The 1,153,433-nt window shown below is 41.6% G+C and overlaps 6 protein-coding genes and 3 pseudogenes across 12 annotated transcripts; 4 read left to right on the plus strand and 5 right to left on the minus strand.

The window, feature by feature from the left end:
* Window positions 1–33,231: 33,231 nt before the first annotated feature.
* On the minus strand, window positions 33,232–741,569 carry SMYD3 (SET and MYND domain containing 3). Of its 2 annotated transcripts, none has more exons than XM_028111942.2 (12): window positions 741,343–741,569; window positions 565,359–565,422; window positions 545,734–545,841; window positions 544,115–544,172; window positions 541,958–542,094; window positions 185,146–185,213; window positions 183,419–183,521; window positions 175,033–175,143; window positions 136,595–136,682; window positions 131,577–131,751; window positions 49,329–49,437; window positions 33,232–33,719 (listed from the first exon to the last, which is right to left on the minus strand). In XM_028111942.2, the coding sequence occupies exons 1-12, from the start codon at window positions 741,504–741,506 to the stop codon at window positions 33,618–33,620; spliced, it is 1,287 nt and encodes a 428-aa protein (XP_027967743.1). In that variant the 5' UTR covers window positions 741,507–741,569; the 3' UTR covers window positions 33,232–33,617. The 2 variants fall into 2 exon arrangements, with proteins under 2 accessions (XP_027967743.1, XP_087873308.1); XM_088017182.1 differs by lacking the exon at window positions 741,343–741,569 and adding an exon at window positions 661,660–661,709.
* LOC114215743 (programmed cell death protein 5 pseudogene) lies at window positions 724,605–725,012 on the plus strand (annotated as a pseudogene).
* Window positions 741,570–758,844: 17,275 nt separating the features above from the next.
* TFB2M (transcription factor B2, mitochondrial) lies at window positions 758,845–775,375 on the minus strand. 2 transcript variants are annotated; one of them, XM_028111556.2, is made up of 8 exons: window positions 774,922–775,375; window positions 774,001–774,089; window positions 769,330–769,483; window positions 768,872–769,020; window positions 765,932–766,021; window positions 763,662–763,724; window positions 760,487–760,659; window positions 758,845–759,659 (listed from the first exon to the last, which is right to left on the minus strand). In XM_028111556.2, exons 1-8 carry the CDS (start codon window positions 775,229–775,231, stop codon window positions 759,485–759,487), a joined length of 1,203 nt encoding a protein of 400 aa, XP_027967357.1. In that variant the 5' UTR covers window positions 775,232–775,375; the 3' UTR covers window positions 758,845–759,484. The 2 variants fall into 2 exon arrangements, with proteins under 2 accessions (XP_027967357.1, XP_027967358.1); XM_028111557.2 differs by lacking the exon at window positions 765,932–766,021.
* Window positions 775,376–775,423: 48 nt separating this feature from the next.
* Window positions 775,424–889,431, plus strand: CNST (consortin, connexin sorting protein). Of its 3 annotated transcripts, none has more exons than XM_028111552.2 (11): window positions 775,424–775,754; window positions 819,090–819,518; window positions 845,659–845,864; window positions 853,388–853,418; window positions 855,744–855,830; window positions 856,287–856,401; window positions 858,713–858,734; window positions 858,903–858,999; window positions 868,082–868,980; window positions 881,516–881,651; window positions 886,808–889,431. In XM_028111552.2, exons 2-11 carry the CDS (start codon window positions 819,140–819,142, stop codon window positions 887,011–887,013), a joined length of 2,178 nt encoding a protein of 725 aa, XP_027967353.1. In that variant the 5' UTR covers window positions 775,424–775,754; window positions 819,090–819,139; the 3' UTR covers window positions 887,014–889,431. The 3 variants fall into 3 exon arrangements, with proteins under 3 accessions (XP_027967353.1, XP_027967354.1, XP_027967355.1); XM_028111553.2 differs by lacking the exon at window positions 775,424–775,754 and adding an exon at window positions 775,959–776,063; XM_028111554.2 differs by lacking the exon at window positions 775,424–775,754 and adding an exon at window positions 812,733–812,867.
* Window positions 889,432–925,701: 36,270 nt separating this feature from the next.
* On the plus strand, window positions 925,702–926,299 carry LOC114215635 (serine/arginine-rich splicing factor 3 pseudogene; annotated as a pseudogene).
* A 13,197-nt stretch (window positions 926,300–939,496) lies between these two features.
* Window positions 939,497–978,033, plus strand: SCCPDH (saccharopine dehydrogenase (putative)). Its single transcript, XM_028111859.2, has 12 exons — window positions 939,497–939,787; window positions 941,232–941,344; window positions 947,351–947,431; window positions 949,540–949,669; window positions 952,596–952,645; window positions 966,570–966,700; window positions 967,773–967,890; window positions 969,586–969,705; window positions 969,798–969,854; window positions 974,749–974,860; window positions 976,070–976,151; window positions 977,409–978,033. Exons 1-12 carry the CDS (start codon window positions 939,598–939,600, stop codon window positions 977,512–977,514), a joined length of 1,290 nt encoding a protein of 429 aa, XP_027967660.1. The 5' UTR covers window positions 939,497–939,597; the 3' UTR covers window positions 977,515–978,033.
* Window positions 978,034–979,860: 1,827 nt separating this feature from the next.
* On the minus strand, window positions 979,861–1,037,009 carry LOC114215636 (kinesin-like protein KIF28P). Its single transcript, XM_088017185.1, has 23 exons — window positions 1,036,057–1,037,009; window positions 1,029,959–1,030,153; window positions 1,025,382–1,025,585; window positions 1,023,401–1,023,436; window positions 1,017,683–1,017,907; window positions 1,008,418–1,008,572; window positions 1,004,806–1,004,917; window positions 1,003,492–1,003,559; window positions 1,001,619–1,001,728; window positions 1,000,938–1,001,059; window positions 999,699–999,789; window positions 998,672–998,726; window positions 997,111–997,234; window positions 995,888–996,032; window positions 992,379–992,497; window positions 991,754–991,861; window positions 987,638–987,912; window positions 986,265–986,399; window positions 985,386–985,552; window positions 985,043–985,149; window positions 984,647–984,794; window positions 984,174–984,364; window positions 979,861–980,607 (listed from the first exon to the last, which is right to left on the minus strand). Exons 1-23 carry the CDS (start codon window positions 1,036,123–1,036,125, stop codon window positions 980,455–980,457), a joined length of 3,114 nt encoding a protein of 1,037 aa, XP_087873311.1. The 5' UTR covers window positions 1,036,126–1,037,009; the 3' UTR covers window positions 979,861–980,454.
* Window positions 1,037,010–1,037,105: 96 nt separating this feature from the next.
* On the minus strand, window positions 1,037,106–1,114,808 carry AHCTF1 (AT-hook containing transcription factor 1). 3 transcript variants are annotated; one of them, XM_028111856.2, is made up of 37 exons: window positions 1,114,497–1,114,808; window positions 1,111,629–1,111,740; window positions 1,101,665–1,101,789; window positions 1,099,247–1,099,500; window positions 1,095,488–1,095,668; window positions 1,091,084–1,091,291; window positions 1,089,961–1,090,077; window positions 1,085,733–1,085,817; window positions 1,083,773–1,083,923; window positions 1,082,323–1,082,455; window positions 1,082,058–1,082,239; window positions 1,081,578–1,081,639; window positions 1,080,543–1,080,671; window positions 1,075,250–1,075,340; window positions 1,074,121–1,074,210; window positions 1,071,924–1,072,064; window positions 1,071,176–1,071,280; window positions 1,070,184–1,070,277; window positions 1,068,461–1,068,584; window positions 1,068,237–1,068,293; window positions 1,066,890–1,067,036; window positions 1,066,142–1,066,329; window positions 1,061,159–1,061,303; window positions 1,060,950–1,061,081; window positions 1,060,111–1,060,261; window positions 1,059,501–1,059,651; window positions 1,059,064–1,059,156; window positions 1,056,200–1,056,377; window positions 1,054,055–1,054,258; window positions 1,052,767–1,053,181; window positions 1,051,091–1,051,214; window positions 1,049,007–1,049,089; window positions 1,047,174–1,047,382; window positions 1,043,668–1,045,633; window positions 1,039,522–1,039,655; window positions 1,038,387–1,038,469; window positions 1,037,106–1,037,567 (listed from the first exon to the last, which is right to left on the minus strand). In XM_028111856.2, exons 3-37 carry the CDS (start codon window positions 1,101,780–1,101,782, stop codon window positions 1,037,378–1,037,380), a joined length of 6,915 nt encoding a protein of 2,304 aa, XP_027967657.1. In that variant the 5' UTR covers window positions 1,101,783–1,101,789; window positions 1,111,629–1,111,740; window positions 1,114,497–1,114,808; the 3' UTR covers window positions 1,037,106–1,037,377. The 3 variants fall into 3 exon arrangements, with proteins under 3 accessions (XP_027967657.1, XP_027967659.1, XP_027967656.1); XM_028111858.2 differs by lacking the exon at window positions 1,111,629–1,111,740 and having other exon boundaries at window positions 1,083,785–1,083,923; XM_028111855.2 differs by lacking the exon at window positions 1,111,629–1,111,740.
* Window positions 1,039,852–1,040,025, minus strand: LOC148162819 (U2 spliceosomal RNA; annotated as a pseudogene).
* Window positions 1,114,809–1,153,433: the final 38,625 nt, after the last annotated feature.

Here is a 1,153,433-nt window from a genome sequence, read left to right on the forward strand (position 1 = left end):
CTGGTCTCTGTTGAAAACATGTTCACTTGATGAGTAACCCCACGTACTTAGCTTTTCCCTGGCACATCTCCCCTGGCCCCAAGGTCACCACACAGTGCTGCCTGCCTTAAACAGACCAGCCATGGGGTCCCGTGCCTTTCCTGGAGCGACACCAAATTGAGACATCTACAGAAATTTAAAATCTCAATCCAGGGAATCTTTCCTACTCCCTAAGCCTGCTTTTCTCCACTTGTTGCAACTTTGTGAGCAGCAAAAGGGTTGAATGAAACCGAGAGCCTTCTTACCGAGTCAGACTGGCTTCTCCAAGATGCTGTGCCGTGGAACATCTCTCGGAAAGTTGTTGGCCAACTGTGTGTGGAGGTTCTCCATTCTGGCTTTTTCTTTTCTTTTTCTTTCTTTCCTTTAACACTCAGTGAGCTGCAAACATCTTCATGTACCAAGTACTGCTTAACCACGTGAAGATGTCATGAATTTTGAGCTGTGATGGTTCCTGGTTCTTCCCAGAAGTTGACTAAACCAACGATGCTCTTCAGGCACAAAGGGAAGCAGGTGTGGCCAACTCTTTCAAGGCAGTCCCAATAACTGAGGAACGCCTCATCCAGTGACCAGATGTGACGGAGCTCCACAGTTTGGTGAGAACCCAAGAAGCAAAGAGGAATGTCAAAGAACCCACTTCCATGTCCTTATCCGCAACCAGAAGGACCAGAAACTTTCTATGTTAAATTAACATCTAGATCCATCAGCCTTTATTCCTGGTCTGAAATCTGCCCAAATAGTTTAGTGTGAGGTGAAGCATTGGCCGCACAACAAAACTCAGACCCACAAAAGGGAAATGGCGATACTGCTTCCGGGGAGTAAATCCAGATTACTTTCCATGAGGTTGGTTCGTGCTGTGACCGAGTGACATTGGGCTTATCCTGGGCTTGCAGTCCCCACCTGAGAGCTGCAACCTTGGATCTTCTGGTCCTTGAATTCCCCCGTGCATCACGGGGAAGCCGTCGCTGACGTTCATCTCTTCCAGATTTGAAATCAGAACACCCCGTGTGTGGTTTGATCTCCAGTCGCTATTCCAAACACAGGGAGCTCATGACAGATGCAGAGGGCAGTCTCTGCGGACGCCAGTGGGGGTCCTCCAAGGGACCCTGAGCTGGGGCGGGGGTGGAAGCCAGGACAAGAAGCCAGGCAGCTCAGCCTGAGGAACTCGGCAGGCAAGAATCTGGCCAGTTGTCATAAATTAGCCTTATGCTTCAAGTCTCTGTCCCTGGAAGGTGGCAGTGATCTCACTGTGGCCACAAAAGCCATCTGGGCAGATGGTTCGAAAAGTCTGACACACACACAACTTATGTTCGTTCTTGGACTTCTGTGTATGCTGAGCAAGAAGCCCTTCTCTGGGCTCCAGATTCTAAAGTTATGGCGAATCTGGGTTGATCCATAACCCTTTCCATAGGTGTTCCTGTGGGAAAGCAGCTGATGGACCTGGTCTTCATGGGAGAGAGGGCCAGGCTTACGAGAGCGTGTAGACACCGTGGCCAGCATCCTTGGCCACAGCCGATGTGTAGTTGAGGCTTCCAAAAATTCCAAAGAGGATTTCAGGCTGTGAAAGAAAGAACTAAAGATATCTATTTCACAATTGAAACCAGAAGAAATCATGAGTTGACTCATTGTTCCTTCCTTCCGGAATATCAGCCCACTCTGAGCATATACTGAAAGAGTCCCTTGCTTTTAAAGGCTATTTCTTTTAAACCCTGAAACCATGTCAGTAAGAAACAGGTAGAAAGTCTTGTCACAACTAGTTGATGCTGAAAACACCCGGTCCCACTGTCCCCGGGGCCTCGGGCAGTGCAGCCAGGCCTTCTGTGACAGAGGGACACAGCTCATCACTGCCCCACAGGAGACCCGGCCGCACAGAGAAAAGCCAGTGCAGCCCACTCCGCTCTGTGCCCCATGAAGCCAGGCCACATGCCCAGCTCCCCTGACACTGCCGATAAGTGGCCTAAAGTGGTCGGGGAGGAGGGTAGTCAGGGCACGGGCCCTACAAATATCACGTTCCTTTGGACTGGAATCTCTTTCTCCTCCTCCAGCAAATATCTGTCAACATTTGTGGGTAAGAACGCATAAAAATATCCCTTAGCAATTTCCCTAAAACACACACACATATTTTATAATTACAGACTGTTCATTTCCAGATAAAAACCTAATTCCAATCCAGGAGAGGCTCTTGTAACTCAAGCCCAGCTTCTCATAGAAGTTCTCTGTCCATTCTTAAAAGCTGGTTTACCCATCCCTAAACAAATACACTCTGCTTCTGGGTGGCCCTCCGCAGAACCGGACACTGATGTCCTAACAACAGGCACGAAGCAGGTGCTCAAGGTGGCAGGCAGTCTTCAGCGCGCCCAGTGAACACACTCTGAAAGCCCCATGTCCCTGCACATCAGGGTGGGCGCCGAGCTCGGGGCATGCGCACACCGGCTCCATTCCCCACCCCGCTAACCAACAGCCCACAGTCCTGTTCCATTGTAGGAAGAAGTATAATTGATTTGTAAGCTCAGGATATTGTCGTGTAGCCTCGCCTGTGTTTTGTGATTCATTTCTACATCACAGTTGGAAGTGCGGTCCAAGGGCAATGCACTGAAGTGTACGGGGGGTGCATCTGCAGCTGTTCTTGCCCCTCCCTCTCGTGAGCTCCGTTAATGGAGGCAGGGTCCCGGGGGCAGAAAGATAAATCAATCAGGAGACCAGGGATGAGGATCCAGTCCTCAAAGTGTCAAGCTACATTCAACATCTAAGCCGTTTCCATAGTGAGTAGCTGAGAGAGAAAGCTCCCTTCATTTTGAATCTGATGATCATGGGCTTGGAAACCAGCCCTCACAGGCCCGGATGGGATTTCTGAGAAATTTCTGCAAAAAGTACAGACCATATTAGGTCCTCACAGTCCCCTGAGGCCCACGCACCCCTCAGGTGCTACTGAAGGGGGTTTGGAGAAGCAACTAGAGGTCCTGACCTTGGGTATGTGTCGTACCTGTTTGTTCTGGAGAAACCAAAGCACTTTAGTGAGGTTTACAACCTGTAATATTTATGGCATCTTGTCCCCTCCCTGGATGCCTGAGGGGCGGGGAGGGGCTGGGGTCAGTAGTCTCATTTGAGAGGCACCTCTACCTAGGAGAAAAAGCCTGGAGCCAGGAGTCAGGAAGCCAGCGCCCATCCTAGTTCCCTCCCTCGCTATGCAACCCTGGGCTCCCCAGTGGGAGATCGGGGCTCAGAAAAGCTGTCCTTCTGGGATGGTGTAGAGAGAAAATGGTATCCGTGATGGGAAGTGCTTTGAAGAAATTACAGCTCTGTGTAGGAGCTGGGGATCATCATTTCTCGATGAGGAAGCTCAAGTCAATAGTCAGTGACTGAGGCCCAAGTCCACAGAGTCGCTTTAGGGCAGACCGTGACCCGAGTCCAGAATCTTGGGCTCTTCCCATGAGCTGCTGCTTGCACCGGGCGCAGGAACACGTGGCCACACGTCACACCTATGTACTGGCATGTGTGTGTGTGTGCACGGGGCACAGACGGATGCGTGTGTACAGAAGGTGTGTAGCACGGAAAGAGCACAGGACAGAAAGCCGGAGTGTCAGAGGTCCTATGGCCTTGGGTACATTACCGAACTTCTCCAGAACTCCCATGTTCTAATCTGTAAAATGATGACGTTGTGCTAAATGAGCGTCGTGGTTCCTGCGGCTCTAGAAATGTATGTATGTATATATAAATATGCTTATCTGTAGAAATGGGCCAACTTAGAAACTGGAGACAAGGCCTGCCGAGTCATTCATTTGTGTCACAAACAGCCAATTTCACAAACCAGTTCACAGAATCACGTTTTAAGATTCAATGGTAGTAGTTAAGGTCATGGTTTTAAATTCACTGTTTAACTGGATAAAAGATCGGTGCCATTTTAAAAATTAAGCTCTTAGCTTACAAGTGTTGGCTGTTAACCACTTTTTAATAAAGTTCGTGTGTTTAAGGCTGAAATCCCAACCATTCTGTACTTGGGCAGGTCCCAACAGCCTCTTGGCCAACAGGCTGGGTTTTGTGTCTGGGCCCTCACATTGCTATATACACGCTAGCTGTTGGCTTGGTCATGATAACTATGAGCAGGCTACCTGGAGAACAGTCTGGAAGAGAAAGTTCTAGTTCTCAAAAACTGATGACATGAATCCATTAAGCTGTGTGCCATTTCCAGTGAGAAGACATTGTTTGCTGGCTAAGATCTCGGACTTTTTGTGGCATATGAGGTGTAAAATGTTGTCAAAAAAGAATCTGGTGTTTAAAAAGAATCAAACTATGGTGGCATTAAATGTTCACTTCTATTCTACTCCGAGTCCTGGGTGCCTATCTAATGTATCCTTCTGTTCAGAGGGGGACACAATTCAGGGCCAGGATGGCGGGTTCTTCTCCCTAGAGCAACCGCCTGGCTGGGGGCTTCCTCCCAGGCCCCTAGGGACCTCCCAGGCCGAGTCCTGTCTCCAACAAGTTCGGACACTTGGCCAGGGCTAGGTGGCTATGGGGGCTGAGTCCCAGAGACCCAACATCGCGTGGCATCCCTGAGAGTCAGCCACTAGGCTCTTAGAGTACCCCTCCCCACTAAGGACAATCTCTTCCCATCCCGACCATGCAGATGCTCTCCCCTGAGCAGCCATCCAGCACTTTCTGAGATGTCAGTACCACATCCATGCAAACATCTGAGCACCCCTCTGCACTCCCGAGAGAGTGCACACTCTCCATTCCTGGCAAGGCCCTGCTCTGACTCCGTGTCTCCTATGCCGCAGAATTGGCCTGGACACCCACACCTCCCGGGCTCCCCACTCTTCTTCTCCCCAAATAGCACATCAGAACTTCCTGGGCTCCCTTTGGGCCCCTCAAAGCAGAAGCTATACATTCTTAAGAAGCCATAGGCCATAAGGATTTTCTAGAAATGATGCCTTCAATATTAGAGTAAGTGGAGGCGCTGCCTGACTCTGCACACCCCTCTAAGAGAGGCCAGAAAGGCAGCTTCTAGAATGGATTCTCACCCCCTCACGCTTAACCTTGGGGAAAAACCGTCTCTCAAACCATTAAATTCTCAGAACTGTTATTAGTGTTACTTTTATTCTTTTTCCCTTTCAATCCTGTGTTTTCATCTCGGAGCACATTAACACCCTGTCCACCATGGCACCCTCCCCCAGATGGATATAAAAACAAAGCAAGGTGACACCATTTACTAGCAAAGCACATTGGGCTGTCCTGGCACCTGCATGTAGAAAATGTCTCCACATCTGATGCTTTCACTTGCTCTTCCAGGTGAAGGCTTAGTTTCCAGAAAACTCCTATAAACATACAGAGCACTTGGAGTATAAACACTTTGGCCTGTCAGTGGCTGGTGTGCTCCCAGCCCCTTGGTGGGGGGGCTCTTGTTCTATATCTTCAGCCTCTAGAACAGAGTCTGGGATATAGTGGCTACTCATAAACTGGATGGATGGATGGATGGATGGATGGACGGACGGACGGATGACCTTTGGGAGAAGAGGAGGGACCAGAAAACACTTGGGAAAAAGTCTGCTGAAATTTCAAACACCCTTAACAAAGGACCCGAGGTCTGCATTTGCAAATGCTCAGTTGGGATTAAGCCCCGATTCCCAGTGGAGAAGGAGCACCAGGGAAGGAGCACTAGGTCCATACCAGGTCAAACCCATGCCCTGGCTTCAATATATGCATAACCTTGACCTCCCAACTACTGGCCAGCCCTGGCTTCCAGCCTCCTGAAGCCTTTCTCTCCAAGAGATGAAAAAGAGTAGTGCTCAAACACTTGGATCCCTACTGATCATTGATAAAGCAATCGCCAGACAGACCTTTCCCAAGCATTTGCTTTGCCGACACTGCTGGCTGCTGAAAAAATAAAACAGACTCAGGCTTCAAGAACTCACTTACGTTGGCAAGACTGGCTGGCAAACCGAAACCTATTACAAACAGGCAAACATACTCCCCCTCAATAAAGGATGAAGGCTCCTCCCACCAGCCCCCAACACATGCCCTCTTTCCTCGATTTGGGCCCTTAGACAGGCCTCACTTCCAGAAGAGTCGTCTTCAGCCCCAGGGTTGGGAGGGCAAGGAGAGGGGAGAGAAGGAGGGGGACATACACAGGTCACCCTGCAGGTCACTTCATTTCTGCTTTAGAAATTCACTCCCTGTGAAGCCCCCAAGCAGGCCCAGGCCTAGGGCCCCTCTGCTGGGGAAGAGGAGAGGCCCCAGCCTGGACCGTCCCCAGGGCCTCCCCCAGAGCTCCTCAGCCAAGGCCTTCCAGCCCTTGCTTGGGAAGCCTCCTCCCTGCACTTGCCAAGAGTTCAAGGAGCCTAGAGGCCAAGGGACTTAGAGGGTGAGGCATGAGCTGTCCCTCAGGGCCACCTGGCCTGTCCAGCAGGGGAGGTGACCTGGAGGCCACCGGAAGAAACCACTTAGGGTCTCAGCAGCCCTGCATGCTGGGTAAACAGCGTGCCATTTGTTTTTCATGTCAGAATCATTAAATTGCCCTCCATCAGCCCATCCTCTGTGCCCCTTCCTTCCCTGGAGGTGTTGGGTCAGGACGTGTACACACACCTTATGCGTGCTCTGAAGAAAAACTCAGAATAAAGGCCTTCCACCAGGCGCCAGAGATCCACCAACCACCAAGGTCCCTGAGGGGAAGGCCTTCTGTTCTTTACCTGGACTTCTGAAAAGCTGGAAATGGAAAATAAAAATGGCCTTCAATCTTACTCCAGAGAGAACCACTGCCATTATTTGATAAACACACAGTGGCATACAGTTTTACAAATTCTCGGTCATCGGGCCTTAACCCTTTTGGAATCTTTCTTTCCCGGAATAATCCTAGCCTGCCCATTTACTCCCCATCAGCTCATGTGCTCCTACAGCTGACTCTTAACAGCTGCAGAATATTCCATCAGATGGACCATCATGGAGGTACAATTCCCTGCTGCTAGACCTTACCATTGTTCCAAGTTTTTGCCCTAATAAATGATACTACAGTAAACATGTTGAACAGAAATCTCTTCCACTCTCTGACACGTGCTTCAGGATAACCTCCAGAAGGGACACAGCTGTACCAAGAAGACAAAAACAGAGTAAGGCGTTTTATACCCTGAGCACGGCCATGTTTTGATTCGTCTACCCTGAGCAAAGCACGGCAGCCTTCCCTGGTGGTCCCACGACCATCATCTCGTCCTCCCCGGACATGCATTTCACGGATCCAGTTCATTCCACAAGTATAAACTGAGGTTCCAAAGGGGGACGGGGCCCCTGCTGTCGGACACCCCAAGTTCTCAGTCTACACCCCTTTGGCCCTACAGGAGGGAGGACATGCATACCGGTCCCCAGACAACAGGCTTGCGGAGGGTTAGGGTGAGGCCCCTCCTCGGGTCTCTGCTGGGCCTGAGAACCTAACTGACATAACACAGGTGAGCAGGACAAGACCATACACACTTCGGTTAAATTTTATGACACACAGGAGATTTCCTGAGGGAAGACCCAAAGAAGGGGCAAAACTGAAATGCTTTCATACTGGGTTGAACAGAGAGAGGCACTTTGGAGACCTAACTCAAGTACACCGGAGGCGGGAGGAAGACGAGTTATTTTGACGAGGTTTGGCGATTCCTCTCAGCCTCTACCCCCCAGCCCCCATAATGAGAATACTTCTTTTCTCCTGGTTCTGGAAGGGCATCTTTCACGCGGGGGTTCTACCTCCTGTTTTCAGGAAGAAAGGGGGAGATCAGAATGCCTTCCCGATACATTACAAATGCGCTGGTTTGCGGAAGCTTCCCCGAGGATTGTGGCATGCGTCTCGCCTCTTGGCCGAGGAGTCACGAAGCCTGGCTGCAGAGAGAAGCGCGGGGCACGCTTGCCTGTGAGGGAGCTGCCAAGCGCCCCTGGGCCCCGATTCCTCGTCTGCGCGCGGCCGGAGAACCGCATCCGTCTGCCCAGGGCCCCGCGCTTGTTCCGAGGGCGGGCAGACGCTGCGTGCGGGAGGACGTCAGATCTGCGAAGTGCTCCCCGCACACCAGGTAGTGGAGGGACAGCCGCTCATCACGCACGGCCCACGTCCGCCTTGGGCGGCTTTCCTCAGTCAGCACTTGTCCCTTCGGTGGCCAATGTCCGTGGCAGTAGACAGGCCGTGTGTCCCCCTCTCCCGAAGCCTCGCTCCCGGCGGGATGATTAACGGCAGGACATCCCAGGAGGGACTCTGCCCCACGTAGATGGCTGTGAGTCAAGGAGCCGCAGCGGTCCTGCAACCCTGTCCTCAGGCACTCTGGGGCCAGCCCAGCAGGAAAGGCTCACCCAGGTCAGCCCTGGTGGCAGGAGTGGCCAGTCCTCCGCTATGTGGAGGGGACACTAACCGAATGCAGTGCTAGACCCAGAGCCTCGCTCCAGCAAGGATGGGGGAGCTGACACGTCTCGGGGCAATCACGTCTTCACGTCCTCTTATTTTATGAAGAAACAGAATGTCTGAATGTCCTAGATGTCAATTCACGAGCATCCTGGTTAGACTGAGGTCACGAGCTTTAAAGTGCTTATTGAAGGGACTTCCGGAGGGTGATTCCGGGTCAGAGGCCTTCCGGCGCTTCAGACGTCACGCAGAAGCTGCCGCCGCTGTCCTGAGCTGAACGCCAGTGCCCGCACCCACACGCACACGCACACGCACACGCACACACGCAAGACGTGAGGGGAAGAGCCACTGGATACGATAACAGGCCTCGTTCTAGTCAGCACACATCCTGTGTCACCCCCTGTCCTTGGTGGCAGGCGGAAAGGCTTGTGGAGGCCTCCGCTCCCTCCCATCCCACCGCCACCATTTTGCACCTGCAAAGGAGCTGATAATAGTCCTTGCCTGATGCTGTTCCTTTGAGCAACAAGTCCCGGGAATCGAGACCACAGCGGCTGCGCCCACAGGCCGGGCAGGAAAGGCTGCTGCCCCCCGCCCCCGGCGAGCACAGGGTCTGCGGGGACAGGGCACAGGCTCGCATACCTAGCTATGCCCCTAAGCTGCATCCCCATCCTGCCCAGCCCTGAGCTTGTGGGGGTGATGCACAGGCCTGCCCTCCTCTGGTTGCTGAGGCCTGGGGACAGAAGGGTGTGACACTTGGCTCTGGGCGGTCATCATGTCCACACCAGGCACGGGGCAGTGCAGAGCTGGGCTAATGGGCCAGGGACACACCCAGCAAGGTGTTGGTCAAGTACCCCGGGGACCACGCCAACACCTGCACCGGCCCGCCTCACTGGGGTCACCCTCATCCAGGGGCAGCGCACCCTCAGAAAGGGCAGACCTGGGAGCAGTGGGTCCGCCCGGGCACGAGTGACCTGCGTGGCCGCTGCTCAGAAGGCACAGCTCTGGGCTGTGGATTTTCTGGGAATGGGAGTGCGGACCCCGGGGGCAGAGGGCATGTTAGTCCTGCCTTGTGGGGGTGCAGAGGGTGGAGTGAGAAGCGCCCCGAGCCCCAGAGAAGCGGATGCGCCCTCTCACACGTCTGCGCCCAGACTCCCACCCCCACCGTTTGCCCTCTGGGCACCTGAGAACCTGAAGTGACTTTCCCAACACCTGGTCCGCACTGGCACCCTTCCTCATGCACACGTGTCTGGGGAGCCGGGGATGGAGGATTTCTCCCTAACCCCCTTCTCCCACCTCACCAGCACCACGTGACTTTCAGTGGGAAGGCAAAGGGGTGTGTGGACCGCCTGAACAGGCAGTGTAGACGGTGGGTGCTGCTCTGGCTCTGGGAAGGGAGCCAGCAAAACCCTCAGGGCTCTCAAAGGCCCGCGAGGTCGCCTGGCCTTTCCCTGTCTCCCGGGCGGCTGTGCTTCTCCACCCTGACAAATGATGGAGAACCTTACAGCTCCGGGAAGGAAGCTCCTCCCCCCAAGGCATGTCTTCAGTCACTCAGGCACAGACAAGACAAGGGACTTGCTCCAGGTGGCACTCTCTGCAGCCTCCTGAGCCATCTCAGGCTGCAGGGCCCTGACGCCCCCTTAACACCGCCCCCCAACACTCCTGCCAACACACACACAGCTCATTATTTACGCCTGGGCAGCGCCCTCCATGCTCCCGCGCGACCCGGTTGGCGTGCAGGGAGTCGGCATCCCCTTTCCATATGTGCGCACATCCTACTCGGTCTGTTTCTCTGGAGAACCCGGACTAACACAGGCTACCTCCCACTGCGACTATGGGTCTCCTCTTCCGCTAATAAGAGCTCCCTTGAGGAGAACTCAATAAGAAAAAAAGAAAAACCCTCATTAGGACCATCCCCAAGAGCAGTGACTGCATGAACCCTAATTACTGCACGTGAATTATTCTTGCCTGGTTGCAAAGGAAGGAATCTCTAAGGTCCTTATTAAAACCTACGGAACATGTAAAGAATGGTAAATTGAGAATTCCTGGGTCTGTTTTGCATTGACAGGAGCATAAATAGGTCCTGAGGGCATCTGAACCCCAACCAGGTCAGCCCAGCACGACTTCATCCAATGTATCCCTCGGAAGGGAAGAGGCAGTGAGTACTACCTCATGTTTATAGAGCACTTTATACTATGCTAAGTGCTCTCACATTTATTATTGCCTTTGATCTTCAGCACCACCCCCACTGAGGTAAGGATTAGCTCACACCTTTGGGCGAGGACGAGTCAGAATGTGAGAGGGAAGGTGGGAAAGGCATTTGAAAAAAACAGGAAGGTCTTGGCTGTCGGTTTGCTCATGCATTCACTGCACAAATATTTACTGCTTACCACAATGTGTTAGATATGCTGGGAGTTGGGGAAACAGCCGTGAACGAGGCAGACGTGGTCCAAACCCTTACAGAGCTTATAGTCTAGCAAATGTTTCTTCAATACTTGCCCTGGCAAAGCCATTGGCAACGTCCAGGGGCATGTCAAGCCCAGTGTAATGGAAGTCTCTCCAGTTTTGAAAGGCTCCCTCCTGTGAGCTCGGGTGCCACCTCAAGCTACCCCTCCCATTGTAGTGCTCACTGCCCTGTGGGCCTGAGAACTCCCCCAGGGAGGAACATTCTCCACCCAGCCAACAGAGCGCCTGGTCCTCTCAGGACATATTTGTTCAGCCGTGACCTACCATGATCCAAACACGATTTTAGAAGCTGAGACTACAAAGAGAAAGAAACCCAGGTCCCATCCTCCAGGGATATAGAGTCTAGCGGGGAGAAAGAGAAATAAGGAGCAGTTATGTTGATGCGATACGTTTTCAGAGAAGGAAACGCTAGGGAAAGTCAGGAAGGATGAGCAGAAAGAAGCATGTCGACGACTTACTGTCAAAGGGTTCAGGAAAAAAAAAGTTTCTGTGGCCTGTACTTGCAACTTTTCTGGGATTTTTTTTAGTTGTTTTTTCTTTGTTGTTGTTGTTGGTTTTTTTAATATCCCAATAGAAATAATGCTTAGTGTGTTGGTTTGCTTGGGCTGCATTAACAAAATAACCAGAGACCGCGTGGCTGAGGTAACAGAAATGTATTTTCTCTCAGTTCTGGAAGTCCTGAAAGTCTAATCAGGACCCTGCAGGGCTGGTTTCCTTGGAGGCTTCTCTCCTTGGCTTGCAGACAGCCAATTTGTGTGTACAAATTTCCTCTTCTTCTAAGGACACCGGTCAGATTAGATTGGAGCCTGCCCTAATAAGCTCATTGAGCTGAGTCACCTCCAGAAAAGCCCTGTGTCCAAATACAGTTACATCCTAAGGTACTAGGGTTTAGGACTTCAACACATTAATTTGCAGGGAGACCAAATTCAGTCCATAATAGTTAATTTCTTCACTTTCCCCTTTACTTTCTTTTTCGAGTTAAATATGCTTTATCTGCTGGGAATTGCCACTGAAAAGTCTCTAGAAGGCCCATCTTGTCTTCAGCACCCAGAGGATGGGTACTTGGTGATGGAAAAGGTCCCATTTATCACATATTACTGTTCTGCATGCCTAATGTGTCTTTGCTGCTAGACCGTATGTCCTGATAGGACAAAACAGTGTCTGGTTCCCTAGGACCTAGCACCACACCTCGCGTAGGATAGATATTCAATCTATTTCCAGTGGGTGAGTGTGTTCGTTAGTCACATAACAAGGACTCTTAAGTCTTTAAAGAAAACCAGAATAGCAAAGAACTGGATAATACTTAATCTTTTATATTGGTTAGAAATGCATCCTCTACACATAGGACATACAAAGCCCATAGAGCAAAGTCCCAGAGCACAGTTTCACATGGACTTGAGATGTGTTGAGTCAGAGTTCCCTGAAACCTCATAAGAATCCAGGAAGAGTCCAATATTTAATGTATGGAAAAGCAACCTAAATCCCAAGGTGATGTTGCTTAATATGGCACAATTTTCTTATCTTAGTCTTATTTTTGCTTCACATTCATGATTGTAAATGCATGTGCAGCTGCACGAACATCAACATCAAAATCTGGTTCCTATAGTAGATTCCCATTTTTTTGAGAGAGAGAAAGAGAGCAGGCAGGTGGGGAGGGACAGGAGAGAGAAAGAATCTTGAGCAGGCTCTGCACTCAGCACAGAGCCCAATGCAGGGCTTGATCTCACGACCCTGACATCATGACCTGAGCCGAAATCAAGAGTTGGACACTTAACCGACTGAGCCACCTGGGCGCCCAAGAGAGGAAACCTTTCTGCTTTGCTAGCATCTCACAAACTTAGCGCATTGCTATGAACAGGTGCATTCAAATCCTGAAATCACTCAGAAATTATCCTATTCTAATAAAATATCCTTATTATTTGTATAGGTTTTGCTTAATGATTACCCAGTCAGACTTCCTCACACTCTGTTATGCTAGAGGCACTAGTTTCTCACTTCTAAGAAGTAAAATGCCCACAGGAGAAATAAAACAATCAGTGTTTGATCCTTGTATTAAAAAAAGAAAGAAAGAAACAGTAATTCCAATTCACTCATAGTGGGTCATGAGTGAGCTTAGCTACAGGGAAGTCCCAGTTCATGCAAAAATAATGCTGTCTTCATTATTCCACAATCCAGGGATGTCTACAGTAATTTTGCCACTCCTTTGCTGAAAGGAGATCAGCATATGTGTCTTAATAATGCATTTTTCTTGGTCTTACTGCAATGTGACTTTAGTAACTGCATTTGATTTCGACATAACCTGGCCTAGGCCCCCTGCTGTGCTTTTACAGACCATTATTAATGCGGACCCCTTCAGGGGCTGTAATTTGGGATTCAATCTGCCATAAAATTATCCTAAGTGTCACCTTAGTAATCGGAGATCATGTGACCCATGAAACACATTGAACTGTAAGATGGCACCTCTTAGAAATTAATGTCACATTGTCCCCAGCAGTAAAAAGGCACTAGCCATTACATCTGAAGTAAAATTTCGCTGTGCTTCAGAGATAGGGGTTAAGAGGAGGGTGTCCCACCCACACTCCTGGAGCTGGGCCTACAGGGCCGGGGTGAACAGCCTTCCTCAGTAAAGAGCCCAAGGCTCAGCCTGGTCCACCCAGGACCCCCTCTGGTTGATTTAGATGGTACTTTTCTTTTTTTTTTTCTTTTAAAATTTATTTATTTATTTGAGAGAGAGCACACACAAGCAGGGGAAGGGGCAGAGGGAGAGGGAGAATCAGACTCCCAACTGAGCATGGAACCTGATGCAGGGCTCAATCCCACAACTCTGAGATCATGACCTGAGCCGAAATCAAGAGTCAGATGCTCAACTGACTGAGCCACCTGGACACCCTGGTACTTATCTTCTTTTTAACCAAAAAACCAAAATATTGCATATATCACGAGTATATGCAGTATTATATAGCAAAGGATTTTTATCTGATTCCAGATATAAAAGGCAGTTTAGATGTTAAGTCTGACCACACAAAAGGTAGTTTGGCTAATCACTAGGGAAATGCAGATCAAAACCACAATGAGATACAACTTCCCACCCATTAGGAGGGGTCTCACTAAAAAACAAACAACACAAAGCAAGAAATAGCAAGTATTGGCAAAGATGGGGCAGCTGCTGTGGAAAACAGCATGGGAATTCCTCAAAAAATGAAACATATGATTAGCACATGATCCAGCAATTCCACGTCTGGGTATGTGCACAAAAGAATCGAAAGCAGGAATTTGACCAGATATTTGAACACCAATGTTCACAGCAACATTATTCATAATAGCCAAAAGATGGAAACAACCCAAATCTCCATCCACAGACAAACGGATACACAAAATATACCACACGTGGTGTACATACATGCTGGAATATTATTCAGCCTTCGAAAGGAATGAAATTCTGACACCTGCTCCAACATGGTGGAAACTCGAGGATACATTATATTGAGTGAAATAAGCCACACACAAAAGGACAAATATTGTATGATTCCACTTATATGAGGTACATAGGGTAATCAAATTTATAGAGATAAAGTAGAATGGTGGTTTCTGGGTGCCAAGGGGAGACAGGAATGGAGGGTTGTTGATTAATGGGTATGGGTTTCAGTTTCATAAATAAGATGGAGAGAGTTCTGGAGATTGGTTGCCCAACAACGGTGAATATACTCAATGCCATGGAAGTGTACGTTTAAAATTGTTAAAATGGTAAATTGTATGTTAGGTATGTTTTATCACAATTTCTTTTTTGGACACAACCCAGAATATGTGAAATCTGGGAATGTGCTGGAACAATCGCATCCAGGTGGTTACCTTGTAACTGCTACAGGTAAGACAGGGCGCCCTGGGGAGATGCAGGCAGAGGCAGAGAAGAGGGGGGTGTCTGCCTCTGCCCCTGGCAGGGCAGATGGTGGCAACTTGCTCACCTTCAGCCTGATGCCTCTGCCTACGGGGGAGGCCAGCACTAGCACCTTCGTCTAGCCATTGGCTCTTTTGGAAATTTCAGCCAAATCCACTATGTTGTAGCCTTATTTTACAGCATGTGTTTTTGTTGTTTCTTCTTTTCCTGGTGACTCTCTTGATGCTGAATTTAGGCAGGCAGAGTGAGATGGCCTGAACAGGGGCCCCTCTATCCATGGCCTTCACTCTCACATGTATCCTCCCTCCTCTCTCCCCCCAGTTACAAAGCACAGGTAGCAACATTCCTTAATGCGTTCAATAGCAGAGATCAGAGCCAATATTACCGACGGTAATGGAACTTATGGGCCACTGCACACAAGGCGCTCTTCAATGATCCTACTATGAAAAAAAAAGATTCCTATGATTTATCTGGTTACCTGGAAAGGCCAGACACAGTCTCATCATGATGTTCTTAATAAATGCAAGAGTACTTTTAATGAAGCAAGATCTTCTGGACAGGAGATTAAGTCAATATTCTTCATCACATTGTTGAAGCCATGTTATACTTCGGCACTGACTCACTCCACTATGCCAATTTCAAAAAAGGCTGTGAAAAATCAAAAAGCTGAGTAGAACTTTTGACCGCTTCAGGGACTATGGGGTAAAAACTGTAGTCTAGGCCTAAACAAGGGCCTGATATTCCCTCATTTTTAGACCACAAAGGATTATACTCTAAGAGAGAGGATGAACTGGGATAGACTGAAACTCAACTGCAAATCATCTCAATTCTTGAAATTCAATTAAGGTGATGCAAAATTGCTAGTTTTGCCTAGTCAAGGTAACATTTTCCTGTATATTATTTCTATAACTTTTTATATATCACAAGTATATGCAATATTATATTAAGTTTTTTAAAAATTGGGCATACAAAGATAAAAACAGCATGAAGGAAAACCAAAAGAAACAACACATACTTCAGCTACAGCAGCCCAGATAATGGCATGATCAGATACAGACTTTCAAATAGATATGCTTAATATATTCAGTAAGAAGAAAGACAAAATTGAGAGTTTTTTGTAGAAACTGGGCTATTAAAAAAAGAAGTCTCTATACATAAAAAATAAAGTAGCTGAAATTAAGAACTAAGTGAAATTAAGAACTAACAGCAAATTAGACTCAGCTGAAAAAGAATCAATAAACCAGAAGGAAATTCAGGAGAAAATATCCCATATGAAGTGAAGGAGTCAAAAAATGGAAAATAGAAGAGAGGGAGCAGACAAGGGGGTACAGAAAGAAGGTCTAACACACATGGAATTGGAGTCTCTGAAGAAGCAAAAGAATGGGTCAGGAGCAGTATTCAAATAGATATTTGCTAAGAATCTTCCATGACATTGAAAAACATCAAACCACCACTCGTTCAAGGAGACCTACAAACCCCAATTAGGATAAATGAAAGGAAATCCCAAGTCAGGCACATCATAGTAAACCTGCTGAAAGGGGAAAGAAAAAGAGCTACATGGGGAAATAAAACTGATGTCGTCGAAGGAGCAACAATAGGATAATATATGACTTCTCTACAGAAACTATGGTACTTGAAGGCAATAGAATGAAATCCTCAAAGTGCTGAACGATAGCATTTGCCAATCTAGAATTCCAATAAAAATATACTTCAGCGGTGAAGGGGAAATGAAGCCATTTTCAGACAAATAACAACTGAGGGAATTCATTATTAACAGATCTCTCATTAAGAAAAGACTAAATGGCATTCTTGAGGCAGAAGGAAAGTAACACTAGATGGAAGTTCAGAAATGCAGGGAGAAACAAGCAGCAAAAAGGTAAACATGTGGGCAAATCTAAATGAATGTTGATTCTATAAAACAACAATCTCATAGGATTTAAACTATATATAAGACAAAGACGCAGCAAAGATAGCATGCAAATCAGGAGAGATGGAATGAAGTTAAGAAATGCTAACATTTTTGCGTTGTTGGGGAGGAGCATGAAATACTGAGAAACGTTAGACTTTCATAAGTCAAAGATGAAGGCTGTAATTTTTGCCTCCATTAAAAAACAGTATAAGGGTGTCACCTCCAGTTAATGGAGAGAATAAAAAATGTAAAAATTCTAAGAGAATAGGGGCACCTGGGTGACACAGTCAGTTAAGCAACCGACTCTTGGTTTAGGCTCAGGTCATGATCTCAGGGTCATGAGATCAAGCCCCGTGTCAGGCTCCACACTCAGCGTGGAGTCTGCTTGGGATTCTTTCTCTCCCTCTGCCCCACCCCCTTGAGTGCTCTATTTCCCTCTCTCCAAAAAAAAAAGTCTAAAAGGAGGCAAGAAAGGAACATAGATCAATTGGTATAAATAGAAAGCAATAACAAAAAAGGTAAATTTAAACCCCAATAAATCAGTAATTATATTATAATTAATAGTTATTAATTACAATAATTAAAATTAATAATTATAAATTATTAAATTACTTTTATAAATTATGTTATTTTAAATTAATTATTATAATTAATATAATTTAGATTTCCTCTTTTGCCTGTTTAGATTTTCTACCATTTGAGTTACTTGCCTTTCATCATTAATATGTATAAATTAGTTCATTAAACATTCTGGATACTAGTCTTTAGTAACTTTGTGGCTTCCATTTACATGTTTGAAGTATGCCTTCTCATCAGTTCTTTTTTTTTAAGATTTTATTTATTTATTTGCCAAAAATGAAGAGAGAGGGAGCACAAGCAGTAGGGCAGTGGCCGGCAGAGGGAGAAGCAGACTCCCCAGTGAGCAGGGAGCCCATTGTGGGACTCAATTCCAGGACCCTGGGATCATGAGCCAAAGGCAGATGCTTAGCCAACAGAACCACCCAGACATCCCTCTCATCAATTCTTCTATAAAGAATCATATACTGGTCACTGATTCAAAGCACAAAAACAGCCATAGGGACAGGACCCAACCTCCAGCACTTGTTTCTAAGCTGGTGTTTTAACTGAAGGTGTATTGGACCATAGCACTAGTCTGTTAGCTCAGTTAATTCTAAATGGGGGGTACCTAAGACTGTTGCATTCCATGCACTTGAGCACACTCACATATTTCTTTTGCTGCAAATTGCATTCTTTAGTTAGTCCCTTAGTTGTAGGGGTACTAGGAAAGTAAATAAGGCATTCTGCAAATACATGGACAGTGGTTCTGACAGAGATATCATAGAGAAGGAAAACTGATCATACAAATACACGCACATGTATTTTACACATATACATGTAAATATATATTTACATAAATGTAAGTTATAGAATATATGTGTACACATACTATATATATATATGTTTAGAATATATAGAATATATATGTATATGTGTACACATACAATAGAATATATATATATATATGTTTCCAGTAAGAACAAATCATTTTCCCTTCCATGATGAAATGTGTCCAATATAATCAACCTCAATCTGTCTCCAGATGACAGCTGGTCTAAGAAAGTGTGGACTTTTGGGTTCTCTGAGTATCCTGCAGTAGTAGCAGCTTAGATCACCTTTAATGAGGGGCATTCTAGCTTTTTTTTTTTTAAGAGAGAGAGAGCATGAGCGGGGAGGTGTAGAGGGAGAAGGAGAGAGAATATTAAGGCTCCATGCTCAGTGTGAACCCCGATGTGGGGCTTGATCTCATGACCCTGAGATCATGACCTGAGCCAAAATCAGGAGTCGGATGCTTAACTGACTGAGCCACCCAGGCGCCCCAAAGAGGAATTCTATCTTATTCAGTTCATAAATAGTCTCTGTTCCTGTCTACATGGAAGCATAAATTTATTGATCACATGCCAGGGTGGCTGGGAAGAGATACTGAGCTTCCAAATAGATCAATTTACTGAGAACTACCTTTGCTATACGTGTCTTTTAAAGAGCTATTAAGTGGAACAGAGATATCTTCATATTCTGCCCATTTCAAGAGGTATATCCACATATCTCTTCCCTATAAAACTCTTTGTTTACCGACCTTCTTATTTAATATTTCTTATCAAGCACCCGATCACATGGTCTAACCAGTAGCCACATCCAGGTATTAATATAGCTCTGTACCCCAAGTTATTTTTTCATCCAGATAAGGTGGAAAACTGCATGTTGTTCTTGAAGTTCTGCCCATTGGGAGGATTTACTTTCATTGTCTTTCAGGAACACTCTTTTTTCTTTTTTTAAAGTAGGCTTCACACTCAGTGTGGAGCCCAATGCAGGGCTTGAACTCACCCTGAGATCAAGACCTGAGTGAGATCAAGAGTCAGATGCTTAACCGACTGAGCCACCCAGGTGCCCATCGGAACACACTTGATGCCATAATAGTGCATTAGTCCACTTCTGGTTAAGGCAAGCATATCAAAGAACAATCTATAAACCAGGCCCATTTTTTTCTTCCTCGGCCAACTGATCATAAAGAATCTCTGAGGCCAAAGGTGTGAACTAATGAAGGCAGTAGTGTAACAAGAATCAGTGTCATGAAAAGCAGAGCCACCTGCTTATGCAGCTTACTTATACCTTCATGACATTCTTGAACCTGATCCCTGTATATACCATTCCTGCTTGGTGATGGATTGAATTTTCATGCCACAAACTTGAAGTCTTGATGAATCAGGTAACACCCAGTTCATGTTGGGCAAGCCAGGTGCTAATTAGCCCAAGAAAAATTATCTGAAGAGGAAGTGGCTTTGCTCTTAAACTCTAGGGATCTTCACTGAGATTTTCCTATTGGTGAATGGCAGATGTTCTAGGCAGTATCTCTATTTTTTATAGAGAGTTCCAATACCCAAGTGCAGAGCAGCTTGAACTGCAGCCTGGCCTGCTCCAGAGCCTTCCCTGCCCAAACTAAAACATACAGCCTTACAGGTTACTTGGTAAATGGATCCAAGTGGTACAGTCAAATACAGCATCTACTACATCAAAATCCAAAGACGTTTCCCAAGTCCTACACCATTCTCTTCATGGTAGGGTCCATAATGTTCAACAACTCATCTTTCACTTTGAAGAGAATAACAAAATTATCTACACTAGTATGTTAGAAACTTGACTTTTGTGCCGAGGTCCTCAATTTCAAGGAGGGCTTATCTCCCACTCTCTGGCAGGTATGGACTTAATAAATCAGTGAAGGTACTTTTTCCATTTACTGTTCACTAAGTTAACTTAGCATGATGTCATCAATGTAGTGGACCAATGGGATGCTCCAAGGGATGCCAGAATAATCAAGATCAGCAAAGGCTAGATTTTGACACAGCCCAGAAGCCAAATGGCAAAGGGGTCTGGCTGGTTCTACCAAATGAAAGCCAACTGCTCTGGTGGTCCATGTGAATTGATATTAAAAACAAGGGTCAGAAGTCAAAATATTCTGATCACCACATTGTCCATGCTGTGCACTCTACGTGTTGTTCCCATCTTGTCTCTGGAGGGTAACCTCTGTTATCTTGTCATTCCCAGTCAAACTGGAGAACCAGTTTCAATACTAGCACCTCTCCCCATTATCGCTGGGTCTGAAGAGTCCAGTCACCACAGTTGTTTCAAGGATGTTGACGCTTCTAACACGACAGCATTTTTCAATGCATTAGTAAAGGGGGTGTTCTCTGAGAGATTGTGGGGTCGTGGGAATGTGGCAGCAGGTGATAAGGCATGCATTCCAACATTTTGATCTCTTTAACTCTTTGGATTCTTTCCTCTTCATCATATCTGGGAAGATCTGACATCCCAACCTCACTGAGTGAGCCAACTGAATCTAGTTTTCGGTCAACCAAGTAAGCAAATGGTTAGAGCATCTCTCAGGTTGAAACATTAAATCCACAATCTCTTACTTATCTCTGTGCACCCATATTAATAACTGCAGCCTTATCCAGAATTCTATTTTGTTCTATTCTAGTCCTTGCTCTAATATCTTTAGACTCATTTCCTACACGCATTCCTCAGGATATATAAGCAACCTCTTCCCGAGGTCGTCCCCATATGGTGTTTGAGATCTGATTCTAGTTAAGGATCTGGAGGTAATGAAGGGTGGTAGGGGTTTCTCATTTGAAAGAAATCATTGTTTTGTTTCTTCCCTTTTGATTCTTAAATCTTTAATGTCTTTTCCTTGCCTTATTACATGGACTAGGACCTACCATAGAATGCTGAGAAAAGTCTTGATATCAAAGGCAAACCTTCTTTAAAATATATTTGACATATAACATTGTGTAAGTTTAAGCTATACAACAGGTGGATTTGATAATTTATAATTGCCATTGTAGCATTTAGCACTCTTATCACATCACGTAATTATCACTTACTTATTTTTTGTGGTAGGAATAACTAAGATCTAGTTTCTTCACAAGTTTGATGATGAAAACATTGTTTTCTATGTTCATTATGCTGTGCCTTATATATTCAGAACTTATTTTCTACCAGGAAAGGCAAACTTTAAGCATCCCCTATTAAGTATGATGCTTGTTATACATAGGTTTTTGTAGGTATACTTCACCTTTTAGAAAGTTTCCTTATTCTCAGGTTGCTGGGCTTTCTTTTTAATCATGAAAAGATGCTGAACTTTATCAAGTGCTTTTTCTACACATACTAAGGTGTTCACATGCAATATCTCTCTAATGTGTGAATTACTGGATGTTTTATATGTTGCTAACATTGGCTTAGCAACATACTATGCATTCCTAACTCCTGTTTGCAATTATTCTTTAGGAATCTTACACCGAAATTGGTTTGCACTTTTCCATTCTGTACTGTCAGATTTTGGTTATTATGGTAAAATGAATAAATTAGTTGGGAAGAATTCCTTATTATTCTGTTCCCTGGGGAAAAAATTGTAAAGAATTGAATTTTTCCTTCCTTAACTGTTTTGATAGACTGTACTAGTGAAACTAAACCAGCTTGTCATTTTCTTTGTGGAAGAGTATTAAATAGTATAAATTCTACATTGTTTTCCATGAATGGTTTTATGATTCTTCAGATTTGTAAAAAATTTTCTTGAGTCAATTTTGGTGATAAATTATATATTTTTAAAGGAATTTTCTCTGGCATGAAGTTGTTAATATTCTCTTACATTTCTTTAATGCTAAGGCATCTGGAGTGATGTTCCCCTTCATTCCTGACACTAGATGTATGTATCTTCTTTTTTTCCCATTAATTTTGCCAGAGGTCTGTCAGTTTTATTGGTCTTCAGAAAACCCACTTTGGTTTTGTGGTTATTGCTGTTGATCCACTCCATTTTGAGCTTGCTTTGTATTTCCCCAAGTTCTGCTCTGATGTTTATCATTTCCCTTCTCGTAGGGCATATTTGCTGAGCTTTTTCCAACCTCTTGAGATAGGTTCTAATTTGAGATAGCTAATTCTGTATTTATACAAGGACCTCAGGACATTTCTAGCCTCTATATTTATGACTATATCTGATTAAGTATTACTGATCCTACAATTTTTATCATTCAGTTAGAATATGTTCATATTTCCATTGTAATTTCTTTTCTGACTCATGAGTTGATATCTCATGATTGTTGATATTTCTATTTGTCTTAATAATTCTGTTCATTTTGGTTTTAGATATGCTAATGTAATATTATTACAAGCCTACAAATTTTAGAATTGTATCTTCCTGGTAGATTGAACTATTTACCATGATTAATATCTCTATTTCTAATTATATCATTTGTCTTAAAGTATATATATATTATATATTACATATATATATTTTTTAAAGATTTTATTTATTCATTTGACAGAGAGAGAGAGGGCACAAGCAGGCAGAGCAGCAGGCAGAGGGAGAGGGAGAAGCAGGTTCCCAGCTGAGCAGGGAGCCTGAAGTGGTGCTCGATCCCAGGACCCTGGGATCATGATCTTAACCAACTGAGCCACCCAGGGGCCCCACATATTATATTATTATTAGTAGCCACACCATTTTTCTTTGGTCAGTATTTGCATATTATGCTTTTCTTTTACTTTAAACATTCTGTATCCTTATGTTTTAGATGTATCTTATTAACAGTGTATAGTTGGGTTTTTTAAATCCAGTCTGATATTATTTTACTGGAGGTATCTTCTCTGTTTATACTTACTTTTCTTTTCTTTTTTAAGATTTACTTACTTATTTGAGAGGGAGAGGGCATGAATGAGTGGAGAGGCAGAGAGAGAGAGAAAATCAGCAGACACCCCTCTGAGCACAGAGCCAGACATGGGGCTCAATCTCATGACCCTGAGATCATGGTGTGAGCTGAAATCAAGAGTCAGATACTTAACCAACTGAGCCACCCAGGCACCCCTATATTTACTTTTCTTAATAAAATGAATTTAGTGTAATTACTGACATATTTTTATTTAAATCTAATACTTTGTGCTTAAAAATTCCCTCTCTTATTTTTTAAGTTTTGCTCTCTCCTCCTCCCTTTCCTCCCTTGCTCTACTTTTTTGATGAGGAGATGTCTGAGTACTTTTAAAATCACTCCCCTTTTCTCTTCTAAGAGTTTGTAAGTTATACACTCTCTTTTAGTGGTTATCCCAGAAATAAAACATTCATAATTAAATTATCAAAGTCTAAAGTTAATCAAAATCTTTACCCTCAATTTGGACAATGCAAGGACCTTAGAACATCTCAACTTTATTTACTCCTTCCTTATTTACGTACTGTTCTCATAATCTAGTTTATGTCTTATTTTTAACCTTAGCAGATGTATTATTACTGTTTTATAAAGATAAACTTTATGTATACTTGTCCAAATATTCACCATTTTCTTTCTTTTCCATTTCTTCTTGCAACTCCAACCTTCTAATTATGATTACTTTCCTTCTGTATGATGAATCTCTGTTAGCATTTTTTTCAGTCAGGTCTCAATAATAAGCCCTCTTGGTTTTTGTTTTTAAATGTCTTCATTCCACCTTCATTATTGAAACATCCCTTTGTAGATATAACAGTTTAGGGTAACAGTTACCTTCTTTCACCAACTGAAAACACGATTCCATTGTGTCTGATTTCTAGTGTGCTGATGAGAAGTCACCTGTTTTTCTACTCACATTCTTTTGGAGGTAATTTGTCCTTTTACTCCGGTTGCTTTTAAGATTTTCTCTTTTTCTGTAGTTTTATTTAAATTCACAATGTTCTATTTGTTGTTAATTTCTTTTTACTTATCATGCTTGGGATTCACTGGACCTTTAAATCTGTGAATTAGTGCTTTTCTTGGTTTTGGAAAATTTTCAACCCTTGTCTGCTCAAATCTCTACAAATTCTCTTCTATCCAATGGGTCTTAGATGAAATGGACAGTAGACTTTCCTACTGTTTCTTCCTCATTGCTTATTTACTAGATTTTCTATATTTTTCTCTCTCTGTGCTGCATTATGGGTAATTTCTTCTGACTGATCTGCCAGTCCACTAACTTTGTCTTCTTGATGAAAAGGCTGCTGTGAAAGGTCTCCACTGTAGCTTTCATTTCAATTCCTGTACTTTTCATCTCTAGCATCTTGTCAAATACGTCACTTTTTATAATTCCTTATTCTTTGTAGTTTAAAAAGTCTGTCATTCATTTATTAAAGTAGTGAACTTAATTGTTTTAAAATATGGATATGGTATTTCCAGTATTTAGAACATAGGTTTGTTGCTGTTGCTTGTTGTTTATCTGGAACTCATGTTGTTTTTGTTCTTGAGTTACTGATTACCATTGGCTGGTCATTCACTGACCTTCAAAAATGATTTGTAGGCTTTCCTAGAGACCTAGGATGAATATCTCCTTCTCTAGTGAGGTTTCTTCATTTGTTTCTGCCATAGATTTGAAGGAATTACCAGCTGAGAACCACCTCAAGTCAGTTCACAACTAGATGCTCCTTAGTCAGCCCAGGCTTTAACTACTTGGATTGCAAATTCATATAAATGCTGGTGTTATACAAATGGCCAACAGACACATGAAAATATGCTCCAAATCACTTGGCATCAGGGAAATACAATTCAAAACCACAATGTGATACCACCTCACACCAGTCAGAATGGCTAAAATTAACAACTCAGGAAACAACAGATGTTGGTGAGGATTCAGAGAAAGGGGAACTCTCTTACACTGTTGGGAATGCAAGCTGGTGCAGCTACTCTGGAAAACAGTATGGGGGTTCCTCAAAAAGTTAAAAATGGAACTACCCTACGACCCAGCAATTGCACTACTAGACATTTATCCAAAGGATACAAACATAGTGATTCAAAGGGGCACATGCACCCCAATGTTTATAGCAGCAATGTCCACACTAGCCAAACTATGGAAAGAGCCCAGGTGTCCATCGACAGATGAATGGATAAGAAGATGTGATATATATATGCAATGGAATATTACTCAGCCATCAAAAAGAATTGAAATAGTGCCATTTGCAATGATGTGGGTGGAACTAACGTGTATTATGCTAAATGAAATAAGTCAGTCAGAGAAAGACAAAAGCCATACGATTTCACTCATATGTGAAATTTAAGAAACAAAACATGAACATAGGGAAAGGGAAGGAAAAATAAAATAAGATAAAAACAGAAGGGGAGGCAAACCATAAAATCATAAAAGACTCTTACATATAGGGAACAAACTGAGGGTTGCTGGAGGGGAGGTACAGGGAGGGTGTATTTGGGTGATGGGCATTAAGGAGGGCACTTGATGTAATGAGCACTGGGTGTTATATGCAACTGACAAATCACTGAACTCTACCTCTGAAACTAAAATACACTATATGTTAACTAAATTGAATTTAAAGAAAAAATTTTTAAAAACTCCATGGGGAAAAAATAATGTAATAACATCATATACTGACAGATGGTGACTACACTTACTGTGGTGAGCACAGTGTAATGTATAGAATTGTTGAATCAGTATGTTGTACACCTGAAAGTAATATAATATTGTGTGTCATCTACACTTCAACTAAAAAAGAAAAAAAAAAAAAAGACTTGAGGGAAACATGCCAGACTGCATATAGGATAGATCTCTGCACATTTGAGGGAAATGTAATTTTTACTTTCTGCTTTGTGATAGTATTTTTCCAGTTTTCTCCAAGGAGAATGTTTTTGTTTTCAGGAAGAAAAGTATTTTAGTTAGTTTATCTAATTTAGTGGTGAGGAACACTTTTAAGTTTTGTTGTTTGGAAACTCTTTCTCTCTCTTTAACTCTGAACAATAAACTTAACAGGCATTCTTGGTTGTAGGTTTTTTCCTTTGAGTACTTTGAATATATCATGCCACTCTCTCCTGGCCTGCCAAATTTCTGCTGAAAAATCAGTGGATAGCCTTATGGGGTGTCCCATGTTTGTAACTAGTTGCTTCTCTCTTGCTGCTCTTAAAATTCTCTTTTTATCTTTCATCTTTGACATTTTAATTATTATATATCTTGATGAGGACTTCCTTGGGTTCATCTTGCTCAGAACTCTGTTTCCTGAACCCGGATGTCTGCTTCCTTCCCAAAGTTCAGGAGGTTTTCAGGTATTATTTCTTCAGTTGTGTTTTCTGCCCCTTTCTTTCTCTCTTCTCCTTCTGGAGCCTTTATAATGTGAATGTTGGTATATTTGATGTTGATCATCTCAATAGACGCAGAAAAAGCATTTAACAAAATTTAACATCCATTTACGATAAAAACTCTCAACAAAGTGGATTTAGAGGGAATAACCTCAACATAAAAAGACCATATATGATAAACATGCAGCTAACATTATATTCAATGGTGAAAAACTGAGAGCTTTTCCTCTAAGATTAGGAACAAGACAAGGATATCCATTCTTACCACTTTTATTCAACATAGTACTGGAAGTCACAGCCACAGCAATCAGACAAGAAAAAGAAATAAAAGTGTCCAAAATGGTAAGAAAGAAGTAAAACTGTCACTGTTTACAAATGACATACTATACATAGAAAACCTTAAAGACTCCACCAAGAAATTATTAGAATAAATGAATTCAATAAAGTTGTGGGTTACAAAATTAATATACAGAAATTTGTTGTTTCTATATACTAACAAAAAAGTAGCAGAGACAATAAGAAAAAAATCCATTTATAATTGCACCCCATAGACTATTTAGTAATAAACTTAACCAAGGAAGTGAAAGGCCTGTACTCTGAAAACTAAAAACACGGATGAAAGCAGTTGAAGACAACACAAATGGAGAGATAACACCATGCTCATGGATTGGAATTAATATTGTTAAAATGTTCCATACTACCCAATCTTCACATTCAATGAAATCCCTATCAAAACACCAATAGTGTTTTTCACAGAACTAGAACAAATAATTCTAAAATGTGTATATGAAACCACAGAAGACCCCAAATAGCCAAAGCAATCTTGAGAAAGAACAACAAACCTGGAGGTCTCATAATCCCAGATTTCAAGATATACTACAAATCTATAGTAATCAAAACAGTATGGTGCTGGCACAAACACAGACACATAGATTAATGGAACAGAATAGAGAGCCCAGAAATGATGCTTGTATGGTCAATTAATATGCCACAAAGGAAGCAAAAATATTCAATGGGGAAAAGACAGTCTCTTCAACAAATGGTTCTGGGAAAACTGGACAGTACATGTAAAGAATGAAACTGGACCACCTTTTCACACCACACACAAAAAAAGCTCAAAATGGATTGAAGACCTAAATGTGAGACTTGAAACCATAAAACTCCTAGAAGAAAACATGGGCATTAATCTCTTTGACATCAACCTTGGCAATATTTTTTTATAGGTCTCCTCAGACAAAGGAAACAAAAGCAAAAATAAACTATTGGGACTATAGCAAACTAAAAAGCTTTTGCACAATAAAGGAAACCATTAGCAAGACAAAAAAAAAAGGACCTAATGAATAGGAGATGTTTGCAAATGATATATCTGGTAAGGAGTTAACATCCAAACCTTATAAAGAACTTATGCAACTCAACACCTAACAAATAAATAATCGATTCAAAAATAGGTAGAGGACTTGAAACAACATTTTCTCCCAAGAAGACATCCAGATAGCCAATAGACATATGAAAAGACACTCAATATCACTCATCATCGGGGAAATGCAAATCAAAGCCACAATGAGATGTTACCTCAAACCTGTCAGAATGGCTATTATCAAAAAGGGAAGAAATAACAAGATAACAATCCAAGGATGTGGGTAAGAGGGAACCCTTGTGCACTCCTGATGGGATAGTAAATTGGTACAACCACTGCGGAAAACAGTATAGAATTTCCTCAAAAAATTAAAAATAGAAATATCATATGATCAGCACTTTTACTACTGGGTAATTACCCAAAGAAAATGAACACAATAATTTGAAAAGATATAGGCATCCCTATGTTTATTGCAGCATTGTTTACAATAGCTAAGATATGGAAGCAATCTAGGTATTCAATGATAGATGAATGGATAAAGATGTGATATATATAATAAAATAGTACTCAGCCATGAAAAAGAATGAGATCTTGCTCTTTGCAAAAACATGGATGGACCTAGAGGTTTTTATCGTAAGTGAAATAATTCAAACAAAAAACCCCAAATAACCATATGATTTCACTTATATATGGAATCTAAAACACAAATGAACAAAAAGCAGAAATGCTCATAACTACAGAAAATAAATGGGTAGCTGTCAGAGGAGGCGGATGGGGGGACGGGTAAAACGGTGAAGGGGGGTAGGAGGTGCAGGCTTCCGGTTATGGAATGAATAAGTCACAGGGATGAGAGGTAATATAGTCAATGGTATTGTTATAGCGTGTGGTGACAGATGGTGGCTACACCTGTGGTGAGCATAGCATGTGTACAGAGTTGTTCAGGTTGTACACCTGAAACTAATGTAACACTGTGTGTCAACTACACTTCAATAAAAAATATAATAAATATATTTTTAAAAAGGTTAGATAATTAAATTCATCCAGTAGGTCCTAAGAAAGTACTTGTGGGAAGCACAATTGAGACGCTTACAGTCTTTATTCTACAGTTACTTTAATATGCTAGGTTGGCATTTATTTTTAAATGGGCTATAAATAATTTTCTCTCACAATTACAGTTAATAATGCATTTGTGGAATTTTTGCTTCCTATCCCTGTGACCTTGAGATCTACTAGTTTATATGTCTTGGTTTCTAAGGGAGACAGGATTCCTCCAGAGAATACAATGGCTCCATCATTGTGGAAACTGACATGGCCTTATGGCCATTTGGGGCTCATCATGCCGCTGAACCAATAGGCAAAGGTTGGATGGACTGAATCCCAGTATCAAATCACTGTCATACAGCGGGGTGAAGGAGGACCACATCTGAACCAGGGGCAGCTTTAACATGAAAATTAGTTTGATGGAACATTGAGACAACCCCAAAAAGGCAAGACCACCAACTATCCAGACAGCTCAGGAATGGTAAACTGAATCGTTCGACCAGGTAAAGAACCTCGAGTAGGCAGGTGCTGGCTGAAGACAGGAAGATCATAGAATGGGCAATAGAAAAATGGTTTTTTAAAAATATCCGCTTGGGGTACCTGGGTGGCTCAATCATTAAGCGTCTGTCTTTGGCTCAGGTCATGATCCCAGGGTCCTGGGATCAAGCCCCGCATCGGGCTCCCTGCTCCGCGGGAAGCCTGCTTCTCCCTCTCCCTCTCCCCCTGCTTGTGTTCCCTCTCTCACTGTCTCTCTCTCTGTCAAATAAATAAATAAAATCTTTAAAATCAATCAATCAATCAATCAAAATATCCACTCAACTCAGGAACAGCTAAGAATCAAGGACCATCCAGTGCTCATCACATCACGTGATGTTATACACAACTAAGGAATCATCGAACACTACCTCAGAAACTAATGATGTACTATATGTTGGCTAACTGAATTTAAATAAATAATAATAAAAAAAGAATCAAGGACCATCTGGGAAGGTTGGTGGTACTATTGTAACTTTACAATAGAACCCTGCTTTATCCTGGAGTAGATTTCTTATGGAGTATTTTTGGAAAATGCTATTCAAAGGAACTCAGGGCAAAATATTAAAGCAAAGTCAAAAAACGAGTGACAAACTAAGAGATTAAATGTTACAAATAAGAAGCGTCACTCTAGTAGCAATAAACAAACATAGTGCAGGGATTAGGGTTCCTGAATACCATTCCTTACTAAAAAGACCAGGGTTCCTTAAAGAATAGCTAGTTCCAAGTCTAGAGTGAGAAAGTATAAAGTGAGCCTGAAACACCTCGCTGTACCTCGGAGTAAAAAAGTGTTTCCAAAATGATAGGAACACACAAGACATTTAACCTGAAGAAAATCCCAATAGCCAAAGCTGATAGGACTTGAGCATCACATAGAAGAATTATGGTTACAGACTAGACCGTATTTCAATTAAAAAGAAGGAAAGAAACAGGAGGATGGAGGCTCAGGCTAGGTCTTTGAGACCTGGTAAGAGACAGATGGAGAAGAAAGAGGATTAGGTCAGTATGAACAAACAAGGACCCGTCCAAGAAGAGGACAGATTCAGGAGACTGAAGCGGGGTGGGGGGTCAGGGGCAGGTACGGATCCATCTAGAGTGGCAGGTGCGTGGGGGGACCAGGAAGTTTAACACTCAGGGGTTTGGGCCATGTGTCAGTGGTCTGGGACCATGAATGCCAGTCTGAAGACTTGACTGAGTCTAGTGGCAATGGGGAGCCACTGCAAGCTTTTGAGCAGAGGGGGTTATAAGAGATGAAGAAACGGGTATTTCTGGAAGGTGCCTCTGGCAGCTCTGATGGAGGACAGAGAAAGGAGGGGTGAGATGGAGGAGGTCTTTGCAGGGGGCTGAGGAACGACGAGTCGTGGCCTGATAGAGCCTGGGAATAGGTAAGAATAAAAATGGCTGAAATGAAAGAAAGCACTTCGGAGGATGGATAGACAGAACTTATTCCTTTGTCAGAGGAGAGAGTCGGTGAGTGAGTTTCTGTGCTGAAGAGCCGGGAGGATGATGGTAGCGTGGAGCTGAATATGCTGGGCAGAGAACTGGTCTCCCCTGTTCTGAATTGGCTTTGACTAGGTTGATTGTGAGACCTTAGCACTTTGGCGCATCCAAACCTTGAAAGGTTAAGGGAACGTCCCACGCTGGGGGTGGTGGTGTTGCTGGCCCTTCTCCACCAGTCCGATCTCTTACAGACCTCAGGTAAAAGGAGGGCTCCAGTGTGTTCCTGAAGCCCCTGACGATGATTGCTTGTCAGAGGATTTTATGATGCTCCAAAGATAATGCCCAGAATCTTCTCCCTGGGGCGTCCCCGTGGGCTCCTCTGACTGAGCGTGACATCAACTCCTGACTGGGCCAGAAGAGAATTCTCAAGACCTGACTCCGGGGCGGGCTCCCACGGATGCCTTTCTCTGTCACCCTGCAGCGAAGCTGGACAGGGGCGCTCTCTGGTCTGTGGCCAAGCGGCCTCGTGGGGCGCCAGCCACCCTCTCTGCCCAGCATTCTGGCCTGGCTGGACGGCGCCGGCCCTGAGCCCCCATAGCGGGCTGGCTTCCCAGGCAGCCTTCCTCCCTGCACGCTTGGCCTTCATGTGGCCTGGCTATAAATTATGCCCAGTGTGTTCATTTTCAGCTTAAATGTGTTCTCATCCCAGAGGAGCAACTAATGGCGTCAAGTTACTGATGTGCAAAAAGCCTGCCGCTACGATGACTGGATTAATGAAATCACAGTCATGGTGGCTGGGGCGGCTGTAAGTCGCCAGCCACGGATGACACGGATTTAACACCACGCTCCCCGTCCCCTCCCCCCTTGCCCCAAATTATTTTGTGGTAAAGATGCTGGGTCAATGTTTACCATTGCTTGAACGTTTACTTTCTATTAGAAGCCCGTGCAAGCTGAGCCCCTCGCTCCTAAGGGAACCTTCTCCCACACAACGGGAAGGGAGCGGGGAGGATTTAAAAGCCTGTCACGCCTTCTCTAGCAGGCAGAAGGGCAAATCGCTTTATCCAGGATCATCATTGCCTGATAAATCTCACTCTGAAAATTGGCCAACACAGGGTTCTAGCAGTGAGCCCTGCTCATTTGGCCTGTGAGGGACTACCCCTGCCTCCTGATACGGTTTTTCTCTTTCCCTAATGAATTTAAAATGTGTAATTCCCGTAAGTGATTCTGAAAGGTAGCAAGTCTATTTCTCATTAGACGAAGGGGAGTCCACTGACAGACAACGGGCAGTTCAAGGGTCCCTGATCCTAAGAGCAAATTGTTGGGGTGGATATGGTTTTCTAGAAAGAAGGTCTATGAATTTCATCCAATTCACTGAATGTTCTGGAACACCAACACGGGACTATGTGGATCGCCTTGATGGTCACATTATCTTCCTCTCCACAACCCCATGTTGTGCAATAGGATGACTGTGAGGAGGCTCTACCCACCCTCCATTCCGGGCTGGCCTTGTGCCTGGCTTGGTCCCGTGGGATATGGGCAAATGCAATGCCAGCCGACACAGGAAGCGCTTGCGTACAGAGGCCTGCCTACTTCCTCTTCCTGGAACCCTGCTGCCACATGAACGAGACTGGGCCAACCCAGTGAGCTGCGTGACCCTGTCACCCTCCTTTCCCCAGCTGACCCACCGGCAACTGCAGGCAATGAGCATACCCAGCCACAGTCAGCCATGCCTGGGCCAGCAGAAGCCGACAGAAAGCCTGCAGAACGCACCCGCGTGCTGGACACTGTGCACATTTCCACGATCAAAATGATCGCCAGGCGTTTGGCACATCGACTCCAGCTTCCGGCGGTCAGCCTTCTCTGCCGCCAAGCGAGGCTGGTTCCTTCTGGCTTGAGCAGATGCCCCTGTGTCATTCTGACAGTGGCCTGCGCCCCACGTGGCCACGGGGCTCCTTCTGTGAGGGCAGGGCAGATCCTGGGGCCTGGGGAACAGGACACCACCCCCAGTAAGTACCTCCTTTCCTTGCTTGTAAAATAAGGTGGGGGTGACTGGAGCCTCCCTCATTACCGTAATTACTGCCTGAGCCCATCTAAGCAGGAGGGACGAAACTGCTCACAGGGTCACGGAGCCATAGAAGAAATCACCTCCTTTTTCTTCCCCCAGAGGAAAAATTTCTCTGAATTTGAATAACACAGAAAGGTGGAAAAGTGGGTAGAGAGAGAGGAAGAAGAAACAAAAATATCCGTTTTGAGCTGGGATGCAGGATAATGGAGCTTCGGGGTACGCATGTCACCTGGTCAAACCACAGATATAGGGAATTACGGAAAAAAACTCCAAGGAAAGAAAAAGCATGACATGTACAAAATGGTACAAAATGCACAGAAGAGTCACAAGACGTTTGAAAAAACATTTTTTCTTTTCCATTAAGACTTCCTATGCTTTTCTAGTAACACCTAAAATGACTTCTTTCTAGGATTCAGGAGATGTATTTGGGAGTAAATAAGGGATGTACATGTCACCACAACTAGTAAAGAAAACATCTGAAACTCCGCTTTCTTGACAAAATAGACAATAAGTTTTTGCTTGTGAAAACACTGATTTTTAATCCAATTATCCCCACAGATAGCCAAAGAGAAAGTTACAACTTATTCTACCATGCTTTTAATAGAACTTTCCATCCTTCATGTTGAGAATGTTGAGATCTTAAACACTGAAGTCAACCAATGAGGAAGCAAACGATTACCAGATGGTATTTTCAACCAAATTTTGTATATTTCTTATAATTGTGCTTCTCTACAACGAGTGATTCTTGTGGTTGGCACACTGTATGTCTGCCTTTGTTTACCTACATGAACAGAGAATCACATTCCCAGTAGGGAGGCTCGCACAACAGTGTAGAGTGTGTGACCTCTATATGACATTCAATAAGGGTAGAAGCTGTCCTTCCCTCTGACTGCACCCCTTAGGATGCTCTTATGTTGGCGTCACATTCTTCTAAAAGTAGGATCAAATCTTCAATCAGGCTGTGTTCTCTGCCGTGGGTCACTCTCATAATATCAAAAGCCTAAAGGAAAAAGAAAGAAGATGGATTATGTTAGAGTAGGCAGTTAGTTAGGTTTTAACAGGATGCCTGGAGGCCCATAAAGGGGGAGTCATGGGCAGCTATGGGGGAGGGGGGTGGTTAGAGACCTATCCTGGCAACAGTCCAAAACAGAGCCACAAGAAGCTGGATCAAAGCAGACAGGCCCAAGACAAAGAAGGCTGGAAACCCTGACCTAGTAATGGAGAAAAGTCAAGAAACACTGCTCCCAAGAAAGCCACTCCCCGAGTTAACAACTGTCAATAAGATAGAGACCCAAACCCCAAGGCAAGCAGCTCTCCCTTGAGCTGGCCAGAGCTCACATCTCGCGAGTGTATGCTCACTTTAATAAACTTACCTACTTGCACCACTCAACCATTGTCTGGTCTGTCCTTGAATTCTTTCTTGCAGTGAGACCAAGAGCCTTTGGCAACACCCTGGGGATGGGCTGGGTGGAGGTCTCAGGGTCTGGGGGCGGTGCTCCCCAGTCTCCCTGGCAACATCTTGATCCCAAAGTAGGTGGGCCCCTGCCCACTCATCTTTGTCCTGTGATCCTAGTGCAGTGAACTCCACAGTCCCTAGTGAGAGCAGCACTGTGGTTCCCCAAGCCACACAGTAAGGAACAAGGTGAATGTTACGTTTTTTTTTAATGTGATGTTTGGAGAGTGTGCTCATGACTTGAATCCCGCTGGTATGTGGTTTCCAACAATGATCTTCAGGGGTTGTCAGTGAAGAGGTTCAGTGGGTACTCAGGATTAAGAAGAGCTACTAAGAATGATTAAGTAATATTAAAGATGAAATATCATGCTGCCACCAGACTTAAAATAATATTTCATTTTTGCATGATGCATTTACTTCTCATCTTTTTGCACCGTGATTTTGATGTGTATATTTTTGTGTATTCTTTTCATGTCCTAGGACATTAAGCATCAGCATTTTGACAATCGCTTCCTTCACTCTACATGTTTAGTAGTCCATCACTAAGTCTTATCAGTTCTGCCTCCATAATATTCTTGAAATCTGGGTGGGCCTGTGACCACTTCAATAATAAGAGAACAATATAAGGAATGCTATTGACTTCCAACGCTATTTTAAAAAGGCCTTGTTCACGAGCATGTTTGCTCCTGGAGCCGTGAGTCTCCGTGCTGTGAGAACCCCAAGCCCAGAGAGAGGCCATGTGTGGGCCTCTGGTGGACAGTCCTCACTGAGTCCATCTTCCAAGTCATCCTGGCCTACACACCAGAGATGTGTGTAAAGAAGCACCCGGGGGCCTCTGGCCAGCCGGCTCAGTCAGAAGAGCATGTGACTGTTGGTCTCAGGCTCGTGAGTTTGAGCCCCATGTTGGGTGTAGAGATAACTTAAAAATAAAATCTTAAAAAAACAAAACAAAACAAAACAGGGCATCTAGATGACTCCAGCCACTAGCCAGAAGGGAGCCAGATTCCAGTCTTCCCAGCTGAAACTCCCGACACTGTGACAAAGAGGCAAGCCATTCCTATCGTGATCTGTTTGAATTCCTGACCCAAAGGATCTGTGGGCATAATAAAGTGGCGGTTGTTTTACTCTGCTAAGTTTTGGGAAGGCTTGTTACAGAGCAATGATATTTTTGCAGTCAATAAATCAGAAACAAACAGTATCATCCTGTACCGCCCACTAGGGGGCTAGCGGGAAGGGAGGACAGAGCCACGGCACTGAATGTGCAGGTGCCTTCAGGAGATAAGGGAAGACATCACTTGGTGGTCATTAAGCACCCACCCAGATAAGTTCCTGGCATGCAGGCTCTCGGCCTTGGCTGCACAGTATTATCAACCAGGGAGCCTCAAAAGAGACACCAACACCCAGACCCCACACGTGTGATTCATGAAACGTGCCCTTGGGGCTGAGAATGACTGATACAGTAGCTCTCGACAAACAAGAGCAGCTATTTATTATTCAATGTTAATTTATAGCCAGCATAACTACCACTTTAATGGTTGTGTACAAGTAATTCCATCATGTTTACAGACCCTCATTCATTCACTAAGCTGCTCTCGGAAATGTAGATCACTTCTGATTTTTAACAAAAAATGACATGATGTAGCTCTTCCAACTTATGACATTTTTTGCCTTTGTGGAATATTTGCTTAAACTAAATTCCTAGGGACTCCTGGGTAGGAAGAGCTTTGCAGCCAGAGACTATGGAGCTGGGGAGCAATATGGTCACATCCTCAGAGCTCTTCATTCTGTGGGGAGGAAACCCAGGGCAGCTCAGTGGTCAGACCCAGGACTGTTTTCCTTGCCTGTGTTCCTGGCCTCTTCCCTGCCTCTTTAAAAAGTCCTCTGTAGTCTGGAAGGAGGGCAAATAGGCAGGCAGAGGGGTCTGGATGTAGGGAAGGGAAAGGAAGAGGAAGACCTGCCTGCTCAGGCTCTGGTCTCCAGCCTGAAAGAGAGCAGCATGCACGGAGTCCAGCTGTGACCTGCAGACAGGTAGGCCCGTCCCCTGGTGACATGCCAGCTGGCAAACTCTGAAGGTTCTCATGAACTTGAGTGGGGTGGCCCCCTGGGTGTACGGTGTCCACAAGCACATGGCGGGGGTGGGGGGGGGGCGCTGTCCACCACCTTGCCGGCGGCAGCCAGCCTCCATGAGATCCCTCCCGACAGAAGATCAAAAACAAATCTGGGAACAAATGTGTCCTGTTTCATCCCCCCCGCCACCCCCCGGGGCACAACTCTGGGTCGTCAGTCGGTCCGGACACATGAAGGTCTGAGGCGGAGAGCTGCTCGAAAGCAGGACGGTCGTGAGAGTAGACAGCTGCTTCAAGTCCGTCACAGGAAATCCTCCTACTTGAAAGCTCTCTTGGATGTTCTCTTCCCTTCTACTCAGCAGCAGATGTCAGATGTCTCTGGGATCCGGCAGAGGAAGATGAATGGGCCAGAAGCACCGCCTAAAAACATCTTTGCATAAAGGGAAATAACCCTCCATGGGACCCCACTAACAGGGAGTCCAGAAAAAGGTCAGGCCTGACCTGGGAGAGCTCACCTCCATCCCTGTCCTTCATGGAAACCCTCTGCTGGATTGGGGCCTGGCCTTGTTGCTCAGGAGGATGCCCCGACTAGCTTTTTGTGCCCTCCTGGCCATATTTCTCCAGTTTCCTCACCTCAAGGATATTCTGGACATTTGACTCAGAGGCTAAATGACAAAGGTCATCTTCCTAGCACTCCAACAAGGTAAGGTGGATTTGCATGTGTTTAAACCTTCCTTTCTGCCTTTCTTCCAGTTGTAAGTTTCACTTTCTTCCAGCTTTAGAAATCAGGTCTGCTCAAGAGCTGAAGTTAATTGTGGCTGATCTATAATCTTAGTACTTGTCCTACAGCAGGATAAGAGCCTGAGCCTCTGTAGGAGGCTTCTGGAATTACAGAACCTTCTGGAATTACAGAGTCACAGGCAGAAAGGGGAAGCTGTGTGGCTGTCCCCAGGCCTCACTCCCACACTTCCATGCCCGCTTCCTTATGGAGGGGCCACGAGGACCACAGGGTCCAGAGTCCTCACGGTACGGCCTGAGAGGTGGGGAGAGGGTGAGCGCTGACTCTTCAGGACTCAACCCGGGGCTCCCTCCATGACAGCACTGTGCAGCCTCCTATAGGGGAGGGACCCGAGTCTCCCCTATACCTAGACGTGGCTTCTGAGACACCCAGAGGGATCGCAGGATCTTCCCAGTCAAGATGCTCTTGATGGTGCTCTGTGTTCTCTTATTTGGTGGTGAACACAGCCTTGGAAGCAAAGGCGAGGGCAGGGGGCGACCCCTGAGCATTATGTATAAGATTTGAGACACTAAGATTAGAAGATTTTATCCATGGGGGTGGCTAGAAGCAGAGAGGACCCAGAGGGTAGAGCTAGGGCAGAGGATCAATTTGAAGAAACTGAAAAAACATCAACATCATTCATCTAGAAGGTGAAACTAAATATAGATACACTTAAGCAGACATGATCATTTTATGAGTGATGGGGGAGCAGAAGAGAACAGGAGAGAAAGGAAAGAAAGAAATAGAATTCAGTAATGTGCAAAGCCTGGCAGTGACCATCTTCCATATGTGTGCAAAGGATGTCTCTCCCCGGGGGGACAGGAGGTGAGTGGAAACGCAGACCTGCTTATGCAGGATATCTGGCCCTTGTCTTGGGCGTCAACCGGCGGACAGGTGAGCTGGGGCAACAGTTCTCAGTGATGTAGGGCGAGAGCACCCCGTGGCTGTAGGCACAGCTCTCCATGGAGGCTGCAACCCTTCAGTCCAGTGGGAAGAAGAGGGCTTTTTCCTCCAAATAGACCGTAAATCCCTGACAAACCAGAGCGATTGTTTCCTATAGCTCTGTGTCTCCCTTCGCTCAGCCCCTCCCACCCGCCACACGCACATGTCAGAAAGGACAATTTTGGTTTAATTTCCTGCAGGAGCATATAAAACAGATTAAGGAAATATAAATTTGGAGCCGGCTTGCACTGGGAAAAGCTTATCTCTTCCCATTACATTTGATTTTTTTAATAGCAGCATTTAAAAAGAGCCTCCACATAATCTTCGGTAGAGGACTCATTTGAAGCCTCCAAAGGGGCTGCTACATCGGGTATGGACTCTAAATGTGACACGAGAGATGGTGGCACTGTCTGCCACGTGACAGGCGTGGTTCATTCCGGAATAAAGACAGGGTCCCAGAACTGACTGCAGTCTTATCACATCTTTTTAAGTAATTTTAAAATTGTGGTCTTATATTAAATATGTGAAATCAAATCATGATTTAACATTGCAAACAATAGCCCACTTATTAATTTTTAATACAAATATATTAAGCTTATCAGGGATCTCATATACTCTCTACCATGAGCCCGAGGGGATCCAATAAATGACTTCCCCAAGCATGATTTAAATATGGATATACAATCAGAGGGAAAAGAAATGTATGCCTGATAAGCGCAAGAGGGAAAAATCCAAGTTTTCTTACTCTGCATGTCTCAGGTTGAAAGCTGAGCGGAGGAGGGGGAGGTGGACATGGTCTGAGGCATGTGAAGCAGGAAATGTAAGAAGCCAGACCTACAACACATCCCGCAGTTCCAGAGCAAGAGCTCTTTCCAATGGGCAGCAGAAAATTCCACAGCCTTTGATGACACACCGGAGCTCAGCAGCGCCCCTGCTGGCTTTGCTCTGCTCTACCTCTTGAATAACAGCGTAGGATCCACAGGAAGGACGTGTGTTCCCTGCCTCCCTTCCGTGGGAGGCAAAACTTCCTTAGTGAAAACGTGGATCCATTCATTCACTAAATATTGTCTAAGCAGCTCTAACAAGTAAGACTTGGCCTTACCCAGAGAACAGCTCTGGGTAGAAGAAGGAGACAGAATTAGAGCAGAGGAGTCTGTGATCAAGGGAACTGGGAGGTATTGGGTGTCCAGGGGAGGGAAGAACCAACACAGCCCAAGGGGACCGCCAAGGGGTTACAGAGGTGGTGAGCTCGGGGCTGTGCCTTCCACTGGTAGTAAAAGGGCTGCTTCATATTGTTATATTTAACTAATCAATCAACCCATTGAGTAGGTATTGAGCACCTGAGAGACCCTGAAGAAGTCATATCGCCTCCCTGTGCCTCAGTTTCCTCAATTAAATAATGAAGAGACTGAACTGGATTAGTTCTAGGGGTAAAGCAAGTCTCAGAGAGAAATTGGTAGTGTGGATTTGGCTTTGTTCCAAATATCGTGTTACCGATTTCTAATTTAATTCTAGTGGTCAGAGAATTTACTCTGGGCGACTGGAATCCTTTTATCCTCACTGAGATTTGTTTATGGCCCAGCATGTGGTCTGGTATATGATCTGTAGGCACTGAAAAGAGTATGTATTCTGCTATTATTGGGTGGAGTGTTCTATAGTTTTTTTTTTGAGACCACCATACTATTTTCCATAGCAGTTGCACAATTTTGCATTCCTACTGGTAATGTACAAGGGTTCCAATTTCTCTACATCCACATGAACACTTGTTTTCTGTTTTGTTTTGATAATAGTCATCTTAAAGGGTGAGAAGTGTGGTTTTTGATTTGCATTTCCCTAATGAATAGTGAGGTTAAATATCCTTTCATGTTATTTGGCCATTTGTCTATCTTCTCTGAAGAAATGTCTCATCAAATCCTTGCCCACTTTTTAAAGATTTTACATATGTATGTATGTATGTATGTATGTATGTTTGTATGTATGTATTGTGAGCAGGGGGAGGGGCAGGAGGAGAGGGAGAGAGAGAATCCCAAGCAGACCCTGCACTGAGCATGGAGCCTGATGCAGGGGCTCAATCCCATGACCCTGAGATCACAACCTGCGCCAAAATCAAGAGTCGGATGCTCAACTGACTGAGCCACCTAGGCACCCCTTTGCTTACTTTTTAATTGGGCTGTTTTCTTGTTGTTGAGTTTTAGGAATTCTCTATATATGCTGGATATTAATCTCTTATTGGATATGTGATTTGCAAAAATGTCTTATTCTGTGGGTAGCCTTTTTACTGTTGATTGTGCCCCTAGATATACAAAAGTTTTAAATTCTGAAGCAGTCCAACTTATTTTTTTGTTGTTGCCTGTGCCTTTGGTGTCATATATAAGAAATTGCTAAATCTAATGTCATGAAATTTTTCCTCTGTTTTCTAAGAGTTTTATAGTTTCAGCTCTTATATTTACATATTTGCTCCATCTTGAGTTACTTTTTTAAAAACAGTGTTAGTAAGGGTCCATCTTCATTCTTTTGCATGTGGATATCCAGTTTTCCCAACATCATTTGTTGGAGAGACTGTCCTTTCCCCATTAAGTGGTCTTGGTACCCTGGTCAAAAATCACTTGAACATATATGTGACAGTTGATTTTTGGGCTCTCTGTTCTATCCCATTGGTCTATATGGCCATCTTTTTGCTGGTACCACATTCTTCTGATTAATGTAAGCTTTGTAGTAAATTTTGAAATCAGGAAGTGGGTAAAGCCTTACAATTTTTTTCTTCTTTTTTAAGATTGTTTTGTCTATTGGGGTCCCTTGAGGTTTCACATGAATTTTAGGATAGACTTTTCTATTTCTTGAAAAAATCATTGGGATTTTGATAGAGGTTGCACTCATTCTATGGATGGCTTTGCATAGTACTGACATCTAACAATATTCAGTCTTCCAATCAAAAACATGAAAAGTTATTCTATTTACTTATGTCTTCTTTAATTTTTTTCAGCAATGTTTTATCGTTTTCAGTGTATAACTCTTTCACTTCCATGGTTAATTCCCAAGTATTTTATTCTGTAGATACTATTGTAAATGGAAATGTTTCCTTAATTTCCTTTTTGGATTGTTCACTGTTGTTGTATAAGAACACAACTGACTTTTGTATGTTGATTTTATATCCTGATACTTTGTTGAATTCGTTAGTTTTAACAGTTTTTTTTTTGTGGAATATTTAAGGTTTCTATATATATGATGTTATCGATAAACAGAGATAATTTTATTTCTTTCTTTCCAATTTGAATGCTTCTACCATTATTTCTTCAAGTACTCTTTCCACCCTGACTTCTTTCTTTCCTCCTTCTGGGATGCCAATGTTGCATCTTTGTTACTGGTCCCATGGGTCCCTGAAATTCTGTTCAATTATACCTTTTATTCAGTCGATTCCTCCGTTTTTCAAGGCTGGGGAGCTTCTATTGTTCTATCTTCAAGTTCACTAATTCATTCCTCTGACCTCTTCATTCTGTTGTAAAGCGCTAGTCTGTTTATTTTGGTAATTGTATTTATCAGTTCTTAAATTTCCATTTGCATCTGCTTTATATTTTCTTTTTTAAGATTTTTTTATTTATTTGAGAGAGAGAGAGAGTGAGAGGATCACAGAGAGGAAGAGGGAGAAGCTAACTCACCGCTGAGCAGAGAGCCCGATGCAGGGCTCGATCCCTCATGACCTGAGCTGAAGGCAGACGCTCAACCGACTAAGCCACCCAGGCGCCCTGTTAACTTCTTTATATTTTCTATCTTGTTGCTGAGACTTTCTATTTTTTCATTTGTTTTGAGGGTGTTCATAACTGCTCATTACATTTTTATAATGGCTGCTTTAAAACCTCTGTCAGCATCTATGGATTGTCTCCCCCCCCCCCATTAAGATTGAGATCTTCCTGGTTCTTGGTATGACAAGTGATCTTCAATTGAATTCTGGAAATTCTGGATATTCGTTGAGATTCTGAATTTTATTCAAACCTTCTGTTTCAGCTGGTTTTCTCTGACATTGCTCCAGTAGGAGAATGAAGAGGTAATAATGGGGTATTTTTACCCCATTTATTGCTGTGTTTTACCCCACATATTTTACCCCATAACAAGGTGTTATGTTGTTACTGCCAAGTGGAGATAAAAGTCCAGAATCCTCACTTGGCTTCTTATTTGTACTGGGCTTACACTTTCCTGTAGGTAAATTTCTGCTTGTTTCCTTTAATAGGACTTAATCACTATGCTTTCATTTTATTGACCATTCTGTTACTTAACTTCTCCTTTTTTGGTTCAGAAACATACACTTGAAACTACTATTCTCTATCTGGAGGTCCGTAGGAGGCATTCATATGTATCAGAGCCAGGGACATCCAAATAACTCTTTGAAGGCATCATGGATGATTATCGCACAATGTGTCTGTCTGTATTCTGTCCCCGCTCTCTCCATCCCATCTGCCCACATGCTAAGGGGTGATGTTACACACTTAGAAGACAGCTTTTTAGCGCAGAGGCTATGGGCACTTACAGAGTCCAAGGAAGGGTTTCAGGCAGTCCCTGAAGTCCCCGCCCCCACCCAGTGTACAAGGTGTTGTGTGTATGTACATTTTTCTCTAGCGAGTCAGTGGTTCTTATCAGATTTCTAAATAAGAACATGATCAAAGTGGTTAAGAATCACTGTAGCAGATTAAAGAATGGGAACCAAAGAACTGCATGCTCTAAATCAGCCATTTTGGGGGCCTTAAATTTAGGGTATAGGCTGGGGTAGACAGAGACCTGTGTGGTTATGCTGTGAGCTTTCCCTGGATGAGCTAATAGCTCTATGAGAATGAGAGGAACGTCTAGGAGCTCCCTGCTCAGGCCCAGCAAAAGCTAGAAAGATCCTCAAAATGAAAAATGCTTCAACAAAACGAAAGGAACGTTACAGTGTAATGTAAACAATTTACATCTAAATAAAAAATGATTACCGAAGGGGAAGAAGTCTGGTGTTCTCCAACCTGCCTTCAGCTAACAAGGCACTAACGAAGCAGCTAGTCTAGCCCAGGGTGAGGGACTCAGTGGCGTGCAGAGCTCCCAGGAAAGAAACAGGTTCACTGACAAGCCAGCCCCGACCAACACGGCTCCCCATGAGCTCCAAGAAGTCAAATTAGCGGCTAACAAAATTCCTTCAAGAAATAAATGGAAAGGATTGAAAACAGATTAGAGACAGGAGAAAGAAGGAGAGAAACACAGCAAAGGGACCCCAGGACTGGCCTGTGGCAGCAGTCAGAAGCATTTCAGCTGAGCCCCGTGGAAATGAAAGCCCAAACCAAATCAGGGTTGGGCTAAGTGGATCCCTTTCCTGGAGGAGGCTGGCTTAATGGAATCTGTAACCAATTTCTGTTTCTGAAGCTTTTCTCATTTCTGCTCCAAAATCAGCCTTTGAAACCCTTTTCAAGTTCTTTCATCCTATTATTTCCAGAGTTCCTAAGAAAGAATATCTAAGAAAACGTCAGTTTCAAAGGCAAAGACCAGATCTTCCTTTTCCCCTCTCCGGGTTACCTGAGCCCTAAGAAAACTGAGGAAGACAGGCTTTCTGCAGAATGAACTGGACTGCTCCTAGGCTCCCAGGTCCTATGAGCTTGCAAAGCAATGGACATGTCCTGCCTGTCCCTCTGTGTGACATCATAATTTGTAACAAGACAGATATATCTTTGGTCTTCATCCTGGTTTCTGACACGGAGCTTCTAAAACCCTTGGAAGTTCCCTAGTGCAGCAAGCAATAAAAATGTCTCTTGTTATGTTAATAAGGTGACTTTCTCAGAAAGCACTTAAGGCTGGGGGCTGGTTGCCAGGAAAACCAACCACATGACTGCCCTCTGCGGAGCAAAGAGGAGTTAGAGGCCAACAATCCTACCTATGTAATGAAGCCTCTATAAAAACCTTAAAGGATGGGGTTTAAAGAGCTTCCGGGTTGGTGAAGACATGGAGATTTGGGTAGAGTGGTGAGCTCTGAGAGAGGATGGAAGGTTTGTGCCCCATGCCTCTCTTCTCTCTGGCTGTTCCTGATTGATAGCTTTTATAATAATAAATAATAATAATAATGATAAGCCCCTCACCTGTGGCATCTGATGCTATCTCTGGGCAGACAGTGTCAGAACCGAACTGAATTATAGGACACCTAGCTGGTGTCCCAGAATTGCTTGTTGGCGTGGGAAAACCCTCACCAAACACTGCAATTGGTGTGATCAGAGCCTCACTCTGCTAGTAAATGGTCAGCAAAGGTCTAGACAGGATCTGGTCCACTAGCCAGAGACATATTACATATACGTATTAGCTAAAAGGACAGGACCAGGGTGGGGCTTTTAAAGACCTCAATTCATTAAAAATTCTATTCATTCAAGTATGTATTTAGTAGAACTTGCTATGTTTGGGGCATGTGTCTCTGTTAGGTGGTGCCAGGAGATACAAAAGGTACATAAGTTCAGGGCCCCTTGTGGAATTCCCATTCAACTCGGGGAAACAGAACATGCCCGTGTGAAATGTTGGGGAACCGTTACAGAACAGAACTGTTCAAAGCGGAAATGCCATATCATCCCAAACTACAGACCCAAGTGTTGAAGGGACCGGACAGCGGGAGAATGATCAGAATGACGATTCATGTAACAAGAAAATCCTTTATAGTCTCAGAATACTTGGGCCTTGGCAAAACCCTCTCACATGCTACCTCATTTACTTCTCCAAACCACTCTATGGAGTAGAGATTATCTTCATTTTAAAAACAAGAAAATTCTATTCAGAGGGATTCAGAGTCTTGCTTCAAGTCCTGAGACTCTCATGTGAACGTCCTCACTCTAAACCTGAGGGCTCTCCCCACCAGGCAACACAGCCGGGCACACAGCTGCATTTCGGTTGATAATCAAAACCTGGCAAGAGACTCAGCGACTTGCAGAGCCAAACAGGAAGCGTGGGGTCAGGCCATGCTTTAACCCCAGGCCTGGGGGCAGCCTTGCTGATGCTGCTCCGAGAATCTTCCTTTTGCAGCTATCAGGGTCCTTGCTGGGCCTTCCCTTCGGTACCAGGAGGAGAAGATGCTAAAACAGTTAACAAAGGAAGCTTCTGGAGGTGAGGTAACATCACAAGAAGAACGTGAGGAAGGCAGTATGGAACTGGGCCTGAGGGATGCAAAAGGGCAGAGGGCTGTGAGGCAGGCTGGTGATGGCCTCGGCGTCCACCCAGCCCACACGATCCCATAAATCCACCTCTAGATGTCTGTCTGCGTTCCTGCTTTTGCAGCTGATGTTTCCTCCAAGAGTTCTGTGCACAGAGGTGATAATAAAGCCTTACACGAGGAATGAAGCGACCCAAATCTCCCCTGAGTTGGCATCAGGGGCTCAGCAGATCTAAAGGGATTTCTGCGACTGAGTCTTACTAGCGAGTCTCACTGGGCCAGTTCAGAGAAGCACAGAGCCTGGGATTCCAGCCTGGATTTAATGACTTGTTCACATGTCTGCCTCCCCCACTGAATTGGAAGGACAACACTGGGCCTAATTCAGATTAATAGAAGAATTTAATCAACACATTAAATTGAACAAACTAGACCTGGCTCTACCTCCGTATGACTTCAGACAGACTCTTGAATGTCTCCATGCCTTAGCTCCTTCAGTTTTCAAACGGGAACGAAACTATCTGCCCCACTGACCTCATCTGTCATGGGAACCAGGTAAGTAATGAGCAGTAATTTTTAAAAAGATTGATTTATTTATTTTAGAGAGGGAGGAGAGAAGGGCAGTGGGAGAGGGAGAGAGAATCTTAAGCTGACTCCACCCTGAGCCTGATGCAGGTCTCGATCTCATGACCCTGAGATCACTACCTGAGCCGAAACCAAGAGTTGGTACACTTAACGGACTGAGCCACCCAGGCGCCCCTACATATGAGCAGTATTAATGCTTTCTAGTCCCACAGAAATATAAAGGATTAATTTGAGCACTTATAAAACAACTTGCAGGTGACCCTGGGTTGGATACATCATATACTTGGGAAATTTCCCCCACGTTATTTTTCTGTCAAAACTTTCACAGTAGACCCTCTTAGGAAGTATTTTTCTGCCTCACTGATTCAACCCCTGATGGATATTAGCAGGCCAGTAAAGGGAAGTTTTCTCTGGGACTGCGAGAGATTGCTAGGTGTTCCTCCATCAGTCTGGGTGGAGCCATCAGACAAGGTAAAAAGAAAGTAAGAGCCGTGTGCCTTCAGGAATCTCAGTGTTCTTCCTGTTGACCATGGGCTTAATTCAACCAAAGACTGGGAAAGGGAACATAGCTATCATTAAAAAAAAAAAAAAAAAAGGCAAAAAACCAGCACTAGGAAATTTCATTTTTAAGGAACTTACAGGTATTTGCGATTTTTCTCTTCTACATGTGGGTAGCTGCCCCTGTCATGGGACCAGCCAGTCCCTGGGCCTTCCCGGAGCAACCCGAGGGAGGGCTGGGGTCTCTCAGCTGTAGCTCTTCTGCACACAAGGGCCCTGTGGCCCAGAGGGTCCTGTTCAAGTACCAGGTGCTCTGCGGGAAACCACATACAACAGGTCTCCCCGAGACCTGCCAACACCTGGACCAGGTGAGCACATCGGCTCTCCATCTGGAAGCCATGGTTTGGGTGAGAGGGAGCTCTGCTGGGGTGGAAAGTCTGGGGCAGCAGAGAGCCCGGGGCATGGAGGCTCACTGAGAGGGTGAAAACAAACATCACTCTTTCTTATATCCCAACACGGGCCCAGTTTTCCCATTTAGTGTCTTGTCACTTACTGTTACCATCGTGTGGCTCTCTCTCCCTCCCCTCCTCCTTCCTCCAACAAGGAACACCTCCTCCGTTCCAGGTCCTTGTACAGCACTGAACCGGTTACCAAGATAACTGCAAAGACCTCAGTCTCCTGGGTGACAGGTAATCCTACTATGGGATACCTTGTCTTATTGCTTTATTGTGCTTCCCAGACACCATGCTTTTTTTTTTTTAATTGAAGGCTTGTGGCAAGCCTGTGTCAAGCAAGTCTACAGGCACCATTTTTCCAACAGCATTTGCGCAGTGTCTCTCTTGGTGTCACATTTTGGTGATTCTCACGAATAGTTCAACTTTTTCATCATTATTATATTTGTTATGGTGATCTGTGATCTTTGATGTTACCATAGCAATTGTTTTGGGGCACCATGAACCATGCCCATATAAGACACATATAATAAATATATTATTATATATATAATAAATAAACATTGTGTGTGTTCTGACTGCTCCACCAACTGACCATTCACCACCACCCCCTCCTTGGGCCTCCCTGTTCCCTGAGACATGATATTGAAATTAGGCCAATTAATACCCCTCCAATAGCCTCTGCGTGTTCAGGTGAAAGGAAGAGTCGCCTGTCTCTCACTTTAAATCAAAAGCTATAAATGATTAAGCTGAGTGAGGAAGGCATGTTGAAGCTGAGAGGCTGAAAAAGCTAGGCCTCTTGAACCAAACAGTGAGCCAAAGCTCTTGAAGGAGGTTACAAGTGTTATTCTAGTGAACATGCAATGATAAGAAAGTGAAACAGCCTTACTGCTCATATGGAGAACGTTTCGGTGGTCTGGATAGAAGATCAAACAGCCATGACTCCCTTAAGCCAAAGCCTAACCTAACTTATGGAGTTATCCATAAGATCCAGCCAAGATAATTAATGAAGATGGCTACATTGAACATCAGGTTTTCAATACAGACAAAATAGCCTTATAGTGGAAGAAGATGCCATCTAGAACTTTCATAGCTAGAGAACAGAAGTCAATGCCTGGCTTGAAACATTTAAAGGACAGGCTGACTCTCAGGCACTAATGCAGCTGGTGACTTTAAGTTCTGACCTACTACTTAGAAAAAAAAAGATTCCTTTCAAAACATTACTGCCCAATGATAATGGACCTGGGCACCCAAGAACTCTGATGGAGATGGACAACGAGATTAATCTTGTTTTCATGACCGCTAACACAACGTCTAAGCCCATGGATCACGAAGTAATTTCCACTTTCAAGTCTTATTATTGAAGAAATACATTTCATTGGTCTATAGCTGCCATAGAGCATGATTCCTCTGAGGATCTGGGTAAACTAAACCAAAAATCTTCTGGAAAGGATTCACCTTTCTATTTCGTCTACTCTAGATGCCATTAGGAACATTTGTGATTCATAGGAATAGGTCAAAATATCAACTTTCACAGGGGTTTGGAAGAAGTTGGGTGACTTTGAGGGGTTCAAGACTTCAGGGGAGCAAGTCACTGCAGATGGGTAGGAAAGAGCAAGAGAACTAGAATCAGGAGTGGAGCCTGAAGATGGGACTGACGGGCTGCAATCCGATGATGAAACCTGAATGGATGCGCAAAGAAAAGTGGTTTCCTGAGATGGAATGTACTCCTGGTGAAGATGCCGTGAAGATGGTTGAAATGACAATGAAGGATTTAGAATATTCCAGAAACTGAGTTGATAAATCTGTAGCAGGGTTTGAGAGGACTGACTCTAATTCTAGAAGTTCTCCCATGGCTCCAATGCTATCAAACAGCATTGCATGCTACAGAGAAATCCTCCATGAAAGGAAGAGTCCATTGATGAGGCAAACTCATTGTTGTCTTATTTAAGAAACTGCCACAGCCACCCCAACCTTCAGCGCCCACCACCCTGATGTCAGCAGCCACCACCATGGAGGGAAGACCCTCCAGCAGCAAAAAGATTACAACTCACTGAAAGCTCAGATGACGGTTAGCATTTTTTAGCGATAAAGTATTTTTAAATTAAGAAAAGTATATATTATTCTTTCGACATAATGCTGTATACACTTCATAGACGACAGTATCACGTAAACATAACTTCTATATACACCGGGAAGCCAAAACATTCACTGGACTCTCTTGATTGCGATACTGGCTTTACGGCAGTGGTTTGGAACCAAGCCCGCAGCACCTCTGAGCTGGGCCTGTACTATGTGATGAACGCTCTGCTGGCAGTGTCGGCACACTGGGAGGAGGCGACCTGCTCACTGGAGTAGGGCACAGGTGTAATGGTGTCCTGAAGTCCAGTTTGCACCCGTTGGCAAGAGCTGACTATTCTAGTGTCATGAATTTTAGGAGCTGGTTGACTTTATCTGGGTAGTTTGAGATCGGCCATGGTGCACACATTTAGATCACAGAAATCGGCAAACGTCAGAAATCAGGTTTTCTTAGAGCTGGTCGTTAAACATTTATGGGTATGCGTGTGCGTGCCAACGTGTGTGCATGCAGACAAGTGCGCATGTGCAGAGTTGCTAAAAATCACAAGGAAGCGGCCTAGCAACAGGCAGACCTGGTACTCCCTGCAGAAGGACACACGGTCTCGGCACACTCACCAGTCTGAGGTTCTTCATCGCCTGGGGGAACATGCCTTGGTGCAACTGTAGTTTGCCCACTTTCATTACCTGCACCCCTCTGACAGGATGGCTTCCGGGGAAAAAAATCCTGGAAGAAACCAAAGCACAAACAGGGTCAGCAGCTCTCACCTTTGCAGTTGGCGTTCCACCAGGAGACCATGAAGGGGGGGGAGGGGCAGACCCCATTGACCCCTATCAAGAGGAAGCTAGCTGGGTGGTCAGGACGGGGTGGCATCCTGTGTTAGGAAAGAAATGACAGGACTGGAAAGTCTCTCTAATCAACACGAGAGAAAGGAGACAAGGTCTGCGCTTCTCTCTGGGGGTGGGTCGGAGAGACCAGTTGATGAGCTTATACTCCAGCCTCTCCTGTGAGGCTCCAGCACCTAGAACGGCCTTTGAACAGAAGATGGCAGCTCAGTACATATTGAGTCGATGAATGAAGTGTTCACGACTCCCCACAGAGATACTACCATGCCCTCCTTTTAACTGCCAAGCCCTTGGAGTTCATCATGGCCCATCTTTCGTACAGGACCTGTGTATTTACTTATCATCTCACTGGATTACAGAGCTTTTATTCTGGCCCCCCCATCTGTGTTCGCTATGATGTCCTGCATGCAGGAGGAGCTCAATACAAGCTTGACCTCTTTCCCATGTAACAGAATAGAAGAGGGTGTTGTAAGGAGAGCAAAGAATGAAAACGAAGGGCTATGCTCCAAACCTGATATAACTTCCATGTGATTCAACAAGAATTTATTATATCAGAGTCAATAAAATGTGTACAGTTTGGCCGCTTCTATCTCCCACAACATCTATCCTTAGAGTCTACCAAACTCCTCCTATATGTACAGGATTGTTTCTGGGGCTGGAGGCTGTCTAGCTATAAGCTTTCCCCTCAAGGCCCAATAATCCCACCAGACACAAGACAAACATCCATACCACAGTTACAAAATATGACAGGAGAGGAAATGATTTTGTGCCCAAATGAGGCCTACCTTAGTACATGGTAATGCTCAGTTCAAGGGGATTGAATTACATTGAGAGAATAATGTAAGAGTTATGAAGAGAGAGAGGTCCTGGTGGTTGGTTGGACCGAAGGTTTCCTGGAGGAAGGAAACAAGATATAAACTGGCTCTCAAGGGTCTGGGCAAGCCTGGCTGGATGGGGAAAAGGGAAGCGCATTTACACTGCTAGCATGAGCAAGGGCACACTCCAAATGCTGCTTGTCCAAAGGCCACAGGTTCTGCCCTAAGAGTCATGACTCACACAGGGCTTGCCATGTGCCAAGCTCTGCTCTGACCATTTCTCACTTGTGAACTCATGGAACCACATTTAAGCTCTACTGTGTAAAAGAGAAGAGGCAGATCTACCAAGAGACACATATATTCTCTGGTAAGTGGACACACGTCTCCTTCTCATTCCTTCTCCCTGAACCTCAACTCTTCCCCACACGAAATGTGATATAGAAACTCCTTTCATTCGTGCTCTTCAAAAAGTGGAAAGCAGTCCTTGAGAGGGAGGTATTTCAATCAATAGAAGGTCGGCCATGCTTCTTTGAAAGAACTGCAAAGGGAGAGGGAGGGGAGAAACAAAAGCAACACCTGGGTCTTGGATTTTTCTTCATCTCTTGAGTAGACCAGGAGATCAATCACTTCACCCCTCACCCCACAAAATGAACATCATTATCTACTTGTGTGGAAGAGATTTTAAGATTTGCAGACAAAAGGCTTAAGTACAGGACACCATTATCAGGAGGTAACTGCCCCGGACACTTTCCCTGAAAAGCACACCTGAATTTGGGATTTGATTTTATTGCTATGAATGTGGAATAATTAAATTTAAAGGCAAAAAGGAATTTTTTACTAAAAATCATATCACAAAATGGATGTCTGTCATGTCAGTTAGCAGAAGGAAAGAAAAATCCTTGGTTCCATGCTGGGAGAGAAAGTAGCACATAATTATGCCTTGACAGGTACCTGCTCTTGTTGCTTAAAGATATTAAAAAAAACAAAGTGAAGTTCAGTCAGGAGAGGATGAGGGGAATGTGTCTGCGAGGGGGACTTGCACATAAATATTTATGGAGCAGTGTCGTGGCTCTGGCGAGCACTGACCACGTGCCTGGATTGTTTCTGGAAACCTCCCAGTTGCCATCTGGAATAACAATCACGACTACTTGCTGGAGTCGCACCCACAGCAACACTGGTGAAGCTCACTCCTGCTGGGAGAAGGTCCCCAGCAAGGGCACGTGGGTGACCGTGATGAGGAGAGAGGAGGGCCTGCCGGCTGTCTTCAATCATGGCACTGCCAAAAATGAAGGCCAGCGAAGAGTCTGACCCAGGAACGGCCTCAGGGGGGCCTAGGAGTGTGGGGACCAAGGCAGGAGTCTGAGTGGGAAGGGGAAAGGGCAGGGGAGCCTATGAGATGCTGTGTTCTGTGCCCAGGGTGGTAGGGAATGAGAAGTCCCAGGAGAGTCCCTGCTCTGGCTGGGACACAGTCTAGTTGCAGAAGTGAGGCAGATAAAATCATGACACGGAGAGCAGTGTGAGGGCTGCCATGGCACAGACGTGGGGCTCCAGAAGCAGTAGAGCCCTTGGTGACCAGGGGAGGGTTCCTGGAGCCACATAACTTGAACTGGTCCAGACCGGAAGGGGCCATGGGCTCCTGGGACAGTTGTTGGGGCATTATAAATTCCTTTTCTGTAGGTACAATGCTAGCAATCATTCGCTCCCGAATGCTGGGCCTAGGAGGGAAAAACTGCCCTTGGTGTTTCTGTGGTGAGTAAGTGCCTAGGAAGGAATGTGTTTAAACAAGCAGAGCAAAGCAGCAGCACCCGTACTAGCTTTAACTCAGGCCCATAAGCACCAAGATTGTGCTGCCCTACTTTGCGAGGAGGCTGCAAATCCAGAAAGTGGAATGCCTCAAGCTCAAAGGCTATTGAAGTCCTGGTGGCAGGACCCGCACTGCTGGTCCTGCTGAGGTTTCCCCACATGATGTAATTACCAATTACACAGCTTCACTACAGGTAGCAGTCTGGCACTGAAAGCAGGAAAAAAACGATTGTTCGGGATGATTTTTTTTAGAACTGATGTAAAAGACGTGACTGAATTTAAAAGAAGAGCTTAACTTGCCTCTATAAACCGTATTTCATAGTAACCAAAGAGATCAAAGAATGATGGAGAATTTTATGATAGATGGATTACGTTGTTACCAACAGAACCCACTGATCAATGTTAGCATCCTTACAGTGTAAAAATCAGACATCGTGTGCTCTCTGATGTCATACAACAGGAATTATTCTGCACTACCTATAAAGCATCCTTGCCAAAAACAAAACTGAATTTAATCAAGTCCATGCAGTTAAATTCCATTTCATAGGAAAAACAAGTGATAGAGGATCAAATAAAAGCAACCAGCTAAACCGAGATATGGGAAATTCTACAGGACTTTGATGCAGAATTTCAACAGGTCAATGGCATGAAAAGAAAAAGATGGCAGGGGAGGAGAGCACTCTAGATTAAAAGAGACTCAAAAGATACAACAACCAAATGTCACATATAGACCTGTGTATTTGACCTCAAACAAAACAATCATTAAAAGACATTTCTGGGAATTCTAGGAAATCTGAACATGAAACAGCATTGTTGGCATATAACGAAATGTCCACATTTTTCCAAGATGCAAGCTAATGAATGGATAAAATGATGTAATGTCTGAGATTTGATTTAAATTTCCTCAGCAGAATTTCTCTTCCAGCAATGGTGGATTAGTTCGTTCCAGACCGAACTCCTTGTTAAAAACAAGAAAAGTTAGACAAAATTTACAAAATAATTGTTTGAAGGTACCACAGACCCACTGAGGCCGAGGGATCTGGAAGAGTCAAAACCGCGGAAAGAACAGAAGCTCAAGAAGGTGATCCTTACATTTGTTGCCACTTTTCCCTTTGCTGACTTGAACGCAGAGGCAGACAGGCTCAAGAGCTGAGCAGAGGTTTTGGCAGTCTCACAGAAACGGACACAGAAACGAGCTCAGGGTGCAACAAGGATGGAAAGGAGCCCTGGTAAACATCCTTGACTTTCATTTGTGACCTCCAAAGGGTAAGGTAAGAGTAGTAGTAACCCAGAAAGAGACCAGCCCTCACAAAGACTCGATCTGTTCAAACCCTGAATGGATTAAGGTGATCTGTTCCTACAAACTCCCAGAAGCAAAAGTAAATTCTCTTTGAAGTAAAATGTCATCCTGAACCTATAATTATTCCTGTTCAATGTCCAATTGCAAGACATTCAGTAAAATTATAACCAGGCATACAAAAAACAAAGGACTGTCTGAAAACCAAGAGAAAAAAAACACAGACAATGAAACAGACCTATAGGTACTCAACAAGTCAGGTCTTTAAACCAACAGGTCTTTAAATGTAAAAAGTATGTTTGACAACTTAAATAATAGAAAAGAACTTTAGCAAAAAATTAGAAAAAAAAATAACCAATGAAATTTCTGGAACTGAAAAATAGAAAACTGGAGTCAAGAACTCAATAGCTTAACATCAGATGCATCACAGCCAAAGAAAGAATTAGTAAACTGGAAGGCAGGTCAAAACATGGAGAGGCAATGAAATGGCAAATAAAGGACCCTGGTCTCATACATGTTAACTAGAATTTCAAATTAGGTTAGAAAGGGAATGGGGCTGAAGCAATATATGAAGCCATAATGGCTGAGAATTTCCAAAAGTAATAAAAGACAGCAAATAAGATTCAGAAATGCTAAGAACTGCGAAATAGAATAAAACAATTCAACAAAAAGGGGGGAGGGATAAAATAAGTGTTGCAAAATTTTGATAATTATTGAATATGGATGAGGAATGTAAGAAAGTTCATCATATTACTCTATTTTTGTGTATGTTTGAAATTTTTCATAATAAAAAACAAGACACTGGGTTTTACTTTTTCACTTTTGGGAATTATGGCCTCTGGCAGATAACTGCCTCAAGTTTAAAAAATTCTGGATTTTTAATGAATTGTAAGCCTTATATAGAAATGACATGGAAACTCACAGGGGACTGGGCCAAGGAAGCGTGAAAAGGCAGATGAAGTCATGTGATGTTCCTCAGGCTTGGCTTAAGTTAAACCAGCTGCTGTATGAAAGTTATTTATGCCTTTGTGATAGGGTAGCTTCATTTGTAATATGTAACACTTTTGTTGCTGTTAGTTTAAAAAAGATAAAAAAGAAAAAAGATCCTAACATCGGGAAATGAAATCAAAGAAAGAAAAGATCATACCATCCTAGAAATTGCCTTAGAATAAGAACCATCTCTTACCATGAGCTTAATTAATTACACAGTCCAGAGAAGTGCTCTTCCCCGATGGGGGCAATGAATCCTTACTTCTCCATCACTCCTACTGCCTGCCTCGCTGGTGACAGGAAGATCAGAGCTATGAATTCTCACTTGTTTCCAAAAAAGGATGATCCTGGGTTCTGGCCTCAATTGAACCCTCACCTCCTGTTTTATCTGTGATATGTGTTGCTGGCCCCACATCACTGACAGGTGCATCTGCCACATCCCACCACCACCTACCCCTTGAGTATGAGAAAATAAAATTCATGTGCCTCTTATAATTCTATCATATATTACAACAGCATTTTAGAACATTACAGTGAGATTTTTGTCTCACTGCAATTAGATTTTTCTTGGGTTTATTTTATCCCACAAAATGAGTAAGCAGAATCATCTCCTTACACAAAGATTACATTTTTTTTTTTTTTAAAAGATTATTTATTTATTTATTTGACAGAGAGACAGCGAAAGAGGGAACACAAGCAGGGGGAGAGGGAGAAGCAACTCCGTGGGAAGCCTGCTCCTGAGCAGGGAGCCCGATGCGGGGCTCGATCCCAGGACCCTGGCATCATGACCTGAGCTGAAGGCAGACACTTAATGACTGAGCCACCCAGGCGCCCCCACAAAGATTATATTTCTAACGCCTCTTAATTTCCACTAAATAGAGGTCCTCCACCCAAAAGGCAGGACTTTCTTACTCTAAGAAGTTTAACAATTTATGGTTGTTGGTACATTATCTATTGTTATAAAGAAACTCTAAATCAGAGAAGAACAAAAGAGTTTTTTGTTTATTTTAAATGTTTATGTAATTCGGGTTCAGAAGCAGAGGTTTTACAGTAGATAAATTCAAATGAAAGAGTTAGGACATTCAGGCTCAAGACCTGCTTCTTCCAAGTAATTTGTTGATGGACCACTTCACATCACAATTAACCTGATGCTAAGACAAGGAGTGGGAGAACATTTAGAAATATTCGCAACTACATATAAACACAAGCTAGTATCATTAAGTGTCCAGGGCTAGTGAACGTATGGTAATCAAATGTAACACACTGTTATATCCACACTGAAATAAACAATGGGGAAAAATTGCCTGATTTTATTGCAAAGTTAAAAAAAAAAAAGTGGCCCAATAGCATAAAAATGGTTATTTCCAACAGCCAAAGGGCCCACTTGGATCACCTGTATGTTTCCCTGTTTTTTGTTTTTTTTTTTTTTAAATGCAAGCTGAATGGGTAGGAATGCAGAGAGAAGCCTGGTAGGATGGTGGTAGTTGAGATGATACTGGATGAGGGGCACAGAGCTGCCTTGTTAAAGAAATGCTTCTGTTGCAGATGGGGTTGAATTTTGAAACTGAAAGTTTGTGTTTTCATCTTCTTTTTGAAAAGTGAACCTCAGGGGTGCCTGGGTGGCTCAGTCGTTAAGCGTCTGCCTTTGGCTCAGGTCATGATCCCAGGGTCCTGGGATCGAGCCCCACATCGGGCTCCCTGCTCAGTGGGGAGTCTGCTTCTCCCTCTCCCACTCCCCCTGCTTGTGTTCCCTCTCTCACTGTGTCTCTGTCAAATAAATAAAATCTTAAAAAAAAAAAGTGAACCATGAACACATTGCCTGTATCATATTTGTAACTTGCAAATTACGTTTGACTATTTTCATGTCATGCTGGATTCATGCACAATTTTCTCACCCACTTGCCAGACCTGCTCATGAGCAGCCTGGGCCCCCGGCAGTTTGGCTACCAGCAGGGAGGCCACGTGGTGCTGCTCACAGAGCTGGTACTCCCTGTAGCGCAGTGGTAAGGACTGGTCAGAATCCTCCAGGCAGACAGGGTGGTACTCCACTGTATGCAAATAGTTTCCTTTAATGCTCATAATGGGGACAGTGCTTTCCTGTGTCTGGCTTTTGCCCATTTCGTGTCTTGCAGTCCTCTTTTTTAGGGTGTAAAATACTTAACAATATTTAGAAGTATTTCAAAAAGGCTGGCCAGCATGACTGAAATATAAAAAGAAATGTAATAAAATGCTGGCAAGATAGTAAAGAAGGGCGCCTGGGTGGCTCAGTTGGTTAAGCGACTGCCTTCAGCTCGGGTCATGATCCTGGAGTCCCGGGATCGAGTCCCACATCGGGCTCCCTGCTCGGCAGGGAGCCTGCTTCTCCCTCTGACCTTTCTCTCTCTCTCATTCTCTCTCTCAAATAAATAAATAAAATCTTTTAAAAAAAGATAGTAAAGAAATGTCAGGCCAAAATCTAAGTGAAGAGGGACCCCTGAGAAGTAAGTAGAATGGTGCAACTATGGTATGCTCATATGCTGGAGCCTCTGGCTTCCTCTGCTTTTGTTTGTTTTTTTGTTTTAAGCTTGGGGGGCATAAGAGCAAGTCCAGTGTCTACCTAACATCACAGGGTCTAACAGAGAATCCTCCCTTCTTGTCAATTGCAGGAGACAGACTACACTGAAAAGAGTCAAGGTAAGGCCAACAGAAAGCCAGAAGCCAGTAGAATAATATCCTCAATGTGCCCGGCACAAAGAATTCCTGTATCCTCAAAAATATCTTTCACGAATCTGAGTGTACAGGTAAAGGGTTCAGGGTTGCTTTTTGAGGTGAAGAAAATGTTCTAAAATTGAATGTGGCGATGGCTGCACATGTCTTTGAATATAATGAATTGCATGCTTTTGATGGGTAAATTGTATGGTTCTATGAATTATATTTCTTTTTTAAAAGATTTTATTTACGTATTTGACAGAGAGAGAGCGTAAGCAGGGGGAGGGGCAGAGGGAGAGGAAGAAGCAGACCTCCCGCTGAGTGGAAAGCCTGATATGGGGCTCCACCTCAGGACCCTGAGATCATGACCTGAGCAAAAGGCAGACGCTTAACTGACTGAGCCACCCAGGTGCCCTCTATGAATTATATTTCAATAAACTATTAAAAAAAGAATGAGACATTAGTACACCCACCCAAAATAAAATAGAGATATAAATCTAAAGAAATATGTACAAGCTCTATATAAGGAAAACTAAAAATTTCTGATGAATGAAATCAAAGAACTAAATAAATGGGAAAGTATTCCATGTGTATTGATAAGAAGACTCAATACTGTCAAGATGTCAGTTTTTCCCAACTTGGTTTATTGATTCGATGCAATCCCAATCAAAGTCCCAGGAAGTTATTTTGTGGATGTCAGTAAACTGATTCTAAGTTTACATGGAGGCAAAAAGAGCCAGAATACCCAACATAACACTGGAGAAGAACAAAGTTGGAGGAATCAATATAACCAACTTCAAGACTGATTCTAAAGCTATAGTAATCAAGATGGCGCGGTACTGATGAAAGAACAAGCAGATCAAGGGAACAGAGCAGGGAGCTCTGAAAGACCCACATATGTACAGTTGACTGACCTTTGACGAAGAAGCAAAGGTAACACAATGGAGCAAAGACAGGTGTTTTCAACAAATGGTGCTGAAGCAACCGAACATCCACATTGCAAAAAACAAACAAACAAACAAACAAATGCAGACCCAGGTCTTATGCCCTTCACAAAAGTGAACTCAAAATGGATCATAAATCTAAATGTAAAATGCAAGCCATGAAACTGCTAGCAGACAACCCAGGGGAAAGCCTAGATAATTTTGGGTATGGTGATACCCTTTTTTAAAATTTTTTAAGATTTTTCATTTATTTATTTGACAGAGAGAGCACACGCGCACAAGCAGGGGGAGCGGCAGGCAGAGGGAGAGGGAGAAGCAGGCTCCCTGCTGAGCAAGGGGCTCGATCCCAGGACCCCAGGATCATGACCTGAGCCGAAGGCAGACGCTTAACCAACTGAGCCACCCAGGCATCCCCAATGATGCCTTTTTAGATACAACACCGAAGACATGATCGAGGAAAGAAATAACTGATAAGCTGGAAAACTGAAAGCTTCTGCTCTGCAAAAGACACTGTCAAGAGAATGAGAAGGTAAGCCACAGACTGAGAGAAAATATTTACAAGACACATCTGATAAAGGATTGTTACCCTAAATATACAAAGAACTCTTAAAACTCAACATAAAGAAAAACTGAAAAAAATGAAAAAAAAGAGAACAGACATCTCACCAAAGAAGAGATACAGATGGCAAATTAGCCTATGAAAAGATGCTTCCGTTAGATGTCATTGGGGAAATGCAAATTAAAACAATGAGATACCACTTCGCATCTAGTAGAATGAGCAAAATCCAGAACACTGACACTACCAGAAACTGGTGAGGATGCGAAACAACAGGAACTCTCCTTCATTGCTGGTGGGGATGCAAAATGGTGCAGCCACTTTGGAAGACAGTTTGGTGGTTTCTTATAAAACTAAACATACTAAATAAACTAAACCATAGGATCTAGGAATCATGCTCCTTGGTATTTACCCAAAGGGGTTGAGAACTTATGTCCATACAAACACACATATTAACTTACAGCAGCTTTATTCATAACTGCCAAAACTTGGAAGTAACCAAGATGCCTTTCGGTACATGAATGAATAAATAAACTGTGGTCCATCCAGACAATGGAATATTATCTAGTACTGAAAACAAATGACCTATTAAACCATGAAAAGACATGAACAACTTTATATGCATATTACTAACGGAAAGAAGCCAGTCTACATTGGCTACATTTCGAAGGTGTGACATTCTGGAAAATGCAAAACTATGGAGAAAAAAAAATCAGTGACTTCTGGGGGGTGCAAGGGAGGGATGAACAGGTGAAGCTCAGAGGATTTTTAGGGTAGTGAAAACATATGATACCATAATGATGTACACATCATTATACACTTGTCCAAATTCATAAAATGTACAACACTGACAGTGACCCCTAATGTAAACTATGGACTCTGGTGATAATGATGTGTCAGTGTTGTAACAAATGTTCCACCCTGGTGGGGAATGTGGGTAATACAGGAAGCTGTGCGTGTGTGGGGGTAGGGAACATATGGGAAATCTCTGTACCTTCAATTCTGCTGTGCACTTAAAACTGCTGTAAAAAAAATAAGAGTCTTAAAAAAAAAAGGGAGAAGACGAAATAGAGACATTTTTGAAAAAACAAAAACTGAGAATTTGTCATCAGCAGATCTTAACAAAAGAAATTTCTAAAGGATGTACTTCTGGAAGAAGGAAAGTGAGCCAAGATGGAAGGTCTAAGGTACAAGTAGGAATGAAGAACAAAGAGAATGCCGAATATGGGCAAACCTACAAACAGACAAAACAGTTTTGTGGGAGTTAAAAATATGGTAAAAATAAAAATATACAATAATCATAGTATACATGTCAATAGTAAAGAAAACAGGATTCAAGTACCCTAAAGTCCCTCTCTATCCAGGAAGAACATAGGGCAGTTATATGCACACTTTATAACTCTTTAAACAGCTCATGTGTGATTTATATACCCTTTGGAATGTATGATATATTTAACAATAAAAAGTCTTAAAACCTGATTTAATGCTCTGTTTTAATTTCAAGGTACAAAGCCAGTGTGTAAAGAACAATTAGGTTAATAGATAATCTAGGGATTTAATGATCTCCAAAGATTGAATGTTGAATCAAGAAGGGAACGCTGTGGTTTAAAAAAATGTACATATCTTACCCTTGTTTGGAGGGAAAAATGATACTCATAAAAAATTAAAAATTCATAAAAAGCTGCATAATCTAGTTGTAAATAGATGAAACACAGTTTGCCATCAATAATCTTACCAAGCTGTATGTCTGTATCTAACACTACAAGTGTTGTTGACATGTATTCCAGAAATACGACTGGTCCTTTTATTGAAATCAGCTGATACAGATGCCAAGTACTTGAGAGCCCAGAGGCCTTGAAGAAGCGTAAACTCCCAGAGCACAGGTGTTGGGAGGTTCTGGAATGTGGTGCTGGGAAGTAGAAATGTTCTCTCTTCTTTGGTGATTTAAAAAAAAAAAAAAGTCTGTTGGGGCATAAAAGTTGGCAGTGCTAAGATGCAGCCTCATGAGAAAGTGAGTCTACAGCAGAGTTGGCAAAGTATGGTGCCAAGGCCAGATCCCCCCTGTGGCATGTTTTCACAAATAGTTTGGTGCACAGCCACACCCACTCCTTTGTAGACGGCCGGTGGCTCCCTTCCTGACACATCAGCAAGACTTAGGAGTTGTCCGTATGGCTTGCAAAGCCTAACACACTTACCACCTAGCTCTGTACAGAAAAAGCTGGCAGACACCTGGTCTGTAGTAAAGGACTTTCTAGAAGAAAGAGGCTGGAGAGAGGATTGCATACAAAAGAAAAAAAAAACTCTATAATGGGTAACTATGAATATGTGCTGGAAATGTGACTGTCTAGTTGTTTTTGTCACTAGTAACAATAATGATGATTAGAATAGATACAGTTAGAGCCCTTGCTACATATCAGGTCCTGATCTAAGGACTCTACCCGCTTTAGATCAGTTTCTTTTTTTTTTTTTTAACATTTTATTTATTCACTTGTCAGAGAGAGAGGGAGAGTGTGCACACAAGCAGGGGGAGAGGCAAGCAGAGGGAGAAGCAGGCTCCCCGCTAAGCAGGGAGTCTGAAGTGGGACCTGATCCCAGGACTCTGGGATCATGACCTGAGCAGAAGGCAGACGCTTAACTGACTGTAGCTCAATTTATTTCCAAACAACCCTATGCATATAAACTTTGGTAAAGATGGTATGAAGTGATCAGAGTCTTCTCTGCAAAAATGAGTATAAAACTGGACAGAATTGCCAAAAGCAACCACCTCAGGGCATTAGAAATTGACCAAAGGTAGACCTGTTCATTCTTAAAAAACAAACAAAAAACCAGCTAGAGCTTGATAAGCAAAGCAAGAGTCTCTGGTCTGCTTGCCTGGAGCTATTCCTATCCACCACCCTCCCCACAGTCCTAGAAGAACTGAGACAAGCTCTCCATACATAGCATCTGGGTAACTAGGAAATTGCACATCCATAAGGGGGCGCAAGAAAGCCTGACAAAAAGTAGAAGCCAAGGGAGAGGACTACAACTTTGACCTGCACACACCTTGCCACACACGGCAGAGGGAGGGAAGCCTTTTAGGTTAAACATGTTTGAGCAACACCCCTGTCCATGTCACTGGCTGCCCACTACGCAATCACAGGGGAGACCTCTAGGGAGCTAGGGCTAAAACAAAAAACTGAGCAAAGACATCATTAATAAGTTATACCCTACACTCCACAGTTTACATCCAAAAAAGTTACAAAACCACCACAACAATCTTCAGAACAATAAAACAGAATGCAGAGTTAATGTTATTTTACAAGTTCGGTTTTCAATTAAAAAAATTATTAGGCTGCAGTGGGGAGTGAAATGGCCCCCAAATAAAGCTACAATCTAATCTGCACAGCCTGTGAATGTCACCTCACACAGCAAAGCAAACTCTGCAGGTGTGATTAAGGTCAAAACATTTGAGAGGGGGAGAGTAGCCTAGGTCACCCAGGTGGGTCCCATCTAATTTCACGAATCTGGAAAAGCAGAAACCCATCCCCAGCTGGGTCAGAGAAAGAGCTGTGATGGTGAAAGCAGGGTCAGAGGATCGTTATGTTGTTAGCTTTGAAATTCAGAAAGGGAACCAAGAACCAAGGAATATGAGCAGCCTCCAAAAGCTGGACAACTTAAGGGAAGAGGTTTTTCTATAAAACCCTTAGGAAGGATCACAGCCCCACTGACACCTTGATTTTAGCCCAGGGAGACCTGTGTCAGGCTTCTGACCTACAGAACTACAAGATAATACATTTGTGTCATTTGAAGCCACTGAGTTTGTGATCATTTATTACAGCAACAAAAGAAAACTTGTAATACATACTGTAAAAGACAGGGAATCGTACTTAAGAACACAGCTGTCAAAAGAAATGGACTCCGGGTGGACTCAGATATTAGATTTAGAAAGAAAAACCATTAAAGCAACTATGATAACTATTTCCAACTAATTAAATTATATTCAAAGAATTAAAGGAAAACAGTTTTCAAAAAAAGGTGGTGGGAGGAAGTTCTGATAGAGAAGTAAAACCTGTAAAAAAGAACTGAATATAAATTCTAGAGTTGAAATGAAAAGTTCATCAGAGGGACTCAGAGTTGACATGGCAGGTGAAATCATCAGAAAAAATCAGAAGCCAGATCAATGAAATATCGAATCAGCAGAGCAGAGAGAAAAATAATTGAAGAAAAATAGAACACTCAGATACCTCTGAGAAGTCAGGTATATCCCGAAACACGAGAAGAAAGGGAAGGGGGCAGGAAAAATAGAAACAATTATGTCCAAAACCTTCCCAAATTTAATGAACACAAAATTTAATTAATATAAATTTAAAATTTAACTAATACAAAATATTAGCCCATAGATCCCAAGAAGCTCAACTATCTCCAAGTAAAATAAATGCAAGGAGAATCTATCTAGACACATCATAGTTAAACTGTTCAAAATTAAAGAGAAAATACTGAAAGGAGCAAAAAAAAAAAACCAAAAACAAAACAAAAACAAAAACACCTCACCAACCAGAAGGGAAACAGCAGACTTCTCACCAGAAACCATGGAGACAAAATACAAAAGAATAACAATGCTGAAAGAAATAAGCTGTCAACTAAGAAATCTGTACTTAAACTATCCTTCAAAAGCAAAGGTGAATACAGTCAAGATGTTGATTCTCCTCAAACTGATCTATAGTGCAATAAAAATTAGTGTAATAAAAAAAATCTATAGTTGTAATAAAAATACCAACATGAAATCCGTAGATATAGACAGGCTGGTTCTAGAATGTATATGGAAATTTAAAGACACCAGAAGAGTCAAAACAATTTTAAAAAAAGAATAAAAGAGGATTCACATAAGACAATTTTAAGATTTACTATAAAGCTATAGTAATTAAAACAGTATGGTATTGGCAAAGAGACAGATAAATGAAACAATAGATATTTCAAAAATAGAATTACACAAATATGGCCAATGTATTTTGGACAAAGACACAAAAACAATGTAGTAAGACAGTTATTTCAACCATCCGTAGGAAAAAAAATGAACTTTGACCTGAACTTTATACCTTATACCAAGATCCATTATGAGCCCATTAACTCAAAATGGATTATCAATCTAAATGTATAATGTATGATTATACAACTTAAAAAAAAAGATATAGGAGAAAATCTTCATGGTCTTGTGTTAGGCAAAGATTTCTTACATATAACACAAACAATTTTTTTGTCAAAAAATTGACATTGGAATTTGTAAAAATTAAATGTCCCCTATAAAAGATAGAAAGAATAAAAACAAGCTAAAGACTGGGTGAAATTATCTTCAAAATATACATCTAAGACTTCTAACCAACATATACAAAGAACTCTTACAACTCAGTAATAATAAGGCATAAACAAAAAAAATGAAAAATGGGCAAAATATTTGACAGGTATTTCAGAAAAAAAATACGAATGGCAAGTCAGTACCTGAAGAGATGCTCAAAATAATTAGTCATCAGAGTAATGTTTTACAGTACCACTGTATACCCACTGGAAGGGCTAGAATCAAAAGAAACTAACAATATTATTTTGTATGTGTTGGCAAGGATATAGAGGAACTGGAACTCCCATACACTGTGAGGGGAAGAAGAATGGTACAAGTGCTTTGGAAAACATTTTGGTGACTTCTTAAAAAGTTACACAGAAGACAAATAACGCAACTGAAATGAACAAAGGATGTGAACAGATATTTCTCTTCGAAGAAGAATAGAAGAATTCCATTTCCAAGAAGATACACAAATGGCTAATAAACACATGAAAAGATGTTTAACATCACTAGTCATTAGGTAAATGCAAATCAAAACTATAGCGAGTTGCCCCTCACACCTACTATGGCTGTAAGAGCCAGTGCTGGTGAGGATGTGGAGAGACTGGAACTTTCATACACTGTTGGTGAAAATGCAAAATGGTGCAGCCACTTTGGAAAATGGTCTGGCAGATACTATTCTGTTGTATATTGTCTCATCCCATTTACTGAAATGTCCAAAATAGGCACATCCATAGAGACATACAGTAGATTAGTGGTTTTCAGGGAATGAGGAGAGGGAGAGGAGAAGGCCGGGGCTACCAGGTCTATGATATTTTGGTACAGCCACCTGAAAGGACCAAGGCAGCCCCCAAATTCCATTACTAGGATATCCATTCAGGAGGAATGAAAACATGCCCACATAAGGACTTATATGCCAGTGTTCATTTCAGTATTATTCAAAATAGCCAAAAAAAAAAAGTGGAAATAGCCCAAATAACTGGTGAATGGGTAAAAAAGATGCGCTTGAGCCATACAATGCAATACTGTTCTGCCACAAAAGGAACAAAGTACTGATACACACTGCATCACAGATGAACCTCAAAAACAGCCTAAGCAAAAGAAACTAGATAAGACTACATATTATAGGATTCCATGTATGTGAAATTTCTAGAAAGTCTAGAGTTGTGGTGGCCTGCGGCTGGGCATGGAGGTAGGAACCAACACAAACAGGTGCAAAGGTGCAAGGGAACCTTTGGGGGTGACAGAAATATTTAAAAAATGGATGGATGGTGGTGCTCATTTGCACAACTGCAAAAATGTCTACAATTTATAGAGCTGTACACTTAAAACGGCTGAATTTTATGGTATGTAAATCACGCTTCAAACAAGCTGTTAAAAAGAAACATCAAACCACCTTCTGAACCTGGAACTATCACCATTTTACCACTGGGGAAACTGAAGCCCAGAGAGATTAGGGAACTAGCTAGAAAATGGCAGAACTAGGAGTTGATCACAGGCAAAATGGCTGCGTCCTTAGCCACAAATCAGACCTGTGTAATCTGCTAAGTATAAAAGTGCAGTCCTCGGAACATGGCGAAAAGTCCTGCCCCCTTCCCACAGGCAGTCATTTTCCATAAATACAAAGAGAACTATCACACGTGGAGTGTTATCCTATAAGCCTGACTCTGAGCAAGGACCATTCCTCCCCTCCATTCCCTGTGATTAGCACAACAATCTGCCAGGTAGTTACGATCATCCTCTACTGTACAAATTAGGAAACCGGGCACAAAGAAATCAAACAATTTGTTTAAGATCGCACAGCTAGTAGTTAGTTTGGGTGGAATTTAAATCAGGGTCTGACTCCAAAATCTCTATAATGCTTCAATTTCTCACAAAAATGGATTCCTCTTTTAAACATGTTATTTCCTCTCATTACTATCTGGCCTTTTTACACTAAAATACGTAATTTTGCAAAAAGTAATGTGCTTTTTAATGGATTCCCTGAATGTCACAAACCATGTCTATAAGAGAAAATACATTTTTCGCTACCTGTGTATGTAAAGCTTTCTTTGCTAATGGATGGATCCTCCTTTCACATTATTGAAAGCTAGACAGGCACAGAAAACTAGTTCTCTACCCCTCCCTCTGAAACCCAAATATATATATCACTCCCTCTAAATTATAGAAATACGCATTCATTTTATATACTTAATTATATTATCAAATCCCTCAAGAGGTCAAAATTACTCGTTCCTTCAATCTTGTTTCTAGAAGAGCCACTGCAGCCATGACTAATCTTTTTTCATGCTTATCAACTTGTAAGTTTTTGACATTTTTCAGTAATGCAGACATTATACACAAATATACATAGCGCACACATGGTATTTTTTCAAAAGGAGGAAGAAGGGAGAGGAGATCAAGGAAGAGTAAATGTTCACAAAAAGAAGGGTAGTGTGTTCCTCCTCTTTGGGGACTTGTTTATTCTGCCACTGTCAAAGGGGAAGTGAATCAAGAATTCAGACACACTATAGAAGTAGCAAAACCATTTGGATTTAACTTGGCTTCAAGAAACCTCTAGCAATAACTTTTCTTCTGAGGGGATAATTAATGACATGCTTGCTCTTTTCCCCATTTAATGTGGGGAGCATGACTGCCTGTGACAAAATCAGTGATCAGTCAGGGTACTCACAGTCAAAAAGGCAACTAAAAAGTTACCTCTGATAGAACACTTCCAATTTACTATCAAAATGCCTATCAAGACACAAATATAGATTTTAAAAAATCACAATATAACTTAAAACTAGTACTAATAGCCAACCTAATGCCAGAGTCTAGGATGTGTTCTTAGCCACAACTTTGCTCAGAACAATGCATAGTAAAACATCACCTGGATAAGCATGTTTGCTTGAAAGTGTTGGGAAGGTTCCCTTCCTACTAGCTGAATCATGGACCAGAAATGCAAGTTTGGACCAAGCAGGAATCTGTGCAGCTGTCCGTGCATTATGGGGAGGCTGGCTTTTGTAGTAGCCAAGGTCAGTCATCTGGGACCCCTTTCTCCTTTAGCCAATTCAGACCTTTGTTCCAAAAATAGGGTAGGAGTAGAGTTAAGGGGCAAGAGTGGAGGAGTAGGTGTGTCACATCAAATACTGACAAGAGCAGGTGCCCTAAATAACAGTTGGTAAGTGGAGACTAAGATATGAGGAGCCTTGACAAAAGTGCATTGTGAGGTGTGTAGTTTACAGTATATCTTATCTGTCTCATGTCCCAGAAAGCCAGGATGAGAACAGATGCCATTTAAGTCCACCAGTTCCCAAATGAGGAAAATCCACTAGATTATGAGAACTGGCTGTACATTGAGCCCATCTATCTGCTGTCCAGTTAGAGATCTGATGAGGAGATCCAGAGAAGACTGGGCCAAGGGCAATTTATATACCATGTCTACTGGCAAACACTAATACTGAATGCTTTCTCACTAAAATTGGGGAAAAGGCAAGGAAGTCCACTGCGATTATTCTTATTCAACATAGAAGTGCTAGCCAGTGCAATAACAAAAGAAAGGGGATTAAAAAGGAAGAACTAACTGTCCCTATTTGCAGAGACATAATTACCTATGTAGAAAATCCTAAGGAATTTACAAAAGCATTCCCAGAACTAATACATAAAATCAGTAAAGTCACAGGATACAAACTCAACACACAAAAATTAATTGCATGTCTGTATACTCACAAAGAACACATGAAAGCCAAAATTAAAGATACAATACCACTTACAAGCACGATAAAAAATGAAATACTTAGGTATAAATCTATAAATATCATGTACAGCATCTATGGATTGAAAATTATAAAATGCTGGTGAAAAAAATCAAAGATCTAAATAAATACATATACAGTGTCTATGGATTAGATGACTCAGTACAGTAAAGCTGTCAATTCTCCTCAAATTGATCTACAGGTTAAATACAATTCCTATAAAAATCTCAGTAAGAGGGCGCCCGGGTGGCTCAGTCAGTTAAACATCTGCCTTCAGCTCATGATCCCAGGGTTCAAGCCCTGCATTGGGCTCCTTGCTCAGCGGGGAGTCTGCTTCTCCCTCTCCCTCTGCCCCTTGTCCCCACTCATGTTCTCTCTTGCTCTGCTAATAAAAAATAAATATCTTTAAAAAAATCCCAGTAAGAGTTTTTGTAGATATAGACAAGCTTATTATCAAACTTGTATGGAAAGGCAAAGGAACTGGAATAGCTAACAACACAATTTTGAAAAAGAAGAAGAAAACTGAAGGATTCACACTATCTGATTTCAAGCATGTCTATGGAAGTACAGTAATCAAGACTAGGTAGCAAACCCTAGTTCTCTTCCTAGCTTTTGGCATGATCACTTCCCACATTTCCTCCTTGCTCCCAGGTTTCCAGTGTACCCTGGCAAAGCTAGTATGGAAATAATTTAGGAGGATCTATGGATGACAAATATTTGTTCAACATTTGAGTTATCTACTGCTATGTAATAAGCCATTCCAAAATATAATGGTATAAAAATAACAACCATTGTCTTAGGCTCACATGTTTAGTGAGCAACCCTGCTCTCCAGTATGTGGGGTTGGGATGACTTGAATGGCTAGGGGTGTCTCAAAATAACTGGAGGCTGGAACAACTGGCATATTTCAGAACAACTGGCATAAATCAGAGGATTTACCTGATGACACCAAGATACTAAGTTGGTTTCCTCATTCTCATTCTGGCACCTGAGCTGGAATGGCTGAAGAATAAGCTTAAGCGGGGACTGGTAACCAGAGTACTTATGTGGCCTCTCCACGTAGCTTCTCAAAGCATGGCAGCTGGGTGTTGAGAGGGAATGTCCCAAGAGTGAGCATCTAGACAGCAAGTGTTCCAAGGGACCAAGGCAGAGGCTGCAAAGATTGGTCTTATTCGTAGAGAACAAAGCTCTGTAAGAACAAGCACTGAATTGAGATCAGTATTGGTGATGGGGCCAATAGTGGCAACAGAGTATTAAGATGTAAAGAAGGCTACAGAAGGCTGGCAGGACACCAATGCAACAAAGAATATACTAACAACTCCCCGGGCACAACAATGCGATTTCACATCTACTATTTCATTGATGTAATTACAACTGTGTACTTTATTACCTTGGTTATACAGATGTGTGGATCTGGACCCCAAGGTTCTGAGAGGCTGTGGAATTTTCTCAAAGTGGTACAGCCAGTAAATGGAGGAGCTGAGATCACAACCCAGCAAGCTTCCCGAATCTAGTCTCTTTCCCGTCGACCTCACTAAGCCTCACCAACCTAATAGTTTTGCTGTAGATTAGCTCTGTGCACTTTGTTAACTTCTTAGGGTGTGGCTAAAACATTTCCAATCACTTCTCAATAGCCCCTGATACACAACTCTGATCCCACTGGGTACAAACATGCCTGTGGGCTGGCATTACTTCTCACCACCAGAAGCCTACAGGTGAAACCAGATTCATCACACAACTGAAAAGAACAGTGTTGGAAAAACGTGAAGCCAATGAATCATCCAGCAAGTTTGTCTTACACAGAAAACCTGAAATCCTGCATCCAAATAAATGGCAGAATACTGTTGCTACCAGCTGGGTTTCCATTTAAGACTCCACTTGTGGAAAATATTTATCACAGTCTTCCATTTGCTTGGTGCAAAATCAAAGAAAATTGAGAAATGCCAAATTACATTGTCTTAAAAAATCCTGTCATTGAGTAACCCAGCTCCCACAAGCTATTTTCTGAAGACATTACTGATGTCCTACCAAGTTGATGGAGTAATGTAATTTGCTAGCTGGAAAAAAGGCTGGCAAAAAGAACTGTGTTCATTAGAGCAATATCTTTACAATGCCTTATTCCATTTTCATTACTTTTCACGATCACACATCATATCACAGGGCAGAATGGTCGCCTTGCTATGCCCTAGATATTATAGTCCTTTTATAGTTGGAAGTAGATTTTTAGCACTTGTGCAAATTATAGCTGTTCTTCCTAGAAAGGGCTCTTTTATGCTGGGGAAAACAAGTTGACTCTCTCTGAAGGTCTATGGGGTCTTTGTTTACGTGAAGCGACCATTCCTTCAGACTCCTGAGTTCCTGTGGGGGTAATCTCTTCCACAATCCATTCATCAAGCCCAGTCCTAGTGCTGGACCAGTGCACATCAAAGTTCTGAAAGAAGCACCATTTGTCTGCTCTCTCTCTTCATCTCTCCTATTTCCTAGAAACTCTTCTCTCTCTTCCAGCTGGAGGACTTCCCAGTGGTGCCTCACCCATGTAGCCTTCCCCAGAGCAGTTCCCCACCAAAGATCCCTCTTCAACCAATCAAAACCCCCAAGCTTCCTTTAGAAAAGTCTGATTTCATCAAGGTGTGAACAGAAAGCAATCTTATTGGATTAAATTACAGCTGTGCATGATTGATAATTTCACAGAGGCATTTGCATTTTGAAGGAGAAATTCTTATTAACTCAAAATAATTTCTAATGGGTAAAAACTAAAAGAATGTAACTAAGGGATGAATTTCCATCAGTGGGAAGGAAAAATATTTTCAGGCACAGGTACCTCCCAGGAATTTAGAAAACCACGGTAAGCTGAGGTTCACATGCGTGGTACTCGACAACCAAGCATGGTAGAGTCCCCTGAGCAATGAGCTGGTCACACCCTCAGACTTGCTACTGAAATGTCCATTATGTGCTTGTTAGTGTAAAGGGGTGGGAGGTGCTTTGCTTACAATGGTTAAAATGAATAACAGACTGTGTAGAGGTAGAAAAAATCAGGGATCACCTACTTCAACCCCATCAATTTAAAGATGATGTAAGAGCCTAGAAAAGTTGTTCTAGGTCCACTGACTTCCTGTATGTCATGTAACAGGGTAATATGCCATCTTTTGGGGACTGAATGCCTAATTGGGCTATAGTTTCTTCTAGAGATATCTTCATAGGCAATGAAGCAAACGTCCCCATCATTAAGAGAACCTATAGACAGAAAGCTGCTGCACAGAGGGGATGAGGGTCTTTCCAACCGAAGCAGAGCAGGACTGGCACTAGAACTCAGTGCAATTTATTTTTTGTTGTTGTTGTTTTAAAGATTTTATTTATTTGACAGAGACACAGCGAGAGAGGGAACACAAGCAGGGGGAGTGGGAGAGGGAGAAGCAGGCCTCCTGCGGAGCAGGGAGCCCAATGTGAGGCTCGATCCCAGGAACCTGGGATCATGACCTGAGCCGAAGGCAGACGCTTAACGACTGAGCCACCCAGGCGCCCCAGAACTCAGTGCAATTTAGCACAAACCTGGAATAATCAGTAGTCTGCAACATTGCAAGCTCTGAGCAAACAAGGATTCCAATTACAAAAAGTTTCAAAACAATAAAAGAGCTGTAGTCGATAGCTGATTATTAAAGTCAGGGGAGAGAGAACATGTGACTGGGTAATAGAAAGAGGAAATGACCCTAAATCCTTTCTACTGGCTCTAGGATATTATTTTTATTTACTTTTGAGTAGAACTGTCTGGTCTCTGTTCTGGAAATTTCCTTCAAACTAAATACTGGTGCAGGACAAGTGAGGTCCAAAGTAGAGAGAATTTCATAAGCTCTCCCTTTTACCTATTTCCACCATATTCTCTACTAGACATGGAGAGCTGACTTCTCCCAGCTGCTCTCAAAACGTTGTGGCACAAGGAGCATCAATGGGTAAGTAGGTTTCCCTACTCAGGGGACTGAACTTCCTACCTGGAAAGCAAAGCTCCTTATAGATTCTTTTTTAAAAAATATTTCATTTATTTTGAGAGAGAGAGAGAGAGACAATGCAAATGGGAGTGGGGGAATGGGCACAGAGAGGGGGAGAGAGGGAATCTTAAGCAGACTCCACACTGAGTGTGGAGCTCAATGTGGGGCTTGATCTCATGGCCCTGAGATCATGACCTGAGCTGAAATCAAGAGTCAGATGCTTACCAACGGAGCCACCCAGGCTCACCTATATTCTTAATCAGAGAAAAATCCTATCTTTGATATGGCATACACCTTGAGGGAGACACACCAGGAAAATCCATTTACCTGTTATTTCCTTCATTTGTTCGTTCATTCACTCATTCACTCATTCATTCGTTCACTCACTCACTCTGAGCACCCGTTATGTGACAGGCACCATGAAGTGGAAATAAGGCAGGCAGTGATTCCTGTCCTGGTACAGCTTACATCTCTGTGGGCACAGAGAAGACATCGAGAAGCATTAACAAGTCTGGTGAGTACTGGCTAGGTCTCTGCAGGAGTCTATAGCGGGGGGACCTACTCTACACTGGAGGGTCAGGAAAAACTTCCCAGAAGGGGAGACGTTTTAGTTGGGGGCTGACAGACGAGTCAAATTTGACTGATGAAGAACATTCTGGGCACAAGGAACAGTAGGTGCAAAGGTCCTTGGGCACAGAGCAACACTAAGTATTCAAGGAACTGATAAAATGTCCAGAGTGTCCGGAAGACACAATGAGGGTTATACAGATAATACTGATTTGCAGTGAGGAAGGAAGGGTGTGCTACCTACCTGCTGGGTCAGCTGACTGAACCCGCCCTCATCCACCCTCTCAACTGTCAGGTCCCCGCAAGGGAGAGTCGCCTGAGTTAGGGTCAGCAAGCTCTTCCAGGGCAGGGCCTGGAACTTGAGGATGCTCGTACCTTTTGCTCCTCATGCCGCACAAGGCCAGCACCCATTACAGGTGAATGCTTTCCAAGAAGGGAGAGCTACAAGGATGCAATGAAAGAGCGGCAGCTAAGTTTCTGAAGCAGGAACTGCTACCGACAAGCCCCAACGGGAGACGAGCGTACTCTAGGATTTTCTGGCACTGTCTGAATGTCTGCACCTAAACAGGTAAACATCTTTCTGCATCCACCAGACTCTGAAACTTCAGTGGGAGGGCTGCATTTGAATCTGAGACTCTGGATGGTTCTCTTCTCCATCCAACCAGACCTGTTAGTTTCCACTGTGAAATAATGCATTTTTTGCTTAATGCACTAATCCTGAGCAAACTGTATTTTTCAGTTGAAAAAGCATTCTATCTACCTCAAAACCCCATGGAAAATGAAGATGGGTGCTATAGGTGGGCCCTTTCTGAGAAGTGATCATGGATGGTGGGCTTGGTCTCTGTCAGAAGAAATGGAGCAAGCAGCCGTGGGGCTGATCAGCCAGGCCTCGTGCCTTCAGTAAGCTGTGCCCTTAAAATTTGATGTTGCTCCCAGACAGCCAATTCCTCAATTCCTCCCCTGCATCAAAGGGCTCAGTCGCAGCCTCCAACTGGTCGCTTTCTTCCTCATACACAGGGATGTCTTTAGGAAACTGCTTTGGGCATTGTGCGGAGAATGAAATCAGCTGGGAAAAAGAGAGCCTGCTATGCCACCAAGGAAGAGAGGTCTGCCAAGCGCAGCAAGAGCCTTTCCAAATCCGTCTTGGGCACCGAAGTACTACTTGCAACACTTTGTAATGCAATCGATCCATTTATCCTGCTCACTCTGTGATGCTGCGAGGTGGCATATGGAAGCAGCAGGAGTCCCCAGCGCGGGCCATCATGACACTGCATCTCTGTGGGTCACCAGGGCTTATGTACTCACTGTGGCTTTTCTCGAGTAGGGCTGTGGAGCAGGGCTCTGCCAGACGGATGAGCATTTTCTCTAGTTAATGAATTTATCTGTCTCTTAGGAAAGAAATGGAGAGAGAGGGACGGAGGGAGGAAGGGTGGGAGGGAGGAACAGAGAGAATGTGCGCACGCTCGTGTGAGCATCAGTGGACATTTGTTCTGCAGAAACTCAATTTATTAAACAGAAATTCCGGCCCTTTTTGGCCTCCTGCCAGCTTGCTTCTGATACCCAGAGGTCGCATGTGTTTGGGAGCCAGTGAGGAAGCAACAATGAGGGGCTTCTGCAGGACAGCCAGCCTCCTCCCCTCCTCTGTATTTCTCTCCGGAGAACTGGTGTCTGCCCCTCTCTCCCTGAGCGTCCCGCCCCCATTGCCTGCTCTCCTCTGGTTCTTTCTGATCAGGCCCAGTGCACAGAACCACCTGCTCGATGCTTTTTAAACATGCTAATCTTAACACGTACATGTGTATGTGTTAGCAGCACATGTAGATTTCTTCCTCAAAGGCTGCTCTATGGAATTCTGTTTCTGTCATGGTTCTTGGCTCCCTCCCTCCCTTCCATATTTCTTGAGCACTGGCCATCAGCTGAGTGCTGTCCTAGGCGCTGAGTACATGCTCTAGGGAAGTGTTACCCCCATGAATCCTCAAAGCAATGAGGCAAACATCACTATTCTCAATTTCCATGAGAAGGCCCAGTTTGACTGGCCTGTCTCTAACTCGTAATGTTTTTGTGCTGTTAGAAGCTGCCAGCAGGCAGGGGCTTTCTTTGTAATCAGATTTGGTTAATTAACACGCCTAATTCTCCATGCCACAGTAGATTCCAAAAAATGATTTGTTAATGATGACAACCAATGGGCAGGATACTGATCCCTTTGAGAACAAGTTGAGAGAACAAATTTCTATTCCTCTTCATGTCTCAGTAAGCAAGGAATTTTGATGTTCTAATTTTTTTCCTTTTTGGGGGTACAGGGCTAATGGGGAGCACAGTGAATCTATCGAAACTGTCTGCTGGCCAACACTTCAGTACTGTCTGGAAATTGTCTAGAGTGAACACAGCTTCTTTACAAATGGGGGCCTAATACACAGCTGAAAGTGCAGGAGCGATCTGCAAGGTCAGGGCTAGAGTGGAAGTGGGGAGGTCACAGGGTGGGGTGGGGAGGGAGGAGTCAAAGCTCAAAGACAATGGAATGCTCTCAGGATTCCAGCAGACTCTGCTCATTCATCTCGGGGACTGCGGCCATCTGTATTGTAATGATGACAAAATATGCTCCCTGAAGTTATAAAATACTGCGTCAAAAATGATAGCCTCTGATAAAGACGTGGGATTCAGTCTCAAGTAGCCTCATGCCCTTGGCTGCCTTTCTAGTCCGAAACTGTCTTCCATCAAAAGCCTCACTGCCCGTCTCTTGGGGGTGGCAGACACCCTGCAGATTAGCGTTTTCCAGACCAGATGCAGCTGGGCGTGAAAAGGGTTGGGGTAACTGGCTCCCTACTGGCAGGGCTTGGGCGCACCTTCTGGACCTCTCCCACCCCCACACTGCCGCGTTGCAGTGGACGCCACCCAGAGGTCCCCCCAACGTCACCCCTCAGCACCCACTGGTTCACCACCCCCCTTTCGTCCCAACGGGCCCGCTTAGCATCGCTGAGACATGCCTCTCCATCCCCCTGCCCTGCGCTGGCCTGAACCCTGCTCTGCCCTCCATACCTGTTTTCTGAAGTGACTGCCCACATAACCCCTCCCCAAGCCCCAGATGACCTGCTTCTGCCTACCTCTCTCTTTTGTAATTACACAGAATTTTATCCTTACTAATCCTTTTGTTTTGCCCTAACGCCTACACTGTCTGATGATGATAATGATATCCAGCGTTCCTCTGGGTAATGTTGTCTTGGTCTATCTGTCTCCATCTTACTATTTTTAATCATTTGGTGTCCTTTTCTCCCTAGGCAGCATGCAGTTTGGCTTTTTTTTTTTTTTTTTTTTTTTTTAAGATTTGAGAGAGCGAGAGAATGCATGAGCAGGGCGAGGGGGAGAGGGAGAGAAGCAGACGTCTCCCTGAGCCTGATGTGGGGCTCAATCTCAGGACCCTGAGATCATGATCTGAGCTGAAGTCAAGAGTTTAACGCTTAACCGACCGAGCCACCAAGGTGCCCCATTAAAATATCTTCCTTTCATTCTTACTCTTGAAAAACAGTTAAGCTACGAGCAGAATTCTTTTGTGACAAGTACCACATCTGTACCACATCGAGGACAGTATTGCCCATGTTCAGGCATCAGCGCCTGTGGTGAGAGATGCTCTGTCAGTCTAACTGACATCAGGCTTTAAGATCCTTTCTCCTTCATGTTTTGAAGTTTCCCTATAATGTGTCCAGATTTGGATTTCTTTTATTGATCCTACTCAGTACTTGGGAGTATGCTTTGTATTTGAGGACTCCTACCTTTTTAAGATTCTGGCAAATGAAAAATTTGCTGGCCATTGGTTCTATTCTTTTGTTTAGAACCTCTCATTAGAAGTTTACTGGAGAGGCTCAAAATATCCTTCATGTCTATCAGCTGCTTTTTCATATACAATTTTTTTTTTCTTTCTGAGCTGCATTCTGAGCAAATTCCTAAGTCCTATTTTTAAATGCTATATAGCTATATATTTTTTTAATTTCTGTAACTAGTTTTCATTTCTAAGATTTCTAATTGGTTCTGTTCCTCTTCTCCAATCCTATTTCATTTCTGTCTGTTCCCCATTCTAGTAGATATTATTTTTCTCTTTAAGGATTAAAAATATATTTAAAACTTTTATTTTGTAATGTTATTTCCATATGGAATCTATCTTCTGACTGTAGATTTCACTGGCTCTCTTCCTTGATATTGTATTTTCTGTGTTTTGGAATTCCGGTGTACAAGTTCATTTCCTATGGGACATTCTCTCTCATCTGTCTGTCTCTGCACACTGTCCCCACAAGCACCTGGGCCCCCTTTTTTGAACAGAATCTTAAGTGATAGCCTAGGGCTCCCACCCTCAGTGACAGGGATATTGCAAGTCCAGTCACTGAGGCAGCAGGTGGTTTGGCTCAGGTTCTGGTCGGAGTCCTGCATCTGGGATATACAGATATGCAGACTTCATATCAGCCACCATTTTAGGCAGTGTTTTTATCGTTCTCCTGATAGAAGTGAGGGTGCCCTCCTTCAATTAAAAACAACCCTGGTCTTACACAGTGAGCCTGATTCCATTTCCTGAATAACAGAATACGTATCTAGTCCCCAGTACATCGCAGGCACCAAAGGACCAGCCACTCTGCCTGCTTCACCCCAGAGCTGGGCAGCCTGTGGCTTCAGCCTGGTTCCTGCTTCCCATTTCACTTCTGTGTCTGATCCACACAGATGTTTACCTTGCTTGGAACCTTGCTTGGAATCTTTTGGTTTCCTTTTGTTACGTTTTATCTCTTGTGACTTAAAGGATGATCTACCAATGCCATGTCACCAAGATGTCCCCTGACGACCTTTATAACCTCATCTCCGGCCATTGGGCCACGTCACCTACTGTGGCATCTCCTCAGTCATCCGGTCAACCAAGACTTCTCGCATACCTAGACAACAGCCAAGCACTGAAAACTTTGTGCTCCTCTTCTGTTCAAATGCCAACCTCCGCCTTCCCATTTCAGCTCCAGTACATCTCCTCAGAGACTCCTCTCCTGCCCACCCTGTCTCAGCGGTGCACTGTCCCCTCCATTTATTATGGCGTCCAGTTAGTTTTCTTCAGAGCAAAGTCGCAAACAGCCACAGGCCATGTTTCTGTCTTTCCGGCAAAACCTCCCCGTACAGCTCACCAATGAGAGCGCTCTCTACACGTGCAAAGGTCAAGAGTAATGGTGGCAATGCCCTGACACGAAAGGTAGCTTACCTCCTGGGTGAGGAAATGTGATTTTGTTTTTAGGACTGAGACAATGGGATTATTTGATATTATGTCTAATAAACAACAGTTCTGGTATCTCAGTGTTATAGCGAAAAGAAAATATACTAACACCTGGTTGGTTAGGATTAACTGGGATGGTAAAACATCTTATTTGATGGAAATTTGAAATTCTGCATCTTTCAGTAGAGTTTGATTTTTTTGTTTGTTTGTTTTTTGAGCCTGTACAATAACACCAGAGTATTGGCTTACGGAACACTGCCAAACAGAGACTCTGCGGGGACCTACTTTAATGAACAGTAAGGGACTATCTGGATTAATAATGTTTATTTGGGATTGCATGCTGTAAAGGCAGCACAAACGAGTTAGTATTTCCCTATAATTTCCTAGGTATTCGCCATTTGCTTAGGAAACATGTTTTTTCCTTCCACAGACACTGGAAATGTGAAGATTACCAAAGCCCTTTCTAAATTACCATAAATTCAAAACCAGTGAGGCCAGATCAATGGGATTTGAGATGCACACAACTCCTGCATAGTTGTATCTGAATTTGAAAGGGGGCACAGTGTGTCACACTCCACCTCCCAGTCAGTCTCGGGGAATGTGCAGGGGGCTCTTGGGCTACATCAGATCACGGTGCCATTCTATCTGTTTCAAACATGCGGCAGATATCTGGGGAAGTGCGGAGTCTCGGGGTTTCTTTCTCACTCTCTCTACAGAAGGCATCACAATTCTGATCAGTCTCTCAAATAGGAGAGGTGCAAAGTCCTGGAGAAAGAATAAGCAAGCTGGATGGACAGGAGGAGACATATCTGCACCAGTCAGTGTGCTAAGGAACAGAGGAAGTCGCTTCCCTGGTAGAAGGGGGTGAGAGGTTTTCAAAACGGTCACTACAGGAACTTTCTATCAAGAACCAAATTGCAGGACACAGAAAAAGAGAAGATTTGCCGCCTCTTTCTTTGGAATGGAGCTTTACTTCAAAGAGCTCTAGTGTCAGTGTAGGAAATGGCCAACTCTAAAGAGATTATAGGGCTGCAGCAAAGACACTTTACCAGGTAGGTCTTCAAGACTGTGCCAAGATGGGCCCCTTGACGGCTTCTGGGTTCCCAAAGAGAGATGGACCAAGAGATTGTCAAGGCTCATTACCAGTGGTCTGTTTCCTGTGCGTTCTAGGGAATTCCATTTTCAAAGGCTGTAAGGCTTTTCATGATATGGGTTCAAGGATGCTCAGGATCTGAGATTAACAGCTTGGGGCACAGAAACCAAACAAAGATTAGGCATAAATGTCCAATATCTCCTGATGTGATTGCATTGCAGTCTAGAAAGTAGAAACATTCCTACTTTAAAAAAATATATACTACTCTTGGCTGTTACTGGCTATTTCAAATTCTAGGAAACCATGGAGGATTCTCACATCCAGCTGTGGTCCTTGGGTCCCCCATCCCTGCCCCACCACCCAGCCTGGCCTGTTACCTCACTGGGTGGAGCCCATGCTGTGCTTGGAGGCAGGTCCCGTGTCAGCCAGGGGGGTCCCCACCAGCAGGAACTGTAGTCCCAGGAGGCTTCAGAGTGACACGCGCACACACACAAATACACTCCACGCTCACATTCCTGGGCCTTCAGGTGTTGTCACCCAGCTGCTCAGTCTGCCCATGGCAACACAAGGACAAGAGGGAAGTCTCCAGGGTCTTGGGCTAAGTTCTCTCTGACGCCTGGCAGTGTCCTCTCTGGGCTGGGCCTGTCCTGAGCCCGTCCTGAGTGAGGTGGAGGGAGCACAGAGGCCATCTTTGCTTGGCCATCACTACGTTTCCCATGTGCCCTGTTTTCCCTCACTCACGCTGTCTGGACCTCTTCAGGTTGCACTCCCCTGCCTTTATTCCCCATTTCCTCCCTGCTCTGAGGACGTGTCTCTTTCGTCCCCCAGGAACAGGCAGCCGTCTGTCCAGCGCCACTCACTCCCTCAGTCTGCTTCCGTGAAGCATCTGCAGACAGCACCTTCATCAGAATCACCGGTGAGTGTTATTACAGGAGGGAAGCCCTGCCTTCCTTTCTAGAAGTCCCTCTCCTCTTCTTTCTAATTAAATGAAAACTTTATGGGTTTGAATGCATGGAGTCTGGGATATTTATGACAAGAAGTAGATTCAGCTGCCCCGAGGCAGACTAGATGATGAGTGGGTTTATGCAAATGAGCGTTTTGATGCTTTGTGGTAAAGCGTAAATAACGTTAATCACGGGAGTTAACGGCACACCACATTGTTCTCTGGGCACTGGTACAGCCCTGGCAGAGGCGGCATCCGTCCTGCCCTAGACCAGCTTCTCAGTGATGTCTGCTAATGCACTGGTGAGCCAGAGAGCATTCCTGCGGCATCTACAGCCCCGGGCTGCACCTGCCCACCTGCCCACCTCGGGCTGCAGGGCAGGAACTCATGCCAACCGCAAGAGCAGATGGCATCCCCTCCCAGACACCCCATGGTGGCATCTGCACTTAATAACAGAAACCTGGGGAAAGCTGCCATGCAGCAGCTGACCTGAGCACATGGCCACCTGCCCAGCCTCATCCGGGGCCACTGCTCCTGCCCCTCTCCCCTCACCCCCCGATCACACTGCCTGCGTGCAGCTTCTTGAGTGTGCCGTACCCCTCCTGCCTCAGGGCCTGTGGACGAGCTTTCCTCTGAGGCTGGCCTGGCCCCTCGGTTAATCCCTATCACTCTCCCAGAACAGTGGTCCCTCACAAATACATCCCTCACCAACCCAGACCACGGCAAGTCCCTCCATCTCAAGCTCTTGCACAGCTTTCCTTCAAGCTCTTAACACAGTTCATCACTATATGCAATATTGTCATCGTTACATTGTTAAGGTATGCCTCTCATGCGAGGGTGTAAGCTACCTGGTGGCAGGGTTCATATATGCTTTTTCTAAAAAACAACGCTAGATCTAGTGCTTGGCACATGGCAGATACTCAGTAAATATTTAAATATTTGAGAAGTTAATACGTGAGTGGTAGTAAAAATGTGGTCAGAGAGACTCAGGGAGACAGCACAGCCCCATCATGCAACTGTGCCTATGGAAACATGCAGTGAACTTTTATTGAGCATCCTGGCTGAGAAAAATGAGATCTACGGAAAACAACTAATGATGAAAACTTCGTTCTTAAAGACTACACAGTTGGTCCTTGAATGACACGGGATAAGGGACACCGAACCCATCCACACAGTTGAAAATCCATGTATAACTTTTGACTCCCCAAAATCTTAACTCCTACTAGCACATCATTGACCAGAAGCCCTCCTGATAACATCAACAGTCGACTCACCTGTACACTTTCTTTGTTATGTGTATTATACACTGTATTCTTACAATAAAGTAAGCTAGAGACAAGAAAATGTTACTAAGAAAATCACAAGAGAAAATACATTTATAGTACCATACTGTACTTATCAAAAAAAAGTCCACATATAAGTGGACCTGCGCAATTCACACCCATAGTGTTCAAGGGTCAACTATTTTTTTGTACAAAAGCATAAGACTGACTTTTTTGTAATTAGTAATAAGGACCCTAAAACAAGTAGCGGACAAGCCACCTGTAGGAGAAGCAAAGCCACCCAGAGGCAGGTCCCCATGCCACAGGAGAAGGATGCAGGCTAGCCAATGGTAGAGACTCTTTTCTTGGACACTGTGGCTCAAGATCAGCATAACCTTCTCAATGCGGAAGAAACAGAAACTAGTACAACAAGGGCATATTTGTGGTTGGTCATACACACCTGTGTTAGAATGAGTTTTATGCAGTTCTCATCGCAGAGCATAAGGCATAGTGATTCTCACCAAATTCTTTGTTCATCACATAAAATCCTGAGCTGATGAAGGCCTCTAGATATTCTTATGCAGGAGAGCCAGAACTCATGGAGTCCGAGCTGGCTTTTAAAATCAAGTTTCTGATGGACGAACCAAATAAAAGGCCCCACTTAAAGAATTTGATCTTAAAGAAGTTTATTTTTGTCTGGGTGTGCTACACATTATACCAGAACCAATTACAAATGTTTAAAATAGCTAAACTTTAAAAAATGTCTGTGATGCTTTTATATGTAAAACTGTTTTCAAAAACAATAATAATGTCAATAAACAGAGTATCAGATTTGACAAGGTGGATTACAAAGTGGTTGAAAACTGTTTCCAAAGGATGTTGATTACCGTTTCCCTCCAGCCTGGAGGGCACTGGAAGCAGGCCATCCTTGGGCTGGATTTATTCAACATAATTTTTAGCTACGATCTGGATGAAGATTTCTGAGACATGTTTATCAAGCCTGCAGCTGCTACAAAGCTCAGAGGAAGGAATAATTGCTCTATAATCTTGGCCCTGTTACCCAATCCCCCAGACTTACTATTTCCTCATCTACAAAATGGGGATAGCAACTCCTACCTCACAGGTTACTGTGAAGAATTCATGAGCTACAAACATGTAAAGTGAACCAGTAAGTTGGTTTTCCTCCTTCACACACAGTGATGGAATCAGGATTTTTTAAAAAGCCTCAAGTTGGGAAAATGGGTTGAAACTAACCATCATTCTACCAGAATAAAGGGGAATCCTGCATTTAATTAAAGAAAAAAAAAAGACTCTAGAAAAGGACCACACAGAATCCATGACTCATGAAGACAATGAATGAGTGACAAAAACCAAAAAAAAAACATCAAAAACACAAACTTGGAATAATGTCACCAAACCTGTTCTTCCCAAATACAGCAATGCCATTTGCAGAATCTTGATTAAGGCTCTGCTGCACCAGGCAAGTGATCCTATTGGTTAAAGGAATGGGACGCATTCAACAAATTCAGTGATTCCCAGAGAACCAACTTCAGGAACACATCAACATCGCAGCAAATGTATCCTGCGGTGTTACATCTCATAATCATTTGACTTATTGAAAGTAATCGGAGTTATCTTCACAGTAAACCTGCATATAAGCAAAGGTTACTGAAAACTCAGAATGGGAGAAATCCGACTCGGCAGTGCTCCTGAGATGGGGTTCTGAAAGTCGACATGGGCCACTGCTGCCCGCGGATGGCTCAAGTCCCGGAGTCAGGCCAAGTACTAACCTCCCTTTCCCTCCAAATCACGAGGAGAGTCTTCTTTTACTGTAAATTATGAAAATAGCTACTTGGTATTAAGTTCAAAAGTAATTTTATTTTGGGGCGCCCAGGTAGCTCAGTCGGTTAGGCATCTGACTCTTGATTTGGGCTCAGCTCACGATCTCGGGATCCTGGGCTCAAGCCCTACATTGGGCCCCCTACTCAGCAGGGGAGTCTGCTTTTCCCTCTTCCTCTGCCCCTCCCCCCTCCCCATTCGCGTGCTCTCTCTCTCCCTAATAAAATCTTTAAAAAATGATTTACTTGATCTCTTACAAAATGATCAGCTGTTTTCAAGGTTGTTTTGTTTTTTTACTTCTTCTGCCTCCCCAAAGCAGAAGGTTTGAGACAATTCAGGCCTGCTTCAGCCACCCCAGCGCAGTGGCTGCAGGATGTAGTCCAGAGCCTGGCTCTGGGCCCTGGAGGTCTCTGACTTCTGAAATGGCTCCAGTTTCCAACATTCCCTCACGGGCCTGTCTGTGACCTCAAGTTCTGTAGTTTCTGTAAAGCCACAAAAGCCAAGCTATGAAGAGGGTGGGGCAAGAGCCTCACTCCCCACTCCACAAGGCCAGCTTGGCTCTCTGAAATGATGAACTAGGAGGGGGAGGACAGGACCGGGAAACAGGGCCTTGAGCCCTATCCTCCTTCTGACTCTGAACATTTTTCTTAACCCACTGAGACTTGCCAGTCGTCTATAAAGTGAGGGGCTGCAGCTAGCTCATCTGCATGGTTCTCTCTAGTTCTGAAATTCTATCACCTGTTCACTGCCTTGGCACACAGGTAGACTGGCCTTCTGGAGATTTATGGACACCCCCCAACCCTGCCAACAGTGGCAGAAATGAGTTAAAAAGCATGAATGTTCAAGACTCAGAGGACTGGCAGAGAAGAACTTTATAGGTTCTAAAAATGTCTTCTATCTTTCTTCATTATCTGATTCACAGAAACTAATTTAATGGTGGAATTCCGGAAAGGCACGCCAGAACCAGACTGGGACATGAAAGATGGTCATCTTGGGCATGGGGCTCAAAATGAATGACTCGCCATATGTTCAAGCACTCTGTCATTTGCCTCCAGCTGTTTATACATCACACCAGGCACAGGGGAGGCACCAGTAATGAACCATCAACAACAAAACAATACCAATTTATGCAAGGCTTTCAAGACACGTTCCCCACTCCAAATCTGATAGCCTAGGTTGAACCATATGGACTTGCCAATCCTGTAGATCAAGAACGGTTGCCTATGATTAGTTTCATGAAGTTATATCCTCCCAAAGATCCCTGATGGCTCCGGTCTTCCTTTGAGTGTGGTGACAACAACCCCCACACAAAGTGTGGACATGTGGAGGCCAGATGCTTCTTATAGAACAAAGGGACAGTTATGGATGTACCTTCTGGGAGTATTAGAATTAGGTGAGAATTCCTAAGGAAAAAACCAAATTCCTGATTTCTAGAGTTAACAGAGATGAATAGAAAAATGACACAGTCACACAAACCCATCAGCTAAAAAAGTTTTTAAAAATTTGATGTACCTGATTATGAAGCCCAAAAGAGAGGTAAACAGAGAGATGGAGAGAGAGAACGTCTTACCGTATCCTTTGAGCCCTGGATTCAGCTATGCCTGAAGCCCGACACCCTGGACTTTCTCGTTACACGAACCAGTATATTTCTTCCTACTGAAACACACATTCCCATACATACATACATACAATAGCAATTATGATACATATATATGATGCTAGATCAAACTGTCTTAAAATGTTGAGCTGAATCACAAGAGGTAGGACCCACTTCCCATCAAAAATTCAAAAAAGCTTAGGCTTCTCGTCTGATTCACAAATCCACGAGGTCCAAGGCCCAGGCAGCTGCAGAGATGAACTGTTTATCTAAGATTCTGGGTGAAAGAAAAAAAAAATCTGTTTCCTGTCAAAACAGGAGAAATGAAAGAGAAGCTTCCGCATCCATAGATGCGGCCAGCATGGCTGTGTCAGACACAGAGCTGAGAAGGGAAGAATCGGACTATTTCATAACCAAGTCTCCACAATATAAGATAGAAGCCAGCTTGTTATGCCCTCATCCCAGATGTGAAGCTGGAGGTCCGGTGAACTGTGTAAATTTGTACAAGCCAAGAACTAAGATTAGTTATCCAGTTGCCATTAAAGTTATTAGAATATTCCCATGTTATTTTAATGATAAAGATTAAAGGGGCACCTGGGTGGCTCACTTCGTTAAGCGGCTGCCTTCAGCTCAGGTCATGATCTCAGGGTCCTGGGATCAAGCCCTGCGTTGGGCTCCCTGTTCAGCCGGGAGCCTGCTTCTCGCTCTGCCCATCTCCCCCTCTTGTGCTCACCCTCTCTTCTTTCAAATAAAAAAATCTTAAAAAAAATATATATTAGAATAGTACTCCACATCCCAAATCAGTTTTGTCTCTTCTGAGCTGGCCGAACACTTGCTGATGTAGGTCTTCCTGCGTACGTTCTGCTCTTACAATTTACCTATTTTGGCAAATAAAGATTGATTTCCATTTACAGCCAAAGTTTGTGGCATGGGCAAAGGATAAGGGGGCACTGAAAAATATTTTGCTTTTTACTATTAGTCACCATCTGAAAACCAATATTCAGTGCTCACCTCACCCGTGGCTCCAGACAACCAAAAGAAAATTGTGTACTGCTCCCAATTCAGATGGATGATGCATGGTGCCATTATCCTGTGAGTTAATATGAGATTCAGTAGCTGCTGTCTTACCTGACAAATATGCCTTCAGAATCCAGGCGTGGGCACATTACTTGTAGAATCTGTGGTTAGGACTTTAACATAATTTATACTCCCAAGTCCCTCACTACCGCTTTTTTTTTTTTTTAAAGATTTTATTTATTTATTTTAGAGACAGAGAGCAGGAGAGAGAGCCAGGGGAGGGGCAGAAGGAGAGGGATAGAGAGAATCTCAAGCAGACTCCGTAACAAGTACGGAGCCCAACATGGGGCTTGATCCCAGGATCCCAAGATGGTGACCTGAGCCGAAATCAAGATTTGGACGCTCAACTGACTGAGCCACCCAGGTGCACCCCCCCTCACTACTGCTTCTGCCTGTATAGCATGTGACTTAGGATAAAGAAACCAGAGTGGTTCTCTTATTTCCCATCCCATCACTGAACTGGTTTTGCACCTTCCTTCCATCCCCGTCGCCATCTCTTACATACCAAGTGCCTCCTCTAGGCCCTGTGACAAGTTAGCAGCTGGGAAGATGGTGATGAATCAGACAGAGTCTTTTAAGTTGTTCAACTTCTTTGTTATTCACAGGAAAGATCAGGAAGAGAAAGAGAAGAGAAAGCACTCTAGCCTGGAGAGGGGTTAGGAAGTATTCTAAAATGACTCAAAGTGGGGATGCAGAATTAAAATCTACCAAGCACAGAATGCTGATGTTCTAGCCCCTGGGTTAATCATGAAATCAGCAGCCACTAATATTTGCTGAGTGCTTACTTGGTACCGTGCATTTGGCTAAGATTTATCCCAGTTAATCCTTATTACAACCCTACGAAGCAGAGTGTAATAAACCCACTTCAGAGATGGGAAAACGGATGCTCAGGGAAGTTAAAAATCCCGTGTCCCAAACAAGAGACCTCAAAGCAATGGAGTTCCAGCAAAAGCCTATTTGGCTCCAGCACCTGCACACTTACCCGCCGCCGCGCTCTAGTGCACTCACCGTACTCCTAATCTGAACACCCGGCCAATCTGAGACATGCAGTAGTTCTCAAGATGAATTCTTAAGCATGGGAAATGCATAAAGAGAAATGAATCTGACTGAGGCCCGGGTATGCAGGTGGGCCTCTGCTACCGATCCGGGCCCGTGACACTGCTGCCGCCCATATCAGGTCCGGCCCGCTGGGCACAGAGCACCTCCTGGCACAGGTGGACAGGTTGCTGGGGTGCGGGGGTGCAGGGTGTCCTGCTCAGGGGCACTGCAGTGGGCAGCCCTCACCCCCACCTCTGACCAAACTGACCGGGGCTTTCCCCCCTCAGCACAGAGACCTAACAGCTGACCGGGTCTCCGAGGGGCCGCTGACCTCAGGTCAAAAGTCAAGAAATCACTTCCTCGCACAGCTCCGCAACGCAAAGATGTTCTCACCAGCCCGGAGACAAGCAGGTAGGAGAGCCGTGGAGAGAGTGAGAGGAGAAAGCACCTGGCCAAGGGCAGAAAGGGTCAGTCAGGGTAGCCCCACTTCCAGCCAAATGTGGATACCCTTCCCGGTGACACCTCGGGAGCGGACCCTAACTTGCACAAAAGCTACCTGAGGAAAGCGAGGCTGGCCGCACAGTCGCAACGACAGCAAGAGCTGACTCAAAAATGGCCTTCTGTTCACGACTGGTAGTGATTTTCGGGTCTCCAAGAAACCAAATAAAATTAAAATGCACCACTAATAACAAAACAACACTTGACAATCCCCCTTTCCCTTCCAGAGACCCATCAGTGACTGCATCTGATCAAAGCTGAATTATTAAATGTCTATACATTAATCCCATAACTCTCAAGGGCCTGGAGTTTGTAATTTCCCTGAAAAAAACAGACACAATCTACACTGTGAAAAATTTAATTGCACTTTAATTACCAGTTAAGCTGAATAGCAGGAGATATGGGTGCCTTCAATTTTTAATAGTCATTATGATTCCAAGAGAATTTTGAAGGGAAATAATTCAATCTCTTGGGAGGATTCTCTTTTTCTGTCACTGCCAAAATCAAAATGAGAACGGGCAAAAAGAAAAAAAATAATGTAAAGGGTGATGCAAATTCTTCCAGATCGTAACCCAGGCCGGCCCCCGGCCGCTCCCAGCCAGCTGCATGGCACATTCTTGTGATATGCTAACACAGAAACGAGTTTCCTGCAGCTGAGTTCTGCTACCTTAAACAGATAAAGGCTCTTGGCTGGGGTGTTTCTTTTCTTTTTACAAATCAGATCCAAAGATGCCATGCTTGCTTGTTTCTCAGAGCTAGGCACGAGCATGGGCATGCATTCCCCCCCAACACACACACACACACACACACACACACACACACACACACACACACACACACACACACACCCCACATGCATCCACGCTCACACACACACCTCTCCCACCTGTTTCCACGATGTTTGGAAACCATCAGTTCTAAAGGGAAATGGGAAGAAAGTGACACCACCATGCAGGTCTCTAGCAAAATGGAACTCAGAAGGTCTTGGTGAGAACTCAAAAGGAGAACACTTTCAAAGAGCGGGCCTTCTGGAAGCTGGTGCAGGGGCAGGTGGGGAGAGAGCTGAAGGTGACGACTTCTCCGCTTCCTCAAGCGTATGTTGACCTTCTAAGCTTCCTGAGGTTCTTGAGGTGTTGAGGCAGGGTGTGTATCTCTAGACTGCAGGATGCCTCAGTCTCTTTCAGGGGATGCTGTCCCACCCTAGTACAGAACCTTCCACATGGAGAGAAATTGGGCTGTGCTTATATCAACTCAGGCTGAGGTCAAATAGGACTTTTCATGGGGTCTCCAATCAACCAAGAGCTCCTACTGCCACTGTGGTGGTTCACTACTAGCAGATTAGTCACAAGTGTGTACCTTGGTTTAGTGACCATCTAATAGTGGGATTGCACATCCATCTGTCAGACAAATAAGAGAAAACAAAGATGGTGCAGAACCACCTGTCACTTCTCTCTTCTCCAGCTTTGCACCCATTTCCCCCTTCGGACCACCTCCAGCCTTCCATCAAACTCACAACAATACCCAGTGCTGTACGGATTGGGCTTCAGGGTGATTTGCCCACATTACTCTCAGGGACCCAACACCTGGGTCGAGCTGCAACCATCCCAGCTGTGGGGGTCACAGTCGACAGGGAGCGGCACAGGCCCCTTCTTTTTGAGCCCAGTGGGTTTGGAAGGAGAAAAGAGTAGCGTTCTTCTGTGTGTACCAGTACGTAGAGGTACACCTTCTTGGGGTGCCCACTGCTGACTTGCTCAGGATGACAGCTAGTCCCACAGACACAGAATTCTTGGGTTAGGGAGACAGAGGGAGGCGACATCAGGATGCCCCTCTTCTGATTACCAAGACTGCTAGTTTGCAGTGGTTAGGAAATGAGACATGGCACACGTACCAGCTCAGGCAAACCTGGCTGACAGGACAGGGGACCCTGAAACGAGGGTCCAGGCCAGACCAGCACAGAGGCTGGTCCTAGAGCCACACGGCTCAGGGTTGATTCCTTAGTGACAAGGGACTGGAGCCTGGAAGTTCCTCTGTATCCTCACAATATACCAAGGGTGAGTTCTCTCCCCTCCTTGCCTTCACAAAGCCTGAAGATAAAGACATGCCCTAGATAGCTGACAAGGGGGTGCCCAACTCACTGCTAAAGCCAGGATTTGGGTCTCAGATGGGGCAAACCTAGGTCATCAACCCTTTTTGGACGCTATACATTTCACCACCAGAAGCCCATTTCATGAAGGCTAACAGTTCTCCCAGCTGCCTGGGCAGAAGGGGGCCTTGCTCTGCAGGTTTAGGCCAGGCTAGCATAGCTTCTGAGTGAGAGCAGCTCCTCTGAGCCAACACCACCTCCCCTGCTGAGTACCAAGCAGAGGGCTCTCACCCAACAGGCTAGGAGAGGCTGCTGTGGTCTTGCATTCACAGAACTGAGAATCTAGAACTTCTGGAGCTCCTCAAGTGTGAGACGTACTCTCCCCTGGGGAATGACTGCACACAACCATGGTGCTGTCAGCTGGGGCTTCCACTCAGAGTTTCCCCAAATCCTCCTCACTCCATTTCCAGAAACATAACATCCTTGTCCACACAGGATCAGAACTGCCAAGACCATGATCTTCCGGTGCTCAAGAAGTCCATCTATGGCCCCATCTTCCTGTGATGCGCCCAAAGCTCCGTCCAGGCTGGGCGGGCTGATGCAAAGACTATCAGCCCCCACCCCCGAGCTGGGCTATGAATGCCCTGTGTTTTGGGGAGCACTGAGGTGCTGCTGGTTGATGGGGTTTACCCCTGCAGCCTCGCCACTTCCCTGGTGGGATGCAAATAAACACTACTGCGGGTAAACAAGCACAACTCTTACTTATAGACCAAACACCTGCCATCAATTTAAACAGTAGTTACCTAACTTGAAAGTTGAGCAAGAGACTGAATGCCCCCTTGAAGCAAGTAATTTCGAAGCAGCGGTTCGTGTATACAGATGTGTTTAAAGCCTACTTTAGAATGCTGTAATTATCATCAAAAAGACAGGTTCCATTAAATATTGGTTATGCTTCGAGTATCTGTACTCCCAGACAGATCTGAGATGTTGAAAGTCTTGGGTTTCTTAACACTATACTTTTAACATTATTTCTTTAAAAGGACGGCGGCTTCCGATCTTCGGAATTTGGAAAACCACCCGATCTGAGGTTTCTGGAACAGTTAATGATACAATTTGCTTGTTCCTGTCATTTTGCCTTTTCAACCACAGTTCTGTTTCTAGCCTCTACCAGACGCACAACAAACTCGGTATCTGGAGACAGTGACCTTCCCAAACACAAATAGTGAGGAGTGAGCAAATCTCTGACCACAAGCGACTTATAACCATCACTTCCCAAATGTTAAAAATTAGGCGGCATGCGGTGCAGGTGCTCTATAAGCGTTATTCCATTCCTACTTTTTTTTAAGATTTTATTTATTTGACAGAGAGGCAGTGAGAGAGGGAACACAAGCAGGGGGAGAAGCAGAGCAAGAGAGAGAAGCAGGCTTCCTGCCAAGCAGGAGCCCAATGCGGGGCCTTAATCCTAGGACCTGGGGATCATGACCTGAGCCGAAGGCAGACGCTTAAAGACTGAGCCACCCAGGCGCCCCTTCATTACTACTTTTGATGAACTCCGGAGGGCTGGGGTTGTTCGCTTCACTTGCCATGTGATGGAAACCAGGGTACTGAGGGGTTAAGTCCACTGCCTGAGATCACTCAGCTAGTAAGTTTAAGAATCTGGATTTGCAAAAAGTGCTGGCCAAGCTCTGAAGCCCCCGTTCTTTCCACTACATCATACTAGCTTATAAAATGCCCTTTCTTCTTTGCATAGGTTGTTTCAAAATTGGTTTTTTAAAAAGATTGATTTATTTAGGGGGAAGGACAGAGGGAGAGAATCTCAAGCCAACTCCCCGCTGAGCACAGAGCCCGACTTGGGGCTACATCACAACCCTGAGATCGTGACCTGAGCTGGAAAACAAGAGTTGGACACTTAACTGACTGTACCACCCAGGCGCCCCTCAAAATTGATTTTCTATTCACAGGGATAGAGAATGTCATTCTGGAAGTAGATGACTATTTTCAGAGGCTTAAGATTGGCCTGACCTTAGGGGCATGACTCCACCCATGGACAGGATTCAGCGGCAAGCCACATAAGCTAGTCACGTGTGTGGGCAAGTCATTCACCTTTGTGAACTCTAAGAACATCATAAGAACGTGCCAGAGGACTTTACAGTCCCTTTTAAGTCTAAAGTTTCATTTATCTCTGAGTCAATGATTGCTTTACCCTCTGGGGCAACGAAGACAGGCTTGTGCTCAAGAGGGCTTGGGACGAGTTCAGTTCCCTGAATGTGTCAGCCGTCCTCCCGCAGGATGTGTTCTGGGATGTGTAATAGCTTCCCCCCTCCACCAGGTACCAAGACTGCTGTTTGATGAGTGGACGGGCAGTAAATGAACACAGTCACGCACAGTCCCATGCTCTGTGGGAGGGTGTGCTGAGCCATCACTGTCCTCCCCACCTTCCATTATGACCAACATGACACCTGCAGCCGGATTCAACCCTGAGGGAGGAAGGGGCGTTTTTCTGGGAGAACATGCTTGGGGTCAGTCTAGAGAACCATCACCTCATCAGGGTAACTGGACAGAGAACATTTCTAGTCATTCGGCGTGAATGAGAAACACCTAGTAGCAGGAACAAAGAAGAAAGAGGTGCTCACCCAAAGATTGGTGTGAGAAACCAGTGCTTTGTCATTCGTCAGGATATGATCATTAGCACCTCTTCTCTGTTTTGGTAAAAACTGCTGTGGGTGAGTGGATCTCTCCCAAAGGGCACGCGGAGTTTGATTTGAGCAAGGATTAGAGACAGAGCTGGGGGATGGGGGGAGGGTGAGGAAAGTGAGGAGGAGGACTGGTAACCAGACTGCTCTGTTCACTTGACAAGGTTCCCTTGGGTGAGAATTAGAGGGTCCACACACAAGCTGAGAGGCAAACCTCCCTCCCCAGGGCGCAAGCTCAGCAGGGTCCTCGAGGTAAGAGTTAAACGAATCCAGCCTGTGAGGGAGGGAGGCTGCCAGGCAGAAGAATCACCCCTTATCAATGGCAGGAAAGGAAGCTATTCGCTAGCCTACGGGGATTTGGGAGAAGTTCATGAACAGGAATTACCTGAAAAGAGATAACCAACAAAGATTTAGGAGGGCAAGCCCCATTCTAATTCCTCTACTCACCTTTATGGCAAGACTAGAGACTAGGTGGGTAATGGCCCAGCAAGTCAGAGTTTATTGGGATTTCTAAAAGCCCCACAGAAGCCCTCCCAGTAAGACCAGGAAGCTGGGGGAAGACTCTGGAATCCACAAAGAACGGGGACCAGTGGAGGAGCGGTCCGCACCAGAAAGGCACAACTAGGTGTTCACACTGCTCTTTGTGGACAGTGATGGGTGCACTGGTATGAAACGAGCTGAAACATTAATTGTAGTTGCTTTTAGGGGATGGGATTGTGGGTCTCCTCCCTGCTTTACCTGGTACACTTTAAGAAATTGTACAAATTGGACAGCATGACGTTTATGATCAGGAAGAAAGAGAGAAAATAAACAAGGCCAACCGCTGTCCTTACGTACTGTGGGAGCTACAGAAATGGACAGAAGTCACTGTCGGTGCAAATCCCTGTCTTGCCAGGACATGCAACATGGCTGTTTAGTGAACCCTTAACACCGGTTTGACCCGCAGTTCTGAGCGCCCGCTCGCGTTGCTGGGGCCCTCCTGCCTTGAGTGGAAACAATTTAATAATGTCATTTATAGCTTTGTCCAATTATCCAAGCCGTGGTCTTCCCAGAAATATTAGGAAGTTGTGGTGGAAAAACGTGTGGGGCAGCAGCAAGTGTAAGCACAGATACAGCTCCTCCTTTCTTGATCTTCTCCATTAATTGGGGGCAAAAAGAGAACTCTTTCGTTAGAGCGCATGCTCATTTTAAAGCTTCATCCTTCTGGTAGTGCAGGCGCGCAGCCCCAGGGGCCGGCGAGTGGATGCTGCTGCAGGATTTCATCTAAATGACACGTTTGATCTGTGCTGTGACAGGCATGGGGGCGAGCTGCTCTTTCTAAGGACCTGAGGTCGCTTCACCGCGGCAGGCTCTGCAAGGGGCATCAGTGAGGAAGACTCTGGAACCTTCCACCTGACAGAATTTTCACATTCCCAGCGAATTTCACAGCTCCCAGATCTTCAGCAGTGAGCTCACATCGTGGGTTTGATCGCACACACACCCTCCTCACTGCTCCCCAGGCATTGTTGTCACAAAAGGGCCTTGGGGTAGCGCTGAGATGGAGGAAGGGCAAACCAAGCCCACAGGAGTCATCAGGGAGATGGAGACCGGAGCGGGACAGTGGTCTGGATTCCTTCTCTACATCTCAAGGTACAATCTCCAAGGAAGAGGATTTTCGGCAAGCCAGGTAGCTAGTGTAGGGGACACTCCCATCCGGGACCCCCACCACTGAATTCCCATGGACTTTGCCTTTGCCATGTGTTGGAGGTGGAGTTTGGGATGCGCCCCAGCCTTGCCTCCAAAGTTATAAATGGATTCAAAACTTGGCAACAGAAATCTGGAGGCCCAGTGTTGCTTCTTACCCACAACTACGAGAAGCCAAACATCCTACCCAGAAAAAAAAAAAAAAAAACAGGAAGCTCTTGTTAACAAATGGGGATGCCATGGTGGCAGAGCCGGAATTGTTGCTGGCCAACTAAGCGTTCTGTGCCTATGGCCCAAGGGTGCCTGTGAACACTGCAAGGCTGTGCTCTTGGCACAATCTCCGTGGCCACTGAGTCTCCATGGTACACTGTACTCTTTCCCGACGTATAACTTAAGGATACCCTACATCAGAACAGCTGGGGCGTCGGGGTGCTTGGGTGGCACAGTCAGTTAAGCATCCAACTCTTGGTTTCTGCTCCAGTCATGATGTCAGGGTTGTGCTCAGTGCGGCGTCTGCTCAGGATTCTTTCCCTCTTCTTCACCCTCTGCCTCTGCCCCTCCCCCACTCATGCATCACACACTCTCTCAAATAAATAAATAAAATCTTAAAAAAAAAAAAGCCTAGTTGGGGCGCTAGTTACACATGCATCCCAGACCAACTGAGATTTTCAAGAGGTACCTAGAGAATCTGTACGTTTAATCCCCAAGTGATCCTGATGCATATTAAAATGTGAGCATCCCACCCAAGGAAGAACTCAGATCCTGTTGCCAATGGCAACCAGACAAGTGGGGGCAGAAGCGTCTCTGTCCCTGCAGTCCCTCCTCTGTGACACGGTTCTCCTGCTTGGCAGCAGGAGAACACCCTTCAGAGATGAGGATGGTAACAAAAGGTAATTTCTTTAGCACTTTACAGTCTACAGAGCATTTCCACAGCCGCTGGCTCATGACATCAACCCCTCTGAGGGAGGAATCAGAATCTCCCTTTTCACACACTCGGAAATGACAGGCCTCCAAAACGCTACCCAGACTGCTAGTAAATAGCAGAGCTGAAGCCTTGGACCTCGGTTTGTGATTCCATATCTGATGCATCTGCCATTCACCTGAGCTGCCTCCCGGTGTCTAGGGTGCTGGCCCATGGTGTCTGCCTTCTCTGGATGAGTGGGTAAGTTGCAGCCCGAGATTCTTTTAAAAGAACAGTGCAACCTCCGTGGAAGAAGGTGGGCCAGAGCACCTCAAAGATACTGTGGTCAAAGCCTTGGCATGTGGGGGAGGAGTCCATGCATCCACTGAAGCTCGGAGAACAGATCGAGTGCTCCTTCCTATAGTCAGCCTCTGCTAAATATCTCTCCCAAGAAACCCAGAATTTTCTCCCAATGGATTATAATTGAGCATCCATGCAGAAGAGGAAATGGAGGCTGTTTCAGTGCAGAAAGCAGTGGTAAACTCCCCTGCTCCAGGGAGCTCTCCTGGGAGGCACAGCACCATCAGCTGAGCAAGAGAGCGGGGAGTGGGGCTCGCGCTCTTGTTGGCAGTAGCCAAGCTCAGCCCCATGGGACGCTCGGACACCTTACAGAATGGGAAGCTGGAAGCAACACACTATTCAGCTGAGCCACTGCAAGGCCAGAGAGAACCCCATCCAAGGGGACCTCTACTATGAGAGGTCTTCTTCAGCTATGTAGAAAGAGCCAGAGCCAGATGCCGCAGCTGCTGCCTGGGTCCCAGAGGCTCAGGTGTCTCACTGCTGATGCTGGACTGTTGGGGCATCCTCTGCATGGTGCTTGCTTCCCCAGCTGAGGAAGAGGACTCCCCAGGAGTCACTGTCTAGGACCCACTGCCCCTCCAGGGTGGCTCCTCTCCCTGGCCCCCTTTGCCCTGGGCCCTTTATGCATCCTCCAACTCTTCCATCAGAAGACACTTTCACCCATGTGGCATAAAGCCCATTTTTATAAAACCTCCAACAGAAAGCTTTCTTCAAATCTCTACTGGAACAGGGCTGAGTCAAAGCGAAGGCTTAATGAACAGAACTGGTCCCCTGCTGTGGTTCCTGCCTGTCCAGGGTGCTCAGATACCGTGAGAGCAGAGGGATCTCCGGGCCCTGCCTCCCTCATCACGACATTCTCTGTCTGCCGCCCCACAGGCAAAAGGGCCCTGATGAGGGAGAGCGCAGTTCTGTGCTGCGAAGTACGGAGTGACTGAGGAAGGGGTCTGGGTAAGTAAACACAAAAGGGAACACAGCTAGTTGTAGAAACGGCATTTGGAGGGCCTGATTCATATCATCTTTCTTGCCCCATCTTAGGATAATTTTATTTTTTAAATTTTTAATTGAAGTACAGTTGACATACAATATTAAATGTCAGAGTGATTTGCCAATTATATACGTTACAAAATGTTCACCACAAAAGTATATTACAGGGGCGCCTGGGTGGCTCAGTCGTTGAGCGTCTGCCTTCGGCTCAGGTCATAATCCCAGAGTCCTGGGATCAAGCCCCACGTCGGGCTCCCTGCTCCACGGGAGGCCTGCTTCTCCCTCTCCCACTCCCCCTGCTTGTGTTCCCTCTCTCGCTGTGTCTCTCTGTCAAATAAATAAAATCTGGGGAAAAAAAAGTACTAAAAAACAACTGTATTACAAAAAAAAGTGTATTACAATATTATCGACTATATTCCCAATGCTGTATATTGTATTCCCAAGACTTCCTTACTTTATAACTGGAAGTTTGTTCCTCTTAATCCCCTTCATCCAGTTCAACTGTCCCCCCACCTCTTCTCCTTCAGCAACCACCAGTTTGTTCTCTATATTTATGAGTCTATTTCTCTTTTTCGTTGTTGTTTGTTCATTTGTTTTGTGTTTTAGATTACACATATGAGTGAAGTCACATGGTATCTGTCCTTCTCTGTCTGGCTTATTTCACTTAGCTTAATACCCTCTAGGTCCATCCATGTTGTCCCAAATGGCAAGATTTCATTCTTTTTTATAGCTAAGTAATATTCCATTGCGCATGTATACCACATCTTCATCATAGCCATAACAATGGGAGAGGAAAAAGAAACAAAAGACAGCCAAACTCGTAAGGAAAAAGTAAATCTGTCTTCACTATAGAGAAATCTGTTGCATTTCTATATACTATTAATGAAATAGCAGAAAGGGAAATAAAATAATCCCATCAAAGCAAATACAGTAACTAGAAATAAACTTAATTAAAGACCTGTAATCTGAAAACTGTAAGACACTGATGGAAGAGATCAAAGGTGATACAGATAAATGCAAAGATATACCATGCTCTTGGACTAGAATATTTTTGAAGTGTCCATACTGCCCAAAACGACCTACAGAGTCAGTGCAATTCCTATCAAAACACCAATCGTGTTTTTCACAGAATTAGAACAAAAAAATCCTAAAATTTGTATGGAACCACCAAAGACCCTGAATAGCCAAAGGACAATTTGAAAATCCATTTTTTTTTCCTCTAGCCCTTCATCTCTGCCTCTTCCCTAAGCTTTTATGTGCTCAAGCTCTCCCTCACTTACTGGCATGGGCTTGCACTCTGTCTGTCTGTCTCTCTCTCTCTCTCTCTCTCACACACACACACACACACACACACACGCAGGAGCACACACAGTCCTTTTTCTGAGGCTGTAGGCATCAGTGCATGGAGAAGCATACCTTAGAAAGACAATGAAGGAAGGGGAAATAAGAGCATGTATCCTTTAATACAAACATCTAAGTTTGGTGCTGCACATTATTGCAATTTCTTGAGCCAACTGTTTCGTCCAGGCAAAGCTCCCACTCATGTCAACAGTCTCAGTAGGATTTATCAAATTCGGCCATATGGACAGTTTTCATAGATGCTCATTCAAAAAGCTCTCACTATTCGTACTTCCACTCTGTTGACTTCCTCTCCTCTGTTTTTTCCCCCAAGTCATTCACTTCAGTTGTTGGGTGACCTTTCAGAGAAGCCTAGAAGACAGGGAATTCAGCCCTCTTATTCTGCTGACATGGGGACAGGCAAAATAACAAGAATGCCAGCCGAGGAGAGAAAATTGGAAGAACTTCCCTGATTCTGTGGCAGACGCGCTCCAGGATAAGGCTGCACCGTACCAAGAACTCTGGCAGGGCCCCGGGTACCGAGGGGCGGGCGAGCTTCCCGGATTCAGCGTATCACAGCTGACTACACCAGGGAGAGCAGCGTGCTGCCAGAAAAGAACAGCGTGCAGAGGATGCCATGGCCAAAAGGACAGCCAGGCGTCGGCTCCTCACACGTAGGGACCCAAAGGGCTGGGATCACATGCTCTATGGCATGCCAGCTTCCTCTCCCACTCAGGACTAATGGGAGCTGTGGGTTCTGGCCCCGGTCATCAGGGCGGACTCGTGAGTTTTGTCTGAAGCAAGAGGGGCCCAGGCCACATAGCAGAGCTGTCTGTGGTGTCTTCACGTGGCAGAGAGAGTGAGCGAGCAAGCTGGCTCTCTGGTCTCTCTTTAAAATCTCATCTTGAGTGCCTGACACTTGTGACTCACCTAAACCCAATCACCTACAAAGGCCCCACCTCTGAAAACCATCACACTGGGGGTTAGGATTCAGCAGATGAAATCTGGGGGCCGGGACGGACGGACAGACAGACAGACAGACACACACACACACACACACACACACACACACACACAGCCCATAACAATGGCCCCTTCATCTGGCCTGCTTCCCTACATCCAGGCTAGAAGGGGCTCATAAAGCGGAATGGAGCCCTACTTGGCCCTCCCTGAATGCCCCCTTTCATAATGCCTTTGTGGTTTTTGCAGCAGACGTGCCTTTCTCGCGCCTGGCCCGTGAGACTGCAAGCCTTACAGAGAGAGGCATCAGTATTAAGAGCAAGAAGGGGATGATGATGGGTGTACTCATGGGGCGTGTGGAACACATGCCCATTCCAAACACATTCTCATTTAGTTCCTCGGACAGTCTGTGAGCTAGATATGAACTATTCATGCTTATATTTACAAAAATCTAAAGTTTAGAAAAATCAAGTAACTTGCCCAAAGTCACAATCCGCCATAGTGTATTTGGGATTTGAACTGAGGGATCTACGATGTTTTTCATGATTTTCTTCCCTGAAGGCAGGGACTATTCGTGCTTTAGTGTCTTGGTATCTCTGCTCCTGCTTCTAGCACCTAGCACAGAGCCTCACATATTGTATCACATATATATTAAATAAAACCTAAAGAATATGCATCCCTCCACCAGATTTTGTTCTCCATCACAGTTCAGGAATGTTGGGTATATTTGCAATATTGTGCAAGGAATATCCAGAACTTTTTCATCCTGCAAAATCAAAACTCTATCCCCATCAAACCGCTCCCCATTTGCCCCTACCACCAGCCCCTGGCAACACCATCCTACTTTCTGTTTCCAGGAGTCTGACTGCTTCATATACCTCACCTAAGTGGAATCATACAGTACTTTTTTTTCATGACTGTCTTATTTCACTTAGTTAGCATCATGTCCTCCAGATTCATCCACACATTTCCTTCTTTTTCAAGGCTGAATAACATTCCATTGTATGTTCCCACAGATGTTTTAATGCCTTGTTTCATCAAACTGTTCCCTTAGAATCCTTTTTTTTAAATATACTAGAGATTTTTTAAGATTTTATTTATGTATTTGACAGAGAGATAGTGAGAGAGGGAACACAAGCAAGGGGAGTGGGAGAGGGAGAAGCAGACTCCCCACGGAGCAGGGAGCCCGATGTGGGGCTCGATCCCAGGACCCTGAGATCATGACCTGAGCCGAAGGCAGACGCTTAATGACTGAGCCACCCAGGCGCCCCCTTAGAATCCTCTTTTAATTCAGATTCACTAATATGACAATCCCACTGCCATCTGCTGAGCATTCATATTGTGCTAGTCGGTTCTTCTCACACTGTCCTTGGAGCAAGCCTCGAAGGGCATTATTGTGCTCTGCCCAAGGACACTCAATGACATTGAAGGTCACAGCTTCAAAATGCAGCCATCTAGAGGATGCTCTCCCAGTCCCCTCTGAGTCTACAGCCTGCTGTCCATCAGTAGCTTTCCTTCCTTCCAGTGAGTGATGTCATGGAGAGGGACGCTGAGGACCAGACACAGGAGGTGACACTGGAGGACATAGCGCCCACAAGCTGCAGGCGTGGGTTAGAGCCCTGAACTCTCCATTCCTGCCCAGGGCTATCTGCCCTGCTCACTCGCCTCCTGCCTCCCCAGCCATTCCCCATCTGGGGGACCTATGCACGTGACTTCTCACCCAGTTTCAATCCCCTGGTTTCCTCAAGGCCCAGGCCATGACTCACTTTCTCCCGATCATCCACTGCTCCCACTGACACTCCCTGTACTTTGCTCCTCCTTTGCTTCGCACAGCTGAACGCAGCTAATGTGCACTCTTACAGGTAGCATTCCACACTGCTGTATGACCCTCCAAGAAGGGATGTGGGCTCCCCTAACCCGGACTGTATTGCGGGGATGTGGCCCAGATAAGTGCTTCTTGACCGGAAACACCACAGAGCTAGGCAGTGTAAGTGCTGGTCGGGCCCTTAGAGGTAGCAGCCGGCTTACCAGTCTCATTTTCCAGATGAGAAACTGGAACCCAGAGATGGAAACTGACTTGTATGGCTATAGAGCTAATTAATGATGACTCGGGTCCAGAACCCAGCCTTCTGCCTCCTGGTTGGTCCTCTCCCACTGCTCCTGGTGCTGGGCCCCATTTCATCAGGATTCTTTAGAATTTCTCTGCATTAGAATTTTGCCTTAAGGCCCTAAGTGGGCAGACACAAAGAGAAAGGTTAAATCCTACATTCAGTCATTTTAAGGGTATATGAAAGTACCACTTTTTTATTTCTACAGGGAAAAAGAGATAAAAAGAAATATTGAACAGAAAGAAATGAATAAAGAGTAATGCAAATTCTCACTCCTTATCCAGATATTAAATGGCTGGAAGACAAGACAGTGTCTGCCTGTTCTCCCCCCGCTACCCCTTCCCACTTCAATATTGCTTGCTCTTAAGGAAGGCCAGATAAAATGCAATTCTCTCCAGGATGAAGTGTGAAAATCCAGAGAAGGGCGTTAACGTTTGATGACCTCAAAATTCTTTAGTAAATTAACTTTATTAAAGGATCGCTGGGTCTTTAGTACCTTGAAAATGAAATTACACCTTCTGGAAAATATATATTCACCTCATTTGCAGGTCTGCTGTATTGTTATTGCTACCCACATCTCTCTTCCCACTACAAAGAAAGGAAATCATACGTTTCGGCAGCATTTTACAGCCTACAAAATACCTGAACACATTATTTCAAAAATTTCTTTTCCTTATAATAATCCTGGGGGATTACATAATTGAGGTAGTATTTATTTCCTTAATCAACAAATGTTTATTGGGAGCCTACAGTGTGTTGGGCATGATTCTAGGTCCTAGAGATACAAGATTAGAACAAAGCAGAAGTTCCTGCTCTCTTGGGGTTTATATTCCAAGGAGCTCCCCTTTCATCGGGGAGACAACTGAGCCTTACTTAGATAGGGAGTCAGTGATTTGCCCACATGGCTCAGTGTGTGAGCAGGAGGGCTATGGCTCTGGCCAGGGGTTAAGATGCCAGTTCTAGCTCTTTCAGCCCCAGTGTAGTCCTGCTTTGTGTAAGCAGCAGTTTGTTTTCGCAGAATCAAGAGTCTCTATGTTCTCCTGACACCTGCTTCTCAACTATGGGATGCAGCTGTGCAGACTAGGTGGTCCCTCATACAACCCAGAGTGACTGTCCAGGAAAGGCTTCGGTCTTTCTCTTTTAAAAGAATATAACAGCTGGATATGTGCGTGATGTAGGTAGGGTGGGATCCCTACCTCATTCCATATACAAAAATTAACTCAAAATAGGTCAAAGACCTAAGTGTAAAAACTCAAACCATAGAACTCTTAGAGGAAAACACAGGCATAAATCTTCACAGCCTTCCGTTAGGCAGCGCTGTCTTAGATATGGCACCAAGAACACAAGCAACAGAAGAAAACATAAATAAATTGGACACCATGAAAATTAAACACTTTTGTGCTTCAAAAAAAAAAAAGGCAAAAAGATAACCCACAGAAAGGGAGAAAATATTTGCAAATCACAGATATGGTAAAGGATTTGTCTCTAGAATTTATGAAGAACTACAGCAACTCAATAATGTAAAGACAAATAACCCAATTAAAATATGGGCGGAGATCTAAAGAGACATTCCTCAAAAGAAGAAATACAAATGGCCAACAAAGCAAACCAAAACCACAGTGAGATGTCACTGCACACCCACTAGGACGACTGGAGAAATGAGCAGACAGATAATAACAGGCAATGGCAAGGAGATGGAGGAACTGGAAAGCTTATGTATTCCCGGCGGGAATGTAAAATTATGCACCTACTCTGGAAAACAGTTTTGCGGTTCCTTAAAATATTAAATACAGGGGCACCTGGGTGGCTCAGTCACTGGGCGTCTGCCTTCGGCTCGGGTCGTGATCCCAGGGTCCTGGGATCGGGCCCCGCATCAGGCTCCCTGCTCGGCGGGAAGCCTGCTTCTCCCTCTCCCACTCCCCCTGCTTGTGTTTCCTCTCTTACTGTCTGTCAAATAAATAAATAAAATCTAAAAAAAAAATATTAAATACAGTGTGACCATGTGATCTAGCAATTCCACTCCTAGGTATATCCTTGACAGAAATGAAAACTTATGCCCGTAACACATGAAAAGATGCTCAACATCACTGATCACTGGGGAAATGAAAATCAGAGCCACAGTGAGACATCACCTCACACCTGTCCGAATGGCTAGGACCAAACAGGCACAATAAGCGTTGGCAAGGATGTGGAGAAAAAGGAACCCTCATGCACACTTCGTGGGAATGTAAGTTGGTGTAGTCACTGTGGAAACAGTATGGAGGTTCCTCAAAAAATTAAAAGTAGAAATACCATGCAATCCAGTAATTCCACTGAGCATTTACCCAAAGAAGACAAAAATACTGATTTGAAAAGATCTGCACTCCTATGTTTACTGCAGCACTATTTACATTAGCCAAGATATGGAAGCAATCTAAGTGTTCGTGTCACACACACACACACACATACACACACACTGAAATATTACTGTCATAAAAAAGAATGAAATCTTGCCACTCCACAACGTGGATGGATCTGGAGGGTATTATGGTAAGTGAAATAAGTCACAGAAAGACAAATACCATATTTCACTTATATGTAGAATCTATAAAACAAAACAAAAAACAAAAGCAGGAACAGAACCATAAATACAGAGAACTGGTGCTTGCCAGAGCAGAGGGGGTAGGGGAAGGGGCAAAATGGGGGAAGGTAAGTGGGAGGTGCAGGCTTCCAGGTACAGAATGAATAAGTCACAGGGATGAAGGGACCAGCACAGGGAATATAGTTAATGGTATAATAGGCTGTACAGGGATGGATGGTAGCTACACCTGTGGTGAGCCCAGCATCCCTCAGAGCTGTTGAATCACTAGGTTGTACACCTGAAACTAATGTAACAGTGTCAACTATACTTTAATAAGTAAATAAAATCATATACATTTGCATTCTAAAAAAAACCCCAAAAAACAAACTTCTGTCCACAAAAAAATGTGTACACAAATGTTCATAACAGCATTATTTTTTAAAAAGATTTTATTTATTTGAGAGAGAGAGAAGCAGATGCCCCCCACTGAGCAAGGAGCCTGATGTGGAACTCGAACCCAGGACCCCAGGATCATGACCTGAGCCAAAAGCAGACGCTTAACCAACTGAGCCACCCAAGCGCCCCGTAACAGCATTATTCTTAATAGCCCAAAGCTGGAAAGAGCCCAAATGCCTACCAACTAATGAATGGATAAATAAAATGTGGTATATTCATAAAATGGCATATTATTTCCCAATAAAAAAATATATGAAGTACTATATATGCTACAAAATGGGTGAACCTTGAAAATAGGTAAAGTGAAAGAAGCCAGTCACAAAGGCCACATGCTGTATTATTCCATTTACATAAAATGTCCAGGATAGACGAATCTAGAGACGGAATGCAGATTGCTAGCTGCCTAGAGATCAGAGGGCCAGGGAGCTTGGAGAGTGAATGCTAATGGGTACAGGGTTTCTTCTGAGGAATGGAAGTGTTCTAAAATTGACTGCATAAAAAAGATGCTTATGTGATTCTATAAACATACAAAAAGCCATTGGGTTATACATTTTAAATGAGTGAATTGAATGCTATGTGAATTATGTCTCAGTAAAATGATTTTGAAAAAGCAAAACTGATGCATAATCTAGTATGAGCCCTAATGAAAGGCCACCCTGGTAGCTATGTGTGTCAGTCAGCAGGTAACTGGCCTGGGCACCACCTTGTCCTTCATTTTCTGAAGCCTACAGGAAATGCTCCTCCAGGGAACTTTCTAGACCAAAAAAATCTGACAGGGAGTAATCAAGAAATATTGCCCAGGCTACCACAGAAAGTAGAAAGCCTAGTGAGGACTGCTTTTCTGGGAAACACCCAGCCACTGGTAGGATTTATAATTCACCCGAGCAACACAAACTATTGGTAGGTTCGCTCACCTCTCAAGATAGGCAACACCTATCTTCAAACTGGAAGCGATGGATTTGCATCTTCTTCCTCTCCAAATGTCCCCGACCCCATGCCCACTATGCTCCAGTGAGTAGTGAGCTCCAGAATCGTCATCTGGAGTAAGACTTAGATTCTTGGTGGGTGGCCTCTCAGCACACCCCCCTTCCCTCCGGACCTCACAAGCCTTGGCCTGGTTTCTCTCACCACAAACAGCAACCTCATCCAAATTCTGCACGCCTCTTAACCAAACTTGAGCTAATCCCAAGTAAACAGTACTTGAACTTCAAAAGTCTGGGTCCATACATTTGTGTGAATGCTATGCTTCTCGATACTTTAGCCAGGGCCCACCCTCAGTAACTGCCTTTCTATAGTGATAGCTCCCCGCCTCATGGAGACCAGCACATGACTGTCCACAAGAGAGCTCCATGTAGGGGCTCAAATGACATGTTGGCTAAAATCTAGCTGCTCTATATACACTCTATATACACTGATGGAACCCCCCTTGACGGATGCAGAGCAGGAAACTACCTTGCTGGTCTTCGCTGGTGGGAAGGACTAGCATTTGGCTAAGACACCTACCTGAGAAGTGCTTCTAGGTCCTCTCAGACCCACGACCCATGGCTGCTCTGGGGAAAGCGTGCGCCTAACATTCCCTCTCATGTGCTGTTCTGCCACTGGCGGGGACTGACTCGACCCCTAGAGCCTTCTCTCAGAAGAGCCATTAATAACTGGAAATTTCCATCAGCTACAAACATACATGTCACGAAGCCCACTTGACTGCACTGCTCACACAAAGGTTGCCAATATTTGGACCAAGTCTGATGGTATTTTTCATTTGAAGTGGTTTTCAATGTTTTCTTGTTTTCCAGTGACTGAAAGTCAAGTCTGCAGCAGGGCATTGGATTAATAAAGCCCTTGTGAAGGTGACTGCTGAAATGACATTTTAACCCCTCACTGACCGGAGAACAGAAAACACTGCCAAGCAAGGTTCTGTGGGCAAACAACCCTCAAATTGGCTTTTAATAAAAAGATGCCGATTCTGGAGAAGGTTAGGGATTATAAAAGTGCACGTGTGAGAGTGTGAGTGTGTGTGTGTGTGTGTGTGTGTGTGTGTGTGTGTGTGTGTGTGAAGGAGGAGAATCTTGGCTCATAATTAGGGAGTTTTGAATTGGAAACTTTGCCAAATATCACCCAAGCCAATATTAAAGAAATAGTTTGTTTCTTCTCTCAGGGAGAGATGTGAGTTTCCTTTCCTTTTATTTTTTAAGATTTTATTTATTTGACAGAGAGAGACACAGAATGGGAACACAAGCAGGGGGAGTGGGAGAGGGAGAAGCAGGCTTCCTGTGGAGCAGGGAGCCCAATGCCAGGCTTGATCCCATCATGACCTGAGTCGAAGGCAGACGCTTAATGACTGAGCCACCCAGGTGCCCCTCCTTTCCTTTTTAAAGAATATTTATTTATTAGAGAGAGAGAGCGAGCGAGCGCGCGGTGGGGGGGGGGGGGGGAGACAGAGAGAATCTTAAATAGACTCCACGCTGAGCGTGGAGCCTGAGGAAGGGCCCGATCTCACAACCCTGAGATCACGACCTGAGCGGAAAACAAGAGTCAGATGCTCAACTGACTGCATCAACCAGGCGCCCCAGATGTGTTTCCTAAAGCTCACTGTCTTTCTTGCAGGAGGGAGGGAAGGCTTTTGCAAACTATGCAGACTGCCATGATTTTCAGGCATATTTTCTAATGAATGGACAGGTTTGGGGCATCCTTACCATATTCAAAGACTCTGAAAAGGATCCGTAGGTCTCATCCAACCTAATGCCTGGCTCAATGATCAGTCAGGAGGTTGGGTCTCTCTCTCCAGGGCTCATTTTATATGGAGAGACCCTCTGGATTCAGACACTCTCAGTAAATAACTGTGTTGCACACTCATCCCCCCATTTAAAAGCTACAATCTTGGCAGCCTTCAGGCTGAGAATTCATCCCATAACAAACAGGCAGTAAATAGGGTAGAACACTTTAATCCACGTGTGCTCCAAGGAACCCCAGGGTTTTTGGGGTTTGGAAAAGCATATTCTACTCCTGCCTTATTCTGGGAATCTAAGACATCATCAGTTTTAAGCTCCTCATTGATTTAATGGCGGTTTTATTTTTTTAAGGGGGGATAAGAGAAACACCTGACTCAAGTATACAATTTTGTTTTTAACAGGCACTTAAGACCGTCTTGTTCAGTGACTCAACTAGTTTCTATCTAGTCATTCTTTGCCCTCAGGGTCTAAAGGTTTTGAGTCACTTTGACCTTCAGAAGTTACGCTAAATATCATAATGATAAGTTGCCCCCTATAAACTCTGCATGCTTTTGATCGCTGTTTCACCTTTAAGATAGACAACGTAAGTTTGAATCCTATAAAGGAATACTCGTTGAACGTGTCTATTCTTTTTGTTAAGTTTATAGTTTCACCTTCTCCTTAATTGAATAACATGTTGCTGGAAGGTATGGACTTTAACTGAGAGTCAGCTGGAAGCTTCTGACAGACACTTGGAGACACAGGGAAGGTTCTTCATAACAAGGAGATCATCATTCCAGAACATTTGGTCACTCCATCTTCTCACTTTGAAGTTTCTGTGATCCATTCCTATTTATCTGGCAATTTCTGTCACCTTCAACTACACGGGCCAGGCTGTGACAAAATTTGCCTTGACAAAGCTACTGCATCGCAGTCTTTCCTTTTTAAATACACAGTTTGGGGACAGTTTTTGATTTACAGAAGAGTTGCAAAGATCATACAGAGTTCCCATAAACCTTTCTCCAATCTCCCCCACTGCCAAGATCTTCTATTACCAGGAAACGTTTGTGAAATCTAAGAGACCAGCATTGGCGTATGGCTATTAAACAGCCTGCAGACTATGGATTTTACCAGCATCTCTGCCAATGTCCTCACTCTGTCAGGGCATCCAATTCAGGGACAACACTGCATTCAGTCGTTAATCTCCAGGTCTCCTCTGGTTGGTGGCAGCTTCTTGACCTTTCCTGGACATTGACAGTCTTGAAGAGCACTGGCCAAGTATTCTGTACGACATGCCTCAGTTTGGGTTCTTCTCATGACTAAGTGGGAGTTACAGGTTTTTGTCAAGAATCTCAGGGGCAGTGTTTGAGTGCTTGGCTGCCCACCAGATAGATGGTTTTTACTCCCCGACCTGGTGACAGGAGCGAGCCATCCCCAGAGGGCTGTCAGCACATCCATCCATAGCACGTCCGTCCACAGCTCATAAACGTGCAAGTGCAGCCTTCCCCGGGTGTGTGAGAGGTCAGAGAAATCTACTTAATTGCATCACAAAACATGGCTGAGGATGTCAGAGACTCTGAGAAGCATTCTTTTATGAGGAAATGTGGCCATATCAGGCAGCTGGGATGAGAGGCAGATGCAGGTTCACAGCCCAAGTGGCTGGCCCCCGGCTCCTCCCACCCCCCCCGCTTGTGTCCTTGGAGCATAGTATCAGTTCAGGGGAAGAAAAGGCTCGTAAGTGAAAGACGGGGCTCTGTGATCCAGCTAATTTGAGAAACAGTGGGTTAAATAAGGCAGAGCAGGATGTCCCAGAGCCTTGACAGTAAACTTCATTCTAAAATGAAGAGCAGGGTAACTGGGTGATGGGTATTAAGGAGGGCATGTGTTGTAATGAGTACTGGGTGTTATATGCAACTAATGAATCATTGAACACTACTAACTGAACATAATAAAAAAATAAAAATAAAAATAAAAATGAAGAGCAGGGTACCTGGGTGGCTGTTGGTTAAGCATCTGCCTTTGGCTCAGGTCATGATCCTGGGGTCCTGGGACTGAGTCCCATGTTGGGCTCCCTGCTCAGCGGGGAGTCGGCTTCTTCCTCTCCCTCTCTGCCCTTCCTCCCTGCTCATGCTCTCTCTCAAATAAATAAAATCTTTAAAAATAAATAAATAAAATGAAGAGCACATCCTTTTAAAATTCCACTGTTTCCAAACTTGGAGTCTTAGTTCCCATGTCAGCAGCGGGCCTGGGACTGGGGTGAGGCAGGTGAAGTGTATGGGGACTGGGGTTTAAGGAGGCGCTCACTCTCGGAGTCATGTAGGAAGTATGCCCCAACACCAGCCACATACACGGCTTTCGTGCAGTGGACGTCTGTCTCTGATACGGGGCTTTAACGGCCCCTGAAGAACCCTGGACAGGCAGGCTGGCAAGATGCAAATTTAGGAAGCAGATCACAACAGACGTCCTAGGAGCCCAACCATTTCAGGGTGGAGTGGCCCCACTGGAGTAATCTTCCAGTTAGGAAGATGGCCGACATGCTACGTAATCACTGCCTGTACATAAGAGACCAAGGCGGGAGAGCCTGATGGCACTGAGACCCAGGCCCTACCTTGGCTACTGACAGGGTCTTTCAGGACATGGGGCTGTCGTGCCCTATGCTAAATGACAGTAGCATAGCAAGCACACAGGTGTGGCAGGCCATCCATCAAATGAACAACCCATGAGGGGAGTTTCTGGGGGAAAATTCCCACATTACAGGAAAAGGGCCCTGTCAATTAATTACATGACAGGGGGATGTTAGAGATCAACGAGGGAAGCTATTCACTTTATTTTAAAATCTATCATCTTTTCTCAAAAGAAGTATGGCAGAAAATTTATGAGACTCAGAGTTAGACGCACCAGTGTGCCCAACCTGGCTCCCGGGACATGTTTCTTAATTTCTCTGAGCTTCTGTTTTCCCATCACTAAGATACGGATAATAATATCTGTTGACAAGGATATTGTAAAGTATCAAATGAGATAATCTATCTAAAGCTTTTTGGCCACTGCCTGGCACAGAGATGATGGCTAATAAACATGAACCCCTTTTCCCTGTAGGCTTCCTTCTGTTTCATGGTTGGTACCATATGGCATGACCTTAATTCTGCATAAGCTTTGTATTCTAGTACCCCAGCCTTGGGAAGGCCTCAAGAATAATCTAGAAAGGCAGGAGACCTTTCAAAGCAGTCTCTGGATTGTATGGCATCACCAGGTAAAACACTGACATCAATGCCCTGTCCTGAATCCATCTGAGCAATTCAAATGCCATCCAGGAAGCTAAGGCGTCTTATTCCATCTTAATGTGGCTAGAATAGTCTTTCTCCCTCCCTCTCCTGATCTTTCTGCTCTCATGGCTTGTCAGCATTTACACTGTTCATGGGCAAGAATCAAGAGGGCAGCCAACACTTGCTTTGCCACTGTAATCATGTTCAGTCTGCTCTGAGCGAGAGTTGGAGAGGCAAGAAAAGTCAACATCCAGGTGGGTTTCAAGCACAAGAGATTTACATGCATAGGTTTCAAGGCTCAAGATGGCCCACAGACCATTGTTCTCATCGGTGCCTGGTGATAAGACTGTGTTAGCTTATGGCTTTGTTTCCTAATAAAATACAGGTGTCCTTGGGAAAGCCAGTCAAGACCCCAGTGGGACGGAAGGATCTAAGAGTGGGTCTAGAAAGGGCTCTAGGGAGACTAGAGCAAGGCCTTGAGCCCCATGGGGTTGGAGGAATGTCACCGAGTAAAATGGCGGATGCCACAGACAAAGCTCGCGCCACAGACTCACCGAGTACAGAACTAGTTGCGACATTAACCTTCAGGGGAGGTAACAGACCTCAGGTTTTTTTTTTGTTTTTTGTTTTTTTTTAAGATTTTATCTATCTATTTGAGAGAGAGAGAGAGAGTGAGAGAGAGAGAGAGGGACCCCGGGATCATGACCTGAGCCGAAGGCAGACGCTTAACCAACTGAGCCACCCAGACGTCCCCAGACCTCAGTTCTTCATCCTGTTCCATTCTTCCCTCTCCCTGAAAATAGCTGTAGGTGGATCCCAATTTGGCATAGACAGTTCCCTAATCCCAGTGGTTTGTATCCTCCATGTGTCATGTGGGAGGTGCCTGGGGAGCATAGCACCCGAACCCCTGGGACCAGGCTCCTTCCAGCCAAAACCTGGGGCCCCTGCACTGCAGGGTGGGACCCTCACAGCAATCTCTCAAGCTAGTGGGAGAATACCGTTAGGAAAAAAAAATTCTGGCCACTTTGGGTAGTTTTAAATACTTCTGTGGCCAGAAAACAAGAATGACCCCATCTGGGTTAGATATAAACACAAGCAGGAGATTTAAGAGGATGATGGGTGGACGCCAGAGTCAGGAATCAGTCCAGGACGAGGACAGTCTGGCTTACGCTGAGCTGAGGAGGAAGGGAGGCTGGCTTCCTGGGATGCTGGGTCTGTAACCGGGCTGCTCCCTCCCCTCAGCCCCTGGGCTTCCCTGCCCCCCGCCTGGCCCTACACTGGCACACACACACTGCAGCTTTGGGGACCGGCTGCGGGGAACGTTCTGGGCGCAAGACCTCTTCTTGAGAGAGGAGTCTGTGTTTATGAAGGTTACCTCTGGGCTCAACCACGGGCCACCTAAGAGGTACAAATGCTCTGAGTCGGTCAAATTTTACACGTCCCATCTGTTGCTGAGCACCTCGCCATGGTGCATGTTTCCAGTCAGTGGACCGTCCTAAACATCTCAAGCTGCTGACAGATGGAAGCTGGCCTTGCTCGTGGCAGACATTCTTCAGTTCGTACACATGCTCTTATAAGGAAGTGGGGGGCCCCACGCAGCCCCTTACAGCCGACCGGGTGGCTCTGCTCATGACAATGTCCTGACTTGGATGCAGGGAGCGCTCCAGGGGTGCCCTTTGTGTCTTCATGGTGATCGGTGTCAATGACACCTTAACCAAGCCAAGCCGAAGGCCAAGTGTGCCCCGAGAGGAGCCTCAAAATTGACATTTAAATGGACAACTTTGCTTCTGATCAGCCAAGGAGCTGGGGCATCAAACAAGAGCTTGTTATTCATTTCAACACTCCCAAATTGTCAAATTTTGTCAAGGTTATTTTAATCACCTGCAGTATGGTACAGTCACTGACCAATCAGAAAAGAGGCCAGCCAGAGCAATGGAGCAGGGCGCTAGAGGTCTCCAGTAGCATCCCGTTTTCAGTTCCCGGATTGTGGGGAAGTCATGGGAAAGGAGCCCAAGTTGCTGGCAGAGGGCCTGGGGCAAGGATTCTAATGCTACAACGAGCAGTGGTCAGCATGGAGTATAGGTGATTTTCAGTCCTCCTGGGGGCCGGGGTGAGGGCCTGGGCATGGAGGGGTAAGGAAGGAAGGAAGGAAGTCTCTGAAACCTTTGCTTTTTTGATCATACCATGTTAATACCCAAGAGAGTTGGTCCCCTCATATTGCTACTGGATCGAAAGCTTCAGAATAAAGGAGTCTAGTAAGAATGAAATTCCTCCCAGAGCCAAGTTTCCATGCTCGCCTGGGTGCCGGCAGGCCTTCAGAGCCTCAAACCTGAGGCCTGGGGAGATGTCTGGCCCATCTCCAGGGAATTCAGTTCCGTCCTCCAACAGACTGAGAGCATCTCCTCCAGGCACCAGCAGCTCAGATTTCTACTCAGAACACATACGCTTGTGTCTGGGGAAAGGCAAGCATGAAATATACTTCATTGCAAAGTTGAGAAGCATGGAGGGTAAGCTAATTTTCAAAGAAGAAAGTCAGTGGCACTGCACAATGGGATGCATGATTCACCTCTGCAGAGCAGACACTGATTTTCCCACCTGGGAGAATCAGCGAATTAGCTGGCAGTTGAAAATATGATCTGACTTTTTTTTTTTTCATTCCCTTTAGATCTTACATTTTATTTTAAGACCATGAAACAGGAGATTAAAAGTCTCATTCAGAAACAGAAGTGGAAAGGAGGATTCAGTATTCCTTTTTGTTTGGAGAAAATACTTTCAAAGATATTTTGCAGCTAAAAGTGAAATGTGTCAGTGGGGGAGGGGGGCTGCTGGCCTTTCTCGCTTGCTTGGTGTGAGAGAGGCAGCCTGGGAGCTTAAGGGGGAACACGAACCCCCCAGGTCCTGTGCTGCTCCCCGAAGCTGGTGTCCTGGGCATCACTCAGAAGCCACATTATCTTCCTAAGGGGGTGGGGAGGGCAAGCCGGAGCAGAAACCATCAGGAACGAAATGTCTGCCACATATTAGATGTGTGACCTTGGATGAGGCACCCAATACTACGATCCTATGGCTTTTATAGTTCTCAACAGAGACTAGTATCTTCTGCTGTGATCCAGAAAGATCCAAGTTCAGGTTTTCTGATGCCTGACATGACACAATTTGTTTTGGGGGTTTCTAAGAAAAAGGATTCAAAGTTGACACATACAGAATAGAGAAGAGGGTCCTGGAAGGGACTCACGTACGTGAGGGGTCCTCCAATTGAAGCCTCATTAGCTCCATAGTGTATCCACTTGAGCGCCCATCCCTACTTGGATGAGATAAAAGTATACAAAAGTGCTTTGCAAACTGTAAGCCATTACATAAACACATGACATTGAATTACTCTACAAAATACATACCACCTACTGTGTGCGAGGCACAGCTGTGGACAAGATGGCAGTGCCCCCCCTTTATGAGACCTAAAGCCCAGTGGGGCTGCGTCATCACCTGTGGTGGAATGTCCTCCTCTGAGTCCTGAATACAGAAGTGAAGTTCACCAATATGGAGTGGTCTGACCACTCACCTGCAACACCAGCCCCTCTCAGGGCTCTCTGAGATCCTGATTCCCATACTTGGCTTTCTGGGACTTGGGTCCTTCTCAGTCTCAACCTCTGCCTTTTCCTCCCTCCCAGCCATTGTCTTCTTACTGATTTCCTTTTTTTTTTTTTTTTTTTTAAGATTTACTTATGTATTAGAGAGGGAGAGACCGTGCGCGAGCAGGGAGCAGAGAGAGAGAGAGGGACAAGCAGACTCACGCTGAGCATGGAGCCCAATGCAGGGCTTGATCCCAGGACCCCGAGATCATGACCTGAGCAGAAATCAAGAGTCAGACGCTTAACCAGCAGAGCCACCCAGGCGCCCTGGACTTCCATTTTGAAACCCCCAGACCAATAAGCCAGCCCTTCTAACCCCTATTTTCAAATATGAATGGACAGTGGTTGCCTAGGGCAGAGGGGTTGGGGAGAGAGTTGGGGGCTAACAGGTAAGGAGCATGGGGTTTTCTTAGGAGGAGATACTAAAATGTTCTAAAGTTGATTGTGGTGATCGATGCACAACTCTGTGAATATATTAAAAGCCCTGAATTGTGAACCTTAAACAGGTAAATTATATTGTATATGAATTATATCTCAATAAAGATGTTAAAAAATATGAATGGACAACCAAGAAGCAACTAAAATTCAAGAAAAGTATGCAGTAAGAAAAAGACCAGAATAAATGTGTGTGTGTGGGGGGGAAGAACTCAAAAGAAACCAAGATCATTCAGAAAATGGAAGAGAATTTTTAAAGGTGAATTACCCTTAGAGAGAGTCAAGAAGATGTTGTGTCCATTAAGTAGGGAGCTATGAACAAGAAACCATTCAAGAACAAGAAAGAGTCCTTGTAAATTTAAAAAACAAAAATTTGCTGAGATAGAAAAATTTTATTAAAGGTCTGGAAGATAAAGTCGAGGACAACTCGCAGAATATAAAGCAAAAGGCCCAAGACATTGGATAAATAGAAGTTTAACATCTGACTACCAGGATTTTCAGAATAAAAGGAGAGAAAATAGTGGGAATGAAATTAAAAAGGAAAAAAAAAAAAGAAAAATTTCCCCAGAGATAAAGGAAACAAGAGTCCTTAAAACATAAAGGTCTAGCATCAATGAGAAAATACCTCTGCCTAGACACATCAGTGTGAACTTTCAGAACATCAAAGAGCAGAGCCTAAAAACTTACAGAAATATAAAATGGGTGATTGACAAAGGAACCCCAATCCAACTAATACTAGAAATAACAGATCTTAGAAGTCAGGGAAACAGGATTTTAAAATTGTCATTGAACATGATTTTGAAGTGAGAATTTTATATTCTCATTCTCCATCAAGGAGAGTAACTAAATGTCTAATATAGTATGAGATCAAGGGACACTGCCTAATGTCAATGAAACAAGAAATAGAAATTCCAGGATATCGTTTGACGTTTCATGGGTAGTCATTAAGAGAACTAAATAAACAACATTTTTAATGGAACAGGAGATGAGGGTAATAGTATCAAAAGAGAAGAAAAAAAAGAATAGCCTAAGCTAGATATTTATCTTCTTAGAGCTAGTAGATGATTTCTGTAGTTGATACAGAAGACACATAAATCAAAAGATATTTAGAGGTATAAAAATAACTATCAGGGGGCGCCTGGGTGGCTCAGTTCGTTAAGCAACTGCCTTCGGCTCAGGTCATGATCCCAGGGTCCTGGGATCGAGTCTCTCATCGGGCTCCCTGCTCGGTGGGGAGTCTTGCTTCTCCCTCTGACCCTCCCCGACCTCTCATTTTCTCTCTCTCTCATGCTCTCAAATAAATAAATACAATCTTAAAAAAAAATTAAAAAAAAAAACTATCAGAAGGGCTGAAAACAAAGGTTTTTAGAAGTTGCTGCTTAGAAGCAGGCCAGGCCAGAAAGTTGGGAGGAGTGAAGCAGGAGTCTGTTGCTTTAGATTTTAAAAATGAGATACAAGGTGAAAAAAAAGTTTAAAACTCTAATTAATGGGACTTTTAAACACAGAGCCCAGAGGCACTGAGCTGCTATCAAAGTAACAACTTCTTGGCTGGCTCATGGCTTTTACGGGTTTCCCAAACTGGGAAACGCCATCTGCCTCTTCTGGAGACTGGAAATGTAGGTTAGTTTACTAAAAGCTCTGAGAAGTTCTGCAGCAAAGAAACCAGTCTCACTTCATTTGAAAGAAAGCAGGTCAATTCACTGAAAGATCAAGTTCACTAATTTTTTGCTGATTTTCATAAATTTACCAACTCTCACTTTTTTCCTATCCAGATTTCTGACTTGTAAGAGGAATGTTTTCAAAGCTTTGACAGGAACGCACAAGTGGCGAAAGAATACACAACAGGGAAGAAGTTAGTAAAACAAATTAATATAAATGGATAATTTTCTAGGAATGAGATTGTTTAGGCTGACTCTGGTTTCTATTGGATGTTTCTGAACATCATTTTTAACTTTGTTTAAAATGTCAAGCATTTTTTCTTTTCCACAATTCTTCTGGTGGCCTGTCAGCCTGAATTTAGTATCTCTAGCAACTAACATTTAAATTAAACAAATTCAAAAGCATCCCTCAAATATCAAATTAATTAATCTAAATCTAATTTGAATTCTAAATTGATTGAAATGCAAAATTAAAGCTAATAAGTTATTTAGGAATCAGTGAAAGAACATTACAAACGCTTAAATTAAAAACCAAAAGAAAATTACGTTTGAAAAGCATGGAAAAGAAACCAAATACAGCTGAAACAATCCTAACGTATGAAGTGCCAAACCCTGAGACAGAAAAATTGCCTTTCAAATAGGAATTTTTCAAATAGTACCAAATCCTGTTTTGCCAACCGTCCAGAATTTTTTTTTACTGATGTCTCAGGAAGCATCTCAAGGTTAGTTAATACTCAGAAAAGCATCTTTCAATATCAGTGATCCAGACTGAACATTTTGGAAAAAGCTGCTAAATCACAACTCGTAAATTTGGCATATCTGGCAAATGGGTCTTTTGTGGAATTGGAATTTGGTGAACTGACTTTTAATGAATTGGCAATCAGTAGTTGATTTTCTGCAAACTGACCTGAGGCTATTTTATTTAACCTAGCTTTGCCTGGATTCATTTGATGAGGATCCTTTTTTCTTTTTTCTTTATTAAAGATTTATTTATTTGAGAGAGTGAGAATATGAGAGAGAGAGAGAGTACATGAGAGGGAGGAGGGTTAGGGGGAGAAGCAGGCTCCCCGGGGAGCCTGATGCGGGACTCGATCCCGGGACTCCAGGATCATGACCTGAGCCGAAGGCAGTCGCTTAACCAACTGAGCCACCCAGGCGCCCCAAGGATCCTTTTTTCATACCATATCATTGGGACAATTATCTCCAGGGAACGTACTTTGGAAAGCACTATTCAGCAGAAAGGGAGTCAGATGCTTGCCCTGGAGATGCCGAAGAATATCCAACTTTGAGCATATTAATGAGAAACTGATTAACAGGGAAACTAATGAGAAAAGGAACTTAGGTTTTACCCAGATGTTATATTCCTGTAAATCTGCAGACTATTCCATTCATCCTTCTCTAAGAGTGAATAATCCACATTTTGTATGAATTTAAAACACTGAAACGTTATACTTTTGTAGCAAACTCATGAGCAAGAATGAAGTGTTTGCTTTTTCTCCCTCTACATTCTTTGCATCTGAGAAGCAGAATGTCTTCATGTTTTAAAAACTCTCCTACTCACAAAGGCCAACGTGGTATCTGTCAGCAGAGTGCCCAGTAGGGTGGAAAGCAGTATTTAGGGCGGGAGCACGGACTTACAAGTCCACTGGGATGGAGAGGAGGGGCCGGGTTGAAAAAGGTCACTGCCACCCAGCCCTGCTATTCTTGCTTTGGGGACATGGGTCCCCTGTCACGAGGGCTTCCAATTTCCCAAGCAAAGCGAGAAACCTAGGCTTTTTTCAAGTGTAAAAACCTCCTACTATTTAGAGATTTACAACTAACTACCGCAATTAAAAAAATATCACGCAACTGATTAGAAATACGTACTTTCAAATACATAGGAAAGCATCCACGTGTATAGATGGGCACCTATATCCCTGTTTATGTGATACCACTTTGTGAGGTACCTGCACCTCACTTAGCTTATTCCACCACCTCCTAAGCCACAGAAAAAAAAAGACGAGCTATGGAAGCTGTAATTGTCCCTCAGGATGTTCTGTTAGAGCCAGGCAGAAGATGAAAAGGGCACACGTTGTCCAGAATATAATCACAATCGAAGCCACAGACAAGTAGAGTTGAACTGGTTTGTTTCTGTAGTTTGTGATTGAAACTGCAGAGGTTTGGGAGGGTTCTAGAACTCAGAATCTCAGCCAGAAGGGGCAGTGAAGCTCATCTGGACCACCCTCCCACCTGATACAGAATTCTTTCTAAAAAATCCAGCAGATGGCCACCTACTATGTGAAAACTTCCAAAGACGGGGAACTTACAACTCTTCCAAACTGAATGGTCCATTTATGGGCACCTGAATTCTAAACTGTTCACCCTAATATCCCGGCTGAAATGCGTCTCCCTATAATCCCAGGTCCCACGGCCTGACCCCTCCTCCTCTTGTCATGAGGGGTCTACTCCCTTCCTGCACAAGTCCTTCAAATATCTGAAAACTGATCATGCGTCTGCTTGTCCTTCACAAAGTCTTCACCCTGTGATGAAACATCTCCATTTCTATCAACTACTTCTCATATAATGTGGTTACAAAATTCTTCTCATCCTGGTCACTCTCAGCGAGAAACTCTAGACACACTGCAATGGATGCACGCCTTCAATCCCTGGATGTTGATCCTATCCTTGCAATGATGCAGCCTGAAATTATATTAGTTTTTTTGGCCACTGCATGGCACTAGCCCTGCTCAGCCCCCCAGATAAAGCAGTTAGGATTTTTTATGTTGTATGAACCAAGAAATCCAATTCAGACTGGCTGACAAAAAGAAGAAAGAAGGAAAGAAAGGAAAGAAAGAAAGAAAGAGAGAGAGAAAAAGGAAGAAAGAAAGAAAGAAAGAAAGAAAGAAAGAAAGAGAGAAAAAGAAAGAAAGAGAAAGAAAGAGAAAGAAAGAAAGAAAGAGAAAGAAAGAAAGAAAGAAAAAATCATCAGCCGAAGCATTCATGCAACTGCACAGTACAGAGGCAAATTCAGTTTGGGGCACACTTGAATGAAGTGACTGAGATCTCTCCATTCCTCACCTCTGCTTCCTGGATTGGACCTCCTTCCCTCTCTCTGAGGTCCAGAGACCTATGGCCGCATGCTTCCTCAGTTATGAGCAATAGGAAAGGGGAAAGGGGCAGTCTGCTTTCTCAGTACCTCAAATAAAAGTCCGAGAATGGACCATCATTGGCTCCAACTGGTCTGACTTTGGTCAGGTGACCAAGGAAATGTGATTCTCCAGCTTAAGCTAATCATGGACTGCCCCAGTGACCCATCACACACAAACTACACAGCAAGGACATCTGAGGTTTGATGAAGAAAAAGAACGGAGGAATCAATACTAGTGGGGCGACCAGAAACAATCTATTACAAAATACTAGGAAAATTCTCCAGCCTGTTATTGAACTTTTTGAAGTTCATCTTTTTGGTAGTCACCAAATGTTTCTAATTAAGGAGATACGTTTTGAAGTCTGGCTTCATTCCCCAAAGCTTTAGTTGTCACGCTCAGGTTTGCAATCCTTACAAATTTGATGCCTACAACTTCTATCCATTCATCCCATGAAGTCTTCGACAAAAATGTTGACTTAAGACCCCCCCCAAAAATGGAGCTTGCAAGCATATCATTATATATTTCCCCAAAGGGGTCTATCATTTTATTAATGACTCCTTTTGAAAAATAGCTGTTTGAGGGGCACCTGCGTGGCTCAGTCAGTTGAGCGTCTGCCTTCAGCTCAGGTCATGATCCCAGGGTCCTGGGATTGAGCCCCTCATTGGGCTCCTTGCTCAGTGGGGAGTCTGCTTCTCCCTCTGCCTGCTGCTCCCCCTGCTTGTGCTGTGACAAATATAAAAACTTAAAAAAAAATAGCTGTTTGAAAGGTATAAATCAACCTCACTAGCCAACAGATTTCCATCCACAGACTTCTTCCCAAGCTGCTAGTTTGTGTCCTCCTGCTCTCTCGGGGATTCGAGAAGCCCACTCTTGCAGAGCTTCATTCCTAACATAGAGCTTTGACAGTGCAGGGTTTGCTCGGTTTTTTGGGGGGGGGATTCCCTTTACCACCTTTGAATCTTCTGACATTTTTATTTGACTCTAAGTGAAATAGTACAGTGGACACCTGTTCTTCTGGTTTGTCCATCATCCGTGCACCTGCCAAGCTTTTGAACAACTTCCGTCCCATACAAAACCCGCATTACTGGTGGGGCTACCAGTGGAATGAGACCAGGAGTTGACATGAGACCCAAAGATGCCATAAAAGTCCACCCCAAATACATACTTTCAAATTGAGAGCTAGTGGGAACAGGCCTTTTCTTTTGTCACAGAGCCAGAAGAATCAGGCTGGGCCTGTCATGCTCTGCGGAAGGACAGAAGGACTGAGAGAGACACAAAGACCAATCTGATGACCCAGACTATACCCCTGAATTCTGTCACACCATATCTGCCCTGGTGAGGCACCCATGGGGACAGCGAACTCCCTTCTTGGGTCAGGCAGTCCAAGGTGGATTTCTGTCACTTGTAAAAAAACTATCTTGACTGATGCAGGGAGTAGGAAGGCAGGTGGTGTGGTTGGAAAGACCACCCAGCCCTCTAGCATAATAATGGTCTGGACCCTCGTAACCAAGGAAATCTGGGTTAAAGCTGACTCCAACATCCTTTTTGTAAGTACGACAAAAATAAAATAAATGAACGTGAGGCGTGAGTTCGAAGCCCAGCTCTGCTGTGGGGCAGGCATGTCACATTTGCCTCATCCTCCACCTCCTCGGGTAGCACCTCCGCATCATGGCTGTGAAGATCAGAACAAGCAAACTGCCTGGTCTACCTAGGCTCTGAATAAATAATAGCAATTCCTTTTCAGCTGAAGGGAGTTGAAAGGTAGAGGAGAGTTCTTAAAGTCCTTTCACCTATTCCTCTCAAAAGATGCTGCTACCGAATGGCTGGCAGATGCTTTTACGATTGTTGGACCCAATTTATCTTACTTTGGGAGGATATTACGGTGATATTTCCCATTATAAGTGAAAGCAGATTTGCTCCTCTTTAACTCTGAAGGGCAGTGGGATAGTATGATTGGTGTCCTTTGTGCAGTAGGAGAGATTTCCATCATCCATTGCATCTTGGCAGAGTGGGTGCTGTCTGCACCCCCTCCCCCCACCGTCCCCAGGCCCCCTGCCTGTTCAGGGACCACAGCCCACTGTCCACCACACTCCAGTGTCCTAGAACCTGGTGGGGGCCACCTCCCTTGAACATACACAGCCATAAGAATACTAGACATTTTTTCCAGCCAGTCTGTGGTCACGGGCTCAAGAGCTCTGTGTGCTATCTAGCCCAAAGGATATTTGTCATGCGGCGAATGACCTGGCTATCTCAAACACTAGGGACTATCATTTGAGGGGCACTTACTCCCATCTTTCATTTCCTTCAAGGACCTCACCTCTTACTGTTCCTTACAAATGCCATCACCATTCTCTATCGGTGATCGGATTTATGAGGGTTGACTGAACAGTTTTACCTACAGTTTGGGGTTCATTCATCTGTCCCTGGAGAATTTCTGAAAACTCAGTATGGGATTCCCCCTAAAACACACAGATAAATAGCATGTGTGTGTGATCAATTCATTTTTTAAACACAAAACTTGTTCTTTACATGAAATTCAAACTGATTTTAGTCAATTCTCTTTCAGCCTTTCAAAGTCCTATCCACCATTTCCCATTTCTCGGGCCCACCTGATCTTTTGCTGGCTCCCTACAGGGGAAAATTGGATTCTTTCTTTTTCTACTTTCCTTCCAAGAGCTGAGAAAAAGGAAAAGAGCAGCTATGTAGCTGCAGGGGCAGCCAAGCAAGAGATTGATTCAACAGGAGAAATTCAATGCATCCCAAAAGATTCCCTACGATTGGATATCCTGCCGCTTAGGGTACAATTTGTTGTCATAAGAAACTGAAGATTTTCTGTCAGGAGAGTCAAAGAGCTCAGTGATGGCTTGTGAAAGTTAAAAAAAAAAGTGAACCCCACAGGAAATGCTTTTATTTTGGAAATGCTTTCCTAAGTAGGAAGACTACAGGCCATTTCTCAGAGCCCATGCTGTTCATATACACTGGTGACCACAGAAGACCAAATGTTTTCCTGTGCAGGTAACCTAGCCCCAGGGGTGGACTATAGCTTTCATCTGGCCCCACAAGGAGGCTCTTTACTGGGAATCAGGCAAACGCAATAGAGGAAAATTATTATATAATTATATATTTATTATATATAATAAAATTATTTCCTGTGTCCTGTCCTAGCCAAGAATCAAGGTGGGCATCAGCGTGGGAATGGATGGGGTTGGTCTGTGGCTGTGGGATTTTTGAGCAAAGAGGAATTGGTATTCTTGTCCCCGATGGGATGGTAGGTGAGGGAAGGTCAGCAATGGGTAAGTGAGCCAGAATGAGGATGCCCTCAGAGGACAGGCCCAAAGGGGCTTGAACACAGACCCTGGAATCAGTACCTAAAGCATCAGAGTTGAGGAAAAGGGAGACTTTCATGGAGCATGAGCATCTGTGGACTGGATGAAAGCTACAGGTGGGAACTTTTGTTTTCCTGGGACATGGTCACCAAGGGGGGGGTGGGCAGAGGGCTTGGGGCCCTTCAGTTTTGCTTGGAGAAAAGCTTTAAGTGGGGAGTTATCCGAAGGTGGGTGGCAGGTGCTGGTGGCTCTTCTCCTGGTTTGCACCTTTCCCAGGAGGCTAAGGACTAGATTGAGTCATGCTGTCCTGAAGAGTCTGGCACCTTCACAGGTCAGGGTCCTGGACTGGGACCTTGAGTGATAGAGGAGAGGCTTGGAGCGTGAGAAGGAGATGGAAAAAAGTGGTATCAGATGGATATTTTACATGTTGCTTTCAAATAAAGGTCTGAGGACTACCAGTTACTTTAAAGAGTAAAGAGGGGGTCTATCCTTCAACTTCTAGCAGAGGTCTGTAATATATACAGACTACAAGTTGAGTCTGATCACATGGCCACTTGGGTGATTCCTCTAGAACCTGGGGCTGATCAGGAAACTACTTACCAGACTTTGGACCTCTGTCTGCCTAGATACTTCCTAGCAGTAAGTGAATATGAATCTGGAAGGGCCTTTAACAATGCAATTCAAAACCAAAAATCCAAGTAGGTAGCCAAAGCTGGCAAGCTGGGTGGCTGGGTAGCCCACGGAGACAGAACATATTTTTTTGGTCAGATGAATTGGACAGAAGTGGTGTCCACAGGGAATTTTCTGTTCAGAGACAGTACCACTACAGGATATGTACATTTATGTACAAGGATAACTACAACCCACAACTGTGCCATGGGCAGAAGGGGATGCCTCTAAGGCATGGGACCCTGCTCTAGTTGTTGGCCTGGGTTCAAGGTCAATGGAAGGTGGAAGTAATGCAGGATTATTGATTTGAAATGAGAAGTTCTGATATTCACTCTCTGATGATGACAGAGGAAAGTTATATGCTTCTTGGGTCTTGGCCTACCCCAGGGGCCCAAAAAGGCAGGGAAGATTGTAGCAATGGATAGGGCTGACTCATGGCTGTTGGGTTTTGGAGCAAAGAAGAACTGATATCCTTGATCCAAGTAAGGATGGGAAGTAAGGGAAGATCTAAAATGTAAAATGCAAGTAGTGTCATGTTACAGATCACCCAAAGCCGGAATGTATCCAGCCACCTGACCTGTACTACGGGCTTCTTACCACCACCCACATGGTCCCAGGGTGCCCAGAAATGCCACTGCCTATCTGTGTACAAGTTTTGTTAATATCTAACCTACTTAGTCAGTTTTGCATGGGGCCAAAGAACCTGAAAGCGTCCTAGGCAGATTATCTCCCAGGAAAGAACCTTTATTTTACACATTAAAATAAAGGTAGCTGAAAGCTTAAGCATTCGATTTTAAGGCTGTGTCAAAAGAGTGCCTGAAAATAAGCCATGTCAAATTATTACATTCCCCCTTCAGTGTTCCCTGGAATGCTGGCTTCTGGGAGAAGGCATCCTCTGGTGACCAACTGGTACCCACCGCTCATACTAGCCCTGGGCTGGTCATGAGCTGAGTCTGGAGGTTTACCCTAGTTTACTCTAGTTTACTCCTAGAGACCCAAGCATACTGGCACTGGCTGCTGGGTACCCTTAGAGTTCCTATAGGCTCTGGAAGCAAGAAATGCCTTTTCTAAGCCAAACAGTGACTTCCAGTAGGTCCAGGAGTGTAGGGGGAGTGACCCTTGGAACTCGTATTCTCCAGGGATGGAGAATCAGGAGACCGTGGCCGAGCTGCATTTAGCCAGTGTTATGAGCTGAACTGTGTCACTCCAAAATTCCTACGTGAAAGCCCAAACCCCAGTACCTCAGATTCCATATTTGGAGGTAAGACCTTTCAAGAGGTGATTAAGTTAAATAAGGCCCTTGAGGTGGGCCCTAATCCAACATGATTGCTGTCCTAAAGAAGAGGAAATTTGGATACACAGGGAACCCAGGGCTGCATGTGGGCAGAGGTGGGACCATGTGAGGACAGGGAAAAGATGGCCGTCTTCAAGCCAACGGGAGAGTCCTCCCAAGAAACCACACCTGCTGGCTCCCTGAACATGGACTTCCAACCTCTAGAACGGACAGAAAAAAATTTCTGTTGTTAAGCCACCCAGGCTGTGGTATTTTGTTATGGAAGTCCAGGCAAACCAACACAGCCAGGTGTGGCTGGAGTACAATATGGCGGTACTAACTGGAGATGATAGCATGGAGAACATGGTAGAGAAAGATTCACGAAACCAGAGATAGTGACTCTTCTATGTGAGAATTTGACACAGAAGAATGGTCAATGAAATCTTGAAATCAATCCGTAAATCCCAAGAGACACAAGTACTTGATCCACAGAAGAGACTCTTACTCCAGCCCTATTAAAACCTCATTCAGGGGCACCTGGGTGGCTCAGATGGTTAAGCGTCTGCCTTCGGCTCAAGTCATGATCCCAGAGTCCTGGGATCGAGTCCCGCATTGGGCTCCTAGCTCAGCGGGGAGCCTGCTTCTCCCTCTCCCTCTTCCCCTGCTCATGCTCTCTCGCTCTCTGTATCTCTGTGTCTCAAATGAATAAATAAAATAAATAAAATCTTAAAAAAAAATAAAACCTCATTCAAGGTTGTCTCATCAAGCCAGCCTTGATTTGGCTCAAGAATTTCTCCTTAGCTTCTCCTTGCCTAGATACTTCCTAGCAGATAAGTGAATATGAATCTGGAAGGGCCTTTAACAATGCAATTCAAAACCTAGATACTTCATATTCACTTATCTGCTAGGAAGTATCTAGGCTTCTCAAAATGCCTGGCTTTCTGGAAAGACCCAAGTGTGACACACAGCTGGCTACTGAGGACTGCCTATAAGCTCCACCAGAGTTAGGACTCTGCTTTGTTTGGTCTGTTTCGTTCACCAATAGTTACCACAGTGCATGTAGTGGGTCTCAATAAGTACTTTTGTTGAAAAAATGAGCATGTGCCTGAACTAGCAGCTTGAGATGTCCCCATTCAAATGATCCTGTGCCTCCAGAAGGCCATGCAGTGAGCTCTTCATCAGGTATGGAAGATGGGTAAGCATTTGTAGTCCAAATGATATCCCACTCTGTCTCCTACCACCAGGCATGACTAAAAGACCATCTTCCACTTCTTGGAAACAAGCAAGGTGGAGGTTCCTGCAGATGTCTGATTTCCTCCAGGCTGCCCTCCCTGGTGTCAATGGGGAAGCATGCCCACAGACAGGCGGGAGGACAAGAGCACAAGGGCACAGCCTACTCACGTGGGGGAGGAGGAGGAGCCAATAGCATCTTCATTTTCTCATCTGAGAAGAAAGTGGTCTTGGACAATATAGTGATCTAATAATATTCATGACATAGGAGGAGTTGGTGGAAACAAGTTCAGTAGCGAATTTCTAAACTATGATCCAAAATAAAGCAAGGGTAGGTAGGGTAGGTAGGGCCTCAGAAAGATGGTCAGGTAGTGGGCATCCAATAGCCAGGGGAGACAGTGTGGAATTCTGTGGCCGGAAACTGACAGAAAGCACAGGTTGGATATGTGTTCTGCTATGTGTGGCACACTGGAGGCGATGCGTGGGTCCCCTCTTCCCTACCTCCTCCCCAGTCAGGGCTGTTTGTGCATCAGCAGCACCCCATCACTGTGTGTCAGCCTTAAGTCAGGTGGGAAACAGCCAAGTTGGATTAGGGCTTGGTCTGTGAAGCCACCAGATGTCCCAAGCCTGTCTGCCATTCCCCAGAGCTCTGTCAGAATCCAGAACGCCTGTTCAGGTGCTGGAGGCCCGGGATGCCAACCATGAGCCGGAGAGCTGCCACACTCAGGAGAGTGGGCGGGGCCGAGGCCCCCTGCCTCCTCTCTGTCAGTGGGGCTGGAGGGTCAGAGCTCTACACCAGTGCACAGGCTCTTGGACTCCTTTTCCAGAACTAAGACCATGAAGCTGGGGCACTCCCACACAGCTCGTGGGTTCAGGGCTTACCTACGTCTTGAACCAAACCTACAAGTGGCATGTTGAGCAAGATGGCTAGGCCTGCAGGGCGATGGGGCACATTTCAGAGGAGCAGATCACTGCAGGAGAGAGAGGTTCATTTCTCAGCCTCCCCTAGAGAAGTCCAGTCCAAAAAACTGCCCATAATGCTCTCCTTTACCCCCCAGCAACAGCGTCCTGTTAGCTGCAGGTCAACCACCCCTGAGGAACACAGGAAATTAGGTGTGTGTGCAAGTCAGTGGTTCAACGAACACGTATGCAACTGCGTGTGGAGACTGTCGCTGTCGCTATCGCTGGCTCCTGTTCTTCTCCACCTTCCTCTTCCCCCTCCTCCTCCACTCCTCCACCTTCCTCTTCCCCCTCCTCCTCCACTCCTCCACCTTGCTCCTCCTCCCCCACTCCTCCTCCCCCACTCCTCCTCCTTCCTCCTCCTTCCTCCTCCCCCTTCTTCCTCCCCCTCCCCCCTCTTCCTCCCCCTCCCCCACTCCTTCCTCCTCCTCCCCCTCTTCCTCCCCACTCCTCCTCCTCCCTCCTCCTCCCCCCTTCCTCCTCCTCCCCCTTCCTCCCCCAACTCCTCCTCCTCCCTCCTCCTCCCCCTTCCTCCAACTCCTTCCTCCTCCTCCCCCTCTTCCTCCCCCCACTCCTCCTCCTTCCTCCTCCTCCCCCTCTTCCTCCCCCCACTCCTTCACCTTCCTCCTCCTCCTCCCTCCTCCCCACTCCTCTACCTTCCTCCTCCTCCTCCCTCCTCCTCCTCCCCACTCCTCCACCTTCCTCCTCCTCCCCCTCTTCCTCCCCCTCCTCCTCCTCCTCCCCCTCCCCACTCCACCTTTCTCCTCCTCCTCCCCCCACTCCTCCACCTTCCTCCTCCTCCTCCCCACTCCTCTCCCCTCCTCCTCCCCTTCCCTCCTCTCCCCTCCCCTCCTCCCCTCCTCCACCCCCTCCTCTCCTCCACCCCCCCACCCCCTCCTCCCCCCCTACTCTTCCCCCCTTTCCTCCCTCCTCCTCTTCCTCCTGTTTCCTTTGTTGGATTTCTAGACTCTGAAGTAAAAGAGCCTTTGGGAACTGAATTAAAAGGCCTGATATTAAAAAGTTTAAATGAAAGCTGCTTGGGCCTTGATGGACTAGTTTGCCTGCTGTGGGGCAGGCGGTCACTCCCCAGTGTCCAGACAGGGGCTGTGGCTAAGAAACCAGTCTTCAAAAATTGGTAGCAAAGGAAAAGAGGCTCTGGCCAGGTCCATCAGGTAACTCAGTATTTTACACAAACACACAGCTCAAAATCTTGGACAAGGGTTTGGCCAAAGAGACTTGAATGGGAAATTACAATGTGGAAAACAATGATTAAGTGGCCAAACGATTACTGTCCACATCCACGGGCAGAGAATAAAACATTTGTTCACTCACTGGGGGAGACAGTTCTGCAAATCTCACCACAGAAAACAGGTGGCCAGCAAGGGAAATGACCAGAACATTGCACGGAGTGTGGGCACTCAAGTCCCCTCCTGGGTAGAGACCTGGCTCTGGTGTGTCCTCTGAGTCCCACACTGTGAGTGCGGCAGAGGAAGTTTCCACCCTAGACACCCCAGCCAAGGACCCTGCCATCTAGGCATGAGCTTCAGTGACGGGTACACGGACATAAGCATCAACACAGGGCAACCTGACCACATCTGTGGGGAGCAGAGATGCAGGTTGGGCACAGGCAGGCCCAGGTAAGTGCCCGGTGAGTGATAGTGACCAGTGCTCTGCCGGGTCCGCACGGCACCTGCACACCCCGCTGGGCCCTGGATCACCACATCATATTGATCAATGACAAAAACACACAAAAGAGCAACTGCAGGTCTTCAGAAGAGAAGCCGGCTTGAAAACAGCAGTGGCGGGTACTGCTGTGATGGAACCTTGCATTTTATCAACCTATCTGCGAAAGCTTCGGGCAGGGTCGGGGGGCGTTCAAGAATGGCTGGCAAAATGAAAATGGCAGGGCTGTTGTGTGACCCCTGGCAATCTCGGAGTCCCAAACACCTGGCTGGGAAACAGGTCATACACACAGACTCCCAGAGCCTTCCACTCCCGCTCCACCACCACAGCTGCCAGCAAGGCACCGGACTCCATGTGAGCGGAGAGCATGCTTTTCAATCCACAAGGGGGAGTCACACTGCTCCCCAGTCTCTGATCCCACACACACTTGTTCGAGCCCCTTCGCGGTTCATGTTCTGCTCTTCCCAGGACACTCACAAAAATATCCTTCCCGCCACCACAAAATACTATGTTGTTGGTCAATACCACCAAATCTCATCCTGTAAGAGCAGGCTTTGGTCAAGGAAAAGGGGAAGACCCCTATATATTTTGAAATGAATTCAGAGCAGATTTAATCAACATCATGTCACCCGTTCTCAGTGCTTCTGAGGAAAGTGACAGCTTGGTGGATGGCGGATACAATTTGGGGGTTGCTATCTCCAGTTAAAATGAATGTACATTTTGATGCAGTGAGTTAGCATTTAGGAATTTATCACATGGATTTGCCCTATGGAGTGGGTCCCATCAGTACACAAAGATTCAACTATGTGGATGTTAATGGCAGTATTTCTTGATAGAGTAAATGGAAATGGAAATAGGGGCTAGTCTACAAATTATGGTACATTCCTAAGATGAAATTCTATAGACCTGTTAAAAAGAAAGGTGGATATTCAGGAGCTGATCTGGACTGATGTCCATGCTTTGTAGTAAAATGAAAACAGCCAGTTCCAGAACAGGGGATTTTCTTCTCTCTGCCCACTCAGTAGACTTCTTGGCTTCTCCTTCCCTTCTCCCTTCCTCACCCACCACCTCACCAGACACATCTAGCAAATGCAGACTGGAACTGAGTCTCTCCACAAGAAAGATGAGACGAGGGGAGACAGACAGGAGAGGGAGAAAAAGGGAAGAGCCCAAGTGAGCAGTTTTGAGGGGAGAAGTGAGACAGAGGGAAAACAAGAGTCTCTGAGCACATGAGAACCACTGGGGAAAAGAGAGGAGAAGAACTGGGGCTTGAAAAAATTAGGCAAGTGTGTTACAAACGGAAGTTTATGTACACACACTGAAAACTTCAGGAAAGAAACTTAACCATGGTTATCTTTAGGGAGTGGAACAGGAGTTTGAAAGATGAGGGTAATTTTTATTTGTGTTCTTTAGGAAAGTCCTTTCCCAGAAGTCTATGCTATTCTTAAACCAAAAGTTAAGTTACCAGAACACATGTGGATACACCAAAAGTCCTCCTCAAGGACTTAACAAGCCTCTGTATCTCTAGATCTTTCTTTGGGTCCTAAAGAAATTCAACTTTGATTTTATATTCAACATAATTTAAATTCTAAGTTCAAAACTATATTCATTTTGTTTTTATATTTCTTTCTTTCTATTTTTACACAAATGTGTAGCAGACACTAGTGATATTAGGGTCCAGAGTTTCAAGGGCTGTTCTGCTGATACTGCCATAATCCTTCATCCCTTCTTCAACAGGAAAATGCTTCCCAAGCTCTAAATTACCACTGGCAAACGAACTTTTGCAACTCAATTCATCTTGTGGTTAAGATTATTTAATTACATTTTTTAATGAAAATTTATGAAATACCTTTAAACTGTTTTCTTTCTGTTTAATGTTCAAAGTGCTACAGGACAGATGACCGTGCATATATAATCACAGATGCTCTCAGAAGAAACAGTATGAGCTAAATTTTGTTGTGTGTGAATTAATGCCAACCTACTTTATGAAACAAAGATCTTTTTTTTGAAGATTTAATTTATTTATTTGAGAGAGAGAAAGAGAGAGAGAGAGAGAGAAAGCACGAGCAGGGGGAGAACAGCAGGCAGAGGGAGCAGACTCCCCGTTGAGCAGGGAGCCTGACGCAGGGCTCGATCCCAGGACCCCGGGATCATGACCTGAGCTGAAGGCAGACGCTTAACTGACTGAGCCACCCAGGCGCCCCATGAAACAAAGATCTTAATACTGTTTTGCGTCATAAAAGGAACTTACTTCTATCAAGTCAAAATAAATGATGGCAGCAAGAAGGGAGCCGAGAGCAATGCGGTGATTTGGATAAAACCAGAATGTGGACACCTTCTCCTTTAAAGTCAGTAGTTAAGATTTAGCCCAGGTCAGGAGGGAGAACATCATCCCCAGAGTCTTGACCTCAATCTAGCTGTTGCAAACAGTGTATTAACATTGTAAAACTGTTAGAGCAGGTGGCAGTCCTGTCACCTCTCAGTAACTCAGCCAAGCTAACTGCCCACATTCTTGGCTAAAGGGGACCCGAGGGCCCACCTTGCGCATCTGCAGGGAGACCGAGTCAGTGGCTGGCGGCCCACAGGCTCACACACATGTGGGGGGGCGGAAACCGCCATCAACTCTTGGATTCCTGCCTCCAGATTGTTAAAGGGCTTGCAGAGCACCTGACCCATTTGTTCCTTGTTTTCACTTTTGCTGAGCTAACGGGAAGAAAGGCCAAATACGTCAGCATCCCCCTCAGTGCTCCGTCGGCGCTGGGTTACTTCCCCTACAATAAATACTGCTGCAAGCAAACCGGTCAGAACCCACTGGTTTGAAGTGGATCGATCAATGAAGACGGGATTTCTGGAAACATAGACCACTGCACAGCTACTTCTTAACAAGCTCTGGGGAAGAGAAACTGAGGGAGGCTAGGAAATCTGTCACCTGGCGTAAGCACAGAGTGTGATCTGCCAAACACCAGGAAAATATAACCAGATGTATTCCAAACAACATTCCGTCCATTCTGGTGGACGTGGCCTCACAAGAAAGGCCTCCCTGTTTGACTCAAGTCAGTTAATTAAGGGGTAAATTAGTCCTTCAGAGAAGCAATGGTAGGTGTGGGGAGAGGATTCAAAATTGTGTGCAGAAGCAGCACCATCGAGGTGGGGGACCAGTGTCGAGTGTCTGTGCTCAGAGCAGCCCGGAGGGCAGCCTGGGGGTGGGGGATGGGGGCTGGGACAGCCGCCCGGAGCAGGTGCAGGTCCAGCACTAGCCAGAGTGTGGGGCAAGGGGCTTCGGGGGCACCTGCAGAAAGGAAGGTCTGCCCAGCCTGCGTCTCCCGGCCTCAGTCCATCCGCTCAGCCCGTGGTTTGGCTTCCCGAGACCCAGCCCTGGGGTTCAGAGAGGCGACACCAACGGTCCCAACCCGCCTCTCATTGCAACACCTAGGCTCAGAGAACGAAGCCTTATCTCTTTGTGCTCGGTTCATATTTTCTGAAAACCCACAAGATTCATCATCCCAAGCAGACATTTGACGCTCATGGGAAAGTCTACAGTCTCAGCCCTGAAGGCAATCGCCTGCAAGTTTGATGCGAGCTGACTCACAGTCTGGATTCCAGAGTTGTTCGACCGCAAGCAGGGGAAGGAGCCACCTTCAGAAGCTCTGAAAACACCCTCGGGTCACCCTGGGGCCGGGGGCTGTGGCTGGTCTGTGCACCCTTGCTGCCCACCCTCCTTCGCTTAGAGCCCCTCCCCTGCCTGTTGCCCCCCATGGGGGAGGCTGGGAGCTGGACTGTCCCTCTGTTTGGCCCCTCAGGGCGGACATTGTGTTTGCCTGGCCTTCAGTGCCACCCAGAATGGCACCCCCACTCTCAGGGACCTCCCCCGCCCCCTGCCCCTCAGGCTTCAGGGCGCCTTCCCAACGGTGAGGGACCTTGTCCTGTGCTCGAGATGGTTGCTCCCACCTCAGCTGACGGTATGAATGACGCCACACCCTTCCCCCCCCGGACTGATCTGCCTCTACTTCCAAACTCACGTTCTCGGCCTTCCACAAACGGGGTCCCGCACCCACCAGCACCAGACTTCAGCGCTGCCAAAGCTCCTGTGAGTTACAAAGGCATCAGGGGACACCACACCCCTGGTCTGAAAGAGCTGCGGACAGTCAAGAAACAACTAAGTAGCAACTGCTCCTTCACCTGACTCCCTGACACTTCTGAGCACCGAGGTCTCCCTGCTCTCCTGCGTGGGTCAGAAGGCGGTTATGGGGTCACTTGATTCCAGTGAAGCACCCCGGGAACCATAAAGCCCTGACAAACGTTAGAGACCACCATCAGTCAGCCAGACCGAGGGCCCCAGACAGAGTGGTGCCCCAGAGGCAAATGACACAGCCCCCACCCGGGCCGAGCCCTGGGCCCCCACGGCTGCCCCCCCGCCCCCACACTCTGCCTCTGCCCCATTGCCGCAAGCAGCATACAACACTGGAATCCCCGACTCCACAGAGACAGCATTTCATCCGTCTCCGCATCCCCACAGGGCCTGACACGCGTGACAGGAGCCTCAGGAACAACAAACAAAATGGGGACACGCAATAAAGTGGCCATCGGAGTGACTTCAGGATGTCAGTCTTCCAGCCCAGAGAAGACACTGCAGCCTTGACTCTGGCCCTCTCCCGGGGACTCACCTGTACGGCTCCATGGTCCGGATCCCGTAGAACAAGGCCTCCTCCAGCAGACCGAGGTTGATGCACGCATCCATAGCACAGTCGAGCACCTTCAGCTGGTAGATGTTGATATCGGGAAGGCGTTCAGCGTTGCTGCTGATGATTGTCTGGCACATGGCCAGCACCTGTTCCCACTCTGTTATTAACCTTAGTTAAGGATTTATTGTCTTCACCAAGAAAACAAGTAAAATGAGATTCTCTACAAAGCTGAAGAGCTCCCAGGCACAGGAGGGAAGGAAGAGCCCATTATTTTACACAGATGAGCTGCCTGAAAACATACTTGAGAAACAAAAACGGTTAAGTGGCATCTCAGAGAAGCAAATTCTGTTTACATCAACAAACCATCTTCCAACCAAGCCTGTACTTTGGGGGATCGGGATTTCCAAAGAACTCTTCTTTCTTCATACTCCTATATGGATTCTTTTTAAAGCCAGCCATGAAATAATGCAGCTGTGTATTAAGCTGAACTACCGATTCGGTCAGTTCAGTTTAAATTACGTACTGTGTTAGCTTCTGTTACAAAACGGATCTAAAATGGAAGAAACTTCAGACGGATTACATTTTAAAAAAGGAGGAGCTCATTTTTTTGCCTCTATGACATCTGAACCTCGGGCACACAGGAAGCCAAGTACACGACCCACAGGCACAAACGAAGGAAGCAACTTGAAGAAATACATCTCCACTGGGTCTCATATTGAAGTTTTTTTTAATTATAAAACAAAAGGGATCCAAGCCTGTACTTAACAACAACAAAAAAGATATTCTGATTTTGAACCTCCAAAGTAAAAGATAATATTAAGAACAGGGCTCATGCACATAAACTGCAGGTTTAAAAAGGGCAGAGAGGGGCGCCTGGGTGGCAGGGCTGGTTAAGTGTCTGAGTCTGGACTTGGGCTCAGGTCATGACCTCAGGGTCATGAGATGGAGCCCCTTGACAGGCTCTGGGCTCTGCGTCCAGCATGGAGTCTGCTGGAGATTCTCTTTCTCCCTCTGCCCCATCCCCCTGCTCTGTCTCTGTCAAATAAATCTCTAAAAAAAAAAAAAAAGACAGAAGACTCAATGCCCACTTATGAGCAACTCTGATTCACTATGAGTCCATAACTTCCTCTCGAGCAGCCTTGGTGTGATCGCCCTTTTTTATTTTATTTTATTTTTTGAAGATTTCATTTATTTACTTGAGAGAGAGAGAGCACATGCGGGGGGGGAGGGGCAGAGGGGGAGGGAGAAGCAGGCTCCCTGCTGAGCAGGGAGTCCAAAATGGGACTCAATCCCAGAACCCTGAGATCATGACCTGAGCTGAAGGCAGATGCTTCACCGACTGAGCCACGCAGGCGCCCCGTGATCACCCTTTTTTAAAACTGCTAGTTTTAAAACTGCCCTCTTTGGGAGGGCAGCCAGAGGCCTGAGGACGTGCCGTAGGGAGCGTGGAGTGTGCCCTGAATGCCCACGCACCCCCCCCGCCCCCCCGCCACTAAACACCATGGAAGCACAGCTGCAGGCCAGAGTGCGGGCACCTGGGACGCACACACTTCTCTTCCTGCGCTGCTGCTGGGGTTTTAGGTGTGGGGAGGTGCAGGCCCCCCCACCCCCCCTTCAACCCGCACAGCTCCACATCCTCCTGCTTTCAGGAGCCGTACTCCACTCGAGCGAAAGGGGTTGCAGATTTCAGATGCAGCAGAAATGGCAGAGCCTTTGGCTGGAGCTAAAGCTGGATTTCAATCTGAGCTACTTCTGTCATTGGTCAAATCTGAGGCTCTGAGAATGTCGCCGGAGCGCTTAAAGCCACGTGACCTCTCACGGCGACTAGGCATAAGGAAAATGGTCCAGTGGACTGAACCCCCATCTCGCCTCCACCCCTCGCCACCACCACACAGCCCAGTCTCTTCTGCCCCACCGTGAATTGAGGGCAGGCTCCAGCGCCCCTTTATCCCGCCTCCCCACCCCCAACATCCACCCCTCCTAACCTCCCTGCAACCCGGCGGTGCTGCCTTCCAGAACGTTAGCAAACACTTGTAATAATCCAGTCAAGCCACCTGTAGGAGTGGGGACTAACGTCCTTATGAACCCTCATGGGAAATGCGTGTTTCTTTTCAGTGGGGGCCCCCTGGAAGCATAGCACCTTACCCCCAAGGCACGACTTCCTTGGTGAGATTTGCAAGCACCACAATGCACAGCCGAAGGCCTTTATTTCACATTTCTTGTATACTATCCTGTAATTTTAGGATGAGTTCTGTCTCTGAGGAGTTGACTCTGGTCTCAGGCGAGGTGCATTTACTGAAGAAAAGTGAGTCGGTGACTTCTTTTGTATTCATCTGACATGTATGGATAAAGTGTGCCGAATGGATCCCCAGAGGTTGGGGGGAGCAGTATCTCAGGCAACACACTGATTTTGTAACAGATTGCCGGTCTAACCTCTGTGGTTTTTCATTCCAGGATTAGATATTTGACGAACTGTCAGGAGGAATGACTGTCTCTTACACAACGCTAGACATTTCTGTGGAAAGACTTTGTGCCTTATTTCAACGTTGTGTTGTTTGACCTCCATGACTATTCGCCCACTCATTTAATATATGCTCCAACTCATTTGAAAGAGGTTTTAGGTGACAAGCCTTAGAAATAAAAACCAGATGTGATATTCTGCAGCCACTGATAGGAATACATCTACTTTATCCCCTGCAAGCTGGAAGGGACTGCATGCCAATTTTCCTTCACAACCCTGGCAACTGTCTGCTGGCAAACAAGGCAACCCTCTCCTATGAAACACACCAGTGAGCAAAAAAAATTGAATAATTTTAACTAAGAGGCTATTCCCCCAAGCGGATGCTGACACTGTATTTGCTCAAAAATGTAGTCCCTGGTATTTGTTTGGTGTTGCATACAAGTCATTCTGTTCCAGGGAGGAGCTGAGCGCTAGCTGGAAGCGGGATGGAGAACCTCCCCGAAGCACACAGAATGATAACCTCCTCTGTGGAAACTTCTTTCACCTCCCAGAGTTGACCACTGTGCCTCTGATGCCCCTCAAGTATGTATGTACCAAAGCAGGTGTGAGAGTTGTGAGGGCAGGGTTGTGTGCACCAGAAGGTGGGCTGCAACCAGCAGATCACTTGGCACAGAGTCCTTTTTCCGTGAAGCCTTGTCCCGCTGAGACCCGACTGTGGCTGGGTCATCCAGGACCCCAATTCCATGGGAGGGGAGCAGAGAGAACGATCCTACTTCTCTGCAGTAAGAACAGTTTTTTTGAGCCCAAGAAGGGCCCCTTCTTCCTCCCAGATCTGACTGTTTTCCCAGTATCTCCCATCCTGCCTACAGACAGGGTTGCAAACTCCATTTGGATCCTGGCTCCATTCCTCACAACTTATTTCAATTTTTCTAGATCCTTCTTAATATGCCCTACTCCCAACTGGACCCAAAACTCTGGATATGATCAGACTCACGGATCACCTTTCTCATTTCCTAGTGGCCGTTAATGCAGCCCGAGATCACAGTAGCTTTTTGAGGGGTTATATCATCCTCTTAAACTTGATTAAATTTTGCTGTGTACTGAAACCCTAAAATTGTTCCACATGTTCTGCTGGTAAGCTTGATGTCTACACACTTAAACTCTTTGACCCAAATAGAAGATTTTATATATATTCTTGTTGAATTTCACCTTTTCAGATTCAGGCATCATTCAAGCCTTCGGGGATCTTGAGCTCTGGATTCTGTCATCCCAACCTCTGCCATTCCCCTGACCTATAACCATTGGGAATCTGAGGACCCTGTGCTCTGTATCTCCATTCAAGGCACAGAGTCAAAGGCAGTCAAAGTCAAGGTGGGAACAGAGCACTCCAGAGTCACAGTGACCCCAGGGGCATCATTTTCTCAGGAGAGCCATTTAAGCATTTAGAAAGCTGTCTGACCATCTAGCATCAATTTCTTGACTGGTTTTAATTGACCCTCTTCCCGAAATCCACATACAAACTTTACCAAAGAAATCCATGTCTCTGCAGACTCACTTGCTCTTGGTGAACTCATGCAGCCTCGGGCTGATCACAGCTCCCTTTTCCATTCCTTTAGTAATCAGTTACAGATTCTTTACCAAACTTCAACAAGCAAAAAACCCACCCCGTTCAGATTTCAGAAGATACTTCTTTCACCTTTAAAAACAAGAGGAATTTGTCCATTCTACCTCTCCTATTCTGTACCATTCTTTAAAAAACATTGTAGATAGAAACTTCATTTGTAGATGTTCTTATTGTCGGGGATCTAATTTCCCCAAGGCATCCGAAGGACCTTGCACTATCTTTTTCATCTACCTTGGTCTATTTCTTTTGGCCTTGGGGTTTCCCTTTGTCACGTTTTTTGCTCAAGTGAACTCCCCTACTGGAAGCAACCTCCCTCTCAGCCTCTGTCCATTCAAATCCTGTCCTTGATTTGGACTACCACTTACCCAGTACAACATCAGTGTGGCCTCCCCAGATGACCTCCAGCATAAGCTCTCTCTCCTTACCCTGAACTTTGACCCACTCATGGTCCTTAACTATTTATGCCCAGAAAATTTACTGTGCAGCAACTCCCTCTGTCATGGTAGTCATGGTTGATTTAATATGAACTTCTAGATCTGAGAGTCAATGATACTAACTTTTTAGGATTCTAAGTTATTCCTTCCTAGAGATGTAGTTTGTGGGAGGAAAGGAATACAGAAATCTGTTACCTAGTATATAGAGAGACTACTACTTACTGTCCTATTACTGGCCATGAGTTTTGGTTACTATCTAATGGTGGTGAGGTATTCATGCTGATCCTGCCATACTCTGCCCTAGCCATAACCCAAACTGTTGGCTGGGATTTGGGATGCAGCCTATGACCATGAAACAGAATGAAACTCACTGGCTCAGACAGAGGTCAAACCATGGACTTGACTTCATTAACGCCAAACTCCAACCAATAAAGAAACAACAGTCCCAATGGTATGGCTCAATCCACAGGTAAAAGGATACTCCAATGTGCCTTCAGTTCTTCAATTTTTTTCAAGGATTCTTGAACTTCCTTCCATACTTGCTCATCGCCAGTGAGCATATCAGCATCCTGTTCAGGCCAAACAAAGACAACAGAAAGGAAGACAAATCATTCAATTAAAAAAAATGGGCAAAGGCTCTGAACAGACATTTCTTCAGAGAAGATATTCAAGTGGCTAATAAGCACATGGAAAGATGCTCAACATCATTGGCCATCAGGGAAATGCAAATCAAAACCACAGTGAGGTATCACTTCACACCCCCCAGCTTGGGTATAAGGATGTCAAAAAGACAAGAATAACAAGTGTTGGCAAGGATGTGGAGAAACTGAAACTCTCATGTATTACTGGTAGCAAGGTGAAATGTTGCAGGCACTTTGGAAAACTGTCTGGCAGTGTCTTAAAAAGTTAAACATAGAGTTACCATATCGCTAAACAATTCCACTCCTTAGATACATACCCAAGAAAAAGGAAAACACATGTTCACCCAAAAACTTGTGCATCATGGTCACAGCAGCATAATTCTAGCAACTAAGGTGGAAACAACCCAAATGTCCATCAACTGATGAATGGATAAATGAAATGTGACATAGCCATACAATGGAATATTACTGGCAGTGAAGAGCAATGAATTACTACAACACGGATGACCCCTAAAAACACCATGCTAAGTGCAAGAAGCCAGTCACAAAGGACCACATACTGTACGATTCCACTGATACGAAATGTTCAGAATAGGCAAATCCATACAGACAGGAAGTCAATCACTAATTGGCGAGGGAGGGGAAGAAGGTGCGGGAGAAGTGGATAGGACTGCTAATGAGGATGCCGTTTCTTCTCCAGGTGATGAAAGTGCTGTAAAACCCACTGTGCTCACGTTTCCACAACTCTGTGAATATACTTATATACTTTGACTGCTTTGTATCAGATGTGGATTATATCTCAATATAGCTGATATATATCAGGAAGGGGAAGAGAGGCAAGAGAAAGAATCATTTGTTTGGAGATCTACAGGTACTTGAATCAAAAATGTAGTTATCACTCAAAATGAGTCTAGGAAAGAGTAAAAGGAGTACAATTACACCCAGGTGAACTTATTTTGACTTTTTTTCAAAAGATTTGATTTATTTATTTGAGTGAGAGAGATCACAAGTGGGGGGGGAAGGGTAGAGGGAGAAGCAGACTCCCTGCTGAGCAAGGAGCCTGATGTGGGACTTGATCCTAGGACCTTGGGATCATGACCTGAGCCGAAGGCAGACGCCCAAAAGACTGAGCCACCCAGGTGCCCCTTAGTTTGATAAGAAGAAAGAAGAAAGAAGAAGAAGAAAAGAGGATACCTAACAACTGAAAAAGAAATTCAAAACAAAATTGTGAGTTATCATTTATTAAATGTCCTCTAGTTTAGGAAGCAGGTCCTCTATTTTTCCTGTGTGTCCATTTCAAGAGCTCCATAGCCACGTGTGGCTGGAACCACCATGTTGGGTAGCACAGATATAGAACAATTCTATCATCACAGAAAGTTCTATTGGACTGCTTTCAAGAGGCTAATCAAAGCGTAAGAAATTGTCATCAGACACCATTCAAAACCAGGTGTTTAATACTTATTAAATTCTCAGTGGGTTTTAGGGAGAAGAACCAACCGCAGAAGTTGTATTAAATCATGGCAGAATCATGGTAAAGGTGAGGGAGGGCAGACTTTTTCAAACTATAGAGATCTCCCTAGAGATTTTTACATGCCTCCTAGGGGATGTTTATACAATGACTCTTGTGAGAACCACTGCCAGAGTAGGCCTGATAGGAAGATACAGATCACTCAGGTGTGGCAAAGCAGAGAAAAAAAGAGGGCCACGGAGAGCCAGAGAAAAGAGATCCCAAGAACAGGGAGAGGCAGTGGGTGCGCATACGAGGAAACGCGTATGCTTGTGTGAGTATGCCTGTGTGTAGCAGGGTTTTATGGGTCTCTAAGTATACAAGTTGTGCATATAATATCACAGGGTGGTTTTTAAAAGGACAGCATAAGTGCACCCTACTTTTTTGGGGGAAATTCTAAATAAGAACCTAGCTTTCTATACATAGGAGAGGGAAATGGAAGTAAATTGCTTTTCAAAAGGTAGAGATGAATGTCCTAAATACCTGCCCTAAGTCCATATTCATCTCCTAAAGCCTCCGTTCCACCACCTCACTCCAAAGCAACTCCCTAGCACCTTCCAGATAAAGCTCACATGTTGAATCTTTTTTTTTTTTAGAGAGATTTTATCTATTTATTTATTTGACAGAGAGAGAAAGAGAGAAAATACAAGCAGGTGGAGCAGCAGGTGGAGGGAGAGGGAGAAGCAGACTCCCCGCTAAGCAGGGAGTTCAATCCCAGGACCTGAGATCATGACCTGAGCCAAAGGCAGACGCTCAAGTGACTGAGCCACCCAGGAGCTCCCCCACATATTAAATTTTGGCAATCATGGCTGCTTAGGATGAAATCTTCCTGTTTTATATTTTACTCCTGGCAGCTCAAGCCTTAGGTTCTAGGCAAAATGTCTCACTTGTTAGACTCTACAGGAGTCAGAATAATAGATCCCCAAAGATGTCCATGTCCCAGTTCCCAGAACCTATATGTATGTTTGGGTACATAGCAAAGGGGAATTAAGTTGCCGGTGGGATTAAGGCTAGCTGACCTGGGAATAAGCAGCGTGTCCTGAACTCCCCAGGTGGGCCCAGTGGAATCACAAGGGTCTTTCAGGGTGGAAGAGGGAGGCAGAAGAAGAGGTCAGTGATGTGACGTGAAGACCCAACCTCACTGTCAGCTTAGAAGGTGGAGGAAGGGACCCATAGACCAGGGGGTACAGGCAGCCTCCAGAAGCCAGCAAAGTCAAGGAAACAAATCCCCCCCGGAGACTCTACAGAGGAAGGTAGCCCTGCCAAGGACCTTCATTTTTGCCCAGTGAGACCTATCTCAGGCTTCTGACCTACAGAACTGTTAAAGGATAATAAATTTGTGTTGTTTTAAGCCACTGAGTTTGTGATCATCTGTTACAGCAGCCATAGGAAACTACTACAGTCCCTACCACACCTGCTGTTCTTCTGGCCACTGGACCTTGGCATGTGACCCTCCCTGTAGCTAAAATTAAGTCATCTGATCATTCATCTATTCCAAAAGCACTTATCGAGTACCTAGGTCATGCAATGTTCTAGGCACTGAGAATAGAGCAGTAAAGAAATCAGAGTGTTTACACTGAAGAGGTAGGAGGAGCTTGGTATGACAGAAAACACACACACATAAACTACATATTTATCAGAGGGAAAAACAAGTGAACAGGCAAGTGGGATGGGGAGTACTGGCCCCAGGGAGTTCCATCTTAGGCAGGATGATCAGGGAAAGCCTCGCTGAGAAGATAATATAGAAGATCGGAGAGAGGTCAAGGGTAGGAGATAAGAATTCCAGGAAGAGGGGACAGTGAGTGTCCCAGTGCCGAGCCAGGAGCTTGCCCGATGTTCCAGAAATAGCAAGGAGACTGGTGTGGATAGAGTTCTTCTGTTGTTGTTTGTGTACATGTTAGAGCTAAATATAGGTCCTCTTCTTTGATCCTGCCTCTCCCATATACCTAGCACAGAGAACCGTATGGAGCAAATGCCCAGTTAAACATCTGTAGGATGGATCTGGAAGATGGAAACTGACATTTCTTTGGTCATGATCTGTATGTCCCTTGTACATATTTCAATTACTCCTCACAACATCCTTGTAGGGCATCCATACCTCTAATCTACAAATGAGGCACCAGATAGCTGCCCTAATACTTAAGTAACTCTTACAAACGTCCTTCTGTCCGTAACTGCCAGAGGTAAGATTCAAATCCAAGTCCGTCTGGCTTCATGGCTCAAGCTCTTTGCACTAGCTTTATGTTTCATTTCCATTTGTTTCTCTCCTAGGCTTGCTCAAAAGGTGAGACAGGTCTGGGAAGTAGTAACTTCAAAATATCTTCAACTCACGGTTCCTATGATCTTCCTAATCCCAGCATTTGGAAAAGGGCAGTGGATCCTCCAACACGAGGGGCGCCTGGGTGGCTCAGTCGGTTAAGAGTCTGCCTTTGGCTCAGGTCATGATCCCAGGGTCCTGGGATTAAGTCCCGCATTGGGCTCCCTGCTCAGTGGAGAGCCTGCTTCTCCCCCTCCCTCTGCCTGCCGCTCCCCCTGCTTGTTCTCTCTCTCTCTCTCTGACAAATACATAAAATCTTTAAAAAAAAAAAAGATCCTCCAACATGGAACCCATCAGGGATCTGGTCCTGTTCCACCAGGCATGGTGAGACCAGGGCCCAAGACAGAACAATTTCATAGGGGAATTACACTCACAACTAAACCCCCACAAGAATCTGACTGGCTGTTCTTTGGGTTGGGCCTAAGAAGTCACTACTTAACAGAGGAGCAGGCAAGCTTTGAAACTGCCTCCAAACTTCAAAAATAATAGCTCCTGAGAGCACTCTACATTGGAGCAAGACAAAATACATTCACTAACAGTTAACCATCAACTCCCTGGGGCACCTAGGTGGCTCAGTTGGTTAGGCATCTGCTTTTGGCTCAGGTCATGATCCCAGGGTCTTGGGATCGAGCCCCACACTGGGCTCCCTGCTCAGCCAGGAGCCTGCTTCTCTCTCTGCCCCTCCCCACTGCTTGTGCTCACGCTCTCTCTCTCTGTCTGAAATAAATAAGTAAAATCTTTAAAAAAAAAAAAAAAACACACACAACAAACCATCAACTCCCTGGAGTGTCTCACTATGATGAGAGGTAGTATTCACTACACCCTTAGGTTCCCGACTCACCTTGCTCCCATCGACTATCTTGTTCCATTCTGCGACTTCTCCTGAGACTGTCTCCACATTAGGGTCTGTCTCCCCTCTCCCCACACTAGGAAGGGGCACATCCAATTGTGTGTGTATGTATTTATATATGTATGTATTCCTATATATATATAGGACACATGTACATAAACAGAGAAATGACGTAGGGAAGCATAATTTAAATCTTCTACTTTTTTCAATTTGTAAATGTAAAAGTTTATTGGTGTTTCTTTTCTACAGCCCTTGAGATATAAAAGTAGTAAATTTATATCCTTATTTCATTATTTCTTATCCAAACATATCAAAGAGACTTGCTATCATTCAGGACAAAGTGATTTAGGGGAAAAAATTCCTTTTTGAATTTCAGCTTTACTGTGAGAAGGGGGTTTGAGTGGGTAAGCCCTGAAATTTGTTTCCAACAGGTGGAAATATTCATTTTACGCACATCTATATTTTTTCTTTTTTTAAATCAGATGCGCTATTGTTGAGTTTTCTACAAATGAAGAAAATGGTTCTGACCGCAGGCAGAGGGATTCCTGAGGAAGTTCACTCTGCTGGGAAATGATGGCAGATAAGTAAGGACACGTCGGTTCCAGCACCAGTAGCACCTCTGCCCTGCCCAGCTGAATGTCCCGGGCAAGCCCTCCTCTTCCTGGCCCTCAGCTCCCTCACCCGTACAGGAAGTTGGTCTGGACGCCCAGCACCATTCCTCCCACTTGACTGCTCCAGGGGCAGAAGAAATGGAGAGCCACATGAGCTCTACCTCTGGTGAGCGCTCTCTTGCACAGCTCCAGAAAAGTCTGTCAAGAGCTTGGCTTCATTTTAGGCAGTAAAACCACGGCCACAGTTCATCTGAGGCTGACCTATACCCACTGCTCTCAGGATTTGGTAAGAATGGGTCTCCTGAGTCTCTCCCTTCTCTGGCTTCTCAAGCTCCTCCCCTCACCGCCTCCCCTGCCCCAGGGGCCGGGTGCAAACTGCTCCCCAAGAGTCAGTTCTCTCGATACTTGCTTCCTTCTTCTTCACCCCCATTCTGTCCTCTCAGAGCCCACCCCAAGTCTGGCACACCCCAGGCTCTATCTTACTCCCCCTACACCTACTCTTCCAACTGGTATTCTTCCCCTTGGATTCTGGGAGGACCCGGACTGCAGGTTCTGCTCTTCCCTTGGGTCACCGCTTCTATTCACTTCTTTGGTCTTCTTCCCATTTGTCCCTTTAGGACTGGCCTCAAAAGTCCTCCCTCAGGAAATCATGTCTAATTCTGCCCTCTGAGTTAACCCAGCCATCCTGAGCCACCACGGCTACTCTGCATACCTCTCTTAGCACCAAGCTGCCCTTAATGGTCAGCTTTCCTGTGTCCCCAGCAGCCTCAGAATTTCTGGAGGGACCGTGACCCGACTGTATCTGTCTTCCCCATGCCAGCATGATCAGTTATCCGGTATGAGTCTGATAACCAGCGAAAGATGAGAGAGGAGTGATCTATGATCTACAGGTAACAGTATTACAAGAATAAAACACCTTGACTCCACCATAACAGGAAAGAGAATCTCAACCAAGGAAACAGAAGGTTGTGTGTTTCACACCATGCTTGTATCTCAACTTGTTTCTAATATTTCTACATCATGATTATGTGGGAAAGGGCAATGTTTCCACTGTAGCTGCCTGAATTGGCCGAATGCCCAGGTATGGGTCTAGAAAATGAATGTGAACTCTCCCCAGCACAAGAAATCCCACACTAGCTCAGGACCCCCGCTCCCCGACAACAGCATCACAGCAATTTGGGGGTGCCCTGTGTTGACTCTCCTGGCTTCCGCCTCTAACATCATCCTGAGCCTCCTGTTGCTCCCTTGGCCCAGAGGTCCCTGTCCCCATCTGACCCCAAGTGGACCAGTGAGGCCATTTAAGTTCCCTCAGACACAGCTGCTACATCAATACCCTAGCGCCATTCTCTTAGCAGTAAAAAAAAAAAAAAAAAAAAGAGGTGCCAGATGATAGGAGATAATCTCACCATGACATCAAAGGGTGCCACTCAACACAATTCCATTGAACCGGCCAAGCGCTTCCTCTGGGTTTCAGAGTAAGAAGCATACCTGACAGGTGCCAGTGGTGGATGAGAAATTTGAGTTTCTTAACAGGATACGGTTGGGATCCAGCAAGGTTGTCTCCCCTTGGGAAAGACCACAGGGCTCTATAAGGCTCCAACATCAGATGCAGCCATCCAGATCTACTTTGTCTCCAAGACACAAACAGATGTGTTCACTCGGCTCACAAGCGCTGGATGCTGAAACTCTCACACTGAGCTAATTTCAGATGGTTCGCATTAAAAGGAAAAGGAGAAAGGCAATCTGCTTTCCAGGACTTCCTGTTATCCAATCCTCCTGCAAGGTCTAATTAGATTGGATGGGAGGGAGAGGAGAATAGGATGGGAAATAAAATTACTGGACACTTACAAACTTTTCCAGTAATTCAATAACTCTAGAGTCTCAAAAGAAGGAGAGGTTTTTCTGTGTTTTGTTTTTAAGGCAGAATGAGGTTCAAATACAGTGTCTGCACTTAGGAGAGAGATTTAAACTCATGCAGGGAACAAATATTTGCAGGGCCCTGACTGAGATATTCTGGTTCGTGGAGAATGTACTGGGACTAACAGATTAATATACAACATCATTCAAAACCTTTATGATTCACAGGAAACATCTCTCTGGAACCAATTTCCACCTCCTTTGGCAAAAACAACTGAAAGCAATTCAGATTTAACTTGAAGGGAAAAGTGGCTCTTTCATAAAGTGGAAAAACAGCAGTTAAAAATAGAGCGTTCTCTATTTTTTCTCTAAAAGAGCGTCCACTCTTCTCTCAAGCACAAACCAGTCCATGGGCATTACGGATTGGGGAAGAAGGTAAAGGAAGGAATGTTCACCACTTGAAGCACGCTCAACTTGCTGAATGTTCTAGTTAGCAATTAACAAGCAACTGTACACAATAATTAGAACTCAGTGAGAGGAACATTGGCTTTAGAGTCATAAAATGTAGATCTGAGTCCCTGCTCCAGAGCTATGTGACCTTGGCAAGACAGTTATCCTTCCTGAAGCTAAGCTTCTTCAGTGGTAGTAATTCTTTGAGTAGATGCTTCTTCTAACCCTTCCTTTTGCACCCTCTAGAAGCACCAGTATAATGAATGGCGCGGTACGTAGTCTGAGCTTTCAATTCCCACCCTAGTGGGCAGGAGTCCCTGGGGGTCTGACCGGAGTTTGCTTTGCTTGGTGGGAGGGAGAAGAACAGTCTTATTCTTTGTTTGTTTGTTTGTTTGTTTGTTTAAGAGAGAGAGAAAGAGCGTATGAGCAGGGGGAGGGGCAGAGGGAGAGGGAGAGAGAGAAGCAACCTCCCCGCTGAGTGCAGAGCTGGACACGGGGCTCGATCCCAAGACCCCGAGATCAAGACCTGAACCGAAATCAAGAGTTGGATGCTCAAATGACTGAGCCACCCAGGCACCTCAAGAACAGTCTTATTCTAACAGAGGATACGTAATCAAGAACCAACTCCACCATGCCCCCACAGCTCTGCATATCCTGTTCCCTCTCCCTGGAAGCTTCTTGCTCAACTGAGTCATCCACACAAGCACCCCCCCACCCCATCTACCAAGAAACGGACCGAATCGCCTCTGACTTCAACAGGCTCAATCCTCTGTGCACTTTCCACTGAGTTCCATGATGATTACGGCAATGGGAATAAGCTGATGCAGGTGCCAAGAAGGCCATCCAGGTACTGTTAGCAGTCCCCAGATGAAATAAAATCATCTTATGAAGGTTATTTTCTTCATCAACTTCATAAAATGGCAAGATCTCAGGGCCTACAAGCAGGATGCAGCAGGGTTCTAAACCCTATGTTCTCACTAGCGCCTGGAACTCCAGCCTCCTGCCCCTCACACCCTTCCCCTGCGCTGAGCCCAAGGCAAATGTCCTCTCATCAGGGTGGCCAGCCTTCTCCAACTAGCTGCTCCCACCACTGTCTTGGATCCAGCCAAGAAGCATTTGGGCAATGCGGGGCACTAACCCAGCCCAAATAAATGCCCATGTCAAGGGGGACTCACGGAGCACCCTGAGCCTCTTGCAGCAGTGTTCCACTGAACCCCCATTTCGCTTTCTGTTCCCAGGTAGCAGTTAGCATTGCCCAGGGCCCATTTAACATGGTTTCCCGGATAGAAACAGGACTCAATTGCAACTACAGATTTCCACAAGACCACATATTGAACCAACCTCAGGTTCAAGGTTAAATCTCCAGGTATACAGAATTGCCAGAAGGGGAATGTCGCCTTCGGCGCTTCTAGGAAAGTGACAACAGCCTTGTGAGTGTGAGGTTAGAACATCTAGAACCACTAACGGCCTTTTCTAGCTATCACGTCAACAACTCTCCCTCTGTTCTCAGAGAAATCAGCTCCTTTGCTTATAAAATCAGGTCAATTTAGGGGAAATAAAAACCAGTCAGCATTTGCACACTTGGGGCAATGTGAGAGCCTACCCGGGTCAGGGGTGCTTGCTGAAAATCTGCCTTTAGTGCAACCCTTTGTGGAAAACTAGCATGACGGGCTGAATACAAACGCAGCTAAACATGACACAAAGACACTCAGGAAGGAGACACTTTCTTGTACCCTCCTCATACCCGGAAAGATGTGTTCCTGAGAGTACAGAATGGGGGCTTATGTGAAGCAGGAGGCTCCTGGCTCAGCTTGCAAAAGCACATTCAAGCAAATTCTTTTCCCGTTTGTACAGAGATGATCAAATGGACGGCTGTGTGGCTGTAAACCCGCAAACTCCTAGCAGGGGCCCGCAAGCCTCGTGTAAACACCACACAAGGTGGGAGGTTTGAGGCTGGGGGTTAAAAAGGCCAAGATTTCACAGGAAAAATTACTCTAATAGCAACAGTCATTAAAATAAAATATACCCCAAATTTCAGGGCAGGTTTTTTCTTTTTAAGATTTTATTTAAAATTCTCTCAAATGAATAAATTTGAGAGAGAGAGAGAATGAGCACAAGCGGGGTGGGGGGAAGGCAGTAGGAGAGAGAATCTCAAGCAGACCCTGTAGCCAAGTGCTAGAGCCCAACATGGGGCTCGATCCCAGGACCTCGAGATCATGACTGGAGCTGAAACCAAGAGTCAGATGCTCAACTGACTCTGCCCCCAGGCGCCCCTGGACAGGTTGTTTTTTTTTTTTTTAAGATTTTATTTATTTATTTGACAGAGAGAGAGACAGCGAGAGAGGGAACACAAGTAGGGGGAGAGTCAGAGGGAGAAGCAGGCTTCCCGCTGAGCAGGGAGACCGATGCGGGGCTCAATCCCAAGACCCTGGGACCATGACCTGAGCCGAAGGCAGACGTTTAACACCTGAGCCACCCACACTCTGGGCAAGTTTTGTTTTAATGGAGACACAAGTCATGGCTCTCATGGCCTCCAATCTGCCACACCTCCATCTCTTGTATCTCCTCATTCGGGGACAGCTGCAAACAGGAAAATGCTTCCCGCTGCGGGAGAACAGTAGGTGTAAGGGGCAATGTTCTGATAGTGAAGGTTAGCATAACCTAGACATGGTTTCTCCAGAGACATTTAAAAGTAGGATAAACAACAGCATGATCTGGGCTCAGTGCTCCTGGCATATGCGAGCGTGTGACCGTCAGCACTGGGAAAATGGAAATTAGGAGGCTGGAGCCCCCCAATCCTGGCTCTGCCACCGGCTGCTGGGAGACCCGAGACTAACAACGCCTCCCGGCTCAGCCTCCCCAGGTGAGCACCTGATGAAGGTTACCATGGAGATGGAAACTAATCATTCCACTCCATTAGTCACCTACGTATACAGGGTCTGTTGTGTGTGAGGAGAGACCTGAAATTCAGAAGCAGAGAGACTCTGGAATTTGTGTTTGTGCAACAAATGGCAAATACCTTCATTCCATATCTTTCTTCCTTCCATTTTAAGCCGAGTTTTCTCAGGGGGGAAGGGCACCGGTCAGAGCCCTGAGAGTACGCAGAGGACCGAACAAAGACGGCACCTCGCCCCGGAGTGCTCTCTGCCAAGCCGAGACTCTGACCATGATTACTGAATTCACACATTCCCTCCACCATTTGTATGTATAATGATTATAGTGGGCAACATTCCAGACTCACACGAGAACATGGTATTTGCTTATCTGCTAAAGCGAGCATATCAGATTATTTAATCTGTGGTCCAAAACCCAAGGAAAAGTTTAGTTGGGGTCCACACAAACCATTTTAGATAACAAGTCCTGAACAGAGGTCTAGACATGCTTTTTTTGGAGGTAGTACTAAGGGTAACCAAAGGAAAGTGTTTAATGTGACATCAGAATCTGTCCCTTCACATCAGTTAATGTGATTTCCAGTTGCCCCCTCCCCACCTTCCTCAGAGCTGGCTTGCACAAACTCGTCAGTTCATACTATTGCCTTGTAAAGAAACTGAAATCCTCAGACCATGCACCAAACAAAAAGTTCAAAAAGGAATCTGTTTTCTCAGTCATATTCATTAGTGTCTCCGTGGAGAAAAGCCAGTGCACTTCCAATTATTCAAAATAATTCTGCAGTCCGTGATTTAGTCTTTGCAGAGTTCTGCTCCTGGAAGCTCGGGGGTGGAGCATTGGGGAGGGCAATCATTCAGGGGCTGAGGGCCTAGCAGGGGAAGCTCTCCTTCTAAGGTCTGGGGGTGGGGGGAGGAGAAAGGAGATGACCAGATTCCATGGTTCAGCTCTTTTTTGCCCCACTTTATACCCATCAGAGACCCCCGCACAAAATTACCAGGACTCAAATGCTCTTTCCTGGCAACTCTGCCTCCTATGGAAATGCAGGGCTGGCTGAGTGCACGGCGAGCTTTCACCCTGGCGCCTCCCCAACAGAAAGCACATGTTTGCGTTTTATATTCCAGGAAACTCCAATCTGGCCCCTCGCCAGGGGACCTCTTTATAATGTCAAAGATAAAAGCACTGGCCATGTTTGGCACCCTGCCCTCACTTCCATTCTCTCGTAACCATCTCTTAAACCAAGCATGCATTACTGTTCACAGAGCCTTCCAGACAAAGGTCTGGTGGAGCTTCATAAACATTACCAGATGACGATCCAAGGTGTCCCCACTGCCCAGGAAGAGAAAGAGGTGCGGGTGGGGGGGTGATTTCGCAGAGGTCATGCTGGAAATCACAGGGAGACTGGGAAATAGATGCTCGAGTATACACCCCAAAGACCCCTGCTCCTGAGGAGCTGCTCACTGAGCCGCCCGACTCACGGGCATCGTTCGTGAGGTCCTGGCAGGCCAACAGCCGCAATCTCAGATCTGCCCCAAATAGTATAGGTAGAGATATAATCTGGGCATTGATGTCTGACAAGGTCCTTATCCAGTTTCAATGTCCAAACTGGCATTTTGGTATACGAGGTGGCATAATTCTCTCTTCTTACACACCTTGCCCCAGGGAATGCCATGATGCTAGCCACGGAGGGTTTATGAAATCATTGGCTCTTAATTAGGTTTTATTTTCGAGTCATACTTTATAGGCCAATTTCCTGTAACATTTCTTTTTCTTTTTAAGATTTTATTTATTTGAGAGAGAGAAGAGAGCGAGACACAGCACATGAGTGGGGTGGGGGAGCAGTGGAGGGAGGGGGAGAGGCAGACTCCCCACTCCCCGACATGGGGCTGGATCCCAGGACCCCGGGATCATGAGCTCAGCTGAAGGCAGATGCTTAGCCTACTGAGCCACCCAGGTGCCCCTTCCTTTAACATTTCTGCTTTACAATCTGTTTAACTTTCTAGATTCTGTGAGAGTAGGATTCTAATATTAATAAATGCTTATCATCAATCAGAATAGGCAAGGATTTCTTTTCTGGAAGTAAACAAATATGAAAATCTCTCCTGCTCCATGCAAGAGTAGACAGAACTTCATCCAGAGAGTTTAACATAGGGGAAAATCTGTTTTTTGTCACCAATGGGCACTGAACTATTTGGGATATGCCCCTTTTATATATAGCTCAGAGGCTTTAATTCGCTCTAGGGGGCGAGAGCGAGCTGACTTGCTGCCCACACTGCCCAGAACACACCCAGCTGTCCCCCCATCCACATGGGGAATGTGCTCTACAGGATCCCAGGGGCTCTGACTTCCCTTCAAATTCAGACTTATTAGCTCCTGTAGCTTTGGTTCTCTTCCCTGCTGTCAGGGTGTGATGCGGTGGGTGTATTTCACACCTGGAGAGCGTTCAAGAACACAGGGGCCCAGATCCCACCCAGACAAATGACAGCAGCAGCTCTGGGGGGCGGGCAGGTATCTGGGTCTTTCGCAAACTCACCGGGTCATGCTGACGCACAGTCAGGAACAAGGACCAGCGGCCTGCCTCCCCCACCACTTCTACTGTCAGTGATCACACTGTCACTTTTTGTGTCAACACCCTGAAGATTTGTCACAAGCCCTTAACGGTTTAGGCTTTTTCCCCGTCTCCTCAATCTACAGTTGCATCTCCCATGCTCTCCATGTTTGTGCAAATTAGTTTATTCATATAAGACACAAGAAGTGATCAAGTTCAAGGCACTATGAGTAATACCGGGCCCTTGAGACTGTCTTCAGGCCAGTACGCGCCAATGATTCCCACCCAAGCACTGGGCTAGGCATCGGAACTGCAAAGACGTAGGGGAGATCAGCCTGGCCTTGAGGGGTTGACAGTCTAGCCACCTACACATATCACTTCTGGATGTCGCACATGACGAGAGATGAGCCCTGGCTCTGCAGGGGGCACAGAGGGCAGCATCCTTTCCTAGCCAGGTAGGGCACAGCAAAGTGTCCAGGGAGGATGATGCCTGGGTTCCACCATGAAGGCTCTGGAAGTCTTAGCCAAGAGTCGAAGTGGGGGGAGGGGGGAACAGAAGACGGCAGGGGGAGGAGACATGCGGAGCAGGGGTGGTGACGCAGAGGGTGGGTGGCACACCTCGGTCCTGTATGGCCCTAGCCGAGCATTCGACTCCATGCCTGAGGGCACGACCAGGGCTGCAGGTGGGCCCCAGGGTGGGGAAAGAAGGTGTTTAGGACAATTTCAGCCCCTGACTGTGAAGGGCCTCCATCCCTGGGAGCCCCCCCTCCCCCCCACACCAAGCGGGAAATGAGAAACCAGAGCCAGCAGTCAAGCCAAGGTGAGAAGCACAGACTCGAAGTCAGGGTCGTGAGGCGGAATCTGGTTGTACTGGACACCACCCAGTCCAAGAGGGCGAGCCCCGCACTTGAGGAGCTAAGCAGGAGAAGGAGAGGAGGGTGCAGAAGCTAGGATGGGGGCATCCCGAGAGGGAGGCAGGAGGGAACCACGCATGGACCGAATGGAGGGGCCAACAGGGGAGAGGCTTGCAGGGAGGCCACCGGACTCGGCATTGGGCTCACTGGCATCAGAAGGGGACGGTCTCAGAGGTGATGACAGGAAGGCCATCAGCAGTGAAGAGAAGAGAAAACAAGGAGACATTAAGTGCACAGATGACTCTTTCGAGGAAGAAAAGGAAACAGCGGGTAGAGGCGGAAGCAACTGTTTCTGAATCCCGGGAGCGAGTGCAGTCACACCGCAGGGAAGGAGGCCAAGCCGAGGGAGAGGCCGAGCGCTGGCTGGAGGGGCCAGGCCACCGAGGAGTGGGCTGGGGTCAAGGGCATGGGTGGCAGTGACAGGCAGGCGGGCACGGAGGGACAGAAGTCAAGGGACAACGTGTCTGATGGGTTTACTATTTCTGTGTCTCCCAAAATCAGGAGGATGGAGCAGTAGTGAAGGCTGGAAATGCTGGAGGAGATGAGGAAGGAGCCACCTGAGGATATGCAGGAAAGCTTGGCAAGGTGGCAGTCCAGCCGAGGGGCAGGCTCGGGGCAGCCCCAGCGTCTGCCTGCAGGACCCGTGACGCTCACTGGCGCAGCCCCATGTCAGGTGCTGCAACAGCAGCAGGAACTGCCAGGAAGCCCGCTCGCAGGTCTCGGCCTCACGATGCCCATGACAGATTTTAGAACGGGCTGCCCATCTCTCTGCCCCCGCTTCCAAAGCAGTTTTAGTTTTGGTTTTGTAAGAAAGCAGCTGCAGTTTTGATAATGAGGGCACAGTCATCATGAATCCATATTGAGCCTCTGCAAGGGCACCAATCCACCTTCTAGAATAAGACCTGAGAACAGGGATGGTAAAGGACTGTTAAGCCTTCCCAGCAGGAAGCAAGACCAGAGGACGGAATGAGAGAGTGTATATACAGCTCTGAGAGAGCAGGCAGCTCACTGCCAGACACAGAAGCTGTGTCGTCACAGAAGGCGAGACCCAGAGCAGACAACACAAGGACGTTCACAAAGGAGAAGCAGTAATCTTTCAGGATAGTGTGAGAAGGCTTAGGAAAAAAATATTCTAGTGCATTCTAGTGCTCCTTGAGCAAGGAAGAAAGCATGGAAGGATGTATTTACGGCTTAGAGGAAGTGGCTAAAGATCTGCAGATAACAGAAAGAACAGAGATACTTGGTTCCTAGGGTTTTTTTCCCCCCTTTCCTTTCTCCCAAAATTATTCAAAAATAGTACAGAATAGAACACGGCATCTTAGAAAAGGTCCCATGTTGAATTCCAGATGAATTATATCCCAGGATTGTCAAAAAAACTCTGCAAGGCGGCCATGAAACCACTACTATTCCTCTCTGCAGAACTGGGAGAAAGGGAGTGACAGCAGAAGCCCAAAGTGGTAGCAGACAAGAGTCCCAAGAAAACAGCAAAAACAGAAGTCTGCACAATGGCAGCCTTTAGTTAGATAACCAAATGCTCATCTCTGGCTAAAGCTTGCTGTGGCTTAAAAAGATAAAGTGTATCCACTAGAGATAGCATGGCAGCATGGAGAACAAATCTTGGCAATATGTACTCATTTTTTCATAAAGACTACAGTTAACAACGGTGTACTGTATACTTAAATGTTTGCTAAGGGGCGCCTAGGTGGCTCAGTTGGTTAAGTGTCTGCTTTCGGCTCAGGTCATGATCTTGGGGTTCCTGGGATCGAGCCCCACATCGGGCTCCCTGCTCAGCGTGGAGCCTGCTTCTCCCTCTGCCCACCCCCCCCAGCTTGTGCTCTCTCTCTCAAATATATAAATAAAATCTTTTTAAAAAATTCGCTAAGAAGCCATCAAAAGGAATGAGATCTTGCCATTTGCAATGACGTGGATGGAACTGGAGGGTGTTATGCTGAGCGAAATAAGTCAATCAGAGAAAGACATGTATCATATGACCTCACTGATGTGAGGAATTCTTAATCTCAGGAAACAAACTGAGGGTTGCTGGAGTGGTGGGAGGTGGGAGGGATGGGGTGGCTGGGTGATAGACATTGGGGAGCATATGTGCTATGGTGAGCACTGTGAATTGTGCAAGACTGTTGAATCACAGATCTGTACCTCTGAAGCAAATAATGCAATATATGTTAAGAAAAAAAAAAAGAAGATAGCAGAAGCAGAAGAATGAAGGGGGGGAAAGTGGAGGGGGAGACGAACCATGAGAGACAATGGACTCTGAGAAACAAACTGAGGGTTCTAGAGGGGAGGGGCGTGGGGGGATGGGTTAGCCTGGTGATGGGTATTAAAGAGGGCACGTTCTGCATGGAGCCCTGGGTGTTATAAGCAAATAATGAATCATGGAACCTTACAGCAAAAACTAATGATGTAATGTATGGTGATTAACATAACAAAAAATATTAAAAAAAAAATTCGCTAAGAGGGTAGATCTTACCAGATATTTTTGTGACAAGATCTTAAGTGTTCTCGTCACAAAAAAATGAATAAAGAGAGTAGAAGAAAACTTCTGGAAGTAATGGATAGATTTATAGCATAGCTTGTGTTGATGGCTGCCAGGGTGTGTACTTACCTCCAAACTCATCACATTATATACATTAAATATGTACAGCTCTTTGTATGTCCATCACATTGCAATAAAGTGGTTTAAAAGAATGCAGTCCAGTTAGGGTAGGAATGAGATTCAGGGCTGATGGAACACCCAAGCGTACCTTAGGACTGACTGATGTCAAGCCTGGACCACTGCTCGGTAGGAATCCGTTTCCTTGTTTTACAGGTGGGGCTGAGTTTCAGAGGGCTGGCCAGCTGCAGCATGAACAACCACACTGCTTATTAAAGGTTCGTTGTACTAATTATTTTCACTGCTTTACCTCATTGCTGAGATTCAATGAAACTGAGTCATTTCAACAAGGTAGAAAATAAAACCCGTTTCAGTCCCTCCCCTATAGATGACCAGACCACAGCTGAGAAAGATGACGGAAGACCTTCTAGTTCACGTGGCTGGAAAGTGGAGGCGATGGATTTGAGCCCCTGGTTGTGTAATCTGAAAGCCACTGTGAATGCTCAGGTGCTAGAAGACTGGAATAAGGAACCGATTTACTTTTTGCTGCTCCACGGGGCAGAATGAGAACTCTCATGTAAGTTAAAAGAGGCAGTTTTTAGCTCATGAGACAATTAACTTTGCAATCACAGCTGCCTGAGAGCGGAATGGTCTACTCAAGGCAAATGTACTGAGATCTCCACCAAAATGTTTGCATGGAGCAGGGACACCCACCTGGCAAGGACCAGAGAGGAGGGTCCTGCCCCGGCTGGTGCGGCCTCTATGACCCCCTATGAGATACACAGATATCCAACCAGAGAATGGCAGTAATATTTACACTCTTGACAAGATCAGGAAACTCATCAATCTAGGTACATCACCAAGCCCGTGTTACTGAAGTCTGGATTCACAAACACTGGAAATGTGTGCCTTCTTGGAAGAGAAAGAAATGCTAGGAGCACGAATCTTCCAAGATGATAATTGGGACTAGACATCCTATCTTTGCATGGGGTGGTTTACATGTGGGTCTGCAAGTCTTGGTGTGGGGAGCTGGGGTAGGTCATGTTTGGAGGAGAAGACAAGAATATTCCTTCCTGATGACCCACTGTTTGAACTATTACAAAATTGCTTATGGGCAAAAGTCATCTTCAAGTTTCAAGTAATATAGTTACTTGGCAGATCCTATAGGGCTTAACTCGATGCTAGGCAAACACCAGTGTTTCTTGATTTATGCATTCATGCAACACAAATTTACCAAGCACCGTAATCACTACAGAAGCACTATGTGGCCACTGAAGACACGATAGAAAACAAGAGTGGTAAGGTCATCCCTACTTTCTTAACAAGTAAGCCAACAGGCAATGATAAGTAATAGCACGTAATAATTGTTGGTGCTGCAGTGGAGAGAAAGAACAGAAAACAGTGAGACAGACACCTGCTTTCCACACGGTGGTCAAGGATGGCTCTCTAAGTAGGCGATAAAGAGCCGGGCAAACACAAAGCTACAGGAAGACTGTTCCAGGCAGAGGGAAGCCAAGTGCAAGGACCCCAGGACAGGAAAGAGCTCAGCCTGTCCCAGCCATGAGACTAAGCTGAGGCTGGAAAGGTGAGCGGGAGCCAGGCCACGCAGGGCCCGTCGGCCAGGTCCGTGAAGCTGGATCTCCTCTCGCAAATGAGCGGGGTGCTGCAGAAGAGGGTCCCTCCTGAAAACATCCTTCTGGCTTCTCTGCAAAAAGGAAGTTCCAGAGTATCAGGGTAGAAAGAGACCACTTAGGACACACTTGCAGCAGCCCAGACAAGAGAGAATGGAGCTAAAGACAGACTGGTAGAATTATAGCTGTTGCTGGAAGGAGAGAAAGAGAGACAGTGGTCTGGTGTCCATCGTGAGGTCTTGACGTAAGTTCAGTCGGGCCGGCATGCTGGTTGGTGAACACTGGTTTGGTCTACTAACCCAGCCCCTGCTGCTCCAAGCACCCGCCCCAGGTTGTCAACAATTAAACTCCCCGGATAACTTCTGTATTCTTAACTCTAAGTTATCAAACCTTTCTCTCATCTTAAAAGGAGCCTGTTCAGAGCTTGAAGTTACCACGATAAGGCAAAAATGAGTTTATAATTGTGGGTGATGGTTCTAAACCTATTTTCAAACACAGGTTGGGGAGGGGGGATGGGGCAATGAAAAACCAAGAGAACCAAGTTTGGAAAACTTGCAATGAGGTGTCTGAGGCAACAATTTAATGACTTAAAGTAAATAAATAAGCATACTAGGGTACCCTTGGGTCCCGGTTCTTATTCAGTTACACATCTGTTCAGCAATGGAATGAGGAAGTTAATTACTTTTCTATGACATGTATGTATTTTGTGAGACACCACATTGCACCAGTTAATAATGATCTACCTTCTGTTGACACAAAATGTTTAAATTAATAAAAATCTAAATGATATATCTCATAGCAAAACATACTTAATTGAAAGGCTGGATGGCAGGAGTAGTAATTTTCCTGGGTAAAAATTATTGAGATGTGCTTATGGTAGCATGAAAAGCTCCATCAATACAGGGACTTATGTAGGCAAACTGTTCCCAGGAAGATGTACTTTATAGAAAGGGTAGGCTTCTCCAATTGCTAATACAGCAGCACGGTGATTGTCAGAGAAAGAAACTGAGTGGATATCCAGTAATTGCCCATAATTGACAATATTAGTGATTTTACATTTCCAACTTGTCTGTTCAATCTTTAGGTCTGAAATGACAAATGCAGAAAGGTTATAAACAATCCCTTGAAGCTCTGCTATTAATATTAAAAATCTGCTCTCCACCAACTGTACACTTGTAACTAGATACTAAACCAACAGCATTATGGAAACAGTTTATTTTTCCCGAACAATATAGTGGTATTAAATTACCTCAGAAAAATCCAGATAACATCTAATGTAGGCTCCTAGCACCAAGATTGAGGGGCACACTCTAAATAAACTTGACAGGAGTGTCTTGTGTAAGTCTTGAAACCACCAAAAGGAAAGTTTGAAACCCAAAACACCCTGTCACAATTTTGCTCCTTTCCACTGATTTTTAGGCAAAGAACAAACGAGCCCACCACCTTTCTTTCATTTTTAAATTCCCCCCTCACTACTCTTTGCCACTCTTTCTTGTTTAAAAAACAGAACAGAACTGGGGCACCTGGGTGGCTCAGTCCATTGAGCATCCAACTCCTGATTTCAGCTCAGGTCATGATCTCAGGGTTGTGAGATGAGCCCCGCAACCTGATCAGCGCTCAGCAGGGAGTCTGCTTGAGATTCTCTCCCTCTCCCTTTGCCCCTCCCCTCACCAATCGCTCCTATGAGCTCTTTCTCAAAAAATAAAAAGATTTAAAAAAACCACAACAAAACAGAATACAAAATGAAACAAAACAAAATATTGGGACTGAAGTCAAGAAATCCACTTGATTTCCTGCATAACCCCTTGTTTCTTTTTGGGGTACTAACGCTAAAGGACCTGGGGAGGAGGATCGCTTCTTTGTGACTATTCCACACCCTGCACTTCACTGTCCTTCTCCGGCAAAGCAGCCCTTATCCACGGAGACCAAGAAAAGATGGTGACATGCATACAGGCCTGATAAAGGAAGAATCTAGGCACAAACCTAATAGCTGTAATCCCTTCCTCATTATTGCCTTTTTTTGGCTTGCTTTTCGGGTAGCTTCAGTTAACAGCTTTTTTCTTTTCTTTTAAAGATTTTATTTATTTATTTGAGTGAGAGCGAGAGGGAGAGGGAGAGAGAGTGAGAGAGAGGGGGGAAAGGGGCAGAGGGAGAAGGAAACTCCCCACTGAGCAGGGAGCCTGGTGCGGGGGGCAGCTCCATCCCAGGACCCCAAAGGCAGACACTTAACTGACTGGGCCACCCAGGCACCCCAACAGGGTCTTCTTTTAGGTCTGTGAATAACAGCAGGTACTCAGCAAATGCCTGATGGTAGTCTGTCATGGGAGTCAGCAGATAAAGGTGAAAATGGCCCAAACCCAGAGTGGGCGATTCTTTTTTTAAAATCTAATTTTTTAGCTAAAATTCTTTTTTTGGTGGCAAAATATGTGATTTTTATTTTTATGTATTTATTTTTTTAAGATTTATTTATTTGAGAGAGAGAATGAGAGAGAGAGAGAGAGAGAGCATGAGAGGGGGAGGGTCAGAGGGAAAAGCAGACTCCCCGCTGAGCAGGGAGCCGGACGCGGGACTCCATCCTGGGACTCCAGCATCATGACCTGAGCTGAAGGCAGTTAACCAACTGAGCCACCCAGGCGCCCATTATGTATTTATTTTTAAAGATTTTTATTTTTAAGTAATCTCTACACCCAACATGGGGCTCGAACTTACAACTCCAAGATCAAGAGTCTCAAGATCTGAGCCAGCCAGGTGACCCAAAATGCATGATGTAAAAAAAAAAAACAAAAACAAAAAACCCAAATATCTAACTTATCCAGGGACTTATCCAAGTCAAAGGATTCCCGAACTTGATGACTGGGAAGCTTCTAGGAACTGGAGAGATCAGACAAGTGGGAAAGACTGTTCTTAGAAGACCCCCATGGAGAAAATGCCACTATGTCTTTAAAAAAAAAAAAAAAAGTTCAGAAGGTCAGTACATCTGATCCAAAAACCTGAAGTTTAAAGTGCATTTCCCCAAGCTTAGCATAGACCAAGCATTGTAGGTCACCCTGCCTGGGTCCTTCTCCTGCAGGCTAAAGGGTTTCTGTGCCCTTTGTCTTTCCTTAGGACTCTTAGGGTGCTTTCTCTGCACACACTAGACCTTCTCTTCATCCCTTTTTAAGTTATGGGGCTGCTGGACAGAGTGAACTGTAGCTTCAGAAAAAAGCTCATGAGGGATACTGCTTGGGGTCTTTGGCTGAGCTAAAAGGCAATGATATGAAATTAAGAGGTGAGCATTCACAATTTTTGCCATGATTTTAATGGACCTTATTCATAACAGGAAGCAGTTGTAAAAAGTAGATATTCATTGACAGGATGTCAAAGGTGGGCAATTTTCCTCACCTTCTGAGGCTCTGTTCATTCATCCTACTGAGGAATTACCCCATGCTGCATGTGGGCTAATAGTTTAGAAATAATTAACGTGTTTTTATTTCAGTTGTAGAAAACATAATTTATTAATTGGCTGCTACTGTATGTGTTCTGTTTTAAGAGGCACAATAAATAAATTAGCATAAAAAGGTACTGAAAAAATGCCAAGATTGACTAAATTCTGAAAAAGAGCAAGATGATTCTAAATTAAGGATAAGTAAATTTATTGCATGGTGGGGTTTAATGACAAATGGGAAGAAGCTGTTTTTATGAGCATTTAGCTTCAGCCTTCAAATTTTAATTTTATAGACAGAAAAAGCATTATCAATGCTTTAATAATTCCAGGATCCCAATTTACATAACAAAACAAGAGACGGAGGAGACCCACATCTCTCTTCACTTCTTAGAGTTCTCAGGGTCTGAAAACAACTGGTGGTCAAGGCTGCAAGGAAAGCAAGCAGAAGATATGCTGAGGTCTGCAAATGAAGCAGGACCATATCCTCATTACCGAGAAGCATAGTCAGTTCGGAGAGCCGGCACACCCTCTCCTCAGCAATTAATACTCAGCACAATTGGTAAACATCCTAATCTTTAACTGACGCTCCCCGAAACAGCCTGTAAGCAGATGAGTATGTGAAACAAGCCATTTGCCATATCCCCGGGTATTCATTGGACCCAATAACATCTCATTCGTTGTGGGGAAGGGAGGAAGGCTGCCATCACAGATAGGCAGAAGCAACTCTCAGAAAGCCCTTCTTGGGCGTGTAATGGTGGGGGGACCACGCTGGTTTCCTGGCCTGTTTTCAGAATAATTGATTCTCGTGCCTCGTGCAATAGTTTCTGACTACTATACTTTGCTGGCTGTTACTGGCCAAAAGGCCACCCTCACTGTCCTTCACTGGCTTCCCATCCCTCCTCCATGATGTTAATGCACATGCTGCCTGGCCTACCACACCCCTGGCCCCGGATCACTAGCCTCGCCAGCCCATATCCTGAGGAATACTGAACCACAGGCCGTTCTCTGATTCGCTGTACTCTCCAGGCCTCTGGGACATTTCACGGGGTGTGTCCCCCATCTGAACCTAATGCACTGAAAAGTCCTGCATAGCCAATACATCACAGGTCCACGCCTCCTGCTCTGTGAAGTCTTCCCGGACGGACCAGGGAGATGTTTTTCCTCCTCTGCTCCCACTGCACCTGGAACCGGCTCACATTAAGACAGCTGCCACACCGCCCTGAGCCATGCGTCTGCAGTCTGTCTCCATGCTAGAACGTAAGCCACTTGCAGGAAGCACCGATTCCCATAGCTGGGATACTGTAAGCCACTCACTAAATACTTGAGGAAGGAGGAAAGAAGGGAAAAGAAGAGAAGAAAACACTCAAGAGGGCTTGCTAAAAGACTGGAGACAAATGGTAACTGCAGATGAGTAAGAAGCCCAAAAAAGGAGACTTGAGTCTACTCAAGTTCTAGGCCACAGCCAAAAGCCTGATTTCCGGAAGGTTTATGCTCAGCCTAGGAACAGAACAGACTTGCTCCAAATCCCAGCCCTTGTGGTGCAGTGTGAGTCCTGGCCCATTGGACACCCCACAGTAGCTGCTGGGCTGGTCTCCCCTCTTACAAGACCAACCTACCCACCCCGCCCCCCAGGTGGGTACTGAAGCATTAGCAAATGTTCGTCCAGGGTCTTGACAGATATTGTAAGTAAAATGTGCTGTTATCCAGTGGCAAAACCAATCTTAAAAAAATACTTTTTCTGGTTTATTTCTATAGTTCAATTATCCAAAGGGCTTGAGACACTGGATAAAGATAATATTTCAAGAACTGTAAAATGAGAAATAAGTAAATATAAGTGCTCTTTCCAGAAAAATCATCAAAGGGGGAACTTCTAGATCAATTTATTCTTTTACCTTTATCTCTTTCCTTTGCTTCCATGCCCGGGACCAGTACCCACACTGCCTCATCAAAAGGGCACTGCTCAAGATGTAGGAGACCTGCATCACCTGTCCGGACTCCCCACAGTCACTCCTCCTCTCCGTGAAATGAAGGTATCGACGAACCCAAGGCCTAATGCTTCTTCCAGCTATTCGAATTTAATTGATGCCTTCTGATCCACCTCTTGGCCTCTGTCATATTTGTTTACGGGTGTAAGTAAAAAGTATGCACTCTCGTTTCCACCTTTTAGGCTCTGAAGGTAGGAAGAGCCCACTCAGACCATCATTTCTGCAGGATTTGGGGATAAAGTGCAGAGAAATGCACGTGTTCAACCTGCCACATTTACCTGGAGCCCAATGGCTACTTTTCAGAGTGGGAGGAATAGGTCAGTGGAACCACACTCAGTGGGGCACCATCCCCAATCCATGGAGCTGCACTCTCTATTCTCACCAATGACACCAAGTCCCCAGTTTCAAGCCTTCAGGGAGGCAGGGTCACCGTAGGTGGCTGACTCTGCCTAGGAAATTGTGACCCCAAATAGTTATCATGAGAGTCACTGATTAATTTGCTTCCTCCCATATTTCAGCAGTGAGGTGTTCGTGGAAGGGTGTGCGGCAGAGCTGCAGGATTCCAAAGTTTTATGAAGTTAAGCACGTCATATCTTAGGGGCTTTGGGCAGGCACTGGAGACCAAAAGCGTTAGCCTTCAAGGTCACTGTTGAGCCCACCAAACAGATGAGGGGGAAAATGTGTTTTGCAAGGAAAATAAATAAAAGTTATTTTTGGATGGCAGCATATGCCCTCAATTTCTACACAGAGTAAGATAATGAAAGGGATTAGAATACTCCATGTCCCTGCTCCTGACTTCTGGGCCATCCGTCCTGTGGTCGCTGCAGGGCCAACTACGGTTTTAGGCAGAGCCCTCTGTCGCCACTCCCCCCACAGAGTGAGCAGGTGTCCACCCACCTTGGGGCCCTGCTGCTGTTGTGATCATGAGGAGGCCTGTTCTCAGGCTCAAGGTCCAGGAAGTATGGGTGACATTCTGCTGCACTGCAACAAGTAGGGAATGAAGGGCAAGGGAAGCCTTGTCCAGGCTCTGTCCCTGAGTGTTGCATTATTTCTGTTTCATTGTGAGCAGAGATCCCAAGTGTGGTCTCACTCAGAAAGGGACAAGACTTCCTCTGTGGCAAATCCTAAAAGAGGCATCATCTCCGTTTGGGAGAGAACAGGAGGGGAATGAGAGTCCAAGATGACCTCGACTTTGTCCAGGGATGGGGGAAGGAGGAAGGGTCTGGCCCGTGAGTCTACATGGTGCCACTCACACGGGCTCTGCTGCCTTCTTACTCAGCCTGAGAGCCGCCTTGGTGTACCTCCCCCACACATACGCCTCCCCCCATGGCTCTACCTGCAGCCCTCGCACACCCTCAGTGTGAGCAATGTCACCAACTGCAGGTGGGAGGGAGCAGCACCACGTGAGTGGAGGTGAAGGGCAGTGATTTACCCCAAAGTCTGGACAAAGGTCAGCTCACCTCTCACGAAGGAGAGCCCAGGCTAGGGAGAGGGGCTATGCCAAGGACAACACAACACCCAACACAGTGACCACAGAAACCACACAGAAAGCACTAGAAACAAAAATGGGGGAGGAAGCAGAGAGTGTGAAAAGTTAGAGCAGGAAGACTTAAAAAGCTACCAAGAAGATTATATGAGAAGTTCAGGGACCCTGACCAGCAAATGATGGGAACTAAGGAGGCTATAATTCCTGGAGCTCCACATATAGACTATGTCCTCAGAACGTTGGTAACAATGATGGCAACCACTGAGCATCCACCATCTCCCAACTGATGCTTACACCATCTAACTGAACACCATCAAAGCAGCTTTGCCAGATAGATCACTCTCATTTTACAAGAGTAAACAGAGATGAAGACAGGGAAATTTACCAATGTCAAATGGTGAGGAAACAACAAAACCCAGGATGATCAGACTTTAGAGCATGTGCTCTCTCCACTGTATGAGCTGCTGTGTTACCCACCACCCAGATTTGATCTCTTTGACTAGTGTCACCAATGTGACAAGTACAGGCTGGAGGACTAGAACCCAACTCCTCCTCTAACTCTGCACTCTCTATAATATCCTACAAATGGTACTGGGAAAATGGGACATCCATATGCAAAAAATGAACCCTGTATGAAAATTACCTCAAAATGGATCAAAGACCTAATGCAAAAACCAAAACTATAAAATGTCTAATAGAAAAATATAGAAGAAAAATCTTTATTCTCTTAGATTAGTCAAAGACTTCTTAGATATGGCATCGAAAGACTGATCCATAAAAAAAAATACTAAAAAGTGGACTATGTCAAAATTTAAAACTTCTGCTCTTCAAAAGACTCTGTTAAGAGAATGAAAAGATAAGCCACAGACAGAAAAAATGATTTATGAAGCACACATCTGATTAAAAAAACAAAACTTGTGTAAAGAATATGGAACTCTGAGGCACCTGGGTGACTCAGTGGGTTAAGCGTCTGACTCCTGATTTTGGCTCAGGTCATGATCTCAGGGTCGTGAGATCAAGCTCCATGTCGGCTCCACACTCAGCAGGGAATCTGCTTGAGATTCTCTCTCTGTCCCTCCCACTGCTCACTCATGTTCTCTCTCCAAAATAAATAAATCTTAGGGGTGCCTGGGTGGCTCAGCCATTAAGCATCTGCATTTGGCTCACATCATGATCCCAGGGTCCTGGAATCGAGTCCCGCATCAGGCTCCCTGCTAAGTGGGAAGTCTGCTTATCCCTCTCCCACTCCCCCTGCTTGTGTTCCTTCTCTCGCTGTGTCTCTCTCTGTCAAATAAATAAATAAAATCTTTAAAATAAATAAATCTTAAAAAAAAAAAGAAGAAAGAACTCTAGACTTTAGAAAGATGGCACAGTAGGAGGATCCTAAACTCACCTGTCCACAGATACAACTAGATACACCCACATCGGTGTAAATAACAGAAAATGACCCAAAGACTGGCAGGACAGACTCTTCACCATTAAATGTAGAGAGGAGGCCAGGAGAAGAGTAAGAAGGGCAGAGACATGGTTGGGAGCAAAACAGACCCAGGAAACTTCACAAGAGGGAGGGATCTGTGGTCACAGGGAGGGAAGAGGTGCAGACCCCCACACAAGCCACCCCAGGCATAGGGGACCCGCATGGGGAAGATGAATCCCAATAACATCTGGCTTTGAAACCTAGAGGGGCCTAACATCCAGAGTTCTCACAATGAGTGGGGCTTAACACCTGGAATTTAAAAATCAGTGGGCGTGACTCTGGGAGAGCTGCAAGGGCAACAGAAAACAGAGAGAACAAACAGCCCAGCTGAGATACAGCCCAGAAACAGCAGTTTGGAAAATGCCTGGGGAATACAGAAAGGAGACTGGAGATTTATTTACTCATCTCAGAGCTTGTGCTGCAGTGGGTAGGGATCTTTGGGAGACTTCTCCAAGAACAAAAGAGCTGGTGCCATTTCCCTCCCCTGCCCCCCAGCTTAGATACATGGACACCTGCAGGAACCAGTGCTGCATCAACACTCTCCCCCTAGCTTGCCAACAGCACAGCCTGCCCCTGCGTTCTTCTGCAGATACACCACCCCCCACCCCAGGAGGGCTCAACAGGAGTGGTCCCAGGCTGCTGGAGGTCCCCTCAACAGCACATGCAACACACAGGAGACACCCTGGAAATGCCAGGTTCTGCAGAGAAAAGCTACAAAACAACCATAAAACAAGTAATGAAATGACAATAAGTGCTTACCTATCAATAATTACTGTGGATGTAAATGGACTCAATGCTCCAATCAAAAGACATGGGGTGACAGAATGGATAAAAAGGACCCATCTATATGCTGCCTACAAGAGACTTATTTCAGACCTCAAGCCACATGCAGATTCAAAGTGAAGTAACATTTAGCACGTAATTGGAAGTGAAAAGAAAGCCAAGATAGCAATACTTCTATCAGACAAAACAGACTTTGAAGCAAAGACTGTAACAAGAGACAAAGAAGGGACACTATATAAACATAAAGGAAATAACCCAAGAAGAAGATATAACAATTGTTAATATTTATGCACCCAACATGGGAGCTCCCCAATACATAAAGCAGTTAATAACAAACAAGAAGGAAATAACAGATAGTAATACAATAGTGGGGGGGGTGCTGTAACACCCTATTTACATCAACAGATAAATCATCCAAACAAAATCATCACAGTGGCTTTGAATGACATATCAGACCACATGGATTTAAAACATATATTCAGAACATTCTATCCTAAAACAGCAGAATACACATTCTTTTCAAGTGCACATGGAACATTCTCCAGAACAGATCACATGTTAGGCCACAAAACAAGTCTCAACAAATTCAAAAAGGCTGAAGTCATTCCATGTACCTTCCCCAACCACAACACTATGAAGTTAGAAATCAACCACAAGGAAAAATCTGCAAAGAGAACAAATACATGGAGGTTAATAACATGCTACTAAACAATGAATGGGTCAACCAAGAAATCAAAGAGAGAATAAAAAAATACATGGAGACAAATGAAAATGAAACCCAATGGTCCAAACTCTGGGATGCAGCAAAAGCTGTTTTGTTATGGGAGGGAAGTTTATAGCAATACAGGCCTACCTCAAGAAGCAAGAAAAAGCTCAAAGAGACAACCTAACCTTATATCTAAAGAAGCCAACAAAAGAACAAACCAAACCAAACCAGTATAAGTTAGGAACTCATAAAGATTAGAGCAGAAATTAATGAAATAGAAACTAAAAAAGGAATAAAAGAGATCAATGAAATCAGGAGCTGGTTTTTTGAAAAGATAAACAAAATTGATAAACCTCTAGCCAGACTCATCAAAGAGAGAGAGGACTCAAATAAACAAAATCAGAAATGAGAGAAAAGAAATAAAAATGACTACACAGAAATACAAAGCACTATAAGAGAATATTATGAAAAATTATATGCCAACAAATTGGACGACCTAGAAGAAGTGGATAAATTCCTAGAAACATATAACCTGTGAGAACTGAATGAGGAAAAATAGAAAATTTGAACAGACCAATTATCAACAATGAAATTGAATCAGTAATTAAAACACTCCCAACAAATAAAGGTCCAGGACCACAGCCTCACATGTGAATTCTACCAAATATTTAAAGATGAATTAATACCTATTCTTCTCAAACTATTCCAAAAATTATAAGACAAAGAAAAGCTTCCGAATTCATTCTATGAGGCTAGCATTACCTGATACCAAAACCAGATAAAAGACATGACAAAAAAAAAAAAAAAAAGAACTACCAGCCAGTATCTCTCACGAACATAGACGCAAAAATCCTCAATAGTATACTAACAAATTGAATCTAACAAAACATTAAAAAATCATTCACCACGATCAAATGGGATTCAATTCCTGGGATAAAAGTGCGTCTCACTATTCACAAATCAATCAGTGTGATACATCACATCCACAAGAAAAAGGATAAGAACCATATGATCATCTCAGTAGATGCCACAAAAGCATGTGACAAAGCACAACATCCATTCATGATCAAAACCCTCAACTAAGTAGGTTTAGAGGGAACACACCTCACCATAATAAAAACCATATATGAAAAATGCACAGCTGACATCATACTCAAGGGTGAAAAACTGAGGAACAAGACAAGGATGTCTAATTTGCCACTTTTATGCAACATAACACTGGAAATCCTAGCCACAGCAATCAGATAAGAAAAAGAAATAAAAGGCATCAAAATTGATGAAGAGGTAAAACTTTCACTATTTGCAAATGACATGATACTACACACAGAACACCCTAAAGACTGCACCAAAAACTACTAGAACTGATAAAAGAATCCAGTAAGGTTGGAGAATACAAAATCAATATACAGAAATCTGTGGCATTTCTATACACTAATAAAGGAAGAGAAATAAGAAAAGAATCCCATTTACAACTGCACCAAAAAGAATAAAATGCTTAGGAATAAACTTAGCCAGAGAGATAAAACACCTCCACTCTGAAACTACAGAATACTGATGAAACAAATTGAAGATGACACACACAAATGAAAAAGCTACTCCATGCTCATGGGTCGGAAGAACAAGAATATTGTTAAAATGTCTCCACTAACCCAAAGCAATCTACAGATTCAACGCAATCCCTATCAAAATACCAACCGCATTTTTTTTTTTTTTTTTTTACATCACTACACATCTACTGGAATGATTACAAACAAAAGAAAAACTGAGAAAATCAAGTGCTGGCAAGCATGTGGAGTAACTGAAAGTCTCCCTCAATCCCCGTGGGGATTCAAAGTGGCACAGCTACACTGGAGGACAGCTGGGCAGTCCTTATGAAGTCAAACACACGCCAGCCGTGCAGCCCAGCCATCCGAATCCCAGGGATCACGCGGAGGGAACAAGAACTTACATTCCCCCAACAGCCTGCACGTGAATGTTTACAGTGGCTGTATTATGATCAACAAGCACTGAAAAGAACCGAGCGTCCTTCAACTGATGCACGGGTAAACTGTGGAACAGCCACATAATAGAACACGATTTGGCAATAAAAAGGAACCCGATACTGAGATTAGAGAGTTACATGTCAAGTAACACGGCTGAATATCGGATGCATAATGTTAAGTGAAGGAACCCAGAATGGAACGACTGGATTGGTTCATGCGACATGCTGAGAAAGGTAAAGCTACAGGGGCGGAAAGCAGATCAGAGGTCAGCAGAGGCAGAGTGGGGGAGGGCAGACTAGAAAGTGGCACGAGGGGATCTGGGGCAGGAAGGTAGACTGTTCTTTGAGTAGTGGTGGTGGTTGCAGACTATATACATTTGTCAAAACTCACAGCACTGCATACTAAAAACAGTGAATTTTACTGAATGAAAATGATACTTGAATTTTATTTTATTTCTTTAAAGATTTATTTATTTGAGAGAGATATCAAGAGAGAATGTGAGCAGGGAGAGGGGCAGAGGGAGAAGCAGGCTCCCCACTGAGCAAGGAGCCTGATGCAGGGCTCAATCCCAGGACCCTGATATCATGACCTGAGCCAAAGGCAGACGCCCAACTGACTGAGCCACCCAGGTGCCCAGATACTTGAATTTTTAAAAGATAGCAAGAGTATATTTGCTATTCATAAACTTATAGAGACAGCATAGTGGAGAGGTTAGGGTTATAGCCTCTGCAGCTAAAAGCCCCAGTTACTTCATCCGCACAATAGGAATAAGGGCAACCACCACCCTCCTCAAGTCATGGCAACTGAATGAGATGAGGTGTATAAATCACTCAGCAAAGTACCAAGCATGTGGGAAGTGCCCCAAAGTTTTAGCAGGCATCATAATATGGAACATTCCCTGAGAAAGGTCACTCCTTCTCCAGCACTTCTTGAACACTGTGTGCCCTGTGTTGGGCTAGGTACGGTGACCGGGACACAGGAACACAGACTCCTGTGTCCCAGTAGCTGTCACTACCCTCCCCCAATCTTCCCTGAGCCGGAGCTTCTTGCAGACCACAGCTAGAAGAAAAGCGTTTTTGTGCAAGAATTGGAATGGTTGTGAGACAGAATTCCTGTCACCACAAACTGTGGAGCCACCCTCTTCTTGCCCTGGGGTGGACTTCTGAATGCACCAGAGCACCCTGCAGCAGCCTGGGAGCCCAGCTGTCTACTCTCTGGGGAGAAGGCAGGGCTGTGATGTGGCCAGCAGCATGTTCCAAGGAGACACAATAGCTACATTGTTTATTTCCCGGGCCAACTTTATAGACAGTTTTACCAAGCCCAGGAGCCTCTCCCATTTCATGGTAACATTGCAGATGGGATTGTGTGGTCATGAAGTCAATAAACTCCCTTCCTCCCTTGAACATTCGGGACAAGCCAGCACTGCGCTCACTCCAGGGAAACCCTTTCTTCTGTTGTTGGGAGAAGCAAGGCAGAGATAACACACACTCATACTGGGCTTAGACCCCTTAAAATCTGTCTTGTTTTGTCTCTCTCTCACACACACATACACACAGACGCACACCATTCTTCAATCCCCTGCCAACTCCTCCTGAAGATAATGTAATGCCATTATGATGAAAACATTAGACACAGGGCACACACTCCACTGAGGCTGTTAAAACCTGTAATATGAAACAACTCAGAGCTGGTTGAGCTCATCGGTCCGCCACAAGGCATTTCTGCTTACAATTAATTTAGCAAAATGGAAGAAGGGAGCAGAAAAAAAATCTTGGTTTACCTAATGACCTTTAAGTAATTGCTCGTATTTTAAATAGACTCAAGTTACCATCAACTTCCTCTTGGGCAGAGAACTCAGGTCCTTTGACTACAGCTTTAATTCTAGCACTGCCTTGGTTACTTCTTCAGCGAAACACCATTTCTTCCTTGGCTCACTCGGCCTCTGCTGCCTGCTTACCAGAGTTTAGCGGAATAGCCCCGTTGAGGTACAGTATATGCAGGAACCAAGCACAGCACCCCTGGAAGGCGCTCCCCATGTAGGATGCTGGGCCACTTCCGGGCTCCATAATGCACACGTGTCAGGGAGGGCCTCAGAAGGGACCAAAGAGAGGAAATTCCATGGTACACAAGAGGATCTTCAAACACGGGCTGAAATAATTACCAAGGACGATAACTAACAGCACTTCATTTCTATGAAGAGATCAAGAGGAAGCGGACCTAGCATTGTAGCATCAGGAATGAGAAGCGTATTAGGGCTTCCCCCCTGCTTCCCCCTGCCCACAGAGCCATTTATTCAACGTTTTCAGAATGACTCTGCTCAAGTCTCTCTCCACAGAAGGCCCTGTGATAAAGGATCTAGACCCCTTCTCTGGGATCTCAGACAGGCTGGTATGGGGTAAAAGGTGCACACATGCTTGGAAGCCCTCAGGAGAATTCAATCGTTTATCCTCACGTCTTCCTTTGCCTCCAAAGCCTTGAATTCACACCTACATGCTTGAAAAGCAAATCGCAGATGTCCGATCAAGATGCTGTAAGGTCAGACTTTAAAGTGCTCCCCTTTACCCCAAACCCCACAGCAATAGTGAGTAAAAGAGAAAAAGCGAAACCAAAAATAGCTTTATTAATTCAAAAACAAGAAAAGACGTCTCCCTGGACCAAAAATAGAACAGAAATGCAAAGCAAAACGCCAAGCTGAAGCTAGGGCCTCGGGTCTGGAAGCAGGCGGTAGCAGGCACACGTTCCATTCCTGCGGTTAGGAGGGATAGAAATGTTTCACGTAAGAAAGGTGAGTCAAGCCCAGGTAAGGCTCCTTTGTTTATAAAAAGAGGCTGAAGACACAGGGCTGATGACCTGTTCCCTTAGGCTGAGGATATATAGGAAGCTCTGGGCCTGGAAAGGTCAGAAGACACACTTCTAGGTATAGAGCGCCAAGATGCCCATCACCTAAGTAACCGGGTCTGCAGAGCCTCAACATCACTGTGGCACATCGGTTCCAAATGCCATGACATCTGAGGGGTCTGGGAGAGGCAAGTGCAAGGCCAGAAGACAGAGGGGATGAGCACAGAAGGAGAGAAAGGAGGAAAACCCAAAATACTTCCTACTCCAAACGAGCTTGCATTATAAAATTCTAAACCACTTAGTGAAATGCAATGCTAAGGAAGATAACCAACAAAAATCAAAGATCAGAACATGAGTTCACTCTAGTGGATAAGCTATGGCTCTGACTGACCAAGACTCTCAGGGTATAATGCAGATGCTCAAAAAGGTAAGTAACAGAGGAGGACTCAGGAGGAGAGAATATGAAGGTATGAAGCAGAGATAGGGAGAAATAAAACATAAACCGGGAGATATGGAAAAAAACCCAAACTTGAAATCCTAAGAATAAACAATAGTCCTTAAACCAACCCAGTAGCAAACAACATCCCTAGGATGTGATTTAAGGGAGCTTTAGCTTTAGAAACAGAGAATAAATGCCAAAGCCGAAAGGAAGCAGGAGAGGGAAAGTGTACTAGTGTTTTGAACTGGCTTCTAGCACTTGGATTTTTCAGACTGTATGCATGTATCACTTTAATAAAAATTAAAATAAAGAATTGAAAAGACTGCAAGAAATACCATTAATGAAGGATCATCTGAAGTGTATGCAGTCCTTGCTTCCCTTGGTACAGTGTAAATTTTATTCTTAGAAGGGAGCAAACCATCAGAGAGATAGGAAACAAGACTATATAAATTTTAACCCTTCGTGTTACTTCTTCTATTAAGTTACAATTTGAAATTATGTCTATCACCCACATTGAAAAATATTATAAAAAATCAGCTATTTAAATAATTATGGAGTCTGCTGAGGACGTTGCCCACTGCATCTTTGGGACCCTTTGGAGTGGCTCTGGCCTCAGTACCAGGAAAAACTGGGCTTTGGCCGAGGAACAGGTATGTATCCAACCTCACAGCTACTGTAAATTCTGACTCAGTCCTTCAGCTTTGGCTGTTGGGAGATTTAGAGTAATTTGTGATTGGTTTCTGGTCACTTTATAGGATCACACGGAATGCCTTTGGGGCACTGACTTGCTTTTGTCTTATTTCCTGTCACTCTTATTTCACAAATCAACCTAAGATTTACAGCCATTATAGCACACATGCACATCTGCCTACATTTACATACTTACAGTGATATGTAGAGAGATGTGTATGGATGTGTGCCTGGAAGCCCTTTGGAGGCTTCTGAGTGGTGGGAGGTATAATGAGACAGAACGCACTGGGGAAGGAAGGGAAAGGAAGGGAAAAAGGGTAGCTTGGACTTTGGGGTCATGGCCTCCAATGCCGAGCTAAGAGTCTGAGGTTTATCCTGAAGATTAAAGCCAATGGCAAATGTTTTCCAAAATTCTGAGCAAAGCAATGACATGGAAACCGTGGTGGTTCAGAAAACTTACTGTAGGACAGTGTGCAGGATGGATGATCAAGGGGACATGGAGGGCCAGGGGACCAATTAGGGGCTATTTCAATAATCCAGGAGTGAGGTGAGGCAATGGTGTTATTAGTAAACTGACAGACACCGTGTTTTAGAAGGATCAAACGTAAGAGGCTTTAGGAAAGAAAAAGTGACATGGCCAAGAAACACAGCTTTTTCTTGCCACAAAGCAGGCGACATCCAAGGAAGCATGCTGCCTACTGCCCACAAACTTAAGGGAAAAATCAATTCCCACTGGTCTATTATTCTGCTTCTATGGCCTCGGATTCTGACCTGGGCAAACCACAGGAGATGCCAAATTGTTCCAAAGCCTCCCTTAGAAGGTAAGGTCTATTCCTTCCAGAAATTAAGCTGCTGATGACTAGAAATGACACCTAGCCCCACACATGCAAATCACAGCTGCTCTGTTAGGCCTCCTGCCTTCCTGAGACAGGCCAGCGCGTGAGTCCAGCACCATGCAGATTCAAGCACTGTAATAAATACTGCCTCACACGGAAACCTGGTGAGATGAATTTCTTAGGGTCCAAGAAAAGCAGAAAAATAATCTTGAAAACTTTAAGCCTAGGAACTGAAGTAAATTTAATTCTGACTGAAGTAGTTTTGAATTCATAATCTTTGTGGAATGCATTAAGCTGGATTCACCTGTGTCTTATTTTTTCAAAGCAAATCAGCAATACAGAGATTTCAGGAGGGATGTTTACGTCACAAAACAAAACAAAATTCTCAGGTAAAGAGAAACTTGAAAATATAACTGATGAGCTAACTGAAATCACGTTTCTATTCTCATCTCAATACACACCCCACTCACTTCTCCTAGGAAACATTTCAGAGAAACATGGGATAATAGAGCTGGAAGGGGCTTTAAGAGCATCCAATTTAATTCCGTTGTGTTATATACCGTGTTTGTCTTTCTCTGTCTGACTTATTTCAATTAGCATAATGCCCCCAAGGTCCATCCATATTCTTGCAAATGGCCAGAATCCCTTGTTTTCAACGGCTGAATAATCTCCCAGTGTATATATACCACATTTTCTTGAACCATTCATCTATGGATGGACAGTTAAAGTTGTTTCCATGTCTTGGTTATTGCAAATAATGTTGCAGTGAACATGAGGATGCAGAGATCTTTTCAAGTTAGTGTTTTCATTTCCTTTAGATAAATACCCAGAAGCAAAATTACTGGATCATATGGTTGTTCTATTTTTAAATTTTTGAGGAACCTCCAAACTGTTTTCCATAGTGGCCACCCGGGTTTGCATTCCCACCAATAACGTAACACACAAGCATTCCCTTTTCTCCACAACCTCACCAACGCTTGTTATTTCTTGTCTTTTTGATTCTAGCCATTCTGACAGGTGTGAAGAGATACAGATGGCCAACAGGTACATGCAAAGATGTTCAACATAGTGACCACGGAGGAAATGCAGATCAAAACCACAATGAGATATGGGTCCCTTGTATGACAGATGATGAAATAAATCTGAGAGGTTGAATGATTTGCCCAAGGCCACTCAGTCTGTCAGGCACAGAATGGATTAGAATCTAGCAGAATTATTAAGTACCTTTTCATGTTACCATTTGGCCCATCTCTAACACAACATTTATGATGGTTAATGTTATGTATCAATTTGACTGGGTCACAGGGTGTCCGGGTATTTGGTTAAACATTATTCTGGGTATGTGTGTGAGGCTGCTTTTGGATGAGATTCACATTTGAATCAGTAGACTGCCCTCCCCAATGTGGGTGGGTCTCACCCAATCACTTGAAGGCCTGAGGAGAACAAAGACTAACCCTACACAAGGAAGAGGGAACTCCTCCTGCCCAACTGCCTTCGAGCTGTTTTTTTCCCTCCTGCCTTTGGACTCAAATGAAAGGCTGGCTCTTCCTGGGTCAGACTAGAATTTCACCAGGGGTCTCCCATTTACCAACTGCAGGTCTTGGAACTTCTCAGTCTCCACAATCACATGAGCCAACTCCTTATAATAAATATCCCCCCACTACTCCTTTAAACACACATACACACACACACACACACACACACACGCATGCACACACACACACACACCCCTGTTGTGCTCTTTTTCTGGAGAACCCTAATGCGATATTAAACATTTAGCTCAAAAGAGGAAAGAAAATGGTCTCAATGAACACGGTGGACACTGTAGATCAGCTATGCAAAAGCCACTCACAACCTTCCTCTCCCTTGTCTTCCTCCAGTTTAAAGGCTGAAAACCTAAAAATGTAGTTTCCTCACCTCTTTTACAGCTAACAGGCGTCATACAATACAGTTCTGAACAATCAAGTGTAGGTGGAAATCCCTAGGAGCTTTGCCCTTTGTTCTTTGCTTTTTATTACCCCTTCTTCTTCATGTCTAGAGCTTGGACACGCTGGCTGAGGGTTGAGGGCATCAGTCATCCTGGGACCATTTTAGTTGCGTTATCTGTTATTTTAGGCTAAGCCTTTTCCTAATAGACAATTTCTAACCCTATTTCAACTACACCAAAAAAACCCAAAAGTGAACATGACCCCAATTTTAATAAAATACAAGCACCTACCCAAGAAAGTTTTTGTGGGTCTACAATACAGATGGAGTGTAAGAGGCACTAAATCTAAGACCTCCCCTTCAAGGAGGCTGGTGGGAAGATAGCTTGCTTCTTGCCATTGCAGATTACGGTCTGGGTTGAAATCCCAGGGGATCCCCTATAATTCTAGCATGTGTGGCTGTCGCAAAAGGCTAAAGCTAAAGTGGACTGAATCTTGGGCAGGTATTAGCAGTGGATCCAACTTTTCCCATTTAGCACATTTATTTCTTTTTCATTAAAAACTAATCGTGTTCACTGATTCCTGCCTCATTAGAATGAGTGCATGGTCCCTTCTCCTTCAGGCAAACAGAAACCTTTCTCCATCGATCCTGGCACCAGAGACCACAGGTGGCTCTATGGTAGAGAGGAAGGAGCACTAGATTCAGTCAAAAGATCTAAGTTTGAGACTTGGTTCTGCCCCGTTTTCTTCACCCAGAGTCTCCCACAGGCACACCTCCAAACCTTTCTGAGTTGCATTTCCTAATTCACAATTATTGAGTTAAATGACATAGTAATTACAAAAGAATTCCCACAAATGCAAAACACTCTGCAAAAGTAAGAATTATTAATCAGATAACTCAATTGTCTGCAAACCAAAAGTCAATAGGTTCAATGTGAGGAAAGCACATGAATAATAGGAGAAAAGTTCATTCATTATCTTTTTTTTTAAACCTAAGTTCATCCATTGTCTTTGTGGCATTTATTTTGGCTTTTCTTCCTTTCTCAGAGAGTAAAAGTTGCTAGAGATAAGTGAGCTCTCTCTGCCATAAGCGTTATAGCAAAAAGCCTTACAGAACAAATTTTAAGGAAATAAAAAACTAGGAATGACTCAGTACATTCACTAATTGAGCGGTAGCTTACCAGCCATAATGTACCCTAACCCCCCTGTTGTATGATCTAACAGCGCTCCGGCCTTCAATGTCCTTTTCATTATATGTTTAACGTCTATATTCCTCTAGAATCTAAGCTCCATGGATCTCTACCTGAGATTAAACCTCTCACTGCTTCGTGGGTGATAAAAATTCAAGGAGATAAAACATGTGCCCCACAATGCATTCTTTTTATCCACCTTAGTTTCCCACTCTGCACTGAGAGTCATTTCTTTGTGGATTAATGAAAGAAAAGTGGGGTTCTCTGAGAGGTCACTGGGATCGTGCCTGGGAGATGCTCCAAGCTGGTCTCGCCCCCCCCCCCCACCCACCACATACCTTGTCTTGGGTTTGGCATCGCAAACAGTCACATTCAAAACAGTACTGGTCCCTCAGCTGCTCTCGGCGCTCCTCACTGGTCATCAGCATGTCCAGGTAGCAGATGGTGAGCTGGGGGGGCCACAGAGGAGAGGGTCACGTGGCTGTGGTGCTCATCATCTTTACCACATGCTTACTATCATTGCTGATTATTTAAGCAAAACACATTTTCATTACACACCAAAAAGCGCAAAAAGGAAAGATACTACTTACAGTCTCTCTATGCAAATAATCACTTGTAAAATTTTAATGCATTACCTCCAGTCTTTGTTGTGTGGTGAGCACCTGTATATTATATACTTACTTTAAAGATCTGGACTCCTGGCCTCTATACACTTTTACACCTCGCCTTTTATCCACCAAATAAGAGAATATCAAGAGCTGGTGTGTGTTGGGTAATACTAAGCCTGGGTAGTAAAAGCTGTAACCGCTTGCAAATAGAGAAGCCAGATCAATTCTAGCCCCCAAAGGGGCAGCAGATGACACACCCAGATGCTCTTAAATCCTAATTAGTCCTGCAGCCTCATGGAATCTGAAGTCAACCAAATTTGGTGGCTTTGAAGTTAGGAAACTGTTTTACTTGTGACTACAGAAAAAGGGGGCGCCTGGGTAGCTCAGTCGGTTAAGCGACTGCCTTCAGCTCAGGTCATGATCCTGGAATCGCGGAATCGAGTCCCATATCGGGCTCCCTGCTCAGTGGGGAGTCTGCTTCTCCCTCTGACCCTCCCTCCTCTCATGCTCTCTCTCATTCTCTCTCTCTCTCAAATAAATAAAATCTTAAAAAAAAAAAAAAGGAATAATTTCCAAGTAGGGAGAACTTGGAATGTGATGTCAGAATGTGATCCTAGATGGAAGCTCTTAAGCTGACTTCCTTGGGCCCTTTCAGTGATTATGTTGTCTTGGATGGTGAAAGGTCAGGTTTCTCTGTTGCTGTCAAGTTCCACTTGGAGACACAGGTCTTTGGGTAATATTGCGATGTTCACACATCCCACACTCGACCAGATCTATATACGCTGAAAGGCTAATTCAATATACACAAAATGGCACTACTGATCTCCCCAGGCCTGTTCCATCTCTGCTGGAGCCGTCCCAAACTCAGCTGAGAGCAATGCATCTTTCGTGTCCTTCAAGAAGAAACCTCAAAGTCATCTTTGATTTCTCTCTCCCTTTCACATTCTTTTTTTTCTTTAAATTTTTATTGTTATGTTAATCACCATACATTACATCATTAGTTTTTGATGTAGTGTTCCATGATTCATTGTTTGTGCATAACACCCAGTGCTCCACGCAGAACGTGCCCTCTTTAATACCCATCAGCAGGCTAACCCGTCCCCCGACCCCCTCCCCTCTAGAACTCTCAGTTTGTTTTTCAAAGTCCATCGTCTCTCATGGTTCGTCTCCGCCTCCGATTTACCCCCCTTCATTCTTCCCCTCCTGCTATCTTTTTTTTTTCTTAACATATATTGCATTATTTGTTTCAGAGGTACAGATCTGTGATTCAACAGTCTTGCACAATTCACAGTGCTCACCATAGCACATACCCTCCGCAATGTCTATCACCCAGCCACCCCATCCCTCCCACCCCACCCCCACTCCAGCAACCCTCAGTTTGTTTCCTGAGATTAAGAATTCTTCATATCAGTGAAGTCATATGATATGTGTCTTTCTCTGACTGACTTATTTCACTCAGCATAACACCCTCCAGTTCCATCCACGTCATTGCAAATGGCAAGATCTCATTCCTTTTGATGGCTGCATATTCCATTGTATATATATACCACATCTTCTTTATCCATTCATCTGTCAATGGACGTCTTGGCTCTTTCCACAGTTTGGCTATTGTGGACATTGCTGCTATAAACATCGGGGTGCACGTACCCCTTCAGATCCCTACATTTGTATCTTTGTCTCCCTTTCACATTCTTGCCCAATCCACCAGGAAATTCTGTGCGTCCAACCTTAAAAATATATCCAGAATCAACCACTTTCTACCTCTCCCAATGTGACCGTCCTGGTCTGAGTCGCCTTCCAGTATCATATGACCTCACTGGAAGAAAGGCCTGGTCAGCCGACCAGAGCTGGCCCAGCCCCCATGGCCACCCCCCAGGGTGACAGAAGCCACGGCCCAGTCTGGCTAGCTGGCTCTCTCTGGACCCTTCCCATGTTAGGCAACTATATCACACTGCTCCGAAACACAGAAATAAGAGTATCTGGCCTTAAGACGTGTAGGCTACGGTTTTACTGAACGTCTACTCCGTGCTAGGCACGGAGTGAGGCAGTGTGAGGCAGTGAAAATCAGCAGAGGTCTGGGATCCTTCGGGATTTGCACCCACATCCCTTGATTCAAGCCAGATACTCTTTCTATAATATGGCTGCTTCTCATCCTTCTGGGGGCTGAATGGAGACTCACTTCTTGAGGGGCTGCACCGGCATCAACCCTAAAATGCGTAAGCCTGCATTCCGTAGTGTTCTGTGACAACTGGGCTCCTTCAGATTTAAGTCCCTAAATCCCTTTTTTGCTTGTGATCTGAACCTGGGGCTGCCTGGGAGATGCAAAGGACCATCATACCAGGCTTTGTTTTAGGATGACTCTATGTCCCAAATTCCAAATAACCAATTTCAAAGCACACTTTTGAAACCGCCTGCTAGTAAGTCTGGGGAAGGGTATGCATTCATCTTGTCTCAACAGGCTCTGAGAGCCCCGGTTTCCTTAAATGAGGTGATGGTAAAATGAACCGAACTTCATGCTCCCTCTTGGGTTGGCTCTGGGACTCTCCTTCTTAATCCAGCCCAATGGCTCTTAGTCATCAGCCCCTGCCATCAGATTAGATCACTGGGTGAGTACCATGTGCCCAGTGTGAAACCAACAAACCCAGGGCTAGAGAAAGAAATTTGGTTAACCTAAGACTTAATTACAAGGGCCAAAACTCATGAGTGATCACGCCAGGCAGTGAATGGGCAACAGGAGACTAGTTATTTCATTTAACCCCACTAACTAGACTCTAAGAGCCTCTGTCACTACCCTGTAATTGCCTGTGATCACTACCTGGACTGGGCTATGGCTTTCTAACAGGCCCTGGGTTTGTTGGCTGCAGGTAAGGCACACAAAGGCTTCCCCACTGATCTTCTGTCTGCCTTTCTAGCCTGGACACTTTCCAGTCTTCACGATTATATACACTGCGACTCCTCAGAAAGGGTGTGCTCGGTGAGAGCCGGTACTGAGCATCCCTGCCCCAGCTAGCTCGTGCCTGCCCTGCACCATCAGCTTCTTCAGAGCACTCTCAGCCGGCAAGCTTGGCTCAAACATGCCGCTTCCCATGAACACTGCCCCATTTGTCCCTTTTTGCCTCTTCCACATTCATCCAAGTTCACAAAATACTCTGTGTCAAAACTGAAGATCTCAATGGCAAAACATTTTTATGCATATTTGGGGGGGGGAAGCACCATAGGTTACTAATGGGCAATGACAGTGAAATCATTTTATCAGCCAAAGATAAAAAGCCTTTCTTGAAGACTCACTGGTTCACCACTTTTAATGAAGAATCTGCTCACTACATGTAGGGCTCATTTAGCAGGAACGTATATATGAAACTTGGCCATTGATCAGTGGATGCTTTAATGGCATAGAACAAAATCGCATTAAAATATTAATGCCACTGACCATTGCTTTGCCATTTTAGAGCAGCTTTTATAGGAAATGCAGTAAATCACTTCCAACATTAGAGTAATATCATGAAAGATATTTGCTGAATATTGGATATATTGCTTACTTGAATATTTCAAGGCAAAGGAACCCCTTTTCCATGAAGCCCATCTTTTCATTATGTACAACAGAATGGATAAGAAGACCAAATTAAAATTAGACTTCATTTTCATTTCTGGAATCACACAGTCACAATTACAAATTTTTCTGTGGTTACTGGCTCTGAACTGAAAACAAGACTGCAAATCTCACTTCTTTTTAAAATCACACCTGAGTGTTAGTGTTTCTCTTCTTGTTGTCACACCCTTGTATTCGGTCATTAGCAAATCCTGCTACTTTTAGCTTCTAAATATCATATTCTTCAGATCCCCCATCATGAGCCGCCACCTGAATTTGTCCTGACTTTGGGGCACCATTGTCACCTCTTGCTTGGATTACTGCATCAACATGACCCTCACTGGCCCAACCTTGCTTACACATGGCAAATCTGATCACAGTGCCTCTGCTTCAGTGTGGCCCCACTGCCTGTCCCCAACCCCTTCATGAATATCTACTGAGTGCCTCCCATAGATCAGACATTGTTAGGAGGTCCTTAATAAGGCCCCCGTGGGGTCCTATAATCACGTCTGGTCCCTGAATATTCCCTCATTGGCTGGTCACATTCAAAGTTTTCAGTCAATTGATAAGAATGCTTCCTACTCCTTGAACTCACCATTCTGTCCCTTGTCTCTGTGTCTTTGTCTAGAACGCCTTCACCTGTGTCAGGCAACTTGAACTCTATGGATCCTTCAAGAGTCTAGGAGTCCCTTCTCTGGAAGTCTTTCTTAGCCGCTCGCCCACCCCTGCCCCCTACCACCACTTGGATGCCCCTAATCTGAACGTCTATAAAGCCCTAAGTACTTTATACTATTGTACATTTCATATTCTCTTACTATTTTCTGTTCTATGTCAGTTTCCTCGTTTATACCTTGAGCTCTGGAAGGCAAGGCTAGGTCTTACTCATCTTTGTATTCCCAATGCCCACCCCAGGACATGACACCCAATAAGTAGGCAGTGAATCTGTCAAATGACTTAGCACATAAGTAAAGAGGACTGAGAGAGAAGCCACACTGAAGCAGAGGCACTGTGATCAGATTTGCCATGTTTCTTCTCTCTCAGTCCTCTTTACTTATGTGCTAAGTCATTTGACAAATTTAATTTAAATTAAAACCAATATGAGGGATACTGACATGCTCAGTTTATGCAAATCATATTTTTCACAGTTGATACGGCTCCAGAGGATGCTGGTAGCCAGGGGCGTTATCTGTAACAGCTACAACCTCTTTTTACCAGGAATTTCCACAAGCGTGGCCTAGACTGTCCAGCTTTCTTCCCTGATCCATGTTTTAGAACACCATTAGCGGATAATACACATTTCATGGCTTACCAAAACCCTGAAGAGGCAGCTGTCAGCAATCCAGCATGAGGGCCATGCCTCAAACCTTACTATAAACCTCTCTGTAGGAGGTACTAGATGAGGAGACAAAAACCCCAAAGCAAAACCAAACCAAACAAACTAAACCAAACCAAACTAACAGACCCAACAACTCAGCATTACAGTGGAAATCCTGAAGTAGCAAAGTGTTATAGATAGTGCTGGTTTGAAGGGAAGGGTCTGAAAGTGGTCCAAGGGATGGGCTTCATGTGCAGAGAAACAAAGGGGTAGGAAATTTCCATGGTGACTTCTACTGTGGAACCTATGCAAATTCCCAGTCTCCTGGGCTAAGGTCTGAAATGGTCTCATCTCAAACTGGTAATGGCTGGCTTTCATGTTACTTTCTTTCTGGGGCCCGTGGGACACACCTGAAGATTAGTGGTAGTTTTAAAAATGGCTCTAACATTCTATTCCACCTCTGGTTTTGTCTGCAGCAAGCCTCATTCACTCACTCAACAGATACAGAGTAAGGATCTTCTCTCTAAGAAGCACTATGCAGTCGTCCCTCATGGAGCCTGTATCCTGGGACTCACATCCCAGGGAGCATGTGCTAGAACCAGGGGCTCCCTGATGAGCATCAGAGCCAAGATGCAAAGTTGATCCTCTGAAACTGCCAAAAGCTTCTAAATTTACTTCCTTGCTCAGTTGAACTAAAGCAAATATTTGCACAATAAAAAGGAACTACCCCTCTTAACCTCAAAATGTCTTTTCTCCTGGTTCTCCCTCTGCCCCAAGGGGCAGTTTGAAATGTGTGGGAGGAATGTCAGGTGTTGGGGGTGGGCAGCTATAGGCATCAACTGACCTGGGACTCAGGACAGCAGCCTTCACCGACACAGTGAACCGCTGACCATCCAGAATGCCAACAGTTCCCTCAGGAACAAGCAATCCTAGGCTCCATGGAAGCTCACTTTAATGGAAGTCAAGTCAACAACGAGCCACAAATGCCTCCTCGGGGCAAGGCCAAGTACTGGGTACTAAGGGAGATACGGAAGTAAGACACAAGGGCCTGTCCTCATGACGCTTATGGCCAAACAGAGAAGTCACCAGAAGAGCCAGAATAATCTCAAAGAAAATAAAGGAGATCTCAAAACAAAAGACATTTCCTGTAATCTGGGAAATCAGGAAGAGGTTTATAGAAGGGATGATGTTTGAAAGAACCTGGAAGGGTGTGTGACATTAACACAGGAAAATGGGGGTGGGGGGAAACCGTGCAGACAAAATGTCACCCACCAAGACACACAATGGGGTGGGGAAAATTTTATTTTCTGGAGAAAAAAAAAATCAAGCTCATAGCCACAGAGAACAGATCAGTCGTTGCCAGAGGTGGGAGGGGGGTGCAAAATAGGTGAAGCAGGTCAAAAGGTACAAAGTTCCGATGATAAAGTAAGCCAGTCCTAGGTATATAAGGTATAGCATGGCAAGTATAGTTAACAATACTGCAAAGCATACTTGAAAGTCACTAAGAGCATAAATCTTAAAAGTTCTCATCACAAGAGAAAAAATATCTGTAACCATGTTTGGTGATGGATGTTAACTAGACGGACTGTGGTGATCATTTCACAATATACACAAATATCGAATCATTGTGTGATACACTGGAAACTTACAGAATGTCATATGTCGATTACACCTCAATTAAAATTATCTTCCAAATAGACGGTATGAAAGGACTTAGAGGGAGAATGCTCCGTTTGTTGGGAAGTTGCTTTGATAATATCATGCGGGAACATATCTGAGTCTGCAGGGCCTGATCCTGAGCACAATTATTTTGTGTCAAGCGAGAGGAAGGATTTGCTTGTTGCTCCAGAGATGGAAGGAAAAGGACATGAAAAAAGTGAAGTCAGCACCAAGAAACAAGACTTTTTTTCAACTAAATGAAAACCAACCAAGGAAAATAATGGGCAACCAAGCCTAGAAAACAAGGCATAGGAAAATCTCTTTGTTGATCCTGAAAATGCCGACTGTTTGTATTAGTTTTTCTGTTTGCCTCTCCAGTTATTGATTTTTTTAATTTAGTAAATCATCCTCCTATCAGCAGCAGCGACATCGTCTTCGGGGATAGTCGGCCCTCAGCTCCCACACTAATGCTGCTGCAAATGGACAGCGCCCCCCTTTCTTACCTGCCTTGCAATCACATGTGGCCCAAGAATAAAAAACAACGTAATTCTCCATCTCGTTGACAGATACCCCAGTGTACTGAGCACAGGGGTCCTAAAAATGGGAAACCCAGTAAGTGGCTGTATAGGAGACAGCTTATTCAGTTGAAAATCAGATTGGAGGGAAGTCTTGTTGAAGCCCAATCCCTGTCTACATAAAATATGGTGCCCTTGAGTTTAGGTTTTATTGGTTGAGTGCTGCATAAATGCAATAAAAGCTTATGATACTCTGCTTTCCTTGCAATAAATATCCACTTTAGCAAATTGGAAGGTGGAAGGAAACTAGGTTCTAAAGAGTGTAAAATACCTATAAGCCCACGTTCGGTGTGGTTATGTGTGCAAACCCTGTGTGGGCTCCGCTTTGGGAGCCCAGGGGCAGCTCATCCCCAGCTGCCTTGTAAGACCTGGCGCTTTGGAGAAGGACCTGTGGCAGGTTACAACTCCGGAGGGTCAAGGCTAAGTCACTACAGGAGGTTGTACTCCCTGGCCTCTCTGCCCTTCGCATCTTTGCTGAACAATTGCACAGAAACATTGAGAGCTCTGTAAAGGCCCCATGACCACATGAACGAGTAAATCTTGTTTGCTTTCTTGCCACAAAGATACATGAGTCACCTGCAAAATGGAACAAGTAGCCCTGGGGGTAAGTAAGCCCTTGGGGTCCCATTCACAAGCCGGGCTGCATGCCTGCCCACGAAGGATGAGCACTGGCCAGGATGCGAAAGGCTGGCAAACCGTCACATGCACTGAACATGGACACTCCGTCACACGCTCACACCCCTCTCTTGCACACACACAAGAGGACCTGCTGAGATCCAAAGAAATGGTGGCTTACAAAGGCAATCCATCTATAATCCTGGACAAGGACTGAGGGGAAAATCGGTCACTGGGTGGACGCATTATGGCTCTTCTCCCTGGTGGAACGATCGGGACAAGCTGTCCCTCAGGCACAGCTGGTTTCAGGGAAGGGTCTCTGATGAAAAGGAGGCCAGGAGGTGGGAAAAGCAGGTGGCTTACCTCCTCTCCTGCCTCGATGTCCCGGACTGCTCGCAGTAAGAGGTGGGGCCCGTTGAACACAATGGAACAATTGGGGTCACAGCTATGATTTAGCAAAGACATACTGGAGGAAAGAGAAAAAGAGGGTAGCGTCACTCAGCAGACAGTCAAGCATCTAAAGTTAATGAATATAATCAGCAAAAGATACTTCAGCATGGGGGGGGTGGGGGTAGAGGGGACAGGTAAAGTTGACAGGGCACCAGGGACTGAGGGCTCTAGGAGAAGTCCCAGAAATGTCACTAGCCCACATCGCATAACGCGAAATGCTCCCCAAGATGGAGGCTACTTAGGGAAGTGTGTTAACAAAAACCTTTTCTGAGTGCTTTCTGGGGGTGAGTGTGGGGGACAGCTGTCTCCTTAGATGGCAACCAGGACCCCACCAGCCTTTCTCACACAGCTCTGGTCTGTGCGGCCCCTTTGCAGGACCTGCCTGCCTCCTGAAGAATAACGAGAGTCCTCCCTCTTACACAGAAAGCCGAGGGCATCTTGCTGACGAGATCCTGGAGCGCCTGGAGCCCCGGCCCAGTCGCTTTAATATCACGAAGGTGGCTTTTTACCATCTGGGAAAGGGAATGAATTTAAGCTGCACCATACTGGATAATACTGAGAAGAACTGTAAGTGAGCGCTCACTGTGTAGAAAACACTTTCTTAGCCCTTACACAAGTTTTCCAAATTCAAACATCATTCAAATCTCATGAGGGCCATTGAGAGATGAAGGAACGACCACGGGGAAGTCAACGGCTTGCCCCAGGACACACAACCAGCAAGTGGGACCGAATCGGAACGAGGCGGCGTGAACTCCCACCCTGTGCTCTGACCCATCTTTCTCGGGACCCAGACCAACAGACCCATGATTTACAACACTTGTGAGAAGTGAGAAAAGCAGGTGAATTCTCAGGTTCACAACTAATGATAAGAAGGACTATATTTGTATTTGCACCTTCCCAGCATGAAAACAAAATGGACTGAGGAGTGACTGCAGTGTTTGTGGAGGGACAGCCTGGCAGCTCAGGGGAAGAGGGTCCACCTCAGAAGCAGCGGCAGAGAGCACTTCAGAAGGCCAAACCCTGAAAGTCTGAGGCAATGGAGCTTGGAGTATGCTGAGCCAAAAGACCAAATGACCCCAGTGGGTGCAACACCATGAGTCTGGTGAGACACTCCTGTGCTTCTGCCCAGGAGGCTGGGGAACAAGATCAGGGCAGGTGGGAGAATAACCATTTTTTTGGGATTTATTTATTTACTTGAGAGAAAGAGCATGAGGAGGGGGAGGGGCAGAGGGAGAGGGAGTAGCAGACTCCTCTCGGACCAGGGACTCGATCCCAGGACCCTGAGATCATGACCTGAGCCAAAGGCAGACGCTTAACCGACTGAGCCAACCAGATGCCCCAACGTAATAACCAAGTTTTGTTAGCACCCACGATCCCCAAATTCTTACCCCAAGGCCCCCGAGATCAAGAATTTAGGTCTGAGGTGGGCTTCTTTGCTCATACCACAGCATATACTACAGGGTTATAAAATTCTTTTCTTTAAACTTAACATTTTCCATTTTCTTATAATTTATCATTAGGTTTTGAGCATTGCTCTTGAACCAGCTGCGGCAATCGCCTTTCTGACACCTTCCACAAGGTCAGGGAGCTGGGTGAATTACAGTTGTTTCTTCTAGTAAATGAAATACCATTTGCCGTACCTCGGATATAGGCCAACACCAACTTCCTGCATCTCTGCATTACAGATGGTGAAAGCATTGCAGATCACCTGTAAAAACAAGGGGAAGACAATCAGGATTACCAGAGTCACCTAAGAAACTGCAGGCAAGAGAACAGAAATGTTCAAAATCAAATGTAGGAGTTTTAATACTTTAATAGTTGTTTTGGAAAGATCCAACCCAAACAGGGATGCTCTTTCATTTGCAAAAGAAGGTATGTGGGACACACTTTCCTTAAGAAAGTCAGGTTAAGTGTACAACATCCTGTACAAAACCTCAGGCTTAAACCAGCACAGGGCCTGTTAATTTCACTCTAATCCTCTCCTCCAAAGTTACACAGTTCCATTACAGGTTTAAGTTTCAGAATACAAATAATCTATTTATTGAGCACTAGACTCCTACCACCTTGGATTTTCTTTTCGCCTCAAACTGCCTGCAATTTCCAAATGCCACTGTGTATCGTGAGGAACAGCAGCCTGTCTTTTATTCCTACAAAGAGGGAAGGACACCCTGAGAGAGTCTGCAATCCAAGCTGACGGATCACAAGGAGCACAGAAAGTCATTCATTCCAGCCATGGCATTTACTAGGGACATGCAAGGGCCTCATCGACTAGATAGCACAGTCCTATACCCTATGGGGAATGGGTCAAAAGGAATAGAAGATGTGATCACTGTGTTCAAGGGACCTCAAAACCTATGGAAGGCCACCCAGAATCACAAAAAGAGCAGGACTTGGAATCAGACTTAGAATCAGAAACCCTAGGTCCTGGCCACACATTGCTGCCTCAGGCAGGTGCTGGGATGAGCAGTGAAGGAATAAAGCAAAGTTCCTGCCTTCATGAAACTTAAATTCTAGTGGGGGGTGGGGGTGCACGTTTGTGTCAGAAGAAAGAGCAAGTGCAAAGGTCCTGGGGTGCAAATATTCTTAGGTACAGAGTAACAGCAAGAAAGCTGGTATGGGCAAAGCAGGGCAAGGGAGAAGAAGAAAGGTGAAATATGAGATCAGAGTGGTAGTTAGATCGTTAGGTGCTTAGAGCTATGTCTAAATTGTTTTCTAAATGAGACAGAAAGCCACTGGGTTGCTTCTGAGCCAAGGCATGAATGGATCGGATTTCTGTTTGGAAGGATCACTCTGACGCGTAGAGAATGGGCTATAGAAAGGCAAGGGTGGAAGGAGAGGGAATGAGAAGCTCAGGTGAGGTTGGAGGCCTGGATGTCGGTGGCAAAAGTGGGGAGAAGTGAGTGGTGCTGCCAACAGGATTTATGACAGACTGTCCAGGGGAATGGAGAGAGTCAAGGATCAGGTTTGAGCATGGACCCAAACAGGCTCCATAATGTTGCCATTCATTAACAGGAGAAGACTGGGAAAGGAGCAGGTTTGGTTGCAGGGAGCTGGGAGCAAGGCCAGGGGCTCTGTTTCAGCCATGTTAAATTTGAAACGGCCTACTAGACATCCCAGCCAAGGCCAAGTATGAGCGGAGCGCCTGGAGTGCAGGGCAGCAGACGGGCTGGAGACGGACACATAGGACAAGAAAGAACAAAGCCCATCAAGAAGAAAGCAGAAGAGGACACTGCAGACTTGAGATGAACCAGGGACCACAAATGGATGCTGACTTACTGTTATAGTCTCTGTAAAGGAAAAAAAGAAAAAGAAAACAAGCGACAACGAATGTCTTTAAATCAGGTTTATATGAAAGAACGTAAAGTATGAAAAAGCGCTCAGTCCTTTGAGACTCCTCCACTGCTCTAAAGAGCTCTTCTATGAAATCTAGTGCAACCTATCATGATTTAGCATTTCCTCTAAAAGTCTGATAAAACTGCAGTTTCAAATCAGGAAATAAGTTGGTGTATTTTAAACACACTAGTTAAATTGCTCTAAGGGCATGTGTTTCATATTAAGTCGCAAGAGTGTACTGCCTACACATATTTATGTATAAAATGGATGGTGGAAATGCAGGACAAAAGATCCTGCGTTTTCTTTTAGAAACTTTACACATTTTTAAATGGGTATGAATTTGGGGAAAGGGAATAGAAACTTTAACATGATTTTTAAAGTGTATTCAGGACTTTACCAACATTAAGCCACCAATGAAACACCAGATCTAACCCATTTAATCAGTTAACTTTTTTTTAAGATTTTATTTATTTATTTGAGAGAGAGAGAACAGAGAGAGAGGGAACACAAGCAGGGGGATTGGGAGAGGGAGAAGCAGGCTCCCTGTGGAGCAGGGAGCCGGACAGAGGGCTCGATCCCAGAACCTTGGGACCATGACCTCAGCCGAAGGCAAACACCCAAAGACTGAGCCACCCAGGCACCCCTCTGTTAACTTTTGAATTAAACCAAAATGTAAACATTTTGTTTCTCCACTGTGAAGCAAATTAAAGGCTTTTCCAGAATAGGTTTATTCTGACAGAATTTTTTAAAAGAAAGAAAAAAGAGCTAACAAGGGGAAATGTCAACTTCCTCCAGAAAACTTTCCCAGATCCCTTGGACCTAGCTGATTTACTCATCTCGTTAGCAGCATTTATCATCCTGGTTCATTATTTACCCATTTACTTGACACCAAACACAACTCCTGTGTAAAATACTCAGAGGGCAGTGATGGTGGTTCCTTGCGTGAAAGACACTAATACAGGTTTTTCTGGGAGATGGATGGTTGTGTGGGTGTGGTCCTCAGTGTCCTCAGGAGGGTACTCCCTAGGACAGGGTCAGAGAAGACATCAGAAGTAAGTCACAGGTATCCTGTAGGTGTGGAAGAGCAGATACGAGATGTGGTTCCATACTCTGCCAAGGAGTAAGGAGAAGTTCATCTTCCATCTCTCTTGTCCTTTGGCATACAATCTGTTGATATCCCTGCTCGGATCTCTTTGTCCATTCTTGCTCTCCACTCTGGCTCATCTTTTGTTTCAAGCTCTTTTCCATTAGTCCAATGGATGGGACGACAGGCCTTTAGGCCTCAGAAGAGAGCAAAGGCTTGTTTGATCCTCTGCTTAAAATGCCAGGGGCCTGGGGCACCTGGGTGGCTCAGTCAGTTAAGTGACCTACTCTTGATTTCAGCTCAGGTTGTGATCTCAGGGTCATGAGATCAAGCCCTGCGATAGGCTCCATGCTGGGTGGGGAGTCTGCTTGGGATTCCTTCTTTCCTTCTCCCTCTGCCCCTTCCCCACATTCCCCACCCCAAAAAAATGCCAGGGTCCTGATACATGAGGCACAAAATAAATGAAGGAATGAATGAATGGGCAATAGTCCCCACATCCCTCGCCTTCCCTCCTACTTCTCTGGCATCTTTTCCTTTGTTAACTTTCCTCCCTTCTTTTCCTTTTCCTATTTTCACTGGTACCTCTCTGCTATTCTCATTCTGCCCTACTCCACAATATAGGTACAATGTTTTAAAGTCCTACTGAGCCAACCAGACAAGTTCCTCTTTCATATTATTCTGAGAGGCGTTGTGTGCCAGGTTTCTAGAGCTAAAACAGTTTAACTTTTGCCTACTCCCACTTTTATTAAAAATACTGGTTTCACTCACTAGTATATCCATATGTGCTCAAGTGAAAATCTGAAAGGAATTTCTCTTTATACCAAGAAATAAAAGAACGGAAATAAAGCCCAGAAATAAAAGTTTAGACACTTTTCAAAGTATTTCTTTGTATAAACAGTTTTCTTAGAAAAGTGCACAGTTTAAACAATTAATGAATGAAAATGCCTTTAGAAAAGCATATTAATGGGATTATTTCAATTAAAAAAACAAATTAAAAAATTCTAAAAATTAAAATGGAGTATTATGGAGTATTACTTTAAAATATTTCCCATAACAAAATTGAAACATACATTTAAATTATTTTATAATTATCAAATATGGTTATATGTATTCTTACAATATTTCTTTTGAGGTAATCAAAAGCCTTTATAACACTGTAGCTTTTCTAGATAGTAAAACTCCACTGAGTTGTTACAAGTGATTGCTGAACCTCTGTATTTTGTAAAAAGCAAATAAGTAAAATTTTAAATATTCTATGAAACATGATAAAAATCCTTAACAAAGTAGGTTTAGAAGGAAAATACCTCAACATAATAAAAGCCACGTATGAAAAGCACACAGCTAACATCATACTCAATGGTGAAAACTGAGAGCTTTTCCTGTAAGATCAGGAACAAGACAAGGATATCTACTCTCACCCCTTTTATTTGACATAATACTGGAGGTCCTAGACACAGCAGTCAGACAAGAAAAAGAAACAAAAGGCATCAAATTGGTAAAGAAGAAATAGAACTTTCACTATTTACAGATGATGTAATACTATTTATAGAAAACCCTAAAGATTTCACCAAAAAACTACCAGAACTGATAAATGAATTCAGAAAGGTTGCAAGATACAAAATCAATATAGAGAAATCCATTACATTTCTATACACTAATAAGGAAGAAGGAGAAAGGGAAATTTGGAAAACAATCACGTTTACAATTGTACCAAAAAGAATAAAATGCCTAGAAATAAACTTAACCAAAAAGGTGAAAGACCTGTACTCTGAAAACTATATAACACTGATGAAAGAAATTGAAGACAACACAAACAGAAAGCTATTTCATGCTCATTGACTGGAAGAACAAATATTGTTAAAATGTCCATACTACCCAAAGCAATCTACAGATTTAATGCAATCCTCACCAAACTACCAACAGCATTTTTCAGAGAACTAGAACAAATAATCCTAAAATTTATACAGAACCACAAAAAACCCAAATAACCAAAGCAATCATGAAAAAGAAGAATAAAACTGGGGGCATCACAATCCACAATCCCAGATTTCAAGTTATTCTACAAAGCTGTAGTATTCAAAACAGTACAGCACAGGTGCACAAACAGACACACAGACCAATAGAACAGAATAGAGAGCCCAGAAATAAACCCACAATTATATGGTCAATTAATATTTATCAAAGGAGGAAAGAATATACACTGGGGAAAAGACAGTCTCTTCAACAAATGGTGCTGGGAAAACTGAACAGCTACACGCAAAAGAATGAAACTGGATCACTTTCTTATACCATACAAAAATATAAATTCAAAATGGATTACAGGGCGTCTGGGTGGCTCAGTCGTTAAGTGTCTGCCTTCTGCTCAGGTCATGATCCCAGGGTCCTGGGATCAAGTCCCACATCAGGCTCCTTGCTCCGCAGGAAGTCTGCTTCTCCCTCTCCCACTCCCCCTGCTTGTGTTCCCTCTCTCACTGTGTCTCTCTCTGTCAAAAAATAAATAAAATCTTAAAAAAAAAAAAAATGGATTACAGATCTAACGTGAGACCTGAAACCACAAAAATCCTAGAAGAGTGCACAGGCAGTAATTTCTGACATTGGCTATAGCAACATTTTTCTAGATAGGTCTCCTCAGGCATGAGAAATAAAAGCAAAAATAAACTATAGGGACTACACAAAAATAAAAAAAGCTTCTGCACAGCAAAGGAAACAAATAGCAAAACTAAAAGGGAGCTACAGAATGGGAGAAGATATTTGCAAATGACATATCTGATAAAGAATGAGTGTCCAAAATATACAAAGAACTGATACAACTCAATACCCCAAAACCAAATAATCCAATTAAAAAATGAGCAGAAAACACGAATAGACATTTCTCCAAAGAAAACATGCAGATGGCCAAGAGACACATGAAAAGATGTTCAACATTAGCTCAACATCAAGGAGATGCAAATGAGATATCACCTCACACCAGTCAGAATGGCTAAAATCAGAAACACAAGAAATAACAGGTGTTGGGGAGGATGTGGAGAAAAAGGAACCCTCGGACACTGTGTGAATGCAAACTGGTGCAGCCACTGTGGAAAAGTTTGCTCAAAAAAATACGGAGTTTCCTCAAAAAAATTAAAACTACAATTACCACATGATCCAGTAATTCCTCTGCTAAGAATTTACCCATAAAATATGAAAACACCAATTCAAAAACATACATGCAACCATACGTTTATTGCAGCATTATTTACAATAACCTAAAATTATGGAAACAACCCAAGTATTCATCGACTGATGAATGGATAAAGTAGCTTTGGTATGTATCTATGGTGGAATATTACTCAGTAATTAAAAAGAATGAAATCTTGACATTTGCAACAACATGGATGGATCTAGAGAAATAATGGTAGGTGAAATAAGTCAGTCAGAGAAAGACAGATATCATGTGTTTTCACTCATATGTAGAATTTAAGAAACAAAACAAAGGAACAAAGAAAAAAGAGACAAACCAAACAAGAAACTCTTAACTATAGAGAACACACTGATGGTCACCAGAGGGGAGGTGGGTGGGGGGATGGGTGAAATAAGTGATGGGGATTAAGGAGTGCACTTGTCATGATGAGTAACGCATACAATTGTTGAATCACTATATTGCACACCTATAACTAATTTAACACTGTATACTAACTATACTGGAATACACAGATATATAAAATATAGATATCATATATAAATATTCTAGGAACCAAATTTTTACATCATTTGGTTCAGGTTCTAGGTCCAGAACCTGACATTTATGTTCTGCAATTAAAAGATCCCCTGTAGCAATCACACTGAAGAACAAATATTATTTCAGAGAGTTATTTTATACACATGTTCAAATTTCACATTTTCCCTCAAATTTTCTGAACTGGAAGCTTTTTATTGTAGCAGCAGATAAATTAAGGCATATGAGACACGAGGAAAATCACCTTTTAATGTCAAAGCTGAACTGCTGTAAGAAAACGTATAACCCATTCTATGCCGTAGAGTCCTCCTGTGCCCATAACAGAAGAAGCCATCCACTCCCCAGCACCCCCTAGCCCTCATTACTCACTTCTACAAAGAACTCAGTCTGTGTGTGAGTAGCCATAGCTGGCTTCTGGCCTACCTTGAAGAATGTTTTCAATTTCAAAAGATATAAACTTTAAAACATTTAAACAAAAGGGAACTCAGTTTCTAAACACAAACATCAGGCAGTTTCCTCAAAGACCATCTGCATCTCCTTTATAATTTCTCTAGTTAAGGCATAAATAGAATGTTTAGGACACAAAAATGTGACACACAGCATTTATTCATTAGAGAGGCTAAAGGTAAATTTTCAACAGAGAACTTACTGCAATTCATTTTATCAAGGTCTGTGCACAGAAGGAAAGGAAGTAGGGAGAGCTGGCAGATATGAAAACCTAAAGCAAAGGTTTTTGTACAAAATAATTGCCCCCCTCCACCACTACCCCAGCACTATTAATTTTCTAACTTTAGAAGCATGGTAAGGATTTCAGTCAGGGTATATTATTATTATCCACGCCATATGACATTTTATTAAAGACAACTATTTTTTTTTCAGAATCTTCTCATACACCTCAAGAGATTTATTTATTTTTTAAAGATTTATTTATTTGAGAGAGACGGGAGGAAAGAGAGAGCATGCAGAGGGAGGGGCAGGAGGAGGGAGAGAGAGAATCTCAAGCAGACTCCCCGCTGAGCACAGAACCCAATGCAGGGCTTGAAGTCACATCCCTGAGATCATGACCTGAGCAGAAACCAAGAGTCACTGGCTTAACTGACAGAACCACCCAGGAGCCCCTAAACCTCAAGAGATTTAAAATTTCACGCCTGATCCTTTCTATCAGCATGTCAAATATTGAACCATCTCTCATGATTCAACAGGCCTTTCCTGATATCCTACTGCCTCCTTTGGTCACTCCTTTACAACCTTTCCCTAGCCATGAAAATGAAAGGTATACAATCCACCAACCAGAAAAAGAACAGGGGGGAGCCAGATTTGGTAAGGAGGTGAGCTCGGTCGTGAAGAGGCAGCAATAATGACAAAAAACACAAATCCCAGAATTCCAGAAGGCTTACAACAATAAGGATGGTTACACATCTTTTCCATTTCAGTCTTTTTTTTTTTTTAAAGATTTTTTTTTTTTAATTTATTTATTCATGAGAGACAGAGAGAGAGAGAGGCAGAGGGAGAAGCAGGCTTCCTGCTGAGCAGGGAGCCCGATGCGGGACTCGATCCCAGGACCCTGGGATCATGACCTGAGCCGAAGGCAGACGCTTAACCATCTGAGCCACCCAGGCGCCCTCCATTTCAGTCTTTAAAAATCGATCAATAAAACAATTAGTGCAACATAGTCTCCCTTTGCTGGGAAATAGTGGGAGAGCCTCCACGTTTCATTTGTGAGCTGGCTGTGAGCTGGAGTGCCCGGCCCCATCACTGCACTGCTCCACAGCCAGCCTTGTGGAGTCTGATCTTTGGAAATTTTCTAATGTTTCTGTCATAGGCTCCTCTGTTTGCAAACCTAAGGGACCACTGGTTAAAGACAGCAAGCGAGGATGTTGGAAAACAAGGTAAGGAGGAACATAAAAATGGTAAGTGTATATGACTCAGGATGCTCCATTATAATGCCTTTTATCAGGAAGAAATTCTTCCATACCACCTCAAGATGTCTCTAGTATTTAGAAAATGCTAGAAGGAGAACATATAATGAGTATGTAATCTTACTGTTAGCAGATGGCATGAAAACTATTAAAGTCTCCAGTGTGTTATTTGAAATGCACTTGCACCTAGCCCCCTAAAACTTTCTCTTACCTCATCACTTAGAAACAACATGAAAATTATAAAATTTAATCTAGCTGGTTTCCAAAGAGTAGATTATAAGAATGGTAAGCATCAGGTTTTAAAAGCATGATGCTAAAGCCCAAACCAAAAACATTCATTTAAATGTATGTTGATAGATTTAAAAAAAATGTTGATTAATGTTGATAAAAAATATTCATTTAAATATTGACAAATAATCTAACTTAAAGCAACTTAAACCATGGGTACCACTTGTTAAATGGGAAAGTTAAAAATATGTCTTTATATTATATGAATATTATTAAAGATTTTGCAAATGCACTTTATAATACAAACCAAGTAAAAAATAAAATAATCTAACTTAAGAACCGCATCTTTACCACATCCCATATCATAACACACTTGGACATGTGTTCCAGACCCCGTACGTTTGAAAACCATCTGTTTCCACAATGGCAATGGTGTCAGTCACATTTCCAGCTATGGTCACAAAGAGTGCACACTAGACACACCAAATATTCAACAATGACTTGCAAAGGCTAAAATCAATATCAAGGCCAGTATAGTAAGAGAAGGGATAGCAATCCTAAAATCGTGCTTCCTGTTCTAGAGCGTTCCCAAGGCAGAACCACAAAATGTTATCAAATGAGGATTCACAAAATGAAGGCCTTTTGGATAACAGGTCTGTCTTCAGAAACCCACCCATATTTTCATTTTTCTAAGGGCTCTCCTCATGACACAGCCCATTATGTCTTCAACAACTGTCCTTGATAAGAGAAAGCAAAACGGGAATGATAGTCACAAAGTTGTCCATTGTTCTTTGTTCTTCCCTTCAGGATATTCCCTGGCATTCCACCTCCTTATATCACTCAGTTGATGAGAAAAGCATTTGCAACAGATGTCTGTCAAGTATGTATAAAAGTATAAAAGCTCTTAACAGGGTTTCTATTGTGTCATTTTGCTCCCATATCCCGAGGCTCAGAAATACGATGATATTCTTAAATAATTTATTACTGGATATTGTTATAGTTTCCATAGCTCTGCCATAAGCGTGCTTTCTGGGAAACATTTCATGTAGTCCTGCTCCTGTCCAGAAAGTGTATTATCACGACCAGCTCAACTTTCCCCCACAGATAACACTTAAGGATTCTTCTGCTCAGCTTGAGTCTCTACAAATGTTCTCTTACATGATAATCTAGTTTCATGATTCTCTTTCCAGGTAACTGGAGCAAAAATCTACCCCAAGGCAGTGTGGTCTTCTGTTCTGTAATGTCTCTTGGTTTGAGCTAAAATCCAAAATGCGGTACACTGGGTGCTGGGCATCCCCTGAGGGAGGCTGAACTGGACACGGCACAGTTTGGCCCAGATCCACCATGTTTTTTCATCACATTAATGGAGAAAAGCAAACTACAGAAAAAATGTTCCATGTGGAAGATAAAACCGAACCAACTGCTTCATGCAATCCTCAGTGAAAGAAAGATTCCAGTGCAAGCTGAGGTTACTCTCTGTAGAAATTGAGGTGACTGTTCTTTCCAGGAGAAATTGTGTCAGGCAAGGGTTTGTCATGCTGATCCTACTTGACATTGACACCTCAGGGAGTGACTATCGCACACGATAGCATGAGGAGTGCACACGGTGCATCTACAAGCTGCATGGGCTTGGGGGCCGGAGGGGGTGTTCTAGGGACTAGTAGCTGGGGTGGTTTCTGGAAGGCAGTTGTAGGAGACAAGGGGGCACCTCAATGGGTCAATCCTTCCGGGGTTGCCCATGCACACCCAGTCCCTGATGACTAAGAAGGAAAAGAGAAGACAAATCATGGCCTCATTCCCTACCACCCCCTGTTTCTCCAGAGGTAGCTCCTAAGTGCCCCTTCCCTGCTTCCTTCCAGCCACTCATGCGGATAGCCAAGGACACAAAACACACTGGTGGGATTTCTACTTGATCATTTGTCCCTCCTGGCACCACGATGAATACATACATGGTACTCTTCCCAGCCTGTTTCCTGACCAGATTCCTGCACTGGCACCTAGATGAAACACCAGTGTACCGCTCTTGCACCCCTTTAGTGGTGACCTCCAGAGAGTTCCAAGGGAGGTCCCCTCCCTGGGTCAGCATTCATCAGAATACGAAGAGAGGAGGGAATTTGGAAAAGTGGATTAAATATATCTTTTTTTAAAGATTTATTTATTTGAGAGAGAGAGAGAGCACAAGCAAAAGACAGCACAAGCAGCGGGAGAAGGAGAAGCAGGCTCCCCGCCGAGCAGGGAGCCTGATGATGTGGGGACTTGATCCCAGGACCCGAGATCATGACCTGAGCTGAAGGCAGATGCTTGCTTAACTGACTGAGCCACCCAGGCGCCCCTGTATCTTTTCTTTTTTAATGTTCCACTACTGAAAGTTAAGTTTAACAAACTCTTTTTAGGGGCGCTCCTGTGAGAGCCTCCCGACTGCCTCGCTGGGGGAGGGAGGCTCTCTGGCTCGTGCTCCCAAATTTGCCCACGAAGCTACTCCCACATCCTGCACTGTAGGAAACAGCCATTTCTTGATACTTGAGTTCCAAGAGGGTAGAAATTCTATTTCCTGGCTTTCCCCCACTGGCTCAGACTGGTCTGACACACTGAGCATGCTCAAAAAATGTTTGCTGAGTGAATGTCAGTAGACAGAGTGAGTACATTCGGTACCACTGACTTTGTTATGTTAGCCTTTGTGACTTCCATATAGCATTGCTAATAAGCCAAGGCAATTGTCATTATGCAAAAACAACAGAAGTCTCTTCTCATCCTTCTCTCTTTCCCTCCTTCCTCTGTCTCCCTGTCTGCATTCCTTCCTACAAGCACTCACTCAGTGACCTACACGGACCAGGTTCTGGACCTGCAGGGAGATGTCAGCATGGATCCCGCCCTCCGTGATGCTGAGACCAGCCAGGGACACGGCAGCACTAGGCAATGAATCACACACACGCCACCAGTGCCTGGCAGAGGGGTCATGAGCTCAGCGGTAACAGGTCAGGGAAAGGAGGTACCTCAGCCTGGACTCACAAGGATCACCCGCACTTCTTATTCCTTCTGTGACATGATGGGAAAGTATTAATTATAAATTCTGGAAAATGTTTTCCTGAGATTGAAGAACGTTGGTATAAGTTTCATACTCACACAGACTACTTTCACTTCTAAAAGTGGAAGGTGGTGACATCTGGTAACAGCAGATGTTACAAAAGTCAACACTGGGAAGTAAAAAGAAGCAAGACACGGGGTTTTGCCACAGCATGTGGAACAAAATACATACCCACAGCATTCCCTGGTTTAAAATAAAAAACCTTACAAACCTCTAAAATGTGTCATGTTCCTAGTCTACCTCACTGCAGGTGGAGGAAGGAAAAAGCAGAGCGATATTTTTATTTTATTTATTTATTTATTTATTTGACAGAGGGAGAGAGCACAAGCAGAGGGAGAGGAAGAAGCAGACTCCCCGCTGAGCAGGGATCCTGACGCGGGGCTCGATCCCAGGACTCTGGGATCATGACCTGAGCCAAAGGCAGCTACTTACCCGACTGAGCCATCCAGGCGCCCCAAAGCAGAGCGATATTAAAGACAGTCGTGCCTGAAATGCCCTGATGTAATTCTTTCTCTGAAGAGCCAGAAAGGAGACACAGGGAGGGCTGAATGCAGGGGCAGGGGCACCTGACGAGGGGCGCTGTCAGGAGTGGGGGTGGCAGGGGTGCTGGGACCCAGCGGCCCTCAGACCTTTCCTCCACCACCTGCTGAGGCCACCTGAACGTCACACCACTGAACCCACTGTTTCCAACCAGGCAAAGCCTCACTGAGGCGCACCCGTCCTGCCTGAGGGGGGAGCATGGGCGCCCCGACGGTGCCCCATCTCAAAGCACTTCTGGTTCAAAGTCTCCCGGGAGGTCCAGCCCCGGGAGCTCTTAGAACAGTGTCTTCATTTTAAGGATGAGGAAAGGAAGGCTAAGGGAAATCAGTACACCATTCTGAGGCTAGATACTCACCTGCTCTCACGCATCTGCAAGATTTAGTTTGTCAGAGTAACCTTCCCAGCAGAAAACTCAGCCCTGAAGGAATTATACACAAGACAGGCTGGGGGGAAGGGGCTAAGTGCCAAGAAAGATCTGGAACGGTGCTGTCCCGTACCCCTGCCCTCAGAAACAGAGGTGTATTCACTCATTCATAAGGGCCTGTCTTCTACAGCAGGCGTGGTGTAGGCTCAAGGAAGGGGGTAGGGGGGAGGAAGATGCAGCCCTCTCACCCAGTTTGCCTAGTGAGGTCAGTAAAAACCCGTCCCGTTCTTCTCTAATTCTGACAAATTGTAGGCTTTCTCAGCCACGATAATTTTCCTGACTATTGGCCATGTTTCTTTGTAAGTCACTCTGTCAAGAACCGGGTTGCAATAACGCAGGACAGTACTCGAATCTGTCAGATCAGTTCAGAAGCACAAGAGTCTGCTGCCTGTCCACAGCCCTGGGGAGCACGCAGCACCCCCCCCCCACTCTGACCATAAGCAGTAAAGATTGCTGGGGATTACCGAAGACCAGCTGGGAGATGTAAAGGAAAATGGATGGCCTGTGAATTTTCCACTCTCCCACTATCTGACTGCAGCCAGCCACCATTACCAAATTAGTGCCACAAAGAAAGGGAGATTCTCCCCCTGCGGCAGGCCGGAAAGATAAATCAGCTACAAAAGAGCAAATGGCTACAGAATGAAAGAGCAAATGGAACCCTGACACTCTGTTGTGCGAATGTCACAGTATTTGCAGGTGGTCACACACGGAGCTAACAGAGACAGAATTGCAGAGAACCTTCCCCTCCTACTCTGGCCCTCTTCCCATCTCCCCTCAAAGTAAATGTGATGGTTTTCTCTTTCAGGAGCGCCTTTCGCCTTCCCACCTGATCAGACTTTTTTTTTTTTTTTTAAAGATTTTACTTAATTATTTGACAGAGAGAGAGAGAGAGAGAAGGAGCACGAGCAAGGGGAGGGGCAGGCAGAGGGAGAAGCAGGCTCCCTGCTGTGTAGGGAGCCCGCCGTGGGACTCGATCCCAGAATCTTGGGATTATGACCTGAGCTGAAGGCAGACACTGAACCAAATGAGCCACCCAAGTACCCCCACCTGATCAAATTTAAAAACATCAGGGAATTAGTATTTTTATGTGGGGTGCAATATGCTAAATTATGTGTCTGCATTTCCGTATTATTGGCCAATTAATTTTGATTAGGAAGAACCCAGAAATAAAGAACCAGAATTTACCAGAAAGCTGTAAAGCAGAAAAACTGTGAGAATTAAATGAGATAATAATGCATGTGGGCCTGGGAAGGGCTCCTGGCACATAGAGAGCTTTGTAAGTAGTAATGAGATCCTTATTATTACCAAAATTCATCAACTGTAAGACACACTCGATGAAGAGTCAGATGCACCATTTTTTGGGGTTCTACTAAGAAAAAGCATAAGCAAACTACGTCAAGTTAGCTGTTGTGAAATGGATTCCAGTTCCAGGAATATAAAATTGTGAAAAAATATACGGTTTGGAATTAATGAAATACTGCATCACTGCGTATACCTCCAGGTTTTGGCAGAATGGAAGTCATGCTCTGCATAACTGATGTGTGAGAACAGGACGTTTGCGTCACCTCAGCCACATCAGGCCCTGAGGTTCCGGCCACCCCTCCATCTCTCGGGGCTTCTCCACTGAACAGACTGGGTTGCTCTCCTCCACTCTTAGCATCACCCAAACTCATTCACCACCACTTCCGGTTCTTTGTTTGCAGCATCCTCTGAGTCAGTTCTCATAAAACAGACTATCATAAGTCACTCAAAACCCCAAACACAACCTTGATCTAAAGTTACATTGCTTGTGCCAAGTTAACGGTCTGGCCAAATTTGGCCATACTCTGGAGGTGACTCAATGCACACGTGTTCCCAGCATCTTCTTTCAATACTGAGCTAAGCAGGGCAATTTCCCTTGGAACGGAGTTTAAATCAGTTGTTCACATTTCTTTTCCCGCCTACCACACAGCTCTCTCTAAATTACCAAGGGAAAGCACTTAGGAGGACAATTTGGGTAGAGAAGCAGCAGATGGATTTCAAAGCCATTCCGACAGACCATACAGACAGGTCCTGAATGTTCTGGAATCTGAGCTGGCTATTTTTCACTGACAGCACTGACCTTCAAGACCAATAACATGTACAGGAACTGAAGAAAGATACATAAAGACATATATAGAAACCATATAGGAACTAAACCAAAATGGGGCACAGGGTTTCTGCATCCCACTTATTACCTGCAATGCCAAGGAGTGGGTGGGTGCTTCACCTAAAACACCAGCCAGGGTCCTTGGTGGCCAAGAACCCGCTGCATTCCTTGACTATACAAAGATCTGACAGTGAACTGTCCACTCAGTGGTCATTTTCCCATGATGCAAAAAACATTCTTCAGATGTTTTTTAAAAATATTTTTTCATGATGATAGATAAATCATAACTTTTAAAAGTCAGAAGGGGGCACCTGGGTGGCTCAGTTGGTTAAGTGTCCAACTCTTGGTTTCAGCTCAGGTCATGATCCCAGGGTCGTGAGATCAAGCTCCACATCAGGCTCTCATACTCGGCAGGGAGTCTGCTTCTCTCCCTCTCCCTCTGCCCCTCCCTCTGCTAGTGCTCTCTCTCTCTCTAAAATGGATAAATAAATCTTTAACTAAATAAATAAAAGTCAGATTACGCTGCTTGTGGTCTGGCCATTAAAACCCCCCACTTCTTTACACTGTTCTTTATAACGATCACTCTCAGAATTGCCCCTTGAAGAAGACACTCAAACTTCTTAATTTGTGAGATTCAACAGTTCTCCTACCGCTCACTATCACAAATAAAAGAATCGGGTTTTCCTTTTCCTGGGTTATACACAGATTTAATTAGTTACTTTAAATAAAAAAAAATAAAATTCCAAATGATTCTTTCTTTCCCTCCAGCCTTATTTTGCACATGCTCCTCATTTTCCCCCAACATCTAAATGCAAAACAGAACATATTTGCTGAAGGAATCAGGGTTTGATAATTACAGCAAGCATAACTGAATTTGCATATGTGAGGTTTCCAACTTTGAATTCAGAGACTACGAATGGCCTAGCAGCCCAAACAAGAATTAATCTGCTGTTTCTGAAAAATATTTAGTAAATTATCAATGGTGGTTAAAGAAATGCTGGTTTTAAAAAAAAATAACAGAAATACTCCTAAGTGAAGATGCTTATGGTAAAGCTTATTTGGAGGAGAAAAAATATAAACCAAAGTATTATCTGTAAAAGGTAAGCCCAAAGAGCTGAAATGCAAGAATCGCTTTGGGAAATAGGGAAAAATGAAACTGAAGGAAACAAGGCATGAAAAGAAGGGAGGATTAAGAGAACAATGAATGAGTCGACAACAAAAAAGTTACAAAGACTCCCAGGAAAGAGAATTACTGATGGTCAGTATCTATTTGGATTGTCATGATGAAAAAGAGAAGATCAACAAGAATTGAAAAAAAAAAAAAAAAAGGTAAACTCATGATTTTATATGGCTGTCTCCTGATCTAATTCAGCCCGTGAATCAGAAAGCTGATTTTCCGAAGCAAATGAAAGCAGCAGTAGCTAATTGGTAAACGGGGAGAATACTGGGTGATGGGCATCGTTGTTAACCAGTGCTCTAATCAAATTAATTTGAGAAGACTGTGATACTCGCCTCTCAGAGTCTCCTGTGAAAGACTAAGGAAAGGTAACCCCCTTACTCCCAGCATGGCTGGCATTCTATGCAAAAGAAACACTGAAAGTCAACGTATGCCAACAATATGTTTTGTAGGCTAGTGTAGACGCTCCAGATTCTTGCTAAGCTAAAGCGGATATTGCCTTGGGTACACACTGCAGCAGAGAGTCGTAAAAACACTTCCTAAAACGAGGAGCCTCAACTCCCCAATGTCCTCAAGGGCATATACAGTGTCCTGTCCCAAGAGAAGTTGGCCACCCTTCCTTATTCAGGGGTTAGTGCAAACCTACTCGAGGTGAAGTCTAAGTATCTTTAGTTTTAGGAAGGCACTAGATTCCAAACAGAAAGGTGGTCATTAGCTAGAGTAGGTAGCAATTAGAGGCTGAACAGGACGCTCTAAGAATCTAAAACAAAGGAACTTGATAGGCATGTAATCATGAAATGCCCAAAATATCCCAGAAAGTGATAAAAATAAATACCTTTGGGTAAAGTGTTGATATGTCCCCAAAGAGGAATTCAAGATAGCTAGACCTCTTTGGTCATAATATCAACTATTATCCGTGTATTCAGGAGAAAGAAATAAGGCAAGATGATACTCTCTTTTTGTTTTTCTTCTATATTTAAATTTATTTATTACATTGGGAAACATGTCTGCATGTTGATCTACTGGACTCCAGCTATACGAAATCTTTAAATTAACTAAAAATATTTTTCAGGCTGTTACTCTGAAGAGAGGAGGTAGGGAAAGCACATCTCAAGGTAACTAGCTTACATGTAGGGTTCAAATTAACAAACAGCAACAATAAGAAAAATTGGTTATACTTTCCAAAGCACATCCTGTGATTAGTCTGCTGCCTGTTCTTCAACCACAGTATTATATATCACAAATGAAACCCAGAAGTTTAACACCAAGTGAGATTAAAATGTGTTTAGGGGGCACCTGGGTGGCTCAGTCCGATTCTTGATTTTAGCTCAGGTCATGATCTCAGGGTTATGGGATCAAGCCCTGTGTCCTCAGGCTCTGCGCTCAGGGCTCTAATCAAATTCTGATTAGTCTGGTTCTCCCTCTCCCTCTGCTCCTGCCCCTGCTCTCTCTCTCAAATAAATAAATATCTTTTTAAAAATGTGTTCAGTAAATTATACCTACTAAAGCACAACAGAACTTTAGAAAGATTTTCAATAATGATTTTTGTTCAAATAAAAAAGCATTTTCTGTTTAACTTTTTTGAGCACAATAATCTTTTTTATCTTAAATAATTAGAAACAAAATGGCTAATGGATATAATACTTTAAAGTGAAAAGAAACTAAAGTTAAAGTATAACAGGCACCTTTACATGTTAACTCACAGATGTGATTAAATTAATGTCCTGAGGGATGGAGGGTATAATTAGGGAAAACATATTTCTCCTTAATTTTTACATCATTTGCCCTGTATAAATATTGGTAGTGGTCACATAGTGCTAATATTTCCCAGACAAGTGTTTTCAAGATGGTGGCTACAATGCAGTTGGTAACTCCGTTCCCAAGTTGTGGGCTATAGGGCAATGATATAAATTAAGGCTGTAGATGAACAGGAGACAGACAGGGGAGTCAGTGCAGAACAAGGCCACAAGGCAAGATAAAGAAAGTGTCAGGGGCACCTGGGTGGCTTAGTTGGTTAAGCATCCGCCTCTTGATTTCAGTTCAGGTCATGATCTCAGGGTCCTGGGATGGAGCCCTGTGTTGGGGTCTGCACTCATTGGGAAGTCTGCTTGAGATTCTCTCCCTCTCCTTTTACCCTTACCTCCTACCCCCCAATACATAAATAATTTTTTTTTTAAAAAGTGGTAGATCATTCCATATTCAATTGCCCATGAGGTCATACCTCTGTGTCACTTGTACATATTCACCCCTTTCTATTCATTCCCATCGCTGCCACCTGTCTTGGACCTTCAAGATCTCTTGCTTTCAACTTTCCAAGGTAGGCTCTCTGACTGCCCACCCCCCCGTCTTTTGTCAATCCACCCTTCAAACTGCCACCAGAAAAGAGAAATATGAGATCTACCCCGTGGCTGCAGCAAAAAGACAAAATTCTTCAACATGACATCGAAGGCCCTCCACAATCTGCCCTCCCCCTACCTTCTTGCTGCACCACACGCTCGGCTGTGTGTTTTTGTTACGCTGGTTTTTTTGCCATTCCTAGTCATGCCCTGTCCTCGCTCAGTTCTCTATCTCTGTCCATATGCTTCCTATTTAAAAAATAATTTGGTCACTGTCTTTGTTGCTCATAATTTTATTCATCCTTCAAGATACAACTTAAATGACACCTCCTTCAGGAAGGTTTCCTACAGCCTACTAATTTTTTTACTTCACTATACTCTCATAGCACTTTATTCACATATAAACTACAGCATTTACCATATTCTACTCTGAATTGAAGCTAATTATGTAAAAGTCAATCTCTACCGCTGGACTATAAGCAACTGAACACCGCAAGTCACGGCTCTTAAGCACTTTATGGCATTTATTTGCTCATACGTCTTTTCTTTTTCAATAAACTGTAAGTCCCCTGAGGTCACGATCCACATCTCCCTTTAAAAAATATTTTAAATGAGGGCGCCTGGGTGGCTCAGTTGGTTGGGCAACTGCCTTCGGCTCGGGTCGTGATCCTGGAGTCCCGGGATCGAGCCCCGCATCGGGCTCCCTGCTCGGCGGGGAGTCTGCTTCTCCCTCTGACCCTCTTCCCTCTCGTGCTCTCTGTCTCTCATTCTCTCTCTCTCAAATAAATAAATAAAATCTTTAAAAAAAAATATTTTAAATGAAAAATTAAATACATATTTCCAATATAAATATAATACTTAATGTACATTATACGTAAGTGTATAAATACAGGTATCCTCTGCTTTTCAAAATTTCATGTTATGCCACTTTGCTTTTACAAAAGACCTATATTAAAATTAGTACCTGTCTTCACTAACCAGAGGAACCCTGAAGGGGATTTCTACTTTTACCGGAAAAGGCAAAAAGCAAAAATAGCGTTCAGCATTTATTTTGCAGAGAGTTGTTTTAAGACCCCCCTGCACCCTCCACCCTGAGCAGCGAGAGTACCCCGCCCAGCTCCTTCCCCAAGAACTACACTCAGCATCTCAGCATCCAGCTGCCAGGCCTGTGACCTGGCTCTGCGAGCATCTCTCTCTGCGTGCCTTTTTTTAAAGATGTATTTTGTGCATCCATTAGTAAAATGTGTTTTAAGGTATCAGAAAAGCCCGAGAGGTTATTTTTTGACTCTGAGAATGCTCAAATTTTTTTCCATATAATGGTAATTGCGTCTTTGCTTTCCACCATTTCAGATTAGTAAAGATTTCACAAAGAACGCTCTACTTTCAGATACTGGGGAAAAGCTACATATCATGCATGGTAGTACTTATGATGCACATCAAGGTTCCATTTACCTACTACCCACTGAATAAACAGAAATCACCCACATCTTCCAGTACTGGTAGAATAGGACAATACCCTTTGTGCTCCCACCCATCTCATTCCTCCTCCATCTTCCAGAGGTAATCACTATCTTAATTTTGGTTTCTTATTCCCTTGTTTTTATAATAGTCTTATCCCATATGCATGTATCCCTAAACAACATATTGTTTAGTTTTACATGCTTTTGGTTGCTTATAAACGGAATCATACTGCATTTATTATTTTGCAAATTTTTGTGTTTGTTTTTGGTTTTTGGCTCAACATTATGTTCGTAAGATTCACATATGTTGAAGCATGTAGCTAAACTTCATTCATTTTCACTACCTAAAAGAACCTCTTGCAAATGAGCTCCGGGAGGCACATCTGAGAAGAATGTCCATAGTAACACTGTTTGTTAATGCAAAATACTGCAAATGACCCAAATGTTCATTATCAGGAGGCTACATAAATAAATCATGGTATTTTCTACACTTGCACCTCCTAATGTGTCTGGCATGTAGTAGGCCCTCTATAAATATTTACTGAATAGATAAATAGACTTGAGAAAAATATATAACTGATTCATGATGGCCTCCTCCCCCAAGCCCAGGACATACTCAGATGCTCAGTAAACATCTCAGACATTCATCCGCAAAATCATGTGAGCCCCTAAGGCTAGCAGTGGGCAGATGGTCAGATAAACCGACAACTCGTATCATCTGAGTTGAGACAAGTCAGGCGACAAAACGGCAACTATGATATGTCTGCCCAAAACAAGCTAGGTGGACAGGTGTAATTTCTGATGGTGGTAATTCCACCTGCTTTCTTCTGAGTCCTTACACACCACCGTGGTTCACAGGCATCCCTCTCTCTCCCACAACCCTGCCCTCGCCCTGCCCCCCTCTATCTTCTTTGCTACTCCCCTCTTCAGATAAGCGTGCTCTGGTACACCTGGGAAGGATTTAGGGATGGGGGCAAGAGTTGACTTTTTGATTTCCCTTCTCTGCCTAGCTATCTCGAGCTCTGACTTAGCCCCTCGACAATAACATTTTGTTGGACAATGATTTATCTCTCACAGTGTCACCATCTGAACATTACATACCCATTTTAAGGCAGTCAAACTACCCTGCTTGTTGCCTTTTTAACATATTTGACGTCAGCTCTTCAGCAGAAGCAAACCCCTAGAAAAATGATCACCATGCCAGCATGCTATTAGTCTATTTCCCATTTTACTGAAATGGAAACTAATTCTCAGGATAACGCTGTCGGTGAAGATGCAGGGGGAAGACAAATTACACCAAACCAAATGAATATGTGTTTATCTGCAGCGTTAGTCAATTACTTTCAAAAGAACTGGTATAGAAAATAATGAAAAGGAATTAAATCCAAAGGTAAAGAAAAGACTGCCAACTACAGACAAGTTTTTCCATGAAATTGAAGATTATTCACACAAGTTCATCTCACTTTGACTTGACTTCATCATTTTACCATGGTCATAATTTAAACCTGAATATTTAGTCCCCCAAAAAGAAAGAAGGAAGGAAGGAAGGAAAAGAGAGAAAAGCCATATTCTGACACAGTAGGCATAACAGAAATACAAACAAAGCCGACACATCATTCTTTCCTTTGTTTCTGTTTCCATAACTAAATCTTCCTCTCTCCCCTGTCCGGTCACTCCCTGCAACGCCCCCCTCCCATCCTTCTCTTCTGCATTTCTCTTGCTTCTCTTGGCAAAGACCCCGGGAAGGGATTCAAGAGTGGCCAGTCCTCCCTCCTTAGCTCCAATTTGTCCGTGGGCATGCCTTTTCCTCTCAAATTTGAACTACCATTTCACTGCAAATAATTAAACACTTTTTTTTACATTCTGGATCCTTCCCTGGGTTGCTACATTTCTTGTATGTGCTTTGGCTCATGCACACCCGTGCTCCGGAAATATTGCTACTAGATTTGAGTAGGCTCCAAATCCTTCTTCGAGCAAAATAGATCTGTCGTATCAATACGGTGTCTTCCACATACTTCAATCAAATCCAGTAGCTTCCCTGACCTTTTGTTTATATCTTCCAAGGATCTCCATGATCTAACTCTGTTAGTTAGCCCTGCCTAAAAGCAGGAGATCTAGAAAAGCCATAACATACCTTACTGATTAATTTCTCTCAAGCCTTAGGAAGTCATGAAGGAAAGCTTTACTTCAGACTTAATTTCACTCCAAAATCTAGACTGGTGTGCTTGGCTATAAAGGACAGGATCCTTGGCAGGAACGTGCCAGTCCGATGCTGGGGTCCATACCAGCCAAGGCAGGGACTCCGTGTGCAGCTACTGCAGACACATTAGGAAAAGAAGGGAGACCAACATGTTTTAATCGCTACCGTGAGCCCGGTACTATATGAGGTACCTTCACACATTCCTTTCTCTCTACTGAATGTGGATGGAGTTCCTATCACCTTCGTTTTATAGACGAGGAGACTAAGGCTCAGAGGGGCCTAACGGTGGTGTCAGAGTTTAAATCCGGGTTTTTCTGGTCCTCATGCTCCAAAGCAGGAAAAGTGAAACCTGAAGGCATCTTAAGAGGGCCGAAGGCCACAAAATACACTTCTGCCAATACAACCACACATGACGCAGACTGCTTGTCAAGTAAAGCCCTTGACGCTCTGGCCCCTGCTTCTTTCCTCACCTTCTCTCCATCCTTTGCCATAAATCTCCCTTCCTCCGGCCACACAGAACACCGTGTTGCTCCCTAAAGTGCTGATGAATGGTCCTGTGCCCTTCCCTAGGCCCTTCCCTTCGTCTGAGATGCCCTTCCCCCTTGCTTCATTGCTCTATCTCCCACTCCAAAGTTCAGCTCAAGGGTCACCTCCTTCAAGACACCTTCCACACCTTCCAGTCTGATTTAGATGCTCCTCCTCCACAGCAAGTCCGTCCCCATCCATAGTACTCATTCTACTTGACCATAACTGCTCATGTATTTGTCCATTTCTCCTATAAGCTACAAAGTTACCCTAGAGAGGAGAACCCACATTCCACATTTTATTTCCCTTTGTATCTCTAGCACACAGTACAGGGACTGGTCCATCAAGAAAGACAACGGGGACAAATGGCCAGAAACCACAGGATACTGGGATCCCCATACTTTAAAAACCGGAGGGGTCGAACTCATGCTAGTGACTAAGTAAAAGCGAGACAGTAACCCGTCAGGACTGCTAACCATCTGCTGACAGTAAGTGAAGCGTGGGGCTGGATGAGCCCAAACATCCATTCCAGCTCCAACAACCTGGGGCTGCAGATGCTCCTGATCAGGGTTTTCTGATCAGGACAAGCCACCATCTCAGAAGCAAGCGTGGCCCAACAGTGAGAGCCCAGGGACAGGAGTCAGAAGACTGGGATCCAGGCCTGACCCTACTGGCTGTGACTTTAAGGGAGGTGAGCTTCCCCAGTTACAAAATGAAAGGAGCAGAGAGAGGTGGGTAGAGATGGCCAACAAGATGGCCTCTTCTACATCTGACAACAGTTCCATTTTCCCACCATTTACTGTGTTCTTACACAAGACACCGATGCCTAAAGTTCTCTGCCCATCCGGCACCAATGCTCTCTTTGGTCTCATGGTTCCTCTTCTAAACAATAAAGATATAATATGCACAGAGAAAATGAGTAAAATCTACATATTTTGAGTACACTGGATAGGATATTTTGGGGAAAAAAATTAATAGGACAAACAAATGCAGACAAAATTGGAGTCCGAAGGGAAATCAGTATTGACAGAAAATTTCATCAGCTGCAAGTATGACAGACAATGTTCATGGATTTAACACTTGCATATGTGACCAAGCTTGATGCTGAAGGTCCAAACTACGTAATCATTTGTAATTTTATTGAGAAAGGTATTTGGATCCTCCTCGTTGTAACGTTGATGTTCACAGAAAAAGGCCCATTAAGGGTGCCTGGGTGGCTCAGTTGGTTGAGCAACTGCCTTCGGCTCAGGTCATGATCCTGGAGTCCTGGGATCGAGTCCCGCACCGGACTCCCTGCTCAGCGGGGAGTCTGCTTCTCCCTCTGACCCTCCCCCATCTCATGTTCTCTCTATTTCATTCTCTCTCTCAAATAAACAAATAAAATCGTAAAAAAAAAAGGCCCATTAACTAATGATGATGATGCATAGGTTTTGTTATTCTCGGCTGTTTGTAATAAAAGCAAAAATGGGTAAAGTGGCAAGAATCTTTTCTCTGCCTGAAAATGATGCTGACATGAAAACTAGCTGATGTTGGTGACAGAAGTGAAAGAAGTGAATAGAAAGACCAGCCAGAAATTAGCTATAGAAATTGCCTTAATACTGAATTTTCAGAATCATTACGTATCTAGATTACTTAACTTTTTCAATTATATTTTACATCTTTCAAGGAGAGAGAAAGCAAGAATTACGTTATATGGCATTGTTACATTTGGAAATTCGTAAATGTCTTGGGACAGATTCCACACCAATACCTAAGGTCTCCTGTGCGGTATGTAGCCCCTTAAAATGGCAACATTAAAAAAAAAAAAACTACCCCCTTATCTCCAAAAACCAACTTAGTTTGTTAAAATTCTCCTAGATGTTCTTGAGGATTCCCTAGGGAAGATGGAGTTAGATAAGGTTCAAATGTTCGCAGGCCACTGAAACGAACTGAAGATAATCACAAGATAGTGTTTGTTACCTCCTCTTAATGCTCTCTCAGGCACTCTGAAAAAAGCCTCTCCTGTACCCTTCTTAGCAGAGCTACACACACCCATTCTTCTGATATAAACTGAGTCAACCCTGATTTCCAGAAACATCATTTTCAAGCAAATGATTTTCTTAAGTTTTCCACTTTCCCCACATCAGCTGGCTGAGAGAAGATGTCTGGGTTATAACTTCATTTTTAAGTGGAATGAGTCTTTAGAGAATACATTTTATCTTGTCAGCATTTTGGATCCAAATTTCCTTCCCATCCTTTCCCCCCTAAAGTATCGGTTTGCATAAGATGCAAAGTGAGACGCACAGCTGCAAGCTTTCAAGATGGCTAAGGAAGGAAAACCGGATGAGTCACTAATTAGCTCTCCAAACTGGACCCTCAAAACACATGAACCATCCTTCTCTCCTACCTGGTGTTTCTGGAAGAGTTTATGTCAGTAATAGAAAATTTAAATACTCTCGTAGAATTCCAATTTTTTTTTCCACTCCAGCTCTGAACAAAGTCCTGAATATTAAGACACATGGCCTAGTGCAGTGGTTTTCACACGGTACCCTCAGGATCCCTCAGAAGTCCTGGGGGGGGGCCAAGAGCGGGGGGGGGGCATCTTTAGGAGAGGCCCCAGGTCTCGTAAACCCATTTTACTATGATTCATATTTATGGGAATGTAAGCTCCATGAAAGCAAGGATTTCTATCTGTTTTGTTCACAGACACACTCCCATGCTTAAAATAGGGGCTGGGATCTGGTACGGGGCTTGGCAAAAACTTCCCAAATGAACCGGGGAAAGAAGGGAGAGGGGTCGATGTTCGCAGCAGCGCTCTGAGGAAGGGGCGAGGATTATGCTCACCTTACAGAGTCTCACTCCTAATACGACATCATCCGCAGAACCTCCCACATGGGCCAGTAGCTTTTTTTCATCTGCTTCACATAGGAAATTTCCCAGCACTTGACACGAGAAAGGGTCGGTGGTAGAGAAAAACTGTTTCAAAACCACTGACTTCATGGTGAGATCCAAAGGCAGCAGGTAACAAATCTCACTCCTTGCTCTGTTTCTAGCACTACCCTTGGGGCCTTAAGCAAGGGGTTTAATTTCTTTCATTTCACTTTATCATTTATCTTGCAGGGTGACTATACTTGGAATGATTGGAGAATTGGACGTTGTCAGAGACACAATCTTGCTAATGTTGCTTCCAGAACTGTGAAACAAGGGGAAGGCCTAGGTGACCCCCACCCTCCTTCTCAAGTTCAATGCCTCTGCGATTGAAGATCTTGGGCAGGGCTGTCCACATGGTTCTGTTATTCCTGAACATCCTTTCTGACTGAACAAGCCATATGGCTTTTGGTTCAGTTGCCAGGCAGCCCGGCCAAGCTCCCATCAACATGTCAACCAGATAAGGTGGAGGGGAAGGAGAGCAGATCCCCAAATGCTGGTTGTGCTGAACAGTAAAAAGAAAACAGGGACACAGAGTCGTGGGCCGGGGATCAAACTCGACAGCTGCAAAACCAATCATCTCTGAGTTTCACCATGTTTCAAGGAACATCCAGAGAGGAAAAATCACAGTAGCCCTTAATACATGATAATGTCTCTCATGGGCTTACTTCTGGGATGACATTTTAAATACATGACAAAACCCAAAAAGCTACAGTTTCAGATCTTCCCAGCAACTGGGATTTTAGTTGAACTATAAAAGAGTCAAGGGAAGCTTACAGGGTAAGACACAAGGTCCTTCCTGATACGCTCTTATAAAACTAGAAGCCACTGGATCACCAGGCAGTTTGTGCTGCTGGCATCACGTGTGAGAAAATAAAACTGTGCAAAGCTCCGTTTTCAAAACAGGATGAGACTGGGTTCTCCACTCTAGCATGGAAGGAGCACAGAAGTCCACACTCCATCCTAACGAGAAAAAATGGAACAAACTGAAAAATCAACCATTCTTCTTAGAACTGTCAGACAAGTGAGATCACAGGGCAGACTGCTGCCCCCAAACTGGGGAGACAGATACAGAGAATCACAGCTTATAGAAGCAAAAACCTCGGCAGGACCCAGTGCTGAGTCAGAAAACCTAAACTGTAACAGATGAATTGCTGGAGACTCAGAGTGCACAAGTCTGAGAGTCAAAACATCTGGGGGGGACCCAGTCTGAGGGACCCCCACACTTTTGTGAGTTTTACCTCCAAGAGCTCTAGCAGGCCCTCACAGTTAATACCATAGGAAAACCATCTCATGCTCCCAGCAGAGGGAGGGAAAAGCAACCACTTCAAAAAATGTCACCGAATTCTGTTCTTCTTTACCAGGGCTGGCCTCAGGAGAAACGATTTTACCATAGCCTACCCTGCTGGGGTTTCGCCAGAGCCTAACTGACCTGGGGAAAGGGAAATACCCGGCTCCAGCTCACTTTAGACACCTTGTCCCACCCAAGACGGGGAGAAAACTGAGAAGGACTGGTCAAGTTCATGGGACCTAATCACAGGACTACAGACGCTTCCCGGTCCCTCAGACCTCGCCACTATGTTATTAAAGGTCTTTCACAATTACAAGGCATACTAAAAGGCAAAAACACAGTTTGAACAGACTGAACAAGCATCAGAACCAGAGCCAGATACAGCAGCAATGCTGGGATTATCAGACCAGGAATTTAAAAATACTGATTAATATGCTAAGGGCTTTCATGGGGGGTAAAAAAAAGTAGACAACATGCAAGAACACGTAGATAATGGAAGCAGAGAGATGAAAAATTCTAAGAAAGATTCAAAAGAAATGCTGGGGAGGAAAGACAACATTAACAGAAGTGAAGAATGCTTTAATGGTTTCCTTGTTAGACTGGACATGGGGAAGGGAAAAAAATGGCTAGACTTGAGGTTATAACTAGACTTGAGGTTATAACTTGAGGTTTCCATCTCCAAAATGGAAAACAAGGAGAAAAAAGGTAGGAAAAAAAAAACCCAGAACAGAATATCCAAGAACTGTGGAACAACTATAAAATGTGTAACATATGTGTTAGAAGACTATCAGAGGGAGAAGAAAGAGAAAGGAATAGAAGTGATATTTGAAGCAACAATGGCTGGGATTTTCCCCCAAATAAATGTCAGACACCAAACCACAGATCCAGAAAGATCAGAGACCACCAAGCATGATACATGACAAAAAACTACACCCAGATATACCATATTTACACTTTAGGCAATAAAAGATAAAGAAAAATCTTGAAAGAAGCCACAGGGAAAACCCTCCCTATAGAGCAGCAAGGATAAAAATGACATCTAAGGGTGCCTGGGTGGCTCAGTTGGTTAAGCATCTGCCTTCGGCTCAGGTCATGATTCCAGGGTCCTGGGATTGAGTACCGCATCAGACTCCCTGCTCAGTGGGGAGCCTGCTTCTCCCTCTCTCTCTACCCCTCCTCCCACTCGTGCTCGCTCTCTCTCTCAAATAAACAAATAAATAAATAAATAAATAAATAAATAAATAAATAAAATCTTTAATAAAAACATGAAAAAAATGGCATCTGACTTCTCAGAAACATGAGAGCAGGAGTAGAGCAAAAATATTTAAAATGTTAAGAGGGGAAAAAAAAATCACCAACCTTGAATTCTGTACCTGTGAAATTATCCTTCAAAAGTGAAATAGAGTTTCTCAGACAAACAAAATTGAGGGGATTTGTTGCCAGTAGAGCTGTAAGAAATGTTAAAAGAAGTTTTTCAGAGAAAAGGAAAATGATGCAGGTCAGAAACTCAGATTTTCATAAAGAAAGGAAGAGCATCGAGGAAGAAACAATGGAAGGTAAAACAAAACTTTTATTTTTCTTATTTTTAATTGATCTAATAAACAAAAGTTTGCTCAAAATAATAGCAACAATATATTGAATTATGTGTGTTCACATATAAGTGAGATGAATGACAGCAATTAGGGAACGGGAGGAAGAAATTAGAATTATTTTGTTATTATAAGATACATTACACATGAAGTGGTATAGAGTTATTTGAAAGTAGACTTGGATTAGTTGTAAATGTATATTTATATTGCAAACTCTAGGGCAACCACTTAAAAAAAGTTCTAAAAGAAGTATACTTGAAGGGGCGGAGCAAGATGGCGGAGGAGTAGGAGACCTAGATTTCGTCTGGTCTCAGGAATTCAGCTGAATAGGGATCAAACCATTCTGAACACCTACGAACTCAACAGGAGATCGAACAGGAGAGTAGCAACAACTCTCTGAACAGAGAAGCGACCACTTACTGGAAGGTAGGGCGTGCAGAGAAGTGAATCCGAGGCGATATTCGGGAGGATAGACGGCGGGGGAGGGGCCTCCGCCAGCCGCTTCTGGCAAGTGATAGAGCCGCGGAGCACAAAATCGGACCTTTTAGAAGTTGGCTCGGCGGAGGGACGTCGCTGCAGTGGCTAAGCGGGGGGTGGAATCCTCCCGGGACAGTGTGGTCTCAGGACCCTTGGGGTCACAGAGAGACCGGGGGTGCCTGAGTGCGCCAGACCTCCCAGGTATCAGAGCGGGGAAGCCGGCTGCAGAGACGGAGCCAAGGCGCGGGCTTTCAGCTCGGGGTTGCCATAAACTGTGATCTGCGGCCCAGTCGGGGCATGGCTCCCCCAGCAGGGACCCAACAAGCAGCAGATCCGGGGAGACTCCCCTTCCTTCCCGGGGAGGAGCGGTGCGGGAACGCACTGCAGGGATCTGCTGGGTTTGGAGACTCCACACGGGGTCAGGTGCCAGAGATAGCAACGCTCGATCACAGGCCGGGTGAGCACAGAGTGCGGCCGGAGACCGGGGACACGGAAGTGACTGCTTTTCTCTGGGGGCACACTGAGGAGCGGGGCCCCGAGTTCTCAGCTCCTCCGGGTGTAGATTGGGAGGCAACCATTTCTGCCCTGGTCCTCCAAAGCTGTACCGAGAGCTTGCAGGGAACAAAAGCTCCTGAGAGCAAACCGGAGCAGCTTGCTTAGCCCGGACCGACAAGGGCGGGGCAATTCCGCCTCCGGCAAAGACATTTGGAAACCACAGCAACAGGCCCCTCCCCCAGAAGATCAGCACAAACAGCCAGCAAGCCAAGACCAAGTTGATCGATCAAAGAGAATGGGAGAACTCCAGCGCTAGGGGAACACTGCACATAGATTCATGGCTTTTTTTTTTTTTTTAACCATGATTCATTATTTCATCAAAGTTAATTTTTGTTGACTGTTTTTTTATTTTTCTTTTTCCCTTTTTCAACCATCTTATCAATCCCTTTTTAAAAAAAAAATTTTTTTATTTTTCATTTTTAGAGTCATATTTTATCCCTTCATAGTAGTTACTCTTATTTTTGGCATATATATGTAAGGTGTTCTCTCTTTAAAATTTTGAGGTACAGTTTCTTCTAACAGATCAAAATATACCCTAAATCACTAGTGTATGGCTTTGTTCTAGTCTCCTGCCTGATCACATTCTCTCCCTTTTTTTTTTTCTTAAATCTTTTCTTTTTTCAAACAACTTATCTTACCAAGTCCTTGTATAAAATCTTTTATAATTTTCATCTTTACAGTCATCTTCCATCCCTTCATTGTATCAACCCTTATTTTGTACATATATGTCTTTCTTCCTTTAAAATTTTAGGAGGCACTTTTTTCTAACAGACCAAAATACGCCCAAAATCTAGTGTGTGGCACTGATCTATGCACTAGCCTGATCATATTTGATCATATTCTGCTTTTTTTGTATTGTTTTGTTTTTGTTTTTATCTTTTTTTTTTTTTTTTCTTGTTCTCTTTCTTTTCTCTTTCTTTCCCTTTCTTTTCCCCTGGTTTCAGGTCTTTTCTGATTTGTATACAGTATATTTGCTGGGGACGTTGTAAACCTGTTAGCATTTTGTTCTCTCATTCATCTATTCTCCTCTGGACAAAATGACAAGACGAAAGAAATCGCCTCAGCAAAAAGAACAAGAGGTAGTACCGTCAGTCAGGGACCTACTCAATACAGACATTAGTACGATGTCGGACCTAGAGTTCAGAATCATGACTTTAAAGATACTAGCTGGGCTTGAAAAAAGCGTGGAAGTTATTAGAGAAACCCTTTCTGGAGAAATAAAAGAACTAAAATCTAATCAAATCAAAATCAAAAAGGCTATTGATGAGGTGCAATCAAAAATGGGGGCACTAAATGCTAGGATAAATGAGGCAGAAGAGAGAATCAGCGATATAGAAGACCAAATGATGGAAAATAAAGAGGCTGAGAAAAAGAGAGAGAAACAACTACAGGATCACGAGGGCAGAATTCGAGAGATAAGTGATACGATAAGACGAAACAACATTAGAATAATTGGGATCCCAGAAGAAGAAGAGAGAGAGAGAGGGGCAGAAGGTATATTGGAGCAAATAATAGCAGAGAACTTCCCTAATGTGAGGAAGGAAACAGGCATTAAAATCCAGGAGGCACAGAGAACCCCTCTCAAAATCAATAATAATAGGTCAACACCCCGACATCTAATAGTAAAACTTACGAGTCTCAGAGACAAGGAGAAAATCCTGAAAGCAGCTCGGGAGAAGAGATATGTAACCTACAATGGTAGAAACATTAGATTGGCAACAGACCTATCCACAGAGATCTGGCAGGCCAGAAAGGACTGGCAAGATATCTTCAGAGCACTAAACGAGAAAAATATGCAGCCAAGAATACTATATCCAGCTAGGCTGTCATTGAAAATAGAAGGAGAGATAAAAAGCTTCCAGAACAAACAAAAATTAAAGGAATTTGCAAACACGAAACCAGCCCTCCAAGAAATATTGAGAGGGGTCCTCTAAGCAAAGAGAGAACCTAAAAGCAGCAAAGAGCAGAAACGAACACAGACAACAGACAGTTAACAGTCACCTTACAGGTAATACAATGGCACTAAATTCATACCTTTCAATAGTTACCCTGAATGTAAATGGGCTAAATGCCCCAATCAAAAGACACAGGCTATCAGATTGGATTAAAAAACAAGACCCATCAATATGCTGTCTGCAAGAGACTCATTTTAGACCCAAAGACACCCCCACATTGAAAGTGAGGGGGTGGAAAACCATTTACCATGCTAATGGACACCAAAAGAAAGCTGGGGTGGCAATCCTTATATCAGACAAACTAGATTTTAAAACAAAGACTGTAATAAGAGATGAGGAAGGACACTATATCCTACTTAAAGGGTCTATCCAACAAGAAGATCTAACAATTGTAAATATCTATGCCCCAAACATGGGAGCAGCCAATTATATAAGGCAATTAATAACAAAAGCAAAGAAACACATTGACAACAATACAATAATAGTGGGGGACTTTAACACCCCCCTGACTGAAATGGACAGATCATCTAAGCAAAAGATCAACAAGGAAATAAAGACTTTAAATGACACACTGGACCAAATGGACTTCACAGACATATTCAGAACATTCCATCCCAAAGCAACAGAATACACATTCTTTTCTAGTGCCCATGGAACATTCTCCAGAATTGATCACATCCTAGGTCACAAATCAGGTCTCAATCGGTACCAAAAGATTGGGATCATTCCCTGCATATTTTCAGACCACAATGCTTTGAAACTAGAACTCAACCACAAGAGGAAAGTCGGAAAGAACTCAAATACATGGAGGCTAAAGAGCATCCTACTAAAGAATGAATGGGTCAACCAAGAAATTAAAGAAGAATTAAAAAAATTCATGGAAACCAATGAAAATGAAAACACAACTGTTCAAAATCTTTGGGATACAGCAAAGGCAGTCCTGAGAGGAAAGTATATAGCAATACAAGCCTTTCTCAAGAAACAAGAAAGGTCTCAAATACACAACCTAACCCTACACCTAAAGGAGCTGGAGAAAGAACAGCAAATAAAGCCTAAACCCAGCAGGAGAAGAGAAATCATAAAGATCAGAGCAGAAATCAATGAACTAGAAACCAAAAGAACAGTAGAACAGATCAACGAAACTAGGAGATGGTTCTTTGAAAGAATTAACAAGATTGATAAACCCCTGGCCAGACTGATCAAAAAGAAAAGAGAAATGACCCAAATCAACAAAATCATGAATGATAGAGGAGAGATCACAACCAACACCAAAGAAATACAAACAATTATAAGAACATATTATGAGCAACTCTATGCCAGCAAATTAGATAACCTGGAAGAAATGGGTGCATTCCTAGAGATGTATCAACTACCAAAATTGAACCAGGAAGAAATAGAAAACCTGAACAGACCTATAACCACTAAGGAAATTGAAACAGTCATCAAAAATCTCCCAAGAAACAAAAGCCCAGGGCCAGATGGCTTCCCAGGGGAATTCTATCAGACATTTCAAGAAGAATTAATACCTATTCTCCTGAAACTGTTCCAAAAAATAGAAATGGAAGGGAAACTTCCAAACTCATTTTATGAGGCCAGCATTACCTTGATCCCAAAACCAGACAAAGACCCCATCAAAAAAGAGAATTACAGACCAATATCCTTGATGAACATGAATGCAAAAATTCTCACCACAATACTAGCCAATAGGATCCAACAGTACATTAAAAGGATTATTCACCATGACCAAGTGGAATTTATTCCTGGGCTGCAAGGCTGGTTCAACATCCGCAAATCAATCAACGTGATACAATACATTAACAAAAGAAAGAGCAAGAATCATATGATCCTCTCAATAGATGCAGAAAAAGCATTTGACAAAGTACAACATCCTTTCTTGATCAAAACTCTTCAGAGTATAGGGATAGAGGGTACATACCTCAATATCATAAAAGCCATCTATGAAAAACCTACAGCGAATATCATTCTCAATGGGGAAAGGCTGAGAGCTTTTCCCCTAAGGTCAGGAACGCGGCAGGGATGTCCACTCTCACCACTGCTATTCAACATAGTATTAGAAGTCCTAGCCACAGCAATCAGACAACAAAAAGAAATCAAAGGCATCCACATCGGCAAAGAGGAAGTCAAACTCTCACTCTTTGCAGATGATATGATACTGTATGTGGAAAACCCAAAAGACTCCACCCCAAAACTGCTAGAACTCATACAGGAATTCAGTAAAGTAGCAGGATATAAAATCAATGCACAGAAATCAGTGGCATTCCTATACACCAACAACAAGACAGAAGAGAGACAAATCAAGGAGTCGATCCCATTTACAATTGCACCCAAAACCATTAGATACCTAGGAATAAATCTAACCAAAGAGGCAAAGGATCTGTACTCAGAAAACTATAAAATACTCATGAAAGAAATTGAAGAAGACACAAAGAAATGGAAAAACGTTCCATGCTCATGGATTGGGAGAATCAACATTGTGAAGATGTCAATGCTACCTAGAGCAATCTACACATTCAATGCAATCCCCATCAAAATACCATCCACTTTTTTCAAAGAAATGGAACAAATAATCCTAAAATTTGTATGGAACCAGAAGAGACCCAGAATAGCCAGAGGAATACTGAAAAAGAAAAGCAAAGCTGGCGGCATCACAATTCCGGACTTCCAGCTCTATTACAAAGCTGTCATCATCAAGACAGTATGGTACTGGCACAAAAACAGACACATCGATCAATGGAACAGAATCGAGAGCCCAGAAATGGACCCTCAACTCTATGGTCAACTTATTTTCGACAAAGCAGGAAAGAATGTCCAATGGCAAAAAGACAGTCTCTTCAACAAATGGTGTTGGGAAAATTGGACAGCCACATGCAGAAGAATGAAACTGGACCATTTCCTTACACCACACACAAAAATAGACTCCAAATGGTTGAAAGACCTAAACGTGAGACAGGAGTCCATCCAAATCCTAAAGGAGAACACAGGTAGCAACCTTTTCAACCTTAGCCGCAGCAACTTCTTCCTAGAAACATCGCCAAAGGCACAGGAAGCCAGGGCAAAAATGAACTATTGGGATTTCATCAAGATAAAAAGCTTTTGCACAGCAAAAGAAACAGTCCACAAAACCAAAAGACAACCGACAGAATGGGAGAAAATATTTGCAAATGACATATCAGATAAAGGGCTAGTATCCAAAATCTATAAAGAACTTATCAAACTCAACACCCAAAGAACAAAGAATCCAATCAAGAAATGGGCAGAAGACATGAACAGACATTTCTCCAAAGAAGACATCCAAATGGCCAACAGGCACATGAAAAAGTGCTCAACATCGCTCGGCATCAGGGAAATCCAAATCAAAACCTCAATGAGATACCACCTCACACCCGTCAGAATGGCTAAAATGAACAAGTCAGGGAACGACAGATGTTGGCAGGGATGTGGAGAAAGGGGAACTCTCCTACACTGTTGGTGGGAATGCAAGCTTGTGCAACCACTTTGGAAAACAGTATGGAGGTTCCTCAAACAGTTGAAATTAGAGCTACCGTTCGATCCAGCAATTGCACTACTGGGTATTTACCACAAAGATACAAATGTAGGGACCCGAAGGGGTACGTGTACCCCAATGTTTATAGCAGCAATGTCCACAATAGCCAAACTGTGGAAAGAGCCAAGATGCCCATCGACAGATGAATGGATAAAGAAGATGTGGTATATATACACAATGGAATATTATGCAGCCATCAAAGGAATGAGATCTTGCCATTTGCAACGACGTGGATGGAACTGGAGGGTGTTATGCTGAGTGAAATAAGTCAATCAGAGAGAGACATGTATCACATGACCTCACTGATATGAGGAATTCTTAATCTCAGGAAACAAACTGAGTGTTATTGGAGTGGTTGGGGGTGGGAGGGATGGGGTGGCTGGGTGATAGACATTGGGGAGGGTATGTGCTACGGTGAGCGCTGTGAATTGTGCAAGACTGTTGAATCACAGATCTGTACTTCTGAAATAAATAATGCAACATATTTTAAGAAAAAAGAAAAAGAAGAAGATAACAGGAGAGGAAGAAAAGGGGAGTATGTCAGAGGGGGAGACGAACCATGAGAGATGATGGACTCTGAAAAACAAACTGAGGGTTCTAGAGGGGAGGGGGGTAGGGGGATGGGTTAGCCTGGTGATGGGTATTGAGGAGGGCACGTTCTGCATGAAGCACTGGGTGTTATGAACAAACAATGAATCATGGAACACTGCACCAAAAACTAATGATGTAATATATGGTGATTAACATAACAATAAAAAATTAAAAAAAAAAAGGAAGTATACTTGAGGGACACCTGGGGGGCTTAGTCAGTTGGGTGCCTGACCCTTGATTTCAACTGAGGTTGTGATCTCAGGTCCTGGGATTGAGCCCCACATTTTGGCTCTCTACTCAGTGGGGAGTCTGCTTCTCCCTCTGTCCCTCCTTCTGCTCATGCATGCTGTCTCTCTCTCTCAAATAAATAAAATCTTTATATATAAAAAAAGAGATTTTTTTTATATATAAAAGAGATGATTTTCAGGAGCATACAAACTAATAGTATGATAAACAGTTTTTTCCTCCTTTTCTTTATCATGATGACTATTTCTCTGAATTATTTTGCTATTTTTAGCATGCAAGTAATACATACACCTGACATAAAATGTGCAAAACGAGGAAAAAAAGAAAAACAAATCACCAAGAGTTCTCTAACCAGGACTAAAATTATGGAATATTTCCTTCCAAACTATTTTCTAGCCATAGATTTTTTTTAAAAAATTCCGTTTTAACCAACAGAAAGTATAAACCTGGCTGCTACAGGTCTGGCCCTTGGGGAAACAGAATTTCAGATAATCTATGGCCCTTTTTTCCTCCTTATCCACAATTTCTGCTCTCTCTGAGGCCTGGGACCCTGCCCCAGAGGCCTTAACTGTGGAGAGTGAGAGAGCCCCAACCTTAGTTGGCGGGAGGGGAGCACCTTCTGCATCTCTCAAATGCTCCTTCTCTTGCAAGCTCCCCATGTCAACTCATCCTCTTCAGTACCCGGCATCTTTAATTTCTGAGCCTTTCCAGAATTCAGCAGTAAATCTGCTTGCTTCTCCCTGGGAGCCACTGTTGTAGGCCCTCAGACCTCACCTGTCTACCCTGCTAATGCAGCCATCAGAACTCTAATGTTTCTAGCTTCCATTTGGTAGACCAACATTGGAGCCAACTCCTGATCTTATCAGAAGTAGAATCTGTGTTTCTATTCCTCATTCTCCTGGTCTTGCACGGTGATCAATGAGTTTTGAGAGAAGAAAGAGGCTGAAAGATTTTTATCCCACCATAATTCCTGTTCTTATATGATATTCTAGCATTGTATTATCTTTATTATTATAGTTTTTCATATATTTCACTGTCTAATAGAAATATACCTATTTCAAATATGATTGAATGTTTCTGCAAATCTTTCCCTGTTGGTTTGCTTTTAAGAGTATAAACAAGTTAAAGAAGTTTAATATTCCAAACTTCAAAGATAATGCCAGGCACATAGCTGGTGATCAGTCAATACCTACTGAGTGATTATGAACAATCAGTCTGAGAAAAGTCAATAGCATGGGGGCACACCTGGAAATGTGGGGTTGTTCCTGAAAATCTGTTGTACTGTGGATCTGTTTCAGTCTGAGAAGCAAGAAAGGCTGACCTGTGACCACATCTGGTAGCTATACCTAGCGCGATGTGTGCTGGGCCAACCAAAACGAAGCATCTGTAAGCCAGACTTTGTTCATCTGGGATGCTCACAATGGGGCCGCCAACCATGTGACACAGACTTCCTGGGGCCCTCAGAGCAGGGGCAGGCATAACTAAAAAAAAAAAAGTCTTCTTAATTAAAGCAACAGAGATCAAAGCCCTAAACAGAGGGGTAATGGCAGAGCATTAAATGCAGAGTAAATACATCATTCTTTGAATAATTCCATTTGTGACTAATTTACCCAAACAGCTATAGGAGAAATCAAGTTTCATCGGAATGGCTGGTGGGAGGCAACAGACAGGAGAGTGGTAGAAATTCATGTTTTCATATTTCCAACTGCTTACTCACCACTGCTAAGGAATATTTAATTCTTGAGCATGTACCTTGTGGCTTATGGGTGTTCCTTAACTTCCCCAAACTTTGCATCCTTGACCAGTATGATACAGTGTTTGTTCATAGCTCTGGGAAATTTCTGTGACAAAGTTAATGGCTCCTGAACCAAAGAAATGGAAATCCGGATTTCGTTAGCTCTCTAATAGCTTATATGGATAATGTGAGTTCTTCCTCAGTTTATCTCAACCCACTTCAATCTGCACTGCTGTTGGAACAATCTTAGGACACAGCCCTCAGCACTTTGATCCCCCTTCAAAATGGCATCCCTCTGCTCACTAACTGCTGGCAAGGTTTTCAGTCTTGTCATGATGAGACCCTCCCCCACAATACATGCAGTTGAACTACTCTTCATTCCCTGACTAACCCCACAACTTTCTCCCTTCCACCCCTTTGCCCATGCTGGGTCCTCTGCCTGAAATGTCCTTCATCAGACAACAGAAATGGCATCATCCTTCAAGACCAAAACTCCTTTGGGGCGCCTGGGTGGCTCAATCGGTTAAGCATCTGCCTTCGGCTCAGGTCATGATCCCAGGGTCCTGGGACCGAGCCCCGCATCAGGCTCCCTGCTCAGTGGGGAGTCTGCTTCTCCCTCTCCCTCTGCTCCTCCTCCTGCTCATGCGCTCACACCCTCTCTTTCTCTCTCAAATAAATAAATAAAATATTTTTTAAAAAAGACCCAAACTCCTTTTTTAAGAAGGAATGGTTAGAACTTCTCATTTCAACAAAATGATTTAGAATTTGTGTTACAATGAAAAAGGACACGCTCCAAAGCAAAGGGTGAAAGAAGGTCAAGGCCAAATAAATTTTGTTATATGTGTTTTTGAAACCACTGTGAGGCAAAGCAGAGGGTACGGACTCTGAAGTCACATTTGTGGGTTTACATCCTGGCTCTGGCATATTTTAATCTCATGACCTTGTTCAAGTTATTCAACCTTTCAAAAATTGAGTTTTCCACATATTAAGACGACTATAACAATGCCTACATCACAAGTGTAGATGGTAGACACAAAACACACATTTCCCAAATTCCAATTAATAACTCTGCTGCCCACATCCTTCCTGTGTTGTCAAATACGATCCTCAGGTCTGTGTCTTTCCAAGTGCTGGAAGATGTCTGCACAGACGGCTGGGGAAATGTTCCCTCTTCCCATCCCTGATCACGAGAGAAGCTGAAAACACTCTGCATCATAAAACTGGGACACTTCAAGGATTGCTTCTGTGCTCTGAGAAACAACCTCTGAAGTGTGTAATGCTCATGGTTTTCTCAGTTAATACCGTGTTACCTTGGTAATACTCTTTAAACTGATCTTTCTCCTCAAAAAAAAAAAAAAAAGTACTGTGAATTCTCTTTGTTAAGTCAGAACAGGAGGCAAAATATAATAAAAATAAGTCTGCTAGATTTTTTTCTCTTTAAATTAGCAAACTGAGAGCCTTGGATGAATTGAAATTAGCATTGGGTCACTGCGTGAATTAGTCACAATAATTACTTAATGACTGTCCAGGGGATGGCACGTAACAACAGATAACCAGGAGTAACAGGACCATCGCTAACAATGTAACAACTGCAACTACTTCTTCCCCCAGTAACAGCGAGGATAATGTTCTGCCAGAGCTTACAGTACACATGGGGTCCAGGCCTCAGCCCCCACCTTCCTCTGCTGCAGGGGAAGGACACACTGAGCAAAAAGCTCTCTGTTGCAATCAGCTGAGTCCCTGAGCCATGGTATTTGCCTGACCCTGTTTTCTGTGCTGGATTTGCCATCCTGTTATAAATCAGTCAGTGCAAACCCCGAAGTATATACTCTGTTCATTTACTTAAGAGCAAGCCAACCCTGCAAAGGGCAAGGGGTTTTGAGGAAATCCCAACTAACTGATGGGGGGAAAAGGCCAAGAGTATGGATTCCTCTGTGAGAGATAAATGGTATCTATCAACTGCATGCACAGATCCCTGAATAAATACCAAGAGCATTCCTTTGTGTTGTTTTAAAATTCAGATTACATTAGGAAAAGAGCAAGGTAACTTACTTTTTGTCACACCGCTAAGTCTTTACTCCGTTCAAATGCTATTAGCATCAATGGGAGATTTTATTACCTCTCAAAGTGTGTGTAAAAACCAAGTGTCTCTAAAAAGTATACTTTGTTGACATTTATCATAAGGACTATTAAAACAAAACGTCAATGTTTCATTTGAATACCTAGTTGCGCCCAAACTAGCTATTGCACAATTTTAGTTTACACAGGCTTTTAACAGAACACACACTCTGGTCTGATTAAACCGCATTATTCTTACTGAGAGAAAATCCGATGCTGCTTCGTGGTAGGCCCTTCTCTTAGTAGATCACTAATACTTAAAGCAATGCTTTATGAACCCTACTTCACAGATGAGAGATCTCAGGCTTGGGAAGATTGAGAAACTTGTCCAAAGTTACATGGCTGGCAAGTGACCAAAAGGGATGCAGGCCCCAAAGCCCAGCTGAGGGCAAGTCTGCCATGAATGCTCTGATGTCCTTCCAGGCGCAGCTGCGCTATCATCGACCCACCTCCTCTGAGATGACCGCCAGGCTTGCAGTGCCTCTGACCCACCCCTCGCTGTAACTGTCCCAAGTGAGCAGCAGGCACTGATCTGAATGTTCTCTGACCCCAGGCCATCCCTAGAATGTTTTCATAAGACTCCCATAACCAGATTGTCTTCTTGTCCTCACCTCTATCTCCTGAAAGCTGAGGTCAAGGAGATCAGATTCTGATTCATTAGGATTACACTACATTTTGACTCTGCTGCTCAGTCATGAAACACGCCAGCTGGCTGGGTAAGTCCAGCGGCTGCAGATGTGCTTCTGAAGCCACAAGCGAGTTAATATGCACTCAGTTCCTCTGTAAGCTCGCTGTTCTACAACAATGACAAAGCGTTCCCTAGCGATGTGGTGAAGAGAGCACAAGTTTTCGGAATCAGACACAGCAGAGTTAGACTCTGTGCCTTCCCCCCTAAAATCTGGTGATCTTGGGCAAATCAAGTTAACGAACCTTTCCAAGTTCAATGTCCTCATCTGCAAAACGTACAGAATAATGCCCGCACCATGGGATGTGCTGTAAAGTGCTAGTTGTTCACCGATGCTTGGTCTTCCCTGCTCCCGGGGCTCAGGAAGGAACTACTTTTCCAGGTACCCCGACCCCAGCCCCAGGATCAGGCTTGGCCACATGACCAAGTTCTCTCCAGCGGAACGTGAGTGGGTTCGCCCCTCCTGGGTTTTCTTTGCTCCTTCTCGTTGGAGAGAGCCTATGATGACAAGCCCCTCAGGGATGGTAGAGAAACACCATCCCAGGAACCCGGGCACTGAGGAACAGCATGGAGCAGAGCCACTCATGAACTTGGACCACTCACAACGTCCTACCGGTGAGGAAGAAATAAACATCGGTCTCTTTCCAGCTGTTGCCTTATTGCCGAGTCTCTTTGTTAGAGGAGCCCAAGCTTACCTTAACCAGCACAGTGTATTTATTAGCACCTAGCCCACTGCCCCGCACAGAGCAGGCGTTCTACACACAAATGAGGACCCCACCTGCCATCATAACTGTCCCCACCCTGCTGCCCACACGGGCCGAGGGGCCCCACGGCCACACACCCTACTGCTGCCCTCGGCTACAGAAGGGCAGAGTCGTGAAGTGAGGGTGCCTACAGGGGAGGACGAAGCCCAAACTTGCAACGGTACAGAAAACACCTTCAAACGGTCTTTGATACAACTGCCATCCTCTGCTGCTTCTGCTGGGATTCTAATCCTGCTTCTGAGGTTATAGCATGGAAGTTTGCAGACACAGCCCTGGAAGGGATTTCAAGAGGCCACGGAACCCGGGGCATCTGTGTTGTGCACAGGGTATTCAGCCAACCTACAAATATTTATTAAACACCAGCTAGGTCCCTCCCACGTGTCTGCTAAATGATGGAGGTGCAGACATTAGCTTCTCCCTTCCACTTCCATGAGACTTTTATCCAAATAAACTCAGGTGAAAATAAGTAACTTATTGTGGACCTCTGGAAGGGGAAAAGGGAGAGGGCCAACAGCCACCCTGTCAGGGCTGGCTTCCACTAAGGGGGCCACTTGGCCAGGCAAGCGCCCCCAGTCCTCCCCATCTCTGCCCACATCTCTCAGAGCCGTGTCTCCTGCGGCAAGTGCACCAGACATGACACTCATTTTCTCTAAAACTGCGTTTCAGTGAGCAGAAGTTTCTGTCCGTGACATTCTTCAATTTAACGTGATTCCGTGCTGCCCCCAAACCTATCCTTCCCTCCCTCCTTCCCATCTTATCAACCCAAAGGCTCAGGTCAGAAGCCTGAAAGAGGACAAAAACCTTCCTCTCTCTGTTTCTCACCCATCGGACCCAGTTCATGAGTCCAGACGATTCTGCCTCCAGACCGTGTCCTGAATCTGCTCACTTCTTTTCATCTCCCATGCCAACCTCCTAGTGAAAGCGAATTCATCTCCTGTGCTACTTTAACCACCTCGTACTCAGCCTACACTCCTAACCCTTCAGATCTATTCTCCACATAGTATCAAAATCATGTTTTTAAAACATGAATTAGATGTTCACGGTCATGCTCGTGTTTCAAACCTTTCAATGGCCTTCCACTGCTTTGGAATAAAATGCAAACTTCTCCAAATGGCCTCCGAGGCTCTGCTTGATCCAGCCCTGCCTGCTACCCAATGCTCAATTTCTGCTCTCCCTCCTCTTCTCCACGCTTGCTCCCTCAGGCAGCTTAAACACACCACCTTTGTAGGGAGTCCATCCCTGGTCACAAATCCAAAGTAGTTCCTTCTTGAATACTCCTCCATTGCATGATAATACTGTCTTTTGTTTGCTCTCCACCTACCCCAAATTGTACTACTTCTTTATTTCTTTTTGACTTGTCATTAATATCTCTGAAAGGTAAGCTCCAGGAAAGCGGGGGTTATACTACTTTTATTTATTTATTTATTTATTTATTTATTTATTTATTTAAGAGAGAGAGAGCACATGTGTGCATGAGCAGGGGTGGAGAGGGGCAGAGGGAGAGGGAGAGGGAGAGGGAGCATCTTAAGCAGGCTCCATGCCCAGTGTGGAGCCCAGACGTGGGGCTCAATCTCACAACCTTGAGATCATGACCTGAGCCAAAATCAAGAGTCAGATGCTTAACCGACTCAGCCAACCAGCGCCCCAGAAGTCATACTGCCTTTACATGTGTGCTCGCTCTCACCCTCAGCCTGTCCATATATGCTCTTTTCATCCTCGCCCAAACCCCAGGTGGTAGGGACTAATACCTTCATTTTACAGATGAAGAAATCCAAGAGAAAGAGAAGTTAAACACATGCTTTGGGTCATGCAGCCAGTGAGAAGCAGAGCCAAGTCCAAGCCAGGAAGTCATGCCCAGAGTCCACGTCCCTCATTATGCTACCATTTATGCCTATTATACGGCAGTGGGCCTGGCTCACTGGAGGAGCCAATCAACACTGGCTCCATGAATGATCAAGTAAACTCTTCTAAGTCTGAACATCTGAGAAATGTGGCATCTTTATGTGTTCCTCTGCCCATCCCCTGTTCTATCATTTATATTCGTATGTATACTTTCACCCCTAATGTATAAGCCCCTCTAGGGCAAGAATCACTTTTCATCCATCTTCACGTCTTTCATGGTATCCAACATAATGGTGGATGCTCGAAAAGTTTGCCAAGCATTTAAAGATTAGTAGAAATTAACCAGAATGGCAATAAACTAAAAGTCAACTAAGTGTTCCTGTAAAAAAATAAGTATAACAGTTGCCCTTTGTCATTTTCGTCCCCTACAAAGTTAATTTGGTCCTATACGTATTCTGGGTTTCCAAAATTAAAGAGCCCTTTTACAGAGTGGGCCTTCTACCCCGTGAGTGAGTAGAAATCATCTTTATTGGGAGAAATTAAGTGGGAGAGCAGGAGAAGGAGAACTATTCCCGGAGCTTTCTTAGAGTCTGTCCTAAATGCAGTAGCGCAGGCAGCAAGCATGCTGGTCAGCATGAGTTGCTCCCTGCCCTGCCTCTGCCAGGTTCCCAGTATCCACTCCCTCCCAGCGTTTCTCCCAACTCCTGCTAATCCACACGGTGCCCAGGGCTGAAGAGTCTTTTCCCTGGAAACATGTGGGACAGGGACTAAAAATACAGGGCATTATAGCCTACCCTCAAATATCCACCTTTCCCAGCGGGATGTGCCTTCTAAGTATGTGGCAGAGACACTTTAGTGAAGAGAATAAACTCAGCTTCGTAGTGAAGCAAATCAGATGACTGGAAATCTGTCGTTCAAACCTTCTCTCTAACCACCACCACCACGCTATCAAACTGAAACATCTGGAAGGCAGGGCAGTCAACTCAAACACCCAAGGAGGCCAGCAGCCACAGAGACTTGTGACTCTCTTCCAGGGTAAAGTAATGGGAGGGGTGGGGGTGAACAGGGAACTCTACCCTATCTAAAGGTGTCTGTCTGGGGTACCTGGGTGGCTCAGTCGTTAAGCGTCTGCCTTCTGCTCAGGTCATGATTCCAGGGTCCTGGGATCAAGCCCCACATCGGGCTCCTTGCTCCACGGGAAGCCTGCTTCTCCCTCTCCCACTCCCCCTGCTTGTGTTCCCTCTCTTGCTGTGTCTGTCTCTGTCAAATAAATAAATAAATAAAATCTTTTAAAAAATAAAAATAAAGGTGTCTGTTGAAAAAAGATATGTTGAAGCCCCAACCCCGAGTATCTCAGTATATGACTGGGTAACAGGGTCACTGTAGACAGGATCAGTTAAATGAGGTCCTGCTGGAGCCAGCACCCGTACTCCAGTGTGACCGGTGATCCTTGGTGATGCTCGTAAGAAGGACGCAGGAGGAGAGACGCAGGACTCCGCAGGAAGGTGCAGGCAGAGATCGGAATGACGCATCTAAGAGCCAAGAGACAGCGAGGAGAGCCAGCTGTCGCCAGTCCCGAGAGACAGCAATGGAGCAGACGTTCTCCAAACCCTGACAGGGGCCAACTCTGCAGACACCCCATTTGTGGTACTTCATTCTGGCAGCCCGTGGAAAGGAATACAGTGTCCAAATTTGGATTTCTAAAAAAAAAAAACCTGTGTTGGCCAAACACATCTGTGGGCTGGATCCAGCTTCGAATATCCCAGGCATAGTGAGCACTTTTGTCGAAAAACAAAAATGCTGTAAACAAAACGTTTTTGGTTTTTTTGTAAAAAAAAAAAAAAGCAATCTCCCGGAGCTTACACCTTCGCATACATACTTATAAAGAGCAGAATTATCTTCTAGAGCCTGGTGGGTAGAAGCACAGTTCTAGAGTCAGACTGCCTGGGCTCATATGCTAGCCCTGCTCCCTGTTAGCTGTGGGGGTTGGATTCCTGCGTCTTCTCCTCACCTGTAAGCAGGAATGATACGGTAACCTGCCTCGCAGATGGGTGCGTGGCACACTGGGAAACCATGTGGATTACACAGAGGAAGGGGGCCCACGATCCAGGCGGTACGGTCTCTGTTACAGGTGGTATCACTTGACTGCATTTCACTGTGCGTTATTATCGACTTGCTTTATTGTGAACTCATCTAGCATGGGGGTGGGGTCTTAGTCACTCTCATCTTCCTTGCATCAGTGCAACAGGGAGTCAGACACAACCGGGGAAGGAAGGCAGAACTTTCTTCATCTATTTGACTCCTGTGCCTGTTAACTTCCCAAGGGTCAGACCCAAATCCTGAATCATCCATAGGACCCAGCTGAAAGGTTATGCACAGCTGGAGAGAGATCTGCGGCACCACTGTTCCACCGAGCTGGAATGGGAGCAGGAATGCTCCATTCCAAGGTCAGGATTTGGACCTGGGTTTGTCTGTTTCCTTTCTGCTTCTCCTACACACATGACAGGTAGAGCAAATCAGGGTGATACACCCTCACTGAGGAGTCTGAGAAAACCTATTAAACCCAAAGCAGAGAAAATAATACCAAGCACATGACAAATGCAGCCGTCAGTAATTTTGCAATAACCAGCAAATGCTGAGAAATGCACTTTGTCTCTACGGCTGCCTGATGCTGCCTGGTGAGATGCCTTAGAGCATGAGAAACAAAATCCCAGTCCAGATGCGGGATTCGGAAGCTGTCCACTGGATTGCCGGCATTATCTGGACAAAGCCGTGATACATCGGCCACCTGTTTTGTAAATAAAGTTTTATTGCTACTCAGCCCTGCCCATTCACTAAAGTACCGTCTGTGGCTGCTTTTGTACTCAAGCACAGAGTAGAATAGTTATAACAAAAACTCAGAAAGCCCCAAAAGCCTAAAATATTTACTATCTTGTCTTTTACAAAAAAGTCTCCCAAGCCGTCATCTGAATCATCCCACTGTGATTCTGCTGAACATCAAGCTCTCAGGGAACAGAGATCTTGTCTGTCTAGCTCAGATCTCTATCTCTGATGCCTCAAATACCTGCTTTTAGGTATGAAGATGGAGCCGAATAAATGTTGAGATTCTACGACGGGTAATGCGAGAGGATGCCCACTGGGCCGGGCCAGTGTCCAGAGCTCTGTCCCCGCTGAGAGGCCCAACCATAAGGATCTGGGAGCTGCCACTGGATGCCCCTCAGTTAACTAACTACCTAGGAGCCCTCCATGAGCACCAACTTAGACAAACAAGCGGGGCATGATCACTACAAGAATTCAATAATGCTGAGTTGTCAGAACAGATTAAACCTAACTAAGAAGCACCTTTCAAAATCCCTTTTCTATATATATATATATATATATATATATATATATGTGCATTTACATTAGGAATTTTGAAGGGAATAAACACTTGCAAAGCAGTTCAAATATAAGGATTCCCTCACACAGAGGAACCCAAAGCAGCTGTGAGAAGCCAAACAGTTATAAACACAAATGTTCAAGGTACTGAGGGAAAAAAAAGATTTTCAGATTGGAAAGAAAAAGCCCCATCTATCTTGCCATAACAAAAGCAAAGAAAGAAACGGAAAAGCCAGACATTTCCTGAGAAAGATCCTTTAGTGTTAATATTAAAAGCATGTGCAAGTTCTGGCTCCAATAAAATTGTTTATGGTTAGGTTTAAAGTAAGAAAGGGTCCTTTAACTTGGAAAATGATCACATAGAACGTGTTGCATAAAGAAAGAATTCGCTATTATTTTTCTCTATTTTTTCCGCTCACTCTAAAGAACTATTGCTTCCATCCACATGTCTTCAAGGCACGCTCGGACAGGAGCCTCTCCTGGTCTTCTCTCTGGGCTGACTGTGGTTACATCCAGGGTCCCCGGGAACCTGAGCATTGGGGCACCTTCTTTTCAGGAGGTTTGTGGAGCTGTGACTCTCCTACATAACCCAGGCATATTCTCCCATAAAGTTTTTTTGGGTAATACTGAATTCCCATCTTTAAAGGCAGTGGAGGTTTTAATTACAGTGATGATAAGATCACATTTAGATTTAAATAAAGGTGGCATTTATTGCCTCAGTTTCTGATGAAATATGAAAAAAATCAAAATGTCAGTCTGAAGGCTGACCTGATATAACAGTAAAAGGATTATTTGTAAGTTAAATACTCTATCAAAGAAATCCTGATATAACAAGTTTTCTTTAATTAATTCCCTCTTAAACCCACTTAATTCATATTTAATTCATATCCCCTGCAATAAAAAATCTGGGTACTACATAAAAATGTCATGGCATGGTCCATATAAACTGTTCCTACAACATTCAGAGAGTCTATTTATTTCATAGGATGAGCAAAAAATATCACACAAGGATTGATTCATTAGACCTGCTTTGAAGAGTGTTATATTCCAGTTAGAAGAGGATTTCCCTATTTCATTCATTCATTTATTTACTTATTTGACAGAGAAAGAGAGAGAGCAAGCATGAGCAGCGGGGAGGGACAAAGGGAGAGGGAGAAGCAGACTCTCTGTGGAGCAGGGAGCCTGATGCGGGACTCAATCCCAGGACCCTGAGATCATGACCTGAGCCAAAGGCAGATGCTGAACCGACTGAGCCACCCAGGCACCCTCCCTATTTCTCTTGCAGTCACACCGTAAGAGATATGGTCCAGCATTTCCTAAAAGACTCTTGAAGGCCCTGGGGCTCTGCATGGCGGTAGCTGATGTCTCACCTTGACCTTGCTCCCCTGCTACCTGCTGAAAACACGTGATACTGAAGGTCTAACAGACACCGACTGTCCCCTCTTCCTCACCTGACTTTATTTTGCCACAACCTTCAGGATATTATTTCCAGTTCTAACAGCTGCCCTTGGGGGATGGTGTGCCTCTATTAGAATTAATACAAATGCACTTTCATCAAAAGGAAACAAAATAGGGAAAGAAAGTTAATGGTTAATTACAGAGACTTGTTGCTTTTCTAGGAGAACCACACAGGCCAAAATGCTGCTTCTCTGTCAAAGTCCTTCACAAGACTGAAATCCTACAGTGAAATGACAACCACTTTTCATGACCAGCTAAGAAACCCATCTGAGGAGATCAAAAGTCCAGCCTCTATGGGCCCTTGGGAGCCCTGACCAGATGCCCACAGCAGATTTTGACTTTTCTTCTTAAATGAGCTGTGCTGATCTTCCCTTGTTTGTTTCAAACCTTCTGTGTGGGAGTGTTAATAAAATCGAACATCTGTAAGTCTCTCCAATTGGTATGATGGATCCCTGCTTCAATTCTCTTCTTTGTTCTGCTTCTCGATGATGTGATTTCAGCCATCTCTCCAAAGTTTCCAATGATTTAAGGAACTGATATAAAAGCACCATTGAAACCACAAACAAACACAAAGCCCCAAACATCTAAAGACTGAGTCTCCAAATACATAGTATGATGGGATAGTTTTGGTTTGAAGGGATCAGGAACCAGTAAGTAAGATATTTTGCTGCTGGTGAGAAGGGCCAGAAGAAATAAGGAACAGGATGAGAGAAAGAATAAGGTGTATATCAGCTTAAAACTACTCATATTCTAGTACAACCAGGAGGCACTATTTCCAAAACCTAAATGTGTATGCATTTAAATGGACTTAATCAACCCTACTCTTACCCCAGGATCTTTCAGTAGACAAAGCTGCTTCCTGTTTCTACAAGAAAAATTATTCAATCAGAAGCAAATTCCCCCAGCTTCACAAAAACACACCATGAGTCTATTTGCACCTGTGCCCTTACAGAAGCACCCTCCCTTCCTGGGCAAGGTGTGTGCACCACCTGGTCTCTGGATCCCACCCCCCCTCTCCCTCGAGGACAGGACTTCTCAAACTGGGAGTGTGCATCAGAATGACCTGGAGGGCTTCTTAAACCCACCCTGGCCCAAACCCAGAGTTTCTGATTCAGGAGATCTGACGTGGGTATTGATAATTTACTTTTCTAACAAATTTCCAGGTGATGTTGATACTGTTGGTTCTAGACCAAGCACTGAGAAACACGATCCTAAGAACTGCTACACTGATTTTGCCCTTTCATCCCAGATTCCTGAGCCTCTCCCTCCAGGCTGCTTCTTACCCTAAGCATATAGACATGTTCAAATTTCTCTCATCTTAAAACACAAGCAAAAATCTCCTTTGACCTCATCAGGAATGGGCACAGTACATATCTCTCTCTTCTTTGTGTATTCAAATGCTTAAAAGAATATTCTCCATACACTACCTTCTTCCTTCCGACTTACTCCTTCCTGCTCTGCAACCTGACATCTGCTCTCTCAAGCCCACCAAACACACACTGCCAGGTCCTGCATCAACTGGAGTTTGCAAGTCAATGGGTACTCAAGTATCTACCTTACACAGTCTTTCTGCTCTATCAGGCATTGCTCACCTGCCCAAGTGGCACTCCCTCCTCCTCTGGGTCTTGTAACATCTCTCCATCCTGGGTCTCCTATCACCTCACCGCCCCCCCACCCCCGCCCCTTTTTGGTCTCCTTTTTAGAAGTGTCCACTTTCACCATCCCCTTAAGGTTGATAGTCCTTCAGGCCCTACCCTTGGCCCTCTTCTTTTCACTGTATACTTTTTTTTTTAAAGATTTATTTATTTATTTTAGGAAGAGATGCTGCATGCGCATGCAAGCAGGGGAAGAAGCAGAGGGAGAGGGACAAGCAGACTCTCTGCTGAGAGTGGAGCCCAATGCAGGGCTTGATTCCAGGAACCCGAGACCATGATCTGATCCAAAATCCAGTCGGACGCTTAACCCACTGTGCCACCCAGGTGCCCCCACTGTACATATTTTGCTTGAGAATGCTCGTCTATACCTGTATCTCTAACTCACATCGACATCCTGATGACTCTCAAGTCTAGACCTCTCTCTTAAACTTTAAATTCATATAACGGTCATCAGTTACACAATTCCTTCTATTTGTCCAACAGGCACCTCAAAGACATCAATGCCTAAAAGTGAACCCATTACCTTCTACCAAATTCCTGTTCTCCCTCCTTTAACTTAATGCCCCCCAATTACTCAGTCATGCAAAGCAGTCCTTAAGGACAAGCATGTCTTCATGTCTCATGCTCAATCATATCCCAAGTCTGTCCAATCTACCTGCTAAGTATATCTCAAATCTGTCCCTTTGTTCCCATCTCTGTGACCTCTGCCCCAATTTTGGTCAACATCATCTCATCTGGATAGGTGAGATGGCCACCATTCAGACGTCCTGACTTCTAGCTCCCTCTACCTAATCTCCACATTGCACAGACTGGGATCTTTCAATCACACCTGCTAATCCTCTATGCGAGAAATTGCTCAGTGGCTCCCATTACCACTGAAATAGTTTCTACATCTTCTGCGAGGCACTCAAAGCTTTCAATGTTTGCATCCTTCCTATCTCTCTGACCTCATTTCTAGTCACCCCCTTCTCATATTTTAAGCTCTAGCAGCACCGTGTGACATGTCACGTTCTCTCACATCTAAAAACTTCTGTATATCCTATTCCCTCTGCCTGGAAAACTGTTTCTCTGTAAAACCTCTGTGCCAATATGCTCTTCTTTACAAAACCTTCCCCAGTCCTCTTGGATTTAGGTCCCTCTCCTGCTCCCACTCTACTGAGAACTTGCCCTCATGAAAGAAATCATCTGTTCACAAGCCTATTGCTACACTAGACTGGAAGGTTCTCAGAAGTAAGTCTTTGAATCTCTCATGCTGACAATACCTGGCTCAAAATATAAGCCCTACTAAAAATAATTTTTATTTTTTTATTTTTATTTTTTTAAAGATTTTATTTATTTATTCATGAGAGACAGAGGGAGAGAGAGAGAGAAGCAGAGGGAGAAGCAGGCTGCCAAGGAGCAGGGAGCCCGATGCGGGACTTGATCCCAGGACCCTGGGATCATGACCTGAGCCGAAGGCAGATGCCTAACCATCTGAGCCACCCAGGTGCCCCTAAAAATAATTTTTAAATAACATTATCGGTGACTCTGAACAAGGGAACACACACATTTCAAGGTCACCTGAAATACTAAATTTTAGACAGTAAACGTCATAGATTTATTTCACTTCAATTAGAACATGTTAAATCTCTTGTTCACGTCACCTCTTCCAGGAATGGGAGGAGACACAGACATTAGATTTGGGGATGCGTAGGAGTCTGCTAGAATTTTTTTTGAAGAGGAGTGCCTGGGTGGCTCAGTCAGGATGCTTAACCGACTGGGCCACCCAGGTGCCCCAACCTTACAAATATTTTAAAGAAAACTAGTTCCGATGGGCACAGCAAAAAACATGTATTTGGGGCTCAAGAAACAAATATGACTAGAACTAAATGAACATACTTGCATTTTCTGTAAATGTCACTGCATGTGTGCAGCAAGCTGGAAGGTCCACCTATCCCATTTCAAATTAGTCATCGCTTGTAGCTGGATAGGAAAATGCTGACAGATCTGTACTAGATAAAACAGATCACAGCAGTCTTGGAAACAACCCACTTTTATGATGAAACCAACTCTTACACCCATCCATGCCTCCAAACACAGCTTAGGCCTGAGACCAAGTTGAAGAATGTCCAAAAAAATCTTGAAGAATCCAGATGTTCCTGTAATCATCACTGATAAATTTCCCAAGAGAAAAGAACTTAAACAAAGACGGGAAATTCCAAGATTCAATACCAGAGAATATTTGCATGCAGAGAATCCTTGCTCTCAGGCCTCAGGAAACCATGGTCCTACTGTTCACTGACGCAGATGTCTAGAGTTTTGTGCTGAGGTACACCCTCCCAGACACCACCCTTCTAGAAAGTGGAGGGGAATCACACAGGGGCAAAAGACACAGACATAGAAAACACACTCTTAAAAAGAACCAAAGGAAGCAGAGAAGTTTAACGATTATTAGTAACAAGGGATACCCTCTGAATCCCTTCTGTGTGCCCGCATGGTGCTGAGAGCACCACATGCGTGGTCTTTACCTATTCCTCACAATACCTCATTGTCTAGAGGTTGCATTATTATTCCCAGGTTACAAAGGAGAAAACAAAGGAGTTATTAAGAAACTTGCCCAAGGTACAGGACTTAGAAACATGGAAAGTGGAGTTGAACTCTTCTGATTCCAAAGCCCCAGCTCTTGAGAGAGAAGAGATTGGCTATATTCTAGAGTAGGGGTTACCAAAGCCATTTGTGCTAGAGAATCAACTCTGGAGCTTTTTGAAAAACAATACAATTTCTGGGGTGCCTGGATGGCTCAGTCACTTAAGCGACCAACTCTTGATCTCAGCTCAGGTCTTGATCTCAGGATCGTGAGTTCAAGCCCCATACTGAACACCAGGTGAGGAGCCTACCTAAAAACAAACAAACAAAAACCCAAACAAAACAAACAACAATTTCCAAGGTCCCACAACCAGATTCTGATTCAATTGAACTGGCATGGAGACCAGGAAACTATATTTTTATAATGGTCTCCCTCAGGACTCCAATGCTCTCCTGGGTCTGAGAACCACGGCTCCACACACACACACACACACACACACACACACACACAGCCCCCAGCCCTAACAATCAGAAGTTCCCAAATATGGTCACAGCTGTACTGGAACAGAGTTCAATCCCTGGAAATAGAGGTTGTTGGTTCCAATCCTCGTTTGGCCATTTCCTAGGCAGGCAGCCTTGGTCAAGTCATTTTCTCTCTGGTCTCAGTTTTCTCCACTGGAAATGATAGATTACTTCCCTCAAAACACTTTCTTACACCATACACAAAAATAAATTCAAAATGGATGAAAGACCTAAATGTGAGACAGGAATCCATCAAGATTCTAGAGGAGAACACAGGCAGAAACCTCCGACCTCGGCCACAGCAACTTCTTGTTAGACATGTCTCCAGAGGCAAGGGAAACAAAAGCAAAAATGAACTATTGGGACCTCATCAGAATAAAAAGCTTCTGCACAGCAAAGGAAATGGTCAATGAAACTAAAAGGTAACCTATGGAATGGGAGAAGATATTTGCAAATGACGTATCGGATAAAGGGCTAGTATCCAAGATCTTCTAAAGAACTTATTGAACTCAACACCCCAAAACCAAAATATCCAGTCAAGAGATGGGCAAAAAACATGAACAGACACTTCTCCAAAGAAGACATACAAATGGCTTATGAACAGACTTATGAAAAAATGCTCAACATCACTTGGCATCAGGGAAATACAACTCAAAACCACAATGAGATACCACCTCACACCAGTCAGAATGGCTAAAATTAACAAGACAGGGAACAACAGATGTTGGTGAGGATGTGGAGAAAGAAGAACCCTCTTACACTGTTGGTGGGAATGCAAGCTGGTGCGGCCACTCTGGAAAACTGTATGGAAGCTCCTCAAAAAGTTAAAAACAGAACTACTCTATGACCCAGCAATTGCACTACTCAGTATTTATCAAAAGGGTACAAAAACAGTGATTCGAAGGAGCATCTGCACCCCAATTTTACAGCAGCAATGTCCACAATAGCCAAACTATGGAAAAAGCCCAGCTGTCCATTGACAGATAAATGGATAAAGAAAATGTGGTGTGTATATATATACAATGGAATATCACTCAACCATCAAAAACAATGAACTCTTGCCACTTGCGATGATGTGGATGGAACTAGAGGGTATTATGCTAAGCAAAATAAGTGAGTCAAAGAAAGACAAATACCCTATGATTTCACTCATATGTGGAATTTAAGAAACAAAACAGATGAACATGGGGGAAGGGAAGGAAAAATAAAATAAGATAAAAAGAGAGGGAGACAAACTATAAGAGACTCTTGACTCTAGGAAACAGAGGGTTGCTGGAGGGAAGGGGGATAGGGGGTTGGGGTTACTGGGTGATGGACATTATGGAAGGCACTTGATGTAATGAGCACTGGGCGTTATATGCAACTGATGAATCACTCAATTCTACCCCTGAAACTGATAATACACTGTATGCTAACTAAATTAATTTAAATAAAAAATTTAAAAAATTTTTAAATTAAGGACCAGATGCAATTAGGTAAAACTCCGAACACTGTGGTTGGTATGAGGTAGGTGCTCAGCAGCCACACCCCCAGCACTCTTCTGAGCAAGTGATCCCTGCCCACCTGAAATCAACCACACAGCCAGGCTTCTGCAGCGGGCCTCAGTGAGTGTACAGTGTGGGCTGCCACTGGCAGCACTCATTCCCCCACTCCCACTCCCACCCCCACCACTCCCGAAAGTGGCTTGTGATACGAGGGAACCCACCTCAAGCCCCAATTTAGCGATGGACCCTGACTGGCCTGATCTCATCAGCCTCCACCTGGCTCCCTTGCCCCAGGACTGGCAGTAACCAGAACCTAAACCGACCAGGGCCTCAACCACCAGCAACGGGTGCTCCTCTGGCCACAGAGACTGGTTTGGAAGAACAGCTGGGTATGTGCCCTAAATTCGGTCAAACAGAATGAACCCTGAGACTTGTGTTTGAGAGTTGGAGGGAGAGGGGAGTAGCTCCTCTTCCAGATGGTGGGCTATGTCAACATGACACCTGACACTCGGCAATCATTTTGCTACCAAACACCTTTATCAAACTGTATCTGAAGCTTGACCCAACTCTATGTTTTTGAGATCTGTGCACCAATAAATTCCCTTTATTTTCTAACTTAAACTGGTTTGAGGTGGTTTTTCTATTACATAGACTGAAAACATTCTCACGTATACAGAATTGCCTAGATGGCAGAAGTGATACATGACCACTTAGACCATGTCCAAGTCAGATTCCGTGACATCTTTTTTTTTTTTAAAGATTTATTTATTTGAGAGAGAGAGAGCATGAGTGAGAGGAGGGGCAGAGGAAGAGAGAAAAAGAATCCTCAAGCAAACTCCAACTGAGCGCAGAGCCCAGACTCGGGGCTTGATCTCACAACCCTGAGATCATGATCTGAGCCGAAACCAAGAGTCAGACGCCCAACCGACTGAGCCACCCAGGCACCCCCGGATTCGGTGACTTAGACTATTTCAGTCAGTGCCTGTGGTAAGATTCACAACACTTACAGTGACGGGGTTCTTCAGACTGGAATGCCCCGCCCTCCTTCTCCTCCTAAAAATCCTCCTCATGTTTCAGGGCCCGACTTAAGTGCCACCATTGCTGCAAGGTCTTTTCAGAGGAAGCAGTTAATCAGTCTTCCCACAAACACTTACTGTCCTTCTTTTCTCCATTTCACTGTGAATTTTTCTCATGCTTACCTCCCTTTCCATGTAGGCTGTGACACCCTGTGTAGCCAATAGCACAAATATCCCTGATTGTCCATATCCAATGCCTAATGTGGGGCTGGACATGCAGTAGACATGTAGTAAACTTCCCCCAACTCATTAAATGCCAGACGACTGGTCAGCAGGATACACGGGATGACCATAACACTGCCATACATTCCTGGAGTCTTGCCTTCTGCCTTGAAAGAATCAAGGAGAAACCCATTCTCTATCTTGCATGGTTGATCTCCAATTACAAGTGGTTTTTTTCTTTCTCTCCAAGTTCAATTCAGGTGTGATAGGGTTTGTGATGATGTAGGTGGTTTATAGTCTTTTCCAACTGTATTAAACTACTCAGACTTTAACTTGTGCAATCGAGGTAGAAAACTCAGGTCCTCTTGATACCCTAACATAAGGTATCTTCAGTGATCTCTGAAAAGATGTAAGGACACCTTCTCCTCTTCTGTCATACATCACAACGCTAAATTCTAACATCATCCTATATTACCTATGTTGGGAGGTTTTTCTCCTATATTTGTTGTATTTCCCTTTTTTTTTTCCTCAAGTGAGGAAAGTGGTTAAGACAGAGGAACTCTGCCCTAGTGCTGATTCCCTGGTCCTAAATCTGGACCTCGCATGGAATGTCTGGATCTGCCATGGTTTCATATGAAACCTTCCTCCAAGGGAAGGAAATACGTACCATAAACTGGAGTCGATGTGCTCACATTTCAACACTCAATCACATTCTCAGGAACTAAGAGATATCCCACAATTCAAAGTCCTCCCTAATAAGGATCACCTTGGTCTGGAGGAATGGGGCCATAAACCAAGGAGGGAGAGTGGCCTTTAGAAGCTGGAAGCAGATTCTCACCCTAGAGTTTCCAGAAAGAAATGCAGCCATGTCAATACCTTGCTTGTTATAACCCAGTGGGACTTGTGTTGAACTTCAGACCTACAGAACCATAAGATAATCAATGTGTGGTTCTTAGAGCCACTGAGTTTGTGACATTTTGTTATGACAGTAATAGAACACTAATACACTGATTTTCCCATACAGGTGACTGCTAACTCTTTGGGATCCAGAGCAGCCCCTTTCCAAATTGAGTGGGGCTGTTTCAAAGAAACCCTTAAGTTTATCAAATGTGAAGCATGATAATAAAGCATGGTCATAAGTTGAGGTCAAGTTAGGAAAAAGAAAACACTATTTGAATTTATCAAGGATCCAAAGAAGAAAATTCAGGTAACTACTCCAATATGAATCTCAAACATCCCTTTCATATTCACAAAACAGCCCTGAATAGGTAGATGCCTCCCTTTAACTAAAATACCTTCTCTTCTTTTCTTTAAATAAAATGCATTTATTCATTAACTCAACACATAATTACAGAGCCCCTTCCATGGGCCTGGCACTGTGGCGAGTCCTGAGAAAGGGCTACCTTCAAGATGCTTACAATCTATGTGAGCTAGGGCAAGCACAGAAATATATTCTCCACATCTTAGTTCATCAATGCTAAAATAGAAACTAGGAGTACAATCACAGCTTAAAAATTGTATCATTATAGACAGATGCATAGATTAAGAGCTAAGCCATGTGTATTTATCATCTATTGCTAATAACACACTTGTTGCTTAAAGCAACAAACATTATTTCACCCAGTTTTGGGGCTCAGGAGTCTAGAAGTGGCTTAGCCACTGGCTCAGAGTATTTCACAAGGTTGCAGTGAAGCTGTCAGCAGGGACCACATCCAAACAAAGGCTGGAGGAGGCATTCCCAAGCTCACTCGTGGGGTTTGTGGCACACCTCAGGTTCTCACTGGCTGTCTGCCAGAGGCTCAGTGAGCCCCACCATATGGGCTTCTCCATAGGGCCGCTACGAGAAGGCAGGCAGCTTCCCTCCAAGTAAGTGACCCAAGAAAGAGAATGACCGACAACAGAAGCCAATGCCCCATTATAATCTAATCTCAGAAATGGCATGCCATCATTTCTGCCATATTCTATTGGTCACACAGACCAACTCTGGCCCAAGGTGGGAGAGGATATCCCCAGATGTGAGTATCTGGAGGCGGGAAACGCTGGTGGCCATGTTGGAGGCTGGCCATAATACCATGTTCTTCCAAAACATCTCAACAAGGAGAGCCAAGCAGAATGAAAAGCCCCATACATCTAATCACTGTAGCTGCTTAAAAAATAGTTTAATTCTATTTTTATTTATTTATTTGTGCCCCAACATGGGGCTTGAACTCACAACCCTGAGATCAAGAGTAGCACGCTCTACCAATTGAGCCAGCTAGGTGCCCTGAAAAGAGTTTTAAATTCTAAAGTGCAGAAAGGAATCCAAAGGGATTTGCCCATTCTGTTTGGTCCCTTGTTGTTCTCTCAGCTTCTCCTGGCCACCCCTTCCCCTCAAAAACATAAAATGTTAGAATAGCTTCCTTTACACTTATATTTCCAAGTCACATAAGTAGCAATTTTAAGTGGAAATTGCAGTCCGATCCTAAATCTGCCCACGCCATTAAATGCTTCCTAGCCTATACTTTAGGGACTACTCTGTGATTATCATTATTTACACCCTTCCCCAGATGTCTCCTGCGTGTTTCAAGAGTCGGAGTTTGGTCCAACAAATTGAAGGCAGCAGGGTCAGCGGACAGGGGCTGGGACTCTGGGGACTCAATGACGGATGGGCACCCGGCACTTGGGGTTTCTTATGAAACTACGGTTTTGGACGTGCTGGCCAATGAGATGGGGGATGGGAAGGTTACTCTCGCTCAGGATCAGCCATTTGGAGGAACGTTCTTTCCCCTGTCCTGGTCCTCTGGTGGGCACACTCTCCAGAGACATCTTGGCACAAGGAGCCCGCAAGCCAGGCCCCCCCTCACCACCACAGTCATCTCTCCTCCTGTTTGAGGCCGGAGTTATACTTCCGGAGGCATTTCTGGCCTCGTTTCAGAAACAGGAAAGGCCCTAGTCATGAAGTGGGGTATTGTGCCCTTTGTCAGGAACACGTGTTGTTTTCTTTCACCCATCACTGCCCCTGATTCACAGGCCCAACCACAAAACCAGGCGGTGTGCAGTGACAGAAAGTAAAAGACAGAAATTAAAAAAAAAAAAAAAAAGATACTGTCAAAGGGACACAGGTAAAAAGCTAATCTTCAAAAAAAAATTATTTAAAACTACAAAATAAATAGAGTAAAACACACGATTCGCCTGGATGTTCCTAATGCCCACTTTCTAAATACACTGCCGTACTTGTTAATACTGCCTGTTGGAGGGGGCTTCTTAAGCCTCAGGAGCAGCCAAGGGGCACACGGCGGCAGAGAGACCACCACAAGCAGATAAAGACAAGGTGCAGCCCCGAATCTATCACAGGTTCATGTACCATCCGTATGACTGCCACTCAGATGGCAAGGATTTCACCTGAGCTGGTTTGTGCACCTAACAAAGGAGGGAGCAGTAACACACTCGTGGGATCCGACCATGCTTGATGAGTCTTTCCAGATTACACAAATAAGGGCTGTGGGTCTGGGTGGTATTTTGAGACATTCTTTTGTATTCTTCTCTTAGCATTGCCTCTTTCTTTTGTTCCCACGGGGCATACTTGCCCAGCGCCTCTGGGGAGGCAGTGGGGGGCTCAGGGAGGCATGAAGGTCTAGGTGAGCAGGGGCCTGGCAGCCCAGCTTCCCCCGGAGGAAGGGATGGTAAGCAGAGCCCCGCACACCTTCATGGACTCCCAAGTCCTGCGTGTGGCAGGGAAGCGTCTGCAAGCCACTGGGCCTACAGGTAGGGCGGGCTGAGAGACCTGAGCCCCTAACAGCTTGGTTTGGGGGAGGATCCCAGACACTTGAGAGGGAGGGGGAGTTTTCCACCACTCTAGTGCAAAGAGGCATCTGCCGCAATGGGACAGCTTGACAGAAAAGATTTTGAATGTGATTTCTTGCACACCACAGTTTTTGGTCTAAGATTTATACTCATTACCACTTTTAATCTTCCAATACCTAACAGCTTTCCAGCAGTTAACAATGTCCAATGTAATGAATGTTTAATAACTTTTCTTGTTTTACTCTACAAATATACATAGATATATATAAAAGCCATCTCCTCTGACACACATTGTGGTGCTCTAATGAAAAGAGAATTGGCAGGGGCGCCTGGGAGGCTCAGTTGGTTAAGCATCTGCCTTTGGCTCAGGTCACGATCCCAGGGTCCTGGGATCGAGTCTCACATCCGGCTCTGCTCAGCGGGGAGCCTGCTTCTCCCTCTGCCTCTGCGGCTCCCCCTGCTTGTGCACTCTCTCTTTCTCTCAAATAAATAAGTAAAAACTTAAAAAAAAGAAGAAAAAAAGCATCGGCAGGCATGTTCTGAAATGATTTTCTCTCCACTGCTGGGCACATAGAGGACGCTCAATGAAAACCTGTTGGCTGATGGTGACAGTGTCCAGAGCAGCTCCCAACTCCCCCCAACCCCTGCAATCAACAGCACACACCTGCCAGCTCGTTGGCCAGGATCAGGGGTGTAGTATGTTGGAATGAATGAACCTTTTCTCTATGCAAAATTAACGTGTTTGCACAGAATACAATTCATGCTATGGGTGTGACTTTAAACACTATGAGCTAACCACTTGAGGATGAAACAGATAAACCCATGAGGGCTGGGTCTGTGTCTCTCTGGTTACCTAATGCAGAGTTCCAGAGTCTAGAAGAGTTCCAGACACTGTAGGAATTCAGTAGGTATCTGACAAACGTGGACAGTCACAAGACACAAGACCTCTACCTCCAAGTAGGAAATATAAAGTAGAGGTGGCTTCCACAGGATTCAAGAGCCCAACCAAATCAAGGGCCGGCTGGCTTTCCAGGGTCCCCATCCAAACTGGAGACACTTCTACAGACACCAAAAGCTCAAAGCCTGCAGGAGGGAGGCCGCATGGAGAGGAAAGAGCAATTTATCAGTCCTGGGCTTAAACTTCCTCCAGCTCCTTCTTATTGTTTAGCAAGATATCTCTGTGCTTTGGATGAAGGATACTGCCCCACGTACTGAAGTACTAACATGACCTACATTCAGAAAAGTTCTGATTTATGAACTAGTACTGAGCCTGCATCAGCTGGTGCAGAATGCCACAGCGTCTGTTCTGGGGGATGTGCAGAGGGAGTGATTTTCCTCAGGTGCATCATGATCAACTCTGGCTCTCCTAGAGTCTCTGAACTCACTTCAGGTAATGGCCTTTAATCAAAGAAATGACATTCTGGCCCTGCACCATGAGATACTTAATGAAGTTATTTAGGGATGCCAAATAGGGGGAAGTCCCCTTTTAAAAGGCGAAGCAAAAGGAAAAGAGAAAGAAAGACTGATTTGTTAAAAGACCTCTCAGAGCAACTGAGTCACCCGAATGTTAATCAAAGGTGACTGGGAATGTCACCGGGGGATGGGTCCCTGGAGAACTGAGCTCCCTGTGAAAACCACAGTGTGAACCTCTTTCTTTCAGCTGGATGTTACCGAGCTTCTAGTCTGAGCATGCGTTGCACTTTGAGCCACAGAAGGCTCCCTCTCTCCTCAAGAAGCTTCTGATAGATGTTACCAGCTAACATTTTGATTAGCAATGCACTTTCATCTCATGTAATCTCATTTAATCTGAGCTGTGAATCAGCGGCAGGGATTATTTTCCCTGAGAAAAACTGAGACGTGGGCTGTGCAATGAGGGCCTCGTTCCAGGTCACTCAGCTCTGCAAACGGCACGGCATGAGAAGGACGGCAGCCCACATTCCTGGTTCCCAGCCCTTCCCCAGGGCCGCAGAGCACCACAGCGCCCAGGAACCAGAAGCCAAGTCAAGGCAGCGGGAGTACATGAGGACAGAGGAGGAAGGACAAAGGTGAGGGGTCAGGACGGGGGCCATGCACGTCAGGGAGTGAGCAGAACCACCTGGAGCGGGACCAGCCACTATCTGGTGCATCTTCAAGCCCCAACTGCCATGAAGAGATAACAGCTTTCTTTGGCAGGCGCTCAGACAGGAGGTTATGCGTAGGCACTTTTCTGGCAATGTCCAGACAAACCAACCTCTCTCCGATCCAAGCTGAAAGGTCTGACAATAACAGAGTTGGTAGACAAGGAAATCCTAAGGGTGGCATTCCTCCAGGGAAAACGTTATGCTGAACCGGGGCCAGGGCGGCAGACACCTGTGAGCGAGTGAATTCCAGAATGTGCAGTCATGGGCTGCACATGGGTGGCTGGGTGGCTGGCCTCTCCTCGGGAGAGAAAAGAAGACCAGGAGGTGTCTTCCCGCCAGCATCCCCGAGCAGGTGACACCCTGCTCCCACCACCACCACACACACACACACCTCTCAACTGCCTTTTGGGAGGGCATGGAGATCATTAACCCTGGATAAAAAGTATCAGGAAACTTCATTTTCTGAACTCCCAGAGTTTTGAAACCTGATGCATTTATCAAGACCCCCTTCTTGGGATGCCCGGGTGGCTCAGTCGGTTAAGTGTCTGCCTTCAGCTTAGGTCACGATCCCATTGTCCTGGGATCGAGTCCCATGTCGGGCTCCTTGCTCAGCGGGGAGCCTTCTTCTCCCTCTCCCTCTGCCTGTTGCTCCCCCTGCTTGTGATCTCTCTCTCTGACAAATAAAATCTTAAAAAAAAAAAAAAGACCCCCTTCTTGATGAATAAATAATTCTAAGTCAGTGACCTACCTAAGGACTCATGTCTGATATACAGTTTGCGGTCTTCAGTTTTGATTATAAATTGTTGTATTTAATAGCTCTAATTCTAGCAAGAGACTATGTGACGACCACAGTGAGCTACCACCTTTTACCCATTAGGAAGGCTATTAACACAAAAATAAATACCAAATGTTCGTGAAGGTGTGAGCAACCGGAACCCTTCCGCATGGCTGAGGGGAATGGAAAATAGCACAGCTGCTATGGAAAACCGTTGGGTGGGGCCCCAGAGAACTAAGCATAGAATCACCATGTGACCCAGCAATCCCACTTCTAGGTATATACCTGAAGGGATTAAAGGCAGAAACTCAAAGAGATATATGTACGCCAATATTCATGGCAGCACTCTTCACAAGGGCCAAAATGTGGAAACAACCCAAGTGTCTGTGGACAGATGAATGGATAAACCAAATGTGGTGCGTCCATACAATGGACTCATATTCAGCCAGAAGAAGAACTGCAGTTCTGACACCTGCTACACCACAGAGGAACCTTGAAGACAGTATGCTAAGTGACAGAAGCCAGACACAGAAGGATAAAGAGAATACTCCAATTATAGACACAGAAAGTAGATGAGAGATTACCAGGGACTGGGGGAGTCGGATTGGGGGTTATTGCTTAATGGGGTACAGTTTCTGTTTGGGGTGATAAGAAGGTTTTGGAAATAGTGGCGATGGTTGTGCAACATGGTGAATGTGATTAAGGCCAGTGAACTGTACGTTCAAAAATGGCTGAAATGGTAAATTTTGTGTTATGTATATTCTACCACAATAAAGACAAATAACCAACCAAACATGAAACTAAAACGTAAGAGAGAAATCAACATAGAAATTAAAAAAAAAACAATATATAAAGAGCTTACTCAAGAAATATTTTTAAAAAGTTAAAACTAGAACTACCCTATGGCCCAGCAATTCCACTACTAGGTATTTACCCAAAGGGTACAAAACTACAGATTCGAAGGGGCACATGCACCCTGATGTTTATAGCAGCATTATCAATAATAGCCGAACTATGGAGAGAGCCCAAACGTCCATCGAGTGATGAATGGATAAAAAAGTTGTGGTACATATACACAATGGAATATTACTCATCCATCAAAAAGAATGAAATCTTGCCATTTGAAATAACATGGATGGAGCTAGAGGGTATTACGCTAAGCAAAACAAGTCAGTCAAAGACAAATACCCTATGATTTCACTCATATCTGGAATTTAAGAAACAAAAACAGATGAACATGGGGAAGGGGAAAAAAAAGAGAGGGAAGCAAACCATAAGAGACTCTTAACGATAGAGAACAAACTGAGGAGTGATGGAGGGAGGTGTGCGGGGGAACAGGCTAGATGGGGGATGGGGATTAAGGATGGCACCTGTTGTGACGAGCACTGGGTGCTGTACGGAAGTGATGAATCACTGAATTCTGCTCCTGAAACCAATATTACACTATATGTTAACTTACTAGAATTTTAAACAAAAACTTGGGGGAAAAAAGAAACTTTTTTTTTTTTTAAAGGGACTTTGTTAATGGCACACTCTGTTGCCATAAAGTTAATTTCCAACGCTGGAAGAAACACAGGAAAGTGGGAATATTCGCAACAGTGCTAAATTAACTATATTGACATAGTACCTATTCTAAACCAGGAATTCTCTTAAGGGCTATCCACATATTAACTCTTATAATCCTCACAATAACCCCTTGATATAGAGTCTATTGTTAGCCCATTTCAAAGTTAATGATTCTGAGACACCTAAAAGTTAAATAACTTCCCCAAGGTCATATAACCCGTAAGTGACAGAGCCTGGATTTAAACCTAAAAAGTCTGGACCTAGAGTCTTCATTTTAACAACTAAGCCTCTTCTTGTCAGTATAAAAGACATAAAGGTGACTCCAAAAACAAAAAAAGGAGAGGGATGTACAAATAATTGTTGGCTAACTCAAGTTAAAGAGACAGATAAGGGCTAATGAGACAGGGCATATTCCTCTTCTTTCAAAATCAAACATTAACTGTTGAGTAAATAAGCACAGGATACCACTGCTGTTTTGGGCTCCCCAAGTCCCTCGGGAAGATGAAGAATAAAGCAGAAAGAGCGCCAGACTTGAGGTTATAAAATCTGGTTTAAATTCCTGGCTCTGTCACTTATTTTATCTGCTTATTCATTTGGCAAGCATGTCTCGGCTGTCTGTCTGCTGGGCACGGGCAACAGGCTGGCTAGTTCACTTAGAGTTTCAAATCCTAGTCAAATGAGAGAAGCTAGGAGTGTTCTTGACTCCCATTTCCGTGTGATAATAGTTGACTGAAGACATTTTCTCTTGCTTAATTCCTCAGAATAGATTCTCGATAATGATCAGATATATAAATCTCGGTGCTTGTTTTTCCAATGAAGGCACTGTGCCTGCCAGACTGTGGACAAATAGGCACAAACAGCTACCTTGTTGCTTCTGCCCCTCCCTGTTTCCTACCCTAGGGCCAGCCAGATGATGACACACGGCAGGCCCTAAGTGTCAGATCTTTGCTCTTCTTCCCAGAAGAGGTGGGGAGAGGAGAGGAGAGAAAGGAGAAAGGGAAAAAACAACCTGGAAGAAGAAAAGGAAACAGGATATGAAGCCAGAGACAGGGCTGTGGTCTGCAGGGGGCGCCCACCTTCCATTTCTCTCTAGAACATCTGACAGCATCAATCATGGCCCCACACTGAAAAGAACAGGACACTTCTCTAGATCCCCAAAACCTGCTTTGGACCCAGGCATGAGTCCAAAGGACTCATCCCTGTTTCTCACTCCCTCCCCACCCGTCCCCCACCACTACCAGACACACATTTCAATTATGACTTTGCAGCATGGCCAAAACAGTCATCAAGGAGTGTTCACTAATTAAGATAAAAGAGAGCTCAAATACTAGGCCTACAGGCCTTATGCTGATCATTGGTTCTTCACTGAATGCATCTTGTCTAGTAAATTGTAGGATTCGGGAAGGCAGAGAACATGCTTCAATATAACATGATATCAGTGAGTATGTGTTAAATTCATTCTCGGCTGATGTAGTGCTGGAAAACAAAAAGATCACATTTCTTTGAAAATGTATTCTACACAGACTGAATGTCTAGGTCACGTAGAGACTGATTCGTTTCATCTAAGTAAGATTTGACTTAATTTTTCAAGTGCTGTGGTGGCAAGGGAAAGCCCACCCACAAACAACATGTTTACATTATTCACCCAGGTCTTATGTTATGCAATGGGGCCTTCACCTCTGAAGCAGGTGAGGGTCAAGGTTAATATAAACGATCCTCCTACAGCCACCAGACATAACCACATTCAGGGTCATTTTAGGTCAGTTCCAAACCCCGCCTTCCAACTCTTCACCTGAACTTCACTGTAATTTGTCAATGTGAATGACATCTTGGAAAGTGTGGCTTCTGACGAGTGAGGAAGTCTTATTTCAATAGAAGATGAACTGCACCGAAGAGAAAATATGCCAGGCAAGTCCAAACATGCTTGACCACCTACAAGTCTGATTCCCATGAGCACCGCCTCCTCTTGCCAATCTATCTCCAACCTTAGAGAGTGCAGATGTTTTCAAAGTTTCTCCTTGCTCCAGGTACTATAAAGAGACTGTGTCCAGCCTCCTTCTAGAAACCAAAGGACATGGGGAATTCACCATGTTTGAAAGATGGGGAGTTTTGCCTTTAGACACCCTTGCCAAAATCTAAGCACCATGCCTGTTTCCCATCACATGATCCCTGCTTTTGCAAAGCTGTGGTTTGAAGACGGGAATGATAATAACCCCACACCACAGTGACAAACACTTTATGGCGAAGACTGAAATAGTTGAAATGATTTTCACGATCCTCTTTTGAACTACAAACGACAGACACAGGTCACACCTCTGAGTATTCAGAATTGCAGGCCATCAAATAACATTGGCTGATGGTTCCTCTCTTTGTCTGTCAAGACTCTTCCTCTTTAGAGCTTGCAGCTACTCAGAATAGAGCACCAAACTGACCAGGAGGAGACACTGGGGTCCTCTGGATCTTTCTTTGCCCACTTCAAAATAAGGGATTTAGACAGGGGCTCTGGCAGCTCCCTTTCAACTCTGCTCTGGATGATGCCCAAGGAGATCAAGATGTTTGGCACACCCCTCACATTCTATATCCATGCCAGAGTCCCTATCCTTCCTCTGACTGTATTTGCTAGAACCAGACCCATCCCTCTTGAGAAAGTACTAACTGCGTGATAGGGAAAAGCAGCAAGACAAGCCCACAAAGAGGCCATGCCAGGACTGAGGAAAGATTCCACTGTGAAGGGCAAGATGATCATCTCCCTGCAAAGTAGCCCCCATAGTTGGTCCCATGTCTGGCTCACAGAGACAGTCTCAGGCTGTCACTGCACCCTGTAAGTGAGCTGTGCACCCACCCATCAAAGAGAAAACATGTGCGAAGAGTAAGGGAGAGGAGTGAAAGTAATAGGTAAAGAGGACTGGTGGGTAGGTATTAGGAAGAGAGGGAAAGGCGGTAAAGGGGCAAGGAAACAGCAAGTGAAAATGTGCAGGCACATTAAAAAAAAAATGGAACAGAACCAGAAGTGTGAAAAAACGATGTTATACTATGGGCTCTAATTCACACTTCCTTAGGCTCTGGGGGGATCCCAACAGAACACAAAGTTCTCACCTGCTTCTCAAAACCATGGCGGGGGCGGGGGCGGGGGCGGGCATCAAGCAGATCCATGCTACCACAGCGCCATCTAGTGGCGTGGTGGGACTTGCAATGACCTAACAAGAATTCTCTAGGAATAAGAAGTCCATATTGAAGATGGCCCAGGCAGTAAATACAGGTGACAAAATCTATTACTAAGGACTATGTACAACGTAAGTCCAAAATTTTTATGTCCTATGGGTTGCCTCCTGTCAGAACAAGTGGAGCATAATTCTACATTCCACATTCTGAGAGAACCACCCCCCACTTTATTCTATTTTTTAAAAAGATTTATTTATTTGAGAGAGACAGAGAGAGAACGCATGTGCACAAGTGGGGGGGAGGGAAAGAGAATCTCAAGCAGACTTCGCACTGAGCATGGAGCCCAACACCAGGCCCAATCTCACAACCCTGAGATCATAACCCAAGCAGAAACCAAGAGTCGGACGCTTAACCAACTGAGCCATGCAGGTGCTCCCCCCCAACCACTTTTTAAATCAACTCAGCCATCAATGAAATTTTTAATGAAAAAACCACTGCCTTTTAGGAGATGTACTTTTTCTAGCAATACAAAACTACTACTTTCCCGATTTTTCTAATGATACCAATTTTAAGCATCTCTTAAAATTAGATAGCAAAAGACACGTGTTTATGATATATGATAGAAATACTTCACAGAAAGAGTCATTAAATACCTAATATATGGTTTTGTTGCTTTTCTTTCTCCACAGTTTTTCCATGAAATTCAGGAAAGAACAGTTATTTACTGTAGCTGATCATGCTCGGGACATCAGGACCCAGGTCATAGGGCTCTTGATTTTTCTGTGGCCTCAGGTCTGAGTTCCAAGAGGCACCGTTGGCTGGGTGCAAAGCACATGCTCTGGCTCACATCTCAGCTGGAATTTAGCCACTACCCCCTACCGAGTGCCCTTGGAGGGACTTAATTTACTGAGCCTGTCTCATTACCATCTGCACAATGGGAATGCTACCAGTGACTTCGCAGGATCGACTGTGAGGATTCAGCGAACATGGGGATGCAAAATGGCTGGCACTGTGCTGACAGGTAAGAAGTGCCAGGGACATATATATTCCTTCTTTTTCTGCCGCCCCTTCCTGAAGAGATCCAACCGAGAAAGAACAATTCTCATGTTTAGTCGGGTTGCCATAAGGAGACCCCTCATCTCTGGTCTATTTTTGCAAAACTGCAAAGATGAGAGAGAAGAAAGAGCCTTCCAAGATTCTGATAGCTTCCACCCCGTTTTCAGTTGAAAGTCAACCAATTAATGAGCGTGAGGGAGAAGATGGAATCCTGCCAGCCTGGTACCTGGGAGAGTTCAAAACACACTTGACTTTAATTCATGTGTACTATAATCCTGTGGGTTAAAGGGCCATAAAAGTTGTTCTGGTTTTTCTTATACTTCAAAGGAAGCAATTTAATGGCCATGAATTACAGTCTCCCGATTACACTGTAACTATGAAACACAACTGTTCTGGTATGATTTCCAGCCTGGCTCCTTTGCCAAAGGAACTTCAAGGAAAGAATTTCAACAAAATAACCTTTCCAGGCTTTCATCCAGCTTCCTCATGCAGGAGACTCTATCCTTGGGAGCCTGAGATTATATGTGCACACAAAGGGCAATGTGGGGTTTGGGATAAGACAGGATAGACCACAGTGTTGAGCTGGGGTGGGGCCAACCCATAAAATGGGAAGTAAACACTGTTCTCTAGAAAGACCCGTGGGATGACAGATGTTACAAGAAAAAAAAAAGGGATAACAATTAAAACATATAAAGGGAGGAGGGTCACATCAAGAATGTGGCAGGCCTAAGATATTCCCATCGTCCTGAGACTCAGGAGAAGTATAAATTTTAGTGCAGACAGCAGCAAAGCAAATGCTTGTAGCCGGGGATTAATCACATATGATGGAGAGAAGACTACCCTTGGAACTGGATTTAAATCCTGGTTTCTCACCTAACTAGCTTTCCGACCTTGGACCACTTCTCTGGACATTGCTTTGCTCATCCAAGACGGAGGCAGTCACCTGTCACCATGAGGGGCTGTCATGAAGCTAAAGCTGGAAGGCATGAGAACAAGGACTAGCCAATCTGCCAGGGTGGGCACCAGTCCTCATCTCCAAGGCCTGGACACCAGGTCCAGTTTTCTGCAACTGGCCCACACAGCCATGGCTTAAGGATGTCAAGAGGCACCTTTAAAATGATATTATACAAGTAAAACATAAGCATCTGCTTGTCACAGAAGCCTCTCGAAAACCAAATCCTATGAAAACTGCCAACGGGTAAGAAAAGGGAGGTGGGGAGCCAAGTTCTTTGAAGCTCTAGTTGATTGTGGTTCACCATCGCTCGCTACCGGATGTCTTCCTTGACATCAGAGTCTGTCAGAACCATGATAAGGAGGGAGCCCTGGTTAGAGGTCAGGGCTCACACGTCTTGATACTAGAAGTTCATCTTCAGTCTGTCTCCACACACAGCTGGCCTCCATGGCAGATGTGGTGACTGGGAACCCAGCTATTCCCAAGTCATGAGTAGGGCTTATGCACTTGAAAGACAACTAGATGTCTGGAATGTGAGGAAAAAGGACTGCACATTTGGGAATCATTTCTACAATAATGTTTTAAGATTGGTTTAACAAATAAAGATTGTGCTTTTGATGTCTGCATTAAAAGCACAAACAGGCCCTGCTTGCTGAAAGAAATCTAACTATATGCAATGGTCCCTCGAGGTAAATTTAAAGTTGCTAGGGTAAAAACAGACTTTGTAGGAAAAGCAAGCCTTGCCATTCTACCTTATAACTGACCAGAAAGGGTGGGGAAGGGGAAAGGGGCGGGATAATGGGGTGGGGGGAGAGGAAGAGGGAGGGAGAGAGAGGGATTGTGAGTGTGTGAGTGTGTGTATGTGTGTGTGGGGGGAGCAGTGTGTGTTGGGGAAGCTGGTAGGAAAGGGGAGATACCACGTGTGAAGAGGGATAGCTCAGGAATGCTCAGGTTGCCCCATCCTACCAAAGGGCAGCTAAAGCCTGCTACCCCCCAGATGTAAACCCTAGGTGATAATGTGAAAAGTCCTTCTGGCACATCTGCCTTTCTGCACATTTTTAGAAAATGTGTGAGAAAACTGGGAAGTGATAAGCAACCCATGCATAATTCTGACTTAGTCTGAGAGGATTTCCTGTGAGTAAAAGAGATGGACAGCCAGGGAAAATGAGCTCGTTTCTGCTGCTGGGGTGGGGGGGTTGTTAATAAAGTTGGGTCATTGCCAAAGGACAGTAGGTGAAGTCAATGAGGTCTGTTGAAATCCCAAAAGTATGTAGCCTAAGTTTAGCCACAGCCTTTCTGGGATGTGAATGAAGGAACACTTAAATCAGCAGGTACCAAACACTGGCCTGTCTCACGTAACAGAACAGCCGTCTTTCCCGCTCACGGAGGACCAGGTGGAGCACAAAGAGCACAGAAGGGAGGTGTCTGTGAAGGAGCCCCCCACCCCACGCAGACCCCCTACCCCATTAACTGTACTTAACATCACAGCAGGGCTACTAACGACCTGAGCACCAACAAAATAAAGGAGTATGCAAACTCTAGAACCTCAAAGCAATGAACAACACGAAATTCAAGAACAGAAAAAGCCAGCACTAAGAAAACAAGCGGTGGGGTGTGTGGTGGGGAGAAGAGATGGATGACTCTCTCCTGTTCCAGAACAAAAGAACACAAGGTCTGTCCCCTTCCCCTTCCTTCCTGGGACCCAGGGGCTCTCCCTCCAGGTCCAGAGCTGAGGCTAAGGCCCCACGCTGAGGACAGAGTGCTGAACTGCCCACAGTCTACACAGCCTGCTAAAGAAGCTGCCAGACATCCTCTCCCCCGAGGTTCCGGAGCAGAACTCTGCCATCATCTCTCCTGGCCACACTGTCCTTCCAGGTCTGTGGAAAGCACGATTGGAAGGGTGTGTTTATCTTTGGTCTTGTGGCAGGGTTGTGTTCAAGATGAAAAGTGACTCCATGGGGGATGGGATGGGGGGGCTTTTCCTTTCTAGAAGGCAATGATGTGGGGGGCCTCCAAGAAGGGAGTCTGAGGCCGGTACTCCGGTTAGATCTATTTGAGCAGTGAATTCTCTGATCTCACCTCTGCCTATCTGAGCAGGCACTAAGGGAATGGGAGAGTTGCTAAGGAGGTAGAGGCAGAGCCCATATGCCACCAACTGTCACGAATACCCGGGCATCCCATGGGATACATGGACCCCACAGAAGTAGCCATCTTGCTATTACTACCTAACCCCAGAAGTGGCCAGTGGAACTAAGGCCAGGCCTTCCACACCCAGCACCTTCACAATGGTTGGGGGGAAGAGAGAGAGAGGGCCCACCAAATTACCCACATACGCATGTGGCCAGTGTCAGCATTTAGACACCTGCCACAGACAGCATGTCAGAGAAGCTGGGACAACCAGCACCTTCCTCATGAAGGAAAACGTCATTTGTCCTGAACCATCCCTCCTCCTGGCCCACCACAGCACAGACACCAGAGCCTATAATGACAGGGAACACGAAGTGTGGAAAAGACTCCTTGTCTTCTCTACTCTACACTCCTGGACTTTTAAGTCCAGTCTGTGATGGGGATATAGAGGTTTGAATCAGAGATAAAACTGGAGGTTTATACTGGACTGGACTAATTTTAATAACCAAACTATGATGGGAAAACCAAGATAAATGCCCAAAGTCTCATTAAAGTTCAAAAAAGGGGGATTAAACACAGAACAACTGGTAGGAACAAATACCAAAGTAAATAAGTAAATACCCTAGGGAATCTGACCCTTCTTAGTAAACCAAATTCATGAATCCAGCACTTTGGGTTGGCAGCCTCCTTAGCAGTCTCTGTAGACTGTGAGGAGTTTAGCACTCTCTCCTGGAAAAGGATGGAAAAGTCAGAGAAGGAAAGGGAGATAAAGAAAGAATGGAACATTCTACCGGTGGGTATTTTTCTACAACAACTGAAATCAGGATCTTGAAGAGATACTAGCACTCCCATGTTCACTGTGGCATTACTCACAGGAGCCACAATGTGGAAACAATTTAAATTTCCACAGAAGGATTAATGAATTAAAAGAATGTGGTACGTATGTACAATGGAATATTCTTCAGTCTTTAAAAAGAAGGAAATCTGCAATGTCAACAGCATGGATGAACCCCGAGGGCATTATGCCAAGTAAAATAAGATGGTCCCAGAAGGACAAACACAGCACAATTCTGCTTACACAATATATCTAGAATAGTCAAACTCACAAAAGCACAGAATGGAATGGTGGGTGTCAGGGGCTAGGAGGACTTGCTAATCAATGGATATAAAAATCTCAGTCAGATAATACTGCATCGTACGACTTAATCTGCTAAGAGAGCTCATGTTAAGTGTTTTTACCATAATAAAAATATTTTTAAAGACTTTATTTATGAGAGAGAAAGAGTGCGCACACAAGTTGGGGGAGGAGCAAAGGTTGAGGGAGGAGCAGGCTTCCCGCTAAGCGGGGAGCCCGACCTTGGACTCGATCCCAGGACCCTGGATCATGACCTGAGCTGAAGGCAGACACTCAACTGACTGAGCCACTCAGACTCCCCTACCACAATAAAATTTTTAAACAGAAAAGAACAGAAGGAAAGGCAGAGGGTAAGACAAGAAATATGCTCTGGGGCAATTTGTACTCAGAAGTGAGAAACAGGATCAAATTGGGTATAAGAAAGAACCAAATTGAAATTTTGAAAAATAACAGTTATCAATTAACAAGCTATTCCCCATGCACAAGGGGTCTATTTCACACAAAGGAAAAAAAAGGAAAGGGAAAAAAAAAAACATATATAAGTCACGGTCCCTGCCTGCAGGAGCTTACAAATCACTGAGTGGTCGTGTGCTATGCTGCGGGGTGTCTGGAAGGGGTATTAATGATGTCACAGCTGTGTGACAATGATCAAGTCCCTTCACTTCTCTCAGCCTTTCTCATCTGGAAACAGGGCAAGAGAGCAAGGCCGAAATACTCGGGGCTTCTAAACCTTGATGGCAATGAAGAACCACAGGCTATGCTTTAGTAGCTTGTCCAAATGACCTCAGAGAAGTGGTGGGAAATCGGACCCTTACCCACAGACACTCGGAGCCTAGCTTGGGAAAACATCCATTACCACCAGGCTCTCTGATGTCCAGGAGCTCCTTCTACATTCTAGAACTCCACATAAATAAGAAACAGAGGTGGCCTCCGGGAAAGCCACATCCTCTGAGCTGAGGACGGGCTTAGCCTGAGTCTCTGGGAGGCAAGTGGCCCACAAACCTCTCTGTGCTCGGAAGCCTCGTGGGGTCTTGGAGGGCCTGAGGGCTGGAGGAAGGCCAGCACTGTTTTTCACATTTTGAAAAGTAAAGACTAGAAGCTCTGGCAACAACAGGGCTTTGTGGGGAGCCACATGTGTGAAGTGTCCCCGTCTTCCTCCAGCAGCCCCGGGAATGTGTAACGAGAAGCAGCAACACAGGGGAACAAAGCAGTAGTGTCTGCTCACAAAGTGGGGTGCTGGCAATTTCTTACGTTCCGTTTTCTTATGAATGCCAAAGTTACTTGTTTTGAAAATAAGAGCCTCTCCTTTGCCCTCAGCATCCCTGTTAAGAAATTCAACCACAGGAGTGATTCTGTTTAGGCTTGCAGAGTGTGGGCAAATCCTCTGAGACACCACAGTGGTGTTTCCAGGAGAAACAGTGAAGGACAGGGATGAAGATGTTAGACTCACAGAGACCCAAGTTCAAGTCCCAGCCAAGCCGCATGCTGGCAGTGCGACCTCGGGCAAGTCATTTACCCTCAGTTCCCTCTCCTTAACCAAAAACTGAGGAAAACAGGAATGCTGTGAAATGACTGACCCCTACATAGTCAACATTCGGTAAATGTTCACTACAGAAAACAGTGGCAGAACCACCAGCAGACCTCCAGGAGCACGTAACTGTGGGCTGCGATGGAATATTACATGCACAGCGTTGAGCGCAGCATCTGTCGTGATGCTCACAACACTCCAGACTGCAGGAGCCCAGTTATAATAACACCCCCTGGGTCCCTGTAATGCGGGAAATACCAACACACAGAAAGTGTGTGTGATCTGTCTACACTGCTTCTGGTCCAGAACAGCCAGAAAGCTGGAGGACTTGATTAATCTATTCTTAAATATCCTTTCCATTCCTGGGAAGAGTCTATGGTGGTGACTTTCATGTATTCTTATTGAAACTAGGAATTTTCACACTATTTGAAGTCATGGAAATATTTATGAACACGTTTCACTGGAATTTGGTTACTCGATAACATATATATATGCACACACACACACACACACACACACATATGAAAGGATACAAAGCAGAAAATAATACTGGTATGAACATGTAATATACTGGGAAAAATAGCAGATTCCAATTTCAACCACCTGCTTCTGATACTGAAGATGCGAGAGTCTTCTGGCAAGTTTCGACCTCTCTGATCAGGTCTTTCTTCTCATTATTTAAAAAAAGGAAAGAAACATTGAAAAATACCTTCAAAATGCCATTGTGACTCCTAGAAGAATACCCAGAACAAAGGGGAAGCAGCTATCGAGAGGTGATGCTGTCTCATATAAACCCGTGTATATCATAAAGTTTGCTGTGAAACTCTCTTAGCATTACCTCACTAAGAATAAGAGCTTGAAATAATAACAAAAATTTTTAAAAGATAGATTCATTCATTCATTTATGATTGAGAGAGAGAGCGTGCATGTACATGTGGGGTGAGGAGCAGAGGGAGAGAATCTTCAAGCAGACTCACCACTGAGCATGGAGCCCTTTGCGGGGCTCAATCTCACAATCCATGGAATCATGACCTGAGCCAAAACCAAGGGTCAGACACTTAACCGACTGAGCCATTCAGGCACCCCAATAATAATTTTAAATATAACATTAGAAATAGATGCTTCTCTCCTTTTTCTGGATCTCTGATGCAAAACAGAACGCAGAATCATATTTTCTATTCAGACCAACAATTTGGTTGTAGTAAAAATGCATAAAATGGATAAAAATGAACTTTTTAAAAATGGACCTCTGCCTTTCTTCCTCCTCCCCTTCACAAGTTTGCTACCAGACTTCACAGCAGGGAGGAAGCTTCCCCACCAAGAGAAATAAGGACCTAAAGTCCCAGCATGAGGTACTCACCCGTAAGAGTTGTGCCTAGATTTTAACCTGGATACAAATGTCCACTAATTAAGCAGCCAGATCAACATGGATCCAGAGCCCAGCGATGTCAGAAGGAGAGCCTAAACACAATTTAATAATCCCTTTATCTGTTTTCTTCATTTCCTGCCATTTTGGTTTGCTTAAAAATTAGTACCTGCGGAGAAATGAGTGCATTTTTGGCAAGGAGTTAACTGCATTATCGTTGTTGATTCATGGAATCAATAGTTATGATGGAGAAAATCCAAATAGGAAAGAGGAGATGGGGAAAGTTAATTTCTCCATCTTTAAATGTCTAACATAAAATATTTCTTAGATTAAAAAAAATCTTATCCATGCTTAAGGTTTGGAGGTCTAAAGTAATTGTTCCCAAACACAGCTGGTTACAAGGCCTCAGGTATGGGGAGTCTGGGTGGCTCAGTCAGTTAGGCAGCTGACTCTTGATTTCAGCTCAGGTCATGATCTGAGTCTGGTGGGGAGTCTGCTTGAGGATTCTCTCCCTCTCCCTCTTTCCGTCCCCCTGCTCCCTCTCTTACATACATACATACATACATAAATCTATCTTTTAAAAAGAAGGCATCAGGTATTAAGTATGATACATTCTTTATGAATATAAAATTTCTGTCATCTCTAGATATTATGTGCTGAAGATCAAAAATGTTAGGCTAAGGAGAGTGAAGGGAAAATTGTGTTTCCCCAAAGCAAGCTGTGTTTATTGTAGTTTATCTGTGAGTCTCCTTGGAAAACACTGCAGAACGTTTATCATGGAAAGAATATGTAAACTTTCTCCCAGAATCATGAGGCTGGAGGAGGACTGGAGAGGTCATCTTGTCAACACACGTGATCCTGGCAAAGGACAGGATTGCACTCACATTGGAAACCCACATTTTAAATAGGACTTTACATTTAGATATCTAATGGCACAGTAGCAAGATAAACTCCAAATACTACACAGACAGGCATACCTTGTTCTGTTGTTCACTTTATTGCACTTGGAAGATATGCATTTTTTGGTTTTGGGTTGTTTTTTATTTTTTTTACAAATGGAAGGTTTGTGGCCACCCTGCATCAGGCAAGTCTATTGGCACCAATTTTCCAACAGCATCTGCTCACTTCGTGTCTCTGTGCACATTTTGGTAATTCTCACACTATTTCAAACATTTTCATCATTATTATATTTGTCATAGTGATCTGTGATCAGTAAGCTGTGATATAATTATTATAACTTTTAGGGTACACAAACCACACCCAGAGAAGACAGGCAAACTCAATCGATAAACGTGTGTGTTCCGACTGCTCCACCGCATGGCCATTCCCCAGTCTCTCTCCCTCTCCTCAGCCTCCCTGTTCCCTGAGATGTAGCAATACCGAAATTGAGCCAATTAATAACCCTATGATAGCCTCTAAGGGTTCAGGTGAAAGGAAGAGCCATATGTCTCTCACTTTAAATCAAAAGCTAGATGTGATTCAGCTGAGTGGGGAAGGCGTGTCCAAGCTGAGATAGGGTGGAAGCTAGGCCTCTTGAGCCAAGCAAGAGCCAAGCTGTGAAAGCAAAGGGAAAGTTCCTGAAGGAAATGACAAATGCTACTCCAGTGAAAACATGGATGATAAGGAAGTGAAAGAAGAAGAAAGCCTTACTGTTCATACGGAGAAGGTTTCGGTGGTCTGGATAGAAGACCAAACAGCCACGACATTCCCTTAAGCCAAAGCCTAACGCAGAGCAAGGCCCTGACTGTCCTCAACTCTGGGAAGGCTCAGAGAGGTGAGGGAGCTGCAGAAGAAAAGTCTGAAGCTGGCAGAGGTTGGTTCACGAGGTTTCAGGAAAGAAGTCGTCTCTATAGAAGTGCAAGGTGAAGCAGCAAGTGCTGATGGAGAAACTGCAGCAAGTTCTCCGGAAGATCCAGCTATGAGAATTCATGAAGGAGGCCACACTCAACATCAGATTTCAATGTAGACGAGACAGCCTTATTCTGGAAGAAGATGCCATCTAGAACTTTCATAGCCAGAGAGCCAGAGAAGAGAAGTCAATGCCTGGCTTCAAAGCTTCAAAGGACAGGCTGACTCTCTTGTTAGGGGCTCGTGCAACTTGTGACTTTAAGGTGAAACCAGCACTCTGTTGCCATTCCAGAAATCCTAGGACCCTTAAGAATGATGCTAAATCTACTCTGCCTGTGCTCTGTGACCAGAACAACAAAGCCTGGATGACAGCACATCTATTTACAACATGGTTTATTAAAGATTTCAAGCCCACTGTTGGGACCTACTGCTCAGAAAAAAGATTCCTTTCAAAACATTACTGCTCACTGACAATGCCCCTGGGCACCCAAGAGCTCTGGTGGAGATGGACAATGAGATTAGTGTTGTTTTCATGACTGCTAACACAACATCCATTCTAAACCCATGGATCAAGTTTTCAAGTCTTATTATTGAAAAAAATACATTTTGTAAGACTACAGCTGCCATAGATAGTGATTCTTCTGATGGATCACGGCAAAGTAAATTGAAAGCCTTCCGGAAAGGATTCACCATCCTAGATACCATTAAGAATATTTGTGATTCGCGGGAAGAAATCAAAATATCAACACTAACAGGAGTTTGGAAGAAGTTGGGTGACTTTGAGGAGCTCAAGACTTCAGGGGAGGAAGTCACTGCGGATGAGGAGGAAAGAGCTGGAGAACTAGAATCGGGGTGGAGCCTGAAGACGGGACTGATGGGCTGCAATCTCATGATGAAACCTGAATGGATGCACAAAGAAAGTGGTTTCCTGAGATAGAATGTACTCCTGGTGAAGATGCCGTGAAGATGGATGAAATGACAATGAAGGATTTAGAATATTCCAGAAACTGAGTTGATAAATCTGCAGCAGGATTTGAGACGACTGACTCTAATTCTGGAAGGAGATCTCCAATTGGGTCCAATGCTATCAAATAGCATCACATGCTACAGAGAAATCCCCCATGAAAGGAAGCGGCAATCGATGAGGCAAACTTCATTGTTGTCTTATTTTAAGAAATTGCCACGGCCACCCCAAACTTCAGGGCCCACCACCCTGACCAGTCAACAGCCACCACCATGGAAACAGACCCTCCAGCAGCAAAAAGATTACGACTTGCTGAAAACTCAGATGGTTAGCATTTTTTTTAGCAATAAAGTGTTTTTAATTAAAATATATATGTTGTTTTCTAGACATAATGCTATTGAGAACTTAATAGACCAAAGTATAGTGTAAACATAACTTTTATATGTACTGGGAAACCCAGTATTTCATTTGACCAATCTAACTGAAATAATCACTTTACTGAGGTGGTCTGACACCAACTCTGCAATACCTCTGAGGTGTGCCTATAATTATAGGTGCAAGAAACCTCAAAATCTTCTGATCTGATCTCAATTTCCCATTTTATAGATGGGGAAATCAAGGCCTCAAGAGCTTAAGAATGTGCCCGAAGTTGAGAACCAGCCCTCAAATGTCTTCTGCCTCCCATGCATTACTTCCTACTGTTGCTGCATTTTCTTTTATTACTCTGCCTGAGCTTTGACTTTCTTGAATTTAAAGGCCAACATGAACACCCCTGGTTGGTGTCAATCCTCAATAAGACAACGTGAAGTGTACTGTTGGTGGTGTAGCAGAGTCATGAAGTCAGCACTCCAGGTCTGCCCCATGTGTATGAGAAATTGTGGAAGGGGATGTAAAGAAAGGGGAGAATTGAGAAAGTCAATAGGCCACTGTCACTGCTATGGGTGGGAGGCCCTACTCACCAAGGCCCCCAGCGCAAGCTCCCTAAAATTCAGAATGTTGAGAAATGGTCTAAAACACAGCAATGACTTCAGAGACTAGAATCCAATAAGGCTTGCATTCACTTGACCTTGTGTTGCCTTCTGGTCTGTTTCTAAACACAGAGCTCTTTCACTCTGAGACGGCTACTGAATTATACCACAGTAATTGGCACACAAGGCATTGGTCTCTGGCAGTTAGAGTTTGGTAATTCACAAGATGTACTGAAATGTACATGATCATACACCACCTGTCTGAAACTCCTCCTCACCAGGGGACCTGGCTGGTTCAGTCTAGAGCATCTGACTCTTCATCTCAGGGCTGTGAGTTCCAGCCCAAAGCTGGATACAGAGATTACTTTAGAAAAATAAAGCTTTAGGGGTTCTGGGTGGCTCAGTAGGTTAAGTGTCTGACTCTTGATTTCGGCTCAGGTCATGATCTCAGGGTTGTGAGATCGAGCCCCGAGATTCTCTCTCTCCTCTCTCTGCTCCTCCCCCCTGCTTGTGTTTGCTCTCTCTCTAAAATAAATGAATAAAATCTTAAAAAAAAAAAAGAACTTCTCCTCCTATAAAGGTCACATTTGCTCCACTACATAAACTTAACACCAGCTCTTAAAGCCCTCAAGAGCTACCCTTTCCTCCCTGCAGAAGGACTGAACACCCAGGAACAAAGCAAGTCATCCGATACCCAAATGAATCCATGCATAGACAGTGACAAAAGCCACTAGTATTGGCTATCACGAACTGGGGATGAATGGCTTGCTGGAAGAGAGAACGTGACGGTAGTTCCAAGCACTTTCCTATGTTTTCATCCATCATTAGCATCTCTAAGGAAGAAAAATTCCTCTTTTGCTTCTGTTTTGTTTTCTTGAAGGAAAAAGCACCCAACATCAGGAGCCCCAAGCTGCACTGTAAGAAAGTATTGAAAATCACACACAGTGTAAACAAGGACCCAGTGAATGTTTTTGACTTAAATATCTTCTTCTACACTGTGAAAACGCACATTTGAGAGCTCACTTTATAACAAATGTGTGAGATTATAAATAAGGTGTTGGAGCTTCCCTGTGAGGGGAAAAGAGGTAAGCTCACAGGATGTTTATGCCTCGTGTCTGCCCTTAGATTCCTGCAACAGAACTTGGAGCTATCCTCTGGTTTAAAGAACAGGTGGCACCTGCCATTTCTACATTCTCCCTGGCAAGAAATCATGGCAGTTTGTGATTTCACCTTCCAGGAGGCATTAACAGTTTCCGTAATCACCTCCACTGATAGCATGTTCACACACTCCTCTGTGGCAAACAGAAACCTGAGTGGAAAAACGGAATTTGTGTGAACACGGTTTTACCAACTGCCACCCTCCCCGTAGCCACGCCCCTCCCCACAAGGAAACACCACAGCAGGGAAAAAAACAGAAGAGAAATAGATTCTGTCACATTTGTCCCCATCTTCTGTTGATATATGTGTATCCCCCACACGCGCCCCCGACACATGCAAGAGAAGGGCGATCACACAAGGTCCTGGGGCATATTTCCGGCAAATCTGGGACCTGAGGAGTATCCTGTGATTTTAATCCACATGGAGGAAAAACACTCCTTGTTTCTCATAAGCACCGTTTCACTCTTCTGCACCAAGAGAGCATGCTTAGTATTTCGAAAGAACAGATAGGTACATGAATTACATTTCCACAAAGAGAATGCCGAATTCAGGACTGTTTTCAAATGTGCCAAGAAGACAGATTACATTCCATAGGCTTTTTGTGTGTGCTCTAAATACGAGAAAATTGCCATGTCAAGAATCTCTCATTCGACACCTACTGTTCATTTTTTTATTCACATGCATAACTTTATTATGTAGCAACCGTTCTTATGTGATTTCTAGACTGTAATGTAAGTTATGGGTTTGATATATTAAATTTATCTAATTTTGAATTTGTGGGTTGTCTTTTTATTAGGACAATTTAACAATGGAAGTCTTGCCAATGCAGCAAAGCAGAGATAAAAGTGACTGTGGGGTGAAACACAAGCCTAAAAGGATGTGCGAGGTAGGAGACAGGTTGGCATGTTTCACTGCAGAACTCAAAAATATATTTGTGTGAAGGTGGATGAATGGATCAGAGGAAAATTATGCTGAAAATCATACTGTAATACAAAGAGACAATGTGTTTTTCCTGTACTTTCTCTCATAAACAGCATCAAATGTCCATACTCTTGCTTTCTGAGAAGAGAGCTGAAAAATTCTAGCCTGGTGTACAGTTTATGTGCTGCCTTATTAGTATTATCTTGTAAATAGAAAAAAAAAGAGAGAAGAATGCAGAAAAAATACATCACCTAGAACTCAAAGGCACTGGAGAAATTCAGCTTTCATTAGGGATTTGGTTGTTAAGAAAAAGCATGTGTCCTAAGCAACAAATTGCATAGCCCACATGATTTCCTGGTGATCAGATAACATTGCATTCATGCTTTCTGGATGAACAGGGGTTTCACATAACAGCATTCATGAATTTTGAACCAAGGGATGTGGACTTAATCCTGATTCTACTACTTATGAGCTGGTTAACCAGCCATATTACTAACATTTCCCAACCCTACTTTCCTTGTGTGTTAAATGATAACATAACAAATCCTTTGTGAGGCTACCGTGAATATTTTATTTTATTTTGTTTTGTTTTTACTATGAATATTTTAAAGGATTACTTATTTATAGCAGATACTTTTTTTTTAATACCTAGTTTCAGGCTTTGTGGACTTGAGTAGAAATCTTCCTTTAATTCCCCACTGAAATACCCAGAGATCCACAGAAGCTAGGCACAGTACCATGAACTAAAAAGAAGATCCCATACTCAACCATCAGAAGAGAGTTTCCTTGCAGGGCAGACCGACAAATGAGTGTTCTAGTTTCTGACAACTGGCCAGTAGTTTGACATCAAAGGTCCAGAAACCCAAGCAATCATCCCTGCTAACATCAGAGGGGGCATCCCGAATTGCTCACGGCCAAGCTGATGCTGTCTGTTGGCAGATACAGAAACAGTAGAGGGGGAAAGGGAATGTAACACGAAAGCACAGGTTTGAAAATGTTTCAGCACAGGAAACAGAGCAAATCCTGTCCTCAGGGACATGCAAGAAGGCAGATGCTCTGTGGAGGAGGGACGGGCAGAGAGGAAGGCAGAGTGAGGGAGCTCAGAAGCAAGTTAAGATAAAAGAAACAGAGAACAAGGAAACTGGAATTACCCTAATGGAAATAAAATTTATACTGAAAACTGATAAGGGGAAAATAGTTTAGCCAATCTGAGACAAGTCAGAGCCATCCTGCCTTGAAGGGCCAGTATTGAGAATGGCGAGGGAAGGGAACCTCCAGTCTTTTCATGAGAGATTTATCAATAGTTAAGAACCCACTAGATGTACAGTCTATTAATATGACTTCTCCACTTGATGCTATAATAAAAGGATCTGTCCAACATATTTTTTTCTTCGTTTAGTTACAACATAATACCAGATGTCAGTCAGGATATGATGATTTTTAAGGCTTTCAATACATACTGTTTGCTATTCAGGGGGTATATCAGCAAGGTATAAGACCACTGGCCCAGCCAGTATTAATTTGCTATTTAATTTTTTATTTTGAAAAAATCTCAAACTTAAAGAAAAGCTGCAAAAACAGTAAGACTTATTTTTTCTGAACCATATAAGAGTTAGTTGCCCCATCACCTCCAAATTGTGTATTTCCTAAACACAACGACACCATCCTGGCCACAACCATGAAAAGGAGGTAACACAGTAACACGGGCACATCGCTGCCATGTAATCCGTAGACTCAATTTCAAGTTCACCAATCATTTCATAATGACTTCCTCAGTGAATGGATCCAGCTCAAAGCTTACGGTTTCCTTCATTTTCATGACTTTGACACTTATGAAGATTAGGGGACAGTTATTTTGCATAATGTCCCTCAATTTGGGTTTATTTGATGTTTCTTCATGATTAGACTGAGCTCATGCATCTCTGGCATGAATATCAGAGTAGAGACGATGTGTTCTCATATTCTATCAGGTGGTACATAATTTCAATCAGTCTTAGTGCTGGTGCTATCAACTTTGATCACACAGTAAAGGTGGTGTCTGCCAGGCCTTTCCCCTGTGAAGTTTCTCATTTTCTCTTTGAAATTAGTAAGTATTTGGGGATGTGGAGAGTTACTCTGAGATTATGCAAATATCCCATTCCTCATCAAACTTAGACTTTAAGCACTGTGTCCAGATCAGTATGGACTCATGAGTTTCTATTTTATTTAATGGGTTATAACCTATCACTATCATTTTGATGCTCACACTGTCCCAGATTTGGTTAGTGGGAGCATCTTCAAGTTGGCCCCTAGGTCCTTTTGACGTATCCCCATTTTTCACTGAGTACTTCCTGAAGTTACAGAGCAAGATACTCCAGGCTCATCTACTTTCTCTATCCTGGCCCTAGAATCAGCCATTTCTCTAAGGAGCACTTTATGTAGAGAAGAGTATTCAGAAACCAATGCATTAAATAGCTGGGTACCAGCTGTTACTGCCTCCAGAGTCTCTTGGTAGATGGAGCTGGGTTATGGGTATGCATAACACACACCTACATTTACGTCTATGGTTAACCTGCACTCCTTGGCTTTCTCTACTGAATATGAGCTCACGCCAGTATTTCCAATGAACAGAGTCATTTAATTCTCAGTTCCTGCCTTTCCACAAAAAGCCATGTCTCTGCAGTTCCCCTGTTCATCTCCAACATGAACTTGGGAATGTCCTCCTCTCTTCCCCCTGACTTCTGACACTTTCCTCTGGGCCTTTGTGGCGCTTTCCTCTCCCGTAGCCCTTCCCAACAAAGGCACCTCATTTGCTCTGCCTCATCTAATGACTTTTTAGACTGAACTGTAGAGAAACAGTACGAATAAGAGAAATGATCAATGTTATAGATGAGTTTGAACATTTCACATTTGCCGTTACATTTCTATGTGATAACAGTGTTTTATATGCGTCGCCTATTTATACATATGGATCTTTGCCAATTTCTTCTTGATTAGTTTATGATCTCAGTGTGATCAAGGTATTAATACTTTGGCTTAAGTGTGGCAAGTAATTTCCCAATGTCTTCTTTGAGTCTTAATTTCTTTCTTTTTTTTTTTTAATAGAAACTTCTGCTGAGTGAGAAAATCCAAACCCCTTGGTGCTTTTCTACTACCTCTTAGCCCTACTTTTTTCTGAGGTTGTTTGTATTTCTCCATTATTCTCTATGCCAGTGGTTCTCAACTGGGGCAATTTTGACCCATGGTGGACATATGGCAACATCTGGAGACATTTTTGATTGTTGTGACTGGCATCCAGTCAGTAGAAGCCAAGGATGGTGCTAAGCATCCTACCATACCCGGGACAGGCCCCCACAACACAGAATTAAATGTCATTACAGGCTTGAAAAGCTCTACTCTGTACTCTGTCCACTGCTTTATGGGCAGTCTTGATTTCTTCCAAAACAAGATACTGGGAAAGAAAGGCTAAGAAAGGAAGTATCGTTAGTAGAGACAATGGCTTTCTCCAAATGCTAAGTTTGATTAACAAGTATTGGTTATAGCACCTTCTATAATCCAAAGTCATTGTCAAAAAAGAAAAAGAAAAGAGAAGAGAAGAGAAGAGAAGAGAAGAGAAGAAAAGAAAAGAAAAGAAAGGAAAGGAAAGAAAAAAGAAAACCTTTATTTCCACAAAGGATTCTCTTAGCTGAGGTCTTGACATAAAGACACTTATCTGCTCCACAAAATCTGAAATCTGTGTTTTTATGATGTCAATAAATCATATCTTTTTTTCAAGAAATCTATCTTCTTTTAAAAGATTTTATTTATTTATTTGACACAGAGAGAGAGAGAAATGCTCACAAGCAGGAGTGGCAGACAGAGGCAGAGGGAAACACAGACCCGCCCCCTGACGAGCAGGGAGCCTGATGCGAGGCTCGATCCCAGGACCCCGGGACCACGACCTGAGCGGAAGGCAGACACCCAACCAACTGAGCCACCCAGGTGCCCAGATTTGCTCTATCTTAAATGCCAACAAAAAGGGCAGGCAATAAATAATTTAATTTTTTACACATTCTATAATGCCAGTACCAACCAAAATACTAATAAATAGTTATTTTTTTAAAAAATGAAGGACAGTATTAAAAATAAAATCCTTGCTTTCTTGGAATTCAGGGCCTTTAAAGAAATCATTTACGTACCAGAATAATGTGAAGAAATATAATCAGAGTCAATTATACCTCAACAAAAGCTGAGGGGGAAAAATTTAACAAACTATATAAGATATATTAGAAAGAAAGGAAATTTTAAAATATTTTTCACTTTACACAGTGTGTATCTTCTGCTTATAGAATTGTTGCTGGCCTGCAGGAACAGTTTACTATCATTTTCCCAAGTATTCAATTCTTAGAACCAAGGGATTTCACAAGCTCCTCTACCCAATCAGAGCAATCCTTTGTCCTGGATCCCTCTGAGCATAATCCTATCCTACTGACAGATTCGACATCTACTTTCCACCACCCACGCACAGGAATAGAGCAGAGTGCCAAATCCAATAAGACTTATCTAGAGGCCAACAGCCACAAAAATCGATGCTGGCAACCTTTTCTTCAACGCAATCCCTGAAAAAGGACCATAAATAAAATAATATTCGTGGCAACTGTGATTTTCAGTGAGAAACTGCTAAACTCAGAGAGGCTTCTCGTGGTCTTGGTTCCCTAATGAACTATGAGGACTTGAATATTGAGGAGCCTTCCTTTTGACTTACTTATTTCCAAAAGCCTGCAAACTCTATAAATCATTTCCTTCCCTGCAAGCACTAGACCGATCTTTGGATTCAAATTTTTTATTTTTTTTAAAGATTTTATTTATTCATTTGAGAGACAGTGTATGTGCAAGTGGGGGTAAGGGCACAGGGAGACGGAGAATCTTAAGCAGACTCCCAACAGAGCGCAGAGCCTGACGCAGGGCTCTATCCTAGGACCCAGAGACCATGACCGCAGCAGAAACTGAGAGTCGGATGCTCAACCAACTGAGCCCCCAGGAGCCCCGTGTTCAAATTTTTGACGGGTTTACTTTAAATGTTTTTGTGTCCTTCCTGATTTGTTATAAGAAAGCAGCCTGTTAGAATGACAAAATAATCATTATTAAATTATAACATTAATAAAACAACAATTGTAATAGTAGCTGACATGTATTAAATTGAGGGCTTATTAGGGGTTAGATTCTATTCTAAATGCTTTACAGGTATTAACTCACATAATCCTATGCCAATTAACAAAGTAAGCACTATTATTATAATTATTAGTCCCATTTTATAGAGCAGGAAACTAAAGCCGGGATTTAAATAACTTTTTCTAGGTCAGAACCATGATTGAAATCAAAAGCTCTGATGATAAAATCCATGGTCTTAACCACTATTATCCGTCTCTGATTTCCACTCTCCTCAAAGCATTATAGTTTCTCTTTCAGGTTCTTTTAAGTTAAATGCTGAAAGAAATGTTACTTTTTAATGGGAGAAAAGAAAACTTTCTTTGACTTTTCTATTGGGTTGAATCTGAAGCTTCAACATCATAGCATAAAACCCACAGCCTTTTTTTTTTTTCCTGTAGCCTAACTACCCGAGCATGGACCCAACTCCGGTTCCTACAGTTAGCTGTCTGCACAAATCTTTATAGGTTTGTCTAGGAGGATGGACAATTTTATTGCAAAAGTAAAAACTAAAAAGGACCTCATTTGCTTCGTTAAGATCATGGGCAACTATCAACTGATGAATTGTTGAACACTACATCTGAAACTAATGATGTGTTGGCCAATTGAATTTAAGTTAAAAAAAAAAGATCATGGGCAATTACTCTCAATGCCAATGGCAAAAACGTGTGACTGTCCCAGGACTGTCATCAAATGATCTGAGAAAAGGAGACATCAGAGGGCATCTGCCCAACTTCAGATGTAAGGTCCTCCCTTCACCTTGGGTGAAGGTCAGGAGGACCATCTGCAGCCCTCACTACAGCCAGCAGAGTTCAGGGAAGACAGAGAAGATTCCAAGTCTCATGACACAGGTGCAGAATTCCATTATGACTTTCTATTTCAGTGCAAACCAGAACTCTGCCATGAGGAGAAATGCTCAGAGGTCACCTCCTGTGGTGGGGATGGTACCCTCTGCTTCCCCTCCCACCCACACCGCCCCACAGCACCCAGGTCACAGGGCAGGTGTGGTCAGACAATATGAGAGTTTGAACTAGCCAGACACTCAGAGGGACTGAAGCCCATGGACTTGAATCCGACAGCCACAAAGACTTCTGGCTGGCCAACCAGCCACCCAATCATGTCTAAGGACCGGTTGTGTAGCTGTGGGGAAAGAAAGAGGGAAGGAGATGTTTCTTGGGGGACAGGAAATCCACTTATCTATCATTATATTACTGATCAGCCTCCATACTCTCCGAGGTAGTAATTAATCACTCTATGGATGAAAGGCCATCTCAGCTTTACAAGTGTATTGCTTTTTCAGCAAGACAGGCAAAAATTTCACAGACAGAATTTCTTGCTTATATATTTTTATTCCTTTTTCAGTAAACTGAAACCCATTCAAATGGAAAATAGAAAAATAAACCTGCACGTTTCAGTGTGATCCTGAGCATAAGGTATCAGCACTTCACTTTGTAAACACTGTCTGACTTCGATATTCTGTTTGTGATCTCTTCAAAAGTTTGACTCCCAGGGAGTACCCCAAATTGCTACATAATCAGGGCTGCCTCTCCTAGGCCCTGAAAACACTAAGAGTTGAAAACCTGGGACTCCAGCTGCAACTGAGAGCTGGTACTGCTGAATACAGCCAAAGACTGGTAGTTCTTGTGTTAAATAAATAAAAACCTCATCAAATGATAAAAGAATTGAAATTCATTGTCATTATCAAGATGACATATCACTATGCTCATGGCATCACCTTCTCTGTAGATAAGTTGTGACCTCTTTGCACAAGTCAATAGAAGCTAAAATCACTTGTTAAAAATACCGCGGCTCCCAAGATGAAGAGGTACACATCAGAAAAAGTTTCACAAGCATCTGTATACAAAGATGTTTGGCTCAGTCAGTTGACTGTCCAACTCTTGGTTTCTGCTCAGGTCATGATCTCAGGGTCCTGAGATCAAGCCCTGCGTTGGGCTTCTTGCTCAGGACAGAGTCTGCTTGAGGATTCTCTACCTCTGCCCCAGCCCCTACTCACAGGTCGCTCTCTGTCTCTAACTAACTAAATTAGTAATAAATAATGGGAATATTTGCTATGGTGAAAATTAAGATGCCCGTGTCAATTAGCAGAGGGTCGGTGACATGAATTACAATGCACATGTGGGTTCTGGTGCCACATGGCCTCAGTTTGAATCCTGCTTCTGCCACATGTTGACCATGCGACCTTGGGCAAGTTACTCAACCTCTCCGAATGTTGGTTTCCTCATTTGTATATAAAGGGTTTAAACAACACCTGACCCAGAAGAAGAGCTCAAAAAATGGTACAGGTGTTACTACACTACATTACTATTAGGCTATGTATGTGACCATTAAAAAGAGATGAAATAGATCTGTACCCTTAAGATAAAGAAAAATATAGAAAGATATAGATCCAGAAAGACGATATTGGGTCATTGTTGAGCAAAAAAATATAAGCTGCATTATATATGCAGATAATGATGTAGATGCGGATAACGATAACCCTCATCATTACAGATAAGGATAAGTAACATAACCGCGTGTGTGCACAGGCCCGCATGGACCTGTGCATGTGGGAAGTCTGCAGGGACATGTCATATTGTTACAGCGGATTCCCTTCTGGCGGGCAGAAGGCTTTCACTTTCATACTATCCAGGGTGTCATAGTAACCCCACACCACCTCAGTACACAGCAATAGTAACAACCATAACTCTAAATTTTCTCAGCAAAATTTGGATTTTGTGAACAATTTTCTTTTTCATACCAGGATGTAAGATGCAATGTAGGAAGAGTACCTGTTGGCCTGTGAATATTTTTTAAAGATTTTATTTATTTATTTATTTGAGAAAGAGAGAGAGCATGGGGGGGCGGGGTACAGAGGGAGAGGGAGAAGCAGACTCTCCACTGAGCAGGGAACCCAATGTGGGACTCGATCCCAGAACCCAAGATCATTACCTGAGCCGAAGGCAGATGCTTAACCAAATGAGCTACCCAGGCACCCTTGCATCTTTTTTTTTTTCCCTAAAGATTTTATTTATTTATTTGAGAGAGATAGGGAGCATCAGTGGGAGAAGGGGAAGAGGGAAAGGGAGAATCCCAAGCAGACTCTGCTGACCCTGAAGCCTGACTTGGGTCTCCATCGAAGGACCCTGAGATCATGACCCGAGCTAAAGGCAGATGTTTAGCCGACAGAGCCACCCAGGCATCACAGTCTGTGAATTTTTAAAGCAGCAGTAAAGTGTACCTTGCTACATCTCTACCAACCCATTGTCTACACTTCCCAACCAGACGTGTTTCTCCACTTAGGACACAGGCACGGTTTTGCTCCTCTCAAACTCACTGGGTAATTGTCCCAGGCTGAATATCCACAGCGGATGAAAACAGCTAAGAGGTCCAAGTGCTGAGAATTAAAGACACATAAGCAAACGCTAATCAGTAAGAAGAGTCAAGAAATGATATGTAGACGACACTGATGGAAAGCTTTGTTGGAATATGTGTCTGTGCATATCTAACATTAGCAATTAGAGCACACAGGATTAGGTAGTCCAGTGGGCTCTGGCTGATGAATCCATGTGTCTCAGCTGCTAGATTATGGAATTCAAAGATAGGACAGAGAAAACCGAATGTCTGAAAATAACCAAGGGAAGCTGCCAGAATCATTTTCTCCACACCCCCCCCCACAGTTTTCACTAGAAAAGGGTCATTCTTTGTCATTTTCCAAAGTCAATATTATTTTAAGATTGTCATGAAAAAATGACACGTTTCGTTCTTCTCGGTATAGAGGATGATGCTGAGAATGAACTGCTTAACTTTGGGAACTAGCCTTGTTTGGAAGATGGTGCTATGGCTTTCACCTCTGTGACAGAGCAGGAGATAACAAGGAACCAAAGAGAGCTTGGGTGGAGACTCAAATCTCGACTCTCCACTCTATAGCTATTTATGTTAGGCAAATTACTTCACTTCTCTGGAGCTAAACTGCTTATCAGTTAAATGAGGACACTGCTAAAACCCCCTTCATAAGGTTGTTGTAGGAATCACACGAAATAATATATATAAAGTGCTTAAAAACAGTGTCTGGTACACCTTTGGCACCTGTCAACTATTGTTTCCAGGAGACCTGTGTGGATGGTAAAGATGAGAAGAGAGAGAGAATAATATCATGATATGACTTCTGCTATTCGAGATGTTAGAGAGAAGGGGTAAAATAAGGGATTACGGAGATCATCAAATTTACAGTCAAATGTCTTGGCCAGGTCGTCTAGGAGTGAAGGGAGGAGTATGAGGTCTCATACCACAGTCCAGTAGTTTTCAACCACACAGCAGATTCCGCTTTCTGCAATATGATATGGAGAGACAAGAAGAATTCTAGGATACAAAGATACACAAGGTAGCTTGCACTTCATCTTTTTCTGGAAAAAGAAGAAACTCAGTATAATCTCTAAAAAGTCTGTATTGGTGGACAGCATCTAGAAAGGAAGTTTATGACAGATCAGATCCAGGAGGAAAAAAGTAAAATAAAATAAAATAGATCACCTGAACTTAAGAGCACCCATTAAAAAAAAAAAAAATCTAGCCCCTCCATCCAAATATGTCCCAAAACAGAGACACTGAACGTCTCTCTACAAACAAAAAAGAGGCATCAGTGACTGGGAAGGTCAGGTCTCAGGAAGTAACTGACTGAATCATGAAGAGAATAATGTTAGATCAAAGCTCGTCATCCAAGTTGGCCAAGCATCCTACATACTCCACTGGCCTAAACCACACGAAGACTCAGACTTTCTAACCCTCAGTGCATTCAGAGAGGGGGAGCTTGGGACTTAAGCTCAGCAACACACCATCTTGATAAAGACAGTATCATTTCTCCCCTTTGTTATCTGAGTAGATCTATGCTTAAATTAGGGGAAGGTCAGTGTGGGCAGGGAGGGAGGGACAGACAGATGTGTGACAGTTATGGTGACATCACTGAGAGGGAACACTAGCATTTTCAGTGACCTAAGGATAAAAGCGCTCTGAAAGGAGCCCTATCCCAGCAAGGTTGCCTTTTCTTCAAAACAATAAACAAAACAACACCAAAACCATGTAGTCCTTCTAACCTTCCCTAAGTCCTGCAGAAGAGATCATAAAGAAACTGTGGACCAAGTGCTCTCCTTTAAATCAGTGCCTTATTTATCTGTTTTTTATTGCCTGTTTATCTCCAGGATATACAGTTTGATTGCAGAACCCCGAAACACATACTCACCTAACAAACAGAGTTTTTCAGTTTGTCTTTGGGAGAAGACAGGTTGGGTGGTTTTTTTTCCTCCAGTACGTCTATATTACTCATATAGATACAAATCAGAATTCCATGAGACACGTACAATCAAGCAGATACTTAGAGCATTCTTTTTTTTTCAAAGGTTTTACTTATTTATTATTTGAGAGAGAGAGAGCACAAGCAGGAGGGAGGAGGAGAGGGAGAGGGACAAGCAGACTCCCCGCTGAGCAGAGAGCCCGATGCAGGGCTCAATCCCAGGGCCCTGAGATCATGACCTGAGCCAAAGGCAGACGCTTAACGAATGAGCCACCCAGGTGCCCCGATACTTAGAGCATTCTATGTCATATTCTAGGTAGCCAATCCACTTCAGTAGCCTTAAAAGAATCATAAAATAAGCTTCTTCAAAATTCTGTTGTTGCCAAACTCATCACACAGAAAAGCTTAAATACACCCAACACACAAATTATGTGTCAATTACTATGTATCACTGATTACAGAGCCCTCAGAATCCTTTTACACATCTTGACTAGAGTTTTCAAATTTCTTTTGCAGTGGAAACTTTATATCAAATAATAGGGTACGTAAACCATAAAATACAGAATCCCAAAATAAGAGTGATCTAATGTGACACAAGCAAGACATGTGCATGGTGTGTGGGGGGGGGGCGCATGCATATGGGGGCTGCATGAGCCCGCACATGTTTGTGGGAGAGGTGGGGCTGCCTCCCCAAAACATTCCTGAAAATCACTGATGCAATGTAAGCTTCTCGTTCCCAGACAAAACTAAATAAGGATTACCCGCCCGGTAAGGAACTTCCTTATACATAAAATGAGGAATTTGGACCAGCTTTTTTTCCCTAGATGCTTCTAACGATAACATGTTTTGACCTTTTTATTTAAGGTCCTCCTAGGAAATCACATAAACAAAGAAAGGATCACTGGTGTGATTATCATTACAATAGATCATACTAAACAATCCTGGTAGCAAATTATCTATCTGCCAAGAAAAGAGGGAGTGAGAGCTTAATCAGACCCACTTCTGGAATCTATTTATGTATTTATTATACATTGAATATTGAGTTCCGAAACTGAGTGAAGTATTTACTGGGAAAATCCATTATGATAACAGAAATAATATTAACCTCTGGAAATAAACATTATTTCAGGTTAAAAAGATGTTAAGCTATGGAAGAAGCTGATTTCAAAAGGCTTTGCTGCTGTCAACATCAAATTAGGTCGTTTCCATTCTGGCTTCACCGCTGTCTACAGGGACTACCCTGAAATCAGCCATTTTAATTCAGGAACGATGTTTAGTCTGCAGAAAGCAACGATAACCTGCCTTTGTTTAAAATGTCTGAAACAAAGGGGATATTTCCTGGAACGGCTTGAATTACACAGGTTCCAAAGTTATATGGAAAAGACTCTCGCACTCTTGCCGCAACGTGTAATTTTGTGGTTGCAATTTCCCCAAACTGCTTAATAAAACCTTCTCCTTTTTATTGGATAAAAAATTAGCAAAAACCAATCCCTGCATGATAAATGCCCAGGTAACATCATTCAACTCCTCAGGGCGAGAAGTATTACTAACTACCTGCTGGTCAGACACGCGGAGTGAGCCCTCTTCTCCCAAAGGGCAGCCTCCTGTCAAGATGTCACCCAGAAACAGCCTTCAGAAACAGGCCCTTCAGGAAGGGGCGATAACTCCCCACAGCACATCTGATAACCATACACGCTGTCAGTTTCAGTACCTGCCACCGTCAGATCATCCCACACCTGGGGTCGTTTCAGTCGCCTGCTTCCCCCACCACCACCCATATCTTTCCCACAAACACAGCAGTAATGGATGGTATCCGCCTTCCTGAGGATACGGGTCACCAGATGCCTGCCCCAGCCCTGAAGGCAGTCCAAGCTGGAGGGTACAGGCAACTGGACGGGAGGGTCCCGGACAGAATATATCCATCCAAGTCCTGGCTCTGCCCTTGATTCGCTGGGCAGGCACTTCTACCCCTTTGACCTCTGAGCAAAGGGGGGGGTCATAAAACCCACTGCTTTTGTACTGAAATGCCAGGAGTCCCAATGTGATTGTGTCTGTCATGGACCCTGGTGTCTCTGTTACTGATACCTGCTTCCGCTCTTCGAGATAAAAACATGTGTAGTAGTATGGCCATGAAATCACCGCCCCATTTTTAGTGTCCCAAGGTCAGGTGCAAACAGGGTCCTCAGTCTCTCATTCCAAACACTGTTACATGTAAAGGCTACATACGCTGTTAGAGTCCCTGACTGGGAAAGGTATGGATTTGGAAAATCAGACAGACCCAAATTCAAGTCATAGCTCTACTGCTTACTAGATATGTAATCTGAGGCAAGTCAACTAACTACTCTGACCTTCAGTTTCCTCATCTGTAAATACTAATAATAGTAATTAATACTCAAGAGGATCCCTGCAAGTTACATGCTAAATGTGCAACTAGCACAGAGCCCAGCAACTATTTCCCTGAGAGTTTATTCCAGAGAAATGAAAAATGAAATTACATTCCCACAAAAACCTGGACACAAATGTTTATAGTACCTTTATCTGTAATAGTGAAAAAGTAGAAGCAACCGAGATGTCCTTCAATAGGTAAAAGGCTAAACTGTGGTCTATCTGATATACTACAGAATACTCAGTAATAGAAAAACAATATTAATACATGTGACAACATGGATGAATATCCAGAGAATTACAGTGAGTTGGGGGGAAAAAAAAGGCAATCCAAAAGGTTACATACAGTGTATTTCCATTCCTACAACATTCTCGAAGTAAGATTACAGAATAGAGTAGATTAGTGGTTGTATGGATTAGCAGGGGGTAGTGGAAGGAAGGAAGGAAGGAAGGAAGGAAGGAAGGAAGGAAGGAAGGAAGGAAGGAAGGAAGGAAGGGGCAGGTGTAGCTCTAACAGGCCAACCTAAGGGATGCTTGCAGGGAGAGAAATGCTCTAGTTTTTGACTGTATCAATGTCAGTGTTCTGGCTGAGATACTGCACCATAGCTCTGCAAGATGGTACCAAGGCAAATGGGTAGAGGGCATGGAGATTTGTTTTCTGTATTATAAGTGCATCTGAATCTATAATCATCTCAAAATGAAAGGTTTAATTAAAAGACATAAAAAATAACAATGCAGCGATGCATATTTCAGGAGATCACCATAAGGATTACACAGCATATGGAATTGAGCAATAATTAAATAATTATTAAATATCCTATGAAAAATCACCTAGCACAGTCATCTCTTAGCAATAACGGAAGCTCAATAAATGTTCATTCCTGTCCTCTAGTAAGTTGTACATTAGAATGCACTCCGGTGGATTTCTATTTGTGGATCAAATGAAAATGTAACTCCATGAAAAGGGTATGAACATAATACAAACATATTTTGGCCCATTTAGCTTTTCTTCCTGTCAATCTGGCCTTTTGGGAAAATTTGTATTATTTCATACTAAACTGCATCAGCCTAATTCCCAGAGCAAAACTGCAATCCAGCCACCACCAAATTTCTTCATTGCAAATGTGAATAGTGGGGCAGGCTGCAGTGGATTGTAATTCAGTTGGCTGAAAGCCACAGTCAAAAGAGAAAAATCATGGCCAAAAATTAATGAGTATCTTTTGTTACAGACACCGAAGAAAGAAAACAGAAAGGATAAAACCTGGTTTTATGTGCTCAGGAGTTCCTACCTAGTTAAAAGAGGAAAAGTCTCATATAGGATGAGTCAGAGCTAAGTAAGCAGAGAACAGACCCATCAGTGCGACAAGCCTGGAGCAAAGGGAGAGGTGAGCATGGGCTAGGAATCTGGGCACGTGGCTGGGGGCGGAGGGCATGTCTAAGCAGGATGCTGACTCCACACGTCGTACCCCTCTCGTCCCACGGTACTGTTGACTGGTACATGGCCTTGGCCTTCTGAAGGACTGCAGCAATCCTTAGTACTCTGCTGGTGCTGCAAAGTCATCCCTCCTCTCCCAGAGATCTCAATCCGCCACGTGATCCTTGGTGCATAAATTAGCTTGTATGAAGCTCCTGGTTACAACATGAGCAAGGTAAGGGAAAACACACACCCGTACAGAGGATAACGCATCATAATGTTCTGGCCTCAAAAATAAAATGAGGAGCAGGGCTCCTGGGTGGCTCAGTCGGTTGAGCAGCTGGCTCTTGATTTCGGCTCAGGTCATGATCTTGGGGTTGTGGCATCGAGCCCCACATCAGGCTCCACACTCAGCGGGGAATCTGCTTGAGATTCTCTCTCTCCCTCTGCCCTTCTCTGTGCCTCTCTCTCCCTCTCTCATTCTCTCAAATAAATAAATCCTTTAAAAAATAAACTAAAAAATAAAAATAAAATTAGGAGCAAAGTCTTTGGCAGTGCAAACACTACCATCTCTTCTCTTCCAGGTCAGGATAGACCTGTTTGAACTCTTCAGTTCTCAATTAGAGCTTCAAATGGTCCACACACTGTCCAAATATTTTTTAGCCAAAATTAAGATGGTAAGTGTATCCTCATTTCAGTGATCAGAACCTAGCAATTTGCTACGTGAAGCCCCTTACTCCAATGTCAAGTATTTGAGGAACTTAGACTTGCAGAATGACATTTATTGTATAAATTGCCATCGCGTTACAAGCCTTCCAGCTCGGAGAGTTCCCTCTGTAAGCTGCTATTCCTGAGTTGATGTAAATGGAGAAGAATGAGGGCCAGAGCCCCTCAGTCAAGTTTTTGGGATAACTCCTGCGCCGCTCACTCACTGACCCTTTTGACTGCCTCCACCATCAAGACAGTATTGTGACTTCATGAAGTGAGCTATTGGCAGACAGATGCATCTGGATCACATTAATTGGAACTTCTTGTCACAAGATAGCAGCATTTCAATTTCTCTGTGAATGCTTGTGTGCTACACGTGGTATCTGGCAGGTGTAAGAATCTCATCTCTGATTGCCTATATTCCTAATCTACTTTCTTTGCCTGTTTCGTCATGCAAAGCAATTACAGTTGAAAATCAGTTCACGACATGCGCTCATCCATATTCAGTTCTTTCCACTTCAGGCAAATATTGCCCAGTAAAAAAATAAAAATAAAAAGAGACATATATTTTGATCCCGATTGTCCAAATGTTGACTTGTTGATAATCCACAATTTGCTCCGTACCAAAATAAATATTCAAAAGACACAGCTCCAAATAGCTAACACGTATATCTACCTTAAATGAAAAGGAGAGATTACACGTGCACAGAAAAGTTTCAAAAAATCAGACCAATAGATGGAGGCAGAATGATTTTGGTAAAAAGTGACATTTCAGTGTAGTTTTCATGAGGTTGAGGATCTTTTCATCCATGTCCCCTGATCCCTGAGCACAGCTTCATCTGGGTTCCCTCGCCTAGTAGTGTGTGGTTAGGTCAGAACATGGGATGCACCAGCAGGAGCCTGGAAGGTGGCAGCAGAGAGATGTTCCTGTTTCTATCTCTTTCCAATGCCCTGTTTCTCATCGGGGTCACCTCCCTCCCCGAGTAGCTCCCTTGGGGCAATCCAGCCTGCGCTGCCCCAGCTTTCACTGAGGTCCAGTAAAACTGTTTGCTCTCTGGCTTTCAATCCAGGGATAGTTGTGGCTTCCCACTCTGAGTGTCTCCCCATGCCTTGCTCATCCCCTAATCCTACCCTTGGCATTTCTGTCTTTCACTTGAACCATTTGGGAGAAATCTGTTTGCTGTTGATTTGTTTTGCTGAGACACTATCACCCATGCGTCTTACTGATATTTCTATTGGGTTGTTGGGTCTTTTTATATTGATTAGTAGTTGGAGGAGCTCATTATTCATGAGAGCAGGGTTGCCAAACATCTTCTATAAAGGGCCTAGAGTAAATAGTCTCAGCCCTGTGAGCCATATGGTCTGGATGTCAATGCCTCGACTCTGCCACCAGAAGGTAGAGCAGCCACAGATGATGTGCAAATGAGTGAGTGTGGCTGTGTTCTAATAAAACCTGCTTTACAAAAAAAACAAACAAACAAACAAAAAAAACCAGAAGCAGGCCACAGTTGGTCCTGGGGCTACAGTGGCCAACCCCAGAATTAAGAAAGTCATCTCTTCTCTGTCCTATGAGCTGCAAATATTTTTCTCCCAATTTGGGTTCTTACTTTTCCTATCAGAGTTCTGCCATGCAGAATTTTTTAAATTTTATGTTAAAAAGTAGAAATTTATCTGCTATGTATGGCTTCGGATTTTTTGCATTACACTTAAAAAAGGAACAGAGTTGTAAAACCACAAGAAACTCAAGGCAGAAAGATTATATGTTAAGCTGGATCAGGCGGCCGAGGCTACCATCCAGAGTCTTATTAATGCGGCCACCACTCAGCGTGCTAAGACTAGGCTGTTTCCAATATGTTCTAATTAGTGGAACCCATTTCTCATGTAAAATCTTCCATGGAAGGCTGAGATATAAAATACCATGAGCACCCTGGCTGAGGCAAAACTACCTACCCCCAAGGGCGTGAGGTACCTCCTGGGCCACTGGATTCTAGACCTTAAATACCACTTCTCTACATGAACACAAAGGACTCTAGAAATCAGAAAAGAGTTTTCCACATCATAGCCAAGTAACACTTCCAAGAATTTTCCATTCCATCAGGTACAGAGCCAGACCGGCCTGCCCACCCCAGTATCTTTCTGTCAGTGGTGACGAGGTGACATCCACTGTCGGGCTCATCATTAAGGGGTCTCTCGGTGCTTCCATGTCAGACCTACACCTGTGTTCCTATAAGATTTTGCTCCAGGGTATGAAGGCTCTTGGCCTCCACCTGTAGGGAATTTATTTTCTGCCTTCTACAAATGAAAAAACAAATAACTTTAAGCAAATTTTATAAGTAGAAACAGAGGGGAAGTAAAACACAGCCAATTTAAATACTTATTTTGGATAAACTAGGCTAGGCTTTTCTCTTAGGGAAAAATATTGGACATTCAAATCTCTACTGGGGTTTAATATTTTAAAGCCACAATTAGCTTTGCTTACTTTTTCCTACCTCAAAGAAGCAAACACAGGTATAGGTGAAGGAGAACAAAACACACACCATGGCCATTTGGGGGTTTCAGCAAAGATTTGCAGCTCTTTTTTTTAAGATTTTATTTATTTATTTGAGAGGGAGGGAGAGGGAGAGAGAGAGAGACTGTATGCACACAAGTGCAAGAGCAGGGGGAGGGGCAGAGGGAGAGGGAGAAGCAGACTCCCTGCTGAGCAGGGAGCCCAACTAGGGCTTGATCCCAGGACCCTGAGATTATGATCTGAGCCGAAGGCAGACACTTAACTGACTGAGCCACCCAGGCACCCCTGCATCTTTTCTTTTTCTAAAGATTTTATTTATTTATTTGAGAGAGATAGAGAGTGCCACTGGGAGAAGGGGCAGAAGGAGAGAGAGAATCCCAAGCAGACTCTGTGCTGAGCTCAGAGCCCAACACAGGGCTCGATCAGAGGACCCTGAGAGATCATGACCTGAGCTGAAATCAACAGTCGGATGCTCAACTGACTAAGCCACCCAGGCACCCCAGTTTTGCATCTTAAATAATACTAGCAATGGGTAATAACAATTTGAAGTTTCTCAGCTAAGTTATAAAAATAATCCTTGAAATTGTAATTTGTTGCTCTGTCCATGAACAAATTGATTCAAACTGAGATGTCCCTTCATACACATGTGGGCATACGCACAAGTATATTTTATGTATATGTTCATTCAGATGAAAAGTAGATATATGCAAATATATACCCACCTCATCTCATTATATTGCCTAAAAAATACATAAAAGGTTAACATATAAAATCAGTGTGGCCAAGGAAATATAGCCTTTGGGGACCAGGAAAGACAAAGCTCAATAACAAGTACACTATGTAGGATGATCTGAGATAGCCCTTGAAATGTGACTGTAACATTGCTATATCCCTCAAAGGAATAACTGATACTTACAAACTGGTTAGAGACCTCACATCTCCATTTACTAAATGACTCACTAAGTTTTACTAAGCTCCTAATATCTAAGAATACCATGAGAGGTTAAGAGGTGGGAGTAACTGGTGACAGTTTAGTTGAGTTACAAGACGACAAACATCAGTTATATGGCAATAAAGAGAGGAGAACCCTTGAAAGAAAAGGTATGGACAGGAGTTTTCTCCAATGATTAGGTCATGTTGTAATGGAGGCAAGGCCACAGGTTCAAGCCCCTCTTTACCAATTAGCTTTATTGTATTTTGAAGACACAGACCAGGCCTGAGAGTTCTCAACATCTTACCACAAGATGAAAAGAGATTTGGGAAGAAAAGAGAGTGGCTGAGCCCAAATTCACTTCAAGTGCTAGAAGACTAACTTACATTAACTCAGAGTGGATCAGCACCATGGTCTTAGTATAAATTATAGTTAATGTCCAACATAATCTGTAGCTAAGTAAAATTAAGTAAGACATTCCTCTTGGATAGTATTAAACTAGAATTTATTCAGTCAACCTTGTAAGATCCTATAACAAAAAAGTACTCACCTTTCAAATGGATATAGTCTAATGTTTTGGTTTGCAATTAATTTGGGGCTATTTTGGGTATTTCCTGCATCATAGACACAATCTAAATATTATTAACTTGCAAATATTAAAATGTGGCTCCTACTGAGAGGTTAAAGAAACAGTAACCACTGGGATTAAAGCGTCTTGGCATGACACCCCCTAATTACAAGTGGTCACTTATGGACATATAAAATATGCTGTCACTTATCTTTTCTCTTACACAATATGAACTTGGGCTTCTAGTGACTCTGACACATGTTTTGCTCCTCTCCAATTAAACATCCCAATACAGCTGACACTGCCCTCTGAATGTTCCTTTCTGATGGGAATTTGACAAATTAATTCAAAATGCAGAGAGAAACCAACTGACTAAATCCAAATTTAATCCAAATATTAAAACTAAATCCCTCTGGGGGTCAAGGTTCTCAACTAGGCGTTGTATTAAACCAGTAGTCACAAACTCTGCTTCCCAGAACCTCCCAAAAGGGAAGGGTCCAACAGGCTGAGTGGGGGGCAATCAAGGAAGAGGCACCAGGCTTTCCCATATTCCTCTCAGCAAGCATCGATGGACCCTTACCAAAATGGCTCCCAGAATCTCTTCATTTGGAAAAAAATGGCGTCATGCTAAAATATTTTCACAACTCCTCTACTAGCTCACTCCTAAATTCTGATAGAGCATTAACATTTTGTGGTCTATACTTGACTGATTCTACTGCATCTTAATATTACTGCTTAGAATTTTGTTTGAAAATTGTTAAATATTGCACAAATGGCAAATAACTGGAAGAGAGATGGTTGTGCTTTCTCCATTTCCGACATGTAAATGTTGAAGAACTTCATGCCAGGAACTACCTCCTAATTAGGATATACCTATCCTGAGGGTGGTAATAAAATCTTTATAGTCCTCACGAAGGGAAAAGACTTGGTGCTCCTCACCCTCTCGCCTGCAATATGGATCTCAAAGTAAAAACAATACTAAACATGAAAAGATAAAATGTTGCAGATGCCGAAATTAACGTCTTTCTACAGTTTCTAATAATAAATTTCTGGTTTCACTTGTTCAAAGACTAATATTTTGTGAAAGGAAGTGTATAGGTGTCTGTGCCTGTGCATGGATCCCAGAGTTGCTGGGGGTCTAAGCAGCAACATAATAAGCCCCAAATCTACCTTGTGCGTAATTCTGCAATGATTATACGATTATACTCTATGAGAAAGTAATCTTAAAGGCTGAGAGACCAAATATTCGTAGTGATTAAATACAAGAAAAACCTTAATTTCTGATTCTGAAGGACAATTAGAAGGGTCATAATCTCTTTTTCAACGTCAGATGGAGTTATGCTAGCTCAATTTAGATGGCAGGAAATCTCTATTAGAAAAATAAATGTGTGTAGATCAATGGAACAGAATAGAGAGCCCAGAAATGGACCCTCAACTTTATGGTCAACTAATCTTCGACAAAGCAGGAAAGAATGTCCAATGGAAAAAAAGACAGTCTCTTCAACAAATGGTGTTGGGAAAATTGGACAGCCACATGCAGGAGAATGAAACTGGACCATTTCCTTACACCACACACAAAAATAGACTCAAAATGGTTGGAAGACCTAAATGTGAGACAGGAGTCCAACAAAAACCTTGAAGAGAACACAGGCAGCAACCTCTTCGACCTCAGCCACAGCAACTTCTTCCTAGAAACATCGCCAAAGGCAAGGGAAGCAAGGGCAAAAAATGGAACTATTGGGACTTCATCAAGATAAAAAGCTTTTGCACAGCAAAGGAAACAATCAACAAAACCAAAAGACAACCGACAGAATGGGAGAAGATATTTGCAAATGACATATCAGATAAAAGGCTAGTATCCAAAATCTATAAAGAACTTCTTAAACTCAACACCCAAAGAACAAATGATCTAATCAAGAAATGGGCAGAAGACATGAACAGATATTTTTCCAAAGAAGACATCCAAATGACCAAGAGACACATGAAAAGTGCTCCACATCGCTCGGCATCAGGGAAATCCAAGTCAAAACCTCAATGAGATACCACCTCACACCAGTCAGAATGGCTAAAGTTAAGTCAGGAAATGACAGATGTTGGCGGGGATGCAGAGAAAGGGGAACCCTCCTACACTGTTGGTGGGAATGCAAGCTGGCGCAGCCACTCTGGAAAACAGTATGGAGGTTCCTCAAAAAGTTGAAAATAGAGCTACCATATGACCCAGCAATTGCACTACTGGGTATTTACCCCAAAGATACAAATGTAGGGATCTGAAGGGGTACGTGCACCCCAATGTTTATAGCAGCAATGTCCACAATAGCTAAACTACGGAAAGAGCCAAGATGTCCATCGACGGATGAATGGATACACACACACACACACACACACACACACACACACACACACATACACACACAATGGAATATTATGCAGCCATTAAAAGGAATGAAATCTTGCCATTTGCAATGACATGGATCGAACTAGAGGGTACTATGCTGAGCGAAATAAGTCAATCAGAGAAAGACATGTATCATATGACCTCACTGATGGGAGGAATTCTTAATCTCAGGAAACAAACTAAGGGTTGCTGGAGTGGTGGGGGGTGGGAGGGATGGGGTGGCTGGGTGATAGGCATTGGGGAGGGTATGTGCTATGGTGAGCACTGTGAATTGTGTAAGACTGTTGAATCTCAGACCTATATCTCTGAAACAAATAATACATCATATGTTAAATTAAAAAAAAAAAGAAGATAGCAGGAAGAGAAAAATGAAGGGGGGGAAATTGGAGGGGGAGACGAACCATGAGAGACTATGGACTCTGAGAAACAGACTGAGGGTTCTAAAGGAGAGGGGGTTGGGGGGATGGGTTAGCCTGATGATGGGTATTAAAGAGGGCACGTACTGAATGGAGTACTGGGTGTTATATGCAAACAATGAATCATGGAACACTACATCAAAAACTAATGATATAATGTATGATGATTAACATAACATAATAAAGAGAAAGAAAAATAAATGTGTGACCAACTACATATGCTTTAATCATAATTCATATTCTTAGATGAAACTACCAGTAGGATAGCTACTATTTCTTGAGCCCTTATGATGTCTTTGGTAACACTTTCTCTAACACCTTCCCCCCCAAAGTTGGTTTTAGTGTGTGTTTACTTCACAGTTGAGGAAATTAAGGGTCAACAAGATTAAGTAATGTGTTGTAGGCCAGATGACTGGTAAGTGACATTTTGAGACTGTGACCGCAGGTCCATCTGATTCCAATGCCATCTCCTTCCCATTACAATAGGCTGCTGGGACAGGTTATCTGTGTGTTTTAGAATGTACAGCTAAAAACAAAAACAAAAACAAAAAAAAACAATGGACAGTTAACTATTTCCTTCCAAATTCTATCCTTACACAGATCATTCTTTGACTATCTGATATTCTTCAATGCTAATTAATACTTATAAAAGGTTCCTCTGGATCCACAGATACTTATTACATATTGTAAGAATGAAGAAAAACTAAGGTTAGAAACAAATTCAGGGGCTCCTGGGTGGCTAAGTCATTGAGCATCTGGCTTCGGCTCACGTCAGGATCGAGCCCCGAATCAGGCTCCCTGCTCAGCAGGAAGCCTGCTTCTCCCTCTCTCACTCCCCCTGCTTGTGTTCCCTCTCTCGCTATATCTCTCTCTGTCAAATAAATAAATAAAATCTTAAAAAAAAAAAAAAAAGAAACAAATTCATATGACAAGAAAAGAATGGAGGGAAAAATCTGTAGGGAATTTCCAGGAAAGTAATCATTATTCAAGAACCATATCCTTGGACTGTCTACATATTCGTAATTGCAAATTAAGCAATGAGGAGGATGGTAGCTTCACATGATACACACTCCAAACCATACAACATTCAGTGGCCACAGTTTGCCCTTTGGGGCACTGTTCGACTGCGGACTCGTGAAAGGATTTAACATGATTAACAAACCAATTCTAAAATTGGGACCTGGTGTGACATCTGAGGTTCAAAAGGTTTCTCCCCACCCCCCAAGAAGAAACTAAACCTGTATTCTTCAGGGACTGATTTCTGCTGCTCCCTTTACCCCTTCTCCCTTTCCAGCAAGTTACCCCCTCCTTAATCTTCAAGACTAAACCCAAGACTCACTTCTTGAAAGCCTTCTCCAATTCCATTCTCATATGGATGCTCCATGTTACACCCCACCCCAGGCCTCTACAATTACCTTAATCAGTTCCCTGCTACTCCTTCTCTGAACTAAGTTCTTTCAGGATATCTCCAGGCTTCTGTGCAGTGCCTGCTCTAAGTGGATGCTTAATAAATGTATCCTGAGGGACAAATGAAAAGTCAAATGTTCCGAATGGCCTAAAACAATTTCCAGAACATAGTGAGAAATTTTTCTCTTTTTTCAGCCATTCCCATCACTTCTTTATCCTCACTCTTGCTTACATACAAATAAATACATGCCAACATATGCACATAAGTACACATACACACAGACACACACACTCATCATCATCGTCATCCATTCTAACTTCCACGTGGACTTACACTGCCTCATCCACTACTGTTAATATTAGAAATAGTCAAAGAAGAATTAAGAAATCTAAGACTTCCTGATAATTGACACAAAACTATATAATCTACCAAAGTCTTACCATGCATTCCTGCCATTCAACTGAACAAATATTCATGGAGCACATACTAGTATGTAAAACACTAAGAGCAAATCAATTAAGACACTCATATATCCAAAATGAAAAATGTCTGAACATCATGGAAATTCAGAAAGGTCCAGAAAAGCAAAATTAATTACTTCAACATATTAAAACATATCCTGAAAAAGCATCAACATCACCAAAATAAGTTGGCTACTTGAATATAGGGGATGGGCAGAAACACAAGGAATGACTCAAAGGGACATGGGTGAAGCTCACAGCTTTTGGACAGATGAGACAAAAAATAAACACACATGTTCTCCAAAAGGGCATAGGCTTGTGGTGAAGCATCAGTGTTCACTTGGGGTGGGATACTGAATGATCATTTGATAAACAGTTTGCCTTTAAAATGTGATCAAACAGCATTTACAATGAACATCCTTAGAGAATGATGAATAATGTATCATCTATGCAGTAAAGGATAATAAAATAATTGTCTGAGCGGATAGTTTTTCCCTGGCAGCTTCCCAAAGCCTTTATGGTGTGTTTTTTCTCTTTTTTCAGAAATACTAGAGTTAGAGCCCCGCCGCCAGAGCCAACAATCCTGAACACAGACAGTGGACTCAATAATGATTCTTACCAACAATTTCTGGGATCTGCAGGTAACGGAAAACCTGTTAGAACACTCAACTTGGGAGTATCCACAGTCAACTATAGCTGCGACAATGTCCTCACAAGTTTCCTGGCCAGAAAGGGCAGACTTGTCAATGAGGCCCTCTTGCAGCCTCTTTCATCCAAGACTTATATTTTAAAAATGGAAATAAATCATTCCACAGAATAATAGGTATCCCAATTTTCTTCCAATTCAGGAGTTTTGTAAATAATTAAACACAGATCTAACTCGAACAGATTCACAGTATATTTTTCTAAACTAGGGGGAGTTCATTGCAATTAAAATTCATTACTTATGGGCCCAGTTCTTCATGCAAATTGTAACGATTCATGGTTCAGTATATAGGAAATGGCTTACACCAGTCCATGTCCATACACACCAAAATAACACGTTCTGATGAATACATAACTATTCATTAAAAATTAGAACTCTAGGTAAAAAGGAGATATTACATGAATTCCATTTTACCTTGAGTGAAACGTGCATAAACCTGTTAATGATTTTGCCAGGATAAAGAATCTCATATAAATGGATGGTTTGGGGTAGAAATTACATAGGTACATAAAGATAGAACTAATTTAGAGTTGACGCAGGCTCTGTCTCATGTTTCACAGAGAGGCTAGGCTAGGGGCCATGGGTCACTGAGAAAAAATATATCTAGGAAACTGATTTCCAGCACTCTTCACTAGGCATATAATTTTTTGATAAAGAACTCTCAACCTTGATTAGTAAGGCCCCTTATGGAGACCACTATGTATACAACAAATCAGGCCAATAAATAAGTGTGTTAAAAATACTTACCACACTTAATACTTAAATAGGTGGGCACTTGGGTGGCTCAGTCAGTTAAGCCTCTGCCTTCAGCTCAGGTCATGATCCTGAGGTCCTGGGATCAAGCCCTGCATCCAGCTCTCAGCAGGGGACCTGCTTCTCCCTCCCCCCCTGCCCTTCACCTTGCCCCGCTCCAGTCGTGCTCCTTCTCTCTTGCATGCACTCTCTCTCAAATAAATAAATAACATCTTTTTTAAAAAAATACTTAAACAGGAAAGATGAGAACTACTTAAACATCTTAAAGACAATTCAGCAAAATTCAACAGCAAACAATGCTAAATGCTGACACTTTAAAGCCATGTTTATGAAAATGAGAAACCCAATAAGGATGACTACCATTAACTCTTAAAATATTGCTTTGGGGGCACCTAGGTGGCTCAGTTGGTTAAGCATCAGACTCTTAGTTTCAGCTCAGGTCATGATAGGTCAGGTTCTGAGTTCATCAGGGAGTCTGCTTGCCCCACAGCCCCTCTCCCCACTGTGCTCCCTAGTGTACTCTCTCTATCCTAAATAAATAAAATCTTTCAAAAAATAAATAGATAAAATATTGCTTTGATGTAAGAAGAATTATATATATATACACAAATTGTCTTTACTTGCAGATGGTAAGATTATATACTTTGAAAATCCAACTCTAATTAAATGTTTAAACAAATAATTTATTAAGATGCACAGATGCAAGATAAATATACCCAAAAAATTCATTAACTTTTTGCTCCATTATATATTTAATAAAAATATTATACAAAAAGTAGCAACATATATCATATGATATACAGGACAAGTTTAACAAAAATAAAATAAAAGATCTATATGAAAAAATATCAACAGGGAATACAACTCAGAAAACAGGTAGTAAAGGTATTAATACAAGCAATGAGCAGCCTTTTACAAAATGCATTGGAGATTAAGAGCCATAAACTGTAAATGTTCTTTTCACTTCACAAAGCAAGATTAGAGGTTTCCTGTAGGCCACTAGACCCATATTAAGTCTAGAATTTAAATCTCTTCCTCCGATTAAGAGGAACATCAAAAAGCCTGAGCCCCATGATGGTTTCCAGTCAGGTAGGCCTGGACCAAAACAAAAGAATTTCACAGATAGAATCTTAGCAAACTATGAAGTCCAAGAGCCTCAATGTACAGTGTATCTGTTGAGTGACAGCTTCCAGACAAATTAAGAGGACAGCAATACACATAGGCAGCAAAACAGGAGAGTCTGAAGACCAGGCCAGACTGGGCATGCAATTCACCCAAAATACGTGAAGGTAATCTCTACCTGGAGGGACAATCTTAGTTACTGCTGAGGAAGGGAGCAAGGGCACATTAATGAAGAAGCGGTTCTCAGTGTCAGGTCCAACGTACATGACGAAGTCATAAAAAGCAAAAAGAATTGCTAGGCCAGACACCAGGAAAATCAGGAGTTGAAGGGTATGGAGAAAAGAAATCAGGTGTCCGTAAGCAGTTCAGAACTAGAATAGGGAACACGGAGAGGTCGCTGGAGGATTTCTGCTATCGTGCACCAGTTGCATGACACGTATGATTATGCAGGCCACATGTGTAGACAACCAAACTGGGAGACAGGAAGAAAAACGCAACTGCCATGCCTTAAAGGTGTTGGGCAAGACCAACATTCCAATTAAATATTAACCATCAAATCATATTTTCATATTGTCCCTTACTGAATGACAATTCTGAATTGCTTGGGAACAGCCACAGTTAAACTGATAGAATAAATTATCCAAGTGCAGGAAAAGCTATGAATGTCATTAGGATACCATGATCAGAGCTGAAAGGATGGGCAAATTCAAGGCCACAGATGCACTTTGATTGAAAAATATAAAATTATGAAGAGGAAGATATCCCATGCACAATTCCTTGGAAAGGTAAAAATTTTTGTTAAGCGTAGCTTAATATTAATCTATTTTTAATATGACAGACCAGGGGAGTCACATGGAACTTGGTTATTGTATCTAAAACAAAATGAGGGTAAAAATACGCTCAAATCATTATATACAAATTATGTAACTAAGGCTAACATGAGTCACATTCCCTCTTCAAATCAATTTCTAGCTTAGATACTTCTCCCTGACACTGGAAAAATTTAGCAATAAACTGAAGACCACAAAACTAATTTTTCCTCCAGTACAAAACACAGCAAGCAAGATGTAATTTCATCTCTCTTTAACCTAGATTATGCGAATTACTTTAGATGTTTTATTTCCCATATGTGCCAGGATGTTCAAATGATATATAGGCTTCTAAAAAGACTAGACATCATTCCCAAATGGTACTCTCTCTGAAACAACAAACTTCACGTATTAATCATTCTGAAAATGGTATGCTCACAAAAAAGTGAACAAAATGGGAAGAACTTTCCAAAAATGAATGACCAACTGACTCAGATAGGCAGATGTGATTTTTTCATCAGGCACTGCTGGCACGATCGAAGAATTTAAAAGACCCAGATGATTCCGTATAAATCTAACTCATCATCCCCCTTATAAAAAATCCAGCTCTAATGAAGTCCATAATGATCTGGGTAAAATACATTTAATTAGATTATAAACTGCAACATGAAACAGCTGCACCATGCCTTTCAACATTTCCCTCTCTGAAGATCAGAAGATTGAAAAGGGGTTATAAAACAGCTCTTTATTTTTGTCTTTTAAAAGGTGGAAGAAAGAACCATTAGGCACAACTAAAGTTCCAGGCAACTTTTAACAAGGGAAATCCAAGTGTGCCACATTCTGAGACCTCACACGCAGGATATGATAACGGTGTCAGGTGACTGACACATGAATGGGATTGTATGCAATTAGACAACATTGGGGAATTCTAACGATTTCCTATGTGATACTGATAGTCCAAGACTTATTTTCTGCTTGATGGTGTCTAGATGAGATAAACAAGACCAAAAAAAAAAAAAAAATCCAGGCCAATTACAATGCATTTCAGAGATCATCTTGACATGACTTTCCAAGGATAAGCAAGACCACCATGAGCCTGAGATGGTTGACTACAGACCTGCCTATCTATCCTTCCACGGGTGTATCTATCTACTCAGATATTTATGTATTTATTTTAGGTTGAGGGAGACAGGAGGTGGGAACAGCCATGCAGCAATTGCTAAGACTTATTTTAAATAAATATCTGCAGTTCCTAAACATATTACCTTGACTACTGGTGACAAGGAGCATGGCCTACCAGAGTCAGTAGATCTCTTAAATCCCAGTACCAGCATTTATTAGCTCTGTGACTCTGGATAAGTAACTTAACCTCTCACAGTTACAGCTGTCCCACTAATCATAGTAACAACAACACATACTTCATAGGGTAATTGTGGGGGATTAAGTATAAAGCACTTTGCCTGGGCTAGATTACACATTCAATAAATTAAGTCACAACCAAAAGAGAAAAGCCCATTTGAGAGATATTAAAAACGACTAAATAAATAAATATTCATATGTGAATATGCCATATTCACAGACTGGAAAATTCAATATTAAGATGTCAAATCTTCCCCCAAGTATTCTACACTCAATAACATTTCAATTAAAGTATCAGCAGGCTTTAAAAAAAAGAAAAAACCTAACAAACTGATTCTTAAATTTATATGAAACAGTAAACAATTTATAACAGCCAAACTGATTTTTATTATTTTAAAATGATTTGTTGCTTTTTTTTTAAGATTTTATTTATTTATTTGACAGAGAGAGACACAGCGAGAGAGGGAACACAAGTAGGGGGAGTGGGAGAGGGAGAAGCAGGCTTCCCGCGGAGCAGGGGCCCGATGCGGGGCTTGATCCCAGGACCCTGGGACCACGACCCAAGCCGAAGGCAGACGCTTAATGGCTGAGCCACCCAGGCGCCCCGCCAAACTGATTTTTAAAAAAGAAAGAAAAACTTCGAGGGCATACACTACCTGATTTCAAAAGATTTACTACAGAGTTACACTAATCAAGATGGTGTGTTACTGAAGAAAGGATATACACAGTAGAGAATCTAGAAAGAGAGCCAAACTTACGTGATCAATTGATTTCCAACAAAGATGACAAGGTAACACAATGGGGAAGGGAAAGTCTCTTCAACAAATGATGTTAGAACAACTGCATGTCAGTATGAAAAATGAACATTAATCTATATCTCACACCATATGCAAAACCTCACTAAAAAGGATTATAAATTTAAATGTAAAAGCTAAACTATAAAACTTCTAGGAGAAAATCTTTGTGACTTTCCAAAGGCAAACACTTCATAAAAAAAAAACATAAACCATAACAAATTGATAAGCTAGACTGTATCAAAATTAAAAAACTTTTGCTCCTCAAAGATACCATTAAGAAAACAAAGAGACAAGGGCACCTGGGTGGCTCAGTTGGTTAAGTGACTGCCTTCGGCTCAGGTCATGATCCTGGAGTCCCGGATCGAGTCCCACATCGGGCTCCCTGCTCAGCAGGGAGTCTGCTTCTCCCTCTGACCCTCTTCCCTCTCGTGCTCTCTATCTCTCATTCTCTCTCTCTCAAATAAATAAATAAAATCTTAAAAAAAAAAGAAAACAAAGAAACAAATCACAGATAGGGAGACAATGTTTGCAATGCATGTCTGACAAAGTACTTATATCCATACTATGTAAGGGATGCTTACAACTCAATAATATGAAGAGAAAGGACGCAATATAGAATAGGCAAAAGAATACTGTTCAAAAGAAAATATACAAATGGCAAAAAAAAACCATGATAAGATGATCAACATCATTATCTATGCAAAGAAATATAAATTAAAGCCATGATGAGTTATCACTGCATAGCAATTACAATGTTTAAAATTAAGAAGATTAGTGATACCAAGTGTTGACAAGGACACAGAAGCAACTAAAAATCTCATATATATACTGCTAGCAAGAACATAAAATGGTACAATTGTTTTGGTAAGTGGTTTGGCAGTTTTTCATAAAGTTAAACATAAACATCTACCATAAAATGGAGCCACTATGCCCCTCAGTATTTACCTAAGAAAAATGAACACGTATGTCCATACAGAGATTTGTACATGAACGTTCATAGCAGCTTTATTCAAACTAAATGCCCATCAACTGGTGAATAGATAAATAAAATGTGATATGTCTACCCAATGAAATAGTACTTGGCAATAAAAAGGGCAACAATGGTTATATCTCAATGGGTATATCTCAAGACCACTATGCTAAGTGAAAGAAGTCAGATATAAGGGTGCAGAGTGAATAATTTCATTTATATAAAATGCAATCTAATTTGCGGTGACAAGAAGGAGATCAGTGGTTGCCTGGAGTAAGAGAGGGAGGGGGTGAGGGCTGGACTGAAAAAGGGTCTAGGTGCAAAGAAGATATACACCGACAGCCATTATGTACATGAAAAGATGTTCAACTTCACCAATCATCAGGGAAATGCAAGTCAAAACCACAGTCAGATACCACCTCACACCCGTTAGGATACCTATCCAAAAAAACACAAAAACAAAACCCAAAGACAGGAAACAGTGTTAGTAGATGTGGAGAAACTGGAATGCTTGTGCATCATCAGTAAGAATGTCAAATGCTACAGCTGCTGCGGAGAACAGGTAGGATGTTCCTCAAAACGTGAAACATAGAACTACTTTATGGTCTAGCCATTTTACTTCTGGGTATATTGGCAAAAAAACTGAAAGCAGAGACTCAAACAGATCTTTGGGTTTTTTGATCATTTTTAAAGATTGATTGACTGATTTAGAAAGACAGCATGTGTACAAAGGGAGACAGGAGAAGGGGCAAAGGGAAAGAGAATCCCAAGCAGACTCTGCACTGAGCATGGAGCCTGATGCAGGGCTTGATCTCACAACCTGGAGATCATGACCTGAGCAGAAACCAAGAGGTGGGTGCTTAACAAACTGTACCACCCAGGCACCCCTCAAACAGGTCTTTGTATACCAATGTTCACAGGAGCATTATTCATAATAGATGAAAAGTGTTAATAGCCCAAATGTCCATCAACAGATGAACGAATAAACAAACTGTGTGCAGTGGAATATTATTCAGCCATAAAAAGGAATGAAGCTCTGACAGATTAGCTACAGCACGGGAAAACCCTGAAAACATCAGCCTAAGCAAAATAAGTCAAACACAAAAAGGCAAATATTGTATGATTCCACTTATATGAAATATCTAAAATGGGCAAATTAATAAGAAAGAAAGTAGGTTTGAGGTTACCAGAGAGACTGAGAACTTATTGCTTCATGGGCACAGAGTTTCTGCTTGGAGCGATGAAAACTGCTGGGGAGATGGTGGTGGGTGCACAAGACTAGGAATGTAACTAATGACACCAAATGACACACTTTAAAATAGCTCACATGGCAAATTCCTCGTTAGGTAGATTTTATTGCAATAAGAAAAGAGTATAAAGGAAAAAGTGGCAGAGGGACTCTTGAGAGTAATGGGATTGTTCTGTATCTTCAGTGTGACTGTGGTTTTGCCAGGATATAAAACTGTCAAAACTCATCCAATAGATTCATTTAACTGTATAAAGTTATTGCTCAATAAAGCTGATAAGGGAGGAAAAAAAAGACACCAACAAATTAGAATGAATCTAATTTATGCCTCTCCTCCCTGCCTTCATCCATTTCATCCCACAGTACCTACTGGGTTTTGTTTCTTTCCCATGGGAAGCAGGAGGAAAAGGGAGTAAAGAGGAAAAATGACTCATTTATTCACATATTATTTGGGGAGCATCTCATTCATCTACTACTCCAGTGACACTGAGCATTGCAGGTTTAGGGATGAGGACACCAAAGATTTGCCACGGTAAAGTAACTTATTAAGGTCACACAGAGTAAACAGTAGAGCTCAATTTGCAACCACTGCCTATGGTCTGAGGTCTTCACAGACGTGCACTGCAAAAATTTTCTCCTGGTCTGTGATCACACAAGGCCTACATACAAGAGGGGAAACAATGCATGAGCAGGATCTTACGTACAGGAGGGAAGAGATAAGATGCAAAGCCATGACAATTGTGCATTATCGGTCAAAATAAAATGTGTGCAAAACATGTATTTCTATTCACATTTCTTAAAAGATTTACTTATTTGAGAGAAAGTGAGTGAGGGAGTGAGTGAGTGAGTGAGTGAGAGGCAGAGAGAGAGAAAACAGAGGGAGTAGAAAAGGGAGAAGAACAAGAAGATTCCACACTGAGCGCAGAGCCTAACACAGGGCTCAATCCCACAACCCTGAGATCATGACCTGAGCCGAAATCGAGAGTCAGATGCTTAACTGATTGAGCCACCTAGGTGCCCCTATTCACATTTTTTTTTTAAGATTTATTTATTTATTTGAGAGAGAGGGAGATAGAGCAGCAGGGAGGAGCAGAGGGCGAGAGAGACTTAAGCAGACTCCCCACTGAGCACAGAGCCCTCTGTGGGGCTTGATCTCACTACCCTGAGATCACGACCTGAGCCAAAACCAAGAGTCCAGTGCTTAACCAACTGCGCCATCCAGGGGCCCCACTTGTGTTCACATTTAAGGACCTCTTGTAAAGAGTTCACAACTTATCTTTGGCGGTCTCTCCATACTTAACAGTTGAGTACAGAGGTTAAAAGCATAAGCTCCAGAGTCACACCTCACAGGTCCCAATCCTGGTTCTGTGACCTGATGTGATCTACCACAAAGGGCTTGCGTGATGATTAAATAAAATAATGAAGTAATGCATGTGATACACTTAATATAATGTGGGGGGCATAATAAGTTCTCAATAAATATTAGCCTTCTTCTTCTTCTTCCATAAACTCCACCTGTAATACCTAGGTATAGAAAGTACAGAGTCACATGCAACAGTGAAGAAGAAAAGGTGGCTTTTTGGGGAGTGGACTGGATTCACTAGTACCTTCCTTCCTTCCTTCTATCCCTCCTTCCCTCACCTTCTTCTAATGCACTACTGTTCATCAAATGGAGTTTGTGCATTAAAAATGTATGACGGAAACCAGAAGTGATGGAAGCAAACCTCAGTCTGTAACCTAAAGTAGCACATTATCTTATGAAAGAATAAATGATTCATTTCTCTCTGGCAGAATTGGGTCTTTTCCCTGCATTTCTCTTTCTGGGGAAATAAAAATTTTATTCTTTCTCAAAAACTTGGAAGATCACTTTTGAAAAGCCAGTATTCGGAGGCTTGAGGAAGTCTTTTTATGGCCAAGTATTACACCTAGCAGTCTGAAAGGCCACATAAAAACATCTCTCAGTTCTAGATACAGCAGCTCACAACAGCAACACCACTTTTACTGTGGAAACAAAACACTGTTGGACATGTTCAAAATTCTACAGTATAGAAAACGACTTTTAGTATAATAAAAATAATGTAAAGCGAATGTTTCTTATAGTTAACAAAGGTACCCATTTGCCTACTCAAATTCACATCTCTGAGGATCTCCAAGTTCACTAGTGGTAAAAGTAAAGGAGAAAGGGAGCAGGTCCTTTGGTTCTGACATTATACTCAAGTTAGGTAGCATACTGTGGCCAGGCCTTCCAAACCAGCAGAATCAGAGATAATAAAAGAAGGAAAAAAGAGAACTATTCAAATTAAAATGATTGTAAATATTCTATAACAATAGAAGACCTTTTAAATTAAAAGGAAATTCAAACTCATTGTTTGGAAAACTAACTAGTATCCCCTACACCACTAGCTTCAGGACGCTTCGTTCATACTTTATTAGCAGGTATGTTGAGCTGACCTGTGTCATATCAGAATGTTGCATAGTCCTTTTTTTTTAGATTTTATTTATTTATTTGAGAGAGAGAGAGCATGAGCATGAATGGGGGAGGAGGGGAAGAAGGAGAAAGTAGACTCCCTGCTGAGGGTGGAGCCCGACCTGGGGCTCCATCCCAGGACCCTAGGATCATGACCAGAGGGGAAGGCAGACGCTTAATCATCTGAGCCACCCAGGTGTCCCGGAATGTTGCATAGTCTTGAGAACCAAAACTAAAAGCAGTATCTTTCAGAAGTTATAAAAAAGTAATTTTAGACTTGAGGCTGAGGGATAAATGGGTTGAGAAAAAAAAAAAATCCTCTGCTTTTTAAAGGTCTTGAAGTTTTATAAGAAGCTTCAAGAAAAAAAGCAAATAAGACAATTATTCTGTGGCATAGTAATATTTCATTTTCTGGAACTCAATTAGGAGAACTAATGAAGAAGAAATGTGTCCCTTGCTTGCAAAAGCCAGCTTAAGCTGGTAAGAACCTGATTACTACCAATATTTGTGAAGCAAAATCCATTTATGTTGGAACAAAAAACATTTAAGCATTAAATATGAAAGTTAAAATAGAAAAAACAGTACAGAATACTTAAGTTAGAATTTCAAATGCAGCAGTTAACAAATTGAGCGACTCCAGAGATCACTAAATATCTTGCTTTTTAAACACCATATATCTGACACAATGTGCCAAATATAAATATTTCATTTGAACAGATGGTTTAAGCGTTCTTTACATTTACACAAGGAACATATCATAAAGTAATACCCTCTCATCATCATATCTTAACTCCGAACATTTGTATTTAACAACAAAAATGACATGACATTCCCTAAGCAGCAGAGTAGCTTTCTTGATCTCTGGAGATAACAAAGTAAGAAATAGAAAAAGAGAAGAAACTGACTGACTCTTGTTTCATTTTTAGTAAATTTTTATGGTGCCTCACTCATTCCTGGATTGGAGGACATAATACTTTCTCTTTCGGACATCATGTATATTTGTGAATTTTTAGTTGTTAAGCTTGTTTCCATCTGCAGAAGGAGTCCTAGATCTGAGCTCTGACATGATCAGTCAGTTCCCACCAAGAAAGACATCCGGGACCCACCTCATCTACTGGTTACTTTGCTAAGCCAGACAATCAGAAGCCTGGGGAAGTGGTCCCTCCCACACACTGCCACCAGGAATACTGATGGGCTTTGCTGACATTACTGGTCACAGCCTCCATTCCTTTTTTTCATTCTTAACATAAACTTGATTTTATTCAGGTACCCCTCATTAGAAATAGATGTTTTAGGGATGCCTGGGTGGCTCAGTCAGTTAAGCATCTGCCTTAGGCTCAGGTAGTGATCCCCAGGTCCTGGGATGGAGCCCCGTGTCATGAGGCTCCCTACTCAGTGGGGAGTCTGCTTCTCTCTCTCCCTCTGCTCCCCCCCCACTAGGACTTGCTCTCTCTCTCTCTCAAATAAATAAATAAAATCTTAAAAAAAAAAATCCAAGTTCAGTAAGGAACAGCTCATTAGGACTGAGAACCAGGAAAGATTCCTAGTTCATCTGCATGATTTCCACACCAGTAACAGTGGTAACAGGAAGACTGGTGCCATTCATTGTTCTTAGGTGAAAGAAACCATCTGAAGACTATTTCTCCAAGTCAAGAAAGTAGCTGGTCACATAGGGGCGCCTGGGTGGCTCAGTCGTTGAGCATCTGCCTTCGGCTCAGGTCATGATCTCAGGGGTCCTGGGATCGAGCCTCGCATCGGGCTCCCTGCCCTGCGGGAAGCCTGCTTCTCCCCTCTCCCTCTGCCCCTGCTGGTGTTCCCTTTCTCGCTGTGTTTCTCTCTCTGTCAAATAAATAAATAAAATCTTAAAAAAAAAAAGTGGTTGGTCACTGATTTAGGGGTCTTCTTAGTCCACCACTTAAGGGCGACTTGACCTCTCTTCAAAAGAAATAGGAGTAGCCTGAAAACACTATGCTGAATTTGGGGCAGGTCTCTAAAGGGATAACCACTACAACTCCTAAAACAGTAAAGACTGAGTCTTACTTTTAAATACATTGTGACATCAGAAGAGGAGAAAAATGGCCCAAGTAATAATGAACCTGATAAGTGGGACATCCATTCTAAATTAAGTATAATTTTCACAATTTCATATACCAGTCCTCTTGCCCATGAACTAACACAGGAACACTTAGGGTATTGTTCTTCTCAATAACCAAATTATTTACATATTGAAATATTTCAACACTTTATCTCTGAAATGAATGCTATGCTATTTTTCAAAGGCAAATGTCTGATCTTCCCAGTGGACAACCTCTTTGAACACATGACTCCCTATTCCTAAGCACCATTATGGCCTGTAAGATGTCTAACCAGTTCCAAACATTCGATATGGTTTTCAACAAATACTTGCTGAGTAAATTAATGAATGAAGGTATATTAAGAAAAATTAGATTTTCCTGGTAAATTAATTTTGCAGGCAACAAGAGTCAATAACGACACACCAGCTCAAAATAACTCTAATCAAGTCCTACAGGAACTAAACTGGAAAACTTATAGAGTGGCTCATGACGGCTCTCACCCGCAAAGGTGCCACTCCATCAGGAGACAGCTGTTGTCAGGGAGAAGCCAAGCACACTCTCAGTTTTGATGGTTCCCAGGAAGGACTCGCAGGACTCAGCCTACAGCTGTACTCACGGCTGTCCGTGATTTATCACAGGGAAAGGCTACCGGAATCAGCAAAGGAAGAGGCACATGGGTGGAGTTGGGGGGAAAGCACACATGGTCAAGGGTCCTCTCCCCATGGAGTCAGGCAGCAGGTACTCTATTCCTCCAGAGGGGAGTTAGGATAACACGCGTGGGAAGCTGTCAACCTGGGAAATGTGCAGAGATCCAGGGCCCAGGGATTTCCGTGGGGGCTGGGGATGGACACAGGCAGCCTCTGACTAATATCAGCACCCAGAAGGACAGCAAATGTTCAGCAAGAACCACAGTGTCTGTATAGTCTGGGCACCGTGAACCACTCTTACTAGATATGTGGAAAACCCTCCCCAAGTCTCAGTTCCCAGACGTCAGCCAAGGAACAACCTCACGAACAAGCAGGGCTTTTCAAGGACAGCAGTTCGGCCTGCGATGTTACTCTCCTCTGTGCGCTGACCACACCAAAAACCAAAGAGTGGTCTTGGCTCCTACTTCCTCGGTGTCCCTCTTCTATTCAGGGCCAAACCCATCGGACTGGCTCCTGACTACTTCTTGCACCTGTCCCCTCCACTCCCGTGGTCACCGTTTCTGGCATGGCCTCCACATCTCTTCCCAGAGGCACTACAGTGACTCCTCTCCAGCCTCCCTGCCTCTACTCCACTCTGTCCTCACAGGTTCCTCTCTTCCTTACTGCTGTAAGGTCTTCATCCTGTCACCCTCCATCTGGACCACAACATAATGGAGCCTTTCTCATGTCCCTAGTTACTGGTTCCATTTCTCAACACAGTCTCCCCTTTGCACTCTCTAGTCAGCCACACTGAACGACACACAAGTCCCCAAAGGCACCATACTTTCTTGCCTCTGTCACTCTGTACAGGCTGCTTGCCCTTTCCAGCTGGAACATACTTTAGCCAGGATTAAGAAGTCCATACACTTTAGAATTTAGCCAAGGTTTCAACTCCTCCAGAAACCCTACCAATCTGGATTAAGTCGCACTACGTTGAGTTTGCTCCCCTCCGTGGAATGTGTTACACTACAAGGCATCTCCCCATGCATCTGAGTGCTGGAGAGTATGGTCCCTGCATCCCCGGGGTCCAGCATGGTAACTGACAAACTGTGTGAGTTGAATAAGCACTTGTTGACTGACCAACTGGGTATTCCTGAGGTCAGCTTCATCCCCACCTTCGGGAGAGGTCTAAGCTTAGCTCTGCCACACACACTGGTAGTGTTGCATTATGCACGGTACCCTGTCTGCATCCGCTTTGTTCAAAAGCTAACAGCCAAAAGAGGTGATCCATCTCTTGGGACTAGAGATCCTCATGGCATGCAATTTGTATACTTCTGATTTCAATTTATTTTCCTTAACTTCTTATCCCCATTACTTTATTTACATTTTTTCTAAATCTTGTTTTTAACTTAAATTCTTTCTGGAACAAGGCAGAATAAGTAAATATGTATACAGTCCCAGAGTTATGAAAACACTATCCCATTTTTCTCTAGAGAAGGTGAATCCTCAGTGATTCTTAGTCACCCATCCCTGGCTGAATCCAAAGTACCAGAAAGCTGGGATGCCTGGGTGGTTAAGCGTCTGACTTCGGCTGGGGTCATGCTCTCGGGGGTCCTGGGATTGAGCCCGGAGTCCAGCTCTGCACTCAGCGGGGTCTGCTTCTCCCTCTCTCTCTGCCCCTCCCCCCACTCATGCTCTGTCTCTGTCTCTCTCAAACAAATAAATAAAATCTTAAAAAAAAAAAAAAGTACCAGAATGCAGAGCTTACAAAAAGAAATATTTTCTTTCTGGTTCTTCAGCTCCACTTCACCCAGTTCAGTCAGTCGAATAAAAAGCTTGCACAGGTGTGCCCATATTTTCCTCACAGGATTTAGGAACAAGACCCAAAGAAGTGAGTCCAGATGTGTGCCTTGCTTTATTCAGTCAATGTGCTATTGAAAAGCTATGTGTAAAACGAATTGTGTAAACAGAATAAAAATTTAAATTTACTTGAGATGTTTGCTATTCAAAGGAATATGGCAAATCAATGAAGTAATTTGGGGGGTGAAGGAAGCAACCGTTCCAAAATTTATCTCCTTTGTGATCCCAGATTTATAAGCTGAGGGTATTTAAAGGTGTGCTATTAGAAAAGTCTTCTCCGATTCTCTTGCATAGAAATACATCATCTCCTTAATTTGTTTCCTCACCTCTAAACGTAACTCAAGTTCAAAACCAGCCAGAGGAATCAAATTAAGTTTAAATACTGAAACACTGTTATCACCAAATTCACACCAGAAATTATTAGCACCTCGGATGTGAGAATGTTCTCAAAGCCTTGTTAATTCCCAGCCGGCCCTTCCCCTTGACAAACACTCGCTGACGGCTCAGTAACACACTTCCCAGGGTATCAAAGAGGATTCAATGCCATTAAGGTACAGGCTTGCCCTCAAAGACTTACTGCCTATTTATTGAGCAACCTCGTTCTGGTCTTTTTCCCGTTTTTTCATTATTACAAGAATATCTAACTATTATTGACACGAGACATGTTTTTCTTCTTCGATCTAGGTTTTTATTTCATTTTTTTCCCCTTTATATTTGCTTTTGCTTTATAAATTCTCAGCCAGGAGATGATTTTCGCTGATGTGCTTTATGAGATTCCTAACAAATAACTACAAAGAAAAGGGAACGTAGAAGAAACACATGCAGAGATGGAAAAAACCCTGAAGAAGATTTATTTATTTATTTAAGTACTCTCTACACCCAACGTGTAGCTCAAACTCACGACCCCAAGATCAAGAGTTTCACGCCCTTCAGACTGAGCCAGCCTGGTGCCCCGTGCAGAAGATTTAAGGCTCATTACCATAGAAATAGCTAAACTTAATATTAAATATTACTAATTAGAATTATTAGATGAAAACTCTTTCTGAATTAATTACAGATCTGAATTTTTAAAGCAATTCAGTTTAATTTACCTCAGGTAAAAAGATAGTAAGTCAAACTGGGCTCATCAAAGGTGGCTCAGTGGACATCCTAGGAGATTTAATTTTAATGAATTAATAGACTTGTGATTCACTTCTCAACAATTCGAATATAAACAAGGTATTTCAGAAAGTTGTTCTTTCACGGAGGTTAAGGATCGGTCTTCCAGTATTTCTTACATTACTGTTCTTTTCTTAGAATCATTTCTTACAAACACTGAAAATGTAACTTTAGCCAATTTATGTCCAAAATTATGGTAACTTGTAAATATGTACGCTCAGACTGAATGAAACTACCTTAGAAATGAATTAGCAATGAACCCTGACTTAGAGCAGCAAAAAGAAGACAGTGCCGTTTAAACTGTTCAGTAAAACTTGAGCTGAGTTCTACATTTATAGGCAAATATTTTCTGGAACCTCTGATAGATCAATGTTTTAAAGTCCTTGTCCATTGTATACTTTTCCTTATTTATTACCTGTCACACTGTGTGTACTTAACCTGCTCACAGGTATTTATGCTAATTCATTAGCTCCCAAGGGGTGGGCAGGGCAGATTTTCCCATCTTAAGGCACTGAGGCTTAGCTAGCTGAGTTAGAGACAAATCAATCTGTTAGGATAATTGCATGCTGCTTTATGTGCCGCTGTCCTTGTGCTGGGAAAATGTTAAAATATTTAAGGTTTATTTTCTGGTGTGATAGTGGTTTTATCATCAAAGCCTGGGGTGGAAGGAGAGAATGGCAGAATTGAGTACTTTATTTCAGTAGGAATAATCCTTCTTTGAATTGGTAAATTTTGAGAGAGAGAGAGTCGATAAAGGTAAGTTATGGTGGATCAGAGCAGCTAGAGTCCTTTTGAGATCATTACAGTGGCCCTTTTAAGACAGCATGGTTCAATTAAGACAGAGCTAGAACAATAAGGGAGATTGTACACGTCACAAAGATCATGATTATCATCAGTAAAAAAATAAACCAAACTATATCATCAAGGCTAAAATATGCTACGCTCCAATATAATGACTGTTTACCTATCTCCATATTTGTCTATGGACCAGACAGCCAGGGGGGAGTAAAGTTTTGTTCTTAATTAGCACCCTATTTTGAGCTGGAACTATCTGACTGGCAAGTAAGTCAAGCATTCCTTCACCCTATTCCTCTACCACACAGACTCCTCTACCATTCTTCTCCTCCCTTATCTCCTGGACTAAGTAAGAAAAATCTAGTGTGGGGAGCTGGGGAGGGAAAGGTGTGGGTTGGGGAGAACATCTGGGTTTTATCACCTGGTGTGTGTCAGGATTTGCAAAGTTTCTTCAAATTCTAAATCTTAACGTTGCTCTGCAGACTTGTGCTTCCTGGTACAAATAACAGGTACTCCTCCACTCACTAATGCTCTCCATGGCTCATAGCCTCGGCGCTCTCCAAGGAAAGGGGAGCTCAATACTACCACTAAGAACAAATTGCTCCTGAATCTAGCAAGCGACATTATTTTTATTAGATACATACTTTTATAACTACCTTGATCTTCAACCTACTCTATTAACTTGTTTGAATGCAAAGCATATGCATAACAGCAGCCTGGAAGACAAACGGAAGATTTAGATGCATTTTGCTGGATGTGCTCTTGCCCAGGAGAGGTCTGGCTCAGTCAGCATCATGTGGCAGGAAATCCACAAATAGTCATAGAGGCCACATGCTCAGGGGGCCCCAACTGAGAAAAGGAGCAAATGGTCCTCAGCAGGATCCTTTGGGGGGGGGATGAATAACTGTGCAGAGGGTCTATGAGAATGAATCTGTAGTTTGCAACCAGCTGGTCAAGTCTTAACAGTGAATCCAACGCAGGTGACTGTTTAGAAAACCAACTAAGGACAGTTACATCTCTCTTGGTTACTTAAGTGATTCTCATCTGGAGGTGTGGTTCGCAGAAGGAGCCTCCTGGAAACAAGGATCAGAAAGAAGTGTTTAGTGTGAAAAAATCAGTTCCAGATGATTCTGTTTATATGTTTTGTGTTTAAATCCAGACGATTAAGTCTAGACACTGGAAATTAAACTACAGGTCAGCAAAAAAAGAACACCCAAGCAGTAAAAAGCTGTTGCATCACTTTGCCTTTATTAAAGGGGTACGATCTGCTTCCTTCAAATCTATGTTTTAGAATTCTTTCCTTCATAACAAAACCTCTTCTGCTGATACAAGCAACTGAAAAAGAAAAATCAAAAGTAATAATAAAACAAACTGAAATGTGTAAGCTTACTATGTCTGGGCTGATAAATTCAAGACTCAGGAGGAGGATATGACTGGGAAGGTCTCTGAAAGGCTATGGAAGAACAGGAGCAGAAGAGACAGAACCCGGGGTGTCAGCAACGTGCCACCCGAGGACCCTTTGGCCAGCTGAATCCCAAGTCACCACTTCCTCATCTCAGCCAACAGCGTAGTAACGTACGTAAGCATACTGTCAATAGTAGTGAACCACGGGCGCATTTGTTACTGTTCGGCTGATAAAACCCACCGTAATTACCACTCTTAACCAGCACCCAATCAGAGAGTCTCCTTCATACTGAAGCAGTGTAAAGGACTCTGGAAGGGAGCCAGTTCTACAGGCATAACAGCTATCATTCATAGTCATCCATCAGAATGACCACACGTATCTCCGGCAGGGAAGCAGCCAGTGTCTTATGTGAAGGTAGCTCCCACTGCCCGTGCCTAAAAAGCGAATGAAAAGGTGATCTCCTACCAAAAATGAAACCACCAAAACCAACATGGGAAGAGGAGTCAGTGACTAGGCTATGTTTGAACAGGAAACGAGGTAGCTCCCATTGGAAAATAAAACAATAGCAGTCAGCTTCATAGGGCACCGTTTGGATTGTTATCTCTGTTTCTTAGAGACTGCAACTCAGGGAAAGTGACAATTTACAGGTAAACCTTGAACAACATGGGTTTGAACTGTGCATGTCCACTTAATGCAGATTTCTTCCCCATACAGTATCAGTACCATAAAGGTGTTTTCCTGATGACTGTCTTAATAACATGTTCTTTCTTCTAGCTTACTCTATTGTAAGAATGCAGTATAAAATACACATAACATACAAAATATGTATTAATCGACTATTTATGTTCCGTAGTAATTGTTTACATTATGTTAAACAGTAAGGATTCCAATCATGGTAATTATGCTTCTAAATTGATAAAAACTTTTAAGAGTAGGTCTATCTATGTTAATCTGCTAACCTACAATGATGCCCTGTATTTGTTTTTGCAAATAAACCACACAAAGCATTTAGGGACAAAAATGTTGCCAGAAATGAAACATAAGACCAGTTCATAAATGCATATATTATGTTTCATAATTATCTTAATGTTAGTTAGCCAAACAAATAAATACAATCTCAACTCAAGAAACAAAACCAAGAGAAAAGAGAAAGATGACATTTTTAAACCCAAAAGATAGGACCTCAAGCTTTTTATCATGAGGCTTTCAAACTCAACTCTATCCAACCCCAAAAGTATGCAGGAACTGCTTTGTTGCTTCTTCTGAACAAGGATCCAACACTCCCCGCAGGCTCATTCCTGAATCAGAGGAAGCAATATTCTCTCCCTGCTCCAGACACCTACAAGGGCTGAGTTCCACTTGGAGTTAACATCGGGCAGGAACTGGTCTAATTCTCCCCCCAGATGCTTAAGTAGGCATTGGCTTATGGCAGTGCCTCAGAGAGCATCATCCCCACACATCTTCACTAGGAGTAGCCTCGGTTCTGAAGAGAAGTGAATCACAACAATCCCCTCTTCCCTCTCCTTCAATGAAGTTGAAGGAGACCCATGCATGTGGTGGCCCCTTGTTTGGCCTGAATATTTGCTCAGAGGAAGGACTCATGCTTTTAGGGAAGTTCACCCTTCCCTTCCGAATCCATTTTTAAGGCTGAGAGGCAGTGGGGACGCAGAGAGTCACAAAGATAAACGATGAGGCACAGAAAACCAGCAAGGTGGGACCTAGCAAGTCCTAAATCTATGGCAACATCATCACCCTCTCAGGCCCTCTTCCTTCCTTTCCCTTCCATCCTGAAGGCTGGACTGATAACATCTACCTGACCTCTTAGGACAAGAGGAGAAAAGATGTCACAAGAGAGTTCAACTCTCAAAGGAGGAGAAAGAGAAAGCAGCATTTAATATTGATCAGGTCCAATTATATTTTCTTGGTGTTTAGCTGAAAATACATGTGGGCATTTCTGGAGCAATCTGTAAGAGACTTTATAAATGTATCTATTTCAAAATAATGAGCTTTAAGTTACTAGTTCTCTGACATATCCTTTATTCATTCCCATTTTATCTTTCGAAAATGATATCCAAAATGACAAAAACCTTCAGCCTATTAGAACATCGAGAGACAAAGTCCCCATACTGCTTTCTCTACTACCCAGGAATCAGCTCCAGGGGGAGACCTCCTCACCAAGAGGTAAACTCCTTACCCAGAGATCTGTCAGAACACTAGTCAGAAAGTAACAGAACCAAGTAAAGTGGTGTGATAAAATGGTAAGGCACTGACCATGTTTAAATTTACAAAGATGGGGTACTAATTAGTGACAAATCTGATTGTCGAATTATTTTCATGGCATGTACCTTTTATTACTTTCAAATGCATAGAGTAAGCTGAACCAGCTACGACTTTGTTAGATAATGAAGCATAGTGAAAAATTTATGTGTAATTGGCACATTTTAAACTAGTATTTAAAAGCTATTTGTATCTCAGTTAGAAAAAATTTTAAGTCATTAAGTGGCAACCATCAATTTTAATTCTGTTCTTGGTCTAATTATCACAAATTTCAAGTAAGTAGGCTCCAAACAATGAAGCTTCATTGGTTCAATTAAAAATACTAGTTGAAGGGTTTCCTAAGAGGATTACCATAGGATAAATTAACTCTACCTACAGAAACACTGCAGTATAGAATATCAAATGTAGTATATCTGTACACAGAAACATGGAAAGATATCTAAGGCATAGTGGTAAGTAAAAATACAGATGTTACAGATTTATACACAACACGATGCTACTTATCAAAACAGCACAAAACAATTCTCAATTTTTCTCATGGAGTCTATGTGTGCATAATCTTATTTGTTTATTTATTCTTTTTTAAGTTGGGCTCTACACCCAATGTGGGGCTTGAACTCACAACCCTGAGATCAAGAGTCGCATGCTATACTGACTGAGACAGCCAGGCACCTCTATGTGTAATCTTTAAGGTCGGTCATATGCCAGAGTGTTATCAATGGTTACTTCTAGGAAGGCAGGAGGAGAGGAAATAGGGATTGGGAACAATGATCAAGTGGGATTTTAGCTTTGTATGGATTTTTTTTTAAATAAAGTGATTGTGTTTATATATGATTCTTGCAATTAAAAATTACTGTAAAATTTCAGGTTATGGATTGTCCTCATAATGAATCACAAATAGTAATTGCTGAGTATTAAAGAAGTATTAAAGAAGCCTACTATCTACAGGTGCTAGGAAAACACTATGGGAGAGGCTATAAAAGCTCCTAAGCATTTGATTCCAATTGTGTTCCATCTTATGAGATCCATGTCTCAGGCACAATTTCTCAAGAAGAAATCAAATGTCATGATTGGCAAATTTACCATGGCCTAGGTCATTAGTACCAAAGGGATATCTAGAAAGAATCACACCAAATTAAGAAACAGTCTGCAGCTCCAAAGAACTTAACTTTGATACTTCTGACAGTCAAGCGAATTCTGAGTAAAATACTTTTTGCAAATAAAAACAGGAGAAAATCTTGCCTTTCTTTTTTACTGTCTTGCTTAAAATGCTATAAACATATACTAGAAGCAATAGTTATTGAAAGGTACAATAAGGCAGGTTAAGCATCCTACTCTTGATTTTGGCTCAGGTCATGATCTCAGGGTCATGGGATAGAGCCCTGCATTGGGCTCTGCACTCAGCCAGAGTCTGTTTCTCTCCTTCTCCCCCTCTCTCTGCCCCTCGCCGCTGTTCACGCTCACAGTCTCTCAAAAATCAATCTTTTTTTTTTAAGTTAAAATAAGGCTTCTGGCAATGGTGAAGCAGCTCTTATCCTATATGATCACATATAACAACTATAAATTCTACATAAAATATAGAAATCAACTACCTGAAGGCACTGGAGAGTAATGAAAAGTGGAGAGAAGCTGGAAGGGAATCAACACTTGAAATAAATGAAAACCACTAGGTGAATTTCTTGTTTCTAAGGCTTTTTGGCTGAACAAAGGTCTGTTGCCACCTGGGACAACTAAAACTCAAAGAAACAGAAGAAAGTGAGAAGAACTATCCCAGTGAGAACCACAGAAGGGAAACCCTAAATTTACTGCATAAACAGTACCTGGATCTCTGGCTGATGCCGGAAATCCACAAGCATCAAGCAGATGCCCAGCAGTCAAGCCAAGGCTCAAGGAACTGAACGACTGCCCTTCACATTGGTAACAAAGTTTGGAGCAAGAGATTAGCCAAGATAATAGCTTCCTAAAACAAACAAACCAAATTCAGTAGTCTTCAGAGGAATATAACAGGATCTAGAACCCTATAACATCTTGTAGGGTCTTGTTATAACCCTATAACATCTTAAAAAGGTTCAGGATAAAATCCAAAATTACTAGACAATGAAAAAGTGACCTATTCTCAAGGGGAAAAAAATACAGTAAATGGAGACCAATCCAAGGTGATCCAGATGTAATAACTAAATAAGAATGTTTTTAATCAGGCGTGGAGCACTGGGTGTTATGCACAAACAATGAATCATGGAACACTACATCAAAAACGAATGATGTAATGTATGGTGATTAACATAACAAAAAATTATTAAGAAAAAAGAATGTTTTTAATCAGGTTTCATAACTATACATAGGAAAAAAAGGATGATATGCTCGTAATAAATAAACAAATAAGAAATATCACCAGAGAATTGTTTAAAAAAAAAAAAGGCAAAAAGAATTAACTGGAAATTCTAAAACTAAAAACTACAATATCTGTAATAAAAAATTCACTGGATGGCTTAACAGCAGATTAAAAATATTAAGAAAAATCCATCTAAAAAACCATCTAATCTAAAGAACAGAGAGAAAAAGACTGAATAAACCTTTAAAAAGCCTGAGACTCGTGAGAAAATATCAAAATGTCAAACATATTTGTAACTGGAGTCCCAAAGAAAGAACAGAAAGAGAGTTAGGAAATAGGGCAGAAAAATTACTTGAAAATACAATTACCAAAACTTTCCTGAATTTGGCAAAAGATATAAAAATATATTCAAGATGTTCAGCAAACTTAAGCAGTATAAATACAAAAAGAAACAACATTTACGTATCATACTCAATCTGGTGGAAAACAAAGATGAGAAAATCTTGAAAGCAGCCAGGGGACAATCTCATATTGTACATATACATGGCAACAGTGAGAAAAGTTATTCTGAATTCTCCTCAGACACTATGGAGGCTAGAAGACAGTGGAACCAAATCTTTAAAGTGCTATGCTAGGCAGAATAAAGAACCTCCCCCCAAAGATGTCCAAGTCCTAATTCCCGGATGCAGTGACTATGTTAAATGAAGTGGCAAAAGGCAATTACGATTTCAGATATTAGTGAGGGTACTAATCAGCTGACCCTGAGATGAGAGACTGCCCTGGATTATCCAGCAGGACCCCATATTATCACAAGGGTACTCATAGGTAACCAGGAAGGCAGAAAACAGAGAGCAAGAGAAATGGCAGTGACAAAGACCCAGATTCATGCTGCTAGCTTTGGCAACTGGGCCATGAGTCAGGAAAAGCAGACAGCCTCTAGAAGCTGGAGAAGCAAGGAAGCAGATTTTCTTCTAGTGCCTCTGGAAGGAACATAACCCTGCCAGCACCCTGATTTTAGCCTACTGACATCAATTTTAGACTTCCGACATCCAGAATTTTAAGATAAAAAATGTGTACTGCTTTATGTCACTAAGTTTATGGCAATTTGGTACAGCAACAACAGATAACGAAAACATATTCTGAGAGGGAAAAAAAAACAAAAACCTGTCAGCCTCTAATTCAATATCTAGGAAAAATATTCTTCAACGATGAAGGCAAAATACATTTTCATATAAAAGAAAAGAGAATTCACTGCCAGCAGACCTGCACATTATGAGCTAAAGGATGTTCTTCAGGCTGAGGAAAAAAAATGATACCAGATGGAAACTTGGAACTTCATGAAAGAAAAGCTACTACTTGGAAATAGGAACCATGTAGGTAAACATCAAAGACATTTTTCCCCTCTGCATTTCTTCAAAATACATATGACTATTTAAACCAAACAGTAAAACACTGTATTTTAAGTTTCTAAACTATGCAAATGTAGTACATACAATGTTATACAGATGGAAGAAGCATTCTACATTTTATGTGAAATGGTAAAATTTTATTCTAAGTAAACTGTGAAAATTTAGCTATGTATACTATAATCCCTAAAGAAACAACTAAAAAAAATTACAAGGAGGTACAGCCTGAAAATCAAAAGTTAAGATCTTTAAAAAAAAAAAGCACATGGGGTGCCCAGGTGGCTCAGTCGTTAAGCATCTGCCTTTGGCTCGGGTCATGATCCCAGGGTCCTGGGAGCGAGCCCCACATCGGGCTCCCTGCTCCGCGGGAAGCCTGCTTCTCCCTCTCCCACTCCCCCTGCTTGTGCTCCCTCTCTCGCTGTGCCTCTCTCTCTCTCTCTGTCAAAAAAATAAATAAATAATCTTTAAAAAAATAATTTAAAACATTTAAAAAAAAAGGCACAACAAAACAAAACAAAAAAACCCCTTTCGACTGACCCAAGGAAGGCAAGAAAGGAGGAACAGCGAACAAAAACCAGACAGAATAAACAAATAGTAAAATGGCAGCCCTAAAAGTTACACTAGCCACAGTAAAATAAAGCAGCATTTCTCAACATAAGTTACGGAAATGTTTGTCTCCATAAAATTCATTCATTGAAGCTCTAATTCCTAATGTGACGGTGTTTGGAAGCAGAGGCTGGGTGCGGGGGGGTGGGGGGGGCAGTGATTAGGTTGTAAGGGTGGAACCATGGTGCATAGGATTAGTGCTTTTCCAAGAAGAAACACGAGAGAGATGGTCTCTTTCTCTACCACATGAGGACATTGCAAGAAGGCCGCCATCTGCAATGCAGACAGAGGGCTCTCACCAGACGCCGACCCTACTAGCACTTAGGTCTTGGATTTCCCAGGCTCCAGAACTGTGAAATGATTATCTATCTGTTGTTTAAGCGCCGCCCCCCACCTAGTCTAGTATAATTGCTACAGTAGCCCAAAGTGACTAAGACAGAAGTGTTATTTGAAAAAAGTGCTGGGCCATCTCAGAAATTTAAGAAACACTGGGATAAACAAAGTTAAATAAGTTATTTTATTTTATTATTATTAATTTTTTTAAATAAGATTTTTATAGCAGAACTTTTCCTCCTTTACTACACAAATGTACCCTGGGATTCTCTGGGGCTTAGCATACAGCATTTCCCAACCTTTATCTTGATACCATCGCCCAGGTTTTCCACAGAAAATACTTTCAGAAATGCTGCTGGGAAGTCTCAGCAATCATGTCATCTGTTCCTTGCCAATATGTTCATTTGCACAAGAAGCGGATTTCAACATGTCCAAAAACACCTAAGTCCATTAAAATGTTTTAGTTCTTTTTTATTCAATTAAATAAGAATGAAACCATAAAGAGAAGACTCCAAAAGGCAAAGTAACAAATCCATCTCTTGTTCTGCTGTCTGCTCCATTCACAGTTCTCACTGAGGAGAAAAAGAAAAAAACACCAGAGCTGGGACTTCATTTCCTACGTATTCAGGTAAGCAATGATTCTTCACTGTCACCTACCCACTGACCCACACTGAAACACGTTGCCAACAGAAACACCCAAGGCAGAGAAATGTTAAGTTAGCTTTCACTGTATATCCCATTTTGTTCAGGGCAATCAAATTTGATTCAATGTAACTCCTCTGGGCTCTAAAAAAAAAAGTTCAAAATCTCAGACTTTACTATATGGTTGATTAACCAACATACAAACTAGTCATTTAAGAACATTAATGGTATTGGCTGAAATATTAAAAAAAAAAAAAGTCAAAGGTATGTCAGACACTTGCCCTTTCTGGCTCACTTATTTCAACTGTTTATGCTAGCTTCCTATAATTTTTGCAATGGTCAAGCTAGGTAAATTATTCAGTTGTCTTCCCTTCAGTTAAGGTAAAAAAACAGAAAAAAATGCTTTGTTTTATAAGTCTGCATTTATTGAATATATTCTAACACAGTATTTATTGAGAGGCCATTATTTGGTAGATACAGATGGATATAAAGATGAATAAGACAGCTCGTATCCTCTCCAACTGAAGTACAACACGTATGCTATAAACAAAAGTAGATCTAAAACAAAGCTGTCCTATGGAAGCAGGAAGGCAGAAACATTTTTTTTCAGCTGAAGGATCAGGAAGAGCTGGTCCTGCAAGGATATATCCAAGATGAGAGGTGGTGGAGAATCAGAAGTAGAAACCAGAGACCAGGGAAGTAGTGGGCACTGGAGAGAAAGGTGGGAACCCGGTGCAACTACAGCACGCAGGAGCCACGGATGCAAGCACGAGACAAGGCTGAGCGGTTGGGGGTCTGATGCCAAGCTAGAGAGCTCAGACCCTGTCTGACAGGCAGCAGGATTCACTGGAGATTTTTTTCAAACTGTGGATTAACATGCTTCATCATTTACCAACAATATTCTTTTTTTTTTTTAAGCTTTCATTTGTTTGAGAGAGAGAGGGCAGCAGCAGGGGGAGGAGGGCAGAGGAGGAGAGAGAAGCAGGCCCCCCGCCGAGCAGGGAGCCCCACGTGGGGCTCGATCCCAGGACCCTGACATCATGACCTGAGCCGAAGGCAGATGCTTCCCTGACAATATGCTTTGAGTGTTTGTTATGCGCCAGCAACTATGCTCGCAAGTAGGAGTACAAAGTTGAATTCCACCATGTCCCCCCTCAAGAAGACCACAGTTGAGCAAGGCAGCTAAATGGACACAGAAATAACTTCCAAAACAGCAGCACGGAGAACAGACCACACTGAGGTTCTGTTGGGCAAATCTGCTAGCCTGTGCCTGCCTTACCAAATTCCAGCCCTCCCGTCTACATGTGATAATGTTCACAGAAGAATAAATAATTTAAAATCATAAGAAGAGACAAAGAAGAGATCGGAGGAACCCATTTTTACTATAATCAGAATATCCATAATCTAATGAAAGGTCACAAAATCGTGCAAAATGACACCACTAGCCTGAGGAAGAAAGATTTATTTCTTCTGGTAGAAAAATGAATGCAGAACCTCTTTCACAAATGCTCTAGTGGTCCTTTCCTGTCTGGTGATATCATTTTAAAAAAGAAAATAATGGTTTGCCAAATGAAAACAAAAACTATTATCTTCCCTTCTTTAAAGTTTTAAGGGATGCCTGGGTGGCTCAGTTGGTTAGGTGTCTGACTCTTGGTTTTGGCTCAGGTCGTGATCTCAGGTTTCTGAGATGGAGCCCCATGTGGGGCTCTGAGCTGGGCATGGAGTGTGCTTTGAATCTTCCCTCTCCCTCTGCCCCTACCCCCCAGAAATAAAAAAAAAATAAAATAAAGTTTCAAAACCAGTTCAAATAAAAATCTATTATTGCCACAGTTCAATAAAAGTACATCTTGGCAGCTTTTTTAAAAAGTGTCTTTCATAAAACAAGCAGGAGATTCACAGACACGCTTTAAAAAAAAAAAACCAACTCTGAGATAAAGTAAGCTTTCTCACTATAAAACATCTGGACAAATTTTATCTGAGCCATTCAAACTTTTCTGTCCCCAAAACACTCCTTATTGGACTATTATCATCTCAATGTCACTCTCAGACTAAAGAAAAAAGGGAATGAAGTGAGTTAATGATTCAAATGTCACACACAATCCAGGTGCTCTCCATCCCCAGGGTCCCTAAGATGGTCAGAGCTCATTTACAACAACATCAGCAACCAAGCAAACTCCATCTTAGCTAGCTCTGCTCTGTGACTCTCCCGTGAATAATACTCACTTAACACTTCAGTCTTTGGAGTACGTGAAGTCCATCCATTTTTCAAAGTCACATTCAAGTCCCACTGAATTAGTCTTTCATTCGCGATTTACTTCACGTATATACTCTACGTCTGGCCTAGGTTAGCTTCTAGAGTTACGAAAAACTCCTAAGACACAAAGAAATAGGAAAATACCAGAGGAGGCAGAGAAGTACAAGGTGATTTCGATACTATGGGATAAGGACCCTAATTACAGGAGAGAGAATCGGGACACTATGGGAGCATAAAGGTGTGGCATCTTTCCCAGGGAAAGCTTCACGGAAAAGGTCCAGCTCTGAAGGGGGGGTAGTCAGGCTTGCAGCACAAGTTACAGGAATGACCTGGAGGACAGAAATCATCAAGGGGTTGGAGAACTTCAGTGAGGCAGGAGCATGGAACATAAAGTGAAGACACTTAGTCAAAAAGAATGGAGTGGTAAGAAGGGACAGATTATGAAGGGTTTTATATTTATGCCAACTTAAGGAGTTTTGGGCTTTTATTAGAAGCCAATGGGGAGTCATCAAAGGGTCTAAAAAAGGGTAGTTTTTCAATCCATTTGCTGTAGAAGAATCCTTGGATCAAAGAAGGCAGACGAGACTAGAAGCACAGAAACCAGTCAGGAGGCTGATTCAGTGACCAGCATGATGGCGGCCTGAACTCAGGTGTTCACAGCGGGGCGGAGAGAAGTGTGAGACTCAAAGAGAGTGAGTGGGTAGAACGGACACACGTATTGACTGACCGGAAGTGGAGATAAGGCAAAAAGAACCAAGGATGACTCTCAGGTGTCCTTCTATAATTTATGTACTAAGCACCTCGTGTGTTCTACGAGTCTTTACAGAGACTCATCAGGGAAAAAAAGAATGCCTTGTGCTCACAAAGGTTCTATTCTAGCAAAAGACAGACTGGAAACGAAGCCTCCCCACCCCCGAAACCATCCTGATCATTCTGGCCAATAATGGTTTCTATCTTCTCAGGGGTGTGAGAATACACCCTACACTGTGAACCTGGGAAAAACCGAGGAGGGTCACATCATATATACAGCAACAGATCAATGTGCTCAGCTGGTAATTCTACAGCATTTACACTAAAGAGATGATGGGCTGATCAGGTCTGAAAAGGGCCATCTGTGTGGAAAGAATGTCCCAATGATTTTATTTTTTTTTAAAGATTTTATTTATTTATTTGAGAGAGAGAGAATGAGAGATAGAGAGCACGAGAAGGAAGAGGGTCAGAGGGAGAAGCAGACTCCCTGCTGAGCAGGGAGCCCGATGTGGGACTCGATCCCGGGACTCCAGGATCATGACCTGAGCTGAAGGCAGTTGCTTAACCAACTGAGCCACCCAGGCGCCCTGTCCCAATGATTTTAAAGATTTTTCTGGCTTCTGGCAAAGAAGTAATATTGCTTATATTTTTTGGACAGTTTAAAGAATTTTCAAGAGAACTTTGACCCCCCCCTTTTTTTACATTATGCAGTAAATTTAAAACCTAATTTACTGCCCATCCCCACTTCCCAAGTAGATGCCTGTATATTCTTTGTTATTTTTCTCTAACTGTGTCATATGGGTAAGTAAGCAAAAACCACTTCTGTAAGTTTCTAAGTAGTTCAGACGCATGGAAGACAGAGCTGTACCTTGCCTGTGTTCATGGTGACCGCGGTCTCTAGCGCATAGGAAATGCTCAGTAAACATGAGACGAGTGGAAACTGATGAGGCTCAGTGTATCACTTTATTGCAAATTCTGGTCTCCAGGGCAAAAAGAAAAAAGAAAAGAAAGAAAACACACAACAGAAAAAACCCTAGATACTAGCAATAGAGCAAGCAAATGAAATCTCTCATAAGAGAGCACACATTTCACACAAAATCGTAAGTGCTGATTTTAATTTTAAATGACCTTTGTCAGTCATGGAATGTGGTCTCTAATGATTCCCTTTAGAGCAGTTAAACAGCAGAATGATTACAAAAGAATGAGAGAGGTAGAGGAGCGGAGGGAAGAGCAAGTAAGGAAATGAACAATTTGTAGGGGGCAAAAGGCCTTAATTTCAGACCCTTTCGGGTGATTTGGAACATTGGTGCAGCACATGCCAGCTCAACTTGACCCTTAAATGGATCTGTTACTTTAACAACTCAACTGAGCCTTACGTTGAAGGAAAAGTCCTTACAGAAAGCTGGGGATCCCAGAGGGGAAAAGCACTATTCCTAACATAAGAGAAAGATTATTGAGGCGCCTGGGTGGCTCAGTTGGTTAAGCGACTGCCTTTGGCTCAGGTCATGATCCTGGAGTCCCGGGATCCAGTCCCACATCGGGCTCCCTGCTCAGCGGGGAGTCTACTTCTCCCTCTGACCCTCCCCGCTCTCAAGCTCTCTCTATCTCATTCTCTCTCTCAAATAAATAAATAAAATCTTTAAAAAAAAAGAGAGAGAAAGATTATCAAGGAGACTTTTCTTCTCACACACAAAAGGGGGAAAGCCTCAAGGAACCTTGAACTTTATTCCATGTCCAAGTTCAGTGTACTGTTTTGTTACCTAACACACATTTTATTTACCTTGTCTGTTGTCTATCTCCCCAACCAGAATGTGGACTCTATAAGGGTAGGTTTTTCGCTGTGTTTTCACTGCTATTTTCCCAATATCTAGAATAATGCCAGGCGAACAACAGGTGGTCAGTAGCAGCTGCTGAAGGTACGAAAGATCACCACGAGGAGGCTGAAGCAGCCAATTTGTGAACTGCGTGTATATTTTCAAAGGGATCATTAGTGTGTGTCACTCAGAAACAAAACCACTCTGAGAGAAGTCCATCCCCAATGCAAATAAGTTACCAATTTGTTTGATTGCTACAAACTATAAAACAATGGGATCCACTAGGAAAAAAAAATGAGGCATTTAACTCCTACGAGTTAGCTTTGAAGAAGGAGAAACACCATCTAAGTAGAGTCAGTTAGTTTCCACTAGAGAAGACTAGGTTACTCTTAAAAGCGGAGGTCAAAATCTAAACCCTAAGATCTTAAGGACATCTCTGCATTGAAGCAGGTATTTTCCCCCACTCAGTGGGTATCTGCATATAAGCTACCAAAGATTGTATCTCTTATAAGCTGTAAGTACAGTTAAATATAGGACTGTTTCCTTCTTTTCCTAGCTTCTATCTTTTAATTACTAGTGTGCCAGCTCAGAATTGGATACATCTTTCCACTGTTAGAGAACATTTACAATAGACATACTTCTCTAAGGCTGGCCTAAGGGCCAAACTGAGCTCCTGGATTTTAAAGAGCTCCCTTCACGCAGAATGAAAGCACCAAACCAATACACAGCTGGTCTCGCTTACATGTCAGGAAAGTCACAACTATCAATCCCTTCCTTTACTGGGTCCTGACTCTGACTCCTTGATTCTAACAAATAAACAAGACACAAAACACAGACAAACGTCACAAGTTGGTATCTGCTTAAGAACCACATAAATCAGAATAAACCAGAGCCAAACAAAACAATAACCTTTCTTAGGAAAAATTATGAAAAAAATTGGAAATAAGTTAAAAGGATAACTTCATGTCTTTTCAATGTCAGGCTAGATCACTAATAGGCCCACTCACGGATTATTTAATAGTTTAGGATAATGTGGCTTTGTCTGGCCTACTGTTTATTATCTATCAGGACGTAATCTGTTAAGTTATTGCTAATTTATAGATTTTCATCCTTAGAGATGCAAATGATTTTTCTGTGGGAGAAAGATAATCTCAAAGATTACAGTTATACTGTCTGGAAAATAATAATTAATTTTCTAATCTCACCTTATTCCACATTCTACAAGTGGCCATGTGTATGCATGTGCGTGTGAGTGTGCGTGTGTGTGTGTGTGTGTGTGTGTAATCTCTGGAATTCTGGGGAACAAGGCTTACTTCTGTTGATTTTCTCACACATTAGTCAAATGAATTTATGATGGGCTCAAATTTGTATCTGTAAGAGAATCATATTTCTCTAATTTTTTGAAAAACATAGTTTGATACCTAAAGTTTTGATATATCTTCTTCCTAGACTCTTACAGAATGAGGAAAGGTAAATTGTTCTTGCTCTATCAGCAGCAACAAAAGAATGTAAATCGACTGCATTATTTATTCTTCAGCAGGCTGATTATTGATCTTATAGTGCGGTTGAATTATTTACTTAAAAAATCTAGTAAAAAAATTACAAGTTATCAGTGATTATCTGTATTCTTTAGAGCATACTGTTTTATCCCTAAAGATGTACATTAATATTTTGTGATTAGAATACCCAGAAGAATACATAAGCAAGAGTAAAATTGTTGCTAAATGCTGCAAATACCTGTTTTTTCTCTTAGTGCACGTTTAAACCTGGACATACTAAAGAATACTGCACTTCCTCTTTATTTTTATTTTTTTAATGTTTGTGTGTGTGTATTAAGATTTTACTTATTAATTTGAGAAAGAGAGGGAGAGAGAACGAGTCAGGGGCAGAGGCAGAGGGATAGGGAAAAGCAGACTTCTTGCTGAGCAGGGAGCCTGATGCCGGGCGGATCCCAGGACCCCCGAGGTCATGACCTGAGCCCAAGGCAGATGCTTAACTGACTGAGCCAGCCAGGAGCCCCTGCTTTTTCTCTCTCTCTTTTTTTTAAGATTTTATTTATTTATTTGACAGAGAGAGACACAGCGAGAGAGGGAACACAAGCAGGGGGAGTGGGAGAGGGAGAAGCAGGCTTCCCGCGGAGCAGGGAGCCCTATGTGGGGCTCGATCCCAGAACCCTGGGATCATGACCTGAGCCGAAGGCAGACGCTTAATGACTGAGCCACGGAGGCGCCGGCATTTTTTTCTTTAAAAACCACTGGATTTCATCCTCCAGCAAAGGCACTGTTCTACCATTTGTAGTAACTTTTAAGCACTTCAATACAAAAGTATTCCAGTGTGATTTACGCATTTTAGTGAGTTTCCATTCACATCCTACTGGCATTAGTTAGCATCTCAAGTAACCCAATGAGGAATTATTCCAGGAGTGGTTAGTGATTATCTGGCACGCTCTAATCATGCCACATAGCCAGAAGTAGCTACAAAAAGGTTTAAAATATCTTTGTCTCTGCCCAACCTTAAAAGATTTGTTAATTTGCATTACAGAAGATAGAAATGATTTTTTTCTTAGCGAAACAATGGGTGTTTAAGATTTGTGTATGGAAAAAATACTATATAGGTATCTTTGCTTTGCATGAACAGAGTACGAGAATCTAGCACGCCCACTGCTAGGAAAATCAAAGGCTCCAATTTGTCTGCGAGAATCCTAGTTGACATAATTATCCCAGCATAATTATTAATAGCTCCCTCTTTTATTCTCCAAAGTATTCTGATGTGGGTAATAACTTATATGGACACCCTCCCACAGCATACCCTACTGAAAGGCCCCCTATATTTAATAGTATGATGGAAACCGTATGACCGGACAGCAACCAGCCTAGAGCTCAATCCTGAAGGTGAAATACAAGTACATATACTTCAAGTGAATGATTCCTTGTTAGGTACTTGTTGGAATACCTAAAAGGACAAAGAATAGGTTGTGACAGTTTTTGTGTCTGCTTGATAATAAATGTTTGTATTTGTGTTTGATGCAGTCAGAGCCTTGCTTTCATTATAATGCGCTGCCCAGATCGTGGCTTGTAGGTGACAAGAACCTCAGTTTTCATCTTCCTCAAACAATGGGAGGTTACAGACATATTTCCAAACAATCAGTAACAAATACATTGGCTCAGGTCAGTTTGTAGAAGTCCACCTCAAGGACATCGTGAAGTTTGTCACCATGTACAAACCTCTGAAAGCCATGGAAACAAAGCTGAGCGACAAAAACAGGACATGAGAGGACTGTACGTCTACAAAACAGTGCAGTGAGGAGGGCAGGAGACAACAACATGACAAGGACAAACAAAATGAATGAAATACAGTTGACCCTTGAGCAGGGGTTGAGGCGCTGGCCACCACGCAGTTGAAAATCCACATGTAACTTTTGATCCCCCAAAAACCTAACTACAAACTGACTATTCCTGACTGGAAATCTCACCAATAACATAAAAAAATCAATGAACACACATCGTGTATGTTCTACGTATTCTATACCGTGTTCTTACACTAAAGTAAGCTACAGAAATGAAAATGTTATAAAGAAAATATCAGGAAGAGAAAATACATTCACAGTACTGTAATGTATTTATTGAATAAAATCTGCATGTAAGTGGACCCAGGCAGCTCACTCCCATGTTGTTCAAGGGTCAACTGTACCTCACCAACCTCAATTCTTGGAATGAAATCAACCTCTGAGTTGAAAATGGTGTGATCATCTGGATAATGGCAGACTTAATACAGCATTACTGATATACAGCGGAAATACCAAGAATGTTCATCAAAACTCTTCAAAGGAAATGTGGTTTTTATTCCACCATGTCCCGAGCATGTCTCTCTCCTTCCCGCATCTGGCTGGAGAACATGACCACAGCAGAGCCAGTGGCTCACTTCTCTTTATCTCCTTCCTCACTGTTGCTATCTACAAAAATGAGGCCGATTGTATGGATGTGCTTTAAAGGCAAAGGTAATTAAGTCCTTTTATGTCTATTCTGGCCTCCTCATTCTTTCATGATTATGTCAGGTCTTCTTGACTGGCCTCAAATCCAAATTCCCCATTTACCCTCCAGTCCCCAGCAGATGAATGCTCTTCCCAGATCTCAGAAGAAATACAACTTTTGGCCGGAAGTGACGTCAAATTCTTGCCACCAAATCTACAAATCTGTGTGCCTGTTTCCTGATCCACCATATCACTCTCGTTATAAGAGAATAAACACCTCTTGCTACTTTTTATTACTTGTTCAGTATCTTTCTTCCAACACGAGGTTATAGGCTCTAATCTCAGAGATATTGCGGGTCCGATTCCAGACCATCTCAATAAAGCACATATTGCAACAAAGCGAGTCAAATGAGTTTCTGGGCATCCCATTTGCATATACAAGTTATGTTTACACTATACTGTGGTCTCGTAAATGTGCAACAGCATTATATCTAAACAACCACGTGCATACCTTAATTAAAAAAAACTCTATTGTTAAAAAACACTAACCATCATCTGAGCTTTCAAGGAATCATAATCATTGATCACAGATCACCATCACAAAAGGAATAATGAAAAAGTTTGAAATATTGAATTACCAAATTGTGATACAGAGACATAAAGTGAGCAGATGCTGTTAGAAAAATGGCATCAGTGGACTTGGTCAATGCAGGGTTGCCACAAACCTTCAATCTGTAAAAAACAGTGTCTGTGAAGCACAATAAAAGGAGGTAAGCCTGTATAAGCTCCATGAAGTCTGGAACACTGTCTTGATTAGTCATCACCGTATCCCTGGGTTCTAGCACATTTGGCATGTACTAGTCAGCCAGTAAATACTTGTTAAATGAGTAAATAAAAGAAAGATTTCCTGGTTTCTCCTCTGGACTTCAATAGCTGCTTTTCTCCTTTTGAAAGCTGTGACAAGAAAAAAATCTCACAATCCAAGTCTCTTCTAAAAGCTGCAGGAGGAAAAAGTTTGGGCAATTGTTTTCCTTGGCACCCACGGTACTTTGCTCAAAATAAGCAACGTGTTCTACACTTTTACCTACTGACACATCAAGTCTACCTGCAAATCAGAAATGAGTGCACCTGCTTGTGCATCTTGAGTTTAATTTTTATTATAAAAAACTCTCAATCTGGCAAAGTAGGGTTTCAACACTGCCATGATTAAAAGGTTAAATAAATAGCAATGATAAGGTCCATTCCGGATCCAACATGAAGATTTAAACTGAAGCCCATCCCTCAGCACCCACCCCCTGTTAATCAAAACAGTCTCCAATTCTAACTGCCTGGACTTACAGCAAATGTTTAAATTTAAATTTATTTTTTTAAGATTTTATTTATTTTTATTTGAGAGAGAGAGAAAGAGTGAGCGCACACAAGCAAGGGGAAGAGCAGTGGGAGAGGGAGAGGCAGAATCCCAAGCAGACTCCACGCTGAGCACAGAGCCCAACGCGGAGCTTGATCCCACAACCTAGAGATCAGGACCGGAGTCCAGCGCTCAACCAACTGAGACAACCAGGCGCCCCTAAATTTAAATTTAAATAAAGTATCATTTCTTATCTGTTTTATACACTGACTTTCTAACTAAGCTCTCATCAGAAAAGAGAAGTTACAACAACCACTGGCTTAGAAGAATAAACACCACGCTTTTGCTCTTTATGGATTCCTCTGATCCATGAGTTGATTTAATTTCTGCCACATCCAGTGCAGACTCTCTCCATCTAAAGGAGAAGCCATGCCCATTTTCAGCAGGAAACACACATCTGACAAAGCCCAAAACTGCCACAGAAATGCAACCCATGTAACAAACACAAAGACACACATGTACATATGTTCCTATGGAGTTCTCAATTTCTTGTTCCTTTTGGCTTAAAAATTGAGAGGAATGAGAAAAGTTCCACAGAGTAGTTCATTTAAAATTTTATTTTACTCAAGATGTAAGTCAGAGGACATTGATAACTGCCCACTTTTGTTTTCAATATGACAATCCCAAAATGTTTTCAAAACTTACCTTTCTATTGACCATAACATGCTTCTACTACATTGCATACCATTTTAATAATTTCAGAAAAGCTTACAATTTCTTTAGGAGGAGGTCACATACATATCTACTTTATGAATATACATATGCATGTGCATACATACTTCTGTACACATATGCTATATCCAGAAGGGTTTTAACCACATTGTTAGTTTCAGAGGCTTTGGACCCTTTGACTATTCTATGGGTAATTACTAACCTTATCTGAAATTTCAATGCATACAGATTACATTTCCCTAGTACATTCTTTCTTCTGTAACTAAAACATTAGACATCAGGAGTCAGTTAAATTTTCCACGTCCATAAATAATACCTTATGATACTGTATTTCCTAATATCTATTTTAATTATAAACTTAGATCCAGAGAATTATTATTCTACAAAGGATACATAACCAACTCATCCATATTTCTAGCCAGAAGTTCTTAAACTGCCCCCGATCACTTAAACTGTTCCTTTAATACCTCCAGAAAGGACCACTTTCAGTCTTCATACAACCTTCACCAAAGCTCACTGAAGTTAATCAGCTGCCAAAAATATTTGTTTCCCCTGGTCATGGTTTATATCATAGATATCTTTTGGACACCCATGAAAACAGGTTTCTGACGATTTAACCAAGTTCTCTTGCAGAAAATTGCCCCTTCATTTTATTTTACTTTTTAAGTTTCATTTATTTATTTGAGAAAGAGAGAGAGTGAGCAAGGAGGGAGAGGGGCAGAGGGAGAGAGACAAGCAGACTCCCCACTGAGCACGGAGCCCGACACAGGGCTCATGACCTGAGCTGAAACCAAGAGTTGGACGCTAAACCCCTGAGCCACCCAAGTGCCCCTGCGCCTTCAGTTTACAGTGGGATGCATAACAAAGGAGATGCCTAGACACACTGATAGCCGTGTTCCCACTCCCAATGCCAGCCACACATACATACAATATTGCCTCATCCTCCAAATGGCGCAGAGTTTCCAGGATACTATTATTTAAGACTCACCTCTGGAATTAGTGCTTTCATGTGGGGGAAGGGGTGTTTGTGCAGGGGAGACTGGGGGAGATGTGAGTAGGGGGAAAATTTCTTTCCAATTCCCAGTGGCCCAGACTCAAAAAATTTAGCCAGTTTTCTTTTTTTTTCCTGCTCTTTTCCCCCTTGGTCCTGTAAGAAGTTGCCCTCAGAGTCCATCTTTCAGTCTACTATTGTCAGATAAGGAATTATTGCGGTGCCTAGGTGGCTCCGTCAGTTAAGTGTCCAACTCTTGTTTTAGGCTCAGGTTGTGATCTCAGAGTTGTGAGATCGAGCCCTGAGGCAGGCTCCGTGCCCAGCACAGCGTCTGCTTCTCCCTCTCCCTCTGCTTTTCACTGCCCCCCCAACTCACACATACTATCTTTCTCAATAAGTAAATAAAATTTTTTTTAAAAAGATAAGGAATTATTTTTCCATCAAAGAAAAGATGAAACTATTTCAAATCCAGGCTTAAAATGCAGATTGATAAAATATGTAAATATTACAGTGAAAAAAAAAAGGTAGGAAAATTCTACAGATATATACCAATGGTTAAACTAACCAACACAGAAGTTTTCTCATGAGCCCTGAACGGGAGAGAGACCTAACGTCCTAAACGGGAGAGAGACCACTTCTAGGGGGACAGTGAATGTAATCACACACCCGGTCTACTCTCTTCTGCCCAGGCCCTCGGTGTCAGGGCAGTTGGGCATTATGGCACTGGGGAAACAGTATGGCATGCTCTTTCAGAACAAAACCCCAATGTCAGCCAAGAACTGAAATCAGTTCTGGGCTCACACTGCGAAAATGTGCTTTAAATTTGCCTGTGGTTGTTTTCTCCATTGGTCAAGAAGAATATGCTACTGATTTGTGCTTTGGCATTTCCATGAGGCATTGACAGGCAGCTTTTTTTAAACACATACTTGAGTGATTTCGACAAAGCTCTGTGTGTGACTACAGCTTCACTAGAAATCCTAACAGTTCTTGGAAAAGTATGTATTCACTAAGTTAAATATAGTGCCAACAGGCATGAGTAATTAGCTTGGTGCTAACTCTATGTCAGGAATATTAATTATGTGCTTCAAATGCTACTTTTATCTTCAATCCCAAAGGCTATTTATATAAGCATCGATCTTCGTAACACCTGTAACCTTTCTATTGAGCAGGGAGAACAGAACAGAGAAGAAAATACGTTTCTTAACCAAATCATCACTGTTCCACACCAGCAAAACTGGTAGTAATCACAGCAGAAGAAAAATCTGGATACCTCCCCTAATCATTTAAATAAAATTTTTTCTTTAAAAGCACATGTAGCTTTTACTCAACTATATTATACATAGTATGTCCTGATTACACATGTTATCCATTCAAATGTTACTTCAAGCATAAAAAGCCAATTTAGATTAAAGGCCATGTGTGGGGCGCCTGGGTGGCTCAGTTGGTTAAGCGACTGCCTTCAGCTCAGGTCATGATCCTGGAGTCCCAGGATCGAGTCCTGCATTGGGCTCCCTGCTCAGCAGGGAGTCTGCTTCTCCCTCTGCCCCTCCCCCCTCTCATGTGCGCTCTCTCTCTCTCTCATTCTCTCTCTCAAATAAATAAATAAAATCTTAAAAAAAAAATAAAAGGCCATGTGAGGTATTATACCCATGATAAAGTGGGACTAATTAAAATGCATAACGGTGGGGTTAATCTTACTTTTTTGGGGTTGGGATCATTGTAAATGTTGGTTTCTTCCAGAAAAAATGCTGAAATGGTTTCAAAATTTTTATATGGCACAGTGCAAACTTAAACTGCTGTTTAGAATTACCCAAGACCTATCACATAAGAGTAAACCACTGGACAACCAGGAATAAACACATTTCTACTTCTTGTAAAACAACCCTTTACATTAAAAATTTGAAGTTTCTATGCTAGAAAACAGTATCTTTGAGCAATAATTTTCTAGTTTACTTTTTTAATTCCAACAGAGGATAAAATTCTAAAATAGTATCACAGGACCCTATGCTTATTTGGATAAATTTAAATCTCATTTATTGGCATGCCCCTCCTTTTTGCTCCCCACCCATTTTTTTTTTTTTTTAAGGAGAAAGACATAATCTATATAAATAACCAGTTTACTTAAAGTTTCTGGGGTGTGTGCTCTACCATCCCACATACCTTCCCCATCCACGGATAGGGGGCAGGCCTGTGACAAATACTAAAAAACCCACTTGACCATTGGGAAGGGAGGTTCCCACATGTCAGGAAAGAACATACTGGGGAGAGAGCGGTGTTCTCACTACAGAGACTTCTCCACCCCCTCTCACAGGAGGAACTGCGGGAAAGACCCCTAGGATTATGCCGTGGTTTTAATATTCACATTGTTTCTGACCCCAGGAAAACTTGACCATAAAGCTGGTGATAATCTCATACTGCAACTGACAAAGAGAAAGAGACCTCATGGACCACGCTTTGAGCTAGGGGCTTTCCATGCCCCACAACTTTTAATCCCCACACCAACTCTGTGGAGTCCCAGCCATCTGTCCTAGGCAGCCTTCAATAGGTTACGTAACTTCCCTGAGCTTGCGTGGTAAGAAATGACACAGTGAGGACTGCAAGACAGGCCCGTAATTATGACTTAGAGTGGATGTCTGGATACTTTGTGCTTCCCCAGATTGATCCTCTAGAGTGTTTTCACTCCCACTGTCTGTAACTTTCCACACTTTCAGAGACCTTTGGGTTGTAGGAGTTCAAAGACTCATCCTTCAAGGCCTAGGCAGGTACACAAAGGTCCAGAGTGATCGTTTTTTCTATTCCATTTTTTAAGTAGGCTCCACGCCCAGGGCGGAGCCCAACGTGGGACTTGAACTCACGACCCTGAGATCAAGACCTGAGTTGAGGATAAGTCAGATGCTTAACTGACTGAGCCACCCAGGCACGCCTTGCTTTTGCTTTTCTTTCTTTCTTTCTTTTTTTAAGGATTTTGTTTATTTGAGGCAGAGAGAGTGTGAGAGAGAGAGAGCACGAGCGGGGCGTAGAGGGAGAGGGAGAGGGAGAAGCAGACTTCCTGATGAGCAGGGAACCCGAAAAGGGGGTCGATCCCAGGACCTCGGGATCATGACCTGAGGTGAAGGCAGACACTTCACTGACTGAGCCACCCAGGGGCCCCTGTTCTTTGTCTTCTAAAACAAAACTTACTGAGGTAATTCTAGCTGTCTCTTGGGGCTTTAAAGTCATATGCCACAGGAGCCACACTTCATTTCTCCAGAAACAGCAGAAATTAATGTCATAACAAACCTAACACTTATGATAGTTCCCATTTTTCATATCTAATCAGCACCAAAATCTGTTGACTCTCTCTCACATTGTCTGATCTGGCCCCTCCTTGCCTCATTCAGCTCCCTGCCTTGCTTAGACTCTCTTCTTCCTTGGCCTTGGGCATATGCAGGAAGTGCCGGACTGGTGTGTCTCCTCCTCTTCCCACCAATGGCCTCTCCACACCATAGCAAATAATCCTCCCCTTGGGCACCATCCGCTCCAAAGAGTCTTCTCTGGACCCCCAGGCTGGACCGGGTGGCTCCTACTCTGGCCTCCCCAGACCCCTCGCACACATCACCACATCACTGATGCATGACACCATCGTTCATTTCCTTGTCTGTCTCTTTCTCGAATGGGCTTCCTGGTGGCTAGCACAAATACAGCTTTATGTGTCTTTCCTTAACAGGAAAGAAAAATAAAAATAAAAGCCTAAGTGTGAGAACGTCAGAGGAGAAGGAGGAAAGACTCTATACTCATTTCGTATCTCTTAGACTTTCGTGGGCTCTAGATATTTAATAGTTCGTTTAACAAATAATTTTTGAACTTATACCCTGCTAAGCATTAAAAGTACAGAAATGATTATGACACAGCGTGGCTCAGCTGGTTAAGCATCCGACTCTTGGTTTTGGTTCAGGTAAAGATCTCAGGATCCTGAGATTAAGCCCCATGTCAGGCTCCACGCTCAGTCCGGAGTCTGCTTGTCCCTCTTCCTGTCTTCCCACCACTTGTGCTCGCTCTCTCTCTCAAATAAATAAAACCTTTAAAAAAAAGAAAAAACTGCAGGAGACAATATAATAAGACGGCCTGACAAGCAAACACAAGGTAAGCACAGGTTCTGTGAGAACACAGATTGAGAAGACAAATCATGCCTAAAGATTTGAGGAGACCGCCCAGATGCCTGAGCTGAAGACTGTCTCCTGGGTAGGAGTTCAGCAGCAGGAGACACAAAGGAAAGGCAGCCCAGGCACCAGTCACCAGTTAAATCAAGTAAAGCAATTCCGGAGCCCTGATGACCGCACTCTGCTCGAGAAATGACCTGAAACATCAACTTCACTCCCATCACTGCATTACTTCCACACACCAGAACCATCAACACTCCTTTAAAATAATCTATTCACACAAAGATACCTTCTATCAGACCATGGTTGAGGTAGTTATCTCTCCCATACTTAGTGGAAATCATGTAAGATATTTTTCCATACGAATAGTGGAAAGGCAATTCCATGAGGACAGTCAGTAAAAGTGGTGGGTATCAAATCCTACTTTCCCTATAACTGAGATGTAAGCAGAAGCATCTTTTGTTTAACAAACATACAAAATGTTAGAGAAAGAATGTGGAATAGCTTGCTGCTGAGCATATGCATGCATCCATGCTTATCCCTATTAGCACAAGTGACTAGACCTTGCTTTGTGTCTAGAGCTTGCTTTCTTCAATCAGCAAACTCTGAGCAAGCAGAAGGGACAACCTGAAACGCTATATCCCTAACTGCCCTTGTCAGGGGGCAGCTGAGGCCTTAGCAGCAGCTCTCTGGAGACAGTCTCTTATTACCCTCCTGTCCAGGCCTCTCTGCTGGCAAAGAGCACGATTGAATAAACACAGACAAGATCTGCAATGCATCAGCACTAAGTCAATTATGACAGTGGGAAGAATGGCGATCTGAGGTCTAAATCTTTTCAACAGCAATCATCTTTGCTCCACATAAGAAATCTGGCAACCTCAGTCCACCGTATTTATGGGAGTGCTTTTTACATTCTCTGAATAATACAAGCACACTGGAACATGACCACAAAGACCCAACCAGAATACACTGTAATCCTGAGCTCAGTCCCCAAATGGGTTAATGAGAAACTACCAGCCTAGGAAAATCATGTATATGAAAAAGATACCAGGACCAGCTTGCATTGAACAAAAGGATTCAGGGCTCCTGCGAGTGTTTATCATCTTCATCCTACTTCCAGTTACATGACAACAAGTACAGTTTATGAGAAGAGACACTTATAATAACTGCCAAATGATCTGCGCATCTTATCAAAGGCCAGGAAATGATGGGATCTCTGCGAGTGCATGAACAATTTCTTATCCAAGTCTTTGATTTCACATGTTCAATTCACTTTCTCATACTGAATCCAGGAATCTAAAGAGTTTCGTAAGTACTAAGCATAGATAAACAATCTGAAGTAGCCCCTGTGAACCTGTTAAATGTTCTTCCATTACCAAGTAGTCATTTCTTGAGTTCTTAAATATTTAGAAAATGTGTAAGATATATGAAAAAGACAATTTTTTGAACAAAGACCCACCACTCTGATGTCCTTATATTTTTCCCCCAGAAACAGAATACACTTCAACCCATTCCCTTTAAATGCATTATTTTCCTAATTTGTGGAAAGCCCTGAACGGAAGTTGGGAGGAGGTTATAAACCATGCTGACTCCCTGTGGTATGCCTCGCTCTGAGGGAACGCAGATCCCTGAAGAGGTAGCAAAGGCAGCAAGTGCATGGCACACAGCAGGCTGCCTACAAGATTCCAAGTCAGCTCACACAGGCTCCCGGGGAGCCTCGCCACTGTTGCCAGGCCATGGTTCTCTCCGTGTAATAAAGACCCCTCATGCTTCCCAGCATGAATCTGCAAACTATACTGGCCTGACCCGAATTAGCTGGAAAAGCAGAGGCTTTTGGTTACTCCAGTGTTGACAAGCAGACACATCTAAAAACCCCTTGTCCCTCTGTTCCAACATTTAATTCTAACTCCCTACCTCTGCTCCCATTTCACCCCAGTTCCCAACCAGTACTTCCCACTGGGAGGGCTGTACAAACTTGGGCAGTCACACATCCCTTCCACTTTCTGCTCAAATCAGATCTGACCATCCACCTCCTGACCTAACACACCAATAGGATGTGGAGAAATATTTGGGATCCAAGACCTACGTCACCACATTAGGCACCTGCACTGCCTTTCTTAGTGACAAGCCTGATTTGAGCTGGTTTTCTTCAAGAATTTTATGCCTTTTTCCAGTATGCTTCTGTGATTGAAATTCTGTGGAGTGAGAAGCTTAGTTTCTACTACTTTTACACACAGCAGCTGGCTCCAAGTTTTCCCTACTTGCTTTCCCATCATCCTTACACTTTTCTTGTAGCATTTGCTTCTTCTTTATTCTTTCTGTGTCTACTTATTTCTTATAAAAACGATTAGACTTGTTTTTATATTTTATTTCCAGCAAAACTAAAAGTAAGATACAAATACATGCCCTCAAAAACAAATAAGCAATTGGGGGGAAACTGTAACTACACATGTACCCAAACAGACACTGTAATTCAGTGCAAGGATGTAATGGAGAACATGAAAGATGACGGGATTTGTTCTCCAACTACTGACCTTCACATTCATCTACCTCTTGCATGCCAACAAGCAGATTTCAAATATTGGATCAATGTCAACCTAAGAAAGCCCTAAGTTAAAAGCTCTCTGCAAATTATTTGAGTTTTCCAGGTATCCTGCACACTCAAGAACCTACTACGTTAAGAGAGTTCATGAAAATCAAGCACCAACCATAGACTCGAGGAGAAAATATTTTAGATCTTGTGTATGTAAGAAGAGCCCACTATCTGAACATTGAGATGTTTAAAGCCAATAAATAAGGAGCTATTGTTTTCTTTAAAAATACATCTTTTCGGGACACCTGGGTGGTTCAGTCGGTTAAGCATCTGCCTTCAGCTCAGGTCAAGATCTCCGGGTCCTGGAATCGAGTCCCACATCAGGCTCCCTGCTCAGCGGGAAGTCTGCTTCTCCCTCTGCCTGCCCCTCCCCCCTGCTTGCGCACTCTCTCTCTCTGACAAATAAATAAAGTCTTTAAAAAATACATCTTTTCAAAATTGTCCTGTCATGTTTTATTTCATTTGCAAAATAAATAAATGATAACAAAATATTAGAAAAGTTTTCATGTTGGGAGACTTATTTTGCCTTTACTGCTGAATTTTACATTAAAAAACAAAATTATGCTCATCACTTAGAATAAGGCATTGTAATTTTTGAGACAGTAAGGTTCCCTTGTCCTATTAAAATTTTTTTTTTAAGATTTTATTTATTTATTTGACAGTGAGAGAGGGAACACAAGCAGGGGGAGTGGGAGAGGGAGAAGCAGGCTTTCTGCTGAGCAAGGAGCCTGATGCGGCGCTTGATCCCAGGATCCTGGGATCATGACCTGAGCTGAAGGCAGACGCTTAATGACTAAGCCACCCAGGTGCCCCTAAAATGGTTTTTAAATTGTAAAATTTTTATACTCGAATTTTCAGAAACATTATTATATAAAGACAGGTATGTCTATCTGTACATGTGTGTACACACACACACACACTTTATTCCTTTGATTAAAACATAAACTTTATACATAAATACATGTTAAAACATTGAAAAGAAGTTCCAAAAATAACTAAAATGCCATTTTGGCCAACAATTTTCAGGCTGTCTCTAAGCAGAGAAGAGTGGAATCTGAGTCAACCCTCCCAACCAGACTCAACCTTTAAATAATAGTGGAGACCTACAACAGTTTTCAACTAACAGATCTGATCTGCTTGGTTTTGTGGGACTGGTGAGCTGAGAACAAAAGGCCGCAGCCAGACAGCCTCTGCACTGTGACATTTCTGGAAACTGCTGTCCAACCCTCATCTGGCCAACAATCTTGAATTAAAAAGTGGCACCAAGAGGCGCCTGGGTGGCTCAGTCGGTTAAGCATCTGGCTTTGGCTCAGGTCACGATCTCAGGGTCCTGGAGTCAAGCCCTGTGTCATGTTTTGTGCTCAGCAGGGAGTCTGCTTGTCTCTCTCCCTCTGCCCCTCCCCCTACTCGTGCTCCATTTCTCTCTCAAATAAATAAATAAAATCTTAAAAAGAAAAAAAAATGCGGCACCTAGTCTATGCTTACGGAAATGTCTGATCAGTTGTGTTTCAAGATCTTTATTGATCTGAAAGAGAATCCATGTTCATCATTCACTGCTTGATAAAGCGCCTTAAAAAGGATTGATGCAGCCTTTGAATCTAGGTCCAAAACAAGTATTTAAGACTTCAACAAAAAGTAGTTCTTATAATATCCTTGGGCCTACCAGGCAAGTTATTTCTTCAAAATAATATTCAATTTGATCATTTATTTTGACACAATTAGTCTGTCCCATGATTGGCTGTGCAATAAACAGCTTTCTCTAAGTTGGTAGCAAAGGGATAGAAAAATTCAAGCACATCATCTACCCATCTGGTCCTCGTGGCAACAAGCTGATTTAGGAGCAACACATGACTACAGCAAAGCTCTCTGTTCAAAAGAAATGAACCTGTGCCTTCAAGACACAATGGACCAATTACTAAAAACTGAGCACTCAAAACAGTCACCAATATGCAGAATAATAGTTTGAAACTCAAAAAGATGTTAAGAAAATCTAAAACCGATTCCAGTTTAGTCCCAGTAGGACGAGAAAAGCTATTGTCTTCTATCAAACACTGATTCACTGACAATTGGAGGGGAAAAATATAAATTCCAATGATTATGAAGTTAATAATAATTTCATCGGTAGCAATATTCAGGAAGTTGATTAGATGATCGTAATGGGTGATTTAAAGCGAAAGGAAAAACACCCTTAGCATAATTTAATAAGAGCTTCAGACTGAAGCATATTCAAAGATTTCATGAAAGACCTTCTCACGGCCTTTTAATAGCTATTTCCAATTCCAATTAACTTGTTAAATGCCAATTCTCACTACCTCATCAGAAATCTAAAGCCAGCCCTCTCTGATTAAATGATGAAATTATCGTTAACAGCACAATGCCTAGTAAGTATTTATGGACGGGCCAGCGCAGATAAGCAGCTCACAATTCTCTATGCCAAGAGAAAAGAAAAACTGGAGTGCGTAATTAAAAATAATACATTTTACTCATCTTTGGGATGCTTGGGGTGACGTTTACCTAACACATCACCCTTCCTAATTGTTTCACTGGGGTTAATATTTAGATTAGTATAAGCTTTGTGCAGACCCTCCATAGACAATGCAGAAATGTTGATTGAGAGAGAGAGTTCATTTACATGAAAAAGCCAGGTTGGTACCCCAGGAATCAGAAGGCACCTGTCAACTGGGAGCTGTGCTCCTGCCAGTGTGAGCAATTCAATCACCCCCCTCCCGAGTCATTCAAATGTCCGCAGAGTCTCCTGGGCACGCACCACACCCACAGGTGTTCCTATTCAGTCCCTCGCATCAGCCTGCAGGTTTTGTCCCCCCTAGCCCCCACTGCGTGCTGCCAGAGGAGTGGAAAAGCCTGACTTAAGAGACCAGTAAGCACATCCAGGGGTCTGGTTCAAAGTTCAAGGTTGCCCCACCCTCCCAAGTCAAGGGACAGCTGAGCTATGGTCAGCTCTGCCACACCTTCCTTAGACTTGAATTTCTTTTATTCCTGGTATATTTGGACAGCAGCCCTCTGAGAAGGTGAGTCTGAATCCTCAAAGGAAGGCTCCCAACACCACCTCTGCTTACAACATTATACAAAGGCTTCTGTGCATACTATAGTCTCTTTTTTTCCATTCAGTCTTGAAATATTATCATGGGAGAAAAGACGCTTTGAGGGTAGAAAACAAAGTAAAATAAAACAAGATCAGTAAAAATGACCATTTAATTTACATTCTAGGCTGTATTAAGTTCAGTTTCTTCCGGAAACCAGATAAACGGCTAAAATTTACTTTGATGAATATGTTACTAGTAACATTTTGGTTTTTTTATGGATTAAGGAGCTTGAAATATGTGAAGTTCCATCAACTATTTCTTGAGATGCAGGGGTTGGCTCTGCTTAGAATTATACTTCTAATTGGAGGTGGCCAAATACAATATTTGTGAACAAAAATAATTGTAATGCATATGCTCTCTCTCTGAAAAATAAATAAATCTTTTTAAAAATATGGCTTACATAAACTTCATAAAAATTATTTAATCATATGCATAAATGGCATTTTTGTGCAGAGATTATGTTGATATGGTGTTCCTGTTCTCAAATTATTTCATGTTCACATTTTTAAAAATTTCTTCAACTAAACAGTTCAAGGAAAGGAGAGGTTCCCCCCCATCTTCTCCTTTAGCACTTTTGTACTCTTCTAGTAGATAAGCCAAAGATGAACACCAGCCAGTTACACTCAAATTGGCTTCTTTTTGCCTTTTTGAGGTCAATTCCCTGAAATCAGTCCTCCTTCCTATCTTTAATGGTTGTTAGGAAACTTTAACCACAGAAGGAGACCAGATGATGTTGTCTGAAACTGTCTCAGCTCGGTGGGTGGCAACTCCTGTCAGTTTCAACGATCCACTCCTACCTGCTGATGACACCGAACAGTCCTCTCTGGCCTCAACTTCCCTGTAGTACTTGGCACACGAATATTTGCCCGCCTGCTAGACATCTCCAAGGGCCTGGTTCCGTGTCTACGGCTGAAGTCCTCATCTTTCTGCTCAGTGTCGTGGCCCCATCATTCAAGTAGCTCAAGCCTGACCCTGGGTCATCTCACATGTCCCCCTTTCTCCCCTTCAGACATGAATCATTCTCAATGTCCTGTCAATTTTCCATGTTTCTACTACTAACTTCCTGGTCTATGCCCAATATTGCTTACCTGGTTCAGATTCCAATTGTTTCTCACTTGAATTTTCAGCATATCTCCCAGCTGGGCTCCCTGATTCTTCACTTTCAGGGCAGAATTTACGGCCCACTCTCCGCAAGGTGGCCAGCGCAAGCTACCTAAACCTAAAGTTGTTCCCTTCTTACCACCTCCACCGAAATCCTTCTCGGGTTCTTCCTCACCAAACCATAAATTCTCACATGCAACACTGGGCCGTCGAGAATCTGGCCCCAGCCTACCTCTCCTTCTACATTTCCCACTTCTTGGAAGGTCCCTCTTACTTCTTTTCACTTAACATGTACTCATCTCCTAAGACTAGGAAAACTCACCTCCTCCAGTGTCTTTCATGGCCCCACAGTTGTGTCAGCAAGATTTAGCCATTGCCCCTTGAGCGAACCTACCCAGACCATACACTCTGTTGATGTGTCTTTCCTCCATATTTAGCCTGTGAGCTCCTTGCCCATAATCCAATGCTTCTCACATGGCAACCCTTCAATAAACACTGAAGAATGAATGAATACGTGGAGTTCAAAAGTGAGAGCCAAAGATCTATACCAGAAAACGCTAAGTCAAAGATCTGAGGTGCTAAAAATAAAGAAAACCCTGTTACCTTCCCCAAGGCAAATTTATATTTTTTCCATTGTCATCAGTTTCCTAAAATAACTTCAATTACTTTGAGGATATCAAAGCTATTGAAAGCAATACTTCTTATTCTCTCTCCTCTTTGTGGAAAAATTATTTATATCTTCATCCACAGGAAAACATGTCCCTCTAAGATTCAGTTTATCTATGTTAACGAGCTCCTTACCTCCCCCAGCCCTTCTCTTCCCACATCTACTCCTTCGCTTTCAGAAATGGCCCTTAAGATGGATTACCGCCTCTAAATTTGCAGAGCCAGGTCTTTATCATCTCTTAGGTTATTTTAACAGCCTCCTAACTAGTTTACCCTCCTCTAGGCTCTCCCCTTAATAATCCAGTCTTCATACTATCTGAGCGCTAACCACAACTCTGATCATGCTTTGAAATCTCCTGAGGTGAACAAGACAATGTTCAAACATCTTCAAGGCCCCATAACACCTTGCCCCCTCCTGTCTTTTTTCAAACCTCACCTCCCTTTGTGCATTCTAGAATCACACCCATCTGCTGATTACTGATCACTTCTTATCAGGCCAAGTCTACCACATCTCTCCAATCTTGCTCACAATGGTCCTTTGACTTTACTCCTTTGCCAATTTGAAAAACCCCTACTCATCCTTCAAGAAGACCCAGTTCAAAGAAGCTTCTCCTCTTTCAAAACTTTCAAACTGCCCAACTACAAAGCATGGCAACTTTTAGGGTTTCCAAGCATTTAGTGTGTACCCCTGGTATGGCAAACAAGATACTGGCTATACTCCTTTATAAAATGGAAACTCCTTGAAAGAAAAGTCTGTGAATTACACATATTTGAATATTCACTGCTTAAGATAAAGTCTAAGGCAAATAAAGTGCTCAAAAAACATGTTTATTGAATTGTGTTGCCTTCATTACATAACAAACTCTCAGAGGCAGGAACAATACTTCATTTGTCTCTGCATTTTTAGGAGCACCTACCACAGCCTCAAGACCAAGACATATTTGTGGAATAAAAGATTGACCTACTTTGGGGACAAATACACAGAACAAATAAATGAGCTAGTGCGAAATATTTTTAAAATATAAATATTTCCAAAATTATTTAAACACTTTTATTATTAATTACTTCTGGCAAAGACTAGAGCATGGTACTCAGAGTATCCCATTGGCCTGGAATTCTTATATGGGTCCACTGTGAGATAAGAACTAAAATAAAGAATAAGCATTTAGGAACTTTTATGACAACTTGACAAGGCTGAGACATCCAAACATACCATCATGGGCTTGTCTCACCAAAGAAAGCACTGGCTGATGTGGGTCTTGGTGAATTTATGTGCTAAATGGCATGTAGGGCCAGAACTGCAGGCCACTCATGGCTCAGTGATGGCATACTGGTCTGTTTATAGATTGGAAATGATTAAGAAAAACAAAAGGCATTTCACCAGAGACAGTCTGGAAAACACCAGCACAGGAGAATAATATAACAAACTCCCACGTACCACAGCCCATTTCTCTATATTTACCTTCCCTATTTGCTTGAGACCTTTTTCCCCATGACATAAAACTTTCCACATAGACTTGAAGCCACCTTCATGTCCCCCCCTTAGTCCTTGTGTCCTCCTTCCCTCTCAAGAGATAGCCTCCAGCCTGGCTTTTTAAATAAGCTACGAAATCCTGTTCAACAGTATGAAATTTTCCTGCTGGGGTTTTAGAGAAATTAGAATTCCTTTCACCCAAAAATTAAAATTTAACAAGGATAAGTGTTATTTTGAAAGCCCCTGTCTGTTAAGATTATGTGAAAACCTGTGTTGTGGCCTCTATCCATGACCTTTCAGCAATGACTGACAGACCTGAACTCCAAGTACAGGGACATCTGCTACCTCGACCTTCAGAGGGAGAAAGACCTTCAAAAGCCCACAACTTGAAGAGAAAGATGAAAGTGCAGTTGCCAGGGTGTAGAAAGAAAAAGATTCCCACTCAACAGGCTTTCCAAGAATGCTGGGCTGATGAGACTTAACTCTAAGAGATGCTTATTCATGTCAGAGGTCAGCATGGAGAAGACACAAGAGAGAAGTAATGCCGGAAGTGACCGGTGGAAACCATGGGCTTTTCCACAGTTAATCAAATGGGCACAGCAATACCAACACGCCTCCTGAAATCCAAACCTTCTATTACTGCATTACTGCCAACTCATTTCCAAAACCTCCACTGCTAATCAAACTTGTTTGGTGGCCTCCTTATCGAAACTTTATAAAACTTTAATTTCAGCCTCATGAGCCCTGCAGCTGTAAATTAACTGAATAAAATTTACAAACATTACGCAGTGAGATAAAGCACTTTCAAAGTCTTTTCCCTATTCAGTGGACTTAGCTGCCTTGCACGCCAGTTTTGCTTGACATGAGTTCAGAGGCCCTGGAAACCATCCTAATCCTACCTGCTAGGCCCTGTGCCTATTCATGGAACCATGTTAACCCATATCCGGAAAATTAATAAACCTCAGATGGGTGTAAGCAGTAAGAAATACTCCTGATACTTCTTGCCATTTATTATACCAAGGCATTGTCTGCAATGGGAGAATCCTTCTCAAAAGACCACAAGGGCAGCAGAAAAAATCCCTGAGGTTATTAGCATGCAGCAAAATATCTCACTGAAGAATGCTGAGGTCTAAAGCCAAAGCCAGGAATTAAATTTACTGAAGGTGAAATCGCCTAGGCTTTGGTGTAATACAAATATTCCCAAAGTGTTTTACTGAACTCCTCCATTTCACATTTCTCGAAATTTTTAACCAGCAACAGTGTCTGCCGACTATACCATGCAAGTCAGCTCATCAGGGGTTTCGTGTCCCTACATCACACGGACAGAGAGAAGACAAGACTATTAATTTCTCAAAATGAGAAGGCTGTAATTCATTTATGATTTCCATGGCTACCAAGGAAGACTTGAGATGCCCCCATCTGAATGGTTTTCACAGCACAGGAGCACTCCTTCCAACTGGGGTCAAGTCTATCAGCTTCCGGTTTCACCAACTATCAGCAGGTGCAAGCCCTCTAGCCTGTGAGGAGCTGCGGGGGGCAGGGGCCTCTCTCCTACACACCTGCAAGCCTCCACCTTCTCCCAAAGACCTGGATTTGCAACAACTGGGGGCTAAAGGAGTTCTGGTAGATTTCTTAAACTCTCAGAAACATTGTTCTCAACTATAAAGATAGGGCTCAAGGAGGGGCTGGGTGAATGGGAATTCTCTAATCCCAAGAGCAGGGCACATAATAACCTCCTATCAAGGGAAAAAAAATTGAAATGTAAATTTGTCTATCTTTCCCTTCTTTAGAAAACAAACTAAAATAACAGCCAACATATCCCACTGACAATTGTTCTTTAGATATATGGTCTCGTGCCAGAACCAAACAAGATCATGAAGAGATTTTTTCTTTAAAACTTAATCACAGAAAAGATGGGAAAGATCAGTGCTTGATGGCTACGAAAGTGATCTATCTCCCTATCTCTGGCCCCACCAAGCAAGATAGGGATACAGCCCCTGAAATAAATGCTCATGTTTTCCCTTGGTAATTTTGGACAGTGGGAAAATAAGCTGATTCAAACAAAGTCCATTAAATAAATAAAATCCCAACACTTGTCTCTTTAGACAAAACGCAGATGGTAACAATACAAAAGATTGCTGATGCCTTGGCAAACTAATCATTCTTCCAAAAGCCATTTAGAAAAGCCCACCAGACCTCCAGCTGTGATGATGCCATGGGAAAATCCTGTGGCAATTATAAGTGTATTTAACTCAAGACCAGAACCAGAGTATCATGAATGAATGAATGAATGAAACTCCCAAATAAATAAATCTAGAATTTGAGCCAGAGGTTCAAAGAGCCAAAGTTAAAGAAAAAAATATATATCTATCTCCGCTTTATCACGTGACCTCAAAACAATAAGAACTTTAGCGAGTTATCGCCAAGGAAACAGTCAAATCGAAGCCTGGGTTGTTTCTGGAAAACGGAAATCCAGCGAAACTTGCTCATACAGTGAGAATGACAACTGACTTTGAGAGCTGGCTAGTCTTTTTTCTGACAAGAAACAAACACCTAGTTGGACCCAGGAAAAATTCTAAAGAGTAAATTCTTGTGTAAATGGCTGGTGCATTCATCTGCTCCCCCCTCCCAAGTTCTTACCAAGCACCTACTACATACCACGCATTGGGCCAGGTGCTGGAATAATGACAATGATAACAAAGTAGAACGAGTTCCTGACCACAAGCAGTTTATAATCCAGGGAAGTCATGGACAACTACAAAAGCACAAGAGTTTCGTTAGAGAAAGCCACAGGTTAGCCATGAACACCGGCGTCCCAGAAAATACCCCCAGTTATAATTTCAACAATCAGAGATGATGTCTTCCCATATGTAATGCTAGCAACATTCTCCCAGTCCCCAAAGTTCACCCTCTAAATTCCTTGCTTTACTGAGTTGTAGATGTACCTCTAAAATATCATCCAAATAGATTCTGACCTCAGTCACCGCCCTCTGCTTACCACCTACCCGACACCTTCTAAGCAGTGTCCTCATTCCCAGTGTCCACACCTTCACTATTTACCACTCAGCTACTAAAACATTTCCCACCAACAAGAATCTGATTTCACTCCCTTTCTTAAAAACCTCCAATAGTTCTGTTGGTAGAAGAGGAAGTTCAGACTACTTAGCACAGCTCAGCCCAAGCAGCAAAGCAAATACTAGCATTCCGTCCCACGCCCCTCAAGCAAGCTAAGACAGACGATCAGACTGGACTTGGTACTAGGAGGGCGGCCACACTGTGATCTCTCAGGCCCCCACTGCTTTATACATGATGTCCCTCTTCGAGAAGGTCCTTTCCCCTCGGCCTTGCATGGACAGTTCTTTCTCTTCTGATGCACCGACTTCCATGTAACCTTCTTTGGCTGCAGGCACATCTGCATCTGGGCCCTGACCAGCTATAACACTGCCTATACCATAAAACTGTATTCAGTTAAAACTGAATACAGTGTACTGGTGTAATTGTGTCTTTTCTCTTCCTAGACAAGGACCATTTTTTTAATCGTCTCCCAGAACCTAGCACAATGCATGACACAAAGAATATACTTGATAAAAATTTGATACACTAGGAAAATGACTCATTTACCCTTAAATACAAGTCTAATAAAGGAAATTACTACCTATTAGGCTGGTACTATACCATCTTACAAAGATAAAATTATTCTGGGCCTGATTAAAAGAAAATACTGTTAATAGTCCTAGAAACAGCCTGAATAGAAGTTTTTTTATACATGGATTCCTTACCATTCTGCTGTACCAGCCTACTCACGGGTGGTCCTTTTGCAACTTGCAATGCATTTAAGGTTCCAAGTTAGCTCAAGGGAAAACAATATTGGTATCTAACACACTTATTTTTAAGTTTGAGGTCAGATTTTATTAGGGAAAAAAATGAACACTATGTGTTCTAAGAATAAGAATTTATTTTTTTTAAAGATTTTATTTATTTATTTGAGTGAGCAAGAAGAGAGAGAGCATGAGCAGGGGGAAGAGCGGAGGGAGAGGGAGAAACAGACTCTCTGCTGAGCAGGGAGCCCGGTGCAGGGCTTGATCCTGGGACTTGGGGATCATGACTGGAGCCGAAGGCAAATGCTTAACTGACTGAGCCACCCAGGCACCCCAAGAAGAATTTATTTTTTTTAATTTCTCTCTGCAGCTGAAATCTCTGTACGGTCAATAAAACCTTAATTTCTTGCTTGCTTCCAGCAAACTCATTAACCTACATTTAAAAATTCAGGTTTCATCAACAGCTTCACACATCCAGCTCTCACCGGAAAATGAACAGAAGCCTCTGACCAAGTTGTAAGTTACTACCAAACCCCTGATTATAGGCCTCCTGCTCTCCAACTTGGTTTGTTTCACTAAAATAAATTCTGTCCAGGGCGACAGGAGCACATGAGGGGGCCTGCTCAGTGGAAAGCAGAGGGGCCCAGACTTACTGTGAGGATATCAATTTGCCATTTTGGAGCAAGAAGGAAGAAGCAAGGACTCAGGAGTGAGGACCTTCCTTGCAGGCTCCCAGGGGCCCCCATCGTAAGTTACAGGAATTCTAAATCCTTGGGCTGAGAGTAGGAGTGGAGACAAGCAATGGTGGTGTTGGCTAATACATCCAGAGCTCCTACTGTAGAGACCGTGGCCCACACATCCAAGCTTTTTCTCAGTCAGCAACATATACTTACTTCCTCCAGGGCAGACAAAGTCTTTGGAGCAGGAAGTGAGTGGAAACTGCAAATTACATGCCCATGAGTAAGGGTCATACGTCTAGAAATCACAAGTCAGGTTCCCTATTGGCTTACTCTCCAGCTAAATGTGAGGCCTTGGACAAGTCAGTTAACCACTGGGAGACTCAGTCTGGTAAAGTAAGAATCCAATCAGATCACCTCTTAAGTCCCTTTTAATTCTAAACTTCTATAATTCCATGTTCTGAATCATGAAATTAAGACATTAAGATGTTAGGTATTTTTCAAATACAAATTTCAGAGAGAAGGCTTCATGAGGATGTTTCCTCTTTCATTGTCCATGAGCTAAATCACCAAATCCTCTCCAAAGATAAACAAATATAAAATTCAACAGAAATGACAATTAAGCTTTACCAAAGACCCTGACACAGGCACAGTGAGCATAGTGTGATATTCAAACGTGGCCTTCACATGATAGAACATGCCTGGGGCTCTCATACACTCCCTTAATAATCCTTGGGGTATGTGGGTGGCCCAGTCGGGTAAGTATCTGACTCTTGGTTTCAGCTTAGGTTATGATCTTGGGATTGTAAGATGGAGCCCACATCAGGCTCCACGCTCAGCATGGAGTCTGCTTAAGATTCTTTGCTTCTCTCTCTGCTCCTCCCCCTGCTCGTGTTCTCGTTCTCTCTCAAAAATAAATAAGTAAATAAATAAAATCTAAAAAATTAAATAAAAAGAATTTCATCCTCAGAAGGCAGCTCACACACTTACATTTCTCTTGGTTAAAAGAATTTAGGTGTTTTTTACCCCTGACACATTCCAAGGGATCCCACAGTAACCAGTTCTACCATTGTTAACACTTATCTTAAAGTCTACTAAGTTTCATGTCTTCCTGTTTTGACTCAGATTCAAATGATCTTGAAGGCAACCCATCTGGACCAGTGAGGCTGAAAAAAACCCTACTGGGCAGGCAGTGGTCCTCTCAATGCTATACCACCAAGAAATTCCTATGGTGACAGAATTCAGGGCAGCCTGAAGAATATTTTGCTTTGTCTTAATACTCCTCTGGATATCTCTGCTCAAAAAGAAGTTTACTCAAGGTACATGTCTATCATTCCTCTATATAAGCTCCTCTACATCAGGATGAATGGTTTTACTCATGTGTTAATGTCTCCACACATGACTAAATCGTATGTGCCTTCCCTCTGGGATCCTCTTGACGAGGAGGAATGCCCAGTATTCACCCAAACAGTAAACATCCACTTTGCATCCCATGAAATTCTGCTAATTTATACACTATCACAATCATAGGCACCTATCTGGAGTGGGCCCGTGACAGCACTTTTTCCCATGTTACTTTACCATGTGGGATAAACAGTCCAATTAGCAACAGGTCTGCTCAGCTTCTGGCTAGTACAAGACCCAGCTTATGACAGATCTTCAGGAACTGCTCAGTAACCAGCTCTTATTGGCCAATTAATTTACACAAACCATACAGAAATTAGTTTTGGAGGAACACTGCTTATAACCCAGTATGCTTACCTGCACAAAAAAATTCTGTTGTTTTAATGAAGGTTTTTTTACCCTGAACAGTGTGGGCCGCATAGGCCCTACAACCTTAAAACTGCTCATTGCTAAGTCATTCTGGGATTTAAGGCTGGATTGCATGTCATAAGTAACCTCAAATTTATACTTATGAGTTAATTCTTCAAAAGATAAATTATCAAGCAGAAAGAAAAGCCAACCCCCATTTTTGTGTTGTTGCCAAAATTGGAGCTGTTTCTCTAGAATTTCCATTGACTGTTCTGAAAAAAATTCAATCTTTGTCAGTTTGGGAAGAAATTTAAAAGTGGCCAAATATTCTAATAAATCCTAGGTTAAATTTTTGGTTCTATAATGATTGTATTACTTTGATTTCCCCCAAAGCAATTCTTTACTAGAGACTCCTTAATCAGTTTAATAATGAGGTTGTTTTTTTTAAAAGATTTATTTGTTTTAGAAAGAGGGGAGGAGCAGAGAGAGAATCTTCAAGCAGACTCCCTGCTGAGATCAGAGCCTAAGGCCTATGAGATCAAGACCTGAAGTTAAACCAAGAGTCAGAAACCAAGAGTCGGAAACTTAACCAACTGAGCCACCCAGGTGCCCCAGTGAGGTTTCTTTAAGAGAAGTCAGTGACAATACACATAGATTTCTACCAAAAAGAGAATAATAACTACCAAACATTTAAAAAGAGTTAATATTTATTCTCCCCAAACTATTCCAGAAAAAAGAAGAGGAAGGAAAGCTTCCAAATTCATTCTATAAGGCCAGCATTACCACGATACGAAAACCAAATAAAGACACCACAAAAAAAAAAAAAAAGAGCGAGAACTATAAGCCAATATCTCTGATGAACACAGATGTGATACTCCTCAACAAAATATTCCCCAAATGACTCCAACAATACATTTAAAAAAATCATTCACCACAATCACGTGGGATTTATTCCTGGGAGGCAAGGGTGGTTCAATATTCGCAAATCAATCAATGTGATACACAACATTAATAAGAGAAAGGATAAAAACCATATGATCATTTTAAAAGATGCAGCAAAAGCATTTCACAAAGTACAACATTCACTTATGATAAAGACCCTCAACATAATAAAGACCATATGTGAAAAATGCACAGCTAACAACATCCTCAGTGGTGAAAAACTGAGAGCTTTTCCCCTAAGGTCAGGAACAAGACAAGGATGTCTACTCTCACCCTCTTATTCAACACAGTACTGGAACTCCCAGCCACAGCAACCAGACAAGACAAAGAAATGAAAGGCATCCAAATCGGTAAGGAAGAAGCAAAACCTTCACTATCTGCAGATGACATGATACCATATATAGAAAAGCAAAAGACTCCAACAATTAAAAACTACTAGCACTGATAAATGAATTCAGTAAAGTCACAGGATAAAAAATATACAGAAATCTGTCATATTTCTATACACTAATAATGAAGTAGCAGAAAGAGAAATTAAGAAAACAACCCCACTTACAATTGCACTAAAAACAATAAAATACCTAGGAATAAACTTAACCAAGGAGGTGAAAGAACTATACTCTGAAAACTATAAAAGATTGATGAAGGAAATTTAGATGACACAAATGAAAGGACAGTCCATGCTCGTGGATTGGAAGAATCACTATTGTCAAAATGTCCATACTACCTAAAGCGACCTACAGATTCGAAGCAATCCCTACCAAAACACCAGCAGCATTTTTCACAGAAAAAGATGAAATAATCCTAATATTTGTATGGAACCAGGAAGACCCCAAATAATGAAAGCAATCTTGAGAAAGAACAAAGCTGAAGGGATCAGCATCCCAGATTTCAAGATATACTACAAAGCTGTAGTAACAGTATCAAAACAGTAATCAAAACATCAAGTTACTCAAAATGAAGGTGCCAGGAAAACTGGACAGCTACATGCAAAAAAATGAAACTGGACCACCTTCTTATACCATGCACAAAAACTTAAATGGATTAAAGACCTAAATGTAAGACCTGAAACCATAAAACTCCTAGTAAAAGCATAAGAGTAATTTCTTTGACATCAGCCATAGAAACATATATGTAGATATATCTCTTCAGGCAAGGGGAACAAAGCAAAAATAAACAATCAGGACTAGATCAAAATAAAAAGCTTTTGCACAGCAAAGGAAACCACCAAAAAAATGAAAAGGCTACCTACTGAATGGGAGAAGATATTTGCAAATGACATATCTGATAAGGGGTTAATATCCAAAATGTATAAAGAACATATACACGGGGCGCCTGGGTGGCTCAGTCAGTTAAGTGTCTGCCGGCGGCTCAGGTCATGATCCCCGGGTCCTGGGATCGAGCCCCACGTCAGGCTCCCTGCTCAACATGGAGTCTGCTTCTCTCTCCCTCTGCCCCGCCTCCCTGCTTGTGCTCTCCCTCTCTCTCTCTCTCAAATAAATTAAAAAAAAAAAAAATTTTTTTTTAAATAAAAAAATAAAAAAAAGAACATATACAACTCAATAGATAGCCAAACACAAAGAATCCACATAAAAAATGGGCAGAGGACTTGAATAGACATCTTTCCAAGAAGCTATACAGATGGCCAACAGACACATGAAAAGATGCTCAACATCACTAATCATCAGGAAAATGCAAATCAAAACCGTAATTAAATGTTACCTTACACCTGTCAAATGGCTTGAATCAAAATGACAAGAGGGGTCCCTGGGTGGCTCAGTCGTTAAGTGTCTGCCTTCGGCTCAGGTCATGATCCCAGCGTCCTGGGATCGAGCCCCACATTAGGCTCCCTGCTCGGCGGGGAGCCTGCTTCTCCCTCTTCCACTCCCCCTGCTTGTGTTCCCTCTCTCGCTGTCAAATAAATAAATAAAGTCTTTAAAAAAAAATTAAAAAGATAAGAAGAAAATGTTGGCAAGAATGTGGAGAAAAAGGAACACTTGTGCACTCTTGGTGGGAATGCAAACTGGTGCAGCCACTTGGGAAACAGTATGGAGGTTCTTCAAACAATTAAAAATAGAATTACCACAGGATCCAATAATTCCACTATTAGGTATTTGCTGAAAGAAAACAAAACCACTAAAAAAAAAACAAAAACACTAATTCGAAAAGATATATGCACCCCAGTGTTTACTACAGCATTATTTACAATAACCAACATATGGAAGCAACCTAAATGTCCATCCATAGATGAATGGATAAAGAACATGTGATATGTGTACACAAACACACACACACACACACACACACACACACACACACAGGAATATTACTTGGTCATTAAAAGGATGAGATCTTGCATTTGCAACAACATGGATGGACCTGGAGGGTATAATACTCAGTGAAATAATTCAGACAGACAAAGACTAATGTTATATGATTTCATTCATATGTGGAATTTAAGAAACAAAACAAATGAACAAACAAAAAAGAAAGAAGAGACAAACAAAAACAGACTCTTAAATACAGAGAAGAAACAGCTGGTGGTTGCCAGAGGGAAAGGGGGGGATGAGTGAAATAGATCATGGGGATGAAGAGTACGCTTATCATGATGAGCACTGTGTAATGAATACAGAATTGTTGAATCACTATGTTGTACACCTGAAACTAATCTAACATTGTATGTTAACCAGACTTCAATTGAAAAAAGGATCAAAGCTAAATGAGTCCAGTTTTTCTTCCCAATGCTACTTAAGAGAAGGCTACTGAAAGATTTGTATTGTGAATTATGTGTGTTTTGCAAACTCAAATCGCGAGCAGTGATATTTTGTTTGTTTTGGTATTAAAATACAAAACAAAGATGAGGGGAGGGGGGTGGGGGGATGGGTTAGCCTGGTGATGGGTATTAAGGAGGGTACGTTCTGCATGGAGCACTGGGTGTTATGCACAAACAATGAATCATGGAACACTACATCAAAAACTAATGATGTAATATATGGTGATTAACAGAACATAATAAAATTTAAAAAAAAAACAAAACAAAGAAGTTAAAAGCCAGGTATAATAATGTTCTTTTTCAAATGTACTTAGAAATTATTTCATTTCATGCTAACTTGGAGAATAGTGAAGCTTCAGTAATATACTTTTACAGAAATAATTCTGCTTCTGAAAGCATAGGTAAAAATAGTGATGAAGACCAAACTTTTTCAGTTGTTTTTTTACAAAACAGAACAAATTTAATAAAAGCAGACAATCCTATTTTTCCACTAAAAGAGCTTCCAAGGGAAATACGTATCTTAAAAATCAGGGCTTAGAATTGCTTTCCACCTGTTAAACAGAATAAAACCCATCACCAGTCTGAAAAATTATATAAACAAACAGCAAATTCTATTTAAGCGGCTACAAATGAGATAAACTAATAAAAAGTGTCACTTGGAGATAAAGTCAGTCTCAGTAAGAAGAAACATTTAAAATACCGTTTTGTTCTTTAATGGTTTGTTGAGAGATGATACAGTAAGAGAACTTTCTGTTCACCAAGAAATCCAAAGCACAAAAAAACACCAGGATGGTATTGTTCTGCTTTTGCTTAAAATAGTACAAAGAGTGACAGAAGAATGTCTCTGGCTCCTAGAAGTTTTTAAATTGGAAAGCCATAGCCTATCAGGTTATATTATAGTTTCCTATTTACATATTTGTTCCTCCCTAAGACCATGAGCTTCCTGTGAGCTGGAGTATCACCTTGTTCATCCTGCGTCTTCACCTGTAAGGCCGTGATGCCAACACATCATCTCATCCGTGTACCTTTTCAGAAGAAGGTATGGGGAACAATAAACATGTCTGCTTAGAAAAGGCCATGTTATTCTGCTCTTCTTTGGACTGCCCACTCAAGAGGCCCAGATCCAGTCATCCTCTTAACACTCCCTGGAAACCTGTTTAGAAATCCACAGAAGCACAAGAAGCCATGTGACAGCATGGTGATGGTATTTCTTGGGGATGCTATGCAGTTTTTCCTGGCAGGACCTACAACTTGAACTTATACCACTGCTAACTGAACTCCAATGTCAAGAGGAAGGAAAGGCACCAAGTTCAGATGGGCTCTGAGAGAGGACAGCTTCAAGAATTTAGACAGAGACACTTGAGCTACCAGCCAAGATGGGAGTAACAGGAACTGAATTTACCCTTCCATACAAAATAACCAAAAACCTGCTAAAATAGGCAAAAAAACCCCAGCTTTTTGATACTTAACATCAGGAAACAAAAACCAATGATCACTGAGAGACGTGAACGAAAAGACTCCCCCAGCTTACTGACCTAAGAGAGTTTCCAGACCGAGGCACAGGAAGGAAGAAGCCAGGAGAAACCTCATGGATTTGCCAAGTTAAGGAGATGCTGCTGAGAGTACAGGGAGACCAAGAAGGTCAGAGTTCACAGATCAGAACAACAGGGAGGAAAGAACTGCTCTGAGACAAAACTTCAAAAACCTGCCAATGGTCCTAAGTACTTAACAGAGTGGTGATCGGAACACACACAGGAGGACAGTAATCTAGCCTGAGGATAGAACCAACTGAAATGATCACAGATAACAGTACCAGGTACCCAGACAAGACTAAAAGTATGGCCTGTTCCCATCAGCAAGAGTAGAAAAACTTCAGATTCACAGGGCACTGAATAGAAGACTCAGGAGTGCGGAGGTGGCACAGTCGGTTAAGCAACCAACTCTTGGTTTCAGTTCAGGTCATGATCTCAGGTTCCTGAGATCGAGCCCCACGTCAGGCTTTGAGCTCAGCATGGAGTCTGCTTAAGACTCTCTCTCCCTCTCCCTCTGCCCCCTCCCCACTGCGCTTACATACACACTCTCTCTCCATCCCTTTCTCTAAAATAAATAAATAAATCTTGGGGGGAAAAAAAAGAATACTCAGTCTTGCCTCAGTAGCTTACCCTAGACTAAACTTGTTTAAAAGCAAGACTCCCCTCAAATCACACTGCTCCCAAGTAAATTAAGTACGTTCCAGAAAAAAAGCTCACTCACAATTTTAGAGAATACAAAAATATCCAGCATCCATGAAGGTAAAATAATAATGTCTAGCATTCCATCAAACATTATTAGGCAGAAATAGAGCAGGAAAATATTCTATATTATAAACAGACCCAGAACCGACAGAGATATTAGAATGAAAAGACAAGACACAGAGAGTTATTATAATTGCATTCTATATGTCCCCCAAATTAAGTAGATACATGTAAGGTACAAAAAAGACCCAAACTTCTAAAGATGAAAACCACAATATCTAAGAAGAAAAAGGTACTGCATGGTATTCAAGGGAGGTAGGATGATACAGAATGAAAGAGAACTGGAAGACATAGCATGGAAAATATCCAAAATAAAACACACACAAAAACAATGCTTTAAAAAGGGAATGAGAGAAACTTGGGTGGTGTAGTCGGTTAAGCACCAGATTTCTGGTTTCAGCCTCAGACTCCTGGTTTCATTGTGGTTCATGATCCTAGGTCATGAGATTGAGCCCCATGTCAGGTTCTAAGCTGGATATGGAGTCTACTTAAGATTCTCTCTTGCTCTCGCTCTGCCCCTCCTGCTTGTTCTCTCTCTCAAATAAATAAATAAATCTTTTAAAAAATAATAAAAAAATTTAAAAGGGAAAGAGTGGGGCACCTGGGTGGCTCAGTCAGTTGAGCAGTTTACTCTTGATTTCGGTTCACGTCGTGATCTCAGGGTCCTGGGATAGAGTCCCATGTCGGGCTGTGCATTCAGCAGGGAGTCTGCCAGAGGATTCTCTCCCTATCCCTCTGCCCTTCCCCCTCCTCTCTCTCTTTCTCCCTCTCTGTGTCTCTCTCAAGTAAATGAATCTTTAAAAAGGGAAAGAGCATCAGTGAGTTGTGGCCCCACTTCAAAGGGTGAATACACCTGAGGGGAAGGAGCACTACGTTTAAGCACACTTTCGCTGGACAGTTGGTCCCCCAGCGTGGACAGATACATGCTCTGGAGTCATACATGACAGCAGAGGTAACTTTCCTGATGAGATCGAACCTCTTATTTCTGTACAATTAGCGGGCATCAACTAACACCTCCCACACAGGAGAGAATGGAAGGACCAGGTCAAGAGGGCATGGACGAGATGAGCCACTAAGTGCCCTGAGAAAGAATGAACCACAGTCCTGTGTGTAGAGCACCTTGAAATGGGCACACACGCACACATGTGCACGCACAAACTCTCTGCTAAGCACTAGGCCATGCCACCCACCCCCACCATTAGAGTACAACTAACACTTCTCAATTTGTAAATCACACGGAGGCCATTTATTTCCCAGCTTATCTTGTAAAAGAGGGCTATAACAGAGAAATCAGTAGGTTAAATTTACCACAATGTAAAACAACACACACGATGGATTTAGAACAGAACTGCAGCTTTATCCTCATTGGTTCCTTGGCAGAGAAAGACACATTATGACTTTAATATTCCTCTTTTCACTTGTAAGGCGGAGAAAAGAAGCATTAGTCGCCTGTTAAGCACTGAACATTGATCTTTATCCTAAACACAGAATATATCGAAATACCAGATTGGCTTTCAGAGAAGCCCTTAATTATGCTAATCTACTGTCCTGAATCATAAAGAAACACTGAATATTAATCAGAAACAGAATAGCTTTCATACATAGTAAATAAAATTAGTTAGCCAAGCCAATCAACATGATTTAAGTTATCCTTTACAGAAAAACAGTATTGCTTCAGTTAATTAGGTAACACATTTTCAAAGGTCAGGAGCATGAAACCAATTGGCTTGCTTAAATTACATCCCTTTCGAAAAATGGGAAAAAAAAATGTACAAAGGCAATATTGTAAAAATAAAACAACAAATAAGTTACACCGTTAACTCCAAAACTAAAATTTAGTCAAAAGGCATTAAGTTCCCTTTGTTTTAACAAGAAATGAAATGTTTTTCCTTAGAAACTCTAACTCCGATGGATAAACATATTACAAGAAACCACAAAAACCCACTGCCACATCTGCTTTTCTATAAACACACAGGATATCTTCTGGAGAACAAGCCACATAGAAAGCTGAACTCCATTAAATAATCCACTCTACATTTGCTTGTCAGATCTCAGAAGAACAACAAAACCCACAAAATATTATATCTATTTTGCAACATCTTGTATAACTAAGCCAAAACTGACAAGTAGAAATCCAAATCATGTAATTTTAATTTTTTTCTAATAATTTTTAGGTTTAAATAAATAAAAAATGCTAATTTCAGTTTTCATTTCCTTTTAGTATATTTATATTATTCAATCACTTCCGTTAGGACTAAGCAACCCGCACATTGACTTTTTTCAAATGGTTTCTCTGCTGCCCCCTTCTGCCTAAACAAAACACAGGAAGCGGGTTCCCCAGATGTCAAAAAATATCTCAAAGCCAGGCTAACAGGATGCAAAATCCAGACTGGCATGGAGACTTGATTATCTCGTTTTTTTTTTAAAAGAAGTTTTTCATTTTGCAACAGAAATCATTTCGTGTGCATCCTGAAATCTAATCCCTATGTCAGGTTTTGCAAACCCAGTGATGACAAGGGAAGGCTCCCCCTTGCTCATGCTTACTCTGCTAAGTATGAAGCAACTTAGGAATCCATTTTGTCATGCATGCAGCCAGTAAATCTCACGTTTATGGTAAAAAAAAAAATTACTACTTTAAAAATTGGGTCCCTTTATTCCCCAAAACACAATGGAATAATATTATTTCTCATCAATGGTCAAATGCACATGTTTTTGCCATGATGGGATTTCTCTCTGTTGGAATACATAAAGAGTTACAATGTCATGATGACTGATTACCGATCCACCTCAGTATCATTGCAACGTAGCACATAGGACATACATTCCTATGAGGCAAATAACAATAGCTACACAATGGTGATAATGAACTGTTAAAGCAAAGGGACGACAAGAAAAGCAGTGGTTCTAAAAATGCCCGTATGTTATCAGTAACCAAGAATATAAACCCAAAACACCATAAAATTTTTACAAATAATTATTTTCTTTAGTAAAAGGCAAAAGATTCATGCAATCTGAAGGGAACCAGAGTATACAAATAATCATTTTCAAAATACAATAGAGAATCTATTTAAGGAACAAAAAGTAGCTGAACACAACTCTGCCTTCTAGTTTATTGTCCCAAAATTCAAAAGTTAGAGAAAATTTTCAAAATAAAAGAAGCAGAAGACATCTTAAATGCTACCCCAAAGGCCACTGAAAGGGCAAAAATTGTTTTAAAAGCAGCCTAAGAGGGGCGCCTGTCTGGCTCAGTCAGAGGAACATGCGACTCTTGATCTCAGGATCATGAGTTCGAGCCCCATGTTGGGTGTAGAGAATACTTAAAAGAAACAAACTTAAAAAAAATTTTTTTTAAAGCAGCCTATGAGATTTTCCCAAGTTTAGAGTGTCCAACAAAACAAATAATTTCAGAAGATATAACTCAATTCCACCCTTCATCTCAAATCCCCCGAAGATACGCAGAGGTACATTAGACACCTGCATTAAGCCCACGGGGGAGTGATCCATGCTGGTCCATGTAGAATATGGCCCACCTCCACCCAATGATCAAATGACCCAGGCTAGAACTATCATTTATGCCTACTCAGGAATGTCAGTGATGGGAAACATTAAAAAAACAAACAAACTGAGGAGTACCTATTTCTGTTCATTTCATGCCGGCTTTATTACTGCCCTAACAAATCCTCTACTCTCAAATACCTATCCTCTCTTCTTCGTTATGAAGAGATCTTTGCCTTTTAAAAAAATATATGTGTTAAGTATCAGCATCGTGTGAAACTGAAAAGGAGCTTTATTTAAAGGTATAAGGCACGGCCCCTGTTTGGCTTTTCTACCTTCTTCCTTCTTCCTCAGTGGAGGTATGAGAGCTGATGCTCTGTAGCCGCTTTCAACCACGGGGGACCTTAAAGGTGAAAGCCAGGTGCAGCACAGCCAAAAGATTTTATTTATTTATTTTAGGGAGAAAGAGAGAGGGTGGAGGGGGGCATAGGCAGAGGGCGAGGGAGAGAGAGAATCTTAAGAAGGCTCCACACTGAGCGCAGAGCCCGACACAGGGCTCGATCTCACGGCCCTGGTATCATGACATCACTAAGCCAAAGTCAAGAGTAGGACTCTCAATTGACTGAGCCACCCAGGCACCCCTAACATCTGAGGACTTTTTAAAGCTGCTATTCTAGGAGGCGCCAAGGTAGCTCAGTTGGTTAAATGTCCAACTCAGCCTGGGCCTTAATCTCAGGGTCATGAGTTCAGGCCCCCACATTGGGCTCTATGAGTGTGGAGCCTACTTAAAAAAAAATTAAATAAATAAAAAAAATAAAGCTGCTATTCTAGCCTCAGAATCGTCATCTCCAGACTTCTTCACATGAGCCTATAAAAGTCCTGGATGTACACCACTGTAGTTGGGTCTCTCTTCCTTGCAACCAAATATTAGTTCTAACTAGTGCATTAGTCTTGAACGACTCTCCATCAGCCATCAGATGTCCTAAACCCTGCTGCCTTTCCAGCTTCACTTCCTGTCACACTACACCACCTGTCCTAAGAACGCTCTTCCCTATCCTGCCCTAAATGTTCACAGATCAGGTTCCTCTGCCTGAAACCAGACCTCAACCCACCCACCACTAGCTTACGAAATTCCCAGCCTCCTGTCCTAAACTCAACAGTCATTCCTGTGTGGTCTTTGCTGGCCTTCCCTCTCCTAGCCCAAGGGAGGGTCCCCTGTGTTGCCTCTCATCTCTCCCTCCACCAACATCCCATTCTACTTGTTGGATTTTAATCATCTGTGTGTGTGTTTGACTCCCACGGTCCCTGTGCTTGAGAGCAGGAAGTATGCCATGTTCGTCTCTGCTTCCTTAGTATTTGGTATAGAGCCTGACTCATGGCCTTGACAAGATGGCCAATATTTTGGTTTTTGTAAATAAATGATGGGTCACAGGCCAGCCAAGCTTGAATGTGATTTGTTCTGTGAAATCATCATGCTTAACCCAACCTCTCCCTCCTGTGTGCCTCCAGAACACTCTGTACATACCACTGAATAATGTACTGGGGCTAGCTATTTACACACTTGCGTCTTCTGCTTGACAGTGAGATCCAGACGGACAGGGACCACGTATTATAAAAGCTGGTATCCCAACCCCGAGCGCTGAGCCTGACTCACAACACCTGCTCAATAAATATTGACTCGGTGTTGACAAAAAAATGACTAAATGAAGAAGGGTTTTTTTTGATCTCACGTTCATTGCACATTGCTATAGTAGGGATACAAAATGAGTAAGATATAGTCCTTGCTTTGAGAAGGCTAGGCGTAATAATAACCAGAAAGTATGATTACACCTTTTAAGACAGAGCATCATGTTGTATCTGCGATTTTTAGCCTGTTTTATGTACTAGTCTTTAAACATTTTGTAATACTGAAGGCAAAACAAAAGTAACCTTTACTACGGTGTAATCCTAATACATATTTCTTGTTCTGTAAGTATTTAAAAAACCCACCTAGTAAATGTGTAGCAACAAAGAACCACTTGGGAACTATTCTTTAGGTTGCAAATTGAGTCAGAAAATGGCTAACTGCCTTTCTTCCCTCAAGTTTGTTTCACTTGACTTTCCAGCATTCGGGTGACTTTTGAAACTCCACCAAGGACATCGCTTTTTCAAATTATTCTTCATTTTAATTATAATCTTTTAAATATGAAAGAGCACAAAATTCCTCAAAATATGCCTGTTAAAATAAACAGAGGTCAATTTGAGATACTTTTCATCTAGATATATTTTTTGGCCTAAATATTTAATTTTCAGTTTATTCCCAGGCAAGTAACAAAGTTGATTATTTTTCTTTCCTGTCCTAAAATTAATAGCAGCTAATGCCAGACTCTTTTAATGAAGAATAAAGACTTGCCCTGCAGGGCAGTAACTACAAAAAGTAGGAAGAATGTACTATTCTGGAACCTAGCCCTAAAATGAGTAATCCGTGATCTCATTCTGGGATAAAAAACATAAAGTTAATGACAGCATCTGGGGACACCACCAATGACAGTATCACAACACAACAAGAGTTTTACTAAAGGATATCTAATCAAACAAAATATCATGAGCTAATTAAAATATCCCATGCTTGGAGCGCCTGGGTGGCTCGGTCAGTTGAGCTGAAGACACTTGATTTTGGCTCAGGTCAGGATCTCGGGGTCGTGGGATTGAGCCCCGTGTCTGTCTCCCAGTGCAGCACAGAGTCAACTTGTCTCTTTCCCTCTGCCCCTCCCACAACACAGTAGGGTGCACGACTCTCTCTCAAATCTTAAAAAAAAAAAATTTCCATGCTTAGAGTAAAACTCTAGCTCACACATACCTGTATCCTCTTTTGTAGTAACTTACACTGCCTACACTGTAGATATTTTAATATCTACAGTGATATTCAAAAATATTTACATTTTCAAGGGAAAAATCCCTTTTCATTTTTTCAAATTTGAAAAATAAACATACTTTATAGAATGTCTGAAAAGGAAAGACTGATCCTCTAGGAAGAAAGAATAAAAAAAGGGAATTCCCAATGTTTTCCTGAGTCAAGTAGACACAGTATCAAGAATATATACCAGTCGTAACCACACACATTTACATATTCTTACAAAAGTGTATTCATACATGATGGTATTAAGAATTTTGAAAACAATTCCTTGCTGCTAAATGACAAATGTTAAGCTGCAAACATCTGTCATGTATTTCAAAAATAATACCCTAAATATTAATCCTATTACATGTTAATGAAATACCCCCAGTTGCCAAGTAATTTTCAAGAATGTACCAAACTCATTAAAGAAAACAATCACATACTTGACTAAGGGACACATATCATTTAACTCATAGCTGAATCTTTTCATTGAACTCTAGGTGGTCATCGTGACAAGCCCAAGTTTATGACATAGCTGGAGCTCAGTACCCAAATGCAAGATGGCAGCATGTGTAGTGACAGGGACAAACCCAGCTGATGCCCTAAACAAGGAAACCAAGCAAATGTGCCCCTGCTATCCAGGGCTCTTTTCAGACCTGTACTAAAACACACAATGCAAAGTACAGCAGTTATTAACTTCAGGCAAATCCTGTGGTTCCCAGAGGAGGTATAATTTAAATCTACAGATCATGGAATTAATTCACAAGAAGTTTCTGTCATGAGAAAACACACTCTGAGTTTTTTGGCTTTCGTTCTGATTTTCAGGTAACAGCATGAGATCTAGAATATTCAGTGAAGGGCAGTTAAAGAGAAAGATTAAAGGGGAAATCAGAGACTGTTCTTTATAGTGAATTCTCTTCCTTTCCTACCCTGTTCTCTCACCAAATACTGAATAGTTAGTCAACTATGGAGCTCAAAACCACAAAAATCCAGAATTTTGAGGAGCCAGAACAACTGTCAGATGATAAGGGGAGCTGAGCATGTTCAGAGCCATCCAGGATTAAAGAAAACTTTATGGTACAAGCACTGGAGGGCCAAAGAGAAGAAGAGCCCCTCGTGCAACAGCCTAAGTCATCCTGTGTTGTAAACAATGCATGTCCTAACGGTGGCAGTCCTTGGTTTGCATCTTTAGATTTTTGTCCCTAATAAAAATGAAGCTACTGACATTGTATTGTATACTTTTATTGGTTTACAAAGGTAGTATATTAAGTCCAAAAGACCTCATAAAACCATCACACAAAAATGCATGCTGTCTTGGGGCACCTGGCTAGCTCAGTGGCATTTGACTCTTGATCTTGGGGTCATGACTTCAAGTCCCATGTTGGGTATAGAGATTACTTGGGAAAAAAGCTGTTTTTTAGAAGATTTTATTTATTTATTTTAGAGAGAGAAAGAGAGAGAGCACAAGCAGGGGGGAGAGGGGGCAGGGAGTAGAGAGAGGGACAAACAGCACGGAGGCCTAGGTGGTACTCAATCCAAGGACCTTGAAATCATGACCTGAGCTGAAACCAAGAGTCAGAGGCTTAACCGACTGAGCCACCCAGGCATCCCCACCTCGAAAAAAACCCTTTAAAAATCCATTCTGTTGGGGCGCCTGGGTGGCTCAGTCATTAAGCATCTGCCTTTGGCTCAGGTCATGATCCCAGGGTCCTGGGATCGAGCCCCACATACGGCTCCCTGCTCCATGGGAAGCCTGCTTCTCCCTCTCCCACTCCCCCTGCTTGTGTTCCCTCTCTCTCTGTCAAATAAAAAAAACATCCATTCTGTCAAATCTTCCCTGGTTTTTGTTCTTCTAAGAAATGTATGGTTTTCTATAGGAATTATCAAAGTCATATACCCCCAGCACCAAAGGTTGGGATTATTTCTCTATCTGGTGGTGCCAACAGCTTTCCTTCTTGTCAGTGCCCCACACCGATCAGGTCATCATCGCATTCCTGTCACTATCCTCTATCACTGTGTTCATCTATAAATACATTACCTTTTCTTTATTTTTCAATCTCTCCCTTTAAGATCCTTCTCAGAATAAAATTTTTGTCTTTGTCTATACCTCTCTGCTAAGGCTTAATACCACACCTTCTGCATAACAGATGTCAATAAATGTTTGTTGAATTAGTGATAAATTCCTCTGCTACTATCATTGGGAAAGCAGCACTCAGTTTTGGTAAGTGAAAAATAATCTCTTTCTAAGGTACTTTAACCTATATATTGGCCTTAGTTCTATTACAAACTGGCTCCTGACGTGGGACAAGTCATTAACCTCCCCAGGTTTCAGTTTTCTCATCTGTTCAACATGAAATTGGCCAAGGTGATGTTTTAAAAAAATTTTTCTTTCTTTATTTGAGAGAGAGTGTGCATGCACAAGCACATGTCAGAGGAGGGGAGGTGGGGCAGAGGGAGAGAATCTCAAGCAGACTCTGCACTGAGCTCATAGTCCAACTCAGGCTCAATCTCTCGACCCTGAGATCACGACCTGAGCCAAACCAAGAGTCGGACTCAACCAACTGAGCCACCCAGGTGCCCCATGGCCAAAGTAACTTTCAAAAAAATTCTTTCTGCGATAAAAGACTATAATTCTATGGATTTTTTTTAAGGCTGTATCAACTGAATTGGTGTCTAAAATTATCTGAAGGTAATTAAAGAAATTGCATAATACTGAAAAATTGCACAAGTAAGAAGATGAAGTTTGAGAAGAGCCAATTTCCTAACATGTACTGACCATCTATTAAGTGTAACACACTGTGCTAGGCAATGTAAGTACACAAAAATGCACAAGACCATCCACAGGGCTTTCAATCTAATGTAGGAGATGGATAAGTAAAAGACAAACTATAATGTAAGGGAGATAACATAAGTGCTGGAAAGTGACACAAATAACATAATTTTATAAAGACAACAGGATGTGATGTCTCCAGCTAGACAGTGTCTTATGGTCCCAGACAAAGACATGGAGAGCCTCGCCCCAAGCCACCCATGACACTGCAATGGAGTGTGATCTTCCTCTTAAAACACAATCTGATCATATTTCCCTAAATGATTTTCTGATAGGTCAACAATTATGGGACTTTACTCTAGCTGGCAAGTGTGTTGATACCAGCAATTAGAACCGTGAATAATCTTCCTTCGTGCTCCACATACTGAGGTAGAATCCACAGCTGATCCCTCTCCGACAAAACAAAATCCTATGAAATGAATACAAATTAAGTCATTAGAATACAACTTTTACTCTTAAGACTATGTACTGACCCTTCATATCAAATTAAAGACAAGGTCCCGCGTGCCACTGTGGGAAAGGTGCTGACCACACTGCATACAATGGGTCTGTATGACTAAGAAACCAGCGTTTTCTAAAAGCAAGTCTTCAGATATCTCCTGCTTCTGGTATAGACAGTCCAAAAAAAAGAGTAAACAAAAACCAAAATAAACTTTTTAAAAAACCAGCATTAAGGAGACAATCAGTGAGTGTACAACAATGCCGAAAATACAGCTGGGAAGCGTGACTGAGCAGTTAGAAGGAAATAAATATTCTGAGGGAGTGCTGACATATCATAAAAGATACCTTGGCATAACTAAGGAATAGAAGAAAGAGAGCAAAAGTGACGCTGATCTTGATCAGAAGTGGTGAAGGGGACTCCGAAAAATAGACAAATATCAGTATGTGGCCTGAAAGTCGATAACCAGAGAAAAAGAAAACACCAAGAAATAGTTCTGTAATCAGAAAGGGGATGGGGGGCGCCTGGCCAGCTCAGTCGGGGGAACGTGCAACTCTTGATATTGGGCTCATGAGTTCAAGTCCCAAGGTGGGTGTAGAGAATACTTAAATAAATAAAGCTTAAAAAAGAAAAAAAGAACAAAGAAAGAAAGAAAAGAAAGGTGGAGAACAGGAGTGTCATCTACCTACCCATTCTATCCCCTTTATACATAAGAACCTTTGGGGAATCTGTTAGCTGTATCTGAAGAGGGGGCTGGGGAGTTAGGAGAATTAGAAGCCACTTGAACAGACTTCGGGATTCCCAGAAACTAGCAGCCAGAGGTCTGGAAAGTGCTACAAGCAGAACAGTTCTAGAACACCGAGGGGCACTTGTAAGTGATGCAGCATGCCACACAGCGCTGCAGCCTGGGGAGGGCACAAGTCCTACAGGCCAGCAGGGAGAGAAGGGAGAGAACCCCGAGTGGGCGATGTGGGGTGTGTTTCATTACCACATGGCATTTGTGAGGCTGGAGCCAGTCATGCTGGAGAGAATTATTCTGCATCCTGCAAGTCTTTCAAATGTCCCACCAAGTTTTCTTGTAGATGAGAAATTCTTGTTATAATGACCTAAACATAGAGCCCAAATCCCCTTTCCTTATAGACACAAAGTATTTCTTGTACATCTTCAGATATATTGAGTTTTCAAAGATTGCAACTTCCTTGAATGTAAATTGAGGAAGGATTATACTTTGTTTTGTTTGGAACAATACCAAGACTTGTTCACCATTTTGGAAAAACATGTCACCAACTCATGGTGTTTTAGTTACTAATACAACACACCTGCATCAATCTACAGATGTTATGTTTATATAATATAGATGGAGAGGACATAACAGATGTAGATGTTACATTTACGGTGATTCTGTGTGTTTGTGTATGCTTATTCAGACCTTATTTCAAAGTTTCAAATATAACGAACTTCGGCCAATACTCAGTTGAAAGTTCTACTTTTCTTTAATCCAAACTTCCTCATTACAAGTAGGTTCAAACATCTGATTACTTCACTGCGTTTCCTAGAACAGTCCTGAGCAAGTATTTCCAGTCAAACACATTCAAAATTATCTTTCTTTATTTATATTACAATTAGAGCATGATTTTAATTTTAAAATTATGTGTATACATGTTTATGTAATCTATAAATTTCATTTCAGAAATAAGGGGGGAGGATGTTCCAAAATGTATAAAAAAGGGAAACTGTATCTCCTAGGGTTGGTAACTACTCTGTTAGCTGCATTAGAGAGAAGCTAGAGTGGATTCTGGTATCCTCATAGAGAAAGGCAAAGGGCAAAAGTATCAAAAGTTGATGCAAGCACTGAAAAAGAAAACACTGCCTGGTCACGAATAGCAGAGGGAGATGCTCACAGATGAGTGGAAAAGCAGGATCAGAATCAATTAGGTGCAGCACGGAGCCGGTCCCTATCAGTAGCTGACCATCTCTCATTACAGCAAAGGCATGAGCTTTCCTGTCAACACCTGCAGCTTAGACGAGCTGGAATATGTCCAGAAACACTGGTGCTGCAGGACGATGATTCTCTATTGGAAAGCATTCGACAAAAGACAGGAACTCCTCCTGCTGTTGAAGAATGCTCTCTTTTCTGCTTTATTCTATTTTTAAAGAACTAATTTCTAAACTGGTCCAATACATACACTCACTGCAGAGGTGCAGAGACACAGGGGAGACATAAGTGGAGAGAAGAGGTAGCTAACCTGTGTGTACAGGTAGTGTATTGTCATTTCTATTATCAGAGTTACATCTTATTAGTATTAGTATTAAGTAATGACCTGTTATTATTACCAAGTTGTACTCCACATGGCAAGGGCAGAGATGTAGACACAAAGCAAAACTCTTATTTGGTAGAATTACTAATTTTACTAATCATATGTCTTCAACTCTCTGTTCAAATATCATCTCAGTGAGACCTGAAGACTCCTTATTTAGAACCGCAGTCTATTCCAGAATCCTACACTCCTAAGCCCTATGATGATGCTGAATTTTGTCCCACAGCTCTGATGAATTTCTATCGTTTTACATCACTTACTCATTTATTATGGTTATCGCTGCTTCCTGGTACTAAAATATAAGCTCCATGGGGGGAGGAGCCTTCGCCTATTTTGTTCGCCTTATATCCCAGTATCTAGAAGAGTGCCTAGAATATAGTAGGAGTCCAATACATGTTTATATATGAAAAATAACACCTACCATTTACTGAATGCTTTCTATGAGTCACAAACATTAAGTGCTCTACATAGAGGAATCTTATTGAATCCTTACTTAAAAAGCCTGGGAGGTAAATATTATGAATTGCCATATTAAAGATGAGCAAACTGGAATTTAGAGAAATAAAGGAAGTTGTTCAATGTGGTATGGCCAATGAGCAGAGGAGCTGGTACTCAAGTCAAGCCCAGGTAGTCTGACTTGAAAGCCTATCCTCCAGTCAACGCCATGGACCTTAGTAGAGCTCAGATGCTGTCCTTCTCCCTTCAGGAGATGAAAGAGGACTTGGGATTAGTGAGCCCCAATGTTTATCCCATGTTTCTCATTGAGGGCCCCAGCAAAATAAGCAAGATGAAAAATACTATATACTATTTACTTATTTGACAGAGAAAGAGAGGGAGAGCACGCAGGTTTGTGAGCAGGGGAGGGGCACTGGGAGAGGGAGAGACTCTTCAAGCAGACTTCCCACTGAGCATGGAGCCCAACTCGAGGCTCGATCTCATGACCTGAGATCACAACTTAAGCCAAAATCAAGAGTTAGAACCCCAACCGACTGAGTCACCCACATGTCCTGAAAAACAGTACCTTAATATATCTGTATTTCTAAATACCTCAATGTTGGGGTCGTGAAAGGTTTAACAGGTAATTGTTGACTTAACACCTTAAAAACAAAGAAAGACCTGCACCTGAAACAAAAGGAAATTTATTTATCAAATGCAGTAAAAATGGAAATGAAGAACACAGCAGAGCATGGTTGATCGCAGCTTCCCAAACTGACATTTTATATTTTCTCATTTGGTCCAACTGTCTTTGAGGGACTAACCTTTTGACATTCGGTGCTTTTTCCTTTCAACCCGCAGCATCTTCTGCTGCATGTTCACTATTTAAAGTAGACCAAAGGGAACAATGACAGTCTGCAGCTATTATTCTGCCATTTAATCAAACCTGAATAAAGCACTTGTGCACAGAAGGGAAGAGAAATGTGTCAAGGGACTCACTAGAGGTTACGTGAAGAGGCTGCCAGGATGGGACTCATCAGTTCGCATAAGATGAGTAATTTCTCCATCAGGATTGAGGAGGTTCTGAACACATTTCTTTCTCTCTTTTTTTAGGACTGAAAATGGAGGGAACAATTTCTCAGCACCTGTTAGCTGGTAAGGAGAACGCTGTAAATTCCTGACATATAAATAATCATGAACCCACAGCAGAAAATACTTCTCTAGGCTGCCCTTCACTAAGCTGGTGTGTGTATATTCAAAGTTAAAGTTCTGGTAAGTCAAATATAACACTGTACCTACAACTACTCCAGTTTAAAGGCAGAGAAACTTGCGGGGCACCTGGGTGGCTCAGTGGGTTAAACATCCAACTCCTGATTTTTGGCTCAGGTCCTGATCTCAGGGTCCTAGGATCGAGCCTCGTCTCAGGCTCCCAGCTCAGCATGGAGTCTGCTTGAGGATTCTCTCTCCCTCTCCTTCTGCCCCTCCCCACTCTCCAAAATAAATAAATAAATCTTTTAAATGTGTATGTGTGTGTGGGTGTACACATACATACACACAAAAGGTAGCCCCAAATCCCTAGACTTCTCTGCCCTTCCATATACCATTCTCAGACCTGCATATCTTCAGTGGAAGAACAGAGAAATTTCTCAAACTAAGATCCAATGCACAAGTACTACACCAATTTTATACCCCTGAAAACCTGAAAATTTTAAATTAAAAAAACAGATAATTCAGAAAGACTGCATCCCATAGGAAGATCAATTGATGCTAAAATGTACTGATTTGTATAGAGTGACTACCCTTTGAAAATTCAAAAACACATCACTCAAAAAAAATTTACAACCTATATTATTTGAAAAGAAGCTACAAATCTTAAAACAGTGCATTTCTGTTTTCAAAATCCAATTTTTACTCTCCTTGTATAACAGAGAATTTTAATCTCTTCCTAATCACAAGAAGAAAAGGCTATTTGGATTAAAAGCACTAGTTATGTGTCATTCGCTGCACTTTAGATGGCTCTGACCTTTTTGAAAGCGATCAGTTTTGCATTTCCATTTCTCCTACCTTAACTATTCCAATGGCTTAAGAGCTGGTATCTGTCTCTCTGGTGCCCTGACTTTCTAATCTGTCACTGACACTATTACCAGAATTATCTTATTAAATCATCAGAATCATGCTATTCTCCTGCTTAGAAACTTTAAATAACTCCCTATTTCCTACAGAATAAAGTCCAAATTTCATACCAGAACATTCCAGAAACCCCACGATCAAAGCCTGCCTCACCTTTCCAGTCTCCTATATCACAACAAAGTTCAACACACCCTGGCTTCAAAGACCAGGAACGCACCAAGTCCTGTCTGTGGGTCTAGGACTTTCTCACATGGCTTCTTCAGTCCCTCCATTTATCTGCCACTGATATGTAAAAATCAACTTTACTCCACACATATCCTACTTTCTTCATGAAGATATTTTCAATACTCATATTCATAACTGTTCGTTTCTTTGCATTCCCACGACACACAGATTTTATTTTAGAATGATGCTTATTTTATCATGATTAGTATTATAGGTGGTTCTCTGCATTGCCCTCTTTCCCACTACTGTTTAAGATCAAAGATCCAATCTGTTGACCTTCAGATAACCAGAAGTTCCTAAAAAAGAACTATGTACATGATGATTTTACAGTGAATGTTTGCTGAATCAAAAATAAATGAATAATACAATCAACCAATCGATCCATAACAAGGGGAAAAGGCAAAGCTTTGAGTCAAATCACAGGGCTTTGAGTACGTGCACTTATACACGTCATCACCATGGGTTTTTCAGGATATAAAATAAACACACCAAACGTGTGTGTGTGTGTGTGTGTGTGTGTGTGTGAGTGTAAGCATGTGCACACATGCAACGTATCTACAACAAACACATGGATACTGAAAATCAAAAATTCAATACCATTTATAATTGTCCAAAAAAATGAAATGTCATTATAAATCCAATAAAACATATATGGAACTCATATGATGAAAACAACACAATGTTGATGAAAGAAAATATAGACGGTCTAAATAAATAGGTCAACATGTCATATTCATGGATTGGAAGACTACACACAGTAAAAATGTAAATTCTCCCCAAATTAATATACAGGCTAAATGTAATTACTATCAAAATTCCAGCAACAATTTTTGTAGATATACACAAGATTATTCTAAAATTTATTTAAAAATACAAAGGAACCATAATAGGTAAAACAATTGTGAAAAAGAGTAAAGGGAGTGATATCAGTCTACCCGATTTCAAGACATTACATAGGAATAGTGATCAAGACTGTATGGTATTGATAAAGGGATAGATACAGAGTCCAGAAATAATGATAAAATCCTAAGCTATAGGACTAGGCAAAGAGCTCTTAGACTCAACACCAAAAGCACTATCCAGAAAATGAACGTATTGATAAACCAAACTTCATCAAAATTTAAAGTTTTTGATCTGCATAAGACCAGCTAAGAAGATGAAAAGATAAATTACGGACTAGAACACACCATTTGTAAACCATATATCTGATAAAGGACTAGTATCCGGTATATATAAAGAACTCTCAAAACTCAACAGTTTGTAATTTGAACATTGGATTTAACGCAAAAAAGGTAACTTTCCCAAAGTATGTCATATAAATCAACTCATATGGCATGATTGAGGAAAAAGCAGAATATCATGAGCATTCTACTCCCGGACTCTTGGAGTTCTTGAAAAGGACAGTTGTTCAGGGGCGCCTGGGTGGCTCAGTCGTTAAGCATCTGCCTTCGGCTCAGGTCATGATCCCAGGGTCCTGGGATCGGGCCCCGCATCAGGCTCCCTGCTCCGCGGGAAGCCTGCTTCTCCCTCTCCCACTCCCCCTGCTTGTGTTTCCTCTCTCGCTGTGTCTCTCTCTGTCAAATAAATAAATAAATAAATCTTTAAAAAAAAAAAAAAAAAGGGATAGTTGTTCCAATTCTCACCAAGTCAGAAAAGAATGAGAATGTTTTCCATAGCAAATATCTACTTACTAAATGGAGAAGCCAGAAAGAAGGTTTTTGGTTTTGTTTTGTTTTTTATAAATAAATAAATAAAATAAACTTTTTAAAAGGCCTGAATATTATTAAACTTGCTATCTAATGATAATCTCACTGTCCCTTCAGTAGTTTTAAATTTTGTTTTCTGTAGTTGCAAATTTGTATGAAAAGAAGCCTAAGCCTGAGGCTCATCTGATAAAACAGCTTACCTCACCTAAATCCATGATTCTTGATTCACATCATCACTCTTGGCAACTATTAATGGAGGGAGGGCTGTGGCTTTATCAGGAGCAGCAAGAAAACCTCTGAAAACAATTAAAACATTCTCTTTCATGAACACATTTAAGAAAAAACAGCAAAGCGGATGCCTGGGTGGCTCAGTGAGTTGAGCGGCTGCCTTCAGCTTAGGTCATGATCCCAGGGTCCTGGGATAGAGCCCCACATCAGGGTCCTTGCTCAGCGGGGAGCCTGCATCTCCCCTGCCTGCCATTCCCCCTGCTTGTGCTCGCTCTCTGTCTCTGTCTCTCTCCCTCTCTCTTGTTCTCTCTGTGTCAAATAAATAAATAAATAAATTTTTAAAAATTTAAAATTAAAATAAAAAAACAGCAAAGAGAAAGAGAGCAATAAACTCAACTGCTGTCAAAATAATTCTTGAAAATGTTTGACTATCCTAATTACAGCCACAATGAAGTTAGCAAATGACACTGCTACAGCTATTATTATTATAATTAAAATTGTGCCCTAAGTTTTCATTTTAAACTCTATAATTAAACCATTGCCATCTACAGGCTAAAGGTACTTCAAAAAAACATATTATTTTTCTAATCAGCTTTTTTAAAATGCATGATATTTAGACCAAAAGAACCCATTTCCATATACAGACAAAGATGGCCCTGGGGAAATGACTAGTGAACCTTCAGGTAAAATGACATTTTAATCTTCCTTTACAAACCACATCTCCTACCTGGCTTCATAAGCACATCAGCTCACTTTGTCACTTGCTGTATTACATTAAGAAAAATGTTTTTATTTTCTCACCTTTCCTTCTAGAAGTGGCATATGACTGACAGTTCAAGAGGAATAGCCTTTACTTGAAAATACTTTCTTTTATAAATACTCCAAAGGTATATTCCAACCTAAACTCCTTTAAGACATACTCTAAATTGGGGATTTTCATATAAAATATATGTATTCACCTCAGCTAGATGATGTATACAATTGATAGATAATCTAGATAATTTATAAATTTTGTAGGTGAAATTTAAATTATACATCAATAATATAATTTTCATAAGATAAGTTAACACACTCTTTATATGCCCCTAGCAGGTCCACTAATATGCTTCAGGATCCATGAACCTTTGAAATTAAATGCAAATTCTGTATGTGTGTGCACATGTGCTTAGCTTTTAACAGTTTCTCAAAAGAATCCATTAATCAAAAAAGTTAAGAACCACTGGGCTTTTCCCAAATGGCCATTATATTATTTACCTAAAAGTAGTACGAGGAAAAGGGGACATAGCGCCCTCTAACTTTTAGAGGGCTTAAGTAACTATGGAGTTTTCTATTTACTTCCACACCTCTATGTAATTGAAATGGGTTTACCAAATACTCCTTTTTCCCCCACTCCTTTTGAATGACTCATTTTTCATTTCCACTTAAGCATGAAATAACAGCCACTTTTAAAGGATGCATATTTTCACATCAAGCCAATCTAAAAATTATGTTCCCTAGAAAATGTTCAGTCAAACCACAAAAAACATTGGGCACATATGCCAGAGGGGCTCTGTTTGGTCTCCTGGTTAGTGCTGAGGTAGGCAACAGGAGCTAGAGATGTAAAAGAGCTTCTCAGACTTCAAACTATAGCAGTATTTTTAGTGCATGAAAATTACTATTATTTAAAATGCTGGGGCCCCTGGGTGGCTCAGCTGGTTGGGCGTCTGCCTTTGGCTCAGGTCATGACCTCAGGCTCCCGGGATTGAGCCCCGCATTGGGCTCCTGCTCCTCCCTCTCCCTCTGTGCCCTCTCTCCCTCTCTCTTTTAAATAAATAAAATCTTTAAAAAAATGACAATAAAAAAATAAAACAAAATGCTAATACACTCATACAAATTGAAAAGGTAAATCTTCGGCCTTGATACGTTGATGAGCTACAATGGTTTGGTCATCTACCTGAAGGCTTTTCAGTCCAAACATGTTTAACTAATTCTGTCTGTTCTGCTCCTCTGTAGGCTGCTGAGAGTAGGGGCCTTTGTCTCATCCATTCTTCCATATCTAGTGTCAAACATATTAATTCTAATATTTTTTGATTAATGAATATTGTATGACCTGATTAAATCCTATAATTTGGACTGTCAAAAGCGATCCCAATCTGGACAGCTTTAGCATGCTCTAGAAATGATGGAGAGAACTATCATTTCCAGTCACATTCCTTGAGTATTTCATGACAAATCAATGCTAATAAACATAGGAGTAATTGGGCAAAGAACATAATAAACTTGCTTAAAAAACAGACAAAAAGTGATTCCAAAATCAATCTTCCTAAAGCTTCTTAATTAAAACGAATGTGGCAACTGTCACCAAATATATCTAGAGATACAGATACATAGATATAGACATGGAATAAGAATACAGAGTTGAAATTCTTTACATGTTCAAGCCAAAATGAAATTTTAAATAAAAGAGAAGCATATAAGATAATACAAACAGAAGGAATTTCTAGGGGTCACCTAGTTCAAACTCCAAGTGGGCTATATTTCATTGAAAGTAAGTTTCTTAAAGGCCTCTAGGATTATAAAATGCATTATTAGGTGTTCAGCTTTCCAAAACCATCCTCTGTTCACTTACGGAAACAGGAACAATAACTAAAAGAAGAGGGTTCTCAAGTCTGGAAGTGCCCACTGAGAACAGCACTTGGGAGCATTAGATCAGAGTCTAAGGTCCTGGTTTCTTGATCATTCATATCCTGAAATCCTCCCAAATATGTCAGGAGTTGCACATGTACCCAAACTATCACCCCAGCACAGTTCCAACAAAATGGATGGAGTTAACATCCATAAACAGAAGCTTAAAGCTCAGAGCTCAGGCCAACTCTGATAAATAAGTAGATCTTCTCGATTTGTGGTTACCATCCTGCAAGAGCATAAAAACTACCCATCCAGGCGAGCAGTAGATCCTCAGATTTCAGTTTGATATCCATCATCAATTCCAAAAGCATACTTGCCTCATGCTCAGATCTGAAAGTTGAAAGAAAGGCATATACTGTAGACACCTTCTGGAGGAGCCCAGAGACAGTCCAGAAGAATGAATCTCCTGTGGCCTCCATTCCTGCTTTGAGATGGAATCTTCTTGTGTTATTTTTGGAAACAGTGGCTTTGCAATGGGGGGAAAAAGGTGGCACAGAAAAAGAGGGATGTAAGCAGGGCTTTCAGACTTTCTGCGGGGTGAAGCGAAAAGATGGGAAGAAGGCTGGGATGAAGAATACGAGCTCTGCAGATCAGGCAGAATGAACATAACAACCAGCGGGCAATTTAAAATAAGGAATATAGTTTACTGAATGAATGAGTGAATTAATGAAAGAATGAACAAACAAAGGAACCAGTGAACAAACAAAATGAGTAAGTAAGTGAAGAGTGAGCCTATAAAGAATGAGGTAGATGAAGGGAAGGTTGGAACTAAGATGCAAATAATGAGTCTGAATCCATCCCAAAGAACAGGATGAGAAAGGCACACCTAAGATTGTGCAGTACACAGTCTGCCCAACTGTACACACAGACTTGCCTAAAAGCAATGAGCATTTACTGGAAGTTTTTTATAATGAGGAAGTAAGCGCTTGAGGGAGATTAATCAAGAAGCAGTAGGTGAAATGTAAGACAGAGAAGCCTTACATCACATACAAGAACTATAAGCTAAGCCACTGTTTTGACTGTAAAAGACCAATGTAAGATATGCACATAACAACTACAATTTTGGAATTAATGATCTTTTTAAAAATTGAGATACAATTCACACACCAAAATATCTATGCTTTTAGGATATATAATTCAGGGTTTTGTAGTATTCACAAAGTGATAAAACCATCACCACTATCTCATTTCAGAACATTTCATCACCCTGCCAAAAAAAATCCCTGTACCTATCAGCAGTCACTCACCAATTATGAATGGTGCTCACCTTGGACAACTGTTCTGTGAGGCTATTTCCCTGTCAACTAAAGCTTATGCTTTTAAGCATCAATTTCTTTCTTTTTTTTTAATTCCAACCACTTGGAGAAAATGCTTTTTAAATGCACATCATGGTGCCGGACTCAAGAATGTTCATTCTTTCATACTCCCTCCGTCCCAGCCCCCATGAAATTAACAGACTTTAATCTTAATACGATTTCTCTTTTTTATATATATCCCCAAAGTGCATATATGGAGATTTCCACATAGCAGTCTCAGTAGAAGATAAATGATTCTTTACAAAAAACAAACAAAAAACCCCCACAAAACCTTCCAAATCCAGGAAGTATCAAAGAAGGTGATTTTCTTTTCTACCCAACTGATGCGGCATTGTTACTCTCATGTGGTAAGTGGCAATTTTCAAGCTTCACAAGTTTAGTTGATTTTTATTCCTGTTTTAAATTCAACTAAAAATGTACTGGCATTCAAATTTGTCTATAATTCTACTATTGTGTTTTGGGATTGTTCTTTGGTATTTGGCAGTGCATTTTAAAAAGTAAGCAAATCTCCAATTTCTCTCAGATATTATTATTGCCCTGAATTTTAGAAGAAATCTATTTGGATTTATATGCCTCTCTGCCCCTACACATATACACATTCTATCTCTCTCTGTATTCTTCTAACAATGCAAAATACCTTTGTTAAAAAAGAAGCTATTCCTCAAGTTAATGAAATCAGACTGAAGAAAAGTAATTGTGACTCTTATTTTCCCAATTCTCTTAATATGGCCCAAGAGACTAAATTTACAAACAGGACAGATGTTGTAGACATTCTCATCTTTCCCAGCCGCTCACCCCCAAGTGCTGCATCCTGAGGGCCAAAACATATTTGCACTCTACCTAGAGAAGACAGTGGTATGAACACAGCTGTTTTATTTTTTTTTTAAGATTTTATGTATTTATTTATTTGAGAGAGAGAGAGCAAAAGCAGGGGGAGCTGCAGAGGGAGAAGGAGAAGCAGGCTCCCTGCTAAGCAGGGAACCCAACGTGGGGCTCGATCCTAGGACTCTGGGATCATGACCTGAGCTGAAGAGAGATGCTTAACCAACTGAGCCACCCAGGTGCCCCAACACAGTTATCTTAATGACATTCAGCTTCTGAGATTTTAAAAAAACAAGCCCAAACTAAAAAATATAAAGAATGTGTTTGGGCCAGTTCACCTTTTCCTGTCGACTATTTTTTTAAATCTATTTTCTTTTTTCACAGTTTAAATGCTTCCTACAGTACCTAAATTTCTTTGAACTGCTCTCCATAGAAGTACAGGTGGAAAATCTTTTCTCAAGTGTTCAGGTCCTTTAAGTTTGCTGGGCACAATCTAACCCCTTTTCTCTCTCCCCCTCAGCAACCTACGACTTCATAGGGCTGCAGGGTGGTTGAGGGCCCCAGGGAGGCGGACTTCAGTAGCACAGAGGTCACCAAGCCCCAGCCAGAGCCATTCACGGATGAGGATCCATCTTCCCCCTTCACAATGCCTGTATACCCTGAGGGGGTCTGCCATCAATAATTCAAAAGCAGCAAAAAGAGCATGCTCTAATCAATACGGAGTAATGGCAAAACTCACAGCAGGTTCCAGGGGACTGATTGGGTGTTATATTAATAACTGACTTAACTACCTCAGAAAATTTAATTTTTCATAGACCAAAGATGTAAAATTGACCTTTTAACCTTATCTTTATATAGGATCTTTCCCAAAGAAGTGAAAAATATTTAGGAAGCATTTTTAATAAAAGCAGCGGGTTAAAATGAGTATTTCAATACCTAGGAGATTTGCTAAGATCACACAGAAAAACAAAATTAGAACTAAAATTCTTAATTATTTTTCACACCTTTCATGATTATTTTCAAAGGTTCATTATAGGGGCTTTAAAACACACTTTGGTTTTTTCACCATCAATTGCCTATATTCAAGAAAAGGAATTTTGAGTATTCTGCACCTATTTCTCCTTTTCTAGTACTTCCCCTTGTCGAATTAAGAACAAACCAATCAAACTGCATCAGAGTGGCTGATTATGAAACATAGTGATATACAAAAATGATAAACTCTGATTTTATGATTACCCATCTATGCCTTTAAATTCAAAATTCTTGTTATGTGTCACTGTTGCATAGAAAATCTGAAATGTTAACAATGGTGGATTACTGAAGACCTTCCTGATAGGTTATTTCCCCAATCTTGTTTTATTCAAGCCGATGTTCAACAGAATTTGAGTTTTTCAGCATACCCTGAAGGGAAAAGAATCTTCCTAGAAAGTAAGGAGTGGCTGATCTGAACATGCCATGGACAATCCTCCTAAAGATATACGAGAGTTAGGTTTGATTCATTTTTCAGTGAAGGAACTCTCCCCTTCATGAAGCCCTGAGAGCCCTTCCATTACTTATTGATCAGAAGACCAAAAAAAACTAAGAATGGAGAAATCCCTCTTTAATTACCTAAGAATACTATCTAAAGCCAAGATCGCCTCCAAAGTGGATGAATGAAGAACGCACATACATATGAAATAGGAAGATATGACAAGAATGGCCAATGAGGTGGAAGTATCAGATTCTTCCTGAAACGTGTGGTAAGAGATTCTTACCTCTTCCTAGGTAAGAGGCTGGGCTGCTCTGGAGACCAGGAGCAGCGGCTTCAAGTACAGTTCCGCTGCTCTGATACGTGTCATCCTGGGAAAGAAATTCTTCTCTAAGCCTCAGTTTCCCTATCTGGAAAATTATGAATGGTGCTCACCTTGGACAACTGTTCTGTGAGGCTATTTCCCTGTCAACTAAAGCTTATGCTTTTAAGCATCAATTTCTTTTTTTTTTTTTAATTCCAACCACTTGGAGAAAATGCTTTTGAAATGCACATCATGGTGCCGGACTCAAGGGAGTGGAGAGTCCTGTCCTTAGTAATTCAGCACCGCGTTTAAGAGCCATAGTTACTGTCTTGTGTAACTTATGACAGTAAAGAGGAATTGCCAGGGGCCACCCGCATGGGCAGGCTTCAGGTGGCCGAACCATTCAACTGCCAGGCTTTTCTTGAAGATGGTGGTGACTTTTGTTGGAAAACGAAATCTCACGAAAGTTCGCGAGAAACTAAATCTCCCAGGGCCACATGGAGCTAATACATGAGGGACTAGTCACTTGAACCCCAAGTGTCTGGCCCGGTAATCATGGCTCCCCCTGTACTCCACCGGGGCTTCCAGATTTGGGCTACAGCACTGGAAACTCTGCAAAGAGCTATAGGGATTTGAATTGCATTTGACTAAATGTTGGCCAAGGTCACAGGCCACAGCTACAAAAAAAGCTGATATTCAAACAAAGACAAATAATTATTTTTCTGATTTTGTCTTGTTTGTGCTGATATTCAGAGGAATCTGAATTTCTTAAGCATACCCTGACCTTGACAGAGGTGAGGCGTGCGCATCCTGAAAGTTGGCTGTCTACTAGACAGAAGCTGAGCAGGCGGGACACCCCTGTAATCTGTAACCGCTTGCTGTTGTTTTTCTGTCTTCACTGTTGTGGTGGCTAACACAGCAACAATGGCTCATGTTTATTAAACATGTACAAGCAGGCCAGGAACTGTGATGAATCCTTTATGCAATCACAGCCCCCCTGAATGTTCTCAGAATTTACAGAGTGAATGATTAACGTGCCACTATAAATACGTTTCCAAAAATCTTCATGTAAATTTATTAAACGATCCAGAATTTCTGAACCAATGTAAAAACATTCCAAATTTACACTGACGTTTAGTAATTTTATCTCCTGGATTCGAAGGCAAAGAATATAGTACTAGTTCTTGTTTAAATCCTGGTTATTGAGTTTTACATTCCGTGGAAGCACAGTTCAGATAGAAGCAACAGAGGACTTATTTTTTTATATATATTTTATTTATTTATTTGAGAGAGAGAAAGAGCACAAGCATGGGGAGCAGCAGACAGGAGAAGCAAACTCCCCGCTGAGCAGGGAGCCCCACCCAGGGCTCGATCCCAGGACACCGAGGTCATGGGTCATGACCTGAGCGAAGGCAGACACTTAACTGACTGAGCCACCCAGGCACCCCAACAGGGTACCTATTTTGGAACAAAGTTAAGTTTCTTTTAAGGAAAAAAAATTATACTTATGTCTATTTTTCCTCCTTTTTCAAAGTTTCTTTTTTCTTACTCTCTCGTTAAGAATTTACCTTGAAGCAAGAAAGAAATGCTTGGAAGACAGTAGTTGCCTATGACCAGTCATTGCCACCCTCAAACCTAAGTGCAACCATATTCTTTTTCCTTCTTGCTTTTCATACCAGAAGGATAGCAGTTGCTCTCTCAATAGTAAAACCGATTCTCAACCCTCTGTCACTGCTGGTAGGCCTGGGTTTCAGTGGGCAAGTAGGGCAAGCCTATTCTCAGAAGTGAGTCCTTGTAAGCATATTGTGCTTTTCTGAACATCGACAAAAGCAAACTGGCCAGGACATAATGAAGAACAATGAAAGCAAAGACCAAGTGAGGGGGCCCAGAGATCTTGGTTCTAACCTTTGGTAGGTTCTTCATGGAGATAAACACAAGCACAGGAGGCTCTGTGGAAGTCACGCTGGCTAAACAACCAGCCTCTCGTAAGTAAGACCCACATGGAATCCACGATGAGAAACAACTGCTGCCAGGAAGTACAACAAAATCTTGCTAACATGTGGTAATAGGCAAAAAAGTAAGTCTGGATGATAGTGTGCTTTTTAAAGGAAATACAGTTGTAGTACATTTAATATACATGCACACATACATCCTTAAATCAGACTAATAGTGTAGAGGGACTTGGGCCCTACTTAAAAGATAGGGACTATTTGTAAGCCACAAATTATTGCATGAAATACATCCTCCTGAAAGGCTTAGAAATAGGAGGCTTTCTTAGTGTGTTTAAACAGTCTACTTGAAGTCTAGGTTATATAATGGCATTCCAAGTAAGATTCCATTATACTATATTTTGAAAGAGGGGCGCCTGGGTGGCATAGTTGGTTAAGAGTCTGACTCCTGGTTTGGGCTCAGGTCGTGATCTCGGGGTTGTGGGACTGAGCCCCACATCAGGCTCTATGCTCGAGGCACAGTCTCCTTGAGATTCTCTCTCTCAAATAAATAATCTTTAATATAGATATACATATAAAAAGAAAAAAGTCAAAGCAGTCCTATGTGAATCATCATAAATGTCCAATCAGTGAAGTCTAAATTCTCAACATTTTGCTTACTTATGATTGGGACTCTCAAATTTGCCCTGGATCCCTCCAGCTGGTAAGTCAGTCAACATCATCTAGCTACATGTCTGGAAGAATGCTCAACGATATAACCCCACGGAAGGCCACTGAATCCAGATACTGAAAATGTGATTTAATGCAGAAAAGATCACCTTCCCAAAGCTTTTACACTTTCCAGTCAGGCATTTTCTTCCTCACAGAGCAGCCGCACGGTTAACTGTTTCTAGAAGCTCCTGTAAAGATGTATAACTTTAGCTGGGGAAAAGCTGGAGATTTTCTTTTCCACTCCCTGACTGTACTTCTAGGCTAGGTACTGAAGCCCAGCAAGGTTCTCCTGGCCTGATCGACAGCCTCATTGTAGAGCTGACAGGTGGCGATGGATACACCCTCCCAGGGTATTACTGAGGATATGAGAGGCTGCGCCACCACGTCCTTGGTGCTCTCGAGTGCAATCCTGTGGACTCCAGTGTTTCCCCTCAGATGCAGCAACATTGTGAGAGGGACTCAGCTTTGAAATTCTAACCTAGCACCTCTTAGTTCAGTTTCTTCTCTGGGCAGCACTGAAGAAGAAATGGATTTTTGGTATTTGAAGCTCATTTTTATGTTTGCATTAGTATCAGTTTGATTGACCCATGATTATTAAATCACAGTTTCTGATGAAACTCCACTTCACCATAACATGTACAATACTGCAGCTGAAGGTGATTAATTAGAGACTAGAATAAAATAATAACAGACTTCTCTATTCCGAATACACAATGGGAAGCTGCTGTTTAATTTTACTTATGTAAGAATGGACAGAGTAATATACCTTCCCTAGCAGCAGATTTCAAGAAGCTGCGTTTATCTTTTTCTTTTCTCCAGTCAGTTGCTATAAATGACAGGAGCACATCAGAATGTGATTCACTGACACTGACTGGCAACCTCTCCTCTTGTTTTTAATTGGAAGCATGTCAGAGAACCACCCATAAAGGCAGACTTTGCATAACTAATAGCCTTCATAAATAAGACCTTTGGAAATCACAGCAAGATAGAAAACATTTGGCTATAGTCACTGTGTTCCCACTTCACTGAAGACTGGGGACACGGAATTTAAGGTATACACACATAGCTAATTCAGAAAGCATGAAACAGGTGCCCTGGGGAGCACAAAATTGCGAGAAAGACAACTGGGCCTCCGCTTCCCAGCATCACTTTCTGATGTAGAGTGATTAAAAAGCGATGCAGGAGATGGAGTCTTTCACTAACCTGTCAAGCCTAATTAAAGGGGAAAGAATTGCTTCTTAAAAGCATGATGGAAAATGTAGTTATGGCCAAAATCATTCTCATAGCCTTAAGATAAAATATATACTTAATCTTCCTGAAAACAGTTTAGAGTCAGAACACAGTTATTATTCTGGTAACTGAAATTAGGAAAGCATGGGTGTGTGGTGTTGTGTGTGGCTGTAGGACTCCTGAAAACTGTGCAAATACTCTCTACTAAGAAAAAAAACCCAGGGGTGCCTGGGTGGCTCAGTCGGTTAAGCGGTCAACTCTTGATCTCAGCTCAGGTCATGCTCTCTGGGTCAGGAGACTGAGCCCCACGTCAGGCTCCACGCTCAGCACAGAGTCTGCCTGAGATTCCCTCCCTCTCTCTCCATCCCTCTCCCTGCTTGTATGCTCTCTCTCTCTAAACTAAATAAATCTTTAAAACAAACAAACAACAACAACAAAAAAAAGCCCTCGAAACTGAAAATGATAAAAAAATTTTTAGGTAGGCTCACTCCTTTTATATAATGTCAAACTCCTTGGAATTATATTTTTTAAAAAGAAATATCAATAAAATAATTATTTAAACTATGACTCCATTCTCAATTCACAACTCTGTTTTCATCCATGCACAACTCTGTAGGAACTGGATGAGTTAAACTGGAGCTTCCCTAGGCAGCAGGTTCTTCTTGCTTTATAAGACACCAATATTATGGTGATTTCATTGAGAAAGTGCAAACAGCCAGAACTCTCCACTCACAGTGCAAAATTATTAATGTGTGCACTGGAATGAATAGGGGCTTGAGAATCAGACCATAGCCTCTATCTGAGCTCTGCCATGTAGCTACAATGTGACCTCCACCAAGTTCATTCAACTTCTGAGCTTCAGGTTCTTGTTTGTAAAATGAAAGCACAATTATGAACACCTAACTGGCAAGGTGGTATTGGAAACTAGTTACAAAGTATGTAAAGTGCTTAGCTTTTATTCTCATAATGATCATACATTAATTTTGGCTAATAATACTGAGTTGTCAGGATCAAATTAAATAATTTCGTGCACGTGCTTGGACAATTAAAGGCATGGTAAGCCTCTCAGCCTCACTGGATCAAAGACAACTTTTAAAGTGCAGTTTCAGGGGCATCTGGGTGGCTCAGTTGTTAAGTATCTGCCTTCGGCTCAGGTTATGGTCCCAGGGTCCTGGGATCAAGCCCCACATCGGGCTCCCTGCTCTTTGAGAAGCCTGCTTCTCCCTCCCTGCCCCCCCCCCCGGCCACTTGTGTTCCCTCTCTTGCTATCTCTCTCTCTCTCTCTGTCAAATAAATAAAATCTTTAAAAAAATGAAGTGCGGTTTCAGCCCTTCATTTGTTCTGACATCAAAGTGTGGTTCTCATATAAGTACTATGTTCTTACCCAATGTTCCCACCTTCAAGGAACCTGCAAACTAACAGGCACAGGTTCTGGAGTGAGACAGTCGGCTGAGTGCTCCCTTGGAGCCCAACCACTTCCCAGCTGGGTAACCTTGAGTAAGCTTAACCTCCTGGGAGCCTTGACTGTCTCATCCCAAAAAAGCAGGTCATAATAACAGTACTCACCTCACTGACACAGTGAGGGTTAAAGAAAACAGGCTGTGTATATTTCTTAGCACAATGGCTGGCAGGTAGTAAGCACCAAGTGTGTGAGCTGTCCTCATCTAATTAGTGACAATACGAGATCCTATCTGCAGCCAATGAGCAAGCCATGTGGTACTCAGGTGACCGAAGCTTGCTGCTGTGAGCAGTAGAGGTGGGAACCTTTTTCCAGGGCTGTCTGACTTCAAAGCTCATGCTCAACTCTCAGGATAGTAAAGCACTCTTCAACAGGCTCAGTCTTCTGGTTTTTCTTTTCTTTGGTAACTTTTGTGTACTATTTTCCAAAACACACAAATAGGAGAGACAAACATCCTTTATAAATGGTAGAATGAACCAAACAAAATCCCTACCCCACATGCAGAGCATCCCCTGGGATCGGGATCCCCCACCAGAACAGCACAGGGATACAAGTGACAAACCTACACTGCTCATCATCACCCAGTGTCCACAGCTTACGGGCTACTCTTGATGTGCAATGTTCTAGGAGTTTGGACAAGTGTAGGATTATACATATCCATCGTCATGGCATCACACAGAGTACTTCCACTGCCCTAAAAATCTTCTATGCTATGCCTTCTCATCCTTCCCCAGTGCCCTCCAGCCTATGGCAACATGGATATTTTTCCTGTGTTCACAGTTTTCCCTCTTCCAGACTAGAATACAGTTGGAATCATGCAGTACTCCACCTTTTCACATTGGCTCCTTATTATTGTGTTTTTTTTAAGATTTCATTTATTTATTTGACAGCAAGAGAGACATCAAGAGAGGGAATACAAGCAGGGGGAGTGGGAGAGGGAGAAGCAGGCCTCCCACTGGGCAGGGAGCCTGATGCAGGCCTCGAATCCAGGACCCCGGGATCATGACCTGAGCCGAAGTCAAATGCTTAACGACTGAGCCACCCAGGTGCACCCACTGGCTCCTTATTATTAAGTGAACTTCATTTTACGCATCTAAGGCTCTTCCGTGTCTTTTCTTGGCTTGATAGCTCATTTCTTTTTCACGCTGAATAATATTTCATTATAGTATGTAGCCCAGTTTCTTATCTATTCAATTAGAGAAAGCCATCTTGCTTCCTTCAAGATTTGGCAATTATGAATTAAGCCGCTTATAAATATCCATGTGTAGGTTTTTAAAAGCATAAGTTTTCACCTCCTTTGGATAAATACCAAGAAGTGTGCTAATCATTATTTATTAATAAATACTTGAGTAGATGCAATGTCCTGATCAAAGTGCTAGTCGCTGAGGATATGATCACGAACAAGTTAGAGGGTATCCCTGGCCTCAGGGAGCTTACATATCTGGGAGAAACGGACAAGAGAAAGGACATTACGAGATGGTGTGGCACGTGATCTGACTGGAAAAATACTGAGGGCTAAGGGGGCACCATGTGGGGGGAACAGGGAAGTAAACAGATAGAACTCTTTATTTTTTTTTTTTTACGATTTTTTCCATTTATTTGACAGAGAACGCACAAACAGGGGGAGAGGGAGAAGCAGGCTCCCCGCTGAGCAGGGAGCCCAATGCAGGACTCGATCCTAGGACCCTGGGATCATGACCCAAGCAGAAGGCAGACACTCAGCCGACTGAGCCACCCAGGCGCCCCTAGACAGAACTCTTTATAAGAACATAGGTAATAAAACTGCTACCATTACCTCATACTTGACCTTTTCTTAAAATCAAAATTTCCAGAGACATCCAGCTGCTGAGGACATTTGAGCACCAAACAGAAGGAAAATGTTCCCTGACTGAACTCACCAGAGCACTACATGAAGGGTAACGTCATGGTTCAAGAAAGAGCCCCTTATCCAAACAAACCTTTGTCTTCCACCAAGCGCCAACAACCTTTTTAAACATGGGGCAAGGGCGCCTGAGTGGCTCAGTTGGTTAAGCGACTGCCTTCAGCTCAGGTCATGATCCTGGAGTCCCGGGATCGAGTCCTGCATCGGGCTCCCTGCTCAGCAGGGAGTCTGCTTCCCCCTCTGACCCTCCCCCCTCTCATGTTCTCTCTATCTCATTCTCTCTCTCAAATAAATAAATAAATAAATCTTAAAAAAAAAAAAACTATAAACATGGGGCAAAACTGCTTCTCTGAAAATTAAGGGCAAGACTTTTTTTTTAAGATTTTATTTATTTGAGAGAAAGAGAGAGGGCATGAGCAGGGGGAAGGGGCAGAAGGAGAAGCAGACTCCCCGCTAAGTGGGGAGCCTGAGGACCCTAGGATCATGACCTGAGCCAAAGGCAGACGCCCAACCAACTGAGCCCCCCAGGGACCCAAGGAAGAGAATTTAAAAGCAAATGACTTTCTTAGGACAGACAGCACAGGGCCTCAGTGACTGAAAGCAGACCTTTCCGGAAGGTGGGTTTTGAGGAGACAGAATAAGAGGGACTGGAAGGGAAACAGGGAGAACAGAAAGGAGGTAAACTGGCTGCGGAATCTAAATAATGGCGCCTAGGGCCGCATACTGTCCAGAGCCAGATACATATAATGATCACGACCAGAAATAATGCATTCTGAGAGGAGGGCAGAGATGGACTGAAGATGGCAGACAAAAGGGAAAGAAGCTGCTTGACATTTCAAGCATTATCCAAACTGCTCCTAATCCAGTGGAGGCTAATGGCATGGTCCATCTAGCCACAGAAGTAAACAAAGAGCCCACGGATGGCCCTGTGTGGTTTTTGGAGTTAGACTCAGGCTGTTGCTCGTTAATCTGCACACGGGGATGACAGTGCTTGACAAAGGACAATCTGTTCAAGAATAATTAGATTCCCCTCACTTCTTGCCATGGTGGCAGAAGCACCCAACGTATTCACACTACCTCATTTTGCTTCCATCTGAATCCATATGTTCGTCGATCAGGTTAAAGCTGGAGCTACACGGCACGTTCTTCACCATAAACAAACTGCCTCAGCAAACCCTAAGGGAAAGGGCGGGATGCTGCTCTCTTAATTTCCCAAGCCTGGGCAAGGCTCGCCTTCAGGACCAGCAGCAGCTCGGATGATTTATTGCTGGAGGAAGGCCATAGCTCAGAGGATTCATGGCAGGAGCTGCAGGTACAGACTGGGGAGCAGCCCTCATTTACTGGGAGACAGGAGAGCAAGCCGGGAAAGAGCCCCGTGAAGAATATGCCTTTATTACATGTTGAAAGCAAAGTGAATGAGGACGTGCTCGGTGCTTGTAATTCCACAGGACGATTTAGAGGCCAAGACAGATGGGTGGAGGAAAGATGGAAGGGGGAAGAAGAGAAGAAAAATCTTACAGGTAGAGAGCACCTGCCATTCAACAAGCACAGTGCTGGGCACGTGGTAGAAACTCTCTCAAAGGAAAGGATACTTGGTGGCATCTGCAATTAAAGCACAATCCCCATTCCTAGCCACCCTCCCCACCCCGCCAACAACCTGCTGGGATCAGCCCTTTACTTGTGTAACCAGTAAGGTGACAATGCATCTATCACAACCCTGCCACCCCAAAGACACCAAGGCAGAGTTCCTGCACCACCTAACCAGCAGGGGGCATGTGGAGGACAGGTCCAGTGCTCTCAGGTGGGGAGCAAGGGGACCCTGCATCCACTGGCATGCCCCAGGATAAGCACGCCAGGTTAGCAATGCAGTAATCTTGACAGGGAGTCTGAGTAGAGTGGTGGGGACGAAGGGGCAATGAAGAGTGTTTAACAAAAAAATGGGAGGAACCAAGAACTAGAACCAAGGAGAGAGACACCTGCTTTGAGAAGTCCTTCTGTGAAGGAAACTAGAACATGGGGGCACTAACCCGTTCGAAGAGGAATAGAAAATCGGCAAGGCCTGATTTTAAAAAATACCTCCTGCTGCATTTTGATCAAATGATAAAAACACTTGGCGTATCCTGGAGACCTGAATTGAAGCCCTTATGTTCTGCATTAAGAAACTGAGAGTCTGGGGGGCGCCTCGGTGGCTCAGGTGGTTAAGCATCTTCCTTCAGCTCAGGTCATGATCCTGGGGTCCAGGAATGGAGGCCCGCATGTGGCTTCCTGCTCAGCAGGGAGTCTGCTTCTCCTTCTCTCTGTCCCTCCCCCCTGTTGTGCTCTCTCTCTCTCAAATAAATAAATAAAATCTTTAAAAAGGAAAGGAAAGGAAAGGAAAGGAAAGGAAAGGAAAGGAAAGGAAAGGAAAGGAAAGCAAAGCAAAGCAAAGCAAAGCAAAGCAAAGGAAAGGAAAGCAAAGGAAAGGAAAGCAAAGGAAAGGAAAGAAGGAGGGAGGGAGGGAGGGAGGGAGGGAAGGAAGGAAGGAAGGAAGGAAGGAAGGAAGGAAGGAAGGAAGGAAGGAAGGAAGGGGGAAAGAAACCAGAGATGGTTAAGTGACTTCTTGCCCAAAACACAGCACTACTGAAGACCGAATTCTGCATTCAGGATCCCTCAACATCACTGAGCCTCTACTCTGTCCACCACCATCCCGTGCCACATCTCTCTCTTCACTGCAACTGGTACCCAATTCTAGTTGTGGTTCTGTTTTCATGAAGATCGTTCAAAAGACCTTAAAGATAAAGGTATCAGATTAACTAGAAGTAATTTTTTTTTCCTTTCAGAAGAGAAATTTTAACTATCTTCACCAACAAAGGGATTAAGTCTGCTCTGTGACAGAGCTGTATTAAAAATAATGAGGCAGATAAAGAAAAGCTTTTTTTAATTTTAATGAATTCAAAAGCTGGAAGCATTATTGAGATGAACAATGTGTTCATTGCCCTAATCCAATATAATCATGTTTAAAAAATTATTCTGTTTAGGAACTTTCTGCTATAGCAGACAAAATCCAAAATGTGCCAAGTAGAATATTAAAATTAACCTCAGATCCTGAGTGCCATCCAAATAAAGACCAATATCCTAAGGACCGTCTTTGAAAATACCACATATAAGATGTGAAGTTTTGTGAAATACAAAGATGTCCTTCTGTCTACAATTTAACCCAAAGATTTCTCTATCATTTAATCCACATCTTAAAAAATTCATGATTCTACACCTTTTTTTAAAGTACACACTATGCCCAATGTGAGGCTCAAACTCACGACCCCTGAGATCGAAGAGTTGAATATTCTATGGACCGAGCCAGCCAGGTGCCCCTAACACATTTTTTTTTCATCTAAATCAACCATTCACTTCTGTGTATAAGGAAGCCCATTCAACCTCTCTGTTCTTTTTCATCTGCAGCTATAGAAAAAGAAATTTACTTTCTGACTCATCTCACTGGGGTTGATTCTAAAGAAAAAAATACCATAGCAACTTTTAACATGAACACAAATTTGCTACACGAATGTTTTAATCTTTTAAGTCTCAGAAGAAAACATCAGAATCTGTTCTTTCCCAAACAATTTGAATACAAAGAAATAAATATTAGCCAAAGAAAGCACAACATATAGGATACCTATAATAATACTCCTTTCTTTCTCAAAATATATCACATTTCTTAGCTATTAGGTTCTCACTCTTCTGACACATCAAGCTTAGATATTAGTATTCAGGTAACTGTAGCAGCAAAAATGACTTTGGTGAAGTGAAGTTAATTGCATTTCACTCATTCTGAGGTTTTGTGTTTTTTACTATTGCTCACTCACGCTGAACACATTATTTAACAACAACAAAAATAAGCCACCAATGTCAGGTTCAGCTTTAATTTCAACAAGAGCACAGCAATAGTTATAATTAAACTTGGAGGAAGAGCTCTATTCATCTTTCTACAGGTTTGTGATTAAAACCACTTACTCCAAATTACTCCAAAATCTGGATCCAGCTATCATAAAATGATGATGCCATGTTCAACAATCCACAAAATTCCAATTAAAATCCAGTCCAGAATATGGAACATCAATTGTGTAAAACTCTGTATACCCCAAATTTATAATGGAATATAGCATAAATTTCAAAATTAATACAAATATTAAATGAATGAGTGAACTGATAATTAAGTCTTTTATAATCAGGGGTCAACTACCTGGTTCGTCATTTTCTAAATTCTTCCATTATCTTCTTACTGTCTATAGTCTGTTAATGCTGTTGTTCTGAGTGTTCACGGGAATAAGGGAAACAGACTGTCCCCATCTTCTAAGGAGGCCTACTAAGGTCTGGTGAAGCACGTTTTACATCTACTGGTTAACATGATTTATCACTACATTGCTATTTCTAGATATACTAATGTTTCTGTCTGCATTAAGCATAAGAATAACCCATGTGGACAAACTAAGACCCCAACCAAGGATTTCTCCTCTGCAGCCATGGAAGGAACAAACTGAGAATGCTTGTCCAAGAAAAAAAAAAGGCCTGACCCAACCAACAAAGATAGCAGAGGTGGGGACATAGGGAAGAGACCACAGGAGGACAGAACCAAAAAAATTCCTGTCCCTGTTATTGTGATTATGCCTCAAGGGCAATTTCCCCAACTAGAGGCCTGTCCCAAAATGAAGATTTTGCGAAAATAATGCCTCCAGTTTACCATCCTGAAAGATACCAAAGGAATAAGGCTTGTTTAGAAGCTTGGCTCCAGGTTGAAATGATATTCTACAGAAGTTATTACTCCTAAAATATTATTTGAGGGGAACTGTTAGTCCCATAACCCCCCATTTTTTATGTCATCATGGTCTTCTATATGCAGGAGGGAGTTTCTATTAGGTAGTGAGTCTTTATAACACAGCAGAAAAAGCACAGGGTTTGAGGCCAAGCAGTTTAAAATCCTGGCTCTGTTTCTTCTTAAATATAGTGCAGTGAATAAGTTACTTTATACTGACCTTCAGTTTTCCCATTTGTGAAATGCAGACAATAAACCTGCCTCGAAAGATTATTGCAAGAAAGAAAAATATAACTTGAAGAGCACCCAGCCTAGGGCCTAGCAATGAGTAGACACTAAATAATTATTTGTTCGTCTTTTCCCCATAATCCCCATTCCACCAGCAGATGGGGGCAAACATCACTTAATTAGATAAATAAACGCTTGATTATTTAAGAAAAATTATCTTTAAGGTCCATTTCAAGACTAAAAGCATATTCAACACTATATGGAGGTATTTTAAGAGTGTATGTTGCCTATACCCAAAGACACATTTAGGCATGTTTGACCTTCTAGTCGACTACACTCCAAAGATCTTTATGTGGGAGGAACAAAGAATCTTCTGGAGAAAATAGTTACCCCAAGGGAAGAAGTAGATGCTTGCATATTTGGTCAAGGGACACCAGAAGAGTAAAAACAAGAGGTAAACTAGACCACCCTGACCCCGAGGTCTGAGGTCGACATCCTTGGGTGGGCTGGGCGTTGGAGGAACAACAATAAATAAAGATTTGCTTTACTAAAATCATTGTTTCTGGGAGCCCGAGGCAGCATTACATCCTCTGGAGCCTAGGAAGCAAATCCTACTCACCTAAGGTGAAGGATGAGCCCAGTGGATGCTGGAGCAGGAACCAAACAGAGCTTGGGCAATGGGGAAGAGAAGCTCCCAGGAGGCAGGCCACGGCTTGAAAAGAGAAAAGGCAGCTGAGGATGGAGAATAGGGGTGAGGATGCTGAAGAAGTGGGAAGAAGAGCGTGTCTATGGACATACTGGAGGAAGCAGTGTACTCAGCTGGGGTCACAAGGACTTTCAGAACCAACTGGAAGAACTTATAATTGGATGTGTAGAGACAGGGCATGGGAAGAACCATTTTGGGACGACTGTCATCCTAAACTAGAATAAACCGGTAAAGCAAGAGTTATGTGTCTTTAGACTAATGGCACCTCAGACTAGATGCTTGTAAGAGAGAAGCAGAAAGAAAAGGAAGGGAACCAAGTTTCTGTGCACTTACTACATTTTAGGCAATGTTCTCATTTAGGTCTGCGTCATTTCATTCTAAAGAACAGATTAACAATTTTCTTTGATTAAATATACTTCCTCAATAAAGGCTTTTGAAAGAAAGCAGATTTAATTTTGATGATCAGGCTTTGAGGGTATCATCAAAGAGATAAATTATGCTGGAACTCACAGCAAATATTTTTATTGATTTATTTGGAGAACATTACTGTGTATGCCAACAGGTCTCAAAGCAGCCCTCAAAGACCCTTTCAGAGGACATGAGAAGTAGAAATTATTTTCATAATAGTATAAAAATAGTATTTGCCCTTTTCACTCTCATCATGAGTGGGCAGAGGAGTTTTCCCAAGGCCGCGTGTTACATGATATCACAAAAGACTGAGCAAACAAGCAGATATAAGAAATAATTTGTCATCTACGAAGCCATACAATAAAGAGATTTGCAAAACTGTAATACAATGCCAGTTTTTCTCCGCAATTTGTGATTGTTTTGAAAAGTTATTATTCACCAAAATATTTATATTAAAATTTAATGGATTTCTTATTTTAAATGAATTAAATATTTTAAACTTCTCAGTTTTAATTTCTAACATAGCAAAGATCGGTAGATACCCATTTAAAAATGTATCTTTTGGGTTCTCAGTAATTTTGAAGAGTATAAAGGGATCCTGAGACCAAAAAGTTGCAGATTCAGTGTTATACCACAGGCCATCTTTCTCCTCCCAAGAATAACCACGGGATATCAAGAAATGACTCAATCCCAAGTCACACTGACCTTGCCTTGGGGTGATGTGAAATCCAATTTTGTACACAAATCAAGGAACACATGCCCCTTCTTTTGCTCCTCCCAAATGAGTTGTATTTTCTCTATATTATGTAGAAAGCATTTTTTTTTTCATTAATAGCTTGTTAAATGTGTGTGTGTGTGTGTGTGTGTGTGCATTTTTGCTATTAGTTTCTGGATTTTGTGCTGTTGTGCATTCATAGGCTATACATGCCATGTTTTCTTGAATCACACTGAGAATACTGATGAAACCAGTTTGGAAGTTTTCTCCTGTTTCCTCAATTATTTGCAGTGAGTCTCGATTCCGGCAGCAGCCAAGTCTCTTCATATGTAAAGTGACGGTCTTTATGTTTTAATTTGGCCTGTATCATTCAGGTTGATTTCCCCTCACAACACATATAACTCACTGTTCTGCGCCTCCAGCAAGGCTTCAGATACATAACTGATGAATGAAGTGTGGCTCAGGAGTTTCACCCTGGGGTTGGGGTGGGCTCTACAGGCCCAAAAGTTTTAATAACTTTACAGACCACAGGAGGCAGTGTTACTGCTTACGGTCTCTACCCCCCAGTAGAATGTAATTAATGCGGGTACAGCTCGTCCCTACTGACACTTGTGCTCTGACCCTGCTCTTCTGATGGAGTGGATCCTGAAATCAGGTATGCAGTGCTTCTTCTACAGGTAACAACATGTGTCTGGATTGAGCGGTCAAAAACAGCTCCCAACAGAACACCTAATATGGCCAACACCTTTTAAGGAAAATAGGACACCTCAGGAAAGTAAACTTCCAAACATGTATTTTGATGAAAAACCTTCCTCCTCCCCCCCACCCCACACACTGTGAGCTTCCTCCTATTACATAAGCATCCCCTTGCAGTCCGTCCAGTCCTAGGATGCTCCATTCTCCAAGGACACCGGACCCCTAAGCCCTGCCCCGCCCCAGCTTCACACCCATTCCTACCCACCCAGACCCAAGGGGCATCCTGACCACCCTTCTAGGATCAGCATCAACGAAACCCTTGCTCCTTGTCTTTGTGCCTCCGCTGCTGGGCAGACCTCAACACAGAGTGCTCCTGTGTACTCCCCTCCTGCTCTACACCAGCAAAGCTCCAGAGAGTGCAGACTCTGGAGCTGCCCTGCGGCTTAACCATAGACACCACTGACCAGCACATCTAGCCCTTCAGCCTCCTCTGCAAAATGGAGATGGAAATAACAGGAGCTTACTTCATAGCGTTGTTGTGCAGATACTGCACGTGACTGGTGCCTGGCACAAAGTAAGCACAGGAGAAATGTTTGCTATTTTTATTTGTGAGAACACCTGACCTCTAAGCTCTAATGGAGAAAGTCATGGAACTCTGTGCCTGTGCAGCTAACACACGTATGATGTGCAGTTTATCCTTGTAACTGCTCGGGACCATGGAACCTGGGATCCCATGGTCCAGATCTGTCCCCCACCCCTGGTTCTCTCACCCTCTACCTCTGCTCAAGCCCCAACCTTCTGTATGTGCTCTGCTCCCTCAGCAGAGGGTCTTGCTTCTGATTTCATGGAGAAAACAGAACCATCCATCAACTTTCTACCCAAACCCACGAACAGCAGGTGCACCTGTCTCCTACCTTCTCCCCCTTCTGAGAGGAACAGCACTCCCCCAACTCAGATCAACTGTGCATCCAGTGTCCTCCATTTTCCCTCCCGGCCTCTACTCCCCATGGTTCTCCCGCAACCATCACTTCTACTTCATCTTCAGTCCCTTTCTCTCCCACTGATGACTCCCCCTCAGCCTAAAATCCTGCTCTGAATTTTCCATCCTAAAACAAAGTAAAAGAAAACTTACCTCTAATCCCATTCACCTCCAGCTACACTGTCTTTCACCCTTCGCAGTCAAGTTGACAGAAAAGTTCTATGTACTTGTGCCTCCATTGCCCAAACACCCAATATTACATGATAGATACTGGGACCGCAACAAGCACGAAATCTATGCTTTGGTTTCCAATGACTCGTACACACAAAGTCCATAAGACTTGAGGTTGTACTTTGTGCTAGTCTCCCAAATTGGATCATTCTCTCGCCTTCCTTCTGTGGCTTCATTACACGGCAAGTTCACTAACAGCCAAATACCGACCTCGTTTGGTCTCTGTATCCAAACATATAATAGGGTACCGAGCCCGAGCTCGCTGAAAGGCTCCATGAAAATCATCTGAGTCTTGGTGGTTCCAGATCCTTCCCTGTGCTATCCACTCTGGATTTGTCCCCACTGACAACGTAAAAGTGACTCAGTCAACAACTTCTTTGGCAAAGTAAGATATCAAGGAGTCAAGGTTCCCCATTTGGAGCCATGCTTTGCTCCAGTGGGAAATCTGTTTATACAGGCAGAGTGATTTGGGCTTTAGCCCTCAAAGCCTCACCCCTGAGCAGGAAGCGGCCCAGTACGGACTCTAAGGCTACAGGGCTTCACAAGTGGTGTTAAAGTGATCTTAACAGCAGAAGCCAGTCACCCTCCTGATTCATCTTTCTTTCTTTTCTTTCTTTCTTTCTCTTTCTTTCTTTCTTTTTCTTTCAAGATTTTATTTATTTATTTGAGAGAGAGAGCGTGCACACGCACAAGCGGGGGCAGGGGTAAAGGGAGAAGGTGAAGCAGACTCCCCGGTGAGCAGGGAGCCCACACTGGGCTCTACAAAGGGCTCGATCCCAGGACCCTGGGATCATGACCTGAGCTGAAGGCAGACACTTCACCAACTGAGCCATCCATGCTCCCCAGGACAGAATTTTTTAAATTAATGTTAACGTCTGGGAGTTTTGCCTTGGCTCTTAATTTCAAATACCTAATTTGATTTTTATATGTTTACTACATGCAGAAAGACTTTTCTGGGCCTTCTCATCATTTCAAGTCAATTTAGCTAATAACACCCTTTCATCAGACAGCCCTATTAGTCCCAGAAATTTGAGAAATGGGTAACAAAAAAGTGAAAGGACACAGAACAACAACATGAAAAGAATTTTATAAATCCCGCCACTGGGGTGAGGGCAGAGGACAAGCAATTCACCAGTATATAAAATTAAATTGTTTAAAGATTTTAGAATCTAAACTTAACAAAGGAACCTGTAAAACACTATCTTCAAAGACTCTAAAGCTTATAATGGTAAGTTATTTGGAAGATGAAAACATGTTTCCCCATGAAAAAAATTCTACATCATGGTTATGATGCAAAGTTAACTCACAAAGACCCATTTCTCTGACTCCTTCAATAAACATTAAAATCTTGTGAGGCACCATGCCAAGAATTAGGGATAGAAAGTCAAATAAGACCCAACTTATGCCCAAAGGAGCTTTGGATCTAGTAGAGGAACTAAATTAACATTTACAGAGGGTGCTCTAAGTGTGTTCTAGAATATTCACAAGGTGCTTTGGAGAGCAAAGAAAAGGGGCACCTGAATCAGACTGAAGGGGAGGAGTCACAGAACATGCCCCTGTAAGAGGTCTTGTTTGAGCTGAATTTGAAGGTCATGTGGGAATTCGCTACACTAAAAAGGAAGACAGGAGGTCAAAAGGTACTTGATGGCTGATCAGATGATGGAGGTGGGTGGCACAAAGGGGGCTCAAATGACTCGGGTGTCTGGTCTGGGCAAATGACTGAACATGAGCGCCATGCATGGAGAAAGGACTCACGGGAGATATGAGAGCACAGTCGAAGAGTTCACACGAAGACCAGGCAAAGTTGGAGCCTCTGCCTTACATCTGTTGGGAAGAGCGGGGGATTTCTATTAGGGCTTCTGTCAGCAAACCTGAGAAGTCAGGTGGTGTGAGACAGAGGACAAGGGCAGCCCCAGGCGCCGCCACTGCCTGAACAGTGCACAGGTGTTCCTGGCCCCTCCTCCCACCTCCGCATGGACTCACAAACTACACGTTTTTGCCTGTTTGCAGCTTGTGCTTTGGCCCTGTCAGCAAAATGTTCCTCAGGAAGCTCTGGCTACAGAGCCACCACAGTGTCCAGGTGAGAAAACTGAGGTGCAGAGACAGCAGCTGCCCAAGAGCAGAAAACAGGCAGGCAGCCCTCATCCACGGCCCGCGCACCTCGCCATGATATGCTGCCTGGTTTTGGCAGAAGCAGCAATCCCTTTTCTTAGAAGCCCAAGCTTTCCAAAGACAGGCTCTCAATCACTGAGACATCATCTCTCCTGATAGATCATCAAGGAGACAGATGCTGAGAGGCATTCCCTCTTTAGCTGCTCCTCTTACTCACCTTCTTTGTTACAAGCAAAAGGCCTACTTTAATGCTAGGACTTCCCTGGTTCACCTGGCTAGCCCGTCCTAAGGGACTAGAGTCTCCTCTTGCCACAAGCTATCTTCTTTTCCAGGGCTGGCTTCCTCTTACTGTCCTTGGCTGCAATCTGGTGTTGCGGTTAGTTACACAAGAGACAAGCGAAACTCCATCAATTCCTAGGCAAACTGCTTTGAGAATCTGCAAACCAAGCCATCTATTACAGGGCTTCTAAAATCTGGTGTCACAGAACCACATGCTTCTAACCACCACATGAAGGATCTGCACCTACAGTTCAGATGGCAGATGAGCTTTATAAAGAAATATATGGCCAGTGCGCTCCCAGCAGGCGGAAGGCTGCAAAAAACCAAAATGCCTCAATTATTCTAGGAAACGGGCCTATTCTCCCCTGGTTATGCAGGGCAGATTGAATGGACAGTTGTAGGTACAAACCGAGAGATAAATCGACCTCTAAATAAGTAAAGAGCCAGGGGAAATGCAGGTTGCAGAATGAATTATTAAAATCCACACTGGTCTACAGTCACGGGTATGACTGATTTCTGAGTGAAGACATCCTCTCCTGAATGCTGTTACTTTCAGGTAAAAATAGACTCATTATTCCCCCAAGTCTCTTTCTCCATCATTGATGAAAAATGACACAGATCCATTGGTTTCTAAATGATGTGTCTGACACTAAAATTTCATCCCGTGCACTGCCATCCTTTGAAACACAGAGTAAGAAAAGAAGATCGTCTTGACATGCAAAATAGCACGTTTTGACACGAAACCACCGAGATATATGTGAAAGGGCGTTTTTTTCTACTGGGACAGAAATATAGTTCTGTTTGAAAGTTTACCACACCCTTCAAAGTTCACTTTGAGCAAACACTTTAGGATAAACAAACAAATATACAGTGGCTAAAAGAGAAAACTGGCTTTATTTTTGTTTTTTTTAAGAAATACCTAGTAAAGGCAGAGTAAGTTGTACATTTTTTGTTTCCTTTTTCTTAAACTTTTTTTAAGACTTCTTTATTTATTTAGAGAGAGAGCATGAGCAAGAGGGGCAGAGGGAGAGAGAGAGAGAGAGAAAGAATCTCAAGCGACCACATGTCTGGCGTGGACTCTGACACGGGGCTCGATCCTAGGACCCCGAGATCATGACCTGACCCGAAAACCAAAAGTCGGAGGCGTAACTGACTGTACCACCCACACGCCCCTATATTTCTTTATTCTATACAAACCACCGAAAAATACGAAAAGCTAGTAGGTGCTTAGAATTCTTAGCACATAGTACTAAGTGTTCAATGTACTGATCTGAATTATGTAAATATACAAAAAAGCACAGAATATGTAACTACAAATATATTAATCAGTCCAACACCATGAATTCTCCTTCAATTTTCTTCTTTAACCAATAAACTAGTAGTGACTAAATCGAAAATGTTGCTCTTTAATCTAGATAATACATTTTATGTGTATCTAAGAAATACTTACTAAGCATCTACTTTGCATCAGACACTGCAGACACAGCACTGAGCAGTGTGTGAGATGTACAGAGCCAGAAGTGAAGAGACAAGATAATTATTTCAGGTCATGTGAACAATGGGGTGACAATCAAACAGTGCTGTCACTGGCATGTGAAAGGAGCTACTTTTAGATGGGATGACCCCAGAAGGCCTCTTTGGGGAGACCATGTTCCTTTTTTTTTTTTTTTTCCTAATATTTATTTATTTATGTGCTTGAACTCACAACCCTGAGATCAAGACCTGAGCTAAGGTCAAGAGTCTGGACACTCCACAGACTGAGCCACCCAGGCATCCCCTCGTGAAGACCGTTTTCAACTGAATTCTGAGAATGAGAAGCAGCCTGTCATAAAAATTTGATTTAATTTAAAAAAGGACAGGGGAAGAACACGTGTAACAGTCAGACTTAAATCAGCCGCTTACATCAGAATATACACCAAATAAAATGGTTTAATCATGAAGTGGTTCTTTTTCTCACAGGGGCTCCACACAGCCATGGGCAGACCCAATCTTTCCTTTGCCACCCAGGTATCCTGCTTTCCCCCTTCTGCTCACCCAGAGGGCTGTTCTATGCCACATTCTCATGAACAAGAATGGAGAAATGGGAAGGACACAAACCCCAGCCAGCCTTGTCAGTCCGTCCAGATCAGAAAAGAGTAGCTTTTCCAGAAGCCCGGTCCATAAAGCCCCAATTATGTCTGCTCTAACACTGCCCCACAGCTACCATAAAGCAGCTTGGAAGGCTGCATGCTTTGAGCTGGCCTTTTGCAGCCCCCCCACCAAACCCTAGAATTCTGTTAGTAGGAAGAAAGCTTGAATGGGTGTTGGCCTGACGAGTGGTGTCTGCTAAAGCATTCCAGGCAGGGCAAGGGCAAGTGCAAAGTCCCTGGCATGACAACAGGTTTGGCTTATAAAACAGAAGACCAGCCTGTTCCAAGTGTCAGGACACAGAGAACAAACACAGCCCCGGAATTCAGTTAGTGAGACAAGAGCCACTCAAAACAAGGACTCCCTAGGTCCTAGATATGGTGAACTGGACAAGCACTTTTCATACCTCACTGAAATCTCCCCCACAAGCTCCCGGAGCAGGGACTACCTTTATTTTACAAATAAGGAAGCAAGCGCTTGGGTTAAGTGACTTGCCCAGATTCACAAAGTTAGGAGGGAGAGGAGTCACAGTTATAACCCACGTTGATGTGACTCTTAAATTCATGCTCCCAACCCCGCTGCCTTCATTTCTCCACTTCAACAATATGCCGCTGAATAACGAACTGACAGAATTCATTCTTCCAGATCCGTTCTTGTCATTACCTGCTCTCCTATTCACTAACACTTCAGAGAAGTGCTTCTTTATTTTTTTAATATTTTCATTTATTTGGAATTCCAGATAGAGGGCTTTCCATGTGATTCTTTACCTATCTAATATGCATGAGAAGGGAAAAAAATTCTGAAAATTGAAACTGACTATCTCTTTCTGATATTGAGGTGTGGAGGTGTGAAACTCATATTAGCAGGAAAATAAATCTCTACACCGCTGCTTTTCACTCTGAGATACCTGGGGAAGAAGAAAAGAAGGCAGAAATTTCAAAGCCCCTGCCAGTTCTCCGATGCTGGGAAACATTAATGAGCTTCTGGATTTGCAAAGGTGGGCCCAGAGCCTAAGGATGTTTGAGAGTTAAATTGCTCTGCATAATGAAGTAAAGGTAAATGAGTTTCCCGAAGAATCAGAGAATAAAGAGGCCAAAGCAAATGTAGAAGGCAGTGAGCTACAGAGGGTGGCTGTGGCCTAACCGCCCCTGGTATCTCGGATGATTCCAGCATGTCCCAGTTCCCATCTGAGGGCAGAGACAGCAGCGGGTGAGCACCCCCCAGCTGACTCCAGTGGGCAGGCAATGGGACAGGCTCAGAGGTCATGCCCAGGAGCACGCCATTATTTTAAAATCTGGGCAAATTAAAAGGGGATGATGAGTCTAAAAGAATCCTGGGAGGGCCAACAGAGCTCCTCTGGTGTTCTGGAGGGTAGAGGCAGACTGAAGGCGGGGCTGTTTGCCGACTCTATCACCCTCATCGGTATGGCCCTGCATGCCAAGACAAAGAAAATACCTGACCAGTCCAACGCTGCAGCAATTGTTTTAGGGGACCTCTTCCCTCCCTTCATTCCTCAGCACCCCCACACCCAGCCCCTCCAAGCAGAGTCGCTTGCAAAGGCAAATGCAGCTGCCAGGGGACCCCCAAGATGCCTCTTCTCTGGGGCCCAGTGGCTTTCCCTGTGAACTTCAAATTCCCCTGTGTTGATAAAATGTTTGTGACTGGCCCCTGCCTCCAGCCCAGTCTTGCCTTGCAGCCCTGAGCCCTAGTAAGAGAGCCGGTTTTAGGAGCCGCTGTGTGCCACGCTGTTAAGACTCTCCCCGCCTTCACACAGCTGTGCTCTCTTCCACGCCACATCTGCTCTCACAAAACTATCTGCTAGGAGGACTTCAAAGAGTCATTCAGGCATCATGGCTTCCAGAAGCCTCCCTCACCTCCACATGCGATTCAGCTGGCCTCCTTTCTGCTCCCTGCCAAGCCAAGAATCCTCTATCCCAGCACAACGGGCTCCAGTCACTGACTGATAACTGTCTCCCCAACACACGTCCACAGAGCCCAGCACTGTGCCTACAATGTAGCAATTATTCCATAAATTCTTGACAATAAATCTATAACCTCAAAGCTTTGAATCCAAAGCCTAAAAAGATAATCAAACACAGATCTGCCCAAGAAGAGATATTTCAAATGACTATCAGGCCAGAATATGTCTTCCCACATCTTGATCTTTCCTTCAACACATAGCTATAACTCTTCTGGACTCTACCCAGACCCTCATGTTACTCTCACCCAGTTAAGCCAACAGCAGCCTTCAAACAAAGAATATGAACGCTGATTGTGAAAAGCTAATATTCTTTCATTCAACAAATATACATTATGTGCTTCATCCATGAAGCACGGTGCTAAACTCTGGAGATTCACTAATGGACAAAAATGACATTACTCTTATCCTAGTGGAATTCCACCAATGAATAAACACCTAAAATATAACAGTTGTGATAAGTGCTTTGTGATGGAAAATGACAGGGTATTACAGAGAGGGTAACAGTTTCATAGGGGGACCTAATCTAGTCTGGGTGAGGGACTCAGGGACTGGAGGAAGGTTTGTCAGCATGAATGTATACGGGTTAGGGTAGGCTCCCTTTGGAAGTAGGAGTTTGCCAGAAACTCCTAGTGTGCGTGTGTGTATGTGTGTGTGTGTGTTGGTTAGGGAAGTGTGAGAAGATGAGTATTACAAAGAGAGATAGAAGCCTGTGGGCAGCCTGAAGGAGCCTGGAGAGTTTCAGGAACAGAGCAGAGGACGGTGTGGAGGACCTGGAAGCTCCCAGTGCGAGTGAGGGAAGTAGAACCAAGCTGCAATGTGTCAGGCTGGCGGAGCTAAGTTAGTTTTTCCTCGGTGACTCTGTCAGAGGACAGGCTACATCCGTGAAAGCAATGTTTCTGAAGTGAGGAGGCAGCATGAGAGTGAAGCAATGCTACACAGAAACAATCACCAGCTGAGGAAGAAGCCTCTCCACAAAAATGGCCGCCAACTGAGGTGGAAGCATCTCCACAGAAATGACCGCCAACTGAGGAGGAGGCATCTCCACAGAAATGACCGCCAACTGAGGAGGAGGCATCTCCACAGAAATGACCACCGAGGAGGAGGCATCTCCACAGAAATGACTGCCAACTGAGGAATAAGTATGTCCAAGGGTTGGCTAAATGAAGGACAAGTCTTACCTCCACTACTCCAAGAGAACACTCCGGACTAAGGTGAAGCTGATGGAATAAGCATCAAGAGGGCAAGGGGGACTCTGGGGAATAAGTCTGTCAGAGCCTGGCACAGTGACACTTGGAACTGACTCAGGGACAGCCCGGGCTGAAGCCACACAGACAAGTTATTTCTGAAGATTGTAGCCAACCTATCTGAACACAACTGCCACCTGAGGAACATTAATTCTTTTTAAACTAATGGAATGGCTGAGCATGACGTTGAGTCACTTTAAGTTCTCATCTCCTGTTTATGAAGATCTGGAATTTTTGTTTGCGTTACCTCTGAATCCACATTTACAAGAGTAGTCCTTTGTTTTCAGTCATTGCGACAAAATAACTAGCACTTCCCAATAGCTGGTGGCAGCAAAAATCTGAATCTTGGGATCAGATTTCTCACTTAGGATGCCTAGCTAAGAATCACCTCAAACTCTCAAACACAATAAAGTATAAGGGTTATTCCAGCTGTAGAGAGATTCCTGGCATATCAGGATTCCCATAAAAAGACATGAACTACACCATATACCTATGTTGTGAACAGCTTAGCCTTACCACATGAGTGTTACAATTACAACTTTTATTGAAGACATTATGTTACCAGGTATCAACTTCACGCAAGGAAAAGTTATTTTCTGTGGAAATGTTAGGGTGCAAGGAGCTTACTTAATATATATCTTACATGGCTTAGGGGCTAAGTACGTAATCCCTTCAGCTGTATGCCTCAATTACATTTATTTTATTGTAGATACCTATTGCACAATCACCTTCATCCGTATTGTTAACCTGATCCTTTAAATATTCATACTCCCAGAACACATCGATTACTTTTTGCCATTCTTTCATTTGAAAAGATCTTTGGAACATGCATGGTTAGAGAAATAATGGGTGCCATGTTCCTAATATTATAAATTATTGTGACTTCTATACTCAATGACTAGTCATAACTTGGAAACTCAAAACCACAACATAAGTGACTATAAAATGACAATGAAAACAGAGTTCACTCTATAGTTGTGGGCTGCTTGACATTTTCCAGCTCGCCCTAATTTTATAAAAAGAAACGACCTTGAAAATAATTATGCATATCAAGTGGTAAGGCTGAGCTCACTGGAATATGACAATACGCTCATGTCTTTATAATGCTGCTAAGCATTCATGAACTAGAAAGAAGTTTTATTGCTCTTTAACCAATTTATATCTGTATTTTATAGGCTTATACATATTCCCTACAATGCCATTCCAATCTTTGTTTACCTGTATCCCTCTGAAATAAAGGCAATCAGGTCTTGGGCCACTAGACTGGGAAAAAGATTAGATACTACAAGAGGCAAAGAGTCTGGCTGATCTGTTTTTAGCCTGTGTTTAATTAGAGTGCTCTTCGTAAAAACACAAATTCAGATTAGCTTTCTCTGCTCAATGTTTATTAATTCCGATGCTCTTTAAAAGGGAACATGTAAGCATCTTGATAAATAAATTTAGCTGCTGTCACTTTATAATAAAGGAACAAGTGCAACTAAAATAAAACAAGAACAAAAACAAAAAACCAACAATCACAAATGATGGTGAGATGGACAGAAAATACTTTCAAGACCTGAATGCTGGGGGTCCCAGGGTACACAACTGCGTGAGCTCCTGCAGTATGGGGCGGGGCTGAAGGAAATCCTGTTCAGCCACACCTTGGGACCTCAGGGCACAGGATAGCTGACAGGTCCAAGGAAAATCAGAACCTCCAAGGCAGAAACCAAACCAGCAGAAGTCCAAAGAAGCGGATCCCCCTAACAAAAGTAATGCTCAGGAGAGAAGGCGCTGTAGGGAGTTATAGTCTAAGTTCTGCACTGGGTCTCCCCCCTCCTCCCACCCTGGCACAGTCAGCTCATACCAGGGTAAAATGTGCACAAAGTGTTGAGCTGCTTTCTCCCAACAGGTCCCTTTGAAAAGGGCTTGAAGGAGGAGGGTATAAAAATAAGGCAGCTCTCATGAGTGAGGGATTGCCTTGGAGAGCTGACATTTTCAAGTGCTACCAGGGCTGGCCCCAGGGAGCCAAGACTGTTATGCATAATCCTTTCCTCTTTCTGGAGCAAAACCAAGGCGGGAGCTGGGGGGAGAAGATTTCTTAGAAAAGATTTTTTTTTTTTTAAAGATTTTATTTATTTATTTGAGAACGAGGGAATGAGAGACAGAGCACGAGAGGGAAGAGGGTCAGAGGGAGAAGCAGACTCCCCGCTGAGCAGGGAGTCCGATGTGGGACTGGATCCCGGGACTCCGGGATCATGACCTGAGCCCAAGGCAGTCGCTTAACCAACTGAGCCACCCAGGCGCCCCTCTTAGAAAAGATTCTAACTTGCTACTTAGCATATGCAGGAGAAGCACTGGTGGGACTGGGGGGAAATGAGTTCCATATCCCTAATTCCCAGGGATGTCCTGGGGGAGAGCACATGGATGGGGAAAAAGTTAGTAACAAAGGAAGCCAGGCCCACAGAAGAGCTGTTCCTGGCATCAGAATGTTCCTGGGGGACCTGCTCATTCACCTGCTCATCTTAAGTAAGGACCTGCCATGAACAGATGCACTGTCCTTGCAGGGGACAATGTCTCTACTCATGTGAAGTTTATATTCTTGTAAACAAGTGATGAATGATAGTAACAAGAGCATCTTCTGGAGAGTGATCAGTGCTTTCAGAAAAATGTCTATCCATCAGTCCATTCATTTACTCACAACAGACCAGATGCGTGATGCACACCAGGTTCTGGACTAGTTGCTGGGAGTGTACTATGGTAATTAAAACATAAGCCAAATGTGGGAATCAGTCACATACAGATGGTAAATGAATCCGTGGGAATTAGTGAGGTCGTCCTGAGAGGGTGTAGGGAATGAAGGAAGAGGGAAAAGGAGCTCACAAATATGGCAGGTGGTGGTATAGGAAGACCCGGGGGAGAGTATGGTGTCGCTGAGGCCAGGGCTCAGCACCCAAGCAAAGTGTTCAGAAAAGGCAGTCGCCACAGTCCGGGCACAGCCACAGAGTAAAGTTCGACGAGGAGCCAGTATCTCAGGATTTGGCCACATGAAGACCAGAGCAGTTCTGATGGAATTATGGACCTGAAGAGCAGACCACGTGAGCAGACGCACCAACGAGAAGGAAGTGCAGACTTCAAGAGTGGACACTTCCACAGTATTGACTGAGAGAAAAGAGAAGATGCAAAGATAAATAAATAAAAATCTTTAAAAAAAAAAAGAAAAGGGATTATAAAAAAAAAAGAAGATGCAAAGATAAACAGAGAAAGAGGTCTGGCAGAGGAATTCTTATTTTTTTCCTTCCCTTCCCCCAATAAAACAGACTTAACCACATTTAAAAGCTGAAAAGAGACACTAAGGGTGGAGTGAGTCCCCTAACAAAAGAGAATGGGATCTAGAAAGCAGGAGGAGACACTCTTTCCACTGAGTATTAAGAGACAAAAAGAAGAAAGATGTTGCTGAGGGCAGAGTGGGGTGGGGAAGAGGGCGAGATGGGGAAGCACAGCTGGGGTGGGGAACAGGAGTGGGATGGGGAGCAGAGCTGGGAGGGAGCAGGGCTAGGATGGGGTGTAAGGCTGGGGTGGGAACGGGAATGGGGTGGAGGCAAAGCTGGGGTGGGGACAGTGGAAAATTAAAAGTTCGAAGAATCTCCTACCTAATGGCCACAGGCCAGGAACATTCTCAGGCAAGTTTCAGTGCAAATGGAAGAGGCCCCCAGAGCCTGTTAACAGGTATTTTGGGTTAGGTTAGCTGATAGCTGCTAAAAGTAAGTGGGTGGATTGGGGCGGGAAGGTAGGTATGTCTGATCACTGAATGTACTTCACCCAGGAATATATAAAATTGTGCAACTAGACAGTGAAGAAATACCCGGGTAGCACAGCGATTCACACATTTTTAAGTAAACATTTCCGTGTATCACTTCAAGCCTGGGGGAAACCCTGCAAATGCAGACATTGTCAAATCACCCAGTTCAGTAACCTCAGAGGACTGTAGAAAAGCAAAGGCATCTGTGCACATCCATCTGAATCGAGAGTTGAGGAATCCCAGGCAACAAGGTTCAGCCTCCATGACCCACACCCCAGTCACCCGACTTAAGGGAAACTGCTCCACCTCACTGTGTCCCAAGCTTTCCTTTTATTTTGTTAAAAGAAAGTACTATCTATTTTTTTTTTCAGCTCCTCTGAGAGACTAGAAATGAATCCAGTGTCCATTTAAAGCTTCTGGCCACCTTAGAAAAGAACCTGAGATCATCAAAGGCCTGTGCAGAACTGGAAGAATTTTCTGGGTGCAGGTGCCACAGGGCCACACACTGGTATGTCCCCTTTGTAGGCACAAAGAGAAAAGGTACAGATGTGTAAAGGGCTCTTTCCCTCACCTGAATCAGCAGTTCCAGGATACGTGACGGAACCAACCCTAACCAGAAGACAGAGAACACAACACTGCCCGAACATGTGGGCAAGCCTGGCAACTCCCTGCTCAGGACTCTCCGTGTGAAAAGACACGTTATCCCTCTGCTTACCCAAAACGTAAGCCCTTTATTTACTGAGTATCTGCTCAATCAACACAGAGCCTTTATATTTTGTCTGTCCCTCTGTTCTGCTGATTCTTGGAGCTGGCAGGTTCCTAGTCCAGGAACCATGTCTACTTGTTAAATACCCAACATGATGTCTGCTGATGCTGGTGTTCGCCGAATTGCTCTCTGCCACATGGGATGTGAGTGTGGGCTCCCTAAAAGCCACTAGGAAGCCAGTAACTGTAGGTGAGGGGATGGGGGATATCTTAGCCATTTTATCTATTTTTTTAAATTTTGTATTGAGGTGAAATCCACATTAAAATGAACCTTAAAATGAACAATTCAGAGGCGCCTGGATGGCTCAGTTGGTTAAGTGTCCAACCCTTGATTTCACCTCAGGTCATGATCTCAGCGTCGTGAGTTCCAGCCCTGAATCGAGCTCCTGGTTGAATGTGGAGCCTGTTTAAGATTCTCCCTTTCCCTCTGACCCTTCAACCCCCGTTCGTGAGCATTCTCTCTCTTTTGCTAACAAAATAAGTAAATAAATACAATAAATAAAATAAACAATTCCGTACCATTTAGTGCATTCACAGTGTTGTACAACCACCACCTCTACCTAGTCCAAAACATTTTCATAGCCTCAGAAGGAAACCCTATAGCCATCAACAAGTTGCTCCCCATTTCCCCTTCCCTCAACCACTAATTTGAATTCTGACTCTATAAATTGGTCTATTTTCAATATTTTGTATAAATGGAACATAAAATGTGGTCTTTTGTATTTATCTTCTTACATTTAGCATGTATTCAAAATTCTTGCATGTTGTGGCTTGTATCACTACTCATTCCTTTTTATGGCTGAATAATATTCCATTGCAGGGCTATGGCACAGTTGGCTTATCTACTCAACCATTAATGAACTCTGGGGCTGTTTCTACCTTTTGACTATTGTGAACAGTACTGCTGTGAACACATGTGCCCATGTATTCATTAAGTATTGGTTTTCAATTCTTTGGGTATATAGTTGATCCTTGAATAACACAGGTGGTAGGAGAGCCAACATCCCCCGCCACGGGGCACAATCGAAAATCCATGTATGACTTTTGACTCCCCAAAAACTTAACTATGATTGGCCGACTACTAACCAGAAGCCTTACTGATAACATAAACAGTCAATTAACACATTTTGTATGTTACATGTACTATATATACCACATTCTTACAAAAGAGTAAGCTAAAGAAAAGATCATGAGAGAAAATATTATCTACAGTACCGTACTTAAAAAAAAATCCACATGTAAGTAGACTCAGGCAGTTCAAACCCTTGTTGTTCAACGGTCAACTGTACATCTAACAATAGAATGACTTAGTCATATGGTAATTCTATGTTTAATTTTTTGATGAACTGTTTTCGACATCCCCACCAGCAATGTTCAAGGGGTCTAATTTCTCACATCCTTGTCAACACGTTTTTTCTTCTTCTTTTTTTATTATAGTCATCCTAGTGAATGTTAAGTAGTACCTCACTATGGTTGTGATTTGCATTTCCCTGATGACTAATGATGTCAAGCACCTTTTTGTGTATTCCTTGGCCAACTGTATACTTCTCCAGAGAAATGTCTACTTATACCCTTTGCCCATTTTTTAAATTGGGTTGTTTGTCTTTCAGACCTTTTTAAGCAAGGCATTCTGAGACTCCTCTCTGAACACCATCCTTCAAGGAGACAACACCAAAGCAAGATGTTAACAGAGTGGTGGTTGAGGGGTTACACTCTGAAGCCAGACTGAGTGGTTTCAGTCTGCAACTTAGTTGCTTGACAAACTTACCTCCCTGAGCCACAAGCTCTTCATCTGTAAAATGGGAGGTATTAATAGTAAACTTCATAGATGTGTGGTGCAGTAAATAATTTAATCAATATAATATGCTTACAGCAGTGTCTGACAAAAAAGTAAGAGCTATAAAATGTTTCTAAAATCAAAAAGTTTGTAGAGAAAGCACCTCCATAAAATTATGTATGTATTCCCATAGAGACAGGAGACATGGATGAATCTCTCTGCCAGATCCAGCAAAAGGAAAAGGAACTTCAAGGAACAATTCACAGTATTTTGCCTCCATGTTAAGTCTGATCTCAAAATAATAAAAAGCAGTACTTAACACATTGTTCTTGATATCTTTTTAACAACATAGGTAAAACATTCTTACACTGTGGCTACAAGGCAGAACTCACATCTGTGAAGGAAGTTTGGTGATACAAATACTAAACCAGGGACCAAATCTTCTGCCCCATCAGACATTCCTTAGAATGAAAAAAGATGAAGAAAGTTTGCAGGCTGCTATATTTTATAATTGTGATTTCTTTGAAATGCCTATCTATCACTGTGACTGAGGATAGTAAATCATTGTATGTGGTTGAGAAGTATCGAGACGCTCTCCTTTCTGTATACAGAAAAAATCCAATTGCATCCAGAGGAATCATGTCAAGCAGGTGAACCACTTGGCCCAAAAATCATAGATATGGTTCTACCAAGTCTACCTTGCTGCCATCACGCTTCGCACAGCATTAAAAAAGCAGCGTTCAGACTAACATATGATATCAATCCAGTGTCAATGTACAAAGGCTTCTGTGCTCCAATTCTATCCTATTCTTGAAAGATAAAGGCTCTTCCAAAGTAGAGGTTGAATATCAACTACTACACACTCAGGCCCAATTAAATTTCCAATTTATAATATACTCAGGTTTCCTGTCATTTTGCATTGATTTAAAAAGGAATGAAATCCTCTCTTCTCTTGAATTCGTTAGGGAGCTTGGGTTTCCTAAAAGCTTAGGTGTCCTTCCTCAAACCCAGCAAAATTAAACCTTGACATACGAATTAAATGGGATTAGTAATCCATGAGCTCTACAAAGAACTGATGCCAAGGAACTGGAGTCATGGGCAAGTTCATGTTTATTCTCAATAGTGGACTGAATGGACAGAATGGATGGAAGAAGTGGTCAGAAATTAGTAAATCAAAAGGAAAAACACCAAAGTTAATTTATCACGTAGAGACATGTAAAGTCTGTTATAGAGCAAACAAACAAACAACAGAACTTACTTTCTTTGGAAGACATAAAATAATATGATATATGAAATGGGCAAGCTTAAGTGAACTTAGTCTTAAAAAAAAAATCATGTTCCTGGAAAAGGAAATAAACGGAAATAAGTCCTGGATTAGTCATCGAAATGTTCTTTCTTGTTCCAGATCACAGTTAAAGAAGGAGTTTAAGAGGCAGAGTAATATAATGCACAGCACTATGAGTCCCAGATTTGAGTTCCAGGTCTAAAGACACAGCAAGGGTGCCTGGGTGGCTCAGTCATTAAGCGTCTGCCTTCGGCTCAGGTCATGATCCCGGGGTCCTGGGATCAAGCTCCGCGTCGGGCTCCCTGCTCAGCAGGAAGCCTGCTTCTCCCTCTCCCTCTGCTTGTGTTCCCTCTCTCGCTGTGTCTCTCTCTAATAAATAAAATCTTAAAAAAAAAAAAAAGACAGCAAGAAATTTCAGGTCTAAAATGTACCTGTAAGGGGAGCCTGGGTGGCTCAGTCGTTAAGCATCTGCCTTCGGCTCAGGTCATGATCCCAGGGTCCTGGGATCCAGCTCCGCATCGGGATCCTTGCTCAGCGGGAAGCCTGCTTCTCCCTCTCCCACTCTCCCTACTTGTGTTCCCTCTCTCCCTGTCTCTCTCTCTGTCAAATAAATAAAATCTTTAAAAAAAAGTTTAATTAAAAAATAAAATAATAAAATGTACCTATAAGCTCATTTTCACAGGTTACAGAAGTAATTTTGATTTCCAACTTTAATGACAACTAAAATTTGCTGTAGCTTGATTTTGAGAATTATAATGCTTTTTTTTGCTTTCTGGCCAATACAGAAAACATAGAAATCATAGAACACTACAGGGGAGAAAAACAGGGAATCTGATATACTATGACTTGAGAAAAGGAATGTTTTTTTTTTTTTTTGTATTTCCTATCAAAGGCAAGACCTAAATAATATATTTTGCATTATCTTTTTTTTAAGATTTTATTTATTTGCCAGAGAGAGAGCGAGAGAGCGAGAGCACAAGCAGGGAGAGCGGCAGGCAGAGAGAAGCAGGCTCCCCACTAAGCAAGGAGCCCGATGCGGGACTGGATCCCAGGACCCTGCAATCATGACCTGAGCCGAGGACAGATGCTTAACCAACTGAGCCAGCCAGGCGTCCCTATTTTGCATTATCTTAAAACTAGGAATTTAACATACTGTGACTTCTTCACCTACCGAAAATATCAGAATGATGTTATACACATATCATTGAACGTATAACACACAATGATTATTTTCCCATATTATTAAAAGTGCTTAATGGCTGCACGTAACTTCTCTGTACTTTTACTTATAACTTATTTAACCACTTCCACATTGCTGAACTTTTCTTTCTTTGCTACTTAAAAAAAAAAAGTACAATTACAAATTTCACCAGACAAGAAACATTATGAGTAATTTTAGACTCTTAATAAATACTTCTAAATTTGTTTTGTCCAAGGGCACCCGGGTGGCTCAGCTGGTGAAGAGTCCACCTTCAGCTGAGGTCATGATCCCATCAAGGTCCTGGGATGGTCCTGCATTGGGCTCCCTGCTCAGCAGGGGACCTGTTTCTCCCTCTCCCTCTGCCTCTCCCTCCCACTCATGTTCTTGCTCACTCTGTTCTCTCTTTCTCAAATTAATAAATAAAAAATCTTAAAATTTTGCTTTGTCCCAAAATATGAATCAATCTACACAACAGTAGTAATATGAGAGTGCCTGCCTTACTAAATTCTTACTAACATTTGAACATTAACAATTCTTATTAATTTCTGCCAAATGGCATCTGACTCTTTGCCTTTCTTTGACTCTGATTAGTAAGGTTAATTTTTTCCCTATATTTTATAGACTAACTGTACTTTTTTGTGGATTCTCTGTGTATTGTATGGTACACTCTGTTGTCTATTCATTCTTCCAAATGATCACTAAATATCTGGGACAATGCCTCAAAAACCATTTAGTTTGGAAAGGCCATCATGTTTACGATGCTTAGGTTTTATCATCTGTGAACACAGTATGCCTTTGCAATTAATCTCCTATATTGTTTAATGTTTGTAAATCTCTTTGTATTTTCTTTGTTGTATTTGAAGTCTCTACATTCCTGCAAGACCTCTCAGCGCTTCTGTATGCAAAATATATGCTATTTTCCAAATCACTCTCTTATATTTTCTTTTTATAAACAGGAAATTTTCTTTTTTTTATTTTTTTAAGATTATTTATTTGAGAGAGAGAGAGAGCACGAGTAGGAGGGGTAGAGGAAGAAGGAGAGAGAATCTCAAGCTAAGCAGGGAACCTGATGTGGGGCTGGATCCACAACCCTGAGATCATGACCTGAGCCAAAACCAAGAGGCGGACACTTAACTGACTGTTCCACCCAGGTGCCCCAGGAAATCTTCTATTACGACATAGGAATCACTATTTTAAAGTTATGAGTTCCTGAGTACAATTTTTTGCTTTCTATTAGTTTTATCAGATTCTGTATTTTTATTTTCTAAAAAGTTTCTATTTCCACTTTGGTCCAAGAGTTAAAGTTTTTTAGTTCCCAAGCAACGGGTGGAGTTGAAACCCTTGATGCCTATCTCCACCCAAGAATCAATTTGGTAAATGTTTCAAGGATAACTTAAGAAAAAAAAAAGTTGTACATCTTTTATGAAAGATATAAAGTTGATTTCATTTAATGCTTTTTACCTGAAAATTTTACCTATTTACATGACACTGATATTGATATCCCTTTCTTTTAGTTTTTTTTTTTTATTTTTATTTGTTTATTTGAGAGAGAGAGAGCAAGAGGGGTGGGGGGAGAGAGCAAGAGCAGGGGAATGGGCAGAGAGACAAGCTGACTCCCTGTTGAGCACAGAGCCTGACACAGGGCTCTACGCCAGGACCCCGAGATCATGACCTGAGCTGAAGTCAGATGCTTAACCTACTGAGCCACCCAGGCGTTCCTCTTTTAGTTTTAATTTGCCTGATTTGCCTTTGCCTAAGATTTTACTTTAATTATACTTTTGTTTTTGGGTGGAATAAGTGTTGTCACTTGTGAACACCTTATACTTGAGAGAGATCTATTCTAGGAGCTAAAGGAGCACCTTGCACAGAACAGAGTCTCAGCAATTATTAAATTGTTCGTTATAAAACATCTGTCTTTCTCCATTATACTTGCACCTGGTAAGTGCCTAATAAAGTGAAGAGAGGTTTTCTCTGATAACTAAGCCAAGCTTCTCTGCTACTCTTAAAATTAGGAATACTATAATATTATAAATTAAAATATTATAATTCTTTCTAAGTTCATGGAAATATTTACAGACTGATGGGAGTGTGTGTTACATGAACATCTATCAATATTCACATGTCATCAAAAGTCTACCTAAATGTATACATTTTATAAATTATAATTCAATTTAAAAATGGGCTTAGAGGGATGCCTGGGTGGCTCAGTTAAGCGTCTGCCTTAGGCTCAGGTCATGATCCCACGGTCCTGGGATCAAGTTCCACATCTGGCTCCCTGCTCAGCAGGGAGCCTGCTTCTCCCTCTGCCTGCAGCTCCCCCTGTTTGTGCTCTCTCTCTCTCTTTCTCTGACAAAAAAATAAATAAAATCTTAAAAAAAAAGAATTTTAAAAAAATGGGCTTAGAGGAACAAAACAAAAGTATAGCTCATGGAGTAGCTTGCCTCCATGAAATAGAGATTATTGGTGATACAGACATAAACATTATATTCATAAAATTATATTTGTGTACAAAATACTATCTCACGGTATTTTGTGACAGGGGAACTATCCCTTTGTTGTATCAAAAATTAAAGTTAGGTTTCAAGATGATTTCTACATAAATTATGAAAATAAATTTTGGATTTTCCTAATGATATAGCAAATAAAACAAAACCAAACAAAAAGTATCCCTGAGAGTCTACCAGTCAAGTAGAATAATTGCTTTGGTCTTTGAGATTTGCCTTAACAATTACCCAAACAAACAAACAAAGGTTACTTTTCGTCTACAAGTAATCTTTACACTGTAGAGGTAACCTAACCTTTAAAACTCCCTCACCACCCAAGATTAAAACACTTTAAATATTCCTTACTACTCAAGTTGAACCATACTTTCCATCACCAATCTGGAATTCATTTATGAAGGAAGACAGGGCATTCCAACATGAGCATTCACTCAATTTGTGGAAATAAAGTATCCTTCAGTCCCTTACAATTTTGCTCAATAACATTTGCGAGGGAAAGTTTCAAAAATTTATTGGCAATACTCCTGGAAAACAGAGGGCAATTTACTGGCATGTGCAATTGTCAAGTGGGAGAATATGTCAATCACCCAATTACCAACCACTCATTGAGGAGGGTTTTTAAATACATTGTAAATGAAACAAGTAAAATTAACCATGATTCCAAATGTACTATACCATATAAAACACAAAATAGAAGCCTTTTTCAAAATATGTGATTTATTCCAAAGAGTTTCCTACCTTAAAGGAGTTCTCTGTGAAAAGCTATTTGTATTGATCCAAGTTCCTACACCTTCCAAGGTCCTCTTCAGAGTGGATACTTATTCAAAAGCAACTAGAAAAAGGGAAACAAGTCTTCCAATCTGAGCTAAAGTTCCACAAAAGCACTAAGGAGATCATTTTTTATTCCATTCCAGTACCCTCCTTTTCATTTCAAGGCCTCCTCCAGGCCCCAACATGAGCCTCCTTACCAGGAACCCCAAGACAATTCTGACTTTGTATAGGACAATTTGGAGGTGCAAAACTGAAGATCAGTAAACAGAATCCGTCTCAGTCAACCACGATGCTGAGGACCAGTGTATGAAGACAATTCCTACTTCCTGACATTGCCCCAGATCCAAAAAGGGCACCACACTTCAGGGCCATATTTGCCTCTCCAGAGCCCTTGGCAGAGAGAGAAAACATCAAAATAACAGCAATAACAACAGCACACCATTTAAAATTGAACTGATACTGTAAGGAGAAAGCAGTATTTTGTTCCTTAAAGCAAAAATGACATAGACAATCTAACTATCAGCAGCAGGAAAACATTTTCAAAGCAATGAGAATAATTGCCTTTTGTCTGTGATACCCGTAAATGGTGGCTCTTCCCTTGAGGTGTTGACATTAGTCACTCTTCTTTCTTTTTTTTTTTTTTTTTTTAAGATTTTATTTATTCATTTGACAGAGAGACAGCAGGAGAGAAAGCACAAGCTGGGGGAGCGGCAGGCAGAGGGAGAAGGAGAAGCAGACTCCCCGCTGAGCAGGGAGCCCAATGCGGGACTCAATCCCAGGACCCCGGGATCGTGACCTGAGCCGAAGGCAGACGCTTAACCGACTGAACCACTCTTGAGCTAAAAGAACCTGGGCACCCCGACATTAGCCACTCTTGAGCTAAAAGAACACATGCATAAGAGACACACATAATGCACGAATTCCCAAACTACACACTGTAACCAAATTGGTAGAAATAAATTTCTATTTTAATATAAAGTAAAAGGAAGAAAAGTCTTAAAATTTTTTAGGCTTGTGATTTGAATGTTATAGGAACCACTGTGATTCACTGACCCCATGGTACAAAGATCTATGCTTATATCCATGACTTGGTCAAATATTATCATACCAGCAGAGGCACCTATTAATGATGTTAAGAAGAAAGTGATTTAAACTTTCATACACTCTGTTAATGTGCTGTTCTCTTCAAATGAAAAGTGCAGGGGAATATTAAGGGCCACCTCTGGGTTATGAGCAGAATTTATAACTTCACTGCTTTCTTAAATTAGATCCCATTGCTCACAATCCTCACCTCATTTAAGACTTTGTAAATTTAAAATAACAAGAACAAAAATGATAACAAACAATTCATCATTACAAAGGGCACAGTTGACCCAGAGTTGCCATGTCAACTGTCTAAATAAATTCTAGACTTACTACTGAAGAAATAAAAAAAATTCATAACCCCAACCACCAATGGCACTCTCAAATGATCTTCCCAAACCTTGCTGAATTTTAACTGCCCACACACTACTCACCAAATGAAGGTAAAAGTAGCTAAATACCATTTATTACTAGTTGTGGGTGCCATTACTCTATAATTTGAAAGGCATTCTTCCTTTTGAGTTTACCATCTTGAGTTTATCACTTCAGCACTGCCATTAAAAATTACTAAATACTGGGGCACCTGGGTGGCTCAGTGGTTGAGCGTCTGCCTTCGACTCAGGTCATGATCCCAGAGTCCTGGGATCGAGCCCCGCATCGGGCTCCCTGCTCCGCGGGAAGCCTGCTTCTCCCTCTCCCACCCCCCCTGCTTATGTTCCCTCTCTCGCTGTGTCACTCTCTGTCAAATAAATAAATAAAATCTTTAAAAAAAATTACTAAATACTATACATGAAAATGCCAGGCTGAATGTTATACTGTGCAAGAAAAGTCTGTTCACTCTACAGAAGAGCTCAAAAAGACAACATAAAATCAAGAGACCACACAGAAGAAGAATAAACATCTTCATGGCAGTAGAGCAACTGAATGGGCAAAGAATGAGCATAAAATTGTTGCAAAGTAGAATCTGAAGAGGCTGTGAGCCTCTTTCCAAGAAAAGCCTAGTCCACAAAATGTCTCAAACTGGTGTCCAGTCCTCCTTGAAAATATGGAGAAAAAGAGACAGGAAAAACGTGGGGCCAGGAGGGGAGAGTAGATGATGATAAATGCACAGGAAGCTTGCTATTTCTAAGGATTTAGATAAAAATGGCGCAATTCAAAAATTGATCTCTCCAATGACATTAATCTCCTGCAGGCAAATTTTCAAAACACTCAACCCAGCAACTCTCCCAGACCAACCTTATGCCAGACTTCAGGCAGAGAGCACCCTCTTGCTTTCTGCTTTCAAAAGGGGTGCTGCCTCCACTTAGTGATGTTTATAAAAATGGCAGCAGTTTCCCATTTGAATGTTAATTACTGTTGTGACACACAAGATAATTTAACTTGCTTCAGTAATTTATTCTTCCTTGTAATTAGATGTAGTAATTGGAAAATCTTCCAGAATGTAACAACACTTCCAAAGGTGAAATGGCAGGGAAAGGGAGCTTTCCCAGAGCATCTCCACTATAAATCTAGGGCTGGCTATTCAACTGGCCATCACTTAGATGAACCGAGCCAGGGATCAGAGATGCTCCTTCTGGAATCAAGTAGGGGACACCCATACCCTTTAAGAGTCAAATGAGTCAAGAGGAAGGCAAAGCCCCAGCAGACAATTTACTCTAAGAGTATGGATGACAAAACTTGAAGGAATCCAGGAATGATACTACACAGTGCCATTTTAAACCCTCTACCCTGGGAGCTATTCACACACAGATCAAAGAGTCTGTAGAAAGAGTACAGGCCAGGGGCGCCTGGGTGGCTCAGTTGGTTAAGCGACTGCCTTCGGCTCAGGTCATGATCCCAGGGTCCTGGGATCGAGCCCCGCATCGGGCTCCCTGCTCGGCGGGAAGCCTGCTTCTCTCTCTCCCACTCCCCCCGGTTGTGTTCCCTCTCTCTCTGTCTCTCTCTCTCTGTGTCAATTAAAAATAAATAAAATCTTTAAAAAAAAAAAAAAAGAAAGAAAGAGTACAGGCCAAAAATACCACTGGGATGTGATGGGTTCTTCTCATATTACTTGATTTATGGAAGTGGTTCGGTGCTTGTCACATCATACGTACACATAAATATTTACTGAAACAAGCAAATGAGGGACTGGATAGATAAATGAATTGGTGCATGCAAGTCTTGGAAATAACTATAGCCAGCAAGTATTCAATACATAGAACATATCAGGTACCATGCTAAGCATTTTATATCTCTTTTCCTCCTCTTCCAATTTCCTTTCCATTGTACCCAAAGCACTACCCTCATCTTTACCTAAAATCCTTTTTAAAAAACATTCTATGATGACTATTTCAATCACATACATCAATCTAGAGAACATCCCCATGCACCCATCTTCCAGATTCAATAATGATGGCCAATCTTTCTTCATTTATACCCTGTATTAGTAGCCTTCCTATATTTTTTTAAGCAAATCCCAAACATAACATTTTATCTGACAATATTTAAAGGGCTCACATTTTTTTATAAGGCTCATTTTTGTAAATGTCAATGTAATAATTCCTTAAATACATTAACAAGAATCCTTCAATATAACCAAATATTCAGGTACTGTCCCTTTCCCCCAACTGCATGATAATTTTTTAGTTTGTATAAATTGGTATCCCAAAAAGGTGCAAACATTAGGATTAGTTGATATGTATCTTAATCCTTTCAATTTATAGATTTCATCTTCCATCGTTTTTACTTCAGTTTCTTTTTTTTTTTGGTTACTGTTAATAAAAAAAAAAAAAAAAGTCATTTGACCTGTAGAGTTGCCTAGTCTAGATTTTTTAAAAAATTGTATCTATATGATTAATTTACTCTGTTTCTCTGTCTTCCATACTTCCTGATCATCAGCAGTCAGAGAAAGAGGCCAGACCAGGTGACACGTTGAAATTTCAGCAGGAGTATTTCACAGGCTCTACACTTCACCAGGAGACATAGAGTCTCAGCTGTCCTTCTATGATGGTGTTGGCAGCCAGCGATGCTCACTGCTTAGACCCAATGACTCACTGAGGTTGCAAAATAATGAAACCTAAGCCTTCTGAATCCTTTCTCATCTATTCACTGGGCTACTTCTCCAAAAAGAGACTCTCTCTTCAATTACTTGGTTAATGTGAGGTACAAATTTGTAAGGGAAAGCAAGTTAAACACTTGATTCATTCCTTTTTGTCCACAGTTTTCCCCAAAATAATTAGCAGATTCCCTAATATCATTTAAAAAAGAAAGGGACTAAAGAGAATTTTATTTTTAACTAAAATTTCCTTAAGGGGACCATTCTGTGTCAGAAATACAAAACTGTCCAGTATCATAATATGCTTGGAGGTTGGGGTAAATAAAGACATCATGTACTTTAGAACTATCTGACTCATTAGGGCCTCTTCAGCAAGCAGACTTTTTCTTAATTTGAACATTCCCAAGTATGGAAGTTCTAATAAAAAATCCTGTGTATTTATTTAAGAATCTTAAATATCTAACACCTTCCTCTCAAAGTCATGATGCAGATGCTTGCCTCCTGATTCTTGAACCCAGAAGGGCAGAAGAGTATGGGCAGCAATCATTAGAGTAGTTTCCAGCAAGAGATGCCTCTCTTTGCAAACACTCTGCAGAACTCACATAGGCACAGCATGTGATATAAGGAGCCATGAAGAGATGTGATAAAAGTAACCAAATGCCATGTAGGAACATATTCTACTGTAGTATGAACATCACACGGGTTCTATCCCCCCCCACCAAAAGATAAACTGATCACTTAAGCTACATAAATAAAAACAGAGACCCTGGTCTCTACTTTGCAGAGCTCAGAGACACGTGTCCTTGAAATTACATGTGGCTGTGATGTAAGAAATCTGTTTACAAAATTAATGAACAACTCACACCCTCTCCAGCCCCCAAGGCTGACACTGCTCAGTAGGAGCAGAACAGCTGGCATCCTATTTGCTGCATAAAGGACTTGGGAAATTCAAAGATAATAGGACTTTTGTCATCTCATGAATGGCACTCTGGGTATCCAAAGATCCCCTCTACATACCAACACAGGAAATTGCAGAATCTCTGCTCCCCATGGGTATGGATGTTTTCTTAATTTGCATCATTTTATTTAGAAGAGACAGAATTCAAGTTACTGAATTATGAAACACGTGCACAGACCGGGATGGTCTGGTTTGGAATCCATTCCCCAATAAGAGTACGAGAGGATGAAGGACACCTATCAGATACAGTATTACTTCTGCAACCCTGTGCCAGGCACCCACAGGCTACATGATAATGTATCCTCCAGATACTCACACACAGCCAAAGGCAGTAAAGTCAAACAGAGAGAGCTGAAAAACAGGATTCCAATACTAGCACATGGGTTTCCTGAATAAATAGCTTCACCGCCCTGCACCTTCATTTCCACGTTTTATAGAGCAGAGACAATTATCTTTGCTTATTCTCCAGGGGTATTTTGAATAACAAAAATAATCCTTTGAAATCTTCATAGAAAGCACAATTTTAACCTACTAACAAAGGAAACAGAAAGAGAAACCTGAACAAACTGTCTCAAAGCCTGCCCAATTAGTCCAACAGAAAAGAGAGATCCACTTCCAAGACCAGGAAATATCCACGATTGGCGGCCACTAACACTGTCCTTCTTGTCAACTCCTCCCTCCCACTCCTTTGCACCCCCTTCATTCTCCTTTCTCAGGCCACCATGGCCTTCCCCCATTCCTCCTCCTGTCTCTTGCTACTCTAGCCCTTCTCCCTCCCCTATGTCAGCCTCTCTCCTCTGCACAATTAAAGCTCCTTCCCACTGTCACCCACAGGACTGAGCTGCAGGGGACCTTAGAACTCTTCTGATCAAGATCCTGCATCGTAAACGGAAAGGTGAGGCCTGAAGAGACAGAAGCCACAGGCTCAGGGACAGGTAGCCCATTATTTGCACATGGTCTTCATCAACATGTGACTCCAAGTAGAATGTTGTTGGGTGCTATACCACGCTGTGTCCTACCTGGGACTGTGCACCACTCTTACTCAAGAAATGGATTTGAAGAACCACTAGATGCCTTTCATTGTTCTCCCACCAATATGAAGGGCTTCGAGTTATAATCAGAAAAAGAAGATAAAACGGACCACATGAACCAGATTCAAATCCCACATCTGGAACCTTGAAAGTTCCCAGGGAGGAGGAGGCAAGAGGCTGATTCCACAGGGACACTCTGCCAGTTACTCCACCCCACACCCCTCACCCCAGTGTTCAGCATCCCAAAGGAGTATCTTCCATGGGTCAAATCCAAATCCTTCGTAAAGTAAGAAAGAGCTCTGGATTTTCAATGCAATACTAAAGCACAATTGACAACACGAGGTAGGAAAGGCTCTCCAGGGAAGCACCTAAGAGCTGGTAGGTATACTTAGCACAGAGAATACAAGGAACTTCTGTGAAGGGCCCAGTACTCAATTTCTCCTGTCTTACTCTTCAGCAGGTCAAGTAATCTTAGCCCCTTTAACTGTATCAATCTTTTCATGATACTTTTGGCTCTTGTTTAAGACCCCTTCAAATTGTCCACATTTGCTTTTGAAAGATAGAGTCTAGAACCAAGGACAGATAGATGAAGTCCTTAATACAAGAGAAAAGCCATCAACCAAAGTATTAGAAACTCTGATACAAAGTCCAGGGCAATGAAGGAAACCTCCATACAAAAGAGGCAGTATTCACAATAATAGTACTTTTTAGGTAGACTAACCTGTAAACTTACAGAATATCAGAAACTAAGGAGGAAACATCAAATACAGTCTTATTGAACATCACCTAACTTGGACACTCACCATGTAGCTAAACAGGAGAAGGCCCAAGAGATAAAAGCCAGAAATGTCCAAGCTAAATCCTTTAAATATTAATCAAGTCAGGAAAAAGCAAGGGGAGGGAATTAGGGTAAAGGGAAATTCCTTTTCCTACACAGTAAAGAAAAGAAAATTAAATGAAAATCCTGACTGAGCTCGTCAAATCTGTTCAGAAAAAAACAGTAGTTGGGTGTGTGCTCTTGGTATAGGGTCTTGAAAATAGTAAGGCGGCTGAATTGCGAGCACCAGAGACGTGAAGTACTAGCTCAAAAGATTATGAAAATTGAGCTTTCCAAACTGAATTTGAAAAGGAGAAAGGTAAAAACAGGTCAGCTCGTCATGGGCAAGGAGGAACTTTCTATTATTTGGCCGGCTGTTTTAAATTAATATCCTGGAACATTAGCAGGTTAAAGAGCCCTATGAAAATGACAGAGAGAGAGAAGCAAATGGAGTAGAAAGAACAGTGTTTACGTCTTACTAACACAAAGGTATTACTAGAAGGATTTACAAGGTGCTAACATGACATATATCAAAGTCAAAAGGCTAGCTTTAATAAATGATGAGAAAACGCAGGTGGCACAGAAGTAAAGCCATAGGACTTGAAATAATTCCATCTATGCAGTTTTAAACCAAGTAAACTACCCCAGGATCCATGAAAGATCATGTTTTGTGATTCCCTAAGAGGCAATATTCCCACTGCATCAAACCAGTGAAGGCAGGTGGAAAAACTAAGAGTGAGAAGAATATAAAACACCTGTCATTTCTGAGATACTATTAGGCATGCTCAAAAAATCTTGAGACACACCTTGACCCAGAGAGGTCCCAGCCTTTAAATTCAAAGTGAAAGAAAAGCAAGTGCCCTTTTTTCTCCTCTTGGGAGATACATGAAGAAATCAGATCAGATGAGTAACAGTGGGTCAGTATCACTGACATTATCTAGGTCATCAGGTCATCACATGCTTTGGCAGCATCGACTTCAGCAAGACATGGCTGATGTCCTCAACACTCACCTGGCATCCTCTGGGGACAGCATTTCCTATCATCCCCCAACCTGGACCTTAGATGTGTGATTTCTGCTTTTAACATCGCATACCTTGTCAGAGACTAAAAGTTTCTGCCTCTACACAGTTCATACGTTGAAGCCCTAAATCCCAGTGTAGCTATATTTAGAGAAGGTGCCCCTAAGGAAATAATTAAGGTTAAATGAGGTCATAGTGGTGGGGCCCTGATCCAATAGGAATTAGTGTCCTTTTAAGAAGAGACACCAGACGCTCTCTCTCTCCATGAGTACACACGAAGGAAAGGCCATGTGAGGACGTATCAAGAAGGCAGCTGTCTGTAAGCCAGAAAGAGAGTTCTCACCAGAAATCAAATCAGCCAAAATCTTGGCCTTGGACTTCTAAGCCACAGAATTGTGAAAAAATAAATTTCTGTTGTTTAAGCCACCCCATCTGTGGTATTTTGTCATAGTGGCCTGAGCTTAGACACAGATATTCCAACAGTGTTTAATAATGACTTCTCAAACAGCAGGAATAATGCTGTGTGAAGTGGGGGGCTTCAGAAATGGCTTTGACTGGGGCATCTGGGTGGCTCATTCTGTTGGGAGTCCAACTCTTGATTTTGGCTCAGGTCGTGATCTCATGGTCCTGAAATCAGGCCCTGCATTGGGCTCCGCACTCAGTGCGGAGTCTGCTAAAGGTCCTCTCTCTCCCTCTGCCCTTTCCCCCCCACCCTCCACCCCTGCTCTAAATAAATAAATGAAAAAATAAATGGCTTTGACTATAATAATGGTTAAAAACTACACTGACCACAGTAACACCCCTAATTGTCTATCAGTACCGATAGTGTTATCAGCTGAATTATTTTTACAGGTAAACACATGTTTCTTCTTATTAAACAGCAGATTATAGAATGCTAACCTTTTCTTCATTACAAAAAACTGTCAATAGCAATTCAAGTACTACAACTCCATTTTGAGAAATATGAATGCCAAAACAAATTATCTTCTGTAATGCTAACTTATGTTCACATAAATGCATGCTAAAAATACTATAAAAAATTTCTGTTGCAATTATTTTATGTAAGTAAGATAATTAACTGATTTTATGTCAATTCACCTTGGTAATAATAAACTTAGTCACTATACTGTACATGAAACTAATATAACACTGTATGTTAACTAACTGGAATTAAGAAGTTTTTTAAAGGTTTAAAAAAAATCAATAAGCTTAGGACAGTGCACTTTGGGCTTATAGAATACCAAATCATAGACCATGGTATCACTAATTCAGAGAATGACAGACTACAGACTAGAGATAATTTAGGTCAATTAGTTTTTCTTTAAATGAGGAAACCAGAGCTCAGTGATATGAGCAATACAGAGATCCCTTAATTACCAGAATTGTGTTTTTCTATTGGTTTGCTAAAGAATAATTTTAGAAAAGTTAAAGTTAAAATCATAAATCTCAAAAATAAGAAGGTATAAAAGTTTTTGTTAAGCTCATTAATTAGGGAACCAGTGAGATGTTATAACCTATTCAAAGGAGAACACAAAGGGCAAACAAATATACAAGCATCAGGAATGCTAGAAAGAGGTGAAACTGACAAAGCTGGTCAGTATACATAAGGTAATCATCACTTGCATTCTCCCATCATAATTAGCTTTCCATGGACAAGATCATTTGCTTTACTACCTGATTTCTACAATAGAAAGAGTTATAAAACTGCTCAAAGATGATGAAAGGCAGAGAGAACCTGGTTGGCTGAACTAGACAGAACACCCACTGATTTTTTTTCACAATTTCCCCTCCCAGTCTCTCACCATATATAAATACTATAAAACTACAAACAGCATGATCAATATTCCAAGAGAAACTAATCCTTGTTTAGTTGCTTAGTCAGGAAGAGGTCCAAGTTCACTTCACATCAACAGAGAAACTTAGAGACAATGAAATCTCTACCATGTTGGGAGAGCACAGTCAATGCTGTAACTCTTTCCCCCCAGATGACTCCTCATCATACAAAAATGCCATGAGGGTGATTGATTCGCAACCAATTCCTTAACCCAGGTGGGTGCAAAGCCTGTGTTTAAACTTGGGTCTTCTGACTCCACATCCCATACCCTTTCCACAACATCACTGGTCTAATTAGCCCATGAGAGAATGTCTCTAACAACCCTTAAAGTCTATGAGGAAAAAAGGTCTACAAGAATAATTTTTCATTGTTCTTCAGATAAAATGTAAAATGAGAAAAGACAAGAGAAAAAATAATCTGCTGCATAAACATGCAAAGAATGTATAATATGGTAACTAGCTGATATATTGATCAAATGAGCCCAGTTGCACAGCTCTGATCAGAGAATCTACCCTTAAGAGAGGAGTAAACAGGGTGAAGAGCAGAAAAGGTGTAAGGTGAGGGCTCAAAAGCACAATGAGGAACAAGAAGGTCTTGTTCTCATGTATTCTATGTAGGCAAGGAATCACAGCATGAACACACAAGAGAATGGGAATCAAGGACTAAATTAGATATTTTGTCCAATTTTTTTTCTCAAAACGCTTAAGAAGATCATTGTAGACAACATTCAGAAAACCAACAATAACATAAGTAGCTGAAGTGATTTTTCAATAGCTCAACTGTGAAAAAAACAAAGATCTCAAAATCATAAGCTTTGAAACTTTTATTTTTTTTAAAGACTTTATTTATTTATTTCTGGGGTGCCCGGGTGGCTCAGGCTTTGGGCGTCTGCTTTCAGCTCAGGTCATGATCCCAGTGTCCTGGATGGAGCCCCACATCAGGCTCCCTACTCCACAGGAAGCCTGCTTCTCCCTCTCCCACTCCCCCTGCTTGTGTTCCCTCTCTCGCTGTGTCTCTCTCTGTCAAATAAATAAATAAAATCTTTGAAAAAAGAAAAAAAGATTTTATTTATTTATTTCAGAGACAGAGAGAGAAAGAGAGACAGAGCACACAAGCAGTGGGGATGAGCAGAGGGAGAGAGAGAAGCAGGCTCCCTGCTGATCAGGGAGCCCTATGTGGGGCTCGATCTCAGGACCCCAGGATCATGACCTGAACCAAAGGCAGACACTTAACTGACAGAGCCACCTAGGCTCCCTAGCTTTGAAACTTTTAAATATTTTAATTAAAAGGTTTCTGAATTCAGTTCATTCTTAAATAAGATTGAAGCTCTAAAGGGACTACCAAATTTCCATCTTTCTTAAGAAATAAACATGCTTTTACTGTTTAAATAGAAAATTATGAGTTAAATCAAGCAAGCAAACAAACAAAACACAGTAATGGAACACATTCCTTTGGGATAACAACACAAAGAGGAAGGGGAGAAAATTAAAGAATATTCAACTAAATATTAATTTAATTGAGTACCTACTGATGGAAATATTGCTGCTAAGTTTCCTTAAAAATAGCTCTTTTCATTGTAGGACTAAGAAGGAAAATATAGCATGGTCTTTGGTATACATTTTTCACACACACTAAGGAAGATCCTGGAAAAAGTATTTAGCAAACCTCTTGGAGTTCAGTTGTAAACCTTTATTCGTTTACAATGAAAAGATAAAGAGTGAAAGATCAGGTGGGCATCTTCTGACCAGACTGTCCTCACTGTGCATAGGAAGCCAAATTACAATCAGAATATTGTTTCATCTGGCACCGCTGCAGGAGCATGAAGCTGCATACATAAACTGTCCAATGATACCGGAACATCCATTCATGCAGCAGGGGCCGGCCCAGCCATGAATGGAGAAGACAAGGTCCTGGCCTTGGGCAGCTCCGTCTCTGGCGTGCACCGCACAAAGGGGCCTATTTGCCCCCAGCTCTGTGCAGTGGTCCCAGCTCTGCTTTCCTAAGCCTAGATAATGCCCAGGGGAGTGCTATGAATATGCATCTCACTGTCTCTGATTTTATTTTTTTTTCCATTTTTTCATAACAAAATCTGCCATTTTAGTCATTTTCAAGTTCACACTTCGGTAGCACTAATTAAATTCACAATTTGTATAACCATCACCACTATTTCCAAGACTTCTTCATCACCCCAAACAGAAACTCTGTAATCAGTTTGCTTTTTAATAAACTATATTAAGATAGGTTTTCGCCCCCAGCAAGACAAAAAGTAACTTGCCTCATTTCACATCCCTCCTAGCCTGCTCACCACAATGGTGCTACCAGCATCCACATTAGAATCGTCTGGGGTTGGAATTTCAGATTGTTATTCTTTTTCACCACACACTCCAATTCTTTAGACTTTGGTAGTTTTACAGGGACTTTTGTTCTCCAATGTCACCTGCAACCCCAGTCTTCCTCTCTCTTTTATTTCCTTTTGTATATACTAGAATACAGCCTCAAGTAATTCTTTGAAATGTGGTCTGCAGGTAGGAAAATTTCTAAGCATGTCCAAAAATATCCTTAGCTTTCACGCATGAGTGCAACTTTGGGAAGACAATTCTAAGTTTAAAATACTCTTATCTCACAATTTGGAAGACCTTATTTCATTGTTCACTGTACCCCAATATTGCTTAATTAAAACCTAATGATAATCTAATTAGCAAAAATAATTCCTTTTCAAAAGGAGCCCAGGTTACTAATATTTGTGGTTCACATATCCCTTTTAAACATATCTCTCTTATCAGTCAGATTACAGGTCTGCCCGTAATTTGTTCCTTTAGCCTCTATGTTACTTTAGCTCTTGTGTTTTGATTTTGTAACTGTTTTCCAGAAGGCGCATCTGTTAACTGAGAAGAGAGGCACCTCACTGCCATGCAGACACTGCACAGAGGTGCATTCTCGTATGGTGTACTCTATCTTACCCAAGACTTTCAAATATCTAGAAAGACAGTATCATCACCTTTTTATAGATGAGAAAGCTGAGGCTCAAATGAATGAATGATGGACTCTGAGAAACAAACTGAGGGTTCTAGAGGGGAGGGGGTGGGGGGATGGGTTAGCCTGGTGATGGCTATTAAAGAGGGCACGTATTGAATGGAGCACTGGGTGTTATGCACAAACAATGAATCATGGAACACTACATCAAAAACTAATGATGTAATGTATGGTGATTAACATAACATAATAAAATTTAAAAAATATATTAAAAAAAATTTTAATGAGTGGAACGTCATTATCAAACAAGCAGACAAAAAAGCTACACCTGAAATAGAGTTCCATTTTAGTTAGATTTCCTTGAAGTCTGACGGCAGTACTGGAGTGCTAGCCCACAGAATGCAGTGTGGCACTGGGCCTCGGTGAGTCAGTGAGTTTTCATCACTTTTCTTCTAAATTTTACCTTTTATGGTTTAGACATTCTCTGTTCTAACAAAGAATACCTCTCATTAAGTTATTACTCTGTAGGTCCCTAGAATACATGATCACATAGCCCACTGTGAAAACTCTGATGAGGCTGAATTTTGGAAACAAAGGATTCAGAGCTGTTGTCAAGGTCAGCTGTTGCACTGGTTGGCTGTCTGAGAGGATGGGCCACTTTCTACCTTGAAAGAATGAAGAAGGTTTTCCTAGAGTATTATATTACCATTCAGAGGACAACACTACCTTAAAGGGTAGCAAAAATAAATTGTATTGTCACTTCTGTATTTTAAAAATGCTTCCCTTTTAGAAATACCACAAATGCTTTAAAAGTCATTTATTTCATAGCATTTATAAGCCAGAAGTTCTCAGATCTTCGGCAGTTCTTCAGACCTGGATAGAGGTGCTGTTTATCCAGAATGCAGCTGACAGGATCTCCTGGTTGTTCGGGTTATTCTGCTATCAATGCATGTGCAGCACTACTATTCTTTCTTTTTTTAAGATTTATTTATTTGAGAGAGAGCGATTGTGAGCGGGGGGCAGGGGGGCGCGCCCCGCGGAGGGGCAGAGGGAAAGAGAGAAACCCAAGCAGACTCTGTGCTGAGCTCAGAGCCCAACATGAGGCTCGATCCCATGACCACGAGATCATGACCTGAGCCACAATCAAGAGTCTGAACTGACTGAACCACCCAGGTGCCTTGCAGAACTATTAAATATTCTGAAAATCACTCCTGGGTACAGATCCTGAAATTTGTCTTTTTTTCTTCCATTGTGTAACTGAGATAGTAAATGTCCAGCTTCCAAGTGCTAAATTTAATTGCTGATCTGTTTGCATTTTTAGCTCTAATCCAAATTAAATAAATGGAAAATCCACCATGAAAGAAAAACAAATGGCATTCTTCACAGTCACTAACTAGGGTATCGCTGCCTGGCAAACAATTACTAAAAATTGTTTTGAAAATTTATACAGGTAAATTTATAGAGACAATTATAGAATTCTATGACAAATTCTTACAAAGTATGTGTTCTTTTTAAATTTTATTGTGCACTTTTTTTTTTTTTTTAAGTAAAAGTAAGGTAGACTCCCACATGCAGTGCCTCAGTGGATGTGTCTGGAGTCTTAGAAGCTTGACTCCCCTACATTCTCCCAAAAATGGACCCTGAGAGCTTGTCTGGAGGTCCTGGCAGGGGAGCGCAGCTACTCACATACCCGTGAGGTAGTATGGTCCTCCTCTATCAGGGCAGGTCATCCTCTTTGACACACAGCTTTGGGAGGGACGCACACGGAGCTGTGAGGGAGGCAGGGGACACCCACTAAGGGAGCCAGACCACCAGAAGCAACCCTGGTGACCAATGGGATGACAGAAGTCACAGCCAGATCACCCTCACATCCTACTGATGGCAGTTCTTGATTATAACAACAGAACAGTTTTTATCCAGGGAATAGCAAATTAAAAAGTATTTGTTTAACTTCACCAACATTTAACATTTAAAAGACAAAGTTCTGCTGAGTACAGAAACTCAAGCAGCTTTTTTTTAAAAAGATTATTTGTTTGAGAGAGAGTGAGCGAGAGAGGGAACACAAGTGGGGGAGGGACAGAGGGCAAAACAGGCTTCCCGCGGAGCAGGGAGCCCAATGCGGGACTCGATCCCAGGACCCTGGGACCATGACCTGAGCTGAAGGCAGACACTTAACCAGTTGAGACACCCAAGTGCCCTGAAACTCAAGCAGCTTTAAAAACTGGAGTTGAAACTTTTACGTAAGTTCTATTAACAAAGACACCCTAGCAGCAACAAGCACAACTAGCATCCAGTTCCGGGTTTCCAATACCATTCTCTAATAAAAGAAACCAGGCTTCTTGCAGAAATGGCTGATTCTAGGACTAGAGCAGGAAATACAAAGGACAAGCCTGGAGCATTTTGTAGATCCAGAAAGGCAGGACGTGCTAAAAACAGACAGACAAACTGCACAAAGATGGGGATGTGTCAAAGGTACACAGGATCCAAGTGAAAGAGCTCCCAACAGCCAAAGCTGGAATAGGCTGAGCAGCAACATAAGTAAAGCGGTACTGGATTATAACCCAAAATGTAAAGTAAATATCCATGAGTCCATACTGATACAATTAAACTAAATAAAGGAGAAGAGGAAAATTGCAAATAATTTATGTAAATACTCCTCCTTCAAGAATGGGGACCATAGGGGCACCTGGGTGGCTCAGTCATTAAGTGTCTGCCTTCAGCTCAGGTCATGATCCCGGGGCCCTGGGATTGAGCCCCATATGGGGCTCTCTGCTCAGCAGGGAAGCTGCTTCTCCCTCTCCCTCCACCTGCCACTCCACCTGCTTGTGCTCCCTCTTTCCCTCAAATAAATAAATAAAATCCTCAAAAAAAATTTGTTTGTTTGACCTTATAATTGTGGTAAAACCTGTAGACTGATCAAACTGCCTCTATCCATTTTTACTATTATGTGCTTGCCCTGTACACAGTATAAAGCTAACATGGGCCCAAGCCTTCAGTTACATTCGGCACAATCTTCACTTTCCCACAAGAGAGAATAAGACAAATAAGTCCCAATCAGGCATGACTTTCTTATCACATGGAAGCCACGAGTAGTAATGACCCAGCCAATGTGTTGCACTGAATAACAGTGGGAATAAGCCTTTGGCAACCTGGTCTCCACTCACAGGCAGGCAGGCTCACCTTCCCAAGAACAGATGTAACCAGCAATGTGATCAAGACCTCTGAGCAAAGTGCAGAACTGGTTTTAAGAGCTGTCAGTAGGAGTGCCTGGGTGGCTCAGTCATTAAGCATCTGCCTTTGGCTCAGGTCATGATTCCAGTGTCCTGGGATCGAGTCCTGCATCAGGCTTCCTGCTCAGTGGGGAGTCTGCTTCTCCCTCTCCCACTCCCCCTGCTTGTGGTCCCTCTCTCTCTCTCTGTCAAATAAATAAATAAAATCTTTAAAAAAAAAAACAGAGCTATCAGTAATTTCACATGATGTGAACACCACCTGTTTATTTCTATTATTCAGATGAGGCCACTGAAATCCTAGTCTTTCTACAAGCAAAGCTTATTATAAGAAAAAGGAGTAAAATGGATGTGTGAAAATATCAGAATAACTTTCAATAAAAAATGGCCAGCGTGGGGTGCCTGGGTGGTCAGTAGGTTGGGCATCTGCCTCTTGGCTCAGGTTGTGATTCTGGGCTCCCTGCTCAGTGGGGAGTCTGCTTCTCCTTCTCCCTCTGCCCTGCTTGCGCTCTCTTTCTTTCACTCATTCACTCTCTCTCAAATAAATAAAATCTTTTTAAAAATGGCCAGGGCTTATAGTATTATTTGTTAAAAAAAAAAAAAAGAAATTGCACATTATAAGATTTACAACTTTCCTACCAATGAATGCTTCACAGATGAATATTCATGCAGCAATTGCAGTGGCTTTAGCAACTAAGACAGTCATTAAAAGGCTTGTCATCTTGGTCCAACAATGCCCCTGGCACCTCTAAATTATTAGATTTTAGTCTACAGCTTTGAATGCTGCAATAGCAACATAAAACAGAGAAATAAATGACCAGCATGAATAATCAAAGGTCACAATTTTCAGCAAAAGCTCGAAATTTTCTAGTTTCACTTACTTGATGATATAAAACTATATTAAGAAACTGTCTTGACAAGACTGAATAAATAAAAAGATGAAATTAAGTGAAACAAATGAAAAGCCTAAGAGTCACAGGGCTTCTTTTAAAGAGTATAATTAACTAACAGGCATTAGAGGGCTTTTTTTAAACTTAAAACTTCTTAATTAACCGTTTTCAGAGTTAGATGAACTGTCACTAGGCTTGTACCACATTTAATTTGGGACTGGGCCCCAGGCTGCATTCCCCAAGAGCAGTGGTGCTGGGAGTGAATCCCACCCTAAAGCCAGGGAACAGGGCTCTGAGAGCGCCACCCCAAGGGAGCAGGAGAGCCCAGCTCTCTCTGCTCAAAAAGCACCCCAGCACTGAGCACTGGGTGTGTGAATAGGAAGATAATCAGTAAACAGACGAATATACCTGCGTGTGAAATTATTACCACTCGTGTGCTAGTCGGGAGCTTTGGGTGTAAGCAACACTAACAACTGTGCTACTGTAAGCTTAAAAAAAAGACAAAGTATTGACTCTAAGGGACCAGAGCAGGTGCAGGGCTCTACTGGATAGTACCGGGTAGTTCTTCCCTTCAGGACACTATCGTACACATTTGCACCATGTCACACAGCTCAGGGATTCAAGAGAGCACATCTGACCGGCTGGCTTGGGTTGCATGTTCACCAGGGGATCTCATCACCGACAACTACTACACCACGCTTCGATCCAGTGATGGAGAAGGAGGCATGCGAAGCAAACATGGGGTGATCGTCCTACAAGGGAGAGGTGCGGATGCCAGGTAGGCATGAGCTCACAGACGCCCTGATGAAGGAGCAGTGGATCGGAATAACAAACCAATCTCCAGGCACGTTCCTTTTCATCTATCTGTTCCAAATATCCAGTTTTGGAAGGTGGACATCAGAGCCCCATTTGAATAGAGTTGGAACTAAAGTTCATGGAATTTCAGTTACTTAGCTAAAAGTCATGTGGAATCAAACCTAGGCCTTACATTCTCTTCTGCCTCTCCACAGACATGGAAGTTTCTTATCTAAGTGTCAAGATGTGAAACATTAAATCCATGTACAGTCTCAGAAATGCAAACCTGGTAACCAACAGTGAAGATAAGGACTTCTTGCCCTCATATTATCCAGGTTTTTTCACATAATATATACAGAATCCTCTTCCTTCCATGAAAATGTTATTCCCTTATATATAAACCTGCAGTTTCCATGGCTAATGATAATATATAGATAACAAGGTAACAAATACAATCCTTAGGAACAGGTTAATTAATCTGCTCACCTCTCTACCAGCTCAGAATGCCCCCTTACTAGTTCTATCAGGACATATATATGGTACTGGGAACAAGGGATCCCAGGTCAGAATATAGACACATTAGGCAAAAAATAATCCCTAATGGCAAATCGTCCACCCTACTAACAAGGGGCCAGAAGCAGGAGCATGTTTTAAACCAGTGCAAGCCCAGCATTTTTCCACTATGCAGAAAATGTGGGTTCATCTCTAGATCAGTTGAAGCACACACATGAATTTCACTTTATTATCTGGGTCACTGTATCTGTAACCTAAGCAGATGGTAGGTGTGTTTTATGTGAAATATTTAATTAGGCCATCAGGAATGTTGTTGTACCAGCTGTTATGGCCTGCTGACCTTGGTAAAGGAGGAGATATCAGCAAAATGAGGATGACCATGTTCAGACAAGTCCAAGAAATGGAGCCTGGTGATGAAAATAAAAGCTACTCCAACTTTCCACAACGAAGGCAATAAATGTTTGCCCAAACACAGCTATCTGGCTCACATCACTCACCATCAGGCCCTCTGGGTTTATTAAGGACTATTTTTTTTTAAGATTTTATTTATTTATTTCTCAGAGGCAGAGAGCGAGAGAGAGAGAGAGAGAGAGAGAGAGAGAGAACACGCACATGAGACAGCACGAGCGGGGGGTGGAGGGAGTGGCAGGAGAGGGAGAAGCAGACTCCCCGCTGAGCAGGGAGCCCGATGTGGGGCTCGATCCCAGGACCCTGGGACCATGACCTGAGCCAAAGGCAGACGCTTAACCAACTGAGCCACCCACGCATCCCTATTAAGAACTATTTTTAAATGATTTACACTGATACATACAAAGGAAAAACTCTGGAATTATGTACCTCATAATAATAGGGGCCGCTCTCATGCTCAAGCTCTTTCTCTCTCAAATAAATAAATAAAATCTAAAAAAAAAAAATGGTTCTTATTTCTAGGTAATGAACTTATGGGTGAGTCTCATTTTCTTTTTCTATGTACTTTTATGGTTTCAAGTATTTACTTTAAAAAACCAACGACTTCTACCCATTTAATGTCTTTTCATATAGTACCTGAGTTCCTGAAACACTGCCTTAAGAATCCATTTTTAGTTATTAAAAAAAAATCCTCTATCCTTTCTCATTTACATTTAAGCAATTTTTCATTTTTCATAGCCAACCTCCCCAACTGGCCTACAAAGCCCTCCAGTATCTTAGTGCTGGATTCTTCTTCCAGGTCACGTCAGGGGATCCTATTACAGCAAACCCCAGGCTGGACCTCCGACCCACCCACAGGAGTTCTACTGGAACCAAGTGAATGCCTCACCTTTCCTCAGAGGCTCTTGCACTGTTCCTCTGACCCCTCACATCTCTTCAACCAAACCATGGAGATGTGAAGCATTAATCCACAGTCTCAGAAATGCCAGTCTTCCTTGAAAACAAGAGTTCTTAATAATAAGGACTATCTACCATCATCTAACAAAATGGGAGTCAAAATCCTCTTCCATTCAATAGAGAGAGAATATAAATATATTAAATTACTTACATAGAAACGAAAAGTTTCTGTGGCTAAGGACACAATATGGTGACAAATCAGATCCAATCTCTTCTCAAAGTTTTCACAAAGAAAAGAAAGGCTAGAAACAAATAACACCCGCAATTTCCTGCCCTTTTCCAGAGTGAATCCCCTGCGGCTATCCCACCCACCCTCCCCCCCACCCCACCCCACCCCCCGGCCGCCACTGATAATTCAGTTACAGTAATTCAATAAACTTTCATTGAACTTTGGGCCAGATGTCCACAAGATGGAGTTGCCCGCCCTCACAGAGCCAATGGTCACTGCTACTTCTGCTACCCTGTCCTCATCCTGACCAGGGCTCCCCTGAAGGAATCAGCTTGTGCTGCCGTAATAAAGAACCACAGACTGCTTCTGGCTTACACGACAGAAACGTCTTTTTTCTCTGATCTGGGGACTGGAAGACTGAGACCATGGTGTGGGCAGGTTTGGTGTATCCTGAGGCCTCTCTGCTTGGCTTGTGGACAGCTGTCTTGTCACTGTCCTCACATGGTCCTCCGTGTGTGTGTGTGTGTGTGTGTGTGTGTGTGTGTGTGTGTGTGTGTGTGTGTGTGTGTGTGTGTGTGTGTGTGTGTGTGTGTGTGTGCGCGCGCGCGCACAATGTCTGTCTTTCATAAGGACACCAGTCAAAGCGGATTAGTGTTCCACCCTAAAGGCCTCCTTTTAACTCAAACACTTCTTTACAGACCTTATATCCAAACAGATTCACATTCTGAGGTAAATGGGGATTGAGATTTCAATATATGAATTTTGGAAGAACACAGTGTACCCATGCCACCCCCTCTCCTTGGGTCCAGTCTCTCACTTGGTCCTGGCTACTTGCCCTCAGTAAATAACAGTCTCAAATCCTTTTCATATTTTAAAACACTAGCAAGCTTCCCTAGCCCTTATCTGCCCCAGGTTCCATCTGGCTGCTTTCCTTAATGGTGGCAAGATGTGAAAATAGCCTGAACTAGGAGTCTCCAACTCAAATTTGAAGGGCAGACCATCAGTGGGCCAGATGGAGGACCAGAGGGACCAATCCCATCTGAAGGTAGAAAGGCAGAAGCCATAGGCCACTGCCAGCTAATTGTACTTAAGTGTGAAAACAGGAAAGAGGACTTCAACCACCTCCATTTTTTACCTCAACCTTTCTTCTTTTTTTAAAGATTTTATTTATTTATTTGAGACAGAGAGAATGAGAGAGAGCACATGAGAAGGGGGAGGGTCAGAGGGAGAAGCAGACTCCCTGCTGAGCAGGGAGCCCGATGCAGGACTCGATCCAGGGACTCCAAGATCATGACCTGAGCCGAAGGCAGTTGCTTAACCAACTGAGCCACCCAGGCGCCCCTACCTCAACCTTTCTAAAGGATTCAGTTCTTCCCAGTTTATCTCTGAACTCAGGGAAAAGACCCTACAAGCAAAGCATTCCCTGAAGGGAACTGAGAGTATCCCCTTAAGCATCCCCTGCCCACAAACAGCATACTCAGTGGATCTGCCTATAGCTCGCTGCAGTCGGCCTGTCCTGAGTGGTGATCACTCTGCTCTTCCTGAATACACTTATAGTTTATGACAATTTGGAGCCTGCCTCAGTTTACCTCTTTAATTAGGTAGACATACCTAACATCCTATATTCACTTTAATTTCAAAAGGGAAATCAAGGCTCCCATTATTAGAATTACCATTTCAGCCAAGGTTCTCACAACACACTTGGAAAATTGCCCTCATTTATCCCTGGTGTGGCATTCATAGTAAGGATCAGATTTTCTCCTGAAATTTTACGTGAAATATTTTTTTTTTAATAGAAAGAGAAAGAGATCATGCACCTGGGGGGGCAGGGGCAAGCAGACTCCAGGCTGAGCACAGAGCCAACATGGGGCTCAATCTGAGGACTCTGAGACCATGACCTGACCTGAGACCAAGAGCCAGACCCTTAACCAACTGAGCCACCAGGCAGCCCATGAAATAATATTCTTCAACTGTTCTTAGGATAATTTCAACTACATGTGAAAAGAATAGAAAAAAAACAGAACACTCTAAAAATACATCTTATAAAAAACTAGAAACAATTTAAACCCGAAATGAATAAAAAGAAAAAAAATTAAACACACACCTAATTTTATTTACCCCTTTATTTTTATATTCAGCCATCCTGGAAATCTGAATTATGTGTCCTCAAATGTTTAGATACTCTCAAAGAAATCAGAAAACTACTGGTGACTCAAACTACTATTAAAACAACTATTATATAGCCCAAATGATACACAACTATATGTCAAAAGAGGGAAGAAAATTCTACACTGAAGTCAACATTCCTCCATAAACAAACATGAAATTTTCTTTAAGAAGAGGAGTTCTGAAATATCTATTGGGAAAAAACCCACATGAATTCGGTGGGTAAATGAACTAGCTGAATAAATTAAACAGGTATTTGGGTGTGCTGAATATCCCAATCAAGAAATAAATTGAGTTGGCATCATTCGGAAAATTCTAGTGGTTCAAAAAGCCACACAAAACCACAGAGAAAAACACTGCACGGAATTTGTATGCTTGAAAAAAAGGTTGCAAGTATTATTCTTCTCTTGTGACAAATGCAAAACAAGCAAAATCAATAACCAATTTTATTCTAGATTTTTATCCACCATAGTTCATAAGGGCAATTTGGAATACTCCCTGAAGAGAACCCCTGACTCAGCATCTTCCCAGACAAGTAAATCTGTCATTCTAACCAATACATAACTCATCATATAGGGCAAAGAGAACACTTTATATCTAATACTTTAATAAAATTCAGGAAAGGTTGGGAACACCTTAAAACCTTGGGTATTTTAGAACAAATATATCACATTTAAATATAATTTTAGAAACTGTATCATTTCAGCTGATTTAAGAATGATAAAAAGCCAGATTTATGGTAATTGAATCCATATTAATTTTTCAATTAACTTTTCAGAAATAATTATTTGTCACAAGTGCTATCAGACTCAGAAGCTTCCTAAAAAACCAAACTGAGTTTCCCAAACATTTCATTAGTGGGCATTGGCTAGGAATTCCATCCTATGCCACAGCACACAGGCAGGTATTAAGACTTCAAATTACCTAAAATGAACATAATGACAGGTCACTTCTATACAGATAACAGATACTGAATATAAAAATTACATTTGAATTGTTTGTTTTACCCCAGCTATTTGAATAAATGTTTTATGTGAAACATCACAAAATCTATATCCTGGGTATAAGTCATTCATACAATTACTTCTCTCTTTTAAATTAAAGCTTTTCTATGCACCTGTGTGGCTCAGTTGTTAAGCGTCTGCCTTCAGCTCAGGTCATGATCCCAGAGTCCTGGGATCAAGTCCTGCATCAGGCTCCTTGCTCAGCAGGGAGCCTGTTTCTCCTTCTATACCCCCCAAGTCGTTCACTCTCTCTCTTTTTCTCTCTATTGTGTGTGCGTGCGTGCATGCAAAAATAAATAAATAAATAAATCTTTTTAAAAAATTACAGATTTTCCTCAACTTATGACGTGGTTATACCTGAATAAACCCATCATAAGTTGAACTTTTTATAAAACAAAATGCATTCAGTACACCTAACCTACCACACAGCGTGTATTATTCTAGCCTACTGTTAATATGTTCAGACCACTTAAGTTGGCCTACAGGTGGGCAAAATCAAATAACACACAGAGCCTATTTTATAAGAATACTGTAATGAAAGCAAAAACAATGCTTCTATGGGGACAGAATGTTTGTAAGTATGTAGGTTGTTGAACATCATGATCGCATGGCTGACAGGAGCTGTGGATTGCAGCCTCTGCCCAACATGGCAAGAGAGTATCATGCTGCCTAGCGCTAGCCTGGGAAAAGATCTAAATTCAAAATTCCAAGTATGGCTTCTAATGACTGTGTATCACTTTCGCAGCATTGTAAGGTCAAAAAATCATAAGCCAACCCATTGTAAGTCTAGGACATCTGTATTCTTCACCATCATCAGATTCTATTATCTGTATGTTTCTCTTCCTTATTTTCTTTCACTTTTTCCTATATATCCTTGGCCCATGTTATTATGTGAACCTGGTTTTGTAAACCTCAAAATCTCCCAGAGCTCCAAGATGGAACACCTAAGTATGTGTCCTCTTGTTTCCATCTAAAATTTACAGTAAGGAGTGGAAAAGGACAAGGAATTGGGAGCTACTAAATAAAGCTGATTGGAAACAAACCATATCATATGAATGTGACCCAGGGAAAGGGCCATTTATGGTAACATTTATCAAGGACATTTATATGAAGAGCAGAAGCTGAAAGAGCATCCAAAGAATAGCTGAAGTACATAAAAAATTTAAAAAGACAAGAAAGAAGGAGCACCAGGGTGGCTCAGTCAGATAAGCGTCCGACTACTGGTTTCAGCTCGGGTCATGATCTCAGCATCCAGAGATCAAGCCCCACATCAGTCTCTGTGCTCAGAGTGGAGTCGGCTTGGAATTCGCTCTCTCTCTCCTCATCTGCCCCTCCCCCCACTCACAACCCCCCCAAAAAATAAATAAAATCTTTTAAAAAAAAGAAAAGATGCTCTAAAGTTTAGAAATTTATCATTATAAGACACGAAACATGTTTTTCATCTCTAAGTGGAAGGGAGACAAATAAATCACAGGTACCTGGTGAAAACTGGGTTTGCTTAAGAAAAGGTCTGAGATTTGCCTTTTTTGGTTGACGTGTTAACTGTACCTACTATTCAATCTCAAGTTGTCACAGGAACCCTATCAATAAGACTGAGACAAGCACCAGAGACCACGGAGCCGGAATCAGTGCACTGTGGGGGTTACTGCTTTGCATTAACTAGTCTAGTTAAATAAGATGTGTGGACTACCTCTGGGGATACAAGAGCAGATCTGCATTCTCAAAATTTTAAAAAATGAAGAGTGACAGGAAAGAATCAGCCTCATTTTGTCAAAGTCACACTGGGAGAAAGGGCTGGGAAAATGAGTGGAATGTGAGGTGAGACCACAAACACTCTTTTGGCTTAAAATACAGGAAGGAAGGTCTAACTGGTCAGGGGAAGAAAAAGGAGCCCCATATCTGCCTGTTTAAATTTTGAGCAACTGCTTACATCTGGGAAGATGACTATACAGGAGAAAGCAAAGGACGAGCCTATGAAAACTACGAGCTTCAGGACAAGGGGCACATTCCTCTGCAGGCACTCAGGACGTCATCTGTTAAGGACTTAGTACTGTCATTACCTGTCAAGAAGACTTACACTTTGTATTCTCAGTGAGATATAAAAAACATGGATCCGAAAAGAACAAAAGCCAGGGATGAATATGATCTGCAAAGTCAACAGGTTGAGTTGTAAAGGAAAATGGCTATGATTTTACAACAATAAATGGAAGTTTTTTTAAAATTCACATAAGCAATAAAAGCAAAAAGGACAATACAGAAAATCATTCCTGAACAGTAGATAAAAAATCAGAGAAATTCTCCAAGTCATTAGAACCAAGGTCAGCAAACTACAGCCTGAAAGTCAAAGCTGGCCCACCATCTGTTTGTTTAATATCCTGTGATATTAAATGGTTTTTACAGATGAACACTTACAATCAATCAATGATAAGGAACTTTGAACCCCAATTAAACAAAAACTTCTCTCTCCCCCAAAGAATTATATTCTGCTCATAAGATCAATATTACCAAAAAAAAAAGCCCAAACAAAATTCTACTCAATTATTATTATATTTTGAATTTCATCAATAAAAAATTTATAGAAATTTGTCTTCCCATGTTATATAAATGGCTACATAATATCCTCAATTTTGCCTCATGGTTCACAAGGCATAAAATATTAATTATCTGGCTCTTTACAAAAAAAGCTTTTGACCTCTGCTTTAGAAGAAAGAGACAGAGAGATCTACAGGCTAGAAAAAAGAAAATGGCTATGGGTTCAGGGAGAAGAAATCCAACCAATGAATAATGGGTGTTTCAAAGAAGAACCAACACAAATGGGAGTGATAACCAGAGATATACTTCAAATAACTTTTTCTGATCTAAAGAATTAGCTAAATCTGATATCAAAGGGGATTTCAGAACATTCGGCATAGGTAATTCAAAGTGACTCACACTTGGACAACCCTTAGTAAAATTTTTGAATTTTAAGGTTAAAGAAAAAAATTCTGATGACATACAGACAGGTTGGGGCAATGATGGCAGGACAGGTTGCCCAGGAAGAAACAAAAACCAGACTGGCCCTGGACTTTCCCTCCACAACAGTAAAACAATGGCATGGCAGAGACACTTTGACTTTTCTCTTGAAGAAAAAAAAAACTGTGACTCAGGAATTTCATATTTGCATACACTGATGTTTTATGTCTAAAAGTCTTGAAGACACTCTTTCAGATGTGCAGAAAGGTTCAGAAAACTGACCATCTACCCAAACTTTCTTAATAGGTGTCCGTGTGTATTTTTTTTTTCTAGGCAACAGAGGTGAGTCACTAGGAGTGTAAGATTGCAGAGCACGGACTCTGGATAGAGACCGGAACTGATTCAGAGTCCTGGCTTGAGAAGATTAATAAGCACAGACAAAATTATTTCAGCTCTCAGTGCCCCCATTCCTTCATCTGTACAGGGGGCTTGTTAATGGGATGTAGCTCAGAACGACATGGAGAAGACTGAGGTGAGTTAGCTCACCTAAAGGGCTGAGCACAGTGCCAATGGTGGCACTTTTAAATACTTAATAAATGTTGGATATTGCAAAGATTATCCTGCACACTACCAGATGAAAAGAAACTGAGAACCAGAAAAATGGAGAATATGAAGTATTAAAGCACTGATGCTCAGAAACCACAGTTCAGGGGTGCCTGGGTGGCTCAGTCGGTTAAGCATCTGCCTTCGGCTCAGGTCATGATCTCAAGGTCCTGGGATTGAGCCCCGTGTTGGGTTCCTGGCTCAGCAGGAAGTCTGCTTCTCCCTCTGCCTCTGGCTCTGCCCCTGCTCCTGTGCTCTCTCTCTATTTCTCACTCTCTCAAATAAATAAAATCCTAAAAAAAAAAAAGATAGTTAAATAGTCAAGTCGAGATGACTGTAAACGTGAAAAAGGCAAAGAACAACTTGTGAAGAAGAAAATAAAACAAAAAATTAAAATTCACTAATGATACAGTTCTAGAAGACTACATTTTAGAAACTGGGGGCTTTAGAGTCAAAATATATTGTTTTTTCAATATATATGGAAAAATAAATTTAGTTTGTAGATTCTGTAATTAGGTTTCACTTCCAATCAGAGGAAAGCACAAAAGCAAACAAAACCAAGTTCATGTTAGAAAACAGCAAGGAAGCATGAATGTAGAAAATGGGAATCACCTATATGTTGTGAAAATAAAAGTAAATTATGTAAGCTCTATTTAACCAGGACAAAGAACTTAAAATAGTCAAGAAGCAAAATGAACAGAAAGGTTAAAAATTAGAGAGCAGGCAAAGAAATGTAAAACATAATCAGAACAAAAACAGAGTTAACAAATTAAAATTAGGTAACATAAAATCTGAGCAAAACCAAGACCTTAGTGCAATTTATATTGCTACCAATCCTATAATGAAACAACTGGGAGCCTTTCATTCTTCAGTAATATAACCTCAAAATATGAAAATCAAAGCCATTAGAAATGAGTAAGAGTGAAAACAAATTGCAGCACAAGACTGGGAGACACAGCATTCAATCCACAATTACAGTTGTGGAAGATTTCACCTGCACGGTTGGATTATTAAGCACACCCACTCTGGATCCACCAAACAATATCCAACTTGTGAAAAAATGTCCACGACAGAGTGTAAACAACTGATCATCTCCGAAACAAAATGACATAAATACATGGCCTATATTCCAAAAACTAGAAAGTACTAAACATAAATACAAAATTCCATCTATCTAAAACTCAAAAACCATATCTATAACAACATATTTCTTAGAAAATAACAAAAAAGAACTCATAGTATAGGTTGCAGGCAACACTGCTTATAATTCAATTCATGCCCTTAAAGGCTTTCATTATAAAGTTGGGGTTTTTTTTGTTTTGTTTTGTTTTTTAAGGAAAGGCAAATATATTAAACATTCAAGTTAGTAAGGGCAGGGGCCTTAAGGAAATCATGAGTTAGGAAACAAGAGAATGCACATCGAAAGAGCCTGGGTGGCTCAGTCGGGAGACAATCCAGCTCTTGGATTCGGCTCAGGTCATGATCTCAGAGTCATGGGATGGAGCCCTGCGTCTGAACGCACATTCAGCAGGGAGTCGTCTTGGGATTAAGATTCTCTCACTCCCTCTCCCTATGCCCATCCCTGCCTGTTCTCTTTTCTCTCTCTCTCCTTTCTCTCTCTCAAATAAATAAATGAATAAATCTTTTTTAAAAAAGAAAGTACATTAAATAATGGAACAGGAAGCTAAGAACCCTCTTTACTACAGTGGTAAATACATTAGCGACAAATCTAGACAGGCTTAACAACAGAGAACTATATTAATTTTCGCTGATTTTTTCCAGTAATATTTCTTTTACTATTAAAAGCCACATTCATAAATATCATAATGAAATGTGATAATGTCTTTAATGATAAATGAAAATGTGGCAATATAAAATTATATACGTGAAGTAATAGCAACTGTGTGATAACAAAAAGAAAAAATACATAAACAGAAAAACTGCAATTATATCTACAGGTAAAAACATGAATAACATTTTTAAAAACATTTCTATATTTTCCCTATTTTGTAAAATGGGTATTCATTACCATTATAATCAAGGAGAAAATCGCAATATTTTTAAGCCAATTGAGTGCCACCCTCACCATTTTTTTAATTGAAATATAAATGATATATAACATTATACTGGTTTCCAGTGTACAACATAACAATTTGATACTGGTATACATTGCAAAATGATCACCAGAGTTAAGTCCAGTTAAACATCCATTACTACACAAAGTTACAAAATATTTTTTCTTCTAATGAAGACTTTTAAGATCTACTCTCTTAGCAACTTTCAAATATGCAGTACAATATTATTACCTATAGTAACTAATTGGACATTAAAGCTTCAGGACTTAGTTATTTTATGCCTGGAAGTTTATACCTTTGGCCTCCTTTGGCCTCCCTTCGCCCATTTCAACCATCCTCCAGCCCCCATCCCTGGTAACCCCTGGTAACCACCAATCTATTCCCTGTATCTTTGCAGCTCTCACCATTCCCGTTACCGCTATTCAAGTTCACATTTCTGTTTTAGGTACTATTAATTCTTCTTGTACATTTAGAAAAATTTGAGGCATTTTTAAAACTACACACTGTAGGGGCACCTGGGTGACTCAGTTAGTTAAGCGTCTGCCTTCGGCTCAGGTCATGATCCCAGGGTCCTGGGATCCCATCCTGCATATGGCTCGTTGCTCAGCAGGGAACTTGCTTCTCCCTCTGCCTGCCACGTCCCCCTGCTCATGTTCTCTCCCTCTGTCTCTCTCTCTCTCTGACAAATAAATAAATAAAATATTTAAAAAAAAGAAAGCATGTAATTTTCAAGTCTTTTGAGATGAGTGATCAGTAACTGTCCTGTGCCCATTTAAGTCAGTGCTGCATATCAAACCACTGTCTCCCTTCAGAGGCCCAGTTAAATCTGCACATTCCTCAGTGACACTGGCTCTCACGAAGAGCCACACAGGCAGGACTTCCCAGGTGACTTTGCAACACAGCTTGTTGAGTTATTTTTCCATCAAGATGCCAAATGTAAAAATAAGCCCAGCTATTTGGGAGCTGTCATGTTTTATTAGAAAAATTATTATTTCCCTATAAATCTGTGATTTCTGAAGTCTTAAGAGGCTTGAAACATTCTTAAATGTAATATTGCCTATATCTTGGTGCAATGGCTTTTCATCTAGATGAATATCTCTCTATATAAAGTATGAAGGAAAGTCAATTTGGTATACAAAAATTCAAGTGATGAGGAACTCTTTAGACGCAACTATTCTGTAGAGTAAGATTATGCATTTTCGTTTTGGGTCTATATAAAAAAAAATTCTAGAATGATAGTTATCTTTGCGGCATATGCTAACTGAAAGCACAGTTATCTCTCTGCATGCACTTTTTGTTTCTGCAACAGAGCGGCTGTGAGAACCATCACAACGGCAGCAAATTAAACAAGGGAAGGAGGAGAGGCCCGGGCATCGTGAACAAGGCCAGGACTATCCTACTGACATCATGTGGTGAAGTGCATTTTACCATGAGCTGATGTCACCACAAAATATACATAGATACTATTAAGCTGAAATGAATCTAAACGTGTGGATGTTTCCTTTCTCATTAACTCTGCATTGGTAATAGAGTTAAATATTCTAAACAGTTAATTTCAAAGGGATTATGACTCTTCTCCAATACTCAAAGTCAGTAATAACTCTTCAAATATTCATTGCTTGTCATATTCTAAATACTGAATTCCTGGATGCAAATACACAGGTCCTATTAGCACTAATGGAAGTTATGTATTTGCACCAAGGAAAGAACATACATCTAGGAACCTGTTCTCTGTTGCTTCTAGGCAATCATGGTGCATTTTCTCTTGTGGACAAAATAAAAATGCATTGCTAGTTATGTGGAACCACCCAGGTGTTACAGGCACTTCTATAACATACAAGAATGCATTAGTCATAACCAACTAAAGTCGTTTCGGGCTCATCATCATTCAAGCTGAATTAATAATATTAAACAGCATGTGGGATGAGGGAAAACACAGCGCAGAGCAACATTAAAATCCCTTTCCACCCAAGCATAATTCATTTTGATCTTTACTACTTGATTCAGCTAAAGGTCAAACCATATATGATGGTTTAGATCCAGAAAATATATTATTTTGCTGTGCAGTATGGTCTAAAATGAGGGCAACTAATTTAAAAATGGAAGCAATTTGGGAAATAAAAATGAAATGAAAAATGTCTCCATTATGAAGCATATAAATTAAGTTATAGTATTGATTACTGCCAACTTTTAAAATCTCCCCACTCATACTGGTAATGCCTTTAGTGTGACTTAATTTTCTTCCTGTTGTGTTGATACCTTCAATGAACAAGCACTCTGCCGAGGGACCAAAACCAGGGTCAGAAATGTTAGTGATGATAAATGACAGACCTTAACAACTTTTGAACAGTTTAAATGTACAAGTCATCTATGAGTCATTTAGCTTGATAGATGAATGGTTAACAAGCTACAAAAACTAATAAGAACCACGTGTTAGTCCATACTGCTACATGGCATGAGGCCAAGATCTCAAACATGGTGTAATAAAGAACAAAACTGGGCACTGGAGCATATATAACTGGAGGAAGAAAAAATGAATCATCTTCTTAAAAGACCATATGAAAAATAATTACTCATTAATTTACACAAATAATGTATAAGCACAAAAGCCAGATTCATGACCAGATTCACGACCAACAGGCCACTGAAATGTTACCAGGTTTGGGATAGAAAAAATTAGATGACCAGTAGATTCAGGTGTTCACTTGTTCATCTGTGGGTTTTTGTTTATTTTGTCTTGTTTTTGCTTTCAATGAAAGGTAATGTGAAAATTTTAGTCTTTATTGCAGGCTGTTTGGATTGGGGCTTGTATACTTTATGTGTGTACTCCCATTTTTTGCTTTTGAGTGAGTCACAAACAGCGATGGTAGGCTGCCTTCCAACATCCTCCTGGGGGACATCCACAGAGCCGGTTCTAGAAGGACCCCAAATTAGTCTAACCCTGCAGAATCAAAAGCACTTCTAACATGGAGAGACTTAAGAATCAAGCTAAAAGGGGCACCTGGGTGGCTGAGTCGGTTAAGTGTCTGACTCTTGGTTTAGACTCAGGTCATGATCTCAGGATCCTGAGATGGAGCCCAGAGCCTGGCTCTGAGCTCAGTGGGGAGTCTGCTTCTCTTCCTCCCCTTCTGCCCCTCCCCCAGCTCGTGCTCTCTCTTTCTCTCTCTATAAAATAAATAAATTCTTAAAAGAAAAAAGAATCAAGCTAAAAGAGGCACAGATTGAAGAAATTATAGTTTCCCCATTATTGAATTAAAACTCACAAGTGACATCTTGCCTGGTAACAGTGAAGAAATCTTCATCCACTTGAGTATTTCTCAAGAGGGGTCCTCCTACCACCAGTATATCACAATCACCCAGGCAGCTTGTTGAAAATACGTATTCCTACATTACCTTCCAGGTCTTAAGTAGTAAGACCACCAGGAGTGGGACTGGGAAAGTCTTTCAACAAGCTGCCCAGGAGATTCTCACGTGCCCTAAAGCTGGACAGCGATGGTCCTCAGAGGAGGGCCCAAAATGTGACCCCACATTTGCACCTGCTGCTGCTAGCGCCCCTCTCATTTCCTACATCACACCGACCGTGCGCATGTCAGCAATACAAGAGATACCAGACTCTTAGGAGCAGCATGAATGAATGGATAAATGCATGTATGGATAAGTTCATAGTATTTCTGAAATAAAACAGGAATTCCAATTCCATTAGAGTTGGTGCTACAAATCCATTCATAGCTCTCTAAAAATCCCCACAGTGCTCCAAATTTTTCAGTCTATATATCTGACACTCTGGTCTGAGCTTCTCAAATATTGATCACAGTAAACTGAAAAAAGAGGAAACGCAAGGCTGTGACTCTGTTTTCTCAGAAACGTCACAATGCTCTACTGCATTCTACCCTGCATAGCAGGCTGGCAGACACCACCACTGTCCCACGCACATCTGCTGGGAAAGTCGTTGCTTAGCAACAGCAATCAATGCTGTATATCCTCTGCCCCATTTTCCTAAAGATTGAGACATTGCTCCAAGGTATTATTTTCAAATACCTTCTGTTTCACTGACCAAACATGTTTGTTAATATTTCTATTATGCCAAAAAAAAAAAAAAAAGATCAGGAACCAAATCAGCATGAGACCTCAAGAGAAGAGAAGGAGAGGTCAGTATAACACAGGATGCTTTGGGATTTGTTTGATAAAGAAAAATTATTTTGACAGCTCATTGACTTTATTTACTATACCCTTTCATTCTGCCATTTTAGAATTGATTTCTGCTAGCTCATGGGAGATGAAAGCCATTAGCATGAATTATCATTCTAAATGCAGATCCACAAGGTACTGCCATAAAACACAAAAAGCAAAGGATTTTCAGAATCTGGTTTAATACACATCTCACATCTCTGTTAAAACTTGTGTCTTGGTTACATTCTTTTTTTTTTTTTAAGATTTTTTATTTATTATTTGACACAGAGAGAGAGACAGTGAGAGAGAGAGAGACAGTGAGAGAGAGAGAGCACAAGCGCGGGGAGCGGCAGGCAGAGGGAGAGGGAGAAGCAGGCTCCCCACAGAGCAAGGAGCCCGACATGGGGCTCAATCCCAGGACCCTGGGATCATGACCCGAGCCCAAGACAGACGCTTAACCAACTGAGCCACCCAGGCGCCCCATGTCTTGGTTACACTCTTACAACACTAGCAACATTTTCTAACATCCTTCCACTGATAGTAGAAATCTTTCAGATGGGCAATGCTTATAATCTAAATTACTTGCTGCTTCTGATACAATTTACAAGCTAAATTCCATACACACAATACTAACACTGACTTTGGAGGAGAAGGTAAGAATTTTTATTTCAAACACACCAATATGTCCTACCAATGAATGGATTCTTCATACAAAAACAAGAACTTTATGTGATGCTTTCCAATAAAAAGAGTTGATATTTGTTTAAGGTATATATACAGATGTGTTAGTCAGTGGTGGAACCCATTTAGGTGGGTATTATGTGATAATTATTTTCCACATTACTGAGCACCTATTATGTACAAATCTCTATAGGCAGCATAAAGATGAGTAAAATGTGATCCCTGTACAAATCATGCTAGAAACAGTCACATCAATAGTAATACAGAAGACTATGGACATTACCTCAGATATTTGTTTAGTCACAACAAATGTCCCAGTTAATATGGGTTATAACTGCAACACAGACTAGATGAATAAAACAGTCCAAAGCCTTTATTTTTTATGGTAACATTCAGTGTTGGTAAGGATGTAGTGAGATAGAAATACCACCACGAACTATAAAAGACATCAGGTCAGTAAAGTAAACCAAACCTTCTGAAAAATATTTGCCATAATGTAATAAAACTATTTAAAATATGCATATGTTGAATTTTGAAATTCTAATTAAATATCTAATAAACTATGTTAAGAAAATAATCAAAGATGCCAACAAAAGAGATTTATTTCAGATATATTTAAAACAGTAAATACTTATATACCCAAATAGTAGAATGATTAAGCAAATAATGATACAGCCATATGATGAATATTATTAAAATATTTTTCAAGAGTATTTTATAAGAGCTAGGGAGTATAATACTAGCAAAACAAGTCGGTCAGAGAAAGACAAATATGTGATTTCACTCGTATGTGGAATTTAAGAAGCAAAACAAACGAGCAAAAGAAAAAAGAGAGAGAGAAAGAGTGGGGGGAGGGGCAAAGGGAGAGGTAGAGAGAGAGAATCTCAAGCAGACTCCATGTTGAGCGGGAAGCCAGATGCGTGGCTCAATCCCACGACACATGAGATCATGACCGAGCAGAAACCAAGAGTCAGACACTCAACTGACTGAGCCAAACAAACTCCCCCAAGAAACAGACTCTTAATGATAGAGAACAAACAGGTGGTTACCAGAGGGGAGGTGGATGGGGGATGGGTGAAACAGGTGAAAGATTAAGAATACACTTATGATGAGCACTGAGCAATGTACAGAAGTGTTAAATCACTACCCTGTATACCTGAAACTAATATAACACTGTATGTTAACTATACTGGAATTAAAATTAAAAACTTAGTTTCTTAATACATACATCAGAATCTTACTTGAACTTCTATTTACAGATTTTTAATTTTCATCTGAGAACTTCAGCCCTTGGGGTCCCTGGTGGCACAGTCCTTTAAGCATTGGACTCATGATTTCAGCTCAGGTCATGATCTCACGGTCCTAGGACTGAGCCCAGCATCCAGCTCCATGCTCAGCGGGTATCTACTTGAGATTCTCTCTTCCTCTCCCTCTCCCACTGCCCCTCTGCCCTGCTCACACTCTCTCTCTTTCTTTCTCTCTCTCAAATAAATATGTAAATCTAAAAAAAGAACTTCAGCCCTGGTCTCCTAAGCACTGACAACTTGAGTGATAAAGTATTTACGTTTCACAAGTATTTTTGGGTCAACAATTTGCATTTCCATAAATATGTGATAAATTAGGAAAATATTTTCACAGAGGGCAGTTACAATAAAAGTGTATAAGATAGCCTGAAGAAAATTATCTTTTTTTAAAAGATTCATTTAGTTACTTGAGCGAAAGAGAGAGTGTGAGTGGGGGGCGGAGCAGAGGAAGATGGAGAGAATCTCCAGCATGACAAGGGGGCTGGATCCCATAACCCATGAGTTCACGACCTGAGCCAAAACCAAGACTCAGAGCCTTCACTGACAGAGCCACCCAGGTGCCCCATAAAGAAAATTATCTTTTATTTAACAATTCAACAAATATGCACCAAGCACAGGGCATAAAAATAGATAGGATACTCTTGGGATACTGGGGAGACACTTCAGTGCCTTGCTTTCCTATGATGACCTTCCAGAAGACACAGGGCCCCCAGGCACAGCATTTCTCTTGTATCAGAATATATCACCTGAACACAAAAGAAGTTTCTAGTACAGTCTGAGGCGGGTGATTATGGTATCTACAACTGCTAACTGCCTCCCACCCCTGTCCCAATCATCAGTGAGACTAAAGGGTCGGGGATGCAGAGAAATAAATAAAATTAAGAGAAGCCTGTCAACAGAAATTGGTATTTCTGTAAATCTTCCTATAAACTTCATATTTTATATATATATATATATATATATATATATACATATAAATACACACACACACACACACACACACAATATATTCTTTTTCTCAGTGACTGTGGGTGCTGCCAAAGCACATTTCTCAGCCTAAGAACTGTGGGGCAGACTTTTCCATCTTTACATGTTAAGACCTCCAATATCAAAGAAGGAAACTGGAGTTTTAAATCATGAAGTAACTTAACTGGGGTCACCCAGCTAATTGGCAAGAAGACAAAACTCAAGTCGAGGTCAGTTACCTCTTTAAGTCAGTGCTCCTTCCCTTACAGCACATGTGACATCTGGGTAAATGGATAGGAGAGAGGTATCCATTTCCAAGGAGCAACATGGCCAAGAAAGGGAAGCAGAAATGAACAAGATGTCCTAAGGTCCCACACTGCCCGCTAGAACAGGGGCCATGGAACATGCTGCTTTCTGCCACACCCACCCCATCCACTGTGTTTCCATGCAAGGACAGTGGCCCTGTTCCAGGTTAAGATTAGTCATACCCTGATGCTCCCCCTCCTGGCTCCACCCCCCCTTCCACCTTGATGATCTCCCCATGACCCCTGGGACCACTGAAATATTGGTAGTGACCATGGGCTTGAGTAAACCCCAGTTTTAAATTGGCCAGTGAATTAAAAAAAAAAAAAAATTCCTCCTGTCCAGCTCCTCTCCCTTCAAGAAGTGCCTTTCAGTGACACCCTGGGTTTCCTAGCTTATAGTCTCTTCTGAACTCTGCTCTCAAGAGCGCTGCTGGCTCCCATCAACTGCCCTATTTGCTGATTCTCTTGTAACAACAAAACTTTGCCCCTTCAATACCAGGAGGCAAAAGATACAGTCAACTGGTCATGGTTTAACCTTCTATGTACTGAAGTAAACACATACTCTCCTTCCCCCCACCCTCCATAATCAACCAGACTTTCTTTTATTCCAAAGAAGAGATGGTTGTCCTAAATGGAACCCGATCTTCACAATGCCAAGTTGTAAATAATGACACTGAAAAAGTGAAGGGAGGAGTCTTCAACTCCAGTCAGAGATTAGATTTCACATCCAAGGTCACTAATCAGCAGGGAGGTGATTTTTTTTTTTTTCTTAAAGATTTCTTTGGTAAAAGCATGCAAGATGATGGGCATCTAGGGGGCACAGTCACAGTTACACAGCTAACGCTTGGTTACAGCACAGGTCGTGGTCTCAGGGTCCTGGGATCGAGCCCTGCATAGGGCTCCCAGCTCAGCAGGGAGTCTGCTTGAGATTCTGTCTCCATCTGCCCCTCCCCCCTCAAAATAAATAAACCTAAAAAAAAAAAAAAAAAAGCCTTTCCAAAGACAGCCACCAGGATATTTAGGTATAAAAATCACAAATAAAACCTTCTGATTACTGAGGAATGATAGTTATAAAACACACAAAGAGGGATGGAGAAAAGTAACTACACCTAAACTACCTGAACCCACAAACATACATGCCCATGTTTATGTTAATGGTATTATAAAACCATATATATGTGTCACTGTATACACACACACACTCTATTATCAAAGTCATTTTCTACCATGTAGTAAGTTAAAATTCATGGATATACGTTATTTTCTTTCTTTCTTTCTGTTTTCTTTCTTGCTTTTACGTTTCTACCTCTCTAAAGAATGCTTCTGCTGAGCTTTCTATTTTTTATTCATTCAGATTAAAATGCAATGATTCACCAGTTATTACCACAATAGCCATAGACATGTTGAAGAGAAGCTCATGATTATAATCTGCCCAATTACTGACGGCTAGATAGATGCCGAAACACAGTGTTTTGAAAGGCAGCTTCATTTCGGATGGAGATCAGGACAGCAATAAAACAGTGTCACAGTCTCTTCACTAAATACATCTTTGTTTGCATGGTCTATGTATATTGTCATGGGGCAGGTGCAGGAAAATATAAAATATAAATATTTAAAATCCTACTGAGCTGCTGCGAAGTCAATGACAAAGAAAAATACAAACGTGAGGGCTTCATGTGTATAGCTAAATACATAAATAACTATAAAATCACACAAAAAAGCAGCACATCCATATTTCTTACTTGGTGCTTATCATAATTCAACAGCAATATATTTTTATTAATCTTTTTTTAAAGACTTTTTATTTATTTGAGAGAGAGAGAATGAGAGAGAGCACGAGAGGGAAGAGGGTCAGAGGGAGAAGCAGACTCCCCGCTGAGGAGGGAGCTCGATGCGGGACTCAATCCCAGGACTCCAGGATCATGACCTGAGCCGAAGGCAGTCGCTTAACCAACTGAGCCACCCAGGCATCCCTATATTTTTATTAATCTTGAGCCATTTGAAAAATATGTCAAGCAACACTAACTTCATCAAGTCTTAAGCCCCAAATAAAGTTACCAGTAATGGGCAACATCATTAGATTTGCTTTGTATTTAAGGAGAAATCATTATCCAGCTGTCTTCACCCCACAGAGCAACTTGAATCACCCTTAGTCTTCATGCAGCCAGGCTGACCAGCAGCTGTACACAACAGGGGTCAGCAGAATTCAGCTGCTCCAAGAAAAGTCAAAAGACAAACTGGTTTTGTTCTGTAAAGCCAAATACCTTTTTTTGTAAAAGGCTACCCAGAGGTGGAATCCTGGTTGACGTCAGTCCACTTACCTGACAAAACTTAAAATTATAACTACTTGGATGAAAGTCAATGAGCTAACCAGCTTTCTATCTTCCACTTGGAGGTACAACTCTTTGAAAAGGACAGAAAAATAGGGGCACCTGGATGGCTCAGTCGGTTAAGCGTCTGACTCTTGGTTTCAGATCGGTCATTAGCTCAGGGACATAGGATCGAGCTCCGTGTTAGGCTCCCCAGTCATCGTGGAATCTACGGGAGATTCTCTCTCTTCCTCTCCCTCTGCCCCTTCCCCCATTCATGTTCTCTCTTTCTCTCTCTCAAATAAATAAAATCTTTAAAAAAAATAAATAAAATAAAAAGGACATAAAAATAGTTTTCCAACTAAATTATAGTCCTTCGAATGCATACTCAAATACTTAGCAACTCACAGGGAAAGTGAAAAGAAAGCAAAAAGATGGAGTAACTCTGGCTACTAGAAAAAACAAAGAGGAGACTTCAGAAAGGTCAAACAATAAAGCATACTTCCATATCTGAGAGTATGTATACCGAACCAAATAACCCAAAGAGCCCTGCTGAAAAATACATTTTGAAATGTATCACTACATTATTTGTACTCTTATTTTGGAGTAAAAACATAAAAGACATTTAAGGACAATTGGGGAATTAAATACAGATTAGGTATTAGATAAATATCAGAGAACTGGTATTCACCTTCTAAGGTGTGAAAAGACAGTGATTCTAAAGCAGAATGTCGTTATTTTTAGAAGATGCACAGCAAAACATCCAGGGTCAAGCTTCATGATACCTGCAACTGACTTCTAAATGGTTCAACACACACACACACACACACACACACACAGAGCAAATATGCATATATGACAAAATATTAACAATTAACGACTCTAGGTGATATCCTTCCTATCTTATCCTTTTATCTCTTCTTCATGATTGAAAGTTTTTATAATAAAAGATGAAGAAAAATTAAAGCATATATGAAACTCCATTAAAAAACAGAAAATTGAAAAATAAAATAAAATTCATAATTGTGATCCTAATACAGAAAAGTTACATTAAAACAAAAGTGGCAAACCTGAGAGGTTAAGTAACCTCTCCAGGTAGCTTTCTCCTTGGAGATGTCTGGCTAAGCCAGGGACCCTGAACTTCCCCCTGACAGATGCCTGGGCCACACCCAGAGTGGGAATGGAAAACCACACTCCGGAACAGACCTGGGCTCCAGAGCATGACACCCTTAGAACGAATTACAATAAACTCATTCCATGCGAGGGGCAGCAGGGAAATTGCCCATCTAGACCTGAGCAATGGATACACTGGGATACATTTTTTCCAGAGAACTTATAACCATAATTTGACAACTGGCCAAGCTTGCAGCCTAAATTAACATCTTTCCGGTCCAAGAAGCCTCAAGCACAGAGATTAACCTTCAACAGAACTATGGCTGTTAAAGCCCTAGTTAGCCACTAGAACAAGAGCAAATTCACTCTGGATGAGCACACCTTTAATACAGACTTCCAAGAATTTCAAAAGAGCTTGAGCTTATGGTTTAAACACACACACATAAAATAAGAAAACAAAGACTAATGAGAAAGGCTCAATTAAAAATATATCTGAATTAAACTCACAAAGATCTCATGATTTGGACTGTCAGAATTTAAAGTAAGTGTTTAATATGTTTAAAGAACTAAGAAATTGAAAACATGAGAAAGGATAAAAAATGCTGTCATGTCTAAGCCAAAAAACTTCTAGAACTAAAAAATACAATTATAATTAAAATGCTAATTTAAAAGTTGGCAACAATCTTAAATCCTACAGTGTCAAATGTTGGCGAAGATTTGAAATAACGTGAACTCTGATACACAGACGGTTCAGTGTAAATCTCTACAGTCCCTTGGGAAAACGATTTGATGTTATCCTGTGAAGCTGAGATAAGCATACTCATGGCCCAACAATTCCATCACAAATTTTATATCCTACAAAAACTCCAGTACACATTCAAAAGGAGATAAGTTCATGAATGTTATGGCACTGGAGTGTGTAATAGTTAAAAGGAAAGCAAACAAATAAACTATGATGTATCCACACAGTAGAAAACTATACAGCAATGAAGCTGAATGAGATATATAGCTATATTCATCGTGGGTAAATTTCAAATTACTGAACCAAAAAAGGAAGTAGAAAAAGAATAAGTATAACCTGACATCCTTTAAAGGATGTTAAAAACATATAAAGCTAAACCAAATAGTGATTGTAATACACATGTGAAAAACCATAAAGAAAAGCCAATGAATGATAATACATGATTCAAGATGGTGGTTACGTCATGACAGAGAGAGATGTGATAAACGAGGAGCACATGCAACTTCACAGGTACTGGTAACATTCTATTTGTTAGGCTGGTTGACTGCTTTACAAGTTTTTGTTTACTGTTATTTGTGCTTTTAAACATTTTTTCTATATATTCAATGGTAAAAATTACTTAATGAAACAAAAAAGGAATAGAATACATGGATTTCCTAACCAAAATCATAAAATTATACCTTATAGCAAAAAACATGCCTTTAAAAAAAGGAAACTAGTTAACATTCAGGACAATCACAGCAAAATATCCATGTGCATCAATGTGTAGGATACTGTGTTAAGTAGAAGACCAATTTTCTCAAGGAGACATCCATTCTATGTGAATGCCTGGGAGTCAAGCCTATCTGCAATACAAGCTGGCTTATGCTAAATAATCAGTGATTTTTCTTCTCCCATTATTTCCGTTCATTCAATTCCAACTCTAATGATATCTCATAAGTACAATTTTTGGCATCTGTTACATTCTTCTAAACCCAGCCTTAACTTTATATGATGAAAATTTTAAATTTTCCCAGAATGATACTACCTCTTTCCACATAAATTGACTGGGCTATGACTTATATTCTGTGTTGTTCTGTGTTGTTCATCATAATTCATGCCAGAGCTAAATCTGCTATTTTGACAGTGTTTTGGCTAGAAGCTGAACAGATGGATATTTTTCTCTGGTATGAATATTTGCCAACAATTGGAAGGGTGTAAAACTTATTCTCAAGGAAATCCAAACATAACCACGAGGAGCTAACAAATAATTAAAATATCCACTGTTGCAGATACAAGTTTCCACAGAAACACAATGTGTATTCAGATATTTTGATATAAAATGAAAGTAAATTAAAAGAATACTTTGGTAATGTTGTTAAGTTAATGCTACTAATAATCATACTAGAACTTGGAATTTATATAGGTATTGTGTTCATACTTACCTGGTTCTTATGGTTCTATGAAATAAATATTGAGGTATTATTACCCTGACTTTATATAGACAAGGAATAAAGCATGGGGAGGAGGACATGTTATCCCAGAAAAGGACCGATCTCAGAAATCAGACCTGGGGTCTGAACTTGTCTGTGCCTCATTAGCTGTGTAACTCTGAGCAAGCAACTTAATTTCCCAGAGCTTCCATCCCCTCATCTGTAAACAGGCAGAGTAACTCTTAGAACACAAGGCTCCTGTGAGAATTACATGAGATTTATAAAAGTTCCTAACAAGAGCACCTGCCATAGAGTAGGTTCTTAAAAAATATCTCCTTCCTTAAATAATACTTCAGTAATGAAGTCCCAGTTGACAAGAAAAATTCAAAATTTTCATCTTTACTCCCTTCCAAAGGAGTCAGTGGTGACTGAGATTTAGGGCAAGAGAAAAGTATATACCTAAAATATCAATATAAACTGGGGGTTGTAAGGAGCTCTAACCACTGGACAGTCACACTCCAGTGGCTTCTCACAAACATCGTGAAGGAATGGACAGAGTCTAACAAGCCGGTCACTAAGTAATTTAGAAGAGATTGAACTGCCCTATCAGTAACACTCATGACTCATGTGATATTAAACCACATAAACTGTAATGTTGTTATCTGACATTGAATACACGCATTCCTTTTCTACACAGTTAAACGGTAACTCCAAATGTCACATACAAACAGCCCTCGACATTCATTCACAGATTACCTGTTTCTCTTATCGATGACTTATAATTTATAGACTCCTCCCTGGCGCTTCAAGCAGACACCCTTCAACCCAAATTCTGTGGCTCATGGTGGGGGAGGGCAGCTGCAGTCTCACCAGGAAAGGTGACTATAGGCAGGGATGAGGGCAGAGCTGAGCACAGGGAAGCCAAGGGGCTGCAGATGCATATCCACCCACAACAGTCTCATCAGAGAAAAGAGACTGAAGTGTCACAAAAGAGTGGAAGTACTGACATTCTCAGATCCTTCCAACCTTCATGATTTTAGTTTCTTGCCCCTGTATTTCCTGCTTGTGAGTGACACACAGTACTTCAGAGTATTTATTTGCTCGTTCCAACATTTTGAAGAAATACTGAAAAACGGAGTCAGTCACAAGAGAAGAGGTCCAGTACCCCCTTGCTTCTCTTATGAGCGAACACAGTGATGTAGTGATTGAAGACACGCACAGACCTGACCTGACCTTGATGTCACCTTGGCAGGTCTGCCCCTTCTCAGTTCCCCATCTCCAACATACAGCATGTACTTCATCTTGCCTGACAAGCACAGTGGATTGGGACTGTGCATTTTGAATGGTCCTTTAGGATATGAAAAACTTCAGTAATTATTCAGTAAATGTGCTAGAATGGCTAAAATCTATAATTTCATTAGGTTGCCTTAATCACATCATAACATGCAGTTTGACTTATTTCCAAAACCAGTTTTCATTATAATCTGAAAAGAACTGAAAAATTCTTTTAGTTATAAAGACCTCTCTTTCACTTGTAAGAAGACTTTAATCCGTTTCTCGGAGAGCATAATTCAAGCATCATTCATTTAGCTCAAGGGTTAGGTGTTCTTTGCACACTGCTAATATAATGAATAAGACTGGCTAGGACTCTATCCTCATGTAGCAGAAAAGCAATAAACAAATGAACAACCACATTTTAGACAGTGCTAATGCTCAGAGAACGTAATATAGATTTAATGGGGGAGCCCCTCTAGATTCAGTGGTCAAGAGAGGTCTTTCTGAGGGGATGACATGTATACTGAGACTTGTACACCTAAGACCATTCCAATCAGAGGAACTAACAATTGTATGGACTGTGTGTCGAAAACAGCCCTGGTATATTAGAGAGACAGAAAGATGTCTAGTGTGCAGTAATTTGGTAGAGGTAAGCTGGGAATAGATATGTTAGTACCAAAATAACATTAGAAATTCAAACTGAATTCTTTTTTAAGTTTTTTTAAAATTATTTATTTAAGTAATTTCAATACCCAATATGGGGCTTGAACTCAGGACCCCAAGATCAAGAGTCACAAGTTTTTTTGACCAAGCCAATAAGGTGCCCCAAGAAATACTCATTGTATTCGCATTGCGTGATGATAGTCAATGAAAGGTTTGGGGAGAACTGGGAAGTAAGGCCTAATTTACATTTTAAAAGATCACTCTGGGAGCCCCTGGGTGGCTCCTTCAGTTAAGCATCTGCCTTCAGCTCAGTTCATGATACCAGGATACTGGAATAGAGCCCCAAGTCCAGCTCCCTGCTCAGTGGGGAGTCTGCTTCTCCCTCTAACAATCCCTCTGCTCATGCTCTCTCTCTCTCTCTGCCTGAAATAAATAAATAAAATCTTAAAAAAATAAAAAAGATCACTCTGGTTGCTAGGTGGAAAGATTATAGAGGAACAGGAAAGGAAGAAGGAAGACCAGCGAGGAGACTACCATAATTGTTCAGACAAGATATGATGTTACTTTGGACTACAGTGATGGCAAAAAAAAAACAAAAAAACAAAAACGGGGGGGAGAGAAACAAATTATTGATATATTTGGAGGAACTACTAACAGGAATTAATGAAGGATTAGATTGGGAGTGGGGGTGGTGGTGACAGAAAGAATTAATCAAAAGTGATGAGGGGCAAACGGTGGCTCAGTTGGTTAAGTGGCTGATCAGGTCATGATCTCAGGGTCCTGAAATCGAGTCTCCAATCAGGCTCCACACTCAGCAGGGAGTCTGCATGAGGATTCTCTCTCTTCCTCTCCCTCTGCCCCTCCCTTCCCCCCACCATGTTCTCCCTCCATCTCCTTCTCTCTCTCTCAAATAAATAAATCTTTAAAAAGAAATCCTATATTCAATTCAAATAAACTATTTCACGGGAAATATTAACCAAGTCCAATTTCCCATATATCCCATGGCAAAATGGTAGACCCAGGGAGAACTGAGGTAATATTTTCATTGGAGCATATCACAATACATGATTAGATGTACTTTTCCCTTTTTCTACTATTGGTGGACAAAGTTTCTATTTTAGGAAATGCTGATTACATATTCTACCCTTCTCCATTTCCTCTCCAGCTCATGTACTTAAGAGTCTTCCAAAGGACTAAATAACACAATTTGGTGGTGGTAGAAACTCCATCCTAAGATGCCAGGCTGGAGAACTGGGTCCCTTTGCACGTTACTAACAGTTTGAACTTGAGAAGATAACCTCTCCAGCCCCTTTACTTTTACACATGAGATAAAAATAATACGAGTTTACACATAATCATTCACAGGATTTTCTAAGGTCCCACCTGCCTCTAAAAAATCTATGATAAATATATTTACAAACTAGATTTGGCATCACATATTATTATTTATGCTTACATGATATTTTTCCTTATTTCAAAGTTTACTTCAGTAGACCCTAAAACAGGGCAATTCAATTGGCTTCCATGTTTAATTACCATGAAATAGTTTATCTTGGAGGACTCCTGGGTTAGTATTTTTTAAGGGAAGGCAACGTTGATAGAATACTGGACTGTGTGGTACTTCTTCTACACTAATCTCCAATGTTTTGAGGCATATGAAAATCAAGTATGACAATAAAAAGAATTAAATAGAATCCAAGTAGGGAAGGAAGAAGTAAACTTTCACTATTTGCAGATGATGTGATACTATATATAGAAAACCCTAAAGACTCCCCAAAAATTATTAGAACTGATAAATGAATTTGGTAAAGTTGCAGGATACAAAATCAGTGTACAGAAATCTGTTGCATTTCTATACACTAATAATGAAGCAGCAGAAAGAAAAAGTAAGAAAACAATCCCATTTACAATTGCACTAAAAATAATAAAATAGCTAGGAATAAACCTAACCAAAGAGGTGAAAGACCTGTAGTCTAAAAACCAAAAAACACTGATTAAAGAAATTGAAGATGACACAAAGAAATGGAAAGAAATTCCATGCTCATGGACTGGATGAATTGTTAAAATGTCTGTATTACCCAAAGCAACCTATATGTTTAACCCAATCTGTACCAAAGAACCAACAGCATTCTTTACAGAACTAGAAAAAACAATCCTGTGATTTGGAACAAGTGACACTGAATAGACAAAACAAACCTGAAAAAGAAAAACAAAAAGAGGCATCACAATTCCAGACTCCAAAATATATTACAAAGCTGCAGTAATCAAAACAGGATGGTACTGGCACAAAAACAGACACAGAGATCAATAGAACAGAATACAGAGTTCAGAAATACACCCACACTTAGAAGCTTAACTCAAGGGCGCCTGGGTGGCTCAGTTGGTTAAGCGACTGCCTTCGGCTCAGGTCATGATCCTGGAGTCCCAGGATCGAGTCCCACATCGGGCTCTCTGCTCAGCGGGGAGTCTGCTTCTCCCTCTGACCTTCTTCCCTCTCATGCTCTCTCTCTACCATTCTCTCTCTCTCTCAATAAATAAATAAAAATCTTTAAAAAAAAAAAAAAAAGAAGCTTAACTCAAGGCTTAATTTCCTCCCAGTCTTCGACAAAGGAGGAAAGAATATCCAATAGAAAAAAGACAGTCTTTTCAACAATGGTGTTGGGGAACCTGCACAGATACATGCAAAAGAATGGAACTGGACCACTTTCCTACACCATACACAAAATAAACTAAATATGGAGTAAAGACGTAAATGTAAAAGCTAAAACCATAAAAATCCTAGAAGAGAACACATGCAGTAATGTCTCTAACATCGGCCATAGCAACATTTTCCAGTAATGTCTCCTGAAGAAAGAGAAATAAAAGCAAAAATAAACTGCTGGGACTATATCAAAACTAAAAGCTTCTGCACAGCTAAGGAAACAGTCAACAAAACCAAAAGGTGACCTACAGAAAGGGAGAAGATATTTGCAAATGACAGATCCAATAAAGGGTTAGTGTCCAAAACATATAAAGAACTGTACAACTCGGGCGCCTGGGTGGCTCAGTTGGTTAAGCAACTGCCTTCGGCTCAGGTCATGATCCCGGAGTCCTGGGATCGAGTCCCACATCGGGCTCCCTGCTCAGCAGGGAGTCTGCTTCTCCCTCTGACCCTCCCCCCTCTCACGCTCTCTCTCTCATTCTCTCTCTCAAATAAACAAACAAACAAACAAATAAATAAATAAATAAATAAATAAAATCTTTTAAAAAAAAAAGAACTGTACAACTCAACACCCCAAAAAAATAAATAATCCAACTAAAAATGGGAAGAAGACATGAACAGACATTTCTCCAAAGATATCCAGATGGCCAATAGACACAAAAAGAAGCTCAACATCACTCATCATCAGGGAAATGCAAGTCAAAACTGTAATGAGATATTACCTCACACCTGTCAGAATGGCTAAAATCAACAACACAAGAAACAACAGGTATTGGCGAGGATGTGGAGAAAAATGAACATTTGTGCACTGTTGGTGGGAATGTAAACTGGTATAGCCACTGTGGAAAACAATATGGAGTTTCCTCAAAAAGTTAAAACAGAACTGCCCTACGATCCAATAATCACACTATTGGGTATTTGCTAAAAAAAATAAACAAATACTAATTCAAAGGGACACACGAACCTCTATGTTTATTGCAACATTATTTGCAATAGCAAAACTATGGAAGTGTCCATTGATAGATGAATGGATAAAGATGTGAGTTTTATATATGAGTATTATGCAGCCATAAAAAAGAATCAAATCTTGCCATTTGCAACAAAATGGATAGAGGTAGAGTATAATGCTAAATGAAATAAGCCAGTCAGAGAAAAACAAATACCCAAATACCATATGATTTCACTCATAAGTACATTTTAAGAAACGAAACAAAGGAAAATAAGAGACAAATCAAGAAACAGACTCTCACCTATAGAAAACACTGCTAGTTACCAGAGGGGAGGTTGGTGGGGGGATGGGGGAAATAGGTGATGCAGATTAAGGAGTGCACCTGTCATGATGAACACTGGGTGATGTGTGGAAGGGCTGAATCACTGTATTGTACACCTGAAACTAATATAACTTTGTATGTAAACTATACCAGGATTTACATTTAAAAATTAATTTAAAAAAATCAAGGGGCACCTGGGTGGCTCAGCTGGCTAAGCATCTGCCTTTGGCTCAGGTCAGGATCCCGGGGTCCTAGGATGGAGGCCCGGTATCAGGCTCCCTGCTCAGCAGGGAGTCTGCCTCTCCCTCTCCCCCTCACCCCCGCCATGCTTGCGCACGCATGCGCGCTCTCTCTCTCTCTCAATAAAATCTTTTAAAAAATAAAAAAATAATTTAAAAAATCAAGTATCTGATTCTGATAACCACACATCCTCTTGTGCACGTCTAGTACTCACTGGTGATACCTGACTGTCTTCTGTATCTCAAGGCCTGCCTGCAGTTCCAGCTGAATGGCAGCATAAAATCCCAAGTAGCCATAAATCTTAATATCTAGATCACATTTTTTATATTACCTGAAGGGCAATTTAGGTTCCAGTGGTTAAAGAGTTCAAAGACCTCTATTCTACTGACTTACCTTTATGTATGAGCTTCATAGAGAGAGAAAAACAAGATGTGTGTTTTCTAGCAACAGTTATCTGATTTCATGAAAATAATTAAAAGTATCATCTGGACTCAACGTTTCTTCTAAAAGAAGTAAGGCCTCTTTTAATTTTTTTTTGATACGTTTTAGTTTTTAGAAATTCCCATTATCCCAGGAAATATCCATTAAAAAATGAATGAATTAATGAAGTGGGATTTTGGAGTCACAAAATTTTTTCAATAAATTTAGAAACTACATTAACATCCTTTAGACTAAGAATCTTATAGCAATTTAGTGGCCTGAAATAATCTCACAAATAAAGCTCCAATATTCTTTTTACATTCATTCATGATAACTATTACCCTAAATCTTCAATTAATGGTTCATTAATTTAAAACTTAAATTCATTTCAGGAAAAAATGATGTCAGAACATCTCCTAATGTATTATCTCGCTTATATACAAAAACTCTACACCATTATTCTCCTGAGAAACTCTACATTTTGTTTTTGTTCTTCATCTTATCCCTGCTAAAATTCTTTGAAATCAATCTGTCTTACTAATTAAAAATAAAAAGGTTTAGTGTCAATTTAAATGAAATAATTAGCAATAACCTGTTTATAATGAGTTTAGTGTTAATAATAGGTGTTACATTGTTTCAGTCTGCCTGCCAGAGAACAGAGTAACACCAATAATTTGCTGAATCCTAAGAAAATTTTTTAAAATTTAACTCTTATTATAGAATAAAATATTATAACTGCCCCTTATCCATCTCATAGAGATGTTGTAAAGTTAAATGACACACTGTTCAAGTATTATGAGCTTTTCAGAAAATGACATGATTAGAACTATTTTAATATCTATGAACACCTACAACAAACTTATATGGATCTTCAGTCCTAAAAATCTGGGCCTTACGTTTTCCAGATGAACCCCCAAAATGAGGCATTGTCCAGAAACATAAAAAATTTCGATATCATGGTATTTAAACACTAATTTGAGGAATGCTTTAGGATTTTTTAATTTGATAATTCACTAAGACTTTGAGAGCCACTGCTTTTCCTATATTATCTTGTCCAGATATCGCTGCTTAAGATTTTTCCAGTTGTTCCCTATGATCATATGATTAATTCATTGATTTTCACACTGCTATGATCTGTGGATTAGTAGTATCAATCTTTTTTTTTTTTAACAAGTAGGGAAACCAAGGTTAAAAGAGAAAAACTGGATTTCTCTCTATAATCCATACCCACCCCCAGAAAGATGTCGCTTGCATGGGCACATTCAATCCAAAAAACCAACACAGGTTTTTTTTAAAGTTTCTTAAAGAAATCTCAACTTAAGAAAAAATGAGAGGAAACAGGGAACCAGGAGTCAGGCTGGTATATGAAACACATGCAAGGCAGGTCACCAGTTTGGAGAGATCTGGTAATAGGTCCAAATACCACAGAGAAGTTTAAAGTAAAGCTGGAGACAGGTTCAGTGTTTATAAGTCTCAGGTTACCATTATGTCCTCAGGCAAAGTTAGCTGCAAAATATACTGTCATTACTATACTGTTTGGCTTATTTTTATAATTAAGCAATACTATCATGATCCTTGTGTCTCTCCTGATTAAGAAATTCTTCCATACCAGCACTACTATATAACTTTCTACAATGATAGAGATGTTCCATATCTGCACCATTAAATATGGTCCAAATGTGGCTAGTGACAACCGTATTTGACAGTGAAGTTCTTTTTTTTTTTAAGATTTATTTATTTATGTATGAGAGAGCAAGAGAGAGAATGAACACAAGCAGGGAGGAGGGACAGAGGGAGAGGGAGAAGCAGACTCCCCGCTGAGCAGGGAGCCAGACGCAGGGCTCAATCCCAGGACCCCAGGATTATGACCTGAGCCAAAGGCAGACACTTAACCGACTGAGCCACCCAGGTGCCCTGAGAGTGAAGTTCTAATGTGTATGTGTGTGTATAAATTTCTCTCTTATGGTGGTACCTTTCTCAGTTACTCAGCTTCATAATTCAGAGAGAAACATTTTTCAGTTGCGGCATATTTTCATCTAAATACTTTAGTTAAGTTTCTAATTAATGCATTTTATTCCAAAGAATTTTTCAAATTATAGACTCCATTATTCTCAGTGAGAATACTGGGCTGTTGACAAGCATATCTGATACACTCAGATTCTGGTCTTCACTCATCCCTGAAAGCCATCTTTCTACCTCAAACTATGAATCATTTTTACCTCCTTCTCACTCCAGCTGACATTCCACTTTCAAAGAGGTATGTTTTCTCTCCTGTTTCCTGCTTTTTTGATACAGCTTGTGGACACGTGGAGAGTATAATAAAGATGCTGTCCAGAAAGCGGCTTCTGTAGTCCGTGGGCAGATGACATCAGCATCAGCAATACATGTATTTAATAAAGTAATAAACAGATATTCCTATTACAGGGAACACCATATACAAAACGCAGCTGTAATTTTTTTATAGATTTTTTTAAAGATTTTTATTTATTTATTTGACAGAGAGAGAGAGACAGTGAGAGAGGGAACACAAGCAGGGGGAGTGGGAGAGGGAGAAGCAGGCTTCCTGCCGAGCAGGGAGCCCGATGCAGGGCTCGATCCCAAGACCCTGGGACCATGACCTGAGCCGAAGGCAGACGCTTAACGACTGAGCCACCCAGGCGCCCCTGCAGCTGTAATATTTCTAAAGACTCAAACAAGCACTGACATAATAATTCCAAACTCCACATTAATAACTGGCTTTTTGTAGATAACAAAATGCATGCATACCCACACTCACGTTTATATACACAAAAAAGAAAGCACTGCTTTAAATTGCAAGGGAAAATATCAAAATGCGATCATAACACGTTTCATACTAACCTAGAGATAATATCCCTTACATTTCAAAACGGCCTTAGTCATCTGGGGCGCTTGTTGTTCATCAGATATGGCACATGACAGACAAAGGCATGGCATGAATGACAATTACTATTTTGGGTACAAATCGGTACAGATCACACACAGGATCTAATACCAGTCAACTTCCCACAGCAAATCAATTTTTCAAAATGAAGGGTCCACTCAGTGTTGTGTTAAGGATGGGAAATCAAATAAAAGCAGACAGAGTGACATTAAAATCCTTTTGCCCTAGTTTAGTTTTTAGTGGGGAGCCATGAGCAGGTTTTATGAAATTTCACCTAATTCTGCTACGGCAACAGTTGTATTAAATGCGAGCATACTATACGAAAAATACAGTATTTGCTCTCACACTCTAGCGCTTTGGTCGTCTCATAGTTTGACTTAAAAGCCAGTTTTTCATTCCAAGGAGAATATGTACGTTGAGATTTAGAAATGATTAGGACATTTACATTTATAATAAAACCAATGCAGGCCTCTTCCTCCAGAATGTCTTTTGTGACATGATGCTTAGCCAGTGGTTAGGGGGTTAATGAACAAAATGGATCACTGGACTGAAAATAAAATCACTATTAAAAAAAAACGCAACACCAGGAGAATTAGGCACTACATAATACTGTAACCACTGAGAATTCTCAACAGTCAAATAAAGCCTTGTAGTGCCAGCATTTTCATTAGTTCTCCAGTAGCGCGGATGCAGTGTGAATTACAACGAGGGCTGAGAATGCCAAGTCGGCTACCTTAAAAGAACACACACTATACAGAGGAAGCACTCTTTCAAGTCACACTGGGATGCTTACTGGCCTCGCAGACCACTCTGTGCTTTAAATTTTAGTACCTTAAAATATCTCACGGAACAGAATATTGCATTTAACCTCCAAGACAATAAATGCTAAATCGCTGATTTAGAGAACTATGCTTCGTTGTACATGTTAACGTAAAAATATGGAATTCTACAAATCAGTTAAAACTTGGTCACAAAACCTTTGTAACAACACAATTTGGACTTTGAATTATGTTTACATTGTGTGTCTATTTAAGCAGATGCAAAGTAAAGAAAGAGAAGCGAAAACCCATACGAAGGAAGGAAATCAGGATATTAGCTGTGGTGGACATACAGAGATGCAAGAGTACTTCAAAGTGAAACATGACATTAAATCTGATTTTGTGGGCACCTGGGTGGCTCAGTCGGTTAAGCATCTGCCTTTGGTTCAGGTCATGATCCCCGGGTGCTGGGGTCGAGGCCTGCATTGGGCTCCTTGCTCAGTGGCGAGTCTTCCTCTCCCTGTGTGATCTCTCTGCTCTCTCTCAAATAAATAATATCTTAAAAAAATAATCCTTATAAGTCTGATTTTGCAACAGAGGTTTATATTTTTCTTTGCATTAGGCTCCTACTCTCCCAGTTCTCAAAATAGTTCTTGTGAACTACCAACTCCGGGGAAAAGAAAAACAAAACTCCTACATCTCATTAACAGATCTGCTCTTAAGTGCAAGGCTGGGGTAGAAAGTGTACACCCACAGAAAACAAGACCTAACACTGTTTTATCTCGTGTAACTGGAAATATCATAGCCCCACCACTAGTCTCTGTTCTCATCATCCTATGTGTAATCCCTTCCAGTTCACTGAAAGTGAAGAATTGTTCTCAATTTCTGCGGAATAGGAATAACACTTTGTCCTCCGGCCAGATAATGATGCCCTTCCTTTATATGTTACTGAAGTGTTATTCACAGAGGAAGATGCAGAATTATAAAATACAATCCCTGCTCTCAAGTTATTTATCATCTGGTTAGGGATATATAACCATACATAACTGTATAGGTTAATTAAATGCAGCTGTGGTCCTCAGCTGGGCAACAGTAAGTCTCTGGGGGAAATATATATTCACAGACAGCCCACTCCACTCATCAGGCTCAAGGCAGAGTCTCTCTCCGAGGTTCCAAATTCCTGACACTGTCCTAGAACCTCTGCGTGAATTTCTCCTCTGGAGCAAATGCCTAACCTCTCAACAGAGAATGCTGAGAAAAGACTGCTTGGTCATTACAGGGGGTGCACAAATCCAACCCCTCTCTAGATGCGCTTCCCAGCCCAGGAGCCCTGAGGCACCAGCTCAGCTCCCATTTTTTCCCGAAGGTGCTTTTATGCACACTTCTCACCCACTGAGTACTTGGAAGTGTGGCCTGTGCAAGTGAGGAACTGAATTTGGTATTTAATTTAGTGAACTTAAACAGCCACAGTGGCTAGTGGCCACAATATTAGAAGCAAGACATAAAGGATTTTCATCACAGAAAGTTCTACTGGATAACCCTGCTCTATAAGCTAAACTAGAGGTGTATAATACTTGGGTATATACATTCCTGAAATATCTCATGGTCTGTAAAATCTTACACTATGAGGGATTATAAGGCAGAACACTCAAAAACTGTAAAATATTGTAACCAGAGCCCTAAAGAAATCCTAATTTTAAAAAAAATCCTAGAACCATTTAAAAAAGACATTTTAAATTCTTAATAAAGAAATAAAACAGTAAATACATAACCAAACTTTTAAAGTAAAGGGGAAGGTAGCTTGAAAGAAGGCTGTAAGAAAGGTGTCCATGTTATAGAAATGCAGAAAGACTACATGGAACTGTAGCCAAATCAAACGGAGAAGAGCAGGTGAAGGGGCCCGAGGTTCCCGACTGAGTCGTGTTTGTAGGTTACTACTGATGGTTACTGTGCTTTGAGATCAGTTGCTACGCTTGGTGACAAGAACGATTAACATGCCAAGAAAAATCACCTGTAAACCAGAGAGACGGGTACATTCTGTATCATTCCCCTATGCATGAATTAATTCTGTGATAGAAACATGAATAGTGATAGGAAAGGCTGCATTGGTCACCCGGGTTCTTTTGGGTGCCCTTAAACTACCTAGATGACTCTGGCCACAGCTCCACCCCCATCCTGGTCTGTCAGAAACTATGCCCCATTGTTCAAGGCTTTTCTCAATTGCACCCTCCTTTACTGAGGCTTTCTTGATCATCCCAACCTCCCATCAAAATGTCAGGAATATACATTTTTTCCCGAAGATACTTTTATGCACACTCTACATAAACTTTAATACAGATACCAGTCACTATCCTTGTTGTAGGTATGATGATTACTAGGGATGGCTTCAGAGAGCTGGTAGAAATGAGGAGAGGAGGCTACTTTCCCAGAACCAGGCAACACTACTACTAAGAGGATTATAGTTCCAATTCTGCTACTTGCTTCCGGGCTGATCTTGGACACATCATTCCCTTCCTGGGGCTTCAAACAATCTCATTTTTCAAAATATCTTTACTGAGTGTTATAGCTGCAAAAGTGATAGAAAGCCCCTGTAAACCTTTATATATGTACAAAAGTGGAAAAGAAGTGAGAGTAGCTATGTAGCCTTCTAGATTTTTTCTCACGTGAATTTTTATAAACATAAATGAGTTTTAACTTAAATTACATCATGTCATCCATTTCATACTGCAAGTTAGTTTATTTTATCCACTTAAAATCTTGATTTCAGTACATATATAAAATCTCTACCATTCATTTAATATGGTGCATTACAAGGAAGAACTATAATTGAACAATCCCTATTGATGAAAGTGTCCTTTAAATATTTTAAGCTAGGAAAGTAATACGAAACTAGGAAAGTAATATATGCATATTGGGGTTTTTTTTTAAGTATAAAATGAAAATTTTCCTTTCTCCAAAACCACTCACTCTGGGGGAAAAAAAAAAAACCTTCTAAAATGTAAATTTTTCTGTTCTTCTTATGGTTACTATTATACTTTTAAAGAAAAGAGAGAGGCAAACCAAGAAACAGATTCTGAATTCTAGAGAACACACTGCTGGTCCCCAGAGAGGAGGTGTGTGTGGCGGGGGGGGGGGGGGGGGGGGGGTTGGGGGAAACAGGTGATGGGCATTAAGGAATGCACTTGTCATGATGAACACCAGGTGATGTATGTAAGTGTGTAATCACTATATTGTACATCTGAAATACAACCCTATATGTTCACTAACTGGAATTAAAATAATAAAATACAATATTTAAGCAACAACAAAATTTTTTAATTTTTTTAAAAAATAAAAGATAATACGGTCATCCTGTATTTTTGGATTTTTGTTATAGTATTATTTTAAATTGTCAGGGTTTATTTATAAACCATTAAACTCTTGGGGCACCTGGGTGGCTCAGTCAGTTAAATATCCAACTCTTGATTTCAGCTCAGGTCATGATCTCAGGGCTGACAGATGGAACCCTGGGTCCCACTCTGTGCAGGGCATGGAGCCTGTGCCCCTCCTGCCTGCTCCTCTGTACTCTCTCAAAAAAAATTTTTTTTTTTAAGTTAAGCTCTTTTCTGTAAATAGAACTCAATCCTCTGTACTTTCTCAGTAGTTGATTTTAGGAGACCAAAAACCAATAGATAGCACTTACAAGATTAAAATTACATAAATATTATTAACCATGAACCCAAGTATTGTGGATAAACCCACAGGGGAAGAAATGCAACCCTATGCCACTGAGTCTCTCCTGTTTAAAGGAAAATGTCCCAAGAATCAGGGTCGCATGAATTCCATTTTTTGTTGTTGTTCCTTTGCTTCACTTCACCTATAGATTCTTTTTTTTTTTTTAAGATTTTATTTAGGGGCACCTGGCTGGCTCAGTCAGTTAAGCATCTGCCTTCAGCTCAGGTCATGATCCCAGGGTCCTAGGATAGAGCCTGCTTCTCCCTCTCTTCCCTGTTTGTTCAATCTCTGTTGCTATCTCTGTGTCTCTCTCTCAAATAAATAAACAAAATCTTTAAAAAAAAAAGCAAACAAAAAATATTTATTTATTTATTTGAGAGAGAGCAAGCAAGAGAGCAGGGGGTGGGGCAGAGGGAGAAAGACAAGCAGACTCCCCACCGAACAGGGAGCTAGATGTGGGGCTCAACCCAGGACCCCGAGATCATGCCCTGAGCCGAAGGCAAATGCTTCATTGACTGAGCCCCCCAGACCCCCCCTAAATACATCTCCTTCTTACATCTAAAGTGATATGCTTTCTTGGATTCCTTTATCATGTCGTTGAAGTAACTCCACAGATGTATTTCTTCATATAGAAGTTTGGATAATACATAGCTTATATACCTGCATATCTGAATATACACATGTTTTAAAGATTTTATTTGAATTTGTTTGAGGGTGGGAAGGAGCAGAGGGAGGGGGACAAGCAGACACACTGCTGAGCACAGAGCCTGATGCAGGACTCGATCTCAGGACCCTGAGATCATGACCTGAATGGAAACCAAGAGTCGAATGCTTAACGGACTGAGCCACCCAGGCACCCCTTGAATATATTTTTATTGTTACCTTCTCTTTTTTTTAAGATTTTATTTATTCATTTGAGAGAGAGACAGAGACAGAGAGCACAAGCAAGGGGAGGGGCAGAGGGAGAAGCGGGCTCCCTGCTTAGGGAGCCTGACCCCAGGACCCTGGGATCATGACCTGAGCCAAAGGCAAATGCTTAACCATCTGGGTCACCCAGGTACCCCCTTTATTGTTACCTTCTTAACTAATAAATAGCTTGGCTACATAGAATTTTGGCTCAAATTATTATTTTCCCTGAGAACTCTGCAAGTATCACTTTGTTATCTTCTAGAATCCAACGAGGCTTATGGGAAATGTGATTTTTAGTCTAGTTCTTGTACTTTTCTTAACTGATATTTTTTTTTCTCTGTAGAAGTATGTAGGTATACATACTTTTTACTCCATGAAGCTCTCAGGGTAGTAATAACTGAGTATTAGATTTTTTCATCTGACTTATGGTGAATCCTTTCAATCTGAAGACTGGGGTGCTTTTTCAGCTCTGTGAAGAATCCTTCAATGATATGTCATTGATTATCTCCTCCCCTCTGTTTTGACTATTATCTGCTTCTGGAAATCCTAATAGAGGGGTGTTGATCTTCCGAGATGTTAACCTCTACATCTTTTAGTCTGTTTATTCCTCCCTATCCTGGGAGATTTCCTGATCTGTCCTTTCAAAATCAGTCTTTGGCTCTATTTATTCTAGTAGTTGTCCATACATTGCCTTTATTTTTGAGATCCTATTGCACTTCCTGAGAAAATGTTTAACTATTTGAACATTGCTTTGGTTCCCACTCTGAAAGGTTGGTATAGGAAGAATTCTTGTTCATGGACAAAGAACACAGCACACTGAATTAAGCCAGAAAGAAACACTTTAGAGGGCTTTAAAAAAAATTCCCCTCTTATTTGGAGGTAGATGATTTTTTTAACTATAAAAGTCAACCAGTCTCCCAATCAAATGTGAAATATAACCTAAAATGTAACTTCTTATCAATAAAAACTTCATACTCAGTGCATGCATACTTTTGGACAGTCAAATTTAAAACGTGTGTCCAGGCAACCACGATTCAACTGACCACGTGAGAGATACTGCTTATTCCTGTAGTTTAGGAGAAGGATAGTCTGAGGAAGAAAACGACACACACACACGCACGTGCACACGTACAAAGTAATTTAGAGTCCTTGCCCAATTACTTTCCATGTAAAAAAATGTATTAATCATCTCTTACTAGGAAACACTATCAGAAAACACTTTCCTCTTTCTTTTTATTGGACTCTAAAATACACTATACAAGCGGTTAGCTACAGCTCATGAATCAGCCACTCATCATTCACCTCCAACACCTGAAAGAGTCCAAAGACACTTGCATGCAAATTTGTTTCACTTTTCACTTTCTTAAATGACCCCATTTTAAAATGCATCTCAGGATTCTCTTATCTACATATTAGAATTTCTCATTCTGGAGTGCAGACTCACTTCATTAGAGAAAATGAAGCTTTCACTGCTGAATGTGAAAACAGTCTTGATTTTCTGGATTATTTTCTCCCATTCACTCCGGATAATGCCACCCTAAAAACAGAACTCATGCAAAAGAGCAAACTGAAAGCATCATCGGTGTACACCATAATCATTTATTTATATATTTTTAAATGCCTTGCTTTTAATGGAAAAATAGCTTTGGAGCCCTCCATGATCTGTACCACAGCTAACTCAATTTGACAGTGGAAGATGCTACGCTGGTCTATAACGGCAGAGAAAAAACATAGGCTCTAAGAGCAGAACTTCTGCATAGAAAATCAAAATTCCTTTTTCTTCATATTTTTTAGTACTATAAAAAAGGACAGGAAGCACTACTAATACTAGATTTTTTCAGTGCTTTCTGTTGCCCACTATAAACATTTAAATACGCTTTCATTTACGGCTTAGCTACAAGTTTTCTGTACAGAAAAAAAGTATTTCAGTTCTAATACGAATTGGGTTTATGTGGAGTCCATCTAAACATTATTCATGAAATATTCTGAACTCATACAAAAATGTATCTCAATGATCTGCAAAATGCTGAGGTTTCCTGTTTCCATAATTCTGCTATCAGACCAGGCAATGCATTCATCTCTGGGTGGAAGTCTGCCTTTCAGGCATCATTAATGTTTTAGATTTTCATAAATTCTACTATGACCAAGCAGACCAAAAACCTGGACTCTGTAAAGTTCCTGAAGGAATTAAACAACTACGAAATTTTATTTTTCCTTTTATAGTTTCATTTCCAAACAAAACTTTCAAATGAGAATAAAAATTCGGGTACCACCTGGGTGGCTCAGTTGGTTAAGTGTCTACCTTCGGCTCAGGTCATGATCCCAGAGTCCTGGGATTGAGCCCCATATTGAGCTCTTTGCTCATCGGGGAGCCTGCTTCTCCCTCTGCCTGCCCTCATCAAATAATGGAGACCTTTAGCTAAGAAATTAAAACTTTAGATTTAAAGTAGAGAATGTTTGAAAAATGTTGTGATTTTGAGTAAGTCTTTTTCTTTTCTAAAAATTTTATTTTTAAGTAATCCCTACACCCACCACAGGGCTGGAACTCACAACCCCAAGATCAAGAGTTCCCATGCTCCACAGACTGAGCCAGCCAGGCGCCCCATGATTTCTGAGTAAGTCTTATGACATTTCCTCATCCCTGTTGGCTAAATTAACATTAATTGATTAACATTCTTTCTATACCAACAAACGGGGGGCCTTATTCTTCAAGATCACAAAGGTAATCATTCATGCTCATACTTTGCTTATGAATACTCCAAACTGTATGAAAAGTAACAGCTACATTTTCTTCAACTGTCTACATGTAAGTTTAGTAGGAATGCAACCATGGAAGAAGCTATTTTACTAACTGAGCCATGTTTTCCTCCCCAGGAAATTCATTTGATTTTGGCAATAGTGATAATGAAATTATCTTCTAACTTCTTCATTTCTTTGTTTTTCATTTTGTTATTTAATCATATTTGTACTCCAGTTTGTTCCCAAAAGTGTTTCAGAAAGCCTGCACCAAAATCACAAAAGATGCATTAAAACTATCCAGGGGGAGCCTGGAGTCAGTTGAGTGGCCAGCTCTTGATTTCGGCTCAGGTCATGAGCTCAGGGTCCTGGGATCCAGCTCCCAGGTGGGCTCTGCACTCAGTGGGGACTCTGTTCAAGGATTCTCTCTTCCTCTCCCTCTGTCCCTATCCTCTCTCTCTTTCTATCAAATAAATAAATCTTTCTAAAAATGTTTAAAAAAATAAATAATAATAAAAATATCCAGGATAAGGAAAATATAATTTAACTAGGAAACTAAGACCAAAAGGGTTCCCAAACTCAAAGACAGGATCTTAAGTTCAGCAAATCTTTTCGTCTTTTCATGAACTGGGATGTTGGCTGTTACCAGACAATGTTTTCACTTCTTTTCTAGCTGCTAGGAAAGTCAGGGCTCAAGCTTACATTAAATTGTTATGGCTTTCTCTTTAGTCAAAAGAAATTTGTATATAATTTTTCTCTTCCCTTCCCCTTTACTACCTGGCTTCTGTCTTAGTCCTTGTGGCATGACCCCGGATCTTATTGTACCTGCAGTTTTACTGTAAGTTAGAAATGAGGAATCTAAATGGAGCACTCCCATTTCCCAGGGTCACACCACAGCTGTGAGGCGCCACACATCTGACACAGCAGGATGGTAGGAGACACTCAGTATCCAGCAGAGGGTACTGACACAGGTGAGGTGCTAGGTAGGCCCAGGTGCCTTTACCCCTAACCACATGTCAGCGCCCCTCCTCTATCTCACTTTTCCTGAAATAAGTAATGCAGAGTCCCCAAACTGGCATTACTCTTGCATTTTTACCAATATCACAATCTTAAAGTTATCTGAGTGTTTTGTTTTTCCTTTAAGATTTCTATTTACTTATTTGAGAGAAAGAGAGACAGACAGAGCACAGCCCTGGTGACCGATGCCTAACCCAAACTGTACCAGATTCCCATTTGGGGTAAAAAGGTCTGAAACAGAGACAGAGACAGGAAATTGGTGGAGTCACAACTATGGAAGCAATTTGAAGAATGAACAGGTCCACAAGTTCTGGCTTGGCTACCAAGGACTTCCTGATATGAATAAAATATTCCAGAGCCCAGCTAACTAATGCCCCTTTTACTTAAGCTAGCCAGAGCTGGTTTCTAGTACTTTCAACACAAAGTCTCTTAATAAGAGAAGAGAGAAGTCAAGTGGCAGGAATATCTTGAGGCCTTGAATGTGGGATCACGGTGAGTCATTCCAGTCCAAAGGGCAGAAGTTAGCTGTGGTTTTATGAGTTTAATGCAACAGAGGCTTTCCCTTTCGCTAAGCCTAGGGGATGTATCTTGACCACAGAGAAATATACTTTGTATTTCTTTTTTACCAAACTTCAAGTGTGTCAGACTGGAGCAGGGCAACTCTGGGATGACTCCAGTCACAGCCCACTCACTGTAAGAGATGTTCAAACTTCCCTTCACCTCTCCTTTTCCCTTCTTTGGTTGAAATACCCTCTACGTTTTTGTAAGATGTCTCATTTAAATGAAGACTGGTGCCTCCTCCTATATTACAATCACTTTCTTAATTTATTTTATAAGTCAAGGATTTTTGTCAATGAGAATTTTCTCTAGCCAGATATATGTATGTAAACTTACATACACCAAAGTCCTATCCGTTGAATTCATTACTGGGACCATGCTGCTAAAAAAATAAATAAGTGAAATAAATAATGGCCATCTCTCTCACCAATTACATTTGCTTCTCACAAGATCTATAATTTGTAACAAAGGTTTACTCCAGGGAACTCGGTGGCCATGGAGCCCGGATGACCTGGGTCACATGAGAAGCAACCACTGAAATGGCATGGAAAAAAAAAAAAAAAAGAGCAATTCAAGAGATAATAAAGCCTGAGAGATTACCAAAAAATGAAATTAGAGAGTGGGAGGTGACAGCCAGGTTCCCTGCTTCACTTACCAATTTAGTATCCAAATGAGAAAAAATGAAAGGTAGAGTTTCATCCATCCATCCACAGGATAACTGGGTGATAAGCTTTTGGCAAATGTAAGGGACCAGACTGAATGAAGAACAATCTTCTTTATTATGCAGGTAACAAATGGCTAAATAATTAGAGAATGAGAGGGTTTCTCTTAATAACCTAAGGGATTTGGGTTCTTCACCTTAAGATCATGTCACCACTTGTGCCCAGTTTGAATTACAAACCAGTATAGCATCCTCATTCAAGGTGGAACATTAATATTGATGAGATATTCTGACCCAAGAGAGAAATAGGGTATGAAATCAAAGGAATTTATTTCCCAATTGCTTAAACACACACACAACAGAGACAACAAATCAGGGCGAGGTGCTCATTTGAGACAGAGTTTGGGTGGGGACTAAAGTGGGTAAATAGGTACTTTTATTTCCTTCTGATAAAATTACTTTCCTGGGGGCGCCTGGGTGGCTCAGTCATTAAGCTTCTGCCTTTGGCTCAGGTCACGGTCCCAGGGTCCTGGGATCAAGTCCCGCATCGGGCTCCCTGATCAGCGGGAAGCCTGCTTCTCCCTCTCCCACTCCCTCTGCTTGTGTTCCCTCTCTCACTGTGTCTCTCTCTGTCAAATAAATAAATAAAATCTTTATTAAAAAAAATTACTTTCCTGAAATTGGCACCCAGGGTGGTACCAGGCTCAGAATGATTGAAATACTTCCTATGTTTTTGTAAGATTTCTGTTAACACCACTCAATATGAACCACTCAGTAGGAACACGGCAGGAAGCTGGCGGCCACAAGCAAAGGGGAAAAGGCCAAGACCAAGACTCCCATTAGCTAGGAGCAGTGAGACTCCTTGGGCGAAACTCACAGATGGAGTGAAAAGAAGCTGATTCCCTGAGAACCATGGTACTTGGCTCAAAAATGTACATTTTCAGCTCACAAACCCCAGCCTATAGAATAATCCTCTTTACAACCCCCCCCCCGCCGAGAGAGAGAGAGAGAGAGAGAAAACACCAAAAAACTTAACATCATAAAGATACTCAAATATAATATGTAATATACAACTAAAGGAAAATGGAAAATTTTAACTACACTCTATAGAATTTCTTGCTCAATGGTATTCCTTATATTGAATAAAGCTTATTAATATAAACTGTAGCCATGGAAATCCATTTATTATATTGAACTAGTCATTGCTCTAGTTATTTAAATCAGATTCTACCTGGAGTGTAAGTACATTTTTCTACCGGACCATCCAATTGAGTCTATCTGAGCGGCTGGGGTTCCTGTCATGGTAGAAAGGGCACTAATCCCAAGTATTAAGTTTTCCAAAGTATAGTCATTATCCTAAGTGGAGAAGTTCAATCGACACTTCGCATTATTTCAGAACAAGTATAACTTACAAAGAGAGAATTGCTCATATTGCTATATATGCATTTGTTATGATCAAAGAAATTTTGAAGCTCCCTATCTACAAATGAATTATATCAAATGCAAAAAGAATATCACTTCAAGGCACTTCATAATGTGCAATAGTACTTCTATGATTTTATCCAATCTCTACAACAGCCATATGAAGTTGCTATTTTTAGCATCCTCATTTTACAGATGTGGAAACTGAGGCACAGGGAGATGCCCAAAGGACACCATGTTCTGCCAAGTTCAAACACAATTTGCCAGATTCCAACACTGACACTGTCAAATATGATTACAATACCTCAAACAGGGGTGAAGACATCTCAATTCCAATTCTTCAATTAAAACATTTTTTTTTAAAGATTCATTTATTATTTAAGAGAGAGAGTACAAGCGGGAGGGGCAGAGGAAGAGAGAATCCCAAGCAGGCTCTGTGCTGAGCGTGGAGCCCAATGCAGGACTCAGTCTCACGACCCTGAGATCATGACTTGAGCTGAAACCTAGAGTCATTTGCTCAAACGACTGTGCCACCACCCAGGCGCCCCGACAATTAGAACATTTTTAAGAAGAAAAGAACATTTGGCATATTTCGTGGTTATAGATGTTAAAATACCCAACTACTGAATGGATTAACAAACCAAATGCTATTTGGTGAATAACTTCCTGCTGAGGCCCAAAGGTTCCAGAGTTATAACTCACTTGGATCTGATCTGAATTCAGGCTGTTATGCCGCTGGGCCACTTGTGCTGGGTGACTCTGCACTGAGCCCCAGAGGAACCGCACTGAAAAATTAGCTGATCAGTGTAACAAATTGCCAGACGCTGGGCTGAAGTCTGCATGTGGTTCAGTGGGAAATAAAACCCAGGTAGTACCAGAATCTGGATAATTACTGTCTGGACTGGGTAACTATTATGGGTAAGTGCTACCTCAGAACTATACTATGTCTTCACAAGCGACGGGAACATACCCTTTCCTGCTTTTACTGCCTCTCATCACCCAAATCCCTCCCACCGGGAAGATTCATTCTTTGATAAAAGGTTTGGGACTCAATTGAAATAGTTCATGGGGAGCGAGGCTATGTCCTTTGAGACTAGATTTTGAAGTATAAGATTAGGACATTGAGCCACTGATGAGGTGTTTGTGGGTAAACTGTTTCACGTAACTGAAAAACCACCGCAAGAAAGTGAGGCTGGGGCCAAGAAGACAAGAACTGATGACTTACGAGTTTTTCCCAACTGTTCCTGAGCACATCAACAAATCATGCTCTCTCACCAATGTAACAGACAAAGGAAAAGTCTGGTCACAAAGCAGATGCTGGGCTCTGACACTCTGATTTTTGGATGATGAAAAGATTTCAGAAAACTTAAAAATCTTCTTGTCTCATCTAAAACTTGCCCTTCTTTCCAACTCAAACCTTCTCTGAACACAGACATAATATATTAAGGTAAGTAATTCTGGCCCAATCAGCGTACATAAATGAATTTATCTAAGTCTGGAAACTCAGCTTCATTTCAGCTCTAAGTGCATGCTTCCCCAGCTTCACAAAGATTGGCTACCCTGCATGGTTCCCCTGATAAAGCTTAGCCGGACTCATTTTTTCCAACAGCAATTACAGATCAGCATTTAAATACTTATTTTCCAAAATCAAAGCTGTTCCAGTGGTGCCCAATGCTCATGTTCTCCACCTTCCATGATCACCATGCCGCTGGGCTCTGAAACCCTGCAGAGCCATCTCTACCACTCCAAGAATGAGGAAACCACCCACCTGATTCATGGTATTGTCCTGAGGATCAACTGAGACTATGAACCAGATGTGAAAATTGTGAAGGAGAATAAAAACATAGGATGATACTGGTGTTACTGTTACTCAGTATTCCACACAAAATGTGGAACAGACATGAAATTAACACAAAATTTATTTCCATGTTTGAATTCATGGAAAAGTACCCAGCATGGACTTTACATAGTCACTTAAATTTTGTTTTTAATTTCCTCAATGCACTGGAAAAAATATTTCAGAAAAAAATAGGTCTTATAAAATCTTGATGTCAAGGCATGTTTGGGAATCATCATGCAGCATGATAAACAGTTTTACCTAAAGCAATATCAAAAATACACCTGCTCTTTCCCCTTAAAAAAAGATGTGTGTGTGTGTGTACTTATTTCCAAAACTAGCTTTTCTTATCAGTTAATAAGATAGGATCGCATTAAGTCTACTGCCCTTACTTTTCATTACAATATCTGCTTTGGCAACTGTTTCTTAGATATGATATTCTATGAACTCTCAAGTTATTTCCCCTTCAGATAAGGGATCTTGTTCTTTTTATATTAAACTTTGTCTCTTTTCTGCTGAGAGCAGGTCCCCCAGGTATTCATGTCTGCTCCATGTTAGCTCGATTTCAAACTGAGTCACCTTTGGCACGATGCATTCTGGAATCTGTTAATAATTTTAAGCACTTACAGGATAAATTCAAAGTGTATTCCTTTCCCTCCTCTTCTTTTTCTTCTTTCTCCCATCAACTCTGCTTTCCTCTATTTTGATACATACCTGCAAAACTGTCTCAAAAATCTTAAGAAATCTAAAATGGAAAACCGGACTTCTCTATATTTGTATGTTCCTCCTTACAGATCCCCCAGTCTAATAATACTCTCTTCTCTACAACTTCGGTGGCCCTATCTAATCTACCCTCACTCTGAGTCTACCACCACTCCTCTGAAATCTCATTTTCATAGTCCAGCACTCATATCTTCAACTGTTTCTTGACAAATTTGGCTGTCACAATATATCTACTTAAAAGCAACTAAGCTCAGAACACTATTTTTAGTGACTGCAAAACTACAGAACACAAAGCAGGTAATTTTTCACAGAAGCTAGGTATAAAGATATAAAGACAGATAATGTCCACACTTCATAAGAGAATATTTCAAAAAATAAAGCTTCACCAGACCAAACAAGTTTACAGAAAACCAGTAAGACATCATTACATTAAATAGTACCTACAATATTCCAAAAGCTGCACAGTGATAACATCAGAAATAGTCAATCTCTTAATCTCGGGAAACAAACTGAGGGTTGCTGGAGCGGAGGGGGGTGGGAGGGATGGGGTGACTGGGTGATGGACACTGGGGTGGGCATGTGCTATGGTGAGCGCTGTGAATTGTGTAAGACTGATGAATCACAGACCTGTACCCCTGAAACAAAGATACATTATACGTTAATAATAAAAAAAATAAAATAAAGAAATAGTCAATCAGCTTATAACACTGCCAAAATGGTAGCAAACTCATGTGTTTCTTGAGTTGGAAATTAAATTACAACTGAAGTTCCTTTCCATAAAGCTGTTTTCATGCACTTAGAATTCTACCAAACAAAACAAGAAAAAATAAAATTGATAGACACTTTTAAAGATGATTATAACACTTTGGACTGTAAATACTACTCCCCTAAATCAAACTTTTAAAAGGCAGCCACCTGACACCAAAAGCAATGGCAGCAAAAGCAAAAATAAACAAGTGGGACTACACCAAACCACACTTCTGCACACAAAAAGGAAGCCATCAATAAAATGAAAAGGCAACCTACTGAATGGGAGAAAATATCTACAAATCATATAATTGATAGGCAGTTAATATCCGAAATATATAAAGAACACACATAACTCAACAGTGTGCATGCATGCATGTGCGCACGTGCACACACACACACACACACACACACACACACACACAGAGCAAAGACCCGAACAGACATTTTCCAAAGAAGACACACAGATGGTCAACAGATACATGAAAAGGTGCTCAACATCACTAATCGTTAGGAAAATGCAAATCAAAACCACAATAAGCTATCACCTCACACCTGTGAGTGTAGCTAACAGAATGGGTATTATCAAAAAGACAAAAATAATAAATGTTGGTGAGGATATGGAGAAAAGGAAACTCTTGTGCACTGTTGGTGGGAATGTAAATTGGTCTGGCACTATGGAAAACAATAGGAAGATTCCTCAAAAATTAAAAAGAAAACTACTATAGGATCCAGCAATTCCACTTCTGAGTATTTATTTGAAGAAAACAAAACACTAACTGGAAAAGATATCTGCACCTGCAAGTTCACTGCAGCATTATTTACAGTAGCCATGATATGGAAACAACATAAATGTCCATCAATGGATGACTGGATAAAGAAAATCTGATACACACACACACACACAACCACACACACACAACACACACACACACTGAGGAATATTATTCAGCCATAAAACCAACAATCTTTCCACTTGCAACAAGCTGGATGGTCCTTGAGGGTATTATGCTAAGTGAAATAAGTCAGACAGAGAAAGACAAATACTGTATGATCTCACTTTTTTGTGAAATCCAAAAAAAAACAAAAACCCAAGCTCAGAGATACAAAGAACAGATTGGTAGTTGCCAAAGGCAGAATTTGGTGGGGGATGGGGGCAGGCGTGAAATGGGTGACACGGGTCAAAAGATACAAACTTCCAGTACTAAAATAAGTAAGTCCTGGTGATATAATTAATGTATGACATATAATGTACAGCATAAGAGATTATAGTTAACAACAGTGTATTGCATGCATATTTGAAAATTGCTAAGGAACGGATCTTAAAAGTTCTCATCACAGGAAAAAAAATTTGTGACTATATATGGTGCCAGATGTTAATGAACTTACATTGTGGTGATCATTTCACAATACAATAGATTATAGTTAACAACAGTGTATTGCATGCATATTTGAAATTGCTAAAGAACGGATCTTAAAAGTTCTCATCACAGGAAAAAAAATTTGTGACTATATATGGTGCCAGATGTTAATGAACTTACATTGTGGTGATCATTTCACAATACATTCAAATATCGAATCTTATGTTGTACACCTAAAACTATATAATGTTATGTATCATTTATACCTTAATTAAAAAGCAGCCCAGTTTCAGTGGATAGTTAATAGCTTTACAAGACCAATAACCTAGGATGAAAGCCTAAAAGCCAACTACCATAAGCTCTTCTAGAAATTAAATACACCCTATGCATAGATTTATAAGTTTGTTTCAGATGTGATTTCTATTTTTTAAATTTTTTTAAAGATTTTATTTATTTACTTGAGAGAGAGAGACATAAATAGTGACAGAGAGCATGAGTAGGAAAAAGAGGGAGAAGCAGACTCCTTGCTGAGCAGGGAGCCCAACGTGGGGCTTGACCCCAGGACCCTGGGATCATGATCTGAGCCTAAGGCAGACGCTAACCAACTGAGCCACCCAGGTGCCCCTAAGGTGTGATTTCTTTAAAGAAAAAAATTCAATTGGTAGAACCAAAACAGATATGAGTGGGGAGTAGTCTATTTGAGTTGGACGTAAGGATTGTGTTGGCTGAACTTGGATTTTGGGGGTGGGGTGCGGGGGCTTCACAAGGGAACAATTTTTTCTGATTATGAAAAGCAACTAAACTGATTTCAAATGGTAGTATCTTCCCTGAGATATTTTATAGGTAAGTTGTAGATATAAAACACCTTTAACAAAATGTTATCATTTTGTGACTGCAGCTCATCTCAAGTGCAACAACCTCTGGCTGGCATCCCTAAGCAGGTCCCTCAAACGGTGTGCTATTTCAGTTGACTCTCAATGGCTCATCCTTCTGTTCCCAATTCTCTACCCTACTGAAGGACTGATAAACATATCATATATATTAATATCAAAAGATATCACTTGGGGCGAGTGGCGTAGTCGGGTAAGAGTCTGCCTTCAGCTCAGGTCATGATCTTGGTGTCCTGGGATCAAGCCCCACATCAGGCTCCCCGCTCAGTGGGGAGTCTGCTTCTCCCTCTGTCCTCTGCCCCACTCTGCTCATACGTGCTCACTCTCTCTCACTCTCAAATAAATAAAATCTTAAAAAAAGAAGATAATGCTTATGTAGTATCTGCGAAGTACCAGGCACAACTCCAGGTATACAGTAACAGGCAGGAACTATTGCTATACCCATTTTTTCAGATAAAAAACCGAAGGACAGAGAGATGTGCAACTTGCCAAGGTCACACAGTGGTATGAACAAATCATATATCTAACTATACTGACCCTAAAATATAATGAAATAGATTTATTCTGTTAAAGATTTCTGTTCACTTCTGCTCCAAGTAGCACATTCTATTCATTTTAGAGTCATTCCCTTTCCTTAAAGCAGCTTTCTTTTCAGATCCATTTATAGCAAGATTTTACTTCAAATATTAAACTCATCACTGCGTACAAAGCACCTGGTTTTCATGAGGCCTGCCTTGGTTACTGTATGGAATGCAGCATATATGAGGTGGAGGCATCTTTTATAAAGGAAACAAGGACAAATTTCCCAAAAGTTACTGAAATTGTGGATTTCAGTTACAGATTGTGTCTGAAATAGGCATAGTCATACATGACTTATATATCATTTAAGTATACACTAGCAGAACAAAGCCTATTAATCTATAGTAAATAAACATACACAGTTCTATTACAATACATAGAAGTCATCAAGCAGACAATACTTTTTTCATTAAACCCTGAATCATTGTGACCTGCCAACAGCATGAAATAAATTAATGTTTAATACCATGTGATGGTAATTAAATTAATATTTAATTTATTAAATTAATATTTAATTTATTAAATTATTAAATTTATTATTAAATAATATTTAATAATTTATAAATAAATTAAATTAATACTTAATACCATGTGATGGCAATACTAACCCAAATGTATGTTTTAAATTTTATGTTATTTGACATTTCAATTTTAACTGAAAAGTACTGCTAAAGGGTTGAAAATATGTGCCTGACAGTAGCAGTTTAAATTTAATAAGTATCTCTGGCTTTTTAATGTCACCACATAGTCATACCATTTTACCCTTTAATGATGATTTGATTCCAATTTCAGAAAATGGGGGAGGAGGGGAATTAAAGATAGGATCATCTTCAAAGACATTCAAAAAATATTCAGGAAGGTCATCAATATGACCTATGGGATTTAAACAATTATATATAAAATGATTGGCTGAGAGATCAAAATTTTTGAATGATAAACTCTGAAAATAGACAAGGCACAAAATACATTATTAGGATATGGATTGACCTTAATAAGTAAAAAGACAGCTTTACATCTAATACAATTCACACTAGCAATTTTTCACAAAAACAGCGATAGGGACCAAAACAAATCAGTTCACTGTTTGCTGGAAGGAAAACAGATCATTTTCTCTTCCTGTTGGAGAGAGAGAAAAAAAACGGTCTTTAAAATGAGTGGCATCTGTAGGGAGAGACTCAAAACAGGAGCCTACGTCAAATGTACATCATATCCCTTTGCTATCTCACTCAGATTCGTGTCTGTCAATTTTCAATTAGGAGAGAAAAAATGCAATAAATCCGTTTATAGGAACCACATTGTTTGCAGAAGTGGGTGAAAAATTAGCTGTTGAAATTTCAATACCTATCCATCTCCTGTATTCACAGTTTTATCCCAAATTGAATTCTGCTGCATCTGCTCATTCCCACGTTCTCGAGCTACTACAGAGGGCATCTGAATGTAAAACGACTTGATGGGATTAAGCAATAGTGTATGAACTCACAGAACAAAAGAAGAATGAGATAGGAGTGCAGAAGCTGGGGAGTGTCTGGGTGTGTTTGTACATGTGTGTTTTCTTCTTTTAAGAGTCCAAAAACCCTTTGGATTATCACTGAAGCCCAGACAGACTTTGAAAGGAAATACGGGGACATAACAAGTGAAGTCCAACCCCACAGCACAGAGAATCACCAATCCTAAACCTTAACACTCCTTGAGAATAGGGATACTGTGTTACTTAGTTTACACTATGTGACTAACAATGATTAACTATCTAATATGAGCCAGACACAGTCCGGGGTATATTCCCATATTTTAACTCATTTAATCTTGACAACATCCCTCTGATGTGGATTTTATTACCCTTTGTTTCAGATGAAAAAACAAACTTGGAGACAACCAATTTGCCCGGTTTAAATAGACCACAATTGCAACCATTAACCCCATAATAGAAAATAATAATTTCCTATTATTAGGAAATAATAAGTATTTCCTAAGGTTTTTGGTTTTTTTTTTTTAAGGATTTTATTTATTTATTTGAGAGAGAGCAGGGTGAGGCGCAGAGGGAGAAGCAGACTCCCCCATGAGCAGGGAGCCAGATACGGGACTCGATCCCAGGACCCTGGGATCATGACCTGAGCCAAAGGCAGATGCTTAACAGACTGAGCCACCAAGGCAGCCTTCTAAGTGTTTTCTGTAAGCTCCAGGTCCTGTGCTCAGCAAAGTGTCCACTCTGCATGTCTATTTCTCTTTACTGCACACATAGCCAGTCCCTCACTCCAACACACTGCCAAGTCCATAGGAGGTTCTCAGTGAAGGGTCACTGAACTGTTTGCTTAATTATTTGTCCCCACAAAACATTTAAATAGATATTTGGCCCCCATATTATATTATCTTGAAACATCTTACGATTCAGTACTAAGATATATTTTTTAAATTATTTTTAAAAAGGTAACTTATTTCACTGATTATAGGCATCCAGGAAGCCCACATCAGGTGGCAAATACCTACACTTCAAAGTAATACAATCACAGAGAGGAAGGTTGTGAAGAATGGTATGTGCATCATGCATATTTCACTCAACTAGTATGTAAATAAACCACCACACAGAATCTAATTATTTCAAGAGTATATGACTGGAATACCCATTCAACTACAAATATCACACAGGTATGGTCTTCTAATGATTTTTCACAGACTCAGGGCATAATGCATAGTGTATGCCAAAAATGCAACATAAAGAACCTATGTAATATAAAGATTAATGCACAGAGGGGCACCTGGGTGGCTCAGTAGGTTGGGCATCCCACTCTCGATTTTAGCTCAGGTCATGATCTCAGGGTCCTGGATTGAGCCCAGCCTCAGGCTCCCTGCTCAGGCTCCCTCCTCCTTCCTCTGCCCTTCCCCATGCATGCTCTCCCTCTCCCACCCACCCTCCCTCCCTCTATCTCTCTCTCTAATAAAATGTTAAAAAAAAGATTAATGCATGGATTACTTTGTGGTCAGACACATAGGAGTTTGGATGCCACATCTGTCATTTCTAAGCCGCCTCATCTTGGGGAAGTTACTTCACTTCTCCAAGCTCCACTTCCTATATTGTAAAATGCATTTGTAACTACAATCACTTCTAGTGCACATGTCAGAGATTATTGCGAGGAGGAAATGACATGAGGTATATAAAATATTTAGCACATGCCCAGGTCACCACTAGGGCTCATTAAACGTCAGCGTTGTGTTGGAGGAGGAAGTAGGGAAGCTGGGAAATAAATTTTCTGGTAGGCATGGAGTACAGCAGGTGAGACAATGGTCACCTTCTCTCTATTCACTAACCTTTAAAGCTTCTATGCAGCAAAATGCCTGCCCCTGAATCAGTAGATCTCCATAATGTGCAATACCAGAAAAATCACCTTATTTATCTTAACATTATCCTTAACACTCACACACAAACACACACACACACACACACACACACTTTTTCTACTACCATTCAAGCTAACTGCTGATGATATAATAGTAAAAATGGGAAAATTACTAAGTTCCTTCTACACAATTCTATACTCCTTCAACGAATTAAGGCTTTTCCTTCTAAAAAGAAAACACCAATTTCTTCCAAAGGCATGAGCAAACCCAAAATGTAGTGATAAATCTAAACATTTTTAAAAAATGCTTTAGAACAAGTCAAAATACAGACTCTCAACTCTAGAGAACAAACTGATGGTCACCAGAGAGGAAGGCGTTGGGGGATGGGCGAAATAGGTGATGGGGATTAAGGAGTGCACCTGTCCTGGATGAGCACCCGGATGCTGCATAAAGTGTGGAACCACTAGATTGTACACCTGAAACTAATATAACACTGTATGTTAACTATACTGGAATTAAAATTTCTTTTAAAACTTATATGTAGAAACATTAGAGAAAAAAATAAAAATATAAAAAAGTCTCAGGAAAAGAAATTACATTAACCATTTATTCTTATCTTAAATGAAAAATACATAAGACTTTAACTGACTAACATAATTATACTCCTTCTCACAAGGTGGTACATAACTAATCTTTTATCTCCAAATTACTTTAAGCCAAGCTAAATACTTACCTGTAAGATGCCTATATAACCAATGGATCTAAACTTTTAATTTCTGAGTCTTAGCCAAAAAACCATTATTACCCCAATAGAACAGAAATAAATGTTTTGTTTGTTTTTTAACTTTATAACCTACATATAGATAAGAGGGAACTTAGGATTAAAATATGGGCTTCAAGGGAAGACAAATCGATGGAAACTTTTCCTTCAAAAGATTTTATTTATTTATTTGAGAGAGAGAACACACGAGAGAGCATGAGTGGATGGAAGGGCAGAGGCAGAGAAAGAATCATAAGCAGATTTGCTTATGATTGCACTGACCGTGGCGCCCTACCTGGGGCTTGATCTCATGACCCTGAGATCATGACCTGAACTGAAATCAAGAGTCCAACCGCTAACCGACGGAGACACCCAGGCACTCTGAAACTTTTCCTTTTAGAAATGAAGTCTATTTTACCCAAACCAATAGCTCTTATTTGATTCTATCCCTTGAATAGTCATCCCCTTTTTTAATAGTATGTCAATTGTTCTCAATATAATAATTCAATACACCCAGGGCCCATTTTCAGTATCCTTCTGAGCAAGCTATAGTAGACAGGAACAAAGCACAAGCTACCTATTTAAAACTTTGGCAGACCTAGCACAAATGCTAGATCTGGACAGCCCAGAACAGTTAGCTAGTAGTCGGACAAGTGGGCATCCAGCTCAATATGCCATTGTAAAGACTAGCAAAATGGACACATGAGCTGTGGCAGGCACTGGGAGGGCAGGAGGGCAAGGAGACCCATCCGCAGGATAATCCTTGAACACTGGCAACTGCTCTAAGGTCGTCCAAAAGAAGATCAAGCAGTTAAAAAAGAAATTGAACACCCCCTCCAACCTCTCTTTCACGCTGCCGGACGAGAGGCACAGCTCCCACCAGGTTATTCTCCTGTACAGAAGGTCGCTCCTTCACCTGTGGCTCCCGGATTTTCCAACCTTGCTTCAGGAAGAAACCCCCACGGTTCTGCTGAGGTGCTGAAGTGATGATAATGAGAGAGAGGGAACAGGTGGGAATCCAGTGTCGCTATCAACCAAAGCAACTCCATTTCTATCTTTCTTATACACTGGGGTTTGGGTGAAACACCAAGAGAAGAAAACTGCTGGTAAATAAGAACTGAAAATGGCTGTCCTGACACAACGGGCTCTATCTTCTCCAGCTGCTCAAGGGGACGTTGTAACCAGATGCTACAGTACCTTTCAAAACATACACGGGCCACTCCCATCAATACAGCTGGGTTCTGCAAGTTCCTTTTGCATCATCATTGGAACCATTAAACCCTGCCTAAGAAATGTCGCTTCGCTTGCCTTCATGCACTTTGTTCAATTCAATATATTCTACACAATTTCTGTGGACAAAATGCTTTGTGAAATTAGAGGTGTTCCTACCTTTGAGTAGCTTTCAGCTTAGTGCATAAGCAAACAGACAAAGCAATGCCCACAATATAAATCAGAATAAAATCAACATTAAAGAGAATGCCAAACACCCAAAACTTCAGGAGGAAAACAGGGGAAAAGCAATTTTTTCCAGTGGAATCAGAAAAGGCAAGGATGTTGGAGCTGGATCTTGATGAATGTGCGTGGAGAATATAGTGAAAAGTACAGTCCTTATGGCATAAATATACAAAAGTAAAAACATGCCAGAGTCCCTGGCACACTCTGGAGATGGACGAGCAGGTATGTAGCTGGAGTAAATGGAGCACTGTAATACACTATTCTGGAAGAAAACCCTGAGCCCACGTCGTTGAAGATTTAGAATGCTTCGATAAAGGTAACCCCTAATTTGACAGAGCACATTACAGTTTATAAAATGGTAATTTAAAATATAAAGATATAATAATTATAAAACAATTTTTAAATAATGTCCATCAATCATCACAACAATCCTATCAAGTTAGTAAGTTAGTTATTCAGGGCAGGAGAAGAAGGAGAGGAACAGAATTCTCAAGCAGACTCCACGTACCAGAGTGGAGACTGATGTGGGGCTCGATTCCATGACCCTGAGATCATGACCTGAGCTGAAATCAAGAGTCGGACGCTTAACCGACCGAGCCACCCAGGTGCCCCACGACCTTACCAAGTTAAGCAGGGCAAAGATTATCAAGCTTATTTGATAGATGAAGAAAATGAGGTAAGCGAAAACATTAATATGTATTAAACACCCACTATGTACTCAGGCCTTTGCAAGGTGACTAGCAAATATTATGACCTTTGAGATGAAGAATGAGCATCACCCCAACCTTACAATTAGGAAAACAAGCTCAGAGAGGTTGAGAAGTGTGTCCAGAGACATGTGATCAGTAGTGGCAGATTCAGGACTAGACCCAGATTACACTTCCAAATCATGCCCTGCCCTGACAAAACAGTGTCCTTTGTATTGTGGAGGCAAAAGGAGGGGGGCAATTTTTAGAGCCTTTGAGAGCACTTACAAGATCTGAACTGTTTTTAAAAGGGACTCTTAGCAGATTACCAAAGTAATCCAGATGAGACGCCTGCACTGGAAATAAAGCAGATTGTTAGGATGATGCAGCAGATGAATGTGAGCGTGAGCCACAGACTAGAAATAACCCCACAAGGCTGGACCCCAGGCAGAAATGCAAATTATATCCAACTCCCATGACTCCGTCATAAGACCTTATCATGACCCTCTTCTGGACTCTCACTATCCTTCTCGTGACTACCACACTGTGAAGCATTTACCAGATTTCATCAAACCTAAAATGCCACTGATGGTAAGACACACCCTTATTTATGTACTATGAAGAAAAAACAATGTTAACCTATAACATGCCATTGACTTTATCTTATTTATTTATTTATTACATGCTGGTGACTTTAAAACACATACTGACTTCAGGGGCATCTGGGTGGCTCAGTCATTAAGTGTCTGCCTTTGGCTCAGGTCATGATCCCAGGGTCCTGGGATCGAGCCCCGCATCAGGCTCCCTGCTCAGCGGGAGGCCTGCTTCTCCCTCTCCCTGTCCCTCTGCCTGTGTTCCCTCTCTCACTGTGTCTCTCTCTGTCAAATAAATAAAATCTTTAAAAAAAAACAAACATACTAACTTCAGACATTAAAAAAATGTGAAAAAGAAATCTGTAATTGGAATTGATGAAATATGGTAACATTTCTGTATTTTTTTCAATACGATTTTCTTCTCACCCTCAACAAGATACTAAGACCTGGTCTTTCAAGGAACAACTGTTTAATGCCATGGCCTCCAATATAATTCATCATTCCAAGGATGCATGCACTGTCTTCCCCGAGTAAGCACTTGCAGTGTGGACCCAATCCTTCTCTGTCCCAAACTTAAAGGAATTCTTAAATTCCTGACATCTAACATCTAGCTGGCTACTCGACTACATTACCTGCTAGTGACTGTTGTAAACAAGAAAGTGAAATAAGCATTTACCAAGAAAGATGATGGTGGGGGTACTGCTAGCAGTGACAACAAATGTTATTTACCACATATTTACTATGTTCTACACGCTTTACATGGAGGTTGACACTTCATTCTCATGATTCTACAATGCATATGTTACCAGCAGTCTTATGACTACATGAACAAAATCAGCTTCCAACCGATAATTTGGAAGAAATGAAAACCTAGAGGAGAGTGAGTTTTATTATTTTATTACTTTTTTAAAGATTTATTTATTTTAGAGAAAGAGAGACAGAGAGAGAGCAGGGGGAAGGCCTAAGGAAGAGAGAGAGAATCTCAACCAGACTCCCCACTGAGCATGGAGCCCTACATGGGGCTCCAACTCATGACCCTGAGGTCACCACCTGAGCCGAAATCAAGAGTTGGACGCTTAATTGATTGAGTCACCCAAGAGCCCTTGAGAGTGAGTTTTAAAATCAAAGATCCCTAGGAGGAGAAATATGCCTAAGAAATAATCCCGCTAACGTTTGTTTTTCCGTGATTTTGTGAAACATTAATTCAACCCCTGTTAACTGCTCTTGGACAGTTCTTTACTGACAATGGATAAAACTGAGGCACCTGGTCAGCAATATATTTATTTTTAATTTTTTAGAATAAATTTTTGTGTCATGAATATGAGCCAGCAAGAAGAAACGAAGCCATGGAGAACCTGCAGTCCTTATTCCTAAAAAACACATCTTAAAATGAGTGGCTCAGTTGGTTAAGCGTCAGGTTTCGACTCAGGTCATGATCACAGGGTCATGAGATTGAGCCCCACATTGGGCTCCACACTCAGCAGGGACTCTGCTTGAGATTCTCTTTACCTCTTCTTCTGCCCCTCCCCCTCATGCTCTCTCTCAAATAAATAAATAAATCTTAAAAAAAAAACACATCTTTCAGGGATGATAGGTCTTGGGATATTTGCATGTCAGCAAGCGTTAATATAAACATGAAACAACAATGAAAAGCCAGCAAATCAGCAGGGGGAATAAACATGTCAGAAACATGGTGGCCTTCAGTGGCCATCACCTATCTTCACAAATGAGCTATCGTCCAGCTTAAATAAGCCTCCTCCCATGGGACAACTCAGTGAACCAAGGGTCAACAGAAAATACTCCCACAGTGCTTGCCTTTTTAAGTAGGATTATTTGGAAGTACCTGAAAATTACTCCCATTTGGGAGAAATACTCCCAAAGGTATTGGGTTTGAGAATCTTCTGTCCTGGATTAGCCAGTCTCACAAATGTTAACATTCAGTGTCCACATATTTGCTATTTATAAAAAAAGCACATGCAACTGACTACCTCCTTAGGATTTTGAGCTTGTTCCTCAAGACACCACAAACTTTTTCAAGTCCTTCTGTGCACTGAAAATCTCATTTCCGCAGAGGATCATATGAGCCCCCTTTAACAACTGTTCCATTTCAGTCCATTTATAACAGGCATCCGATCAACTTTCTGCTCACCATATATCAAAGCTTATGATCCCTAAAAAAACTCAGTTTTTTTTTTTTAAAGGTCAGGGCGAGACCTCTACCAGGGATGCCAGGCCTTTCCCTTCCCACCCATGTTCTCTTTTCTGTCAGGCAACTTTACGTTCATCCTGCAAGGACCAGTGCAAATGTCATTTCCAAACCATCCTAACAGAATTAACAGTTCCTGCCTCTGCATCCCCAAACTATCTTGCTCACACTACTATTGGAAAACTAATTTGTTATAGTAAACTGTTTGTATGCCACATAATGAAGTCTCTGAAGACAGAAAACATCACTTATTCATCGGTATATGTCCAAAAAGGACCTGACACAGGGTAGTTATTCCATAAATTTTTGTTAAATAATTTTTTAATAACATGACTCAAAATCTTTACTAACAATTTTATTTCATGTAAGGAAAATATAATATTAGTCTCTGAAATAGTAATGAGAAAAATAAAATATCCTTTAAAGTGAAAACTCAAACTGGAGTAAAATCCCAACTAAACAATATAAATTGCAGAAAATAATATTTTCCTTTTCTCACTCATTTTCTATGGTTTCTTAATTCTCTTCTATTAAACGACTCTTGGGGGAATTTTATTTATGAATAGTAATATCCAATTTTATGAATCTGACGTATGTCTTGCCCCAAAGTAACCGAAATAGGTATTTAGTGCTAAATAATACAAAACTCATTGTGCAACTTTTTATCAGACTATGTGCCTGTCTTTTGAAGACAGAACAGAACTATATTAAAATAAATTTGCATAGCCTAAATACAAACCAGGCTAGAGATTACTGAGTATATGCTTGGCCAAAGGGAGGAGATGGACCACGATTATAAATATACCTAGATAATTTACAAAGCTAATAATCATGAATTATGAACTGAAGCTGATGAACTGAAATTTTATCAGTTGATAAAACAGCTGTAAATCTGTTTTCTCTGCAAAGAGAAAAAATGTTTTATGTTATTTGATTATTTCCAGTCCATGGGCAAATCCCAAAAGCATCACATGAATAACGCTTTGGGCAAACATTTTCAAATTTTCATTGAGCATACCCCTGTACTTCTCAAATGCCAGCAAACTGTTCCTGATGGACAGGAGCAGAGAGCTCTTATCAAAGAACTCACTGTTTACATGAGAAAGCCTCCTTTTCTCTGTCTGTGGAAATCTCCCTCACTGTTTAAGAAAGAGCTCCATGGGCACCTGGGTGGCGCAGAGGGTTAGCATCTGACTCTTGTTTCTGCTCAGGTCTTGGTCTTGGAGTCCTGAGATCCAGCCCAGTGTTGAGCCCCGCACTCAGCACACAGTCTGCTTAGGACTGTCTCTTGCTCTCCCTCTGCCCCCACCCCCTGCTCTCTCTCTCTCTAAAATGAATAAGTAAATCTTTAAAAAAAAAAAAAATCACAAGCTTTTAAGCCATCCCTAATTCTCCTCACTATCCAACCAGAAATTACGTCCATATATCCTCAGACCACTTTTTTTCTCTCTTTCTTACAACCTTTGAGATATTCTTCTGGGAATGTAACCCCAAGGCAGGGACTGCATGTTACGTAGCTGAGCACAGAGTTGCAGGTTCAATAATACTTGCTGAATTGAAAGTAAGCTTTCAGTCAAGTTCAATTCTGGCTCCTCAGTTAAACAAACTATATCCCCAGACCAAGCCCCAAGGTCCCTCCTCTTTGTTCTGTCTGCCCCTAAAGAAGTAAGGTCCTTTCTGTCCTCCTCTGTGAACAAGAGAGAGAATAAGCCTCATATATTCACCATTCCCACGTATGAGGTTATATAACATGACACACATTCAGATTTCTCTCCAGATACCTTTGAGTTGCTGAAGCTTCTCCCTCTCTATCATTTCTCATGTATTTTATCAAAGAATCAATTATCAATTGAGAATCATATCACTGTTAATAAAATGGTCCAAATTCTAATTAATACCACCATTAATGTAATTAACTTGGTTAATCTGAAGTAGCTGAAGAACAAAAATTTACAAATTCTCTTTACTAAATTAGAATCAATACAAAACAACTATGTTGTCAGCACTGAATTAATAAAATCTTCCCTTCGCCCATGCTGCTGCATCCCAATAATCCCACTGCATCCCACTGTGTACCAATCTAAAGCACACCCCGGAGGCCCAGGGTTAAGTCCTAGCTCTTTCCAGAAGCCTTCCAGTTCCCTCTCTTTGCTCTGTGACTGATTTCACCCTTTCCAGATCTTCCACTCTATTTAGTAGGTATACTTAATAATGAGACAATAGCCCATATTAACAACTCAATAAATATTAAATTAAATGACTTCTATGTTATCACTATAAGACTTGAATCATCTTAACATTGTGATGTTAATATCATATTCTTATTTTCTAGATCGAGACACTGAGGCTCAGAAGTTAAGTAATTGGTAGCAAGTGATGGAGGCAGAATTGGAATCCAGGTCTGTCTCCTTTATAAATTCATATTCTTTCTCCCATAGCACAGTATGACTCTTGAATTTATTCTGTCAAGTGTTATTCTTGAATGACTCTTAACAGTGTTGGCTTACCATTTCTAGTTGATTACTTGTAAAATTTAATTCTGACCTGAGCAGAGAGCAGGAAGGCAAGACTGAGACTATAGTTACCGGTTCTCTGAATGGCCAGAGGTGTTTTTATGTTGTGCCCCCATGGGACCTGGTGGACTACCAGACTGCCTGTATCTGTAGGCATTTAAGGGTTTATAGGCTAGTCAACAAATCTGGGTAGATTTGGACTGGATGGAAGGGCTCTCAGCTTGAACTGGTGAAAATTGGGAGTTCAAGAATTTTTTAAAAGTCAACATATTGCTTCCAATTACATACAGTAATTTAGCTATATTTTATTTTACTTTTTAAAGTAACTCTATTTTATTTTGAGTATAGCTGATACACAGTGTCACATTAGTTTCAGGTGTATAACATAGTGATTCCGCAACTCTACAAATTATGCTATGTTTGCCACAAGTGTAGCTACCACCTGTCCCGATACGTCACTCTTACAATATCACTGACTGTATTCCTGTGCTATCCCTTTTATTCCCATGATTTATTCATTCCATAATGGGAAGGCTGTAATTCCTCTTCCCTTCATCCATTTTGCCCAACCCCCCAAGCCCCTCCCCTCTGGCAACCATCAGTTTATTTACTATATTTATAGATCTGACTCTGCTTTTTGTTTGATTATTCATTTGGGTTTGTTTTTTTTTTTTTTTTGCTTGCTACATTTTAATGTATGTAGAGTCTGTAGTGATGGCCCCTTTTTCTTTTTTTTTTAATTTTATTATGTTATGTTAATCACCATACAGTACATCATTAGTTTTTGATGTAGTGTTCCATGATTCATTGTTTGTGCATAACACCCAGTGCTCCATGCAGAACATGCCCTCTTTAATACCCATCACCAGGCTAACCCATCCCCCTACCCCCTCCCCTCTAGAACCCTCAGTTTGTTTCTCAGAGTCCATCGTCTCTCATGGTTCGTCTCCCCCTCCGACTTCCCCAGTTGTTTTTAAGATTCCACTTATGAGTGAAATCATATAGTATTAGTCTTTTTTAGTCTGACTTACTACACTTATCATAATACACTCTGGGTCCATCCATGTTGTCTCATTATAGCACAATCTCATCCTTTTTTATGTGTAAGTAATATTCCAATGCATTTGTGTGTGTGTGTGTGTGTGTGTGTGTGTGTGTGTGTGTGTGTACACACACACCATATCTTCCTTATCCAATTGTCTGTTGATGGACACTTAAACTGCTTCCATATCTTGGCTATTGTACATAATGCTACAATAAAGACAAAGTTAAGTATATGTTTTCAAATTAGTGTTTTTGTTTTCTTTGGGCAAATATCCAATAGATGAATTACTGGATCATATGGTAGTTCTATTTTTAATCTTTTGAGGAACCTCCATACTGTTGTCCACAGTGGCTGTGCCAACTTACATCCTCACCAATAGTGTACAAGAGTTCCTTTAAGTCCACATTCTTGCCAACCATTGTTATTTCTCATCTTTTTGATTTTAGCTGTTCTAACAGGTGTCAGGTGGCATCTCACAGTGGTTTTGATTTGCATTTCCCTGATGATGAATGATATCGAGCATCTTTTCATGTGTCTGTTGGCCATCTGTATGTCTGCTTTGGGAAAATGTCTATTCATGTCTTCTGCCCATTTCTCATTCAGATTGTTTTTGGTGCGGAGTTATAAAGTTCTTTATATATTTTGGATATTAACTCTTTATTGGATATGGCATTTGCAAGTATCTTCTCCCATTCAACAGGTTCTAGTTTTGTTTTGTTGATGGTTTCCTTTTCTGTGAAATAGCTTTTATTTGCACACAACATGATACTACACATAGAAAATCCTAAATATGCCACCAAAAAACTACTAGATGTAATAAATGGATTCAGTAAAGTTGCAGGATACAAAATTATTACACAGAAATTGGTAGTATTCTTATGCGCTGATAATAAAGTAGCAAAAAAAGAAATTAAGAAAACAATACCATTTACAATTGTACCAAAAAGAATAAAATACCTAGAAATAAACTTAACCAAAGAGATAAAAGATCCATACTCCAAAAACTACAAAACACTGATGAAAGAAACTGAAGAGGACACAAACAAATGGAAATATATATTCCATGCTCATGGACTGAGAGAATTAATACTGTGAAAATGTCCACATTACCCAAAGCAATTTACACACTCAATGCAATCCCTATCAAAATCCCAACAGCATTTTTCACAAAACTAGGACAAATGATACTAAAATGTGTATGGAACCACAAAATACCCTGAACACCAAAGCAATCTTGAGAAAGAAGAACAAAGCTGGAGGCATCACAATTCCAGATTTCAAAGACATACTACAAAGCTGCAGTAATCAAAACAGTATGGTACTGGCACAAAAAACAGATCAATGGAACAGAATAGAGAGCCCAGAAATAAACCCACAATTATATGGTCAATTAATCTATGACAAAGGAGGTAAGAATGCACAATGGGAATAGACAGTCTTTTTAATAAACGGTGCTCTGAACCGCACAGCTACATGTAAAAGAATGAATTTGGACAGCTTTCTCATGCCATACACGAAAATAAACTCAGAATGGATTAGAGACCTAAACGTGAGACCAAAAGCCATAAAAATCCTAGAGGAGAGCACAGGAAGTAATTTCTCTGACATCAGCCACCGCAACATTTTTCTAGATATGTCTCCTAAGGCAAGGGAAACAAAAGCAAAAATAAACTACTAGGCCTAATTTAGCTATTTTAAAGTAAAGATAAACAGACATATTTGGAGAATGGGGCCCTCAGCATCCAGTAACACTGGCATGAAGCAAGAGCCCCAGGATAAAACACTGGGTTGAATGTCAATGTGCTCACATCAGTGTTTTATTTTATTTATTTAATTTTTTACTACTATGTTCTTTCCAGAAAAACCAGGCATTATAAGAAGCCCAGATGTGAAACAAAGAATAACAAAACCAAAGGAAGAATATATCAAAGGTAAAATTTAGATAATATGGAAGTAAATTAACTATCAGAATCGCCAAAACTGTAAGATACAATAAATATGTATTGTTTAAGCCAGTAAGTTAAGTGGCCATTTGTCAAAATAGAAAGTTAATACAGACAAAGGAGATACTTCAATGGTTAAAGAGAAAAAACGCACCCAACAAAGCAGGCTTTGTCATCACAAACTGCTGGGCAGAGCTGCCTGTCTGTTGCCCAGACATATAACCACCACCTCTTAGGTGAACAAGTAATGCTGCCCCGTGTCCTTCCTGACACCACAGTAGTCCAGCATCTCTGAGCCCTGAAATGCTAATACACAGATCTCAGACCTCACAATCATCCCCAAGAGCACAGGATTTACCTACTCTCCTTGCAACCCAGTGCCCTATTCCCTTCTGAAGAGACACACACACTCTTGGCTCTAACATCCCCAGTAGACATGGCTCACAACAATCCCAAAGGGCCACTAAAGCCCAGATGGGAACCTGCTGTGACCAGTCCTTATGTGCATGGAGTTCCCTTTTACAACTAAAGAAGTGTGCTGTAAGATAAAAACAGGTTCTCAACTTCTGCAATACATTTAGCATGAAACTCAAATATGCAGAATAGTGAAGAGGCAAGTATACAGTATGGAGGGAAAAAGATAGCGTGGTATCAGGGAAAAAGAAGAATGTAGGAAGTCGTAAGTGCTTTGCTATCCACAGCCCTGCCCCTGATGCATCACACAGCCTGTCATCAAATCAGGGACTTAGGACCCTGAAAGTGTCTTCCAGGTCAAAGAGCCCATCATTCTCCAGTCTCAACATAGTTCAATAGTTAAAGTAAGTTATAAGAAGCCACAATCGGGGGGCGGAGCTAAACTAGGGCATCAAGAAAACAACTATTCCATCTGCTAAGAGTACTTATTCTCAGTCACTAAGATTAGCCTGCAGGACTCTGAGTTCTAACACACACTGTGTTCTTAGCATTTGGGAGCCTAGTTTTATAAATGTCAACTCCATATATCTAGGTTGCACAGTAAAGTCCATTCGAGTCCTCTAAGATAACCTGCAGCTATTCTACACATATCCCTTTGTTATTTTACTTGAAGTTTAGTGCCCAGAAGTAATCATTCCATGTCCTATTTCTTATTATAAATGTAACTCTGTGAAATATTGACATTTTATATGCAAGCTATGACTAGTGCTAGTTTATCTATATAGCTAGCCAGCAAAAAAAAGTGGGGGGGGGCAATTTAAAGTACTATGCTATAAAAACCTTACCAAGTAACTAAGATCAAAGAAGTGCACAACATATTTGCAGGCATCTTCTAGTGAACATCAATACAAAACAGCAAGGAAATATGAGTTTGGCTGAAAGTCCTAATGCTGCCATATCAGAGAAGAGACAGCTAAAATCACCTACTGTTCAGAATTTATCTTCTGTCACTAATAGTCTATCATCCAACAAAAATGGTGAAAAACTTTTACCTAAATTTTTGGCAATTCTTTGCTATAGCTTGAAATAAAAAAGGTATTTGGACTATATGTTTCAGTTTCTATTTTCATTCCACTTTTCAGAGAAGGAACACAGCCTGTGCTTGCAATTTAAGCTGGTATTAAACTGACCCCTGCTGGCCTCCTTCATCTTCTGTTTCTGCATTTATCAGATAGTACAGCACCTAATCGCATTCCGTAGCTGAACCTGCATTTGATCAATCCATCATATCAAAAACATGACCTAGGAAAAAGACGGTCAGTCCCACCATTGCAAGTGGAAGGATGCCTCCCTTCCCCAGAGCTTTGGTTATTATATTTGCAAAGAAGACCTAGCAATTAAAATCATACTAGTATTCCACAGAAGTGTTTCTTTTTTATTCTACAAATGAATTCAATCAACACACATTTACAGGTTTTTTTGTTTGTTTTGAGAGAGAGAGCGGTCCACAAGAGCTGGGGGGATGCGGGATGGTGCAGACGGAGAGGGAGAGAGAGAGAATCCCAAGCAGGCTCCACACCCAGCACAGAGCCCTACTCGGGGCTCAATCCCATTACCCTGAGATCAACACCCAAGCCAAAATCAAGAATTGGATGCTAACCGACTGAGCCACCCAGGCATCCCCAATTACAGGTTTTGGGAAAGACCACAGAGAAGCAGATACTTAGAATTAAATCACCTGCCTTCCAAGAATTCACAGGCATCTACTAATCTTTGAAAAGATACATTTCAGAATTCAATTCTAGCTCATGAACTGGGTACCAGAAATGTATGTAGCCTGCTTCCTTCATACATACTTCTGGGCGTCTGGGTGGCTCAGTTGTTTCAGCATCTGCCTTCAGCTCAGGTCATGATCCCAGGGTTCTGGGATCAAGCCCTGCATCTGGCTCCCTGCTGAGCAGGGAGTCTGCTTCTCCCTCTACTCTTCCCCACTGCTTGTGCGCGCTCTCTCTCTCCCTCTCCCTCTCTCAAATAAATAAATAAAATCTTTAAAAAGAAAGAAAGGAAAGCTACCATAAATGTGGTGGCATATCCTGCCTCCTGGGCCTCAGTTCACTTGAGATTCTTTACTAAACCAGCAGAGAAATTTGATCTCTTTCATTTTTATATATCCACTGTACTTCATGAATAATAACAGCTGCCCTTTATTGATGACCTATTATATATCAGGGACTATGGCTTGGTGCTTTCCAGACACTACTGTATTTACCTCACTTAATAACTCCATGAGTTAGGTATTTTTATGCTTACTTCATGGATGAGGAAAGCTCCATTCTAATATCGATCATAACACACTACAATGCTTTTCTTTTCCTTTTTTTTAAAGATTTTATTTAGACCCTATAGCTCAGGGGTTAGAGCACTGGTCTTGTAAAGATTTTATTTATTTATTCGACAGAGAGAGAGAAAGACAAGTGTGGGAAACAGCAGAGGGAGAGGGAGAGGCAGGCTCTGCGCCAAGCAAGGAGCCCAATGCGGGACTCAATCCCAGGACCCTGAGATCATGACCTGAGCCGAAGGCAGATGCTTAACCGACTGAGCCACCCAGGCGCCCCTACAATGTTTTTCTTTTAAACAGATGTTTCTCCTCTATAAGAGAGTGAGCATTTTAAGAACAGGGGATTATATCGCTGTCATCTTTGTGTCCCCAGAACCTAGCACATCCCCAACACCTGGCACACAATGGGTACTCAAAATTTGTCCGCAAATATATGAATGGCTATATTGCTGCAGGAATGTGCCTTCTAGCTGCATTCTATGTGCATGACTTGTATGTGCTTAAAGCCTTGAGAAAGTAGTGGAGGGAAAAAAAAAGAGGAAGAAGTTTTGATTCCTGAACACAGACATCCATACTTAACTATGGCAAGAAAAGAAGCCCCCAGACATGAATAAACAGAATGCTATGGAAATAGAGCTTAACACTAGTCAGTTAAAAAGCAAATAGGAAAGGACTCCTACATCAGAGGATGATGACACAGACAGGTGCTGGACTTTCCTGGAACCTATAACCAATTAAGAGAGATGAAGAAAAGAAGAAAATCATGAAAATACAGTGTAGAAATTTTTTTTAATTTAATATTTTATATATTTATTTGAGAGACAGTGAGTGAGACTGTGAGCAGGGGGAGAGAATCCTAAGCAGACCCCGCACTGAGCACAGAGCTGGACGGGGGCCTCGATCTCACGACCCTGAGATCATGACCAAGAGTCGGACACTTAACCGCCTGAGCCACCCAGGTGCCCCCCAAATTTTTTATGTCCCCCAAAAGCTAATGCATTTTTCTCTTCCTCATTTCCCCTTATTTTTCAACATCTCTTTTCTTGCACTCCAGACAGGTGAAGATAAATGAGGTACAGTAGTTAAACTTCTTTGTTTGGTTACAAATGATCTTTTGTATCAACATTATTGTAATGTGAGCATTTTTAATATTGCTTCTAGCAGATGAGACTTCTGCTTCAACAGATGTTATGGGGGAAAATGGTAAAAATGTATTCATGACTAAAATAACTAAACAGTATACAAACACTGCCTAGAAAATACTGTAAATGAATCTGGTTTGTTGGGGTTCTTAAATAAGGTAAAACTGAAGACGCAACCTCTCTCCCCAGACAAGAATGAATAACCCCAGAGTCCCAGGACTGTCAATACTTTCTACGTCCTCCTACCTGACAGCAAACCACGACTCCAGTCCATTCCTTAGAAGAGACTGGAGTTTAACCTCCTTTTCCTGGATCTTCCCTGACACAGCAGAGCATGAGTCAGGGGAAATCGGATTCTTCTGCTCAACAACAGTCGCCCTAAAAATCTCAAATTTATTAAGGAAACATGCAGGCCCCGTAGAAATTTAAAAAATGGTCAAGTTTCTGGGCTCTGGGTTCAGATTGCAGTAGTAATGTCGGCCAAGGTACCTACCTTTCTAAATCAAATATAATAAGACTGCCTGGATTGTCAAACCAAGTTATTACAAGCAAAGGGCTTAGCATACTACCTGGAACATCAGTGTTAAATAAATGTGAACCCCATAGAACTTCCCTCCTAAAGTCTTGGCCTCAACTCTCAAACTGAACAAAAAGATAGGCCCTCAGAATCCTTACTCTGGCCGGACCTAACTTTCAATGTGCTCAATGAGTCCATCATACCTTCTTTCCTTCCTGTTCCTTTCCTGCCGATAATCAGCACCATAGGAAAGCTTCCTCTGTTCACATGTAAATGACGCTCCCATTCATATATGCTTGTGTCTTTGTATATGTCTTACTTTGGTAACTAGAGATCTCAAATTAGCCAGTGTGAACCAAATTTCAAACATTCTGGTGCACTGGTCCCTTAACGACGCTTGCTTCTGTGGACCAGAAAAAATCTCATTGCCATACCTGTAACGTCAAAAGCACAAGATTGTGCATAGAACTATGAGCCCTCACAGAAATCTACCAGGATCCCTGCTTGCTGCATCTTTAGAATTTATAACTCCCACTCTTCACACTACCCAACCATAAACAAAGACCACAGCACATTCCAGATTTCAGACCCCATGACAACGGTGACCTACACACAACCTTCAGAGAGGCCATTCATAACAATCCTGCTTCCAATAATTGATTAAAATGTAAAAAAAAGGAGGTGTTTACATCCGATGCGATGTTTACATCCGATGACGTTTTTAAATTTTACACATCAATATTTAAGTAAAACACCAAACCAACCGGCATGAAAATTAAACATTATAAATAGCTCTGGGGAAAAAAAAAAAGACTACAAATATTTCATCGACGTGAAATCTTGCTGCAGAGGTGCATCACATGTCACCTACAGCCTGAACCACTTCCTCGGAGCCAATGTGAAGCGTGCTGGAGAGTAGGCTACTAACATGTACGAGGCTGTCAGCTGCGGTATATCAGCGCTCCTTGGCTGTTCAATTAGGATGTCCCAACAGGCAAGTGCTGCAGTCCTTCTGCATCCAGCCTCTGCTGTCGGTCACAAAGGCAGAACAAAGAAAGCGGCAGGCTCAGAGTTCAGCACTGCAGCACTTACACACTTACCTTCCCGGATCACCTGGTCTCCAAGGTGAATGCCCCCCCTACCCTGAAACGTGAGCACAGTTTCTATCCTCCTAGGTTTCGGAATCTAAAGCAAAGCCTCCACCCCACGAAAAGCTTCATGAAGGTTATTAATAAAATCTTGCCTTCTAGCACTTGCCAGCACTTGTAACGCGACAATGACAAACCCCCTCTCCCATCAGTGCCTCTAACCAGCAAATACTCTCCACAGGCTTAGGAAGTGGAAATTGATGTGAAATTTGCTATATAAATCATTCTCCCAAGTTTTCACTCAATGCAAACTTCTCAGGATGACACAAGACTGAGAGAAGGTCAGTACTCACTTTCTGAGAAAATTAGTGCTGGTTTTCTACAAATTCCCTGAATGCCTGAAAAAAATTCTTTATTTTAGAAATGTGTATGTAGTAATTAATAGTTTACCAATACAGCTTTGAATAAAAGACACTATTTTTGTTCATCTTTGTATATTCAGCACCTAACGCGGTGCCTGGCACCCACCAGAAACAAAGTATTTGTTAACTAACGAGTAAATTTGTTGCCTCTCAAATGTTTGATAATCAGACTTTTTGAATTCCAAATTCAAAAGGAAAAATTTTCTCCCATTGGCTTTCATTACAAAATTGGAGTGGTCTATCTTTGGAAAGTATGTGACCCCAAGACATAAGATAATAAAATCCACATTTTAAAAAGCAACATTTTAGAACTTCATGAATATTAACTGGCTAGAAAATATTAATAAAGACAATCTCCCCAAAAGTCTGATATTTAAAGTCTAAAACTGTTCTGAACTTAAGATACATTTTCTCATCTAACTGGTATTTTGAATAATGATTAGGTCAGATGAGTTAACAATTTCATTTTACAGTTTCATTACAAGTTTAAAAACTTCTGCAGTAGAAGCCCATGACTCTAATCACTATTTAATAGTTTATATTTTCTAAAAATACATTTGACATTCTATCTCTTAGTCAAGATACCAGAATAACTGACCTCCATAGCTAAACCTGGCCAGAGTGAAACAGATTGGCTCAAAATCCAGTTGCATCATTTCCTAAGTGACCTTGGGCAAGTTATACTAGACCTTTCTGCCTTAGTTATCACACCTCTAAGATGGAGACACTAAGTTATGGGAATATTATTCTTGAAATATATTAATTGCTCTGCTTTTTTGTGTTTCTTTATACTGAACCCTGCCTCTGTTTTGCCAAAGACATCCATTTGCCTAAGGGATGCTTAAGCTTGTTGAAACAGAACTACAAAAAGAAAGGCTCGATACTAAGTTTTGACACCTGGAAATCACTGTTTTAAGTCAACAGCAAGACCACATTCTTTTTTTTTTTTTTAAGATTTATTTATTTATTTATTTGACAGAGACAGTGAGAGCAGAACACAAGCAGGGGGAGTGGGAGAGGGAGAAGCAGGCTCCCCACTGAGCAGGGAGCCCAATGTGGGACTCGATCCCAGGACCCTGGGATCATGGCCTGAGCCGAAGGCAGACGCTCAACGACTGAGCCACCCAGGCGCCCGCAAGACCACATTCTTAAAAGCCAAGTCTTATCAGGATAAAATGTGTTTTCTAAATCCCTTAAATATCAGTTTTAACAATTAGGATTTAGGGAGGCACAAGAACCTCAGCGCTGGTGGTGACCTGCTTCCCTGAGCCTACCTGAACATTAGAATCACCTGGGAAGCTTTTGGACCATTCTACTGCCTGGCCCCACCCCAGACATTTTGATTGGTCTGGGATGAAGACCTAGGGCATTGGGCATTTTTTTTCAAAGCACCACTGGGTGATTTTAATGTAGCCCAGATTTAGAATCACAGCTCTAAGAGAAGCTTCCCATGGTTCAAAACCACCAACACAGAACAGGAAGCAACACCCAGCAGTGGCCTCCCAGACCCCGAGAGCCATGTACATACAGGGTGCTGGGGATGTGGAGCTTCTCTGTACCCCAGTGGGTCATGTGGACCCATGGCCAGGATGGCTGGAAGTTAGAAAAACGAGGACAGGGTGGAGTGATCACAAGAAGAGAGGCAAGGCCAGTTCAGAGACCAGATTAGTCAAACCACCCGGGGCAGAAACGAGTAAGGACCAGAGGATGGACCTAGTCCCCCTGTATGAGAGCAAATGCAGGAGAAAATGAAAAAGATTGAGCATTTACCTGAAAGACGCTGAGTTACACAAGAGAAACGGTTCAAGCTAGAAGGAACAGAGGCATCATGAGTTGGCAAGTTGGTCGGAGTCCTGCCTGTTCCTCCCCGTCCCCTCTCCCCACTGAGGTGGAGGCTTTGGAGGAAAAGGAACTCAGTTATAGATTATAAAGAAGCCACTGTTACAAAGAACAAACTGACAGTTGCCAGAGTGGAGGGGGCTCAGGGGATGGACAGAGTGGGTAAAGGGGATTGGGGGGAGGAGGGTGCAGGCCTCCAGTTACGGAATGCGTAAGTCACAGGGTTAGAAGGCACAGCACGGGAAAGGGAGTCAATGTATTACAACAGCATTGTATGGTGATGGATGGCAGCTACACTCGTGGGCAGAGCGTAATATATACAGTTGTTGAATCACTATGTTGTACACCTGTAACTACTATAACACCATGTGTCAACTATACTTCAATTTAAAGAAGCCACTGTTATCAAAACTATCCAAACCATGAAATAAGAGACGTGCCCTTTCAGTGTGGTACCAGGTACCATACTATAGGCTTGCCCAAGGTTTCATTCTCTAGAGCAATGCCCCTGGTTTGATTTCGTTTATTTACTATCCCATTAGAGTGCAGACACATGGAACCACAGGTGAACTTGTAGGTTTCTGGCCCACAGAAAGGAGAGCCCTACAAGTTGTGGTTTTACTGCCTGTGGAACATTATACCAGCTTTGTCTCCCCAACCTACTGATCTTAGTTCAACATTTTTTTGATGCCAGAACATTCTGGAACCATTTTTTTGATGCCAGAACATTCTTGGAACCATCATTAATCCTCACCAGCTACACCTTGTTAATAAGTTAATAAATCACTGACACATTACAGTCTGTATGAGAGTCAGGTTTTAACATTTTGAAAATTATACTTTAATAGTATATTTTCTCTGCAAATTGAGTAGTGTATGTAATTCCATCACCCACTGACAATGATCACAAACGGATATTTTACAAGATAATTCAAGTAACGTGCTTAGCACAATGCATAGTACATAGTAAATGCTCAGTAAACATGTCATTATTCATAGTTGCTAAAGGAAAAGGGGTATTTTACCTGACTCCTGGCAGTAGCCATGAACTCACCAACAGGGTGGTGGTAGCAACCCAGATAAGTAATTACACATGAAAGGATCCTTCAGTAGGAGACACACACAAGTATTATGAATACTGGGAGCCACTCTGCTCAAAACAATTCCCAAATGATCAATGAAGATGGTGAGAATCACTTGTGTATTTTTTTAAAGATTTAATTTACTTGAGAGAGAGGTAGAGAGACAGCGAGCATGAGGAGGGGGAAAGGCAAAGGGAGAGGGAGAAGCAAGCTGTTAGCTGAGTAGGGAGCCCGACGAGGGGCTCGATCCCAGGACCCTGGGTTCATGACCTGAAAGCCAAAGGCAGACACTTAACTGAGCCACCCAGGCGCCCTGAGAATCACTTGTATATTTATCACAATCTGTTGTGCGGACCTATTGGGAGAAAACAACCCTAACTTAGCAAGATTAAGTATAAGGCTCTGAAAGAAGCCATCTTCTTGGTGACTGAGTGTGTTCCTCCATACTTTAAGGGATGTTGGTATGATATTCAAAACATAGGTGACTGATTCTGGCTATAGGAGAAAAAGCAATACAGTAAAGTTAACAATATTACCATGTGAACAGGGAGGAAACTAGTCAAGGGTAGGAACAAAAGCCATCAAGAAGGAGAATATGTGATTAATTTCTGAAATTATCAACTCCATGGGTATGATTCCTCTCCAGGAAGTTTCTTTCCTCATGAAGTACACCTGTAAAAACAGTAACTTGTCCAAACTTAAAACTGGGCTTAGAAGAAACTTCAAGGCTTGGCTTTGACTTTAATTTAGACAGTGAGAGTCTCAGACACATCAACACACTGCTAAGGCCATCCCCACCTGGTGATCTTTCTTCCCACTGCTTTTCTCTCAAGTGTCTGGAGGTTTGTTCTTCTGATAACAATACGCAATACTATGATCCGCAAAACAGAAGTACAAGCACACACACCTGACAAAACGAGGAGAAAAAAGTTAGATTCTTCTTCTTCTCACTCTCTTGTCGCTTGCACAGATAGAGAAGAAAAATCTAGCTTTATTCCGAAGAAAACACTCATAATTACACACGCGGTCATCATCATTTCCTGCACTGACTCCTGGTTTCATCTCAACTATTCTACCACCTGCTACTACAAAGCAGTTAAAAGTAAAGTAATAATTTATACACAAATTTCTGAGGTTATATACTTCTTTGAAACCAAGCAATGTTACACACTACAAAATAAAGACTATTTATTATCTTGTGATGGTTAAACAGGCTTTTAATTCAAGAAAACAGAAAATGCATAGTTTAATAAAATGATCTCAACAAAAAGAAAGATTCGAGAATATTGGCATTTCTATATCCTGCAGAATACTGATGACTATATGGTCAGGATGAGCATCGGTTACAAATTATGTGTACAGCTTGCTAACAAATTAGGGAAATGTTCCCCTTTGGTTTCTTTCCTGACTACTTGTAAAATAATATTCACACACAAATTTGCAATTCAAATTCGATGTCTTAGGAGTATATTTTGCAGATCATGGTCTGAGAAGGGGGAGAATGAGCTAATAGTTGCATAGAAAGTATAATTTGCTGCTGGCTCTCAGCCAGAAACACTAGACCAAATGTTTAGAGACCATGAGGCATCTAAGCAAGCCCAGTGCATCTGGACTTCTCAATACTAGTCGTTGCTGATTATATGTGGACCTCCAAGTAAAGGGCCACATAAATTTGAAATTCATGCATTTAAAACTGTACTTATTTTATTCACAGGGGACAGAAAGGGAAGCAATCTGAAGGCCCTTTGAAAACATGAGCAACAATGCTGACAAGAAGTCCCAGTGATTTAAGCAACACTAATAACCATATGGCTGGACCCATGTTCGGCTGTAATTTACATATTAAGTATAAGCTTTTATTTTTATACTTGAGAAAACATGCCAAATATTCAGTATTTATTATCATAGTTAACTTGCAGAATGAGAAAACTAATTACAATAGGAAGAAGGAAATATTGGTCTTGGGAAAAAATGACTTTGATTTCCATACAGGTAGGTGGTAAAGGAGTCATTACCACCTCCCCAAACCAATCCAACACGTCTGTAACTTAAACTTACTATAACTGTCACATATTAAAGCAGATACAATCACTACATGGGCAAATAGCCTGCCCATAAAAATCTGCTCCAACATACTACGTCATTCCAACATAGCACAATACAATTTTTGTAGGTATGCACTGCAATAAACCATGTGACACAATAAAAGGCCTGGCACGTTCCAAGTTTTCTCAAAGTACTATGAGCAGTACGGTCAACCCAGGACTTGAGAGCATGCAGGGGTCAACAGGCCAAGCTGAAATAAAAGTCTATGCGACGGAAAGTAACAGAAAGTAAATTGCTGAGCAAATGGCACAGGGAGATTAGGCAGGGAGTACCTGCCTGTTTAAAAAAGCATAAGGGGCACCTGGGTGGCACGGTCAGTTGAGAGTCCAACTCTTGCTTTCGGTTCAGGTTGTGATCTCAGAGTTGTAAGATCAAGCCCTGCATCGGGCTCCACACTCAGCACAGAGTCTGCTTGTGATTCTCTCTACCTCTGCCCCTCCTGCTCATGCTCTCTCTCAAATAAATAAATAAATCTTTTAAAGAAATTAGTAAAAAAGGCAATAGCTAACCATTTTCAAGAAAATCATTTTAGCTGACCATTAAGTGTGAAGACTGATAACTAAAGCATGAGCTGAGAAAACCCGCACACAGCATCAAGAAGGACCACAAAGAACAACAATCACAAGCTCCCACACTCTCTGAGTCAATACCTGTCGCTCTCACTGCCAGGACACCTGTGCTGCAGGAGCACCGCAGACACACCAGACCACACAGGACATCATTCCACACGTGGTGGGAATCACGAGGCCCATCCGCAGGTCCTCATCAAGAAGGGATTGTGTGAAGTATATCAAATCGCCCCATGAAGAAAAGTACGGGTCCACAACCTAGCGGACAGTTTTGTCCACGAGGGCCCAGCACTGGGGCCACTTCTGAGTGAGGTGGTGAAGTGCAGTTTGTATGACAAATGGTTCACTTCTTCTGCCTCATCTCTATCTCCCTACGGACTCACCCTAGAGCATCTGGAGCTCCTAGAAGGCGATGCTTTAATGTAAGTATGGTCAGTATGCTTCTTATTAAACTGCTATTTCTTTGAAACTGTTATCAGAAGGTGAGTTAAAAACTTAGGCGACGGTGACCTCAAGGTAGTATTATGCACACACTGGCATATGCATGCGTGCTTCTGCACTGAGGCCCTTCTACTGGTGAGGCTGCTGCAAGAAACTTCGCAGTTGGCACAAGAGTCTCAGAGGGAAACTGTCCACCCCAGGACCCAAGGACTCAAGGTTAATTCCTTTGCTCTCACCTTCTCAGAAATCTCACTCCCAGACTTGTCTTTAAATTTGCATCATTATTGGTTCCCTAGCTTGTATCTCTTTACAACAACCAACCAACCACCTACACTCCCCTTCTAACTGCCATCCTATTGTTTTCCTATTCACAGCCAAATTTCTTTAATAGATCCAGCACTCAGGGGCACCTAGGCGGCCCAGTTGGTTAAGCCTCCGACTCCTGGGCCTTCAGCTCAGGTCAAGATCTCTGGGTCCTGGGATCAATCCCCACAGCAGGCTCCATGCTCAGTGGGGAGTCTGCTTGTCTCCCTCTCTCTGCCCTTCCCCTTGTTCGTGCTTACTCTCTCTCCCTTTCTCAAATTAAATAAATAAATCTTTAAAAAAAATGAAAAGATCCAGCACTCATCACTCTGTCTAAGGTGCTCTAGCAAAGCTCACGATAGAATGCTTTATTATTGAAATCAATTAACACTTCAGTCCTCATCTTAATTGACCTCTCTGCAGTAGGAAAACTGCTGACTTCCTTCTTGAAATGTTTTCTCTCCTCGCTCTCCAGGAGCTCCTCCAACTTCTCTCCCTCTCAATCACCTTTGCTGGCTCCTCTTTTCTCAGCCGGCCTGTAACTAGCCCTGTTCCACAGGGTTCCCCCCCACACCCCCTCAGGCTTCATTTCCACCCCCTCCCTGTATTACTCCCATTTCCACAGCACCAGCTGTCAGCTATACAGTTCTGAATTTTCAAGTCTCAATTTCCTCCCCAAATCTCTCTGGAGACTCAGTTCCATAGAACCAGCTCCCTTCTGATGACATCACCTGGGTGCCCCAAAAGCATCTCATATTCGACATGTTCAAAACAGAACACATGGTCTACACAGGCCCTCCCTTCCATCTCCCCATTCCCCTGCCGTCAGGTCCTCTTGCTGGATCTGTTGTCTTTCTGAAAGACACAACCACACACTGCCTGGGTTTGCCAGGTTAGGGACGTGGGCATTCTCTTTACCTCCTTTCCTCCTGCCGCCTACACAGGCAGTCTCCAAGCACTAGCACACCTCCTGCCACAACCCAGGGCCACACGGGGTGGGCCTGGATTTGCTTCCCAGGGCCACACAGGGTGGACCTGGATTTTGCTTTCCTCCAACCATCCTCCAACCCTCCTTTAGAAAGAGGTTTCTAAAATGCACAACGAATTCCCCAAATCCCACGTCTCTTGTCAAATTAAAAATCTGTAAATGGCTCTCCTTCAAGAAAAGGTCCAGCTCCCTGGCTCCTGCCTGTCATCTGCCTCTTTTCTAAACAATTTCCTGCCTCCTGGCTCTGCTCAAGCCATAGTGAATCGCACAGCAGTTTCTAAAAAGCAAAATCTTTTCTGTGTGCTGGCAAATGCTGCCTCCTCTGCTTGAGAGCCGTTCTCCCAACTCTGTCTAGCTGCAAAGACTTTGAGACATGGCTAAGATGCTTTGTCCTACCCATCACTTTCCTGGACACCCACAGGCTGGGTGTGATGCTCTAAGGGCAGAGTCCCCTATTACAGTACCCCTAACAGTACTGTGACTGTCCTGTTTGAGGAAATGAACCAAAACTCAATAATCTTTATACAAAGACTGTAACCAAATTTAAGTGACTAGCCTAACGAGCACTCAATAACTTGCATTCAAAGACTAGAAGAGGAACAGATAATCAGTTGCCTTGAAGTCTGCATCTGGTATAATGCCTGTGGGCACCTAAGGTACAAAGGTGTCGATATCAAACTATGTATTTAGATCTTCAGAATAATAGGTTTCTTGCTGTTTTTTAATCACCAGTAAAGGGTCAAAAAGTGGAATAGTCTCCAGGCCTTAATAACAAGGTTATTTGATGATGTAGTAAATGTTTAATAAAACATATATACTTGAACACGTTCAGGCACCTTCCAAAGAGCTTGACTACACAGTCAACCAGGCCATGAGCTGCAGAGACAGTATTACTCATCTCTGCCTGCTTATGTCCCTGGCCCACAGCACCCGCTCATAAGCTCTGATGAAAGCCTGATGGATGAGTGACTATAAAGAAAATTACAGAAACACTACAAGCTACCATGATGCAGAATTAGTAATGTCTACTTTCTCGCCTATTCTAGATCCAGCTGATCTACAAATGGCCAGTCTTACCAAGGGCAAACTAGCACTTCCTGGAAATATTCACCTCAGTATTCATTTATTCAACACATATCCAGTGCCCTGTGTGCCAGCTGACACGGCAGGCACAAGAATTAGTGAGAAAGCACTGGAATAGAGACAGACCCCTCTGCTGCTAAGACCACTGAGATATTGAATTAGTTGTGGGATCTGGGCAAACCAAGCAGGCTCTCTGCTTACAAACACCGTCACAAAGAAACTGGGAATAATAGATCTATTTCACAGGGCTATTGTGGGGGTTAAATGAGGTAATCCATAAACCCATATGGAGCACAGATATTAGTTATTCTTTACCCACCATGAACAAAGAGCAGTAATAAATAGTTTATGTATTACTTTATTAAAACAAGCTCATGACACAAATAAGACAGAAATTAATACCCCCACTCACAATTTTTAGAAACAGTCCCAGGGAACCTAAGCTATTTTCCCAAGACCACTCATGCAGTTAGTAGGTGGCCAAGTTCTTTGGTGTCAGATACAAAAACTCGATTCTCTTCACTCAGTGGCTCTTGAATATCTCCCCTGTAAAAGATCCCACACCAAAGAGAAGGAGTGGAATTGAGAAAGCATCGGTCTTCCTAACATAGGAGCTGAGAAATTCTGAGCAAAGTGCCTAAATTAACTGTTTTCTTACTAAAGAACAGTACTTTTCTTCCTGGACACAGGGTAATGCCAACCAGAAGAGGCAGCATAAAGTTTTCAGTAAGGGAAAGGTCCCCAAAGTCATAAGTTCTTCTTTAACAAGAAAATTCTAATATTAAAAACTGTCCAGTTGCCATGGTAACAATCTATTTGCAATCTTGATGCTGGTGGAATTCCGTTATATTTCTCTCAAGGAAAAGTAAACTAGACATGACCAAGGAATTTAATAAAAGTATCTGCTGGACCAAAAGCCAAGATATGACCGTTTTTAAGCAATATGACAGGATTAAAATATACAGCAGGAGACCCTCAGGTTACAATATCAGTTCCATCAATAAAATTAAAAGATTTTGACCTTGACACCAATACAAGGTATAGCCATATGATCTGGAAAACTCAATTCTCTGAGCAAGAAAAATAAATCGTTAAGCAACCAAGATGACAGCCACAGAACAAGAAAGTCAGAATTCATCAACAAGAGAACAAAATCAATTCTCAAAGGAAGTATAAAGACTAAATTTCTAGTGAAAGCTCAAAGGTTTCATTTTACTGTTTTGTTTGGTGTGTATGTGTGCATGTATGTGTGAGGAGCTGGATTTTGAACTCTATGCCTCCTTCTACTTTTCTCTAGAAAATGACAGAGGACATATTCAAAACAAACTGATTCTAAATAAAGGAAGAAAGTTATTGTTATTAAGCAGAACATTCTGAAGTCTGAACACGCAGGCTCCTGGTACAGACAAGGACAATTTCTATGAGATCAGCACAGCCTCAGTCATGACTACAAAATCACACAGATTTTCCCTTCTGGTAAGCTTTTCCAGTCATTGTTTCTACAACTATCCAAGAAATGGTAACATTATCCCCCCAAATCATTCCTTTCCTATTTGTAATGATTTTACAGAACAGCATATACATGCTCAATGTCCTCAAAAACAATCAGAACAAAAACTGCATTCCCTTTACTTCAACAATAAATTGGCTTTGTAAGAAAATACCAACATTCGTTTTTTTTTTATTTTTTTTTTTTTATTTATTTTTGACAGAGAAAGAGAGCACAAGCAGGGGGAGCAGCAGGCAGAGGGAGAGGGAGAAGCAGACTCCCTGCTGAGCAGAGAGCCCGATGTGGAGCTCGATCCCAGGACCCTGGGATCATGACCTGGGCCGAAGGCAGACACTTAACAACTCACCACCCAGGTGCCCCGAAAATATCAACATTCGTAACAGAAATTTTTTTCTTCACTGGCCAGATCTTAACATATACAGTAAGTGTGGATATATACATATAAATAACTTTATTTTAATAATGTATATTTATATTATATATAATCCTATATTTCTGTCACATGCTACAATATATTTTACAAATGAATACTTATATATAAAAATAAAATAAATTTACATAGTTTATTTTCTGAAATACAGTCTGAAAACTGTGTTATCAAATTTCCCATATAACAAGTCACGTTTTCCTTCTACTGTCAATATAAAATTATAGAACCGTTGTTCCCCAAGCCCCCTAAAAAGGATTAACTGAAGATATATATTTGTTTTCTTTGGGTATGGGTTTGGGGTTTTGTTTTTTTTAAGTAGGCTCCACGCCCAGCATGGAGCTCAATGTGGGGCTTGAACTCACGACCCTGAGATCAAGACCTGAGCTGTGATCAGCAGTTGGACGCCTAACCGACTGAGCCACCCAGGCGCCCCAAGAAAAACACTTTTTTAATTACAGTTAAGATTATGGCACACTTCATAAAATCAAATATTTTAAATTTTATTAAATTCAGGCAAAATATTAACAACTTAAATAACAACATCTATAGCTAGCATAGGCAACATGCTTTTGCCTATTTTTCTCAAAGATCATGCAGATGTTGGAAATGTTAAGATCAAAAGTCTCTATGTTGAGGAACTCAGGTGGAGAATAACAACATCAAAGGGTAAAGGAAACAAGTGAGTGAGTATAGACTTGAGGGGAAGTGGAGTTGATCATCCGGGATGTAAGCAGACTGGATAGTGAGATGGGGATGTGTGGCAAGCATGTGGAAACATAAGTTTGGAACTCAAGATGGGGTCCTGAAACAAAGATTCACTCATTGGTGAAAAATCGACAAGGGAATCTACAAAAGAGGATGATACCCCTTAGGAAAACAAGGTGTAGAGAAACAAGGCTAATCCTTGGGGGAGAGCGATTTTTACAGGTCAGTAGGGTCTGAACAAACAGGACTCGGAAGTCTGGGGAGAAGAGTTTCAGGAAAGGAACACCAACAGTGCATGCCTCAGAGAGCTCCAGCAGAACACAGAACAGACAAGAATACCGGAACCCACATTTAGGATGTAACCACTTACATCAGAACACAAGGCTGAATGAGCAAGAAAGTTCATCAGACATCGTGATCCTAAGCTCTTAACACCAAAATCAGGAATCCTCAAAAAATAAAGGTGATTCTGGATTACACAGAAACACTCCTGGTGAGAAAGAAACAGCAGCAGCATTTATTTTTAAAGCTAAGACCTTGGGGCACCTGGGTGGCTCAGTCGTTAAGCATCTGCCTTTGGCTCAGGTCATGATCCCAGGGTGTCCTGGGATCGAGCCCCACACATCGGGCTCTCTGCTCAGCAGGAAGCCTGCTTCTCCCTCTCCCACTCCCCCTGCTTGTGTTCCCTCTCTTGCTGTCTCTATCATAAATAAATAAAATCTTAAAAAAATAAATAAATTTTAAAAAATAAAAAATTAAATAAAATAAAGCCAAGACCTTGAAATTAGTGACTTATATAATGGGAAGCAGCCACCCATCCTTTTTTTTTTTCCTAGCGGCATAAATAAATTTCTTGGCACAAATAAGAATAGTTTCTCATGCATCAAGTGTAAAAAGTTCATTTATGCTTTCTCTGATGTGTAAATGCCATAGATCCATTGCATTGATCAGAGGATGCTATGAATCTGTCTGGAATCAGTAATGCTGTTTAATTAAATTAAAAGATTTTTCCTCCCAAGACTTCCATTTCAGTCCTAAATACGTGTTCTATGTGTTCTAGCCATTCATCCTTGTCTCATAGGACAATGCTCTCCATATTTTAGAGCTAGACAGCTTTACTGTTCGCTTCTTGTTAACAGGACATCTTGGATTTAATTGCCAATATTATTTATGAATTACAATTGCAGGAGTGTTTTTCAGTATGATGAATATTCCATCATCTTTAATTTTTAAGAGATGTTTAATATGAAGAGGGATGGGACAATATACTTGTTCTTTTCCTCTCTTGCTACACCCTCTTCTGGAAACACAACAAACAGCATAGGCTTTTTCCTTTGTTTAAACCTGCAGGTTCAGAGACAGTTTTATCAACAGCCAAACAAAAATAGGAAGGAACTTCTAGGAAAAGATGTACTCATAAAAGGCAAGAAAGCACTTACTGAGATAAAAAATAATAATTAGCAGCTACTACAGCAAGCGGGTAATAAAATATAACTGCATAATAATATGAAGCACTACAAAGATAGTAAATTGAAAAAAATCCAAATATTCAATATTAATCTTCTTCTATAACAAAAAGTATACAAACTCAACTAATGCCTAATGGACTGCTTTAAATTTAAAATATGCGAATATAAAAAAGAAAACTGTGAACAGTATAAGCGGTTCTCTTGTGTCTGCAATACAATTTCAGATATCCTACAGGAGCCGCCACATTTGGTTCTGAGTATTCCTTCATAAAAAATTGGAGACAAGTTTTAAGTTTTGCTCTAAAAGTAAAAGATATATCTCCATCAGATTAAAACCTTCTAGATCTTATGACTTTAAAAATAAGGCTCTCATTATGTAGCAATGACTAGAACATCAAAACTACACAAGAGTCCCTGTGTACTATACTCCATCATATAAAGAAAGAAGAAACATCTCTATTTTGAAAAGCCAGAGAAAATGTCTAGGTGTGCTGAGAATTGTCATGGCCTCAAAAATTTCACAGCGACAAAGAGTCAAAGTCTCAAGGTTTTACCATGCAAATTCACAACTTAAAAGCCATTAGAATTTTATAACTAAAAAAATTAAAATTACAAATTGATATTACTTGTAGCACGTACAAGATTGGCAAGGATTAAAAAGAATAACATCTCATGCTAGCAAGGTTGTAAATAAACGGTGCATTTATACAGTATTGGTAGAATGTAAAATAATAAATTTATATTGTGGCACAATTTGGCAACAAATATAAAAATGAAAAATCTGCCACAGCAATATCATTTCTATTAATTTATTTCATACAAACAACCACTTAATTATGTAAATACATATGTATAGTGATGTTCTTTGCAATGAAAACAAAAAAATGGAAATAATCCAATAGGGTACTGGTTAATTAAATTTTAATGTTCCTACGATGGAATAGTACACAACCCTGAAATAAAATCGTATGTGGTGTGTCTACAGGAGCATATATATTCAGTATAGATACAGATGTAGACCTAACTATTAACAGGGCTGCTTTCTAAGAAGCTGGGTTTCTGGGGCACCTGAATTTCTGATCTATATTTTTATTTATTATTTTAATTTTTTTATAATGCACATAAAATTCTTAAAACACCTGAATAAATGTTTAAAATAAGTGATGAAATGTATTAGCACAGTTGAAAAACACATATATGCATATGTTATAGACAGTGGTTTCTCTTTGTGTCAAAGGATTAAAGATACCTAGAGATATGAAAGGTAATGTGTTAGCTATCTATAGTCTCTCAATACAGAGGAGATAAAAAATACACAAAACTGCCTTTTTGAGAATATAAATGAAGACATTAGTCCAGCAAATGTTTGATATATTACCAGAATTAAGATGCTATCAACTTGGAGGATGGGTATAAGGTATGAATTTGGGATTTTTATTTTTTTTTCTTGAGAGAGAGTGTGTGTACATGCACGGGGAGGGGCAGAGGGGGAGCATCTTAAACTGACTCCCCACTGAGCATGGACCCCGACGCAGGGCTCAAACTCACCACCCTGAGATCATGACCTGAGACAAAATCAAGAGTTGGGTGCTTATCTGACTGAGCCACCCAGGTGCCCTGACAAGCTATATGACCCTGGGGAGGTTCCTTCACCTTTCCAAGCTTCTTTATATCCTGCAATACAAGGTAAGAACAGTACTTACCCCACGAATTGTTGTGAAGATTTAAAAGATAATATACACAAGGCACAGTACCTGGCATATGGCCTTACTCAATGTTGGCTCTGATCCTTCTCAGTGCACACCAAGTTTGTTTTTTTCATTAGCAATTATAAAGACTTCAGGAAATCCAAGCCTGAGTTTTATTGCAAACAAATAGAAACAAGGGATATTAACTTCAGATTGGATAACAGAAAACACCCTGCCTGTCAGTGGAGTTCACTCTCCTCCTATAATAATGCTAGCCATTATAAAAACAGTTTTAGCTTTCCAGATACAAGTCCTCTCTGATAATCGATACCAACCCTGATTTTGTGACAAGTATTAAAATAATATCAGCTACAAAATGTACCCATAGAAAACTGAATGAAGACCAAAACTCAAATCTGCCTATAAATGTAAATGAGCACTTGAGGGAAAATCAAGACAAAATCTTAAGAACAAAAAGAGTATACAGAGACAGTGGGGGGAAAAAAAAACTGTTTCCCATGATCAAAGCACATACATTTCCACCATTCAACAGATTACAGTCAACAAGCATGTATTAAGCAATCTTTGCCCTCAAGAATACCCAATTCTACTACAGGAGCCAAAATAAACCAACAAGTTAACTGTGACACAGAATTACCAAACTCCATGGGAGCCTGACAAAGGGACAGCATACTTCCTGCTGGGTGAGGAACAATCCAGCTGGAGCGAGAGGGCTTTTCAGGTGTGAGTATAAACAAGAAAGTCAGAAACTGAGATTCATTCGTCCAGCAAGTGTGAAGTAATGAAACTATGTTTTAATAAGCTGCATGCACAAATTTTATACTATCAAGAGCCTATTTTGTGGAAAATATTATATTATGTGCTATAAGAAACACAATATTTCTGACACCTTCTAAGCTTTACAATCCTGTTGGGGAGCATTTTGAACATACTGTATCGTGTATTCCCAAAGGCAACTGATGTGCCTTTCCTATCTTTGTATTTCCATCCCCTTGCACCATGCCTGCAATGTCACTGGCACTAAATAAATGTCTGGCAAACAAGGGAATCAATAAAGGACTACAATAGAAAGCAGAATATTATATGTGCCACTGATAATCATAATTAGAAAAGATTATCAGAGGGACAGAGCACCCACAATAGGGTAAATAAGGAAGATGAAAGGTGCGTGTTGTTTCTGTCACCTGGCTCTCATTCCCATATTCCTCTGGATATCATCTTTTCCCCATTATCTGTCTTCCTGCTCCCTGGAGCTAACTCCAGGGGTGGGCATGTGATCCAGGCTGAGCAAACTGAAATACTCCATCCCACTGGTTATAGCAATTGGTTAAAAATATGCATACCTGACCCAAGCCATGCTTATTAATACAATCACAGCTAATCTTTGGAATCTTGCTTAAGCAACCAAAAAGACAAGTCATTTTTCACGCTGGATTTGGAGCCAAGGGGATGAAAACAGAGTTTCTGACCACCACACATGGGAGAGCCTGTCTGAGAATGGAAGCAACTACTGGAAAGAGAGCCTAGCAATGGAGGGAGACTAATCCTAATGACATCATTGGAGCTCCTGGATTTAGCACTGCTAAAAGGAGGCATTTTTCAGTTCGTAGCCAACAAAACTCTTTCTTGCTTCATTCAATATATTAGACTGGATTTTCTGTCATGTGAGACTGTAAGAGTTTTTACTTAAAGATGGAATTAGAACCCATGGATGAAGAAAGTGGCAGCTTTTCAATAGGGAGGAGATCCCAGGTGGACAGGACTATATAAGCAGTAAGATAAAGAAACAGAAGACCACTTCAGTTATAATGACTTTTTAAAAATTCTATAGCCCAAGGGGCGCCTGGGTGGCTCAGTCATTAAGCATCTGCCTTCGCTCAGGTCATGATCCCAGAGTCCTGGGATCGAGCCCCGCATTGGGCACCCCGCTCTGCGGGAAGTCTGCTTCTCCCTTTCCCACTCCCCCTGCTTATGTTCCCTCTCTCGCTGTGTCTCTCCCTGTCAAATAAATAAATAAAATCTTAAAAAAAAAATCTATAGCTCAAGTTTAAGGTTAGATAAAGTCTGAGAGAATGGGTTGGGGTTAGCTGAGTGAAGTAGGTATAACAAATGGGACTTCTCACATCTCACTAAAAGGAGTGGCTGTTACTCAGCCCAAGCAAACTGTTGCCATTTGGGAACTGACCCAGTCCAGCCACATCTCCCAGTTTTTCAGCAAAAATTTCAATCCAGACTTTAAAGGTGTTGGCAAGAATATGAAAAAACGAATTGAGAGTGATATATGGTCTAAATACACAAGTCTACAGACAGGATCCAGCAGTTGGGTTCCTGACTTAGGAGTCTATTCCAAAGGCCAAGAAATTAAATTCAAATCCATATAAGAGGATTTGACCCATGTAAAGGTTTTCTAAAGAACACAAGTATATGTATATCCTAAGGAAAGCTCCTATAACAAAAGAATGGAAGAGAGAATTACAGATACACAGAAGGAATGACAGACTGAAAGTCTATGACACTGAGCTCCTAGCACAGAAATAGCTGTTGAGTAGACAAAAATAACGAAAGAATCTATGCTCTCAAGGCAGGTGCCCCAAGGTGCTATCCAGGCTCACGTACTTTCCACCTCTGTAAAATACCACTAATAACAGTGTCTACTTTGTAGCATTCTGAAGAATAAATGAGTCAATGCTTATTATGACTGGCAGAATTCTAAGAAAGCTCCTGCCCCCTGGTGTACTCACTTCCATATAATAAATGGGTGCTGTCTTAAGTTCCTAAGTCTGTAGCAACTTGTTATCCAACAATGGAAAATGAATACACTTATAAAGCACTTAGAACATAGCCTGACACAAAGTCCTCAATGAATATTAGCTACTGTTATTATAGGAGTCCATTAAACTGTACCTTCTTCTGATGTATTTAAAATAAGATTCTGATTACAAAAATTTGCCCATATCATATCTGCTGGCACAGAAGATGAACACAGGTATATCAGATGCATCCTGGGATGGTTAATTTTATCAGTCAACATGACTGGGCTAAGGGATGCCCAGTTGGCTGGTAGAATATTTCTGGGTGTGTCTGTGAAGGTATCTCCAGAAGAGATGGGCATTTCTGTCAGTAGACCAAATAAAGAAGATTTCCTTTACTAATCATCCAGGCCACTGAGGGCTCGAATAGAACAAAAAAGCAGAAGAAGGGTGAAATTGCTCTCTTTGCTTGAGCTGAGATAGCTACCTTTCCTTGCCCTCAAGACAACTGTTCTCAGACCTCCAGACTCAGACTAGGACTTGCATTGTTAAGTCTCCCATCTTCATGCCTTTGGGCTTGGACTTATACCACCAGGTACCCTGTTCCTAATGCCTTCAAACTCAGCCTGAATTACACCACTGGCTTTCCAGGTTACCGGCTTGCAGATGGCAGATTGTGGGAATTCTAAGCCTCCATAATTGCATGTGGCAATTCTTTTTTTTTTTAAGATTTTTTTTTTTTAATTCATTTGACAGAGAGAGAGAGCACAAGCAGGGAGAACAGCAGGCAGGGGCAGAGGGAGAAGCAGGCTCCCCATTGAGCAGAAAGCCCAACTTGGGGCTCAATCCCAGGACCCCAAGATCATGACCTGAGCCAGACGCTTAACCAACTGACCACCCAACCGCCCCATAAAGTTATTTTTTAAAGCATATTGGATCAACAATTACTTAGCACAGAACAAAGCATAATAATTTTACTGGTAAATGAAATCCCAAATCACATACATAGTATTAAATAATGATACAATATTTTATATGATACTAGTAAGAAAACAAGCCATAATTTAAAATATATTTGAATGAATTCCTACAGAGCTCATATACAAGAGAAATACTATAGTAAAAAAAATCTGTCTGTAGAAAGTAGGCAGTAAAACACAATAAATTTGAAAAATTTTTATGGAGGTATCCATAGTGTATGCAGAAATATATTTCACTTAAAAAAAAAAACCTAGTTCAAAGCATACAGAAAAGTAATGAATCTGAAACAATTCCACCATCATGTACAAACAGTCCATGAAAGCACATATTTCTCTGAATATGAGAAAATGACCAGCAAGAGAAAAGGACCGAAAATATAAAAACAGACTTTACTGAATATGTAAGTGGGGAAAAAACAGTGAGAAAAAAGCTTCATAAAGATTTTTTATCTTCATCCTCAACATCACAGCTCAAAGCCTGAAAGCCCACCCATGAAACTGGAATCGGAATATTCTCTTCACTCCCAGCATTTACTATGACAGTCACAGTCATCACTACCTTGAAAATACCACTTTACAGCATGATCGCTAGAGAAATCTCTGACGTTAAGCCTGAACTTAATCTTGTCAATATCTCTGCTGCTCATGAGCCATAAGCTTCAAACTAATAAATTTATATCTGAAGTAATAGAGAAATAGCCCTGTGATCAATCTCTGTGGGTTGAGGCTTGTTTGTTTAAAAACTACCAATGAGATAGGAGACTTTCATCTTCATTGAAAATCACTCTATTCTGGAACTCCACCGCTTGAAGCAGCCCTGCAGCCCACCCCAGAGCCCCCGTGAGACTTCTGCTCAGTCTTGAATCCCTAAAACAGGCACAGAAGATGGAGATACATGTTGGCACAATTATTTGGAGTAAGGAACGTGTGATTTTATAGAAATGTATCTACTGCCTACAATCACTTCACTCCTGAGGTTGTTTCCAGCTTCTATGAGAAGATGTTCTAAATCTCTCAAAATAATTGCAGAGTCCAAAGGAGTTCAGAGGCTCATGTTTTTGAGGGGCACGGACTTCATTCAGTGAAACACTGATTGAAGATTTTGTTTCACATTTAAATCTAAAAATCTCACGAGAAGATACAAAATTGACTGAAGAAAAATGTTAAAGTCAAACAATTTAATAGAATTCTAGAAAACCTGATTTCAGCACATGCCTCCACGTAAGAGCTTCTTTGTTATCTTCAATATAACACAAATTGTCCTTTTAACATAAAATATTACGGGTCATGGTAATTTCATGGCTTTATTACGTTAGAAAAAAATTTTAATGGTCAAGTCAGATTGCTTCCATTTTATAATATGCAGATAAGGGCAACTTCCTCATGAAGATGTTATGGAATGAATATTAAAGAGGGATGGATGATAAAGAAAATAAAACCATTTGAAAAAGATAATTTGAAATTAACAGCTAAGTTTCCAGTCATATTTAGAAAGAAAATTCCCAATGAAGTTTGACTTTTTATTAATTACCACAGAATTTTAAATTAGAAAATCAAATATAAAAGAACCCAAAGCCCCTTCTGTAAAAAGTACACAAAGTTAGCTTGTCCTCTCATTTTTCTATTACCGTGTCTTAATAAATGAGTATGATATTTAACTGCCCAATCTCCTCTTGAATATGCTCCTGGTACTCAGCAGCAGCAATCAAACCAAATTACTCCAGTCGTCGTTCCCTTCAAGCTGTGAAGAATGAGGCTTGACAGATGAGTGGGGCACCACCAGCAGTGATTCGGGAAACCCTCTCTGTGGCATCTGCTTTCATCACCGATCAAAACAGAAGGCTGATACACGTTTTGAGTTAAAAACATTCCACAGAATGTATCTGCCCAGCTTTTACTTTGGCTATGCCATTATATTCTTCAAAATATTTTTTTTAAATACTTAAACTAAAACAGATACATTACATTGTTTTAATGTTCATGAATTAAATGATATTCTCTGGATCCAATGTGAACATTTCTGGCTATTCAAAACAGCACAATTTGGTTTCCATCATCTACCTCATCTCCAGGTGAAAATTTTCACAGCATGATGGAGCCACTAACAGGTGTGGCTTTTCTGTGGATAATAACTTTATTTAGTGCCTTAGTACAATACTTAAGAGATCACACAAAATACAGAAAAACAAACCTATGCTTCCGATTTGCCACAGTATAAGAAATCCCCAAATTAAATTTGTGCCCCACTCTTCTGGTTAATATTGTAAAAGTATGCTTTACAAAAGATTAAATGAGGCAAACGATTTTGATTAAGATAAGACCATTTTGACTTCCTCCCCATCCCAGATACTTTCGTTACAAAACACAACACAGTTGTCAAGCTTGCAAAATTCTAAATCACCATGACTCTATAGCTCCTCATGAAATACTTCCAAATGTCCTGCTGATTTTCAGGCCAATGACCTAACATACCAATTCAGACAGAAGTAATTTCCAGTTCAAATATGGGATGGGGGAGGCTATCCTAAGAATAAAAAAGAATAGCTCAGCTTTTCATTAGAAGCAATATATTCTGAGAAACAACTTACAATTTTGGTAAAAATACCAAAAGCCTAATCACTGAACTTCTACTCTCAAGTAAAAAACAATGAAAGTCTTCAGGCTTTTGATCCACATGAAATATAAAAATAGCACCAGTGAATTTCTAACTGCTAAATTCAATGCTGAATTTATTCCCTCCTTAACATCTCTTAACTTTCACATGTTGACCATCTCCTTTTTGAAATTCTCTTTTTTCATGGATGCCAAAAAGCCTGAGACCACCAGGGCCCCTGAGACACCTAAAGCTATTCTTTCTCTTCATGTCTTTTTAAATGATATTTCTCCATTTATTTTGCAAAACAGAAAACAAAAAGCAAAAAAAAAATTAACAAAAGCCTTTAGCCAAATTTCCCACTTGAAAACGCTGCTATCCTGAGTGAGGTGATTCCATCAGGATCAGGAAGAACAGGTGGCAGGGGGAGGGTTCACATAGAGAAGGGAATAAGTTTCAAGAAAAATCTTCAATCAACTGCTCCTAACTAAAAACACTCACATTCATTAAGCATAAAATAGCAGTAAAACTCTTGCATTGTTTCCTCCTTTGGCATCCAGAGTTAGAACAGTCTCATTTCTAGGCCTGGGGTCCCCAACGGCCTCCCTAAATTCTAGGAAGTCAGCACTGATTCTTCCACGAACACTACCTTGCATTAAAGGCCCAAATCAAATGATCTCTGCACACAAACCTCCATCTCAAGACTGTCACCCGTTACCACAGTCTGCTGTAGGATATTCTGAGAATCCACAATGTACTGAGCTTGGTGTAAAGGGGGAGAAAAAGAGAAGGATGACATAGTCCTGCTTTCAAAAACCTTTCAATATAATTATATTTATTTACATATGATTCTTTTATGTCTCCCACCAGATGGGACAGAAACTAAGTTTTACCTGTCCTTTTCCCAAATAGTACTGTGGATAGAGTTAATATAAATTTGTTGAGCTGAAATTGATTCTTTCTGACCTAAAATATCCATTTGTTATACCCACTTCACTCAGCTAACCCCAACCCATTCTCTCAGACTTCATCTAAACTTAAACTTGAGCTATAGATTTTTTTTTAAAGATTTTATTTATTTATTCGACAGGGAGAGACACAGCGAGAAAGGGAACACAAGCAGGGGGAGTGGGAGAGGGATAAGCAGGCTTCCCGCAGAGCTGGGAGCCCGATGCGGGGCTCCCTCAGGCCCTCCCCCTGCATTCTCCCTCTCTCAAATAAGTAAATAAAATCTTAAAAAAAAAAAAAGAAACATCTTATCACACTATGACATGAATGGAAAATATATGCAGATAAAAACATAAGAACAGACGCTTGGATTGTTATATTCCTCCAGGCAAATGCCAGTACAGTGAACTGGCCAGTTTATCACGAAAGGAAAACAGAAAAGCTCCAAAGCGTCAAATACACCGGAATTGAACCAAATGGTAGCCTGGAGAAAAATGGGAGTAAGGGTGCCTACTACCCTTATTCCTTCCACTTAGCAGGTAGAGGGTTTCAGGTTGCTACTCTATTTCTCATGCTCCGTGTGCACTATGTTCAATCCAAGCCTGAAGTTATTGGGCTTTGAAATCCCACTCAGAAAAGAGCAAGCTGGACTATGGAGTAGGTATTTCACATAGAAATACTCCCAGGGACCCTAATCAGGTTTTAGAAAAGAGAAAGCCACTTGCTGACTAGCTTCACGGCCAAAAGGCTTGAAGAGCCAATTCCATAGCACTCTTCCTATGAATTAAAATTTAGCAAGGCAGAGCCTACCTCATTCTAGAAATGTAAGTGCAAACAAGCCCCATGAATTTGTTGTCTATCAAAGAAACAATTGGTCCCTGCAGAAAAAAAAAAAATAAGCAGATTTAACTAATCGTAAATGTACTCTGCTTTAGGGAAATCTAGACATGACATGCAGAAATCCAGGTTTTTAAAACAGAACAATGAGCTTACCAAAATAAACCTTCCTTCACAAAAGAATCATAATAGAATTCTGATAATCTCCAATTTTCCTACTTCACACAAGTTGATATCTTATTTAAAGAAATTAAATTTGCAAGCAAGATTTTCAGAAAAAAACACACTGTACAATATACCATTTAATCTTTTGTTTATCATTTGGCTATAAGGATAATTACAATTTGTCACTTGGCAGCTTTTTCAGATCTGCTTTTTCAAAAACTTCTTTGATTCTCCAAAGAGGACCAGAATGACAGGAGACAAAACTACCTAAAAAGACAGAATGTCATGAAGAGACTGGGAGGAAAGACTTCCAAAACGTCTGGATGTGAAATGCTGCCATTCATCCTTGGCAGCCGATTGGTTCTGAGGGGCTGAATGGAGCCTTTGGCTCTTCCCTTCTATGATAAGCTGGCCAACTCACCAGCACCTGGCTGGAGGGATTAAATTACACACAAGTGCCTGCTCTGATTTTTTTTATCCACTTATATTTTATGCTTTTACCTTCCCATAATATGCCATAAGGGCACATGACATATCTCAGGGAGTTGAGAAAGGCCTCTCAGAAAAGGGGGAATATGAAGTGAATCTTGAAGAATTAAAAAAAAAAAAAAATAGTGCCAGGAAAAATGGGGAAGAAACTATACATGCAGAGGTCAAAATTAGGGATCTTGACTGTTGGGGAAATGACAAATGGCAAGCCTTCAGAGTACCCTGAATCCACCTCAACTAATGCTGATGAGTACTCAGAAACACATGGATGATCACACTCACAGAGACACTACATTATTCCGTAACTGAAAACACGAAGGTGTTTGCAAAAGGACTTTTCAGTGCCAAAATCAGGGGCACCTGGGTGGCTCAGTTGGTTAAGAAGCTGCTTTTGGCTCAGGTCATAATCTCAGGGTCCTGGGTCTAGACCCACTTTGGCTCCCTGCTTGGTGGGGAGTCTGCTTCTCCCTCTTCCTCTGCACTCCCCCCCCACCTTGTGCATCCATACATGTGCTCACTCTCTCAAGTAAATAAATAAAATCTAAAAAAAAAAACAAAAAAAACAAAACCATCCAAGTCTAAACATTCCTTGCCATGTGGAAAATACCCTGCTACTCCAATTATGTAAAAGGTAATTCTCTTTAACTATATAGAATAACAACCTTGCTTCCATAAAAGGCAAAGGATTTGGCAAACTTCTCTTGGTTGACTCTGAAGAGGTAAGAAGTGACAAAGATCATCCAAATCTCACAAGACAGAGGAAATATTTTCAGCTCAAAAAAGTTATCTTTATAGCAATCATCATTGCTCTAAAGAAAAGCTAGAAGCCTGACTGCCAACCATTAGCAACACACATGGATATCTTCCAGGAATGGATTTCCAAAATCTGATCATATCCGTGTAATTATCTAATATCAAATCCAGCAGTGTTGACAAAGGAGAAGCCCACTCAGCTACTGCTGATGATCATTACTCAAAGCTAAAGCTCCTTTATCAAATCAGAATGACTTACAAGTAGGAGCTCACTACCTCAGGAGCCAAAGGAACACAATGATCTCCACCCCGTTGATTACACATGTACATATGTGCACACACACACACACACACACACACACACACACACCAGCCATAACTGGGCCTTGCTGACTTGCCACTGCCTCTGATGGCCTCTCCTCCAGTATTCTCACACACGTGGACAGCTTTACACATTAATTAAAAAATACCCTAGCCTGTCAAAAATAATTCCCTATCCAGAGAATGTACTTGTCCTGCCTACCTTTATTTATTACCGTCACAGCAACATGCTACCACTAAGATTTGGCAGTTTGAAGAAACACTGACAATGCAACAATATAAAGGAGTAAAAGGTACATTGAGAGAATCTATGCAATTTCCTGGTCACTCGGCAAGGTGCTAGGAAAATGGTTACTCGTCTCGAGTTACAGGTAGCCAGCTCTGGAAAACTAGTATGGAATGAGGATTGCAGAGTCCTCAAATGCCATACTTTAAAAGCTTGATTTTATATAATAGGCAGTAAGGACTCAACAAACATTTTTAAGCAGAGGATTCAAACGATCAGATCTGCTTTCAAAAAAAAAATATATATATATATCAGGATATAAAAGAAGTGACAAATATCATCCAAATCTCACAATATAAAGGAAATATTTTCAGCTCAAAAAGTTATCTTTATAGCAATCATCATTGATGACTGAGAGAGTAAGAGGCAAAGAGATTAGTTAGAGCCACTTAGGCAAGATAGAAAGGGACTGAAGTGGGTCAGTGGTAAAAAATATATATATAAAAAGAAAGAACACAAAAGCAGCAGGGCATCTGGAAGGAAAGAAAGAGGGAAGAACCAGAGGGGCCCCCCCCTGAGGTTTCAGGCATGGATGACTTAGGAGACTACCATGCCAAGAAAAAAGACAGAAAAAGTGTTGCAGCATGTCTTATTGAGGACAAGACAGAGTTTAAGTTCATGATAAATCTGAAGTTAAAACAGATCATACAAGGGAATATTTTTATTAACAAGTAGAAAATATAAGATTGGACAACAGAGGAAATAGCAACGCTGAAATTGATGCTTGGGGTATTTTCAGGACACAGGCAGCCAAGTCCAGCAGGGGCAGTGGAATACGGACATTCAATGAGTAAAAAGAGAATAAGCAAATAATAAGTTTTTAAACAAAATGGTAAGAAATGTAGGAGAATCAGAGGGAGGTCATGCCAGAGGCCAATTAAAAGATTTCCAAATGTGGGGTGCCTGGGTGGCTCAGTTGGTTAAGTGGCTGCCTTTGGCTCAGGTCATGATCCCAGGGTTCTGGGATCGAGCCCTGCCATCGGGATCCCTGGTCGGCGGAGAGCCTGCTTCTCTCTCTCCCTCTGTCTGCCGCTCTGCCTACTTGTACTCTCTATCTCTTTTAAATAAATAAATAATCTTTAAAAAAAAAAAAGATTTCCAAATGTTAGACAGTATCACACCTTAAGATCTGCACATTCCAGGTTTTAGTTGATACTGTTCTTAGAATCTTGAAGGAAAACAAGAAAACCCAAAGTCGCCTACTATTACAAAAGACTTCTGAGGCACCAAAATAACATTCCTTACCAACTTCTGCTCTAAACCTGAAGGTTATGAAGCATGAATAGGCCCCCAGGACATCAACCAGTAAATGGCATGGACTCCTCAGATGATGACTTGGTTCTGCCATTTCAACAAAATGCTGCCAGCCGTAGAGGGAAAGAGGGTAAGAAAGTGCTGTGAGGGTATTTTTCATCCTGGTCCTAACTCAGCTGACCCTAATTAAACAGCTCTGCATAAAGAGTACCTTGATAAAATTTTCCTACAAACATCAAAACTAAAAACAAATTATTATTTTCTTTAAAGATTTATTGGTTTTTAGAGGGAGGAAGAGAGCACAAGCGAGAGGGGTAGATGGAAAGGAGAGTCTCAAGCAGACTCCATGCTGAGCACGGAGCCTGAGGTGGTCTCAAGCTCACAACCCTTAGATCATGACCTCAGCCGAAATCAAGAGTGGGACGTTTAACTGACTGTGCCACCCAGGTGCCCCAAAACCAGATTATTAATTAAAACTTGAAATAGGGCCCACAAATGCCAAGCCTGGTCAAATGCAGTTCCAAATGCTTTTCTTTTACTCAACAAGTTATTTGTCCAAAAGTGATATTTCTGAATTACCTGCCTATCCCATTAATATGAGGTATAAATTTTAAGGTCACATAAATCCTCCTCAGAGAAAAAGAAGTGCCCAAGAAGGTCGAAGAGGATTTTCTTCTATATTGCACATATATTCTACTATATTATAAAATATTCTAATCTGTAAATGCAAATATTTATAGAATCATTAAAAAAAGCCACCTCTAATAATGGCTTGAAAACGAGACAGATCCAGGCTAAAGGCTCTTGAATAATTAATGTTTTAATATTCAGTACTTCAAGGTTATGGAACCAGATTTCACAAAGTAGCTTAACTCCATGCAAATTCCATTCCAATCACCTTTACTCTCACCTAGAGTTGTGGCAGCTTCAGCTCAAAAACATTTGATATAAAAAACCCACCCTCCTCCTACACACCCTACTGGCACTTATTTGGATTTAAATATATGAGGGAGAGAGGTGTGTAAGACGGGATGTACCACCTGTATGAAAATAGCAGAAATCCTAATTAAATAACTCAGAGCTTTGCCTATAGCACTACGTTAGTATTAGTGATAGAAATCTTATCAATATTCTCATTTCACTCACCATGGATTTCACTCCTAAGGCATATCATAGTTCATGATTAGAGCTCTAACACAGAACTAACATAACCCAGAAAGCAGTACGGTGGAATAAGGGGAAAATCTGAAATTAAGAGAGCCAGGTTAAAGCTCTGGCGTTTTTTGTTTTTAAAACAGTGTGACCTTAAGCATTCCTCATCTGCAAAAGGAATAAAAACAATAATGACTCAGAGGGCTGTCTGTAAGAGCTATATGTGATTATAGTTGTTAAGCCACATTGTAGAGTTAAAAAAATAAATTAAATAAAATAAAATGAAATGAAATGAAATCAGGGTAGCAGAGCACCAGGCACCTCATAATAGATCCTTCAATTGTCTCTTGATCTACCGATATAAGACAAAGACCAGGATCTAATATTCATTGGCTTCTTGGTTGAGTATGGGACAGAAAATGAAGAACAAATCCACATACTGTCAAGTATATGATACAGCAGTTCTGTTTATAACTGAGTTACTGAAGAAGGGTACCTAGCTGGTATGGAGAGCCATAATCACTTAAACATAGACTCCCTGAGACTGAAACTCATCATTATACAGACAATCGAATCTATTCCAGTTTCAAACGCTGACACAAGTAATCCTACAGTATAACTTATTCATACTTTTCTGGCCTTATACAGATAACCTTCAATATGAGGAATGGAGGGTGAAATGGGGAAAACTGGTAGATATTGATCAAAGGGTACATACTTCCAGCTATAAGATGAATAAGTAATGGGAATCTATTGGACAGCATGGTGTTTATAGCCAATAACACTATATTATATATTTGAAAATTGAGTTATGTGTTTTCAACATAAAAAAACAAATGATAATTATGTGATATAATGAAGGTGTTAGCTAATCTGAAATCATTTTGCAATATATGTGTAGAAAATCAACACTCTGTACACCTTACATGTACATAAGGCTATATGTAAATTACATACCAATAAAGCTGAAAATATATATGTATATAAGGAAGAGATATTGCTGAAAAGTTGTTTGTACTGTTAAATTGTTGTATCACATTTTTACTTCAACTTAGAAGCTAGTTCTTGAGCACTGGGGCATCAACTAACAGAAAGAACATTTAATTGAGCTCAAAGGACCTACATTTTGGAGCTCAAAGAACCTAAATTTTAGCATTCTTCCATCACCAGGTGACTACCTGACCTTCTCTGAGCCACAACTGATGTATTGTGGCAAGAGGAGCAGAGAGGCCCTGGACCTGGATACTTCCTGTGACCTTGTCAATCCTAAAATTGTCAGCTTCTGTGCTAAAGGAAGGTACTGGGTACATGATTCTGTTCTCACTAAATATAGGCAATGAAGACATATAACCAATAAAAATAAAGAATATTCACAGTTGCCAAGTGGTTGGCAGAGCAAATGCCAGTGACCACTGATTTTACAACAGGAACAGATTAATCCTAGTCAGGTGGATTTTGTCAAAGATTTGCACTGAAACTTTGGGAAAAAGAAGGACCTGGATATAAAGGATAGGGGAAGATATACTACCCTCCTTCCATGATTACCACGAATACCACAAACTCAAAGAGCACCAGCCCGGGCGCCTGGGTGGCTCAGTTGGTTAAGCGACTGCCTTCGGCTCAGGTCATGATCCTGGAGTCCCACGATCGAGTCCCACATCGGGATCTCTGCTCAGCGGGGAGTCTGCTTCTCCCTCTGACCCTCTTCCCTCTCATGCTCTCTCTCTCTCATTCGCTCTCTCTCAAATAAATAAAATCTTTATAAGAAAGAAAAAAGAAAAAGCAAAGAGCACCAGCCTTACCTTATACTCATGGAGATAATTCATCCTGACATGAGATGCTGATTCTGAATGAAACCCTTCCAAGGACAGGTAGCTCCAAGCTGTGTCAAGGCAGCCTGATACGTGGTAGGACCACGCGAATATTAAAGCTCTTCCAGATACTGAGTCATAATCAACTTGCCTAATAGGACAAGACTTTCCTTCCTTCCCTCATTATTTCATAAATGAACACTTATCTGAATATGTCTCTTTAAACATCTAACACTAGGTAATGAAAATAAAAATTTTAATGAAAATTGACCCTTGACAGAGACTAGTGAGGTTTTGTTCTCTCTTGATAAGGACATATTTGTTAATCTGGCTTTGAGAAGCCATCCCCAAATTCTCTTATATTTGTAATATACTGAGTCACCTTATTGTCCATATCAAATAGCAATGTCTAATTTCTGCCATTAAAATTTCACCCTGTTTCTGCTGGTTATAAAATGTAACAGAACAGTTTATCACAATTTTGATTATTATTCAAAGCATACCCCTAAAACATATTTGTTTTTTTTCTCCCACAAGAGGTCCTTCTCATTCCTAATAGAAATAGTCAAACCACAATATGTAAGGTCTGAGCACGATATCCATAATTTTAAAAAGGATATAAAGAATCAAACAAAAACTTTCTGAACTTGAGTTACATGGTCAAAATTATTTCTACCAGGGGCGCCTGGGTGGCTTAGATGGTTAAGCGTCTGCCTTCGGCTCAGGTCATGATCCCAGGGTCCTGGGATCGAGTCCCGCATCGGGCTCCCTGCTCCTTGGGAGCCTGCTTCTCCCTCTGCTTCTCCCTCTCTCTCTCTCTCTCTCCTCCTCTGTCTCTCATGAATAAATAAATAAAATCTTTGAAGAAAAAAAAATTATTTCTACCAGAAAATTGTATCTTTACATTTCATTTCAAAGCAAAATAACAAAATATAACACCTGCAGTTAAAAAACAAAAAACTAAGAATGAAAGTGTAAGTACTTAAGACATTAATAAAGTACATGCTTTTTTCTATTTAACCATTTTATTTATTCCTAAACTTTAGTGCAATAGTACATCTATCCCACCGTACTACTGAACTGAACCATTTTTAACTTACTAAGTTAAATCTCCTTGGAATAAAAAATAATTCAAAAATCAACTCCTGTACACATACTACGCTATGAACATGATTGGCAATTGTAAACACTGTAGAGCTAACGGCTTGTTAGAAGGTAACAAATAAAATATTTTCTATCCTTTTTCTTTTTAAAGACTTATTTATTTGAGAGAAAGAGAGAGACAGCACAAGCAGGAGGGGCAGAGGGAAAGGGAGAGAGAATCTCAAGCAGACTCCACACCCAGCACAGAGCTTGATGCAGGACTCGATCCTATGACCCTGAGATCATGACCCAAACCGAAACCAAGAGTCAGTCACTAAACCAACTGCAGCACCCAGGTGTCCCTATCTTTTGTTTTTTAATTCTCAGAGAATTTTCTGGTAGCATATATTCTGCTTCCTTCTGAGTGCAAAAATTTTTCTGGCTTACAAAGAATAATTCAAGAGATGGCAAACAATGGTCCATGGCCCAAGTCTGGCCTTCCACCTGTTTCTGAACAGCCCGCAAGCTTAGAGTGTTTACCTACATTTTTAAATGTTTGTGGTGGGAGGAATAAAAAGAATATTGGGGGACAAGTGAAAAGTATATGAAAATCAACGTTCAGTGTCCATAAACAAAGTTTTATTAGAATGCGGCCCCCCTGTTCATTTACATGTGTCCCAGGGAGGCTTTCTGGTGCCAACAGTGGAGTTAAGAAGTTGTACTCTCAGCAGACACTACAAATTGCCAAGATACAGTAAAAATTCACTTTTGCCTATTGGCCTACAAAGCCATACTGACCATCCGGGCTTTTACAGAAAAGGTATGCTGAACTCTGTAATAATTAACATGATGATTCATCATTTCCTAAAGAACTGAAGATAATGGCAGCCTCTCTGATCCTGACCTATCAACGAACTTACTGAACTTCTTGGATTTTACCACGTTAAAGTCTTATATGCTTGTAGTAATGTATTATTTTTCAGATGTATTTAACGAAATACACTCCATAAAACAAAAAACTGGAGAGTTTTCATGCAGTCCTTCATTCAGTCATCAATTAAATACCTACTGCATACCATGAAGATGGCTAGGGATTCAAAATGAAATGTAATTCCTGGCTCTAAAAAAGTCACATTCGGGGAGCACCTGGGTGGCTCAGTCAGTTAAGTGTCGGCCTTTGGCTCAGGTCATGATCCCAGGGTCCTGGGATCAAGCCCCATGTTGGGCTCCCCACTCGGTGGGGAGCCTGCTTCTCCTTCTCCCTCTGCTCCTTCTCCTCCCCCTGCTCGTGCTCTCTCTCTCTCTCTCAATCTCTGTCAAATAAATAAATAAATAAATTTTTTATAAAGATTTTTATTTATTTATTCATGAGAGAGAGAGAGACAGAGAGAGAGAGAGAGAGGCAGAGGGAGAAGCAGGCTCCCAAGGAGCAGGGAGCCCAATGCGGGACTCGATCCTGGAACTCTGGGATCATGACCTGAGCCGAAGGCAGACGCTTAACCATCTGAGCCACCCAGGCGCCCCTAAATAAATAAAAATTTTAAGAAAATTTTAAAAAATTAAAAATAAACTAAAAAATCACACTCGGGTAGGCAGACTCAGCACTCCAGTTCTTGCCACTGAAGGAAAGGCCAAAGCAAGGAAAGCAACATCTGCCATTTCACCATGACATACTGTCATTTAAAAAATATCACCTCTATCTGAATTAATGGCAGGTTGTATACTTAAACAGAGAAGGCAACAAGGCTTGGCAAACACGTTTATCCATCAATAGTTTTAATTATAGCATTAGCCTTCCATAAGCAATTAACCTTGACCAACAGAGATATGAATAAAAATGCTGATTAAGAATTTACTAATTATCCTTCCCAACTTCAGAAGTTAGCTAGCATCTGGTCTTTATAATAAATATACACCAACTCATCATAGGTTATTTACACTTAAATGAAGATTAACTGAATGGCTAAAAATGAAGAACATGAAACACACATTAAAAACACAAGACTTGCTTTGTTTTGAAAGCCCAAGTGTCCTACAAATGTCACTTTACTTGGAAGAATGTTTTTGAGAATAATGGTCTCTTGAATCTACGCAGAGATTCAATTTATTGTAATAAAGAGAAAACCATATAAATCATAAGTGCGTTAGCATTTCATAATGTGAATGCCAGGATCTGCATGCAGTTAAGCATCTTGGCTGTTTGCCTGTTCTCCTTAAAACCAGAGGAGAGGTAACATCCTGACAAGCAAGTCTTCTAGCAGCTGTGCTGAGCAGACACGAGGTAAGTCTCACATAGCAGCTACCTCCAAACCACCAGATACAAGCACCCCAGTGATCAGAGGTTAGCAATCCTGGTGTGTCTGCTCGCTTTGAGTAGTAAATATTTAATGGCATATTTTTCCTTAATGGAACCCAGGCACATCTGATCAGTCTCTGGGATCATTTAGTAATGCAGTCAAAGTTATCATACTGACATTTCACATCAACTTTGTAATTAGATAATTCATCACTTTATTAATTCAAAAGATTGCTTTCTTTACTTTATAGCAGGCTACAGTGGGGAAACCCAACTGAGCTGATCAACAAAAAGGCTCTAAAACTTGGTCCTACATGAACTTGAAACCCTCGAGTGGCAAACATACACACTCTTGACCTTTCAAACCAACAGAAGTAATATTCTGCCCACAAATTAGCCTACCAGCAACACTGAAGTCATAAAGGCACCACTACATCTAGAATAAGAGGGCTAACAAAATTTTAAATTAAAAACTGAATATATCAAGAACAAGTTTCTTCCTACTTTCTACTGAGACACGATGTTCTTCAGTGAATAAAAAGGACCAAAAAATGATTATTTAGTAATTTTTCCTTCTTGCTGATTTTATACACTTTACTAAAATTATGAGGTTATGGCAGAATATCACATAGATTTGTAACACTCTCAGCACACAGCAGCCAAATATAAGTATGCAGACTCAGATATAATAATATCATTAGTATTTTCTTGTGTCTTATTTCTAACATATTTTAATCAAAAGTATTCAATTACTATTTCTTTTCCTATTATGAATTAACAAGATTCTTGTGTGAACACATTTTCCACTGCTTCTCCAATAAAAAGAACTCTCTCCCAGTAAAAAGCAATTTGATCAGGATAGAAATGAATGGAAATTTTAAGTACCACAGTACAAAAAAACCCTTCTCATTTTCAAGTCTGTACAAGCACAGTGTATACTGCAAAACCAGCTGCAACTAATAACATTAAAATTTAGAGTTTAGAAAGGCAGGCTCTGGAGGTCACATATGTGCCCTAAAGAATAAAAATAACATGCTACCAGAATTATTTTGTTTGAAAGGAAAAGGAAAAGTCCACATCTTCTCTAACAGATGTGGACTTTCTAATCAATAAATTCTGTGGCAGTTGTACAATATTACAGAGTTAAAAAGTACTTTCCAGACTGCTCTGGAAAAACAGTGACACGTTTTGTGGTCAGGAAGGCAACTTCAATTATTGTTGCTTCCAATTTAATGTCTGCTTTTGAAACATTTTATGCAACTAGTTCATTTTCTATTTTATTGCACTGATCTTATCACATCTCTAATCGGTTTACCAAATGCATTTTTAGAAAAGGAAGCTTTAAGTCTAGAAAAAATAATTAAGTATATGTTTCTCAAACTCCGCATAATAATCTCTAAAAAATCTATTCTTTGCATAGGAAATAAACTCAAACCCAGGTCTACCGACATTAAGTTTAGGCATTAATAACCATTACGAATAACATTCAATATACATTTCGAGGGACGGAATACAGAAATACTACACATTCCATGCCATTTCAGTGAATTATAACATGATAATTAATGAATCTTCTAAATTCATTTCATCCTTCAAAAATGCATACGTGAGAAATATTTCATTCATCATGGGAAGCTTACCTCTGTATGTCCTTTGTAACATCTTAAGGAACTACTTTGTTGTTAATGAATTCAGGAAACAGTAAAAGATTTCCATCCACAAGAGCTGTAGGTAATTCTCAGCATTTCAAGAGACACGAGCACTAGGCACAACTGTGAGCCCCCCTCTGAGACCAGTTTACACTGAGTCACAGACTGGCTCCTGACACAGAGACATAAAACACTGAAACTTTAGACCCAAACAAAAATTAAGCTGGGAGGTGGGGCCAGCAGTAGTTGAAATTAGTAATATTTGTTACAGTAAGTACTTCTGACGTAATCCTCACTTTCTTCCCTGAAGTAGATACAATGATGATGATGATTCCCATTAACAGATGAGGAAATCCAGACCAAGCGAATTTCATTTTCTAGTCTCAGAAAACAACTTAACCATCACACTATTCAGCATGCCATTTAAATTTGCCTTTCTCAGAGTGCATGGGTGGCTCAGTCTGTCAAGGGTCTGCCTTGGGCTCAGGTCATGATCTCGAAGTCCCGGGATTGAGCCCTGCATCGGGCTCCCTGCTCAGTGGGGAACCTGCTTCTCCCCCTCTGTGTGTGTGTGCACACGCGCTCTCTCTCTCTCTCAGCTAAATACTCTTAAAAAATAAAAAAGAATAAATTTGTCCTTCTTTGTTATTCTCTTGCCCTTTAAAGTTTATATTTATTAAGAGTAGTATGAACATTTTTCTATGTTTGTGGCAAATATTTAGAACTCAATGAGTAGACTGAACCATGATAGCTGTCACACTAAGATAAATCCATTTTGAAACCTAACCCAAAATCTCGTTTGAAGATAGAAGAGAAAGAAAAAAAGTGTGGGGTGGGAAGGAGAAGGGGCTTGTAGAAATGAAGAGGCGAATCTTCTATAAACAATCTGACAGAGCCAGCAGAGGTGAATCTGGCCTCCATCTCTCATAAACATAGAAATAATCGCATGTCTCCTTGCTTCTCACTAACAAGTATCTCCAATGCGCCCCACACCTTGGCCACCGCCATTACTGTGAGCAGCACCCACGGCTTTCCTCACACTTAGAGCTTCATTTCCACCCAGCCACGCCCTCCAACCACCCTGTCTCCACCAGGTAACACACAATCTAAGCTTAAACCCAGCAAACTGCTTTGAAAATAAAGCTCCAGCAAATCACTGCAGCCTCTCCATCCATCCATTACACCATCACTCTGCAGCCCCTTCTAAAGAGATGCTATAGGTTCTATTACCCTCACGAATTTTCTATTACCACCTAATGCAAGCAAACATTTTAAGCATCAAGCTTTTATTCAAACTTTTATTGTAGGCACTAAATATAATGGAAACATGTATTCCACAGTAATAACTACCTTTTCGGATCCCAGAAGAGGTCAGTATGTTCTCAGCTCGGCAGGGCAGAGGAGTCAGCACCCCTCACTCCCACCAGCATTTGCAGACCATTTGTCTGTGACTGTTTCCCTATACCAAACTCTCTTCTGAAATTCATGCCATTAATTTTACTTTCCAGGTGAAGTCTTCCTGGATACCCTCCCCTAGAAAAATTTCACTTTGTATGTCTCACGCTATTTATTTATTTATTTATTTATTTATTTATTTATTTGGAGAGAGAGAGAGAGAGAAAGAAGGTGGGGAGGGGAACAGGGAGAGAGAGAATCTTAAGCAGGCTCCATGCCAAAAGTGGAGCCCAAAGTGGGGCTTGATCTCACAACCCTGAGATCATAACCTGAGATGAAATTAGGATGCGGACACATAACTGACTGAGCTACCCTGGCTTCCCTCATGCTATTTAATTTTTTTACAGTTAGGCAAAAAATTCACAAGTGGAAAGGATATATTTATAAAGCAAACCCCTACAGTCTAAACCCCAATTGGCCATTTCTATTCACGGGCCTGTTTGTTTATGTGGGAGTGGGGCAGGGACATCCACTATCACCACTGCTATTCAACATAGTACTAGAAGTCCTCCCTCAGCAATCAGACAACAAAAAGAAATAAAAGGCATCCGAATAGGCAAAGAAGTGGTGAAACACTCACTATTTGCAGATAATATGATTCTTTATGTGCAAAACCCCAAAGACTCCACCCCAAAACTGCTAGAACTCATACAGGAATTCAGTAAAGTGGCAGGATATAAAAACAATGCACAGAAATCAGTTGCATTTCTATACACCAACAACAAGACAGAAGAAAGAGAAATTAAGGAGTCGATCCCGTTTACAATTGCACCCAAAACCAAACCATAAGATACCTAGGAATAAATCTAACCAAAGAGGCAACGGATCTGTACTCAGAAAACTATAGAATACTCATGAAAGAAATTCAGGAAGACACAAAGAAATGGAAAAACGTTCCATGCTCATGGGTTGGAAGAAAAAATATTGTGAAGATGTCAATGCTACCTAAAGCAATCTATACATTTAATGCAATCCCTATCAAAATACCATCCACTTTTTTTCAAAGAAATGGAACAAATAATCGTTAAAATTTGTATGAAACCAGAAAAGACCCCGAATAGCCAGAGGAATGTTGAAAAAGAAAAGCAAAGCTGCTGGCATCACAATTCTGGACTTGAAGCCCTATTACAAAGCTGTCATCATCAAGACAGTATGGTACTGGCACAAAAACAGACACGTAGATCAATGGAACAGAACAGAAAGCCCAGAAATGGACCCTCAACTCTATGGTCAACTAATCTTTGACAAAGTAGGAAAGAATGTCCAGTGGAAAAAAGACAGTCTCTTCAACAAATGGTATTGGGAAAATTGGACAGTCACATGCAGAAGAATGAAACTGGACCATTTCCTTACACCACACACAACAATAGACTCAAAATGCATGAAAGACCTAAATGTGAGACAGGAATCCATCAAAATCCTTGAGGAGAACAGAGGCAGCAACCTCTTCGACCTCAGCCGCAGCAACTTCTTCCTAGACACATCACCAAAGGCGAGGGAAGCAAGGGCAAAAAGGAACTACTGGGACTTCATCAAGATAAAAAACTTTTGCACAGCAAAGGAAACAGTCAACAAAACCAAAAGACGACCAACAGAATGGGAGAAGGTATTTGCAAATGACATATCAGATAAAGGGCTAGTATCCAAAATCTATAAAGAACTTATCAAACTCAACACCCGAAGAACAAATAATCCAATCAAGAAATGGGCAGAAGACAAGAACAGACATTTCTGCAAAGAAGACATCCAAATGGCCAAAGACACATGAAAAAGTGTTCAATGTCACTCAGCATCAGGGAAATCCAAATCAAAACCTCAATGAGATAACACCTCACACCACTCAGAATGGCTAAAATTAACACGTCAGGAAACGAGAGATGTTGGCGAGGATGCAGAGAAAGCAGAATCCTCCTACACTGTTGATGGGAATGCAAGCTGGTGCAACCACTCTGGAAAACAGTATGGAGGTTCCTCAAAAAGTGGAAAATGGAGCTACCCCACAACCCAGCAATTGCCCTACTGGGTATTTATCCCAAAGATATAAATGTAATGATCCGAAGGGGCATGTGCACCCCAGTGTTTATAGCAGCAATGTCCTCAGTAGCCAAAGTATGGAAAGAGCCTAGATGTCCATCAACAGATGAATGGATAAAAAAGTGGTGTATATATATATATATATATATACAATGAAATATTATGCAGCCATTGAAAAAATGAAATGTTGCCATGTGCAACGACGTGGATGGAACTGGAGGGTATTACGCTAAGCAAAATAAGTCAATCAGAGAAAGACAAGTATCATATGATCTCACTTGATATGAGGACTTCTTAATCTCAGGAAACAAACTGAGGGTTGCTGGAGTGGTGGGGGGTGGGAGGGATGGGGTGGCTGGGTGATAGACACTGGGGAGGGTATGTGCTACAGTGAGCGCTGTGAATTGTGTAAGACTGTTGAACCACAGACCTATACCTCTGAAACAAATAATACATTATATGTTAAAAAAAAAAAAAGAAGATAGTAGGAAGGGAAAAATGAAGGGGGGGAAATCGGAGGGAGAGACAAAGCATAAGAGACTATGGGTTCTGGGAAACAAACTGAGGGTTTTAGAGGGGAGGGGGGTGGGGTGGATGGATTAGCCTGGTGATGGGCATTAAGGAGGGCACATACTGAATGGAGCACTGAGTGTTATACGCAAACAATGAATCATGGAACACTACATCAAGAACTAATGATGTAATGAATGGTGACTAACATAACATAATAAAATAAAATTTAAAAAAAATCACATACACAAAAAAAGATGTGGTTTGTATCTACAATGGAATATTACTCAGCTATAAAAAAGAATGAAATCTTGCCATTTGCAATGACATGGATGGAGCTAGAGTATAATGTTAAGTGAAATACGTCAGAGAAAGACAAATACCATATGATTTCATTCATATGTGGAGTTTAAGAAACAAAACAAACGAGCAAAGGGAAAAGAAAGGAAGAGAGAGAGAGAGAAATCAAGAAACAGACTCTCAGCTATAGAGAACACACAGATAGTTCGGGGCAGTGGGGGGGGATAGGTGAAACAGGTAATGGGGATTAAGGAGTGCACCTGTCATAATATTCACCAGATGATGTACAGAAGTGTTGAATCACTATATTGTACAACTAAAACTAATACCACACTGTATGTTAACTTAAAAAAAAAAAAGAAGAAGAAAAAGAAAAAAGACAAAAAGCCTAGCAAGAATGAATCATGCGCTCAGGTTTAAGAACCTTCTCATCCTCCACTGAGCCCTTTCGATTCCAGGCAAGTGCAAGTTTAACAAATATAACACATCCCCAAGTAAGACTTTTGGCTTGCTAGGGTTTTTGCCTTGGTAGATGATTTTCTGATTTATAATTAGCCACATGTTTCTACAACCTGAATCAAGAATGCTTTGCACATGGTAGGCCTGCAAAAAAAATTAAAAAGGTCTGCTTAATTTAATAAGTGAATTCACCAACTTCTCAGGTGGCCAAGAGGCTTCATTATAAAAGACTAATTGTAAGGAATGTTTGGAAATCTGAATTTTAAATAAGGAGCATTTGTCTGAAATCTAAATATTAAAAATATCAGAAGTAAAACAAGTTTGAAAATTATTGAAACCAGCTGACAGAGACATGAGGATTCATTGTACTAATTTCTCAACTTTCATGAATGTTTGGAAAAGTCCATAATCAAAAAGTCAAAAAAATTAGGATATAAACAAATATAGAAAAGGTCTCAGAATTCCTTCTGCCTTAAGTGACCATGAGATGAGCTAAGATATAAGCTTAGCAGGTCTAAAACCTGCAGAGAACCAGAATGAATATAAATGAAGGGGACCAAAAGCAAAACATAAAACAGGATTTTCTTTATTGGGACCAGGCAAAGCCAGCCTTCGTCTAAGGATAAACTGGAAAGTTAGTGCATGAGGTTGAGAAAGGCAGGGCAGCCTGGAACTATGCCTGACAGTGTGTATATATGTGGGCTGTGGGCAGTACATACTGTGGGGTCCATTCCTCTCTGGCTAATTCTATGCCACTGAGACAGGGAGAGAGGCATAGGAATAAAATCCTCTGCCCAAGGTTCTCCAACCACTGCCAATGCATTTGTCATGACCTGCACCATCACCTTGCAATGTTAGCAGCTCATCCCTGAAGTATGCATGACACCAGTTAGCTTAATATTAGACTATTCTATTTTTTTAAGATTTTATTTATTTACTTGACAGAAAAAGACACAGAGAGAAAGAGAGGCAGAGGGAGAGGGAGAAGCAGACGCCCTGCTAAGCAGGGAGCCCAACTCAGGGCTCGATCCTGGGACCCCAGGATCATGAACTGAGCCGAAGGCAGACACTTAACCGAAGGCCAACACTTAACCGATGGAGCCACCCAGGCGCCCCTAGACTATTCTATTTAAAAAAAAAAAAAAAGATGACAAAGAAGAAGAAGGTGGGGAGAAAAAGAGGAGGAGGAGGAAAGTGATCTCTTTTAAGGATATATGTATAAGCAGAAAACTAACAACAATTTATAAAATCTTAATAAAACTTTTACAAGGAAGTATAGGAGCCATAGGTTAATGTTGCTTTAACCTACATTATAAGGAAAAAATCACAGCTCTGAGTCCACTTCCCCCCCAAAATCTCAGAGATGTCTGTCTTCTACTTTTGTGGCAATAGCAAATACGACTATGTGGGGAGAAGGGAGAACATATTACTAAAACTTTGTCTACGTATTCATAATGACTGAACTTTTCCCTACACAGCATAGAAAGAATTTCACTGTGAGATATATGAAATTAAAATTTAAAAAAAATAAGAGAAATAAGAGAGTAATTCACATGTTACATTGAGCAATAGAAAGCATTTTTAAATATTTCCCATAAATACTAGTAGCACCAGTAATTACCACTTGAACAATTTCTAAAACAGACATAACTGTCACAAAAAGCCACAGACTTAACACTAGGAATGAAGGTACAGTCAACACAAGGCATATTTTTATCTTTCAGGAGGTATTACTCTGTAGAGCATCTAACATCAAAAGCACCTGTGTGTATTGTACAAACGATACTCCTAAAGGCTATGATTTTCAGAAGGATGTGAAATAAACACATGAGACACTTCTCATATGTATTATAAGTAAAGACTGTATTTTGAAATCAGTTTTAAACTGTAGACAAACCAGAATGTAATGCTAAGGTGATATTACCAGAAAATCATAAAAACATACTCTGAAGTATAAAAATACATTTGAGAAAAACAAGAATAGCAATCACACAAATCACTTTAGAATTCTTAGAAAATGGGTAGATTACAAAACACACTTTAAAAATATTCATGGGATAAATATGTTAGGAGATGTGCACTTATGAATTGTAACATCAGTGGCAAAATCACCATCAAATGTAAAATTTTACTTGTTATTAAAATATGGTCAATATTTAAGCAAACCAAAATATGCAATATGGAAAAGCAAGGACAGCAAACACAGAGCAGTAGTGGGGATATTATCTGTTCCTTTTTCCTTATCACACGGCAGATAGCAAGGATCAGCCAGTTTATGCTTTCTCCCTGGGCCCAAACAAACCATCAGAATCGTTTCCAAACAGAGCATGTCAGGTAGGGACTACCAAGAAACCACACACAAAAATATGAAATTAAACCTATTTTCTATACCTAGCACAGGATTTTAGTGACCTGAAACATTTAAACAGATTTTTAGACAACTATTTTTAAATCAGAAATGGTTATATTTTCATATTATTTAAATTCACATAATCAAGAAATGGATTCCAATATATTTTTCACTTCAAAGACCAAAATCCATCACTGAAACAACAACACAAACTTGAATGCAATGATAACCTTAAAAATCCATTAGTAAGAAACAAGGGAATAGGCTGTTTTCTCTGGAGAAAAGCAAGCATACTCCTGAGAGTATGAGAGAGCACTTTGCATGCTGACAATGAACATACGCAGGCCAGGAATAAGAGTACTGATAAAACATAAAAAGTAATAATACCCTTTTCAATATAAGCAATACATTCTCTCATTCTCTACTCAATAAGGTAGGGGAGTGATTTAAGGCATGAAAGCTCCTAAATTTTCATGGATCAACAACAAAATAAGAAGTAAAGAGTTGATTTACGGCATTAACAAAGATATCAAATAACACTTACTTTTGCGAAAGCTTCAAAAATGTCAAAGGAAGGTGGCAGCTGAGAAGCATCCTGGATTTCTTCTCTCATGAAATGTTGAAATGTCATTACCAGCTGCCTGAGGCCCTCTTTCTTATCTTCAGTGATTTTGTTAATATCTTTTTTAAAGAGAGAATAAATAGCACAATCACACAGTGAATTTTTAATGGACAATTTTCAGGTGTTCAATGCTAGCTGTTAAACCAGATTTATCCTCTCTAGATTTCATTCTGACAGAGAGCAAATACGTTCCTTTTTATTTTTTCGCAGCTACATATTACAATATATATATATTACCAATTAAATTGCACCAAACTTCATCTACAATATAAGATCAAATACCTATCAAAACAAAATAAATAACATGTACAGATGAAAAACACTACAACCCAAATCAGGAAAGATGTGTGTTACAGGTCCCCCACATCACCCTGGACATCACAAGTGCGTCAAGTCAAGTGAATTTAAGCAGATCTTCCCATGAAACAATTTTCAACCAGGTCATGACCAACTGATAAACAGTATATCTCAAAGGAAAAAACAAAACCAAAAACAAAAGGATAACCAAAAGTAAAAAGTTCAGTGAGAGTCCAACTGGTGAAATGTGTCACATAAAAAGTCCACTGAGAAGAAAACAGGGAGCAACCCAAGAAATCTCGACTTCAAATTATTTCCACACTGAATAAACAAGATGCGGTGCTGCTAAACCCAAACAGAAGGAGAAGGTTCCAGAGCATAGCTGTCAAAAAATCACTCCATTGAAAACTCAATTTAATTTTTAGCACAAAAAGGTGTTAAGGCTAAGAGTGTACAATTCATAATGTTGTAGAACACTTCACTTAAGACAGCATGGATGAGGGCGCCTGGGTGCCTCAGTCATTAAGTGTCTGCCTTCAGCTCAGGTCATGATCCCAGGGTCCTGGGATCGAGCCCCGCATCGGGCTCCCTCCTCCATGGGAAGCCTGCTTCTCCCTCTCCCACTCCCCCTGCTTGTATTCCCTCTCTTCCTCTCTCTCTCGCTGTCAAGTAAATAAATAAGATCTTTAAAAAAAAAAAAAAGACGGCATGGATGACACCACTATTGAGTAGGGCTACTGTTACTCACAGCAAGAGACATTAATTACTTAGCAGTAATATAACACGAAAAATTATTAATTAGTTCTCTATTAAAACTGAAAAGATATATCAAGTTGAACTACAGCATAATTCTGGGGCTCATGTCAGCTCCACATATTCTTTTTAAATTACTTGTTCAACAGAGAATAATTAACCCGATGATTTCTTAAATAATAATTTATTATCATTGGCACTTAGGATCCCATAACCATAAATCTGTACTAGATCATTTTCGTATTTGTCTCCACCCAGAAATATTAAACTGTGTAGCAAAATTTACTCTATGAGCTCTGGCTACTTTGGGGTTGAAGTCATAGACAACTTCACTAAAGGGGATCTGTCCCAGTATGAAAGGAACAAAAACCCTACACTGAACACTCAGACTGGAGGGCCTGTCAGTATTCCTAAATATCCTGGCCACTACCATGGAGTGGAAAAGAAGAACAATGCTCAATGCTGTCAGACAGCCCAAATCAGCTATACCATCTACTTTACTTCTAATCTAAAGGACCATGGAGTACCTGGGTGGCTCAGTGTCTGCCTTCAGCTCAGGTCATGATCCCAGGATCCTGGGATCAAGCCCTGTGTCAGGCTCCCTGCTCAGTGAGAAGCCTGCTTCTCCCTCTTCCACTCCCCCTGCTTGTGTTCCCTCTCTCGCTGTGTCTCTCTCTGTCATATAAATAAATAAAATCTTTAAAAAAATTAAAATAAATAAATAAAAATAAATAAAGGACCAGTGACCCCAAATGTTCCCTAGAACCCCCTTGTTCACATCATTGTTCCCTGGCATCAAAAAGAAACAAAGATCAGGTTCTAGTACTTTACAAACTCCTAAAAGGCCAAGACTACCCTTGGAACAAATTAAATAAGCTAATGTGTCAAGCATATATAAAAACATGAAAAGGTTTGTGAGATTTGCCTCACAAAATAAGGAGACAGAAAAACAATGTTAAAAAGAAAGCAATGCATGAGGTCAGCAAATAAATGACAGGATTTTTTTGGTGCTGATAGACAATCACTTACTTGACTCCAGATCATAAAATGAGTAAAGTTTCTCCGATTCAGACGGTGTTTCTTCCATCTATGAGGCAAAGGGGGAAAACACCAAAAACAACTTCAAGTGCTCCAATATATCAATGAATAAATTTGAATCTCTTTAGATATTGAAATGAAACTCTATTTAAAGAGACAATGTTAATATTCCTCCTCTTCATCACTTTCTAAGAGTTGAATTATTCAATCAGTAACAATTTTAAAATCTAAGTTATGACTTACCCCCTCAATTTCATTTCCAATTGGAAAATTCTTTTATAAGAAGTTCTCATACTTTTATTTCTTTTCCCCAGCTCTACCCACAGACTTGTATTACTGTAAGCATTTTACTCCTATCATTATAGAAAAGCAGAGATGGATGGATAAAAATAAGAGTTTATTACAAACTGCAACCTTCACCAAATTACCTTAAGTCAAAAGTCATCAATGTCCTTATCTAAAACATAAAAGAATCATAGATTCCCTGGGTTGCTGTGGGGATGAAATGAGGTCTATCCTGTAAAGCAATTAGCACGGGGCCTAGAAATCCTAAGTGCTCAATAGACCGTATCTATTATTATTATTATTATCAGTGCTTTCTATTAGATTCTAATCCAGTAGGTCCTGGTTCTCTATCATTCTGATATTAATAAAGTAAAAAAAAGTTCAGCCTCAAATATAATGATCATACTTTTAATATCTAGCAACTAAAGAAATACATAACAAAGTTGATCTGAATTTATTAATGCTTTGAAATAAATTTGTATTTTTTAGTTCAACACAATATATATATTTGCAAATTAGTACCTAAATATATGATAGGGGTTATATACTCAGTCCAAAGACAATGCCCATTTGGTATTCTACATCCAGATTTTTTAGAAGTGAGATATAATTGATATATAACACTGTGTTAGTTTTAGGTGTAAAAACATAATTTTACATGATTAAAACTCTCTATAAAATTTTATAGCCTTCCCCTACCCCAAAAAATTCAATAAACAACAGGACAGAAGAGAGCTGGAACCTGAAATAATTTGAGAAAGAGACATTCACATGAAAGCTTTTGGCAAAAGGGAGTCTGGAGGGTATCGCCAGAGGTTTATTCCACAGAACCCAGTGGTGGTTTAGGCAGAGTAGGGGAAAAGACTGAAGAAGCAATTTCAGTGAAACCTGTCTATAAAAAAAAAAAAAAAAAAAAGCACTCTTCCATGTAAGAGTAATTATCATCATGTGATTAATAGGAAAATGACAAGTTTTTGTCTTAAGATACTCCCTGATATAATCTACCTTCTACCTTCACATGGGTTTAAAGTTGGCCTTAAATAATAATATGGGGAACCTGGGTGGCTCAGTCAGTTAAGCATCCTACTCTAGCCTTCCACTCAGGTGGTGATCTCAGGGTCATGAGATCGAGTCCTGCCTCGGGCTCTGCACTTAGCAGGGAGTCTGCTTGAGATTCTCTCTCCCTCTGACCCTCCCCCCACTCACATCCTTTCTGTCTCTAAATAAATAAATAAAATCTTTAAAAAAATATATGAATAATACATACAACTTCAAGTGCTTTGGTTAATTAAAATCCAAGCTTATTCCATGAGTTTTATACTCACAAGTTTGAAAACAACTCTGCCAAGCAGTCGAACAGAATCCGGGGGATACCTGGGTTTGCAACTTTTAAGGCATTTGCATTCCCGCTTGTGGTCTGGCCAAGCTTTTTTCTGTTAAGACAAGAGTGGGGAGGGCATATGTTGTAACTTTCATTTACACTGGTTTTGAACGTGGAGAGTCATCAACATTAATTTGATGTTAACAGCCTAAATATAACTGCAAAATAGAAAACGAAAGCAAAGGGCGCCTGGGTGGCTCAGCCGTTAAGCATCTGCCTTCGGCCCAGGTCATGATCCCAGGATCCTGGGATCGAGCCCGCACCGAGCTCCCCACTCCACGGGAAGCCTGCTTCTCCCTCTCCCACTCCCCCTGCTTCTGTTCCCTCTCTCACTGTGTCTCTCTCTGTCAAATAAATAAATAAAATCTTAAAAAAAAAAAAAGAAAAGAAAACGAAAGCAATATTCTAATACTATTAATGATGCAGAACCTAGTCTTTCCCAAGAATGTAATTACCAGGCATGGACATCAACACTTCTCCTCCACCTCTGCCCTTCAAACTACCCCATGGTTATTACCTGGCTGGTGGAGTCCAAGGAAGAATCATTATGACTTACTTAATAATTTATAAGATAGTCTTTTATCTTTTAGCTGATTAAATAGGATTCAGTAAGAGGCAGTAATTTTGAATACAAAAAGAAAATATCACACCAAATTAGAAAATAAACACATGGTTCAAGAAAATCAAAACAGGGGCGCCTGGGTGGCTCAGTTGGTTAGGCGATTGCCTTTGGCTCAGGTCATGATCCCAAAGTTCCAGGATCGAGTCCCGCATCGGGCTCCCTGCTCAGTGGGGAGTCTGCTTCTCCCTCTGACCCTCCCCCCTCTCATGTGCTTTCTATCTCTCATTCTCTCTCTCTCAAATAAATAAATAAAATCTTAAAAAAAAAGAAAAGAAAATCAAAACAGGGCAGATAGCCTTCTGAATTTCTGTGCTGCTTTAGAGAGTATAGAAGTATCAGGGACTAATATAACAATAAATATGAAACCTTTTGTTTTTGAAGACCACACAGCAAGGGGTTATTAACTAAAATGACCAAATGTCATTTGCCCAGGACTGCTGTGGTTTATTTATGTTGTCCCGGCCTAATCATTAATAGTACCCCTTTTCATTCTGAAAAGTGTGCTGTGGATGATAAATTATATGGTCACTTAACCCACAATCCTACCTATGTGCTGGTGTGGCTGAAAAGACCAACGAGCCAGTCACCAATCCTGCATTGCTGAGAAGAGCAGACAGTAGGCAGGAGGACACTGTCTCCCTGAATCTTGGGAGTCAGAAATGTCATGGCTCCTTCACAGGGAATGACCTCTATAGAGAAATACAATGCAGAGTATCTAAGATTTAACCCTGGTTGAGTGGGAGAAGGCTCGACTAAATGTCTGACACGTTCTATTCCAACTGAAAGCTGGAAGTTCCATCACCGAAATGCCTGACACTCACACACATTCTTGCTTCAGAAACTGTAAATATGCCTCCCAACTTCTGGCCCTATAAAATCCCTCCAGGAGGAACTCTCTCTTTTCCACCTATAGCACAAACACGAAGTGCAACCAGAAATTCAAATCTGGGGACACCTGGGTGGCTCAGTCGGTTAAGTGTGTGACCTTGGCTGGGGTCGTGATCTCAGGGTCCTGGGATGGAGTGCCACATCTGGCTCCAAGCTCAGAGGGGAGTCAGCTTATCTCTCTGCCCTCCCCCCACTCATGCGCTTGTGTGCGCTCTCTCTCAAATAAATAAAATTTTTAAAAAGTCAAAAGTGCTGCAGCTACTTTGAAACTGTGAGTTTCAAGCCAGCATTTTGCTCAGAAAGACTGCCAGTGTTGAGTTCCTGGGTGAAGATGTGGCTTATCTGCTATTTCCTACGAACCCAAATCTTGAAGGCAAGGTTTGCAAGGGGTACAACACTTCTTTCCTCAACTGAACCCATGACTGCCTCACTTCATTTCTTCTTATCCACTACAGTAATGCTTTTAATGTGATGTTTGTAATCTTTTTGCTTTTTTAGTATTTATACTTCACTCACTTCTAAACAAGACTGAGTTGCTTCAAAATGAAGATGTATGGGCGCCTGGGTGGCTCAGTTGGTTAGGCAACTGCCTTCGGCTCAGGTCATGATCCTGGAGTCCCAGGATCGAGTCCCACATCGGGCTCCCTGCTCAGCAGGGAGTCTGCTTCTCCCTCTGACCCTCTTCCCTCTCGTGCTATCTCTCACTCTCTCTCTCTCAAATAAATAAATAAAATCTTTAAAAAAAAAAAAGTAGAAATGGAAAAATGTTGAAGTTACAAAAAAAAATAGTCCTCTAGCATTTACTTAGCATTCTGCAGTATGTCAGACACACCACTAAGCAAATAAAAAAGGATATTTCATTTGATTTTTCACAATAATACAAATGGTAGATATTATCCTTATATTAAAGATGACTAAAGTAAAGCTGGGCGGGATCTCACCACCAAGCTACATAAACACAAAAGAGGAGAGTAAAAATTCTTAGTATTCTACTCATGAGAGCTCAATAATCACCATACATTTATTCGACTTGCCTTTTGGCAATGCAAAAAATAAAGCATAATGGCTTATATAATTCTCATCTGACAGAAAAGAAAAACACAGCTTCACCAAGTATTAAATCACAAGAGGAGTTTATTCTAAGAATGCCAATCAACATACCGGACAATTATAATGGCCATCATATAGCTACTTCCAATGTCAGTACTCACTAAACGGCATAATATTAAACTGTAAGTCTGTGAAAGAAAATGTTTCTATTGTTTAGGGGGCTAGTCTTAGACCAGCAATTAGCAATTTATCAACATGGGTAAGATCCCTTAAAAAAATACCTTCCATTGGCAATTAAGTTTGAAAACCGCTGCATAATACACACCCTGCTTAGAGAATGGAAGTAATTTAGTTTGCTAAAAAGCTCTGCATGAAAGAAACTTGTATAACTTAGTTAACACAGAGTTTCCTGTGATTGTTACTGCCATCCTTTGGGAAATTAGGTTGGTATATATGGACTCAGATATAGCTATTTACTTTCTTTCCTTCATCTGATCTTTCAGTGAGAGTGGGTTTAACAGACAAATTCATGATCATTCACACTGATAGAAAACGAGAGTGCTAATATTTTTTATTTCTGACTGGTGAACCACAACTTTGGTGGAAGAGTTTTCATTTAGTATTAATAGTTGAGAATGCTGATAGATGCCCTCACTGGACTGGCTATGTAGGCAGGAATGAACCACAAGTACAAATGGGTCTCTGAGAAAGCCCTCTGGCCCTGTTCAAAGCCTGAGCAAGTGTCCAGGTACCAAAGGATGGCACCTAGCAAAAGAAGGTGAGGCCATTTGGACCAAAAAAAATCTTAAAAGAAGATTTTATTCAACACTTGTAAGTACAAGTGATCATCTACAACTCCTTTGTTATGTTCTGAGCATCTCAGTCTCCTGCTAGCTTACCACAGTGAAGTAACTACAAAATGTACCCCTAGGTAACAAACCTGTTGATCTGTTAGATAACATTATTTAGAATTAAACATCCAAATTTTGGAGAATTCCTGTCAAAACAACTTTAGGTCTTTAGCATAATTAATATTACACTACTATTTCTCAGAAATTAAACTTATTAGAAATTAGACAGTATGTTTCTTAAAGCTATTCCTAAATCACTGCATGAAAACACCAGAGAACATACTTATCTTCCCATTTGCTTCAGGAAAAAGATACTCATTCTTTTCATCTAAAAACCAAATTAGATGGGCACCTGGGTGGCTCAGTTGGTTAAGCGACTGCCTTCGGCTCAGGTCATGATCCCGGAGACCTGGGATTGAGTCCCACATCAGGCTCCCGGCTCAGCGGGGAGCCTGCTTCTCCCTCTGACCTTCTCCCCTCTCATACTGTTTCTCTCTTTCTCTCTCTCAAATAAATAAATAAAATCTTTACAAAATAAAAAAATAAAAATAAAAATAAACACCAAATTAGATCTATATAAATATAGAAAGTAATCATACCACTTAAAACTGGTCTATAGCATAGTGCCAACATAGAGCCTACTTCATATTTCACCATGATATTAAAAACCATGTTTTTAAAACAATAATTATTAGGATTTACTGCTCAGCATCACCATCGCATCTTACCATACGGCTCCCTAACAGAAGCTTACCACAGAAAAGGCTTACAAAGCAATCTCTTAAGTAACCACATGTGACACTGAAGCAAAACCTCACAATCTCACAAGAGCATTAGGCATTATCTAAACTGTACAAACTTTAACCTTGGTCTAGACATCAACAGCACATAACATATCTGCCAGTTTTACAAAGACAACCTCCCTGATTTATTTTTTCCTATTTTCTTCCCTCACTGCAATGTGGGATATAATTAAGATTTTTTTCACAATATTGGCTCTAATGTTTTCTGTTCTGAAAGTTGAACATTATCAGTGATGTACAATAAGCACAAATTAGCATGAAAGACAAATGACATTAAAATATTGCATTAAGACACAAAGACAATGGGAAAAAATAGTTTTGGATGGGAAAAGGAAATGAAGACATCTACAGTGATTCCACATGTCAGTACATACAGGACTCAGAAACCACTCTGGAAATCTCTACATTTTCATGTTCTATAGTACTTATAGTGACTCAGAATAAAAACTAATTAAGTAAACCAGCAGTTCCCAATGGGGGTAACCCTAATCTTGAAGGTTGTTTGGAAAATATATGGGAGCATCCTTATTTGTTAGGATGCCTGGGGAGAGACATGGGCACTGAGTGGCCAGGAACCAGAAATGCTGGACATCCCATGTGGGATATTCCGTACAATGAAGAATCAATTCTTCCAGGCGCCAAGGTGGCTTAGTCAGTTAAGTGTCCAACTCTTGATTTCAGCTCAGGTCATGATCTCAGGGTCGTGGGATCAAGCCCAACATCAGGGTCCACACTCAGTGGCGAATCTGCTTAAGGACTCTCTCTCCCCACTCCCACTGCCCCTCCCACGGCTTGCATGCTCTCTCTTTCTAAAAACTGATAAATAAATCTTAAAAAAAAAGAATCAATCATTCCAAATCTAAGACGACTTTTAAATATCCAATCAAACATTCTGTAGAGGGAACAAACTTGTTTCCAATTATCCGAGCCTGGAACTAAGCCTCCTTTCACATATAAAAACAAAGAGCTTGTTTTTACACAGCCTTGATAGCACTGAATTTTCTAGGTAATTCAAGGGAAGACTGCATTTTAAGAAGTTTAGCTAAATTTATTTAAAATTTTATAAAAGCATATGACTGAAGGCAACATCACCTATGGTATTTGAGGTACCAATAACGTATTTTCTGATCCTGGATTTTGTACTTCCCTTTCCAAATTGACTTTGTATAAATGCAAATATCTGACTTCTTAATTATGTCTTCAGGTCTACTCATGCCTGAGCATCTATATACTACAATATGTGTTATTTTCGTTGTGTTGAGCACTGGGTGTTATTTTTAAGGGATGAATCACTAAATTCTACTGCTGAAACCAATATTATACTATATGTTAACTAACTTGAATTTAAATAAAAATTTGAAAAAATAAAATACATAAAAAATAATAAAATACAAAATAAAATAAAATACATATCCTCAAGATTAGGGTTACCCTCATTGGGAGCTACTGGTTTACTTAATTAGTTTTTGTTCTGAGTCACTGTAGGTACTATAGAACATGGAAATGTAGAGATTTCCAGAGTGGTTTCCGAGTCCTGTATGTACTGACATGTGGAATCAATGTAGATGTCTTCATTTCCTTTTTCCATCCAAAATTCTTTTTCCCATTGTCTTTGTGTCTTAATGCAATATTTTAATTTCATTTGTCTTTCATGTTAATTTGTGCTTACTGTACATAAATATAAAACATTATTTTATTATAAGTTATTTTCATTTTTTTCCTCCTTTACATTCAAGTTATGGTATTATATTGATATTGAATTTTAAAAATACATAACTAGTTAGACTGTACTAACTATGGAATTTCACTTCAATATAGTAGAGAGGACAAAAATATAATTATTATAAAAAGGGAGAGGGGCACCTGGGTGGCTCAGTCAGTTGAGCATCTGACTCTTGATTCCCGCTCAGGTCATGATCTCAGGGATCGAGCCCAGCACTGGACTCTGCGCTCAGCACAGTCTGCTTGAGATATTATCTCCCTCTCTCCCTCTCCCACTGCCCCTCCCCCTGCTCACAAGCTCTTTCTATCTCTCTCCAAAATAAATAAAAACTTAAAAAAAATAGATAGCAGGGCTCCTGGGTGGCTCACTCAGTGAAGCGTCTGCCTTTGGCTCAGGTCATGATCCCAGGGTCCTGGGATCGAACCCCACAATAGGATCTCTCCTCAGCAAGAAACCTGCTTCTCCCGCTCCCTCTGCCTGCTTCTGAGCATGCTTGATCTCTCTCACTCTCTCTGTCAAATAAATAAACCTTAAAAAAAAAAAAAGATAGAGTTAGGTCTGGGAGAGCTGAAAACTGCAGATCTAGAACAATGCTACATAAACATACACAGCACACACACACATAAAAATATATATTTAAATTCACAGCCTGGGACGACTGAAGAGATTCTGACAGTAGTGATGAGATAGGATCAGGTGTCCAAAGTCTTTTTAATCATCACAAAAGGATTCCACATGTAGCTAAGGTTGAAAAACCACTGATCTAGACTAAATTAAAAAGGACGCCATTGTACATATTAAATAGAAGAACCAAAAAAAATACTATCCTATACTTACTAAACTATTAGTAGAACTGTAAAGTTCTCAAATCTTTTTTTTTCTTTTTAGAGAAAGAGAGGGAGAGAGAGCGAGAGCTCATCTGCAAGCGGGGGTAGGGGCGAGAGCGAGCGAGAGAGAGAATACCAAGTAGGCTGCAGCCCATTGTGGAGCCTAACGCGGGGCTCAGTCTCATGACCCTGAGACCATGACCTGAGCCAAAATCAAGAGTCAGACGCTTAACTAACTGAGCCACCCTGGCACCCCTCTAATCCTTCTGATGGGTGTTTGGTAATGAACATCAGAAGTCTTAATGTGAATATTGTTGGCATATAAATAATATTTATAATGCACTTAATCCTCACAAATGTAATTGATGTACAGAAAAAATGTAAGAATGCTCTTCATACATTTGTATACAAAACTGAACAATTGGTAATAATTTTTTCAGTTTTTCCTAAAAGAAAAAGCTATTTTTGCCTTTCTCCTTATGCTTTCCCAACACTGTTTGAATTTTCTGCAAATATCAGATTATTATATTTACAAATAATAGCAAATATAATTATCTTAGGTCTAGCAACTGTGATTTAGGGAAAAGCACTTTTACATGAAAGAGAAAGCAAAACGACTGTTCAATAAACACTTAAATATTTTGGAAAATCTGCTTATAACTCAAAGAATGGTTTAAATGTATTAATTTTTTAAATGTTAAAAAATGCTTCAGTGAAATCTTCCGTAATGCAAAGACTTAGTAAACTTTTATCAGGTTAGTTTTGTTCATGTCTCGTTTTTAAAAGTAAGTGTGTACTAGGGGAGCACCTGGGTGGCTTACTCGGTTAAGTGTCAGACTCTTGATTTCAGCTCAGGTCATGATAGGATCCTGGCATTGAGCCCCGTGAAGGGCTCCGCACTCAGAATGGAGTTGGCTTAAGACTCTCTCTCTCTCTCTCCCTCTCCTTCTGACCCTCCTCCCACTTGTGCATGCTCTCTCTCTAAATTAATAAATTAAAAAATCTTTTAAAAAAATAAATAAGTGTATTACCAATTAGGTACATCTTGCATGTACAGGTGTTTGATAGGTATCTGATGATTTCTTCCTAAACCAGTACCATTTATAGAAGATCTAACTTACTATATATTTATCATTATTTAAAATTAAGGCCACCCAAAAAGAAGAAAAGCCAGTAAACTCTCTAACAATACTTTCTTTGGCCAGTCAGACATGATCCTTATGACTAAAGAAGAGAATTTACAGATGAGATCTTACCGCAGAGAAAGAAAATCAATTTACTTCTTCTTTCTTACACAAAATGACCTTAGCACTACTATGACATTTCCCACTCCTCCTTGGAAACAAAGTCACTAGAGCTCAAGAACCCATATAAATACTGTCAAAGATTGGATTTGGGTTGGAGTAAAGACTCGTTTTAGGGGCGCCTAGGTGGCTCAGTCATTAAGCGTCTGCCTTCAGCTCAGGTCATGATCCCAGGGTCCTGGGATGGAACTCCACATCAAGCTCCCCGCTCTGCGGAAAACCTGCTTCTCCCTCTCCCACTCCCCCTGCTTGTGTTCCCTCTCTCACTGTGTCTGTCAAATAAATAAATAAAATCTTTAAAAAAAATTTAAAAAGACTCATTTTAGAGCAGCTTATTATTATGTGGGATGGAGTTTGACAACATGTATTGAGCCTGGTTTGGGTAAAACACATGTAATTCATGACCTGGGCTCAGCAGATATTTATTCTGTAAGAAGGCTAGATTCAATGTTCTTGAAGGCAGCCTCCCAATTATAAAATCCATGACTCTGTAATATCCACAGGAACAGATATCTGAATTATGTCAAAATAGGTCCGAATCTTGCCCACATTAGACTTACACAGCTGAAAATTTGGAACAGTATTTTTTTCAAATTTTGGATCATTAAGGATGAAGAAATTGGCTTAAAATATGCAAACAGAAAATAAGTTCTTTTAAGTCATTTATTCAACAATTTTATCACTAATACCACTAACTGAACATCTTCTGTGTGAAAGACTGTTATGATCTTTTTACCACCTAGTCATGATCAATTCCACTCACAAACAATATTGACAGAGATTTACTATGAGCATAACTGGGATAGTTGAGTTGCCATGAAACTTGCAGGAAAGAAAAGAGAGAGACCCAACAGCTATCCAGTCCCTCATAAACCATTTTATAGCAAATAAACAGTATCTCCCTCTTCATGCTTCAAATGCAGTCCAGTATTGAACTGCAGGTTGGCAGATACACAAAGGTCTAAAAAGTTGGAAACTGGAAAAAGAAAAGTGGAAAGCTAAGCCAGGTGTCTCAGCTGACTGACAGATATTGATTAAAATCTTGCATAAAATCTCCTCAGAGCACATGAGAGACCTAGTGATAGACTTTAGACTTATCACTTTCAAAGCTTACTGAATGCTGCATCAAGTGTAGAACAAGAGTGCCTTCCCACTAGCCTTAATCAAATTAGACAGATAGAACCAAATACAAAGACAGAGTGAGGCAGGAGAATTGTCATAGGGCATCAAATTGACATAAGAAACAAGAAAAAAGTATTACTTCTTCAGAAAATGGAAATTACAGTCTCCTGGTTAACTGAGGAATCATATAATAAATAATAATATTAGTACCCCAAAGTGATTCAGTGATCATCTAGTGTACGATTCAGGTCAAATCCATTCTGCCACCTGCTTTCATAAAGTTTTATTAAAACATAGCCACCCTTACAATTTACACTCCCGCCTATCACACAAGAGTTGAGTAGTTGTGACAAATCTATAGCCCACAATGCCTACAATATTTATTATCTGAACCACTACAAAAACATTTGCCAATCTCTGATCTAGTGAGAGATCATATGAAGATGGAATGACCTAATTGATATATTTTAGCTAGAAAGGCAAAATAACTCATTTACCTCTACAGACTTCCAATCTTCTTTGAAAGAAACCTCCATGCTGGATTAATCAGAATGTCAGCACCAAGTTCTAGTGGAACACGGTGATGGAGCACACGTATTTTAGCCCTCGTACAAGTAATTATCAAGTTTTTAACTCCCAAAGTATATTAGAATGGCCGTCAATGAATGAGGAGTTCAACATCATGTCTAGAAAGTGGGGGTGAGACAGGCTACACAAACAGGGGAGTGGAGTCCACATCAAATGGCAGTTACCCTCAAAGTCTTTTCTGAGAGGGGAGCCAACCTACCAAGCAGAAATCCAACAGGAATCTAGCATCACAGAGTTTATGTCGGGCACTGAAGGGGATTGAAAAGTAGCATTAAAAAGAGAGACTTAACCAAAAGTCTGCATGCCAAACAGTCTGAAAACACCTCTTTGCTACTGGAATGATTCTGAGTAAGCAAAGGAGTGTCAAAATGGAGAATCCAGATAAATTTGAGGAATTTGAGAAACAAGACAGAGGATCATAGGGGAAGGGAGGGAAAAATGAAATAAGATGAAACCAGACAGGAAGACAAACCATAAGAGACTCTTAATCTCAGGAAACAAACTGAGGTTGCTGGAGTGGAGGGGGGGTGGGAGGGATGGGGTGGCTGGGTGATGGACACTGGGGAGGGCATGTGCTATGGCGAACGCTGTGAACTGTGTAAGACTGATGAATCACAGACCTGTACCCCTGAAACAAATAATACATTATGTTAATAAAAAATTAATTAATTAATTTAAAAAAGAGAGAGCAGGCACGAGGTGGAGAGGGGTGTGGGGAAGGGGCAGAGGGAGAGAGAGAATCTTAAGCAGGCTCCATGCCCAACACAGAACCAGACACAGGGCTCCATCTCACAACCCTGAGATCATGACCTGAGCCGAAATCAAGAATCAGATGCTTAACTGACTGAGCCACCCAGGCACCCCTAGACAGGACCTATCTTTGTGTTCCAGAACAGAATGTAAATATTAATCTTGATAATACAAAAGTGAAGGTACACTGGCAAGTTATGGGAAATAGGGTGATAAGAGCGGATCAGTGGGAACACTATGTTCACCTTTAAAAGGAGGGAATCGAGAGACACTGTCTATAAAGTAGATCCACCTTATCCAAGAGGGACAGTTCTAAGACTCCAGTGGATGCCTGAAACTGCGCATAGTACCAAACCCTATACATACTACTTTTTTCCTACACATACACACCTAGGAGATGTGACTAACAAGTAGTATATACAGCATGAATATGCTGGACAAAGAGATGATTCAGGTCCCACATGGGAGGAATGGGACAGTGTGGGACAGCGCAAGATTTCACCACGCTTCTCACAACAGCATGCAATTTAAAACTTACAAACTGTTTATCTCTGGAATTTTCTATCTAATATTTTTGAGATGCAGCTGACTTCAAGTAACTGGAAATGCAGAAAGGGAAATGGTGGCTAAGGGAAGATGACTATGCTTGATAAAACACAGATGGAGGTTTGCCCATATTGTTTAAAGTTAAAAACTCAAGAAGGGGAAATTGATCCTAACAGATGTATAACAGTTATCCCCAAACTAACAGGGCCAAAGCAGATTTTTCCCATCTGAGATCTTATATAGTCTTCCCCACATCATAAATGCAATCATCATCTTCCCAAATGCTCAAGCCAAAAACAAGTCTTTCTTGATTCTTCTCCCTCCCCACCCTATATTCATTCTTTTTATTTTTTTTCACGCAGTGCCCGCCCCTCTTCTGAGCTCCACACAAGCATATCAGTTGCCTATTCAACATCTCCACAGGTATATTCAATAGGCACAAACTTAAAACTTGGGTATTAAAATTGCCCTCCCAGAACCTCCTCTTCCCTTAGATTTCTGTAAGTCACTAAATGGCACCACCATTCACCCAAAGCTGCTCAGGTCAGAAAGCTGGAAGTCACCTCTGACTGTTCTTTTTGTCTTACGTCTTACATCTAACCTATTGGCAAACGTTGAGCTACACCTTCAAAATAGGTCTCAGATCCAATCACTTCTGAACGCCTCACTGCTGCTACTCTAATCCAAGCCATCCAAGCTCTTGACTAGATCAGTGCTTAGCACACAATGAACTCTCGAACCAATGAATGAATGAATGCATCCAGGAGCATATTCAGGCAATGCTTCCTTCAAATCTGCCTTATCCTCTTTGATGCCACTACTGTAATCCTAGCCACCATCATATGATGACCAGATTACTATCATAAGCTCCTGACTGGCTCTTCACCCCCTACCTTTACTCCTCTGTAAGCTATCCCCACAGTCAGAAGGATTCCTTTAAAAACTCAATCACACATTAATAATGACCCTCCTTCCCCCCTTAGGACCCTATAGTAGCAGCCCATCACACACAGATGTATATTTTTATGTATATTTTTAGCCATAGCCTATAAGGGCCTTATCATAACCCAGCCCCTCCCATCTCTCCAATCTTATCTCCTACAACATCTGCTGCTGCCCCTGGTCCACCATCTGGCCTTCTTGTCCTTCTTGAACATACCATATTCATTCTTCCTTTTCCATTTGATGTGCATCCAGCCTGAAACTCTCTTCTCCCAATCTTGGCATGTCTTTTTTTTTTTTTTAAAGATTTTATTTATTTATTTGAGAGAGAATGAGATAGAGAGAGAGCATGAGAGCAGGGAGGATCAGAGGGAGAAGCAGACTCCCTGTTGAGCAGGAAGCCTGCTGCAGGACTCGATCCCGGGACTCCAAGATCATGACCTGAGCCGAAGGCAGTTGCTTAACCAACTGAGCCACCCAGGCGCCCCTTGGCATGTCTTGATTACTTCTTTCAGGTGTCCACTTAAATGCCACTTCTGACTGGTCTTAGATTGACAGACAGATTAACAGATGATAAGACAAGTAGATAGGTAGGTAGGTAGGTAGGTGTGTAGATAGGTAGGTAGGTGGATGGAGACAGATCTCTTTACAAAAAGTATAGATTATATCTATATATTTCCCCAATGTCTGTACATTTGATATATAGGAATAGGTATACAGTGTGTGTACACAGGTATGCATACATGTATATACGTATACACAAACACACAAAACAACCTCCCAATCTCTGTGCTTTTATACCCTTTATTTTAGGCACAAAGATAATATTGTATACCACTTTATTAATTTATTACCTGCCATACTGAGAAAATATAAGTTCCATTGGGCAAAGGCTTTCTTTCTGTGTCTTGTTCAATAATATTGCGCCAGAGCCTAGGAAAGTCCTAGTGTTGACCCTATTTGCTAAGTAAATCAGTGGATGGATGGATCCATAATCAGGTCCTTCCTATCCTCACTCACCAGCCTCACCTCCAACTCCTATTCTTTCCTGTACTTATTTTTTTAAGACTTAATTTTTTTAGCAGAGTTTTAAATTCACAGCAAAATTGAGAGGATGGTACAGAGGATGCCCATATAACTCCCTAACCACTCCACATGCACAGCCACCTGTATCATCAACATCCCCACCAGATGGGACATTTATTACAAGGAATGAACCTACAGTGAAATATCATTATCACCCAAAGTCCATGGGGAACACTGCTGCTGTCCATTCTATGGGTCTGGACACATGTACAATAACAAATATCCACCATTATCCAACTCCACTTTATTCCTCTAACATGACAAGTTTGTTCCTGCTTCAGTTCCTTCACATCTGCTGTTCTTTCTATGTAAAACATTTGTTCCAGAGCTTTCCATGGCTGGCTACTTTTGGCAATTAGGTCCCAGGTCAAATGTCACCTCTGCAGGAAGTCCTTCTGTAATAACCTTTTCAAAGGTGAGCTCCTGCTCATCCAAAGAACATTCACTCATATAATTGTGGGTATTTGTCCCTATCTGTCTTTCCTGCATCTATAACATAAGCTTTAGGAAAGCCAGGATCTTCTTCACTTGCTCACTACTAACTACCCACCACCGCAACCCCCAGAATAACTTAGAACAGGGACTAGCTAGTAGCTACTCAAAAAATATCTATTGGATAAACTCTGGAGATAACTATATAGAAAGAGGGAGAAAAAGGAGATGCTGACATAGGTGAGCTAAATCCCCTTACCTACCAGCGCAGGAAGTCAACGTATAATGCCTACACAGGTGGCTCAGAAAATACTTCCCCACATAGATTCTAAAAAGAACCAAACTCAGATACAAAGAACAGAAAGGCAGTTGCCACAGGCAGGGAATATGGTGTCAGGGAAATGAGTGCAGTGATCAGAAGGTACAAACTTCAGGTTATAAATTTAAAAAGTCTTGGAAATGTAATACACAAGACGGTGACTATTATAATGGGTGTGTGCACATGTGTGTGTGTGTGTGTGTGTGTACACACACACGTATTTTTTAAGTAGGCTCCATGCCCAGCATGGAGCCCAATGCAGGGCTTAAACTCACAACCCTGAGATCAGCACCTGAGCTAAAATGAAGGGTCCGATGCATAACCGACTGAGCCACCCAGGCGCCCCAATACTGTATTGTGTATTTAAAAATTTCTAAGATGGTAGATCTTAAAAGTTCTTATCACAAGAAAGAAGATTATAATTATCTGTGGTGATGGATGTTAACTAAACTGATCGTGATGATCATTTCACAATATATACATATATCACATCATTATGTTACACACCTAAAACTAACACAGTGTTGTAGGACAATTATATTTCAACTAAAAAAAATAAAAAGAAAGATTACTACGGACAGATTTACAGATAACGTAATGTTTCAAAAACTAATTCCAACCAACGAGTATCACTGATGAATGTATTATTCATTCATTCACCTAACCAATCATGTTACATCTTCGTCAGGGAACAATAATGTACCCCCTGAATGAGCCTGGCTATCTAACTGCAGAAACAGCCAATTAAACCAGTAATTAAGATAATTTGTGTGGAAAAGGATGGACACAAACTAGTCTCAGGAGTTTAAGAAAGGAGGGAGTGACATTTAATCTGGGTTATAGAGGATAAGTAGAAGGAGTTCAGTAGGTAGGGGGTCAGGTCTGGGTCCAAGCCCAAGGAGTCACATAGTCAAAGGCTCAGAAGTAAAAGCATAGCAAAATCCACAAGCTTGAATTTCATCCTGAGGAACAGGGCCAGGGCTTTCCGCTGACGAGTGACAGCCATGATCACACTCTAGAATGAAACGATTGCTCTGGCTCCCATGTAGGAAGGAGGAAAGGAGCGGGCAGGAGGCACAGACTGCAGTCAGCATAGCAGAGAGGTCAGAGGCACACGCACACAAGAGCTGGTGGAGAAACTAGAGAAGCAAACCAATTTAGATCTTAAGTAGTAAAATCAGCGGGACATGTTGATTAACTGGGCGTGGGGCCAAGAAAGGACATCAACTGAAGATGATTCCAGCCTGGCAACTCAGACTGCTGGGTGGTTGGTGGATTATTCACCGTGGCTGAAAATCGAAAACAAAAGCAGGTTTGGGCAAAGATCATGCACTGAGGACCTGCTATATGGCACTTGAGATATGGGTGCACCACCAAAGTAGAGGTACCCCGTAAGGTATGGGTGTGGTCCTTGGGAGAAAGGAGAAGGCTGGAGATGGACTCTCAAGAATGATTAACGTACAGATGCCAACTGAAGTCATGGGAGCAGATGGGAGCATTCAGCCGGTGGATGCAAAGTGAGCAAAGACAAGCTTAGGGCCCCAGATGTTGGTAGAAGTCAAAAACTTAAATATGATCAAATAATTTCAACCTTTACACGGTATTCTCTTTTTATTTACAATTAGATATGAAGCCAACTTCTCTACAGAACACTCAGTTAATGTCCTATCAGTCTGAAGCTGGCACAGAACTATTTATGAAACAAACAAAGGGCTTGGTTTTCTCCATTATTACCATTATTGAGTGTTATATTCTAGACCCCAACTTATTAAATCGCACTGTTAGTGCTGACTAATATGAGATTCATCACAAATAAATCAGATCATTCTATAACTAAACATAAAATGTAAAGCGACAAATAAGACTCACATTTTTATTTTTGTTTTTCAAAGATTTTATTTATTTATTTGACAGAGAGAGACAGCCAGAGAGAGGGAACACAAGCAGGCTTCCCTCTGAGCAGAGAGCCCAATGCAGGGCTCGATCCCAGGACCCTGAAATCACGACCTGAGCTGAAGGCAGACGCTTAACAACTGAGCCACCCAGGCACCCAGGACTCACATTTTTAAAGAGGTCTATAATTATTAAATAAAACAGGCCCTCTCCCTGCTAATACTTTTTAAAAGTATATAAATTGTAATTTGGTACAGTATGCAGCTGCTTATTTTGCTCAGCAATTAATTCAATCAGAAATGTAGATATTATGAAATCAAGTTAAATCCAGAAGAAGTAAAATAATAATTGGTGAATTTGCTTGAAATTGGTTTACTTGTTAGCAACATTGCAAATTTTGAGCGTGTTTTTTTTAAGATTTTATTTCTTTCAGAGAGAGAGGGTGTGCACACACGCAAGCATGAGCGAGGAGGAGGGGCAGAGGGAGAAGGAGGCTCCCTGCTGAGCAGGGAGCCCGATGTGGGACTCAATCCCAGGACCCTGCGATCATGACCTTAGCCAAAGGCAAACACTCAACTGACTGAGCCACCCAGGTGCCCCTGAGCATGCATTTTTAAAAGAAAACTTAACCCACTCCTCCTCTTTCATTTCAAAATCACCTATGATGCTGTGGTTATATAGAAACCAGACTGGTTCCCATATATAAGCCCTCTATCGCATTATATGACACATCATAATAAGGTATCCACAGAGGAATTACAAAGCCACTGATGACAAAACACTCTCCAGTATAAGAAACAATAGTGAACATAGCAGTCAATATATACATATATGTGAACACTAGGTATGAAGTGTAGATGAACAGTTTTGTGTGTATCCTCCAGTCACAAAACAAACACATAGACATTACCTCCGGAAAACAGAAGTAGGAATGGGGAAGGAAGCTGGAGGAAACATTCACTCTTCTTCCTTTACTTTTCTGTTTAAAAATGAAATGTGAAAACCAATTAACACTGAAACCACCCTTATGGGCGTGAGGGATATTACACCTCATAATACCTCAATAGCCTCCCTCACATGACTCGTTGATGCCATGGCCCCACACATCAAATGCTAAGCTAATGAACCAAAGTTATGTCCCTCCGGGGCAAATATATTATAGATTTTATGCTACAAATTCACATCCTCTATATCAATTTCCATTCTGAGGGTGTTTGCCTCCTGTTCATTACTGTTCATAGTTCAGTTTGTCAGTTTAATTTTGTGGTGCTTTGTAGGAATCCACAATAATTACAATGTTTAATTATGTACCTGAAGGGTGAGCTAAACAGGGCAGTTTAAATGCATGTGTTCTGGCCAATCTTTGACTCCCATCCCACCTCTACACACACCCCATCCCCCTCACACATACAAGCATATGCACTAGTTGGCTTATATATGGTATCTTCCAACTTACTAGCTATTGTCCCATTACTTTGTACAGTATATCTGACGATGACATTATTATTGATGCTACAGTAAGCAGTTAATATATGTGGTCAGAGTACATGCACGACAATGAATCAAAATGACACACCCACCACCAAACTCCCTCAACACATTCTAATCAGATCATGTTTTTTCTTCCTTGAGTGTACTACAAAAGGAGGAAGTAGCATTGGAGAAAAAACATAAAAACTGGAGAAAATAAAGTAAATGTTTAGGTCATTGAAACTGGAAAGAAAATTCATCCAGAAGATATATGTAATTTGTCAGTTCTATATATAGTCTTCTTAATTTGAAGTTCCTTGAAACGAATCTCAGTTTCACATGAATAAGATAGATAACATCACCATAAAATAGTCTATCTAGAATTTATCTTGTAGAAAAAAGGATGGCTTTGTTTTCATAATTTGCTTTTTCTTATTATTATTACTAATGATCTTATATAAATCTTGTATCGTTCTGTTACAGAATTTTTGCTTTACAAAATGAGGCAAAAATAATCCAATTATTTCTCACATTCCCTATTTTTATTAGGAAAGTGTTACTTCAAACCTTCTATTTTAGTATTTTTTGTTTTGTGTTCCTTGGGGATTGGGTTGCACCCTTATTAAAAACAAAACAAAAGCCAGGAAAAAATGTGAATACCACAGGAAACAGAAAGCTACACCTAATCAGAATGTTAGAACAAAAATAAAATTTGGGCTTAGAAGAGAAATTAGAACTCTGGATCCAAATTCCGCACCTATTAGGTATAGGATGTTTGGCAGGTTACTTAAGATTCTGTAGCTCAGCCCCCTGACTGGCAAAACAAGCACAATGGTAGTAATCTCCCAAGATTCATATAGGAGTAAACAGAATAAAACAGTACCTGGCACACAGGAGAGATCTTGTAAATCTTAGTTCTTATTAGTAGTACAGATTAGGAAGCTGAGGCCCAGAGAGTTACCATGCTTTCTTCGGAACAATTTAACGAGCTAATGGCACAACGGTCATTAGAACTTGGGTCGTCTGATTAATTTGTATGCTTGTTTGCTTAGGTTTCTTCTCTGTTAAGATCACTCTATTTACAGTCTGGAGAAATTACTTTCAGAGGAGAAAGTGAGAGAGCGAAACTCCCTCAGATAAGCATGGCCTAGATGCCAAAAAAGGAAAAGAAGAACACTAGGTGTCCACGTGTGTGTGTGCGTGTGCGCACGCACGCATACACACACACACACACACACACACACACACACACACACACACACACACACACACACACACCAAAATAAGAAACAAAATGATGGGTGGAAGGTTGAGAGCAAGTGACACAGACACAAAACCTCCAATTATTTTATTATGATGCAATTCATTACAGCATAATTAATTTCTTATAAAATGATTAATCATAAGGTTAGAAGAAAAGGTTATGTTGGAATGTTAATTATACACCCTTTAAAGAATTTCAAAGACATTAACAATGGTACTCTCACAGACTCTCTGTCAGTTGTCCTAAATTAAACTCTTGGAACGCAATTTGGCACTATCTTTAAAAATTCAAAATCATGTATCCTTTTACTCATCGATACAGCTGGGAAGAATTTACCCTACAACTAATTTGTGAAGTGTGCAGAAATGTGTACAAAAAAATACTTGGTCCATAACTGGCAATACCAAATATTGAAAAAAAAGTTAAGCATTCATTAAAGAAGAAGTAACAACTGTGGTGCATTCATGTAATGGAAACAGTGGGATGAGACCAAAGGGTCCTCTGGACAGGTTATAAAATGAAAAGGAGAATTTAGGTATATAAAATTAACCCATTTCTGTTTTTCTAATAAAGAGAATAAATATTCGAATGTGTTAGGAGTAGAAAATGTTGCAAAGACATAAGAAACCAGGTATCTCTGGACAATGGGACTGAGGTCAGGAGGACAAGAAGATAGGAGTGAACAATTTTTTTCATGATATATGGATATTACATATTTAGTTTATATATATAGATATCATATAAATGATATTTTACCATACACATTAATTTTTAAATTAAAGGAAAATAAGTTAAAATAAATCAAAGATTATAAAAAAAAAAACCAATAGGCCAATGGGCATAATGGAGCACAAATTCAGAGCAGAGAACTTGAAGGGTTCACTTACATAGAGCTGAACATTCTTTTTATTTATTCATTTATTTCAGAGAGAGAAAGAGAGAATGAGAGAGAGCATGTGGAGGGAGGGCAGAGAGAGAAGGACAAGCCGACTCCACGCTGAGCTGGGAGCTCAACAAAGAGCTCGATCTCAAGACCCTGAGCTGAGCCAATTGAGCCACCCAGGCGCCCCTGTAGCTGAATATTCTTACCTGACACTTAGCACTACAGTATTTTGCAACTCGGCATTGAGAACACCGCATCAGCTTTTCCTTCCTGTTTAAAAAAAAAAATTCACATTAGGAAATGAGTGAGAACCATATGTTTGAAGAAAGAAACATAAATCAACATACTGATGCCAATATGTTCTGCTCACCCCAATGTCTGCTCCTGTAAGAATTAGATTTTCACATTGATGAACATCTTCTTTCATGTGAGACATGGGCATAACAGCTAATGGTCCCTTTTTTTAATTGTGGTGAAATATATATAACATAATATTTACCACTTTAAACATTTTTAAGTATATACTTCAGTGTGTTAAAAAGTCAAGACCCAAAATAGAGTCACTTTTCCTAAGCCCCATATCATGTTTGAGACTTAACTACAGTTTTGGCTCTCCCAAAAATGAAATCTTAAACCAGTCAATCAGGGTTACTAGTTAGGTAATCTGCTTGGTTGACCCCCGCTCTCCCCTAAGGAAAGTAACCCACTTTTTCACCTAGTATCATTTTCTTGTTGCTGTTCTCTCTCTGCCTAGAGAAGTCTTTCATTTTGTACAGCATCTCAGGGCTACTTTCTATCTCCTACATTGGATGCTGCCCAAATCATGAACCACTGAATAAAGCCAATAAGATCTTTAAACTTTACTCAGTTGAATTTTGTTTTTTAGCAAATGGCATTAAGTCCATTCACTTTGTTCTGCACATTATGACCACTAATGTTCATTCTAATAAAAAAATAAATTAAAATCAGAGATTCCCATTGAGAGCAAAAATTTTACTCCATAGAGGTTTTAACTCTCCATACGAAATACAGAATCCAGTCCCATCAACTAGTTGAAGTATTCTATACTCCTCAGATATAAAAATTGTATAAGTCTTAACTCATCATATAGTTTAATTATGAATATACTCCTTCTGGAAAATGATTTTAAAATTCCATTAAATCCAGTTATGACTTTAGATATGCTGAATTGAGATGCTCTAAAGTTACATCCCCCTGAATCACCTGTGTAACAAAAAAGCAAAAATGAAAAAGTTGAATTATAAAATAAAAAGAATAAATGCAACGATAAAATTAATAGTGACAAACAAAAGGCAGGAAGGACTGTGGATAAATAGAGGGTACCCAAGAGCATTAAAAGTCAAACTCTAATATTACTATTAGTAACAAAACAAGAACAAATCCTTCTAAGCACTTTGAATGCACCAGGTACTCTTCATAGATTTTTACATGTATGACTTACACTTACTTTCAAACAGTCCTGTAAGGAAGCATTCTTATTATGACAACTTTACAGATACTTTAATTCATTTTCAAGAGATAAAAAGTAAAGAGCAGTGCAAACACCATAAAGGACAGGTGGCAGGGATACTGAAAGGGTAAGCAAGAATCCTAAAGAGAATAGGAACCTAAACATACCAGGTACTTCACTTCTGGGACAGCGAGGGTCAGACATGAACATAAAACACAGGGAGAGGTTAAAATCTATTTAGATTTTGGGAGCCAAAATGCCTCCCTTCACCAAGTATAGAATTGTAGCTGCCACATACCAACACCCCAAGCAACAATGCAAACCAAGTAATCCGGCCTTCAAGTTCTTGGCTTTGACCATCAACCATATTACCGCTCTTGGATAAAACTGGATACAAACAAAATCCACCACGGGATGCCTAGGCAGCGAAGTTGATTAAACGAACGACTCTTGGCTTTGGCTCAGGTTGTGATCTCAGGGTCGTGAGATCAAGTGCCTGGTCGGACTCCGCACTCAGCACAGAGTCTACTTGAGATTCTCTCTCCATCTGCCCCTCCCACTCATGCTCTCTCTCTCTCTCTCCAAAATAAATAAACCATTTAAAAAAGAAATCCACCCATAGGCTATTTATGAGACACACTTCAAACAAAAGGACATACAAAAGAGGATGAAAACGATATGCCAGGCAAATTTAACCTAAGAAAAAGCCTGTGTAACTACATCAATTTCAGGGGGGGGAAAAGGACTTTACAGTTAAAAATCTTGTTAGAGATGAATAAAGTCAATACTCAATGATAAGAGACTCTGATTCCCAGGTGTAGAAAGCTAGTGACAAATATATCCAGTCTCAAAATATAAGAACAAGTAACAGATCTGAGGGAAAAATGACCAACAAAGTAAGTTAATACATGTTAAGGCCCTTAAAATAGTGCCTGGAATATAGTAAGTACCATGTAAGTATTAGTTATACCTATAGAAAGATATAAAGTCTTTTTCAGGAATTCACAGACCAAGCAGATAAATAAGGAGCTGAATAACTTACTTGATCTCACTCAATACACAGACCCTTACACCTGTTACATGAAGTATATTCAAAAAGTCCATTTAAGCACCCACTGATCATTTACAAAACATGCCCAGAAAGTAGACCACAGAGCAAATTTCAAAAATCCCAAAGAATCAATACCATGTAGATCATTTTCTCCAACCAAAAAGGAATTAAATTAGAAATCAGTAACAAAAAGAAACCCAGGGAAATATATACATGAGCATGCTTTTACGGAATTCAAGGATCAAAGAAGGATCATAAAATTAGAAAAGATATATATATTTGTTATTAAGTAGGCTCCACACACATTGTGGGGAACAAACTCACAGCCCTGAGATCAAGAGTCACACGCTCTACTAACTGAGCCAGACAGGTGTCCTGAAAATACGAGATTAAATAACAAAAAAATATAAAAACTTGTGAGATAAAGCAAACATCATACTTACAGGAACATTTATAACTTCAAATGTTTACATTCAAAAGAAAAACTGAGGGGCACCTGAGTGGCTCAGTCAGTTAAGCATCCAACTCCTGATTTCGACTCAAGATATGATCTCAGGGTTGTGGGATCAGGCTCTGCATGGGGCTCTGCACTCAGTGAGAAGTCTGCTTGGGATTCTCTCTCTCCCTCTGCCCCTCCTTGCACCCCTCTCTCTCTCAAATAAATAAGTAAATCTTAAAAAAAAAAGAAAAACTGAAAATCAAGGAGATAAATATGCAAATCACGAATTTAAATGTAAAAATAGCAGAAAATGAAGGAAAGCAGAAAGTTACACGACAAATCCACAAAACGAAATAGAACACAATGACATAATAGAGAAGACAGATAACATCAACAAATGTCTTGCAAGATTACACAGGAGGAAGTTTACAAATATATAACAAAATGGAATGGAACTCAAGATTCAGTAGACTGAAAAACAAACAGGAGAGAATTCTGACAGAATTTACCAATCTCCTTAACTCTCCCCATAAAAAAAATGACAGTGCAAGTAAGACAGCAAACCTGAGTATCACTCCCCACCCTGGGAAACATCCCAACAAACCCAAAACATGAACGAGGAGAGGAAACCACTACCAGCTCTGAGACTTAAATCAATATATTTGTGGGAGAAAAACAAAGAAGGCAGCTGGGCTCCCAATAAGCCTGAAAACAAAAGAAGCCCCAAACTGCCAAAAGATACCCAGTGTGTCCAGGCACCCTGAGAACAGGTAGCCAAAAGCGGGAGAGAATGCTTTATGCAGGAACAGTCCTGAGGATGAGTCACTGGGGTCCCCTGAATGCTGCCTTCCTCAGACCTGGCTCCTCAGATTTTCCCTCATTTCCCTCTTTCTGGTATAAGTTATTCAGAGGCAACTTCTGTTCCTTGCAAATTAAAAGCCCCAGCTGTATGAAGTGTTTCTTCTCGATTTTAAAAATTAATGAGCAGAATCAAGATACATCAGAAGGTCAGTGATGAGCAGGCTAGCAAGTCAAACTGTGTCCTCTCCCTCCCACAGCTACCAACCCAGAGCTTTGATGAATTTTAACACAGAATGTTGGCAAAGTAAATACCAAAATTGGTCTAAGTGCCTAAATAATTTAATCGTTTTGATGTGTGAAGGAAACTCCTTAATATGAGTTATTTAAATGTTCAGAGTTATTTTTACATATCAAATAACTAAACAAATTTAAGTTCTCAAGTTTCAAAAAAAGGTCAACTGAATCCAAGAGAAAAGTTGTGTGTGTTTGATCAGAAAACCACTGAGCCTTGGTAGAGTTACGGCTTCTCTCTCAGGGGGAAGATTCAGAGCAATAGCATCTTGTGAAGCGAATTCCAGCACTGCAAAGGGGAATGAATTAAATGAGTTTCCTTCCAATACTAAAATGATTCGGTTCTGCTTCTGTTGTACAGCCAACAAATATAAACTAGATTTGAAGATGACAAAAGTTGTGCATGTTCTAAGGCAAATTACAGTAGTCTCTGAGGCACAGAGAAGTAATGAATACAGAATTTTCGCAGATTGCAGAAACTTCCTGCTTGCAAAATGATTAGCTCGAAGTCCAAATGGACTTTCTGAACGAAAAGCAATCTGCCCCTCCCCACCACTCATATGCTCTCTCTCTCTCAAATAAATGAATAAAATCTTTAAAAAAAAAACAAGGGTAAAGGAATCTAAGTAAATAGGTTAGCAATGTATCAGTAAGAGGAAATGATTAATTTTTTTACCTCTTTTGCCCTCTCCACTTAAGAGATAAATAGTATTCTAGCCCCAAATAGAAGATATTAAAATTATTTTACACCAAAATCAGTGTTATCTTTAACTCTACCCACTAAGATAGCAAAAAGGAATCCCCTATCACTTATTCATGCAAACTGTGATATGCTGTACAACAGTGTCAAATCACAGAAAATTCTTAGGTTGCTCAGTGCCCCAGATAACAGTGTGGTTCATAGAGCAAAACAAGTCCTCTCTTCCAAGTAAAGTCTGGGACATAATGAGTTTCTCCAACAGCATAGGCAACAGAAATGTGGAAAGGAAATGAAATCAGAGCGAAATTACTTGTTCTTCCAGTGTACAAATTAAGAAGTTATATATGAATACAGGAGAAACCACTCTAAAAAAATCAAAGAAGAAATGATTAATTGGCTCCTTCAAATCACAATAATGGGGGTAATATTTAAGGAAATGTCTCTCTGTCCTTGGTTATCAGCAGGGGAAAGTATCCCAGGGTTTAAAATTCTGCCCTAAATTAATATGGGCAGGTGCCAGGCAGAGGAAAAGAAGTTTCCTGGAAAAAATATAGAAAACAAACAAATTCTAGGGGCGCCTGGGTGGCTTATATGGTTAAGCGTCTGCCTTCGGCTCAGGTCATGATCCCAGAGTCCTGGGATCAAGCCCCGCATCAGGTTCCCTGCTCGGTGGGGAACCCTGCTTCTCCCTCTCCCACTCCCCCGCTTGTGTTCCCTCTCTTGCTGTGTCTCTCTCTGTCAAATAAATAAAATCTTTAAAAAAAAAAAAAAGAAAGAAAACAAATTCTAGTGATTCAAATTCCCGCCAGCGCAGGCACCTGCAGAATCCATTTTAAACTTTGTGTAGAGAAAACAATGTATCTACAACACATTCATATATAGCATGCTTAGTACACAGGCAATATGTCTTGATCCCCTAGAAGTCTCCCAGCGTGCCTTGCAGGAGAATCTCACTGTCGACACTCACTGTTGGCCAGTCTGGTCCAGGCAAAGGCTCAGGAACCATAAGGAAGCTTGGCAACCCTCCTGCCCCCCAAAGCAACTCATCTGGACGAAGCACAGCCCTGTACAATCAGAAGCAAACCAGAGCACACTGTGTGTCTTTGCAGCTTCTTCTTCTGAGCTGAAGATCTGTGCCCAGAAATCTTTTGCACACCTCTGTGCTTTTTCAAGGACCAAAATTTAGTTTATGGCTTATCACTGTGACCTCTGAGAAGAAATCTTAGCTAAGAAAGAAAACAGAGCTCATTAATTAGAGTCTGCATCACTTACACTTGCTAAAGAAAGAGTGTTGACCATGGGATGTCTGATGTAGTACCCCCTGCCTTAATACAAGGCTTAAGGAAGATTCTCTGAGAACAATCCCTATGAAAATATTCCTTCAAACAATTAAGACATAAAAGGCTCTGTGGAGTATGAGGAATATGAACTGTCTTATGAATAAAGAGCTCCAATTTTTTAAAAGGCAAAAACCAAATAAGTGAAGTCTAAATATAATTTTTAAAACAAAGAGAGCAAAGAAATATTTCTTTAAAAAATTTTTATGTTTGTAAACAACATTGAAATCTCAGAATCCTGACTCATTAAAAATGTTAATGTCAGGTACCTGAGTTCTTGGCTGTTTCCCCATGGAAATTTCTGAAGCAAATGAAATTCTCCACTATGAAAAAGAGATTATCCTAATAAAGTCATGCAATTCTATCCAAGGGTCGTACAATTACTTTTCCTCTGACCAAATAAAATACACTGCAAAAGCTAAACATACAGAGCTCCCTTTGGCATAAATATTCATAATAATACAAAAAAGAAATCTTCCATTTTTGTTTCCAGATGGTAATTATGTTGGTATGGGCCCAAAGGCTTCTTTTTAAATTAAAGAGTTTCACATCCACCATCCAGCTAACTATCAAATAGTTTTTTTTTTTTTTAAGATTTTATTTATTTATTTAAAAGAGCAAGAGTGAGTGAGAGAGCACAAGCTGGTGGAGAGGGAGAGGGAGAGGGAGAAGGAGACTCCCCACTGACCAGGGAGCCGACACTGGCTCCACACTGGGCTTGATCCCGACCCCAGGATCATGACCTGAGGCGAAGGCAAACGCTTAACTGACTGAGCCACCCAGGCGCCCCTCAAATAGTTCTTAATACAAAATAGCAGATGTGGTCAAAATAACACAGACATAATATAGGAAGGCAGAATTGGTTTGGATTCATTTTTCTACATCCCCTATCACTTTCAGATTTCTAACATTCAGAGAACAAAACAAGAAAACGTAATGGTTAATATTTCAGGAAAAGAAATGAATCTATGATCCACAGTCACCATAACTTCCTGGGCAAAACACAAGCAATTTAAACCCACATTAGTGCTTAGAGAAAAAGCATGGCAAAGCATCTGAGCCAAATGAGTCGAGGGAGGCAGACCATCTGACTTGGGTATTTCTCTTTCCACTGTTCTCTGGCTCCTAAATTAAAGCTATTGTACTTGGGGAGACAGTGCTACCTGATGAACATAAACTTCAACTGTTAATTCAGCAAGTGTTCAGTAACTGGCCACCATGTAGACAGTACCCTGCAAGGTCCTGTGTTGATAAATGCAGAGAGGGCATGACAGTCACGGCTCCTAGGAGCTCACGATAAACAAGAACAGAACAACACACACCACTTGCAGAACAAGCCACAATACAAAACCGAGTTCTGAGAAGCAGCACAGACTATAGGACCTGAGTTGATAGGACCTGAGTTGAGATGAAGGAAAAGTCATGTTCTGATAAAAAGTGACTAAGAGAAGATGGTAGGGCTGTTGTTAAGGAAAAGGGAAGTCCCCATTAACTAAAAGGGAAAATGTTAGAGCAGTCTAGAGTTCAAAATCGGCACTACAAGTGCTATGATCTGAATGTGCCCCCACCAACATTCAGGAGTAGAAATCTTAATCCTTAAACGTGACAGGCACTTAGCTTATTAGGAATTAGTGTTCTTTTTTTTTTAATTTTTCTTTCTTTTAGGATTTTATTTATTTATTTGAAAGAGAGAGAAGGAGCAGGGAGGAGGAACAGAGGGAGACAGAGAAGCAGACTCACCATCGAGCAGGGAGCCCAAAGCAGGACTCGATCCCAGGACCCTGAGATCATGACCTGAGCCGAAGGCAGATGCTTAACCAACCGAGCCACCCAGGTGCCCTGGAATTAGTGTTCTTAAAAAGCACTTCTTTTTACGCAAGAGCCCCCTCACCCCTTCTGCCAGGTGAGGACACAGAGGGAAGGCGCCCACTATGAAGCAGCAAGAAAGCCTTCACCAGAATTGGACCATGTGGCACCTTGAGCTTGGCCCTCCCAGCTTCCAGAACTGTGAGAAATAAACTTCTGGTGCTTAAAAGCTACCCCATCTGACCTTTTGTTACAGTAGCCCCAAGTGACTAAGACACCAAACCCACTAACTACTGGCAGCATAACCTTGCCACTTCCCTTGGCCTCAATTTCCTCTCTGTAACATGGGAGCGACACATCGCCGGTAAAGGTGTTGGCTGGACCACATGAGATCATCGGTCCAAAGTCCCTGCTCACGCTGCACCAAGCACACCATCCAGCACAGAATTAAAACTGAGGTGCTGAGAGTAATATTTTCAGAGCGCTTCAGATAATTCTGTCTATTTCTATGCCCTTCCTGAAAAGAGTTTCTTATATACCTCTCCCATGACTGTTAAGAAAGCAAAACCCACAGGCGGGACAAATCTGGTCCTCTCCACGCACGCTCACAGTCACTATACTAGTACCACTTTGTACTCAGCTCTGAGTCCCAGTTTCAACCCTCCCCATAAGTGTTTCACGGCTCAATCTCCATTCACTGAAGTTTCTAGTACCATTATTTTTAATTTGGATCAGAATGATTAACTTGAGTGGTCTGATTCAAAAAGCTAACGACATTTAGGAAAGTTCTTTTGTGGAAATGACAATCACAGAGGATTGTTACAACTTCACTAAAATTAAAAGTCAATCACAACTCCTGACATTGTTTTCTTGACTCAAGGTAACGTCTACCACAAGTTAAAGAGAAAACATCTTTACAAGAGCACAGACTTAAACTTTCTTCATTATATGTTTCTCTACAAAATTTAGCATAATGTGCTCAGGCCCCTCTTCATGTTTAAAACTGGTGACTTACAGCTGTTTTTTAGGCAAAGCATACGAGTAAACTGAAGAAATTTGTGACCAAAATGCAATGCTGAAGAGGGATCTGTTCTAACGATGACATCTGTGTTCCTAAATAGGAAACCTCTTAAGCTCAGTCTAGTAATACGACTCTGGTAAGTCTAAAAGATGTATTCAATTTCCACAAGTCTTCCAGAAATCCAAAACAAGAAAAAATGTGAGAAATAAGAAAAAAATCTGATTTCACCCAAAGAGTGAAATCAGAAATCCTTTAAACATATAAGCATTGCTAGTATAAATATCACCCAGCATATATAAAAAAAATCAAAATACCATGGGAGTAGAATTTCAAAGATGTATAAGGATATTTAATCAACATTTTCAACAATATTCTATGACCTAAGTGTTCAAACTGGCAAAAGATGGTCACCTTGATTTCAGTTCCAGGAAATAGTTTGTCACAAAGGAGGAATTTTCTGTATCTTCCTCTAATTAAAAAATGAAACTTAGGAGCACTTGGGGGACTCAGTCGGTTAAGCATCTGCCTTTGGCTCAGGTTATGATCTCGGGGTCCTGGGATCGAGTCCCGCTTCGGGCTCCCTGCTCAGTGGTGAGTATGCTTCTCCCTCTCCCTCTGTGATCTCTCTCGCTTTCACTCTCTCTCAAATAAATAAATATCTATAAATAAATAAATAAATAAGTAAATAAGTAAATAAATAAATAAATAAAAGTATCGCAAGGGTCTCTTGCCCCCCCTCGTGCTCTCTCTCTCAAATAAACAAAATAAAAATGAAACTTAACAACACCATGAATCTATTTTAGCTTTAACAGCAAGAAAACCAAAAGCCAAATTCACTATCTAATTATACTAATCTCTTCATTTCAGAGGCCTGGAAGCATCCTCTTCTGCCGTCTTTAAAAATTTGCCCTTCTATTTTATAATTAAGTATATTACTTTAACTTTTAATTACAAATTTCCTCAAGTAGTCTTGGAAATAAGCATAATGAAATCTCAAGTAACTCATTCTCTCTTTTGGAGAACAAAATGAAACTTTAAGTTTATAAAGAAAGTGGACAGGGAGCCTGGGTGGCTTAGTTGGCTGAGCATCCTTGATTTGGGCTCAGATTGTGATCTCAGGGTCTGGAGATTCAACCCCAGATGGGCTCCTCATTCAGCGGGGAGTCTGCTTAAGGATTCTTCCCCACTCCCTCTACCCACCCCCAGTGGCGTGCTTGCACACACTCTCTCTCTCAAATAAATAAATAAATCTAAAAAAAAAGAAAGAAAGGAAGTGGACTATGCTGCCCTAGTCCCCAAGTAAAAATAAACCTTAAGAGTCCTTACGACACACAGAATTAAATGTTACACCTACTAATGCATTGTAATTAACAATAAGTTCATAAAGACTTCTACAGAATAATCATTAGCCGGCAACCATGCAATGAGTTAATGGGTCAGTGAGGGGGGTTTTCAAAACTCTGTGGTCCTCCTCAAGGGAGCAGGTGGTATGGTCAATACTGGGCTCTCCCGTGGCCCCAACTATCAACCTCACAGATTCCATTTATCAAATGAGGACATTGCTTTTCTCCAAACACTTAGGTGAGATTTTTGGAATAGAAATTTTGCTTTAAAGTAGGCATAGAGGGGCGCCTGGGTGGCTCAGTCGGTTAAGCAGCTGCCTTCGGCTCAGGTCATGATCCCGGGGTCCTGGGATCGAGCCCCGCATCGGGCTCCCTGCTCAACCAGGAGCCTGCTTCTCCCTCTCCCTCTACCTGCTGCTCCCCCTGCTTGTGCTCTCTCTCTCACTATCTCTCTCTGTCAAATAAATAATAAAATCTATAAAAAAAAATTAAAGTAGGTATAGAAAGGTAAGATAAATACCAGAATTTGGAACAATGGGAAGGCCTACATTGAAAAAATAGGAGAAACTATGACAATGTACCAAAATGGAAGTTAGAAATGTACAAGAAGGAAATTTCATTTACCCTAAAATTTGGACTTAGGCTCAGTACACTCCCAGGTATGGAATAGCAAAGGTAAACTGTGCAGAAAAAATTCTAAAAGGAAAGCACTTTAATCCTGGATACTTCATTTATTATTCTGCAACTACAGGTAATAAATATACTTCTTTGTCCCTAAAGTTATTCTAATATAAAACAATAGTCATGATGATAATAATAGTAAAAGCTCCCTAGAGGGGAGCCTGGGTGGTTCAGTGGGTTAGGCATTCAACTCTTGATTTTGGCTCAGGTCATGATCTCAGGGTCATGGCTCAGGCACTCCATGCTCAGCAGTGGAGTCTGCTTGGGATTCTCTCTCTCTCTTTCCCTCTGCCCCTCCCCCTAATCTCTCTCGCTCACTCTCAAATAAATAATCTTAAAAAAATAAAGCCAAAAGATCTATAATAATATGAACTAATAATAAAGACTGTACTTAATTTTATTAGATATTTGTAAACAGAAATATACAACATTCTCAAAAAAATCGTATTATTTTACACGTGCAGTAAGGGATATTTGACAAATATTACTATCTGATCCCTATATAATTATGTATGAATGTGTGTATGTATATAATAAAGATGTATCACAATGTATTTTAAAATTCCATATTGATAGAATTAACATCATATCCACCCTGATGAACATCTGGGTTGATTCCAATGTTTTAGTATTATAAACAATGCTATAATGAATACTTGCATTATGTAATGATTTTCAAAACCATTTGATTTCATTTGGGATTTAAAAAGACTAAAAGGACTATAAAGAAGTTTTATTTATGTGGGTTATATCTATAAATATTTGTATAGCTATAAGTATTTACCATAATAGAGAGTAAAACTAATAAATTTTAAAATATTTATTAATGCATTTAATAATCCCATTATATGTTGACATAAATAATGTATTTCTATTAAAAAAGATTTTCTGAAACAAAAATTAGTGAGGAGAGCGGTACTATTTTGCATTTTTTAAAATCTCTTTATTACCTGGCTTAACAGAAGGCAGCTGGATTCTCACTTCTGTTTCTATTGAATAATCACATGTCATATTACTTCTAGAAAATTCCACTGTATACACTAGTGATGGAATGAGACTTAAAAAGGCAAATAATGACAATATTATTATAAAAATAGCTTTCATCTTCTAGATCCCTTGAAAGGACCTTGGGGAGCCCACTCTGTCTTCCACGGCTTTAGAGTACATTTTCCTAGAAGAGGAATGGTTCAGGTTGTGCAAATACACATCCTGAAGGTTTTGCATTTTAACAAATGCATCTCCAAAGTGGTTGCAGGAATTTTACACTCCCACAGCAATTTAAGAGATCCCTTTAATCTATGTTTCGTAAACCCTTCAAATTGTCATTTTACATTCTGCCCGTCTGAATGATATGGAATGTTATCCACTGTGGGTTTTTTTTTTTTTAAATAAAGATTTACTGATTTATTTGAAAGAGAGAGAGAAAGAGGGAGAGTCAGAGGGAGAAAGAGAGAAGCAGACCCCATGCTGAGCACAGAGCCAGACCTGAGGCTAGATCTCACCATTCTGAGATGACGAATTAAGCTGAAACCAGGAGTCATCAGAGGCTTAACCCACTGTGCCACCCAGCTGCCCCTATATCACTGGGTTTTTATTGGGCATTCTCCTGATAAGTGGTCAGATTTTGAGCAGCCTATTCAAGTTCATTCACCATTCAAGGTTTCTCTTCTGTGAATTACCTGTTCATATTATTTACCCATTTTCTACTAGGTTGTCTTTTTAAGAGATTAAACTCAATTTATTTTTTAATAAATTATTGAGTTTAATCTCTTGTCAGATGCATGTTTTGTAAACCAATTTCTCACAGACCGTGTCTGTATTAATTTCTCAACTAGGCATTATAAGAGAATATAATACAGTAAACCCTATGGCCTGGAACTGAATTCTAGTTTATCACCTAGTAGCTATGCAATACTGAGCAATTTAATCTCTCTAAACCACTAAATGCAAGTGAGAATATTAATAGTACCAACATTACTTGGCTGTAATGCGAATTAAGTAAAACATGTAGAACTCTTAGCATTGCGTTTGGTTCATAAAAAGTGCTAATTAAATATTAGTCTTCTTATATCAGATTATTATTATTCCTTTAAGAGATGTTTTTAATAGTAAACTCTCAGGGCACCTGGGTGGCTCAGTTGTTAAGTGTCTGTCTTTGGCTCAGGTCATGATCCCAGCGTCCTGGGATCGAGCCCCACGTCAGGCTCCCAGCTCCGTGGGAAGCCTGCTTCTCCCTCTCCCACTCCTCCTGCTTATGTTCCTGCTCTCGCTATCTCTCTCTATCAAATAAATAAATAAAATCATTAAAAAAAATAGTAAACTTTCAAAAGACGTTCTTAGACATCATTTGAAATACTTCGGTGTTGAGTAGAAATGTTTTTAAAAGTTTAACTATTCTAGAAATTCAGAATTTTATAAACTTTTTTTTTCCCAGTTGTTTTCAAGTTCTTCATATAGCTAACTCTAAATTGTTGGATCAAAGTACAGTAACAGTACAAGTCATTTACTGAAATATTAATGTAAATAATTAAATGGTAATTACCTCTTAGCTTAGAAGCAACCAAACACGAATACAATTTAACAATGAAACTAGCGTTTTGGGAAAGAAAAAAAAAACTAGTTTTTTGGGGAAAATTGTTGGTCAACATAAGTTTTAAATGTTCTAGAAAGTTAACACCTGCACCCAAATACTAAAAAACTTCTATACATTTTTCTCTTATCTCAAAAGAAACAAAGAATCAGATAAAATAAGGCTGAATTGAATGCTTTTATTTTTCTACACAGATCACAGGAAAGGCTGAGGAAACCATAATGCATCAAGTTTGCCCTCCCCTCATTAGGCTAGTAGCAGAAAGTATTCAGCACAGGAGAGAAAAGATAATTAACTCTTTGCTAAGGTAAACTAAGCCATTTTACTAAAAAGTAATTGCCTTGTTTATAGCTTATTTACAATAATCTTTAGAAAACAAATTTTTAACTGATCAACCTTGACTAAACTAAAAGAATGCCAATGGCAATAAATTACAACATCTATTTCCCCCCCAGAAAAAAATGAGAAAGAAAATAATTTTTGAAATGTCATTACTCAAATGGTTTTAAAAATTTATGTGATATTTTAAATGGTAAATTTTAATTATCTTTTTTCTAAAACAAGATCTTTTGGATGCCACATCCTTCTTGTTGTTGCTGTTATTTCACTGCACCATAAAATCACCAAAGACTTTTTATACCATGGGGCGCCTGGGTGGCTCAGTTGGTTAAGCAACTGCCTTCAGCTCAGGTCATGATCCTGGAGTCCCAGGATCAAGTCCCACATCAGGCTCCCTGCTCAGCAGGGAGTCTGCTTCTCCCTCTGACCCTCCCCCCTCTCATGTGCTCTCTTTCTCTCTCATTCTCTCTCAAATAAATAAATAAAATCTTTAAAAAAAAAGACTTTTTATACTATGGACTGTGATAGTTCTGGAAAAATACGAAACAAAAGACATAGTTCTTGCCTTCAAGGAAAGTTGGTGCTACAACAGAAGCAGACTAGCAGGAACAGCAATAATGCTTACCAAGCATCTATTATGTGGTGTCAGCTACTGTGCTAGAAACCTGTAAGACAATAGTAGATGAAGAGTCACAGAAGTAATAGTTATCGGTCATCACAGGTCCTAGGGTATGGACGTAAGAAGAGGCAGCTAAATTGTGGTAAAGACAATCAGAAGTGGGGATGAAGAGGCCAGGTGTTGGATGGATGTTCACCTCACCAAGAATGACAGCAGGAATAATGATAAAGAAAGAAAAAGTGAGCCTGAATGTAAAGAAATCACTGCAAGGTAAGGTAAGGGGGAGATATGATGGCAAATGCTTCAAAGGAGCTGGCAGTTTTGAGAGAGAAGAAAAATTATCTCAAAGCAGCAAAGGGAGCACTCTGTTTCTCTAGACCCTGAAATACTTTTAGGGTAGGAAAAAGCAGCCACTACTTGGGAGGACAGGAAGCACTGTCCTCAGAAGGCAGTCAGGTTTCAGTTAGAGCAAGGAGAAGGAAAGGGGCACCTGAGTGGCTCACAGTTAAGCGTCTGCCTCTGGGTCAGGTCACGGTCTCAGGGTCCTGGGATCGAGCCCCAAATGGGGCTCCCTGCTCAGCAGGGATTCTGCTTCTCCCTCTCCCTTTGGACTTCCCCCCACTTTCTCTCTCTCTCTAATAAATAAATAAAACTTAAAAAGAAAAAAAAGGAGAAGGGAACACTCAGAGACATTCAGGATATGGAGGTTTGAAGATGAAAGAACGTTCCAGGTGATACAGAAGGTGGGGGACAGTGTTAAGAAACGGTGAAGAATCAAGCTAGATTAGGGTAAACACAGAGCCAGATGGAGCTAAGGCTGGTACTGATGGATAACTTTACATGTTACAATTTCAGAGGCCAAGCACATTCCACCAAATGCTGCCCCTAAAATGGTAAATTTTGCATCCCTAATGCAAAATGACAAAAGTTATAGTCAAAATATGTAACAAAATTCCAGGAAATTTCAAGAGCAAAAACAGCACTACCATAAGCCAGGTAATAAAAAGTGATCAGTGAAACTGGAAATACAGAATGAATTAGCTGAGTAATTAATAAAAATTAAATTAAGTAATTTTCCTGGGTTACACCCTAGGCACTGATCTCTTCAAAGTCCATAGTCTACAGTCTTAAGAAGTGTGCCAAAGGCCCAGTTATGAGCTTCTTCTGAGAGCCAAGCAAGGGGTGGCAAAGCCTAAATCAAGGCAGGGAAAGTCAAAATACAGGTGGGATAATGGTTACAAAAATAATCAAGAGCCATTTTTGAAAACAACCTGGCAGTTCCTCAAAAGGTTAAATATAGAATTACCCTGGGGCGCCCGGGTGGCTCAGATGGTTAAGCGTCTGCCTTCGGCTCAGGTCATGATCCCAGGATCCTGGGATCGAGTCCCGCATCGGGCTCCCTGCTAGGTGGGGAGCCTGCTTCTCCCTCTGCCTCTGCCTCTCTCTCTCTCTCTCTCTGACTCTCATGAATAAATAAAACATTAAAAAAAAAAAACATTTAAAAAAAAAAAAAAAAAAAAGAATTACCCTGTTACTCAGCAATTCTGGTCCTAGGTATATACCTAAGAGAAAAGAAAATATATGTCCACACAAAAATGTGTGCATGAATGTTCATACCAAAGAAGTGAAAAGACTCCAATGTCTACGAACTGATAAATGGGTAAATAAAATGTAGCATATGCATGCACTGGACTATTATTCAGCCATAAAAAATGAAGTAATGATACATGCTACAACATGGATGAACCTTGAAAATGTTATGCTAAATTAAAGAAGCTGGTCGCAAAAGAAACCACATATTCTATAACTCCACTGATATGAAATATCTGGAACAGACATATCCACAGAGAAAGAAAGTAGACTAGTTGCCTAGAGCTGAGGTGGTAACGAGGTTAACTCGGGTAAATGAGAAGTGCCTCTAATGGGTTCAGAATTTTTGACATGGTGATGAAAATGTACAAGAATCAATTGTGGTAGTTGTTTCACAATTCAGTGAATATAGTAAAAACCACTGAACTGTTTACTTTAAACAGATAAACTGTATGGCATGTGATTTATATCTCAATAAAGCTGCTGCCCCCCAAAAAAGACAACCAAGAGATGGCTATATCCCTCTGGTTAGTTCAGTTCTATTCTAAGGTCTGAGCAGAACAAAGAATGTTGGGCAAAGAAAACTCTACTTCTAAGGTGAATACAGCCCTTTGTTTCCATTACAAAGAGAGAGCAGTGGGACTTCCACACAATGGCTAGATCCCGCACGGACATATTCCAATCTCTGATGCCTCAGGGCTCACAGTCTGTTCTAAAGCCTGTACCACCCTTCACACTTCACATTTCTCTTACCTTCTCTCTACACGGCTACTAGGGAACTGAGCAGACTTTATCTGACATAAACAAGAATACTCACAAAATAGACCCTAGTTTAGGGAGTCCCAGGAAAGGCTCTCTATTAAAATAAAAGGTTTAAATGCAATCTGAATCAATAGATTTCTTTATTTCTTTAAGGATGAAAGCCGTGGAAGAGGCAGTGAACACAGGATATGCTTATATACAAACGAAGATATATTAAATAATTCATTGAAATTACAACGTAACAGAGACAAATGAGAAAATTAACCAAGGATAGAAATGAAGAGATTAAAGACACTGCCGGTGACAACACGTGGAGAAAAGAGCCAAAGTGTGTCAATGCTTTTGTGCAGAGTACCATACACAAATTGCAATCAAGTTAAATAGAAGACTCCAAGATTTTCTCATACCATGAAGGAAAACCAGTGAACTCAGACTGCCTGACACATGCACTAAAGGCAAAGCGGACTTCCTGAAAAGCAGAATGCATGCAGCCATGAGTGTCTCCCACAGTGCCCTGCACATCTTACACAGTGAACAAACGTGTGTGAAATGAATAAAGGCATTTACATATAAAAAGTACTTTCACCTAGACCTCCAAAACCAGTAATGCTTGAGACCTGTAAAAGAAAATCACAGCAAGTTTTTCCAAAATGGTTCTCTCCTAAATGTCAAGAGGCAACTGTTAGAATGGTCTAAGGATGGCTCTTTGTGCTTCTTACACCTTGTATCTCACAGATACGGGTAAAATAGTCTCTATCTTCATTCAGATAACTATCCCAACAAAAACACTACAGTTTTCAAAATTTTATGTTAGAAATCCTTGGTTTAGGGGCGCCTGGGTGGCTCAGTTGGTTAGGCGACTGCCTTCGGCTCGGGTCATGATCCTGGAGTCCCGGGATCGAGTCCCACATCGGGCTCCCTGCTCAGCAGGGAGTCTGCTTCTCCCTCTGGCCCTCTTCCCTCTCGTGCTATCTCTCATTCTCTCTCTCTCAAATAAATAAATAAAATCTTAAAAAAAAAAAAAGAAATCCTTGGTTTAAGGGCAAACTCAAAATTCTAACCTGGTAATCACACATACTACTTATAGATTGAGTGTGCTAGGAAAAAAAAAGTGTACAACACCATGTTTTTCCCATCTGCTTATATATACAGTTTGAAATTTTATAAAAGTTCATAAGTGAAAATATGTGCACACACATAATAAATGATCTTTTTTGAAAAAACATTATTTATTTATATGAGAGAGAGAGAAAGAGAGAGAGCACAAGGGGTAGGGGCAGAGGGAGAGAGATAGTCTTAAGCATACTCCATACTCAGCGAGCAGACTGACACAGGGCTCAATCTCACAACCCTGAGATCACAACCTGAGCCGAAATCAAGGGTCAGATGCTTAACCTACTGTGCCACCCAAGCGCACCATAAAATAATCATCCTTTTTTAAATAGCTAACACCCAGAAACATTAGCTACCAAAAATGAAAACTAGAGAGTAATTGTCATTTTAAGAAAAAAAAGGAATTCCTCATATTCACTTTTCCAAAAAATTTACTAAAGTATCTTTTTAAGTGGAACTGTTTCTGTTACACTTAACATTATTAGATTGATATAAATTTTATTTCCACTTGTCATGCCAAGACTACATCGCCAAGCTAAAATAAAAATCTGCCTCTACATATACATAAATACAAATAAAGTTCCTAGCATTCTTAGATCATCGATTAGCTAAATAAGCAACTCAGACAATGGGTCCAACCTCTCCCCAGGTGAGGTGTTTCTCCCCTCTCCCCCTTCCCAGGACGCTTGGGAAGTGCAGAGGGAAGGCAGAAAAGATACCAAAGGAATCAGGACATGGCCTCTGTCTTCACAGCACGATCTACCACTAAGGAGGGGATCTGAATGAGATAGGAGACCCTGGCAGTCACTGCAAGGAGACCTCCTGAGCATATCCTCCTCACAAGATAACAGAAGACAACAACTACTGATACCAGCAGCCTAGCTTCATCTGGGAGGTCCACAACACATCAGACCACTGAATTCAGAATCTGCATCTCAGTAAGATCTCCAGGTGATTCGTATTTCATTAAAGGTAGAAAAGTACTGGTCTAACCTACAAAAAATAGCCATACCTTAAAACTGAATTATAGGCAATTATTCTGGATATGAAGCCTCTTTGGTTTAAAAATGTATTATCCCTGAAACAGTAGGCAGCAAAATCTAACAAATCACAGGAAATAAAAGCTGTCAGGATGCTGCTTTTTAGAGGACGGTCAAAATATCAAGATGAGTGACCCCTGATTGGTAAAATTTAGGACAAAATACACACACACACACACACACACACACACACACACACACACACGCATATAGTACTGTGTTACAACAAACTCAAAGAAAAGTGTAGAACTGTAATCAACCTAATTAATTTAAAACTTGGTAGCTGTCATTTTATGTAAATTGGTTGAAAAAATAATGATAAAGGAAAGTCTAATTTATTTCACCAACATGAAGCTCCAAGTTCAAAATGTCTAAGGTTTTAATTAAGCATGCAATATCAGAAAACAACGACAATGATACTGTAACCCCAGAATAGAAGGCATTAAAAATGCCCAGAAGAGAGAAGTATAAAGATCCTATCGGGTATATGAGAAAGATTCATGATGAGGGGAAAGGTAAGCAAGAATAAAAGCAAAAGTGAATTATAAAGTTATGAATGCGGCACACTTGTGCTCCCAAGACTGGAGAGAGCAAGCAAAACAATTACCATTTCCTTAATAACTTACTACTCCGAAAAACGTTAAAGTGATTTTTAAGGTCACGTCTTCCCCTCAATGGAGCAATTCTGAAATGAAAGTGACAAGTAAAAATAGAAAAGGCTTTTAAAATACATTTTACAATGATTTTTCCAAAGTACATCAGTCTTGCCAAAGACGAAGCTGCCATGAGGTCTGACATCCCGAAATATTTAAACTTAAAGGATAAAAATTAAAGAAAGACATGATGGAGTCCTCCACTCACTGGATGACTGACTATTTCACTGAGTTACATTTAGTGGCATACTCATGCTCTTTACCTCATCCCCATCCCTGTCTTTATTCCATCAGCATCTATTACAAGACAAAGCATAAAACATGTACTCAGTATTTAGTAAACGGATGAATGATTCACACAGCTTGGTCTAATGATTGTATTTATAAGAGAGACCATATAGCATTACACACACACACACACACAAATTACTAACCCACAGCCAACCCTTATCACTGAGTACCTTACAAACATGTAAGTCATGGGAGAAATGATTGTAAGAAGAAGTAACAAACCTTGAGGCATAATATTGTCATCTTCATATATAAGCAGCACCATCAAAATGCATTTTGTCTCCTCAAAAGACAAATCATTCAAGTGGAAGGGCACGTGAAAGATCATGGTCCAGTTCGATCCAAGAAGGACCACTGGACATAAACACCAGCTGCTGGTCCACACCCATCATGGGTAAGCCTCTCATTCCCCTCATCTTTCCTCCTGCATCTCTCCTCACTTACTCCCGCTTGCTTTATCTACCAGAACCTACAGAAAAAACTCCTATCACCAAAACCCTGCTCATCCTCTTAGCCACAGTAAATACCAACATCTTTGTTTCTACTACCCTGTCATGCACATTACAAGCACGTTAGCTTTTATTCTACTCTTGATATCTACAATATACAAAGAGGAATGTGAAGATGTGGAACAAAATCTATGGTTATGGAGAAGATGAAGACATTAAACAAAATCAAGTCATCTGGAACAATGGATGTGATTAGTGTCTGAAAGGAAACACTTGGGGGTACCAGCAGCTGTTTCATAGGAGACCTGATAAAGAGGGTGAAGTCAGAAAGAAAGACTGAGGATGGAAAATGGGCTTGCTTTCACTATATATGCATCTCACATAAAATATTTTCATAGAGGGGCACCTGGGTGGCTAAGTCGGTTAACGGGCTGCCTATGGCTCAGGTCATGATCCTGGGCCCAATGTCAGGTTTCCCAGGAAGTCTGCTATCCCTCTGCCCCTCCTCCTGCTCATGTGCATGTGCTCTCTCTCTCTCTCAAATAAATAAAATCTTTTTTATAAATAAGTAAATAAATAAAATATTTTCATCTAGATAAACTGGAAGATAACATATATCTATTTTGAAGCAATATTATAATATGGAAATATTCAGGAAAAATATCCAAAGGGGAAATTACCTTTCAGATATTTTTTTCCTCCCAGGCTGCATGTATTGTATTGATTCTTATATTATTTTCTATAACTGTTTTGAGAGCAGCTTTAGGTTCACAGCAAAATTGAGAGGAAGACAAAGAGACTGCCTATATATCCCTACCATCCCATATTCAGTGCCTTCCCCATTATCAACATGCCTCCCCACAGTGATCTATCAGCCACAAGTCATGAACCTACATTACTACATCATAATCCTCCAAAGTCCACAGTTTACATTAGAGTTCACTCTTGGTGCTGTACATACTATGGGTCTGAACAAATGTATAATAATATGTATCCATCATTATAGTATCATGCAGAGTATTTTCACAGCCCTAGAAATCCTCTGCTCTGCCCATTCATCCCTCCGCACAACCCAGCCCCCGGTGTCCACTACTCTTTTACTCTGTCACCAAGTTGAGTCTCTTCCAGAATGTGATATAGTTAGAATCATACTACAAAGCCTTTTAGGTTGTCCTCTCTCACTTAGTGATATGCATGTAAGGTACCCCACGACTTTTCATTGCTTGATAGCTCATTTCTTTTCAGCGCTGAATAATATTCCACTGTCTATAGGTACCAGAATTGATTTCTCCGTTCACCTACTGAAGAAAACCTTGGTTTCTTCTTCTTCTTTTTTAAGATTTATTTTATTTTAGAGAGACAGAAAGAGAGAGAGCACATGAACAAGAGAGGCAGAGGGAGAGAGAATCTCTGGAAGACTCTAAGATCAGGACCTCAGCTGAAACCAAGAGTCAGACGTTTAACCAACTGCACCACCCAGGTGGCCCATGGACATCTTGGTTTCTTCTAAGTTTTGGCAATTATGAAAAAGGCTGCTATAAACATCCATAGCAGGTTTTTCCATGAACATAAGTTTCTAACTCCTTTGAGTAAATATGAAGAAGAATGATTACTGGATAATACTGTAAAATTATGATTAGTTTTTTAAGAAACTGCCAATCTGTCTTCCAAACTGGCTGTTCCGTTTTGCATTCCCACAAGCAATGAATGAGAGTTTATGTTAACTCCACATCCTACCAGAATTTGGTGCTGTCAATGTTCTGAATCCTGGACATTCTATTGCATCGTAGTGTATCTCATTGTTATTTTAATCTGCATATGATGGTGGAGTATCTTATCACATGCTTATTTCACATCTGAATTATCTTCTTTGGTGAGATGTCTGTTACCTATTTTTTAATTGGGTTATTTTCTTACTGTTAAATTTTAAAGAGCTCTTTGAATACTATGGGTAACAATCCCTTATTATATGTATATTTTGCAAATATTTTCTCCCAATCGGTGGTTTGTCTTCTCATTCTCTTAACATTGTTTTGGGCAAAACAGATTTTTCAAATTTTAATAAGGTTCAACTTATCAAGTATTTGTTTCATGAACTGTGCCACTGGTGTCATAGGTCTATTCCAGAGCTATCTTCTAGGAATCCTAAAGTCTTGTGTTTTACACTTACAACTATTGTGCATTTTCAGTTAATTATTGTAGAAGGTATAAGGACTATTTCTAGAACATTCCTTTTGCTCTGGAAATCCAGCTGTTGCAGCATCACTTGTTGAGAAGACTATCTATGCTCCACTGTATTGCCTTTGTTCCTTTGTAAAAGAGCAGTTGACTATATACATGCAAATCTATTTCACAGCTCCACACGCTGTTCAATGATCCATTCATCTTTTATTTTGCCAATAATACATTGACTTAATTGCTATAGCTTTATATTAAGTCTTTAAGTTGGGTGATGTCAGTCCTCCAACTTTATAATTCCCTAATAAGGCATCCTGTGTCTTTTATTTCTCTAAACTTTAGAATCAGTTTATTGATATCCACAAAATAATTGACTGGGGTTTTGACTGCTATTGCACTGAATTTATAGATGAACCTGGGAATAACTGACATCAACCAGGGAAGAACCAACATCTACACAGTACTGACTTTTCTTATCCTTAGAACATGGACTATCTTTCCACTTTTTATTCTTTTTTCATTTCACTCAACAAAGTTTTGTAGTTTTCTTCATATACATATACATATATTGTTAGATTTCTACCTAACAATTTTTTGGGAGGGTGCTAATATAAATGGTATTGGGCTTTTAATTTCAAATTCCACTTCCTGGGGGCCTGGGTGGCTCAGTTGAGTGGCTGACTCTTGATCTCAGCTCAGGTCTTGATCTCAGGGTCTTGAGTTCATGCCCCACACTGGGCTCCACGCTGGGCATGAAGACAACTTAAAAAAACAGAAACAATCCAAAAAAACACACACGAATTCCACCTAATAGTTGCTGGTATGTAGAAAAGCAATTGACTGGGGCACCTGGGTGGCTCAGTTGGTTAAGCGTTTGCCTTCGGCTCAGGTCATGATCCTAGGGTCCTAGGATCGAGCCCCTCATTGGGCTCCCTGCTCTGCCAGAAGCCTGCTTCTCCCTCTACCACTCCCCCTGCTTGTGTTCCCTCTCTCACTGTGTCTCTCTCTGTCAAATAAATAAATAAAATCTTAAAAAAAAAAAGAAAGAAAAGCAATTGACTTTTGTCTATCAACTTTGTATCCGGCAACCTTGCTATAGTTGCCTATTAGTTCGAAAAGGTTTTGGTCAATTCTTTCAGATTTCTTACATAGCCGATCATGTCACCTGTGAACAAAGAACTTTATTTCTCCCTTCTAAATGTGCATCCTTTTTATTTTCTTATCTTGTCTTATTTCATTAGCTAGGCATTCCCAGAACAATGTTGAAAAGGAGCAAGAAGAGGGTGACATCCTTGATTTGTCCTGCACTTACTGCAAAAACTCCAGTTATTCACAACTCAGTATGGAGTATGTTAGCTATAATTTTTTTTAGATATACTTTTTCTAGCTGAGGAAACTCCTAGTTTACTGATGCTTTTATCACGAATGAGTGTTAGACATTGTCAAATAAGTTTTCTGCATTTGATATGATAGTGCAGATGTAATTTTCCTTTTTTTAGCCCACTAATTGATTTTTTTAAAGATTTTATTTATGTAAAGAAAGAGAAAGAGCAAGAGCAGGGGGAGGGGCCAAGAGAAAGGGCGAGAGAGAATCTCAGGTCAACTTCATGCTTAGCACGGAGTCCCCCACCCAAGCCTGGGTCATGACCTCAGCCAAAATCAAAAGACAGATGCTTAACCGACTGAACACCCAGGTGACCCTAACTGATTTTTGAACGTTGAACCAACATTGCTTACCTGAGACATATCTCACTTCACTACGCTGTATAATTCTTTCTATACATTTATGGATTTGGTTTCTCAATATTTTCTTGAAAATTTTTACATCTATAATTCATGACAGACACTGGTCCATAATTTTCTTCTCTATAATGTCTTTGACTGATTTTAGTTATCAGAGTAATGCTGACCTAATGGAATGAGTTAAGAAGTATTACCTCTGAATCCATAGTCTCTCATGGCTTGTCCCCCCTGATTTCCCCTAACATAACATAACAAAAAATAAATACAAATAAACAGATAGATAAAAACAAAAAAGTGGGGGCGCCTGGGTGGCTCAGTTGGTTGGGCGACTGCCTTCGGCTCGGGTCATGATCCTGGAGTCCCAGGATCGAGTCCCGCATCGGGCTCCCTGCTCGGCGGGGAGCCTGCTTCTCCCTCTGACCCTCTCCCCTCTCATGTACTCTCTCTCTCATTCTCGCTCTCTCATTCTCGCTCTCTCAAATAAATAAATCTTTAAAAAAAAAAACAAAAAAAAACAAAAAAGTGGCTTTCTCAATGTAAAAAAATATTAATTCTGTATATTCTCATTTATTACATTAATACCTTGTTTGTAATATTATATCCAATATGTTTTCCTCTAAAATGTAGCTAGATGACAAAACTAAAAAAAAAAAAAAGTATTACCTCTGCTCCTATCCTATTACAGGTTGTAAAAAAAAAAAAAAAAAAAGGTTTACTTTCTTCCTTAAATGCACAATAGAATTTACCAGAAAAACAATCTGGGCCTGGTTGTTTCTGTTTTGGACAATATTAATTACTGACTTAATTTCTTTAATAGATACAAGACTATTCGTGTATACTTCTTCCTCTGTGTTTTGGCAGCTTCTGTCTTTCAAGAAATTGGCCCATTTCATCTAGGTTATAAAATCAATGGGCATAGAGTTCTTCATAATATTCCTTTATTATCCTTTTAATGTTCATGGGACCCATAGTAATGTCCTCTTTTTCATTTCTGTTATTAGTAATTTGTGTCTTTGCTCATTTTTTTCTGAGTTAGCCTGGTTAGGCTTATGGATTTTATTAACTTTTTCTTCTGGTTTCAATGATTTTCTCTATTAATTTCTTGTTTTGAATTTCACTGGTTTCTTCTATAATCCTTACTGCTTTTCCTCTGCTTACCCTGCAATTAATTTGCTCTTCTTTTTCCAAAATAGAAACTTCTATAATTGATTTTATATCTTTTTTTTAATATATGTATCCCTGTAGTAGGTGCTTTTGCTGTATCCCCAAAATTTTGATAACTTGTTTTCCTTTTAATTCAAAATATTTTTAATGTCTTGGAGGTTTATTCTTTGATTTACGTGTTATTTAGAAATGTGTTGTTTAATCCCCACATATTTTAAGATTTTCCAATAATTTTCCCTGATTTCAAGTTTAATTCCAAACTGTTCTGAGAATACTGTAGAATTATTATTTTTAAATTTCTTCAGGTGGGGGGCACCTGAGTGGCTCATTCGGTTAAGCATCTACCTTCAGCTCAAGTCATGATCTCAGGGTCCAGGGATCAAGCCCCATGTCGGGCTCCCTACTCAGTGGGGAGTCTGCTTCTCTCTCTCCCTCTGCCCTCCCACACCGCTCCTGCACACTTGCTCTCGCTCAATAAAATCTTTTTAAAAATAAATTTCTTCAAGTGTGTTTTATTTCCTAATATGTGATCTCTTTTGGTAAATATGCAAGTGAGCTTGAGAAGAATACCCATTTTTGCACTTGTTGGATGAAGTAGCCTATAAATGTCAATTACATTCATTTGATTGATGGTGTTAAGTTCCATTATATCCTGATTTTCTTTCGGTTGGATCTGCACATTTCTGATAGAGGAGTGCTGAAGTATCCAACGATGAAAAAGGATCCATCTATTTCTCCTTACAGTAGAATGAGTTTCTACATGACATAGATGGATGCTCTGTTGTTTGGCAAACACAAGTTAAGAACTGTTATTGTTTTGTTTTGTTTTGAGAGAAAATGTGCACGTGTGTAAGGCAGGGAGGGAGAGGGGGACAGGGAGAGGGAGAGAGAGAATCATAAACAGGTTCCACACCCAGCATAGAGCCCCACAATGGGCTCAATCTCATGAGCCTGAGATCATGACCTGAGCCAAAATCAAACAGTAAATCAACTGAGCCACCCAGGGGGGCCCCAGAACTGTTCATTCTTCTTGGAGAACTAATCATTCTATACTTGAATAAAACTCTTCTTTATCTCTACTAACATTCCTTCTTTTAACGTGTACACTGTCTGGTGATGCCTGGGTGGCTCAGTTGGTTAAACATCTGCCTTCAGTTCAGGTCATGATCCCAGGGTTCTGGGATCCAGTGCTGCATCTGGCTCCCTGCTCAGCAGGGAGCCTGCTTCTCCCTCTCCCTCTGCCACTGCCCCCTGCTTATGCTCCCTCCTATCTCTCCCTCTGTCAAATAAATAAATAAAATTTTTAAAAATAAATAAAGTCTATTCTGTCTAAAATTAATACAACTACTCCTCTTTTCTTATTTAGTATCAGTGTGGTATATTTTACTCCATCCATTTACTTATTTTAATTTAATGTAACTTGGGGCGCCTGGGTGGCTCAGTCGTTAAGCGTCTGCCTTCGGCTCAGGTCATGATCCCAGGGTCCTGGAATCGAGCCCCGCATCAGGCTCCCTGCTCAACGGGAGGCCTGCTTCTCCCTCTCCTACTCTCCCTGCTTGTGTTCCTGCTCTCGCTGTCTCTGTCAAATAAATAAAATCTTTTTAAAAAAAATTTAATGTAACTTAATTTACTTTTTTTCTAAAGATTTTATTTATTTGACAGAGACACAGTGAGAGAGGGAACAGAAACAGGGGGGAGTGGGAGAGGGAGAAGCAGGCTTCCCGCCAAGCAGGGAGCCCAATGTGGGACTTCATCCCAGGACCCTGGGACCATGACTTCAGCCAAAGGCAGTTGCTTAACGACCGAGCCACCTAGGTGCCCTAATTTAATTAAAGTTCAGTATACTTAACATACAATGTTATATTAGTTTCAGTTATACAAATGTGACTCAACAATTCTATACATTACTTGGTGCTCATCACAATTTAAGTATACTCTTAATCCCCCCCTTCATCTATTTCACCCATTTCTCCACCCATTTCCCCTCTAGTAACCAGCAGTTTGTTCTCTATATTTAACAGTATACTTTTTAGGGATGCCTGGGTGGCTCAGTTGGTTAAGCATCTGACTCTTGAGCGCCTGGGTGGCTCAGTTGGTTAAGCGACTGCCTTCGGCTCAGGTCATGATCCTGGAGTCCCGGGATCGAGTCCCGCATCAGGCTCCCCGCTCAGCGGGGAGTCTGCTTCTCCCTCCAACCCTCCCCCCTCTCATGTGTGCTCTATCTCTCATTCTCGCTCTCTCAAATAAATAAATAAAAATCTTTAATAAAAAAAAAAAAGCATCCGACTCTTGATTTCAGATCAGGTCGTGATCTCAGCATCCTGGGATGGAGTTGCACATCGGGCTTCATCCTCAGTAGGGAGTCTGTTTTTCCCTCTGCCCCTCACCCTGCTCATGTGTCCTCTCTCTCTCTCTCTCTCACATATAAATGTTTTTTTAAAGTCTATTTTTGGTTTGTCTGGTTTTTGTTTTGTTTCTTAAATTACACATACGAGTGAAATCATATGGTATTTGTGTTCCTCTTACTGACTTATTTCACTAGATTCATCCATGTTGTTACAAATGGCAAGATTTCATTCCTTTTTATGGCTAAGTAATACTCCATTACTTCTTTATCCATTCATCTATCAATGGACACTTGGACTGCTTCCATAATTTGGCTATTGTAAATAATGCTCTAATAAACATAAGGGTACATACACCTTTTTGAATTAGTGTTTTCACATTCTTTGAGTAAATATTCAGGAGGAGAATTACTGAATCATGATAATTCTATTTTTAATTTTTTGAGGCACCTCCATACTGTTATTAACTGTGAATGCACCAGTCTGCATTCCCACCAATGTTGCATGAGGGTTCCTTTTTCTCCACAACCTCACAAACACTTGTGTCTTGTTATTTAGATTTTAGCCAATCTGACAGCTGTGAGATGATATCTCATTGTGGTTTTGATTTGCATTTCCCTGAAAATTAGTGATGCTGAGCATCTCTTCATTTGTCTGTTGGTCATCTATATGTCTTTTTAGAGAAATGTCTGTTATGTATTCTGCCCATTTTTAACTGGATTATTTTTATTAGTTTTCTGGTTGTTGAGTTGTAGGAGTTCTTTATATATTTTGAATACTAACCCGTTATCAGATATGTCATTTTCAAATATCTTCTCCCATTCAGTAGGCTGTCTTTTAGTTTTGTTGATTGCTTCCTTTGCTGTGCAGAAGTTTGTTCATAGTAGTTTCATAATCCTTTGTATTTCTGTGGTGTTGCTTGTTAATTCTCTTTCATTTTTCATTTATTTATTTGAGTCCTCTCTCCTTTTTCATGATGAGTCTTGCTAAAGTTTTATCAATATTGCTTAATATTGTTTATCTTTTCATTAATCTTTTCTATTATTTATTTTTTAGTTTCCATTTCATTTCTTTCCACTCTGATCTTTATTATTTCCTTCCTTCTATGAAATTTGGCCATTCTTTGTTCTTCTTTTTTTGGTTCCTTTAGGTGTAAGGTTAGACTCTTTGAGATTTTTCTTATTTCTTGCATCACTGCATCACTATATAATTACCTCTTTGAATGGTTATTGCTGTGTCTCAAAGATCTGGATCTGTTGTGTGTCCATTTTCATTTTATTTTCTCTTTGATTTTCTCATTTATTCATTGGAAGCATGTTGTTGAGCCACGATGTTTGTGTTTTTTCCAGTTTTTTAAAAATTGATTTCTAGTTTCATGCTGTTGTGGTTGCAAAAAATGTTTGATATGATTTCAATCTTCTTGAATTTACTTAGACTTGTTTTATAGCCTAACATGTCACCAATCTTGGCAAATGTTCCATGCACACTGCTGGTTTGGGATGAAATGTTTTGTATATTTTGTTGAGTCAATCTGGTCTTTTGTCTTTCAAAGCCACTGTTTCTTTATTGATTTTCTGTCTGGATGATGTATCCATTGACGTAAGTGGCATATTAAAGTCTTCTACTATTACTGTATTACTGTCAGTCTTTCCCTTTATATCTGGGGTTAATACTTACTTTATATATTTAGGTACTCCTGTGTTGGGTATATAGATATTTATAATTGTTATATCTTCTTCTTGTGTGGCTTCCTTTATCATTATATAATGCCTTTCTTTGTCTCGTTACAATTTTTGTTTTTAAGTCTATTTTGTCTGGGCACCTGGGTGGCACAGTCAATTAAGCATCTGACTCTTGGTTTCTCCTCAGGTCATGCTCTCAGGGTTGTGAGATCAAGCCCTGCATCAGGATACACAATGAGCATGGAGTCTGCTTGGGTTTCTCTCTCCCTCTGTCCCTCCCCGTCATTCATGCTCACTCTCTTTCTAAAATAAATAAATAAAATGTTCAAAAAAAATAATTATTGATAGGTATATGTTTATTTCCATTTTGTTACTTGTTTTGTTGTTGTTTTTGTAGTTCTTCTCAATTCCATTCTTCTTACTCTCTTCCCTTGTAATTTGACGACATTCTTTAGTGCTTTGCTTCAACTCCTTTGTATCTATTACAGGTTTTTGATTTGTGCTTACAAGAAGATTCATATATAGCATCCTAAATACACAGCATCTACATTAAGCTGATGGTCAGTTAAGTTCAAACATATTCTAAAGACACGAGTTCTACTTCCCTCTCCATTTACATCCTTTTATTTTGTTTATTCCTTAAGTAATTTATTAGATATAATTGATTTTTACTATTTTTGTCTCTTAGCTGTGTACTGGCTTTATGATTAATCTACTATCTTTACTAATTGTTTGCTTTTATCCATGAAATTTTTTCCTTTCATGATTTTCTTGATTCTAATTATGGCCTTTTCCACTTAATGAAGCCCCTTCAACATTACTTATTTAGTGGTGAGGAACTCCTCTAATTTTTGTCTAGGAAACTCTTTTTAACACCTCATCTCTGAGTGATAAGCTTGCCAAGTAGACAATTCTTGGTTGTAGCTTTTATCCATTCAGAACTTTGAATATATCATGCCACTCCCTTCTGTCCTACAGATTTCTGATGAAAAATAAGCTGATAGCATTATGAGGTTTCCCTTGTATGTAACTAGTTGATTTTCTCTTGCTACTTTTAAATTCTCTCCTTGGCTTTAATTTTAGACATTTTAATTATTATATGTCTAATTATATGTCTTGGTATAGACCCTCTTGGGCTTACCTTGTTTGGGTCTCTCTGTGCTTCCTGTACCTGCATATCTGTTTCCTTCCCCCAGATTAGGGAAATTTTCAGCTATTATTTCTTCAAGTAAGTTTTCCACCTGTTTCTCTATCTCTTCTGCTTCTGGGACTCCTATAATGCAAATGTTAGTACACTTAATGTTGTCCCAGAGGTCCCATATCCTATCATCTTTTTTTTTTTAATTCCTTTTAATTTTTGTTTTTCAACTTAGGTGCTTTCCATTACCCTTCTTCTAGATCACTTATTGATCCTTGTGCATCCTCTAATCTGTTGTTGACGCCCTCTAGTGTATTTTTCATTTCAGTTATTGTGTTCTTCAAGTCTTTTTTTTAGAAGATTTTATTTATTTGACAGAGAGAGACAGGCGAGAGAGGGTACACAAGCAGGCGGAGTGAGAGAGGGAGAAGCAGGCTTCCCACAGAGCAGGGAGCCCAGTGCAAGGCTCAATACCAGGACCCTGGGATCATGACCTGAGCTGAAGGCAGATGCTTAATAACTGAGCCACCCAGGTGCCCCAAGTCTTCTTTTTTATATTTTCTAACTTTTCATTGAAATTCTGAGTTCATCCACTCTTCTCTCAACTCCGGTGAATATCTTTATGGCCATTACTTTGAACTCTTTATCAGTTAGATTTTTTATCTCCTCGTTGTTTCTTTTCTTTTTTCTCCCGAAGTTTTATCTTGTGCTTCCCTTTGGGGCATATTCCTTGTTTCCTCTTTTTTTTTTTTTAATTTCTATGTTTCTTTCTATGAATTAAGTTAAACAGTTACTTCTCCCAATCTTGAAGGAGTGGCCTTGCTAAGAACATCTTCTGTGTAGACTGTGTGTGCCTGGCAGCTTTGTATAGCTGAACTGAAGCTGTAGGAAGTACAGTCTGGGGGGTCTCAGGACAATCCACTCATGGGCCACCCTAGTGGGAAACCTGAAGTTGTATTGAGGACAGGCCAGAAGGTGTCCCTGTGTGCACAAAGCTGGGGCCACCTTGGTGGGACACTGAAGCTCATATGGGTGCAGGTGGGGGCTACTCCTTGGGGAAAAAGCTGGAGTTGGTGTGGGCTAGGATCCTGGTAATTGCTGGGGTGGCAGGCCAGCTAGAATGCCCAGACCCTTCTCCTGTCTGCACTATCAAAGTGGAGGGAAATGTAAACAATGGCATTCAGCCAGCACCTCTATTCCCAGAAAGAGTTCCATCAGGTCCCTCACCATTTCACAGATGCTCTAGGGTCAGTGAGTGGGTTTCCTTAACTTCTAGTCTATTTGCTCTATAAGCTACAGCTTTATTTCTGTGTCCCAAGGTAGGGAAATCTGCACATCGGTTCCTCAGTATACTACCCCTTCCACTGAAGTTCACAGCATTGGGGGTGGGGTTCCCATAATTACCACATATCCATCTCTCCTGCCATTCTTTATGTTGTCCCTATATTCTTTGTTGTGCAGAAGCTGTTCAATCAGCCAGCAATTCTTCAGAACGAACTGGCTCTACATGCAGGTGCAGCTTCAGTGTGTCCACGTGAGAACATGAGTTCAGTGTGTTCCTATGCCACCATCTTAGACGCTGGCCCAATATGCTATTATATGAATGGTCTGCTCATCCAATTCTCTTCAGGATGATTTTGACAGCTGGTTAGGCAACTCTGAAAACTGGAGAGCAGGCCTTCAGGAAGAATAGGCTGGAAACTCTCAGGCACAAGCCCTCTGTCTTCTAATTGATTCATATTAGACCCCTGACAATCCTCATGATTACTGATACAGTTGGATTAATATCTATCATATTTGATACTTATTTCTATTTCGTACTGTTGTTCTTTTTTCCTACTTTTGTCTTCCACTTTTTCTGCCTTTTGTGGTCTCAACTGAGCATTTTATATGGTTCGACTGTCTCCTCTTTCTTAGCATACAAGTTATACTTCTGGTTTTTACTTTTCAAATAACACTATACCATTTTGTGGGTAGCGTGCGTAGTATACCATTTTGTGGGTGATGTTAGTCCCCTTTAACAACAAAATAATCCTAATTCTTCCTTCCACTTCCTTTTATTTCTGTCACTTACTTCATGTATATATAAGTGTGTGTATATATACATACATATATAAGCATATATAATTAAGTACATTGTTGATATTATCATCTTGAGTGATCTGTTATCTGTTAGATCAATTAAGAAGAAGAAATAAAACTTTTTATTTTACCTTCATTTATTCTTTCTTCAATATTCTTCCTTTCCTTATGTAGATACAAGTGACTGACCTATATTATTTTTCTACTCTCAAAATAACTTCTGGGACGCCTGGGTGTCACAGTCACTAAGTGTAGGACTCTTGGATTCTGCTCAGATTGTGATCTCGGGGTCATGGGATTGGACCATACATAAGGCTCCACGCTCCACAAGGAGTCTGCTTGGGATTCTCTCGCCCTCTCCCTTCACCCCACATGCTCGTGCTCTCTCGCACTCTCTCTCTCAAATAAATCTTTTTTTAAAAAAGAACTTCTTTTAATGATTCCTGCAAGGCGGGTCTACTGGTAACAAATTCTTGCAGTTGTTGTTTGTTTGAGAAAGTCTTCATTTCTCCTTCATTTTTGAAGGATAATTTCCCAGGGTACAGAATTCAAAATTGGTGCGGATTTTTTCTCTCAATACTTCAAATATTTCACTTCACTCATGTCTTGATTGCATGATCTATAAGAAGTCAGATGTAAATTCTTATCTTGGTTCCTTGATAGGTGATGTGTTTGATCCTTGTTTCTTTCAAGATTTTTTCTTTCTCTTTGGTTCTCTGTAGTTTGAAAATAATATGCATAAGCATAGTTTTTGACATTTATCCTGCTTAATATTCTCTGAGCTTCCTGATCTATGATTTGGTGTCTGATATTATTTTAGGGAAATTCTCAGTCCTTACTGTTTCAAGTATTTTGTCTGTTCCTTTTTCTCTTTCTTCTCTGGTATTCCCAATACATGTATATTACACCTTCTGTAGTTGTCCCACAATATTTGGACATTATGGTTTGGTTTTTCTTCTCTCTCTCTCTTTTTTTTTTTCCCCACAGTATTTCTTCTCTTTCCTTTTCAGTACTGGAGATTTCTGATGAGATATCCTCCAGCTTGGGAGATTCCTTCCTCAGCTATGTTCAGTCTACTAATACTGCCATTAAAGACACTCTGCATTTCTGTTAGTGTTTTTGATCTCTAACATTTCTTTTTGGTTCATTCTTGTGATTTCCAGCCTTCTACTTACATTGTACATCAATTCTTACACGCTATCTACTTTAGCATTTTAATCATATAATGCTATTAATCATAAAATTCCCAGTGTGATTTTTCCAACATCCATGCTGTCTGGTTCTGATGATTTCTCTTTCTCTTCACATTGTTTTGTTTTTCCTTTTGGGATGTCTGGTGATTCTTTTCTTGACGGCTGGACATGATGCACTGGCTAAATTAACAGCTGTAAATTGGTCTTTAGTAATGTGGCTAAAGTGCACAGGACTGTGCACTTCACAAGTTGTTTCTCAGTGTTTTTTCTGCCCCCTTAGGCACAAGAAGAAAGCAAGAGTTGCCTGGAGTTGGGTGTTTCACTTCTCCCAGGGCAGTGAGTCTCCAATAATACCTCAGTCAGATAGGATACAGTTAATTAGATTCTCCTCAGGGCAGACCTTGTCAAAAAGTATAGTGTGCTCTGAGGGACGTCTGGGTAGCACAGTCCATTGAGCATCTGACTCTTGGTTTGAGGTCAAGTCATGATATCAGGGTTGTGGGACCAGTCCTGCTTCGGGCTCAGAGCTCAGCTGGTGGTCTGCTTGGTGTTCTATCTCCCTCTTCCTGCCCCTCCCACTTGTGCTCTCTCTCTCTCTCTAAAATAAATAAATACATCTTAAAAAAAAAAAAGAGGAGGAGGAGGAGGTGGAGGTAGGGGGGAGGAGAGAGTGCTCTGGCATATTTCAAAATGGTTCCTTTTTCCTTCCCCCTGCCAAAAGCACAAGAGAATTTTTCTCTAATATTTACTATGAGGATCTGGTCAAGCTACTGGAGGTAAAATTCACAAAAGTGGGGGGGTCCCTCTGTGACAAGGGTCTGCCTGGAGTTTTTAACTCACCTTTGTCCACACTGAGCCTTCGTTAATTACAGTTCAGGTTTTCCCACTACAGTACTGCTTTCCACTCATGAGTCTGTTGTGCTGAGCCATGACTCCATTTATTCACTTGTCTGTCTTCATCTGAGGGATAGTAGTCTGCCCTGTGTCCTCCCCTTCCTTACAGATCTAAAAGGAGCTAATGGTTTTACAGTCTTTTAAGCTTTTTGTTAGAATATAGCGACAACTTCCAAGCTTCTCACATGCAAAACCAGAAAGTGGAAGTATAATGTGTTTGTTCATCTTTCTATAAGGTCAGATCTCATAAACTTTCCTGGTTCCCATTCCATTTACAGTGAGACTAAACTTAGAAAAATTAATTCCCACAATGTTCTAAACAGAGATGAATGTAAAAGGAAGAAAATGTAATTGAAGAACAAGATAAAACTGTACTTAAGGACAGAAATTTTATATATAACATGGGTCTGCATGTGTATCAAAAGAAGTACCACCAGTCACTGTCCTTAAAAAGCCTTGGTTTGGAGAAAAAATTATAATGAAAGACATACTTCAACAGCTCAGTAACAAAAGACAAAGGTCGTTAATTGGCCCTTCTATTTATTAGCTGTCTAAAGACATTATTTGTAGTAGCTGAATATCAGGGCAGATTGTCTTCCCACGTAGGCTTAGAAATATTTCACCATTGGGACATTAAATAATACTGCCTAGGACTTACAGAATGACAAAAACCTGACCAAATTTCTAATAAAGAAATCTTTCATTCACACATTAAAAAAAAGAAAAAGAAAAGAAATTGGTTAAGGTTGTAAAGGGCAAAGTTTAGACATTGTTTGTAAGGGTATTTTATTGAATAAAATCTTACAAGACCAGGTTTTCCTTATGTGCTGAAATACTGAAAATCAATCTTTTGTCTCCAAAACATATTGCAAACTGAACTTAATAGCTAAATTATTTAAAAAGTCTATGTGTATAACACAATACCTGAGATTTGCAAATTGATCTGAGTAAATAATAAGCATAAAACATTTGAGACAGATAAACAAAATATACTTATTTCCTAAATATTTCAATTTATCCATAGTACTAAAAACTTACTTGGCTCTATAAGCTCTATAGTAGCTTACAAATATTAAGAGTGAATGCCTTATTGTATTTCTACTTCCTCATCAAATCCTGATATACTGAATTAAGTCACAATCCTTCAAAAGAAAAGCAGCAAGCCTTTGTAACTTAAAATAAAAAGCAGAACTGCTTCCCTTAAAAGAAACAAGAAAAAAATAAATAACCTGAATGAAAGGATTCAATGATACACCCTGTACAAATAGCAGCCCCCCTCCAAACTGTGTATACTCTCATCCACACAAAAGAAATGAAAGAGACATGGAGCAGTAGAAACGGGAATCCAGTAGACAACTGCTTTTCAAACAAATCACCTGGGAGTCTTCTTTTAAAAGAAGACTCTAATGCCACAGGTCTAGAATGGGGCTTTTATGCATTCCTAACAAAGTTCCAGGTTATACTGACGCTCTTTACCATGGACCATACTTCAGATAGTAAGGAAATAGGATATCCACATCTTATTTGGGGGTGCTAAAGTCATGCCCAAAGACCACAAGTTAGATTTACTGGCACAATGCAATAAGGAAGAGTGCACACCATGGGAAACTGAGCATCACTGTAAGTGACAGAATGAACTCACTATGGGGTTTGGGCTTCTACTGGGTAATGTGGCAGAAGGTTAAGGAAATGAAAGTCTGTTCTGGATTTGTCAAGAACCAAAGATTTTTTTTTTTTTTAATTTCTTTGAGAAAGAGGAAGAAACAGCGGGGGAGGGGCAGAGGAAAGGAGAGAGAAAAATCCAAGCAGACAACAAACTGAGTGCAAAGCCCAACACGGTGCTCAGTCTCATGACCTTGAGATCGTGACCTGAGCGGAAACCAAGAATCAGATGCTCGGCCAACTGAGCCACCCAGGTGCCCCAAGAATCAAAGATAATTTGGTACAGCCACTATGGAAACCAGTATGGTGGGGCACCTGGGTGGCTCAATAGGTTAAGCATCCCACTCTTGATTTCAGCTCTGGTCCTGATCTCAGGGTTGTGAGATCAAGCCCTGCATCAGATTGCCCACTCAGCAGGAAGTCTGCTTGAGATTCTCTCCCTCTCCCTCTCCCTCTGCCCCTCCCCTGCTTGCTCTCTCTCAAATAAATAAATCTTAAAAAAAAGAAAAAAAGAAAATATTATGGAGATTCCTTTAAAAATTAAAAATATAAATACTATACAATCCAGTAATTTCACTTCTGGATACTTACCCATAGAAAATTAAAACACAAATTTAGAAAGATATATGCACACCTATGTTCACTGCAGCATTACTTACAATAACCAAGATATGGAAGCATCCTAAGTATCCACCAATAGATTATTGAAGAAGATGTGAGATACACACACACACACACACACACACACACAGGAATATTACTTAGCCGTAAAAAACAATGAAGTCTTGCTATTTGTGACAACATGAATGGACCTAGAAGGTATTATGATAAGAGAAATAAGTCAAAGACAACTATCTTTTAACTTTTATGTGAAATAAAACAAAACAGAACAAAACAGAAACAGACTCATAGATACAGAGAACAATCTGGTGGTAGCCAGAAGGAAAAGAGGTGTTGGGGAATAGACAAAATAGGTGAGAAGAATTAAAAGGGACAAATGTCCAGGTATAAAATAAATAAGACATGGGAATGCAATGTACAGCATAGGGAACACAGGGAATATAAGGAATAAAATTAATAATATATAACAACTTTGTATTGTGACAGATGGTGGCTAGATTTATCATGGTTTATCATTTGTAATATACACAAAATATATATAAAATATATATTGAATCATTATGTTGTATACCTGAAACTAATATAATACTATAATTTGTATGTCAGCACACATCAATTAAAAAAATGATCTCAAAGTTTCCAAATCTTCTGAAAAATATTAATCTACACATCAGAGAAAATTAATGAATCCCTAATAAGATAAAAACAAAGAACCACCAAAAAAAAAAAAAAAAAAAGAACCACACCAAGGCATATGATAGTCAAACTGCTGAAATTCAAAGACAAAAAGAAAATCTCAAGCGTTACAAGAGAAAAACAGCTTCATGTGCAGAGGAACAGCAATACAATTAATGGCTGACTTCTCATCAGAAATAATAAAGGCCAGGGTGCCTGAGTGGCTCAGTCATTAAGCGTCTGCCTTCGGCTCGGGTCAAGATCTCAGGGTCCTTGGGATCGAGTCCCGCGTCGGGCTCCTTGCTCGGCGGGAGACCTGCTTCTCCCTCTCCCACTCCCCCCTGCTTGTGTTTCCTCTCTCACTGTGTCTCTGTCAAATAAATAAAACCTTAAAAAAAAAAAAAGAAATAATAAAGGCCAGTCACAAATAAAAGGACATAGTCAAAGTAATGAAAAAAAAAAACTTGCAACCTATAATTCTGTATTCAGAGAAACTATCCTTCAAAAATAAAGAAGAAATAAAGACATTCCCAGATAAGCCAAAAAGTGGGAGAATTCATTGCAAGCAGACCTGAACTACATGAAATACTAGAAGAAATCAAACAGTATAGTTCAGATGGTAACCCAACTCCATAAAAAGGAATAAAAAGCATTAGAAATTGTTAATATGGAGGTAAATGTAAGCCTGTATACAAAATTCGCACACATCATTTTATTCTCTTAATTTCTTTAAAAAAAACTGAGATTGCTTAAAGTAAAAACTATGTATTGTTTGGTTTTTATAACAAATAGATGCTCTATATATGACAGAAATAGCATAAAGAAAGGATGAGAAAATAGAGCTATATTGGAGCAAAGGTGCTGTATTTTGCTGGAACTACATAACCATTAAACTGAAATAGATCATGGTACATTAAAGATGCAAGTTTTACCCTTAAAGTAGTGCTGTCCAACAGAAATATGAAAGCTACAAATGTTAAGTCACATAGGTAATTTAAAATTTTCTACTCATATTTTTTAAAAATTTCAAAGACAAAATTTCTACAGTTTAATTTAAACCAAATGTCTAAAATATTACTATTACTATATAATCAATATATAAATCATTAATGAAATATTTTAAATTCTGCATTTCATACTAAGTCATTGAAATCTGGTTTGTATTTTACATAATCATATACCAATTCAGACTAGCCACATTTCAAGTGCATAAAAGCCACATGTGGCTAGTAGCTATTGCATTGGGCAGCACAGCCCTAGAACAATCACTAGAAGAAACAATTCAAGAAAGATGCCTTAAAAAATAAACAAAACTCAAGGAACTCCTGGGTGGCTCAGTTGGTTAACTGTCTGCCTTCGGTACAAGTCGTGGTGTCAGGGTCCTGGGATCAAGCCCTGCGTGGGGCTCTCTGATCAGCAGGGAGTCTGCTTCTCCTTCTTCCTCTGCCCCCCCCAACACCTCCTTGTGGTCTCTCTCTCAAATAAATAAATAAGATCGTGAAACAAAAAATAAACAAATTAGGGGTCCCTGGGTGGCTCAGTCAATTGAACAGTTGACTCTTGATTTCCATTCAGATTGTGATCTCAGGGTCCTGAGAATGAAGCCCCCATGGGGCTCCCTGCTCAGCAGTGAGTCTGCTTCTCCCTCCCTTCCCCCCACTCATCCACATGCACTGTCTCTCTAAATTAGTAAATAAATATATTAAAGCTTAAAAAGAATGAACAAATTACAATAGTACACTCAAAAAGCATGTATTTAACACAATAGAAGGCAGTAAACTAAGGAAGAGGAATAAAAGACACAAGACCTATAGAAAACAAATAGCAAAATAAATCCAAAGATAAATCCATCTACATCAAAAATTAATGTGAATGGACTAAACATTCAAATCAAAGGGGAGATGTCAGACTGCATTTCTCAAAAGCACGATCCAACTATGTGCTATGTACAGGACATATATTCTAGATTCAAAGATAATATAGGTTGAAAACAAAACAAAACAGTAACCAAAGGGGAGCTGCAGTGACTATATTAGTATCAGATGAAACAGGCTTTAAGACAGGAGTATTACTAGAGACAAAGAAGGGCATTTGATAATGAAAAGACATTTCATGATGAACAACTGCATATGTTAAGAAGAGAAAGAATGTTTTTGTTTTTGTTTTTATATTTTATTTATTTATTCGACAGAGACAGAGAGAGACAGTGAGAGAAGGAACACAAGCAGGGGGAGTGGGAGAGGGAGAAGCAGGCTTCCTGCCAAGCAGGGAGCCTGATGCGGGGCTCAATCTCAGGACCCTGGGATCATGACCTGAGCCAAAGGCAGATGCTTAACAACTGAGCCAGCCAGGCGCCCCGAGAAAGAATGTTCTGAGCAGGAAAGGTTCAGAAGTAGGAGAGGGGTTTCCCTATTGATGATGCCCTCTCTCTAGCTGATGGTAGGACCCCTCCAATCCCTCTCAGACCTCAGAGGCCAGTAGTCTGTCGCTCTCACCCCACTGAATATTCAGCCCTTTCACATTCCTATGCCTTTTTTTAAGACTGTTTATTTATTTATTTGAGAGAGAGAGAGAGAGAGAGAGAGAGAGCAGGAGTGGGAGCACAGAGGGAGAGGCAGAAGCAGACTCCCCACTGGGCAGGGAGCCAGGGACGGAGGCCACATTGACTGAGCCACCAGGCGCCCTCACTTCCTGAAAAACATAACCATCATTGGTTTTGGTTTGCATCTTTAGGCTCTTAGGTGATGTAGGTGTTCAATAAATGCTTGCTGAATAAAGGAACAAATGAACAAAAAGACAGATGTAGTAAAGACCAGGGGTGCTAAAAAGAACTGGGGGCTAAAAAGTTTATTTTTGGGGTGCATAGGTGGCTCAGTCGGATAAGTGACCAGCTCTTGATCTCAGCTCAGGTCTTGATCTCAGGGTCGTGAGTTCAAGCCTCGTGTTGGGCTTCAGGCGGGGTGTGGAGCTACATTAAAACACACACACACACACACACACGTTTATTTTTCACAGTTCCCATCAGCGAGTATACGATAGGGTCACCAGGAAGCATTAACTAAGCACATGAGGAAATTATTATAAGTGATAAAAACAATAATAATAACCAACATTAAAGGAGCATTTACTATGTGTCCAGCACTGCTCTAAGCATTTTGCATAAATTAATTCTTTTAATCCTCATAATAACTCCATTAGAAAGGTACTAGTTATTGCTACTCAGATATGGGTCAACAGCAACAAAAAGTCAATTAAAATAAATGACATTTCTCCAAAGAAGATACACAAACAGCCATAAGCATATGAAAAGATGCTCAACATCATTAATCATTAGGGAGGGAAAGAGAACACAAATCACAAAGATGCACCACTTCAAACACAGTAGGAGGGTCATAATACAGTAACAAGGGTTAACAAGGATGAAGAGAAATTGGAACCCTAACACATTACTGGTGGAAATGTAAAATGGTCTATCACTTTGGAAACAATTCCTGGCGATTCCTCAAAACATTAAACATAGTTACCATATGATCCGACAGACTGTGGGATGACAGTTAATGGTTACAGGTTTTCTTTTAGGGGGGAGAAAAATGTTCTAAAATTGGTGATGGCTGGACAACCCTGTGAATATACTGAAAACACTGCACTGCACAATTCATTTTTTTTGAAGATTTTATTTATTTTATTTATTTGAGAGAGAGAAAGTGAACAAGCATGGGTAGGGGGAGGGGTAGAAGGACAGACTCCACACTGAGCTTGGAGCCTAACTCGGGGCTCCATCTCACCACCCTGAAATCATGACCTGAGCCAAAATCAAGAGTGGGATGCTTAACCAACTGAGCCACCCAGGAGCCCCTGCACTGCTCAATTTAAATGGCTGAATTGTATAGGGTGTGAATTGTATAGCAATAAAATGCTTCACAAGTTAACAAGAGCAGCGTTGTAATTAGCTCATCTTCACTGAGAACTTCATCTACATATCTAAACCAAAGCAATATATTTTTCTATGACCATTTTTCTATTGATGTAACTTTTTAAAAAAGCTAAGTAGCATGAGAACAAAATTTATGACAGTAAAGAAATTTCTGAAGGAAAATAGTTACTTTATTTCTGAACTAACCTCTGTACTTTGGTGACATCCTATAGTAAAAAACTGAAAATTATCATTAGCTGTGAAAGCAGATGATTTTGCCATATGGCTTCAGTTTTTCTTACTTTTTTTTTTAAGATTTTATTTATCTTTTTGACAGTGAGAGACACAGCAAGAGAGGGAACACAAGCAGGCAGTGGGAGAGGGAGAAGCAGGCCCCCTGCCGAGCAGGGAGCCCGATGTGCGGCCCACCGAAGGCAGACGCTTACCGACTGGGCCACCCAGGTGCCCCAGTTTTTCTTACTTTTATTTTTATTTATTTCATAGAAACAGAAAGCAAGGAAAATTGAATGACTTATATATACTACTCCTCTCCAGTGTCATAGCCTAATAAATACCTGTTATCCTATTGTCCTTCAGGAAGGGGGGTTATACTAGTAGGCAAATGATACATGTTTTTTTCAATGCTCTTACCAGCCCTTACCTAAATTTTAGACAAACTAACTCATATAACACAGGTGTGAAAGTGATAAAACCAACAATCTCTAACACATCCGAAACTGAGTTAGGTACTAATTTCCTGGAGGAATGAAATCCAAACAGCTATTTCTGACCAAAACATACCTCCCATGTACCTACTCCCCATCAAGAAAGGAAGCCCACTGTTCACGAACCTACAACACAGACAACACCCTGATAACAGCATACCAAAACAGAGGACCTTACAATATAAACATGCAGCAAGACCAGACATCACCTGAATAACTACTATTTGACAGGCAGACCCTACATCTTTCCACCAACCTTTGGAATACTGCTTTGAACTTTGCTGGATCACAGGCTTTTGATACAGAGGTCAGATATATCAAAACAAGAAAACACCAATGTCAGAAACTCTGGCCTAACAGAAAACTATAAAATGTTACTGAGAGAAACCAAAGATCTAAGTGAATGGACAATAAAGCATGTTCATAAATTGAAAGACCCAATAAAAAAAAAATTACAACCATATTCCAGTTCATTAGCTGAGACGGGAACTCACACGTTTTAGCCTCCAATCTTATCCACAGATGCCTAAGTGTCTAATATTTCACACCTTTGTAATGGCTCTTGTAAAAAGAAAAAAAAAAGAAAAACAAACAAACAAAAAAACCTCTGGCCTAAATCCTATTGCTGTAAAGAGATTGAAAAATAAACAGCAGCAATCAAATCACGATGAATTTAGCTACGCTTTATTATGTAAGAGTGAGAATTCGGTCGCTTATTGGGTAGCACCACTGGGACAAGCAGTTTTAACATGAAGAAAGGGGTTCAAATCCCTTCCGTTTTATTTTTCTACAATAGTATTAACTATATTACTCATGCTGTGCTTTTCATCCCCGTGATTTATTTATTTTGTAACTGGAAGTCTGTATCCCTTAAGCCCCTTCCCCGGTTTTGCCCATCCCCCACCCAGTTTTAGAATGGTTTTAGATTTATAGAACAGTTCAAAGACAGTGCAGGAGTTGTGATGTACTCCAGCCCCGGTTTCCCTGAGTGCTAACATTTTACATTTGTGTGGTGCTATGGCACACCACTCATGAACCAGCAATGATGCATTATTATTAACTAAAATTAATACTTTATTCTGATTTCCTTCATTTTTACCCAATTCTCTTCTTCTGTTCCAGGATTCCACCCAGACAGAATAACATATTCCATTTATTTGTCATATCAGCCCAGGCTACTCTTGGCTGTCACTGTTTCTCAGACTTTCTTTTTGATTACTTTCAGTTTTGGGGAGTTCTGATAAAGTATTTTACAGAATGTCCTTCAATGTGGGTTTGTCTTCATTTTTTTAAATGGTTACATGAGAGTTACATATTTAGGGGATGAAGATCATAGGTGCATAGGGCAATTCTCACATTGTATCAGGGGTGCACAGTGAACCTGACTTAGCACTGTTGATGTTGACCTGCATAAGCTGATGTTATTTTTTAATGCTTAATTGAAATATAATTCAAAGTGTTATATTAGTTTCAGGTGTATAGTATAAGGATACAACAATTCTATACATTGCTCAGTGCTCGTCAAGATAAGTGTATTCGTAATCCCCTGTATCTGTTTCACCCATCTCGCCCCCCACCTCCCCTCTGGGAACCACCACTGTGTTCTCTATATTTAAGAGTTTATCTCTTTTTCATTTGTTTCTTAAATTCTATGTGTGAGTGAAATCATCTGGTATTTATCCTTCTCTGACTGACTTATTTCACTTAACATTATACCCTCTCATGTTGTTACAAATGGCAAGATCTCATTCTTTTTTTAGGGCTGAGTATAGACCACTTCTTTATCCATCCATCTATCAAAGGACACTTGGGCTCCTTCTGTATCTTGGCTACTGAAAATAATAATGCAATAAACATAGGGGTGGATGTATCTTTTCGAATTAGTGTTTTCATTTTCTTTGGGTAAATATCCAGTAGTGGAATTACTACATAATATAAAATATTTTTCTAGGTATGTCCCCTCACGCAAGGGAAACAAGAGCAAAAATAAACTATTGGGACTACATCAAAATAAAAAGCTGCTGCACAGCAAAAAGAAACCATCAATAAAACAAAGGGCAACCTACTGAATGGGAGAAAATATTTACAAATAATATATCTGATAAGGAGTTAATATCCAAAATATATAAAGAACTTATATAATTCAACAGCAAAAAAAAAAAAAAACCAATAATCCAATTGCAAAATGGTCAGAGGATCTGAATATACATTTTTCCTAAGATATACAGATGGCCAACAGACACATGAAAAGATGCCCAACATCACTGATCATCAGGGAAATGAAAATCACAACCAGAATGAGATATCACCTTACATCTGTCAGAATGGCTAAAATCAAAACAACAAGAAATAACAAGTGTTGGTGAGGATATGGATAAAAAGGAACCCTCCTGCACTGCTGATAAGAATGCAAATCAGTGCAGCCACTATGAAAAAGAGCTCATCAAAAAATTAAAACTAGAAATTCCCTGTTTTTTTTAATTTTCTAAATTTTTTTTTAAAGTAGGCTCCACGACCCTGAAATCAAGACCTGAGCTGAGATTAATAGTTGGATGTTCAACCGACTCAGCTACCCAGGCACCCCAAAATTCCCTCTATTATAAAACAAAACAGAAGACTGCATTTCTGCCACTAACCCGAAGTAAAAAATCTATAACTAAACAGCATGGACCTTAAAACATAAATGTTTGGAATTAGGCAGTTTAAATATATTAACACACAAACCCATACACACAGGCAAAGTACAGGCACAGAAATAAGTCATTTTGTTCCATTCCTGAAATGTTCAATATCAGCCAAATGGTAACCTCAATACCAACACCACTCATGCAGTCCTTTCTGGAAATATCTTCTCTATATCCCTTCAGCCTGAGACAAACTGACTCTTTTCAGAGTCATCTGAATTGCCCTAAGGGATTCTCGAAAAGCAGAGCCAAATCACTATGGGTCAGTGTGGCTTTGAAAAGTTCTCCCATTTTCTCAAATGAGCTATGTGCATCACTACATTGTGGGGACCATCACTGCAAGAAGGGACAGGGGGTACCAATCGCTGGCTCTATACTCTGCCACTACCTAAAGATTATGAGCTAGGACATCACACATCGAGAGCCTGCAGATGTCAAGACACATATGTCAGGTACATGAGAGGGTAGAATCGGGCTCCTTGCTCCGCAGGAAGTCTGTTTCTCCCTCTCCCACTCCCCCTCCTGTGCTCCTGCTCTCACTATCTCTCTGTTAAATAAATAAATAAACTCTTTAAAAAAAAAAAAAAACCTGATTTAAAAAATAAAATGTAAGGGGTGCCTGGGTAGCTCTGTAGGTTTAGTGTCTGCCTTCAGCTCAGGTCATGATCCCAGGGTCCTGGGATTGAGCCCCACATTGGGCTCCCTGCTCAACCCACCCAGGTGCCCCAGGAAACTGTTCAATTTCTTATCTGCCTGTTGGACTATGAATTTTTAGGACACAGTCCACAGCAGATACTATCCCCTGGTCTTCTTAACCACTTGAGATGATCCTTTTTGTGGTCTGAGTTGGAAAACTGTCTCCAAACATAGAACCTATTCTAGACAAGCCATGAATCCTTCACTCATTCATTATAAAAAATAATAAATGCTTATTATGACCAGGTTGCTAAGAAGTTCGTGGTCTAGTAGGGGAAAATATACCTATATATATACAACTATAATGGAGGGTGGTAAAAGCTGTAACAGAGATGTGTACAAGATGCAGGGGTGATGAACTCTACTTAAGGAAAGCTTCACGAATCAAATACTTGAGTGATTCTTCAAGGGTAAATAAGTATTCTCCACCAGGCTGATAGGTTAAGGCCATTCCAGGCAGAAGGAAAAGCATGTGCAAAGGTACAGAGGTTTGTAAGAGCACAGTCCATTCAGGACACTGAGTCATTCAAAATGACTGGAACAAAGAACATGAATAGGAAAATACTAGGGGCTGAGGTTAAGTAGATAGGCAGAAGCCATAAGGGAGGAGGAGACCAGACAAGAAAAACTGAGGAGATATGCACAAAAGAGGAAGAAAAACAGGGAGATTTCTCATGGAAGCCAAGGAAATAGAGCATTCAGCCTGGACACAGCTGTATAAAATAGATGGAATCACACTTGAGCTAAAACAGAGCCTTCTCTCTACTAGTAGTGAATAAATTGAATCACATGACCAAATGCCTAGCAAAACCAGCCATACCATAAAGGAGTAGTCTTGAGATAGTTGTAGATTTTCTCATGAGATTTTAATGATACACATATTTTTAATAATTTTTTTAAATAACTACTATTGAAAATGGTACTAAAGAGAAACAAAGACGAGAAAGACACATGCCTATGCTTAAGGATCTTATATCTTATGGCAATAAAGTCATTTATGGATTTATAGTACTATGTCATCCTGTAAACTTTATTACAAAGACTACATAGGAGACATTCAATGTCCATAAATAGGACACATTAACATCAACTTTAAAATTACTTGTGTGAACAAACATAAAATTGAAACATGGAAATTAATAATGCTGATCTAAAAATCAGTACAGATCAATACAAATTTGTGTAGTGTTCTCATGGCATCCAAGTATTCAAAATACTTACATTAATAAGCCATTCAACAAGACCACTAAGATTACAGCCATATTTTTATGCTATTTTATTTTCACCTTCAATTGCTAGGGGCTAATTTTAAGATGTGCTGTTATCAGTTTAAGAAGTCACTCATTCATTTATTCAACTAACAATTATATAGTAAGCCAGATACCATGATAGGCAGTGAGGAATAAGCACAGAACAAGAAGAAACAGTACCTGCCTTCCAGAGCTTAGTCTAGCAGGAAAATAATTTAACAAGAAACTAAAACACAGTATAGTAAGTGCTTTCTACAAATAATCTTTGTAGCTACAAATAATCACAGACACCACTGTATTACACAACACAACCAATGTCTTGTTTCAACATCTCATTTCAAATCCATTTTTAAAAGTACTTGAGGTATTCAGACAACTTTAAGAAACAATAACCTGACTGGCATCAGTCATAATTGTGCTATTTTATGACTTAACACTTTGACACACTATACTCTTGCCACCAGCCATTTCCAAAAGATTAATTCTTGCCCCTTTCAGGCTACTGCAGCTGAGACAGAAAACTGAAGCTTTTAAAATAAAAACAAAACAGCCATAGGAAACAATATTAGCCATGTGATAAAAGACCCAACATACTTAACTTTATTTAATTATTCTAGTCACAAAAACAACTATGAATTACATGGTATCTAGGCATGTATTCTTAACACTGAAAAATAAAAACATTCACATGGAAAGAAATTACTTTACCTCTGCCACTGTCTTTTTTTCAGAAACACATGAAATTCATAAACATCACAAAATGTGAAGTTTACAAATCAAAAGAAACTGGTCACATTCAATGACTACATTAACTTTTTTAAAAAGTGCTTGTGGCAGGTGAGCATCATCATGACCTGAGCCAAAGCAGATGCTTAACTGACTCAGGACCCAGGTGCCCCTAATGACCATTTTCAAAGCAAAGCTTTCTTTGAAAGCTAAAAGAATATTTTGAAGTAACAAAGGAGAATTGTTAAAATGGAAAACACTGATAATATTAAACTCTAGAAATAAGGTATGTTGTAATTATGTACAGTTCTAAAACATCCCAGTAACTGTGTTTTTAAAGCCAGTAATTCAAATGGTGTACTAAGATTAATGTCATAATGCATTCTAGCCCAGGATAAGAATACCCTCTCTAAAACAGCGCATGCCACCTTCATCATTTCTTTTTCCAATATAATGGCAAAAAAAACAGAATTGCAGTATTTTTTTATTATAGTCATAAGGAACATTAATTTGATATATATGGCACTAAAATATCAAAATACAAAAAATACAGTAAATAGTAAAACACAGGTGTTTATTCATCCTAACGAGTAAATTCAAGATTAGATATGCCGATTACCTAATTTTTAAATTTATGAAATACCATAAAATATGAAGCAAAATTGTTTAAAACCAGTTAACCTGAGTCTTGATCTGCTAAAATGATTAACAACACCATCCTACAGATGATCCCACATCTGAGCACATTGGTTTCCTCTGTGATTTCAGGGCACAAATCCTTCTATCCATCAAACTAAATGGAAGGGTTAGAGAGGTTAATAGAGACAGAGTATCTGTAATAGACTTCTGCATTTCATTCTCTACTCAATATACTCCAATGATCATTGAGCTATTTGTAATGTTCCTATGAATCAATGGTCCCTTCACAGTCAAGATAGAGGCTAGAAGCCACTGTGAAGCAATAAAGCTTACCTTTGCAAATCCTCATCAAGCTGATCTTATGATTAAATCTAGAAGCTTCATAAACAATTGAAGTGCAGGCACAACGTTAATTAGAAACTCAAATGGCACTGCTGAACACCTAAATAAAACATGAGAAGTACAACAGCCCCCTGCAAAGAGCAGTGCCGATTTCCAGCCTCTATTTACCAAAGGAGATTTTTCTCTATTCAGCTCCACAATCACTCAGGCTGTATGAGCCCTGGGCTAGCGGTAGCAGTCAATAATTTAAAATCATGGAAATAAAGTTTGAATCTGCATTTATGTTCCATTATGGATTGCACTCACAGCAGTCAAATATGTTATAGACTGAAAACAGCAAAGTTTTCTCCTATGCTAGGCTGGCACCCGTTCTATCCTAATTCTCGATAAAGATTCACCATCAAAGAAACATACAAACAAACAAAACCCTCAGATGGTGGACTGCTGATAAATCAGGGTCAACTTATTCTATTTGTAGCTGATTAATGGTGAGCCTGGACTGCATGGCTTCTTGGATGCTCCCTGACAGAAGGAAAATTACTAGAAGAGTAAAGACTACAGAGCTAGCTGGGCAGGTCACAGCCACGTCAGGATGATTTGTGCTGGAGAGCAATATGCAGGGGCTCCAATCATGAAGTTCCTTTTGTTTGTTTTCCTTCACTTGTCCACCTTGAATTCAAATTTCTCTGGGGGTTATGTTTATTTTGCTGTTTTAAGTGACAAAGCCAGAGGTACCTTGTCTCCCCTCGTGGCCACACAGCCCTGACTGTGCCCATCTAACACGGGTCAAAAACTTCAGGTTGAACATTGAGCTCTAACTCTCTCTTCCTAGCTGCATGGTCACGGAAAAGTTACTTTCCTTCTATGTGCATTTCTTCACCTGTTAAATGGAAAGAGTAAAAGCTCGCAGAAATGTGATGAGAATTACATGAGAGATCAGGCATATGTGACGCTCCAGATACCCAGAAAATACTACATCAGGTCCCTTCTCTTCCCCCGATTTTAAATATATCCTATATTCCTGATCACCCCCTGGTCCCTTCTTCTGAGATATGAATGATCTATGCCCTCACTTTGCTACCTTCAAATAATAATGTAACAGAAAATATCATCAAATGACCGAACATTTTACTAGGAAACAACCCAGAAGTCCACTTCCAGGAGAATGGATAAAGTGTAGCATATTCCACAGTGGAATACCACACAGCAGAGACAAGGAATGAACTGCAGCTCCGTGCAATAACACAGACACATCTTGAAAATGTTGAGTAAAAAAATATATATATAGGGCGCCTGGGTGGCTCAGATGGTTAAGTGTCTGCCTTCAGCTCAGGTCGTGATCCCAGGGTCCTGGGATCGAGCCCCACATCAGGTTCCCTGCTCAGCGGGAAGCCTGCTTCTCCCTCTCCCACTCCCCCTGCTTGTGTTCCCTCTCTTGCTGTGTCTCTCTCTGTGAAATAAATAATATCTTTAAAAAATATATATATATATATCCCGTAAGACCGCATTCAGCCATGATACCATTTTACGAAGCTCAAAAAGTAAGAAGAAATAAATATGTATGTTTAAGCAAACACACGCCTGTGATAAAACTCATCACAACAACATCTCAGATACCCTGACTCGAAGCTGACATTTTCACAGAAACATATTCATGTTTGGACATAGGTCTGAATTGGAATGTACCCTGCAATATAGATGGACACACAGAACACAAACGACCTACTTCTGCTCTAATGCTGTTGCTTAGTTAAAAATAAATAAACAGGGGCACCTGGGTGGCTCAGTCAGTTAAGTGTCTGCCGTTGGCTCAGGTCATGATCCCAGAGTCCTGGGATTGAGCCCCGCATAGGGCGCCCTATTCAGTGGGGAGCCATTTCTCCCTCTCCCTCTGCCTGCCGCTCCCCCTGCTCATGTACATTCTCTATCAAATAAATAAATAAAATCTTTAATAAGTAACTAAAGCCAGCAACATATGCCACCCTTCGTTTACCTACCTCGAATTCAAATCACAATAATGGCTATAAATGGAAATTTCTTGCTTTTTATTATGAAAGTTCCCCACATACCATGGCAACCCCAGCTGTTGAGGTCAGCAGCATCCCTGCAGCACCGAAGGGTTAGCAATTTAGTTCTTTCGGTTGAGGCCTTGGCTCAAGATTCCATCTGTGCTGACTTCAGGCTGAAGGGTATAAATTTCCTCCAGCGTGAACGCTGAAACATATGTCGCAATAACTAAATACTTCTTAAAGCCAGTTCAGCAGGACCAGGAATGCTGACACTGTGAGCACCCCCAGAGGACTTCATGCAGGGCATCCACCTGCCAGACTGAAGATGCTTCTGGAGACTCGAACAAGGCCACTGATCCAAAAAGAAGTCCCACCACCTATATGTATTATTTCCATACCTTAGAGCAGACATGGACTCCCATTCAAATGCAGAGTGGCAGTTTTGCAGGTCCAAGAGACAAAAAAAAGGCAACAAAAGGACAGCATTTAGAATGCTCCTGCTAGCATTTTCTGTGTCCCCTTTACTTATCCAGACCTGTGCTGCCCATTACCAGCCACATGGGCCATTTATATTTAAATTAATTTAAAAATTCCATACAATTTCAAAATTACCTTCCTCCAATTCACTAGCCACACTTGAAGTGCTCAACAGCAACATATGGCTGTGGCTAATGACCACTGGACAGAGCAAATATAGAATGTTGTCATCTTTACAGAAGTACTTTTGTACAGTCCTGATCTAGACACTAATCCACTTTTAAAACAAAACCAAAACCTCTACCGGTTTGCTGAACGTAAGGATCCTAGGGTCAACCAGAAAATGTCAAAACTTAGTCACCCAACACAACTAATCCGAGACAGGATGCGGGAGGCCTTTCTTGAATGGTATCTTCATTTGCCCACTTCACTGTTTAGTATTGTTGCCTAGGGATGAAAAGAATGGGCTCTGGAGTCAGAGGACTCCGGTCTACCTCTAAACCAAAAATTCACCAAATTCACTCGGAATGAATTTCTCAGTCTGTCTCATTTTCTGTACGTAAGCATGGGGATTATAATAGTAGCAACTTCACAGGATTGTGTAAAGATTAAATAATACCGTCCCTGCAAACCTATTAGTGCCCTGCTTGGCACATGGTAAGAGCTCCATAACTGTTAGCTATTAACCACCAATATCCTTGCCAAAAGAGAGGAAAAGGGAAAAATGATGATGAATTTTGCTCATTGAAATCTACATAGAGCTCCCATAAAAATTCATTATCTGAGAAAATCAAAACACATGACCTTTTTCATATTTTGCAGTGTATGTTTATAATTTTATAATGTCCTTTCTCACTTTTAAAAAACCCTGTCCTTCCTAGGGCACCCGGCTGGCTCAGTCAGTGGAAAATGCCACTCTTGATCTCAGGGTCGTGAGTTCGAGCCCCATGTTGGGTGTTGAGATTTTTATAAAAACATAAAAAATAAAATAAAATAAAAAGTCTTAAAACCCCTGCCCTTTGCAGGGTGCCTGGCTGGCTCAGTTAGTAGAGCATGTGACTCGGTCTTGGGGTCTAGAATTCGTGCTCCACATTGGGCACGGAGCCTACTAAAAATAAAACAGATAAATAAATTTAAAAAAAAATTAAAACCCTCTCCTGGCCTTTTCACTATACAAGTCTCTCTTCTACACACTATATGCACAGTGCTGTGTCAAGAACTATTCAAAGCACATGACACAGAGCAGCTTATTAAATCCTCACAAGGATCCCACAAGGTAGGTAACAACGTACCTACCCATTTTCAGATGAGAAAAACTGACACATGGAGAGGTTAAGTAACTCGTGGGAGATCCTACAGCTAGTAAGGGTCAGTGGGCTGGAATGCAGGCAGTCTGGGTCCAGCGTGCCTGCTCAGGAACATGATGCACTATTGTGTCTATATGCTGACTCTCCTTCCAAAGCAAACAAAACGATTGCAAGCTGTTTGTTATGGAATTGTATTAGAAACAGTTTATTTAATGGGGTCGGCCACGACAGGGAAGGGGGAAGTCTCTGGATTTGGATGTGAGCACAGCAGAATCACTGTCCTGTTTTCTAAATCCCTCACAACTGTGGATGGAATCTAGCTCTGCTTCTCAGCAGGGCTGGCACTGACCCCTGGGAGCCAGGTAGAAAGTTGGGAGGGGGGTCTGTTTTCTCCCAACAACGGGGTGGCACCATAGGCTCTCACTCTGAAACAGACAAGGGCACTTATATCCTACGATATATGGCACAATCCCACACAGCTTTCAAATATCCAACTAGGACATTTAAGTCTAAACCAAATCCCTTTTTACATATAAGCAGAAGTAATCCTTGTATTGGTTTAGTATATTTAATATATGCTAAATTTTCCACTATTGCAACGACTTAGGTAAATCGAAGAACACTGGTCCCTTTTTTTGGTCCAAAACTCTACCAGGAGATGTTCATCATTTCAGATGATAACGTCATGCTATCTGAATGAATCACCAACACAACACACTTCCATCAGTCCCCGTAAGAGCAGCACGTTACACCATTTCTTCACCATGAATTCTAGTGGTGCCTAATAAATATGCTACGTGGTATTTTATGATAACTGTCCATTTATTTCTTCTTTATATTATCATTAGGGCATTATATTGATATTTTGAAATTGTGTGCATAAGTAGTTCTATTAGCAAACATTTTTTCTTCAGGATAGTGCCTGAGTGTGTGTGTGTGTGTGTGTGTGTGTCTGTTTCAAACACATAAGAACAGGATAGAGGGATGGTTCAAGAGGCGGTGACACTATGAACCTCGTGGTTCTCACCCTGTGTGCAGGGCTGACACCAGCCCCAGTATGAACAGATCTGCTGGCATACAAAATGTTGCTTGGGTGGTTCCTCAGGCACTCTGCCAGCCTGAAGACAGCTTCCTAATATTGCTCACATTTCCATCAGCAAATCCAAGACACAACACAGGATTCCAACCTCATTTCCCTGAATTAGGTGTCTTACCTTCCATTTCCTACCCTCAGCTTCTGGCGAAAACAAAACTGCAATGCCTATTATTTGCTAATTCTTCTTTAGCTATAAACCTTCAAGTTCTTGATTACTTGATCTCTTTTCAATGCCTTCTATTTGCTGCCTGTTAATTCAGCCAAAAAATAGAGCAGGCATTAAAAAAAAAAACAGATTCCAATAAAATTAAACAACAGATTAAATGACAACTACTTAACATGTGTTATGAAAGAACATTAGCTAATTTTTTTTCCCAGGGAACTGAAAGGTTCTCTGATTTTGCAGCATTCCGAAACTGAAATAAGAACTGGAAAGGAACAAGAGAATAATAAAATAATGGCAATTTTTAAATTTTGCTTTATACCACAACTTCTTCCCAATTACGTGATAAGAAAGGTTACCAACAATTTACAGACTGAAGAAATCAATAAAGAGAGGCTGGACAGTTTGCTCAAGGTCATGAATAAAGGCACCGCTACCCCACACACCCCACGCTAAAATTATAAACCATGTTTGTCCATCATGCCATGCTGCCTCTCAACAATAACTATTATAACTAGTGCTAGCAATATGCAACAAACTGTGCTATAAGTAGCTCATTGAATCTTCATAATAACGCTGTGGTACGAACCAAATTCAGCCCCATTTTATGAACGAGAAAACTAAGGTTAGAGAAAATAAGTTCAACTGCACCAAGTCACACAGTAAATAGTGCAGCTTATATTCAAACCCAGGCACTCAGACTCCAGAACCCATATGCCTCATCATTAGGCTATACTCTGCCATGACTAAAATTCACCAGGCAAAATCTAGTGAACAGCTAATTTTCATCAGTAAATATTGCTGATAAAACCACAACAGTTCTATTCCCAGCAGGATGGTTTATTTATTTAACAGTAGCTGTCTTCATAAGGATGCATTAGCAAATCAAAGTGGGATGTTTCTTTTTAGTCCACAAATGATTAAAACTCACACAGCCATTAACCTTAAGAATTAAATATCATCTTTTGATGTGCTAATGTAAATACTGAGCATGAAGTGATTAAAGAATAATTCCCTATAATTGCTATTTTGGGGTAGAAGGGAAGGGGATGATAGTTAATGTTGCAACACAGAAATGTCTTCCTGTATGTGCCCAGTTGGAAATCCACTTTTCTCCAGAGGACTCCTCTCCCTAGGGTAGTCAGATAGAAGCTGTTACCAAATGCAAAACAGAGCAGGCAGTCTTTTGAGAGAGAACACCAGGGCTGAGGTATGATAGTTATTTACAAGTAAAGCCAGCAGTGAGAAATGTGAAGGATATATTAATATATTAGAGAAATCCAAAAGATTCTAAATAAATCAATTTTTAAATGGCATTTAAAATATTATCTGATAAGTTGACAAAACCCTGAAGCAACAATCAGATATCCCAACACAGAACAATCCAGATACAAAAAAACTATTCTCTTCGGGCACCTGGAAGGCTCAGTCGTTAAGCATCTGCCTTCGGCTCAGGTCATGATCCCGGGGACCTGGGATGGAGCCCCACATCAGGCTCCCTGCTCCGCGGGAAGACTGCTTCTCCCTCTCCCACTCCTTCTGCTTGTGTTCCCTCTCTCACTGTTTCTCTGTCAAATAAATAAATAAAATTTAAAAAAAAGAAAAGAAAACTATTCTCTTCTCCACACAGGTTAAAGTTTTGCACAATGTTGCTAGCACAACAGAGAGATTTACAATGTGTGGTATCATGTAAATAGTTCTTGCTGCCATCAATCTGACAGTACTTATGGACATATTTTCTCTCCATAATATATATGTAGACAGAATATGTACATATCTAGTCCCAAATATATCTAGATAGATAGATAGATATTCACAGATATATACACGTGTGTATATAAAAAATACTGAACACTGGAGTCAGGCTTCTGACATCTACCCCTCCTCTTCTAACATAACAACAATATAAACAGGTATAATGTACTTAGCACTTAGAATGTTCGAGACGGTTTTAAATGCTTTCCGCACTCCATTATTTTCAGTCCTCACCACGATCCCATTATCAGTGCCATTTGCTAATAAAGAAATTAAACTAGAATTCAGCTAAAAAGTCCCAAGTCATTAGTTAGTTTGAACTGGTCTGGAACCCTGCCTTCCAACAGTAAGTCTTTGCTAAAATTTTTTTAAAGATTTTATTTATTTATTTATTTGACAGAGAGAGAGAGAGAGAGAGAGAGGAAGCACAAGCAGGGGAAGCAGGAAAGGAAGAAGCAGGCTCCCGGCTGAGCAGGAAGCCCAATGCGGGACTCGATCCCAGGACCCCAGGATCATGACCTGAGCCCAAGGCAGATGCTTAACCAGCTGAGCCCCCCAGGCACTCCTCATTTAGTTAATATTACTTATCCTTTGCTATCACTTTTATTGTGATCTGGATGAACTGTTTAATTCTGCGTTGTGCTTTAACTCTGTACATGTTTGTGGTAACTATATTGATGTCTTGAGCCTCATCCATTCAGGTCTTAACCCCCCTAGAGTGAAAGTTCCTGGAAACTTGTATCTCTTTGTATCTCCTCTGTGGCACCCAGCACAGTGCCTTCACTATAAATTTTTCAACAAGTAAACTTGGTTTGACTGGCTGAATAAATCCCAATTTTTGTTCCTAGAAAAAACAATTTTAATTTGGTATAAAATATGTTACTGATAATAATGAACACTTTGAGAACTTCATTTGAGCACAGCAGTTGTACCCCACCCCATCCCCAATTTCTTACCAAACAGTGACACCGATCAGTTTATAGGTTAAAACAAGAGAAAAGTTTTCAGCCACAAAACCAGTAGAACATACTTTCCCTATAGAGGGATGGCTAATGTGACTTGTGTATTCTAATTAAGTATTTTTTTGAAGCTTAGTGTTCAAATCTGTATTCTTACTTAATATTCATCACCACTATTTTTATGCAGATCACATGAAAAATGAATCCTACATGCCAGGATAACTTGCAAGAAATTACTATTCATCAGCATGAATCAATAAGCCCACAATTATAATAGTATCCATTGGGAAAAGTAAAAAAAAAAAAAAAAGCTGTTATTAAGGTCATCTAATATGAAAGAAAAAAGGAGAAAAATTTAAAAATTCATTTTTGCATTGAAAACCACACAAATGTTTCAAAAGAAAATTGGTATGGCCAGCCAAGATCAAACAACAAAGTTCTGATATATTATCACAACATGGATGAACCTTGAAAATATTAGATTAAGTGAAATGAGCCAGACACAAAAGGACAAATATGGTCTGATTCCACTTCTACGAAATCTAGAGCAGGCAAATTCGGAAATACGGAAAGTAGATTAGAGGTTACCAGGGGCTGGGTGGGAGAAGAACATGGGGACTCACTGCTTAATGCTTAAACAATTTTTGTTTGGGAGATGAAAAACTTTCAGAAAAAGATAGTGGTGATTGCACAACATCCTGAACGTAAATAAGGCCACTGAAATGGACTTTAAAATGGTTGAAATGGCAAAGTTTATGTCATATATGTATTTCACCTCAATTAAAAAAACATAAGTTATTGGGATCAAAATGTAAACTTTTTCTTCAATGCCTGAGTTAAGACAGTAACTAATTTCACAGATGGTGAACCAGGTCACATGCTGGCCCACAGTATACTCTGCCTACGAGTGAACCTTGCATGGCATGCCTCAGGGTCTTATATAACATAACATATACAATATTATATATTATAAATATATACAAAGATATATTTATATATATTTTAGGGTACATTCACTTGGAAAATATTTATTCACTGTACATTCCATGGCACGATACCATGCCTCTAAAACTTAAACTATGCCTTTCTCCCAAGAATCCATCATACTACCAGCTAGTTACATTTTAACAACACAGTAATAATAATAGTAGTCAATGAAGATTTAAATAGAAATCACTTATGAAAGAAAAAATATTGCTATTAGTCATTAATAGTGTTCTTCTTCTCATAAGCAATTTGAAATATTACAAACCAAATCCATACACAAATTAAAACTAAAGAGTATTTTTTTATCATTTCAAAACAAAGTTCAAAGTTGAGGCTATTCTGTAGTTGTACAGATATTCTATACAAAAATTCAGATTATGGGTTAAATTCACTAAATTATAATATATTCAGTTGTGTTTTAGAAGATTCAAAAAAGGATCATGCCCAAAAATCCAAAGTATTTCGTTTTCTGGAAGCTGTGTCTGTATACTACGGCTCTCTAACAGGCAGCAAAAAATCACTGTATTTTTAGCACTTAGTAAGAAAAAAATGTAAAACATCTCAGTAATTTTTATGCTGATCATAAGTTGGAAATAATATTTTTGACATGAGGTCAAATATTTTATTAAAATTAATTTAAATAATTTATTTCAAATGTTGCTACCAGAAAACTTAAAATGATGTATTCCTATTGGACAAAGCTGCTCTAGAGTAAAGTCTTCCACTCAACAGTCTTTGTTGCAAGAGAAAGAAAACTGAAAACAAAACCACAGAAACTACCCTGTTATCAAGGAAAAGCTACTGCAATCCTGTCTTTAAAAAACTGAAAAACAATAATATTCTTGGAAATTTATTCTTGGAAATTAAAGGCCAAGAGCAGAAATGAACAGCCTCCCAAAGATGCCCTCCTCGTCCTAATCCTGGAACCTATGAATATGCTCCAAGGCAAAAGGCAATGAGACATGAAGATGGAATTAAGGCTGCTAATCATCTGAACTTAAAATAAGAAGATTAGGGGCGTCTGGGTGGTGCAGTTGGTTAAGCATCCACTCTTGGTTTTGGCTCAAGCCACGATCTCAGGGCCCTGATCTCAGGGTTGTGAGACTGAGTCCCTCTTCACACTCCTTGCTCAGGGCGGAGCAGGCTTGGACTCTCTCACCCACTCCCTCTGCTCCTCCCCACTGCATGCACGCTCTCTCTCTCAAATAAATAAATCTTTAAAAAAAAAATAAAATTATTCCTGGACAAGCCCAGTGAGCCCAGTGTAATCACAAATGTTCTTTAATGACTGAAGGAGGAAAACGGTCTGAGTCAGAGATTTGAAGATGCTGCACTATTAGCTTTGAAGATGGCAGAAGGCACTACAAGCCAAGAAAAGCAAGCTGCCTCTAAAAGCTAAAAAGGGCAAGGCAGCAGGTTCTCCCCCAGAACCTCCAGAATGAATGCAGTCTACTGACAACTGATATTAGCTCAGTGAGAGGCAGTTCTTTTTTTTTTTTAAAGATTTTATTTATTTATTTATTTATTTGAGAAAGAGAGAGAGAGCACATGAGAGGGGGGAGGGTCAGAGGGAGAAGCAGACTCCCTGCTGAGCAGGGAGCCGAAGCAGGACTCAATCATGGGACTCCAGGATCATGACCTGAGCCGAAGGCAGTCGCTTAACCGACTGAGCCACCCAGGCGCCCAGTGAGAGCCACTTCTGACCCCCAAAACTGTAAATTAATAAATGTATAGTGCTTTAAGCTCACAAATTTGTGGAAATATTTGTTATAACAGCAATAAGAAACTACCATATGAACAACTCAATAAAAAGGTTAGAAGATGAAGCTGAAGAAGTTTCTTAGAAAGTACAACAAAGAGAAACTCTGTCTCCGGAATGCAAGAGACTGCTCTAAAAGCTTGGGACCAGAAGCGAACAAAGCCATTACAGGCACAGTGAACGTGCAATCAACATGTACTAACTAAGCTCCTACTTCCTACAGTGCACTGTGGTTAGTGATCATTCAGGCTACAGTAATTTGAAATTACCATCACCTGAGGTTCATTTATAAATAATTGAAAAGGTTGAAAAGGATATGTGAAAAACTATAGTTTTATTTCCAAGAATCCATGACCCTATCCAGAGCTGGTCTTATGAATGGGCAGAGGGAGAAACTCACATACTTGGCATGATTTCCCAGGGAGTTAAAAGATTCAGTTGCTCAAAAATATCTAATCCAGGGGCGCCTGAGTGGCTCAGCCAGTTAAGCATCTGCCTTCAGCTCAGGTCATGATCCCAGGGTCCTGGGATCGAGCCCTTCATCGGGCTCCCTGCTCGGCGGAGAGCCTGCTTCTCCCTCTCCCGTTTCCCCTGCGTGTGTGTGTTCCCTCTCTCGCTGCCTCTCTCTCTGTCAAATAAATAAATAAAATCTTAAAAAAAAAACTAATCCATCAGTTTGCTCTAACATATCAAATTCCCACTAACAGAAAGCTTTCCACATAATAAATCTTCAGAGACAGAGTATCAAATGGAAATATTAATAGGAAGGGTAGTGCCCACTAAAATTTTAGCATATATTAGGTAAGAGAAGCTGCCATGGAGAACAAGAAAAATGATTAACTGGAAAGACAATCAGCCATATTTGGTAGGAATGCAGAAATTGATAAACTTTGCCATTTTCTTTGTCTAGGTTTTGGAGTAGGCCTATTTTTACATGACAGATCTTTTTTTTTTTTTAAACAGTCCAGTTACTACTTATTAAGACACAGTTTTGCAAAAGTATGATATCCTGTATCTAAATAACCTTTAAACTCAAAAATCCATTCTTCTCCAATGTTTACATTGTTATATCTGATAGACAAGGGTCAACTCTGCATCATTAACTGACAAGGAGTAATCTAAATTATTAATTATAGGAAGAAGCTTCTTAAATTTATATCAAGATCATATTTGATATTTTACTTTATTAAACAAACAAAACTTATTTAATAAAGCTAAAATAGAGGTACTTTTTGATTTACCTTACAATAAATAGTAAATAGCTTGATGAATTTCTTTCCTTATGAAAGATTCCTTTACTGATATCTGAAAACAAGTAAAAGTTATCAAAAGAACTTGAACAAAAGGATATCAAGAGAGGCCCTCTGTATAAAAACATTAAAGGCAATAAAATGTAACAAAGTGATAAAATCGAAAAGGCAACCTTCAAATCCATGAGAGAAATGGGGGAAAAAATAAGATGACCTTAAAACTGAAGTTCTAACGTGATTTTATTTCATTTAAAGTCATAGAGCTCCAGGGTCTATATTAAAGGAAATCTTATAGGACTTATAATACTAAATAAAAAATAGTAAAAAGAATCATAAAAAACATAGAGGTATCTGAAAATAACAGAAAAGAGATTTTTTTTTAAGCCTAGAAAAGAGCTCGGAAAGGCCTACAGCCAGGGCTCCAACTCAGGGAAAGGAAAGCGCCAGTACAAAGCCTCAGGGATCAGGTGCAAAGCAAGAAACAGAACACAACACTGGGGGATAGGTCAATACTCCAAAGGATAAAGGGGGAGATTAAAAAACAGCCTCATTTATTTATTTATTTAAGATTTTATTTATTTGAGAGAGAGCACACACACAGGGGTGAAGGGACAGAGGGAGAGGGAGAAACAGACTCCCCATTGAGCAGGGAGCCCAATGAGGGGCTGGATCCCAGGACCCCGGGATCATGACTTGAGTTGAAGGCAGAGGTTTAACTGACTGAGCCACCCAGGCGCCCCAAGAAACAGCCTCATTTAATTCTGAGCACTAGGGGGCGCCTGGGTGGCTCAGTCATAAGCATCTGCCTTCGGCTCAGGTCATGATCCCAGGGTCCTGGGATTGAGCCCCGCATCGGGGTCCCTGCTCGGCGGGAAGCCTGCTTCTCCCTCTGCCACTCCCTCTGCTTGTGTTCCCTCTCTCGCTGTGTCTCTCTCTGTCAAATAAATAACATCTTTAAAAAAAATAAAAAATAAAAAAATTCTGAGCATTGAGAACAATGTCACAAAGAAGATAGCATTTAATATTAGACATAGAAGGTAAGATTTTGATAAACAGGAAAGGGAGGCAGGAATTCCTAATGGAAGGAACTAAAAAAAAAATGTAGAATATATGGGATATACAGTAGGAAACACAGTAAAGGATGGCGATAAAAAATACTAGAGACTGGGGCAGCTGGATAGCTCAATCTGTTAAGTGTCCAACTCTAGATCTCAGCTCAGATCTTGACTCAGGGTTGTGAGTTCAAGCCCTGCACTGGGCTCCAAGCTGGGCATTGAGTCTGATTAAAAAAAAAAAAAAAAAAATACTGGAGACAAGATGGAATGACCCTGTGAAGGCCCTCTGATGACAGACCAAAGAATTCTAGAGCAACCGAAAACCAACAAAGGTTATCTGCACAGGAAAATGCCAGAATTAATCGTTCTACTGGATATTTAACCTGATTACAATGGACTTTTGCAAAGAAAACTAAAGAAAACCTCATTAAAAACTTGTTTAGAATGGGGGGATGTGGGTGGCGCAGTCGGTTGAGGGTCCAATTCTTGATTTCAGTTCAGCTCATGATCCTGAGATCAAGCCCCGTGATGGGCTCCACACTCACCGGGGAGTCTGCTGGGGATTCTCTCTCTCCCTCTCCCTCTGCCCCTCCCCACTGCATCCGTGCTGTCTCCCTCTCTCTTAAAAAAAAAAAAAAAAAAAACCTGTTTAGAAAAAGTAAGTATACTTACACACATATTTTTTATATATATCTATCTATCTATATATATATATATATATATAAATAAAATAGTTGGAAGGGACTCCACTAACCCCATTTCTTTATCAGGCTTAGAATATAATCTGCTCATGGTCAGCTGGAGAATTAGTAACAAAGGCTACAAGTTTTCCATATAATGAACTCATAAGCACTTTATATATAATATAATTTTAAGAATAAAGATAGTTTTGGGCACCTGGGTGGCTCAGTCGTTAAGTGTCTGCCTTCGGCTCAGGTCATGATCCCAGGATCCTGGGATCAAGCCCTGCATTGGGCTCCCTGATCAGCAGGAAGCCTGCTTCTCCCTCTCCCATTCCCCCTGCTTGTGTTCCTCCTCTCACTGTATCTCTCTCTGTGAAATATATAAAATCTTTAAAAAACAAAAGGGGGGGGTGCCTGGGTGGCTCAGTCGTTAAGCGTCTGCCTTCGGCTCAGATCATGGTCCCAGGGTCCTGGGATCGAGCCCCACATCAGGATCCCTGCTCAGAGGGAAGCCTGCTTCTCCCTCTCCCACTCCCCCTGCTTGCGTTCCCTCTCTTGCTGTGTCTATCTCTGTCAAATAAATAAAATCTTTAAAAAATAAAAAAATAAAAAAAGAATAAAGATAGCTTTTTTTAATCCCCAAAATTTATACCATCACTTTCTTAATGAACTGAAGTCTTTCATTCATTCATCCATTCACTCCACAAATATTTGTTGAATCCATATTATGTGACCAGTACTGTTCTAGAAGATAAAGACAAAATTAATTCCTTCCCTTGTTATATCTAAAATCCAAAAGAAGAAACAAGACAATAAATAAATCAACACACAGTATATCACACAGTGGTAAGCATTATGGGGAAAAAGAAGTAGGATCACAGGGAAAAATGAGCGCAGCGTGGAAGGTATTATATACAGAGTAGCCACAGAATGCCTTTTTCATACGATGACCTGCATGAGGTGAGAACCTGAGTCATAACACTATCTGAGAGCAGAGTGGTCCCTACTGAGGAACATCATCAAAAAGATGTGACCACAGAACACCTGGGTGGCTCAGTGGATTGAGCATCCGACTCATCTGACTTTCGGCTCAGGTCATAATCTCAGGGTCATGAGATCAAGCCCCGAGTCAGACTCCCCACTGGGCATGAGCCTGTTTAAGATTCTCTCTCTCCCTCTGCCCCTACCCCCTAACCCCGTGCTGGATCTCTCTCTTTCTCTCTCTCTAAACAACAACAAAAAAAAGTGGCGACTGCCAATTGACTGGTGAACTACACTCAGGCCCTAGGAGGCTCCTCACTCCCTCCCCTGTCGTTGGAATGCGGGTTCTGCTCTCAGAGGATGTTCCAAGGACATGGCCTTGAGATGGTGATATGGTGTTGAGAACACCTACAGGATATATGTGACTGAACCCAGTTAAGGCCTCCTTTTAAACTTTTAAGATTTGATGGAAAGTTGGGGAGATCCATTCGTCTTGCTGCCACCCAAGGCAAGACTTTTGTATATTACCTTTACTTATTAAGATGGCCACCTACAAACCTGAAGTGGCTAGACTTTTTCCTCAGTCTCTCCCTGCCCTTAGCATTCAGGGACTAATTTCAGATTACACTTGGGATGTTCCCAAGAGGGTTGTGAACCAACGTCCCCAAAGATGGACAATAAATGCAAAACCTTGGGGCACCTGGGTGGCTCAGTTGGTTAAGCATCTGCCTTCGGCTCAGGTCATGATCCCAGGGTCCTGGGATCAAGCCCCACATCGGGCTCCCTCCTCAGCAGGAAGCCTGCTTCTCCCTCTCCCTCTGCACCTCACCCCCTCCCGCTTGTGCTCTTTCTCTCTCACTCTCTCTCAAATAAATAAGATCTTTTAAAAATACAATTTAAAAAAAAGAAAAGAAATGCAAAAACCTGGAGCGGGTACATACTTAGGCTATTTAAATGTGGAAGGAAGGAAGGAGAAAGAAATGAGGTCAAAGAATCAGAAAGTTTCAGGGGCACCTGGGTGGTTCAGTCGGTTAAGAGTCTGACTTTGGCTCAGGTCATGATCTCGTGGACCTGGGATTGAGGCCCACATCGGGCTCCAAGCTCAGTGGAGAGTCTGTTACCTACCTCTGCCCCTCTCCGCACTCATGCTCTCTCTCTCTCAAATAAATAAAATCTTTTTAAAAAAATCTTTGTTGGGGTGCCTGGGTGGCTCATTCATTAAGCATCTGCCTTCAGCTCAGGTCATGATCCCAGGGTCCTGGGATCGAGCCCCGCATCAAGCTCCCTGCTCGGCGGGAAGCCTGCTTCTCCCTCTCCCACTCCCCGTGCTGTGTTCCCTCTCTCGCTTGTGTCTCTCTCTGTCAAAAAAAATAAATAAAATCTTTAAAAAGAATAAAAATTAAAATAAAATTTAAAAATTTAAAAAATCTTTGTTTCTACTGTAAAATTTTACTTGAAAGATAATTTTAAAATTTTAAACTGCTTAAAGCAAAAATAATGACAATATACTGTGGTGTTTCTAAATGTACAAGTAAAATGTATGATAAAATAGCACAAAAAATGGGAGAGGGAAAGCGAAAATATACTATAAGGTCCTTACATTATGTTATTTGTATAATATTATTTAACAGATTATAAACATTTTAAATCCTACAGCAACAAGAAACAATAAAGTATAGCTAAGTAAGCCAAAAGAAGACATAAAATAGATTAAAAAATACTCAACTCAAGGGAAGGTAGAAAAAGAGAGGAGAACAACAAACTTGGCAAGAAAAATGTCTACCAAGCAGCAGATATTTAATCTGTGTAAGTTTATCAGGAATACAGCTGAAAACTTCTATCTTTACTTATGGATATGAATGTCTGCCTCTAGGTTTCACAGATAATTTATTGTAATATTGTTACTTTGCATTGCTTCTTTTTCAATCTATCTCAAAATACTTGTGCATGGTTTTCAAAATCAAGATACATTTTTTCTTTTTTTTTTTGAAGATTTTATTTATTTGACAGAGAGAGACACAGTGAGAGAGGGAACACAAGCAGGGGGAGTGGGAGAGGGAGAAGCAGGCCTCCCACGGAGCAGGGAGCCCATTGCGGGGCTCCATCCCAGGACCCTGAGATCATGACCTGAGCTGAAAGCAGACGCTTAACGACTGAGCCACCCAGGCGCCCCAAGAGATATTTTTAATTAGCCAACTGGTTTACTGATATCGTCTCAAATAAGCTTTTGAAATACTAGGCATCATCAAATAAAAATAGCAGTTGGGATCTGTAAGAAGAAAACCAAGTAAAATACTGAATTAAAACAGTTATTTGCCAAATCCTGAATCTTTGGTTCCCAGAACCATTATGTATCTTACATACCATATGGTTCCTTGATCAACATTCAGAAAGTTGTCACATCAGTACATTTATCATGATGAGCACAGAACAAAGTACAGAAGTGTTGAGTTACTATACTACATATCTGAAACTAATATAACACTATATGTTAACTACACTGGAATTAAAATTTAAAAACTAAATTAAAAAAAGTTGTCACATCAACATTGTTTGCAAAAATCCTACTATGCTTTCCTTATTTTATACAGTATTAACAGTGATCGAGTACAAATATATTAGAATTCATGTTGGCAGAAGCTAAACGAACAAAAACATCTTCTTGCTTTTTTAAAATCAGTAATTGGCTTGTCGATGTTACAAAGTATCCTATTTGACTAACTTTAATCAGCAAGAACACCAGACTCAATGGGAAACCGGTCACAGCAAGAACAGCCCAGCTCCTTTTCCAAGAGCTGGTCCAGACTTCTGAGCAGGCCCGGACAGAGTCCATGTGCAGAGTTCCTGCTGTGGGGGAGCCCACCACCTCTCTTCAGCACAAAAAATGCAAAACTGCTCCCTCTTTTATGGTCCCATTCAGAGAAGACTATAGCTCTACAGGTACTAGAGATATGACACCAAAGAGACAACAAAGACCACAGAGTACATCCATCTCCTCAGTTTTGTTTGAAACTGGGATATCTTCTGCATCTCAATGACACAGATCTAGAATGCCACAGTGGCATAAGCTGCTGATCCCTTACATGCTTGTGGCTTTCTACTATAGGCCACACCATCAGGGAGAAACCAGCCACCAAAGCTGGATGGGAATTGGTGAATAAATACCCCAGCTTTCTTTGTCCTCAGGTACAACAACTCTGAGGTGGGTTCTATGCAACTTTACAAAAGTCCCCAGTAGCACTGAGCTCCAGCGGCCAAGAGCTGGTAGCCCTGCTCATTAACACACCTTGCACTGGCTTAATTCCATCCCATCTCTCTCCCACCTCGCCCAACACTCCCCCCTCCACCACCCCACTCTCTCACAGGTGCTTCTGGCTTCCTGGGATTGCCTCCCAAATAAACTGCTTGCACCCAAATCCTTGATTACAACTTTAGAGTGTTGTCATCTTATTCTAGAACAAGGCATGGCTTTAGTTTTGCACATTCTACCTTTAAGCCTTTCACGAGCGTTTTAAAGTTTTCTTCATACAAGTTTTGCGTATTTCTGAAGTTTAATTCTTGGGTATTTAATCATTTTTGTTGCTTAATTGTCAAAGGGGTTCTCTCTTTCATTAAATGTTCTAACTGGTTATTATGTGTATGAAGGTTTGTAATTTTTATATGTTAATTTTATATCCTACTACCCTATTGAATTATTTCACTGTTTGAATTAATTTTTTTTTTAAAACCACTATATCAAGAAATCATTTACAGGGGTACCTAGGTGGTTCAGTAGGTTAAGCGTCTGCCTTCAGCTCGGGTCATGATCCCGGGGTCCTGGGATCAAGCCCCGCAATGGGCACCCTGCTCAGCTGGGAGTCTGCTTCTCCCTTTGCACCCCCCCCCAACTTGTGCTCGGTCTCTCTCTTTCTCAAATAAATAAATAAAATCTTCTAAAAAAACTGTTTAAAAAGAAATCATTTACATACCATAAAATTCACTCCTTTAAGTATACAGTTCAATAGGTGTTAGTATATTTAGAGCTGTATAACCAACACCACAATCTAATTTTTTTATTTTAATTCCAGTATAATTAACAGTGTTGTATTAGTTTCAGGTGTATACTACAGCAATTCAACAATTCACCACCATTCAACAATTCTAATTTTAGAACAGTTCCCTAGCCTGAAAAAGAAACCTTGTGCCCATTTAAAGTCACTCCCACCCCCGCTCCCAGCCCCAGGCAACCACTAATCTACCTTCTGTCTCTATGAATTTGCCTGTTGTGAATATTTCATATAAATGGGATCATACAATGTGTGGCCTTTTCTGTCTGGCTGACTTCACTCGGCATAATGCACGTGAGGTTCATTGTTTTGAGTCAGTCTTCCCACTGACTCACTAGAGTTTTCCAAGTGAAATGCCACATCAACCGCAAACAGAAAGTGTTCCAAAAATGATGCCTCCACCGTCTCCTTTGGCAACTGCATTTGTTAATACCTCCAGTACCATGGCTCTGACCTTTGTGGGACCACCTCTGGTGGTTTCCTCTTAAAGTAAGATGCTGATTATTTGATAGATTAACTCTGAGAGGACAATCCTATTTCCATATATGACACCGTCCATACTTTTTCACAGGCCAGGAAACTGCAAGAAGTTGGTATTACTTGCGCAGAGAGCCACAGTGAGGAAGCGGCAGAGCAGGCACGCCAGCCAGGGGCCTCTAGTCCAGAGCCACACTCTGAATGCTCACGCTTTACTGCCTCTTCTCGGTTTCTCAGACGCAACTCAGCCCTCAGCAATCCTGCTGGCTCGGCCCTCTTCCACCACTAGCTGAAAGCTCAAGCTAGCTCCCCACTGAATTATGGCTGCCAGGAGCTCCAGGGGCTACACAGACTACCTTGTTCTTATGGAAAAGGAGAGAGACCAAGTATCTCTTCCCACCCAACAAAAGCCCTCAGTCTCACGTTAACTGGATGCATCTAGACATTGTTCCCACTGTAGGTAAGGAATGAGTTTGCCCTGAGTTATCTCCACCAGTGGGAACCCACCACAGACAGGGGGGTGAGGGGAATCCATTCTACGCCCCCTGCACAACTACTGTGTTATATGGCAGGGTTGGAAAGAATGTTGAGTAGAAACCACAATGTGCACTACAACCAATAACACCCTTGAGTGATACAATTCCATGAATGGAAATCATCATGTAACCTCATGCACTTAGTTACTAAAATTCATCAAATCTAAAATGCTATGGATTATATAACATGTTGTTACTAAAAATACTACTAAAAACAGTATACACAGGGGCGCCTGGATGGCTCAGTCGTTAAGCGTCTGCCTTCGGCTCGGGTCATGCACGGTCCGAGGGTCCTAGGATTGAGCCCCTAATCGGGCTCCCTGCTCGGCGGCGGGAGGCCTGCTTCTCCCTCTCCCACACTCCCCCTGCTTGTGTTCCCTCTCTCACTGTGTGTCTCTCTCTGTCAAATAAATAAATAAAATCTTTAAAAAAAAAACAGTATACACAACATTATCAGTTATCATTGTTGAAATGTGGAAGAAAATGCTCATCTTCGAGTCAAACAATATGATAAACGCCATTAGCCAGGGCTCCAAAACTCCACAACCACGTCCCCACAGACTTCCAGCCTGAGTCTAGTCTGACTCCACATGCAGGGACTAATCCTGCTGTGTGCCCAGAATTTAATGTGAATGATAACTAAAAGTGTTGTCAGAAGTCTCACTTCTCAACCCCTCAATCAAATACAACATTAGGTCAGGCAATGCCTACCATAAGCCAGGCCCAGTGTATGGGTCCTAGAAGGGAAAATGTCCTAACTCCAGCCTCAAGGATATGACAGACTAGTGGGAGAGATAAGGCAAGTACTAAATAATTATACAATTAGCAGAATGAGGTAATGTCATTAAACGGGTTTCAATAAAATACAGGAGGGCGCCTGGGTGGCTCAGTTGGTTAAGCCACTGCCTTTGGCTCAGGTCATGATCCTGGAGTCCCAGGATCAAGTCCCGCATCGGGAATCCCTGCTCAGCGGGGAGTCTGCTTCTCCCTCTGACCCTCCCACCCCCTCCTGCTCTCTCTCTCTCTCTCAAATAAATAAATAAAATCTTTAAAAAAAATAAAAGAAAAGAAAATACAGGAGTTTACAAAACAGAAAGAGCAATATAGCATAAGAAGAACATAGCTTCTCTGGATCAGGGGAAGTTCTGGCATCAAGCTGGCAAGTAGCTGTTCGAGCAAGCGTAAGAGATGAGGATCTGTTTCAGAGAGGGAGGCATGAAGCAAGCAAAAATAACAGGGATATAGGCAGGTTCAGAACATATTGGTAGAAAGCCAAGTATTTTAGCTCCACTAAAGCAAACGTTAAATATGCACCAATGCGGGGTGCCTGGGTGTCCAACTCTCGATTTTCAAATCAGGTCATGATCTCAGGGTCCTGGGATGGAGCCACACAGTGGGCTGTGCACTCAGCAGGGAGTATGCTTCTCTCCCTCTCCCTCTGCCACTCACCCCACGCTCTCTCTCTCAAATAAATAAATCTTTAAAAAACATATATGGCACAATGGAAAATGAAGCTGGAAATATAGTTTAGGGCCAGAGCATTTGGTAGGCAAGAAGAGGCACTGAACATTTTCAAGCTTAAAAATGACAGAACCAGAAGAGGGGGGTAATGGGGTATGGGAATCCCTAAAGAGTTATTTGGAGACACTGGGTTTAAAGAGCTTATGGGGCATCCTGGTGATTTTTCTCACTTATTGGAACTACCCAGAAGCCAGCTAGATAGGAGTCAGGAATCCCGAAGAAAGATCTGGGCTGGGAATTTTTATTTGGGAATCATCCAGGCCAGATGAGAGCTGAAGCTCTGATATAAAAGACATTTTCTGAGAAGATCTGACACATAAGGAAAGAAAGGAACCCAGAGAAATGACCTGAAGAACTTCACCATTAGTGGACTGAACAAAAGAGGAGCTCACAAAGAGTAAGAAGCAACAACCATATTAGTAGAAAGAAAATCAGGAGAGTAGAAAAACAGTGTTTAGAAAAGAGATAAGCCAAGGGGCACCTGGGTGGCTCATTCAGTTAAACGTCAGACTGTTGATTTTAACTCAGGTCATGATCTCAAGGTCATGAGATCCAGCCCCACCTTAGACTCCCTGCTTAGCAGGGAGTCTGCTTGAGATTCTCTCTCCCTCTGTCCCTCCCACCCACCCCGAGCACTCATGTGCATGCTTTCTTTTGATCTTTCTCGCTCTCAAACAAATAAATAAAATAAATCTTTAAAAAAAGAGAGAGAGAGTAGCCAATACCAACAAATTTCACAGCAGGACGAAATAAGATAAGGAGCAAAACTTATCCCATGGGATTTGAGTTATTGATGATGTGGCTGAAAGCAGTTTAAGTAGCATAGCAGAAATAGGGGTGGAGTACCACACACAGGGAGGTCAGAAGAAACCAGATTTGAGCTGAGCCTAAGTTACCCAGACAGACAGGAAAAGTCATCAGATGGAAAGAAAGGAAAATGGTATCTGCAAAGGATGGGCTGGATCCAATTTCAAGATGTTTATCCTAAGAAGGAAAAAAGTGTAAAGTACACATAAAACGACCTTCAAATTTAACAAGCATAACTAACTTCTTATTTTGAGCAAACTGATCTTTTATTTTAATTACAATGCTAACTTTTGGAGAGAAAGAAACCAGTCAAAACTCTGGAAAATAGATTGCTCAGCAAAATTTGATGAAAAGGTATGTAAAAAGGGCCACGCCTTTTATACGAATGCAAAAGAGGCAAATTTCTGTGTATCAGCTATATAAATTACTCTCCAAGTCGGCCACAATCTGTTCAAGCTGACTCTAAGCAACCAAACTTCAATCTTAATCTTTATTTTTACTCAATTCCTCTTCTCTTAAGAAGAACTTAATTTTTTTTTTAAGTAGGCTTAGGCTCCACACCCAGCATGGAACCCAACACCAGGCTTGAACTAACAACTCGGAGATCAAGACCTGAGCTGAGATGAAGAGTCAGACGCTTAACCAAATGAGCCACCCAGGTGCCCCAAGAACTTAATTTTTATAATAGAAGAATCAAAAATTGCCTGTGGGTGCCTGGGAGGCTCAGTCAGTTGGGCATCCAACTCTTGGTTTAGGCTCAGGTTGTCATCTCAGGGTCATGAGATCAAGCCCCAAGTCAGGCTCCATGCTCAGTGTGGAGTAGGATTGTCTCTCTCCCTCTCCCTCTGCCCCTCCCCCCCGCTCAAGGACTCTATATCTCTAAAATAAATAAATAAATAAATTTTAAAAAATTAAAGACTCTAAAATTGCCTTTACGCATGAAATTAAGAAAATCAGTCAGTTCCTAAAAACTCAATTTTCTGGCTATAGTGTGGGAGAAAAGACAGTACAATATACACATGTTTTTTACCTCACTGCATAACTGCAGATGCCACACAAGAGCAATGTAAAAGTTAGGTTAAACTCAGACTGGACTACAAGTATTACAGTAACACTTCCTCTAGCAGTTTCTCCAAGGAAACGATCAGAACCATTTATTACCAACTGGGTGTTCATAGCAGAACTATCAGTTACACGATGCCCTATAAAAAGACAGACACAATTTCTAATTATACCCATTCTTTCGTTTTAATTACTGAGGAGAGTGACTACATATTTAACTTGGCTATCTTTAAAATATTAAGTTGCTTTAATGAAAGTATTTTAGATAGCTATGCCACCATACATCAATTAGAAAGTTAATCATTCTCCTTGTTCTCACAAAAAGATTTTAAAGTGGTGGGGAGGTGGCACTGTTTGGTGCTTTTTAAAAAGTTAATTAGAGTGCACTCAGTAAGAGAGATCATCCAGGAAATAAAGTTTATCAAAAACTCAAAATATGTAATCTGCACAGAGTCAAAAAAAAAAAAAAAGTAAGAGATTCTCTATAAGGAGTCTATTCATGTTCACTTGAGAAGAAAAACCACTTCTGTGTCAGCTTTCGTTTTCAATATGCTGTTAGACTTCACTACATAATAAAAGGACCACTCTAGAATTTTCCTTAGAACATTTCTAAGAGACTAAAGGCAAACAAAATTATAATTTATGACTAACAAAGCTCCAAATTAGCTCAAATTACAAATTAAACTATAAATGAGAAAAGTTTTGTAGAATAGAACCTAAGATATTACCCATCGGTAAGTAAATCATGAATGTGCTACAATTGTAGCATACATTTCCCTCATCCTAGATTCACTACTAACAAAGCAATTTATTTCTATAGGTGAGAACTCCATCTTCAATGTAAATCATTATGGTTTTATGTAAGCAAAGGTGTCATCACTAGCATTCGGTGTTAGAGGTAACTTTCAAAACACACACACAACCTTATCTTGCAGTCTTACTGGCCTTTCCGTAGCTTACTTTATACAAATTGCACACCATTCTTCCACTACCTTCCATAATCCCATTAGTAACTCTTAAAATACCAATTCAGGTCTCCCACACACTTCTCTCAAGACAGTAAAATGTCAGTGTGCCCCGTGATATTTCAAAACCTCATTTAATTAAATAAGATCAAGTGAACTAAGACAAATGAAAATGGATTTTGCAGTCTGTCACCGGGCAGACAGTCCACCAATCTGAATCCAGCACGACCACTCTGACACTGAAACATTAAGACTAAAAGGTTCACCTTTAAACATCAAATTAGACCAATGTCATAGCAATAGCACTAGGGCAAATGGAACCATCGGGAATGGAGTGACAAGAAGTGAAGGAATTTGACCTCACTGCTTAACCTTGCTGAGACACAAGAGTAATGTAAGATTCCCAAGACCATCATCCTTCAGTTATATTCCTTGTTCATTCCACTAGGGGAAAAGGGGACGGCCATCACTCGCTTGGTCTTGGCTACTGAACTGATGGCAGACTCTTTTCTAAATCATATTCCTACTCCGAAGGCAGCGTGCTATGGCACAACGATCCTGCTGCATGTCTTCACAACCATCATTACAAAACATGCTCTTTTTTTATATAACTTTTCACCGTTTGAGTTATCATAATCATCACCCTACCAAAATTATTTATTGATGTGATAAGAACCAAACCAAATGTCAAGATAAACTGATGTTTCCTTTTTGCCCCAAAACATGGTTCTTTACCTAGGGTCAACTGACAAGCTTCACTGAGGTCTAATGATCTGAAATTATTGCAAAAGTGTATATATACTTTTTCCTACAAGGAGAGTCCACAGATTTCCTAAGTTACTTTATTATTCCACGAATAGACCATGGGATAAACAAAACTGAGAAGCAGAATTGTAAGTAAAGGCATTTTATGTATACTCCAAAGTTTCTCTGGCAAAAGCAGTGTGTTAAGCAAGGAGTAACTGGAATACCAGATAATGTACAGCCAGGGCAACAACTACAGTCCTCTCTTAGTTAAATTCCTTCAGGAACTACTGAGAATTCCAAAGTGGCTATCGTGGCCTGTGTGTTGGGGGGTGGGAGGGGGAGTAACAGGATTGAGATTCTAAATGATAGAAGAATGTCAAGCAGAAAGTACAAGGAAACTGGAGAAAACATGCTCAGTAAAAATACATTGATTAGGATGTCCCACATGACAGTTAACTTTCCTCTACTATTGCTCGCTACAACCTCCAAGTAACTACAAGTTTGTCAAGTGAAGAGACCTACCTTAATAATCTTTGTAGCATAGGTCCCAGCTCAGCACCTGCCACCAGCTGTTACCCAACGTTTCATGAATCAATAATGCAATTAAGAGTTAGAAGTAGGTGCCAAATGAATTATTCCACTAACCTTCTTCTGGCCAGAATTCTACAATGCATTTAGATGTGCATTAGTCTCTCTAATCTGTGACAATCCCTAAAGCTATCCTTGTCTTTGACACTTGATACTTTTGAAGAGTAATAATCAAATATTTTGGGTCGATCTAATGTTTTCTCACAATTATGTTGAGCTTATGCATTTTGGCAAGAATACCATAAAGGTGATGTTCTCTCCTCTTGGTTTAAGATGTATCTACCAGATTTATCCACTGTAAAGTTACTCTCTTTCCCTTGTAATTAAGATCTTGGGGGGAAAAAAAAGATCTTGGAAGAGATACTCTGAGATTCTGCAAACATCCTGTTTCTCTTCAAACTTTCATCCACTAATTTTAGTGTCCATCACTTGATCTTGTCTGTAACAGTTATTACTGTGGTGTACTAATGGTGATTTTCTATTTCCCTCATTCCTTCTACATTTTAATTCAAATTTTTCTGTATGCCACCTCCCTATTTATTCATTTAACTATTTATATCAGTATGGGCTCATAAACCTTTATTTATTCTGTGACTTATAAACTAAAACTGCTGTGACATTTTGTTGCTCAAACTGTTCCTGGTTTGGTCATTGAGAGCTTTCTGTTTGGCTCCTGTGATCAATATGTCCCATTCTTTTTTTAAGAACTTCCTTAGGGGGGCGCCTGAGTGGCTCAGTTGGATTCAGTGTCTGACTTCATCACAGGTCATGATCTCAGGGTCCTGGGATCAAGCTGTGTCAGGCTCCCTGCTACGCAGAAAGTCTGCTTCTCCCTCTCCCTCTCCCCCTGCTCATGTGCTAGCTCTCTCTGTCTCTCAAATAAATAAAATCTTAAAGAAAGAAAAAATTTCCTTAGTTGTAGCAAAATAAGATGCTCCAGGCTCATCTTGTAGCATCTCTAACCCAGTCCTAGAATCAACGAGTTCTTCAAGGAGCCTTGCTTATTTTCATTGGTGAATGGTATTTAGAAAACAAGATAATAGGAACGAGGTGTGCTCATTGCCACCAGGCAGATTATCTCTGCTTCTACAGCCTCTCAGCAGAGATGGGGATATGTATGTAATACAAACCCATGCATACACTACACTTTTTAATTTATTTATATAGAAGTAATTTATTTCTGTATCTATTTACATGTATAACTAAAATGTTCAGAATGAATTCATACTGATATCTCTGATTGCAATCTAACACCACGGGTTCACTCTAACCTGTTACCTTTCCTTATTTGTCACGTTATCTACTCTACCAATTTTCTCAACCCTAGTAAACATATAGTTTCGGAATTGCTAATCCATACTTCTGTGAGGAACAAATTTACTAAATAGAGTACAGTACTTGTGTGCAGCTCCTTTTTGTCTTTAGCCTAACAATATCCAGTCAAAATACTATTTTCCAACATTAATTAAGCTAGTCCTTTTCTTCCCTACTTCTTCCAGTGAAGTTATGTTCCTCATTTGTAATAAATTAGGGTCATTGGTAGTAGTCTGTGTTCTATTTTGGTTTCCCCTCACATCCTAGGGTATTCTTTTTTTTAATTTACACAGAGTAAAATTTACTCTTTCAGATATGCAGTTCTATGGGTTTTGACAAAGAGTCATGTTTAGACATGTAAGAAGGTGGAGGAGGGAAAGTAAAGTACCCCCCAAACTGAGAAGGCACTCTGAGACCAGAAAATGAAGGAGGCCACCCCATACAGTTTACAGAGTTTATTCAGGTTAACTTATTGCCAGGGGGATCAGCAGAAGGATGATCCACAGCAGCTGCACAATTATTCTCTGCAAAATCCAGACCTCAGTTCCCAGATTTTATAGAGCAAAGGGACACGCAGAAGGTCACTGTCATGAGATCAAAGGGTTCGCTCACACCTCAAAGGGTTTGCATGCACCTAACTGACAGCTAACCTTTAATGAGATCTTGTGGCACCAGCTGTGCATCAGGAAGGGGAAAGACTATGTTATCTCTGATCCTTGGGAGGCAAAAAATAAGCCTCCACAGCCTTGGCGGGCATTTCTACCGTATGTATACTAGTCTCCAATGAGCCTGGGACACGCAGCCCCAAGAGAAGTCACTGAGCGAAAGAGAACAAAGACAGAGGGCCAGAGATGGAGTCAATACTGTCAGTACTCCTACACACCTCATGTTACAGAACAGCTTCATTACCTGGGAATCAACCCCTTCCCTATGTCCAACCCTGGCAACCCCTGATCTGTTTTGCCTTTTCCAGTTTAATTTTTTTAGTGGTTTACAGTATTCCAATTGTGCTTATGTTAGACATGCCAATGTTGTTCCATAGCTCTTAGACATTCTGTTCTTTGTGTTTTTCCCTACTTTTTTTTGTCTTTTGTGATTTTTTTTTTCTTTTTAAAAGAGGGAGAACACGCAAGCAGGAGAGAGGCAGAGGGAGAAGGAGAGAGAGAATCCCAAGCAGGCTCCACACATAGCCTGTAGCTCAACACAGGGCTCGATCCCACCACCTCAAAACCAGGACCTGAGCTGAAGCCAAGAGTCAGACGCCCAACTGACTGCACCACCCAGGCGCCCCATCAGTTATTTCTATTCACCTATTCTCAAGTTCACTGATTCTTTTCTTGGTGGTGTCAGAACTACTCATAAGCACACCAAAGATATTCTTCATTTCTGCTTTTTCTCACTCGTAGTATTTTTACTTATTCTTTCTCAAAGTTTCTATCTCTCTGCTAAAACTACTCCATCTAATCTATCATGCTGCTAACCTTTTTTCATCAGCGCTTTCAATATAGTAATTATAGTTATTTTAAATTCTCTATCAAATAGTTCCAGTATTTGTTTCATAACTGAATCTGATTCTGTTGATTGCTTTGTTTCTTGGCAGTGTTATGGATATTACTGCTACCTTTTTGTAAAGCCTCCTGATTTTTGTTCAAAGTTGAGTATCTTCTGAAGAGGAGGGACTGAGAATAATTTTTATGCCTAGAAATGGACAAATCTTTTCTTTTGCTATGCCCTGAGGGTGGGGGTTTAAGTTAGTCTGGTCAGAAGTCAGGCTGGGTTTGAGGCTTTTTAGGGATACAGTTACCCTCAGCGTACCAGTCTTCAACTTCATCTACTGGTAACTTGTGTTTAGAGTAAGGACTGGTTTGCCAAGGTTTCTTCTGTCTGCTATACTCTCAGCTCTAGGTCCTCCCTTTGTGCTGTGCCTCAAAGACAGTCCGTCCACATGGTCTCACCACTCTCCCAGCAGTATTCCACTGTTACTCGCCACTTGATGCTTATCACTGTGGTAAGAGAAAATACGAAGAGGGATTTTCTAGTGTTCTGATTAAGCATCAATCTTAGACAGTCACTGAATCCTTGGGTCTCAGGGATATGGCCTTCTCCATGTACGGGGTAGCCCTTACTTAGCTGTGGTTCTGGAACCAACATGCCATCCACGGGTAGGTCTGGTTCTATTCCCAAACCCCAGATGAAATGGGATTTTACTAGTGCCCTAAAGGCAACAGTGATATTTATTTAGTTAGTTAGTTAGTTATGCTTTCCCCCATAATTTCATTCAGTAGAGGAGAAAGGGAAGATAGAGGAGGGTCCTGGCAGAAGTTATTGCTCCATCTGTAGCAGCTGCTGTTCTCCCCAAGCTCTGCACTCCCACGGGACACTTTCTTAGCAATCTCACCTCTTTTTTGAGAATACCTGGTAGAGTTCATAGAGAAAAAGCCTGCAGGTGGATATAAACTCTCCCTATATGTTCAGCCTCCAGAACTTCACATTTTCTTGGCAGCCCTCATTCCACATCCATTATTTCTTCAACTGCTCTAGCTAAATTCCTACCAGTGCCCAGCAGTATCTGCCCAGGTAAGCAAGTACTCCTGCCTCACCCTGCACGCATCTGTTTCTCCTTAAACTTCAAGCTAGTTGGCTGCCTATAACTTAAAGTCTCTGATGGATTCCAAAAAAATAATAAACTTACAGTTGTCCAGCCTTTTTTGTTTTGTCATATTTTAAGGGTAAAAGCCATGCTTTTTCTGCACCACAATTTTGTTTTTATTAATGTCTGAACTTCTTTGCTAAAGTGTAACACTATGAAACCAAATTTAAAGTATATTGAAAGTCAACATAAAAGCAACATTTCAAATTCCAAATTAAAATACTCTAATATAGTTTTTAGTCTTAAAACCCAATTAAAGAGTTTTGGCTGTTCATTGATGTGATTTTTTTTCCAACTGTTGATATATCAAGAAAAGTCTCATTATTTCCCTAATAATAAATTCAAAATTTAAATTGCAATAATGTAGCTAGATATAAACTACACTAAGAACTCAGCCTAATAAAAAACACAGAACAGCTGATAATGATTTCTTAAAAGCATTTACCTTCCATTTGACAGAATGCTTTGAGAACAACAATTATGTATTCATAGTCCCCATAATTTTGTTTTACAAAATATTTCCTCAAATCTCTCAGGTGATTACTATAGGGTTAAAAGTTGTCTTAAGATCAAAGATCAAATGGAGAAAAAAAACCCTGTAATTCTCTGTAGCAGCTCATTGATCTTTCCCATCTGCTATGCAAAAAGGAAGTATATGTTAAGTTTGAAAAAAGAAAACCTTTTTAACTAGAAATGACAGTAAACTGATTCTGGCAAATGTTCAGAGGGAATTTTTCTATATGAGATCCGACTCCTTTTTGCCAAAATACAAACTATGTCAACAATGGGAAAATAAAATCAAGTCCATAAATTACTCTTTATTTATAACTTTCTTCCTGCAAATACATGATCAGATTTCTATTATAAAACCACACATAGTAAATGAATTTTCAACCATGGAGAGGACTTCATAAGCACAAGCTCATGGGTGAATGATGAGAGACAGCTGGAGCAAGACGTGAAAAACGCAGCTCACTCAGGCCCAAAGAAATTACTTTCCCGATACCAGCACAATTCACAAGTTTCCCTGGACTTCACATAAAAACCTAGAAGCCCTGTCCTATATCTTCACCTTGGAAACAAGAAATTCCAAGAAGATAAATTATGTGGCACATTTCTTTTAGGAGAGAAGAAGCACTTTTTGTATACTGAGTCAAATGCTATGGGCATACCTACAATTATGGCCTTTGATAGCCATCAGAGCATTCTAGAATGGGGTCTGGTTCTTTTCTCAGTGTACTTTTACCTTCTGTCTCCTCTCACAATAGTTGAACTGTACACTTAAAATGGGTGAATTTCATGGTATTTATATGACACTGGAATAAAGTTGTGAAAGAAATATTAATGGATCCAATGTTACTGAATCAATGAGTGAATCTACAAATTACCATTCTCCTTCCTAAGCAGAGAGGTGTAGATAGATCTCAAAAAAGATGCGGTGGGAGGGGAGAAAAGTCTTTTCAATAAATGGTACTGGGACAACTGGATATCCACAACCAAAAGAAGAAAGATGAACCCCTACTTCACCCTATATATGAAAATTAACTCGAAATGATTCAAAGAATTAAATGGAAGCGCTATGACTCTTGGAAAGAAATGTAGGTATGAATCTTAGTGACCTTGCATTAGATAACAGTTTCCTAAATACGACACCAAATGCACAAATAACAAAAGAAAAAACAGATAAGCTGGACTCCATCCCAGTTAAGAACTTCTGTGCATCAAAGGACACTATCAAGAAAGTGAAAAGACAACCCACAAAATGAGAGAATATATTTGAAAAATCACATATCTGATAAAGAACTAATATCCAGATTATATAAAGAACTCTTTCAAGTCAACATTAAAGAGTCAAATAACTCAATTAAAAAAATGGGCAAAAGGGTGCCTGGGTGGCTCAGTTGGTTAAGCGACTGCCTTCGGCTCAGGTCATGATCCTGGAGTCCCGGGATCGAGTCCCACATCAGGCTCCCTGCTCAGCAGGGAGTCTGTTTCTACCTCTGACACTCTTCCCTCTCGTGCTCTCTCTCATTCCCTCTCTCAAATAAATAAATAAAATCTTTAAAAAAAAAATGGGCAAAGGATTTGAACATTTCTTCAAAGAAGATATAAAATGGCCAATAAGCACATGAGAAGATGCTTAATATAATTCATCGTTGGAGAAAGGCAAATCAAACCACAATGAAATGCCACTCCACACCCACGAGAATGGCCATAATCACTTTAAAACAAATGGAAATAAGCGTTGTTGAGGATGTAGACAAACAAAAACTCTTGTACACTGTTGTGTAAAATAGTGCTGCCTTTGTGGAAAACAAGTTTGGCAGGTCCTCAAAATAAACATAGTTACTATATGACCCAGCAATTCCACTCCCAAATACACACACACACACACACACACACACACACACACACACACACCTTAAGAGAAATAAAAACATATATCCACATAAAAACTTGTTCACAAATTACTTGGCCATAAAAAGGAATGAATTCACAATATACACAAAATATCAAATCATGTTATATGCCTGAAACTAATATAATGTCATATGTCAATTATAGCACAGAATTAAGTACTAACAAATACTATAACATGGATGAACCTTGAAAAAACATGCTAAGTGAAAGAAGTCAATCACAGAAGACCACATATTGTATGATTTCAGTGATAGGAATTGTCCAAAAGAGGCAAATCCACAGAAAAAGAAAATAGATTAGTAGTTGCCAGGGGGTAGGAGAGAAGAAAATTGGGAGGTACAGCATTTCTTTTTGGAGTGATATAAATGTTCTAGAATTACACAGTGGTAATACTTGCAGAACACTGAATATGCTAAAAATCCAAACATACACTTTAAAATGGTTAACGTGGTGAATTTTATGTTATGTGAATTTTATCTCAATTTTTTAAAAATGGGTAAAAAAAAACTGGATAAAGAAGAGATGGTGCAGATTGCAGACCCACCCTGAGAAGAACTGTGGCCCTTCCCTTGGGTCCCAATAAACACCCAGTCACAGGAGAGTGGGTTCACCTTAACCACGGTCAAAGCTTCAAGTGGACACAAGTCAAGCAGGATTAGAAGACAGTGGCCACAAGATGCAAAAGGCAGTAGGAGCTCATGTGTTTACTAAGAGGGGCAGACATGAATTTGATGGCCGATAGTGGCTGTGAGGAGGAACACCCATACCATCAGCCCCACATGTAGACGGAGGAAGGCAGGGTTTCTCAATTAGCACCTGCCATACTTGGGCTTCTATACAGGATGAAAATAGGATTTTCACATTGCCAGATGCAACCCATTAGTGAGTTGTAAAATCAATTTAGTAGGGCATTTTTTAAGTGAACTAAACAAGAGATTAAAGATGAATGGGATAAAATATATACCACATCACAGCTACTAAGGTGTTATTTACCGATTTCAGTTGTAAACATATATGAGTTTGTGCTAACTCAAGATGTAAAATACATTTTTGTGATTTCTGGTCCAAAACAAAAAAATCTGAAAAAAACAATTCTACAGACAGTAAAAATCTCTGCTGCGGACCATTAACATTAAATAGGATGAAAAGTATAGCAAAGGAAATATAGTCAGTAATATTATAACACACCACGGTAAGCATTTCATAATGTGTATGATTGTTGAATCACTATGTTGTACACTTGAAACCAATTTAATTATGTCAACTACACTTCAAATAATTAGAAAAGACAAAAAAATCCATAGGTATAAAACTATTAACTTCTTCAGTAAGTAGGATTAAAAAATTATGTATTTATTAGCCCACAAGAAGTGCATCTAAAGATTTATTACATGAAATATCTATGTTACTAAAATTAAAAATATTCATGTGACTATTATTTTCCTATTAACTTTCTTATTTTTGGAGTTTAATATGTAAGTACAAAACAAAGAGTCTAGAAACCAACCAGTTTCTATGCTTTGGTTTTTATCATCATCGAATCCCCAAATTTTGCTTTACAACTGGAAAAAATACTCATATTTTCATTGTCCCTTTTTGGGACAGTTTAGTATATGCGTTGCCAAAGTAAGCACTCTTTTTGGGAGAGTCTAATCACTCCAACTTACTACATTCATTTGTTAAACATTTATTGTAATCCTACATCTGAAGGTGAGACTGTGGGTTTTTCTTCCTCGGTGTACATGAAATGGAATTTTGGCAATTCACAGAAGAACTGATGATCCCCATGTTTCCCAAACACAAGTGTTCTGCCTAGGAATAGTAGGGATTAAATATCAAGAAAACCTCTCTCAAAAGTTCACAAATAGTGTTTTTATAGCTTCTTACATTCACGTCTTATATTAACGCCTAATGTTGCTTCACACATTGGAGATAGTATTTATACGATAGAGGTTTGGAAACCAACCTCAATTCAATTTTATTTCAAATTTTAATTTTTATTTCATAAATAAAAAAGAGGCATTTTATGACATGGTATCTCAAATCATTTAATTTTTTAAAAGTAAAAATACATTCCTTAATAAATAAGCGAGCTCTGTAACACTTTCAACCCAAAAGGCGGCATGTGGAGTGCCAGTGACATTGTGGTGTTTGGTTGTAAAAATGCATCAACCTGTAATATAATGCTTTCACAGACAGTGGATATGTACTAAACTATATATATACACAATGGTTCAATAAAAAGTTTTTAAAGAATTGATATGTTTATAAACAAATCCCTTGTATGGGTGTTTTGAGTTTGTATATTGTTGCTGTTATTTTGTTTTAAGAATTTATTTTTAAGGAATCTGTACACCCAAAGTGGGTCTTGAACTTAGGACCCCAAGATCAAGAGGTGCGTGCTCCTCCAACCAAACCAGCTAGGTGCCCCTTGTTTTGTTTTTTAGATGTGTTTATTTTCTAACTCTAAATTTTTATCTTCAGATATAAAGAAAACTTCTCGGGATCTATGGTTTTACTCAGCAAATCACCTCCACAAATGACACATAGCAGTTCTGACACATTTCTTGTAGGTTACACAATAGATGGGCACTGATAAAACTTTCTGCAATGGTGGAAACATTCCAAATCCTCACTATCCACACAAAAGCCACTAGCCATAGGTGGCTACTGAACACTTAACATGTAGATATGTAATTAAAATACTCAATTTTTAAGTTTAAATTAATTTAAATAACCACAAGTGTCTACTGGCTATTCTACTAGACAGTGCAGTTCTAAATAACACCTGGCATTTTCTGCTCTGCAGACATCAAGCTATGCTTCATTTTTGCTAGTTATAGAATATTCTGAAGAAACTGACTCACAGTGACGACTGTAGTCACAAGAAGCAAGGATCTCTGGATATTTCTCCCCCATGTTTGAAAACCATCCTTCTGTTTCAGTAGTTATCAGAAGACTGCAATGAATAAGTCTATAAATTTAAGACTAAAGTAATTAAAACAATCAAGAGAAAACACCAAAAAAAGAACAGCTCCCACTAATTATAGGCAAACAGGCTGGGGTATGTACCCAGAAAACAGGAGACCTCTTTCACTTTCACAGGGGGAATTAACTGATACTTAAGCCTGATAAATATGTTAAATAAGGTTGTAAATTACTAGGTCTAATAAGACTTTTCAGTAGTAAAATTTTCAGAACGGTAAAATTTTTCTGAGGGAGTTAAACATTTGTCTAAATCAGTATTTACCAAACTATGGTTTCAGGAATAATTGGATAGCATAAAAAGTTAAGTATGCTACCAAAGGAGTGTTCATGGTTAAACTGGGAAATGCTGGGTTGAACAGAGACAAAATAGCTTTTCTTAGGAAAATTTCTATATAACCTTTACTGAGCTAATGTTCATTCTGAATCTCCAAGAGGAAGATTACAGAAGATTTATGAAATCTATTGGACAAATCATCATGAAAAATAAAGCTCTAATCAGTATTTCTCAATTTTGCCTAAGCAGAAAATGCCAGGTGTTATTTAGAACAAAGAATTACCTGGGGTGCTGGGGCACCTGGGTGACTCAGTCATTAAGCATCTGCCTTCAGCTCAGGTCATGATCCCAGGGTTCTGGGATAGAGCCCCGCATCGGGCTCCCTGCTCAGCAGGAAGCCTGCTTCTCCCTCTCCCATTCCCCTTGCTTGTGTTCCTGCTCTCGCTCTCTCTCTCTCTCTCTCTCTGTGTCAAATAAATAAATAAAATCTTAAAAAAAAAAAAGAGTTACCTGGAGTGCTTGGCAAACACATTAATATCCAGGCCTGGAGATTCTGATTAAAAGGTCTGGCACAAGGAATCTTACTCCAGTTGAATTGTATGGTCCAGCAAGTTTAGGAAATACTGGTCTAGTTCATTCAGTGTATCCAAGGATAATGTGAAACAATATACACACATAAAAACTTACACTATCACACATAAAAGAAAGAAAACAGCTGTCTGCAAAAATGTAGAAAAACTGTAACACAGACTACTGATGGGAATGTAAAATGATATGCCACTTTGGAAAACAGTAGGGCAGTTCCTCAAAAACTTAAAAATAGAACTACCATATGATCCAACAATTACTATCTAGATATATTTACAGAAGAATTTAAAGCAAGGTCTTGAACAGATACTTGTATACCTATGTTCTTGACTGCATTATCCACAAGAGCCAAAAGGTAGAAGCAATCTAAGTGTCTATCTACAGATAAATGGAAAACAAAATGTTGTATATATACCATAGAATATTACTCAGTCTTAATAAGGAAGGAAACTGTAACACCTGCTACAACAGGGATGAACCCTGAAGACATGATGTGAAGTGAAATGAGCCAGGCACATAGGAACAAATTCTATATAATTCCATCTATATGAAGTATCTTCAGTATTCAAATTCATAGAGACAGAAAGGGGAGTGAAAGTTATCGTTAATGAGTACAAAGTTTCAGATCTGCAAGATGAAAAGAACTGTAGAAATGGATGGTGGTGATGGGCGCACAACAATGCAACTGTAGTTAATGTCACTAAATTACAGGCTTCAAAATGGTTAAGAAGATAAATTTGATTTTATGTATTTGACCACAATTTAAAAAGGAAAAACAAAAGGTATTATCAGAATTGTCTGATTACCGAGGTTAGTTCTAGAGGCAGCCTAGAGCCTTTTGATGGCCAAGACACTGTCCTTGCCACCACATCCTATCGTAAATATGGATAACCAGGTAAGGGTTCAAATATAAAGTCATAGGTCCAGCATATCCTGGGTCTAAACAAACTGCATTTTCTCCAGTTCTGCTTATTTGGAAGTGATAATAACCCAAGGAAAAACTTCAGATCACCCAAATTAGCTAACTATAAAGAAAGTGTTTACTAATACACAGAGAATACACATAACCTACTTGAGAAATCAACTTCTCCTGAAGTACTTCCACGACATTCATTACACTTCTAGTCTCAAAATCTACAACTACCATTTTTAAATTATATCATGAAAATAAAAGGGTTGGCTTTTATCTTAAATTTAATTTCTCCACACATTTATTTTAAAGAATTTATCTATTTATTTGAGAGAGAGCACAAGCGGGGTGGGGGGGGTGCACAGAGGGAGAGGGAGAGGGAGAAGCAGACTCCCCCCAAAGCTGAGAGCCCGACAACTCAAAGCTCCATCCCAGGACCCCAGAATCATGACCCGGGCCAAAGGCAGTCACTAAACCAACTGAGCCACCCAGGCACCCCTCTCCACACATTTTTTAATTTATTCAAGCAACAATACATAATTTCCCACTCTTATTATTAAGGCTAATTTATATTTTCTTAAAGCTACACTAACAAACCTGAAAATGAAGTGACTATGTTATGTATTCTAAAACTTTTAATATCTGATCATGAAGACAATAATTACCACTTTGTACTTTGTATTTTAAATTCTGATAGAAGGGACGCCTGGGTGGCTCAGTCGCTTAAGCGGCTGCCTTCAGCTCAGGTCATGACCCCAGTGCCCTCGGATCGAGTCCACATTGGGCTCCTTGCTCAGCAGGGAGCCTGCTTCTCCCTCTGCCTGCAGCTCCCCCTGCTTGTACTCTCACTCACTCTCTCTCGCTCACGCTCTCTCTCTCTCTAACAAATAAATAAATAAAATCTTTTAAATAAATAAATAAATAAATAAATAAATTCTGATAGAAATCTTATCACTGTAGGATTAAGTCAGGATTTTATTTTCTTTTAACCCAAATGTAATTCATGAGAAATAAAAATGTGATTGACAGATCATCTAGTATTACCTCAGACAGCTAAAAACCTAATTTAGAAATTTTTCAAAAAGTCAAAATAGATTTTGAGGGAGATTTATGATGATCAGCCATCCTATAATTCTGCATTTTTTCCATCAATAACATACTGTCCCAAACACCAAATGTCATCCATATATGTTGCAATACTATTTTAAAGTGGGGGGAGAAGTAATCCTTACTACCTTCTGGCTGAAAAAAGTTAAACATTCTTTTTTTTTTTTAATTTTAATTCCGGTATAGTTAACATACAAGCTAAACATTTCTGCAGTAAGTTATGAGAGTTTTCAACAGCATTCTTTTTTTAATTTTTTTAAAGATTTTATTTATTTGAGAGAGAGAGAGCATGAGAAGGGGGACAAAGGGGGCATGTTACATTATAAACTAATAAGAAAAAAGAAGAAAATAATGCCATCACCCAGAAAAACAACCACCATTAATACACACAAAAAGTATATACATAACTTTATGTTTCAAGATCTGGGATACATTTTGTAATTTACTTTTATCAATTGGATTATTTGCCCATGTCACTAAATATCATTAAAAATGAAAATAACATAATAAAATAATTTTTTAAATGAGCAATAATAAAAGATATCTGCCTCATACTGACTACTTACCATGGTCAAGCACTAGACTTAGCACTTGCCATGAGCTCTTTCATCCTCACAAAAAAACCTGTGAGAAAAGTAAAGTCATGCTCATTATACTGATGAACAAACTGAGTACTAATATTTAATGATGTTTAGGGTCACAGGGCAAATAATCAGAATAGTATCTCTTTTTTTAAGATTTATTTATTTATTTTAGAGAGCACAATTGGGAGGAGGGGACAGAGGGAGAGGGGAAAAAAAGACTCCCCATGGAGCAGGGAGCCCGATGCAAGACTTGATCCCAGCAAGGACCCTGAGATCATGACCTGAGCTGTAGAAGGCAGATGCTTAACCGACTGAGCCACCCAGGTGCCCCAGTAATTTTTTTTTAAATTACAAAGTCAAATTTACAGAAATCTCTTCAGGCAGAACCTACAGATGTAGGAACCCTCTCCTCAAATCAACAAGTACATATCAACCAAAAAAAAAAAAAAAAATGACTTTGGAGGTGCAAGAACTAAATTAAAATAAGTGTGCAAACATATTTAAGGTGAAGCTAAGAATCCTGACTTTCATGCAACTAAAATGGAAAGTCTCATGTGTGACTGCTTTAACGGAGTACAAAAGGGAATTCAAACAACCAACAGCCGAATCAAGAGCTTTTAGAGAAAAAGTTCACAAAATCCCTTTCATAATTACAGGGTTGGGGCCTTCTCGTCTGTGACCACCTTTCTGAATGTCCTGGTGTACTTTCCTAAGAGAGGCAGAAATCCCTTCGTGAATGGAACTATGCCCTCGCTGCCATGTGTTGTAAGGGTATCTCTGCCTATTACTTGGTTTAAGGCCATGGGTAATGATGCACACCTGTGAATCGGGTGAACCTCGGTCCTCCGATCTGGTCTTATTATACAGAAGCAAAGTAACACTTAATCTCTGTTTTGTGCCTCTCCCCTTGGCCTTTCACAAGGATGTTCGTATTACAGACACATGAGGAGGAACTTTTCCCCCAAGACTTTGGAAGAGCTCACGAGGAGCCCACAGGAAGATCTAAGGAGCAATTATTGTAAGTAAAATTCATTCTACAGTGGTCCTTTCTTAGATCTCATTCATGGACACTAACTTATTCATAAGTACAAAAATACCTTTGTTTCAAGGTCACTTCACCTAAACGGCCAAGACATGAGTTGTGAAATACTGCAGAATTTGTGATTACAAGGACTCCAAATAATCCCATTTCACCCTCACCAGAATCCTATGAGAAAAGTACCTCCAGTCCACTACAATGATGAGCAAATGGAGGCCCATTTAAAAACAATAAACTGATATTACTCACTACTAATGATCTTTATTTAAGAAATGGCCAAGTCACTCCTTTTCTGATACCATTGGAACTTGAAATCTGCAAGAAATTGGAAGGCATTCTGGAGGGTCCACAGAAAGTGCTGATGCAAGGACAAGGAATGGCTTCTCTTTTTCCCTAAATTAACAACACTGACATTTTACAGTCTGATTCATATAAAAATGCACTCCCCTAAAGCCGCCTTTTTTTTTTTTTAGATTTTATTCATTTGAGAGAGAGAGAGCACAAGCAGGGGGAGGGGCAGAAGGAGAGGGAGAAGTGGGCTTCCCGATGAGAGTGGGGAGCCCGACTCGTGACTTGATCCCAGGACCCGGGGATCATGACCTGTGCCGAAGGCGGACGCTTAATCAACTCAGGCACCAAGGTGCCCCTGCTAAAGCCTTCTTGTCTGAAAAAGTAAAGGAGCTAACCAGCAGTCTGACATTCAAAACAATTCATTGTGTGAGGTAAAAATGATAATACAGTCATTTATGAAACAATACCTAACACTTAGTGGCATTTTACTTTTGCTAGGTACTGCCTCAGCATGTTGCACACGTGAACTCCTTTAGTGTCCCCAACAATCACATGTTACATTTTATTGTCACCCCCGTTTTGCAGATGAGCAAATTAAGACATATTTGGCCAATAACTTGCACAACTGCTTAAAATCAGGACCAGGATTTGAACAAAGCCTGAAGAGGGCCTGCAGTTCAGTGCCTACGCTATCATGTCAAATAGACTCTAAAGGCTTCCTTTGTATTTTTCACTTCACAGCGAGTTAAAGTTGAGTGTCCAGCCACTCTCACTCATCTTCAATCCGTGGAATAAGATGTGAGAGTCCCTCGGGGTTGCCTGGGCGGCTCAGTCGGTTAAGCGTCCAACTCTTGATTTGGGCTCAGGTCATGATCTCAGGGTTTTGAGATCGAGCCCCGCGTTGTGCTCCAAGCTCAGTGTAGTCGGCTTGAGATCCTCTCTCCTCTCCCTCTGCTCCTCCCGCTCACACACACTCTCTCCCTCTCTCAAAATAAATAAATAAAATCTTTAAAAAAAAAGATGCTAGAGTCGCTGGAGCAGCTGTGAGGCCTCCATGAGTTTGTGCACACATTAATGTACATAAAGCACTCATTATAGCGCAAAATAAACACACTGAAAATGTTGCCTGATACTATTATTAGTCTTTTTTTCTCACTACTTTCTCTTTAATGACTTGATGTTCGTATAACCATTCATTCAGTCAACAAGCAGAAAACACCTACAATGGGACAGCCTCTCTAGAAAGCACTGAGGATCACAGGTTATACGTACTCTCATGGCTCTCCCAAGTGAGTGGAGGAATCCCATCTACACCACGTACTGTATCAACGGGTCAGTTCTATAGTATATAAGTGCTCTGGGGCACAGTGGGGTGTAGAATCATACCGAGAGGTACCTTTTCATCAAGCAAGGAAGGGGTGACCTAACAATCCATTAGAGCTAGAGCAAAGGGGACGAAACTAATGGACCTTTAAGGAAAATTTTTCATTAAAAGACTATTGACAAGATTTAGTGAGAAGAGGTAAACAGAGTAAAAGTAGTCACATAAAAAATGAGAAAAGGAAAGACAATGTTATGATAAAGAAATGTACTGATGTGGAACTGGAAACCAGTTGGAGGCTAAGTTAAAAACATTTTTTTCTTTGAACTGGGTATTCAAGGAGGCCAGGCGTCTACAGCTTCCAAATGAATTCATGCGCTGGCACACTGGCAAAGCACAACCATCAAGGCAAACACCAGTTCTACTCCCTCAAACCTTCTGTGAGATGAGCAGGGCAAGAAAGGAATGGATAGCTGATCACTGGAGATAAACTGAGGTAGGAATCAAATGGCTTGGGAAGGAAAGTTAGCCTTCCCATCTCTGCACCTGGCGACTGTCCCCCTAACTTCAAGCTACCCCTCGCATCTTCTAGGATTCTTGCCCACCGACTTCCCATCCAAGGTGCTCCACATACCCAGCGTCAGACTTGAAGCTCTATTGTGTTTAAAATATTCTTATTTAAATGAAAACCTTGCAGGTTTTGTGTATTCCTTGTAGTTGTTTTGCTTTTCACTCTCTTACTTCTTGCATTAACATTTTAGTTCACCTACACATGTTTTGGCATAAGTAGTTTGTTGAACTTCTTCTTATTAGTTCTCCTTTTATCAAGGAATGAGATTATAATAAATGCTGAGCTCTTTTTAATACTTCTGCGTTTGATCCTCAAATTCAACATGCTCCATCTGCTAGTGAGGGGGTACGTGAGGGAGCACAGTGATCTAACACTGTGGTTCACGTCCTCTGCTTTTGCACCTCCTAAAAGAATCTTGTACTCTTCTGACATTTTTAGGTTGACATCTTAAATTTTTATCAGAAATTTAATGGAAGGAGAGGATATCATTTCTAGCACAGTATTTATTTATTTCATTTTATTTTTCCAGCTTTAGTGAAGTATCACTGACAAATAAAAATTATCTATTCAGGGTAACAACATGATGATCTAATACACATACACGCCTTAAGCAGGCTAATGGACACTCCATCACCTCACATAGTTTCTTGCGGTGTGTGTGTGTGTGTGTGTGTGTGTGTGTGTGTGTGTTGAGAACATTTAACATCCACAACCTTAGCAAATTTCAAGTATACAATTCACTACTATAAAGTTACAATGTTGTGCATGAGAACCCTAGAGCCTAGTCATCTTATAAGTTTGTACCCTCTGACCAACATCTCCCTGTTTCCTCCCTTACCCCCTGGAGACCACCATTCTACTCCCTGGTTCAACTTTTTAGATTTCACATATTAATGATATCATACAGTACTTTTCTCTGTCTGGCTTATTTCACTTCACATGACATCCTCCAGATTGATCCATGTTATCTCAAAAGGCAGGATTTCCTTCTTTTTTATGGCTGAATAATATTTCACTACATACATATATGTACATACACATGGGTATACATATACACAGTATATATGTATCTTAAATATATTACTGTTGCAACTTGGGAGCTATAGATTTCACTCATTTACTTAATGAAATGTCCACCAAACAATCTAATTGCTAAGCCTGTCCTCATTGTCAAATCAATAAACAATATCAAACTTCTCTTCAGAAAAAGCCTGACCACATTTTTCAATTCAAATAAATGTGCTAATCTTCTCTGTAAACTTCCCCACCCCTTACACACACACACACACACACACACACACACACACACACACACATGCCAGTCAAGTCCAATTCTAAAAGAAATAAATAAGGCATGGAATCCTGCCATGTATTTGTCAAAAGATAAAATAAGACTCTGCCCTATCTATGATTCTGACCAAAACTCTCTTCACTTTACCATTTATGACTTCTCATTCAGGAGCTAAGAATTCTTAAATGATCCCTTTACTGGAAGAATCAGAAGATTTTGCTCCCTGGGGCAACTATTGAAAGATTCATGCTAGGTGAGAAGCATGACTTTGTCACCTGGGAGAAAAGCAATTTGTGAATGGGAAGTTAAGAAAGGAGAATCAGCCATCTACAAGAGCTCTCAGGAAACCAGTTCTAGGAAAGTGAATATGTACACTGAGCATCTAAATACCATTAAAACCATTTTTGCATGTAAAATCCCTGGAAAGTTCTATGAAACCCCAGGTACACATATATTTCAGTTTAAAGACTAATCTAAGAAACGGCTCCAGAGCTGAACTCATACTGGAAAGCCAAGGAACATAAACTGTGAAAACTGTCCATCATAACATCTAAGCACAGAAGCAGAATTAAGATACAGGACGTGGTGAAAGCCATAAATATGTAAGTTCAACATAAGGGAGCAGAATGTAGACTCTGTAAGCATAAAACACAGGGTTTGGATCCAGCTCTACCACTTATGAGCTATGGGACATTGAATAAATTCCTTTATCCCCCTTTGTTTTTGAGCCTTATTGAGATATAATGGATAAATAATACTGTATAAGTTTAAAGTATACAACATAATTACTTAATATATGTATATATTGTGAAATGATTACCACAACAAGGTTGGTCAACACATCCATCACTTCACAGAGCTACAGTATTTTCAGGGGTGAGAACCTTTAAGATCTATTCTCTTAGCAACTTTCAAATACACAATACAGTGCTGTTGACTACAGTCACCATGATGTACATGACATTAGATTTTGTATCCTGTAACTCTACTGAATTCACTTATTTTAACAGTTATTTAGTAGAGTCTTTCAGATTTTATATATAGAAATCATGTCATCTACAAATTTATTTCTTCCTTTCTGATTCAGATGCGTTTTGTTTCTTTCCTTGCCTAATTGCTCTGGCTGGGACTTGCAGTACCATGTTGAATAGGAATTGTGAGAATGATCACCCTTGTCTTGTTCCTCGTTTTACAGAAAAAGCTTTTCAACACTTCACCATTTCACCATTGAGTATGATGATCGACATACACATATCAATAAATGTGATATATCGCATTAACAGAATGAAAGATAAAAACCATACAATCATCTCAGCAAATGCAGAAATAGCATTTGACAAAATTCAACACTCATGATAAAAACTCTCAACACATTAGGTCAAGAAGGAACACACCTCAGAGGCGCCTGGGTGGCTCAGTTTTTAAGCGTCTGCCTTCAGCTCAGGTCATGATCTCAGGGTCCTGGGATTGAGCCCACACATCGGGCTCCCAGCTCAGCAGGGAGCCTGCTTCTCCCTCTCCCTCTCCCCCTGCTTGTGTTCCCTCTCTCGCTGTCTCTTTCTCTGTCAAATAAATAAATAAAATCTTTAAAAAAAAAAAAAAAGAACAAACACACCTCAACATAATAAAGGTCACATATGTCCTTTACTGAAGGCTCAGCTTCCTCATCTATAAAACATGAGTGTGGGGCACCTGGGTGGCTCAGTCGGTTGAGCGTCCAACTCTTGGTTTCAGCTCAGGTCATGATCTCAGAGTTGTGAGATGGAGCTCCGAGTCGGGCTTCATGCTCAGCACAGAATCCACTGGAAATTCTCTCTCTCCCTCTCCCTCTGGCCCTCCCCCCACTCACTTGCACTCTCTCTCTCTCTAAATAAAATCTAAAAAAAAAAAAAAAAATACAAGTGATGGTAAAAATTTCATGATGATGATGATGGTGTGACATAACAATTTTATTTTACTATTTCACTGAAATGTTGTAAGGACTGGATGATATAACATGAAGCACTTAACACCAAACCTAGCATATCACTCAGTAAATACTAACAGCCAGCAGTTCAGGCTATGAGTAAGAAAAAACTTGTTAACAGTCAACTCCGACAAAACGGAAACAAATTATTTTCAATTACAAGTCTGTCCTATGTCTCTTAAAATTGCCTTTCATGAATCTAACCCCAATCAGAACACAGTTTAGGAAGAGCATAAAAATTTTCCCTTCTTACTAGTAAGTCACCTAAGGGATAAATAGCAATAAGAAGATTCTGCTATTTTGAAGCCACTCACAAATCTTTATCTGAATTTCAAATGGTTTAAGGTGCCCAGAGTCTAATAGCATATGACACAGTTAACAACAAAGAAAATGAATCAAGAGAGCTGAGTTAGAAAACCCCTACAGGTGTTAAGACATAGTCTTTTGCAAACCAAGAGATTAGGAATTTAATTTGTGCAAGTACGGAGAGGACTTCTAGTCATTTGTCTGGGAGAGCTTAGTACAGATAAGAACTTAATTTGCCTGAATGACCTAGACTTAATTTCACAAACATTCTCACTTCTGAAAGGTGCCTGGAGCTTTGCCTTTGAGTGGACGTCCAAAAAAAAAAAAAGAAAATATTTCTAGAAATGAAGGAATTACCTTAATAACTCATAAAAAGTAAGGCATTGCTAGACATCTGTTAAGAATGAATAACATGAGGGCACCTGGGTGGCTCAGTTGGTTAAGCGACTGCCTTCGGCTCAGGTCATGATCCTGGAGTCCCAGGATCGAGTCCCGCATCGGGCTCCCTGCTTGGTGGGGAGTCTGCTTCTCCCTCTGACCCTCTTCCCTCTTGTGCTCTCTATCTCTCATTCTCTCTCTCTCAAATAAATAATTAAAATCTTAAAAAAAAAGAATGAATAACATGAATATATAATCAACGAATTGCCCCACAGATCAAGTTTATTCAAGATCTCAAGCAGTTAATTCCATTCCATTTCAAACTTTGCTACAACTAGTTTCGTTCTTAATTTTTACCTCCCCATTTACTAAGGTAAATCAAAAGACTCGATTATATCAGTTGCCTCTAAAAACAAAGAACATAATGAAAAAAAGGCGAAGAAGATATGGCATAGTTTCCCAATGCTATTGTGGAAGTACTGCCCAAAATCACTGCTTATTTTACTACTGAACAAACTATGAAACAGTATATCACTACACGGAGCAAACAGCAGGTAAGCAAAGAATCAAGACATCTCAATGCTACAACCATAGGATAATGTGTTACCACATTTGTCCCAAAGGCAACTCTGGAACGAATTCTATTTATCTAATAAGGTGGGACAATTTACTATATAAACGAACAAAATCCTCCAAAGAATATCAAAAATAAAAAAAGACATATTGTCCAATATATTGTGATCTGGGAAAGAAAACGTACTAATCTTAGTAAATGGAACTTTCACATCAGAGATATTATCTAACAGGTGCTGTTTTTCTAAACCCATTCAAGCTGGCTCCCTGAGTTTGCAACAGGATCTCTGCCTATTTCTAAATTTGATGGAAACTTATGTATGATTTACACTGGTACCATATGGGGACAGATTCTATGAACCTTTATAAGTTGAGGTATCTAATGACACTGCATTATTAAAAGGGATTTCCTATAACAGTGATTTAGCAATGGCATCCTAGCTAATCTTATCACACCATTATTAGAGCAAGTTCTCTATTTTAAGCTATATAGTTTTCAAGAAGCAATACCAAATCCTATAAATAATTGTATTTAAGTGTTAAATGTACCATTTCATTTGGAAACTAGATTTATTTTAAGGTAATCTGTGATGTTTTGCCTTTCTCTGAGAAATTGGGTGGGTGACTGAATAAGTGAATTACAGCATGCATGCAACTTTTTTGGTCCCCTTAATTTCCTTAAAGTTGAGTAACAAAATGCAGTATGAAGAAAGAATACTTGTAAAATCAATACCATAACTGATTGCTTCAAAACAGAAAAACTGACTACTGGCTATAAAAGCCAGAGGAAAATGCCAGGCTTATAACAAGGTAAAAATACTAAAAATATTTGATATTTGCAAACAAACTTAACCCCTGTAGTTCCTCTCACAAATATCCGAGAGACAGACAGAAACATAGACAGACAGAGACAGAAAGAGATGGACTCACAGGCCACATACGTGAAGTGGTCTCACCTGTCTTTTAAGATTGATTCTCCCAAAACAAGGATGATTGTCTTTCCAGTATTTCTTTTTCAACCTTTATAGTCCAGAAATACCCACATACAGAGAACTAGAAGGACACTCATCACACATCATAAATCACAGTGGACAGGTCAACTTCATGCTTAGTCAATTCCTCATTCAACACTCTTTCCCAGTTAAAGGCAGCCTCACCTCCTCTGGGTAATTAACTGCCATGTAATCATCACTTGTTTTTGTTTTGTTTTGTTTTGTTTAAGATTTTATTTATTTATTTGACAGAGAGAGACACAGTGAGAGAGGGAACACAAGCAGGGGGAGTGGGAGAGGGAGAAGCAGGTCCCCCGCCGAGCAGGGAGCCCAATGTGGGGCCCAATCCCAGGACCGTGGGATTATGACCTGGGCCGAAGGCAGATGCTTAACGACTGAGTCACCCAGGCACCCATCACTTGGATTGTTGAGCACTATTCTTTCACATGAAACTTTTTAAGAGAACTGTTTTCCAGGGCGCCTGGGTGGCTCATTGGTTAAGCAACTGCTGCCTTCGGCTCAGGTCATGATCCTGGAGTCCCGGGATCGAGTCCCACATCGGGCTCCCTGCTCAGCAGAGAGTCTGCTTCTCCCTCTGACCTTCCCCCCTCTCATGCTCTCTCTCTCATTCTCTCTCTCAAATAAATAAATAAAATCTTTAAAAAAATGCTGAAATCCACAAAACTACTAAATTCTTTAACTTCCAAAGGAAGGAATATGAAACGAAAGGGTGTACATCATCCACGGTGAAACCTGACAAGGGAATGTGGCACTATCAAAAAAAAAAAAAAGAGAGAGAACTGTTTTCCTTATTTTCCTCCCACTTTTTCCAGACAGAAAAGTTGAGGGGGAAAAAATACAACGGTCACTACTATACCCTTTACCCAGATTCAACGTGTGTTAGCGATTTGCCACGTCAGCTCCATCTCCCCAACACACACACACACACACACACACACACACACACACCCTACCTCTTTATGTTCTTTTGCTCATCCATCTGAAAACGGCAGCGGTCACAACCATCCCAAGAGCCTCCAGCATGTGATTCCTAGGAATAATGTCTCTGATATAATCACATACTATTATCCCACCCAAGAACATAAACAATGATCACATAATATTATCTACTATACAATCTGTGTTCAAATGTCTCCAATTGTTGAAAGAATGTTTGTTACAACTTCCCCCTTCAACCTGGATCCAGTCTAAGTTCATACTTCACAAGTGTTAATTATGCTTCAATTTCCTTTAGTCTAGAAAATTCTTTCACACAGTCTCTTTTTTGCGATGACTTTTTGAAACGTTCCAAAAAACTGTTGTCTTATTAAGTGTCATGCATTTTGAACTTATGTGACTTTTTTCCTCTTGAGGCCATTTACCTTGTTTCTCTATCCCCTGTGTTTCCTAAAACCTTGAAGTTCAGTATAGGTTTGATTAGATTCAGGTGAAACTTTTTTAAGATTTTTATTTATTTGTCAGAGAGAGAAAGCACAAGCAGGGGGAGTGGCCGGCAGAGGGAGAAGCAGGCTCCCTGCTGAGCAAGGAGACCAATGCGGGACTCGATCCCAGAACCCTGGGATCATGACCCGAGCCGAAGGCAGACGCCTAATGGACTGAGCCGCCCAGGTGTCCCTCAGGTGAAATATTTTTGCAAGAGTATCTCAAAGTGTTGATTTTCTATCATTCATCTATACTTATGCGAAGGCATTCTTCTGTAAGGTAGAGCTTTCCTTTTTGTTTTTCTCCCCCTACCAACTACCCTTTTTGTACCACTACAGACCAAGACATTTTTACTTATTCAAAATATTACAATCAATTAGAATTATTATTCTTTCTTGATATTTAAATTATCCCAAACTTAAAAAAATAAATACATAAAAAATTAAAATAAAAAATAAATTGTCCCAAACTTGACAGTTAAGAGCTTTTAACTGTAAGCTGCTGTTTTTTAAAACCTGGGTTCTAATACAATGTGACTTAAAAAGTCATCTCCTTTGGGGCGCCTGGGTGGCTCAGTCAGTTGGTCATCCACCTCTTGATTTCAGCTCAGGTCATGATCTCAGGGTAGTGAGATTGACCCATCAGGCTCTGTGCTCAGTGGGGAATCTGCTTGGGATTCTCTCTCCCTCTCCTCTGTGTCTCCCCTCCACACGGGTGTGTGTGCACGTGCTCTCAAATACATAAACAAATCTTAAAAAAAAAAAGTCATCTACTTGTTTAAAGGTTATTTCCCAACTAAAGAATATCACCCTTTCATTCAAATTTATTTAAATTTAATTAACATATATTGTATTATTAGTTTCAGTGGTAGAGGTCAGTGATTCATCAGTTGTATATAACACCCAGGGCTCATTATATCAAGTGCCCTCCTTAATGCCCATCACCCAGTTACCCATCCCCCCACCCCTCCCCTCCAGCAACTCTCAGTTTATTTCCTTTGATTAAGAATCTCTTATGGTTTGTCTCCCTCTGATTTCGTCTTCTTATATTTTACCCTCCCACATTCATTTAAATTAATTCAAAATCATTTGCTAAATATTTGCCATGTGCCAGATACTTTTTAGGTGTTAGGGATATATTAATAAACGTTTAACAGAGACCCTATGATTATGGGGCTGACATTATAGTTTATGAAGACAAACAACAGCCAGAGAAATAACTGTGTAATATATCAGATGGTGTTAAATGCTTAGAAAAAAATAAAGCAGCATGGTGATGAAGAATGATAGAGTACAGATACTTTAGAGAGAGCCCCTCTGATAAGATGACATTGGGCAGAGACCCAAATAAATTTGAGGGAGTAGCCTGTAGCATCTGGAGGATGAGAAACCCAGGCAACGGGAACAGGAAAAAACCCTGCTTGGAGTGTTTCACAAACAGCAAAAAGATAGTGTGGCTGGGGTCCAGTGTGCTGGGGCTAGTTGTAGGAAATAAGATCAGTCAAGAATGGACCCTAATGTTTTCCTGTACTCGGCATGCACACAAGATTTGTTTTGCATTTTTATCATAAAGTAATTAATTTTCAAGCAGGTGACTGAGCATGGTCCTCATAGTGGGTCAAAGAGTGGCCCTCAAAAAGATACAAACACATCCTAAGCCCAGGAACTTGTGAATGTGACCTTATTTGGAAAACGGATATTTGCAGATATAATTAAATTAAAGATCTCGAGAAGAGATGATCTGAGATTCCCTGGCTGGGCCCTAAATCTAGTGATGACTATCCCAATAAGAGGCAGAAGATGAGAAGATGCAGAGAGTAGGCCACACGAAGACAGATACAGAGACTGGACTTGCAACCACAAGCCAAGGAACACCTCAAGCCACCATTAAACACTTGTGAAAGGCAGACCTAAATACATTTATAGAAAACCCAATAAATAAGAAATCAAATTGATCAACAGATTCAAAGCAATCCCAATCCAAATCCCAGTAGGCATTTTTATAGAAATAGACAAACTGATTCTATAATTTATATGGAAAAGCAAAGACCTAAAATAGCTAGAACAAATTTCACAAAGAACAAAGGTGGACAACTCATAGTACCTGATGTCAAGACTTACTATAAAGCTACAGTAATCAAGACAGCATAGTATTGACATAAAGATAAATATATACATCAATAAAACAGAACAGAGTATCCAGAAAGAGACTCTCGTATCTTGTCAATGGGTTTTCCACAAAGGTGCTATGCATTGAATACAATGCCCCCGAAATTCATGTCTACCCGGAATGTGACCTTATTTGCAAACAGGGTTTTTGCAAATGTCATTGGTTAAGATGAGGTCATACTACATTGGGTGGATCCTAAATTCAGTGAATGGTGTCTTATAAGAAAATAACACATGGAGAGGACACGCAGGAAGAAAGCATGTGACAGTAGAGGCAGAGCTTGGAGTCATATGACTACAAACCAAGAAACGCAAGGAGCAGGGGGACCACCAGAAGCTCCGAAGACTCGACGAATGATTCTCCACTACAGCCTTTTTTTTTTTTTTTTTTTTTTTGACAGAGAGAGGGAAAGAAAGTACAAGCAGGGGGAGTGGCAGAGGGAGAGGGAGAAGCAGTTTCCCTGCTGAGCAGGGAGCCCAATGGGGGGCTTGATCCCAGGACCCTGGGATCATGACCTGAGCCGAAGGCAGACACTTAACCAACTGAGCCACCCAGGCGCCCCACTACAGCCTTTAGAGAAAGCCCTGCCAACACCCTGATTTCAAACTCCTGATCTCCAGAACTCTGAGAGAATGAATTTCTCTTTTAAGCCACCAAATCTGTACTAATTTATTATGGCAGCTCTAGGAAACTCATAGTTTTTTGTTGCTTTGGTTGGCTGGTTTTAATGGAGGTAAAATTCACGTAATGAGAAGCTCACCTGAGCATGGGTCTTTACGGTCCCACTGGCCTGGATTCCACTCCTGCATCTATCGCTTCCCATACTTACCACAGCAAGCTGCCAATCGTCACCTCATTTTCTTAACTATGAAATGGCGCTGTAGTCTGACCTGCCTTGTAGTTATTAGGATTCCTGGGTAGAAAGCAGTGGTTCCCCACTTTACCATGCATCAGAGCCACCTGTAGGGCTTGTGAAAAAATAAACTGCTGGCTCCCACTCACAGTTCCTGATTCGGTGGGTCTGGGGTGAGGGCTGACTACCTGCATTGCTAACAAGTTCCACAGGAGGCTGAGGCTGCTGCTCCTAAGGACACACTAAGAACCAATGCACAGAGTTTGGGATAAAACAGATGTTCAAGAAATGATCCTCTCTTCTTCCTCTACTCTTCCCTGTCCAGAAGTCAAACTGTCATTAACCTATGAAAATAAAATATATTTGAATATATATTACATAATCAATCCTTTAGCAAGAACTACCGGTCCCCAACACATCTACTCAATATACAAATGGAAAATGGCCAGACCATATATAAAAGTAGAATTCTGGGGCGCCTGGGTGGCTCAGTCATTAAGCGTCTGCCTTCAGCTCAGGCCACGTGGGATCGAGCCCCATGTCAGGCTCCGTGCTCGGCGGGAAGCCTGCTTCTCCCTCTCTCACTCCCCCTGCTTATGTTCCTGCTCTCGCTATCTCTTTCTCTGTCAAATAAATAAATAAATAAAATCTTAAAAAAAAAAAAAAAGAATTCTGACCCACAACTTGCGGCATCCAGCCCAGGAAACCATAATAGGTTGGTTACAACAGTAACCAGTACAGGAAGTCAAGCAATAACTTCTGTAATGATCAGCCCCAAATGACCATGACTTGATTACAGACAGCTTCCCTCATTTTTGCCCCTACTTCAACTTAGGACCAACAGAGAAAATTAAAAATGCACCAAACCAATCACATAGAATATCCTTCTAATTAGCCTGCCTCCAGCTTCCCCATACGAATAGCTCCGATCAGAGCACACCTGAACTTCCCTTTTTTCCACCAAAAAGCATTCCCACTCCACTGCCTGCCTTTGAATCTCTGCCGAATGAAAGTGATGTGGTCTGACTCCTTTACTACATCAAGCTCTGAATAAATAGCCATTGGTTGTTCTCATTTGGATGGTCTTCATTTGCTTCCACAACTAGGAAAATAACTTATAATTCTCATTTTATTTTTGTGTTTTTCACTTTGTAACTTAAATATTCCTTCCAAGACAGCATGATAGTTGGGGGTGGGGAGGTCCTACTTTAGAACCAGAGAAAACTGGCTTGCAAAATCTTACTCCTTTAGGGGCGCCTGGGTGGCTCAGTCATTAAGCGTCTGCCTTCGGCTCAGGTCATGATCCCAGAGTCCTGGGATCAAGCCCCGCATCAGGCTCCCTGCTCCGTGGGAAGCCTGCTTCTCCCTCTACCAGTCCCTCTGCTTGTGTTCCCTCTCTCGCTATGTCTCTCTGTCAAATAAATAAAAATCTTAAAAAAAAAATCTTATTCCTTTAGCTATGATGTTATGTAAATTCTATAATCTCTTTGAACATAAGTTACCCCATGCATGTCCCCAACCCAAGGAATGATAAGCACCAGCTGTTTAGGACTGTCCTAAAAAGAGACTGTGACCACAAAGAAGAACAGAACAAAGTGCTTAATGAAGTTACCTGCTTTGCGTAGGTTATGATTCTCACCATTGAAATATTTAATCCTGTGATTCAATAACCTTTTGCTATTAAGTCTGAGAGTTGTTTTTTAAGTTATGTTATTAGGAGTACAGGACCAACTCCCTCATCTCAGAAAGTAAAGGATGGGCATTCTAGCATGGATATACTGTTTTGACTACAAGGGAAAGAAAACCACCAAAACCAGTTCATGTAAAATATCGGGGACAGAACCAAAGTACATCCAGGACTCACAAGGGCTGGATTTGAACTGATACTTGACCAGATGACCTTCTTGGTAAATGCTGGGTTTGATCACTGCCATTTATCTCTCTACTAGCTTCCTCTGCTTACTCAGCCTGCACAGGACCCTTAAAAACAGCCACCCCAAAATGGTAATGATCTATAACTCCAGAAGAATCTGGGTTATACACGGGTGTATGTATCTGTCAGAGTTCACCTAATGGTACACTTAATACGTACACATTTCACTGCAAGTTTTGGATCTCTTTTCGTGTCTGTCTCCCTCATTAAACTGTAATATATCAAAGACAAAAAGGGAATCATATTCAACTCCGAATCCCCAATATTAGCACAAAACCTGCCATGTTGCCAAATCTCAATACATTTTCATTATAAAACAAAGAAAAACGTAAAAACCTGAGAAATTTTACCTATTGGGATTCATTCTGCAAGATGTGTTAGAAATTCTCATTTTAATTTAGTGATTACATTCTAGTGAATTAATATAAACAGATTTAAACTGTACTTACTATAAAGAAAACTGTATTTACAAGCAAACAATTAGTGACTTAATTATGGTACAAAATAATCCAGGTATATGACTCTACCACCACCTACTGGAAATAAATGTGTATTACCACAGTTGAAAACAAGACAACCTCCAATGAATTGATGGGCCATGAGCAAAAACACACTTCAGGGCACCTGTTAGGTTCTAGAAATTATCCCTGGTTCCATGAGGACAGGCATAGCTCATGTCTGTTTTGATCACTGTTGTATCCCCGCAGCCTTGGAGAGTGACAAAGTACTCTGCTGGCTTCCAACAAATATTTGTTGGCTGACTAGATTCTGGGATTAAAAAGGGACTGAGATAAAATCTTTAAGACATTCAGGCACCCAAAACCATTAGAATTTTATCCAGACAATGGAATATAATTCAGCAATTAAAAAAAAAAAAAGAGCTATCCACCCATGAAAAGACATAGGGGAACTTAAATCATATTGCTAAGTAGAAGAAGCCAATCTGAAAAGGCTAGGAATATAGGATTCCAACTGTACAACATTCTGGAAAAGGCAAAATTATGGAGACAGTAAAAATATCAGTGGTTTGCCAAAGATTAAGGAGAAGGGAGGGATGACCAGGCAGAGCAAAGGATTTTTAGAGCAGTGAAACTATTCTGTGTGATACTCTACTGGTAAATACAAGTCGTCATACATTTGTTCAGACCCACAGAATGTACAACCAACACCAAGAGTGAACCTTAATGTAAACTACAGACTTTGGGTGATAATGATGTGTCAATGTAGGTTCATCGGTTGTAACAAATGTATTACTCTGGTGGGAGATGTTGAAGGTGGGTGAGGCTGTACAAGTGCGCAGGCATGTATTTGGGAACTCTCTGTACTTTCCACTCAATGTAGCTATGAATCTACAACTGTTCACTGAAAAAAAAGTCTATTTTTTTAAATCAACAGGATTTTATATTCTGACTTTAGATTTCAAATAGGCAAACCTACATCTAATGCATACATCCAAAGTATGATATTGTTTTTAAACACCTAAGTATATGTTCTATGTCCAATAAATGTTACTTTTCTCACAGCACAACCTCAAACCCTAACCCTCAAGGAGCTACCATTAAGTAGCTATATACAATCCACTGTTTCTTCAACTATAAAATTAAGACAGCTAGGGGCACCTGGGTGGCTCAGTCAGCTAAATGTCTGCCTTGCGCTCAGGTCATGATCTCAGGGTCCTGGGATTGAGCCCCACATCAGGCTCTCTGCTCAGCGCCAAGTCTGCTTCTCCCTCTGCCTCTGTGATCCCTCTCCCTCTGTGATTGCTTTTGCTCTCAAATAAATAAAATCTTAAAAAAAAAAAAAACTAAATCATTCAGCTTCCTTCCTAATTTAACACTCTTTTAATTTTAAAAAAAAAAAAAGAGGGGCTGCCTGGGTGGCTCAGTCAGTTGGGCGTCTGACTCTTGGTTTAGGATCAGGCCATGATCTCAGGGTTGTGGGATCAAGCCCCACCTGGGGCTCCATGCTCAGCGTGGCATCTGCTTGTCCCCCTCTCTCCCCCCTGCCCCTCCCCATGTTCTCTCTCTCTCTCTAAAATAAATAAAATCGTTTAAAAAAGGGGGGGGCTCAAAGGGCTCCTCAAGCAGCTAAGTTGCAAGAGTAGGAAGCAAACCAGCCCTAAAAAGCAATGATAAGCAGGTGAGCTTTGTCGAGTCATCTGTTGATACCCAAATTAGGTCAACCCTCAACAAATGTAATGTTTATTCTCCTGCTTCATTAAAGCAGAGTCACTAATTACATTAACCACTGCTATACACAAGCCACTGTTGCAAATCTCCTTTGAAGGAGTCAAAATGAAACAGATAAAAATACACAAAGAATTCTTACATAAAGCAACAGGACCTGGGGCAAGTTCTGAGGGCAGCCCTTTAACAATGAAAGAAATGGGACTGAAATTCTTTTTTTTTTTTAAAGATTTCATTTATTTCTTTGACAGAGAGAGACACAGTGAGAGAGGGAAAACAAGCAGGGGGAGTGGGAGAGGGAGAAGCAGGCTTCCCACAGAGCAGGGAGCCCGATGCGGGGCTCGATCCCAGGACCCTGAGATCATGACCCGAGTGGAGCCGCTTAACAACTGAGCCACCCAGGTGCCCCAGGACTGAAATTCTTAAGCTTGTAACTGAAAAGAAACAGTTAACTACGTCATCCTGTCTATTTATACTTCGAGGATAAAAGCCACATATGGGGTTAAATCAATGTCCTCCCATCCCTTAGTAGGGGACACTTTACAATACCACAAACTTATAACTTAGGAAGTAAGGTGATAGTTCACATTAATTCAATTCCAGAAATATATACTGAACTAAACTACCCTCAGGGCCTGAAATGTGAAGTTGAATAAGACATGGACCCCATTTGTTGTTGCCGTTTTTAATAATACAGCCAAGTCCAAGTACTTGACCTGAAAGAGCTCATGTTACAGAGTTCTTCTCTTTTTTGGGAAAAAGAAAAAGGAATATCTTTAAAAAGTAAGGTTCCTTGAAACAGTTCTGGTTTTCTAATCATTAACTACGTAATCAAGAAGCTAGAGAGCTGGAAAACCATGATACTTTACTTGTTAGAATAGAACAGAATAATGAATTGGATATAAAAATTAAATATCTCTCAAACTAAAATGCTATATTGGTTCAGTGTAAAACTATGGCATCCTACAACAAGAAATTTTATTTACACAAATCTATCATACAGAGCAAGATATAACCAGCTAATATTTCACTGCACTATTACAAAGTGTAAAGAGGTTTCCAAGTAAGAAATGTGCTCCATTAAAAGCTTTAGGGAGACTAAGCCTCCAAATCCTGTAGAAAAGGCAGATATAGCCTTGAGGCAAAAATGCTAGGAAGTGATAGAATGCCTTCTTTACAATTTGCAGCTAGGTTATTACCCATGATAAATTGATAACCATTCATTAACTTTGAGAGCAATAGACAACTGGCAGGCTATTTCATGCTTCAAAGAATTTATGGCAAAAATGACAGGTGACTTTGAATTCAGAAAATAAAATGGATTCTTGGAAATTGTTACTTTCATGCATTCTTCTTCTAAATAAACTTGGAGGCAGATATAGGTATTTGCTTCTGATAAGAATTAAAGGTCATGATTTTCCACATCAGTGATAAAAAGATTAATGTTTATCAGTTGCATCAGTCCGTCAATCAACAAAATATATGTGAATTGGGCATTAAGGTATCCTGATGCACAATCCACTCTGGATCATAAGAAATAAGTTAAGCAAAATATACATAAACAACCTAAATTTTAAAAGAATGCAAATTAAGATTTAGGGATTGTGCTCACAGGTTCTCCTTGGCCAGCACATCCTTGCCGGCAACCATAATGTTGGCATTCCCTAATTAGGGTTTTTGTCTGGTTCTTTTTTCTTCTACTTCTCCCTCCTTCCCAAACTGATCCATATCTAAGGCTTCAGCTATCACTACACTCCACCATCTCCAAGAAGACCTTCGCCCTGAATTAAAATGACTGTCAATTCTGGCTGCACATTAGCATCACCTCAGTCGTTTAGAACATAACCAAGCTGAGTCCCTATCCCAGATTAATTAAATCAGAATCTCGATGCATAGCCCCGGGGCATGGTTTTGTTGTTGCTTAGGTTCCCTGATGCCTGGTCAAGGTCTAGGCCTACTGCTCCTCTAGACCCATTGCTCCATCCCTCTCCTGATCATTTCCATCCCAATATCCCACAGGCACCTCAAATTCTCTCCTATCGGACTGACTCGTACACCAGCACTAAGCTAGAGCTTTTCCTCCTCCTCTTCCTTAACTGACTCCAGGAGCACCACGTAGTCCTTCCTCTTAGCTTTCACAGTATTCTGTCCATGCCTCCATTAAAGCATTTATCATGATTTATAGGAACTGTATATATGCTAATCTCCTCCATAAGACTGAGCACTTGTCTTTTGTTTGTTTCATTTTAGCATCCAAAGCATCCACATCTGAGTGGTACAAGGGTGAGTGATAACCAAAAGCCAAAGAGACCAACCAAATTTCTACAATTAGGTTTAAGAAGTAACTACAAGACTGGAAAACTGGAGACAAGGCTAAAGAATGATTAACCACGTAGACACAGGATCAGTCATGAAGGACACAGAAGAAGGGGATGGTGTACCTAAGGCTCAGCTTTATTAGCCTCCACTCCGTACACTGAATGGACAAGACTTATTAAATCTGACCCTGCATTGAAGCCAAACAGTCCTGAAAAGTCTATCTCCCCCCAACTTAAGCTCTTTTCACCCTCACTGCTACAGCCTTTAGGTAAAGCCTCCATCATCTTTGCCTAGACTTTTAAAAGAGCATCTTAATTCATGTCCACATGGCCCATTTCTTGCCACTCCAGGCTGAGACGGACCACAAAGTTACCTGTAAAAAGAACAAATCTCCGGGGCACCTGGGTGGCTCAGTTGTTAAGCGTCTGCCTTTGGCTCAGGTCATGATCCCAGGGTCCTGGGATCGAGCCCCACATCGGGCTCCCTGCTCGGTGGGAGGCCTGCTTCTCCCTCTCCCACTCCCCCTGCTTGTGTTCCCTCTCTTGCTGTGTCTGTCAAACAAATAAATAAAATCTTTAAAAAAAAAAAAAAAAAAAGAACAAATCTCCTCCTATTACTCCTGACTGGGAAATTCTTATGTAGCTCTCAGGAAATGAAGTCTAAATTCTCCACCATGGCCTTTGAGGCCTTTCTCCATCTGCTCTAACTAGCCCCCTTCAGCTATCCTCCCAACGTAATAACACCACATTCACACTCAACTGCTCTCCATCAGTCCACAACTTGGTTCCTGTATACTAGCTGTTCCTACAGGAAAAATACCCAACCCATTACCCACACACATCTAAATTGTACAGAGGCTACTCAAATGTTACCTCTTCAATGAGGCTATAGCAGAGGAATACCCTCACGCATTTACTAATTCTTTCCCAAAGTTTTTCTAGAGGCCCTACTATGTGACAGGCATTGACATAAATAATCCTATAGTACCCGGTTAAAACTTGAGTTATGATGGTTACGTTGCATTAAAAACATTCATGATTTGGGGCGTCTGGGTAGCTCCATCAGCTAAGCATCCAAATCTTGATTTTGGCTCAGGTCATGACCTCAGGGTCATGAAATCAAGCCCCATGCAAGGCTTACAAACAGCACAAAGTCTGCTTGTCTCTCTCGACTCCTGTCCCACCCACCCCCTCTCTCTAAAATAAATAAATAAAATCTTTTTTAAAAAATTTGTGATTTTCTCTTCTCCATCAGTCTGTGTTTCCTGCAGAGAAGAACCGTATTTTCTGGTACAGCTCTCTTATTTTTCTGACTTGGGTCCAAGAGGGGCCCAGGATACCAGAAGACGCCCATAAGGGCAGTTCACAGCCATGGGTGCGGGCCCCTGGATCAGGCTACACGGATGGATACTAAAATAAAGGCTGGAGCCCACAGGTAGAATATAAATAGTGAACTAAAAAGTGAAGAAGGGTCAAAGCAGGTCTCTATCCCAGACAAGAAGGACACAGGTAAATGTGACAAACAAGGCATGGAAACTGGGTATGGAAAAACTAAAGACTAATTTTGAATGAACATCATGAATACAGCTCATCCGTGCATGACTTGATACACTTTGCTGGAACAAGGCCATAACCTTCAAAGGGCAAAACTATTCTAAATACACTGTATTCATCTTTGAAACCATCCTACCCACCTCACCTAGTACTAGGAATGGATGCAAAATGTGCTGAATTCACACTTTTGCAAGCAATGATCATACACGTATGCATGCACACAATGTATTCATATGACCCAGAAGGTGAAACAAGGCCATTAGAAACCCTAAACCTTAGAGCAGGATGACAGAAGAGATCTCATCTAAAACTAGTGACCTGGGATTATTAACACCTAGCATGCACTACTTATCAAAAGACTAATAATTTACTAATTCTACCATATACAAGTCACATGCAGTACTGAAGCCTGCACAAAAATATAAAATCAGGAGCTTTGGACATAAACTGTCATGTGAACTGAGCATCAGAGGAAACCATTCTGCAGGGGAGCGGGGGGGCGGCGGAGGAGGGGGGGACAGCCAAACAGAGAGAAGCAGGGATGAAAAGATGCAGGATAACACGCCTAGGTTCTTGAAGGCTCTCCAGTCCCTAGTTTCCCTTCCCAATTCACAAGATGCACCCCTGCTCTCCGGTTCTGTCAGACACCCAAATCCTTTTGATAGGTTCTTCTTTGCATAAGCTAGCTCCAAGCTGGTTTCTGTTACTGGAAAACAAGGACTCTTAAACCAAACAGTAATTCGAAAAAGCGCTTTGCCCCTGCTGCCTTGATTACATCTAAGAACCTCACTGCCAAAAACATCTACTCCTTTTATAGCTCCGATTTCATTTCTTACTCCTCTTTCCAACTAATTCTTTCAATTAATATCTCCTGAGCACCTGCTTCACACCAGGCACTGCTAGCACCTGGCAACAGAAAGTTCCTGCACTCGAGTTCATAAACCCACACAGGACCTCTTTCAAAACGCACACAGGTCCTCATCAGTTTGTAAAATCAATTTAGTCAGTCCCAAGAAGCACTTTTTTAAAATTTGAAATATAAGAGAATAAAAACAGAGATAAAAGGTAAGGTTATATACCACTTTCTACCACTTTTGTTCAACTTATGTATATGTACACTGGATACCAACGTAATATGTATTTCTTACTGTGAATCATGAACAAAGAACTTTAAAAATACCAGTGGGTCCCTATTTCCTAACAACCTCAACAAATGCTAAGGAAGAGGGCAGAAAAAAGTTGTGCCTTAGAGAATCCATTAATGCTTTAATTAATAAAAAATAATTTTAATTGGTATATCCCTAGTTTGTGTTGATTTTTACATGCTTGAAAACAGTTATCGGTTTGCCTCAAGTACATTAAACATTCCTTCTTGTTTAGTTTTAATTAGCTAAGCAAATCTTTTTCTCTTTGCCTTAAACAGTACAGAGAAAGTTCAAGTCAGCATGACAGAATTATTATAAACTCTTAATTAGCCAAGTATAAATTCAGTAAATTTCTGCCATGCTTACAATGAATGCTGACCAAGCAAAATCCAATCATCATCAAGGTAACTATCCAGCTACAAGAAATGACAAGTTAGCCTGGAAAAAAAAGACGAGGCAGAAGATAGCTATGTTCAAATATTATTAAAGGCACACAATGACTCTAAAGTGTTTAAAGTAATTTCTGAAAAACATTAAATGAAGAGAATGTAAGAATAGGACATCAGGAGCACCTGGGTGGCTCAGCTGGTTGGCGTCTGCCTTCGGCTTGGGTCATGATTTCAGGTCCCAGGATCGAGCCCCACGTCAGGCTCCCTGCTCGGCAGGGAACCTGCTTCTCCCTCTCCCGCTGACCCCCACTCATGCTTGCTCTCTCTCTAGTGCTCACTCTCTCTCTCTCTCTCTCAAATAAATAAGTAAAATCTTTTAAAAAAATAAGTTATTAAAAAAAAAAATAGTACATCAAATAAGCCTTGGGCATACTGTCGTATTTCTTGTATTTTCGAAGTGTCTTGAGGCTAAGAACCTGAGTTCATTTCAAGGAAAAGGAATTCAAACATGTTTATTCTCTAATTTAAAGACTGCCCAACTTTACCAGACAGCAGAAGTTATGCTACACTCCTGATTCATCAGCAAGAATATATACTGGGTGTTCAGTAGGAAATGCTCTAGGAATCATATAGAACACCACAAATGATGCAGGATGTCATGAAACACTGATATGTGAAAATCCATCATAAAAACGTAGGACAATTTTAGTGGCAGAAAATAATCATGGCACAAGAACGTTCCCACAGAGAAACAAAAACCTGTCAGAAAGCATGGCGGTCTATGTTCATGGTTTTTCAAAAACATACATAGACGTGCTACCTATTCATCCATTTTGTCAGGGAGAAGTATGTAACTGAAAGTGAAGAAAATGATGTGTAAAAAATTGAAATTGAGAAAATGCACTCACAAACATTTTTCCTGCCACAAGGAAAATGCTGCCATTTTCACAGTGGCACTTGCTTCTAGGTCACAGAACAGCCATGTTCATGCATTCATTCTCATTTAATCTAAGTTAATTGTATGTGTGCCTAATTCTAGGTACATAAAGATGAAGGCATTCACAGTTCAGAACACAAGCAAACACGTAAACCTAACTGCAATTTAATTTGGAAAGTGCAACGGAGAAGAATACCTAATGTGTTGTGGTGTGGTGGGGTGGGGAGAGCAAGGAAAGCTTCCATGAAAGAAGTGAATGTAAAACAAAGGGGAGGAGGCATCCGGTAAGGCATGTGTGAAGATGTGGGAAGCCTGCACTCCAAGCCCCGCCAAGGGGAGAAGAATCGGCCTGCGGACTGTGCAGGAAGGCAGGCGAACCACCTCCAGAGAACCTGGAGGAGTGGAAATAAGTTCAGGGCAGAGACCAGACAAACAGAGAGTTAAAGAAAGGGTCAGACTTTATGTTGTAAGAAATCAGAATCCAGAGAAATTTCAGACAGCTCATTCTGGTGGCTGACAGAGGATGGACTGGTGCGTAAGAAGTCAGGAGGGAGCAAAACCACTGTAAGAAGCTGCTGCATGGGTGGCCCGCAGGCGAGACAATGAAGGCCTGAAGTGACTGTCGTAGGAGGCATGGAAGCAGATGAGCTTGAGACAAACTTCGAAATACAGAAAGTAAAGTGAGCTGGACTTGCTGACTGACTGGAAGGAGAGGAGAGGAAAGGAAAAGGTCAAGAGGTGGTTGAGGATGAGGCAGGGAGGGATCCATAGACACAGTAAGGATTTTAAGTCCTAAACTAAGAACAATAGCTACGAGGGAAATAAGAACAGGTACCAGGTGATGAGTTAGGAAACTACTATAGAAATTTAGACACGAAGCTATGGGATGATGGGACAATGGTTTTGACTAGGGTGATGATGGTGGAGATATTGAAATAAACATACTTGAGAAATATTTCATCGCTAAATTCAATAGGATTCACTGATCACCAGGTTGATGGCGCAGAGAGAGGGAGAGAAGACATCAAGAATGCCCCCCAGATTTCTCATAAGGGCAAAACAGTGGTACCAATCACCGAAAGAAAGTGGGAGAAGCAGATTTAAGAAGAAAGTTTGAGGGGTGCCTGGGTGGCTCAGTCAGTTAAGTGTCAGACTCTTGATTTCAGCTCGGATCTTCATCTCAAGGTCGTGGATTCAGGACCTGCGTTGGGCTCCACTTAAAAAAAAAAAGAACAGGGACACCTGGGTGACTCGGTCAGTTAAGTGTCTGCCTTCGGCTTGGGTTGTGATCCCAGGGTCCTGGGATCGAGCCCCGCATCGGGCCCCCTGCTCACTGGGGAGTGTGCTTCTCCCTCTGCCTGCCGCTCCCAGATTGTGCTCTCTCGCTCACTCTCTCTCCCTCACACAAATAAATAAATAAATTTATTTTAAAATATAAATAAAATAAAAAGAAGAAGGAGAAAAAGGAAGTTTGAGAATATACAGTGTTTTAACATGCTGAATTTCAAGCACCTCCAAGATATCCAAGTAGAAATATTAAGTAGAGAGCTGAATATAAAGGGCTGGAATTCAAAAGAGTGGCCTCACTCTATACTAGTAGTTCAGGGAATTACTAGTATATAATCAATTGTAACCACGTCTGAGATCCAGAGGAAGAGGAAGAATATGGACTGAAAAGATGACCTCAGAACATGCACTGAAAACAGGTCTAAAATTCTAACCTTTGAATATAAGGGGAGGATAAGTCTACCAAGGCTCAGGTCATGATCTCAGGGTTGTGAGATCAAGCCCCGCATTGGGCTCCAAGCTGGGCATAGAGCCTGCTTGAGATTCTCTCTCTGCCTCTCCATCTGGCTCTCCCCCCAACTATAAATAAATAAATAGATAGATAGATAGATAAATAGATAAGTAAAATCTTATCACTAAAACAATGGGAAGCTGGTATCATTCCAGTTTTTTAGGACAAGACAGACACACAACATTGGACAAAATTGAGTTTTAATATACTATTAGGATGGCTCCTCTTTACTTTGTCAAAAACTACCCAATATGCCTTTTTTAAATTTACATACTATTAAGTTCACTTTTTTAAAAAAGATTTTATTTATTTATTTGCCAGAGAGAGAGAGAGAGAGAGCACAAGCAGAGGGAGAAGGAGGGAGCCCAATGCAGGGACTCGATCCCAGGACCCTGGGATCATGACCTGAGCCGAAGGCAGACACAACCAACTGAGCCACCAAGGCACCCCTAAATTCACTTTTTTGATATACGGTTTTATAATTTTCCACAAATGCCCAGATACAGAACAGTTCCATCATCCCCCAAATTCCCTTGTTATACTTCTTTGTAGTCAACCCCTTTCTCTAACCCTTACCCCTGCCAAATGACCTTTTGAGCCACTGTGCACATATTACTGGAGTCCACAACCATATTAATTTCAGTACCTCCATAGTCTATTACCAGAGCAAAAGGCAACTTCGGAAAGTGTATGCCAAAAAGAACAAGGAGTGTTGGCATATTTAGTCAATTTCCTTGCCCACCCAGAGGAGTGGTCTCTGCTGCTGGCCATCTGCTTTCCACCATCACCACAAACACCTATCTACCATTTCCCAAAGAGGTAAAGCCTCATCAACTACTTCTTTAATTTGGATCTTTTTATTTTTATCCACAATTTATCTTGGTTGGGAAAAGACCAAGATATTATAAATTTCACCACCTCCTAGTCCAGGCTTGGGTGTTAGTATATTAAAAGAAGCTAAAGGAATTTACAAAGATGGCTAATTCCAGATTAGGGAGGCAAGATACAAGATAAACATGGAACCAGATAGTAAAAAGATGTTCCAAAAAAGTATGGAGGAAGATCAAAAAAATACAGGAGCCAACTTGAAGGAGCTTCTGTGAGTCAAATCTGCGACAATTTCAGCATCAGAACAAACAGAACAAGAATGGATTGTAACCCACTGAATAAAACAGGTTTTTTATTGTGTCTAACCTATCAGTTTAACCCATCAGTAGGAGTCCATACTGATAAAAATTAGGTAAATAAATAAGAAGGGAGGACTCTTCCTTTGAAAGAAATAAACAGTAATAAATGTGGAGGGAGTGAAGGAGTTAGAAAACCATTATTTTACAACCATCATGGTAGATATTGGTTCAGGCAAAAACCAATCATAAACAGATGCTAAATATATGAGGAAGAAAATGATGAGGACTAGATGTTTTCATGGTCTCAAAGTGTCTCCCCACAGGGGCTCCTGGGCAGGCTCAGTCGGTTAAGCGTCTCCCTTCTGCTCTGGTCATGATCTCAAGGTCATGGGATGGAGCCCCAAGTTGGGCTCTGCGCTTAGCTCAGAGTCTGATTGTCTCTCTCCCTCTACCCCTCCCCCTGTTCTCTCTCTCTCTCTCTCTCTAATAAATCAAAATTTAAAAAAAAAAAAAATTTGGAACCAGTGGCAAAATTGGAAATACGTAACAGATACAAGTATTGTGTGAATGTTAAATTCCTTGGCTTTGATTAAGCATACAGTGTTACAGAAGAGAATAGCCTTGTTCTCAGAACACTAAAGTATTAAGTAAAGGGACATATGAATGTCAATGGTTTAGAAAGAATCGTGTGTGTATGTGTTTGTAGATAAAGAAAAATACATATAAAGCTAATATGGCAAAATTAAAATTTACTGAATTTGGGTAAAGGACATATCAGAGTTCTCTGTACTATTCCTTTAATTTCTCTATAATTTTGAAATTATTCCAGATAAATCTTTTTTAAGTGGTTTGCCCAACTTTAAAATATATTTAGATTAAGAATGCATTCACGCTTCATCTCTAATTTTAACCATAATTAGCAAGCTGACAAAAGATATTTTCCAATGGAAGAGATCTAAAAATTAATGTGATATAAAGCACAGATAAATATTTTATGAGAGGATTAAAGCTTCAGCGAGCACAGCAATTATGCACTGGTGTTCAGCTTATTGTTTCAGTTGGATTTCATTTTGGGCTCATTGGGGATCCCCCGAAGAAGATTAAAACACTTTATCTCTTATCTGTAAATAGATCATTATATGTGAATACAAAACTTTTATATAAAAATGTAGGAAGACACTTCCAAAGTCAACCAGGTACAGAACTGCCCAGCCACCAAGTCTATCTCCTGATCTCATGAGCCTCTAAGAGCTAAGTAGCAGGATGCGCAATTCAGATACAGAAAGTGGAGGACATTTAGACCAATCTTGGGAAACAAAAACCTCAAGAAGGTATTATTTAGGATGTCTCAGCTATGAATAATTCTATTTTGAAAACTGTAAGCATTCATCCAAAATACTTGATTTTAGTTTTCTAATGATCCCTGATGCTGTTTAAAGAACTAAAAATATGGGAAGAATACACACTAAAGGTTATTTACCAAGCACAGGCCACAAAGAGCCTCAAAAAAAACCCACACAACACATTTCTACAAACCCACTCACCTAGCTCCCATACAGAAACGGCCATAGGTAATTACAATCAGATGCTTTCAAACTTGTGAAAAAGGACCCAGAAAAGTGACAAGCAGCCCTTTCTGCAATTTAATGAGTGGATATTCCTCTAATAGACTGAAGCACATTTTGTTTGTAAATTTTTTTAATCGGGACGCCTGGGTGGCTCAGTCGTTAAGCGTCTGCCTTCGGCTGAGGTCATGATCCCAGAGTCCTGGGATCGAGCTCCGCATCAGGCTCCCTGCTCTGCGGGGAGCCTGCTTCTCCCTCTCCCACTCCCCCTGCTTGTGTTCCCTCTCTCGCTGTGTCTCTCTCTGTCAAAAAAATAAATTAAAAATCCTTAATAAAAGTTTTTAATCAATTTTAATCAAATATATAGCATATGGTTAAAAAGTCAGAGTACAAAAAGATTCCCTTGCCTTGCCCCCCCAAAGGCAATCATATTTTAACCATCTCATTTTCAGAGTCTCTGGCAGTTCCCCTTAATGTTCTAAATAATACACTTTTACATCTATTTCTTCATTTATCACCTTTAGATATTATGAGACATTAACCTGTTAAGACATGACGCTGGAGCCAGCTTCTACTTCACATGAACACATTTCTCCCCTCCTCTCAATGTCTATCTCTGATTTTATGTTCTTAGGCTGGTTATTTATAAGATATGCTTCCAATTTTTGTTCTATCAACTATAAAAGATCTTAACTCCTCCTTCACAGAATAAAGCTATCAGAACCTATACCTATTCTTAACGTCCTCCCAAGTTCTGTCAGCTGTGCTTTTTTTTTACATTGTCAAGATTTAAAATTCACCCTCTATTATATAGTTATAATTAAGTTTTCCACGCACTGCCTGTAGCAGTAGTTCTTAGAGTGCAGTGTGCCTCAGAATCACCTGGAAATCTGTTAAAATTCAGGTGTGAAAGGCCTCACCCAGTGAGTTTTTGATTCCTTATGATGTGGCCTGAGACTGAATTTCTAACAAGTTCCCAGGTGATGCTGATATTACTGGTCTGGGAATCTAACTCTGAGAATACTGTTCACCTAGGACCAAATAGTATGGTAGTTAAGATGCATTTCATTCTCTATGGTGGTAATGTCAAGATCCTTTTGCCACTCAAAAAAGAATGTTCTGGGGCTCGTGGGTGGCAGCTCATTCTGTTAAGCGTCCAACTCTTGATTTCAGCTCAGGTCTTGATTTCAGGGACGTTGAGTTCAGGCCCTGCGTTGGGCTCCCCACACCCAGCATGGAGCCCACTTTAAAAAAAAAAAAAAAAAAGAATGTTCCTACTGCCATAATTAAATGCAATCTTTCTGCCTACTGCCAATTGCTCCAAAGCATACCACACGTATTAATTTCCTTCTTACTTAGATCACAACTTATTGCACTATTTCCCCCTTTGGAATTTGTTTTCCTTTACGTTTTGTGTGTGTGTGTGTGTGTGTGTGTGTGTGTGTGTGTGTGTGTGTGTGTGTGTGTTGTGTATGTGTGCGCATGCTTTTTACTCCTTCTATAGCTTAGACTAGGAAACTAATGGCCTTCTCTTCTATTGGAACTAATGCATGTTGCAAGCAGTCATTCTGGGACTTCACCACACCACAAGGAGTTTTATTGTTTCCTGGAGCTCGGGGGAGAGGTTAGAACTGGAGGTATATATTTAAGAGTCATCAATTTGCAGGCAATGTTTTAAGAAATAAGGGTTATGACTAGGTATAAACTTGATAACAGATCTGTCTCAGGTTCTTTACCTTTGATATCACAGAAGGACAAGGAACACTGCAGATTAAATATACAAACATACTTATAATTGACTCCCGCCTGTCCTTAACCCCAAAGGAGAAGACAGGATGGATCCTGGTCAGAAGGAATATCCCACAGTCTCACACAAGTGATAAAGGGCAGCACAGGAAGGGAAAGTAAGCCAGTCTCACCGGCCAGTGAGTCACCTGTGATGCTGGCTCCTCGAGGCTCTTCTGGTCAGACAAGAAACACATCTTCTGCATGTGAGGAGGTCCTATTAGATGAGCAAATGCCCAATGCTCTGGAAAAAATGCTCAGAATTTCCAGCTGCTACCAGATGTGTCCAAAAGCTTCTCTCCCCAGCCCCTCTTCCCATATACACACTCACCTAATGTTCAAACCAACACTTAGAATACCATAAGCAAACTGTTCACAATTTCAGAACTATATATTCTAACTCGGTCAGTGGTGATCACCTTAAGGGAGTCTCATCATATCACACCTAAAAGCGAAGGAAAATGGAGGCCTAGAAGGACTGCCTCTGCTATGCATGGTATTTAAATGCATGGGTCTTGGGCGCTTGGGTGGTTCAGTCGATTAAGTGTCCAACTCTTGATTTCAGCTCAGGTCGTAATCTCAGGGTCCTGCGAATGAGCCCCACGTCAGGCTCCATGCTGAGCATGGAGCCTGCTTGAGAGTCTCTCCCTCTCCCCTTGCCCTTCACCCCACTCGTGCACTCTCCCTCTTTAAAAAAAAAAATATATATATATATATATAAAATTACTATATGATTCAGAAATCCTAGTCCTAGATAAATACCCAAGAGAAATGAAAATATATGTCCACACAAAAACTTGTCCATGAACATTCATAGCAGCTTTACATACCAACATAACCAACAGGTGGAAACAGCCCAGCACCCATCATCAGATGAATGGATAAACAAAATGTGGTGTACACATACAATGGAATGTTATTCAGCCATAACAAAAATGAAGCTGATACATGCTACAACATGGATGAACCTTGAAAAATTATGCTAAGTGAAAGAAGCCAATCACAAAAGAGCACATATTGTGTGATTCCACTTAATATGAAACTATCTAGAATAGGTAAGCTCATAGAGATGGAAATTAGGTTAGAGGTTACCAGCAGCATAGGGAAGGGGGGTTGGTGGTTACTGCCTAATGGTTACAGAGTTTCAGTTCAGGATGAATAAAACAGTTCTGGAAACATAAAAGTGATGGCTACACAACACTGTAAATGTAATTAAGGCCACTGAACTGTACACTTAAAAATGGCTAAAATGACACATTTTGTGTTATCTTAACACTAAAAAAAAAAGATCAATGAGCAGTTATGAAAAACTGGCTAAAAAAGGGCAAGAAAGAAAGCAGAGAATGAGGAAAGCTATTACAGTTATCATGGCAAGAGACCCAGTGACTTGGATTAGGGGAACCTGTGGAAATGGAGGGAAGTGTGTGGATTCAATATCTTTGAGAGGTAACACCAACAGATTATGCTAGTGGACTGAATATAGTGCAGCAAGAGAAAGAGACAGAGAGAGGGACTCAGGGCTACTCCCAGCAGCACAGCTCGCTAGGGTTACACTGGTTTAGCCTCGGTAGGAAATGCAAAATGAGATTTGGTACAATCCTCCTAAAATGATGTCTTTGCAACTATAAAACAATGTAAAGACTTAACAGATGTCCAGACGATAGAGAAGGCTCGTACATCTAACATTCAAACCAACACTTAGAATACCATAAGCAAATTGTTCACAATTTCAGAACTATATATTCTAACTCGGTCAGTCACGTGGTGATCACCTTAAGGGAGTCTCATTATATCACACCTAAAAGCCAAGGAAAAATGGAGGCCTAGAAGGACTGCCTCTGCTCTGCAAGGTATTTAAATCCATGGGCCTTGGGCGCTTGGGTAGCATGCATCAAAGTTTTCCCTTTTCATAGACATTATGTGCCACCTGATAGAACACAAAACCTCCTGCGCACCTGGGTGGCTCAGTCGTTAGGCGTCTGCCTTCGGCTCAGGTCATGATCCCAGGGTCCTGAGATGGAGCTCCACGTCGGGCTCCCTGCTCAGCAGGAAGCCTGCTTCTCCCTCTCCCACTCCCCCTGCTTGTGTTCCCTCTCTCGCTGTCTCTCTCTGTCAAATAAAAAAAAAAAAAACACAAAACCTCCTTTAAAATATTCTTGCGAAATACTGAACCTGAAACTGATCAAGCCTAGATCCAACTATCAATTTATAATATACAGGGAAGGAGGAACATATTAACTGTTCGGGGATACTATCAGAAAAATCCAGAATTGGGGAAACTCAAGAGGCAAAAAAAAAAAGTTTATTCAAAGAATAAATTGCAAAAAAAAGAAAAAGATACAGAATAATCGAGTTAAAAAACAGTATCAAAAGGGGATGGTTGCACAACATTATTAATGTACTAAACACTAAATGTCACTTAATTGTTCACCTTAAAATGGTTAATTTTATGTTATATAAATTTCACCTAAACAAAAAGGTTTAAAAAAAAAACAATAACCAATTACAATGTATTCCTTCTTTGATCCTGATCTGAACAAACAAAAAAATGAGATAATTGGAGAAATGTAAACACTAAATGTTTAGCAATATTAAAACAATACTGTTCATTATTTTAGTTATAACAAGATTTTGATTATTCTTTAAAAGAGTCCTGTAACTTAAGAGGCACCTGGGTGGCTCAGTCGATCAAGCATCGGACTCATGGTCCCGGCTCAGGTCATGATCTCAGGGTCATGGGATCAAGCCCCGTGCTGGGCTCTGCGCTCAGCAGGGAGTCTGCTTGAGATTTCTCTCCCTCTGCCCCTCCTGCTTGTGTGTATGCTCTATCTCTCTCTCACTCTCTCTCTCTCTCTCACTCTCTCTCTAATAAATAAATCTTTAAAAAACAGAGATATCTATAAAAATATTTACAGGTCCAGTGATTGATGCTTGAGACGTGCTGCTCCCTAAACTCAAGGGCAGTAGAAAGAGAGCAATCCAGTTATGCGTGAAGAACACCTGCAGGAGGGCTCTGAACTCCAACCTCTACAGTATTACTAACCGGAAGCAAGGCATTCTTACGTGGTAAACTTCTCCATTCCATTGAAGGGTGCAACTCTGACCTGACCTGCTTGCCTCCTAAGGCTAAAAAAGGAAGTCAGTCAGCATGAATTCCCAAAATACTTCCTCCTGCCTCCAGACTTCACCTGTCTCTTCACCAACACTGACCTCTTCTTCCAATCTCATGTGCCTTCACCAATCAATCTATGAAACTGCTTCCCTGCAAATCACTAAGGATTTTTTTTTAATCACTTTGGATTTTAAGTCCAAAACAGTAGTCTTTTTCTCCTCATTCTATTTGACTTCTCTAAAGGATTTACACACTGTGAGCCACTCCTCCTTCTTGAAACCATCTTCTCTAGCATCTATAACCACCTCCTTATTTTCTGTTTCATTCTCGCTGTCTCTCTTCCTCCACTACCCTGTAACCCCACAATGTTCCCTTTGGCTCAGTCCCCAACCTAACCTCTTCTCACCCAGAGGGGTCCCCTGGGCCATGTCAGCCATCCCCATGACGCCCACAATACCTGGAACACTACTCAGTAAATGTTTGTTGAAGTAAATACACCCACACAGGCAACGTGGAGTTGGCAAGAGAAGGCAAAGAGCCCAAACACAGAAACAGCCGGAGAAAGCAGACCTGTTCAATGACGTACACTCTAGTAAAAAATACCTTGAGAAACAAAAGGGGAACGAGGCGCCAAAATCCAAAGAACTATCTTTGCTTGCAAAGAACCTCGTCATATACCGGTCTTTACAGTATGAATGAATACAGACAAAGGATCATTTCAATTAACAAACATATCCTTTCATTGTATCATGTTTTTCTCCCATGAGATCAGGAGTTCAGACGCTTTACTGTGTACCAGTGACACTGCTCAGCTTAAAGCAACTGCGTATCTGCCTTCATCTCTCAATTCCTGAGCCCTGCATGCTTTAAACATCTCAAGCCTTTCTTAGATAAAGAGAATTAATATATAAATATCATTAAGTCCTTGTCAAAATTATAGGAGGGCTATAAAACTGACAATTTTAAGTCATGTTTTTATGCAATCACCAACTCTAACCAGTTCATTAAACAATATTCTAGCTGCCTGATGATCATTAGGACTTCTCAAAGACTGATTACTTAAATGTCACACATTTTCCACTTAAATCAACCAAAAGTATTTACTGAAGAACAACTTTGTGAAAAGCATTGTTTCTAGGCTTAATTAGTATTTCCATATAACTCCATGTAATGAAAGTATTAAGTCATTTTAAACTAATCAATTATTATCATTCATTTAGTTAATTATTATTCTTCCCCAGCTGGGTCATATATATATACATTCAGAGAGATATATAATATATATATCTCTCTGAATACTCCAATATCCAGTAATCACACAGATTCTTAAACTGTGTGCATGTTTTTATACAATCACCAACTCTAACCAGTTCATTAAACAATATTCTAGCTGCCTGATGATCATTAGGACTTCTCACAGAAAGACTCATTACTTAAATGTCACACATTTTCCACTTAACCAAAAGTATTTACTGAAGAACTACTTTGTGAAAAGCATTGTTTCTAGGCTTAATTAATATTTCCATATAATTCCACGTAATGAAAGTATTAAGTCATTTTAAACTAATCAATTATTATCATTCATTTAGTTAATTATTATTCTTCCCCAGCTGGGTCATATATATATATATATATTCAGAGAGATATATACATATATCTCTCTGAATACTCCAATATCCAGTAATCACACAGATTCTTAAACTGTGTGTCATCTACACCACAAGAATTAACATTCACGACAGTCTGTCATTTGTTTTCTCATCATTTTGTTTACTTTTATAACTAACGTAAGTTCAGCAAGGAGGCCTGGCACTCGATCTCCCCTCCTTTGCTTACAGCCTACCCAACATCTCACACAGTCCTTGGCACAGAGGTGGCAGCTATTAACTACTTACTGATTAACTCAATTGTCTACAGCCCTGTCACTATGTTCCTCATTTCTTTATTCAAATATTTACTAAGTACCTGCTATGCCAGTCCCTACACGCAGAGCTAAAAATTCCTTTAAGAATAAAATAGACATGGTTTCTCAGGAAGGTCACAGTATGGTAGAAGACATAAATAAAAGGATGGGAAATCCCAACATAAAGCAAAGTGTGTGGGGGCTCCTGGGTGGCTCAGTTGGTTAAGCGTCCAACTCTTGATTTTGGCTCAGGTCATGATCTCAGGGCCATGACGTAGAGCCCTATGTGGGGCTCTGCGCTGGTTATGGAGCTTAATTAAGATTCTCTCTCTCGGGGCGACTGGGTGGCTCAGTCGTTAAGTGTCTGCCTTCGGCTCAGGTCATGATCCCAGGGTCTTGGGATCGAGCCCCACATCGGGCTCCCTGCTTGGCAGGAAGCCTGCTTCTCCTTCCCCCACTCCCCCTGCTTGTGTTCCCTTTCTCGCTGTGTCTCTGTCAAATAAATAAATAAAATCTTAAAAAAAAAAATATTATCTCTCTCTCCCCCTACCGCTCTCCCCACTCCCAATCATGCAAAAGCTCTCTCTCAAAAAAAAAAAAAAGAAAGAAAAGAAAAGAATGAAGTGTGCTGTGATGGGAGAAGTACAGGTTCCTGGGTGGTTCAGTCAGTTGGGCGTTTGACTCTTGATTTCAGCTCAGGTCATGATCTCAGGGTCATGGGATTGAGCCCTGCGTCAGGCTCTGCGTTCAGTGAGGAGTCTGCTTCTCTCCCTCTCCCTCTGCCCCTTCCCACCATTCGCATGCGCATGCTCTCTCTTTCTCTCTAAAATAAATAAATAAATCTTTTTTAAAAAAAAATTACAGGATGCTATGGAAACACCTAAAAGGAACACTTAACAAAGATAAGGAGAGCACGGGAAGGGTGCTGGAAGAAGTGCCATATAACCTGAAAAGTGAAAGGTATGTAGAAATTAGCCAGGAAAAGGGTGTAAGGCAGGGGAGGAGAGAGACAAAAAGAACAACATATGCAAAAGCCAAAGGCAAGGAAAAGCATGGACCCTTTAGGGACCTGAAAGTAATTCAAGGTGGGACTAGAGAACAAAGATGGGGAAAAGGTCAACAGGTAGAGCTGGAAAGGGTAAAAGAAGCCATATTTGCCTTACACACTATCCCAAGAGCAATGAAAAACTACAGATGTTGAAAGCAAGGGAGGGACATGAGCAGGTTTTATTTTTAGAAGAACCATTCTAGATACAGGAAAAAGGAACTGGAGAGAGCAAGCTGGAGGCAGGAAGACCAGCTGGCTGTGTGGTGACGGAGGAGGAGGTAAGCAGGAGAGCCGAACTAAGGAAGTAGCGGCAGGGTGCAACAAAGTGGAAAATCTGAGAGCTATTTATGAAAAGGAATAATGAGAGTCCGGTAATGACAGGGCATGGTGGATGATGGACAGGGAAAATAAGAGATGATAGCCAGGGTTGTAGCTTGAGCAGGTTAGCTAAGAAAAAAGAAGGCGGTACTGGTCTGAGAAAAGATAAGGATTAGAATTTCAAAGCGAGTTTTAGGTGTCTAAGAACCATCCAAGAAGAGATGAGTCTAAAACTTAGGGGAAGCACATGGAATTCAGATAAAGATGTAAAAATCAATTAATTATTCAGAATAGCCAAAAGGTGGAAAGCTAAATTCCCATCGAATAATGAACAGATAAACAAATATGGTATATCCATGAGATAGAAATTATTCAGCTATAAAAAGGAATGAAGGGGCGCCCGGGTGGCTCAGTCGGTCAAGCATCCGACTCTTGATTTCAGCTCAGGTCATGATCTCAAAGTCATGAGATCGAGCCCTGTGTTAGGCTCCATGCTCAGTGGGGAGTCAGCTTGGGATTCTCTCTCTCCCTCTCCCTCGGCCCCTCCTCCTCCCTGCTCACACCTAGGCACAAGGGCACTCTCTCTCTCTCTCTCTCTAAAATAAATAAATAAATATTTTAAAAAAAGAATGACATAATGGTATGTGATACAAGGATACACAATGAAAACCTAAGTGAAGAAAGCCAGACACAAAAAGGTACATATTATAATTCCATTATACAGAATGTCTAGAATTGGCAAATCCATGAAGAGAGAATATACACTACTGGTTGCCAAGGCCTCAGAAGGAGGGAAGGGTGGGGCGTGACTGCCAATGACTACAGGATTTCTTTTTCCACTGCTTAAAATGTTTTAGTATTAGAGAGTGGTGATGGTTGCACTAAAAACGAAAAGAACTGTATACTTTAAAGGGGTGAATTTTATGGTATGTCAGTTGCATCTCAATTTAAAAAAAAAAAAAGGAAAAATGTCTTGGGTAATTGCTCCTACATGGAGTAATCCTCCTGCCAATAACAACTTACAAATTCTGAGTAAAATATAAAAAGCAACTACCCCAAAGGCACTGGAGAGCAATCGAAAGCAAAAAGAAACTCGTCAGAGAAGGCAGGAGTGTGTGAAGGTGGTTGGGCAGTTGGTTGGTTAGTGTGAATGACCTTTATTCTGAAGGCAGGCCCTATTTTGTGCCATGTGGGACAGCTAGCTGAAACTAGGATAAAAACTCACAGTCTTACTAGCTTGAAGAACCAGAATTTGGGGCAACCACAACACGTAGAAAATGAAGAGGGGGCCAAAAAAGGAAAAGACCCAGAGAGAGTGTGCCCCAAATTCTAAGTATCAACCCTACCCAAATTTTTGGCTGAACCCCAAACTACACATGGATAAGACAAGCTGCAAGCAACCCAATACAGGTACAAGAACTGAACAATTTCTGCTGCTGCCCGAGGCAGGGAGGAGCCCAGAGTCAGCCCAGCATTACAACCATGACTGGAAGGTGTACAAATTTGAGAGTTACCAAACAATGATGGTATGTGAAGCCTCAAAGAGATGTAAGACTGCCGAGAACCCTCACTTATATAATAAGTAGAAAAGGGTTTCTTATCATATTCCATATTCAGCTGACAACAACCTACTAGCAGGAGAAAGGTATTAAGAAAGATTCGGAGGCCAATTCTAAAATATCATAGATTAGTCAAGTTTGCTCTGAGAGGAAGGAGTGGTAGTATCCATTACATGTATCCGAAATTTCTGGTCTAAAATATCAAAGTGAGAGGTGCCCAGGTGGCTCACTCAGTTAAGTGTCTGACTCTTGATTTCAGCTCAGGTCATGATCTCAGGGTCATGAGATCCAGCCCTGCATTGGGCTCCATGCTTAGCGCAAGGTCTGCTTGTCGCTCTCCCTCCCTGTCTGCTCCTCCCCCAATTCTCTCTCTCTCAAATAAATAAATAAAATCTTTTCAAAAAATAAATAAATGGGGCATCTGGGTGGCTCAGATGGTTAAGCATCTGCCTTCAGCTCAGGTCATGATCTCCAGGTCCTGGGATCAATCCCCACGTCAGGCTCCCAGCTCAGTGGGGAGTCTGCTTCTCCCTCTCCCTCTGCCTCTCTCCCTGCTTGTGCTCTCTCCCTCTCTTGCTCTCTCACTCTTTCAAATGAATAAAATCTTTAAAAAATATAAATAAATAAAAGATCAAAATCATGCTTTCTCTACACTCAGTAAAGCTAATACAGAATCCTGTACACAGTGGGATCACCCTTCTTTGATGACATATCCACCCATGTATGTTTTAATGCTCCCTGCTCTAAGATAAATATCAGAGTCAGGAACAGGACAAAATACACTCTTTTAGGTTTACTTCTCCAAAACCCAAACCCAAAACTCCAAGTATTTACTTACTTCTCCAAAACTTGTAAGTTGTCTTGGACTATTTTGTCTCTTAAAATATACACACAGAGAGACACAGATACTCAGACACGGAGATATATGCATGCCTATGTGTCAGCACACGCATGTGCCTGCTTAATGAGTCTGGCTACGGTAAAAACAGAAATGTATAAATCCAAGTTACATTTGACAGAATAGCTGTCAAGACTTGATGTTTAGAGGCACCTGGGTGGCTCAGTCAGTTAAGCGTCTGCCTTCAGCTCAAAGGTCATGATCCCAGGGTCCTGGAATGGAGCCCCACGTCGGGCTCCCTGCTCAGCAGGAGCCTGCTTCTCCCTCTGCCCCTCCCCCTGCTTGTGCTCTCACTCTCTCTCTCTGACAAAATCTTAAAAAAACAAAGACTTGATGTTTAATTGAATAGAGATCGAGATCACTCCCTTCAAAGATTTTCCATACTTTCTACAGCATGATTACTATTAAAGATCCATACAAGAATTTCTAGTTAATCTGGTCTTCTCTAATGAACCTTTTTCATTTCCTTATTTAGTATGTACCTTAAATTTTTACTTAATCTTTTCACATGGCTTAGGTTCCAGCAATAAGGAAAACCAGTAAATTTAGTCTAACTTGTTTTACACCCTGGAGATAAACAGTATGTTAGCAGTTTGGGTCTAGAATATATATAGAGTAAATCTGATTTATTACGGTATTATTTATTTTGTTTTATATATAAAACTGGGAACAGTACCTTGGCACCTTCCTCCCTTTGCCAGTGGGTGTTCCTTTCATCTCAAAGGAGTCTTCCATGACCGACTCTGTAAATCACTGCTGTAAGCTTACTTCAGAACCAACTTTCTAAAAACACTGTTTTACAAGGTCAGTGACTTCTAGCTAGGAATATTACTGACTTTCTAATAGACCTTTAGAGTTTGAAAAACATTTTTTATGTACTTAAATTGCCCCCCTCCCATCGAAGACAGACACTATGCCATTTATGACTTACATGATTGGTGAGTTCGGGAAGCAGGACACACATGGCTCAATCCGTTTACAGTTCTTTTTGAAGGGCAACTCCTTCGTATCGTAATTTTTACGGCAGGTTTTGCCCCTCAAGGGAGGCATTGCCAAGAAACTCAGTGTCCTCTGCTGCCTAACCCTATGTGAGCTGACTGCTGCTGTACACCAAAGCCATATTTTCCAAATGCTCTATCACTAATAAAGCTGAAATTTAGATCTTTAAAACAAAACAAATCTATAGGGCCAAACTTAGAGCAAATGCAAACTGAATACCTTACGCCTACCAAAGGTTATTGAGGACTTACTTTTAACCTAATCCTATATATGATTAATCATAATTAACACCTAAATAAATCATATGGAACAGAACACAGAATATTCTAATTCTACAGTAGGGTCTTTCAGCTTACTTAAACTTTCAAGGCTGTAGTTTGCCCCCATAGATAAAGACATTTGTTTTCTACAGTTAAGGACTAATGAGGCTTTTTTAAAAACAGATACAAAACAATTATTAACAGCAAAACTTAATTCTATATATAGAATTATAAAACATAAGCACTGGGATTTTTTTTTTAATCTTTAACATGTATAGAAGAGTTCAACATTTAGACCAAAGGTCAGCAACTCTTCGAGGTTAATGGAAGGAAAAGGGGAGACAAGGAGAGGCAACAAGGGGGTGTCATCTGCACGTCCTTCTCCATCTTCCTTCCCAGTAGCTAGCTCCCTTTTCTTTTACCTCACCACCCTTCCAGAAAGGTACTAACCTATGAGGCAATCCAGTCAGGTATTGCCAGAGGGAAGTTGCTGAGCCTTAGAGCTATAATGGGTAAGAGAGAAATAAGGAAATTGGTCTTGTTGTACTGTCAGAATAATTAAAGTACTGCCTTTGGTACTTTTGGCCAAGAGAGTCAAACCCTCAACTACAGAGGTGTCAGGGTGGCTCAGTTGGTCTGCCTTCAGCTCAGGTCGTGATCCCAGGGTCCTGGGACCCAGCCCCACATCAGGCTCCAGGCTCAAGGAGGAGTCTGCTTCCCCCTTTGCCTCTGCACCCCCCCACCTGTGCTTTCTCACACGTGCTCTCTGTCTCAAATAAATAAAATCTTTTTTAAAAATATTAAAAAATTAGGGACACATGGGCAGCTCAGTCAGTGGAACATCTGCCTTCAGCTCAGGTCATGGTCCTGGAGTCCTGGGATCAAATCCCACATCGGGTTCCTTGCTTGGCAGGAGCCTGCTTCTCCTCTGCCTCTGCCTGCCGGCTCCCCCTCCTCATGCTCTCTCTCTCTCTCTCTGACAAATAAATAAAATCTTAAAAAAAAAAAAACCCTCTACTACAACCTTACAGTGATTTATGGTGCATTAAAAGTTTTTACTGTGAAGCAAGAGCTTAAATTTATTTTTTAAGATATATTTATTTATTTTAAAGAGAGCATGGAGGGAGGGGAAGAGGGAGAGAGATTCTCAAGCAGACTCCCCACTGAGCCCAGAGCCCGACCCCAGGCTGGATCCCAGGCTCAATCCCGGGATCCTGAGATCATGACCTGAGCGGAAACCAAAAGTCAGACACTCAACCTACTATGCCACCCAGGCACCCCTAAGTTTATTTTATTCATGCTCAAAAGTTATGTTACCTGTATTTCACTTTATTTTATGACAAGTGATACAGAAATATGGCACACAAAGATAATACCAATATAGGATCCTAAGCTGCTTTTTAAAAACTTTACCAATAAATGAATAATGGGGTTCTTGCTATGAATATGGGCATTTCATTCTGTAATTACACATCTAGTATCAACAGGGTACCGTACATTTTAAAACTATCTTGCTAATTCTAATGGAGCACTTCCTATTCACTACACTCCTCTAAACACTGAGCATTATACCACTTTCATCCCTGTTTTATACATTAAGGACACTGGGACACAGGAGGTTAAATAACACCCAGTGTCACGAAGTTAGAAAGTATCAGATTCAGGAACTCTGCTAGTCTGGCTCCACAGCTCATATTCAATGCTCATATTCAATTGGTGCCTCTCAGACTTTAATAGGTACACAAATCAGCTGGAGATCTTGTCAAGATGTCCACTCTCAAGAAGCTGCTCTAGGGTTGGGCCTGAGATTTTACATTTCCAAAAAGCATCTATTTACACCAATGCTGCTGATCCAGAGACCAAAGCTATTAGGATTCTGAGCCACTCTGCTCTGCTGCCCAACAAAGCACTTAGAGGGTGGGATTTTTTTTTTTTTAATATATTTATTTGACAGAGAGAGACACAGCGAGAGAGGAAACACAAGCAGGGGGAATGGGAGAGGGAGAAGCAGGCTTCCCGCCAAGCAGGGAGCCCGATGCAGGGCTCGATCCCAGGACCCTGAGATCATGACCTGAGCCGAAGGCAGACGCCTAACCGACTGAGCCACCCAGGCACCCCTGGAGGGTGGGATTTAACTCAGGACCTAGAGACCTAAGCAGTTCAAGTCCCAAAGCAAGCCGTGTGAAGAGTTTCAATTTACAATGCTCTCAAGACCCACCTGACATCCACTTGATTTGTGCAATATCCTTTGCTCCTCTCTTAGATAAAAACCTATTTCTTCCTATTCCCATGCAAATATACAATATAAAAACAACTCTTTCCCATTTGTGGGGGGGAGGGCCTTTTCAACTTGGCATCTGACTGAACATTACAAGTAAAAACAGACACAAAACTCTTGACTACTCCATTCTCGAATATGCCACAAAAAGCTGCAAATGACAGCTTGTCTCTGGATTACTCCACCTCAGCGATTTTTTAAAGGAGGGACTACAAAAAGAAATTGTTCCAACTAGTCATGCTTCTCTATTAAAAACAACATGCTTCAGGCTCTTACAATTTACAGACATCTCTGATGTGAAATGAAACCGATTTGCTTGTTTGAATCTAGGCCAACATTAAAATATGGTTAGTTTGTAACACACTTAAACCTAATTTCTCTTTCTTAGAATCAAGCTGTTTCTAAAAATTATCTCACAGTCTCTTTTAAGGACTATTCAGAGTTTTCTTTGTTTATACATTCTATTTTTTCTCCTTATAGGATACCTGAATAAATGTAACCAAGGAATTTATTAGAGTATGAGATTAAAATGTAGTCTTATTGACCAAATTAACTAAAATAGCTTTCTCCAACAGGTACCTTACTTTTTAAAAAATGCCCACTTTCTAAAACTCACCTGTTAACATGATTGTATTCTAATGCTCTTTTTGGAAACGAGGAGAACCACCTGAAGAAAAGGGCAGAGGAAACTTTGGCAATTGGGCAGCCCTGGGTTTACATTCAGCTTCAGTGACTAGACTATGTGACCTACGGACAAGTTTACCTGAACTTACTAGGTCATGATTCTTTGTATATAGTAAACACTCAATTACACTGTTATTATTGCAACAGATATTAGAGAACTCTTCTTATAAAAGAGAATGAAAGCTCATATAATTTATACCACTTGTTGAAGGTCACATAAAACTGAAAAGGCTGGAATGAGTCCAGCCCTATCTGACTCCAAAGCCCAGGATTTCTCCTCTGACCCATATATTACATTTCTAATTTGGAATTATTGGTTGCTTAGCTATCAAGTACTGTTCACACGCTAACAGTGGGTCTTTAATGTTAAAAAGCCTATACCTGTACTGTTGCACAAAAGCCACCTACATCTACACTGTAGGTACTAAAACAACCAATTATTAAATATCAAGAAGCTGAGGGGAAAAAAAACAAGTCAGTCCCCAGTAGCCTAATACATACTTTTAAAAATATATATTTATTTATTTATTTATTTATTTGAGACACAGAGAGCAAGCGCATGAGCGGGGTGAGGGGCAGAGGGAGAAGCAGGCTTCCCGTGGAGCAGGGAGCCCGATGTAGGGCTCGATTCCAGGACCCTGAGATCATGACCTGAGCAGACGCTTAATGACTGAGCCACCCAGGCATCCCAACCTAATACATACTTATGTAACTAAGGACAAAGATGACTGAGAAAATTAGCTATTGAGGTCCTCCCACTTTTTCATTCTAACAAACATCTGTTGAAAACCTACTATGAGAACATGGTGTTGGGGACAGAGTTATAATTTACCAAATATTATGACAAGGATTAAGACTAAGACCAGGACAGCCTGAAACGAGAAAAATAAACTAAACTAAACCACAGTGAAAGAATCTAATAACTGGTGCTTTAAATGATAGATTTAATTAATTGCATCTCAGGACATACAACACCTAAAATACAGCTAAATACTGTGTATAAAAGCACCACTGGGGGCGCCTGGGTGGCTCAGTCAGTTGGTTAAGCGTCTGCTCGGCTCAGGTCATGATCCCAGAGTCCTGGGATGGAGTCCCACATCGGGCTCCCTGCTCAGCGGGAAGTCTGCTTCTCCCTCTGCCTCTGCCTGCCGGCTCCCCCTGCTTGTGCTCGCTCTCTCTCTCTGACACATAAATAAATAACATCTTTAAAAAAAAAAAAAGCGCCAGCGGGTGAGGAAACACCTGTCTACACAGGCGCACACCTGTCCTCTATGCAGGACAGGGTCACGGTTCATAGCTTGAGCCTGCGGTCCCAAAGACCTGCGTTTAATATCCAGCTCTGTCACTTATGGCTGAGCGACTTTGGTCAAGTAATCTCTTTAAGCCTCATCACCTCAACTGTCATATGGGAATAAAAACAGCACTTATTTTAAAAAGTTACTCATTGGGGCACCTGGGTGGCTCAGTCATTAAGTGTCTGCTCAGCTCAGGTCATGATCCCAGGGTCCTGGGATTGAGCCCCACATTGGGCACCCTGCTCGGCAGGAAGCCTGCTTCTCCCTCTCCCCCGCCCCCTGCTTGTAGTCCCTCTCTCACTGTGTCTCTGTCAAATAAATAAATAAAATCTTTAAAAAATAAATAAATAAAAAATAAAAAGCTACTCATTTAGCACACTTTTTTTTTTAATTTATTTGATACGGAGAGAGAGAGAGAGAGAGCACAAGTAGGCAGAGTGACGGGCAGAGAGAGGGAGAAGCAGGCTCCTCACTGAGCAGAGAGCCTGATGCGGGCTCAATCCCAGGACCCTGGGATCATGGCCTGAGCTGAAGGCAGACACTTAACTGACTGAGCCACCCAGGTGCCCCTAGCACACTTTTACTGAAGGTATACCTTGCCATATGGCATTGTGCGAGGCACTGTGGGTTAGGTATAAAAATGCATGTGCTTGGCATGTGTTAAGAACAAAGGAGAGGTTTTTATTTGTTCTGTTCCCTGATGTGGTTCAGACCTAGAACAGTGACTGACCTGTAGAAGACTTACCATAAATATTGTGATAACTAATGAATAAAGTATATATATTTTTATGTGATTTGTATATATGAATATGTTGGAAAGATGCCACTTGGGAGTGAAGTCTAAGGAATGATATATCTTTATAGTTTAAGTCTGCTCTAGGTTATACCAGATATTACAAACAAAATGGGAATTTGTTCAAAGCTAGAAATTTAAAAAATATACATTTTCTAACATTTAAACAACAATAAAAAAAAATCAGCAACAACTGCTTTTCAAAGGAAATAGTATGGTTTATAGAAAGAGCCAAGGACCAGGTATAGGAAAATTCAGGCAAAATTATATTAAATATAAAATACTAATTTCTAGGCTATTTCCTGACTTAGGGAAAATTTGAGCTAAAATGCATGAATGGTACTTTTACCTAGAAAAATAAAATTCTCCAGTATTATAGGTCACAGCCTACAAAATAATTTAGTCAAAACTTCCCCAAATGATTTGTGATATAAAGCATCCTACTGTTAAGAGAAGTTTCTCACCACTTACTCACCCTTCCTACACATGTGGATGGAATGCAAAATGTGAACACAGGCTGTGGGGCTTGGCAAGACTTCTTTTTAGAGTTAACTGTATGATTCTTTTTTTGCTAGGATAGAATGTTTTAAGTGTTCTGTTAATTAGGGAACACGTCGAATAGATGAAATCAAGTTTCTAAAGTTCAATGACCAAAAAAAAATAGTTTAGTCAGGTGGGTCAAAAACTAGCCCCCCCCAACCCTTGTTTGGATTCAGCCTTCTTGATCATATACATTTGTTCAAGTCTCTTTTTTTTTTAATTTGATTTATTTTAAGTAGGCTCCATGTTCAATGTGGAGCCCAACAAGGGGCTTGAACTCACCATCCTGAGATAAAGACCTGAGCTGAGATCAGAAGTCAGATGCTTAATTGAAGGAGCCACCCAGGCACCCAAGTCTCTTAGGGTTTTTTTAAGATTTATTCATTTGTGGGGTGCCTGGGGGGCTCAGTCGTTAAGCGTCTACCTTCGGCTCAGGTCATGATCCCAGGGTCCTGGGATCGAGCCCCGCATCGGGCTCCCTGCTCAGCGGGAAGCCTGCTTTTCCCTCCCCCACTCCCCCTGCCTGTGTTCCCTCGCTCACTGTGTCTCCCTCTGTCAAACAAATAAATAAAATCTTAAAAAAAAAAAAAGATTTATTCATTTGAGAGAGAGTGTGTGTGTGTGCAACCACGAGGTGGGGGTAGGGGTGCAAAGGGAAAGAATCTCAAGCAGACTCCCCACTGAGTGCAGAGTCCAACAAAGGGCTCAATCTCACGACCCCGAGACCATAATCTGAGCCAAAACCAAGAGTTGGATGTTCAACCAACTGAGCCACCTAGGCACCCCTAAGTCTCTTTTTTTGTTTGTTTTGCTTTGTTTTGTTTTTTTGGTGGGCAGCAAAGTTTATTGAGTGAGGGTACAAAGCTCCCAAAGGAGGGGACCCAAGAGGGCCGCCCCCAAGTCTCTTATCTTTAATAAGAGTTAGAAGTCCAGGGACGCCTGGGTAGCTCAGTCAGTTAAGCGGCTGCCTTCGGCCCAGGTCATGATCCCAGGGTCCTGGAATCGAGTCCCACATCGGGCTCCTTGCTCAGCAGGGAGCCTGTTTCTCCCTCTCTCTCCCTCTGCTTGTGCTCTCTCTGTCAAATAAATAAAATCTTTAAGAAAAAATAAAATAAAAAACAAACTAGAGATTGGTTCAGGGCCAAATCAATCATTGGATTGAAAACTGGACCAATCTTATAAAAAAAAAAAAAAAGAGTTAGAAGTCCAGCTCCTGACACTCCATGTGAGGTTTTCTGTCATATATGTTTAAAACACCTTTAATTGAACATTTTATAAAATAATACATTAAACATACAAAGAAGTAAAGTATAGTGCACCTTCAGGAACTCATAAACGAGCTTCAACAATTATCAACACATTTTTTACTATGTTAAAGTATTTCAAAAATCTTAGCATGGTAAAACTAATAAACATCTATCTATTCAGACATACCTGCTGGTTCCTAATTGAAGAGAAAGGGAGAGGTATGTGTTTGTTTTCTGACACAACTGTGGCTCTCACACCAGCTCTCCTACAAGATGGGCTGCACAGCAAAAATGAGTTTTACCAGCAATGAGCGCTGTAGGAAACATAACAATCAATCCTCTTTTGCTCCTCCCACTCTGCTACTTTGGGCCTGATAAAATGAAAGCAAATCTCAATGTAATCCAATCAACCTCCCCCTGGCCAAGGATCTCTGTATATCTCAATTTTAAAATAATCAACAAGGAAATGGTGCTATACATACATTACGGATATGATAAACCTGTTCCAAATACCATTAGGTCCATATGCGATCTCCTTTCTCAGGAGCTCAAAAAATTTCTGTAACTTCTAAGTGTTCTTCCATAACATGAGAGTGACCCTCAGTTTACCATCAGAGGTGAAGGGACATTCTGAGACAGGCCAGGGCACAGAATCCTTACACGAATGGTCTCACGAAGGGTGCTGTGTGCAAAGCCATGGCAGTCCTCCTCACTGGGCTAATCCTCAGTGTTACAGATTAGGCATATTAGACACTTCTTATCACCCCATACACTGATCATCATGTATCCATATACATCACATACATAAGCATCCACGTGGTACAAGCTGGTATTTTATCCCTCAGATTTTTTCACACTACAATGGCTGATGGACCACCATACCCCTGTTCCTGGTCTAGACCAGTGGCAAGTATAAGCCCTCTGCCTCACCTCAGATTAGCAGCCAAGGTGGGCTCTCTACCACCTTCACTCAGAGGCACAAGTACACATCCTCCAACACATCAGGAGATAAACAGCTACTCAATCTCAGTAGAGCACACTCTTCTAAAGATCTAATAAACACATAACGTTAACCAATAATATTAAGGTAACAAGTTCCACATGCTTTATAAACACAGAAACTTAGGATACAGTGACAAACAAGTATCACTCCAATTGATCAGGTGCAAGGAAATCAAAGCTGTATACTTCTCAGTGAGGGAAATGTCCCATAAAAACCTATAAAACTCCCACCTCGGGACAAAGAGAAAACATTGCACCACAAACAAGAATGAACCAGGGAACCTCCAAGACTCCTAAGAGTGTATGGTTATATAAGTAGACTTCCCAAAGAGATCAAACCGTTACCCCAAATTTCAAGTTTCTTCTGACTTAGACCATATGTCCTTATACCACCAGGTTGATCGCAATGCTCCTCTCTTGAACCTAAACAAAACCCACTTGTCGTTAAAAAGGATTTAGCATTCACAGCAACAAAACTTAATTTTCTACTACGCCCAGAAGACTTTTTAATGTTACTTTTTAAGTTACCAAAGTTAATCAAAGCAGGATTTCCCCCTTGATGATATGTATACCTCAGTTGATGTGCTTTAATATTCAACTAAGAATTAAGCTGTTGATAAGTCCTTTAAATCTGGTATTCTCATAAAACATTCACATTAATTCAAGCAAAACATTAAAGAGCATTACATAATGAAACATACTAAACTGGCAATGAAAGGAACAACCATTAAGACGCCCAGAGCACCAGTTTATCACAAGTTATCACTCACGGCATGAAAATGTTTGAAGACTAACATCAAAATACTTACCTGAACCCCCAAAGGTACCCTCTTCTTCCCCTTAAATACACAACATTTACCAAAGTATTGCTGCATGCAAATAAAAGACTTCTCTCTGTAAAAATGAAACTAAAGTACTTCTTTGGGAAGAACAGTCACAAAGTTATCTCTACTCCTGACCTACAGGCTTAAGGGACCACTTATGGGAAACATGATTATGTAATTATGTTCTCTCATACAATTGTGACTCTCACATCAGCTTTCTACAACAACATGCAGCAATTAAGATGGAACAGCACAGAAACATATATATATATATATATACACATTCATACCAGCCATGAGCAACCACAGAAAACAGTGGGTAAGTTTCCTTACCCATAAAATGGAAATAGTAAGAATACCTATAGAGACCTCATGAGACTTTGCATGATTATATGAGACATGCACATGAAAGCCCTTGGCATCATTCCCAACACATGGCAAGTATTCTGTAAGTGTTAACTCTCATCATCCTCTATACTGATTACTATCACCATAAATAATATCCCAGGCATTTTACTGAGTGCTACATACTTTATCATAGGTTTTAGCATTTATACCCTTCACCAACCCTATGTGGTAGGTGGTTTTATTTATTATTATTATTATCCTCACTTTATCACTGAAGAAACTAGGTTCAGCTAGCAATTTTGCAGGTTCATACAATCAGCAAATGGCATAACCAGAACCTGAACCAAAATCTATCTGACAACAAAGCCCCTTAACAGATATGTCTTAACAGGTTCAAATTCCTCTAGAATGGGTAATAGCAGATTCATTACCCAAAAGACATGATAGGTGATAGTCATACAAATAACTACATTAACTTCTGAATGTTTCTTCCAAAAAATAGACAAACCAAAATCCCATCCCAATTCTTGATTTATTAATTTATCTTTCATTTCTAAAAACAATTTCAGGGATAAAGGTGGTGATTATGACAATACATCACATTTACATAACGCTTAGGTACAGTAACTAATTTGATTTTCACTATAATCCCATGGCTATCAGTAGATGAGAAAAATGAAAAGTCACAAATTTGACAGAAAACTGGAAGAAGGACTCAGGCCTAAGTCTTCCTGCTCCAATACCGAGCTATTTTTCACTATACCATGTAGACAAACAGATGGATTAATAAACACTAATTAAAAACTAATCTCAAGGGCGCCTGGGTGGCTCAGTTGTTTAAGCATCTGCCTTCGGCTCAGGTCATGATCCCAGGGTCCTGGGATCAAGTCCCACATCAGAGTCCCTGCTCAGCAGAGCCTGCTTCTCCCTCTGCCCCTCCTGCTGCTTGTGCACGCTCTCTTCTCTGACAAATAAATACATAATTTTTTAAATAAATAAATAAAAATAAAAATAATCTCAAAAAAAAACAAAACAACAGTCCACACATACCCATTCTCGTCAATGATCACAGCCTTAGAGACAAAGCAATGCTGCAGTCTCCAAACGACAGCATTTAAAGAAAGGAGAATAGATTTAAAGGAGCATAACAATGTTTAAAAAGGACGGCTACTGGACCTATAAGGAAGGCAGAGGATCAATCAGTCTCCAAGATAACAAAATAAATAAAATTACCCACTTGTACTAAAAGAAAAATGAAGGAACTATGGCTTAGGACTATACTGATGAATTGAATTTACATTAAGGAAGAACAGTCAGAATTGGTAATATATTGGTGGCAATACAAGACACAGTTCCTGCATCCAGAGCTTCCAAGCACAATAGAAAATTATTTAATAAATATTGTTCAAATAATTAGTTAAGATACAATGTAGTGAGATAAAAGATATATGTTATGAATGTATGTAAGAGAGAACTCTGCTCTAAATAAACAGGGAATAACTGAATATAATGTGTTCATTTACAGAAAGAAAAAGAAAAAAAAATAGGAGATGCCCCAAAATACAAGGAAAATAGTTATAGGAGCTATCAGTTTGCAGCAGAAAACTGCGCTGAGTTTCTAACTCAGGCTCCACTTGTTGCCTTTTTACCGTGTCCTATGTGTAGTAGCTACATGAATCACTTGACCTCTCAATAAATTGATCTTCTCCAAGTATGCTGCTCTAAAGGATTGGGATTCAAATTACACTTAAATCAATTTATTTGATCTGTGACTGATAAATTAATGATTAAAGATAGTTATTACATGGATAATTTCATTCAGTCTGTATGTTTTAAAATAGACTTACAGAATCACTGACAGTTTGAGTTGTTTATCTTGACTGAAACCAACAAGAGAAAGGTCTTACTTTACATTTCTTACATAAAAGGGTCAAGTTCAAGAAATTTAGTCAATAAGCAAGACAGAAGAAAGAGAAATTTCCTAAGAAAAAAATCTGAGCTAAGCGAAAAAAAAATACTAAAGACTTTAATCAGGCTGTTACTGAGAACTGCTGCAAATATTCACATTCAAGTAATTTTTTTTGGCCCTGGTGTTATCAAACTTTAGTGCCAACGCGACAACTAAAGTAGGCAAAGAACAGATTCCAAAAGGAATGTGTCCCTGTCTTGCAGGTAAGCAGGTCTCAAAATTTAGTGGGTACCGGCATCACCCAGGTAGCTGGTAAGAACGTAGATTCCTGTGCCTAAAATAGATATTCTGAGGAGAGGCACAGGAAAACAGATTCTAATAAGCCCCTAATCCTGACACACGTGAATGGTGGGCATTGCTTTGAGAAGCAACACAAAATTCCAGGCACTGTCCTAGGTACTCTTGTGTGTTCTTTCATCAAATCCTCATAAAACCACCTGAGGTAGATAATTATCCTTATTTCATGAATGAGGAAATGAAGCCCAGGGATTAATTAAGATGGCTAAGATTAAACAACTAAAGAGAAAGAAAAAGGACAGAAGAGAAATTTATTAGGTAGCAGTTTCAGAGGAACCTACATAAGGAAGCTGGCATTCTAAAAATCATTAAAAAAATAAAAATAACAGTAGACCAGAGAGTTCAACTTGTGTCAGAGATACAGAGAAAAGAAAGGCCATTATTAAAAATTAGAGGCATCTGGGTGGCTCAGTTGGTTAAGCGACTGCCTTCGTCATGATCCCAGGGTCCTGGGATCGAGCATCACATCTCGCTTCTTGCTCAGCAGGGACCCTGCTTCTCCCTCTCCCTCTCCCTGCTACTCCACCTGCTTGTGCTCTCTGTCAAATAAATAAATAAAAATTCTTTAAAAAATAAAAAATAACGGTGAGCGCTGTGAATTGTGCAAGACTGTTGAATCACAGATCTGTACTTCTGAAACAAATAACGCAACATATTTTAAGAAAAAAGAAAAAGAAGAAGATAGCAGGAGAGGAAGAATGAAGGGGAGTAAGTCAGAGTGGGAGACGAACCATGAGAGATGATGGACTCTGAAAAACAAACTGAGGGCTCTAGAAGGGAGGAGGGTAGGGGGATGGGTTAGCCTGGTGATGGGTATTAAAGAGGGCACGTTCTGCATGGAGCACTGGGTGTTATGAACAAACAATGAATCATGGAACACTACATCAAAAACTAATGATGTAATATATGGTGATTAACATAACAATAAAAAATTAAAAATATATATAAAAATAAAAAATAAAAATTATAAATAACTATTTAAATAGTTATGTAAAATGCAACTCACCTCTATGTATAGTTGGCCGTATGTAGGCCGAGGTAAAGAGTAAAAGTACAGTGATATGAACTTATCTATGCTTAAAACTTACATTCTTTGAGTTTTAAGTCACTTCTAATAGGCGAATTAAATACGCACCTATAAATATTTATTTTGATATAAACTTTTAGGTGACTACATGGAATTACAGTTTTGATACCAAGAATTCAGCCTATGGCCCAAATTCTCCTAACGTGTAGTACAAACTGATCAAGAGTAGTAATTAATTAAGGGAAGGAGAAAGTTTCAAAAAGTATCAGGAACATGTCTCAGATGTTATCTGTAGACACAGTGCTCTGATAACCCCACAAATCTCAGGCATGGAGACATTTACTGAGTGTCTCTGTGTTCGCTCAGAACTATGCTAGGCTCTGGAAACACACAGAAAAATAAGACTAGGTCCCTGTCCTCAAGGAGGCTAAAACCAGAGGGGAAATAACCAATAGGAAATAAACTAATAATAACCAAATTAAGAGCTAAATTATGTAGCATTACCTAATGCCACAAATCAATGAAGGAACTCAATGACAAGTAAAACAAAGAAAGAACATTCATGAAGTATGAATGCCCATTATCTATCAAATACTTTCACTTGTGTTCCCTCTTTTAATTCTAAGAATAACCCTGGAGAAGCAGGGTTCAGATGAAGAAAACCAAGTTCAAGGCACCGGGTGGCTTAGTCCGTTAAGCGACCAGCTCTTGGTTTTGGCTCAGGTCATGATCTCAGGGTCATGAGACTGAGGCCCAAGACAGGCTCAGAGCTGAGCATGGCATCTGCTTGGGATTCTCTCTTCCTCTCCCTCTGCTCCTCCCCCTCCCCTCTCTCTCTCTCTCTCTCTCTCTCAAATAAATGTTAAAAAAAAAAAAGATGAAGACCAAGTTTCCAAGACTCGGAAACCAAGTTCCCAGCAGGTAGGTAGCTTGCCCCAAGTCACGGAACCAGCAAAGATAACACAAGGGAGAGCACCAAAGCGGGAGAGGGCACCACTGCCTCACAAGGCCTGAGGGAACCAGTCTGGCTACAACACAGCGCACACCAGGAAATGCGTTGGCCAGAGTTGGGCCCAACTAGAAAGAACCACTATTTACGTGGGATGAGCTAAGATATTTAAGGAAGACTAATACGGCAGGACTCCACAGAGCAGACTGAAGTAGGGAAGATTTACACCAAGATGCAATCAGCTAAGAAAGGGCTCTAGGAATGAGCTGTCCCGACCTGCCAGGGCTGGCCTGGCACTATGGCTATGGTCCCGTGTCGCCAGGCGCTGGCTGTCACTCACGGCGAGGCGGTGCTGTCCTCCTGAGGAATATGAACGATTTCACAGAGCATCAATGTCAGACAAACCACTCTATGGCCAGGATGGATGAAGACAAAAACAGGACCTCTCTGGAATCATGTCTGAACATGGAAAAAATGTGAAGGTTGTCCAAACCACAAAAATGATCCCCCATCCTGGCTCCTGTAAGTGATAGCTACTGCTTTACCAATCACTGCTTTAGCCTCATTTCACTCCTGCCTGTTGGTAGGATTTATTAAGATACTCAATCATGTAATTACACCCACTTCTTGATAGCATCCAATCCAGAGCAAAGCCCTACTTCCCTGAATCTTCCCCCAAATCACCTAACACAAGCCAAATGCTGTAAGAAATCCCCTCTAACATCCTCTGAAACACCCCATAATTCTCCATGGTTAATAAACCCAACTTTGTTCAACTATAAGAATGTTCCTGGTAGTCACTGGCTGGAGGGCACCGACAGAAATGGGAGCCTACACTAGGCTGGTAAGAGCAGGAATGGAGCAAAGACAGAGACACTTCCAGGTAAGAATGAAAAAAACTACTAAGATTATTAGAGAGGAAACAAATAGCTGACTCCACTTGGGACAGTAGAGAAATCAGAGTAAAATATCAGGAACTTAAAGTGGACCTAGTTAAATTAGCTCATTTTTTACAGACGAAGATAAAGTTTTTTTCTTACATCTTTGCATATTCCAAACTTTTACTTTATTTTTTTATTTAAATTCAATTAGCCAACATATAGTACATACTTAATTTCAGATGCAGTGTTCAATAATTTATCAGTTGTGTATAACACCCAGAGCTCATCACATCAGATGCCCTCCTTAATGCCCATCACCCTATTACCCCATTCCCCCAGCAGACCTCAGTTTGTTTCCTAGAGTTAAGAGTCGCTCATGGTTTTTCTGGCTCTGTGATGACTTCCCATTCAGTTGATAAAGGAAGAGTTTTAAAAGACTCGGGCTGTGATCCCGGGGTCCTGGGATCGAACCCCACGTCGGGCTTCTTGCTCAGCAGGAAGCCTGCTTCTCCCTCTCCCACTCCCCCTGCTTGTGTTCCCTCTCTCGCTGTGTCTCTCTCTGTCAAATAAATTAAAAAAAAAAAATCTTTGTAAAAAATAAAAAAATAAAAGATAAAGACAAAAAAATATTTGGAAGGTAATTTAGAGATTAAAAAATGATGTGTGGGTCCCACCTACAAAGATTTTGGTTTAATAGTTCTTGAGTGAATCCTGGCATCAGGATTTTAAAAAGCTTCTCAGGTAATTCCAAAGTGCAGCCAAAGTTGAGCATCGTTATCTTAGAGAATGCCCAAGGCTCAGGGCTGGGATGAAGAAGGAAAAGCAATGGGAAGAGTGAAAAGAGACCTACGGAGCTATTGGGCATAAATCAAAAACGAAAAAACTGGCTTGAAGACTGTGCAGAATTCCCAGGTCTTGTGAGAACAATGAAAATGTTAAGAGTCACTGCATTTAACAAATGAGAAACAGAAACCAGACGGGAATGTTAAGATAGGTTTCCAGGACTGGCAAACATGGTCAACTGGTAAAGACAACATTCTGCATTAGCAAAATCTTCAAGTGGAAGGCTTTCAGTCCTCTGAGGCTGCCTGCGTAACTACACCTACTACCACAAATAGAGGTACATGAACAACCTAGTACAATAGCGTAAAAATAGAGATGGATTCCCCCCCACCACTTTTCCAGTGGTGTTCCCACACTGCCATCTAGTGGTCAGAATGGCAAGGACTGATTTGAACTGGAAGTGATTTCTAAAGGGCTGTGAACTCATCTGGTTACAAGGCAGGTGCTAAAGAGCCTAAATTCAAGGGTTTAATCCTAAAGTGTTCCTTTAGAGTAGAAGATAGGCTTAAAGTACAGAGCGGTTTCTTTGGACGGTGATGAAAATGTTCTAAAATTGTGCTGATGGCTGCATAACATTTTGATGTACTTAATGCCACTGAATTATACATTTAAAAATGGATAAAATGGCAAATTTTACATACTTTGTGTCACTTTGAATGGGTGAATAGCATGATATAGGAATTTTATCTCAAACTGTTACAAAAAAGGAGGAGGAGGAGGAGGCAGGAAATATAGAAATGATAGAAAAGCTTAAAAAGGATGCCGGAAACCAATCAGTCCCTTCATTTCAAAACAGGTAAAATTGAGGCTCCACAAATTAAATTACTTACCTTACTCACCTAAACAGTAAAACCTCTGCCAAAAAAAGGGGGGGAAATTAACTTAATTAAAAGCTTTCTGTCTCCCAGTCCTGAGACATGACTTTCCTTAAGCTGGATCCTCACCAGTGCCTGGAGATCTCACCCACAACAATGGCTTCAAACAGCATAATATCACCATTATTCCAACAATTCAAGCTCAAAACCCCACACTCATCCTTCACTCCTTTCTCACCTGATAATCAATCACTCAGTGAATTGGGTCAACTCTTCTCTCAAATGACATATCTTCTTTTTGGGCTACCGCCATCTCCCTAACTCAGGCCTTCCCTGCTTCACACCCAGAACAAAGAAAATTCTCTCTTAACTGGAATCCCCATCTTCAGTCTTCCCACATCTCTCCTCAAGCACGTTCACAAAATCATATTGCTGCACTAATCTCCAAGAATTCCGTGCACTTTGTACTGCTACTCAAAATTATTATGCGCTCAATACCTACAAAATAAAATTCACATTCTCTTTAAAGATTTTTATTCATTTGAGAGAGAGAGCACGAGCGGGAGAGGGGGTGCAGAGGGAGAAGCAGACTCCCCGAGGAGCAGGAAACCCGATGCAGGGTTCCATCCCAGGACCCCGGGATCATGACCTGAGCAGAATGCAGACACTTAACCAACTGAGTGAGCCACCCAGGTGCTCCTGAGGTTCACATTCTTTAGCCTGGTCGTCAAGGCCTCCGTATTCCACAATCTATTCCAGCCTTACCTCTTATAACCTTCCCTATAACATAAACAACACTCTGATACAGTCAAATGGTCTACCAGAGAATCTATATACATGTCCACATTAGTCCCACAGTCATTAACTGTGCCAATGATTTTCACTTTATCCTGTTTTTTTTCATACCCAATGGTTCTCAACTCAGACTATGCATCAGACTCACCTGTAGAGTTTAAAGATGTGGCCCAGAAATCTGGATATTTTTCAAAATTCTGCAAGTAAACTTTCACAAAAAGTGAAAACCAACTTATTCATACACGCTAAGTCTTCTGTAAGGTGGTTACGATTTCAGCACCTAAACAAAGTATCTCTTATTCAGTAGAAAAAAAATTGAAATTAAATTGCCCAGAGAAACCATTACTTAAATATCTAAGCATTCTATTCTTGATCACCTGTACAACATAAATCTTTCTAGTTAACACCTGCTTCCTAACAAAGGGTAAACACAGTAACTGAAAAATGCTAGTAAGAATTAAATTTTGGTAAGGATCAAGATGGTGGAGGAGTAGGAGACCTAGATTTCGTCTGGTCCCAGGAATTAAGCCAGATAGGGATCAAACCATTCTGAACACCTACGAACTCAACAGGAGATCGAAGAAAAGAACAGCAGCAACTCTGAACAGAAAATCGACCACTTTCTGGAAGGTAGGACATGCAGAGAAGTGAATCCGAGGTGACATTCGGGAAGAAAGACCGCGGGAGAGGGGGCCTCCGTCGGCCACTACCAGCAAGTGACAGAGCAGCGGGGCACAAAATCGGAACTTTTAGAAGTCAGCTCCGCTGAGGGAAGGTGCTCCAGTGGCTAAGCAGGGAGTGGAACCCTTGCTGGGACAGTGTGGTCTCAGGACCCTCAGGGTCACAGAAAGACCGGGAGTGCCGGATGCGTCAGAGCTCTCAGGTATTGGAGCCGGGAAGCCGGCTGCAGAGATGGAGCCGAGGCGGGGGCTCTCAGCTCAGGGTTGCCATAAACCATGATCCACGGCACAGTCGGGCCACTGCTCTTCCAGCAGGGACCCAACAAGTGGCAGATCTGGGGAGACTCCGCATCCTTCCCCGGGAGGAGTGGCGCGGGAGCACACGGCAGGGATCTGCTGGGTTTGGAGACTCCACACCGAGTCGGGTGCCAGAGATAGAAATGCTTGGTCACAGGCCGGGTGAGCACAGAGTCCAGCTGGAGGCCGGGGAGACGGGAGTGATTGACTGCTTTTCTCTGGGGGCACACTGAGGAGCGGGTCCCCGAGTTCTCGGCTCCTCTGGGGCGGATTGGGAGGCCGCCATTTGCATTCTCGTCCTCCAAAGCCGTTCGGAAAGCTTGCAGGGAACAAAAGCTCCGGAGAGCAAACCTGAGCAGATTACTTGGCCTGGACCGGCAAGGGCGGGGCAATTCTGCCTCCGGCAAAGACATCTGGGAACCACGGCAACAGGCCCCTCCCCCAGATGATCAGCACGAACAGCCAGCCAAGACCAAGTTTACTGATCAATGAGAACGGCTGAACTCCCGCGCCAGGGGAATACTGCACATAGAATTCATGGCTTTTCTCCCCCTGATTCTTTAGTCTTTCAAAGTTAAGTTTTTTTTAATTTTCTTTTTTCTTTTTTTTAAATTTTTCTTTTCCCCTTTTTCAACCAATCCCTTTCTTAAAAATCTTTTTTAAAAATCTTTTTTAAAAATCTTTTTTAAAAATCTTTTTTATTGGGGGCGCCTGGGTGGCTCAGTTGGTTAAGCGACTGCCTTCAGCTCAGGTCATGATCCTGGAGTCCCAGGATCGAGTCCCGCATCGGGCTCCTTGCTCAGCAGGGAGTCTGCTTCTCCCTCTGACCCTCTTCCCTCTCGTGCTCTCTGTCTCTCATTCTCTCTCTCTCAAATAAATAAATAAAATCTTTAAAAAAAAAAACTATTTAAAAAAATCTTTTTTATTGGGCGCCTGGGTGGCTCAGATGGTTCAGCATCTGCCTTTGGCTCAGGTCATGATCCCAGGGTCCTGGGATCGAGTCCCGCATCAGGCTCCCTGCTCCTTGGGAGCCTGCTTCTCCCTCTGCTTCTCTCTCTCTCTCTCCCTCTGTCTCTCATGAATAAATAAATAAAATCTATTAAAAAAATCTTTTTTATTTTTCATTTTTAGAGTCATATTCTACCCCTTCATAGTAGTTAACCTTATTTTTGGTATATATATAAGTTGCTCTCTCTTTAAAATTTTGGGATACAGTTTCATCTAACAGACTAAAACATACCCTAAATCTCTAGTGTATGGCTTTGTTCTAGTCTCCTCCCTGATCACATTCTCTCCCTTTTTTATTTTTTAATTTCCCTTTTCTTTTTTCAACCAACTTATCAATTCCTTTTATAAAATCTTTTATAATGTTCATCTTTACAGTAATATTCCATCCCTTCATCGTATCTACCCTTATTTTTGTACATATATAAGCTTTCCCTTCTTTAAAATTTTGGGAGGCAGTTTCTTCTAACAGACCAAAATATGCCCAAAATCTAGTGTGTGGCATTGATCTATTCACCAGCCTGATCATATTTGATCATATACTTTTTTTTAAAATCTTTTTCTTTTTCTTTCTTTTTTCTTTCTTTCCCTTTCTTTTCCCCTGATTTCAGGTCTCTTCTATTTTGTTTAGTGTATATTTTTCTGGGGTCACTGTTACCCTGTTACCATTTTGTTCTCTCATTCATCTATTCTCCTTTGGACAAAATGACAAGATGGAAAAAATCACCTCAAAAAAAAGAACAAGAGGCAGTACTGACGGCCAAGGACCTAACAAATACGGACATTAGTAAGATGTCAGAACTAGAGTTCAGAATGACGATTATAAAGATACTAGCTGGGCTTGAAAAAATCGTGGAAGTTATTAGAGAAAACCTTTCTGGAGAAATAAAAGAACTAAAATCTAACCAAGTCTAAATCAAAAAGGCTATTAATGAGGTGCAATCAAAAATGGAGGCTCTAACTGCTAGGATAAATGAGGCAGAAGAGAGAATTAGTGATATAGAAGACCAAATGATGGAAAATAAAGAAGCTGAGAAAAAGAGAGAGAAACAACCACTGGATCACGAGGGCAGAATTCGAGAGATAAGCGATACCATAAGACGAAACAATATTAGAATAATTGGGATCCCAGAAGAAGAAAGAGAGAGAGGGGCAGAAGGTACATTGGAGCAAATTATAGCAGAGAACTTCCCTATTTTGATGCCTGGAGGAAACAGGCATCAAAACCCAGGAGGCACAGAGAACCCCCCTCAAAATCAATAAAAATAATTCAACACTCCAACATCTAATAGTAAAACTAAAGAGTCTCAGAGACAAAGAGAAAATCCTGAAAGCAGCTCGGGACAAGAGATCTGTAACCTACAATGGTAGAAACATTAGATTGGCAACAGACCTATTCACAGAGACCGGGCAGGCCAGAAAGGACTGGCATGATATAACCAGAGCACTAAATGAGAAAAATACACAGCCAAGAATACTATATCCAGCTAGACTGTCATTGAAAATAGAAGGAGAGGTAAAAACCTTCCAGGACAAACAAAAACTAAAGGAATTTGCAAACACAGAAACAGCCCTACAAGAAATATTGAAAGGGGTCCTCTAAGCAAGGAGAGAGCCTAAAAGTAACAGAGACCAGAAAGGAACACAGACAATATACAGTAACAGTCACCTTACAGGCAATACGATGGCACTAAATTCATATTTTTCAATAGTTACCCTGAATGTAAATGGGCTAAATGCCCCAATCAAAAGACACAGGATAGCAGATTGGATAAAAAAACAAGACCCATCGATATGCTGTCCGCAAGAGACTCATTTTAGACCCAAAGACACCCCCAGATTGAAAGTGAGGGGGTGGAAAACGATTTACCATGCTAATGGACACCAAAAGAAAGCTGGGGTGGCAATCCTTATATCAGACAAATTAGATTTTAAACCAAACACTATAATAAGAGATGAGGAAGGACACTATATCCTAAAGGGTCTATCCAACAAGAAGATCTAACAATTGTAAATATCTATGCCCCTAACATGGGAGCAGCAAATTATATAAGCCAATTAATAACAAAAGCAAAGAAACACATCGACAACAATGAAATAATAGTAGGGGACTTTAACAACCCCCTCACTGAAATGCACAGATCACCTAAGCAAAAGATCAACAAGGAAATAAAGACTTTAAAAGACACACTGGGGGCGCCTGGGTGGCTCAGATGGTTAAGCGTCTGCCTTTGGCTCAGGTCATGATCCCAGGGTCCTGGGATGGAGCCCCATGAGACTCCCTGCTCAGTGGGGAGCCTGCTTCTCCCCCTCCCCATGTTCTCTCTCTATCCCTGTCTCAAATGAATTAAAAAAAAAAACTTAAAAAAAATAAATAAATGACACAATGGACCAAATGGACTTCACAGATATATTCAGAACATTCCATTCCAAAGCAACAGAATACACATTCTTCTCTAGTGCCCATGGAACATTCTCCAGAATAGATCACACCCTAGGTCACAAATCAGGTCTCCACCGGTACCAAAAGATTGGGATCATTGCCTGCATATTTTCGGACCATGCTTTGAAACCAGAACTCAATCACAAGAGGAAAGTTGGAAAGAACTCAAATACATGGAGGCTAAAGTGCATCCTACTAAAGAATGAATGGGTCAACCAGGAAATTAAAGAAGAATTTTAAAAATTCATGGAAACCAATGAAAATGAAAACACAACTATTCAAAATCTTTGGGATGCAGCAAAGGCAGTCCTAAGAGGAAAGTATATAGCAATACAAGCCTTTCTCAAGAAACAAGAAAGGTCTCAAGTATACAACCTAACCCTACACCTAAAGGAGCTGGAGAAATAACAGCAAATAAAGCCTAAATCCAGCAGGAGAAGAAAAATAATAAAGATCAGAGCAGAAATCAATGAAATAGAAACCAAAAGAACAGTAGAACAGATCAACGAAACTAGGAGCTGGTTCTTTGAAAGAATTAATAAGACTGATAAACCCCTGGCCAGATTTATCAAAAAGAAAAGAGAAAGGACCCAAATAAATAAAATCACGAATGAAAGAGATCACAACCAACACCAAAGAAATACAATTATAAGAACATATTATGAGCAACTATATGCCAGGAAATTAGATAACCTGGAAGAAATGGATGCATTCCTAGAGATGTATAAACTACCGAAACTGAACCAGGAAGAAACAGAAAACCTGAACAGACCTATAACCACTAAGGAAATTGAAGGCAGTAATCAAAAATCTCCCAAGAAACAAGAGCCCAGGGCCAGATGGCTTCCCAGGGGAATTCTAACCAAACATTTAAAGAAAAATTAATACCTATTCTTCTGAAACTATTCCAAAAAATATAAATGGAAGGAAAACTTCCAAACTCATTTTAAGAGGCCACCATCACCTTGATCCCAAAACCAAAGACCCATCAAAAAGGAGAATTACAGACCAATATCCCTGATGAACACGGATGCAAAAATTCTCACCAAAATACTAGCCAATAGGATCCAACAGTACATTAAAAGGATTATTCACCAAAACCAAGTGGGATTTATTCCTGGGCTGCAAGGTTGGTTCAACATCCACAAATCAATCAATGTGATACAATACATTAATAAAAGAAAGAACAAGAACCATAAGATCCCCTCAATAGATGCATAAAAAGCATTTGACAAAGTACAGCATCCTTTCTTGATCAAAACTCTTCAGAGTATAAGGATAGAGGGTAGGTACATACCTCAGTATCATAAAGCCATCTATGAAAAACCTACAGCGAATATCATTCTCAATGTGGAAAAACTGAGAGCGTTTCCCCCTAAGGTCAGGAACACGGCAGGGATGTCCGCTATCACGACTGCTATTCAACATAGTACTAGAAGTCCTAGCCACAGGAATCAGACGACAAAAAGAAATCAAAGGCATCCAAATCGGCAAAGAAGAAGTCAAACTCTCACTCTTTGCAGATGATATACTTTATGTGGAAAACCCAAAAGACTCCACCCCAAAACTGCTAGAACTCATACAGGAATTCAGTCAAGTGGCAGGATATAAAATCAATGCACAGAAATCAGTGGCATTCCTATACACCAACAACAAGACAGAAGAAAGAGAAACTAAGGAGTTGATCCCTTTACAATTGCACCCAAAACCGTAAGATACCTAGGAATAAATCTAACCAAAGAGGCAAAGAATCTGTACGCAGAAAACTATAAAATGCTCATGAAAGAAATTGAGGAAGACAAAGAAATGGAAAAACGTTCCATACTCATGGATTGGAAGAACAAATATTGTGAAGATGTCAAGGCTACCTGGAGCAATCTACACATTCAATGCAATCCCTATCAAAATACCATCCATTTTTTTCAAAGAAATTGAATAATCCTAAAATTTGTATGGAACCAGAAAAGACCCCGAATAGCCAGAGAAATGTTGAAAAAGAAAAGCAAAGCTGGTGGCATCACAATTCCAGACTTCAAGCTCCATTACAAAGCTGTAATCATCAAGACAGTATGGTACTGGCACACAAACAAACACATAGATCAATGGAACAGAATACAGAGCCCAGAAATGGACCCTCGACTCTATGGTCAACTAATCTTCGACAAAGCAGGAAAGAATGTCCAATGGAAAAAAGCAGTCTCTTCAACAAATGGTGTTGGGAAAATTGGACAGCCACATCCAGAAGAATGAAACTGGACCATTTCCTTAAACCACACACAAAAATAGACTCAAAATGGGTGAAAGACCTAAATGTGAGACAGGACTCCATCAAAAGGAGAACACAGGCAGCAATCTCTTCGACCTCAGCCGCAACTTCTTCCTGGAAACCACCAAAGGCAAGCGGAGCAAGGGCAAAAATGAACTATTGGGACTTCATCAAGATAAAAAGCTTTTGCACAGCAAAGGAAACAATCAACAAAACCAAAAGACAACCAACAGAATGGGAGAAAATATTTGCAAATGACATATCAGATAAAGGGCTAGTATCCAAAATCTATAAAAAACTGATCAAACTCAACACCCAAAGAACAAATAATCCAATCAAGAAATGGGCAGAAGACATGAACAGTCATTTCTGCAAAGAAGACATCCAAATGGCCAACAGACACATGAAAAAGTGCTCAACATCGCTCGACATCAGGGAAATACAAATCAAAACCTCAATAAGATACCACCTCACACCAGTCAGAATGGCTAAAATTAAAACGTCAGGAAACGACAAATATTGGCGGGGATGCGGAGAAAGGGGAACCCTCTTACACTGTTGTTGGGAATGCAAGCTGGTGCAGCCACTCTGGAAAACAGTATGGAGGTTCCTCAAAAAGTTGAATATAGTGCTACCATATGACCCAGCAATTGCAGTACTGGGTATTTACCCTAAAGAGACAAATGTAGGGATCCGAAGGGGTACATGCACCCCGATGTTTATAGCAGCAGTGTCCACACTAGCCAAACTATGGAAAGAGCCAAGATGTCCATCGACAGATGAATGGATAAAGAAGATGTGGTACACACACACACACACACACACACACACACACACACACAGGAATATTATGCAGCCATCAAAAGGAATGAAATCTTGCCATCTGCAACAACGTGGATGTAACTGGAGGGTATTATGCTGAGCAAAATAAGTCAATCAGAGAAAGACATGTATCATATGACCTCACTGATATGAGGAATTCTTAATCTCAGGAAACAAACTAAGGGTTGCTGGAGTGGTGGGGGGTAGGAGGGATGGGGTGGCTGGGTGATAGACATTGGGAGGATATGTGCTATGGTGAGCGCTGTGAATTGTGTAAGACTGTTCAATCACAGACCTGTACCTCTGAAGTAAATAATGCTATTTATATGTTAAAAAAAAGAAAATAGTAGGAAGGGAAAAATGAAGGGGGGGAAATTGGAGGGGCAGATGAACCATGTGGGACTATGGACTCTGAGAAACAAACTGAGGGTTCTGGGGAGGGATGGGTTAGCCTGGTGTTGGGTATTAAAGAGGGCATGTACTGAATGGAGCACTGGGTGTTATGTGCAATGAATCATGGAACCCTACATCAAAAACTAATGATGCAATGTATGGTGATTAATATAACATAATAACAAAAAAAACTAATGATGTAATGTATGGTTATTAACATAAAATAAAATTAAAAAATCAAAAAAAATTAAATTTTGATATCAAATTTGTGAGAAACATCACAACTATTCCAATTAAAAATTTGATTTAATATGTGCCTGCCCTACATATGACAGTCATTTAAATGTGAACAGAACATGTTAATGTGAATGTCCAGTTTGAAATTCAACATGCAGAACTATTTACGGGTATCATAAGTAGCCTGAACAAACCCAGCTGTAGCAAGTTCACCTTAGCCCTTGAATATAAAGTTGCAAAGGAGGGGGTCAATTAGGATGAAAAAGAAAGATAATCATTGTCAAACCAGACTGCACATTAAAATAACCTAGGGAGCTTTTAAAATTTCCACATTCAAGCACACTCTGAACCAATTAAATCAGATCTCTGGGTGGGAACCTTGCACTAGTATTTTTTAACGCTCCCCAGGTGCTTCCAAGTGTAGCCAACATTGAGAACCAATGAATCAGAAGAGAATCTCTCTCAGGTTACAAAAATCTAAAGATCAGAACTATACAAAGAGGAAAAAAGTCCCAGAAAGCAGGGAGTCCTTCGTAAGTAAGCTGTTTTCTTTCAAGTTATAAATGATTTCTATGTATTAAGGATATGTGCCCTTTTATGTTGCAAATATTTTCCTCAGTTTCTTGGCTTCTCCATTTAAGTCAGTTCTTTGACATACAGATATTTTTTACTTTTATGAAGTTATATCTATTGATCAAACTTTTCCCCCTCATTTGGTTATTTTTGACTCAAAGACTAACAACAAAACCAAAACAATAAAAAACAGGGTACTTCCTAACATTATGATTCTCAACCGAACTAATGAATAAAAAAGTCAGAGGGGGTAGCTCAGTCGGGTCTGCCTTCAGCTCGGGTCATGATGCCAGGTCCTGGGATCTAGCCCTGCATTAGGCTCCCTGCTCAGCGGGGAGCCTGCTTCTCATCTCCCCGTCTGCCGATCCCCCTGCTTGTGCTCTCTCTCTCTCCCTATCAAATAAATAGATAAAATCTTTTTAAAAAATCACTATTAACCTAGAACTATAAATACCCTTAAATGCTCAAAATTAAACATGAATAGGCCATGTGTAAAATAAAATGGCAACAAGTTAACTTTAAAAAGGATACTTTTTTATTTTACTGTATTTAAACAATAATGACTTTGTCGACTTTAAATGTAGGCTCCATGCCCGGCACAGGGCCCAAAGCAGGGCTCGAACTCACAACACCTGAGCTGAGATCAAGACTCCAATGCTTAACCAACTAAGCCACCCAGGTTCCCCTCAATTTTTACTTCTAAAATAAACTAAGATGTTTATCAAATGGGTTATGTGCCTTTTCAGGAACTGTTCAGAAATATAGCTAGCTGCGGCGAAAGCAACCATTTGAGTTCTAAGATTAGAACAAGACAGAATAGACAAGGTTATTCCACACAATCACATTTATTATTTTTATCCTAACAAGTAATTATTACAAGAAAATTTTTTTTAATATTTTATTTATTTGACAGAGAGATAGTGAGAGCAGGAACACAAGCAGGGGGAGTGGGAGAAGCAGGCTTCCTGCCGAGCAGGGAGCCCAATGCGGGGCTCGATCCCAGAACCCCGGGATCAAGACCTGAGCCGAAGGCAGACGCTTAACGACTGAGCCACCCAGGCACCCCTATTCAAAATTTAAGGGGGGTTCACAGTATAAAATATTTTGTAGTAATAAATCCCATTGTAAATATAGATCGATAGGCACAATTCTCCCCCAAATCGTCACAAATTCAATTGACTACTAGTTTCAAACATGAGTTTTTGCTTTTAACGTGAATAACGTAGTCATTATTAAGGCACTGTTACCACATCAATTTGCCCAGTTGTTCTCTCATTATGGTGAGTTTTATATAGATATTTATGACAAAATTTTGATTTTCTGGTTCAAATTCAAAACAAAAGCTATGGTAAATGTCAGAAGTTGAGAATAGTTTGGAAAGGACGTTCATGAAGATGATCACTCTGAGAAACTGAGTTTTAATAGCTGAAAACAAAGTAACTATACTGAAAAATGTCTGTGTGCTTTTAACCCCATTGTCCACCAGAGGGAGCATCACATCTAATTTAGAGTCTAAATGGGGAACCCCCAAATGGAAAGGGGAAATCATCTAAAACTTAATAGACAAAAATTTTAGATGTAGCATTTACAGAATTAAATATGAAACCAAATCATAGCATCCAAAAAAAAAATCAAAGGAAATATTTATCAAATACCTGGACTGCTGAGAACTAAACACTTACAGAAACCCATTCATCCATTTAATGTAAATACACAAGTTACACAAATATCCTGAAATTATTTTATTTTTTTTTTAAGATTTTATTTATTTATTTGACAGAAAGAGAGCACAAGTAGGCAGAGAGGCAGGTAGAGGGAGAGGGAGAAGCAGACTCTCCACTTAGCAGGGAACCGGACATGGGGCTTGATCCCAGGACCCCGGGGATCATGACCTGAGCCGAAGGCAGTCGCCTAACCGACTGAGCCACCCAGGCGCCCCCAAATATCCTGAAATTATAAGCAGCAAATGTATGTTGATTCCATAAGTTTGTGCTGCAGCACAAAACTCTGCAAGGCTAACAAGCTCCCATTGATAATGATGCTGCTGATCCCCAGACCACACTTGGTGTACCAAGAACTGAGGATAATGTAAACTGCATTTCCAAACTCATGTTTTAACTCTTAAAGTTAGGAAACTGATTGGTAAGGAATGGGACCCTAAATTTGGGATGCAAACCCATGAAACCTGATGCCTTGAACTCCTAAATTCTGTTGAATTTCCTATACCACTAAAAACACTCTGAAGAGGGTGGTCTCCCTTTGCCTAAAGAACCTGCAATGGTCTTCCCCCTATGGTAAGTGCCCTGTGAAGGACCTGCTGTGGAACTACCTTCACCATCTCTCAGTGCTTTAGATCTATGACCAGACTTAAGTCCTAGCAGATCCCAAAGAATAAAGCAGAAAACTACGACCCATTGGGGCACCGGATTGGCACAGTTACACATCCAACTCTTGATTTCAGCTCAGGTCATGATTTCAGGGTTGTGAGATCAAGTCCCAAGTCAGGCTCTACCCTCAGCAGGGAGTCTGCTTAAGATTTTTCCCTCTCCCTCTGTCCCTCCCCACTGCTTGTGCATGTGCTCTCTAAAATTAATCTTAAAAAAGAAAAACAAAAAAAAACTGCGGGCACCTGGGTGGCTCAGTTGGTTAGGCATCTGCCTTTGGCTGAGGTCATGATTTCAGGGTCCTGGGATTGAGCCCCACACCTGCTTCTCCCTCTCCCTCTGCCCCCACCCCTGCTTCTGCATGCTCTCAGACAGATGAATAAAATCTTTGGAAAAAAAAAAAAGAGTGCAACCCATTAGGAGATTCATTACACACCAAAAGAATTGCAAGATTTTGCCAATTTATATCAACAAAAACTTGAGGAACACATATGGGAAAGGATCCTAAGAGTGTTGGAGTGTTGGATTCAGGTGGAAGATAATGCTGGATTAGGCTGAATTTATTGCTATGGGTGTGCTAAGCAGAAATTGTGGATTCAACAGGTTGGCTCAAGCAGCTAGGAACGCCTAACAGTTTGCTTGGTTGGTTTACTGAAAGCTGGACCTAAAGGTGACCTACACTAAATGAAGGTGAAACATCTAAACTTCTTTGGGTACTGAGGTCTTCCTGATGGCTTAAGGATATCAGAATGCTGAGTGGGCTCAATATGTTAGACCTGCTTACCCTTAACCATATCCCTGGGAGGATCCAGAAAACATTCCATTCACCAAGCTAAGAGAAATATATTCATGAGAGGAACCCTGGCCTCCTTTAAGAGCTCTGGGATGGCTACCCTTCATAGGCCAGGAATAAAAGTGGTAACTCCTGCCATCAAACTGACTCCCTAAATTGAGCAGATGATCGGATCCTGTGCTGGCAGGGACCAAGTGGCAGCACTTAATTACCAAAGACAAGGTGGGAATGAATACCATAATGGCAGCCAAAACAGTAACCAGAAAGGTTTGAATTGCAGAGATCTCTGACATTGGCTAAGAAATCAGTGCCCCTAGAACTGAAACAGATGGGTAATCTATTGAAGTCTTAGTTAGTTTAAGTGGAAAAACTCAAAGTATGATTTAAATCACCAAAAAAGTAAAGTTGTGGCTCCTCTACCAATTCCCAGATTGGAGCCATTTCATAGACCAAGTCTCTGGAATGAAGGGATCCCCTTAAGAAGAATTCTACCACAGGGCGCCTGGGTGGCTCAGTTGGTTAAGCGACTGCCTTCGGCTCAGGTCATGATCCTGGAGTCCCGGGATCGAGTCCCACATCGGGCTCCCTGCTCAGCAGAGTCTGCTTCTCCTTCTCACCCTCCTCCCTCTCATGCTCTCTGTCTCTCATTCTCTCTCTCAAATAAATAAATAAAATCTTTAAAAAAAAAAAAAAAAGAAGAAGAATTCTACCACAGAGCCAAATATGGATACTATAAGTTTCCCACCTAGGCTTCCCAAGAGATCAACAGCCATTTATTAAGGATGAGTTTGTACTGGGGAAGAGGACATAAGCAGCCCTTGGAAGGATTACTAGATACTGGCTCTGAACTAGAGTGAATTCCTGAAGACTCAAAATACCATTTTGGTCCAAACTTTCAGGAATAGCAAACTTACAGAAATCAGAGGATCAATGCAGATTTGGCTCAGATTTATCTGAAAGTGGGTCCAATAGGTCCCAAATCCACCGTGCAGTTAATTCTGCTGGAACACACAGGTGGAACAGACATCCTTAACAACTGACAGAATCCCCTCTCTTGGGGCGCCTGGGTGGCTCAGTCAGTAGGGCATCCGACTCTTGATATCGGCTCAGGTCATGATCTGTGTCATGGGATTTAGCCCTGCTTTGGGCTCAGTGCTCAGCATGGAGTCTGCTTGAGATTCTCTCTAAAATAAATAAAATCTTAAAAAAAAGAATCCCCGGGCGCCTGGGTGGCTCAGTTGGTTAAGCGACTGCCTTCGGCTCAGGTCATGATCCCGGAGTCCTGGGATCGAGTCCCACATCAGGCTCCCGGCTCAGCGGGGAGCCTGCTTCTCCCTCTGACCCTCTCCCTTCTCATGCTGTTTCTCTCTCTCTCAAATAAATAAATAAAATTTAAAAAATAATAATAAAATAAAAAATAAAAAAAAGAATCCCCTCTAACTCCCTACCCATACAGTAATGACTAGCATGGTATAAAAGTGCATGCGGAAGCCACTAGAACTGCCTTTACCTACCTAAACAGTAAACCAAAACCAATACTGCATTTCTGGAGGACTTCCTGCCACCATCAGTGATGTGAGAGATACAAAGGTGGTGACTTCCTCCCACATCCTCATTTAACTTGATTTGGCTAACGTAGACAGATGGATCTTGGAGAATGACCATGTGCTTTCAGTTGTGCACAGGTTAGGTGAATGAACTTGCTATCATTGCCAAGTATGGTTAAGGAAGGTTAAATAGGCATGCATGTGTGACAAGGGATGAACTGCAGTGTCTTCTGTAGTCTATTGACACAGCAAGCTAGAACTACAATTCCCAAAATTTCCTCTCTGTAGGACTCTGGATTAAGGTTGGCCAAAAAAGATGTGTGCACTTTGGAAGGCAGAAGTGAAGCAACCATCATCATCCTCTTCTGTAGGGTGTGCAGGGCTTGTGTAGGGTACAAGGTACTGCTGCAGCCTGTGTATACTGTCACTACCTAATGGCTTGCCTTGTTGGCCTGGGCTAGCAGCCAGGCCCTCTGCTCCTCCATCTCCCGTGGTATCTCTTCCTGAATCATTCTCCAAGTTGTGGGGCCCAGTACATGAACAGTTCTGTGGCAAAGAGCATTAGCAATTTCTGCAGGTCACTGGTGTCATTGAGGGGAAGGCAGTGACAGATAGACACAGGTTTCAAGTTGTCCTCATTACTTCCGGCTGGATTCCAATGTGTTTTTGCTTCCCCCCACCTCCAATGTGACATCCAGCTTCTCCTTCTGCCAGCTCCACTGATTTCAGCGCCAACACAATTCAGAGACAACAGCAACTTTACCAATTCCCAAATTATGTAAGGTCTAACCTCTGTAATCCTTATCCTTTGTCATTCAGTGATTCTGCTTCTCTGATCCAACCCCAAATAGATATAAGCTCTTTGTAGAAAAACTGACCAGTCCAAGAGAATAACCCTGACAGCTGGAAGACACCAAATGACGAAATATATAGACATCCACTGGGCAAGAATCTGCACAAACACCCAGAGTTGTTCTTTTTCAACCTAAAACTTTTTAGTGCCTCATTCTTCAATATGACTAGTCAAGAATGACCAGACACCTGAGGACAGTTCTTTTATCTTTTCTTTCCTTTTAGTTTTGTCATAGAGAGTTTGAAACATTCCCAAAAGTAGAGAATAGTATGATGGAACGCTACACATTCATCAACCAGCTTCAAAAATTATCAACACATGGCTAATCTTATACAAACTATACCCTCACCAATACCTCCCAACTACATTACTTTAAAGCAAACCTCAGTCTGTCATTTCACCCATTATCTATCTCAAAAAGATAAAACTTTTAATTGCTTTTAACTTCTCATTTTGAAATAATTTCAGATTGATAACAAAAATTGCAAGAAATAAAGAATTCCATTTGTCCTTCACAAGGACATCATATGATGCTTACATCTTACATAATCAAAGAACAATTATCAAAATCAAAAAATTAGCATTGAATCTAATAATTTCTAATTTTATTGCATTGTAATCAGAGAACAAAGCTGCTATTACTTCAGATTTGTTGAAACTTCCTTTACCATCTAATATAAGGTACATTTTTTAACAGTTCTTGATTACTCAAAAATATGTAATCTCAGGACGCCTGGGTGGCTCCGTGGGTTAAGTGTCTGCCTTCAGCTCAGGTCATGATCCCAGGATCCTGGGATCGAGTCCCACATCGGGCTCCTTGTTCAGCAGGGAGTCTGCTTCTCCCTCTGCCTGCCGCTACCCCCTGCTTGTGCTCTCTCTGACAAATAAATAAAATCTTAAAAAAAAAAATGCAATATCTGGTAAGTGTATAGTCTTCAACATATCTAATAAATTTATTAACTGCAAAACAAATTAACAGTGGGATTCAATATTATTAACTAATCTATAGACTTCATTCAAATTTCATCAACTGTCCCACTAATGTCCAATTTTTAATCCATGAACATACTTTGCATGCTTTAATTTTCATGCTTCCTTGGTGTCCTTTAATCTGGAAGAGGTTCTTCAATCTATCTATCATTCACCACCTGGATTCAATTGCAGAGTAATGCCTAGTTATTGTATACTATCCCTCAATTTGGTTTCCTCTGATGTTTCCTCATGATTAAATTCAGGTTACATTTTTGATATCTATACATCAGAGAAGGGATGTTGTGTCCTGCTCAGTGGGTATCAGGAAGTATACCATGTCAATATGTCATATTATTAGAGTTATTACCTTTGTTCACCTGGTTAAACTGATGCCTGCCAAGTTTATCTACTGTTGAAGTTTACTATATTTTTTCCCTTATACTTAGTAAGGATCTACTAAGGAGACTAAAAATTATGTGAATATCTATTTTTTTTAAGATTTTATTTACTTATTTGAGAGAGAAAGCTCAAGCAGGGGGAGGGGCAGAGGGAGAAGCAGACTCCCAGCTGAGCAGGGAGCCCGATGCGGGGCTCGATCCCAGAACCCTGAGATCATGACCTGACCCAAGGCTGATGCTTAAATGACGAGCCACCCAGACACCACTGTAAATACTATTTCTGATCATACTTTTACCCACTCATTTTAGCATCCATTGATTATTCTTGTCCAAAAGTTACAGATTAGGCTTGACCCTGGACTGCCACACCATGGCGGAGGAGGAGCTGGAGGCTCTGAGGAAACAGAGGCTGGCCAAACTGCAGGCAAAGCATAGGGATCCTGGCGATGCTGCACAACAGGAAGCAAAACACAGGGAAGCAGAAATGAGAAACAGTACCTTAGCCCAAGTCCTGGATCAGTCAGCCCGGGCCCATTTAAGTAGCTTAGCACTTGTAAAGCCTGAAAAAACTAAAGCAGTAGAGAATTACCTCATACAGATGGCAAGATATGGACAACTAAGCGGGAAGGTATCAGAACAAGGTTTAATAGAAAACCTTGAAAAAGTAAGCCAAAAAACAGAAAAGAAAACCACAGTTAAATTCAACAGAAGAAAAGTCATGGACTCTGATGAAGAGGACGATTATTGAAATTTAAGATGTTTAGAGACTGGAACTTAATGGAACAGTTCTAGGAAAGATAATACTGGATAGAAGTGAAGATGTGATTGTTTACTTTGTTTACTGTCTACATGTCTTTTAAAAAAATAAACTCGTGGGGCACCTGGGTGGCTCAGTCGTTAAGCGTCTGCCTTTGGCTCAGGTCATGATCCCAGGGTCCTGGGATCGAGCCCCGCATCGGGCTCCCTGCTCAGCGGAAGGCCTGCTTCTCCCTCACCCACTCCCCCTGCTTCTGTTCCCTCTCTTGCTGTGTCTCTCTGTCAAATAAATAAATAAAATCTTTAAAAAAAAAAACTAATTTAAAAAAATAAACTCGTTATGCAAAAGTTACAGATTAGACTGTTTCTGAGATACAATCCAATTCAAACACTCTATCCCATGATTCTATTAGCATCTTAAATTTAAAACTTCACCTTTATTTGCTTAAACTTAAAAATTTTAGACAAGACTGGGGTTGGGGGAATAATTTGCATAAACACCCCACTGATTAAAATTTCGCATTGAAACAGTTTTTTTAAAGATTTTATTTATTTATTTGAGAGAGAGAGACTGAGAGAGAGAGAGCACATGTGAGGGGGGAGGGTCAGAGAGAGAAGCAGACTCCCTGCCGAGCAGGGAGCCCAATGCAAGACTCGATCCAGGGACTCCAGGATCATGACCTGAGCCAAAGGCAGTCGCTTAACCAGAAACACAGTTTTATTTTAATGATGCTCTTTACCTAAGCAAGCAAAACTGAAATATAAGAAGACTTACATACAAGTTGGTTCTCTAGTCTCTCTCAAGTAAATTTATAGTGGGACATTAATAAATCTAGGACAAAAAAAAATCATGACTCTCCACAGATGATGAAAATACCTTTGGCAGAATTCAACACCTATTCTTAATTAAAAACTCTTGAGAAAATAGAAACGGATGGATACACTTAACATGATAAAATATATGTCCCTCAGACCTAAATCCAGAACCTTATGTAATAAGTAAGCCCCAGGGAGACCACGAACATTACAAGAATGCCGACTACCTCCACTACTATTTACCATTGTTCTGGAGGCATTACTCAGAGTATATTACCCTGGAAAGAACAATGAGAGGCATAAAAATCGAAAAAGAAACAAGATTACATTATCTGAAGATGACATGAGTATTCCCAGATATTAAATTCTCTAATTCTCTGTAACTGAAATAGTGTGATACAAGTATATGAGTATACAGACCAATGAAACAGAGTAGAAAGCCCAGAGTCAGAGCCAATTAGTATATGATCTATAATACAAACACTGATTTTGTCTCAGTGATTTGCTCTCATCTTTTTAATAAACAGTGACAGGACTAATAGCCATTTAGAAAATGATCAAATTAGATCATACCGGGGAACCTGGGTGGCTCAGTCGGTTAAGTGTCTGCCTTCGACTCGGGTCATGATCCTGGAATCAAGCCCCACATCGGGCTCCTTGCTGGGCAGGGAGTCTGCTTTTCCCTCTACCCCTACCCCTACTCACGCTTGTGCTCTCTCTGAAATAAATAAAATCTTTTAAAAAATAAAATAGGGGTGCCTGGGTGGCTCAGTTAAGCTTCTGCCTTCAGCTCAGGTCATGATCCCAGAGTCCCAGGATCGAACCCCGTGTCGGGCTCCCTGCTCAGTAGGACTCTGCTTCTTCTCCCTCTGCTCCTCCCCACTGCTCGTGCTCTCTCTCACTTGCTGACTCTCTCAAATAATAGTCTTTTAAAAATAAATAAGTTTTAAAAAAAATATGTTTAACTTACTGATAATACAACTTAAATTCAAATTGAAACTATACTGAGGGGCGCCTGGGTGGCTCAGTCATTAGGCGTTTGCCTTCGGCTCAGGTCATGATCCCAGGGTCCTGGGATCAAGCCCCACATCGGGTTCCCTGCTCAGTGGGAAGCCTGCTTCTCCCACTCCTACTCCCCTTGCTTGTGTTCCCTCTCTCACTGTCTCTTTCTCTGTCAAATAAATAAAATCTTAAAAAAAGAAAAAAAGAAAGAAACTATACTGAGATACCACTTCTTGCCCCATCAGACTGGTAAAAATTCAAAGACTTAACCATACACTCACTCTACAAAGCTGAGGGAAACAAGCACTCTTCCACATTGCTAGCAGAGATGTAAAATGGTACCACCCCACATAGGTATTGACACTTTGACTTAGCACTCCCACTTCCAGGAATTTACATGAATATACACCTGCAACAAAACAAAAATACATAAGTGCGAGGTGATTATTCATTACAGCATTATTCACAATTGCAAAATACTAGAAATTACATAAATGGCCAAGCAGAGGAAATTAGAAACTATGGCACATACACAGAGTATTATAGAGCTATAAAAAAGAAAAAGACACTACAAATACGATACAGAGTGATTTCCACTAGATATTTTAAGTGAAGAAAACAAGTACAAAAGAGCAGATACAGTATGCTACCTTTTGTATATCAACGGAAAATAAGAAAACACATACATGTGCTTATTTTTACCAATAAAAGAGAGAGAGAAGATAAAGCAGAAAATGATGACCATGGCTACCTGCAAGGGGGGGAGGGTGCAATGGGGAACAGTATGGAGATGGGAGGGGCTGACACTTCTCTTTTTTATAGTTCAAGTTTGCGAAGCACGTGAATGTTCTACATATTCCAAATGTAAAATTAAATCAGTAAGAATGGGGAAGAAAATCTTAAAACAAAGCAAAGTAAAACAAATGAACTCAATTGTACTGCGAACTAATACCACTAAATACACTAAAGGTAAAAAGAATACAGAATGAGCACCGTATTTACCTATACACTCTCAGTCTTCAGTCTTCAGCAGAGTAGCAGGGAAGGGGACATTGCAAACTATTCTGTACTAATAGGGGCTTTTTTGGTAATATGTAGACAAAGCAATTCTTAAACAATTTTAGATGATGTACAGAATTGAATAAATGAGTAAATAAGTTGATGATGATGTTAGTAAGAGTGCCACCAAGGCAGAAAAAATATAATTATGGAACAAGGAAAGGCAAGAAAGAACCCTAAGGAGACAAATCTGACTTGGCAGTGTTGGTGTGAACTCATGTATGTATATACATATATACGTATGCACATTTTCATGAACCTGCATATTTCCTACTTTGCTACAAAGGTCAAAGAGCCAAGACACCACAGTAACAGTGAGCACACCTGGCAACAGATCTTTGTGTCTAATATTATTCCTCACTAAAGAGCCCAGAAATCCTCAGAGAAATACTGATTCCAGGATTGGGAAAGGCTAATTACAGGATGAGCCCAGAACATCTGTTATGCAACAAAGTAAGGAAATGCTTTAAAAAAAAAAAAAATGTTACAGGACAGAGGATCCAATTTCAAAGCTTTCCTACTAAAAAATTCTGGGATAATCTGAGCACCAAAATAAGTACACAACTAATTATAAACCACTGGAAAAAAGTGGAAATTCATGAGTCCATACTGATAATAAACAGACAAATAATGAGGAAGAAGGATGGGCTCTTGCTTACAGTAGAATGCTAAGCTGAGGGCGCCTGGGTGGCTCAGATGGTTAAGCGTCTGCCTTCGGCTCAGGTCATGATACCAGGGTCCTGGGATCCAGTTCCGCTTCGGGCTCCTTGCTCAGCGGGGAGTCCGCTTCTCCCTCTCCCTCTGCCTCTCCCCCTGCTTGTTCTCTCTCTGTCTCTCTCGCAAATGAATAAATAAAATCTTTAAAAAAAAAAAAGAATGCTAAGCTGAATGCTAACTGCTAAGTGTGGGGGGAGTGCTGTAGTTGGAAAACCAGCATTTATCATACCAAAGATTCAATCAAGAACCATCCATAGATTCTAAATCTAGAGGAAATTTTAATGAACAACATATGTCCATGGTCTTAAAATGTCTTCCCACAGATTATTAGTTGGGAGATGAGGGACTGTGAACAGTGGGAAAACAAGACAACAGCTTGACCGGGTGATCACAATTACCACCACCCATGAAAGGCAGCTAAACACTGTGACCTCCAAATGGGATACACTGAAGTTACATCAACACATGTAACATCACAGCTGAGAACACATAACCTGAATCTAACCATGAAGAAACATCAGATAAACCCAAAATTGAGAAAGTTCTATTAAAACAGAAAGGGAAGGAAAAGGAAAAGGAAAGTCAGTGTTATATGACAAAGAAAAGTTGTAGAATGTTCCAGATTAAAGAAGGCCAAAGATAAGACAATTAAATACGATACTTGACCCCTAGATTGGATCCTGTATTAAAAGGGGGGAGAGCGCCTGGGTGGCTCAGTTGGTTACGCAACTGCCTTCGGCTCAGGTCATGATCCTGGAGTCCCTGGATCAAGTCCCGCATCAGGCTCCCTGCTCAGCAAGGAGTCTGCTTCTCCCTCTCCCACTCCCCCGTCTTGTGCACTCTCTCTCTCATTCTCTCAAATAAATAAAATCTTTAAAAATAAATAAATAAATAAAAATAAAAGGGGGGAAAATGCTATGAAGAACAAGTGACATTGGGTCACTTGACAAAACTGAAATACAGACAGTAAAGTATTATGGTAATGTTAAATTTAATGAAGTATGTATAACTTTATGAAGTATGTATAAATTTAATGAGATATGTATAACTTTCCTAATTGTTGGGAATACATATTAAAGTATTTAGGATAAAGTACCAGGATATATGGAACTTACATATTCAGAAAGAAGTGTGTATATGTGGATAAAGATGGGGGCTTAAGGGAGGAAGGGAGGAGAGTGTGTAAATGATGTCAAATGTTAATCTGGGTAAAAGGTATGCAGATTTTTTTGTCCCATTCTTATTCTTGCAACTTTTCTGTAAATTTGAAATTATTTCCAAAAGTATTAAAAAAAATTTAATTATAATGGGAAGAGGTTACTTTTCCAGGAAAGTAGCTAGAGAAGCATGCAACAATTACAAACAGCCAAATCATGGTTTATATTCAAAATGATCTTTAAAACAACTCCAGATTCTGTGGCGCCTGGGTGGCTCAGTCAGTAAAACTTTAACTCAGGTCATGATCTCGGGGTCCTGGGATCGAGTCCTGCATCAGGCTCCCTGCTCAGCACAGTCTCTTCTCCTTCTCCCTCTGTCCCTCTCCCGATTTGCGCTCTCTGCTCTCTCAATAAATAAATAAAATATTTAAAAAATAAAGGGGCACCTGGGTGGCTCAGTCGTTAAGCATCTGCCTTCGGCTCAGGTCATGATCCCAGGGTCCTGGGATCGAGCCCCACATCGGGCTCCCTGCTCTGCGGGAAGCCTGCTTCTCCCTCTCCCACTCCCCCTGCTTGTGTTCCCTCTCTCGCTGTGTCTCTCTCTGTCAAATAAATAAAATCTTAAAAAAAAACAAAATAAATAAAAATAGGAGCGCCTGGGTGACTCAGTTGGTTAAGCAACTGCCTTCAGCTCAGGTCATGATCCTGGAGTCCCGGGATCGAGTCCCCCATCGGGCTCCCTCCTCAGTGGGGAGTCTGCTTCTCCCTCTGACCCATCTCCCTCTCGTATTCTCTCTCATTCTCTCTCTAATAAAATCTTTAAAAAATAAATAAAAAATAAAAATAACTTCAGGTTCTGATTTCATGTACTTTCTGCACATATAATACGAAACTACAGTCCATGATACATGAAAGAGTATACATGTACTTAGGAATAATTTAACACTTGGTTATTAATGTACAGTCCCTAGTTCCTTTTCGTCATATTCAGTGCTATTTCAGGACGCTATAATATCCATTTGATAAGTGCTTTTACTAAGTACTTACAGTGGGCTATATGTCATTTATTTTTTTAAAAGATTTCATTTTTATGTATCTGACAGAGAGAGAGAGAGAGAGAGAGAGCACAAGCAGGGGGAGCGGCAGGCAGAGGGAGAGGAAGAAGCAGACTCCCTGCTGAGCAAAAAGCCTGACTTGGGGCTCCATCCCAGGACCCTGGGATCATGACCTGAGCCGAAGTTGCTCAGGTTGCTTAACCAATTGAGCCACCCAAACACCCCTATATGTCATTTAATTTACCCCTTTCTTAAGTCTTTGCTACTCATGTGTGATCAGCAAACCAACAGCTTTAGCTTGTTAGAAATGCAGAATCTCACCCACCCAGACCTTACTGAATCACAATCTACACTTGAACAAAACCTTTGAGTGATTTATTTGCACATTAAAGTTCAAGAAGGGCTGCTCTAAGTGACTTAACTCAACAGAGGTTTATCTCTAGCTCCCACTAACTCTGATGCATGAAATGCAATTCCCCAGAGCAGCTATCCTCCGTAACATGACTCATGCTTGTTTCTCCAACTCCACTCAATGGCCTCCAGTCTTCAAGGTAAGGAAGAGGGAGCAGGAAGAATGCACAGGATGTTTCATGGCAGACCCAGAGATGGCTTGTCTAACCTCCAGCCCACACTCCATTGGCCAAAAATGAGTCACAGGGCCCCAAACTGCAAGGAAGCTGAGAAATGGAGTCATCTTGTGTGCTCACAGGGGAAAATGAATAAAGGTTATTAATGGATCCTGAGATGTCTCAGGAATACCAAGGAAAAGTTAAATACCAGGCTTGAGCAGAGGCAGACTATCATGAGGACTATGAACAGTTCTACTTCTCTCAGTTCAAATTCTAAAGCCACTGGCCAGCCAATGAACTAACTTTCTATCAAGAGGTTCACTTAGTCTAATCAACTGACAATTAAAAAAAAGAAAAAAGAAAAAATGGACCTAAGCTGGCAAGCATTTCTAAGGCATCTTCATCCCAAGCAGCACACACCATTTCATACAATTTCAAATGAAACAAAGTCTAAGAAAGACTTTCTCAAAGTTTATTTAAATTTCTAATTACAAAAAAGGATACACGCTTGATTGGGGGAAAAAATACAAAATATAAAAGGTACAAAGGAATATCTTCCCTCCCTCCTCCAAGTCCCATTCTCCAGAAGTAATCATATTAGAATTCTGGGGTGTTCTTCCAAACTTTTTCTATACACACAAGTACACACACACACACAAATTTATTTAAAATATATACATTGTTCTACAACTTTATTCACCTAGCAATGTGTCATAGACAGCCATCCAAATCCGTAAAAATGGATCTACTTCCATCTGAACAGCTGTTCATTATTCTATAATATGGCTACATAACTTAACCAGTCCCCTATTAATGGACATTAAAATTCTCTCTCCCTTTTTAATTATAAAACTGCTATACTAAATATCCTTGTACAGCCACTGTTATTTGTACTTTTGTCAGAATTCCACAAGTAGGGTCAAGAAAACATAGTGCTCAGTTGACAGGTCCTATCAAATTGCACTCCTACAAGTGTATGTATGTTCTGTATTTGTGTTTATAAGAAACATAATAGACACTTTCTTCAGGTTGTTATGAGAAATGAGAATTAAGTGAAGTAATAAAAATAAAGCACTTAAAATCATGCCTGGTATTGCTAAGTGATAATAAATATTAGCTACCAAATAATAATATTCAATTGTCATATATTGTGGTGACAAGTAAATGTAAGCTAGCTAATCACCATCCCGTATTGGCCATATCCAATACAGGGGAACCACCTCATAAACAACCAAAACCAGCCTAGAGTTAGAAGATGGGAAGCAAAAATTGACTAAATCATCCTAACCAGGCGGCACTAAGTCCATACCTTGGTTCCTGATCCCAATATGACTTATGAGAAAACCAGAACCAAAATTTGTTCACTGGTTCATAACATATACTAGGAACAAACTTCAGCCTCTCAAAATGATAAAAAAAACGTGTCCAGGGGCACCTGGATAGCTCAGTCAGTTAAGTGTCTGCCTTCTGTTCAGATCATGATCCCAGGGTCCTGGGATTGAGCCCACATCAGGCTCCCGGCTTGTCAGGAAGCCTGCTTCTCCCTCTCCCTCTGCCTGCCACTTCCCCTGCTTGTGCTCTCATTCTCTCTCAAATAAATAAATAAAATCTTTAAAAAAAAAAAAAAAAGACATGTCCAGTGTTTTCTAACAATGGTTCTCAAAATATGGTCCAGAGACCACTGAAATCCCCAAAGCTCTTTCAGGATACCCATGAAGTCAAAACTATTTTCTTAATAAAGTAACACCTTTTCTGCTTTTTTTATTCTCATTCTCTCATGAGTGTACAGCGGAGTTTTCTAGAGGCTATATGATATTTTGCAATATACTAAATGTAGAAGCAGTTATAAGAATCCAAAGGTCTTCTATTAAGCCAGACATTAAAGAGATATGCAAAAATGTAAAACAAGCAACTTCTCTAAGTGTTCTTTTGTTTCAGAAAATAGTTTGTTTCACTAAAAACTTTGTTAAAATGTAATAATTATGTTTAAATACATAATTTCAAAATGTATCAATTTTAATTTTTTATGCAATATAATCAATAGAGACAGCCACATAAGTAAAACCTACCCAGAGTAAAACCTAATCAGAGTCCTAAATAACTTTTTTTTTTTCTAAATAACTTTTTTAAAGCCCCTCCTGATGAAATCCTTCTCATTTAAGAGTATAAAAGGGTTCTAAGACTGAAAAGTTTGAGAAACACAGCTCTAAGTTATTAGTTGTCTCAAATGACAGCGTATGTCAACAGCAGTCAAACCACAAGTTTTAGCCCATTGCTTCAATTCTCCTGTGAGGGTCAGAGGCAACCATATAAGGTCTATAGAAGCCTGTCAGTAGGTCTCAGAGATGGCAGCACAAGTAGAGAAGGCAAATCAAACGGCAAGAAAAGTTCCAGTTAAGAACAAATCAGTGATCCCTTCCCATGACAAAAGGGTCTACGATAAAAACCTGACACCAGTTGCCCGGCTGGTCCCAAAGATGTGTTGCCATTTGGGGGGAACTCAGGATCCCTCTCTACTGGTGGCAAACCAGGCACTCTGTACCAGTAGAAGCCACATGGCCATGGTGAGGCCAACTGTACTGTTGAGTTCCAGGAACCTATCTCCACCCCTTCCCCACAGTTGCTCTGTTCTTGAGCCCTCTGAACAATCACCAGGCTGTCTGAAGAAGGAGAACAACTTACTGCTATCCACAAAGCAGGTCATCCTGTCTCATTAAGAACGTCCTCTGCTGTGGCATTCACATGGACCAAATGTTTTCAGGTTCAGGGCTCTGCCATACAGCCCTTTCCCAAACCTCCTTGCAGAAGAAAAGGAAGAAGCAAAAGAAACAGGAATTATAACTCCCACTTAAAAAGAAAAATGGAAGTCATATCCAGAGTCCTTTCCCAACCCACCTTATTATCAATCCTTCCTTGACCCTCAGGTGAATCCTTTAGCCAGTGCCCAGGAATCTACAAATCCTGACTTCAAACCATCTGTCAAGGTTCTACTCTGAGGGCTTTCACAGTCCACCCCCCACCTCCCTAAAGACAGTCTGTAATGCAACAGCAGTTGGCCAGCACCTGGTACTGACCTATTTCACCAAATCAGCTGTAAACCCACAGAATGCCTTTCACCCTGGGGCGCCTGGGTGGCTCAGTCATAGAGCGTCTGCCTTCGGCTCAGGTCATGATCCCGGGGTCCTGGGATCGATCGAGCCCCGCATCGGGCTCCCTGCTCGGCGGGAAGCCTGCTTCTCCCTCCTCCACTCCCCCTGCTTGTGTCCCCTCCCTCGCTGTCTCTTTGTCTCTCTGTCAAATAAATAAAAATAAAATCTTAAAAAAAAAAAAAAGAATGCCTTTCATCCATTATTTAAACAGAGGTAAGTGCCTCTCTGTCTCCACTTGGCTCTTTCTACCAGGCTCTTAAATCCTGGCTTAGGAAGTCAATGTGAGAATTTTGCCTTTTTTGAAACTATTCATTCCAATGCTTAACATTCTTGGGAACTTCACTTACTTAGAAAATTTATCTTAAAAAAAGCTGGGGGCGGGGGCAGAACCTGGGTGGCTCAATCAGTTAAGCATCCAACTCTTGATCTTTGACTCCAGTCATGATCTCAGGTTCGTGAGATGGAGCCCCGAGTTGGGGCCCTGATGGTGGGCATGTAGCCTGCTTGGGATTCTCTCCCACCATGCTCACACATGCACTCTCCCTCTCTCATAAAAAAACAAAAAAAGAAAGAAAAGATTCAACTAAGACCTCAGCCTCTGCTTCCTGATCATTTTAACAATCTTCTTCCCTATCTCAGGCACTTTCTGCCATACCTTAAACCCTCTTGTTCCAACACACACTACTTCTAAAGCGTGTGTGTGTGTATACACATTTATATCAAGTCATCCCATTCTGACCACTCTACCTTTTCCTTAACCACACCATGTCTCCTAATCCACCAATTCCATCACATTCCACTGTCCATCACCCGGTTCCCTCCTTATAGCCTCAGTCCCTTGCTTAAAAATCACGGTGCCTCCCCAATGTTTATAGCAGCCATGTCCACAATAGCCAAACTATGGAAACAGCCTAGATGTCCATCAACAGATGAATGGATAAGGAAGACGTGGTATATATATATACAATGGAATATTATGCAGCCATCAAAAAAATGAAATCTTGCCATTTACAACGACATGGATGGAACTGGAGGGTACTATGCTAAGCGAAATAAGTCAATCAGAGAAAGACAAGTATCATATGATCTCACTGATATGAGGAATTCTTAATCTCTGAGGAAACAAACTGAGGGTTGCTGGAGTGGTGGGGGGTGGGAGGGATGGGGTGGCTGGGTGATAGACATTGGGGAGGGTATGTGCTATGGTGAGCGCTGTGAATTGTGTAAGACTGATGAATCACAGACCTGTACCCCTAAAACAAAGAATACATTATATGTTAATAAAAATAAATAAATAAAAGAATAAACAAACCAACAAAATCATGGTGCCTGATTACCTCCCTTGCCTAAAACTTCCATTTCCTTCTCCCACTCTCCATCCATTAAACTAACCTGACAATCCTAGATAAACCCAAATTTCACAGTCAAGTAGCTGACCATGGAGAGAGGAAAAAAGCACTCCTGGGCTAACTGTTCTCACTCTAAATAAATGAACACAAGTTTTAAGTGGACCCTCAGCACTTCCCAGCTATGCTACTATATTCCACTAGGTAATTCACTCTTCTAGAAGAATATTTCTTTTTTTTTTTTAAGATTTTATTTATTTTATTTGAGAGAGAGAATGAGAGAGAGAGCACACGAGAGGGGGGAGGATCAGAGGGAGAAGCAGACTCCCTGCTGAGCAGGGAGCCCGACGCGGGACTCGATCCTGGAACTCCAGGATCATGACCTGAGCCGAAGGCAGTCGCTTAACCAACTGAGCCACCCAGGCGCCCTAGAAGAATATTTCAAACCTTCTCTCCTCTAAGACTGAGTTATTCAGCAAGCACTTCCCCAGCTGTCCTCAAACCATTCAATCGCTGTCGCTGCCTTCTCTGGCACTCTTCTTCTTACCTCAGTATATGAACGTATTCCTTCCTGCCTCCACCCAGGTTCAGCCCTTGGCCAAGATGGATTACATCACCTCACCAAACACAATGTTCTTTTTTTGCCCTTTATTGCCTGGTCATATCTACCCACACTGTAACTCAAATGTAGCTGCTTCATTTTCTATTAATTGATCAAATCTGTCTCACAGACATGGGTCTAATGTTCCTCATGAACACTCATGAACACATTAGACTATAGTCTAATCTTCCTCATGAACACTCAGCCTAGGAAATAGCCAGAAATTTAAAATTTGCCAAAATAATATCTCAGTCTCTTCCAGTTAATATTCAGACATTAAGTTTAATTCCTTACCAGAGTTGGTTTAAACAGATGCTTTCAGGTAAATTTTTCTCCAGATGGGACTTAAGGGATATCCTAATGCTGGCAAGAAGACCTAGGATCCTGGTGTCTCTATGGATCTTCACTGATCTCTGGGGCAAAGAGGCAATCATGTCCCATGGCTGGACTGGTGCCATGTCACCTTTGGGATGTCATGCCTACTCCCAGTGCTGTATCCATGATCCCGACCTACAGTCTGGAGTTGTATGATGCCTGCTGTGCCACCAGGTCCCTCAGCTCCTCCACAGCCCTCCCAGTGGTATGAGAGCATTTCAGACTCCCCTGCTACCACAGGCTCATCTGTCTAGCTACTTCCTTCTACCACTGCTGTGCTATATCCCCATGTTGGCACAGCACCAACCCACACAGCTATCCCCTCTCAAGATTCCAAATACAGAGCACAGCCAAAGATCTTCTACTTTTGACTCTCCCCTCAACCTATTTAACACATTCACCCCAACTCCAGAACTTGGGCCAGACAAGGAAGCTCAAAACGTGTATTTCAGGGGCACCTGGCTGGCTTAGTCAGTGGAGTATGTAACTCTTGATCTCAAGGTTTTGAGTTCTAGCCCCACACTGGGTATAGAGATTACTTTTTAAAAAAAAGATTTTTCAAAAAAACCCCAAAAACATGTATTTCTCATACTGTTTTCCCTACCTCTGTCCCCTTTCTTCCCATAATTCACCAGGGCTTTCTCAGGGCTGGAAAAGATGGACTTTCCATTTCCAATTCATCTTCCTTCCTCGTGGGAGGCACTAAGCCTCAAGCTCAGCCTCAATGAAGGAAGAGATATCATATTCTCTTTACCCCATAGAAGAAACTATCATTAGAGTATGTCAGAGAAAGCTCTTGATTTGGAAACTACAGGCAGCTTGGAACTTTAGAAAACAGAAACAAACATATGGTGACTTACAATTTCCTTAAAGACTATCCCTTCACAACTTCAACAGTCAGCATCTCCTGTGTGCTAGGCTCCAAGGATATAAGGTTAGAGAACTAGGTCACTAATGTGGGGAGACCTACAAACAATAATTACAATGGAATTTTATATGCTGCATTTACCAAAACAGAAAACACAAGTAACCCGTTTGTCAATCTTTTCCAGGTCTGTCAAATTAAAGCGGTGAGCAACTGCAGAAAAAGGATGATATAAATTATTTCAGGTCACAACTTTGTATCATTTAATCTTTCCCCAATTTACATACTTCATTTTTTCTACTCACAAGATGAAAAACCCTTCCTTACTGAGAGGAAAAAAGGAAGAGAAGCCATGAAGCGGATTCAAGTTTTTCTATTAATGAAAATAAATATGCGAGAACTAAAGAACTTTTCAAATAGCCCAAGACCAAAGAAAATCAGGTAGAATGAAGTAATAAATTATAATAAGTCTATTATTTTATGTTGCCACCCCCCCAGAACTGTTACTGTTACAAAGGAATATTTTCATTTATTTAATTCAAGTGGAAGGGCGCCTGGGTGGCTCAGTTGGTTAAGCGACTGCCTTCGGCTCAGGTCATGATCCTGGAGTCCCTGGATCAAGTCCCGCAACGGGCTCCCTGCTCAGCGAGGAGCCTGCTTCTCCCTCTAACCCTCCCCCCTCTCATGTACTCTCTCTCTCTCTCATTCTCGCTCTCTCAAATTAATTCAAGTGGAAGACAGCAGAAAAGCAAGAACAGCTAGAGGAAAATTCAGCCAGATGTTCTTCACACAAACTAAAAGCTTACTATGTGTCAGGCACTGGGGCTACAAAAATTGACAGATGTAATACCTACTCTCAAGGACTTCACAATTGATGATGAACAAACTTTACTTATAAGGTGATAAAGAACACAGAAACTTTATCCCATTGATGGTCATTCAAATTGTGGTAGAAAACTGCATGAAACAGGGGCGCCTGGGTGGTTCAGTCATTAAGTGTCTGCCTTCGGCTCAGGTCATGATCTTGGGGTCCTGGGATCGAGCCCTGCGTCGGGCTCTCTGCTCGGCGGAGAGCCTGCTTCTCCCTCTCCCACTCCCCTTGCTTGTGTTCCCTCTCTCACTGTGTCTCTCTCTGTCAAATAAATAAAATCTTTAAAAAAAAAAAAGAAAACTGCATGAAACAATGCACCAAAGTTTGATTTCTCTAACACTGTTTTCAGGCTGTGCTGATTCCCAACTATGCACTGCAGAAATACTACAACCACTGAAGTGGAAGTGGAAGTGTTCAACAGAGCACCTACCACCACAGCACATATCAGCTATATCCTAGCAATCCGAAGTAAATAAGTGTAAATGTATTTTTTGTGTAAAGCACTACCGAGTGTGTGTCCGTATGAAAACTCCTTTTGTTTTTGTTTGGATGCTTGGCATTTACTAATATCCCTTTTCTTATTTTATGTTTGCTAATTTCCCCACTATTATGAATACTGGTGGGAACAGAACCTGCCTCCTTTCCTAAAAGCCAAGAAGTCCTAATAGTCACCTTCTCAAATTCCCTTGCAGCTAGGATTCAGGCAGTGACCTCATCTCAGCCAATCCAAGATACCACTAAGGATTTCTGAATCAGAAGCTAATTCCACAAAGAAGCATGGATGAGAAAGCAGCTTTCCAGCAATAGCGTTTCCCAACAGCAGTGGCAAGAGTAGCAGCAGCAGGGCCCAGGATCATGGTGCTGGTAATACATGCCGGAGCAGCAAGCACTATCAGGCAGCATCACAAGTGATGTACTCCCCAGGTACCAACCCCAACTACTTCTGAAGTGTAATTCTGACTATGGAACTCTCCTTGGTTCCTGCCCACTTTCAGAACTGGGGTTCCTCCAGACCTCAGAGCAATGCTAAGATCTCCCCAATGCTTTTGCATGAAGTTCCTTTTGTGCTTAAAGCATTACTAACGAGTAATCTCTTGCTAATAAGATATATGAGTGATAGCCAACAGTAATGAAATAGTATGGTAAAGGAAGAAGCATCTCACCCATGAACGGCTGGGTCTGTGTAGTCTACTTTGGAAAACAGACAATTCTGTGTCACATGACTCAAGTTCAGCTCTGAAAATTCAGTGAATAATTTGTCATCATGTATTAATCCCAAAACTTTTCCATCCCAACTACTAAATAACTTTGCCAGTCTGATTTCATCTGGAAGACGAACCACACCTTCTCTCTTCATCAACTAGTATTATAGGATAGCAAGTTCTCCAACTCCAACTCAAGATACACCCCTAGATGATTTAACAGGATGAAGAGCCCAGGTCTCTAATTTGCTTGAATAAGAATCAAAGATCTATAAATTTCAATGTGGGGGCCTTCAGCAAATAGTTGAGTCTTGAAAGGAATTAACTGTTTCCAAAACTTTTTTAGTTTTGAAGTTTACAAAAACTTCAAAGTGCTCTCTCAACTAATTTTTTGTTGTTGCTCTTATGATAACATCAGGAAGCTACAGATACAACTATTATTGTTTAGTAACTTTAAAATACAAAGTTAAATAAAGTCCTCAATTACGAATCAAATAAGGAATTGGTTAAGATTAATGGTCAAGCTACCGATTTGAATTCTACAACTACTTCCTCACCTTCCTCCACCCAAATCCCAGGCTGAGAGATCTGAAGGGCAGTCCTGGGGAAAAAAAAAAAAAAATCATCCCACCCATTTCAAACAGAGCTCTCCTCTTTGGCAGATAACAGGAGCTCAGTAACATTAGCTGCTCGACTACAATTCCTATGACTGCATATATATTACATATTTCCATAAATTGCTTTAACATAGCACTTTACATTGACCCAGTGCTTCCAGGCTTATGAAACACTTTCATGTGAATTCTCGCATCCCGATAGGTGGTTAAGTCTTAGACTTGCCTGCACAGCCATTAAATGCAAAGCACATCACAAAACCTCAGTAACTTATGCTCCCATAGCACTGTACTGCATCTCTATTTCAGCCCTTCTGATTCGCTGTAATTAATTCTCGCTCTCACTGATATGCTCCATAAGGATTCTTAAGGATGCCCCGTTCATCTTCGTAGCTCCAGGCAGAACACAACCTGGACCCTGGAAAGTGTTCCGTAAACACCGAGATTCTTCCGCCTCCCGCCAGCCAGGTCCTCTCCTGGCGGGGCCTGAGTACAGAGCCCGGTTTGCACACATCCCTGCATTCCCCCCTCCCCAACCCCCAGCCAGTTGTCACTTCCAGGGCCGCACCGATGAAGCGTGCCGCCCGGGACACAGACTTTTCGTTCCCCGGTAAAACTACCCGCAGCACAACGCTGCCCCTTAGCTCTGCCCCACCGGCTCGCTCCCATTCCTACGGCAGCCCAGGGGGACGGGCGGGGGTTCTAGCGGGTCCACCTCTGCCCCACGCAGCGGCGGGGCCTGAGCCTGGGACGCCCCCAACCCCCGGGACCCAGCTCCCTGCCAGCCGCGACGCGCCCCGGGAACCGCGCTGCGGGGCTGTGTACCCGGCAGCGCCCCCAAACGTGCGCACCCAAGGCCGGGCGGAGTCCCGCGGCGGGCGGCCCAACGACATCCCCCGCGCTCCGAACCCGCGCCGCCCGGGACTCGGGTGGGCGAGGGCGCTCCGCACGTACCCAAGGAGGCAGCGGTCACAGACGACGCCACGACTCCCCTTGCACACCGTGTACGCCAAGGGATCCGAGCGGAAGAGCAGCTCTCCCGGGCGCAGCTGAGCCAAGGCGCGCAGCCCGTTTCCCCTGTTGGCGGTGCTGAACTTTTCCACCTTCGGCGGCTCCATCACCTCAGGTCCGTACCTCAGCGGTCCGCCGCGTCCTGCAGCTGGTGTCTCGCGTGCCACCGGGAGCCGCGCGCCTGCGCCTTGCGCGCACGCGTACGCCTGAGGGGCGGGGCAGGCGCGAGGGGCTTCTGAGCATGCCCAGACGGGGTCCGGCGGCGAGGCGGGCCCGAGCGGCGCAGGGAACCCGGCTGTGCATCCGACCCGGGGCCGGCCACCGCCAGTTCCCTAGCCGCTCTGCGAGGAGTGGCGGTGTTACACACACTGCGCCGCGTTCACTTGTGATAGTTTGTATGTCGATTGGTGAGGGAACAGGGCGGTGACTACCTGTATACCCTACTCCAAGAGCAGACAGTTCTTAGCATTTCGCCATTTCTGCTCATTTTCTCTGCCCCGGTATGTAGGTATTGTTGTTGAATCCCTTGAAACTAAGTTGTGTTATTGAATCATTTAAAAGTAAGCTGCAGACATCATGAAATCTCATAACTCATTTCATAATTAAATACTGTCCCATGTGATGAGGGAGCAGAAAGCTGAGGACAAAGCACAGACTGACACCCCGCAACACCGCCCCCGCCCCACTCCTGTGTGGGACGTGTGTGACATTCCTCCAGCAAGCTCCCCACTGTCTTCATGTTAATGCCTCGCTAGACGAAAAAACAACCTTGACAATAGCAAGGCCTCCAGTGTCCTGAGGGAGACACCTCCCTTTTTCTTACCTCCCCTAATTCCCAAGTATACAATCAGCCATTTCTCACAACCCCAGTGCAGCAGCTCTTTCTGCCCACAGGTCCCATCCCTGTGCTTTAATAAAATCATGTTTTTTGCACTAAAGATGTCTCAAAAATTCGTTCTTGGCGTCGGCTCCAGACTTAAACAACATTCCAAAACTCCATCCCATGTAGTTCCTCAGAAGAAAAAGAATATCCTATAGAACTACAATATCAGGGGCACGGGGGGTTGACTCAGTGGGTTGAGCGTCTGACTCTTGGTTTCGGCTCAGACTGGGATGTTTGGGTCAAGAGATTGAGCCCCACTACTGGCTCCCCGCTCAGCAGGGAATCTGCTTCTCTCCCTTCTCCCTTTGCCCCCCAATAAAAAAATCTTAAAAAAAAAAACTACAATATTGTTATTGATGTGGGAAACAAAGGCAGAAGAAAATTATTAAATTTCCTTACTACTACAGCCCATTGACAAGTCCTTGAAACAGAATGACATTCCTCTAGGGACTCAGGTGCCTCGATGTTAATACTTGGCAAAGGGCAGAAGGCAATCTTAGCCCAACCCTCCAGGATCCTGTAAGTCTACTTTAACATATAAAAATTCCTTTGGGGGGGCGCCTGGGTGGCTCAGTCGTTAAGCGTCTGCCTTCAGCTCAGGTTATGGTCCCAGGTTCCTGGGATCGAGCCCCGCATCGGGCTCCCTGCTCAATGGGAAGCCTGCTTCTCCTTCTCCCACTCCCCCTGCTTATGTTCCCTCTCTTGCTGTGTCTCTCTCTGTCAAATAAATAAATAAAATCTTTAAAAAAAAATTCCTTTGGAAACTTCCATTATCTCTACTCCCCAAAATACACTTTGGCAATCATTCCCCAAGCATATTACCCACCTGATGTGGTTTTGGAATATAGGTGAGGTTTGGTGGTGTGAGGTCCAGAGCCGATGACCAAGAAAATTCTTGAGACGTCTTTGATGCATAAGGGTGGTTTTACTAAAGAACGGGGAAAGGACCAGTGGGCAGAAGGAGCTGCTGAGAGGTGACTGATTATATACTCGGGAGTTGGGGGAGGTAAGGAAAAAGGAGGTTTTCAAAAGAACTTTCATATGCTAAAGAGGACCTACGAGGTACCGGATGCCTTTCCATTGTCAAGTTAAGGTTGTTTTCTCCTCTAGCAAGGCATTAACATTAAGAAACTTCCTGGGCGCCTGGGTGGCTCAGCTGGTTGAGCGACTGACTTGGGCTCAAGTCATGATCCCAGGGTCCTGAGATCCAGCCCCTGCATCGGACTCCCTGCTCAATAGGGGGCCTGTTTCTCCCTCTCTGCCGCTCTCCTGCTCTCTCTCTGCCAAATAAATAAATAAAATCTTAAAAAAAAATTCTAATGGGTTAAAAATTTTTTAAAAAATTAAGAAACTTTCAAGTTGGAAATTTCCTGGAGGATTGTCATACATATCCCACCCTGGTGTAGCGAGGGGAGGTTGCAGGAGGTCAGCTTGTGCTTTGTCCTCAGCTTGCCTTCTGCTCCCTCATCACACGGCTATACATCCCCACTGATATACACCAAGACAGGGGGCTCATGACTAAGGTTTTATTAAGTAGCTTCCTGGAAGAGTATCACACAGATCCCACCCCGGGAGGGGGGGTCGGTTTGCAGGGTGCCAGCTTATGCTTTGTCTTCAGCTAGCTTTCTTATCCCTCATCATTTCCCTCCCTGAACAATTTTGATCCTTAAATCTTTAAGGTTGTTGAAGGGAAGGTCTCATTTCCTGTAACGTCTTCCTGCTGAATAGGGGCGTAGAGATGTCCCTACCTATGGGTCAATATTGGTCAGCTGAAGAACATACAGGGGACGTATGAAAGGGGGAGGCAGCTAAATCCAACGCAGACAGCATATATGGACCTCCTTGAGTAGAAAGGATCAGCTGTCAGCTGCAAGTTATGGTAGTGAAGGAGTCTTGGCACCAGGCAGGGAGACACCGGAAATGACAACAAAAGAAGGTTAATATTATGATGAGAAAGAGAAGCCTGAATAAAAGAACTTTGATAGTTGACCTTTGATAATTTTCCTCTAGTCTAGGAGTTTATTTTTTTTATTTTTTTAAAGATGTATTTATTTATTTTGAGAGAGTGAGAATGAGAGAGAGAGAGAGAGAGAGAGAGAGAGCACATGAGAGGGGGGAGGGCCAGAGGGAGAGGCAGGCTCCTTGCTGAGCAGGGAACCTGATGTGGGACTAGATCCCGGGACTCTAGGATCATGACCTGAGCCGAAGGCAGTCGCTTAACCAACTGAGCCACCCAAGCGCCCTAGTCTAGAAGTTTAAAGCAATCACTTAAGGAAAGAGATCATTGAAAGTGCCAATTTGAGTATTCATGTCAGGTAGAAACCCAGAAGTATTCTGTGGTAATCTGGAATGTATACACAGAATTCTGTTTTTATGCCAACACAAGTTTCATCTTGTATAGCAGTTAAAACATCTAATGCCATTCTATTTTGTAAAGCTTCTTCACACATTTGTATTACTTTAGTATTTAATAGAGAAATGTTATCTTGAGTGTCATTTAGGGCTTTGACCATGTACTTATTAAGAGCTTCCATGTGCCAAAGAATATTCTCCAGTCTCAAAGAAGAAACAAAGATGGATGCTAGGTGGTCGTACCAATGAGACACAGAACATGTTCAACATTGTTTTAAATTTGGAAGGCTGGAAAGGTTGGTAATGGTTTCAATAATGTGTCCATGCACCCAGGCAAAACCCAGAGTATAGCAGCCTATCCAGCCTGGGGGAACCCATGGCCACAAGTTAGAGCCACAGAGCCTTTGGGTCCAGTAGGAGCCAGTCATATAATTGACTGCCATGTCATACTTAAAGGTGGTCACTGTACCCTTGGCTAAACCTCTTCTTGTAATTTTACATTAATAGAGGCAGTTCCTGGGACAAATATGACTAAGGAATAAAACCATCAAGAAGCCCTCTTTGTTTGAGGTCCAGCCTTAACAATATCCTAGTTTTACGGAATCAGTGGCAATTGAGAGACTTGTCAAGAGATAAGGGCATCCCCAAGTACATTATCCAATCCAATCATAAAGAAAGTGGGGCCATCCATTATGTCCACAAGTCCATAGTTAACCCCATAGAGTGGGGTACATTCAGTGGCTTTTAAGGAGTGATTTTGTGATACCAGCCACACAGAACTGGTCAAGGTGATAGTTGAGTTACAGTTGTTGGAGAATTAATCCTAATTAATCACATGCGCGCGGGGTCCTGTTATTATCACCACAGAGTAACAAGCAAAAAGATTGTCTATACATGAGCTATTGTGGCAATTTCTCTGAAGTTTACCTCAAGTTGTGTAGCTTAGGCAAACATTTAAGGATTACCAAAACTAGGATTTAACATCCGCAAAGATGTGTTATTGAAACATAATTCCTCTCTCTAAAATAGCCATCATTTCCAGAGATAACCAAATCAAGAATAATTTGTTTGCAAAACAAGTCCAATTTTAACAAACTTGACCTAATTATTCATATAAGCTCAGCAAGAATGACTGATCATTTAGATCTTTTAGAATCTGCTTTACTGGAACTTTTATAAGGAATCTCTAGGTTGAACTTTTAGTAGCTTCTCCAGGCCAGAAGCCAAGCCAAGTGTTTGCCATCAGACATGCCTGCAATACCTGTAGATTTGGGCAAATTCCAACTCATGCGGTCCCCAATACATCCTGAGGTTCCTGCACTTGCCAGGAAGTGACATTTTTTACTCACCTGTTAAGGCTGCTGGGAACTCTGCAAGCAAAGTATCAGGCCAACATTTCGAACGGGCTTTATGGCTCCAGGTTTCATAAAGTCAACCTTAGTTCCTTAAAGCTGTTTGGTCATATCTGAGTCTCTGCATGTCTCTCTCAAATATGATATTCCAGTCAAAGCCTTGGTAAAATAACCAATGTTTCCAATGGTGTCCTGTTACAAGGAGTGATTGCCATTGAAGAAAGAATACTTACTGATAGAGCTTTTGAATTTCAAAGGATTTAGATAGAGAGAAAAGGTAAATACTTCAATTTGTTTTATTATTTCTGTATATCAGTCATGTCTTAAGAGAAGGTTTTCTTAGTCTGGAAGAACCAGCAATGTTTCAACCAAGAGTTACAAAAAAACTATAATCATTTTTCCCAATTCACTTAGGCCCATGTTACTATTCTTGTTTGGTTTGAATGCAGCTTTAGTTAGTTCTGGAAATTCTTACCTGTTTCAGTTTTATTTATTTATTTTTAAAGATTTTATTTATTTATTTGAGAGAGAGAGAGAATGAGAGATAGAAAGCACGAGAGGGAAGAGGGTCAGAGGGAGAAGCAGACTCCCTGCTGAGCTGGGACCCCAATGCGGGACTCGATCCCAGGACTCCAGGATCATGACCTGAGCCGAAGGCAGTCGCTTAACTAACAGAGCCACCCAGGCACCCTACCTGTATTTTTCCTAAAAGTACCTTATATGAATCACCTTGAAGATGAACCATTTTATAAGGGAATAAGAACAATAACTATAAAGGATGAAAGACTCAAAAATGAACATGGTTAAAAATCTGAGGGGAGGGGCGCCTGGGTGGCTCAGTCGGTTGAGTGACTGCCTTCGGCTCAGGTCATGATCCTGGAGTCCTGGGATCGAGTCCCGCATCGGGGTCCCAGCTCAGCAGGGAGTCTGCTTCTCCCTCTGACCCTCTTCCCTCTTGTGCTTTCTATCTCTCATTCTCTCTCTCTCAAATAAATAAATAAAATCTTTAAAAAAAAAATCTGAGGGGCGCCTGGGTGGCTCAGTCGTTGGACGTCTGCCTTCGGCTCAGGTCATGATCTCAGGGTCCTGGGATCGAGTCCCACATCGGGCTCCTTGCTCCGCAGGAAGCCTGCTTCTCCCTCTCCCACTCCCCCTGCTTGTGTTCCTGCTCTCGCTGTCTCTCTCTCTGTCAAATAAATAAATAAAATCTTTAAAAAAATAAATAAATTAAATAAATAAATAAATAAAAATCTGAGGGGAGGTTACAATATGGTTGGCAAGGAAACCCGGTTATTTCTGTGACACATAACACTTTTAATAATCAAAATATTAAGTGATGGTCTCATACCAGAATATATTAAAACTTTAGGAACTGCATATCATCTCTCGAATAGTTATAGCATTTACCCAAATGTAACCTAAGGCTCATCATTTGTTTAACAGTACTTAGGGAGTAACTTAACAAACCAAATAAAAAGGCCTAATGAGTTAAAGAGACTTCAGTTACAATTTAAATCTGGGGAAGTTCGTTAAAACCTTAGAAAGTTTTAGAGCACATGCCTAAATAGGATTAGGGATCAAAGACCTGATACAGACAAAACACAGAAAGTAGGTTTTTTGGGGCAGACAAAAGAAAAAAAAACCTTTGTTTACATTTTCTTATCAAGAGCAGACCAACTATTCAAGAAAGCTTTGTCTTTTGAACAGAGAATTTCAATTTTATATACCACTGTACTTTTTTTTTAATATATATATTTTTAAGATTTTATTTATTTATCAGAGAGACAGAGGCAGGCAGAGGGAGAAGCAGGCCCCTCCTGAGCAAGGAGCCCAATGCGGAACTCGATCCCAGGACCCTGGGATCATGACCCGAGCTGAAGGCAGACGCCCAACTGACTGAGCCACCCAGGCGTCCCAATACCACTGTACTTTTTAAAATCCATTCATTTCGATCTTAGTTTGTTCTGACCACATGTAAAATTCCTTTCCAAAGATTTTCCTTCACAAACTTTCTACAACTTTCTTTTGCATTCAGATTTTGTCCCAAGCCGTTTCTCTCCAAACAACCATCTTTTAGGACAAAACTACCTTCTTTTACCTTCAACAAAAATGCATTCCCATTCCTTATATCTTTCTTACATATCTCTACTTTTCTACATACAGAGTTGCTTTTCTTATTTTCATCAGTCTTAATGACATTTAGCAGAATTTCACTCTTAGAAACCTTAGTCTCCAGTGAAAACTAAGTAGTAACCAATTGTGAATTGTTACACCAGAACACTCTAGATGGCAAATTTATGAATCAGTTAAGCACAAAGCATGTTTACCAACAGACTCAAGTATCCTTAGTTTTTTGCAGTAAGTAGTCAAAAGCACAAACCTACATCCAGTACTCAATGCTTTATTAGTATTTTTATCTCATTTGGAAAAGGCCTAGATGTCCAACAAATTCAATCCCATTTATCATCCAAGCAAAACTTTGAGATAGACAAGATTAACCATCATTTTTTAAATTTTTTTAAAGATTTTATTTATTTATTTGAGAGAGAGAATGAGATAGAGCATGAGAGGGGGGAGTCAGAGGGAGAAGCAGACTCCCTGCTGAGCAGGGAGCCCGATGCGGGACTCGATCCCAGGACTCCAGGATCATGACCTGAGCCAAAGGCAGTCGCCCAACCAACTGAGCCACCCAGGCACCCTAACCATCATTTTAGGTCATCTTTTTGCTAACAAATTGCAACAAATAACACAAGCTCATTTGACCTTCAGTAAATCTTTTTTTAAAACATTTTATTTATTTATTTATTTGAGAGAGAGAGAATGAGAGAGAGCACATGAGAGGGGGGAGGGTCAGAGGGTGAAGCAGACTTCCTGCTGAGCAGGGAGCCCGATGCGGGACTCGATCCAGGGACTCCAGGATCATGACCTGAGCCGAAGGCAGACGCTTAACCAACTGAGCCACCCAGGCGCCCCAATAAATAAAATCTTAAAAAAAAAAAAAAGGTTGGGCGCCTGGGTGGCTCAGTTGGTTAAGCGACTGCCTTCGGCTCAGGTCATGATCTCGGGGTCCTGGGATCGAGCCCCGCATCGGACTCCCTGCTCAGCGGGAAGCCTGCTTCTCCCTCTCCTTCTTCCGCTGCTTCTGTTCCCTCTCTCTGTGTGTCTCTCTCTGTCCAATAAATAAACAGAGAGAGACACAATGAGAGGGAACACAAGAAGGGGGAGTGGGAGAGGGAGAAGGAGGCTTCCTGTGGAGCAGGGACCCCGATGCGATGCGGTCTTGATCCCAGGACTCTGGGATCATGACCTGAGCCAAAGGCAGACGCTTAACGACTGAGCCACCCAGGTGCCCCATGACCTTCAGTAAATCTTGGTAGAATAAAAGTTTCACATTTAATGCCGCTCACCTTAAAGACATGTTTATCTTAAACCAATGAACTTAAATTAGTTTAAAATGCCGATTATGTTTCCACCTAATCTTTTTAAAAAAAAGTCAGTTTGCTCCTGATTGTCAATTTTTACCTGAGACACTGGTGGGGAAATCTGAAGTGGGCGGTGTTAAGTCCAGGGGGTGCTCTTCTTCACTCCTTGGTAGAGAGGATAGGAAGAGCAAAGGTGCCTGAGGCACTGAGGATGGTAGAGAAGCCAGTTATACAGGCCACAACCAAGGTGGTGCAGAAACAGGTGGGGAAGGGAAGGCAGAAGAGGCCAAGTGCTGCCAGAAGGCAGAGATAGGGTTCCCGGTTCTAGAGCTCATCAGCTCCCACGGAGGCACAGACATCATGTTTTCCTGCCAACAAGGAGGCAGTCCATGTCAGGCCGGAGAAGAAAGGCAATTTTCCCAAAACAAACAGTTTCGGCAGCTGCTTGGGAATATTCCTTAAAGTCCCCATCCCAAGGTAGACTAACCAAAGTTGGCTCCAGTTATAGCCATTAACCCGGGAAATGAGTGAGGGAGAAGCCCCCACATCTATTAGGAAGAAAAATGAAAGAGAAGAGTCAAGAGTCCCCTTCATCTGGAATGGCCTGTTTCCTCCAGCAACCTAGGTTTACTCAGAGGAGGCCTATTTAGTTAAATGATTATCCAATATATCAGGAGAGAGTTTACTAGCCAAACACATTCTGCAAGAGGCCCTTAGGTCTGGGTGCTGATTTAGACCCCTGAAAGCCTGGGTGGACCTAGGGTACCTCTGTCTATTTGCCCTGTTTTCTGCAGAAGAGATCTAACTGATAGATCCCACTGTGGCCATGCAGTGTTACAGGAGATCAGTCCTTTCTTAAATTTTGCAATCCGAATTGCAATCCGAATCTCAGGGAGAGTCCTTGGGGAGTGAAGAAGCCTACTGAGGCCATGCTCCTGGAAAAGTAGAGAAAGTCCCTTACCACAATCTCCCTCCCCCTGTCCCAGGTGGCACAGGATGTGTTAAGAGGTTTTATGTGTCAAAAGCGACCAGGGCCTCCCTCAAACAATTGATCACCATCCTGCCTTACCTCTAAGGCATTCCTGTGGTAAAAGGCCCTGGAGGGATGCCAGAGTCCCTCCCCTTCCCCATCTCATCCTAGGCTGCGGAAGGGTGCCTGGTGAATGGACTGAAATACCATGCCATGCCGGGTGCCTGGGTGGCTCAGTTGGTTAAGCGACTGCCTTCGGCTCAGGCCATGATCCTGGAGTCCCGGGATCGAGTCCCGCATCGGGCTCCCTGCTCGGCAGGGAGTCTGCTTCTCCCTCTGACCCTCCCCCCTCTCATGCTTTCTCTCTCTCTCTCTCATTCTCTCTCTCAAATAAATAAATAAAATCTTTAAAAAAAAAATAAATGAAATACCATGCCATGCCATCCTATGCCCTGAAAGCTGAGTTATTGCCCTACCATTTTTTACCCATGGAGAACACTAGAAAAGTTTTACAAGGGGAATTGCCGAATTTTATAATTTAAGTAATTAGTTGAGGACATTGATGGAAAACAGTAAAGATAGAAGTCCATCATGATCTAAATGACATTCCAACACATGTAGTCCCTACAGCCAACTTCCCTGGGAAACGGTTCCCAGTTGGATTTTAATTCCATCGGGTACTGGTTTCGGCCAGCTCCCAGTGGAGGTCCCGTGGCCAGAAGTGGCTAGACCAGGGATGTGGAGGGGATCACATTAGATCAATCAGGAGGAAACTTCACACAGGAGTCTTAAGATTGGCAGCCATCCTGGTGACTTAGGTGGCTGTCCCGTGCCCAGACAGACAAGTTTGTATAAGGACAGGAACAAAGAGAGGGCATGAAGTTTCTGGGTCTTATTACCATCCCTGCCAGGGTACTAACTTCCAGTCAAAAGGGAGGCTTTCTCCTCCCCATAGACCAGCCACAGGCTAGAGGATTGCAGCCTGAGCAATGGGCATGAAAGTGTTCCAATAAGACCATACTCCTTGAAGGGCCCCTGGAATGAGAGTAAAGGAAGAGGAGAGAAACACCAAATTTGCACCGAAGCTCAGAGTCCAGATGAAAAGACTCAAAGCCCCACGTTGGGTGCTAAGTGATGGGGTTTTGGAATATATGTGAGGTTTGGTGGGGTGAGGTCCGGAGCCAATGGCCAAGAAAGAGTTCTTGAGATGTCTTTGGTGCAGAAAGGTTGTTTATTAGAGCATGGCGACAGGATCTGTGGGCAGAAAGTGTTGCACTGGGGTTGAGGAGCAATTGATTACATACTATGGGGTTGGGGGAGGTAAGGAAAAGAGGGAGGTTTTCAAAAGAACTTTCATATGCTAAAGAGGACCTACAAGATATCTGACGCCTTGCCATTGTCAAGTTAAGGTTCTTTTTCCCTCTAGCAAGGCATTAACATGAAGATAGTTGGGAACTTCCTGGAAGAATGTCACACATATCCCATCCAGGAGTGGGGGTGGAGGAGGTTGCAGGGTGTCAGTTATGCTTTGTCTTCAGCTAGCTTCTGCCCCCTCATCAAAGGTACATTTTACACTTGCAATTAGTGACTAATCTGTGGGATGATTGGGGATTATAAAAATAGCCTGATTCCCATAACCTAGAGAGGAAGACTTTTGACACTTCCTGAAGTAGTCTAGAAATGGCTGTGGTGTAGCAGAAAGAGTGGTGGGTGAGAATTTCAAAGACACAGATTTGAGTCCCAGTTCTTCCCTGTGACATTAGGTAATTTTTCCAAGCCTGTTTATTAACTTTATAATGAAGGTGATAATACGTTTTCAAAGTGGTGCAAATAAATCCTGTGAAAGTATTTTGAAAAATCTTCAAAACACCATAGAAATGTGAAAGGAACAATTATTCTTTGTTAAAACTCTTAAGCCTGTGAGTATAGGATAATGCCTGCATATAGCACCCTACCAGCACTCTAAGATCATCACCTCATACATTAAGTACGATACACGGAAGGAACTCAGTGTTTACTTAATTAAATAACATGTCATAAGAAGTTCCAGAGAACCAGGGGCTAATTTTACCATAGAATAGTCCCAATTACTAAAGAGTAAGAATAGTTCTCAGGGAAAACATTATGCTGGACTCTCAACTTAGAGAGTCTTTCCTGTTCTGGGATGTGGTTTCAGCTACCTGGACAAGACCCATTTCCCCTGATGTCTTGTTCCTCCTTCCCCTGATTCAGAAAGCCAACTATCCTAAATCTTAGATGAATATCCCATGAGCCACCTCCCACCATGAAAAAAAAAAAAACAGTATCTCAGAAAATGCGGGAATGTGAAAGGAAGACCCATATGCCCCTAATTGTTCACCTGGTTGAACATTTCCATGAGAGAGACATGGAAATTGTTTAAACCACCCTTATTTTATCTGTGTTAAACAGAACCAATACTGTCCGTTTGCATCTTCTTTTGCAGCTAGGGCACAAGTACAAGACCTGGGCTCAGCCCATCAGACTCACCCATCCTACCCATCATCCTGGAGACCTTGAGGAGCTCTGGCAGTTCTGCTTGCTGGGAGCTACTTTGTTGTTTTGTTTTGTTTTGTTTTGTTTTAAGATTTTATTTATTTATTTGAGAGAGAGAATGAGATAGAGAACATGAGAGGGGGGAGGGTCAGAGGGAGAAGCAGACTCCCCGCTGAGCAGGAAACCCTACGTGGGATTCGATCCCGGGACTCCAGGATCATGACCTGAGCTGAAGGCAGTTGCTTAACCAACTGAGCCACCCAGGCACCCACTGGGAGCTACTTTGAAATGCCCCCAAAATAAGATGGATTAATGGTTGAATAAAGGGATGGATAAACAGATACGGAATAAAGCTAGTAAAATGTCGGAAGACCGAATCTAGGTGGTGGTAAACAGTGCTGTCTCAATTCTTGAATTTTACTGTATGTTTGAAATTTCCATAATAAAATATTGATGGGAAAATACCAACATCTCACCAAAAACTTCTGATAGTCTCATAAATGTTTTGTTTTAGAGCTGATGTATTTAATTCAGATTCCCAATGAAATTCATATATGGCATTTGATTAATATAGATCTCTCTTTTCTTTGTTCACTGCTCATTGTCATTGTTGGTTGTACAACAGCACCCAGGAAGGCAAGAAGTGCTTGAACCAAGGATCAAAGTCTTTCACTGGAGCCAAGAGAAGTTAAGGACTCTGATCCAGCTGCTTATGCTAGAAGAGGTAATCTACACCGCCAGAAAAGCTCAATGTCCAAAGGCTATGGCAAGAGGTCTCTATTTGCATCCATATTTGGCAAAAGGGACTCAAGACTTTTGATCTCAGAAGCAGATATTAGGCAGCAGGAATTTCCATCAGCAGGTGTCTACAGACATGGGGCATCTATCTTCCTGCACTCTTAAATGTTGCTTTGCTCATAATTAGCAAAGACTTGACAGATGAATGAATAGTAGGGTCTCAGTCCTTATCCTCCTAGGTTCTCTCAGGAATCATTTTTTTTTTTTTTTTTTTGAGAGAGAGAGATTGTGTGGAGGTGGGGGGAAGGGGCAGAGGAAGAGGGAGAGAATCTTAAGCAGGCTCCACACCCAGTGGGGAGCCCATGTGGCTTGATTTCAGGACCCTAAGATCATGACCTGAGCTGACACCGAGACGGACACTTAACTGAGCCACTCAGGCGCCCCTCTCTGGAATCTTTTGAGTGTGGTGCTGTGTCCCGTGAGAGGTGCACCAGCAAGAGAAGACATGAGCTCCTCACTTGAAGGTTCAAGGCATAGGAAGGATGTAGGATTTCAGTTACTGAGATACTATGTGAAGCCAGGATACCTTAATGTTGAGCCACAGAATATAAAATTAGAACATAAGTATTTCCTGATTTGGGTTTTGGGTATCGAGCCTGGAATTAAGGTTCTTAGTCCCCAAATCTGAAAAGGGTGCCAAGAACTGGGAAGTAGCCCATTCCATGCATAGCATTTTTCTTACGAAGTAGGGCACTTGTTGGCCCTTGTTGGGCCAACTGAACAGAAGCTAAGGAAACTTCAGAATGAGGGTCCCTCACTTTAATAGCTCCATTTGAAGGCCCACCCTGCTTTCCTCAATGGACAAAAGAAGGAAGCAGTAACCTCAGGTACTGGGAAGCCAGGGAGTACTGCCCCAGCCTGGAGGCCTGGTCTCACCCTTGGAGGCAGTCTTGAGTGAAGGCCAGCACTACCACCACATCCCCCAGCCCTCAATGATGATCCAGATTTATCTTTGACCCCAGGGAGAAAGCTAAAGGAGCCACTACTTGGGAACCACTATGACCCAGACTTTACTCACTGACCTAGGACCAACCTGGAAGAGGAAGGGGTTGGGGAGTGGGGAAGGAGCAGGTATTTCAAGGACTTGGCTGAACTGGACCTGGGACAGTGTGGAGGGAGATCAAAGCATTGGAACCCCAAGGCTTGCCCTTGTGTGAGATGCCACCAGGGCAAGACACTGTAGAGGAAATTAGAGACATGGAATCACCAATGTAGTTGAGAAGCTGAAAGAAAAAACTATTTATAATAAAAAATTTCAGTCAACCATGTTAGAAGACTGAATTGTTTTTTCATTCTCTATAGAAACTGGTATATAAAATTCTTATAAAAATCTTTATATACTCTTTATAAGATCAAAGAGTATGCAACCACAGATGTAGAGGAGAAGGGTATCAAGGGTCTATCACATATAATTTTTTTCCTGGATTTTGTGATGTTTGTGGTATTTATCGGTTTTTAAAATATTGTACTTTGCTGTGATTTCTTTTCTCATTCCAAATACTCACTTTTGTACTTAGAGTCATATTGTTTTTTATCCTTTTTTTAAAAGAGGTCCCCCAATACCCGAAAGAATTGAAAGCAGGGACTACAAGAGATACTTGCATGCCCATGTTCACAGCAGCATTATGCACAGTAGCCAAAATGTAGAAATAATCCAAGTATCAATCAACAGATGAATAAACAAAATGTGGTATATACACACAATGGAATATTACTTAGCCTTAAAAAGGAATGAAATTCTAATACATTACAATGTGGGTTAACTTTGAAAAAGTGCTAAGTGAAATACTCCAGACTCAAAACGACAAATACCATATGGTTCCACCTATAGAAGGTACCTGGAATAGATAGATCCATAGAGACAAAATGTAGAAGAGCAGTCATCAGGAGCTGGGGGAGGGCAATGGGGAATTAGTGACCAGTGAGTATGGAGTTTCTATCTGGGATAATGAAAAAGTTCTAGAAATATGTAATGGTGATTTTTGCACAACGTGAATGTACTTAATGCCACTGAATTATACACTTCAAATGGCTAAAATGTTAAGTTTTGTGGTATATATATAACCACAATTCTAAAAGGGGGCTTGCTCCCTAAAGTTGTATAAACCTGAGCCCCATAAAATGTGGATCTGTCCCTACCAATAAGCAATTCCAAAGTAACACAGTATAACATCCTATAATGAGAACCACATATTCAGTACCAGAAGGGTTAAGTTTTTTTTACTTAATAAAAGAGATTCATTTAAGTATTGTAAACTGGGCTGTTGCTTTCCAGAACTCTTAAATTATAAATCATAAGCATCAGGTTCCAGATTTTCTATACAAAGACCACTCAGAAACTGGAAAGATGGCTGACTCTTAATGTCATTTTTTTTATTTTTTAAAGAATTTATTTATTTGAGAGACAGAGACAGTGGGAGAGGGAACACAAGCAGGGGGAGTGGGAGAGGGAGAAGCAGACTCCCGGCCGAGCAGGGAGCCCGATGTGGGGCTTGATACCAGGACCGACCCTGGGATCATGACCTGAGCTGAAGGCAGACGCTTAACGACTGAGCCACCCAGGTGCCCCCACTCTTAATGTTCTTTAAAGTTGCCTGGGAGAGAGGGGTGACTGGCTGGCTCAGTTGATAAGCATCAGCCTTGGCTCAGGTCATGATTCCAGGGTCCTGGGATCAGGCTCCCTGTTCAGAGGGGAGCCTGCTTCTCCCTCTCCCGCTCCTCCTGCTTGTGTTCCCTCTCTCACTGTCTTCCTCTGTCAAATAAATAAATAAAATCTTAAAAAAGTTGCCTGGGAGGGAATGGCTGTGGTTTAGATGTTATTTTAGAAATTGAAGCTCAGGGGCCCATGGGTGGCTCAGTTGTTGGGCGTCTGCCTTCGGCTCAGGTCATGGTCCCAGAGTCCTGGGATAGAGCCCCACATCGGGCTCCTTGCCCGGTGGGAAGACTGCTTCTCCCTCTCCCACTCCCCCTGCTTGTGTTCCCTCTCTCGCTGTGTCTCTCTCTGTCAAATAAATAAAATCTTTAAAAAAAAAATACTAAAAGTATATTTTATAGAGAAGTGGAAGATGTTAAGAGAGCTTCATGGTATATATGGAGTACAGGTTTTCATACCATAAATAATAAGGAAATCATGGGTAGGATCCTGAAACCGTCTTTCTGCAAGTCTTGGAGATTTACTATTTCCAATGAAAATTCTTACTAGGGGCACCTGGGTGGCTCAGACGATTAAGCGTCTGCCTTCAGCTCAGGTCATGGTCCCAGGGTCCTGGGATTGAGCCCTGCATCGGGCTCCCTGCTCCACGGGAGGCCTGCTTCTCCCTCTCCCACTCCCCCTGCTTGTGTTCCCTCTCTCGCTGTCTCTCTCTGTCAAATAAATAAATAAAATCTTTAAAAAAAAAGCATTAAAAAAAATTCTTACTAAATTTACAATCAGCTTCTTTTACCAGGAATCTAAATTGGACTTTAAAATACACAAAAAGCAGTGCTTTCCTGCCCTTCTGGTTCCATTACTTTCATATCCTTGCTTCTAATACGCAGATAAAAACCAAAAAGAGCATAGAAAGTTGTGCCTCAATTTCCCATAATCCGTAATTAAAAATTTAACACACTGTTTTATTACCAAGAAGGAAATTAAGTAGTACCTATAAATTTTTAATATAAAACTACCCAGCAGTTTTAGTAGTAAACCAAATGAACATTTAACCAAGACTTACTGGATTACTTTTTAAAGTCTATTATGTGTCTCATTGGGTAGCTAGGATTCCTCTTTGAAGACTTAGATTGGCACAAATAATATAGTTATAGGGCATGGAATTAAAAAAAAAACCCCTTCCTTCAGGGCGCCTGGGTGGCTCAGTCGGTTAAGCGTCTGCCTTTAGCTCAGGTCATGAGCCCTGGGTCCTGGGATGGAGCCCAGCATGAGCTTAACTGTATGGATAGCTAGTTGACTCTTGCAGTAAAAACTTTTCTTCGGAGATACCAGGCCATGCTTCCAGGATTCCCTCTGAGCATTCTGCTAAACTCACCAGGTTTGGGGGATTCAAACAAACCAGATGACCATCCATTATCCTCAGCCAGCCCTAAGGCCTTTTGGCAAAATATCTCTGCAAGTGTTTAACCCCAAATTACCTGGTGCTAGGCCTTGCCATGGGAATCACTCCATCTCTGGTAACTTAATATTTGTTTAGTTAAGAAGCTTCAGGAGAAATTCAGGCTGGAGGCATGGGAGTGGAAGGAACAGTGAGAAGACTGAATGGCATGAAGATTTGGCAGATTATATAATGGCATGATAGGAATTACAAGAGAAGATTTGGTTTCCAGCCAGATTGAACTGTAGACCAATGGCAATAGTAGGGAAGTCGGGAAGAACTGGTTTGGCTAAATGTTAACATGCCCTGCAAAAACTTACTAATAATATGCCTTAGGTATTACGAAGTATTATAATAGCAAACAAATCTGAGGAGATTTGCTATGTCTCAGTTAAAATCCAGTTGCTTCTACAATGATCTAAGAAAACATTTTTTTTAAACATTTTATTTATTTATTTGACAGAGGGAGAGACATCACAAGTAGGCAGGCAGGCAGGCAGAGGCAGAGGGAGAAGCAGGCTCCCCGCCGAGGAGGGAGTCCGATGCAGGGCTCGATCCCAGGACCCTGGGATCATGACCTGAGCTGAAGGCAGACACTTAACCGACTGAGCCACCCAGGCGCCCCCTAAGAAAACATTTTTTTTTTTTTTTGAAGATTTTATTTGACAGAGAGAGGCACAGCGAGAGAGGGAACACAAGCAGGGGGAGTGGGAGAGGGAGAAGCAGGCTTCCCACAGAGCAGGGAGCCTGATGCGGGAATCATGACCCGAGTCAAAGGCAGACGCTTAACGACTGAGCCACCTAGGCGCCCCCTAAGAAGACATTCTTAATTCCATCTAGGTTCATGTAAAGGTCTAACTTCAGATGAACTTTCTTGAAAGAACAAAAATTCAAGCAACTTTTGAATAATACAGATTGAATTACTCACTGAATGCACATTGACTGTACATAACAATTTAAAATGAATAACTTAGGTTCAATTTAGTATTTCATTAGACAGAGACCAACAAATCACAAAATCTTATTACTTAAAGTATTTTAATTTTGAAAAAAGTTTAAACCATATTAAAATTGAAATAATTTCATTGTACAGTACTTGATAATATAATTCAACAATCTGAAAAACTAAAACAAACCACTTAAATCATTTTACTTTACTTTCTAAGCTTAATAATGTACAAACTCTTTTGCCCTCCAGGAGGAAGCAAAAATCAACAGTGAAAATGGAATATTTAAGTTAATACAATGTAAGGTATTTGGCCAAAGGGATTTTTTTTAAGTAAGCTCTACCCCCAACGTGGGGCTTAAACTCACAACCCTGAGATCAAGTCACACACTCTACTGACTGAGACAGCCAGGCACGCGGGGCCAAAGGGATTTTTAAAATTAAATTTCATCTGGCAATACCCTACAACTACCAGTATGTCTACAGAAGATAGGAATTTAAAACAAAACAAATGCAATCTGATCAAATCCACAATTAACTAAGTTTTCATTTTATTTTTTGTGAATAAAATAGCAGCCATGGTTTTATCCAGTTTACTAAAGGTATCACCTTCAGAAGAAGTTATCTGCCCCAGCTGCAAAACAAGAACAGTTATCTTCTGTTGAAAGGCTGGAAGCTTTTCAAACTTAGTTCTCTTCCATTTGTGTCATAATTTCCAAATAAATCAATGGCTCCAGCTAATGTGGGCCAGTCAAGTTCCCTACATGATCATCTCTTCCATGCAATCATCAAATAGCCACCTACAGGATTCTTTGGAACACTCTATAGTTTCAAAAAGCTGTTTAAAGTCTTGAGGGTAAAGATCTGTTATTTTCATGTCTCCATGTTTCTCTATTTGCTTCAATATAGCTGTTGCATTAACTGGACTCAATAACCTACAAAAGAAACACAAAGTAAATCTGCTTAATTCCTTTTATAACTGCAGTAAATATTGGTAGAGATGGCTTCTATGCCCAATTTAAAATGCTTAACTTATGGATATATAATTAATCTTATTTGGTTTTAGAGTTTGCATATAATGTATAGCTTTTACTATCATTTCTGAAGTTTCAGCTGTTCATTCAACAGCTCATTCAGAGTTTCACCCATTCTGACAGGACTCTGAATGACCATGGGCTGCTGATTCCAAGAGGTCATGCATAACTTACAGAACTGTACCCATCATCCTCATGGAAAAGTTATGTAGATACCAAGGATGCAGTAACAGCTATAATTTTTATAAAGCTTTAGGTAAAAACTTAAAATCTGGTCCAGGACAGGAGGACTAGGGTGGTAGAATAATCCATGCCTCCTTGGGCTAGGAAATAAAACCACAGGGGATAAACAGTGAGAAAAGGTAGGTGGTGGGTTTGCCACCACTAATGCTGCTCCCATCCCGGTCACTGGCAAGCAGCTAGTTCTCCACGTAAGTCAATCCTGGACATATACTCTGACAAAGAGGAACTACTGGTGGGCTTCCCTAGTTGTTTTTTTCAAATGAAAAAAAAAATTAAGCTCAGGAGACTATGTGGAAAATTGAATTTTATTTTTCTCAAAATGTGCACTGGGGAAGGAAGTGTTGTGAAGAAAGAGATGAGTGAAAACATGGTACCTAACTCTTGTTAATCAAGATATACAAGATCCAGAAAATGGACCGCTAACATGAAAAGCATAATTCTCACATTAAATTGCCACTTTTATACTTGCTTTTATTCTTACTTACTGTAAATGGTCCATTAGCTTGAAATGACGCTTCATAAAACACTGCTTTAACATGTGAAAAAATACATCATAGTTAACAGATGTTAAATTTTCTGTAAATAAATTCGGAAGAGGAGTCAGTTGAATTAAACACATGTTTTGTCCTACTTGTTTATTTATTTGTTCTAATGGTTTCTGGAGAGAGAAAAAGAATAAATTGTGTTAGTCATAAAATGCTGCCAGAGCAAGACAGAGTTTGCTTACTCATTCAAGCTAGCTCTTGGAAGGGCAAGCACCACACATCCCGTGGGGTCCTGTACGTTCTTGCTGGGTGTGCCAAGAACGCAAGGCCCTAACCACTCTTTACCTGGGCAGTTCCTCAGGGTTGTCTGCAGCAAGCCACCTGCCTTGAGGGATGAGATAATGGCTCTCTCCAGGAAAAGAGGAGCTCGCTTCGTGTTTGTTATTAAAGGAGTGGATTACCCCAGCTCTATGTTTCTAAGCTGCAGTGCAAGCCCCAACATATACACCGTCAACTGAGGAACATCACATTACCCTATGGGACGTGGGGGCAGATAAAATCCTTCTTCTGACCCAGGAGTCTATCTTTGGGCAGTATCCATGAAAGAGTAACAGCTTATTAACTTTGAAGCAGGGTAAAATCAAATCCTAAACAGGACACTAACATGTACTAAGTTTCTTCTATATTTGAGACATAACACCAGATCCTAAGGATAAAAAAGCATTATTGACTTATAATTTTCCCTTGGATATTTAAAAAAATATGGGGTTACAAACTATGGTCCACAGCCTGCTTGTTTTTGTATAGTCTGGATCTAAAAATGGTTTTTACCTTTGTAAAGGACTGTTTAAAAAATAAAGAAAGCAAGCAAAAACAAAGACTAGGAGAGACTATTATGCGGTCTGCAAAGCATAAAACACGTGCTGCTTGGCCCTTTACTGAAGAAGTTGGCCAATCCACTCTAGTACACAATATTCGGATTTTTTTTTAAAGTACATGCCTTAATGTAAGGTTAAGATTCTTTTCCTCTGAAATTTTCCCTTGGGAAGCACAGAGGCCTTATGTTTAAGTCCTTTGGAAATCTCATATATTAGGTAGTGATCCCTTATTTATCTAACTATATATACACACATATACACATATATGTACATACACAAAAATATACACTTTTGAGTATATATACTCTTTGTGGAAGACCTATGGCCTGAAAAAGAAACTTTCAATCAATTCTAGTTTCTAGTTTTGGATGCCTGCAGTTGAAGGAATTAGTCAAAAAAAAGGAGGCAATGAAATTCAAAAAATATTTAGTAATTATTTTTTTTTTAAAGATTTTATTTATGTGAGAGAGAGAGAATGAGAGACAGAGAGCACAAGAGGGAAGAGGGTCAGAGGGAGAAGCAGACTCCCCGCTGAGCAGGGAGCCCGATATGGGATTCAATCCCAGGACTCCAGGATCATGACCTGAGCCGAAGGCAGTCGCTTAGCCAACTGAGCCACCCAGGCGCCCCTAGTAATTATTAATTAGAGCGGGAGATAACCTCATAACTCAAAGTGTTATATATTGTTGTTAATAAGACTTTTGAAAGTGACTTTAAAAAAGGAAGCTGGTAGGGGGTACCTGGCTGGCTCAGTTGGTAGAGCATGCAATTCTTCCAGGTTGTAAGTTCAAGCCCCAGGTTGGGTAACCCTGGTTACTTAAAAATAAATTAAAAACAAAAAAGGAAACTGGTAGATAGTTTTGTAGTTACAGATACAGACTTACTTGATAAATAGGGAAGAAAAAACTTTCCTGCTGTTACTGGATGGCTATTTGTAGCTTAGAAAAAAAGTTCCAGTGATAAAAATATGGCTTCCAAAAAGAGGAAAATATCAAACAACTTGGATGGAAATCAGAATAATGTGCTCTAAAAAACTGTCAAATGTCTCAATGTGCCTCTGTAGCAATTACAGACATGCTGATATCAGAGATACAGGTGGAATATTTGAATACAATTCTCTCATGAAACATGACATCTGGTTATCTCCTTTTCATCCCTAAAGTTTATATATTTAAGTTGGCCAAAGAAACATTTTTTAGCTTTTGCTCATTTGAAAAAATGATAGTGTCTTATATACAGGACTATTCACTTTGGGGACATTTGGATAAGTTCCCAATGGTCTCAAGATAAAATAAATTAATATGATTCTATTTTGTGAGGCTACAAAAATATGCTTATGAAGAGTGATACAGAGCTAAAATCTCAATCATCACAATGATGATTGAAGAAAAGTCAGGCCGTTTCTAAATTGATCATTTTCTTTTTTTCTTTTAGTGGCAAGAGTGAGAAAAAACCCAAAGTAAGTAGGTAAATGGGACCTTCAGGCTGAACTGATCCACATCATTAGCATTTCATCCTGAAGTCAAACTTTGGATTGTTTTTAAAAATTCATCTACTTTATTCCAATTTTGCCACAAGTCCCCCTAATATAAAGTAAATGGAAGATCACTTTATAACATCATCACTTTGGTTCCATAAAAAGGGGAAAAAACAAACAAAAGCCCCACCCTCTGGGTAAGAAATAAGACATACCTGTTGATGAACTCAATCATTATAAATAGTAACACAACAGATTTCCGACTTTTAAAGATTTTTTTTTTTAACGATTTTATTTATTTATTTGAGAGAGCGAGAATGAGAGAGAGAGAGCACATGAGAGGGGGGAGGGTCAGAGGGAGAAGCAGACTCCCTGCTGAGCAGGGAGCCCAACGTGGGACTCGATCCCGGGACTCCAGGATCATGACCTGAGCCAAAGGCAGTCGCGTAACCAACTGAGCCACCCAGGCGCCCCAGTTTCCGACTTTTAAAATCGTGTCTTTAGTTTATCAAATTAGATGAACACTAAGATGATTGTATTTTCCAAATTTGGGATGTTTCTTCATTGCAAGAGATAGAGATGGAAGTCAAATTCTGTTTAAGCCTATTACTACACTAACTAGTATCCACCGTATAATCAGCTGAAAATTACAACTCTCTTCCAAAATAATTTTAATTTATTAAAAGCAGTAAGATATGTTTAAAGAACATTTCCAAATATTCCAAAATTAAACATTTAAATAAATACAGAATTCCAGATAATCTTAAAGAAAACAGGCTGTTCCATTTGGAAAGAAAAAGAGAAGGGCATTCATTCTGACCTTATTCTTCAGCTTTTCCTGTCTCCCACTTTGGCCGTATACACCAAATGAGGACCAAGGCTCCTTGAGGGAAGGTAAACAAAACCAGAAACATTTCTTTTAGTTCTCTTTAGTCAAAGTGCCCCAAATTATTACTGCCTTTAAATAACAGAATGAATTAAATCCAAGTCACCATTCTAATTGGACTTAAGAAAAACATGGGATAGTTAAATCATAAACTTCCCTCTTTCACCTTGTTTTTTTTTAAAGAGGAGAATCAAAGGTCTATCCTGACATTGCTAATTCTCTTACTTATTTAGATAGAGTATCATCCTTAATATAATTAATGCAAATAGGTCCTTAAGCTGGTTTAACAGCTAAGATTTCCATATTAAGTCACAGTCAGGTTAGGGCCCATCAGATCAACACTGACATTAATGAATGGCAAAAGTCAACACAAGGCCTTTGAAAATAAATACTGCAGAACAAAAAAAGAGAAGACTCTTCAGAAAGCTAAAGTGCCCGGGAGGCCTTTATGAAGAAACTAGCTGACAGCCATGAGGAGAGGAGGCCCAGATAAAAAGCCAACAGAATGCGAGATCACTGAGGTAAGAAAGGACTTAAGGACACCAAGAACTGCAATACCAATGTCACAGCACACGGTGCAGCGTCAGTGCTGTGAACACCAATGTGAAAAGATTTCTGGGAATACAGAAAAACAATAAAAGCATGACAGATACTACACTAAAGACAAGGAACGGAGAGCCAGTCTAAGAACCTCATGCATTGGAGGAAAAAAACACAGAACTGGAACAAAAGCTAAAATCAAATGGGTAACGTTCTAACAACTAAGTATGCACACTGAGGGGCTTAATGTGCTCCTGGACAACAACACTGAAGGGACTACATGGAGATACACACGGCCCATTTAAAAATGAAACCAACATATCATTAGAAGAACAAGGGTCCATCACATACGTAAACATACATCCAACAAAAAAGAGAAAGGCCAAATTACTGTATGAAAGAAATAGTGTTTACCAGTTTTTCCTTCACTTTGGCCCTTTGCTATGAATACAGTGGCCACTAGTCATATGTGGCTATTGACACCTGAAATGTATCTAGTCTGAACCGAGATGTGTTGTTAAGTGTAAAATACACACTGGACTTCAAAGGCCCTGTATGTAAAAAAATAATCCAAATTATGTAATAACTAACTGTAAAATACTGATTACATACTGACGTGATAATATTTTTGAGTCGAGGTTAAATAAAATATATTAACATTAGTTTTACCTGTTTTTTACTTTTTTGTAAGTTGCTACTAAATGTAGCGTTACATGTAAAACTACATGTGTGGCTCACATTGTATTTCTATTAGATGACTCTAATCTTGCCTAAGGAAATGAACTAGAAAGGGGAATGCTCTATAGTGAGGTTTTAACTGACCATTAAATACAAGAAAAATGTCTAGTGATGAGAGAAAAAAACATCACTATCAGCTATTAAGTGAAAAAAATAAGATACAAAAAAATATAATCTCTACTATTTAAAGGAAAAAGCACAAAATACTGGAAAAATAAAAGACTACAAATAGGTCACAAATGTTGATAGTGACCTCTGGGTGGTGGAACTGTAGTGATGGGAGTTTTTAAAATTCTTTTCTTTTTTCTTTTTTTTAAAGACTTTATTTATTTATTTGACAAAGAGATAGCACAAGTAGGCAGAGAGGCAGGCAGAGGGAGAGGAAGAAGCAGGCTCCCCGCCGAGCAGGGAGCCCGATGCAGGACTCGATCCCAGGACCCTGGGACCATGACCTGAGTTGAAGGCAGCCGCTTAATGACTGAGCCACCCAGGTGCCCCTTTTCTTTTTTCTTTCTTATGTCTCACATTTTTATAATGAGTATACATTATTTTTATAATCAGAGAAAAATATAAACATTTGTGACAAAAACATAAGCACAAAGTTACCTTGCTCTATTATCTTCAACAGCTGGGAAAAATAATAAATTAAATTTTCATTTTTCTCCATTTACTGGTCACAAAAATGTAGCCTCTTTAAAAACAATGAAGTTCAGACGCTGGCGGGACAGGGTAACTGGTGATGGGCATGAAGGAGGACATGTAATGAGCACTGGGTGTTTCATACAACTGATGAATCACTGAACTCTACCTCTGACACTAATAATACACTATAACTTAATTAACTGAATTTAAATAAAATTTTAAAAAATAAATAATAAAAAAATAAAAATGAAGTTCTCTGTTGCAATTAGAACGATTTTACTCACCACATGCAGAAGCTTAATCTTACAAGCTACTTGCCAGAGCACACTTAACGCTTGATACAAGTGTGGATTTTTGGGACTTGCCACCAGTTTCTAGTAAAAGGAAAATAAAAGTTATATGTTTATATAACTATAAACAATTGAAATAAAGTTCTGAATCTTAAAAGTAATATCTTAATAGTATTTAGAAATTTAAAAAAAATTAGAATCGCAAAATCTTATCCGTAATCATTTCAAAGAAGAGAAATCTTTTTAAACTTTCATATTGAAATATATTGTCCTGTACACTTAAAACATAATATATGTGAGATTGATTTCCTTTAGCCAAAACCCTATTAGGGCAAAATCTCATTAAAGAAAAAAATGAAACAAAAATGTATAATTACTGGGGCGCCTGGGTGGCTCAGTTGGTTGAGCCACTGCCTTCGGCTCAGGTCATGGTCCTGGAGTCCCGGGATCGGGTCCCACATCGGGCTCCCTGCTTGGCGGGGAGTCTGCTTCTCCCTCTGACCCTCTTCCCTCTCGTGCTCTCTATCTCTCATTCTCTCTCTCTCAAATAAATAAAATCTTTTAAAAAAAATGTATAATTACTTTGGAGAAGGACAAGTGTGTGTTAGAAGTATGTATCAGGTGGACTAATAAATTTTGAGTCAAGAATTGTTCAGGCTGACACTTGAAGGATGAGCAGTTTCCTCAGTGAATGAGAGCACTACGCAAAGGAAACCACACATGAAAAGGTCCATGGTAAAAGAAGCACTAGAACATTTCCCCAGTAGCAAGAAAAAACCTGACGAAGCATTTCCTGTTTCTCTTCTTTCACCCTTTCATGATATAATGTATGTACAGCCTCAAGGTTCTGAGTCCCTACGCTTTCCATGGATAGCCACTATGTCTGTACTGAGTCTTGGTGAGTAAACCACCCTTTCATTTCTTGCTCCACTATGCTAACCCATAACTCTTACATACAAGTAAGCATCTCGTGTTACAATGGATTAGAAGATTAATAATGTGAAGCATTCTGAGCAGAAAAGAAATATCACTCTCAAGACACTATAAAGAACTAAAATGTCAGAGAGTAGAGTCTAAAAACCCCAAATATTCCTATTAGAACTAATACATGAATTCAGCAAAGTTGAAGGATATAAAAATCAACACACAAAAGTCAATCACATTTCTATATACTAATAATGAATAATCTGAAAAGCAAAATTAAGGAAACAACTCCATTTAAAATAGCATCCAAAAGAGTAAAATACTTAGGAATCAATTTAACGAAGGAGGAGAAAGACTTGTACACTGAAAACTACAAAACACTGACGAAAAATTAAAAACAAATGGAAAAAACAACCAGCGTTCACAGATTGGAAGACTGACCAATGTTAAGATGTCAATATTACCCAAAGTGATCTACAGAGTCAACACAATCCATACCAAAATCCCAACGACGTTTTGTCACAGAACTAGAAAAACCCATCCTAAAACTCATATGCAATTGCAAGAGACACTGAATAGCCTAATAATAAAAGAGAGAGCCCAGAAACAGATCCTCATGTGTATGACAAAATGATGTTGGAGAGAACATGGAGAAATTGGAACTCTTGTGCATTGCTGGTGGGAATATAAAATGGTACAGACACTACGGAAAACAGTAGGGTGGGTCCTTGAAAAAAATTAAAAATAGTATTGGGGTGCCTGGGTGGCTTATGCGGTTAAGCATCTACTTTCAGCTCAGGTCATGATTTCAGGGTCCTGTGACTGAGCCCCAAGTTGGGCTCCTTCTCAGCAGGGTTCTGCTTCTCCCTCTTGCTCTGTGCTCCCTCTCTCTCAAATAAATAATTTTTTTTAACTTTAAAATTTAAAAGATTCGCTCTCCCCCTTGCTCCCTGCTTGTGCTCTCTCTCTCTCTCTCTCCCCCTCTCTTTCTCAAATAAATAAATAAAATCTTAAAAAAAAAATAGTATTGCCATATGATCCAGCAATTCCACTTCTGGGTATACAGCCAAAGGTACTAAAAGCCGGACTGGAAAAGATATTTGCACACCAAAGCTCACGGCAGCATCATTCACAGTAACGAAAAGTGGAAGCAACTCAAATGTCTGTTGACAGATGAATGGATAAAGAAAAGGTGGTGGGGGTATATATCTATGTGTTTGTGTATAAAATATATACATATATATATGCATACAATGTATATTTTTCAGCCTTAAAAGAAAATGGAATTCTGACACATGCTACGATTTGGATGAACCATAAAGGTATTATGCTAAGTGAACTCAGTCAAACACAAAGTGCAATATTCTATGATTCCACCTATGATGAAGTACTTAGAATAGTCAAATTCACTGAGACAGAAAGTAGGACAATGTTTACCAGAGGCTCAGGGGAAGGGGAAGATGGGAAGTAATGCTTACTTCGTATGGAATGCTAAAAATGTGCTGAGAAGAGATAGATGGTGGTTAACAGTTGTACCACAATGTGAATATACTTAATGCCACTGAACTGAACATTGAGAAACAGTTAAAATGGTAAATATGTCACATGGATATTTATTTTTTTTTTTTTAAAGTTTTTTATTTATTTGTCAGAGAGAGAGAGAGCACAAGCAGGGGGAGCAGTAGAGGGAGAGCGAGAAGCAGGTTCCTCACTGAGCAAGGAGCCCGATGTGGGACCCGATCCCAGGACCCTGGGATCATGACCTGAGCCGAAGGCAGACGCTTAACGACTGAGCCACCCAGGCGTCCCTGTCACATGGATATTTAACCACAAAAAAAAAACCTTAAAAAAAAATTGAATCTAAAGATTACTCTACAGAAATTTAAAAACCATCTTAATACCCTCAATGTCATGAGCTCAAATTAAAGTCAAACAGATTAAGACCATGCAGAGAAAGATCACAAAACTCTTGCAAAACAAACACTAATCAGGTACCTGTTAATAACCTACCTCATATTCCCTTTCAGTAATGAACATATTTAGTTCCACTCGCCCATAACTATATACAGAAGTAGAAGAATATAGGTCATATAAAAGCTTCCAAAGTATCTTTTTCTCATTTTTTGCTGGGAAGATTCCAACTACTCTTAATGGGGTATCTGTTAGGAATACAAGCAAAAATATTCGAATAAGTTGTTAAAATTTTTTCCTAAGATCATATTTTATTGAGTCAAACTAAGTTAACAACCTGCATTAAGTCAATTAAAACGAAGCCTTGGCATCTTTCCTCGAAGGGCGCTTGGCCTCCGTGGAGCTGCTCGGATTCTGTCTATGTGAGGAGAAAGCCACAGTCCCGCCCACAAACTCTCATCTAGACAGGATGCGGATCTCTTCAGCAGACAAGGTGTCCTGCTAGAGAAAGCTGGCAAATCAGAAAGCTATTTGCTGCAGTGAATGACAAAAATTACCTTCTGACCAAGGAACCGCTTCTATTCCCAGATGCCGAAAAAGCGTTTCTGAAATCATAATGGGAGGTTTTACTATTCCAAAATTTCTAGGATCCATTTTAAAGAAGTCACAGTAGACCACTTCTAGTTTTCCATTCACCTTTTTGCGCAGGGACTGAAGAGAGACAGAGATAACATGTTTAAAACTGTCAGTGTTAGGGAGACTTTGTACCCAAAGATCTACTTCAAAAAATTTACCTAAAATTTAACAGTTAAGAGTAATTAATGCCTGAAAAGCAATGAAACTACAGTATTACTAAGAAAAAGCCCCCACACCAAAAAACCTTCAACAAATTCTCACTTATCCATTCACTTTCTCTACTTTAACTCAATGGTTTCAGCTGTTCAAAGTGTCCTCACACTATCTGACTGCTTAGTGGCGGCCGCCTGGAGACCGCACCTGGGCCCGGGTACAGAGCGGCAACTGTCTGCTGGTCATGGCCAGATGCTTCATAGAGAAAAACGATAAAAATATTAAAGGGAAAGGCAGACAGTCCTGTTTTTACTAGAAGAGTCTAATTAGCCCTTCACCAAATGAACTTGGCTACAGTTATCGTGTACGTCACTTTCTATTTTCCCCTTGATTTTTCATTTACATTTTCTAAAGACAGAAGCAACTACGGAAGGAAAGCTCCTTGTCTGCCAGAAGAGGTCCGATATACCTCCGTCTTTTCACTGCCCTGATGTGCTGGCTCTGTTGTAGCACGGGACACCTTAGCAGTGAGAGGAAGGCGTAGCTACAGACTCCATAAACTTCATTAGAAGTTACAAAAAAAAACCAAACAGAAGAGGTCAAGGGACTTGATATACATTTTGAGATTCTCACGCACAGAAAATTCTATTGGTATATATCAAGGTTTCAAGAATTTGCAATTTAAAGTTACAAAATAAAAACCCTAATTTTTCATAAGTTTTTATTTCAACCTATAAATATTATTTTATTTATAAATCTAGTAAATTCTAATGATCATTTTCGTGGGGACCCTTGAAAAAGACTAGGGAAGGAATAGACTAGGGTAGAAATCATACACTTCTGGTCCTGTTAAGTTTGAGATGTCTATTAGGTGAACCACGTGGAGACACCAGGTAGGAAGTTGTAGACCTGAATAGGGAGGTCAGTGGAGCGGTCCAGGCCAAAGATATAAATTGGTGAGAATTTTGCTTGTTGAAGGTTATTAAAGCCAGGGGTACAGATGAGACCCCCCTAGGGAGAAGCACAGAAGACTAGGCCTGAGGATGGAGTAACTCCAGTCTCACAAAAAGCTGAGAATAAGCCAAATATGTAAAGAAGAAAATCAGACTGTGGTGTTATGACAGAGAAAAAGAACACTTATTTGATGCTTATCTTAAAAACAGATTATCTTGAAATTCTTACAAAGTGTTCTGTATGTATAGCAATAAAATAACCTCAGAAGTTACTCAAGAGTTATATTTTAATCTTTGTAACTAAGAAAAACTATTAAATTTTGGTTTGATAGGAATGTATACATTAAGATTTGGTTCCACTAATATTTTGAAAGTACGTTTTTGTTTTTGCATCTGTCATGTACCATGCAATAATGGTAATAATGATACAACAGCCAGAACTCCAGAATAATTTAGTTCTACAATAATAGTGAAATCACATTTAAAAACTTGATTTCATTTAGGATTCAAAAACAGGAAGCACATTTCATCGTATTTAAATTGCAACAAGAGGGGCACCTGGGTGGCACAGTTGGTTAAGCAACCAACTCTTGATTATGGCTCAGGTCATGATCTCAGGGTCATCAGATTGAGCCCCACATTGGGCTCCACGCTCAGCGGGGAGTCTGCTTGTGATTCTCTCTCTCCTTCTGCCCCTCCCCCACCACCCTTGCTCTCTCTCTAAAATAAATAAAATCCTTAAAATAAAAACAAATTGCAACAAGATCCTTTACAAGTGGGGCATTAATGTCTCTATTTTACATATGAGAAAAGTCAAACATTAAATTAATTGCCCAAGGGCCTTAAAGGTAGTGATAGCTAGGGCTGACATTCAGCGTGACTTGAAAAGACTGTTCTATCTCTGCTGAAATACCACACCACTTGCCACAAAAGCTGAGAGCTCTTCAACTGAACATGTATAGCTCTTTCTGCAACAGTAGTTCTCATTTTCAAAAGGAATATATCATGATTTATTATTATAGAACACAATTTAAAAACTGTACCTCTAGCACATCCAGATAGGCAAACTAACTGTTCCTGCTTGAAACACTGTTAATGTGGAGTCCCAGGAATTTTATTTGAGAGGGTGGGAGTTCTAACGTTAGACAAAAATTCTGAGTCAAGCATCATCCTTGAAAATCTTTTCAGTTTTTAGGAGCAAACTCTGGGTGGCTAGAAGCATTGTCTGCTGAGAGTACCACTTTAAAGCTGTGATTTAGGGCCACCGTAAAACTTCTAATTATTTTATTTCTTTTTTTTTTTAAGATTTATTTAGAGAGAGAGAGTGCATGTGCAAACATGCACACAAGCGGGGGGGGGCAAATGGAGAGAGAGAATCTTCAAGCCGACTCCCTGATGAGCGAGGAGCCCTACTCAGGGCTTGATCCCATGACCCTGAGATCATGATCTGAGCCGAAACCAAGAGTTGGACACTTAACTGACTGAGCCACCCAGGTGCCCACAAAACTTCTATTTAAATGGTTACTTCTCTTTTATTCTGGCAAATAGATGAATTCACATAAAACCTTATTTGAATGGCTTTCCCCTCTGTCATAATGATGATTAATAAGAGTAAATACCTACTGAGGGCTGAGTTCAAGTTAGTGCTGAGGGGAGTGGGGATGAGGAGTTAGAACTGGAAGACAAACTTAGTTCTAACCAAAGATTGGATTTGATCAGAGATGGATTTTGTGTTTACACTGTAGTGTCAGAAACATTTACGATGAATATTCCTATATTTCTTACAGGAAAGTTCTGCGTGTCGTGAACTTTCTAGCCCCTAACACTCCATTTTTCATGGAATCGTGGATTTCAAATTAACATGTATCTTGATCTTACAAAAAAGCAACTACTGTGTTATTGGATAAGAAACTCAATAGATATTTTAATGTTTTCAATTGTTTTGTGAACATGCAGATTAACCTTCAAAAGTAGGCCTTGGGGCACTTGCGTGGCTTAGTCAGTTGAGTGTCCAACTCTTGATTTCAGCTCAGGTCATGATCTCAGAGTCCTGAGATCGAGCCCTGGGTCAGGCTACAAGCTAGGCGTGGAGCCTGGTGAAGATGCTCTTTCTCTCCTCCTCCCTCTCAAAAAAAAAAAAAAGTAATCCTTTTTTTAAAAGATCAAAATAAAAGCTATCTTGTTTCCAATTCCTACGGTGAAACTGAAATTAGATGGTTATGGTGACTAAATCACACTCCATGATCTTTCAACAATTTTGTGTCCTTTTCTCTTCATGTTTTTTGGGATTCCAGCAGATTCAGCATCAATTAAATAACCTGGCTAAAACCTTCAATTCTCGGGGCGCCTGGGTGGCTCAGGCGGTTAAGCACCTGCCTTAGGCTCAGGCCATGACCTCAGGGTCCTGGGATTGAGTCGTGCATCCGGGTCCCTGCTGGGCTCTGCTTCTCTCTTTCCCTCTGTTTGTGCTCTCTCTCTCTCTCTCAAATGAATAAAATCTTAAAAAGCAAAACAAAAAAAACCCTTGAATTCTTTTCAAAGCTGTCAGTTGTAGGATAACCACCACCTAACATGCATAGTTTTATTTAAAAAATAAACAACTGGATTTAGTGGACATTTTTGTAATTTTTTGTTCTCCTGCACTTTTTTTTTAAAAGATTTTATTTATTTATTTGACAGAGACAGACACAGTGAGAGAGGGAACATGAGCAGGGAGAGTGGGAGAGGGAGAAGCAGGCTTCCCGCGGAGCGGAGAGCCCGATGCAGGGCTCGATCCCAGGATCCTGGGATCATGACCTGAGCTGAAGGCAGACGCTTAACAACTGAGCCACCCAGGCGTCCCTGTTGTCCTGCACTTTTAAATAATACCATTATACATGGCTTCAGGAATTTGGCTCAGAGAAGTATAAATTTCCTAAACTGAATCTAGAGACTCAGAAGGGAGGGGAAAGAGAAGGAAAGAGGCTGGCGGTGAGACAAGGAATTTCCACTTCACTGTTACATAAACCTGTCTGCCAGACAAGCAGCAGAATTCACTGAAAAACCCATTTGGATAATGCTTTCACTACCTGCAATTGTATCTGACTATACCAAACCTATCTTGCCTCTGAAACCCCAAATCCAGAGTTAACATAGTCCTGTTAACCTAGATTCTAAGTTCACAGAAAGCAGAGGCACAGGATACCCTACTAGAGATAAGGAAACAAGCCTCGAGATGCCAGTTACACACGGTTCAAAGTCACCCAACTAGTCTGCAGCAGAGCTAGAATCAGAGAATAAGTCTGAGAACTCCAGTCTTTCAGTCATTCAACAAGCATTGATACCTCCTATGCTCTAGTCATGGGGGTAACAATATACTGTTATTGTAACAGCAAGCAAGGCCCTCCAAAGTGATTCTATATAAATTGTGTACTTCAATTTCACTTCCCTAAAGACTCAAAGATAGCTCTCTGAACAATAAATTAGTTTCAGAAACTAAAAGTATACCTCCAAATGTGGAAGAAAAGTTCTGTTACTTTCAAGGGCAATCACTTTGGCCTTGCTTTCAAGTAATGCTTGAGTCAGGATTCCAGGACCTAGTGTTAACAGAAGGAAAAGTTTATTTGCAAAACAACTTCTCTCAATATCGACTAGAGTAGATGTTTCACATTTATTATCTAATTTTGATCCTCACAACATCCCCAAGGTAGATTACAGTCCTCATTTACACATAGGAAAACTGGGAATTGGATAAAATCATTTGACTCCAATATCACAACTGGTAAGTGGTGCTGCTTGGCTTTGAATCCATTCTGTCAAAGCCAAAGCCTGAGCTCTTGATCATAATGTTTTACCATGTCTCAGGAAAAACAAAGTTGCCTTTAGCATTCCACTTATTCATGGACTACCCAAATACTTTAACCAGGAAAAGATACTGTCAAACCCAAACAGAACTGACTCATGACAGGCAGTGCTCCTTTAAAAAAGTATTTTTTCAGGGGCACCTGGATGGCTCACTCGGTGGAGCATGCGACTCTTGATCTCCGGGTCGTAAGTTCAAGCCCCGCGTTGGATACAGAGCTTAATTAAAAAATTAAAAAAAATCTTTACCAAAAAAAAAAGTATTTTTCAGAAAGTCTATAAGTCTTATGTTCTAGGTATCCTGCTATGGTCTCTAGAAGGCATATGTAAAAGATAAAAGGTTTTTTTTGGCGGGGGGGAGCTTGCAAGTATTTTGAGGAGAAAGTAAAATCTAGGAGCATGTTTTATCAAATGCTGTATGACGTGCAAACTGCTGCAGGTCATGATTGAGACCGACCATCCAAGTTGCTTCTTGGGGCCATGTCTTAAACGGCCCCCCAGGGGCGGTCGAGGGAAGTCCGCACGAGCGATGAACGTCCAAGGAAAGGCAGTCCCCGGCGGACTCACCTGGATTGCACTCCAGGAAGAGCTGATCAGGGTTTTTCCGTTCTTTCTTCAGGATCTGCACCAAGGTCGTGGCCAGTTTCGGACTGGTTACGTAACTCTTGGGCTCTGAGCGGTACTTGGGCAACCAAGAGGGCGAGTCTCTGAAACCCTGACTAGGCACCAGCTGCAGGTGATCAGACAAACCTCGGCGGTGCCCGGCGCGGACGCCCCTCCACCTCGCCGCTCCCGAACCCAATACGCAAAAGCGACCAGCGCCGGCAAAGGCTGAGAGCGCTAGCCGCGGCGGGAGCCCCGCCACTGGGACCGACATCTTCAGCTTCTAAGGTCTGTCCCAGCGTCACCGGAGAGCGTCAGCGAGCTCCGTACAGAGAACTCCACGTGTAACATCCTCCTACCAGCCGACTAGGCCGGGTAGTACTAGACACCAAACTGCGCATGCGAACGGTCTCTTCTTCTTGCCATTTCCCTCACTTCCGTTTCCGTCCTGGGGAGCCGTCCGGGGACTGTGAGTGGACGGACGAGGAGAGAGACGGACCATCCGGGTTGCGTCTGGACTGGTACTCTATGGTTGTCCGCCCCCTCCTCCCCCCACGCTTCCTCTCTAGCCGTTCGCGCTCTATGCTCCGCGGTCGCGGGCCGCCCGCCGCCAGCCGGCCAGCGGGGAAGGGTGCGCAGAGGGAGGCGGGGCGGGAAGGCAAGAGGTGTCCTCTCCACCGGAGCGGCGGGAGACCCGAGTAGGCTCTGTGACAGCTCTTCGGCCGCCATGTCAGCGAGCGGGGCTGGAAACATACCCGGCGCCCAGCCGTAGCCCTGTGTTCGCCTGCGACTCCCAGGTGAGGAGAGGATGAGCGGGATGTGGGGCGCCGGCCGGCTGGCGTCTGCGGCGGGAAATCCCCCCCGGGACCCCCTCGCTCCTCCCCCGGCGCCGCGCGCAGCCTCTGCGCTCCTGGTGCGGGGCAGTCCCGTGCCCTCAGCGCTCGCCCGCGCGCCTGTGGTTCCTGCAGCCCGGTGTCCGTGCCGCGCTCGCCCCCCGCCGCTGCTCTGGCTCCCCACCCCGGGGACCGTCCTTGTTTGCCTTCATACCTGTCTCCTCCGCCACCACCGAGAACCGCCCGGGGACTCCCTTCCGGACCTCCCTCTGGGTCGGTATCTACCATAATTTTTGTGTTTAATTTGCGTGTTAAACAGATTTAAAGTTAAGGCTTTTTAAAATTAAGGGTTAGCTTTAAATCCATTTGTAAGCTTAGAAAGGTTACGACCTTAGGATGCTTATTTTGATCCCTGCATAAACTTACTCAGATACATACTGTGGAATGCAATTTTGAAGACCAATTCCAAAGACTCTAAAAATAGGATGCTCTAATGGAAATTTTGGCAGTCTTCTTACCTATTGGGCAATGTTAGAAGACTCGAGTCTCTGAGAGTGATTTCGGGGTTTAAGGATTATACTCAGAAAGAGACTTACCCGGTACTCTACACCAGGGCAGGAAACTGTAGCCAATCAACACCCCCATTAAAATATGTGCAATCCTTTCTGCTTACTCGACTGGGAGCGTAACTGAGCTTTGTATTTATATGCACGAGGAAAAGGTTTCTAAGGAATGTATCACCTAGCAAATTGAAGTCTGAAGATTATACTCAGCTGATGAATGTCAAAATGGATGAAGAAGTTGACAGCCAAATATGTATGGCGTTTTGGGGATTATAAATTTTCTAGGACACCATAGAAAGTATCTCACCAACTGTTGTGGAAGCCTTGGGGACTCCTTGGTCTAAATTTTCTCAAAAAAATTTTTTATACGATTTCCCCACTGACAGTTTTCTAAAAGTGACTCTTGCATCCTCTGGACACCCAAGAAAGCTTTTCCCCCTCCATTCTTTAAAGAGCTTTCTCCTCTTCTACCCTTTTAAAAATATTTTCATAGATTCAGAAATACAGTGGGTTTTTTTCCTTAAAAGCCCTGGAGGCCTGAATACTTTTAAATCAAATAAAGAAGAAAGATGTCTTATGATAGAGGAAGAAATGGTTTGCTTCTAGAAATGTGTTGTTGAGTTTCTCACGTTTAAAATACACTTCTAAAAAAATCGCGTGCAAGGTATTTATTTTAAAATGTTTTCTTATTTCATAAGGTTTATGGACCAAAGGTAGCCTACCCAGCCCTGGAGAAATTAATGTTTCTTATTTTGCTCTTGTGTTTTTTTTGGTTGTTGTTTTGTTTTAGTTTTGAACAAGAGAGGTTATAAGTATTTCCCTTTTTATAATGTTAGTTGTTGGTTGTGGTTGAAGGTGCTTGAATAATAAAGACAAGATCTTACATATCTTTCTGAGGCCCTAGATAGTGGAAATGAAAGAAATGTTAATTTACTTTAAAGATATATCTTATAATCAGCATTCAGATCTACTTTATTAGAAAAACTTGGTTTGTGTATTTCCCACCTTATTTTCTTGAGAGGTGTAGTTTCTGCATCCTGTGCTATTTTTGCCTTTTTTTTTTTAAGATTTTATTTATTTATTTGACAGAGAGAGACACAGCGAGAGAGGGAACACAAGCAGGGGGAGTGAGAGAGGGAGAAGCAGGCTTCCCGCTGAGCAGGGAGCCCAATATTATCCTAGGACCAAAGGTAGACGCTTAACGACTGAGCCACCCAGGCGCCCCTATTTTTGCCTTTTTGAAGTCAAGTAATCTTTCTTTAAAATGGTGTCAGGACAAAGTGATTCTGTTTTTACACTCTTCTTAAGTTATTTTTATTATAATCTCAGTGGATCCAGAAAATAAAATACTGCTTTTTCTTTTGGCTTTTATTTCTATTATTTTTTAAAAGATTTATTTATTTTATAGAGAGAGAGAGCGTGGTGGGAGGAGCACAGGGAGAGAGAGAGGAAAAGAAGCAGACTCCCTTTGAGCGAGGACACCCACATAGGGCTCTGCCCCCCATAGCCCCAAGATTATGACCTAAGCCAAAACCAAGATTCAGAGCCCAACTGAGTCATCCAGGAACCCTTCTTTTGGCTTTTAAATGGCAGTTGTGATTGGGAAATGTCAAGTGTTAGCTCTTGTTTGCTATTAGAACTAAGACTGTGAGTCTATAGGTATTGCTATAGGGTCTAGAGGTCTGTAGCAATCCAACTGTAATGCAAGCCATAAGAGCGATGTAAAGATTCCTAAATAAAAAATAATAAAATAAAAAAGAAACAAGTGAAATTAATTTTAATAATATATTTTATTTAACCCATACAGTTTCAGGTGTAATCCATTTGGTAAGTTAATATTGAGATATTTTGAATTCTTTCATGCTTAATCTACAAAATCTGGTTTTTATACTTAGAGAGTACGTTTGAATTCAGACAAGCCACATTTCAAGTGCTTAGTAGCTACATGTAGCTAGCGAATGGCTTGGACCTTATTGGGCAGCACAAAGCTATAGGATTACTGTATGATTTTTAAGATGTCTTCCTACCCTGAGAGTCTGGGTTAAGTCCGGGGGGTAAGTTTAAAAATCCTTTTCCTAAAGTGCTGTGATACTCAAACTGAGAAGTTTGTATGGCCGGAAGAAGGTTCCAAGAAGTCTCTTCCTCTTGGTGTTGACTGTATTCACACTGAGGAGGATGAACCAGGTGCCCCAGTGCGTGAGGGTTGTAGGATGATTAGAATGCTCAGTCATTTCCTGAGGTGTCATTGTTACGGTTATTTATGTCTGCTTGTCAACAATGTGTCAAGGCCTGTGTGAGTCTCTGTCTCCTTTACCTGTGGCTGTGAAGGAGGGAGAACTTGAAGACCTACAGGAAGATTGAACTTTACTGTGAACAGTTAGAGTTCCTGCTGTTGTAGACTTAATTTCTGAATCAGTTTCTGGTCAGTTTCAGGTATGGTTAAGAGTTTTGTAAATGTGCTCCTCTCTATGATGGCATTGCTTGTCAAAGGAAAGAGATAATCTTTCCATTAAAATTCAGAAAGAAAGGGTATATTTTTGGGCTCTAAAACGCTGGGAGCCTGATTACTAGCAAACAAGTAACACGCGTTTGGTGGTTTAGATAAATTTAAAAGGATGTAATGTCACTATTTTTTAAAAAAAGATTTTATTTGAGAGAGTGAGAATGAGTGGGGGAGGGGGAAGAGAAGCCGACTCCCCACTCAGTAGGGAGCCCAAGGCAGGGCTCAATCCCAGGACCCCGGGATCATGACCTGAGGGAAATATATTGCACTTTTTATAGAAAACTACTGACATGCTGTCTAGGTATGTGCTTTAAGTTGTTTCTGCAACGGGGTGATTTGCATGGAACCATCTCTTGTTCAGAGTTGTTAAAACTGAAAGATAACTTGGAAAACTAATCCTGCAACTAACTGACCTCAGTGGGATCAATAGGACCCATCATTATTCCTATCTCAACTTGTATATTCTTTTTTTTTAATTTTTTAAATTTTTTAGAGAGAGCAAGCACATGAACAGGGCGAGTGGCGGAGGGTGAGAGAACCCCAAGCAGGTGCCATGGCCAGCTTGGAGCCAGACACGGGGCTCCATCTCAGGACCTTGAGATCATGAACTGAAATCAGAAGTCACATGCTTAATCGACTGAGCCACTGAGGCGCACCTAGATTTGTATATTCTATTAAACTTCCCTAAATACTACTTTATTTGCACTATTTACATCTACATTGAATATTAAAATTCAGTGGCAAAATTTACCTGAAAGACTAATTAATATTTAATATAATCTAAGGAAAATGCCCTCTCCCCAACCTTTATGATATAAAGAAATCTTAAATTACCTGGTCAGTAAACAAAAGTCCTCTGTAAAGTCTGGTCATTATAGATCTGGCACAGTGTTGGCAGTGTGTGGAGTATTAAAGCGTCAGAGACAGAACTGGGGAAGGAGATAGTGATCGGATGTTGCTTGTTTGGTGAGACATACATGCACATTATAGTAGGAGAATATGGTGTTTTCATTTGTATTTAAATTTAGATGACTGTCCATTGACACCATTTTAGTTGGATAAGAAAGATAATATATTTTGTTCCTACAAATTAGTCTTAGCAAATTTTTTTTAATTTGAAGATTAATTGAGAGTTTGGCAATTTCAGTTTTTTTTTTAAGATTTTATTTATTTATTTGAGAGAGAGAGAGAAACAGCATGAGAGGGGAGAAGGTCAGAGGGAGAAGCAGGCTCGATGTGGGATTCGATCCCAGGACTCCGGGATCATGACCTGAGCCGAAGGCAGTCGCTTAACCAACTGAGCCACCCAGGCGCCCGGCAATTTCAGTTTTTAAAGATCTTAAATGATTGAAGTGGCCTCTCCATGGATTTTATTTTTATTGAGAAATTCTATTCACATACTCACTATGTGTCTTGATACTGTTGCGGAGCATTCTCTTTAGAGCCCTGAAGATTCACACAAATATAGGCTTTTTTTTAAATTTAGGAATCATTCCCTTGGGGGAAATTATATTTCCTTTTAGCCAGGGAATACTTTTGTTTTTCATGCATTTGAAATAATTTATTTGTAATACTTTTTTTCCTTTGGAGAAAGTTTGTAATATTTTTAAAGAAGTATCACTAGTCAATTATACCTCAATAAAAGAAAAAGGAAAATTATGTCTGAACAATCTAAAAAAAAAATGTAAAACTTTTCTGAATCTTATAATAGCTTGAGATTTCTTAAATTGTTCAATCACAGTTGTGAGAGTCCGCTCTTTAACATGTTTGGAGGTGGAAACTTTGTAGCAATACCCCCAGCTCCCTGCCATCTCTTAGAACTTCCTGTTTTTCATGTTCATTAGCCATGTGGAAAGGAAAGATAGTAATGTGTCTGTCAAAATACTGACAAATTAAGTTTATTTTTCCTTTTGACTAGGAAGAATGCTGAAACAGCGACAAATATTGTCACTTTTATTGATATTTGGTCTTTTGACATTTTTTTTTAAGATTTTATTTATTTATTTGAGAGAGAGAGAGCACAAGACGGGGGAAGGTCAGAGGGAGAAGCAGACTCCCCACTGAGCAGGGCGTCCGATGCGGGACTCCATCCTGGGACTCCAGGATCATGACCTGAGCCGAAGGCAGTCGCTTAACCAACTGAGCCACCCAGGCGCCCAGTCTTTTGACATTTTAAATGACAGTATCTAGGCATTTTAGGAATTAGTAATATTTTGTAATTTTATCTGTTAGTCTCTTATGAGAATACTTAGCCTGTTTTTCCTGGAAGACTACTACCTACCTAAATAATTACTGTCTTTTTCCTATGTTAAGTGCATCTAGAAAACTCAGTGCATTCAGTGGCTTGGTTTTCTAATTTGAACAAAGGCAAACTAACATTTTAAAGCATCTTTTATACTAGAGATTTTGAAATAATTTCCTTAAAATATATGAACTTTATGATAAGATACAGAATGCTGTTGTTTCTGAGTATTTCAGAGCATACCACTTACATTTTTATTTTATGCATACATTGCTTTTCTTGCTGTTTTTCTCTTCTGCAGGTATTAAAACTGTACAACTAAATCTTAAAAAAAGTTTTTAGGTGAAGTGAAAAACATTGCTTAAGATTTTTCAATGAGGGGGGCGCCTGGGTGGCTCAGTTGGTTAAGCCACTGCCTTCGGCTTAGGTCATGATCCTGGAGTCCCGGGGTCAAGTCCGGCATCGGGCTTCCTGCTCAGCGAGGAGCCTGCTTCTCCCTCTAACCCTCCCCCATCTCATGTACTCTCTCTCTCTCATTCTCGCTCTCTCAAATAAATAAATAAATCTTTAAAAAAAAAAGACTTAAAAAAAGATTTTTCAATGAGAACTTTTTTTTAAAAGATTTTATTTGACAGAGAGACAGCGAAAGAGGGAACAACACAAGCAGGTGGAGTGGGAGAGGAAGAAGCAGTCCGTCCCCCCCACCCCCAGCCGAACTGGGGGCCTGATGTGGGGCTCATGTTGGGCTCCATCCCAGGACCCTGGGATCATGACCTGAGCCAAAGACAGATACTTAACGACTGAGCCACCCAGGTGCCCCTATGAGAACTTATTTTTTTTTTAAAGATTTTATTTATTTATTTGAGAGACAGAGAATGAGATAGAGAGAGCATGAGAGGGGGGAGGGTCCGAGGGAGAAGCAGACTCACTGCTGAGCAGGGAGCCTGATGCGGGACTCGATCCTGGGACTCCAGGACCATGACCTGAGCTGAAGGCAGTCGCCCAACCAACTGAGCCACCCAGGTGCCCGAGAACTTATTTTTGTGAAAATGTATTTTATTTACTGAAACCTAGTGGAGTTATTTCTTTTGTACCTTATGAAGCACCAAAGATTACTTCCTTCAGTTTTTTTCTTTTTCCCCTGCTTGTGGAGCATGAAGATGGTTTACTTAACTCAGGTCTTAAAAGGATTCATACCAAGTAATCATGATTTCCTCCCTCAAGTTCAACTCAGATGAAGAGTGGAAGTTTGTGGAAACTACGCTGAGGAGTAAATTAGGAAATTTGATTTCCTGGAAAAGGCTTTATATCATTTGTGACTTCTTAATCCAAATTCAGTCACCAGGCTTTATTTTCTTCAACATCTTAGAAAGTAATCACTTACTTTCTTTTGCTCCAATAGTTAAAAAAAAGTTTTTGTTGTTGTTGTTGTGGACTTCTTTACCATCCCAATCAGAGCTACACCGATTGCATTGGGAAAGCACTGTAAAGAGCCAAAATTAGTGACAAGGTCATGTGACTTCCTTATTTTAATCCTATAATACATGTTTTGTGACTGAGGAGAGAAAAAAATGGTTTCTCAGTCTTACATCTGAACTCTAGCTTAAAAATTGATCTCCTAGGTCTTCTATCCACCAAAGCTCGTATTTTCACAAGCCAGAGAAAGATGTTTCATATTCGCCTAAAGTAAAACAGCATTTAATTCAGAAAGTAGTTTTAATTATATCATGTGGCTTCTTTAATTATAATTTTGTGGATTTTGATGCCTACCGGCTTTTTGTCCTTTTTCAGCTTTATACCTGGGGAAAATGTAGGGATTCCCTAGTGAAGCCCAAGAGGGCTTTGACCTTTGTCAAAATGGCTTGCCTTCCCTGACAGCTTCAAAGAGTATATACCTATGTGTGCAAAACATGAGCAAAAATTCTGCTCCAGGAACACTTATCGAGGCTGAGGAAACAAATATTCTAAGAATGTCTGCCTTATAACTAAAGCTTCCATGCACTTGTATAGTACTTTGTATTTTGTTTAGCCTTTGCTGGAGAGTTTCCATTCTGTTCTAGCTCTTCAGAATATGTGAAAAGATATCCAGAATGCCCCCAAACTTACTCTGCTTTACTTAACCTTTTTGGTTTCTATTCTTCTGTCTTCTATGGAAAGTTCAAAAGTCAGACAGGTCATGGTTTATTATAGACTTCAAGTGGGGGAGGAGTACAAACCTTATTCCTTCCCTCTTTCCTCTCCTTCCTTCTCTGTTACAAAAGTAATCATGCTCCAAAGAGAAAAGGTAGATAAATTTTAACTTGAGGAAAACATGTTATTCAAAAATTAGTGGAAGCTTTAATTTAGAGTCAGAATCCATTGGTCTGTCAACCTACTTAAGATGTCAGATAGATTTGTCAGGAAGAAAGTGAATACAAGTATACTTTGGGTACACAGACATAGGCCATACTAGAGCGTATTTAATAGCATCTCTTTTTATCGTGTATGTTTTCTCCAGGGACTATTCGCCACTGAAATAAAACATCTTTGGGGAAAATCATATTCTACCAATAATCTTTTAAAACACCCTAAAGTATCCTTCTCTGGGACAAATTTTTTTATCTATTGGTTTATCTTTTTAGAATTTATAACCTAGAATAACTGCCTTGTTCTGGCATTCTTTCATTTCCTAAAATCCCATCAAAATACATTCTCTTGAATAACTAACTAAAAGAAAGCATATTCACTTTTACACCTGTCTCTCTTCCTGCCTTTCTGTTAACTTTCAGTATGCTCTAGATGTAAATCAACATGTCACTATTAGGCCAGACAAAAATGCAGGAGCCTGGAGTTCTTGATGTGCTTGGACTGGGTAATGCTGGGAGGGGTGGCAGCAAGCCACTGACACTGCAAAGGGGTAGGAAATGAGAGCTAGGTAATGGGATGTTGGTAGCGGCCTATTGGAGATGTTGGGGGCTCATCTGAGATGCAGAGATGGTTTTAGTGCCAGTAACAACATCAGACTGGGGTGATACTAGCTAGCTCCACTGGCCAGACGGTAAGATGTAACCACCGATCTGAGACATGAAGAAATATTCATTCCACAAGTGTTTCAAGTTACTGTTTTTATTGTAAAACACAAAGGTACTTGTTTTCAAAAGAGAAGTCTGCCTCTGGTATGCAGGATGGATTGAAAGGGCTCTGTGAGACAGTTAGAGCCTTAATTAAAAGTAAATATGTCAGCCTAAGCTCATTTTGAAATTTCCTAATAACTTTGGAAATGACAGAATTAATGAGTTTTTACTTCTTGTTCAAAAGAAGAATAGAAACTAAGCTAGAGAACTCCTGGCTTAGATTTTGTGATTTAAAAATAGTGTTAAATTGTGTTTGATGCTGTATGGATTATGTTTTTTATCCTAGTTGAGTTCATTACTTAATTTTACTGATAATCCATATGAACTTACACATTACAGTATACATGTGTATGTACACATTACAACATTCATATACATTTTGGTGAATAATTTTGAAATATGGTGGCTTGTGAATGAATCTAAACCTAGCATTAGGTCCTATCAGTTTAATGGCTAATGTTTGAGCCCATAGGTGAGCCATATTTTACTAAGTACTGTGAGAAATGCAGTGGAAATCAGCATTTTCACCAAATATTTGATGAAATATACACGTCACAAGTATATTTACACACTTTTATCTCTTTATGTAGATTTGTTTTAATTTTTTAGGCAGGAAAAGAAAAATATATGAAAAACTTGTTGGTTAGTATAATTTATAATTAATGCAGTAACTATTGTGTAGAATTTTTATTTTATTGGAATTTCAAATGCCACCTTTTTTACTTAGGATTTAGTAAACATACAGGGACAGATTCTATAACAGTTGAGATGAGTTGATTTCTAAGATCTGTAAAGTTCCTCAGTAGAAGTCTATACTTTGTGCCCTTGAAAAATGGCTTTGTAGGAACCCCTATTTCTCTAGGTTATTGGCAAATATATCAGGCAACTCTTTGATGGTTCTAAATAGAACAAATAAAGCAATTGCTGTCTTCTGAAATGGTGGATAAACACATGTCCCAAAAGGAAGAAAACCCACAGTGTGTTACATGAGATAATATGTGTCAAAGTGACTACCTTCCATGGTATGTAGCATACAGAAAGCACTTGGTAAATGGTGTGTTTGTTTTAAATTTGCTAAATGTTTGTGATAATCTGTATTTACTTGTATTATTTTCTTTTTAGCGAGATGAACAATATTAATATTTAGATTAGCGATAGCATTATTAGCGATTTTTTTTTAAAGGTTTTATTTATTTATTTGACAGAGAGAGACACAGCGAGAGAGGGAACACAAGCAGGGGCAGAGGGAGAGGGAGAGCAGGCTTCGGGAGCCTGATATGGGGCTCGATCCCAGGACCCTGGGATCATGACCTGAGCCGAAGGCAGACGCTTAACGACTGAGCCACCGAGGCGCCCCATTAGTGATTTTTTAAAAATAGGTGTTCTTGATTCAACTTTTTTAAAAGATTTTATTTATTTTAGCGCACATGAGAGCCAGGGGGAGGAGGAGAAGGAGAGGGAAAGAGAGGATCTCAAGCCGACTCCCCACTGAGTGCGGAGCCTATGCGGGGCTTGATCCCAGGACCCCGAGATCATGACGTGAGCTGAAACCGAGAGTTGGACACTTAACCAACTGAGCCAGCACCCCATGATTCAACTTTTAAAAAATTTTTTGAGTATAAAAAATGTATCTTTAAATATGCAAAATACAGGAAAGTGCAAAAAGAAAAAAAATCACTTGTACTCCCATTGACCAAGAAAAGGAACTATTAACATTTTTGTATATTTAGTTTTTTTTAAATAAAGATTTTATTTATTTATTTGACAGAGACAGCAAGAGAGGGAACACAAGCAGGGGGAGCAGGAGAGGGAGAAGCAGGCTTCCTGCTGAGTAGGGAACCTGATGTGGGGCTCAATCCTAGGACCCTGGGATCATGACCTGAGCAGAAGGCAGACACTTAATGACTGAGCCACCTAGGCGCCCCACATTTTCGTATATTTACTTTCAGTCTCTGCTGTGTGTGTAAACACAGTTGAGATCCTATCTACGATTTGTTTGTTTCTACTTTCCACATTTTATTGTAGATTCATAATGTACATATTTTGTGACTTTGTAGCACTTGGGGTATAAGCTCATTCACTTAGTTGCTCCTCTATTATTGAACATTTAGATTGTTTCCAATTTTTCACTCACTGCCACAGAAACCATGCGCTGTTGAACTACCTTACCCCTTAGTTTTCACATGTGTAAATGGGGGAAATAATACTTCATTGGCGTTAACAAAGATTAACTGAAGTAATGTGTATAGAATTATGTAGAGCAGTTCCTGGAACAAAATAAACCTTTAAAAGAATGCCTCCATGTTCATCTTCGTGCATAGAGGGTCCCCCCCTTTCTTTTTTTCTTTTTTTGTTAGTATTCAGAGTATTTCCTTACCATTGATCTTCAGAAATAAAATTACTAGGTCTTAACTGTTTTAATATTCTTGCTACATATTTAAGTTGTTTTCTGATAAGTTGTGCCCATTTACATTCAAATTGAGCAGCCTGTTTCAATGTGTATTTCATTGAGCCTGTAACTGGTATTGCATATCTTGTTTTTAAAAATCCGTGTTAATTTTAGATGTAAATAAGTTGCCCATTGTAGTCAGGGAAGAAGTTTTATAGAAGACTAGTAGGGAATAAAGTTAGAGAGATGGGTTGCTGAGAGACTGGTTACAAGGCTTGGGAGTTGGGATTTGAGCTGATAGGGGCAGTAATGAGTTCAGGAGGCCTCTAGCTACTCCTCTTGCTTTCCGCAGCCAGCCAGTCAGTTTCCTCTTAAAACTCCTGGTCTTTGTACCTCTACTGAAGTGCCTGTCTCATCCCACCTGTCCTTATTGTCCAACTATCTAATATTTTGATTCATTTTTAATCCCCTCCGTGTCTTTTCCTGTCCAGGTGCCTGCCCAGCTAAAACAGCAGAGCAGAGCAGAGCGGAGTGTGTTCTCTGTGGGCAGGTTCACTTGAGGAAGAAAGAAGGTGGCTGAGCCAGCCAAACTTAGTTATTACCAAATTTATCAAATAGATAAATCAGTCTACCTCCCCAGAGGTGAGTAAAGAAGTCTGTCAGGAATGGGGAAGGTTTCTTTACTAACACAACTCTCAATTTTTTTTTTTTTAAGATTTTATTTATTTGAGAGAGAGAGAATGAGAGAGAGCACATGAGAGGGGTTAGGGTCAGAGGGAGAAGCAGGCTCTCCGCCGAGCAGGGAGCCCAATGCGGGACTCGATCCAGGGACTCCAGGATCATGACCTGAGCCGAAGGCAATTGCCCAACCAACTGAGCCACCCAGGTGCCCCACAACTCTCAATTTTTATATTAAACCTGTCACATTCCTAGTGATTAAAAAGAAAAAAAATTAGCATATGTTCAAGGCTTTTTAAAGTTTTTTTTCTTTTTTTAAGATTTTATTTTATTTTTTTTTAAAGATTTTATTTATTTATTCATGTAAGACAGAGAGAGAGAGAGAGGCAGAGGGAGAAGCAGGCTCCCAAGGAGCAGGGAGCCCGATGCAGGACTCGATCCCAGGACCCTGGGATCATGACCTGAGCCGAAGGCAGACGCTTAACCATCTGAGCCACCCAGGCGCCCCAAGATTTTATTTTTAAGTAATCTCTACATCCAACATAGGGCTCGAATTTACAACCCCAAGATCAGGAGTTGCATGCTGAGCCAGCCAGGTGTCCCTACAGTGTTTTCTGAGTATAAAAATAATGCAACTTACAACTCCATGAAAAGACAATCCAGTTTAAAAATGGGCAAAGTATCTGAATAGACCTTTCTCCAAAAAGATATGCAAATGGCCAGTGAACACATGAAAAGATGCTCATTAGTCATCAGGGAAATGCAAATCAAAACCACAATGAGATAACACTTCATACCTTGAGATGAAGAAATTGGAACCCTTATACATTGCTGGTGGGAATGTAAAATGATTGACAACTGTGAAAAATGTGGTTTCTCATTAACTTAAACATCAAATTAGCATATGACCCAGCAGTTCCACTTCTAGGTATATACTGAAAAGAATTGAAAGCAGGTGTTCAAAAAAGAAAAACAACAACAACTTGTATAGGAATGATTATAGCAGTGTTATATATAGCGTCACAATAGCCAAAAGTAGAAACAACTCAAATGTCCATCAGCTGATGAATGGATAAAATGTGGTATGTTGATACAATAGAATATTTTTTTAAAGATTTTTTATTTATTTATTTGAGAGAGAGAATGAGATAGAGAACATGAGAGGGGAGAGCGTCAGAGGGAGAAGCAGACTCCCTGCTGAGCAGGGAGCCCGATGTGGGACTCGATCCCGAGACTCCAGGATAATGACCTGAGCCGAAGGCAGTCGCTTCACCAACTGAACCACCCAGGCGCCCACAATAGAATATTTTTTGGCAATAAAAGAAATCAAGTTTTGATAGTATGTTACCACATGGATATATCTTGAAAACATTATGCTAAACAAAAGAAGCCAGTCCCAAAAGACCACATACTGTATGATTCTGTTTATATGAAATACTTAGAATAGGCAAATCCATGGAGACAAAGTAGATGCGTGGTTCAGTGGTTGCCTGGGGTTGGGGGAGAGGGAGCTGAGAGAATGTAAAGTGACTCTTAAAAGGTATGTGGGTATGAGAGAGTGGGGAGAGCCTTTCTGGGGTGATGATGAAATATTCTAAAATTTATTGTGACAGAGTTGCACAACTTTGTGAACATACCAAAAACTGTTGAATTGTACATTTTAAATGTGTAAATTGTACAGGAATGTGAGTTATATTTCAATAAAGCTATGATTTTTAAAAACTCAATTGTAAAAAAATGCATGTTTATCACAGAAGATGTATAAAATACAAAGAAGTGCAAAAATGAAAAAAGTGAATTTATTAGAATGTTCATTTTGATGACCTACAAGAAAATAATAATAAGGTTATTCAAGATCATCACAGTTGATACCATATTCAAGTTATGATCAGAAATTGAATTTTTACAGAGCAGCAAGCATCATACTAAATTGATGCTATTTTAGTTTTATTGGGTTTTTTTGCTTTTATTAATTTTAAAATTTGTTTTGGTTTAATAGTCGTATTGGAGTTATAAGCACATAAAAATTCTGTTTTTACTTTTTTGGGATTATAAGTAAAAATAATATGTCATGGGGGCGCCTGGGTGGCTCAGTCGTTAAGCGTCTGCCTTCAGCTCAGGTCATGATCCCAGGGTCCTGGGATCGAGCCCCACATCGGGCTCCTTGCTCGGCGGGAAGCCTGCTTCTCCCTCTCCCACTCTCCCTGCTTGTGTTTCTTCTCTCACTGTGTCTCTGTCAAATAAATAAAATCTATAAAAAAAAAATAAACAAAAAGGGAATTCTTTAAAAAAAATAATATGTCAGTGCTTAAGGACCATCATTATTATTTTTTAAAAGATTTTATTTATTTATTCATGAGAGACAGAGAGAGAGGCAGAGGGAGAAGCAGGCTTTCCGCAGAGCAGGGAGCCCGACGCGGGACTCGATCCCAGGACCCTGGGATCATGACCTGAGCTGAAGGCAGACATTTAACTGACTGAGCCACCCAGGTGCCCCTATTATTTTTTTAAGAAAAATAGTGGCATAAATAGTTACAGTTGAAAGGGCCCATGTTTTTATTGCTGAGGAAATTAAGGCTCAGAGAGATGTCTTGCCTGAGCTTCTCAAACAAGTTGTGAACAGTACTTGGATTAGAATGCAGATTTTACTACTTGCAGCCTGGTGTTATTTCTGCTCTGCTTTATCACTTCTTTCTTTTCCCTGACTCTCAGTAGCTACTAATAGCTTGTCTTTTACTGCTGTTTCTTGTACATGTGCTTTGTCTCCTCAGATAGAGTGAGTAGTCTTGGACACAGATTACACCTCTTAATTTTTTTTTTTTAAAGATTTTATTTATTAGAGAGAGAATGAGAGATAGAGAGCACGAGAGGGAAGAGGGTCAGAGGGAGAAGCAGACTCCCTGCTGAGCAGGGAGCCCAATGCGGGACTCCATCCAGGGACTCCAGGATCATGACCTGAGCTGAAGGCAGTCGTTCAACCAACTGAGCCACCCAGGCGCCCCACCTCTTAATTTTTTGATTAAAAAAATTCAGTATAGTAAATTTGAAAATCTAATCAGCTTTATAAAATGACTCATGAATCAGGCAGCATCCCACCCAGCCAGTTGAGGGGAGCTCCAAAGGGCTGCAGACGAGAAAGGCTTTAAAACACAGGACAAGGAAGTCATAAACAAAAAAAAAAAGGATTATTTCAGGTGAGGTCACCTTTTGGGGGGACATAAGGGTCTTATTAGTGGATTACCTCATCATCCTTTGGGGAATAGATTGCCTTCTTAGCACTGACCAGAACATTCTTGACGGCCAGTTAAGACTACATTTCTAGGGAAGGTTGGAACTGCAGGTAGGTTAGGTTATTAAGCCCCAGTGTGGCGACTTGGCCTAAGGGAAGCCATTTTAGGCCTGTGGTTTTCTTTTTAACACGTTTTTATCCTGTTCCTCTTCCCCCTTCTGCCCCTACATACACTGCACAGAGCCCGGTGGTATGCACTTCATAGGCACTCAGTAAACTATGTTCATAAAAGACCTTAACTGTGCCTTTAGGAAACCATGAAAACTTGGCCTTCAGAATTCAAATGAGCGCCAGAGTGGAAACATTTGGAAATCTTTGTTCTAACATGGAACGAGTAAAGTAATTTTCTTACTTTAAAAAGTTTAAAAGATTGATTTTGGCTTTTACCTTCTTAGAAAATAGCCCGCCTCTCATTTTTGATGGGACACTGCCAAGTTAACTGCTTTCTCTGAAGGTCGCTAAAGTGGACATCGTCCTTTCAGTACGGAAAAAAGTATGTACCAAGGAAATCATTAAGGTGCGAATGTTTTTGTGGTTAAAACCTTTTCAAAATTGGTAATTCATATTAAATAAAAGCTTAAGCAGCACGAGCAAACCCTGCCGCGCTGTTCTTACGATTTTGTTGTCATAAGACAACACATAATGTCCCACCACATTACTTCCTCCCCTCCCCTACTTTTATCTCCTTGTGCTAATTCTCTCTGCAGACCCTCTGACCCGTCTCTGGGTCATTTTTGAACTAAACTGTGGGCTCAGGTTGCTCTGAAATTCAGTAGTCTGGGTGATATCCTGTACTCCATCCCCTATTTTATACCTATCATGCAGATCCTCAAACCATTATCTCCACTTTGACTTGGACCTCTCAGGTTACTCTTATTATTTTATGGTCTTTTACTTTTAAAATTTCAGGACATAGGGCGCCTGGGTGGCTCAGTCGTTAAGAGTCTGCCTCCGGCTTGGGTCGTGATCCCGGGGTCCTGGGATCGAGCCCCGCATCGGGTTCCCTGCTCGGCAGGAAGCCTGCTTCTCCCTCTCCTGCTCCCCCTGCTTGTGTTCCCTCTCTCGCTGTGTCTCTGTCAAATGGATAAATAAAATCTTTAAAAAATAAAAAATAAAATTTCAGGACAGTCCTATTAATAAAATAATGTCTTCATTTCAGTAAGGCCAGTCATGATTCTTCTTAGAACCAGTTTTATTACATTTGTTTCAAAGATTTTCATTTTGCCTTTTAAATGGGCATGGAATGATCTTTTATGTTTTTTCTGTCATGGAGAAAGCCAGTCAAGAATGTGAGAAGGTGAACCTTTCTAGTAAAATTGTAGTTGAAGAAAAAAAACGGACAAGCTAGTTTAAAATAAATTTGATGTTGGTCTGGTTCCATCTGTCTCATTTCTGTCTTTGGGAAAAATTTTAACAGTTCTTCTGTATTTTCTTTGAATATTTAACCTTTCTTTAATTTGTATAACATGAGCAATAAGGATTTATAATTACAGACTCAAAACTTTCTAGGTCAGAAAGTATAATAGGCCCGTTTAATTTTATTGCCTTTTGCTGTTGTTGTTTTTACTAATTCATGCTTCTTTTTTGGAATTTGCTGACTTGTTATCCTATTTCATCTTTCAGAGACAAAAATACTCTCTGGAGTTTCTCCTCTATGTCTGTTTCTTACCCCATAATATTTCTGGGTTTTTGTTGTTAAATAAATTTTAAACATCATCTTAAGTGATGTGACCATTTTTTTTCCTCGGGTAAGAGGTAGTGAAAGAGAGACATTAGTATTTTAGTCCGGTTGAGCAAGTGTTTATAAACACCTATCGTGTGCCTCAGGCACTGTAGAGGGCACAAGTAGTAACACATTCTCTTGTTTCAGACCCTTGAATTCCCCTCAGTGAATAATCTACATGCATGAAATAACTCGTGGAAAATCCTGAAGCAATAAATAAGCAAACACAAGACCGTATCCACTAGATACTTTTTATCATATTTTTTTAAAGATTTATTTATTTGAATGAGAGAGAGAGAGAGCACATGGAGGGGGGAGCATCAGAGGGAGAAGCAGACTCCCTGCTGAGCAGGGAGCCTGATATGGGACTCCATCCTGGGACTCCAGCATCATGACCTGAGCCGAAGGCAGTCACTTAACCAACTGAGCCACCCAGGCGCCCCTCCACTAGATACTTTTTAAACTACAGTGCTTATTTCATTTAAAAAAAAATAAGTTTTTGAAAATGTGTCATGTAGAATTTATATCACCTAGTATCTCAAACTACAACTGGACTTTTCTAAGGCCAGATAACAAAGACTCTTAGAATTTACTTTCCTCCTTCTCCTACCTTTGTCCTAAGGCTTCCTCTTCAGTGCCTTGCTCCGATTCCACATCTGTGGCCATGGGAGGCAGCACACACTCTTGAGCCCCTGAGCCTAGGTTTGAGCCCCAATTCCGACAGCTGTTTGTCCTCCGATGAGTTGTTTAACCTATCAGTGCCTGGGTTTGCTTCCTCATAAACTGGAGGTGCTAATAATGACTGCCGGACAGAACTGGTCTGAGGATATGAGGTAATGTACACGTGGTGCAAAGTGAGCACTGTATAAACATCCACTTTTATTCTCATACTCTGTTACGATGCGGATTCTTGACAACAAACATTCTATGGTGTCTTGTATTTGAACCTAAAGATTTTTTTTGGAATTTTGTATTTTTTTATTCTGCTCTATAACATCTGTTTTAACATAAAAATAGTGTCTGCCTCCCCCCCACCTCGATTTTTGGAGTGAATTGGTGTTACCAAAAGGGCACATTTATCACCCTTTGACTTTGCAGATCCTCAGTCAGCTTTTACTCTCTCCTCTTTACTCTTTCTATTAAATATTCATTAATCGTGCCTTGCTGCCTACCAGGTCCTCTGTGTGTGTTCTCCACTAGTGTACAGGTTCTTCTCAGAGAGGGGTTCTGTCCTGTTGATGATGGTGACAATTTTAACAATTACTGAACACAATGTCATGTGTCTTGCTATCACTAAAAAATTCATTTTCATAAGCAGTCAACAAGACAGGCTTTTAAAAAACTATTTTATTTTATTTATTTATTTGTCAGAGAGCACAAGCAGGAAGAGTGGCAGGCAGAGGGAGAGGGAGAAGTAGGCTCCCCACTGAACAAGGAGCCCAATACGGGACTCGATCCCAGGACCCTGGGATCATGACTTGAGCCGAAGGCAGACGCTTAACCACTTAACCAACTGAGTCACCCAAGGGGTCCCAAGATAGGCGTTTTAATATTGCAACTGAAGTATAAAGCATGACTGAAAGTGCCATTCAACGTTATCTCTACTCTTAGTAATCTCCCAAATACTTGATTATTCTCAGGGTTTCCCAAAACAGACTTACACACTGAAGGAGAATGTGTTCATTCAGCAGGCAATCCTTGACTGACGGTTCTGCATTTAGCACTAGCCTAGGCGCTAGGAGGAAGTTCTAGAAAGTGGCAGCGTATGGTAATTAACAGCGCGCACACCAAATTCACGTAAATCGGAGTTCAGATTTCAGTTCTGCTATTTACTTGCTACATAAACTAGAGCCAATTATTTATGTCTCTGTTTCCTTATCTATAGCATGAGAAAAATAGTAAAGTTTCTAGAATGAGAATGAAATGAAATAAGATGTAAAGTGTGAGCGCAGTACCTGGCGTTCATTAAATGTTCAATAAATATTGCATATTTTAAAGAGCTCTTTTAGGAGAACAGGGTGGGGGCAGCTATCCAATGGACCTGGATTTCTTTCTTTCTTTTTTTTTTTTTTAAAGTAGGCTCCATGCACAGAATGGAGCCCAAATGTGGGGCTTGAACTCAAGACCCGGAGATCAAGACCTGAGCTGAAATCAAGAGTTGGATGCTTAGTCGACTGAGCCACCCAGGTGCCCCCAATGGGCTTGATTTTTAACTGTCACATGGGGACAGAAAAGGAGGCCGTCAAGACAGCCAGGGAATCCAAATAGGGCATTGGTGCTGAGAGCTCCACATATAGCCAGGACCCTTGACATTATGTTGAAGAGAGGGGCTTCTCTGAGACGTTGTAACTGTAGATCTATTAACCCTGAGGTTTGGGGTTCATATGAATGCTTTCCTCAGCCGAGAATTAAAATAAAAGCCGTCCCTGGCTGGTAACACAACCTGGGAGGCTGGCAAAAGCAAAAGCAGTATGGAATGAGTGATCTTAAACCAGCCTACACAAAACTCCCACCAATGAAGCCCCTCATTGCAGAGGCTCAAAATTATAAAATTACAAAAAATTATAAAATCTCGAAATTAAAATAATCCACCATGAGTAAGAGTCGACAGAAACAACAAACAACACATTTAGAGTACCAAGAATTTAAAAGAATGAGCATTTTCTGACTTTAAATATGTGGGATAAAAAACATGGAAAAAGATTGTATAAAAAATTAAAGACAGTACTCTGTGTCTTCTAGAACTAAAAGAGTCACAGAAATAAGCTGAATGGACAAATTAGCAAATTATACACAGTTAAAGAAAAGTACTTAACGGGATATTGTGAATATTTTTTTAAAGATTATTTGAGAGCGAGAGAGTGTGTGCAGGAGCCGGGAGAGGGGCAGAGGGAGAGGGAGAAGCAGACCCCCTGCAGAGCAGGGGCCTGATAAGGGGCTCGATCCCAGGACCGTGGGATCACGACCTGAGACAAAATCAAGAGTCTGTCGCTCAACCCGTTGACCCACTGAGTCGCTCGGATGTTGTGAATTTTGGTTATGAATTCAAACCCCTGATTACAAAAATACAAAGAGAAATTATAAGAGAGGTTGAGTGATGTAGATGATATGGTAAGAAAACCTAATGCACATCCAACAGAAGTTACAGAGGAAGAGAGTAACGTCAGTGGGGGAGAGACAATCTTTAAGGACAGGATTACCAAAATTGATAAAACACGAACACTCAGATTTGGAAATCACAGAGTCCTAAGCAGAGTAAATAAAAGTAGATTTCTATTTAGAATACATAGCAAGAAATATCTCTGATTGGGCAGTTGACTATTTAATTAGAGTGCAAGATTTTATGACTGTGTGGACACCCAGGGACTATTTACTAGAGCGGTCTTAATTTATCTTTATGGATGACCTTAGTAGTTTCCCCTGTGTCACCTCATCTCATTCTTACAACAAAATATCAAGGCTCCTACAGCTGAACTAATTTGAGGACAGTTGTCCAGCTGATAAGTAGAGGTGCCTGTTTTCAAATGGAGGAGGGAACGACTCCAAAATCAGAACGTCGCTTCATTTTGCTCCTTTTTGCCTCCAGTCTTCGCTTCCTGTTTTGAAGTGAACTTCTGCTACTTGGAATGACGGGGAATTATGTTCTTGAGAATAGTAATAAACCATACTGAGTTTCTAAATTTTTATTAAGATTTAACAACAGTTCCCTGTTTTAGTGATGCTTTCCTTGCATTAAAAAAAACCAACCGAGGGACACCTGGGTGGCTTAGTGCGTTAAGCATCTGCCTTCAGCTCAGGTCATGATCCCAGGGTGCTGGGATCGAGTCCTGCATCGGGCTCCTTGCTCGGCAGGGAGCCTGCTTCTCCCTCTCCCTCTCCCTGCCGATCCCCCTGCTTGTGCTTTCTCTCTCTCTCTCTCTGACAAATAAATAAATAAAATCTTTAAAAAAAAAAAAAACAACCCAACCGGTCAGGACGCCTGGGGGCTCACTCAGTTGAGCTGCTGAGCTGCGACTGACTCGTGGTTTTGGCTCAGATCATGATCTCAGCGTCATGAGATCCAGCCCCGTGTTGGGCTCTGTGCTGGGTGGGGAGTCTGTTTCTCCCTCTGCCTGTCCCCCCACTCATGCGCTCTCTCTCAAATACATAAATAAAATCTTAACCGCTCATCTTCTTTTGAGTCCTAAACGTGGATTTCATTCTTGACATGTATATAGTAAAGCTTTTGTAACATTTGAGGTATATTCATCAGAAGAGAAATGAATGCATAAAAATATTAAAATCTGTGGGGGCCTGGGTGGCACAGTTGGTTAAGCATCCAACTCTTTATTTCCACTCTGGTTGTGGTCTTGGTTGCATGAGATGGGGCCCCATGGGCCTCTGAGCTCAGTGGCAGTCAGCTTGGGACTCTGTTTCTCTCTTCCTCTGCCCCTTTGCCTGTGTGGGCATGTGTATGGGTATGCAGACTCTCTCCCTCCCTCTCTCTCTCAAATAAATCTTTAAAAGTATATTGAAATCTATTTTTTTAAAGATTTTATTTATTTATTCATGAGAGACAGGCAGAGGGAGAAGCAGGCTCCCAAGGAGCAGGGAGCCCGATGTGGGACTCGATCCTAGGACTCTGGGATCATGACCTGAGCCGAAGGCAGACCCTTAACCATCTGAGCCACCCAGGCGCCCTGAAATCTATTTTTGAGTAAACTAAATTAATCCCTGAACATTTTTTTCACCAACAGGAAGACAGGACTTTGCCATTTACCAACATGCTTTTTTTTACATACCTTAGTTTAAAGGACAGAGCGAAAGGTAAGAACATTGGTAAAGGTGTTCTCTGACTTGGAAAGCCTAATTCAAGAGGCCCCATCACCCAGTTTTCAGACGTTTTTCTCTATCATCCTAAATGGATTCTATTAACTGTTATAGTACTTTGCACATAATAGACCTTTAAATATTTGATTGACTCCATACCAAAAGGAGCTATTTTTTTCGTCCTTTTTTACTGTTCCTAATTGAATTACTGTTTTCTAAAAATTGAGCACATATATATGGATTTAATTGTAAGAACCCTGGTGTCTTTTTGAAGGTTTCTTCATAGCATTAAAAAAATTTAGTTCAGGGGCGCTTGGGTGGATCAGTCGTTAAGCGTCTGTCTTCGGCTCAGGTCATGATCCCAGGGTCCTGGGATCGAGCCCCACATCGGGCTCCCTGCTCGGCGGGAGGCCTGCTTCTCCCTCTCCCACTCCCCCTGCTTGTGTTCCCTCTCTCACTGTGTCTCTCTCTGTCAAATAAATAAAATCTTAAAAAAAAAAAATTTAGTTCAAAACATCCATTTACATCCTTGTTGCTTCCTTCCCTGAGTAATTTGCCTCCAGGTGCTATTTCTGTCCTATTTGGTCCTTGTAATTATACACTTTTTCCTCAACCAGTTCCGCCCACGGCTTTGGTAACAGCCACATTGGCTAGATCTTCATCGGTATCTCCATATTGTATTCAACGTCGGAATTTCTCCAAGTCCTGTCCTGGGTCCTTGTCAAGTTATGTGGTTGTTCACATGTACTCCATCGCAGCTGTAAACTCCTTGACCTTGAACATCAAGCTGTAGAATCAGAGGGTAGAAAGTGCCCCCCAGACCATCCATTTTCCTCATACATCCTGTGTGTCTGTATGTTTTTTTTTCTAATGATAACCTCCCCCACAGAACGTGCCACACGCTTTTTTAAAACTCAGTTTCTTTTGCCAGATTTCTGCCAGATCCTGTGAAGATTTTTTTATATATACATATATACACGGAAATAATTCAGGGAAGATTTTATATAGTGAGGGTGGCTGTACTGTGTTAATACTTTTCTGAAGTTTTTTCTGGCAATAAAATTTTCTGAGTGGGATATACTTACAAAGGAGTTGTGTGGGAAGATAAAAATTCTTTAAAATTAGGTAGAGTTATTTAGCTGTAGCTCTGTTCAGGGCATGTACTTGAGAAATAATTTATTCCAGAATACTGCTGCCAATGAACAATAAATTGAGAATTCTTGGAAAAGATAGTTAATTCTTACATACTTTAGGAAAAGATGTAAGATATAGTTCAAAATGCATTATTGATGTTGGAGATGATGAATTAGACTTTGTCACTAACTGATCTAAAATAAAATACGTGAAAAATAAAAGAATCCTTTTTTTAAAGGTAGCCAGAAAAAAATAAGAAATTAGAGAAAGATGAGATTTTGGGGGGTAAGATGGTTTCAAGCTTATAGAGAAGTTGCAAGAATAGTGTAAAAGAATTCCCCTACATCCTTCCCACAGATTCACTGTTTCAAGTTTGCCCATTCGCTTTATCACTGTCTTCTACCTGTGTATACATAAGTAAATATATGTGTATATGTTTGTGTTACACATTCACACATATACACACAGACATTTTTTTCTGAACCATTTCAGAGTACTTTGCAGACATGTCTTTTGGTTCTAAATATATTGGAAGGTAAATTTTCTAAGAATAAGGACATTCTCTTACATAACCACAGTGTAGTTATCAAAGTCTGGAAATGCAGTGTTGATACAATACTGTTATCTATTCTGTAGTCCATATTTAAATTTTAATTTTGAATTTAATTTTAAATTTTAATATTTAAATTCAAGTTTTGACAATTGTCTTTTTTTCCCAGTCCAGGATCCCACACATCACACATTGCATTTACTGTGTTTTCTTAGCCTCTTTTAAATTGGAATATTCCTCAGTCTTTCTTCTTTATTGATCTTGACATCTTTGAGGACAGGGCAGTTATTTTGAAGAATGTCCCTAAATGTTTGGATTTAGGCTATGCATCTTTGTCAAGAACACCAGAGAAGTGGAATTATGTCCTTTAAGGTGAATCCCATCAGGAGGTGCATATCAGTTTGTCGCATTTTTGGTGATCTTAACTTTAATCACTTGTTCAAGGTGGAGTTCGTCAGATGAAACTTGTACCCACTCATTTTGACACCCATTAGTGATTCTTGACTGAATTAGCTATTACTGGGATGGTAGCAAAGGAGCAATTTTTTTATAACCATTATCCTTTCTACATTTATTAGTTGGTATTCTACTGAAGAAAGAGTTGTCTCTTCCTACTTATTTATCTATTTATGTATATTACCTATAAGCCCTTGGATTCCTATCTTATCAATGGATTATAATCCATCATCTTGATGCTCAAATTCTGCTGCATTTTGCCTTCAGGCTGTTTCCTTCATCCTTTTGACGTTTCCCCATATTTCTGAATTTACTCACTTTCTGGCATCACAAAGTATTCCAAGCTCAGCTTGTACTTTCTTTTCTCCCCAGTCTTGGAATCAGCCATTCCTCAAAGGATCAATGGTTGCTTTTAGTGGAGGATGGTTCTTTAGAAACCAAGATCTGGGGGCGCCTGGGTGGCTCAGATGGTTAAGCGTCTGCCTTCGGCTCAGGTCATGATCCCAGCGTCCTGGGATCAGGTCCCCCATTGGGCTCCCTACCGGGAGGCGGGAAACCTCCTTCTCTCTCTGCCTCTTTCTCTCTCTCTCTCTGAATCTCATGAATAAATAAAACATTAAAAAAAAATAAAGAAAGAAACCAAGATCTTGGAGCTAGACTTCAATGGCACTGGGTCATTGGTTCTAGATTTTTTCAGTGAACAAAACTGGGCAATATATGTATGTATGCCGTGTATTTATTTCTCTATCTCATCTTAAAACCATGAATTCATGTGATCCCTCTAATTCCAATCTAAGATCACAAGATTTATTCTAGTCTCCATTATTATGGAGGATTTGTTGGGCTTCTTTTCCCCAATATTATAACTTCGGCTTTATTTAAATTATTGAAGGTCACATATAAAAATAGCTCTTTAGGGGCGCCTGGGTGGCTCAGTTGGTTAAGTGACTGCCTTCGGCTCAGGTCATGATCCTGGAGTCCCGGGATCGAGTCCGGCATCGGGCTGCCTGCTCAGCAGGGAGTCTGCTTCTCCCTCTGACCCTCTTCCCTCTCGTGCTCTCTATCTCTCATTCTCTCTCTCTCAAATAAATAAATAAAATCTTTAAAAAAAATAGCTCTTTAATTATTGTTAATGAGTTTAATTACTGAATGATTTTTTTATGCTTTTTTTCAAATTCCAGTTAGTTAACATACAGAGTTATATTAGTTTCAAGTGAACAATATAGTGATTCAACGCTTCCATACAATACCCGGTGCACATCAGAAATGTACTCCTTAATCCCCATCACCTAGTTCACCCATACCCCACCCACCTCCCCTCTGGTGACCATCAATGTGGTCTCTACAGTTAAGAGTCTGTTTCTTGGTTTGACTTCCTCTCTCTTTTCTTTTTTTCCCTTTTGCTCATTTGTTTTCTTAAGTCCCACATATGAGTGAAATCATATGATATTTGTCTTTTTCTGACTGACTTATTTTGCTTAGGATTATATTCTAGCTCCATCTATGTCATTGCAAATGGCAAGATTTCATCCTTTTTATGGCTGAATAATATTTCATTATATATGTGTGTGTGTGTGTGTGTGTGTGTGTATACACACACACACACACACACACACACCAAATGTCATAGTTAAGTGATCTTTTGATGCAAATTGAAATTATAAAAGGAAAAGCTATCCATTGAGTTTGTCAAATGATTATTTAATGTGGACAGATGGTGTAGGGACACGGTTGAAGATTATTTCTAACTTTTCATTCTATACTTAGTCGCAGATTCAGCCTATCCTTAAATACAAATCAGAGCCAAAAAAGTTAAGGTATTATCACTTACCAGTGGTAATAATTAAGGAATTTCTTTACTACTTTGCTTCATTTATAAGGTAATGAATTTTTAAATTTATCCAGAACACACACCCCTCTACAACGTACTATCCCTGCACAACTTCTGTTTGAAGGCTGTAGATTAGAGATGTAAAGTGGGAGCTCTGAAATCCAGGTTTGAATCCTGATTTGGTCACTTGCTCTGTGACCTTGATCAAGTTACTTAAGCTTCTTTGTTTCCATTTTTGCATCTGAAAAGTGGGAAAATTTTCTGTTCTTCATAGGGCAATTCTGAGGATTAAATGAGCTAATAGATAAGGTACAGTGCTTAGCATATAAAATGCAATGCCTGGGGCACCTCGGTAGCTTAGTGGGTTAAGCGTCAGACTCTTGGTTCCGGCTCAGATCAGGATCTTAGGGTCTGGAGATCAAGCCTTGCATCGGGCTCTGTGCTCAGCAGAGTCTGCTTGAAATTCTCTCTCCCTTTCCCCCTGCCCCTCCTGCTCATGCTTTCTCTCTCTCTCAAATAAATAAATCTTTATTTATTTATTTATTTAATATTTTATTTATTTGACAGAGAGACAGCGAGAGAGGGAACACAAGCAGGGGGAGTGGGAGAGGGATAAGCAGGCCTCCCGCCGAGCAGGGAGCCTGATGTGGGGCTCAATCCCAGGACCCTGAGATCATGACCTGAGCTGAAGGCAGACGCTTAACGACTGAGCCACCCAGGTGCCCCAATAAATAAATCTTTAAAAAAGATAAAATGTAATGTCTGATTGCATGCTAATTGCCTAGTAAGTGTTAGCTGTTAGTATCATTTAGCTAAGCGGTACAGATTATCCATGAAGGTACTAAGTGTGAAATACCTTGAGCCAATCCCTGCACAGTCGAAAATCTGAGTATAACTTTTAACTCCCCAAGAACTTTTGCTAATAGCCTACTGTTGATGGGAAGCCTTACCAATAACTTAAATAATTGATTAACACATTTTATATATGATATGTATTATATATTATGTACTGTATTCTTACAATAAAGTAAGCCAGGGAAAAGATAATGTTATGAAGAAAATCATAATGAAGAGAAAATAGATTTACAGTACTATACTGTAAAATCCACATATAAGCAGACCTGTGCAGTTCAAGTCTGTGTTGTTCAAGGATCAGCTGTATATGCGGCATGTTCTTTTCTCTTCTGTTTTGTTGAATTCTCTTTTCACATCAAAATATCTTTCTTCTTCATAGCCCATAGTAAATATGTAGGTTTTTTTTTTTCCCCTTTAGAGATTAGTTGTAGACATAGTGTCAGCCATAAATAGCATCTCATGCCAAGACTGAGGTTTTGGGTCATAGTGTAAATAACAGTTCAATATCTTACAATGTGTTTTTCTCTGACCTTTTTGAAGTAAGAAAATTCTGAACTTACCAGCTAATAGAATAATAAAGATAATGGTGAGAGAAAAGACGTAATAGAGAAATAGGATAGGGGAAAGAATAATAGAAATAATCTAGAATCATGATGATTTTGTTTTGATAGAAATTTGTTATCAAACAAGAGATAGTGTGAATAACATGAATAAATGCATTTTAGATTTTGTTGGGGCAGATCATGAAACAGATTTTAAATACTATTTTTGTATTGTGGTAGAATTGTAAATTACTGAAAAACCTGTTCAGGAAAAAAAAAGCACTTAAAGTGGAAAGAGTCCTAAAGGCAGAGATATGGAAGGACCAAATAAAAAGTAATGAGGAAGCCTAGGGGGCTCAGTCCGTTAAGCATCTGATTCTTGGTTTCGGCTCAGGTCATGATCTCAGGGTTGTGAGATTGAGCCCCGCGTGGAGCTCTGTGCTGGGTGTGGAGCCTGCTTAAGATTCCCTCTCTCCCTCTGCCCCTTCCCCTCTCCAAAAAAAATTAGTAACAGTGCTTAAAAACTGACCTTACTAGGATTTTCCAGGGAAAGCACTCATAAAATAGCACTTAACCTTTTATCAATTTTCTGTTTCAAGAACTGTTTTTTCTGTTGTACTCCCAAGAGGACACTGCATTTTCCAGTTTTACATTTCTTACACACTTTCACAAAATGTTATTAATAAATTTGGCTTTAGCTCTGTTAGTCTATGAACTGTTCTTTGATGTACGTTTAAAGAAACACTACTTAGCTATTAGCCGATTCTCTTTAACACTTTATGCAGCCTGCCTTACGTAGTTTTCCTCCATGTGTCTGAACCAGATTCTATAGGGAGAAAGGAGAAATGTTTTGCTGGAAAATGTTATGAGGTATCTGTTAATATCATAGACAAGAATATTTTTTCAGTGTGTATTATTTTTCATAATTTTATTTTATTTTCTTTATTTTTTTTAAGATTTTATTTGTTTGAGAGAGAGAGACAGAGATAGCAAGAGAGAGCAGGAGCAGGGAGGAGAGGGAGAAGCCGACTCTCTGCTGAGCAGGGAGCCTGATGTGGGACTCGATCCCAGGACCCTGAAATCATAACCTGAGCCAAAGGCAGACGCTTAACGACTGAGCCACCCAGGTGCCCTATTTTTCATAATTTTAATGATACCAAGTATAATTAAATACCTTTTGAATTTGTAGACATGTTTCTTGGTTAAAGTTTAAAAGATAATTGTAGTGGTGCCTGGGTGGCTCAGTTGGTTAAGCATCTGCCTTCAGCTAGGGTCATGATCCCAGGGTCCTAGAATCGGCCCCACACTGGGCTCCTTGCTCAGCGAGGAGCCTGCTTCTCCCTCTCCCTCTGCCTGCTGCTCCTCCTGCTTGTGCTCTCTCTCTCTCAAATAAATAAATAATCTTTTTTTTAAAAAGACTTATTAGAGAGAGTGCTTGCGTGCACACAAGTGGGGGGCGGGGCAGAGGGAGAGAATCTCAAGCAGATTCCCCACTGAGTTTGGACCCCAGGGGTCCCTGTAATCGAATATTCTTAAATATTCACCCATCACACCCTCCATCCAAGTAAAAGTCATTTTCCTTCCTCTGAATTCTCAAAGAACTTGCCTGTGAGTTGTCACACTCTTCTCTGCAAAGGTTTGGGAGGAAAAGGAAGTTTAGGAGAAGGTTGTTAGCCATTTCCTATTAGAGTATAAACTCTTTCTTCCCCCAGTTTTATTGAAATAGAATTGACATTCATCACTGTATAAATTTAAGGTGTACAGCATCATGGTTTGACTTACATATATTGTGCAGTCATTATCACAGTGCGCTTAGTTGGCATGCATCATCTCATACAGATACCATAGAAAGAGAAGGCAAAAAAAGAAAAAGAATATTTGCTTTGTGATGAGAACTATTAGGACCTACTCTCTACAACTTCCCCACATACCCCACAGCAGTGTCACCTACAGTCACCATGCTGTATGTGATATACCCAGTTTATACCATTTGCCACCTTCCTCCATTTTCCCTCCCTGCACCCCCACCTCTGGTAACTACAAATCTGGTCTTTCCTCCTATGAGTTTTGTTTTTTTAGGTTCCAAATAGAAGTGCAATTTATTACGGTATTTGTTTTTGTGTTGGGCTCATTGCACTTAGCATAATGTCCTTGAGGTCCAGCCATGTTGTTGCAAATGGCAAGATTTCCTTGTGTTTTTAAAGTTGAATTATGTGACATTGTGTGTGTGTGTGTGTGTGTGTGTGTGTGTGTGTGTGTGTGTGTGTAATTTATCCATTCATCTGTAGATGGACACTTAGGTTGTTTCCATATCTTAGCCATTATAAAAAACACTGCTATGAACATAAGGGTTCAGATATCTTTTCAAGTTAGTGTTTTTCATTTCCTTTGGTTATATGCCCAGATAAAGAATTGCTGAATCATACGGTAGTTCTGTTTTTAACTTTTTGAGGATTCTCCATACTGTTTTCTGTGGTGGCTGTACCAGTTTGCATTCCCACCAAGAGTGCATGAGGGTTCCCCTTTCTCCACATCCTCACCAGCATTTGTTATCTCCTGTCTTTTTGATGAGGGCCATTCTAACAGGTGTGAGATGATATCTTGTAGTGGTTTTGATTTGCGTTTCCCTGATGACTAATGATGTTGTGCGTGTTTTCATATACCTGTTGGCCTTCAATAAATCTTTGTGTGATTTTATTTATTTAATTATTTGAGACAAAGGGAGGGAGGGGCAAATGGAAAGAGAGAAACTCAAGCAGACTCTGTGCTGAGTGCAGAGACTGACAAAGGGCTCAGTCTCACGACCCTGAGATCATGACCTGAGCCAAAACCAAGAGTCAGATGCTTAACCGACTGTGCCACCCAGGCGCCCCTCTTCTGTCCATTTTTAAATCAGATTATTTGTGGGTTTTTTTTTTAACTATTGAGTTGTATGAATTCTTTTTCTATTTTGGGTACTAACCTTAGAATATAAGCTCCTAGCCGAGGCTCTCTCATCTCTCTGTTTTCCCCCATTGTATCTAGTAAGTGTATCTTTTTTTTTTTTTAGTAAGTGTATCTTATTCATAGTAGACAATTACGATTACATTAATGTCAGACTAGCTCAGTTAAAGCACTCCACTTCTGAGGTCAAGTTTCAGTCTCCATGTGGAGATTTATTTGCTTTGTTTTGTGTCCCGCTACTAAACCTTCAATGCTGGCCAAACGTGTGCTTTTGGGTACAAAGAGTACTGGATAAAAAAAGAATTAGTAGCTGTGTTCCGTAAACAGTTCAAAACTAGTATTCTCCCAGATGTGGGGCAGGAGCATCATATTCCCATTCAGAGGGCAACCTTACATCACTGTTTTTCAAGATAAGGAAACGTAGGCAATGAAGGTGGCAGAAGAAAATGTGTGAGTCTGCCTGGAGCTGTAATTTTTGGGTAGATAACTGAGATCACAGCTCATATAATAATGAACCAGAAAGCGATATTTATTTTAGACTTGAAGCAGTAAAACACAAATAACAGAGGACTTGGGAAGTAATAACTAGAATCATCGGTTGTTAGAGTTTGGAGGAATCTTAGAGGAAACTTTAAATCCCAGGAAAAGAGCTAATATGAGAACTCAGGTTTGCTGATTGACTAAATCAATATGTTGACTTCCAAGAATTTCATCTTGTATCTGTGTTAGAAAAGTCTGAAATTGCTAAGAAAGAAGACGAAATTTGAAACTGACTTCATCAAAAGAGGTGGCATTTTAGAACTCTTTTGTCTCTAAACTATGCCAAACACAGAAGTGTAGGGAATACTGTGTGAGCTCTAAGTGATGGGATGAGATGAGGTGCTGGTCTGTGCTGAGCACAGTTACAATGTAGGCCAGGATTTGAAGAATTCATTTGCTTTAAGTGAAATCAGCCAGAGGCAAGGATTTTACAAACTGCGTTTTCTTGTCCACATAAAGAGGCAGGAAGAAAATGGCAGAGTGGTACAGAATAGAAAAACCAGAATACTCATGAAATTGGTGTTGAGAGAGACTGAAGAAATCTGTTGCTTTCTGTTACAGTGAGAACATGCCAGCATTTCTGTTGATACTTTTGCACTCCTGTAGAAGCTTAGGTTAAAAGAATCTCCTTTTAGCTGCTCTCCTGTAGCTTGCTTGCACCATGACTTGAAGGCATTGTATTTGACCAGGCCGACTGAAAACTAGCTTTATAGCGGAGTGAGTTTTAGCGGCAGCAGCCCCACAGTCTTCAAGGGACTGTTTTAAACTTTTCTGTGTTTCCCCCCTTCGGCAGATATCTTACTCCCTGTTTTCCTGAGACAGATCCATTATGGACTACAAATGCCTCTAACTTAACTCCAGCGTAAATCCCCCCCAACCCCCACTATCCTTCCGTGACAACGGGAAACATGGCCCATCTCTTTAAGGGCATTAGCCCCACCTGTGTCCTGGATTCCATCCCATGTCCCACTCTGTGCTGTCTCTCCTGTTCTCCTTAACTGCTGCTCCCTCTCAGGTGGCCCTTTCCTGTCATATCAGCAGCCCATACGTATCTCACCCTGGAAAAAGAGAGGAAACCTCATGTAATTTAAGATCAATATGAGTGATTTTTCTCATATGTAAACCTGATCATGTCACTCCTCCGATTACAAATCTTTCAGTGGATCCCTACTGATACATTTAATGATTTAATGATTTCCACTAATGATCGAGGATTTGGAGCAATGGTTTTATTATAGCTATTAGCCAGCTTCTTTCTGTCTTCCTGTCTCTCCCTGCAAAGTACAGCACAGCATTTAATTCATTTCTTAGAAGTTAATTACAGCAAAAACAAAACAAAACAAACTTTTTTTGCAGGTATTTTGAATATAATTCCATGTTATCCATGGCTATCATTGAATTCAGTGTTAGTTCTGTCTGTTGTCTTAGGATCTGTAAAATAAACCATGGGACTCAAAAATAACACTTATTTGCTAAACATCGAGGACACTTGAGACAAGCAAACAAGACAGCTGGGCCTTTTGGCGACGTATCAGCTCCTCAGTCACCTAGGTCGCTTGATGGTGGCACAAATACATAGTTGGTGTGCTTGTGGAAAAGACAGTATTTGGTTATCTTACATGTGTGTTAATTTAGTTATAACTTAGAAGTTTGGGAATATGAGTTCTCATTCAGTCTACTATTCTAAAATATTCATAAATCAGTGTAAGGCAAGAAGCCGATATGGAAGGGAAAGATTTATTCATGATAGTTAAGTGTGCCTAGCCAGGCCTAGTGCATATCAGGGAATGGATTTAAACAACAGAAAATAGAATGTGGGAAAGTTATTCTTTTTGTATTTTTCCTTAACAATGCATTTAAATAAAAATTTTCGGGAATTGCTTAAGAAGTTATTAGACACCGTTTTGAATGAATTCAGAAGTTGTCACACACACTTTCTTTCTTCATTCTGAAGTCTTTTAGAAATTAATAAAGATTAAAGGCTCAAAATGCCCTTGAGTTCCATATCTGGAATAATTTCAGTTACTGTATTTCTAAGATCTAGAATATCTGATCTAATATCTAAGAATATTTGCTTTTTAAAAAATCAAATCCAGGGCACCTGGGTGGCTCAGTCGGTTAAGCCTTCGGCTCGGGTCACGATCCTGGAGTCCTGGGATTGAGTCCCACATCGGGCTCCCGGCTCAGCAGGGAGCCTGCTTCTCCCTCTGACCCTTCTCCCCTCTCATGCTGTTTCTCTCTCTCTCTCTCCCTTTCTCTCAAATAAATAAATAAATAAAATCTTTAAAAAAAAATCAAATCTAGTGATTTGTTTGTGATCACTTTGCTTCTTAAAGCAAATTAAACTCTTTGCTTTTGCCTACTATATTACTATATTTGCTTTTGCCTACAATTCTAGTTCTCTTCTGAAATTTTCTCTTTCCCATTTAAGTCCTTGAACATTTTAACAATACTTATTTTAGTTTTTTTTACAATAGCAACAACAAAGGTGTTCTTTTTTCCCCCCAGTATCTTTTTTAATGAACATATAATGTATTTTTTGTTTTAGGGACACAGGTCTGTGATTCATCAGTCTTACACAATTCACAGCACTCACCATAGCACATACCCTCCCCAGTGTCTATCACCCAGCCACCCCATCCCTCCCATCCCCCACCACACCAGCAACCCTCAGTTTGTTTCCTGAGATTAAGAGTCTCTTACGGTTTGTCTCCCTCTCCAGTTTCGTCTTGTTTCATTTTGCCCTCCCTTCCCCTATGATCCTCTGTCTTGTTTCTCAAATTTGTCATATCAGTGAGATCATATGATACTTGTCTTTCTCTAATTGACTTATTTTGCTCAGCATAATACCCTCTAGTTCCATCCACGTCGTTGCAAATGGCAAGATTTCATTTTTTTGATGGCTGCATAATATTCCATTGTATATATATACCACATCTTCTTTATCCATTCATCTCTCGATGGACCCTTAGGCTATTTCCATGGTTTGGCTATTGTGGCATTGCTGCTATAAACATTAGGATGCACATGCCCCTTCAAATCACTACATTTGTATCTTTGGGATAAATACCCAGTTAGGGCAGTTGCTGGGTTGTGGGATAGCTCCATTTTCAACTTTTTGAGGAACCTCCATACTGTTTTCCAGAGTGGCTGCACCAGCTTGCATTCCAACCAGCAGTGTAGGAGGGTTCCCCTTTCTCCGCATTCCCGCCAACATCTGTCGTTTCCTGAGGTGTTAATTTTAGCCATTCTGACTGGTGTGAGGTGGTATCTCATTGAGGTTTTGATTTGGATTTCCCTGATGCCAAGTGACGTTGAGCACTTTTTCATGTGTCTCTTGGCCATTTGGATGTCTTCTTTGCAGAAATGTCTGTTCATGTCTTCTGCCCATTTCTTGATTGGATTATTTGTTCTTTGGGTGTTGAGTTTGATCAGTTCTTTATAGATTTTGGATACTAGCCCTTTATCTGATACGTCATTTGCAAATACCTTCTCCCATTCTGTCAGTTGTCTTTTGGTTTTGTTGACTGTTTCCTTTGCTGGGCAAAAGCTTTTTTTTTTAAATAAAGATTTTATTTATTTATTTGAGAGATAGAATGAGAGATAGAGAGCACGAGAGGGAAGAGGGTCAGAGGGAGAAGCAGACTCCCTGCTGAGCAGGGAACCCGACGCGGGACTTGATCCCAGGACTCAAGGATCATGACCTGGGCCGAAGGCAGTCGCCCAACCAACTGAGCCACCCAGGCGCCCCTGGGCAAAAAGCTTTTTATCTTGAAGTCCCAACAGATCATTTTTGCCCTTGCTTCCCTTGGCTTTGGCGATGTTTCTAGGAAGAAGTTGCTTTGGCTGAGGTTGAAGAGGTTGTGGCCTGTGTTCTCCTTTAGGATTTTGATGGATTTCTGTCTCACATTGAGGTCTTTCATCCATTTTGAGTCTATTTTTGTGTGTGGTGTAAGGAAATGGTCCAGTTTCATTCTTCTGGATGTGGCTGTCTGATTTTCCCAACACCATTTGTTGAAGAGACTGTCTTTTTTCCATTGGACATTCTTTCCTACTTTGTCGAAGATTAGTTGACCACAGAGTTGAGGGTCCATTTCTGGACTCTCTCTTCTGTTCCATTGATCTATGTGTCTGCTTGTGTGCCAGTACCATACTCTTGATGATGACAGCTTTGTAATAGAGCTTGAAGTCTGGAATTGTGATGCCACCAGCTTTGCTTTTCTTTTTCAACATTCCTCTGGCTCTTCGGGGTCTTTTCTGGTTCCATACAAATTTTAGGCTTATTTGTTACATTTCTTTGAAAAAAGTGGATGGTATTTTGCTAGGGATTGCATTAAATGTGTAGATTGCTCTAGGTAGTATAGACATTTTCACAATATTTGTAATTCCAGTCCATGAGCATGGAATGTTTTTTCCATTTCTTTGTGTCTTCCTCAATTTCTTTCATGAGTATTCAGCTACTGTGGCACTGTCAAGACAGTGCCATGGAGAACAACCATGTCCAGTAGAAATATCATGTGAACTGTATATAGAATTTTGTTCCTTAGTCACCACATTAAAATGGCTTTTTGTTTTATTATTTTTTTTTAAGATTTTATTTATTTATTTACTTAAAACGTATTTATTTGAGAGAGAGAGGGAGCACAAGCAGGGGGAGCTGCAGAGGGAGAGGGAGAAGCAGACTCCCTGCCAAGCAGGGAGCCTGACACAGAGCTCAGTCCCAGGACCCCAAGATCATAACCTGAGCTGAAGGCAGATGCTCAACCGAGTGAGCCACCCAGGCACCCCTAAAAAGGCTTTTTGAAAGGTGAAATTTATCATAGAGTTCACTTAACCCAGTAGATCAAAATATTATTTCAACATATAATCAATATTTAAAAGTATCAGTGAGCTATTTTACATTCTTTGTCTTCATAAGGCAGTCTTTGAAATATGGTATGTACTTTACAACTACAGTACATCTCAATTTGGACACATTTTTTAATTGGAAATGCTTGATCTATATTTAGACTTTCTAAAATTTACAGGTGAGAAAGCAGATTCACAGACCCAGTTTGTTCCAAACATACATAAGTTTTTCAGTAACTGAATCAATACCTCTTTTTGTTTTTATTTATTTATTTTCATTTTTTAAATATTTTATTTCTTTATTAGAGAGAGAGAGAGAGCACACACACAAGCAGGGGGAACAGCAGGCAGAGGAAGAGGGGGAAGAAGGCTCCCCGCTGAGCAGGGAGCCTAGTGCAGGGCTTGATTCCAGGACCCTTAGATCCTTACCCAAGCCAAAGACAGAGGCTTAACTGACTGAGCCACCTAGGCACCCCTTGATACGTGTTTTTAAATTTAAATTAATTAAAATAAATAAAAGTTAAATTAATTAAAATTAAATAAAAGTAAAAATTCAGTTCCTCAGTCTCACTGAGTGTATTTAAAGTACTCAGTAGCCATTAATGACTACCACGTTGGAAAACATAGGGATAGAGTATAGTTCACAGCTGAAGATGTCAGCCAAGGGACCCCGGGTCAAGCTCAATATTGTGGTTAAATTTTAAGGTGAGGAGAATGATATAAATTAGCAAAAATTATGATATTGAAATTATAGGGACAACATTTTAATGAGGTTGACGTCTGAGTTTCATATGATTGGCATCATTTTCAGAAAACAATTTGGAGAGGGGCGCCTGGGTGGCTCAGTCATTAAGTGTCTGGGCTCTGGTCATGATCCCAGGGTCCTGGGATCGAGCCCCGCATTGGGCTCCCTGCTCTGGGGGAGGCCTAATTCTTCCTCTCCCACTCCCCCTACTTGTATTCCCTCTCTCGCTGTCTCTTTCTCTCTCTCTGTCAAATAAATAAATCTTTAAAAAAAAAGAAAAGAAAACAATTTGGAGATAATCACAATTTTGTCTGGTCCTTGAATGGTTGTCTTCAGGTTGAGATACTATTAATTCCCAGAAACTGCCGTATAACATATTGCTCATTAGCAGGGTATGTAATCAGCCTAGTGGATCTCGATTAGCATTCTTAAAAATATGAAATAGTACTGAATAGAATGGAGAATGCATCAGAATGTGTTTAGTTTCAAGAAACCTTTGTTTCAGTTATATATACATATTTTGTGTGTACAGGATCTCAGTGAAAAGTGAATTTCTTATTCTGGGTTGCAGAAGTTCTGAGAACCATTCCTCTGAGCCATACTTTTGATTGCTGATATACTGAATATTGCCTACAGGTACACATGTCTAAACAAAGCATTAATTACAGAAAATCTTGATTTAGCAATGAGATAGAAGTGTATTGAAATATGTGTAGCGAGTAAAATGGTAAAATGTGAAGTGAGATATGTAATCTCCATAATAAACACAAAGTATGGGGATGGTGACTTTCTTCCTCAATCCTGAGCAGACTAAGAGTAGCCAAATTTGAATTTGGGATTAATAGAATACCTTACTGGTTTGGTAACTGTCTTCCTTTAAATTTTGGTTCGACTTACGAAGCCATCAAATTTCAACTTGGGGTTACATTTTAATTCTTAAGAATCTCAGCTTCTTTCAAAAGTGAAAGTATGGGAGAGGCTGACTGGCTCAGTCAGTGGAGCCTGACACTCTTGATCTCAGGGTGGTGAGTTCAAGTCCCATGTTAGGCTAGGGATTACCTTTTTTTTTTTAAGTGAAAGTATGTATTTAAGCCCAATTTGTATGGGTTATAGAAAAATGTCACTCAAAATCTCCTTAAAGGATTTTTTTTTTTTTTTTTTGAGCGGGAGGAGGGACAGAAGGAGAGGAAGAGAGAATCTTAAGCCAGCTTCATGCCCGGTGCAAGCCCAACAAATGAGACTGAGATCAAGACCTGAGCCGAAATCAACGGTCCGATGCTTAACCGACTGAGCCACCCAGGCGCCCCTCCTTAAAGGATTTTAAGTAATACCTATTTAACCATCCCTGTAGATTAAGTTGTTTGAGTGACACCTAATGTTTAATCTCAGCAGATATCCATTAAGATGTTTCAAAAGATGAATTCAGATTATACCTGGATCGAGAATGTTTTTGACAAAACGTCGATTTCTTTTTGTTAGTCTGTTACTCTATAAATTATTGGTTTATTTAAAGCTTCTTCCACAAAACTTTGTGGTTTTTCAAATTTTGTCTAAGCCTGACTTGGATATGTTTGCTTGAAATTCTCAGCTGTACAGAGTCAACTTGTCAAATAACTTTTGCACAGTGTACATATTTGGAAAGCTGTTTTCACACAGGAGGCTGGAAACTTGAGCAGCACTCACTACCATGCTTTTAAAAGGCAAAATATGCCCGAGTCAGTGCTATGCAGTCATTGTACCTCCTAAATACAAGGCCTGGGGCTAGATATTGCGAAGAATAAAAATTCTCTGTGGCTGGGTTATGGGTATTCAAGTGGCTTACATCTAATAGGGCACATATGCAGAAATACACAGTGCAGAGCAGTATTTGGGAAGGACCGTGTGTGGTACAGAGTGCTAACGAGCAGTACATTATGCCTGGGTCTTTGGAATGGAGACCTCATGGAGGCACACTGGAATGGCTTTGGAGCCAGACCTTGAATAATTGGTAGGTATCCTGTAAGAGTAATTTTAGGACATTCACACCTTGGAAAAACTTAGAGTAAGAGTTAGTGTCAGAAAGTGGAGGCACACTGGAATGGCTTTGGAGCCAGGCCTTGAATGAATAATTGGTAGGCATCCTGTAAGAGTAATTTTAGGACATTCACACCTTGGAAAAACTTAGAGTAAGAGTGTCAGAAAGTACCTTTTGAGAATTAAATTATGCCATCATCACAAGATGGTAAGAGTCAAGATGTCTTGAGGCCCAAAAGAGTTCTCAACGGAAGAAGGTGGGCCATATAGGAAATGGTATTTGGTGTGGATCCAGCAATTCCCGGGAAAAGAGAGAAGTACTTCCAGGAATTTGAACTTCTTGGTTGTTAGACATGTGTCCTCTGCTGTAGGTGGAGTTTCTTCATTGAGGTGTACCACAGCTGGAGTGAAGTACTCTTTCAGTTACTTTCTCTGCATTGTCCACAGAGCATAATGATGAAGAGTATGGCCTCAGAATCATAGCTGGTCCATATTCATTTAGAGATGGAAGTAAGGGGGTGCCTGGGTGGCTCAGTCAGTGAAGTGTCTGCCTTTGGCTCGGGTCATGATCCCAGGGTCCTGGGATTGAGCCCCACATCGAGCTCCTTGCTCAGCAGGGAGTCTGCTTCTCCCTCTCCCTCTGCCTCTCCCTCTGCTTTGCTCTCTCTCAAATAAATAAATAAAACCCTAAAATAAAATAAAAATAAAAGACATGGAAGTAAGTTTAGAAATTTACTAGCTGAATGACTCTTGGTGAGATAGGAAACTTGTTTTCTTCGTGAGCATAATGGGACTAAAAATTACTTATCAGCCTAGGGTAATTATGAAAATTCAATAAGAGCTTTGGTCTGTAAAGTCTGACACGGCCTGGTACATGACACTCAACAAAGCTGCGAAATACGATTTGTGATTTTATACTCACCAAGAAGCCTTAATCATTAATTTCTAGATATCTTAATCATCTGAAACAGGATGCACAAAACAATGCTTAATCATTCTAGTAATCAAATGAGATAGCCCCATCATAAATTAAATTTCAGCATTTTCAAATGATGCTGGTTAGCATTAGTTTATCATCAAGAACCTAACATTTCTGGGAAGTCTGGAAATGCTCAGTTTCTGAGATTGCAGTTTAGGCTCTGGACCCACTTAAATAAACCTATTAGTGTTTGATGCCAACTGGTGAGGTTTCTTAGGAAGTAGTGGTGGCTGACATTTACTGAACTTTCACTGTAGGCCAAGCACTCTGCCGAGTATGTTACCTGCCATGTTGTCTGAGCCTCACAAATGACTCTTCAAGGTGGGTACAGTAGTTCTCCACTTAAAATGAAAAAACTGAAGCTTGGAGATGCTAGGCAGCTTGCCCTAGGGTTGCACACAGTTTGTTAGATGGCAGCACCAGAATCCGAGCCTCGGTCAGCCGGGGTTCTCGGCCTCTCTGCTGTACTGCCCAGGATTCAAAGGAGAGGGGACCTGGTTTCAGATCCAGTTCCACTTCCTTCCAGGAAGATGAGCTTAAACAAGTTATGTTTGCCTCTCCAAGCCTGAGATTGTTCCTCTGAAGCACAGTGTGGGTAACTCCCATGTAGGGCTTGCTTGGAGGATTAGATATAAGATATGTGAAGTGCCCATCACAGTTCCTGATACGTGATGGAAACTCAACAAGAGATAAGTGTAATTGTTTGGGGCTCTTTGCTTCCTACTTCCTCCTTGGCATGTGACCTGTGTGTCCCTCAGGTACAGTAAAACCTTTGTGCTTTCAGATACATGTCAGAATATATACTTGATTAGGGTCATCTGGGTGGCTCAGTCATTAAGTGTCTGCCTTCGGCTCAGGTCACCATCCCAGGGTCCTGGGATTGAGCCCCATGTCGAGCCCCATGGGGGAGTCTACTTCTCCCTCTCCCTTTGCCCCTCCCCCTGCTCGTGCACTCTGTCTCTCTCAAATAAATAAAATCTTAAAAAAATACATAACTTGATTATTTAGAAGATAGCCAAGGCTGTTCCTAGTTTTAAGGACTGACATTTTCCCTGCATAGCCACCTGAATTTCTTTTCACTGCTGTGATCAAGTATACATACCATGTGCCATTTTAACTGGTTTTCACTCTAAGATGTGGTGGCATTAGTGACACCAATGCTCTGCGTACTCATTACCACTGCATTTCCAAACCTTTTCCATCACCCTGAGCTAAGCTCTGCAACCATTGCGCAGAACTCCCTTGTCTCTCCTGCCCTCTGCCCCTCTAGTCTGTTTTCTGTCTTCACGAATTTGCCTGTTGTAGAAATTTCACGCAAGTGGAGTCGTACAGGCTAACTTCACCTAGTATAATGCTGTCAAGGTTCATCCATATTTTCTTTTTCTTTGTTTTTTTTAAGATTTTATTTATTTATTTGACAGAGAGAGCGAGAGAGGGAACACAAGCAGGGGGAGTGGGAGAGGGAGAATCAGGCTTCCCGCAAGAGCAGGGAGCCTGATGGTGGGGCTCGATCCCAGGACTCCACACTTAACAACTGAGCCACCCAGGTGCCCCTCTTTTTCTTTTTTTTAGCAAGGTTTATTGAGCGATAGCAAAGTGATAGTACAAAGCTCCGGAGGAGGGAGGGGACCCAAGAGGGTTGCCCAAGGTCCATCCATATTTTTCCATGTATCAGAACTTCATTCCTTCCTATGGCTAGGTAATATTCCCTGGCATGAATATACTGCACCTTGTTTATCTACTCATCTGTCAGTGGACATTTGGGTAGTTTCTACATGCACTTTATTTACTTGGTTACTGATTTATTGAAGTTTAGTTGACATAAAATGTTACATTATCTTCAGGTATACAACATAATGGTCTACAGTTCTGTATGTTATTGCTGGGCTCATCATGGTAAGTATAATTACCATCTGTCACCACAAGGTTATTACAGTATTATTCACTATATTCCCTATGCTGCACTTTTCATTCCTGTCACTTATTTATAACTGAAAGTTTGTACCTCTTAATCACCTGCACCATTTTTGCCCCTACCCCCAAGCCCTCCCTTCTGGCAACCAACAATTTGTTCTCTGTATTTATGATTCTGTTTTTTTGTTGTTGGTTGGTTGGTTGGTTGGTTGGTTGGTTTGGTTTGTAGACTCCACATGTAAGTCAAATCATATCATACTGGTCTTAATCGGACTCATCGTACTTAGCATATCCTCTAGGTCCATCCATGTTGTCACAGATGGCAAGATTTCATTCTTTTTTGTGGCCGAGTATTACTACATTGTGTATATACACCACATATTCTTTATCCATTCATCGATCAATGGATACTTAGGTTGCTTCCATACTTGGCTATTGTAAACAATGCTGTGATATTGGCAGTGTATATCTTTTCAAATTAGTGTTTTTGTTTTCTTTGGGTAAATACCTAGCAGTGGAATTGCTACATCATCTGGTATTTCTATTTTTAATGTCTTGAGGAACCTCCATACTGTTTTCCAGATTGGCTGCACCAGTTTGCATTCCTCCCAGCAGTGCACAAGGGTTCCCCTTTTCTCCACATTCTTGCCAACACTTGTTGTATCTTGTCTTTCTGATCCTAGCCATTCTGACTGGTGTGAAGTGATACCTCATTGTGGTTTTGATTTGCATTTCTCTCTTGATGAGTGATACTGAGCATTCTTTCATGTTTTGTTGGCCATCTGTGTGTTTTTTGTTTTTTGTTTGGTTTTGTTTTTGGCACAATGTCTATTCAGGTACTCTGCCCGTTTTTAAATCAGATTATTTGGCTTTTTGGTCTTGAGTTGTGTAAGTTCTTTATATATTTTGGATACTAATCCCTCATTGGATATGGCGTTTGCATATATCCTCTCCTGTTCTGTAGGTTGCCATGTTATTTTGTTGGTTTCCTTCACTTGCAAAAGCTTTTTATTTTGATGTAGTCCCAACAGTTTATTTTGCTTTCGTTTCCCTCATCTGTGGAGATATATCTAGAAAGGTGATGCTAAGGCCAATGTCCAAGAGTTATATTGACTATGTTTTCTTCTAGGAGTTTTATGCCTTCAGGTCTCACATTTAGGTCTTTTTAATCCATTTAGAGTTTATTTTTGTGTATATTTGGTGTGAGAAAGTTGTGCAGTTTCCTTCTTTAACATGTGACTGTTCAGTTTTCCCCATCGTTTATTGAAGAGATTGCCTTTTCCCCATTGTATATTCTTGCCTCCTTTGTCATAGATCAATTAACCATATCATTGTGGGTTTATTTCTGGGCTCCCTATTTTGTTCTCTTGATCTTTGTTTTACCCACATACATTTTATAAGTCATTCGAGCTTGGGTTCTTTCATGATAGTAATCTCAAAGACAGTTCATTAAAATAATAACTGTTTTTAAATTAAAAATTATACTCTATTTAGAATTTATTTTAGGGCTAAACCTAAGTTAATATAGATATGTGGTATAAGGAAAATGATACCGTCCAGATTTAGATATTTTTATGTTTGCCAACCAGTACTTGTATTCTGAATCAAATAAAATATTCCAGTTGCAAAATATGTTGAAAACATATGATACAATCAGTGCAGGGCTAATGTCTTATTTTGTACTTCATTTTCATGTTTTAAAAGAATTGTACCTTATTTACATGTTTCTAAACACCAAATAAACATTTATATTAATTTAAAGAATTTAGAAAGTCAGTAAAATTTTTCTCAGATTTCTGGAATATCATATTTGATTCAAACCCAAAATAATGATTGGCAAGCAAAAAATTTCAAAGTCTTGCTGGCATCATTTTCCTTAAAATGTAATATACTTTTGGATAATAAGGGGGGACAAAACATGTCTGGTAAAAAGCTTAGAATCTATTTTCTATATCCTTACAATGTTAGGAGGATCCTTGGATCAGATTTAGATTTTCTAAGTCTAAAGTAGTCTAGAGTTAATAATGGCCCTCTTTTTTTTTTTTCTTTTTTTTTTAATTGTATAAAAGGAATTTGCTGACAATTCTAAGGTACTTTCCAGGGCATATTTTTAAGAAGTAAATGATGTAATGAGAATAGAGTATTACCATATACTACCTGAATTTTCTACATACCTTTTTGCCATTTATTTTTAAAATATCTGTAAATGTGTTTGCAAATGTTTCTGCTGTTCAGCCAAAGGACTTATACAGCTTTCATTTGGTAAGCGTCCAGCGATAACATGAGTGATTGATTTTAGCAGATAACCTCATTTAACCAGTAATTTCTTTCATTAAGGCCGTGGTCCCATGGTACACAGTAAAATAACTTAGAGAACTTAAAAAAACATATGAGTCCCAGGGCTCCATGCTGGACAAGCTTTCCAGGTAAGAAACACGCAGCCAGGGTTGAGAACCGTTGTATTCAAGCCAGAACCCGGTGAGGTTGGGTGGGGTTGTGAGTGGGGAAGAAGTAGAAGGAATGAACCTCTGTCATTTCTGTCCTTTCCCTACTTATAGTAAGACAACCCAGGAGAAGAGGAAATTCAGAGATGGCTGCGAATCCAGAGGTGAAGTAGCTTTTTTCTTTTTGCCTTTGTAGACATGGACGGACTTGATTGAAACTTAAAGCGTTCCACAAAAGATGCTCTGATGGATGACAGCGGAACTCCTACAGGTAATCTGAAGATAGAGTCACAGGATGGGTGTCATCCCAGTGACGGCGTGGGAAGCATAGTGACACGCTTGCCTTCTGCCTCGGATGAAAATGAAAATCAGCTGGATGGGGATGGGCATGCGTGTCTGAGCAGTGGTGCCAGCGCCATGGGCCAACCTGATGTGCTTGCCCAGGACAGTCTCAACAATAATGAAAACTGCCCATCCAGCAATGAGGTGGCTGTGTGCGAGAGCTTGGAAAACACTTCTTGTGAAAGCCCCCAGGATGGGCTGGCCCTCATGGGAAAGGAGAAAAAAATACCTGGAAAAAGAAGCCCGAGAGCCAAAAGAGGCACAACTAAGAAGATACCACAAGGTATTTTTAAAAGTTATTTTTTATACTCTTCTTTACCTAAAAATAAACCATCTTCTCATCTCATACTCCGTACTGTGCTGCATCTTGCCTTACTTCTCTTGATGTACTCTGCAGCTCCTTCTCCAACAGCACATGAAGATCCAGCTGTGTGGTGTGTGACGTGCCTGACACCTTTCCAGTATTTGCTCGCATGGATGTGCTGATTATTCCGCCACTTCTTTATGGCGATTCCCAGTAATTTGCTATAATAAATGTGCTGAAATTGAAGTTACTTGTACATGTTTTCACACACGATCTTTTAAATATATATAGTCTTACTTTATAAATTAGACCATTTTCTACCAGTATCAGCCCTAAAAATTTCCTTTTGTTATCACTGTGGCTTTGATCTCTCATCTGTGAGTTTTTGTGCTGGTATAGTTTTTATTTTATGTTATTTTTTATTTGAGAAAGAGAGAGCAGGGCAGAGGAAGAGGGCAAGAGAGAATCTCAAGCCGACTGCACGCTTAGTGTAGAGCCCAATGCAGGGCTCGATCTCACGACTTTTTTTTTTTTTTTTTTTTGAGAGAGAGAGGTGCTGGTCCAGTTTTAAATTCTTTACAGAATCTTTCCAACTCAGTAAGTGGATAATATGTGTTAACATATATTGGTATATATTTTATATCAATGTTGCATAAGACATCTAGCTTTCGTTGTCTGTATCACTTTGGTTACAAAGTAATTCAGAGTATTTCTTTCTTCTTTTTCTTTTCCTCCCCCCTCCCCCTGGGGTATTTCTCATTTGATATATAGTTTGGCAGTTAAAGTTTGGAGCTATGGACTTTTTCTTCCTGAATCACACAGGGCACCCTTGGGAAAAGGCAGCCTCTGGTTATTTTCCATCAGGAACATGTGGGACTGGAGAGTTCTGGCATGTCCGAGGCTGGGACTCTGTAGTGTAGCACCACCTTACCTAAGCCAGCAGTCTTTGCATGAGGCTCAAGAGAACTAAGGGGAATGTTTCCTCATCTTCTGCTTCTTTGGCTGCTTAGAAATATAGGCAATCTCTCCATATCCTGTTTTTTTATTTATTTTTTTAATTTGGAGTAAAAGATGAAACTTTCCAGTTCATACAGATTTATCCTTCTTTATTCAATAAAGTGATTTGATAAGTTTTTAATGTAGCTCATAATTAGGCTTTCCATTTAACTGATCCCTTCGTCTTTGCTTTTCCTTAGTTTGCTTAAAGAAAATTAAAATTTTGAAAAGAGATATGAGAGCCTTTTCTTAAAAGATCTAAGATAAACAGGTGATGTATGTAGTGCTATTTGTATAAAAATTGATTTATCTAATGACTATAAATCAAGAGCAATATGTGCCTCTCTAATATGTTCTGATGTTTTTAGGAACTGAGACCTAGTTGCATATGAAATGGGTCAGTCATAGCTCCTTTTATTCCTTCTTTCCATGACCTTATTTCATTTTCCCTAGGTGTGATTATATTATTTAAAGTTATTTGGTATTTATTATCCAGTGAGCAGATATGTGTAGAATTACTGTCCCCTAATGTATTTGAAATACATAATTTATAAAACTCAGGGATAGTCTTTATATAGATTAGCTTTAAAATTATTTTATATATCTTAAATAAAATGAGTTTAAAAGTGTAAGAAAACTGAACTAGGAGTTGCAAAACCTACATTCAAATCTTACTTCTGGTTTTGGTCACTTGGTGAGACTTAACCATTCTGTACTTTAGTTTTCTCAACTGTATAATGATGATGTTCATCCAGATATATCTATAAAATTCCTTTCTGAGCTATGAATTCCTTAGATTCCTGAACAGAGATGGTATGGTCTAAACTTGATTAAAGTTTGGTGATTACCTCTGTATCTATATAGTTTTTTTTTTTTATGTAAGAGGTACATTTTTATTTGTACTTTGAGTTTTGTTGTTAAATTAAAAGAACATAAGTGTGGGTGGGCAGAAGAATTTTAAGCTGGGTGGAAGGATTCCCAGGAGGGCAGAATTCTTTCTAGACCTGGAAGGACCTGGAATGGAAAGCTTTTGGATGGCCTGGGAGCTCTTCTCACTGTTCCCTGAGAGTTCACTGAAGCCTGTCCTCTCTCAGTACACACCCCATCACTAGGTCCAAGTGATCGCATCTTCCTGAGATCTCTCTGGTTAGTCTGTTTCTCTCCATCTCCAGTGCCACAGTTCAACATCGTCATCTTTAGCTGGAGTAAAGCTGCCTAAAGATGTCTCCGTCCTGTTGCTCCCAAATTCATTCCCTATGTCAGAACAATCAATGCAGAGAGTCCATGCATAGGTGTCCAGACATGGGCATGGTAGTTCTTCCATTACTGTGAAATTCTAAGATCCTAAGTAAATGAAGTTTCAAAATTTTATAGATGGGTTCTTTTCTAATAACAGAATAGCCTTTCAAATGCGAAATGATAGATAAAACATGATATTCAATTCCAGACCAGAAATAAGTTTGTTTTTTTTTATAGATAGGTGCTCTCACAGCACTTTTTAAAAGAAATATATTAAGGTGAATTTATTTACTCTTATGCCTCTTTATATAGTTTAATTTGTAATAATTTTTTGTATATCCAAAAGCTAGTGCCGGAAAAAGAAGTAGAGCAATATTAGGAGACATGTCATTATTTACAAGTTTAACCTTGAACTCGGCCTCACAAAAGTCCAGTTGTCATTATATTATGAGACTTTGTTTCCTTTAGAGAGTTGAATCCCTGTAATGTAGTCAACTAAGCATGGTTTCAAGATGCATTACATCAAGTTTTTACTATAGTTGAGTCTAGCATAACTTTAAGTCAATATCCTAAAAAGGAATGAAAATTAGCTGATACATTTTTAATAGCTTGGGGCGCCTGGGTGTCTCAGTCAGTTAAGCATCTGACCCTTGATTTCAGCTCAGGTCATGATCTCAGGGTCTTGAGATGGAGCCCTGTGTCGGGCTCCCCACTGGGTGTGGAGCCTGCTGGCAATTTTCCCTCACTGTCTCCCTCAGCCCTTCTTCCCCCCCCGAAATTTTTTAACAGCTTTATTGAGATATTCACATACCATACGCTTCACCTACTTAATGTGTACAATTCACTGATTTTTAGTATATTCCCAAAGCTGACAGCCATTACCACCGTCAGTTTTCATCATTCATCACACAGAGAAACCCATACCTATTAGCGAAACCACGTCCCATTTACCCCAGCCCTAGGCAACCGCTAATCTACTTTCTTTCTTTATAAATTTGTCTCCTCAGGACATTTCATTTAAATGGAATCGTACAATATATGGTCTTTTATGACCGGCTCCTTCACTTAGTGTAATGTTTTTATTTTTTATTTTTTTATTTTTATTTTATTTTTTTAAAGGTTTTATTTATTTGACAGAGAGAGAGACAGCGAGAGAGGGACCACAAGCAGGGGGAGTGGGAGAGGGAGAAGCAGGCCTCCCGCCGAGCAGGGAGCCTGACGCGGGGCTCGACTCCAGGGTCCTGGGACCATGACCCGAGCCGAAGGCAGACACCCAACGAGTGAGCCACCCAGGCGCCCCTAGTGTAATGTTTTTAAAATTCATCCACGTTGCACCTGCACATATCAATACTTTTTTCTTTTTATTGTCCATTAGTATTCCACTGCAATGAATATATCACATTTCATATCTGTTTGTCCACTGATGGGCATTTAGACTGTTTCTACTTTTTGGCTATGCTGAATAATGCGCCTATGAACATTAGGAAAAAAGTTTTCATGTGGACATATATTTTCCCTTTTTTGGTTATGTATGCCTAGGAGTAGAATTGCTGCATCATAAATAGACACTTTGTTTAACTTCTTGAGGACCTGCTAAACTATCTTCCAAAGTGGCTACACCAGCAATGTATGGGGGTATAATTTTTCCACACCTTCGCAAACACTTGTTAATATCTGATCCTTTGATTTTTGCTATAGTCTTTTTCATTCACGTGGAACTTACATGCCATAAAATTCACCTTCGTGAAGTGTACAACCTCTTGGTTCTAATATATTCACATAGTTATACAACCATCACTAGTATCTAATTCTAGAACATTTTATCCCCCTCTAAAGAAATCCAGTATCCATTAGCAGTCACTCCCCATTTCTCTGTCCGCTCCCCCACCCTAGCCCCTGGCAACCATTAACCCATAAATTTTGTGTGGTTGTAAAAAGCAAGTTCAGATTAAGTATTTGATGGTTGCCATAGAACATACTTTATTTACTCAGTCAACCCATATCTAAGCATTTAATAAAACAGTTCAGCAAATGGCAGGAAGCCAGAGATAGGCAGCACATGGGAAATTGAGAAAGGAAGAACTTCCAGATTGATTTGCCACTCATATTCAATGCCCTGACTTGTTCCTCTGGCAGCCTCCAGCTCAGCGGTGACAAAGAGGGCGTCAAAGCTAGAGGAAAACAAATCTTGGAAACGCATCTGTGGCTGGAGTCAGGCTTGTACGGTGCAAAGAGCAAAGACTTTGGTTCTGCCTGTTCCTACCCATGTCACCTTAGGAAAGTAACTCATTTCCCTGAGCCTGTTCCCGTAATCTGTAGGACAGCTGATCCTACCACTTCTGCAAGATTGTCCTTAGAATGAGTGATCCTGTATGTAAAGCACTTTATCAAGTACCCAGCTTCTAAATGGTACCTGTAGTCTTTGAGTGTGTTATGGGATGATTTCTGAGTGGTGTGACCAGGAGCAACATTCAATGAAATTAAGAAATTGGTTTAATTTGACTTTAAATCCATCTTACTTCTTTTGTCACTATCTTTCTTATCTCCTGAGATCTTTTTAATACTCTCTTTTAAGGCTTAGCCGTCCCTGCCTTGCTCTGCAGAGGTATATTCTGAAAAACCTATTTCCAGTGCCTCCCTAGCTTAATGTTAGGTATCATGTGCCTGCTGGCATTTATCAATACTTTAACTGACATCTGAAGTAATAACTGTGAATGCCATAAAACTAACTGATAATGCAAATGCCAGATTTGAAGTTTACCTGTCTGGCTTCCACCATAGTAGAACCTTTAGAGTTGGCCCCCAAACCTGAATGCCTAGTGGAGTCGGTTGAGTAATGTATGTGCTATAATTTTGACCAGGATTGAGATACTGGGATTGATGAGGACTTTGATATGACAGGACTATGCATACCTACCTAAGAGCGTTCGAATTAAAAAATGGAAAGGGGGGCGCCTGGATGGCTCAGTTGGTGAAATGTCTGCCTTCAGCTCAGGTCATGATCCCAGGGTCCTGGGATTAAGCGCTTGCATCAGGCTCCCTGCTCAGTGGAGAGCCTGCTTCTCCCTCTCCCTCTGCCTGCCTCTCTGCCTACTTGTGCTCTGTCTCTATCTCTCAAATAAATAAATAAAATCTTAAAAGAAAAAAATGGAAAGGTCTGGCTAAACCCGTCTAAGAATGATAGATTCTGGTATTGAGATTTTGGGGTTGTAGCCCATTCTGTTCATTAGGTAAATGAGCAATTTAACTCTCTTACAAACCATACAGTAAACTTTGAAGAGTCTGAAGTTCTGGTTTACCTTATCTCTGCTCCAGCCCTTTTAAAATAAAATTTCTCTGGAAAGTGACCTGCAGAAACAGTAGCTTCTCTTTTTATTCTTCCCTCAGTGAGGGATTGATCAAAGAAGACAGATCATATCTCCTCTGAAAGGTAGTTGTTTCCTAGGTAACAGTAGAATAAAAGAGTTCCAGATTTACATAGATTCAAGTAATTGTAGAATCAGAAGGGGACTTTAAGGTTCTTAGCCAAAATTCCCTTTATTTTAAAAAAGTCCCATTATTAAAATTGTATTAGTTTTCTATTGCTGCCATAACAAATTACCACAACTTTGGTGGCTTAAAACTGACACAAATTTATTACTGTACAGTTCTGTAGGTCAGGAATCTGACACAGGTCTTGAGGTGTCAGCATTCTTTTCCCGAGGCTCCAGGGAAAATTCAGCTTCCTTGCCTTTCCAGCTTCTGGAGTCTGCATTTCTCAGCTTGTGGTCACCTTTCCTACATTTTCAAAGCCAACAATTGCACGCCAGGTCCCTCCAGGTGTAAAGACCTTTGTGATTACAGTGGGCACACCCAGATAATTTAGGATAATCTGCCTTTTTTTAAGGTCAACTAATTAACTAACAACCTTAATCCCATCTGCAGCCTAATTCCCCTTTGTGATGTAACGTAATGTATTTATGGGGATTAGAACATGGATATCTTTGGGGGCCATTAGTCTATCCAACACACAAAAAATTTTTTTTAAAGATTTATTTTTATTTGAGAGAGAGAGTGCATGCGAGTGGGGGGAGGGCAGAGAGAGGCAGAGAAGCAGACTCCCCAGTGAGCAGGGAGTACAACATGGGGTTTGATCCCAGGATCCTGAGATCAGGACCTAAGCAGAAACCAAGAGTTGGAGGCTTAACCAACTGAGCCACCCAGGCACCCCCATCACAAAAACATTTTAAGATAGACTAGATGAAGGATTTATATCACAGAAGAATTCTTCCTCTTATAAAATTTTTTTTTTACACTTTTGTATAACCATACAGGGTTACTTAGTCAACAGACATTAATTGAGCACTGTATGTATGCCAGGCACGATAATACTGTTGGTGAACCTGCCTTTGAGTTTTGTGATTGAGTGTGGGAGCCAAGTGACTAACAAGTTCAGTCTAGCAGGATGGGAGTCATGGCTGATACTAAGTAAGCACATGGCTGTGGAAATGCTGTTCTAGAAGGGCTATGGGAACCTTCCTGGAGGAGTTGGTGAGATCGGACATCCAAGCTGAGACAGGGACAAATACATGCTAGCTAAGGAAAGGGGATGGGGAGAGAGGGCAAAGGAAGGACGGTAGAGGTAGCACACCACGGACTAAAGCCCAGAGGATTCTGAGAAGGGAACACCCCACATTTCAGCAACTGTTGATATTCAGTTTGTCTGGAGCAGAATAGAAGGGAAGAATGAATCTAGGGGAAATAGTAGAGAATACAAGAGTAGAGAGATCAACACGGTCCAGGTTATAAAGCATTATTGTTTTGTAATAACCAGTTCGGGCCTTCCGGGCAAGTTTGAACAGGAGTGATGTGATGTGAGTTGCAGTTTTTAGAAAGATCGCTCAATCTACAGTGTGGAGAAGGGTTAGAATAGTGCAAGATTAGAGGCAGTGCAAGTGGTTAAGGGGCTTTTCTTTCTTTTTTTTTTTTTAAGATGTTATTTATTTATTTGACAGACACAGCAAGAGAGAGAACACAAGCAGGGGCAGAGGGAGAGGGAGAAGCAGCCTTCCCACGGAGCAGGGAGCCCGACGTGGGGCTCGATCCCAGGACCCTGGGATCATGACCTGAGCCAAAGGCAGACGCTTAACCACTGGGCCACCCAGGCACCCCGGTTAAGGGGCTTTTCTAGTAATCTCTGCAGGAGATGCTGCCAGTGGTCCTTACTGAGGGAGTAGCTGTGGGGCTGGAGAGAAGTAAGTGGAGTGAGAGTTATAAAGGGGGTAGAATTGACTGGACTGGGTCATAGATGAGGTGTGGAAGAGTCCAGGATTAGCCCCAGTTGTGTGGTTTAGGCACCAGATGCATAATAATGCTGTCTGCAGAGGGTGGGAATGTAGAGAGACAAGGAACAAGTCTGGGGAGAGTAGGGCAGAGGGCAGTGTGGCAATTTGCGGTCAGGTGTTTGGGATCCTTTAGACATCCAAGTGGACCTGTTGAACGGGTAGTTGGTCTAAATCTCAGGACTGTGATCTTGGCTAACAATGTAGATTTTGGAAAGCCAGAAAGGATCTTGAAAATGGCCTACTCGAACCCCTTTTTATTTTTTTATTTCTATTTTTTATTTTATTGATTGATTGATTTTTACTTAATAGATCACTGATTTTATTATAAAAGGATAGAACTGAGGCACAGCCTGATGAAAGGGGTGCATAGGGCAGGGTCTGGGGAAAGGGCGGGCGGAGGTTTCCACTCCCTCTCCAGGCATACTACTCTCCCACATCCCAGCGTGTTCACCAACCCAGAAGTTACATCCCTTAATTTTTACAAGTGAGAAAATTCAGGTTTAATCTACAAGGTGCCTTATCTTCTTCTGCAGGAGACAGGGAGAGAAAGAGGATGTGAACCCAGGGGCTCCTGATGAGCCAGATGTGTTTCCTGTGTAGCAGAGTTCTCCTTGTCCTGCTAAACAGTGAGGTTCTCCCAATAGGATTCATAATAATAACGATGGTAATTCGCCAACTTATATTAACTTTCTACTGTGTGTTTCCCAGGCAATAGAAATACAGCGATGACAAGACAGATCTTGCTCTAACCCTCATGGACTCCTGGAGTTTAGTGGGAAAGCAGGTGTTAAGTTAAATAATACAGTTGTCACAAGGGTGCATGCGTTGTGCTGGAAGTCAGTGCCCGGAGCAGCGCCTTGGGGCAGGAAGGAGCAATGCTTGCTTATGGAACTGACAGATGTTCTGTGTGTGGAATGGAGGGAGCACTTTGGAGGATGGCAGGCATGAGCTTCAAGTATCGTCTGGGTATTCTGACCACTAATGAAATAGTGGAAAGCTTTTGCGGACAGATCAGGCGGGGGTTGATAGTTTGGGGGAATATGTCACCTACTTTTTTTTTTTTAAAGATTTTATTTATTTGTTTTTGAGAGAGAGAGAGAGATCACAAGTAGGCAGAGTGGCAGGCAGAGGGAGAAGCAGGCTCCCGCTGAGCAGGGAGCCCGATGTGGGACTCAATCCCAGAACCCTGGGATCATGACCTGAGCTGAAGGCAGACGCTTCACCGACTGAGCCACCCAGATGCCCCCATGTCACCTACTTCTAACGATGATCCTAACCTGATAGTTAGAATGGTAGAAATGTGCGCTGTGCTATCCTCCAGCTCTTTCAACAGATGGTGCTATTTCTAGGAGTATTGGGAATGGGGTTTGTTGCAACTGAAAACACAAACATGTATAGGAAGGGGCAGCAGAATATAATCAAAAAAGCAGAAAATTGAAGAATTTTGCATGGTCTGTGTGTTATCTGTTGCTGCATAACAGATTCTCATAAAATGTAGCTAAAAACAAAAAACATTTATTATTTCATGGCTTCTGTGGTCAGGAATCTGGGTGTGGCTTAGCTTGGTACCTCTGGCTTAAGTCTCTCATGAGATTTCGGTCAACTACTGGCCAGGCCTGCAGTCATGTGAAGGCTTGGACTGGGGCTGGAGAATGTGCTTCCAAACTTATTCAAATGGTACATGGCAGGCCCGCGTCCCTCCCTGTGTGGCTTACCTCCCAGTACCTCACCTCATGCCTTACACCATGACAGCTGGCTTCCCCCAGGGGTAGCAGTCCAGGACAGAGCAGCACCCCAGTTAGAAGCCACATTTTTTTTAAAGTAAACTCTACACCCAATGTGGGGTCTGAACTCACAACCCTGAGACCAAGAGCCACACGCACGATGCACTGACTGAGCCACCAGATCACCCCAGAAGCCACTCTTTTTTTTTTAAGATTTTATTTTTTATTTATTTGCGAGAGCGAGAATGAGAGAGAGAGAGCACATGAGAGGGGGGAGGGTCAGAGGGAGAAGCAGACTCCCCACTGAGCAGGGAGCCCAATGCGGGACTCGATCCCGGGACTCCAGGATCATGACCTGAGCGGAAGGCAGTTGCCCAACCAACTGAGCCACCCAGGCACACGAAGCCACTCTTTTTTACAATATAATTTAAAAAGTGGACATGCTGGGGCACCTGGGTTGCTCAGTCAGTTAAGCGTCCAACTCTTAATTTTGACTCCAGTCATGATCTTGGGGTCATGAGATCCAGCCCTGCTTCCAGCTCCCCTCTCAGCACAGAGTCTGCTTGAGGATTCGTTCTCTCTGCCGGTCAGACAACTTTCTCCTTATATAGTTATTTTTTGTGATTTCAGTCATGCTCTGATAGCTATCTAGAAAGAAGGTGAAAAAGAAGGGAATTCCTATCAATGTGGCCTTTCAAATTCTATCTAGAAACCAGCATTCTCCATCAAGTGTCTATAATGTGATATTTTTATATAAGGAAAAATTGAGAAATTTGCACCTCCAAACATTTTTATGTGAGTATTTCCATGCAGTTACACATATATACTGACACAGGCGCGAATGAAGACTTTTGTCTTTATTTTACTAAGAATATTTTGTTCTGATTTCACAGAACTCAGCTTAATGGAAGCATAAATTCAGGTAGGATGTTTAGGGACTTGGTTTCTCAGTTTTCTACTGTTCAAGTCCGACTTTCCAAAGTTAAATAATTTTCTGTGTAGTCTTTTGTTTTTTGGTTGTTGGTTTTTATTTCACTCTCCAACTGTTGTTTGCTCATAATCCCTACAAAGAGTAGATGTCTTCTTACCTTTATTTAAAATAATAGTTTCTAAACATCATTCACAGAATCAACACTGTACTTAATTAAAAGGGCATTTTTTTCATTGTTTTGTTGTATTTTTAACAAAGTTATTACATCCATCTGGCTCTCTAATTTTGAAAAAACATGCAAGTAGGCATTTGAAAAATGTAGCCATTGGATCAAAAGCAGGTAGAGGGTATAACCATACAATAGCATATTATTTGGCAATAAAAGAATAAAGTCCTGGGGCGCCTGGGTGGCTCAGCTGGTTAAGCATCGAATTCTTGATTTTGGTTCCGGTCATGATCTCAGGGTCGTGAGATCAAGCCCTGTGTCCCGCTCTGGGCTGGGTGTGGAATCTGATTAGGATTCTTTCTCTCCCTCTCCCTCTGCCCCTTCCCTTCCTCCCGCGTGACACTCTCTAAAAAAAAAAGAATAAAGTACTAACATGTGCTACAACATGAAAACCTTACACTAAGTCAAAGAAGCCAGTCACAAAAGGCCATATGTTATATGATTCCATTTAATGTGAAATGTCCCAAATAGGCAATTTCATAGAGACAGAAAGTAGATCAGTGGCTACCTAGAGCGGGGGACGTTGGGGGAAATAAAGAGACTGGTGGTAGGCAATACAGGGTTTCTTTTTTGGGTAATGAAGACTTTGTAAAATTGATTGGTGTTGGTTGCACAGCACTGACCCTACTAAAGCCATGAACTGTACGGACACGTAACGTGGTGGGTCGTGTCTCGCGGATTATAGCTCAGCGAAACAGTTTTGAAGGAAGTGGTCCTTGGTTTGGTGATAGGAAGAAACAATTGGGGTATGGTCTTTTGTCTCTGCAAAATTTAAAGATTACTGGCATAATGGAATGCAACATAACATCAATTTTTTTTCGTGAACTGCAATGAATTCAGCGTGTTTTTCTGTTTTTCTTTTGACTCTCGAAGGTTCCGAATTAACTCCTGGTTTTCTAAATTTTTCTTTCTCATATAATTCTACTAATGCAAAGAGAATCTGATGTCAGTAGCTTTACGAGAATCACAGAATATTAAGGGCGGGGGGAGGCCTAAAGGAAAATTTAGCAATCTGGTTTCCTTTGGGTATTTAGGTCCTTTCTCTTCCACAAATAGGCACTATTTTTAGTGTTGAATTTAAATGCATACCTTTATATTTGTTAGAGAAATAAAATGTGTAATTTCAGTTTATAAGATCGTTTCTTATAGCCCCATTAAATTTGACAATTTTATTTATCCTAGAGAACCAAGGAATATTTTATATTTGATAGCTGGTGAATTCAATGTGCTTGGAATGAACTGAAAAATATTGTAAAATTTAGCCATTTTGAGATTAGCGGTGTACTTCTAAAGGAAAAACAACATATTAATTGCATTTAAACTTTGGTGGTGCTTCAAATTAAAAAAAAAAACAACTTTGGTGCTTGTCTGTAGACCTTGATTGAAAATTCTGAAAATTGCATAATTAAATGCATGCTTAGGGAAATTTCTTCATATTTTTAGTTTTTAATAAAATGAGTTAAAGTATAAAATGTCTAAGCAAACTTCTAAGAGGAAAATTAGGGAATCCAATCCAGCTAGTTAACATATTACACATAATTTAGAGTCTCAATCCCAGCAATATTTATGTGTGCTAATTGTGCCTTGAATATGAATTGAAAACGGCCTGGAGCAAATTCTAGAAAGTGGTGGAACTTGCGGGAATAGCTGTGATAGGTAGGGTGTAACTTAGACCTGCTCACGGATCACCTGCTTTTGCAACCTGAGTCAGTGGATGTGGAGACTGGGACTGGCCTTTAACAGCCCATGGGAGCACCATGGGCATGAGTCTGTTACATTACCCTTGAGTTTCTTGAAATGCTTTTTCACATCCATTGTGTATTTGTAAAAATCTAAATACTGAGTTCAGGATACTCAGACAGTTTGTATCCTAATTAAGTGAGTCTTTTATATGAAAGGAGAAAAGAAATAATGGTCTTTGAGCTCAAGGCTGGCTGACTGGAAGCAGCAACGCATGAATATGGAGTTAGGCTTGTCGATCTAGACGGTGGTTACGCGGGGCTCAGTAAAATTTCTGATGAGTAATTAGAGCTCTGCTTCTTCAAGAGCTCAGCAAAGCACACACGCTGTCAAAAGGGCTCCTCCCACTCAAGAAATGTGTCCTTCCCAGGGCGCCTGGGTGGCTCAGTCATTAAGCGGCTGCCTTCGGCTCAGGTCATGATCCCAGAGTCCTGGGATCGAGTCCCACATCGGGCTTCCTCCTCAGCGGGAAGCCTGCTTCTCCCTCTCCTACTCCCCCTGCTTGTGTTCTTGCTCTCACTGTCTCTGTCAAATAAATAAATAAAATCTAAAAAAAAAATCTTAAAAAAAAAAAGAGAGATGTGTCCTTCCCTTTGTGGCATCTACCTGAGAGGAAAATAAGAATATTCTTTTGAAGGTTACCTGGTGCTGTCCTTCAGCGTCTCTAATGGCACATTGCCACTGAATCACTGAAAACATACATGATTTAGCGGATGCAGGGAGTGTGCTTTCAGCCTTGAGTTCTGTCCCTCCCAACAGTCCTGAAGCATTAAGTGATTTTCAAGAAGCTGCCTAAAATAAAGTCCCAAGGCTATTTTTATGACGTCCCATCTCTGTATCGACGCTGAAATCACCTGCGAGACACTCAGTTGAGAGACCAGCGCTGCCACTTTGAGCGCGTGCCTACTAAGCACTGGGTGTCTGTCGCGCGTTACTGTATGTCATCCTTAGCCATGTGTTTATGAGGAGTCGGGTCACGTCCCGTAGGTCCCCGTAGGTCCCCGGGGCAGCCGGACTGCGGCCCCAGCTCCCAACCACAGCCCCACGCTGCTCCCTCTGAATGCAGAGGAATGTGCTGGGTGGGGCGATGGTAATTGTGCCCTGATTACATAAGGAATCCCTTTGATCCCAGGTCAGGTCATAAGGAAGTTGGCTCATTTTCAGATTTATCTGACTCACAACGCTTGTGTCTAGTGTTGAGAAAAGGAAGGAATACTTCTCCTTTTTCACTTATATGTGCTTAGCCAGTGAGCAAAGATATTTATTATTTATTTTTTTTAAAAGATTTTATTTATTTATTTGACAGAGACACAGCGAGAGAGGGAGCACAAGCAGGGGGAGTGGGAGAGGGAGAAGCAGGCCTCCTGCTGAGCAGGGAGCCTGATGCGGGGCTCCGGCTCGGGCTCGATCCCAGGACCCTAGGGTCTTGACCTGAGCCAAAGGCAGATGCTTAACGACTGAACCACCCAGGCGCCCTGAGCAAAGATATTTAAATATGAGCACTCTACTCTCCACATATATGGCATTCCCTAGAACCTTGCAGTGAGGAAATATGGAAGGAAAAAGGAGCGAAGCACAGAGAGTCTGCCATCGGAGCTACATAAACCATTATTAAAAAGTATTTCTTTAAAAAGAAATTTATTTATTTTAGAGAGAGAGTGTGTGGGCGAGTGGTGGGGAGGGGCAGAGGGAGAGGGAGAGAAGCAGACTCCAGGTGAGCGGGGAACCCGACCTCACAACCCTGAGATCATTACCTGAGCCGAAACCAAGAGTCCACCGATCACCTGACTGAACCACCCAGGCACCCCTAAAAATTACTTCTGATCCATCTTCCAAAATTATGGCCAAGGTAACATCAGCATAAACAAGTCAGGCGGTTTGAGGAATTCAGTTATGTAATGGCTCCAAGAATTATAACATGAAATCACAAATGAAGGCTTTTTTCCCCCTTTTATTATTTTAATATTGCAGTAAAACACATATAACATAAATTTGCTATTTTAAGTGTGCAGTTCAGGGCCATTAATTACATTCATAATGTTGTGTAACCATCACCGCTGTTTCCAAATTTTTATCACTCTAAGCAGAGACTCTGTAAGCATTAAGCAATAGCTCCGCGTCCTTCCTCCCCTGGTCCCTGGTAACCTCAGTTCTGCTTTCTGTCTGTATGAATTTTCCTGTTGTAGATAATTCATCTAAGTAGAGTCATATAATCATTTGGTTTTTTGTGAGTGGCTTCTTTCATTTAGCATAATGTTTTCAAGTTCGACTATGTTGCAGCATGTATATACCACATTTTGTATATCCGTTCATCTGCTGATGAATATCCCTTCAACTTTTGACTAATGTGAATAATGCTGCCGGGCACCTGGGTGACTCAGTGGGTTCAGTGTCCGACTCTTGATTTCGGCTCAGGTCACGATCTCACTGCGCACTCAGCAGGGAGTCTGCTTGTCCCTCTCCCTCTGCTCCCCCCCCCCACTTGCTCGAACTCTCTATCTCTAAAATAAATAAAAATATTTTTAAAAATGTGAATGATGCTGCTGTGAACATTGGCATATATATATCTGAGTGCCTGTATACCTAGAAATATACGTATTTCATGTATATACCTAGAAATGGAATTGCAGGATCATATGGTAATTCAAATTTAATGTTTTGAGGAATTGCCAAACTGTGTCCCACAGCGGCTGTACCATTGTACATTCCTATCAGCGATTCACAGGGGTTCCAGTTTGTCCACATCATCACTTACTGTCTGTTTGTCCGGTGATCGCCATTGTTCTGTGACCGTCTCAGCCTACTGATAGCAATGCCATGGGCTAGAAATGCCAGGGGCACTTACCTGAGCCTGTATTACGTGAGGCGACCCCCACAGACATTTCCCTGACCAGAGCCAATGCTGTGGCTGGACAGACCCTTGTGGTTCTTACTGTGATTACAAGACACACCTCAGTAACAACCATAAATGAACTTTGAAAAAAACGAAGTTTATAATTTACAAGTTCTAGAGGGTACATTGCATGCCCAGGGCCACACAGCAAGATCACCTGTCGAAAAAGAGAGGGAGAGCAGACTGGGCTTCTGCCTTTATTGGGTCAAGGGTGGAGCACCTAGGACTTTGTGGGTGAATTTAAAACAAGTGCAGGAAATAAAGCACACAAAGGGAGAAGGGGTTGGTCAAATGGTGAGTTATCTAGGTCAACCAGGGCTTTGTGAAAAGGGGAACTACATGGGTGGGGTGGCCTGGCCCTTCCTCTGGTTATGTCGCTGGCAGCTTGTTTATTCCAGAGCGGCACTTACATTATATCCAAAAAGCAAATGGTCAGGCTTACACTACACCCATAAAAAGGGGTATAAACTGGTATCTCATTGTGGATTTGATGTGCATTTCCCTCATGGCTGGTGACGTTCAGCATCTTTTCATGTGCTTATTGGCCATTTTTTATCTTCTTTAGTGATATGACAGTTCAAGTCCTTTGCTTATTTTTTAATTGGGTTGTTTGTTTCATTATTGTTTATTTGTAGGAGTTCTTTATGTATTCTAGGTATTAATCCCTTATCAGATTTATGATTTGAAGATATTTTCTTGCATTCTGTGGATTTTCTTTTCACTCACATCATTGTGTCCTGTGATGCAGAATGTTTTTAATTTAGATAAAGTCCAATTTATGTAGTTTTTCTTTCATTTGCTGTGCTTTTGATGCCATTTTCAAGAAATCATTGGTAAATCCAGTGTGAAGAAGATAACTCCCCAGTGTTTTCTTCTAAGAGTTTTATTGTTTTAGCTCTTACATTTAGGTCTTTGATCCATTTTTTTTTATTAGAGAGAGAGAGTGAATACGAGTGGGGAGAGGGCCAGAAGGAGAGAGAATCTTAAGCAGGCTCCATGCTCAGCGCAGAGCTGACTCGGGGCTCCATCTCCCAACCCTGAGATGATAACCCAAGCTGAAATCAAGAGTTAGTTGCTCAACCAACTGAGCCACCCAGGCTCCTCATCTTTGATCCATTTTGAGTTCGTTTTTGTATATGGTATTAGCTAAGGGTCCAAGTTTATTCTTTTACATGAAGATATCCAGTTGTCCCAGCACTCTTTGTTGAAAACACTGTCCTTTTCACATTGAGTAGCCATAGCTCCCTTGTCAAAAATTAACTATGCATATCAGCGTTTATTCTTGGGTTCTCAATTATGTATCATTGGTCTGTATGTAATGGGTCTAGCCTTATGTCAGTACTACAGTGTGTTTTTACTATAACTTTATAGTAAGTTTTGAAATCTGGAAGTATGAGTCCTCGAATTTTGTTCCTTTTCAAGATGGTTTTGGCTATTCTGGGTCCCTTGAAATTTTTGGCAGAAAACACTATTGGGATTTGATTGGGATTGCACTGTATCTGTAGATTGTTTGGGCAGAATTGTCATATTGTCCTTCTGGCCCTTCCCCTGCTCATACTCCCTCTCAAACTAAAAAAAAAAGAAGAAGAAGAAGAGGAATAATTCTTTTTTTGTGTTTCTAGGTTTTGATAATTTGACTATAATGTGTCTAAATGTGGCTATCCTTGTGTTTATTGTGCTTGGAGTTTGTTGAGCTTCTTGTATGTGTAGGTTCATGTTTTTCATGAAATTTGGGATGTTTTCAGCTATTACTTCTTCAAATATACTTTCAGGTTCACTGATTCCTTTTTCTGCTTGCTTAAATCTGCTGTTGAATTCCTCTAGTGAATTTTTCATTTCAGTCACAGTATTTTTTAGCTCCAGAAATTTTAATTAATGTTTATAATTTCTCTCTCTTTATTCATATTCTCATTTTATTCCTTCTTGTTTTCTTGATTTCCTTTAGTTCTTTGTCCATGGTTTCCATTAGCTCTTTGAGCATATTTAAATTTAAATTATTTTTCTAATCCAGTATCTAATCCTGGGCTTCCATAGGGTTGTTTTCTATCAGTTTATTTATTTCCCTTTGAATGGCAGTCTCAGCACTGAACACAGAACCCAATGCAGGGCTCATTCTCACGACCCTGAGATCATGACCTGAGCTGAAACCAAGAGTTGGGTGCTTAACTGATTGAGCCATCCAGGTACCCCTCAGGGCCTTTAAATTTTAGGTTTTACAATAGCAAGAATTATGCCCAAAGGCTGGAATTAAGTCAAATAGCTCTGAAGAATATTATTTCATATTTTTGTAGGTTATGAGCTTTTTAATTAAGGATGCTGGTTCATTTTGTTTTTTAAGATTTTTTTTTTATTTATTTGTCAGAGAGAGCACAAGCAGGGGGAGCAGCAGAGGCAGAGGGAGAAACAGGCTTCCTGCTGAGCAAGGAGCCTGATGCAGGACTTCATCACAGGACCCTGGGATCATGACCTGAGCCGAAGGCAGACGCTTAACCAACTGAGCCACCCAGGCGTCCCACCAATGCTGTTGATTAAGAAACATCAACTCATTGGGGTGTATGTGTGGCTCAGTTGGTTGAGCTTCCATCTCTTGATTTCAGCTCACGTCATGATCTTACTGTCCTGGGTCAAGTTCTGTACCAGGCTCCACACTCAGTGGTGAGTCTGCTTGAGGTTTATCTCTCTGCCCCTCCCCCTGCTCATGTGTGTGCGCACACTCTCTCTCTAAAATAAATAAATAAATCTTAAAAGAAAAAAAGAAACATCAAATCATTAACATTTGGGAAGTGATATTCTGTTTAAAAGATGGAAGGCAGGGGCGCCTGGGTGGCTCAGTGGGTTAAGCGTTGGACTCTTGATTTCGGCTCAGGTCATGATCTCAAGGTTGTGAGACCGAGAGCCCCATGTTGGGCTCTGTGCAGGGCATGGGGCCTGCTTTGGATGACCTCTGCCCCTCCCCCCGCTCATGTGCACTTGCACGAGCGTGCATGTTCTTCTCTCTCTCAAAAAAAAAAATAAAAAAAGATGTAAGGGGTGGGGAGTATAAATATTGAAGCCTTATAAGAATACAGCAATTGAGATGAGTGAAAAGCCCATAGAGTTCTAGCAGAATACTTTGGAGTTTCCTCAAAAAGTTAAACATGGAATTAACCATTTAATCCAGCAATTCCACTTCTAGATATATACCCAAAGTCATTGAAAGCCAGGACTCAAACAGATAGTTGTACACCAATAGTCTTAGCAATATTATTCACAGTAGCCAAAAGGTGTTAACAAACTAAGTGTCTGTTGACAAATGGGTAAACAAAATGTGTTCTATATGTGTATATACGTGTGTGTGTCTGTGTGTATTTCTGTTTGGGATGATGAAAAAGTTCTGAAATGGATGGTGGTGATGGTTGCACAACATTGTGAATATAATTAATGTCACTGAATTGTACACTTCAAGATGATTAAAATATTAAGTTTTATGTTGTATAGAAAAAAGAAATCACCCAAAAAAATTCATAGAGCATCAAACTCAGGGGCATATAGAGCTAATTTGATTACAGCTGGCTGAGTTTTTGTTGTTTTTGCTTGTTTTGTTTTTAAGATTTTACTTATTTCTTTTAGGGAGAGAGAGAACATGAGTGGGAGGGGCAGAGGGAGAGAGAGAGAATCTGAAGCAGACTCTGTGCCCAGCATGGAGACCCACGCAGGACTCAGTGTCATGACCCTGAGATCATGACCCAAGCCAAAACCAAGTGTCAGACACTCAACCAACTGCGCCATCTAGGCACCCCTTAGTTGGCTGAGTTTTAAAACAAAATTTTTTCTTCGGCATTTATTGAGCACTTGCTATTTGCTAGCCACTGTAATACATGCTTTCTATGGAGTATCTCATTTAATCTTCTTTACAGCCTTATTAAGTAGGTAATACAATTAGCTTCAATTTGTAGATGAAGGGGGCGCCCCGGTGGCTCAGTTGTTAAGTGTCTGCCTTCAGCTCAGGTCATGATCCCAGGGTCCTGGGATCGAGCCCCGCATCGGGCTCCCTGCTCTGCAGGAAACCTGCTTCTCACTCTCCCACTCCCCCTGCTTGTGTTCCCTCTCTCGCTGTGTCTCTCTCCGTCAAATAAATAAATAAAATCTTCAAAAAAAATTTATAGATAAGGATTCTGAAGCACAGAGAGATTAAGTAACTTGCCCAATATCATATTACTAATAAGTGACATTCTCTGGATTCGATCCCAGGTGTTCTGACTTTAGACTGAGCCTAAATGTTACACCATACTATTTCACTTTTGCTGATTTTTTTTAAAGATTTATTTATTTATTTTAGAGGTGAGGGAGGGGTCAAGCAGACTCCACGCCGAGTGGAGCTTGATGTCATGACCCTGAGATCACGACCTGAGCCAGAAACCAAGAGTCAGACGCTTAACAGACTGAGCCACCCAAGCGCCCTCACTTTTGCTGAATTTTAAAGTGTGTTTAAAGGAATTCTTTTTCATGTTTGAGTTACCATAATTTACCACAGAACGATTATTGCACGTGCCTCTCCAGACTTCTTCAGAACAGTACCTGCCGACCTTCACAAGATGAGAACTCAGAGAAAAAGGAGGAATGGTTCACTCTGAAGGGAAGTGTTGGAGTGTGGTTTGTGTTAACAATTGTCTCTGGATGCTGGTGGAACTCTCCCTTGGGTTCCTTATCTGATCTCGCATCAGTGTAGTGAGCACTTCAACACAGGCTCAAGGAAAGTATTTTTATAAAATCAGTGAATCTTAGATATTTTTTCCCTAATACCTTCCTTCAAAAACGTAGTGCTCTTATTTAAAAGAAGAGAAGCTGTGGAATTGTGGATAAATGGAAGTGCCTACTACTTTCTTTCTGATTTAAATGTAATTTCTTAGGAGAGTTCATGTGATTAAAAAGGCAGTGTACCCATGTAACAGATGGAAAAATTAAGGATTAAAGAGACTGACTTCCCCATTCCTAGAATAAGGAAGCAGTCGATTTAGGGTTCAAACCCAGACAGCCTGACTCCAGAGCCCATGCTCTCATGTAATCTCTTTGATGAATTTCAAGTGCTTCATCTACAATTTCTAATACCCACTTTATAATGCTGCGGAGAGAATCAAGGAACATAGAGTATATGGCTTATAGTATACTCCAAAGTGTTTGAGTACCTGCTGTGTGTCAGCACAGTGCTCAGGGCTCAGGTTACGGTGCTGTAGCATACACCCGCTCTGTGTACACCCGCTCTGCGTACACCCGCTCTGCGTACACCTCTCTGTACACCCGCTCTGCGTACTCCCTCTCTGCGTACACCTGCACCTGCTCTGCATAACCTGCTCTGCGTACACCCGCTCTGCGTACACCTGCTCTGTAAAAGCTGACAGTGCAGGCAGAGGGAGCAGCATGAACAGAGCAGCTTGTTCTCTTAAAACCACACAATCCTGTGTATAAGATAGTGTCCTTATACTCTGAGTAGTAGTGTGTAGAATTTGAAATGTATTAGGTCTTTAAATAACCCTTCTCCCGTCCCCAAACGTCCCTAGCTTAGCTTACGTCATCACTGTGAACATTTTATCCTAAGCATCATCACTGCTGCGACCTTTACCTTGGCCTTGATGTCTTCTGCGTAGCATCCTGCTAATTCCCATTTTGTCCCTGATAAGTTTCACTCTCCTGAGTAATTACCACCTAAGGTACCAAGTGTGAGGTTTTGCCCTTTACCTAAGCTCAGCATTCTCCATGTCATACAGAGGTGTATTTACAGATGGCAGACCAATAGTAGATTAAGTAATGGAGAATAATATGAATAATGTCAGGGTACATTCCTAAAGTTTTCAGGTAAAGGATACTACTATAATCTCCCACAATACGTCTCTTAACCACTACCAGAGACAGATCCCAAGTTGAATAAAAAAATTACGCGTCAAAAGACAAATACCATATGATTTCACTCATGTGGAATTTCGGAAACAAAACAAATGAACAAAGAAAAAAAGGCAAACAAAAAAACAGACTCTTAATTATAGAGAACAAAGTGGTGGTTACCAGAGGGGAGGGGCTGGAGGATGGGGGAAATAGGTGAAAGGGATTAAGAGTACACTTATCTTGATGAACACTGAGTAATGTAGAGAGTTGCTGAATCACTATATTGTACACTTGAAACTAATATGACACTGTACGTTAATTATACTGGAATTAAAATAAATAAAAAATTGTGTGTCAAGGGGCACCTGGGTGTCTCAGTCACTTAAGTGTCTGACTCTCGATGTTGGCTCAGGTCATGATCTCAGGGTCATGAGATCAAGCCCCACACTGGGCTCCGCATTGGGCATGGAGCCTGCTTGGAATTGTCTCTTCCCCTCTCCCTCTGAACCTCACCCACTCCCAGTCACACTCTCTCTCTGAAAAAAAAAATTATGTGTCAAAATGGATAGAATTTAGGTGGTCTGATACATTGAATAAAATCTCTCAATCAAGGTAATTCCTTTCACTTCTGGCAGAAGATGGTTACAAATAATTTTTAAAAATAAAACCTAGTAGGTGCAAGTAAACACTGATGTTGATTTTAGAGCATGATGAAGTTGACAGGTATTAAGTTAGGGTCTATGAATTTGTCACCATCTGCATATAAATAGTATCACCAGATTGCTTAATGTGGAATTTTAACTATAACTCATTTGACTTTCACAGATGAAAGTAAGTAGAATTTTATATTCCTGTATAGATTCATATCTGGCCAAAAAAAAAAAGTTTCATTTAAATTGAATAAGACTTTGTAGCAAAGAAGAAATTAGGTGTTGTACAGTATATGTTTTTATTTGGCTTTCATTCTTAACGATAAATATCTTTGCCAGAAAACTTTTATGTGTCAGAAGGAATTTTTGTGTTAATTGTGATATATTATTATACTTCTTTTTTCTTTTTTTTTTTAAAGATTTTATTTACTTATTTGAGAGAGAGAATGAGATAGAGCATGAGAGGGGGGAGGGTCAGAGGGAGAAGCAGCCTCCCTGCTGAGCAGGGAGCCCGATGCGGGACTCGATCCCGGGACTCCAGGATCATGACCTGAGCCGAGGGCAGTCACTTAACCAACTGAGCCACCCAGGCGCCCTACACTTATTTTTTCAAGAAAACTTTGTAAGTTCATGTGGCATCAAAATTATTTTGAAGTCCAACATGTTCATCCCATTCTCTCCAGGCCTACAATGTTTCTGCCAAGAAATCCACAAATACCTTTCCAGGAGTTCCCCAGAATGTGAGGGATTTTTTTTCTTTTCCTGTCTTCTTGAAAATTACTGTTATTTTGTATTTTCTACATAGTTTATCAGTGTTATTACAGGAGCACTGGGAGCTATAAGTCTCCCCTGAGACTTTTATTTTAGTAACCTCTACTCAAACTCATGACCCCAAGATCAAGAGTTGCATGCTCTTCTGACTGAGCCAGCCAGGCACCCTCTCTTGCTGTTTTAAAAATACTCTGTTTCTTTGATTTTAGATAGCTTTATTATAACGTGTCTTAGAGAAGATCTTTTTAGGTTGATAATTTTGGGGGAACCTATAAGCTTCATGAATGGGGATGTCCAAATCTTTCTCCATATTTGGAGATTTCTTAGTCATTATTTCTTTAAGTTAGTTTTCTGTTCCCTTTTCCCTCTTTTTTCCTTCTGGGACTCCAGTAATGCATAGATTGTTTCTGTTCATGGTATCACACAATTCATGTAAGGTTCCTTCATTCTTTTTCATTCTTTTTTCTTTTTGCTCTTCTGACCAGATAATTTCAAATGACATATCTTTAAGTTCACTGATTCCTTCTTGTGCTTGGTTGAATCTGCTGTTGGAGCTCTCTGTTGAATTTCTCATTTCAATGTATTCAACTCTAGGATTTCTGTTTGATTTTTATCATGGTTTCTATTTCTTTGTTAAACTTCTCATTTTGTTCATATGTTATTTTCCTAATTTTGTTTGTCTATCTGTGTTATGTTCACTAAATTTCTTTAAGAAGATTATTCTGAATACTTTGTCAAGTGGTTCATAGATCTCTATTTTTTGTAGGGCCTTTTATTGATCTTTGTCAGTTTCCTCTGGTTGTGTCATGTTTTCTTGATTATTTATGATCCTTTTGGACTTCTGTTGGTGTCTGTACATCTAAAAAAGCAGTCTTTACAGAATGGCTTCAACAGGGAAACTCTTTACTAGTCAGCCTGTCCAGAGATTCTGGGTGGGCCAGCTAGTGGTGACCATGAGCAGGCTTGATGCTGGAGTCCTCAGGTGGGCAAATCTGCTGACTGGGTCCACTGGAGTGGGCCTGGTGCTTGAGTCTATGTGGGTGGGCCTTGGATCCTGGGTCCTTTGGGATGGATGAGGTACCAGGCACTGTTAGGGTGGTGGGCCTAACACCTTAGTCCATGAGAGCCACCCTGGCTCTCGTGTTGGCTGGGAGCCTGTATCCATGGGACCCAGCCTGGAACCTGAGTCAGCTGGAGGGTTGCCTGGAGCTAGGATGATCCTGGAGCCTGGGCCCATGGAAGCTGGCCTAGAGGCTGGTGTCACAGTGACCAGCCTGGTTACATTTCTTAAATCATTCTGGAGACTTTGAATGTTTGAAATGGTTAGATCTAGGAGGAATCTGAGGCCTCATCTGGCCAATCCCTTCATTTTAAAGATAAGGAACTACAGTATAGAAAATAAATGTCTAATCCAAGTCACTTGGAAAAATGATAGAACTGATGTCTCTTGCTCCTATTCCAGTGCTCTTTGATTTATACTACTCTGTCCCAGCAAGTAATATTATTTTAAGAGGTAAGTTTTGTAATTAAGTTATCTCTGAAACTCATGATCTTCAGCCCCAATAAATGATCCTTTTGTGGCATGAGTCAAGTTTCCCTGATCTCTTAACCCATTTGGAATGACACATGTGAGCCTAATCATATTTTCCGTTCCCTCCCTGCACTTGGCAATTAAACTACTATATTCTTTCTAATTGTTTACATTAGCATTCCATTGCTCTTGGAATCTTTAGGCTTGTATATATGCTTTTCAAACTTTTGTTCGTTTTGTTTGATGACTAATATTCTTTCTGTTACAATTTTCTTTTGTTGGCTACATAATTTTATTTACCAGTGTATCACATGTTTATAAATTTATGTATCCATAACATTAATTATTAAAGTAACTTGAAAATGGATCTAGCAGGGACCATGGCCATTATGAATCTACACTGTCTAACTAACTGAGATAATCACAATCCTGTTTCCGGTTCCATTATTTGGGACCCTGTTCTGACCTCCTTTAGATAAGAGAGTCATAAAGTCTGTCCTTTATCTTTACCTTTGAGAATCTTGTCCTTCTTTGGTAATATTCTTTAAGAGTTTTCTTTAACTCCCCTTTACTGAAAATGACCAATAATGATATAATTCCTACATGTTTTCAAGGAAGAAGCATGGAGTAATATTTGATAACTATTTGGGAAGAATTTAGTCAAGAGAAGTATAGAATTTGGGAGGCTGGCTTTATCACAGCCTGTATGAGATTAAATGTCTTGGACATAATCGTGTGCCTGGGGAAAAGGGAAAGAAACAGTAGTTCTCTTAGTTTCTTTGGAGTTCTCTATGGAAAGCTTATCTTTCCACACTGGCACTACTACCATTTGGTTAGAAAATTGAAAAGCAGAAGAATCATCCATGTTTTCACAGATACTCTCTGTGCAAAATGGCAGGCCATCACTAAGCCTTGTATTTCCAGATGTCAAATGATACAAAATTCATAGAAGAGAATTTTCTAAAATAGAAGGAATCACCATAGGTGATTAATTTTAGAAATCACAGCACTTGGAATTTTCATGCTGAAGACAATGCTGGTTATAGTTACAGCTTATAGTTACAATAATTGTGGCCCATAAATGAATCCCTGTGGGTGCAGGAGTTCTGATCTAATGAAGATGAGACCTTTCAGCAATCACTGTAATACAGTCTAGCACAATACAGGGCTATCTACAGTATTGAGAGGAAAGTAAGTTTACCATAGGCCCATGTTATACAGAAATACATGGATTTTGTTAGCATAAAACATAAATAGGCATAGATGGGAAGAAAATATTCTGTTAGAATCTGTAATTGCTCAAGTCGCAGAATATTTTACTAAGGAGATGAAGAACTGACCGATCTGGCTAGAGCAGTGGGTTTGTTTAGAAGGCGGTAGAAGACAGAGTTCAGGCATACTTTAGAGAGCTCGCAGGAGGCATCCTGCGTACGTACCAACCATGGTACATACACTGCATTACTGAGAAGGAACCGTTCTGAGGCTGATCCCCTAAATGGATGTACAGATGCAGATAGTCTATTCAATTTGAATATGCAAATTAGAGCAGATACTTAGATTTCCTTGAGGGGTGAAGTTCTAACATGTAATGATTAAATTTTTAAAATTTGGTACATCATTTCAGGAGCTCCAGGCCAAGCATTTATTCACGGATGATTTTTCATTTATTTATTTATTTATTTATTTATTTATTTATTTATTTATTTTCAAAGTTTGTGTTACTTAACTTCTTATTACAAAAAAATTTTCACGACCATTAGCTCTGGCATCTGAATTCCTGCTCCTCTCTTGGGATCCATAAGTAGTCCTATGGTTATCAGACCAGAGTTTAAAGAGGAGAGCTTAACTTCTGTAGTCCTTTTATATGAGAAGTACATTTACCTTGCTGTATGTTTTATTTTGAGCAAGCCAGGACTTTCTCGATTACAGCTAATCTGTTTTTTCCTTTGGTTGAATCAAGTTTGTGGTCAGGTTTTAACCCTCATACTTTCCTTTAGATCTCTTTTTATTAATACTCGTAATTAGAATTCTGCAAAAATAGTTCATGTGTGTGCTAATAGAGGCAGTCAGATGACAGCACAGTTTAATGAGGACAAAAACCTGTGGTTCTGGGCTTTTTCCCCGCCGTATGATTAGCTTTATTTGCAAATTTTATGGTTAACAGACAATTATTTTAAGGTATTCCACCATGATGATACTTTATCCTAACGTAGGCATTTTATTTACTTCTTAAAGGACTTTGTTCAGGAGATGCTACACCTTTGATGCGAGAAAATACACTAAGTGCGTCCACACATGCTGTGAGTGATGAAGAGTCCGCAGAAGTAAACGCTAATGATCAACCCGAGGCCCCAAAGCGAGTTCTTCAGTATCTGTTCTCACTTATACGAGGGGAAGTTGAGCAGTTGGATTCCAGAGCACTCCCCCTCTGCCTTCACCAGGTACTCCAGCAAACCCTTCACGTCCTGCCTCCCTACAGTTCTGGGACCGGGGTTTGTAATCATTGGAAATACAATTCTCTGTAATTGATTCTCCCCAACCTGCCATTGGGAAGCCCAGGAGGTCACCCTGGGTTAGTGGCTGGTGGGAAGTTTAGCATATGACTATTGGTGGCCACACATCAGCCTTGAATAATCCATTTGTAGTTCAGACAATCACTGACTTCCTTTATGTAGTGAATAAGCTGTGTACGAGTAAGAGTCAATGTAGCAAGTGCTTAGTAAGTACCACCGAGATGTCAAAAACTCTGCTAGACGCTGTGGAAACAAAAATTACTTAACAGAGTATGTCCTTAAGAGAGCCACTGTGGAAAAAGAGAAGCACTTCTAGAGATAAATAATGGAAGAAGTCTGTACTAAGGGTAGACAGATATTTAAGGTTCAGCAAAAGCACAAAATGTGTGATTAACTTTGTTCTGTGAGCATCAGGGGAAAAGAAGGTGACTCTTGAGCTGGGTTTTGCGGGGTATGTAGGCGCTCACTAGATGAACAGAGTGAGCTGGTGCGGGAAGAGATTTCAGCCCCCACAAAGGCATGGCTGAGATGGTGTTGGAGATTAAGATAGAGAAGAGGTAGGAATTGACATTGGGTGATCATGGCCTTCCTCATAGGGACTGGGAATTTTTAATGGTGGGAGTACCAAATCGAATGTGAATTTTAGAAAAATAACTCTGCTGAAGACTGGGAGGGTAAATTAGGAGATGGAGAGCCTGGACACTGGGAGGCCTTCTGGACAATGGTGAGGAAGCTTTTTTACACAAGAGCTAATTCAGAAAAATAAGATATGTATGAACTGCATTTAATTTTTCCTTTAAAATGAAAATAATGAAATAATGGGAGAAACTGAGACTCCATCACCAAGCAAGTTCCTTACAGTCCTGGGGCCAGAGTTTGTTTATTCCATTCAGTGCATCTGTTTTTGGAACATTGTGGCAGAAATTTGAATATAGGCTGTACATTAAATAATATTATTGCCCTAATTCCTTGAGACTGGTAATAGAATTATAGGTTTTATAGGACAGTAGCCTTGTTCTTGAGAGATACATCCACACATATTTGGGAGTGGAGTGACTGTTGTTATGATATTTTCACTTATCATTACTTAGGATACTTCAGTAGGAAAAAGTACAGAGCAGAGGAAAAGACCAAAAGAGAAAGCAAATTTGACAAAATGTCAACAATTGACAGATCTAGGTGAAAGGTAAATGGCTGTTGATTTTACTCTTCTTTGAACTCTTCTGTAGAATTTCGATAAAAAGTTGAGGAAAAGGACATTTGGAGTAAAGATGGAAATAGCAAATATAGTCAAATCTTTTCAAGGAATTTATGTCACTGGGCTGTTGCGTGAAAGGTAAGAAGAATGCTCTTTTCTGCTGATGTACAATCCTACAGCCGAAGCAGTTCTAGTAGATCTGGATCAGGCCTGAAGATGATTTAAATTTTTTTAAGTTTATTTATTTATTTTTATTTTTTGTAACCTCTACATCCCACGTGGGGCTTGAACTCACGACCCCAAGATCAAGAGTCGCATGCTCTTCCTTATTTAATTTTTTTATGTCTCAAAGTAAAATTCTCCCCACCCTCCCCACCCCTCAGGAACATATCAGAATTGCTGAGTCCCGTAGGTCATGCTTCTTAAATATCTCAGCAATCTGTCCTCCCTTGACAAAGGGGCTTAGACAGCATGATGGTGGTTTAAAAGCATGGCTTTGGGATCTACTGCTAACAATCTAAGTGACTTTCAGTTTGTTCTATAATGTGGAGGACCAAATGGAATAATGCATATAAAACACTTAACATAGTGCTTGGTACACAGTAACAGTCAAATTAATAGTAAGCATTATGACTGCACCCTCACTGTCACTAATTCAAGGATTACAAGTAATTCTCAGGTGTTCTATGGCATCACCCCTAAATACATGGCCATGTGTTTCCCAACATTGTGGATACCCCCCGACACTTCCTGCAAAGCTGGTATCAACTGCAGAAAATGAGATGCTGGTATCAGAGTATTATTCCACAGACAGCCTGTAGTTACGTTTCCCTCACGTTGTTCCAAAAACGTAACTAGTTTTCCCTGATCCAGGATCCCTTGAAGGAGCACATATTGCATTCTGTCATCAGGATTCTTTAGTCTTCTGTAACCCGAAACAGCCCCTGCCTTTTGTTGTTGTGGTGGTGGTTTTTAACTTACATGGACACTTATGAAGAGCCCAAGAATTCTTGTAGAATGCCCCATAATTAGGATTTGTCTGGTTGTTCCTTCATGATTTGATTCAGTCTAAAACACTCTGGACAAGGATTCTGCTTTGGTAACATTATACCTGATTTTCTCTTGAACCCACTCCAGTCTGGCTTTTGTCCTCACACTCCACCAAAATTACACTCTGAAGGGCCCTAAGTGGCCTCTGTGTCGCATGTTTGTGCAAATCCATTGGTCAGTCTGTGCTCAGTTTTCATCCTGCTGGGGGTGTGAGAAGCTTTGACAAGTTGAGCACATAGTCCATTTTGAAGCACTTTCTTTATCTGTCTTTGGGACCCTCCCTTCTTGGCATTCACACCTTGCCTCACTAGCCCTGCTTTTTCTGGCCCGTTTGCTGAATCCTCCATGTTTTACTGATTTTTGTTTAATATTTTAAAAATTTATTTGAGAGAGAGAGAGCATGAGCAGGGGGAGCGGCAGAGGGAGAGGGAGAAGCAGGCTCCCTGCTGAGTAGGAGCCCCGTGTGGGACTCGATCCCAGGACCCTGAGATCATGACCTGAGCCGAAGGCAGATGCTTAGCTGACTGAACCATCCACGCGCTCCATAAATTTTACTAATCTTTACACATTGGAGTTCTTCAGTATGCAATTCTGAACTCCAGGCTTCAATACCCAGCCTCCTGAGGTGTTTAAAAAGTACTTCAAACTTAAGATATCCAAAATCAAACTTTGCTTTTTTTCCCAAATCTTCTGCTTCCCTAGTCTTCCCACTTTTGTTAAATGGCAGCTCCATTGCTTTAGGTGCTGAGACCAAATGCTTTGAAGTCATCTTTTATTTCCTTCCTCCTCACATCCAGTTCCAGTGAGTACGTGCTGCAGATCTACTCCCACACACACCCAGAATCTGACGCCTTTTTACCTCCTTCATTGCCTCCACCCCAGTGCAGGACTCAGACCTCACCTGGATTCTTGCAGTGAACTCCTCACTTTAGAAACCCTCCTGACTCTCCCTCTCCCTTTTCGTCTTTGTCCTCTACACAGCAGTCATCATGACCCAGAGAAAATGTAAGTCAGATCCTGTCAGTCCTCTACTCAGAGCCCTCTGGTGGCATCTCTTGTCATTCAGGGTTAAAGCTAAAATCCTTACAGGGCCTACGAGACCCTGCACTATCCATGCTGTTACCTCCTAGACCTTAATTCTGAAAACACTCACTCTTAGTCACTGCTTCCCAGGTCCACTTGCCTCTTGGCAGTTCCTCAGATAATACAAGGGTGCTCCTACTTCAAGACCTTTGCTTCTCCTTTCTACCCTTTCAAAGCCGCTAGAGGCTGCACCAAAACAGAGGGGTAAACCCAGGAGCAGGAGGGTGTGAGATGTCAGAAATTGGGATGCTACCCAGGAGAGGGGTGAAGGGACTCTGTAGGTGCAGGAATGTTCTAAGATGACAGCTCTGTACAAGGAGAGAGTCTCCAGTTCTGTTTGGAGCAGATCAGAGTAGTCTGGGGAGAAACTTCTATATCCTTTTCCTATTTCTGAGTATTTACTATCTCTGAATGTACTGAGGGAAGATTTATTGGTGGCGAGCTTGGAGTTGTATAAGTGACAAGTGCATGGAAAACGATGCCCCCCCAAAAAAAAAGTGGGGGAAAAGAAAAGGAAAAAGTAACTCCAGGGAAAACAAAAGGTTTTCAGGAAAGGAAAATTAATGAGTTTACTATCTGGCTTGGCTTACAGTAAGGCACACATTAAATGCTATCTATCCATTGCTACAATATAACCATATGGGGTAGGTGAGTGTGGGAGAGTGTCTGTGTGCTGTGTGTTGGCAGGGTTGGGGCCGGGGGAGCAAAAGTCTCAGTCCTCATCTTCTAAAAAACCTAAAAATCCAGAAATGGCCAAAATAGGTGTAATGTTTAGGGATACAGAGGTTAAAAGAAAAAGAAACCGCGAGATCTCTGAGCGCTTGCTCCCGAAGAACAGAGAAAAGGCAAAGAGGGCAGGGCTTTGTGAACACATATCATAGGACTGTTGGACTCCTTAAACCACATACTTGCACAGTTTTAATGAAAATAAGAACTGAAAGGAGATATTGATAATCCAAGCATGAGGTGAGAAAAGCATGCTGGTTACGGCGGTGGTGGGGGCTCCAGAGAGGGATGGACTGCAGTCCTCTTGAAGGAAGAATCCCTAAGACTTGGAGTGGATGGGAAAGCGGAGGAGGGAAGTCTGAGATGGCCAGGAGATCCAGGCTGGGCGAGTGGCATTACATGAACAGAAATGAGGAATTGGAGAGGGGAAGTCCCTTGGGAACAGTTGTTAGTTTTGAGGTGATAGTCCATCAGAACATGTGCTAAAGGCTGTTGGCAACATAATTGCAGTTACATCAGATATGTACTTGTATTTTCAGCTCCTGAAACTCTTCAAGATTCCATTTAAAAATGCTTGTTCTGGTATGAGTAATCTTTCACACACTTAGTTAATACGACTGCAGGTTAGCTCTAAGTATATAACTGAAGTCATAAACTTGGAAGCTTTTCATATAGAAGTGGGAAGAAAAACATCAAGTGTGGTGCTCTGTGCTCAGTGAGTTTGTACTGAAACTGGTGTCAGACTTGGGCAGGAAATGGATCCACTGGGATCCTTGAAACCAGTCTCCGTGAGTATGGTCAAAAAATAATACATACCTTTCTACTTCCCTTTTCTGGTTCCTGGTAGGTAAAAGAAGCCTAGAACCAGAATAACCCAAGAACTTGAAATCTTAACACTGTTGCCCTCCCAGAGTGATTTTCAGCTTACTTCTTCACATGATTCTACTCTGCGTCTTGTCTTTGAAGTTCAGACTCAGACTCAAAAACCATTTTCAGCAGTTATTGCTATGTGCTGCCCCCCATGATAGATATGCACTCCCTCACTTAATCCTGACAGCAGCCTAGCAGCCTTGTCTTGCAGAGTCCTAGGTATTACTGTCCCTGTTGTGCAGATAGGAAGCTGAGGCTTGAGACGTAGAATGACATGTCCAAGGTCACATGGCTAGCAGTGGCAAAGTTTGGACCAGAATGCAGTCCTGTTATTCACTTCCACACCTTGAGTTCTTTCTGCTCTATCAGGCTACTTCCCAGATTTAGACATATGGGACATCAAAGAAAACCCCGTCTGCTCTTGCCAGGGGTGGGTTTCTACAGGGGAGATGGCTTGTGTATTTATTTTCTCCACCTGCCCTTTCACCTGAAAATGCCACTGGGTCTCGTGACCCTACCTTTATAGTTGCTTTTATGGTATTGGAACCATCACAGAAATCTAAAAGCTAATTGAACTGTGTATTTCTGTAGTGTCAGAAAGTCTGGTTTATAAGAGTATGAAGCTTTTTATAAATGACTGTGCTAATGGTGCACAAATGCAAAAAGGCGCAAGAATGGCTTTGAAGAGCCAGAAATTTAATCTTAGGAGTGATGTATTTTGATCTATATTCAATGTGATGTATAGTAGAGAAATTCAATGCCATGCCATAGGTTTTCGCTAGAAGTTGATAAATGAAACGCTAGTGATTTCTGTTAGGTGTAACCCAGTGGTGTGCTGGAGCTCGCCACCATTAGCTCATGAGAACCATATTTAGTGGTGTCCATCATATCGGTAGCTTGAGGTTGGTTATGATGGAAGCATTGACAACACAGAAATGAGCGAACACTACAAGTCAGGCCTCTCCCAGTACTCGAGAACTGGGTGTCGGGGTGGGTCAACACACTACTGGTCGTAGTATATGGAATTCTTGTTTTGTAAGTAAAACAGTAGTTAAATATTGACAATTTGATTTGGTTCCAGTTGGTATTGTCATACTGTTAGGTGGATGAGCTGATAAAAGACAAGCAGAATCTTGAAAATCAGTTTATCCTTTGCAAAGTCCTCAGAATAGAAAGTAAGTATGGACTCAAGCTTTAGGTTAAACTAAAACTTTACGAGGTTAAACTAAAACTTTACGAAGAGGTGATTGAGTCCAGTTGTATATATTGCTTGTAGAAAAATGTTAGAGTTATAATATAAATTTTAAGCTAGGCAAATATTTTCCTTTAAAAGCATGCTGTTTCCACTGTGGGATTTGGGAAAAACCGTTCCCTTTTTTTTTAAATTTAAATTCAATTAATTAACATATACTGTATTATACTGTATTATTAGTTTCAGAAGTAGGTTCAGTGAGTCATCGGTTGTATAAAACACCCAGTGCTCATTCCATCCCATGCCCTCCTTAATGCCCATCACCTCATCCCCCAACCCCCTCCAGCAACCCTCAGTTTTTTTCCTCTGATTAAGAGTCTTTTATGAAAAAACATTCCTTTTTGTTGCTAGATTATAGGTTTGACAAGTACAATATTGCTCTTCGCATTGGCAGCTAGATGGAAAATGGAGGTAGAGATCTATAGATAGAACACCTTTCTTACTAGAGACTTAGTAAGAATGAAACTGTTTTAAAAGTGTGAAGTATTTATATGAAATATTCTAAATATGACAACAGTCAGTTTATGCAAGTATTTCTCAGTGAATACTTTCAGTTTTATGGTGGTTCTATTTATACATGCTCTATCCAAATAAAGATATAAGTAAAAGATCCCAAAATGTTCAGAATCAAAGAATTTTTCAATTTAAATATGCCTTAGAATGAATCCGGTAACTGATAAGCCTCAACTGGGACCAGATCCTAAATCTCTGGACCACCCCCATCCAGTGCCCTTTATCCTGTGCAGCACTTTGTATGTATTCCAAGTATCATTGCTTAACTCTTAGCACTTGGCCCTGCATTTTCTGAAATATCGAAAGAGAACCAAAAGTCAGTGTCCCATGAGGTACTTGGTAAAATGTGAATGAGTCTCATGTGACTTGACACATTTTAACTTTTTGATTTACAATAAGGAGTAATTCTTTCACCTGTGTTACACTGTTATAAGCCCTCATAGTATTTTCCTCATTCTCTAGAGTTCTTACTTCTAAACTCTAATCAATCAGTGAAGTTGGCTTTGATTTAGAATAGAATAGAGGGGTTGTTATAAAACCAAAGAATGTCTCGGTTTGCTTTGCTTGCGATCAGTGACTTCAGAAATGTGTCCTGGACCTAGAGTCAGATTTCTTCTCAACTGGTGAGTGTAGTTCAGAGTTTTCTTAGTCTGATATCAAAGACTTAGCGTCAAGGTCTTGATTTGTTCCAAATTTGCCTTTTCATCTAAATGTTAATCTAATGTCCTGGTTTTTGTTTGTTTGTTTGTTTTTTAACAGATAGCAGAGTCCTATTTCCAGGAGGAGGACTGTATCCTTTTCTTAATTACAGGAAGAAATTCATAAGTTCTCTACTGCCCATTTTTTAAAGTTGAGATTTACATACAATAAAAATATATACAGATATATATATATATATATATGTATCTGTTGTTTTCGATGGGTTTTAACAGCTGTGTGCACCCATGTAACCACCTCAGAAAGTAAGGTGTAGACAGTTTCTGCCACCCCAGAAAATTCTCTAGAACCACCCAAATTTGGCCTTCCATGAAGAAGCCCCAATTTTACCACAATCTAAATATTTGTATGTTTAGGAGGGCAGAAAAATCACATTGTTGAAAAATATAATTTAAAAATCCATTGGGTTTTCTTTCTTTTGAATTAAAACAGAAGTACAAGTCAAATGATATTCATATAGTAGAGCCTGGGGAGCATATTACACATAGTAAATCTCATGACCGTCTTATTCTAGCTTTCAGCTGCAAAAGTAAGACTGAATTCTTCTCTCATAATAAACAGAACAAATGCTGTCAAGTGAAACTGCATATTAGCTTTTATTTTTTTAAAAAGATTTTATTTATTTATTTGACAGAGAGAGACACAGCAAGAAAGGGAACACAAGCAGGGGAAGTGGGAGAGGGAGAAGCAGGCTTCCCACTGAGCAGGGAGCCCGTTGCGGGGCTCGATCCCAGGACCCTGGGATCATGACCTGAGCCAAAGGCAGACGTTTAACAACTGAGCCACCCAGGCGCCCCTGCATATTAGCTTTTATACAGGAAACGTTTCTTCCCTCAGTTTTCCAATTGCCCTTTGTAAAAATCGCTTCTCTTTTCCAGGGATGGTTCCAATAGACTCTCTAGAAAGAATGTGCCCTAACCATCTGTTTCCCCATTTGTGTGATTTCGACTCTGTCCTCACCTTGTTGACTTTGTTCTACATCTCCAAGCAGATTGAGGGAAGCACAGTTTTTATCCTGAACCCTGTCAAATTGACTGTGGTAACCATTTCAGACAATGGCAGCTCATGACTAAGTATGCAGGAGATCTAATTCTGGTGGAAGGGAAGCTAGAACTCTTTTTCTAACCAAATAATGAGCACAGTGTAGTGTAGTACAGACCAGCATCCATATCCTGGGGTGGGGGGAGGGGGCACTTCATAGTGTGCACACCCGTGGGCCTCAGAATCAGAGCTTGTAGAGATCAGACCCAGGAATGTGCATTTTTAGCAAGCTTTTCAGATAATTTTTATGTTCAGTGAAGTTTGAGAAACTTTGGTATACTTTATGTCATGGGCAGAGGAAAATGGAATTGCCCCCACTTCTCCCTGGCCTAGTTTATGATCCCCGGCATATTTTGAAGACTACAGATGAGAGAGAGAGCTGAGCATCCCAAGTGATCATGGGAAGGGCAAAAAGCTAACCAGCATTTTTTCTCTTCCCCTCTTTCTGGGTCAACATTTAGAACATGGCCCAAAGGAAGGTAGACAGTTGGACAATTGACCATGACCTCATATGATGCTAAATGTGTGATACAGATGGAGAAGGCAGAAGTTTATAGGAAAATCTACAAAAGAGTGGAATCACATAATTACGAAAATCACTCTGGCCAGTTAATTTTTTTTTTAAAGATTTTATTTATTTATTTATTTGACAGAGAAAGACATAGTGAGAGAGGAAACACAAGCAGGAGGAGTGGGAGAGGGAGAAGCAGGCTTCCCGCTGAGCAGGTAGCCCGATGTGGGGCTCGATCCCAGGACCCTGGGATCATGACCTGAGCCGAAGGCAGACGCTTAACGACTGAGCCACCCAGGCACCCCAGTTAATTAAGTTTTTACAAAAGATCCATATAATGTTGTGCTCTGTGCTTGTTTTGGCTTGCAAGCCTTTGGTCTTGTGGGAGAAAAGCATTCAGTGAGAAAAAAAGAAAAGAGTCAAGGTGAGTCGAAATCAGGAACACACACTTGACTAGAGGGTAATGTAGTTGCTTGACAGAAAGTGATTTAACGAGAAGGGGAAAAAATGGGAAACATTTAGATTCCAGGATTCCATGTGGGTCCCTGTTTCCAATTAAATTACTTCTAATTGATTCTGCTAGAGATACACTGGCAAGCAGGCATTCCTTGATCATTAAAACCCTCTTTTAGTTTCTGTTTGCTGATAGAACAGAACCCGAGTAGCTATGGCATCACATGCTACATTAAAACTTACCTACTCCAAACCAAGAAACCCTAATGTAAAATTGGGTCCTTTCATTTTTTTGGTAAGCTGCAAATTTCCCAGTTTCGAGAGGACATTCTTCAAATATGAGGCTAAATGTAAAGAGTATGGATTTTTATTTTCCTCAGTTTTTCTATTCAGATGAGAAAGCAATGAAATTCATTCAGCTTGAACGACTGTATCATGAGAAATTGCTCGCAAATCTCTCTGCCATTCAAGAAGAGTGGGGTAAGTACAGACTCACATAGGATGTGCAATTATCAGTAATCTAAAACGTTCCTATCTAGAAATTTAACATATTTGACCTGGTTTTGTAAGTCAGGAAATAGATGTTTCAACAGTTAAGTTAATGTTGCATAGAAGTTGCATAGAAAGTAGCAATTTTACCACGAGTCTATGTCATTGTGAGAAAATTTCTCTCTGTATCAATGCTGAGAAAAGAACACTTGCAACTGTTTGCATTTCTTCTGATCCTTTGGCATGCCCCACTGGCTAATTTAGTCTCTGGAATAATATTTACTCATATTGAAAAGTAATTACTTAGATTTTGCTAACTATGTTAACTTGGGATGGATGAGAAGATAATTTTGCATGGGGATCTTGATTGGTGGTGCCCGTTAACTACTTTTGCTCCCCTAAATATGCTTTGTAATAGCCACTAATTAACAAATATTTTAAATTTAGAAACAAAATGGAAAACTGTACAACCACATACAGTTACATCTCTAAGGAATTCAGAAAAAGGATTTAATGGTGAAGATTTTGAACGGCTTGCTAAGTTTTGCACAACACACCAAGAGTAAGTACATCAGTATTTGTATAGAATGAGTTGAAATAGAGTATTGAAGAAGCATTGTAGCACTGAATATTTGAAATTCATGATCTATTTTTTATTTGTTAATGTTTTCAGTTGGAGAAATTAAAACAGATAAAATAAAATGATTAGCTTTTATCTGATTAGCTTTTATCATAGTTTCTGAGAACTCAGTGTAAGTTCAACTTTATGTTCATTCAAAGCACCTTCTAATTAGAAATTTTAAAATACAACTTTTAATTTTGACCTCTCTTTGGTTAAGAGATTAGGTGATGGAAATGGAAAAGAGTTGTGTATTAGGATTTTTTTTATTGTAGTTGTTTGCCAGTGTTCGTATGTTGTAGTGAAAACACATCTGTAAGATTTGTCTAACAGTGGGAAGCAGAAACAGTACAATATTTAACCAAAATACTGCAGAAGTAAAGCTACATTTACCAAATAGTTTTTTTTACATTTACCAGATAATTTTAAATTGCTTGATTTGTATCAAAGATTGGGATTTTTAAAACTAAATCATAGTAATAATAAAGCACTTAAATATATTTTTTGAATTCATTATTCTAAGATTCAGAATTCTGAAGGTGAGGGAAAATTATAGTGCTTAAACTAGTGATATTTAAACTATAGATTTCTATATCGAATCTTTGATACAGACGCTTCAAGATTCCATCCTGTGGATAACTTTTTCTCCTTTTCCACCAGAATCACAAAGAGTAAACTAAAACTACTTGTCAGTAATGAAACAGACCCACGTAGTGGACAGTTTCTTTAGGGTCTGATTATTTTGGAGACCAGCCTTTGAAGAATCTTTGTAGATTCAGAAATGATGGTCATTCAGCTCTCATGATGACAGTTTTCTGCTTTTGATTTGAACCTTGGAAACTGTTTTTAGGGACTCTGCATTATAACCTAATTTATTAGCATGTTAAATAGATTAACTTTCAATTTCATAGAGTCTTAAAATAATGGAATCTTTTACGATAGATAAAGGAGATTGTGTTCTTTCAAAATACTCAGTACAGACACTTTCTCTGCCTTTCCCATGGAATTAATCATTTTTTAATGTGTTGCAGATGTTTTAATTATTTGAAAACAAATATTTATTTAATATAATATTGGCATGGCATTTTTATGCTTCAAATTTGGATAATCCCCCCAAAAATTATTACTCCTAAATTTTTTTAAGATTTTATTTATTTATTTGAGAGAGAGAATGAGATAGAGCATGAGAGGGGGGAGGGTCAAAGGGAGAAGCAGACTCCCTGCTGAGCAGGGAGCCAGATGTGGGACCCGATCCCGGGACTCCAGGATCATGACCTGAGCTGAAGGCAGTCGCTTAACCAACTGAGCCACCCAGGCACCCATACTCCTAAATTTTTTTACTATAAAAAATAATTTTTAATTCTTACATACATTAAAGCGCAGAAGCTCAGTGAAGGTTTTATATACACATATATGTCTATGTAACTACGACTCTGACCAAGACACAGAACAGTCCAGCCCCTCAGAATGCTCCCTCATGCATATGCCAAGTCAGCACCCACCCCCCAAAATAACCACTAAGTTCTATAACAGTATATTTGCCTATTCTGTAATTCTTATAAACCTAATCATACAAAATGGAGATTTCTGCATTAACTGCTTTTGCCCATCATTATGCTATGTCTGTGTTACATGTTGTTGCATGTAATGGTAATTTGCTCAGTTTTATTTCTGTGGATTCACTGTAGGACTGTGTAGCAATTTACTTGTCCATGATATTGTTAATAGACATTCAGATTGTTTCTGGTTTTTGAGTATTATGAATAAAATAGCTATAAATATTTTTGTGCATACCTTTTCTGTGGACATTCAATTTGATATTCCCTAAAACATATAATATTTAAAAATTCTCCTTTTTGTTACCTGTTTCCATGGATAATGCCAATAAAATTATCTTCCATCATAACCTATTTCAGACTATAAAGACATAAACTGAAATTTTAAAAATATGTGTATGAAATACTCTTTACATTATTAGCAAAATGTTAACTTTTTTTTTTCTGGGTCTCAGCATTTACAGCTTCTTTGGGTGTTTTCAGTAGTAATTGGCTAGCTGAGGAGCTAACACATGAGAGAGCTGCCCTTTGAACTGTGTGAACCAGTGGTAATGTTTCAGCACTGGAAATGTTCTGTGCTAATATTAGAATCCAGAGAAGCTATATTTTATTTTTACAGCCATTTCAGTGACATTTGTTTGGAAGAATATAGCTGCTGTAATTTTTTTTAAATCTTTTTTTTCTCTTTTTTTCTACAGTCCTCTTTTATCCAAACATAAGGTAAGAGACTGTCTCCTTGGAAATATTTTTGGGAAAAAATGTTAAGGGTCATATTTCTGTTGTATGGACTGTTTTAGGAAATAATGAAACCTTTCTCAAAGTATTTTCAGTTTTCTAATTTAACACAAGTTTCCCCCAAAGTGGTTTTGTTTTGTTTTAACTTTTTAGGTAGAAGCTGTAGAAAAGCCTCTGGGAAGGAAATGTTTTACGCAGTTAATAGTTTCTGAGGACCTGAGGGAAGGAGGAGCCACAGCCGAAGAGCCGGGTATGTTTTTACCTTAGAGAAGGACATAAAGAGACGTCTGCCTCTTAAATTTTACAAGTGTTACAAGGACTATTTTTGCACTTACATTTTTTTTGCATATACCTTTCCTACCAGGCAAATTGCAAAGTGAGATTCTTTTTATATTATGTTAACCCTATTTTTAGAAAACTAGTAGTAGGAATTATAACATCTAAATTCTTATAAAAACATAAAGTTATTTCCGTGTTTTCCATAGATAGTTATATCTAACAGAATATGAAAAAATTGTACAAAAATGCTCTGAAACAGAGTTGGTTTTGGTGTATGTTCAGATACCCTTTTCTATTTAAAAACCAACAATTATTGTATGGACTTTCCCAGAAATTTGTGCTGTAAATCTAGATATTTAAGAGCTCTGTTTCTTGGTAATTGATCTATGGCAATTTATTCTCCTCCCCTTTTTTGTTAACTGACTTATGGTGTACTTTAATTTGCATGTATACATTTCTAAAGCATTTATGATACATTTTATACAACACTTCTGTCTTATGCCAAAAGATCAAAGATTTTTAGAAACTCTTTTTTACAGTACTAATGTATGTTCATTATAAAAACTTTAGAAAATAAAGTTAAATAAATACATTTCAGGGTGTTTGTTTTTCCTGATATATGATTTTAGTACTGATTTATGTTCTAAGGCTTCATATCCCTGGGCCTGACAGCCCTGATAGTAAACACGCACCATCAGGTGTTTTGCGTGAATTGCCCGAAGAGATACAATGATGGTGATGATGATGTCTTCAATTTAATCTGCCTTTTTCTTTTTACAAAGCACCCTCCCCTCCCCACTACATCTTTATCCCCTTTTCTTCTATGAGGCGAATTTGGGATTTTGCCTTAAGTCACTCCTACTATACTCTGTTCTTCCTGTCTCTTCTTCTCCTTTTCTTTTTTTTTTTTAAGAAATTGGATTTTTCTCCAAATAAAATTTTATTCTGTATTTTGCATTTTGAAATGCAAACTTCTTTTCCTATCTCTTATCCCTAATCTTAAAAAAAATGTCCTACAAGTAAGTTTCTGATTTTTTTTTTTTAGTTAGTTGATAGACAATGTTACATTAGTTTCAGTGCACAACATAGTGATTGGACATGTGTGTACATTATGCTGGGCTCCCCACAAGTGTAGCTGCCATCCTCATCATGCAGTGCTATTATGGTATCACTGCTTATATATTCCCTGTGCTGTACTTTTTATTCTTTTGACTTCTTCATTCTTGTATCTCCCACCCCCCTTCACCCATTTTGCCCATCGTCCCCACTCCCTCTCCTCTCTGACAACCATCAGTTCATTCTCCGCATTTATAGGTCTGATTCTGTGTTTTGTCTGTTACTTCATTTGTTTTGTTTTTTAGATTCTACATGTGAGTGACATCCTGTGGTGGTTGTCTTTCTCAGGCTGACTTATTTTACTTGGCATAATATCTTCCAGGCCCATCCATGTTGTTGCAAAGGGCAAGATTTCATTCTGTTTTATGGCTGAGTAATATTCCTGTGTGTGTGTGTGTGTGTGTGTGTGTGTGTGTGTGTGTGTGTGTGTGTGTGTACCACATCTTTATTCATCTATTGATGGACACTTGGGCTGCTTCCATATTTTGGCTATTGTAAATAATGCTGCAATAAACATAGATGTGCAGATCTTTTCAAATTAGTGTTTTTGTTTTCTTTGGGTAAATACGCAGTACTGGAATTATTGGATAATATGGCAAATCTCGTTTTTAATTCTTTGAGAAACCTCTGTACTATATACCACAGCAGCTGTCTCTTCTTTTCCAGTCCTTTTTATATTGGAAATCATAGTAAAATGAACTTTATAAAGATCTAAAGAGGGAGAAATTCACAAAATAGCCACCCGGTTTGGGTATGGCTCTGTCTTTGGGAATGGTGCTGTTATTGGCTGATTGGTTTGACCGGGAGTACTGGTTGCTGCAAGGCTCAGGCTCGGCACTACTTCTAGCTTTCTAGCTTTCTAGCTTGGCCTCTGCTGTGAGGTATGTGGTACAGATGAGGATACTGAGCTACCACATGCAAGTCACTTGCTTGTGCTTTGATTCACAACTAGAACCTGGGTCTTCTGGTTTCGAACTAAATGTAGCATTCTTCTGCTGAGTAAGTTGTATGTATATTCAAGACTTTCCCAATGCAGACATCTCACTGACAACCATCTTACGGGGAGGGTAAATTCTGGGGAGAGAAATCTTGCCAGGTCTGGTAAAACAGTATCTTTTAAAAAAGAATGTCAACTCTCTCAGAATTAGTTTCCTCAGATTGGTTATTTTCTGAATAGATGCATAGAAATGTAAGAATGTGAGAAAAAGAGAAATATGAAAATAATCCTTTAAAGATTGGTATTAAATATATTGTTCTTGTTTTACCTCATAGTCTTAATTTTTAACAATGTCTGACATGTAGTTCGATCTAGACTTTCCTTTCCCTGTTCTTTCACTCCAAATTCCTTGGTCTTAAGCTCCTTCTATAATATGTAACTTGCCATTTTTTGTAAAGTGGTTAGAGACATTGTTTCTGGAGCCAGACTGGTCTGGTTTGAATCCTATCTCCACCATGTAAAACTGTGTAATGTTAAGCAAGTTGCCTGGCTTCTCTAGGCCTCTTTCCTCAGCTCCCCAATGTGGACACTAATAGTACTTACCTTATGAGATTCTCATGAGGATTAAACTAGTCATTTCCTGTTAAAAGTTCAGAATGGTACCTGGCAGGAGGGAAGAACTCCGTACGCTCACCGCTTTTTCTCCTGCTTCTCCCCATGCTGTCGCTGGCCCTGCTAATACTGTTCTGTGAATGTTCTCTATATATTACTCATTCCTGCTTTTATAATCAGCCTACCATTATAACTCTTCAAGTAATTTACAGAGTATTTTATATTTTCAGAACACCTTTATATATATTGTTTCATCTCTTCCTCTTAACAACCAATATAAGTTAGGCTGAATCATTTTTAAGAAACTCCAGGAAGTGACTTATCCAGGAATAGAATTCATTAGAACTCAAAGCCAGACCCTAGTTTTCTGACCCTGAAGTCCATGCATTTTTTATTAATTTATATTTTTCTTAATTTTTATCAGGTGATATTTTATATGTAAAAAATATTACATGTTACAGAAAACATTATAACAAACGATAACAAAATGAAGATATGTAAGCCTAATGCCCAACTAAAGCAACTAAAGACTAAGTTACTGTTGGTTTTGTTACAACTATCTTTGTGTTCCTGTTTGGTTCCTCTCCTGCTTTCCCCTGACTCCTGAGAAAACCATCATCCTGGGTTTTATACTTTTCTTTCCTTTCCCATTTTTTACTTTTCAAAAGATTTTGTTTACTTATTTTGAAAGAGAGAACGTGTGAACACGCAAGCGGGAGAAGGGGAAGAGGGCAAGGGAGAGAGAATCTCAAGCAGACTCCACACTGAGCATGGAGCCCAACTTGGGGCTCGAGCTCATGACCTTGAGATCATGACCTGAGCCTAAATCAGGAGTCAGACCCTTAACCAGCTGAACCACCCAGGCGTACCTCCCTTCCTATTTTTTATCTTTATTGAGGTACAATTTCCATGCAATGTAATATACCCATTTTAAGTGTGTAATTTGAGGAGTTTTGACAACTGTATACGCTCATATAACTACTACCCCAATCAAGATGTAGCACATCTTCATCATGCCAAAATCTTCCTCCCAATTCTCTTTATAATCAGTCCCTCCCACGTCCAGGCCCAAGCAACCCAGGGCTTCCTGTTACTATTGATGCGTTTTCTCTGCTTTGGAATTTAACATAAATAGAATTTCTCAGTGTACTGTTTTTCAGAGTCACCCATATTGTTATATGTATGATTAGTTCATTTCTTTCCATTGCTGAGGGGTATTCCACTCTTTGTACCACAATTTGTTTATCCATTCACCTGTTGATAGACATTTGGGTTGTTTTCAGTTTGGGGATATCATGAATAAAACTTCTAATTTTTAAAAATTTTTAAAAGATTTTATTTGAGAGAGAGCGAGCATGAATGGGGGAGGGGATGAATAGAACTTCTGGGAAATCTTTCTATGGATATGTGTTCTCATTTCTCTTGGGTAAAGAATTGGGGGTGGAATCGCTGGTCATAGGGAAGGTACGTTTTTAATTTTATAAGAAACTGCCAGGCTGTTCTCCTGTATAGTTGTACCGTTTTATACCCACCAGTGGCGTGTGAGGATTCCCATTGCTCCACATCCTTGCTGGCATTTACTGTTGTCAGTCTTTTTTCAGTTTAGTCATTTTAGGGGCCATGAATATCATTGTGTTTTTAACTTGCTTTCCCCTGATGACTGGGTATGAACAGTTTTAGTTTTGAATTCACCTCTGCAGAAGCTGTACATTATCAACATTTCATACTTGAAGTATTTTTTTTTTCAGGGTGCTGTGAAAATTTCTTCTTTAGTCCTGATATCACTCAAATGTTTGTATTTAATGTTAATTAATGAGATACTCAGAAATTATAAGATGTGTTAATTGATGAATGGTTTAGTCTTACCTCATGAATTGTGTGGGGGATTTTAACGTAAAGAGGACTCATGAGAGGGGCGCCTGGCTGGCTCAGTCGGATGAGCATGTGACTCTTGATCTCAGGATTGTGAGTTCAAGTCCCCAGTTGAGTGTAGAGATTACTAAAAAAAAAAAATAAACAAAACTTTTAAAAAAGAGAGAGAACTCATGGAGGAATGGGAGATGAAAGAGTAACTCAGAGACAGGGACATTTCTGTAGATTATGTGTTAGAACTTAGGTTAAGTCTAATGCTCCTTTTAGAACTCCCTCTTCAACTCGGTGTGTAGTAAGCATCTGTCATGCACTCAGCCATTATTCCATTTTTTTCATCAGAGTAGAGTTTTTGTTAGTAGGTGTGAAGTGAATGCAGTAGGGAGTAACAGACTCATTCACTAGATCTTTGGGTTCAGGAGCACTGATTAACAGAAATTCATGCTAATATTAACAGAAACATTAACAATATTAAGTTTTATACTAGAATGCATACTTGTCAAAAATTCAGAAAATATTTTTGATTAATCAGAGTGGATCAGACATTTACCTTCACTTTTTCTTAGAACATTACTGAAATGTCAGAAAGGCATTCTTTTTTTTATGGGTTTTGTTTTTAAAGATTTTATTTGTGAGAGAGAGCGCACACGCGCACACTTCTCGGGGGAGGGCAGAGAGAGAGGGAAGAAGCAGGCTTCCTGACTAGCAGGGAGCCCAATGCCAGACTCTATCCCAGGACCCTGAGATCATGACCTGAGTCGAAGGCAGTTGCTTAACCGACTGAGCCACCCAGGCGCCCTGAATAATTTTTTTTTCTTTTATTTGAGAGAGAAGGAGAGAGAGCACTAGCATAAGCAGGGGGAGATGCAGAGGGAGAGGGAGAAGCAGACTCCCACTGAGCAGGGAGCCTGATATGGGACTCGATCCCAGGACCCTGACATCATGACCTGAGCCAAAGTCAGACCCTTAACTGACTAGCCACCCAGATGCCCCCGGAAATTCATCCCTAAAGGCAGAAACCCACAGCCACAGAATGGATGAGGAAGCAGCAGCAGATGTGACATCCAGAAAGTTCCAGAAGCTGAAAAGCAGGTGGATGGGTGGCAACTGGCTTATTACACCAGAGAAAGCAGAAAGCTGAGTGTCTGCAGGAACAATGTTGAGTCCTGCCTGGGAGGGTTTGGGAATGGGAAACACGGAGGTACCTCTAATGTCAAGCATTCAGGGTTGGACTGGCAACGGGAGGTTGGGCTGAAAGCCTATACAAGAAACACTTCCACGTTTATAAGCCCTTTCTGCCAAGCAGGAGGCTGACACTTATTTCCTAGAGCGTCTGAGCTAGAGGAATTGTGGACGTGGATCAGGCACAACTCAAGGAAGGGGTATTAGGTAGAAAATGAGGATTGAATGAATATCTTACCGCCTGAACGGCAAGAGCCTTAGCCTGCTTTCTGCAGCTAGCATCCAGAACTGTGGCGGCTGGTCTCTAGCTTCCTCTCTGGGAAACTGGCTACTCGTCCGGGAGATAAAACCTCCAGATACTTATATTAAAGGCCTCCCAGCAAATGGCCCAAGCCCTCTTCATCCTACACTGAGGACTGACCATTCCTGAAGAAGACTTGCCTTTAACCACAGAGCTGCTTGTTGCCTCATTTAAGAAAGCCTCAGATAGGAAAGACAGAAACCAGATCAGTCGGTCAAACCCAAAGAAGCTCAAAGGAAATAAAATGGAGAGAACAGATGAAAACTTTAAAAAAATGAACAGTGTCACCGGTTAGAGAGGATATTGTATATATGAAAACAAGAATAAGGGGCGCCTGGATGGCTCAGTTGGTTAGGTGGCTGCCTTTGGCTCGGGTCATTGTCCTGGGGTTGAGCCCCACATCGGGCTCCTTGCTCAGCGGGGAGCCTGCTTCTCCCTCTCCCACTCCCCCTCCTTGTGCTTGCTCTCTACCTCTCAATCTCTGTGTGCCAAATAAATAAAATTAAAAAAAAAAAGAATAAGGAGCTGTTTGCTTGTTTTTATTTTTTAAGATTTTATTTATTTATTTGACAGTGAGAGAGAGAGAGAGAAAGTACAAGCAAGGGGAGAAGCAGGCAGAGGGAGAAGGAGACTCCCGCAGAGTGGAGAGCCCGACGCAGGGCTCGATCCCAGGACCCCGATATCATGACCTCAGCCGAAGGCAGATGCTTAACCGACTGAGCCACCCAGGCACCCCAGAGCTGTTTTAAAATAAAAACATTCAGAGAAAGAAAATATTCTTAGAAGATAAAAGGTGTGATGGCCACAATAAAAAATCAATTATGGGGCACCTGGGTGGCTCAGTCAGCTGAGCCTCTGACTCTTGATTTCAGCTCGGGTCGTGATCGCAGGGTCATGAGATTGAGTCCCAAAGTCGGGCTCCGTGCTGAGTATGAAACCTGCTTAAGATTCACTCTCTCTCCCTCTGCCCCTCCATCCCTTACTCGCATTCTCTTTCTCTCTCTCTAAAAAAATTAAAAAATTAATTAGAAGAGTCAAAGGATAAAATTGAGGTAGCATCCCAGAAAGTTAACCCAAAGGCAAAGAGAGGAACAGTGTGGCAGAAATGGTAGAGATGATCAGTCCATGAAGCCCAAATCTGAAGATGAGCATTCTGAAAGGAAGGAACAGAAAAGCAACAGGGGACAAATGATCAGGGAAATAATACAAGAAAATTCCCAGAAGTGAACGTCATGAGTGTCCAGATTGAAAGTCCCACCAAGTACCCAACACAAAGAACGAGAAACTTCCCGAAGCTTCAGGACATCAGATATAAGAAAAGAATCCAAATCTTCCAGGAAGCAAATGTAGGTGATGGGGATTGATACTCAGATTGGTATTCGGACTGGTTGAGAGACTACAGCCCTACCGGAAACGGGACACTGTATAGCAGTGCCTTTGAAGCTGTAAGAGGAAGTTATCCCAAGCATAGAAAATGACCCAACCAAAGTTTTAGTCAGGGCTGAAGGAAAAGACTTTCAGATCTGAACAATCTAAAGTTTACCTTCCGTGTACTTAAAAAAAAAAAAAAATCCAAGAAAGAATAAACAAAGAGGCAGACCTGGGATTCAGAAACAATGTTCCCAACACAGAATGAGAGGGAAATCCAGGGATCACAGGAAGGGAATTCCAGGACAAGTCCTGTGTAGCCGGCCCAGCGAGCAGCTCCGCTTAGGAGCTCAAGAAGTGTATGTTGTTCGTTTGTTTTTTTTAAGATTTGAAAAAAAATTTTTAAATAATCTCTACACCCAACGTGGGGCTCAAACTCAAAACCCTGAGATGGAGAGTTGCCCACTCCCCTGAGCCAGCCAGGCGCCCCAAGAACGATATGTTTTAAAAGTGATAGATTATCTGTTGGTACATATGCTATAGTTGATATCTGTCAGAGTTTAGAGATACATAGGCAAGGATTTTTTTTTTTTAAAGATTTATTTATTTATTTATTTGACAGAGACAGCGAGAGAGGGAACACAAGCAGGGGGAGTGGGAGAGGGAGAAGCAGGCTCCCTGTGCCAAGCAGGGAGCCCGATGCGGGGCTCGATCCCAGGACCCTAGGATCATGACCTGAGCCGAAAGCAGACACTTAACCAACTGGGGCCACCCAGGGGCCCCAGCAAGGATTTTTTTTTTTTTTTTAAGGAATGAGGCAGTTTTATCAACAGCACACAAAATAAAGTGGAAACAAGAAAGGAAAATATATCCTAGTACACAGTGTGGGTCAGTTGTGAATAATATTTACAAAGCCATAGCAGGGTAAACGTGAATATTGATTTGCCCGAGAATCCTGTTGAATTGTAGTGGGAAGCTAGAGGAGGGGAAATAATATATCACTGGGGGGAAGGAATAGCAAGAACTGAGAGAACTAAACCTCTTCTTCCACAGTGGGTAGTCTTTAAAACTGAAAAATCCATAAAAATAACAGTATAGGGGCGCCTGGGTGGCTCAGTTGGTTAAGCGACTGCCTTCGGCTCAGGTCATGATCCTGGAGTCCCGGGATCGAGTCCCGCATCGGGCTCCCTGCTTAGCAGGGAGTCTGCTTCTCCCTCTGACCCTACCCCCTCTCATGTGCTCTCTCTCTCTCTCTCATTCTCGCTCTCTCAAATGAATAAATAAAATCTTATAAAAAAATAACAGTATAAATCTTATTTTCAGTGGAGGGTAAATCTGAAAGGAATTATAGAAAACCAATAAAGTTCAGAAAAAATATCTTTCAACCTTTGAAAAATGGCTTTTTCAACGATAACGAAGACTAAATTACATATTCATACTCTTAACATGTTCTGAACAATCTCTGTTAATTTCTATAGGTAAAGGGTTATTGACTGCATAGAGTATTTCCTCTCTAAAGACACTATTAATCCAAGCAGATGCAGTTTGCACTGGAGAGGTTTCAGATTTTGTTGTGTCACACGTATTAATTCACCTATGTCCTTTCTCTTCCCTCCTATGCCAAGTGTTGTTTTGAACCTTAAAACAACTTGTTTTTCTTGTCTTCAGAGAGTGAAAGTTGTCTTGGCCCCGAGCCAAGGGGAGAAAGCCCCGGTCAAGAGAGAAGCCAGGAGAGCAGCCCGGGCTGTCTCCCGATGGACAGGCAGGCCGCGCCCCCGAGCCTGCTGGTAACTGCGGGGGAGCGCCACCCGGAGGAGCCGCTGTGCGGCGCGGCGGCCGCGCGGGAGTTGCACGCCCCGCCCTGGCCCTCGGCCGGGAGCCGCTCGGAGGACGCCTGTGAGGATGACAGCCGCCCGCAGCGGCCTCAGACGGAGGCCTGCCGCGATGTGGCCGCCGCAGCCGGAGGCCCCGCCGCAGCCCCCGCCGCAGCCCCCGCGGCGTTGCTCCCCAGCGAGTCCATGCTAGAGCCCTTGATCTCACCCGGCTCTGACCTCTTAGCTCCGGCGCCCGCCTCCGAGGGACAGTATTCCCGGACTCAAAGAAAGGGACTCCGTTTGCCACTTAAGGATGCTTCTGAGGCGTTGCCCACGGACCGCCTTGAGAACAGTGACTCCAGTGAGCTGCAGCAACCTGATCTCACAGACAGCGATGGAAAATCACCACGCGGGCCGCCGGACCCACAGCGCTCTGACAGGGCACTTTGTGAGAGTGATCAAGTGTCTGACTTAAGTGCGCTGCGGCCAGAGGTGTGTATGGCCCCCGAGGAGAGGGGGGGTGAGGACGAGCACGTCAGTAAAGAGACGGAAGACTATTTGAACAGCCTGTTAGAAGGATGCTTAAAAGATACTGAAGACTCCCTGTCACGTGAAGACAACCAGGAGGAAGACTCGGACCTTCTTCCAGATCTTTCTCCTGAAGAAGCCTCCTACAGTCTGCAGGAGGATCTGCCTTCCGACGAGAGCTGTCTTTCTCTTGATGATCTGGCAAAAAGGATAGAGATTGCAGAAGTAAGTGTGGGATTTAACAGAAGTGCAATTAACAGTAAAATGAAATTTTAAAAGCACATCTCTACTAAATAGTGCCTTGTTTTTGTAAATTTTCCCCGGTTTCCAGCATGAGGGGAAAATCTATTAAACTTCTAATAATTAGTAGTTTTATTTTTCATATTGAATAGGAAATGAATAAGATTGAATTAGATGACTTTTGGTCATGATGTTTATACTTCAGGAACTTTTATTGCATGCCTCTGGGGACAGTAAGTGTTATGAACACTGTTTTTAATACTGCTGTGACTTTTATTTGACAGTTCTGGCAATTATGATCAAGACAAGATTAGTTACATTCTTATAAGGAAATCTCATTTTTTCCCTCATAATACTCTTATGATTATTAGTATATTTTTTGATTCTTTAAAACAGTACAACAGAACAAAGGAAACATTTTAAAATACAGTAGGACAAGGAGATACTGGGTGGATTTTTAAGTCATTAAGTTGTACATTGTGAATCTTCTCTTTCTTGTAGTATTAATTTATAAGCTGTAGGTTTGAACAGACTTCATACTTACTGCTTGACTAAGTCAAATGTTATACATAATCCAAAGTTTCTCCAAACAGTAATGAAGATGGTCAAAACAAAAAATGACAGAGAGGATCAAGATGACCATTCTCCTTTGTTTGATGATAAAATTTTTTAAAGTTAAGGGAAAAAAGGGGGCACCTGGGTGGCTCTGTTGTTTATGTTGTCTGCCTTCAGCTCAGGTCCTGATCCCGGGGTCCTGGGATCGGGTCCTGAGTAGGGAGCCTGCTTCTCCCTCTCCCTCCGCTGCTCCCCTTGCTTGTACTCTCTCTCTTTCTCTCAAATAAATAAATAAAAATCTTTAAAAAAAACAGTTAAGGGGGAAAAAAGGCCGTATGCAAACTGTAGCCCCCTGGGAAGGTGGCCTCATATAGTGGAAAGAGGTCTAAGTCTGAGGTCACATACAGACCCACCAGCTAGCAGCCCTACAGAGTTCCTGCTGACCTCTCCACGTCACTGTATCCTCCCCTGAAAATTAGGATACCAGCTACTCTTCCTGTTTTTCATCTTATAGTTTTTTCCAAGTCAGCTTTTAAGTCCCATTTATAAACATTGTTTTCTAATTCTGCATCATCATTGGGCAGGTTGGGGAGGAACACACTTCGAGTAGAAACTGGAAAAGCAACAGAGCCAAAGTAGGCACCAGAGTGCCCGGAAAGGCGGAGCCCTGTGGGAGCTTGCTCACTTCATCGGCGTGAGGTCACTGGCTCCCTGCATTGCCTCCTCTAGTCAGCTCCCCAGCAACTAGTCTTGACAAAGTTGGATAGAATAGGAAGGCACTTGATCCAGTATTCATTCATTTGTTTATTTTAACCAGATTTTTATTACCACTTACAAGTCAGCCCTCCATAAACTATGGTTTTTTTCTTCCTAATTTCCTCTTGAAATTGTTTCATATGCTTAATGAGTGCAGAGTTTCTGTTTGGGTGGATGGAAATTTTAGAAGTCGCTACTGGTAGTGGCGGCACAACACTATGAATATAGCTAATGCCACTCAGTTGTTAAAATTGCAGTTTTATGTTAGACGTATCTTACTACAATTTTTTCTTAAAGTTAAAAAAAATTAAATAGAGGGCACCTGGCTGGCTAAGTCGGTGGGGCAGGTAACTCTTGCTCTTGGGGTCGTGAGTTCAAGCCCCACCTTAGGTATAGAGATTACTTAAAAATAAAAAAAAGTATTTGAAAGAAAAGTGTTTTCATTTAAAAAAAATTAAATAGAGCCAGTAGTAAAGCACTAGACCCAGCATTCCTTCCCTTGTTTATTTTCACCAGGCCTCTGATACAGGGAACCATCGAAACAGAAGTCACACCTGGATTCAAATCTAGCTGTTATACCACAAGGTCAGCCTTCTCTGACCACTGCTTTTCACACCAATAATCAAGTTGACCATCTGGGGAAAAGACAGAAGGTCTAATTTTACCTTTTTAGGTATAAACGGTGAAAAAGGGTCAGAGCTCCCCTGTTGCATCTCCCTACTTTGCAGAACACTTACGGTGGGGGTTTGCCGTTGAACTCACATTGTATTACAACCAAGCGGAGTGTTCCTTCCTCAGGCTCATAACGTCAGTTTTCCCTACTGGATAATACCTAGCAGGCGGTGGAAACTATTCACATTTTTAAAGTTGTCTTTCCTGTGAAGTTATTTTTTATGTGTGATGGTTCCCTTTCCTAAAATTCTATTGATCTGTTAAGTTATGCTGTTTTAAGAACCTCAAAAGCTACATATAATTAACAAAACTAATTTGCATTCCTGTGATAATGCTGAACAGACTGTTTCCGAATATTTCCTTCTCCATTCTGAGGAGGATACGTCAATAAATTCTGCCTTACCCTGTTAGGAAAAGAGTTTTTAATAAGAATTTCAAAACTTGAAAAATAAAATAAAATAAAATAATTAAAATAAAAAATAAAATTTCAAAACTTGGGGCACCTGGGTGGCTCAGTTGTTAAGCGTCTGCCTTCGGCTCAGGTCATGATCCCGGGGTCCTGGGATTGAGCCCACATAGGGCTCCCTGCTCAGTGGGAAGCCTGCTTCTCTCTCTCCCTCTCCCTGCTGCTCTGCCTACTTGTGCTCTCTCTCTCTGTCAAATAAATAAAAAAATTTTAAAACAAAAAAATAAAATTCCAAAACTAAAAAATCACTAATGCTTACAATTTCCTTAATACCTTCAGAGTGAAGTTTTGGGCTAAGTAAAATGTCCAGGTGATAGTGGGTTTGCTTATAAGTGCAAACTTCTTCTTCTTCTTCTTTTTAATTAATTAATTTATTTATTTGAGAGAGAGCACGAGCAGTGGGGAGGGCAGGAGAGGGAGAAGCAGACTCTCAGCTGAGCAGGGAGCCCAACATGGGCCTCGATTCCAGGACCCGAGCCACCCAGGCACCCCCCGCCCCAAACTTCTTTTTAATCCAAACACAGTTGCATGCTTTCAGCAGAATTCTCCTAAGGCTATCTCACATCAAGTGCTGAGGATACAATGAGGAATCAGATGAACTTCTGATTTCATCTCTTGGGGGCTCACTTGGGTAATTTTACTGGAATTGTTTTTAAAATATTTTTCATGCTTCTGCACTTGGGTGAATTGGGGATACAGAGCATAATGTCCACATGGCTGTGCCATCCTAGGAGCCCTCTGGTCTCTCTTCCCACCCTGCCCTTTCTTCTGTGAGTGTCTCTGCCCCTCAGCGATTTCCTCACTGCTCCCCACTCTTCCGACCTCTGTGATTATGGTGGAATGTTCTTTCACTGCCATGTTTTCCCTTTTTTGCTGGTCTTCCTGCTCTCATTCTCTTCCTACTCCTGCATTGCTCAGCTCTGTCTGCAGTGCTCCTGGGCCTTGGCAGCCACCACCAGCCCAGCAGGAGTGTTTGCTGTGTCCTTTAAACAACCAGGTTCATCCCATCAGATGAAACAATTCATGCAAAATCTCTTAGAGAACTAAAACGATCTACACTCGTTTAATTCAGTGATGCAGAGGCATGTGTAAATGAAACTTTTCTGGGTTTGAGGAGAATTTTTAAATCCAGAATAACTTTGCTAAGTAGAATGATAGCTTAGTGTCTGGGGCACTAATGTTCTTTCTCATGTAAAAAGTGACACACTCTCACCAGAAGTGTAACCTGCTCTTTTAAAAAGCATCAAAAACATTGATGCTCATTTCATAGATTTTTTTTTAAGATTTTATTTATTTATTTGGCAGAGAGAGACACAGCGAGAGCAGGAACACAAGCAGGGGGAGTGGGAGAGGGAGAAGCAGGCTTCCCGCTGAGCAGGGAGCCCGATGTGGGGTTCTATCCCAGCACCCTGGGATCATGTCCTGGGCCAAAGGCAGACGCTTAACGACTGAGCCACCCAGGTGCCCCTATTTCATAGATTTTTAACATAAGAAGTTTATTACATGTGCAGCATCAGCAAGGTAGAGAGATTCACTCTTCTGTTCCCTCAGTAATTTTTACGTAACTGCTGTGTGTACCACGACATCGCAGATGCAGTGACTGAAAATTCAGATAGGGACACTCCGTGTGTAAAGCCTGCATTCCCAGCAGGTGTCCAGGTGTTATCTGGTGGCTGAATTTAACTACCTAGTTTTTGGGAAAAGATGAAATCTTATTGTAATACCCATAATATTCTGACATGATTATTTTAATGTCAGAACCCAAACCCCCTTTCCCCAAGGAGCCTGGTAATGCCAGTAAATCATTGACTTGCTTGGTTCTGGAACCTGGGAGGGTTGTGTTATCTTCTCTTTAAAACCCTTCAGCTGAAATAAAAAAAAATAAAAATAAAAAATAAAACCCTTCAGCTGTTCTTTGGCACCTGGGTGGCTCAGTTGGTTGCGTGTCCGACTCTTGACTTGGGCTCAGGTCATGATCTCAGGGTCGTGGGATCGAGCCCCGTGTCAGGCTCCACGCGCAGTGCAGAGTCTGCTTCTCCCTCTCCCTCTGCTCCCCCCACTTCTGCGCACACACACTCTCTCTCTCTCAAATAAATTCTTAAAAACAAAACAAAACTCTTCAGCTGTTCCTAGCATCAAACCTAAGATAAGAAATATATTCAAATTCAAGGTGGTATCATGATTCAACACCATATTGCTAATAAAAATCCACTCAGCTTTTGGTAGATTGTTCCATGAGGGAGTGGGGATGAGAGAGTTGTTTTATTTTCTGAATGAGTGACATTGAATATTGGGTAAATTTTATGAAAATTAATCTGTCTTGGGGCACCTGGGTGGCGTAGTTCGTTGAGCATCTGCCTTCGGCTCAGGTCATGATCCCAGGGTCCTGGGATCGAGTCCCACATCTTCTCCCTCTCCCTCTGCCTGCCATTCCCTCTGCTTGTGCCCTCTCTCTCTCTCTAATGGATAAATAAAACCTTTAAAAAAAATCAATGTCTTTTCACATTGAAAATAATCATAGTGTATAATTCAAGAGATCCCCTTTGTGAGCACATTTTAGCAGCATGATACACCTTATGGAAATAAACCATTCATTTTTCTTCATTAATATATACATGTGTAATCTATTTGCGGGGACGTGATAGCTGGGGAAGAAGCCACTTTGCTACTGCTTGAGGCTCTAAAAAGTTTTTGATCTGAAAGAGGGCAAAACGTGTGCCTGGTTCTGTCTTTATCGCAACATTTACTTAGATATCTTCAGATCTCCCTGTGTCTCAGGAAACAAAACCTTAAACTTTATGATGGGGAGAACGCTAATGACCCAGAGTTGCTGTATGATTTATCTTCAGAGATGCTGTGTCCTCAGAGTGCCCTCCGTGCAGTCTTCATCTCTGTCTCTTGGCTCGATCGCTGGGATGGGGAAGTCTTGTGAAGACGAGCCACTGTGGGATTCCATACGGAGTTAAGATGGGAGGCCAGGGCTAAGCAGCAGTTTATGAAATCCTGTAGGTACCTGGTCTGTGGATCCTGCACAAAGGAGGGTTTTAGAAACAGTGATCGTGGCTGTTCTCTGCAGGGGAGCAGGGCAAGCCCCGCTTCCTTGCAGTGGAGAAAATGCAGTCTTCCAATCATAGAAGACACTTCATGGGCAATGGTTGACCCAGGACTCAGGTCAAAGTCCAAGGAGCCTCCCAAGGATTATCCAGGGATGACCTACCTTTTCTTGTGCCAGATGGTCTCATCTTTGCCTTTCTTTCTTGTCCTGGCCTCTAAATCTTTTTTTTTTTTTAAGATTTATTTATTTACTTAAGAGAGAGAAAGAGAGAACGTGAAGTGGGAGAGGGTCAGAGGGAGAAGCAGACTCCCCACTGAGCAGGGAGCCCGACGCGGGACTTGATCCCGAGACTCCAGGATCATGACCTGAGCTGAAGGCAGTCACCCAACCAAGTGAGCCACCCAGGCACCCTTGTCCTGCCCTCTAAACTTTCTAATCAGTGCACCTCTTGATTGTCGAGTCTCTTGCACCCGGCTTCTCTTTTCCATGTAATCATTCTTTTAATTTACATCTTTATTGCTTCTTCCTGGGCTTTTGCCATAGCTCCTCAGTAAGTTTTCCCATTCCTCATATCACCTTCGTCTTCCCCTCCAAATGGTCTTAGGTTAGCACTAAATTTGGGGTCTCAAACTGGTGACCCAAAGGGGCCAGTCAGGTAATAGCAAATGAATGACTTAGTTTAGAGTGATGCGGGGAGGTTCCTGTGCCTTGCCTGGCCTCCTGAAGTCCTATCTAGGGCTGTTCTCTTTCCCTGTTACTATAGGGCACACACAGTTGTCTACAATAGTCTACAATTAGTCTACACTAATTGCAAACTCCTTAAGGGTGGGGATGCTATTGAATACATTTTTGTATTTTCTACAAAGCCAACACGTTATTGTCAATAACAGTTACCAATACGGGGCAAGGCTTTTGTTTTTAAACCTACTGTACTTAGAAAAATAAACAACCTTTGAAAACATACTTAGTTTTGATTATGTTAAGGGGAAAATCTGTGTTATCCAAATAAGTGTAAGCTAGGTGCTGTCTATATGTAAACTGCTCATCTGTGTATTCATTTTCTCTTTGGCTTATTTGTTGAGCACCTACTATATTCTAGGAACTGAGGACACACCAGCGAACACAGGTCAGGTCCCTACTCTTGTGAAGCTTACTCTCTAGAGGGAGACACACATAATAAATAAGTTCACTTAAAAGTAAACAATGTAGGGGCACCTGGGTGGCTCAATCGTTAAGCGTCTGCCTTCGGCTCAGGTCATGATCCCGGGGTCCCGGGATTGAGCCCCGCATCGGGCTCCCTGCTCCGCGGGAAGCCTGCTTCTCCCTCTCCCACTCCCCCTGCTTGTGTTCCCTCTCTCGCTGTGTCTCTGTCAAATAAATAAATAAAATCTTTTAAAAAAATAATGTAGGGGCACCTGGGTGGCTCAGTTGTTGAGTCTGACTCTTGATCTCAGCTCAGGGCTTAATTTCAGGGTCATGAGTTCAAACCTCATGTTGGGCTCCATATTGGGCATGGAGCCTACTTAGAAAAATAAAATAAAAATAAAAAAATAAACAGTGTAGACTCAGATATCATTAAGGGCTGTGCCTAAATCTCAGCAGGGTGAGGAATGGAGAGAGATGGAGCTGGTGGGCAGGGTGGAGGAATGGGCTCTTTTAATCCAGGTCGGGGGAAGGCACTGGGAGAGCACAGCTGGAGCAGTGAACAAGGGAAAGAACAGCAGAGAGTTCAGGAAGATGGGGAGGCTGAAGCCGGTGCCTGTAGGGCCTCCAGACCAGGGTCAGGAACCGGAATCACAGTCAGTGGTGGAAAGCCATGGTTTTGAGCGGGAGATGTGACCTGATCTGCTTCCTGGCTGCTCTGTGGATACTAGAAGGTATGGAGGCAGGGCCAAAGCAAGGAGACCCATCAGGTTATTGCCACAGTTGAGGTGTGAAGTAGTGAGGGTGGGGTTTAGGTCACAGCAGTGTATATAGTGAAGATGCACTTCTGAGGGCGGGAACATCAAATGTTTTGTTCTGGAGTCTACCTATTTAAACAATTTACTGGGGATTAAAGGTGGAGTAGTTCTTGACATTCTTATTTCTTTTCCTGTTTTGTACTTATGAAATTGTCCTGTTAAGCAAATTACAAAAACACGAGGTAGTGCCTAATTTAGAAACTTAGAGACATGATTAACTCCTATTTTTATTTTTTTAAAAACCTTTTTCCTCTTTAAACTCATCTTTTAAAAGTTCAGCATTGACAGACTTTGTCATTATTTGTTTTTTCCTCCTTTTTGCTCTCTCCGTTTTGCACTGTTGTAGATACAGAAGTGTGGGGTCAGAGGTCCCCACCGTGTTCTGTCCGGAAGATGGCTTTCCTCTCTGGAGCCACCTCCTCTTGCTCCAGCTGTGGCTTGTAATATTAATTTGCTGTATTAGGAGCCATGATATTAATCTACTTGCAGATTAATTGAATGACACAAAGGATCTTTCATCTACCCATCTCCTCTCCCACATCGCTAGATCGATGGATTTAGCCATTAGTTGAAGCATCTCTTAATTGGGGCGATGTGTAAGGTAAGGAGTTTTTGCTAGAGATATAAAGTACTTTGGAAAGACAAAAGAAAATGCTTAGGTTTATTTGAAAATTCTGTTCATCTCACTTTAATTGCAACATATAACAGATGACACTAAGCAAAATTTTAATAGTCATAGAAAATAAGATCTCTTCACATAAAGAAAATGGCAAGAGGTTTAATGAGCTTGTATTCAAACTCTGCCAGTAGCTGGTGCGACAAATGTAAGCAGGTTATATTAGTTGTCTGAGCTTGGCTTGTTCTGTAAAATGGGACTAATAATGCCTGTGTGATAAGAGTTGTGAAGATTAAATATGGCATGTTGTGTACATGTGTACCGATCCACCAAATTATAGGTCTTATTATGGAGCCCAAATCTAAAGGAGCAGGCAGGGAACATCTCGTCCCTTCAGTGAACAGTGGTGGTAAATTTGACACCTTTTTCTAGAGTGAAATCACTGGTGTGTAAGCTACTTATAATATACGAATATGATTTGTGAATGTTAGTTCTCAAGTTGTTCAGACACCCAAGCATGTGTTCCTGTTCAAAATTCACCAGCCTTGAAATTCTGGATTGGGTGAGCCTCTATCATTAGAGGAATATTACGTGGTATCTGCTTTCTCCTTTAATTTTTTGCGGAGGCAGTTCTAAAGGCAAGGTCCTCTCAGTGTTTTCCTTGTCACATTAGGATTTACTGTGCCAGTAGAGTTGCAAAATAATTTTGTTTTTTATGACCAGTTAATTCTTAAAATGCTATTTAAGACAATCATTGATATTTGAGGGGACGTGCAGTAGAACTATTTATTTGCAAATGTACAGGACTGGGCCAGATGGGTGTTTTGTTTTGCTTTTGTTTTTAATTCTTCACTTATTCATGGAGTACCACCAGCGACAATTACATTAATTACAGCTTAGACGTTCTTTTTGTTCTCAGTGGAAGGGCTGTTATATTTTGTTTGGTTAGGAAAAAAACTTGGTAATTGAAGTGGGAAACTAAATTTGGTTTTTAAAAGCTTTATTGGGGGGCGCCTGGGTGGCTCGGTCGTTAAGCGTCTGCCTTCTGCTCAGGTCATGATCCCAGGGTCCTGGGATCGAGCCCCACATCGAGCTCCCTGCTCCGCGGGAAGCCTGCTTCTCCCTTTCCCACTCCCCCCCTCCTTGTGTTCCCTCTCTCGCTGTCTCTCTGTCAAATAAATAAAATCTTTAAAAATAAATTTAAAAAAATAAAAGCTTTATTGTTTTGAGATTTAAAAATTAACCTTTTAATGCTGACATTGTGGTTAGAAAAAGAAAGGGGGGGGAAGGGTTTGAGACTTTTTTTAGGGCAGTTTGGAGAAGACATGTTTCCATGTGTCCTAAATCATCTTCTCTACCTATTTAGAAACACTGGGCAGTCTTTTGAGTGAGACCCCAAACTGAGACCCTGACCTTGCTTTGGCTTACTTGCCTTTCTACCACAGAATCAAGGAAAACTCTGACAGAGTTGTTTCTTAAACTTTTTATGTTTGCCTTGGTGTGGTAGGTAGAATTTCTATGGTGGGGGTAGGTTCTAAGACCCCTGCCCAAAACTCTTTCCAAAACAGAAAGGACCACACCTACCTGTCTTCTAAGAGTTTCCCTCTTGGCACTCATCTCCTGTGCCTAAACTTGGTCCCACCATGCCTTGTTCTGAGTCTAGAGACTGTAGGACCCCAGGGCGCTGAGAAAAGAAAGATTCCCGGAGGAGGTCCCTGAACATGACTGAAAGGAGAGAAAAGAGCACACACCCTCACTTCACACTGGGGTGCGCCTGCTGAAACAAGCAGTTTTTGGTGGGAGAGGAAAAGGAAAAGAAAGTATAAGGTGTGGTTAGATTTCTAGCCAAGAAGTAAGGGTTGGGTGCGGGAGGGTGTCAAAACAGAATGTTGACCCATCCCACACAACCGTAATTTCTCCCCTCTTTCAAAAACTTGCCAAAGTTCATCACTACCCACAGTAAATAAGGTGGGGCCACTTGGGAAGGCTTGTATTCCTTACCCGCATGACTTCCAGAGCCAGATGCCACAGATGAGGCCAAGCAGGGACTAGGGTAGGGGCCTCCCAGCCAGTGTGCTAAGACTGGTTGCTGGGTCTTGGGAGCACATCTGTGCTTTTCCAGATGACTTAAGAGTTTTGCTGAGTCCTTCAGTATACTTTTGTTCACATGCACTGTCTTTTGATTTATGATTTGAGTCTGTTTCTTGAATTTACAGATTGAAAATTCATATCACAAAGATATAAAGGTAACAAATGCCACTCTGGGGCTCATCCGCACACTTACTCTTTTTCTCTTCCCCCACAATTTTTAATAGGATTTTTTTTCTTAGTATTTAAAGCAACTTGAAAACACTTATGGTTTTAGGTGAATTCGCTGTAGATAAATGTATGACTCTATTTTATGGAAAAATAGATCGTGAAAATAGTCTATGAAAATCCCCCCCTTTTTTTACATTTACAAAAAATAAAAAGAATATCAGTGATACATCATTAGTAGTAATATAGCCATTAAAGTCATTTCCATTTTCTATCTCTTGCTCTTCAGAAACTTATTAGGACTTCTTTTCGTCTCCATTTCAGTACGGTACGTGTAAAGTCCTTCTATGTTGCAGAAAGGGGCTCTTTAATGTTGGATAAAGGGAGTGTTTGATGTTGTTGCTTTCTAAAGAAACATTTGAAAGACTATTCCTTTGCATATTTGTATGTTCCATTTTAATGTCACTAAAGTGCTTTCGTTTTCTCAAAAGAAGGACATCACCTGAAATACACATTTCGTATAAAAAGAATAAATTGCTGGGCGCCTGGGTGGCTCAGTTGGTTAAGCGACTGCCTTTGGCTCAGGTCATGATCCTGGAGTGTCAGGATCGAGTCCCACATTGGGCTATCTGCTCAGCAGGGAGTCTGCTTCTCCCTCTGACCCTCTTTCCTCTCGTGCTCTCTATCTCTCATTCTCTCTCTCAAATAAATAAATAAAATCTTTTAAAAATAAAAAAAGAATAAATTGCTAACATTGATTTTTTTTTTTTTTTTGAGATAATGGTTTCTATAGACCCATGTTCAGGGAAGCCCAGTAGAAGATTATATTGAGTCATTTGGCCCTAAAAGCCTTGAGTTATAAAAAGAACTAACAGGATCAGTAATATTTATGCATAGCACATTATCAGAGATGGCTGGCTGGAGCTGGAAATCGCATTAAGTATTTTATGCCATCAATCAGATAAATGACATCACAGGCAGAGCCTTCAGCTTCCAGTGACCTGCTCCTAGCAAGTCACTGACATCTGCATGTTAGGCCCACAATGCCCACTTATGTCATCACCTACAGCTTGTCCATCAGGCCAACTCACAGGTTAACTTCTTTGAATGAACCTGCTGCTTCGTGGGGGGGGCGGGGGGGCGCCTTTTCTTCCTAGTGTGGCTTGACCAACTGATCCCCTTCTCCCTACACCGTGGAGTCTCTTAACTCCTAAATGGCAAGGGGTTTTGTTTTTGTCTTCGTTCCTAAATAAGGGGTGGGGCGGAGGCAGCATAGAAATAAGTAGAGGTGGGGGTCAGGAGATTCTAGCCAACTTTTTCTCCAAAGGGCCAAATAGTAAACATTTTAGACTTTAGGGTCTGTTGGAGCTACTCATTTCTGCGGTTGCAGCAGCCCTACAGGGTATGTGGATGAATGGGCTTGACTGTGTTCTGATTAAATGTTATTTACAAAAAGTAGGCAAGGGGCCTTTGGCCTACTGCCCATAGTTTGCCAACCTCTGCATATTACAAAGTAACATATCCCTAAGAAACTGGCTCCGAGATATTCCAGAAGAGAAGTCCTTAAAATATTGTGAGCAGTAGAGCATAATTTCATAAATACATATAGTGTCTCAGAGGAACCAAGCTTACTGCCCATTTTGATGTTAAGAGTTGGCATCAGGGGGCTCCTGGCTGGCTCAGTCGGTAGAGCATGCAACTCCCCATCTCGGGTTCTTGAGTTCATGGCATCAAATATATTTTGCATCTCACACGTTCATTTCTTAAAAATTGCTGGTGAATGGAAAAAGAAGTGGTGGACCAGCAGCATCTGTTATAAAGCAAACGCCAGCACTCATGATTAAGCAGAGTGGGGCTGTGCGTGATCATTTTACAGGTGCCCTCCGGGGACATGGAGCCGAGAGCCGGGTGGGTACAGAGGGCCTGGTTTCCAGTCCGTGCGCTCTGCGTCAGACCCCGGGCCTGGGAGTCAGCCCTGGGCTGTGGGAGAGCTGCTCAAGTTTCAGATGTGTGTGTTTTGTTATCATCTGCTTAGAGTAAAAGTATTATTCTGTTGTAACAATTCTGATGATTAATTGTGATGGTTTTTTTCTGTAGGAATTGGATAAACCTATAATAGAAATTCAAGTGCCTGTTGAGTAGAATTGGCCTTTTTACTGTTCCATGTGAACTATCTCCGACAGGTTGTCCCTGCAGAAGGACTGGTCTCTATATTAAAGAAGAGGAATGAGGGTGTAGGAGACAATCCTGCCCAGATGCAGCAGAAACCATCGAAACGAAGAGTGAGGTTCCAGGAGATCGATGATGACTTAGATCAAGGTAAAGCACCTGGGGTGGGGGGTCCGTCTAGCACTGAGCTGCTTCTCTGGGTCAGCTGAGAGTATGTTTGGTAATAGGGTTTGTAAAAAGAACATGTGTACTTCGTTGCTTTATTATATTCTGTAAAGGAACATGTAGAATCAAATGATCATCAGCAATTCTGTTATTCCTTAGCATTTGGTTCAAATAAGTGAGCAAGTCGTAAACTTCAACTTCTGGCCTCCCTATCTCAACTGACGGTCCGCTTGGAGCTCATTTCAATTTCCTGTTTAATACTTTTTTTTTTTTAAGTGAGCCTGCTATTGTCTTTTTTTTTTTTTAAGTGACCATTAATACTCCTTTGTAGGTCTGAGAAATATTTCTGGATTACAAGGATATTCGGATATTCTCTGGTGATTTTTTTTTTTAAGTATTTTAGCTTTTATTTTATTTATTTTTTAAAGATTTTATTTGAGAGGGAGTGAGAGTGAGAGACAGAGAGAGCACAAGTGGGGGGGCAGCAGGCAGAGGGAGAAGCAGACGCCCTGCTGAGCAGGGAGCCCAACAAGGGGCTCCATCCCAGGACCTCAAGATCATGACCTGAGCCACCCAGGCGCCCCCCTCCGGTGATTTCGTCATAACTCTACAGGAGAAAGTGCCTCGCAGCGCTGTAACACTGCTGCTCACCTTTGACCCCTCCCTCCTGGGCCTGTATGTGTGTGGGTGTGGGTGTGGGTGTGGGTGTGGTGGTTGCTAGGGCTACCCGAGGCCTAGGTCAATAAGGGTGAGAAGAAATACAGCCAAGAGCTTTTCAGGGGGCTTCTCAAGTTTATAAAATAACAGCACTGCTAAAATAACAGAGTAAACATACCTGTGCTTTCTAGGCACATAAAGTGACAGCAGTAGAGGTCTCTAAATTTCTACAGAAGAAAGCTTCCAATTTACAGTTATAAAGGAGCCTTGGAAACGATCCCTTCCCATCCCTCCTTTTACCTCTGCACCCAGGCTTCTCCAGAGTGCTTGGTTCTCTGCACGAATGGCACTGAATCGTTGCTTACCAAGAGGAGCCCCGGATGTACAGATGATGTTCCTACGTACTTGGTGGCCATCACATCTTAGCCCAGTCACTTAGCTTCTGCTCGGCAGCCACCTGTGCCTCGAGGCCTCCTGGTTTAGCCACGAAGCTCTAAACAGTTTCAACACCTGTCGATAAAACAAACAAGACAAATGTTTATTTTAAATAGCATATTGAATGTTCACATAGAAATATAGGATTATGAAGAAAAACATGGAAAACTACATGTACTAGATGGTTAACATAGATGAGGGGATGGGAGTGCATGATGCCAAAAAAAACAGAAAAGACGGTGAAAAAAGCTGAACTGACCAAAAAAACAAAAACCAAAAAACCCCAAGAACTACAGTAATGATATTATACTTATTCATTTGTAGAAAAATATATTTGCATGGATGCATATAAATTATCAAACCTATTGACTTAAAATTTATTAAACTAAATTTGTAAATCATAGAAAGTATAATTACATAGTCCTATTTTTTAAGGTTTTTTTTAAAGATTTTATTTATTAGAGAGCAAGCATGCACACAAGCGGAAGGGGGGTGAGAGAGAGGGAGAAGCAGACTCCCCACTGAGCAGGGAGACTGACTTGGCGCTTGATCCTAGGACCCTGAGATCATGACCTGAACCGAAAGCAGACGTTTAACCAACTGAGCCACCCAGGTGCCCCTACATAATCCTATTTATATAAGAATCCTGGGGCACCTGGGTGGCTCAGTTGGTTAAACATCTGCCTTCGGCTCAGGTCATGATCCCAGGGTCCTGGGATCGAGCCCCACATTGGGCTCCCTGCTCAGTGGAAAGCCTGCTTCTCCCTCTCCCACGCCCCACCTGCTTGTGTTCCCTCTCTCACTGTGTCTCTCTCTGTCAAATAAAAAAAAAACAGTAAGAATCCTTAAACCTGTGTCTTTGATCTGGAAGGATACACACCAAAGTGTATTTGCCTCTGGGGTGGGAGGGGAATATGCTTGAGTAGGAGAAAAAGAGTCCCTTAGATTCTTAGATGTTTTTGTGTTTGAATTTTTACAGGAAGAATATATTCACGTAATCCTGTAAAATCTTCCCCAAAAGTCTATTTTGTTTATATTATGTTTTACAAAATGTGGGGGTTTTTTATCATAAAAGTAATATATGTTAATCATGAAAAAACTCATGCAGTAATGGGGCACCTGAGTGGTGCAGTCCAACTCTTGGTTTCAGCAGGTCACGATCTCTGGGTTGTGAGATGGAGCCCCATGTTAGGCTCTGCATTCAGCAGGGAGTCTGCTTGGGATTCTCTCTCTCCCTCTGCCCCACCACATGTGCATGCTCTCTTTTATCTCTTTTCTCTCGCTCTCTAAAATAAATAAATAAAATCTTAAAAAAAAAAAGAAAAAAAACCTCGCACAGTCATGAAGTAAAACAGTGTCAAGTCTTCTGATCTTCCCTTGAGGGTTTCCCCCAAGTACTAATTGAAGTTTCTTACCATCTTTTCAGGACACATTGTGTATATATGTGTGCACATGTGTATAGACACACTGACACATACGTGTTTTTGGTTTTAACACAAATGGGTTCATTATACTGTTATGTCACTTCTTTTTCATTTAACCATCGATCTTGGATGTCTTCCTATGAGAGAACATATTAAACTTACTTCATTCTGTTAAACAATTGCATGTTATTTCATTATATGAATGTCCCATGATTATTTAACTGTTCCATTATAATTGGAATAACTGAGTTATTCTCAACTTTATGCTCTAACAGACTTTGTCAAAGTGAACATGCCTGTAAATATGCTAGTTTGTGATGTGCTAATCTATAGGCTGATTCCCAGAAGTGAATTTGTTGGACTAAGTGATAGGGTCCAGCTGCCCTGAGGCGGTCCTGGCTTATACCTGTTGTCTCAGCTTTGTCCCCGCACACTCCCTCGTCCTCAAACATGTCCCAGTCAGGAGGATAATTTTTTTTTTTTAAAGATTTTATTTATTTGACAGAGACACAGCAAGAGAGGGAACACAAATAGGGGGAGTGGAGAGAGAGAAGCAGGCTTCTCGCTGAGCAGGGAGCCTGATGTGGGGTTCAGTCCCAGGACCGTGGGATCATGACCCTGAGTTGAAGGCAGATGCTTAACAACTGAGCCACCCAGGTGCCCAGGAGGATAAATTAATTTAAAGTTTTAATAGATACTGCCAGATCACCTTCCAAGAAGGTTCTGGTACTTTCTTATCATGCTGATCATAAAACTTTTCAGTCTTTTTCCAAATTTAAAAATTTTTAAATTATGAATGATCATTAAGGCTTTCCAACCAAAGAATAGCTATTTTCTTTTTTTTTACATACTAATTTTTAAATTATTTTTATTGTTATGTTAATCACCATACATTACATCATTAGCTTTTGATGTAGTGTTCCATGATTCATTGTTTGTGCATAACACCCAGTGCTCCACACAGAACATGCCCTCTTTAATACCCATCACCAGGCTAACCCATCCCCCCACCCCCCTCCCTTCTAGAACCCTCAGTTTGTTTTTCAGAGTCCATTGTCTCTCATGGTTCGTCGTATAGCTATTTTCTAAATATAGAGAGACTGATACATTTTTATTAAAAACAGTCCTGCTTGTTTTTAAGCAAAATAAAAAGAAATCACTGTACTAGCTAGAACATCACTGTTTCACTAAATGGTAAGAGTAAAATTGAGTAATGGCACCTGGGTGGCTCAGTGGGTTAAGTGTCTGCCTTCAGCTCAGGTCATGATCCCAGGGTCCTGGGATCGAGTCCCACATCAGGCTCCTTGCTCAGTGGGGAGTCTGCTTCTCCCTCTGCTTGCCACTCCCCCTCTTTGCTTTCTCTCTTTCTCAAATAAATACAGTTAAAAAAAAAAAAAAACAAGGGGCACCTGGGTGGCTCAGTTGGTTAAGCAACTGCCTTCAGCTCAGGTCATGGTCCTGGAGTCCTGGGATCAAGTCCCGCATCTGGCTCCCTGCTCAGCAGGGAGTCTGCTTCTCCCTCTGACCCTCTTCCCTCTCATGCTCTCTGTCTCTCATTCTCTCTCTCTCAAATAAAAAAAAAAAAAAAACGAGTAAAATTGAGTGAGATGCAAAAGTGATCCCACCCAAAGACAATTTTTTATTGTTTAATATCAAATTGACCTTGCTTTAAGGTGAGCTCATGATGTGAACTCCAAAGATACTGTAATATTGAGATTGTAATTTGTACCCTAAAATAAGGCTCTGAGCACATCAGAGAAGTACTGCCCTTCTTTTCTTTTTTAATGGAAGTGATTATATTCGTTGTATAAATGAGCTAGTTTTCATTTTAGCATTGACAGGCTCCACAGATGTATGTGTCTGTGGTGACTAACAGGTGTTTGTCTGTGGTGACTAACAGGTGTTTGTCTGTGGTGACTAGCCGGTGTGTGTCTGTGGTGACTGACAGGTGTGTTGTGTCTGGTGACTGACAGGTGTATGTCTGTGGTGACTGACAGGTGTGTGTGGTGACTGACAGGTGTATGTCTCTGGTGACTGACAGATGTATGTCTGTGGTGACTGACAGGTGTGTGTCTGGACACTGACAGGTGTGTGTCGTGACTGACAGGTGTGTGTCTGTGGAGACAGGTGTGTGTGGAGACTGACAGGTGTGTGTGCTGACTGATAGGTGTGTGTGTGGTGACTGACAGGTGTGTGTGCTGACTGACAGGTATGTGTCTGTGGAGACTGACAAGTGTGTGTCTGTAGTGACTGATAGGTGTATGTGTGTGGTGACTGACAGTGTATGTGGTGACTGACAGGTGTGTGTCTGTGGAGACAGGTGTGTGTCTGTGGAGACTGACAGGTGTGTGTGCTGACTGACAGGTATGTGTCTGTGGTGACTGACAGGTGTGTGTCTGTGGTGACTGACAGGTGTGTGTGCTGCCTGACAGGCGTGTGTCTGTGGTAACTATCAGGTGGGTCCCGTGCAGTCCTCACGTGCACTAGCTTTCTGTCAGTGACTCCAGCCCCTGGAGGACTCAGGTTAACTAGAAATGTCTACTTACTGTGACCAGCGAGAAGACAGCAGACACTGGGATTTCCATTTTGCACCAATTTAACCTTACTCTGTTCTCATGTTTGCAGATGAAGTTGGAAGTGGTTCCTGTATTTTACTGGTCTTGCTGTGCATAGCAACGGTTTTCCTGAGTGTTGGAGGAACTGCATTGTACTGTACTTTTGGTGACATGGAGTCGCCCGTTTGTACAGACTTTGCGGACAACATGGACTTCTATTACACTAAGTTACTGCAGGGAATGGCGGAACTGAAACACTGGGTCTACCTCTCCTAGCAGCACTCAAGAGGCACAGGCATGCTGGCAGTGAGAATCAAAGAGTGAACCTTTCTAAACGGCTTTTATTTTCAGAGTTCTGTAACATGCATCCCCTCTCCCCAGCGAGGAGCCCTGGACTTCCAGAAATGGCAGCTTGAAATGGTAATCCAGAGGAGCTCTCAGAATAACCCTGAGCACTGTGGATGGAAGGAATGGTCTTTGGAGAGCACATCCACCCACTCCGTGCTACTTCCTAGGGGAGCGAGCTACGCCCAGCAGAATCTCAAGGGCATTGTTGGAGCCCCACCATTTTTAGCTGCCTTGTCGAGCTAATGGTTAAAGGACACTTGGTTTACATTTGTTGGTCCAAAGACATTGCTTCCAGCCATCATGCAATAAGTTTGTGTATAATCAAAAGGAGTTACCTTATGGTTTCATTGTCTTTTTTTAGTTAACCTTGGGAACTGTGTAATTTAGGCTTTGTACATTATTTCTGGATTCTGTTCTTCATCTGTGAAATGATTGTGTGTGTGCGCATGCACGCGCATGCATGCATGTCTGTTTTAGATGGTTATCATAAGCAAATACCCGACCCAGAATAACAAAGATGATCTTTATTTGAACCTGACTATAGATGTTTGGGCACAAATAGAAGGCTTAACTGTGGAACAGATGAGTGGTAGAAATCTCGGCCCTGAAATCAGACACTGTGATAGATCTGTGACAATTAATTTGATTAACTAGCCAGAAATTAATCATAAGCCTAGTGGTAAAGAGGAAAAACTAAAGAGCTCCCTCTAAGTCTCAGGCACCCAGCTTCATCATGGATTCAGTGCTTCCTGAAGAATGTTGAGTGCTGGACTCACTTCTCAGTAGGTGAGCACCTGTTAGTATGTTCTGAGAATCTAAGAACCAGAATACAAAGATGAAGAAGATATTGGTTCCTGCTCTAGATGTTTTAATTCTGGTCTTATGTAAAATAAACTCCTACTTTGGCAAATGAAATTAAATCACGATATATAATTCAGTATTAACAAATCACACATTCAGCTGTTTGAATGTGCATTCACATCATGGGCTTGATTTAGACCTCTTATGGGGCCGTTCAGCGAAAATTCAATCAATCATATCTTAAATAGGTAAGTGTGTGATTTTTGTTTCAATCTGTCGGTTTGGTGGCATTTCCTTTTCTAAGGTACAGTGGTCTAACATTTAGAAAGCCTTGCTTTGGCTTTTTATAGCATAGGCAGCCTTTTAACAAAAACAGAACACATGAATTCTAGTTTTTTAGCAAGTGACCATTATTTCATGTTTTTTGTTAGGATCGTTTGAAAGAAAAAGGGAGAAATTACTTTCTAGTTGTTACTGGCTGGTACAGTACCTCCTGGTGTGTTTCTGCTATTTATTTAGATTATATGACTTTTAAAGGGCTTTTTATATAAGTTGGAAGTCTGTTGTTGAGCATGCGTTCGGTTATCCCAATGCTATGTATTTAATTGCTATGTACTTAGTGTTTTGATTTTCTATAATTTTGGTTCAGTGTATTTTTAGGTTTGTTAATTTTTAAGTTGATGTTTTATTTTCACTTATAATACTGTTTGACTTGTCTCTATCATGTCACCATAAACTGTAATATTTTCAATAATTATAGATCAAAGATATTTATTTAGAAGTGTACAAGAGAGTGAAATTTAGATTCCTTATACTTAAGGCTGATTTTATTAGAGGATTATTTTAATGTTCTATTATAAATTTTAAGAATTTGTATTCAGATGGTATGTAAACTATGTAAAATGTTGATGGTACTATCTCACGTGGTTCTAGAAAAGATATTCTACCCAAATCCGCTGTGAGGGGCATCCCCATCAGAGACAAACCTCTTCTGTTTAACCCTCGTGATTTCTAGTTACAGGAATTTGGTGGTGGGGATTTCTGCCAGTTTTATGTCAAGATAAATCAGAATTTCCCTCCTGTTCACCTCTTTTAGGTCACTATTGAAGTCCTAAATAAACCATAGTGTCACATTTGCTGAAACTGAAGATCTCACACTGGAGCACAAGGACTGAGACAGAATATGGGGTTCTCAGGGGCCCAGGGAGTGTCAGACAAACTGTGTGTGTTCTCATTGCTTCCCAGGGAGCGTGAGGTGAGCTCAGGAGCATATTGATATCTTGACTTAAAATAAGCATGAAATCTCAACTAGAAAAATTAGGGCAACTTTAAAAAATGGAATAGTCATTTATTGCATGAATTGGAATAACTCCATCTGGTGATAAAAAAAATTGTTATCTCACGCGTAAAAAATTCATTCCAGTTTTACTACAATGTAATTTTTTCTGCCATTTGAAAGTACTGACAACTATTTGTAACTAATCTTCCCTAAGAACTGTATTTGAGGGTAACAGATAAAGCTTGTAATTTAAAATGACACCAACACAGCGTCTCAGAGAGTTTATTTGAACCCTGGGGTGCTGAGAAAAATTGCTTTAAAGCGACAGTGTGAAATGCTTTGAGAGGTTGGTCTGGCCCCACAAGCAGACGGCCGTCTATTTTGGGAAGTCTAAGAAGTCCCTACGTGAAAGCTCTTCTGGTTCTAAAACCCCTCCCCTATCTGCCTGATACAGTAACTGAAATTTACTCTAAAAACTCATACCTTCGGATTTAAAAATCAAAATCCACTGGGCAGTGACTCTGTGTATTATGCCGAGAGGATTTGAAATTTGAAAGCAGGCCCTGTTTTGAAAGGACAGGTGTGAATTGGGGCATGCTGGGGCAGCGGTGCGGAGGGGGTAGGAATTGAGAAGCCAACGAGGGAAGGTGGGGAAAGAACAAAGAAATCCTTTGGCTGTTAACCCGCTTTGCTGAGAGGCTGGCCCAGTTCAAGGAGAGACTGATTTTTGTCTTCCCACTAATGTGACCTGCCTAATTTGTGGATTTCTATGGGTTTAAGTAATATTAATGCACCCTTGTATACTTCCCCGTGCAGTGTATATAGTATTTTCACATGTATTCATGTGATGGTTACATCATGAAACACACATCGCTCAGTGCAGGTTTGTATCTCCCCAATCCTGTCTGCTTTCCATCCTGTCACATTATCTCCACCCTCGAAAAGAATGAGAGCGATCTCATTGATCGGTTGACAGTGCAAATTCTAGTGCCATCTGCTGTTTTAACAACCTCTCAATAAAGATCGACATTTATCGAGCCTCATGCACTAGCCCTGTAAAAACTAGGGTAAATTAAAAATGTCCTGAAGGATTCTACGACAGTTTAACTCTCTCTGAGTTTAGGGTGCTGAGAGAAAAGGCATCTCTTCTCCCTGGTTCTAATGGGAGTAACTGCTAAACTCAACTTTTTGCCTGTTGCTCTAAGATCAGGGCAGAACCACGAGCAGTCTGCCACTGTCTTGCACCTTGACAAACGTGTGTGCCTGCTGTGTGCCTAGAGCTGGGTGCTGGAGCTCCAGGAACAAGAAATCATAGCAGCTTAAAGAAGTTAGTGTCTGGTGAGATACATGCATTTGTGAAGGAGGAATCAAAATGAAGAAATTGAGGGTCATGCTACCCATGGGAGTAGAAAATTGAGTTCATTCTCTCCTACCAGGTGTCATGCACTGTAAAGAACAAAAGTAAAATTCTAGGGGCTCTTGGGTGGCTCAGTTGGTTAAGCATCTGCCTTTGGCTCAGGTCATAATCCCGGGTCCTGGGATCGAGTCCCGCATCGGGCTCCTTGCTCAGCGGGGAGTCTGCCTCTCACTCTGTCTCTCTCTCTCCCTTTCCCCATCACTTGTCCTCTCTCTCTCTCTCTCAAATAAATAAATAAAATCTTTAAAAATAAAATAGAATAAAAATTTTATTTTTTTAAAGTAAAATTCTATCTAGGCTTCCTGCATAGCAGCATGATAGACAGGAATCTTTTCTCACAACCTAAGTTCTGGTAATTACTACTTTTCACTTCTAGTTAGTGTTTGTGGCATTAGTAGCCAGTGGGCTTTCCAGCAGTAGAAAGCTTCTCCCTAAGAACCTTCTTCAAAACTGAAAGCCTGAATAGCACAAGTGAAAACCTCACAAAACTGCAGGTCCAGAAGCTTCCTCAGTAAAATCTATCAATCATTTAAGTGAGAAATCATATCCATCCTACAAAACACCTCAAAAAGGAGAGTGTTTCATGGGACGAGATTACTCCGAGACCAAAACCAGACTAGACAATAAGATAGCTAAAGACCAGTATCATTCGTGAACTTAGACACAAAATCCCTAACAAATACTAGTTGATCCAATCTAACAATATACACAAGAGGTAATACAGCATCACGGCCAATTGAGATTAATCCCGGGAGTACGATGTTGTTTTCACATTAAAAAATTACTCAATATAATTCACCATTTTAACGAAAACCATACTACTATACCAATAAATGCATGTGATTCATATACCATTCATGATAAAAACTCTGAGCAAACTAGGACTTCCTTAACTTGATCAAGGGCATTTCTGAAAAACCCACAGCTAATATCAAATACCTAGTTGAAAAAGACAAATGCTTTTCTTCCTCAGGTCCACAACAAGGCAAAAATGTTCATTCTGACCACTTCTGTCCAGTGTTGTACAGGATAACCTACTATGACAAGGCAAGAAATAAAAGGCATACCGACTAAAAAGGACAAAATAAGACTTTTTGCCAATGACATGATTGTTTATCAAGAAAACCCTAAGGAATCTGTAGAATGCTATTAGAATACGTGAGTATAACGAAGTCATAGGATGCAAGGTCAATATACAAAAAAGTCAGTAGTATTTCTGGGTACCAGCAATGAACCATTGGAACATGAAATTAAAAATCACGAATAAAAGAATCAAAATTCACTTCATTCACAATAGCACCCAAAACACGAAAGACTCTCAAATTTAACAAAATATGTGCAAAACCTGTGCAAAGGAAACTATAAACCATTGCTGAAAGAAGGAGACCTAAATAAGTGAGGAAATACAATCTGCTTGTGGAGTAGAAGACCCCATATCATGAAGATGTCAGTTCCCCCCAGATCTATCCGCAGACCTGACATCACCTCAAAGTCCCAGCAGTGTCTATAAGTGGACAGGACAATTTTAAAATTCATGCAGAGATGCAGGTGACTTAGAAGATAGCCAATGAGGGGCGCCTGGGTGGCGCAGTCGATTGAACGTCGGACTCTTGGTTTCGGCTCAGGTCATGATCTCACGGTCATGAGATCAGGCCCCATGATGGGCTCTGCGCTCTGTGCTCACCTAAGAGTCTGCCTGAGATTCTCTCCCTCTCCCTTTGCCCTTATCCCTCGAGTTCTCTCTCTCACTTTCAAATAAATAAATAAATCTTAAAAAAAAAAAGAAAAAGAAGATAGCCAATGAAACCATGAGAACAAAATGGCAAGACATGTACTTCTTGATTTTGAAATGGAGTGGCACAGTAACCAAATGGTGTGGTGTGAGGACAGTTCAGACATGCATCTGCGTGTGCGGGCACCAGTGATCCTCTACAAAGGCTCCAAGATAATTCAGTGGGGCAAAGGAAAGTCTTCAACACCTAAGGCTAGAACAACTGCATGTCCCATTTGGAATAAAATACACTTAGACCTTTACCTCACACATAAAAATTAACTAGAAATAAATGGATCCAAATGCAAACACTAAAACTATAAAACTTCTAAAAGAAAACGAGAAAATCTTTGCAAACTTTGGGTAAGCAAAGGTTTCTTTTTTTTTTTTTAAAGATTTTATTTATTTGACAGAGTGACAGCGAGAGAGGGAACACAGCAGGGGGAGTGGGAGAGGGAGAAGCAGGCTTCCCCGCGGAGCAGGGAGCCCGATGCGGGGCTCGATCCCAGGACCCTGGGATCATGACCTGAGCTGAAGGCAGACGCTTAACGACTGAGCCACCCAGGCGCCCCGCAAAGGTTTCTTAGAACATGAAATATACAGACCATAAAAGAAAAACAATTTATAACTGAACTTTAAAAACTCGTACTTTTGGGGGGCACCTGGCTGGCTTAGATGGTAGAGCATGCGGCTCTTGATCTCAGGGTTGTGAGTTTGAGCCCCATGTTGGGTATAGAGATTACTTAAAATATAGTTTTTAATTAATAAATAAGTAAATAAAAACTTGTACTTTTGAATTACATAGTTAGGAAAATGAAAAAGCAAGCTGAGGAGCAGAAAAAATATTCACAATACCTTTACTGATAAAGGCCTTGTATTTAGAATATGTGAAGATCATACAACTCAATATTATGACAAACAATCCAGTTAAAAATCTTTGGACACCCTTTACAAAAGAAAATACACCAATGGGCACACGAAAAGATGTTGAATATCATTAGTCATCGAGAAAATGCAAATTGAGGGCGCCTGGGTGGCTCAGTCGGTTAAGCGACTGCCTTCGGCTCAGGTCATGATCCTGGAGTCCCGGGATTGAGTACCACATCAGGCTCCCTGCTCAGCTGGGGGTCTGCTTCTCCCTCTGACCCTCTTCCCTCTCATGCTCTCTGTCTCTCATTCTCTCTCTCTCAAATAAATAATCTTTAAAAAAAATGACTATGGATTTGGGAATGGATTCTTAGATATGACACCGATTCTTAGATATAACACCAAAAGCACAAGCAACAAAAGACAGATAAGTTTGACTTCACAAAAACTTTAAGATTTTGTTCATCAAAGGAAATTATGGAGAAAATGAAAAGACAAGCTATAGAATGGGTGAAAATACTTGCAGATCAAATATCTGGTAAGGGTTTAATATCCAGAATCTATACAGAACTTACACAATTCAACAAAAAAAATCCAATGAAAAATGAGCAAAGAGCTTGAATACACGTTTTTCTAAAGAAGATATATAAGTGGCCAATAAACACGTGAAAAGATGCTCAATATCCTTGATCATTAGGGAAATGCAAATCAAAAGCACAGTAAGATCAATGAAATGATACATACCACAACATGGATGAACCTGAACAGCACTACGTCATGAGAAATAAGCCAGACATGAGCAAATATTGTGTGATTCCACTTATATGAAGTGTGGAGAGTAGGCAAGGAAGTAGACAGGAAGTAGAACGTGGTTACCAGGGGCTGAGGGAAGGGGAAATGGAGTTATTGCTTAATTGTTAGTGTTTCTGTTTGGGTGCTGAAAAAGTTTTGAAAGTAGATAGTAATGGTGATGGTTGTACAACACCATAATGCATTTAATGCCACTGAACTGTACACCTAAAGATAGTTAAAATGGCAAATTTTAAAAAAAGATTTTATTTATTTGAGAGAGAAAGAGAGTAAGCGCAAGAGAGTACATAAGCCAGGGGGAAAGGCAGAGGGAAAAGCAGACTCCCCGCTGAGCAGGGAGCTCAATCATGACCTGAGCTGAAGGCAAACACTTAACCAACTGAGCCACCCAGGCGCCCCAAGGCAAATTTTAAGTTACACAAAAAATGAGGCACCTGGGTGGCTCAGTCCGTTAAGCATCTGACTCTTGGTTCAGGTCATGATCTCAGGGTCATGAGATCGAGCCCCGTGTCAGGCTCCACGCTCAGCACAGAGTCTGCTTGAGTTTCTCCCTCTCCCTCTGCCCCCGCCCCATGCTCTCTCTCTCTCTCAAGTAAATAAATAAATCTTAAAAAAAGAAAGAAAGAAAGAAAGAAAAATTTAAGCTACAAGGAGCCGGAGACTGTAAAGTGTTGGTAAGGATGTGGAGCAACCAAATTCTCACACACAGCTAGTGGGAATATGGAATAGTACAACCACTTTGGAACACAGCTTGGCAGTTTCTTATAAGTACGCCTCTCCTGGTCATGCGATTCCAGCAATTCCACACGTGGCTTCTTGCTTAAGAGAAATGAAAAGGTGTTCACACAAAAACTTTTACATATATGTTCATGGCAACTTTATCTATAATAGCCAATAAGTGAGAACACCCTAGTGCCCATCACTAATAGAATACCAGTCAGCAATAAAAAGCACAAACTTGTTAAATATACAAGCAATATGGATTAATCTCAAAATAATTATTCTGAGTGAAAGAAGCCAGCGACAAGAGAGTCCATATCATATGTTTCCATTCATATAAAATTTTAGAAAATGCCAATTAATCCATGGTGACAGAAACAGATCAGTGGTTCACTGAAGGGCAGAAGGATGGACTGCAGGGGTCACAGAGCAACTTTTAGGATTGATGCAACTGTTCCATAACTTGATTGTGGTCATAAGTTCATGGGTATAGGGGCGCCTGGGTGGCTCAGTCGTTAAGTGTCTGCCTTCGGCTCAGGTCGTGGTCCCAGGGTTCTGGGATCAAGCCCCACGTTGGGCTCTCTGCTCCGCGGGAAGCCTGCTTCTCCCTCTCCCACTCCCCCTGCTTGTGTTCCTTCTCTCGCTGTCTCTCTCTGTCAAATAAATAAAATCTTTAAAAAAAATAAGTTCATGGGTATATACATCTTTCCAAATGCATTGGGTTATACAATTTACATAGATACAGTTATGTACATAAATTATACCTCAATAAAGTTAATTTTTTAAAATTCCAATTTGTAGCTTCATGTCATCTCGAGGTGTTATGAGGGGCAAGGGAATCTGTACTGTCTATCTGAATACTTTATTCTCTTTCACTGCTGTTACTTCATTGGGCTACAGAGAAATGATGACCTCCAATTTGTGCAAGACTTAACTACTCGTGTGCCTGCTTATAAGGTGTTCCAATAAGGTCACTAGTTCAAAATGCCTTGATTTCACTCCCAATTCTGTTCAGAGCTTTTAGATCCCTCTAGGTCCTTTGGAAGTTTTGAGATGGTGATTTAAAACTATGCTTTTTCTCTACTCAGTGCAGCAGTCCAAGTTCCAAACCCAATCTAATTATAGATATTCTGTAAGGACAACCCGCTCTCCCTGCCTCTGGCCGAAATGCATTGATCAAAAGTGAGGTTTTGTGATTTTATTGTTTTTCTTAATTGCCTTGGATCAAGGGTCAGGAAGGAGATATGCACTCAGGGAGCAGAGAAGGCTCACATCATTCATTGGAATGACGACATCCCCTGGTTCTTATTTTCCGAGTACAAGATTAGGGGTTGACAGGATCCATATAAACTAAACAAAGAAGAAAAATGTCCTTGCCTACACTTTTGGTGTGGATAGGAACTTGGTCCAAAAGTGACTGTAAATACAGGCAATTTGCTTTTTTTCCCATTTAGATTTTTTTTCTCCATTGGAAAAACTAAATTGCTGGGATAGGAAGAGTAGTTTGGTCAACCCTGGAGAAGAGCCTCGGGATACAGGATTGTTTGGTGGTACAGACGAGCCAAAGAAGGGAGGTGGTGACTAGAGTTGGAATCTCGATGATAAATAAGATCACAGTAACTGGATGTTCAGCCTGGACATTAGTTTCCTTACCTATGTAATTTCTAAAATAACATCAAACTTTAAAATGTACAAAACATTCTGTTTTCCATTACTGAGAAAAGACAACGTGGATGTCTGTATTTGTTGGGTTGCAAAAGTTGGATGAGGTTGGATAGGGGTCCTTTGAAGCTGATCATGGAAGTAAGAGGTGGAATATACAAATGGATCCGTAGACTTGGAAGCTCCCACTCTACCCAAAGCTCCTCTTGAAGAAAAGGCCACCACAGGTGGTTCCTTCTCAACAAGTTGCTGTGTTTTGTGTTTCGTCACCCTACAGCCCTGGCCACAGTTGATTGGACTGGGGGAATGGTGCCCTAGCCTGTTGCTTTTCTGAGAACCTGAACATAAGGGAGGATCATGAACTGGACAGGAATGAGTTCTTTGGAGAGTGTTTAGTCTCCAAAACAACATAGAATCAGGAGTTCTAGTAAATGGTATCTGCCCCAAATAGATCATTTGAATTTGGGGTACAGAGCCTATGTCCAGTCCTGGCAATGGGAAGGAGCAGAAGTCCACCAGGCATCGGGGATCCATGCCAATGCCAATGCCAAGGCTCAGGCTCGAGTCCCACAAATAGCACAGCCTCTACGGTAGAGAGTCTCTAAGACCTACCCTGCACACATTCCAGGTCCAGAGGGCCTGGCTCTGGGGACTATCCTTTATCACAAGTGCTCCTTAAAAGAAGTGACCGAAAATTGGTCTATGCCCTGCGAATCCAGAGAGACCAGCTTCGCAACAGATCTTGTGCGTGAGCATTACCTGGCTGTGTCAACACTGACTCATTTGCTCTCTGGTGTCAGAAATGAAGCTGGAATCCAAGCAGCTTCAGTGACTTCCTTAGTGTCAAGATCAGCAGAGCGAAGGAAAGAGTTTCTACTTCTAAATAAGAAGTTGGGGGGTGCCTGGGTGGCTCAGTCATGATCCCAGGGTCCTGGGATCGAGCCCCACGTCGGGCTCCCTGCTCCGCAGGGAAGCCTGCTTCTCCCTCTCCCACTCCCCCTGCTTGTGTTCCTTCTCTCTCTCTGTCTCTCTCTCTGTCAAATAAATAAAATCTTAAAAAAAATAAAATAAACAAGAAGTTGGGAATATCTACAGGGCGTTTTTCCTGGGATTGCAACTGCATCCTCCCTTTGCTCTTTTTTACTCCATTTCTGCAAGGCCTCTACCCTGGGACATCTAGTGGTTAGCCATCCTCTGCTTGCTGAGGGACCCTGGGGGAGCCCGGTAGGAAGGCAGAGCGCTTCCCTGACAGACCCCATGTATACACTCGGTGCCTATGGGTGCCAGATGAAATACAGCATGCCCGGTTATTGCATGAGACCTACTGAAAAAGGACTTGTTTATCTGAAATTCAAATTTAACCGGGCACCTTATATTTTTCTTGCTAAATCTGTCAATCCTATCAGGACCACAGTGTGATACCAATGCCAACAACCGGGGGGAGAGGATCATTAGGGCAAGAGAAGTGAGGGGATTAGACCCAAGGAGCTCTGGGGAGCATCTCTCAGCTGCCCTTTGTGGATTCCCAAAGCATCTGCCATGTTGTGGGTCTGTAAACCGAAAACATGGCATCAGCACAACTGTGAGATCAATGTGTCTGCAAAGGGGCAGCGAATGGCCAGAACTTGGTGGCATTTGTGGTGCTTCAAACCCTGCGTCTGTAGGATTTTAACCCTTTTTAATCTTTACAAAAGTGAGAATTTAAGCCGAGCTTAGAATGTGATGCAAAAAACTAATTTAGCATTTCCTCCCGAAGTGACAAATTGTCCAAGTGTGGCTTTGTGTGATGTTTGTCCTTAAGTGCCCATCACACTCAGTCACCCACACTTACAGAATGGCGTTTTTTACTGCTGCTTTTCAGAGAGGAGAGATGGCTGGTGATATCCATTTTGTTTTAGCTCTTGGGTCATCTTGATTTTATTCAGGCCCTGTTCCAGATATAAGATTGCTGGCTGTACTTAGCCGAAACTAAATTATTCATCTCCTCCCCTTGTGAAAAAAGATGGCTTTTCAATTTGGTATATTCCTAGGCTTAGCTTTCAGTTCCCCTGCTTTGCACCAATGACTGTCAGCCCCTCTGCCTTCTTGTTTTCCCTCGGTGAGACCAGCTTCTCATGACGAGCCTTCTCTATCTGACCTTCCCTTCAGGACAGCAAACCCCATTTTCTGTTAAAAATGATTACTCATAAATAGAAGTGCATTAGTATTAGCTCTGGCCAGAATCCATCTGGTCTCTTCCCTTCTGTGCAGAATGATAAATTGGCAAAAGGGCAGGAAGAGAAGGGTCAGGGAGCAGACTAGTCTGGTCCCTGTAGAGACACAGCCCGTGTGCACAGATGTCAAGCTCCTTGTGCAGAGTGAGCTTTTCTGTGCCCTGGGAAGTACCCTCCCCAGCTCCCTGGCCACTGCAGATTTTAATATAGGCCACAGAAAATGTCACGTATGCCTACACGTCTGCAAAGCATCCTGGATTTGTCAGAGGCAAAAGCAAGTAAGAATAAAGGGGAAAGCAATAAAAGATAATAGATTTTTAGAAATCACACATATTGATGAGTGCCTGTGTGTGTGTGTGTGTGTGTGTGTGTAAATCCCGCCCCGCCCCGGCCATTTAGCTAGTTACTACTCAGTCTAGCAAGGTATGAACACTTAAAGGATCAATAATTTATTTTTTTAATTAAAAAAATTTTATTTATTTGAGTGAGAGATCGAGAGAAATTGAGAGAACAAGTCGGGGGGAGGTCAGGGAGAGAAGCAGACTCCCCACTGAACAGGGAGCCTGACGTGGGACTCGATCCCAGGACCCTTAACCAACTGAGCCACGCAGGGGCCCAAGGATCAATAATTTATTTATTTATTTTTAAAGATTTTATTTATTTATTCATGAAAGACAGAGGGAGAGAGGGAGAGAAAGAGAGAAGCAGAGGGAGAAGTAGGCTCCCAAGGAGCAGGGAGCCTCTTGAGGGACTCGATTCCAGGATCCTGGGATCATGACCTGAGCCGAAGGCTGACGCTTAACCATCTGAGCCACCCAGGCGCCCAAGGATCAATAATTTAAATAACAGTAAATGCTAATGGAAAATGCTGAAATGGTAACAGTACAAAAGTCACAAAACACAGGCCTGAGAGAGGTCAGGGTCTGGGGGACATGAGGGAAATCTGTCTGCAAAAGCCTTCCTAGGGACAGTGCTCACATCGCAAACAGCCCTCGACCCAGCACCTGCACTTCTCTTCCCCGGAGGCTCAGAGACAATTCTCCGCGGGTACTCCGAGATGAGCCAAAGACCCCTCGAAAGCACATGGCCGGCTGGAGGAGGGTCTGGGAGTTGGGGCTGGAAGGGCACAGAGCCTGTCTTCAACAACGACTGCTCATTTCCTAAAAGCCAGTTAAGCCAATGGGAAGCCAGGCACTGGAGAGTGGGTTTTTTGCCCTCCTTGGCAACGTTTCTAAAATCTGGAGATGGTGATGAAGAGTGATGCGCATTCTTTTTCATATGTTCTAATGAGTTGTCAACAGAACTATTGACGGGCCATCTTAATGCTGGCCATCTTTCCTGCGGTCACTGAGCCGCCTTGGGTGACTGTGGCTAATCACTGGGGGTGAGCTGGGCTCTTGTCCTTGAACTGGTACAGGTGTCTTCGAGCCGGCCTTCCTTACGTGAAGGAACCCGGGGGTGGGGGTGGGGGGTTGACACGGCGGCAGATGCCCTCTGGGGCGGGGAGGGACTGGCACCTCCACAGCTTCCAAGGTGGACCCGGCGCTGGAGGGATGGGAAGCTGGGGAGAAGCTGGGGACAGGCTGGGAACAGGCTCCGAGCATTCTCACCCAGAGGCCGGGAAGAGCCTGGTTGCCACGGAAGGGGTCCCTGCCAATCAGCGCCAGGCGCTCCCATCTCCACCAATCAGGACTTGCGCCACCGCACCCTCCCGCCAATCAGAACCAAGCAGGGCAAACTCTAGCGTTTACATTAAAGAGAGTTTTGTTTTTAAAAATCCCTTGGTGAGTCTGGAAAAACAAAGTGCAGGGTAGGAGAGAGAGGCACCCTTCCCCTCCTTCAGATACGGCTTCAAGCACCCGTTTCAGGAAGCCCCAGGTTCTCCCTCTTTGCCTCCCCAGGACGCTGCGATCTGGACCACATGTTCAAAAGTCCTATACCCCTTGTTTTCTCCTTCCAGCCCTTGGGCTGATGCTGTTTGGGAGTGTGTGGTTTGGCTGCAATCTTACTCCTGCAGGAACATTGTCCTTCAGATTCCGCCTGCTCCCATAAAGCCAGAGGACCACGCCATTGGTCAATAAGGGTCTAAAACAGCACAAGAATAAACTGAGGGGGCGCCTGGGTGGCTCCGGCGGTTAAGCGTCTGCCTCTGGCTCAGGTCATAATCTCAAGGTCCTAGGATCGAGTCCCACATCAAGCTTTTTGCTCCTTGGGGAGCCCGCTTCTCCCTCTGCCTGCCGCTCCCCCTGCTTGTGCTCTCTCTCTCTGACAAATAAAATATTTTTAAAGATTTTATTTTTTATTTAACAGAGAGAGACACAGCGGAAGAGGGAACACAAGCAGGGGGAGTGGGAGAAGGGAGGCAGGCTTCCCGCCGAGCAGGGAGCCCGATGCGGGTCTTGATCCCAGGACACTGAGATCATGACCTGAGCCGAAGGCAGACGCTTAAGGACTGAGCCACCCAGGTGCCCCCAAATAAAATATTTTTTAAAAAGAAAAAATTACTAGCCAATAGGATCCAACAGTACATTAAAGGATTATTCACCACGACCAAGTGGGATTTATCCCTGGGCTGCAAGGCTGGTTCAACATCCGCAAATCAATCAACGTGATACAATACATTAACAAAAGAAAGAACAAGAATCATATGATCCTCTCAATAGATGCAGAAAAAGCATTTGACAAAGTACAGCATCCTTTCTTGATCGAAACTCTTCAGAGTATAGGGATAGAGGGTACATACCTCAATATCATAAAAGCCATCTATGAAAAACCTACAGCGAATATCATTCTCAATGGGGAAAGGCTGAGAGCTTTTCCCCTAAGGTCAGGAACGCGGCAGGGATGTCCACTCTCACCACTGCTATTCAACATAGTATTAGAAGTCCTAGCCACAGCAATTAGACAACAAAAAGAAATCAAAGGCATCCAAATCGGCAAAGAGGAAGTCAAACTCTCACTCTTTGCAGATGATATGATACTGTATGTGGAAAACCCAAAAGACTCCACCCCAAAACTGCTAGAACTCATACAGGAATTCAGTAAAGTAGCAGGATATAAAATCAATGCACAGAAATCAGTGGCATTCCTATACACCAACAACAAGACAGAAGAGAGACAAATCAAGGAGTCTATCCCATTTACAATTGCACCCAAAACCATTAGATACCTAGGAATAAATCTAACCAAAGAGGCAAAGGATCTGTACTCAGAAAACTATAAAATACTCGTGAAAGAAATTGAAGAAGACACAAAGAAATGGAAAAACGTTCCATGCTCATGGATTGGCAGAATCAACATTGTGAAGATGTCAATGCTACCTAGAGCAATCTACACATTCAATGCAATCCCCATCAAAATACCATCCACTTTTTTCAAAGAAATGGAACAAATAATCCTAAAATTTGTATGGAACCAGAAGAGACCCAGAATAGCCAGAGGAATACTGAAAAAGAAAAGCAAAGCTGGCGGCATCACAATTCCGGACTTCCAGCTCTATTACAAAGCTGTCATCATCAAGACAGTATGGTACTGGCACAAAAACAGACACATCGATCAATGGAACAGAATCGAGAGCCCAGAAATGGACCCTCAACTCTATGGTCAACTTATCTTTGACAAAGCAGGAAAGAATGTCCAATGGGAAAGAGACAGTCTCTTCAACAAATGGTGTTGGGAAAATTGGACAGCCACATGCAGAAGAATGAAACTGGACCATTTCCTTACACCACACACAAAAATAGACTCCAAATGGTTGAAAGACCTAAACGTGAGACAGGAGTCCATCAAAATCCTAAAGGAGAACACAGGCAGCAACCTTTTTGACCTTAGCCACAGCAACTTCTTCCTAGAAACATCGCCAAAGGCACGGGAAGCCAGGGCAAACATGAACTATTCGGATTTCATCAAGATAAAAAGCTTTTGCACAGCAAAAGAAACAGTCCACAAAACCAAAAGACAACCGACAGAATGGGAGAAAATATTTGCAAATGACATATCAGATAAAGGGCTAGTATCCAAAATCTATAAAGAACTTATCAAACTCAACACCCAAAGAACAAATAATCCAATCAAGAAATGGGCAGAAGACATGAACAGACATTTCTCCAAAGAAGACATCCAAATGGCCAACAGGCACATGAAAAAGTGCTCAACATCGCTCGGCATCAGGGAAATCCAAATCAAAACCTCAATGAGATACCACCTCACACCCGTCAGAATGGCTAAAATTAACAAGTCAGGGAACGACAGATGTTGGCGGGGATGTGGAGAAAGGGGAACCCTCCTACACTGTTGGTGGGAATGCAAGCTGGTGCAACCCCTCTGGAAAACAGTATGGAGGTTCCTCAAACAGTTGAAATTAGAGCTACCGTTCGATCCAGCAATTGCGCTACTGGGTATTTACCACAAAGATACAAATGTAGGGACCCGAAGGGGTACGTGTACCCCAATGTTTATAGCAGCAATGTCCACCATAGCCAAACTGTGGAAAGAGCCAAGATGCCCATCGACAGATGAATGGATAAAGAAGATGTGGTATATATACACAATGGAATATTATGCAGCCATCAAAAGGAATGAGATCTTGCCATTTGCAACGACGTGGATGGAACTGGAGGGTGTTATGCTGAGTGAAATAAGTCAATCAGAGAAAGACATGTATCACATGACCTCACTGATGTGAGGAATTCTTAATCTCAGGAAAGAAACTGAGTGTTACTGGAGTGGTTGGGGGTGGGAGGGATGGGGTGGCTGGGTGATGGACATTGGGGAGGGTATGTGCTACGGTGAGCGCTGTGAATTGTGCAAGACTGTTGAATCACAGTTCTGTACTTCTGAAACAAATAACGCAACATATTTTAAGAAAAAAGAAAAAGAAGAAGATAACAGGAGAGGAAGAAAAGGGGAGTATGTCAGAGGGGGAGACGAACCATGAGAGATGATGGACTCTGAAAAACAAACTGAGGGTTCTAGAGGGGAGGGGGGTAGGGGGATGGGTTAGCCTGGTGATGGGTATTGAGGAGGGCACGTTCTGCATGGAGCACTGGGTGTTATGAACAAACAATGAATCATGGAACACTGCACCAAAAACTAATGATGTAATATATGGTGATTAACATAACAATAAAAAAATTTAAAAAAAAATTAATGTTTATTCTAAGAAAATAAGTCATACAGCTTCTTTGGTTTCCAGGAATTCTGTGCAGGAAGAGATTTACACATGTGAAAAGGGTGTAGGATTCTAATGGATGGTCATCAAAAGCCAATGGTGATAATGTGACTCTATATGCAAATGACATAATTCAGGCTGCATTAATAAACATTTGCTGAATAAAACCAGGATTGTATGGTGAACACAGGGATGTGCTGTCAGACTCCCCTTGGAGGAAAGAACTGGTGTTGCTACCACGTGGGGTTGGGGTGCTAAGGTAACACAACTTGGTGACCCAGCTCCAGCTCTAGTTGGGCTGTGATGACTTCTAGGGATGGTCCCTCAAGATAGCTCTATGAGTTTGTTTGAGAAATAAGCTCTGTGGCAAGCTCACCTTTTTCCTCAATAAAAGGTTCCAGGGGCACCCAGGTGGCTCAGTCAGTTGAGTTTCCAACTCTTGATTTTGCCTCAGGCCATGATCTTGGGGTCATGAGATCGAGCCCTAAGATGGGCTCTGCACTCAGTGTGGAGTCTGCTTGAGATTCTTTCCCTCTCCCTCTGCCCCTCCCCCTGCTAATGCTCTCCCTTTCTCTCTAAAATAAATAAATAAAATCTAAAAAAAAAAAAAAACAATACTAAAGACTAGATGGGCCTTGACTGAGCACTTGCTCTTCTGCCTACTGGTTAGAGGCTTCAGGAAATGCCTCAGCCTTCTGAGAGCTACCTCTCCAAGACCACACCCTGACTCAAGTGGCCCACATTCAGTGATGGATCAAAGCCATCTCAGGCCAAAGCAGGACAACTCCGGAAAGCGTCTAGCTCCAGAGATCCCTGTAGGTTGGCCAGGGCCATCCCTACTGGAGCTCCACTTCTTCTGCCCACTTGGGCTTTGGTCCCCTTTCTTCCACAGGTCTTGATCTTAAGGACCCTCCTCATAAACATCCTGCCTGCTAACCAGCATTCCAGAGTCTGCATCCCAGGGAACCCAGCCTGCAAAGACATTGTGCCAAGTTCTCTGCTCCGTGCCAACTCTATTCTTACAGAGTGACCTTCAGAATTTGGACAAAGATTTTGTTCAATCTACAAAGCTTTCTACCAGCCAAAGCTGCCTGAAATGAAAGAGGCATCCCATAAAGATGAGATCTTCAAAGGGGAGATAGATGTTCAGAGAAAAATGTGATTGGAAAGATAAGGGCTAGGTGAAGAGTGAAACCAAGAAGACTAAGGGTGGATGGGGCCCCTGGGTGGTTCAATCAGCTAAGTGTCTGCCGACTCTTGGTTTTGAGTCAGGTCCTGATCTCTGGGTCATGAGATCGAGCCCAGTGTGGGGCTCCATGATCACCGGAGAGTCTGCTTGTCCCTCTCCCTCCCTCTGCCCCTCCCCCTGCTCGTGCGCATGTGTACGTTTACAGGCACTCTGTCTCTTTCTCAAATAAATAAATAAAATCTTAAAAAAAAAAAAGAATACTAAGGGTGGATAGACTGAATGTCCTCCAGAATACCTTCCTACATCAAGACCTTAATATATGTAGTAGTTCGCTAAAGCTGCCATAACAAAATACAGCAGACAGGGTACAAAATACAACAGAAATGCATCTTCTCACAGTTCTGGAAGCTCAAAGTCCAAGGTCAAAGTGTTAGCAGGGTTGGTTTCTTCTGTGGCCTCTCTCTTTGGATGTGTTCTCGTCTCCAGGTAGTCTTCCCTCTGGGTCTATGTCCTAATCTCTTCTTTTAAGGACACCAATCACAATGGGTTAAGGCCTAGCTGCATGACCTCACTTTACCTTAATTACCTCTTTCAAGGCCCTATTTCCAAATACAGTCATATTCTGAGGTACTGAGGTAGCATATGAATTTGGATTGGGCCACAGTTCAGCCGTAACAATATCCCAAGGTTGTACTGCATCCCAGATATGTAGTACCTGCTAGCACACATTCGGCCCCATCTTACTATAAAAGACCAAAGTCAGTATTTAACTATATAAGACAAGTTTGGCCAAAGTCATGTTTGAGAGAAATCCATCCTGTTACAGAATTTTGACTGCTAAATAAGTAGTTAGTTGGTAGCCTTTTAAAAACAAAGCTGCCTTCCTAATTCTAGTAGCTATGAATATCATTGTATCCACCCTACTTAATCCAGATAATCTGAATATCGGCCAGAGAAGCCAGAACACACACACACACGTTTACACCAATGTATGTTTACACACACACACAGACTCCATACCTAAAGAATGAGGGCCTTTCTAGAGATAATAGGACAACTGGATTTTTCTGGAGATAGGAACTAAGTACAGAAAGAAAAAGGCTACTGTGATGGCTTTATCTCTCTATTTTTTTTAGAGAGAGCTATTTTTCTTAGAGAGAGAGAGTGAGCGAATCTTTTTTTTTAGGTTTTTAAAAAGTTTATTTTTTAAAAGTTAACATGTGCATAAAAGGAAGCTGAAAAACACAAGAAGCAAAGAACAAAGTCATGCATAATCCCAAGCAGTTTACAGTTTGACTTCTAGGTCCCATGTGTGTATCCACTTAAGTAAGCATTTGAATGTGATTAAGATCACACAGTTACATATCATGCTTTTTTACACACCATGAATATTTACCATTTCAAAGTCCCCAAACTATGAGTATTTTGATAACCAAGGATACACTACACCAACTCCATCTGAAAGGAAAAAAAATGCAATCCTGCCTTTCTTGGCAACAAAAATTTCATAAAAGACAAAAATGGCAAAAGGCCTCTAGATGAAGATATTGGCAGAGTTACAATTAAAATACTGTACTCCCTAATGTTCAATTAAAACTGAGACATAGGGTAACAGAGTATACAATGTATAATGCTGAGAGAGAGAATTTTTTTTGAGATTTTCTTTCTTTATTTGAGAGAGAGAGAAAGAAAGAGCATGAGAGGGGAGAGGGTCAGAGGGAGAAGCAGGCTCCCCGCTGAGCTGGGAGCCTGAAGTGGGACTCGATCCCAGGACTCTGGGTTCATGACCTAAGCCGAAGGCAGTCGCTTAACGAACTGAGCCACCCAGGCACCCTGAGAGAGAGAATCTTAAGGAGATTCCACACCCAGCTCAGAGTCTGATGTGGGGCTCAGGGCTCGATCTCAGGACCCCAAGATCATGACTTGAGCCAAAATCAAGAGTTGGTCACTCCACCTACTCAGCCACCCAGGCGCCCCAATGGCTTTATCTCTTGTATTCACTCAATATTCATTTATTCATCCATTCAAACAATATTGATTGGGTTCCAACTAAAGCATGCGCTAAAGGATTTGGAAGAAACAACCTTGTAAAAACCCAAATCTCACAATGATGATGCCATAAAGCATGGGCTTTGTCATCACAAGGACTGGGCTCAAGACCCAGCTCCCTCCTGTGTCAGCTATGTGACCTTGAGCAAATCACTCACCCTCTCTGAGCCTCAGTCTCCTCATTTGTACAATAGGGACAATGATAACACCTTATCTGTTGGCATCCCTAAGTGGTGGCTCGAGAAGTTTTGCCCATCCTCCTTAACTGCCATCAGTATCCTCCAAAGCACCTTGAATAAGTGTGAAATCTAACAAAACCAGCACCTTTACTTGGCACTTACATCTTCCTCTTCAATGAGATGGCAGCCCAGGGCTGTGTGGCTCAGTCGGTTGGACACTGACTCTTGATTTCGGCTCAGGTCATGATCTCAGGGTCCTGGGATCGAGCCCTGCATTGGGCTGCATGCTTAGCAGGGAGTCTGCTGGAGTTTCTCCCTCTTCTCTCCCTCTGCCCTTCCCCCGGCTCTCTCTCTCTCCAGAATAAATAAATAAATCTTTTTTTAAAAAAAGATGGCAGCCCTGAAGACCCTCCTATACTGAAATCTTTGAGTCACCAATTTGCCTTATGTGCTGTGAAAATTAAATGAGGTAATGCATGCAACATGTTTTCTCATGTAGTTGGGCGATAAATGTTAGCCATTATTAAGGCATTTTGTGGTAAATACCATAAGGATGTGATGACTGATTCATCCTGATTCCGTCTCAGGACACCCACCCTCCCCAACCCCAGGGCCAGATGAACCTCCACGAGGATTTGAAAGGATGGTTACATGGAAGTGTCATAAGGATCCAGGAGGAGAAAGTATCACTTTTAATTTTTTGAAGAATGAGGAATAGTTTTGCAGAGGAGGTAAGATTTGTTGTGGTCCCCCAAGGATAGCAAATCCAAATGGAAAGAATGGCATAAATGACGACATGTAGATGAGGAAGAGGAAGGCGTGTTCCTATTCTAGGCAGGTGCCTTCACTGGGAGAGAAAGTGGGATCTTTGCTGGGGTGCAATAGGCGTTAAGGCCAGGAGGGAACATGGGTGCTAAAATCCAAAGTCTCCTTCTAGTCTGGAGAGGCTGAAGTTGGGATCAGTGGTCAGTGAGAAACCGTTGAGAGGTTTAAGGGGATAGCTGAGATGATCAGAAGTGCTTTGAAGAGGGGCGCCTGGGTGGCTCAGTTGTGTAAGTGTCTGCCTTTGGCTCAGGTTATGATCCCGGGGTCCTGGGATCGAGCCCTGTGTGGGGGTCCCTGCTTGGGGGTGAGGAGGGCCTGCTTCTCCCGCTCCCTCTGCCCCACCCTCCCCCCCCCAACTCCTGCACACCCTCTCTCTCAAATAAATTTTTTTTTTTTTTAAAGAAGTGCTTCAAGGGGCTGGCTCAGTGGAAAGCTTTCAGGAACCACTGGGAGGGAAGCTGAATCGGAGCAGGGAGAGGTTAGGGGAAGGAGACCCATAGGAAGGAAGCCAATGAAATTGTCCGGAGGAGAGCAATGAGGACCTATGGCGATGACCGTGAGGCTGGCAGGAGGGCTGCCCATGAAGAAACCCACCAGGAAGATGTCCTCCTATGGGGCTTGGTGGATGACTGGTGGTAAGAAGCAAGAGGGGAAACGGAGTCAAATATGTCATGACCACTTGAACCACAAACAGAAGTAGGGACATAAGAAAGAGGGGCTCAGAGGAATAGGGGAACATTGAATTTGACATCAGATTGTTGACAGAATTGATGAGGTGGCCAGGCACCCAGAAGGAGATGCTCAGCAGACATGGAAATGGTCCAGATCTCAGGTTTGAATCTCTGGCTAGGCATGTGGGCTTGGTAGTCAGCCCCAGAGATGTGAGCCCCCAAGTGGGGCAGAGAAGGGGAGTCCTGGGATGGGTGGGGAATGGGGACAGGGTGCATCTGCAGTCAAAGCAGGGATGCTGAGGATGAGGGTGTAGGAAAAGCCAGAGAGAGCAGAGGACACAGATTTGTCATTCATTTATCCATCCCGATGTGGGGTATATTAAAATCTGCTCCAGGAGTCTAGAAACTCCAACTCACTGGGGGAGGTTGATAGTGAGGAGCCCGCTAGAGGGCTGTGGGGGCACCCAGCAGGATGTTTGGCTTCAGGCGTCCAACTGGAGAGCCTCCTGGGGTCAACAAAACAAAGCCAATCAGAAGACAAGGAGAATCAGGAGTGAAGAAAGAGCTCTGGATCAGGGAAGCTGTGAGATCGGAAGTCCTATTACAAGAGCTAAAGAAAACAATAGATGGTGAGAATATGGGGATACAACTAGATTAGAGGTGTTTTTAAAAACAATAATATCCACTTTGGGCTGGGTGTCCTGAGGGGTTGCTCAGAGAAGGCAAATGCCCGCACAACTGGGAGAAGATAAGTGTATGCAAATCCTCTGGCTAATAATTTGATCAATGATCACAAGTTTTAAAAATGTTCACATAGCCCTAACCTAGTAATTCTATTTCTAGGAATTTATTCCTATAAAGAAAGATTTATATATTTATGATAGTGGAAAATAGGAAACATTAAATATCTAATAATGATTGGTTGAGATAATTTTGAGATAATACTATGCAGTCATTAAAATATACATTTTGGTGGGGCGCCTGGGCGGCTCAGTCATTTGAGTGTCTGACTCTTGGTTTCAGCTTGGGTCCTGATCTCGGGGTCCTGATCTCGGGGTAGTGGGATTGAGCCCCATGTTGGGCTCCGCGCTCAGCAGGGAGTCTGCTTGTCTCTCTCCCTCTGCTCCTCCCCCTACTCTCTCTCTCTCAAATAAATAAATAAATATCTTTTAAAAATAAAATAAAATATACATTTTGGAAGCATTGTATGACAAAATGTCCATGATGTACTAAATGGAAAATTATATTATAAAATAGTAAATGCAATATGCTACCAATTTTATGAAGATATATATTGTATACACACAGGAGTTTTGGCATTAAAACAACTGTTAATAATTTTAAAACTGGTTGTCTTATGGTAGTGGAATAGGTTGTTTCCTTTTGATACCTTTCTGTTTTTTCCAAAATTTTCCAGCAAACAAGTAATACTTTTTTTTTTAAGATTTGATTTATTTATTTGACAGAGAGAGAGAGACAGCGAGAGCAGGAACACAAGCAGGGGGAGTGGGAGAGGGAGAAGCGGGCTTCCCGCGGAGCAAGGAGCCCGATGCCGGACTCAATCCCAGGACTCTGGGATCATGACCTGAGCTGAAGGCAGATGCTTAATGACTGAGCCACCCAGGCGCTCCAACAAGTAATACTTTTTAAATAGTAAAAAATAAAGTTGGGGATTGACAAGAAAGAGGAAGTAACTGGAAGGAGTAGCAGGATCCAAAGAAGTGTGGGGGTGAGAGAAGGTTTATGGGGTGCAGGGCTTGGGGGTGAAGGGGGTGGGGGGAGGAGGGAGAGGAAGGGACAAGGGTCCAGGTGGAGGCATCAACTTTGACAAGAGGATGGAGAAGAAAGGCGGGAAGATGCCTGGGACTATTTGGGGTGCTCTAGATCTCCTCCATCGGGTGGGTGGGAGGGAAGAGAAGTAGGTGGGGACGGCTCAGAGGACCGCCAAGAATCTCGCAAACCCCTCAAATCCTTCCAAATCCTAGTTGTGTAAATTTGTGATCTGAGTGTACCCCTTGGAGAAAGTCCACTTCTCCAGGAAGCACCCTTGGTCTTCAAATCATCTCTACTCACTGGTCAGCTCAGGGACTCATTAATGGGCATTTTAATGGGGACAAAGACTCATTGTCATTTCTATCTCAACCACTTGGAGTCCATCTTTTTACTCATGAGGTGCCATTTCTCATTAAGCTCTGCTTTTCCCTGAAGCTGGGCATCTCAAAGGAAGAGCCCCACGCTGTCCAGCTCAGCACAGAGATGGTGACCGCTGCCCCAGCCAGAGTTCAGGGTTAGAACAAAAACGGGGCTCTGTTCCCTGGACTGTGGTGGCCGCCATTTTGCAGCACCACCCTGCAGGCGGGGCTGCCCTTCCTCTCTGGGAGGAGCCAATGCCCAAGAGAAGACCTCAGAACGTCTTAGCAGCTAGACCAAACCCTCCTTCCTGGTCCCCTCATCTCTTCCTTTTCATTCATTCATTCATTTCATTCATTCAAAGGACATCCTTTCCTTTACACATTTACTTAAATATTATTACTATGTACCCAGCACTGGTGTGGACAGGAGTTCTGAGTTCCTGCTCTATCTTTTCTCCCTCCCACACCACATCTCCTGGAGCCTCCTCGACCAGGGCAAACCAGCCAGTGGTCATTCCTCTCCAACTCCTGGGGCAGAAAGTTGGGCTGAATGCTATTTACTGTGATGCAAAAGTCAATAAAGTGGGTTTTGGGAGAGCTTTGCCAGGCAATTTTGGAATGAGACCCAGTGAGCCCTCCACAACTCTGGTACATGGCACCTACCATCTGGAGAGTATATTGCACTAGACTGGATATCTCCAGCACCTAGCCTGGGATATTTCCATTCGTGATGGTTGAATGAGTAAATAATTCAGGGACCCCTGGGGTGGCTCACTCAGTTAAGTGTCTGACTCTTGATTTTGGCTCAGGTCATGATCTCAGGGTTGTGAGATCAAGCCCCAGGTTGGGCTCTGTACTCAGCGGGGAGTCTGCTTAAGATTCCCTCTCTCCTTTCCCTCTCCCTCTTACCCTCCCCCTGTTCTCACGCTCTCGAAAGAAAGAAAGAAAGAAAGAAAAAGAAAGAAAGAAAGAAAGAAAGAAAGAAAGAAAGAAAGAAAGAAAGAAAGAAAGAAAGAAAGAAAGAAAGAAAGAAAGAAAGAAAGAAAGAAAGAAAGAAAGAAAGAAAGAAAGAAAGAAAGAAAGAAAGAAAGAAAGAAAGAATGAATAACAATTCAGTAAACATGTGCCTGCAGGACCTGGTACACACTGTCTTGCACTGTTGTTTATCTTTGTGTCTCAGCTAAATTAGAAGCTTCTTGGGGTCTGGAAATGTGGCCGTTTCGCCCTTGTAACCCGCTCTCTGCTTCGCCAGGGAGTGTTTATTTAGTCATCCTGCCCCACTCTGGGCAGATGAACTGTCCCAGTCACAGACTTACAAGGTTTTCATCTCTTTTCCTAGGAAGTAGGCACCAGCTCCATTTCTCAAGGCAGCACGTCCTCTGCCCCCTCTTGTCCCTCCCACCCCTGGGAGCAACCTCAGGTGTTACCCCGCCACGCTTGGGGTCCCCAGAGGGGCCACCCCCGGGGCCAGCCGTGGCTGGGATATGTGTAATGAGCCTCCCTAACCAGTAGAGGGCAGGCTTAACGTGAAACGCAGATACGAAGAATGGGTAGGATGACCCATCACCTATCACACAAACCAGGACACTTAGGAGCTGGCGTAATTATCACAGGACAGTAGCCGTGAGCAGGGATTGTCCCAGCCACACTGGGACGGCCGGCTGCCCCACCAGTGGGTCCAAGGGTCTGGCAGAGAGGAAGTGAGTGTTTCGAGGGAGGTGGGAACCCTGTGGCTGGGGCAGTTGGTTTGCGCGGGCGCGACCTCCCTTCCGGGGCCTCCCCAGAGCTCACCATTGCCTGGGGGCCCGAAATAAGAGCGAGCACGTTGTCTGTAAATACTGACTCTGTGGAACAGCTTTTCTCCTGGGATTCATAGCTCTGCCTGTTCATTCTCTCGCCTCTCCTCAAGCCCGAGGTGGCGGGGGAGCAAGTGCACCGCTGATGGGGGCTCTTCGCGGGACAGTAAAATGCAGCCCAGCGTGTCCTGTGTCCGGAGCAAGTCTGTGTGGGCGTCCCTGCCTGCAGTGCACACGGACGGGGGGTGCCCCGGGGTTGGGTGCTGTGCGGGGTGGGAGCTGACAGCCCTTCACAGGTTTGAGTACCTGCTCCTCGCTGCACCTGACGGACAGGCCGGGCGGTGAGATGATCCCTTGCAGGTCCGAAGGGTCACTGCCCATCCGGGCGCCTAACTCAGGCTCAGGCAGCACTTCTCATCAGCCGGGATCTGGGCTCTGAGTTTGCAGCCTGACTCCTCACTCCATGGGGGAATACCCCCCTCCCAGCTCAGAGTGACCCCCTGAGAACGTCGTGGTGACGAGGGTGTCTTTGACCTACTACAATACGAAGGGCAGAGACTGATGGAGCAAATTTCTTACTTAAAATTTCACATTTGAACAACTTTGGAGAAAAACATAAGCGCAAAGATCTCTTTACCTTACCACAGAAATGTCCTACATGTTCTCCATGGCCTCATTTAGCGTTGTTTTAATCAAGAGAAAATCCACTTATCATTAATCATTTAAAGTATACAACTCAGGGGCACCTGGGTGGCTCAGTTCGTCAAGACTCTTGATTTCAGCTCAGGTCGTGATCTCAGGGTCATGAGTTCAAGCCCTTCGTGGGGCTCTGGGCTCAGCCGGAAGCCTGCTTGAGAGTTTCTCTCTCTCTCCCTCTGCCCCTCCTCCATGCTCTAAAAATACATAAATAAAGTATACAATTTAAATAAATAAATTCATATTTATTTAGTCATGTATAAAATTTCCCCCATAGCAATAATCATGAAACATAAACATCTTTCTGCTCTATATTCTTCATTTTGCCTAATTTTATCCTATGTCTGTATTTCCATATGGTTGTCACATTTATTTTAAGTTGGGGAGAGAATAGTCTATCATGCCACTATACCTTCATTACCTGACCATTTTCTACTCCCTGAACACCTAAACTTTCTACTTCTTAATGTATTAGCATTATTAATCATATTAATTTATTATATATATTATTAATTATTATATGTCATTGTAGCAATTATAACTGGAATAATTTAAATCTGTAAGATATTATATAATTATTAGTTATAATAATTAATGCCACCATAAATATTATCGTACAGATAAATCTTTATTTTGAATCATTTCCTTAGGAATATTTTATATTCGGAGGTGTTGGATTACTGAATAAAGGGTTGGGATTCTTTTAAGGCTCTTAAATATACTCCTCCAGAAATCGGGACCTCTTCAATGAACTGAAGGGGCCAGCAATATTTGCAGTAGATGTAACATGGTGCAATGAAATAATTTTAAATTTCATTTTTTCAAATTAATTACTGGGGAACAAGCAAACTTTCCTCCACAGTGATTTTAAGTATCAAAAACAGTCTTCATGTGGTAGAACTACATTCCCCATGTCACACCACTGCTCAAAACTCACCTAAGCACCGTATTTCCATTTGATTCTGATCTAAGCGTAGCACGTAAAAGGTGCTAAATACGTATCAGTGGCTTTATGGCTTCTAAATCGAAATCACCATTTCCCCAGTGGAGCATCTTTATCTTGGGTATTGTGCGGTTTATTGATTTACTGATGCAGCTCCAAATTATTCACCCTTTTGGATTTCAGAGTGAAAATGGATCTGGGCCTTTAAGTACTTTTTCTTGCAGAGCTGGCCCCGAAGCTCCAGAGAGACACCACAGAAGGAAAATGGGTTTATTTGCTTCCTGGCTCCGGGGTGCGCACTCCTCAGGTTCCTGAGTGTGTGGGGATCCTCTAGTGCCAGGCTCCTAGCGCACCCACAGCGCCCCCAGCACCCAGCTCCTGCCGTGCCCAGCACCCGGCATCTCCCCCACCCTGTACTGGGTATCCCCCGCACCTTGCAGTTTTATAGCAGAGAGCCTCTAGTGCTCAAGACAATTCCCTGTGAATAGCTGCCCTCCACGCCGCAGAGGACACATTTCCACAAACTTCCACTGCATGGCACCACCATAACGTCCCTACTATTCCGTGAGTGTGGATCGCAGTCTGGGATGGGAGATCTCAGCCCTGTGGTAGTAGTGACAGGCTCTTACATCTGCAATCCCCTGTTGTAGTTAGAAACTTTATAGTAAACGTCGCCCTTCTCTCCGATTCGGCCCAGACTGATAGAGGTGTGCTCCCCTGGAGGAAACAACATATTTAGTTATCTGTACACACACCCTACACAGAATGTTTTTTTTAAGATTTTTATTTATTTATTTATTTGAGAGAGACACACAGAGAGAGAGAGAGCATGAGCAGGGGGAGAGGCAGAGGGAGAAGCAGGCTCTGTAATCCCAGGACCCTGGGATCATGACCCGGGCTGAAGGCAGAGGCTTAACCGATGGAGTCACCCACGTGCCCCCAGGATTAGTTTTTCAGATCCTTTACAACACCTGAAAACGATTTTGACAAAGAAGCTGATGGGCCTCAGGCAGGGAGTGGCCCTTCCCTACCCCACTTCCGTGGTTTTGTGGGGCTGCTCCTTTTCCTCGTCCCAGACTCCATGATGTGTGGTCCTGCCTCACACACTTCCCTCACAACAACTGGCCCAAGGTGCAGGTTGTCCCAGCCCGAACCAGTCAAACCTGACTGTGAGGTGTGTTCATCCCAAAGCCAGTGTCTCTCCCTTGAACTGAAATGGGCAGAATGTGAGGAAATGACATCCTTGCCTGGGAGGGGCCTTGAATGAAGGCCATCCACACATGGACCCCACGATGACAGGTGGCAAAACAGAGAGATGCTCCTAACGCCATCTTTGGGTCTCTGAGTAATATTTAATACAGCTTTAGGCTTCCCCCTATGCAAGCAAACGAGCCTTGCCTCTCCCCACTTTCTTGCTCAGCATAGGTCCACTTAGGTCTGGGCCTCTGGCAATTGAAAATAATAGACCTAATGGAACATTCTATAGTCCTCACCGGAACCAGTTCTTGCTGCATTATTAGAGTCTGGAACCAGAAAAGAGACACAGAAACAACCTTTCAAACTAGGCAGAGGGAAAACTTTGAGGCCTGCTCATCCAGACCCAAGACAGTTTCTATTTTTAAAAAGCTCCCATCAGAGGAACTTCAGACTCTCTTTTCCAAGCTGTGAGTGCTAGGATTTGACGCCTCTGAGGGTTTCCATGACGACCCTCGGTGGCTACAATACCAAAACAAAACCCAGAGGACGTGGTGCTTTTGCCTTTATTTTGTGGTCAGATTATCACCAATTTTAACAGAGAATGTTCAGTCCCCTTACCTCCTGCCTGTCTTACGTCTTCAGCTTTCCCCAGTAATGTGGATGGGTTAACAAGAGGTAAAGGGAGGGCTGCCTCTCACGATCCTTGTCCTCCCTCCCGGAGGCACGTCTTCCAACCCTGGCGAGAACACTTGGTGACCTCGTTCCAGTTATACAAATTGCACTAGAATGATTCTTGGGCACAGTTGGCTCAAAATAGCTCCGTGCATCTGTGTGGTAAATAAGCTCCATGGCAGGCTCACTTTCTTTTTTCCCCAAAGAAGAGATTCCAAAGACCAGCATCTGGGGCAGAGGCCGTGGGTTTCAGGGTTGGGACAGAGGACACGGAGGTATCTATCTCTCAGGAACACCAAATTCAGCTCCCAGATCCTCGTGTGGCCCTCCTGCCTTCTGCTTGCCTTCCCCTGTGCTCCCCTGGGAAGCGGACCTCCCTGGGAAAGTTGTACCTGATGCTGACGTCATTGCACGAGGCACCATGTGCTTGGATGAGGAGCTGCAGTGGCCCCTTCTCACATCCTGTCCCCCTTCCAGCCCGAGCTGGAAAATCCCCAAGTATCTGCAGCACATTACAAGTTGTGACTGAGACTGGTTCAACTGAGGCTGGAGATAAGGTTTTATACCCAGCCTATTCACCGCTGGAATTGTTTCAACCTAGAGTCAATATCTATACTTCTTTTTTAAAAAGATTTTATTTATTTACTTGTCACAGAAGAAGAGAGAGAGCACAAGCTGGGGGAGTAGCAGAGGGAGAGGAAGAAGCAGACTCCTGTGGAGCCTGATGTGGGGCTCGATCCCAGGACCCCGGGATCATGACCGGAGCTGAAGGTAGACGCTCAACCAACCAAGCCACCCAGGCGCCCCAATATATACACTTCTTGATTGAAGGAAGAGAGCCAACTTTTACTGAGTAGCCATCATGTGCCAGACGCTGTGTGCAGCGCTGGCCTGTATGTCAAGATTCCCCGGGAGGCATTTGGCACAGTAGCCACAGGCACGAGTTCCGTCATTGGAAAGACCTGGACTTACACCCCAGTTGTCCTACTGACTAGCTAGCTGTGTAGACCTCAGTTTGTTCCTTACTTTACCCTGCCTCAGGTCCCTTCTCTGTAAATGGGAATAATAATAAATCGCCCCCCGTAAAGTTGCTACTAGGATTAAATAAGCTGATGTGTAGAAAGCATATTGTCTGGTGCTCATTAGATGTTCAATAAAGGTTAGTTAGTTAGAACTAGCAGGCCACACAATGCCTCTGTGATCCCGGGAGCATCTCGTGTGACAGACCATGGTTATGGAGAAAGTTTAAGTCCTTAAAAGGGAAAGTTCCAGAATTTATAAGCCCCAACATAGTAGCTCCGGGAACATTGGCTGGATCAATGAAAGGGCCAACATCTGTGTATCCTGGCGTTGGTCCGGGGCACAGAGATTTGTTTATTCTGTGCTTACAGTGTGCACGGTGCTAGGCAACATACTCTATGACCTTAACGGAGTTTAAGATCTTGTTGTGGAGACAAAGCCAGCAAACAGAACATTTGTGAGCAATATAAGGCCAAACTGTATTTCTGGCAAAAGTGCGGCTGAGTGCCCGCTCTGTTCTAGGCCCTGGATTAAAAGTATCACCTTATTCAAGTTTCCTTCATCCTATGAGGTAGATTTTAGGTCCCCATTTTATTTTTTATTTATTTATTTTTTATTATTTATTTGAGAAAGAGAGAAACAGCATGAGAGGGGAGAGGGTCAGAGGGAGAAGCAGGCTCCCCGTCCAGCCGGGAGCCCGATGTGGGACTTGCCACGACCCGAGCTGAAGGCAGTGGCTTAACCAACTGAGCCACCCAGGCGCCCCAGGTCCCCATTTTAGAGGTGAAGAAACTGCCCCAGGACACACAGTCAGTAAGTCGCTGAGCCAGACTTGAACCGAGGCCTCCTGGGTCTTACGCCCTGCAGGAAACCTCCTCCCTGATAAAAGCAACCCCATCCTCTGGAGGAGGAAGCTGGAGGTCAGAGAAGTCAAGTCACTTGTCTAAGGTCACCTAAATAGTAGGTGGCTGGGCTGGGATTTGCCTGCGGGTCCCTGTACCTCATGGTCTCAGGTGCTTCTGTTAGAACAGAGAAGGGCAAACGTGCATGACACGTCTGAAGGATCGGGCTTCTGGACTCATGCCCCCCATTTGGTGAGGCGCCCATTGGGCCTCCTGAGAAGATGACACTGAGGCCCAGAGAAGCTCATTCCAGACCCCTGTCCTCACTCTCAGTCCCACCCTGTGCCCAGGCTTACCCTCACCCACAAGCCCCCTCTAGTCCCACTGCCTATAAACCCTACTCATCCCTCGGGGCGCCTGGGTGGTGCAGTTGGTTGAGCTCCCCGGTCTTGGTTTCAGCTCAGGTCATGATCTCAGGGTTGTGAGACTGAGCCCCAAGTGGGGCTTCCTGACAGTGCAGAGTCTGCTTGAGATTCTCTCTCTCCCTTCCCCTGCTCGTGCTTCCTCTCTCTCTCTCTCTCAATAAATCAATAAAATCTAAAAAACTAACAAACCAAAAAGAAAAAACCCTACTCATCCTTCAAGATCTGGTCTTCCCTGACCCCAGCTCTACCTGTGGGCCTGGTAGCTACTGGTCTGTGTTTTTGAGTATATAGTCTCCTTTTCCAGGCTTTCCAGGTGTGTCTCAGCAAGGAAAGCGCTTGTAAATGGTCAGGTAGTGCACTGCTGTCAATTATCGTCAGTTTCCATTCCTTGACTCCTGGTAGCGCTCAGCTAACGTCTACTTGAAGAGGTGGAAAAATCAATGACTACTCCAGAGCACTAACAGCCCGCCAGGTGGGGATGTGCTGGGTACTTGGAGGAGGTAGGTGCCTCGTACTGGCTTTGGTGCTCAGGAGCGCCCCCTCCTGGGTTCCAAGAGGAACTTAAGCAGTTTGGGCTCAGGGGTGCCAGCCAGAGCCACTGGGGAGCGCCGGGGCAGGAGGTCGGGCCCCCACTAAGGGAGCAGTGCCCGCCACTTTGCAAACCTCTCCTGGGGCCCCAGCATCTTGTCTATTTTTCCCACCTACTTTATGGAGGTGCCCAGCCTCCCAGGAGGAAAATAACGCTGACGAGTGAACAAAAAAGATTTTCCTATGCCCACCCGGAATGTGGAGAATCCTGTGAAAATTCCAGATGGCACCTACACACCAAGAAATTGTTAGAGAAACATATGACATGCTCTGGACCCGTTTTCTTTAGCTGATGGCATGAGACTGAGACGACCGAGATGAGTACAGGTGGACCCAGACCCACCTACAGCAGTGGTGCACTGGCCAGGGGACCTGTCCGGCCTCCCCTGCTCCGCTTCCTCCAGGAATGAGAGAGGAGGAGGCAGGTCCAGGCTGGGGGCTGGGAGGGCTCAAGGACCGCAGAGCCTGGCCCTGGAGTCGGAGGCGAGGATGTAGCCAAGCAGAAATAAGCCACCTTCTTCCCAAGAACCCTGAGCACCCCAGAAGTTACCTGGGAAAAGGCCCTTTCTGATCCAGTCCCCAGGCCAGCCTCTCTATTAAATTCTTTTTATTTTTAAGATTTTATTTATTTATTTGAGAGAGAGAGCACAAGCAGGGGGCGGGGCAGAGGGAGAGGGAGAAGCAGGCTCCCCACTGAGCAGGGAGCCTGACGCGGGGCTCGATCCCAGGACCCTGGGATCATGACCTGAGCTGAAGGCAGATGCCCAACTCCCTGAGCCCCGCCCCAGGCACCCTGATCTCCATTCTTTAGGGTCAGTTAATGGAGCTTCATTTGTTTTTTTATGGTGGTGTCCTATTTACCTGATTCTCCGTGATCCCTGTGTCCTTGCATTGCTCTCTGTGTCTCTGAGCACATAATCTCCTCTTCCAGGCTTTACAGGTGCGTCTCAGCAGGGAAAGACCTCCGCCAGTGGGCTTAGCTGGGCACAATGTATGGGTCAGCTGGTAGCATTCACAGGCAGGTGGGGCTTGCTCTGGGGCTGCTGCTAGGCTCCGGGTCCGAGTGGGGCCCTGGGGTGGGCTCCCCGGCTGGGCAGGGCTGCCCACTGGGCTCTGGGGCCATGTGGAGCCCCCACCAGGCTCTGCAGCCTCCTCTGGTTGGGCAAAGTCCCAGGTGTGGCAGTGCCATCAATCGACGCTGCCACAGGGCAGGGCTAGGGGCCAAGCTCTGCAACAGCTCCCTGTTGGGTGGGGTGTCAGACTGTGTGCCCTGACTGGCTGCTCTGCGGGCCGGATCCTATAGTCATATTGGGTGGGGCTGGAGACTGCTCAGCAGTCAGGTGCGGTCACTGTCTGCACTTCCTGTCAAGTGGGACCAGAGGCTACGCTTAATGGCTGGGCAGGGCTGCTGGCTCGGTTCCCTGCCCCAGTGGGCCATGGCTGCCAGGCATCTGTGGCCATGCTTCCAGGAGGGGCAAGACTGGAGGCTATGCTGAGCAGTTGGGTGGGATGGTGAATTTGCTTCCCTGCCCAAGCAGGGTTGTAGGATGTGCTCTGTATTGGGTTCAGCCCAGTGGACTGGGGATCCAAATCAGACAGAACTACAACCAAGGTCCCCGGCTGGAAGGGGCCACCAGCTTAGCTCCGCAGATGGGCAGAGCTGCTGGCTGGTGTCCGGTTGGGGGACTGCTGCCTGCGGGAATGTGGTCCTCCAAAATCTAAGCACCGGTTGCTGTAAGCCCTGCCCCCTTGTCTCTCTCTCTCTGATCCCCAGTGGTCGAGGCCCATGGGTTCCCATGGTGACCTCCATGAAGCAAGACCCAGTGGGCTTCCCCCAAAGCGTCCCATAACATTGGAGAGCTGGGTGTCCGCCTTGGGCCCTCTTTTTCCCACTGGAGGAAAGGTGGGCCCAGGGGGCCCTCTTGATGCTGCGCCGTGTTGGCCAGGGGAAGGAAGGGTGTGATCAAAATGGAACCTCTCCTCTTCCTCTTTGAATGTGATCCTTCTTGCTCTGTGTTCCAGGGACTGCTTCAGCCTCACCCCTATGTTCTGGGACTTTTTAATGATGATGCCTTGTCCATGTTTAGTCGCTAGTTGGTCTTCTTGTGAGGGGGACTGAAGTCATGAACAACCTATGTCTCCATCTTGAGGCTGACACTCTTTCTCATTTATTCTTATTCTTACTTCATATAGACAAGCAGATGTTTTCAGTCTAATTTGGACAATCTGGGTCTCAAGATAACTAGTAGATGTGTTTGATTGTGGCTTACATAGATCTGGCCACTAACATCAGTTTCTCTGCCTTGATTCCGAGGCGTGTGGCTGGAGAGAGAAAGAATTGGAAAGAAATGGGTCTGGGAGAATTGTGTCAGCCAAGCAAAATGGCAGTCACCCCCTCACTATTACTGTCCCTCTACTCCTGGAAGAGGCATTCAGAACTCGTTCCTACCCCCTGAGGACCAAAGACACACTCAAGGGCTGGGTGATGGTGCAAATATTTCTCTATTATTCATCTTCGGTGACCTTCCACCTTTTAGGTGCTCAGACCACCATGAGGGGGGTACCCTGAAGCACCTTCTTCCTCTTCTGCTCTGTCTCCCTCTACCCGTCCTGCTTCACCTCCCACGGCCTCCTGCAATCCAGCCATTCTGGAAGACTCTTCCCTGCTTGCCCCTACCCTCGGTACTTCAGAGATGAGCCCCAAGAAGACAAATCTCTTTCATATTAACCTTGATAGTTAGATATTAATAAGTGTTCTCAGGATGTTTGCCAATGCTAGGAGACCCCCCAGCCCCACTGGGGTGAGGGCAGGGCAGGCCATCTGTGTTCCCCCTGCCAAACGCACATGAAATGACAGAAGCTGGTGTAACAGAAATGCTGACTGTGGCCCTCGGTGCTCACGCCGTGTTCCTCCATCTCGTCACTCTTCCTTATGTGGCAGCATGCTTAAAAACATGGCAAAGGCTAATGAGACTCACTTTTAGTAAGTATTTTTACTGGTCTAAAAATGTGCATTTTGGGGCCTGGGTGGCTCAGTCGTTAGGCGTCTGCCTTCGGCTCAGGTCACGATCCCGGGGTCCTGGGATCGAGCCCCGCATCAGGCTCCCTGCTCAGCGGGAAGCCTGCTTCTCCCTCTGCCACCCTCCCCACTTGTGCTCTCTCTCTCTCTCTCACTCTCTCTCTCTCAAGTAAATAAAATCTTTAAAAAAAAATAAAGCTAGAGTTAAAAAAATAAAATAAAAACGTTCATTTTTATGTGTACAAGGATGGTCTCAGGAAGAGAGTGAAACACAGATTTGGACTGTCTCCTGAGTGAAGGCCATAGGATTAAAACAGGGCTTAGGCTCAGGGCCCTGCGGTGTGAGAGTCACTATTTATAGCCAAAACGGTGGAAAGGGTTATTATGAGGATGCGTGGGGGGGGGGGGGATGAGGGGAACACACAAGCCAATCAAAACCCGCAGCCTTTTGGAGCCTGGGTGGCTCAGTCTTTAAGCAGCTGCCTTCGGCTCAGGTCATGATCCCAGGGTCCTGGGATGGAGCCCCTCATTGGGCTCCCTGCTCAGCGGGAAGCCTCCTCCTCCGTCTCCCACTCCCCCTGCTTGTGTTCTCTCTCTTTCGCTGTGTCTCTCTCTGTCAAATAAATAAACAAAATCTTTAAAAGAAAAAAAAACCTGCAGCCTTTGGGTAAGAGGAGCGGAGGAGCGCCACCTAGCGGCCCCTGCTAGTCCTGTTCCTGGTGAAAGTCTGAAGAGCCATCAAGACTCCCTTCTCACAGAGGGTCAGAAACCGGAGTGCCAAAGGACAGTGCCTTCCACAGGCGTAAAACAGAGGTCAAAGTATCCGTTGCACAAGGTTGTTTGATAATTACATGAGGTATTTTCTTTGTATATGAAATGTTTTGTGTTCATAAAGCAAAAGTGGCAACTAAGTAATCTTCATTAATTTGGGAATCCCAGCCGTGAGCCAATGTATTTATCACTTAGTTTGATATGTTGTATCGTCTTTGTGATTATGGAATGTTTGTTATTTGAAATATTCCAGTTTGATATAATCGTGCATGGGGGTGGGTGGTTTCCTACTAGAATTTAGGGAAAATCTTATACAAAGCAACGTTACTGTGTTCAGAGAAAACCTAAAATGTAGAAAAAATTGATAAGAACTATGTTGGAAGTGAAGTTTATGCATGTGCGGGTGTTTGAATGCCTGTGTGTGGGGGGAGGGAGAGAGCCCGAAGATACAAGGAATAACACAACGCAAGGCCTAAAAATCAGCGAAACCCACCATCTTCTGGAATATTCACAAATGTTAGGCGGTCTGAATGTATGTCCCATGGAACAAAGGCAAGCCTGGGTTTGGATGAGACCAAACCTGGATTCCACATGTGTCCACTGATACTCCTGGAAAGCAGAGATGAGAAGCATCATCAAGCCACCAAACACAGCCCCCCTGATGACTCTGCATCACCTCCTGTTTGGAGGTAGGTCCCCCTCGTGTGCACGCAGCACCAGCGTGTCTGACTGCCACACGTGGGTGTGCAATCAGCTGGAGTCAATACACTGCTAAGTAAGCATGTGTTATGCGATGTAACACATTAACCTTCCTTACTCATCTTGAGGATATTTTAATTTTCATGACAAACTTATTCAAATAGATTAGAAGAAATAACCATTACAGTTGGGGTACAAAGATGTTTTCACTTTTGATGTCAATATATATCCTGGATTATTTTGAAGCCATCCCAGACATCATACCATTTTACCTGTAAAAAAAATTCACTATATATTTCTAAAAGATAAGAATTTTAAAAATATAGCAACAATACCATTATCACACTTAAGAAAAGTAACATTAACACTTGAATATCATCAAATATTCAGTGTTTAAATTTCCCCCACTCGGCTCATCAACTTTGTTCAGATGTTACGATTGTCACGCATTTTATTTTATTTTATTTTTTTTAAGTAGGCTCTATACCCAACATGGGGCTCCAACCCATGACCCTGAGATCAAGAGTCACACGCTCTACCGACTGAACCAGCCAGGCGCCCTTACGAGTTTAAAATATACCTATTTATTTCAACAAATGTTGATGGGATCACTGGATATTTGCATGAGAACAAAAAGTGAACCTTGACACCCTAAAAAAACTTTAAGATGAATCATGGACAAAAATGTGTCCGGTAAAACAATAACATTTTAGAAGAACATACAGATTTGGAGTTCACAAACATTTCTTTTTCTCTTTCTTTCTTTCTAGAGAGGGAGAGAGGGGTAGCGGGGCAGAGGGAGAGGGAGAGAGAATCTCAAGCAGGCTCCAGGCCCAGGGCAGAGCCTGATGCGGGGCTTGATCTCATGACCCTGAGATCATGACCTGAGCCGAAATCAAGAGTCAGACGCTGAACTGACTGAGCCACCCAGGCGCCCCCAGCACCCCCAAATTTGTTAAACAGAAAACAGAAAGCACTAACCTTAAAAGAAGAAAAGTGATGAATTGAGCTTCATTCGAATCAAGCCATTCTGTTCAATAAAAGATACTACTGAGACAGTGAAAATGCAAACTCCTGCCAAGACCACGCAGACGCCCACCAACAACCACTGCTATCATTCATCCAAGCGAAGGTCATCAGCGGATGCAAAACATTGAACCAGACACTCATGCGGTCGTCACGTCTCTCCCCACAGATCACTTACCCGTGACAAAGCAGGAAAGGAGCCTCGAATATGTGGGAAATAGGTCAGATGACGCCTTAATCAAGTGATCAAATGTAACATCACCAAGAAGAAGAAACCGTGAGAGGAGAGGAAATCCTTGAGTAGGTACTTCACAAAAGAGGGTGTGTAAATGACCGAGAAATATGTGAAAAGCCAATCTATATCATTAATTACGAGGTAAATAAAAATTAAAAATTAAAAACATGATGAAGTACCACTACATACCAAGAGCAGCAATGGCTTAAAAATGAAAAAGGCTGACAATACCGGGTGTTGGTGAGGATTGGGGCAACTAGAACTCTCTCCAAAATCACTGGCTGGATGTTAACTGAAACAGCTGCTTGTAAAAATTGCTTAGCATTATCCACTATGGCCAAACATGGGCCAGTCTTTTAATCCAGCAATTTCACTGCTAGATGAGTATCCCACAGACATGAGTATACACGAGCCGTATGAAATATGTATTAGAAAGGTCAGGGTAGCTTTATTCATAATAGTAAAACTGAAAATGACCTAAAGATCTTACAGCAGAAGAATAAAAACTCAGTTTTTTTTTAAGATTTTATTATTCATTTGACAGAGAGAGAGAGTGAGAGAGGAAACACAAGCTGTGGGAGTGGGAGAGGGAGAAGCAGACTCCCCACTGGGCAGGGAGCCTGATGTGGGCAACTCGATCCCAGGCATCTGTAATATGTTTACTTCATACCTCAATTAAGAAGAAAAAAAAAAGAATACAGAAGGTAACTGGAAGGGAATCCTACTTTTCAAAAACGGGAGAGTTTGAACATCCAAACAATTCTGATTGAGATGTGTTGAAACATCTTAAATAAAAATTCATGAATTTATAGCAATTCTAACAATATTCATCGGTCACTGTGTTATTATTTTGAAAATCGATGAAGGGAAGGAATCAAGCATTTCTTTCATTTTTTAAAAAAAGATTTTATCCATCATTTCGTGGACGCCAGGTCAGCGAGAGCGTCTGCGGGAGCTGGGCGGGGAGGGGAGCGGGAAGCCGGAAGACCCATCTGAGGGTGTGTGGATTTGAGCGTCCGCTTTCCAACCCAAGATCTCGAAATGCATCGTGACTCCTGTCCACTGGACTGTAAGGTTTATGTAGGTAATCTTGGAAACAATGGTAACAAGACTGAATTGGAACGAGCTTTTGGCTCTTATGGACCACTCCGAAGTGTGTAGGTTGCTAGAAACCCTCCCGGCTTTGCTTTTGTTGAATTTGAAGATCCCCGAGATGCAGCCGATGCTGTTGGAGAACTAGATGGGAGAATGTTATGTGGCCGCCGAGTTAGAGTGGAACTCTCGAATGGTGAAAAGAGAAGTCGAAATCGTGGCCCACCACCGTCTTGGGGTCGTCGCCCTCGAGATGATTATCGGAGAAGGGGTCCTCACCTTGCTGCAGATCTCCAAGACGGAGAAGCTTCTCCCGCAGCCGGAGCAGGTCCCTTTCTAGAGACAGGAGGAGAGAAAGACCACTGTCTCGGGGAAAGACATCACAAGCCTTCCGGATCCTTCTCTAGGTCTCCTAGCTGATCTAGGTCAAGGAAATAGAAGACCAGTTTGCAAGAGGAGCGGTGTACAGGAAATAACTTCATTTGACAGGAGTATGTACAGAAAATTCAAGTTTTGCTTGAGACTTCATAAGCTTGGTGCATTTTTAAGATGTTTTAGCTGTTCACATTTGTTTGTCTCTTGGAACAGCGACAAAGATGTAATTCTCTATGATTTGAATGGATCATATGAGGCATGTAATATCAAGAATTGTTACTTTATAATGTTCCCTTAAGCAAAATTGAATTTGGTTTAAGTTTAGTCTCACATAGACTGATAATAAACCTCTAACTCCTGCCCAGCTAAAGCTTGACATTTAATATTATGAAAACTGGCAAAAATTGAACGAAGTCTTTCCATAGCTGGCATAATGGTATGCAGCTGTAGTTGAAGAAGCAGTCTTTAAAAGCTGGTGTGAACACAAGCCAGGAGGTGAAAATTAAGCTGCACTGTTAAACTAGATTAGAGGTTAAAAAAAAAAAAAAAGAACCAACTATTCTTCATACTAGGCAGGGGTGTCCAGTTGGTGTAGAATTGGAAGTTGCAAGAAAGTTAGTTTGCCTTTGCTTTAGGTCGTAAGTTCCTTGTGTGATTGCTGTATATGAACACACAGCTCTTTGTAACATTCTCTCTTTGGTAATTTGAAACTATTCAAGATACCAATGTCCTGCCAGTTTAAGGGTACATTGTAGAGCTGAACTTTGAGTTACTGTGCAAGATTTATTTTTTTCCATGCTGTCATTTGTAATATGTTTGTGAGAATCCTTGGGATTAAAGTTTTGGTTACAAAAAAAAATAAAAAAAGATTTTATTTATGGGGGTGCAGAGAGCAGAGGGAGAGGGACAAGGCGACTCCCACTGAGGGCTGAGCAGGACACAGGGCTCAGTCTTAAGACCCTGGGATCATGACTTGAGCTGAAAACGAGTCAGATGCTCAACTGATGGAGCCACCCAGGTGCCCCTCTTTCATTTTTTTCTTACCAACAATATTCCATAGTTGATAAATCCCAGCATAATAATTGCAGGAGGCACAACAGAATTCGAACCTTGCTGCTTTGCAATGCTAGTGAAATAATGATTATCAATGCCTGCCAATTGGGTGAAAGTTTGATGAGACAATTTGTTGTGGGGAAATCGCGCTGACCCCACCTTGACCCAAAGACCGAACTGAACATCACTACAGGTGGGAGAGTCTGATGCTCTGCACCTCATGGTGTGATATGATATGGAATACAGAGCGCCAGCTACAAAGCATTCTCATGCGAAGAATTGCCCTGAATGTAGTCAAGCATCTAGGTCTACCTATTCATGCACAGGAAACCGGGGGATTAGAGGAAAGTGTTAAATGACATATCGAGGATGCAATCAACCAGATCCAGAATATGGGTGATTCTGTAGGACAGGAGATGTGATTTCATCAACAAATAAATGGCATGAAAATAAAGGTAGAAGGATTTGTTATAGATTAAGAGACTTACAAGTTTTATCAACAAATAATGCATATTGTTTGGATGCTGATTTAAACTGAACTATGAAAAGATAGCATGAAGCCAATACTGAAACTTGAATGTGAACTGGATATGACATTATGTTAAGGAATTATTGTTCATATTAATTATGGAGAGACTTTGGGGCTTAAGATTTTTTTTTTTTTTTTTTAAGTAGGCTCCATGCCTGGTGTGGAGCCCGACGCGGGGCTTGAACTCACAACCCTGAGATCAAGAATCTGACGCTTAACTGACTGAACCACCCAGGCACCCTGGGGCTTAAGATTTTTTTCGAAAAGAGGCGCCTGGGTGGTTCAGTCGGTTGGGTGTCTGACTCGATTTTGCCTCAGGTCATGATCTTGGGGTCATGGGATTGAGCCCTGCATGGGACTCTGTGCTCAGTGGGGAGTTTACTTGAGATTCTCTCCCTCTTCCTCTTCCTTTGCCCCTCCCCCTGCTCGTGTGCTCTCTCTCTCTCAAACAAATAACAAAGAAAGAAATAAATCTTTTTAAAAAAGATTTTAAAAATTCCTTATTGATACAGGAGCCAGTGTGAAAGGCTCCCACTGGCTAAATATGGAACAATTTGAATATCAGCATAAATAATGCTAGTAAAAGCTCATAAGCCATTGAATCAAATAAAAATACACGAGTCCAGACTGATACCGATAATGTATACACTATGTGTATGCATGGATTCAGGGCTGCGCAACATCAGGTCAGCTACTTATTTTCAACTGGTTTTGTAATGTTCTTCTAGCTTTTCTGTAAGTTTGTTGTTTCCTGATTCTGTCCATTGAAAAGGCTTAGAAACACTGATATCCCAGTAACAATGAGGACATTCAGATCCTGAAGTCTAGATATCCCCAGCATTGAGACAAGCTGACACTGTGTCCCTTTGGGGTGCTGCAAAAGCACCAAAGAAGTATGCAACAATGCTGGACTAGTTTTCTGTGGCTGTGTAACAAAGTACCACACATTTAGCAGCTTAAGGCAATACCCACCTGTTAGCTCAGCAGTCGAAGGCCCAGCTTGCCTGGGTGCTCTGTTCAGGACATTAGGAGACTGAAATCAAGGTGTGAACCAGGCTGAGATTTTGTCTGGTGCCTCTGGGGAAAATCTGCTTCTAAACTCTAGTAATTCAAATCATTGTGTCCCCCCATTTCTGATTTAAAGCTCTCATGTGATGAGGTCAGGCCCACTTGGATGATCTCTATCTTAAAGCCCAGTGATTTGGCACCTTAATTACATCTGCAAAATCCCTGTTGCCGTATAAGAAAGGAGTGATAGCTCATCATAGTCACGAATTCTGCTCACACTCAAAGGGAGGGAATTACACAAGGGCAAGGGTCGCTGAGAGATCCTGCCAGAATCACCAATGTAGTGTAACTCACCAAAAATGTTTAACCTGAATCCAGTCCTGAGTATATCATCAGACAGATCCAGATTATGTGACATTCTACATGACCACTGACTTGAACTCTTCAAAGATGTCAATGTCATGAAAGGTTAAAAAAAAAGGTGAGGTGACTCTTCTAGATTCAAGGAGATTAAAGAGATTTAACAGCCAAATGCAATACATAATCATCAGTTGGGTCCCTATTGAGACATTTTAGAAACATATTTAAATTAAATATGCCCCAAATATTAGCTAATATTATAATAGTGTAAAATTTCTTGGGTGTGATAATGGTGTACGGTTATGTAGGAAAATGTCTTTGTTCTCTGGGAACAAATGCTGGAAAATTTAGGGGCAAAAGTTATTATTTCTGCCACTTACTTCCAAATGATTCAGCAAGAATTCAGCATGTGGCTGTCCAGTTTCCCCAACACCATTTACTGAAGAGACGGTCTTTTCCTCATTGTATATTCTTGCCTCCTTTGTCATAGATGGACAACATAGTCGTGGGTTTATTTCTGGGCTCTCTGTTCTGTGCCATTGATCTGTGTGTCTGTTTTTGTGCCAGCACCATACTGTTTTGTTTACTACAGCTTTGTAGTATAGCTTGAAATCTGGGATTATGAGACCTCCAGCTTTGCTCTTCTTTCTCAAGATTGCCTAACCCATTTGGAGTCTTTTGTGGTTCCATACAAATTTTAGTATTATTTGTTCTACTTTTATGAAAAATGCTGTTGGTATTTTGATAGGGATTGCGTTGAATAAGATATTGGTCTTAATGAGCTTGATGGATGTGTAATGGGCTGATAATGTATGTTAGCGTTGGAGAAACCTGGTAAATAACTTTCTCTTCCCAGCCCAAACTGGGCTAATTGAGGGATCAGGCATGGAGTCAGACAGGTGGAGGTCGCAATGATCAGCTCTCTGCTGAGGGCCGGATGTGTGGCCACAGGTGGGCTTGCTGATCCTTAACCCCTGAGTTAGACAGGTGTTGCCATCCGGGCACTGACACAGTTAGACATGGCGGAGAGCAGAGCAGAACCAACTCTGTGCATGGACATCTGCAAAGAGAGGGGAAGACCCGTTCCTTCTCCTGACTCACCAGTCAGGTAAGCATTCTCCTCTGCTGGGAGGGAGGTGGGAAAGGAGGCCAGGAGTGGTGCTCTGGGGAGCCCTCTCCACACAGAAGCTTCAGAGCATGGGCAAGAGGTGCTTCCCTGATGACGTGGAGCAAGGTGGGTGCAGCGTCTTGTGGGGCACCTGGGAGCACCAACCCGGTGGTTCCAGGAAGCCCGAGGTAAGTTTTGAGGTGAGTTTTATTCAGGCAAGAAGAAACAGAAGGGACCTTTTCTCAGAAGGAAGAACATGGATGTAATCATGAAGGCATGAAATAACTCTGTGAGCTTGGGAACTGGAAGCATTTTGATATTATTAAATGCCAGAGAGGAAAGGGTGGCATTGTACTTGGGGGTCAGGTTATGGAGGGTGGTGTACACCCACTGGGGAGCAAATAACAGTCTAGATTCCCCTGTTAAGTGAGGAGGGGTAATCAGAGGGAGAAGGCAGGCCTTGCGCTGATACTTTTAATATACTCCAGCTTACTGCTTGTACCTAGCTGATGCTCAACAAATGATCAGTGTACTGAAATAATTTAGCACCTTGACATGAGGGTTTCTGGTGAGTGCTAGAGATACCCTGCAGGCAGACAGTCTCTGATCCCGTTCTCTCTGGTTTTTCTCTTGAAGCAGTCTTCTCTACCAGCGGTCCTCAATGGGTGGTCTGGGAGCAGCAATGTCACCTGCAAGCCTGCTGGAAACGCAGAATCTCAAACTCTCCTTACACCTACTGAATCAGAAACTGTGGATTGGGCCAGCAGTCTGTGCCTCAACAAAACCCTCAGGTGGTTCTGATGCACGCTACAGTTTGAGAGCCTCTGGTTTCTAAATATGCCCCCTCAAGTAGCAGCACACTGAGATAGCCCTGAGAAGCTATCTGTTATCTGTATCTATTTTCTATTGATAGTCATTAGGCTTTTGGGCACCAGGTAGTGGAGTGTTCTGAGATTTTTTTTTTAAAGAATTTTATTATTTATTTAGGGGGGAGAACACAGGTGGGGGGAGGGAGAGAGGGAGAAGCAGACTCTGTGCTGAGCGTGGAGCCCAACATGGAGCTTGATTCAACAACCCTGAGGTCATGACCTGAGCCAAAAGCAAGAGTCGGACCCTTAACCCACTGAGCCTCCTGGGAGTCCCTCTGTCTTTCTTTTTAAAGAGCTGGAGCCCCAGCCTCCTTATTTTATTTGCATATACATTTCTTTCCCCAAACACATGATAACATATGCTCCATATTTCAAATTTTGATGTTTTGCCAGGTTCCCCATTAAACAAAAATAAAATTTCTCTGTACTTAACTGTTGGGAGCAACAGGCAAAAAAGAAAGCCTCACCCTACTTTTGTGAAGCAGAAGACAAGCACATGTTTGTGATCAGAACCCTGAGATACCACCTGTGGGGCCATAATCCTGCAGGGATCCAGCACTTGGCCGACTCGACTCCACACCTGTGCAGCTGAACTTGGCTGAGAGAAACAGCAGCGGCGGGATGACGCTTGCCGTAAATGTGTGAGCCCTCACCTCGGGAGGCTGGTCTCACTGTCTTACCCCAGACCAGGGGGAGCACCCCTTCCCTCCTAGATGATACCTTCTTTCCTGCTTCTGTTTCCTCAAGTTTCCCTCCCAGGTGGAGACTTGGCTTCAGACATCACTGCAAAAAGTCACATAACCAGACGGGGATTTTTATAAGCTCATACACCTATCCGTCCACCTGCGTCTATGCCCCAATGCTATTATTGCCCCCCACCATCTCTGACACACTGCCTGGGGTACCCGGGGCGCACTAACCTCCATCCTGTCTTTCACTCATGGTCATTCCCCCGTACTTCCCCTTTCTCTCCCGTATCATCAGTTTCTCTCCACTGGATTGTCCTACAAGCCAGGACAACCAACCAACCAACCAACCAACCAAGGAAACAAACCAAAAAAATCTCTTCAGATCCCCCCTTTCCCCCTCCAGCTACTGCCCTTGATCTCTTTCCCCCTTGACAATAAAACTGCTCGAATTCACTGTGAGATTTTTGTCCCCTCTGTTCCACAGGAACTGCCCGTGTCGAGATCCCCAGCAGCCACTGCATTGCTGAGCCAGTGGTCATTCACAGTCCTCAGGGCATTTGTCCCCATGAAGTGTCTTCTTCTAGAAATATTGTTCTTTAGTTGGCTTCCAAGATGCCACACTCCCCTGGTTTCATCTGTACCTTTCTAGTTCTTTGTGATTCTCCTTTGCTGATTTCTCTCACCTTGCTCGCTGTTGGATGGAACTTTCCGCACTGATGGAGATGTTCTGTATCTGCACTCTCCAGTATTGTAGGCCTGTATGGCTGTTAACCACTTAAAATGTGGCTAGTGTGCTTGAGGAACTGAATTTGGGATTTAATTTAGTTTAAAATTTAATTGTAATAACCACACGTGGACAGAGACTATTGGACTGAACAGTGTAGCTCTAGATATGGGAGTGTCACAGGGCTCAGTTCTTGTGTTACTTAGATCCAAGTTTGGCCACCCATTGCTCTCCAAAGGACAAGACTCAAGAAAGTTTTGATTGGAAAAGAATATGAGCTTTATTCAGGAGGCTGGCCACCTGGGGAGAAGGTGGATCCATGTCCAAAGGCCAACTCTGAGGTTTCTGCCTGGCCCAGACATTTTTAAAGGGTTTTATTTTTTTTTTAAGATCTACTTATTTATTTTAGAGAGAGAGAAAGAGAGAGAGTGGGAGGGGCAGGGGGAAAGGGAGAGAGAATCTCCAGCAGACTTCCCGCTGAGTGTGGAACCCCATGAGGGGCTCAATCTCATGACCCTGAGATCACGACCTGAGTTGAAACCAAGAGTTGGATGCTTAATCGACTGCATAACCCAGGCACCCCTAAAGGGCATTGTGTTGTGGTCTGTGACATTTTGTGGTTACTTGCAGACTCAATGATGTCAGCTACAGAGTAATCTCGGGGCTTGGAGGTTGTGCAAGAAATTCTAATTTCTTGGTGCCCAGGGAGGGTTTGACCAAGAACGTCTGGTTCCTTGGTACCTGGGGGTGGTTGTGTAAGAAGGTCTGGTTCCTTACCTGGGGATGATGCAAGAGTAGTCTGTTCTTTCTGAAAAAGAGGGAATGGTCTACAAATGTGCAAAGGTTGGTTAATAAAGTCCTTTGTGTGGCCTTAAAGAAGAAAAACATTTTGCTAAACAATTGCTGGGCTCATCAGAAAGCCAAGGTGACTTCAAACAGGCTCTGGCCTCCATAGCCTGGAACGTTCTGGTCTCTTATTCCCCAAGGCCAGAGGTGTGCAAATCTCAAGGAAAGGAAATTAATTCTGTTATGGATGAAGGGCCTTACGTCAGCAAGCAGGGAGGGTGTTACTTCGGAGTGCATTAACTGTTGACACTGGCTGGAGTGCTGTTACTCTTGGACCTTTTCTTTTGTCTGCTTACACTCATGCTCTTGGTAATATTACCCAGCCACATGGCTGTAATTACCACCCGTATACCAAGAACCCCAAATGTTTACCTCTAGCCAGATCCTACCACTGAACTCCAAAAGAGAAGATCAAATTGCCTAGCTGGTAATGCCTACTTGGATGTCTTGGACATCCAAATTTATCGTGTTACCACCACCCCAAGCCAACAAAAACCTTGAGTCCTTCTCAGTCTTCCACGCATTAGTTAATGACCACTCAAACTTTGCTCAGGCCAAATGTCTTGGAGTCACCCCAGACCACTCTTTCTCTTCATGTTCCCTTCCCCACCTGATCCACCAGAAAATCCTGTTCACTCCACCTGCAAAGAAATCTGGATGCTGACCACTTCCCAGCGCTTTTGCTGTCCACACCCTGAAGCAAACCAACACCTCTCACCTAGATGATTGCCAAACCTCTTAACATTTCCCAAAGTCTGCTCTTGGTCTCTCTATAGTCTGTTCCCCACAAAAGAGTCAGAATGGGGGTTTGAAAAAGGGTATTGGAAAAAAAAGCAGAGTGCCTTTTCTGCCCCAAAGGGACCCCCGTCTCACTCAGAGGAAAAGTCAGGGTCCTAACTCTGATCTAAAGCTCCTATGTGCTGTGTCCTCCTGTCTTTTGTCTGACCTCGTAAACTGCCATTGTCCCCTCATCCATCTGCTCAAACTAGTCTTCTCATAGTTCCTCCAATGCACCTGGTCAGTTCCCACCTTAGGGCCCTTGTTGCATCATCAGTCTCTGCACAGCCAGCTCCCTCCTCTCCTTCTGGGCTTCTCTCCATGCCACCCTCTGACTGAGGTCTTCTCTGGCCATTCCGTCCAAAATCTCACGCAAAACCCCACCCTGACTGTTCACATCTCCCTTCCCTGCTTTTATTTCCTCCACCAACTACCTACCATTCTGTATGTCCTATTCCATTATCTTATTACGTCTTCCTTACTAGAATGTGAGCTTCATGAGGGCAGAGAATTTCATCTCTTTTTCTTTTTTTACTGCTAGATCCCTGGTGCCCAGAGCAGCGTATGGCACATAGTAGGGCCTCGATGAGTCAGTGTTGAGAAAACGCAGGCAGGCAGGAAGGACATTCGTAGGGGGATCAAACCCGTGACACTTGGGTCATCAAGTATGTTTTGGATGCTGCGTCGGCAGCAGAGCTGTGCTGAGCCGACTGGAGTCTGAGGTCAAAGTAATAATCAATAACTCTGCTCCTATCCTTATTTGAGATTTTCATATTTTGTTCATTATGGATATTTTGCATTCTTTAAAAATTATTTTTAACAAATTAATTTATTTTTAAGTAAGCTCTATGCCCAACATGGGCTTGAACTCACAACCCCAAGATCAAAAGCCCCATGCTCTACTGACTGAGCCAGCTAGGTGACCCTGCATTGATTTTTAAAAAATATTATTTATCTTGATTACTGAGGGTTTTTTTTTTTTTTTGGTGGCTCCTTAAATTTTGTACTCAAGGCCCAGAGAGGCCCCCTGGTCCTGGCCTTGCTCTTTTAAGAGTGCCTGTGACATGTGATCTTTTGATATAATGAGAAATAATAATTGGCCTTCATCGCTGGTTGCTGGCACAGAGACCTTTAACTCCTGTAATTTCCTGAATGAAAGAAATGAGAGGAGCATCTTTTGTTATTCATAATAAGCACCTTTCAAAGGTACCTGAGTTTATGCTAATGAGCTGAGTCTTGGAGGGTCCCTAGAGAGCTGCTGGGTGGGGCCTGGTCCCCCCACCTCCCACCCCCCACTCCAGAGGAAACAACCATGTCACCAGAGAGTTGGAATTTTGGGTTCCACCACCCATTGCCAGTGATTTTATCGATCATGCTTCCAGGATGGTTGGTGAACATATCCACATGCTGGGAGCATGAGACACCCAACTCCACAGGAATAGAAGCTCTGTGCTTGGGACCCTTTTGGACCTCGTTCCATGTACCTCTTCATCTGGACGTTCATTTGTATCCTTTAAAATATCCTTGATAATAAGCCTGCAATAGTAAGTAAAGTGTTTCCTTGGTATTCTGTGAGCCTTTATAGCAAATGATCAAAGCTGAGGAGGGGGTTTATAGCCAGTGAGTCACAAGTATGGATGGCCCAGGGCTGATGACAGGCATCTCAAGTGGGGGGCCATCTTGGGGACTGAGCCCTCACCTGTGGGGTCTGTGCCACTAATACTCCCACCATGGTGGAGTTCAAGTTACCAATGTGACTTCAACTGGCTCATAAAATTCCTGAAAATCGAACAGTTGGCTCTCATGAGCCAGTATGAGTGGCCTCATCGTACCATTGGAGACATAGTTTATTAAAAATAAAAGCATTAAAGATGTTAAAGAACAAATGTCCGAGGATTTGCGCAGAGACCTTTGGTTAACAGAGTTTTAGAAAAAAGAGAAAGTGATATGTAAAAGGGAAAGAAAAAGATAGAAATAGCACCTAACTGATTTAAAAAAAAGGACTTTCCTAAAAGATCAACCAGGACTAATTTCTTTTCACTGAGTCATTTTTAGCATGATGGACAGAGGCTGGTAGAGACAATGGGTATTTAGAGATGGGCCTGTGTTGTACTATTTAGCAACTTCTTGTGTGCTGAGAACACTTGTTCTAAAATGGGGTTGCACGTGAGGGGTTTTCTGATTGTATTGACTACTTTGCCTGCCTTCTGTTTACATTTGGAAGCATGGCATTATCCACTGGAGATCAACAAATGATTCTGGCAATCAAGGCAACTTAGAGGTGACTTTCCTTTACTTCTTCCCTTCACATTCATCCATAACTGTCATAGTGGTTCTCAAGTATGGGTCCTACCTACATCTGCTTTCTGCCTTCCTCCCACAGCCCGCACCTCGAAAGTATAGTTCTCTCCTGGAATAGCCTTAGAACCACCTCTGTGTTCCCTTATTTCTCTCTTTCTGATGTGCTGTGTCAAAGATACACAAAGCCAGGGGGCGCCTGGCTGGCTCAGTTGGTAGAATGTGTGACTCTTGATCTCAGGGTCTTGAGTTCAAGCTCCATGTTGGGTGTAGAGCCTACTTTAAAAAAAAGATAAACAAAGCCAGACACTAGGTGAAGTGGTAAGGGCAGATTTTAATCAGTAATACATTATTGCACTAGGGAAAGAGTCCATTGTGAACTGAACTCCACTGAAGTGGCCTGCGAAGGAATAGGGAGCCCCATAGAATCAGGGAAGTGAAGAATGACAAAAAGTGGGACGAAGGGGTTTGTCTATATGAAGCTCACTGCGGCTTGCTAATTAGAGCTTACTACCCTCCTGCAGAGGCTGGGAATCGGGGGCCCTCTCTTCAGAGTTGGTTGGAACAGACAGTGAATTCTTTTGGCAGCCTTGAGTTGTCTCAGGGAGGCACTTTAAGGGAGCCCAGCATCATCCTTGGAACGCGGCCTTGAGTTGTTATAAACTGTATCAGTGTTTGTTCAAGTCTTTAGAGGCCGAGTTTGAGGCCTTGTTGAGGGGAGGGCTCAGAGGGGCCTGGCTGGAGAAGCCGTGTCACCTGGCAAACATTCGAGCAGATAGTCCAGGCCTTCTCCTCTCTTTTCAGGCCCCAAGTCACAGAGGGCTGGGTCTCTGACTTCATGAAGATGATGGCCAGCGGCCTTGTCCACAAGCCAAACTTGTCTTCTCTTGTAGGACAAAGGAGTTTTCCTTCTCCTTGGTGCTACCCTTAGAGCTGAAATGACCCCTCTGTGCTGGTCCCTGGGGGAGAGCATATCCTTTGGCAATGCTTCGGGTGGAGGGTTCCTACAGGAAGAGCCTCACCTTCTGGGACTGCTTGATGCAAAAGCAAATTCTTTTTTTTTTTTTTTTTTAAGATTTTATTTTATTTATTTGAGAGAGAGAGAGTGCACAAGAGGGGGTAGGGTCAGAGGGAGAAGCAGGCTTCCCGCGGAGCAGGGAGCCCAATGCGGGACTCGATCCTGGGACTCTGGGATCATGACCTGAGCCAAAGGCAGTCACTTAACCAACTGACCCACCCAGGCGCCCACAAAAGCAAATTCTTCCAAGACACCTGTCACCATAGATCAGGCCTGCTTTTGGAGTTTGAATAAATGGACTTGTGCAGATTTACTCTTTCTTTCCTGGATTTTCTCTGCTTACATGAGGGTTTGTGAGATTTATGTGTATTGTTGTGTGTTGAAATGGACCCCAAAACATGCCCTGGGGGCCACAGGAACCTGGCATCAGGGGCAGGACTGCCAATGGTGACGCATGATTCCCACAGCTGCTCCTCTGGCCTTTCTGTGAAGCCAGTCTCTGCCCCACTTTACAGATTATGATTCTAAAACTAATACATACTTGTTTAAAACGCCCAAAACTTTCAACAGTATAGAAAGGTAAAAATTTTGGAGCGCCTGGTCGGCTCAGTTGTTAAGCGTCTGCCTTCGGCTCAGGTGGTGATCCTAGGGTCCTGGGATCAAGCCCCATGTCCGGCTCCCTGCTCCGCGGGAAGCCTGCTTCTCCCTCTCCCGCTCCCCCTGCTTGTGTTCCCTCTCTCGCTGTGTCTCTCTCTGTCAAATAAATAAAATCTTAAAAAAAAAGGTAAAAATTTTAAAGTAGAAGTCCCTTTCTGCTTGCATAATTCATGCAAATCCACTTCCCAGTCATAATCACTGGCTCTGCTGCTAAATGATAGCATATATTTACTGAGGAGTTCCTATATGTCAGGCATGTTCCCAAGCATTTTACAGCGATTGTTTTATGAAGATTTGTTATGTGTTCTTCCCAAGCTCTTATAGGGATATACACATATCCTTTTCATCTTAAAGTGTTTATGCTCTCATATTGTCAGTGGATTTGTTCTTTTCACTTAGAGTGTATCTTGGAGAATTGCGGTGGTTGCTATCCCAACGGGAGGAAGAGAGACTTCCCTGGAAAGGCCAGCCAATGAAAGACTGTCATGCTCAGCCAATAAGAAGCTATTACACTCTGACCTCCCAGTTTATTCCAAAGGACTTTTTGTTTATAAAATCCTTCCCGGTCTCCCCTTTTCTTCTATAAATAAGACCTCCCCTCCTTTGTTCTGGGGACTTGCATCTGATTTTGCCATAGCTCATTTGTCCGGGATTGCAATTCTCTGCTATTTCCGAATAAACCCATTTTTGCTACTGAAATAGCTGGCACAAGTCACTTAGCAAACCCTATATTCAAAGGGGAGGAGGTAAGCTCCTCTCCTGGAGGAGGTAGTAACTACCCAATTATTTGGAATTCTTCTGTGCTGGGAGATCTCTCTCCTCCCCCCATGCATTTACTAATTTATGTGTATTAAAATGTTTCCGGATATATGAATAACACAGCTCAAGAAACTTATTTCTTTTGCCTTTGGAGGATCTCCCTAACCTCCCAGCTCAAAGGCAGGCTAGCTCTGGGAGCTGTTTTTCCCCAGGGAGCCGCAGGGCAGTGACAACCATGACGGGGGTCCCCAAGTCCCTGGGCGGAGGGTGGAGGAGGGGCACCAGGGCGCTGGGGTCAGCGGCTTGCGGTCCAGGATGCTGCGGCCTTGGGCCCCAGAACCCACTCGCCCTCCATCTGCTCTGGCTTCGCGAACACTCCTCGGCCGCGGCGCTTGGAAAACAGTTCTCGGGGTGTGGGGTCCCTCCAGACTTCAGGATTTGCTGCCAACTCCTTCTTTGTACAACGCCCTCCCTCCCGGGCGCAACGGGCGCGGGCGCAACGGGCGCGGGCGCGGCGGCGCGCGCGGGACGACGGGAGCGCAGCGTGCTGGCGGCGTCGGCGGCCACAGCAGAGGCAGTTGCTGCGCCGGGTGCTGAGGTCGCTGTGTGAGGCGCAGGCGCGGTGGATTCCGCCCTCCCCGGGCTCCGGCTCGCTGTGGGCTAGTCATGGCGACGGAGGCGAGGCCGTTCCACCTAGTGGTGTTGGGCGCGTCTGGCTTCACCGGCCAGTTCGTGGCCCAGGAGGTGGCCCGGGAGCAGGTGGTCCCGGAGCGGAGTCCCCGCCTGCCCTGGGCCGTGGCGGGCCGCTCCCGGGAGAAGCTGCAGCGAGTGCTGGAGAGGGCTGCCCTGAAGCTGGGTAAGGAGGCGGGGGCGCCTTCCCGCTCGGTCCAGGGGTTCGGGTCGCCCGCAGCGAGCGTTTGTCCTTGGGGGGGTGTACCCCGAGGGCTGCCGGGGCCCGCCGGACGTCAGGAGCGGTGCTTGGGGATGTCGTGGCTATGTGCCACTCCCCACACGAAGCACAGCAATAAATGCATGTCTCCTCTGTTGAATTCCCTCGTTGGCGTGGCGGGTCCCGCTGGTCAAGCAGCCGAGGACTTTAGTTCTTCCCTGACCAGCCCCGTCTCCCTCTAGAGCAGGGGTCCCTGGTGGGGCTGGACGGTTCTTGGTCATGGGGTCGGACGGGAAAGGAGGACGTTGGTTTCCTCGGGACTGTTTGTCCTCTCCCCGCCTTGGGTTTTGGCGGTGGGCGAGGAAGCTTCCCAGGTTTTGGTAACGTTGTGGCCTTCGTTTTTCAATTTCTTTTTTGCTTTGTAAGAATTCGCCAGCGGACTTACTCTTTGCTGCGTTTACTTAGTCTTTTAGCATTCGTTCATCATAGTTTTACTGCGTGGTCTTTTCCGTGCCGGGTCCTGTCCTGAGTGCAGGGGATACGGATGTGACCGAGCGAGACCGCACACACACATTTAGGACTCAGGAGCTTTAACTGTGGCTCCTTCCCACCCGAGTGCCCCCCATACAGACAAATGCACCTGCATTTTTCTGTTTCATCTTCATCTCACTTCTGATTCCACACTGAGCCCTTTTGCTGCCACCACCAATATACAGAGTCTTGATCAAAGAGCTTTTTGGTGTTTTTTGTTTGTTTTACTTTTTCAGAAGAAATAATTTCACTGTTAAAATATATTCTTCCATTTCTTTTTCCTGCTCAACAAGACTGTACAGGTGCAGCCTACCTACCTAGCATTTGTAATGCCCAGGTTCAGTTATTGTGGGAAATACACTTTGATCCATCAAACCTGCATTCTGCTAATTCCAGTGATTTTCTTATTATAAGCCTATAATGAGTGTTCTTACCTGGACTGTGCTTTCTACCTCAGAGTCCTTTTTTGTTCTCATGTTGATGTTAAGAACCCCTTTTTACCCCCGTATTTTGTCATATATAATTGGTTAGTAGTTGATGAGGAACTTTTTATAATGGATTCTTGGTGGAGAGGAAATCAGGACATTCATCTATTCAGTATCTAAATGATTGTAAAATTGTCATTTTACACAGGGTTATCGTTTGCACGTTGCTTAAGTTAGATTTTTCTTAAGTTTAATGATGTTTTTTTTCCTAGCAATCCGTAGTGTTAACTCCATTTTCCTCATAGCTTTTTCTGTTTTTTTATTACCTAATTTTAAAAAGTTTTATCTCTTGTCAGTATATTTAGTAAATCTGCCATCCCTGATTACTGTAAAAACAATCTGGAAGATCTAATACTGTATCAGGATTTGCTTCAAACAATTATTTCTTATTTCAGGAAGACCGACACTCCCATCTGAAGTTGGAATAATAATTTGTGATATCACGAATCCAGCCTCACTAGATGAAATGGCTAAACAGGCAGCAGTTGTCCTCAATTGTGTGGGACCAGTAAGTCATCCACCCCGTTTTGTGTCCAAACAAACAGTGTATTCATTTCCAGCAGAATCTGGTATTTGATATCCAGAGGAACATAAAGACGGGACAGAAGAGTTGGTTCAGGGCTTCAGCCCCGTGTGGGGGTTTTCACTCCTTGTGAGGAGCCAGTGGATGTGACCAAAGTCTCTTGAGAGAGAGACAGACTCTCTGTGACACCACCTCAGGGACTGGGTGCTGGTTCTTTCATTGGTTACAGCTATAACTGCCAGCTTTTTTTTTCTTACAGAATGCTTCTTAAGTAAAAAATGCTTGAGCATATACCCCTAATATATTTTTTACTTATTGATAAATGATATTCCTGTATTATTTATTCAATACATATTCATTGAATGTTTATTACAGGTGAACTGCTCTAGTGTGGGTACCTGGGACATAAGGGTGAACAAAACTGAAAATCCCTCGTGGAGCTTACAGTCCAGTGGGTGAGACAGAAAAATAAGGTTATAGTTGTAGGTAGTGATGAGCGCTTTGAAGAAAAATCAAGCAGGGTAAGGAGACAGAGCGATTGGCGCATGAGTCTGTGTGAGGTGGATGGTCAGGCCCTGCCATTTGTGTCGAGCCCTGAGTGAGGTGAGGGGGTGAGCTGCGGGAGTAGTTGAGGAGAAGGTTGCCCCAGGGAAGGGCAGCCACAGACGTCCTGAGATGAGTGTGTGTTTGAGAGAGGGCAGAGGTGGGAAGGTAGGTGGGAGAGGAACCCACGAGTTAGGTCAGAGGGTTTGAAGTACGGCAGAGTCTTTGAATGGTTGAAAGCAAGAGCATGAGCTGACTTACAGTTTTGTAGTTCTTTGTCTTCTGAGAGAGGAGAAAGGGGAAATGGGAGACCCATAGGGGAATGGCCTAGGCAAGCCGAGCACAGGATGGGGGTTGGAAGGGTGGTGAGAGCGGTTGGAGTCAGGATGCTTTGAGAGGAAAACCACCAGCTTTTGTTGTTCTGGATGTGGAGGACACACTTGTGGTCCGTGTCACAGGGTGAGTGTTGGTGACATTTACTGATCTGAGGAAGCCATCACAATTGCCAGAACATTTGAAAACTAAGCATCTAGGAGATTGATAATAATGTTTTAAATGAAAACAGAAAGGTTTTTTGAGTATCCAGTAAAAATGTATTTAAATTGTTTAGATTAATCTCATTCCTGATTATTCCTAATTAGCTTTGGTTCTGTGCTCTCTTGCTGCAACCATTCTCTTATGTATATCTTCGGCCAACCTCCTTGCCCTTCCCACCCCAGTGCTCTGGAGAAACCCAGAACTGGTGTTTGTATATGTGTTTGTGTGTGTGTGTGTGTGTTTTATTATTTATTTTTTAAGTTAGTTTCAGAGGTAGAGTTCAGTGATTCATCAGTTGCCTGTAACACCCAGTGCTCATTACATCATGTGCCCTCCTTAATGCCCGTCACCCAGTTACCCCATCCCCTACCCCCTCCCCTCCAGCAACCCTCAGTTTGTTCCCTAGAGTTCAGCATCTCTTATGGTTTGCGTCCCTTTCCATTTTCATCTTATTTTTCCTTCCTTTCCCCTATGAGCCTCTGTTTTGTTTCTTAAATTCCACATGTGAGTGAAATCATATGGTATTTGTCTTTCTCTGACTGACTCATTTCGCTTAGCATAATGCCCTCTCGTTCCATTCATGTTGTAAATGGCAAGATTTCATTCTTTTGGATGGTTGAGTAATATTCCATTGTGTGTGTGTATATATATACACGTATATACACGCGCATATACACACGCGCACATACACACATACACACGCACATACACATGCACATATACATACCACCGTTCATCTGTCGGTGGACATCTGGGCTCCTTCCACAGTTTGTCTATTGTGGACATTGCTGCTATAAACATTGGGGTGCAGGTGCCCCTTTGAATCACCCAAACTGATTTTTCCAGCTATTCCAGCTTCGTGTACCTTACCTGAACTTGAACCCCTTCTTAGCCAGTCATCCAGTAGCTCTGTGTGTCTGGAGAAACGTGTATTCCCTTCCTGACAGTCCTGCTTTAAATATGTGGTGACAAGCCTCACGTGGGGCCTTAGCACCTCCAGCAGCCCTGCTCCACTTGCCCAGACTGTTCTCTCTCCTGCTGTCTGAAGCAGCAGCTCTGTGTCCTTTTTCTTCATGTGTTTAGCCTCCCATCCCTCTTTCCTTACTCATCTGATGATTTTATTTCCTTTTTTTGTTTTACTATGACATTAGAGGCTGTTGAAAGAGAATTTCTTCACCTGCACACGTGCATTACCTTGACTCTGCCCTACCTTTTTTGAGGAAAAACTGTCCCTGCTCCTCATGGGTGCAGGATTTGGCGACCTCATGTTGACATTTTTATCACATTTCCCCTTCTACTGGACTGTTTCTGTGCCCCCTTTTCAGCTGAACTCCTTGAAATCGTTCTCTCTCCTCCTATATCCACTTCCTCAGCTCCCACTCTATCCTAAGCCACTCTTGCCAGGCGTCTGTAAGCCTCCCTGCTTCAGGGAGCCTGCTCTGCTTCACCCTCACCAGCTCCTTGTGCTCCCCTTGATCCGAGCTCTCGGCATTTGTCCCCCTCGGTCATGTCCTGCTTTTGGCTTCTGGGATCTGACCCTTCCCTGGTTTTCCGCCAGCTCTGTCCCCATCCCATCTGTTGGATCTTCTCATCTTCCTCTAAGTATCCGAGGCTCAGAGCTTGAGCCTTACAAGCTCTTCTCTGTTTACACTCTCTGAGCCAGGCTTTTTAAAAATACATTATTAGTATTGTAATAAAATACACATAACCAAAATGACCATTTTAGCCATTTCTCAGCGTACGAATCAGTGGCATTTGGTACATTGACAGTGTTGTGTAACCCTCACCATCTTATCTCCAGAACTTGTCATCACTCCAGACAGAAACTCTAACTGGGTCAGGTTTGTTTTCGTTTGTGTTTTTTTTTTTGAAAAGAGATCTTTGGTGCTTCCTTCTTGACTATTTTGGGCCAGCATTTTTGAACAGCGTAGTGTAGTGAGTGAGATTCAGCATTAAAAAGAAACGATCAGATAGCCTAGAATAGAAAGCGTGAATTCTACGTAATATGGGTAAGTGCTGGTTCATGAAACTTGTGTTTCAGTTTGATATATTTGTGTATATGTTGGCTGCCATGTGAAGTGGATTTCTCAGCATGGGTTGTGGTCAAAAAGGTTTTGAATGCCATTTGTATGTTAATAATGCCTACATTACTTCCAGTGAGGACTGCCCCCTAAACTCCAGATTGATAGATCCAGCTACCTTCTTGATGTTTCCACTTGGATGGTTCATGGGCATCTGAGTCTCTAGGTTTTTGCCCCCAGACCTGCTCCTTCCTAGGCTCTCCTGGGATTGGCATTTTTCACTTTGCCAGTTTGGGATCATTACCGGTTTCTTTGCAGGTTTTTGTTTGTTTTTACTTCTTTGTCCATTTTGTGAAGATTTATTTAGTTAAAAAACAGATGATATCTGTAAAACTACTTAGGCATGTGTAAATAAGCATTAGGTTGAAATATACCTAAAATTAATGAATTAGGGAGTTGCTGTGGGCCCCTCTGTGTGTGGGACGCTCCCAGGCTGCCCTCAGAGTCCCTTGTGTAGCTTTCATTCAACAAGGGACCATGTCATGTGGCCCAAGGAACGTGCCCAAGTCAATTCATGTATTGACTGTTAATAAAACATCATTTTTTTCTTTGTGTTTCCTATAAAAAGTAGCGTGAATAAACATACTGATATTTATTTCCATAACTGAGGGAGTGGGTCTGTGGGCCCCTTGATGCAAGCCTGCCCACGTAGGAGACCCCCCTTTTAGAACATGGAATGCTGAGAACAGTATTTGGTTTTGATCTGTAAGCTAATTGGCTTTGCTAGGGAGAAATGTCTCCTCTGAGATCAGGGATTGTTACTGTTTGTCCATTTATCTCATGAAAGCACAAAGGGTAGAAAGTAGAGAAAAACCAAAAAAAAAAAAAAAAAAAGTATTACTATAAGGACATTAGTGCCGAAGTCTCAACCTCAGATTGCCTGGAGGAGAGAGAAGGTGGGCCAGTTGAGACAGAATACAGTGTGGGGAGTGGGGGGATTGTGGCGAATATGGAGGCGCCTACTCTTTCCAGAAGGAGCTGTTATTATTTCAGAAAGCTCATTAATGCTTTACTGCAGCTCTCCAGTACTTCTAGATAAACCGAGTGGCTGACAGGCTGTAGCTCACTATCTGAGCGTGGGGAGTTAACCCAAGGCCAGAAGGCTGATACTGGAGGGGTTAGGAGCTAGCCTGGCAGCCAGAGCAGAGGAGGGGGCTCCAAGTAGTGGAGGGTGAAGAAATAGCACGATTAGGAGACTGTAGGGAGTTGAGAGCTGCTGGAATGTGGGGATGAAGGGGTTGGGGTGTGACCTGATGCTTTTTGTGACATGCTAAGAAGATTGGACTTTACACTATAGTAAATACAGGCACTGTGGAGCTAGTGAAGGATTTTAAGAGATATACATGTGTATGTACGCACGTGCCTGTGTGTGTGTGTGTGTGTGTGTGTGTGTGTGTGTGTACGTGATGGAAGCAAAGATGACATCGGGTTTTTATTTTAGAATAATAATTCGGTGTTTCTTTGGACATGGGGCTACCTTGGCTGCAGGGAAGCCAGTTACTATGTGTAGTAAATCGCATGAGAGGCGGTAAGGGTGTGAACTCAGATTTGGATGTGTAGAGGGGAGGGAACTGATCTGAGATTTTTAGGGAACTAATTCGATAAAACTTGGTGACTTCCAGGGTAGGTGGAGTCAAAAACAGCTTCTAGGTTTCTCACTTGAGAATTTTGTGGAGAGTGATGCCATTCATAGTCACAAACAAACTTTCCCCTCTTCCTGTTAGTCTTTATTTTGGCCAATAGGACGAGTAGCCCCCGTGTCCATTGGCCCCCCTGTCTGTCTAATCAGCAAGCCCAGTCATTTCTACCTCTTTAATAATCTCATCCTTGGTGTATCCATCCCCTTCTTAGTTTAGCCCTTTGTCATTTCTTCCAGCCACGGGTTTTGTTTTCCAGTAGTGTAGGCAGAGTGACGTGTGTTTTCTATAAGCCTTACACCACTGTCCTGTTTACAGTTCTCCAGGAGAGCCTAGTAATCCTCATCTGGCCCCAGTGTTCCTTTCCAGGCCCATCTCTTGTTACTTCCCTTTCAACTACTCTGAGCTTCGGGTGCCCTTACCCTTTCTCACACCTTCACATATACTTTTCCCTTTTCTGGATTTTTCTTTTTCCTGGCAAATCCTTATTCTTCAGAATTCAACTCAAATGAATCACTTGTTCTATAAAACTTTCCATTTGGTTTTCAGTTAGAGGTTAGCACATGTTCCTTTTTTTTTTTTTTTAAAGATTTTTTATTTATTTATTTGACAGAGACATAGAGAAAGAGCACAAGTAGGCAGAGTGGCAGGCAGAGGGAGAGGGAGAAGCAGGCTCTCTGCTGAGCAGGGAGCCGGATGTGGGGCTTGATCTCAGGACCCCAGGATCATGACCTGAGCCAAAGGCAGTCGCTTAACCAACTGAGCCACCCAGGCGCCCCGCACACGTTCCTTTAATTCCATCATGCCTTCCTTTACACTGAGAAGTGGCATGGCGCCGTTACGTGATTTTCCTCAATTTATCTTTCGGCTCCTTTATCAATATTTGATTCTTAATAACCAAGACTGTACTTGCAAAACTCAATGGCATTTCATTCATTTAAGATTGCTAAGTAAGGGGCGCCCGGGTGGCTCAGTTCTGTGTCCAACTCTTGAGTTAGGCTCAGGTCATGATCTCAGGGTCGTGGGATCGAGCCCCAAGTTGGGCTCTGTGCTCAGCCCAGAGTCTGTGTGAGATTCTCTCTCTCCCTCTGCCCCGCCCCCCTATGTGCATGTATTCTCGCTCTCAAATAAATAAATAAATCTTCAAGCTTGCTAAGTAAGAGTAAACGGTTGGTTTTCTTTATTCCCCCCAGTATCGACTTTATGGAGAACCTGTAGTAAAAGCATGTATCGAAAATGGAACCAGCTGTATTGACATCTGTGGAGAACCTCAGGTATGTAAAATGAAAAAGAAAGAATGGCATTAACAACACAACTTTCTGTTGGAGTGGAAAATATTTAGTGCCGCCTTGCAGACTATTTTAGAAGTTGATGATCCCTCCCTTGTGCTGACAGCTTGAAGGAGAGTGCGAGGGTCAGGTCTTTTCTTCTGTTTTCTTGAAGTTTTTTCTTCCTTACCACCTCGTTTATTCCAGGTCTTTTGTACGTAGGATGTGCTGGTTTCTGGCTGCCGCGTGCTGTGCGAGGGTTTAATTAAAATGGTGTGCTGTGTGTAAATTCTTCGAATCTTACTTTCTCATAATGAATTCCCTTTTTGTCGTCAGACACCTTTACAACAATACAGAAAAGGAACTGTAAAATCCTACAAACGTAAACATTTTAGATATTCACACTCGAGTGCTCACCGCATGCCCGACGCTCTGCTAATACAGCATTTTATGTCATCTGAATGTTCCATATTCCCATAAAGTCGATATCATCTTGCCCATTTTGTAGATGAGGAAACTGAAGCTGAGAGGGGTTAAGTCATGCAGCTCAGAGCCCTACCACCACTGAGTAGAAGAACAGGACTCCAACTGAGGTTTGCCTGGTTGCAGGAAGTGGATGTCAGTAAGCACCAAGCTACCCCAGCTCCTCGAAAACCGTCACCTCATCTGTCCCTGCGGTCTCTGCTGTTATCATCAGCAGTATGCCAGTGTAGGAACGTACTGGAAAATACTAGGGAAGTGTAAATTACCAAAACCGATTCAAGAAGAAGTAGGAAACCTGAATGAAACAGAAACCAATTCCTGTCTTATTTAAAAAAAAAAAAAAAAAAATCCCAGAGCAAAGAAAATGATGAAACATTTCTAAGGTATCCTATAAACTACAATAAAAGTGATATCAAAACCTAATAAAGATCCAGACTATATAAAGGACTCTTAAAAGGCAATAATACAAATTCAAATCACCCAATTAAGAATGGGCAAAGGGATGAGTAGAGACAAATGTTCTGTGCAGAAGAATCCCAAAAAGAATCCCATGAGCATGACCTATTACCCCTTCTTTGGGCACCACACATGGTCACTCCCTCCCCAAGAGAACAGTACGGATGGGAGGGAAGGAGAGAATAACTGTGTGGTGGTGAAACCTGACAAATACTGCCTCAGCTGGGTGTTTAGGGCCACCATCCACACTGATAAGTCACGGTGATGGTATGTACCCTTGATAGACTGTCACGAAATGCACTTTACCCCTGCGGCCTCCCCTCCCTCCTCAAAGCCGTAATCCCATGCTAGTCAGGAGAAAAATTCCGGTGAGGGGCACGCTACAAAATACCTGATCAAAAGTTCTCAAAACTGTCAGGGTCCTGAGAGTCCGAGGAGACTGTCACAGCTCCCAAGAGGAGCCTTGGGACACATGACAGCTAAATGTAATGTGGGATCCTGGTGGAGAAGAAGGACATTAGGTAAAAACTAGGGAAATCTGGATAAAGTATGGTCTTTAGCTAATGATAATGTTATCAATATTGGTTCATTAAGTGTAGCAAATGTTAAATGGAAAAGCTCTAACAATAGGAGAAACTGGGTCGGGGTACATGGGAACTCTCCACTACTCAAATTTTCTGTGACTCTAAAACTGTTCTAAAAGTAATTTGTAAAAACAGGCAGAGGATTTGAACAGACGTTCTTCTCTTCCATCCCTCCTCTCCTACCACTTTCTTCATCCTAACTAAATATATGTGTGCCGATCCATGTCTCTAATAATGTCCCTCTGAGGAATACGATGTGGGTGATGTTTTCTTGCTGCTGTCTTTGTATTTTTTTGCATACTAATTTAGTTTTTCATAATATTACTTTTGCATTTAAAACTCATTCTGAAAAAGTTGCTAGTGTCGTTAAGTCAGATCAGCCTGTGCCCCACACTACTTGGCACGTGGTAGGTCTACAGTAAATATTTGCCAAGTAAGTGAAAAACATTTCCACAGTTAATATTTCACTAAAAGCCACATTGGTTAGCATTTTCAAAATGTAATTGCTTTGTCTTTTAAGGTCTATCATTTAATGCTCATTTAAATGTTTCTGTATAGCTCTGATTCAGATTTTTGTCCTGAATTTTTTAGTTTCTGGAATTAATGTATTGGAAGTATCATGAGAAAGCTGCAGAAAAAGGGTCTTATATCATTGGAAGCAGTGGTTTTGACTCCATTCCAGCAGATCTGGGCGTAATATATACCAGAAATAAGATGAACGGTAACTATCAACCACTAAGCACTAATTGAATTTAACAGTAGAAAATCTTCATGTTTATAACTGTGATGAACTAAAAACTAGTTGGGAAGAGAAACATAACTATAAATGGGTAAAGTTAAACACATGATTTGTTCAGGGCACCTGGGTGGCTCAGTGGGTTAGGTATCCAGATCTTGATTTCGTCTGGGTTGTGATCTTGGGGTTGTGGGATCAAGCCCTGTGTCAGGCTCTGCGCTGGGTGTGGAGCCTGCTTGGGATTCTTTCTCCTCCCACCCCCGCTCTCCCTCTCTAAAAAAAAAATAAAAAAAAAAATTAAAAATAAAAAAACACATGCTTTGTGTTTAATACAGCTATACTTGTTATAAAATCCTATTGACACAATTTTTTGAGATGTGGTTAGTACTGTGTGTATTCCAAAGTGAGGAATTATTCATTGTCTCAACTTAGTTATGGTTAAAGCTGTAAAATTTCTGGAAAAAGAATTTGCCCTATTATGCTCTTGAAAGCTTTTTGATGTAAATAATACCAGTTTAGAACTAAAAACCCTTTATCTTAAAAAAAATCAATATTATGGTAAAACAATGGAAGTTACTAATGCCATGCATATTTTAAAAGGGTCCATTTTAGAAAATGACATGAAACAGGTAACTCCAGTGTCATATAAACTGTTGTAGAGCTTAAAAAGATGGAAAGTGTTTCAGTTTATATTGAAAAGTTAACTCAAGCCAAAGCCCCAGATAGATAGCACCAAAAAAAAGAAGAAAACTATAAATTAGTCTTTGTGAAATTAATAGTCAAAAAAATGCTAAATAAATTTTAATAAATCTTCAATGGCATTTTAAAAGAATAATATATCAAGACCAAGGCTTTTTAGAAAGTTATATAATCATCACATCAGAATATCGAAGGTGAAAAGCTAGATGGCCATCGCAGTAAATGATTTGAAAATTCATGCCATTTACTGATTGCAGATTTTTAGGAATTTAGGAATAGAATACTTTATTAACATAATTAATGTTGGAAGGCAATAGCCAGTATCATACTCAGTGATGAAGTGCCAGAACCATTCCAAATAAAAAGAACACGAACATCTTTTTTTTTTTAAAGTTTATTTACTTTAGAGAGAGAGAGAGCGCTTGAGTGGTTGGGGAGGAGGGACAGAGGGGGAGGGAGAGAGTCCAAGCAAACTCCATGCTAAGGGTGGAGCCCGACGTGGGGCTTGATCCCAGGACCCTGAGATCATGACCTGAACTGAAACCAAGAGTGGGTTGCTTAACTGACTGAGCCACCCAGGTGTCCCCAGTTGAACATCTTCAAAACAGTCTTAAAATCATAGACCTGGTAGGTCTCCATTTATCAAAAAAATACTTTTAAGTCTCTAAAGTTCAGACATTTTCTTGATGGTAGTTTTACATATTTTTTACTAAGGTTTTTAAATATTTAATAGTTTCTGTTATTTTGAATAGGTCTTTTTTTTCTTTTAAGGGAGAAATAATACTTTAAGCCTTGTTTAAAAACTTTGTTTTCAGATACCAAACCCTAAGAGGGAGCATTTCAACGAGTATCCTCACTGATTGTTTGGTGCAAGTGGTCCACGTGTTAACTGCGCGTGGCCTTAGGCAGTCCACATTCTTTCTTTGGCTAGGGTAAATCATGGAGCCATAAACCCAGGCTGCCTTCTCTTAGCAAACCTCAGAATCATCTCAGGGCGTTATACTTCATGATCTAGGTGTTTTGTCAGTGGTCACCTAGCAACATTTAGATGACTATGGTTCTCATCATTGTTGATGATGTGGTTATTCATTCTCTTTCTCAGGGTCAGCTTTCTAAAGGCCCCATGATTTTGTTTTCTCTTGGAATTAAAACTAGGAACACCAGTCTTAAGAAATTGCTACATTTTGGGGCACCTGGGTGGCTCAGTCGCTTAAGTATCTGCTTCCAGCTCAGGTCATGATCTCGGGGTCCTGGGATCAAGCCCTGTATCAGGCTCCCTGCTCAGTGGGGCGTCTGCTCCATCTCCCTCTCCCTCTGTGCTCTCTCTCTCTCAAATAAAAAAAAAAGAAATTGCTATATTTCATTTTATCAGATTTTGAGATTTAGTCCATTAGGTTTTTCTTTTGTCTTACTGCTCTTGAGAAACTCAATGATTAACCACTATGCCTGTGTTTTAGCCATTGTGGTTATGTAGTTGATGTCTCCCTCTTTTTCTGGCTTTGGTTTTCTATTATTATTTATACTTATTATATTTTTATTTCATTTTAACAGCCTTATTTTAAGTACTTTATAAGCCATCACAGAGGCCATTTCGATAGGTTTTCTGCACATTCATTATAAATCACTACTATGAAGCTGCCTTGAAAGCAGTCATACTGGAAAGCAGAATTCATCCCACAGATGTAGTTTTGAGAACTGTGTGCTGATGGCCTTCCAGAGTGAACGAGTGAACTAAATTGTTGCCTCATTGGAAGGGATCTTCAGTGGCAGTTTGAATACTAGAAAAGATTTTGCCAGTACTAGCACTTAGACTTTCTAAACTGCTCTTTCTGACAATTTACCTGGCTTCAGCTGCTTCGTAAGTCTGTTTTCAGTCACATAATGAACCTATTACCAGTACAGATTTTCTGACTGTATCTGCTGTAGGCTTGTCCTAAATAAATAGGAATAATTTGGGGCACCTGGGTGGCTCAGTCAGTTAAGCATCTGCCTTCAGCTCAGGTCATGATCTCGGGGTCCTGGGATCGAGCCCTGCATCGGGCTCCTGGTTCAGTGGGGAGTCTGCTTCTCCCTCTGCCCCTCCCCCTGCTCATGCTCTCTCTCTCTCTAATAAATAAATAAAATCTTTAAAAAATAGGAATAATTTATTACTGCATGTCTTAGTCACATGGATTTTATCTGATTTGACTTTCCTGTTCTGCTGCTCTCGTAGGCACTCTGACTGCTGTGGAAAGTTTCCTGACTGTACATTCCGGACCTGAGGTTAGTTTTTCTGTTTCTCAGGTGTTTTTTAAAGTTAACAAAAACATTTTGGAAATCATACATGCCTCCTAAAAAGATTTAGATGAATTAAATTTCATATATATTTGTAATTTTTAGGGTGTGAGAGTCACTGTGTTTGATTTTAAAAGGTAAAGGTGGTAGCTTGCTGGGAATTAGTTAGACTCAAAATAGAATTTTGTTAAAAACAGCTGCACAGGTCACTGTATTAGAATGAGTTACCATGATCCCAGCACCAAACTATCTCTCATTGTTGTGTGATAAACGCTGTCAGCCATTTCAGTCCTCACCTTAGTCCAAGTCTGTGCACTTGTGTTGTGCGCCTCACTCACAGCCCGGTGCTTTCGTGGCCATAAAGAGATGGATGATGTCATCACCGACTGTCCAGCCTGTTTGGGACATGAGACCTGAGATGGCTGCGTTCCCAGAGGCCCACGTTTACCATAGGACTTTTATCATCAGTAGTGTTTGACCCAATTCTAGGTCTACACTTAAGGTTCTTTTTAAAATCCATTCATCCAGCAAGTCTTCTGTGGTGGTGCAGATATATATAGGAGTGCAAGGTAGTGTGACAAAGAAACGAAGATGCAAACCTTTCCTGAAAGAGATAATAATGTAGCTTGGCAGAAGAGAGAGATGTTAAAGAGACAGATAAAATACTGTAGGATTTTGAGAATGGAGAGTAAATCCAGCTGGGAGGCCAGAGGTAAGAGCTGTCTGGAGAAGCTGGGCATGGACTGAGTTTTGGAGGTTGGTGCCGTGGAGCTGGGCTAAGGGGGAGGGAGTAGCATTTTCAGGACATAGCTGTGGGAGGTATGGAGCGTGTGTGGGTAAGAGTAATGGTTCTAGTCGTCCAGATTGTGGGATCAGGTTAATAAACACAAAGAGCTATATAACACATGCTAAAATCCATGGTTACAGAGAGTGTCCACTGGAGAATCAGAATAAAAGGAAATGATAGTGGGCCTGAGTAACTGGGGAAGGCCTCCTAGAGGCCTTGCAGAGTTTAGCTGTGACAAGGGAATGGCATTTGGAAGATCAGAGGCAGTCACCTGAACATAGGCTCAGAAGCAAAAATGAGATACGTACTTGAATCTGGGGAGCATGGGTAGAAACCCAGCTCCACCCGGTTTAAACCAGCAACACGAAAAGGAGCTGACTGATTCTGCAGGTGGATAGTGTGGAATTTACCGATGTTTGCATTCATTTCTGCTGGGTCCCTTTGTGTGCCTCTCAGCATGGCATGGAAGATGCTGGTGGTCCCAGGGGTACATTGTCCTTAAAGTTCCTCATTTCCTGGGAACAGCTAGCAGAGTTGATTTATCACATGATAGGAAAGATCAGTCAAGTATTGGGCCATTCGGCTATTCTTGAGCCTGTCAGTATGACCTGGTGTAACGGCGCAGTCAGATTGCCTAGGCCTGGGTCACAGGCCTCTGGAGGGGGGAACCACAGAGTCAGACTCATCTCTCCGACATGGAACATGTTCCAGATAGGAAAGAGAGTTTTATAAGCAGTTTTATAAGTAGAGGGTTGCAGGACTGACAAAACCCAGATGTCACAACAGGGAGATTGTGAGAAAATTGGTAGAGGAGAAAAGAGGCTGCTTTTGAAAGAGCAGCAGGAGATGCAATTGGATAGATGAGGCGATGTAAAGAAAGGGTCTTCCCTTTATTAGAGGGCTAGAAGAGCCCCTGATGGTTCTTACTGAGTCGAGCCAGATTTTGAAGCAGGACTGCCTGCCTGGCCTCAAACTCTGGCTCTGCCACTTACCAGTGATATGAGCATGGGCAAGTTCCACACTATCCTCACAGTGCCTCACTTCCTCCATCTGTAAGAGGAGATGGTAATAGTATCTACTTCGTATGATCGCTGAGTCAGTGAGTATAAATCAGAACAGAGGTGGGCAGTTAGCAAATTGCTCAGTGAGTGTTATTAAGTATTATTTTTATTAATTATTCATACTTAAAGTTGGGGCTTAACCCAGGACAAGAGAGTTGAAGCATCCATACGAGCGCAGCTCCCTCTCTCATTGCCCCTAAAGCAAAATCCACAGCCTGAATTTTACAAGGACTGGACAGATTCTGTGTATCCCTAGTCACTGAATTGTCCTGCCCCTCCTTAATCTTTCTTTTTCCCTGGAGGTTTTTTATTTTACACACACAATTGTACCACAGACCACATGCTTGAATTTCAGAGGATTGAAATCATACACTGTAGAATAGTCCTGTCTGTCCGGCCGGTCTTCCCACAGTGATGGAAATGTCCCGTGTATGCTGTATGGGGGCTTATTGCATCGTGGCTGATGCGGCTCTAGTTTGTTTTTGTTTTGTTTTTTTTAAGATTTACTTACTAGAGAGAGAGCGTGCGCAAGCATGAGTGGGAGGGGCAGAGGGAGAGGGAAAGAGAATCTCAAGCAGACTCTGTGCTGAGCGTGGAGCCCAACATGGGGCTCGATATCACGACCCTGAGATCACGACCTGAGTGGAAACCAAGAGCTGGATGCTTAACCAACTGATCCACCCAGGTGCCCCCAGCCCATGGCCTTTTTTATATGTCCACAAGCTAAGGATGATTTTTACATTTTTAAAGGGCTATAATAGAAACTCAAAGATGAATATGTAGTAGAGACCATCTGTGCCTGTAAAAGCTACAAGTTGGACCTTTCAGAGACCATTTGCCAACCCGAGTGTGTTTTACTTTTTCTTTTTTTAAAGACTTTTTATTTATTTTTTGACAGAGAGCACGAGAGGGAACACAAGCAGGGGGAGTGGGAGAGAGAGAAGCAGGCCTCCCGTTGAGTAGGGAGCCCGATGTGGGGCTCGATCCCAGGACCCTGGGATCATGACCTGAGCCGAAGGCAGACGCTTAACGACTGAGCCCCCCAGGCACCCCTAGAGTGTGTTTTAGACTACAGTGCAATTATACTAGAAATCAATGAAGAGATAACATGAAAATCTCTGTATATTTGCATATGATGAAATGTATTTTAAATTTATGTCATTAACCCAGACCTTTTTTTCTACACTCGGACTTAAAACATCCAATCACCTAGTTGACATCTCCACTTGAACACTTGATAGATCTCTCAGACTGTGTCTTGTCCGTACTGACCTCTTGTTTCTCCTTTCCAAATGTGCCCCAGCCTCGGGTCATTTGTATCCATTTCAGTTGGTAGTAGCGTGTCCTTCCACACAGATCAAACGGTGTGGTCATTGCTATCTCTGTTCTCTGAAACCCAGATCCTGTGTCAGGAAATCCTGTTGATTCTGCCTTCACGATATGTGAGAATCTGATCGCTGTTCACCATTTCTCTTTCTCCCACCTTATTCTTGCTACCACCTGTTCCTGTAGAGTCCATGCTCGACACGGCCAGGATGATCCTTTTCAGACCTCACTCGGATTGTGTCCTTCCAGTCGTGTGCAAGAATAATATACGTGATGTGGCCCCTGTCCCCTCTCCAGGCTCCTCTCCCACACGTCTGTGCATTCTCCCTCATTTACACTGACCTTTGTGCCCTCCTCGAACACGCCAGCACACTGCAGCCTGTCTGCTTTTGTGCTGGCTCTCTCCTTTTCCTGAAAACACTTCTCAGAGATGTTTGCGTGACTGACACCCTCATCTCCTTCAAGTCTTTTCTCAAATGTCATTTTCCTGATGAAGTCCCATTTAAAACTGCAAACTTAATTCCTTTGCCCATCATTTTCACTTCATCATATCTACTCTTTTTCTTTTTTCCTATAGTACTTCACACCTTCTAAATCCTATGTATTGTATTTTTTATTGAGTTTGTCACCCTCTCTGGAATGTGAGCACCACAAAAAGAAGGATCTTTGTCTTTTTAATTCACCAAGCACCCAGAATAGTGCTGGTCACATAGTAGGAGCTCAGTAAGTGTTTGTTGGCTGACTTGAGTGGACAAGGCTAACTTAACCTTAATTCTAAAACCCTACAAGAACAATTCCAGAATGCAAAAGTCCAGTCCAGTTTCATGTTCTAGGAACATAGATGTAAAAATCCTAAATAAAATATTAGCAAATTAAAGGCAGTAATACATAAGAAGAATACATTTTTTAAAAAAAGATTTTATTTATTTTTTGACAGTGAGAGAGGGAACACAAGCAGGGGGAGTGGGAGAGGGAGAAGCAGGCCTCCCGTGGAGCAGGGAGCCTGATGTGGGGCTCGATCCCAGGACCGTGGCATCATGACCAGAGCCGAAGGCAGATGCTTAACGACTGAGCCCCCCAGGGGTCCCAAGAAGAATACCTTTTGACCAAGTTAGTTTGAGAGAGGAATGGGGGGTTTAATATTATGTAATCACTGTAATCCGCCTCACTAACAGGTTAGAGGAGGACAGTCTTATGATCATCTTGATAAATAGAGAAAAAGTGTGGTAAAATGTACTATCTACTCATGATTAAAACTTACAGCAAGCCAGGAGTAGAAGGGAAGATTATCTTTTTTTTTAAAAAGCTATAATAAAGGGCGCCTGGGTGGCTCAGTTGGTTAAGCGACTGCCTTTAGCTCAGGTCATGATCCTGGAGTCCCGGGATCGAGTCCCACATCGGGCTCCCTGCTCAGCAGGGAGTCTGCTTCTCCCTCTGACCCTCTTCCCTCTCGTGCTCTCTGTCTCTCATTCTCTCTCTCTCAAATAAATAAAATCTTTAAAAAAAAAAAAGCTATAATAAAGATGATACCCAGTGTTTAACATTGAAAACTTTTGCTTTGAGCTCAGGAATAAGACCTGGGTGCCCATTCAGCCAGATTGTAGCCAGAGCAGTAATGCAGGAAAAAAGAAACTGTATATAGGTGAGAAAGGAAGAAACACGGGGCGCCTGGGTGGCTCATTCGGTTAAGTGTCCGCCTTTGGCTCAGGTCATGATCCCAGGATTCTGGAATGGAGTCCCAAGTCAGTCTCCCTGCTCAGCGGGGAGCCTGCTTCTCTTTCTCCTACTCGTGCTCTCTCTTGCTATCTCTGTCTCTCAAATAAATAAATAAAATCTTTATTAAAAAAAGGAAGAAACAGAACTATTTTCAGCAGATGATGTAATTGTGAGTGTAGGAAATTCTGAAGAAATCTATAGGCAATATTATTAGAATTAATAAATGAGTTTCATAGATTGCTGGAAAAATTCTTTTTCTTACCTGATTTCCTTGGCCAGACCCTCCAGTACAATGGGGAGTAGAAGTGGCGAGAGGTGATGTCCTTGTGTAGCTGTGGGTTTTTATGCGTGCTCTTTATCAGGTTGAGGAAATTTCCTTCTATTCCTAGTTGGTTGAGTGTTTTTAACCTGAAGGGTGTTATATTTTATCAAATGCCTTTTCTGTATCTATTGAGATGATCGTGTGGTTTTTGTTTTTTCTTCTCTTCTTACATTGTATTACTTAAGATTGATTTTCATATGTTGAATCAACCTTACATTGCTGGGGTAAATCCCACTTGGTCACAGTAGATAATCCTTTTTATATATTGCTGGATTTAGTTTGCTAGTATTTTGTTGATGATTTTTGCATCTATGTTCCTAAGGAATATTGGCCTGTAGTCTTCTGGTGATGTCTTTTGTCTGATTTGTATCAGGGTAATTAGCACTGGCCTTTTAGGAAGAGTTTGCAAAGAATTGGTATTAATTCTTTAAATGTTTGGTAGAATTCATCCATGAGATCATCTGGGTCTGGGCTTTTCTTTGTGGGAAGTTTTTTGATTATTAATTCAATCTCTTCTTATAGGTTGACTAGGACTTTCCATTTCCTCTTTAGTCAGTTTTGGTAGTTTGCATCTGCATTAGTCTTCTGCCATAACGAACTGGGTTGCTTAAAAAACAGAAATTTATTATTCTCACAGTTCTGGAGGCTAGAAGTTGGAGATGAAGGTGTTGGTAGAGTTGGTTCCTTCAGAGGCTTTGAGGAGAATCTGCTCCATAGTTCTCTCCTGGCTTCTGGTGGTTTGCTGGCTGTCTTGGCATCTGGGGCATGCAAATGCTGCGCTCTGATCTCTTCTCCCTCTGGGCATGCTGTGTCCACATTTCACCTGTCTGTTAAGGACAGGGGCTTACCTACTCCAGTATGACCTCATATCAACTAATTACATCTACAACAACCCTGTTTTCAAATAAGGTCACATTTTAAGGTATTAGTGGTTAGGACTTCAGCCTATAAATTTGGGGAGACACGGTTCAATTCGTAATAATGTCTTTCTAAGAGTTTGTCCATTTCATCTAGGTTGTCTCATTTGTTGGCATACAGTTGTTCATGGTATTCCCTTATACTCCTTTTTGTTTTTGTAAGGTTGGTAGTAATGTTCCTTCTTTCATTCCTGATTTTAGTAATTTGAGTGCATTCTCTGTCTTTTTCTCTTTCCTTCTTTTTATCAGTCTGGCTAAAAGTTTGTCAGTTTGGTTGATTTCTTCAAAGAAATTTGGGGGGCGCCTGGGTGGCCCAGTCGTTAGGCCTCTGCCTTCGGCTCGGGTCATGATCCCAGGGTCCTGGGATTGAGCCCCGCATCGGGCTCACTACTTGGCAGGAAGCCTGCTTCTCCCTCTCCCACTTCCCCTGCTTGTGTTCCCTCTCTTGCTGTGTCTCTCTCTGTCAAATAAATAAATAAAAAATCTTAAAAAAAAAAATTTGGTTTCATGGATTTTTCTCTATTTTTCTATTCTCTGTTTCATTTATTTCCATTCTAGTCTTTATTGTTGCTGGACAGAATTAATATAAAAATTAGTTGCATTTCTATATGCCAGCTACAGTTAGAAAATGAATTTTTTTTTTAAAGTGACCATTTTTAATAGCATAGAAAAAATTAAGTACCTAAAAATAGTAATAGAAAAATGTGTAGTATTTCTGTGAAGAAAACTGTAACACATGATTAGAGATATTAAGGAAGACAAATAAATAGAAGGATCCACCATATTCATGGATTGGGGGACTCAATTTTGTTAAGATGTCAGTTTTCCCCATGTAATTCCAATAAAAATCTGAAACAGGTTTTTGTTTGTTTTGCTTTGTTTTGGTGTGCAACTTGACAAGCTAATTCTAAAATATATATGGAAATGCAGAGGGCTGAGAATAACCAAGACATTCTTGAAGGAGAAGAAGGTAGAAAGATGCTCTTGGGTATCAAGACTTATTATTAATTCAGTGCATTACACTGGCAGTGGGACATCAGTAGGCCTGGAACAGAGTAAAGAGCTCAGAATAATTCATGCATGTGTGAGCACTTGATTTATGGGAGAGGGGCTTTTCAGGAGGTGATGCTGGGACAACTGGGTATCCAGATGGAGAGAAATGAAATTGAATTCGTACTTGCACTGTGTACAAAAAGTCAAGTTTAGGTGGATTATAGACCTAAGTGTGAAAGGCAACATGGTGAAGCTTCTAGAAGATGATGTGTATTTCATGGCCTCAGGGTTGGGAATGGCTTCTTCCCCCCCCCACACACATATATTTTATTATTTTTTTAATGAAGTATAATTGATATAACATTAGTTTTCAGGTATACAACATAATGATTCGATATTTGTATATACTGTAGTATATTGCAAAACGGTTACCACAATAAGTCTAGTTAACATCCATCTCCATATATACTTGCAAATTTATTTTTCTTGTGATGAATTTTTCTTTTTTAAGTAGGCTCCATGCCCAGCGTGGAGCGCAACATGAGGCTTGAACTCATGACCCTAAGATCAAGACTTGAGCTGAAACCAAGAGTCTGATGTTTAACTAGCTGAGCCACCCAGGTTCCCCTTGTGATAAAAACTTTTAAGATCTCTCTTAGCAACTTTCACATAGGGAATACAATATTAACTGTAGTCACCAGGCTGTTTAGGGAATGGTTTCTTAAAAGAGACATAGAAGGCATTAGATATAAGAAAAAGTGATAAATTTGTGTACATTTAAAATTGAGAATGTCTGTTTATCAAAAGATACCATTTAGAAAATGGAAAGACCAGCTATAGAGCAGGAGTTCTTTCTTTCTTTTTTTTTTTAATTCCAGTATAGTTAACATACAGTGTTTTATTAGTTTCAGGTGTACAATATACTGTTTCAATACAATATAGTAATTCAAAAGTCTGTTTCTTGGTTTGTCTCTTTTTTTCCCCCTTTGCTTGTTTGTTTTCTTTCTTAAATTCCACCTGTGAGTGAAATCATATGGTATTTGTCTTTCTCTGACTTATTTAGCTTAGCATGATACCCTCTAGCTCCATCCATGTTGTAAATGGCAAGATTTCCTTCTTTTTTATGGCTGAATAATACTCCAGTATGTGTGTCTTCTTTATCTATTCATCTGTCAGTGGACACTTGGGCTGCTTCCATAATTTGACTATTGCAGATAATGCTGCAATAAACATCGGGGTCCATGTATCCCTTTGAATTAGTGTCTTTGTATTCTTTGGGTAGATATGCAGTGGTGCAATTGCTGGATCGTATGTTAGTTCTATTTTTAACTTTTTGAGGAACCTCCATACTGTTTTCCACAGTGACTGCACCAGTTTGCATTCCCCCCAACAGAGCATGAGAGTTCTCCTTTCTTTACATCCTCGCCAACACTTTTATTCTTGTGTTGTTGATTTTGGCCATTCTGCCAGGTGTGAAATGATGTCTCATTGTAGTTTTGATTTGCATTTTCCTTTTTTTTTTTTTAAGATTTTATTCATTTGAGAAAGAATGAGAGAGAGAGAGAGAGCACGAGAACGGGGAGGGTCAGAGGGAGAAGCAGGACCCCCATTGATCAGGGAGTCTGATGTGGGACTCGATCCTAGCACTCCAGGATCATGACCTGAGCCAAAGGCAGACGGCTTGACTAACAGCCCCCCAGGTGCCCCTTGATTTGCATTTTCCTGATGATGAGTGATAATGAATATCTTTTTATGAGTTTGCCTGTTGGCCATCTGTGTGTCTTCTTTGGAGAAATGTCTGTTCATGTCTTCTGCCCATTTTTTAATTGCATTATTTGTGCTGAGTTGTGTCAGTTTTTTTGTGTATTTTGGATACTAACCCCCTAATGCATATGTCATTGGCAAATACCTTCTCCCATTCAGTAAGTTGTCTTTTGGTTTTGTTGATTGTTTCTTTTACTGTGTAGAAGCTTTTTATTTTGATGCAGTCCCAATAGTTTATTTTTGCTTTTATTTCCCTTTCCTTGGGAGACATATCTAGAAAATTGTTGCTAGGGCCGATGTCAGAGACATTATTCCCTGTGCTCTCTTCTAGGAGTTTTATGGTTTCAGGTCTCACATTTCGATCTTTCATCCATTTTGAGTTTATTCCTGTGTGTGGTGTAAGAAAGTGATCCAGTGTCATTCTTCTGCATGTGGCTCTGTTTTCCCAACACCATTGTTGAAGAGACTGTGTTTTTCCACTGGATACTTTCCTGCTTTGTCAAAGATTAATTGACCATATAACTGTGGGTTTATTTCTGGGTTTTCTATTCTGTTCCACTGATCTGCGTCTGTTTTTGTGCCAGTACCACAGTGTTTTGATTACTATAGCTTTGTTATATAACTTGAAGTCTGGAATTGTGATACCTCCAGTTGTGTTTTTCTTTTTCAAGATTGCTTTGGCTATTCAGGGTCTTTCGAGATTTCGTACAAATTTTTTTAATTTTAATTCTAATTTTAAGTTTTGAGAGAGAGAGTGCGAGCAAGGAGGAACAGAGGGAGAGAGAGAGAGAGAGAATCTCAAGCAGACTCCATGCTTAGCATGGAGCGCAACACTGGGTTCGATCCCAGGACCCTGAGCTCATGACTGAGCTGAAACCAAGAGTTGGATGCTTGGGCGCCTGGGTGGCTCAGATGGTTAAGCGTCTGCCTTCGGCTCAGGTCATGATCCCGGGGTCCTGGGATCGAGTCCCGCATCGGGCTCCCCGCTCAGCGGGAAGCCTGCTTCTCCCTCTGCCTCTGCCTCTCCCTCTCTCTCTGTCTCTCATGAATAAAAAAATAATAATAAAAAAAAAAAAAAAAAAGAGTTGGATGCTTAACTTACTGAGCCACCCAGGCGCCCCAGAAATTCCATACAAATTTTAGGATTGTTTGTTCCAGTTCTCTGAAAAATGCTGTTGCTATTTCGATAGGGATTGCATTAAATCTGTAGATTGCTTTGGGTAGTATAAACATTTTAACAATATTTGTTCTTCATACCCATGAGCATGGAATGTCTTTCCATTTCTTTGTGTCATCTTCAGTCTCTTTCCTTGGCGTTTTATAGTTTTCAGAGTACAGGTGTTTAACCTCTTTGGTTAAGTTTATTCCTCGGTATTTTATTATTTTTGGTGCAATTATAAATAGGATCAGTTCCTTGATTTCTCTTTCTGCTGCTTCATTATTGGTGTATAGCAATGCAATAGATTTCTGCATAACTGATTTTGGGTCCTGAGACTTTAACTGAATACCTTTTGTTTTGTTTTGTTTTAATTTGAGAGAGAGAGGGAGAGAGCAGGGGGAGGGGCAGAGGGAGAGAGGGAATCCTCAAGCATACTCTGCACCGAGCACAGAGCCTTACATAGGGCTCGATCCCAGGACCCTGAGATTATGACCTGAGCTGAAATCAAGAGCTGCTGCTTAACTGACTGAGCCAGCCAGGCGCCCCTTAACTGAATTCTTTTATCAGTTCCAGCAGTTTTTTGGTGGAGTCTTTCAGGTTTTCTATGTAGTGTATCATGTCATCTGCAAATAGTAGATGTTTTACTTCTTCCTTACCAGTCGGGATGCCTTTTATTTCTTTTTGTTGTCTGATTGCTGTGGCTAGGACTTCCAGTACTAAATTGAATAAAACTGATGAGAGTGGACATCTTTGTCTTGTTCCTGATCTTAGGGGAAGAGCTCTCAGTTTTTCCCCATTATGGATGATGTTAGCTGTGGGTTTTTCATAGATGGTCTTTATTATTTTGAGGTATGTTCCTTCTAAGCCTACTTTATTGAGGGTTTTTACCATGAATGGATGTTGTACCTTATCAAGTGTGTTTTCTGCATCTATTGAAATATCATATGGTTTTCTCCTTTCTCTTATTGATGTGATATATCATGATTGATTTGTGAATATTGAACCACCCTTGCATCCCAGGAATAAATCCCACTTGATTGTGGGGAATGACTTTCTAATGTATTGTTGGATTTGGTTTGCTAGTATTTTGTTGAGGATTTTTGCATCTATGTTCATCAGAGCTACTGGCCTGTAGTTCTTTTTTTTGTGTGTAGTGTCTTTATCTGGCTTTGGTATCAGGGAAATGCTGGCCTCAGAATGAATTTGTAAGTTTTCCTTTCTTTTCTGTTTTTTGCAATAGTTTGAGAAGAATGGGTGTTTGGTGGAATTCACCTGTGAAGCCGTCTGGTCCTGGACTTTTGTTTGTTGGGAGTCTTTTGATTACTGATCAATTTAATTGCTGGTAATGAGTCTGTTCAAATTTTCTGTTTCTTCCTGTTTCAGTTTTGGTAGGTTATATGTTTCTAGGAATTTATCCATTTCATCTAGGTTGTGCAATTTGTTGGCATATAGTTTTTCATAATAATCTTTTTTTAAAATTTGTCAGAGAGAGAGAGAGCACAAGCAGGGGGGAGCTGCAGGCAGAGGGAGAAGCAGGCTCCCCACTGAGCAAGGATTCCGATGCGGGACTCGATCCCAGGACCCCGGGATCATGACCTGAGCTGAGGGCAGACGCTTAACCAACTGAGCCACCCAGGCATCCCAAGTTTTTCATAATATTCTCTTACAATTGTTTGCATTTTTGTGGTGTTGGTTATTATTTATCTTCTTTCTTGTGTGATTTTGTTTGAGTCCTTTCTCTCTTTTTATGGTTTATCATATTTATCAATTTTGTTGATCTTTTCAAGAACCAGCTTCTGGTTTCATCAATTGCTTCTATTGCTTTTTAGTTTTTGTGTCATTTGTTTCTGCTCTAATTTTCATTATTTCCTTCCTTCTGCTGGTTTTGGGTTTTGTTTGTTCTTTTTCTAGCTCCTTTAGGAGTAAGGTTAGGTTGTGTATTTGAGATTTTGTTTGTTCTTTTTCTAGCTCCTTTAGGAGTAAGATTAGGTTGTGTATTTTGAGATTTTTCTTGCTTCTTGAGGTGGGCCTGTATTGCTATGAACTTCCCTCTTAGAACTGCTTTTGCTGTGTCCCAAAGGTTTTGGACTGTCAGGTTTTCGTTTTCATATTTTTCCATGTAATTTTTGATTTCCATAGTAGGAGTTATTTCTAACACATGATGAATCTTAACATCACAGTTTTGAGCATAAAAGGCTGAACTCAAAGGCTGTGTACTTCCATTTCTGTAAAGTTTAGAAACAGGCAAAATTCACTTACTGTTTAGGAATGAATACTTAGGTGGTAAAACTCTAAGGAAAAGCAGGTATTTGTCTTTATTACCATGATGCAGGACAGAAGGAGGGCCTTCTGTGCTACAGGGATATTTGTTTCATAATTTCATTAAATTGTATATTTATGCTTTGTGTACTTTATGTTTTTCAGTAAGGTAAACAGTTTTTAAAAATGGAATGTGATTTGTGCCTTTTTGATGGCTTATTTGTATAAGAAGATATTCTTAGGTTTTCAAAAAGCTGTTTTCTCCTGGTATTTGGAAATCTTTTATTTTTTTATTTTTATTTAAAGCTTTTATTTTCAAGTAATTTCTACATCCAAGATCAAGAGTCATGTGCTCCGCCGACAGAGCCAGTGAGATGCCCCTGGGAATCTTTATGTTTGCAAATAGGTCACATTGATTGGGCCCAGATTTAGAGTAGTTTCACATAGAAACCCCTCAGACTTGTAGCTCTGTTTATTTTAACACTACAGAAGATACTAACCTATATCAAAATGGAAATTAAGTTTGGTGTCTCTCTGCCTTTCAGTGTCATCAGAGCTCTGATGTGAACACCTGAATCTTCTGATGGTTTTCTTGTTTCTCTTACTCTGCTTATTAACAAGCAACAGTATCTTCACATCAGCTTTACTGATATTCCTCTTTCAAAATCTTGTGACAAAGTTGGTTTTGAATAAATATTTCTAAATAACTTTGTTCATTCGAACAAGGTAAACTACATGTAAGGCAGGCCTTAAAACAGTTATATACAATATATACAGAATTATAAATGAAGTTTAAAACATTTCTGTAATAGAGAATTAAAAGGCCCATGTAGAGGTTGGGTAAAGAGGAGTCGGCACTGAGACATTGGGTTCTGAGCTCATACCCTTGCCTGTGTTCTCCTTTCTGCTGTTCACGTCTAGTGGGCATTGGAGGTGAGGGTCGTGCAGGGTGTAATTATGTTGGAAGAATGGAAAGCACTGAAGGATGAGAAATAAGGGAACGAATGAGTCTGGTCAAGATCAAGCAAGGATTCTATGCTTCCAGAAAGAAATTGAAGAAGGGAAAGAAATTGAAATATAAATCATATTAATGAGCCTTAAAATTAAAAAAATATTTTAACAAGACTTATGTGGAAGGCATTTGGAGTTAATTTGGGGCTAGAGTAAGGGGTGTTGGGGGTGGTGGGGCAACAGGTACGCCGGGGCCGGGATAGGTCTGCACGTTGTGTCTGTTGCGTAAACATGCTCAGGAACACAGCTTGAGATTTTGATGAATCAGCATAGGGATAGGAATTAGAAGGGTTAATTTTGAAGGAATATGGTCAGTTGAGTGAAAATGCAGAGGTAAAACTTAGTGGCATTTAAAAGGAGCATAAATGATGGTAGGAAGGAAGAAGAAAGAGCATACGTGGGTATAAATATCGAATATGATCAAGCTAATGAGTGTTGGTCCTGCCTGAAAATTCATCTCAAGATTATTAAGTAAGGGATTATGGCTAGCTCAAATAGAGGCAAAATGTTCTCTGTAAACAGTTATAAATTTCTTGGTTTTACATTTTAGTAGTTAACCCTTACGACATGTTTCTTTACCTTTTGAATTTTTACTAGGGGTTGTGCATTCATGATGGTACCTGGAAGTCTGCAGTTTATGGTTTTGGAGATCAAAGTAATTTGAAAAAACTGAGAAATGAGTCAAATCTGAAGCCTGTCCCAATTGTTGGTTCAAAATTGAAAAGAAGGTATAGTAACCTAAAATCTATTCTTTTTTTTTAAGATTTTATTTATTTATTTGAGAGAGAGTGAGAGAGCACAAGCAGGGGGAGGGGCAGAGAGAGAGGGAGAAGCAGACTCCCTGCTGAGCAGAGAGCCTGATGTGGGACTCCATCCCAGGACCTGAGATGATGACCTGAGCTGAAGGTAGATGCCCAACCGACTGAGCCACCCAGGCGCCTCAAAATCTATTCTTTAGTATATCAAGTCTAAGTATATTGCTGGTGATGTGGTTTATAAAGTATGCTACTTAGAAAAGCCTGAGACTGTTTTGTAGTGAATTCAGGATTGTCTTCCTAGCTAAATTATAATTAATATATTATCCTAAGCTTAAGTACTTCATATATGATAATATGTTTGGACTCTGGGAGAAAATGAATTTTGTGCTAAAATGTTTACTATGACTATCAAAATCAAACATCAGTTAAATTTTGTGCAGTAAAACCACCATTTTAATAAGTGTGATGATCTTATGTAGATTATCTATTATTAGCACTTTTTTTTTTAAAGATTTTATTTATTTATTTGACAGAGAGAGACACAGCAAGAGAGGGAACACAAGCAGGGGAGTGGGAGGTACAGAAGCAGGGAGAAGCTGACTTGCTGCTAAGCAGGGAGCCTGATGCAGGGCTCTATCCCAGGACCCTGGGATCATGACGTGAGCTGAAGGCAGACGATTGAGCCACCCAGGCACCCCTATTAATAGCACTTTTATGTGAAAACATTTTTTATGTGAGAACGCTAAACTCATACTAGGGTTTGGCTGTTGAAATGAGTGTACTGTCTAGGGAGATTGATGGGGTAGAACATATGTGTTAAGTGCCCTTGGTGTGAAGAATACTGCTCTGTCCCACTTGTCACTTGTTTGGTGTAGGTGTAGAGAACACAGGACAGATAGATAAATTTTAATTGAGAGCAGATCTGCCTTTTTTGTTGTCATTACTGCCTCAAGAAAAGTTACATTTTTTATTCAGAACTTTGCCGAGTTAACTAAGTGGAGAAAATGCAGCATATTCTTGGGTCTGTGGGTCTGTCTTGCAGGTGGCCGATTTCTTACTGCAGAGAGCTGAACAGCTATTCTATTCCTTTCTTGGGAGCAGATGTGTCTGTTGTGAGGCGAACTCAGCGTTACTTGCTCGAGAATTTAGAGCAATCACCTGTAAGTGCATGCGATTTAATTTTTAATGAAGAGTATACTGTTCATTATTGTTCCTGTAGTTGTTTAATATAGGATTTTTATGTTTACAAAGCAAAAAAAAAAAAGCAGGCTAAATAATGCAGGATTCAGTTTCTGGAAGGGTAAGAATCAGTAGTATAAAGCATTTTGCATTTTATGGGGCTAGAGATAGCCTCCCCCATAATATTCACATCTGGTCAGCTGCATACCTTGTTAGTGAAATGGAGCAGAAGCAAATTTAGTCCAGGGAATGCTGGTGTCGTAAACACCCAGCAACCCCTCCTGCGAGTTTTAGCTGGTAGGGTACTCTGTTGCTTGTGAGATGTCTGGGTTCGCCTCTCCTTGCAACCTCCGACCTCTGGAGTAACATCTTATTCCTTTTGGTGTGGGAAATAATTGCTCCCACTTCTTTTTTTTTTTTTTTAAAGATTTTATTTATTTATTTGAGAGAGAGAATGAGAGACAGAGAGCATGAGAGGGATGAGGGTGAGAAGGAGAAGCAGACTCTCTGCTGAGCAGGGAGCCCGATGTGGGACTCGATCCCGGGACTCCAGGATCATGACCTGAGCCGAAGGCAGTCGCTTAACCAACTGAGCCACCCAGGTGCCCTAATTGCTCCCACTTCTGAGACTTGAAGAGGAAACTGTGTTCCTCAAAAAGTTGAAAATAGAGCTACCCTACGACCCAGCAATTGCACTACTAGGTATTTACCCCAAAGATACAAATATAATGATCTGAAGGGGCACCTGCACCCCACTGTTTACAGCAGCAATGTCCACAATAGCTAAACTATGGAAAAAGCCCAGATGTCCATCAGCAGATGAGTGGTTAAAGAAGATGTGGTAAATATGTACAGTGGAGTATTACACAGCCATCAAAAAGAATGAAATCTTGCCATTTGCAACAACATGGATGAAACTAGAGGGTGTTATGCTGAGCGAAATAAATCATTCAGAGAAAGACAGCTATCATATGATCTCACTCATATGTGGAAACAAAACAGAGGATCATAGGGGAAGAGAAGAAAAATTAAAACAAGGCAAAATCAGAGAGGGAGATAAACCACAAGAGACTTCATCATAGTAAACAAACTGAGGGTTGCTGGAGGGGTGGGGGTGGGGGGATAGGGTAACTGGGTGATGGGCATTAGTGAGGGTATGTGTTATATGAGCCCTGGGTGTTATATAAGGTGATGAATCACCTCTACTTCTGAAACTAATAATACATTGTATGTTAATTAATTGAATTTAAATTTAAAAAATGAAAGGAAGAAAAAGCAGGACCAAAGCTAAAGCATGCCACAGGGGGGGAAAAAGAGGAAACTGTATCTCAATTTAAAAGATCATTTTCTCATAGAAGAGGTTGTAAGTAGAATCTGTATCTTACAATGTGTAATTACTAAATTTAGGTACATTCTTGTGGGCTTTTTATGTATGGATCATGGGGACTTTTGTGTTCAGGTCAAGGAAGCTAATTACCATTTGCAACAATTTCTTTAAAAAATAGGCTCCCAGTGTCTGGTTTCTGAACAAGGTTTTAGAATAAAACGTTCATAAAGTGGAAACTGCTTTTGCGCACTGTTTATGACCACAGAGGAAGTTCTAAATAGCTAACATTCTTGTATTACGTAGTCTACAGAAGTAGGGAGTAACATTCTGACTTTACGTCCTCATCTAGGTCCAGTACGCCGCTTATATGACGGTGGGAGGCATCACCTCTGTTATTAAGCTGATGTTTGCGGGACTTTTCTTTTTATTCTTTGTGAAGTTTGGCATTGGAAGGCAGCTTCTCATAAAAGTAAGTGGTATTTTTATGAAAATAGGTCTTTAGAAGTATTTTCCATGAGTTTTTAAAAATATCACTGAGGGTTTTTTTATTTTTTCTTTTAGTTCCCATGGCTCTTCTCCTTTGGTTATTTTTCAAAACAAGGTCCAACACAAAAACAGGTAACCCTTTCTTTTGTATACAGCTCTTAAATAATTTTCTTTATTTTGTTTTTACTTTTCCTCAGTGCATTTACTAGAACAGGTAAAACTTGATGGAGCACTTACTATGTTTCAGATGTGCTTTTATGTTCTTTATGTAAATTAGGTGACTCTGTCTTTTCCCAACACCCTTAACGTAGATACTCTCTCCACTTGACCAGTGAGGAGCCTGAGGCACAGAGGCTAAGTAACTTGCCCAGGGTCCTACAGCGAGTAAATAGCTGGGGAGAGAGCCCAGTCATCTGGCGCTGAAGTTTTATTCTCCTTACTTCCTAGACATCTCAGAAACATTTAGTCTTCATTTTTCTCCTCCGTACCCCCTCCTTCCCAGCACTTCCTTTCCCCTTCCACACACGCCGGCGCCTCCTTCCTGCCGCGTGGTTCACAAACCCCGAGTCAGGCCCAGGCCCGGGTCATGAGCTCCGCCCGCTCGCATGGGGCACCACCCGGGAGGCCCCCTCACCGACCATGAGCTTCCCCTCTCACTGGAACTTGAGCAGCATTTGCTGATCCGGTTCCTTTTAATGAGCCATCTGTCCATCTCCTCTCACGGGCTTTCCTCACGATCTAAACCCCTCCCCATCCCCCCCCGCAGTTTCAACTCCTGCTTCACTGATGGGAGTTGAGAACGTGAGTTGTGCACCCCGCGGAGTCCTGCTGTCCGACTGCTCTCATCTCCACCTTCTCCGCTTCTCAGGGAAGGATTCCGTACAAGACAAATCCCGCCACCTGTGCTCTTTAAAAATCAAGCACTTCTTGTGTGGCTGGCGCAGAGCTAAGTGCTTTACGTCGCATTTAATCCTCCCATGATCATGTAGGTAAAGGTATTAGCCACTTTTTCCACCTGAGGAGGTCATCAGAGCAGGTGTTAACCTGCCCAAGTTCATGTGGCTAGAATGCGGTGGACCCAAGAACCACACCGGCCTGAGCCTTAACCTTTACTGCGGACTTCCTTGTGGTCTCCCCTGCCGTGCTCCTCCCGCCTCTCCCCGTCCTGTGCACACGCGGTCTCCCCTGCCGTGCTCCTCCCGCCTCTCCCCGTCCTGTGCACACGCGGTCTCCCCTGCCGTGCTCCTCCCGCCTCTCCCCGTCCTGTGCACACGCGGTCTCCCCTGCCGTGTTCCTCCTGCCTCTCCCCGTCCTGTGCACACGCGGTCTCCCCTGCTGTGTTCCTCCCGCCTCTCCCCGTCCTGTGAACACGCGATCTCCCCTGCCGTGCTTCTCCCGCCTCTCCCCATCCTGTGCACACGTGGTCTCCCCTGCCCTGCTCCTCCCGCCTCTCCCCGTCCTGTGCACACGCGGTCTCCCCTGCCGTGCGCCTCCCGCCTCTCCCCGTCCTGTGCACACGCGGTCTCCCCTGCCGTGCTCCTCCCGCCTCTCCCTGTCCTGTGCACACGCCAACCCAGAGAGGAGTCCTCGACCCTCCTTCACCCTGTGTTCCCCTCGCTAGAGTCGTTGGTCTGAATACTGCTAAGTGCTTTGAATGCTGTGAGTCCCTGTTCAGTCTCTTATCTCTGACATAATTGTCCTTCTTGAAATACTCGCTCCCTTGGCTTCTGACACCATCACTCTTCCGAGTGTCCGCTCTGTTCCTCTCTTCCTCTGCCGTCCCTGCGCTTGTGAGGGTCCGCTTCCCTCCCACTGTCCCCAGGCGATCTCGGCCGTGTTCTCAGCAGACCCGCTTAGATCTGCCGATTACCTGTCCTGTTTTCTTGGACATCTTGACCTGGATGTCCCTCGGTTACTTGAAATTGCACACGTCATGATCTGAACTTCTTTCCCCCAAACACTCCTCTTCCTTTGTTTTCCATCTCTGTTGGTGGCACTGTCATCTGCCCAGTCATGAACGTAGGCATCATTCTAGATTTTTCCCCAAACCCATCATACCCACCTTAGCCGAGGCTCTTGCCCCGCTCCTCCTTTTCTTTTCCCTCTCTTCCCGAAATTGTGGTAAAATGCACATAACATAAAATGTACCATCTTAACCATTTTTAAGTGTTTGGTGGTATCAATACCATATTGTTATTCAAAACATTCGTTTTATACGAATTCACGTTGGTCTGCAGCACATTTGTGCATCCATCCCCACCACCCACCTCCAGGTCTTTTTCCTTTCACAAAACTGAACCTCTGTCCCCATTAAACAATAACTCGCCTTTCCCCTCTTCCCCCTGCCCCTGGTCACCATCGTTCTCTCTGTCTCTGTGAATGTGTCCACTCTGGGTGCCTCGTACAAGTGGTCAGGCAGTATTTGTCCTTCTGTGACTGGCTTATGTCACTGAGCACGATGTCTTCAAGGTTCCTCCGTGTTGTAGCAGGTGTCGGATTTCATGCCTTTTTAAGGCTGAATAGTAGTTCCTTTTCACACACTTATACACACACACACCACACACGCACAGACACCCCCCCCCACACACACACCCCATTCATACATCCCCCATCTCCATCCATCCATCCATCCTTGGGTTACTTCTACCTTTCGGCTATTTTGAATAGTGCTGCTGTGAACATGGGTGCAAATACATCTTCAGGATCCTCCTTTGAATTCTTTGGGATAAATATCCTGAAGTGCAATTGCTGGATCCTGTGGGAACTCTGTTTGTAATTTTTTGAGGAGCCACCAGACTCTTCCACGGCTCCCTGCCATGTTATTTTCCCACCAGCAGTGCATGAGTGTGCTCATTGCTCCATATCCTTACCAATACTTGTTTCCCAGGCCTTTTTTAAGGTTTATTTTTTAGTAATCTCTATACCCAGGGTGGGGCTCAAATCCATGACCCCGAGATCAAGAGTCACATGCTCCACCAACGGAGCCAGCCAGCTGCACCCTGTTATTTTTTTATAGTAGTTCTTCTCACAGGTGTGAAGTGATATCTCCTTGTGGTTTTGATCTGCCCTTTTCAGCGATTCGTGGTGTGGAGCATCTTTTCCTGTGCTTATTGGCCATTTGTAGGTCTTCTTTGGAGAATGTCTATTCAAGTCCTTTGCCCATTTTTGAATTGGTTGTTTGTGTTTTTCTTGTTTGAGTTTTAGGGGTTGTCTGTATATGGATATTAATCCCTTATCAGGTATGTGATTTGCAAATATTTCTTCCCACTGCTGTCCAAGATGGAAGACAGATCTGACCTGGTCGTCATCTTCATAACCTGGTTCCCTGACGTACTGCATGGGCAGTGATTCTTACCTGGGAGATTATGTACCAGAATGCCCCAGGAAGCTTTTCCACATACACGTCCCGACCTTGAGTCTGGACATTCTGATGCAGTAGGTGTGGAGTAGGGCCTGGAAGTACAGAGCCGTGGTTCTCAACTTTGACAAAGAGCCTAAAACTGATGACCAGGGATTTGAGTGTGGATTGGTCTGGAATGTGGCTTGAATATTGGGCTTTCTTTAAAAACCGGTCATGTTAATATGCTGCCAATGCTGTGATCCCTAGTGTGGAGGTGGGCAGGCTCCAAGTCCGGTTTGGGTGATTTTGATTCACACCCCGAGAGTCCCACTGGCTGGAAGTCTATCTCCAGAGGAGCGAAGGCCTTCATGATCTAGTCCTGGGTGGCAGATAGGTTTCAGTTTTCATGCCAACTCTGATTAGTTGGTAGTAGCAGCGTAGAGACCGTGTTGAAAATTGTTCTAGGGACACCTGCGTGGCTCAGTCAGTTAAGCGTCTGCCTTTGGCTCAGGTCATGATTCCAGGATCCTGGGATTGAGTCCTACATCGGGCTCCCTACTCGGTGGGATACCTGCTTCTCTCCCTCTCCCTCTGCCACATTTTGTGCACGCTCGCTCTCTTTCTCTCTCTTTCACTCAAATAAATAAAATCTTAAAAAAAAAAAAAAGACATTTGTTCTAAAGCTGAATATGTGCCCAGCCTGAGAGGGTTGTGCTCAGCTAGCCCATGTGCCTCAGGGAGGCGGGGTGGGGACAAGTGCGTCTAACCCTGTTTGCACCTTTTATACGCAAGTGCCACCCTGTTCCCTGGTCCACCGTGATACTGCATCCCTTCTTGCCTTTCCACAATGGTTTGTCCTTTCTGGTGCCTACCCCACTTTTCTGTGTAGTACACTTCCATTAGAGTGTGTGTGTGTGTGTGTGTGTGTGTGTGTGTGTGTGTGTGTGTGTGTACACATTTTAAAACCCTGCCCCGTCCTACAGAACAGATTTAATAATACCCTCCTTTGAACTAGTCTGGCATCTTTTAATTCATGTCTCACATTGTTATTAGATCTACATGTGTATATTTACACACATACATATATTTGTATCCCCCACTAAGCTGTCAGCTCCAGAAAAGACAGGAACCGTATTTTAGTGTTATCTCATTAATAACATTTTTTTTTTTAACCACAACTGAATTCTTCATTATCTTATTTCTGAGTTTAGTGATTGTGAAAGATGCTCAGATAAGTCTTCTAGAATTGAATGTTTTGAATCAGGTTTTTATATCTCCAAGTGGAGCAATTCTGTCTGGCCTGTGTTTCCATTACTTGTTGGCTAGTTTGGTCTTGTCTCCTCAAACAGGTACCTGAAACCAGATTACCACATTCTGCCGCCACCACCATCCTAGCTTTTCCTCTGAAACTGCTGTTTTCAAGGTGCTGTCTGTGTGGAATCCCCAGGTTAAGGACCGTCTGTCCCGCACCACCTCCCTCCCCCAGCACCAACCAGGCGTCAAAACTTGCATCTTCCAAGAATTGATTTTTGCCCCATGCTTAAAGGATGATAGGGTGTTCTGGCAGAATAATGGTGTTCTCATCTACTGAAAATGTCTCATATTAAGTAGAGTAGTAGGTTTTACCATGTTCAGGGAGGAAATGACATATTTATTAAATAAGGCCTCTGCTTGCTTGCTTCTCAGATTGATGCCTCATCGTTTACATTGACGTTCTTTGGTCAAGGATACAGCCAAGGCTTTAGTCCTGAGAAGAACAAACCAAACATGAGAATTTGTACTCAGGTGAAAGGACCAGGTATTTCACATATGACTTAAGATTGCTGGGGAGTTTTTCATTGTCTTAAGGTATAAAGCAGTATTGCGAGGTTTTTTTCCTAAAGCTTCATTGTTTTAGAAATAAACTTGCACAAATTATTTAATAATATAAATTATTCTGTTGAAGGATTGAAATTGTTATAATCTAATTTTATTATTATATCCATCCCCCTGGTTTTGTTTTTTAGGATAATTTAGTAATTCTGAGTAGCATGTTTTAATATTAATAAGAAAAGGGGCTGGTTGACATTTATTTTATTCCCATACTCAAGGCTCACTTTAAAGCAGTGAAGTTATAACAAAGCTGTGGGCCAAGTGAACACGCTGACATTGTTTGTAAAATGTGTGTGCCTGTGTGTATTTTTCTGGAGAGGGTACAGGCTTTTGATAGGTGGTTGAAAGGATCTGTCACCCAAAAAAGTTCAAGAACTTTTGGTATGAATTTTACAGAACTCTATAGAGTCCTACTTGTGAATCTAGTATAATTACCAATTTAATTACCAACACCTCTGATAGATCAGGGGGGTATGTTTTGCAGTTTCAGTCAAGCCAGATGGCAAAGATATCTTTGTATCTTGCCTTCTTTTCAGATTCCCACCAGGCTTTTTAAGATAAATTCACCATATTTTTATTATTTGGCAGACTTGTAAACACTAAAGTTCCACTTGCTTATAGACTTCTTTTAAAGCTACTTCTTAAAGTTAGATTTCTTTTAAAGTTACTCAGTTTTTTTCTTAAAGAAATTGAATCTTTTTTTTTTAAGTGGAGCCTGGTGTGTGAATAGAGAAACAAGGAACAAGGGTCATTGGCTTCAGTTGTTGGCCAGAGGCAGTGCGGAGGGCACAAGCCACGGACCCGCGGCAGCTCCATGTGCTCCCAGCTCAGCCGCTGCCTGACTTCGAGTCTGTGCCTCAGTGTCCTCCCCTGTAAAATGGGGATTAAAAAATAGGACTAACTTGATGTCATTGCTGGGAGAATTAAATGAGGTTAATAAAATTAAAGCACTTACTAACAGATCCTAACTTAGTAAGTACTATATGAATATTAATTATTAGTTTTAAGTGAACAGAATATTTATTGAGCAAATTCTATAGACCTGGAGTTAGATATCAAATCAACCCTTTGGTTTTTGGGTGTTGTCGAATGCATACTTCATTAATAGTTTTCTTTGATCACCTGTCTTCTACAGAGGCTGGCTATGTGGCCACCTCCATAGCCATGGTCCAGGCAGCCATGACTCTTCTAAATGATATCTCTGATCTTCCGAAGACGTGAGTCTGGTTTTCTTCTAATTCGAAGATGTCGTTTTCATCTATATTTTAGCTTATTTTGATTCAGTTTTCAGACATTGGGTCTGCACATAAGCAATTACAGTACCTCTGATCCAAAGATAAAGGTAAATTAAAATTGTGAGGAGGGCAGTTTCTTACTGGCCTCTGAGAACAATGCACAGATAAATGAGAGGAGACAGAGGAGTTTGAGAGTTATGTAGGCTGACTTTCATTCCTTGTAAAAATAGCACAGGGCCGGAATCAGCCACTCAGAAAAGGCCCTGTTGTTAAAAAGTATTATCAGGAGCCTCTAGTCAGTAATGATGACACCCAGCCAGGAGTGGGAAGCTGTGATACCAAGTGTGAACTGATGCATGGCATCTCGGCTAGAGGATTATCCAGTGGCCTGAGTTATTGGAGCATTTACCTGTTACTGTAAAAGTAGGCCAACTTTACAGATGAGTCCTAGGCCTGCAGGCTTAGAAACCAATAAATGTAGACATGACCTGAAACAATATTAAGTAACAAATATAAAAATGGTATAAAGTGAAGCGTAATTAAAGTTTTCCAAATAATTCTACAGTTGACCCCCTGCATAGTTGAAAACCCATGTGTAACGTTTAACTCCACCCACATTTAAATAATAGCTTACTGTTGACATATATATTATATATTATATTCTTATAATAAAGTAAGCTAGAGAAAAAAATGTTAAATCATAAGAGAAAATACATTTATAGTACTGTAAAAAAATCACATAAGTGGACCCATGCAGTTCAAACCCATGTTGTTTGAGTCAACTGTATACCCTTTGAAAGTATTTAACAAATGTTAGTCATTAGATTTAAAGAAACTTTTTTCATCCACTTTGTCTTATTTATGCTTTCATATAATTTATTGCCTAAATTTATTTCACTCAGGTTTTGTCCTCCTGAGTCTGAGGACTGCCTCTACCAACAGCAGCAGTTCCTTAGGTTGATGACCCTTAGTCGAATACTCAGCAGTCCATGGAGACAGTCTCACTGGGAGCTGAGCCCTTCTAGATGGGTTTACTGGGTGGTAGTTTCTTCCTGGCTTATAGCTCCTTTGCTCATTTGGCTTATTTTAAGAAAGGAACCCAAAGTAGTCCGTGATGGAATGATGGTTTTCATGAGTTCTCTGCATGGCTTGATGGCTAGTCCTCCAGCGAATCACACTCCCAGAGGAGAGGGCTGGAGCTTGCTTTGTGCAGGGTTTGACCTTGTTCTCATCTTACAGGGGCGGGGTCTTCACCCCTGGAGCAGCCTTCTCCAGAACAAAGTTGATTGACAGACTCAACCAACGCGGCATTGAATTTAGTGTGATTAGCAGCTCTGAAGTCTAACCAGTTGAAGAATTACCTGAAGGCATAAAATGCATGAATTAACGGCTTTTTTTAATTTGAAATTTGAAATTCTTCTATATCCTGTCTGACTATATCTAAAATATGTACACATTAAAAGCAGGAAATTGTACTAGCTTATCCTAAATTTCAAATCTTAGCTGATTTTGTGATTTTATTGCTTGTGAGAGAGAACTGATCTTTGACTCTTTCATTGAAGAATTCATGGTCAATTTTTAAACATGAGCTGGCAGATCAGAGGCTGGGGTGGGGGTCTCCCTCTGTGCTGCTGACAGGCCTCAGATGAGGTGCTCAGGCTGGTGGTCACGGGAGGCGGTAACTGCCACTCTCCTTTTGCCATAGTGTTGAACGGGACCTCACCCTTCTAAGTTTCTCTATATACTCTTCGGGCCTTTGCCAAATGAAACTGCATTTTTTGCTATTTTAGCCTAGTTTTTCACCCACAGACACTGATTTTTTGACTATTACCTAAGTTGAATAATAAAGGGTTGTCACTTGGAACAGTGGTTTTGTGTTTGGGCCTGCGTAGGTATTTGAGTTGGGGTCTGTCCCGGGTATTGCTAGAATTGGGCCTATCATTTCTTTTCTCCGGTTCTGTACCTGCGATTGGTTTTAAAGAGCTAGGTGGCCAGTTTCTATTGATTTTCACTGCCTGACCAGAATTTTTCTCTATTTTTTGTATTTTAACTAGGTTTTCCACTGAAGCCCTAAAATAAGGCAAAGGACTTTTCCTTTTGTAATAAGCATATAATAAACACATACATAGTCTTCTGTGCCATTCATTACATAAAGAGGACGGCCACTGCCTTTATGAAATTTCTACTCTTCACTGAGAAGCGTGACGTAGATAGAAACCTTATTCATGTGGAGGGACCCTTCTGTGCTGCCTGTACTGAGGGGGGATCTAACTTGAAGAGGGAGGTTCGTGGTGGTGGTGGTGTTGGGGTCTCGTCCATCCTCTGCCCGGCCAGGTTGGGAACTAGGCTCAGCTGTGCCCTCATTGGTGGGCCCTTAGAAAAGTTCTTATCCTCTTTAAAATCAGGAAGGTGTATGGGAGCAGCAGATCTCACGACTAGCCACATGGCAGAATCCTAATGCAACAGTGGGCTCCCCGGTGGGCCCTCGCGGCCTGCAAGAATCAGTGGATTAGATGTGCATTTGGGAGCCACTGGGTAAAGCTGCATGCTGTCAGTGTTCTTTGCAGCTTGGCAATGTGTGCCGTGTCCGGCTCTAAAGTGTGTGTATACGACCTGTGTACAAGTGTGTCTCATCCAGATTTTCGTTGTAACCCCCAAGGCTCCTCTAGTTGGAAGTACATTCCTTCTGCAGTTATTTCTGCAAATTGTTAGAGAACTTTGAGGCTCAGTCCAAGGGGTAGAAGCCTTTCCTGCTTCCTGGGGCCTCACTGCTGGTCTGCCTCACTGACAGGCTCTCAGGGACTCCATGTGGCTTTGCAGACCCCGGGCCCCCGCCATCCCCATGCGAAGCTCCACACTCGGGCTGCAAGCTTTCAGGTTATTTTTTAGTTGATGTGTGTCCTAGTCCCAAACCTGAGCTGCAGGGAAAACCCAAGCCTCCCTGATAAGCCCTTGGGACCTGTTATTAAGCAGAAATCACCAGATTCCCCGGCTTCCTAGGGAGACTCCTTTTGGAAGCCCTCGCTAGCCTGTCCTGCCAGTGGAGTTTCGGTGTCCTGTTTGATCTCCCTAACTTTACTCTTTAGGGAGCAAGGACTGGGCTTGTTGCCTCTGTTTCCTCCTTCCTGGTTTCTTATGCAAATCAGCCCAGCGGCGCGCCCCCCCCCACCTCCCCCGGGGGGCAGTTCTGCCACAGGAACACCACCTCCTGAGTCAGCCCACCGCTCACTCACAGAGACCTGGACAGGCCTTGTTCATTTATCCTTTCAAGCCTCAACATGGAGGTAACTGTGCCAAACTCATGGGACTGTAACAAAGGACCCATGAGCTGCCATATTGTGCTCATGGAGCCTCGGTAGTAGCACTCCTGCCGTCTCTATCGGGGGCTCCCTGCAGCCTTTCCCAGAGCGCCCTGTGCTCGGTGCTCGTCGGCCCTTGGTGGAGCCCGGGCAGGCAGCCCTGTGTGGAACCAAGATCACCTGGGCCTGACTGACCCCCGCAGACCAGCAGACTGTACTCTGTGCTGTGCGCGGGACAGTTTGCAGATAAACTTGCGGAGACAGAATATCAACTCTGTCCCCGAGCAAGGATACAAAATGAGGGGCTTGAAATAACCATTTGTCTCCAAGTCTGACCCCAAGAAATGTATCAAAACAGCTTTATTTGAACTTTCAAACTGTTTACTGTAAAGATACCGATGCTTCTCAATTGCTTCAGTGTGCCAGGCACTGTTCTAAGTGCTTTATATTCCTTTATATACTTTTAAAATATTTTATTTATTTGAGAGAGAGCATGAGCAGGGGAAGGGCAGAGGGAGAGGGAGAAGCAGGCCTTACCCCGAGCAGGGAGCCCGATGTGGGGCTCAATCCCAGGACCCTGAGATCATGACCTGAGCCGAAGGCAGACGCTTAACCAACTGAGCCACCCAGGCACCCTTGTATTTCTTTATGTTCGTTAACCATCTGCAATTAGTACTGTTGTCATTCCCCTATAAGGAACCAGAGGCTTAAGTTGGCGAGGGGAAGGCACTTGCCTCAAACTGCAGTTGGGAAGTGACCGATTAAACAGGATTTAGCCCGAGACAGTCCAGTCCCAGCTCACCTTCACCCTGGATGTGGATTCATTTTTACATGATTTGAAATCAAACTGAAGGACAGAAACAGTACGAGAAATGGGTTGGGTACATTGAGTGCACAGTTCAGCTGAGAGCCAAGTTCATCAAACTCGGGGGCTGCACAAGCCAGCTTCTCCTGCAGCTCAGGTGTTTTCGGTCGGTGAGCCCACACTATCCAGGATGCAGCGAACACGTTCTCTTCTCTTTCACTATACGAGCAACATCACTTTTCAGTCTCCACAAGCTGGATTCGAGCAGCTCCCCAAAGTCTTTTAACCTCTGTGACTGTTGGTGTACAAACGGTCGAAGCAATCCATCGTCTTCCTGAAAATAAAGGGGAAAAAGGACAGTTGCCTCATGTGATTAGAGTGAAAACGTGTGCGGGTGTGAGTGGGGTGCCCAGGAAGTTCTCCCGGCGCTGCGGCTGAGAGCTGCTGGTGGAGGTGGTGAGTCACCCAGGGGCGCACTCAGCCTCTGGAAGGTGCTGCTAATAGGGAGACATGTGGAACTGATGCAAGTTTCTCAGGTTGGAATGATCTACATTCCTCCAATACTGGAGAAGTTCTGAGGTCTGCCAAGGGCCCTGTGGGGCTGGGGGTTCTCCCATGGGTGGAGGAGGGTGGGCTGCCGTGTTCCCCCCCGCCCAGGGAAGCAGGTGCCCGAGAAGAGGCTGCCGGGGTGCGGGCGGGCTGGAGGGTGGCAATGCTGAGATGGGAGGGGGCAGCGGGCGCCCAGCCCGTCCCCGCGGGGCCTTTCGGTTTCTGCCTTCAGGATCACTCATGAAATGGATGCTCAGGTAACTTAGCCATTTTCTCCAATGTGTTTTCTGACCAACTCATTCTCTTAAAGGTATTTGTTTATATATTCTGAATACTGTTTGATGAGAAATAATACAAACAGGCTATGGCCTATTTTTAGCTTTTCACCTAAAAGCTTTTCTTTCTTTCTTTTGTGAGATAAACACACAGACAAGTACCTGTAATGTGTTAGAGTGAATTCACCTGCTCCAGAAAGAGCTCTGCCTCTTGAGCCCCTCCTGGTCGCACCCCCTACCCCGCCCCCAGGCACAACTGCTAGCCTGACTCGCCACCCGCAATGCAGCCCTAAACAGTCTATTTTGCCTGTTTCTTGATCATTTATGGAATCCTACTGGGTGGTACCTTTCGTGACTTGCAGGTCAGCATGCTTGGGGCTGAAACTCCCCGTGTTGCATGAGGCCAGAGTTTGCTTTCACAGCAGGATGGAGTTCCATGGTATGGAGGGTGTGGTACCTGTCTTCGCTGGGTGTGCATTGGGGCGTTTCCAGTTTGGGGCTACTTTGGGGGTGATGGTAAGAACAGCCAGTGTGCGTAGGTGTGGGCGTCTGCAGAGTTTTGCAGCCGGTTCCTCATTGAACCACAGACCAGGAAATGATCTGCGTGACTGTTTTCTCAATTCTCTCAAGAATGGTGCGTAACGAGTACCATTCTGGACGCGAAGGAGAGAAATGAATTCATTCCATACATTGAATGCCTCGTGAGATGGTTCTCAAACTTCAGTTTAAGGCAGAGTCACCTGGCGGGCTGGTGAAAGCACAGACTCCCGGGCTGCACATCAGGGGTCTGGTTTAGGAGGGCTGGCAGGGGCCCTGGGTTTGTATTTCTGAGACCCTGATGGTTCTGGATCTGTTGGCCAGGGACCACACTTTGAGAACCTCTGCTTCAGGGCACTGGGGCTGAATCCTCTGCAGGACCAGCGGACTCTGGAGGAGAGTGGCAGGCTTCTGGGGTAGGTGCAGCTTCAACTTTTATAGGATAAATGGCAAAAAAGTGTTTTAAGTGGTCGTTCCGATTACCATTCTTTCCAGACCATTGCCACAACTCGGGGTTTTGAGACTTATAAATTTTGCCAGTACGATTGGGTTTATGATACTGTTTCATTGTGGTTTCAGGTAGTGTTTTCCAAACTTCTAATGACGTTAAGCACTTTTCCATATATTTATAGGCTTTTTTGTTTCTTTTGTGAAGTTCCTGTTTCGGTTTTTTGATCACTTTGTTGTTGTTGTTTCTGCTGGGCTGTTTCTCTTTTTGATTTGTGTAGTTCCCTACTTTGGATATCAGTTAGCTGTATGTTAAATGTGTTGTAAATAACCCTTCCGAACTTCTTTTGGCTTTATTTGGGTATCTGGGCCAAAGTTTACCATTTTAATGTAGGTGCGTCCATCAGTGTTTTTCTTGACAGCCGGCTGCTTTCCTATCCTGTCCCACTGTGAGCTCATGGGCCTGTCCAGGCTCTTTCCTTCCATGGTTGGGTCCTTGGTTGTCAACTGAAAGTGATTTCTGGGTATCGTCTTAGGTGAGACTCCAGTTTCGTCTTTCCTTTTGTGTATGTATTCTAGCACCATTTGTTGAAAAATCCATCCTCACCACCTCCACTGCAGTTCCTCATCAGTCACCTATCAAGTCTCTAGTCCTGAGTGAATCTATTTCTGGGCCTTCTGCCCTTTTCCTTTGGTTACTTTATGTGTATCGGGCCGATGTGTTACCGTCTGCTACAGTAGCATTAAAACAGACCTTGGTGTTAGGTGGCCAGTCTTCCCATGCTGTTTTGGGGTCTTGGTCTTGGCCGTTCTTTGCTTTTGTGATTCTATCTAAATTACAGAATCATCTTGTCAGACCCCATTCCATTTGATTGGGATTATACGGAATCTCAGGGAGATGTGACAGATTTGCAAGAGCAAATCTTCCCAACCATGCAGACATGGCATATTTCGTCCTTATTTAGATCTTCCTTAACATCTCTCAAGCGAGTTTTAAAATGCTCTCCATAGAAGTCCATAGTTTTATGGGCTTTTAAAACATAGTTTTATGTTAGTTGTAGGCCTGAGTACTTTATATATTTGACACAATTATAATGGCACCTCTTATACAAGGCAGTTCTGTTTGATGCTGTTATATTCAAATGCAGTTAATTTTTAAATACTGATTTTCTTACCAGCAACTTTGCAATTCTATTAGTTAATTTCTAGATTCTCCTGGATTTTTAATTTACATAAACATGTCATCTGGGAATAAAAACAGAGGCAACCCGGGGTAGTAGGAAGGAATACAGACTGTGGAGTGCCCCTTGCTGGGTTTGGAGGTTGGGCCTGCTACTTAACTAGTTGTTTATCCTCACACAAGTTACTTAACCCTTCTTGTGCCTAAGACCCCTGAACTGTAAAAGAAGGCTAATCCTAGTTCCTACTGCACCAAGTTGTTGTAGAATTGAGGTAGTAACTGTAAAGCACTTAGTAAATAATGTATAAAAATGTGCTATTGTTCCTATGACTTTTTTTCCCCTTTTCAATCTTTCTACCTTGTATTTCTTGGCTTGTGCCACTGGCTAGAGCCTCATATACAGTGGGAAACAGAAGTAAAGTTTGCTAGCATCTCGGACTTCTTCCTGATGTAAAAGGGAGAGCATTCAGTGATTTGCCACTCAGCCTCATGCTTGCTCTGTGTTTAAGATGGCCTTCATCAGATTAAGGAATGCACATTTTATTCCTAATATGCTAAGAGTTTTTATCATGGTAAGATGCTGAATTTTATCATATGCTTTTTCTGAATCTATTGAGGTAATCATGATTTTTCTCCTAAAGTATTTTATTTGGTTTATAACAATAAACCCAATTTGCATTTCGGGGATACTCTGTTAATCACAAAGTCAATGAATGCCAATACCTGGAAGCAGCCAGATGTCCCACTGGGATAAAAAAGCAAGAGCAAAGATGGCTGCCCAAGAAAGCAGGGGACACATGGTTCAGGCCCCCAGCCCTGCTTTTGCTGAAACACACACACCCCTCCCCAAGCTCAAGCAATGCCGTTCCCTCAAATGCCTGAATTTAATGGAGAAAGATTCTGGTTACTCACAGGAGGTTTGTAATGTCTCAGTCTGAGAAACTGTCCTCTTGCCACATTCAGGCTTTGGTAGAAGACCTTCAGAGCTTTGGCCAACTCTCTGTCAGAGCTGGCTTGCTGAGCGGACGTGTGATGAATCTCTCCCTCTGTGGGGAGTTGTGCTGGTGTCTGAGTGACCTTCCCACTATCTGAAGGCTTCTGTGCTGAGGTAGCGGGAAAAGATAATATTTATTTAATCATCTGTTCCTCCCAAGTATCTGTGTATTTACTTTGGTGGCATTCCACCAGCAGTGTTTATCAAACACCGACAGAGACACCTCCAGAGAAATCTTACCCAGCAGAAGGAAAAAAAAAATTCTGCATTTTTTTTAATGAAACAAGATCTAGGCCAACTCATTAAAAAGTAAATTTCTTAGAAATACAAACACACCTCTCAGATGTAGGAGTTTAGAAAGTAAACAACCAAGACTTGGGTTGCCTCTCACCTTGTTGAGCAGAACCAGCTTTCTCAAGTGAGTATTTGAGCAGCACATTTTCCTCTCTCAAGGCTCTGTTAACGTTTCTGAGCAGTTCCATCTCCTGTTCTAACTTGAGCAACTTCATATAAAGTTCTGATATCTGATTTGAGGTGGTCTACAAAAAACATGTCCGTTTAGCCTTTTGCTGGATTTTTTGCATACCCTTTGGGACTGGCAATTTTTACTACCAGGGGACAACTAGATGGGGGTGGGGGTTGGTGAGCAGGGTTTAAGCCCCTCAAACACAGGAATAAATCAAGAAAACACTTGTCAAGTGGAGGGAACACTGATGATCCCTAAGCGGCTGTCACCTGGGATTTCTTCATCATCTGCCATGTCTATTTGCCACATAAATGTGCACACCTGGCCTGTATCCATCACTGTGGAAATTTTCTTGGTGTCCACCATGATGTGGCCTTCACTTGTGACCATGGGGTCCGGCTGAGAGCAGCTCAGTTGGGCACAGCCTTCTGCAATGTGGGGGGGACACCATCAAGGAAAGAAACCTCTCTGCTGTCTGGCCCCAGTGTCGTGTGAAGAGATTTAAACCATATAATCCCCCATGGACTAGAGCCCAGGGACCCAGGAGAAGATGACTCTTGGCTGTTAAGACCCTGATTCCCTCCCTCCCTCGGCAGCCCTAGATATACTGACATGATATCCGATGGAAGAAGGCATCATGCCAAAGAGGAAGTAAACAGGGTACCTTGAAGACCCCATAAATCGACAATGAGAGCATTTGTTTGTAAATAATTCAGAAACTCCTGAGATGCATTTAAAGCTGTAAATTGGACAGTTTCTTCTATTTGGGGATTCACAATTTTCCATACAGGCTTGGTATAGAAAGTGCTTGAAAGATCATAAATTCTGTACCTGAGAAAAGAACAGAAAACATGATTTAAAACCAGAAGGGACACATTTACAAAGAAAAGGATCAGATGAGCCCAAGAACAATGGCCTGCATTGGTCAGTCAATACAGGGTGACCTGTAATTGCTTCTCGCGAGTGCTACCCCCAACGTCTCAGCTACTTACTGTGAGAAGCATCACTACATGGAGAGTATTACATGTCTCACAAAAAGGAAAATGAAATGAAAGGAAATGGATAAACACTTTGATAAATACTTTCTACATCAATCAAAAAGTGTTAATTTTCCATGTGGGGCGGTGGATTGGTTTTTGTCCTTCAAAACTTCCCTTTATCGCTTAAAATCTTTTTAGCCTAATTAAGCCTATCTGGTGCTTCCACCATATTGCAATACAGTTCTTTTGTTTCCAACTCAAAAAATCCCAAAACTATTCCATGTAGATAATACAGCTTTACTGGGTATTCTACCAGATAATTAAAATCTCTGCTGTTTCAGTCACTCTTCTCAGCATACACGGCTTACTTTCCAGCAACCTAGAAGTAGGTGGGGCTTCCATTAAACAGATGGGGAAATACTCATGTTGGGGTTGAGCAAGCAGAGAAACTTAAGAAAATTTCATGATACACTCATTTTTCAAACTTAAGGAAAAACTCCCTCCCACCGGGGCCCACAAGGGGGGATGGTGTGTGCACACAGCTCCATGGGGCAGGCTGGTACCCCATCTGAATGCCCCGCTCTGCGCCTTCCTTGAGCCACTTAATGCCAAGGCACCGCACGAGGCCAATCTGGAAATCCATCCTCTTGCCCAGCAACTCTGAAGGGTCAATAACCACATCCTCCTCACCACATGCTCTGCAAACAGAGAAGGAGAACATGGACCACAGGTATTAGCCGGGGCCAAAGCAAGTTAGGATTTTGCCGTCAAAGAGGATCATTGAGACTCCTCAAGAGATGGCCAACTTTTCTGAAGAAAAGACAGGGGATGTTACCAGCTGTGGAGTTCATTCATTCAAGAGACATTCAAGGAGCTCACAACCTTCTCGAGGAGGAGACAGCGATATAACCGCTTCATGCGATAATTGAGCTAGCAGTGGAGACCTAGGTAGGTTCCCAGGGGTGAGAGGGGCTCCTACCCAGGGAGAGCCAGCTGGCTGCCCAGACACGGCCTCCTCAAGGTGCCATTTTCCTTGGTGAAATCTTCACAGTCCAGAGTCAATTCCAAGCCTACAAGTTTGCAAACCAATTTGGACCGCTTTCCAACAGGGGCTGTCTCTCACATCAACTCCCTTCAAGCTCACAAAGACCAAAGCCTAGAAACTAAAATGCTGCCTTACTAACTTGCCGTGAGAGATCAGCCATCCAGTAGCCCAGAAGCCCAAGGTGGCCCAGTGACCGGAAACTTTCATCGAGTCCCAACAAAGACAGTGAGTTGATGGTCAGCTTGGTCCCTGGGTCACAGGACCTTGCAGTCCTCTTGCCCTCTTCCTGAGCCTGTTGCCTCTTCAGAAAGACAAAAAGGCTGCTGTGGGCACCCAAGGGGACTGAGCCCCCAGGCCAGAGCCCCTGCCTGCCTGCCTCTTTGCTTAGGATTGGTAAGAGACTTGGGCTTTTGTGAAAACTGCCTGAACTGCCTACAGCCTGAAGAGAGAACTGAGGAGACTCCCCAGAAGGAGGGTAAGAGGCAACACAACAGAGTTAAAGCAAAGCCCATCCCCACGGAAGGTCGGATAACCACCCAGAATGAGGCCAGGTCAGGGAACAAAGGGACCTCAGTCTCTACCTGGAGAAAAGGAACCAAAAAAAAAAAAAAAAAAAAAAAGATCAGAACCTATACCCAGGATGGAGAAGGGAGGAACTGGAAAACCAGCTTTCTGCTTCTGGCTCTAGGGCCTCCCCACCAGGCTCTGGAATAGTCTAAGTCAGCCGATTTGGCCGCCATGGCAAAAACCCAATTTGATGAGGCAAAATCATGACTAAATAAGCTCTGCTGGGCACCAAGCTGACCACCTGCTCTGGGAGAACGCAGGCACACTATGAGCTTTCTGCTGGGCAGACCCAGGGCCAGGCTAGGGGGAGAAGGAGACACCCACTGTCCTGCCGGGGAGCAGGGCGTCACGTGGATGTGCAGCACAGCCTCCTCTATTCCATCGCAGTTGAGGAACTCCACCTGGTCCTCAAGCTTCATGCAGTAGGCAAGTGGCTGGAGCCAGATGTGAGCTGAGCCCAGGTGGACGACCTCGACGGGATCCCAGAAAGGGTCATCTTCCTGAGCCACACGGCCATCTTCCCCCTCTAGAAAGCGCTGGTAAAGTTCCTCCATTAGGAATTTCCTATTGATAAACTTGGCTTTTGACCAGATCCACACCTGGAAATACAAAGGTGGGTCACCAGTGTATGACTTTACCTGCTCGTGGGTCGTTCCCCTGATTTTTCCCCAGCATGCTCACTCAGGTGGACTGGGCTCGGGGTACTCAGGACCACACCACACTCTCATCAAACTTCGTCCACATTCATTCCTGACCCATCACTTCAGCATTCCTTGAGTTGCTGGAGCCTAACAGCTCGGAGATGATGAAGGGTTTAGACAATGGGCCCTCCCAGGAGAAATGGAGGTTTGAGGCTTGTGGTCCACGGAATAATGGCCCTCCGAGATGTCTGTGTCCCAGTCTCTGGAACCTGCCCATATGTCCTCATGTGGCAAAGGAAAGTAAGGTTGCAGGTGGAATCAAGTTTGCTTATCAGCTGACCTTAAAATGGGGAGATTCACTTGGATTATCCATGTGAGCCCCATGTAATCACATGGACCTTAAGTGTGGAAGGAAGCAGAAGACACGGTTGGAGAGACGGTGGCCGAAGCCAGGTCAGGGAGATGCCATATGGCTGACTTTGGAGATGGATCATGATGGCCATGAGCCTGGGAATGTGGGGACCTCTAGGAGTTCGAAGAAACAAGGAAACTGAGTGCCCCGCAAGGCTCCAGAAAGCAAAACATCTCTGCCAGCCCCTTGCTTTTTGTGCAGGGAGGCCTGGGCTGGGCCTGCGGCTACAGAACTATAAGATGATAAACGTGTGAGCTCATGGCCCCGAGAAAGCCTGCCACTGTCTGTCCCCTCACTGGGTGAGGGACACGGCTGCTGAGAAAGAGGACAGAAGCATAAGCTGTGGGGGCGCTGGGGGGGCATGCAAGTGAAATGGAATGTTCTGGACTATAAATGTCACATCAGAAGTGGTTTCCAGGTAAACTAAGCACCTCCTTCTCTGAGCAACTTGAAAACACAAGAAACTAATAGATACGTCATTCTGAGTGTTAATGTGTCTTCAAAAAAAAGAACATCCTCGAGACACTAAAAGACTCTTTTCTCTTCTGCCTTGAGTACAGTGAGGCACAGCCCTGTCCTCCAAGTGTCCCTGCAAATGTGGCCACAGCAAACGCTATGCGGACAGAGCACAACACAAGTTCCAGAGTGTGTGGGCTTTTTCAAGACCCTCAGGCTAAGGAGCTAAGATCATGGGAACCCAGATCATCAGTCCGCTGCTTGCCTCCTTGCGGAGAGCAGACTGCGGGCCCTGTGACAGGTCAACGAGTCTCTGCGGGACCGGCGGGGGTGACCCTGGGCACAGACTCCCTGGCTGGAAGCTTTTGCACAGGAACTCCTGAAAAGTGAGTGTGGCTAGCCATTCCAGTGTAGATGACCTCCCTCTCCTCCCATGGCCCTGGCCAGCTCCTGAATTGTGTGGGATGTGTGACTTTGACGGTCACACAAGCAGCCCGTGGGTCCTGTCTCCTCCCAGTGGCATTCACGGTTCACAGTCTGAGGTGAACGTTTGCAAGACCAGCCACCAAAAATGTGCTGAGTGTGTCTCTCCACATTGCCGCTCTGCACCAGGCTGTTCTTCGAGCCTCCAGAACCAGACCCACAGAGCGTTCCCAGAATGACCAACTGCCAACATTTCAGGTGGGCTCCTGGGGAAGGAGTACCTTCTTTCGAGGAAAAGTCACTGATACTTTTAAAAAGGTGAAATGGACAGCCTTGAAGATGACAGATCAGTAAGATTAGCTTCTGAGAAGAAAGAAAAATAGAAACAAAATCTGTTAGCACCCAGCCCCTTACAAGGGAGCCCAGTGTGGTTTCTACAGAAGCCAGCCAATGCTCTCCCCTAGGACATGCTTAACCCTAAGATGCAAAAACACTGCTTTACCTTCTATTTCTGGCCAGGGCAGCCTGTGTGATTCAGGTAACCTTTCTGCTTTTAATAGAAGAGGCTGAATAAAGTGTTTTCAAATCATCTTAAACCATAATAAACAATAAGCCTTGGAACACAGAATCACATGAAAAACAGTTTTTAAAAACTAAAGATCTCCTTGAAACAAGGTCTGACAAGACAGCAGGAAACTGCCAACCCCAACTCAGGGGGCATGCCTGGCCCCAGAGAGGCATGTGGAACACTGGATCACCAAAGCTTCTCTGTCCTCATGGCACCTTCCAGAAAACACAAGAAACAAAAGCATAATCACACACACATTGAGGATTCAACTCCGAAGGCCTCACAGAAGTCCAGGTTGACTCCCAGGGTAGGTGTCTCACAGCAAGACCTCTGAGAGCTGCCCTGGGGGTGTGCGGTGAGCTGGCATCAAGCCTGCTGCTCTGGACTGAATGTTGGGTCCCCCCAAATCCATACATTGGAACCTAACCCCCGATGTCATGGGATAAGGAAGCAGAGCCTATGCGAGGTGACCAGCTCATGAGGGTGGAGCCCTCGTGAATGGAGTTAGCACCCTTACGAAGGCGGCCCCAGAGCCCTCCCAGGCCCCTAACACCATGCAAGGACCCAGCGAGAAGTTGTCCGCTCTGACCCGTGAAGCCGTCCCTCACCGGATAGCATATCTGCCCATGCCACGATTTTGGGCTTCCAGCCTCCAGAGCTGTGAGAGATAAAGGTTTGTTGCTCGAGCCTCCCCGGCGGTGGGGGACTTTGCTACAGTGACGTGAAGGGATGGGACACGTCTCCCCTCTCTCCTCACCCCAGGTGATTCAGAGGAGGCCACTGTGGCGCTGGTCAGAGGAAGAGACAGAAAAGAACAGGAACATGTCTCAAGTTCGGGCTCGAGACTGGCCTGGCTCAGGTTTGCTCCCTGGGCCCTCCCAGCCTGGGGGCCCGTTAAACTCAAGCCATGACCTTGTGACCCCAGCACGTGGCAGAAAACACAGGCACAGGCCCCTGACTATCTTTCCCTGTGTGTCGCATTTCACAGTTTTAAGAAGATTTTACACAGCGGGCTTGACCCAGAAGATTTTGACAACTTTGGGGGAATGAACAGAAGTGTGAAACCCAGAGAAGGAACAGCTCATTGCTTGGTAGAGGAGATCATCCAGTGACGGATGGTCCCCTTCGCCAGCGGCACGTTTGCCAACTCCGGCCATGGATTTGGGAGGGAGCAGCCCACCTGGAGGCCCCTGGAGAAGTCGGGGCTCATCTCGGAAGACGGGCTAAGGAGTGTGTGTCGGACTGGAGCCAGAGGTCCGGGGGTTGCTCCGAAGGCAAAAATATGTAAGGGACACCAAAAGAGCATCCCAGTCTTTTCTGTTGGGCAGAGGGAAAGGCAAGGGGTTTTAGGACCCTCCTGCCAGTGAGCAAAGGCAAACATGGGAATGGATCAGCCATAGCCTTTTCTGGAATCTTAACAGGAATGCAGATTTTCTCATTGCTCCAGACGGGCACGTCTCTCTGTCTCTGTCTTGCTCGCACACAGACACCACCATCAGTTGGATAAACTCTCAGGCTCCCTTCTGGTACTCAAGCCTTTAAGTCATGTTAGAAATAGGGCACCTGGGTGCCTTCGGCTCAGGTCATGATCCTAGGGTCCTGGGATCGAGTCCCATATCGGGCTCCCTGCTCCGCAGGAAGCCTGCTTCTCCCTCTCCTGCTCATGCTCTTTCTCTCTCAAATAAATAAATAAAAATTGGAAAAAAAAATCAACAGAAAGTATCCAGTGCGGGTGATTGGGACCAATCCCAGAACTTGGTGCTGTGTGGGAGAGAGGCCCAGGAGGGAAACACAGAGGAGGGGTCTTCTGTTCCCAGAGTCCCAGCTCACACTCAGAACACATGGTATCCTTTCACTGGGTCTCCACAGGCTGTCGGGGAGAACTGACCTCTGTCCCTGGAAGAGTGCCTCAGAAACCCCGTCCCCAGAGGCGTCCTCACCTCATGAGTCCTTTGGTGGGTCACCTTCACCATGACCTCTTTCTGTAGGTCGTAGCCCCTAGAGTCTGACGACGCTAAATTCTTCACCTTCAGTTCCATTCTGAGTCCCTGGCAAGAGAAACACTTTGCCCTAAGTCACCCTGCATTTATCAGCCCTGTCTTTCCCTGTCTCTGACACTCCCAAAGCGTGTAAGTCTCTTGCAAGTTTCCTGAGGATTGGGATCCTGTGTCCAGGGGGCCAAGCCCCGCTCAGGTCCTCTCTGTGGCCTAGAAGGCTTTGGGGTGCCGGGCCCAGAGAAACCCGCTGGAGTGCAATCTGGGATGGGGTGGTTTGGCAGGCAAGCATTGGTCTGGGGTCCTGGGGTCTGGGGCCCTGGTGGCCATGGCGGCCTCAGTGGCCAGAGGTGGAAGGAATGGCGCTAGCGGCTGGGACTGGTCAGTTCTGGGTGTTGACCTGGGTTTTGTCACTGGCTCCCGGTGGGGTCCCGGGTCCTGACCTCTCCAGGCCCAATGTCCCTCCCCATCCATACCACCGAGACAGCTGGAACAGTGGCGTGAGGGGCCGTGGACCTTGTTCTCCGGGCCTTTCCTGGACCTGGCGCTGTACCATCTCCTAGCTCTTTACCTTCTCCAGCTCCTTGCCCATTTGATTTGCTTCCGCCACCAGCGGCATCAGTTTGACATAGTCCTGGAACACGGCCAGCACGCTGGGGTCTGCGTTCCCCGCCCTGCGGCCCGCGGCCCCTAGGAAGACAGCACAGTGCCCCTGAGCGCTGGCCACCTGTTCCGGGACACTCATCAGCCACAAGGGAATTCATATGCTTGCTCATTCGTTCGATTGTTCATCAAATGTCTGCATTTAAAAATTACAAGCATGTAATTAAATAAAACAAACAAACCGGGGGCGCCTGGGTGGCTCAGTGGGCTAAGCGTCTGCCTTTGGCTCAGGTCATGATCCCAGAGTCCTGGGATCAAGTCCTGCATGGGGCTCACTGCTCTGCGGGGAGCCTGCTTCTCCCCCTCCCTCTGCCCCTCTCCCCACTCATGCATGTGCTCTCTCTCTGTCTCTCAAATAGACCTTGAAAAAACACCCAAAACCAAGTAAGTGTGGAGAAAAACCACCACCCGACTCTCTCTTAAATAGCTACTCATCTCAACCCATGAATCTCGGCAGTGTCACGACAGGAAGCTCCCTGCCTCTGGTTCTAATTAGTGGTCTCAGGGTCCTTGACCAAAGCAGCTGCAGATTGTCCCGGGAGGAGGGTGGGGAGTGTAAAGCGTGGTTGGCTACATGAAGGTCTGGGGATTCCTCTTGAACAGCAGGTAACCTGTTCTTACTTCTGTCCCTTGGGCAGCTTACAGCTGGGGGTCCTGGAGATGGTGGGATGGCCAGTCCCCCTGTCAGACCCAGGCTCGCGCTGCCTTCCGTCAGGGACTCTCAACTCTGAGGCAGAACAGGGCTTGGTGTGTGCTGCAGGAGCACAAGGAGAGCAGGAAGTTTCGAAGTGAGGTAAGGAGAGAGTGGTGTGAGATGAGGCTGTGGTGGCCTTCAAGGCCACATATAGGACCTTCAAGGCCATGGTAAAGAGTTTGGGTTTTATTCTTACACTGAGAAGTTGATGAATAATTTTCAGCCCGACCATAACAGGCAAGAGAAGAAGGTGGCTTGCACAGAAATGGCAGTGCAAGCCGAGGGAGGAAAGGTGGACTGGATCACGAAGTGAGGGAAGGGAGGAGGCCAATGTGGTAAATCTTGGGTATGAAAATAGGGTGCAGTGAGTGGTTGAGACGTCTGTGGGAGGTGCAGGCAGAGCTATCGGGAAGGCAGCTGGATGAAGAAGCCAAGCAGAGCACAAGTAGGTAGCAAGAAACAGTTACTGAGGGTCATTTCCGTAAGATGGTGCTGAGCGCCACTGAGGCTGGATGAGGACCTGGGGGAGCATCCATCTGGAGAAGAGCCCACAGATCCTGATTTATAAGTGCCGTTCTCAACCAAAAGGAGTCAGGATGCTGGGAGAAGTGCCTGACTCCAGTGCTGGGACTGAGAGTCCACAGATGAACCTAGAATATGTTCTTCTGCCAGAAAGGAAGCTGGTGTTCAAAGAACGATGGGGACATGTCAGGAAGACACGGAAGTCAGCTTGAAGGGACTCCTCAGGCCATATGTCGGACAGTTTGTGCATCAAAAAAAAACCCTGAAAGCAACAGATTAAAACCCATTGTGTAAAATTGGATTCTGTGAGTTCACATTGACATAAATAAGTGACTAAACAAATACAGACTATTTCTTCTTCACAGTGGATTTTTTCAACTAAATGTAGAAGAAAGGGTTGAGCTAGAGATTCACCATTTGACAAAAATCATCATCATAATCCAAGCAAGAATGATCAAAGGATGATAAAACTAATGGATGAAAGTATGACGAGATGTAGGGTATCTACATATCAAAGTCTCTCAAAATATTAATTAAAGGGGCGCCTGGGTGGCTCAGTCGTTAAGCATCTGCCTTCAGCTCAGGTCATGATCCCAGGGTCCTGGGATTGAGCCCTGCATCAGGCTCCCTGCTCAGCGGAAAGTCTGCTTCTCCCTCTGCCACCTCTCTTGCTGTCTCTCTGTCAAATAAATAAAAATAAAATCTTAAAAAATATATTAAAAAGATAGTAACTTCACAGTGGAGAAACCAGGCAGCCACCAAAAAGATAAATTAAGGAACATTTTGCTAACCAACTGGGCTTTACTCTTTAAAAACATCAAGGTCATGAAAGACAAAGACCTTTACCAGGTTTAAGGAGACCAAAGACGTGACAACTGAACGTGGTCCTTATTTGGATGTTGGACTTGAATTTGTTGTTGTTATAAAAGACACCGTTGACACAAACAATTAGTTAAATATGCATCAAGTCCATATTACTCTCAATTACTCTCAACTCACTTACTCTCAAATGATTAGGAAAAAATTATATATATTTAAAGATATATACACATATTTACATATATATACACACATTACAGATATATAATAAAGCAAGTGTAGTAAATGTTGACACAGGAACTCAGGTGTGTGTGAGCGTCCTACACACGACTCTTGAAACTTTTCTGTACCTCTCAAGAAATTGCTTCAAAACTGAGGAATTGCCCACACAGTGCTTCCCCGCCGTGGCAAGAGGCTCTGGGGAAGGAGGGCAGAGCGTGTCCAGGCACTGAGGACAGGTGGACTGGCCACGACGTAGTGGGAATTATGTCTGAGAGCCACACGGCAGCTGTGAAGTGCAGGGGAGACTCTGGAGAAGAACCTCCAGAACACGGAAATAAGGCAAAAGGGATGACTGTCCTTTAAATGTCCTGGCAGAGCCTTGTGTAGGGATTCTGATCCCTTAAGGGGAAGTCGCAGTGTCCGCTCACTAAACTATTGGTTGGGGCCCCGACCCCCCTTAGAGTCAAAAATCCACTCAACTTTTGACTCCCCCAAAACGTACCTACTAGTAGCCTATCGTTGGCAGGAAGACTCACCAGGAAGCAATTGATGAACACATATTTTGTCTGTTCTATGTATTACATACTGTGTTCTTACAACAAAGTACACTAGAGAGAAGAAAATTCTCAGGAAGAGAAAATACATTTACAGAACTATGCTGTATTTATTTAAAAAAAAATCCACATATAAGTGGACCCATGCATTTCAAACCCATGTTGTTCAAGGGTCAACTGGATATACCACTCTCTTCTCCATTTGTTAAAGAAACAGTTTATTTTTTATTTTTTAAAAGATTTTACTTATTCATTTGAGACACAGAGATAGAGCATGAGCAGGGGAAGAGGCAGGCTCCCCACCGAGCCAGGAGCCCGTTGCGGGGACTTGATCCCAGGACCCTGGGATCACGACCTGAGCTGAAGGCAGACACTTAACCATCTGAGCCACCCAGGTGCCCTAAAGAAACAGTTTAATGAATTAAATCTTTGACATGCCCTCATTTCTACATCGACATGGAAATCTGTTTTAACTTTCCAAACATTGCCCTTTGAAACAGTAAAAGATGATTTTCTTAAGGAAGGCAGGAGTGCACACAGTGAAAGCCGTTGCTTTCAGACCAGCACGTGGAAGATGCTGGGAACGCAGGGCCCTGGGCTGCTCACCGAGCTTGTCCACGCTCACTCCTTCTGCAGCTGCTCTCTCCAGCTGGAAAAAGTCATAGTCAAACCTGTTCAAGTCTTCATTGCCTCTCTCTGAAGGAAACCCAATGTAGAGGTAGGCGCTGTTGGATCCCAAGATAATGCGGTCCTAGGGAGGAGACAGGTGGCTCAGGGAGGGATGGAGGCCAGAGGTGTGGGATCAGCCTGCCCCAGGGGAGGCCAAGGCCCCATGCCCTGTCCGACTGTGTTAAATCACAAGACCTTCACCAGTTCCCCAGACGGGGAAGAGACCCATGAACAGGGAGGAAGAGGTTGGCATCTTGCTTTTGTGTGTACGCTTTCAGTTTTTCCTCGGTATCCCACACCAAGCTCTGAATCGGGAATCCCAGTGGGGACCAAACAGACCTGGGCCCTCCCCTCTAGGACTTTATAGACAAATAGTGTAATAGCCTGAGGGAGATGCTTGAATGAGAGGGGGCGCTTCTGCAGAAGGGACGAGGGGCCTAATACGTACTGGGGATCCGAGCAATCATCTCCCGAGGCGCACTATTTAAGCTAAGACGTCAGGGGTGGTAAGTTTCACCAAGGCAGAGAAGACCGCTGCTGAGCAGAGCCTGGAATGTTTTGAACGATCAAGAGAAGGTCAGTGTGACCTCCGTGCGGAGCAGTGAGGCTGGAGGAGGCGGAGCGATGGGGCCGCTCACACAGGTGTGGTCACTGAGGATTTCCAGGAGGGCGGGGTCTAATCCAAGTAGCTTGTCTAGAAGGTTCTCTGTGGCTACAGTGTGGGGAATGGGTTGAAGAGGGGATTGGGCCCTACAGTGCTGCGGACTCAGGCTGGGGCATGGGGAGGAGATGGGGAGCCCAAGCTCTTCGAGGGGCTACAGTCCCTCCCTGTGGCAGGTTTTTAAAGAAGTCTAAGCTATCATACAACATTAGAGCTGGAAAGGGTCTTGGTGAACTTCTAGTTCACTCCTCTCTGTTTTGTAGATGAAGTCCAGACAAGTGAAGTGACTTGCCCAAGAACACACAGCGAGTTAATATCAGGTCTCCCAACCCCAGGCTGTGACCATGTCCATTGTGACTGTCGCAGAAGGACACGGGGTGGTTGGCGCCCAGCCCTGCCTGGCCCTCGCCACAGCGGGAGCCGGTGCTCCTGTCGAGGACCCCCATCCTAGCTCTCGGGTTGGACTTAGGGAATCCTGTGACCAGGCAGGAAAGTTTACCAGGTGCTGCAGCTTCGTCTTGGTCACGATGGGCACCCCATTAATGACAACTTTGCATTTGCTTTGTGGCGTGACCGTCACTTTCCCATCCAGATTGGTGAAGGAAGCGTGTTTATCTGAAATTCTAAAAAGACAAGAGTTTGTCTAAGGAGCCACAACAATGATGACTTTAGCGAACAGTTCTGATTGTCTTTTTTCCTGCTTCAGTAAGACCTCCCATGGCCGCCGAGTGGCAGGAAGCGGTCTGGGGCTGTGGCTCCCGGGTCTGCAGGTGGAGAAGCAGGTGCAGAAGGACAACAAAGCAATTCTTTTACCAATAGAACCACATGGGCTGAGGGCTGAGAGCCGCAAGGAGCCCGGACAGGCAGGGTCATGGCTAGAGTTCTCGAGAACTCACAGGCCAGCAGGACTGAGTGGGGGAGGGGGGGGACATGAAAAGCAAAGATGTTTCCAAAGGGATGCCGGGGCAGTCGACTACTAATGACTGATAATAATGTCCACACCACAGAGAAGTTTAGATCCATTTCTGGGTCTTATCATACAAATCCAGACTTTATATGCTAAAGAGTTGGGGGATCGATGTCAGAGGTGTCAGAAATTGGCTGCCCCCTAGACATTATCTGTGTGCCCTGAATGACTAGCTTCTTAACTGTTCTAGAATGTTCCTAGACTCCTTGGCTGTCATGGAATGTTCTGGGTGTTGAGACACATGTCCATCCATATTGCTTGTTTGCTTGGTGCCCAGGGATGCTGTGTGAAAGGTTTTAACCTCGGCTCATCGGGAGTTCAGCCATTTACAGATCTGTGTAGGGTCCCCACAGGGAGTGGTCTGGAAAGGGAGAGGAGGGGGGGTCCCCAGGACAAGTCAGGAGAAGAGACCAAGAGGCTGGTGGGGCAGGGTCAGCACAGGCCCCCTCCCCTCCTCTCCCTGCATTTTAGCTCAGGAGGGCTGAGCTACATCAGGGGTATGGGTCGGTCAAGCCTCTGTATGAGCTGATTGAGGCTCCTGGCTGGAAATCTGTGGGCAGGCCACAGAGGTACGGGACAGCTGCGAGTTTGTGGGGGCCATCAGAGGGTTCCGCAGGGCCGCCCTTCGTAGGGGGGGATCACCTCAGAGGCTGGGCTTCGTCTTAGTCCAGTTGGTGAGGGAGGACTCTGAGCACAGAGGTCTGAGGATGCTGTTGCTTCAGTGGTTAAGACCACGAAAGATGTGAACCACTTGTGGTGGGCTCTCTCTTTACTCTCTGGCCTCATCTACTTATGTCCCCGTGTGCTAAATTCTCATACAGCATCTAGCCACTGGCCTTCCCCTTTCTCCCCATATCGGAGACAAGGTGGGCGCAGCAGAGGGATTCCAGTGAGAGCTTGAAAGCCCTTCCAAGGCTTTCTTCCCTAAGCCCTGGAGTGGATCCTGAGGACAGTTTGGTACTTTCTTGTTCAGGGTTGTCCAGCAGGCTTTGTGGCCTGGCCCGGCGACAACCAGACAAACACTGAGATTCTCCCATGGGCTGACTGGTCACAGCTCATGCATGCTGGACAAAGATGGTTCGTGTAGACTTACCCTAAACCTTGAAGAAGGATGGCATTTGACGCAGCCCGACCAGCGTCACATGAACCTTGAAAAGAATTGGGATAATTGGTCTTCAAAGTTTGTCAGGATTTGACCTGGACAGGGATCATGTCTCATGTTTGGGCAGTGCTATTTCATCTCCAAGAGGATCGTGCGAGGGGATTTTGCTGCTAGGATTTTCAGTCATAAGTCCTTGGACACCACCCTGCCTTAGGGATAATTGTTTTACATTCTGCGCTGTCCTGGTGGGATTCCTAACTTTTTTCAAATTCCACCTTGTTGGTGGGAATTCTGGAGGAAGAAACTGTTTCGTCTGGGCCTTGGGAGATGCAGTGAAGCCTGGCCACGGGGAAGGTCCTGGTCTGTGAAGCTCTGTTTCAGTCCTGTCACTGACCCCCGGACAGGGCCCAGAGCACCATGCCGGCCCCCCTGGGGGGCTGCCCCCCACTTCCATCCCGCATGAACCCTCTCCTGTCCGGGGGTGCGCATAAGGCCAGGGTGCAGAAAGCCAGATGTTACTATAATACCGATGCCATTTTCCAAAGTTTGAATAGATTAAAAAAAAATGTGGTATACACATATAATAGACTATTATTCAGACTTAAAAAGGAAGGAAGGAGATCTGACACTTGCTACAACATAAATGAACCTTGAGGACATTATGCTCAGTGAAACATGCTAGTCACAAAAGGACAGGTATTGTACAATTCCAGTTATACGGGGTGCCTAGAAGAGTTGTAAGTGCAGCCCACTTATGATGTGATCCTGGCAAGGGCAGGGGGTTATTGTTGCATCGGGACAGCGTTTCAGTTTGGAAAGAAGGAAGGTTCTGGAGATGGATCGGGGTGATGGTTGCATAGCACTGTGTCCCTGAACTGTATACTTAAAAATAGTCAGCATGGTAAACTCTATGTTACGTATATTTACCACAAAAAGAGAGATTCAAAAGAACCAGAAATATGCTTGTGAAGCAAGAAGCAGGGGCAGGCGCAGAGTGGGGCAAGAGGGGTGAGAGTACCAGCCTGAATGAAGTACTTGAGGACACCCGTGAGCTGTGTGTCCTCATTGACGTTGAGAAGGTGAGGGAAGGTCTCGGTCATCTGCCGCTCCTGGAGGAGACATGGAGAGGTCCTAGGGCCTGCATGCTCAGGAGAGAGCAGCATTCCTAACCACTTGGCACCAAAGCCATTTGTCTATGCGTCCTGTCAAATCGCCCAGTAGAGTGAACCCGGACGAGGAAGGCTGAGTGGGGCTGGGGGCTCGACTGAGCAGGGGTGAGCCCCTCGGCACGTCAGCCATCGGGGGCCTGAGTTCATCTGGACAGGACTGTTGCGAAGTGTAGCCCGTCTCCAACTCTGTTCCCCCTGCCTGGCTGCCCTGCCTCGACCCCTTCCACCCTGACTTCTACTTCCCCGAGTCCCCCGCCATCCCAATGCTCCAGGCCAGTGCCTCACTGGGCTCATCCCTCCCTGGGTCTCCATTAAAGCCTTCTCCCCTGTATCTCATGCTCCCCGGGCGTACTGGCGAGTTCACTGGTCATCAGACGTTGATGACAAAATGGGACGTGCTGTAGGACTCTCTTGGTCAGCTGAACGTGTTTCATCCCTGAGTATAGTACAGATTGGTCTTGGACTTCTAGAGGATCTAGTCAATGAAAACCGGACTGTATGGTGCAGGCACAAGGAAAGCTTTTAAATCTTGGAATTCTGACAAAGAGTAAGGAGAGCAAGAACCTTTCCCCTTGTTACTGTCCACAACTCTAGAATCCTTGGGCCCTAACTTGGACTGGCCTCCTGGTGCTGCAGACCCCACCTGCACTAGGCTCCCCCGGCCTGAGGCTCACCCCTCTTCCAGGCTTCCTGTGGCTTTGGGGGGCCAGGTCACGGTGGGAGTGTGCTGTGGATGGGGGACCAAGAAGCATCTCCCTGACCCACGTACGAAATTCACATCGCAGCCCGTTTAGATCTGATACTGCCAGTGAATGACAGGGTAGGCACAATATGGTCCCCACAAGACAGTTCGTAGTCCTCAAATTCTCCCTGAATGGTAATTATTGACAGCCTTGAATCTACCCTCAGCCTCACTCATCAAGCCTCTTGGCTTCCTTCCCTCTCGTCCCCACCAATAGCATTGATGTAAGTCATTGTCACATCTCCCATACTACATGTTCACTGAAAACAGAAGCCACTCCCATAATCCCCCTGGCCGCAGCTCCCCGCTGGGCCCGGCTTCTGCAGGTGGAGGCAGGGAGGCTCACCTGGGCGATGGCCAGATACTGTTGATGCCACTCCTCCCGAGCCTGCTCCAGCTGGTGCGCCCAGGTCGGCTGGCCAGTCTGCGGCCCAGGCCCTGGTTCTGCCAGCAGGCAGGCCGGCCGCTCTGGAAGGGGGAGGCATTTTCAGCAACAGGTATGCAATGTCAAGGGGGAGGAGCAGAATAACTAATAACCAGCTGGGACACCGTGAGCTCTTCTGCTGCCCCCAGGGATTAATGGTGCAGGTCGGGGTGCTGCCAGTAAGGTTTCTGGAGAGTTGAACATCATTTAACTGCCTGAGACCATCAGTAGAATAAACGACAGATGGACGCCGTGCAATTCTGGGAAGGAAAGCGTAGTCTCGGTAGAAACCATGGCTTCGGAATAAAAATGGCAATAAAAATGAGACTGAAAATGACCCTCCAGGAAGGGCAGGGCCGTTATTTCTTACAACTGCATGCGACTCTGCGGTTACCTCAAAATAAAGTGTGCTTCCCCGAGGCCAGGGCCAAAATGTTCCTAGAGGCTGCCCTAGCCTGGGCTAGGGCTCCAGCGATTCCAGGCAGGTGTTCGCCCCCACCCCCCACCCCCGGCCAAGCCTCATGCTGAGCCTGCGGCCGGTCCCTCCCTCCAACGTGCTCCCAGCCTGGCCTGGACGGGGCACTGACTCCAGACTCAATTTACCTGCCATCCTGGAATTTCCACGTGTGAGCAGTACTTTGTTGTTCTCTGCCTTTGACTCTCTCATCAGCGTCGAGGTGTTGACCACAGCTTTGTTCTGGATCTTTTTAGCCCTTCCATGTGCAAACATGAACACATACTCAGGCCCTGGGCCCCTTTGCAGAGCACTGGCCGGCAACTGGCAAAACAGGAGCCTTTCAGCCCAGGTGATTCCACTGTGTTGGGTTCCAGTGAACCGTTAAGGCCAAAAGGAACTTGAGTGATGTCTACTGCTCAAATGAACATGAGCAGCTCAGCCGGGCCCACAGCCCGGCCCTGACACGTCCTGGGTCCTGAATGCACTTGGCCGACTGGGCTGACTCCACTAATGGAAGAGTCTACGCAATCAGGGCGGTTGCAACTGTCCTAACTCAACCCTGGAGGCTGTCCACGCTGCTCTGCACGTGCCCCAGGCTGATGGGGGTCCTGGGGGTTAACTTTTTCACTGCCTCTAGTGTATTCCATGGGACATACTTACACTAACACACTGACTTGCTCTGCATCTGAAATTTGAGCTTAACTGGGGATCCTGTGTTTTTATTTACTAACTCTGGCCACCTTACTCCTTTCACTGAGGAAGAGAGGATCTCCAAGGCTTGGCCCCCAAGTCACACAGCCCGTGGCACATCCGGGCTCAGAGCCCGGGACATTTGGCTACTGTTTTCTCCTTCCTCTGCATCACATAGTCTCTCACGTGAAATCTGCTGGCAGCAGATTTGCACCTGGTAAGCAGAGAGACAAAAATGACCCAAAGATCCGAGCTTGTGGTACAGATGCTGGAAGAAATGTCTAATGATGTAACACGGTCTTGAGGCTGCACGAGACAGGAGGACGCTAGTCTGTGTCCCTGAAATGCAAGGCTCCCTCCCTGAGCCCAGGCCACTCCGACGAGTGGCTACTACTTGGTGGCACAGTAACAACTATGGTTTTGAGCATCTGCCATGTGTCCGGCACAGTTCGTGCCTGATCGCCTGTGTTGTTCTTCACCCTGACTCTGATGAGAAATCACCTCCCTCCATATGGTATGCAGCTGAGGAATGGGGAGGCCCAGAATCCCAAGGTCCCATCTGAACCCGATAGGTGGGTCTCGGTGGTAGATTCTCAGTGTCCGCCACGCATAGGGAAGGAGGAAGGGTGGCAGCCTGTGGCTTCTACCCTGCTTAGAGTATCCCTCGGCCTGTACCCTCATCTTAAAAGGGTCCGGAGAAGCAGGATCCAGATACCTGCCTTGAAAATCAGGAACCTGTCTGGGCTGCAGCCTCCTCCCCAGGCTAAGTGCGTAGACTTGCTTCCCAGCCCCACTGGACAGAAGGAAACTGGCGATGATGAACCCTCCCCGGGAGGAGATGCCGATGACCGCCAGGCCTACTCTGAGAGTATAATCTGTATGCGCAGGGCCTGGAGAAATGAGAATGAGCCCAGGGGGAAAGCTACGGAGCAGGAAAGTGGCTGCCAACCCCGGGGAGTCACCTCCCACATTATTAGCATAAAAGTCCTCTGCCTGCCACTCCGCGCTCCCCGTGGGCCATGTGACAAGGGCAGAAATGTGTGAATGGCCATGCTATTTGGCAGGAAAATACAGGGAGGATGATGCCAATCACATCGGGGGGTTGGCAAGCCCTTCCCCATCGGTTTGCGCCCCCGGTGCCTCTCCCATGCGGAGCTGGAGCGACCGAGTGACAGGCTCAGAAGGGCCCCAGTTCCCAGGAAGCATTTTGTCTTGTCTCCTCCCGAACCTCTTCCCCAACTGCCATCCCATCGGGTAGAAGGGTACCAGAAGAATCTGGCAGATTTAGAACAGAGAGCTACTAGGGATAGTAAATATTCATACCCGTACCTTTCAGCATATCTTAATGTGGACAAAGTTTCTTCATAGCAGGTGTCAGCAGGGCTTATGGCTGCTATCTGTAAAAAATAGCCCTTTCAGCTTGTGTGATTTTAGAGGGTTTTTTTGTTGTAGATTTTGTACAGCTAATGTTCATAGAATATCTTGCAATTTACAGTATTGTTCAAGCTTTACAAGTCAGAAAACGCATGCGACACACATTTATCGCATATGCTGACCCCACATATACCCCCCACGTGACACACGCAGCTCACAGACACCTCAGATACACAACACAAACACATGACACAAATTCACAACACACACGGCAACACTTTCAAGGGAATACTGTTAGCATATCCACTTTAGAATTAAAACAAAGGAGGTGTTAAGATAACTGTGCCGGAAATAGGATTGGAGCCACAGAGGATCTAGCGCTTGGATGTTGGCTTTGCAATACTCTTTTAAGTGATGCCTAACCTCCTCCCAAACCACATCTTTCTCTGTTAAAGCGTCGTAGCACCCAAGTCAGGGCCTTGCCCTGTAGACCTGTTACACTTGACTTTGTAGTCTAACATTCTGAGCATCTTATGGGCCCCTTTTTTAGTCCAGGTTCTTGGGGGATGTGCCCGCTGTGGCCCACGGGCAAATACAACCAGAAGAACTTTGAAATATTTTTAAATGCGTAGGCAAGATTCAGCGATAGAGAACAAGGATGTCTTCTGCTGTGAATTTGGGAGAGCATGCACAGAACAGGCCAGGCAGTGAGCATTTCTCTCCCAATTGGGACAGCAAGCATGAGGCAGGCAGAGTTTGCCCGGCTTTGCTCCTTCCCACACCTGAAGCCAAAGAGCAGAGAATCCTGATTTTAACACATTCTGCATTGTACCCGCTTGGCAAACTTCAGTAGTAAGAGTCTGGAGTCTTTGCTAAGGTGACACAGTTCAGCTCCTCTCCAGGTTAAACACCTGCCTTGTGTCTCACACATGGTCAAACTGATTTCCAGTCTTGCCCTGAAATGACCCCTGATTTAGAATAGTATGACCTTATCAGTGTGATTTGAAAAATTAGATGTTTTTTTCCTGATAATAGTAATGTTCCTTGTAGAGAGCCTGAAAACTACAGAAAAGAATAAATAAAAAACGAAAACGAACAATATTTGAACATTGTAATAGAAAGAGTTCCAGGAGTCATGAGCTAGGTAAGAATGTGCTACGTAAATGCAAAGTGTGACATCATAGTACACTAAGCATAATTGTAACAGTAACGGCGACAACAACAGCAACAGCTAAATCCGTGTCACATGCTGTCAGAGAGTCACTTTACCAAAGTCGTTCTGCTGTTCCCACCCAGAGCTGGCTGGAGCAGTTTGGTCAGAACAGAATCTCTGTAGGGAACGTGCAAGACTCTCTTCCCCATGGCTGCATCAGCCAGGGCACTGAATGAAAAAGAAAATACAAAACAACAGATAAAAAAATAAGAAGAAATCTGCCTCCCTGGGAATAAGTCAGAAACACCCCACCCATCCCCTCGTTGACCCCATAAACCTGAGGCATGACTCTAACTAACATCGGTTAGTGGAGACACCTTCTGTATGAGGATGCTGCCGCAAGACGGCTACCCACCTGGGCCACGGGCTCCCTCCCTGCCCTCAACCCTGGAGAGACCATGACAGCCAGAGGAAAGCCTAGATCTGAGGAACAAACACGCTTAATCATGTGAGGAAAACCCAGGGAGCCTGCAGGCTATTGTAAATCCGTGCATAAAGAAGAGTTCAATCTGAGGAAGAGGACAGCCAGCTAGCGGTGTAAAGACCAGGATGGGGAGTAGTTTAAGTCCCCTTCTTGCTTTTCTCTCCTACTGCCTTCAGAAGAGCCCATAAAGTTAGGACCCTGTATGACAAGGCACCAGAGAAAGCGTGAATAAGCGAATGGGCCAATCCCCACCCAACTCCAGGGCACTGCAAACACAGCGGTGTTGTCACTGACCAGAGCAGGGAGGAGGAGGGAGGCAATCCCATCGATGGGAAATTATAATCACAAACAGTGACAAGGAATTTATAGGGTTAATCTAGCAGGTTTGGAAAAGAGACAAAATGATCTTCTGGAAAGAAAGAAATACAGTAATTGAAATGAAAAATACAGTGGACAGGTTTAACAGCAAGTTAGACACTGCTCTAACTGGAATTAGTGAACTAGATAGTTCAAAAGAGATTAACCAGATTGCAGCCTGGAGACACAAGGTGGGAAACAAGTGAGGAAGGTTAAGAATCATGGAGGACAGTGTGAGAATATTTAAATGGTTTAACTGAAGTTCCAGACGAGAAGAGAGAAAATAAATGGGCATGGACAGTACATGAGAAGTAATGGCTGAGAACTTTCCAGCCCTGATGAAAATCACTAATCTACAGAGCTTTGGGGGCCAGGGAATTCCAAGCCGAATAAATAAATTCACACTCAAATGCAACACAATGAAATTGGAGAAAATCAAAACAAAAGAGTTTAAAAGCAGCTAGGGGGGAAGATAGATTATCTTCAAGGAAATAGCAATTAGACCACTGGCAGAAAATGGGAGACTGTAACCGTAATGAGCTGAAAGAAAATTCTACACATCTGGAATTATATACCCAGCAAAATTACCTTTCAAGAATGAGGTGAAATAAACACATTTCAACCGAACAAAAGCAGATTTTGCCATTCAGCAAGTGATCACTGAAGGAAATTCTATAGAATATACTTCCACCAGGAGGAAACTGATCTTAGCAGCTCTGAGGTTTAAAAAGCAGTAAATAATTTTAAAAAAATGAACACTGTGTAAAATAGAAATAATAATGTCTTTGGGGTTAAAGAAGAATAGAATTAACATACATATCAACAATTACAAATGTAGGATGGAGATCCTTGTATTAATCAGGAAGAGGAAGCATTTATAATATTTAGACTTTGACCAGTTGAACAGATTAGAAAGTCAAATATATTGAATTTTGGTCTATGACAGAGGTAGTGCAGAAACTCCACTGTGGAAAGGAGAGACTATTCAACAAGTATAACTGGAAAAAATTGGTAATCTGTAAGGAAATAATAATGAAAAGGATGCCTACCTTACACTACGCACAGACGTCAACTCCAGATGGATAGGAAATTAAGTGAAATGTAGGGAGATAACTTTTGGACTCTACTCTCCTTAAACAAGACACAAGAAATGCAAAACAAAAACCATTACCATGATTTCTGCTCATCAATTGATACCTAAAAGTGAAAAGACAAGCTACCTGCTGGGAGAAGATATTTATTATATACCTGAGGAAAGAGTAATACAAAATATGTAAAGAACACCTAAAAATCAATAAAAGACAGTAACTGAATAGACTAAGAGGCAAAACATAACAGGTATTTTGAGATTTACTGACATATTGCCAGTAAATGTATCAAATGATACTCAAACTTGCTAATAACCAGGAATATCAAGACCATGGTAAGATGCTCAAAATTTCTAGTAACCAGGAATATCAAGACCATGGCAAGACCGTTTAATTAGTAAATATCAAGAAATGTGACAATACTAAGCCTTAGAAAAGATGTGGATCAATGGGATATTTTATAAATTGCTGCTGGGAGTATAAATTGGTCCAAACACTTGGAAAATAATTTGTCCCCACTGTCAAAAGTTAGGTACTGCCAAAAAAAAAAAAAATAGGTATTGCATATACCTTACAAATAATTCAACAATTTCAGTCCTTTGTCTATACTCAAGAGAAACTTTAATATAGTGATACCCAGTGATTTGTACAAGAATGTTCATAATAGTACTGTTTATAATAGCAAATAACCCAAACCTGGAAACAACCAAAATGCCAATCCAAAAGGAGAACAAATGAATAAATTGTGGCATATGCCCACAATGGAATTCCCCACTACATCATAATGAAAAAGAAGTAACAACTTCTACTACAACAGGGGATCTCATAAACACAATGTTTAGTGACAGAACAGAGGGCAAATTAACCAAAGCCACACATAACATGGATACATATTGTTAATAATGTTGGGTCAAAAAGCCAATCCCAGCAATTCTACTCCTGGGTGTATCCTTGAGGGGAATGAGAAACTGTTTTCTCCAAAGCATATGTACAAGAATGTTCATAGCAACATTATTCATAATAGTCAAAACCTGGATACAAACGAAATGTCCATCAGTAGGGGAATGGATAAATGAATTGTGGTATATTTTCTACAATGGAATCCTACATAGCAATGAAAAAGAGCTGATACATTACATGAGAAACATGGCTTAGTCTCATAGCCATAATCATTTAGTTAGGCAAAACCAATTTTTAGTGGCAAAGGTCAACTTCTTTTGGTGGGTGTAAAATCTAGGAAGAGGGTACAAGGGAGCTTTCTGGGTTTTGGAAATGTTCTGTATCTTGACCTGGGTGGTAATTACATAGATATATATACATATAAAAATTCACCAAGCTGAAATTTAAGATTTGTGTACTTTATATAATTTATACTTTGATCACTTAAAAAAGAACAAGATCAAAAAGATAGTATAATATTTTACCCTTTTTGTACATTTCAAAAAAAAATGAGTGCCACTAACTAATAATATTCATAAGTGATAAAACAAGAAAGGGTGAAAAAAGAAAGGGAGCAAGGGACAGAGAGGGGATAAGCAAAATTTAAGACGGTGGCTACCTCCAAGGGGGGCATAGCACAGAAATACCAACTATTTCTTGGGTTGGGTGGTGAATTTACTGGTGTTTTCAGTTTTATTAAAAAGCAATAAGTTTAAAATAAAATATATAGGCAGGCCAGGTATGAGCCAATGAGTTCATGAGTGGGTCATGAACCAAGGGCTATGATTAATCTGATTTTTTTTTTAATTTCTGAGGTCATTTTTATGGCAGAAATAAATACCCATGCACCAATTATTTACCTGATAACGTTTCCTAAACTGGTTAAACTTAAGTTAACTCGTGATCCTTCCTTCAGTCTGTCTCCTTCAGATCCTGAAGATTTCTGCCTTTCACTTCCTGCTAAATCCACCAAATTAATACTGGATTGCTTGGTGAGGTTGCTGTCTAGGAAAACCTATAGGAAAGCGCCACAAGTCATGCGATTAGAGTGGTAGCAGGCTACATATGAAATCAATCTACTTCACACTTTAAAACATTTTTTCTAATTGTACATCACACTCAAAATTATATATTAAAATTTACAAATTAAAAGGCTACCTTCGGGGCACCTGGGTGGCTCAGTCGGTTAAGCGCACGATTCTTGGTTTCGGCTCAGGGCATGATCGCAGGGTTGTGAGATCCAGCCCTCTGTCAGACTACCTGCTGGTGAAGGAGCCTAAGATTCTCTCTCTCTACCTCTGACCCTCCACCCCTGCTCACTCTCCTCTCTCTCTCTCTCAAAAAAAAAAAGGCCATCTTCTTTACAATGACATTTCACATTAATACATCATAAGGCCCAAATGTCTCAGTTGTTCCTTCTCAATTTTGCAAAGCTATCTCCAGTGGTATGTTAGATACCAGTTACTGCTCTAGTATTTCTGTGATCAAACGTTTTAAGTAGAAAATACTGGGAAATCTGCAAAATAAGGAACTGTTTGGAACAGTGTGGTCATGCAGGGAGGGGAAAAGAATGTAGATTTTAGAATGTGACAGATCCCCTTGCTGGTTACGTGACTGTAAGAACTAGCTTTTCAGAATTGCAACTGTCTTAGTTGAAAAACAGGGATCACAGCATATTATTGGGGTGTTAGGAGGGTAACAGATAAGAGAAGTAATGGTTCTCACCATGCCCAGCATACAGTAACAGGTGTTAATATCATTACTGACACTAATATGCAGAGTGTAATGCTAGATCTCTACACATATTTTTTCAGTGGATTTCTTCCCTTGCCTCTAAAACATCAAGTTAAAAAAAGGGCAAAGCATATATAAAGTTTATGAATGTTACTAATGTAAAATCATCTGAATAGTACTTAAAGTTTATAAGGTTCTTTATTCTCTTACTTTAAAAAAAAAGATGTATTTATTTGAGAGAGTGTGCACGTGCACACATGAGCAGGGTGGGAGGGGCAGAGAGAGAGAGAGAATCTCAAGCAGACTCCCCACTGAGTGTGGAGCCCCACACGTGGCTTGATCTCATGACCCTGAGATCATGACCTGAGCCGAAACCAGGAGTCAGACGCTTAACCAACTGAGCTACCCAGGGGCTCCTATTTTTTTTTTTTTTTTTTACTTTTAATTGAAGTACAGTTGACATGCAACATTACATTAGTTTCAGGTGTACAACATAGTGATTTGACAATTATATATGTTACAAAATGCTCACCTGTGGTGAGTGGGGTTACCAAATGTCTCCCTACGATGTCATTACAATATTACTGACTGTATTCTCTATGCTGTACTTTTCATCCCTGTGACTTACTTATTTTTTAACTAGAAGTAGATACATCTTAATCCCCTTCACCTATTTCACCCATCCCTCTAAACCCTCCCCACTGGCAACCACCAGCTTTCTGTATCTATGAGTCTCTTTCTATTTGTGTCTGTTTGTTCATTTGTCTTGTGTTTTAAGATTCCACATACAAGTGAAGTCATATGGTATTTTTCTTTTTTTGACTTATTTCACTTAGCCTAATACCCTCTAGGTCCATCCATGTTGTCCTGAAAGGCAAGATTTCATTCTTTTTTAAAGCTAGTAATATTCCATTGAGTATATATACCATATGGTATCAGTGGACACTTAGATTATTTCTCTATCTTGGCTATGGTAAATGGTGCTGCAATAAATACAGAGGTGCATATATCTTTTTCAAATAGCGTTGTCATTTTCTTTGGGTAAGTATTCAGCAGTGGAATTACTGGATTGTCATGGTATTTCTATTTTTAATTTTTTGAAGAACCTCCATACCGTTTTCCACAGTGGCTGCACCAGTTTGCATTCCCACCGACAGTGCACGAGGGTTCCCCTTTCTCCACATCCTCGCCAACACTTGTTATTTCTTGTGTTTTTGATTTTTGCCATTCTGACAGGTGGGAGATGATATTTCATTGTGGTTTTGATTTGCATTTCCCTGGTGATGAGTGATGTTGAGCATCTTTTCATGTATGTGTATCAGTCTTTGGAACAATGTCTATTCAGAGGCTCGTCCAATTTTTAAATCAGACTGTTCCTTGTTTTGATTTTGATGTTGATTTGTATAAATTCTTTGTGTATTTTGAATACTAACCCCTTATTGGATATGTCATTTGCAAATACCTTCTCCCATTCTGTCAGTTGCCTTTCCATTTTTGTTGATGGGTTCCTTTGTTGTACAAAACCTTTTTATTTTGATGTAGTTCCAACTGTTTATTTTTGCTTCTGTTTCCCTTGTCTAAGGAGATATATCCAAAAAAATATTGCTAAGACTATCTATTTACTGCCTATGTTTTCTTTTTTCTTTCTATAGATTCAGTTATCATTTTTGGTCTTTAATCCATTTTCAATTTATTTATTTATTTTTTAAAAGATTTTATTTATTTATTTGACAGAGAGAGACACAGCGAGAGAGGGAGCACAAGCAGGGGGAGTGGGAGAGGGAGAAGCAGGCTTCCCGCTGAGCAGGGAGCCCGATGCAGGGCTTGATGTGGGGCTCGATCCCAAGACCCTGGCATCATGACCTGAGCCGAAGGCAGACGCTTAACGACTGAGCCACCCAGGTGCCCCTTGAATTTATTGTTGTGTATGGTGTTAGAAAGTGGTTTAGTTTCGTTATTTTGCATGTAGCTGACCAATTTTCCCAACACTACATATTGAAGAGATTGTCTTTTCTCCCATTGTATATTCTTGCCTTCTTTTTTTATAGATTAATTGACCATAAAAGTGTGGGTTTATTTCTGGGCTCTCTATTCTGTTCCATTGATCTATGCGTCTGTTTTTGTGCCAGTACCATACTCTTCATTACTGTAGCTTTGTAGTATAGTTTGCAGTTCCTCCAGCTTTATTCCTCTTTCTCAAGATTGCTTTGGCTATTTGGAGTCTTCTGTGGTTCCATATAAATTTTAGGATTATTAGTTCTATAAAAAATAGTATTGGTATCTTGATGGGTATTGCATTGAATCTGTAGCTCGCTTTGGATAGTATAGACATTTTAACAATATTTGTTCTTCCAATCCATGAGCATGGAATGTCCTTCCATTTGTTTGTGTCTTCTTCAATTTCTTTTATCAATGTCTTATAGTTTTCAGAAGACATTTCTTTTACCTCCTTGGTTAAATTTATTGCTGGGTATTTTATGCTTTCTGATAGAATTGTAAATGGAATTGTTTTCTTAATTTCTTTTCCTGCTAGTTCATTATCATTGTATAGAAATAGATTTTTGTGTATTAATTTTTTATCCTGAAACTTTATTGATTTCATTTATTAATTCTAATAGTTTTTTGGTAGTCTTTAGAGTATTCTATGTATAGTATCATCTTACCTACAAATAATGAAAATTTTAATTCTTTTGTACTTATTTGGATGCATTTTATTCTTTTCCATGTCTGATTGCCTGATTCCTTTGGCTAGGACTTCCAGTACTATGTTGAATAAAAGTGGCAAGAGTGGACATACTTGCCTTGTTCCTGATCTTAAAGGAAAAACCTTTAGTTTTTCACCATTGAGTATGATGCTAGCTGTGGGTTTGGCACATAAGGACTTTATTATGTACATTGAGTTGTTCTCCTTAAATCCACTTTGTTGAGACTTTTCATTGTGAACATATGTTAAGTTTTGTCAAATGCTTTTTTCTGCATCTATTAAAATAATCATATGATTTTTATCCTTCATTTTGTTAATGGTGTATCACATTGATTGATTTGCAAATATTGAACCATCCTTGCATCCCTGCAATAAATCCCACTTGATTTGTGGGGAATGATACTTTTAACGTATTGTTGAATTTAGTTTGTTGAAGACATTTGCATCTATATTCGTCAGGGATATTGATCTGTAATTATTTATTTATTTATTTATTTTTTGCATTAGGGTAATGCTGGCCTCATAGTGTGAATTTGGAAGCTTTCTTTCCTCTCCTAATTTTTGGAATAGTTTGAAAAGGATATTAACACTGCTTTAAATGTTTGGTAGAGGGATGCCTGGGTGGCTCAGTCGGTTGAGTGTCTGACTCTTGATTTCGGCTCAGGTCATGACTCAGGTTGTGAGATCAAGCCCCTCAAGGCTCCGTGCTCAGAGGAGAGTCTGCTTGAGATTCTCTCCCTCTCCCTCTGCCCCTCCCCCAAATCATGCTTGCTCTCATGCACGCACTCTCTCTCTCTCTAAAATAAATAAATCTTAAAAAAAAAATAAATGTTTGGTAGACTTCATCTGGGAAGCCATCTGGTCCTGTACTTTTGTTTGTTGGGAGTTCTTTGATTACCAATTCACTTTTGTTACTAGTAATTGGTCTGTTCAGATTTTCTATTTCTTCCTGATTCAGACTTGGAAGATTGTATGTTTCTAGGAATTTATCAATTTATTCTAGGTTGTCCAATTTGTTGGTTCATAATCTTTTGTAGTTGTCTCTTATAATCCTTTGTATTTCTTTTTTTTTAAGATTTTTTTTATTAGAGAAAGCACGAGGAGGGGGAAGAGTAGAGAGAGAAGCAGACTCCCTGCTGAGCAGGGAGCCCAGTGTGGGACTTGATCCCAAGACCCTGGGAACATGACCTGAGCTGAAGGCAGATGCTTAACTGACTGAGCCACCCAGGTGCCCTGATCCTTTGTATTTCTGTGATGTCTGTTGAACTTCTCTTTAATTTCTGATTTTATGTATATGGGTATTCTCTCTTTTTTTCTTAATGAGTCTGGCTAAAGGCTTATCAATTTTTTTATCTTTTCAAAAAATCAGCTCTTAATTTCATAGATATTTTCTTTTTTTTAGCCTCTATTTCATTTATTTTAACTTTGATCTTTACTTCCTTCTACTAAGTTTGGCTTTTGTTCTTCTTTTTTTGGTTCCTTTAGGTATAAGGTTAAGTTGTTTATTTAATATTTTTCTTGTTTCTTGAGGTAGGCTTGTGTCTATAAACTTCCCTCTTAGAAGTGCTTTTGCTCCATCCCAAAGATTTTTTAAAAAGATTTTATTTATTTGAGAGAGAGAGGGAGAGAGAGAGCGCACATGAGCAGGGGAGAAGCAGAGGGAGAAGGACAAGTAGACTTCCAGGAGAGTGCAGAGCCTGATGCGGGGCTTGATCTCAGGACCCTGAGATCATGACCTGGGTCAAAAACAAGAGTCAGACGCTTAACCAACTGAGCCACCCAGGCAGCCCTGCATCCCAAAGATTTTGAACCATTATGTTTCTATTTTCATTTGTCTCCATGAATTTTTTAAGGTATTTATTTGTTTGTTTATTTGAGAGAGAGAGGGAGGGAGAAAGGGAGTGCGAATGGGGAGAGGAAAGAAGGAGAGGAAGAGAGAGAATCTCATGCAAACTCCCCGCTGAGCACAGAGCCCTACATGGGGCTCGATCTCATGACCCTGAGATCATGACCTTAGCTGAAACAAGAGTCAAATCTTCACTGACTGAGCCACCCAGGTGCCCCAGTCTCCATGTATTATTTTATTTCCTCTCTGGTGTCTTTGTTGGCCCATTGGTTGGTTAGTAGCTTGTTGTTTAGCATCCACTTGTTTGTGTTTTTTTCCGGTTTTATTCTTGTAATTGATTTCTAGTTTCATACCATTGTGGTCAGAAAAGATGCTTGATACGATTTCACACTCCTTATGTTTATTGAGGTTTGTTTGGTGGCCTAACATGAAACCTATCCTGGAGAATGTTCCATGTACACTTGAGAAAAATGTGTATTCTGCTGCTTTAGGATGAAATGTTCTGAATGTAGCTGTTAAGTCCATCTGGTTGCACGTGTCATTCAAAGCCACCATTTCCCTGTTGATTTTCTGTCTGGATGATCTGTCCACTGACATGAGTGGGGTGTTAGAGTCCCCTTCTATTATTATATTACTGTCACTTTCTCCCTTTATGTCTCTTAATATTGGCTTTATATATTTAGGTGCTCCTATATTGGGTGCGTAGAGATTTATAGTTGTTATATCCTCTTGTTAGATTGATCCCTTTATCATTATGTAATGCTCTTCTTTGTCTCTTGTTACAGTCTTTGTTTTTTTTTTAAGATTTTTATTTATTTGAGAAAGACAGAGAGAGCATGTAGGTGGTTGTGGGGGAGAGGGAGCAGCAGACTCCCTGCTGAGCAGGGAGCCTGATGCAGGGCTTGATCCCAGGACCCCGAGATCATGACCTGAGCCAAGGCAGATACTTAACCAACTGAGCCACCCTGGCACCCCACACTCTTTGTTTTAAAGTCAGTTTGTCTACCCTAGCATTTTTTTTTTTTTGCCTCCAATTGCATGGAATATCTTTTCCCTTTCAGTCTGTATGTGTCTTTATGTCTGAAGTGAATCCTAGGCAGCATATACGTGGGTCTTGTGTTTTGTTTTATTTTGTTTTTTTAATCCATTCAGTCACCCTATGTCTGCTTTAACATTTCTTGTAAGGCTAATGTAGTGGTAATGATCTCCTTTAATTTTGTTTGTCCTGGAAACTTTTTTTTTTAAGATTATTTATTTATTTATTTGAGAGAGAGAGAGCACAAGCAGCAGGGAGCAGCAGAGGGAGAGGGAGAAGAAGACTCCCCGCTGAGCAGAGAGTCCGACGCAGGCCTTGATCCCAGGACCTCGAGATCATGACCTGAGGTGAAGGCAGATGCTTAACCGCCTGAGCCACCCAGGCGCCCCTGTTTTGGAAACTCTTTATCTCTCCTTCAATTCTGAGTCATAACCTTAATGGGTAGAGAATTCTTCATTGTAGGTTTTCTCCTTTCTGTTCTTTGAATATATCATGGCATTCCTTTCTGGTCAAGTTTCTGCTGAAAAATAAGCTGATAGGCTTATGGGGTTTCCCTTGTATATAGCAATTTGCTTTTCTAATATTGCTGTCCTTTAGATTCTCCTTTTATTATTAATTTTCAATATTTTAATTATTATGTGTCTTAGTGTGGAGTCCCTTGGGTTCATCTTCTTTGGGGCTCTCTGTGATTCCTGGACCTGGATGTCTGTTATTTTTCCCCCTAGGTTAGGGAAGTTTTCAGGTATTATTTCTTGAAATACATTTTCTGCCCCTTTCTCTCTCTCTCTCTCTCTTTCTGGGACCCTGATAATGCAAATTACTTAGCTATGATTGGTTCTTTTTATATCTCTATCTCTTTGTTGAAGTTCTCACTGAGCTCATCCACTCTTCTCTCTAGTCTGTGGAGCACCTGTCTCACTTGGAACTCTATCAGGCAGATTGCTTATTTCCATTTTGTTTAGTTCTTTTACTGATATTTTGTCTTGTTCTTTTGTTTGGAACATATTTTCCTGTCTCCTGATTTTGTCTGACCCTTCATTTCTTTCTGTGTACTAGGTAGGTTAACTGTATCTCCTGGTCCTGACAGTAGTGGCCTTGTGTAGAAGGCATTCTATGGGGAGCCCAGCAGCACAATCCCCCTGGTCATCAGAACCAGGTGCTTCAGGGATATCTATTGTGTGGGCTGTGTGCACCCCCTGTGTGACTGGCTGCACCTGCTGTGGGTGTGCTGATGGGCAGAGCTGGCCCCCAAGACAGCTTGCTGAGAGGCCCGACTGTAGCTGCTACAGGTGTGCTGGTGGTCAAGGCTGGCTCCCCTCCTCCTTGGGGAAGGAGTCTCTTTGAAGGGGTGCCTTCAGGGGTGGGTGGGTGAGGCATGTCCACAGCGAAACACCAGGCAGGGCAAACAGTGTTAAGAAGGTGGATGGAGAATGTCAGAACTGGCTCCCACAAGGACTGACCAGCTAGGCAGAAGAAGGTCGAGAAAAATAGCACCTTCCAGAACTCTTTGTTCCTACAAGAGCTCCTACATATCTCTGATCCTTTGGCACATGCCCTAAAATTAGTCACTATATCTTCTTCATGTATAACCCAGGCACTTTTAAACTACTGTTTCTGTGCTGGGTCTCACAGTGCGTGATGTAGTGTGCTGGCCCTTTAGGAGTGGACTGTCAATTTCTTATAGCCCTCCACCTCTCCCAGAGTTGAGTCTGCTGATTTTCAAAGCCCAATGTTATAAGGCTTGTCTTTCTGATGCAGGTCTCCAGGGCAGGGGGTGCCTGATGTAAAGCTTGATACCCTGGCTCCTCAAGAAATACCTTGGTGCCTATGATATCCTTCTTGCTTGAGGGTCGCTCTGCCTGGGGTTTGGTTTCCATCTAGACCTCTGCCCCTCCTACCCTTCTCATTGTGGGTTTCTTTTTATGTCTTTAGCTGTGGAAGAGCTGTTCTGCCAGTCTTCAGGTCGTTTCCAGAGTGAGTTGGATTATGCATAGTGGTCTCTGTGTGTCTGCGGAAGGAGGTGAACTCAGAGCCTTCTCTGCCATCTTCCCAGTCATCCTTCAAAGTTCTTTAAAATGCAGGTCCTTCTTTAAGCTTCCCAGCACTCCTGCAGGATAGCTATTTGTCTCATTTTACAGAATAGGAAACTGAGACTAAGGAGGAGTAAGTTATTTCCCGAAGTTTCAAAGCTGGTAAGCAGAGTTAGATATAGTCCAGTGTTTTCCCACTATTCCTGGTTAGAGCAGGGTAATCTTCATTTTCACCATTCTTTCTATTACTAGGGATGTGGCTTAGGCAACAGAGATGGTGAAATCATAGTTAACTGTAATGCTTACCCAGGCTTTGTAAATAACTATTTAGAATCAAACTGATGATGATCTAGAGTTTATTCTCTGATATCTACCAAGAAGTATGGAGGAGAAAAATGTGCTCAGTTTTTTCAAAAATTCTAGTTAGTGGAGAGTTACATGGATTAGCTAGTTTCAAAGACCTTATCTTGCTACTTCCAAGTATTGGAAAGGTAGTTCAGTATCTGGTGGTTCTCTAGGCTCATGGATCTGAAAGCTGGTCATCATCATCCTGGGGAGCCTGGGTGGAGCAGGGATGTGGGGAGGTAGAAAAAGAGAAAGTGCCTCACTTTGTTCTGTTTCTGACCCCATAGCCCATGGTTGGAAGTAGCCACCTTAATCCATAGGTCAAATCTGAAAGGATTCCATAGTACTCACCAACTCATGCCACTGGGAACCCTTCCCATGGATCACACTTAGTGGGAAACTGGGACCGCAGCCTTCCCACGAGTCTCACCTGCTTGAACTGAATGGTGATAACCATATGAGACCGGCTGCTGCTGGCGTTCATGTTGGTCGATGCTGTGGTCCTTATTTTTGTCCCTTGTTCCATCAGCCTTTCTATCTGTGCATAGTTCTCACAGGGCACTGACTTCAGGCCATCCACATAAAAGCCCAGCTGTTGATCTTCTCTTACTTTTAGTCCCCCAGGTTTCTTGGTTCTAGATAGCAAGTCTCTTATCTGTGGAAAAAAGAATAAATAATGTAAACTTCAGGAAGGCAGAGATTTCTATTTACTTCACTGTTACACCTAACACCTACACTTCTGCCTAGAATATATTAAGTGTTCAATAAAAACTTATTAGATGAATGAATAAATGTTAAATTTCTGTAGGCACCGGACAAGCTCACTATTTAGGTAAATAAGAAATAGGGGAATGGCAAACAGGAGGGAAACCTGTTGTAACAAGTGACAACAAGTAAATAAAAACTCAGTTCTAGTATTTTCTAGTACCTAGAGCGCTTCAACCAGCCTGTGAACTCCCTTTGGGTGGGACCAGGGCTTTTTACTAGTAGATCCTGACACAGTTCCCATCATAGAAGAGGCACTCAGTGAATGATTTTTGACAGAACAGGGTAACCAGAGCTAGGCTAACAAATAATGTTTAATACATCACATGTAGGATGCTGCAGATCTGCTTCTGCAGCAGGATAAAATATTGGAGTAGGTATGCACAGGTGTCTGGCTTTTAACAGGTGCTTCTAAAACATTTGTGCTTGAAACTTTTACTCTCTTATTGACAAACATTTGCCTAGAAATCTTATTAATTATTTTATTTGATTAGCAATTCCTTTGTGGATAATATAAAAATACACTATCCTAGCCCCTCTCTGAATTATCACAAATTCTCTATTACAAAGTAATTTTGTAATCTGTCTTATTTTACCGAGAATAGTGATAAATGAAAATAAAAATAAATAGTAGATAGTAACTTTCTAAGTACCTAATGTAAGCAGAAAGCATGGTCTGCCTAGGTGAGATCATGTGCCCACAAAAGCCACCACCCTGAACTCTCTACTTCCAATGGAAACTAATTCAATCCAAACAGTATTTGCTACAGTCAAACCTAACAGGAGAATATGGGTGATTCTTTGGATCTTATTATTGGAGATTTGTGAGATGTCACACCTAGACCATGGCTTTGGGTAAAAGCCCATGTTGCCTCTCATCCAAGAAAAGCCACCTCTGACAAGGCCAACTAGGTCCTACTGTGGGATTCTGGTAGAGCCAGAGGCCCCAGAGGGGTGGCCGGTGTTATATGGTGCAGAGATGTCTGGACTGGGAGCCTGAAGACCTGGGTTCTCCGTCCTGGTTCTGCCTCTAACCTGGGAGTGCTTTGGAAAATCTCTTACTTTCCCAGTATTCATAATGGTAGGGGTGGATTAAATTATCTCCGAGATCTCCCCCAGCTCTGGTATTCTACAGCTTTTCGTCTTAGAGCCAAGGCAAGATCACAGATTGAAGTTTGGGCAAGCCAAACTAAGACAGTGGACATAAGGTGACAGAGATAAGGAGACATCAAAACAGAGACCACTTCTGGTGTAGCTAGGAAGCCTTTCCTCTAACATACAGATTGTTGGAAGGGGCATCTGAGGCTGAAGATAGGACTGAGTAAGGCTTATTAGAAAAAAGCTAAGTAGATTTATCTGGGTGGAGTGGAAGTATGGGCGTCCAGAGACAAGAGTGGATCCTGGTGCTGGGACCCTCCATGTTGTGCCTGGAGATCAAAATTGGTGATTGTCACAAGACCTTCACTCACCTGGGCTTTCCTGAGAATCTCCTAACTCTGCCTCTTTTTGGCACACCTTCAAATCCAACTTCACTCTGCTGCTAGAGAACTCTTCTAGAATCCCAATCTATAGGGATTTCCCTATAAAACCCTCCACGGATTCTCTACCGCCTCTGGGACAAAGTCCCTTTACTTCTGGCAGACCCCCACCATGTATCCAACTCTGGCTACACAGGGTACTGACTGTTCCTTTAAATGCCATGCACTTTCATGTATTTTTGGACTGGTTAAAACGAATCCTGCCTAAAGTGCCTGTCTGTGCCCCCAACCCTCCAGCTGCCTCACCAAACTCCTACACATTTTTCAAGGTCCAGTCTAAGTCCAGCATTGAACATTACTGCCAAACATCCCAGGTAGTCATGTATTCCGTCCTCTCTGCCTCTTGCTCTTCACCATTCATGGCACACATGTCATACATCACTGTCTGGAGAGGGTGTTGTAGCTCCCACTAGACTCCTCCATGGCAGGAATTAAGTCCAAGGATTAACTCATCCTCAGATGAGCAGGGAGCCCTACACGGGGCTCGATCCCAGAACCCTGGGATCATGACCTGAGCCCAAGGCAGACGCTTAACCAACTGAGCCACCCCAGGATGTCCAGTGTTCTTATTTTAGAGATGAGGAAACAGAATTCCATACAGACTATCATCATAAGCAGATTTCAGAAGGGAGACCACAGTGAGATGCCCACCAGAATTTAATTGTCCTCCCAAAGTCATTGGTACAAAATAAAGGAGTCACACTGTCTTCCAAGCCTTAGCAACTTGAAAGAAATAGAAACTTGATTAGTGACCTTAACAGAAGAACCCATTTGGAACCCACAACTATATGGTCAATTAATCTTTGACAAAGTAGGAAAGAATATCCAATGGGAAAAAGACAGTCTCTTCAACAAATGGTGTTGGGAAAATTGGACAGCGATATGCAGAAGAATGACACTGGACCACTTTCTTACACAATACACAAAAATAAATTCAAAATGGATTAAAGACATAAACGTGAGACAGGAAACCATAAAAGTCCTAGAGGAGAACACAGGCAATAACCTCTTTGACATAGGCCATAATAACTTCTTTCCAGATATGTCTCCTGAGGGAAGGGAAACAAAAGCAAAAAGAAATTACTGGGACTTCATCAAAATAAAAAGCTTCTGCACAGCAAAGGAAACAATCAATAAAATTAAAAGGCAACCTACTGAATGGGAGAAGATATTTAAAAGGGTTAGTATCCAAAATATATAAAGAACTGATAAAACTCAACACCCCAAAAAACGAATGATCCAAATTTAAAAAGGGCAGAAGACATGAACAAACAGTTCTCCAAAGAAGACATGCAGATGGCCAACAGACACATGAAAAGATGCTCAACAGCACTCATCATCAAGGAAGTGCAAATAAAAACCACAATGAGATATCACCTCACACCTGTCAGAATGGCTAAAATCAAAAACACAAAAAACAACAGATGTTGATGAGGAAGTGGAGAAAGGGGAGCCCTCTTACCCCCCACTATGGAGGGCAGTATGGAGGTTCCTCAAAAAGTTAAAAATAGAACTACCCTATGATCCAACAATTGCACCACTGGGTATTTAACCCAAAGAATACAAAAAATTAATACAAAGGGATACATGCACCCCAATGTTTATAGCAGCGTTATCTACAATAGCCAAAATGTGGAAAACCCAAGTGTCCACCGACTGATGATTGGGTAAAGAAGAAGTGGTGTATGAATATATACACAATGAAACATTACTCAGCCATAAAAAAGAATGAAATCTTGCCATTTGCAATGACATGGATGGAGCTAGAAAGTATTATGCTAAGTGAAGTAGCCATTCAGAGAAGGACAAATACCATATGATTTCACTCATGTGGAACTTAAGAAACAAAACAGATGAGCAAAGGGAAAATAGAGAGAGAGAAACAAAGAAACAGACTCTTAAACTCTAGAGAACAAACTGCTGGTCACCAGAGGGGAGGTGGGTGGGGGTGGGGAGATGGGTGAATCAGGTGATGGACATTAAGGAGTGCACCTGTCGTGATGAGCACCGGGTGATGTAGGGAAGTGTTGAATCACTATATTGTATACCTGAAACTAACATGTTAACTAATTGGAATTTAAAATCTTTAAAAAAAAAAGAACCCATTGAATTTACTATCAACCTTCAATGGTAATAAATGACTCATGAAAGAGTGTAAGAAACAAAATGGATATTTTCTTTCTCTAATATAAAGAGAAAAACACTGACAGATTAATTCCTTTAATATTTAGGAATGATTAAGTGCAAGGCTTTGGATAGTGCTTGGGGTTACACAAAAACTATTAGGATATGGTCTCCTATAAGAAACTTACAGTTTTAGATGCCTTTGTCAATTCATCCACTCAGTAAATATTCAGGAGCACCCATTCTAAATCTACAAGTGCACTGAGTATTGAGAGGATACTTCATATTGAAAGATGTTCACAAGGACATGATCTGTTCTGGAGACGCAAATACGTAAATAAAATTTCACAGTATAATATGATCAATTCAGGGGGAAAGGGCAATGAATATCTGGTGTTTTCTAAGCTCTGTGTTAGAAATTTAAAACAGTGCACCTCAATGTGTGGTGTCTTATTTTAAATTCTCTATAAATGAGAAAACTGAGCTCTGAGATAAAGTGATTTTCCAAAGTCACATGGCTACTCAGTGAGAGAGGTGGGGTCTGAGATCATGCTCTTTCCAACCACCCCAGGGACAGGCAAACCATGGTGTGGGCGCTAAGTTCAGCCGGCCACCTGTTTTTGTAGGATCCTTGACATAAGAATGTTTTCCACATTTTTAAATGATTGAAAAAAATCAAAAGAAAAATATTTTGGGGATGCCTGGGTGGCTCAGTCAGTTAAACGTCTGCCTTTGGCTCAGGTCATGATCCCAGGGTCCTGGGATCAAGTCCCACGTGGGGCTGTTCGCTCAGCGTGGAGTCTGCTTCTCCCTCTGCCTCTCCCCCTGCTCATGAGCTCTCTCTCTTTCTCTCTCTGACAAATAAATAAACTCTTAAAAAAATATTTTGTGACATGTGAAAATTGACGAGAAGAACAAAGGCAAGAGAAATGCAGCTGACATTAAATTTCCTTACAACTTGCAGCCTAAGTTGCAAAGTGTGGCGTTCTGCAAGGAAATCATGGCCGCCTTAATGTTGATGTATCTTTAAAGATTTAAGCAACCTTAACACATCCAACATCCTGGAGGCCTTGCTTCTAACATGCACAAATTCCTTAGAGACTTACCTGTCCCTAAACCCCCGCTAACAGAAGTCCATAATCAGCCACTCCTCGTAACCCTGGGGCAGCTTTTTCTGCCCAAGGGTCCTGTCGCCTTGCTCTAACAAAAGCACCTCTTTGCACCAAAAGCATCTCAAGAATTCTCTCTTGACCACTGACTCTCAGCCCCACATCAAAAATTATGTGAAATTCAAGTTTCAGTGTCCAAGAACTGTGCCCCATTGGAACCCCTCCCCTCCGCCCCCGACTGCCCCGTATTCCATTGTGCTGTGGGGGAGGTGAATAGTTGCAGCACAAACCATCTGGCCCTTTGAAAACAGTTTGCCACTCCTCTGCCCCACATGCTGACTGAGGTCAACTGGATGGGAAGGGGAGCGGACCCTGGAAGGGCAGAGAAGGGTAGATGTGGGGAAGAATAACATGTTCCAGAGAGGAAGACATTTATGTGACGGAAGCAGAGAGTGTGTGGAGTTAAAGGGGCAGGAAGTGGAGCCAGAGAGGTGGGACAGGGCTGCAGCCCATGGTGGGCTACGGAGTTGGCACTCCAGCTGTAGGGTGGGGGAGGGGGAGACTGGCTGCAGAGTCCCTCAGGTGTGTGTCAGAGAATACAGTCACTGTTACCTGCTCATTGTAAATTTCCAGCATACTGAACGTAACCTGTATAGAAAAGAACATAAAGTTAATATTCTCTGGAACCTCATCTTTGGGGAAAAAAGTCATATAGGAACAACATAAATTTCCAACAAAGGGAGAAGCTAATATTGAATATAGTAATGCTTGGGGCGCCTGGGCGGCTCAGTCGGTGAAGCATCCGCCTTTGGTTCAGGTCATGATCCCAGGGTCCTGGGATCAAGCCCTGCGTCTGGCTCCCTGCTCACGGGGAGTCTCCCTCTCCCTCTGCCCCTCACCCTGCTTGTGCTCTCTCTCTCTTAAATAAATAAATAAAATCTTTTAAAAATACAGTAATGCTAGTCGGAAAATTTGGTCTATATGATATAGACTCTTTAGTATTTCTTGAACCTTGCTTTGTGGTCTAGTGTATCGTCAATTTTTCTAAATGTTTCAATTGGGCTTGAAAAGAATATGCATTCCCTAATTATTGGGTATGGATTTTATATGTGTTTACTAGATTAAGTTTATTACATTGCTTATATCATCTATATTCTTGCTAAAAATTTGCCTGATTTCTTAATCACTGAGAGTTGTGTTAAAAAACATTATTTTAGATTTGTCATTTTTCTCTTATAATTTTGTCAAATTTTGTCTTATTTATTTTGCGGTCATTAACATGGACGCATTTTAAAGCTCTTTATATTCAAATTATGTATTAAATTAAGAAGCTGTTTTCTAGTATTCTATTCTGGAGTGGATTTAATTTCCAAGACTTGCCAAAACATGTTCTTTCTCTGACAAATAAACAGGGTGTCATTGTATTGCCAAAAATAAATAAATAAATAAAATAAAAAATAAAAATAAATAAAAATATAGTAATGCTAATTCACATGCAATAAATGATTCTCACATAATTTTAATGATATGGAAGAAATTCTTAATATAAATTAAAAACATATGCACAACCCTGTGTGTTTGTATTTCGGTCTTGCTTGGCAACAGAAAAAGGTTATTCTTTATTACTCACTCCCAATCTGAACATATGTAGAGAAAAAGACTGATCTTTATCATACTGTGTATTCCTTCTGGAATATTTCTGGACAAGCCGACACCCTGTATGTGGGAGGCTGGAGGAATTGGAATGGCTCTAGCATAGAGAAAAGGCCCTAAGATACTGATATTTGCCACTGCCACCCATGAGAAGGCGGGCTTGTGGGTTTCATCTCCCAGTGGTGGGTCTTCCCAGTCACCTCCCATGTCCCCAGAGCTTCCAACGAGCTTGAGTGTCACATGTTTTAAACCAATGGTCTAAGATTAGCAGACAAGGAAAGCCTCCAATATGAGAGATCAAACAAACAGTAGAAAAAAGGAACTCTGAGAAAGCAGATGATGCATGGAGTAGAAGAGACGTTCTTTAAAGTCCTATAACTCATTGCTTTGGAAAGAGAAAGAATGCTCTCCAGGAAAAAACAGGATGCCACGGGGTGTCTGGGTGGCTCAGTCAGTGAAGCATCCAACTCTTTAGCTCAGCTCAGGTCTCCGTCTCAGGATCGAGCCCCACACTGGGCTCCACAGGCGTGGAGCCTACTTTAAAAAAATAAAGAAAGAAAGAAATGAAAACGAGCACACACCCACAGCCTTGGCAGAAGAGGGGAGTAAAGGAAGCCATTGGCAAGTCAGTGAGGCTCTTGTTCTATCAGCCTCAACGAGAGTCCCTCATGAGTGGTTAGCTTTAAGACATCTGCTTAAATGCCTGAAGCGCCTAAACATCTGAAGTGCCTAAACATCTGAAGCGCCTTTGGGTTTGCCTCCATAGAACCAGAAAATGTCAGCATTCTAGTTAGCAGCGACTTGATTTTGCAATCCTGAGAAGATTTTGGTATGGAAAATTAACATTATCCTGAAAGAGAGATGCTGATCATTTGGAGCCAGGAGTTTCCAAAATGAAAAAAAGGAATTCCTGGAAGAAGGGATTTCGGATAACGCATACCTGGTATTCTTCATTTCCCTCCTGCTTCTCAATTGCTTGAAAGAGCTCCTCGCACACATTTGGAATAATACCCTTGTTTGCACCAAACCCAACCATGGAATAGCTTTTTCCAGAGCCAGTTTGGCCATAGGCTAGGAGGGTGGCATTATAGCCTTGCCAAGCGCTGTCCAGAATCCCCCTGCCGAGATCGTGGAAAACATCCTTCTGGAAAGAAGATCACAGACACTGCATTCAGCACATGCTTTCCACAATACCCTTAACACATAATAAATAGTCTGGTTTTGACCAATTGCTTAATTAGTATCATACGACCTATTTGATAGAAAACTCTGATACTTAGAACCAGTGGAATAAAGCTGGAGACCAAAAAGGAAGTTGGCAATTTGGAAGACACTGATCACCATGGATCTTCCACTAGCTGGTATCCCATAAGCAAATCTGTGCATCTCACAGCCTGGCCCAAACCTAGCCTGGCTCAGTCTTTAATATTCAGCAAATAGAAACAATTTCAAGGTGTCAGGGGTTAGAGATCAGTCAAATGCCCAAACTAATTTTAGTCCTCTGCTGGTGAACTTTTTTTTTTTTTTTTTTTTTGCCACAAGACCCAGCGGTTCTGGAGCGTTTCTACAATATGCACACGTACATGTTCACCGCGCCCACCCCCCTTTTAAGTGGGAGACACAGATGCCTGTGCCTGCAACTACTTGAAAGAGAGGATGTGGTCTGGCTCTTTCAGTATCTGGGTCATGGTCAAAGCCAGCAATATTCTCTTATCTGAAGACATTCTTCTCTGGTCTCTAATATCAATAAAATAGTAGGTAAGTTTTACGTGATCCCTCCATTGAAACAGGTACATTTGTTTTTGTTTTTTTAAAAAGATTTTATTTATTTCAAAGAGAGAGCACAAGTGGGGGGAGGGGCAGAGGGAGAGGGAGAAGCAGACTCCCCGCCGAGCAGGGACCCTGATGCAGGGCTCGATCCCAGGACCCTGGGATCATGACCTGAGCCGAAGGCAGATGCCTAACTGACTGAGCCACCCAGGCATCCCTGTAATAGGTACATTTGTATCATCTGTATTATTTTTACTTCTGGGAAAGATGCACATATCAACATAGTATGATTTATATATGGACAACAGACAGTAGCCAATCTTACTGTTCATTTCTCATAAGAAAGGAATAGAAATTATTATACTACAAGGGTTAGGGGAACTTCAGGCCTAAAATACAGAATTTGACCCATGGTTTCTGAAAACATCATGACCATACTTTTCCCATACTTTTTACATAGATAATGATGTCATGTACAAACAGTTTTACTTATTCCTTTTTTAATCTGCATATCATTCATTTTCTATTAATTACCTTCTTGCCCTGGCTAGGACCTGCAGTAAATGTTGTATAGAGATGGTGAGATTGGCCCTTCTTACCTTGTTCCCAGTCTTGGGGGGAACACATTCAGCCTTTCACTATCAAATATGATTTCACCCATGTATTTCAGGTCATCTTTTGAGTTTGCTGAGAGTTTTAATTTTGATTGGGTGTTGAATTTTGTCACATGCTTTTTCTGACCATATATGCCCCCCCAGATTCTGATCATATGATGAATTTCATAGATATTCAAATCTTAAACCAATCTTACATTCCCAGGAAAAGTCCCACTTGATAGAAATTTATTGTTTTTAAAATATATTGTTGGAATCTATTTGCTGAAATTTTGTTAATTTTTTTGTCTATGTTCATGATGGATATTGGTCTGTAGTGTTTTTGTAATCTTTGGCTGGTTTTGGTGTAATATTGGCCTCAAAAAATGAATGTTCCTTCTTCTTTCAGCTCTAAGATTTTTTTTTTTTAAAGAATTCTCATTATTTCTTCCTTTGGTAGAATTCACAGCAAAGGCATCTGGGCCTAGAGTTTTCTTTGTGAGAAGGTTTTTAACTATAAATTCACCTTCTTTTGGGCTACTTAAATTATCTCTGTTTTGGTGTGACCTTCAATAGCTGTGTCATTTCATCTAACCTGTTGAATGTATCAGCAATAAATTTTTCATAAAATTTTTCCCTTATTTATTTTATTTTATTTATTTTATTTATTTTCCTTATTTATTGATTTATTTATTTATTGTTTTTTTGTTTTTTTTAAATGTTTATAAATTCTGCCATGATGGCTCATTTCTCATTTTGGTACTTTGTATCTTTTTTTCCTGATTGGTTTGGCTAGAGGTACAATTTCATTAATCTTTTGAAAGAATTTAGCTTGAGTTTCATTGATTTTCCTATTATTTTACTATTTTGCATTAATTACTGTTCTTTATTTCTTCCTCTGCTTGCTTTGTGTTTAATTTGCTCTTCTTTTTCTAAATTCTTAGGTGGAAGACTAGAATGTTGACTTGAGACTGTGCTTCTCTAATAACTTAATGCTATATAATTTCTCTAAGCCTCACCTTTAGCTGTGGCCCACAAATTTTGGTAAATTTTTAAATTTTTGTTTTTAAGATTTTATTTATTTATTTGAGAGAGAGAGAGTATGGGGGCGGGGAGAGGGAGAGGGAGAAGCAGACTCCCCGTTGAGCAGGGAGCCTGAGGCAGGGCTCAATCCCAGGACCCTGAGATCATGACCCAAGCCAAAGGCAGGCGCTTCACCAACTGAGCTGCCCAGGCTCCCCTAAATTTCTTATTCAAAGTATTTACTAATTTTGTTTATGGTTTATTCCTTGACCTATGGATTATTTAGAAGTCTGTTATTTTCTATATATTTGTGGATTTTCCTAAGATCTTTCATTTCTTTCTAGTTTGGTGGTCGGAGAACATACTTTGTATGATTTCAGTTATCTCACATTATTGAGACTAGTTTTATGACCTGGAATATGGTCTATCGTAATGGAAGTTTCATGTTCACATATAAAGGATGTGTTGTGCTGTGGTTGGGTGGTGGGTAGCAAAAGTGTTCTCTATTACACAGTGGTCAATTAGGCTGATGGTGTGGATCTAGTCTTCTGTATAGTACTGATTATTTGCTCTATCCATTACTCAGAGAGGAGTGATGAAATCACTAATGACAGTTGTAGATCTGTCTATTTCTTCCTCAATTTCTAGCAGTTTCTGCTTCATGTACTTTGAAGTTCTATTATTATCTCATTTAGGATGGTATGTTTCCTTAATAAATTATCATTATGGAATGTTTCTCGTGCTGAAGTCTACTTTATGTGATGTAAATATGGCCTCTGTAGTTTTTTTTTTTTTTCATAGGGTTTACATGGTAGTGTCCATATTTAAATTGGGTTTCCTAGACAGACAGAGTTGGGTCATGCTTTTCCGATGATATCTGATCATTTCTGACTTGTACTTGGCACGTCTATTTACATTTGCTGTACTAACTGACGTGGCTGACATGAAATTTACCAGCTCGCTATTTGTATTCTACTTCTCCCATCTTTTCCTGCTGTGCTTTGGATTGAGTGCTTCCTAATCCCATTTCCCCACAATTGACTGATGAGTTACAATTTTGTTTGATTTTTTATTTTTTTTTAAGATTTTATTTATTTGAGAGAGAGAGAATGAGAAAGAGAGAGCACGAGAGGGAAGAGGGTCAGAGGGAGAAGCAGACTCCCCGCTGAGCAGGGAGCCCAATGCGGGACTTGATCCCGGGACTCCAGGATCATGACCTGAGCCAAAGGCAGTCGCTTAACCAACTGAGCCACCCAGGGGCCCTTGTTTGATTTTTTAAATTGATTACTCTGGGACGGTGGTTCTCAAAATGCATTCCAGGGTCCGTGAGATCCTTTTAGTGAGTTTGTGAAGTCAGAACTATTTGACAGGGGGTATTTTTAGGAGTGGTTTAATAAAAGCTGTAAGTTTTCAGCTGAGTTTGGAAGACAAATAGGCAGACAAGAAGAATAGAGAGAAAAGTTTTGGGGGAAATGAACAGAACCTCAGTGACCTGTGGGACAAGCTTGGTTGGAATCACAGAGGGAATAAGATGGGGAACGGGCAAAAGATATTTGAAGAAATGATGATTGAAATTTTTCCAAATTTTATTGAAACTATACACACCCAGATCCAAGAAACTTAATGAGCTTTGTCCAGATTGCAACGACCTTCTCTCCACTGTACTTCATCATTTCCTGTATTCTTATCCCAGAACATGGAACATTTCTGAATGCACTTACTTGCCTGTCCCCCCATACCAAGTTGTAGGCAACTTTAAGATGGAATAATGCTTGGCACGTGACAAATACTTGATAAAACAAGAGTTCTCAAAGGCTGTGTGTGTCACAAATTTTGCTTATTTCAGAGAGGCAAAATATAATTGATTTGACTGACACTTCTTTTTCAAAATATGGCAGTATATTGGCAAATCAATTGATTTGAGTTCCTAAAAATTATTTAGGCAATAGCTGTACTTTGGGACCTCATGTTTAACATGAAAAAGGAATACATTTAAAAGCAAACTCTCAAATGGAAGTATATATCATAGCATGCTTGCATTAAAAAATTGTACTGTTCTACTGTTAACACTTCATTTAAAAAAAAAAAACAAAACACCTTTCCTTTCAAGTTGTGTTTTAAAGCAATTTACCTGGCTTGCAAATTGACTGCTAGGATCAGCTGAAATAAACACACCATCTTGATCCTTTTGAAATCCATCGTGAGACCAATATGCCAGGTCAAAAGTAAATGTCTTCCTATGTTCTGGATTCTTGGGGTCTCGTATGGTTGTGGTGGTCCTGGAATGCATCGAAATCACACATTTGCTCCCAGAAGTCTTCTCTCTCTATAGTCAAATTACAAATTCAGAGTTAATCATTGTAGTTTTCCTTTGTCATCCAAGTTATTTTGCAAGTCTTGAGACATACCTCATAAAAAATTAAGTCAGGCACTTACCATTTATTCATTTTGTTCTCTGTTATTCTTAGCAGCTGTTATGACAAGCAGTGGCTCTTATCCCCCTCAGAATTGTTGAAAGTCTTGTCTGTAGCAATGTTAGTTTTCTGAGAATAGCCTAACACCCAGCTATGCTAATAGCAGTAACTATAGCAACAGAGAACTTCCTTGTTTCGCTCCCCAGTGAAACTGGTGAAAATTATTCATGAAAAAAATGAAAATGGAAAAACAACCAACCATTTCAGGACTCTGGAAAAGGTCCTCTGGGCAGACAGCCAATGACAAAACATCTCTTCAAGGAAAAGTACCACAGTTGTTTAGAAAGTCGAGTCTGGTATTTGAAGCAAGACCATTCCCTTCCTCTCTCCTGCCCACTCAGTCAGGTGGAGACTCTACTCCAGACTGCTGCAGCCAACACCACAAGGCTGCCTCTCTCCCCAGATTCCAGCATTTCACATCCTACCTTCATCTCCTGGGAGAGACTTGGTGAGAGGTGGGATTCCTTCTTTTACCCAGTGCCCACGCATGCAGTGGAGCCTCTCTCTACTTTGGGTGCATCCCGCTGAGAATACTAGGCTGCTGGCCGTGCTTGCTCCAGCCCCTGGGGCGGGGGGGGGGGGGGGAGGGGTGTCCATGCCAGGGCAGATAAGCTGAGAGGATCTCAGGCTGCTCTTCCACACTCACCAAGTGCTGGGATTCTAAAACAAGAAGCAGCTTGCGCTATCCCTGCCCCCGGACCCAGGGACCATGATTAGAGAAATAAAAGGATTATAATGGAGATGATGGACAGTTGGGTACCAATAAATTAGGTAATTTAGATTAAATGGGCAAAGTCTTAGATACAGAACTCCTGAAACTGACTCAAGAAATAGACAATCTAAATAGACCTATAACAAGTGAAAAGATTGAAGTAGATAAAAAAAGAAAAGAAAAAGAAAAAGCCTAGAGGGTTTGGTTTGGTTTGAATGCTGATTCTACCTAAAATTTAAAGAATACCAATTCTTCATAAACTCTGCCAAAAAATAGAAGAGGGACTACTCAAACCTGCTTTTATGAAGGCAGTGTTACCCTGATGCCAAATCCAGACAAAGACATCACAAGAAAATGGAAATGCAGACCAATATCTCTTATGAATATGGATGCAAGAATCCTCAATAAATTATTAGCAAACCAAATCCAGCAACATGTAAAAAGAATTATCCACCCTGACCGAATGGGATTTATCCCAAGGATGTAAGGTTGGTTTAACATCTGAAAATGATTGTATTAATCATGTTTTCTATTTTCTATATTTGATAATGCATTGACATCCTGGGGCCTAGAGAGACTGTCCCTCCACGGCTAATGAATCCCTAGAGATAGTAAACAACTTGCCTTTCATGTAAACCAACCAACCCAAAGTCCATATCCCAAGTCCATCTTCCAGGGACCTCCTTTACTTAACTCTCAACACACCAAGCCAATATTTCCCTTGCCCAAAATCACCCCAGGGCCAGGTACCTGACAACTAGAGACCACCTCTCTAGCCCAGAGCCCTGGAATTACTCAAACTATATAATCCTAAAAGTGCTCAAACTCACCCACTATGCCTTGCCCATTCCTTCCTGCAGAAACCAAAGTAAGGCTGTGGGCTGTGCTCCTTCTGACTTCTGACTGACCTTGATACTTCCCCATGGGGCTGTGTGGCATGCTCCATTCTCTTGGAAATTTTAAAGCAGTTGTTTCTGTGTCTATCAGCTTACTATACTCAATTAAAATAAATCTCAGGTATACTTTAAAATAATGACTTCATGTAATATATCAAATAGAATGAAAAGCAAAATCACATATCATCTCAATAGATGTAGAAAATGCATTTAACAAAATCCAACGCCTTTTCATGATAAGAACACGTAAGAAATTAAGAAATAGAATGGAACTTCTTCAGATAAAGGGTATCTACGAAAAACCCCTAATTAATATCCTATAGATTTCTACTCTGAACCCTTCTATTCAGTATTGTATTGGAGGGTCTAGCCAGGACAAGTAGGTAGGAAAAAAGAAATAAAAGGCATCTAGATAGGAAAGGAAGAAATAAAATGATCTCTTTGCAGAAGACATGATCTAGTATATAGAAAATCCTAAGGAATTCACTAAAAAAACTATTAGAACTGATAAATTAGTTCAGTAAGGTTGTAAAATACAAGATCAATACACAAAAATCAACTATATACACTTGAAAGGAACAATCTGAAAATGAAATGGAAAATTCCATTTCTGATAGTATCAAAAGGAACAAAATACTCAGGAGTAGTTAACAAAAGGAGTACAAAACATATCTTCTGAATACTACAAAACATTGTTGAATGAAACTAAAGATGATCTAAAAATTGGAAAACACCCCACATTCATAGATCAGAAGACTTAGCATTGTTATGATGGTAACACTCACCAAACTGATGTACAAATTCAGTGAAATCTCTATCAGAATCCTACCTGATTCTCTGTAGAAATTGACAAGCTGATGGTAAAATTTCCATGGAACTGGAAGGCACCCAGAATAGTCAAAACCATTTTGAAAAGAACAAAGTAGGATTCACAATTCCCAATCTCACAACTTCGTGCAAACCAAACAGTGACCAAGGCAGCGTGATATGGGCATAATGATAGACATACAGATGTATGTAATGAAATGGAGAGTCTAGAACTCATCCCAGGCCTCCGTGGCCAACTGATTTTCATCAAGGCTGCCAAAATGGGGAAAAAATAGCCTTTGCAAGAAGCAGTCCTGGAAAAACTTGATAGCTACATGCAGAAACAATGAACTTGGACCCTTGCCTCATACCATATGCAAAAAATAACACAAAACGGACCAAAGACCTAAATGTAAGAGCTATTAGTACAAGAGAACACACAGGAGTAGACATCCCTGACCTTGGATTGGGCAAAGAAGTCTCAGAACACCAAAAGCATGAGTTCAAAAAAAAAAAGGCTTCATCAAAATTAAAAACGTTTCTTCTTCAAAGGACACCATGAAGAAAGTGAAAAGATAGCTCATAGAATGAGAGAAAATTTGCAAATCATACATCTAATAAGGAATTGTATCCAAAAGAACTCAATGTAAAAAGATAATCCAATTTAAAAATGAGTAAGAGATCTGAATAGACATTTAAGGAGGATACATTCATGGACAATAATATGAAAAAAATACATGACGTCCTTAGGCATCAGGGAACTGCAATTCAAAACCATAAGGCACCACGTCACACGCAGAACGGCTATAGTAAAGTCAGGTAACTGGATTGGATTGGAGAAAGTGGAACCCTCGTACACTGGCTGGGGGGAGCCGAAGACGGTACAGCTGGCTTTGGAAGTCAGTTCCTCCAACAATTAAACTAGTTACTATATGTCTCAGCCTGGGTGTAAACCAAGAGAAATAAAACCATATGTCCACACAGAAACTTACACACGAGTGTCTATAGCAGCATTATATCCTGTGGATAAGGCTGTGGACAAAGCCAGCACGACTCAAACATCCACTGAGGAATGGATTAAACAAAATGTGTATATCCATACAATGCGATAGTAACCATTCACAAAGAAATGGAATTTTGGTGTATGCTACAACATGGATGGACCTTGAAAACATTATGCTAAATTGAAGAAGCCAGTCACAAGACTAACCCCATTCCCATGACTTGTACAGAACAGGGAAATAATAGAGACTGAAGTTAGATTAAGGGTCGCTTAGAACCAGAGGCATAAGGATGATAGAGCTAAATGGCACAGATTCTTGAGGTCATAAAAATTTGTTCTGAAACTGGTGATAGTTGTACCTATCTGTGAATGTATTAAAAAATCACTGAATTGTAGACTTTAAGCAAGGGAACCTTATAGTAGGTGAACTATCTCAATGAAAATGTTTATAAAAAATTATAGCAGGGGCACCTGGGTGGCTCATTCGGTCGGGCATCCAGACTCTCGGTTTTGGCTCCGGTCGTGATCTTGGTGTTGTAAGATTGAGCTCAGCACTCAGTGCAGTCCGCTCCACTCTGCCCCTCCCTCGCACCGCCCCCCCCAACATATGGTCTTGGTCTCTCTCTCAAATAAGAAAAAATTATAGTGGCTAATAACAACGCTGCTTATTGGTCAGGAATTGTGTTGATTTACACATTATTTCATCTAGTTTTTGAAATATAAGCCTGTGAAGTATCAACATCTCCATTTTGCACAGAAGGAAACCAAGGCTCAGAGAGCTTAAAACCTTCAAGGTCACACAGTGGGTGAGTGACAAAGTCAGGTCTCGAACCCAAGTTCATCTGACTTCAAAGGTTCCTGAGAAAGTGCTACCTCTTCTAACACAGTCAGTCTCACCAAGCTGGTTCTCCGACCCCACCACAAGGATTAAGACCGGAAGTCAGAGAATTAGAGCCCAGGTCACCAGACAGGCTCCAGTTGTCCAGGCATGCCCCATAACCGTTCACCCTAAAGTCACCTCGAGTTGGTCCGCTCTCCTTGCTACTGTTCTAGTATAAGCTAGCCAATGGTGGTGGTAGAATGCGATCAAATGCAATCTTTTTGATGAGGGGTCCTAAAAGCCATGTAATTAACTTAGCGCCTACTTTCTACCTCCTTACTGTTTAAAACTTGTAGCTACTCTAGCAGTATTAAAGGCCAGCGAAAAATACCCTGGAATAATTACTTTATAGTGTATTGACAGATTAGGTTATAAGATAGTTTTATTTCCTTTTTCTTGGTTAAAACATTAAATTGCTCCTCACAATTGACATGTTTATTATCAGGTTGCTGAAAAGCCATGCCCCTTTAGAAGACCCCATGAGCCACTACACTTGAAGTTGTCCAGTTATTCACATAAAACGCTAGCCAATGATATGTTGCCTGGTTGCTGAAGTATTTTCTGGGATACAGATGAATGCTAGGGGGCGGGAAATCATGGACACCAACTGAAAATGTGCAAAACAATCTTGAATACTGATGGACCAGAGAGAAGAGCGTCAGGTTGAACAAGGTCCAAATGGGAAGGAAGACCTCATATATGGTCTCCATCACACTCATTGGATGCCATTCAGGACTGTTGTCCAATATGCCCTTGCTCATCATTCTAGCATATCCTTGTCCGAATCTTACTCGGCCCTTGGGTCTTCTGAAATGCCTCCATCTCCAGTCTTCATGACCGAGCCAGGTAGAATGAACTAGACCTGATCAGTCTCTGGGGGCTGTTTGCCTTACCACTGTGGTGCGTTCTGCCACCAATTACTCACATAATGAGACAGCAAGCTGCTTTGTATCCCATTTCTCTAGTACCGCGTTTGATTCGAGCAGTCAAAAGTTCACTGAATGGGCCAATTGTTCAGAATTATCTTAAAATTTGTAACTAATGCCTTGATAATCAGAGATTGCTACAGGGTCCCAGAATGAGTATCACCTCTATTTTATCCTACAGTGTTGTAGCAACACAGCTGAATGAGCAGCTGGGGTGCAAAGGACATTTATTAAAAACAGCATGTATCTATATTCACCAACCCGCATCGGTTTAAAGAATTATTAACTTGACAGTACGTTTCTCTCATCAATTTTTTTATTGAGCTACTTGCGCAAAGGAATGAGGTTACGTGTTTACTAATTAAGTAGAGATCGTTAAATTACTCGTTTAACAAGTTCATTTAAAGAAGTTTAATATTCCATCAATGACAAGCAGCTTGAATACATGTTTGATAACGATCATTAGCAAAAGGAATAAAATGCAAGTCCTAGTCTGAGTTTCAACCAGGCGGCGTCGCCTCCGTCACTAACCTGACTGAAAGGCCTCACGCGCACCGCTACTCGCACACCATCAGTACTTGGCAGAGGCGCTGTCATCATTTCCCATCTCCCGTGGTATTTATTTAGTAGAAAAATAAGGTGGAAAGCACAGTGCTTCTGCTTCACACTAACACATTACAAGCTTAGCCAACACAAGCAGTTTGTTTCTAGACAATCAATTATTAATGGTCCATTCATTACACACTCTCCATGACCTGTTATAAATTATTTTACAGCACTCACTTATTGATGAGTTTCACAGGCTACATCAAGCGTCCCCACTGAACTGCACAGAGTTGTACTGCAGACAACAGTGTCTTGTTTCTTTTCCCTTCCCACCTCACACTCATTCCCTGTCCTCAAGAGTCTGTGCCTGATGTCCTATGAAAATGAGTCAGTCTTCAAACCTGAATATTAAGGGATTTCTGTGATTTTACAGCAAGCTCCTTCACAGCAAGAATATTATAAAATTTGTTCAGACTTATTCTGTCGATACTAGGCACACACGAGGTGTATCAAGCAGCCATGAAACAGTTTTGTTCGACATTTCCCTTTCTTCTCAAACCTTTCCAGGAGGCTAGTGAGCACTGAACCAATCAGTCTAACCTGGATGATTAGTCTCTAAAGAATGAAGAGACTTTAAAGGTAAAGAGCCTTTAAGCTTGCTGAACAAGAAATGCCAACATTGTATTTAACCAATGCATTACTTGGAAAATGACAAATTTGAGGTAGAATATACAAAATTTGTTAAACTACAAAAAGCGGCAAAATTACATGCCCATAATTCGATTTGAACATAGTAACAGGCAAAAAAATATATATATACATTTTATGATTAGAAATCTCAATCATAGGAGCAAAGTGCATAAATTATAAAATAGCAACTTTAAAAAAAATCAACAGTTCTTCAATCATCTTCGTTTTAAGGCTGGTCTAATACCTTTTAATTGTAGCGAAAGAAAATGGGACCAATACCTACTAGCATTATAAAATCATTATTAAAACAGAAATCCCCTCTCAAAAATCTAACAGACACAAACTACTGTGAAGTATACACTTTATTTAACATTCCAGTAAGAAGCCATATTTACATATTATATAAATGTATGAAGTCTTAATATAAAATAGAAAAACTGCCCGGACTAAAAGAATCACACTCCTTACGGAGTTATTGTACTTATTGAAGACCTTCTGTTTACAAAAATCTACAGTAATTTATACAAATTGTTTTCTTCCAAATTAGGTGATTTTTAATAATCCACACAATTCTGATGATTTTACAAACTGGTGTTCATTAAAAACTTGAAAAAAATTATAGCATTTTTCTGCGTAAAACTTGCTTTGGAAAGGAGGACAGTTTCTTCCTGCTCCTTCCCGGAGCTCTTCCTGCCACTGCTGTCGCTCGTCCAGGCTTGCTCCGGACTCCATCAGCCGGGCTCGCCAAAGGAGAAATCAGCCGGATTTTCACGGCAGGAGGTGACCAATTATCTTCTTCTTGGCTTCTGAAAACAAAACACAATTCAAGTAAGAATACATTATAATATTGACTAGAATCCACTTCCCAATTACCTTGGGGGGAAAAAAGTAGGAGCAGTACCCTTTCTGGGTGCTTTGATTTGAGAAGCGAAGTGAAGCTTTCGGTCACACAGGGTACCTGGAGGCTGCGTAAAGGCTTCACGTGATGTCGGTGGGCTGAGAGCCCAGGAGGCCCGTGAAGTGTGTGAGAAACAGCAACGCTCCCACGGCAGCAATCAGCAAGGATGGGTATACCTCCGTCATATGAACGTTTATATATATATGTGTGTGTGTGTGTGTGTGTATATATATATATATATATATATATATATATAAAGTGAAATGATGCATAAACGATGTTATGAGTTATGGTCCAAAGTCTCATGATGCCCATTTTTAAAGGAAGATCAATGGATTTATTTTGTACTTTTATGAAATTCAACCATGCCTAAGCGCCAATATACCTGGACAAACGTCCTCATGAATGGAAGTTTTATTGCTACTAGTAAAATAAGTACAAGATTTTTAAGTTTATAATTATTTTTATTAATAGTTATCTACCTTAACTAAGGAAAGGGTGAAACCTCCCACTGCCAAAAACAAGACCCCCGTGACCCTTCTTTAAAAAGGACAGATTGGCTTTCACTGCTGTGTGGGGAGACCCAGCCATCGCCACAAGCCAGTGCGCACAATGCCCCTAAGAATGACCCTTTCCTGAAGAGCTTCATTTCTCTAAGTTATGACTCTTCTCAAATCTAATCTATAAAACAAAATGGATAAAAATTACAGCATAAAAAAGTTCATACCTGCTTGCCTGTTTTGTCTTTGCCGTCCTGGTTGTTTTCACTTTTGGTCTTCCCACAGTTTCTACTGATGGAGCATTATCTTTCTAGGGGTTAAAAATTTTAGAAGCTAAATCATAAGTAAATACTTGAAATCCAAGTTGAATTAGTTCTATCCTGCATCAAGGAATATGGCCAAAGAGGGCTAGTGAATTCAGACGCCACAAGTCCCAAATGGACCCCTTTTATCTTTAGCAGGAACTCTGGTCACCTAGGGCCGCTCTTTAGCCCTATCCCCACACATCCAGCTCATCTCCAAGGCACGCATGTTTCACGTGGAACGTGTCCTTGTCTGCTGCACTCCTGTTCCCACTGCCTCAGCCCACATCCGGGCTCTCGTCGTCTTGTAAAGGAACTGGCCACCAGAGACTAGTTTTCCTCCCTAGAATTCATTTCATATTTCCTTTAACATGCACATGGCCGTTCACCCATTTGTAAGCAGCCCCCCGCCCCCGAGCACTGCCTCTGTGATCCACGGTTCTCTTCCAGTGGTGCCTGTTTGCTTTACCTTCCGTCTATAGGGTTATTTGGGCATAAATGATTCTTAACATACCGTGAAGTAATTATGTGTGTTTTAGCCTCTTCAATTAAACTGAACTCCTGAAAGACCAGGAATCTGCCCAAGTGATTTCTCTCTAAGTCTTTGTCCTTGAATAGTAACTGGCTCATAGCAGATAGTTCAAAAAATGCTTATGAATTAATGTTGTTAAAACAAGGGTCTGTCTCCCTCTCAATCCCGGAACTGCTTTGATTTTAGGGTTATGTGCAATCAGGTGATACAGTCAACTCTGAAGCACTCTCTCTCCAAGTGTGACTGTGCAAGACACCCCGGGGGTTCAGGGACCTCTAATCTAGAGAAACACATCCAGATCATTCTGATGAGACCCTAAAAGCTAAAAGCCTTTCCCCTAATGGGTCATCTAAACCATAGCTGCCAGAAACACACCATCGGTGACATACTGTGTCCAAGGGAAGGGCCCCCCAAGTGCAGACAAGGTGATCTGGGGCTTTCAGTATAAATGAGGTTTATTTAGGAAACACTGCCTAAACAAGTAGAGAGCATGTTTAAATAAGCATACGAATACAATGCATTTCTTACCAGTTCATCTCCAGCTCTGGATGTGTTAGATGTGGTTTTCTGCCTGGTCCGTAACGCAGGAGGCGAGAAGACAAACCGAGAAGGTAAATCTGAAACTAATTCTTGCAGCTGTGCCGGAGCCTCTATTTTTTTCCCTAAAGCAAGGCAGGGAGAAAAAACACACTGTATCCATGTCCATTTATATATGTACCAGTATCTGTGTTTTTTTAAAGCTTGGAACAAACGACGCACATCGCACATCGGGAGGACAACCTGGAAGACACGAGCATCTGAGCATGGCGGCCGCACCAGGAGGAGAGGAATGACAGGGCAAACCCCAAGTTCAGGAACATCTAACGCCTCAAACTAAGTAACACTACAACAGAAAAATAAGACCTAAAAAGCTCAGAACTGTATCATTCCACTAATTCTAATCTCTACTGCTCCTCAAATGTTCTGAGAGAGGGAAGCGTCAATCTTGTACATAAGCTACACTTGATCTTAGCCAAAAGGCCGAGAAGCGATAATCTTGTACATAAGCTGAGCTAGATTGCTTTGTAAACCTTCCTATTCCAGAGACGACGTTTTCATTTACAAAAGTAATTTTATCTTCAAAGAAGACTCAAAAGTTCTTTCCTTCCAGCTCATTCTGAGCTAGTTGTTCGGGTCAAAGCAACAATAGAAAAGTCCCCGCCATAAAGGGAAAAAGTAAGCAGAGAAAGTAATGAATGTGGAAGAACAGGATGATAGGAAGAAATGCCATAGATAAATAAAAATGGTTTAATTAAGAACTCGTTCAAAATACGTAATTAAAAACATCACAGACATCACAGACTGTATCTCAGATTTTGTTTTCACCACAGGGTCTCCGTATTCATGGCCAGTAGCCATTGCTTATGGAAGCAGCCGCTAAAGCCGTCTGCCACAGGTTAAATCCCAGCTCCTGCATTTGGCAAATGAGTTAAACCCCTCTGTGCCTCAGTTTCTATAAAATGGGATTAATAACAGAACCTATCAAGTCATCGTGAAGATGAGAGGACTGAACAGCGTGGGTGGCCCCCAGTAGCTGCTTACTATTTCAAGAATTTACAGTCCTGAAATAAAATTCTCCAAGTCTAGTTCAACATTATTTCACCCACCTGGACAGTCAAGACTTCTGTAAGACATCAAATTCTGCTTTTAAAGCACATAATTGTTAAGAAAAAACTGAGGTGAGGTCAGAAATCAGAGTTCTCTCTGCTGCCAGAGGGTTAGGGGCAGAGCCGGCAACAGTGGGGGTGCTGGTGGTGACCTTCCTCTTTCGTTAAAAAGAAACCTATCTAGGGTCTTTCCAGGAAATGAAAACATGCTGTTTTTCTCTTTCTAGGCTACCTGGAGCAACAACTGCCCTGGCTTTTCAAAGACCAGCCCATGTTCTTCCCCTACATCTCCCCCTACAATTCAAAGGATTAAGTAAGGAAATATGAACACCCGCTATTGTGTGCAAAAATGTTCGGCCTCCCCCAATTCTTCCACGTGCTTCTACTAAGCCAAACAAGACTTTATGATACTTCTTGGCATATTCATTCCTCATCCACCTCTCTACGTCTCCTGAGGGGAAGTTTTGATGCCAGCACTACCGAAGGCGTAAGGCATCCCAAAATGTCAGCTTTAAAGCCAGGAACGTACTGGTCAATGCTCTGAACAGGCAGCAGGTGGGCTCCGGGACACCGCCTCACAGCCTGGGTGGTGTGAGGGCTCGGTCTCCCTGAACTTCAACCTCCCCTCACTGTGGAAGGAAGGAAGAGCAGTAGCTACACTTCACTGCGCTGGAGCGGGAATCAAATCACCTGACGAAAGTCTACCCCAGTTCAGCCTCAGGCCCACGGCAGGCCCTTCTTAAACGCTTGCTGCTGAGTAACAGAAATTAGACAGAATCCACGGAGATGTCAAGCTTTACATTTTTCTGACCAGCAAAATGCCTCTAACTAAATTCTAAGATGGCTGTCTCTCTGACTGCCTTCAGGTCATATGGTAGTATTTCTGTGCCTGCTCCTCTGTGCTTCCTGCCCTTCCTAAAGAGCTTTAAGAAGACAACGTGAATGGGCAGAGGAGGAGAGAGGGAACTCTAGCCAAAAGGCAAGAGAAGCAAGGAGGCCCTGGACGCTGGTGATGGTGACTGCCTTGTCAGAAGGCTGCGGAGCAGGTACTGTCCCCTTCGTTGTCAAAGTGAGAAAGCCAGATTTGGAAAAGTGAGAGGACTGGCTGCCCAGCTACTGAGTGGCAGAAATGAGAGATCTCAGTCCCCAATTTCTCACCACTTCTAACGCGAGAAGGTGCCTGTTTTTAACACTAGAGAATCTGACAATGGTTCAAATACACAACAGGAGAAGGTACGAGCATGTGTGGCCCATCGGTGAGAGGCGGTGCCAGCCGGGAAGCCTATTGGGGGGGGGAAGCCACGAGACACACAAAATCACGAACACCCACCCCCGGTTCCAAAAGGTATTTGAGAGGATCTGAAAATGCTCATGAAGCGAGGGGGAAGAAGCAGCAGAATATGTCTCTGGACACACAGCTGGAAGAAAATGTGAACTCTGGTTATTGGTCCTTCAGATAACGAGAGGATAATACACTGAATTTCTAATTTTCTATGGCAGGCATGTATTTTATTACAGAAACAAGCTGTAGTTCGTGGGTATACAGGTGACCAGTATGTAAAGACGACGAAGATCAGAATTACTGAGACATCTGCCAAAATACCACACAATTTGGGTGTTTGCTACACTTTTCTAAGTCACAAGGAAAGCGTAAAAGAATTGTGTTAATGACCTTCTGCTACCCGCGCTGCATTTCCAATTTATCTGATCTAGCAGCTTAGTCAAGTGAGCTAAAATCCGACACACTCAGGTCATTGCATCTTGCTCCAAGGAAAGTATGGGCGTGACCTCCCTTTCCTCAAACTGTAAAAAACGGAATCCTACAGTAAAATCAAAGATCTATTTTTAAAAACGGGGTTGGGGGTGGGAGACAGACCTCCTGCAACTGTTACAAGTTATTTTGTAAAACAAACGATCAATCTGATGGCAAAGGGCCCCTTCCTGGGCTCAGACTATGTAACTAAAAGAAATGACTGCATAAGCCAACACGTTTAAACAGTGTTTGCAGAGTGAATGCTGAATATAGAAAATTTTCAGTTTGCAGATTTCTAAATGGCTTATCTTTCGCGTGGCCTTCCTCAAGTCATAAGGCAACTAACTCTACAGGATGTTCACTAATGCTTTTAAAAGTACACACCACAGTTCTGAAAGGTTAAATAAATACAACAAAGTCACCTACTTTACTTAACGAGTCCCTGAGCTGCTTTGTTGAAATTCAGATCTTCAACCTTAAGTGAACAACTACATTTTGCTCACCTAACCATTTTTATCACATTTGCCAAGAACGACCCTAACAGGTTCTGTTCAGCGACACCAGTGTCTCAACATTTCCTTCAACATCATCACCTTTTAGACCCTTTCTCTTAATTGGCTGCTTCACTGAAACATCCCCCCTCCCGAATCCTAATAAGATATTTTCATCCTTTGGGGAGACACGTCACCCCCACTGGCAAGGTATGAGCTATACTAACCCAACGACAGAGTCGTGAGCTCATCAGGGGCAATGAGGGAGGCTGGACATGCAGCCATGCCAATTTATGGGCAACAGGGAGGAGGCACTGGAATAATTTCTGTAACCTAATCAATAAAATTCTACTGCTCCTTCCCTTCAAAACAATTTGAGGTTGCGGATATCTTCTGGGACATGAGCCAAACACAGCAGCACTTAGATTAAAAATGCTGATTCTATTTGAGGAGAAATTAAGTCACTTATGTCAGGGCAGAATGAAGAGAAATGGTACTATTCTAGAAGATTAAACCTGTGTCAAGTGAATTACAGGAAGAGTCACAGTGAAACAGAAAATTCCTGAATCTAAACTTTGAAATATAAAATCTTTAAATTTTACTATTTCAAGATAAAGTGTGTTTTCTTTTTTGGAGGGGGGAGAGGAATTTCCTGGAACTACTAATCATTTTTAGGAGAAATAATTACGGTCTTAAATCAAGTCGAATTGTGCTTTACACAACAGAATTTTAAGCTGAAGACTGAGCGAGAGGAAAACTGTGCTTTGAATATAAGTAAAAGTACCTTTCTCTTTCCTTGGAACCTTTGACACGGGAGTAGAGAACACAAACTCGTTTTTTGGTTCAGAGAGGTCGGGAAACGAGATGGTCTTGCTAGATCGAGTCCTTGTGCTGCGGGACGATTTTGGCGGTGCGGCTGGGGCAAGCCCCCTCTCTTCCAGGTCGTCAGTTTCCATAGCGGTCATTTCTTCATCAGTGTATTTTTCTGATACTGAACGTAATGCACATGTTTGGCTTGAATCTTCAGTCCTTTTTGTAAGCTTTTTCTTAGAGCCAGTCACCACAGCAAGTTCATTTGGCACTAAAGCGGATTTTTCTAAGGCTGTTTTTGCAACATCAGTCTTTCTTTTGGCTGGGGTCTTTCTTGCCGACCTCCTCTGGCTGCTGAAAGTTCCTGACCTCCTCTTGGGACTTTTCACTTCCTTGGCAGCCTTGGATCCGACATCTTCAGATGGATTAACTTTTCTCGGTCTACCACGTTTCCTAGGTCTACCAAACTCTGCCTGAAGACTCAGCTGCGATGAATCCAGTTTGGAGTCTTCTGTGACATCGAGTGTGCTACTTTCCCTCTTTTTAGGACCTTTGTCAGGCTTGACAGGTGGTGGCTGGTCCATGGGCTTTCCATCTGGTTTATGTCCTCTACTTTCAGCAGCTTCTAGATTAGCACTTCTCAGTTTTCGGGTACTTCCACTGGGACGTGCTACTTTATTAACTTTTAGATCTAGATCTTTCATTTCAACACTTTCCGGAGAGTCTACAGATTTTTTAATTCCTTTAGGAGTCTTGGTAACAGACGAAAGCTTAGTTTCTCCACCTGGCTTATGTCCTGTCTTTTTAGAAGCTTCTAGAGTGGCACTTCTCAATTTTCGGGTACTTCCACTGGGACGTGCTACTTTACTAACTGTCAGATCTAGATCTACCATTTCAACACTTTCCGGGTACTCCACAGGTTTTTTAATTCCTTTAGGAGTCTTTTTTGTAACAGACGAAAGCTTAGTTTTTCCAGCAGCCGGTTCCAACAGCTGAGAGGGTTTTGCCCTCCTTAGTCTGCTATCTGGAGTAACCTCTAAGTCCTGTTCCATAGGACGATCACTTTCTAACATGTCCTGATTATCGTCTGTCCTTTTCCTTCCTCTCCTAGGAGTCACAGAATTTTGAGGTATTTGCAGGTTCTGAGATATAACTTTGACATCAGAACAGGCACCTTCAAAAGCCCCAGAAATTTCTTTCCTTTTCCGAGTCCTCCTATCCAAAAGGCCCAGGCTGTCAGGAGTAGCAACAGCTACGGACTCTTCCTGTTGTGCTGATTGGACACGTCCTCTCCTGCGAGTTCTGGAGGAAATCGTGTCATCAAGCTGGCTCACGTTTATAGTCACTGTACTTGCTTCCTGAACAGTCTTCAACGTAGATTTGACTACCTTGGTGACCTGCTGGCTTATTAAAGGTATGTTTTCGTGAATGGACTGCTGTTCCGCTGTATCTGAAGTAATTTCTTTACTTCTTGTGTCTTTAATTATATCTAGTAAATTTTCTGCGATTGCTACTTTAATTGGTTCAGGCACATATGGTAAGGTCTCTACCTTCTGGGACTCCTGATCACTAGTCAGGACCGTTGGCAACTCTGCGTCGTGTCCACCGTTTTCCTCACTGCATACATGTTTTTCCTCAGCTACTGTGTTTGCCGCTGGAGCTAACACATTAGATGCTGCAGAATCACCTGTCTCTAATTCTCCTTCTTCACCTTCCAATATCAAGGTAAAGTTGCTCTGAGCCCCAAAAAGTTCCCCGTCTACTTCGGCAACGTCACACTCAGCAGAGTCTTTGTTATCAGGTAAGTCACAAAATTGTTGCTCAATGGTATCAAAATTATATTGGAGCTTAAGAGTCCCTGAGGGATACAACTCATTAAATGAAAGACTCCTAGCCTCGTGTTCTGAATCTTGAACTCCGAGCTTTTCATGTTCAGTCACCTACAATGAATTAAAGATAAGAGACTGGTTAAAGAATTTTAATGTGTACATTTATTTTAGCCTAAAGCATACAGTTTTTTAATAATCATCTCACCCTTGGTATATGAATTGTTAAACATAAACTACGTTTGATATGGCATATACTTATGGGCTTATTTTATAAAAATATCCATTTAAGCAATCAGAGATTATTACTTGGTCAAAATAACTAGACAGAAAAAGATTTTGAGATTCTGAATGGAATTAAAATAGAAATCCCGCATTTCCTTAGCTAAAAAAGACAGTCTTTACAAAACCCTGAAAATTACTATGATGCTAATTTTAAGGACTTATTCTGTTCTCACCCGAAAAAAAAACATTAACTGGAGAAAAAGACACAACCCCCAAATTGTGTTTTAATGGTAATCCCCAAAATCCCTAACTAACCACACTTTTTCTAAACAGCATGATCCCCATAAGGTTGAAGAAGAATTCACCTACATAAGCTCCCTTGGGCTAGACTCAATCCTCTTCCCTTTGCTGGGGCTGCATAAACCATGAAATTCCTAAGGCTTTCAAGTTCAGTACCTCTCCTGCAAGGGTTTGGTGGAAGAAGGAATGGTCCTTGCATTTACCTTTTGGTAAGGGAGGGGGAGAAAAAGGAGGAGGTAGAAAGTAACAGAGAGATCTCCTGACCAAGAAGGTAGAACATTACCACCCACCTAGACAATGACATTTTCCCACTCCCCACACATTCAGTGAGATGAAGACTGGAAATACCCAGAAATGAGGATTCTCACTCATACCACGCCCACAATTTTTATTAGCTTCCCGGCTGAAGTAAGGGGACTTTATCCATCTATTTTACAGTGAGAATACTCATGAAAATGAATATGGACAACCATGACACTTATGATTTAAGAAACTTCCCAAATACTATACAATCACATTTCTATAAATTAGAAGTGGTTTGTTTTTTTTTAATCTTACATTCATTTATCATATAAAGTTGCCTGTTGATACTAAAAGAAACATGGTGGAATTTTTAGAAACCATAATTCATATTAAGTACAAAAAAAAAAAAAGGAAAGGAAAGAAAGAAAGACAGAAAAGAAATCCTTTCTTGTGTTATAGAAGTTAAACCCCAGCCAGCTAATGAGCACTCTCCTACAAGTATGCATGGGGGAACAATCCTATCTAACTGTATTCAGTTATTTTCAAATGCTCTGAATAGTTTAGTTGTCATACTTTTCTCTGGAGTAGCCAGTATCTGTTTTCTCATGGCTAAAAGAACTTTCATTTGAACCAGATACTAAGCAAAAATTAAACTGTTAGAATTCTGACTTCTTTAACATAGCTTTTTGGTGGTCACGAAAAACAATTTCTCACTTAAAGGATGTGTTCTTTTATAATCCACAAAATATTTACATGCTTTTTTCTAACGCACATTAAAAAGAGGTTTTTATACAACAGTCAAATAAATGAATACATTAGGTTTAAACTATGATTTGAAACCTAACTAAACCAAAACTAACAACAAAGTAAAAAATTAATTTTTTACATGAATTTCTTGAGGATCAGGAGGATCGTCAGAAACAGGAGGCTTTTCTTCCGCTAAGTCAACACTTGCTTTCAGGACATCAAGTTCTACTTTGTGATCTTCCTGTAAGTTCAATGTTATTTCCTGGTCAGGCTTATTTTCGGAGATCACAGGACTTTCAGGGACAGCAAGCCCAGAGTCTCCACTATCACCGTGCACATCAGCCAGAGCTGAAAGGAAAACAAAAAGACACACACACTGAGAAGCAAGAGAAAGGCAAAGGCCATATTGCACTTGAGAACATTTCCTTGAAAAACTGTCCTATTGCCCAAAAGTTTCTAACTTCTTAAAGGGGAAAAGCCTTATGAGGGTTTACATATTAATCCCATCTCTTCAGTATCCAACTTAGACAATACGTATCTGCTTTCTACAAACACATGGAAGATAAATTTTACACTTAAAAATGACAATGGTGGTTTTTTTTTTTGTTTTTTTTTTCCAACTTAGGTGTAATTCCGGCCCTTACTGTGAAACTTCAGTATAATGACAAGAGGGACCTGCAGTCTGGGCTGTATCTCACTGTGAAAAGGACTAGGTATCTCTCTTTTGGCAGAAAGCATCCAAATGGACAAAAATATACTCTACCATTAAAAAAAAACAAAAAACCTAGAGGGGAGCTGAGGGAGGGTGACAGCTCATTAAAAAAAATAAATCCTCATCTTTTACGTTCCTCTTTGACTAAGTTTTCTATGTCATTAGCACTCATAGTTTAATGTCATTTGGGTTTGTGAACGACACCCAAAGCATTTTGGGGTGGAGGGAGGGGGGGAGAATCTGACTAAATCAAAACCCTTTAGTGTTTAACAAAAATCAGTAAAAAGGTTTTTGGGTTTTTTTTAAGTGACCCTAAGATCAAGACCTGAGCTGAGATTAAGAGTTGGATGCTTAACAGACTAAGCCATCCAAGCACCCCAATAAAAAAGTGAAACAAACAAACAAAAAAAACCAAGGAAAAAATATTTGCATGCTTTTAACAGATAATGGGCCTGGTATCCCTAAAATACAAAGACAGCTTATAAAACAAAATGAGGGAAGTTTTTCATCTGTCCGTTTGGCAAAGAGGAGTGGGAAAGTAAGCACTTTACCTTCCAATTATCAGTGTGTGAAAGAATGAAGTCATTGGATTGAAAAAACAAAATCAAATGAATTCTACATATTTGTTAATTTCCCTAGAGCAAATGCAGTCATCTGTAATTATTTTCCACTAATAAAAAGCCAATCTTGGCCTTAAGTTAAAAAACAGAAGTTGCCCCATGTAGATACTGGAGTCCCAGAAGACAGAAAAGCAGATATGCCGCCTGGCTGGGGACTGGTAATTGATTTTACTCTTCTTTGATGTTCTGAAGGAAAATATGTCCACAAAAACCATTCTAAGACGTCTACTTTTAGACCACAGAGCGCCTCACAAGCAACTCACTGCTCTGATACATCTCCTTAGAACACAAGGCTACTTACAGCTATGGAACCTGATCAAAGAGTAAGAACTGAGATAAGAAAACTCTTAAAACACTAAAATAATTCTTTTTTGTTGTTTTTTTTGGGGGGGGAGGGGAGAGAGAGTGCGTGTGCACTCATGTGTGAGCCAGGGAGGGGGTTGGGGACTGGCAAGGGAGAGGAAGAATCCCAAGCAGACGCCATGCTGAGCACAGAGCCTGATGCAGGGCCCCACCCCACCACCCTGAGGTCATGACCGGAGCCAAAATCAAGAGTCAGATGCTTAACCGACTGAGCCACTCTGGCGCCCCTAAAATGAAATAATTCTAAAGTCAAAATAATACACACATTGACTGTTACCTGCTCTAAATGCAGAGGTGGTCTCAACAGATACTAGTCCTTCGTCTACAACTGGTACCTGGGATTTCAGTGTGAGGATTTTCCTTTAGAAACAGAAATACGTGCATTAGTGCTGAAGAAGGTCCCAACTGCTCTGCTCTGCTACATGTCATTCTGGTAATAAAAACCGAGGTTCGGAGAATTTACTACCACCCAAGTTCATTTTAAATAACACTATAAAATTTATAAGTGAATTTAGAAACAAGTAATGCTGTATTTGGTATTCCCACTTTCTAATTTGCATGGCTTTCAACTACAAATAAAATTATTTTAAAATGCTGGTCAATATAAATTACACGTATGCCAGTTTTTAATTATCTGTGGGCACATTCTTGAGTCTATCAGATATTATGGAGTATTTCCTATATACTCAGTAAAATCAGGTTCAATATTTTAGTATTAACTGGAAAGAGTATGAAAAAAGACTCACAGTAGGAGACCAATGGGACCTGTATTAAGCCACTTGGTGAAATTAAGTTCTGGAAATATGGGGACAGTGATCCCTTCCTATTCTGAATAAGCCCTTTCCCAAAACCCAACAAAAGCGTGATTTTTTTTTTTTAAATGGGACAAATAAAATTATAAAATAAATTCAAGAACAAACATGCATTTGGAATATTATAGATGATTTTTTTTTAAAAGATTTTGAGAGAGAGCATGAATGTGGGGGGAGGGGAGAGGGAAAAGCCGACTCCCTGCTGAGCAGGGAGCTTGATAAGGGGCTTAATCCCAGGACCCTGAGATCATGACTTAAGCTGAAGGCAGACACTTAACTGGCGCCCTTATAGATGTATTTTTAAGACTTATCTCCATCTTACAATGTTAGGATAACCAAGAAGCAACAACTAATACATTTATATTTAAAAAGGACATAGGCTTGTCATGATGGTGACGACTCACCTAGATTACCAGTAACCACAAAGTTTCTTGTCATGTGATTACTTTTTGCTTTGCAACTGTTGCAATTCTCCATCAAACCCATTGCAATACTATTTTCATTAAAATTCAAGAAATATTAGAAATAAATAAACAATCTAGATAATCCTTTATAGTTTCCTCCCACTTTTTCTATGGAGGCCTGGCAAAGATTGCAGCTGATCAGGATTTCTCTTCTCAGAAGTGAAGCATATGATCGGGTTCAATGTAGGAGATGTGACTATTACGATAGTGATTTTTGTGGGCGGTGTGTGAACTCCCTCAGGACTTACAAAGCAATGAACCACTTACGGTATCTTAAATGACCATGTTTTATAAGGATTAATCTTAGTAAATCACCCTTACTACACTTCACAATAATCAAAGTTGCAACTTTTTGGTATCCTCTACAACAGTGTTGCTCCAAGTCCTGACACGCAAGGTGTCCAGCCTTGCAACAAGAGAAGGAGATTTTGCCAGAATGGCAGTCAATCACTTCACTGATGAGTTGAGCTGACTTTCAGGAAAGGAAGTGATGTACTGGTTTTTACAGTCTAATACAAGTTGCCTGTCTTGTTGCAACCACAAACTATTTGGGGCCTGGCCTCAAGCTCTTAGACCCCACTGAGCAGCATCAGGCTGGTGGACCCCACATCGTCTAGTACAGTGCCTGAATGTACAAACACTGAATAAAACTAATAGTTCAAGCAGTCATTACAAATGAAAACCTTTGCTGGAGTCTTGTATTCACCACATGGCAGGGAGCACAAATGCCTCTGAGCCATGTCCCCTATACTCCATCTTGATGCCGTAGGAGACCCACTTCATCAACCCGAAACCAGGAGGGCTTCAACAAGTATAGAATCACCAAAGAATATAAAAGGAGATCTGCCTCACTTCATCATGACTTTGTATATTCAGGAAGTATCTAGTATCGTTCTAAGACTTCACAATAACTACTATGTAACACACACTTGTACAAATGAACGTCCTTCACAACAGAAACCAGTACCAAAGCGGGAATGCCCAAGATCTGAAAAAAAAAAGCTCATCTACGCACAGAACAGGAAGCTTCCGGCTCACCATCTCCTCATACTTTGAGCACGAGCACCTCTCCCTGCTTAGCTTACCCGTCGTGGGCTGGCGGAGCACAGAGGGAAGCTCCACCTCCTGGAATGGGGCGCAAGGGACTGAAGTCTGCAAGCACCTCCTCTGCAACCAAGAGGTCCTTTGTCTTCGCGTCGTCTACAGTGCCTACGAATCAGCAGGAAGGATATTTACCATCACTTATGCCAACTGTTTAGCGAGTACTCATGATCTTTCTTGGATGACTACTTTTTAACAAGCTTGTTGGATCTGCTCTTTTGTACTTTTAGGTTTACTCCGTTGGCCTCAGAATGCCAACAGGTCTTTCGAATAGCCCGAGCCCAGCCCGAGAGTCCCCGTACCCTACTGCTTCCCCCACTTGAGACTTAACATGCAAGTGCTGTACATAGAGCGACTCAGTCCTCGACAATCCAAGTGGGGGGACCATTATCCCCATTTTACAGATGAGGACACAGAAGCACACAGTTACACTGCTTATCCCAGGCTGTGTAAGTAGCTGAAATTCACAGCTAGCCTGTTTCACCCTATATTTCGTGCTATATAATCCCCCACGAAAACAATACAAGTTTCTGTTTGAGACTGCCTCATCTTTTTAGGAATAATCAATGAAGATACTGCCATGAACATCCTCATCTGTTTTATCATTCAACTATTTTGGTGGAAGAGAGCACATCTGGACTGATGTACACTTGTAGACAGATGCTATTCACGAGGACAGTCCTAGGCTCTTAGAGCAATAATGCTTGTGTTTATTATACAAAGACATCACAGCCCCAAAGAAACCAGTATGACAGAGATTTTTATTGAAGTATTTAGTTTTACAGATTTAAAGATAGGAGTTACCTTTAAATGTGCTTGTTAAAACCGTGCAGGGCTATGAAACCAAAAATAGACTAAATTTTCTGATCTGATTTTTTTTTTTAAGATTTTATTTATTTATTTGACAGAGAGAGAGAGCACAAGTAAGCAGAGAGGCAGGCAGCAGAGGGAGAGGGAGAAGCAGGCTCTCCGCTGAGCAAGGAGCCTGATGCGGGACTCAATCCCAGGACTCTGGGATCATGACCTGAGCCGAAGGCATACGCTTAACCGACTGAGCCACCCAGATACCCCTTCTGATCTGATTCTAAGCCGAGTCTCTCCCCTCTCTCTGGTGTTTCCCTGGCCCCTTCCATGCCTCCTAAAGGAATGCTTTTCCAACTACACTGTAAATGCTTGTTTATGTATCTAGTCCACGAGGCTCTAAATTACTTGCAGGCAGGGGCAGGCTCCTCAACACGGAGCACACACACAAGGAGAGCCTACCTGTTCTCCACATACATTAGGGGCTCAAAATCTTTTTAATATAGAAGTAAACTTAAAGACTCTAAATTCATGGGCCTCTGGATATCTGTATGGATCATCCAGAGATGATTTTGATTATTCTGAAAGATAGGGATGGTGAAAAGAAATGACCGACCTGGTTTCTGAGCAGCTTTCTAGAAAGTTGAGGCTGCTGGACAAGTTAGAAACTGTAATAACAACCTAGATTGGAGGATTAGTAATTATTACTCCTCACAGCTACAATATGGCCTTAAGGCAGATGTGTGCATTGTGTCTAGAACCTAGTACACTGGGATCCTGTAATTATTTAATCCTGATGCTTTTCTTATGGTGGAAAGAATTCTACACATTTTTTGAATATCTGGAAAGGAAGTCTTACCCGTTTGTTTCTCTAGGTCTGGAGGAGTCACTTCTGATTCAAGCACATCTTTATCACTGTCCTTCTCAGTCGGTTCAGTTAAATTAATAATGAGTTCTGTGGAAGTGCTCTCTGGCCTCGAGGCCACGAAAATATCTTCCAAGTCTCCTGGTGACGGTGCATCCTGATACTCCAAAGTGGTCTGGTCTGACCTGGTGGAGGCACCGCTACTTTCTTGGCTCATATCCAGTTTCTCCAAACTCTGGGAAGGGGTATCCTGGGACCTCACTTCCACTTCCTGATGGTCCTTTTCAAGACTACTCAGGGAAAAGGCTGTTGTCTTGGCTTTGCTCTTCAGCCATTTGCTTTTTGCTGGACCTCCACATTTATGGAGAGGTGTAGTAACAGAGAGTCTTGTTTTGCTGTCATCTGCACCCTGTCAAGTAAAAGGTTTTGGGGAAAAAAAAAATTTACTAGGAGAAATCATTAGAGTCTAAGCTCTCCATCTCCAATCAATAGTAACTGATTACTTACATCCTTTTCATGTTTGGTATTTCTCTAGATTCTCTTCTCAGTCAAAACTCATTTATTCTAAATCCATTCTCTCCAGATATATGAAAGTTAATGGTTGTTAATGTTCCCTGATTGGGAATAAAACGGTATTTCCAAAAGACTAAGACACAGACTAGGCAAGATGACCCACTACCACCAAATGGTTTCCTATTAACCCACGATGGAGCTCTGACCGCAGACCGTCTCAACAGACACCCGATCAGGAGCTTAGGAAGAGAGCCGACACAATATGAGGTATAAAAAAAAAAAAAACAAATAAAAAACATGGACTAAGAAATTTGGAGGTCTTGACTGTAGTCCATTTCTGCCACCAAATAGCCATTTGATTACAGGCAATTTGCTTGGTGCTTCTGGGCCCTATTTTAAAACTTCAGTTGTAAAGGATTGGTTTGGCTTGGTCACTCAGTGCCATGAGATTTTTACTGAACCAGTGTTTTCTGATTTCATGCTATCTGTGAGACTGTATATAAACATCTACAGTCATATTGATTTATGTGGGGCACCTGGGTGGCTCAGTTAAGCATCTGATTTTGGGTCAGGTCATGATCTCTGGGTCCTGGGATTGAGGCCCGAGTCAGGCTCCCTGCTCAGTGGGGAGTCTGCCTCTCCCTCTGCCCCTCCTCCGGCTCATACTCTTTCTCTCCCTCTCTCTCTCAAAAAGAAAACTGATTTATCTGACTTTTTACTTATAAAAGCTACTATATTCTTAATTTGTACCAACTATTATCAAACTTACTCCAGGAATCCGTTTTGTGGCCATGCCTTCTTCCATAAATGAAATTCTAGTTTCCTTAAGTCGTAAAGGAGGGGTAACGGACCTTCCAGGTGACAGAGAGGGAGAGGGCAAAGGTGGCGTTCGAAGACCAGACCTTAAGATGGACTGAGGAGTGAACTCGGCAAATCCAGAGGAAGTAACTGACATGGCCAAAGTTTTAGCTCTCTGCGACAAAGAACGAATGGAATTCCACCATTAGTGTCTGTAAAAGCCGCTTACATAAGGACAGACAAAGGTCAACTGAGTCACAACATACTCAACTGCAACAGAACATCAATAAGAAGTTTTTTTTACGGATTACTGGAAAGAAAGTACAAAATTCTACTCAAGAGGTTTCTATACATAAGGCTACAAAACATAAAACTACATCCACAATCATTCTTTTAAGGTCTTGGTTATTCCCAGTTTAATAACTTAGAGAGTGCAGAGATAAATTATTTAATGGGTGCCTACAAAACTTTAGTTAGGTAGAGAGACAGGACAGTGTGTGCAGAAAAGAACCAAGCTTAATTATAGCAAGTTAATACAAATGATAAGCCTGACTTTAAGAATGTTTTATAAGAGATATAATTTCATCTCATGAATCCAACAGTAACTCATGACTTATGAGAATCCTGAAGATTTACCAGAATTAATAAAAATAATTAGCACAGAAACTATTTAGCAGCAATAATTCCTTCACTTCACTTCTCTGAAGGATTAGCAAGCAGATGGTTGTATTCCATTAGATCACTAAATTCCGTTAGATCCGTTACAATATTATACTGATTTTTTTTTTCAAGATTGTTTTTGGTAGCAGACACAAAATTATTCCTTGATTTAAGAGAATACAAAATGTAATTTTTTTAATGGATAAAAACAGGAATCACAGCCCTGGAAAGTATCAGGCACTTAAAAAGCTCACCAATCTTCTTTTCCACTTGTTTTAATAACTATTTTAGGACTGACATTTGTTCAACTATCTTTTTTTCACCTTGTAAGGTAAGAATCAGGGGCACCTGGGTGGCTCTGCTGGTTAAGTGTCTGCCTTTAGCTCAGGTCACGATCCCGGGGTCCTGGGATCGAGTCCCATGTCAGGCTGTCTCAGCGGGGAGCCTGCTTCTCCCTTTCCCTCTGCCCCTCCTCCCCTGCTTGTTCTCTCTCTCTCATAAATACAATTAAAAAAAAAAAAAAAAGAATCCCCTGGCTTCACTCTCCATGCTGAATATGCAGAAACAAAGGAAAGAAATGAAAGTAGGGCGCTTCGGGACTCAATCCAGGATGCTGGGCAAGTTGTCAGCGCACAAGTGCTGTGAAACCATTCTAACAGGATGGGAAAAGGTGCCCACTCCCCGCCACCACAAGTCTAGTTTTGTGGTTTCCCAGCTAATGATTTATCAGAGATGGTGGAGGAAAAGGAATTAAGACAGATATACTGCTAGTAAGAAGGAGTAACAGAGTGCAGTTTCATCTAAGGAGAGAATTTAAATAAATAAAAAAAGAAACCAGAGAACTAAAAGCGTATGACAGAGGGGCGCCTGGGTGGCTCAGCTGGTTGAGTGTGCCTTCGGCTCAGGTCATGATCCCGGGGTCCTGGGATCGAGCCCCACATGGGGCTCCCTACTCCGCGGGAGGCCTGCTTCCCCCTCTCCCACTCCCCGTGCTTGTGTTCCCTCTCTAGCTGTATCTCTCTCTGTCAAATAAATAAAAAATAAAATCTTTAAAACAATAAAATAAAAAAAAAGCATATGACAGAAGGAAGAAGTAACAGCAAAATGGTAGCAGAAATGGTGGTGGTGGTGGGGCAAACCCAAGAACGCGAAAGCTTTTCTTCAAAGGTTTTAAGGTTTCAACTTGTAATAACCATAGAGACTTGGATTACCCTCAGAACAACTATGTAATTGTTAACCTTGAGTACATCAGGTAAACACAAAAGGTAAATGTAGGAAAATCCTATTTAAGAAGATGTAAAGGTACAATAAACGTTATAGAAAGGTAACTCCCCCCAAACAGGCTTAATGCTGTCCATTACCCAGAGATATCAGTAAGAGATAGCTTACTTCTCCCTGCTGCTTGACACATGAGAACTTCCTAGTTTCACTATGAACGTAGTTATGCAATACTCACCTTCACCACGAAAGGAGTTTCAAGTACACGTAATTCTACAGTCCTGGAAGGACTGTGATGTGATCCTTTGAACAATGAATTGGATGCCAGGTATAAAGGAGATCTTTTGGGGGTTTGCTGAATAAGTCCCAAACGCTGACAAGGCTGGTGCACAGGATGAACGACCAAATCCAGCGGTCTGTAATCACAGTACAGGCACACAGTACACAGAAAGGCCCAGGTAACTAACTTATTGAGTTATGGTGGAAAAAAATCCCCCCAAAATTTATCATGCCATGTAATTAGACTTCTATACTCACTGGCAAATATGGTAACCACATGAAATTATAAGTTCAGTCAGGATGTTAATATAATGCCATTACTTCAAAAAGTCAGAAAATTAATTCAGTAGTAAAACTGAGAATTAGGAATTCTAGGTAACAATTAAAAAAAAAAAAGCTCTAGTCCCCCGCCCTCCCTCTCACCAATATTCACTGATAAAATAAATTCATTTGCTACAATTCTTTACGAACACAAAAAATTCCTTTTAACTACATGTGACGTACATAATGAATATTGGTTTGCTTTACTTTTATGGTTTTTATTGCAATAAGACTGAGCACCAACACACACAAAGTTATTTTTTCAAATTAATGAGGTCAGTGACAAAATGGAATCTCCAGATTCTGCTGGTTTTCTGTAATGTCCTGATGTAATTCATACAAATGATAAAACTGATCTCATCGATAACTTGTATTAAGCAAGCACAGTCCCAAGAATTTAAAAACTTAATTCACAGATAAAGAATTTAAACTTGAAAGTGAAATTTTCAGGTTACAATTTCTGATGGATCCTTTGCATAGGCAATTTTCTAATGAATAGTCTATTTTATGGTCATATTTCCTAGCAATACAAACAACACATTTTTACTTCCCCAAAATGACTCTGTGCTCTGTGGTTCAGCTGAAAATGACCAGAAAGGTCCAGCATGTCCCAGTGCCCAGGAATAAAAACTCCCCATGGCTGTACCTTCCTTGTCCTTCTTCACAAATGGGATGGCAGATGAACACAGATCACAGATGGGTGCTTTAGGACCCAAGCTGGTGCCCGGTGCCCGGTGGGAAATATTTACAGGAAGCATTTCCTTAACCCTTACTGCTTGTTATTCTGTACTAAACACAGCTTTGAGATTTCCACCAAACCAAAAATATACCATCAGGCCACTAACATTTGTTTCTTTATTGTCTGTTCTAATTCTTCTTTCCCTTCTCTACCTCATTTGTATTCAAAATCTGTATTTGTAAACCGTTTGCTCACTTTTATACTGAACTACCCCAAATTGGAATTTTGTTAATTGCCTTGCACTGTGTTAGTATTCATGTTCAAGGTGTTCAATCATTTATGAATGACTGCTTCTCAAAAGCAGGGCCTGTCCAACAAAGGTACCTACTGAGTAAAAACAAAATTCTTATACTAATAAGAATACTTCTAAATACTAAATACTAAAACAATTATCAGGAAAAGTATTTTTTTATTATATTTTCTTTAAAAATGTTAAATACTGCATCAGAGCTTAGGATTTCCACAAATCTTTGAGCATGATACACATTAGTAATGCGTTTCAGATCATACACATACACAAAACACACACTGCACAGAACAGCACGTAGCCTCACTGTATGCAGTGCCCAGTGATGTCACCTCTGCTATTCCACTGAAAGATACGCTAGTCACAATCAAGTTTACTTACTACCCACTAATGCAAACCAGTCTGAAAAACAGAATTAGGGAATGGAATGATTTCTATAAAAATAAATATTCACACCTCAATTGACTTTCTTCCATCTGAGTTAATCATAGCTTTGTAGGATTCTCATAATACTTCTTTTTCTTTAGGACCTTAGGTCATTAGTCATGAATCTGAAAACTTTTATTATTGCTCCCTTCCTGAACCCTAGATCTAGTAAAGTACAAAGGGACTGAGAAAAAGTGACTTGTGGGGAAAAACTGGAACACTACTCTAGGAAAACAGAATGATAATAATAACGACTTTTATTTGAAATAATCTTCCTGATAATTAAAGGAAAACATCAATCTAAGTAAATCTAAATCCCCCAAACAGTAAACCCTTTCATGCTTTGAAAATATGCCCACTCTAAACAGCTTTGGCTCCAACTGTTTGTAAATTATTAACTTACTCTGAGTACCTTATTCTATTGTAAATTCAGATCATTTTATTCTCAAAAGTAACGCAATTTTGTTATTGAAATTTATAATAATCACGAGCATGCTATTAAAGACAAGGAAGCAAATATTAGGAGACAGTTGTTTGTTCTCTGCTATTGAGGATATGAACACCTATTTCAACTATCCAATACTCTTAAATGAAATACAATCACAATTTCATCTTGGATGGAAAACTTCGACTTAATTATTTACTTTTCTAATACCACAGTTTAAGTTGTACAAGTATTACTGATCTGAAGCCATGGAAGGCATTTTAGTGGGCTCTGTTGTACAGGAGAAAGTTTCAATGAGCCAAGATTAGTTACGAATTCTAAAAATAACCTGCATTCAGGGATCAATCAACAAGTAAGTGATATGAAAAGCAGCAAGTTAACAGTTTACTTTGCTCATGATTTTTAATAAAACAAAATTTGCTTCTTTTCTCTAAGCAGTCTGAAATCATTAAGCCAAAATTCTAAGTAGGTTAGCAGCTGGTGCTAAAATTACTACGCTACTTCCCAAATTATAAAAAAAAAAATTAAAAGCATTAAAAACTCACTCAAGAATTTAAAATACTATAACATTTTAAAGATAATTAAAAATGACAGTGTAATTATTGTCTAACATTGTGATTTTAAAATGATTTAACTAAGTCTTACCTAGAAACCTTTTGTGATGCTTTTAAAATTGGTGTTCCAACAAATGCCTCAGGCACTTGTGGATGTGGGAGAGGAGATGGTTCTCTTTTAGGACTACAAAGAAAATAAAAATGTAACTGTTCAGCATGTATTACGAAGAGTATCAAAATATGCTTTAAGAAGGTGGGATTAGCTTGGAGGGGAGGGCTCTCACTTTTTACTTTGTACATTTCTTCTTATTTACAAATTGCAATAAATATAATTGCTTTTAAAGTTAAAGACCAAAAAAAACCAAAAAAAACAAAAACCTCTTCTTACTATAAAAATAGTCAACATAGAGGAGTTTTTCCTTTTTACACAGACTAATAAACTCCAAGGCTGGACGGTTGCTGACCGCTTCTGATACCGGGGAAAGATCAGCGAGCGGCAACACCGTAACAGGTGTAAGGAAAGCATACCTCTTGTGGGCTGAGGGGCCACCTTTAGGTTCAGTACATGCCCAAATCTCTCCAATTTTAGACAACACATTACTGATGAAAGCAGATCTTGTTAACACAGCCCCTGTTGCAGCTTGCTTTGTAACAGTGGACAATGGTTGGGGTCTAGAAACTGTAAGGCAAAGAATGCAGGGTTTATTTCCTCTCTAACACCAGGATTTTACTAGAAGATGAATATGAAATAGGGACTGGGACACGGGGCTCATAAGATAAGAGGCAGTTACAGGTTATACTTAGTTCGGAAACATCTATGCCGAAATGTAACAACTTGCGGCTTTTGGAGGCAGTGAAAAAATTACCGTACATGTTCTCTAACAGTTGGACAGGAGTGTCCAAGAGAAATAAAACGAGTTTTTTATTCTGTACTACACTGCTAAATCAACTATAAAATCCTCCCAGAAAGCATTACATTTGGTGGGAGTGGCCCAGTTTAAAAAAAAAAAAAAAAAGCACCATAGTAATGAATCAAAGCAAAAGTTAGGTAAATATAAGAGAACAATGGTTTCAGGAGGTAATCACTTGATGTCCTTTCTCACCCAGTACTTTACAATAGTTTTCAATCAAATCTTACCTTCTCGAAGAACAGGTGATGTGGACAGATGGTAAGGCTTAGCTTGCTCAATGGCTAATCTTCGCTGGATTTTAGGAAGGACTTTCCCATATTGCTCTACTATAGCATTTCGAACCTCCGATCTCTCCCGCAAACGAGGATCACGATCATTCTATTGAACATGCCGTCATTGGTGAAAATTTAATCTTTAAAAGCGCTATGTTTATGTATTTACCATTTAAAACATTAATTCTGAATACCTAAGACTATCTTCCTTCTCCCTACACATGCATTCTTCCACACCAAGGACCTCCTACACACACGTGACTGCATTATCAGTCCTCATCCGTCCGTAAGTTCCATCCCTCCCCGCCCCCGGCTCGAGTCTTCACCACGACTAACAACAATGATCACCATGTACCAAGCATCTACACGGGTCAGGGGACAGATCACGTCAGACACACCTGTGCGCATCCCCACAAAGAGACACTGTCATTTTACTGATGAAGAACCAAGGCTCAGAGAATGTGTTCCAAGAGCAAAGCACAAAAAAGAATCCGTCTGAGCACTACGTAACTCCCACTGCTCCTCTACCTCTTCCTCTCGCTCCCCCTGAGTGAAGTGGTTAGTCTGGCAAGACTGTGGGCAGTTATCCAAATAGAAATGGCATATGTACAAGCATTCGGTTAAGTAGTAATACTGCCCTGTTCCCAACGTGCTAGAGAAGGTCAGACGAGGGTTCTCCAAGCTCAAGAGGATACGAAGAACCCAGTGGTTACCAAACTAGAAACTCTCACACAACAAAATTACCACCTCTCCTTACTCTCTTGTCCCCCATAATGAAACACGTTTCATTATACCGAAAAATTGGTCTTCAGAGTTTGGTTCAGCCTCAGGGCAGAAACGTAATTGGCACGCTGCAGGTAGTGAACTAGAAGGAATTCGTGATTCCGAACGTTGGTGCTGGACTGCAAAAATCTCACCAGGCAGTCCTAGGAAGAACCAAAAACACTCATCAGCTACTCACTTCTCCTGCATTTCCGCCAAGCGGATGCTGGGGCGTCATTACCTGCTCGAGGTCTGTGAAAGGCAGCTTCAGCAAGTCCTCCATGAGGCCCGTCTCCTGGCAGACCTTGTACGTGTGCGTCAGGAGCTGCTCGACGTTCAGACTGGTGGAGTGCTGCCGCAGGAACGTCCAGGCCTCCACCATGTACCTGAAATAGTGTCCACAAGGCCCAGTGTTAGAAAAGCTGTTGGAGGCATTAAAAATGAGTGATCGACCTACAGAATCGCAATGACACTCTGTATGTGTGATGCAGAAGTACTCTGAACTTTTCTTAAACACGCGTCATGGCATCATGACGTTTGCTGATCTCAAGGAGCAGAGTTTGTGTGAGGCAGCTCTGGATCATTAGTGGAGTGTGAGACAGGGAAGCACACAGCATACACGGGAGTGAGAAGACACAAACGAACGTGGCCTGGGGAGCAGACAAGGATCAGCGTGGTGTGGTGGAGAGAGCCAGGCCCTTATGGATGCGCAGCCAGTGGGAGAGCAGTGGAAGGAGTAGAGAGCAAAGACCTACACAAGCAACACCGTGTCTACGGGACGGCGACAGGCTGAGCTCAAAGAATATTCTGACTGATCCATAAGGAAGATCTGATTGGAGAACACGGGTTAAATTAGGGAGTTTTAGACACCATGTGGGGACCGTGAGATGCTGGCTTCTGCGGGCAGTAAGACATCAAACAAAGCAGTGTTTCTCATGACATACTGTTAAGTTAAAAAAAAAAAAAAAAAAGGCAAGCTTCAAACTGTATCAACAGTGACTATAATTACAAAAACTTAACCAATAAACAAAGCCTATAAATGTTTATGTGCTTATTTACTTAATTAGATAACAAAATGTCTTGAAAGATAGACACCAGAACTGTCAGAATTTTTGGAGGGGCTGATAACTTTCAGGGCTGAAGTGGACGGTAGAATAAAAACATGGCAAGTACATATGAGTATCAGGGAAATGATTTTCTTAAAAAAATCATCTTTTATCTAATTCTAAGTTAACACACAATTTTGATTTCAATGGATATCATAAAAAAACTTTAGCTATGGTTACTGAAATAGTCACAAATACTGACATAAAGACTTGTTAATAAATAACACACATATAAGAAACACAGAATATATGAACAAAGTCACACCAATTAATATTCAGCATGAAAATGCATGGGAGGAAATTCTCGCAGCACCAACCCAGACTTCCTGTGGATACCAAGTTCCTCAGGGAAGAAAAGGGCTCCCTCTGCTGACAGGCCAGGCGGGGCCAGCTGTTCATTTTATTGTCTTGGGACTAGAGTATTTTAACATATTCTACAGGACTTACTAAGGTCAAGAACCCAAATAAGTAACACATTTACGGGTATCCCTAAAAATCTAGAATTGCCTTGTTCTTTACCCCATACCAGAACAGGCAGGAGAGTATGGTTGTTATAAACCTGAGTGTCTTAGGGGGTAATTATTTTCCTACATAAAGAATATGAGAGTATTAAAAAGAGCATAACATTTTTATAGATCGAAAAATAGATAAGAAGGATAATATATTACCATAAATTAAAAGGAAACCATATGAACATACGTATACATGAAGCAGTTATGACATAATCTCACTATCTGTTGAATCTGACATAGGACAGGTATATGGAACCTTCACCGCACTATTCTAGTTTTGTGTAGTGTACACTGAAATCTTCTTTTAAAATGCTTTCACCAAAATAAATTTCAGATTAATCGACACCTAAAGGATAAAACAAAAACCATAAAAGTGGTAGCAAATACCATGAGAAAACTAAAAAATGACATTAAAGTGAAAAAAAAGACACAAAGCCAAATGAAAATACTGATAATTCTGACTTCATGATTTTCAGCATAGCAAAATCCATTCTAAAACAAAGTAAAAAAACAAATGACAAACAAGAGGAAAAAAAAATCTCAGGATTAATATTTGTAACATAAAGAGCTCTAACAAGTTAGGAAGAATAATCTCAACCACACACAAAAAAACAATGGGCGGGTCATAAGCAGGAAATAGCATCTTTATGAAAATATTTTATTATGGTGAGACGAAACCTATTACTATTACCACCTTTACCCATCAGATGAATAAACAACTGAAGGGCACAGGTGATGGGGGTGAAGTGGCCTAACCCTCACAAGGGCTGTGTGCCGTGATCTATCAAAATGACAATTGTAAATGTCCCTTAACCCACTAATTCCACTTTTAGGGTTTTATGTCTTACAAACTAAATCTGTACCTGAGCAAAATGTGTGGTTACTCACGGCAGTGGTTAAAATGGCAACAGACTGGAAAACACCTAAATGTTCATGAAGGGGAGCTAGTTCGATAAATACAGACACATCACGAGGAACTACTACGCAACAGTCAACAATAGGGAAGCTCTTTTTGTCCTATTATGAAATCAAATCCAAATTAAATAGGAGAAAAATGTACACTGCAGCAAGACATAGATGTGCTGTTGTATTTTAAGTGTGTGTGTGTGGGGGGGGGGTTGAAGGGTAAATGCTGCCGGAAACAAGCCTGGAGCTGCTCCCATCACTAATGTGCTGTGATCGGACTCCTACGAAGTTTTGGGGAAGGGAAAGCTCCCCAAGCAGCCTGTTATCGTGAGGGGCAAATTCTTCAGGAGAAGAACTGAGGAGATGAAGGTCATGGGCGGGGCGGGGCGGGGGGAAGACTGGCTGCGTCCCAGTAGCTTGAAGCCACATGGAGGGAGGTTCATTAAATGCCAGCAAGTGCTTTTCAAAAAGTGGGGGGAAGGGTTTTAAGTAGGGGTGGGAAGAAACACAGATCCATTTGCTTACATACGTACACAACTTCTTAGGCAGGATACACGAGAGATTATTAACGCTGGGTACCAAGAAGCAGCACAGGAGGCTGGAAATTCGTGGTGTATCCTTTTGAACCTTTCTGAAGCATGTAAATATCTTACTATTGAAAAAAATAAATAAAAAACCAAATTCCTGACCCTCCTCTGCCCACCAGTCCATGGGAATTTTCCACTTTAAAGTATGATGCTGAGCAAATATACTAGTAAGAGTAAGATAGATTTATTTATGACTTATCAAATATTAATCTACCAGGAGAGTATACTCGAAGGCAAAGGGCAAACGATAATGTTTTTCCCCGTTTCCCCTCCAGCAGGAGACACAGCTATCTCCAACTTCAAGCAAGGCTGTTCCACTGCCAACACTAACATAAATTTTAAAAAATAAGAAAGCCCCCAAATTCCCATTACTCTACTGCTTCCTATGGTAGAAAACCATGGTGGTGGGAAGGGCAATAGGAAAATTATTTCAACTGATAAAAGGCTAGACTAGTGTGTTGGCAGTAAAAGTCCTTTCATTAAGGAGTGCACAGGGGTTCTCGGTAATACAGCAGCAGAGACAGGCTGACGTACGTTCCTGTGTAAACATCAACATACTCCAAAAGTGTAACTTTCATATACTCTAGGAAACAAAACTCCTCTGACTCACTTCGCTGCAGTGGTGTGAAACAGCCCCTGTACCGAGTCTGAACCCACATCATCTCAACAAACACCATTTTAGGTGGCCCTGTGGTTTTACTTCTACGTGTCCTCTACAGGACACTTCAAGACTAGGTCACTGAGCCTTTACTTAAGACAAATCAGGTTTAGAAGTCATGCAGTAAGTTTCTGTTATCGTAAACATTAATATATAATGTTCACTATAGCTAAAGGAGAGGGAATGAGGATCTAGCAAGCCAGAGAAATGTGTTGTGAATGAATCGAAGGACAACAGGATCATAGAGGAAAAACCAGCAACCTCTCAAAGGTTGTTTTTCCAAGGTTCCAACGTGTTTTTTCGATGTAAGCATCAGTGATCAAGTACCACCTCTTCCAAGTCAGTAGAGTGAGCAGCTTATTTACAACTCAAAATAGTTTACATGCTGCCTGACTACCCAGTACTGGGACTCTTAATACAGTGATTAAATCTCTATCACCACTAGCTTCTTTAAATTTTGTTTTGCTCTTATGTTCATTTCAGATTTATTCAGCTAGCCAAACACTTGTGGCTAATCCAAGTTATTTGATTTCAACAAGTACTTCCTAGTTGATTACTTTTGAGGACACACTGGCAATGTCCTATCTAGCCAACCCATTACCATACTACATAACTCCTCTTCTTGCTGAAATTTGGAAATTCAACCTTCTCAGAAATACATTAAGAGAACAAAGAAAGCTGAACTTTCAGAGTGCTGGCACTGAAATGGCGTTGGTTCATAAACAACAACCTGGGGTGAGTAAAGCAACCAATTTCTAAAAATTATAAAAATGACCAACTAACAGAACCGACAAAAAAAAAAAACAAAACAGTGAGTTGTATAAAACAGTTACAATCTAGTAAGAAGTATTAGTTCCAAGCAATTTCCCCAACTAATTAGGTTAACAAGAAAACCTAGTAAACAGACCACTGTATTTCCAATCATGACATTTAACTCGTCACAGCTTTCACTTATATGACAAATAAAATAACTGCAGTAATATATATACTGCTATAATATAAATGGAAATATATCATGCTGATTAGAGAACATTAAAATATGGCAAAGGGAAGAAAAGCAATGGAAAGACAGGACCTGCTCAAATCTGGTTCAAGTATTTAAGATACAAAACCTGATTTTGCAACTCAATAGGATTTTATCCTTTCTATCTTTAGCTCCTTTTCAGCATACTCAAACCCCAACCGCCCACATGGGACACTGTCCACATTGCCAATTAGCAACAGATATAATTTTCGAGGCTCAGTTTGCTTTCCCCTTTTACTCAAGGGTACTCCTTCATCCTATTCCAGGATAAAAGGTTTTTTATGTTTTTCCTCACACTGACAGATGAAGAATCCTAAGAATATTATGTAATGCAACCAAAGCAAAATATTATATATTGCTGTTTCATCAATTCCACTTTATTTAACATATACAATCAAGAGTTTGATCGTATTTTCAAAACAGGGACTTACTTATTACAAAGCAAAACGGTGAGGTGAAGGGTAACATCATCACCGCTGGACACCGTTGGCTTCATCGTCTGAATGTATCTGAGGGCTTGTCTGTGCTCCCCCTGACTCATACAGGCCTGAATAATCTTTGAATGTTGCCACGACACAGGTTTCACAGTAGCTGGGTGAAACAGGAGATCCAAGCCACTCTGCAGAAGGACACGAAAACTGCTAAATGCAAATATAAATTTCCTGCACTTGGACAAAGTAACCAGCCTTTAAAGACAGGCAACACTAAAGCCACAAACAACAGTTTAAACATAACCTATAAAGATCTACTTTAATCCATGGTATGTTTGATTTTAAATAAAAGCCTTATCAAAAGCCCCATTCTTCTGAGGCCTCGTTGGGCTATGATGTAAAATCTTTCCGCCACCATCATCATACATCAATGCCAAGTCCTGCCTTCTAACAGCAGGACACCAAACGTGTCTCTAACAGAACAATCGCTGTATTTGCACTATTAGTAATTATTTATTATTTATTTCCTTTTTTAGGCAGGATGGGACCTGGGGTCCTGAACTGTTTCATCTTTGTATTCCTGCTGCCTACGATAGAGCTTGGTAAAGGTCATGAGTGAACTGAGTCCGTAAATTACTCCAGAAGTAGACTGTATCGTATCTTTAATATCCCATTTAATCCAGCTATGTACTTCTTTCTGAAATTCTAACAGTTTATGAAAGTTTACATTCTAAGTGAACAGACTTACCCCATAGTCATTATGATCTATCAGCCAAAACCCTTGAATAAGTTTCACCTGGCCCCAAGGAATGGCAAAGGCAGTGGGAAATGATTCAATGCAAGTATCTGTTTTGTTTGGGAAGGAATACATAATATCAAGCAACAAATAAATGGTCTTTAAGAAAGAGGATTAAGGACAACAACAAGAAGAAAATCTCCTACATATATCTACTTATATTAGGTAGCAACAGACTAGAGCAGCAAAGAGGCTTGAAGAGACTGTTTAGGATTCTGTAAGACAAAATGGAAAACCAAGCGTGGTAATTTTATTAAATGCAGGTCCGGCCAGTCCTACAAGCAACTTCATTCACTCTCAACAGTAAGTACCACCACAAAAGAGATGAACAAAAAGTCTATTTTCTTCATGAAGTCAGTAGCTTATTAGCAAACTGAAGAGACAGATCTACAGACAAAATTCCAGTTATCAGCAAAACCTAACAGCTTAAGCAAACACATCACGTATCTTATAAATTATGAATGGAACTACATATTTTTTAAAAAAGATTTTATTTATTTATTTGACACAGGGAGAGAGGAGAAGCAGACTCCCGCTGAGCAGGGAGCCTGATGCAGGACTCGATCCTAAGACCCCGGGATCATGACCTGAGCCAAAGGCAGACGCTTAATCGACTAAGCCACCCAGCTCCCTGGAACTACGTTCTTTAAATTAAGAAACTGGCCAGCAGTACAAAAATATCATTGCAAATACCACTGGGTTCAGACCCGATGCCTAAGGTAATACTAAACTAACTTATCATGTATTCGTATTGAACACAGAAGTTAACCTCATTAAGGAAGACCATTTAATGCTTGGGTGTCTCCGTGGGTTAAACATCTGCCTGTAGCTCAGGTCACGATCTCAGGGTCCTGGGATCGAGTCCCATGTCGGGCTCCCTGCTCAGTGGGGAGCCTGCTTCTCCCTCTGCCTGCTGCTCTCCCTGCTTGTGCTCACTCTGACAAATAAATAAATAAAATCTTAAAAAAAAAAAAAAGAAAAGAAAAGAAAAGAAAGACCATTTGGCCAGCAATGTTTCAGAACTGCTGTTGGTAACTCTGATGATGTCCTGTACACACACAAGAATCTGATGAGAGCTGTGGATCCTATCCCTAGAAAATTAAACCTAAAACTAAATTCTGCATAGTTTCAGGTTTGCCATAGACCATCTGAACCCAACCAACAGACCCTAGGTTAACCTTCCTTTAAAAAAACTGCAAATGTGCAACCGAGATTAGATTAAATTAGTGCGAGGTTCCTATTACTCTCATATTTTATGTCGGTGATACATGAATTATTTGACAGTGTTTTAAAGGATACAACAGCATGTTTGCTTGTTTCAGTGACGTCGTCCAGTAGGTATATGTCAAGCAGTGCCTGTAAAAGGGATAAAAAATTCAGTGTGTTTTATATGTTTGTTCATTCACGCTCCCCATTTTCCCCAAGCCTGTGCCGGGCGGGAGCGATACCACTAATCATGTCCCCCCCCCACCCCTGGCAACACTGTAGGGTCTTCATGGGGGAGCGTGTGGTCACGAACATACGTGCAGACTAGACGGAGGGTATTTTCCCGTGCCTCCTTCATCGCGCTTCCACAACCTCTCAATGCTGTCTCCTAACTGAGACACCATTTCGTCAATCATCAAGCAATCAGGGCTCCACTTCCCTCTGCAGAAAGGGTGACATTCGCGATTATTCGTTATTCGTGTTAATTCCAAACTCTTACTGATCTCCACAATCAAAAGGAGAAGAGAGTTGAGAATAGGACCCCAGTTAGCATCACGTGAAGTCCAGTCACCAATAAGAATTAGATGAGCCCCGCAGAAGCCTCAGGCTTGGTCATTAGCAAGCCCATGCGCATAGGTCAGGTCCCCGGGGAGAGCACAGTCCAGCCGCCAGATTCCTGAGGCGACACTTGGTTTTACCTTCTGGACCTTCTTGGGCATTTGCCCAAGAGCATGGCAGCCAGTCGGGTATAAATACGCTACAGTTCAAAGTCAAAGAGCTATGATTTCCCTTTCACCACCTAAGTCTTCTGACCCAGTGATTCCTTCAAAAACGTATCACTGAGCACCTACACGGTGGTCAGCAGATACTGTCCCTGCCTCCTCATCTACTAACCACCAGGGCGGCAGCAGTTCCTACTTCCCGAGTCAGGCACCGCACCCACCGTTCCGTCTTTATTTCTATGGACTGCGTAATTTATGTGACCCAAGCAGGACTAGAAAGCTTAGCAAACCCGTTCAGGGACACACACTTAGGAAATACCACATCTATAATTTTAAAATATGCCTGATAGGGCGCCTGGGTGGCTCTGACGAGTAAGCATCCAACTCCTGATTTTGGCTAGGGTCATGATCTGAGGGTTGTGAGATGGAGCCCTGCGTCGGGCTCTGCACTCAGCAGGGAGACTGCTTCAGAGTCTCTCTCTCCTCCCCCCTCTGCTCGCGCGCACACTCTCTCTCTCTCAAATAAATAAAATCTTTAAAAAATAAATAATGCCTAATAAATCTGCCAAGTCTGTGCTCAGTCTCCGAGATTATTTCTTCTAAAGCACCGGACCCCAAACTTGCCACACACCAAACTATAGCCAGCACGGCCTTTTAACGTACTGATTTCTGGGGGATTCTGACAACATGCCTGATGTCCATGTTCGTGAACCACTGCTGTCAATGCTGCATGCTGTTCTACAAGCATCAATTCCCACCTGAGGAAGACGACTAATCCCTGCTCTTTCTTCTATTATCTCTGCTTCTTTATTTCAAAGGAACCAATGAAGTTAACATTGATGTATTTTACTTATTTTTATTTTAAAAAGGAGAATTAGAGGAATTAAAACAAAGAAAACAAGAAAACAGTGGTTGAAGGGCCTGAAATGCAACTGTTAACGGAAAGAACGTAAAAAGCCTAACTGGTGGTATGCTTCATGGTTTTCTGATGAATTGGAGCTCTTAGTCCTTTTCTGAATAAGAATCCTCAGGAAAAATACATGCTTAAGTGACAGAATCTCCTCTAATAAATCAACTGTGGTAACTACTCTTAATTAGGAAATACTGAGTAGCCACACTCAACTTAGGGTAACCGTTAGGTCAAGGCAAACAGGCAAACGTTACAACTAAAATAATAATGCTGGTAACAAATTCTGTCACTTTACTTAAGAATTCCACGCATTTCATCTTTCTGCAGCATGATGAATTCTGTTCTGAGAAAGCGAGGATTTCTTAAAAAAGTAACTTTGAAGAGGTTTTGGAAGGTTCTGTAAGGTACCTTGCCAGACGCTCACACTTCTGTCGACGACTGGTATAGTAGTTCTGAATTACAGGGTAGTTGTAGTACAACCTGGACAACTGCACGGCATCATCTAGAATTTTTTAAGAGTCGGGAAAAAGGTCAGTAATACTTCTGAAATATCTCAACAATACCTAAGGTCACCCACATTAATATTTTACTATAATTGCATGATGTTGTTTGGTCTGCAGGCTTCCTAAATTTAATAAATACACACCCCTTTATTAACAGATACACAAACGAGAAAACAGAGTCTCTCACAATAGTCGGTAAAAACAAGGATGCTGGTCTAAAACTCTGGAAAAGCTATTCCAGAAATGATTCTACCCCCTTAATCCTTAATCACTTCCTTAATTTCAAATGATAATTAGAAAGCAAGCAGTATTCACTATTTAAGGAAAAATCAAAGAGAATAATGAAAAAGTAAGTTTAACGGCAATTAGCAAAGGGACAGAAGTGCTTCTCAATAGAATGTAACGTATGCCCTGGAAATGCAAGAAGTTAAGGGCTTAGAAGTGTTCTACATAAGCAGAGCAAAAGTCAAATTCCCTAATTCTTGGTATTGGCACAAATTATTAGATGAAAAGAAGTATTCAACTGATGGCAAATAATCTCGGTTAATGAGCATATTAAAAGAACTCTTAAGGAGAAAAAGATCGGCAAACTAGATTATAAAACCCACAGTTGAATGGGTCTAATTTATAGCTGATGGTATCATTGAACCCTTTTTCAGAACCATGTTTTGTTAAATATTCTTTCCTGTTATTCAGCCCAATATGCATGTATGGAATGGATGCACGTGCATCGGGTGTGGGGCAGGAAACTAGAGCTACAAAGTGAGAAAGAATATAAGACTAGAAGAAAACCTAAGAGGGATGGGGGAAGAAAGGAAATCCGAAAATGAGAAACCCCCAATGATAGAGATTTGAGAATGTTTCCATTAATATCTACAGATTAAGTAAATGTTTTACCTAGGCCCTCCGGTAAGAGCCCAGAATGACAGAACCAAAGCACCACTTGTGTGTACTGGCAGATGAGCCGGGTAACCAGGCACTTTTTGTGCAAGTCCATGAGGCCTGTGAGGATGAAACACCAGTTGTGTAACATTCAATTTATCAACCACACATGAAAAATCAAGACCCTGGACAGTTCCCAAAATCGAATTATTTGGTGACTTTTAACAGTACTATGTGTATTTTTAAACACACTTAGCCTGAACAAATAACCTCCAAAATGCTGAAGTAACTTACTAAGTAGGTATTTTAGGTAAATATGCTTCCGCCTAAGCTACATTTCCATTTAGCTAGTTTCAGAAGTCAAATGTAGACATTAACCCACAAACTAGCACAGTAATAGATTAATATAAGTTGTTCAAACCGGGCCTTTAAGTGAAACTGCCTATTTTGTTTAAATGGCAAAACAGAGACAAACACTTACAATGGCTTCTGTGAATAAAAACTTACGTATACTTTCAGAGTGTGAAACCCTACTGGAAGTACATGTGCTACCTTCACAGGCAGTTTAACCCGCAAATTTCCCAAGCTTGCTTCAGCATGGGCTCACGGCGTATCTAGTACATTCTCTAGTTTCCATTTAAAAAGTTAAAATTAAAAAGGCCTCTTTGCACTTTGCACAGTAATGCATCTAAGACATGGAGGTTTACTGTTTCCAGAAGTAAAATTTAAATAAAAACTCATTCATATCACATAAAGAGCACACCTCTCTCCGTGATCTCTTGGGCCTCTGTGGTAAAGCAGTTTAAGACGGAATTAAGGTTGCTGAGGAGCAAGAAGCACTGCTGGAGCGCCTGCATGGTCTGCGGGTCGGTGAAACGACACGAGCCATCAAATAACGGCGTACCTTCCGGGACGAAATACTAGGTTAGTCCTGACACGATAAATCTGAATTGGTTACAGTCATAAACGCAAAATTTCTCCAACTCCTATTAACTACAGAATTAGACTATACGTTATGAGATTTACAAAAACATGGTGGAAATGGCAAATAACCTCAAGAAACCAAGAAGGGACAAATATAAATCCCCATCCTAGTTTTTTAAGATGCAGAACGAGGTAAACAATGTGAGCAGAGAAAGGGGCTATGGAGTCCACTTCAGGCTGACTAGAAATGAGGTCTATTCATTAAATGCTTCTCCCTCAAACAAAAATCTTTCATACCAGATCTTTTATGTGCTATGGTGTCTTGTGATGATTTTATAAGAGCACTTTTTCCACCCCCAGCCTTCAAAAGTGAGACATTAAAAATTAAGACCCAGATAAAGACTTATTATAATAAAACTGCATGCTTGTTACAATTCATTGTAGACTTGGCTCTCTTTTCATTTAAACTCAACAATGAGTTTACAAATTCATTTTTCAGGAAAAAATGGGTATTTTAGTTGCTACTGGTTACGTCTTTTAGATAAGATTTAATCACATCAATATTTAATGGGTAATTAGAAACCAGAAAACATAATCAGAAATCCTTCCTCAATCAAATGGACTTGTTTTACTTCCAATACATTTAAAATACTATGCTTTGAATTTTAATTACATTTAGGTTTTTAAAAAAAAAAAAACTCCATTAACCAGTAACGAAGCTCAAGGCAGCAAGAGTGGCTGAGTTACCAGGTTCCAACCTGAAGTACCACATTATGCTCAAAGTATAACAAAGGAAAGGCATACAATTTATGAACTGATCTGAATTTTTTTCTTTACTTACATGAATTACATTACCAGTCCTGAAAATATTTTCCACTCAAAAAAATACATTTTTTTTTGCCCTGGCTCTGAATTACCAGGTGTTTGTTTCTGACTTCAACTGTATTAAGTGATTAAATATTTAAAATTATTTCATTTTTATAAGTTTCATAAGTATGGCCTAAAAATACCACAGAACCCCATGTCTATAGTAGTAGAAGGGGAATAACTGATTTAAAAAGTCCATTTATTCATCCATCATTGACACAATGATAGAAATAACAAAAACATATACTTCTAAATAAACTTATACTTTCATGTACAGGGCAATCACATATTATACCCTGATTATTTCTGCACATAATGGGTTTTGATATTTATAGACACCTCAAGACTCAAAGTGGACCCGACAGATGAGTAAGACTGTCAAGAAGAAAAATGACTTTGAATGACTGATAATGACATCTGCTAAGTAGAAGACAGCGGTGATGAATTTTTGCCCTCCTCTTCAGCTTTTTTATAGTCATAAATATTTTAAATAGAAAATGAGTAAGTAGGGGAGCTTCTCAGGTCAACTGCCATACTCTCCTGACTCCATCATCAGCAAACTTCATAAATTAATCTCTTAAGATCAAAGATAAGGTACAGTTCTGAAACCTGGTACTGTAGACATATTAATATGTTGCCCATTTAACAATCTACTGCAAAATCTCGCTCAAAAAATAATTCTGTCAGGGCGCCTGACTGGCTCAGTGGTGGAGCAGGTGACTCTTAATCTTGAGGTTATAAGTTCAAGCCCCACGCCAGGTGTAGCAATCTCTTAAATAAAATCTTTAAAAAACAAACAAAAATAACACAATTTTGCCACCCCAATATTAAAAGAAATGGTTTTCTTCTGAGACTTCTTTCTTTCTTTATTTTTTTTGAGACTTCTTTAAAGAGTTTACAACTTCAGGGGCACCTGGGTGGCTCAGTCGGTTAAGCATCTGCCTTTGGCTCAGGTCATGATCTCAGGTCATGATCAAGCCCCACATCGGGCTCCCTGCTCAGCAGGGAGGCTGCTTCTCCCTCTGCCTCTGCTGCTCCTCCCTAAGGCTCATGCTCTCTCGCTCTCTCAAATAAAATAAAATCTTGAAAAAGTTTACAACTTCAAAATGATTAAAATTGTCATGTGCTTAAAACATAGACCAAGGTTAATTTTTTAATACAATACTTACACAGTCTGTCAAATTCCTCTTTTGTAAAAACCACTTTATTCCATGTCCATTCAAGAACAAAGCGCAGATTAGCCGCAGAATTTGGTTGTTCTTATTTGTAAATATCAATGAAAAAAAAAAGAATTCTCAATTACAAACAAAAAATTAGTAACTTCAGTGGGGAACCCTGACAGAGACCACGCTGATCAAGTGAGCAATGTGAACATCAACACTAACAGAAACAAACTGGTACGAAAACACAGCAAGGAGCACATCATTTTATGTAGCACTCCTGTGAAAAATGTAAAATCTGAATCTAATCATGAGGAAAGGTTAAACACACACACATTGAAAAACTGTCTGCAGAATGACAGGCTTAACTCCTCTTTAAAAACACCAATTTCTTGAAAGATAAAAGCCTAGGAATTACATGAGATTAAGAGATTAAAGGGACATTAAAAACTAAACACAAAGTATATTCTGGATTACATTCTGGATTCCCTATCCCTATAAATGCTACCAAGGGCATTACTGGCATGATTAGTAAGATTCCAGTAAGGTCTGAGATCAGATAATAGCATATTCAATGCTTCTCCTGATTTTTCTAAGTACACGGTGGTTTTGTAATGACTGTTCTTGTTCTTGGAAAGAATACTGATAATACAAGTAGAGAAACGTTGATGTCCTCAACTTATTCTCAAATGACTCAACAAAAATAATGTGGGTGTTGAGTGTGTGTTTTTAAAGAGGGGGACACACAACAGCTGGGATGAATCCCAGAGAAGTTTGCCAAAGAGTCGATCCCTAAGGTTACATACTATATCATTTCATTTTGGAACCTTTTTGCAATGACAAAATTACGTAAGTAGAGAATAAACTGGTGGCTCCCGGGCGTGAGAGGCGGGAGGAGGTAGGTGTGGCTATAAACTATAAAAAGGACAACACAGGGATCCTGACTGAGATACTGTTTTGCGGGGGAAAGGTGGTGATAAAAGGGTACACAGGATCTCTCTACATAATGTCTTAAAATAGCAATGTGAACCTATAATTATCTCAAAATAAAGTTTAACTAAACCCCCCAACGAATTAATCATTTAAACAATTTAAAATACAAAAGTAATTTTTTATTCGTTAAAAACTATAATCTTACCTTCTTTTGTCCACTTTTTGATACATCCAGTCAAAAGGCCCAGGCAACTTGTGTGGATCGCTGCTGACAATATAGCTTCTAACTGTTCTTCCTGAACCGCGCATTAAAAAAAGAAGGAAAAAGAGTAAGAAATGAAGATAAAGGATATCTGATCACAGACTCAGAGACAGCAAGTTCTATAAGAATACAAACATTTAGGGGCACCTGGGTGGTTCATTTGGTTAAGCATCCAACTGTTGATTCTGGCTCAGGTCATGATCTCAGGGTCCTGGAATCGGGACCCACAGGGGCTCTGTGCTCAGTAGGGAGTCTGCTTGAGGATTCTCTCTCCCTATGCCCCTCCCCCAAATGCACTCTCTCTAAAATAAACAAATCTTAAAAAAAAGAATACAAACATTTCAAGGGTTAAAAATAAAACATTTCAGGGGCGCCTGGGTGGCTTAGTCGCTGGGCGTCTGCCTTCAGTTCAGGCCATGGTCCCAGAGTCCTGGGATCGTGCCCTACATCGGGCTCCCTGCTCAGCGGGAAGCCTGCTTGTCCCTCTCCCACTACCCCTGCTTGTGTTCCCTCTCGCTCTCTCTCTGTCAAATAAATAAATAAATAAATCTTAAAAAAAAAAAAAAAACATTTCATGACTCACTAGGTGGCTATAAACACAAACACAGACAGTAACAAGCATTGGTGGTGACATGGAGTAACGAATCCTCATACACTGATGGTGGGAATGTAAAATGGTAAAGCCACTTTGGGAAACTTAAATACTGAGTTACCTCATGACCCAGCCAACTCCACACCCAAAAGAAATGAAAACACATGCCCACACCAAAACTCTACATGGAACAACATTATTCATAATAGCCCCAAACTGGAAACAAGCTAAATGCCCATCAACGAAAGAATGGATAAATGAACTGTGGTATACTCCCTATACAGACGTTATGTGACACAGACATTAAATGGGACGAGGGACTGATGCGTGCTACCACACAAATAAACTGTGGATTCATATAAGGAACAAGGAAGTCTATGAAGACTGAAAGCAGAGGAATGGTTATCAAAAGCCAGGGCGTGGAGGGTAGAATATGGGGGTTTTGTGGGGGTGATAAAAATGTTCTCAAACTGAATGTGGGGATAGGTACACAATTCCATGGATTTATTAAAACCCACTGAATTAGACACTGTAAGCAGGTGACTGTAAGTAAGATACAGCCATGTCTTAGTTAAGTCTGTTACTTAAAATCATTATAAATCACTATGAATATCAAAGAAATCTATGAATGGCATAGAAATAGATCAGATGGGAAGAAATAAAAATCCAGAAACAGAACCCAGTACACACAGACAAAGGAAATCAAATAAATGTGGTATCTCAGTAACATAAGCAAAGGATATTCTGCGTTCTATTTTATAAGTGGTGTAGCACGGCCGGACTCATCATCATCCGGGAGAAAGAAAATCAACCTTTACCTGATGTGATACACAAAGATGAACTGAACCCTTAAATGATAAAGAAACATTTAAGTGTTAGACTTTTTAAGCTAGAGCTATAAAATACATCTGACTACAAAAATACTAATTTGTATGTAGCAAAAGATACCATAAAACAAATCAAGAGGAAAACAGTAGGGGGAGGATCTAGAAGATTTACGACAAAAAGGGTAAATATGTATGATAAAGAATTTCCATAGATAACCCAGTAAAAAAAGGGTAAGCCCTATAAATACGTAATTAACAGAATACTGACCAGTCAATAAAAATATGAAATTGCATCTGTATCATCCTTTTCATGTATATGAAGAAGGGATATATAAAGAAATGCATGAAAGAAAAGTATAAAGTCCATACACCATGTATACAAACAAATGATTACAAAGTGGACACTGATAAGACCCCACCCAGGTTTAGATTGAGAATATTTTGGCAGTACCCTGGAAGCTGTGTCTGCTCTGACCTGACCAAAAGCAAATCCCACCCTCCCCTCCCATCTCCCATGGCAACCACCACCCCTTTCCGGCCTTCTGAAGTCATCACTTTCTTGCTTTCACTCTACATGTGCATCACTAAAGAATACAGTTTAACTTGGCCTGTTCTAGGAATGGAGTTTAAAAAATAAAGAGAAAGGTACACGAAGAATGGTTAACAAAATGCCAATACTTATATGCCTCCATACACTTTAGCCAATTTTCTAAATCCAAATTATTCATGTATTATTGACGTAATTGGAAAAAAACCTCAACAGGTTGAATTACCAGGTTTAATCACAGAAAACACTAAATGCTGTTTTATTCACGTGGCTGAATTACAGGTAATTTTTTCTTGTTTCACATTTTTAAGATATTATCGCTTTAAATAAATTTGACAGTATGTAATCAGAAAAAAATAATCTGTACTAAATTCCTTAAAAGTGAGAAAGTTAAATGGAGCACTTGGAGCACCCAAGGCCCTGAAGACGAGGATGAGCAGTGAGTTCTCTGTCGTCAGAAGCTGAAGCACCAGGCGGGAAAGGCAGTTCCAGTCCCTGACGGGAGGATGGGCAGGGCCACTGGGGCCAAAGTTTCCTAAGGTCTTTCAATGAACCCAATCAAGAGCTGCAGAAAGCCATCTTGAATTGGTGCTTGGTTCTTTTTCTCCTTGTCTTCTTGAGGGCAGAGGAAAGGACACCACAAAACAGACAAAAGACTGATCAAAGGTGTCCTCTGAATGTATATGGTTGGAAATCAACAGCCCAGAGTTAGATGACGCTGTTTCATCAAACCCTCAACAGTATTCCTGGGCCATTAGACAGAAAGAATAGATCTCTTCTGTACAACCTATTAGCAATTCTTCCATAACTCTCACAAGGTAGATGGGTTAAAAAGACCGTATTACTCACAATGAACAAAAGAAACCTCAGTAACTGCTTTTAGCCTTTTCTGAACAAAAGAAAATTGTTACCTGTGGATAAAGATGGAACATCACGCACAGCCATTTACTTCCTGCCTCCGGATCATCATCAGACCCCAGTGAATAATCATAAAGAGCAGAGACAGGTATCAATCAGCGAGGGCAAGGAAAAGAGAAGGCATCATGGGGTAAGACAGCTCAACAAAATCCGTGAACAGCAGTCATGAGGAAAGGTGACAGACTCAGCAGTGTGAGGGAAACCACATCCTTAGGTCCTCACAGAGGGGAGCTACAGATGAGAATGGAATTGGGTTAGCTCTCTGAGCCCTCAGGCTAAGTCCTTGGAGAAACCAGGTACAGAGGAAAGTGGGGGACAAGAGTGGTCAGACCCGGGGCTGAAAACAGGCAACTGGTGGACACTTAGTCTATGGAACAGCCAGTCACTGATCCCACAGCGAAGAACCACGGACGCCTGCCTCACAGATCTTTGGAAAAATGGGATGGCCCCAAACAAAGTGTGGGCTTTCTCCACTGTAATGGTGCGCGTCCCATCTACTATCCCCAAGAAAAGGACGCCTCTACATGAACTATACCCACGCAAAAGAGAGCGTATCATCTGGTACTGACCCACTTTACATACTAACAGATGACCAAGGGCCACCAAACACGTAAGGAGAGCCACTGGCATCAAAGAGACTAAAGGAAGAAAACCAACTGCAGAGGAAACAGAGCTAATGCAGAGAACCAAGTAAGACTAAACACACACGGACAGGAGCTGGTTCATCCATAAAACAGAATACTATGAACAAAAGACTGATCAAAGAAAAAGTACTCCAAAAATTTTAAATGAGGGTCAAATCTTTAAAAAGCTAATAGGAAGACAGGGAGATGATGAAGAAATCTCTCAAAAATAGAACCAGAGGCAAAGGCGATAAAACGCTGGGCAACGAAGGTAACCTAACAGAAGGTCACACCCTTCGTCTAAAGAGGCTCCACAAAGAGCAAGAAGAAACTGAGAAGAAAAAATTAAGCTTGTGTGAGACTAGGCAAGGTTTTGTTTTGTTTTTTAAAGGCCACTTGGACACTCCAGGAAAAAACAAGCTACATAACAAGAACATTAACACTGATCATGACATGACCATGTGGTAAACACAGATACAAAAATATAAAAGGAGGGGAAACGAGGAGAGGAAATCTCCCAATGATAATAGAATTGAATATTTCTCTTCACTCCATGAAATTAAGTATTAAAATCCAACCATAAGTGTTAAACCACCAGTGGCAATATTTATATTCCTTTGGATGTTTAAAAGGCTCTTTTTCCAGCAATTCATTATGTTTCACAACTGTAATTTTTAAATAACTTTATCCAAACACTACCTGGGGAGAGTTAACATTTTCTTTCTCCATGGGAAAATGGAGCTTACTTCATTCTAGCATATTTTACTAACAAATAATGAGTTAAAATAGAGGTGAATTATGAGCTGTCCCCAGGCAACACTGTTTACTGCTAGAATGTCTCCTGGCACGTAAATTGTACTGGGACCAGGAAAACTGTGAATGGATTATAAACCTCCACTCGGAAGTTAAGGTTCTGGTTTCCATGAGTTGAGTCTGACTTCGAGAACCAACGGCCCTGTTTTGCAGGAACCTCGAATCTTCTCACACGCTCTCAGAAGATACTGGTTTCTATAAAACACTGCATCAGAATCACAGCAAGGGCTTTTTTTAAAGATTTATTGAGAGACAGAGAGCGTGAGCACAAGCAGGCAGAGGGGCTGAGGGAAAGGGAGAAGCAGAGTCCCCGCTGAGCAGGGAGCCCCATGCGGGGCTCGATCCCAGGACCCCGGGATCATGACCTGAGCTGAAATGAAGAGTCAGATACTTAACCGACTGCGCCACCCAGGCACCCCCTACATCAAGGGCTTATTAAAACACTGAGTGCTGGGCTCCACTCCTAGAATTTCTGATTAAACAGCGCTGTGATAGAAACCACGAACAAGTTGCCAGTGACGCTCACGCCAGTGATCACATGTTTTTGTTCTAGACCATGAGATCTACCTAAGTCAAGATGATTTCCACTCAGAGGTCTCATTTTCTTGCACCCATGCAGTTCCCACAGGGGCTGGAAAATGGCCCCAGGCCTGTTATAATAGCTTCTACTCATGACATGCCATGATGGGCCTCCTGTCCTATATCCTTCTATACAGCTAAGTGAACCTGGTGCCAAGTTATGGCCTACTAAGTCCTGGGAGTATATATTTTAAGCCAAACCCAGGACCATAGCTAGTGATCATGCAGAGCGCATCTACTGAGTCTACTTCTGCAAAAATTATCTAGTAGACTTTTATTATAATAGAAAGCTAATAAAATAGTTCAAAAGAAACAACAGCGTTAGAAATCATCTCACCTGACTTAAACTGGAAGGGTGAGTATCAGTAAGTCTTGGTGACAGAAGGCCAGCCATAAGACATCTATTATAGCCATCAGGTATGAATTCACTGAGAGATGCTCCTGATTTCTTTAAAAATCTCAAAGTCTGTAAAGATCGATGAATAAATATCAATACACAATTTCAAATAATCAAATTTAAGAATAATAAACTTATCACCCTACTATCCCCAAGAATATACTTATACTTAATATTTTGAGAATAAAGCTAAAAGACAGGGAATAGAAATTGTAAGACTCCATTTTTACACTTCTTGCAAGGAAAAGGGTTTATAGGTTCTTGAGCTAAACCAATGCTTGCTAGTTATAAATAATATTACTGATAAGGGTACTTTGGGTGGCTTTTTGTTTTTATGACGGGTAAGCCTGTTACCTTCTCCAAAGCCGACAGACCTGGTGACAGATCTTAATGAACACACACACACACACACACGGTAACCCTGTTACCTTCTCCAAAGGTGACAGACCTGGGGACAGATCTTAATGAACACACACACACACCTGCAGTTTATTCCTTCTGATCTAATGTAAGAGAGATCTAATATGAATATAAATATGGCATTCAGGCACATCTAGCCGATTATCAATTCTGAAATCTGCCATTTTGTGTTTTCCTGGGAAAGTCTTTTTCAACACATAATCATTGCCCGCTTGTGCTAGGCACGTTCTTTGCGTTACTTCACTTATTCATAAGCTTCCTGAGAAGAAAGAGAATTAAGAATACGGATACAAAGGGTTATGGTGAAGGCACTGACCTACTTCCGCTCTTTTCCTTAAGGTTCAAGTAGCTAACATCCACACAACCCCAAAACTTCTTCTGGCAGGCTGCCATCAGTAACTGATGCTACTAGCTGCTCATGGCACAAACCTAGCAGAAGCTACCATTTAAGCTGAAACAACAGTTTATATAATTAACACTAAATAAAGTTTAAATCCATGATCTGACTTCAGTTCAATAAGGCACACTCTGTCCACATTGTTAGTTGTTACCTACCTCCTTTTGAAAGCCATTACAAGTTATATGAACAATTCCTGAGTTTAACAAACAAGTGGCATCTAAAAAAAAGATGTAAAAAAAAAAATTGTGCTTACATATTATATCGTAGATGGAATTAATACACCAAAATTTATCCTAACATGCTAGGCAAGATATCAAAATTATTACATACAATAAATTTTAAAATAATTTTTCCAGGTATTTCCATCCTGACAAGATACCAAACTTCAACATAAATGATAGTTACCTTTTCTAGCAAATTCATAATAGTGATAATTTCTTTATAAAATCCCTAAGTATTAAATTTCTCATGTACACATCAAATTAATTTCCTAAGTTACCCATATATTAACTGACAGTAACGAAACATGAACAGGTAACTATATATACACATACTATCCAAATACGTATTACACACATGCATACGTACTCGTGCACGTTATTTCTCTCGAAAGGTAATGTTAAGGACATACATACCAAAATTGTAAATATTTGCATTAAAAAACTGCTCAGGAGGTGGATATGAAGGAGGAATTCCTCGACTTAAGCTTCTCTCATTTACTAGTATATCCAAGATGTAATGTGGATAAGTCTTGTTCACAACAGAATCCAGTGACCACAATGCAAAATAAGAGCAATTATGCAGATATTCTCCTGATCTAAAAGAAAATGTTACAAAATCATTAAATGACTGCGCTGCTATACATACAAACACGAAAAAGAAGAGAGGGCGAAATCATACCTTAACGAATCTGGCATCTGTGCATGATACCAACGATTTATGTCAAAAAGCCCCAAATACATAGAAGGCTTTCCTTGTCCATATATATTCACCTGCCAGGTAAAGACTGAAACACTAGTGTCAGGAGACAGAGCTAAAAGAAAAGAATATCATTTTTATAAATTGAATAAATAATCACAAAGTAAAACTAGCCCAAATAAAATTTTAGCAACATTTTGTCATAAATTAAGAAGTTTTAATCATATTTGATATGTCAAAGCACATTTCTATCGCTCATTCTATAAGAAGGGTTTCATTCACTTATATCTTTACTATTTCTCCATTTCAAGAAAATTTTATTAAAAAGCACTCATCAGAAAAGTTGTATCCTGGCTTGTTTTCACTTAACACTTTGGCAACTTTGAGGTGTTGGACGTAAAAGTAGAAAATTATCTGAATGCATATTCTCCCAACAAGGGAACACAGCCAGTATGAGAGAATTATCAACACTGAAAACAGATGCTTTGAGGCACTTAATTCTTCAGAGGAATTCCAGTTGAGAAGGGCTGATCCAGCTCTATGGCAAAAGAGGGGAAGGCGAGGACCTGGGCGGTGGCTGTGGGGAATGGAAAGATAGGAGCAAAGTAAGAGGCACCAACAAGAGAAAAAAGTAAACAATGGGAAACAAAAAAGAGGGGAGTGGGGAATGAGAAAAGCTAGAGTTTGAAGAGTTGTGTTTGGGGCATGTTTAGTCGGACGGGAAGACTGGACCACAAATACGTATGTCGAACAAGCAGAGAGGACACGCCCAGGATGGAGGAGCGAACCATGAAGATGAATCCCAGTAAGAACATACACAAGCAGGGCCCTGGGGAGCACATCCAGAGCTGAACAAACCTATGCAGGCATCACATTTATTTCTCACAGCCACCCTTTGCAAAAGGTACAACTGCATTATTCCATTCACAGATGGGGAAAGGGAGGCTCAGAAATGTGAAATAATTTGTCAAAGGTCACAACTAGTGACAGAGCTAAGATCTGAAGCCATGATGGATTCCAAATCGATACCATTTTTCCTATGCAAGGGCTGTTTACCAGCCAGAAGAGATGATACTAAAGGAAAGAGAAAAATTAAAGACAACCAAGGCCTGTTTGCCGTAGGTCTCAAAAAATACACTGAAGGAACCATTATTCATAAACTATTCATACTAGTCAAAACTAGAGACCATTCTTGTCTATTTAGAGAGCTGGATTAAAATACAAGGATCCCTTAATCTATTGGACTCTTGAGTTCTACTTAGCAAACTGGAGAGTGAGAATACTGCCAATCTGATACAGACCTAAAGAATATTCCAATTTTTTAACTGCCAGGAGTATGAAATTTAAAAAGCAGTCTGTCAAATCTTACATCAAGATAACTATTAAAATCAAGCATTCCACATGACATATAATAAGAGTGCTTTTAACCAACCTTCATTCATACCTTCCTCTCTGTCGCCATGATACCGATATTTCTCTATACTCTGGCATCCCAACAGTTTGGTATTACTAGTCTGTCCCCTCAAAGGAAACATGCCACCCGTGAGGTCCAGTGTATATCTTTCTTCACAGTACTCTAACCCCTGAAACAGAGAATCTCTATCTTAATGGAATTCTAAGCCAGAAATCATTAAAAAATTAAATATTCTCTGAATTTAAAGAGTTTTTACAGGATAAAAAGAAAACACAAAAAAGTTAAAAAGAGAACAAATCACTGAAAAGGGCTCTGAAATTTTATATAGCATAAAACACAGATAAAAGGCTAAACTTAGTCTCTTGAAGACAGTACCAACAAACCTTCTAAAGCAGTTATCAACCACGGGAACCTTCAGGCACTTTCGGCTGGAGTGTGAACTGGACTAACCATCACTGTTCTGTACAAAGATACTCCAGGCCAGCAAACCTGCTCCTCTGTTCTCAGAGAAATTCTTGCTCTAGAACAGCAGCCCGTACATTTTTTTTTTGTTCATCAATCTCTTTAAGAATCTAACAGAAGCTGGGGCACCTGGGTGGTGCAGTCAGGTGAGCATCTGACTCTTGGTTTCAGCTCAGGTCATGGTCTCGGGGTCATGGTAAGATTTAGCCCCACATTGGGCTCCATGCTCAGCAGAGTCTGCTTGGGATCCTCTCTTCTTCTCCCTACCCCTCCCACTTGTGCATGCCTGCTCTCTCTCTCTCTCTCTCTCTCAAATAAATCTTTAGGGGGAAAAAAAAGAAAAGAATCTAAGAAGGCTATGAAACTCCCCCAGAAAAATGCATAATCATAAAAATGTCACACATAATTCACAGACTTCATGGATTCTTTAAAGCCCATCCACGTAACTTCAAACACTAGGTTAAGAAACACTGTCCTACAGAAAGGAATGTAGGGGCTGACCACGTAGCTATTAGCAGCACACCACCTTTTCTTCAAATTCAGCTGGAGAAATAGTCATCTGAAAGGCTAATGCATTTATCCTCTTTTGTAAGTGGCAAGACCATTTTTTTAATTAAAAAAATTTAAGGTTTTTATTTTTTTATTTTTATTTTTTAAAGGTGGGTTTAAGATTTTTTTTTTTTTTAAGATTTTATTTATTTATTTGACAGAGAGAGACACAGCGAGAGAGGGAACACAAGCAGGGGGAGTGGGAGAGGGAGAAGCAGGCTTCCCGCCGAGCAGGGAGCCTGCTGCGGGGTTCGATCCCAGGACCCTGGGATCGTGACCTGAGCCGAAGGCAGACGCTTAACGACTGAGCCCCCCAGGCACCCCTTAAGATTTTTATTTTTAAGTGGGGCGCCTGGTTGGCTCAGTCAGTTGAGCATCTGACTCTTGATTTTGGCTCAGGTCATGATTTCAGGGTCGTGAGATTAAAAGCCCCACATCAGGCTCTGTGCTGAACGTGGAGCCTGCTTAAGATTCTCTCTCCCTCTCCCTCTGCCACCCACCCCACTTGCGCTCTCTTTAAAAAAAAAAAAAAACAAACATTTTAAGTAATCTCTACACCCAACGTGCGGCTCAAACTCACAACCCCAAGATCAAGGGTTGCATGCTCCACCGACTGAGCCAGTCGGGTGCCCCAAGACTGTTTATAAAGTCACCCCATGGCTTACTGCTTGATATATTAGAGCAACAAAGTGGGGCAATTTTTCCTGTGTACCAATTAGGTCACAAGATGAGTCGTGTCCAATCCCCTCATTTTAGATGAAAATGATACATGGGGAAGTTAAGAGGGCTATGGTGGTAAAACTGCTAGTCTACGGGTCCCTAATCTAACACTTTTTTCATTACATTGTGAATACAGTATTAACTTGAAGAGAAGAATACTTTTCAGTATGTTAATATCATAAAGACTAAAATAGGCAAAACAATGATAAAATGGTCATAATAAACCCACAGTCCCAGTACCATTTACCTCATACAAGACTTGTCCTGATGCCAAACACTTTCTATCACCGAAGGCCAGCTGAAGTAGATGTAAACTCAAAACATCCCCTTCACTGAAAGAAACAGAAACGAGCTGAGAACAAACACTCAAGATCCTACTAATATATCAAGCAGCTCTTTCTGTCTTGTATACAATACTGAGTGCACAGGACAAAACTAAGGTCAACATGAAGAACTTACTGTGATTTAGTTTTCACAAAATGCAGTCCTTTGAAACAATAACTGATTCTTATTTTTAACAGATTCTAATTAACTTAAGCTGATGTTATCTGGACACTTTAGGTGACCCCTTATATGGCAGAGACTACAGCGGTTTATGCAACACCGCTTCTCCCCGTCTTTAGCAGGTGTGCTCTGAGCTGGGTGCAGGAGGCCCATGTTCTGGCCAACAGGATGTATACAGAATTATCCCATGGCAACTACAGAAAACTGTCCTTAGGGGACTGCCTGTCCGTTGTTCCTTCTTCTGCAATCTTGTTATGCTTCTACCTAAGATGAAGATCTTGCTGCCCAGGACCACGGGATGAGGCCACACAGTATGCATGTGAAGCAGAGATCCCAAAGCAACTCCTCACTGCTCAAGGACAGCGTGCCGTTAAGGATTAAGAGCACAGATTTCCATACTGTCCGAATGTGAATTCTTATTCTTTCTGGCTGATCTTTCTTAGAACACATATTCTACTTGGCTTCCAGGATACCACATCATCTTCATGTTCCTCACACTACATTATCCATAGTCCTCTGCTGGCTGTTCTACACTCTGCTTCTCCACCATCAATTATCTCCACGTGCAGAAGGATTCCCAGCTCTCTTCTCTACTGTTCTCACTCTGGGCTAGTGGTTCCCTATCTTGGTTGCTTATTATTAGAATCATCAAAGGAGCTTTGACAAAATACTAATGCTCAGACCCTCCCATCAGAAACTAATTTAATTGGTCTGGTCTAACCAGACCAAATTCATATACTTACCTTATCCTGGCCTCCATGGCCCTGTATAAACTAGTTCTACTCTTCTGACCTCATCTATGACCAGTCTGTATTCTACCCTTTACCGCTCTTCTTCCTTTTCCTTGAGACATTTTTCTAAGGCCTTTGCATTCTTTCCCCCAGATCTCCCCATGGCTCTCCTACCTACCTACCTACCCCAACTGACTTCATTCAAATCTCCCCAACGATACCATCTAAAAGAGCAGTTCCCTATACCACACATTCTATATCTCCTCTCCCAGCTTTATTTTTCTGTATTTAACATCACTAACTGAAATTATATGAAATACATGCACTAGTATATTTATGGAATATACTCGCTGAAAAAGAACATCTAGAAGAATAGAAATTTATTGGTGCTATGCATCGTTACAGTCGACAAGAGTCACTAGCACGATAAACACTCAAGGATTCTGTGGAATGAATAAACACGTGGACATGGAACAAAGAGAAATAACCTCTAAAAGACCAAATATTAAACAAGACAAACTGCATACAACAGACATTAAAGGGAACACCAGTCGGTTTTTTCATTCACTTTTCCATATTACAAAATTAATGCGGCTTGATTGAGGAATCACTGACCTCTACCTCTGAAACCAATAATAATTATATGTTAATTAGTTGAATTTAAATAAGTTTTAAAAATTTAATGTGGCTTTTATTATAATTGATGAGCACTATGGCAACAATTTAAGATCTATACCCATGTAATTCTGTGGTGATATAATCAATCACTCTATGGTGATTTTTTTTTTCCTTTTTTATTCTGTTTAAATAATCACTCTGATGGGGAAAAGGAAGGACCACATCATCTAATTTAGACTTATAATCTAAGTTTATATTCTTTTCATTTACTTATAATACCAATACCATCCATCCACTTAAATATACCAATGTGTATAAGTATCACTTATGTAAGTGTTGTTTCCATATGTGTATAAGTATTATTTATACACATATATACATATTACTTATATATATGTACGCATATATTTTTATTATGTATTATTCATAGACATATATAAACAAATGTAAATAATCTTGAATATAATTTCTGGGAGCTCACAGACTGCTCTATGTCTACACACAGACCACAGGTCAGGAATTGTGCTTTAAATCATATTACATACACATACCAATATATATCACAGCCTTCATCAGAGTCTCAAAGAGGCCCATGACATACTAATTTAAGGGCCCAAATCAAAGACTAGAAGTCCACGAAAATACCACTCTCAAAAATATCTCACATCAGCAATTGTGACAAATGCAAAGTAAATCATGCAGGAATAAATAATCCAACTTACCAATTAAATTAACCCTGTCCTATTATAAGAATATTATATATAGTACTAGAAAATGGTTTACAAGTCGTTACAGAATTATTCCTATGGGTTACTTACTCGGTGTGTTGTGAATAATAAAGACAAGTAAATACAGGGCATCACCATTAAGAGAAACCGAAAACAGTATATTCTGCCCATATTTTAAACTATAATTCATTTGTGCTTCAAATGCAAATACATGTGACCCTTGAACAACACAAGTTTCAACTGTGTGGTCCATTTGTATGCAGATTTTTTCAATAAATATAGTGGGAAGTTTTTTGGAGATTTGTGACAATTTGGAAAACCTTGCAGATGAACCGCATAGCATAGATATACTGAAAAAATTAAGCAAAAAAGCATTAAAGAATACAGTATGTAACATATTTAACACATAAAATATGTGCTAATTATTGATGTTTATCGGGAGGGTTTCTGGTCAACAGCAGGCTATTAGTAGCTAAATTTGGGAGACGGAGGGTGTCAAAAGTTTTCATGGATTTCTTACTGCACAGAGGGGTCAGAGCCCCAGCTCCCACCTTGTTCAAGAATCAGCTGTAGAGAGCTCTGCAAACTACCTCAAAAAAGGACGAAAGGAAGCGCATACATTTCACAAGGATTTTACAAAAGAAAACCAGAAACAGAGAATATTCAAATAGCTTCATGATTATAAGAATAGAGTGGGCATCACTTACAGATAACACCAAAAGAATCAGGACTGGTATGGTAAAAAAGAAGTCAGACTTATTCACCAGGTTCCAAAATAAGAGGAAAGCACTCTAGAGTTTAGTGTGTGAAATTCAGAAAAAGTAAAATACAAAAACCCAAATAAGAATAAAAAATTAATAGAACTTATCCTAAGAGACAGTCCTAGGAGGAAAAATAAGCAGAATACAACAACTGTTTAGATGAAAGTCCCCTCACATTCCCCACCACCCAGAGCCCTCACAGGTCACATCCCTCCAATTGCTGCCCCCCCCCCCACACTCAGATGAATGGAAATATGGGTTTGACTCAAGGAGGGGTAGCCCAACAGCAGGCTCTGTATTTTCATTTCAGTATTTTTCCAGGATTGACAAATTTCAAAGTGGCAAATCAATTCTCCATTTCCTGACTTACTATAGAGTAAGGCAAGACCAAACTACCATGTGGGGACGTAAGAACACAAAACCCAAAGTGACCACAATTCAGGTTACCTAGAACCCAAGGTAGGATGGACTTGGGAAGAGAAAAGTACTGGGAACCGCACATTATCACCATCATGGCATTTATACCACAAGCTCAACTGTTTCACTGATCATCCGAGAAAGAACAAAACACCAAAGGAAAATAAGAGAAAATCAATACTTACACTATTCTAGTTGAACAAATTTCACTGGTTAGAATTCAGTTGAAAGATTTCTCACTAACTGTAATTGGGACAAAATTAGACCTTATGACAGAGAAAAATTAACCAAGTTTATGCTAAGAGTATACTGAAAAAGGCAAACAGGAGGACCAGGGAACAGAGTAAGGGTAAATAAAAACGAGAGAGGCATACACAACAAAGAGAAGAAATGAGATTATAAAAGTGTAAGAACACAGAAGGCCATAAAAATTGTCTAAGGCAATAAGAGGCTGCCTACTCACCTGTATTGGCTTACTCTTAGAAATGGCATTCAAACAAGTCAAACAAGCACCATTTCTTACTGATACCCCAGAATTTACTCAACCATGTCGAAACAATCATTTGATCATTTAACTTTCAAAATCATTTCAAAATAATTCACTGAATTATGCTATTTTCTCTAAAAAGACAAATACTACAAGACTTTCCAAAAGAAATGAACTGCTGCCTCATCTTTGACAAGTGTTTTTAAAAAACCACACGCATCACACTTACCTATCTTGTGTCGACTGAACAGCCCACAAGTAACAGCAATTACGCGGATCGTTCTCAGGTTCTTGAAAAGTGACCGCATACACGGGAACTCTTCCACCCTCCAGCTGTGTGTAGTATCTACAAGAGGCACAAAAAGTAGGACAGTTCATACTGGGTCTCATGTGAAAATTTGGGTTGGAGCAACTACTGTTCACACGATCGTCTGATCTTCATGCACAGGGTACAGGACAGTGAGGCAACAGGCACGGCCGAGGGAAGGGCCAAAACTACTAATCGCACCCGCATACGTGCAGGTGGGAACTTGTGCCTCCTGTCAGGTGAGGATGTGCCACTGTGGGCTGCTCCCAGCGAGAGGCCCCCTAGGAAAGATGAACACGGACACAACTCTCCACCTCAGCTGCATGCGCTTAGTTTCCTCACCACGACACCCCAGTGAGTGAGAATCTGAAGAGTTCCCACAGACCACTTAGAAAGCACAGCTGGCCAAGAGAGGACAGTGCCAGGGGAAAGACTGTGGAAGCCAGGTTCTCCAGGCATTCCCTGAGCAGCAATTCCAAGATAAGAGCTGGTAAAAGGTTCTCAAGCAAAGAGAGTTGAAGTGGACTTGCCCTAGGGAGCTACTAGGCAATAGCACTGCCGCTTCATCACTGATACGTGGTTTAAAAAAAAAAAAAAAAAAAAAAAAATCCAATATGCCTTGAAAAAAAATGAAGAAATATTAAATTGACAACTTATGAGAAAAACAGGCATCTACTATAACTCTTCAGAGAGATTAAAAGTCCTTAATGCCAATCTGCTACCTCCCTCCGTTAAGGGCTACTTCCCTCAATAAAGGGTAAATTCTGCAGCAATTTTTAAAAAAGATTTTCTATTAAAAAAAGAAAAAAAAAAGAGGGGCACCTGGCTGGCTCAGTCAGAAGAGCATGCAACTCTTGCTCTTAGAGTCATGAGTTCGAGCCTCACATAGAGTGCAGACATTACTTAAATAAATAAAACTTAAAAAAAAAAGTCATTTTTAACCATACCCTTTTCTCTTTATGCTAATTTTAAAATAGTAATAATTAAGTACAAATTATATTTAGAAAGAAACTACCAATGACCAAGAGAAGAAAGTCATACTTACTCTCTTTTCATGCTTTTCATATTCCAAAGAGCTAGGTAGCCATCAGAGAAGCCCACAGCAAGCTGGTTCGTCCTGCTGATGTAGCGAAGGGCTGACACGGGGGTGCCCGACGGGCTCACCAGCTGGAAACACAGGTGGCGGCCCTCGCGCATCACGGTCTCCCTGATGTGCGGAACTTCGGCCGCGATGCCGGTTACAACTTCAAGGTCTAGAAAAACAAGACAAGTAAGATTAACAGATCATAACAACCATAAAAGCAAATGTGTCACCCACTATTCAAGCTTCAACTGAGGACTACTATGGCCAATTAAAATCAGATCAGTGATAACAAAGCACGCTGAACTATAAAACAGCCAACCATACCTAGGTTAAATGCTCTTATTTTCAAAATACATTTAATTGTGTAATTTTTTAAAAACCTCACGGTACATCTCAAATATCTGAAGTATACTTTTTTAAAAAAGGATTACACAATTTCCTTAATAATCATAAACAGAGCTGACAGGGTTTTCTTTTTTTTTTTTCCCCTAAAGAGTTTATTTATTCATTTTAGACAGAGAAAGAGAGAGAGAGAGAGCACAAGCAGGGGAAAGGGGCAGAGAGAGAAGCAGGCTCCCGGCTGAGCAGGGAGCCCAGTGCAGGGCTCGATCCCAGGACTCTGGGATCGTGACCTGAGCCGAAGGCAGACACTAAACTGACTGAGCCACCCAGCACTCCCCTTTTTTTTTCAAACAAAAAGCTGATGTGTTTCTTTATTCAAATTTAGAACTAAGAACCTAAATATTCCCCTTGGAGAAATGGCCGGTTCCAGGTCTGGGGCAGAAAATATGTAAGACGAGCCTAGGACATCTTGTGCCAGAAATCTAGGAAACTATCAAAGTCTAAAGGAGACCTGTCAGAGTACATGAAGGGGTGCTCATTAGTTTAAAAAAAAAATTTCTTTTGAACATCAATAAACAATAATGAAAGTAAATGAATGAAACACATGAAGTATGTAAAACCTCCTGAGTTCCTGTCCTCACCAACAAAAGATCTTACTGAACCATTTTAAGTAACTGGGTACCAGCTCCTTATCCTGAAAATTAGTACTTAAAAAAATAGTAAGCATTCATCCTGCCTCTTCTGTACAAATTGTATTTCAGGGTAAACAAATAGCCCTAGCTATAATGAGAAAATTCTTCTTTAGGCTAACAGAATTTTAAAATCATCATTTTTGTATCCCCTACTGAATCAAGAGGTTTAAGGTAACAATCTCAATGGATGAAACAATTAATTTAAATAGGGTTTTTCAAGCTTGGCTCCACGGACGACACTCTGGGTCAGATAAATCTTTGCTGCGGGGAACAGGTCCTATGCACTGCAGGACGGTGAACTGCATCCCCAGGCCTATTAGATGGCAGTAGCACCATCTCCCTCCAGGAGCAACAACCAAAAATGTCCCCAGGACATTATCAAAGATCCCCTAGAAGGCAAACGTCACCCCTGGCTGAGAATCACTGGTACAAAGGCAGATGGGAAACTTTAACAAGGAAGGACTGCAGTGTCATCATCTGGACCCACTGATCACTGAAGGTGAAACAAGACACCACGTGCTCCCGATGTGATACAGTAGGAAATATCCAGAACTTCTGGAAGTGTCCTTGCCAAATGTCACATTTGAACCTAATCAGAGCTAACTTATATTTGCAGAAAATACAAAATGTAAATGATACCACATGAAAACACTCCACTAATTCCAAAATGTGGGGGCATTCTATCAGATAAACTAACTTCTCCAGCAAGTCAGTAGAACTAAAAATAAATAGGAAAGGAGAGGATAGAGGGAGGTCAGCTCTACATTCAAGGAGACAGGAGACAACTCAAATGTCAGATGTGGACCTTGTTCAGATCCGGATTCAAACAATACAAATGCAAAAAGATGCTCTAGAGCCATTTGATTACGGACCAGTTATTAGACTATACCAAGGAACTCTTATTATAGTTAGGACTGGTAATGGCATTACGATTATATAGGACGGCCAAATTTGCTTTAAATTAATGCAGAGGCAAAAGGAGGAAGAGGGAAAAGAAAGAAAAAAGATGCACATATGGTTAAGTTCTGAAAACTTGAATTTAGGTGACAGATATGTGGGAGTTCTTATATTCTTCTGTCTACTTGAAGATCTCTGAAATTTCAATAAAAGGAAAAATACTCAGGCCCATATATTGATATAACCACGTGCAAGGGCAGATTCCCTCAATGCTGTTATGAAGAAGGGAAAAATCATATATTGTACTTGAACAATTACTCTCCTAATCCCTTCTGCTTCTATTATTTTTCCAAAGAAGAGCAAGGATTAAACTTTGCCAAAATAAATACTTCATACAATGGAATAATGTATACTTATTCGAGAGAGTAAGGTAGACTCTATCTGTATTGATGTGGAAAGATGCACAATACCATTAAGTGTAGAAAAGCTGTAAAACAGTATATAGTATGATAAATATTGGGAAATTTCATTTTTTTTTAAAGATTTTCTTTATTTATTAGAGTGAGAGCACGCGTGCACGAGTGTGGGAGGGGCAGAGGGAGGAGAAACACTGAGCAGGGAGCCCAACGTGGGACTCGATTCCAGGATGCTGGGATCATGACCTGAGCCAAAGGCAGACGCTTAACTGAGCTACCCAGGCACCCCAGAACTTCACTTTCTATATTATGTGTATTACAGCAAAGTCCAAATAGTTGTAATCATAAATTACTTTTGTAAACAAAAACTTTTGCATTAAACCCCAATTTTTTATTCAATGGCTTTGTAAATCTTTTAACTGAGAAAGGATTCTGATCTCTGATCAGAATCCAAGTTCCATTATAAAATCCTTGTGCTGAATTCAACTACTGATTGCTGACCTCTGAAATAAACTATGTTTTAACTCCACTATTTTGGTCTGAAGAGAGGTTTGTTTCTCTTTAAGATTTTATTTATTTGACAGAGACACAGCGAGAGAGGGAACACAAGCACGGGGAGTGGGAGAAGGAGAAGCAGGCTTCCAGCCGAGCAGGGAGCCCGATGCGGGGCTCGATCCCAGGACCTTGAGATCATGACCTGAGCCGAAGGCACACACTTAACGACTGAGCCATCCAGGCGCCCCTGAAGAGAGTTTTAATTATGAATACAAGCATCTTAATTAGCCTTACATGTAGAATGGTATTGTCTACAAAACTCTGGAACAAAATTCCATCAAGACTATTGAAGTCCTCTATTAATTTTACATAAAGAGTAGTTCAAGCACTTCTAATATTCTATAAATACACTTTTAATTACTGTTATTTCTGCTAGTCAATTCTTTTCTTTTAAACTTTACCCAGGGTTAATCAGTCAGATCTTTGTATATATCAGATTTTAAGATAAAGTTTTTATCACTGTGAGAATTTTTCTTTTTTTTTTAAGTGTCCATGTGGTCATTATTTCTGCCAAATCAAGTTCTTTCAAGTCATATTTTACAGATTTAAAATTTTGCTCAGAAATCTGATTTGGTTCTTTAATTTCTGGTTAAATACAATTTTACTACTTGCAGTTTTAATTAGTTTTACTATGCACTGACAATTTTTATTAGTTATGCTCATTATAAATTGGGATAAAATAATGATTTGTTTCTTAGCTGAACCACAGAGAAACAGATCTGCCCTAATAGTACAGGACTGCTTTAACTATAAAGAAGGTCTTCAAGATCAAAAGGTCCTTTCCTGAAACTTTATTAACACATACATTTTTTAAGATTTTTAGGTTAGTTCTCCTCACTGTATAAATCAATCATTTTAAATGTCCCATAAATAGTCAAAGAACGGAAAGCACTTGATGAGAAGATTTATAAACACTGAGTTATTAGTGTTAAAGGAAGAAAATCCTCCTCACTTTTTTAAAAATGAGTAAGCATTAGTTCTATCTTAGTATGTTATTTTGTGAAAGAAAACCTTCGATTACTCTTTTATTTCCTATTACACTACCTTATTTCTAACTTGGCCTTACTGTAGGCACATAACCAGTGTGCCAAAAACAGTTAGATCCTACACAGCTGGATAGTTTTATACTGTCTGATAAAGATCAAGATTTTATACCTTCAGCCCTTCTTCTGGCATATACTTAGTTACAGCTATTTTTCAAGCGTATATGGAAAAACAAATCAAAATCTCCATTTCTTTCAATACCTACTTTAACTATATGAATAACTCATCAATAAAATAGAAAAACTCATGCAAAAAGTATCCAGTGCCCAAAACAATAATACAATAAGTCCAAACAATAAAAGAAACAAAGACACATGAAGAGAAGCTTCTATATAAAAATTTTTCACTATTTAGGAAAAAAAACCCAATCCACTGCATCAGAGTATTCAGGTGCTCAGTTTTGGGTTTCAAACAATTACCTGAGGCCTCTAATTCATTCTGACTGCATGACATGTCATCCAAACACAGGTCAATAAGAAGGATCTGTCCAACATCGGTCACCACTGCAGCCACACCAAAAAGCCATCGGAGGCTTGGGTGCAAATGCTGAGTGCCGGCACTGGCTCCTCCATGACTAATTATGGGTTCAATCGCGGTCACCTAGAAAGCAGAATACAGCATTTGTTTTTCTTACACAAAGTGAGAAAATACAATTAAAAAACACAGTAAACAAATTTGGAAGTTAAAACAGGTTATCAGTTACCATGGATTTAAACATTTTCTATTAGAGAATTATAAATTTGCATTTGATACTTGTGAATCTGAATAACATAATGAAATCTTCAGATAAAATAGAAATGATACCATTATTTCAATATATAACAAATCATGCTGCTGGAATAACAACTGATGTTTACTGAAAGCTTACTACATGCCAGGCCTTGTGCTAACTGGTTCATGTAATGTTCGTGATAACCCTGGATATTGGATCATATATAATTCTACCTGTTCAAAGATGAAATCACCCTGAAACTTAGAAAGTTTAGCTGTGGTTATTCAAGTCACACAGACATTAAGTGTAAAACTCAAATCTAGATTTTTCTCTTCGAAGCTCTCAACCAGCTACGCCATGATCAGATAGCCTCTTTTTCTAAGGAAGAGTAAAAATAAATCATTCCAAAAAAATTTACTGTTTACTAAAATAAAAGTCTTGCTTATGCCTTAGCCTGAAGAGGTCTAACCTTCTTTAAAAGGGCCATATTATAGTGGACTTCACACTAAGCTTCGGCAGTGACTAGATCACTGACATTTAACAAGAACTTAAATTATTTGTAAAAAATCATACTGTAGGGGTGCCTGGCTCGCTCAGTCGTCAGGCGTCTACCTTCGGGTCAGGTCATGGTCCCAGATCCTGGGATCGAGCCCCGCATCAGGCTCCCTGCTCTGCAGGAAGCCTGTTTCTCCCTCTCCCACTCCCCCTGCTTGTATTCCCTCTCTCACTATCTGTCAAATAAATACTTTTTTTAAAAAATTAAAATTAAAAGAATTCATACTGTAGCTACATTAGTTATGTTTTTACCCCTTCCTCTCATGAGTCAAATTTTAAATGTCTATACCTAATAGTCAGTATTTTATACTCAGCTTTCCTTCTGTTTCCTATTAATTCACAAGAATTAGGTATGATATATGATAATTACTTAGTGACTTCTACTATGATACTGATGAGTCCTAGAAAGGAGGAAATATATTATCAATGGTTTATGCATTAATATAAGTTTGTTTCGGGCTGTAATTTATTATCACAGACAAAAGCCTGGCTCTGTCTATATTTCATTGGTACACAAAACATTCTACAGTGTTTCTAATTCTGAAAGCTGTAATTTCATGGACTGTCTTTTCTAAATTATGGCAATAATGTCTATATATATTAGAGCAGTCTCTTCAACTCCCTCAGACAGGAGTTAAGAACTCTATCTGTTTGCATTCCCCATACAAATACTCTATGAATTAACCGATGATGGTACGTTAATTTTAATGTAAGGCAGTTAAAAGCAAACAAATTCAACAGGGGATACTGTGCCCTAGCCAAAAAACAACTAGGTAACCAAACTTGCATGGAAGGTTATCTATCACTACTCTCCTAATCTTTCCCTTCTCCCTCCTCCATGGGATGCCAGCCATCCACACAACTGAGCAACCAGGAACTTATCTAGAACTCTTGTTCTGGGGCACCTGGGGGCTCAGTCGGTTAAGAGTCTGCCTTCAGGGGGCGCCTGGGTGGCTTATTTGTTAAGCGTCTGCCTTCGGCTCACGTCATGATCCTGGGGTCCTGGGATCGAGCCCCGCATCGGGCTCCCTGCTCGGCTGGAAGCCTGCTTCTCCCTCTCCCACTCCCCCTGCTTGTGTTCCCTCTCTCGCTGTGTCTCTCTCTCTCAAATAAATAAATAAAATCTTAAAAAAAAAAAAAAAAGTCTGCCTTCAGCTCAGGTCATGATCTTGGGGTCCTGGGATGGAGCCCCAAGTTGGGCTCCATGCTCAGCCAGGGAGTCTGCTTCTCCCTCTCCCTCTGCCCCTCCCTCCTGCTCATGTGCACACGCGCGTGCTCTCTCTCGCTCAAACAAATAAAAATCTTTAAAAAATAAAAAAAAATAAAACTCTTGTTCCTTCTCAATTACTCTTAACCAAATGATGAACAGGTCCTATTCACGTTGCCTCCTGAGTATATTCTGAATCTGCCCCATCCTCTCCGTTTCCAGGGTCATTTCCCTGGTTCGGCTCACCTTCATTATCTGCCCGAACTACTCCAATCCAACAAGCTTTTTACACTTATAGAGTTCTGCTTTAAACTTAAAATGACTTCACCAGAGACTTTAGGTGGAGGCTACAAATTGCAAACAAGGCCATTTACTATCTGAACGCTCAGCACTTCTAGACCCCACCTCTGCCTTCCCCTCTCCCACAGCCATTCCAAATAAGCTCAGCCCCAAATGTTCTAAATACTGACTTTTTACATGCTGGTCTCTTTGCCCGAAACATCCAACCTCTATGAATAAATTACCCACCTGTTTCGTTTCCATGTTCCATGTGCCTGAGTTTACCAAAATACTCATTATATTTATGCTATAAACTTATGACCTGTCTTCTCCCACTAGATTACCAGCTTTTAACAGTGTGGACCAAGTTCTACTTATCTACTCATCTCCAAAATCTAAAACATAGCTTGATCTAGAGTAAGCACTCAATAAACTGCTAATTTAATTCTGCCTTTAAAATCTGCACTGGCAAGATTAAGATAACCAGGCTATAAACCACTTCAGACCCCTATATTTGCCCACTGAGTCAGCTTCTGTAAATGGCAAAAACATAGTATTTTGACATTTATCTCCCTCTTAACTTTAAAAATGCTATTCTATGACCACAACAGAACATTTATATGCATGCCTACATTTGTCTGTTTGTTATATATTTTTATATATTGTCTATATTGTATATTGTTTATGTGCTATTATATATTTGCTACATATTTTTTCCACACTATGTACAGAGAGAATTCTACTCTTAACATCATTTTGTATTTATATGTGTGCGTATATTTGTTAAGGACATACTTTTTCCTAGCAAATGAAAGAGGAGGAATAAACCTACTGAAGAAACAACCTGAATTCAAAGTACTTGTATACTGTACTACTGGTTAAGATGTGTGGCATATGGAAGGCATACATATATTAGAATTAATAAATGGTGATTAGAAATGAATCTGCTATTTAAATATTATTCAAAACTTAAACAACAATGAAGACATATTTTCCATAGTGCTCCAAGGCTACAGTCTCAAATTAAAAAAGAAAAAACAAACAAAAAAATGCCATACTAACGAACATAATATGCTAATATAAACTTTCAGTAGCCTCAAAAAACACAACTGAAGATAACAAGACTCAGATGATACTTTTCATATAAAAGAATATTAGAACACTTGATGTCATCCCTACTTTCACTCTGCAATTCTGTAACCAAGAATAAGAAAGTTCTATTTTAAGTGTTAGGTTCTTTTGATAATATACTATCTTGAATCTCTTTTTGATCTTGAACTTTTAATGACAACTAACACAATGTCATAAAAGTAAACAAATTATGAATGTGCAGCTCACTGAACGTTCACAAAGTGAACATACTTGTGTCCTCAGCAGGGGCTCAGCTCTGAAAGCAGCGACTCACAGGCCTTAACCAGTACCTACCCTTCCAGGAAGAACAACTGCTTTAACCACTCTGGACACGCCAAGGTCATAAAGACAGAGAACACTCCCTTCCGCTTCTTCTAATCCAATTAACAATCCAACTCTCTTTTGCCAAGAGAATTCCTTCATTGCCAGGATCACAGGAGGCTGTCGATTCACTGCACTGAATCTATACGCAGACAACCGCTCTCCTGTTAGAGAGTGCACTACCTCCAGATGTTGACCACAAGCCAGGCAAGCAAGTCCTCTTCTCCCTAGAAGGAAAGAAAAAAAGAAAAAAAGAAAAAATGTTGCTAATTTTAATACTGTATGTACACCACCTAACTAAAGTTAGATCTTTTACATATGTAATATATAGCTCACTACATATATAACTTTATGTATTATCTCCAAAGTGAAATCTAAGCACTTATAGAACAGAGTGATCCAAATTAGTGAAATATATTGAACAACTGTGACCTCAATGATAAAGTAACCATTCGGTAAAGTCACTATGCATGCTATGTGGTGCCTTTATATATGCTATAAAACAGATTATCTCATTTATTCCTTGTCACACCTCAACAGAGATAAGACAACACAGAGTTCAGTTAACTTTCATACAGTTAAATAACTTGCTCACAGATGAACGGCTACAGGGGTACCTGGGTGGCTCAGTTTGTTAAGCATCTGCCTTCAGCTCAGGTCATGATCTCAGGGTCCTGGGATCAAGCGCCACATCAGGCTCCCTGCTCCACAGGGAGTCTGCTTCTCCCTCTGCCTCTTCAACCCACCCTGCTCATGCTCTAATAAATAAGTAAAATCTTAAAAAAAAAATAAATGTATGGCTACAGATACCAGAGCCAGAAGTGTATCACAAGTCTAACTCCAAAATTCACACTTAACACTGTGTCATACCTCAACAATTAAACCAGGTGCTCCGGGGCTCATAAAATGGAACACATGATTCTATTGCCGAAGAGTTCAAACTCTAACTGAGAAGACATAACTAGTATAATAGGAAATACCAGAAGCACTTCTTGACCCCTTACTAGTCATGTTTGGATTTTATCATGTACAAAATATAAAGTAACTGGAGGTTTTTAAGCAATCTGATTTATGTTGTTAAATATTACTCTAGCTGCTAAGCAGAAAATGGACAATAAGGGGGAGCACAGGATCCATGTGGGGAGAGAATACCCTCTGCCTGGTCAGTGGCTGTGAATAAACAGAAGTGGATTGACTGGAGAGTCATCTTAGAGCAGGACTAAAAGGATTTGCTTATTGATGAATAAGATGTGGGGAGGTAAGTAAAACAAGAATCAAGAACAGACTCGAATTTCCCCTTGAGCGGCTAGATGAATGGTGGTAACTTTTCAATTTGTGATGTCTACCGTGCATCTAAGTACACAGTTGGCTATACCTCGTTGTAGATAAGGGAGGCTACCTAGTTTAAGGAAACAGCATGGCACAAAGGAGACCCAAACATGCCGGATTCAAAGATCACTTTCACCACTTGCTATCTGTGTAACTGGGATATTTGATTCTCAGCCACACAGAACAATGAGGGTCTAATACCTCAATGAAAAGTTGTTACGGTGCCTGCCTAAGCACTGTTACTACTTAAATGACTGGTAAGTTTTGCTGTCTACCTGCTAGAATGGATGACTGTGAATTCATTTTCAGAAAAGTGTCCCGTAAGATTTCACTTGACTGAAATCCACAACTTAATGGCTACTCTGGTATGGTTTTCTGCTGCATTATATAATCAAACTATATATTAAAATTTTGTTCAGATTAGTGGAATTAAGAAACAAGACTTTCTGAATATTTTGTATTACCCAGGGCCCTACAATCAGATTTTTCTACTCATAATGACTATTTAGGTTCTAATCCAAATTCCTCACCAATAAAACTTACTGATTATAAAGAAATAACAGGGGCGCCTGGGTGGCTCAGCTGGTTGAACGTCCAACTCTTGATTTCGGCTCAGTCAAGATCTCAGGGTCCTGAGATGGAGCCCCGCATCTGGCTCTGCACTGGGTGTGGAGCCTGCTTGAGACTCTCTCTCTCCCTCTCTCTCTGCTCCTCCCTCCCCCCACCTTGGCTTGCGCATGCCTGCACACTCACTCTCTCTCTTAAAAAAAGAACAGCTGTGTATTATTTCTACTTTCTAAATATAAATATCCAACACTAAAAGATACAAAGTATACAGTATTTTTAATAAGGAAAAATGAACAATAACCACCCAAGATTCACTGGAAATGTGTTCGAGAGTATACAGATGTTATTATATAAGTAGTTGTAGATGTTTTATAGTTATATAAGACCACTATTAACTATTCTTTTCTTCTCCCACATTAAAGGAAATTACAATACATGCTCGTTACTAGCTTACAAATCAATCGAATCAGTAAGTTTTCAGCAACATTACTGTACCTGCAGCAATTTTTCCATGAAGCACAGATTCCACTGTGACTTCATCTTCCAGGGCCTGAAGACTCACTTCTGGCAAGGGCAGAAGACCACTAGTCACTTTTGCTGTTAAGCCTCGCATACTTTCACTGTAAGTATTTTTAAAAGATAACATTATTATGATATATTTGTACTATAATATACTTGATTATCTCTAGCCAGAAGAAAAAAAGAAAAAGCCACCACACAAAAGTAAACAAGCTAAAACTAAAATCTGATTATAAAACCCATTTTATGTGCTTGTGGGTCTGAGGTATTCCCACCTAAAAATATATTTCCCAACAGCTTTAGGAGAGTGTAAATTTATTAAGCCAGATGTCCTAAGGATATACATGATTCCCTAGACTGTTTGAAAACTGGTTCAATGCAATTAATCTTATTGCCTGACCCACTCTCAAAGAACTCTTCACACACAAACAGGGAGAACTGATGCATTTTAGAAAAATTACTGCTACAGTAAAAGGGGAGAAAGCCTATAAAAAATGTCCAAACACACAGTAACCTCAGGAATCACGTCTGGGGTGTGTCTTTAAATGGACAGAGGAAAAAAAATTGAAATTTATCTTTCACTTCCAATATATAGAACATTAAATTCCTGGAATAACTCTCCTATTGTAAACAACCAAAAATGATGGTTAAAAAACTTTTTTGAATGAACTGATAAAGCCAAACATGAAGAGACAGCAAGAATTTTGGAAACCTCTAAGCTGGCTTTGGCCTCAAGGGTTGGCTACCAAATCCAGTGCTGGTGACTCTTGATTTTGTCTTGAGACTCTTGAGATCCACAGAAGCAGAAGAAAAAGCTAAGGACTAACAGAGCCAAGGCAAGCTAAGCCGGGCCTCCTCCCCATGCCATTCAACACCATAAGGCTATACCATCAGCATAAAAATCAGTGAGAGAAACACCCATTGTGCAGGACAGGGAGCAATAATGTTGCCCGTTTTGGCCCTGACTGGAAGTGCCTACTCAGAAAAAGAGTATTTCCCTTCATACAAATTGGGTGGCCACAATTCAAGCTACGTTATCTGACAACACTCAGGGAAGAATGTCTTACAAATTATTCTCAGGTTGGTTATGCTCCATATAACCCATAGACACCACCAAATATTCTCTGGAATCGCAAAGAGTTCTCAAGGGTGAAATTCCAAAGAAAATGATGCACAGTCAAAATAACAAACTGTAACAAGAATACTATGATCAAGAGCCAGCAGAACCACTCTATCAAAGATTTCAGATATTGAAAATGATCAGAGAACAGAAAATACGTTTAATATGGTAAATAAATCAAAGATTTAGCTTGCTAATGAGGAAGAAACCTTAAAAATTATAATGAAAAATGGTCAAGTAGATTTAAAAAAAAAGTAACAGAACTTAGAACTCAACGGGGAAAAGACCTCAATGTAGTAATGAGAATTGCAGCATATGCAACAATATGGACAAATGTCAGAATACAATACTAAATAATAAAAGGAGCAAAAAATACCTGCAGAATGGTTACATTTACATAAAGTTTAAAAGGCTGTGAAACTAAGAAAATACTTAAAAACACAAACATATGTAGCAAAACTATAAATAAAACAAGGAAACAATAAACACAAAAACCGTAATAGCAGTTACTTTGAGAAGAGGGAAAAGGGCTGGAATGGAGAGGAATACTGGTAAAGTTCTGGAGTACTGGAGAGGAACTGGTAAAGTTCTTTTTCTAAAACTTGATGTTGAGTAGACAGGTGTTCACTGCATCATGATTCTTTATAACTTACAAATATTCTTTTGTCTCAACAAATAGTTCTCTTGTACCTACTTAGTCAAGAAAAACAAACTCAAAAAATAGATAATACTGCATACTAGAAAGAGAAAGACAACCCCAAAACTCTTCCAGGATGCAGGACAGAGAGACAAAGAAATAAGTAGTTGAAAGTTACAGGCAAGAGGGGTGCCTGGCTGGCTCAGTCAGCATCTGACTCTTGATCTCAGGGTTGTGAGTTCAAGCCCCACATTGGGTGTAAGATTACTTAAAAATAAAATCTTAAAAAAAAAAGTTATAGGGAGAAGATCTAACATGTTTACTTAGAATCCCTCAAAATATAACACTAAATAGCAAGGAAGAAGCAATATTCTAGGGATGCCTGGGTGGCTCAGTCCGTTAAGTGTCTGCCTTCGGCTCAGGTCATGATCCCAGGGTCCTCCATTGGGCTCCTTGCTCAGCAGGGAGCTTGCTTCTCCCTCTGTCTGCCATTCCCCCTGCTTGTGTGCACTCTGACAAAGAAATAAAATCTATTAAAAAAAAAAAAGAATCAATATTCTAAAAGGTATTTCCCAGATCTGTAGTCACATCAATTCTCGAGTCAGGAAGAACAGTGAATCCTAAGTAGAAGAAATAAAAAGAAATGACTTCTCAACAAGAACAGTGGAAGCCAGAAGTTTGGAGTATCTTCAAAATTCTAAGTAAAAATTGCTGTCAACATATAATTATGTATCACTGGAATTATCCTTAAATGTAAAACACGTTTTTAGAAAAAAACAAAAAGAGTTTACCACAGATAAACTCTCCCTTAAAGGGAGTTCTAAAGGATTATAGATAGAAGGCTTCAGGTAGAATAGTGATCAGATAGAAGGCCTGAGATACAAAAAGAGCTCCAGATATCTGCAGTGGGGTCCCCTGAACCTTCATATGATCCGTGTAAGCATGGAAGGAAACTACCAGAAGCCAAGGAATGAATCACTGGAAAAACAGAGGAGAGACAATCCCCAAAGCTTACACAAGCCCAGGAATAGCTCCAGAATGGAAAAACCTCATAACACATGAGGCACTGAGAAAGGTATTGATTGCTTCAGTGATGGGGAAAAAAAATCAGCCCTTTTCTTTTTTCTTACAGATTTTATTTGACAGAGAAAGAGAAAGCAAGAGAGAGAGCACAAGCCAGAAGGAGAGGCGGAGGGAGAAGCAGACTCCCTGCTGAGCAGGGAGCCCAATGCAGGGCTCGATCCCAGGACCCTAGGATCATGACCTGAGCTGAAGGCAGATGCTTAACTGAACCACCCAGTGCCCCCAAATTAGCCCTTTTCTAAAGGTCATTCTGCTCTTGTCTGAAAAAGCAAGCCTCAAAAGAATCAAGCTGTTTTCAAATAACTTAGCTGCACCCCAGAACAAAGCTTAAGAATATGTAAAGGAATGCAAAAATATTCAGTATTAAAGAAAGTGACATTCAGAGTATCTGACATCCAATCAAAAATTGCCAGGCATGCACAAGTGAAAAATATGACCCAAAATAAGGGGGGAGAAAAACAACAGTTAAAAACAGACCTAGAAATGACACAGAAGTTTGAATTACTAGATAAGGACATTAAATCAGTTATTCTAGCTATAATCCCTATGTCCAAGAACATAGAGGAAAGCATAAGCATGTTAAGGAATGACACAGAAGATACAAAAAAGACCAAATCAAACTTCTAGAGATGAGAAATACTGAATGGGATTCATAGACACCAAAAGTATTACTGAACCTAAACACCCACAGTAGAAACTATCTAAAACGAAGCACAAAGAGAAAAAAAGGCTGAGGCAGAAAGGAAAAGACCAGAGCATCAGTGAGCTATGGGACAATATCAAGTGCCCTAACATAGGGCAGCAATCTCCAAAAAAAAAAAAAAGACAAATATTTAAAAACTAATGGCCAAAATTTTCCAAATTTGATGGTAACTATAAACCCACAAATCAAAAAGGCCAATAAACCTCAAGCACAAGAAACATGAAGAAACACCACCAAAATACATCCTACTTGTGCTCGCTTCAGCAGCACATACGCTAAAATTGGAACAAAATACAGCACATGCAAGGGACAAAGAGAAAATCTTAAAAGTATCATACTGCAAAGAGGAACAAGAATGACAAGAGTCTCCTCGTGGAAAACGATGCAAGCCAGAAGACAGTGGAATATATTTTAAGTTATGAAAGAAAGAAAAGGTGTCAACCTAGAATTCTATACCCTGTGAAAACATCACTTAAAAATGCAGGCAAAATGAAGACCTTTCAGACATACAAGAGCTGAAAAAGATGGTCACCAGCAGATATGCAGTACAAGGAATGTTAAAAGAAGCTCCTTCAGGAAGAAGAGTGTTTTGAACTGAATGAAAATGAAAACATGACATACCAAAATTTGTGTGATACAGCTTAAAGCAGTGCTTAGAGGGAAATTCATAGCACTAAACATCCGTAAGATCTCACATCAATAACCTAAGCTTCCACCTTAAGAAACTAGAAAAGGAACAAACCCAGCATCAATAGAAGAAATAAAAGAACTGAATTTAATGAAACAAAACAGAAAAATCATAGTTAAAAATAGTAAAACAAAAAGCTGGTTCTTTAAGAAGATTAAAAAAAAAAACAAAAAACACAGTATTTAGAAATAGATCAATGACACCAAGAGACCAGAGACTGAACTATTCCACTTATGACAAAAATTACATTTCAAATGCTATGAAAATAATACCAGATGGAAAATTGTGAGCTTTTAATAATGGTCTGAGATAATTTAGCCATCCCTGCTGGGAAGAAAAAAAAAACTCCTCCTCAGTATGATACAGAAATGGGAAATTATAGATGGATTAAAGATCTGAAGGCATCCCCTACCCCAAAATGAGTGGTGAGGGGAAGGAAGCTATAATCTATGAAGCAACTTCTATGTACTGGGCATTAATTAGACTTTAAATCTTCAGGTAAAACTGACACCATGTCTGTCCTATAGTTTCGGGCACCCTGCCTCATCTTTGTATCCCTGGTACTATCATTCTGAGAAGCACAGCATACAACACTGTTTTTTGAGGGGGGGGGGAACCTGCTTCAATGGCTAACCCCAAAAGATAATGATGCTGAAGGTCAAAACTGACATATGGAAATAAAAAAGCTTTTGGGGTGGGGGGTACTCAATGGTCTACAAAAAGAAAACTCAAGGGACAAGAATCATGATCTCAGAGAGTGCACAGAGCCATTTGACTTAATCACTAAATTCCAAAATATAAGGATTTTTTAAATTGTAAAAGAGCAGCCTCTTTTATTTGAGGGAAAACCTTAAAGGTAAAATTTACAAATCCACAATTAATCTAAAACAAAAGGAAGTAAGGGTGCCTGGCTGGCTCAGTCAGTAGAACATGCGACTCTTGATTCTGGAGTCGTGAGTTCTAGCCCCCCATCTGGGGTAGAACCTCCTAAAATAAAAGAAAGTAGAATGTTTTGTGAAACATTTGATATTCTGAATTTATCAGGGGGTAGAATTTTATTACTACTGTTACATTATGTCAAAATAAATTCAACAAATTAATATCTATTGCATTAACCCATTAGAAACAGAACCCAGAGCTGTATGGACTGTGGGCTAAACCACCTTTTATGTTTTCAAGTGTAGAGGTTCCAAGTATACACTGTATCCATGTATTTTTTTTATTTCTTCTTTAACTTCCTGGCTGACCCATTCATTCTTTAGTAAGATGTTCTTTAACCTCCATGTATTTGTGGTCTCTCCAGTTTTTTCTTGTGGTTTTCTTCAAGTTTCATAGTGCTGTGACTGGAGAGGTGCCTGGCTGGCTCAGTCGGTGTGCCTCTTGATCTCAGGGTGGTGAGTTTAAACCCCATGTTGGGCATGGAGCCTACTTTAAAAAAAGGGGGGGTGGAAGACAAACAGCATTGTGATGGACAATACCCATGCTATGATCTCAATTTTTTTTTTTAAGAAAAAGAAAGGGAGAGAGAGAGAGCACAAGTAGGGGTTGAGGGGCAGAGGGAAAGAGAAAATCTTAAGCAGGCTCCACACCCAGCGCAGGGCTTGATCTCAAAACTCTGAGATCAAGACCTGAGCTGAGATCAAAAGTCGGATACTTAACTGACTGAACCTGCCAGGCGCCCCTGATCTCAATCTTTTCGTACTTGTTGAGGCATGATTTGTGACCTAGCATGTGATCAATTCTGGAGAAAGTCCCATGCGAACTTGAAAAGAATGTATTCTGTTGCTTTAGGATGAAATGTTCTGAATATATCTGTTAAGTCCATCTGGTCCAGTGTGTCATTCAGAGCCATTGTTTCCTTGTTGATTTTCTGCTTTGAAGATCTGTCCATTGCTGTAAGTGGGGTATTAAAGTCCCCTACTATTACTGTATTTTTATCTATTACTGTATTTTTATCATTGAGTTCCTTTACGTTTGTTATGAGTTGTTTTAAATCTTTGGGTGCTCCCAAGTTGGGGGCATAAATATTGACAATTGTTAGATCTTGTTGGACAGACCCCTTTATTATGATATAGTGCCCTTCTTCACCTCTTGTTACAGTCTTTGGTTTAAAATCTAGTTTGTCTGATATAAGGATGGCTAATCCAGCTTTCTTTTGATGTCCATTAGCAATGATAAATGGTTCTCCATCCCCTCGCTTTCAATCTGCAGGTGTCTTTAGGTCTAAAATGAGTCTCTTGCAGGCAGCATATACATGGGTCTTATTTTTTTATCCATTCTGACGCCCTGTGTCCTTTGGAGAATTTAGTCCATTTACATTCAGAGTAATTATTGATAGATATGAATTTATACCATTGTATTACTTGTTAAGTCTGTTTCTGGAGACTTTCTGCTCCTTTCTAGTCTTTGTTGCTTTTGGTCTCTCCCATTCAGAGTCCCCTTTAATATTTCTTGCAGCGCTGGTTCAGTGGTCACGAACTCCTTTAGTATTTCTTTGAGAAATTCCTTCTCTCTCCTATTCTGAATGAGAGCCTTGCTGGATAGAGTATTCCTGGCTGTCCATTTTTCCCAATCAGCAGGTTGAACATATCAATGCCACTCCCTTCTGGCCTACCAAGTTTTTGTGGCAAGATCTGCTGTCTCCCCTTGGAAGTTACACGCGTCTTTTCTCTTGCTGCTTTTAGAACTTTTTCTTTATATTTCCCAAATTTAACTACAATATGCCTTTGCGTTGGCCCACTTTTATTGATTCTGATGGGAGTTCTCTGTGCCTCCTGGATTTGGATGTGTTTCCTTCCCCAGATTAGTAAAGTTTTCAGCTATAATTTCTTCAAACATCTGCCCCCTTTGCCCTTTCTTCTTCTTCTGAGATTCCTATGATAGGAATGTTATCATGCTTTATGGAGTCACAAGTTCCCTAAGTCTACACTCATGATCTAAAATTTTTCTTTTCCTGTTATTTTCAGCTTCATTATTTTCCATAATTTTATCTTCTGTGTTACTTATTCGTTCCTCTATTTCTTCCATCCTTGTCATTATATCTAGTCAATTTCGAATCTCAGTTACTGCATTTTTCATTGTGGCCTGAATAGTTTTTAGGTCTTTTATCTCTATGGTAAAGGACTCCCTGGTGTCTTCTATGCTTTTCTCAAGCCCAGCTAGTATCCTTATGATTGTTCCTTTAAGTTCCGGCTCAGGCATATTACTTCTGTTTCAATTAGATCCATGGCCGTGACCTTTTCTTGTTCTTTCTTTTGGAATCAATTCCTCCATCTTGGCATTTTGTCTAAGTCTCTGTCTTCAGTGTGTTAGGAAGGCCTGTTATGTTTCTTCTTCCCGAGAATAATGGTTTTATTAAGAGGTCATATACCATCCAGGGCTTGGCACTTCAGGCAGTGTCCTGGTGTATGTTGTGTGCACTGTGCTTTCCCTCATGTTAGTCCTCCACAGAGTAGCTCCTTGCCTGCAGTGGGCAGTATGTGGCAAATTTTAACTAGGTGTGCTCTGGTCCGCTTGTTAAAAGATACCTGATGCCGTTTCCACTGGAGCTGAAGTTTTGCAGCACTCTGTGGTCAGTAGACACGGTGTATGCGGTTGGCGGCGGGTTGTGCTGGTCTTCTGGGGAAGGGGTCCACTATCTGGTTCTCAGGCACACTTTGTGGTCCAATTTTTCTGTAAATGTACTTGTCCTAAATTGATCCATGATTTCCTCTCTGCTAGGCCCAGTCACAAGTCCACAACACAGAGAGACTTCTGAACAGGTATATCCAGGGTGCAGCCATACATCTCCAAAGCTCTGTCGCATCTGCTCTAGCTGATGCCTTCCACCTCAGACTGGTAACAATACAGTTTGCAGCCACGTCAACACCATGCCTCCAAGCACGCCCAATAGTTACTTCTTTATAGCAACCTCAAGGACACAGTGTCCTGTGACCAGTATTTCCACAAAAGGTTAACATTATAACGATGTTAAGTTAGTGCTATCCTTAGAAACTTAGAAATTAAACTTAAAGGCTCTAGAACTTTGAATCCTTGAAGCTGCTAACTTCCTTAGTGATCCTGTTTAACCTCTCACGTTCAACGGATTATCAGTTTATCAATTCTTAGTCTATTTCTCAATTCATTCAACCAATACTAAATGCTTATCATATGGTAAAATGCTCAATGCACAAAAATGAAATGCTGAAACCAAAGCTTCCTCGTAAGTGCTCCTCTGTCTTCATCTCCCCATCTCTCCTTTTTATTCAATTGTTTCTTAGGATTAGGATAATAATTATAATTCATTTCTTGGTCCTGCAAGTTAATTAGACTTAGCTTCTACATAACTAAAGGAATTTATCCCTTTAGTTCCACCAGAATTAGAGCAGTGTTCACAAGCTGTTCCTTTTTCAAGAGGAAAAAGAACTTCTCAAAGCTCTTAGTGTCTGAGAAACAGCCACAAGTCGAACAATAATTGCAGGTTCCATCCAGAGTACTAGAAAAGGCACGAACTTTGAATTAAAATGGCTTTAAGTCCAGGTTCTACCACTTACTAGTGTAACATTGTACTCCTCTACTCTGTCTTTGTGTCACACCCAAGCTTCTAGAAAATGTGAATACCTCTCTCTCCAACTCTTAGCTTATCATGGTGCCTGGCACAAAAGAGTTAAAAAAGTGTTCAGTGAATGAAAGAGAAAGTTTTTCACATTCACAAGTTAGCCTCTGAATCCATAGGGCAAAAATTGGCTTCAAGACCTTTCAAATCACAATTTACAGTTATGAATTTTAACATTTTAAGCACACTGAAAAGAACTTCTGAAAAATTAGGGGAACATCTCATATAGACATGTATGTTCACAAATATACATTAAGCAGCTCTGCTCAGTTTTATACAAAATTAAGTAGGGTTCCAGCCTTTATGACATGCCAACATCAGCAACCTCTGAAAGTTTCAATTTCTTCTCAACGTCTAGGTAGGCAGAGCAGGACACTGTGCTGGCTGCCAATGAAATAAAAATGTTGTTCATCTTCTTGATAAAGCACAGATGGATTATGTCACTCCCTTCTCAAAACCCTTCAATGATTCCCTACCGCATATAAAAAACAATATCCTCAGCTGCAGGCAATGAATGGCAGCTCCAGACTATCTCTAGTCTGTCTCCCAAAATCATCCTCAGTCTGTTACTGCCCAGCACTTAAATTCTTTTATGCTGTTCCCCCTTTCATCTCTATCTGCCAAAACCCCATCCATCAAAGACTAAATTCCCAGTGTGGCCTGGGTAGACCCATCTTTTCCCACTTAATCTTATCTCTGAGCTCACTCCTTTCCACCTTTAGGTTAGCAATCATAAATATTATTTTTGAAACTTGTTACTTGTGTTTGCCTGTCTTCCCCCCTTTAGTATTAATTCCTAAAAAGCAAAAATCATGTCCTGTTCCTGTGAATTCCAGAGTCACAATGCCTTGCGACTAATAGATCCAAAACATGGTAAGTTAGGACAGCAAAGATACTACTAACAGGGAACAGAAATAGACATGTTAAACAATAAAATCAATTTTTAAAAACTCATTCTTAAAAGCCAACAAGAAAACAAACAACCCAATTAAAAAATGGCCAAAGACCTTAGCAAACACTAAGAGGATACACAGATAGCAAATAAGCACGTGAGATGCTCCATTTCATATGTCATCAAAGAAATGTTATCAAAGCAATGAGACACCACTGCACACCTTTTAGAACGGCCCAAATCCGGAACACTGACACCACCAAATGCTGGTGAGGATGTGGAGCAACGGGAACTCTCCTTCACTGTTGGTGGGAATCCAAAATGGTACAGCCACTCTGGAAGATAGTTGGCAGTTTCTTTCAGAGCTAAACATATTCCTACCATACAATCCAGCAATCACACTCCTTGGTGTTTACCCAATGTCCACACAAAAAACAGCACACAGATCTTATCACTGCTTTTCCTCATAACTATTAAAATCTGTAAACAACTAACATGTCCTTCCATAAGTGAGTGGCTAAATAAATGGTAGAGCGTCTAGGCAATGTAATACTTACTCAACTCTAAAAAGAAATGAGCGAGGGGCCCCTGGCTGGCTCAGACAGTAGAGCATGTGTCTTGATCTCAGGGTCCTGACATTGGGCATAGAGATTACTTAAAACAAACAAAAACTTTAAAGAAATGAACTATTAAGCCATGAAAGAACACGGAGGAATTAGAATTATTACTAAGTAAAAAAGCCAATTTGAAAAGGTTACATACTGCAGGGTTCCAACTACATGACAATTCTGGAAAAAGCAAAACTATGGAGATAGTAAGATCAGTGGTTGCCAGGGGTTAGCAGTAAGTGAGGGATGATTAGGCAGAGCACAGAGGATTTCTAAGGCAGTGAAAGTACTCTGATAATACTATGATGGTAGACGCGTATCATTATACATCTGTCCAAACCCACAGAATACCAAGACTGAACCCTAATGTAAACTATGGACTTTGGTGATAATGATGTATCCATGTAGGTTCAACATTTGTAACAAATATTCTTCTCCAGTGGGGAAAGCTGGTAATGGGGGGAAGCTATGCATGAGTGGGAGCGCGGAAAGAGTATACTAGAGCTCTCTGTACCCACCACTCAACTCTGCCGTGAGCCCAAAACGGCTCTAAAAAATAAAGTCTATTAAAAAGAAAAATCTCAATATTGGCCAGTTTGGGGTCCAACTTATTTTTAAATATATACTGTCTCATACTAAGATGCAAAACAAAATTCACAGAACAACTAGGAAAGATTTTATAACACAGAATACCACAAATCAGTTCTGTGGGAAATTACACACATCCTCGAAAGCAGCTGAATTCCACCACAGTAAATAAAACCTCATCTAGTTGTTCAATAATTATATTGTTAACAAGATTGAACAAACATTTCTACAGAACATTTTGTATGCATTTTTACTTTTTTTGTGACTCTTAAAAGGACTAAGAATTATGATGCACATGTAAGCTGTAAGGGAACTCAGAAACTTCCAGCCTTTTAGTAGCTGCTCTTTCAAACTTAATTCAAACATTTATTAATCTCCAAGTACTTTTAAAACTTTGTGCTGGGCAGGGAATGCAAGGGCACGAAGACGACCCACTTCCTGACCTCAAAGAGTTTACCTTCTAGAAGGAGATACATAATCAACCCTTAGAATATCAGACACAAATAAATGCTCCAACAATGGTATAAATGATGTGGGATAAAAGGAAATGGAAGAATGATTAGAAAACATGGCATTTAAGCTGAGGATTTCAAATTTCAGAACTTGAACAAAGCAGGGATGGCGCTCCAGGGTGAAGGCCATGAGCAAAGGAACACCAAAGTACATCCTCAAGAAAAATGGGCCCAGGCATGGGGAGGATTCTGGAATAGGCAAAGTATAAATTTGTGAGTAGCTAAGTATGGACAGAAGAGACTTATCGTGGAGACTCTTGACATAACCCTAAGAAAATTAGACTTCGTTCTGAAGAAAAATTAGGAGGTGCTGAAAATTTTCATGGTCAGCAGGAGAAAAAGGAACGATGTTCTACTTCCTCTTAAATCAAGATGTGTCCATCCCCAAACTGCTATAGAACAATCTTTTAAAATTTTATTCTAAAATAATTTTGGCTGTTTTGTGACCTGGTGACACTTTGATAGGTTACTGAAAAACAGGATCAAAAATTACAGTTATGGAGAGAATGCACACTTCCCATAGCGTTTAACGCACTTGGAGCATCCCTCCAGCATTAACTTGAACTGGGCTTGTCATGCCCTGATCTCTGACCAAGTTGGTCAAAGCTCACGAAAGGTTCTTAAAAATCTACTGGTTCTTTAGGGTATTTTGAGAATAAACTGAAGCTTAAAGTTTCCAAGAAGTCTATATTTTATCCTGAAGGGTTCAGGTTCTTCCAAATACTTCTCAAACGGCCAATTTGAAAAAAGGTAACGGCGAGCACGGACCTCTTTGGCGCTGAGAACAAACTAACCTCCCCCACAGCCCAGCACTCAACTAGTAACAAAAGTGATCGCCCTCAAGTTCCGGGGGGGACCGGGAAGGCGAATTAATAGCCACCCCAAGACGTCCCGACCAATTCGCTGCACTCTCCAATCCCGAGCCCGACCCCTCCCGTGGCCCGGACTCACCCAAGCCAGGCCCAGGAGCATGTGGAGCACACGCCGACGGAAGACCGGCTCCACCGCCCGGCAGGCTCGCCCGGCGCCAGGCCGGCCAAGGTCTCCACCGCCCCGGAGCACGGCGCCCAGGGCACGCCGCGGGCCCGGCCGCCCTGCGCGACGTGCGGGCCGGGCCGACGGCGCGGAAGGCGGATCCCGCAACGCCTCTCCGCCGCCATGTGCCGCCAGTCGGTGGTTATGTAATCCTCTACGCTGGGAGCCCCCGTTGGCGCGCCAACCCCGCCGCCAACCGCGTCTGCCCGCCGGCTCGGCCCCTCGAGCACGGCCGCCAGCCCCGCGCCCCGGCCCCTGGCCCCGCGCGTGGAGGCCCGCGGCCCTGCGGCCCAGGCCGCGCGGCCCCGCCCTCGCGCGCCCGCCCGGCCCCTCCCGCCCTTCCCCTACCTGCGCAGGGCGGGCGGCCGACCGGCCCGGCTGCTGAGTGCAGGGGTCGCAAGGCCACGCGCGAGCTCCTCCCGCGCGGGTCTGTCACAGCATCTCCCGGGAGACACGGCCGCCACAGGCAGGGCGCGCACGCCGCCGCGCTGCTGCCGCCACACCTCCAGCCTCCGCCCGCGACCTCGCCGGCCGCCGCAAACCCACAACCCCGGGGGCGCCTCCGCCGGCTGCAGGTCGGCGCACAGATCGGCGACTCCGACGCCGCCGCTGCCTGCGCCGCGGTTCCGGGTCCTCCTCCCCACGACTCTGCCTCCTACAGTCAGACTGCGCCGAGCCTGCTTTAAGCATTCCCCCGGGCCGACCGACCCAGCCTTATAAGCGGGGGAGGGGTAGGGAGGGGCGGGGCGCGGAGGGGCGGGGCGCGGAGGAAGGGCGCGGAGGGAGGGCAGCGGCAGGAAAGGAGATCGCGGCTCGGAGACCTCAGTTCTCGCGAGTGTTTTGGGCTTAGGCGGCGGCTCCGCGGGAATTTTCAAACTCTCGCAGGAGAAGGTGGGGGAGGGAAGGGAAGCCTGCCTGGCACGGGCGGATCATTTACATAAAACAGGATCTCCCCCTCTCCAAAGAGCTGCTGGCGCGGGGCTGGGTGAAACTACATGTCCCGCGATGCCTTTCGCGCCACCCCGCTGTGGCGGCCGGGCGCGCGTATCTGCGCGGAGTCCCGAGCCGTAGTCTCTGGCGGTGGCGGCCGGGATCCGCCCCCCTGGCAGTCCGGGAGAGTTCCGCCACGTTAGCGTGTATCCCTGTCCACTGGCGGCCACGGGGTTGGTCTCTGTCCCGGTGGCAGGCGCGTGTGCGCTCGGTGGTTTTCGTTCCCTGTGCTCCGACTCTTCGAGCCCAAGGTGGGCCTACTGGGGAAACGTTTTTCTTCCTCTTACATATTTTTAAACACCCGCGCTTGCTTTCGTGGCCACCGGTGTCACGCCGCCTAGTCGAATCTTTTTCCTAGTTTTACCCCGAATCAGTTACCATTTTGGTCGCCGTAGGAATTCCTTTAATTTGTTGTTAGTATCTTTGAAGCTAGTCCCAGCACCAAATGCGTTTCAAACAAATAGATGTCAATTATGTCCCTGATAGTAAATACCAAATAAAAGGATAATTAACGTAAGGTAGAGGGAAGATTGTCGCAGGCCGCTTCTGTTATCAGGAAAGTCTGTCCTTTTCTGTTACCCTCTCCCATATGTTTTTTTGAGATATGCTACCTTTTAAAATTAATTTCCTTTTTTCCGTAATTTGTGTTTCTTTACTGACAGCAACCTCTAAATGTAACAACATATTTGTTTGCAAAGGTACTGGGCTAAGCTGCGGCAGCGGAGTTAAAAGGGGTTTTGGTTGTTTGCCTTAATTATTTTAAATAGACCTTTTCAAACGGAAATACCTCTGGCAAATGTGCTGATTTATGTCGTAGCCTTGCTCCCCATCCTACACTTACTTTCTTTGGCACCATTTTATGCTCAATCCATGAGTACTGAACTTCTTGAGTTCTTAACTTTGGTATCCTGCTCCTAAAGCTGTGTGACATTAGGGAAATCAAGTGACCTCTCTGGGCTTCAGTTAGCTTTAAAGCAAGGGGGACTGGATTAGAGGCTTGAGTCGTTATGCATAGGTCTGTTAACTTTTCTCTAAGGGCCTGCCAGTTGTAAAATTCAAAAGTCTATCTCCTCATACCTATTATTACAGATTAATCAACTTTCTAAATCAGATTTTATTCTTTCCTTTCATCATTACCAGCAGAATGGTTTCTGTATGGTTATCTATAATCTGGAGCAATCCTACCTGTCCTATTTTATTTCCCTCCGTAGTTCTGAGGATCCTTTCTTCACTCTGATGAGAGAGCAAAAGGCAAACCGAGGGCAAAACATGAGCTGAAAGCTCACGACCCGCCCCCCCAACTTAAGGTGGGATATTATATATATATATATATATATCTCAGATATTCCTCAGGCACTAGTAACTGCCTAAGAACAAAGCAAAGGAAAAATAAATGGTCAACCGATAAAGATCACAGTAATATGGGACTTGAAACTCCACTATAGTTTGCAATGTCTTAATGATTTACAAGAAAAACACAATCTTAATAATAGACCTCCAGGAACCTATAAACTCAGTTTCCTGGAGCCCTAATGTCCCCTTCACCTCCATAGGAGAGAAGACCCTATATGATCAGTCACTCCTCACAATCACAGTGCAGGTCTTTTTGCCCACACGTCCTGTCGCCGCGCTATAATAAAAACACCTTTTGCACCAAAAAGTCTCAAGAATTCTTGACCGTTGTGCTCAATGATCCCACCTCAACTATCCTCCAAATGTATTTCTGCCTTTCAGTGTCTCCCAGCCTCTCCCCTCGTCTAAATCTCAATATCCCTCGGGTCCAGCTCAAGCCTCTTTTCTCTCCCAAATCTTCTCTTCAACTTTAACCCACATTCGTTACTAAGAAGTTGCCCTGAAAATATGGCTGTGTGATTTTATGTCTGTTTCCCTGTTTGCTTCCAACTCCCTCCATCCCCCTCCCATTACCCCCGTCAACCTGAGAGCAGACTATATCTCGCGTTTTTTTTTTAAAGATTTTGTTTATTTATTTATTTAATTGACTGAGAGAGAGAGAGAGAGAGAAAGAGAGACAGCATGAGAGGGAACACAAGCGGGGGGAGTGGGAGAGGGAGAAGCAGGCTTTCGGCCGAGCAGGGAGCCCGATGTGGGACTCCATCCCAGGACCCTGGAATCATGACCTGAGCCGAAGCCAGACGCTTAACCAACTGAGCCACCCAGGCACCCCTGTATCTCACATTTTTTTGACGCTACCCTCATAACTGCTAGTTGTTTATTTAAATTCCATTCGAAAAGTGAATTTTCACTTTAATGCTCTCATTCAACCCTTTTTCCTCTTTTTCAGTCATTTAAGCATATGGCAAATTATTTGTTAGTTCCAAGAGATGTTAATAAGTACTAAATGAGGGAAAAAATCTGGGTTTGCTAGTCAAGTGAGTTTGGGGAAAAACTGATTAAATAAAATCAAACATTTCTTTTACGTATTACCTCACAGCCTTTAATAGGCTTGGCATTTCCCAAAGTTACTTGACCATGGACTCCATTTATGCTCTTGGATCATCTGGTCTCATTGGTGTTCCCCAGGATGGACCTTGGTAAACATGGCCTCAAAGCTTTCCCTTACTGGAGGAAACATTGTGTCGTGAAAAGAATATGGTCATTTGGAGTCAGAAAACTTGGGCTTTAATCCTTTTCACTACTTTCTGGCAACCTGACTTTAACTGAATTACTTCCTTCTCTGAACCTGTTCTCTCTGGGAGGAAAGGAGAACGTTACTTACTTCCCTTGCAGGGCTCTTGCAGAGATTAAAGAAAAGTATGTGCCCAGCTCAGAACTTCATTCCCTTTTCACCTATATGGTCAATAAGGTTTGGGGTTTTTTTGTTTGTTTGTTATGGTTTTGGTTTTGGTAAAAAGCCTACAAAATGATCATGTCTAGTGGGGACCCTCATGCTTCCATTTGGAATGTTTATTTAAGAGGCAATATTTCAAGACCATGCCAGCATCCTGGGAGCAAACAGACAACCATGTGATTTCAGAGATCTTAGAATCTCATTGAAGTGCTGTGATTTAGATCTTGTTTATTTTACAAAGAAATTGGTGGGGGCGGGGAACTTTCCTACTTTAACAGCAAAACAACAACAAAGGCAGTTTGTCTGTCTCAAATAGAGGCAATCCTTTGTCCTAACGGATACATTTTCATTATTCTTGTAGAGATTATTGGTTAGAGCAAGCAGTGCCCCACCCTTGACCTTCCCAATTGACAATTAGCTTGGTGACTGAAGAATCTTATTTTTCTCGTTCTCCACTATGCTTCCAGAGATGGCATATTGCCAACATATAAATTAATAAATAATTGTTTAGTGAATTAGTGTATATGTATTGATTTCACCATTCAAAGCAAAATATACAGTATTTGATTAAAAGGGACACTGGAGATATTCGGGCCAAACAGCTCATTTTATAGATGGGGAAACACATTGTCAAATGACTTTCCACAAATACTTTGGGATGGATTTTATTTGTTTTCTTTTAAAAAAAAATAGCTATTAAATCAAGTCTAGAGTTCAAGAGTCATTTGAGCCGGTCAGGCATCCCTATTATGTCATTATGCCCTTGAAAGAATGTTTTACATGAATGATACCCCAAAAAGCCACATAGTTTCTTTCTTTCCCTCTGAACACTAATAGTATTTGTCATGAACATGGTACCACAATTAATCTCTTCTTAAAAATTATTTCCTTTTCTGCCTCTCCTTGTTTTTCACATCCTCCTCTCCCAATGTTACTTCTTAAAATCTGTATATGTGCGTGTGTATATATATATGTATGTGTATATATATATAAAGACTTTATTTATTTATTGGGGGGAGAGAGAATGCGCCTGTGCAAAAGTTGGGGGAGGGCTAGAGGGAGAGGGAGAGGCAGACTCCTCCCTGAGCAGGGAGCCCAAAGCTGGGCCAATCCCAGGACTCTGGGATCACGACCTGAGCTGAAGGCAGAGGTTTAATCGACTGAGCTACCCAAGCGTCGAAAGATCTGTATATTTTAACTAAAACTATCAAGGGTCTTATTTCTCTGTTCCTTAGCCCAGAAAACATCATTAATGATGGATCTTGAAATTCTGCCACACGCTCACATATCATGGCATTTTTTTTTTCAACCTTTGCCTTTTCAAGACTCCTGATTGCCTTAGGGGGTTGTTATACCAGATTCCAGAGGGCATGTAACAGTTACAAGCTTCTTTTAGTCAGTGATGTTGCAAGTATTGCTCATAACCCACAAATCTCTCACTTGTCCCAAGCTCCTGCCTCTAAGGAAGCCCAGCTAAGAGAAGTTGGCTCTGCACAGTTGAAAAGTGATGGAATGAGCACAACCAAGTCTGATATTCCATTGAGGGAATAGGTCACCCATTTTAATAATTGCTTTGTGCCTAGTTTATTCGATGGATTCTCAGCCTTACTTTTTCTCATGAACTTATTTGAATCCCATTGAGTTTACATGTCCTATAAGAACTGTGGTGTTTGCATGGTGCTTTGAATTTTCAAAGTGTCGTCAATTGTTAGTCAAAACAATAGCTCTACATGGTTTAGATTCTAAACTGTAGATTTTTTTTCCCCTTTTGCCTTTTTCTGATCTTTACTTCTTCTTGGGTCCTCTGTATGGTTTTTTAATAAACTTCAGGTAGATTTGTTGGATTTGATTAGAGAAGGGCGTAGGTGACACGGTATCTATTTTTCAGCATGAAATGTCCCTGAAAATCAAAACAAGATGTTCACTAGGATGCCTAAGTGGAGAGCCAGCAATGGAATGTCCAGGATAAAGTTCGGCATACCCTAGAACATTCCTCTCCTGAAAATAAGTTTAAGTGTAGAAGACCTGTAGGATTTAGAAATGAATTATTTATTAGCAGACCACAGAACTCCTGTTTAGTAACGAAAACAATATAGAACTTTAATAAAATCAAAATTACATCCCTAAAATTCTAAATCAGAACTCTCAAGTTGTATTTTTCAGTATAGTTTTGTTTCAGTTCCCTGTCATTCATTCATTTGTTGGTCCATCCATCAAATATTTATTGAATGTTTTCAGTAGGCTGGTCGTTATCAAGGCACTGGGGATACAAAACTTGATAAGACCAGTATCTGTGTCCTTCAGCAACGCAATGAGGACAACGTAATAAAATGAAAAATTACCTTTTGTTTGAAGTATTTTTTTATAAAACCCCTTCTCTTTTTTTAAATATTTATTTATTTGGGAGAGAGAGAGCACGCATGTGCGTGCAAGCAGGGGATGGGGCAGAGAGAGAGAAAGAATCCCAAGCAGACTCCCTGCTGAGCTGAGTCCAACACGAGGCTCATCCCAGGACACTGAGATCATGACCTGAGGCGGAATCAGTAGTCGATGCTCAACTGACTGAGCCACCCAGGCGCCCCTAAACCCTCCTTTGAAATGAAAGAGAGCTACAACTCTTTCTTGAATATCTTATTGATAATTATAATGAACACTCAGTGTCCTAGTCAGTCATAGGACTATTCTACCTTCACCTTCTGGTTTTGGGTAAGCCATGTATTCAAAAGAATTGGTTGGGTCACAGACTCATTTCCTACCAGTTGGACAAAAGGCACTTTTAAGGAAGGCCTGCCACTTTTATGTTTTTGAATGATGGCTCTATAATCCCAGATTTCTTTTGTTTGTATGATTCTACATTCTTTTATTTAAAGGGTCTAATTTTATTTTATTTTTTTAAAAGTAGTCTCCATGCTAAGCATGGAGACCAATGCAGGGCTTGAACTCATGACCCTGAGATCAAGACCTGAGCTGAGATCAAGAGTTGGATGCCCAACTGACTGAGCCACCCAGGCACCCCTTAAAGGGTCTAATTTTAAAGTTAGATAACTACCCTTCATTACCTTTGCCACAGATTGTGGACATGAAAGTTCAATACACTTGGCAAAATACAGTGCTTTGATTAAAGTACGAATAAAAAACACCCCCTTGCTATACACTGTTCCCACAGCATTTACGTTTTTGTATGGTTGGGAGGTTTTTACACTCTCTGGGCTATTGACATAGCCTCATGCGATCTTTTAATCCCATGTCAGACAACATATATTGCCTTATCAATGGAGCAGCGTTTGGAAAACAGACACTTGATAAATCTTTAGTAAATAAGACTGGGGAGGTATCTCCTCAGCAGGGTAGACAGTGGAAACTTTAAATTCTAAAAAGAAGAGGGAGGAGGGACACAGCAAAGCCATCGTAGAAAAATACCTGTCTTTTTGAGTTAGTATTCAAAGATTAGAGATGATGATCAAGAGTTTCTCAGTTTAAAGATCATGAAAATTTCTCCCCCCCAAGAAATAAAAATAAAGAATAAAGACCATAAATGGGGTGTCTGGGTGGCTCAGTCGGTTGAGTACCTGACTCTTGATTTCAGCTCAGGTCATGATCTCAGGATCATGAGATTGAGCCCCGCATGGGGCTCCACACTCAGCAGGGAGTCTGCTTGAGATTCTCTCTCTTTCTTTCTGCCCCTCCCCTGACATGTGCACTCTTTCTATCTCTAAAATAAATAAATGAAATCTAAAAATTTTAAAAAATAAAGATCATAAAGATTTCAAAGAGTCAAATACAGTCCCACTGGTACTGCAAGACTTGGGTGGAGTAATGGGGCAGAACCATGAAAGGACAAAGTGATGCATGAAAACCAACCTTGGCAGGCTTGGGTATGATTCCAGCTGATTTGGAAACTGTTTGTTACTTATAATAAATCTCCATAAGTCATTCAATGACAGTTGCAGGCGGTCCTTAAGAACCCAGTGACTTTGTTAATGGTATTTAATTAGAATCATTTCTTTCCTTTGTTATTTTTGTTGGCACACTTCAAACCTGTGTATTGTCAGCCTCCTGGAGAACAAGAGATCTGAGATCCGAAACTGTGGTTCCTAACTTCAGGTCCGCGGTCGCAACACCCCAGACCATCAGGCCCACAGGCCAGCACAGCCCGAGCCACATTCCACTCTAGACCAGCCTCAGCGCCAACACGATGGGGGCAGCGTCTCCAGCACATGGTTGAAAGCAGCATTCTCCAGAGAATTTTGTGGAAACACGAAACACTTTGGAAAGCAGTATGTTGAAACACAAAAGCACTGAATTCACAGGGAGCAGATGTCCATCCCAAAGACGACGTTACCTTCGCTATCTGTGTCCGTGGAGAAAGACCTTAAACTGTCCAAGCCTCTGTGTCTGTGTCTGTTATAAGGATTATGTGTAACAACATGTAGTAAACTTTGAACTTCTACCATGTATTCGCTGGTGCCAACACTTTGCTGGACATTAGATGACTTATTTAAAGAACAGTGTGTGAGGTTATGGAACATGTTTCTCTGATGTTTCGGATGAATTGTTCTACATGAATATCAGGCGATCGCTGTATTAAGCTTTTTCTTCTAAGTTGCTAGTCATTGATTTTTAATGTTAACCCATCTAATACATAATTTCATATATAAATCATGGGTTACCAGAGTCAGAGGGCCCTTCGAAATGACCTAACCCAGCCTGTTACGACGGGATTCTTGCTCAAAGTCATGTTTAGTTTTGGCAAACTGAAACAAGACATCCCACTCTGTTCCTGAGTTGTATCCCATTTACTTCAACTAGAAGAAAGTTAATTACCCTGTATGACACAATTGCAAATCAAATAAATAAAGTCTATTCCCCTGCCCATTTTCCAACATCAACATGGGTAATTAGACAAGAAACAAAACACAGTTGAGATATGAGAAACAAAGCGTTTCCAACCTAATGAACCAGAATTTAAATAAATAAATAAATAAATAAATAAATAAATAAAATAATCTTCGTCCAAAATTGCTGCTACTATCTGGTGTGTTGGCAGCAAGCTAATGGAAGGGCCACTCCAGACAAAGGGAGTTAATGAGCGATGTTGCTATTTGCACTGGTTGAGAAGCCCGTTGCCTTGACACAGGAAGTGTTCAGGGATGCATTACAACATCTCGTATCACTGTATTCTGATTATTTTTTATAAATTATCTTCCTGACCACCTGGCAAGCTTTGTTAGCGGCTCTGTCACTTTTCCACAACACTCCTCGAAGAAACTGCCATCTATAGGCATTTACTTTTTTTAAAGAAATAAATGAATATGCTTTCTCTTCTTTCTGGGAGTTGGAGAGCAAGAAAGAAAAAAAGAGGTATCTGTGCATAAAAACAAACACGGGGGGCTCTCCCTTTACTGGCAATGAGAAGTAGATGTGGGGAGAGGTGCTTTAATTTGCATCTCACGTGGGTGTGGCCGCACTGGACTTGGGAGGGGGGGCGATGTACCCGCCAGCAGGCAATCCCAGCCCTGTGCTGAGCACCTTGGAGCCAAGACACAGCCTCTGCTGGGCTCTCTTAGGGCAGCTTACAGTCTACACCGAGGAGCTCCTTGGGTATGGGTTGTGCCGGAACACCCCACGGTTTCTGAATGAAGATTTATTTCAAGCAGGGAAGTCTTCCTGACGACTCCCATTTTGAATTCTTAGTGCTCTGAAAAGCTTTAGATGATCAGAAGATGAGAGAAATCTAAAGCCATGCCATAGTTCCATAAATACAGATGCTTTCAGTTGTTTGTTTTTGTTTTAGTTCATTTTCTTTCCCCTAAGAGTGAACAGTGGAAATGGCAAACCCTTCCCCCCACTTGCCAGTCCTGGCATCATCCTCAGGTCCCTGCTTTCAAGCCCTGTGACTCTCCTGACAATGCCCCCACCCCGGCCGCCACTGACCACCTGAGTGCTTCCCAATGTTTTCTGGGCCCACAAATCCCTGCATGACAGAGCCTCGTGTGGACACCGTGACATTTTCTGTTTCCCTACAACGTGCTTTTAATTTCATTCTCTTCCAAAGCTTGGTCTTTCCTTTTGCTACTTTTCTAAATTACATGCTTCCTATTAATCTCTTGATTTGTGTGCCATCTGATTCACTTTTTAGCCTTCTGAAAAGTTTGCTGACCTTCACTTGTTTCCTGGCATTTATATGGCCAACTTGTCATTGAAGGTTGGGAGGAAGAGCTTTAAGAGCAATGAATCTGACCAGCAGCCCTTTAGATGCCCTCGGGGTGATGGCACCATGACCTGGCTCCTGTCTCGGCCTCAGAGGTCCAGAAACTTAAGTCCTGCCAGGACTCCCAGAGCTCATCTGTCTCAAGGAGATTGACTTGTAGGAACCACGTTTGTAAGAAGTTTATATATAAACTCAAATTCTAATTTATTAACTTACCGTAGTGGATATTTCCTTGCTTTAACTAGGATCCCTGTAACTCCTCTCCAGAGCACCCCCTTTTCCTATAGTGAAGTACCTGGGAAATGGAATAATCAAAAGATTGCTTGATGAACATGAAATCGGAGTTTGAAGGGGGGAATTGTTTTGAGAGAGACTTCATCCAGGCCTGAGAAGCCCGATGACTCACAATTGCCTCACAACAGAGGACAATCTGTGCTGGATACACATGGCCGGCTCCAGGCCCCTGACTTCCTGTCCCAGGGAGAAAAGTTTCACTGCTGCCAATGTGAGTGCAAGGTCAGTCCAGACAGGGCCCAGTACAACGGATGCGGGTTTTGCTGGTGCAACTACAACCAGGCTGGCTCCCCGAGTTTGCTTCCAGGTGCCTGCCAGTGATGTATCAGTGTTTCCACTCTTCTCCACCCACATGTACTCATCCAGTCTCTTGATTCACTCCCACTGATGGTCCAGTCTATCCATGATATGTGTGAATTTCATTCATTTGTCATTCAAAGGACAATTTTATGTCCCTTATTTTCTTGGGGGATACCTTGCTTTCACTTCTACAAGTTACTATGTACCAATATTACACTCTTCCTTCTTTTTTTAAGATTTATTTATTTTTAAAAGATTTTATCTATTCGTTTGAGAGCGAGAGAGAGAGCATGAATGGGGGGAGGGGCAGAGGGAGAGGGACAAGCAGACTCCCTGCTGAGCAGGGAGCCCGATGCAAGTTTCAGTCGCAGGACCCGGAGATGACGACCTGAGCAAAAGGCAGATGCTTAACTGACTGAGCCACCCAGGCGCCCCAAAAGGCACCTTCTTTACTTTGGAGAGAGAGAGAGTACACGAGCGGGAGGGGCAGAGGGAGAAAGAAAGAGAGAATCTTAAGCAGGCTCCACACTAGGTGTGGAGCCTGACTCAGGGTTCGATCTCATGACTCTGAGATCATGACCTGAGCCAAAACCAAGAGTCAGAAGCTCAACCAACTGCGCCACGCAGGCGCCCCATACACTCTTCTATAATTCTAACAGATCATTTACGAAAGCCCTTGTTCTTCCTGCTATAACATATTTACTGTCAAATCATGGCAGGGAATGGGGGAGACAAAGCATATTTTCCAGGGTTGTTTGCTGGGGCCATCACCTTGGTCCATGAATACTGGGGAAGACAGCGCAGTGCTGGGAGAGAGCACAGTCTGACCTGGGTTGGAATCCTGTCTCTACGACTCATCGCCTGTGAGACCCCAAGTGATTTACCTGATCTTTCGAAGCCAGTACTACTCCAAGCCTGGTCTTCAAACAGTCTAGATAGGTCTTCAAGGAACTAAGATGCCGCTACCAGAATGTGAAATCATTCACTAAATGCACTGACTTTCTCTCAAGAGGAACTTTCTCAGTGAAGAAAGCAGTATGTTGATTTACCTTCCAGCCCTGGCTCCTTAGCGATAAAATTGGGAAATAAAACCAACTAAGTAGAGCTGCTGTTATAGGGATAAGATTAATGATGACACATGATACATGCCAGGAGTATAACACATAGTTGTCTCTTTTGTTGTTTTGTTGTTATTATTGCAGTTTAGCATTGACAGAGGAGTTTTCTAGTGATATAGCCCAGCAACAAGCTCACAGAAGGGAAGAGAAGTGGGAGGCTGAGGGTTTACACCTGTCATTCATCCCACAACTCTGCAGCCCCAGTGCACCTCTCTCAGCATCGACTCCCTCATGGGGACACTGGGGTGATAATAGTACCCCCCTGCTTGTCATTGGGACTTAAAGTATACAGCCTATGTAAAACCCTCAGGATAGTGCCAAACACATAGTAGGGGTCCAATAAATGCTAGTTTTCTTCCCTCATTTTGACCAGCTTTGAGGATACTTTCAAGAATGGTAGCGTAATATTCAGGGAAACAACCATATGCAAAAGTTTTCCAGAGGCAACAGCAACTCCAGAACAAACAAAATTAAAGCAAGGAACAAAGAGGAAGGATGCTGCTGGTAAGAATGAAAATAGAAACACCATAGTGTGGTATTTTTCTCTAACTTAATGCTGTGAGATGCACATGAACCTGAACTGTGACTCAATACGGCTGTGGTGAAAGCATGGGACTAGTGTCTCCTACAGAGCTCTCTTGCATGAACCATGGGCTTTCCTTTCTGACTGAGCTGAATGTCCTCATTCTTACATGTTCCCAGAGTGACTGATCCTTCCCACCTCCACTGAGTGACTGATCCTTCTCACCTTCACCTGCCTTCTTATGTGTGATCAGTGTGACTGCTGACACCTTTTCCACATTGCAAAGTAATGGAAAAGACTAATTACTGCTCTATTGTATAACATAACCATCAGTCCGTAGTAACAATTGTGTATGTCTCTCTCTCTCTCTCTTTTTTTTTTTTTCAGAGAGAGAGAGCAGAGGGGAAGGGGCAGGAGGTGAGGGAGAGAATCCCAAGTATGCTCCATGCTCAGCATGGAACCCAAGGCAGGGCTTGAGCCCATGACCCTGAGATGGTGACCTGAGCTGAAATCCAGAGTCTTGACACTTAACCAACTGAGCCACCCAGACTCCCCTAATGATTTTCTTAACAACATTTGCTTTTCTCTAACTTTATTGTAAGAATACAGGATAAAATACACATACAAAATATGTGTTAATTGACTATTTGTGTCATTGGTAAGGCTTCTAGTCAATAGTACTCTATTTGTAGGTAAGTTTTGGGGGAGTTAAAAGTTACATGCGGATTCTCGACTGCGTCTGTGCTCCTAACCCAGGTGTTGTTCAAGGGTCAACTCTACTTGGAACCTAACAAGTGCTCAGGAAGTATTAGCTATTCCTATGAGAACTATACATTCAAGAAAATTAAGCAGATGCCTCTAGTTTCTTCAAATTCCACCTTCACTTGTTTACTACCAGTCAACATGTATTTAGTAATAAACCAAGAGTTTGACCTTAATCATTCTCTTATGACAGAAGGGTGTTATTTGTATTGCAGGAATATTGTGCTTTCCACACAATTAAAGTTTGTTGTCATACAGTTGGCCTCCCATGGAGGCACTAAGAAATTCCCAGTGTATGTGCGCATTCAGTCATGATGTCAGTCACTCTTGGCCCAGTCACCTGTTTGGGGAATAATTGCCTGGACTCTTGGTCTCTGTTTTGGGTTGAATTGTGTCCTCCCTAAAACATATCTTGACACAGATCAATGGAACAATATAGAGAGCCCAGACATAAACCCATGCATATATGGCCAATTAATCTATGACAAACGAGGAAGGAATATACTTCGGGGAAAAGACAGTTTCAATAAATGGTGTTGGGAAACCTGGGCAGCCACATGCCAAAGAATGAAACCGGATTGCTTTCTTACACCACACACAACAACAAACTCAAAATCACTTGAAGACCTAACTGGGAGACCTGAAACCATGAGACTCCTAAAACAAAACAGACACAATCTCTTGGACATCAGCCTTAGCAACATACTTAGGATATATGTCCTCAGGCAAGGGAAACAAAGCAAAAGCAAACTGTGAGGGCTACCCCAAAGTAAAATGTTTTTGCATAGCAAAGGAAACCATCAACAAAATGAAAAGGCAACCTATTGAAGGGGAGGGAGAAGATATTTACAAATGATTTATCTGATAAGGGGTTAATATTCAACACATATAAAGAACTGATACAACTCACCACAAAAAAACCCCCACAAATAATCCAATCAAAAATGTGCAGAATACATTTAGAGACATTTTTCCAAAGAAGGCATCCAGATGGCCAGCAGACACATGAAAAGGTGCTCATCATTAGGGAAATGCAAATTAGAACCACAATGAGATATTACCTCACACCTGTCAGAATGGCTAGTATCAAAAAAGACAAAAGAATGACCAGTATTGGTGAGGATCTGGATAAAAAGTGTAGGTGGAAATGGACATTGGTGCAACCCCTGTGGAAAACAGTATGGAGGGTTCTCAAAATACCATATGATCCATCAATTCCACTACTATTTACCCAGAGAAAATGAAAACATTAATTTGAAAAGATATACTGCAACCTTCTGTTCATTGCAGCTTTATTTATAATAGCCAAGATTTGGAAGCAACTCAAGTGTCAGTTGATAAATGAATGGATAAAGATGTGGTACACACACACACACACACACACACACACACATACACACACACACACACGCAGTAAAATACTACTTAACCATAAAAAAGAAAGAAATCTTGCCATTTGCAACAACATGGTTGGACCTAGAGAGTATTATGCTAAGTGAAATAAGTCGCTCAGAGAAAGACAAATACCATACGATTTCACTTATATGTGGAATTTAAAAAACAAAACAAATGAGCAAACAAAAAGAGAAACAGACTCATAAATACAGAGACTAGACTGGTGGCCACGGAGGGGGGGGGGCGGCCAAAATGGGTGAAGGGGATTAAAATGTACAAACTGCCAGTTATAAAATAAGTCAGTCAGGGAGATGAAAAGTACAGCACGGGGACTGCAGTCAGTAAGATTGCAATAACGTTGGATGGTGACAGAAGGTGACTGTACTTACTGTGTGAACACTGAGTAGTGTATGGAATCACTGAGTCACACTGTTGTGCAAAAACCAATATAACATTGTATGTCAACTATACTTAGATAATAAAAAAAAATTTAAAGCTATGGTGAAGTCCCAACCCCAGTATCTCAGAATGTGACCTCATCTGGAAATAGGTATATGTGATTAGGTCCGCTGTCATACTGGAGTAAGATGGCCCCTTAATCAACATGACTGGTGTCCTTTAAGAAGAGAAGAGACACAGACCCAGAGGGAAGGCGTCCCTGGGAGGCAGAGATTGGACTAATGCAGCCGCAAGCAAGGAACACCTGGGGCCACCAGAAGCCAGAAGACACACGGGGGGATCTCCCCTGAGAGGCTTTGGGGGAAGCGTGGCCCTGCTGACACCGTGTTGTTGGACGCCTCCATGACAGTGAGAGAGCAAGTTTCAGTTTGTGGTCATTTGTTACAGCAGCCCTAGAAAACTAATCCAGTCTCCTAGACCAGAGAGTAGAACCGAGAGGCAAGTCTCGGGTCAGTGGCGGAGAATCCTCAGCTGGAGGAATCCATGTTGTCTGCAAAACCAGCTTCCATGAGGCGGGTCTTTCATGTGGGGCTGGTGGGGCCGGGGAAGCAAGGAGGTGCTTGCAAAGTTGAGCCAACCCTCTGGGACTAGAGAGGGATAGAATGAGATCTGCAGGCCTTCTCAGAGAGGCTTTCCCTGACATCCCCCCTAAGTACGCCCCTCCCTCCTTGTCCCCTTACCTGCTGTGTCTTCCTGGCACCAGCTGACGCCCGTTACCTTTACTTGTTTACCATCTAACTTCCCAAGGACAATTTCCCCCGCAAGAACAGGGACCACTGGTAAAATTTATCAAGTGTTCTTTCGTTACCCCTGCATTTTGCACAGGTGATTGTAAAAACAAAAATCTTTTTTCATGTGTCTCCCTGTATTTTGCATGCAGTTTTTGTCTTTTTAATCAGCAAAGGCTATTAAAACCTACGAGCTTTAGGGCGCTGGCGGCAGGGACTCAAGCTTTCTCTCAAGTTTTGTTTACTCTTTGTATCTCCAGTGTATACCAGATGCTTAATGAATACTTTTGGAATGAGTGATTGAATAAATGATGTTATGGTTTTTACATTCTCTATATGTGATTCACCTTTTCCTCTCCCACCCCACAGTATTAAGTAACTTCTTCTGGGAAAGTATTCCCTTTTTCAGGCAGGCTGGAGAAAACCTAACAAAAGGATCTGGCCAGGCCTAGGCCCTACTAGAAGGGACACGTCCCCACTACCATTCTCCCCAGTTCCCAATAGCCAGGTTCGATCACATTCCTAGAATCCCGGTTCAGTACTGGCTTTGCTCTACTCTAATAAATGTCTCCTTACCATTTGCTCCAACATCAAGCCTCCTTTGGAGAGGAGCATACGAGAACATTGGCAGATTCCAGTGGATTTAAACAGGTTAATGTGACATTGCTAACTATTTTTCTATTCGTTCATGAATTCTGTAAGGTCATCAAAGTTGGATATGTGGATCTAGCAACTGATCATAAATGATCAGTTTAAGAAAACCTGCAGAGTATCCTCGGTAATAAAAAACAAAGAAACATGAAACTCAGGGTAGGTGTAGCACATGGGACTTTGCTAAGACCCTCAGGAGTCCCAGGAGGATAGCCAGTTGGCAATATCTGAAATTCCGCAGTCTTCCATTTTGCTACCCTTAGAACAACTGTTCCTGAAAACAAGGATGTTAGCCCCGAATGAGCAAGTGTCTTCAATTTGTGCCCAGCTAGATAGACTCCCTTGCCAATCAGGCTAACCCTGAAGTCACGGAAGGAACTTGTCCTGAATTTCCCTGAGAGCCAACAGCACGAAGAACTGTTAAACAGGGAGAATAAAATCCCCCAGGACCGGTGCACACTCCCAGCCTCATTGCCTAGCAGCTTAAAGCGAAAGGCAGATACAAACAATGTCTGTCAGCTGTTCCAGGGGGGAAAGGCTCCCAGATGATCTCAGGCTCAGCTTTGCTTATGTTCAGCCCAGATTGCTGGAGAAGTCCGCCCCCCGCTCCCAGTGGCGTAAAAGCAGCCTCCAGACTGGCCATCACCATCACACCGAGGTGGCCCTACGAGTTCAGCAATCATGGGACGGTCAGAAAAATACAAGTAATGGAAGATGAGGAACACAGATCAAGACAACACAGGATTCCAACAGCCTTATCTAACTGCAGGGACTTCAGAACTGGGCTTCTGCACACAGAAACCAAGTGTATCCAGAGCCGTAAGTTTCAGGCAAATCCCTCTGCAAGGGTCACTGATGAGAGATCATCCGTCAGAGGGTGGAACCTGGATCAGATGACCCTGTGAGCCTCACTGCCTCTGTCGTGATATGGGTTTCTTGCTTGTTAAAGAGTTAGAAAGATAATAACCAAGAATGTCAAAACTAGCAAGTATGATGTGACAAAATGCTAGTACCTAATTTTATTTAATTAGAAGGCAGAACCCCTTTATAGAGCGTTTGATATGCTCTACACTCCAAAATCGTCAATCTGCTCAGCATTTCTCATCTCCTCACTGAGCTTGCCAAACACCTACGAAGAACAGAAATGGTTTCATTTTCATCCAAATCCATTTTCTTTTGTATAAAAGATTTTTTTTGCAAGATTTGCCTCAGTCCTTTAAGCTAACGTGACAATCCCCTGTATTTACATAGCACTGTTAACTTTTCCAAACTCAGCTCTTTTCTATTATCTGTCTGGAATATAAGCTCCTGAGGGCACTGCTGTGTCCTTGGGAGCAGTGCCCAGCACAGAGTAGGTGCCTTCCTGTGTTTCTGACCCGTTAGCTCTATGACAACCATATTTGCTTTCACAGCTAGGGTTAGATATTTCTGGTAGGTTGTTGTCCTCATGAAATAAATAGTTTCACCTCAAGCCGATCCCTATAAGCATATCAGATTATATATTTCACAAAGGTGCCCTTTGAAACAAAGTGAGCTGCATTGAGAAGCCCAGTTTTGAAAAGTTTTGCTTTCTTCCATCAGAATGAAAGTTCGAGAAATTTCTGAAGAATTCATAATTGTTTATGTTTCCTTTTTAAAAAAGATTTTATTTATTTGAGAGAGAGAGAGAGAGCACTAAAGGGGGGAGAGTCAGAGGGAGAAGTAGACTCCCACTGAGCAGGGAGCCCAATGGAGGGCTCCATCCCAGGACCCCGGGATCCCGACCTGAGCTGGAGGCAGATGCTTAACCCACTGAGCCACCCAGGCACCCCATAATTGTTTACATTTCTTATCAGGGTCACACATTTTGCCATGTCATTATTTAAGGAAGCTTAATCATATTGTAATACTTCCTCTTTTCTGATCAAAGAAACTGTAAACATATCAGCAAAAAGGGAACCAGGGTTCTGTCTGAAACACTAATATATTTAGAGAGAACAACCCTGAAACCCTAAAATTTCTCAGTGACCCAAATGCATTTTGCTGTACACGAGCAAGGTCTTATGTTTACTATTTTGTAAAAGATCAATCAATCTCTCTCTCTGTGTCTCTGTCTCTCTCTATTGAGAGGGTTTTTTGCAGTGGCTTGCTACTTTCTTCAGGGCTATTTGTCATACACATAAAAGCAAAGAGAGGTTGGTAAGTGCAGTTACACAGAATAACTTGTGTTTCCCATATATATTAAAGCCCCAGGGTACCATTTATTTCCATTTGGGGTATGAAGGCCATACAAGAACTGCTTGGCCATGCAGAACAAGCTCTTGTTTTCACATCTGTCCACTAATTCAGGTCAGTTCTCAATAGTTCAAGGAAGCTAACTCTTCTCCAAAGAACAGTACAAGTAGCCGCAGAAGAAAAGGATCTATGGAGATCTTTTGAGCGCAAATATTTTTATTTCCCTTATCATCTAAAAACATCATGAAGGTGAACCTCTTGGCTTGATTCATTTATTGAAACTCATAGGAAGGTCAGTTAATGTTCAAGAAAAATTATCGACTTCAAACCTGTGGGATAAAACTCTTTTAGGATATATACTTAACTTGAAATTGCCATCTTTGATAGTATCATTAAAAAAGAAATTATATACATTCTTCTAATTAGGCATAACCCTTCATTAGAAGTTATCCATGGGTCAAATGGCACCAGCCTCTAATCTGCTTATCCCATTAATGTGGCAATCTTGTGTTGCTACCTATTGTTTTACGTGCATGTAGGTACTCAATAAAAGCTTTTTAAATAAATGAATGCAAATATTCTACCTTCCTATAGTGCATGCCCCCATATTGCCCCTGCCCACTACTTGCATTCCATAAAATGCAGGGTCATAGCTGTATAAGATGCTTGTGTTCAAGTGAGTTGCTTTAAACATCTCTCTTCATACTCATTGGCAGGTTCTGCTTCTCTTTTCCCGACTCTCAGGGAATCTTTCCAGGATGCTTCTTTTCTACCCTGCTACATTGACTCACCCACCCCCTCTACTAACTCTGCTTAGAGTCCCTTTGCTTCAGACCCAGCATTCATGCGTTGGCCTGGTCCCTCTGCTAGATGAAAGATGCTTCACACTCTCTCCTTGGGTGCTGGCTCTGGGCTCCTCATCCTGCAGCCTGGGAAGGACAGTCAGTCCCAGCCACAGAGGGACATTCAGATGGCTCGGACTTGGTGGTAATGGTGGAGCTGATCACCATGACCACTGACTTCGAGGTTGACTGGGCTGGTTACCAAAGCGTCTTCTTCGCCACTCCCCTCACCACCCAGTTAACAGAAAGATCATCACAGGAAGGCAGAGGAATAAAGTAGTCCCTCAAGGGCATATGAGCTTAGGTTAGTGTCTGGCACTGTGCTGTGCATAAATATTTGCTGTCACGGCATATTTTGGTGTGATGATCCTGCCTGTGTACCTTTGTCCCATTAGACAAATCTAAACTTCTGCTTAGGGGAACTCAGGCATACTCTCCTTCTCTGGTTACTTTATAGGGCAGTCAAGGTGGGGCAAGAAGCCACAAAGCCCTGTCTAACAAATTAAAGCAATATTTATATTATGGCCTTGGTCTTTCATGATGGAAGGGAGTCTGTGACTAAATGGTGCTCAGATCAGACTTCCTGCCACCAGCTGGGTGCCCACCTGCGGTGAATACGATGAATGGCTTGGATGTCTAGCTCACAATCACCGGGCCTCATGGCCCAGTAGCAGGAGGACGATTGGTGATGCTATGTGATCGCTTTACATCTGTATTGGGCCAATGGCACCACCACCCCTTGAGTAACCCCAGTTAGAAATCTGGTGGTCATCCTAGACTCTTCCTCTGCCCCATCTCAGACCAGTTTACTTACCAAGTCCTGAGAGCTTCACTTCTTAAATACCATTCAAATCCATCTCTTCCTTTCAGTACCTCTGCCACTGAATCACTTCTGGAGGTAGGCTTGTATTGCTATAAACTCCCCTCTTGGAACCTCTTTGGCTGCATCCCAAAGGTCTTGGACAGTTGTGTTTTCATTTGCATTTGTTTTCATATGCTTTTTTATTTCTCCTTTATTTCCTGGTTGACCTGTTCATTGTTTAGTAACATGTTATTTAACCTCCATGTATTTGTGCTCTTTCCATACTTTTTCTTGTGGTTGACCTCTAGTTTCATAGCATTGTGGTCAGAAAAGGTGCATGGCATGATTTCGATCTTCTTGAATTTATTGAGGCTTGTTTGTTTTTATAACCTATAAAATCTTTATAATCTATTCTGGAGAATGTTCCATGGGCTCTTGAAAAGTGTGTATTCTGCTTTTTTAGGATGGAACTTTCTGAATATATCTGTTAACTTCATCTGTTCCACTGTGTCATTCAAAGCCAATGTTTCCTTGTTGATTTTCTGTTTAGATGGTCTGTCCATTGATGAAGATGGGGTGTTAAAGTCCCCTAGTATTACTGTATTATTATCATTGAGTTCCTTTCTGTTTTCTTTTTTTTAAAGATTTTATTTGTTTATTTGACAGAGAGAGACACAGCGAGAGAGGGAACACAAGCAGGGGGAGCGAGAGAGGGAGAAGCAGGCTTCCTGCCGAGCAGGGAGCCCAATGTGGGGCTCGATCCCAGGACCCCAGGACCATGACCTGAGCCGAAGGCAGACGCTTAACGACTGAGCCACCCAGGCACCCCCTTTCTGTTTGTTATTAACTGTTTTATGTATTTGGGTGCTCCCATGTTGGGTGCAAAAATATTTACAATTGTTATATCTTCTTGTTGGATCATCCCCTCTATGGTTATATAGTGTCCTTCTCTGTCTGTTGTTACAGCCTTGTTTTAAAGTCCAGTTTGTCTAATATAACTATTACTACTCGAGTCTTCTTTTTTTTTTTTTAAGATTTTATATATTTATTTATTTTAGAGAGAGAGTGCATGCTCGAGTTGGGGGAGGAGAAGAGGGGGAGGGAAGGGGGGGAAGAATCTTAAGCAGGCTCCACACCCAGCATGGAGCCTGACACGATGCTTGATCTCATGACCCTGAGATCATGACCTGAGCCAAAACCAAGAGTCAGACATTTAACTAACTGAGCCACCCAGCCACCCCTCCAGCTTTCTTTTGACATCCATTTGCATGATAAAATGTTTCTCCATTCCCTCACTGTCAATCTCCATGTGTCTTTAGGTCTGAAATCAGTCTCCTATAGGCAGCATGTAGAAGGGGCTTGTTTTTTAATCTGTTCTGACACCCTATGTCTTTTGATTGGAGCATTTAGTCCATTTTCATTCGAAGTAATTATTATTATTTTAAAGATTTTATTTATTTATTTGAGAGCTAGAGCAAGTGAGAGAGAGAGAGCACAAGCATGGAGAGGGGTGGAGGGAGAGAGAGAAGCAGATTCCCCGCTGAGCAGGGAGCCTGATGTGGGGCTTGATCCCAGGACTCTATTATTATTATTTTAAGATTTTATTTATTTATTTGACAGGAGAAAGACACAGCAAGAGAGGGAACACAAGCAGGGAGAGTGGGAGAGGGAGAAGCAGGCTTCCCACCAAGCAGGGAGCCCGATGCGGGGCTCCATCCCTGGGATCATGACCTGAGCCGACGGCAGACGCTTAACAACTGAGCCACCCAGGTGCCCCCCTATTATTATTTTTTAAGATTTTATTTTAAAGTAATCTGTACACCCAACGTGGGCTCAAACTTACAACCTTGAGATCCAGAGTTGCATGCTCTACTGACTGGTGCCCCTTAAAGTAATTCTTTTTTTTTCAAATTTTCATTTAAATTCTAGTTAGTTAACATATAGTATACTATTTGTTTCAGGAGTAGAATTTAGTGATTCATCACCTCCAAGTAATTATTGATAGACATGTATTTATTGCCATCTTATTACCTTTTTTGTGTTTGTTTCTGAAGATTTTCTCTGATCGTTTCATGTCTTTCTTTCATGGTTTGCTGGTTTTCTTTAGTAGTATACTTAGATTTCTTTCTCTTTATTACTTGCATATTTATTAGTGGTTTTGATATATGGTTATCATTAGGTGTATATATAACCTCTTCTGCAAATAGCATCTGTATTAAATTGATGGTTTAAGTTTGAACCCATTCTTTACTCCTCTCCTCCCCATGTTTTAGGTATATGGTGTCATATTTTATAACCTTTTATTTTGTGAGTTCCTTGACTGATTTTTTACTGATTTACAGTAAAAATGAATCTTTTTACTGCTGTGTTTCCTACCTTCATACTGTCATTTTTGGTCTTTTCTTTCCACTCAAAGAGTCCTCTTTAATATTTCTTGTAGGGCTCGTTTAGTGGTCATGAACTGCTTTAGGTTTTGTTTTGTTTTGTTTGTTTTGTTTTGTCTGGGAAACTCTTTATCTCTCCTTCTATTCTTAATTAGAGCCTTGTTGGATAGAGTATTCTTGGCTGTAGGTTTTTCCCATTCAGCACTTTGAATATATCATACCACACCCTTCTGGCTTGGAATGATTCTGCTGAAAATCTGCTGATGGCCTGATGGGGTTTCCTTTTTTGGTAACTATCTTCTTTTGTCTCACTGCTTTTAATATTTTTTCTTTATCACTATATTTTACCATTTTAATTACACTATGTCTTGGTGTTAGGGCACCTGGGTAGTGCAACTGAGTGGCTGACTCTTGGTTTCGGCTCAGGTCATGATCTTAGAGTTGTGAGATAGAGCCCCATCTTGGGCTCCTTGCTCAGCTCAGAGTCTGCTTGTCCCTCTCTCTCCACCCTGCCCCTCTCCCCACTCACATGCACTCTCATTCTCTCTCTAAAATAAATAAATAAAATCTTTAAAAACAAACAGACAAATACTGTGTCTTGGTGTGTGGATCTGCTTTTATTGATTTTGTTGGGGGTTCCTGGATCTGGGTATCTGTTTCCTTCCCCAGAATAGGGAAGTTTTCAGTTAATATTTCTTCAAGTAAATTTTCTGCCCCGTTTTCTCTTTCTTCTCCTTCAGGGACTTCTATAATACAAATGTTATGTTTGATGGAGTCACTGAGATCCCTAAGTCTATTCTCATTTTGCATAATTCTTTTTTCTCTCTTTTGTTCAGCTGATTACTTTCCATTACTCTGTCTTCTAGGTCATTAACTCATTCCTCTGCATCTTCCAGCCTGCTGCTCATTCCATCAAGTGTATTTCTCATTTCATTTATTGAGACATTTATCTCTGCTATGTTATTCCTTATCTCTGTGTTAAGGGTCTCACTCGGGTCTTTCACTCTTTTCTCAATTCCAGTGAATATGAATATTCTTATGGTCATTGCTTTAAATTCTCCATCAGGGGTGCCTGGGTGGCTCAGTTGGTTAAGCGACTGCCTTCGGCTCAGGTCATGATCCTGGAGTCCCAGGATCGAGTCCCGCATCGGGCTCCCTGCTCAGCAGGGAGTCTGCTTCTCCCTCTGACCCTCTTCCCTCTCGTGCTCTCTTCCTCTCATTCTCTCTCTCTCAAATAAATAAATAAAATCTTTAAAAAAAAAATTCTCCATCAGGCAGGGGCGCCTGTGTGACTCCATCAGTTAAGTGTCTGACTCTTGGTTTCAGCTCAGGTCATGATCTCGGGGTCATGAGATCGAACCCCGTGTTGGGGAGTCTTGGGATTCTTTCCCTCTTCCTCTCCTTCTGCCCCTCCCCACTGCATTCTGTCTCTCTCTCAAATAAATAATAAATAAATAAAACTTAAAAAAAATAAATTCTCCATCAGGTATATTACTTATCTCTGTTTTGCTTACATCTCTGGCCATGGCCTTGTCCTGTTCTTTCATTTGAGGCAAATTCCTCTGTCTTCTCATTCTGTCTAAGCATTTGTGCCTGTTTCTGTGTGTTAGGAAAGTTAGCTACATTCCTGTTTCTGAGGGTAATGGACTCCTGCCAAGTACTGTCCCCTGCTCTCCAGGGCCTCGTGCTTCCAGGCGTGTCTCAATGTGTGCTAACTCACTCTGCTGTTGTATCCTGGTCACACTAGGTGTGCTCTGGTCTGTTTGTGTAATGAGATCTGTCTCTGCTGCCACCAGCACTGAGTCCTCTCAGAACTCCTGGGTAAGGAGATGTGGTGTTGGCAGAACTTTGGGCTGGTTTTCTGGGGGAGGGGGCCCACTGCGCTGGGACAGAGGCAAATGTGACACTCCCCCGACACTCTGGTTCCACCACAGTGTCGGGGTAGCAGGGCTTGCTGTAAGCAAGGTAGGTAGCGAGTGTCAGTGCTGCACTGGTTCCCACAGGTGGCCCTGTGCTTATGCTGGGGCGTGGGGGAGGGAAATGGCACTGGCCAGTTCCTTTGTTCCCAGAGGGGTCTCTCCATGTATGAATGCTGCCTCTCTGGGACATGCTCTGAGATGAGCAACTAACCTCCCCACCGTGTGCCCCAGGTGCTCTTCAGATTACTGTTTCTACATTGTATGTCTGCAGGCTGTTTGCCTGCCTTCTCTCCAAGAGTATCCCCAATATCCCCTGAACTCTTCCCAAGCCAAGCACGCTGACCTTTAAAACTCTAGGCTTTAACCCCACTGGTTATGAGAACTCATGAAATTCAGCTCTTCTTCCTTTCCAAGCCAATTGCTATGGTGGTTCATTTTCCCTGTGAGCTCCCTGTGTGCTAGTTTGTCTCTCGCTCTTCTCTGAGACCGCGGCCCCTGCCCCACCACAGCAGCCATGATCCATTTCTCTCCCAAACCATGTCTCCACACATCCTACCTTCTTCAATGTGGCTTCTTTTCTACCTTTAGTTGTAGAGTTCTGCCAGTCTTTAGATAAATTTCTAGGGTATTTAGGATGATTTGATAGTATCTAGTTGTATTATGGGATGAGGCAAGCCTAGGGGCCTCCTATTCCACCACCATCTTCCCTGAAAAATTCCACCTCTGCCACTGACTGAATTCAGGTCCTCATCATTCATCACCTGAGCTGTTGAATGGAGAACGTTGTCTCCTTGTGTCCAGATCCCCCACCTCTAAGCCAATGTCTTCTACCAAATTACTGATACGCTCAGATTTCACTCCCCACCGTGTCACCCAAGCCACCTTAGAACCTACTAGCGCCACCTGCTGCTTCAGGCTGAAGTTCAAACATGCCAGCATGGCCAGCGGCCCTGCTGCTTGGCCCCATTCCCACACACCCTTCATCCCCTTAATTTCAGCTTTCTGATCACATCACACGCTTGCCTCCTTCAGTGCTTGTCCATGCCATTCCCTCATCCCCAAATGGCTATTGCTCTCTAATGACCTCACCTCTACCCCTGCTTCAGCATTCACCTATTTGTGTAATATTTACTGAGGCTTACCATGGCCAAGTCCTATTTCAGGGGCTGGGCATCAGTGAACAGAAGGAGCAAGGCGTATAACAAATGAGAAGCGGTGGATGCCGTGGACAGAAACACAGCAGGGGAGCAGGATGGGTAGTGCCCCAGTGGCTGTGGGGGCCATTCCAGTTTTCGACGGAGTGGTCAGGGAGGGCCCCATGGAGAAGGGACATTTGAGCAAAGACAAGGAATGGAAGGAGGAAGCTGAGTGAGTGTCTGGGGGTAAATCATTTAGGGCAAAGTGAAGAGCAAGGGCAAAGCCCCCGAGGCCAAAGCTCCTGGAAGGAGGCCAGCATGGCCTGAGCAGTGCAGGTAAGGGGGAGAATGGCAAAAGTCAAAGCAAAAGACCGGGGGGGCCTCATGAAGCATGGCACAGCTTTACTCCCTATGAGCCGGGGAGCCACCGGCAGGTTGTGCTGGGGGGTTACACGTTGCAAGGATCACGCTGGCCACTGGGTGGTGAGGCAGGGATGAACGTGGTGGGCATCAGGGTGGTCGTGGTGGGGCTGGTGAGGCCGTTGGAATCTGGATGTAGCATAAAGGTGGGTCTCACGGGATTTACCAAAGGGTCAGATGTGGGTACAAGGGAAAGAAAGGTGACAAGCATGGTGTCAAGCTTTTCGGTCTAAGCAGCCATAAGGTTGGAGCTGCCATTAACTAAGGTAAGGAATATTTGGATGAGCAGGTCTGGGGCATAAGATCAGAATTTTCCAGTTGGACTTGGAAAGTTTGGGATTCTTTAACATTCCAGCATGTTCTCCTACAAGCCTTTCCCCGTCTCTCCCCTCACTCAGAAGGTGCACTCTGGTCCTCTCGTAACTCTGGTGAGTTTCTTGCTGTAAGGGCCCTTAGCACACAGAACAAGACTTTGAACACAGATGTTTTAGATTAAGTATGTGTTGACTCAGACCAGAAAGCCAACTTCTGTTCTAGAAGCAGAGGAGTCATTGAAGTGGAGCCTGCCCTTCTGGCATAAACAACTGGAAGACTGGTCAAAATACATGAAAGACGGTGCTTGGATATTGGGACACTAGGGCCATGTGGCCTGTGGTCCATGAGGTGAGGGAAACAAAGGTGAGCCTAAATCACCCCAGGTTTCTGCCCGAAGGCAATTTTTACACTGCTGGGCTGTGTAAAAATGGGAACCCAAGCAAAACCTAAGCAGATCTTAGAAGATCTTAGATCTTCTCTTCTCTTAAAGAGACAAAGATTGAGGGTGGGGGAGTGCGGGGGGCGGGGGAGGCGCTAAGGTGATTTGCAGTTTGCGAGGCAGAAGATGTAAGAGGAAGAAGCTATGCAAAGAAAGTGCTCCAGAACCGGGGGTTCCCTCAAGACTTTGTGTGGAGACCAATCTGGGCATGTATAGGGCAAAATGCCCGAGGGCCTGGAAAGAGCATGGATGGGATTCTACAGGCTAACAGTTCCTCAAGCTCAGGCAGGCCTGGGAGACTGAGTCCCTGCCCTGCACAGTGGAGGGCCCCGTTGACCACCCGGGGTACTGAGTAAAACCCCCAGAAGGGTCACTGCCTCAGTAGGAGGGCTGAGTTAGCCCGACAGGAAAGGCCTAAAACAAACAAACAAACAAACAAACAAACAAACAAACATCAACCCCATCTGCAAATGACTGCCCAACAAAATGGACTTTAATACTCCATAAAGGGAGATGATAAAATCCCATCACTCAGCAGCATTACACTTAGAATGTCAGGAATTTAAAATAGCACCAAAACCCATGAAATATTTAGGGGTGTATCCAGCGTGTATAGGAACTGGCTTGTATTCTCTCATCTCTTCTGAACCACTTAGAGACTTCACGTTGATAGTTCGAAATTGATCACGGTGTGGCTATTTTACACCCAGAAATTGGCACAGAACCTCATAGGGCCACGTGGCTTGTGGTCCCTGAGGTGAGGGAAACAAAGAAGGTGAGCCTAAATCACCCCAGCTTTCTGCCCGAAGGCAATTTTTACACTGCTGGGCAGTGTAAACATGGGAACCCAAGCAGACCTCATAGTTTTGTCTTTTCACAGTGACCCATGTGCTAGCCCTATGTTCTGTGTTATAAAGAACAATCATGGTTTGGTTAGGGTCATTGGGTTGCACAGGACAGAGAACCACTGATATTTCCTCAAAACTATATTTTTGTTTAGTTTTGTGTTTCAAGTTTTTATTTAAATTCCAGTTAGTTCACATATAGTGTAGTATTATTTCAAGAGTAGAATTTAGTGATTCATCACTTACATATAACACCCAGTGCTCATTACAATAATACCCTCCTTAATACCCATCACCCATTAGCCCATCCCCTGCCCCTACCTCTCCTCCAGCAACCCTCAGTTTCTTTATCATTAAGGGTCTATTTTATGGGGGTGCCCGGGTGGCTCAGTGTGTTAAGCACTGCCTTTGGCTCAGGTCATGGTCCCAAGGTCCTGGGATCGAGCCCCGCATCAGGCTCCCTGCTTCTCCCCCTGCCTCCACTGTCTCTCTCTGTCAAATAAATAAAATCTCTAAAAAAAAAGAGTCTATTTTATGTTTCATCTCTCTCTTTTCCCCCCTATGTTCATCTGTTTTGTTTCTTTTTTTTTTAAGATTTGTTTTTTTATTTGAAAGAGAGAGAGAGCACGAGCGGGGGGGGCAGAGGGAGAGGGAATCTCAAGCAGACTCCACACTGAGCAGAGCTTGATTTGGGGTTCAATCTCACCACCCTGAGATCATGACCTGAGCTGAAACTGAGTCCAACACTTAACCAACTGCATCACCTAGGCACCCCCACCTGTTTCATTTCTTAAATTCCACATAAGAGTGAAATCATAGGGCATTTGTCTTCCTCTGACTGATTAGCTCCATCCGTGTCATTGCAAACGGCAAAATTTCATTCTTTTTTATGACTAACATTCCATTGTACATGTACAGTCCAACTCCTTTATCCATTCATCAGGCAATGGACATTTGGGTAGCTCTATTTTTAGCTTTATGAGGAACCTCCATACTGTTTCCAGAGTGGCTGCACAGTTTGCATTCCCACCAACAGTGTAGGAGGGCTCCCCTTTCTCTGCATCCTCCTCAACATCTGTTGTTTCCTATGTTGTTGATTTTAGCCATTCTGAGAGGTGTAAGGTGGTATCTCATTGTAGTTTTGATTTGCATTTCCCTGAAGATGAGTGATATTGAACACTTTTTCATGTGCTTGTTGGCCATCTGTATGTCTTTATTGGAAAAATATCTATTCATGTCTACTGTCCATTTCTTAACTGGATTATTTGTCTTTGGGGAGTCGAGTTTGATAAGTTCTTTATAGATTTTGGATACTAACACTTTATTAGATATGTCATTTGCAAATATCTTCTCCCATTCCAAAGGTTGCCTTTTAGTTTTGCTGACTGTTTCCTTTGCTGTGCAGATTTTTATTTTGATGAAGTCCTAATAGTTTGTTTTTGCTTTTATTTCCCTTGCCTCTGGAGACATATCTAGTAAGAAGTTGCTATGGCCCATGTCAATGAGGTTGCTACCTATGTTCTCCTCAAGGATTTTGATGGTTTCCTGTCTCACATTTAGATCTTTCATTTATTTTGAGTTTATTTCTGTGTATGGTGTAAGTGGTCCAGTTTCATTCTTTTGCATGCTGCTGACCAGTTTTCCCAACACCATTTGTTGAAGAGACTGTCTTTTTTCCATTGGATATTCTTTCCTGCTTTGTCAAAGATTATTTGACCATATAATTGTGGGTCCAGCCTGGGTTTTCTATTCTGTTGTATTGATCTCTGTGTCTGTTTTTATGCCAGTACCACACTGTCTTGATGATTACAGCTTTGTAATATAAGGTGAAGTCTGGAATTGTGATGCCTCCAGCTTTGCTTTTCTTTTTCAAGATTGCTTTGGCTACTTGGGGTCTTTTGTGGTTCCATACAGATTTTAGGATTGTTTATTCTAGTTCTGTGAAAAATGCTGGTGGTATTTTTTTTTAAGATTTTATTTATTTATTTGATAGAGAGAGACACAGCGAGAGAGGGAACACAAGCAGGGGGAGTGGGAGAGGGAGAAGGAGGCTTCCCGCTGAGCAGAGAGCCCGATGCAGGGCTCAATCCTAGGACCCTGGGACCATGACCCAAGCCGAAGGCAGACACTTAAACAACTGAGCCACTCAGGTGCCCCTGTTGGTGATATTTTGATAGGGATCGCGTTAAATGTGTAGATTGCTTTGGGAAGTATAGACATTTTAAAATATTTGTTCTTCCAGTCCATGAGCATGGAATGTTTTTCCATTTCTTTGTGTCATCTTCAATTTCTTTCATTAGTGTTCTATAGTTTTCAGAGTACAGATCTTTTACCTCTTTGGTCAGGTTTATTCCTAGGTATCTTATGGTTTTTGGTGCAATTGTAAATAGGGACATTTCCTTGATTTCTCTTTCTGCTGCTTCATTATTGGTGTATAGAAATGCAACAGATTTCTGTATATTGATTTTGTATCCTGCAACTTTACTGAAGTCGTGTATCAGTTCTAGCAATTTTTTGGTGGAGTCTTTTGGGTTTTCTACATAGAATATCATGTCATCTGCAAATAGTGAAAATTTGACTTCTTCCTTGCTGATTTGGATGCCTTTCATTTCTTTTTTATTGTCTGATTGCTGTGGCTAGGACTTTCAGTACTGTGTTAAGTAACAGTGGTGAACGTGGACATCTCTGTCTTGTTCCCAATTGTAGAGGGAAAGCTCTCTGTTTTTCCCCATTGAGGATGACATTAGGTTGTGGGTCTTTCATATATGGCCTTTATGATGTTGAGGTACGTTCCATCTATCCCTACTTTGTTGAGTGTTTTTGTCAAGAATGGATGCTGTAAATGAAGGGAGCAGGGAATAGGAGGGGGAGACGAACCATGAGAGACTATGGACTCTGAGAAATAAACTGAGGGTTTTAGAGGGGACGGCGCTGGGGGATTGGTTAGCCCAGTGATGGGTATTAAGGAGGGCACATATTGCACAGAGCACTGGGTGTTATACGCAAACAATGAATCATGGAACACTACATCAAAAACTAATGATGTAATGTATGGTGATTAAGATAACATAATAAAATAAAATTAAAAAGAAAGAATGGATTCTGTACTTTGTCAAATGCTTTTTCTGCATCTATTGAGAGGATCATATGATTCTTATCCTTTCTTTTATTAATGTGGTATAGCATGTTGATTGATTTGCGGATATTGAACCACCCCTGCAACCCAGGAGTAAATCCCACTTGATCATGGTGAATAATTCTTTTAATGTACTGTTGAATTCCATTTGCTAGTCTTCTTGTTGAGAATTTTTGCATCCATGTTCATCAGGGATCTTGGCTTGTAATTCACCCTTTTAGTGGGGTCTTTGTCTGGTTTTGGAATCAAGGTAATGCTGACTTCATAGAATGAGTTTGGAAGTTTTCTTTCCATTTCTATTTTTTGGAACAGTTTGAGAAGAATAGGTATTAACTCTTCTTTAAATGTCTGGTAGAATTCCCCTGGGAAGCCATCTTGCCCTGGACTTTTGTTTGTTGGGAGATTTTTGAATACTGATTTGATTTCTTTGCTGGTTATCAGTCTGTTTCAAGTTTTCTGTTTCAGTTTTGGTAGTTTATGTTTCTAGGAATTTATCTACTTCTTCTAGGTTATGCAATTTGTTGACATATAATTTTTCATAATATTCTCTTATAATTATTTGTATTTCTGTGGTGTTGTGGTGTTGGTTGTGATCTCTCCTCTCTCATTCATGATTTTATTTATTTGGGTCCTTTGTCTTTTTTTTTTTTTTTGTCTTTTCTTTTTGATATGTCTGGCTGGGGGTTTATCAATTTTATTAATTCTTTCAAAGAACCAGCTCCTGGTTTCATTGATCCATTCTTCTGAGTTTTGTTTTGTTTCTATATCATTGATTTCTGCTCTAATCTTTATTATTTTCCTTCTGCTGCTGACTTAAGGCTTCATTTGTTGTTCTTTCTCTAGCTCCCTTAGGTGTTAGGATGTGTTGCGTATTTAAGATTTTTCTTGCTTCTTGAGATAGGCCTGTATTGCTATATACTTTCCTCTTATGACTGCTTTTGCTACATCCCAAGGATTTTGGACTGTTGTGTTTTCATTTTCATTTGTTTCCATGTACTTTTTTATTTATTCTTCAATTTCCTGGTTAACCCATTCATTCTTTAGTAGGATGATCTTTAACCTCCAATGTATTTGTGGTCTTTCCAAATGTTTTCTTGTGGTTGACTTCAAGTTTTATATTGTTGTGGTTGGAAAATATGCATGGTATTATCTCAGTCTTTTTATACTTGTTGAGGCCTGACTTGTGACCCAGCATATGATCTATTCTGGGGAATGTCCCATGTGCACTCAAAAAGAATGTGTATTCTGCTGCTTTAGGATGAAATGTTCTGAATATATCTGTTAAGTCCATCTGGTCCAGTGTGTCATTCAGAGCCATTGTGTCCTTGTTGATTTTCTGCTTTGAAGATCTGTCCATTGCTGTAAGTGGGGTATTAAAGTCCCCTACTATTACTGTGTTTTTATCATTGAGTTCCTTTATGTTTGTTATGAATTGTTTTAAATCTTTGGGTGCTCCCAAGTTGGGGGCATAAATATTGAAAATTGTTAGATCTTCTTGTTGGATAGACCCTTTATTATGATATAGTGCCCTTCTTCACCTCTTGTTACAGTCTTTGGTTTAAAATCTAGTTTGATAAAAGGATGGCTAATCCAGCTTTCTTTTGATGTCCATTAGCAATGATAAATGGTTCTCCATCCCTTCGCTTTCAATCTGCAGGTGATTTAGGTCTAAAATGAGTTTCTTATAGGTAGATATAGATGGTTCTTGTTTTTTTTTTTTTTTTTTTAATTCATTCTAACACCCTATGTCCTTTGATTGGAGAATTTAGTCCATTTACATTCAGAGTAACTATTGATAGATATGAATTTAGTGTCATTGTATTACTTGTTAAGTCTTTGTTTCTGGAGATTTTCTGCTCCTTTGTAGTCTTTGTTGCTTTTGGCCTTTCTTTCCCACTCAGAGTCTCCTTTAATATTTCTTGTAGGTCTGGTTCGATGGTCATGAACTCCTTTAGTTTTTGTTTGTCTGGGAAACTCTTTATCTCTCCTATTCTGAATGACAGCCTTGCTGGATAGAGTATTCCTGGCTGTCTATTTTTCCTATTCAGCAGGTTGAACATATCATGCCACTTTCTTATGGCCTACCAAGTTTCTGTGGCAAGATCTGCTGCTAACCTGATATGTTTCCCCTTGTAAGTTAGGGACTTCTTTTCTCTTGCTGCTTTTAGGATTTCTTCTTTATCTCTATATTCTGCAAGTTTAACTGCAATATGTTTTGGCGTTGGCCCGCTTTTGTTGATTTTGTTGGGAGTTCTCTGTGCCTCCTGGATTTGGATGTCTGTTTCCTTCCCCAGATTAGGAAAGTTTTCAGCTATAATTTCTTCAAATAAACCTTCTGCCCCCTTTGCCCTCTCTTCTTCTTCTTCTGAGACTCCTGTGATTCGAATGTTATTACGTTTTATGGAGTCACTGAGTTCCCGAAGGCTACATTCATGATCCAATATTTTTCTTTCCATCTTCTTTTCAGCTTCACTATTTTCCATAATTTTATCTTCTATGTCACTTATTCGTTTCTCTGCTTCTTCTATCCTTGTGGTCATTACATCCAGTCAGTTTCGAATTCAGTTATAGCATTTTTTATTTTGGCCTGACTAGTTTTTAGATCTTTTAGGTCTATGGTAAATGACTCTCTGGTATCTTCTACGCTTTTCTCCAGCCCAGCTAGTATCCTTATGATTGTTGCTTTAAATTCTGGTTCAGGCATATTACTACTATCTGTTTCAATTAGATCCCTGACCATGACCTTTTCTTGTTCTTTCTTTTGGGATAAATTCCTCCTTCTTGTCATTTTGTCTAGGTTTCTGTCTTCTTCTGTGGGTTTGGAAGGCCTGTTATGTTTCTTGTTCCTGAGAGTAATGGCTTTAGTAAGAAGAGGTCATATGCCATAGGCAGTGTCCTGGTGTATGCTGTGTGCACTGTGCTTTCCCTCAGGTCGGTCCTCCATAGAGTTTCTCCTTGCCTGCAGTGGGCAGTGGTTGGACCTTGGCCAGAGTGTGGTGAGTTTTAACTAGGTGTGCTCTGATCTGCTTGTTAGAAGAGATCTGATGCCATTTCCCTGGAGCTGAAGCTTTGCAGAACCCTATGATCAGTGGATGTGGTGTGTGTGGGGGTTTGTGTTGGTCTTCTGGGAGAGGGGGCTGCTGCTCTGGTTCTCAGGCACCCTTGCCCCAGAAAAACAGCACCTGCGGAGCACAGGGAGCTGGGGCGTGGTGTAAGCAGTTTAGCTGCCACTGTTGGCACTGTGCTGCTTACTGAAGTTAGTTTATACTTACAGGGGCGTGGGGGAGTTGGGAGGAAAATGGCACCAGATCTCTCCCTCATCCCAGGAGAAGGGAATTTCTGCCTGCCACTGTCTGGGAAGCTCTCACAGAGGAGTGAACAATCTCCCCTTGGGTGTCCTGGGCACCCCTCGGGTCCCTACCTTCACCCTGTCTGTGTCCAGGCTGTCTGCCTGCCTGGCAGTGCAGTGCACCCACATTCTATCCCAGCAAGGCCAACTCCAAACTTTAGGGATCCGGCATAGCAGGGGTCCATGCTGGTCCTCTGGGGGAGGGTCTTGCCGTGCTGGGACTCATGCAGGTTTGTCCCAGAAGTGTGGTCACACAAGAGCACAGGAGTGTGGGGTTTGGAGTAAAGCACAGCAAAAGGCCAGTGTCTGGGTTACCTGCCCTCAGCAGGTGTCTCTGTGCCTGTGCCGAGGGGCAGGGGAGTGCAATGGTGCCCAATGGCTCTTCTGTCCCCTGAGAGGCAATGCCACCTCTCCCAGATGGGCTTCAATAAGGGGGAAATATGTCTCCATGTGTGTCCCAGGAGATCCTCAGATTGAGCTGTCCTCTCCTGGGCCTCTGCTCTCCTTCTCCCCAGGAGCACTATAGTGCCCACTGGGCTCTACACGCACTGACCACACCTTGGACCTCTAAAACTCCAGTCTTTGAGCCCCCACTGGTTCTAAAAACTCATGATAATCAGCCCTTCTCATGTTCCCAGCCAATGGCTTTAGGGAAGTGTTTTCCTTCTGTGTATCCCTGTGTACTCCTCTCTCTCTCTCTCCCCCTCTTCCCCCCACCCCCCTTCTCTCCATGACTAGAGGCCCCTCCTCTCCACAGCATCTACGATCCGTTTCTCCCCCAAATCATTTCTCCCCACCTCCTACCTTCCACAGTGTGACTGGCCTCTTTTCTCTCTCTAGTTGTGCAGTTTGTTCTGTCAGTCCTCGGATCAATTGCTTGGGGATTCAGAATCATCTGATATTCATCTCTCTGTGTTCCGTGGAAGTCTAGGCTCCTCCTTCTACTCTGCCATCTTAGCTCCTCCTAACCTCCTCCAAACTATATTAAAATAATATAGTTTTGTGTGTCCCTGGGTTACCATAAGGTCAGCTATGGGCTAAAGTCCTCATCTTTATTTTCCTGGGTATGATGAGAATAAACCCTAATTATCTAAGTTAATCTGAGCAAACATCTGTTACCTGCAACTGGAAGAGCCTATATAACACATGAAGTTTTATAATAAAAATATTGCACAAACCAAGTACAGGAGCTTCCCCCAGTGTTCTGCCCAGATCAGACACTGTCACCAGCTCTGAGTTCCAGGACTTCTTCTGCCCAGTCATGTCACTCATGGTAGTGTCCAGCCATTTCCCCTTAGCTCCATAATCTAACTCATATCAAACTACCTGCCTGATCTATCCACATGCTTGTCTAATGGGAATGTTAAAATGGGATGTGATCCAAAATGGTATCCTGGATTTCCCTGTCTTCCTTCACTTCTCCAAGCCTTCTTGTTTCTGTAAATGACATCGGCATCCAACACTTCAGGAAAGCCAGGTGTCCATCATTCCTGCCACCCCTGCCAGCTCCACATCCGGCGCCGTAGGTGAGTCTTGTCCGTTCCACATCTCTAATCCAGCCACGTCTCTTCCTCTACAACTCTAGCTCAAACCACCACCATGTCTCCTGAGAGTCAATGCTTGAGACCTCCTGACTGATCTTGTTGATCCTGCCTTTTCTCTGCTTTCATTTCTACACAGTCTTCAGGACGATATTCTCAAGAGGGAAATCTGATTATATCAAGTTCCTACATAAAACCAACCGGTGACTTTCCATTGCTTTTAAAATAAAACTGAAGTTCCCATTTTGTGGCATACACCATCTGTGCTGGTTCTTTGGCTATTGTCTCTCAGCTCCAAACCCATCCTTCTTTTCTGACTTTGTTTTGCTGGGTTTGGGACTTTAAGAACTATATTTCTGCACTTGGCAGGTTTTTTTTTCAATGCCCAGTAGGGTGCAAGAATTCTGGGAACATCACTCCACTCTCTCAGTGGAACTTCTTCCCATAGCAATAGTTGGGTCCCGTTTGCAGTGTTTCCAATGCATCCAGTATCAGCCTCATCATGACCCACAGAAATACCTGGACTAGTTGGCTCTTGCCTCCTCAGAGTTCTTGGTCCAGGCAGGAGGCCCCTCTTCTGAACTTAGAGACATTGACATGAACCCAGCTGTGCCCCCTTCTTGGATGTCTGAGTGTCAGCCCGGTGGGGTCCTCCTCTAGACTCACACATTTTAATAATACCAACCTCTTCCATTTGGTCCCTCAGCTCTCAGGATGTTAGCTGCTTCCTGAACTTGCTACTTTCATGGTACCTTACTGTATGGTTTTGTCTCTTCAATTACCTAGTCAACAAGTCTGCACACCAAATGCTCCCTGTTAACATAATTGGTGTGATTTCTCCCCCAACAAGACCCTGAGCAACATAGGGTCCCACACGATCTGGCTCCTCTGAATTTACCAGTCCCACTCACACAGCCCTCCTCCTCCCCCATCACTGCTTTTCAGCTGTACCAGCCTGACGTCCGTCACTAGGAAACTCTTCCCTGTCTCCTGGGCTTTAAGCACTTTTTTTTTTTTTCTCTGTGTGGGATGCTCTCCTCTGGGAATTTAGTGAGGCCAGATCCTCTGCGTCTGTGACCTCATCTTCATCATCAGGTAGAGCTCAGATACTACCCACTCAGAGACAACTTCCCTGATGACTCTTTCTAAAGTGCTCCTGTTCCCCCTCATGTATCTCATCACCTGGGTATTTCTTCACTGCACTTAAGATATGTAATTATCTTGGTTTTGTCTGTTTATTTGTTTATTGTCTGTCTTCCCCACTGGAATGTAACTTCCACACGCTCAGGGTGCTTGTTTGCACTTAGTGTGCTTTCTGGTACACAGCTGGTGCTCAATACTTGTTGAATTAATGAATGAGTGGAGTTACAGTTGGGAAGCAACAGATCTGCATGAGGAAATGCATGGGACAAGGTGCTGGATACCTGGTGAGACACAGATGCCTCCAAGGGTCAGGCGTCTGACTATCAGCCCTGTCCTTGGTGACCAACGGAGTTCCCAGCTCATCGTTGGTGAGCCAAGATGTCCTGGATCTCTGGCTCTCCTGTCTTCTTTCCCCATTTGGTGTCCCCAAATCTTTCTCAGCTGACTAGTCCATTCAAGGACTCCCAATTCCAGGGGCTCATTTTCACAAAAAGATCTGGGCAAGATTTAAGTGACATTCTATAGTATTAACTATTTTTTAAGATTTTTTCATTTATTTGTCAGAGAGAGAGAGCACAAGCAGGGGGAGCAGCAGAGGGAGAGGGAGAAGCAGACTCTCCACTGAGCAGGGAGCCCGATGCGGGGCTCGATCCCAGGACCCTGGGATCATGACCTGAGCTGAAGGCAGATGCTTCATCGACTGAGCCACCCAGGTGCCCCTGCAAGTCTTTGGAATTATTGATATGAATAGAGCTTATCACAGATTTTTTTTTAATCAGGAGAAGCTGGAGTTTGATTTTTCTCTCAACAAGGTTTTCAAGCAAGGTGGTAAGAGATTATCAAAGTCACCATCACTATCTTTTGCTCAAACTTCTGCCAAACCTTTGCCCACCCCACTTAGTCCCTTGCAAAATCTCCCAACGTTAAAATCAAGTTCTCACATGTTGCTTCGGGTAAAGTGCAATAATGAGAAATTGAGGAAAGAAAGAAATCACGTCAGAATAATGAGGAACTCTGCGTGAAATAGAAGAGCCTCGTGTCTGAGGATCTGCTTCTGCAGCTGCCCTGAGGTCAGGACATGGACCCTCAACGAGGAAGGATGGAGACCCCAACCCCAACCCTACTTCTATTTTGAGTCTTCTGATGAACTGGGGTGGTTCTAACTAAGGTCTACTGGCAGGAATGAACATAAGGATCCCAGAGAGGAGCTCACCTGAGTGGACAGCAAGTCTGGCCAACTGACAGCTTGCAAGTGGGCAGAGAGAAAACTAGAAAATTCATTTGGTGCCCTGTGTCCTTCATGCTGGGCTGGGCGCTGGGGTGACAGACTGGTGCGGAAGCAGAGGCAGACAAATTTGGATGGAGTGATCAGTAAGAGCTGCTCTAGAAACTGAGGCAATTAAGGGGGAAGGAGAATGTGGGGTTGCGGGGAGAGCAAAGGCCCTGAGGCTCTCCAGACCGTGTGGCAAAAATAGGATGAGCAAGGACAGGCAGAGGTGACACCTGTTCCACATAGAGAAGCCACCCTGCCGGCCTCCCTCTGCCCCTCTTCCCACAGCCCTGCCCTCTCCTTCCCCCTCACAGCCCTGCCATCTATGCTGACTCAAACCAGATACACAGGGCCAATCGTGGAGGGAAGCCATTTGTCGCCCAAGGCAATGGTGGTAAGTAACACAAAACATGTTGGAGGGCCAGCCACATGTACTGGGTGATAATGTGTGGATAACAGTATCATGGAGTTGGCTCTCTTCACCCTCGAGGAATGCAGAGGCTATGGTGAGCCTGCCCTCCTGCTTCCCCCAATTCCTACAACCCCTCCCAGCTATTAAGTTCAGAAACCCAGATGTCATCCTTGGCCCCTCCCTCTCTTCCCTCCCCTCCCTATAAAATCCTTCACCAAATCTTGCCAGTGTCACACATAAAGTTCTCCAAAATCTGTCTGCCTGGTTCCCTGGCCACCCATGTGCCCCTGTCTTGTTCCTGTGACTCCAGTGCAGAAGCAGAAGAGGAGACCCTTAGACTGCAGAGCTCCCTGTGAGGGGAGGGACAGGGGACCATGGCAAAGGGGTGCCCGAGGTCAGCTGGGGAAGCAGAGTCTGAGTCAGGTAGCAGTAGCAGGTGCTTGTGATTTACCTTGGGTTTATTCTCAGGAAAATCCTGTAAGGGAGGAAGGAAAGCGAGATAGGTACGGGGAAAAGGAGCACCAAGCAAGGAGGTGGTCTCAGGTCAGGTCTAACTCAGGCGAAGATGGGGTCTCAGGTCAGGTCTAACTCAGGCAAAGATGGGATCTCAGGTCAGGTCTAACTCAGGCGAAGATGGGATCTCAGGTCAGGACTAACTCAGGCGAAGATGGGGTCTCAGGTCAGGTCTAACTCAGGCGAAGATGGGGTCTCAGGTAAGGACTAACTCAGGCGAAGATGGGGTCTCAGGTAAGGACTAACTCAGGCGAAGATGGGATCTCAGGTCAGGTCTAACTCAGGCGAAGATGGGATCTCAGGTCAAGTGTAACTCAGATGAAGATGGGATCTCAGGTCAAGTGTAACTCAGGGGAAGATGGGAT

The sequence above is a fragment of the Eumetopias jubatus genome, unplaced genomic scaffold (assembly GCF_037043125.1).
Source record: "Eumetopias jubatus isolate StellerSeaLion01/CBP00866 unplaced genomic scaffold, mEumJub1_p1.0 scaffold_12, whole genome shotgun sequence".
Lineage (NCBI taxonomy): Eukaryota > Metazoa > Chordata > Mammalia > Carnivora > Otariidae > Eumetopias > Eumetopias jubatus.

What these genes read in the sequence shown, in the direction of transcription:
- TFB2M (XM_028111556.2), bottom strand. Translation starts at nt 775,231, where the DNA reads ATGTCGGTCCCAGTGGCGGGGCTCCCGCCGCGGCTAGCGCTCTCAGCC. An exon ending in CTTCCTGGAGTGCAATCCAG is followed by an intron (nt 774,090 to 774,921) that starts GTGAGTCCGCCG and finishes TGTTAACACTAG; the next exon opens with GTCCTGGAATCCTGACTCAA. An exon ending in AAGCTAATGGACCATTTACA is followed by an intron (nt 759,660 to 760,486) that starts GTAAGTAAGAAT and finishes TTTCTTTTGTAG; the next exon opens with GTTATTGAGTCCAGTTAATG.
- SMYD3 (XM_028111942.2), bottom strand. Translation starts at nt 741,506, where the DNA reads ATGGAGCCGCCGAAGGTGGAAAAGTTCAGCACCGCCAACAGGGGAAAC. An exon ending in AGAACTGAAGGCACATTGGA is followed by an intron (nt 131,752 to 136,594) that starts GTATCCTTTTAC and finishes GGTTAATAACAG; the next exon opens with AGTGGGAACAGGTGCTGGCC. An exon ending in CGATGAAGAACCTCAGACTG is followed by an intron (nt 33,720 to 49,328) that starts GTGAGTGTGCCG and finishes TTTTTCCTTTAG; the next exon opens with GCTTTTGATATTATGAGAGT.
- CNST (XM_028111552.2), top strand. Translation starts at nt 819,140, where the DNA reads ATGGATGACAGCGGAACTCCTACAGGTAATCTGAAGATAGAGTCACAG. An exon ending in CTATTTCCAGGAGGAGGACT is followed by an intron (nt 853,419 to 855,743) that starts GTATCCTTTTCT and finishes TTTTCTATTCAG; the next exon opens with ATGAGAAAGCAATGAAATTC. An exon ending in AAAGGATAGAGATTGCAGAA is followed by an intron (nt 868,981 to 881,515) that starts GTAAGTGTGGGA and finishes TATCTCCGACAG; the next exon opens with GTTGTCCCTGCAGAAGGACT.
- LOC114215636 (XM_088017185.1), bottom strand. Translation starts at nt 1,036,125, where the DNA reads ATGATGACAGCGCCTCTGCCAAGTACTGATGGTGTGCGAGTAGCGGTG. An exon ending in TCACCATTCAGTTCAAGCAG is followed by an intron (nt 1,008,573 to 1,017,682) that starts GTGAGACTCGTG and finishes GCTTTCCTATAG; the next exon opens with GTTTTCCTAGACAGCAACCT. An exon ending in AGTATCTGGCCATCGCCCAG is followed by an intron (nt 999,790 to 1,000,937) that starts GTGAGCCTCCCT and finishes TGTCTCCTCCAG; the next exon opens with GAGCGGCAGATGACCGAGAC.
- AHCTF1 (XM_028111855.2), bottom strand. Translation starts at nt 1,101,782, where the DNA reads ATGCGAGGCTTAACAGCAAAAGTGACTAGTGGTCTTCTGCCCTTGCCA. An exon ending in CAGTTGTTCTTCCTGGAAGG is followed by an intron (nt 1,095,669 to 1,099,246) that starts GTAGGTACTGGT and finishes TCTGCTTTCTAG; the next exon opens with GTGACCGCGATTGAACCCAT. An exon ending in AGAGGAAGGTATGAATGAAG is followed by an intron (nt 1,082,456 to 1,083,772) that starts GTTGGTTAAAAG and finishes CTTTTCTTTTAG; the next exon opens with CTCTGTCTCCTGACACTAGT.
- SCCPDH (XM_028111859.2), top strand. Translation starts at nt 939,598, where the DNA reads ATGGCGACGGAGGCGAGGCCGTTCCACCTAGTGGTGTTGGGCGCGTCT. An exon ending in ACATCTGTGGAGAACCTCAG is followed by an intron (nt 947,432 to 949,539) that starts GTATGTAAAATG and finishes TGAATTTTTTAG; the next exon opens with TTTCTGGAATTAATGTATTG. An exon ending in CTGTACATTCCGGACCTGAG is followed by an intron (nt 952,646 to 966,569) that starts GTTAGTTTTTCT and finishes AATTTTTACTAG; the next exon opens with GGGTTGTGCATTCATGATGG.